We start from the raw sequence: 1,153,433 nt of genomic DNA, 5'->3' as shown, positions 1-1,153,433 counted from the left end.
AAATCAAATAACCTGATTAATAAAGAGTAAATGAATCAAACAGACACTTCTCAAAAGAAGAAATACAAATGGTCAACAATTACATGGACAAATGTTTAGCATCATTAGCAATTAGGGAAATGCAAATGCAAATTGAAATTTCATCTTACACAAGTCAGAATGCAATCATCAAGAATACAAATAATAATAAATGCTGGAGAGAATTTGGAGAAAAAGGAACACTTTACACTGTTGATGGACTGTAAATTAGTACAACCACTATGGAAATCAATATGGTGGCTTCTCAAAAGACTAGGCACGGAACCACCATATGACCTAACTATACCAATTCTTGGTATTTCACCTGAAGAATTAAAGTCATCTTACTATAATAATACATGCCGATCCATGTTTATAGCAGCACAATTCACAATGGCAAAACTATGGAACCAACCTAGGTGTCCACCAACAAAAGAGTGGATAAAGATTATGTGGTATATATATACACAATAGAATTTTATTCAGCCATAAAGAAAAATGAAATTATGGTGCTTGCAGGAAAATGGATGGAATTAGAGACCATCATGTTAAGCAAAATAAGTCAAACTCAGAAAGTCAAGGGTCATTTGTTTTCTGTCATATGGGGAATCTGGAGAGAAAAATGCTGGAGAGAAAAATGCTGGAGAGAAAAAAGGAAAAGAAAGTTTGGGGGTGGATTTCCTGAAAAGAGATGAACGGATGGGAGGCAGAGAGGGAGAAGAGAAATGCTGGGCCATGTGAAATTGGCCAAATTATACTGTTATGTTTTGTACATGTACAAATATGTAAGAACAAATCCTATCAAAATGTACAACTAAATGCACCAATAAAAAAGTGACACAAAGTGAACAAAGAGGCAAATTTACATCCATCAGATGTAGAAAAAATAGTTTTGTTTTGGTTTTTAAAGAAGAGGTCTTATTGTATAACTCAGATGGTCTCAAATTCCTGGACTCAAGTAATCCTCTCACTTAATGCCCCAACCGCACCCAGTGCTGAGACTGCAGGTGCATACCACCATAACTGACTTTATTGATTTCCTTCTATTACTGAATCATATCACTGGCTGTACATTTTGCATTCCTATTAGCAGTGTCTTGAGAGTTCTAGTTGCTTCACATCATTGATAGAGCATTTCTTACTGTAAGTATTTTCTAAAATTTTCTCCATTTTATTAGATTTACAATACTATCTAATCATGGGTTTAAATAGTATCTCTCTAATGGTTATAAATGTTGCTTTGGACTTTGAAAATTGTTTTCATACTGTTGAGTTTGATTGTTCATTATATATCCTGAGTATTGGCCCTTTGTCAGATACGTGATTTGCAAATATTTTTCTTTATCTGTGGCTTGTCTTTTCCTTCCCTTAATAGTTTCTTAATAGTTTTTAATTTTGAAGAATTATAGTTTACCCATTTTTTATAATTATATGAATATTGATTTTGATAGTATGGGTAAGAACTCTGAACTTTCTTCTAACAGTTTTATGATTTTATGCTTTATAATTATATTCATGATACATTTTGAATTAATCTTTGTATAAGGTGTGGGATCTATATTGGAGGTTCATCTTTATGCATATGGATGTCCAATTTTTCCAATATGACTATTGAAAATACTACCCTTTCCTTATTGAAGTGTCTTTGCACATTTGCAACAAAACAATGGAATAACATGATACTCTCTTGCCAGAATAACATTAAAAAAACAACATACATGAAACAACAGCTCTTAAGACACTGTGTATCAGGCAATGAATGGTGGTAATCTCAGAGACAGAAAACGAATAAGGTGAGTCTTTACAATTGCCCAAATGTCCTGCCTTAAGAGAGTTTCCAGAGCATGCCACAGGGAAAGGGAAGAGAAACAGAACTGCATAGTTTCTGAATTGGCTAGACAAAGGTGAAAGTGCGGAAACCTTAGCAGCTCAAGTTCATTGAATAGAACATCAGAGATAGAGGGCTGCATAGAGAGACCCCCAGAGATCTCCTGAGGGAGTATACAGGCTAATAAAGGACCAAAAACAGCATCTGTGCCCACCAGGCAGATTTGTGAAAATCCAGAAGGAGGCAGAAAAGAGTGGAAAGGGTACAAAGCAAAAAAAATGGAAATAATAAATAGAAACAAAAACAAATACAAAACAGATGACAGACTCAAAACCTAACAAAATTAATAAATTATTAAATGTAATGGTCTAAAATCCTCAATTAAAAGGGAGAACTTGTTAGATTGGGTAAAAAAAAAATGCAACTACTATAAGTTATGATTAAGTCAATGCACTTTATTTTAAAAAATCATTTTAAGAAGTGGGGATGAAATAAATCTTTGTTTTCAGTAATTATCCACCAATAAGGGAAATGTTCACAGGTTTAGCTGTTGACACAAAGTGAACAAAGAGGCAAATTTACATCCATCAGATGCAAGTAATGGACTAACTTTTTCAAGTTTAGGCTCTTGAAAACTTGTTTTAACAGCTATTGCTGTGTGTTCTCTAGTGACTATGTCTGATAGCAAGTAGAACTTAAATAGTTTTAAATAGCAGGTGATTTCTATAATATGCTTCTGGAGACCAAGAGGTTTATAAATATGTTCAGAAATGAGTCAGATATTTGAAAGTCTAACTACACTGATTTAAGAGTGTGTATGTTGCAATTTCAAAAGGAGTCATTAATCCACATGGGTAACTTAACCTCTCCTGTGGGTAGTTTAAATATAAAATTATATAAATATATATAATTATACAAACATGTATAAAATTATATTAGATAGCACCAGTGTAGAACATGCTCAGCATCAAAGATCCAAAACATCAGCAGAAGTCTATCCATCCCTAAAAAACAATCACCTCTTACTACGATGTAAAGACTAGGTAGCTAGATTAATAAATTGAATCCAAAAGAATAGCTCTTGTACTGTACCATGTTTTTCTTTTAGAAGTATATGTGAAAAACAATGAGCAGGCATGTTTAAAATTTAAGATCTCCAATATTTTTAAAATTAAGTATTATCAGAGTAGAAAACTGGTGATCAAGTGACAGATGTTTTAAAACTTTAAATAAAATTCCTTTCCTATTTAATTAATAAATGTAGCAGAATAAAAATATTCATAAAACTTTGTTTATGGATTATATTATCCATATATTTTTTAACAAATAGAGATGTTCCTATTGAAGGAATCCATTAATTACCTAATTTTCTAATGAAAGAAGAAGGAAAAGATACTTATCAGGGCTGCAGTCGTGGGTCTATGGTAGAGCCTTGCCTAGCACTTGCGAGGCATCAGGTTTGATCCTCAGCACCACATAAAAATAAATAAAATAAAGGTATCATGTCCATATACACCCAAAAAAAGTTAAATAAAAAAGATACTTATCATCTTCTATAGAACAAATATTCATCCATCAACTTAAGACCAAATAATAGCAATATAGGAAATTCATAAACAGTTAGATTTCTGGCTGATAGTTTATGGATGGTGCTGCTAGTAAACCATATAACGCTGTCTGCTTTCCAATTTTCAAAAATTAAAATGACTCTCCCATCTCTCCATACTAACCAGTGCCCTTAGGTTTCTTCAGAACAAGAAGGGTTAAAGAATTGTTGATTATGGATATGACATTTTGATTTGGGGACCTGTCACACACAAATCATAGCAAGTGACACTTATTTTACAGAAGTCTAAATATTACCCATTAACCAATCAACTTTTTCCACCCACCCTGTTGGAGTGGAATGGAAACCTCACACTCCCAACACTTGACAGGGTGTGTTTATCAACATTAAGTAGCTCAAACAACTTCCATTAATAAGGTGTCTAATTTGACTTTTAAAATGGGAAAGTCACACATATTAAAAGTAAATATAGTTGAAATTGTGAATCGGGTATAATTTGAACCTAATGAAGCAAGGGTTAGTAAACCAATATGCCTTGAATTTGTTCAAGTACTGATATTTTTGTATCTAAAGATTTAGCATATATAACAGCTATCATGAGAAATGAAAAAAGATTTTCCCCAAAATGAAATACATAAGGTAGTTAGTATTCCACACAGCACCAAATTCAACAAATCAAAGTTTATATGTACCAGTTGATCATGTGTGAAAATGCAAAGCAGGTACTAAAACCAATATTATGTTCAGTATTTAAAACCAGTTTGTAATTGGGGGAACATCTAAATCCCTAATTAAAAAGCAAATGAAGTGAAAGCTTTAAACTGGTACACACTGCTCACACCTATATTTCAAGTTTGGAAGTGAATATTTTCAAGCAGCAGAAACAAATTCATGAAGAATGTATAATCTTTGAAAATTATGAAAACATCCCTGCTTCCATTACATTACTAAATACAAAACTGACTATCACATTTGTTACTTCTGTGTAGTGAGAGCAGAATGAGAGAAGTTCATTTTCAAAATGGATAAAATGCAGTCTTTAGGTGTGAATGGTTTTAATGACAATTTTTTTTAAAAAAAATAAATTTCTTAAGTCATTTGAGATCCTTAGCATGCAAAAGCTTTGAACAATAGGGTTCACAAAGGAGCCAGGGTCATTTTATGGCATCCAGTTAAGCCCAAGTTGGAACGCTTCTGGTCATGCCCATCAGAAACAGAAGCACTTACTTGTCAGTCCTGCTGCCACAGTTAGGACGTCCACCACATCCACGTCCACCTTGTTGTTCTCAGCCACCACTTCCTGGGCTGTCTAGGTCTCCAAAATTGATGTCAGCCAGCCAGGAGTTTCTGCCAAGAAATACTTACCAAAGGCCACCAGGCACCCCCAGGGCCAGCAAGCCAGTGAAGGTAAATGTAGGAAACATGCAGGAAACACAGGGGGAGACTGAGAAATGCACTTTAAGTATAAATACAAGAAGGTAAAAAAAAAATTAAGTGGAAGAAGTTGTATTATGCTAATGAGACAAAAAGATAGACCACCCACAGATAGCCAGGAAGAGGGTCTCAGAGAAGAAAAGAAAGAGGAGAGGATTGAGAAATCAAGATTCTGACTCCAGCCAATCCTAGCCACAGAACAGTTCCATAACAGCCCCTACACATGACTAACCCACAGAGGCACTTTCTCTTGTGCCAACAGACCCTCACAACCACCTTTGTGCTGATTAAGGATTAGAAATCACTTTTCACTAGATTTGCTGAAGAAGACAACATAGATTTGATTGGCACTTTTCTTTCTTTTTTTTTAGTATTTATTTTTTAGTTGTAATTGGACACAATACCTTTCTTTATTTGTATGTGGTGCTGAGGATCGAAGCCAGGGTCTTTTATGTCCTAGGCTAATTGGTAAGGTCTGTGTTAAATAATCTCCTCAAACATGTGGACCAAGTGTAGAAGAGAAATGGTTCTCCAAAGTAATATCAAAATCATCAGAAAAAGGATTCTAGGGCAGATTATTAGCCACTACTAAAAGTCAATAGAACTAATTAACAGATTTAACAAGATTTCAGAATGTAAATATCAACATACCAAGCCTCAAACTGTGTTCTTAAGTAATAACAATAAACAGTAAGGAAAAAATGTTATTTAAGTCATGGGACAGGTACACACAAAAGCAATTCCATTTATAATAGCATAAAAAGTATCAAATACCTAGGAATAACTGACAAAAGATGTGAAAGACCTGAACAGTGAAAAGTATAAAATATTGATGAGATAAATCAAAGATGAATGAAAAAATTAAGATTTACTTTGTTCATGATTCAAAGACTCCAGATTGTTGATGTCATTCTTTGCAAAATCTATAGACTTACCACAATCCCAATAAAAATTGAGCTTTTTTGAAGACATTAACTAGCAGATTCCGAAATTTCTATGGAAATGCAAAGAACCTAGAACAACCAAAACAACTCTGTAAAAGGAACATCTTTGGAGGACTCATGCTCCCTGACTTCAAGGCATAAATCAACTTGGCATAAAGATGTACAAATATATCAGTGCAACATAATGAAGATCACAGAAATAAACCTAATTATCTATGGATAACTGATTTTTACAAGGGTACAAAGGTAATTAGTGAAGAAAGTATAGCCCTTTCAATAAATGTTGTTGAAATAATTGACTGTTCATATGCAAAGTAATGAACTTAGATCCATGCTTCACGTACAAAAATTAACTCCTAATGGTTCATAGTTCTAAGTGTACAAGCTAAAACTACAGAACTTTTAGAAGAAACCTTTCTTCCTTTGGTGTTTTAGCTTGTTCAAGCTGCTATAACAGAACAGATTTTTATTTCTCACTATTCTGGAGTCTGGGAAATTCAAGATTTGGCACCAATGGTTTGGGTGTTTGGTGGAGGTCCTGCTTCCTAGTTCATAGATGCCTATCTTGTCCCTGTGTCCTTACAAGATGGAAGGTGTGAGGGAGCTCTTACCCCTTAGTGCTCTTTTGTAATTAATCCCATGCATGAGGGCTCTGCCCTTATGATCTAATCTCCTTCAAAAGGCTCCAATCTCCAAATACCACCACACTGTCAATTAGCTATTAGCACATATTTTGTGGAGGAACATAAGCATTTAGTCTGTAGCACTTGATTTAAATAGAGATTTGTTAAATATGACAAGAAAAGCATTATCTCTTAAAGAACAAAAGGATTTGTTTGATTGCATCAAAATTTAAAAGTCTGTTCTTAAAAAAAGACACCAAGGCAATGCAAACATAAACTACAGACTGGGAGAAAATATTTGGAAGACATATCTAATAAAGGACTTGTCAGAATACTTGAAAATTCTCCAAACTCAACAATATGAAAGCAAACAATCCAATTAAAACATTAGGTAACATGAACCGATAATTCACTAAAAATGATATACAGAAGGCAAATAAGAACATGACAGGATACTCAACACCATTAATTATTAGGGAAATGCAAATTGAGCTGCGCTGAGATACTGCTGTGCTTCCATTAGAGTGGCTAAAATAAAAAAGACCAAACATAACAAGTGTTGGCAGGACATGGAGGAAGTGAATTTCTCACACATTGCTGCTGGGAATATGATACATCTACTTTAAACAATAATCTGACACTTTCTTAAGAAGTTTAACATGCATCTGACATATTCCTCTTCTACCTAAGTTTTTAACTTCATTTTTCCTCACTGCATTTGCATATCTTCATTATACTAATTACCACATTGTTTGTAGTTGTTTGTCTTCATGTCTCCCTCTTTCTGCTGCATCCAAACTATACACTTTTTCAATTATTATAATAATTTTATTTATTATAGTAAAATAAATGTTTTTGTTTTCTCTATGATGATTAGAAATATTTTTAAATTTTATATAATATTCTTAGGACAAATATTCAGGATTGGCATCATTAGATGAGAAGTTATGAACAACTATACCACATTATTTTAAAATATACTAGCTGTATCTGGAACATATAGTTAAGCAGAGTGATTTGGGGTATGGAAATGGTCTTAACTATAACCAGATAAGTTTTATCTTTATTTGTTTTTTAAAAAATTATTTGATACAATGCATATTTATGGGATAGAGTGTGATAATTTGATAAATGTATACAATGTGTAATGATGGAATCATTTCCTAAACATTTATCATTTCTTTGTGTATGAAGTCTAAAGACCCCTCTGTTCTAGTTCTTTATAAATTATATAATAAATTGTAAACTAGTCACCTTACTGTGCTTTAGACCTTATTCCTTTTATCTAATTTTATTTTGATATCTATTATCCAACCTCCTATCCCTCCTCCCCTCTTCCTAGTCTCTAATAAACATTATTCTACTCTCTTCTGTGAGATCAGTTTTTTTAAGCTTCCACATATGAGCCAGAATATGCAATATTTATCTTAGAACGTGTTTAATGAACTCTAATTCATCTTGGCTAATCATCAGAAACCATTATATTAGTATGTAAATACGTGAGATATTCTGTCATGTTCCAAAAGCATTTGAGATTATATTAAACAATTTTTGGTGTGAAATGTAGGGGAAGTAACAACACAGAAAGTGACTATGAACAGACCAGTGTGGGGTTCTCTAGGTGAGAGGGGCACTGATAAAGCCCAGACATGCTGCTGTGTGTGTTGTCCTGCACTCAGCCTCTTTAGAGATGTGGCTTCTAGGAATTGTAACTAGTTGTGGTCTTTAGCTTGAATGTGTTATTAAGAAAACAATAAAATAAGTTGCAGCTGATTAGAATCACCTTTCTGGTCACTGTTAAGAATTTGGTGCATGGGGGTTAGGGTTGTGGCTCAGCTGTAGAGTGCTCCTCTTGCACGTGCAGGACTCTGGTTTGATCCTCAGCACCACTACAAAATAAATGAGTGAAATAAAGGTATTGTGTTCAACTATAAAATAAATATTAAATAAAGAATTTTGGTGCATGTACCAATCAAAAAGTTTGGTGCTATTTAATTGTAAGTAACAGGTTCTGACTTAAGCAAAAAAGGGTGTTTTTTGGAAGGATGTCAAGTAGTTCACAGAATCCATAGAAATGAAGGACCAGATACCAAGATGGGCAGAGAGTAAGTGGGTGGAATTCAAGCTAGGGAAAAGTCAGGGCAGCACCTTCTCCCTGGCTTTGCTTCCACTGGATATGTTTAGTGCTAGATTCTCATTCCTTTGTTCAACTATTTCTCAGCCTTGTATATCTATTTATCTTTGCCATATTCATTCAAGAATGCAAGTTTGATGGGAACAAAAATGCCTGCTCAGGCTTGTTCCCTTACTGCCAAACAGTAGGAAGTAGGATATAGCCTATAGCCTCTTCTGCTGTGAAAGGTGGGACCCTGCCTCCCAGTATCCCCCAAATAAGAAAGGAGTTTGAGTTATGTTTAGATTACCTCAAAACAAAACAAAACAACACCAATCAAACCACTAGATATGCTATAACATTTATTGATTTGGGGTTATTTTAAAATAATTTTCATTTTTCTGAAATTGAAATAATATATCCACTAGAGGTTCTTAAATTGGCCCATTCATGTGACCAGGGAAGTTGTGGAAGGTCATGTATTCCATAAAATCATGTGCAGAAATCTTGGGTATATGATGCTAGGCATGGTGGTTCACACCTGGAATCCCAGCAATTTGGGAGACTGAGGGCAGGAGAATAGGAAATTTTAAGGTCAGCCTCAGCATCTTAGTAAGATCCTGTCTCAAAATAAAAAATAAAGGAGCTGGGGATGTGGCTTGGTCATAGAGCACCAGGGGCCCAGTACTATGGATGGGGTGAGGGAAGAAGAAATTTTGTGTATGTGTTTTTTGTGTATTTTATGATGGTCAGAAGATCCAAGAGGCACATAGTCTATAAAAAGTTGAGAAATACTACCTGAAAAATTCAATTTAATTAGCTTTTGTCTTTATTGCTTGTTGCTAGTATTACTGCCTTTTGTTCACTAGATGGTGCTGTTGTATGTATTTTTCAAACAATTGTAAACATCAATATCAATTAAAAAAGATCAGTAGATCTCTCAGGGCATGTTCTCAAGATCATTTTAGGAATGCAAGACAGTTTAGAAATTGTGTGGTCTCTTCTCAGTGTTTTACAGATGAGTAACCTAACTCCCCAAAGTTTAAGAACTTTGGAGAAAGGCCCTTTTAAAAAATGAAAGATGCCCTCTTGGGAAAGAACCTTTGGACCCTAGGCTCTCTTCTTTTGACCCTAACACATTTTAGGTATGTACCTTTGGTTGCCTGAAGGGTGCTTGTTATGGACTTAGATTTCTTGGGCTCAGAGACGTAATTTTCAGTTATGATCACGACTTAAAACTTGGTCTAAGCAGAGAGCAGTGGTGCATACCTAAAATCCCAACATCTGGGGAGACTGAGGCAGGAGGACTGCAAGTTCAAAGCTAGGCTCATCAATTTGGTGAGGTCCTGTCTCAAAAAAAACACATAAAATAAAATAAAATGGTCCAGGGATGTGGCTCAGTGGTTAAGTATCCCTGGGTTCAGTCCCCAGTACCAAAATTCAAACAAAAAACTGAAACAACAAAAACCTGGTCCAGTTCTTCCCTAGTGTAGTCAGCCATCCTGTTAATGCTGAGAAGGGCTTTAGTTAATGGGGAGCTTGCACAGAAAGCCCTTCCCTGTCACACAAACCTCCTGTCCCCACTTTCCAGTCATCTTTAGGCATTTAGATAATTCTTACAATTAGGTACAATATGTTAATTTGAGAAACAATGACATTTCCCTTTTTCTGTGGTACTGGAGATTGAAACAAGGGGTGCTTTACCACTGAGCAACAACCCTGTTCTTTTTATTTTGAGATATGATATGGCTAAGTTGCCCAGGCCAGCCTTGAACTTGCGATTTTCCTGCTTCAGGCTCTTGGGTAGCTGGAATTACAGGTGTAGGCCACTGTGCCTGGACAATGATAAGCCTTCAATGTATATCTAAGGAGTATTGATGGCACATAAGAGATGTGTTGTAATTATTGGTGTTTGGATTCCGTAGGCCTGAAGAGAAAGCCTAAAATCATATGGGGAGGACCCCTCTAGAAAAGTGGCAGGACTAAGTCTTAGCGGTAGTGGTTTTTCTTCTCAAAGAAGTCAACTTCTGTAGCATCTCTCAGGGTCAGATCACTAAACCAAAGCATCAAAAGAAGTCTTGGCATTTACTTGGGACCCATCTTTCTGGAGGATAATTTCTTTCAAATTTCTTCCAGAAGAGTCTTAAAGTGCTTAAGTCTGTAAAAAACATGGTATGTCTTTTCCTTTTCACTTCCCTATTCTGTTTCTTAGTCCTCAGCCATATCTTAGTATTAATAAAGTTCCCTTTATAACCTTTATATTTTCAATGATAAACATAAACACTTAAGATCTCTCATATGACTTAATCTTAATCACAACCCTCTAGGTTAAATTGAGAGTGTTATAGTTGAAATATTTAGGCACTTACACAATAATTGACATTTTAATATTATATATGTACTTTATTTATGTTTTAAAACACTATTATAAAAGATCCACTGCTCACTCTAGTTTTAGTTTCTATGTTAAACACTGTGATGTATCACCCAGATATTCCCTCAGGATGGGAGAATTTATTCCCCCATTACTGGGTATGCTGCCAGCAGAGGTCATCAGGTATCAGAGCTCTGCTGGTATTGCCAGAGCTGAACAGAAATGCCTCCCCAGGTCACCTCCCTTTCCCAGGGGTGCCCTTATCCAATGACTCATTGATATTTGGTGCATAAGGTCTCAATCTTCTTGCCCCAACTTAAGTATGAAGTTTTTTTTCCTCCCCAGCTTTAAGACTTCCTATAGAGATGGCTGAGATCTTCAATAAGATTGTGTTTTGGTTCATCTTTACTCTCTGATTTTGCTTCCTTGGCTTCCCTTTTTCAGTAACAGTCATTTAGTGATGGGAAAGTATTCTGAGAAATGCATTGCCAGGCAATTCTGTCATTATGTAATCCTCATTCAGTATACTTACACAAACCTAGATCAAGAAGCCTACTATGCACCTCTATAGTATATATGTGCAATATAGCCTGGGGTTAAATCACGTGCAAGAGAAAGTGATGCAATTAAGAGATATGTATGGTAAATACAAGATGTATGAGGCTTAACACAGCATATGGTTTTATAGTAAATTTTTTATAGGTAGAAGGAATATACTCTAAAATAACAATAAAAAGTATAGTATAAAACCAGAAACCAAAACAGTCATTTATTATCATTACCATGTATTTTACATAATTGTGTGTCTGGTATTTTTGTATTACTGGCAGAGCTACTTGTTTGTTTATACCAGCAGCACCACAAACATCTAAGTAAAGTACTATGACATCATATGACTATGACACTAAATGATTATGACACCACTATGTGATAGGAATTTTTTGAATTTATTATAGTTAATGGGACCACTGTTGTATATGCAGTCTGTGATTGATAGAAACATTATTATGCTGCACATGATTATATTTATAGCAAGAATACTTCTGCATACTAATATTCTCAGAGTGAGATTGACACTTGGTTCAGGAGTGATCTAAGAATACAAATGCTAAGATAGAATTTTTCTTTGTTGACGTCTAATTGACAAATAAAAATGACATGCATATGTCTTTAATTATACATACACACACACACACATATGACAACAGGATGCTTTGATATACGCTTACATTGTGAACATGGTTGCCACATTCAAGTTAATTAGCCTAATACTCAAGCTAATAATCAAGCTAATGTCCAACCATGTGCCTTGGCAAGAAAGTGCCTGGTACCTCTTGCCTCCAGAATCTTCAATACCAAATGTAGTTCATAAAGTCCAGAAGAGATTCGTTTCACCAAATGTGCAGACATCACCATGAGACAGTGAGTCATGAAAGACCAAAGAGACACCATTACCAAGAGAAACAATAATTTCCTAGTAGCTGACCTCCCCAAAATGAAGATGTACAAACTGCCTGGCAAAGAATTCAAAGTACAGTTATGCATTGCTTAGTAACATTTGTTAAGTGACTCCATCATAGTGTGAACTTCATAGTGTGAACTCAACACAATCACAGATGGCATGCCCTGCTACCCACCTGGGCCATGAGGTACACATATACTTGCCCACTCTCACAATAGCTAACCCATTTCTGTGATAAGAACATTAGTCTTTTTATGAGAGCAAATCCCTCATGATGTAATCATTTTTTATTAGGCCTCACCTCCAATACTGCTATGCTAGGGATTAAGTTTCCAACACATGAACATTGGGGGACATATTTGAACCATAGCAATCAGCTTAGAATGCAGTTGAAAAAGAATGCAGGAATTCCCAGTGGCTAATACTGTGCATATCCAGAGTGGCGGTCTCTTTTTTCCCCAGCTTTGGCTGAGGAGATCCTTCTTGGCAGTGGGTCCTGTCTGCAGGCCTCCTTGCAGTGGCAGTGACACCAGTGCCTGAGGGGTGGAACTGGGAGTGGCTATGGTGTTGTGTGACTTGAAGCACAGGCAAAACCAAAGGAGTATGGCTTGGATATCTTGGGCAGTAACAGTCCTGGTGCCTGGCGCACAGACACCCCTTTTGTCATATTGGTAGTAGTACTTGAGGTTCTGGTGGTTGTGAGCCACCTGAAGAACTGAGAACAGAAGTACAGACAAGTAGCTATGGTGGCTCTGGGGTGGGGTGATGCCTAGTTCTTATGGAAGCCAAACTTCTATGTCCAGGGCATGCACCTGCTCAGAGTCTCCCTCTCTGACTGTTGTTTATCTTCGTGGGAAAAGAAGCCAGTGTCCTCTGTAGAGCAGGCTCGTAGAGATCACAGTGGTTCCTGCTTGGTTGGCCTTTCTTCTTACTTGCTAGCCATCTTACGGCATCCCACATATTGATCTCATTAGTGATCTTGTCTACCTGTGGATTGTCTGTGTTTTTGCTCTACTGTGATGCCCCAGAGAGATCCTTTAATGCATTCTAGAGCCCTCTTAGGACTTTTTGGTTTGTAAATAGCTGCCTATGATTGTGTGTGTGTGTGTGTGTGTGTGTGTGTGTGTGTGTGTGTGTGTGTGTGTGTGGTGTTTTACTGAATGATCTTCCAAATTGTTTTTTTTCCCCTTTCATGTAGGCATTTATGTCTATGAATTTCCCTCTTAGAACTTTTGCTACAGTTTTGATATACTGAATCTCTCTTTCTGTTTAAGGTATTCTTTAATTTCTAATATGATTTGTTCTTTGACCTCATTTGTTCAGGAGTGTGTTAATTGCCACATATTTGTCAATTTTCCAGGTTTCTTCCTGTTACTGGTTTCTGGTTCCTTAAAAGATACTTGATATGACTTCAATCTTCTTAAATTTGTTGACACATGCTATGTTGTCTAACATATGGTCTAAACTGGGAGAATATTCCAGGTGTGCTTGAGAATGAGTTTTCAGCAGCTGTTGGATGGAAAGTTCTATAGATGTCTATTACATACACATTTCTGTATTTAAATCCAATGTTTTCTTTTAGATTTTCCATCTGGATGATGTATCCATTGTTGAAATTGAGGTGTTAAAGTCCCTATTACTATTGAACTGCTGTCTAATTTTCTTTTCAGATTTGTTAATATTTGCTTTATATATTGAAGGTTCTCGAGGAGTACACATTTGCAATTGTTACTTCTTCTTGGTGAATTAACTCCTTCATCACTAAATAATGACCTTTTATTTGTCTTTTTAGAGTTTCTGACTTCAAGTATATTTTGTCTAATATAGGTACAGCTACCCTGTTCATTTTTGGTTTTCATTTGGGGAACTATCTTTTCCATTCTTTTGCTTTCATTCTAATGTGAGTCCTCAAAGGTGAAGTGAGTCTCTTGTTGGAAGCATATAGTTAAGTCTTATGTTTTAATTAATTCAACCACTCTGTTTTTGATTAGATAATTGAATCAATTGACATTCAAGGTAATTATTGATAGGTAAAGTTTTCTTATTTCTGTTTTGTTCATTTTTTTCTTCTATTTTATAGCTCCTTTGCTTTTTCCCCTCTCTTGCTACATTCCTTTGTGATTTGATGATTTCATCTAGTAGCATACCTTAATTCTTTTCTCTTTAATTTTTTGTGACTCTTTTATGGTTTTGTTTTGTAGTTACCAGAAGGTTTCAATAAAACATAGTTATAATAGTCTATTTTAAATTGATAATGACTTAACTTTAATCATAAAATAATACCTCTCTATTTTCATCCTCCCATCCCAAGTTTTGTTTTTGATACCACAATTTACATAGTATATCCATTAAATTATAATAGCTATATTTATTATTAATATTTTTGTTTTTTATACCAGAAATACAAATAACTTACACACCACAGTGTTACAGTGTTTTTCTGATTAACTCTACTTACTTCAACTAGTAAGTCTTATTCTTTCAAATATTTTCCTATTAGTATTTCCTGTAGTTTAGTGGTGATAAACTCCCTTAGCTTTTGTTTGTATGGGAGAGTCTTTATCTTGCCTTCATTTCTGAAGAACGACTTTTCTATGTAAAGTATTCTTGGTTACATGTTTGTTTTTCTTTTGGTGCTCTCACTCTCTTCTTGTCTGCACAGTTCCTGCTGAGAAATCTGCTAATAGCCTTATGGTGACTCCCTTGTTTGTTTGTTTTTTGGTACTGAAGATTGAACCCAGGGACACTTATCCACTGAGCCACGTCACCAGCCCTTTTTATATTTTATTAGAGACAGGGTTTTGCTGAGTTGCTCAGGGCCTCACTACATTGCTGACTCTGGGTTTAAACTCATGTTCCTCCTGCCTCAGCCTCCTGAGCTGCTAGGATTATAGGCATGTGCCATGGTGCCCAGCATGGCTCCCGTGTTTTTAAAGAGCCCCCTTTCTCTGACTACTTTCGAGATTCTCTGTTTATTCTTTATTTCTGACAGTTTGATTACAATATGCCTTGATGAAGGTATCTTTGGGTTGAACTTAATTAGACTTTTAAATTTTTAAATGACAGTGGTCATCCTTTAGCTATGGCTTCACTTTTCATGGTTTTAGTTACCTGCTGTCCTTTGTGGTCCATAGGCTTGTAGACAATCATTATATAGAAAATTGAAGAAATAAGTAATCCATAAATTTTAAATTTTTGTGCACTATTATGAGAACACCATTTACTTCATCTTCATTATGTAGGCATTATGTCAACTCACATCATCACAAGAAGGGCAAGTACAGAAAAAAAATGTTATGAGGGAGAGATCACATTTATAAAACTTCTATTATGGTATATTATTATAATTATATTTTGCTATTACTTTTTGTTAATCACTTATCATGCTCAATTTATAAATTAAACTTTACATAGGTATTCTCATATAGGAAAAAACATAGTATATATAGGGTTCAGTATATATGGGAAAACATAGAGATAAATAGGTATTCCATAGTTTTGGGTGTCCACTGGGGGTATTTGAACTTGTGCCCTGTGGATATGGGAGGACCTACTTATCTGGATGTCTATATCTCTCTCCAGATTCTGTTATGAGTTGATTCTGAAATTTCCTCCAAAAGATCATGTGTTGAAAGGATGGTTCCCAATGCAGCGAGGTTCAGAGGTGGGGTTTTCAGGCAGTGATTCATGGGGGCTCTGACCCCCTCAGGGGATTAATCAATTTGAAGGACTAATCGACTGGTAGCTGAATGGACCACTGGGAGGTAGGACCTACTTGGAGGAAGTAGGCCACTGGGGTGCATGCTATAAAACGATTTATCTTCTCCCCAGCCCCTTCATCTCTATTTCCTAGTTGCCATGAACTGATAGCTTTCCTCTGCCAGGCCCTTCTGCCATGATGTCAGCTGACCATGGACTGGATTCTCTGAAACCATACGCCAAAATAAATCTTTCCTTCTCTAAGTTGTTCTTATCAGGTATTTTAATCACAATGATGATAAGCTAACCTGTAGGGAGTTTTCAGCATATATATTTGTGGTACTGGGAATTAAAAGCATTTGAAATGGACTGAAAAAATGGATTAAATTGAAAGGGAGAAGTGAAGGTAAAGGGACTTTATTTATTTATTTATTTTGGTACAGGGATTGAGCTCAGAAGTACTTAACCATTGAGCCTCATTTCAGCCCTTTTAAAATATTTTATTCAGAGATAGGGTCTCACTGAGTTGCATAGGGACTCTCTAAGTTGCTGAGGCTGGCTTTGTGATCATCCTGCCTCAGTCTCCCCAGCTGCTGGGATTGGAGGTGTGCACTATCACACCCAGCAGGGAAAGAACTTTTATAAGATGTATAGAAAAGTATGTAGTCTATTGTGATGAGAGTTACGAAGTATTTTGTTGACCCAGGGCAAGCTATCTTGGAGTTGGCAAATATTGTGGCCCAGGTTCAGTTGATAAATAGTATCCAGCCGTGGAATTCATGCTCTGAATAGATAACACTGCTACTCTTTAAGCTATTCTTTACTGGGTGATGTTGAAACCACTTATTTGTGGTTCCTACTCATTGTTTGAACTCATTTGCTTACCTACTCACCACACTAGCTAGCTGATACTTACCTATACTATGTGAAGTTTAAATGGTTACCCACTTTGTTTTCTCTGTGTAGGATCCTAGGGTAATGTGGAGAAGACCAAGATTCTTATTAAGACAGAGGATAATTAAAAAGTGAGTAATATGGTTTCTTAAGCCTATGTCAAAGGATCACATTTTGAACAAAGCTTGGATAACTGCTCTTAACAATGAATGTCAGAAGAGATTTTAGATGTTTATACTTTAGTATCTTATTTTTGACATTAAATTGTATACTATATATAATATAATAGTACCCCACCTATGAAAACATCCAATATTTAATTGATATTTTGTTAAATACTTAATATTTAACAAATATTAGTCAAAAATTTAAATATTCAAATTAGAGACATTTCTGGAAAGATGATAGAATGATAGTAATTTCGTCTTATTCCTTTTTTCAAAACCTGTAGAAATGAACAAAAAGAATATAGAGGAAAAAAAATATAAATCTACAATGAAACTAGTGAACAACTAAATTCCATATCACAGATAAAGAAAATCTGCTAGAAGCAATATCATTTGAACCAAATTACTTAAAGGATATTCACTGAGCATTATCTTCTCCAACACCATCCATTTACCTGCAAATTTTATGATTTTATTCTCTTTTAATACTGAGTAATATTCCATTGTGTATATATGCCACACTTTTTTTATCCATTCATCCACTGAAGGGCATGTAGGTTGGTTACACAGTTTAGTTATTGTGAATTGTGCTGCTACAAACATTGATGTAGCCGTGTTCCTGTGGTATGCTGTTTGTAAGTCCTTTGGGTATAGTTCAAGGAGAGGGATTGCTGGGTCAAATGGTGGTTCCATTCCCAGATTTCCAAGGAATCTCCATATTGCTTTTCATATTGGCTGCACCAATTTGCAGTTTCACCAGCAGTGTATGAGTGTACCTTTTTCCTCACATCCTTGCCAACACTTATTGTTGTTTGTCTACATAATAGTTGTCATTTTGACTGTAGTGAGAATGTTTTCTCTGATATAAGGAGGCTGAGTCATAGTGGGGTAAGGAGAAGGAGCATAAGAGGATTAGGTGTATTCTAGATAGGGAAGAGGGGTGGGAGGGAAAGAGAGGGGCCAGGAGATTAGCAAGGACAGTGGAATGTGATGGACATCATTATCCAAAGTCCTTGTATGAAGACTCAAATTGGGTGTCAACATACTTTATATAAAAACAGATATGAAAAATTGTGGTATATATGTGTAATAAGAATTGTGGGGGCTGGGGATGTGGCTCAAGCGGTAGTGCGCTCGCCTGGCATGTGCACATCGCTGGGTTCGATCCTCAGCACCACATACAAATAAAGATGTTATGTCCGCCGAAAACTAAAAAATAAATATTAAAAAATTTCTCTCTCTCTCCTCTCTCTCTCTCTCTCTCTCTCTCTCTCTCTCTCTCAAAAAAAAAGAATTGTAATGCAAAAAAAGTACATACTCTGTATACAAAGATATGAAAAATTGTACTCTTTATGTGTAATAAGAATTGTAATGCATTCCACTGTTGTGTAAAATCAATAAAAAAATAAAATCAATAAAACTAAAAAAAAAGAAGGATATTCAGAGTTGACTCTTTTTATGGGAAAGGGAGAGAACAAAATGTTAAGTTAGTAGATTAAAAAGTAACCTATAACTTAATGCAGGAAAGAGCAAGCCTGTGGATGGATCAAGAAGAATTAGGGAAAAACCTCGATTGGGGCACCTTCTGTTTCAAGGAATGGCAAGGAACATCATGTTGAAAGGAGACCAGATGCCTCTATAGTCTTTAAAATTTATGACCTGATCCCAGACAAGAATAACTTTCAAAATGTCCAGGGTCCTAAGGATACCCTCACAGAACTAATCTTTTCACAACAGAGAATCAGCTTTGTAGGAAAATAATTTGTATTAACCTGTTGAGTCCTACATATTCAATTCTGTGGATAGTTCAACAAAATTGATACAGGTTCATGAAATGAGTTTGGAAATCATAATCTGAAGCATATATAGTCAGAATATATATTTATATTTTCAAATGGTATAATAATTCACCTATTACTTTTCTCAAAACTATAGAACTCTAAAAACATAATATTTATTTCAAAAGTTACCATAAGTGATATATATGTTTCTAAATTTAAGTTTTTATAGGTGTCTCACATTTAGAACAATGGGACTTAGTGAGTCTTAACTCATTGACTGTATCCTGGAATACTGTACATCTCTATGCCCGAAAGATCAACTAGAGACTTAGGGATAAATATTGATGTACAAGCTCTAAATAAGATATTATAAAACAAAATCTCTGAAGGACATTAAAAATGATACCACATGTACAAATGGAATCTATCCAGAAATGTAAGTATGATTCAATATTAGGAAATAAAGGAGTAACAGAATAAGTTAAAAGATACTATGATAACTCAGTGGACATCAACTGGTCGTGCTTCTTCAAGACTCAGCGGCATAGGGAGAAAAGTGGGAGACTGCTCTCGATAAGAGACTTAAGACACTAACACCAAAGGAAACATCTGACACAATTAAGTTCTGGTTTGAAAAAAACAAGTGTGAAAAGATTTTGTTTTAGATGAATGCAAAAAAGATTAACAAAATATTATGGGAAACACCTGATTTAGAGCCAGGGGCAGAGAAGGCACTCCAATAATATGCTATTGTTTTTTATTCAAGGATAGTAATTATATAGAGTCTTATTAAAAATAACATTACACTAAGATAAGATGATGGTAAGGTGTTTATGTAAGTGAATGTCCTCACTCTTAGAAGCTGTGTTCTGAAGTTCTTAGGAGTGAAGTGTTATATGATATCTGCTTTTTATTTTCAAATGGCTCATATAGAAAGATAGGTAAAGCAATTATTACAAATGCTAATAATTTTTGAAACTAGGTAATAGGTATGAGTGTTCATTCTACTATTCTTTTAAATTGTTTAAATATTTGAGCTATATCCACAGTAAAACAAAAACTATGGGAAAAAACACCTAAAGAAGAAGATGTAAGAAATTGAATGAGAGATGCTCAGACAATAGAAAGAAATGAAAAGGGAGCAGAAATAATGCAAGAAAATGAAGAATAATTGAATAGAGACTGTATTAGCAGCAACACAAAAAATTTAAAGTAACACATCTGAAAAGAGGGACCATAACATCAGATACACTTGGGGGAAAAAAAGAGGATGAAGTAAAAAGAGAGACCAATAGAAATATGCTAGGGTTGGCTACCAAGAAGACCAACTACAAAGATCCAATAAATACATAATCGATATTCCCGAAGAGGGTCAAATATATCCTGGAGCTTTTTACCTAATTGAATTTTTTAGGGCTCACCACCTTTAAATCTACATTTAATCTCTTAAGTTATTCAGATTTATACAATAGGCAGGGAGCCTAGGTTTCTCTGGAAAAGACCCCCAAAATTTTAAAAGCCAAAAACTCGAATTAAAAAATGAAGGTTGTAGTGAAGAAAAAGTAATTAGTTTTGACAATAAAATGAGCAAACAGAAAGCAGTTATAAAAATGTGGTTCTATTTGGTGCTATTGTGCTCTGAAGAAATATCTGATTCTTTATTGAACATAAAGAGAAATAAGGGAAAAATTCTAGGCCATTTGCCTATGTATATGGTTTACACCAATGCTGCTTATTATTATCCTATAGTTACTGTTAGATTCTGTGGAATTAGTTCTCTGCAACCTAAATGCTTTTTCACACCAAATAAGAAAACAAACTGGTGAAATAATGTGGAGCCTCTCCCAAGATTTTATGATGTAGGTAATTTCTGTTTTCTGTATCCTGTGAGGATCAAGAAAATCCTGATGGGAAATCTTTGTCAATGTGTGATTTCTTTTTCTAGGATTCATAATGTACATAGATTACTAACAGTTCCTTATTATTATTTCTGTAGTCCAAATACAAGGGACTAATTTATGCCTTTGTTATTTATTTATCTATGTGACTTGGGGAATGTTTTTGAAATATGTTCAGCTCTTGCTTTTGTAAAAGGCAGATAAGATGCACCTCATAAGGTTGCTGTATTAAGCAAGATATTGTGGAAAATACCTGATTTAGAATTTGGGGCAGAGAAGGCATTCCAATAATATACCATTGTTTCTTACTTAGTGATAAGAGTTCATAAATAATGAAATATGACAATGCCAAAAGAAATACCTCCTTCAATGAAGGACTTGTGCCTCTTAGTTAGAAGACCACCAGTGACATCTGTTATGTTACTGTACGTTTTTAAAATTAGCATAGCATAGCATTCTGTTGGACATGTTATGGGTGGAAATAATGAGAAATTTTACTTTTTACTCAAGTAATAGCCTATGAGCATATGGAAGACTCCTAAATCACTGGCAATTAGCTCATAAACTCTGTTGGATGTACAGCTGTGAACCCATAGCACACATCCTCTGGGCATTTTTAGCAGATTTTAACTTGGTGATAATTAATAAATTAATAACAGGTGCTCAGAGAATTTAAACGTGTCATGAAAGGAGAAACAGAAACAGTAAGAAATATATGCTTCTATAAGGGGCATGTTATTAGATAACAAAGGAAAAGTTTGAAGGGTGACTTGGTCTTGGTCAGCACACTCACACATTAGGGGCCTTACCTTCTACCCTGTTGTCAGTGCCCTTCCTTTAAACACCGATCACTAATGCTATGGAAGTTATAGCTTGCATTATGAGTATAATGATATCATGGGAACTCTTAAATTAATAATTAGCATTTAACAATTAAATTCACACAGAATTACATGTGTAGCTTTTTAAGGAAAAGGGATGCACATATTGTCTTTGAAAAATTGTAGAAAGTCATTCTTCCACTAATTATTTTTCTATAAGAAAGATCTCTGTGCATAGTTTCTTCATTATTCTCAATAAGGTCCTAGTATTCAATATAATTTTAGGCATCCAATAAGAAGAGTTAAGTAAGATAGGGCCATGGTTTGAAAATGAGGCTATCCTAGTAAGCATAGTGTCTATTGCATCATTAATTTCCTTGAGAAATGGAAAAAGGAGCAAGGAGAAAGAAAGATGTGTATGAAGAGAATACTGATTTTTGTGTCTTCTCGCCTTTTTTTTAATAGTAAGCTACAATGATTAGAAACTGTATGAAAGGTTAGTCAACATCTTTATTGGATATCTCAAAGAAACTAAAATCATTGTGTCTAAAACAGAACCAGGTGCATCATTGATCCTCCGGACACCACGGGTTCTCCTGGGTTTCCCAACTCAGTAAATGACACCACCCTTCACACAGATGAGTAAGTCAGGAACTGAGGGGTTATTCTTTATCTCTATAAATTCTACTTCAACTCCCACAACCACAAATGACTATTTCACTCTTTACTATTTTTCAAATAGATCTCTCTCTTCACTGACACTGCCTTAGGCAGGCCATCATTTAAATCCAAATTAGATCACATCAACTGATCTTAAAATCATTTCTGTTGGGATAAAGCCTGTTTGACCTGGCTCCTGCTTACCTCTCCAAGCTTTGCTGGCACCTCTTAATGTGCTGCATATTGTCTTAGAATTCTTTAGTGGTGGTGTGCTATCCCAGGTTCATTGCAGGTAACTCCTATTCATTTTAGAGCTAAGATCAAAATTTACGCCTGGGAAACTTTCTCTGACACTCTGGGATTGACCAAATCCCTTTCCTCTGTTTCAGTGTCTTTGCAGGAATTTTATTAGGTACACCATTGCAACCAGGTGCCTAGCATATTGAAGCCTTTTCTTCCCTTTCCTTTTACATTAAGGCCCTAGCTCCACTTATGTCTCTTTTCTGTGTTCCATCTTCAGGGTTGGTTGCAGGGAGAAGTCATAACTTATGATAATCAGCCATCTTGACAGCAACGAAGAATTACAATTTTCATAATTAAAATTTTAATGGTTTTAGTGTACTATTTTTATTAGTGTGTCACAGTGTAAGACATTCCTGAAGGCCGGGAAAATAAAACTAAGTTTTAGGATCATCCCTTGGTATTAAAATTATAAGAAAAATAATGAGGTAATTACCATAAAAGGACAGATCTTCTTTTAGGGAGGGAAGAAATTGTAATTGGTAAGAGACATGTTGGGGGCTTTTGAAGTGTGACGAATTTCCTGTTTCTTGGCATAGATAGTAGCTACATAATTAGTTAGGCTATCTAATTTGTGGAGTTAGTGCCAAATGAATATGTGAGGCATCTGGCTTAAAAGTTATTGAAAATTCCCTATACAGAGACAGCAGAGTATTAAACCAAGCATGGCTGTCTAAATGCAGGTTCCTCTGTAAGTGTGCAGATTTCATGCCTGGATGAAGTAGTATATGAAGTGAAGCCAGCCCTGATGGGTATTGTATGAGGAGTCACCTTTTAATAATTTGTTTGAATATATCTATCTATATATATATATATATATATATATAGTATTCTTCTTTGTTCTGTTTCACAATAAAAATATTAGAAATTAATTAATAAAATGAGAACTTAAAAAAAATGATCAAGAAGCTGGGTGGAGGGGTGTGCACCTGTAATCCCAGCTACTTGAAGCTGAGACAGGAGGACTGTGAGTTCAAGAGTAGCCTGGGCAACACAGTGAAATCTTGTTTTAAAGAAAGAATCACAAAGAATGAAATAGAACTTTATATGATTACCTTGAAAAATGCCTATTAATCAGGAAGACATAAGTATTGCGGGGTCGACAGCCAGTGTCTCACTGGGTGCTCTTCTTTCCCAGGGGAATCCAAGCCACCTAAAACTTAAAATTTCAAATAATTAGTGAATAACAAAACACAAATACTCAGAAATATATTTACAAAAGGCGAAACCCTGATAGATCTAGTCCACATGGGTTCTGAAACTAGACAAAGACAAAATGGCTCCAGTGGTTTATTTAAGGGGGTACATCAAAGGCAGGCATAAGGTTTCAGGGGTGGAATCTTACTTCCTGATGTCTTGCAGTCAGCAGGTTGATTGGCATCTTGGCAGGTCACAGCCACCTCAGGTGCTGTGTGGGCCGTGGCAGAGCAGGATAGAGATTCACATTATCCCTAGGCAATTGACCAGAGGAAATGTCCACTGGTCATTCCCAGACACCAGATGTCTCTATCCATGAGGCTTCCATGCACGGTGATCCCCATCAACCCATGGACAGCTCCTGAGACATAAATGCATGGAAAATATTAAAAAGTCAAAAAATGTGTAGAGTAGAAGGAATAGTGTTAACATCTCTGCAATAAATAGGAGGCTTGAAACACAAGGGAAAAAAAATCAGTAGATAAGAATAAATATTTTAAGAAATAGTGATGGAAAATTTCCCCAAAAGTGAGGAAGTAAGAAATAATTCATAGATTATAAAAAAAGATAGAAGAAATATGTAGACATACTATAATAAAATTAAAGAACAACAAAGAAGCAGAAGAAATCTTAAAGGATTCTGGAGACAAAGAACAAACAGCCATGAAGGAACAAGAACAAACTTAATGTGTTAAATAAAAAAAATCTTTTGAATTCAAAATTTATGTTTGGCTAAGTCACTAGTTCTCAAACTTTCATTCTCAGAACTCCTTTATACTCTTAAAAATCTTTGAGGGTCCTAAAGAGATTTTGTATGAGATTTTTATGTGTATTATATCTATCAATATTTAATACTAGGTATTAAAACTGAGAAAACTTAATTTTATTCCTTTAGAATTACTGATTACATTTTAATACAAATAAATATTTTAATGAATACTAACTATGTTTCCAAAACAAAATTCAATTAGTGAAAGCAATGGTATTGCTCTTATTTGACTGAATTCAGAGTTTGATTGTTGGGAAAGCTTTAACCCAAGGCATCTGTCAAGAACAATCAGGGGAAATTGTTCTAATCTCTCACTACCTGGAGCTTCAATACCACTTAGGGCAAACAAGCCCGCCTCAAAATGTATAAGGGAATCTGGGAAATGAGATGTATAATGTGGGGAATTTGAAAAATGCTGACACATTCTTTGGAATCCAGAAAGTCATATGCATATTCAGGGTTTTGTGAAGACCCAAGAAAGACTTGAGAGAGCCTTGATACTTCATTACTTCTTTCTCTGAGTTCTTGTGCAAATAGGAAGTGAAGGCTAAGGAAGGCTTGTAACTTCCTGAGTATTGAAGGCATGCCTCAGAGCCTTGGCCAAATCTTCTAATCTTTTCAGTGGTTCTGAAAAAGATTCACTTCATAATAATTTGTTCAGCTAGATATTTATGTTTTATAACTGTAGGATAACTAAAGAAGACTTATACCTAGAAAATGAGAGTTGTTTTGGTGAGTAAGAGAGAGGTCTGAACATGTCCTGATGTTTGTCTTTGCTCTAGAACCCACACAGCTGATGACTTCATTTTGGTTATTCTCTTTACTTGCACAATATCTAAGGTAGTTATCAAGGCTTCTAAAATTAAATGAAAATGGTTATCAGGTTATCTCATAAGGCATATACCCTAACATGAGGTTTTATTTTTACTAACCATATAATCAAGAAACGAAAGCAAACAAATAAAATAAATCACCTAATCAGTTTTAAAGTATAAATATGTGCTCCAAGGTGAAGTAAAATTTAGTGAAAAATGGTTTAGGAAATAAGACCAAACGAAATAAATAATGCTGAAAGCATATGGTAAATGAAGTCTTGTTAAAGTCAAAATGGCTAAATAAATTTTTTTTAAAAAAAGCTTTCAGGCAGTTCAGAGAACACAAGAAGTATGCCATTAAATGGAGTGAGTTGTAAATAAAGAGGAATATCTGCTTGGGAAGTTTTTCTATTTAAGACTCATAAAACAGTCCTGGCATTTAAGGGTTAATCCTTTGAAACAAAAGTTGCTAATACAGATGTCTTGCTCTGCCCATTCTCTTTCACAGGGTGGCACTGAGAGCACAAGGATATGAAAAGGGGTCACAGATCTCTCCCTAAAGTAGTAATGTAGGTTGATCCTGTTTCCACTGGGCCTAGGATGCTTGTTAGCACCCTTAATCTTATGATGGATAAGGTTTGAGGAACAGGGAGAGTAGATACCTATTATTATTTTTATCTGTTGGCCAATCTTAGAGTTGACTTGTCTCTAGGCAAACTCTGGAGTTTAAGAGAGAGTGCAGGAGAATCTCCTAAGTTTGCTTGCTGCTTGTTGGGTGTGGGAGTCCTGGTGTGTGCTATCTTTTCCCAAACAAGGAGTTAGGTCTATTTGGGATGAATCTACTCTTCTGGGCTGGTTGCCTACACGCAGATAAAGCATCACACAAACTAACACTCCAAGTAATACTGCTATTGAGTATAGAAAAACACTTTAAACTTGCTTAATAAAAGAATTGTCATTATTTTTCAAACTCAAAAAAGCATTAAAATTAGTACCAGGCACTGAGTTAGGTGCTAGTACAGAGGTTATTTCACTTTTTTCTTAGGATTGTTATCTCCCCAAAGTTCCCATGGGAAGTTGATATGGTAAACCTTTTGTGGGTGAAATTGCTGCCAAATGCTTAGAGAAAATGCAGTGCTCTAATGAATGGTTTTATTTCCAGATTGAGCCAAACCAATCCCAAGAGCTTTCTTATTCCAGTTCAAACTTTGTTGTTCTGTTCCCCACAAAAGGCCTTGGGTCTGGGAACTATCACTTTGTGCACTGGGCTAATGCAGACACATTTGAAATATAAAAACTCTGCAAAGACACCAGGGCCAACTTACCACTGTAAAAAGTCCATTTATTACATTAATCCAGATAAAAAGTTTGTACTTGATAACTCCTTCTTAGAAAAGTATTTAATGTTTTTTTACAATAACTTTATTTTGTTTACTCTTTTTGTGTGTGTGTGTGGTGCAGAGGATTGAACCCAATGCCTCACATGTGCCAGGTAAGTGCTCTACCACTGAGCCACAACCCCAGCCTCTGATGATTCCTTTTTAAAATTTAAAATCTGTTTTTAAATCGCCAAGAAGAACAAACAAGCATGTATATATATGGGTTGCGGGGAGAAATGCATCCCCAAAACTTAACTGAGTCTGCCATCCAAATGAGACGTTAATGGGCTAGCATGAAGATCAGACGTGTGGCACTGCCTAGGGGACTGTGTTTCTAATCTCCTTCCCATTCCTGATAGAAAGCATTCTAAGGGCACAGATAAGACTGCTTACTGCCTTAGTTTTAAACTCTCATGGAAAGATATTTGCACTGCAAGAGAGCATATGAAATGTGAAGGACTGAAAGACACAGTCAGGGTTAAAGTCAGAGGGCATTCGTGTAATCTAGTACAAGGACAGAGGAACCTGGAGGACAAGAGGATCCTTCACTTCCTCTTCAGCCTCCAGTGAGGGGGAGGGATGGGAAGTCCTGACTCACTTCTCTCCTTGTTTCACACGGTGAAGTTTCACCTAGCTCTGTCTTGGACGAATGCTGAAGTGATATTCTCTGATTATCAGGATGCTTTCTAAGGGAACAAGGAACCCTGAAAATTCAGCTGACACAAAGAGTGGGGGTAAATAGGGAGCATTCCCTGTAGGGATAGATAGGTGACAGCGCAGGTGCAGAGAAGTGCTTTAGCAGAACCCGATGAGGGCCTCAGGTTCATTGCTGTCACTTCTCCAGGACCAGGCTGCTGCTGCCCAGAAGGTGCATCCAGGAAGCACTAACCACTGGTGGAGGCAGAGAGATTAGAACTTGTCACAATATTTCTCATATTGCTGGTACCTTAAGACAAAATCAAATCCTCAGTATTACATTTGCAAGTTCAAAACTGAGAAACTTTTCATATTCAGACCAAGGACACAGCTGTGTGTGTGTGTGTGTGTGTGTGTGTGTGTGTGTGTTATGTTATATCTATATGTAACATAAATATTTCTTTTAAATAATTTTAAGTGTACGGTTTTGTGAAATTGAGTATATCCCCATTCTTGTGCAATCATCACTACTATCCTTCTCTAAAATATTAACCCAATCCCAAACTGAAACTCCATGCCAACTAAACAAGAACTCTACATTCTTCCTCCCCCAGTCTCTGGTAATACTATTTTTTCTGTCCCTATGAATTTTTGTATTACAGATACCTCATATGAATGAAGTCATAGGACATTTGTCATTTTGAGAGAGAAAGGGAAAAAGAGAAGGATGCTATCAAAACAGAAGAGAGATCAGTGGAGTATATGAAGGGGATTGATGAGGAGAGAGGAGGATCAGGGAAGAATGTGGAATGAATCTGACCTAAATTTCCTGTGTACATATATGAATATACCACACTGAATTGCACCATCATGTCCATCCATAAGATGCTAATGTTTTTGAAAGTAAATAAATGAAAGATTATTAAGAGTAGAGGGAAGGGAATCAGCTTGGAAGGAGAGGAAGGAAGGGGAAGTACTAGGGACTGAATAGACCAAATTATATTTCATGCTTTTATAATTATGTCAAATGAATCCTAATGTTATGTGTAACTAAAAAGAACAAATACAAAGAAAAATAAAGACATAAAAGTGACAAAAAATTTGTCTTTTTGGAACCTATTTATTTTACTTAACATACCATCTTCAGTGATATCCGTATTGTTGCAAATATCAGAATTTCACTTCATTTTTTAAAAGAAAAGGGTGGAATTTAATCTTTATTTACAGGACACTGTAAGATATGAAATTCCACATAGCAATAAGAAACCCATTTAGAGGACAAATTTCATACGGTACGTACAGTTTGGAACTGTTCAAGTATAGTTTTGTTGTAAAAAATGGTACAATTATAAGCCATATTTAAAAAGAATACAACAAACTTTATGCCTCAGTTGTACAGCCTAGAAGTTAAAGGTCTCAGGAGTCCCATCATGAACTTGAAAGTATAGCGTTCAGAGGTAGTTTCTGGCCCAAAATTTTGATCATCCTCTTCCTCTACTGAAAAATACTCCTTAATCAAACTTAATGAGACCTTTTACATAGACTCATTTTCCTGGTTCTATAGAGCTTCAATTTTGTCAATTTTGTTCTTCAGTCATTATACTCAGTTTCTTGGTTTCCCTAGTTTCTCAGCAGCCTGAAAGATACTCAAAATGAGATATCCAGAATAACCAGAATAATTTTGGCATCTTTGGCAACATTGCATATACAATGAATGAGATATATGATCTGTTCAACTGTCCCATTACTTGTATAATTGGTCACAGCCCATACAGCTTCCTTTTGTGTCTACAAGTCTGCCTTAGAACACTGACAAGGAATGGGACTAACCCATGATTGACAACTTGCTATATCTGGTCCTATAGGCCAGCAGTGATGTTTCACATTGTCCATGCAGCTGCCTTCTGAATATTAGTTTTGGGGTTAGTTAGCAGGCTGGGAAAGATAGTGCACCTGCATCTATCACAATCTGTCTGTTCATCTGTTCCAGTCACAATATTTCCTATAGGTGGTAGAGTGGGAGTGACAATTGGCAATTCAGAAGCTCCTAGAAGCTTCACAAGTTGGGACACAATTCCTGTTTTCACAACCATTTCAATGCATCCATCTGGACCATCAGTAAGGTAAGAAATAGCCCAGAAGGTTTCCACTAATACTTCTGGATCATCATGATACAAGAGACTAAAGTCTCCCATGAAAGTGGGAAGAATTTGCTCAACAGCATTTAATGGGGTTACAGGATTCTTGTTGTGACAAAGTTTTGAAAGTGTTCAGGTAAGAATACATAAGTAACCCCATGCTAAAGTTGACATATTAGGAATTCCAAGGAGAACCAACAGTGGGCCCACTGCACTATATTTGATAACCAGGTCTCAGAAAACTGAACCATCACCTGCAATGTTTCCTAGAGCCCATATGTCTTGTTCACTGATGGAAACATGGGAAGATGCCGAGAGAGAAATGAATACTGGGATGGCACCTCTATCCACCTCAGCTTTGGTCTGTTGTAATGTCCCAGAAGCAACATTATATCATTCTGTGCTTTGCAGATCATTTTAATTATGTATGTTCTGAACTCCTTCTCTGACATTTCATCTACTGTACTGTCAATGGAGTATTATTGTAGTATCTTGGTTTGTTTGGGACACTTTCTTCCTTTGTTTTTTTTTTCATGTAGTTCATGTGTCTTTCTCTCTAGCTGTGTGGATCTGAGGTTTTATAGTTTCTACTCTAGAATCTTGTAGTGTCCCTGCAGGTTACCGATACCTCATCTTTAAAGGGGAGATCAATATTTACAGCCCCCAATGTGAACAATATGCAGCCTTAAACCAAATAACTTCTATTTAGACAATTACAGTTTTGTTACGATAAACAGAAATGATGTGTTTAATTAGTATCTACAATATAAATAGTAGGTTTGTATAAGGGTCTACAGTTCCTAATGGTGGACAAAGGGAGTGGGGTGGAGTGTCGGATGTGGAGTTTATGAGGTGGGAGGTGAGAATATAGAGGTATTATATCATAGGAAGAGTAAAAGAGGAATCAAGAGAAGTAGGCTAGCAGGGATACTAGTAGGTGTAACCAGGCCTGCAGGGACCTTGGTGATGGTCTTCCAGGTCCTGGATGTTGTCTCTGGATGGAAGCGAGCCGGGAGAGCCACACATTGGTACATGGGAGGACCTCAGCAATGTCACTCTCCTCCTCCATGTGTGCCTGGTTGCTCTCCTCCTCTGCACACTGGGGCTGGGGCCACTGTGCTCCTCCTCCTCTACCCAGAGCAATGTTAGTGAGAGCCCAAGCAGACTCAAACTAGATGAGACTACTATTAGTTCTGTCCAAGAAGAACATAAATTTTGTAACCAAACCAACCTGGGTTATGTTGTCTATGGGGACTGTTTTTCCTGAGAAAGCAATTTCCTAGCAGCTTGGAGTTGGTTTTCCAAATTGTTGCTGTTTATGCCTTTGACAATGTCATCAACAGACCAATTCACAGTGCCCTGGTTGTTGCGGTTTTCCTGGAGTGGAAAAGTAGCAGCATAAGGAAAGGAGCTTATATTTCACTTTTTCAGCATCTGATCAACCTTCTTTGCTTTCCTCAGCTCCACATTAAACTCTATTCAGTGCTGCTTCATTTGTATACTGTCTTTTCCCTTGTTCTTAAGTCTGTTAGGTTGGGCAGCTAGTGAATTAGCATTCTCATTGGTGGACATGGTTATGATACAAAGGGAGAAAGCTGCACAGTGGGCTCAGGCTTCCCTAGTACAGCTGCCCCTGAAACATCCACTGTGGCCCAGCCCAAAACCAGTGTGTCAATTTTATTTCTTTTTAAAGCCGAATGATATTCTGTTTTTGTGTATACCACATTTTGTTTATTCGTCGAACCAATACATATTTGTGTTGTTTCTACCTGATGTCTCTTGTGAATACTGCTCCTCTGAACAGGGGCATACAAATGTCTGAGAGCTTTCTGTTTTTATTTTGAATAATCACACAATAACTACAAATTGTTTATGTTTGGAACATTGTTTATTCCTGGTTGTGTTCATGTTTTCATCTTTGAACAGTGTCGCAGCAGGAAAAGCAGGAACTTCTCCAATATTTCATTAAGAAAACTGGACACAGCCTGATAGCCTGAAGCTAGCACCAGTAAATTAATGTGAGTGTAAAGAAATCTTCTGTTGAAAAAAACATTCTTTCTTAGATTAGTCTTCTGTCAATCAAGTTGTGGCTGGTTTGACATTCCAAATCCTGACTGATCTCCTTGGCCTTGGTTTCCAGTGTCAGGAGGCAGCCAGGTGGGGTTTCTGTGCCTAGGTTTAAGTGTTGGGCAGCTCCTGACTTGGGCTGTTTCCAGCTTTGTGAGCAGGTGAGATCTTCAGTTGTTTTACTCACCTGCACTGTGCTGAGAGAACTGAGGCCAAAGTGATGAGAGGAAATAATTAAGGTGACTTTTGAATGTGGTTAGAAGAGAAAGCCAATGCTCAGGAAAGTGTCGGTTCTGAGTGAAAGTTCTGCAGAGAAGAGCAGGCTACATAATCAGTCTATCTCCCTCCAGAATATTTTCTTTGGACTTATAAAGCTAATGTATGATAGGGACCACCTTTGAATTAAGGGATTTCTGTACATTTTATAACTATAGTTAGAGCAACCAAGTCTTCTTATCTTTGATGTGCATCTCACTATCTTCAGAGGAGTTAAGGTTTCAGGCATTTGCTTCTGATTCGCTATTGTTGATCCTGGGGGAAAATGAATATAGTTTCTTCCCACCCCCAGGTAAATCTACATGAACTGGGAGCACTGTAAAATAGGCCATCAGAATCACAGTAGCCACGGTACAAATATCTTAGAAATAAAGAGCTATCTAAAGCCAACTGTTGCTAAATGATAAAATTAAGGTGGCGTATGCTACTTTCTGGTATTAATATAATTATTATTTGTAATTTTATCTTAATAGAAAAGACCTAATATTAATCAAAAGAAAGTTTAGTTTAATAGGCCATAAGTGGCTTAAGTGATCAAAAAATGTCTCCAGGGTTGAATAGAGGAAAATTCAAGAGAAAAAAAAAGTAGAAACAATAATTGAATACAATATTGAGAAAACAAAACAATAGAGTGAGGAGACAACCCACAGAAGAGAGAAAATATTTACAAACAATATACCTGACATGGGGTTAATATCCAGAATATATAAGGAACTCAAAACACTACATAACAGCTGGGTGTGGTGGCATATGCCTGCAATTCCAGCAGCTTGGGAGGCTGAGGCAGGAAGATTGTGAATTCAAAGGCAGCCTCAGCAACTTAGTGAGGCCATAAGCAACTTAAGAAGAACCTATCTCAAAACTAAAAACAGGGCCTGGGCTATGGCTCAGTGATTAAGTGCCCCTAGGTTCAATCCCTGATACCAAAACAAAACATAAAAACACTCAATATCAAAAAATAAATAGCCTAATTAAAAGGTGGGCAATAGACTTACATAGACATTTCTCAGAAGACACACAAATGGTCAACAAGTATTTGAAAAAATGCCCGACATTACTAATCACCAGGGAAATGCAAACTGAAACCTTAATGAAATATCACCTCATTCCAGTAAGAATGGCTATTATCAAAAAGACTAAAGATAAAACAAGAGTGTGCAGAAAAAGGAACCCTTGTACACTGTTGATGGGAATGTGACATAGTACAATCATATGGAAAAAAATTAAAACTAGGGGCTAGGGATATAGCTCAGTTGGTAGAGTGCTCGCCTCACATGCACAAGGTCCTGGATTCAACTCCCAGCACCACAAAAAATGAAATAAAATAAATTAAAACTAGAATTACCATATGATCTAGCAATCCCATACTGTGTATATATCAGTATGTCAAAGGGATCTCGGCAAGCCCTTGCTCATTGCAGCACCATTCACAAGAGCCAAAAAATAGGAAAAAACTAAGTGTCCAGCAGCTAATGAGTGGATAAAACAAGTGTGGTAATACACACAAGGGAGTACTACTCAGCCATAAATTGATGAAATCCTGTCAATCCAGACAACATAAGTTGACTTGGAGGTCATTATGTTAGTGAAATAGGCTAAGCCCAGAAAGGCAAGCACTATCTCACTTGTTATGGTTTGGATATGAGGTGTCCCCTGAAAACATTGCACGTTACCAGTGTAGCAATGTTCAGGGATGAAATGCTTAGATTATGAGAGCTGTCACCTAGTCAGTGAATTAATCCATTTGATGGGTTAATAATTTGAATGGATTGGATGGAAGATGGAGGAGTAGAGAAGAGCTGCATCTCAAGCTTTGAGGGACCAAATAGGCAGGTGTACAGCTTCTCAGTGAGGTGGGTGGAAGAGGATTGCATTAAAATTTAATATTGGGCACTCAAAGTGACTTAGGGATTAAAAAATTGGGGTACAATAAACAAAAAATTAAACATACATTGAAACCAACCTGTTGTCCCTACTACCTATGCAGATTCACCCCAGATAGAGGAAGGGGAAACATAGTCTTGGTACAGACAAACTTAAGATAAAAAAAATGCTTAAGACTATTAGTGGATCCAGAGGATGCACTGTGTGCTGATGTTGAAAAATGTGCTCTGTAACTCATCTGGCTGTGGAGGGATGAGGCAGGAGATGTCCTGGGATGAGCATGCTGCTGAGGTGTCTGTGGGACCTGGGAGATCAGAATACACGCACACGCACATACACACACACACACACACACACACACACACACACACACACACATACACACACACACGAGTCACAATGTCCTGGCAGGCACCTGTCAAGAGACTCAGGCTGGGCTTGACAGAAAGTGAGGAAATGTGGGTGAAACAGGTGTGCAGTAGACTGTACCCAGGGGGATTTTAGTTTTAAGGGTGGAGGGGAGCCCAATTCCCTTCCCCCCTGGGTCTGATAGCTCACATGGCCAGCTGAAGCTGAGCTTGTGTGTGTATGTGTGTGTGTGTGGGGGGGGGGTGGGAGTGAATACACTCAAGAACTAAGCTGGGAAGGCTGTGCCTGGGCAGCAGTAGGTGTCGGATTGGCCTCCCTGCCTCATGATTGGATTTCTTGGGAGAATTCTGAGAACCAGAGCTACATCAAAGATCAGCTACTGTGTACCCCTAGGGGCAGGTCTATCTCATCTCTCTAAAGCAGACACCACCCAACAAAGCCCATGAGCCTGATTTGACCTCAGCCCCATCTGCTGGAACTCCTCTCATCAGAATAATGCAGTAGAAGTACCCTGGGAGTGTACCAAACTGACCCAAATGGGTAACACACCAACTGACAGTAAGTCCTAACCCATCCCACCTCACACTGTTGAGAAGGGAAGCTGAGTCTTATATCAAATGGCTTCAGTCTTAGGCCAGTGCAACTGGCAGCTCAAAGAGCAACACAAAAACAGGAAGGGCTTAACAAGTCCCATTCCTTGTTCTCTCTATCAGTACATAACTCAAGAAGAATTGGAAAAAAAGACTGTTGAACATAGACAGTGACCACCCATTTGGTCAACTATTTTGACCACCTAAATGGAGAAAGTTCACTATGATTTTGGATTTTTAAAAAATGTTTGAATTTTTTATTTATTTTTTTATTTTTAAAAAATTCTTTGTGTGTGTTTGTGTGTGTGTGTGTGTGTGTGTGTGTATTTGCATGTAAATTCTGACTATGCTGATTGGTTCAGGGACATATATGCATACACTTATTTATTTCTTTTTCTCTCATTTTTAGCATTTTAAAAATGTAATTATTTTTTCCTAGCATTGCCATTTGAGGGTTCTGTTTTTTTTTTTTTTGGATTGTATTATTTTCAGTTACTTATTTCTCTTTCTCTCTTAGCTTTTCCTGCTACCACTCAAATTGTATTGTTCTGGCTCCCTCTCTCCCAATATCTTGCTTCCATTTTTTCTCTTCCATCCATGTAAACATCACTTACTGCATCTCTTCTGCTTTCTTTCTGCCCACTTTTTGAATTTATAAAGTCTTTTCTAGGTTTCTGACACATTTTTCTTTTCCCCTACTTAACTATATTTTATAATCTTTCAGAACGAATTGGTTTTTATGATTCCTGCTGCCACCATTAATACGAATATAATCATTACTGCTGTGGATGATATAATTGACACTTGATGTTTGCTTTAAAGCCACGTCTAATTCATGGTTATTGTTTTTACTGTTGACAAATGCTGATTCCACCATTCCTCTTTATTGGTGGCAATTAATGTTGAAGACATCCTAGTAGGAAGGGAGTCTTTAACACTGTGTATTGTTTGTTGTTTGCAATGGTTGTTACTATTGTTTATTTTTCTCCATTCTGTGAGATGCTTGAAACCTACAGGGACACTGAAAGTTCATAAGCTAGAGACTCTGCTGCTAGACAAAACATTCCTCTTGAACATGACTCCAACTCAAAGAACTGGGGAAACAAAAGCCTCACACCAACAAACAAGGACCCAAGGAGGAACAATGAGAAAGGGACCTCGGGTCCCACTCCTTGGCACCTACTCATATATCAAAAACAAGAGAGAAGACTCAGAACAAATAAGATGATCACACACAAAAGGACATGTGGAAAAAAAGAAAAGAAAAAAGAAAGAAAAAAAAATAGGTTATGGGAATCAACCTCAATTGATGCACAAGTCCAAGACATAATGGAAACAGGCAAACAAATCTCCCTGCAAAATTTACAGTCTCCCAGCAAAGGATACCACTGATAGTAAGGTGGATAAAAGCCTAGAGAAAGATTATAAAAAAACTGATTATTAAAATGTTCAATGAATAAAGGATCTAAGAAAGGAATTAAGAAAGCAATTACAGGAGATGAAAGACTTATTTTAATACAGAAATAGAAGTAGTGAAAAGAAATCAAGCAGAACTCCTAAAATTAAAAGACACAATCAGTCAAATTAAAAACTTAATTGAAGGCATCACTAATAGATTAGATTGTGTAGAAAATAGAACCTAAGCCCTTGAAGATAGAACTTCAGGCCTTGAAGACTGACTATATGATCTTCAGTATGCAGAAGGCAATAAAGGAAAAAAAAATGTAGAACATGACCAGAATATATAAGAACTCTAGGACAACTTTAAAAGATCAAACCTGAGAATCATCAGGCTGGGAGAGAAAATGGAGACACAAACTACATGTATAAAGAACATTTGCAATGAGATAGTTACAGAAAACTTTTCCCATATCAGAAATGAGATAGACATCCACATACAGGAAGCTTACAGGACACCAAATAGACTTAGTCAAATAAGAAGCTTGCCAAGATGTATCATAATGAAATGTCTAACATAGAAAATAAGGAAAAATATAATCATATGATTCTTATCTTTGAGTCTACTGATGTGGTGAATTACATTTATTGACCCCTATATGTTGAAACAACCTTGCATCCCTGGGATGAACCCAAATTGATCATAGTGCACTATCTGTTAAATATGTTTTTGTAGTAATTTGCCAAAGTTTTATTGAGAATCTTTGCATCTGTGTTCTTCAGGGATATTGGTCTGAAGTTTATTTCCCTTGATGAGTCTTTGTCTGGCTTTGGTATTAGGGTGAGACGAGCTTCATAGAAAGAGTTTAAAAGGGTTCCCTCCTTCCCTATTTCATGGAATAATTGAGGAGTATTGGTATTAATTCTTCTTTGAAGATCTTGTAAAACTCAGAGAATTCGTCTGGTTCAGGGTTTTTCTTTTGATGGCATCTTCTATTTCCTAGCTTGAAATTGAACTGTTTAAATTGTGTATGTCCTTCTGATTCAGTTTGGGCAGATCATATGCCTCTAGAAGTTTGTTGATGTCTTTGGGATTTTCTATTTTACTGGAGTATAAATTTGCAAAATAGGTGCTAATTATCTTCTATAATTCAGTAGTGTGTGTCATGATGTTTCCTTTTTCATCACAAATTTTAGTAATTTGAGGGGTTTTTTCTCTCCTTTTCATTAGGGTGGCTAAGGATTTATCAATTTTATTTACTTTTTCAAAGAACCAGCTTTTTGTTTTGTCAATTTTTTCAATTGTTCCTTTTGTTTCAATTTCATTGATTTTAACCCTGAATTAATTACTTCCTGTCTTCTACTGCTTTAGGTATTGATTTATTCTTCTTTTTCTAGGGTTTTGAGATGCAATTTCAGGTCATTTATTTTTTTACTTTTTCTTCTTTTAATGAAAGAGCTCTTAGAATTATATCAATAAATGCAAAGAAAGCATTTGACAAAATCTAGCACTCTTTCATGTTTAAAACACTAGAAAAACTAGGGGTAGTAGGAACATACCTCAACATTGTAAAAGCTATCTATGCTAAACCCAAGGCCAATATCATTCTAAATGGAGAAAAATTAGAAGGATTCCCTCTAAAACCTGAAACAAGACAGGGATACCCTCTTTCACCACTTCTATTTAACATAGTCCTAGAAACTTTAACCAGAGCAATTAGAGAAATGAATGAAATTAAAGAGATATGAATAGGAAAAGAAAAACTCAAACTATTACTATTTGCTAATGACATAATTCTATACTTAGAGAATCCAAAATATTCCACCAGAAAACATCTAACTTTATTAAATGAATTCAGCAAAGTAGCAAGATATAAAATCAATACCCATAAATCAAATGCATTTCTATACATCATAATGAATCCTCTGTAAGAGAAATTAGGAAAACTACCCCACTCACAATAACTACAAACAAACAAACAAACAAAACCCAAATACAAACAAACAAACAAAAACCTTTGGGAATCAATTTAACAAAAGAGGTGAAAGACCTCTACAAGGAAAACAATAGAACACTGAATAAAGAAATTGAGGAAGACCTTAGAAGATGGAAAGATCTCTGTGCTCTTGGATAGGCAGAATTAATGCTTTCAAAATGGCCATACTATCAAAAGCACTATACAGATTTAATGCAATATTAATTGAAATCCCAATGTCATGCCTCATAAACATAGAAAAATCAATTGTGAAATCCATTTGGAAAAATAAGAGACCCAGAATAGCCAAAACAATCCTTAGCAAGAAAAGTGAAGCAGGAGGCATCATAATACAATAACTTAAACTCTACTACAGAGTCATAGTAACAATAATGGCATGGTATTGGCACCAAAATAGATATGTAGACCAATGGTACAGAATAGAAGACACAGAGACAAAGCCACAAAAATACAGTTATCTCATACTAGGCAAAGGCACCCGAAACACACATTGGAGAAAAGATAGCCTCTTCAACTGGCAAAACTGGAAATCCATATGTAACAATGTAAACTCTCATCTCTCACCATGCAGAAAACTCAAAGTGGATCAAGGACCTAGGAATTAGACTACAGATCCTGCGCCTATTAGAAGAAAAAGTAGGTCCAAATTTTCATCATGTCAGATTAGGACCTGACTTCTTTAACAAGACTTCTAAAGTGCTAGAAATAAAATTAAGAATCAATAAATGGGAGGGATTCAAACTAAAAAGCTTCTTCTCAGCAAAACAAAACAATACAAACAAAAAACAAGATTTAAAAAAAAATCAATGAGGTGAAGAGAGAGCAAATTTTTACCACACATACATCAGATAGAGCATTAATCTCCAGGATATATTAAAAAAAAACTCAAAAAATTTAGCACCAAACAAAAACAAAAACAAACAAAAGCCACCAAAACAACCCAATCAATAAATGGGCTTAGGAACTGAACAGACACTTCTCAGAAGAAGATATACAATCAATCAACAAATATATGAAAAATTGTTCAACATCTCTAGTAATTAGAGAAATACAAATAAAAACTACTCCAAAATTTCAGCTCATGCCAGTCAGAATTATACTTATTAAGAATACAAACAACAAGAAGTGTTGGCAGGGATATGGGGGAAAAAGGCAAACTTATACATTGCTGGTGGAACTGCAAATTGGTGCAACCAATCTGTAAAGTAGTATGGAGATTCCTTAAAATACTTTTAATAGAAACACCTTTTGACCCAGCTATCCCAGTCCTTGATCTATACACAAAGGACTTAAAAACAGCATACTACACTGATGCAGCCACATCAATTATAGCAGCACAATTCACAATAGCCAAACTATGGAATCAACATAGATGCCATTCAATAGATGAATTGATAAGGAAACTGTGGTATATATACACAATCAAATATTACTCAGCAATAAAAGAGAATAAAATTATGGCATTTGCAGATAAATTAATGGAGTTGTAGAATATCTTGCAAAGTGAAATAAGTCAATTCCAAAAAAACAAAGGACAAATGTTTTCTGTGATAAGTAGGTTCTAATCTATAATAGGAGGGGGGCATGGGATGTGTGGAGGAACTTTGGATTGGGCAAAGAGTGGGTAGGAGAGGGGGTATGGAGATAGGAAAGATGGTGGAATGAGATGGACATCATTACCCTAGGTACATGTGTGATTGCACAAAAGGTGGGACCTCACTTTGTGTACAACCAGAGAAGTAAAAAACTGTGCTCCATTTGTGTACAATTAATCGAAGAGCACTCTGTTGTCATGTATAAGTGATTAGAACAAATAAATAGAAAAAATTAAAAAGAAGAAAGGAAAGAACATTAAAAGCTGCAGGAGAGAAACTTCAGATCACATTTGTAGGCAAACCAATAAAGCTCACTTCTGATCTCTCAGTTCAGATCCTATAAGCAAGGAGGACCTGGAATGAGATATTCCAAGGCCTAAAACAAAACAACTGCCAGCCAAGGTTATTAAACCCAGAAAAGCTCAGTTTCAAATTTAAGGGGGAAATAAAAACTTTCCATGACAAGAATAAACTAAAAGAATTCATGAGTATCAATACAGTACTAAAAAGAATACTCCAAGATAAATTGCACACAGAAGAACTAAAAACAATTCCTAAAGCTCCCAAACAGAGCAAATTTAATAGAAGAATAATCTGTTAAGTCATATTCAAGACAGGATAAAATACAGCAAAAACCCAAAATGGGGTCTGGGGCTGTGACTCAGGGGTAGAGCACTTGCCTAGCACAAGTGAGGCACTGGGTTCAATCCTCAGCACCACATAAAAACAAACAAACAAACAAATAAATATATTAAAAAAACAAAATGGCAGGAAACCACAAACATATCCATATTAATGCTGAATATTAATGATTTCAACTCCCCAATTACAAGATACAGATGAGCAGAATAGATCCAAAAATATGCTGTTACAAGAGATGCATCTTATAGACGAAGACATGCAGGTAAAACATGACAAAAAAATTCCGTATATATAAACTACAAAAAAAAAATAGGAATAGCTATTCTCATAGCTGACAAAACAGATTTCAAACAAAAATTAATCAGAAGAGACAAAGAAGGCTTTTACATCTTAGTAAAAGGAAAACTCCAAACAAAAAGATATAACATTAGTACATTTATGCCCAATATGACTACATACCCAATTATACGGAAAAAAGTACTCTACAACATTAAACTGTAGACCCCAACACAATAATATTGGGTGATTGTAATACACCCTTATCACCAATAGACAGGTCATCAAAACATAAAATCAATAAAGATATCTCTAACCTAAACAACACAATAAATCTAATGGACCTAACAGATATCTACAGACTATTCTATCCCCAACAGGTGAATTTACCTTCCTCTCAGCTGCACATAGAACATTTGACAAAATAGATAATGTTTTGGGCCACAAAGCAAATCTTAGCAAATACAAAAAAAAAAAATTGACATAATACCATGTATTCTATTAGATCACAATGGAATAAAACTAGAAATTAACAACAAGAAAAATAATGGAAACCACATTAACACATGGAGATTAAACATTTCTCTCCTAAATGATGAATGGATCAAAGAAGAAATGAGAATAGAAATCAAGAAATTCTTAGAAACGAATGAGAACACAGTTACCATATATCAAAATCTCTGGGACAATATGAAAGCAGTTCTAAGAGGCAAATTTATAGCACTGAGAGCCTACATTAAAAAATTAGAGCAATCCCAAATTAATAAGTTTATGCTCCACCTCAAGGCCTCAGAAAAAGAAGAACAAACTAACCCCCAAACCAGAAGAGAGGAAATAATTAAGATCACGGATGAAATCTATGAAATTAAGAATAAGAAAACAATATACAGGATCAATGCAACAGAGTTGGTTCTTTGAAAAGATAAGTAAAATTGACAAACCCTTAGCAAACTAACCAAAAGAGTGAGAAGACCCAAATCAACAAGAACAGAGATGAAAAAGGAGGTATCACCACAGACTTTCTGATATACAGAAGTTTATCAGAGCCTATTTTGAAAATTTATACTCCAATAAACTGGAAAATCTGGAAGACACTGAAAAATTTCTAGACACATATGACCTGCTGCCCAAATTGAATCAGGAAGCTAGAGTAAACTTAAACAGACCAATATTAAGGAATGAAATTGAAACAACAATTAAAAGCCTTGCAACAAACAAACACAACCAAAAACCAAAAATTGCCAAGGATCTAATGGATTCTCAGTTAAATTCTACCAGACTTTTAAAGAAAAACTAACACCAGTATTTCTCTAACAATTCCGTGACATTGAAAGGGAGGGAATACTTCCAAATACATTTCATAAAGCCAGTGTAACTCTGATGCTAAAACCAGACAAACACAAGAAAAAAGAGAAAAATACAGACCAATATTCCACATAGATGTGAAAATCTTTAATAAAATATTAATAAACACATTCCAAAGCACATCAAGACAATGTGGGTAATACACCACAATCAAGTGGGTTTTATTCCAAGGATGCAAATTTGGTTCAACACATACAAATCAATAAATGTAATTCACCACTTAAACAGAATTAAAGACAAAAATCACATGATCATCTTGATAGATGCAAAAAGGCCTTTGATAAAACCCATTCATCTTTAAAATGCTGGCGAAGAAACTGGAGTTATGGCTCAACAGTAGCACACTTGCCTAGCTTGTGTGAGGCACTGGGTTTGATTCTCAGCACTACATATAAATAAATAAAATAAAGGTCTACCAACAACTTAAAAAAATTAAAAAGAAATGCTGGAGAAGCTAGGTTAAAATGAACTTACCTTAACATGATAAAGGCTGTTTATGGGACAAACCCAAAGCCATCATACTAAATGGAGGAAAACCTAAAAGCATTTTCTCTAGGAATAAGACAAGGCTGTTGACTCTCATCCCTCTTATTCAATATAGCCCTCAAAACATGGGCCAGAGTGATCAGGCAAAAAAAGAAAGTCAAAAGTTTTCAAATAGGAAAAGTAGAAGTCAAACTATCTGTTTGCTGATGATATGATCCTATATCTAAAAGACTCCCCTACCCCAAAATCTACCAGAAAAATTCTGGAGCTTATAAATGAGTTTAGCAAAGTAGTAGATTACAAGATCAATACTCAGTAATCAATATTCCAACAGTGATGCAGCTAAGGAAGAAATCATGAAAACCATCCCATGAACAAAAACTTCAAAAGAAAAAATAGTTGGGAATTAATCCAACCAAGGAGGCAAAAGAGCTCTACAACAGAAATTATAGAACACTGAAGAAAGAAATTGAAGATGACATTAGAAGATGGAAAGACAGCCCATGTTCTTGGACAGGCAGAATCACTATTTTCAAAATGGCCATACTACCAAAAGCAATATACAGATTCAATGATATCCCTATCAAAATACCAATACACTCTTCACAGAAGTATAAAAACGCTATCCTTACATTCATTTGGAAGAATAAGAGACCCAGAATAACCAAAGCAATACTAAGCAAGAAAAGTGAAGCAGGAGGCATCACAATACCTGACCTGAAATTACACTGCAGAGCTGTAGTAACAAAAACAGCATGGTATTGACACTAAAATAGACATGAAGACCAATGGAAAAGAATAGAAGGCACAGAGACAAATTTGCATATTTATAGTCATCTGATATTTGACAAAGTTGTCAAAAATAGATCTTAGAGAAAAGACAGCCTTTTAACAAATGGTGCTGGGAAAACTGGATAGCTGTAATAGAAAAATGAAATTAGACCCCTCTCTCTCACCATGCACAAAACTCAAGTCAAAATGGATTAAAGACTTAGGAATTAGACCAGAAATTTTATAACTGATAGAAGAAAACTGGGTCAACAGCCCATCATATAGGTCCTGGCACCAACTTCCTTAACAAGATCTTCAAAGTGCAAGAAATGGAACCAATAATCAATAAGTGGGATGCCATTAACTAAATGTCTTTTTTTCAGGACAAAAGAAACAATTAAGAGCTAGGAGAGAGAGAACCTACAGAGTGGGAGAAAATCTTGGCTAGCTTCTCCTTCAATAAAGGGTTAATATACAGAATATACAAAGAACTAAAACAAACAAACAAAACCCCCACAAATAACCCAATCATTAAATGGGCAAAAGAACTAAATAGAAACTTCTCAAAAGAAGAAATACAAATGTCCCCAAAATTTATTAAAACAAAAAAATTCAACATCTCTAGACTTCAGGGAAATGCAAATCAAAACTACACTAAGATTTTATCTCACTTCAGTCAGAATGGCAATGATCAAGAATACAAACAACAATAAATGCTGGCAAGGTTTTGGGGAGAAAGGCACACTTTTACATTGTTGGTGAAACCGAAGACTAGTACAATCACGCTGGAAAGGAACATGGAAATTCCACACACACATACAAGTATGTTCTACTCAGCCATTCAAAAGGATGAAATTATGGCATTTGCCAGTAAATGGATAGAAATGGAGAATAAGTGAAATTAGCTAAGTTCAGAAACTCAAAAGTTGAATGTTTTCTCTCAGATGCAGAAGCTAGAGTAAAATAAAGGAAAGGTGGGGAGAGAAAGGATAAGATTACATAGAGAACCAATCAAATACAAATTAATAGATGAGTGAAAGGAAGTCTAGTAGAGTATAGAGAATGGGAGAAGGGAGAGAGGATGGGAGGGAAAATGAGGAGGGCCAAGGGCAGACTCATGAACTGAAATTGACTTCCATCCCTGTATAAGTTTGTTGGGAGGAACTCAACTGCTATGTATAATCCTAAAGCTCTCACAAAAAAAAATTTTTTTTGAATGGATCACTGGGTGGTAACTCTAGGTATGTGGGGCAGGTTTCAGACAAGCCAGGGATCAAACTACAAATTATATGTAAATGAAAATGTAAATGCCAGGAGAGGGAGAAGGGGCCAGTCCGACTAGGGAGGTTGATTAGAGGTCAGAGAAGCAGGAGGACACTAGCCAGGTCCCATATTTCAGACCCCTTTCTCCACTGCACACTCCTCTCCCATACCGACATGCCATCTGAGGGAAGGGGTGGTGGGTGGACAGAGCTTGGAAACCCTGGGCAGTGGTCCCAACCTGGATGTCCTGGTAGAAATATGGCTATACCTCTCTCCTACATGATCCTTGCCAGGAACTCTACCTTCTCAGTCTCCAAAAGAGACATGTCCCCTTAAGAGACAATATGATCTCAGTTTACTTGATGGAATTAAAATGTCAATGTTTTCTCTTGTAACTAGATAGCTGCTAGGTACTTGCTCACATAATCAGAAGAGTTGTTGGTAAGATTTAAGAAAATTACATATTTTCTGGCTGTCTGAATGAAGAAAAATTTACAGCAATGTGAGGACATAACAAAAAGGCAGCCAGTTACAAGCCAGAAAGAGAGTGCTCACTGGAACCTGACCATGGGGCATCCTGATCTCAGATTTCCAGCCCCCAGAAATGGGAGAGATAAATTTCCGTTGGTGAAGGCTTCCAGCCTATGCTATAGGGTTATAGCAGCCCAAGCTGATTCACACACATTTGCCATTCATAAATTTGTCCAAATCTTTTAAAAAAATTCACTGGAATAATTTATCTCCTAAAGGTAATGGGTTCTCTCAGTTTGTTGCCCACATGGTTAAACAGAAATTTCTTTCATTTATAATAAATTTACCTCTGTCAAATACAAGTGTTTCTCTGCTATTTCATCAGAGAGAAGAAATGAGGAAAAATATGTTTTTATTTTCATGATGCACACTCATCTTTCAAATGAGATAATTTGAAAGTGATCTGGCAAATGAAAAAAATGATTTACAAGAAGGTAAAAAGAGCTGTTTTTCTGTCCCAGTAAAGGACAGATTATTTCTGAAAATGGCTACAAGTTCTCCCTGACTGTGAAATCCAAAGTTCTTTCTCAAGAGTTGAAGTTTGGGACTATTATCTAGGACAGAATTTTCTCAGCAAAAAGTTTCCATGCTTTCCCAAGTCCTCCTTAAGTGCAGCACCTGATGAAGATATTCTGTTCCTTACTTTATAGGATCTTTGTCATTCAATTATGCTAGATTACTAATAGCTTTAACCATGTGGTTACATGTTCAGTGTGTTGTACTTCCAGGGCAGCCGTACTTCCTGTTGGTTGTAAAATCTTGGGATGCTATAACACAATGCACTGTCCGTGAGAGTATCACTTGGCTCTCTTTGTACTGCTCTTTGTGATCTGAGACTCAGAACTGGCACAAGAAAATATGAATCCTCTGGCATCTGCTATTGCTGTGAGTAACCAGGTGCTTTGACTCTGACCCAGGAGTTGAATGTCTTTTTCTTTTTTTCAGGATCTGTAAGCTGTGGTAAGATGAGAGTAAAAGAGTAATAAGGAAAAGGAAAGAATGGCTGCACAGCTAAGCACTGCCAGAATCTGCTACCATGACCTACTTTCATATCTGTGCTCCTTTCCTACTATTGACTTTCTTGGGTAGAGGCCCTCCTTATCCAAGTCCTATTCTTCCAGCAATCTATCTAGTCCATGAATGGCAATGAACCTCTTGCTAGAAATATACATTGCATAAAAGGGGCACTCAACAAATATTTGTTTTTGATGATTTGCTCTGTATGAGGGCTCCTGTGTCCTGTGTCTATAAGCTCTTAGGGAGACAGTAAGTACTATCATCAGCTGGCCGGAGTAACAATATGAACTGGGTTCAAAGGAGCTGGCTATATCAATAACAAAGAAAATAGTAAAGAAACCATGCAGCACACAAACATAAGTTTTTAAGGCAGTACGGCTTGTTGACCCCAAGGGTTAGCTCTGGTTCTGGAAGGTACAAGAGAGCCAGTACACCCAAAACCTTCTATTTATTGGAGAAATGACATTAGAGAAAGTTCCATCCAACTAAGGCAAGGGATTGAGTTTCAAAGGGTGGAGTCTTGCTTGGTGATGTGTTGTGGTCAGGAGCTTGATTGACATCTTGGAAAGCCTCACCCATCTCAGGTGCTGTGTGGGATCACAGGCAGAGTGAGAGGAAAGGCACACGTATGTTACACAGCCCAATCAGGCAATAATGTCAGGCCAGTCCCCTCATACACTCAAATGTGCACAGCTCAAACACACAGCCCATGGCTGACTCACGACAAAGTACAATACATGGAGTTTATCAAGTGTTAGCAAATATTAAAGTATGATGTAAAAAATCATGTTAGCTTAGTATAATAGATTTAAAAATTTCTTTTTAGTTGTCAATGGACCTTTATTTAATTAATTTACTTTTATGTGGTGTTGAGAATCAAACTCAGGCCTCACACATGCCAGGCAAGCATTCTACCACTGAGCCACAACTCCAGCCCAAGTAAATTATATTAATATGAACTATGTTTATAAATAGCTCATTACTTGTGGAAAAATTAATCTCAGTAATATAAAATAGGTATAAAATTCTTCTTTAGGCAAATATGTGCTATGTTCCAATATATCTGAGCTCTTGGATGATGTAATAATTTTTGGCTGTGGCTGAGAACTTAGAGAGTGTGATCAACAAGGGGAATGCAAAGAATAGAAGTTCAGTGGATTAGACAACAGGGAATAAAGGGAAGGGAAGGGAATGGCATCAGGAAAGACAATGCAATCAATCTGACTTAGCTTTCCCATGTTCATATATGAATACACAAGAGTGAATCTCAACATCATGTACCTCCACAACACAGGGATCCTAATTAGAATAAGATATATACCAGGTTTGTATAAATATGCCACAAGACTCTACTTTCATGTATAACTAAAAAGAACAAATAAAAACAAAAAAGAAAAAAAAAGTCAGTGTGATGAGAGATGCACATTGGAAAATCTTTTTAACTAAAATATTTGACTGGAATAATGGAGATTTTGATAAAAAAAATTAATACAGAGAATGGTAAGTCAGTCATGTTTCAGTATGCAGAACTAGTTTATCTATATGTATGGTGTAACCTGAACTTCTATTTGCATGAAGGGAAACTAGCATCTTTCTGAATGTACATGTCACAGGACCAAAGCCTAAGATTCTCCTAAGGTCATGCACCTCATAGGAAAACATCTTGAACCATCTCTATTGAAATACAGGAAATATAAGCATCTCCTTTTCCTGTCTTTATTGACATTTTTCAAAATTCCATCTCTTCCCTTTTTCCCTGGGGTTAATTTTTATAGACCTTAAATCTTTAAATGTTTAATCGTTTCTTTTAGAGTAGTTCTTTGAAAGTGACATGAAATCCAATATGCCCAAAGGTTTACTCAAAGGAATTAAATCTAGGGCATCTGGCCTTTGCATTTGACCAAGATGTGTATACTGGGAAGGAATGGCAAATTTGTGTGTCTCTGGGGTGAGAATAGTTTCCGAATGCTCGTAAGCAGGATCAAAAGGAAAACATCAGCAAACATTCAGGAAGATATTATTTTTTTATAAAGGGATTTCATTTTAATAAAGAAGCCATATGGGAAAGGTTTAAGAGTTTTAATAAACAGAAAAAGTAAACCAAAGAGTTTTGAACTCAAAGGTAAGTGAAAAGGTACAGAAATAAATGGATTGAAACCGGTGATCCCAAGCTTTGTTGGAATTATCTGGGAAACTACGGGTGGCTGATTCTCATGCCCAAACATTGTAATTTAGTTGGCATAGGGTGCTACCTGGGTATTAGGAGTTTTCCAATTAATTCTAGCATGTTGGGAAAAAAAAAAAAAGAGTTTGGACACCACCATGTCAAACAGAATTTCCTCAAGAAGATGCTTCACTCTTGGATGGGTTTTTAAGGACACGAATTACCTGTTGGGGATTGAATAGGTACCCCACCCACAAAAGATAGATTCATAAGCTGTGTACCTTATTTGCAAAAAAGCCTTTGCAGATGAAATTAAGTTAAGGGGCTGGGGATGTGGCTCAAGCGGTAGCGTGCTCGCTTAGCATGCGTGCGGCCCGGGTTCGATCCTCAGCACCACATACCAACAAAGATGTTGTGTCCACCGAGAACTAAAAAATAAATATTAAAAAATTCTCTCTCTATCTCTCTCTCTCCTCTCTCACTCTCTCTTTAAAAAAAAAAAAGAAATTAAGTTAAGGATCTTGAGATGAGATCATCCTGGATTAATGGTGGGTCTTAAATACAATGCAAGTGTCTTTATAACAGAGAGACAAAGAGGGGAGGGATGTTTTAATTAGCTTTTTTTTTTTTTTTTGCTGCTGTGACCAGAAGACCTGAGAAGAACAAGAGAGAGAGAGAGAGAGAGAGAGAGAGAGAGAGAGAGAGAGAGAGAGAGCACTGTGCTCAACAAGGACAAAATATATACCCCAAAGGCATGCCCCCATGGACCATCTACTCCAGCCATATCTTACCTACCCACACTTACTACCCAGTTAATCCCTATCAGTAAATTAATTCACTAATTGGGTTAATGCTCTCATAACCTAAGCATTTTACCTCTAAACCTTCCTGCATTCTCTCTCAGATGAGTTTTTTGGGGACACTACCTATCAAAACCATAACAAGGGCCATATGACTTTGGAGGCAGAGATTGGAATAATGCCCAGAAATGCCAGTAGCCACAAGAAAATGGAAGAGGTAAGGAGGGAGCCTTCTGACACTGATTTTGCACTTGTGGCCTCCACAACTATAAGAGAATGAGTTTCTGTTGTTTTAAGCCATCTAGTTTGTGGTGATCTGTTATGGCAATCCTAGAAAATGAATATGTGACCAAATGCTGCTGTAACAGCAGATGCTAATATGAAGGATAAAATTGATAAATGCTAGTCTGTTGCCAGAAATGCATCATGGCCACAAGACAGGTGCACACATCCCCACTGTGGGCAGCTGGGCTGGGGTAACGGCTTGGCAGGCCATTGTCTGTTAAAGCAAAACCTCTTCAGTCATATACCCTTTACCTTTATATTATTTAGGGGGATTTTTCCAGTTGTGCCCCTCGAAGTGGGACTGGCTTTCCTCAAACTGGTAAACAAACAGTTGTCAGGGAGGTCATAATGGAATGCTCATTATCTTAATTAGGGCAATAAACAATGTAAATGGGATAGAGTTTCGGTCTTTGGGGATGAGTTAGCAATAGTTCCTGATCTTAGGCCCTCACAACTGCAATTGCTTCTGTCTCAGAAGTATCATCCAGTCTCTTTCCACTGGCAGTAACAGAGTCAGATTCTAATTCCTGAGCCGAGTTCCACGTATTGATTGGCATAGGTTGGTGGAAAGGGCGTATGTATCTGGATATGTGCAGATGCCCCTGAATGTTTGATTCTGTCTAAAAGTCAAATTTTAATGATTAGGGATTCTGATCCATTATAATTTATTCTTATGGGTAGAATAATTTTATTTAATTTTGCTAATCTTAATCAATTAGTATTTAAAATTTGTCTTTAGGGCATTTTTCCCTTTTGTTGTGGAATTTCCCTTGGTTGCCAGCCCTGCATAGAATGAAACCTGTCCCTGTGTGGTGATGACAGGCACCACTAGTGCCCACACAAGGCAGAATGGGCGCATCCCAACAACCATACTGGGGACCTCATGGTTTGACTTTTAGGTACATATATATGGGCATTTTCCTACAGAAGTTACTCTTCCTGAATAATGAACTATTTGAAACTAAAATATGCTAACCTCTTGTCATCACAGAGCTATTAACATAAGGGCATCTTTGTTTCTGGGAAGTTATACACTGAAATAAATCCTCCTTTTTTGGTTATTTTATTTTAACTGGGAGCCCAGTTAAATAGCTCATTGCTAGAGATTTAGGGACATATAAACATTTTTTTAAGTTGCTTTTTTTCCCTCCTCCAGTTCTCCCATCTATTCCTTTCAGTTAAAGAATCTGGATTGCTTTGCTCTGTAGTTTTCCACACTCTGGATTTTTGCTGATTATAATTCCTATGATGTCATTTAAAATCCTCTGTATTTTCTGTAAAATGGTAATGGCTGGGATCAAATGCAGATTGGATTTGGGACAGGACTATTTCCCAAGGTAACACTGTGCTCTTCACCAGGAAACATCCATGGCCTGTTTGTCTCTTTTTAGAACATTAGCAGACTTTAATAATTGATGTCTACATTCATTAGAGGTTGCAAAATGAATATATTTCAATTTCATCATAATCTCAGATTTTTAATTTATTAATCGATGCATATAGTCTAAATAATACAATAATATAAAACAAAAAGCAGCTCTCTTTTGACCCCATCCAAATGTTTTCCAAAATAAACAAAAATAAACAATTTCATGAAAAGAGTAGTCTTGTTTTACATTTTTGCAAATATTTTTAATGTCCAGCTTAATAGAAGACAGCTGGATTTTCGTATCTTTTGTTGCATATGCCCTCTGGAAAGTTCACCTATACACCAATGAGACTACACAAAGCAAATAATATTCTGTCATTATTATAAAGACAGCTTTGACTTTGTAGACCACCTAAAAGTGTCTTGGGGACTCTGTACTTTAGAACTGCTGCTCCAAAGAGCAAACTTCCTTCCTTGTCTAGGGGCGAGAATGGGAGGGTTATCTCTGTAACTGGGGAAAGGATCTGAAGTCAACATGCTGCTGATACAGAGATTCACCCAGTTCTCCTGTCCCCACCTTACCTCTCACCCATGGATTGAGGTGTACTTAGTTCCTGAGGTGTACTGGAATTTGCAAAAGGTACTGCCTCATTTTCATCTGCATCCTCCTTTATGAACTCTGAAATTCCAGTTCTTTCTGCTCTGCTAAGTCAATAGAGTGGTTTTAGAACATGTCTGCAAAGACTTTGACACCCCTCCCTAAGAAAGGTGGGAGTCTGTGTTCTCTTCTGTTAAATACAGACTAAACCCTGTGACAGATTGACTAATAAAGTGTCCCAAGACTAGGTCAGAAAAGATGGTACATTTTCTGTTTTGTTCTCTTGGGGCACTCTTGTTTGGCTCTTCAAGTTGCTGTGTGAGAAGTCCTAGGCTGCCAGGTTCTGAGGAAGTCTGGACCATTTGGGTCAGAGGAGGCTCTCCAGCCAACAGCCCAAGCTGAGATTCCAGCCAAGAGGCAGAATCAATCTCCAGACCCGAGAGTGAAAAGGCCTACACATTGTTTTAGTCCTCAGTTGTGGAATCACCTGAGTTTTTGAGTCTTCCCAGCTGAGGCCCCCAACATTGTGAAGCGACAAGCTGACCCTGCCATGTCCTTTCCAAATTCTTGGAGTTTGAAATTTATGAGGAAAAAGACAATAATTGTTTTCAGTTGTTTTGGAGTAGTTTGTTATACAGCCAGTGATAGCAACTCAGTGACCACTCATCCTTCTCTTTCCCATCTTCTAGAATGTTCCTGTCTTCATCTATTGCTTTATTCTGGTTGGTCATTTTTTAAAAAATTTATTTAACTTTTTTATACCTTTAGCATTGTTTTGGTGATTTTGCTAAGTAATAGATATATATCTATACTTTGCAGTGTTTCAAAAAATGGCTTTTTAGTGTCTTTTATCCCACTGAAATCCATTCCAAGATTGTCTTCATTTTCAATGTGGTTTGACTACAAAATGCCATCTCTGTGGGTGAGTATGCCTGTGCATACATGAAACATGTTTATTTGAACTTTTTGAGGAAAAGTTAGAAGAATGATTATTCCATGAAAAGAGTGTTCTCATTTTTAACTATGCCAATGGTTTCCTCCAAAGTTGAGATGCTCTAGATAAAACCACATTTTCCAACATCCTTGGAATTTGAAAATGGTTTGTTCTTGAGGTATTTTATGAAGTTCAAAAGTGTTCAATGTCGACAGAAGAAAGTGATACTCAGTAATGGTAAGTATTTCTGCTTTTTCCAGTTTTCAGAAAACTGTCAGAAAACAAAGGATCAAATCAGATCCAATCTAATCCAATAGGATTTGTAGAGCTCTTAGGAAGGGTAATGTACAGAATATCTCTAAAATAGTGACCAAATGAAATTAGTTTGGAACTGCCTGCTGCCCATCCAGATAAAATGGAGCTGACGTGGCTAATGTATTCCATTTGATTACGTTTCTTTTTCCAAGCTTCAGGAGAGGTAGCAGTAACCCAAATGGCTTCTAATTAAGAGAAGTATTTCATTTATTTTAGCCAGTATCAAAGTCACTTTAACTTTTTATTCCACCAAGATTTTGCTTTTCTCTAGAACACTGAGTATACTACTAAGGAACTAGCACTTCTATGTTAAAATAGTAACAACACAAACTCATCCAAAGTGTGAATAGAGAAAACCCATGGAAAGAGAAGAGTGGCAATTTTCTAAGCACACCAGAGTTTTTTTTTTCTCTCTCTCTCAAGAGGTCTTTTTCACCTTCAAGTGCTACCACTTCTACGGGGACCATCTTCCAAGAGTATCTTTCTGCGACCTCTCACTTGTCAGAAGAGTAAATTCTTAATTCTCATAACTCAGATTGAACACTAGCTTGTGAAATCAGTGCAGCCACATCATCATATTATATCCCTTTCTTGAAAAAGTTGGTTAGTTACTAATGATATTGGCATGATATGCAAAAATTTAACTTAATTTTTTAAAAACAAATTTAATACTTAAGTTAGGCTGCATTTATCTAGTTGTATCTAAGTTGTCTCACTTCTTTTTACAGGGAAGTTGTGTATAAATTCTGGGAAATTTATCAGTACCAATGACATCTTACCTTGATTGTTATTTACTTTTCCCCAGTGTTATTTACTTTTCTCATATTGGCTCATTCCTGCCCATTTCAAGTTGTCCCTTAGGATGTAAATTAGATTCTAATTTGGATGGCAGGGCAGGAAAATATGGGGAGCCTGACAACTTCATGGAGCAGAAATCCCTGCCCTGGTTTGCCGTGCTCCAAATAAACAAACCCTACACTAGGACTTTTCTTTCATTAGAGAGTGTGCCCTTGTGTGTTTAAGCTACTATTACTTTTTCTTTTTATATAGCAAAACCCACTTCTTTTTTTTTTAAGAAGAGAGAGAGAGAGAGAGAGAATTTTTTAATATTTATTTTTTAGTTTTCGGTGGACACAACATCTTTATTTTATTTTTATGTGGTGCTGAGGATGGAACCAGTGCCCTGCACATGCCAGGCAAGTGCCCTACCACTTGAGCCATATCCCCAGGCCCTTAACCCACTTCTAATTGACACTTCTACTCTAATCATTTAATACTTGAGTCTCTGACTGTCGAGTAGACACAAAGGTAAATAGGATATCACTCCTATTCTCAAGGAGCTCATGAATCAGTAGGAGGAGTAAAAATCTACATAACTCACTCTGGCCAAGGTTCAGAGCTGGGAGGCCTGGTGGGAGCCCCTAATGGACCCAATTGAAGCAAACATCAGTATTTCATTGGTAAAATTCAAAATAATATCGAGCAGCAGCAAGACAAGAGATGTGCAAATGCTGTAGGAATTCGGGAAGAAAGAGCTACATCAAGTTTAGTGCAGAGTAAATATGACGAGTGAGTCAGCAGAAGATAGATTTTTGAGGAAAGGAAATGGATAGTTGTGTTTTTTAAAAATGGATGGAGGCAGGAAAGGCTCTCTAAGAAGAATTTTTAAAAATTTAAAAAAAGAATAAGTAGTACAAAACTATCAAGTATAACATGAGCTGTATGGCATCTGCTCAAAGAATGCTGACTTGCCTAGATTGGCTACATTCCTGGGTAGGGCCCAGTAGGTCGAGATGAGGTTGAGAGATAGGTTGAGGCTACTTCTTAGAGGATGCTCAATGTTCCAGGATTATATTCGATGTATAAAAAATAGTAATGAGCTTTTCTCATCTTCTATGTAGTTAATCTCCATGGTCAAGATGTACAACTTCCTTTGCAGCACAGACATTATCATTTTTTTTTTTTTTTTAGGTGTCAGGGATCCAACCTTGGGCTTCATGCACGCCCAGTAGTAGGCAAGTGCTACTGAGCTACACTCCATCCCTCGAATTCTTAAAGTTAGAATGCAAATGAAAAGCAAGCAAAAATATTTCACTGGTAAAATTCAAAATAGTATCAAGCAGTAAGACAGTAGGCTTATAAGCCATCTTTTCTCAAAAGGAAGAAAACTTCCTGAATTCCTTTAAAAGGCTGAGAACGGAGCACAGAGGCCTCAGGTCATAGAATTCTACTACACTATGTAACAGATTTTCCATTCTCTTTTGTGGTCTAGGTGTGAAGACTTGAAGCCCAAATAGGAATCAAGAATAAGTAGTACAGGACTGGGGCAGTGGCTCGGTGGTAGTGCACTTGCCTGGCATGTGTGAGGCACTGGGTTCAATTCTCAGTACCCCATATAAATAAATAAAATAAAGGTCTATCAAAAACTAAAAAAAAAAAAGAATAAATTAAAAAAAAGAATAAGTAGTACAAAATTATCAAGCTGTATGCACTAGTTGGTTGGGATCCTCTTTCTTCAGAAAAGCCCAGAAGTACCTGAGATGCCTGAGCTGGTAGCTGTGGCCCCTGGCTAGGAGCCTCTGGAAATAAATACTTTTGCCTAGAATTTGAGCAGAATGGAATCAGGCTCTCTTCTTGTGCCTAGCTTAGGTGATGTTCTACACTTGTGGTGTAGTGGGCCTCACGGGTTCATCTTCCTGGTGCTCAGAAACAGAGGTGCAGCCTGAACCTGTGGTCAGGGTTCAGAGCTGGGAGGCCTGGTGGGAGCCCCTAAAGAACCCAGTTGAAGTGGTTTTCCCATGCATCAGATACTTTTGTCCATGCAGAGCAGATGGGCCTTTTCTGGTACTGAAGCTAATGGCAGAGTGACTGCTCTCACAATGCACATGGTTCTGCAAATTAACTTCACCATTTGTTTGAATACTTGACATGGGAAAGGTTTAATTGGATGAGAAAAGCCTTTGCATTAACACCCAAAATTTCAACATCCCATTAGTCAGGGAAGGAAGAAAAAGAGCTGATAGATTCTTTAAATGTAATTTTAATTACTATAAATTTTGGAATTTTACAAACATTTTAAGTGGTTGTAAAATATTTGGTGTAAAATATTTTACATTGATTACCCACTTGTGACAATAAAGTTTCTCATTAATGGGGACTACCTAGACTTTGAAGAGCTTATCATTAAAAACTTGATTAGGAATTACTTGGACCTGTTTTAGGAATAAAAACTGACATAATTTATGCACATAGAATCAAGCTCTAGTTTTCTTTTAAATGATTGAAAAATACTTATGTATTTTAAACAAATTCAAAATATACTTTCCCGATACTTGTTTTTTAATTTACTATAATTGTGTGCTACAAAAACAATATAATGATTCTTTTTCAGCAAGTTGTGTATAGATATCCTCAAATCCCCTCCAGTTTACTCCAATGCGCATTATAAACATTATCAAATTTTATGTTTATCGTGAAAAAGGATGGGAAGCACTGACAAAGGAGGGAAAGTCCACCCCTTTACAGGGATTAGGGAAGAAAACAGAACAAGTAAATCAGGAATCAAGGAACTACAGAACTATCCAGATACACCTGTGGGAGCCTGAGATGACTAGGACTGGCACTTAACTTTCTCAGTTATGCTACAGGACACTGCAAGATCTTGCCTTTCAAGTGACCACAGGTAACAGGGAAACTACAGGCTGTGGCCCAGAAACAGTGGGGGAAGAGCTTCACAGACAAGCCTGCAGCAGTCCCTCTGATCCCCCATGGATTTGGAGTGGTTTACAAGAGATGTAGGAAGTTTCATTGGCCCGGGGAGGAGACTTGGAGTTGCTGACTGGGATGGGCTGATGGGAGTCTGGAGTGAGAATTTAGAGATTACCACGGGTGGGACTCTTTATGTTGGGGAAAAATGAGTGGGAACACAGGCCCAGGGGTGAGTATTCTCACACCATCCCCGAACACCTGGACGTGGCCAGTTGCACTTCAGGGGTCAATCAACCCAGCCATTCTGCAGCAAGGATTGGTGACCTGACAATGGTGTGATAATTTGAGAATCTCTTAATAATTTGTGTCCTCTTGCTGCTGCAAGGGGGACAGAAGAAATCCCTTTTACATATAATACACTGTGGCTGTCTAGGTGAAAGCAGGAAGTGAGAGAGCAAAATCTGAAAAAAAAAATGAACCCTTGGCAAAAAAGGTCTGAGTCATCCCAAAGAGATCACAGAAACTAGACATAATATAAGGCTAACTTTGAACGGACCAAGTGTTTAAACTGCATTATTTAAAGCTGTCTAAAATAGAAGAGATTAAAACATTGCTAATCACAAACCTAAATTATCCATGCTACTGAGCTAGATGGGAACTTGATGAAAATGATCAAAGGAAACTAAGGTTTCTGGCCACCTCTGAATATATTGGGAGGAAGTAAATATCTCCCTACAGCAGCCAAGGGGTTTCAACTTCATTGTGTATGCAGGGGGTTACCTTTAAATGTTCATTGATATCAACGGCTCTCTCTGAATCACAGATTTCCTTGCTCACCTGAAATTCCCAACTTTTCCCAGATGGACATACACTGCTCTTGGAAAAGAATCCTACCTCCACTCTCCCAACAACCCCAAATAAAATCTCTTTTTGATGGAAATTATAAAGTTTCCTGTTAAGGAATCATCAGGAGATTTTTCTTAAGCTCTAAAATGATCTGGCCTAATGAATATGCTCATTAGAATTTTTATTTCAGTTCACACTAGCTTCTTTTCCTAGATCCTAAAATATATGAAAATACTTTAGGTAACAGAATGGTGATGAATTCCCTTACATAAAGTGGCTATAACTAGAGATTGTTTTTAAAAAGCTGGCATTGAAACATCACTAAAAAATCCTCGTAGGTCTGCAGAAAAGATTTTGGAAATGGCGTGTGATACATTAATTCTAACTCTGCTTCCCACATGCCATGGAATAATCTAATTTAAAATTGAAAATATTGGATGATTGTTTCTAATGTGAAATATTTTTCAGTCACAAAATGTGCATTGTGAAATGTCTGTCATATGTGTCTCTTGGTAATCCCTGGGATGAAGATAAATAAATATAAAGCAGAAAAAGGAGTGATGGTGAAGGAGCCAGGTCCCTTGCTGACTGTGTTGGCACGTCTTGGCCTCCAACGCTCACCAACGACATTACACTGTGCTTAGGATCCTGCTTCTGAACTTCTCTGCCTTGCTCTGTGGGATGCATCTCCCTGGGATGCATCTTAATGTGGGTCCTTTCTCTTGAAATCCTCATATTTTATCTCATGGTATATGAGAGTCACATAGTAAATATGCTTTATAACAAATGCCTTTGAAAAAAGTTTTCTTTAAAAAAAGAGAACCATGATTACAATCATCAAACTTGAATTATATATGGAAAAATGTAGATATTGCTCATTAAAATGACAACTTCTCTACTATTTTTCTCCTAAATCACCAAATAATGTAATAAATAGCTGATCTGTGGAAAGTGATTCAATTAGGAGTGATGGGTGCTTAGCTTTTAAAAATCAAGAACATCAGTTCCTTAACATATTGCAGAGTCCTGACTTACAAAATCCCCTCTTCCAGCATTTTCCCCATGTTCCTCTTCTCTTGGGCCACCTTTACTTCCGGGATACACAGTACTTGACCTCAAGGGAGAGTCCTTTTGTGTGGCAACACTGGCCAAAGAACAGGGGAAGGTCTATACCAATGACACAATGCTTTCTTCTGTTCTGACACTCTTTATCTTTGAATTGGAAAAGGTAATATGCTCACCATTTAAATTAATGATAAACATATTTTTTCCTCTGTAGAAAGGAGAAATAGTAAGGTTTTAGATGGTAATGATTCTTCGACTTTGGACACCAGTCTTTGGAGACATTCTCTTTGGTAAATGCAATCCACTCACACACACAGTGCAAACAGCCATCAAAAGCTTTCGTAAGGAAGAGCGTCGTATAGAGTAATAACTACTCTGCGAGGGCGTGGGAGAATTAGTCTGAGAGGTTCTGTAAAGTGGTTTGGAGACGAAAAGTGCAATATAAATGCTAAGTAGCTCCATATTTTTCTGGGAAGAGGTGCGGTAAATGTAATCAGGGTTCTGTTCAAGCTGAGCGGCCTGATGGCTACCTCCACACTCATATTTAATGTTGATGGAATCACTGGCAAAACTTCCAACCAAGCTCCTCTTTCTTCCCTCCTACGACAATGAAGATAATTTCCACAAAAGTCAGAGCAATTCGTGCTTGCAAAAGGTTTTTGAAATTCTTAGGACTGTGAAGAGAAAAGCTAGACGAATGGTATTCAGACAGTAGGTACTCAATAAATATTTGTTGACTTTGTTTTTCCATTCCTTTTTGGGGACACCCTTTACTCAATAGCTTTTGAATTCTTCTCAGACGATGTCAGCACTAGATGGTGCTCTGTCACCGTGACGCCAGCAGGATGTTGGAGGCCAGAGTGAGAATCTCTAATTTTTGTAATTAGCCGACAATGTAGATAAGCAGAGGTTTAATTCAAGTAATTTCCTTCTCATTATACTCTACAAGAAATCATGACCTTTTAAAATAATGGAGGAGGATCAGGGACCTACTGTATTATTTTATCCTTGCATAAAGCAAGCTCAATTTGATTTAATTCTCACCTGGAGGGACAGAGTACCAGGCTGCTGCCAGATCTGTTTCACAGTGTGTGGGTTAGTAATGGACTCTGATATCTTTCTCCCACTGCTAACTCAGTGTCACATGAGCAGTCCGAAGGTGACTTGAGATTTGGAGAAATGGAGGAGCATGATTGATTGTCACAATGAGAACATGCTTTCTAGTCTTTCCTTCTCTGAAAGCTAATGACTATTTAGCTTTCATTAGAATACAAGTATTGCTTTACTCATAGTCCTTTGAAATTCCCATAATGGGCTAAAATGTTCCTTTGCCCTTTAAAAAACAATTTGTAATGATTCAAACTGTTAATAATTTTGAAAATAATTGAATACTGAAGGCTGATAATAATGTGGAAGAGCAAATTGTGGCAGAAGATAGCCCTGGCTTCCACTATAAATTAAATTATACTTGTGGGGACAGGGAATATTCCCTGCAAGCCTCCCTTAGTTAATGGTGTGAGGTAATATGGTGTCCTAATTTGTTAATCTATGTTTCAATCCATTTGGTGTTTAAAACATTCAGAATGGGTTAACAAGAACCCAGAGGGAAGGAAATGAGTCCTTCACCAAGATAGATATTTCAGAATGATTGCATTACTATAATGAGATGCATGGTTATATATTTCTCTGTCTTTATCTCTATATACTTGTGCTTTATTAAGACACTCTGTGACTGCTCAAGACAAATTTGGGGAGAAGAAATTTCAGAAAGGATGCCAGAGAAGCTGCTTAAGAGAGTAGAAGAAACTTGATCTGGGAGAAGGACCAAGTCTATAGTAGATGTCAACTCTGCAGTTTTTAAACTTTGTGCTGGGACAGCCAAGGGTGCTGCAGGAAACTCAAAGGAATATCCTGGGATATTTTGTTTCTGTGGAAAACAAGGCAGCATCTGTCAGAGACCAAGCAAATAACTTGAGTTTCAATGTTACATTGCACTACCTTCTTTTGGATAACATTACATATTTGCAAAGCAGGGGTGGAGGTTGCTGGAATAAGAGGCAAGTTTTGTGTAAAAATCAATTTGGAATAGTAAGGATGGCCGTTGTCCCATCTGATTCCAGTGCCTGAGGAATTGTGCAATGCCCAAGAGCCATTTCTCCCCATTTGTAAGTAATTGTGGTTATTTAAGAACTAAATTAAAATTTTCATCCTTCCATAGACTTGTTTCAGTTTCAAATGGTTACTAGATGGCTTGACATAAATACTTCTTAGATTTTTTTTAGACCTAATTACTAAATAAAATGAATGGTTAGGTATTTATTTGGCCTAGGAGTGCCAGGAAAAAAATCACAGAGACAGTAAGGGTGCCATGATCTTATAAGGTTTAGGGACTTCTGAGCTGATACTCTAAATGGTTCCTTGATGTTCCTGGGAAGTGGCAGAAATGTTCTGACCTCAGTGTTCCTCCGTGTGGATGTCACATGTCTCATAGAAGTGAGTGGCTGACTTTATCACTTAGAGTGAGTCTTTGCTCCAATCCTGCCTCCTTGACCTCTTTCATCCTACATCCTGACCTCCCTCCCCACCACTTGGCCACTCCTTACTCCATTTTTCCTCTTGCCTATCATGTATACCACCACTTAATGTGCCATATAATTTAGTTGTTTTTAATTTTGGTCATTTATTTTTTTGTTCCTCTTGTTAAACTATTAAGTGTCACATGGGCAAGGTTGTTTTAGTTTTTTCTTTAACTAGTTAATATAAATAAGCTTAGAACAGTGCCTGACATATCCATTTCTTAGTAAATATATATTAAATGAATGAAAAGTTGCCATGGCATCTCAAGCCTGGTAAATCTATGTTTTGTTACAAAAAAAATAGAAAAATTATATAGAAACACCTCATGAATTCTTTCTTGCACTTCAAAGCAAGAAAGAATCTATTCTAAAAATAGATTCTATTCTAAAAATAGTTAACTGAGCCTTTTTGTGGTTGCTATTGTTACTTAAATAAGTTCTTATGTTTTTGCTTAAGTAAATGCATCAAAGATTGTATTCTTGCCTTTTCTAGTTCCCCATTCTGTAAGGGAAGGCTCACATGTACCTAGAGATGAACTTACTAAATTTTAAAAATTATTTTCCATCAGAGGCCAGCTTTAGTTCTGAGAAAGAATTAAAAGACAGCAGTAGGCATTAACTTTTAACTAGTTTTCTCTGAGGTGATGAAAATCCCACACAAATAAGATACATGCATCTGATAGAGTTGCAACCATTACGGGTAAATGAGGGAGGGAGGTTACTAAAACATGATTGATTCAAAGTAAAAAGGATTCCATGTCAGCTCAACGAATTGGTTTTCTATGATGCAAGAAATAACCACAATTTAGTGGTTTAAGACAACACTCACTAATTACCTAATATTATGGTGGGTGAGAAGAGTGGGCACAAGTTAGCTGATTAGGCCCTCACAAGGCTGCCATTAAAGCGCCAGGCAGGTTGCATCTCAACTGGAGAATCTATGCCCAAGCCATTTCAAGTTGTTGGCAGAATTAATTTCCTTGTGGTTGAATGACTGATGACCCCTGCCCTACTGGAGACCACCTACATGTTACTGCCATGTTGCCCCTGCCATAACCAGTTGCCAGCATGACTGCTTCCTGAGAACACCTCCTCCACCGTATGCTGGGACAGTCTTGTGTAGCATAATCATGAGAGTCATGTTCCATTGTAAAAGGAAGAGATTTCACAAAACCAGCTGGAGTTACTGGGATCACCCTATAGCCCGTCTGCTATACCCAGATACCTTTATTTTCTATCAGAATCCTAGAACCCTGCATCTGTGCTCTAGTTTAGAGAGCCTGTATCTCTTTTCCAGCCTTTCTTCTCTACCAAGAGCTACACTGTTTACTGAAAACCAATCACATTCTCCCGGGTCAACTTCAAAGTGACAAAGTCCTGCAGAGCTGATCTCTGAAGCTTGCTGAGGCTTCCTGACACCATGAAACCTCAGTACCACGGGGCACTCTGATTCAGCCACCGGCCTCCTAGTATGACAAAAGTTGCTCTGCTTTGGTTCTTTGCTGTTGAAACTATGTTTGTTAAATATAAGTTTGAGAGTACATTATCTGTTAAGCCTAAATTCTTTTTTTTTTGAAGTTTAGTTATTATGTTTGTTATATAATGAATTATTCTCTTTAAATCAATAATAGCATACTATGTCTAGCAAAGCATGTTTAGATATATCTAGATTATGGGACTTGACATAATTGCATACATTTTCTTTCACAAATATATAAAAATACCTCTCAGAAAATCCATTCCTTACTCTGTTCATATTTGATTAGACTTGCTAGTCTACTTATTGTTCCCCTAAGGAGTGGGCTGATGCTATCTTAGTCTGAAAGACAAATTACAGCAGTAGAGGACATTGGTGAAGAGCAAGGTGGGCTGTCAGTAGTGACCTAGGATCACTAATAAATAAACACTAAATGTTCCACCCTTTCTTCTCACTCTTTAGATTTTTCTCATGGGTAACAACTGTGAAACACATGGTTAGTTATATTGAGTCCCTGGAAAAGTGGGAGGAAGTTTTGCACTCACTGATTTAAAAATCTGGGCAAAATGTGACTCTATTTATTATGTAGGGAGAAATCAAACACATATTAAATAGCTATATTTTATTTAATTTGATCATAAACTTTCACTGTATTCTATTTCAGTAAACAGGTACATATTTACTGAAAGGCCAATCACTTGCTCCTGGGAAAACCTCAGAGTGACAAAATCCTATTGAGCTGATCTCTGCATCTTGCTGAGACTGCCTGGCACCATAAAGCCTCAGTACCACAAAGCATGGTATTAAATATTGGTGACCAATATCTTTTAAAAACAAGAATAAATACCAGCAATTTGGCATTAGAGAAGGATTCTGAAATTGCATTCCTGCATCTATTTCTACAAAACAGTTTCATTCTCTTGACAAATACTACTAATTATAAAGTTGAATTGCAAATATTGAAGAAAAATGCCACATACTAATTTAAGGAGATTAATTTATCATTTTGCAACAAATATATAGTTTCTATAAGAAGAAAAATGGAATGTTATTGATAAAAAGAAATTAACCTCACAAAAACATGTGGGAGCTATTTAGAGTGAAGAAATGGGGAGGGGGAGTGAGATTATCAAGTATCATGAAGTAAAATTTCATTGCTGAAGAACACTAGACTGTTTTTCTCAAGACCCTAGAGAATCATAAATCCATGGAAACTGAGGAGTCTCATTTTGCTTTGGTATAAAAGAACTGTGTGAAGCTTTACCCAGGGGTATGAATTTGCATTTATAAAAAGCTATAAAGATTTCAGTGAAGCTTTGGTTTTAGTTATCTTACCATTCCATGGCTTTAATTGTATTGTGGGTCAATTCTGTACCCATGGAGAACCTGTGATAAGTAGCCACCCAGTCACACATGGAACTCAGGATTTGACTTCTAATAAGTGGGTAAGAATTAAAAAAAAAAAAAAAAAACATTTGTTAAGCATGGCCCATGTTGTGTGTATCATATGGAAAATACATTTTTCCCCTTTTCCTTGTGGCCTTGTAATTCAAGGGATAAATGCCAACCAGAGGTGTCTATCCTTCCTTCAGTTGTCAAAATACAGCACTGTACATATGTACACTGCTCTTATAGGAATACTTGTTTTAATCTCTTAAGGTTTTGTATCATAGGTAAGGACAGATTCTTAAAAAACTTTTGAGGCAGAGATTTCCTGTGCCCAGCCTGGAAAAGCTTCATGAAGGAGGTCAACAGGCTGTTCGTGGGAGTTGAGTGGGGTTTGTGGAGAGGCAAGAGCATGGCTATTCCAGGTGTCTGGAAATACATGGAGAAGACACAGCATCCAGAACAGCTGCATGGCCATGGCAGTGTTTCTCAAACTTCAGCCTCCATCCAAACCACCTGGAAGGGTTCTTAAGACAAACATCACTGCCCAACCCCCAATTTTTGATTTGGTGGATCATGATGTGGGGTTTGAGGTTTTGCATTTCTTTTCTTTTCTTCTCTCTCTCTCTCTCTCTCTCTCTCTCTCTCTCTCTCTCTCTCTCTCTCTCTGAGGTTTTGCATTTCTAACGCGCTACTGAGTGATGCTGACAGCTATTCATAGACCACATTTTGAGAAACACTTACCTATAGGGCAAAACCACCCACCTGACTTGATTAGGAATTGGCTGCTTGCCAGTGAGAACCTGAAATGGGGGAAGCTGGAAGGAACACCTAAAATGAGAGTGAAGATCATGAGACTTGTGAAACGCTTTTAAGGGAGCCTATGGCTGACACTGACCTTGGGGACAATCATAACCAGCCACCCCATACAGGCCAGCAAGAAAATAAGTAATTGTTCATTAGGGGAAACAGCTTTCTTGTGACTTTGGAGTCAGCTGAGGCTCATATCCAAGTTTGTTCCTGTTTCACTTTGTATTGCCCTAGTAAGCCATTTAGCCTCTTAAAAGTAACAGTTATTTGGCTGAATGCCACAGAGCAAGTTCTTATCTATATAGAATTCCCTCTCCCCATCCCTACTTTAGGTTCTCTTTAAGCATATTTACTATGTCTACTTCAGTAGATATGATTATTTGATTTGGGCCTACTCTTTCATTAGATGCTGAGCCTCATGAAGGAAAAGAGTTTGGCTGTTGTTCGCTGTTGTATTCCAATGCCCAGAACAATACCTGACACATAATAGCACTTGACAAGTGTTTATTGAATGAACGAGCATTGTGAGCCTGTTATAGTCTCCAGTAAATTCACTATTTGCCTACAAGAGCTAAAATCTATTTGCGCTTACAATTATTGACCCTGGAGAGAGCCATGGATCTCTTTGAGCAGTTTTAGTTACTTTTGAAGTGTTTCCATCCACACAGTAGAATTATTTTTGTAATTTGATGTTGAAAAATTATCATCTGAGGATATTTGTTAGTCAAGATTGGGTGACATGCAAATATAAAACAGCGCTGCGTCTTTTCTCCCTTTTTTTGGCCATCAATCATGTGCTGTCAAATATTTTGTATCTTAGTAATATCTTGGACAGATGCCTGTTTTGTGGACACTTCTGGACATAAAATTCCAGTCTAGCTTAATTTAATAGTTTAAGATATCAGTCTCATATTCAATAAGAAAGAGATCTTCTCACCAGGCTTGGCCTGAGACCCACAGGACCTGCACTGGGGGACATGTCTTCTATGGAAGAAGAGTGTATTTTCTTCCTTGGCTGGCCACACCCTCTGTGTGGCAGGCAGGTAACAACAATTCTCTCACCACCTGGTGGGCAATCCTCTGGCCACACAGCTTCAGCCAGGGTAATTTCCAGGCAGTCCACTTGATCTGGAGGAATTCATTGCAAGGTGGAAGGTAGATGGCTGCATTGCTGCCCCATTTTTCAGCCAGCCTCCTCCCCTCAATGTATTCTCTTATTCTCTGCCCAAAGGGACAGAGAGGCAGATTCATGGAGAGCCCAAATAGAAAACTGGTGCCAGTCTTCTTGCAACCACTACCAATTTCTTCCAGCATATATGACTTGGCTTTGGCTTAGGAATAACCTTGTCCCTGTGTAACAGTGGTCCCTTAAACTTCTGAATATAGCCCTCATTGCTGTGAGATTTATTATTATTTTTAAATGTTTATTTCTCTCTTCTCCCCTTTCACCCTCCCTAACAAGATTAGGGAGGTAGTGCTATCTTTTCTTTCCCCAGTTAATTGCCCTTGAACACACCCACTACAAGAAGGAGATGTCTGTTGAGGATCTGGGAAGTGAATAACTCCCAAATTAACAAGTGAATCCTAATACACTCTGGGGCCCCCTGGGACCCCCTACAAGAGCAAACTGGAATGTAACCCCTGAAGTTCCTTTAAAACCCCCTGTCCCTCCTGATGGAGAGAGTCCCAGCCTTTGGGATAGGCGTTCTCCTGTGTTTCTCCTTTTCTAGCAAAGCAAAAAACCTCTTTTTTCCTGTTTCTCACAACTGTGTCCTTATTATCAAATTGGCATTGATTGGCATTGGGGATAGGGACCAAACTTTCGGTTATACCTGGAGGGGAGAAGAAAAACCATAGGACTTTCACTGTATGCCATTGTTTCCCAGTGGGAGCGCTACTGACAACTTGGATCAGACAGTGCTTTCCTGCACAGGGCTCTTCCTTACATTGCAGTATATTTAGCATCCCTGATCCTGCCCATTAAATGCCAATAGCACCCCCAGAAAAACACCTCCTCACATTTCCAACCTCCACTCAGTTTTTGAACCAACAACTTGGTAACACATAGGAATTCTAGAACTTCTAATCTGTTACTTATACAGGCTGGTGGGAGTAGTGGGTGATAGCTGCATAACTGATAAGTTTTGCAGAGATATGTCTGGCAGTTCTCTTCTGAATGTGGGGGTTCTTAGCACCTATTATCCTCAGCTTTGGGCTGTAGTTGAAATTCTGAGATAAGAGAAAAATAATCTTTCAATATCCTATTATGGGCTGGAAGCAACATGTCTCCAAATCACAGCGTAAGATTCTTTTTTTTTTTTTATTAGTATCAGGGATTGAATTCAGGGGCTACTGGACCACTGAGCCACATCCCCAACCCTATTTTATATTTTATTTAGAAATTGGGTCTCACTGAGTTGATTAGCACCTTGCTGGTGCTGAGGCTGGCTTTGAAATCACAATTCTTCTGTCTCAGCTTCCTGAGCCTCTGGGATTACAAGAGTACACCACCACCCAGCTGGCCAAGGATTCTTTTACTCAGCTAGTCCCCTTGGAGTGAGTAGGTTCCATCACCCTCAGTCAGAAAACCTACCCTTTTGCTACCTCCTTCCATGTTCTTATGGAGGGTCCCCATTCTGTGGGCAGCATAGCTCTTCCTTATTTAGTGCAAATATTATCAGAATCATAACAGCTAATTTTTATGTTCATAAATTTGCAGAATCATAAAAGCAAACAATGCTTTATTTTGGGTTGAACCATCAACTAAATATCTCTACAAGTTAAAATAGTTGAATCTCATAGGGCTGGGGTTGTGGCTCAATGGTAGAGCAAATGCTTGGTTCAATCCTCAACACCACATAAAAAAATAAATAAACAAAATAAAGGTATTGTGTTCATCTACAACTAAAAAAGAAATCTCTAAGGAAAAAAAATAGTTGAATCTTGGCAACTTTGTATAATCCAATCTATGTCAGTGGACTTCATGCCTAACTTAAATATGTTATGCTCAAATTCGGCACCCCCAAAAGACCACCAGAGACCAAGATCAATGTAAGCAGCAAAGAGGTGTTTATTGCGAGCTAGCTCAGTCCTCCACACACACAGCAACTGATGACACTGAGAGGCCCTGAGCCCAGGGTTTGCAGCAGTTTTATACAGTCTTTGGGGAAGGCAGGGACTTCACATGCATCATAGCATCTCTTAACAAATCATCACACACCACGGGGAAATCATAAAACAACTCTAAAACATGATTAGGACATTCACTGGTGGGAATGAGTTGGGTAGGGGTGATTGGTTAGTACAAGAGGGGGATTCATTTGAACTGATTGGTTTAGGCCATGAGGGGAGTACATGCTGAACTACATGGTTTCCCAACATATTATCAACCACCATAAACTACTGGGAGGGTCATCTGGCATCCCAGGTATTTTCCCTGTATCCTGCTGATTGGTGGCTTCTAGGGGGTTGCTATGGGTCCCCACCTAGCCTGACTGAGTCAGAAACACTTGTTGCAGCAGATCTCTCCTGTTATTTGAAAATAAACAACTCAAAAGGGTGGGTTTGGGCCTAGGAGTGCTCTGTGGGTCTTTCCAAGGACAAGGGACATGAGTTCCCTTTTAGAAGTCACTTCCTTTTGAAGTCTGGTTGGGGAAGAACAGGTTGTAAAGTCATCTGAGGATGGGTGCTTCTATGAGAGAAACAAAAACCATGAGTACTGAATAAATGTTGCAGCAGCTGGAACATGTCACTGTATAGAAGTTTCCTCACCAGGCTTTAACATCCCCAGTATCAGGACTGTAAACATAACATTTAACTTTTAGTGTTACAGATGTCCTTTCCTATAAGATACAGTTTAATAATTTAATGTCATCTGATCTTGCAAAATCCGTTTACTAGTATGACCTTTGTGTCTAAAAGAGAAACCTTTAATTCTATTACTTAGGGCTGCATAATCATACTAGCAAACACCAAGCCTACCTGTGCAGGTTAGGAATATCTGTAGGACTTAAACTAAAATTACTCTGGCATTCCTCTTGATAGTTTCTTTTGCTAGTTATCAGGCATTTCTGCCTAAGAATCTCTTTTGTAGCCTCCAGTCTTACTTATTCTTGGGGGCTAACACAAGGTGTATACCTTAAGTTACACTTAACTATTATTATTATTTAAAATGCCCAGAAATAACTGTGTTTTGGTTTTAACTGTCTTTGCTAAATGTTTAAGATGAAGCAAGTCAAACTGACTTTTGTTTCTATTGACTTTTGGTCCCTTACAGGGAAGCAGGAGTAGCATACTAGGGACATTTTCAGGCTAGAATTTAGCTAAAGTTATTTCTACACATCTAAGGCAGATCGGAACTTGGGACACTGCATCTGTCCAAAGTAAAACAATGGCATCACACTTAACAGAGACACAGACAAAAAGACACACAAAGACAGAGATTCCCTTTTCAAATTGTTGACAAAAATGGAAGGAGGGTGCTGGCCCCAAGCCAACTGGGGCCTTCCCTTCAGACAAACAGATTGGGGGAGTATCCCCCTCAGATTGGGTCTGATGACCCCAGATTGGGAGATTAGTTCCCTTTCCAGGGTGTTGCCAGGGGTGGAGGCAAACAGGACAATGAAACAAACACACATAACACAAAATTCAAAGTGCGGCCACAGAATTCGAAGTGCGGCGTGGATTGCTACCCAGAAACTAAAAACAGAGTCGGATGAAGAATCCATCAGCTACAAAATACTAAATACTTTACAAAATACTTTACTAAAGGCAATCCACTCAGAACCCAGAAGGGGCTGGGGACATCTCCCACAAACCCCGTCAGCTGCCCTTTGGTGCATCCACCTGGACCTTTTGCCGACCACACAATACAGAACCAGAACCTGCAGGCAACCAGAGTACAGAACATTACAGATCGGCAATGCCTTTACTTACCGGCTGGGTTTTCATCACCTCTCGATCAGGGTGTCTGGGTAGGCTTATAAGGGGGATCCCAGACAAGCCCCCATATGTTATGCTCAAATTCAGGACCCCCAAAGACCACCAGAGACCAAGATCGATGTAAGCAGCAAAGAGGTGTTTATTGCGAGCTAGCTTGGTCCTCTGCGTGCACACACAGCAACTGGTGACGCTGAGAGGCCCCGAGCCCAGGGTTTGCAGCAGTTTTATACACTCTTTGGGGAAGGCAGGGACTTCACATACATCATAGCATCTCTTAGCAAATCATCACACACCACGGGGAAATCATAAAACAACTCTAAAACATGATTAGCACTTTCACTGGCAGGAATGAGTTGAGTAGGGGTGATTGGTTAGTATAAGAGAGGGATTCATTTGAATTGATTGGTTTAAGCCAAGAGGGAAGTGCTGCTGAACTACATGGTTTCCCAACATATTATCAACCACCATAAACTACTGGGAGGGTCATTTGGCATCCCAGGTATTTTCCTGGTCTCATGCTGATTGGTGGTTGCTAGGGTATTGCTATGAGTCCCCACCTAGCCTGACTGAGTCAGAAACACCTGGCACAGCAGATCTCTCCTGTTATTTGTAGCTAAACAACTCAGCAGGGTGGTTTGGGCCTAGGAGTGCTCTGTGGTTCTTTCCAAGGATAAAGGTCGCGCTCCCTTCTTTGGACAGGCTTTGCTCTGAGATAGAGGCTGGCTTTTCAAATGCAGGCATAAATCTTTAGTATAAAGCAATATTAGTGAATGTGACAGTACTTGAAACATTATATTATTTATGATAAATAGACTCAAATTTTATCTCTGTTCACTGTGAGTCAGTCTAATCTGAATAACACAGGGCGTGGGAAGGGAGTTGGGTTTGCATTGTGTTCTGTCCTTTACAGAACAGTTCACAGACATGATCCTATTTGCTCTTCAGGCTACCTTAAAACCCATTTCATAGAAATGTATTTGTTTTTTGGTGGGGACACAATGATAAATGGACAAGGTTTTCAACATATAAACATCTAAGCTCTTAATGGGATCTTCAGTTTTAAGAAAAGCCATTTTGCTAATATGATAGTTCTTCAAATTTATTCTCTAGGCTTAAAAATGTTCAAATAGGGGCTGGGGTTGTGGCTCAGTGGTAGATGGTTACCTAGCATGGGTGAGGCACTGGGTTCAATTCTTAGCACCACATAAAAATAAATAAATAAAAATAAAGGCATTGTGTCCACTACAACTGAAAAAAATATTTTAAAAAATGTTCAAATAATGAAATAGTAGCATTGCTATGTTACCATTATTAGACTACTACTTGCTATTATAGCTGCACTAAATGAGCTTGTAAGGTCAGGCACTGGTGACCAAAAGGAAGCAGATTAAAAGCAGCTGAACAAGGCTTTATTGAGATTCACTCCCAGGCAAGACCCTCTAGTCCAACAGAACAGATCTGGGGAAATCATGCCCAGCCTCAGCCAAATTGGAATTTTATTGGGCTGAGGGCAAGACGGGAGGGCTTGGGACAGGAAAGGGAGGTTTTTAGAGTCCCTTATCCTCCTGGGGTTGGTTGGGGGAATCTTGCTGAGATCCGTATCCTTCCAGAATTGGTCAGGAGACCCTGCTGATTGACAGGTGGTTATGGGGCTCCTGATTGGTTGCTCTTTCATGCACGGGGTTGCCTAGTGCTTTGTTCCCTTAGCCACCTCAAACCAACCTAACAGAGCTCAGTAATCATATTTCAGGTTTGATTAAGGATTTCTACTACTCCTTGAATCCACGCTTTAAATGGAATGGCTTTTCTAACTCAAAGACAAGTAAAAAATTAATGTCAGCTTTCCTATGAAAGCTTGCCTGAAATAGTGAGTTGAAAAGGATTTTGATTTTGGGAAGAGTGTAGTTCAGCCATATTATTCTTCATTTCTTGGACTTTGTGACTTTTGGGGGAAGTTATGGTGGAGTTGAAATTTTAACATTGGCTTGAAGAAAGTCTTTTGTGAGTACTTGTTTCAGTCAATTTTTCACTGCTGTGACCAAATGATCTGACAAGAATAATTTCAGAGGAGGCAAAGTTTATTTGTCACTAATGGTTTTGGAGGTCTCAGTCAAAGGCTGATTCCATTGCTCAGGGCCCAAGGTGAAGCAGGACATCATGGAGAAAGGATATGGTGGAGGGATACAGCTCAAGAAGCAAAGGGAAACATAAACTCAGATCACAAATTATAAACCCAAAGGCAATGACCCACCTCTTTCAGCCACACCATACCTGCCCCACAGTTACCATCCAATTAATCCCTATCAGAAGATTAATGCACTGAATAGGTTATAACCCAATCATAACCTCTCATAACCCAATCATTTCAACTCTAAACTTACTTGCATTGTCATGCATATGAGCTTTAGGGTCATCTCATATCTAAACCATAATAGTGCTGTAATTTTGGATGTTAAGTGTCCCACAAAGGTTTGTGTGTTAAGGCTTGGTTTTCAGCCTGTGGGATAGTGCTGGAAACCTCAGGAGATGGAGCCTAGTGATAAGTTTTTAGGTGTTGGGGACATGCTCTTGAAGGGGATCCTGGGACTATAGTTGGCTCTTTTTTCTTTTTCTCCTGCACCTTCTCACAAAGTGAACCAATTTCTTCTGCCACACACTCCTTCCGTGATGTACTGCCTGCCCATGGTCCAAAAGCCACAGTGCCAACTGATCATGGACTACAACCTCTGAAACTGGGAGCAAAATAAATCTTATCCGTTCATGAGTTGATTGTCTCATATATTTACTATAATAATGAAAAGCTAATACAATGGCTAAAATAAAAAAGAAAAAACAGTTGAAAAAAAATCTTTAGACCTTCAATTTGTTAGAATCTATGACAAGGAGATCTATCTCCATACTCTAGCACATGCCTGTGGAATTCCACAGATGTGGATTCACCAAGAAGAAAACCTATCTCATAAAGTAAATTTGAATTTTGTGTTCATCCATGTGAATTTGGAAAATATACTTTATTGAGTGGTAGGCCTTTTGATTTGCATGTTATTGAATGTGTTCATTGCAATTGTTTTAGCTACCTCTAAAAGGTAGGATAAAAGGAAAGGTATCTTCTCCCAGAGAAAAAAGGGTGAGAAGCATGATACTGAGTAATTTTTTCTCCTCGTCTTAAATGAAGCCATGATGTCATGTTGATTGATTTGTTACAAATCTCTTCTATCTGACCTGAAAAAATCAGAAATGAATTTTGCTGACTCTCCTTATTGATTCTCGAAGAGGAGCAGCCTCAAATCTCTGCAACTCTTTCTTATCCTTATTTCTGCCCTCTCTAAACAGATGACTCCTAAAAGTTCTAGAAAATGCAGGGGGTGGGGTCAAGAGGCCAAGGAATTTTAGGCTAGTTCTGTTGTAGGGGACAGACAAGGCAGGATACCTAAGACAGCAAGAAATAGTTTTATTTGGCTGCAACCAGATTCAGAGGGTAAAGCTTTCGCTGTAATCAATTAATCCCCCTAAGAGTTCCGGCAGTTTCAGAACTTTATACCCAGTGTGTAAGGGGAGGGGCTCAGAAGTTCAGAAAAGTAGCTTTTTCTTTCATTGTTCTGGGCAAGTTAACCTTTAAGGACAGTGCCTGAGAAGGGGACAGCATCTTCTCCCCTTTCATCCTTCCCCCTGCCAGCTGTTACCCTGGAGCCCAAGTAACATCTTCTCTTCTCTTTGAAATGTAAACATCTCTGTGAAGCTCAGGCCAAAGGCCAGAGGCCCACTTAAAAGAATCTGTTAATCTGTTTTTCTTATCACACTCTGCATTTGCAGACAGCTTTCCTTGAAAACCTTTACAAATGGATACACACACACACACACACACACACACACACAGACATACAAACACACTAGATAGTTCATAAATGTTTGTGAAAAACTAGTAAACTAGTGTTTAGCACCTAGAGTGCTGATCTCTTTCAGGCCTGTGGCCAAATTTAAATATTGTAAGATAGAGTAACAGGAAATAGGAGGCTTAATTACATTGAACTCTTTTGTTGTTGTTGTTGTTTTTTGGGGGGGAGGTACTGAGGATTGAACTCAGGGGCACGACCACTGAGCCACATCCCTAGCTCTGTTTTGTTTTCACAGTATAGACCACATGATCCCAATTTTAGTGGCTAGGATATATCTGGATGAAACTCTTCAGGAACTATTAGAGACAGGGTCTCACTGAGTTCCTTAGCGCCTCACTAAATTGCTGAGATTGGCTTTGAACTTGTGATCCTCCTGCCTCTCCTTCCTGAGCTGCTGGGATTATAGGTGTGTGCTACCACACTGACTACACTGAAGTCTTTTGTACAGATTCTTTTGCTGGTAGTCCTAAAACCAATTATGGTGAAGATTTCTGGAGAAGCTTAATTAAGATTTTCTGTGCAGGAGAAGGTGACACTACAGTTCTAGCCAGAAACAAAAACATTGGATTTATCATATACCCTTTCAGATACACGTGTTTTGGATGTGACACGGTATAATTAACACGTAAACGACAATTAGAGTGCTTGGCACAAAGTGAACAGTTAATAACTATTGGTCGGTCTTTCTTTAGTAAGCTTTTGACCATCAAAGATAGTTTAGTAAATTAGGTAATCCATTTTCAGCAATTATTACCATCTAATGAGTTTCAATGTCTGATGTTCTTGCTTCATATGATGACTCTGAAAGACCCTAGCCCAGTCAGCCTAGTTACCTAAGGCCAAGATATGAAACCAAGATACCAGACAGGCCATAAACAGGTTCAGGCGCCAGGCATGCTCTCCGGACAACCGGTGGAAGAACAGAGCACCTGAATCCTGAGGCATGAATGAATAAACCGGAACAGATAAGCAGGAACAGAAAGAATAGAATGCAGACCTGTGGTTTTTGGAATGCAGACCTGTACCCCCTAGGTGGCCTATATGCTAGATTTAAACAAACCAATAAGAAACCTGTTGCTTCCCGCGCCCGCGAAACCTATCCCAAACCCTATAAAAATCTCTGTATCCCCAAGCCCGGTGTGCCAGTTCACCAAAGCTCCGGCTGAGGTTCTGCTGGGCACCCGCAGGCGCCTGTGTCCCAATAAACCAACCTCTTGCTTTTGCAGCCAGTGTTTCGTGTGATTCTCCTTGGACAGGGATACGGGGGTCTTTCATTGGAGGTCCCACCGAGATAGCCCCCCCCCATCCGGATCCCTGCCCTAGGACCACCGGCATCACTGGGAGGTAAGCTGGCCAGCTCATGTCGTGTTTGTCGTGTTGTCTGGTGTCACTTCTATGTCTGTAATGTTTGTAACTCTTGGCTGATACTTTGTTTCTATGCGCTGCATTTGTACGATTACGCGTAGTCGCTTTGTATTTTGGGCAGCTTGAGAAGGAGTTGACGAACTCGGACTTCTCCCCTGCCACCCCGGGAGACGTCCCGGGGAGCACTTTGTAGGCAGCGGCGAAGCTCCTGCTTCGCCTAAGCCATTTGGTTTTGTAGGTAGCGGCGGGGCTTCTGCTCCGCCTAAGCCATTTGTTTTGAATTTGGGCGGCGCTCTTTCTATTCGATCTGATTGTAGTGTTATTGTGATTATTGTGTTATTGTTTCTGTCTCTGTATTCTATCTCCTCATCTAAAATTAACATGGGGCAATCAATCACAACCCCTTTGAGTCTCACCTTCAACCATTGGCAGGACGTCTGGAATCGGGCAGATAACCTCTCGGTAGAAGTCAAGAAGAAAAAATGGATAACACTTTGTACTGCAGAATGGCCAACACTCAATGTGGGTTGGCCAAAAGAAGGTACATTTAACCTAGATCTTATATTACAGGTGTAGTCCCAGGTTTTCATCCAAGGTCCTCAGGGACACTCTGACCCTACATCGTTACCCCACCCCCACCCTATCAGCCCCAACCCGTACCAGCTCCTGATTCCATCCAGGTTTCCTCGGAGGAAGAAGAAGAACAAGTAGATCCAGCCACCAATAACCCTCCGGGTCCATCCCCCATGGTCGGGAGACGTCCCCAGCCCCTTTCTGTGTTCCGAGTGGATTGTCTGTAGTAAAGTATTCTGTGAAGTATTTGGTAAAGTATTTTGTAGCTGACGGATCCACGATCCGCCTGAGCCTTTAGTTTCTGGGTAGCAATCCACGACGCATTGCGAATTCTGTGGCCGTGCTGCGAATTCTGTGTTTTTGTTTCAGTTGTCCTGTCTGTCTCCACCCCAACACCCTGGCAAGAGAACTAATCTCCCAATCTGGGGTTGTCAGACCCAATCTGAGGGGGATGCTCTCCCAATCCGTTTGTCTGAAGAGAAGGCCCCAGTCGGCTTGGGGCCAGCACCCATTTTCATTTTTTTGACAATCTGAAATGGGAATCTATGTCTTTGTGTGTGTCTCTGTGTGTCTTTTTGTCTGTGTCTCTGTTAAGTGCAATGGTGAGCACTCTGGACTCTGAATCCAGTTAAGTGTGATGGCATTGTTTTACTTTGAACCGATGCAGAGTCCCAAATTCTAATCTGCCTTAGAGGTGTGGAGATAATTTTAGCTAGATTTTAATCTAAATTGTAAGCAAGATTAGGGAAGCAGTGTTTTCTTTTCTTCCCATAGTTGGCCTGAGTACACCCGCTGCGGTTAAGGAATGCCTGCTGGGGATCTAAGAACTTTGATATCTTGCTTTAACTTTTCTCAAAACCCGGTCCTCATTATTAAATTGGCATTAATTGGCTTTGGGGATGGGAGCTGAACTTTCAGTCATAAATTCTGTCCCAGACGGGGATTCCACACCGAGGTAAGTGCACACACCCCATGTCTGTTTGAGATGCATCTTTCTCTCTCTCTTTCTTTCTGGAGGTAAGGTGGGCACCCGACGGCTACTTAAACGCAACTAGTGCAGCCGCCACTCTACAAGACTCGGGTGAGAGGTTTCTCGGCCTAGGCAGCTCTCAATCACCTGTTCGGTACAGAGCAGGCATGTTGGGTTCTGCCAAAGCCGCTTCCAAAACTTTTCTTTCTGGGCCTGGAGAGCAATTGGCGTGAGTACACAGTGTCCCTAATCCCGATCTGCCTCGGATGCGTGGAGGTGGAGGAAGGAGTTTGGAACAACTGCGGAATCCCGGTCTGGGCTACTCTCAGACGTTTCCAAAGGTTCCTTTCTCTTGAGCCCTCTCCCGACAGCCCTCAGGGGTATCTAGGGTGATCGGTAGATGAATGGCACTGAGGGAAAGCCCCAATCACATTTGCCTCCAAATGGGCCGGCAACACTCCCAACCCCGCATCCATTCCTCCTGGATGCTCCCCTTCCTTCGCGGGTCAGAAATGTTAGCAATTCTCAAGAGAAAAATTTGGGCCGATCAAAGTACATACACCCTTCCCCCTTTAAGACCTAAAGCAGATTAAAAACTGACTCTACTGGAAGGTTAGGAGATAAACCAGATTGCCTGGAATTGGATCTATTCAAAGGAGCTAATCTTGCAAGTGAAAGGGGAAACTGAGGAATTCCCAGCAGCTGCCAGAGCCTTTTTTTTGCTTTAGGGAAATTTCCTCATTCTTTCTCTGCACTGTAAAGATTACTCCACCTAAATGCAGTAAAGTCAGTCACACTGAGACCCTATGTGAGAACATCTGGTCCACTCATGGGAAATCTAAGGTGCCACTGATAGGAGTCATAATTAAATGAAGGTTCAAAACCTGGAGAGATATTTTCTTATCTGGTCTGTTTTAAAGGTTATAGATTGTTTCTTGGGGATGATTTTGGCTAAATGTGCTTTTTGTAACAATCTGGTATCTGAATGGGTTTCTGAAGCATTGCACAATCTTGCAGTTAAAAGTTGGGTTTAAGTAATTGTTTAGTTTAAGACTTCAGATAATTCATACCAGAGAACTTAAATACTTAGGATAAAAAATTAAAAGAACTCTACTTCCAAGTTGGCAAGTAACTCCCAATCATTCAGTTATATTTTTTATCAATCTTTGAAGTAGGTAGCCTAAGGAGATTTCACTAGGTATACAGTGCATTGATTTGGGCAAGGATAGTAAATTATGATTTGGTATCTGTTTCTCTCAGTGTGTAAGATTTTAAAAAAATGTTAGATTAAAACGTTGGTCTGGCTTATTGAAATGACATTTATTAGCAACAGTCTTGGAAATTTTCAAAGCTTAATTTTAGATATACATGGTAGTGTGTGGATTTTTTTTTTTTCCCGGTGATTTAATGTAACTTAATACTACTTTAGGAACTTCAGAACAAAGAAAGTAGCTTAATGATCCTGAAGGAACTTCTTCTGATGGTGGCTTTTATATTATCAAGAAAGATCCTATTCTCAGTTTTGTGTGAGCAAGTTTTTCTAGTGTAGGAAGATAAATTGTGACTTATGGTTAAAATGCCTTAGGCATAAAGTTTCTGCTCAAGAATTCCGGTTTCCCCAGTTCCTTCCAGACCTCAGCCAGGGCTCAAGCTGATATGCAAACAGAAGCAGCTTGGAGCTCAGGCCCAAGAAAAAAAAAAAAAAAAGTAAAGGTGTCTTTTACCTGAACTCAAACTAGATTAAACCAAAGAGTAAATTGTATGGCATTTACTAATTACTGGCCGGTCAATTTTTTAGGATTTTTGTTTTTTTTTCTTAGATTCTGTATTTTTATTTTTTTCTTTGAGCTCATGATTTTGTTCCTACAGGCAAGTTAATGTTTTTCTGATAAGTTCTATTTTTGATCAACTGAAGTTTTTTTAACATTGCAATGAGATTTCACCTGAGAAAGCTGCAAGGCCTTCACCATTGTGTTATGTGTTACACTTGTGTTACGTGTTGTATGTCGGTATGTCTGTATGTGTATATGTCCATATATCCTGCAGTGATATAACAATTGACAGATGAGGAGCGCTAATGAAAAATTTTTTTTAAAAAATGGATCCAAATATCTTTGATTCACGTGATTCAAATGGTTCAATTTAAATTGGGTAAACAGATGAAAGTAAAGATGTCTTTAAAATTAAGCTTATAAGTTTTTCTAGGTGTTCAAAAAGGCCCTAATAAAATGTTGATGTCTATGAAATAATCTGCTTAGATTCAAAGGTTTACAGGTATTGTTTCAAAATGTGAACAGAAGGAGGTTAACAAATAAAAAAGAAAAACTAGAAGGTTCTAGGTATGGATTTAATAGAGGGAAAGTGTGTTTCTGGATAGGAGTTTAAGTAAGTGATAAAGAAGGTCTGTGCAAGTTGGTTATAAGTGTAAGTTTTTGAGCAAAGTAATCTTAAAGAAATTAAACAGCTGGTTAAACAAGTGCTGTTGTTTTAGAGAATTGTGCTATGTTATTTCTTTAAAAGCTAAATTTGGTTAATATAAAATCATCAATGTAATTATGGTGTTATTAATGTGTTCATATCTTCCAGGTATACAAATCTGTAAGGTAGAAGCTTTAGAAAGAGCATTATATCAACCTGGTATTCTAAAACTGTATGGTAATTTTAGGCTTAAAAGAAAAACATGTTGGAAATTTATTTATATCATTTGTGTTCTATAACTGGACTTGTTATCAATAAGTTATGTGATGTTCCATGTTACTTTTTACACTGAGATACAATTTAGATGTATTTTTAAGTTAATGAGAGCCTAATCTAATCTATGTAAAGGTTTTATTGCAAAACAAAAGTACTTTGCTACTTCTCTACAAAAAGTTAAAAGCTTTCAGCTTTTCTTTAATTCATGTTTTAGATGTGATATTATATTGTGTTAGCTAATATTCATGTAAATTTGAGCAACAATTTATGTAAGCTTTGTAAAATGATGTCTAAAAAGCAAAGATCAGCTTCAGAATTTAAGACTTATGATGAGCCCCGCTTCACTTGGGATAAGGCTGTATGTCCCATCTCATGTGAAAGTGACCATGAAAGAAGTAGGCCAGATTTCAGTGCATTTAAGGTTGTGTCAAAAGTTGGTTTTTGTCACGATTGCCAGGACCTCAAACAGGGGATTATAATGTATAACTCTGCCAGAATTCAAGGTAGCTAGTATATGAACTAAATGTTTTTACTCTTGATAATTTTATCTTGTAGTTTTCTTATAAATGGCTTAAAGATTGCCTGTTAATGTTTTGCAGAGGTACTGATTTAAGAACACACAACCTGGGTTGATTTAAGATAATGAGTTATCACCTACAGGATAGAGAGATAAGTACTAAAGCCCAGTACTTAGTATAAGGCTGTTGAAACTTATTTGCTAGATGTTTAAGATTAAGTTTTAAAATTAAAGCTAAATTAAAGGGCCAAGAAAACCAATATTTGGCTCTTGCCCTCTGAGTCAGTCTAAATCAAGGATAGGGGACTTCTCCAAAGGGCTTTGCAACTCTAGGCCACATAACCTCCTGATCAGGGAGATTAATGAGACCAGTGGAGGACAGAAAGCCAATCAGTGCATTTGCTGTGAAGAGGAGGGTCATCAGGAAAGGGAGACATCCCTAATGCTTCCGAGGGAAGCCACGAGGTCAAGCAAGGCCTGGACCCATCCTTGCGCAAATGGCACTAGCAGAACTGAGAAGCTGCTGTGAAGTTCCCGAGGACTCCCAGGAGGCTGACTGTTAACAATAGGTAGAAACAGAAGTCAGTTTGACTTGCTTCATCTTAAACACTTAGCAAAGACAGTCAAAGCCAAAAACACAGCTGTTTCTGGGCATTTTAAATGATAATAATAGTTAAATGTAACCTCCACAATAAGTAAACTGGAGGCTGCAAAAGAGACTCTTAGGTAGGAATGCCTGATAACTGTCAAAGGGACTGCTAGAGTAGTTTTAGTCTAAGGCCTTTATTTCTAACCAACACAGGTAGGCTTGATGTTTGCTAGTATGGTTATCCAGCCCTAAGTAACAGAATTAAAGATTTCTCTATTAGACACAGGTCATACTAGTAAAAGGATCTTGCAAGATCAGATGATATTAAATTATTAAACTATATCTTAAGGGAAGGACAACTGTAACCCTAAAAGTTAAATGTTGTGTTTACATCCTGATAATTCTGGCAATGTGACAAATATCCTTAAAGATTTACATGCTCAGATAGAAGCCATGTCCTCAGCAACTTTATCATGGAAACAATATCTTAGCTTCTGGTTCTTGGTACTTCCTGGTGGAAAACATTGTTAGTCTTTGTCTTTGCCATCATACTCATTGGCATATTCCTGTGCTATGGGATTTATTGGTGCATCAATATGGTTCCAGTACTAATGAATTCTTGTTTCTCTTATAGACCACCCATCACTCAAATGGCCCTCCAGCCTATCATGGACCACTCGATAGACCCGATTTTTAAAGGGGACTCCAAACTGCTTGCCCCGACATCGCCCCTTTTTGTCAGCCTGAAGAAGCCAGAAAGATCTTCGCCCCCTTTCCTTACAGCAGTAAGGAGTTCCCAAATTAGAGGGGGGAATGAAGCCAGATTTAAAGTTAGGTAGTCAGTGTAGTTAGGTAAATCAGGTCTAAAATCGAGTGAAATCTAAAATGGAGGCCATGCTGGGAATGACTCAGGGAAAACACAGGTCAATGGATATAAGATTCTATCCATGATAAAGAAAAAGGGGGGAATGAAAGACCCTAGCCCAGTCAGCCTAGTTACCTAAGGCCAAGATATGAAACCAAGATACCAGACAGGCCATAAACAGGTTCAGGCGCCAGGCATGCTCTCCGGACAACCGGTGGAAGAACAGAGCACCTGAATCCTGAGGCATGAATGAATAAACCGGAACAGATAAGCAGGAACAGAAAGAATAGAATGCAGACCTGTGGTTTTTGGAATGCAGACCTGTACCCCCTAGGTGGCCTATATGCTAGATTTAAACAAACCAATAAGAAACCTGTTGCTTCCCGCGCCCGCGAAACCTATCCCAAACCCTATAAAAATCTCTGTATCCCCAAGCCCGGTGTGCCAGTTCACCAAAGCTCCGGCTGAGGTTCTGCTGGGCACCCGCAGGCGCCTGTGTCCCAATAAACCAACCTCTTGCTTTTGCAGCCAGTGTTTCGTGTGATTCTCCTTGGACAGGGATACGGGGGTCTTTCAACTCAGGATGACCAAAGTATGAGTATGAGATGGCTGCAACTCAAAGATGATATCTCACATGACTCACACTGTCCTGCAAAGGACCCTTTGCAGCTGTGCCTCAACTTGTATTACTTTTTCACAGTATAGACCACATGATCCCAATTTTAGTGGCTAGGATATATCTGGATGAAACTCTCCAGGAACTAGTAAGTGCGTTTTGCTTCTCAGAGCCATCAGCTGTTTTGCTGCTCTTTTTTTTTTAAATTGATTTTATTATTTTTTAAATGCACGACAATAGTGGAATGCATTACAATCATTATTACACATATAGAGCACAATTTTTTGTATCTCTGTATATAAAGTATGTTTACATCAATTTATGCCATTATACATGTACTTTTTTGCATTACAATTCTCAATACACAGATATAACCACAATTTTTCATATCTCTGTTTATGTATAAGGCATGTTGACACCCAATTCAAGTCTTCACACACGGACTTTTTATTTTGCTGCTCTTCTGATTGCCACTTGCTTACTGGAACTGACTGGTGCCCAACACGGTCCCCAGCTCTCTCCTGAATCATAAGAAATAATTCACCATAGCCTTCTGACTTGGCTTCACCACCTTAGGTATCCTATTGTGCATGATGGGACCATTGTCAGAGAGGAATAAGAGAGGCACTGCTCAGCAAAGACTGACTTTCGTGGTGAAATGAGCCAATATTGCTTAGTCCTTAGCAGTTACAGATTGCTTCTCATCTATTGTCTTGAAAATTTCATCTGTACATCAATGCTATGAAATATATCCAGCAAGTATTTTTATTCCTCTTTATCCAAAGTTTAAGAATACTGTTGGAGAATGTTCTTACACTCTTTCATATTTTCCTTCTTATGAAATGTATATGTCCAGTGTTTTGTTTCTGTGCAGGTACCAGGGATTGAACCCAGGGGTACTTGACCACTGAGCCACATCCCCAGCCCTATTTTGTAGTTTATTTAGAGATAGGGTCTCACTGAGTTGCTTAGTACCTTACTTTTTGCGGAGGCTGGCTTTGAACTCATGATCCTCCTGCCTCAGCCTCCTGAGCTCTGAGATTACAGGCGTGCACTACCTGCCTGGCTTTATATGTCTAGTTTTTAAATGAAATAGTTTGGTAACTAGTTCCAAACAAAATGGCAAAGCTTCACCTCTTAAACCCCAGTTCCTCAGGGGATACTTTGGGAGGTCCATTGCATGTATTTGGGGTATTCTTTACCCCAATTGCATTCAAATTGCATGTATTTGGCTTGAATGCTTTGTGTTTTGAACCAGTTTCTTACAATAAGCTTTTGTGTTGCCCACTTGGGATAAAGAAACTACTTAATGAGTAAACCATATTAAATGTGCACAGCATTTTTTAAAAAAATCAACATTAACAGTGATCTTATTATAATCTTGAAGCAAGCAAGGTGATTTCTGATCACCTTGCTCTGGCAAAGGGTCTTGAAAAAAATTGTTGCAGAATCACTTGTTTATGATTTTTCTTTTATATCTTCTTAAGCTTCTGAAGCCAGATTTAAAGTTAGGTAGTCAGTGTAGTTAGGTAAATGGGGTCTAACATCGAGTGAAATCTAAAATGGAGGCCATGCTGGGAATGACTCAGGGAAAACAGCACAACTCATGGAATGTTAATGAAGTTCCGAAAAGGCCCTAGGCCAAAGTCCACCTGGAAGAAGTGTTAATGAACATCCCCCAACAGATTTGGAGATAGCCCATTCTAGAGAAGTGATAAGCCCATCCCAAAAGTCCTTCCTGCCCTTTTGGCCCACCGGTGTCCCACCCCTCGGGCCCTCCAACCTACATTCCATCACCAAACCTATAAAAAGGGGAACACATTGCCCGCTAACTGGATTCCACCTTCTGGGTCCCCTTCTTCCTCCGGGAGAAGTCTTTTCTTCTGTCCTTTAATAAATTTCTAATCTCTAATCTGGCCTTGCCTCGGCATGCTTCTTTGGTGTTATTCTTCAACATCGGGGAAGCAAGGACTCGTCACCGGTCAACAGCGGTAACACTTCTACCCCAAAGAGTAGGCACTTTTTAAATATTTGTTGAATGAATATGTGAGTGAATTGCGGGAGGTATCATTGTGATGATCTTGGAGATCCGGAAAGAGTCCTCTCCTTGTCTTGGGTGTTGAAGATTAAACACCTGAGAAACACCTAGACAAGCATAGAAAGCAAGTTTTATTTAAGAAAGGAACAGAGATGGAAAAGTGGGGCCCAGAGCTAGGTGCCTACAGGAGTGGGTGTGTCTTGCTCTTTTATAGACCTCAGAACCTCCCACCTTCCCTTTCTTCTCTAGTATGTGCCTGAGGGCAGTAAGGAGGGGAGGTGTTAGGAAAGGAGGTCTTAGCAACCTGTTGAGCTGGGAAGTGATCTCTGAGGTTAGCTGTTAGTAACCCAGTGATAAACAACCATCCTCATTCCTCATTCATTCCTTAACTTCACTGACTGCCAGACCTTCAACCCTTGCCTCAGTTTGTTGAGCAATGTGACATTTCCTGTCCCCTTGGGCTAGGCAGGGCTGCAGGCAGAATGTTTTTGGGCAAAGAAAACCTGTGGGGAGTTATGTAAGGTGGGCTCGTTTTATAGAATTATTCTCTTAACCTTGTGTTCCCACCATCCTCATCTATTTATCCCCTTACAGTTACAGATTGATTGATAGGCCACATTTGAAACTGAAAACCATGTATCCTGTATATTAACCAAACTGTCCACAAACCAATTCCTAGATATCTTTCTCTTCAGAATTTAAGTTTTCTAAGAACATGGACTGTGTTGTTCATCTCTGTACCTCACACTCATTTTTAAAAAGCGAAGTATCACATATATTGGTTTCTCAATCTTTTTTGTTGAAAGAATTTTAAGTTTATAGGGAATTAACTCATCTTTCTATATTGTGATACCTAGAGTTAAAATTCTCATCCTTCATAAAAAGTTTTCAATAAAGACACTGACAAATAGGAAAAACTTTGAGATTTGGTTTTCACTGAAATTTTAAAATCCCTGATGGAAATATCAATAAATAGTAATGGGACAAGACCTTAGGAGAACTAAATTTTTTAAGACATAGAGCAGACAAATCTGTCTCCCTTAAATGGGGACCAACAGAATCACTGTAAGGACCATGGATATTTAGTCTAAAAACTTGGGAAGATATAGCAGTATTTTTCTTCCAAAAGGAGAAAAATGTTAATTTTTAAAAGCTTTCTAGTTTGCTGTTCAGCACATGGCTCTTGTATGCTTTCCAATTTATTTCTTTAAGTGACAAATTCAACACAGCAATAACAAAAACAACCCTAAAATATTATTTATAGTCCTGTAACAGAAAGAACTAAAAATAAGTGGTTAGTCTGGGGCTGGGTGGGGTTGGAATCTCAAGAAGCTGTAGCAAAGGTGTAGAGTGCATTATTTCTCTGTCACTGTTATTCCAGATGGTAGCCAATTTGGGTGGATTATTTATAGACCAATCTGCAGTGTGACAGGCAATTCCCTGAGTGAAGCCTCAGACAGCAAGGTGCCTATGAAATTGGCGTGACAGTGCAGATTTCCTCCAGCCACAGGGAAAGGACAGCAGGGCAGCCATGAGCAATACTCCCCCATCACCCTTCTGTTGTCTCCTTTTAACACAGAATTTCCCAGGGGTTTTGCAAAAACACTGATGCATTTTAAAAGGTGTGATAGTAAATTCCCCAGTGCAGGCTTCCTTCCTGCAGAGACAAGCCTTAGAGCAGGCAGAAATCTGGGTTCCTGACTTGGAAAACAAACAACTGGGGATGAATGAAGTGCAGAAGAGTGAAGAAGCTCCACATAATGAAAACCTTTCTGAGTACATCTTTCATGCTGGGGGAAATTAGCATCCGAACAGAGACAGCCCTTGGGCTTGGGTTGCCAGGTAACCAGGGTACCCGCAGATTTCCATTTTTACTTAATTTTTGATTCAGGAAAGCCCTTTTTGAAAAAAAATAGATATAAAAGAACACTCCCCCTCATTCCTTCTCCTTTAGGTTTAACAAATCACAGTCACCTGTTGGTGGACAAAATGTTTTAAAGGACACAATTGTTTTTAAAGATTTAAACTGTTAGAAAATTCACAGGGGACGTTAGGATGGAATCAGAGTGTGATAACTGAAGGGCAAGCAATGTCCCTGCTTCGTATTCAGGCAGCCAACAGGAAAGCCCTGTTCCTCCCTGGGGGGATTCTCCTTTGTCTGAGCCGATTGATCTTTTGGCTGCAAAAATTATGGCTCTTCAGGCCCCTGCTATCAATCCCCCAGCCCTCACAGGAAACACCCAGGACTTAATAGTGAGGTGTCTGCTCCCCTTGGCTCGATTTCAAGTTTTTAAACACTTAAAGGTAACTCATACTTTTCTAAAAACAGAAATTGTCAATACAATAATTAACCAAGCAGGACAGCCCTCCCTTCTCTCTTAAGGAAGGAATGTGGATATTTAAAGCTTCAAGTTTAAGGTTAACCGGTTTTTTTCCCAACTGACATAAAAGCCAACAAACAGGATGGCTTTTGTAGTCCTATGAAGCAACAGTTAAATTAAGTCTGCAGACCAAATCTCTTGTGGGATTTATGCCTTTAGAAGGTACCCAGCTGGGCTTGTAAGTGTGCTTGTGTGGACAGCCAAGATTTTGCTAGGTGTGCATATAATTAGTCATCTCTCAGGATACCTCACAAGAAGCTTGCCATGATGATGTGCCCATGGTGTGGCAGACAGCATGAGGCTGAGCTGTTTAAGGCTTATCAACCATACTCCAATGTTCTTCCTCTCAGCCAGGCAATGCTCCAGGAAACCTCACAGGGAAGTTTCTACAGTTCTGATTTTTGAATATTAGTGAAGCTGAGAAGTCAGAGCCTCTATCTCATCACACTGCCTACCTAGAAAATTTGTGTCTTTAATATCTTTGTCATTTTGCAAAGCTATGGACAGAATGAAGGCCAAAGCAAAGTGAGGCTTAGTCTGGTTGACAACTGTTGTTAACACTTTGGATAGGTAACACTTGATGAATCAATGAGATAATTTCTATCAGAAAAGTTAGGACATTTAAAGGATTCCATTGAAATGAACAGAGTAAAACACTTTGGGGATTCGTGGAATTCTTAAAGTCACTAATAACTTGCAGTAAAAGTAATCTTGGGATTACTTTTCAGAATTCTCAGAGCCCACAAGCAGACAACAAGCAACAACAATGGCCAGATGTTTGTAGATGCCCTTAACCCTTTGTCCTCTGATGTTAGAGACAATTCTTGGGTTAGTTATAAATTACTCATGCAAATTCACAGTCCCAAAGTGGGACAAATTAAAGAACATTGCAAATGTTATTTCTTTCACAACATTTCTATTCAACTGAAATCTGAGTAAGATGAACATCAAAGGTAACATGTAGAAGATGTAGAAGGGAAAAGATTTTATGAAAAGCAAAAAAAAAAATATATATATATATATATATATATATATATATATAAAGTTTGGAAATGGTACTTGGGCAGGTCTGGTTTCATTCCATAGTTTTCTAGGCAAAGAAGATGATAAGCAATATATAACTGGTTATTTCTATATGTTTGTGTGAATTCGTGCACATATATATTTGTTTATAAAGAACAATTATGAATAAGTAAGTGAAAGACCCCCGTCCAATGAAAGACCCCCGTATCCCTGTCCAAGGAGAATCACACGAAACACTGGCTGCAAAAGCAAGAGGTTGGTTTATTGGGACACAGGCGCCTGCGGGTGCCCAGCAGAACCTCAGCCGGAGCTTTGGTGAACTGGCACACCGGGCTTGGGGATACAGAGATTTTTATAGGGTTTGGGACAGGTTTCCCGTGCGCGGGAAGCAACAGGTTTCTTATTGGTTTGTTTAAATCTAGCATATAGGCCACCTAGGGGGTATAGGTCTGCATTCCAAAAACCACAGGTCTGCATTCTATTCTTTCTGTTCCTGCTTATCTGTTCCGGTTTATTCATTCATGCCTCAGGATGCGGGTGCTCTGTTCTTCAACCGGTTGTCCGGAGAGCATGCCTGGTGCCTGGTATCTTGGTTTCATATCTTGGCCTTAGGTAACTGGGCTAATTGGGCTAGGGTCTTTCATAAGCATATCTACAAAATGTATAAGTCTCCCTCCCCCCCCCCCCCCCGCCCCCTCTCGGTATTGAACCCACAGCCTGGTGCATGTTCAACACACATTACTACAGATTTACACTGCCCAGCCTCAAACCTCATTTTAAGCATGAATGAATACTACTACATTCTCCTCTAATTCTCTTTTAAAGGTTATATTCTTTCAAATCTGGGGAAATGAAGTCACCCCTCGTTGGTCCAACTGTAGGACAGTTGGTGTGTGCAGTAGTCAGGATGGCTAGGATAAATATTTTCAGCATACAGTCTGTCCTCAAATAAAGGTATGATTTATTGAATTGTGAAGGGAAGGCAGACTGGGGTAAGAGCTTCAGGGGAGCTGAAGGATGAGCTACAGGGGATATGCCCACATGGAGTTAAAATGCCAGAATCAGGATTTGCAGATTCAGAGACTAAGAAGAACTGCACTTGCCCTCTGATGGTGAGGACTCCTCAGGAAAGACTTTTTAGACTGATGAAGAGACACTGTTCTGCTTAGGCACATTGCCCTAGCATCCCAAGGTCATCATTCATAGCCACACTCCACTTTTCTCTTCTGCCTGCCACTCTTTTTCCTCTCTAAGAGGAAAAAAAAAAAAAAAAGAAAAAAAAAGAAAAAGAAAGGAGGATTTTCATCCCAATGTGAGTGGATTGTCTGTACAATGCAAAACCCCCTCTCCTCCTTTTTATCCTTAAATTACAGGCAAATGGCTTAAGAGTTTATTCACAATTTCTCAGAAAGCTGAACGTGTCTCTTAATGTTGAGTGAAAGGCTGGACATGTTGAGTGCAGGCTGTCTGGTCCAGTTATGCTGTGGCTCCCATGGATGATTTCCAGCTTGTGTCTGTTTTGCCAGTAATTAGATTTAAATTGCAGAATGTTTTTGTCTTATTTATGTGCATTATATTGTTTATGCTTCTAAGTTGCAAAAGTGGTATTGCAGTGATTTGTGGGAACTTGCCCTCTTTTAAAGCAATCTGGTTTTGTCTAATGTGAGACTTTTGTTTAGGATTAAAATTGTGTCAACAGAAAGTAATTGTGTCACCAATATTATTTATATTTGGTTTTGCTTTTATACTGGGTTTCCCCAGCAGGCTCTTGATCAAAGTATGCATGAGGTGGAGGACAGAAGCTGAAGAAAAATGACAATGGGATGCAATTTATCCTTGTTCCCCAAAGACTGGGATGGATGTCAAGGAGCTCTCTCCTCATGGAAAAAAAAGGTGGCTGACCCAAAGCATACCGCTTTTAGGAGGATTTTCATCCTGAGATGTTATGACCCACAGCTGCCTAGAAATGGGGAAGAAACTGGGGCAAATTAAGTGCATTATATATATATATATATATATATATATATATATATATATATAGAGAGAGAGAGAGAGAGAGAGAGAGAGAGAGAGAGAGAGAGAGTAGTTTTGGGATGGAAGGAAATGGAGGTCAGGGTTATAGTATTTGCTTGTTCAATCCCAGTGCTGCAAAACCTAAATAAATACAATGAATTAATTAATTTAAAAATCCATTAGGTTCTACTTGTGCTCTTCCACAGATGTGATAAAGTCCTTTCTCTCTCAGAAATGTTTAGGAGGAGGTCAAGGAAGGGGTTTGAGAACCTATATCCTAGGGAACCTAACACTTTTCAAAAATTAAAAAATTTTTGCCTCAGAATTTACTACCTGAAAACCCTATGTGAGGTAGGGGAGAATAATATTTTGAGTTTCCCTGTTTAGAGGCAAACAAAACAAAACAAAACAAAAACAAAACCCAGACTGTGGAAATGTATATACATAGATGGCTTCTGAACATCAAAGAAATTAGCTGTTGCCAAGGGCCATGTGCCTTAGTTATGAAATCAAAAAACTTGGGAAATAGAAGGTACCTTTAGAATTATTTAACGTGGCTCTTCCAGTCTACAGTTGAGGAGACAGAAGTCTCATGCCAATTAATGTAGAGAATTTTCCCAGATCTTTTCAATGTGGTTAGTTACAAGAAAGAAGAGCACATATTTTAGGTAGCTTCTCAGGTTATTGAAAGTAGAAAAAAAAAACAAAAACAAAACAGGTACATCTCTTTCTTAAGACTCAATGCACAAAAAGTTTTTAAAATTTATTTTTATTTCCTCATTTTTTTGGTGCATTATAGTTGTACATATTGATAGCATTTGTTGTTACATATAAAATATTTTTTTCAAGAGCAATTGGTCAGTGTTAAGCTCATTAGTTAGCTTTCCCCATGGATCCTTAATATTTCTTCCTTGGCTTTTTTTTCAAAAGAAACGAAATTAGGGGGTAGGAAGGAAGGTGTCTGAGAAGGGTCTTCATTATTATTATTTTTTATGCTTAGAGAAGGAAGCCATTGCTTTTAAATAAAAATCACGGTGTTTTTAACCAAAAATTCTTTTGCAGTCTCATGACTGCTATCTAGAGAGATTTTTAACGTCTTGACTTGAGCACACATAGCAATTAGGAGGTATTACTAGGTTAATTAGAAGCTGTGCCTCTTAATGATTTAAAATTGTTCAGGGGAGAAAATTGCAAGAGAAGAGAGAGTTCAGGGAGAGAACTCATTTCTAAATGCTGCTCTCCTGTGAAGGTCATGTTATTGTTAGAGCAACATACACCTATGTTTTTATTAGAACTGTTCATTAGGCTTTCTTTGTATCAGCTGTATTAATTGAACATTAATGTATTTATCAAAATGATTTCTGCTCATTGACTATAACTAAAATACTAAACCAGTGTTGACCCTGACCTATTAGTCTCCTTGAAATCTTGGCCTCCTGGATTTTATACTCTTTTAGCCTTTTGGACTGATGTCTTCTGGTCAGCTTTGCTGGACCCTCTTCTCCTGCCTGCTGTTGCAAGATGTGGGTACTCTCTTGGGGCTTAACCCCACCTATGTCCTCATGACTAGCAGCCATTTAGTTTCTCAGTCTAAACTATTCTAGGAACTCCTGATACTTCGTCATCCTCAGCCTCAATGTATCCAAATTGAATTGATACCTGTCTCCACCAGATTTTACTCATTTAGAAATAAGTAAATATAAGTGCCTTCCAAAGGGCCGCTACCAAAAGTTAAAATATATGGAAAGTGAAAGGAAGAAAAAAAGGAAAATAAAGCATAATGAAGGAAGAGAGGGAGGGAGAAAGAAGGAAAAGGAAAGGAAAGAGAGTCACAGCCAACTTAGATATAAGAAAGGACAATCTACTTCTTACAGAAGTGGACTTCACATTTTCTATGGAACAGACTTAAATATGCCCTGAAAGGAGATGAAGCAAGAAAAGTCTGCATTATAGCTCATTAAGACTGATGACAGTGTCTGAAATGATGTGACTTACCCTGATGATTTTATGATATCATCAGCAGTGACAAGATTAGAGATGATTTCTGTCTGATCTGTACACCAGGGATCACTTTGGTATTCATCACAGTACACCCTCGAAAGTCCAGTATAAATCGTGCAAAGAAGTACTGTTTCTGATTTCACCAGAAGCCTCCAAGCTAGAAAATCCTCTAAATTAGAAATAGTGGCACCAGCTCTAACTCTTCCTTGTTCCTTTTACTGAAAATCTATTCTGTCTTCAGATCCCTATAGACTCTGTCTCCACAACTCTTCAATCTCTCTTTTCAGCTCTGTCAAGGCTGCTGTTGACACCTGTTCTCCTTCTGACTCAGGCTGTTTAAGTGACTTTACTCCTTCCCCAGCCTATGCCAGTCAATGGAAAATTTATTAATCAGCTTTTTTTCATGGATCCTTAATATTTTTTTCCTTCCTCTTTCCATAAGAAAAAATGAAATGAGGTGATGGGAAGGAATATGTCTAAGTACTCTGAAAATAACTATTATTTCCTTATGCTTAGAGAAGGAAGGTATCCATTTTTAATAAAAATCACATGGTAGGGGCTAAGGTTGTGGCTCAGAGGTTAGAGCACTCACCTAGCGTGCATGAGACACTGGGTTCGATCCTCTGCACCACATACAAAAAATAAAATAAAGGTATTGTGTCCACCTACAACTAAAAAATAGATATTAAAAAATCACATTGTATTTAAGAACAGGAACATTGTTTTCCTCATGTTTGGTTTCTTCTTGCAGTGGAACCAACTGGTAAAGCAAGCTGGTATTGTGGGTGTGATTTGTTATCTACACTGACTGGATTGGAATCAGCAGAGCTGCCCTGCCTCAGGACTTCTCAGACACTCCGGCGCTTCCCATGTGGGACTCTCTCTGGGCAGTCTTAAAGAGTTACCTGCCCATATAAAAGATTCTATTTCTAATTCCTTATTTTTTATATTGAATAAAGTGCCATGAAATCTTATTTGGTACCTACTTATCTCTTCCTTACAAAGACCAAGTTTTTTTTTTTAATATTTTTTTAGTTGTTGATGGACCTTATTGTCTATTTTTATGTGGTGCTGAGGATCAAACCCAGGCCCTCACGCATGCTAGGTGACCGCTCTACCACTGAGCCACAACCCCAGCCCCAAGACCAAGTTTTGTAAGAAGTAGATTGTCTTTTCTTATATCTAAGTCGGCTGTGACTGCTGACCCTCCCTTTCTTTCTTTCCTTTCCTTTTCCTTCTTTCTCCCTCCCTCTCTGCCTTCATTATGCTTTCTTTTCCTTTCTTTCTTTCTTTCACTCTTCATATATTTTTACTTTTGGCAGAGGCCCTTTGGGAGGAGCTTATATTTACTTATTTCTAAGCATTTTCCCCCTTTTATATGTTATTTCACTGCTCATCATTCTTTCACTTGTTTCCCCCTGTTTAACATATCACACTCCTGATTTTCTCTTTGTTTCCATTTTTATTATGACAGCTACTTCATGGTTTAGATCTTCTATTATGGTAATAATTGGTTCTCCTGCCTCCAACGATGTACCATGTTAGAGTCCATGATCTTTGTGAAATGCAAATACCACCAGGGGTCCTTCAGCCCTGGGCTCTGCCTCTCTCCAGCTCTCTCTCCAGAATCTTTCCTAGGTCTTCAAGTTGAATTGCTGGCTTGATCCTTCTGAGCCCCCATGTTCTTGCTTCCCTCTTTCTAATGCTCTGTGCTTCCCCCATCTCATCCAATTGACTTAGGTACCACTGCTCATTTTTCAGAGGGGTCCCTGGTGTTAGGTGAGAGTCCTTTGTCCCATGGGAGTCTCCCACAGTAGAACTGACCACTTTCTCTACATGTCCACTATGCTCTATACAACATCTCAGTAGCATTGGGTAACACTACAAGATGACTCACACAGCTGCTATGCTCCAGGCTCCATTCTAAGCCCTTTACACGAACCACTTGCTTAGTTACATATCTATCTCCCCTATGAAGCCCTGGAAGGATAAGGAAAATCTTAATATTTTTAAATTATTTTCTTTTATTTATGCAAGTAGAAAATAGAATCAGAAAAGAAATCCCTAGTCTTATAACAAATCCTAACTACCTGTGTCTATGTCCATTCACTGTTTTCCATTTCCTTTTGTTTCCCAGACCAGCTCCTCTGTCTATGTCCTGGAGCCTGTTCTCTGGTACCTTTTCAGGAATTACTTTTCTATTATTATTTGTTTCTTTCTTACATCTTTTAGTGCAAGAAACACTCATATTTCTGGTTTTCAAATCTTGGCTCTGTAACTTACTAAGTGTAACCTTGGGCAAATTAGTGGGCTTCTCTAGGTCTCAGTAACTTCATCTCTGAAATGGTGATACTTTAGGTAATTAAATGAGCAACATGATAAAGCATATGGGCCAGTGCCTGGCACAGTGTAAATCCTGAATTAATGTTAATTGGCACATTATTAAAAATCATTTGCAGCAGCATATACAATGCCTTATTACCATGAAATACAATGCCTTATTACCAAGTATCCTTTGGGCTATTGTCCCCCTCTCATTGCTACCCTATTTACATCTCTGCTTTCATTACTTGAAAGAGTTGCCTATACTTGTTCTCATTTTCTTTCTGTGACAAACTCAGTGGAATGGAGATTTCATCCAAATCCCTCTATGGAAGCGGCTCTTACCACATTTACGAAGACCACTAATGATTTATATTAAATCAGAGTCGGTTGTTGATTCTCTTTCCTCGTCCCTCTTGACTCTCAACTGCAGCTGACTTGACTGATGACATGCTCTCTCTAGGTACCAAGGACACATAAGCACATTCCCTCCACCTCTTGGGCTCTGCTTCTCTGACTTATTGCTGCTTCTGTCCTCTCCTCTACCAGACCTCAGAAAGTTGGAATCCCCCAGGGATCAGTCTTTGGTCCTATTCTTTTTTTTTTAATCTGCATTCTCATTCTACAAGAGCTGATCTAGTCTTATTGCTTCTGATAATATTGATAGGCTGCTCAATCTTCAAATTTATATTTGTTACCCAAATCTCTTTCCTGGGCTCCTCAGTGCTAATATTGTACTGATTTATGGGCATTTGTCCAGAGATTTCTAATACACATTGTGAAGGTAACATGCCCAAAATAGAACTATTAACATCTCTTAGCAATTGTCCTTTCCCCAAGTAAACAACACCGTCATTCATATTAGACTCAACTTAAGAATCATTCTGGTCTCCTCTCTTAACTTCGAGTTCTGTTAGTGTCTCCACCAGCCTTCTTTGCCTTTTGGTCCCTGACTCTACTTGGGTACTCCTGTTTCAAATCTTCCTGAGCAATCTTTCTAAAACATACATCAGATCATGTCATCCCTTTCCCTAAACTTCGAAATACTCTAAACTTCTGTTACGCGTAAAATACAACCCAGGGCTGGGGTTGTGGCTCAACGGTAGTGTGTTCGCTGGTATGTGTGAGGCACTGGGTTTGATCCTCAGCACCACATAAAAATAAATAAATAACATAAAGACATTGTGTCCAACTACAACTAAAAACAAAACAAAACAACCACAAAAAATTCCTTGACAAAATGTAGAAGGTTTCACATGATTTTATTCTTGCTCTCTTCAAACATAGCCCTATTAGATTTCTTTGATCTTGAATATGTCAAACCCATTCCAATATCAGTGCCTTTGCACAAATAGTTCCTTCTAGAGATGTTCTTTCTCTTAGATTTTTACATGGATGCTTCCTTCTCATCATACAAGTATCAAGCAAAATGTAGCAACAGGTATCAACAGAATTACCTCTATTTAGAATTCTTAATCTTTAAAAAATTAATTCTTTTATTGATGTATATTTTATTTTTATACTGTTACAAGAAGTCTAACTTAATTTTATTTCCAATTTTAGCTATTTGTTCTAACACCATTTTTTCAATAGGCAACTATTTTCTCCACTGATTTGAAGTGCCAAGAAATGACACCTTGACCTAGCTTCTACTGGCATTGTACGTGAAAGAATAGGTGAATAAACTTAATAGTCCAGATCTGGATTTAACATTATAGCCAGCAATTCCTGTGGATGGGGTCAAGGTTTGTATTTATTGGAAATTACTCTGCCTACAAAGATTTTTATTTTTCACTGAAATCTGCAATCCAAAAAATTGTATTGACAAATGACTGTGACTATCTTGTGAATGTTATCTGTTTTATTATTTTTTCTTTTTTGTTTCTTGTTTTTGCTGTGCTAGGGATAGAACCACAGACTTGCACATGCCAGGCAAGTGCTCTCTCCTTGAGATACACCCTAAACCTTTTGATTTTCATTTTGAGACAGGTTCACTAAGTTGGCTAAGGTGATCCCAAATTTCTTTTACTTCATTTTTCCAAGTAGCTGGGATTACAGGTGTGTGCCACTACATCTGTCTTCAAAGTTAATTTTTATGAGAAATGTCTAGGTTAAGTTTCTTTGAGTTTGAAGTTGTTACTAAACTCAATTTTCCTTAATTTTGAGCTTTTTCATCTACAAGGTAAAGTTCTGGCCCCATTAGCTTTAAATTCTGTGATTGTAGACTTAATGGCTTTCCCCTTACTTTTTAAAATGAATTCTATTCATGAACATTGACATACAAGATGTTCTGTAGTTTCTATACTATTCTGCATTGGGGATTATAGAAATTGACCCATTTTTAGGTATTTCTCTTTTCTGGAAAAGCATTTGTCAACATCAAGGACTTGTTTGTTGTTAGCACTTTGAGGTTCTAAACTCTCCCTTGCATCCATTTTTGTTCCCCTTTTATCTCAGTTGCTACATTTCTGCTTAAATATAGGACCAGATAAACTGTTGATTATGGCAGATACCCTGAAAGTAGGCTGGAGTTCTGCAAACTTTACTATTTTTTCTCCCTATTATTGCTGGATATTTCTGATCTTCAGAACTGAAATGCAGAAATATCAATGTTTGTTCAAGGTCATCTTTTTTTTTTTTTCCTAATAGCTGTGCTGAATTTGTACTTTATTTGGGCAATTTCCATATCCAAAGGCTCAGAATGCTCTCCTATGTGACTCCCCTTTTGCCCTCTAAGAAGAAAGTCTAAACATTTTAAATGGAAATAGCAAGCCTATTATGTAGGAAGTGGGAACGTAGCAGAATGTCATTTTGATAACAGAAAGCAAGAAAACTCCTGAACATATTGCCCAACTTTCCTATTCTCAGTGCTCAATAAATAATGCATTCTTTAAAGCCTGCATCTTTAGATGCAAACCTAGTTTTGGGTAAAGAAGAAAGGCATTTCAACTCTATTATTGGCCTTTGGACTGTTTCTGTTTTCTACCAGTTCTGAAATTGCAGTCAATTAGGTACTTCTTCTTATGACAGATTGGAAACCAGAAGGGAGCTTTATGAATTCAAACAGAGAAATTTGAGCTAAAAATGTCTTTACAATACTGCTTTTCACATCTTCTCTTTAGAATTTATAAAGAACATTAATTTTCTGATACACTTAATTATGGCATGTTTTAGACTTAGTCTTACATAAAGTTAATAGTAGGAATGCTTTATTCTGAATTCCCATTTTTTAAATTTATATACTTATTTTAATCATTTGCATTATACAATTGGTAGAATGCCTGGAATGAATTCCCACACCTTCTCCTTGATTATCAGTTCTGGTTTCTTAGACTTGAGTCCTTGTTGATCTGTGATAGTTAAACTTTCTTGAGTTTGAAGCACCATCTATACTCATTCTAAGTCCATGGCATCACACCTTTTTAAAAAATTGTTGGGCATAATTTTTTTTTGTTTTGTTTCTAGTGGGAAAAACTTCATTTTAATATCTTCATTTGTCAAAGATTTTTTAAACCCAAGAAGTATCAGTCCAGGGCAGGAGCCACAGGGCCACCAACCTGGAGCTCCAGCACCCTGGGCTTCAGCAGCCCTGGCGGTGCCGCTCACCTGGTGGCTGGAGGGTGGCAGTGGGGGCGGGTTGCAGCCCTATCCGCCACCGCGGGTCGCCTGGTCTTGCCCCGTCACGCGCCGTCAGCGGTTGTGTCCGGGAGTGTCACGCGGGTCCCAAGGCGACAGCAGCGCAGCGCGACTTAAGTCCCCAGCGGGTGGCCGCGGGCACTGCCGCCTCCTGCTCCCAGGCTGTTCACCAGTCGCATTGTGGGAGTTTGACCTTAGCCATTTTAGCTTGCATCCCGGCGGGGCGCACACCGTGACTGAGGACGAAGTAATACCGAAGTGTCTCCTCCTCGATGGAGATGATGCTGGAGATGATTGGAAAATTAATTTTCTAGTGAGAAGTTTCTTTGAGTGGTGCAACTCTGGATCCCAAGAAGAAGCATATAGCCAGTAACAACGCACGCTGAGCACACTGTCTCAGTGTGAATTTTCAGTGGGCAAAACTTTTCTGGTATATGACATGAATCTCAGAGAAATGGAAAATTAGAAAAAATTTACAAACTAATGGAATGTAGCATTGCTGGAGCTCATGAAAAAATTGCTGAGTGCAAAAAGCAGATTCTTCAAGCAAAATGCATACCAAAAAAACAAGATTATGATGCTTTGGCAAAAACCATCCAGCATCCAGACATTAAAAGAATTAGAGGCTCTGGGAAAAGAATTAGACTTCTTTCACATATTACAGAAGTACCTTCAGGAAAATAACAACCCTTTCAGAATATTTCCCTATCTCTTTTTTTTTATTAGAGCATAATAATTATACATAGTATTTGGGTAAAATTTTACAAAATCAATATGCAAGAAATTTGATTTTAATCCCCATTGCTCCCTTTCCTTTCCTTTTCTTTTCCCCTATACTCTACTAATCTTCCTTTCACTCCTTTATTTTTGATAGGTACTTTCTACAACTGGATATAGATATGCAGAGGAATGAAATTAGATCCCTATCTTTCACTCTCTACAAAAACAAATCAAAATAGATCAAAGACTTAGGAACTTTGAACACTTGCAACTGCTAGAAGAACCCATCATATAGATACAAGCATTGACTTCCTCAAAAAGACTCCTAAAGCTCAAGAAATAAAACCAAGAATAAGTGGGATGCCATCAAATTAAAAAGCTTCTGCACAGCAAAGGAAACAATTAAGAGAGTAAAGAGGGAGACTAGTGAATCCTCTGACAAAGGATTAATATCCAGAATATATCAAGAACTCAAAAAACTCAATGTCAAAAAAGAGAAAGAAACAAATAACTCAAATCAATAAATAGGCAAAAGAACTAAACAGAATTTTTTCAAAAGAAAAAATATAAATGACCAATAAATACATGAAATAAATGTTTAACACATTTTGCAATTAGGGATATGCAAATCAGAACTACACAAAGATTCTATCTTTCTCAGGCAGGCCAGAACAGCAATTAACAAGAACATAAATAATAATAAATGCTGAAGAGGGTGTGGGGGAAAAGGTACACTCATACATTGTTGATGGAACTGCATGCATATTACAGCATACTCTGGATAGCAGTTTAGAGATTCTTCAAAAAACTAGAAATGGAACCACTATATGAGCCAGCTATCCCACTCCTTGGTATTTATCAAAAAAATCTAAAATCAACATACTATAGCAATACAACCACTTAAATGTTTACAGCAGCACAATTCACCAAGAAGATGTAGGATATATACTCAGCCAGAAAGAAGAATGAGGAGTATTTGCTGGCAAATGGATGAAAATAAAGAACATCATGCTAAGTGAAATTAGGCAGAGTCAGAAAATCAAGGTTCAAATATTTTCTCTCATATGTGGAAGCTAGAGCAAAATAAGGGAAAGAAGGCAATTGGGGAGGAGATCAGATATCAAAGATAAAGAGAAGATTAGTGAACTAGTATGAACTAAGAACTAGAATGAACCAAGAAGGAGAATGAGAGGGAAGGAAAATGGGAAAGGGGAAGAAATATGGAATGAATTTAACAAAATCATGTTATATGCATACCTGAGGGTCCCTATCTCTTCCTAATCACCAAACTAATAATTAAGGTCAACTCACAGCATGACTCAATTGGAAAAAGACTAAGTTTATTGATGGACTGGAGGAATTAGTTGCAAATGGAGCTGTAGGACTAGTCAAAAATTAGGTGGGTGTGCCTGGGAGTGAATCCCAAGAGTGCTGGATTAAGGAGGATGAAATTTAAAGTTGAAAAAAAGACTTATTTTTAAAAAATAAGGTATTCTTCTTTGACCCATGATTTAACACCCTGGCAGAGACCCTGGAAAGACAAGTCTAATAGTTTACTGGGAATGGGTCTTGGAAACTTGGAAAAAAAATGATGGCCCCTATTAAATTCATTAGAGGTACTTGGCCTACTCTGGAGGAGTTTCAAGGCTCACATTGTTACTTTGCAGGAGGTTCCCTACAATCAGCTAGTAAATGTTGGAAAACTTAAGCTTGGTATATGGAATGGGTAGCCTGGTTATTGGTGCAATTAAAATTAATTGGTGTTGGACCTCATTCCGATCACAGATGGTTTTAAAAGACAATGGTGAAAAGAAATCCTACTCGTGGGCAGAGATTTGAGTAGTGTATGTGGTCACCTACTGTGTAAAAGGAGAATTGGCCCAAGGTAAGGATATGTGTGATCCATGAATGTAAAATTTCATAGCAAATGGCTTAGCTGGCAAATGACTTAGAGGATTGGTTGGGACTCAGAATAAGTAGTACTGAAAGGTAACAGATAAGGAGTTTCTGCTTAGGTAGGTAGAGGTAGGTAGATAGACATATGGGAATAGATATGAAGTGTGAATATTTTTTGTATCACAGGCTGGTATACAATAGAAAACATCTACTAGGGAAGAGACATTAAGCAGCAAGTAGAGTTAGTCCAACACCTGATGTCAGACAAAATCTGTCGTTGGCTACTCCAATTCTTGTGAAATTGGCTTTTGAATAGCATAAGTATGGTGGGAGAATGAAGGCTATGTATGGACCCATTGGCATAGGTCTATCCTACGAAGGCTGACCCAGCTGCTGCTGAATGATTAACCTGTCAACAGAATCTGATGCTGAGTTCTTGAGATGGCAGTATTCTTCAAGGTGAGTGAGGCATTTGGTGGCAATTGGACTAGTTTGAACCACTTCTGTGGAAGGAATAACAATTCATCTTGACTAGACATAGTCTGTTATGGGTTTTTCCCTTATGTCTGCAGGGTCTCAGTCAGAACCAAGATCTTTAAAAATGTTTGACTCACCAGCGTGGGATCCTATATAACATTGCATGTTAAAAGAAAAAAAAAAAAGTGTAACAGGTAGCACGTGACTATAGGATCCATTGATCATACTCCATTCTACATCATTCAGAAGGTGCTGGACTGAAAGTGCCCACTGAGTTCTCCAGGAGATGTGTTGAGATGGCACAGGGGTACAAGAGGGTTTTGGGCTGTTGGAAGAGCACAATGCCTTTGGAAGATCAGAGGGATGAAGTAGATAGGCAGGAAAGTTGTCAAACTGTATTGCTATCTGATATCTATGAAAAATGAGGGAGAGAAAGAGTACTGGGGAGGGTAAAACCCACCTTACAACTGAACAAATTATTTCTCCAAGAAATTTGAGCTGCATGTTTCCATGATGGCCACAGTGTACGTTGAACCTTGTAGGATCCACATGTTCAAGAAGCAGTTCTTTAGCATTCCAGTGGCCTCTGTTCATCAGGGAAAGCTCAGAAGCGGGTAGTTAGTGAGATGAACTATTGCTGCCAATGACCCGCAGGCAACTGAACTGAAGGTTGCTCCTGTGAATTTCCAGGGACACCAAATAAAACACAGACACACGCTTCACCTTTAAACAAGCTTCAGGACGGCTTCTCCGCTCTCGGCCTCAGGCTCCCCAAATGGGAGAGCAAGAGAAAGTCATGAGAGGCTGGCGAGAGAGAGTGAGCACATTCGGAAGTGGGCTTTTATTGGGGGGACCCTTTTTCTTAGAAAGTTCCTTACAAAAAAACCCAGAAGGGGCAGGGTTACAAGGGACACGTGAGTGTAATTCAACCCAAGAGGCGTCCCCTACATCTAAAGACACACTCTCAACTTTCTGAACCAAGACAACGCCCAGATCACTAGGAAATGTAGTGATGGTCAAAGCCCCTCGCTTCAGGATGGAAGGAGGGAGTCATTCAGAGTGGCTCCCCACAAACTATCACTTTCATTGCTACAGTTGGTCTTTGGGCTGCATCTGGCACCATTGTTTTCCTCTTACGCCATTCATTTCTTAATTCCTTTGCTCACAGATATTACCTCTGCTGGTCTTAATGACTTACCTAGGGATGTGACCCCAATTCTCATTCCTGTGGAGCCTGAGGCTTGTACTGTAGTTGAGGACTTGTACTGTCAGGGCAGGGATGAAGCTCATGATTAAATACAGTAGAATATACTACATACTGAGAACAGAGCTCCCAGATTCTCATGTTATCTATAGTTAGGGAAGAGATGGGAAGTTTTTTGGGTAAAAAGATTTATATGCCAACATTTGGGAATATCTCAAAGTAATAGCTCTCTGAAGGTGGGACAAATCTCTTCTAAAACCAAATTATCTGATATGCTTGGCATTTAACAAATAATACCAGTAGGCATTTGACAGATATAATGGAGCATGTGGGGGAAATTAAGCATAGTACATGTAAAACTGAGAAAATACATTTTTATACTACTTACTGCCATCTAAATTTAATTATTTATTACAGTTATTGTCTCCTGCTAGAATGTCAGAGCTAGTGGGATCAGAGCTATCAATCAGTGCCACATCTTTTTGTTTGTTGTTCACAACTGAATCTCAATTGCTTAGAATAGAGCTTGGTATGAAAGAGAGTTCAAGAAATAATAGTCAACATGGCAGGACCAAGCAAACAAACATAAAACAAGAATGTAACAAAAGTAGAAGCAATTCTTAATTCTGGGAAATTTTATATAATAAAGGAAATCAACCTATATTATAGTATGATTTAGTACTCATAAAATATAAACACTATAAAAAGTAAAATGAAGTAATAATAGAATTAAATGTGTATTACAGTTATATAATAAATTATTAATTAAATTTATTACATGGATTTTATAATGGATATACAATTAACAAAATATATTATACATGTTGATATATATTATGACAATACAATTGTTTTTATAATTATACAAAATTTTATAACAAGAAAATGAAACAATAGTATAATGTTTAAGCCTGTCGAAAGATATTTTACATAATTCTAGTAACATAAATATACACTTTCGATTTAAACATAAATTGTTATATTACTATGTGTGGAGGTTTGTGGAAAGGTGATAGGAATTTAGGAAAGCTAAATCATTGCTTACAAAATTTAGAAGTCAATAGATAATATGAAAAATTTTAAGTCAGTAAGTGGCAGAATGAACTTCTTTTTCAGAAATATGGAGGCAAATGTCAGAGGAAAATACCTGAAGCCATTGAGTCCCAAGGACATTGGGGAGGTGTGAAAGAAGTGAGTGGTGTTTTTCATCATGAGCCTTTTATAATGCATCTCTGATTCTTAACTATATGTTTGTATTACTTGGATAGAAATACCAATTCATTCGATCAGTCTTCTGAATAACTCACTTGAGGAAGGCATGGAGTAGTTTTTGTGATCATCTGAGTCTTATTCCTAGAGTTAATGAATCCAGTCCTTGGAATGGTTTATGCCCTACGTGCTTTGCAGAATGAGGGGACCTTCTTTCTGGGTGTTGAGTGCCTAAGGTAGCAGGTGCTAAAGTGGCAATTCTGGAAGTTGTCAGTGGAGGGCAAACATTGTCATTGCCTGAGGGCTATGAAGGGCATTTCTGGCAATCTTCCCCCAAGTGCTGATATATCTTCATAGAATGCCTATCCACAGCACTGTCTACAACATAGTTTCATAAAATGCATATCCACAACACTAGTGTAGTCTGTTTTTTTAACCCTCAGGGCTTTGGAATATAGGAAGCATCAACAGATTTTTGTCAAATAGGGTTATTATTTGATAAAGGCTGAGGAATAAAATCTACCTTGGGCATCCATTTTATCTTTCCAGTGTCACTTTGACTTTTAAAAAATTAGTTTAGTTTCTATAATAGAATTAGGTAAAATATTTAGTTAATGTGATTAAACCAATAATAGGACATTAATGGAAAAGAAAAGAAGTAATTTCAACAAAGAGCACAGAAGATATGCCGCAGTCTGGCTGGGCACAAGATCACGAGCCACTCACAGCTTTGTAGATTCAAACAGCAATTCTTTATTCCCGAACTCACACCGGCCCTCTACAAACACGTTCTGGGGAAATCCAAGTTCTGGGCACACAATTCACGTCCCAAATACTTTCTGAATTCCACGAGAACTCAACGGGAACTCAGGCAGCAGGATACGCCCTATTCCCAGCAGGAATAACCTTAAACCTGGAACTGCCCTAAACCCAGATTGTCCTAAATTGGGAACGCCCTAAACCCAAATTGTCTTAAACTGGGAACGCCCTAAACCCAAGGAACAGGATACTTCCTAAAACCTGCAGGATACACCCTAAACCTGGATCCACCCTGGTCTTTGAGCAGGGTCACCTTCTCAAACATACATGCAATGTCACAATGAATGTCCAAGGCAAGTCTATTTCCACGAGTCCTTCCTCTAAGCAACATGGGGTACGCTGGCAAGGAAATTTCGATGCGTCATTCCTACTTGGCAATGGCCCTCAGCATCAATACTCAGGTCAATAAGAACACTTATATTAAAAAGCATTTTTGTGTATGGGTTGTTTGCTAGCAGGTAATTATGATTCTGCTGCTTTGAAATTACGTGTTCTTCAACAAATTCAAAGTACTGGCCACACTTAAAATCTCACCAAAGGGTGAAAAAGGTACTAAGTCCTGGGAACTCTTAAACATATTTTATAGATGGGAAAAATGGGAAGTCAGAGCAATACCACCACCTCAGTGAGGGTGATATGAAATGGTAGTGGAGTTTAGAGCCAAGGCAGCCTTCCTTCTCCAGGTCCTTGCTCTTCCCCCTGCAGGATTTACCTGACAATGTCTTCTTTCAGTTTTTAGGTAAATCATCAATTGCACTACTTTCCATAGTATTATTTTGTTCTCTTTTCAGTTTCCTGCTTATTCTGTGTCCTCTCAAATAGTTTTCTCTGCATTTTCCAGGGCTTTCCCCTCCTCCTCCTCCTCCTCCTCCTCCTCCTCCTCCTCCTCCTCCTCCTCCTCCTCTTTCTCCTTCTTTTACTTTTCTTTATCTTCTGGCTCATTTGGAACATTTATTTTTACCTTGTTCTTTTCCCATAATCCAAAAGATTTGCTTTATTCAGATCTTTGATGAACTAAGAACTCCCATTTAGGTCCAGAGTAATGAAGTTGTAATTGAATTGTCAACAGAGTTCTAAGATGTTATTGTTTTGAGAAAGGACAAAAGACACTGGATAGGTGGCTCAGAGATGGGACACTGAGACGGGGCACCGAGATGGGAAAACAATGTGAGGTATGGACGGCCTAGTGAGGACAGAAGCAGGATGATAAAAGTTCAATACTAAATGCCCTTGTGGTGAAGTATACCTGAAACCCAATGGGAGACTCATGAAAAAGACCAAACAATTCTTTCATTGAAGAGAAGTCAAAGTTAGCCATCAAGGAATGACAGACCCAATCAGAGTTTGTTTTTGAGAGTTCCCTGAATTGTAGGGTGCACATGGTAGAGTGCACAATTCAAATACTTGATCCTTTATGCATTATTGCTAGAGGACATAGTGAAAGTGAATGGGGGATAATACTGACTTACAGGAAAGCATTCATGGGAATTCTCACTTCATTCTCTGTTTTATAGCATTTGAAAAGTACCAAAGTTACAAATTCCTTGGGGAATTAAAGATGAATTATACTAGGAAGAAGCCTAAACATCCCATGACTGTGTTGTCCCAAGAAGCTGTTGATTCTACACTACAGATGGCAGTAGATGATTTTGAGTAAAACCTAATATGATTATTATTTTTTTCTGCAGTGGATCAATTTTCAAGTTGGCTAGTAAAACAAAAGTCAGGTGGTAGTGCAGGATGCCTACCGTCAACTTTACGTCCCTGATGACCATTGTTTTGTGGAAATCCTCCTATTTCAGTGTCATGCTGCATTGTATGTTCAATAAATATTTATCAGAGAGGGCTGACATCATAAAAAAGCCTCACACATCTTCTCAAGAGATTGCTATTCTTGAATATAGCATGAGAAATTCCAAAACAACACTGGAATGGGATCACTGTTAAAGATCCATGCATGTGACAGTAACAGAGAAGTATGTAGAATCTCTTCTAATACCCAGAGTTAAGACAAGTTACCATTTTACAACTGAATTTATTGTATGAATATATTGACTAATTTGTGTTCATCTGTGGAAACAAGATCTGTGCTATTTAGAAATGTCAGTGTATATGTTATGTTTCTTTTAAAATGACTTAGCCGTAAAGGTCCTGGAGACAGGCCCCCAACCCCCCACCTGGACATGTGTTAAGGGTAGAGATCAATGAAGGTACAAATATTTGCATTATGCAGTGTGAGTGCTTTGCCCATCCCATTTCCCTCATGCTGCCTACTCACTGCTTCTCCTGGAAGGGCTGCCCTCAGGCTGCTGGGAATGGCTTGGCCTCAATGCAAGGGAAGCATGGAATGCTTGGGCATTTGGTCCTTGACAACCAATCCTTAGCTAACTACTGAGAGGTGCAAGGCAATAAATATCAAATTTTTGTCCCTTATGGGACAGTGACCTACACTATTTCCAGAAGTCTGCTGCAGGATTGAGCAAAAGCTTCATTCTCCAAGGAGATTCTATCACATCTCCTTTCCTACTTCCCTATAGTTTGCTCCTCAGGATAATTTTTCATCAGTTTCACAGGAATCCACAGTTCATGGTCTGCCTCCAGAAAACCCCAAACCCAAATGTGTACCATATGGAATTGAAATTGTGTTGTAGTTCTGAATTAAATCTCCATTCTTTGACCTTTTTTTTAATCAACATTTATGCTTATTTTTCTTACCAAAAAATGCTGAATGGTCTTCTAGAGTGTTTTAAGGTAGGAACGCATTTTTAACAATTCTTGGCATGTTGAAGTAAAACCCCAATGTTATCTATTAGTAGGTTATTTGCTAGTAAATAAAAGACCTGAGTTATTTTTATACTTGGGAAGGGAATTCTTTTTCCCCGTAGCATTCAGATTCATGAATCTACTTTGTATTTTGTAAACAAATTACTTCCTATAGCACAATTTATTTTAGTGGGCTTGGAAGCGGCACTGAAAATATATCTGGCATTTGCATAAATGTATAAATAAAATAAAAGGAAAAGGGAAATGAGAGTTGGGGAAGGTTGTTAATATTTATTGAGAATTTACCCTGTACTAGACTAATGGAGTGACTGCCAGAGTCTTGTTGAGGGGGGGAGGGGGGAGGGAGGAGGAGGGAAGGGGGAGGGTCTTCTTCCTGCCAAGGGGGGATAAAGCGACCTGAAAACTTAAAGTTTAAAATAATTAGTGAAGAACAAAATACAAAGAGCCAGAAATATATTTACAAAAGGAGGGCCCCTGATACATCCAGTCCACACTAGAGCTAGAACTAGACAAAAGAATGATGCTCTGGTGGTTTATTTAAGGGGGTACATCAAAGGCAGGAATAAGATTTCAAGGGTGGAGTCTTGCTTTGTGATGTCTTAAAGTCAGCAGGTTGATTGGCATCTTGGCAGGTCATACCCATTTCAGGTGCTGTGTGGGATCTTTTGGCAGAACTTGAGGGGAAAGTTCACCTGCATCAGGTGGTCTGGTCTGTCCTTGTGGGGGTGCCATGGGAAGTTCCCAATGCCAGACTTGTCCTCTTTCTAGGCTACAGTGTGCAACACAGTCCACACATAGCCTACGGACGGTTCTCAACACTAAACATTATATATATGTAATCTGAAGAAGAAAGGGCTGAGGAACTTGCCCCAAGATCCTACAATTAGTGAATAGTAAGCTAGGAATTTAAGCCAGAACCAGAGTGAAATGAAGCTAATTTTTAGTTTAGAGGAAACTTGTGCACTTACATGATGTGGTAATACTGGTGTAAGTATCTTCATGCAGCACATTGATCTTCTTGGTTTAATGGCTAGTGGCCTGTTTTCTTTAGTAATCATATAGAATTTCTTCAGCTTGTCTAGTTTTCTCCATTCTAAGCCAAATAGCTATGTTGGGTTTCAGTGGACTGCTGCCATCCCTCTACTCATTCCCTTTTGTACAAGAGGATGACCCCTGATTCCCTTAGAGAGATATGGTATGTCCGTGTCACCAGAACAGAGCAATGGTTTCCCAATGACTTTTTATTGTCCTATAGATTCTCCATCAGTTGATGGAATGTCCACCTATGCCAGTTCTTATAATCATTTGCATCAGCCTGTGCTTTTGGCTTAGAAGTTTAGACCAATTGCCTTTGATTCATGCACAAAACAGACTTAGGCCTTGGGTGCCCTCTTGATTCTTCCTTACCTTCTGACATTGCTAGATAAAGATGGGTTGCTCAATGAGACCTTTCCATGTGATGCCCCTCCTGGCCACAGTGTGTGAATCCTTACCAAGAGAGAGAAGACCATCTATCTAGGCCCCACTCAGACACTCAGCTGGGTGTCTCTGAATTTCTGTAGATGGCTCTAATCTATATGTTTTCTTGTGAATATTTATATGGGTTATTCTTTGTCCTCAAATGATCTCTTGGGCAGTTTCCTTGTAGCTTTCTGCTATTTGATAATTTTGTGTTCATGGAAGTGAAGCTTCAGATTTCAAAACTTAGAATGGGAAGCAGCCTTAAAGATTATCTAATCTCTTTAATTTATCCACAGCATGATGTAAATAATTTTATAATTACAAATTTTATGTATTTTCAGTTCAGGAAGGTTTGAGAACAGAGAAAACAAAAACAAAGATCATGTTTGAATGCATTTTGCATGTGAAATGACATGATCTTGGGGAGGTGGGTGGTATTCTCTAGTGTCCCTTCCAAAACTGAGATGTTGAGAGTTAGTGGTCAATATATATAGTATTAAGAGGTGATTAGACTATGAGCATTCCTCCCCCAGGAATCAGATTAAAGTCTTTATAAATGAGGATTCGTGGAATGCTGAATGTCTTGCCCTTGTAATCTTACTTTCTGGTGGGTAACTGCTATGAATATTTTGATGTATAGTTTTTAAAAAATATTGTTATATGTCTACAACTTAAAAATATGTTATGAACATTTAGTTTTCTATATTTTAAAAAGATATCTTAATTAAGCATCTTATTCAGAAATGTATTCTCATTGTTAAAAATTCTATCAAGGGCTGGGGTTGTGGCTCAGCAGTAGAGTGCTCGTCTAGCACATGCAAGGCCCTGGGTTTGATCCTCAGCACCATATAAAAATAAATAAATAAAATAAAGGTATTGTGTTCAACTACAAGTAAAGAATAAATATTTTTTAAAAATTCTATCAATATGGATACATTGAAATTTCTTCCTAATCTCTCTTCCTTGCTTACCTTTTCAGTCTAATTTTTCCTGGGCATAATCACTGTGATCAATCTGTGTGCTTTCTTTCATATTGATTTCTCTATGTTTACATACACATAATGCATATAGAAATATTTAGTCCTGTTTTATATATAATTATGTTGATCATGCAATTATATGTGTGTTCATCTGAAACTTGCATTTTTCACTTAATTAATGCTTTAGACATTTTTCTTTATCAAGCTGCTATGTCAGTTAGGGTCCTGACAGAAAACAAGTGAACCAATTTGAAGAGGTTTCTTTTTTTTAATAGGAGATTTTAAAATATATTTTTAGTTGTCGATGGATCTTTATTTTATTCATTTATTTATATGTGGCACTGAGAAGCAAACACAGTACCTCACACATGCAAGGCAAGGGCTTTACCACTGAGCCACAACCCTAACCCTTGAGAGGATTTTGGTAAACTCAACTTTATGACCAGAGTATAGGGAAACTATAGGAGACAATGGAGTACCTTCAAATTAGTGACAATGAGGGTACTGTTACCACCTCTATACCAGTTACAGGTAATGGTGGGAAGGAGTTACTGGGCAGGAGAGGTTGGGAGAGAGATAGCAGATACTTAGACAATGAAAGACTGAGTCAGAGTCAGAGAGAGCTACATGGAATGGGCTGCTTGGCAGGCCCAAGACCTTCCATGGAAGGAGGAGGCAGTTGGTCTGAACCAATCCCACAGGGATAGATCCAAGAAAGAAAACGCTTCCCTCTCTATTATGGACTGAATATTTGTGTCCCCTTCCAAATTCATATAGTGAAGCTCTAACCCACAGTGGTGCTATTTGGAGATGGGGTTGAGATGAAGTTTTGAGAGTGTGGCCCCATGATGGGAGCAGTGCCCTTGGAGGAAACACCAGAGAGCTTGCTCTTTTTGTCTCCATGTGCGAACACTGAAATAAGGCCATGGAAGCACACAGCAAGAAGGGGCCCAGTACAAGACAGAAAGACAACTCTCACCAGAAACCAAGCCCTGTTGAATCTTGATCTCGGACTTTTATCCTCCAGAACCATGAGAAAATAACATTTCTGTTGTTTGTCACTCAGTTGATCATATTTTGTTATAGCAGCTTGAACAGACTAGGACATATTTTCTGATCTTGGAGAGAGGTCCTCATTGGCTGAACCCAACGGAGAGCAAGGGAGCATGTTGAGGCTATCATATAGGTCAGCCTCCCAAGCACAGCATGCACATATTCATGTGGATTTGTTAAATGCTTTCAATACATTCTCTATGATTCCCTATGACAGATATTGTTCTAGCGGCAGGGGAATGAGATAAAATAAAGTTACTGTCAGAAGTTCACATTCTATTGGAGTTAGTGCTTCATAGATGCCAACTATTTCCTTGCTTGCTTATACCAGTTTGTTAATTGGTTACTGATGGAAATTTAGCCTACATAAATTTTTTCTTATTTAAATAGTGCTGCATAAACCAATTAAAAGAATAGAAGGAAGACCAAGAGAGTAGAGGAAAGGGAATAGGGGGAGGGAGGAGTGGGGAGAGAACAAACACTGGGGACTGACATGGAGCAAATTATATTTCATGCATATGATTATGTCAAAATGAACTCCACTATTATATATAATTATAGTGCATTAATAAAAACAGTAAAAAACAAGAAATAGTTGCACAAATAGTTTGTGCATCTGTAAAAATATTCTTTTATGTATACACCAAGAAGTAGAATTGTTGGATTGAAGAGACAATGCATATTTTATGCTAACTAGGCTGCTTTAATTTTACTTCTACTAACAGGGTATAAGAACAATACTCTCCCCTTAAAAATAGTTATCTTCATTCTCCCCAAATTTCACAATCTGATGGAGGATAGGAGGAAGAAGAAGGACAGGAATATTAGGTAACTGAATTTGACTATTCTTGTGAGAATTAGAAGTTCTACTGTATTCCTGGACATTTATATTTCTTTTATTCTTTGGCTATATTTTTTTGTGGGGGGGAACTCGTTGTCGTTTTAATTTATTTCTGAGAATTTTTTTATGTGCTTTACATTATTCTAAGTCTTGTTCTGTTTGCTTTAGTAACACTGCCTACGCAGGCATTAGGTTGTTCTCAGAGTCTCTCAGGCACAGTGCTGATTTTCCTGTTTGGTTAAGCTCATGTTATAATTACAATTTCCCCTTCATTCCCTGTGAGTACTTCATCTCTTGATGACACCCTATCTCCAATGACTAGGGGGTCAATGTTGGTGGGTGGAATACATTAGTAACTGTTCGACTGGGAATGTAATCTCTATGTTTTTCCTGAGTCTTGGCAGTCACCAGGAACTCATTCCTCTTCTGATACCGTGGTTCACATGCCACTATCATTGCTTCTGTCTGGTGGCAGATGCCTTTGCTTAGGCAAGGAAAGATTATTGAGGGGCAGTGTGTTAGTCAGGTTTTCATCACCATGATCAAAATACCTGACAAGAACAATCCAGAGGAGAAGAAGTTGATTTGGGGCTGACAGTTTCAGAGGTTCAGTCCATGGTTGGCCAACTCATTTGTGCTCAGCCCCAGGGGAGGCAGAACATCAAGGCAGCAGGAAGTGGAAGAAAGCTGCTCACTTCATGGCAGCTAGGAGAAAGAAGAAGGAGGAGGAGAAGGAAGAGGAGGAGGAGAAGAAAGGAAAGAGGTGGAGGAGGTGGAGGAAGAAGAAGAAATAAGAAAAAGAGAGAGAGAACACATGTGTGTTAGGGGCCAGGGACAGGTGGCGTACAAGAGCATGTCCATAGTGACCTCCTTTCTCCACATCTCTGTAGCTGCCACCAGTAGTTCATTCAAGTTATTAATCAATCAAGTGGATTAACTCACCAATGAGATCATAGCTGTAATAATCTAATCATTTACCTCTGAACATTCTTATATTGTCTGACACATGAGTTTTTTTGGGGGTATTAAAGATCCAAACCATAACTGGCAAGCTACCTGGTTGATCCTGCTAGAAGGTCTTAACCACACTGCCAGCTGTCCAGGGACCCTTCTTCTCTCTGCGCTTGCCTTCCTGAGCCAAGAGTTCACTGGAGAAATTCCCCTTCTCCACGACTGCCCTTTTCCTGGATGTATTATGAATAGTATTTTCCCATTTCCTGCTAATCCCATTTTCCTTGAGTGTTCAGCTGTTCCTTATAAATTTCTTTGACTATGAACATCTCTTCTGGTTTTTTAGGTCTTTTACATAATTCAAACAAATTTTATATTGTGTCATTTGCAGTCAGAGGGAGAAGGCTGGAGCATGATCCAGGCCAGGAGTTGCCAAATTTTCTTTATAAAGGGCCAAATAATAAATGCTTTGCAGGCCAGATAGATTATGCCACACCTCCTCAACTCTGATTTTGTAGTGCCAAAGCACCCAGGGATAATAAATACGGATGAGTGGACCTGGCTATGCTCCAAATCAACCTGATTTACAAAACAGGACAGGATTTGAACAGCAGGACTACTTTGCAGACACCTGACCTAGACCTCTTTTTTCTTTATGCAACAGATGAAGCATCTGAGCCTAGAGGAGGTTGAGAGATCCATCCAAAGCTACTCAGCCAGTGAGTGGAAGAACTAGATAGAGCACTCTTCTGCTCATTCACTTGTGATCTTCCCTCTACTTTGTTCTTTGTACAGCATCAAAGAGATTCCCAAATGTACCTCAGTTCTCCCAGGGCCTTGGAAACAGGGAACTTACTTTCAACTTCTCTTCTTTTTTGTTCTGTGATGTGAAGGCACATAAAGTCCAGGCCGAGTCACTAACTGTGGAGCTTACTAGGAAATCACAGAGCTGATGGAGGTTGGCTGAACTGTTGGCCTAAGGAATGAGGAGAGGACTGTTGTTCAGATTTCAGCTTTTCCTTTTGTGAGTTATAGAGAAATTTGGCAAGATTAATGGAGCATAACCTATTTGAGCTCTTCAGAGACATGGATATAGCTCAGGCACAACTGTTATTACTCAATTTTAGTCAATATGGCCCACAAGGGAAAGAATTTGATCATAGTGAAAACCATTTCTCTCTTGGTCTAGCTTTGGAACAATAGGAAGGGGATTAAGCTTTCCAGTTGGCTTGAGTTTTGAGTCTGTATTCAGCTACATACAAACTGTGTGACTTTGAAAAAATTACTCAAACTCATTTAAAAAAATTTTTAGTTGTTAATAGACCTTTGTTTTACTTATTTATATGCAGTGCTAAGAATCAAACCCAGTGCCTCACACATGCTAGCAAGTGCTCTACCACTGAGCTACAACCCCAGATCTCTCTGTCATTTAATTTATCCTAAAATGGAAAGAGTAATGTTGATTTCACAGGATTGTTCTGAAGATTAAATGAGATCATGTATAAAGGCATAAATAGTGAAAAGCATTATAAAAATATTAGTTATTAGTATATGGATTGCATATGGAAACCCTGATGCATATAACAAATCAGTGCTAATTGCTGGGATTTGCTATTTGAAATGCAGGGAAAGGAGGAATATAAATGAAACAGTATACACTGAACATGTTAACCAGCAAGCCTGTGTTACATTTAGTTGGAAACTAAATGTTAATTTATTTCTGTTTAAATTTCATTGTTCCCAGGGGATTTATTTCAAGTTAGTACATCTACTTTTAATCTTCTTACAATTATCTACGAGAATAAATTAAACTTTCTTTCCATTGGGGTATTTAAAGGAAGTATCTCATTTAAAAATGCACCTCTATCACACAGCTTTAGAGCTGAGGAATGAGATAGTGAAGTGAATTCCACCTGTTTGTTTAGTAAAGCATTCATAATCTTTCATTCATTCAAAGGGAGGGAACAGAACATTGAAGTCAGAGTATGGTCTCTTGAATCTAGATGACCTGGGCTTGAATTCCAGCTCTGCCCGGTACCAGCTGTACCACTTTGAATGAGTTTTTTTTTTTTTTTTAACCTCTCTGTATCTCATTTTCCCCATTCATAGTCCCAGGCTAATAATCATCTATACTTTTGAAGTTGCTTTAAGAATTAAGAATTAGAGATTCGGTACCAATGAAGAGCAGTATCTGGTGCACAGCAAGGATTCACTAAATATGAGTTATTATTATTTCTTGACAATATATGCCAAGCATGGCACTAAGGACTAGAGTACAAAATTGGCAGATCTGGCATTTTTCAAAAAGTATTGTACTCAGTGATGTGGAGAGAAAGAGTTGGAGGCATCACAAGTCTGAAGATGCAGGAAAAAGCAAACTCTCTTCTGCTTCCTATATTCTCATGAGATGAGAGTATAACATTACACTTCTGTGACCCAATGTGTGGGAGTTTTCTCCCACACAATAAACAAGCAATCAGTTCTGTAGCAGACTCTTCAGAAGACACCAGCTGGGTATCTTCTAATTCAGTTCTGACACCATCTACCTGGAGCTAGCGTCAGATGGTACAGATTGGGACTGGGTCCCATAGACTGCCCTCTGGCTTCAAATGCTGTGAATGCAATTCCAGCTATGAATTGGGATGACTATGATCTCCTCCTTGAGTTGATGAATTTGCTAAGGTAACTCACACAACTCAGGAAGACACATTTTCCCATTTATTATAAAAGATATTGCAAAGAGTACAGATGAATAGCCAGATGGAAAACATGCCCGGGGCAAGACACGTGGGAAGGGTGTGGAGCTTCCTTGTCCTTTCCAGGAAGCTCCATATGCTCAGCAATCCAGAAGTCCTCCCACTTCATTTTCAGTCCTTTGGGATTTTTTTTTTAATGGAAGATTCATTATGCAGGCATGACTGATTATGCCATTGGTCAGTGGTGATCAACTCAACCATCAACTGCTCTCCCCTCCTGGAGGATGAAGGGCAGGACTGAAAGTCCCAATCTTCTAATAATATCTTGTTCTTTCTGATGAACAGCCTCCATCCTGAAACCTCCATCCCCCACTTATCTCATTAGCAAACCAAGTGATATTCTTATCACTTTGAAAACTCTAAGAGGTTTAGGAGTTTTTTTCTAGGAGTGGGGAAGAGGACATATTTCACAATATCACAGTGGTGAAATACTTAAGGAACGAAGTTACTGTTTAATTTTAAGAAAATCTCTTCAACAAAGCCTTCAGGGTTTGCTTGATGCTTTCCCTTTCCTTTCTTTCTTTCTCCCCCCCCCCCTTTTTTTGACGTCTTTCTTTATGGCTAAGAAAAATCAAAGCTGCACAAGTGATGAATCTCAGCAATCCAGAAGTGCTCCCACTCCAGCTTGTTTGACTTCAGATCTGCTCCCTCTGTGGTAGGCCATCACAAGACCTGTTCCATGGAATATGTAGCAGCCTAGTGGCCGAGTAAGGATTGCAAAATGGCAATAGCTGGGTTCTAATAAAGTACTTGCTAATAGCTATGTTATTTTGCTGTCATGCATTGACATATTTTGAAGAGGTTAAGGACGTGCCATCTCAAAATGCGCTGAATTAGGATACTATTATTTCAAGTTGAAATCATTTGAGGAATTATAACTTCAGAAAGGGTCTTTTGATTATCTTTTGCTACATGCAACTAGCTATAAAGATGAGTTTAGGAGGGGTGGCCTCCCATACCAAGGCAGGAAATAGTTGTAATCACAGATATAGGTAATTGGGGCTGTAATGAACCTGAATAAATAAACTTGTTCAAGTGACCCTTATATTTTGCTAGCTTTTACCATCCTCCCTCATATATCTCTTAGCCATATCCCCAAATTTACTACTCTAGTCCAGAGATTCATTTGTCTTATCATTTTTATTGTTCTTTGTCCAAAATGAATAAAGCATCTTACTTTGGTCATTTCTTTGGACTTCACTCCCTTGTGGAGATTTGCATGTACATAATAAACTTCATAAAACTTATTTCAGTCTTTAGATCCAGCGGAAGAACTCACATAAGAGCTGAAGAGTAGTAGAGATTCTTTCTTTCCCTACACCTTGGACATTAGCTTACTTGACATGTGGTAGTTAAAAATTGAGTACTGATTCTTGATGTGTCTTGCCTGCCTCCATTGTGAGTTTCCAGGGAGAAAATGAGACAAACTATTGGTAAGGATGTTGGGGAAGAGGTACACTCATACATTGTTGATGAGACTGAAAGTTAGTATAATCACTCTAGAAAGCAGTATGGAGATTCGTAAAAAACAAAAACAAAAATTAGAAATGGAACCACCATATGACCCAGCTATACCTCTCCTTGTTATTTATCCAAAAGAACTAAAATCAGCACACTATAGTGACAGAGTCACATCAATGTTTACAGTAGCCCAATTCATAATAGTCAAATTATGGAACCAGTTCAGATGCATGTCAATAGATGAATAGATTAAGAAAATGTGAGATATATACACAATGGAGTTTTACTCAGCTATGAAGAAGAATAAAATAATGCATTTATAGGTAAATGGATAAAAGTGGAGAACATCATGCTAAGTGAAATAAGCCAGACTCAGAAAATCAAGGGTCAAATCTTTTCTCTCATATGTGAAAACTAGAACAAAATAAGTGGGGAAAAGGAGAGGATCAGATATCATAAAGATAAAGGAAATATCAGTGGAGTAAGAGCAAGAGATAGAGAGGAAAGGAAGAAGGACCACAAAAGGGTGGAAATGCAGAATGAATCCAACAAAATATACTTACGTGTATGTACAAATATGCCACAGTAAATACTACCTTTGTGTATATCTATAAAGCACCAATCAAAAATAAATAAATAAATGAGTGAAAGGAAAATAGAGGGAGGGAGGAAGGAAGGGAAAGTGGGGATACTGGGGATGGAATGCAGTAAATCAAATTCCCTGCATGTATGATTTTGTCAATATGAACCCGACTATTATGTATAAAAAAATGCTCCAAGAAAATATAATATAAAATAAGACAAAATGGTGACCATCTAGTTCTTGGCCTCTCTTGATTCCAGGAGAGGATCTGTTTTTTCCATGCAGGCTAACAAGAACATCAAAACTCAGATGTACCTTCTTTAGGAACAAGGGAGCTGCAGCCATATTCAGTATCATGAATTCTTGATTTTGTGTGTATTATTGAATCATTTGCTTGTTCAGTAGTAAAACAAAATGAATATAATGAAGGTCAAGCCAAAGTCATTGTTCTCACTAATCTTGTACCCTGAACCATCTTTGTGCTGGCTTCTCTGACTTTAGTGCCTACTACAGTAGTACTACTCTCAAGACTCTCTATGATCGTGAGAAATTCTCTACTCCAAAGTCAGTCATGATTTTTACCACTAGCAAAGAGTTCAGAGGAACCACCTTACTTTGAGAAAGTGGAATTGACTATATAATTTATGATAGAAAGTCTCAGTTTGTTCTCTGAAGCTTTCTCTGGGGACCATTTCCAGTGATTTGAAACCTAGGTTGAATCATGAAGTGTGGGAGGCTGCCCACCCATAAGCTAAGCATCCTCTCTCAGCCTTGAGTTAGGGAGTGTTGATCTGGCATTGCATGTCTTATGCTGCAATGCAAATAGCCTCCACCTTCCCTTGGCAAAGAAGTTTGCTCTAGCTCTGGACTTGGGCATTACACAATCGGATTGGACAACCCCTCTTGAAACCTTATTTCCTGCCTTATTTGGTGAAGAAAATTCTATTGAAACTCCTTTGTGTGTCCCCCTATAAAAATAAAGAGATTCCTGGTGCACGCTCTCTTTTCCAGCTGACCCTTAAAGTCGCACAACCTTCCTACCCTCCATATGAAAATTACTTCTGTGTCCTGAGTTTTCTTAGCTTAATGTAGCAGCTAGCTCTTTTGAACCCAGTTCATCTCACCTGCACGGGTCACTTATTTTAGTGCAGTTGAGATCAACTCAATTTTTCTAAAAATGTTTATATTTAAAAATTAAGAAAGGTCAGTTTCCCAATATAGCAGAATGAAGATGATGGTGATCCCTCTCTGAAAAGCAATACTAAACTCAATAAAATTATCAAAAACAGTCATTTAAGAACAATGGAAACAATTTTATTAAAAATTAATTATTAAAAAAAGAACAACAGACATTAACCAAAAGCAGACAATAAGTGAGTTTATTTTGAAAAATGAAAGACTTTCTGGTAAGAACAACAGGATTCTGTGGTCTGAAGTATTCTCACGCCCCTAGGACAACCAGATAAAAATACCAGATATTCAGTTGTTTGAATTTTAGATAAATGACTTATTTTTAAGCACAAATATGTTTAAAGTATCACACAGGACATACTTATGCTAAAAAATTACTCATTGTTCATCTGAATTTAAAAATTAACTGAACATTATATATTATTATTTGCTAAATCAGGCAGCCTCTATTTCCCCCTGTCCCCACCTACCCCCAACAGCTGGATCAGCAAGATGATGGTATGCCACAGAACTTGGCCTTGAATTGGAGGTAGGGATGAGGAATCTGTGGTTTTGCCAGTTGAATGTGATGAACTTGGTTGGAAATAGGTAAAACCATTTGGTTTGCTTATCTAATACTGCAGTTCTTGTTGGGGTATGAGATAAATCAGAAACATAATGGAGAGATCCAGGAAATAAGATCCACTCTCCAAACATCCTTGCTGAATGGAAAACTACACAGATGCATGGGGAGACCTGAGAGGGCTGGGAGAACAAAAGAGATTCCAAGAGAGATTTAACTAATTGCAAATTTGAATACATTCCCAAACCACAGACACATCAGCACAGAGTGGAAGCTTTATGGTTGAGATGCTTGTGTTCAACCTCTACTAAAATCATTGATCCAGGGGAAACCACTAAGAAGCCAGGGTAAAAACTTAAAATTAAAATTAAAAAATATCAGACATCAGTATCTGAAAATCACAGTGGAGATATAGTTTATAGTTTAAGTTCAGGAAAGTTATAAAGGAAAAGGAAAAACAAAATTTAAAACAAAAGCAACCCTCAGAAAAAGTAAACAATTAAAAATTTTATAACACCTAAAACATCTAGTTTTTAATTGAAAATTTTGAGATATGCAAAGAAACAGAGATATATAGTCTAATTAATATTCTGGGAAAACTGCAGTCAACAGCAACTGACTCTACTTGGGCCCAATGACTGAAAAGAAGCTATTGTAAATATGTTCAAAGAATGAAAAAAGTCATGTACCATTATTGAAAAATGTTGGCAATGACAACAAACAGGAAATATCAAGAGATAAATAGACACTAAAAATATAAAAACAAAGGCAAGCTAGAATGAAAAGTAATCAAAATGAAAAATTCTCTGGATGGTCTCAAGAGCGTATTGAGATTCTGAAGATACAAATTATTTAATTCAAAGAACAGAAGGGAGAAGTGAGTTGTGGAATAGAGCTTCAGAGACCCAAAGGACAATGTTAAATGTCCCAACATGTCTGAGATGAGAGTTATAGAAGGAGAGAAGAAAATGAAACAGAAAATAATTGGAAGATAAAGTGCTCCAAACTCCCCAAATTTGATCAAAACCTGTGATCTACACATTAAAGATTATCAATAAACTCCAAGTATGATAAACACAAAGAGAAACACACCTCCGTGTATTATAATTGAACTACTGAGAGACAAAGAACAGGTCTTGAAAGCAGCAAGAGAAAATTACCCATTATTTATAGAGAAACAGCAATTGAAGAAAGTCTGACTTCTTATCAAAATACAATGGAGTCCAGAGGCAGTGACTAATGCAGAAAGCAGGGGCGCAGGGGTGGGGGAGTCATTCAAGATTGACCATGTCCAGCAAAAGTATTCTTTAAAAAGTGAGCATGAAATAAATAACTTTCCAGATGAATAAAAAGCGAGAGTGACATGACTTATAAGAAATACAAAAGGAAGTCCTTCAAGCTAAACAGAAACGACAAAACAAACAAACAAACAAACAAAAAATTAGTAATTTTGAACTACCAGGAGGAATAAAGAACTCAAGAAATAATAAAGATAGACTGGGCACGGTGGCACTGGTAATCCCAGCAGCTCAGGAGGCTGAGACAGGAGGATCATGAGTTAAAAACTAGCCTCAGCAAAGCTGAGGTGCTAAGCAATGCAGTGAGACCTTGTCTCTAAATAAATACAAAATAGGACTGGAGATGTGGCTAAGTAGGTGAGTGCTTCTGAGTTCAACTCCTGATACCCTCTCCCCTAAAATAATAATATTAATATAAGATGTAGGTCAATATGTGTATATATGATTTTTCTCTTCTAATTTCTTTTTAAAACATAAGATTCATTTAAATTGATAAAATACTATATCTAGTTTAAGATATATGTAATTTTAATATGTATATAGACAATAGTATAAAGAATGGGGGAGGAGAGGCTGGGGTTGTAGCTCAGTGGTAAAGCACTTGCCTTGCACATGTGAGGCACTATGTTTGATTCTCAGCACCACATAAAAATAAACAAATAGAATAAAGATATTTTTAAAAAAAGAATGGGGGGAGGAAATTGAGCTTTAGTAGAACAAATTTGCTACATATCATCAAAATTAACTCAGTATTAAAAACTGAGGTAGATTGTGATGTTAATGATGCATAGTAATATCTAGAAAAAACTAAGATAACCCAAGAAAAGCTTAAAAATCAACATAATAATTAAGTATTAATCTCCAGGATATATAAGGAATTCAAAAAACACCAAAGAAAATAAAACAACTCAAAAAACAATAAAAAAAAATAAGCCAATCCATAAATGAACAAAGGAACTGAACAGGCACTTCACAGAAGAAGCAATACCATTGGTCAACAAATATATAAAAAAATGTTTATTATCTCTAGCAATTAGAGAAATGCCAATTAAAAATACACTGAGATTTCATCTCATTCCAGTCAGAATGGCAACAATCAAGACTACAAGCAACAATAAATGTTGGGGAGGATGTGGGAAAAATAGTACACTTACACATTGTTCATGGGGCTGCAAGTTGGTACAACCACTCTGGAAGGCAACGAGATTCCTTAAAAAACTAGGAATGGAACCACCATTTGACCTAGTTATATGACTCCTAGGTATATATCCAAAGCAGTTAAAATCAACATACTGTAGTGACACGCCACATCAGTGTTCATAGCAGTTCAATTCACAATAGCCAATCTAGACAACCAACCCAGGAGCCCTTCAAAAGAGGAATGGATAAAAAAGCAAATCTTATTTTGCTTTTTTAAAAAGAAATTAGAAGAGAAAAAAACATATATACACATATTGACCTACATCTTTATATTAATATTATCTATCTATCTATCTATTTATATCTTAGCCATAAGAATGAATTTTCTGGTAAATGGATGGATCTGGAGACTATCTAGTAAAATGAGCCAATCCTCCAAAACCAAAGGTCAAATACTATCTCTGATACTTGGATGCTAACACACAACAAAGGCAGGAAGGGAAGAATATTAGTTCATTGGATTAGACAATGGGGAATGAAGGGAGGGAAGGGGGATAGGAATAGGTAACAGTGGAATGAATTGGACATAACTTTCCTATGTTCATGTAGGAATACACCACATTAAATCTCCAAATCATGTACAACCACATTAAAGGGATCCTAACTAGAATATTATACTCCATGTATATATATAAAATATATTCTACTTTATGTATACCTAAAAAGAACATACCCCAACCCCCAAAAAGGTACAGAAAATAAATATTTAACACAAAGAAAGGGAATAAAAAGGGGAAATCAAATAGAATATGAGACATAAAGAAAACAAATAGCAATATAGCAGGAGTAAGTTCAACTTTATTAATAATTGTATTAAAAGGTCAAGTTTGTCAGACTGGGTAAAAAAAGGCAAGATGCAAATATACACTATCTATAAGAGATGCACAAAGATACAAAATTTGTTGGAAATATATGGCAAAAATTGTACCCTGCAAACAGTAAGTAACCATAGAGAACTGGAGTGGCTATATTAATTTCAGACAAAATAGATTTTATGGCAAAGAATATTACTACAGGAAAAGAGAAATATTTTCTAGTAAGAAAAGGTCAATACATTTGGAAAATATCACATCGGTAAATTATTATATACACAACAACATACTAGCAAATACACGAAGCAACGATAAAATTGAAAGGAAAATTCAGCAATTATAGTTTATAAAAATAAAAGAACTACTAGATAGGAAATCAGCAAGAATATAGAAGATACAAAACTCACTGTTAAATGACTTCATCTAAATGAAATATATGGAGTATTTCACTTGATAACAATAAAATATACATTCTTGTTACAATGTAGTGTAATAATTTTTGATTGATTATTGAATATTTTGCATAAAAGAACAGTTGAACCTGAAGTCAATAGAATTTATGTCTGGAAATGGCATATCTTTTCTTCTATAGTCTGAACTTGAACCAGACCAGCTTTTTTTTTTTTTTAATGTGAATAAATCTGTTATTTATTTACTTTTTATTCTAATTTGTTATTATGACAGCAGAATGCATTGCAATTAATATTACACATATAGAGCACAATTTTTCATATCTCTGGCTGTATACAAAGTATATTTACACCATTCGTATCTTCATACACGTACTTAGGGTAATGATGTCCATCTCATTCCACCATCTTTTCTATCCCCATACTCCCTCCCTTCCCCTCTCACCCCTTTTGTCGTATCTAGAGTTTGTCTAATCCTCACATGATCCCCCTTCCAACCCCACTATGAATCAGCCTCCTTATATCAGAGAAAACATTTGGCATTTGTTTTTTTTAGGATTGGCTAACTTCACTTAACATTATATTCTCCAACTCCATCCATTTATCTGCAAATGCCATAATTTTAGTCTCTTTTATTACTGAATAATATTTCATTGTGTATATATATATATCACATTTTCTTTATCGATTCATCTACTGAAGGGCATCTAGGTTGGTTCCACAGTTTATCTATTGTGAATTGTGCTGCTATAAACACTGATGTGGCTGTGTCCCTGTAGTATGTTGTTTTTAAGTCCTTTGGGTATAGACCGAGAAGAGGAATAGCTTGGTCAAATGGAGGTTCCATTCTCAGTTTTCCAATGAATTTACATACTGCTTTCCATATTGAATGCATCAATTTGCAGTCCCACCAGCAATGTATGAGTGTGCCTTTTCCCCCACATCCTTGGCAACACTTATTGTTTTTTGTATTCTTGAGAGCTGCCATTCTGACTGGAGTCAGGTGAAATCTTAGAGTAGTTTTGATATGCATTTCTCTAATTGTTGGAGATGTTGAATATTTTTTCATATATTTATTGGTTTATTTTATATCATCTTCTGAGAAGTGTCTGTTCAGTTCCTTGGCCCATTTATTGATTGGGTTATTTGTTATTTTTTGGTGTTTGTCTTTTTGAGTTCTTTATATAACCTAGAGATTAGTGCTCTATCTAATGTGCTTGGGGTAAAGATTTGCTCCCATTCTGTAGACTCTCTCTCTATTCTCCTCACTGATTGTTTCTTTTACTGAGAAGACGCTTTTTAATTTGAGACCATCCTATTTATTGATTCTTGATTTTAATTCTTGCGCTATAGGAGTCTTATTCAGGAAGTTGGGGCCTAATCTGACATGATGGAGATTCGGGCCTAATTTTTCTTCTATTAGACACAGGCTCTCTGGTTTAATTCCTAGATACTTAATCCACTTTGAGTTGAAGTTTGTGCATTGTGAGAGACAGGGACTTAATTTCATTTTGTTGTTTATGGTTTTCTAATTTTCCCAGCACCATTTGTTGAAGAGGCTATCTTTTCTCCAATGTTTTTGCATTGGAGAAAATGGAATTTGCTTACATTGGAGATAATGTAAGATAACTATAATTATGTGGGTTAGTCTCTGTGTCCTGTATTCTGTATCATTGGTCTACCAGTCTATTTTGGATCCAATACCATGCTGTTTTGTTACTATTGCTCTGTAGTATAGTTTAAGGCCTGGTATAGTGATGCCACCTGCTTCATTCTTCTTGCTAAGGGTTGCTTTAGCTATTCTGGGTCTCTTATTTTTCCAGATAAATTTCATGATTGCTTTTTCTATTTCTATAAGGAATGTCATTGGGATTTTGATAGGAATTTTATTAAATCTGTATATAGTATTTTTGGTACTGTGGTTGTTTTGACAATATTAATTTTGCCTATCTTATGAACAAGGGAGATCTTTCCATCTTCTGAGGTCTTCTTGAATTTCTTTCTTTAGCATTCTGTAGTTTTCATTATAGAGGTCTTTCACCTCTTTTGTTAGGTTGATTCCCAAGTATTTTATTTTATTTTATTTGAGGCTATTGTAAATGGGGTAGTTTCCCTCATTTCCCTTTCAGAGGATTTGACACTGATATTCAGAAATGCCTTTTATTTATTGTTGATTTTGTGTTCTGCTACTTTGCTGAATTTATTTACTACTTCTAGAAGTTTTCCGGTGGAATTTTTTTGGCAGACCAGTTTTTATTTAAGTTGACATAAGGTTTTTTTGTTGTTGTTGCAACTGCCATTGTACCCAGTATTCAAATCCTCCCAATGGTTGCCACCTTTTATTTTGTGTAAACTCTAGGGTTCTGGAGGATTTTTCTCTATGATCCCAATTCACCCTCAGCTTTAAGTAGTCTCAAATGCTTATACCATAAAAGGACTTTCATATACTATTATCCTTTCCACATTGTATACTGCCACGTTTGGTTATTTGGAGGGAGGCTAGAGATGGGGTGGGGTTGAGGGATCTTAATTCTTTTGATTCAGACTTGCTTATCCTAGCTCAAAAATAAAACATTTTCAGCATCACATCCTGTATATTGCAGCCAAACTTTTCCTAACATCCATGGAATATTTGTGGCAGGAGAGAATTTTGTCCCCCACCCTCCTGGTTGATAACCTCTGCTTTCTGTCTGTAGAGATGCCTGGATTGTCAGGGATGGTGGTGGTGAAGGCTTACCACTCCTTCTCCACTATCAGCAGCCACTTCTTTACTCTTCCTTGAAAAGCAGCGCCTCTTTTCTTAAGATCAGTGACATGGAGGTTTCCCCATACCTCCCCACCCCAGCTCCACTGGTAGGATGTAAGTACTTGTTATTCAATTCAAAATCCATTTTTGGACTAAGGTGTATTTCCCAACTCTGTCTCAGAGTTTTCCTTTGCCTGGGACTAGGGGAGGATGGGAGGGCTTTCTGTATCTCCCCAGATGATATTTAGTTCTACTTTTGACCAGCACAATGAATCTTTGCCTGGGTTTTGAGAGGCAGAACCCTTCTTTCCCTTCTCTTGGGAACCCACTTCCAGAGGCTCTATCTTCAAGAAGGGGAAATGGGCAGGGCTTTGTGTGTCTGCATGCTACTGGGCATGAGTGGAAAGAGCTTGGGACGGGGTGCAGACTTCCTTGTATTGGAAGGAACCAGGGATCTAAACCTTCCCTCTAGCATACACATGACCTTTAAGAATTTGTTAAAATTTTATGTTTTCTTCTTGTCCCCTTTTCATGATGGGCTTTGACAAAGGTGAAGCAGTTCATGCATTTGATCTCTCCTCAGAGGGCCTGTCATCTGAGTTTAGTTCACTTGTTCACTTTGCTGCCTTAGCTCCCTGTTGGGCTCAAAGCAAGTCATTGTTTTTTGATTGTTCAATTTTTTTCTTGTTGTTAATATGGTGGCTCTTTCTTATGTGGTTCTCTACATTTAAGCAGAGTGGCATTAGAGTTAATTAGTCTCTTCCAATTCCAACTTTCTTTTCCAAGCTTCCTATTCCATAAATAGTTCCTATCCAGCTACTCCTTTCTGGAAGAAGGCACCATTTGTTCTCTCTGGACCTGAACGGAAACTGAAGCCATTGAGATACTTTGTAGATTACCTCCCACTTTAGAGTCAAGTGAAAAACTAAACATTATAAAAATTCAAGTTGTCAGTCTAAAATTTTAGTGTTTCCATACTACAAATTAAGTAATAGCCTTTAAAAGGAAGGTCATGAGAAAATGGAGAATGTAGTTGTAGATTTTGACTTGCTTTTGCTTGAAATAATTTTAGATTATTGATAGTTGGTTAAATTTTGTCCCTTGTTTTTTATAGAATGCATGTTTTATAGTATTCACTACTATAGTATTAGACAGTGGATGAAAAGCATTTGGAAAAATAATGGCTTTTACAAGAAATTTTATTTGATCTTAAATCAAATGACTTCAAAATGAAAAGTTTTTGACTTTTCAATTTTTAATTCTTTTGGCATGACACTATTAAAAGAAATCCAAGAAGAGTGCATTGAGTGGGATGATGTAATGTGAAATGTCAGCAAAACCGATGAGTTGAAAAATTTGAAAAATAGGAGACTGTTTTAAGGTAGAGTGACTCAAATGTTGAGGAAAATAGTTCATTCAAGTTGATGAGAAATCCTGGTGATTTTATTTCTCTATAAAAAGTGTGTTCACTTCATCTAGAGTATAGGTCTGGTTAGTAGATAAAGCAAGCAATTCACATGAACCTCTAACCCTTTTCTACAGCTTTAAATGTTTAAAGAAGTAATGATGAAGCAACAAGCAAACAAAGGATCACAAAAATTAATTCTAGTAAGAAAACATATGGTTTAAATATCTATAACAATTTGTAGATATTCAAAGCACCATAGCATTGAAAATGAACTGTCTTTGCAAAAAGAGGAGTTTATTTCATATTTATTTGCAAAAGCTCCAGCTCTTCAGTTTTCTGGGTAAGACTACCATGTGTGTATGTGGGTGGGGTGGGGATGGGAATAGGAAAGACAGTAGAATGACTCAGACATAACTTTCCTATGTTCATATATGAATACACGACCCGTGTAAGTCCATATCTTGTACAACCATAAGAATGGGAGGTATGTATGAATGTCAAAATACCTTCTACTGTCATGTATAACTGTAAGGAATAATAATAAAGAGGAGACAGAGATAAGGTACAGAGGCAGGGAAGGTGACAGAGTGGCTCTTTGGCCAAGCGGCCATGTTTATTTATACCAATAGGTTACATTATGTCATTAGTAACATAACTACGTTATTGTCCAGAGTATTTATTGTTTATTCTGCAGTTACATTTTACAGTTACCACATGTAATGCTAGGAGCTTTGTGCAGCTCTCAAGAAAGTCTATTGTCTGAAGTTACTGTTAGGCAGGCAGATCCAGGAGCACTGGAGCTTGGTGAAACATTGTAGTTATCAAGCAAGTAAGTTTCTTTATTCCTAGGAATGATATGCCTGCAATCAAGGTTGAGGCTTAATGAGGCTCTAACACAGAGGCTTCTCAGGGCATTGCCATACCAGCTAGACATTGCACATATATTAGCTATATTATTAGATCCTAAGAGAGATTGCAGGGCATTCTAAGGTTGGGAAACAGGGTGCCTATTACCCCCCAGGAGTTTGCTCACCAGGGGGAAAGCTTCCCTGTACATTTCCATGGTCAGAATCCTTCCAAATAACTTAAAAGAACAAATAAAAAATTTTTAAAATACCATGTCAAAATCATGGTGGTTAGGAAGGGGAAGAATATGTAGATAATTTGCTCTAAGTTTGGGGGCCATATAATTAATGCCCAAATACTAGTTTGAAAGGGGGCTGTTAAGAAAAATTATCTAAATTTGGAAACAAAGTAAGAGCATGACTACATGTCCTTTTAGCACTGTGAACCTAAACAACAACCAGAGATTCTCCAAAGAAAAATGACATTTACTTGGGAATAATAGGGCACTGCAGTACATGTGCCATAGTTAGTGGATTCAAGGAGGTTGAGGCAAGGGGAAGATTTCAAAGGTGAAATGAGGAGGTCAACATAAGATATTTTGAACCAATAATCCTTGACTTCAGGGATCAATATAAAAAATGGTATCAATCCAGAATTAAGCAGATAGTTGTTGGGCAGATGTCCATGTGGAAGTATTTTTTTATGTAAGGTTATGATGCCTTTGTGCAAGGCTGTGGTGTTGCCAGTCTTTCATAAATACTTATTATCATCGGGCATGCAAGTATGAAACCTGCTCCTTCATAAACATCCCAGCTTTTTTTTTTCATTCATTTATTTATTTTGATTAGAGCTTGACAAATGTGGCTCCATTTTGATTCTGACAGCTTTTACATTGTCATATTGGGCATTATTGATCAGCCTCCCCCCAAATTATTTGATTACCTAGAGGGATATACCTTTCTTTAACTTTGTACTTTGTTATATGATCAGAATTAAGACATGGTGAAGTATATCCTGGAGACTTCTGTGTACTAGAAAAGGTAATCTCAAAGATTATTGCTCAGCTTCTCTAATTAATTGTTATATAAACTAGCTTAGATAAACCTAACATTATTTTTCTCCAAAATACCTATAAATAGCCAGTCCTTTCACCATTTTGTTTCTTCATTAAGTAATAAATAAAATAAAATATTTAACATATATTCATTCTATATTTGTATGGATCTCTTAATTCTTGAACTTTATATTTGACAAGGTGTTATTAGTTATTCTTCTAGAAAACAAGGACCGGAAAATTGTCTGATAGGACAATTCCCAGAATACTATACTGTATGCTCAAGTAAGTATAACAAATGCTTGAAAGAACTTAGATTATCTGTCCTGGAGAAGATAGGATGACTGATGTTTGACAGAGGATTTGAGTGGAAAATGTCATGGTTTTTTTTTCTGTATTTTGAAAACCTTGAGAGATAAGGATGCAGTCTGTATGTATGTACCTGAAGAGATAGGAAGACAGTTAAAGCAGTGTTCTTTGAATGTTGAAGCAGCAGGAGTAAGGCTCTGTGCAATGATTTGGTGAATGGGTCTCTGGTAGCCCTGTCCCAAGGTGATTTAGCCACCTGTTGCTAGTAGAAGTTGGGAGCTAGAGGATGTGGCTGAGGAAACCAAATCTGCCAAAGAGGCTCAGGATCTTGAGTGTCTTACCCTAGTTACACAGATGGAAATTCAGACCTTCGTTTCTGGCTGAAGCTAGTCCCATCACATCCAGGAGGAACACTTCCCACCTTAAATTTACATGATTGGGTTTTAAGTATTGCTGTAGTTTGGATCTTAGATGTTCCCCAAAGACCCACGTATTAAACATTTGGTCCCCAGGATGTACTACTTGGAGGACACGAAACCTTTGGTAGGTGAGGCCTTATTGGAGGTCCTTAGGTCATTATGTGAGTGCCCTTGAATGGGATTGAAGGACCCCAGCACCTTCCTCTTCTCTTGTTGCTTCCTGGCAATGGGGTTAGGGATTTTGTTCCATACATTTCTACCACACATTTCTGCCAGGATGTGCTGCCTCATTGAACAATGGGGCCACTAATTATGGACTGGATCTCTAAGACTATGAGCAAAATAAACTTTTCATGAATTGATTATCCCAGGTATTTTGTGATTATAATGATGGAAAGCTGACTAATACAAGAATGTGGTTACTGTTAAACTAAATTATGGTAGTCGTAGTCTGATGTTTCAGATTGACTACCTGCACTAGGCCCCAACAGACCGGACCGAACCAAAATGGAGTCACTCATGTTAAGTGAACTCATAATCAAACTTAAGTTTTAAGGAAAGAAGCATATAGATTCCCAAAACTGACAGTTTTTCCTGAAAAAGTATATTCTACTCTGCCTGAGTGAGTGTAAATATGGAAGTCTTCTTTACTTTAAATCTGACAAGAAAATAATCTAATGTTAACCAATCATTTTTTCTGTTTGTCCCATTTTCTATAAAATCCACAATTCTACTATATTGCTCTGTGGCACTTCTTATTCTATTTTGTGGGATGGAGATTGCTCCAATTCGTAAATCAGAAATAAAAGTCAATTAAATCTTTAAGTTTGTTTTAATTTTGTCTTTTGACTGAACTATGTGATATATTACTTTTTTAATTTAAATTTTTATTTTTTAGTTGTTGATAGACTTTTTTTAAAAAAAAAAATTTATATGTGGTTCTGAGAATCGAACCCAGTGCTTCACACATGCTAGGCAGGTGTGTTATACTGCTGAGACCCAGCCCCATCCCCATGTATTGCTTTTTATACTCTCCAAATTTTGTAAATATATATCCAAGCATTGACATAATTTAAATAGTTGATATTCCTAAGGGCTTATTTCAATCAATCATGTTGAGGCATCATAATTCCATAGTAATAACATAGGGAAATATTTTTATCTTTTTTTTGAAAAATTATTCATAAGAATATGAAATAGTATCATCACTAGGATATCAAAATATCTTCCAGACTATTCATACATTTATATACTTGCATAGGTATGCATATCCTTATATATGTATAGTTGTATATGTAGATATATTTTGTTATAGAATATTTAGAACTATAAGCACAGTTTTTAAATAAATGAGAGGCCAAATAGAGTCCTTTGGCTGTAAATGTGTTGTATGAGTTCAACCATTTGTACATGCGCAGGAAGATAGATCATTTTTTCTTCTTGAAACAGTCTTCAGTTTGACTTTAAGGGAAAACAATTAAAAAATGGCTCAGTAAACTCTGAAAGGACTCCATTTTATGGGTGATTGCACCACTAAATAAGAAACTGTTACTGTGAAAAAGTCTAATTGAATTCCTGATGGCATGGGTCAGCTTTATTGTTTCTCAAAATAAAACCACATTTAAGATAGATGCAGCTTCAAAAGGCTTATTAAGCTCCCAAATATTTTTGCTTTTTTTGTACAGGGAATGTAAAACATTTGGTAAACTAATAGAAGATTTTGAACTCAAACTAATAGCAAAATGCATTAAAACCCTTTAAAATGATAGATTAACATAGTCTTAATTCACTTGCTCTATGATCAACTAGAAATTGTATCCTTAACCCTTTCCAATATGCTTAAAATCATCCCACTTTTGTTCGATTTTAATAGTGTTAGTGCTTCAGATTATATCCTGGGTAACAATGAGATGTAAAAGCTAAGAATTACTTAAGGCATCAGTTCTCAAACTTTTTAAAAACTATACTATACTGTTATTGTCTTCCAGTGGAAAGTAGACCCATTGATATTAAAGAATTAGTTAGGGGCTGGGGATGTGGCTCAAGCGGTAGCGCGCTCGCCTGGCATGCGTGCGGCCCGGGTTCGATCCTCAGCACCACACACAAAGATGTTGTGTCCTCCAAAAATAAAAAATAAATATTAAAATAATTCTCTGTCACTCTTTCTTTTTAAAAAAAGAATTAATTTCAAAATCATGAACTTGGTACAATTCATGGTATAAAATAGAAACTACTCAGGACTGCAGATAATTGTGTAAAGATAAAATAGAGACTTGCACTTTGGGGATCAGTTTTCAGTATATAAGGAAGACTTACCTATTACTAGTGGGTTGAATAGTAGGGTCTTTGCATTGTTTGTTTAAAATGATCTGCATGTTAGGTTGTTCAGTGCAGGGGAGAAATGGCTAAAGTGAGACAGAAAGGGCATATGATATCCCAGAGAAAGAGAGTGTGGCAATTTTGGGGACACTGATGGAAAGTCAATGATAAGATACTACAAATGAAAATGGCATTAAAGATTTGCCTTTTAAATACTGAAGGGCCAATAGCTTTTTTTTCTGGGTGTGGGTACTGGTGGTGGTGCTGCTATTGGGGGGCCCAGGCACTGATAGAAGAGAGACAGAGGAGATGTTGAGGATAGTCTAAAAGTTGAGAATAAGGACAAGCAGTCCATGTGCCATTTACAGTCATTGTCTTCTCTTTCTAAATAGGTATTTATGCCTTTTGTTTTTTCCCCCTTATCTAATTTCAGAGTTACATAACTAGAGTGAGACATTTATATCTAATTCCTGATAAAGAAATGCTTCTGAGATTAGACTATTAAGTGAAAAAAAATGCTCTGGGTGTAGGGTAAATATCCCTAATCAAATGAAAGAAGTCCTATTTATTCAATCATTTGATACATATTGAATGTTTCTGACAGTGTGGTATTTCACTAGGTTTTCTTTTGTGATCTACTTCACTAATAGGCTTACATTTTTTCTCTCTTATATTTTTATTTGTTCTTTTTAGTTATATGTGACAGCAGGATCTATTTTGATATATTTATACAAGTATGGGATATATCTTATTATAATTAGAATCCCAGTCTTGTGGACATACAGGATGTTGAGAGATTCATTGTGGTGTAGTCATATATGTACATAGAAAAGTTATATCAGATTTATTCTACTGACTTTCCTATTCCTATCCCCCACATTTTTTAAAAGCAAGGACCGAATGTTGAATTTTACCAAATATCTTTTCTATACTTGTTTAAAAGGACATAGTTTTTCTTAGTTAAGTTTTAATATGTGATAAATTACATTAATTTATCTCCTCATGTTAAATCACTCTTATATTCTTTGAATAAAACCAATTTAGTCATTTTTAAAGCATTGCCCTGAGTTTGACTTGACATATTTTTATTTGGACTAAATGAATCATTGAATTCACTGTGCTCACTTTATTTAAAATTATTTAAAATATATACTTATTAGAGAGATTGGCATAACTTTCACATTCATATAGTTTGTCAGATTTTATATCAGGAATTTGCTACTTTTTTCTTAAAAATTTTAATTGAAACAATAATTGTGCATATTTGTGGGGTACCACATGACATTTCAATGCATGTATACAAATGTATAATGATCAGATCAAGTTAATTGGTATATTCATCACATCAAACATTTATCATTTCTTTTTTTGGTGAACATTTAAAATCCTCTTTTCTGGCTGTTTTAAAATAGTCAATTAAATGTTGTCAATCATAGTTTTTATGGTTTGGATATGAAGTGTCCCTCAAAAGCTCATGTGTGAGACAACGCAAGAAGGATCAGAGGAGAAATGTTGGGTTGTGAGAGTCCTAACCTAATCAGTGAATTAATCCCTGATGGTATTAACTGAGTGATAACTGGAGGCTTGTGGGGTGTGGCTGGAGGAAATGGTTAATTGTGGCTATGGGTTACATATATTTTGTATCTGGAGAGTGGAGTCTCTCTCAACTTTCTGATCACCATGATGTGAGCTGTTTCCTTCTGCAACACTCTCCTGCCATGATGTTCAGCCTCACCTCCAGCGGGACTTCTGTGGACTAAGATCTCTGAAACCATGAGCCCTCAAATAAAACTTTCCTTTTCTACAATAGTTCTGGTCACATCTTTTAGTCACAGTAACGAAATAGTGACTAAAACATTGGTTATCCTGTTTTGCTATAGGATCTTAGAAATTATTCTTCCTATCCAAATGCACTTCCATACCCGTTAGCCCTGGGGTCACCATCCTCTCCTCCCAATCTGTCACTGCCTTCTTGATCTCTGGTATTCGATCACTATTCTGCTGTCAACTTCTAGAAATCAACAGTTTTAGTTTGCACATATGAGTGAAAACATGTGGCATTTGCTTTTCTATGGCTGGCTTATTTCACTTTGCATAATGTCCTCCAGTTCCATCTACACTGCCACAAGTGCAGGTTCATTTTTTTTTTTAATAGCTGAACAGTATTGTATTGAGTGCATTCATTCTTTATCCATTCACCTGTTGATCAACATGTATATTGATTCCACATCTTGGCTGTTGGTAATGGTGCTGCAATAAACACATTAGTGCACCTGTTTCAACATATTTTCTTGTCTTTAGATAAGACTCAGTAGAGCAATTTCTAGATAATATGGTAATTCCATTTTTAATTTTTTTGAGGAAATCCCACCATTTTCCATAATGGCTATACTAACCCACATTCCAGTGGAGTTTATATGAGAATTCTCCTTTCTCTGCATTCCTGCCAGCATTTTTTTTTTGTCTTTTTGATGATAGTCGTTCTAACTGGGTTGAGATAATATTTTACTGTGGTTTTGATTTGCATTTCCCTGATGATTAGTTGTGTTGAACATTTTTTTCATAGACTTATTTGCTCTTTGTATATTTTCTTTTGAGAAATGTCTGTTCAGATCATTTGAACATTTTAAAATCTGTTTTGTTTTTTTTTGAATTGATACTCTTATATATTCTGGATATTAATTCCTTGTCCAATTAAGAGTTTGTAAATATTTATTTCCATTCTGTAGGTTAATTAACTCTGTTGTTGCCTTTGCTATGTGGAAACATTATTTTTTTCTTCAAATTTGGGTTCTCATCTCATTTTTCAAATTTTGCTTTTGTTATTTGGTTTTTTTTTTTTTTTTTGGCGGGGGAGTCACATGAAAAATCTTTGCCAGCACTAACTCAGAAAGTCAAGGGTTTTATGTTTTCTCTCATATGTGGAAGCTGATAGGAAAAAGGAAAAATAAGTTGGGGTGATTTCATGAAAATTGAAGGGAGAGCAGGAGAGTAGATGAAAGAATGATGGGGAAGGAGGAGGGGAAAGAAAGAGGAAATACTGAGGGAATGATTTGGACCAAATTATGATTGTTAGACTGTGTGCATGTGTAAATCCAACTCTTATATAAAATGCACCAACAGAAATATGGGAAAAAAACAAACAAAAAAAAAAAAAAGAAAAAGAAAAAAAATGTTTCCAGCTTCAATGTCCTGAAGAATTTCCCATTTTCTTTTTTTAGAAGATTTTTTTATTAGTGTCTTATAGTTATAAATAATAGTGGGGTTCATTTTGAATCCCATATATTGTTGTTTTTTTTAAAAAGTATTTCATAGTTTTGGGTCTGCAATCCATTTTGAATTGAATTAACTTTTGAACAGGCTGGGAGTGATCTAGATTTATTCTTCTGCTTATGGATATCCAGTTTTTTTAGTACCATTTTATTGAAGAAACTTTCCTTTTTTCCAACATGTTTTTCTGAAGTCTTTGTAGAAAATCAGTTGGCTGTAATTATGTGGATTTATTTCTGGGTTCTCTATTCTGTTCCATTGATCTATGAGTCAGATTTTATGCCAGCGCCATGCTGTTTTACTTATTATGACTTTGTAGTTGATTTTGAAGTTAGGTATTAGATGTCTCCAGCTTTATTCTTTTGCTTAGGATTGCTTTGACTATTCAGGATCTTTTGTGATATCCTATGTGTTTTAGGAATTTTTTTTCTATTTCTGTGAAGAAATAGCACCTTATAAACATACTAATTTTTGAAAGAGATTGTATTGACTCTAAGATCACTTTGGGTAATATAAATCTTTTAAAATGGTTAATACTTTCAATCTATGGATATGGATGTCTTTTTATTTTTTTGTGTCCTCTCTAACTTCTTATATTAGTGTTTTATACTTTTCATTATAAATATTTGCTACTTTTGGATGATTTATTATTTTCACTTTTTTATCAGTTTTTAATTTTCATCTTACCCTCTGTATCTATCTGGTCAGGAACCCAAAGATAGAAAGAGATTCAGAATCTAATTTCAGGCAAGACATGGAGCATATTTCTTTTACCAGATGGGTTATATATTCTTTTAGACCTTCTTTTGAGCTTAATATCCAATGCGTTAATTATTATTACTGCTGAGATAGAATATTTACAAATATTTGGACCATAGTAAATTTACTGTTCATGAATTTGGCTCATTTCCTGTCATACATCATAGACATCTTTCTTTGTTCACATAGAACACATTTTCTTAAACTTGGCACTACTGACTTTAAGAGTCTGACAATCTTCTGTGGAGCTGTCCAGGATTGGAAAGTATTTATTAGCATCTTTGGCACCTACTCACCAAATTTGTATGTTAGCAGCACAGATTATCCCAACCAAAAATGCTCTACCACTGAGCTACAACCCCAGCCCCTACATGTTTTCCCTACATGTTGAAGGATTCCTAGAATGAGGGGTGAAACTGGCCCTAGTTGAGAACTACAAATACATAACTATTACATTCTTTTTATAGAAGCTACATAGCACCTTATAAACATACTAATTTTTGAGTAACCTACTGATGAATCTTTATTTTTTGCCAATTTTCCACTATTATAAAACATTGCAATCAATACACTTTTATTCCTGTTGTGTTTTAATGGTATAAACTCAATATTGGATTTTCTGGATAAAATATATATACAAGTTTCACTTTTACATTGCCTTTAGCCAAGAAAATAGGTTATTAGGTGCATTACCACCAGCCAGTTTTACTGTGGTTGTTTCCTCATACTTTCTCCAAAATAGATTATCAACCTTGTCAATTTTAGGCAATTGTTTTAATTTGCATTTTCTTGTTAGACATACATTGGTGAAACTTTTGTATCTCTTTCTGTGATTAATTTGTTATATTCTTTGATCTTTTAAATACTGGGTTATTAATTCTTTTATTTTTGATTTGTAGAATTCTTTTTTAACTTTTTAAAATTTATTTTTAAATTTAATTTTGTTATATATGACAGCAGAATGCATTAAAATTCATATTACACAAATAGAGCACAATTTTTCATATCTCTGGTTGTATACAAAGTAGAGTCATACCATTTATGTCAGCATACATGTATTTAGCATAAGGATGTAGAATTCTTTATGTGAGAGTTAATATTTTGTTTTTATGTTGAAGTTTTTTTTTTCTCAGCTTGATATTTGTCTTTTATCCTTAGTTACTGAATTTGCTTCTGTATAGATGATTCAAATATTTATGTGTCAAATTGATGTCATCCCACTGTCCCCATTACTTTTTTTTTAAGAGAGAGGACAGAGAGAGAGAGAGAGAAAGAGAGAGAGAGGGAGAGAGAGAGAGAGAGAGAGAGAGAGAGAGAGAGAGAGAGAGAGAGAGAGAATTTTTTTTTAATATTTATTTTTTAGTTTTTCAGCGGACACAACATCTTTGTTTGTTTGTGGTGCAGAGGATGGAACCCAGGCCACACGCATGCCAGGCGAGTGTGCTACCGCTTGAGCCACATCCCCAGTCCCCCCATTACTTTTTATAGTTTGTCCTTTTCCCTCTATTTGAAGTGTCAACTTGCCTTGTACTAAATTGCCAACTACCTATTTTCTTTTATTTGCTTAGCCATTTATGACAAATACACTGTTTCAATTATTAAATCCTTATAGTGAATTTTGATGGTTGGTATGAATGTTGTCCTGTTCTTTTTCAAAACTGACAAAGATATTTTGGTACATCACTTTTTAATGAATTTTAGAATCAAATTCTTTGTTCCATGAAAGTTTTGCTTGCAATTTTACTTGGATTGCACTGTTTTTATATATTTTTAAATATTATTTGGGGGATAATTTAAAGGTCTGCAATACTGAATCTTTCTTTTAACTAATATGGTTTATGTCTTGGTTTATTCAGTTCTCTCTAAGTCTCTAGTAACATATTTCTTCAGTTGTGTTCAGTTGGTTGTATCTCACTTAGACTACATATTTAAATTTTTTTTAGTTGTATATGGATACAACACCTTTATTTTGTTTATTCACTTTTTTTTTAATGTGGTGCTGAGAATTGAACACAGTGTGTCACACATGCTAGGCAAACGCTCTACCACTGAGCTACAACCCCAGCCCCTACATGTTTTCTTTTTATGACTACTTTTCCCTATTTATACATTTATTTCTATAAAGGAAAGATTTGTTAATTGGGATGAAGCTGATTTGGGTACATTTAACCCATATTCCTATCACTGCATAGACCGGTGGTGATGAGGCTGTGGTAGTGGTGGATCATTTTACACTGGTGGACTTCCCTTTGGTGTGTGTGGAAGTCCCCTCTGATTGCTAAGGGAAGATGACTTTATAGACAGGGTGTTGTGGGAGATGTGCACTTGGCTGTTTCATTCCCTGGAAGAACTGGCTCAGACTCCAATACCCTTAATAAACTCTAATCAAGCACATTTTTCTATTGGTTAGATTTAGGGAAGCTTTCTCAGACTTCTGGCTGAGGGCAGGTGCGACAGCCAGGTGTTGTGTATACACTGGGCGAAGAACAGACTACCTGGCCCAGCTGTCACAGGCCATCCTTTAGGTAATCACCCCAAATGCTGCCCTGAAACCCCTCTGTCTTCCATTCTTACCCGTTTTAAGCCTGAAGCTTTCCTGGTAGAAGTGACTCCCACTTCTGCTAAAGTCTTATCCTGTGCTCCAGGTTTTTTCTCCCCCCTACTCTGTTTTTATCTGTCATTATAGTCTATGTTGCTTCTCATCTTTCAGAAAAGCCATTAACTTTTCTGATCAAAACATTTATTATTACTTTTACTACTACCATGATTTACTTTATTAGTATGAATTTACTGTCATTTTAATGATTTTTTATGTGTATTTGAGTGTGTATTGTCAGGGAGCATCTATTCTTTTTTTTTTATAAATAAAGTTTTATTAGAACAAATCCATGGCCACTCATTTATACATTGTTTTTTTTAAATTCTAATATACACTATTTCTATATAAGAAAGTAACTGAGTTTTGCATATGTAGCTAGACACCTGTTTTATTCCTAGGCATTTATTTCTAATGACTTTTTCTCTCCTTCCTTTCTTTTCCTTTCCTTTTATTTTGTTTTATTTTTTTTTGTGGGTTAGAACTTATTTTCCATTAGTTTATTCAGACTCAAGAGTTTTTTCTTTTCAGGAACATATTATTCCATAATTGTTTCTGCCTCATTTATTCTGTTGCCCCTTTCTGGAAAGAAAAAATGCACATATAAATATACTCCTATGTTTTGTATCTTCTATTATCTCTTTATTTTAACTCTTGTCACAATTCTGAGTCCTGGGTCTAAGGCAGACATTGAATTAAAAACCTGTATGTACAGCAAATTCTACTGCAACTCTTCTAAAAGCAGAAATTCGTGCAAAGTCATGACTCTTTTTCATAAAGGATAAAATCCTACACGTGTAGGTAATTAATTGCTAGGTAATTTGAACATGCCAAAAGAGTGCTGTTCTTATCTTTTCTCCTCTCCATCATATTCATTTAAAAATGATTTATTGGTTCCATGATTCAATCTTAGTTTTCTCAAAAGGAAGCCAAGCAGACATTTCCTGATTAAGTGGTTGCTCATGAGGTTCTTCCAAAGAGGGACACTGAGGCAGAATAGACCATGTCTCCTCCAGTCCTACAGTCATGAGAGTTTCTGCCAGACCAAAGTCTACATGTATGAAGTCATTTACTGAAGGGTGAGGTGGTCCCCAGAGGGTGGGAGGGGCAGTGGTAGACATGTGGAGTGGTTTATGTGTTTCTTTTTGTTGCCCAGGGGAGGATGTTTCTAGGGTTTTGGTTTTCATATGCTCAGTGCTCCCTCACATTTCCTCCACAGACTCATGCATCTCAGTTTAACAACTCCAATATCCCTCAGGAACCTCTTCCTTTTCCAAAGACTCCTTTGTGCTTTGATGTTTTTTTGGTGCTGTGCTCAAAGGATGCACAAAGGATGCACATGGGTGACCATCTCTGGGCAGAATGCAGAGGGTCATGGGGTCCAGGTCCAGGTCCAGGGAGTGAGTGGAGAGTGCTCTCCAAGTCTACTCAATGCCATTTCCGCTCCTTTCTTAGTAAGTTCCGTAGTCAGGGTCCAGCTAGGAAAAACAGCATGAAAGCAAATATTTTATCAGAGATATGGGAAATTGGTATTGGAGGAGTGAAAGGCAACCAGAGATTACCAAGATAACACAGAGAGTAGGGACTGTCCACAGGGCCAGGGATGAAAAGGAGGCAGGTTGGTTAATAGAGCCTGGCATTTGAGGCCCTGAAAGCTAGAAATGGCCTGAAAAGGTGGCTGGTTGGCAGTCATATCTCTGAGGGATGCATTGAGGCTGGCTTTGGGAGTGGGGCAGCCAGGCGGAAGCTGGAACCAACTGCTAGTAAAAGCAACTACAGTTGCTGTAGAGAGCATTGTTTTGGTAACAAAAAGAGTACAAAGTAAACAGGAAGAAGAAGGTCCTTTGTCCCTGCTCCAGCTTTACAGTCTTCTTTAGTGACCCCTTTTGTCAGAACCTAATAGGGAACCTCTGGCAAAGAAGTATTAGCAGAGACTAGGCCTCCTTGTATCACAAAGCTGAGCAATTTAGACAGAGAGGCTTTGGAGAGAGAAAGCAACAGTTAATAACCTATACAGTGAAAATTGGTTAGGGTCTGATGTGTCCTTGTTGTGCAGAGGTAGCTATTTCCATTAATCAGAGACACAAGCCAGTCTCACCTCAGGGAAATAGTATTTTGGTACAAGGATGAACAAGTAGACCAATGGCACAGAATCCGGAAATCGATGTGTACAAGTGCAGTTACTTGATTTACAATAAAGGTGCCATTGAGATTCAGTGAAGAACAGATCACTTTCCAGTAAATGGTGCTGGAGAAATTGGTACCTATTTGGGGGGATAAAAAAGAATCTTGAGCTTGACCATATATAACACATTGAATTTAATTCAAGATGGATCCTAGATCTGAATGTGAAAGGCAAAACAGCAAAGCTTATAGAGTATAACAAAGGAGAATGAGCATGGAGTGAGATTTCTTCAAGACACAAAAAGCACTAAGCCATAAAAGAAAAAGAAAAATTAGTACTCATTAAAATTAAGAACCTCTGTTCATCAAAAGACCTAATTAACAGAGCGGGAAAGCCTCAGGTTGGGGGAATATCTTCATAAAATATATACCTAACAAAGAATTCATAATCAGCATGGATGCTTATATAGATATTACATAGATACTAAAAACCTACAAATCAACAATTTAATCCAAATTAAAACTACGGGGAGAAAATAGCACAAACCCAGTTGAGTGGCTAAAATTAAAAGACTTGATGCATTTGAAGAGACCATGAGCAGCTGGAGTCCTAAGACATTGTTGATGGAAGTGTAAATTGGTTTGATTTGTTTGGAAACTGTTGGTATCTATTAAAGCTAAATATACTCCTATCTTCTCCTAACTTGTTACCCTGCAATTCTACTTTTGGTCATATACCCAAGAAAAATGAATTCATTTATCTCCACAAGACATAGAAAAGATTTTTCTTTGCAGCTTTAGTTATAATGAAACTATAAAACTATAAAGAGGACAAATGTCTGACAATAGAAGGATGCATAAACCAATTGTGATATATTCATAAAATGAAATACTATTCAGTCATAAAAAGGAAAAGTTGTTATATACAATATGGATAGATCTTGAAAAGAGTTTGTGGAACAAAGAGAACCAAAGACAAACATGAATATACTTTGTGATTTCACATACATGAAGTCAAAGAGAGGCATGTATAGATGTTGATGATTCAAGTCAGAGTAGAGACTTTGTGGAGATGGGTTTTAGAATGGGAGAGGCAGGAGAAAATTGGCTGGAGGGAGGGATACTCCATGTCTTGGTTTGGGTGGTAGTTGTGTAGGTTGTATACATAAGTACATTTTAATCTAGCTCTACAGTTAAGGATGTATACTTTGCCATGTACAGATCATATCTCAAAAAAGAAAAATCCACCTATGAAAGGAAAGGATGTTTCTTTGCTGACATGTTCCTGGCTTAGCCCTGTGGGAACAGTGGGTTCCTGTGATTTCGTGAGAGATATTTGGCTATTTTCTGTTCTGCAAAGGGCTAGCATCACTCAAAACAAAGAAAACAAACAAGACAGACTGATGATTATTAAGTTGACCTTTTGGTGTCCCATGAGGAGTGGCATTATTTTCAAATTAAATTCTTTTAATTGAGGGCTAATTCCTAGAGAGAGCAGGGAACTGGAAGTTCGTTCATCACACCTCAGTGTATGCAGAAACATGAGAAGGACCTAATCTAATGGGTCTCCTGACACAGGTGGATGATTCCTGGGGAGCTCTGGAAACAGAGGATGGGAATGAAGGCTTACCCAGAGCAGCTGCAGGTGACCTGCGTGTGGAGGGCACTGGATAAATAGGAGTTGTTCATGCAATTCTTAGGTTTCTGATAAAGTGATAAAGACAGTAAAACCTCTGAACAATTGGTAAAGAGTTACCTGGACTTATTTTAATCTTTAGATGTGTGTGTGTGTGTGTGTGTACTACTAGAAGAAGAGGACTATTTTTCTTTTGAGACAGTATTTCTATATGTTGCCCAAATTGGCCTCTAACTCATGAGCTGAAGTGATCCTCCTGTCTCAGCCTCCCAAGGAGCTGGAACTACAGCTGCACAACACTGTGCTCAGCTCAGAGCTCCACATTATCCTGATTGTCCTTTTCTACAGAGATCTCTTCTGCTGGACTCTTAAGTTTGATATATAGCCAGTTTGCATCTCTAACACTTGTCAGCAAGAGGCCCAGAAGAGAGTCAAGCTCTTTTCTTGGAGAAGTCATAGGTGCTCTGCCAGAGAGAGAGTTTGGTGCTCTAGGAAAAACCTAATTCTAACAAAAGTATCATTAAAGCAGCAACGAGACTGAAGTGGCCATTATTTGGAAGTTAGGGGTAAAGACCAAGGAGAGAGAATGAAGACGGATGTTGTAATGCTGTCCCAAGCTGAGTTTCTAGCATTGCCTGAATAATGAATAAACCTGTAATTAAGATTTAAGATGATGCTTGTGGGAAATGTTCTTTTGAGCCAGAAGAATTCAATCTTTTTGTGGTCATTAAAGGCAAGATAATCAATCTTGTCTTCACCCTCTATTGGAAATAGGAGGGTGGTAACTTCAACCACACAGAAAGTGCTGAGGTGTTTAGGAGGAGAGGAAACTGCTGGGGATGGTGTGGAGGGATAGAGATTCCAGACTCCCAAGAGGCTTCATTCCCATCAGCTGAAATTTGTGACAAAAACACAAAAAGGCTATGACTTTTTGGTGTGCATAGGGAGAGAACTAACTTAGAGTTTTAAACTTTGAAAAAAACATTTTTTTTTTAAAGTTGGCCTAAATAATTTCTGGCCTACTAGCCCACATTTGCTGAGTGCTGATTTTAGGTTTGAGATCTTTGAGACGAAAGGAGTGACTGATCAAGCCATTTAGATTGAGTTCTGTGGAATTACTTTGTGCATGACAATGGATGCACAGTTCACAACTGGGAAGAAGGTGCAGAGTTCCAGAGGAGTAGAGAGGGGAATGGAAGAATTAGCTGGTTGATTCTGTGTGTCAGGACTCTCTAGAGGAACAAAACAAAAGAAAAAAATGTGTATACTTATAAAAGGGGATTTGTTTGTTTGACTTACAGGATCAGAGGCCGGATAGTACCACCATGGTCATTTGCAAGCTGAAGAGCTGGAGAAACTAGTAGCTTTTCAGTTGAAGAAATTGAAAGAGAGCCTCAGGACAAGGGGGACAAATGATGCAGCCCTCCAGTTTCTGCTGGAAGTCTTGGAAGCTCCCTGGAGAGGTGCTAGGGTGAATCCATGTCCCAAGGCTGGAGAAACTGGAGTCTGATGTCAATGGGTAATGGTAGCAGCAAAAATATCCACCTGCTCAAGAAGAATCATGTACTGAGCTGGAGATGTGGCTCAAGTGGTAGCGCGCTTGCCTAGCATGTGTGAGGCACTGGGTTGGATTCTCAGCACCACATAAAAATAAAATAAAGATATGTGTCCACCTAAAACTAAAAAATAAAAAAAAGAAGTATCATGTATTGGTGGGCTTTTTCCTTCTGTATTTTGTTCCATCTGGGCTCCCCGCCTATTGGACAGTGCCATCCACACACATTCAGTTTGCTGATCCACATGCCAATTACCTCTGGAATCACCCTCATAGACACACTCAGAAGTTAGTTTTACTAATTTTCTAAGCATCCCCCAATCCAATCAAGTTGACAACCGAGATTCACCATCATGTCCACCTGCCTCTTTTTATTCCAGAATGTCCAAAGTCATGCAGCTAGTTAAGTTAGAAAGTGAATTCAGGTGTCCTGACTCAGCAGTTTAGTCTATTTGCATAGGATAGAGCAAAGGGATGGTTTCCACCTGAGGTGTATTCAGTGTCAAAGCCTCATCTCTGTTATTGAAAGGTGTGTACTGGTGCCTTATTGGCTTATAATAATGGTTCATAGATGGAGAGAATCATAGACACATTTTTTTTAGGTTATGGGTTTAGAAGATATAATTTCATTGATTGTTATAAAGTATAGTTTATATATTGCCAATGAGGAGGAACATGGAGAACCTTCCTTCTGTTTTGTTTGTCTGAAAATGTCTTTAGATTACCCTCATTTTTATGATGATAAAGTGCATTTACATTTTGAAATGACAGCCCTTTCCTTCAGTACTTTTAAGGTGCTACTGAATTATCTTCTTCTGTTATTATTATTTAGTCTGTTACTGATCTAATTAGTGTTCCTTTACAAATATTTGATTGTTTTACTCAGGCCTTTTCAGTTTTTGTCTTTGGTTTTTTGCAATTTAATCATAATAGAGTACATATAGATTTGGCTGTGTTAATTCTGTGTGGGACTCAATGTGATTCCTTACGCTAAGTTTGACCTTTGACCAATTGTGAAAGAGTCACAGCTATTACCTGTTCTACTCTTGTGGCTGAGGGTGTAGGTCAGTGGTAGAATGTGTGCTTAGCCTGCTTGAGGCTCTGGGTTCAGGCCTAGAGCACAGGCATGTGCATGCACATGTACACACACACACACATAGGAAAAGAAAAAATTGTGTTTCTACCCTCATTTTCCCCATCTCTCATCAGAAACATTAGACATTATTCTCCTCCATTCTGCTTAACCTCTCTGTAATGGTTTCAACCTTGATCATTTCTTCTGGTCTATCTTCTACGTCACTGATTTTCTCTTTAGATTTCTAATTTGCAGTGTGCTACTCTACCTGTGCATTGTGATAATCATTTGCTTATCCTACTTTAACAAATAAGCTTTTCTTCTTTTTGTATGTCTTGTGATTTCTTTTTGTTTAAAACTGAACATGTGAATCTAAACATGGTAACTCTAAAAATAAGATTCTTTGCTGTCCCAGAGTTACTGATTTTGTTATTGCTTTAGTTTTACTTAAAAAAATTTAAGTTGACTTGTAAAAATTGTACATATTGATGGGTTACCATATATTTCAGTACATACATACATTGTTCACACCACAGTGAGTATATCTTCTCCTCAAACATTTATCATATTTTTGTGGTGAAAACATTCAATCATTCTAGCTTTTGGGAAATAAACAATTCCTTACCTTTGTAATGTTACATTCATTATCTATATATCATTATCTTTATCATTACATTATCACTGGCATTGCCATATCATTATTATCTATAGCAGCTCTACTGTGCAATAGAACACAAGAACTTACTTATCCTAACTAACTTAGTACCTGTTGACCAACCTTCCTCCATCTCTCCCTTCCCCTCCTCACGTCATCCTATGTAACTGCTATTCTATTCTCAACGTCTATGAGATCAACTCCTTCAGATTCCACATGTGAGTGGGATCAGGCACTATTTCTGGCTTCTTGCACTTACTACAGTTTCTGGGAGTTGTGTTAGTTTGACTTGCAAATTTTGTCGTATGAAAAATGGGAATCTCTTGGAACCCCAGGGCAGGCTTTTCATTTTTTCCCTCTCTGCAAAATAACTGGAAATAGGAATTCAAATGCCAGGAAGTTTGTCTCTTTGCTTTGTGTCTCTGCTTCTTGATGTGCATCTGCATTGTTGTGTCTCTTTCTTATCTGCTTCCTGTTACTTGGAGGATGTCAATCACTTTTCTCCCTCCCTTCTGTCTTTTTCTCAAGATTGGAGAAGTGGTATATAGACAACTATATGGCTTATTGGGATTGCTGCTCTCCTGTTGTGGGAGAGTTTGCAGTGTCCGGAATCTATCATTTATAGTTTGTCTAACAGAAATCTCTGGGGACTTCTTGCAATTTCGAGGGAATTTGGCTGTATTAGCTTAATCAGTCACAGAACTAACTTGTTTTGGGATATTAACTAGAGAAAAGCAGTCTTGGGTCTGTTTTCCATCTAATTTAAGTACTAGAATCCCAACAACATGGGCTGAAATTGACCCCAATGCCATTAATTCCTGACTTGTTCTTTTTTTTTTTTTTTTTTTTTTTTAAAGAGAGAGTGAGAGAGGAGAGAGAGAGATAGAGAGAGAATTTTTTAATATTTACTTTTTAGTTCTCGGCGGACACAACATCTTTGTTGGTATGTGGTGCTGAGGATCGAACCCGGGCCGCACGCATGCCAGGCGAGCGCACTACCGCTTGAGCCACATCCCCAGCCCACTAACCTGTTCTTATTCCAATCTAATTTTATATTTTCTGAGGTTTTGGTTTGAGCCTGTTCAAAGCATTTGCATCCTGGGCTCCTTCTGCTTCAGCATCCTTTGGGTAGAACTCCTCACGATCAGGATCAGGGCACCGGGCCTTGGCCAACCTGGCTTTTGTGTAACAATAGTGAAACTGAAAATCCCGCTAACTCCCCAAGTTAACATAAATGTGAAAAATCCAAAGTTCAGCGCCCAATCACCTTAGAGTGGGTTTTCAAAGGAAACGTCAAGAAAGGGCATCACCAACCTAGACCTCCTTACTCACTTCAAGGACTGAGCAAATAGTAGAGGGAGCGTCTGTAGAGAGGTTCTTTGGAAAGAGGTGTTGTTGTGAAGGTTTCTTTTTACATTAATCTCTGGGATGGTGGCAGCCACAGGTGCACTCAAAGAAAAGATGATATATTCGGACTGACTTTAGGCACCTCTGCAGATTGGGGTGTGAGTCCAGCCTGGAAAATCCAGAAAGGAAAAGACAGGTCAGCTCCTTGCTGCCTGCGATCAACCTGCCCTCAGAGTTGTAGAGAAAAAACGATGGCTAAGTGTAGATCAGATGTGAGCCATGTAGCAGGGAGAGCTGGTTGGCAGGTTTTAATATGCCTGCCTAGAAAAGCAAGCCAAAGAAGGGGGCTAAGAGAGAAGTCGCAGGGTATGTGAAGGCTAGAATGGTGTGATTTGCAGGAGTGAGTTCCCATGATGCAGTTCTCATAAAACTGTATTTACATATTGCACTTTTTTTGTGTGTGGCGAAAACACTCAAACATTCTAGCTTTTTGGAAATAAACAATTTTATTATATGAATGTGTTCTGTGAATGTGAGAAAAATTTGGTTTAAATATCTACCAGGTCCAGAAAGTACAAGACCCATTTAGACAGAACCAGTCCCAGTGACAGTTGTCTGTGACCTTCCACTCAGGCTGTTGGAAGTATCTCTGCCTCCCTGCTCTGTCTTCATAGCTTCCTCTTGGTGGCTGCCAGTCTGGAGCCAGCAGAGGTTAGGGAGAGGAGGAAGGTGTGATAAATCCAGTTCAGACATTGATTCATGTGGTAGGCTGGATGGTCTGACTTGTCAATGGTGACAGTGTGCCTGACTAAAGTGACCTGAGGACTGTCATGTAAAATACATGAGGAAAAAAGTCATGGGTTTGCCCAAATCTTTATCTGGGGGCCAGAGAATTATTTTCCCCATTAAATTTTCAAGGGACAAAATAAGGTTGTGTTTTGATCACTTCCAAGTGGTGGTGTGTGTTTGGATTACTGGTCATCTCTGTTGTGCTTCTTTCAAAGGCAACACTAGGGAGAAGTTCCTTAGAGATTTTTGGAGTTTGAGGAGGAAGTGAGAAGGGCCTTCAAGACCTTAAAAAATGAGGGATACTGAGTACGCCCCTGGGTTACATATTTCTGTTAGTACCCTCTGCTTCCTAACAAAAAAAAATTTTTTAAAACCAGGAAGTGATCATTAGGCCCTGGATTTCTTGAGGTTACAGCACAGTGTACTTGATGCCATGCAACACTGCAGAAGAGGGTGGTTCTCAAACTAGTCTACAGACCAATGATATCAGCAACACTTTGAAAGTGGAAAAATGTAGATTATCAAGCCCCACTCCAGACCAACGGACTCAGAAACTCAGGGGCAGGACCAGGTAATCTGTTCTACCAGGTTCTCATCAGGATTCTTTTAGACCCTAAAGGTGAAGACCCACTGTCAGAGAGGATGAGTGTATATATCAGGATTCAGTGTCTAAGAGCTCAGTCTTGAGCCTGGGCTGTGCCATCACATCTGTTTAAATGTAGACAAATTCCTGAATTTCAGTCTTTCTGGCTAATCTGGAAAAAGAAGATAACTTCCCACTGTCCATTGGACTAGAATCAATATTAAATGAAATAAAAAATAATTGAATAGCTCTTTAGTATAATCTCTAGAAAACAGACTTATTGAATCCTTACCTAAATGCTATGAATAAGGACCATGTGTATTTCCTGTGGAGCCATTCTTATATGCTCCTAAAATTCATAAGGAAACTTTTTTGTCACAGTCCGGCTGCAGCAAACTAACTGGGGGGTGACGAGCAACTTGTGTAGATTGATACAGCAGGAGTGGGAGCCGTTTATTGTAGGACAACAGAGGTATTTGTACATTCCACACAGCTTATCTTAATTAACATAAAATAGATACAGCAGTCAACCAATAAGGAATCTCCACACTTAATGGCTCACTGGTGCCACCTCACAAACTACTCCCCCTGGCAAAATGCCAGGCGCCATCCTGACTTGTTTACAGACTCTAACACTTTTTTTTCCCCACATTATTCAAATAAAGAAAGCATTGATTTGTTGGTGGATCAAAAACATTCATAAATGAAAAATCTCTTCCTATTTTCATGTAAACGGATGACTTGCATTTAACGTGATCTATCTTGCTTAGTAACAGAAGTCAAATGGTTTTATTTTGATTTTAAAACACACTTGGATATTTTCCTGTATCTCACAATTTAAAAACCAAAAAAAAAAAAATTGCTGAGTCTCTCTATTGAATATATTCATTTCTTTCCTCCCTTTGGCCTTCTTTTAACAAAATTACTTAGGAGGGTGAATATTTCAAACAAATGAAATATGTTCAGATAAATGTGAGATGAGTGGGAAAGAGGATAATAAGGCTAATAAAAACATGTGCCACTTTGGCATTTTAAAATTACTTGGCAATCAATTTGAGTACCTATTTGAAAATTCATTCATTATCCAGAATGGCTGAGGCTTCATAGGCTGCAGGTTTTATCCTCCTGGGTAAAACCTGGCTCTTGCCCACATGTTCACAATCATTTGATGAGGTAGGACTTGGCAATCTGAAGTGAAGCAGGGGCCGATGGTGCAGTACGGTGGATAGTCAGTGCTGGGATGGGTGGCTCAGGGTGTCAGTGCCTCCCCTAGCTTCTCCTTTTCCAGGAGAATTTAAACAGATGCTAGTGTGCTTTAGTACATATTGCTGCTACCTAATTCAATTTGTTAGAAATCTCTGTAGTCTCTTTCACCTATTTTATAAACTGCACAATGACAAATTCAAGGTAATAGTCACCTTTTTTTTATGAGAAGCATTTTATGGAGAGCTTCAATTTATGAATCTTAAGAATATTGGTGAAATAATCAACTATATATTTGTGATAACTTACTAGTTTTATATATTTAAAAATAGAGATAGAAGAGATTAATTTGGAAATATTGTTTTTTTTTAACCTAGATACATGTTGTTTTTCTAGAGTACAACACTTTCACTCCTGCTTTAATTATAGAAGATACCATTTTGTTTATTTTTTCCTTTTCTTTTTTTGGGACCAGGGATTGAACCCAGAAGGACTTAACCACTGAGCCATGTCCCCAGCTCCCCGACACCCTTTTTAAAAAATTTGAGACAGGGTCTCGCTGAGTTACTTAGGGCCTGCCTGCCAAGGCTGACTTTGAACTCTCGATCCTCCTGCCTCAGCCTCCCAAGCTCCTGGGATTATAGTTGTGTGCCACTGTGCCCAGCTGAAGATATCATTTTGAATCCATGCATGATGCTGTTAATGGACACCTTATCTCAGATTATAAGTTCCTACATGAATGACAATTTATCCTCAATGTATGGTGAGAACTGTACAATGCAGCCACTCATCACATTGCTTTTGAAGTGATCTTTTAAAAGTTTATTTATAAAACGTCTAAATTGTGTAACATGTATTTCCCCCCTTTTAAAACCAATTCTGCCAAGTGATCATACATTACAAATTAACATTGACTGAGGTAATGTCAGGCTAATGTGTGTGACAGGAGGCCATAACACACATCATATGTCGCCTCTCTTTTCCTATGCTTCCCAGCACCCCTGCAAGCAGATGAGGTTCCCTGAGGAGTTCTGTGAAACTTAAGAGGCAGCAGTTGTATCTCTTCTCAGCTAAGGTAGGGAAAAAAGCATAGGTGCAATTACGTTTCTAGTACCACTTTGACAAGCCCCCATTCCACACAGTGTGGTTACAAGATGGTGGGACCTCTACTGTCCTGGATTACTGAGTGACCATGTGCAATTGGCATCTATGAATCCATGGCGGAGGGGGTGGGGGGACACAGAACAAGTGAGAAATAAACATGTTGTAATTCACCACAGGGACTTTGGGGTTATTTTGTTATCACAGAATGATCTTGCTTACCTTCACTAATTATACATCTTCTCTAAACAAATAGAATAAAACAATGGAGAGAATGTTCTATTACATGAACTATTGTCTAGTCCTGAATATAAAGTCACTGCCCTCTTACTAAGGGGCAGCTTGAGAATATGCTTATATTTCATGTATGCGCCTCTTGCTCAAACTGGTGTTTCTTTAAGTTCATGATAAGGTTCGGGATACACTACCCCTAGTATGGTGACTTGGCATTTGAGAAAACAGCAACATCAAAGTCATGCTCTGAACTTTCCCCACCCTTATTCCCCTAAGCAGGCCACAAAACCTAGAAGGCATTTTCCAACTTTCTCCTGAGATAGTCTGAATATCTCATATGAAAGGTGCCTACCCCGTACCTGGAGGAAAACAGCACTTTACCACCCAAGACACAGAGAAACCAAGAGGAATTTGAACCAACAGGCCTTGCTGTGTTCCCTGCAGCTCATCGCTATCAGATCACCTTACCTTGGTTCCATCACGCTTACCCACAACTGTCTACTCTTCATCAAAACTTAGCATAAAAACATACAAGTTTACCTGTTCCTTTGGGTCTCCATATCCAAAGGTGTCACTGTCACATAAAGTTATATTAAATACAATTGTATGTTTTTCTCTTGTTAATCTTTTTTTTTTTTTTTTTTGTTGTTATAGGGACCTTAGTCATGAACCTAGTGATGCTTCTGAAACTGTTCCTAAAAGCCACAATCCTTATTCTCCTAATAGCTGGGGGTTGAAGTAGGAGGCTTAAAAAGAAAGTGCGTATCATCCCCTGAATCTTCCTCTGCAACTTTTCACTTTGTAAAACACTTTCTTCAATTATAAGGCAAAGCCTGAAACATAATAATAAATGAAAGAAGGCAGACACAGAAGGACAGAAGGACAGATATTGTATAATTCCACTTACATGAGGTACTTAAAATAGGTAAATTCATAGAGAGAGTGGAAGAGAAGACACCAGGAGGTGAAAGGAGACAATGAAAAATTCCTGGAAGTGGATAGGGGTGATGGTTGCACATTGTACTGAATGTTGCTGATTCATGAACTTACAAATGGTTAAAATGATAAATTATATGTGATGTAAGTTTTCCACAATAAATAGTCTAGTAGACACTAACCCAGGGAATCAAAGGATACTCATTCGGTCTTGCCAGATTATAAACTGCTTGAGGACAGGAACTTTATTTGGTCACTGTAAATATCACAGTGTCTGTTATAGTGTCTTGAACACAGTAAGACTCAATGAATCGGGGCAGAATTGAATTAAACGATGGCCTACAGGATTTTTCAATTTTATTCATCCTTGGAGGAAGGGAATAAGTGAATTTTCTGATGGAATTCAGGGGAATGCTTTTAAAGGCTTGTTTTCTTGGAACAGTTTGTGTGGGCTTGCCAGTGTTTGACTGCAGGCTGACTGCTTTAAAAGCTGGGGAAAAAGCCAGGCAAAGCAATAAGAGAGAATTGATAGGTTGAAGGGTGAGTGATCAGAATTCAATCTGATGTGTGGCTCTGGCAAAGGAATGTTCAAAGGTTAATAGCACAAAGATATTGGCTTTGAAAAAGAACATTCTCTGAAAGAATTCAAAAGGACACGGGAACAAACTTGATTGAAATTGATTGTACAGAATCTCCAATGTGTGAAGAGAAGAGACCAGGGGAAAGCACTTAGGATGGATAATGTTCCTCTTTCACTGCAGAAAAACAAGTGACAAAAGTAGCCCCTTTCAGAGCTGCTGAACTTTTCCAAAATTTATTCAAAATGACTTTTAGAGTCTTTCCTTTGACATCCATGATATCTCTACATGCATAAAGAAGGCAAGGTTGTTTTTCCAGGAGCCTACACCCTTGGAAAATACACAACAGAATTTAGATTTTGCAGTGTAGACTGAAACACTATTTTATAATTGGAACTTAATTGAATAATAAGTTTCAATTTAGATAATTTCTTACAAGTCATACACAAACATTCTTACTCTTAAAAATTTGGACAATGATGCAAGCACATTGAGTTAAAATGAAAAACTCCCTCCTGTCCTGTTTTTTTTTTTTTTTAAAGAACAAGCTGAATAATATATTTCTACTGGACTACCCGATACAGAAGATAGTGTGACGTGGATGGAGAGTATGAATGACAAATAATACAAATATATTTTATTTGAAATAAAAATGCTTACATAGCTTTCTCTTGGAAACAAACTCTGGCTTGACTGTATTACTAAGCAAAAACAAAGCTGAAGCACAAACATCATTCTTGTTTGGTACGTATTTGGAGACAGGTAGGAAGACACTGCTTGGTTTTACAAATACTGACCTTCCCTTAAGGCCTGGTTGTAGAAGTGTAAACAATGTAAGTGAATCCACCCTTACCAATGGTCCTATCATATCTAGGTTACTGATGTATTCTGGGACCACTCATATCTGCCAATATACCTGGGGAGGGCTGCTGTACCACAGTTATATTTGATTTCTTGGCAGGCAGGGCTGAAGAAGAGTAATTCGGAACAAGTTTCACATCTTATTTAGAAGCAAACACTAATATTCCCTTAAATGACCGCTTATAATAAAAATATGCTGTCTGGAAGTTATCTTTTCATTTTGTTTCATCTTTAGTTTTTGTGTTACAGAGTTTTTAGTACAATCCTGCCACAAAGTATTCAAGCATGATTTACCTATTCTTCCTTTAGCACTTGGATTTTTCAAGCTTTATACTCTACTAAAGGTACAGTATGTTAACTCTTCTTGAATATCTAAAAAATAATAAATGGATAAAACTTGTCTAAAAAAGGCAGATGTCTATAACTATAATGGTGCTAAATAGGAAGGAGACATTGTGGGAATGATAAAAGCAAATGTGTTCATGTGCAGGGAATGTGGTTCAAGACTTTGGATTTAAAAACAAGTTTCCTAGAGAAGCCAGTTATCATGGAACTTTCAGAAAACTCCTTTTGCCATCTCAAAATAAACCTGAAAAGCCTCAATCTGAAATTTTGAACATTACAGTTATGGGATGTTATAAATGACGATCAAAGCAGTTGAGGGAGAAGGATGAAAGTGTCTTCCATTTAGCTAAGAGTTGTAGAATAGCCTCCTTAGCTGTTGGTGAATCAGCAAAAAGCATCAAAATAACAGAAATGCCTTGGTGCATAGGTAAAAAAAAAAAAAAAGTACTGTGCATATTCTCTATCTAAATCAGTAACAGGACTTCATGCTAAGAAAATTTTTCTGAACAGTAAAATGACTCCAGGATAGATTGATCTCTCCCCTACACTAAATGTAGCAGAATCAACAACAAAAACACAAACGAAATAAAAAGAAAAAGACATTTACAAATAGATATTGTGACAGCAGAAAAGTACAAGGCAGAGAACACAAAAAGATTGAGACAATGCTATAGGTTCAACAGTGTTCCAGGAGGCTAAAAAATCTGTTACCTTTGAAAGACCTAACAAAATATCACTCTTATTTATAAATCATTTACTTATTACATAACCACATGTTGAATCCTTTTTTTTCTATGTATGAAAGAATCCTACACCAGCCTTTAAGCAGTCTGCATTTCTTTGCCAGCCTGGTAGCTGAGTTGGTTTGGTGTCGGTAACTGGAAGCTTCAGGCTCAAGGCCCTGAGTGTAGTTTCTGATGTTGTTTGATAGTTTTCATTAATTGCTATCTGATACCCATTTTCTGCATTCTTTATGATTTTAATAAACTCTTTGGCAGTTTACTGTACCTTGTATATCTCTATGACTAACCAACTGAACATTGCCATCTTCCTGAGACTGAACCTGAATTTTGAGTCTCCAGCCACCTGGGTTATAGGTGGTGTGATAGGGAACTTCCACTCTGATCTCCAACAATCATTCCAGAAAATTTTAGACTAAAACTGGTGACTTTCAATACATGCAATAATACTCTGTTGCCCACCTACAGTTTCAGTGCAGAAGTTCAGGATTCTCTCCAAGACTTCAAACCTCCATCTACATCCTCTGACTGGGAATCACTTGCTTCTTTCCATAAGTGGTCAAACAAAGGAAATTTTGTTTCTCAGATCTAGAAATCTGCTATTAGCCAGGTTGGCATGCTCTGTCATTAAAAGCTATCTTTACAGGTTTGAATTGATTCGTGTTTTACCAGCAAGTGCATGTGCTTCTCCTCCATGAGATTGTCCTTATTAAGCAGTGCTCAGACATCATTGAATACTTCATTAAACTTCCCTAGGGGTGCATGATGAATTTAGCAGCTGTAGATATCTTCTCCTCATCCGACAACCCTTGATCCTCCAAGTTGGACATCTTGTACTGTCTTCTACCCTGTTAATTCTTCTTCTTCTTTTTTTTAAAATGGGGTGTCCACTGGTAAGATTTGGAGTGTATTCTTACAGATGATTATCTTATGTGTAAATATATAAATAGATTTTATTTATTTATTTGACACAAACTGTATCAAACTTTGCCTTTTTCTGAATTCCCACATTTTTTTTATTTTTTGTTACTAGAGATCGAACATAGGGGCACTTAAACACTGAGCCATACTCCTAGAGCTTTTTCTTTTCTTTTCTTTTTATTTTGAGGCAGGATCTCCATTAATTGCTTAAGAGCCTTGTTTAAGGCTGACTTTGAACTTGCCGTCCTCCTGCCTCAGCCTCCTGGGCTGCTAGGATTACAGGTGTGCACCATCATGCCCAGCTGAAACCTACTTTTTGATGGAGTTTTTAAAAGTGTTTAATATAAGGAAAAGAGTAAGAACATCATCTGCATGACTAAAAACCCAATGTTTGTATAATAAGAAACTGAGTATACTTGGTTATTTAAAAGGATGAAATTCTATGAGATGATTTTCAAACCTTCCATGTAAAAGATATTGAAATTTTGTGATCATAAAGTAATAGTAAAATTTCTACACACCGCACATTAAAAAGTTTCACCACTTTGAAGTCACATCTTTATGTATAACACCACGAGTGAGGCAACTTGCTTGTTTTTCTTTGGCTAATGCCTTAAGAAATTTACTTTTTTGTTAAGTATAAAATTTGGCATTTTCTTTCATCCTTTGTTTTGTGAACTGAGGACTCAGTTAGTTGAATTAATTGGCCAATCTAGAACATGCATAATATTGAAGTCAGATATTTTGAAGCTCTAAAACAATTAAATTGTTTAAATTTAAAAGACAATTAAATTAGCTGCAGAATTTTTATTTAAGTCAATAACTCTTGAATTAGAGCCGGGTTATACCTGTGTTACAGTGGGGATGGAAAAGAGGTGTTTCCTTCTGAGTTACTTTCTAATTGCTATGTTACAGATTTAAAAATATTTAGTTAGTTCTGTAGATACTTGTGTTTAATTTGACAAAACCAGGCACTTTAGGTTGTTGCTTGTTTTGTTTGAGAAAGGCATTCTGAGAGTTTGAACTACAGAAAACAGACCGCTCTGCTAGGCTATTCTTAGCCACAGAAGGCCTTCCCCACCTAATGTCATGGAGGCTCTAACAGGGTTCCTTGCCTCCTTGGATCTCAGTCTCCCCAGAATTCAAAGGGCTGAATGGAGGTGGGGACAGAGGGCTATGGCTCTGGGAACTGGGCTCTAAAATTGATACTGTGTCAGCTGAATATTCTGTGAAAGGATCATCTGCATCTGGCAAAATCTAAAGTTGACATCAATTTCAGTTTTGTTGCCTTCCTCTTTCTTGCTTCCTATGATTCTGATATAGGTGGTTGGCAACATACAGTGTTTCATTCATCAAAAAATATTGGAGGGCTGGGATTGTGGCTCAGAGGTAGAATGCTTGCCTTGCATGTGCAAGGCCCTGGGTTCGATCCTCAGCACCACATAAAAATAAATAAATAAAAAGGTATTGTGTCCAAGTATAACTAAAAAATAAATATTAAAAGAAGTATTGGTTGCTAATAATGAAACGTATGGCTATTTTTTGGTGTGTGTGTATGGCTGTTTTTAATTGTTTTAAAGTTAGACCTTATCCACCAGCATTTACTAAATGACTTATTTGTGTAAACAACTCAGCATTTATTTCCAGTTTTTCTGACCAGGGATAAACACATGTTTTGTATCCTTAGCTTTGAACTTCAGCAGAACCAGATAAGCAAAGAGATTTGAACATGACAGGTGATTGAGTGGTTTTTTTTTTTTTTTTGTCCTTTAGCTGAACTACCTGAGGCCAAAGGAGCTGATTCTTGAAGAGCTGATTTAAAGCTGTCAATGTGTAAGAGGCCAGACTGAAAGGCAGATTAAGCAAAACAAGTAAACCTGTTAATGATCTCTGCATCTGGTATTTTATAGCTTCCATAATGTATCTAATGGCTTTACTTTTCATGAGTTACAATCTGAAGGATGATGGCAAAACCAACTTGACTTGGAAAAGATGGAATTCTGCATTCAACCAAGTGGGTCTGGAAATGTCTGAAAATGCAAAGACTACTTACTCCCTTTGTTAATGAGGTTGCTATTTTTAAAGACACACACTAATGCAACCAAGCTGCTTCATAGTACAAGGTGACTTCTTTGCCATTGCTCCTTCTCATCATTTTTTCTTTTTATCACTCTTTTCCTCTTACATATTTTATTTTCTTCCTTCATAAACCATGTTTTATACTGTTGAATCTTGTGATTGTGTCATCTATTAAAATTAAATGAAATAAAGTAGAAAATAAAGTTGAGGGTTAATTATTAAAGCACTAAATTACCTTAAATTCCACTAAATTGCAATACTATAGTAATTCTATTCATATTGTCTCCTAAGAAAATGTCCCCAGATTGGTGCAATATTGCTGATGGCTGCTCAGGTTAAGGACCTTCTGCAATGGAGTAGCTTTCAAACTGTCTGATCCTCAATCCACAGGTGCTTCTAATGCCGATTTCAACTGGCATTTGTCCAGAGCTAAAAATTCAAATTTTATCTAGAGCCCAACACTATTTTGACAATATCATTTTCAATATTGTGACTTTTTAGCATAGGTTTTAATTGGAAAGCCTATTACTTTAAAAACTATTCTGCTCCTGCCCTTTAACATGATTTCTATCAAAAGAGTCCTGTATTTTTAGAAGATTATAACGATTATTATGATTCATCACTGTCAGAAAGATCCAGAGTGTCTCAAGGAGAGTGTGGGTAACTCCAGGGGACTCACAGGATGTCTACAGAGCCTTGCCAGACTGGAGCTTAAAGGTCTGTTCTTGGGGTTAAACGGTTGAAATGACAAAAGAAAAGCGGTGAAGGGAAGAAGAGACAATTTTGTAAACAGGGTGAGATTGAAAATGACAACTGACTCCAGCAGTTTTTTTTTTTTTTAAATAAGATTATAGTTTGTGTTACCTTTTCATTTTTTTTTTAAAATAATGTTTGGAGGGAAAGCAATAAACTAAAAGGAAAGAAAAAAAGAAATGATACATGCAGGATGCTGTGGGTCAGCAGTATGAGAGGTAGACATGGGCTTCCTACTTTTGGTAACCTATGAGTTGATAAAGGAGAGATTTACCAACTGCAATCATTCATATTTTGTTTTTAAGTATCCATGACTTTTAGGAGCATCATTTTTATATAATTAAATCTGAAAGTTAGAAAGAAGTTTTGAATTTTCAGAGCAAAGTAGCTTAAATTTACATTGCATGTTAATACTTTGACATTCACAGTTTATTAGAGGTTCTCAAATATATTCTTATGCCTGATATTCATTATTTTCTAGGTATGGTATAATTAACAAGAGTATAGCTTTTCTTTCCCTCAATAGTATTTTTTTTAATCAGTTAATATTATTTGACACTTACTTACATTTCAGACTCAAGTAGTTATCGTATTTCTTATCACTCAACATCAAACCCAGTTACATATTCAAGAGACTTTTTGAAACTGGTCTCCATCTGTTAGACATACCCTCACTTGGCTGCGTCAATTTAATTTGTTATTTATGGATCTTTCTCTTCATTCATAATCATTTTTTTTCCGCTGTCAAAGGCTGACATTTTTATATTGACATGTGGAATTAAAATGTCTAAAATGTGAGTATTAGATTTTCCTTTGTGGTTAGAAAAGTGGTGGAGTTGGAATTCTATCTATCCTGCCATTGATTCTGATGAAAACCTGAAGCGCTGGGGCCCCTGCTCTAGACTAAAGAATGCCCACTGCTGGTCCCTCCTGAGGCGGCCCTCCGGGAGGGTGTTTGCATGAGGACCGCGGTGACTTCTTGGGAGAGTTCATTCTAAGGGAAGAAAAATTTGAATACTGCCTAGAATCTTCCTGTGTCCTCCTCAGCCTGTGGGTATGTACTGCTTCTTTGATATTAGAGGAGGGGTTCCAATAGCAGGGAAATCCATGGCCACAGATCACCATACTGCTTTGCACCTTGGTGGATCTGGTGAGAAGTGGTGGAGGTGCTTGTGGACATCACTGGGTTTGCATAATTGAGGTGGCTCTGTCTGGTGGTTACTGTGGCGGAAGTGGTAGTTGTGTGGTGGTGAATAGGAACTCATCCTCAACCTGGCGAGAAGATGCCCTGGTGTCTTCCAGAAATAATATGGGAGACGATGCAGGAGGCAGAGATATCGAAGAGGAACAGATAAGAGTTTGGAGTAGAATGCTAGTTAAGATGAATTTACTTTTCTGAAAAAAGAAATTCTTTAGGTACCATCCATTTCTTAGTATGGATGGTAGGTTGGGCTGATTTACACTGGCCTGAACATTAGAGAGATTTCTGAATAGGAATCTCTTAGGAACTGGATTCGGTGAATGAGATAAACCTAGTTAACACTAGCTTTAGTGCTAGACCACCAAAGTTTTAAGAGTTTATCAACAGCGTACATTTCCAACAAGGAGAGGTAGCTCATTCTTAGAGTGGGTTCAGTGGAAGCAGTGGTGAACTCCCCAGTGGCTACAGAAGAGCAATGTGGTTTTCTCAAGGGGGAAGTCAGTTCACCAGACCTAGAGCACACACGGGGGTTCCCACTGAGCAGAGCTGCAGGCAGGAACCATGAAAGGCTCTCTAGGGACAAACAGGAGACATGGCAAATAAAATAAAATAAATAAGTAAATAAAATAGCTTCTGAATTTTTAAAGACCAAAAGCACATAGGCTCTTTTAAAGTGCAGATTTTTTTCTTTTCTCACTTCACTACTGAATTTCTCAGCTATTAAAACAACCACCACCACCCTCAACTTTATATCCGTGGGAAAAGGTATTTAGAGCTCCAAACATTTGATGAATAAATAAATAGCTGTTGATCCCTGAGGGTCTCTTCCACATTGTGAGATATGAAGTCACAAGAGGCCCGTCTTTGCTGCCTGCTTTGTGTTCATAAAGCTTCTCTTCCTCAAAAGGAATGGTTTATACTGACTGGTTTAGCTGCTACTAGGCTTGAAGCTAGGAGTTCCAGTATGTGCGGTGCAACCTATTCCAGTGCTGTTACTCTAGTTTTTTCCTAGTAAAACCCAACTTCTGTGTTCTCCTAACCTTCAGGGTCCAGATGTTCCTATCACCCCGCTAGGGAGGGATTTGGAATTTTGGTCACATTTTGGATATTTTCTTCATGTGACCTAGAATGTGAGGAAAAAGCAAAATCTACCCTAACATTATGCACTCACTTATTGAAAAACAGTAGAAGCTGACAAACGTTTTGTCAAAAAGTTGGCCACTCAACAATTGATTTTTTATGTAGTCTTAGTCCTTCTACTCTTATTCATTCATTCATTTCTTCTATAAGTGTGTGTGTATGTGTGTGTGTATGTGTGTGTGTGTGTGTGTTTTGGGGGAGAAGTTATAACTGGAAAAAAGGAAGACATGGTCTCTGCTCTCTGGAGCTCTTAGACTTGCAAGCGAGGCCGACCATCGAGGACTTTGAAAAGGGGCAACTTGGCGTGCGCTGGAAGCTCAAGGCTAAGTCACTTAGCTCAACCCGTCTCACACTAAACTTTTCATTTCCCTTCCTATAGTTGCTCCCTCTGCTGTCCTCTGTTATTGGAGTTTTATTTCTCAAGGAGTGAAATCTTCAAGCCACCTTGGATTCTTCTCTCTTCCCTATCCCATAATCTCACCAGTCACTAGATCCTATAATTTGGAAAAGTGTCCCAGTGTGGTGCTATCAGGAGGAGCTGAAACATTTAGGAGTGGAGCTTTGAGGGAGATATTTAGGTCATTTGGGGCATGCCCTCGAAGGAAAATTCTTTTACTTTTGCTTCCTGACCATGAGATAAGCAGTTTTCTCCTGCACACGCTCTCTACCATTGCCATCCATTACCCCCACCAGAGGCTCAAAACAACGGGCCCACCTGATGTACTGGAACCTCCAGAAGTGTGAGCTAAATGAAAACCTTACCTCTTTATAAGTTAATTTGTTCAAGTATTTTGTTATAGTGATAGAAGGCTGATGAACACACTAGACATATTCATTTTTATTAAGATATGACAATTTAGTCAACAAACAATTTTGGTATTTATCATATACAAAATTTTCTTCATAGGAAACATTACTATATTCTTTCATTTCTGTGAATAGTACTTAGCTTGTTTGAGGGTTACCATGTACTAGGCACCATTTTAGGGGGTGTAAATATATTATTTGATTTTTGTGGCAACATTCAGACTGACACCCTTCTGATCCCCCTTTTACAGGTGAAGGGACTTATGTTTATTTTTATTCTTATTTTTTATTTTTTACTTACTTGTTCTAATTAGTTATACATGGCAGTAGAGTGCCTTTTGATATATCATGTATAAATGGAGTATAACTTCTCATTCTTCTGATTGTACATGATGTGGAGTTACACAGGTCATGTAACCATTTATGCACAAGGGGAAATAATGTTTGATTCATTCTACTATCATTCCTATCCCCCTTCTATCTCCCTTTCCTTCACTCCCCTCTGTCTAGTCAAAATTACCTCTATTCTCCCCTAGCACCCTTCCCCCCTTATTGTAAATTAGTATCCACATATTAGGGAAAACATTCGGCCTTTGTTTTTTGGAATTAGTTTATTTCACTCAGCATGATATCCTCAAGTTCCATCCATTTACCTGCAAATGCCATAATTTCATTGTTCTGTAAGGCTGAGTAATATTCCATTGTATAAGATATACCACAATTTTCTTTATCCATTCATCTATTGAAGGGCACATAGGTTTGTTCCATAGTTTAACTATTGTGTGAATTGAGCTGCTATAAACATTTATGTGGCATGAATGTAGTATGCTGATTTTACATCCTTTGGGTATATGCCAAAGTGTGGGATAACTGGGTCAAATGGTAGTTCCACTTCAGTTTTTCTGAGAAATCTTCATACTTCTTTCCATAGTGGTTGTACCAGTTTGCAGTCCCACCAGCTATGTATAAGTGTACCTTTGTCCCTCATGCTTGCCAATATTTATTGTTGCTTATATTCTTGATAATTGCCCTTATGACTAGAATGAGATGGAATCTTAGTGTAGTTTTGATTTGCATTTCTCTAATTGCTAGAGATGTCGAACATTTTTTCAAATATTTGTTGATCAGTTGTACTTCCTATGCTGTGACGTGTTTGTTCTATTCTTTAGCCCATTTATTAATTGATTGATTTGGTGTTTCTGTGTTAGGTTTTCTGAGATATTTTTATATCCTGGGAATTAATGCTCTATCTGAGGTACTGGTGGTAAAGATTTTTTCCCCATTCTGTAGGTTCTCTCTTCATGTTCTTGATAGTTTCCTTTGCTGAGAAGAAGCTTTTTAGTTGGAATCCATCCCATTTAGGGATTCTTGATTTTACTTCTTCAGGAATCTTATAAAGGAAGTCAGTTCCTAAGCCAACATGGTGGAGAATTGGGCCTACTCTTCCTTCTATTAGCGCCCACTTAGAGGGCTCACCTATGAGATGCTGAGGCAGATCTTGCTGGCAACATTCCACGACCCTCATTGTGTTCTTCACTGTGTTCCTGTCAAACCAGAAAATACTGGGCTGGCTGTGTATCCCAGGAAGCAGCCCACAGTCAAGCAAATCCTTCAGTACCTATGGTTGAGGCAGGGTGAGCAGCATGATTCTAGTGGGGCACCCCTCAAGTACCCAGACACCAAAATAATATCAATCCTATTTGATATGGGTTATGACCCATACAAGACCTGGGGGTCCCTGGCCAAGAGAATGTCTAATACAGCCATGGCGACCTACTTGATCCTCTAGCACCAGAAAAGCCAGGGGCCAGGCTGCATGTTCCAGGGTTATGACTTGCCCCACACCCATGGATCTTTCGCATTCCCCTGTCCTCCAAAAGAGGAGCCCCAGTGAGCCTGCCCTCCACACCCTCACTTTGCCCTGTGAGCCTCCAGTGCCTGAGGAGCCCAAATATTCAGGGCAGAAGAGCATCAAAAGGACCAGCCTGCCTGCCATCTACCTCTGCTGCCTGCCTGCAAGGACCCCCATACCTGATATAGTCTCCAAGCCTGATTCTGGGAAACCTCATGACAATAGAAAGCTTTGGAAGCAGGTAACTGGGAGGATTGCTACCTGTGTCTGACAACTGTGCTGTTGCATGCCATGAGTCAGCAATAAGGTGACTCCAATGTAAGAGTCCAGAAATGTGCCAGATTCTTAAACAGTGTGGATCCAATGAGGGGACAGCTGACATAGACAAACCAGTGGACAGCCAGAGCACCCTGTGCTCTGTGGATCCTGACACCTTGTGTGGACATGGGTCATGTGGACTCTGAACAGCTGCAACAGCAAGATGTGCCAGCGACCTCAGGTTCCTCTGCACGGGTTCCAGCTGAGACCACTTGTACATCCCTGAGGACACCAGGAGTCTCCTCTGCCCCCACCTGCAGAAGACATCAGAGACTGTGGTCCTTGGGACCCTTCCCTCTGCCCTGTTCCTCTGTCCTTTCTCCCACTCTTCTGAGATGTTTCTTAATAAATTTCTTCAGAGAAAATGTATGATAAAATTATTATTCCAAAGATTAAAAAGTAAGCTGATTAAAAACAAGGAAGGACCTCAGGGTGAAGGCAGGGGCCCACCAGCATCCTCCAAGGCCTGGACCACTGTTCCTCCCCATCAAGTGCAGACAGAGACTCGCTCACCTTCAGCCAGAATAGCTGGGGACTCAGTAGAGCCAGTGTAGATGGTCACTCGCTGTGAGTCAGTGTAGAGCGTTCACTTGCTCTGGCTTAGTGCTGACAGACTCGCTCCTCTTGACCTGGTATACATGGAGACCCTCCCTGGAGCCAGTGTAGACATGACTGACCTTTAGCTGGTGACCTTGGCCAGAAGGAATCCCTCCCTCTGGTGTGTGGATGTGGGGGGTTGGTGATGGCCTCTGTTGGAGAAATCATATCTCTGAAGGCATGGGAGACCATTGTGTTCTGATACTCTCTTCATTATATTGTGTTCAGGGAAGGAGGATGTGGGCCAGTGGGGTATGTACTGACTTTTAAAAACCAGTTAAAATATGTATTTCTGCTGCATTCTGTATCTTCAGATTGCTGTGCAATCACCACCACTGAGCATCTCTAGAAATTTCCATTGTCTTATATTTAAACTCTGTTGCAATTAATAAATCCCTCCCCACTTCCCCACTCTTCTTAGCCACAGGTCATCTCTATTTTCTGTCTATGTGAATTTGACTATTCTAGGTAGCTTGTATATGTGGAGTTATATAATATTTGCCCTTTTGCTTCTAAATTATTTCACTTAGCACAAAGTTTTTAATGCTCATCAGTACTGTCGCATGTCAATCATCCAATAAGTTGTTTTAAACTATAGTCACTGTATTGTATAACAGATCTAGTGAAATTATTCCCCCTCTCCCAAGTGAAGTTTTGTATCATTTGACCCAAATTTCCCAATCCTCGAAGCTCTCTTAGCCCTCATCCTGGTAACCACTCTTCAATTTTCTGTTTCTATGATTTCAGTTTTTAAAAATTCCACATAAATGAGGTCATGTGGACTTTGTCTTTGTGTGCATTTTACTTGGAGAATTCAAACATTCAATGTTATTTTCTTTGCCCTTTGACTCTATTGAGTATGTTTACTGGCCCTCATTATTACAACAGAATTTACAGTGCTTAAAATTTAATATGACTGTTAGGAGTTTCTTCTTGATTTAGTATTCTCTCCATGTAGAATGTGACTTACAAGTGACTATTAAAGCCTGTTGAATTGCTTTGTTACTGTGAATCTATTAACCCATTGATTCAACAAATATTTATCAAGCACTTAATATCATATGCAAGGTATTTTGGATACTTTATGTATGCAAAGGTGAAATATTAAAGGATGAATAATAGTGTACAAAAACAGAATAATAATCCATGTTGGGAGAATATATATCCCAGGAAAGGAAAGAGTTAGTTCCACAGGATATAATTTCTTTTTCAAAGTCATAAAAAGAATATATATCTAAAAAGAAAGAAAGATAAAGTAAGAATGAGAAATAAAGACTCAGAACAAAGGGAAGATGGTGGCACTAGAGAAAAACTGAGGGTAGGGGCAGCACCACTTAAGAACTAAAAAGAATAGCAAGGAAGGGAAGAATGGGACAAACACCAGTCATTCCCAGGAGGTTAAGCTTGAAAAAAAACCGTGGAGTATTCAAAACTGAAAGAAACACAGAAATAGCTACGGAAAGTTGCAATACCAATCTAAAATATGAAGAAACTGTGAATTGAATAATGGACAAAATTAAAGGAAGAGTGAAAGAGAGAACAACAAAGATTGGCTGTTAGCTGAAGAAAATAGAGAATCCAGGGAAACAGATAAGTAGCAAAAAAAAAAAATTATACACACACACACACACACACATACATATAGTAACAATTAAAAATAATACAAAATAAGACTAAATATACTGATCAAACATACTAGTTCACAAAAAACTAGTATGTGAAAAAGAATTGGCTTAAAAATGCTAGAATTGAGAAAAAATATGAAAATATATAAATATCTACGTTCCATCAAGGCCACAGTTAAAATAATTAAAAACTAAAACAGAAAAAAGAAAAAAAAGAAGAGGAAAACAAATCTTGATGAAAAGTTGAAGAATTCTTTCCATTGGAGTTCAAAAGGTTCTCAGCTTCTCTTCTCAGTAGTTTTAGATGGGGTCATCTGGAGCGTTATGCTCCCTTCTGGATTGCTAGAATGAGGGACGTAATCCCATAGGTGGAATTCCTGGAGGCAGTGTTTAGGCTTAGGTGGGCTCTAGGCTCCTCACTGAATGCCAATTCGTCTGGAGATTCTAAATCAGCACACCTCCAGTGCCCAGTACTTGTTGGTCCATGCTGGAAAGACTGTACCCAGGGGTCTCCCCTGGGTTCCACTTGTGTGGTGGAGGAGCCAATTCTTAGTGCCCTATGTCACTTGGTGACCCCATATGTCCTGTACTTGTGTTCAGTCTGCAAACAATCTCTCCTGCCCCCCCTCCACTTCCGAGTTCCCAGCTGGATGCCTCTCTTCCAGTTGGACTGAACGTGGAGCCAGGTGAGTTTCTGCAACCAGTTGTACCTTGTGTAAACCTGTCTCCCAATTTGACTTTTCTTCTGGTCACTTAAGCACACTCTGTGTCATGTAGTGCGTGTTTCCTGGACCTGAATTTCAGGCCAAGCTTGGGTGTGCCAGGAGTCTGCTCTCTCAGGTATCCACTCATGTGCTGAGGCTGCAAAACGGTTCCTTCTTTTATCATCCACAAGCCACCTGGAGAGATGGTGGTTTCTTTACCTAAACACAGATATTGTGCAATGCGTCTTTTCAGGTTTGTTGGGAAAACCTGAAACACTCTGTACCCAGACATGCCTCGGGCTTCCCCAAAATATGGGTTCCTTAATTCCCTCTACTATATTCATGTAGGGATCTCTCTGGCTGGTGCTTTCACTAGGGCCTTGGTAGCGGCTGTGCCTTGGGGAACTTTTACTTATTTTATTATGTCTAATCTCCTATGTCCCTGGTCTGCTTTGAATGTCCAGTTTTAAATTCTAGTAAACCCCCTGCACACACACTTTTTGTTTTGTTTTTGCAGAGAAGGTGCCTGTCTGTATTCTTGGCTTCCTGCCCCAGAGTAGCCAGGAATGTGACTTCTGCTATCTTGAAAAATAAGTGAAGGTATTCAAGCAAAGAAGAATGACCTTTGTTATTTCATATGCAAGTACATATAAAAATATAAAATATATAAATATTTCCAAGTTCACCAGTTAGTAAATAGAAGAGTTTGGTTTTGAAACTAAGTGGTCTAACTCTAGAATCTTACTTACCATGCAATACTGCTTTCCCTGTGCCTTAGTCATATCTTGTTAAGACCTTCTTATTCAGAGACTGATGTTTTATGCAAGAACTCCTAAGAGGAAGGAATAGGGTTCTGAAGTTCTGCTATTCCAGGATTGCCAATAGTGGACTCCATGGTTCCTCTCCAGAGCCACCTAGTGGGCCAAATTCACCTACGCACTGTGGCATTGGAGTCTATGCCCTGTGTGTAGAACACAGCTGAATTTAGATCCAGTAGGGAAAATTGGACTCTTGCAGAAGAGTTTGAGGTATTTAAATATGCATCTGAAAGTTCCCCTAACTTTTCTTTTAATATGTATTTTTTTTAGTTGTAGGTGGACGCAATACCTTTATTTTATTTTTATGTGGTGCTGAGGATCTAATCCAGTGTTTCACATGTGCCAGGCGAGTGCTCTACCACTGAGCCACAGTCCTAGTCCTCCTCCTAACTTTTCATTCCGTCTCCCTCTCATACTCCCTAATAAATGTGGGATATACAAAACAAAACAAAACAAAAACTACAAAATAGTCTCTGAATTCAAGGAACTGGAAATCTGCATGGGATCAGGAGAGATATACTTGTGAAAAGTGGCAAACTGTGAAAACTTTGAGAGGGCCTAGTGGGAGTATTCTGGTCACAGGGGCCTGGGTTGATGGGAATAGTAGGACTGTAGCCCCTTCCTTTTCCTCTCTTTCCTGCCTGAGCTGAGTGGTGAACAGTCTTTTTCTCTGCCATGTGCTGTTTCCAGGATGAGTTGCTTTGTCACAGGCCCAAAAGCAATAGGGTCAATGAATTATGGACTGAAACCTCCCAAACTGTGAGCCAAAATAAACATTTTGTCTTTAAAAGTTGATTATCTCATGTATTTATTATAGTGACAGAAAACAAATACTAAATAGCATTTTAATAACTATACTTTATTTAACAATCAATACAGAAATGTTGATTGGGTACTGTGTTAGGCCTTAGGATAAAGAGATACAAGCATTTTCTGCTATAAGGAACTTACAGTCTATAAGATAAGAATAAAGCAAGTGTTGAGAAGGTTAATTCTGGAAACTAAATAATAAATTATAAATAATATTATAAATTATATAAATTATATAATTATATAAATTATAAATAAATAATAAATTCTGGAAACTGAATAAACAATGGGTTGCAGAAGACATCAAGGAGGAGATTAAAAATTTTTTAGAGGTGAATGAGAACACAGATACAACATATCGCAATCTCTGGGACACTATGAAAGCAATTCTAAGAGGAAAGTTTATTGCATGGAGCTCAGTCCTTAAAAGAAGAAAAAGTCAACAAATAAATGACTTAACATTACATCTCAAAGCCCCAGAAAAAGAAGAGCAAATCAACACCCAAAGCAGCAGAAGACAGGAAGTAATTAAATTCAGAGCTGAAATCAATGAAATTGAAACAAAAGAAGCAATTGAAAAAATTGACAGAACAAAAATTTGGTTCTTTGAAAAAATAAATAAAATTGACCGACCCTAGCCATGTTGACGAAGAGAAGGACTAACGTATGTGATGAAAAAGGAAATATCACGACAGACACCAAAGAAATACAGAAGATAATTAGAAATTATTTTGAAAACTTGAACTCCAATAAAATAGAAAATATTGAAGGCATCGAGAAATTTCTAGAGCCATATAATTTGCCCCAATTGAATCAGGATGTTATACACAATTCAAACAGATCAATTCTGAACTGTAGCAATTATGTAGGTATTTAGCTGATGACAATATCTTAGAGGTCCCAGGATAGTACAGAGCTAAAGGTAAAAAGAAACAATAATTACTAGCCCTCCAGGAGAGAGAGACTGCAGGAACTATCAGAGGCAGGGAAGACTCAAGGGAGGCCCTGAGAGCTAAACACAGTTCAGGCACAGAAAGAGGATTCCCCCCACCCCCCCATTGCAGGTCCCTTCAAGTGGAGCACAGCAGGCAGCCACAGAAGGAGGTAAAATTGTTTTCAAACACAGCTTGAAATAGAACTGATGGAGCTGCTGTTGGTAGAGGTCCGTGGGGGACCAGGAGACCTGGGTTCAGTCTCAGGCCTGATGTGAAGTGTTCTGGTGGTGGACAGTTAAGCCCCTTGCTTCTGCTCTGTTCTTTGCTTCTAAAGTGAGTGGGTTGGACTAAGTGATTTGCAAATCCTATGTTCAAATCTCTGATTGTGTAATTCTTCACTTGGAACATATGGATAACTCAAAAGATGAGAATTTGAATGAGGCTCATGAAAATTTGGAAAATACTATCTCTTTTCATGCCAGAGCAAGCAATGTGGGGGGAACATGCAATATCCTCTTAATTTGATTGTATTAGGTATTTCTTGGCCCTAGGAAATTTATTTTTAATGTCTTGCAAATATTTCACTGGCATTTCCTCCTACTCATCAAGGATTTCAGAAGGGACATTTCTCCCTAACATAGCACTTGCCTTTTTTGTTGTTGGTATTGTTTCCGAGGGAGAAGTCTTCAAATACCTTTCTCCTTAGACTTGTAGAAGTACCTTTGACTTGTGGTTTTATGGATCTGTCACTTGGGGGGAACTTTCTCAGTCTGGGTCCACAATTGTTCGTTAGACTTCTAAGCTCAGAGACTTTTGGTTTTGGAAAGGCCGTAGGCCATCTACCAAAGACTACTTCAGGTAGGGATTGGGCTTCATATAAAAATATATTGTGGTAGTAGCAGTGGAACTGAAATTATGATTTTGTAAAAGAATAAAAGCAGGAAGGAATTCTGAGCTTTTATCAGAGCATTTTATTTTAATAACAAAAATGGCTGTGTCGATAATCATGCAGCTACATTCATGTGTCACTTCATGGCAGGATTTATGCCCCAACAAATGCATCATTAAGTGATTTCATCATTGTGAGAACATCATGGAGGTTCTCACACTAAGACAGCTGTGATGTTGCTAGGGGACATAATCGTGTGGGACTGGAAACTAAGGAGGAGATTAAAAAATTTTTAGAGGTGAATGAGAACACAGATACAACATATCGAAACATTGTATATGGGGTCCACAGCTGATCAAAGTGTTGTCTGTAGTTATGTGGCAGACGTCTATATTCTGATCTTTGTAGATAACCAAAATGCTGAAAAACAAAAGGCTAAAAGTCTTTTTTGTAGTTTTATTACCTGATTTATTATCCAGATTGGTTGATTAGGTTTAACAGATAGAGTAAAACTATACTCGTTTTGTGTGATTGGCAGAAAGTGACATGACTCTTTTTTGTGCCATTCAGATAGAAGTAGGTTTGGGGTTCATTAAAGTATTAGTGGGAACATTTTTTTGTTCAGCAGGGTTTTTTTTTTTCCTCTTTTTCTCCTGCAGTTCTGTAGGCTGGAGAATGGTGGTGCTGCTACCCCATCTTTACTTTCCTCTTGAAAAGAAAGCTTGAGCTTTCTCCTCTCTGGATCATTAATAATGTTTGCAGCAAGGCAGAGGAAGGAGAAAATGCCACTCGATATCATGATCAGGAAACAAGCCTAGGACTTTTAAAGGCTAGAGAAGGGGCTGCCAGCATTGTCCTGGCTGAGATATGCAAGTGTCCCACAAGGTTACCAGGTGCATTGGTTGGCTCTGTCACTTACAGGCAAAGGCTAGATATGGGCTTCGGCTGCGGAGGCAGAAGCTGACTCTAGGAGATTGGTCAGTGGAGGCAAACTTGGAATTTATCTAATTCATTTCAGTAAGCTCTCTGCCCCTGAAGCACAAACCAGGTCAAAAACCTGGTTTCCTCTGAAGGAAAAACCAGGGGAAAACATGAACTAACTTCTGAAGAGAAGTACAAAGTGTAGAGCTTTGTGGAGTGGTAAGGCTTCTGAGAAACTTATGTGTGCTTGAATGCATGAGGGTAGAAGCTTTCCAAAGAAAGACCAGGAATTTGTACCTCTGCCTCTAGATGAAGGCAAGTGTGCTTTGGGTGGCCCCAATCAGAGAACAGTTTCCCATTTCTCCCCACTTGGGACTTGCTGCCGGGTGGACAGTCACTAGGGCGTGGCTCTCTTTCCTCCTCCCTTCTGGGGTTGGAGGGTGGGTGATGTCCTCCTTCAGAGCTGTCACTTTGGCTCCTGTTCAGTGAAACCAGGCCATCAGCAGGCAGGTGGCTCTGGCACTATCCAGTTCATCAACCGTATTCAGATCATGTTTCTCAGGGATCTTTGGAGGGTCTCTGCATGAACATGGAAACACAGGGCGTTGCCTGGCTTCTCCCTCCCTGGAGCTTGTCATGAGATAGCATGGTTAGCTGTGTGTGTATCTGAATTAAAGTGCTTCGTGCTGTTATGGAGCCAAAAGAATAACAACAACAATAACAAAATAATTCTGACAGCTTTGAAGGCAGACCCTCTTGCTAGGTTTGAATCACAGGTGCCCTTCTCTGGCTAGCTCTATGGAACAATAACAAGGAAAAATACAAAAAATAAAAAATAAAAAAAAGCAGGCTGAGAAGCTGCGTGTTGCTCTTGTACGTGGGCGGGCTTGTCTGGGGAGTGTTTCCAGAGAACTCTGGCAGGAAGGTTCTTGTTCGTGAAGGATTTCCCCAGCGCTGCGCCACGGCAGGATAACAGATGGGCTTCTCTGTTATTGTAGAAGGGAAAATACCTTTTTTCTTCTCCAGTGCCCTTCACTGCAGGCAAACAAATAGCAGGGTCTTGCAGGCACCCCTTCTGCTCTTGGATGCAGTCTGTGTCATGAGGAGGCATCAGATATTTTTTTTTTTCCTTTAAGAATAGAAATAGTCTTTTCACAATATTCTGCTTCTGAAAGCTGTCAGCCATGAAAAGTGCCATGTCCTTGTTTAGAGACGAAGCTTCTGCAATGCTCCAGCGAAAAGCCAAAGGCATTTCATTTTTGAAATTGTCAGAAATATCCACAGGCTTCCACTTATGCCTCCCCCTTGCTCAGGTTGCTAACCTCATTCTTTCTATCTTTAGGCTTGGACCATATGTGGAGACCAGAGGCCTCCGGATACAGAATGGCAATTTGCAAAGGTCTTCCTTGTTCCAACCAGACCTTGGCACACTTAGAATGGAGGTCAACGAAGTCGCAACCACCATGGAAATTTTCCAAAATAGTCTGTGCTTTTGTTGGCAATTTTATATTCATCTCGATCTGTTGTATTGGTAACCTTATACACAATTTACTAGTATGAATTCTTCATTGAATTCTCATTACAACCTGGCACAGTGAGTATCATCCGTTTCTCAATTTCAGTGGCTAATGCCCTCTGAGAAGGCCAAACCAAAGAAGCAGTCGGTTGGTCTGTTTCAGTAGAAGCCGACACTGTTTGGTCTCCTACTGTGAAATGTTATGAACCTGGGATCACTGCCTGTTCTGCCTCCCCGCTAATCTCTAGCTGAGGGAAGAGACTCACTATTAAGGTTTTGATATGAGGTGTCCCCCAAGTGCTCATGTATGGGACAATGCAAGAAAGTTTAGAGGTGAAATGAATGGGTTATGAGAGCTGTAACTTAATCAGTGCATTAACCCACTGATAGAGATTGACTGGGTGGTAACTGTAGGCAGTTAGGATGTGCCTGGAGGAGAAAGGTTGTTTGGGGAATGCCTTTGGGGTATTTATTTTGTCAGTGATGAGGAGAGTCTCTCTCTGCTTTATTCAGTGACCACATCCTGAGGCTCTTCCCTCTACCATGATGTTCTTGCCTTATCTCAGGCTCTGAGGAACAGAGTTGACCATCTATGGACTGAGACCTCTGAAACCAGAAGACCCCAAATAAACTTTTCTTCTTCTTGTCAAGTCTTTTGGTTATAGCAGCAAAAAAAAAAAGCTGACTAAAACACTTACATTTAATCGAGAAGGACAAAAACCTTTTCATTTGTAGAATTCTAGTTACTAAGCTGTTGATTTAATGTATTAACCTTTCTAGATGCTTGTAAACTAGGTGTAGAATTGAACCTGGGGAATAATTCTATTGTTCTGTTATTTCCACAAAGTCACCCAGGCTTATTTGGAGAGTTGTTGAAAACTCTTGCAAATCTATTAGTTTATGAAAGAAAATGTTCAGAAAACATGTTTTAAACATTTGCATTGAGATTTTTTTGAATCCCATGAAGCCTGAATAGGAAAAAAAAATGCATTTACTACACAAATAGTGTAGTATGATAAAAAAAAAAGATAGTCTTTTGAGAGGAACAAAACAAAGAGTTAGTTTGTGTGAAATTTTGTCATTCTTATGGAATCTTTTGATGAAGTAAGGGAGTTCTTTATTTTTCTCAACATCTCCTGTGGGAAAGATATTAAGGACTACACAGAGCAGTATGGACAATGTTTCATTAATTGTCATGATTTTATTAATAGGGTTTGCATTTTATTTAGTTGACTCCTTTCTAGGAAGAGCTGAGTTGGTTGAGCGAATAGGCTGGTAAAGTTTTGGGGTTGTAGATCTCAGAGAGCAGGCTCCAGGGCTTACAGATTTTTTTTTTCCAAATTAATGTTTGGAAGAGGGTAGTTTTAGGTAACTTTAAGGGTTTTGTTTTGCTCACTGTCATTGTGAGGTTGGTGCCAGCACTGAGTTGTTTATAACAATAAGGAGGATTTTAGAAGAATAAAGAAAATGAAATGGGCGATGAAGTGGTTAGTGACTAGATCAGAAGTAGATAGAAAAGTGTTATTTCAGGAAAAAAATTCTAAATGGAATTTTGCTGCATATTGTAAATTCTTTTCTCCCCTCCCCAATCTTCATTAAAGTTTATATTACTTGTTAATAAATTGGCTATTTCTTTGGGAATGTAAGAGAAAGCTAACTGTGACTTCACAATGGGCACAGGAGCCATGACTGCCCATGAGAGATGAGCTATATCTGTATGTCCAAGGCAATCAGTCCTTCACCCTCCTGACAGTTGCTGGAGATCTAGAGAAATGCCAAACTGATATATTTAATGGCCTTATAGAAAGCATTCTTTACTCGATGCCTCCAGAATTTTTTAAATTTATTAAATTTTTGCAGAAAAGGTATGATAGGCTAATTTCCCCCAAAGATATCACATCTTAACTCCCGAAACCTGCAAATGTTATCTAATATGAAAAAAAAGTATCTTTGCAAATATAATTAAGTTAAAACCTTGAAGTGGGTAAATTGTCCTGGATTATCTAGGTAGGTTCTAAATGCAGTGTATCCTTATAAAAGGGAGTTTGGGAGTGGGGTGAGGAGAGAGAGGGAGGGAGGGAGGGATGGAGAGAGAGAGAGAGAGAGAGAGAGATGGAGAATGGACAGAGGAGAAGGTGGTATGAAGATGAGGCAGAGAGAGATTTGAAGATGCTGGTCTTGAAGACTGGAATGATGTAGGCAAGGAACCATAAGTTGGAAGAGGTAAGGAATGGATTCTCTGCTAGAGCCTCCAGAAGGAGCACGGAGTTGTTGGCGCTTTAATTTTGTACTGATTTAAGACTTCTGGCCTTCAGAACTATAAGAGAATAAACTTCTGTTGTTTTATGCTACTACATTTTTGATTGCCACCAGACCTTGGTATTTTGATAGTTGAGTTTAATGGTTTTTGATACTTTTTTTTTTCACATCTTAATGTTTCACAACTGAGAATGGTGTCAACACAAAGATTTATATTGATCTCACCAATTTGGGATCTGAGCTGATTGCAGATGGCTCTGTTCATTTTATGTTTTTAGAAAAATAGATGCTAGTTCAAAGTGGCTTTCTTGAGCTGGGTGCAGTGGTTCATGCCTGTAATCCCAATGGCTTTGGAGGCCGAGGCTGTAGAATCTCAAGTTCAAAGTTAGCCTCAGCAACTTAGCAAGACAAAATTAAAAATTAAAAAAAAGTGACTCCCTTGGAGAACCTGAAACATGAGGAAGTGGTCAGAAAAATTAAACAAGGACTAATTAAAACCTTGAAGTTATACTACTTAGATGATTGGTACTTAAAAAGGGTGTTAGTAACCTAATAACTCCATTGAAAATTCATCAATATATATCTCATTTTGGGCAAAGTTTTCTCAGAATTCTCAGTGGAAAAGTCATAATTTCCAACTACAGTTTGCTCTAGAATGATCACTTCAACTGCAGTGTGATCCAGTACAGCTCAGTATCACAGTCATGCCCTGCACACCTAGAGCATATCAGACAGTCAGCCAGGTGTGGAGAATGCAGGATGAAGATTGCAGGGTTCCATTTCTCAGAAAACGAGAAAAGAGTCCCTTATTATGTCATTGTTAGATTATAAAGTCTGTCATTTCCGTGCAATAATGCATGAGGTCAAAATTACCCTTGAGAATGCCTCGGGGAGACCCAGTGCTCAATACATCATCTCTCAGTTTAACACCAGACATTTTTCTTCCAACATTGAATCAGGCAATGGTTTCTTGAGTTAAGCATCTGAAGAAATATTTGACTTATATTTAAGGACCATGTAATAAAATGATTCTTTTTAACATTAGGGTCAGAGTTGGTGAGATTTATAGAAATAGAGATTAGCAGAAAAACAAAACAAAAACAGTCCAACCATGTATTTCTTATTACATTCACTTTTAGGAACTCGCTCACTATGTGAATGATGGGTGGGATTCCCCTGCCATATGTCAGTTACAATCTGCCTCTTTACTTTTTGTCAAGTTGTATAGTGAAGTAGAAGTAAGTGTTCTGTGATGACTTTTTTTGTCATATTTTTGTTCTTTTAACATTTACTAATAGTTAATAAGGCAGAGTGGTAGGTATTGCTGAGGAAGCAAAGTGGATAGTTTTGCTATTAAAGAAGATTGCTGTTTAGAAGGGAGATAAAACATGAATGTATTTTAGTTTATGACACATTAGAAGGTGATCATTGTCAACAAAGTTCAGAAAAGGGAGAGATTTCTGTTGGGAACTGCAGGAAAGACTTCATGGGACAGTGGTATTTTATCTGGATCTTATATGAAGGATAGGAATTGGAACATGTAAATAATGATGGGAAATAACTTTGGAGGCAGAACAAAAGAGTACATGAGGTGCAGAACATAGGTAAGCTTCGGGATGGATATAGCAGTTTTAAGACAGAATGACAAATTTCCACTTCTAGTCAAAGTAGGTATCTTGGTATGTTTGGACTGCTATAACAAAATACCATAAGTTGGGTAGTTTATAAGAAAAAGGAATTTATTTCTCATATTTCTGGGGAATGGAAAGTTCAAGATCAAGGTACCAGAAAATTAAGGTGGTAGCAGATTTGATGTTTAATGAGGTTCTACCTCCTGATACATTGATAACATCTTCTCACTGGTCTTCACCTGCTACAAGGGATGAAAGATTCCTCTAGGGTTTCTTTTATAAGAGACAAATATTATTCATGAGGGGTCTTCTCTCATCATCTCATCACCTCTCAGAGTATACTTCCTAATGGTATCAGTCTTTGGGTTAATTTTCAACACAGAAATTTGGAGGAGGACACAAATATTCAGACAAGACTTATATTTCCACCTAAAATAACTAATAAATGGGACAAATATATAAAACAGGGGCTCTCAAAGCACCAAACTCAGGCAATGAAGAAGAGTGATTTTTGAAAGATAGGAACAAGTTAGGTAGTCCCTATAATTGTGTTAGTTTATGACCTGAAGAGAGCTTCAAGGCTGAAGTGTAGAGATACTCACACTAAGCCAGAGGTCTACGTAAATGGAGCAGAATTCAGGCAGGTTAAGGGGGTAGAATACACAGGAAAAGTACTGGATGAAGCGAATTACACCAACAAATAACTCTGGAAGCTCCATAGAAATTACCCTTGAGACACCTAAAGTGCAATAAGTAAAGTCAAGAATCAATAAATGGAATGACATCAAACTAAAACCATCTTCACAGCAAAGGAAACATTCAAGAATATGGAGAGGCTTCAGAATGGGAGAAAATATTTGCCACATGCATCTCAGATAGAGTATTAATCTTCAGGATATACAAAGCCCTCAAAAACTTAACACCAAAAAAACCCCACAAATAACCCAATAAATAATTGGCTAAAGGAACAGGATTGACACTTCGCAGAAGAAGAAATACAATTTAACAACAAATATATGAAAAAATGTTCAACATTTTTATTTATCAACATTTATCAACTAGAGAAATGCAAATCAAAACTACATTGAGATTCTATCTCACTCTAGCCAGAATGGCAATTATCAAGAATACAAGCAACAATAAATGTTGGACAGGATGTGGGGAAAAGATACACTTATACATTGCTGGTGGGACTACCAATTGGTGCAGTTACTCTGGAGAGCAGTAGGGAGATTCATCAGAAAACTTGGAATGGAACCACCATTTGACTCAGTTATCCCACTCCTTGGTTTAAAATCAGCATACTGCAGAGATGTGGCCACATCAATATTTATAGCAGCTCAATTCACAATAGATAAATTATGGAACCAACCTAGATGCCCTTCAATAGATGAATAGGTAAAAAATGTGGTATATATACATAATGTAATATTACTCAGCTTTAAAGAAGAATGAAATCATGTCATTTTGTGGGAAATGGGTGGAACTGGAGACTCTCATGCTAAGTGAAATAAGCCAATCCCCCAAAACCAAAGGCCACATATTTTCTCTGATATGTGGGTGCTAGCACACAATAGGTGGGGGAGGAGAAGAATAGAAGTTCATTGGATTAAACAAAGGGGAATGAAGGGAAGGATGGGTGGATGGGAATAGAAAAAAACAGTAGAATGAACTGGACATAACTTTCCTATGTTCATATGTGAATACATGACCAGTGTAACTCCACATCATATACAACCACGAGAATGGAATCCTAATGAGAGTAAGTTAAAATCCATGTATGTATAATATGTCAAGATACACTCTACTGTCACATATATCTAAAAAGAACAAATAAAAATGCAAATTAAAAATAAATAAATAAAACAAAGCCCATGCACAGCTTTAGAAATTACTCTTGAGTATCCTACAGAGTGCTGATTGACCACATGTACAAGAGGGAACCACCACGGTCAGCAAAAGAACTACCTTAACAGATCAGAAGGAATAATACCAGGAGCTCACAATGTGTAGGAGCAGTGTCTGTTTTCAACAGCCATACTGGAAAACCCCAAATCATGGGGCTTTGGGTCAAACAGTCAGAAGGAGCTTGCCTCTGTAGAGGGCAAAACTAACGCTACCTCTCACCTAGGCCAGCACAGTGTGGGTACCTTTCTTTACACTTCAGCCTGGAAACTGTCCAGATTGTAAGCAAGCACAGTCATAAGGACAACCTCATTTGTTTCCTGTCTCCCTCAAATCACTCTTTCATTGCCTAATGTTGGATATTTTGAGAGCCACTGTTTTATATATTTTGTCCCATTTATTTGTTGTTTTAGGTCTAAAGTAAATTTTTGCTCTGCTTTATTAAAGCTTAAATGTAAGATTCAAAAGGATCAAAATAATGCCAAGATATTTAACTTCATTTCAAAGTTCTAGAATATTTATAAATATATAAGTATTCTTTTATTTTTATAAAATATTCTTTTTATATTTTTATAAAATATTTAGCACCCAACAAGGTAAAAGTGACCTCTTGTCCTGTCTTCTATCATAGGTACCTCTTCTCTCTCCTCTGTCCATCCCAGAATGGTTCTGGAGTTAAAGATCTGCCCCAAGAAAGTCACAGACTGGTGTAAGTGGCTTACTTTTAGAAATGGTGGCGCAGATAATGTGTTATAGACACATTTCCTGGTTAATAAAATGGACTAACATTCTCTTCATTAGTTCTTGGCTTCTGCTATCCTGCAGGATTTTATAAGAATGTGACTCATGGAGGTGGCGTGCTCTGAAAAGGATTGAGAAAAGGAACATTTAATTTAGTAATTTATTGGTATTGGAAATGGAAGATGCTCTGGCATAGCATTCTCATTTCCTTTTATTATTCCAATTTTACAACCATGCAGACCATCTGTCTTCACAAGAAAAACTTAATGTGGAAGGCTGAACAATTATGAAGTAATGAAGATCTTGTAAAACAGCTATCAGTAAAACACAGGAGAGGCAGCACTTGTAAAACTGGAATGAATGTGAATCAGCAAAGCCTGCAGATGTGTGCTCTTCAATCCCAGGAATGCTACTTAGCTAATTTACAGACTTGTTGGCAATTCATTTTGAAAACATGGAAGAGAGAGCTGTTTGAGATATTTTGAAGTAGAATGGTTCTTGGCAGGTAGGCCCTAATAAATCTAACTCATTGACTATGAAGACCCCTGAACAGATGCTGAGATTACAAAGAGGGGGAGGGAGCAGAACAGTGACATAAGGAGCAGGTGAATCCAACCTGCCTTTGAGTCTTTGCACTGTCATTTACTAGTTGTGTGATCCAGGGCAAATAATTTAATCTTTGGAACCTCAGTTTCCTCCTATGTAAATTGAAGGCAATAGTACCTACCTTAGAATATTGGTCTCAAATAAAGGAATTATCCTGAGCTCTTTTGTTATCAATCTATTTTGTTCAATTCAGGGAAGAAATCACAAAATGGCAAAGCGCAGCTTTTTTGATGTTACCATCTCTCTATGTTACTAGCTTATCTAAGGGTTATTTTGCTCAAATCTAGATGGAAATCATGGAGATGCAAGCAATACCATCTGAATGAGGCTTTTGTGGGGCTTGTGTTCAGGGAGGAGGGAAATATAGCACAGGCTGTGTCCTTGGGCTGCTCCCTGAGAATGTGAGAAGCGAAAGTTATATAAACAAAAAGGGCAGGCTTTTGCAAGTGTACAGTCAGCTGTTGCACATGGTTTAAGGATTTCTGCATTTATTTTGTTCTTTTTGCTTGGCCCCGGGATTTGCATTTGACACAGCCATTTGTGTATATATGTTGGGGTGATCTGTGTTCAGCCAGTAAAAGATGGTGGAGGAGTTTGTTCACTACCCGAGAAAGGTCATTTGTGGGTCAAGTTCAGGTATATTGTACATGTAGACATAAGAAAGCTTGGGGGAGGAGTCAGCAGCTCCTGAACCACCATCATTAGTGGAAATAATTTTTGAAAGTGTCTTGCGCTAAGTGGGAGAATCAAGGCCTTCTCTGCTCTGTCTCACTTTAATAAATGTTATATTGAAAGAGAAATAATACAAGTCCACGTTAATCCATGTTTTTGGATGAGATTACAATTATAAAAGGTAAGGGGACTCCAGTAGTCCCATGTAAATTTGCTGATATTGCACAAGTCACATTTTCTGGGTACCTAACTTTGTTTATATGCACTGTTATAAGCAAAACAGAAGGGGCAAACCCGGTGGAAATGCTTTTCTTAAATGTTTGCTGCTTTGCTTTAAAATTCTCACTGTAAAGTACATCCTGTGGTTGAATTGAGGTAGGCATATGGGTCATATTGATAGCTTAGCAGAGATCCAGGATCTCAGAGATACTTCATAGGACTTGCTATTCCAGAGAAGTACTGGCACATAGTTAAGAAACTGATTCATCATGGATACTGGATTGCTTTCCAATATTGATTCTAACTATGAGAAAGTAATCATATGAGATTTCAGCTGAACAAACAAATCTGGACTATTGTCCCTATAAAGTTTTAGAATCTAAACTTCCATGAGAAATAACTGAAGAGACATATAGACCAGCAACTTACTAAGGAGTGGCATATAAAACAGTGGGTTTTCCCATGTGGTATAGAGACAGGTAAGTTGGGTTTGGTTGGGTCTCAAAATGATTTTTGGATATTGGTGTAAAATATCCTAACATTCAGAGCTATTATGTATTTGATATTCCCGGTCAAACTTTGTTACCTGTTTAACGTGAAAGGACATACTGGAAATTGAAGGAAAGCAATCCTTTCACCTTTCCATATTTGTGATTTAAAAAGTCTCCATTGTACTCATTTTAGAAGTGAATGGAAAGTGACTGCTGAGGTTGGGGATATAGCTCAGTGGTAGAGTGCTTTCCTCATATACCTGAAGCCCTGAGTTAGATCCCAGCACTGGGAAAAAAGGTACCTTCCAAAACTTTGCCTTGGCTGGAAAATGCTTGTGAGAAAAGCAGTGAGACTATCTGGGAGAGTAGAAAGGTTGGCTTTGGAGAAAAAATGAAAAGGAATGATAATTTATAAGTTGCTAGTAAAAGACTTATAGCTTCTCAAAATAAGGAGGAGGCATGATTTATCATGCCTAAAACCAGAGAGTATAAGAATTCAGGAGGGAGTGTGATTAGTAAACCTGAGGCTCAGGACAAAAGCAAGGGAATGTACGAATGAGAGCAAGATCTGGACTCTTAGGAAACAGTCTAGGTGGTAACATGACAGGTTGGCCAGATGGGCTTTGTCATCTACTTAGTGATCTAGAGAAATGCGTTTTGTCAGAGAGAAGCAGGCAACAAAGTCAGTCTAGGAAGTTAAGATCCAGGGCTGGGATCAGGGAGGCCTTGGGAGAGCAGCACTGGACAGCAGGTGAAGTTGAGGAAAAGTACTTCCCTGAGAGCAGAGGCTATTCATTCTCTGCATGGATTATTACTTCCTGTTGGTCACAGGGACTCTGGGCCCATGGATGTTAACTGTATTATTTTCCCTGGCTCCAAATAAGCAATCGTCAAGATCAAGCGAATATACTGCTCCTCATCAAAATATACTCTCCCAACTGAGCTATAGCCCCAACTTTCTTAATAAGACTCCTGTAGTGCAAGAATTTAAACCAAGAATCAATACATGGGATGGATTCAAACTAAAAAGCTTCTTCTCAGCAAAAGAAACAATCAGTGAGGTGAATAAAGAGCCTACAGAATGGGAGCAAATCTTTACCACAAGCACATCAGATAGAGCACTAATCTCTAGGATGTATAAAGCACTGAAAAACCTTAACACCAAAAAGACAAAACAAAAACCAACAACAACAAAAAAACCCCACTAAAAACAAATAACCCAATCAATAAATGAACCAAGGAACTGAACAGACACTTCTCAGAAGGATATGCAATCAACAAACATGAAAAAATGTCCAACATCTCCAGCAATTGGAGAAATGCAAATCAAAACTACTCTAAGATTTCATCTCACTCCAGTCAGAATGGCAACTATCAAGAATACAAACAATAATTGTTGTCGAGGATGTGGGGGAAAGGGCACATTCACACATTGCTGGTGGGACTGCAAATTGGTGCAGCCAATGTGGAAAGCAATATGGGATTCCATGGAAAACTGGGAATGGAACCACCATTTGACCCAGCTATCCCTCTCCTCTGTCTATACTCAAAGGACTTAAAAAACAGCATATTACAGGGACACAGCCATATCAATGTTTATAGCAACACAATTCACAATAGCTAAATTATGGAACCAACCTAGATGCCCTTCAGTAGATGAATGGATAAGGAAACTTTTGTATATATACACAATGGTACATTACTCAGCATTAAAAGAGAATAAAATCATGGAATTTGCAGGTAAATGGATGAAGCTGGAGAATATAATGCTAAGTGAAGCAAGCCAATCCCCCCAAACCAAAGGCTGAATGTTTTCTTTGATATGAGGATGCTGACTCATAATGGCAATGGGTGGGGAGCATGGGAGGAATGGAGGAATTTAGATAGGGCAAAGAGGAGGAAGGGGAAAGGAGGGGACAAAAGAATAGGAATGACAGTGGAATGAGTTAGACATCATTACAGTACATGTATGAAGACACGAATGGCGTGAAAATACTTTGTGTACAATCAGTGACTTGAAAAATTGTGCTCTATATGTGTAATATTGAATGGTTTTAATTTAGTAGTTTTAACTATGAAATGTACTACTACATACCCATTAGAATGACTAGTACTAAAAGAACTAACAATATCAAGGGTGAGGAGAAACTGTAATCCTCATACATTACTATGGGAAGGTAAAATGACACATCTTTGGAGATTTTCTGACGGTTTCTTAAAAGGTTAAACATGCACTTCCTATCTGACCTAGGGATTCTACCCTCAACTATTTGCCAAAAAAAAAAAAAAATGAGGGCATATGTCCATATAAAGATTTGTGTAACAATGTACATGGCACTTATAATACATAATAGTATCAAACTGGAAAGAACCCAATATCCATCTATAGATGACAAATTGTGGAAAATTCATGATAATTCTTAGTAATAAAATGAACAACATTCTAATACATGCAGTGGAATAAATGAATGAATCTCAAAAGCATTCGGTTCCATTTAAGAAGTTATACAGAAAAGAATATATTCTGTATACTTCCATTTATGCGAAATGCTAGAAAAAGTAAAGCTGATATCTAGTGAGAGAATGTAGATCAATGGTTACCTGAGAAAAGGGGTGGGGTGGTAAGTTATTGACTGCAAAGGGTCACTTGGGAACTTTTAAATTGATGGACAAGGTTTGAATCTTGATTTTATGGGTAACTATATAGGTGTATATTGGTCAAAATTCACAACACTGTACAAATAATAGGTGCATTTTCTTATATGTAAATTTTGTCTCTATAAAATTGGTAATTCTCCCAAATGTATCATGAATCATTTTATTATTCTTCCTTTAATGATTATTTATCATTATGCTGAATACAGGAGAACATAGGAGAATTCACCATAGGAAATATTGCTGGGAGATGGGGAGCCTTCTCCAGTCTCATTTCTATTATTGAATAAGAGAAGACAGGGATGCCCATAAGTGATCAGAACAGCTATCTCAGCTCTTATTTCCTGTTGTAAAATCAAATTACAAAACAGAAACTTCATTATAGTATTTTCTTTGACTCATCCAACAGGCACACTAAATATATTATAATGGAAACTCATCATAATATGCATTTTCCCTCTATCCTTATTTTTCATTTTGTGAGACAATGAACTTTATTGATTTTGTAAAAAGTATATAAACTTCATAAGAAATTGAAATAATAAAGAAAATGAAATAAAATCACTAAATAGCCCATTCAGTTATAAATAATGTTCTTGCAGGAGGGCTGGGGTTGTGGCTCAGAGGTAGAGCGCTTGCCTAGCATGGGTAAGGCACTGGGTTAAATCCTCAGCACCACATAAAAATAAATAACTAAAATGAAGGTATTCAAAATAAATAAATAATGTTTTAAATATTTGGTGAACCTGATTCTAGAGGTGTTTTAACACATATTCAGAAAAACGTTACAAATAATTTAGAAATCAAGACCATGTGGACCTGCTAGTTTAAATAGAATCTATTTAAAAAGCTGCCCTTGATATTCACTGGACTTTGCAAAAAAAATGAAGAAATTGCTGGAGTACAACTAATGCATTTTACACTCAGATATTTTATTCTCTAAGAGATCCCTCTACAGATAAGACAATAGATTTGGAAAAGTTAAGATGTGAATTTGTGTGCATGCCCATGTGGATATATGTGTACCTGCATGTGGTGTGTATGACATATGCATGTGTGCCTGCTTTGCACATGCTTTTGCCTATTAGAGAGTATGTGTGTGTGCATGCAGGTGTGTGTGCATGCAGGTGTGTGTACATGCAGGTGTGTGTACATGCAGGTGTGTGCGCATGTGTGTGTGTTTGAAAAATGTCTTTTGGGTGCTGAAATATCAAAATTTTTACATAAATTTTGAAAATGTCTAACTTGCAAGACAAGTCCTTGAGCCACACTTTCTTTGGAAACTTGTAGATGTCCATATAGTTTCTTCTTGATTATTGCTTTGGAAATAAGTACAATCATACTTTTCATACTCTGTGACTTGTTTATTGATGTAAACCTCTAAATGATGTCCTCGTATATTTAATATTCAGTTTAATATGTGTTTCAACCTCGATCCTTCTGTCTTTTTCCTAGCATGTGGTATACAAACTTGCAGGTTCAACTCTTTCTTGCTTTAAAGAAAAATACTAATAGTGTTAGTCAGCTTTTTGCAGCTGTATCCAAAATACCTGACAGGAACAACTTGGAGTTAGAAAGATTTATTTCGGCTCATGGTTTCAGAGATTTCAGTCTATGGTCAGCTGGCTCTGAGCGGAAACATCACGGTGGAAGGGTGTGGCAGAGGAAAGCAGCTCAACAAATGTCAGAAAGGAGAAAGAGAAAGAGAGAGAGGCAGAGACAAACAGATAGACACAGACACACCAGGTATAGTCCCCAAGGTCACTTGCCCAAGGACTAGCTTCCTCCAACACTGCTTCACTTGCCTACAGTTTTCATCAACTGTCAGTAGTCCATTCATCTATCAATGGATTAATCCATTGATGAGGTCTTAGTCCTCATGATCCCATCACTTCTCAAAGCCCCACCTCTGAATATTGTTGAATTGGGGACCACTTCAATGCATGAGCTTTTGGGAGACATTTCAGATCCAAACCAGAACACTAACCTATGTTTGATATGCCAGTACTGACATAGGAAGGTAGTTTTTTTGCCATATTTCAGAAGTTTCCTTCCATTTCTACTTAACTTCAAAATTTTATTTGAAATGATTATTGGATTTTATAAAGTATTTTTCTTTAATTTGATGATGTCTTATATTGATAGATTTCCTAAAGAAGCTATCTTTGCATTCCTAACAAAGTGTTTCTTGGTTATGTTGCATTATTTTAATATATTGTTAGATTTAATTTATTGAAAATTCATTTCAAACTTTTGTATGTATATTCATGAATGGAATTTGCAAACGTTAATCAATATTGGTATCAAGGTAACATCGACATTATTAACAAATGTTCTTGTTTGCTGTGATCTGAAACTATTAGTTTTACTATTATAGGAGTGCTCTCTCTATAAAGCTTCATTTTAACATGACTGAAAAAAACACCTATAAAACTACCTAGGACAATTATCCTTTTAAAACAGCAGATTTTGGTGTGGTGGAACATGCCTATAAACCCAGCTCCTTGGAAGGTTGAGACAGGAAGGTTGTGAGTTCAAAGCCAGCCTCAGCAACTTAGCAAGACCCTGTCTCTAAATAAAATACAAAAAGGGCTCAGTGGTCAAGTGCACCCCGGTACTAAAAATAAATAAATAAACAAACAAACAAAATTGTAGATTTAAAAAATTGCTTTTTCAATACCTACTGTGTTTATTGTTCTCTTCAGATTTTGTACCTTTTCTTGGGCCAATTTTGGCACTTTCTACTGTTAGAAATTCATCCATTTCCTCTAGCTTTACAAAAATATTGATGTATAATTGCAGTTGACACTCTTTTAGAAGTCTTTTGATCTCTTCTGATATCCTTTTATGATAGTTATCTTCTGATAATCTAATATTGTTAATTATTAGTATTGTTTTCTTCCCTTTTTAATTTATTTTATTTCATTTTTTTTTTTTTTTGTGGTGCTGGGAATTGAGCTTGGCCTCATATTAGGCAAGTGCTCTACCACCAAGCTATGTTGCCAGCCCTTCTCCCTGTTTATTAGCCAGGGCTCCAGAGGTTTGTTTTGTTTTACTTCCTGTAAAAAGAGGAACTTGTTCCATTTATTTGTGGTTTCTATTATTTATAATAATAATAGACCAAATAATAATAGACCAAAGTTCTCTTTCACCTTAATTTCTTTCTAACTAATTACTTCCTTTTGCTTGCTTTACTGCTTGAATTACAATTTATTATTTTGCCTATTTAAATCACTTCTATTATTTCTTTTATTTATTTATTTTTCTTATCGATTCCAGTCGCTGGCTTGAGCCATGAACCAAAGTTATGTGTATGTTGAATATAGTTCAGGTGTGACTTTTGGGGTAATATCTTTACATTTTATTTCTTCCTCAAATTCTGAAGGCTTGATGTTTCTCCACTAATGTTAACTCAATTCTTTTTTCTTTGAGCCATCAAGTTTCTCTCTCTCTCTCTCTCTTTTTTTTTTTTTTAGCTCTTTTTCAAGAGTCAGTAAGCTTGCTATAGTTTCATTGGGGCTATAAATGACTATTACTCTGAAGTGTTCTAGAACTTATTTATGAAAATTCCTCTTTTAAATTCCTTTCCTTTATCAGATTTTACCTGTGGAAGTCCCTTGAATAGGACCCTACCTTGTAAGCAGCAGAAATAGGCTGGCTACATGGTTTCTCCTTCAGCACTGCTTCCCATTTTTCTGTGGTGTTGGGAGGGATCTCTCCAGTTGCATTCCTAGTTTGTGTCCTTATATCTCAGTAGCCAATCATGTGATCAGTAGCAGTGCATTTGGCTGCAAGCTCAGTTTTGAGGAAGTCTGTGCCTTTCTCCTGACAGATTAGGAGCTCTGCACACTCCTTTGTCTTATTCTATACTGCACAGGACTTTGCTGGTGGGCCTCAGAGTCTGTGTTTAACTGGTTCTGTCTTCTTTCCCTCTGACCCTTTGGAGAGCAATGGGAATAGAACTGGAATGGTCTTTCACCATCTACTGCATTTCCTTTCTAGTGGAAATGATGAAGAGAAAGGCAGTAGTGGAGATAAGGAAAAGAAGTTTGGGAAATCTATCAATCAGTTCTCCAGCCCTTGAATTATTAAGAAATCTGGATACACTTTGGAATAGAGAGGAGAAGCAGCCCATTTATATTGGAAGAAAATAACTTATTGGGATTGATGTTGTTTTATAAAGTCTCAGAAAGCTGTGGCCCTCTTATATTTCTATTTTGTCAGTTACAATGCTTCATATGATCAAGGTTGTGTTTATTCATCTCTGGTGTCGGGTTCATTGCTTCTCTTAGTGGAGATTTAGTGGGTGACTTGTATGATCTGTTTTGACATTAATAACCCAAAGTCCATGTCTTTTTTTCAGATATAAACAAGTTAAATTCTTCAACTGAGCAGCCTTGAATAACTGCCACATTGAAGGCTGAGTGAACACGTGGCAGAGGCCTGAGACCAAGTAGAAGAGGGGTGTGCTATTGCTACTGGGTTCCAAATACACCAGTCTCTGCTTTGTTTGGTAATGCTGGGGCTGGATCCAGAGAAACACATTTCTCTTCTGTTTGCTGGTTTGCTGTTAGGTCCTCTGACAGGCGGCACCAGAGATGACTAGAAGGTTCGTGAGGGAGAATGAGTGTATGGTCAAATTTGCTTCCTGTTTCTATCAGTGTGATCCTAGCAGTGCCCCTTCAACCAGGAAGCATGCTTGGTTCAAGTCTCCACCTTTTATTTTGACATTCCAAGAACTGGTCCCATTATATCCCTTCAGATGTGCTAGTATCAGCTAGATAGAACCCCCTCTTTGGGGGTCTGAGTTCTAAGAATTAAACTTATTATGTTTAATTAAAATTAAAATTATTATGCATCCACACATGATGAATGTATCTTGAACAAAGTTTATCAGGTTTGATGTCAGTAACTTATCTTAAGTAGGAGTAAAATAAAGAACTCTAAGATAGAATAAAATCAGTAAATATTAAGGGGAAAAGGTGAAGAAAGTTGTGGGATTCTGATATTAAAGTTCCTATTTGGATGTTGTTTAGCTGCTTGTGGTAAAAATATAATTAACAAATTCTTTTTTTTTTTTGCTCATAGCTGCTAAAAACTATATTATTAGGATTCTGGAGTGATGTTTGACTATATTATGCAATAAATGTAACATGACAGCTGGTAGAATAACAATGTAGAGAGAGAGGAAAAAGAGGGATCAAGAGTCAGAAACAAAATCCTTATACAGATTGAAAATAGGAACAGCTTCAGTACTTCTACAGGCCAACTCCTTTATGAGAAATATTTGACTAAGATACTCGGGTCCTAGATCAGGATTGCAAACCCTGGCCAGGGAGCAGTAGTAGCAGGGCCCGCCGTTGGTGGTGGAGCACAGGCTAACTCATATCTAGGATGCCACAGAGAGAGTAGTGGAGACACTTGGCCCCAGGGCTTTATGTACTTGAAAGCTTAACATTATTATTATTTTTTAAAATGTATTTTAAGCATTATTAATTATTCTTTATAACTCAATTTTTAAAAATCTTTCAGCATGTGGGATTCTGATATTAAAGTTCCTATTTGGATGTTGTTTAGCTTCAATTCCACAAGTCTGGACTTTGTCTGGGGTTTTTCCTTAATGACTAAAATATCTCCAGCTTTTAATTGCATTGAAATATTGTCAGATGGCAGCTTAAAGTTTTCACATTACTTGGTGCATCTTGTTCTTCAGTATCCAGATGTTGTTTGTATTGAACTGTTGTTGCTTGGAAATTTTTCAGGTTGATGTATAAACAGATACAAATATGCATATATGTGTATTTATTGACCATTTGATGACTAGTCCAATCACTTTCCTTTCTGAATACATTGTTAGAATTAAATTTTCCTATAGTACATAATATTTTCGAATTCTTCAAGATAATTTCCATTGTATTTATTTGTAAATTCAATATATACAAAATATTAACTTTTAAGAAAAACCTCTAAATTCAATATATGCTATTAAAGAAAGGGAGCTGTTCTCTGTTAGTTCCTTGGCTTGAAGAGTACAGACTGAAGAGTACAGACTGACTGCCTTTTCGAGTTGTTTGTGTCAGTGATGCCAACTTACTGGCCAATTTCCATGTCTTATTCCATTTTAGACCCTGGGGAGCTGACACCTGTTTCTCCAGACGGATTTATCTGAACAGTGCAGCCCATGTGGTTAAATTTGAGTTTCTCAAGACCTATTTTGAATTTTCCCTGTTTATAGAGAATGTTTTGCTTATATGTATTTATTTATTAATGAATGCAACGAGTATAGTCAACTCTTGCCATATGCCATATGAGCAGCAGTCAGCACTGGAGATAGATCCCTGAGTTCATGGAGCTAGCATTCTGGTAAGGAAGTACAATCAATAAAGTAGTATAAAACATGCTAAAAACGAATGTTCATTTTAATAAGTGCTTAGAAGAAAAGTGAATACATTATGTGACGATAACTGGTGCACAGGCAAGAAGTGAAAGGAAATATCAACAGCTGAGAATTAGAAGGATAAGTCCAGATGGAAAACAGGAAAAAGCATGGTCCAGCTTAGGCTGAGGAGCAAGTACTGAGGTTCAGAGGCAAGGAAGACCTTGGGATGCTTGAATAACAGAAAGGGGACAGGGAGACGGGACACAGGGAGCTAGTACTCTGACAAATGTCAGCCACTGCCCAGGGACTTTTGAAAGTTTGTCATCGACTGTTCCCCTATTCTCAGAAAACTTGGGAACTGTAAAATATGTCTGTAGAAGTTCCAGTATCCATTCCATTTTCTTCCTGTTATTTTAAATGTTCAAAGGTCTGAACATGCTCTAATAATCAGCTATTGTAACTTAGGGGAAAGGTTGTTTAGAATGATATCGAATGTTATCTGTGGTAAAAGGAAGTGAGAGCAAAGCTATTATCAAGAGAATTAGGCAGGGAAGGATCCCTTTTATCTCATCATATAGAGCTAACTTTGGTCCTATAATTTCTCAAAGTGCATAAAACCAAAATTTTGTTTTTGTAGATTTTAGTCATATTTAATGAGAGAAGAAGAAACCAACCTGAAATATGTGATATTCTAAGGTTTTAAAATAATGTTGTACACCTGATTTTAATTTCTTAATTTTGTAGTAATGGCAAAAATATCGTTCTGGGAATATGTTTAGAAATTGATGGTACTCAGCTGTTGACACTGTGTGATTTGGGGAAACAAAAAAATAACAGGCAAAACCTGATCTTGGTACTTGGTAACTGGGTGGCTGTGGACTTGTATTCTTCAATTAGAAAAAAATAATCATCATTCATTAAGTAGAAATATGCATAATGCCTTCTATTTGGATTACTCTTTCTTTATAGGCCCTTAGCAGAGGTCACATATGTGTTCTCAGTGCATAACTCATGAATATATAAGATGGAGGGAAAGAGCTTCTCTGTATTTCAGGAAGAATTCAAAATTTTAGTGTCTCATTGACCTAACCAAGCTCAAAGGCAGCTCATATGCACATATATTTTTGGATCAATTCAATCTCATCAAACCCTAATTTTGTGGCTGAATTTTAACTTAATTGTCTTAGTAGGCATATAGATTTAACTGATGAACAGGTTAGGTAAGAAATTTAAATTTTGTGCTAGTTTTATCCTAACCTTAATTTTAGATTTACAAATCTTAAATAATGGCACCAGTCAGTTGCTTACTTCACTCAAAGACTAAATCTTTGTGTTGTTGTTGTTGTTATTGTTTAACAGGAAAATTAGATTCATAGTATGGAAAATGAAAAATCCTGTGGTCCACTCAAGTCTAAGTTTGTGTGTTTTTAGTTGTTGTCTTGTTGGGGAACTTGATTTTCCAGTGTAGCAACACCACTTTCTGAAGACAGTGCAATAGAGAGCTTATGCATTTTGGTGTCAGCCTTTAAGAAACATCCCCAGCTTGAACTTTGTGGCTACCGAGTGCTTGAATCTTTCCTTACCTGGATTATGTCTTACTCTATCCATGCTATTCCCTCACTTTTGACTTCCCAACCATGGTTGCTTTTATGAATGCACAGTAGTTATTCCAGAGCCTTGTGCCTGGAGAGAGGACTCAGTCTGTTACGCAGCTATGTCTTGGCTCTCTGTCTACCACACTCTTAACCAACTCTCCTATTTTGCCTCCCTCACTTTACTCAGATCTGATGGTAACTTTTATCCCATGACCTGTATAGTGACTGGATAAAGTGAACAGAATTCAGTAGACAAACTAGCCATTCATTCATTATATATGGGTTCTTATCATATTTGGATCATTTAGTAGTACATAAAGCACAAATAGCCTGTATCTTCCTGAATCTGGTAGATTCCAGAGAAAACAGAAATCAAATGAACACAGAGAAAGCGTATGCAATTTTTAAGTATATGTATGGGCAAAGAAGATTCCTCTGGAGGGAATAACACAGGTAATGGCCCTGAGTGTGATGTGGTCTTGCATGACAGGCCAACACAGGGGTGCTATAGAGTCTGCTTGTCCTGTAGACTGTCCTCCTTTCCATTTCACCTTATTGAAAATCAAGCTAGCCCAGAGTATGGACTAGTATGGACTAGTGAGGAAGTGTTTAAGGCTTCTACCATGACTCTTCTCTTTTTCTTTTTTGAAGCTTCACATAATTTGGGCCAAATCTCCTAAGTGGGTGTATCTTGCCAGTTTTGTATCTCATGCACCAATTCCATCTCCCTACTGCCATTTTATCCAAATTGATTGCCCATTCTGTTGTGCACACATCTCAACCTAATTTCTAGGCTTTTCTGACACAACCTTGCTTTTCTAGTTTCCTGCCACATGTTTGTGTCTTCCTTTCTGGCTTGTCACCCTCCTGGACTGTCATTCTCTCTCTGTAGGCTGTTCCAAGGTGACATCTTGATAGTGTCAGGAGAATCCTGATGATAATTTAACTTTCCAGGGATGTTACAAAGACAAATTCTGTATTCCAAATTATATCTCTCTCTGTGGTGAGAACCTGGGCAAGTTACTTAACCTGTCTGAGTCTCAGTTATCCCATCTATAAACAGATAATTGTAGCACCTCAGAAAGTTTTAGATTGCATTATAGGATTGCATTTAGAAAATTCTATTATGTAGTTAGTATATTGCTGGGCATACAATAAACTTTAATTAAATATTAACTAGTTTTCTATTATTAAAAAATTTAAAATAATATAAGGAAAAGGAGAGAAATATAAATTTTTAATCAGATGTAACAACTTAATGTTTATATTTTTTCTAGGAAAATGGGTATTTCCTTTAAAAAACTGCTCATCTTGTAAGTCATATTTTGATTCTTGCTTTCTTTGTTCAACTAGGTTTTCTGAAAAAATGATTTTTTACTGTAATATTTATCTTTACCTTACACATTGCTTACTTTACTCTGTTCATTCACAGAAAATAATTTGTGCTATTGTCTCGTTATTTTGAAGACTAATTTATATGCTATTGACTTTGATGTACCCTGGAGAGTATTTTGTGATCACCATCAAGATATTGCTCATTAAACATTCCAGCATTAATATTGAACCATTGTTCTTCATTGTATGATCTAAAAGAATAAAGGATTGCATTTGTTTAAAATAACCAATTTAGGGGCTAGGGTTGGGCTCAGTGGTAAAGCGCTTGCCTAGCATGTGTGAGGCACTGGGTTTAATCTTCAGCATCACATAAAAATAAATAAACAAAATAAAGGCATTGTGTCCATCTACAACTTAAAAAAATTAAATAATCAATTTAAGCAAATATGGTGATTTGCATTGTAATTAGATACAACTGGGAATCCTGGTTTCTCTGATACGTAAAGAACTTATAAATCATCCCTCTGAACAGAGTGAAAATCAAGGACTTCATTGGAGAATCGAGGCCCCAGAACAAGTTGCCACTGTGTACACTGAATTGGCAAGTTGAGTAGAGACTGTGGATTGGCTTACCTGAAGCAGAAGCTCTGGAGCCAAGGACCAGTAGAGACAGCTAAGCATTAGCTTCAAGAAACTGCAGGAGGCTGAGGGTAGAATAGCTTGAGTGTTAAAAACTCCAACTCTTGTGGGTTTTTATCTCCAAGAAACCTACCAGGTTTTCATGGTGAAGATTAAAGGAAGCCAGGCACAGTGGCGTGGCACATGCCTATAATTCCAAAGGCTGGGGAGGCTGAGCAGGAAGCTCTTGAGTTCAAAACCAGCCTCAGAAACTTAGGGAGGCACTAAGCAACTCAGCAAGACCCTGTCTCTAAATAAAATACAAAAAGGGCTGGGATGTGGCTCAGTTAAGTGCTCCTAGATTCAACCCTGGTACCAAAAGGAAAAAAAAATGACTAAAGGAAGATTCCCTTATATTTGGGTAGGGGAATAGGGAAAGTAGTCAGTTGGAAATAAGCCCAGAGTGTTCTCCACAACAAAGACCTATCTAGAAATGAAGAAGCTTTACCACTGTCTTGCCTGATTTGGAAGAAGAAAAATTATTGCCCAATTCCAGCCTCCTATACCCAACTACAGTCCCCTATGGCCTTCCTGTTCCAACTAAAGGGGAAAACGCACTGAACAGCCATGTGTCAGGGTTATAGACAAAGGATACAAGCTTGCTAAAATCCTGAGACCTAATCATAGACTTCTCCTTCACCCACTTCTTACTTTTTCATTAGTAGGGCTTCTATATAGTAATGGGATTATAGCTGAGTAAACTGTAAAGCTCAAATCTACTTAAGAAGTTTCTAGGAATACTCAAGAGGGGATTCAAAAACAAGAACACTAGTGGAAATTTAGTTTTTGATATCTACAGCTAGAACAAACATTGAACATAGCCTAAATCCTTGCCAGATAAACAAACACCTCACACTTACAGCCTGTTTACCTTACCTGCTGTTACCTGGCACATCATATACAGCTTTCAACCAAACATTACACGTTATGTTAAAAGGCCCACAAATAAATCAAAGAGATAAGCAAGCATTGGAACTAGACTTCAACATGGCAGCACTTTCTGGAGTCATGAGACAATCATCAATATATGATCAATATACAAAAGGAGATGATGGAAAAAGTAGACTCTAGAACAGACAACCAACTAAGAAAGAATCAAGAAGAAATTCTAGAACTGACAAAAAAAATCAAGAATGGTTTTGATGGATTCATCAGTATGGGCATGGCTGAGGAAGGAAAAAGTGAGACTGAAGACAATTCAACAGAAACTACCCCAAAGGAAAAACAAAGAGAAAAATATATATAATGAAAGAAATGAACAGAGTACCCAAGAACTATGGGATGATTCCAGAAGGTGTAATATATGCATAATGGGAACACCAGAGAAGAAGAGAGAAAGGAAAAGAGAACATAAAGTAACAATGACTGAGAATTTTCTATAACTAAAGAACGTATCCAAAAAGAGAATAAGGAACAGGATCAATACTAAAATATCAATATCCAGACCTATCAGATTCAAACTGCAGAAGACCAAAGAAAGATAAAATCTTCAACAATCTCTGGGCCATGGAGAGGAGTACCTTATCTGTAGAGATGCAAAGACAAGAATTAAATTTCTCATCAGAAACTAAAGAAGAGCATGGAGTAAAATATTTAAATGTTGAAAGAAAGAACAAACAAATAAATCCACTGAGCTAGAATTTTGTATGCAACGAAGAAATTGTCTCTCAAAAATGAAGAAGAAATGAAATCTTTCTCAGATAAACAAAAAAGTGAGGAAATTTTTCACCAAAACACTTCCCATGGGAAGGATGTGAAGGAAGCAGGATTGAAGAGGATGATTAACAATACAGAGATGCAGTTGGGTGTCAAGAATAACCTAATGTTGTGGCACAGTGGAATAACCATGGTGGACAACAATTAATTTTACGTGTCAAAATTGCTAGTAAAGAAGATTTTGAGTATTCCTAACACAAAGAAATGATAATTGTTTGAGGTGATGAATATTCTAGTCACTCCGATTTAAACACTACACGTTGAATACATGTACTGGAATATCACACTGTACTCCCTACACGTGTACAATTAATTATGTGTCCATTCAAAAAACAAGAAAAAAGAAACCCAAAGTTCTTTTGTGAGGAAGAAAATGATATAGTTTAGAAACCTGGATCTCCATAAAGAACGTAAGAAAATCAGAAAAGGAATAAATAAAAGTTCAATAAATATTTATACAATCTTTATTTTTCTTAATCTTATCTGAATTATACAATAATATATTCAGTGAATACAGCTTTTGGATAAAAGAATGGGATTGGAGGAATTTGGGGTATAGATAATCCTCAACTTTTGATCTTTTGATGATTTGACTTATACTTTTTCAACATTATGATGTTGTGAGAATGATACACATTTTTTGATTTTTTGATCTTCTCTTTCTCTCTCTCTCTCTCTCTCTCTCTCTCTCTCTCTCTCTCTCTCTCTCTCTCTTTTGTTTTTGGTACTTGAGATTGAACCCAGGGGTACTTAACCACTTAGCCACATTTCCAGCCCATTTTTAAAAATATTTTAGTTAGAAACAGGGTCTTGCTAAATTGCTTAGAGCCTTGCTAAATTGCTGAGGCGAGCTTTGAACTTGCATTGGGATTACAGCCTTGCTCCACAGTACCATGCACATTTTGATCTTCTCTTGAACTAGCTCTATGTAGTTCTATACCTCTAGTGATCCTGGGCATGGGAAGTGAACTGTGGCTACCAGGCTACTGAACAGTGATGATAAACACTCAATCCGGTGCAATGTCCTATGTTGCTAAGCTATAATATTCAGTAGGTTAGGTATATTAAATGTATTTTCAACTTAATGATACTTCAACTCATTGTAAGTCAAGGGACATCTGTATTCTATTATAAGGTACCACCTGTGAAGTGTTATTTCAAGTGGACTTAGGTAAGTTGTAAAAGTACAATACAAACTTTGGGGTAACAACACACACACACATACAGAAGAAGAAGAAAAAGAAGAGGAGGAGGAGGAGGAACAATGTGGAAAATCCTATCTTTTGCTTGATAGGAAAAAATCCCTTTTAATTCAAATGTGAACTCTTATGAGAATGAGCCCACATGATCATTAGATTCGGGCACACTAAGAACTGACAACGTCTAGAGATATCTAGAGGTGCCCGGCACTTTAAATCATGGTTTGGATGAGGCAGTTTGATATTGTACAAAGGAAATACAAAACTGTTTTTTACAAACTGGTGGGTATCCAGGTATCTTGTGTGGAAAGGCTGTTGAGAATTGGGAAATATTCAAGTCCAATCTCATGAAACTAAGTTTAGTTGAACACAGGTATGTAGTTCTGTACCTCAAAACAGTCGGAAGATGTTAAGGATTCTTATTTTGTAATTTTAAAGTTCATGTGTTAAGCTGCTTATTTTTTTTTAAAGAGAGAGAGATAGAAGAGAGAATTTTTAATATTTATTTTTCAGGTTTTGGTGGACACAACATCTTTATTTTATTTTTATGTGGTGCTGAGAATTGAACCCAGCACCCTGAGCATGCCAGGGAGCGCGTTACCTCTTGAGCCACATCCCCAGCCCTTGCTTATGTTTTTTATTAATTAAATAAAACCTCATTTTATAAAATGCTGAAATGACAGAATTAAGCCCCTGTTTTTAATGTTCAATAATTTAAGTTACAATTGATGATAGAAGAAACTATAGCTAGATCCAGGGACCTAAGAGATAATTCAAAGTCCTGTGTGCATAATATTCTCTAAAAGCAACGAATGGAAACGGCGTGTGTGGGATACATTCAACTTTGTTAAAATGAATACCATTCCTTGTCATAAATGTATGTAACACTGGAACGTAAAAGAAGGGAAAGCTTTGCCCAGGTTCTTCAGTGACAAAAAGGATCAATCACATAATCCCCAGTATTCACACCAGGATCCTAAAAGCTTGCTTTCTGGTAAGGTAATCTCCACAGTTTTTAAGGCACCCTTTTATGCACATGTGGGTACAAGACATAACCCAACTCATGACATCAGACCGTTTATTGACAAAACTTTAAATTCCAAATTTCAGAGGTATGTTCTGGACCTCAGTGACAACATTCTCTTTTGGAGGCAAAGGGGTGTCCAGGGTCAACTGAAGTGGTTAATTTCCTGCTTTCTCTTTACTTCTGAATTCTTAAAAATGGAAAATAGATGCAAGCTGTCAGTGGTGGGCAGCTAGTGGTGGCCTTCCTCCGGGGTAGCCTGTCCTGATTTGGTGGGGAGGAGAGGGCACCATGCTCACCAGCACCTCTGGGGTTTCCCTTCTCAGTCCTCCCTGGAGATCACAATACCCTGAGAAACTCGGAGTGGTGCAGAAGTCTACTGTAAACTTATGGTGTTTTCTTCCTCCAAGACCCAAGCAGCCTCCAGCACTTTGTCATGTTCCTTTTACAATGCCTTCTTGCTGTCCTGTTTCTTCTCTTATTTATATCCCCTGTCAAAACTCAGATATGCCAATCAGTGGCTCGCCAACTCTCTCTGTCAGTCAGCTTTTGCCTTCTTTAGTGTGGATGAAATCTAATTTATGTGAATGCAGATCTTGTAGAACATGTATTTTTGGACTCCCCTATTCCTTTAATAAACCAGGTCCTGGAAAACGTCAATTATCTGTATGTACTCAGTTCTCTATTTGCAGCCTAAACCAGGATGAACCAATATACTGTATCATAATTATTTTCAAGAAAATGATATGTATGCACCTTCATGGAATATTTCCATCCTGTCAATTTCATCTTCTGATGAAGTTTTGCATTTATCTTTCCTGAACTGTTATCCACAGATTTAATTACAAGTGAATCCTGTATCATTTTCTTTGACCTTGCTTATGGTAGTCATGTTTGCTGCCTGCAGTAATAAAATCACAGGGGAACTTTTCCCTGCTTTGAATGGCAGCAGTATTAGGAAGGGAACCTACATGCTTCTTACATCTCAGGAAAATGGAAGAAGGACATTTTCTCAAACCAAACTTTAGTATCAACATCGGTACAGTATGCATTAGAAAACCAAATTTTTAGTATTTTAGTAAATTTGTTTTCTTCCTCATATAATGTTAAGGACTATATCATGCACACAGGCACCTGAACTCTTTCTTCCTAGCTGCTTTTGATGGTGGTGTTGATAATCTCTACCTTACAAAGTACTAGAGAAGTAGCACCAAAGAAACTACTTTTTTGGCTTAACCTTTCTGGTCATATAGGAGAAAGTGTAAAAGAATGATAAGATAGACTATGAAGCCTGCATATTTCTGTTACTAAGAAAATGTATGACCTTGCATAAGATATTGAAATGTTTTGAGCCACGTGTTTTTTATCTGTCAGAGATTCGAAATTCCCAAGAATTCCAGTTGTTTATGACATTCATTTGAAAGGGTTAAATTTGCTCTTCAGATCATTACAGAAGATGTCTTTTTCTGCAGAAGAAACTTCAAAATGGACTCACTCCTCTTTTTTAAAAAATTTTTTAGTTGTAGATAGACACAATACCTTTATTTATTTTGTATGTGGTGCTTAGGATCAAACTCAGAGCCTCACATGTGCCAGGCAAGCCCTCTACTACTGAGCCTGAGCCCCAGCCCCAGCCCAACTCATCTATCTTTAAATAAAAATACTTGTCTAAATATAGATAACTGTCCAAATTTGGGGAAGGACTTTCCCTTGAGTCATCCATTTTTTCAATCTCATTGATTGAATTTATTTATTTCTTAGTAGTGCTCCATTCTTTAAATCTCATTGATTGAATTTAGTTATTTCTTAGTAGATATGATGTCTAAATGAAACTTAAATTTTTCCACCTGGCTTTCATCTCTGTTTGAAGTGGAGTTTAGTGTCCACAGTCTACAGCTGAGTCTCCACAGGGGTTTTTCTGATTCTGTTTTTTTTTTTTTTTTTTTTTTTTTCTGGGCATCAGAAGGCAGGGTTGTTAGTTTAAAGTTAAATCTCTTTTCTTTCCCTTGTGCTTAAACTCATTAGACAAACACCTCCCACGGCAGAATTATATTATAAGCAAAAGAATTCACTTATACCTAAACAGAGTAAGAGGGAAACATTCACAAGGGCAATAGTTTCAAACCTTTTTTTCTCACATACTCACTAAAAGAATTGTGAAAACTTAGGTAGCTTCCTCCTCCAGAAATTTTACGTAGATAACTCTATTTTTTAACGTAAGTTTAAATAGTCTAAAAGATTTGTAGTTTCTGGTGCACTGTAAATGCTGTATTGCTCTCTTAAATGTTTCCAGTGGAATCTAAATGTCTTAGAGATCTGATGCCCCCATCACCTATTTAAAACATATACAAGAAGTTTTCTTTAGCATCACTCTTATATCACTCCTTATTTTCTTGGATTTTATTTCCATTCCTCTTCATTTAGATAATTTTATCCCAGTGTAATGTATTTTCTGCTTTTATCATTCACTGTGTCACAGAAAAGTGGGAGCTGAAACTTCAAACCTTGGTTTTTGTGTTTTGATGAAAGAAAATTTAGTCAGACACCAAAAGTCATGCAAGAGAACTTTATTATAAGTGACAATAGGGTGGAAGTAAAGTGAGGTGCATGTAAAGAACACTCTCAAGAGAAGGGATCATCTCTGAGCAGAGAGCAGTGAAAACCATGCTGTTTCTAAATGTATTACTGTTTGGCATTTGCCTTGAGAGCTGGGATCCACCTTCTGAAATCTCCGCCAGTCAGAATTAAGATGGGTGGGGAGATGGAATGGGGTTTGACCCTAGTTCATCCTCTCTGGAACTGCCATGGGGGTCAACCTATTCAGGAGTTCATCTACGAGTTGATCTTTTAATTGGAGGTCATAACTGGTCGGAAATTATCTTACCCTGCATCCCTAAAGGAATCTACCTTTCTTCTCAAACAACTGGAGACACCTATAGCCATAATTTTGAACTTCACACCAATATCAATGGACCCTTGTCAGAGCTAGTCCCATTAATCCTTTTCTTTTGACATATTTCCCCAATTAGCTTCTTTTGCTTCTGTTTATTTTCTTCAAATTAAGTGCTACCATTTGCTTTCTCCTCCAAATTTGAAAGTAGTATGAAGATGACTCTGAAGTAATTTAGAGAATGCTTGTGACCTTGCCATTCATTTCACTGCTCATTGCTAGCTACTACCTAATAACTGTACCTTGTGTCTCTGCAACAAAAACATTTATATAAATTGAGGTTAAGCTATCTAAAAAATTTCCTCTTACTGTGATGCTTTTTCTAAATGATTCAACCCCCCCAAAAAACAAGACAAAGCAACAACAAAAACCTCCTCTCTTCTTATTTGAGGTACTGTGACATTAAAATTTTTTCTTTTACAAAATTAATAGAAAAGCTAAAAATATTTGACAACTGGCTTTGAAACATTAGAATTAATATATTTTAAAGGATATTTATCTTCTAATAAAAAGAATGTGAATTTTTTGTCCAGTTTTAAAATACATACATAAATAAAGTAAGTATATAGGATTGGAGTTTTGTTATAGCAATGTCATTGAATTTTTATATTCCCTCCAAATTATGCATCCAACTCACAGTTATATGTCATCAATAAAATGTCAGCTGAGATCTTGATTAGGTTTTCCTTTAATTTTGTTGAAATTTAGGAATGGAAAGCTACCTGATTTCCAAGTGGATTCTTTATCCAGCCATTAGAGCCTCCTCTTTCTCAATTTCTGGAACAACTATCAAAATACTTTGTCAAGACTTACCAAGTGATAATTCATTATATCTGCTATTCTTTATTTATAGGCACCTTGTTGAATTGATATACTTATAAAGGGATGGATAAAAGAAATATTATTAACTTGAAAATACCTTTTTCAATTGAGTACATTTTTGCTTTTGTTTTTTTGGTGCAGGGGATTGAACTCAGGGCCTTGTGCATGCTAAGCACATGTTCTACCACTAAGCTACACCCTCAGTCTTAATTCAATACTTTTAATAAAATACTTTTATCATTTCTCACACATATGTGCATATGTTACAACCTTGGAGTTTTAGATTTAACTCATTTAACTTATAGAAAGTATCTATCTTATAACCAATGTGCAAACCCAGTTTTCTCTGTCAAATCAAATTGTGCTTTTTTCCCCTCCTTTAAAAATAATTACATTGTGTGTGTTGCTCTCCTACCCCTGCAACTTTCTCATTTTGGTACTGAAGAATCTTTCATTTAAATATCCTTTTTAGTATACCTCCCAGGACAACAACCTTCCTTCTAAGTTCTAATAGTAAAATATATAGGCATTTAAAACATAGAGTTTTGCCATGGTTAGTGCTTGGATGATATGAAGCTCTGAGACCTGTGATCTTAATGCTTTCTTTGCTTTTAATTTATTTACAGTTAAAGATCATTGATGATTTATTGGCATGTTCTTCTGTTAGGATGGTTGAAGTTCATACAGTAGATAAAAACCAAGGAAGAGACAAAAGATGCATCCTACTAGAACTGTAAGTTGGTTGTATTTGCTACTGATCCAACTGGAAAATCAATTAGTCTCCTCCTTTCTATCTCTTTCTTTTCATTCTTCTGAGGATTGAGCCCAGGGTCTTATGCCTACAACTTGTGTAGGTAAATGTTCCACCACTGAACTACACCCTTGGACCTCTTAGTAAGAGTCTAATTGTGAACAGATAACACCTCAGCAACCCAGCGCCACCCTTTAGCCATTTTCAACCACTCTCTACAACATCCTAGGGAAGTAAGTTTATCTCAGTAAACTCCAGATGCAGTGATTATCAAAGCTGTTCATTTTATTTTAAAGCAGCAAACCTTTTTATTTTCCTTTTAAATGAGCATTTGAAAAGATTCAGGCATAACTGCTTTGTTGTAATTATAGAAGTGGGTGTGATGGTTAATCTTTGTTGTCCATTTTAACTAGATTGAGAGACACCTAGAAAATTGATAAAGCAATATCTGGATGTGTCTGTGAAGATGTTTCCAGAGATGATTGGCATGAGGTCAGCAAAATGAATGGACAAGGCCCACCCTGCCTATGGGCAACACTGTTTAATATGCCAGTGGCCCAGATAGATCAAAAGGCAGAATGGGTGGCTCACCCATGCTTTTGGACTGGGTGCATTTTTGCTTCTGCCATTACCTATGGACATCAGAGTCCACTTTCTTTAGTCTTTGAATGTAGACTTGACTCAGCTCTCCAGGGGGTTTCTAGGCCTTGAACCTCAGGCTGGAGCTGCATCATTTGTCCCTTTAGTTCTGAAGCTTCAAGCTTGTCTCCTTGAGCTGAAATAATTCTACAGATTTCTCTGGCTCTCCAGTCTGCAGACAGCGATAGATAGTTATACTATTTAGCCTCTGATCATGTAAGTGAATTTAATAAATCCCTCCTATAATCATATATATTCTATTGATTCTGTTCTTCTGGAGAATCCTGACTAATACAGTGTGTCTAAAGTCCTGCTCACTTATCTATCCTTGAATTCTGGGAAACTAGGTTTAAAAAGCACTGTCTCAAGGAGCTTTACTTGCTTCTGATTCCTTTGTTATAGATCACCAAGTGGTGGTTCTTACACTTGGGTTTCAATCAGAAATAACTGTGAGCTTTAAAAAATGTTGGTGGATGCCTGAGTCTATTCCTGAGAGCTTTTGTGTTTAAGTCTCTGGGGTTTCCTGGCTGTGTGATTGTAATGTGCAACCAAAGTTGAGAAGAGCCATACCAGAAGGATCTCTCTCTCTCTCTCTCTCTCTCTCTCTCTTTCCTCCTAATGCAAATTCGATTATGTCACACTCATATCTTACATCCTTAAACTTCTCAGGCATTCTCAAAATGTGGTACCCAGACCAGCAACTTCAGTATTACCTGGGAACCTGTTGGAAATGCTAATTACCATGAATAGTGCTGCAGTGAACACAGGAGCGCAGATTTCATTTTGACATTTTGATTTTTATTTTCTTTGGATATACACCTGAAGTGGGATTGCTGGATCATATGGTAATCTATTTTTAATTTTTTTGATGAAATTTTATACTCTTTTCCATAGTTGCTATAATAATTTATTTTTTAAAAATTTTTTTTAGAGAGAGAGAGAGAATATTTTTTAATATTTATTTTTTAGTTTTCGGCAGACACAACATCTTTGTTTGTATGTGGTGCTGAGGATCCAATCCCCTGCCGCACCCATGCCAGGCGAGCTTGCCACCACTTGAGCCACATCCCCAGCCCTGCTGTACTAGTTTATATGCTCACCAATTTCTTTGTATCCTCACCAACATTATTTATGTTTTTTTTTTAATTAAAGCCGTTCTTACAAATATGGTTACATTGTGCTTTCCATTTGCATTGCTGTGATAATTAGGAATGTTGGGCATTATTTTCACATACCTGTGGACCTTTCACAGTCTTCTGGGAAATGTCTATTCAATTCCTTTGTCTGTTTTAAAATCAGTTTGTTTCTGGTTATTAAGTTATTTGAATTCCTTTTACATTTTGGATATTAATCCCGTATTGACTATAGGAGTTGCATTTTTCCCCCATTTTCTTGGCTGTCTCTTCACTCTGTTGCTTGGATTGTGCAAAGGCTTTGTAGTATGATGCAATCCCATTTGTTTATTTTTACCTTTATTTTCTGTGCTTTTGAGGTCATATCCAAGAAATCTTTGTCCTGACCAATGTTGTGAAATTTTCCCCTATACTTTCTTCTAGGAGTTTTACAATTTTGGGTCTTATGTTTAAATCTTTTTAATCCATTTTGAGTTGATTTTATTTTTTATTCTTGCATATGGGGAGAGACGGGGGTCTATTCTCAATCTTTTTCATGTGAACACCCAGTTTTCTCAGCACCATTTGTTGAAAAATAACCCTTATTGGGTTATCTTGATGCTGTTATTGCATATCAGCTGACTGTAAATGTGTGGATTTATTTCTGGGCCCTCTATTCTGTTTTACTGACCCACGTTTCTTTTTGTGCCAGTATCATGCTGTCTTGATTACTTAAACTTTGTCATAGATTTTATAGTCACATAGTGTGATGCCTCTAGCTTTGTTCTTTTTGTTTAAAATTGCTTTGGCTATTCAGGTTCTTTATGGTTTTATATAAATTTTAGGATTTTTTTCTATTTCTGTGAAAAATATCATTGGCATTTTGATAGGGATTACATCAAACCAATGGGTCACCCTGAATAGTATTCATGATAGTCATGAGATGGAATCAAACTAAGTGTTTATTCACTAACAGGTGAATGGGTAGAGAAAGAGGATACTGTGCATGTACACAATGGAATATTATTCATTCTTTAAAAAAGAAGGACATTATCAACACAAATGAGCCTGAAAGCCATGATGCTTAATAAAACATTTCCCACAGAAAAATGCTTCATGACCTTGGTTATATGTGAAATCTTAAAAAAAAAATCAAACTCATAGAGGCAGAGAATAGAATGGTGATTACTGGAGGTTAGGAGTGGAGGCGGGGAGGTGAGAATGTGGAGATGTTGGTTAAAGGGCACAAAGTTTCAGTTAGAAAGGAATAGATTCTAGAGGTCTATTGTATAGCATATTGATTATAATTAATAATAATATATAGTATATTGCAAATTGCTAAGAGAATAAATTTTTTAAAAAAAGTTCTCATTACAAAAATAAGTATGTAGTTGATGAGTATGTTAATTAGTTTGATTTAATAATTTCACAACACATGTCAAACAATTGTATACCATAAATGTACAAAATTATTTATCTCTGGTTGTAGAATGCAGAAATTTGTGTTTTAACAAGTCCTCCATGTGATTCTAATACTTACTTATGCCCTGAAAACCACTGACCCTCAGGATAAAACCTAAATAAGGGAGGTGGGTATACAGGAATCTCCCTGTCTATAGTTGCCTACCTCCTGTGTGAATGAACTCTTTTTTTTTTTTTTTTTTTTTTTAGTCATACCAATAGAGTATCCATTCTCCAGTATCCCTTTTGTGGTAATAGTATTTTATGTTTGTTTATAAAAACATATAAAAATCTAATTTTTTCATGTAATCATAGTTTAATAAATCTACTCTTTTGTTTTTTTTAAACTTTTCTTAAGTTAAGGAATCTTTGGAAAACTTAATTTAAGTGCAGAAGCCAGCTTAAGATCTGAGCTGGGATCAGAAGTGCATTTTAAAATGCCATAGTTAGTTTCTTATTGTGGGCAAAACTGCTACTCTGAGGACCAAGGCTGGACACAGGGGAAAGTGGAGCAAATGGAGCACATCTTTCCTGATGACCCTGTGGGCAAGTCTCGGGGTTTGTTTAAGGAAGGACATCTATGTGTCTGTCTGCCCCATCTTCTTCCTACATGGGTAAAGAACTAACCCTAAAAGACATATTCTTCAGCATTGTAAAAATTTGTGAAAACACTTGGTTACTCAAGCATATTGTCTAAATTTTGTTTGCATTTTTTAAAAGCAACTGGGGAGAACATATGTGACAAATAACATAAATTTCAAGTAAGGCAGGCCTAGTTAAAAAACCTAAAAAAAAAAAAAAAAAGCAAGTTCTTTTTGTTTGTGTCAGAATCAGCTTAAGTGATTACAACTGATTCTTAAAGTAAGAATTGTTTTGTTTTAGAAAGAGATTAGTGAGTGTGAGATAAATATTAAAGCTTATTACTTTAATTATTTTCCCTCATATCCCTTATTCTTTTATACTTTCTTCACTGAATTACCTTGTCAACCTGGTCAAAATCAATTGCTCACGTGTACATGGGTCTATTTCTGAACTCTGTTACATTGGTCTATATGTCAAATCTTTCTTGACATCGGAGTGTCTTGATTAATGTAGCTTTTTCATAATTCAAAGAGTATAAAGCCTGTGACTTCGTCCTTTTCTAAAAAATTGTTTTGGTGATTCTAATTTCTTTACATTTTCATACACATTTTACAATCCCCTTGTCAGCATTTAAAAAATCAGCTTCCTAGGATTTTGATTGGGATGTTGAATTTGGAGATTGATTTGTGAGAAACTGACATCTTAACTACATCAAATCTTTCAATTTATGAATATTTATCTCTCTCCTTTTATTTAGACCTTTTAAATTTTCTTACACAAGTCTTTGGTTTTCAGATATGGATATTGCACACATTTTGTTAAATTTATTCCCAAGTATTTCTTGCATTTTGATGTTGTGGGCTTTGTAAATAGTATTCTAAAATCTTCCAGTTTTAGTCAATTTTTGCTAATATATAGAAATACTATTGTTTTCATAGATGATCTAAACACATAATCAATTTAGAAAGGCCTTGCTAAATCTGTGTCCTTGCTAAACTCATGTAATGGATTTAGAAAAAAAAAACATACTTTTTTTTAAACACTTACTAGAGCTTTCTATGTTGACAGTGTAGAAAGTTTTACTTCTTTCTTTTTTGTACATATACATTTATATTTATTTTTCTTGCCTTATTGCACTGACAAGAACCTCTAATATTAGATATTAAGTAGAAGTGATGAAAGCGAAGGTAATTGTCCTTTTCCTGTTATTAGCAGAATACTTAGTATTTTACCATTAATTATATTAGCTATTACCTATATATTTTTAAAGTCAGCATGGAATTATGGTAGTTCCTTTCTATTCCTAATTTACTGAGAGATAGTTACCAATAATGGGTATTCAATTTTGTCTAATGCTTTTTCTAAATCTATTGAGATGATCACATGTTTTTCATTATATGTACTTTTTATTGTTGGTGTAGAGAATCTAGTATCTTTCCTTTGGTAGAATAAATCACCTTATGATATCAAGGGAAACTTAAAAAACTAAACCATCATTGATGACTTAACAGACCTTTGATTTAGAGTATTTCCTCTGTTGTGCTTCATGGCTTTGAAATGTTTTGATGAATAATAGGGTAATCCTTGATTTTTTTCCTTTTCTGTGATAATGCTCTCCATTAGGAACCAATGAAATTGGATTATCTAAATTTAGTACCAGCATTCTTCTAGGCAAGATAATGAAATGTCATCTTTTGGGGAGAAAAGAAAAGGGAAATTAATATTGATTAAGAAATCACCATTCTTCTTTGGATTCTTTGCATGCAGTTTATCATTTAAACTTGTTCTTAAAACATAACTGCTAGCTAGGAGTCATCTTCATTTTTCAAATGAGGAGAGAAACCCAGAGAAATTAAATTACATACTCATATAATGAATCAAATACATGCATTTTTCTTTTGAAATAATAAAACATTGTAGAATATTTGGGAATATGAATGAGTAAATTCCTAATTATCCCAGCAACATTATGGAGTAACTATTTTGGGGAAGAGATATTGATTTGTCTGTCTAAGCATCCATACAATCAACTGTTGTTTCATTAAGGATTTATATATACAATCTTTAATTCTTGTTATCTACTTGAAAATATAGGAAAGAAGTATAGGTAAAACACTTGACTTGGTATAATATACACTAGTAAATGGTAGCTATCATCATTGTCACTGCAATTTAATGTTTTGACCATAAACATTTTCTCCAAGGATACAGACACTATTCTCTACATCTTCTGCAGTTCCCAATAGTAGTTCCCAATAGTAGTCATCACTATTTACAATCTCCTTGTCAGCATTCTTAAAGTTAGAGGTAAGATTTTTAAGAAAGATTTGTTGATTCAATGGCTGGCTGATGAAGCACCTCAGGCCCTTAGTTTGACACAGCAGGGATACAACCTGTTCTGGCTGAGCATGGAGGAAGAGGAACGAGAAAGTCTGAAATATTTTGGTGATGGCAACAAACAGAATTTTGGAGCACATGGCATTGCCTCTTATTTGGAATATCCAATGCAGGAAAAAGGAAAGAACAAAGGAAATGCTCAGTTGTAGGAGCAGAGCTCTGTGTAGTACAAGGCTTAATGCAAAATACTGGTCACCTGGTATGTTTTGAATGTTTAATTAGCTATAAGGTTCTCTATTTTTTTAAAATCACTTATAGATTAAAAAGAAAAGGTATTTGTAAAAAAAAATCATTAATATCTAGAATGTTGTATTCTTCCTTTACCATTCCCAATATATTGATTTATTTATTAACATTTTGCAAATATATTCAAAATATATTCAGTTATTCCATGATTTCAGTGGCTCTATAAAATTCCCATTAGTATTTGTGATAAAGTACACAATAAAAATGAGAAAATAAATAACCTAAACAACTAGTTTCAGGATCTAAGTAATAGAAGACCCTCAGTATCTATGGGTTCTGCACCTGAGGATTCAACCTGTTAGACTGAAAATGTTCAGGGGTCTGGTGTTGTAATTCCATGTTAGAGTACTTGCCTCACAGAGGAAGACTCTAGGTTCAACTACTACCACTGCAAAAACAAACAAACAAACAAACAAACAAATAAATAAAATATAAAAAAGGAGAGAACATTTGAGGAAAAAAATCACATCTATACTGAACATCTACAGATAATTTTTTCTTGTCATTGTTTCCTAAACAATACAGTCTGACTGTTATGGGCCAGGTTATATAGGCAAGGACCAAACAGACCCATTTTTTTAAAAAAAATATTTTTTAATTGTAGATGGACACAATACTTTCATTTAATTAATTTTTTTATTTTGATATGGTGCTGAGGATCAAACCCAAACCCTTATACTTGCAAGGCAAGGGCTCTGCCACTGAACCACAATCCCAGCCCCCAAACAGATTCCATTTTGTCCTGAGACTCCACATTATGTTCTGCACCCATCAACACTTGCTTAGCATAGCTTGTTTGGCAACAGAAAATGGCAATTATTATACAATGTAAAAGTGTTCTCTCTTGGGTTCCCATTTTTCTTGGACAATGTACTTTGTCAGAGATTGCTAGATGTTAATAACTATTCTTTAATTGTGGTCAACTAGGGAAGTTGTAGCTCACTCCCTTTTCTGCTTATGATTTTAGATCTCATGACATTTGCTTATGGTTTTGAATCACAGCAACAGCCGCTTATGTTTAATATGGTTTTGGACTATAAAAGGTGTACTCAAACCCTGGGAAAAGGTTGAAGGGTGTAATTTGCAGCCTACCCTTTGGCCGCCTGTCAGCTGGGGGATCCAGCCCACCAACTGGTGAATACAGTGTCTCTCTTGCTTTAAGATTGACTCAGTGGTTTATTGCAATCTCACCTTAACATGACAACTTTTACATAGAATTTACTTTGTATCAGGTACTGTAATTAATCCAGACATGATTTAACGTATACAGGATATGCATAGGTAACATGAAAATACTATGTCATTTATGAAATAAATGAGCATCCTGGGTGGGGATGGGTTGGGGAGTATGTCAACACACCCACAAACTCTTCCCTAACATTTTAATCCTGGTGACATTATGTCTGATGATAAATATGGCTATAATGACAAGCATGATGCATTGCACTGGAGGGAAAATGAGTTTATTTGGGGACCCGGAAGGCTGTGGAATGCATGTGAATGCATGTGGTCTGTTTCTTTGTAATCCAAATATATGGCTTTTTCTCTGCAGCCCTTTGTATCAGCTGATGAAGACATTTATTCTTCCTATTTTCTCAATTACTGTCCTTGTCCAGGGTCACTACCCCATTTTGTAGTCTCTCTAGCATTTTCTTAGCTCTGGATCGATCCTTTAAAAATATTTAAGTTAGTTTTAGTGTTATCTTATACTATTTTTTTTGGATATTTTATGGTCCCTCTAAGTTTCTAAGCATATGAGATAATAAATGCTACTATGATTAAATACAAGTCTGTGCTGGGTTTGATATTTAATGTTTATATTTATCTTAAGTGACTTTCAATTGGTCCTTTTTAGATATACATAAAGATGAAATTCACTGTGGTATTTTCATATATGTAAAAAAAAAGCAATAAATAGAAGGAAGACCAGTGGAACAGAGGAGGAAGGGGCACTGGGAGACAGGAGGGAAAGGGAAAAGGAAGGACTGGACACTGAAATGGAGTAAATTATATTTCATGCATGCATGATTATGTCAAAATGAACTTCACTATTATGTGGAACTTTCATGCACTAATAAAAACCTTTAAAAAAAACTTTCAAGTTAACTTAGTTTCATTTCATAGATGATGCAACTGAGGCTGAGAGATTTTTAAAAATAATCTGCTTAAACTAAGTGGTAGATGAAAGAGTTGAGGCCAGCTTCAAAGTTTCTCTAGTTTGACTACATTCATTTTAATATATCTCCCATGAGATCTCTTGGGGTCTTCCTGTTCTTCTGTTTAAAGTTTGACCAAATGGTTGCCAAGATATTTTTGTTCCTTGTGAACCTATAAATTTTATGAATTCTAAGATTAATTAATCAAGATTCTGCAGGGAAATATAATTTTGGCATTTATCCTTCTGATTTAAATATACTGGACCAGGTGGGTACCCTTTGAAAGATAAAAGGCTTTCCTCACATGTGAATCCATCATACATGTACACATGAATATGGATATATATGATATCTTCCTTAGTGTTGAATATTTAAAACATAACCAAGATTTTGGCAATAGCTTGAAAACAACAACAAAAATTGTTTTGATTACTCTTTGATAATTGACATAACAAAGATTAAGTACCTTTCCCAAGTGCTAGAACAAATAGATAGGTTGTCATTAATTTCATTAATTTCTATTAATCATTTCTATAAATTGATGGTCTTTCCCAAGGAGCAACATTTAAATATATTAATGTAAACAGATTTATTTCAAAAAGTCACTCTTATGTAAATCTTAATTTCTCTAGAATTTAAAGTAAATCTAATTATGAGCTGTTGAGTTCACTTTGGTGGAGGAAGGCAATGTACCCTGCTATTGAAAGACTTTATCTTTAATTTTGAGAAGTAAGTTGGTGAACAAAGCCCAATTTAGTTTAGAATAACTTCTGTAGTCAATGAAAAAATAAAATATAAATCCTGTTTCTGAGGAAAGCATATTCAGAGACGACTCAGATGAATGCTGGGCCTTGATAGAAAGGCTCTTTCAGGGTTTTAATTGAAATGCGACTTCAAAAAGGGGTTGACAGAAATCACCTTTGAGTTCTAGATAAATCCAATGTCATGGAAAGCTGTTTAAACAGATTTCCAGAAAAGAGATAAAAACTTCCCCCTATCCTGTTTATTCCAAAATAGGATAGTTCCAGTGCAACTTCATTTATCTGACAATTGAATTTTTAATGGATATTTGGGTTTTATTGGTAGTAAAGTGGGATTATTTCCATTTTCTCAGATTTTTAAAGCCTATTTTCTCCTATAGCTATATAAATGCAAAATAATAAGACAATAATATCAATAGCTGGTATAAGGGATTTTATTTTAGTTATTAAAGTAAAACACTCACTTCTAAGGTTGTTTGTTTCTCAGTGAACTAAAAGATAGATCTTTCTGAGCAAGATCTTAATGTTTGCAATCATTTCACCCTTGCCATACGCCTTGGGGCAGATGCTGCACAGCATGATATGTACATTGAGAAGGAAGAATAATGGGTTTCCTTCTTACTTTATTGCCGGAATAAAGCTTCTTCTACTTGGTGCGAATCAGCAATATGTGCCTGGTGTTTTGTCATCTCCTCCCTTCAATGTGATTTGAACCTTTGCTTCTACTTCATCTGTAGCTACAAGAAAGGTAATTCTGATTCAGTGGAAGGTTTACATTACCTATAGAAGCATAGTAAGAGGATCTTCTTTGGGGAAGAGAGGACCAAAGATCTTGGAACTTACAAATTTTGTTCCCCATCCATGCCCAAGAAAACTCTGAGATGCATAATGGAGATTTTACTAGTTATAATCTTTGGAAGGGAAGAGAAGTTTAGAAAAAGGAAAAGAATAGTGTGACTAGAGGAAGAAGCTGGGTTTCAGAGCAATGATAAGAAGATACTCAGCTGATCTCATGGGAAGTTCTGAAACTGGGATGCTATTTCACAAAGCAAGTAAAGAAGCTTGTTATGATTTGGATGTGAAGTGTTGGCCAAAAGCTCATCTGTGAGACAATGAAAGAAGGTTTAGAGGAGAAATTATTGGATTATGAGAGCCTTAACCCAATGAGTGAATTAATCCCCGATAGGGACTAATTGAGTGGTAACTGAAGGTAGATAGGGTGTGACTGGAGGAGGTGGGTCATTGTGGGAATGCCTTTGAGGTATCTGTTTTGTAAATGGCAAGTGGAGTCTCCCTCTCTCTGCTTCTTGTTCATCCTGTGAATCACTTCCCTTCACCTCACTCTTCAGTCATGATGTTCAGTCTCACCTCCAGTCCTGAAAAATGGAGGCGGCTAACAATGAACTGAGGCCTCTGAAACTATAGCCCCAAATACACTTGTCTTCCTCTAAAATTGTTCTTGTCAGAGCTTTAAGTCACAGCAGCAAAAAAGATAACTAGAACAGTTCCACCTTTTGGTCTTCTTTTCACCAGTCCCTGGATGCAGACTGCCCAAGAAGGAGCTATAGGGGCAAAGATCTATCTTTGGCTGAAGCAATTTTTGGAGAGTTGACAGTTGGGGGCTGTTAGCCACAGAACCCCTGTGAGCTTTACATCCTTCAGTTCCATAGCTTTGAAGATGTGGGGAGTTCACTAGACCATTCACTTGCCCAGGTATTATTGATGGGTCTCCAGAGCTATTAGTTTTGGATTAAGATTCAAGATGGGAGCAGTGGGTGAAAAGGATGTATTTTTTCACAGGCAAACCTACAAAAACAAAACAAAACAAACAAACAAACAAAAAACCCTGAAGGTGCTTATATAAATAAATTACTTTTGATTTCTTCTATTTTGAGATCAAATGATTGAACCACTTTTCCATGTTTGCTACATCTGATTGCCTATTGTTCTTTTTATGACTTTAATTTTTTAACCTAGCTTTATCTGTATAAAAAATTTAAGGAAATTTGGAGACTGGCTCAGGGCCTTCTTCCATCCCCAGGGATTTTCTAAGGCCTTTTGAACACAACTTGGAAGCTCCTGGAACAGTTTCTCACAAATCCATCATTAAAACCTGCAGCATAGATATCCAGGGATTAATTACCCCATGCCCCCTCCCTTCCCCTCCAACCTCTCTGCCCTGTCCAGATTTCGTCTATTCCTCCCATGCTCCTGCTTCCTATCCCACTATGAATCAGCCTCCTTATATCAAAGAAAACATTTGGCATTTGGTTTTTTGGGATTGGCTAACTTCACTTAGCATTATCTTCTCTAACTCCATTCATTTACCTGCAAATGCACAGCCACAACAATGTTTATAGCAGCACAATTCACAATAGCTAAACTATGGAACCAACCTAGATGTCCTTCAATAGATGAATGGATAAAAAATGTGATATATATATATATATATATATATATATATATATATATATATATATATATATATATAGTGTGTGTGTGTGTGTGTAATATTACTCAGCAATGGAATATTACTCAGCAATAAAAGAGAATAAAATCATGGCATTTGCAGGTAAATGGACTATTAACCTTTAATGAAAATGTTTTATTCTACCCTTTCCAAGGGCCTAGAAAATTTTACAGATATCATGAACCTCAGTAAATTCCATTTAAATGAGTGAATATATAAGTAAATAGCTTTAATTTGGTCATTTTGAAGGCTTGCTATCAGTTTTAATTATTCAAGTATTTCTGGGAATGAACTGTAATATTTAAAGAAAACAAATAGCAAAAACAATTCTTTCACCTTTCCTTAAAAATTTCCTACTTAGAGTTTTTTTTTTTTTCAAAATTTGCAACTGTAAACAAGTGATATGTCTCATCAAGAGTGTAATAGTTGTAAACTCACTTGTTTCTGGGTAAATATGTGATATTGTGGAATTCCACTTAGCTGATTTTATATGTCACGGTCTCCAGAGGATGGAAATTAGGGCCTGGTGTTCTTACCCTCCTTTTCCCGGGATTACTAGATTTATCTTTTTTGATGAAACATTTTACTTATTCTATTGATACACAAAGTTAATTCTAATGATGCTGCTAATTATTTCAGGGAATTGAGATATATGCAGGGTGAGAGAGAGAAATCTAGTTTCATCCTTTAGTATAAGTGTATCCAGTTGTCCCATCATCATTTGTTAAAGAATCTGTCTTTTCTCCAACATGTGCTTTTAATGACTTTGTCAGGGATCAGGTGACTGTACTTATGTGGTCTTATTTCTGGCTTGAGTGCTGACATGGAAAAATAGGTTCATATTAGCCCTTAAATCCCCCTGACTCTGGAATGTGATCAGTTGACAGACTGAAATTTTTACTCAGCATAACCTTCAAAAATGTGGTTTTCTACATTTGTTCCCATGATTTACACATTTGAAATTAGCAGTGTATTTTAATCAGGTCTTCAGGTGTAGCAGGCATGTCTTATAATTAAGACAGTTAAGAACACATTTATAATGAGAATTTGTCAAAGTTGGAACAGAAAGACTTAATTTTTTTCAGAAATCAATATAGTTCTGAACCTTTCATTATCAAGATCCATAAAAATATTTCAAATCTACAATTAAGTGCCTTTCATGTCATTATTTATTTGCCAACATTTTATCTTTTGTCCCTGTCTGCCAACAAAATATCTACTCTTGGAATAAATCGAGCCTTAACTGTCCAACTAAATGACAATGTGTCATTGGAAGAAGTAATGGGTTACATAGCACCATTTCTTCTTGTAGGGTCTTAGAAACCCATTCTGCTTTTATATATTGGTTTTCTCTGAAGGTGGGTATGAGAAAAATTAAGCAGATTTTCCAGCTTAATTTTTTTAATTACATTATCAATTTTCATCAAAATACCAATGGCATTCTTCACAAAACTAGAAAATAATAGTACTAAAATTCATCTGGAAGAGTAAAAGACCCAGAATAGCCAAGATAACCCTAAGCAAAAAAAAAAAAAAAGTAATACAGGAGGCTTCAAATTATACTGCAGAGCTGTAGTAACAAAAACAGCATGATACTGGCATAAAAACAGACACATAGATGAATGAAACAAAAGACAATGAAACAAATCTACACAGATACAGTTATCTGATCCTTGACAAGGCACCAAAAATATGTTGGAGAAAGCTTCTTTAACAAATGGTGCTGGGACAACTCGATATCCTTATGTAGAAGAATGAAAATGGATTTCTATCTCTGACTACATGAAAGTCAATTCAGAACGAACCAAAGACCTAGTAATTAAACCAGAAAGTTTACATCTGTTAGAAGAAAACATAGGATCAACACTCCAACAGACATGTGCAGGCAATGACATCCTCAATAGGACTCTTAAAGCTCACGAAATAATACCAAGACTTAATAAATGAGGTGGCATCAAATTTAAAATCTTTTGAGTAACAAAAGAAACAAAAGTGTGAAGAGATAATCTACAGAATGAGAGAAAATCTTTGCCAGCTACTATTCTGAAAGAGGATTAATATCCAAAATATGTAAATAACTTGAACAAAATACCACCACCACCACCACTAAAAACTTGAACCCCCAAAAACAAACCAAACAATAACAAACCCAATCAATAAATGGACAAATGAACTAAACAGACATTTATCAAAAGAAGAAATGCAAATGGTCAACAAATACATAAAAAAATTCCTTAGCAATCAGGCAGATGCAAATAAAAACTATACTGAGATTTCATTTCACTTCAGTTATGGTGGCAGTTATCAAGAATAAAAATAATAAATGCTGGAGAGAATGTTGGGGAAAAGGGACACATTTATACTCTTGGTGTGATTGTATAACCATGATGGAAAACAGTATGAGGTTCCTCAAAAGACTAGGAATGGAATTACCATGTGACCCAGCTATACCTTACCTCAGTATTTATCCTGAAGAATTAAAGTCGGCATACTATAGCAATACCTGCACAATTCATAGTAGCCAAATCATGGAACCAGTCTAGGTGTCCATCAATGAATGAATGGATAAAAAAACTGTGGTACACAGTGGAGTTTTATTCAACCTTAAAAAGAACTAAATTATGTCCTATGCAGAAAAATGAATGGAACTTGAGAGCATTAAGTGAAATAAGTGAACTCACAAAGACAATGGTCATATGTTTTCTCTCATATATGGCAACTGGAGAGGAAAAAGGAAAAAAAGTGTGTGTGTTGGGGGAATCTCATGAAAACAGATGGGAGACCACAACAATAGAGGAAGAGGACCAAGTGAGGGTGGAAAGGAGGTAATAGGGAATAAAACAAACCAAATTATTTGTTATATTGTGTGCATGTGCAAATATGTAATAACAAATCCCACTACTATGAATAACTATAATGCATCAACTAAAACAAATTAGAAAGAGAGCTGGTGGTGTAGCTTAGTGGTAAAGAGCTTGCCTAGCATGTATAAGGCTCTGGGTTCAATCCTCAGTATTGGGGGAAAAAAAGATTTTCTATATTTCATGGTTCTGGTTATTGAAAAAAATTGTTTCATTTTATTGCTTCCTGGTATTAATTATTTGAAAGGATGATAAAAGTCTTGAAATCTTGTTTATTTATTTATTTGCAGTGCTGGGGACCAAATCTAGAGCCTTGCTCTTGCTAGGCAAGTGTTCTACCACTGAACTTTAACCCCAGCCTTAAAATGTTGACATTTAAACCAATTACGGGCTCTGGTCATGAAATCATGTAGGATGGTTGCAAGGATGGATTTAACATCATTACAAATCTTCTTCATATTTAAACTTTTGTTTTTCTCTGTCATTGATTATTTCGGATAATACTCTATCTACAGTAATGATATAAAATTCTTTAGATATGATAGGATCAGGGTCCAGGCCAGGATTATAGCTCAGTACAGCATATGTTTATCTTGTGGGAGGGTTTGAGTTCAATCCTAGTACCCAAAACACAAAACAAACAAAAAACTGTGCATAGAACCTATAGGGGACAACTATACAAGTTCCATATTGTTATAACTTACTCTATGTGGTTTATCATCTCACAATCAATTGTAGACAAATCCCTTGGAAAAACATTTTACTTTATTTATTAAATTTTAATTGATAGTTACAATTGTATATATTTATAGATAGTCCATAAATCCAACATGATGCTTGGGTAGATGTGTACATTATAGAAAGGAGAAGTCAAGATAATTAACAAACCCATAACCTTATATTTTTATTTATTTATTGGTAAGAATATTTAAAATCTACTCTATTAGGAACTTTCAACTATATAATTCACTGGATTTTTTATTGTACAAATTTTAATTTTTAAATAAGTAAATATTGTCTACATAACTCACCGAAGCAAAAAAAAAGTCAATAAAAACCATATCCCATGCCATAAAGCAAAGTTACTAAATTTAAAAGAATTGAAATTATACTCAGTGTCTTCTTTCACTGCAAAGGACTCAAACTAGAAAATACTTAAGATAAAGAAAATCTCCAAAACCTTGGAAAATAAGCACAATTGTAAATAATCTATGGGATAAGGAAGTTTAAAAGGAAATAAAATGGATCACAGAACCTAGTGAAAAATCAACATTTAAAAATTTGTAGAATATATCTAAAGCAATAGGTGGAAATTGATAGCATTAAAAACACATTAGAAATGAAGACTGGGCACAAATTAATAATCATTTTTACCACTTAGGAAATCTTGGTTGTTGGGGGATGGGTGGGGGTGGTGAAAGATAAACAAATCAAGTGGAACAAAGAATTAATGAAGACAAGAGCAGAGAGTATAAAAAATAGAAACAATGAAAGAAATCAATGGGACCAAGAGCTGCTTTCTTGAAATAATAAAATTCACAAATTTGTAATAATATTGATGAAGTAAAGAATACACACATTTTCAATATCAAGTATTAAATGTAATATTTATTGTGACAGACCTTGAAGACATCAATAATTTTAACAAGGAAATAGCATTACTGTGGTTTGTGTATGATGTATCCCCTTCTCCCAAAGTGTTCATGTATTGGCTGCTAGTTCCTCAGTGTGGAGATGTAGACTGGTAGAGAGGTGGGCTAAGTGAAAGGTTACTGGGTCATTGGGCATCAGGACTTGGCAAGACCATACTCACTAATGATATACACCTTCTGATAACCCCAGGAAATCATACCATTGTATGGATTGATGTAGAAATGCCATATGACAAACTTCAATACCTATGGATTAAAAACTCTTAGAAAAATAGGAATAGAGTATGTCATGATTAAATTGTATCTCTCAGAACATGTGTATGGCTTCTAATCCCACACCTAGGAATTTATTTCCAGAAATGGCAATATTTTGATGTAATTCTCTAAGATGGAGTCATAAGGGTATAGGGCAAACTTCTGCTCATTCAGTGGGCCTTGTGTCCTTATACAGACAGCAGGGCAAGTTCTGGATTCACTGTGCCTTGAATCTATTTATGATTATCTTCACTTTTATATAATTGACTTTTTATGTAAAATATTTGAATTTCCAACCTTTTCATTTTAGGAATGTCCTATAGGTATTTCTGTGCAGTTTCCATGGGCATTCCTTTTAACATGAGACGGAGAAACAACTCGGATGTGAAACTGTACTAGCATAGCTTTAGTAACAGAAAATGCTGTTCTTGTGAATCTGTACCCCTGTCCCCTTAGATACTGGTGTCATGTTGCAATGCATATGCATTGTGTGCAGAACTGTATGGAGAAATTATGAGGAACCTTTACCTACTCTCACCCCAAAAGTGTTAATACCGTGTTCTACGATGTTATAGGGAACAGAGCATTTTGTTATAGTATCACTATGTGAGTGAGGTGCTACCATCCTTTTGACACCAGTTATTCAAAGCTGGATGAAAGGGAATTGAATACCTTGAGTGTGGCTATGTTGTGGTCTTTCTAGGCCAAAAGTTATTACTGATTTTTAGATTCAAAATGAAAAGTACACTGAAGTTCCATACAAATTATAATTTCTAAATAAGTATATATCATTCTCTATAACCTAATAAAGCAAAAAAAAAAAAAAAAAGGTCTGGAATTCTTCCTTCTTCCTATACTGAAAAAGGACAAAGTTTTCTGGAGGCCTAAAAGGAAGATGACCACTGTGGGTTATGGCTAGGTACGACTAGGTGATTACTTGCTCTGATGTCAAAAGGAGCCATGTGAGCAAGTTTCAAAGTGTAGGTAAAGAAGAGAGGGGCTGTGGGTGGGTTTTTGTCCACAAGTACAGGAAGCTCTTGGTGGTGACATGTCAGACTTCCAGATAGTTAGCGTGTTTGGTTGTTCGTGGTTGGTAGTGGTGGTCTTTCGATATGGTTATTTGATCTGGGTTTGTTGTTTTGTCTTGTTTTTGCTTCTGCTTTTGGTTTGTTATTTTGGTCTGTTCTTTTCTTTTCTTTTTTTAAGCTAGCCTCCTGAGTTGGTGTTCCCGCTGAGGATGTATAGCCAGAGTAGTGAGAGTAATGTAGTGTTGCAGGGGCCCAGCTCCTGCAATGAGTCCGTTGTCAGGGAACAGTATGAGGTCCTGAAGGACCTTGGTCATGGCATGTTTGGTAAAAGTAGCCTGCCAACGCCTCACTGGGGCAGAGGTGGCAGTGAAAGTCCTGTGGAAGGTAGCACAGAACCTTGCAGTCATCTCCGAACCAGAGGTGAAGAGGAGCCTGGAGCATCTCAATGTGATTCAGTTATTTCAGGTTACTGAGACCCACAGGCAGATAGCGAGTGCCATGAGCTACTGCCATGGCCAGGGCATCGTGCACCAAGACCTGAAGCCAGAGAACATCGTGATGGATGGCAGAGGCAACACCAAACTCATGGAAGTTGGCTTTAGCACCGGGTTTAGCACCCTGAACAAGTTGTGGGGCACTGTCTCATACTTTGCCCATGAACTTGTCCTGAGGCAAGCATATGAGGGCCTCCCAGTGGACATCTGGAGCCTGGGTGTCATTCTGTATTTTATGTTGACAGGGAAGCGCCCACTTAGGGGACCCACTGTTGAGATGCTGAGGCAGATCTTGCTGGCAACATTCCATGTCCCTCACTGTGTTCCTGTCAAACCATGGAGGCTCATCCACAAAATACTGGCCGTGTACCCCAGGAAGCAGCCCACAGTCAAGCAAATCCTTCAGCACCTATAGCTGAGGCAGGGTGAGCAGCATTTACCTCATGATTCTAGTGAGGTACCCCTCAAACACCCAGACACCAAAATAATGACAATCCTATTTGATATGGGTTATGACCCATACGAGACCTGGGTGTCTCTGGTCAAGAGAAAGTTGAGTACAGCCATGGCAACCTACTTGATCCTCCAGCACCAGAAAAGCCAGGGGCCAGGCTGCATGTTCCAGGGGAAGCCTGTTGCCGTGTCAGGTGACTAAATCAGTCAGGGTCACTCCAGGTGAACGGGGCTGGCACAAAATAATCACAAACAGACAAAATACCTTTTTCTTGGAGTCCTGGGATGGCTCCTCAGCCACAGCACCCACAAGGGAGGCAAGGGAGACTAGAAAGAGAGGGAGGAACATGATTTGAAGCCCTTTTGTTGAAGGGAAAACACTCCAGAAAGTTCTACCCTAAACGAGGGAGGCAAGGGGTCAGGTTTCAGGGGGTTGAGGCTAGCTTCCTGATATCTTGTGGTGAGCTGATTGACTGACATCTTAGAAGGCCGCACACCTGCACACCTCTCACTGGTTAACGCCCACTCCTAGAGCTACACTTCTCTTGCAAGCAGTGTCAAGTCCACATGCATTGCAGAGGGTGCAATGCCAGTCTAGTACCCCTTTCTTCTAGACTTAAAGAGGTGTGCTGAGCTCCTGTTTAGGGTGGCCCCCAACAGGGGAATGGGAAAGATCCATGGGGGATCCACGCATGGGGGATCTATCCTCCTGAAGAGGAGCCCCAGTGAGCCTGCCCTCTGCACCTTCCCCTTGCCCTGTAACCCTCCAGTGCCTGAGGAGGCCAATCAGGGCAGAAGGGCATCAAAAAGACCAGCCTGCCTGCCATCTACCTCTGCTGTCTGCCTTCAAGGACCCCCACACCTGATGTAGACTCCAAGCCTGACTCTGGGAAACCCCATGACAACAGAAAGCTCTAGAAATGGGTGACTGGGAGGATTGCTACCTGTGTCTGACAACTGTGCTGTTGCCTGCCACCTGTCAGCAATAAGGTGGCTCCAATGTAAGAGGGCAGAAATGTGCCAGATTCCTAAACAGTGTGGCTCCAATGAGGGGACAGCTGACACAGACAAACCAGTGGACAGCCAGAGCACCCTGTGCTCTGTGGATCCTGACACCTTGTGTGGACACGGGTCATGTGGATTCTGAACAGCTGCAGCAGCAAGATGTGCCAGGTACCTCAGGTTCCTCTGCACGGGTTCCAGCTGAGACCACTTGTATATCCCTGGGGACACGAGGAGTCTCTTCTGCCCCCACCTGCAGAAGACATCAGAGACTGTTGTCCCTGGGACGCTTCCCTCTGCCCTGTTCCTCTGTCCTTTCTCCCACCCTTCTGAGATGTTTCTTAATAAATTTGTTTCAGAGATATTGTATGATAAAAATTATTTTTCCAAAGATTAAAAATTAAGCTGATTAAAAACAAGTGGGGGGGGGGGCTGGGGTTGTGGCTCAGCAGTAGAGTATTTGCTTAGCACATGCAAGGCCCTGGGTTTGATCCTCAGCATCACATAAAAATAAATAAAATAAAGATATGATGTCCATCTACAACTAAAAAATAAATATTAAAAAAAACAACAACAAGGAGGGACCTCAGGGTGAAGACAGAAGCCCACCAGCCATCCTCCAAGGCCTGGACCACTGTTCCTCCCCATCAACTGCACACAGAGACTCACTTACCTTCAGCCAGAATAGCTGGGGACTCAGTAGAGCCAGTGTAGGTGGTCACTCACCTTGAGCCAGTGAGGAGCACTTGCTCTGGCCTAGTGCTGACAGACTCTCTCTACTTGACCTGGTGTGGATGGAGACTCTCCCCTTGAGCCACTGTAGACATGGTGACCTTTTTAGCTGGTGACCTTGGCCAGAAGAAATGTTTCCCTCTGATGTGGGGACATAGTGGTGGCAACTGTTGAAGAAATCACAACTGAAAAGGCATGGGAGACCATCGTGTTCTATGGCAGTCTCTTCATGATACTGTGTTCAGGGAAGGAGGATGGGGTCAGTAGGTATGTACTGGCTTTTAAAAACCATTTTAAATATGTATTTCTATGGCATTCTGTATCTTCAGATTGCTGTGCAATCATCACCACTGAGCATCTCTAGAAATTTTCATCGTTCTATATGTAGACTCTGTGACAATCACTCCCCTTAATCTCTTTTTTCTGTCTATGTAAACTTGACTATTCTAGGTAGCTTGTATATGTGGAGTTATATAATATTTGCCCTTTTGCTTCTAAATTATTTCACTTAGCACAAAGTTTTTAAGGCTCATCAGTACTGTCACATGTTAATCATATAATGAGTTGTTTTAAACTATAGTCACTGTATTGTATAACAGATTTAATGAAATTATTCCCTCTCTCCCAAGTGAAGTTTTGTATCATTTGACCCAAATTTCCCAATCCTCACAGCCCTCTTAGCCCTCATCCTGGTAACCACTCTTCAATTTTCTGTTTCTATAATTTCAGTTTTTTAAAATTCCATTTAATGAGATCATATGGACTTTGTCTTTGTGTGCATTTTACTTGGAGAATTCAAATATTCAATGTTGTTTACTTTGCCCTTTGTCTTTGTTGAGTATGTTTACTGCCCCTCTTTATTATGACAGAATTTACAGTGCTTAAAACATCTTATGACTGTTAGGATTTTCCTCTTGATTTAGTATTCTCTCCCTGTAGAATGTGACTTACAAGTTACTGTTAAAGCCTGTTGAATTGTTTGATTTCTGTGTATCTATTATCCATTGAGTCAACAAATATTTTAAAAGGACTTAATATATGCAAGGTGTTTTGGGTACTTTGTTTATGCAAAGGTGAAATATTAAAGGATGAATAATAGTGTACAAAAGCAAAATAATAATCCATGTTGGGAGGATATACTCCCCAGTCTTTTTCAAAGTCACTAAAGAGAATATAAATCTAAAAAGAAAGAAAGAAAATGTAAGGTGATAAATAACATTATCAGATGAAAGGGAAGATGGTAGTACTAGAGAAAAACTGAGGATAAGAACAGCACAACTTAAGAATGAGAAAGAATACCAAGGAAGGTAAATGATGAGACAAAAAAGAGATTAAAGGAGATTAAGCTTGAAAAAATTGTAGAGTATTCAATATTGAAAGAAACACAGAAATAGCTATAGAAAGCTATAATACCAATCTAACATATGAAGAAATTATGAATTGAATAATGGACCAAAGAAAGAGCATTCAAAGAAATTTTGAATAAATCTTTTCTGAAATGAAGAAAACATTTTATTTTTGTATTGAGAACTTTTTATACTTAATTTAAAATTTATCAGCATAAACAATATGAACTTATTTATGTGCTTGTTATGTATCAGGTGTCCCAATGAATGATGGGTAGTCAAGAGAAGATCTGAAAATATGCCAGCAGGTCTCACTTCCAAGACATCTTCTGCCAGTACTTCACTAACTGCAACTTGATCAACCTCTGAAACTTCTCTAATTAGCATAATGCATGTGAGTAATGACATTGAGGAAGTTAGTGGGTTAATTGACATGGTTGAAAGTTAGAAATGAGCTCTTGTGTTTGAGATTAAGGTGGTCAAAATTTGTGGGTTGATTAAAATATTTTACAGATAACTTTTTACACTTCTGTGAATAGAGGGAATAATCTATAAAACTCTGTATTTTTCACCTGTGGGAATAAAAGCCATGGCTTTATCCCTAAACAGTGTGTCCAGTTATTGAAGATGTTTTGATGCCAATACCATGCTGTTTTTGTTACTATGGCTCTTCTTTTTTATTGGTGTAATCAAAACAGTTTCTGATTATCTTCTGTATTTTAATAGTATCACCATGATATTTTCTTTATCATCACACATTTTAGTTTTCTCTCTCTTCCTCTTCATTAGCATGGCTAAGGATTTACCACATCTATTTATTTTACTCAAAGAAGCAACTCTTTGTTTTGTCAAATTTTTAAACTGTTTCTTTTGTTTAAATTTTATTGATTTCAGCTCTGATTTCAATTATTCCCTGTCTTCTATTGTTTTTGGTGTTGATTTGTTCTACTTTTTCTATGGCTTTGAGATATAATATTAGTTCATTTATTCATTGACTTTTTATTCTTTTGATGAATGAGCTCCATGCAATGAACTTTCCTCTTAGCACTGCCTTCATAATGTCCCAGAGGTTTTGATATGTTGCATCACTGTTCTCACTTACCTTTAAGTATTTTTTAACTTCATTGATGATTTCTTCTTCTATCCATTCATCATTCAATAGCATATTATTCATTCCCCAGGTGTTAGAATAGCTTCTAACTTTTATTGTATTGTTGATTTCTAATTTCATTCCATTATGATCTGATCGAATGCAGGGTATTACCTCCTTTTCTTGATATTTGCTAAGAGTTGCTTTGTGGCATAAGATATGGTCTACTATAAAGATGGATCCATGTGTTGCTGAGAATGTGTATATGTTTATTGATGAATGAAATATTCTATATATGTCTCTTAAGTTTAAATTATTGATTGTATTATTTAATTCTAGTCTTTTTGTTTAGTTTTTGTTTGAAGCATCTATCCAGTAGTGAGACAGGTGTGTTAAAGTCACCCAGTATTATTGTGTTGTGGTCTATTCAATTCTTGAAGTTGAGAAGAGTTTGTTTAATGTACATAGATGCTCCATTGTTTGGGGCATAAATATTTATGATTGTTATGTCTTATTGATGATCATTCCCTTAAGCAGTATGAAATGTGTTTCTTCCTCCCTTCTGATTAATTTTGGTTTGAAGTCTACTTTATCTGATATGAGGATAGAAACCCCTGCATTTTCAGGGGACCCATGTGAGTGATACATTTTTTCTCATCATATAACCTTAAGTCTGTGGATGTCTATGCCTATGAGGTGAGTATCTTGGAGAAAGCACATTATTGGGTTTTGGTTTTAAGACGTAATCTGCCAGTCTATGTCTTTTGATTGATGACTTTAGGCCATTAACATTCAGGGTTATTATTGAGGTATTACTTGTATTCCCAGTCATTTGGCTTATTTTTATTTGTTTATTTATTTATTTATTTATATATGAAGGCATTACAATTTTTTTATTATGTAATTTTAAAAATTTATATATGACAGCAGAATATATTATAATTCTTAATACATATATAGAGCACAATTTTTCATATCTCTGGTTGTATACATAGTATATTCACACCAATTTATGTCTTCCTACATGTACTTTAAAAAGTAATGATCACCACATTCCACTATCATTAATTACCTCATGCCCCCTCCCTTCCCCTCCAACCCCTCTACCCTATCTAGAGCTCATCTATTCCTCCCACGCTCCCGCTCCCTATCCCACTATGAATCAGCCTCCTTATATCAAAGAAAACATTCAGCATTTGGTTTTTTGGGATTGGCTAAATTCAATTAGCATTATCTTCTCTAACTCCATCCATTGACCTGCAAATGCCAAGATTTTATTCTCTTTTATTGCTGAGTATTCCATTGTGTATATGTGCCACATTTTTTTTTTATCCATTCATCCACCAAAGGGCATCTAGGTTGGTTACACAGTTTAGCCACAGTGAATTTTGCTGCTATAAACATTTATGTGGCTGGGTCCCTGTAGTATGCTATTTTTAAGTCCTTTGGTTATTTTTTTATTTTTTAATCTGAATTAGCTTCAGATTAGCTTCCTTTGATTGACTGTTCCCTTAGTGTAGCTCCTCTCTTTGCTGGTTAACTTTTTTTTTTTTCATTTCATTTTCATAGAATATTTTGTTGAGACTATTCTGAAGTGCAAGCTTTCCAGTTGTGAATTCTTTTAACTTTTATCTTGGAAAGTTTTTATTTCATCTTAAAATCTGAAGCTTAATTTTTCTAGATATGGGACTCTTGGTTGGCATTCATTTTCTTTCAGAGCTTGGTATATGTTATTTAAGGACCTCCCAACTCTGAGGGTCTGGGTTGAAAATCAGCTGAGATCTGAATTGGTTTTCCCATATATGTAACCTGCTGTTTTTCTCTTTCAGCCTTTAAAATTTTACCTTTATTCTATATGCTAGAAATTTTCATTATAATGTGGCTTGATGTGGATCTGTTATAAGTTTGTACACTTGTGGTTCTGTCAGCCTCCTATATTGGATTTTCCATTTCATTCTTTAGATTTGGGAAATTATCTGATATTATTTCATTGAAAAGATTTTGCATTCCTTTGGTTTGTTTCTCTTCACCTTCATCTATCCCAATAAATCTTAAATTTGTTCTATTTATGTTATCCCATAATTTTTGAATGTTCTGTTTATGATTTCTTAACATCTTCTCTCTGTGGTCAACTCTGTTTTCAAGATTATATATTTTATTTTCATTGCCTGTGGTTCTGTCTTCCAAGTGGTCTAGTCTGTTGATGAAGATTTCTATTGAATTTCTAATTTGGTTTATTGTTTCTTTCATTTTGAAGATGTGTGTGTGTGTGGTCTTTTGTCTTCTGTGTTTTCTCTCTGCTTTAATTCCTTATGCTGTTCTTTACTTTGCAGATCAGTTTAACTATGTACATTCCAAACTCCTTTTCTGACATTTCTTCCATTCTGGTGTGATGGATTTTGTTACTGACATATATCGGTTTATTTGGGGTGATTTGTTCCCTTGATTTTTTCATGTTATTTGTGTGTCTACTCATCTAAAAAATGGATATGATGCAGTAAATTTCTACTCTGTGGACCTATAGTGTCCCTGAAGTTTTCCAGTAACTCACTTTTGTTGTGGGGAGACAAATAATAACAATAACCAATGCAAACAACATACAGCGTTAAACCAAACAGTTTCTACTATGACTTCTACAATGTTAATTATCACAATAAACAGTCATAATATGATCAATTATTGCCTACAAGAAAAATTTGCAAATCAGTTTATAATTTTGAATGGTGGACACTCAGATATTTCAGAAAACTAAAACATGTGCTGAACATGCACAGAAAGACAAATATGGTGTGTCTTTCCTTCATATGTGAAATGTAGGGGCGGGGGGAAAGAACCATGAAAGTGGCAGAGAGACTATTAGAGATGAGAAAGGGAAACGGGGGAGGGAACAGTATGGGAGGAAATTTGGGATATGATCAAAGTACATTGTTTGCATGTATGGATGTGCCACAATAAAACCCTTTTCCTGTATAATTAAAATGTACACAAAAAAAGATTTCTGAACAAAATGAGATTTGAAACAATGTTAGACTATTAAAAATATATTTATATTTTTTAAAAAAGCTATTGACATTGTAATAACAATATTTACAATATCATCAGATTACTATTATATGAAAAATAAGATATAATTGTATTGCATATAGAAACTCATCAAAGAATGCTAGAGATGAATTTAGAAAATTTGTAGCTAGTTGTAAACCCTTCCCAGTCAAGAATATAACAAATTAGGCATTCACTAAACTTAAGAAATTTGAAAAAATTACTGTGGGTATTATGGTTTGGATATAAGGTATCCCCCCTAAATTCCTATGTTAACTCAAGAATATTCAGAGACAAGATGATTAGATTGTAAGGGTTGTGTGTTATTTTAAGTTTCTCTTGCTGTAATCAAAATACCTGACCAGAACAACTTAGAAGAGAAAATGTTCATATTGGCTCATGGTTTCAGAGGTTCAGTCCATGATGGCCAACTCCACTACTTGGCTGAGGTGAGGCAGAGCACATGGTGGAAAGGTGTGGCATAATCACAGGTAGGAGCAGAGAAAGAAGGAGGAAGGGACTTCAGGAAGATGAACCCTTTCAGGGCATGACTCAGTGGCTCACCTTCTCCAGCCAAATGCCTCCTGCCTATAGGTACCACCTAGTCAGTTCATTCAGACTAGGATGGACCAATTAGGTTGAGCTCTTATAATTCAGTCATTTTACTTCTGAACATTCCTGCATTAAACCAGGAGCTCTGGGGAGACACCTCATATCCAAACCATAGCAAGCTATAATCTAATAGAACCATCCTATTTTAAATGGATTATTGGGTGGTGACTGTAGGAAGATGGAGGAGATGAGTCACTGGGGCGGGGGGGGGGGTGTTCCTTGGAAGAGTTAATCTTCCCTGAAGTCCTTTCGCCTTTCTCTCCTTCCCTCAGCTTCCTGGCCACCACGAAGTGCTCATTCACCGCATCCTTCTGCCATCGTGTTCTGCCTCACCTTGGGTCCAGAGAAATGACAGCTGGCCTTGAACTCAATCTCTGAGATCATGAACTCAAAATAAACATTTCCTCTTCTAAGTTGTCCTGGTCAGGTATTTGGTCACAGTGACACTAAGCTGAGTAACACAATAATAAACCAAAAGAAAAGATGTAATAAAGATTAAAGTAGGAATCAATAAAGTAGAAAAGAGAAAATTAATAGAATTTATAAATGATATCGAATATGTATATATACACAGAAATGTATTATTAGCAAAATAAGGATGAAATACTCCTGTCAATAATAATCCCTCTGTAACTTGTCTTGTGATTGTAGCTGGTTTTTATAACTACCTTCTTCTACTACCCATTCTGTGTTCCCTTTGTTTCAGCAAGCACCTCAGCAGGTTCTTTATCTCATAAAGAAACTCAAACATTCATTCCTAAAGGTTCTACACCATTAGTAGTTAATTCTGTGTTAAGTTGTGATTTTTCATTACAGGGCACAGTCATATAGTTATCTGTCATTTCACAATGGGGATATGTTCTGAGAAATGTGTAATTAGGCAATTTTGTCATTGTTCAATCACTATAGATTGTGCTTTTATAAATGCAGATGGTCTAGGTCAATCACTCCACATGGCCTCTTGATGCAATCAAGAGACATGTTAATTACCAGATGTATGAGGCCGCTGCTGGCATAGCACAACATATTGTTTTACAGTGACCTTTTTTTTTTAATAAGTAGAAGGATCACACTCTAAAATAATGGTAAAAAGTATAGTGTACTGAATGCACAAACTATAAACATAATTGATTATTATCATTGTCTAATATTGCATACTATATGTAATTGCATGTGCTATATTTTTATATCACTGGATATCCAGCAGGATTTTTTTGCACCAGCATCGACACAAACATGGAGAATTATACTAAATAGCATTATACTACGATGTGACTAGGGCTGCCATGTCACTTATTGATAGGGATTTTTCAGCTCCACTATAATTTTATGGAACCATCATTGTATATGTGGTCTGTCATTGATCAAAACATAATTATGTGGCACATGACTGCACTGAGATGTCCTAAGAGATCTCCTGTACAGACACACTCTTGCTTCCTTCCTCTGAAGAGTGGTGGGCCAGTTTCCCCATGGTATTCAGGATCAGTCTTCCCAGTCAGCACAGAAGCTCCTTCCTTGGCCTGTTGACTCAGAGGCCTGAGGAACCCAAAGTGACCAGGCAGCATTCTGAATTACTAGTTCCATGGGTCATTGTTTTGTACCCTGGTGGAAACATTCTTCTCCTTGGAACTAAAAATCTCTATACCAGCAGAGCATAAAGTCAGGGGAAAAGGAAGCAAAAAATTTGCTATGGAGTCACTAAGGGCAATAATAAGTGGTACCACTCGTGGATCACCCCAGAGTAGTGGAATGAATACATGTTCTTCTTAACAGCACCAGGAACATTGTTCTCCAGGATAGAGCATATGTTAGGACACAAAATGAGTCTTAATAAATTTAAGAAGATCAAAATAATTTCAAGAATCTTTTTTGAGTATGAAAATATGAAACTACGAATCAATAACAGGAGGAACTTTGGAAAAAAAACCCAGATACATGGGAATTCTAAAAAATGCTCATGAACAACCAATGGGTCAATGAAGAAATTTCAGAGAAATTAAAAGATTCTTGGGATAAATGGACACATGGAAGTTCTTGAAGGGTGGCTTGCCCAGAGAGTAATGGAAGTTCCACACCCCTTCTCCCACACCTTGTCTTATGAATGCTACCTTTGTAATATCCTTTCTAATAAACCAGTAAATATAAAAGCAGATAGATTGCAAATAAACAAATTAATGCTACACCTCAAGGAACTAGGAAAACAAGAAGACACTAACTGAAATTAGTAGAAGGAAAGAAAACATAAAGATCAGAGCAGAATGAAATGAACTAGAGATTAGAAAAATAATACCAGATAAATGAAGAAAAGATCAAATAAAATCAACAAACCTTTAGCTAGACTATGAAAAAAAATTCGACTCAAAATTAGAGATGAAAAAAAAAATTACAATGAATACCACAGAAGTAAAAAGGGTCAAAGGAAACTAGTATGAACAAGTAGTTTTTGGCTAATCTAAAAGAAATGGGTAAATTCCTGGACACGTACAACTTACCAAGACTGAACTATAAAGAAAAAGAGAGCATTAAATCAATAGTAAAAGTCTCCCATCAAAGAAAATCCCAGTACTTGATGGCTTCATTGCTGAATAATGCTAAACATTTAAAGAGCCTTTAATACCAATTTGAACTCTTAACAAAAACTGAAGAGGGAATACTTAATGATACTGACTTGAAATGTCACGTATTTTGTATGTGTAGCTTCTATATAGATTCTCTCTTTGTTTCATTGTTATCTTTGTTGCTATGCAATTATCAGTTTAAATTACTGTAGGTTAAAAGTGTGTTTTGATATTTGATAGTATAATGCTCTATTCACATCATTTTTCTTTTAAAAAATATCTCTTGTCTACTCTTGCAAATTTACTTTGCCATGTGTTCTTTTTAAACAACTCATCTATTTTCCCACCAAAATACATGTACTAGAAACAGAGATTTTTATTAGAAATTTCATTGAATTTTTAGATTATAACTTGGGAAATGTATTGTTTTTACAATAATGGTTTTATCACATGACAATCTGGTTCAGGCATACACAGATTCATGTTATGTTATGTTATAAGAATTAAACTTTGTGAGCTATTTTAACATAATAACCCAATTTTGTCTTTTGAGAGGTTTCTCCCATTCATAAAACATGACTTGAATTTTGTGCAGTATTTCCCTGAATGGGAATTTCCCTCTGGCTCTTTACAGATATATTATTGGCTTCTGTTGTGTTAAGTTTTACTACCAAGGTGTTTGTGGCTTATTTTCACCATCTGCATTTTTTATTGATCTCTTTTATTTTTCCTCTTGAAGATTTTGGCAGTAAAGTACAATTAAGTGAACACTGAATGTCTTATGTACGCTTTGGTAACTACTGAAATAATGTTGTGTAATTAATTTCAGTGTTAATTACACCTGTTGGCATAAGAATTTGCCTATGAGAGATTTTTCAGGAATGAATCCTTCTTCTAAGGTAGAGGAGTGATGTATATATGTATCTCTTCAATTCATATTGTATGTATTTAAATATTATATTTTTATGGATCTTGCACTGTATTTATTATTTATTTTCTTATATCTTTTTATTGAGAATATTTTTAGGCACATAGTAGTTGTGAACTGGGCTTGAATACTGTTAATCTGTTTTCAAATCTTAGCCTTACTGCTTTTTTTGGGGGGGGGGGTTCCAGGGATTGAAATCAGGGACACTCTACTACTGAGCCATATCTTTAGCACTATTTTGTATTTTATTTAGAGACAGGGTCTCATTGAATCGCTTAGCTTTTGCTAAAGTTGACTTTGAACTCACGATCCTTCTGCCAGGAATATGCCACTGTGCCTGGCCTTTCTTTCTTTTTTTTTTTCAGTGCTAGGGATCCAACTCAGTGCCTCACATATGGGCAAGTGCTCTGCCTCTGAGCTATACTCCAAGACCAGCCTTACAACCTTCTAACTACTAAGTAACAAGAAGTTACCTTAATCTTTGTCTGTTAAAAAAAAATAGGGTTAATAGTGAAAGACCCTAGCCCAGTTAGCCCAGTTACCTAAGGCCAAGATATGAAATCAAGATACCGGGCTTGTCATAAACAGGCTCAGGCGCTGGATGTGCTTTCCACATAACCAGAGAAAGGACAGAGCACCCGCATCCTGAGGCATGAATGAATAAACAGGAACAGATAAGCAGGAACAGAAAGAATAGAATGCAGACCTGTGGTTTTTGGAATGCAGACCTGTACCCCCTAGGTGGCCTATATGCTAGATTTAAACAAACCAATAAGAAACCTGATGCTTCCCGCGCGCGCGAAACCTGTCCCAAACCCTATAAAAATCTCTGTATCCCCAAGCCCGGTATGCCAGTTCACCAAAGCTCCGGCTGAGGTTCTGCTGGGCACCCGCAGGCGCCTGTGTCCCAATAAAACCTCTTGCTTTTGCAGCCAGTGTTTCGTGTGATTCTCCTTGGACAGGGATACGGGGGTCTTTCATTGGATGGGAGTCTTTCAATAGTACTAATTCATAGAGTTGTGAGATTTACTGATAAAATGAATATAAAGCACTTAAAAGGGTGCCTGAATAATAGAAACTATTTAATACTCACTAGTACCATTATAGTAATGCTATTATTATATTGTTTACATAGTATAATTATTCCAGTGGGGGGGGGGAGAGAAAGATAAATTAATTCAACTAAAGAATGAATACATATTTTATAGAACATATATTTTTAGTATTTGTCAGGAAATGGGGGTTGGTGGCCCTGTATAAAGGATTATCCTTGAAAATATGAAGGCATGTACTTTGAAGGGAGACTATAAGAAACAAAGCCATTTATTGGTGTATCCATTGGAGAAGATGTGTATTTCTTTATTTGCTTTTCTACTCATTCATTCATCCATCTGTCCATCCCTCCATCTACTTATTCAATTTCTTATTCTTTTTGGCAACATATTTTTGATGTTTATTATGTATGAAAAGCTTTAGATTTCAAATCTTTGCAGCTTCATAATATCCTTATGAAGTACTATTTTAAGGCTGGCAAAATCAGGGGTAAGCCCCTCTTTGTGCCAGGTTCATCTTTTCGTTCTTATTGGATAAGCAGCAAAATGAAAAATGTTGAATAACACACTTTAGGAGGCGATTTAAGGATTGTTCGGGCATTCCATATTAAATGTTACAACATTAGTCTTAGCCTCTGCTTGTAAAATGGCTTATTTCCCCCCATGTCTGAAGAGGCAAGAAGCCTCTGAATTTTGAGAAGTTGAACACAGAACTTTTTATTGGAAATTATATATTCTGGTTTAAAGAGTTCTGACTTCACTTTTGTACCTCTTAAAGCAGACATAATTGACAATTGTTTGTTCAATTATTAATATTTTCTCACTTGAGTTAGACTCAATATTTTCTTATTTAAGCTAGTGCCTGGTTACTCTCTGTTCTTTAGAAACCACGGAAGATAAGCCCACGGTACAATTTGGGCACATAAATTCTCATAGGAACTTTGTGAAATTGCATGCTTTTTAAATTTAATAATGTTGAATTTATCTTTCTAAATAAGTTTCACCTAGGTCTTGGAGGTGATTTAAGAAAATAGTTAACAGTTGGAAAATGTAGCTTGCTTATTTTTCTTCAAAGAAAAAGGAAGTCATAGATTCAGGAAGCTAGGCTACACAGAGGATTTGACTATTTATCTTCTGGAATATTTAATGGGAAAATGTAAATATTGCCTTTTTCCCCGGTCCCAATCTTACTATGTCTTCTTTCTTTAAGAGGAAAAAAATAGCTTTAAATAAATCATTCCTTCTTAAAATATCCTCTCTGGGCAACTCTTGTCAAAATCCATATCAGTTCCTCATTGTTGGCCTTGTTCTCAGGTACAACACCCACTATAATGACAAGAAAGCCAAGTATCCTTAGTCAGCACAATATTGTGGGAAGAACTTTCCTCAAATGGCTACTGGGTCAGCCAGAGGACGAACCTGGGGTTCTCCCAATGCCTCAAAATGAGGCCTGGAGATGTTGTGAAAAGTCATATGGGGAATAATTGGATCCAGATATTTGACTTCTGTATATCTGGATTAAATTATCTTGCTCTTAAATTCTCTCAGCTTCTCAGTCTCTCAGCAGCTCAGTTAATTTTTAATTAATCCATTCTTTTAAAATTTTATTTGATCCTTCTCTGTGCTGACTGCCATAGATAGAAAAGGGGTAAAGTGAATAATATTATCAAGAGCTCACTTGAACCAGGGATGTTTCTAGGTGTAGCAGCTAAAAAGTTAACCAATCAGCAATAAAACAGCAAATAACTTGGTGATAGGTACAAAAATTATCTGTGTATAATGCAGGTTGTTGATCAGGGCAAGCTTCAGAGAAGAGATGAATCTAAAAATCACATTGGAAAAATGTTGATGCAGTAAGATGCAGTCACTTTTCTGTGTCTCTTTTCTTGACAACATGAACCAGTGATGGACTGGTTGGTGTAAGGTTCTGGTTTCCTGCAGTATACCAAACCCCTAGAAGGAGAGAATAGAGACTTCACAGAGGCAAAGATGAACCAAGTGGTGGATAGGGCAGGTTTTGGTGCCAAAGAAGTATGTGCTTATGAGTCTGCTCTTTTTGAACACACCTCTACAGAAATTCAAACAGGACAGCTACAAAGCAAGTAGTTTATGAGATAAACAAAATTAATGAATATTTTGCCTCAAACTTGCCAAGTCTTTCTGAGGTCCCATAATATCTGGATATACTCAAGTATCGGACTCCCAAGAAAGTCTTTTTGCAGAAGACCTCTTGCCTTTTGTCAACTGAGAAAAAAATTGGCTTATCAATTAGGGTTTCAGCTTGAAGTAGCTTGCATATCCATGATCATATTAGCATAATGAAGGGAGATTTTTAAAAGATCATATTTACAAGATAGGACAGGGTAGAAAAACCACAAGTAGTAATGTGTTATTTTAGAACTAGGGAGAGTGAAGCTGCTTCCACTTCTAGGAATCAAAGAACAAGGGAAGAAGTTGTCACTGGAACCAGACGTGAATCCTATAGAGAGGGCCACATTGAAAAGAGTTGTGACTTGCTACTCCACAGAGAGGAAGCACAAAAATGACTATTCCAACTTCACTTTCTTCATTGTGCATCATCCCTTACTGGGTCTCTCTATTTGCCCAAAACTAACCAGAATCTGAGGATAAGGAAGCCAGTTGATGTAGCCCAAGAAGTCAGTCCCCTGGAGCAGAGGGTGGGGTGGGGAAGAGTGGAGAGAGGACATGGAAGTTAAATATGCATGTGGGACCTGTTGCCTTGCTTGGGTATTCTTTCCATCTTTGTTTGCCACCCTGGCAGTGCACTTGAAAGAAGGTGCCCAAGCAGACAGACGGAGAGCAAAGGCCCCAAACCTCACTGGTTTGTAACCTCTTTAGGGCTTCTTTTGGAGGTTTGGCATAATTGAAATAAATATGACTGAACTCAGCTGGTCAGGGAGATAGGTCAGCGTGCTTGGTATTGGGCTGTGGAGCAAGAAACCAAGTTGACCTTATTGAAGAAAGAACAGTTAGATCATGATTATATGAAAACCTTTGTTCAAATCAAGTGTTACCATAAAGTTCTGGGTCTTCACAGGTGAAGGTGGAGCTGCTCTGGATGAAGTGAGCATGAAATGAAGGAGAAACAGAGTGTGGCGGCCTCCAACAGCTTTTGGCTAGTGCTCTGGGGAGCACAGTTTAAAAACATCTGGTCCTCTGAAAGCTTCCCCTCATCCTCCCAGGGAAACCACGGTTCAGTGAGCAGAAGTCTATTGTCCAGGTCACCCAGGGAGCTAGTGGTCACTTCACTACCAAAGCCAGATTGCCCCACTCCTAACCTCAATTTTTTTTTTTAATCTTAGGCTGGTACTATATCAGAGCTTGATTGTTTTTTCTTTTAAGTGCAAAGTTCTGTATGTACAAGCTGTCTGTTCCATAATATATTTACTTCTTTGGTGCTGGGCAGGAGAGCCCATGCTGTTTGCTTGTAAACATCAAGGGTGCATAGATCCCTGGCTTCCTTGAAGTTGTGGCCCTCTATGTGGGTGGTTAATGTGAGCACCATATCCTTTGGTGTGGTGTCCTTCCAGTCTGATGTGACTTGGAATTGCTACATTTTTTTTTCACAGTAATTCTCTTAATTATATTTTCTGAGTCCTAAGTATGACACTGGCTGTCATTTTGTTATCTTAACTTTGCAGGTACTGATTTTCAAGGAGCTACTTGTGCAGTTTCCTCATGCTGCCCCAGAGGGTTGCATGGAGCCCTGGTAATGCAGCTGCACAGCCAGGACTCTGCCCACCCTTAGGTTTGGTGGGTGGCCTTCTAGTCCTCCGAATCCTTACCCTTAGAAATAATTCTTTTTAAAAATGAAACTAAGCTTATATCACTTAAAGCAGACCAAAATTAAACTTTTAGAATAACACATTTGTACTAAAATTCTTATCATTTAATGTTTCTTCACTATCTACTTTGAATCTAAGGTGAACTTTCTCTCGTATCGGAAGCAGGACATAGTCGCTCTTGGCTCAGTTTCCTGTTATCACCTTTCCCCAGTTCTTCAACATGGTCAGTCAATCTGGATATCTGTTTTATGCATCTGCCTCCTAGGGGTCACCTCCTTCTGGGACACTTCTTTCACTTCTATACCCTCAATGGGCTATGCTATGCAGATATGCTGCAGTGGCCATCTCTTTATGACAGTGTGACTTCACAGAACCATGCCTGCTTGCTTTAAATGTAACAATTAGAATTCCCCATAGGACACCTGCTTGGATTAGGCCCAGGACCCATGTTGAGTCTGGCCCACAGATTTCTCACTTTGTGTCTCTTGCTCTCCACTTACTGGTTGGTCTTGGATACCTCCCTGCTTCCTGTTGCCCCATGGAGTGTCCTTCCCTTTTCTCTCTGGGATCTGTAAGTAATGAAGTGCTTCTGTTGCTGCATGTTTTTGGTGAGTTGCATATTCTGTGTCTCTCCTGATTGACATACCCATTGGGGATCTCCCAAAGAGTGGCTGTTTTTGTAGGAATAAACTGGACACATGTCAGACAAGAGCCATGAGGGGTATCAGCCAGGATGAACAAGGATCCCATGAAAGAAACTTCAAGACCCAATTAGATTAAAAAAATACAACTTTATAGAAGCTAGATTCTGTGCTACAATTATTTATAAATTGTACCATGTTTAAGTCTCAAAAAGATTTTAATTATTTATTTTTATTTTTAAACTATTAAGGTAAAAGATAAGATTTTATTATTCAAATAATCTTAATAAATAAATAGATTTCAAAAATATAGTGTCTTTGATTCATAGTCTTTTATATTTATATCTGTAGTTGAAAGGGAAAACTAATATATATATATATTTTTCTCACTGATGAATCTCAGCATTGTTTCAACCCAGCCAGGCCTCTGTGCCAAGCAAGCATAAAAAAATCATTCTTTCCAAATTGGCCGCACCAGTTTGCAGTCCCACCAGCAATGTACAAGTGTACCCTTTTCTCCACATCCTCGCCAGCACTTGTTGTTGTTTGACTTCATAGTGGCTGCCAATCTTACTGGAGTGAGATGGTATCTTAGGGTGGTTTTGATTTGCATTTCTCTGACTGCTAGAGATGGTGAGCATTTTTTCATGTACTTGTTGATTGATTGTATGTCCTCCTCTGAGAAGTGTCTGTTCAGATCCTTGGCCCATTTGTTGATTGGGTTATTTGTTATCTTATTGTCTAATTTTTTGAGTTCTTTGTATACTCTGGATATTAGGGCTCTATCTGAAGTGTGAGGAGTAAAAATTTGTTCCCAGGATGTAGGCTCCCTGTTTACCTCTCTTATTGTTTCTCTTGCTGAGAAAAAACTTTTTAGTTTAAGTAAGTCCCATTTGTTGATTCTTGTTATTAACTCTTGTGCTATGGGTGTCCTATTAAGGAATTTGGAGCCCGACCACACAATATGTAGATTGGAAAGCAGTTTGGAGATTCCTGGGAAAGCTGGGAATGGAACCACTATTTGACCCTGCTATTGCCCTTCTTGGACTATTCCCTGAAGACCTTAAAAGAGCATGCTACAGGGATGCTGCCACATCGATGTTCATAGCAGCACAATTCACAATAGCTAGACTGTGGAACCAACCCAGATGCCCTTCAATAGATGAATGGATTAAAAAAATGTGGCATCTATACACAATGGAGTACTATGCAGCAATAAAAAATGACAAAATCATAGAATTTGCAGGGAAATGGATGGCACTAGAGCAGATTATGCTTAGTGAAGCTAGTCAATCCCTAAAAAACAAATACCAAATGTCTTCTTTGATATAATGAGAGCAACTATGAACAGAGCAAGGAGGAAGAGCAGGAAGAAAAGACTAACATTAAACAGAGTCATGAGATGGGAGGGAAAGGAAGAGTAAAGGGAAATTGCATGGAAATGAAGAGAGACCCTCATTGCTATACAAAATTACATATAAGGAGAGTAATGAATTACAGTAGATGGGGTAGAGAGAGAAGATGGGAGGGGAGGGGAGGGGGGATAGTAGGGGATAGGAAAGGTAGCAGAATACAACAATTACTAATTGGGCATTATGTAAAATTGTGGATGTGTAACCGACGTGATTCTGCAATCTGCATTTGGGGTAAAATTGGGAGTTCATAACCCACTTCAATCTAATGTATGAAATATGATATGTCAAGAGCTTTGTAATGTTGTGAACAACCAATAAAAAAATAAAAAATTAAAAAAAAAATCATTCTTGTGATGTCCTCCTTTTCTATCTGCTGTAATTCCTCAGGGCATTTTAACTTAATATGTTTTTGTCTTTCCTTCTTTCTTTCTCAGGAAGGGAAATAAAATTCCCGGGGTTTTATTGCAGGTAACGACAAATTTTCAGCATCTTCTAGCAAAAAATTTTACTTTTGTTATCTTAAATCTTTTATACCTCTTTGAAAGCATATCATTGTCAATCTGTATAATTCAGCATTTTGCATATTTATTGGCTTATTCAACAAATATTTTTCTCTGCTTATTAGTTGTCAGACATATTCTAGGTTCCAGGGATATTAGAATACCAGGAATATGAGTTGAATAACAAGGGAAAATCTCACAGACTCTTAGTCAAGATGGGCTAAACTATGTTCTGATGAAAAAAAATGTACATCCCCAAGTTTCAGTGACTTAATGCAACAAAAATTTATTTCTTACTCACATTATAGTCTTATAACTCCACCATAATGAAGTTCTTTGTTTTCAGCTACATGAAAAAAAAAAAACAGAGAGATTCCCTACTTAGTTGTGCTACTTTGTATGAAACTGGTATTATTACACCTTGTTGGTGAAGCAAAATCCCATTCTTTGGTAAGAAAGGTTTGGAAAACATTGGGGAAACGTGGAATATGGTGGGTGCTATTATCTTCACCACACCTAGTACAGGGAGCAAGAGCTACATCTCTGAGGAATAGACATTTACTTAAGCTAGGACATTAAATAAGAGTGAGGGTGGCCAGGCAAGGAATATGTGGAAAATATTTCAAGCAGAGGGAAATGCCTATGTGGAGTCTGTGAGGTGAGACAGAGCCTGACACATTTGAGGGACTGCACAATGACCATGTGGCTGCACTGTAGGAAGAAGGAGGAGTAAGGACTCATGCTGAAGAGTGGCTGAAGCCAGATCAAGCAGCACCAGGTCGTGCAGGCAATGTTGAACATTTTGAATCTGCTGTACAAAATTTAATAGAAATCCACTGAAGAATGAAGCAAGGAAGTAACTTTGGGAATTTTGTGTTTTAAGTTATTACTCTGTCACATGAAGAATTTATTGGAGAAGAAAATAATAGGTCTTAGAGATCTGTTAGGATATTTTTCATAAGCCAAGAAGAGAGGTGATAGTGACTGGGAAAAAGAAAGGTGCTAGGTTTGAATATAGTTTGAGTATCCCCCCACAGGGTCTATGAATGCCATTATTGGGAGATGGTGGAACCATTAAGAGGTGGAGCCTATTGTGAGGACCTTGTGTCATTGGGAGATGTGCCTTTGAAGGGGATCAAGAAGTTCCTGTGCAACTTCTTAGTTTCTGTGAGAGGGTGGTCATCGAAGTATCCAGCATGGCTCCTCCCTCTCTCTGCTTCCTGTCTCACCATGTGATCATTCCTCACACAAGCTCCCACCTTCCACCAGGGGGCCTTTACCAGAGCCTGTGCTATGCTATGCTGTTTGAACTTTCAGCCTCCAAAATAGTAAGCTAATTTAACCTCTTACCTTTATGAAGTTAGCTGCCTCAAGCATTTCATTATAGCAATGAAAAGCTGACTAATAAAGAAAGAGCAACGCAAGTGAAGAGAAATAGATGTATTTGTGAAATCTAGGAAATAGATTTGAAATAATGTGAGTGACTGATTGTATGTGAAAGGTTAAGGAGAGAGGGTATCTGATAACCTTAGGGTTTCTGCAAGAGCAACTCCTGAGCTAGGAAATATAGGAAGCACACACACACACAAAAAGAACTTTGTTAGGTGTAGGAGTGAGCAGTAGGGGACCAAGGAATCATATATATTTAGTCTGAGACTTGTATAGTAGGGGTTGCTGTTAGATGTCTAAATGGAAATGTTGACAAGTAATTTATATATATTTTATGGAAATCCAAATAGATGGGTGAACTAGAATTACAGAGTGGAATTCCTTGATTTATAGGTAGTCATTAAAACCACAGAACAGGTTGGGATTACTTCAAGTGTAAGAAGAAAAGATGGTTCAAGATGAACCTGGAAAAACTAAAAGTTAAAGGTTAGGAAGAATTGGAGGAGGAGTTATCAAAAGAGTGAGAATAAATAGCTAGAGAGACGACTGAAAAACCCAAAGGATATAAGGTAGTGTAAGGATCATGTTTTACAGATTTCCTCTGGGGAAGGCTGACCAGGGCTCAAGTAAGGGCTCAAGAAAGATAAGGTCAGAAAATGTCATTTCGTGTCAATGGATCAGGCCCACAGAAGTCCTCAAGGACTCAAAGAGAACAAGAACAGCTCTGGTAGACAACAACTCTGATATAGGCTTTGGAGTTAACTTGCAGCTGTGTTTGTGAAATCCCTGAAATTGCACCTAGCAACTGCATTTTTAAAATAAATAAGTATTTATTTTAGAACATTGTTTAATAGAATTGGATCATTAATGGTTTGTTTCATCACTTAGATTTATACAATTGGCATAGATCTCTAAAGTCAAACGTTAATGAACAACATTTTTTTTGGGGGGGGGGAAGTTTAGAAATTAGCATTCCATTGGAACAACTGTGATATAAAGTGAAAATACGTATCTTGTTTCCAGTTTGCCTTTTTATTTACAATTATAAAGTACAGAAAACCAGAGAAGCCGGAACAGTAGGAATTATCAAAGGGATGAATTAGAGGGATAGTCCTCCAAGGCAAAATTAATCATGTGTAGCCTGGATAAGAAAATAAGAAAGGGAACTTAATAATCCTGAAGTCATGACTATAAAGAAATATCTAGAGAATGCTGGTGGGTGGCTCTTGATCTTTATGGAGGACCGAAGGGAGAATTGGGCTAGAATTTCTGTAAAAGATGCTGGTTTGATAATAAAAACTTTTAGACTGCAAGTGATTTAAGAAACAATAGGTGGTTAGGAAGAAAAATAGGAATTTCCCATCCTACAATACATTTAGCAAGAGCTGGCAGATGTTTTGAGTTCTGTCATTCTTCAGTGGGTTTTACTGGGGATGGGGGTCATATTGTACATCTCTGAGAGACCTCACTGAAAGGTGAAGGTCCTGAAAAAGACCGGTGTGCTCTCCAACCTCCCCTCATAGCATCCTTCAGCCAGACCCTTAGATGATAAAAGACCCAGAAAAACTCAGAACTTTCAATGTTCAGGAGGCCTGGGATTTGGGAGGTTTGGGGCCTTTGCTTATGCCCTGTTTAGTGAAGTTGGTTCAATACACAGTACAGTGCGTCTCACCTCTTTGAAATGTGCATCATTCCCTTCTCTATGAACCTTCTTCCAGAGGGAAATGGACCTGTTTACCCAGGTTCTCTGGGGCTTTTGAGTTACTTCCTTTGACATCCAAATAACAGTAATTGCAGCTCACTTGAGGCAGGAGCCTACTCCCCATTCCCATGGTTTCTGAGGATCCCATGGAGTGCTCACGAGTCCTGGATCCTCCCATGTGCTGGGATTCTTCCCTTTGAAACCAACGGGCTGGGCTTCTCTTGCACTTTGTTTGACTGCCTTTAGAAAGCCTTTTCATATTGTTGAGGTGCTTCCTTGTGTTCCATACAACACTCCCTTCAATGTTCCCCAATTAATGGACACAGAATATTTAAAAATAGACTTTACTGAGTTTTGGGAGAATAAGGAGAAGTAGGAGAGGTGGGTTATGCTGCAGGAAAAGGAAGCAAACATGAATACTTTGCTGCTTCTAGACTAAGTGCAGCATCTGGACCTGCTACTGACTCTTTGCCCCTTGACTCTGTATTACATGTTGATGGAGGGCACTGATCCTCCAAAAGGAGAGTTCCCTTTCCCATGTCCACTTTACTGGGTCCCAGGGCCCCAGGGCCCCTAAGCCTTTTCTGATCCTCTTTACGAGAAAGCAATACACAGGTCACCTCATAGTCATCATTTTTTTCACATTATCTTTGCAGAGCAATTTAAAACTTAGTTACTTACTGACTCATTATGTAGCATTTGCTGTCCTTTGCAGAGTCAAAGCACACTCAAGTGTTTTGTTTTGTATTTTTCATCAGTAAAGCCCTGGCCCTCAAAATGCCCTTATGATTTTGAGATGACAAATCATTCTTAAAGGTTTCAAAGGTCCAAAGCCAAATTACTAAGCAGATACATGGTCAAAGCACTTGAACTTTCCTTTCCCTGAGTCAGTTGCTGCAGCTTTCAGCTAGTAGAAAATTTGTTTCCAAGAAAATGTATGTTTGAACTTCCAGAGGTTAGATGAAATTTTTATCCATTATGTTAGTATTATGATATTGAATAATCAACCTTGTAGTATTACTTAGCAGAGGAGAAAGTGCAGACAAAAACATAGTCATACAAAAATTTCTAGTACTTTGGGTGGGCTAAAGGGAGGGAACTTCATTTCAATCTGCCACATCCATCAATCCCCAAGTCTTATTAATGTTGCCTCCTTATGTCTCTCCAATCTGTCCCTTCTATCCATTCTGCAATTATCTGCTTTAAGGCAGCCTATGCTATTTTTGTATTTTCAGCTCTTAACTAAGACTGGCAAATAAGAGGTGTGCAAAGACGATGGCTTGCTTAGATGGATGGAGGAATGAAGGAGAAGGAATCAGTTATGCCAGAAATTTGGGGGTAGAATCTTAGGTGGCTAGTGCTGGGGACTGCTTTTATTTTAGCAGAAAGAAGAGAGTCAATGTAGGACTCAGAGGAACAAGGTGAAATTGCAAAAGGTAGACTGGAAAGTCTGCAATGGATTTTTACAGATCACTTAAGGCAGTAGAAGGAAGCATGATTCAAGATCTAAAGATAGAAGATTTTTATTTTTACATGTTAAATTTGAGCTATTAAGAGGATGAGGGAATAAATGATAACCAGAACCATTGTCTATTAGATACTTGCTGGTGCCTAACATACCAAGTATGAAATGACCATCTCATTTCATCCTTGTAGTAACTCTAGAGAGATAGATTAAATCACCCCCATTTTATAAAGAAATGATCTACCTTGCCGATTTTTTACATGTAAAAGATGGAAGCAGGATTTGAACCCAGATCTGTCTGAATCTAGATATTGCACATTTATCCCCTGTTCTGGTTATTAGCATGTAAAAAACCATGCGTATACTTCATCTCCCTTATCTTAGTGTGTCCTGGTTATCATATTTGGAAAAAGGAAGCAGCACATGGGAAAAAATGTAAATGTAAAGAAAAATTTTAAATGCAGGAAGGATGGGCTCTGGGAAATCATATTCACAATTTGCTTAGGGTTTTTGTAATTATTCTAGAGAATGAAATAAGATTTTAAATAACTATACATAAGGTAAACATTTAATTCTCCCCAAAATCTATTTTATAGATATTGAGATGAAGGCTCAAAGAACTAGTAGCTTATCCAGGCTCAAAGAGCTAATATCTTAAAACTGGATTCAACCTTGACCTGACCTGTCAGTCGTCAGGGCACATTCCTGCCATCGCTCCCTTGATAGCAACCTTTTGTGTAACAGCAAGCATTCATCATAGCTAGATTCATAATATTTTCTGGTAAAAGGATAGCATAGAGCTCATGTAACTCAATTCCTTCTTGTTGTACTTGAGGAAATGGGGTATTACAGAAGCAAATGGACTAGACAGTGATCAGAGAGTTTGTTAATGGAAAAGCTATGCTTTTTGCCCAGGTTTCTTGCTTTTATTTGCCACCAGAATTAACTGTCATTTAAATTTCAAGGACATTCTTTGACCAAGGCTGTATCCATATCTGTTTACTAACCTAGCATAAGGGTGAGTTTTCTGCTGCCTTGGGGCAGCTGTCTCTCAGGGAAAGCACATAACAAAGGGCCCTGCCTTGGGCTCTGATCCATTTTCTTTGGTGGTGTCAGGTATGGGGAATTAGATATTATTGACTTGCTTGCAGGCATTCTGTTAGCACTTTGGGAAAAAATCTGCCTGTCAGCTGCTTCAAAATGAAGACTAATTATTTTCCATTCTCCAGTCACAGACATCACAATATGATGGTATATTTGCATTCAAATACTGCAAATATTTGACATGCACTATATACTAAATATTTGAATTCACTCAAGCAAAGTGGGTATCTCTGGGGAAACTAATATCTGCTGAGTTGGAGAATTCAGGGGTTTTATGAAGCAAAGGAAACACTGATGAAATTAAACTAACTTGGGAACAACAGTCAAGCTGCCTTTCAAAGATAATCCTCTGTGTCTAAATTATATATGTATTATTGTCGCTTATTTGCATGGCCAATTATAGGGATGTTTCTTATTGTGAGATGCAATAATTTTATATAATTGCAGCAGCTTCAGCAGTTTTGAAGGAGGTTTCCCTAGCAGAACAAAGTCTCAGGGAAAACAAATTATGTTGATTTACTAGCAATTCTGCAAATGGGTTGTCTGGGGGAATCAGGGGGAGTCTTTTATGGAGCACAAAGAAACTGCTCACTATTTGACATTTTAAATTGCTTACTTGGAATATGCAAAACTGCAGACTTCTAATTGCATGTTGTCGCCTCTAAGGCGCCACCATTTTGCACTTGGATTAGAAGACTTCCTATGTGATGATTAAAGAAGAGGAATGATACTCATTTAGCCCACTCATAAAGGGCAGGGCAGAGGCTATAAACATCGAAAGCAGAGGAGAGCAAGTCTGTAGTAAATTCCTGTTTAAATCTGCTCTAGTAGCCCCACAATTGTACTGAAATTAGCTTATTTGTCACTAAATGAGCAGCATGAAGAAAGAAAACAATTGGCAATTTAAGAATCACCTAATCTCATAAAACCCAGGACTAGGCAGGATTTAGGGATCGCCTAGGCAAACCTGCCATTTAGTCTGCAGGCAGGTGGCCCTGTCCAGGAGCTCACAGCTGTGTAGGGAAGGAGTCAAGGCTGAATCTTGCTGGCAAGTGGTTGAGATCCCATGGAAGTAGAGGATTCCTGGCAGGAATAGAGGTTTACAGAATTTTACAAGTGATGTATGGCATTTTATTTATTTCCAATTAGATCGAAGAAACTGACCAGGGTGTTTCTGGAATGGCCAATTGTGGCTATTCTCTGCAGAGGACCTGGGAGCCGCTCTCTTGACAAGGCACTTGCATACTGTGAACTCTCACAGGGGGACTTGGGGCAAAGAAGTCCCGGTGGCCTCCAAGGATTGGGATGCACTTTTGTTTGTGTGGAGGTATAAAGATTTGAGGCTGCTGCTTTCCTTCTAACTATTTAAGAAAATTTGACTCTATTCAGGGAATTCCTGTCCTGAGGCGGTGGAGTGCAGGTAATAAATTTCTGTCTTATTTATTTAAATAGAATCATGTCCAGGGTGTGTGTGTGGGGGTGTGTTCCCAACTTAATGCTTTTAACTCTTTATCAATATGATTTATGCGGGAACTTTTGTCATTTTGTCATATATTTATATGCAAGTTTAGAAAATTTTAGAGGGCACAGTCTCCATCTGAAATTCTTCTTCTGCCCTGTCTAGCATGGCAATGACTTACCTGTGAAAAAAAAAATCTCAACAAACATTTCTAAATGAATAGCTACATCCCTGACCATCCTTGGGCCTCTTCCTCCTTGGATGTCTCCCAGTACCTTAGAAGGTGGGAAGAGGTTAGGTTCATAATTTCTCTTCCCTTTGGTGGACTGGGCAGTGGGCCTGGGGACCTCTGCTTTGTTCCTGCCATTCCCTTGGCCACTACTTTCTTCTCCCAGGCCTTGCATAGTAGAGAGAAGCTTGAAAGCTGCCCCCCACCCCCAGAAGTGAAGCTGTGGGCATATCATTTTCCCATTTCTAAGGGTAGAAATAGAGTCGCTGCTCACATAGTACAAACTATGCTTATCATATATCTTGTGAGTTTGCTTAATGGGAAACAGAACTGCCATCAGACTCAAAGAATTAGGGCCCTTTTCCATGACCCCTCAATTTCTTTCCCCCAAAAATCTTGTTGAAACAATGAACTGTCTTTAGTTTTTCTAATATTACTCCTTTACCCTTAACATTCAAACTGTGTACGATCATCATTGCTTTTGGCAATCTCTCTGTGAGATACATTTAAGGCTAATTTTCTGTAGGTCAAATTTTTATTAATTTTTTTTCTAAGAAAACTTAATCTTATATTCTTAAACAAACCTTGTAAAGAAATACCCAGCTTTCTTAAATTCTGCATGTATTCTGTGTATATTCCTCTGTTTTGATCAGAGTCAGATGATCCCATGCTGCCCTTATAATTCTCAGGTAAGTAAGTAAGTAGGAGAAGTAAGTCAATACAGTGCAGGAGCAGGAAGAGTATAACAAGTAGAGTTAAAGTCAAGCTCCGGTAAAATTGTCATTGAAGAAACTTAAGAGAACGCTTAAGATGGAAGAGAATGGAGGACTAAATAGAGAACAGAATGGAGGATGGTCATTTGTGAAAACTGATTCAGGTCTGTGTTTAAGACAAATGAGGAACTCACCTCAGGTGTAAGGTGTGGGAAGGACTGAGTTTGCCAACGTTAGCTTACTATTAAGGCATGCAGCTTGAGAGAAACCTGACATCCTGTCGGCTACTTGGGCATTAAAAATGGCCCAAGCTATTGACACCCTTTACTCTCTAAGCATAAGTAAGGACCGACATCACTGTATTCTAATAATTTTATAAACCAGAGAACAAAGGAGCCCCAAACAATGAATATTCATCCTTGACAATGAGCTCATGTTTAAAAATTACAAATTACATGAGATCCAGGAGATCCAACCAACAGAATAATGACCATTTTAAGACCAAAATAAAAACATTTTTTTCAACTTTTATTGTGTTAAAATACACATATCAGAGGCTGGGGTTGTGGCTCAGTGGTAGAGTACTTGTCTATCACGTGGGAAGCTCAGGGATCAATCCTCAGCACCACATAAAAATAAATAAAATAAAATAAAATAAAGGTATTGTGTTCAACTACAACTAAAAAATAATATTAAAAAATACACATAACATAAAATTTATATTCAAACTTTTTTTGAGAGGGAGTACCAGGGATTGAATTCAGTGGCACTTGGCCTCTGAGCCACATCCCCAGCCCTATTTTGTATTTTATTTAGAGACAGAGTCTCACTGAGTTGCTTAGGGACTCACTGTTGCTGGGGCTGGCTTTGGACTGAGATCCTCCTGTCTCAGCCTCCTGAGCCACTGGGATTACAGGCATATATCACCGTGCCAGGCTATCTGAAACATTTTTAAGTGTGTGGTCCAGTGTTATTAAATACACTCATAATATTTGTGATGCAACTATTACCACTATTCATTAATCCCCATAATTATTTGTCTTGAAAGACTGAAACTCTATACCCATTAAACAAGGGCTTCCTCTGAATTCAGTCCTCAGTACCACAAAAACAAAAAAGAGCTGCCCATCTCCCTTCTACTCACCCCTAGATACTGCCATTCTACTGCCTGTGGCTGTGATTTGGACTACTGTAAATACCTCATGTAGAAGGATCACACAGCACTTGTATTTTTGTGACTGTGCTATGGTTTGAATGTCCCCTACAAAACTCATTTTGAGATTTAATTGCCACTGTAATCAGTATTGGAAAGAAGGACCCTGAATAGAGATTAGATCATGAAGCTTCTACCCTCATGGATGGATTAATGCCATCATTACGAAAGTGGATTAGTTATCCCAGAATGGGTTCCTATTAAGAAGGGTAAGTTCAGGGGCTGGGGATGTGGCTCAAGCGGTAGTGCGCTCGCCTGGCATGCATGCGGCCCGGGTTCGATCCTCAGCACCACATACCAACAAAGATGTTGTGTCCGCCGAAAACTAAAAAAAAAATAAATATTAAAAAAATTCTCTCTCTGTCTCTCTCTCTCTCTCTCTCTCTTAAAAAAAAAAAAGAAGGGTAAGTTCAGTCTGAATTTCCTCTCTCTGCCTCACGTGCATTCTCATATTCCCTCCTCCCATATTATTGATGCTCAGTGTTGGACTTTCCAGCCTCCAAATAAACTTCAAATAGAATATGAACCAAATAAATTTCTTTGTTTGTAATTTACTTGTCTGTGGTATTCTGTTATAGCAGCAGAAAACAGAATAAGGTAGGATTTCTATAAACAAAACAAAACAATAAAAACCTCCTGGTAGAATTTTGTTTACTAATATGTTAAAACAATAGATCAATTTGAGAAGAACAACTGACATCTTAATACCATCACATCTTTCAGCCAATGAACACGATGTAAATTTTCATTTATTTTCACTTAGCACAATATCCTCGAAGTGCATCCGTGTTGTAGCATTTGTAAAAATTTCCTCCCTTTTTAAGGCTGAATAATGCTCCATTGTATGTGGATAATACATTTTGCTTATCCACCCCTTTGTGATGGATGCTTCCATTGCTTCCACATTTTAGCTATTGTTAATTTTGCTGGTTAAACATGGCATACAAATACCTCTCTGAGAGCATGTTGAAAATTCGTTTGGCATATATTTCAAAGTGGAATTATTGAAACATGGTAATTCTGTTTTTAATTATTTTGAGTAATTGTCACAGTGTTTTCCACAGCCAAGTATGCCATTGCAACCCTCCCACCAACAGTGCACATGACTTCCAGTTTCTCTCCATTCTTCCAACACTGGCTGGGCTGTTGTTTTGATAACAGTCATCCAAATTCGTGTGAGGTGGAACGTCACTCTGGTTTTCACTTGCATTTCCCTAATGATTAGTGATGCTGAGCATCTTTTCATGTGATATTGATTCTTCACAATATTTGTCAATTAAATATTTTAATGTCTATTAAATATTTCTTTGCAATGTATAATAGGCCTATTAAAGTTCTTTGCCCATTTTTTGAATCAGGCTTTTTGTTCATATTACACAAATAGACCACCATTTTTCATGTCTCTGGTTGTACACAAAGTAGAGTCACACCATTCATGTTTTCATACATGTACTTAGGGTAATGATGTCCATTTCATTCCACTGTCTTTCCTATCCCCATGCCCACTCCCTTCCTCTCCTTCCCCTTTACTCTATCTAAAGTTCATCTATTCCTCCCATGCTCCCCCTCCATCCCCATTATGAATCATCCTCCTTATACCAAAGAAGACATTAGGCATTTGGTTTATGTGGATTGGCTAACTTCACTTAGCATTATCTTCTCTAACTCCATCCATTTACCTGCAAATGCCATTATTTTATTCTCTTTTAATGCTGAGTAATATTCCATTGTGTGTATATACCATATTTTCTTTATCCATTCATCTACTGAAGGGCATCTAGTTTGGTTCCACAGTTTAGCTATTGTGAATTATGCTGCAAAAACATTGATGTGGCTGTGTCCCTGTAGTATGCTGTTTTTAAGTCCTTTGGATATAGACTGAGGAATGGGATAGCTGGATCAAATCGTGGTTCCATTCCCAGTTTTCCAAGGAATCTCCATACTGCTTTCCATATTGGCTGCACCAATTTACAGTCCTACCAGCAGTGTATGAGTGTGCTGTTTTCCCCACATCCTTGCCAAAACTTATTGTTGTTTGTATTCTTAACAGCTGCCATTCTGACTAGAGTGAGATGAAATCTTAGAATAGTTTTGATTTGCGTTTCTCTAATTGCTAGAGATGTTGAACATTTTTTTCATATATTTGTTGATTGATTGTATATCTCTTTCTGAGAAGTGTCTATTCAGTTCCTTGGCCCCTTTATTGATTGGGTTATTTAAAAAAATTGTTTTTAAAGACTTTTCAGTTCTTTATATATCCTAGAGATTAGTTCTCTATCTGATGTGCATGTTGTAAAAATTTGCTCCCAAGATATAGGCTGTCTATTCACTTCACTGTCTGTTTCTTTTGCTGAGAAGAAGTTTTTAGTTTAAATCCATCCCATTTATTGATTCTTGATATTAATTCTTGCACTATAGGAGTCTTATTAAGGAAGTAAGGGCCTGATCCAACATGATGGATATTTGGGCCTACTTTTTCTTCTATGAGGTGCAGGGTCTCTGGTTTAATTCCTGGGTCCTTGATCCACTTTGAGTTGAGTTTTGTGCATGGTGAGAGGTAGGGGCCTAATTTCATTTTGTTGCATATGGATTTCCAGTTTTCCCAGCACCATTTGTTGAAGAGGCTATCTTTTCTCCAATATATGTTTTCAGTGCCTTTGTCTAATATAAGATAACTGTATTTATGTGGGTTTGTCTCTGTGTCCTCTATTCTATACTATTGGTCTACTAGACTAATTTGGTGCCACTACCATGCTGTTTTGTTATACTCTGTAGTACAGTTTAAGGTCTGGTATAGTGATGCCACCTGCTTTTCTCTTCTTGCTAAGGATTGCTTTAACTATTCTGGGTCTCTTATTATTCCAGATGAATTTAATGACTGTTTTTTCTATTTCTATGAGGAATGTCATTGGGATTTTGATTGGAATTGTATTAACTCTGTATAGTGCTTTTGGTAGTATGGTCATTTTGACAATATTAATTCTGCCTATCCAAGAACAAGGGAGATCTTTCCATCTTCTAAGGTCTTCTTTAATTTCTTTCTTTAGCATTCTGTAGTTTAGATGCACAAAAAGCATTTGACAGAATACAGTGCCTCTTCATGCTTAAAACATTAGAAAAACTAGGGATAACAGGTACTTATCTCAACATTTTAAAAGCTATCTATATTAAGCCTCAGGCCAACATCATTCTAAATGGAGAAAAATTTAAAGCATTCCCTCTGAAAATTGGAACAAGACAGGGATGTCCTCTTTCACCACTTTTATTTATCACAGTTCTTTAAACACTGGCCAGAGCAATTACACAAAAGAAATTAAAGGGATATGGATAGAAAAAGAAGAACTCAAATTTTTGAGTTCTATTTAGACTTATGCTTTCTTCTAAAAGTTGGCACTATTTGCCAACGGTATGATTCTATACATAGAAGACCCCAAAAATTCCATCAGAAAATTTCTAGAACTAATACGTGAATTCAGCAAAGTAGCAGGATATAAAATCAACACCCATAAACCAAAGGCATATCCGTATATCACTGACAAATCCTTTGAAAGAGAAAGGAGGAAATCTACCTCATTTACAATAGCCTCAAAAAACATAAAATACTTGGGAATCAACTTAACTAAAGAAGTAAAAAACCTGTACAATGAAAGCTACAGAACATTGAATCAGGCTGTTTTTGTTGTTGTTACTTAGTTATAGGTGTTCTCTATATATTTTAGATATTAATGCCTTAATATATATATGACACACAAGTATTTTACCACTTTCTGTGGATTGCCTTTTTACTCTGTTGATATTGTCTTTTATTTTCCCCACCTTTTTTAAATTGGTGCATTATAGTTGTACATTTTGATGGATTTTCTTGTGACATATTTGTACTTGATATTGTCTATTGATGAGCAGAACTTTCCAAGTTTCATGAAGACCAAAATGTCCATTTTTTCTTTGTTGCTGTTTTTGGTGACAAATCAAAGAAATTAATGCCAAATCCAAAGTTGTGAAATTTGACTTGTGTTTTCTTCTAAGCATTTTGTAATTTTAAGTCTGTGAAACATTTGGGGTTACTTTTTAGATGCAATGTTAGATAAAGGTCCATTTTCATTCTTTTGAATGTGAATATCCAATTTCCCTAGCACTATTTGTTAAAAAGACTGTCCAGATGGTGTTGCTAAATTTCCACAAATTTGTGGTTTTTCCAGTTTCCCTTCTATTATTGATTTTGAACTTCATCCTGTTATAGTTAGAGAAGATTCTTTGTTTGATACCCATCTTTTAAAATCTATTGGAACTTAATTTGTGGCCTGACTCATACTGGAGAATGTCTCCCATGCACTTGACAGAATTGTGTATGCTGTCTTTGTTGGGTAAAGGGTTTTCTGTGTGTCTGTTATTTCTGGTTGGTCAGCTCTGTTCAGTCTACTATTTCCTTACATATCTTCTGTCTGGTAATTCTATCTATTGAAAATAGGGTATTGAAGTTTCCATCTATTATTGTAGTACTGCCCATTTCTTCTTTTAGTTTTGCCAGTTTTTATTTTATTTTTTGAGAATCTGTTACTAGGTGAGCAAATGTTAATAACTGTTGTATATATTTCCTGTATTATGTATTCTTTTGCTCATATACAATGCTCTTTTGTTTGTTTTATTCTTGTGATCTTTTTTACTTAAGGCCTATTTAATCTGATGCAATGTAGCCACTCTGCTTTCTTTTGGTTATTGTTTACATGGAATATCTTTTGCCATCCTTTCACTTTTAATCCATTTGTTTCTTTGACTCTAAAGTGAGTCTCTTGTAGATAGTGTACAGTTGGATCCTGTGTTTGTATCAATTCTACTATTCTGTCTTTTGATTGCAGAGCAATCACTTGCATTAAGTTGATTCCCAAGTATTTTATGTTTTTTGAGGCTATTGTAAATGGGGTAGTTTTCCTCCTTTCTCTTTCAAAGGATTTGTCAGTGATATACAGAAATGCCTTTGATTTATGGGTGTTGATTTTATATCCTGCTACCTTGGTACTTTAAGTCCTTTGATAAGGAAAGACTGACTTCTGTCATTTTGCTATTAGTTTTCCATATGCCTTATAGATTTTGCCTTTCATTTCCTTCATTACTATCTTCTTTTGTGTTGTTGACTTTTTTGTAACAAAATGTTTAAATCCTTTCTCATTTCTTTCTTTCTTTTTTTTGCATAGTCTATAGCTATTTTTCTTTGCAGTTACTATGGAGATTACATTTAACATCCTAAAGTTATAACACTATAATTTGAATTTATACTAGCTTAATTTCAATAACATACAAAATTTTTGCTCCTTAACAACTTTCTCCACCCTTTTATGTTGTTTTCACAAAATTAAATCCTTATGTATTATATGTCTCAAAGTATAAACTAATAATTTTTAAATGCATTAATTTCTTACATTGTGTAGAAAACAAAATGTGTATTTACAAACCAAAGCTGCAATAATACTAGCTTTTAGGTTACTAATATTTTTTAAAAGTATCAATCTCTTAAAGCTTTAGAAAACAAAATGTCAAGTTATAAACCTTTGCTACAATAATACAAGCTTTAGTAATTGTCCAGGTATTTATTTTTATTGAGATCTTAATTTTTTAATATGGCTTTCATTCTTTCTGGTGTCCCTTTGATTCATGTATAGAAGTTCCTTGGGCATTTCTTCCAAGCCAGGTGTGGTTGTAATATTTCTTCTGCTTTTGTTTATCTAAGATATCTCAAATTTTCTCTCAATTGTGAAGGACATTTTGCCAGATATAGGATTCTTGATAGACTATTTTTTCCCTCTCTCTCTTTTATTCCTTTTAATACTTTGAATATATTGGCCCACTGCCTTCTGGATCCAAAGTTTCTAGTGATCAACCTGCTAATTGTCTTGTTAAGGATTCCTTATATGTTAAGAGACACTTCTTTCTTGCTGTCTATAAGATTCTTTGTCTTTGACTTTAAATAGTGTGATGATAATGTGATGATGTGCTTTTCTTTCAGTTCTTCTTACTTGGAGATTTTATTTCTTGAGTGTTCATATTCATATCTTTCATCATTTGGGAATTTTTCAACCATGTTTTTCCTATTCTCTGCTCAATTCTCTACTACTTCTGGGGCACTCAATGCGTATGTTAATCTGCTTGATTTTTTTCTGACATTTATTCACTTTTCTTTAATCTTTTTATCTTTATATTCCCAAGATAATGCCTACTGTCCTATCTTAAAGTTCACTATTTTTTTTTAACATCAGTAAGGGTGTTTTGCATCTCCAGAATCTCTTCTTTCTTTTGTTTTAGATTTTTTTTATCTCTTTATCATAATTTCCATTTCACCCCTCTATATATCATTCTCTTGAGTTTTTGTACATCTTCTTTTACTCCTCTGAGAATTTTTAAAGCAGTTGCTATTATGGTTTAGAATCACTTGTTTGCCTTTTCACCTTCCATCATGCTATGATGTAGCATAAAGGCCTGCCCTGGATTTCCCAGCCTCTAAAATCATGAGCTAAGTAAACTTCTTTTATTTATAAATTACTCAGTCTCTAGAATTTTATTATAACAACAGAAATGAACTAAGACAGTTTTAAAGTCTTTATCTAGTAGATCAACCATCAAGTCTTTTTCAGGGACAATACTTATTTTCTATGGAAGAGTTTATACTTCCCTGTTGCTTGTATGCTTGTTATTTTCTTTTTGTAGAAAACTAGACATTTGAATCTAATAATGTAGTAACTTTGGAAATAAAATTCTTGATTCTTTAATTGTTTATCTTATTATATAGATTGTCTCCATGCCAAGGATCCATTTAAGATATACAATTAAAGTCTCTGTAGGTTTCTGCTGAGTCTGTATCCTCACCTGGGCAGGCACAATCATTTTCTAATCTGAAAATCAAGTCATTTTTTATTGCCCTAGTTTTTAATAGCTGGTTCCCAGAAGGAGAAAAGAGAAAAATAAAGGAAGGTCAGATGTCACTAGTCCTTTAAATCTCCTGAAAGTCACTTCAATCAGACAGGAAGGGATTTGTAACAATTGTGAGCAGGGAGTACAGCAAAAATGACTGCGTACTTCTGTCTGTACCTGTGTGTTCAGCCATCATTAGTCAGAGCCTAGGTCCCTAATGTTCGTAGACAGGATGCTATTTGTCTTCCGTGACTCCTGCATGTGGTTATAAAGTACTAAAGGACCCTGTGCAGCAACTTGCTATGGGGCCAGGGGTGAGAGATGGGTAGCTGCTAGTATGCCAAGATCTGTAATTGATCAAAATTAACTGCCTTCCCCTGAAAGTCACAAGATTTCAACAGACTCTAGAGTTCCACGAGAGTTGCCTTAGACAGATTCTGCCTGTGCAATTGTTGGGTAGGAGGGGAGATGGATTCCTGGTGCTTCCAACTCTGACAGCTTCCCAGGATCTCAAGATCTAAACATTTTAAATAAAAATCTATAAAATGGGAATATTTAAAATGATTATAGAAATAAAGGAATAAGTAGAAAATATACTGAAAAAAATAAAAAGTAGTATGGAAAAGACCAAATGGATTAGAAAAAAAATAACCAAATTGATTTTGTAGGAATGAAAATCTAAATGACAATCTAAAGCATGGGATTGGGTGGAGAAGAAGAATTAGTTGAACTAAATTATCTCCATAAGGAAAATTCCTAGAAAATGTGACAGAGAGAAACGATGGTGGTGGAAAAATCTCTAGCAGCAAGAAAAGGAAAGCTTCAGTAGGCAAGCATGATTCAAGTCTTTTCTTGAGTATGTTTCCTGGTGTTCCATTGGACAAAGAGATGGAAGGTGTAGGAGTTTGCAGCTATCCATAGGTGTGAATATGGAAAGATGTGATTCACTGATGCCATTGCTTTAAGTGTTTGCCTCGGGGCAGTTAAAATTTTAGCCAAAGTTAATATCTCAATTAATCATAAGTTGTGGACAAATAAAATCTAAGCCTTCCAATTCCCTTAAGATTATAAACCTCAGCCTTTTCTTAGATCATGGTGGTCTATTTGAACTATTCACTAGTGGGGACTTAGTCTGGATGGGCAGCCAATCTGAATCCTTCAGGTAAAAACAAACTTCCACGAAAACATCTTCTAACCATTGGTCCATTTTAGCCAGAAGGATTGTCTTCCATGGCCCCTCAAATGTGCTCCTTTGGAGAGCTTGCTTTGGAGGCAGTGAATTATTGCTTCTGTAGAAGGATCAAATGACTAACCTCCATTCATATCTCACTGCCACAGACAAAGAATCTCTTGACCTCTTTAGAAGAAAGATGATGCCTTCTAGTATTTTGGACAGTTCAGCCCACAAGAATATAATTAATCATTACTTTCTGGGTCAGCTCCCGAAACAGCTCCTTTATCATCATCCATCTATTTCTAGAAGAGATCTTTACATTCCACTTTGTTAAAAAAAAAAAAAGAAGAAGAAGAAGAATGTGGCATCCTTTTGTTGGAGTGGGACAAGAAATTTGGAAGAGCATTTTTGAAGTTGGGGGAAAATTTTAAAAACCCAAAAAACCCATAAGTGTTTTTGTGAAGGTTCTAAGGTTATTTTTTAGGATACTTGTGTGTTCAGAAAATTGTCACTTATGTAGACTGAAGTGGACATTTATGGCCACCAAATATTGCTTCTTTACTTTTTCCCAATAGCCCCAGATTTCCGTATGGGAGCTTATGTGTTTTCTGGAGTGCTGGCTCTATCCCTGGCTTCAGAGCTAGAAGCTGAGATTATAGACAATGAGTGGGTTTTTTCCCACTGGCCTTTGTTCACATGTGGGGAGGTAACTTAAGTGAATATAACTGCATTGAATTGGGGGAATGTAGGGACAATTATATTTTGTCTCCTGTAAGAGGTGGGGATAGACCTGTAGCCTGCACAGCTGCTGATAGCTCTTTCTCAGGATCAAAAGAGAAGCCAGAAAAGAGGAAGAAAACCATGCTGGGAGGCAGAGCAGCAACACAGAAAGCATTGCCATCCAAGCTGACATCAGGGAGCTGCCAAATCCAGTTTGTCTCAAGCAACTTTTTAGTTAGAAGAACCAAGACATTCCCTTTTGTGTCATCTAGTTTGAGTCAGGCTATTTTATGTGTAACCTCAAGCATCCTCATTAATTTACAGCTGACCCCCAAAGAGAAGATAGAATTTTCAAGCTGTGAAATCCTTTTCAGGATGCACAATGAGGAAGACGAGAGTGAAAGGATGATGATGAGGGAGGTGAAATTATAACCCAGAGAAGAGGAACTTTACCTATATGCTGCTCCTGTGTAAGAAGGATCTTGACAGATGGCACTTCACGGTGCAAGAACTATCCATGGTGAAAACACACAGAAATGGAACTATGTTTTTTTTTTTTTTTTTTCTGGATTAAGGTCTGTCTATGTCTGGGTCCAGTCTGCCTCAGAGTTTCATCTATACACAGAATCATTTGTATTAAAATTAATAGACATTTATTGAGCATACATTATGTACCAGATATGTGGAATACAGAGAATAATTAAAAATTCTCTCTACTCAAAAATTCAAAAAAAATGAAAAGAGGGGGAAATAATTACAATGCAATGTAGTAAATCTATACCTAGTGTTAAAAGACGATTAGTGGAAGAATAGTTTCCATCTATAGTTTAGACAGGACTTAAAAATTAAAAAGTACTAACAATCCCATTCATGAAATTTTCACAAAATCAGATCCACAGTGTTGAAAATATATCATTTTTCCTAAAGTTATATTCTTCTTTCTTATTCTTGGTCCTAACTTGTCCTGTGTAATTTGAAGTGAATGTGTCAGATCTTATTTGGAAAAATAAAAGTAGACAATCATATATTATGTCTCCTTTTCTTTTTTAAAATAATGTCTGTATTACAAAAGTTTGGTAATCACTTGTCCTTGAGTTCACAGATCATTTTAACCATGGACATCCTGAACTCCTTATCTGTCATTTCTTCTGCTGTGGCTGCCAGTGATTCTAATGATGTGGTGTCTTGATTTGTTTGGGGCACTTTTCTTCCCTGTCTTTTCATGTTACTCATGTGTCTTTCTTCCCAGCTCTCTGGGTCTGGAGTGTTATTGGTTTTACCCTATAGGTTTGTAGTGTTCTTGTAGGGTTCCAAGATCTCTCCTTTGTGGGGAAGGACAACGTTAACAGATCCTAATATCCACAATATACCACCTATGAACAATTTGTTGTTATTAAGATGTTTACAGTTTAGTCTCAATGTACAAAAATGTTGGATTCAATCATTATCTAAAATATAATCAGTAGTTTTGTAAAAAGGTTTACAGTTTCTCACGGTGGACAATGAAATGGGGCTGGGACATAGGATTATATGTTGAGGAGGTAGGATGTGAGGAAATAGAGTTAATATACCTTAGGAAGTGTGAGAGAGAAATCTAATGAAGAGGGTTAGTAGCAAGAGAATAGACAGGAAGTAATTTAGGGTAGGCAAGTACTTGGGAAGACAGTAGAGTACATAAAACAAACACACATATGTATTTAGAAAAATACAGGTGTTAAAATAATGAAATTTGGAGGGGGGAAGAAAAATGAAAGAAGAAAAAGGAAAATGAAAAAAAGGGCAGAGACAACACCTCTATATTATATTATTCATATGACTCAGTTCTCAAAATCCTACTTCATGCAAAGTTCTTGGTTTTACAAATGTTGGGGATGTGAGAGTCTGAGGATAGAGGGGTAAAAGAGAAAAAAAAAATACTCAAAGGAAGAAACCAGGGTTGTAGCTAGCTTTACAGATCCCTATCTTTCCTGCTTCTCTTCTCTCCAATAGGTGGGGTTTGTCTGTTGTAAGGCAGTGTCTCTGCCTTCAGGATGGTGGAGGTAACCAGAGTGGGAAGACTGGTCCTGGAGCAGGGCATCTGGATGCAAGGAGTGGCACCCGCCAGTCCCTGCAAGGAGACTGCAAACTCATGGGTCTATTTTTGGGACCGTTCATAGGACTTGAGTCCTCGGTTCTCTCTCTCTACCTTGCCGGAACGTTTCCCAGGTCCTGGTCTCTCTGTTAGGCTGCAAACTTTAGCCCCATCTCTCTCTCCCCTAGCAGTTCCCCACTGAGGAACCTCTCACACCTGGGCTCCCCTGGGTGGGTCCCTGGTTGCACTGCACACCTGTGTTGGGCAGCTACTGTGTTGGGTTACCTCTGCTGGGGAGGTGAGGAGGTTGGAAACCTGGCTGCTGGAGATCTCATCTGGGAGCTAACCCCAACTAATGTGGTGAGAATGTGGAGCCAAGATGGAGGCAGTTTGCCTTCAGCACCAAGGTATCTGGTGAGGTGAGGGGACCCAGTCGATCTCGTTGTGCTGTGGGTAGGTAGCAACTGAGTGACCTGAGTGGGAGCAGAGCGAAGCCTTGGAGATCTGCAGATGTGTTGGTAGGTGATTCTGCTAAGGCACTATGTAGTTCTAGGCACTACATTGGCTAGAACTTCGGGCTTTGGGTCCTGTTCAAACACTGGGCATCCTGCTCGATAGCTGAGGGCGGAGCCCTGCACGGGGTCACAGCGCTGGTAATTTCTGCGGACAGCAACTGTATAGGAGTCTCCTAACACTCTCAGAGATGCACTATTCTGATTAGGTGAGATCTGGATCACAGAGCGAGCGACACAGGATGCTGCCTCCCTCTGGCCCACCATCTTGTCCCTCCTGGTAATCACTTGTCTAGGGTATAGTTGAAGAAGGTTTGGGGTAGAGGTTTATTCTGAAATAGGTCTTGCAAAACAAAATTTCAACAAACAGAGGAAAGAGGACAGGGAGCTCTGCATAAAGAGATGTGGAGGTATGAAGTGGTGGGTCCTGTTTGGGGAGCAGGATCTGTTTTGGCCTATTTTAAGATGACAGATCCTATAGGGAGGGTGTGGCAAGCATCGAAGTTGAAATAACTGCCTTGATTAAAATATTAAAAGACCTTGAATGTCACACTAAAGAATTTAGATTTGATCTACTAAGCATTTGAAGCCACTGAGGCATTTTAAAGTAGGGAAGTAACATGGTTAAACATGTGATTTAGAAAGATAAATGAATAGGGAGATGTGTCAGTTTCTTTGACAGTTACATTATTCATGGAACTGAAAGTAGAAGCTACTATGTAAATATAAAGAATAAATCTCTTAAGAGGTCTCCTATCTATCAGCAGAAGGAATTGGTTAGTGATTCATGCAAAAATATGAATCTCAAACTTGGCAACAGCTGGTGATTTTAAAACAGGAAAGGGAACCACTACTCCCCCCCCCCCACATGACTTCAAAGCATTGCCTCCTTCCAGTAGATCATTCTTTCATTATGTCTTATAGTTAGGGGTTTTCCTGACTGGCATGTTGTATTGAAAGAATACCTGTTGCTCTGTCCAGAAGTCAAACCGTGTCTCCAATAGTGTACCCTGTGACTGTTTGGAAGAACGAGGGTGAGATAAGCTTGTAGAATCTGAGTCTCCTTAAGGAGAGAGTCTAGGAGAGAGTTGTTGGTTTCATTTCCCCCCTCTAAATGAAAATGAAATCAAAGAGCAACCAAGCTGCCACATGTCCCCACACCTCTACATTGATTTAATGTGAGAGATAATCTAGTGAAAAAGAAAATGCCATAAGGCTCCAGAGAATCATAAGGGTTCCAGGTCCTTGCTTGTTAGCTATGTGATCTTGACCGAGCATCTTGGCTGTTTGGTCTTCATTTCATTCATGTGTCTACAAAATATCATAAAATTGTTAGGAGGTTCAGTAAAATGGCATAAATGAAGCCCAGTTCCTGGCCCATCACGAATGCTCGTAGACTGGAGGTGACATCTCATGACAAGGGAGGCCTGCCAGACTCATCTTACATTTTCAGGGTCTAGCCCCCATTTGCTTATGTAACTGCCACATGTCTAAATACCAGAAATTTGTAAATCACAATAACATTAAATGAACACATTATTTGTATCCAGTTTGGTCCGTATACTTCTATAGTACAAAGTGTAAAACTATATATAAAGCAACAGTTCATAAGAAATAACTGTGAACACTGAAAATTCAAATTAAGTAAATATTTGCCAAAGACCATAACTTTTTCTGTGAAGACTCCCTGATGGGGGCCACTGGGCTAGGGCAGGAGGAGAGGAGGGAAAGGGCTTTTCCTTTCACATGTAGACTAGCTCATGCTCCCTCCCAGACTCCCCTGACTTCTCCCTCTTTATGGGGGTGGTGGGGAGACTCTCTTATTCCTCCTGAGGCTCAGTTGCTCACTCATCTAGCCACCCTCGGCCTGCCATCTGACCACTTTGTGAAGGTCCCTGGGGTTGTAGCATCTGGATTTTTCTTCATCTCCTCAGTCCTATTCAAATTACTTCTTATCACAAATCGCATCACTACTGCTCCCCGCAACAGCATTACCCTTTTAAATTCCTCAAAGGGACCTGTCGCTGGAAGGACAGGCTTTTACATCCCCTCTAACCCTTGGCCCATAGCTCCTCTTTATTTTTCCATATCTGACTCTGTCATGGAACAGACTCGTCTGTGAAAGCACAGGGACTCTCCAGTTCACAGGTCCAAGCTCTCCCCATACACACTGCAAATGGCAGCCCTGTGTGCTCAGGTCAAGGGGTTTACAGATTGGTGGTATGTCAGAAAGCTGGACCAGGGAAGAAATATTAGCTGGATCTGGAATTGGGGTTAGGACCACTGGGGCAAAGTCACTGTACCCCAAGCATTAGAGAGAAAGTGGTCATGGCTGCAGGTGGACACATTTCTCTGGCTCCCATCTCCATTGAGAGACATGTGGGTGAAGGGGGACAACAGTGGGGTTCTCTAAACTCTTCAGCCAAGCACAGGGAGCTTGACCAGTTTCAGGTACAGTTTTGTACACTATTCTTTTCCCTGTTTCTCCAATCCCTTTTCAATGCTTCTGGTCTTTTTTCCTCTTTATCTTTATAATGTTTTGGGGGGGGGGGTGTGGTACTGAGGATTGACCCAAGGGCCTTGCACCTATTAGGCATGTACTCTACCACTGAGCTACATCCCAGCTATTTTTTATTTTGAGACAGGTCTCACTAAGACCCTGAGGCTGGTTTCAAACTTATGATCCTTTCAAGTTCTCAAGTAGCTGGGATTACCCATGTGGGCCACAATGCCTGACAATCGTGGTAGACTTTTTTTCTTCATGTTCCACTTGTTAGTAAAACTAAGTCTCCACTTCAGCTGGTGGGTGGGGTCTGTTTAAGCTGTGGGCTTCTGCAACAAGAAAGCTCGTTTTAGTGTTAGCAGCTAATCACAGCAGGGAATATCTGAGAGCATCAGCTCTAAGGGGCACAACCAGTCAAGCTGAATTCTTCTCTGCTACTACTGAATGGTGTGTTGTAGCTCTAATGGAGGACTATACCTTCCAGGGTTGTGGCAGACTCCAGCAGTTCATTGCCAATTTCTTTTTGGATTCTTGTCTCACAAAGAATGAAACCCACAGATAATAGCAGAAGGCAAGAATGAAAAGAATAGAATTTAAGTGAGAATAAGAAGTAGAGTTCTTAGTAGCCAAGAGAGGACCTGATAGCTAGTTTCATTTAAATGTTCTAATCTAGGAGTTTATGTAGCTTCTGGGTAGGGACATTGATCACAATCCATGCTAAACATGTATTGGAAAAGGCTGTTGGTTTTCCCTTTACTCAGGTATGTCCCTATTCCCATTATCTGGGAACAAAGAAGTTGCCTGGAATGTTTATATAGGTTAATATCATTGAATGGCCTCTACATTAAAATCCTTAATTGGGACCCATTAACTATTTTATCTTATTCATTACTCTCTTTTCTCCACTTCTTTGTACACTCAAATGGCTATTTGTTCCCTTCCATATTTTGGGGCTTGCCATTGTGGAATTTCTAAAATTACTTTTCCTAGCATGTTCATAATAATTATTGAAGTGATATTTTTTCTTTACTCCCTATCTCCACCTATATTTGAAATACAGGCTATGACCCAGGAATTCCACTCTTCATTATAACACAGAGTGGGATGCGTAGCAGGATGCTCATGCTGTGTGGCATGTGATAGTGGAGAGCTGCAGGCAGTATGGAAGTCTATTATAAGAACAATGTGGTGGGTGCACATATGAGGTGCTATGCATCACTTAAAAGTCATTGAAAGATTTATATAAAGCAACATATATGAATTATAACAAGATACGTTGGTGCAAGAAAAAGTAGCAAATAAAGAATATCTTTTTGTAAATAAAGCTTCATATATAAAAGCAATAGGTTTTACAAGAACAAGAAAAATTGAGGAACCTCACTTATGATAGTATGTTATGGCCTTTAGACATGATAGACTCAATTCCAAGCACTAGAAATTATTATTTTTTTCCTGTGGACAATTCATGTGTGGCCACTGAATTCTTATGTCCTTAGCCCAGCAGCCTGTGCCTCCATTCCCTGTTTCTTGCTATTACAACCTTCTCGGTATTCATTCTTCTGTAGACTGGAGGTAAAGCCACAGAGGAAGTTACCTGAGGACTCTGGAAGGGCTTTGCTACCTGCAGGGTGGGAGTCTCTGCTGCTTGTCCTAGAGTGCTCCTCTTCTCAATGATGGGCTTTTAAATGTAAAGTTGTTTGGGGCTTCCCTTTTCCCACTCTCTCTTCCACTTTAGTTTTTGCCCCACTAAACTGAAATAAAAATGGAATGACCAGTGAGAATCAAATTGGGAGTCAACTAACTGACCTGGGTTAGCATAAGGTTTTGTGCAGTGATTGCCAAGGTTGGGTGGATAGCAGAATCCATTGAGCTGTTCAGAGAAAGAAATGTCTGTTTACTTTATATCTTTTCCCTAATTTTTATTTTTTATTTTTGCATTTTTAACTATAGCTATAATAGATTAAAATATTAATTTAATATGCAAGCTAAGGGATAGTTGGCCACTAACCATTTTAAGGAGACATTGGTTTATCAGGACCCCTGGTAAAGAATGATTTGGCATTGGTCTACCTCAGTGGAAAATCATGCATTTTCCCATGAACTTTTTTGAGTGATTTGTGTCTTTTGGGGGAGGTGGTGGTGGTGAGCAGGAAGGACTTATAGACTTGCCCTAAAATACTGACTGACTGTTTAAAATCTGTACTGTTAGTTTCTGAACATTTTCTTTTACTTGCTCCTGTAATATTTCTCAGCTGAGAGGTGCTTTTGGATGAGATAATTCTCCCTCCTGTGGGGTTTCCTGGATATTGTAAGATTAGTATCCCTGGGCTTCTGTGCATTAAAAGTCAGTGATGCTTACCCTTCATGATGATAATTCAAAATGCCCCTAAGCATTTTGTTAGCTCTGTGGGGAAGTCTTTACCCTCCTCTTTGACAACCGTTTCCCCTGATCTTTGCCTGCCCTTTTCCCGCCTTTACGAACACCCATTCTTCCATAGCTCCACCATCCTGCTGTCCATGACTATACCAAACCCACAAAAACTTCTCCTTCCTTTGAATGTACAATATCATTTATTTTGTCCTTAAGTATTATCTTGTGGTATCTTTTATATTATCTTATGCTTTTAAGACTTTCATATTTCTATGCATTACTTCTCCAACCAATTTACAAGCTCTGATGCCCTTGAGTTGGGGGAGGAGAAGTGAGTGGCTTCCACAATGTTCCTGATCAATGAATGTCTCCCTCTGAACAAGTTTCTGGGGTGGAAGTTGGATTAAGTAAGGTTTGCAATAATGGACTCCAAGCAATTTAGGAAAAGCATTAGAAATTTCACTGTGGATTGAAAACTTTACATGTCTCTTAGGGGTTTGAATATAGCTTTGTACATTTTGGTAGAGTTAATTTCAATAAATATTTGTTGGATAAATGAAAGTTGTAGCTACCAGCCATTTTTGAGAATTTAGCCAAAACAAATTTCCTCTCTCACTGTAGTAATGGGAACATTCCCATTTCTTCAAGACAAAAGTCAAGAGTGTTCTCTGCCATAATGTCTATGTCTTAGCATTAAAAATCACCCAGGACTTGGGTAACATTTTTGCTAATCTCAAAGCTTTTTTCCTAATATGATAAGTGAGGAGAAAGGCAGGGATAATTTAAATAAGTGTAGTTTCTTTTTATTTTTTTTTCTTTTTTTCAGGAGCATCTTGGAGGAATCTGGCCTGCTTTGAATGACCTTTCTACCACTTCATGCTTGTTACTTTGAGTCTAACAGCCAATTAAATTTGCATGGGGAAAGAATCTACAAGAGAGTATCTGGTGGAAAGTAGAGAAATGCTGGGGAACATTTAATAAGTTGTCAGTGTATAAATCATCAAAGATCAGGCCTTGTAAGCTTGTTAAGTTTAGGGAAGAATCAGCAAGATTCACTGAATTAAGGGGTGCTCACAGCTGTGTCTGAGTTGGTAAAGGTATAGCAGCAGAACAGTAGGATTCTGGTTCCAATTCTACCCACCAGAGAAGGAGGAAGTGCCAGGTTTCAAGGAGGACCCAGTGATCTTTTTTTTTTATTTGCTCCAAACAGTGAGGATACATCAAAACTCTCATATTTTTAAAATGTTGGGCCTTGACATGGATGAAGTTTCTTTGTAGTGAACTCTTCAGTGCATTCAGTTTGTTCCATTAAAATAGATGCATTACAGCCAGAAACCATGGTAGGTCTACAGAGCTGAAACTGAACTAGCTGCAAAATTCTCTTCAGACTATGAATAGTTTCGAAAAAACAGGTTGGATTCAGGGAAGCAGGATAATATGAGGCAAGCTTGAGTCCCATTTCTTTCCTTTACTAATCTTCCCCAGTCACACTGGCCCATTTGCTGTGTCTCAGTTCCCCAGCCACGCATGGGCACTTTTGATTTTCTCTGTCTTCATATTATTCACCCAGATACTCACAGGTGGCATCCACTTGCTTCCTTCCAATCTTTACTCAACACTTTCCATAAGACCATCCCTGGACACCCGTCGAAAATTTGCTCTTCTGTCTCCCAAGCTATCTATTCTTTTTGCTTTATTTTTTTTATCCTCCAAGCTCATATGAGATTGAACAGATTGTATAATATACTCATTAATCTTTTACTCCATCCCAGGTTCCTAAACAGAATATTACCTCTGTGAATGGGAGACTGTATCTGCTTTGTTCATGCTGTATTCTTAGTAGTTAGAATCATTTCGGTTATCTAGTAGGTTATTAATAAATAATGGTTGAAGGAGTTTCATGACTGGCCTTTTTAACTCTGAGCAGCTCCTCACTGACTCAGTTTCTGTTCTGCAGGCCTAAAGCTCAGCCCTACCTTCCACTCACACCCCAGCCTGACCTTGTCCATCTCCTGGGCTGCCAGTACACCAGGCTTCAAAGTTAGATATCTATTCTCCAGCTCTTCCCTTTCTCTCTTCTCAATTCAGCATACAACCTTCCAAAACATTTTGTTTTGTTTTTAAATGCTGGTAACTCCATAGATGCACACAGGGCTAGCTAAAATAACAAACAATGGTGATGTTAGCAGTTATGATTCTCTCGAAATACAAATATTACCCATGATTCCCAGCAAAATTTGGAGGACCTGGGCTTGTATCTGTTTTTACTGTCTTCCTATATTTGCTTTCTAAAAGTCTATGAAAGAGTCCTGATATTTGAACGTCTTTCCACATTCTTTTTGCCTGAAGTCCTGTGAGGTCAGCTTCCCTTTCTTCTCCTTTCTACACCATCTCAGGACAACCCTTGATTATCTTGTTAGGTGAGAATACTAGGTAAGAATAATGCTGAGTGTAGGGCAGGCCCCAAATGGCTATAGTTAGGCTCCCTCATGGAGGTTTCCAGCAGGCTGTTTTCAGTGTGTAGTCAAGGTCATGAACACCTGATTCAACATGCGTACTCAGTTCATGAGCAAGTGTGCCCTGTTGTGTATCCTGTTGGCATGTGCCTTCTTCGTCTGTACTGCATATCAAAAAGGACTATGGAATTTGCTCTGCGGGGCTAAATGGACCGGCTATGGGCTGATGCAGGAGCTAAGGGCTGGCTAGGGGCTGCTGCTGCCTCTGAATAAACAATGTCTACCTTCCTAACTGTGTCTTACATCTTCTTCTACCTGCCAGGATTCCAACTCTGTTTTCCAGGGTCTGAACCTCCACCCCAAACAGAAAAAGCCCCTGATGGTGTTCTCTAAGGTGAAATCCATTTACCTGCCCCAGACTTCTGTCCCAAATTCTCTGACCCAGCAATTTGACTTCTAGAAATTTGGTAAACAAATGGACTAGAATTCATGGCGATGGCTGATTCCACAGGGATATTTATAGCAGTTAAATTAAGTATGGAAAACTCTAGAAGTAATCTGAACATCCATCAAGAGGATTGTTTAAATAAATCATGGTATGTTATAGGATAGGATTCTATATACCTATTTAAAATGATGAGGCACTTTCAAGGAATATCTGAATATCTAATCTTGTATAGGCAAAGAATACTCTGGAAAGAAGGGTACTGGTTGCCTCTGATGAAGGGTATTGAGGGATAGCTAGTTCATTGTGTACTTCCTTTATTCAGGTCTTCTTTTGTATATTTCAGGAGATTTTTGCAAATTTCTTAGTAAAGATCTGCACATACTTTGTTGGGTTCATGTTCCTAAGACTTCTTGATTCTATTATGAATATTTTTTCCTTTGATCTTTTCTTATCAATATGTTTATATTTAAGAATGCTAATATATTGATCTTGAATTCCTTCCAGCACTATTGTTGAACCCTGAATTGTTTATGGGATACATAATTTTCTTAAATTCAGATTCTTTTGAATTTTCTACTTAGTCAATTATATTGTTTGTAAATGACAATTTAGTCTCTTCTAGTTCAGTCCTCCTTTTTCTTTGCCACATATTTGTTTTCATTTCCTTTGTTAACTGAGTTAAATGTTCTATATCCCTTCTCCAAATTCTCTTGTTCCTCTTTGCTGGCTTGGAAGTGGTTAACTCTTCAGTTTTTTTAACATACATACTTTATTATTTCTAATGCAACCTACAGTTATTCTGCCCCAACCAACAGGCATTCACAGACAGTAGAAGGATGGGAATCTCCATGAAGGGGATGGGTTTTTGGTTGGGCCTCCATTGTGGGTTCTTAAGCAATAATCAGGAGAATCAATGCCCCTGTTCCCTGGGGAAGATGTTGTTAAAAAGAGAATCAGTTAGTGAACAAGCTTACCTACCAAATGGAAGGAAGCCAGGAAACCAAACAAAGCAACTCACACAAGACTCAGTTCAAGTTCCATTTTCTCCAGCTCCTCCAACCACCCAGAATCCTCTGATGACAACTTCCTGTTTAACTAGGGGCTTCCCAGTTAAACCCCTAATGGGTTTCTCAATGTCTTAAAAATGTAAGTTGTTCGCAGCTTCTGGAAATGCTAGAGTATGTACTGCACTTCTGTATTATTTGAGATATAGAATTGAAATATGAGAAATCAAAAAAGTGCATCTTTTCCTTCAGAAGAGAACTGTGTTATGGAACCCCCTCAGTAGAAGCCAGCTACGGATATCAAGGTTTTCAAAGGAAGAGATCACCTGCGGCTAAAATCACTTTATGTATTCAGGTGCTCTGCTTCAAATTACCTTAATGTGCTCTGGTAAGAATGTGAAGGTTAAAAAGTGTTTTAGACTTAGTGAGCCAAACTCAGAATCCTATTAATTGATGAAATTAGCCTGAGGAGGGCTTAGATAAGATTAAATTTGTCCCTTCTTGTAAATTAGAGACATCCTCTGTGGTGTTTTCTTGACATTCAATTCAAAGAAGCGAAAACTCTTAAGGTTAAATGGTTTTATTATAGCAACAGGGGCTGTCTTAACTAGAAAGTGCATTCCCTTTACCCCAAGGCTTTTCTTAAATCTGAAAGTTTGTACAACATTTTATAGAGATTTAATTGAAAGATTAAAATATGTTTATTAGAAACAGCATATTTTCTTGAACCACAGATGCCACGTTACACTTCAGCTGTAAATGACCTACCTCACTAGTTTTTTCTTTCCTTCCTTTGATTCCTAAATATAAAAATATATTCCATAAAAAAACAGGGAGGAGAGAAATCAGTTCTTTCAGCTCCTTTCTCCGACAGCTGCTGGTGTTGGGATAAAGATGCCCCAGCTGCTTCTAATTCAAATCTAATTCAAAGCTTTGTTTCCTCTAAATCCTCATGCTAGGCTGTGGCAGGTGTTCAATTCATACCTGTTGATTGACTGAATTGAAATTGATTAACTCTCTTTAATAAGGAGCCTGGAGAATGCAGACATTTTCCTCTGATGTTTTACAGGAGGATGTCTACCCCTGCCTTTGGAGTCACATCCCTGCTGGACACACTCTTAAGGCTTGTGGTGAAGATCCAATTTATTGCCCTGAAAATATACCAGGTAAGGCTTCACAGTTCTAATTAAACTCTCTGTTTTGAGTTTAAAGTGAATTAAACACAAGGTAGTGATAATCACTGTAGGGTTATTACCTTATAGGCTCTTTTTAAAATCTGAATTTGTAGCCAATAATCTCCTGAAAAAGAAAGCCACTGAAGTAGAGGCTGCTGCCACCTCTGCTTTGCAGGTTCTTGTTTGTTCCCTTTGGGGTGACATTTGGTGTGGCCCAGAGTCACTGCTGTCAGCTGGATCCTCCAGGGCAGCAGGGTCTTGTCTGACTTGTTTTGTCCACAAGCTGTTCTATCCCCCAAAGACTGACAGCAAATAGACTCTTGGCTGAATCACAAGTGGGGAGCGTGACAGACTGACATTCCTCAGAAATTTCTACAGGAACCATTCAAACTGCTGTGCCTTGGGCTCTGCTCAACCTTCAATAAAAATATTTAGGAAAACGACTGAAATCCCATTCCTGTCCAAATGTAGCAGGAAAGCTTGATTTCAGGTAGTTGAAGCATTTTTCCCAAAGAAGTGCTTATGTGAATTAAGTGTGTATACAAAAACAGCCAATGTCCATTACTGAAATGGAAATGTGGAGAAATCAATTCGTTTCTGTTTAGAAAACACTTCTCTTTAGGTTCTTGAAATAAGCCAGGACATAAGAGGTATTTGTGTGTGTGTGTGTGTGTGTGTGTTCTGTTTTGTTTTAAGAGCTAGATTGAGTTAGAGGGTTAGATTATAAACCCAAGAAAATGTAATTTTTTGATTTATTTAAAATTAATTAGATGTCAATTGTTTGAAATCATCTACCTATGAATCATCATAAATGTGAACAGTCACATTCGTGATTTTAATGGAGGACGCATACAGAAAGAGGGGACCAGGACAAGAGAATATGCTTTTGGTTAAAGAAAAAGGGTCAGATGGTTGTGAGGTTCTCCTGGTTCACACTGTGAACCATGAACCTTCTCATCAGAAGTAATTAGCTCATGCTTCCATTTCCTGATTTTTATTATTATTATTTTTGTGTGAAATCTGAGTGGAGAAACTTCAGAGAGGTTGTTAGAGCTCCAGGCATGTGCAATACAGGAAATGGGGAAATAATTGGTGATGTAATGTTTCAAGCAGGACTTCTTTATAGGTGATGAGTTTTTTTCCCCCCAATTTTTTTTCATGTGAAAAAATGTATTTAAACAATGAAGGGAGAGAAAGAAAAAATGAAAAAAAATATCTTAAGTCTTAATCACCCAGATAATAGTGATGGTTGTCATTTTTAAAGATGGGAGATATTGTGAGTATTTATATGCTGGGATTGATCCAAGGGGTGGGGGGAGAAACTGATGATGTAGCAGATAGATGGATGATCTTTGGAGCTTTGCACTTGACTAGGTGAGAAATGAGATCTGGTCTGTAGGTGGAACAGGTTGACTGAGATAAAAATATGGACAGTTCATCTTTAGAGATAGAAGTAATGCTAGTCAGATGGATGCTGACTTAGGTGCATCTATATGAAGTCTATTTCTTGCTCATATCATAGTCAAGTGCAGGTAAGACAGCTCTCTTGGGTACCTTCTAGAACTCAGAGTCTTCCATGCTGTGAATCTCTTATACTGGAATACTTTACTTCCAGCCACATAGGTGCAATAGAAAGATTAAGCCAAGACTCTCAAGGGAGATTTGAGGAGCCAGGGTAGAAAAGGCTTCTATTACTTTCTCTCATATTCCTGTGTCTACTACCAATGTGCTAACCCAATCACAAGGAAAGCTGGAAAATGCAATTGTCCTGTGTTCTCAGGGAGGAATAAAGAGATTTAAAGAGCTTCAACCACTCTTTGTCACAGGAAAGAAGGCAGAACATAGGAATGCAAATGATCTTTGTTAGTAGAAATAGTTGTGTAGAATGTGTAAAAATTCTCTTCATGTCTCAATGAAATAGGAAGTTAGTATAGAAGCAGGCCAAGGAAAGATTTGAGAAAAGAGGGAATGGTATGAAATGGTCAAGTTAAGAGGATAGAGTGCCGCAGTCCGGCTGCAGCAAAATAACAGGGGGTGGCCAGCAACTTGTGTACATTGATACAGCAGGAGTGGGAGCTGTTTATTGTAGGACAGGAGGGGAATATATACATTCCACACAGCTTATCTTAATTAACATAAACTAGATACAGCAGTCAACCAATAAGGAATCTCCACATTTAATGGCTCCCTGGCGTTACTTGTTACTTCACAAACCACTCCCTCTGGCAAAATGCCAGGTGCCATCTTGACTTGTTTACAGACCCTAACAATAGAGAGTAAATGGCTCATGAAAATGCTATAGAGTACCTCTGAGAGAATTGTTGTGAAGGGCTGGGCTGAGAGGTTGTGGCTGTTTTAGGTCTGTGGAGCTAAGAGTGGGAAGATGAACTAGAAGCTGAAGTTCCATGTACACATATGCCTGTCAGTCTGACTAACAGCCATGATCTTCAGAAAGCCTTAATTTAAAGATCACACAAGGTTCTTTGTTGGGCAACTCTAACCTGAAGCTGTATCTGGAAAGGAATTATGGGAGATGTAGTCAAGGCAATAAAGTACAATGTAGTATACTTAGCTTTCTTTTCCATAAGCCCCCTATCTATCATGATCTGATGTATTATGTATTTACTTTCTTTTTGTTTTCTCATTGTAAAACTACACAATGATGGCAATTTACTTTATTCTGTGCTCCCCAGCACCTAGAAAAATGTCAAGTACAGAAAGTGTTTACTAATCCACAAAGTTACAACTATCTTATATTTGATAAAGGGGCTAAAAACATGCAATGGAGGAAGGATAGCATCTTCAACAAATGGTGCTGGGAAAATTGGAAATCCATATGCAACAAAATGAAATTGAATCCCTTTCTGTCGCCAGCCACAAAAGTTAACTCAAAATGGATCAAGGAGCTAGATATCAAACCAGAGACACTGCATCTGATAGAAGAAAAAGTTGGCTATGATCTACATACTGTGGGGTCGGGGTCCAAATTCCTTAATAGGACTCCCATAGCCCAAGAGTTAACAACAAGAATAAACAAATGGGACTTACTTAAACTAAAAAGTTTTTTCTCAGCAAGAGAAACAAAAAAAGAGGTAAATAGAGAGCCTACATCCTGGGAACAAATTTTTACCCCCCACACTTCAGATAGAGCTCTAATATCCAGAATGTACAAAGAACTCAAAAAATTAAACAATAAGCTAACAAATAATCCAATCAACAAATGGGCCAAGGACCTGAACAGACACTTCTCAGAGGAGGACATACAATCAATCAACAAGTATATGAAAAAATGCTCACCATCATTAGCAATCAGAGAAATGCAAATCAAAACCACCCTAAGATACCATCTCACTCCAGTAAGATTGGCAGCCACTATGAAGTCAAACAACAATAAGTGTTGGCGAGGATGTGGGGAAAAGGGTACACTTGTACACTGCTGGTGGGACTGCAAAATGGTGAGGCCAATTTGGAAAGCAGTATGGAGATTCCTGGGAAAGCTGGGAATGGATCCACCATTTGACCCAGCTATCGCCCTTCTCGGACTATTCCCTGAGGACCTTAAAAGAGTGCACTATAGGGATACGGCCACATCAATGATTATAGCGGCACAATTCACAATAGCTAGACTGTGGAACCAACCTAGATGCCCTTCAATAGATGAATGGATAAAAAAATGTGGCATCTATATACAATGGAGTATTATGCAGCACTAAGAAATGACAAAATCATAGAATTTGCAGGGAAATGGATGGCATTAGAGCAGATTATGCTAAGTGAAGCTAGCCAAGCCCTAAAAAACAAATGCCAAATGTCTTCTTTGATATAAAGAGAGCAACTAAGAACAGAACAGGAAGGAAGAGCATGAGGAAAAGACTAACAGTAAACAAAGACGAATGGGGGGAGAAAAAGGGAGAGAGAAGGGAAAGGATATGCAAATGGTAGAAGACCTTCAATGATACACAAAAGTATAAGAGGTTATGATGGTCAAGGGGGAGGGGGAATAAAAGGGTGAGAATTGAACAACAGCAGAGGAGGCAGAGAGGGAAGGTGGGAGGGGAGGGGAGGGGGGAATAGAAGGGGATAGGAAAGGTAGCAGATTACAACAGTCACTAATATGCCATTATGTAAAAATGTGAGTATGTAACAGATGTGATTCTGCTATCTGTATTTGGGGTAGAAATGGGAGTTCAAAACCCAATGGAGTCAAATGTATGAAAGATGATTTATCAAGAGCTCTGTAATGTTTGGAACAATCAATAAAAAAAAGAAAGTGTTTGTTGAATGACTGAGTATTTTGGACATCCTTCCAGGTGTCTTTCTATGTGTCTATATACCCACACACCTACACACATTGATACAGGGGTGAAATTTTACAAGAATGGGATCATACTCTATACTTACAACTCTATAAGTATTTGGTTATTTCCTTTATTATGAAGTGAGACATATTTCAATAACTATTGATGACTATCACATTTTAAGATTGCTATAAAGAAGTCCTTGATGTCTGTCACAGTCTCATCAATTGTTTATGTAGCTAATTATACTAATGTAATTAATTGGTTCCTAACTGGTAGACATTGTGGTAGCTTCTCTGTAGACTGATAAGGGAGGGTTAATAGAAATCATAGAAAGATCTAGTTTGGATTCTTTTAAATAAAGCTAAAACAATAGACTTCCTCAATACCATCTCAGATTCATTAATTTATGCAAGTATATCTTGAGCCTTTCCCTAATCATCTAGGGGGTACTGTGGGTGTTATGATTTAGATATTATAGGTGTCCTTCAAAAGCTCATATGTTGTTAAGGTCTGCAAACAAGTCAAAATAACACCTGGTATTTTGCCAGGGGAATGTTAGAGTTTGTAAACAAGTCTGGATGGTGCCTGGCAAAATGCCAGAGGGAGTGGCTTGAGAAGTAACAAAAGCGAGCCATTAAGTGTGGAGATTCCTTATTGGTTGACTGATGTATCTAGTTTATGCTAATTAAGATAAGCTGTGCAAAATTTATAAATACCTCTGTTGTCCTACAATAAACGGCTCCTACTCCTGCTGTATCAAAGTACACAAGTTATTCGTCACCCCCCCGGTTATTTTGCTGCAGCCGGAGTGTGGCAATATGTGAAAAAAGTTTAGAGGTGCAAGAAAGTTTAGAGATGAAATGACTGGGTTATGAGAGTCTTAACCTAAAAGTGCATTAATCCCCTGATAAGTATTAACTGAGTAGTAACTGAAGGCAGGTAGGTATGATAGGTATGGCTGGAGGAGGTGGGTCATTGGAGGTTTGCCATTGTAGTCTCTATTTTGTCTGTAGTGAGGAGACCTCTCTCTCTCTCTCTCTCTCTCTCTCTCTCTCTCTCTCTCTCTCTCTCCTCTCTCTGTCTCTCTCAGCTTCTTGGTGGCCATGTCTTGAGTCACTTTTCTCCAGTACACTCTTTTACCATAATGTTCTGCCATATCTTGGGCACAAAGCAATAAATTTGGTCCTCTTTGGACTGAGACCTCTGAAACAGTGTTACCCAGAAGGACTTTTCTAAAATGGTTCTTGTCAGGTCTTTTAATCACAGTAGCAAAAAACAACAACAAAAAAAACCTAACTAAAACAGTGGGTTGGGCACCAGTGTGTGGAATGGGTTTTATTCCTCAGAAGGTCTTTATCAAATGCCAGGCTAGACAGAAGTATTTAATAATATGCACTAAGAAGCAAGAAATATAAAACTCATAGTGTTCCGACTCTTAAAACCTCAGATGCCTATGTACCTTGGTTTCTACAAATTTTCTTCATTGATCCACTAATAGATATAAGAGAAATGGGACAATAAAAGCTGAAGCTATGGTGTTTTTTGGAGTCAGCATTTGGAGCCCAACTATATAGTCTCCTACTGCAACATAAACTGCAGGCCTAGATTGGGAAACTGATCCATAAGCTCAAGGAGGATTGAGCATAATGCTCTGAATTGAGGGCTGAGAAACTTCAGAATCTCTTTGTCACTTAGTAATGCATCATGGATATCCTTCAAAGAATTTACAACATTTACAATGCATCCAAAACGCCTAGTCCTTACCACTGACCAATTAAATCAAGTGTCTGAGAAGGGAGCCGGGACATTGGCCTCTGCAAAATCTGAATACAGTGAGCAAGAAACACCACAGATAATGCATTTCTTCAGCTTTGAATCAGCGACTCGCGGGGCCTGTGACTATGTGAGGAAAGGGAGAGTTGGTTTTGGAATACACAGTCAGATGATGTCAGGAGCAGCTGAAGCGGAAACCTGGCTAGAGTCTAGCCATCAGTTACCAGGCAGCACCTGCTGTATCCATGCTTGGAAGGCTGGAGCGCAGTCGGATGAATCAGGAGCAGATTCCCAGAGTGTGGTTTGCCCCTGGGCTCATATTGGTGGCCACAGCTTTCCTTGGTTTGCATGATTCACTCTTGCCTTACATGCTCTTTAGCCCACTGCTTTCTGCTGTCACAGAATGCAGCTGAGGCTTCAATTTGTGAACATTTCTAGCAAATAATACATTATGCAGAGAGTGTTTTATTCCCCAGATAGAAACCACTGAGAGATCTTGTAGTGAATTTTGAGAAATATTAACATTTGTATGTTCCTTATTCAATTGCCCAAAGGCTTTGTTTCATTTTGTATTCCCTGAGAAAAATATATTGAACATCTATAGTTTGATTCCACTTTTATAAAAGCTAAGATTATCAAATCATTTTAAAAAAAAAAACTCAATATCCTGGTATTTCCTCAAGAAAGGCATGGAATCAAATACACCAGTATTAAACAATTGGTATTTTGGAGTGGGAATCTTGAATTGTGTTAATAGTCACAGGGAACACATTTTGGTTCCTTGTGTTCAATGAAAAACCTAAGTGGAAAGAAGGCTTCTTAAAGAAGACAATGTGGAATCATGCTACTCAAGTGGCTACAGACTATTCATTCATTCAACATGTGTTAAGCAAGTCATTACCATGTCCTAGATACTGTTCTGGGTTCTGGTCCAGCAGATCAAAGGGCAAATTCTCTGCCTTCTCTTGTGGATAAAACAGATACTAAAGAAATACATACAATGGCTGGTCGTGAGAAGCTGCACTGAAGCAAGCTGAAGGAAGAGTGTGAGGACAGAGGATGGCGTGGTGGTCAGTGTAGGCCTCACTGAGAAGGCACCACTTTGGTTAAGACTGAAGTCAAGTGAAAAGGCAGCCAAGGAAGAAGATAGTTCCAGGAAAAGGGAATAACATGTTCAAAGACTAGGAAGAAGACAGGATGGCTCCGGAGGAGAGAGTAATGGGGTGATGTTAAAACACTGCAGGCCCAGGTGAAGCAGTCTCAGTGTCTGGTGGTGAAGACACTTGTGGGTTTTTCTGACTGTGATGGGGGGAGGGGGAGACAGTCACTGAGGCTGGTGAGCTGGGGCAACAGAATTTGCATTTGAAAATGATTGCTTGAGATATTATGTGCATCAACTATTCAGGAACAAAAATAGAGGGCAGGGGACATGTAGGAGTCTGTTTTATTAATCCTGAGAAAAGAATCTAGGTGAACACTGACCTCTTTAACATGTTAGCTAATCTCCTATGTTGTTGTTTGTTCTTTGTTGCTCTTGGGCATGAAGAAAAATCCAAAAAGAAGCCTCTCTGAGGTAATAGCTATGGACTGATTGAAGATACAGCAACTGAAACAGGTTGTATAAGAGTTGGAGCTACCTGATCATGTAATTTATTTTTGCCCTCTGGGCATGTCAAGTCCACTCACAGGTGTGTCACTTCAATTTTATGCTGAAGTGCTTCTGATCTCATAACTCAGAATATCAGATAACATAAAGCTTATAATGGGCAGCTTAATTGTGCAGATAGTAGATGCCAGTACACATGCACATTTCTCTATTGGAGCATTTTAGCTCTTTAGGAGTTCTTTTTCAAATGGTGAGTAGATACCTGTTATAAGAATCCCAGAGATTTGTACATTAACTTTCCTATTTGGCTTGGCAGACTTTACAGAAATTTCATCAACCACAGACATCTTTAAGGTATTCTTATTTGCTGGATCATGCAACCCAAGCTGTTGAGGGCCACAGCCAAGTTGGGATGACGCATGGCATTTTTGCCAGAAGTAGTGGTTGAGAGGTGACGCCAGTGAGCCATTAAGATGATGACTTTTGAACTCAACGGAGTTCCCGTTGAGTTCCGGTTGAGCTCTCGCGGGATTCCTGAAGAGTTCTCGTTGGTTGGGGAAGTTCAGGTGATGGGAGTTCCGGTTGGTGTGTGGTGTTCCTGGAGGAGCTGCGTGGGTGGCGTTCAGGAGAGTTCCCGGGGAGTGTGCTGGCGGAGTTCAGAAATAAAGTTTGTTCCTGCTTGAGTGGCTCGTGATTTGTGCCCAGCCAGACTGTGGCACCAAGCTGTTTGTACCACAGCTTGATCTAATGTAGAACTGAAGCCAGAATTAAAGACATGTGGTCAGTGAAGATAGGTAAGGGTGGATTCAGAGAATGGAAGCAATTTAGGTCTGGGAAGTTGGAGACCTTAATATCCTGAGGGATTGAAATGCTAATGTCTCCAGAGCCCTTCATTCCTTATCAAAATAATCTGTCCCTACTCCAACCTGTTGGTAAGGTAACCTGTCCCAAGGATTATCCCTCCCTATGGGGAGGTATAAAAGTTGTTAATTAATGCACCCTGGGTTCACTTCCAGCCTGGATCACTCCATTTGGTCCTTCCCCCTTTCCATCTGCTTCTCACCTTTTGGCCCTCCCACCTGGGCTAGTCAGCAGGAAGGAGAGAAATAAGGGGAAGAGAGTAGGAGAACAAAGGAAGTCTAGGACATATAAAAAGGCAGAGCACCCTCACTTCTTGGGACACCAGGATACCAGCTATGGCCTCCTTCTCCCTCCCTGGAGAAGTCTGTGTTACCCCTTTTTAAGTAAACCCTGTTTTATACACTTGCCTCAGAGGGCTTCATTAATGTTATACTTTCTTTTGAATTGAACCCTATTAAAAATTGTAGTCTTTTGGTATTTGATTAATAAGATAGAGCAGTTCTTCAAAGTCCAAGTCTACATTGCCTCACCAAACAATTAAGTACTATGGTTTCTTCTTAGCAGTAGAAATTATAAGATAAAATAATATGTGGGAAGTCCCTGGTCCATGGGACTCCAGAAAAACCACACTGATGTAGCTCTCTGATGTCAAGTTGGTGGCTGTTGAGAGCCACAGCTGAAGGGGCCCCAGCAAACTTCCAGCTGCCAATTGATTGGTTCCTCTGCAGTGATGCTCATTGGGCTGTTTCCCCGCCCTTTCAGACCACGGAGCTGCTCATTGGGGACTTTTTTGGCTCTGCCCATGCGACCCAACCAATCAGCCTCAAGAGCAGGAAGAGTGGGGGAGGTTGAGAGGCTTGTGGGAAGCCGGTGGTGGCAGTTGGGCTCTGAGAGTTTTTCCTGAGGAGCTGTGTGGTGTGGTGTGTGTGTTCTAAAAATAAAGTTTGTTTCTTTTGACAAGTGGCTCCTGAATTGTGCCCAGCCAGACTGCGGCATTTGGTGGCTTGCACGGGGAATGACTGAGGGTAAATGATAAGGTAAACTGCTCGCCCCTGAGGGCAGGGCGTGAGGATAGGTAGCCATTTTAAGATTCTTCTTTTGTTTTGCTTCACTTTTGTTTTAAGTTGCCTGTCCCTGGAGATGTGTAAGATGGAAGAAAAACCACTCACATCTGAGGAACAGATAGGGAGAAAGGACGGATGGACATTTCAGGAGGATAGAAAGGCTATAATGATTTTCTGTTGTTCCAATTTTGTTTCATTCTGTTTCAGTTTTGTTTGGCGTTATCTTGTTGGGTTGTATAATAGTTATAGTAGAAATATTCAAGTAAAAGAGAAGGTCTCTCGAGCTAGTCAGACAGAGAAAGAAAGTTTAGAGCAGAAAAAGCCATCAGGGGAAAAGTTACAACAGGAGACTGCTACTAACAACTTTCTATCACTAGAGGATGTAAGTGTCCAACCAACAGCGCCACCTCTACAGGAGACTGCTACTAACACAATAGAGACAATAAAAATTACTTGGAAATCAGAAAGAATAGTAGGGGTTCCTCAGTGGCCCCTGACTAAAGAAAAGATACAAGCAACCCATGACCTGGTCAAACAACAATTAGCGGAGGAACATATACAACCTTCTGTATCTCCCCATAATACTCCCATTTTTGTCATCAAAAAGAAATCTGGTAAATGGAGAGTATTGCAAGATTTAAGAGTCATTAATAATGAGATGGTTATTATGGGACCTGCTCAATCGGGGATTCCTCAATTGTCTGCTTTGCCAAAAACCTGGTATTTTTTAGTTATAGATATTAAAGATTGTTTTTTTTCAATTCCAATTCATCCTGAGGATAGTCCACGTTTTGCATTTACTATCCCTGCACTGAATCATGAAGGTCTTGATCAGAGATATGAATGGAAAGTACTCCCTCAAGGGATGGCTAACAGCCCAACTATGTGTCAAATTTATGTTAACAAAGTAACGCAGCCACTTAGAAATCAAACTCCTGAACTACAAATATTTCACTATATGGATGATGTATTATTAGCACACAAAGATAAAAACACATTGCTAGAATGTTATGCCACACTTACAAACTTATTAAAAAATTATTATCTAGAGATAGCAATAGATAAAGTACAATTAAATTTTCCAATTAATTATTTAGGAGTTCTATTATCCTCAACCATGGTCCATCCACCAAAAATTCAAATATGAGTAGATCAACTCAAATCACTTAACGACTTTCAAAAGTTATTAGGAGACATAAATTGGATAAGGCCTTATCTAGGTATACCAACAGGAGAGTTGGGACCTTTATTTGATATCCTAAAAGGTCCATCAGATCCAAATTCACCCTGAATGTTAACGCCTGAAGCAAGAAAGGCATTAAAAATCATTGAAACATATATGGAAAATATGCATTTGGATAGAATTGATATAAGTTTGCCTTTATTATTTATTGTACTACCAACAAAAAATATTCCTACAGGAGTATTTTGGCAAGAAGGTCCATTATTATGGATACGTTTATCTTATTCTCCTAACACTATTCTTACTAGGTATCCTGAGGCTGTAGGACAATTAATACTCAAAGGAATAAAAGCAGTAAAGGGAGTGTTTGGAATTTCCCCCAATAAAATTATTACTTCATATACTATGAATTAAATTGATGAGTTAGTTAATGAGTTAAATACTTGGGCAATAATCATGTGCAAATCTAATGTTTCATTTGATAACCACTTACCATCTAATCCTTTATGGTCTTTTTGGTCATTGCACCCTGTAATTTTTCCAAAAATGACAAGAAAAACACCTATCATGAATGTTCCAAATATATTCACTGAAGGGTCAAATAATGGTACAGCACAATAGTTACACCTGATCAAACTTTTACATTTTTAGTACCCAAACAATCAGCTCAAAAGGTAGAGCTTAATGGAGTATTACAAGCTTTTGTGATGTTTAAAGATTCTGTGTTTAATTTATTTTCTGATAGTCGGTATATAGTTAATGCTATAGTATCCCTTGAAGATGCTGGTAGGATTTCCCCTTCCTCTACTGTTTTCTCTTTGCTTTTCATATACAAAGTCTAATCTGGGACAGAAAAGATCCATTCTTTATAGGACATATCAGGGCACATACAGGATTGCCTGGAGCCCTTAGTTTGGGCAATGATTTAGTAGATAAAACTACACATGACATACATATTTTCTCTACACTAGAAGAAGCTACAAATTTCCATAAAAAGTTCCATGTCAATGCTAATACTTTACAAAGCATTTTAAAATAACTAAGGAACAAGCTAGACAAATAATAAAACAATGTCAAAATTGTGTGACCTTTTTACCACAAGTTAATCTTGGAGTCAATCCTAGAGGATTGATACCTAACCATATTTGGCAGATGGATGTCACACATTTGCCAGAATTTGGAAAATTAAAATATTTGCATGTTACAGTTGATACTTCTTCTGGATTTTTGATGGGCTCCCTTCATGCTGGAGAAAAAACTAAAGATATTATAGCTCATTGCTTACAAAATTTTGCCACTGTGGGTGTTCCAAAACAGTTAAAAACAGATAATGCTCCTGGTTATACTTCTACCTCTTTTAAACAATTTTGCTCATCATTTGGCATTATTCATATAACAGGAATCCCATACAATCCACAGGGACAAGGCTTGGTTGAAAGAGCTCATCAAACTATTAAAATGTACTTATTAAAGCAAAAAGAGGGAATTGGGAAGGAGTATATATTCTCCAAAGATAAACTTAAAATAACGCTTTTTACTCTAAACTTTTAAAATTTGGATTCATCAGGACTTAGTGCTATGGAAAGGCATATGTGTCCAAAAAATGTACATAAGCCCAAGGTACTTTGGAAGGATATTCTAACAGGACAATGGAAAGGTCCTGATTCAGTAATTGTCTGGAGTCGGGGGTCTGTTTGTGTGTTTCCACAGGGAGAACAGCAGTCTATTTGGATTCCAGAGAGATTAACTAAGGTCCTGACCCAGTGATTGTCTGGATTTGGGGGTTTGTTTGTGTGTTTCCACAGGGAGAACAGCAGCCGATTTGGATTCCAGAGAGATTAACTAAAGCGATTTCTGCAGACCAAAAAGAAGATGATTTGGCTCAAATCCATAATTGCTGATTTCCAAAACTCCAGTTTGGCTCTCCTTACATCTTCGACAGAACCAGCAAGCTTTTTTCAATATCTATTTTATTATTACCCTTTTCCATATCATGAAGTTCTATTTTGTTTTTTGAGCTCATACAGACCTAGGTTAATGTTTTGCTAATCAGTTCTGGTTTTTGACTATAGAGTTTTTAAACATTGCAATGGAGATTTCACCTGTAAAAAGTTATAAGGCCTTTACTATTATGTTATGTGTTGTATGTATTTTATTATGTGTGCACACTTGTATTTTATGTTGTATGTTTGTATGTACGTATGTCCATATATCATATATGATGAGTGCTCATGAAAAAATGGATCCAAATATTTTTTTTTATTCACGTGATTTAAATGGTTTAATTTAAATTGGATAAACAGCTGTTGAGGATTGTTTCAATATGTGAACAAAAAAAGGAGGTTAACAGATTTGTTTGTTTACTTTCACCTTTCCTTTTTATTATATTTAATAATTCTGTTCAAGATAATGTAAATTGTTCAGAAAATTGTTTTCTTTTAGTGCCTTCTGGAATGTTACATAATTTTTTTCTTTAGCCATTATTGCCAGAATTCCTATCTTCATCCCAGTGCCAGTGAAGACAAAGATAAAACCAATCTACAGCTTCTGCAATAGCCATCACTGAACTGCTTGCAGAACTTGCCTGGACTATGTATCACTTGTATGCATTGTGAACTCACTTGTATGCATTGTGAACTATCTGTTGGTGCAGCAACTTGTGGTAGTGTTGGGTATTTTTGCTGATGGTGTCATTGGTGGTACAATTTTTCCAAAAGGAGCCGTCAATTGGCTTGGTGTATCTTCCTCCCTTCTGCTTGTCATGGTCGTTCAGCTAAAATTTGGGGGCCAACAGAGGTGAGGCAAAGAACCTCACCCCACCCCCCACTGGTACAAAGGCCTATCCACAGGTGTGGCTGTATGCTGGACCGGTAGTCAATGATGGGTGAGATCCAATTGCAAGGGTACCAACCTAAGACAGGAGGCTGATGCCTTGAGGTCAGCTCATCCGATGACGGGTAAGGACCATATGTACTATTGGACAACCTAAGGCAGGCACGGTCCCTAAGCCATATGCTTGTTGTTTAAACAGAGAGGTAGGGAGATGTTGAGAGCCACAGCCGACGGGGCCCCAGCAAACTTCCTTCTGCCAGCAAACTTCCAGCTGCCATCAAACTTCCAGCTGCCAGCTGATGATTGGCTAACAGTGGCCCCAGCAAACTTCTTGCTGCCAACTGATTGGCTCTTCTGTGGTGATGCTCATTGAGCTGTTTCCCTGCCCTTTCAGACCATGGAACTGCTCATTGAGGGACTTTTTTTGGCTCCGCCCACACAACCCAGCCAATCAGCCTCAAGAGCAGGAGGAGTGGGAGAGGTTGAGAGGCTTGTGGGAAGCTGGTGGTGGCAGTTGGGCTCTGAGGGTTTTTCCTGAGGAGCTGTGTGGTGTGGTGTGTGTGTTCTAAAAATAAAGTTTGTTTCTTTTGACAAGTGGCTTCTGAATTGTGTCCAGCCAGACTGCGGCAGGTGGCCAATCTTCTGACATGTATCTGTACTATAAGAGCACATTGGATCCAATTAGCATGATTGCTAAGCATTGGGTGAAACACCAGTCAATTCCTAGGGAATCTTGCAGTGAGATAAGAAGGATCTGAGGAATGTGATAATGAAAGAAATGGAGAGGGGAAGCTGGCTTCTTCCCTTATATCCAATCTTTAGGTGTGGATCAAAATGAAGTGATTGTGTTTTCAAAATAAAAAATGAACTCATAAAATACTTGAAGGTTTCTACCTATGCAGTGGGCACGCATCCTATCCTGCTTGCACACAAGGTATGACCCTCTGTTGCATCCTGGCCTGTCACTGCCAAGGACTACATAAATAATAAAATCTCCAAAACTTCCCTGTTGCCTTCTCAAAGTTTTTTGAGAGCAATAAACAGTATGCTGGTATGTTTGTAGCTCTGGGGTTGAACAATTGGCAAGGTTGTTAGGATTACAAAGAAGAATGTGTTGGGTTGACTCCAGAGTTGGAAAAGGACTTGGGGTCTGCCAAGAAAACACAGGATGGCCACAAGCCTGGATGTGGTTTGAGGGAATCTCCAATTTCCTACTGGAAAGTGGAGATTACTGCAAAAATTGGAGATACCCCAAAATTCAAAGAGGGATGCTGTGAGTATTGAAAACAGCATCCAAAATTGTCACAGTAAAATGAAAGGAGACAAAGAATGGTGCTGTTGCTGCTGCTACAGTGGCAAGTCCCCTACTGTGTGCATTAAAACTTAGCCACAGACTTAGCCACTGAGGCTCAGTTCTATAGAGTATAGTAGAAGTTAAATCTAGAAAGAGAAGTCCATTTAGTGCAGGCTGACAGCAATGATGTGCTGTTATGATGCTTAGAACTTGCAGATAGATGACTGCAGGTCATAGTGTGCCATTATGCTAGATTAAGGGGACATCATGGACCCAGAAACTGTATGAGGGCATTGGTGACTAGTGAAAACGGGAATCCTCAGACAGGGGACCCACTTAGGGAGTCCACTATTTTTAGTGATTCAGATGTTGAGGTAGAGGACAGAAATATAATGAAATCTAAACTTGTGATGGTCTGAAAGTTAAAGATTTAGCAGGATCAGCAGATGGGAGCTGATTCAGATCTGCTCCCTGCTATATATATATATATATATATATATATATATATATATATATATATATATATATATATATCACCATGAGACCATATATTTTGGTAGAGCTGGTAGAACTGGGTCAAATTTCAGGTAGAAAACAAATGAAAATGTACCTCCATGGCTATTCTGCTTGTGGGACATTGGAGCAGATGGATAATTAATATTGAATGGTATAGAATGATCTACAAAGATTCAGTAACTGCTCACCCTGCTTTAAGACAGTACCTCTACTTCAGTGCTGCTGATAAAAATGTGGGGTGATTATTAGCTTGGTCTCTTTTGGTCACTTGCAATATTTGGCCAAATTCAGGAGATATTGCTATGCTCAAAGGCTCCTCAGCCTCTGTGGAAGAACTACAGAGCTATTTGAGGGAAGTGGGAATGAAACATGTTATTTATGTGCAGCTTTTCACAGGACTGAACAGTATAACTTTCACTGCCACAATGTAGTGTTGTACTTGGCCTCTCCATTCATTTATGATGCCCTAGTGTCAATATATTCTGATTAGTAGGGCAGCCCTACCAGCAAACAGCACCATGATAATAAAAGGTATAGAGAAGACAGAAAGATTGCTACAGGAAACGGGAGTCCATAAAACCCACCCCAAATAGGAAGAACGTCTTTGAGTCTCTGGTAAACAGATACAATAGGAGTGCATGAAAGAGATACAGATAAGCAACTTAATGCCATCCTGGTGCAGTTGTGGAAGCAATTACCAAAGGACAAAAATTTTTGTTTATTACATCTTAGGAAAAGAAAAGAGAGACAGTAAAAAAGGTAGAATGAACCCCTATTCCATAAGGAGACAGGCAAGCCTCTCCTGTTAAGAGATGAAGTAAAAGCAGAGCCCATGGGTTCCTCTGAGGAGTTTCTGAGCCCTTGGGGCAAATAGTAGGAAGGGCAAGGTTCAGGAGTCCAAGCCATGTTTCTGGACTGGTGACCATGCACAGAATTCATAATACATTAGTCTTAAAAAATATTCAGAAGGGCTGGGGTTCTGGCTCAGCGGTAGAGCACTCACCTAGCCAAGTGTGAGGCGCTGGGTTCAATCCTCAGCACCACATAACAATAAATAAAATAAAGGCATTGTGTCCAACTACAACTAAAAAAATATTTTAAAAAAATATTCAGAGCATTGCATTGGTGCATATAGGACTTGAATATACATTGATATATGTTATCCTAACAATTTCTCAGGCAGGTTAACTGTTATCAATGGATAACAGGAGAAAGAGTTTAAGATGTAAAATTGATACTGTGACTTGAATGCCTGCCACCCACTCTCTATCCAGTGTTCATAGCTCCCATTCATAAGTATAAGTGTTGATCTCTTAAGTTTCCCTATAAACTACTAAAGAAAATTCTGTTTACATTGCTGAAGATTATGCATGTGTCAGTTGTCCAGTTGTAAAGCCAATCTTAAGAGGATGCAAAACATCCCTCTATTATTTCTGCCTGTATCTCACTAGATTGTTGCCATCAAATAATATCGGCTCCCAGGTGGCCATCAAGAGATAACACAGACCACACATGAATTGGCTAAAGTAAACATAATTCATCCAACTCATAATCCTTTTAACTTCTCTGTGTTGTCAGTAAAAAATGCCAGATGGAACTTGGCACATGACAGTAGATTAAAGGGAATTAAGATGATCCATTCATTTTATGTAGCCATTCCTAATGTAGCCAGCATCCTCAGGAATTTAGTACTCAATTGGGAATGTTTCACTGTGTACTGGACCTTGCTAATGCCTTATTTATCAAAAATAAAGTCACTGAGAATAAAGACCCATGTGCCTTCCTGTGGGAAGCCTGGCAATGGATGTTTATAGTTTCACCTCAAGGATATCACCATCATCCACTGAAAGTCACTGTGAACCAACCTGTTTCCCTCTGCTGGGGAAACTGTTTACTAACTACTGATTCTCTTTCAGTGCTCACAAAGGCTGCCTCTATGGTTTTGATTCATTTGCAAGGGAGAGGATAGGCTCTGGACCCTGACAAAGTGCAGGGCCTTGGCTTATGGGTGAAATTCTTGAGTATTTTCTGATCCAGTAAGACAAAGTTATACTTTAGACTTCAAAGTTCAGGCATTTTCACTTCCCGGCACAGTAAAACAAATACAAGAATTTGTGGGGCTACTGGGTTTTTCAGGGGCTTTCCTCCCTTATCTGGATCATATATTATTTCCCCTACGAGGATACAGCATGAGACTGGACTGAGCAGCATACAAAGGCCATTAATAAGGCCACATGGGCAGCAAAACATGAAAAAAGCCCTTAAAACACTAGACTCATTAAAACCTGCTGAGCTTTCTGTCCATGTTACTCCAGACAGCTTTGAAGGGGGCTTATGGCAGTGGATTAAGGGACACAAGACCCCCCATTGGATTTTGGTCACAATTATGGAAGGGGGAAGAATAATGTCATAACTTCCTAGAAAGTCAACTATGTGCCATTCACACTGTCCTTCCTGCTATAAAGCCTATCACCAGAAAAGTACCAGTCAGCCTTGTACAACTGGCAAAGATAAGTCCCAGCAGAAGAAATGGCCACTTGGCTACATCATAGATTAAAGTAGTCAGGAAAAAAAATACTATGTGGGCAGCTGTGACACTGAGGACTGCTCATGAAGAGATATCAAGTTGTTGCTGCATGCTGGAATTGTCTTGCCTGCTCTGGGGCTACCATGATGCCTGGATGCCACTAAGGAGCACATCAAGTGAGGTTATTATCCCTCTTTACTGATGCCAGACAGACTACGTTGGCCTTATCCTATTTTCAAAAGGTTTTCAAATACAGTTTGACTTGTGTTGGCCCAATTACAGACTTGATGCAAGCCTTTCCCAGCAAAAGAGATAATTAAAAGGCAACTATTAAGGGACTGATCCAGCTAAGTGCCATGTATGGCACACCACAGGTAACTGAGGATGGCCAAGGAGCTCATTTTACAGGTCATGTCATACAGCAGTGGGCTCAAGACCAGGACTTATGGATTTTCCATCTGCCCTGTGATCCAACAGGAGCTGAATTAATTGAAGACTGAATGGCCAGCTGAAGTGAACCTTGAGGACCGAGAGTAACTCTATGCAGGGGTGGGCTGCACATCTACATGGTGTACGAAGGACAATAAATAAAAAACCCAGACAGCAGTAGCCTGCAGCCATTTCTGTATCACTCATGACCATCAGCACTAAGGTTACAGATAAAGGAAACATTCACTAAACATTTTCTTAAAACTGGCCTGGGACACAAATAACAACTTACTACTGCTGTTGGCTCCTCAAGACATCATACTGGAGACAAGGAACATTAGTTTTCCCTGAACTGTACAAGTAAGTCCCCAGTGGTTTGCCTTAATGACCACTTGCAGGAAGGGAGAATGTCTGAATTAATAAGTGAAGCCTACTGTGTTGGGAACCTGACCTTCACTGGTACAGGTGATTACTCCTGGGTGTCATCACCCAAGGAACACTTTGTATCAGTTTATGGCAATAATATATGTTCCTGAGTGTCATCTTTTTTTCTGTATCCCTGAGGGACAAAGAGGTAGATGGGTCTGGTACACTTGCCTAGGCAAGACTACTGTGAAAGCTAATTTACTAACACAGATTATATAGAAGCCATATACTGCCTGAATTGCCATTATTGGTGCCTATTAAACATTTGCATATTCTCCATAGGTTAGCAACAAATAAACTGTTCGACTGGGTAATGGAATTTGTATATCATGTCAACTGTTGGATCTGCTCAGAAGTCTCTGTAACTGCAGAATAAGGACTTCCCTGGGCAGTCCAACCTAAAAATGAGATGGAATGAACTTGGACAAAATAGAACTAGACAAAAACACAATACTAAACATGTTTTAACACAAGTGTCTGCACAAGTTAATGCTATCTTAATAAGCTTGCTGATAGGTTCTTTTTCCTTGTTCTGCTATTGTAACACAGGAGTGCATCATGTCTCCAAAGTCCTGGACTGAGGGCTTAGTGGAAGACATGGAGTGGTATGACCGTAAGGGACATCAAGGGGTTTCTGAGGCACTAAAGGGGTAGAGTGTTGGGCTGAATACCAATCAGTTCCTAAGAAACTTGCAGTGAGGCAGACCTGCGACCAACCAGCAGAACAGGCCCAGTGACGCACCGGCGTGGTAGACACATCACCCCAACTGGAGGAGGGGCAGAGTCACCGCCCGCGCCTGCAAGGTAGGCAGACCTGCGAATGACAGCGAGAACAGGCCCAGGGTCCTGCTGGCGTGGTAGACACATCACCCCAATTGGAGGAAGGGCCCAGCTGCCGCCTGCAAGGTAGGCAGAGCGCGTGTCCTGGAGAAGGGTCCCAGCGGCCCGCTGGCCTAGTTGAAAGATCACCCCAATTGGAGGAGGGGCACAGCCGCTGTCTGCGCCTGCAAGGTAGGCAGACCTGCAACCTGGAGAACAGGCCCAGCAGCCCGCCAGTGTGGTAGACAGATCACCCCTATTGGAGGAGGGGCCGAGCCATTGCCTGCAAGGTAGGCAGACCACGTGACCCGGAGAAGGGAACCAGTGGCCCGCCAGCATGATAGACAGATCACTCCAATTGGAGGAGGAGCATAGCTGCTGCCCATGCCTGCAAGGGAGACTTTGCAACTATACAAGAGCAATATAAATATATAGGGGGAAAATTCAATACCACAACAGTTACACCAAGCAGAAAGAAATGTGAGCAGTATGAAAAGACAAGGAAAGAAAGGACCACAAGCAATGCAGGTCAACTCAACTTTAGAAGAGGTAATATCTGCAGCAGATGGAATGTCAGATAAAGAATTCAGGATATACATACTTCAGATGATCTGGAGTCTCAAGGAAGACATTAGACAGCAAAATCAGACAATGAAAGATCACTTCAACAATGAATTACATAAACAAATCCAAGAAGCAAAAGATCAACTATACAGGGAGATAGAGGTTATAAAAAACAAACAAATAGAAATCCTAGAAAAGCAGGAAGCAATAAACCAAATTAAAAACTCAAATGAGAATACTACCAGCAGAGTAGAACACTTAGAAGATAGAACATCAGACAATGAAGACAAAATATTTCAACTTGAGAAGAACATAGAGAGCTCAGTGAGACTGTTAAGAAACCATGAGCAGAACATCCAAGAAATATGGGATAACATAAAGAGACCAAACTTAAGAGTCATTGGGATACAGGAAGGTATAGGAGTCCAAACCAAAGGAATGAGCAATCTGTTCAACTAAATAAAAGAGAAAACTTCCCAGACTTGAAGAATGAGACAGAATCCCAAATCCTAGAAGCCTACAGGAGGCTGAATGTGCAAAATCATAAGAGATCCACACCTAGACACATTATAATGAAGATGCCCAACATACATAATAAGGAGAGAATTTTAAAAGCTACAAGAGAAAGGAAGCAGATTACATTTAGGGGTAAACCAATCAAGATAACAGCTGATCTTTCAACACAGACTCTGAAAGCTAGACGATCCTGGAATAACATATTTCAAACGCTGAAAGAAAATGGGTTCCAACCAAGAATTGTGTATCCAGCGAAATTAAGCTTCAGGATGGAAGATGAAATTAAAACCTCCCATGATAAATAAAAGTTAAAAGAATTTGCAGCTAGAAAACCATCTCTTCAAAACATCCTTGGCAAAACATTACAGGAAGAGGAAATGGAAAATAACAATGAAAACCAACAGTGGGAGGTACTACAGCAAAGGGAAAAAATAATCAAAGAGGAAAACAAACCATGTTAAGTAACATAGATAAACAAATATGGCTGGAAGAACAATCCATATCTCAATAATAACCCTAAATGTTAATGGCTTAAACTCACCAATTAAGAGACACAGGCCTGTAGAATGGATCAAAGAAAAAAAAAAGATCCAACAATATGCTGCCTACAGGAGACACATTTGATAGGAAAAGACATACATAGATGGAAGGTGAAAGGTTGGTAAAAATCATATCACTCATATGGACTTCGGAAATAAGCAGGAGTGTCCATACTCATATCAAATGAAAAGATTTCAAGCCAAAGTTAATCAAAAGGGATAAAGAGGGACACTACATACTGCTCAAGGGAACCATACACCAACAAGACATAGCAATCATAAATATATATGCCCCAAACAATGGTGCAGCTATGTTCATCAAACAAACTCTTCTCAAGTTCAAAAGTCTAATAGACCACCATACAATAATTATGGGAGACTTCAACACACCTCTCTCACCACTGGACAGATCTTCCAAACAAAAGGTGAATAAAGAAACTATAGAATTCAAAAATACAATTAATAACCTAAACATAATTGACATATATAGAATATACCACCCAACATCAAGCAGTTACACTTTTTTCTCAGCAGCACATGGATCCTTCTCAAAAATAGATCATATATTATGTCACAGGGCAACTCTTAGACATTATAAAGGAGTAGAGATAATACCATGCATCTTATCTGATGATAATGGAATGAAACTGGAAACCAACGATAAAAGAAGGAAGGAAAAATCATGCATCACTTGGAGAATGAACAATAGGTTACTGAATGATCAATGGGTTATAGAAGACATCAAGGAGGAAATTTAAAAATTCTTATAGATAAATGAAAACACAGACACAACATACCGGAATCTATGGGACACATTGAAAGCAGTTCTAAGAGGAAAATTCATTGCTTGGAATTCATTCCTTAAAAAAAGAAAAAAACAACAAATAAATGATCTCACACTTCATCTCAAAATCCTAGAAAAAGAAGAGCAAAACAACAGCAAAAGAAGTAAAAGGCAATAAATAATTAAAATCAAAGCTGAAATTAATGAAATTGAAACAAAAGAAACAATTGAAAAAATTGACAAAACTAAAAGTTGGTTCTTTGAAAAAATAAATAAGATTGACAGACCCTTAGCCATGCAAATGAAGAGAATAAGAGAGAGAACTCAAATTACTAGCATACGGGATGAAAACTAAAAGTTGGTTCTTTGAAAAAAAAAATAAGATCGACAGACCCTTAGCCATGCAAATGAAGAGAATAAGAGAGAGAACTCAAATTACTAGCATACGGGATGAAAAAGGCAATATCACAACAGACACTTCAGAAATACAGAAGATAATTAGAAATTATTTTGAATCCTTATACTCCAATAAAATAGAAGATAGTGAAGGCATCGATAAATTTCTTAAGTCATATGATCTGCCCAGATTGAGTCAGGAGGATATAGACAACCTAAACAGACCAATATCAATTGAGAAAACAGAAGAAGTCATCAAAAGACTACCAACTAAGAAAAGCCCAGGACTGGATGGGTATACAGCAGAGTTCTACAAAACCTTTAAAGAGGAACTAATACCAATATTTTTCAAACTATTTCAGGAAATAGAAAAAGAGGGAGAACTTCCAAATTCATTCTACAAGACCAACATCACCCTGATTCCGAAACCAGACAAAGACACTTCAAAGAAAGAAAACTACAGATCAATATCTCTAACGAACCCAGATGCAAAAATCCTCAATAAAATTCTGGCGAATCGGATACAAAAACATATCAAAAAAATTGTGCACCATGATCAAGTAGGATTCATCCCTGGTATGCAAGGCTGGTTCAATAAACGGAAATCAATAAATGTTATTCACCACATCAATAGACTTAAAAATAAGAACCATATGATCATCTCGATAGATGCAGAAAAAGCATTCGACAAAGTACAGCATCCCTTTATGTTCAAAACTCTTGAAAAACTAGGGATAACAGGAACATACCTCAACATTGTAAAAGCAATCTATGCTAAGCCTCAGGCTAGCATCATTCTGAATGGAGAAAAGTTGAAGGCATTCCCTCTAAAATCTGGAACAAGACAGGGATGCCCTCTCTCACCACTTCTGTTCAACATAGTTCTCGAAACACTGGCCAGAGCAATTAGACAGACGAAAGAAATTAAAGGCATAAAATTTGGAAAAGAAGAACTTAAATTATCATTATTTGTGGATGACATGATTCTATACCTAGCAGACCCAAAAGGGTCTACAAAGAAACTATTAGAGCTAATAAATGAATTCAGCAAAATGGCAGGATATAAAATCAACACGCATAAATCAAAGGCATTCCTGTATATCAGCGACAAATCTTCTGAAATGGAAATGAGGACAACCACTCCATTCACAATATCCTCAAAAAAATAAAATAAAATACTTGGGAATCAACCTAACAAAAGAGGTGAAAGACTTTTACAATGAAAACTACAGAACCCTAAAGAGAGAAATAGAAGATCTTAGAAGATGGAAAAATATACCCTGTTCATGGATAGGCAGAACTAACATCATCAAAATGGTGATATTACCAAAAGTTCTCTATAGGTTCAATGCAATGCCAATCAAAATCCCAACGGCATTTCTTGTAGAAATAGATAAAGCAATCATGAAATTCATATGGAAAAATAAAAGACCCAGAATAGCAAATACAACTCTAAGCAGGAAGTGTGAATCAGGTAGTATAGCGATACCACACTTCAAACTATACTACAGAGCAATAGTAACAAAAACAGCATGGTACTGGTATCAAAACAGGCGGGTAGACCAATGGTACATAATAGAGGACACAGAAACCAATCCACAAAACTACAACTATCTTATATTTGATAAATGGGCTAAAAGCATGCAATGGAGGAAGGATAGCATCTTCAACAAATGGTGCTGGGAAAACTGGAAATCCATATGCAACAGAATGAAACTGAATCCCCTCCTCTCGCCATGCACAAAAGTTAACTCAAAATGGATCAAGAAGCTTGATATCAAATCAGAGACACGGCATCTGATAGAAGAAAAAGTTTGCTACGATCTAAATACTGTGGGGTTGGGCTCCAAATTCCTCAATAGGACACCCATAGCACAAGAGTTAATAACTAGAATCAACAAATGGGACTTACTCAAACTAAAAAGTTTTTTCTCAGCAAAAGAAACAATTAGAGAGGTAAATAGGCGAGCCTACATCCTGGGAACAAATCTTTACTCCTCACACTTCAGATAGAGCCCTAATATCCAGAGTATACAAAGAACTCAAAAAATTAAACAATAAGAAAACAAATAACCCAATCAACAAATGGGTTATTTGTTGATTGGGTTATTTCAGGTTCAAAGACCTGAACAGACACTTCTCAGAGGAGGATATACAATCAATCAACAAGTACATGAAAAAATGCTCACCATCTCTAGCAGTCAGAGAAATGCAAATCAAAACCACCCTAAGATACCATCTCACTCCAGTAAGATTGGCAGCCATTATGAAGTCATACAACAAGTGCTGGCAAGGATGTGGGGAAAAGAGTACACTTGTACATTGCTGGTGGGACTGCAAATTGGTGAGGCCAATTTGGAAAACAGTATGGAGATTTCTTGGAAAGCTGGGAATGGAACCACCATTTGACCCCTTCTCGGTCTATTCCCAAAAGACTTAAAAAGAGCATGCTACAGGGACACTGCTACATTGATGTTCATAGCAGCACAATTCACAATAGCAAGACTGTGGAACCAACCTAGATGCCCTTCAATAGACGAATGGATAAAAAAAAATGTGGCATTTATACACAATGGAGTATTACTCTGCATTAAAAAATGACAAAATCATGGAATTTGCAGGGAAATGGATGTCATTAGAGCAGATTATGCTAAGTGAAGCTAGCCAATCCCTAAAAAACAAATGCCAAATGTCTTCTTTGATATAAGGAGAGTAACTAAGAACAGTGTAGGGAGGAAGAGCAGGAAGAAAAGATTAACATTAAACAGAGACATGAGGTGGGAGGGAAAGGGAGAGAGAAGGGAAATTGCATGGAAATGGAAGGAGACCCTCATGGTTATACAAAATTACATACAAGAGGAAGTCAGGGGAAAGGGAACAAAAAACAAGGGGGAGAAATGAATTACAGTAGATGGGGTAGAGAGAGAAGATGAGAGGGGAGGGGAGGGGAGGGGGGATAGTAGAAGATAGGAAAGGCAGCAGAATACAACAGACACTAGTATGGCAATATGTAAATCAGTGGATGTGTAACCGATGTGATTCTGCAATCTGTATACGGGGTAAAAATGGGAGTTCATAACCCACTTGAATCAAAGTGTGAAATATGATATGTCAAGAGCTTTGTAATGTTTTGAACAACCAACGATAAAAATTAAAAAAAAAAAAGAAACTTGCAGTGAGATCAGAAGGACTCTAAAGATGGTGATAATGAAGGAAATGGAGAGGGAAAGCTGGTCACTTCCCTTATCTCCAGTCTTTAGATGTGGATAAAAAATGGAGTGATTGTGTTGTAAAATAAAAGAATGAACTCACAAAACATCTTAAGAACACCACCTGTGCAGTCAGCATGCATCCTACCCTATATATATTTCCCCTGCTTGCAGGTACAGTATGACCCTCCATTGTATCCTGGCCTGCCACTGCTGAGGAGTTCTTGAGTAATGAAATGTTTAAGGCCCTAAGCAACTTAATGAGACCCTGTCTCAAAATAAATAATAAAAGGCCTAGGTATGTGACTCAATGGCTAAGCACCTCAGGTTGAATTCTCAGTACTAAATAAATAAATAAAATTAAAGATAAATGTCCACCGCCTCTCTGTTGAGTCCTCACAGTTCTTTCTGCGTGATCAGTAAACAGTGAGCTAGAGACATTTGAAGCACTGGAGTCGAACATCAATATATTCAAACAGCATGGCCTACTGTAGGCTTCCAGGCTGAGTAAGCTCTTTAGGAACTATACTTTGGAGGAGAATGGAGTGTGCATATGTAATTCTGAGGTAAGAAGAAGTTGTCTAATGCTTTTCTGGTAAAGTAAAGCCAATCTTCATACATTTAGCAGAGTAGGTGAGCATAGTTTGGGGTGGAATATTATAATCCAGAAGCTTCTTGTAAGAGAATTCCATACATAATGACTTCCGTACCATAATATTTTAGCAAATATTACTAGTCTGCCAGGGAGACAAGAATCAGCATGATTACAAGAAGATGATGCCACATATCTTCTTTCCTTTCAGAGACTAGAAGAAAAATAGAGAATGGAACAGGTGCTTTAATTCCTTCCTTCCAAGATTGATTGACTTCACCTCTGAGGATCCAGGAACTGTGGAACTTAGCTGTCAATTGTGCCACCTAACATCTTTCTACTATTTTCATTATTTTCTATGTATCTATTAACCTACCCATCAGGTCTCCATCCATCCATCCATCTGTATATGTTTACTCCTGTCAATTATTCATAATATTGTACAAAAACTTTATCTTAAAGACTAAGCATAATTCATTCACAAAACTAAATAAAAATTATCTTCCAAGACAAGGACGATAGGGTGCAAAGAAGATGAATAGGGAGAAGGGAAAGGTCTAGAATTATTCCTAGGAGGGACTATGAAGCCAGGCAAGGTAGGCTCCTGACCATTGCTTTGTTATCAAAAGTTCTTCTAAGAATGGCCTGAAGCAAGATGTCTAGGGAGAGGTACTCCCGTCAGGATTCTCTGATGAGTATAACTGCTCTTCTGCTACATTCTCAGGGTTTTTTGGGTCTATCTTTTCATCTAAGAACCACCCAAACTGGGCTCTTTTTTTCTCCTTTTCTTTCCTTATTTCTGTCCTATCATTGCTCTATTTTTTTTCAGAAAATATAAGATATGGGTGCAATGGGAAAAAATCAACTTTGTTAGAAGCCTTTCCTTTATGTTTTATCTTTGCTCTTGTGCCAGTTTTTTTTTTGGGAAAATGGCTCATCAAAATGGAAACAAGAGGGCTGGGATGGTGGCTCAGCGGTAGTGCATTCGCCTAGCACGTGTGAAGTCCTGGGTTTGATCCTCAGCACCACATAAAAATAAATAAATAAAATAAAGGTGTGTGTCCAACTACAACCAAAAAAATGAATATTAAAAAATGGAAACTAGAAATTCAATGAGGTTTTGAAGTAAAAATATAATTCATCCTAGGATACTTTAAATAGATGTCAAACTTTTTTGTGTTCAAGTTTCTCTAATTTTGTGAACATAAAACATTACATATGAGTCATAATTTTATTATACATGTATGTGTTCAGAAGTACTATCCTTTTGCTACTCGCTTTCTACATTTCACATCATGTTTTTGAGTTCTGTTTAATAAAACAGCAGCTGTATTTTTTTTATTTTAGTAGCTATATAGAATTTCAGTGTATACCTGAGCTAGTTTTTTTTCTGATTGATGTTTCAGTTTTTCCATTTTTTCTCATCATAAATAATCTAATGAACATAAAGAACCTATTTTTTGTGAATACTTGTGAACATTTTTCTTGGATAGACAATAGAAGTACAATATTGGTTATTGTGTGCATGTTATATGTATTTATATACCAATTCCTCTTGAAAGGGGTTCAACTAATTGACATTTCCACCCACAGCATAAAGGAGTTCTTTTTATAAATCTGGTATGTCGTTTGTACCAAACTAGAAATAACTGTAAAATTGGATATTCAGGCTTGAGGGCTAATCGATAGCATTAGTACTTTTCCAAACTCTGATTAGCATAAGTTTGGACCAACAGCAGTGACCCAAGTGTTACATAAACCTCTAGATTAGCACACTCAGACAACCACCCCTATGGGGTCCCTTTTCTTGCCCTGCAGGAATTCTAATTCTATGTAAGAGTGAATAACTCCTACTCTTACACACACTCATCATATTCTGTGGCTTTCATTTTTCAAATTCATGAGATAAGAATCCAGAAAGAAGAAACTAGTGGTGAGCTTCTGAGGTCTGCTGCAACACCGGAGGCCTGAGCCTGCCATGAGCTACAGCACATTTCTCAGTTTAGAGGCCTGCAGCTTGTGTAGACCCCTACATTGTCTTTCTAATTTAACTATTTATCTGCATTCTCTTGCATCTCATTGAGCTTTATAAAAAAAAAAAGTCATTCTTTTGAATTCTTTATCAGGCATGTTATTCATTACAGTATCTTTGGACTCATTAGAGAATTCAAAGCTGTAGGTGTCATTTTACCTTGATTTTTCATATTTCTTGTGTGTTTGTTGTTGAGATTTGTGTATCTGGTGAAATAAATAAATAAATAAATAAATAAGTGGCTTTCTCCTAAATAAGTGTCTTGGGGTACTGGTTTGCCATGAAAAGTTGAATTTATTTCTGGAAGGGTACCATAGTGTAATCTCTCTAGCTTCTTTGGGTATAATTATTTAGTTTGGGCATAAAATGCTTTGTATTGGAGTTGGAAAGATCTGTTGTAGCATTTCAGGTAGGTGTGGTGAAGATAGCAGGATGTGGTGCACCCTGTGTGGTTACTCTTAACAATGGCAGTGTGGTGGCCCCTGTTAGAGATGTGGGTTTCCTCAGGCACTGTTAATATTATTTCTGTTAGTTGAATGGATCTCTGGCGTTAGTTGCTCCAGTAGTCATCAGGGACTTGAAATAATTGTTCTTTCATTAGACACAAGTGTGGGCCTAGGTACTTCAAAGGGAGCAGTGGGAGAGGAACTGCAGCTCTCATTCTGTGGTATTCACACCCAGTCTTGTTAGCAGTGTGGCATCTCAGAAGGTGGGGCTGGCCAATACGGGGAACTGTGTAGATGTGGAGGCAGAAAAAGTTGTGTTATTCATCTATGGTGCTACTGCAAATGTGCCTTCCTAAAAGCCAAACTTTAGACCCTCCTTCCTCAGCTTTGCAGATGTACAGTCATGATGATGGACAAGGGCTATTCTCCCTGCTCCCTCTTTCTTTTATTTGTAGTGCCTACCAGGGATGAGTGGGAGTGGGTCACAGATAGAGTCAGGGAAAATTCCCCTTGGCTGAGGTGCTTATAGGAGAGAGTGTGGAATATGGCTGATGCCACCAACGTTTCTCTCTGGATCTTCTTTTAATTCTACATCTCAGTTATGGGGCTACCTTGGGGGCTAGGCCTGTGTTGCTAGAATCTGCTTCAGCATGTATCTGTGGATGGAGGAGTAATGAAAATTTAGTTCCTTCTCCACCCTGCTAGTGACAGGTACCAATGTTCTAGGAAGGGGCAGAAAACTATACAGGCAATGGCACAGACCTGGCACCCATATGAGACCACATGTGACTAGTCATGTCCCTGGAATCAGAAGACAGGCTCCCTGATCATCTGATTCTTGTGAACAGTACTTTCTGCTCCCCTCAGTATCAGAACACCTGTTCCCTGCTATGTAGCACGCTCAGTGGTTTGTATTAGAGTCAGTCCACCAAGCCAAGTCTGGGTCTTGAGGCAGCCACCCACTGAATCATTGCAACAGATTGTCTGTGGGGTTCCAGGTATGGCACTATGTTTGGGTTTCTGATCCCATAAAGTAGTCTAAATACAAGTCGACTTTCAAGGTGACTCCTGGCTACAGTTCCCTGAGGATTCACTGGGAGTTTACACGAATTCCTTTTCCAATGCCAGACTACTATGCAGATTTCAGGATTCTTCTCTACTTCAGCTATAAGCTTGTAAGGACCATGAAATCTTCCCAAAGCTAGAATTGTCAGTACCTGTGCTCATAGAGTTTGCTGGGACTCTCTCCTTTACCTTTATCCTAGTAGAGGGGAGAATCTCCCTTTCCAGGTTTTGGAGCTGGGGTAGCAGCAGGTTATGGGATATTTCATTTTTCTTGATATGCTGCCATCTCAGCTCTCTAAATCTTGCAAGTTTTCCATTTCTCTACTGTTGAATTCCAGTGTTCTTCCATGATTGCTCAATATGCAGTGATACATCTTTTGCTTTGGTTCTTCTTTGTGGAAAATCAGGAGAGTGCTGGGTACCTCTATTCAGCCATCTTGTCATTAAACTGACATCTCTAGAATAAATTTTTGTGCATGAGTTGGAGATCTACTTTTGTTTTTTTGCTATATAGATTGCTAAAACATTCAGTACTGTTTATTTAAAAGTGTATTTTTTCACTTTAGATTTATAAATATCCACCCTGTCATGTACCACCTCCCATATGTATGTGGGCTCCCTTAGCCAGTGTCTCATTACTTAAATTAGTATAGTCTCATAGTAAATTGCTATCTGTAAAAATTAGCATCTTTTATTCTCTTTATTAAAAACAATGTTGGCCATTCTTGACTACTGAGTATGTTTAAGGATCAACTTGTCAAGTTTCCCAGAAAAAGGTATTGGGATTTTGATAGAAATTATACCTAAAATATTAATAAGTACTCTAAGTTTAAATCACCCCTGAATTCCTAAATAATTCATGTTGTATTATGTCATAATTATTTTTCTGTACTGCTATGTTTAATTTGCTAACATATTATGTGGGATTTTTTTCATTTCTATATTCACATGTAACATTGGCCTTTCTTTTTTGTCTGATTTAGGTATTGTGGTAGTAAAAGTATAGTAAACAAGTTTCATAGATGTTCCTTTCTCTGTTGTCTAGAACAGAGGTTGGCAAGCTATGGTCTGCTTGCAAAATTTGGCCCTTTGCCTGTTTTTGTAAATGAAATTTTGTTAGAGCACAGTTTTGCCCATTTGTCTAATATTATCTATGGCTGCTTTTGTGCTATAATACTGTTTCACCGGTGGTTATGAGATTTATGCAGAAAAAACAGCAAACCTCAAACAAGTAGAAGAAATAGTAAAGGTGAAGACTAAAACTGATGAAATCCAAAGGAAAAAGAAAATAGAAAACACTAGCAGGACCAAAAGATAAATTATTAGAAAATATGAATAAAAAATTAACTTCTAGCAAGACTTACCACAAAAATGTGGAAAAAAATAATTAAAAATTGAAAACAGCACATAATTAATGCTACAGTTCAAGTTTTTATATAAAAATCAGAATATAAATAATGGAATTTCAAAAAAATTTAAAAACTTGGATGAAGTAGACATTTTACTAAGAAAATAAAGATTATCGAAAGTGTCAGTTTTGATTAGAGAATAAACAACATCTAATAAGAAATGTAGTATAACCATTAATGTGATGGACACTGTAGTTACTAATCTGGTCAATGTACACACACACACACACACATGCACATACACATACACCCACTAGGACCAGACAATCAGCAAGATCTACCAAATTTCAAGAACAGTCTCATGTAAAGAGTTCTAGGCTAGAGATTGACAAATCAAGGGTCTCATTGTCTGATTACCCTTTAAAAAATTATTGAGGTCTAAGCTCAAAACTATTTGGACCATACTGGATAGGATGAAATTAAGTCCAAATCTGATCTCTAATACCTGAGAATGGAATATTTTTTGGTGATATTGTCTTTAAAGGGAAAATTGAGGATGGGTTTTGTTGTGCACTTATGTAATTCCAGCTGAGGCAGGACGATCACAAGTTTGAGGCCACCTGTGCAACGTAGCAAGACTTCTGTCTCAGAAAGAGGAGGCGGGGCCAGAAAATATAGCTCAGTGGTAGAGGACTACTGGATTCAATTCCCAGTACTTCAAAAAAAAAAAAAAAAAGGGAAGGGAAGAGATAATTAAGTTTAAATGGTATTAGGAAGGACCTCATAATCCAGTATGACTGGTAAGAGGAGGAAGAGGACATTTGGAAACAGACATTTACAGAAGAAAAACAATATGAAGACAGGAAGAAGATACTGTCTACAAGATGAGAGAGACTACAGAAAAAATTCACTCTGCTGACACCTCAATCTTAAACTTTCAGGCTGAAAGAAGGCTGCATAATAACCCTCTATGACAGCTACTGTCTTTCAGGGAAATCATAGTCTATGTAGTTTAGGTTATATCAACAGCCATGACTTCTGAAAAGGACACTTGTCACACCCCAAGGACTCGTAGCTCCTATGTGTCCCTTACTTAGCCCTTACGAAAGGGCTAAGTGTCTAGTGGGGTAAGGGACAAGCTGCAGACAGCAAATGCTCTAAAAGAATTTAATTAAATTAGAAAAATCTTCTGATATTTGTTATGTATGTATATATCCCATACATATATGTTATATTCTATACATATATATCATGTTATACATGTATATATGTTATATATGTATTTTGTATACACATACATATATGCATATAAATATTCATATATATACATACATACATTGACTTAAATGATATATCACATGAACTCCTATGTAGTTTTCAATACATTTAAAAAAATTGTTTTCCTATACCACTCTCAATTTTCCTTTTAATTAGCCTAATTTTCTCCTCAATAAACAATCAGCACCTCATAGACTTTGGTGATTTTCTGCTGCAGATTTGTATGTCACTTTTGCTTTGCTGCAGTTGTTTTGCAATACTTAGGACAAATGATTATTTATATATTTTTAAGGCATGGGGTTGGCCTTTCAATATGATAAAACTAGAACCTGTTTAAGGGTTTTATTTTATTTTTAAAAAAATATTTTTAAGTTGTTTATAGATCTTTATTTATTTATTTATATGTGGTGCTGAGAATCTAACCCAGTGCCTCACACATGCCAGGCAAGTACGCTACCACTGAGCCATAGCCCCAGCCCTAAGGGTTTTATTTGATGTATTTATTCTACAGAATTGAGATATTTGCTATGGAATTATCCTGGAGTTAGATTGCTGGATAAACATTATATCACACTTTATTTCTACTCACCATTCACAAAACATCACTTGTAAAAGCTTTTCCTCCTGTGAGTAAGTCAAAATTAATTTCAGTAAGATTCAGGTGTATCAAATAAAAATGTTTCACAATCATATCTCAAGAGTTTTTTAAAGAATCTTTTGAGAATCATCAAAAAAAATCTGAAACCAGAACTAACATTAGCAATCATACTCTTTATAGGATATTTTTTACTCTTTCTGCTGAAACCCCTGATTTTTATTTTGGTCTCCAAACTGTTCCCGACTCTCAACTCAAGTGGTTTAGGTGGAGGTCCCTGGCTTAAGTGGGGATGTGGGGAGTATGGGTGGGGGCAGAGGCACAGAGCTCAGAACTGATCTGTTATTGTGTTCTATCTCCCTGGCCTTACTGACTGGCTCAAGGATAGGTCTAGGGATTTTGCTTTTGTTGATAAGTCAGGGATTTCTTTTTGTCCTTGAACCTGAACTTGGGAGGCTATAGGGTTAAGTGGCTAGCAGCCATCTTGCCACAAGTTTGAACTTGACAATGATGTCAAGCTAAAGTAGAACTTAGACAAGAAATAGAAAGACATTAGGTTTGGTAAGACATTAAACTGTATCTACAGCCATTTGTATTTATGGAATTTTTCTGTTATGCGAGGCAAGAAGCGGCTTTTCTCTCTTCTCCAACATATACACAAAATGTACTGTTGTTTCTAATTTAAGTGAGTTTGATATAGGTTTTCTTCCACCTGAAACTGAAGGATTCTAACCTTTTCATTTGATAGACAATGAGTATCAAACTCAGAGCAAGTGACTTATTCAAGATCCCTCAATAAGTTGATGAATCACAGAACTGGGTATAGGACCTAAGTCCTAACTCTGACCTTTTAATCATGGTCTTATTTGGGTGCATGCATAAGTAGTTTTGAAAACCAAAAAAGACTGAAGATACTGATGGAGGAGTGGTCATAGTTAAATATATGACTGGAGAACATTAAAAAATGAGTAGTAAAATTGATCATCAGATGTATTAAGATGCTGAAATTGAAATAGTATTTTAGAAACAAGTAAACAGCCATCTAGATAAGTCAGGCTTACACTAAAAAGGGAACTATGAGTAGAAAATGGTGGAAGGCTAGGTAACTCCAGCAGATGTAGCTAAAAGGGAAATATAATCTTTGCATATTTGGAAGTACACTCACTAACTAGCATTATGGTTGTAACCAAAGAAGTAATACTAAAATGCCAAATTTGATCATTGAATTAGAAATACTGTGAAACCTAAACCATCCCCTATTTACCCCATCCCACACTCGCAGTAGAAAAGATTATTCTTGCAGGGAATCTGTTGGAAACCAGAATAGACTCAAGACAGATCAAAGAAAGGAGATTAAGGTTGATTCTGTTTAAAATGGTACAAAAATGATAGAGAAGTTATAAATTAACTAAAAAATAAAAAAAATGTTCTGTTATTATATTTTGGCTTTCAGGTAGGAATTATGTTCAAAGTTAAAATTCTCAGGCTCTTAGGCTCTTAGGAGTTCCATGACAGAATGTGACATTGTGGGTCCTCAATCCCTAGACCCTGGGTCCCTCAGTTCCAGCCTTTTCTACTCCACTACTCAGACCTGAGGCCTGCCCCATGTTCTCTCATCTCCAGCTCTGTCTCAAATTAAGAGGGTCCTTTCTCTCACAGACCCACTCCCAGTCTGTGTACTGAAGCTCTGTCCTCAAAACCCCTAGAGAGTCACCCTTGCACTGCCTGTTGGACCTGGGGCTATGCATCTTGGATGCATAGCTTCTCCGTAATGATACAAATCTGAAGAAGTGTAAGAGAAACATGATCTTTAAGCAAGGAAGGTACAAGCTTTGGGACACTTTCTGTTGGCCTGTGACATTTTAACTCTGAGAGAAGCATGGCCAGAGCCTTAGGTTCTTCTTCCCTGGGATTTAGAGTGGTGCTGGCTTACTTTTCCACTACCCTTTCTTTTCTTTTCTTTCCTTTTTCTCCCCTTACTTTTTTTTTAAGAACTTGTTCTTAGGAAGATGTAAAGCACTTAGTGTCGAACCAGAATTGTGGCAACATTGACAGCCTGCTATTATAACTGAATATCTTTCCCATTTTTAAGGGTCACTAAAGAGGGGGTGATAAAGCAGATTAATGATTCTGATGCTTTCTGTTGCTTTTATTTGCTGCAATCTCATCTCTCAAATAGATGTTTGTGGTTAAAACCCCTGAACTGAAGAGCATCCTTCAGGATCTCCTATTCCAACTGCACTACACCAAATACATTGGCCATTGACCTCTCCTTGTTGCCTCTTCCTCACCTTTGAACTTTCTCTTCACCTTTCCTCCACCCTCATCCCAAGGGTTTGCATATTCTGTGGTTTTTACCTTCCTTTTGCTACGTTTGGAATCCATCTTTGGATCATAGCAGTAGCTGTGCTCTTCTGCACAGTTCTACCACCTTGTTAGGTTTAGGGGAGTCTTTGAATGTCATTTTACCCCATTCTTCCTCCAGCTGGGGAAGCCCCTACCCAGGGATATGCATTCTAAAGAGATTTCAGTTTGTTTTACTCTCCTGATTGGAGCATAAACCAGAGATTTATAAACATAGATACATATGCAGGTAGAAAAGGATTTTAGAGGTCATTTGTGAGATTATTTAAGTATTCTTTGATCCAAATCTGTGGTTTTTAAAAACAGGAATCCAGACCCATTGAAATCTTATGGAAGGCTATACAAACCATCATGACAGCCACGACTGGAGTCCAGGCCTTCTGTTCTGTCATAGAAACTCACATCATCATGTGAAAAGAAAAACTAAGACCAGCTAGGTTTAATAAAGTTAACTTGAGTAAGCAAAAGGGTCTAGAGCAGGGCAGCACTCCCCACTGAAGACATTCACAGTACCCCACCCACCACATGTACAGGTTCTATTTATAGCTAGAGAAAAGGCAGTGACACAGAAGCAATTTGGATGTAGTTGACATTCTCCTTATATAGGCATGTTCTGATCAGTTGGCAGCTTGTGATGGCTGAAGCTTAATTGCTCTGATTGGTTGAGAGTCAGTTGCTTGATTAGCAGTGTGTACTAAGGTTAGACTACAACTGGCTCATCAAGCTAGGTTGTAATTCACATATGAGACACTTTGGCCCAAATTTTGTCTCCAGTATGGAGGCTTTTTTAAGCCAAATTTATTTTTGTTTAGTACATAGGAATTTTTCCTTTTTGTTGATAACCTATCATTACTGGAACTAACAAAGAATAAGAAAATACCTTTCTGACATTATATTTAAACTTTTTAATTTCCTTTCTTTTAGGTCAGTTTTCTCCTTTGGAAGGTTTATCTTCATATTTATATTTGCAATATCTTCTGGTCTGTGCATACTGAAATAGACCTGTGACTTGGTTCATATATTTGATATAAACTCTCCATTTCAAACTTCTACAAAGAAAATAAGGTAACTTAAAAAAATTCAATTTCAAAAACCTTAGGGTTTTTAAACTGTTTATTTCTCATTGACCTCAGAAAGTAGAAACATGGTTACAAATGTGAATAGATGCTCGTTCCCCTAGTTCATTGAATTGCAAGTTCATTAATGCAATTATATTTAAGGCCAATTATATTTTTCTATGATCTTAATCAACATTTCAATATACACACTCACACACACACAAACATGTACATGTAGATGCACACATAAACTGAATATAAATGATTTATAACCTTTTTCAGAATAATCAGATCATCTTTGCAAAGAATCATGTGTACCTTGACTAAAAGTAACTAATAACACCTAGATAATAATTTCTGATGAAATTCAGTTCCTTTGTGTGCATGGGTTGCAATATTGGTTAGAGTACACAAAATGTCCTCAGTTTTCAGTGACTTTAGTATTTAATTTGTTCAAAACAATTAATTTTTATTTATTATTTTATATTTTGTACAGGGATTGAACTCAGGAGCACTTAACCATTGAGCCACATCCCCAGTCCATTTTATTCTTTATTTTGAGACAGAGTCTCGCTAAGTTGCTTAGGGCCTCACTATGTTAGGACTGGCTCAGCCTCCAGAGTTGCTGGGATTACAGGCATGTATCATTGTACTCAGCTCAAATCAACTGATTTTTCTAGATGACTTTATTTGCCTCTTATGTGGCTTAGTAATACTTGTCCATGTTCTGTGAATTTCATAACATTTGTTTCTAGTCTCAGGGGGACTTGCAGACTGATTAGCTCATATCTCAGTCTTCTTTTCAGCTATATAATAGCCATTGAATAAATGAACACATGATAAATTCAACCAACAAACCTAGTAAATATTGAGATGAAATATTTATAGTCAACAGAGTGTGTATCAGTTGCTAAACTCATTAGTGAGGCAGTCAATGTAAAGAGAATTAATGTAATTTCCAAATTTAGATAGAGTGAGAATGGAAGAATTAAGACAAGCTAATTTTTTTTCTGTTGTTGTTTGTACAATTCTGGAACAATGGTTGGAAAATCTTAAATTAGTCATCTATAACTCATTTCAAAGCATCTTGGTTGCATTTGTTCCTCATTTGTATTGTTGGAAAATTTGATTAAGTATTAGAAACATGGGTGAATATGTAATTTATTACTAATAGATTATCTAATAGTAAATCTTTGTATTCTTCCACTTTCATCAGAGGAAATCCTGATTGAGTACCTGTGTTTTATATACTTCATTTAATCTGAGCATAATAATGGCCATACTAAGGGTATAATTCTTATCCAAATCTTAGAGAGGTAGAAACTTTAATGTGCATTATTCAATTTGGGTGTGTGGGGTTGCACCTAAAGGGTGCTAGAAGTAGGTCTTGGAGCTTGGTTTATCCAATTGTCAGTATATGCTTCATGCATCAACTCATGCTGCCTCCTTAAAAGGCTGGTGTAAGTGATAATTTCAGTCAATAGTCTTGTAATACCATACACACTCAACTTCTCTGTTGATTTTCATTTAACTTCCTTGTATAATTCTTACTGAGTCTTCATTGGAAAAGAGGGGAAAACTAGCTTATAGGTCAGATGCAAGTAACTATACCTAGCAAGATAGTGAGACCCTGTCTCAAAATAAAAAATAAAAACCTGTTAAGGATGTTGCTCAGTGGTTAAGTACCCCTGGGTTCAATCCCTGGTAGAAAAATGAATGAATGAATAAACAGAACTGAAAAAACATGAGAGATTCTAACAATATCAAGGAAATGGGAAAAGGAATACAAAAAGGAAAGAGAAAAAAGAAACAGGATGTTGGGGAATAGTACTGAAGATAATAGCTATTGGTTCCAGTTTTAGAATCCATAAATATAATGGAAAACATATTAAATGTTTGTTTACCTTCTAAAGGAAATACCCAAATTGTTCTCTGTATGGCTCACTTTTCTGTGATCAGTAGACAGAGCCTTAGTGTCTGCTATAGTAACTCTGAAGCTTAACTGTAGTGCTATTTGGAAAATGGAAACTAGATGTTAAATGTGTAGTCACTGTGACAGCCAATGCTACCTCTCTCCCCCATTCAACTAACATGTATTTAATGAAACATGTTTCTATTTAAGATTAAATCTAATTTTGTTCTTGATCCTCTATGTTTCAAAGTAAGGATGATGATAAAAAGGGAATTAAGTTTTGAGTCTTTAGCTGTCCACTCTAAGGTCAGTGGGAGGTGTGAGAGGAGCCTGTTGTGTCAGGTGGAGTCACCTGCTCATCTGCACACTTGATGTTTGGGTCAGCATAATTAAGCTCATGGATATGTGCATAAATATGTACAAAAAAATCTAAATTCTCTCCATACATTTTACTGTCTGTATTCATACTTTTTATGTGAGTCCTCAGGGAAAGGCTTATTGATTCCTAATTCCTTAACATCCAAGTTACTACTAAACTTGCTTTGCTTCATTTTTCATAAAAATTTTACACTTCACAAGTTAACATTTTACACGTTTCTCTATACAAAAGCTGCTTGCTACCAGTGTTGGAAGAAGGCCAATTGTTATAGTAGCTTCAATGATGGATGATTGCACTTTGACATTTATTTCATTAAATTCTCCCTAGGTTTCACATAGAAAATAATCCTTTTGTTATTGAAGGTCTTTGCTGATGGTAGCAGCATCACAGTGTTATGGCCTTATTATTTGTGCTTCTTAGTTTCTGCACTGTAGTGAGTTTGGATGAGGTGTGAAAATTCTCAAGTTCTTACTAGTTAAAACCCATTGTACCTTATAAATACAATGAGGGCATCATCCAGGTGGATCTCTAATAGTGTAGACCCCGGATCTTATGGAGTTTGGGTGCCACATTAAATCTTAACTTCCCTGTATACTCAAATATCTTGATTTTATAATTTATAAAAAATATGAACATGTGAACATATTATGAGACTCTTCTCTCTCAAAAGGGCCAATGGAGGTAAGAACTAAAAGTTCCTTAGCTTCATGGCAAATGTACCTCTGGTTAGCATTTAACCATATGACCTTCAAAATGACCTTTTTCCTGTTTCTGTTGCTCTCATGTAACACCAAATCTTAAGGGGCATAGGCCATGTCTTTCTAATCTGTGTATATCTGTTTTTTAAAATGCACATTAAATCAAACTGAACTGGAAAATGCAGCAGAAACAAGCAATCTTGATAGTCTCACACTTTGTCCTACAGAAACTAGGTTGAAGATGGTCAGGAATGTGAAAGAAATCTCATTAGCTTTCGAGCATTTCTTTCCTTGGTAACTTGGGTCTTGACCTATCAGTGAGGCTTCAGGGATAAAGATATAACAGTGATAATTGTCATGGCAATAGTTAACAATAATGTAAAAGTCTAATTACAGGAATGTTTTCAGAGTTATTGTTTGTATGTCTTTGAGCTTTGTTTGGACTCTGTTGACAAAACAATTAGCAAAGATAAAAAGGAAAAGAAAGAAGGAAGTTGTGAAGCAGGTGTATTGTGCACTGGTTACTAGCCTGTCCAAGTCTGGTGAGACAAAGCACTCATGCATACAAGATGTTACATAAAGTGGATTTATTACTTACACATAGGCAGCAAAGAACAGTCAAATCCTAAGATTCATTGCAAACTTGCTCCCCAAGGCTCACAAAGGTTGCCCAAGATGAATAGAATCTCAACTGTACATGCCTCATTGGGACCACAGCTGAGAGACCTTGAAAGCAGACTATCTGGGGTTAGATACCCAGGGGTGATAGAACAATGCTGAACTAAAGCATTGAAGAGATGTACTGTTCTAGGGGGAAACTGAAACAGTCCAAGCTGTTTCAGCCAGGGTGTTGCATTTTCAGAACATCCTGTAGTTCTTGAGAATTACCAATGAGAAGGGGGAAACACTGATATGACTGAGGCTGCCTGGAGAAATGTCCTGCAGAAGTTATTTGCAAAGAGCTGGGACTTGTTCAGGTATAGTCACTGCTAGCTAAAGTTCAAAACCCCGATGGTTGCTGAAGACTAGTGCAGCCAAACTAGGTCAAATCTGGTGTGCACATACAGTGGCATGTAAAGGGCTTCAGTTTTCAACTTTGATAAGTCAATCTCATTTCTGAGATTTTTAGCATTTTGACCTAGTATTTTAACCTAGGTTAAAAGTAAAAGAATTTACTTGAAGGTAAAAGGAATTTTTTACTTCATAAAAATCAAACTGACTGTTTCCCAAGATGAATAGTATCCTAACTTCACCAAGTATGTACATTTCGGATCACTAATTGATCAAGATCTTATTGTTGGAAGGAAGTTATTGAAGTGAAGCAAATCAAGGGCACTAATCAATATTCTTGGAGTACTCTGATAATGGAACTTCTTAAGAACACACAATACCAAAGAAGGTGAAGAAGTGCGGAGAACTTTTGGGTTGATGAACAAAAATAAATTCATATGCTTGGAAGATCGTGCACTCTAACTCCCTGAGGGCAGAATCTGTGCTTGGGACCCTTCCAAATCTTACTCTGTGTATGTCTTCATGTAGTTGTTCATTTCTATCCTTTAAGATACCCTTTGTAATAAATTTGCATAGTAAGTACGATGTTTTCTGGATTCAATGTGCCAATCTAGCAAATTATTGAACATAAGAACAGGGCCATGGGAAACTCCAGTTTGTAACCAAGTCAGATAGAAGTAAAGGGTAACCTGAGAACCCACCATTTATGATGGGCATCTGAAGTTGAGGCCAGTTTTATGGGATTGAGCCCTTATTCTGCAAGGTCAGCACTAACTCTGGCTAGTGTCACACCTCACTGGTGACAGAGAATTGTGTGGTGGGAGAAAATGCTACTATGCATCTGATATTGGAAGTAAAGTAATAAGTACTGTGTGAGAGCAGAGAAGAGGAAAAATAATTTGTTTTTCTTTTATAGTTTAGTTTCTCCTATCTAACAGTAAGGTCCTTAGGAAATCAACGTCACAACCAGTAAAAGGTCTAAATCATATCAGAATATTTTATTTCAAAGTTCAACTAGAACCACTTTACTGAAGAGTTTCTACATTTCAGTATAAATACTTCTGATTGTCTTTCATTCAAAAGTAAAATTTTTCTTTCCTGAAATAAAGTCTCTCTAAGATAATCATGGGTCTGCACCATATACAGTAGAGCTTCTCAGGGTTGACCATAGACTAAAGAGTCATTATGTCCTCCTCAAAAATAATGAATCAAATAGACTGAGTGGATATGAAATTGATTATTTCTTAGTAACTTTATTGATTCTGTTTTAGATTGTCACCTTCTAGCAAAAAATTATTTGTCCACTGAAAAACTCCATTTTGTTTCATTTTTAAAGTGAAACTTTTAACTACTTCTATAAATATTGTTCCATATAAAGCTCAAATACCTTTCTGAACTTATATTTCAAAATTTAAACTTTAAAATTCACTTTTAGGAAATAATCCATTTGTGTATAGTAATGTCTTAGGCACAATATAGAAGGCATCAAATAAGTGTGCATTGAAAATATTTCAATATATTAAGATGAAAAAATAATATACATGACAGCATACAACAAAGAATTGGTGATTAAAACTGGTGATTATAGGCAGAGAAATAACTTCAGCTAATAAGCAAGATAGTTGCAATATGTTTATATCACCATGCAGTACCTTGTTTTAGGAAAGAAAGAATGAGGTCGTTCTAGTCCGGGGGTATGTGAGAAGTTAGAAGAAATATTAAGTCATGTGGGAGAGGATAACGTTAAGTTAGGCAGTGTAAAGGAATAATTAGGGAGTATGTTACAGGCAGAATGAAATAATTAGATTTTGATATTTAAAAAGACAGTAAGTCAGCCTTTGACGTGAAATGGAGGGCAGTCTGGTGGCTAAGAAGCATTTAAATCTGATTAAGATGTGTAGTGCTTAAAGAAGCAGCTTAAGGAGAAAACTCTTGCATTATTTTCAGTTAGGGCTATTCTGTCCTGCGCTTAGAATTTAATTGTGGTTGTAGAGATAGAGATGGATGCAGACAGCAGGGTGGGACAGATTGTGTGGGAGATAATGGATGAGGAGGAGTCAGATGACCAGGAGAGATTGATTGAGAATGATCCAGTAGCCAGCCTCCCAGCGGGCCCTCTAAAGGAGCATCTAGGGCCTCTTGGCTGACTCTTCTCTGCAGGAGAGTCTATGCTGTTTTCCACATAGATCCCTGAGAGGGTAAAAAGAGAAAGTATTATAGAGGAAAATTAGAGTGAGAGAGATGGAGCAGGGAGCGGGGGCAGGCATCAAGAGATAAGTTGGAATTTAATGAAATGACTCACGGATATGTGGCTGATTTTTAAGACTAGCAGCCCTTGATAGTATGGATGATTTGTTCTTATACCTTTTGGGGGTGAAATTTATGTACAAAGAGAAAGTTAAAAACCCAATGAAGCTTAAGAATATAGGAAACTTTTGATTTCATAGGAGTTTTCTGGTTTTTTTTTTAGAAGTATTTTTTAAGGTGGTAATTTGTTGAATACTAAAATAATTTAGGATAGGTTTTTCTACCAAATTCAGTTTTCTAGTTTTACTTTCCCAGTTGCTTCCTCAAGGTAGAAATAATTGTACTTGTTTTAATGTTTTTAAACTCTCTGGATTAAGGCACAATAGCACAGGACATGGTTGTTCATGATGACTTAAACATGCACTGGTATTTTTGGAGTGGGATCTGTATTTTGGTTAGTATACTTCTTCTACTATGTATGTGAGAGTCATCAAACAATATTTTTCTTCCAAACCTTTCACTCTCAGGTTCTTTGTGTATGAACTCTAGCATGTTCCTCTTAAGTTCATTACTTATTTGTCTATTACTTATTGTACAGAACTTTTCACATTTTTCTGTATATATTTTCTTCTAGTAATTGCCTGTTTTTGCAATTGACCTAGAAGCCTATCGTTAATGGCCTCCTTCAACACAGAAAGATGCTCTGGGTTGTAGTTTATGCCACTGGTTAGTAGTAATTCTCATCTCTGAGACAAACCTTATTTTATTCTTTATAACTATAAGGAGACAATTATTTCAAGATGTTAAGGGGAAAAGCTGTAGAACAAATTCATGAGCTGTTTTATTCCCTATGAAGTGCAGGGTGTGAGACCTTAGTACATTGCTTTCAATGTCTCCTCTGAAGATGAGGCCAACTCTCCCTCACAGGGCCCTGCAGAGGGATTATAAGGTCAAAAAGCTCTTCTCAAAAACTAGAAGGGATGTCTTGGTTGCTTTTTATAAACTTTTCGGTGTTGAGTGGTCAAAGGTTGTAGCTGAATGATGGAATCCACTCACAGTCTCCTTAGGTTTAATACCAATAGACCTTACCAAAGGAATCCATTACACTTAAAACAAAGAGATAAGATGATAAAGCAAGGCAACAGGATCCTTAAACAGAGATGTGATATTTACATATGCCATAATGCACCAAAATATTTATTCAAGAGAATGTTACTACTTTTGGCATTTACCTTTTAGAAATAATAGTAAAACTTATTAATTTTCTTTGCTACAATAAAAAGGGAATGTATTACATTGCTGATATCAATGGATTTTCAGAGCTCATTGAAGGTGGAGGAGTTGGGACATACTGAAGTTTTGGCACAACTTTCTATATTTTGTTGCATTTTTAAAGAATTTTTATTAAAGACCTCAAGGGACTATTCTTAACTTCTTATCTCATTAATTTATTCCTTTTTTCATTGGTTTAATCACTCATTATGTAACCAAACTTTGGAAGCAGAGGACAGGTGCTCAACCCAGTACTAATGAAGATAAAAAAACGTAATTGGATGTAAAACAGAATTTCTTACAAAGGCTTCTTCTTTCTGGAGACAGAGGGGCTTGGGACACAGAAGGTATCCCATCACAATGGTCTTCAAGTTTAGGAGATGGGCAAGGGATGAGGGTTGTAGTTATCTATCTGAAGAGATGTGGAAGATTGTGGGTATGTCTAGGAATGATTCGCCTGTGGGATGTGGTATAGCCAACTGACCCTCTGTAAGCATGGGCAGTACTGACCAATAGGTATATGGTCTGGATGGAATAAAAGTTGGAAGAACAAGGAAGCAGCAGCAGATGCAACCTCAATTTTTCTTGAATAGGTTCTTGATTGCTGCTGTGATCCTCTGAGGATATCAGACTCTTGCTACTTCACTCTTCCAAAGAGAATTCTCCAGAAGCCTTTGGTCTCAGACTAGGGTAGTACCATTGATCCTCTTGTTCTGAGGCTTCAGCCTCTAGGACTGCACAGCTACTGGTTCTTCCAGTTCTCTAGCCTGCAGAAAGCCTTTGTGGACTATCCAGCTTCTGGTCCTGTAAGCCAACCTAATAAGTCCCCCTTTTATAATTATACTTCCTGTTGTTTCTAGAGAACACTGACTAATCAAGTGTAAAACAGCAGCGCTCCATCATCCACCACATGGCAGCAGACATCATTGATCCTGGGTTGCTTTAACCCGATTCATAAACATCAGAAACATGAATAGTGTTAATCTGGCTTTAGGATAATAAAGTATGTATGTAATGAAAGTCAGAATGATTTCATAAATGTGTACATTTTCAGTTTGGCAAACTTGTTTTTTTTTTTTTTTTACTATCTGGGAAATACTTTTCATAAACACATCAACAAATTATTCTAGAAGTCAGGAATAAAACTACTAAAGGAAGACTGTGAAGTTCTAGTGTCTTTTCTAAAGAATATCTAATATGTATGCTATCTCTAATCTTTAATAACTCAAGTAGGCCATAGAAAGAATTATCTTGTATCGATGGTTAATAACGTAAACAGCAGATGTATCTATGTGGGGAAAGTGTGGGAACACAGGGAAATATAGTGCTATCATTGTCTTTATCAATTAGGATGTGAGCCATAATTTAATTATTAGTTTAATCTGCCTTTGATAATGTTTTTGAGCTTTAATAAAGAATTGTCCTGAGTTGTGGGCTAGCTTATTTGGAGCTGTTTTTCATTTTGTCTCACTGCAAAATAAAAATCCACAGCCTCTTAGAAAATAGGAACAAACTATGCAATGAAAGGTACTAAAACATAAGATATAAAAATAAAATAAAATTATAAGTTACATTGTTATGTTATGAGGAGACACCTCAGAAAGCAATCTAAGTCTGATTTTCAAATCAAAAGAGAGCTTTATTTATCTGTCCAGGGACTGTCACCCACTGCAGAGACTCAAGCTCTGTCAGAGGAAAGCAGCTTCCTGGTCCATCAAAGAGAATATAAGCATAAAAATCACAACTCAGTGACTTGCTTATCATCATGTAAGCTAGCCAATCATAGAAATTAAAACATTAGTAAGTGGGACCTGCTCTAGGCAGGACTGGAATTTTCCAGTCAGCAAGCAAGCAATAAACAGAAGCTAAAATAGCATTAGCTTCGCAGTTCAGTTGACCATAGTCCTGGGTTCAAGCAGGTGCTAGAGAGTCACATCCTGAATTTGGGTGGGGGCTGGCAGGGTGAGAATCTACTTCAGTCATGTAGACTGAATGCCACAAGGGCATTCACATCCAGGATGTTGCTCACCTTGACCACCACTGCATCCTGAGTAGGGTACAAATTGTGGGGTACAAAGTACAGAAAGACAATGTTTTTTAATAAGAAAACAGCTTTCATTTTAGTTTCTCAGAAATAGCTCTTATAACAATGTTTTATAGAAGGCAGCAAAATGGAGTCTTAGGCCTGATTATGACAGTTCTTGCTTTATAATTGTCTTATTTCACTTATCAAAATCTTATATATATATAATATCTATCTATCTATCTATATCTAATCTAAAACCTATAACTTACACTCTTATTGATAATATTTATCAGTTCACACCACAACAGTTATAGTTTGTATGTGAGTTGTCCTCCAAAAGCTCACATGTGAGACAGTGCAAGAAGCTTGGGTTGTAGCCTTAGCCTAATCACTGAGTTAATTCCTGATGGGATTAACTGAATTGGTAGGATGTGGATGGATGAAGTGGGAATTGGGGAGTGACTTTGGTGTATATATTTGTATCTGGAAAGTGGAGTCTCTCTCTCTCTGCCTCCTATCACCGTGATATGGGCTGCTTCCCTCTGCCACACTTTTCCCACCATGATATTCAGCCTCACCTTAAACCCTGAGGAATGGAGTTTTCTATGGGCTCCATTCTGTGAGCCCTCAAATAAACTCCTCCTCCTCTACAGTTGTTCTGATCAGATCCTTTAGTTACAGCAGCAAAAATGCCAACTAAAACATATATTTTGAATTACTAGCATGAATGTTATCAGTTAGCCATATATTGTATAATGCATTTTAAACATAAATGTAAGAGTCTTTGACTTGTATATGGAACCACTGACCTTACACAATTTGTGTTTTGCAGCTCAAGCATGCATATGTACAAAGATAAATACTTCTGACATTTAGATGGGTTCATACAGTTTATGGAAAACTTTCATGTATATTACTTTGTATACAAATGAAGATGCTGTCATTTTACTCAGATAATATATCAAATGCTCACTGAGTCAGCATCTTCTTTAAGATAATTTATTTATGCTATATTTCTTCCTGTTAAATTATGTTGCTATTATAAATAGTTCAAGATTTGTAAAGCTGAGGTCATTTTTCATATTATTCAGGTGATCTCTATGGTGTCAGAAGACTTTGAGATTTCTGTGATGGAGCAGTAGTATAGTGTTTAAGGCTGCTGCACACCCAATTTCAAGTTCTTCCTCTTACAAACTCCAAAAGCTTAGATAAGTTACTTATCATAGGGATAACAATTGCACACACTTTATAGGGTTTTCATGAAGATTAAATGAGCCACTGCCTCTCAAGCACTTGGAACAGCAATTAGCTACAATTATACAGTGGAGATAAGCCATTGTTATTCTTTATGGGAATATTTTGTCCTCATGTGCATTTGTACAGCAGAAGGAAGATGAGAAGAGAGAAGCAAACGCAGTATTTGTTAATTTGTATACTCTTCAGAAATTTGTTGAAAGATGAACTTTGGGACTAATCAAAATAAAACTTTTTAAAATTTAAAGGCAGCATTACTATTAAAGATTGTGTTTAATTGGTTGACACACCATGTGCCAGTTAGTGTCATACATTCTAAGACCTCCAATTTTACTCCCAGTTCATCTAACAGCTACTTTATCTCTCAGGAGTAGAGGCATTAGCATCTCTGGACTCAGAGTGGTAGGAAGATCAAAAAGACCACTTTAATGAAAATCTCTGACTTCTGGGAAAGAAACTGCCTTCAGGTCCCAGTTTTAGAATGAATGGGTAGGCTGTCTCTGGGTGATTTGGAGGAATTTAAAAAGAAACATGGGCAAAAATAAATAAATAAATAAAAATTAAAAAAAATTTCTTAGCCTCTAGCTATAAAATCTAAAATCTACCCTCAGATCATTGTCTCACAGTCTCCATTTATATATATATTTATATAACGTTATATATAAATATAAAGTTATATATAAATTGTGCTGATATCCTACATTTGCCATTTTTAAGCTGCTAATTTACCCCATAATTCAATTAGTTTCTGAGCTTCTTTCCTTTCAAGATGAAGAGGTCCTCGAGTTTATAATAGGGAATGGACCACAAGAAGGCCCAAGAGCCAAGTCTTTTAGAACCTGCCCTGCACTGTTCTGTGATTCCATCACCATTTTGTTTAGGCTAGGAGTTGGTACCACTAAGTCCTTAAATAAAGAACAAGAGATTGATCTCAGGGGAAGAGAAACTGTTTCAAACCTTCCCAGATATTTTTGAAAGTTTATTTTGACATACTATTTTGTATTGATCCTAAATTATGATCCTAACAAGTTTTTTTTTTTTTTTTTTTTTTTTGCCGGAGAGTTATAGGGGATTGAACTCAGGGGCACTTGAACACTGAGCCACATTCCCAGCCCTGTTTTGTATTTTATTTAGAGACAGGGTCTCACTGAGTTGCTTAGCATCTTGTTATTGCTGAGACTGTCTTTGAACTCGTGATCCTCCTGCCTCAGCCTCCCAAGCTGCTGGGATTATAGGTGTGCACCACCGTACCCAGTGCATCATAGTTTTTAAATTAGCAGGATAATCTGTTATTCCGCATCTCTCTGTTGATATTGGCTAGTCAACAATCTCTAATTCAGAGAGTCTCCAGCTTTTATCAAGGAATGTAAACTCATTTTCAAATTAGAATTTTTTAATATTTATTTTTCGGTTTTCAGTGAACACAACATCTTTATTTTATTTTTATGTGGTGCTGAAGATGGAACCCAGTGCCCCGTGCATGCCAGGCAGGCACGTTACCACTTGAGCCACATCCCCAGCCCCACAAATATAATGTTTAATGTTTAGTTGGTGTTAGTACTAACACTAGTGTTAGTGATAACTAACTCTAGTTCTAGTTCTGGGTCTTTTTTAAATTAATTTTTCTTAGTTATACATGACAGTAGAATCTATTTTGATAAATTTATATAAGCATGAAATGTATCTTATTCTAATTAGGACCCCATTCTTGTAGGTGGTCTTGAACTTGCTTTCTTTGGTTCCTGAAGAGCAGATATGGGGCTGAGCTTCAATCGTACAGCTATTTGGAGGACATTAGGGATGTGTCCATGGCTTTCAATAGAATAAGTGCAGACCTGGGTAGGACATTGCTTCCTACAGTAGTATAGATATGTAGAAATCCAATGTAGACAATCAGTCATCTGAGGCCTGTGTTCTTCTGTGAAGTCTTAGTGATTGTCTATTAAAGATTGGATCTCAGATGTGTTTTGGGGATCACCAGGCAGTGTACCACCTTTATATTTCTTTAATACCAGCAGGAAGTTCCAGAGAGATGGAACCAATGGAAGACATAGATTGTGTATGTGTACACGTGTATATGTATGTATATATGCACACACCGTAAACAGTGACTCACCAGCCATCTGTGCATCCCTTAATACAGTCAAACTGACCCTAAAATTAACTACAGACCTGGCTTAAAACCTTTGTTTGGCTTTATTTCACTCAGTCTTCGCAGGATCCTCCCTTCTTTTTTCTCATAAGACATTTCTCCCCCAGATTGTATTCATACTTTCTCTCCGTAGCTTTTGTCTTTTAGAGTAGACCTTCATGGTCCATTAAACTAAAGCCAAAAGTAATCAAAAAACGATTTCCTTTTCTTCTTTCTAGAAAGGACAGTCTTCAATCATTTCAAAGGTGAAAGTGTGATTTATTTACACTTTAGGCCCTCTGTCCATGAGTTCAGTGTTTCCAATAAAAAAGGGAAAATTAAGTATCCATATTAAAGTGGCTGAAATTCAAAGTTCTGTCACTCACCACCTTCAGGAGTCGTAAAAGCCAAGGAGAAATAATAGGCTGTTAAAATATTTTAAATGTTGAAAAGTATTGCTCAAAGATCTACTTTATTTTTATACTTCTGGTATTACTATTTATAAGCTAAGGGTGATTTCTGTCTGCTAAAGAATTGATGGCAGGGTGGGGAAGGTTGATTCCTCATCTATCTAAAATGTACTACCTATAATTAATTCCATAAACATTTCTTAAGCAACCCTAAAGCTAGACTGTACTGGAGAAGTGGAAAATTCAGAAATAAACATAGTTTTTCTCCTGAAGAAGTTTGGTTTTAAAGATAAAATAGATTCTAAAAATATGCAGTGAGAAGGCTTTGGAACAAAGGTAGAAAGCAGTCCATTTTACTTTATGACTGAGGAAGACTCCTTGAAAGGAGGAAACCTCTGAAGGATTGACATACAAGTACATCTTGACCACTGGAGTTACTTATTTCTACTTGAAAGACATTGGAATTCTTTCCCCAATATCCATCCTCCATATCTTCTATTGAGTAACAGCAATGGGGTCTGAATGGGATCAATCCTATCTGAGCTCCCTGCATACACTGATTGGTCCTTCTTAGTGAGTGTAACCTTATGCCCTTTTCACTTTTCTTAATTTAGGTCACCCAGACATAAAGCATTTTGCAGAGCCATGGACATAAATCTTAGTGGGTTTTTTTTAAAATTCCTGAACATTTTTGCTGTATTGTAACTAGTTGCTAGTTACAATAGTATGTGATATAAAGCAGGGAAATACAGACCCTACTACTAAGAGGGAAGCGAGGCTAAGGACTAAGCTGACAGAGAGAGAGAGAGAGAGAGAGAGAGAGAGAGAGAGAGAGAGAGAGAGAGAGAGGCAGGCAGACAAACAGAAACTTAGCACTCATTGAATGCGTATGTGAAACTTGAAATACTGTGGCATCTTTTATTTATATAAGCGAATAAAATTCACCTGTTTAGGCCCGTTCAAATTGGATTGATATACTTGGAACCAAAAATATTGTAAATGATCCAAGATAGGGTAGGGGTTGGTATTTCAGAAAAGCACAGTGTAGGTTCAAGGAACATTGTAATAAGTATAAGGTAGGAGAAAAGATGTGCCATAATTTGAGGGCATGGGGGCCAGGAATGGCAGGTTGAATAAGGATCAGAATTATACAGCTGAACAGCAATGCAAAGGTCATTTATTTAGCACCTTATTTTGTTATATGAGATGAAGGTAAGCCAGAGATCCCTGGGGGCTTTTCTTGGGTAAAGCTCAGCAGTGGCAGGGTTAAGACAGAAGCTACCAATCTGCTCTCTCCATGTCCTCTGCCTCCCTGCTTCCTGTGTGATCAGAGTACTTGACATCCAGACTGCCCCTCTAATTGCCTGCTGGATAGCTCCTCTCCAATGTCCCATGATCATTTCATACTAAGCTAGGACAAGAAAAAGCATGTCTTTTTCTCATACACTTTTTCCTCCCCCATGCTCTTTGCCAGCGGTTGCTTCAAATAGAAATCTGATTATTTTCATCTCACCTAAACATTCTTCTTAGGTGATCCACTATAGATATACATTAATATCTGTAGCCTGCTGGGCACGGAGGTGCAAGCCTGGAACCCCGTAGTTCAGGGGCTGAGGGGGGAGGATCACATGTTTGAGCCCAGCTTCAGGAGCCTAGTGAGACACTGTCTCAAAATAAAAAATAAAAAAGGTATGGGGATATGGTTCAGTGGTAAAGCACCCCTGGTTTCAGTTGGTGTGTGTGTGTGTGTGTGTGTGTGTGTGTGTGTGTCTGTGTGAGAATAACTCCCAAATATACAATCTTAAATCCATGATTTTTAGGTTCTTTTTTTTAAAATATTTTTTAGTTGTTGATAGACTTCTATTTATTTATTTAACTTATATGTGGTGCTGAGAATCGAACCCAGTGCCTTACACCTGCCAGGCAAGTGCGCTACCACTGAGCTCCAGCCCCAACCCCACAGGTTCTTGCATATAATGTCCATTTGTACATTCTGACTGGAAGATTCAAGAAGTTTAAATGGAACATGTTCTAGATACAATAGATATTTCCCACCCCTACATAGTAATCATAACAAACAAGTGGATCTCTAGTGTCTGGTTTTCATTCATTTCTTTTTCCTGGGAGTTCCAAAGGAGGCTACTGGGGTTGAACTCAGGGGCAGTTGACCACTGAACCATATCTCCAGCCCTATTTTATATTTTATTTAGAGACAGGGTCTCACTTAGTTGCTTAGCATGTCACTTTTGCTGAGGCTGGCTTTGAACTCCTGATCCTCCTGCCTCAGCCTCCCGAGCTTCTGGGATTACAGGTGATTCTTTCATTCTTAATACTGTCTTCCCTTTTAACTGTCCTATCCACCCTATCTAGTGGGTAAGTTCCATTTCTTTTCTTTTCTTTTTTTTTTTTTTTTTGGTACTGGGAATTCAGGCAGTCTACTACTGAGCTACATCCCTAGCCCTTTTTATTTTTATCATTATTATTTTATTTTTGCGGCAGGTTCTTTCTAAATTGCTTTGGGTTTCCTCACTAATTTGCTGAGGCTGACTTTGAATTTGTGATATTCATGCCTCAGCGTCCTGAATCACTGGGATGATAGGCATGCATCACTATCTGGCCAGTACTATTTCATTTAAGTCTTTTGAATCCTTTTCCTTTTCTTTCCCCAGGTTTGGTCTTTATTCAGATCATCACTTCTTGCTTAAATAAGAAATAAAATCACTTGGTCTCCTTCCTTCCATTCTTTCATTATCTCCAATCTCTCCCTCCTACAACTATTAGAGATCTTCCTAAAGTGGAAATTTTAGATAAATTATAGTAGTCCTGGACTGCTTCCCTTCCCCCCAAGTTGTATTGCTTGCTTGCTCATTTGCTTGTTTATGACTTGGTCAAACTTGATTTCCTTCACAGCACATGGCCTTTGATGTCCCTGTTCAGATTCACCCCTGTTTTATCATTGAGCTTGTTTATCCAAGGTTCAGCATTAGCCTTTCATTGGTCATCCTGTGTTTAAGTCCCCAAAGATTGTTAGATTTCTAACCTTTCCTGGTACATGCCTTGCTCCTGTACAATTCAGGGAGCTTACGTTGTTTTTGTTTATTTAGTAGTTTGGCGATTCCTCCTTGATTGTTCTTGAGAGGGTGCAGTTGGGCATGCACACAATCTTCCAGACTGCCAGCAATCAATGTGATACTATTTTTAAACCTGGTTTCCTAAGAGTCAACCCTAAGTCAGAGTAACTTATTGCTCAGTCACTCTTTGGTCAGAGGTTGTGCTCAAGTCCCTCGTGCCAGTGAAACTTGTCCTGGTATTGAAGGATCTATGCTTGACTTGGGATTGCTTGGAATCTGCCCTTCCTGCTGTGACTGCTCCTGAGCAGGTGCATCGAAATTTTGACACCCCAATTGAGTCATCTCCCTGGAGGGTTCTTCTGGGCTGTTTCTTTCCCTGATTGTATTAAATCAGTCACTCTGAAATTTTGTTTGTATCCTGGAGCTACCATAATTTTCACCAAGATCCCTATTGCTTGGGACAGTGTGCTAAACACAGAGTTCTCTGCTTTCTGTCCCAAATAAGTTGGCTATCTCAGGCAGAGCTGCAGAGCTTTTTATTTGTATGGTCTACTTCCTCCTTAGGAAGTCCTCTGGGTACCCAAGGTGAGCTGGAACAGGCATAAGTCTTCCTGGAATGACATTCCACTTCATAAATACTGGGGAAAAGAAAATCCCTATTCTTCTCAGCTTGCCTATCCCTACATTGAAGCCCTAATTTACAAATGAACTAGGCTGGGGTGTGTGTGTGGGGGGGGACAGGAAAAGGAGAGACACTGTCTTTTAGCTTGGAACTGAGCTTCTGCAAAACACAGCTGGAGGTGAAAAGAAACATCAGCAGCCTGCTCTTTGCAGGGTATAACTGCAGTCCCAAGCTGGGGAGAGGAAGCCCCTGTTTCCTCATGTTCCTGGCTGCACATCCAGAGGGTAGACTTGTTACAACATGAAACTGATTGGAGTGGGTCTTGGCTCAAATGTCTCAAGCTCTCACTCTATTTCTGAGCTTTAGGTGCTTTCTTGAATGCATGTTTCCCCTTTTGCTGTATGCCCTTTGGGCTTTGGTTTTGTTTTCTAGCAGTTAAAACGTCATGCTAGGAATGGGCCCACGGAACTCCTTACAGTATCATTAGGGGCTTCCCATTCTACATCTTTAGTATCCCAGGATCCTAAAAAAATAATAATAAATAAATTAAAAAATGGTACTAATCCAGGCCTCTCTTGACTTGTGAGAAGCCCTAGTTAGTTCTCCTAAAGGCACTCAATTCTTTATCAAATTCATGAAATGGGTAAAAACTGATGATCTCATGAAAGAAGAATTGAAGGACAGAGAAGGGAAAATTTAACTCCCCCTACCCCCTATTCTGAACCAGAGAATAGGAATTAGGCAATTTAGGAATCCTGTGTTTTCATAATCTTAAATCTCTGCTCACTGGAAACAGAGGCTTTTCCTCCCAAGGATCTAGGGTTGAAAGGATGGGAGTATAGGTCTCCCTGCACCCTCCAACCTTAACCTAGTCCATTCTTCATGTCTATCTTCCCAGGATCCTTGGGCATAGGAGCAACAATGGTTTATCATCCTGGGCTTGCAAGTATCCCTCCCTGTGTCCCTCAGAAAGCAACACAGTTGGAAATGAATGCAAGGAAAACAAGTAAACACACCCTTCAGAATCTGAATGTTACAGTGCTTTGGAGGGGGGGTGCTAATTGTTTAGGAGGGGAGGTAATTTCTGCCCTGGCATGGATGGAAGGAAGGATGGCTGGCAAAAGAATGAGGTTTATAGAATCTTCCTTTCATAAAAATATAACAGTGGAACCATACTTCTGTGGAGTGTGGCTTAGTTCTATCCTGTGAGTAGCCCACTTTGATGCAACAGGGAATACATGTAAAGCTTTCGAATCATTTTCACTAGCAAGAGGCACAAAGTTAATTAACCATCATTTGGCAGCCTGTTACAAATCATTCCCTTCCATTTTATTCCAGTTCTAAATGTTGAGAGACATCTATAAAGGATAGGAATGGACTGATGTTATTCTTGAAAAACATTCCATGCTCTTAACTGTGCCCACCTACTCTCATAACCCTATCCCATCCTCCACCACTGAGTTCCTAATTTTGTCTCTTTCATTGTTATGAATATTGGAGATCAATTGTGAGTGTGAAAGAACACATGTGGAAGTTATCTTTATTTTCAGAATTAAAAGTGCTCGTTTGTTCAGAACTGACAGATTTCACAATCTATTTTTTTGTTACTTACCTAGAAATGTGAGCCTGCTAATTGCCCCTTAGTATCTATTCTCCTCATCTTTCTCAGGTTGACACCTTGGATTTTCAGCTACCTATGTAGCCATGGAAAGTCACATAGATATTTCTCAGCCTCCCTGCATTCATTGTGGGCCAATGAGGTAAGAGTATCAGGCGAACTTCTAGAACTATCTTTACATGCAGAGGCATTCTTCACTCCCTTTCTCTTTCCTGTTCCTGGGATGACTTTGTGCTGGCTAGTTATTAAGGAGCTACCCTAGTGTATGGTAGAATCCTGGGCCCTGCCAACTTCCTGAAACTGCTGTATGGCCCTGCACTGCCCACCTCTGGACATTTTAAATAAATAAGAGAATGAAGTCATGTTTTTAAGTCCAACTGATTTGCCTTTAACTTCACATAGTAAGGAATCTAATACTAACTTAATCTGTGCATCACCAAGTCAAAATTTAGTTACAAAGTGATAAACTTGTGTTCCAGTATATTTGAAAAAGTACTATGCCTTTCTATGATGAGTGTGAGTAATCAAAACTCACTATGACACTGTGTCTTTATGAAAAAAAAAAGAAACCTGAAATATTACTGATGTATAGTTCACAACTATACATATTTAAATTATAAAGTTTGTTCAAGTTTGACATATGTACATACCTGAGAAACCATTATTTTAATTAAAGTAATAAGTATATTCATCACATCCAAGTTTTCCTCCTGCTCTCGTGCAATACCTCCCTTCTGCCCTTCTGCTTCTTTGCTTCTATCCCTACCCCCCAATTCCATGTAACCTTAGCTCAGCTTTCTGTCACTATAGATGATTGCTGTCATATGTATCTCTGAGTTGTTTTGAATTGCAAAGTCACAGTTTGTTTCTTCACTTGATGACTGTTTTCAGTTTGGGGGTATTACAGACAAGGTGGACATGAACACTGGAATACAAGTCTTCAGATAAATATTTGCCTTCACTTCTTTTATGTCAGTAGGAGTAGAGCAATGGGACAGCCAATCAGATGAGGATACATTTATGGGATCCAGAGAATCAAGTGGAAAGGACTCAGAACACCCTTGGGGGGGAAAAAAAAGCCTTAGAGAAAAGACACTGGAGAAGGTGGAAAGAAAAATCCACTTTCACTTTACTTGTGTCACCCTTCTTTCACAAACATCTCATGGCCAAGAGAGACCCTTTCAGCCTGAAATTTCTCCCATGAGGGAAAGTAAGAACATAGTGAATGCTGGATTTCACTGGTCAAGAGACCCCCCTTTTCTTCTCTGAGCATCCAGAACATTGACTCATTGACTCTACTGGAACAGCTGAATAATCTGGGGGCAGTTAGGATCAGGGAAAAGAGGCAATGTCTCTTAGCAACAGGTGTGGGGAAGTCAACCAAGGCCTGTGGTTTCTACTGACCACCTCACAGACTTCACCAAGGGGTAAGCTCTGGAACCTCCTAAGATGCTATATTAGTCTGTTTTCTGTTGCTATTACATGATGCCTGAGGGTGAGTAATTATTTAAGAAGAGGTTTATTTAGTTCATACCTTTGAAGGCTAAAAGTCCAGGACTGGTTCAGTAACTGGTGAGGGCATTATGGCAGATGGTATCACCACAGTGGGTGTTTTAGTCAGCTTTTTCACTGTTGTGACTAAAAGACATGACCAGTACAATTGTAGGGGAGGAAAAGCTTATTTGAGGGGCTCACAGTTTCAGAGGTCCATAGAAGGCTGGCCATTCCATAGGCCTCCCGGTGTGGCAAGAATATCATGTGGAAGAGTGTGGCAGAGGGAAGCAGTTCACATGATGATCAGAAGCAGAGAGAGACTCCACTGGCCAGATACAAAATATATACCTCAAAGGTAACCTCCCCCCAAAGATCTACCCCTTCCAGCCACACTCCTACCCTATTTCAGTCTCCATTTAGTTAATCCCATCAGGAGATTAATTCATGGATTGGGTTATAACTCATAGAACCCAATCATTTCTCCTCTAAAGCTTCTTGCACTGTCTCACACGTGAACGTCTACGGGATGCCTTGCATCCAAACCATAACAGTGGGTGTACAATCAGATGGCAAGATAGGAAGCCAGAGAGTGAAAAGGAGACACCACCCATAGAGTCTCACCTCTAGCCCACATGTGCCCCTTTTCCATTATAACTAGTGCTCTGTGCAGTCACCATAGTTGATGTATGTGACCCTCTGTAAATCACACACAAGCAGGTGCAGACATCTGGCTGGATGCTGCTGGATTGAGAGAAGACCTGTAACCTGGAATAGTCCAGGACACTGCCCTAGGGAAAACAAACAGTAGACTCTCAGAACCCAGCCTGGTTTTCAGGATCAAAAGAAGGCATAAGACCACCCCCCACCCCAACTAAGAAGGAACAGGAGAAGTGGAATGGATGCATCTATAGAAGTTTTAACATGTCCTTAGAGTTACTACTCAGTCTTACTGGTCTTTCATCCCAAAACCAAATGATAAAAATTGGAGGTTACTGATTCTTCAGATGTGAGGACAACCAAGCAAGAATTTGAAGAACATGAAAAATTAAGGAAATCCAACGTCACCAAAGGAACACAATAATTTTCCAATAACCAATTAATTTGGATCTAGAATATCCTCCAAAGGACCATGTGCTGAAGGCTTAGTTACTAAGCCCTAGATACTATTGTGAGGTAGTACTAGGCACTTTGAGAGGTAGTGTCTAGTGGAAGGAAGTTAGGTGACGGGCAACAATGCAAAAGCTGAGGGAACCTGGTTGCCTCCACCCAGATTTCAGAGGACATTGCAGTAACCAGGGGTTGCAGGCAGAGACTTGCCACAGGGTAGAGCCACCACAGAGAACCCATACTACAATAAAGCGGAGTGGAAAGTGGGATTGGGGCCAGAACCAACAAACACAATGCCTAATAGAGCTACAAAGGAGGAGCTGCTCTCAAGACCCGGGAACTATAAGACACCAGCATGCAGTGCCAGACTGGGAGAACTGCAGGCATGAGACTCCAGTCTGTAAGATCTGTTGCTTTGGCTGAATGCAGATGGAGGCAGGACAGCCTAAAGCTTTGGGGGTTCCAACCCCTAGTGTGTCCAGGAGGCAACATATGGAGTGAAAGATATTTCTGGAGCTTTAAGGATTAATGTTGCTTTCTTCCCTGGGTTCTGGACTGATTTGGGTCTAGTTAGCCTTTTTTCTTGTTTCTTTCTCCATTTTGGATTGGGAATGTCTATTCTATGACTGTTTTGCCATTTAATTTTGGAAGTAAATAACTTGTTTTGATTTCATAGGCTCACAGCAGGTGGGGATTTGCCTCAGGATGCCTTTGAGTCTCACTCAAGTCTAATTTAGATGACACTTGGGACTTTTCAGTTGATGATGGAAAAATTTAGAATTATGGGGCTATTGAGATTAAACAAATTTATTTTCTATGTGAGTAGGACATGAATTGTCTGGGCCAGTGGTAGAATGCCATGCTTTGAATGTCCCCTCCAAAACTCACTGAAGTTTAATTATCATTCTAAGAGTATTAAGAGTAGGATCTTTAGTAGGTGTTTATTTCATGAGAGCTCTGCTCTTCTGTACAGATTAGTGTTGGTCTCTATTCTATTCTTTTGATCTATGTGTCCATTTTTATGAGAGTACCATGCTGTTTGGGCTACTATAGATCTGCAGTATGTTTTAAAGTCAGGTATTGTAATGCCTTTGTCATTCTTCTTTTTTTGGGGGGGGGGCGTACTGGGGATTGAACTCAGGGACACTTAACCACTGAGTCACATCCCCAGCCCTATTTTATATTTTATTTAGAGACACGGTCTCACCGAGTTGCTTAGCACCTTGCCATTGCTGAGGCTGGCTTTGAACTCATGATCTTCCTGCCTCAGCCTCCTGAGCCACTGGGATTACAGGCATGTGCTACCACACCTGGCTCATTATTCTTTTTTGATAGGCTTGCTTTGTCTATTCAGGATCTTTCGTGATTCAATACAAATAATTAAGCATTTTAAAAAAATTTTGTGAAGAATAGCAGTGAAATTTTGATAGTAATAGCCTTGAATCTATAGGTCACTATAAGTAGTATATGTATTTCAAAATATAAATTATTCTCATCCATAAACATGGGTTATGTTCCCATTTTTATGTCCTCTTTAATTAATCAGTGTTTTATAATTTTTATTTTAGAGATCTTCATAAATGTATTCCTATATATTTAATTTTTATAGCACTATGCATGTGATTGTTTTCTTGATTTCTTTCCCAATAATTTCATTATTGGTATATAGAAAAAGCTACTGATTTTTGAATGATCATTTTGTATTCTGCAACCTTAATTTGTGTATAAGTTCTAACACTTTTTGTGGAGTCTTTAGATTTTCTTTTATATAAAATCATGTCATATGCAAGCAGGTATAATTTGACCTCTTTCTTTCTTATTTGAATGTCCTTTATTTCTTTTATTAGTCTTATAGTTATGGCTAAGCTTTCCAAAGCTATATTGAACAAAGTGGTAAAAGTACACACCTTTGTCTTGTTTCTGATTTTAAAGAAAAATTTGTGTCTACTTTTCCCCTTCATACAATGTACTCTATGTCTTTGTCATATAAAGTCTTTGTTGTGATATATTCTTTGTGTATTTAATTTTTAGGAATATTATCATAAAATGTTTAGTTTTATAGAATGTTTTATCTGTATCTATTGAAATGACTACATTATTTTATCCTTCATTCTATCAATGTTTATTGATTTGCATATGTTGCATTCATGGGATAAATCCTGCTTGATTTTGATGTATAATCTATTTTATGTGCTGTTAGACTTGATTTGATAGTATTTTGAGAATTTTTGCATCTCTATTTATCAAAGATATTAAACTATAGTTTGCTTATTTGTTATTATGTTTTGGGGGTATTGGGGAAATATTGTCTTCATAGAATAAATTTGGAAGGGATTCCTCTCCTGCAACATTTTAAAGTAGTTTGAGAAATATTGTCATTAGTTCCTCTTTAAAACTTTGGTAAATTTCAGCAGTGAAGCCATCCAGTTCTCTGACTTTTTTTTGAGAGAGATTTTTATTAATTATCAAATCTTATTACTTGTTATTGGTTTGTTCATGTTTTCTGTCTTCACAGTTCAATTATGGTAGGTTACATGTATCCAGAAATGTTTCCGATTTCTTCTAGGTTTTCCAATCTGTTGTTCATAATAATTCTGAATGATTCTTTGTTTTTCTGTGGTTTCATTTATAATGTCTCTCTTTTCATGTCTAATTTTATTTATTTGGGCCTTCTTTCTTTTTTCCTTCATTAGGTATATCTAAGGAGTTTCAATTGTGTTTGTATTTTCAAAAAAGCCAACCATTTGTTTCATTGATCTTTTGTATTATTATTATTATTTAAACTCTATAAATTCACTCTGATCTTTGTTATTTGTTTTCTTGTTGTAATTTTGAGAGTTTTGTTTTGTTATTTGATTTGCATCATCAGGTAGTTTTTTTTTTCTTTTAAACCTTTCTGCTTTTTTGATAGTGGCGCTGATTGTTATAAACTTCCCTCTCAATACTGCTTTTGCTGTATTCTATAGGCTTTGGTAAATTGTGTTTTCATTTCCATTTGTTTCAAAAAAATCTTTAAATTTATTTTTGATTTTTTCATTTATTGGTCATTCAAGACAGTGTTGTTTAGTATCCACGTGTTTGTACTATTTCTAAAGTTCTTTTTGTTTTGATCTCTATTTTTATTTTTTATTCCATTTTGGTCAAAAAGTATATTTTATATGATTTAAATTTTCTTCAATTTATTGAGGAAAACCGTGGCCTAATATATAGTCTATTCTAGAGAAAGTTCCATGTGCATTTATAAAGAATATATATATATATATATACTGAAGCTGATAAAATGTCCTTTAAATGTTGTTTAGGTCCATTTGGTCTATAGTATAGTTTCACTCTGATGTTTCTATGTTGATTTTTGTCTAGATGATTTGTCTTAATGAAAGTGGGGTATTAAAGTTTCCGGCTGTTATTATATTAGTGTTTTATCTTTTCTTTTAGAGCTAATAATATTTGCTTTATAAAATTGTATTCTCCAACATTGTGTACCTATATATTTATAGTTGTTGAATTGATTCCTTTGTCATTATCAGATGACCTTGATGTAAGTATAGTCATTCCTGTTTGCTTTGATTTCCATTTGTATGCTATTTTTTTTCCTATCCCTTCATTTTCAGTCTATGTGTATCTTTACCAATGAAGTTAGTTTTGTGGGTAGCATATCATTGATTCTCTTTTTTCTTTCTTTCCTTCCTTCCTTCCTTCCTTCCTTCCTTCCTTCCTTCCTTCCTTCCTTCCTTTATCAATCCAACAAGTCTATTTCTTTTAATTAGGGCATTTAATCCATGTACATTAAAGGCTATTATTGATAAGTTAGCACACACTCCTGTCATTTTCTTATTATTTTGATGGTTGTTTTTTTGTATCTTTTGCTCCTTTCTTGTTCATCTTTGTAGTTTGATGCTTTCCTATATTGATAGGGTTTGATTCAATTTCCTTCCCCCAACCTTTCTCATATCTGTTCAGCGATAAAGTTTTCAGAGTGTTGGTTTTCATCTTTCACTTTTAGTGTAAGCATTTTTATAAGGCCAATCTGATGTTAATAAAGTTTCTCCATTTTTGCTTGCCTAGAAAAGATTTTATTTCTTCTTCATTTCTTAATATTTTTATTGGCTATTGATTTCTTGGTTGGATTTTTTTCCCCTTTTATCCCATTCTCTCCCAGTCTTTAAGGTTTATATTGAGAAATCTGTGGTTAGTCTAGTGGGAATTTCCTTATAGCTAAATTGATGATTTTCTCTTGCAGTTTTTAGAATTCTCTATCTAGTATAGTTTGGCTGTAATATTTCTCAAAAAGGATATTTTTTGCTCAAGACAATTAGGGATACATTCAACCTCCTTGTCTTAAATGTCCAAAAATGTGTCCCACGATTTGGAACACTTTCACTAATTGGTTAATTGAATAGGTTTTCTATGCTTTTTCTCTTCTCCTTCTAGAACACTTATAATTTAAAATTTTGTGTACTTAATAATGTCCCACAAGTCTTACAGAATTTCTTTGTACTTATTTATTTATTTATTTATGTTTTATATGATGGGTATTTCAGAAATGTTTTTAAGCTCAAAGTCCTTCTTTTGTGTAATGTTTTCTGCTATTGATGTTCTCCATTGTATTTTTTTTTTGGATTTATTGGATCCTTTATCTCTAAGATGTTTGTTTTTTTATTAACCCTATTTATTTTTTGAATTTCTCATTTATGTCATGAATTGTCTTTCTAATTTGGTTGAATTGTTTGTATTTTTTTATTGGTGCATTATAGTTTTACATAATATTGGCATTCATTTGGACATAATCTTAAAAGCATGGAATTTAATTTGCTCTACTTCAACCCCCAGTACTTTCTCTTTACCTCTCCTTCTGTTTCACCCTGTACCACTTCCTCTATTCTACTGGTCTTCCCTCTATTTATTTTGTTTTTAATTGGTGCTTTATAGATAGGCATAGAGGTGAAATTCACAGTGATATATTTGTATTTGAATATAGCATTATTTTTGATCAATTTTATTTCACCATTCTTTTCTTTTCCCATTCCTCCTCTTTCTCCTTCAATCCTCTTTCTATACTTCATTGATTTCCACTTTAAAAAATATTTTTTTAGTTGTAGATGAACACAATACCTTTATTTTATTTATTTGTTTTATGTGGTGCTGAGGATCGAACCCAGTGCCTCACACGTGCTAGGCAAGTGCTCTACCACTGAGCTACAACCCCAGCCCTGATTTCCACTTTTAGTAAGCTTTTTTGCTGCAATGACCAAAGAGCCTACAAGAATATTTTAGAGGAGGAATTTTTATTTGGAGGCTCACAGTTTCAGAGGTCTTAGTCTATAGATGCTGACATTCTTTGGGCCTGAAGTGAGGCAGAACATCATGGTGGAAGAGTGTGGGTGAGGAATATAGCTCACAACATGACAGTGGGTAGAGGCTGGATCAACAAGGACAAAATATGTACCCCAAAGGCATGCTCTCAGGGACCCACCTCCTCCAGAGACATCCTCCTGCCTACTATTAACAACCAGTTAATCCCTATCATAGGATTGATAAGGTTAAAACTCTCATAACCCAAACATTTCACCTCTAAACTTTCTTGCATTGTCTCATACATAAACTTTTGTGGGACATTGCATATCTAAACCATAACATCTCCCTTCTATTTTAATGAGATTCCCCTCCCCTTTTCCCTTATTTTGGCATAGCTTCACATTTAACCCTCAATTCTCTGAGCCTGACTTATTTCACTTAGCATGATTCTCTCCATTTCTATCCATTTATTGGTAAATGCTATAATTTCATTCTTTTTTATGGCTGAGTAAAACTCCATTGTGTATATGTACCACAATTTTTTAATCTGTTCATCTATTGATAGGCACCTGGGATGGTTCCATAACTTGGCTATGGTGAGTTGTGGTGCTATAAACATTAATGTGACTGTATCAATATAGTATGCTGATCTTAGTTCTTTTGCATGAGTAATAGGGAGTGGGAGTGGTTTCATTCCTAGTTTTTCGAGTAATCTCCATGCCACTTCCCAGAGTGGTTGTACTAATCTGTAGTCCCACTAACAGTGTATGAGTGTACCTTTTCCCCTACATCCTCAACAGAATTTATTATTATTAGTGTTCTTGATAATTGTCATTCTGAGTGGAGTGAGATGAAATCTCAATGTATTTTTGATTTGCATTTCTCTGATTGCCAAGGATGTTGAACATTTTTTCACATATTGGCAACTTGTATTTTTTCTTTTAAAGAAATGTCTGTTTAGTTAATTTGCTCATTTATTGATGAGATTATTTGTTTTTTCTTTCTGTTGTTGTCATTATACATTTTTGAGTATTTTTTATATTCTGGATATTAATCCCCTATTGAAGGAGCAATCATCAAAAATCTAGCATTTTGTAGACTCTCTCTTCATGCTTGTTTCCTTTGCTATGCAGAAACTTTTTAATTTGTTGCCATCCCACTTAATGATTCTTGGTTTTATTTCTTGCATTTTAGGAGTCATGTTAAGGAAGCTGGTGCTTGTTGGAGTGTTAAGCCTTTGTTTTCTTTTAGCAGTTGCAAATTTCTTGTCTAATTAATTGGATTTTGATCCATTTTGAATTGCCTTTTGTTCAGGGTGAAAGATAGGACAGTAGCTTCATTCTTCTGTATATGGATACCCGTTTTTCCTAGCACTGTTTTTAAAAAGGGTTCTCTTTTCTCCAATGTATGTCTTTGCAAGTTTCATTGAGTACCAGATGACTGTATGTATGTGGATTTGTTTCGTGTCTTCCATTCCATTCCATTGGTCTTCATGTCTGTTTTGATGACAGTACCATGCTGTTTTTGTTACTATATGTAGTATGATTTTTTTTAATTTTTGAATTTTTAGTTGTAGATGGACACAATACCTTTACTTTATTTATTTATGTGTTGCTGAGGATTAAACCCAGTGCCTCATACATGCTAGGCAAGTGCTCTACCACTGAGCTACAATCCCAGCCCCATGTAGTTTAAGTTGAGGTCTGCTACTATTATGCTTCCAGAACCATTTTTTTTTTTTTTTTGCTCAGGATTGCTTTGGCTCTTCTGGGTCTTTTATTCTTCCAATTGAATTTCAGGACTGTCTTTTTTTTTTTTTTTTTTTTTTTTTTTGCTTTCTAGTTGTGTGTGGAGAATGTCATTGGTATTTTGATGAGGATTGCACCAAATCTGTATAATGCTTTTGATAGTATGGCCATTTTAACAATATTAGATTTGTCTATTTAAAAATATGGAGGTCTTTCCACTTTCCTTCTTCGTTTCTTTCTTCAATATTCTCAATGTCCTATAGTTTTCAAGTCTTTCACTTCCTTGGTTAGATTTATTCTCAAGTTTTTGTTGGTTGGTTGATTTTGTTTTTATTATTAGGTTTTTATAGATGGGGAAGTTTTCTTGATTTCTTTCTCAGTAAATTCATCATTGGAATATAGGAAAGCAATTGATTTATATATATTCATCTTGTATCTTGCTACTTTGCTGAATTTGTTTATAAGCTTTAGAAGTCTTCTGGTGGAGTTTTTTTGGGGGGGTTTTTTATATATAGAATCTTGTTATCAGCAGAATAGTTTGATTTCTTCATTTTCTATTTGTATCCCTTTAATTTTCTTCTATTGCCTGATTGCTCTGGCTAAAGTTTCAAGAGCTATGTTGAATAGGATTAGTGAAAGTGAATATCCTTGTCTTGTTCCTGATTTTAGTGGAAATATTTTCAGTTTTCTTTATGCAGTATGATGTTGGCCTTGTTATATATGGACTTTCCAAGATTTGTTTTGTATATCCTTTCTTCTGTAATTGATGAAATTTTAAACTCATCATTTAAAGTTATTTTTTCAGACAATTTGCAAATTTTCTTTTTTATAAATCCTATTGTTAGAAAGTTCCTTTTGTTATGTTCCTTTTGAGATATCACATTCCCTTGTTTCCTCATGATTCTTATGAACCTACACTGATATTTGTGTACGTGGTAGGTCAGTTGTCTCTACGAATTTTATAGGGCAGCAATGTGTCCTGGGATTGGATAAACTATATTGTCTTTGTTTTAAGGTGGACACTTTAGTTTCTCTGTAACTTATTCAACTTTAATTAATCACAGCAATATGCATGGGTGTCTGAATGGCCTGGTTTACAGGAGTTATCAAGTTGCACTACCATATGGCATCAGCCCTCTTGGGTAGGGTGGTGTTATGGTTTGGATTTGAGTTGTCCCAAAATTCTCAATGTGAGAGAAGACAATGCAAGAATGTTCAGAGGTGATGATTAGATTATGAGATCTATAACCTAATCAGAAGATTAATCTACAGATACATAGTAACTGGGTGGTGAGTGTAGGCAGATAGGATGTGGCTGGAGGAGACAGGTCATTGGAGAATAATTTGTCCATGAAGAATGGAGCTCTCTCTGCTTCCTGACTATCAAGTCCTGAGCTGCTTTCCTCTGCCACACCCTTCAGCTGTGATGTTCTGCCTCATTTTGGGCCCGGAGCTAAAGAGTTGGTGAATTACATACTGAAGCCTCCGAAACTATAAGACAAAAATAAACATTTTCTCCCCTAAGTTGTTTTTGTCAGGTCTTTTGGTCCCGAGGATGAGAAGAAACATAGGTAGGTTTTCTGGTAGTTCTGGATGTGGGAGCCTAGCTGCAAGTATGTGGGGTCCCCAGAATTTCTGCAGGTCATGTAGGGGTGGGACCACCCCAGTGGATTCAGGTGGACATAGCGCAACATGCTTAGTGGCAGAGGGCCACACAAGGAGCAATCTACAATAGAAGGCCCTGTCAGGGTACCTGTTAGTGTCTATAGGCTGCAATGGTGACTTTGTAGGGCCTCTGTGTGTCAGTCTTCTCAAGGTAATGCTTATCTGCTTCCTGGTTCAAGGCTGCTGGACTGCTTCTCAGGGCCTCGGTGGCTTCTGAGAACATCCTATTCAACTGCTTCTTGGGACTGCAGGAGCATAAGGGAGCTGCCTTGCTGCTTCCCAGGCAGGGGAATGGTGGTCAGGGCAGTTTAGGGGCTTCTTCAGGCCAAGCCATCTATGCTAGACTGTCCAGATACTTTGCTGTGTAACTGTGGGACGGTGGATGGGTTGCTAGGCTGGGTCAGGTGAGCTAGTAAGGGCAGCTGCCCAGTTACTCCACAGGATCCTGAGTGCGTGGGGTGTGCATCAAAAGCCTTGGTGTAGGAGGGCACGATTGGGCTGTGCTAAGATGATGCAGGGGTGTGTTAACCTGGCAGTTACCCAAAATAGGTTCAGAGCTTCTAAGGGCTGCAGGATTTTGCAACAATAAATACTTCACCTGTCTAAAGCATAAATGGTGGTTGCTGAGTTTGAGGGAGTAAAAACTCCCTCTTGGTACAGGGTTCACCTTACAAGGTAGGAGAGTAGATACTGTATTATTTTAGCTCCTTTCTTTATAAGGCATGGTCTGCAGTATCTCTGTCACATCCCCACTAAACTCTGATGCTCTGCTTCAAACATTCCAATTAAACAGCTGTTTGTTTTTCCTTGCTTGAGTCCTTTGTTACATAAGAAAGAAATCTATGCATTGTCTTGCTGATGTTATCCAATTGACCAGCTTTTCATAGTGGATCTAATGGAAAGCATTTAGCATTACACTACATTAAGCATAGTGTTACCTGTGGGTTTTTTATTTATGTCATTTATAAGGTTGAGGAAATGACTCAATCTCATAGTTGTTTGATAGGGTTTTTTTTTGGGGGGGTTTCAAGGGGAAGAATATGTATTGTATATTATCACATGTTTTATCTGTCCCTACTAAGATGATCATTTGGCTTTCCTCTGCAGTCTATCAATTTGTTGAAATGCATTAACTTACCTTTAAAGTTTAAGCCAACTTTGTATTGTTAGGGCAAAACCAACCTTTTCATGATGTATTATCCTTATTAGTGAATTCAGTTTGTTAAAATTTAGTAAAGAATTTTGACTTTTCCTTCATGAGAATATATTGGTTTGCATTTTTCTTTTTTTGGTACAAATATCAGTGTAAATTTTGCTTTGAATGAATAGGAATTTATTCCTTCCTAAGTGTTCTGGAATAGTTTGTAGAGAACTAGATACTCTGTCTTTAGTATTTAGTAGAATTTGTCAACAATGCCATCTAGATGTAGGCATTGAGAGGGGGTATATTTCAAATAAAAAATTAACTTCTTTAATATACATAGAGCTATTTATCTCTTTTTTCTTAGGTGAACTTTGGTAGTTTGTCTTGTAAGAAATTTGTCCATTTTATCTAAATTATCAAATTTATTTGCATAAGATCATTTGGATCATATCCTTATTTTCATGTCTGTAAAATATGAAGTAACATCATTTGTCTCATTTCTGATCATGGTAATTGCTTCCATTTTTCTTTATTTTCAGATTAGTTTGGCTACAGGTTTATTGATTTTATTTATCTTTTCAATAAAAGTAGTTTTGTTTCATTGTTTTTTCTATTTTCTATTCTTTTCTATTTCATTGATTTTGAGTCTAATCTTTAATATTTCTTTTCTTCAGCTTATTTGTATTTTCTTTTTCTAGTTTCATAAGGTGGTTACTATGGCAATTGATCTTATAATTTTCTTTTTTTCTAACATATGCTTATTGCTAAAAAGTTTCATCTAAGTATTGCTTTTGTGATATCTAATTTTGAAATTTATTTTCATTTTCATTTTGTTTTAGTGATTCCTAATTTCCCTTTTGATTTTATTTAACTTATAGGATATTTAGCATTGAGTTAATTTCTAATTATTTGGAGATTGTCCTAATATATTTCTACTGTTGGCTTTTTACTCATTTCCATTGTGGTCAGTAAACATATTATGCAAGATTTAAATGCTTTATGTTTATTAAGAGTTCTATGCCCTTTAAATTAATTGACACTTTTTATCATTGTGAAATGGCTCCCTTTAGTAGTATTTTTTTTCTGAAAATCTGTTTTATCTGATATTAACACAAAACTCTTGATTTCTTTGGATGATTGTTAGAATGCTATATATTTTACATTCCTGGACTTTTATTTATAACCAATTTGTGTCTTATTCAGTCTTTCTTCCAGTTTTATAAACACATGAAATTTAGTGAATTTTTAATTGTCCTTGTCAGATAACTTTATATTTTCTGAATTAGTTCTGTTTGTTTTAACTACTAATTATAAGTTATATTTTTCTGCTCTTTTGCATGCATGATCATTTTTAAATTGGTGCCAGACTTGTGAATTTTACCCCATTAGACATTTCTTGTTTTCTTGTAAATATCATTGAACTTTTTTCTGTGGTGCAGTTTAATTACTTAGAAACAGTTTGATAATTTTAGGTCTTGCTTTAGAACATTGCTATGTGAAATAAGAGCAGTATTTAGTTTAGGGCAAATTTTACTTCAATATTGAGGAAAAACCCTTCTCATTATTTTCCATGATGACCCATGTATTTTGAAACTTTCCACTCTGGCTGATGCAGATAGGATTTATTTCTGTTCCTGTTCAAACTGTAAGAATTTTGACTTCTCATCTTAGGTGGTACCTTTCTTGAACTTGGGTTTGTTTCCTAGAACAGTACTTAGCTGATCAGTACTTAGCTGAATAGTCAAGGAAGACTGAGTTTCTTCTGGAGTTCGGGGGCTACACAGCACTCTTGCCTCTGGTTCACTCCCCTGTGCACTCTAACCAGTCTGCCTGCTGCCAGCAGGCTCTGCCCCTCTACTCCCAGGCAGAGCTAGGATTACAAGAGGTTTATCAGGATAATGTGAGAATATAAAAATGGAAACGAGGCAGGACTTATAAGGTTAAGGCTTCAGACTGCATGGAAATATGAAATCTACAAAAGGAAAGTGGAGTAAAAGCAGGATTGGGAAGTGAGAGATTTAAACCCCAGTACAGTTCTGATAAAGGTTCAGCCCATTGAATGCGGAGCTCTAAACTGAAGACTTCTTGATAGAGTGGCTGGGCCTGCTCTTTCATCTTCTGGAGGTTGCTTGGGTAGAGAGCATGACCTTGTTAAAAAGTTGAGGCAGAACCTGAAGTTACGTAGGATCATAGTCCCTGGAAATAAGGAACAAGTTCTTTTTCCTAAGAGAGATCAAAACAACACTCCAGAGTTGCCACAGTTACATTTTATTGAAGTAATTATAGCCTTAGAGAAAAATTACCATTAACACTAAATCTACACTTTAAATTAGCATGGCATATATTCTAGATTGGCTAAATACAATAACACTTATGTATTATGTACTTAGGTAATGACAGTCTATCGAGTGCCTCCTCTATGCTAAACATGGTTCCGGATACCACACAGCATTAGTCAGACATGGTACCTCCCCTCGTGAAGCTTATATTCTAGTGGAAATGCACTCAGGTAAGCCATGAAGTAACAAACCTTACACGTGTAACAAAGTATGTATACTAAGACTGAGCTTTCTCCGGGCTTGAAGCCATGAAGCCTACCTAGTAGAGGATGTCCCTAAACAGACACCCAGGGACTGCTGACAGTATCTATACATGACTTCTTCATTCTTCATTCTGCCCCAGAACTGAAGAGCTGACTCTGAAAAACTTTTTCAAGCCCACCAGCAATCCAGGGCCTTCCTTTATGGAAGGTAAAGGAAGTCATTCTGGAATTTATCAATGTAAGCATGGTCTCTTCTAAGAATGTGCACTGGTCCTGTCCCATAGACCATCACCTTCTTCATTACAGTGTTCAAATACCAAAATAATCAGAGCTCAACTGAGGCCTAAGTTCCTCACATTTCTAGACATGTTAATTTTATAATGCAGGTTTCCAATACTTCTAATTTTATTCTAAAAGATGAAAATTTGTCTTCCTTGTCCCCTCAACTCACACACATGCACTCACACACATGCACTCACGCACACAGAGCTGATGGTTTAACAAAACTGTTGCCATCTGTTCAAAAAAAGGCATACTGGAGGAATAACAAGGAATTATAGGAAATAAAAACTTATTATAGTGAACAGCATGAAAAGGGGATTCATTATTTAATATTGTTACTGTCCAATTTACTTACTGTAAAGTCAGGTGCAAATAGAACTAGTCATTTGAGAGTACATAGTTTTTAAGAATAGGAAGCAAATTTCAGAAGCTAAACATGGGAAATCGTTAGAGTGAGAATCAGTTTTTGAAGGATAGATTACTTGGGGACTAATTTCCCCCTGTTAATACCTAACCAACAGTAACAGATGTTTTTTTTCCCTGAGTCTTAAGATTTATTTTCCTCAACCATTAATCTACCAGAAAAGACATGTCAGTGGATAAGAAAAGTTTTATTTATGCAGTTTCCTACCAAAATTTAGCTTAGCACCATTCAGGGACTGGAGTAAATGTGGACGGTATGGAGAGGCAGGTGCTCTGTGCAGTTGACCTGCAGTAGAACTGGAACAGATGAGGGGCTGTGATATTAGGGGGAAAGGTCTCCACTCTGATGGGGGCTTTCTATCTCCCACTCCTTTCCCAAGCATGAATCAACCATGCAAATTTGATTTGCCTCTTTTAAAAATAAAGTTTGGGGGTATCTCAGGCAATGCTCCTAAATTGAAGTTTAGTGCAAAGAGGAAGGCTGAGCTCACCTGAATCTCAAACCTATGAGAAAATTCTAGTCTCTGAAAAATTTGCTGAGACACAGGAAGATACTTTCTGTTATCCAGACCTCTTGTAGTTCGACACGATTTGTCTTAATTTGGTATATTCACTTATGAGGATAACAGATTTCAGGTTATTTTTAGGCCTTTAGCAGGAAAGAAACCTGTTATCACATGAATATAATAAAATACAGCAAATATTGGAGGATTTCTGAATGCCATTAGTCAGAGCATACAGTAGGAACACACGTGTTGTGTGGATGGGGTAGGGTGAGTGGGCGAGTGCACTGAAGAAGAAATAGCATAAGCAGAAGTAATGACAGTGGTGCCGGATGGTGGGACAAGTTTACTTAGAAATAACTCTTCACAGAAGGCCCTCAAACTACAGAAACGTGACAGCTTTGAGGAATTAGATAAGGGACAACATGGCTATGAAAGGAGAAGAAAGCAAATAAAGCTAAAGAGAAGTCAAGCAAGGTTTTGGTTTAATCTTCTTCCCAACACTCCCCACTCCTGCAAGTATTTTCTTTCAAACCCATCACAGCTCTCAGGACTTGGTATGTATTATTTATTTCCCACAACAATCGAATGATACACACACAATTATTTTTCCAATTTTACAAATAGGAAAGTTTAGGTCAGAAAAGTGAAGGGACTGTTCAAAGTTACGTGGCTGTTGGTGGTAGAGCCAGGTTTCTGAACCAGGCACCAAACTTGCTCCCAAGAGCAGTGAGGTGCAATAAAACATTGTAGGAGAGATGCCATCATTTCTGTTTTTCAGGTATTGCTCTACCAAAAATGGAGGGATAGAAGCAGGTGGGCCTGTTAGAGGTCTATTTTAGTATCATAGACGAGAGAGTTGGTGCCTGAAATGCAGAAATATAGGGATATGGAGAGAGGAGATTAGTTAATAGATGCTTAAGACTTCCACTTGACAAGACCTAGTGCCTGGAGGTGTCAGAGATCATACTTGCAAGAGCAAGAGGCAGATGAAGGTGCCACTTAATGAATAGAGAAAATGAGAAAGAAGGTCATTTGAAGGGGAAGAAGGTAAATTCAATTTTTCTCATGTCTAGTTTGCAGGTAATATGTGGAATAGACATTTTAATGGATGAACATGGGTAGATGGATAAGGTCTGTGTAGGATAAATGACTTTATTGTATATAAAAATAGCATAGATAGTAGTAGCATATAAAGAGTATTGATATTACTAAAGCTATAGAAAGGGATGAAATAGCTTAAAGTCAGTATAGACTGAGAAAAGCAACCTGAGGACTCAAGAATTAAGTAAAAAATGAAATAAAACCCAAATCTATGTATACCTTTGTTGAACCCACAAAATTGCTTTATGGTACCACAACCTATTTTCTGAACTATGAAACACTGACTGTAGTCTGTGAGAACCAGGTTTATAGTTAGAATATTAACTTAAATCTTGGATTCATGGTACCTTCAAAGGCAAGTGGAACTTGCTATTACCATGCACTGAGTGTTTCAGAAATTGGACATGTCTGTGATGCTTGTTGTCATCCCAGAATAAAGATTAATTGTGCACTCTGTTCTGGAGGGGCCATGTATGATAAAGACAGATTGCTACAGGTTAAGTGATACCCCATACCACTAAGAAAATATTTTTTTTTGTTGTTTCTTATGTGTTTGCCTTTTTCTAATAGCAAAAGCTTCTTATTTTTAGAAAATGTCATTCCACTCAAAATATGAACATTTGTGTGCTAGAAAACAATACGTGTCAATGGATTGGAGGTTTGGGAAGCAGATGAGAACAGATGGGGATGTGGTCCAGCATACTAACTAGTATCATTCTTCATGGTCTCTCAGCAGAAGCTCAATAAATACTTTCAGGTTTGGCTAATAAATCAGAAGATATAATCTATTGATCATTGAATAGATTTATGATTGATTGAGCTATAGATAAATCTACGATCTATTTTGTGTGTTTAAAAACTACATTCATCATCTCTTCATTAGTTCACTCACTGTCATTTATTAGTCCTTTTAGTGAAAATCTACCATTTTATAGACATTTTTCTTTTGAGTTTTACCAGCGTTCAAATATGATTTATATATAGCTTATCTAGATAGCAATAACTTTAATATACTTAAATATACATCCACTCATATTGATAAAATGGCAAAGATAAACAATTGGCAAAGATATGGAATGAATGCTTTAAAAAATTATCTACTAAAGATCAGCATATGTGATGTATCTGTTTTGTTGTGTATCAACAGAATGTATACATATGTTCAGCAAAAGATATGTATTAGAATGTTTACAGTGGCATTATTCACAGCCATAAACTGAAAATTACCCCAAAGTCTGTTGATACGTGGGAGGATAAGTGGAATATTAAAATGAGAATGAACCATCTAGAACTATGCACGCATGTATTTTTGTTTACTATTCTTTTGCCCCTTTTTGTTGCTTCTTTTTAGTTATATATAATATTAGGTTTAATTTCAACATAATTATAAAAGTATGAAATATAATTTGTTCTAATTCAGTCCCCAGTATTTTCCCTTCCCCTTCTCTCCTCCCTCCTCCTGTTCCCTTCCCTCTACTCTACTTACCTTTCCACTATTTACTTTTAGATTTCATTTTTTCATGTTAGTGTCTATGGATGTATATGATGGTGAGATTCACTATTGTATATTCCTATATGTACATAGGAAAGTTAGGGCAGATTCATTTCATTCTTCTTCCCTATTCTTGCCTGCAGCTGACCATTACATAGATTAGATATAATTTTTTCTTGACAAAGACAGCAAAGAATTTCAATGGGGGAAAGCACAGTCCTTTCAATAAATGGTGACTTAACAACTAGATAGTGAAAACTTGATATTAGAAAAATCCTTGCACAATTCACAAAATAATAATGGAGACTGATCATTGAAATAAACATAAATCTCAAATGACAAAACTTCAAGAAGAAAAATATGGGGGAATATTTTCATATTCTTTTATAGGAAAATGTTTCTGATAGGACACAAAAACAATAACCATAAAATTAATGGTAAATTGAACTTCATAAAAATTATAATCTGCTGATATTAAAAAAAACACTGTTAAAATGAAAAGTGACTCATACTGGGAGAAAATAGTTTCTCTACATGTCTGACAAAAGAATTATATTTGGAATATGTAAAGAATTCATGCAAATCATTAAGTAAAAATACAAACAACTTTAAAATGGACATGAACTTCAGCAGACATCTTAAAAAAAAAGAAAGAAAAACTCATTACAAGATGCCCAATATCATTAATTATATTGAAAATGCAAATTAAAACTTAACTTCATACCATCTACAATAGTTAAAATTTAAAATACAGATAACTCTAAGAATGGGTGAGGATGTGAAACAACTGGAACTATCATGCCTTTTCTTTTCTTTCTTTCTTTTTCTGGTACTGGAGGTTGAGTCCGGGGGTGTTTGACCACTGAGTCACATCCCCAGCCCCTTTTTGTAAACAGCGTCTTGCTGAATTTTCTAGGGCCTCTCCAAATTGCTGAGTCTGGCTTTCAACTTGCTATCCTCCTGCCTCAGTCTCCTGAGCCACTGAGATCATAGGCATGTGCCACTGTACCCAATGGAACTTTCATATATTTTTGGTTGGTTGCAAATTGGTACAACCATTTTCTAACAGAGATTGGCAATTGGTAGTGAAATATCATTACCATGTCCTTATACATTGGCCCAGGAGCTCCACTATTGTATTTCAGCTAAGCTGAAATTATGATCATGGTCTTCCTTGTAGTTTTTGGAATATTAAAAGAAATACATCTAAAATATTTCTGTTAAGTATAATTTGGATTATGTGTTTCTTGGATATAACTTACCAGTTTAAAGTTATCTTCAAACCTAAATTTGCTGAGCCTTTTTGTCATTCATTGTTGAAGACTGAATGCATTTTATATATGTTCATTGTAAATTGATCAAAATAATTGTAACACATTTTCCTTTTATCTACCAATCTGATGAAATACATAAGAGATTGACCCAACTTCAACTCTCCTTGCAATAAGAATAAACCCAATTTGATCATAATATATTAATTACTATTTGTATTAGTCAGCTTTTCGTTGCTGTGACTAAAATACCTGATAAGAACCACTAGGAGGAGGAAAAGTATATTTTGGGCTCCTGGTTTCAGAGGTCTCAGCCTGTGGTCTGTTGAGTCCATTGTCTAGGCCCCAGTGACTTACCTCCTCTAGTCACATCCTACCTCCTATATAATAGTCCTTTTAGATGATTAATCCACAAAAAGAATTAATCCACCAATTAGGTTGTAACTCTCATGATCTAAGAATTTCAGTTCTGAACATTCCTTCACTAGCACGGGAGCTTTCTAGGGGGATATCATATCCAAACCGTAACAATTACAAAGTAGGATTCCATTTGGATAGCTAGTATTTATTCTTAGTATTTGCAATCCATAAGTGAAATATGAAAAAAAATTAAAGGAAATTTGAAGTAAAAAGAAAAAATGGCTATTTGAAAATGATATTATTTATATTGAGAATGACTAAAATGTCAACATGAATTAAGAAGAGAGTTTGGCAAGGTTGTTGAATATAAGCTTTTCCAATGAAAATTTATCTATGCCTAAAGTTACCATCTAGAAAATATGTTCCCGTTCATAGTAGCACCAAAACTTTAAATATATTATAATTAACTAAAAAAGGGCCTATATACAGAAATTTAAAAAACTATGAAGCAGAAAATAAGGGATAGAGATTCTACATTTTTTGATTAGATAAATAGATATCAATGTCAATTTTCTCTCAGTCTATAAATTCAAAACAATCATAATTCTTAGATTAGAACAATTGAGGAACTGATAAATATACTCTAAATTTCAAATAGTAATTTCTGTTAATTATTAGAAAAGAAAAATTATAAGGAAGAACTAGGACCACCAGATAATGTTGCTACAAAGCTATGACAATAAAATGTTATGATGTTGGTAGCAGAGGAGAAAAGCAGACTGAGAGAGCATAGGGAATTCAGATTTGGACCTAGTTCTCAAGGCTGAGATTCACTAACCTGAGTTTTCTCTGGTCTAATTCTTCCTCCAGGAACTGCTATTTTTTTTCACAAATGTCCCTGTTGCTCTCATGTGGTTTCCTGGGTTAGACTTCAGCACTTGCATCTGTGTCTGTTTCTTTCTCTGCCTAGAATCTTTTTCTTAATGATACCTACTTTGACTTTGCTTCCTGAAAATGATTACCTCACTTATTAATCTGGAAACTTCAACTTTTGCTAACTAAATATTTATATATCTAAGGACCTGTACGAGACAAGACAAAACACAACTTTGAATTGTTCTCTGGAGACAAGGAAGCCAGGACACTTAGATGTCAATGACATCTGTTGATTGGATGAAGGATGTTCCCTATTTCCCCATTCAACAACTTTGGTCTTCCCCTTCTGTAGCCTAAGCCTTCTACCCTGCCAGAGAAAGCCCTTAGGCAGAGCAACAGGCTTAATGTAGAAGTGTTGTTGACTTGTATGCGAAGCCTGGCCATGGAAACTTCTGCCAGGTATATTATTGCCATCTTTGTGCATCTGGACTACAGACAGCCTGGTAGAAATCTGCAGTTTTAAAGAAGTGATTAGAAAATCAAAACTACACTTGTCTGTCTGCTTCTGTTACTTAGAGCTTCCTGGAGATGATCAGAGTTTGGCTAGTTGCCTCTAAGCTGCAACAATTCATGTTAAAAGTCTAGTTTTTCTTTGTGGAAATACCTTATAACTAAGGACCACACACTCCAAAGAAATGATCTCTTCACTATGCTTTTGCTCAGTTACTTATAACATTCAGCTTTTCAGAAGACTCCGCGTAACTTGTGTTCTCCTTTTGGAGGTAAAATTCCTACTCAGTTGTCAATATCTCTTTTCCACATGGAGTGTGGGGGAGAAGCATATCATTCTTATTTCCGAGAGAATGATCAGCCTCAGATTTATTACCTCTGACCAGGAAGAGCTGCTGTAGCCAGAACTGCTCACCAAGTGTAAATATCCATGTTAGTCAGTTTTCTGTCACTCTAATAAAATACCCAAGCTAATCAATTTCTGTCACTCTACTAAAATACCCAAGCTAATCATTTCCTTCTTTATCTATAAGAAGGAAATGCTTGTTTTGGCTCATGGCTTCAGAGGTTTCAGTCAAAATCACTTGATCCCATAGCCTTTTGCCTGTGGCAACCCAGCACAGTGTGTGCCTCAGGAAGTCTGTTCCCTTCATGGCAGCCAGGAGACAAAAAGAGAAAAACCTGGGGTCCCAGTATCCCTTTCAAAGCACACACCCAGCGACCTAATGTTCATCCACTGTGTTCCTACCTCTCAAAGTTTCTACCACCTCCCAATTGTGCCAGGAGCTGGGTCCCAAGCCTTAACACATGGGCCTTTGGAAGACATTCCAGATCCAAACTACGGCAGGTCGAACGGTGATCACTGTCAGAAATGAACCAGGTTTCCTCTCGGGAGGTAGAGCCCATGATAATGGTTCCATGTTGGAAGTAAACAGCTTAGTGCTGGAGACCCGTAATGGAATCCAGTTGGCAGTGCACATACTGGGGAAGCTAGAAGGCTTCCAGAAGAGCAGGATTAAAGATTATACTTGGTCCCTTATGAGTTGTGGGATAGTAGACATAGAATTTAGCTTCCTTGAGCAATGGTTTCCCAGTATATATGACGTGCAGATTAACTTAATCCACAGCAATGTTTTGAGAGTAAATAAAATAAAAATAAGCAATATACGTGAAGGTATTTTTAAAATTATCAATATATATACCATAGAAGAGGTCACTGATACAATAATAAGAAAAAAATCCTTCTTACAGGAAGACATAATGTTTACTTATTCAGAGAATATATCAGACATTGTTTTTACCTTTGGGGGGGGGAGGAAACTATGGAATATGTTAAATTAATACCAGGATTGAATCTATTACATTAGATTTTAGGGCCAGCCATAGCTAAATTTATATTTAAAATAGTCATTGTTGTTTTTAGCATTTTAATAGAAAAAAATTATTTTAGTCTCTTTCATTGCAACCTTCTCTGTAAAATCATCACAAGGAACTAATACTATTTTTTAAAGTATTATTCTATTTGATTAAAAAAGTACATTTAAGGGCTGGGGATGTGGCTCAAGCGCTAGCGCACTCGCCTGACATGCGTGCGGCCCGGGTTTGATCCTCAGCACCACAAAGATGTTGTGTCCGCCAAAAACCAAAAAAATAAACATTAGAAAATTTTCTCTCTCTCTCTCTCTTTAAAAAAAAAGTACACTTAAGTGACAGGAAATCTTATAGAGCCATCAAGAGTTGTAAAGGGGCACTTTCAAAAATCCTTTTCATGCAAGTTGAGTGGGAAATGTATTTCCTCCTTAACAAGCAGGTGAATAGCCTGCCTTGGAAGCTCATTCTGGTAGTTGGTGGGGGCTAGGTGGAGTAGGAGGAGTGGGGCTTAAACACCAGGGCTACTGGCCCTGGGAGCAGCAATGGCACTCTGATGTTAAACTAGGTCAAATCCTGCTATGTAACCATGGCCAAGAGATTTAGAAAGGAGATTCAGGCAAATTCTGGCAAGGAAGAGGGAAGTTCAATATGAATAGGGTAGGGATATAGGTGTTATAGGATGAAATGATTAGAAAAAGCATTTGTAGAGGAAATGATCCTTACCATATGTCTTGAAGGCAGTGAGACTTGAAGAGGACAAGGAGGTTTAGAAGCAAGGGGAACAAGGCACTGAATATAGATTTGTGGATGAGCATAGTATTAAAGGCAATGAGAAGAACAGCTTTGGCAAAAGAAGTTAAGGATGTTTGGTGAGGGTGTTGGGAGAATGCAGTTACAGATTGCTTCCTTGGCACATAGGGTCAGAGAGAGATGCATGCAGGCCATCTGTGGGGAAATATTCTTGGAATCATCATCTGTAGGGACATAAAGGCAGGGGGATTGAACAGAGAGAGAAGCTGAACTATGGGGCAGCCTCAGCTGGTCCCTATATGGAGCTGTGGAGCTTGGGTAGCCAAGTGGAGTCGTTCCACATCAATTTGTTATGTGGGCTGCCAAGGAAGAGGGCATGGCTTTGCCCCCACCTGAAGACAGCTGCCTGAAGAGGGGCTGAGGTGCCAGTTGTCAGCCTTCTCTAGTTACAACAGTGGGGACTAAGTTCTCAATTCCCTAAGGGATTGATGAAGATCAGATGAGTCACTACTGTGTCCATTCTGCTTTGAAATGAAGATAACTTAAGAACTTAACCTGAGAACAGGCTGGGTGCAGGTTGAAGACAGCAAGGCATTTGCCTCAGTTACAAATTTGAGGGAACTCCTAAAACCTCAGTAACAAAGATAAAGTTTTAATGTAATACTTTAAGAAACCAAAATCAATGCAGAAACATCCATAAAAAGCAATGTAAGTATATAATTAATGTTTTGTTTTCATTGTCCAAAAGTTCTTTGCTCAAAATCTGACAAATAATATTCTTTTTTACAAGAGGAAAAAACAAACAAACAACTAAAATTAGCCTACCTGATAATTATAGGTGATTAAACTACTTGGAATTCAGTCATGGTTTGATCCAGTGACTTGAACAATATCTTCAGTCAGTTTTTTCCATCTCTGGGCTGCCTTCATCCAAGTATTTCTTTCATTATTCTACTGGCTTCCCTATGAAAAATATGTGTGGTATGGCATTCCTGAGCCACTCATTCTCAATCAACCAAGTCCAGAGGAAAAGGGTTTGCATCTTTCTCCAGAGCCCCAACAAAATAATTATCCGATTGAAATAGAAATTCAACCATAGATCTACTGATCTGATCAGGTGGAGGGGATATTCGGATTGCTTCACAGCAAAACACACATGTCTAACTGAGGGAGAGGTCAATTTATTTAAACTACATAAGTTAATGGGCTCCTTCTACCAAAAGAGTCATTGCCAAGAATCCTAAAGCACATGAATATATATTTTTCTATTATGTAGGTCTATGTCCATACAAATATGTGTAATAACAATGTTGGAAGCCTTTATTCAACCCTATTATATAACACTTCTATTTTTAACATGCTCAAGTACTATATGAATACTATAGAAAGCAAGTACCACATGGAATAAAGTATAAGTCCCTATTTCTCTTTCTCCAACTTCTTCTCTTCTCCAGAAGAAAATATTTCCCTCACACTAAGCCACTGTTAAAGAGTTTTTTAAATGTTTATATAATTTGCTGATTAAAAAATACATACATGTACACATTTGTGTTACTTATGTGTTTTTCAATAAAGGTGATATAATGTATGTATCACATTATTCTTCAACTTCCTTTAAAATCGCATTTTTTGGTATAGTTAATTTTATAATACTGTGAACAAAATTTGCATGTTTTCACTTAAAAATATTCTTGCATACCTATAAATATACTATTCATATCATTTTTTAAAGAACAGCTACACAGTTTTCCCTACTATGGTTGTTTTTCTTAAGCAGGGTTGACTTTCGATTAACCTTTGGACAGTCATGTTTATTTCCAGCTTTTAATACCACAAATGCACATCTTTTGTATATATGATTCTAAACACAGGAGAATAATATGAGCCGAATTTAAACCTAGAGATTAAGAATCATTTAAATAAATGGATTTATTTCAGTATTTAATTATCAAGAGGATAATTAAATATCTTAATGTCAAGTATTAAAGTACATTCTTTCCAAATGATTTGAAATGGTAACTTGTGCATAAGTTAGATTTTCATATAGAATTGTGGCTATTTCTAGATTGAAAAATATCATTGATCTATTTGTTTAATCTGGCATTGCAACACTGTTTTACCCTTCTGCCTTTTAAAATAGTTTGCTGATATAAAACACATAATTTGCTCTTATATTTTTGAGAATTTGTTTTACAACTCTAGTTCATTTAACATTCTTACAGAATTTAGAATTAATGTGTCAACTTTCACATAAAATCCTTTTAAGATGGCATTGATTTTAAGATTAATTTGAAGAAAATTGTCATGTATTCAAGTCCTCTTTTATTTCTGGCAATATAATTATTCTTTTCTCTTTATATATCTTGCTTGTACTTATGATGTTTATCTTTAATTACATTGTTGTTTCTGTTTTGAACAGGTTAGTTTTTTTTTCTTATTAAATTTTTTAATTGGTTTTGCCAATGAATATTGACTCTAATGCACTGTCTTTCTAACCAGAAACTTTGCTAAACTCCCTTATGATATGATACATCATGGGGTTCCCTACTGTCTCTTCTTTAGTATCTGTTATTTATCAATCTTACTGGATGTTTCTGACCGTATAGAGATATATAGCTCTTCTCCAAAAATCAGCTGTCAGAGTCATTGCCTTAGTTGATGGCAAACACTGTTGTTGCCTAGTCCAACTAGGGAGTGAAAAACAAGGTGTACATGGCTTTTTAATGTGAATGGGCCTACTTGAAGCATGCCAGTTAAGCATTTTGCCAATAATTTCTGGCTCCTGGTTTCTATTTACAGATCATCTCTGGACATGGGGGTCCTCTTGGTACCTCTTTCAACTTTTTCGGCAGTATTCCCAATGAATGTATTTTGGACTGTGACTAAAATGTTCAAATTGATTTTAATTTTCCTTCCTTTATTTTTTTCCTCAGTTTCTTATCTACCAAAGGTCGTAGTAATTTTTATTGGTGCACATTGCACAGAATGGTGGGCTTCATCATGGCATATTCATATAAACTTATAACATAGTCTGATCACATTCACTCCACATAACCTACCCTTACCCTCTCCTTCCTCTGCCCTCACTTTCCTCATCTATAATAGTTTTCTTTCTATATTCATGATGATTATGGTTTATTTATAAACTGTCCCCCAAAAGCTTATATGTGAGAATTTCAACAATGCTCAGAGGTGAAATGATTAGATTATGAGAACCTTAACCTAATTAGTGAATTAATCCACTTTGGTGAATGTACTGGGTGGTAATATCCTTGGGTAGGATATGGTGGGAGTAAGTAGGTCCTCAGGTAGGATATGGTGGGAGTAAGTAGGTCCTCAGGTAGTATATCCTGGGAGTAAGTAGGTCTCTTTTCTTTTTCACTGAATAAGACTTTATTGTGTATATATACCACATTTTCTTTATTCATTTGCTGATGGATATCTCAGCTGATTTAATAAATTGGCTATTGTGAATTGTGCTGCAATAAACATGGGTATGTGTCTACCACTAAAGTATGCAGGCTTTAATTTTGGGTAGGCAAATACTAAGGAGTAGTATAGCTGGATCATATGGTAGTTCTATTTTTAGTTTTTTGAAGAACCTCCATACTGATTTCCACAGTGGCTTTACTAATTTACCTTCCTGCCAATGGTGTATAGAGTTTCTTTTTCTCCACATCCTTGCCAGCATTCATTGTTATTTGTGATCTTAATGTTTGCCACTGTGATTAGAGTATGATGGAACCTCATTGTAGTTTTGATTTGCATTTCCCTGTTGGCTAAGATGGTGAAATTTTTTTAGTATAATTGTTGGCCATTTATTTGTACTTTCTCTTTTGAGAAGTGTCAGTTCAGTTGGTTGCCTATTTATTGACCATGGTATTTGTTTTTGGTGTTGAGTGTTTTGAGTTCTTTACATGTTCTTGATATTAAGCCTCTGTTTGCAGGGTACTTGGCAAAGATTTTTTCCCATTATGTAGGCTGTCTGTTCATGATGTTAACTGTTTTTTGTTTGTTTGTTTGTTTTTGTTTTTTGCTATGCAGAACCTTTTAAATTTTATGCATTCTATTTATGGATTCTCATTATTCTTTCCTGAGGTATAAGAGTTCTATTTAGGAAGTTGTTGCCTATGCCTATATATTGAAGTGTTTCCCTTATGTTTTCTTCTAGAAGTTACAGAATTTATGGTCTTATATGTAGGCATTTGATATATTTTGAGTTGAATTTTGTACAGAGCGAAAGATAAGGATCTAGTTTCATTCTTTTACACATGGACATCCGGTTGTACCAGCACCATTTGTTAAAGATGCTCTCTTTTCTCCAGTACATGTTTTTGGCACCTTAGTCAAGAATAAAATTATTGTAGTTGTATGGGTTTGTTCGTGTGTCTTCTATTCCATTGGCCTACATATATCTGTTTTTATGTAGTACCATGGTGTTTTTATTATTTATGATTCAGTATTATAATAGTATAATTTGAAATTAGGTAGTGTGATGTCTGCATTATTGCTATTTTTTCAGGATCCCTTGTTTGTTCTTTCATATAAACTTTAGGATTGTTTTTTTCCCCCTGTTCTGTGTAAAGTATCATTAGTGATTTGATAGGGATTGCATTATATCAGTAAATTACTGTTGGTAATATGGCCATTTTAATGATATTAATTCTTCCTTCTGACTATCCATGAACTTGGGAGTTCTTCCCACCTTCTTGTGATTTCTTTCTTTTTCTCCTTCCTTCCTTCCTTCCTTCCTTCCTTCCCCTCTCTCTCTCTCTCTCTCTCTCTCTCTCTCTTTCTCTCTCTCTCTCTCTCTTTCTCTCTCTCTTTCTCTCTCTCTTTCTTTCTTTCTTTCTTTCAGCATTCTGTAGTTTTCCTTGTGCAGGTCTTTAACCTTTTTGGTTAGATTTATTTGTAGAGTTCATTCTTTAAGCTATTGTGAATGGGAATACTTACGTGATTTCTTAGCAGATTCATTATTGGTGTATAGAAAAGCTGTTGATTTTTGTATACTGATTTTGTATCCTGCTACTTTGCTGATAATTTTATCAGCTCTAGAAGTCTTCTGATGGAATCTTTAGAATCTTCTAAATGTAGGATCATGTCAAATAGGGATAATTTAATTTCTATTTTCCTTTTTTTATTCCTTTTATTTCTTTTTCTTGCCTTATAGCCCTGACTAAAATTTCAAAATAGATTGAATAGGAGTGGTGAAAGTAGACATCTTTTTTTTCTTGCTTTTGATTTAAGAGGAGTGCTTTTAGTTCTTTCCCATTCTGTATAATGTTGGTTTGGGCTTTGTCATACATAGTTTTTATTATGTTGAAATAAATTTCTTCTCATCCTACTTTCTTCAGGGTTTTTTATGAAATGGTTTTGAATTTTGTCAAATGATGTTTTTTCTGCCTTTATTGAGATGATCATATGATCTTTGTCCTTTGTTTAATTTATATGGTGTATTATGATCATTGATTTGCATATGGTGAGTCATTCTTACAACCCTGGAATGAAAGCAACTTGATCAAGTTGGATGACTTTTTTGATGTGTTGTTGAATTCATTCTGCAAGTTTTTCATTAAGGATTTTTACATTTATCTTGCTAAAGGTTATTGATCTATAATTTTCTTTCCTTCCTGTGTCTTCACTGGGTTTTGATATGAAGATGATGTTGACTTAACAGAATGAGTTTGGAAGCATTCCCTCACTTTCTGTTTTATTGAAGAATTTGAGGAGAATAGATGTTAGTTATTTATAAATATGATAAAATTTATCTGTGACTCTGTCTGGGCCTGGATTTCTCTTTGTTGGAAGGCTTTATTATTATTATTTTAAAAACATATTTATTTTTAAAGTTTTATGTGCATACAATATCTTTATTTTACATTTATGAGGTGTTGAGGATCGAACCCAGTGCCTCGTGCATGCTAGGCAAGTGCTCTACCACTGAGCCACAACCCCAGCCCCTTTTATTATTATTATTATTATTGCTTCAATCTCATTGCTTGTTATTATTCTGTTTAAGTTTTCTATTTCCACTAGTTCAATTTTGTAAGGCAAATGTATCTAAAAATTTATACATTTCTTCCAGATTTTCCAATTGATCAGAATATGTTTTCAAAATAGTTTGTAATGATCCTCTGCATTTTAGCGATGTCTATAGAAATATCCTTGTATTTTTTGTGAATTTTATTGATTTGGATTTTCTCTCTCTTTCTTTTAGTTAGTTTGGTTCTCTGTTTGTCAATCTTGTTTATGTTTTTAAGGAGCAATTCTTTGTTTCATTGACCCTGTGTATTATTTCTTTCTCTATTTCATTAATTTCAACTCTGATCTTTATAATTTCTTTCCTTCTACTATTTTGGGGATCAGTTTGTTCTTGTTTTTCTAAGTCCTCAAAATGTATCATTATGCTATTTATTTGAAATTTCTCTGATTTTTAAAAATGTAAGCCCTCATAGGTATTAACTTCACTTTTAGTACTGCTTTTTCTGTATCCAGGGGTTTTAGCATGTTGCATTTCTATTTCTATTTTATTCTAAGAATTACTAAATTTTCTTCTTGATCTCTTTAATGATCCCTTCATCATTCAAAAGTATATTATTTCAGTCTTTATGCATTCGCATAATTTCTATATTTTTTCTTACTATTCATTTCTAGTATTCCATTATGATCTAAAAAGATGTAGAGATAATTTCATTATTTTTATATTTGCCAATACTTGCTTCATATCCTAAATATCATATGATTAATTTTGGAGAAAGTGTTATGAGCATCTAAAAAAGAAAAGTTTACTCATCTGCTACTGGATTAAATATTCTATACATGTCTGTTAAATTCGTTTGATCTATAATATAGATTAAATCTGTTTTGTATTTTCTATATGGATGATCTTTTATTTTTGGTGAGAGTGGCATATTGAAGTTTTTATGCTTATTGAAGTTCCCCACTATTATTGTGTTGAGCCTATCTGTTCTTTTATGTTGAGTGATATTTGTTTTATAAAATTTGGTGCATTATATTTATAATTGTTAAAGCTTCTTTTTAAATTGTTCTGTTTACCACAATGTAATGACTTTCATTGTGTCTTCTAATTTTGGCTTGAATTCTGCCTTGTTGGTATGAGAGTACTAGTCCTGTTTGCTTTTGGATTACATTTGTATGGAATATCATTTTCAATCTTTTCACCTTCAGTCTGAATATCTTTGATGGTATCTGTGTTTTTTGGAGGCAACATACAGTTGGATCTTGTTTTTAAATCCAATCTTCCAGTCTATGCCTTTCAATTGGAGAATTGAGATCATTTACTTTCAGTACTATTGTAGAGAAGTATATATTCTTCTCATTTGGCTTTATTTCTAATGTTAAATTGTTGCTAATTTTCATCTCATGAGATTTATTCTTTTCCATATTCTCTTTGGTTGTCTTTATCTTCCTCTTCTCTGGAGAGTTCCTTTAAGTATCTTCTGCACTGCTGGGTTTGTGGTTATGAATTTCTTCAGTTTATGCTTATCTTAGATTTTTGTTTCTCCTTTTGATTCTGAAGGAAAGTAAATTGCTGGGTATAATAATCTAGTTTGTTAGTCATTGTTTTTCAATCTCAATTGTGTTTCAAAAACACCATTACACGACCTCCTGGCCTTCAGTATTTCTGCTGAGAAATCTACTCCTTTAATGTATTTGCCTTTATAAATAACCTGGAGCTTCTCTATTGTAGATTTTAAAAAATTCTTTCTTTGTTCTGAAACTTTGGCATTTTAACTATAAGATATCATGGAGAAGTTATTTTCTGGTCCTATTTGGAGTTCTAAATACCTCTAATATCTGCATATCTATCTCTTTTCCAATATTAGAGAAATTCTCTGCAATTATTTCTGTGAATGTTTTTTATGCCATCGATCTATATCTTCTCCTGTATCTCAAGATCTATGAATTTAAATTTAGTCTTTTAATGTTATCCCAGAGCTCTTGTATGTTTTCTTCATAGGTTTTTAGGTCTTTTGCTTTATTATTGACTGTTGCAGTTTCCCTACACACAACCCCCGCCCCACTGTCTCTAAGTTCTGAGATCTCTATTCTGCTTGATCTGATCTATTGATGAGACTCCACAAAATCTATTGATATTTATCTTCATTTCTCTGCATGACCACCAAAAGCTTGTTTGGTTGAAACCCAGGTTCTCAACCTCAAGCCACATTCAGAATCAGTCTCTGTCCCAATTTTATTCTTTAGTTCATCTCGGAAAGATTCTCTTCTGCCTAGAATTTTAGTCCCTATAGTTCCTATTATTTCCCCAAATCTGGCTTTCTCAATTGTTTTTCCAAATGTTGAATTTTCTACAACTGTGTCTGTTTGACTTTAGAGTAATTGATGATGGTGGTAGTGATGATGATGATGATGATGATGACATAATTTTTAATGGTGGAAGGTGCATTTTTAAAATTAGCATATGTTAATTGTAGAGATTAATGAATATTAATGAATACATGTGTTAATTAAGTCCAGCCTCCTATTGTCCACCACTCTTATCCACTTCTCACCCCTTAGTAATCACTATTCTACATTCAGTTCAAATTTTTTTTAACTGCTACACAAAAGAGAACATGTAGTACTTATCTTTCTGTGTTTGGTTTCATTTAACATAATGTATTCCAATTCCATCCATTTTGTTGTGAATGACAGGATTTGTTCTTCTTTATAGCCAAACAATATTCCATTGTGTGTGTATCATAATTTCTTTATTCATTCATCCATTGATGGGCACCTAGATTAATTTCATATCTTAGCCAATGTGTTGTGCTGACACATGTTTACTACAAAAGTTTTCTAGTGGAAATTAAATGATATAGAAATCATAAAAGTGACTTCAAATTCCTCCACAGTACCTGCTGATCACCATTATAAACAGACTGAATATATCTATGGAATATACAGATGGACATATAGATCAGTAGGTGCAAGTAATTTTACAAGGACATAATCAATGTGCTATTTTAATAAAAAGTATTCAATTCTATTTACTTGAATTTAACAGAAGACAACTAAAGCAAAGCCAAATGAGCTAATGAATTTCAGATTAATGTTACTTCACTTCAAGAGATATTTATTTCTAAAACATTCTATTAATGCTAAGAAAAAAAACATGATAAACCTGTTTCTAATTTAGAAAGTATTTATTGATTCCCAGCTATGAACAGTGAATTGATTAGCACTCTTATATTGCTGTCTTCTCTCATCTTGCTGCTCTAATTTTTCTCTTGTGTAATTTTATTTCTTTGGCATTTATAATACTCATAGATTTTTTTGAGACCATAATCTCTTTAGTCTTGGTTTCATGTTTAAATGGGTTCAGTGCTTTGTACTAGGCCATTTATAACAACTTCTTTCTTGCTATATATTTTATTTCTATTTTTTTCTTGTTTGGCTAGATTTCATTATGTATTTTTTTTTCAAAGAGTCCTTGGATATTTTCACATTTGTGTGTTTCCTTTTGTTGCTTTACGCTTCAACTATGACTTGTCTGAGATATTGTTGGCTCCTACATATTGCCCTTAGTCACTGAAACACTGAAACATCTCCCAATCTTCCAGGCATTGATTATTGCCATGGGGGAAACTGAAGCTGGCATAGTTTCTTACCCTTGTGGATAATTTGGTCTCTTTATCTAGATACCTCCAGAACTCTTTTTATACTTAAAGTTTATTTCCCAGAAATTCTGATATACATTCATTTAGTTCAACTGAACCTTTATCTGCAGTTTTACTTCTTCTGCCATTTCAGGGAATCTCCTAAATATTTTAGAATATATTTGGCTTCCCTTTTGGAGTTCTTAACTTCAGAGAACTTGATTATCTTTATGCTGTGTGTCTTTCATTTTACTCATGTCTTCTCTAATTGCTTTAGTCTGTGTGTTTCCTTCTGCTTTTATTGTGACTTTCTTGATCTCATTAATTTGCTTCTCAGCTCTCTTCATTCTGCTTTTTCCTGATTCCACTGGTAGTGGATGACAATGGCCCATTATCTTATTTTTTCTCATTTTGTTGCCTTGTTTCTGCAATGCTCTTTTAAATTTCATTCTATGACTTGATGATCTTGTATTTAAGCTCTTGTTTATCAAATTAAAGGCTTCCACAATATATTACAAAAATAGACAAGGAATCTGCTTCTGTTGCTTGGGTTATATTTTCTTTTCTGCTGGATTCTCTCTCTCTCTCTCTCTCTCTCTCTCTCTCTCTCTCTCTCTCTCCTGCATGCTGTTTCTCTTTATTTTATTTGCAATATAGTATGTTTTAATTAAGGTCCTGGCAGAAGAGAGTATATGTCAAGGACAGTTTAATACAGGAACTGTTTACAAAAGAATAAACACGATTTAGGAATTCCTACACCAACAAAAGCTAGTGCAGTACCTGCTAGCCAGTGACAGCAGGGAGTGGTTAACCATCCAGGTCTGAAGTGCCAGAGGTCCTGGGTTACAGATCCCAGAGAAGGCCACCTAGTAGAACTGTGGCCTTCTAGAGAGAGGCAGGCTTGTCTATTGGGCTGTGACAGGAAGACAGCTAGTGAATACATATCCCAGCCGTATTTTTCTCCTTCCATCTAATCTTTTGCAGATGCATCCCAATGGAAACCAAAGGTCAACCTTTTAGGACATGGATAATTCAGGAAAAGGGTAGAAAGGGATTTAAATAAATAAGAGGCATCTAGCACAGAAATGTGGTACTGCTGCTTTTCCTTGTGGTATGTTGGGGTGAGATTGTGTAGATCTCCACACTTTGACTTAATGTGGGTTATTCTCCTTTGCACCATCAGACCTGATCCGAGTCCAGTCTCCTTTCCTCTAAGTTATACTTTGGAAATGAGGCATTGCTTCCATTTTACTTCTCTGGTACCAGTAGGTATTGGAATAAAATATTGAAATATTAGGATGCGTAGGCCTTAGATATGTAATCTGAATGCCTGCTACTTCATCTTTTTTTTTTTCAAGTTAATGAACTTTCTTCTCAGCTTCTGTAGTAGTTTCTAGTCACAATCTTAGTTTTCATCTTTTTGGTGGGTTTCCTCATGGGAAGATATGACTGCACATGAGTGTGGCCAGAATGATTCCATTTTAACCCAGGAGCCACACTTTACCACCCCTTGAAAATTAACACCATCTGATAAATGTGAACATAAAATACAGTATTATCCTTTCTTGGTCTGATAATATCTAAGAAACAATGTACCCATGTAGATAATTTTCTTTGATAAGTTGTCTTTTGTTGAAACAAAATTCCACAGGTGATATGTAATTTTATTTGAATTTGCTTCATAAGTGAGGCTAGAAGTCTTTTTGAGCAAATCAAGTTTAATAATAAACTTTTGCTGGTTGACTGAATAGATGTATGTGCACCAACTGTGGAACTCCTTGCTAAGTTGATGTGATTCTGCAATCTGTATACGGGGTAAAAATGGGAGTTCATAACCCACTTGAATCAAAGTGTGAAATATGATATATCAAGAACTATGTAATGTTTTGAACAACCAACAATAAAAAAAAGAAAAAAAATGAGCTTTTAATAATGAGCTTCTGTTAGATGTGACTGATAGAAGCAGATTCTACTAACTGATTGTGGGGCTTCTGTGACCCTGCAGTGATGTCACTGCTAATGTACATAAACTATAATGACACTAGAGATGCAGGAATGGTCCCTATACCATACAAGCAAGCAAGTTAATTCCTTTTATTGGATCCTCCTGCCAATAAACATATTTTTAAATTTCAACAATATTTTTTTGCAGTCAGTATATCAGGCTTATTTAATTTCCCCCCTCATACTGAAAACAAAAGTTTTCTCTGTCTTCTTCCACACAGAGCCATATCTCTGTCCATTCTTTCCTCTTGTCCCATATACAGACATGGCAAATCCCTTCCCTCCTTCAAGTCTTCCTTTCTCAACAAGCTCAACTTTAACAATATCACTACAAAACTTCAACCCAACATCCCATTTGCCTCCTTCAGTCCCTCTTAAAACACTCTATTTTTATTTTATAGAAATCATTACTTTATAATCAGTTCATATATTTATTTATTGTATGGTCTCCCCCAACTATGCAAAGATATAAACTTCATAAGGGCAAGTTTCTTCATCCATTCTTTTTCATAGGTCAATCTCAAGTATGTAGAAAATTGCCTAGCATATAACTGCTCCTCAATAAATATTTGTTGAATATAAGAATGAGTGAGTGAATGAACAATACAGCCCTTCTCTTTCCTAAGCTTTTTGCTCAGTTTATGCTTCAGAGCCTTGTCTACACTGAAACCTTACCAGTTATTTCCCCCTTCTATGATTATAACCATTATATATTTTTTCTCTTTTTTAGATTTTAAAAAATATGCTTGATTCTTTTTCCTTTCTCCCACCCCCAGCCAAAAATATGTAATTTCCATCGTCCTGTATTAAACTCTGTGGCAATTAATCAATCACTCCCCATTTCCTGCCTTATCTAGCCACCAGTGATCTCTATTTTCTGTCTATTGAGTTTGACTATTCTAGATAGCTTGTAAAGAAACTGCTTCCAATTCTAAAGTACTCTCTGCTTACTGATACCTCAAGTTTTTGAAAAGAATGCTGCTGTGGTTTGAGTGTTTGTCTCCTCCAGAACTCATGTTCAAATTTAACTGCAACTGAGATGGTGTTGATAAGAGGCATTTAGGTCTTCATGAATGGCTTAATGCTGTAACTATGGGAGTGAAAAAAAGAGCATGTTCAGCACCTTTTCCCCTCTCATAACTGCACAATCTTGATTTCGCTTTATGATGGCTGCTTCCATATTTGGATGCATAAAGAAGACCTTCACCAGGGGTGGCTTCTTGTTCTTGTACTTTTCAGCCAGTAGAATAGTAAACCAAATAGAGTTCTGTTTTACTTTACCAGGTTTACAGTGTTCTGTTACAGCAGTGGAAATGGATATAAAAATAAAAATTTTAAAAAAAGGGGATAAAGCCAAATGCATGTATCCAATTTAATGCCTTGTCATTGGCTTCTTTCTTGGTCAGAGAACTGAAGTGGGTAATGCAAAGTTATAATGGTCTTCTCCTAATCCTCATGTGCACCAATTGTAAAATTCCTTGCTTAGTTATTTTATTAAAAAAAATCTTCATCCTTTGAGGGCTCTCCAGTACTAACTAACTCTTCCATCTTGAAAGTATGTTCCCTTTGGTTTCTGATATGGTTTTGGTTTTCTTCCTGCCTCTGAACCTGTTTGTTCTCTCTTTGCTGTATCACCTTCTTCCACTTGCTTCATCTCAGGGTGAAGGCAGGAGCCCATCAACCATCCTCTCCAAGGCCTGGACCTCTGTTCCTCCCGCTCCAGTGCACACAGAGACTCACTCACCTTCAGCCAGAATAGCTGGGGACTCAGTAGAGCCAGTGTAGATGGTCATTCGCCTTGAGCCAGCATAGAATATTCACTTGCTCTGGGCTAGTGCTGACAGAATCGCTCCCCCTGACCTGGTGTACATGGAGACCCTCCCCTTGAGCCAGTGTAGACATGATTTACCTTTAGCTGGTGACCTTGTCCAGAAGGAATCCCTTCCTCTGGTGTGTGGTGGTGGCCACTATTGGAGAAATCACATCTGAGAAGGCATGGGAGACCATCGTGTTCTATGGTAGTCTCTTTATGATACTGTGTTCAGGGAAGGAGGATGTGAGTCAGTGGGTATGTACTGGCTTTTTAAAACCACTCTAAATATGTATTTCTGCTGCATTCTGTATCTTCACATTGCTGTGCAATCACCACCACTGAGCATCTCTAGAAATTTCCATCTTCCTGTATTAAACTCTGTGGCAATTAATAAATCCCTCCCCACTTCCCCCCTCTTCTAGCCACAGGTAATCTCTATTTTCTGTCTATTGAGTTTGACTATTCTAGGTAGCTTGTATATATGGAATTATATTTTCCTTCTGTTTCTGACTTATTTCACTTAGAACAAAGTTTTTAAGGTTCATTAGTACTATAGCATGTTAATCATACAATAAGTTGTTTTAAACTATAGTCACTATATTGTATAACAGATCTAGTGAAATTATTCCTCCTCTCCCAAGTGAAATTTTATTTCATTTGACCAAAATTTCCCAATTCTCACAGCCTTCTTAACTTTCATCCTGATAACCACTCTTCAATTTTCTGGTTCTATGATTTCAATTTTTTAAAATTCCACATAAATGAGGTCATGTAGGCTTTGTCTTTGTGTGCATTTTACACACTGAATTCAAATATTCAATGTTATATTCTTTGACTTTTGTCTCTGTTGAGTAGTTTACTGGCCCTCGTTATTACAACAGAATTTACAGTGCTTAAAATTTAATATGACTGTTAGGATTTTCTTCTTGATTTAATATTCTCTCCTTGTAGAATGTGACTTATAAGTGACTATTAAAGCCTTCTGAATTGTTTTGTTATTCTAACTCTATTAACCCATTGACTCAACAAATATTTATCAATCAGTTAATATCATCTGCAAGATATTTTGGATACTTTATGTATGCAAAGGTGAAATATTAAAGGATGAATAATAGAGTACAAAAGCAGAATAATAATCCATGTTGGGAGAATATATATCCCAGGAAAGGAAAGAATTATTCCCATAGGAAATAAATTCTTTTTCAAAGTCACTAAAGAGACTATGAATCTTAAAGGAAAGAAAGAAAAATAAGATGATAAATAACAGAATCAGAAGAAAGGGAAGATGGTGGCACTAGAGAAAAACTGAGGGTAGGGGCAGCACCAATTAAGAACTAAAAAGAATAGCAAGGAAGGGAAGAATGGGACAAACACCAGTCATTCCCAGGAGGTTAAGCTTGAAAACAATTATAGAATATTCAAAATTGAAAAAAAAAACCCACAGAAATAAAATTTCTCCAATAACATAATGAAGAAACTGTGAATTGAAAATTGGACCAAATAAAGAAAGAGCATTCGGGCTGGGGATGTGGCTCAAGCGGTAGCGCGCTCACCTGGCATGGGTGCGGCCCGGGTTCTATCCTCAGCACCACATACCAACAAATATGTTGTGTCCGCTGAGAACTAAAAAATAAATATTAAAAAAAATTCTCTCTCTCTCCCCCTTTCTCTCACTGTCTCTCACTCTCTCTCTAAAAAAAATAAAAAAAAAAAGAAAGAAAGAGCATTCAAAGACATATTTGAATAAATCTTTTCTGAAATGAAGAAAGAAGTGCATTTTAGTGTGGAGATTTTTTTTGAATTTTTGAAAGGATTTTTTATATTTTAAAAAATCATAAAATAAAAAGAAATCAATCAACATATATCTTAGAAGTCCTTCTAAGAGTCTCATATTTAACAGCCACAGAGGCCGTTGCATTTTTCTGTCTTTGCTCAATCTGCAATTCATTTAAGGATCATCAGACATGACTCTAGACCTTAAAATCAAACTTGTTCCACCAAATCCAAAACCCCAAATTTATCCAGATTGTACAAACATGCTTTTACCACCCTTCCACCAAAATACCTTCCATTCAGATCAACAACAGCTCCAACTGCTGATTTGACTCTCTCAAATTCTAAAAATATTGGAACTGCTTCATCATCACAGGCACCAGGAATTTCAAATGTCGCACATCTTCCCAACTTTGCCATATTTTTCACATTCTTCCTTGCTTTCAACTTCCAAGTCCTCATATACCTCTCCTGCACCAATTGTGTTCCTCAGTAGGACCACTTTAGTAGGACACTTAAGTATTTCAGTTAATGGATTTGAATCAGACTTCGTGGAGGCATCCTGAGACTCATCCTTCTCATGGCATCACTCACAAGGATCTTGCCGCCTCCTTGCTGATCTTTTCCACCAACAAGGTGGTGCTCATCCCCTGCTAGTGCTCCCCCAGACCCTGGCCTTCCCGGAAGCCGTACTTCTGCATGATCTTATGTGCAACTGTGCCACCCATGTTAGCAAGGAAAGTTGCTAGGGCAGTTGGAAATCTCTGTTCCTCATACACTGGGGAAAGAATCGCAGCTTTGGAAGACTGTGATGGAGGTCTAGAGCCCTCTTCATAGGGAAAATCTCTGGGTAACTCTTGTCTTTTTCTACAAGAGAAGTGGGTGGGGCGATGGCAGTGCTTCCACACTTCTTTTCCTGCTCTCGCTCATACTCTTCTTCCTCATCAGAATCCGGATCTGGTCACCTTGACAACCCACTAGCTTCAAGTCTCTTTATGTTTTTTCCCCTTGTCTTCTGTGCTTCACTAATTTCTCATCATATTTAGGAAACGTAGGATCATATTCAGCAGCTAAGGGAATTAGAACTTGCCCTGACGAAAACCGACTGGCAACAGGGTCCTTCAGGCCAGCTTCTACCTGTGCTGGTGTGTCCACAATTGGCCAGTGGTCTGAGGAGCCACCCTACTTCAGATCAATGATTGGAGCAAGGACTGTACTTTGTCCTTTGGCTCTTTGCTTGAGTGACAGATGCTTTCTTCACCTAAAGTGGTGGCTGCAGAAGTTTGAGTTTGGGGACCAGCCTTCTGGTTTTGAGTCACTGGTCTCCACTCCCAGCTCATCATACAGGGACATCTTTTTAGTCTAAAGCCAGCCTGCCTGGCCAACTCTACCCATGGGCCACAGTGGTGTCCCCATGGAGCCCGGCCACACCCCATGGACTGCCACAGCCCATCCGGCTTCCCAGTCTGAGCCCAGTCAGTGGGGCAGTCCAAGGTGCAGGGCAGGGCCTTGGGAGAGGGTGTCTTCCATTTTTTTAAACTTAGTTTAAAATTTATTAGCATAAACAATTTGGATTTATTGATGTGCTTGTTATGTTTCAGGTGTCCCAAAGAATGAAGTGTAGTCCAGAGAAGATCTGAAAATATGTCAGCGGAATCTCACTCCAAGGGCATCTTCTGCCAGTGCTTCAACTAACCACAACTTGATCAACATCTGAAACTTTTCTGATTAGCATAATGCATGTCAGTAATGGTTTTTCACTGGGGAAGTTAGTGGGTTAGTTGACATGGTTGAAAGTTAGAAATGGGCTCTTGTGTTTGAGATTAAGGTAGTCAAAATATCTGGGTTGATAAAGATATTTCACAGATAATCTTTACATTTCTGTGAGAGGTCAATACTCTATAAAGATCTGTATTTTTCACCCATGGGACTAAAAGCCATGGCTTTATCCCTGAACAGTGTGTCCAGACATTGAAGGGAAGATTTCTGTGTGCCTCATGATAATTATGGGGGTACCAGGTTATTGTCTCTCAAATATTATTCTATTTGCTCTGAGGAAACCATCTGTGTGTGGTTGGATCACCTACAAGGACAGATAACTAGGACTTCATATACTGAAAACTTGTTTGAAATTGTTTGTGCCTGTTATTTATATAATAAAATAATTATATGACTATTTTGTGCTTGTTATTTAAAATTTTGTTTTACAAATATCTGTATGACCCAAAACTTACCTTCCTTAAAATCAGATAGGGAGGTTTTGGGGGAATAGATCATTTGTACTTAGCCTAAATGTGTCAGAGCTAAGAATTATCATGATAAATTTGATGTTGGTAATGCATAAGAATTTATAACTGTAGATTCAAAATGTACAAGGTTGTTCCAGGGGAAAAAAATGATGCAGGTTGATCTGAATCAACTGAATATTCTGAATATTTCCTAATGAACCTGCTGGACTTAATGTATAAATAATTCTTTGGGAATCTTAGAAAAAATTCAGGATACCTAGAAGGGAAGACATAATACCATCAATAATTATCAGCAAGTAAAACTATGCTGTGGGATTAAAAAAAAGTAATACAATAATTTTTATACCCAGCCAAGTTGTCATTTAGAAATCAAACAAAAAGACACCTAATATATATTAAGAATCTGGTGAAGAGTTAGCATGGAATTGGGGAGAAAAAAACTTTATGATTTTCTGGTGATCCAGAGAGAATTATCTCAAGAAATGGAAAGCCATTATATGAAAGAGCCTTGAATCTATTTAAATTCATATCTAACAGTAAACATCAGTTATAATTAGGTAGCAGGGCTTAGTTTAAATGTTATAAATATTGAAAGAAAAGCTGCTCTGTGGGTTGCAACAAATATCCATGGAATTTAACATTAAAATGACATGCAAATGACAAATTAAGAGATAGTATCATATTAAATAGAAGAAAAGTTTGTATGACAAATGTTTCTTATAGACATTTAAATGAAATATAATATAAAATTCTGTAATACAAAATAGAAGGCAGCTTACAGAGGAAATTTAATTGTTCTGCTTTACTCTCCCCCCTCTTTTATAAAATTTGGTCTTATTAGATATACATGACAGAGCTTACTTTGACATATATACATGAAGTATAACTTCCCATTCTTGTGGTTGTACATTATGTGTACTTACACTGGTCATGTATTTATGTATGAACATAGGAAATTTCTGTCTGGCTCATTGTCTTGTCTTTCCTATTCTGATGATCCCCTCTCCTTTCCCTTCATTCCCCTTTGTCTAATCCAATGAACTTCTATTCTTCCCTCCTCCCCTCCTCACTGTGTGTGAGCATATGCACATCAGAGAGAACATTCAGCCTTTGTTTTATCAGGATTGTCTTATTTTACTTAGCATGATAGTCTCCAGTTCCATCCATTTCCTGGAAAATGCCAAAATTCCATTCTTCTTTATGGATGAGTAATATTCCACTGTGTATATATGTACCACGTTTTCTTTAACAATTCATATGTTGAATGGCACCTAGTTTGGCTCCATAGCTTAGCTATTGTGAATTGAACTGCCACAAACATTCATGTGGCTACATCACTGTGCTATGCTAATCTTAAGTCCTTTGGGTATATACTGAGGAGCGGGATAATTGGATCAAATGGTGGTTCCATTGCAAGTTTGCTGAGGAATCTCCATAATGCTTTCCTCAGTGGTTGCATCAATTTTCGGTGCATGGGTGTACCTTTTTCCCCACATCCTTAACCACATTTATTGATACTTGTATTCTTGATAATTGTCATTTTGATTGGAGTGAGATAAAATCTTGGTGTAGTTTTATTTTGCATTTCTCTAATTGCTAGTGATGTTGAACATTTTTTAATAGATTTGTTGGCTGATTATATATTTTTCTTCTGTGGAGTGTCTGATCAGTTCCTGTGCCCATTTATTGATTGGGTTTTTTTTTTATTTTTTTGGTGTGAAGTTTTTTGAGTTCTATATATATCCTGGAGGTTAATGTTCTATCTGAAGTGGTACAGATTTCTCTCCCTTTCTGTAGGCTCTCTCTTCATGTTCTTGATTATTTTCTTTGCTGTGAAGAAGTTTTTTGTTTGATTATATACCATTTACTGATTCTTTTTAATCCAGTCTGCCCATCTATCATTGATTGATGAATTTAGGCTATTTACATTCAATGTTATTATTGAGAAATTATTTTTCTTCTCTGTCATTTCGATTAATTTCTGGTTTTTACCTTGAGTGGGTTTCTCCTTGATTGACCATTCTTTTAGTATAGTCCTTCCCTTTGCTGGTTTTCAGTTTTATTTTTCTTCTTCATGAAATATCTTCTTGAGTATGTTTTGTAATTCAGGCTTTCTAGTAGTGAATTCTTTTAACTTTTGTTTATCACAGAAGGTTTTTATCTCATTGTCAGTTCTGAAGCTTAGTTTTGCAAGGTATAGTATTCTTTATTGGCATCCTTTTTCTTTCAGAACTTTGGTGCCACCCCCGACCAGCGTGAGCAGCTGAACTAAGATTGCTCATGTGAATTTGCAGGGACAACTTACCTTTACACAAGCTTCAGGTTGGCTTCCCCGGCTCTTGGCCTCAGGCTCCCCAAAAGGGAGAACAAGAGAAAGAATAAGGCTGATGAGGGGCGTTGGGGAATGTTTGGAAGTCAGCTTTTATTGGGAAGGACTCTGTTCTTAGAAACTTCTATCCATAAAAGGACAAAAGGGGAAGGACTACAAGGGAACAGGTAAGTGTAACTCAACCCTGGGGGCACACCCAAAAAGAAGATTTCCTTGCTATCTGAGTGGGTCTCTGACCATACCATAAGGAATACAGTGGTTGGTCAGAGCCTAAAGCGTCAGGACTGGAAGGCATGGTTATTCAGTGTGGCTTCCCACAGTTGGGATATATGATTTCAAGACATCCTAGGTTTTAGGGTCTGGATTGAGAGATCAGCTGAGTTCCAGATGCATTTCCCTATAAATGTAACCTGTCATTTTTCTCTGGCAGACTTTAAAATTCTATCCTTGTTCTTTGTGTTCAGCATGTTCACAATAATGTGCCTTGGTGTGGGTCTGTTATAATTTTTTATATCTGGGATCCTGTAAGCCTCCTGTATCTGATTTTCCATTTCAATTTTTCAGTTTGGGAAATTTTCATATAGTATTTCCTTGAATATCTTGTGTGTTCCTTTGGTTTATATCTCTAAGTCTTCATCTATCCTGATAAATCTTAAATTTGGTCTTTTACTTCATCCCATATTTTTTGGAACTTTTGTTAATGGTCTTTTTATATCTATTCTGTATGGTCAGCTTTACTTTAATGATTATATATTTTGTCTTCATTGCCTGGAACTCTGTCTTCCAAGTGGTCTAGTCTATTGGTGATGCTTTCCATTGAATTTTTTTAATATTTATTTTTTAGTCTTTTGGTGGACACAATATCTTTATTTTATTTTTTTATGTGATGTTGAGGATCGAACCCAGCGCCCCACACATGCCAGGCGAGTGCATTACTGTTTGAGCCACATCCAAGCCCCTCCATTGAATTATTAACTTAGTTTGTTGATTCCTTCATTTCAAGTATTTCTGCTCAAGTTTTTTTTTTTTTTTCAGAATCTCCATCTCTTTATTTAGGTGATATTTTTCTCTCTGTATTTTCTCTCCGATTCTACTCCTTACAACTTCCTTTACCTCAGAGATCAGTTTAACTATTCACATTCTGAACTCCTTCTATGACATTTTTTCCAATGTGGTGGTGGTGATGGATTCCATTATTGGAGTATATTGGTTTGTTTGGGGTGATTTGTTCTCTCGTTTTTTCATGTTGTTTGTATGTTTACCCCACTAACAGTATGGATCAGAGGCAGTAGAGTTTCTACCCTGTGGACTTATAGTGTCCCTCAAATTTTCCAGTACCTCACCATTTAGGTGGAGACAAATAAACACAACATCCAACGCCAACAGTAGCAATTAACAAGTTATTTCCTGCAATGGTGTCCACAGTGTCACAGTAAACAGAAATGAAATAATCTATATTGCCTAAAATAAAAACAGTAAGTTTTCAAGAGAGTTTACAATTTTAAATGGTAGACAGTGAGAGGACAGAAGTGATGTAGGATGTGTTGATTAGGAGTGGATAGGAGAGAAAATAGAATTAAAAATTAAAGGAGAGTGAAGGAGAACAGTATATATTGGCTGTTAGCAGAATAAAAGAGAGAAGGAGAATCAAAGGAAACAGATAAGTGAGCAAAAAATATAGATATAACATAAAAATTTTAAAAAATAAAAATAAAAGAATACGAAACTGAAATATACTAATCAAACATCCTAGTCCTCAAAATATTGATCCATTAAAAATAACTGGCTTTAAAAATGCTAGAAATGAGAATAAAATCAAATGTGAATATGTTTAAATGAACCATTAAGGATTAAACACAGAATAAATGGTAAAAAAAATGATCTCAATGTAAAGTTAAGGAGTTGATTCAATTGAAGTTCAGAAGATTCTCAGCTTCTCCTCTCATCAGTGTTAGGTGGGATTGGCTGGAGTGGGATGCCTGCTCCACCCTCACGGTGGGGTTGCTGGAGTGAGAGAAGTTAGCCTGTAGGCAGAACTCCTGAACGTGGGGTTTAAACTTAGGTAGGCTTCAGTCTCTTCACTGGATGCCAGTTAGTCTGGAGATTTTAATTCAGCCCACCTCCAGGGCCCAGCAATTGCCAGTCCATGTTGGAAGATTGCATCCCAGGGATTTCTTCTGGGTTCCACTCATGCAGTGTAGAAGCCAATTCTTAGTTGCCTCCATCACTTGCAGACCCTGCATTTTCTAGTATTGGTTCCTTCTCCAAACTCTATTTCTCCTGCCCCTGCCCTTTTGAATCCATTTCCAAGAATGTCTCTTCTAGCTGGTCCTGCAGGTGGCTGAATTGGAGGGGGAAGCCAGGTGGGTTTCCACTACTAGTATTCCCCTGTATAAACCCTTCTCCACATCTGATTTTCTCCTGGTCACTTAGGCACTCTCTATGTCATGCAGTGTGGGTTTCCCAGCCCTGTATTTAGAGCTGCCTGCCCTTGAGCCATGGCTCCAAAGTGGTTCCTTCCTCTGTCTTCCAAACACATCCTGGAGAGATTTGGCTTCTTTCCTGCACAAGGTTATTGTGCAGCACACCTTTGTTTATTGGGCAGTGTCTTTGATATCTAAACTCTCAGTACCCAGAAACACCTCAGGCTTCCTAAAAATGCAGGTTCCTTTAATTCCCTTATCCGTCCACTTTACTTGTAGAGGGACTGTTCTGGCTGGTGCCTCCAACTGGGCCAGTGGCTGTGGCACTGGGGATTTCTTCTTTATTTTATTATACCCAACCTCCTGAGTTCCTGACCTGCTTTGAAAGTCCAGTATTAAATTCAAGTAAATCCTGCCCCCCCCCATCTTTTTCTATTCACCCACCTTGCTGAGAAGCTGCCTGTCTGCTATTTTGCTTTCATGCCATAGAGTAGCCAGGAAAGTGACCTTCTTTTTCCACCATCTTGAAACACTCAAGTCAGTCTCTCTTTTTTTTTTAATAATTTTAGTTGCAGATGGACACAATACCTTTATTTCATCTAGTGTTTTGTTTTTAGGTGGTGCTGGGGATTGAACTCAGTGCTTCACACATGCTAGGCAAACACTTTACCACTGAGCCACAACCCTAGCCCCCAAGTTAGTCTTAACAAGTAGTTCCAGTGGATAGTGGAGGGAGAATGCATAATTGGAGTAGGTTTGAGAAAGTCTGAAATAAAAGATTCTAAACAACTCTTCTGAGTATTTCTGGTATAAAGAATATCCAAGAACTGGAACATGTCTTTAGTATATAAAGGATGAGCAGGCAAGAAGGGGTGTAACCTGGGAAACCATGGGGCTGAGTTGGCTGTGCATACGGGGTTCAGTGCTCAAGAAAAGAGGTTGTTCTTGTATAGGAGCCCCAAACCTTTGAAGACCTGGAGAGCAAAAAGACATAAAATAAAGTCTAACTTTAACAACAAAGGCATTTGAATATTTTTAAAATTTTGAGTTTATTATGCAGGGTATAAGCAATCACCATATATTTTGAATGTCAGAAAATATTATTTGAAAAAGATATGGTTCTAATTTTGGACAGTTTGGGTTTGGTTTAGTTTGTTTTTGCATTTTGTTCAGAGTTACCTACAGAAAAATCAGGTACAATATATGCTACTTGGACTTACTGAAACAAAAATTTGAGTCCTTCATTTTATTTGCAGAATATGCCAGTTGCATGAATTATTCTGCTCAAGACACTGTTCCTAGATCCTTTGGTATCCCCTGTGGCTTTCCTCAAGATGCTAGTTGTGGATAGTCTTCTCAAGTTGGAGCGCTTTAATTAGAGTATTCTCTCATACAGTCATCAGATTGAAAAGTGCTATGCCATGGTCAGAAATTTTACTGTTCTCTTATGAGGGGAATGTGCATTGGAAGGAAAGATCTAGGTACTGACAATAAATTTTTTCTGTCATTTTTCTAAGGTAGATCTTAGCTCTGAAACTTGATTACATCACTTATAAGTTCCATAGCACTCGAGGTATGCTTTGCTGATTTGGGTAGGCTACTTTGCTCATATATTATATAGATCGATTATTCCCCAACAAATAAAATATTGCTTATATTCTGTTTTTTGGTTTCTCTCTATAATGACTAATAGGAATAAACCATATATAGACTAAATGATCCAGACATAATTTCCTCCAAAAAATCAACTTATATTTACTCAACTTGCTGAATCATTGTTAAATTAACGAAGTCATAACAGAAAATTAAAGCTGAATAATACCAAGTGACTGATTTACTCAACTTTCTTGAATCCTTTTAAATGGGGCCAGTCATTTTTGATAGGAGCTACCCAAGTGATGGCTTGAAAATCATGTTGGTCAATACAAAAGCTTTCAAGTCTCCTATATGCTTAGGATCTCTTGAATATAATGCATCAAGAATGTGTGTGTTTTGACATTAATGAAAGTCTTTCTAGAATGCGATTGAAGAATAAGTGAATGACTATTAAATGAAAACTCAAGGGAAAGGTAATATTATAGGCTTCTGATTAGATAGGACATAATTGGGAAATATCAGGCCTTGAGAGCATTATCTGAATCTATAAGGAAATTTGACTGTGTGACCAAAACACCAGTGAGACCTCAGAGCCACAACTCAGGATAAAAAGCACAATCGTTGACATTATCAGTGGAGCTAGTCATGATTCATATCAGGAAACAGAGTACAAAGTGTGTCTTTCTGTGGTTATTAACTGATTAATTTAGTAATTCATTTTAAAACATGAACATGCCAAGCAATGTATTATATAAGGTGGGTAAGAAATGACCTAATACATTAGAAACTTGAGATTTAATAGGAAGTGACAAAATTATTACAAAAAAAATACATGCGTCAGCAGCTGTTACAGAAAGTTCCATGGAAGGATGGAGTGGGAGAGGCTACAGTGGGAGAAAAGAAAAGGGTTTAATATATCTGGAGGATCCACCAGACAGGTGGAATTTAGGGAGGGAGAGAATCAGGAAGTTGCAGGTCAGTTGAGATGAGTAACTGTTTATCAGACATAAGTGGCAAGGGAGGACATTTCAGGCAGAAGGAGTTACAAAGTAAAGCTAGGATGGCATGACATCTTTGTCTTCCTTGAGGACATGGCAGCAGTTTGGGATGGATAGAATATCAAGGGCAAGAGATGAGACTGTAGGCAATGGTAAGAGTCATACCAAGTAGAGTTGAAAGACAGGAGGACAAAAGCTTCCAAACATCACTCCAACATTTGAGTGAAGAATGTTAAAAAGGGGGAAAAACCAGAAAGAATGAGAAAACTTATGTATCTTTTCCAATAGACCAGGGTTATAAGTTGGCTGAGGGCTGAAGGAATAAATCCCTTAAGAAGTTAAAATTATGTCATTAATTATTTTGTGGTTTGCTGATGGGCCTATCCCAAGACTTCCTAGAGAAATCACATAGATATCATTTATAAAGATACTAAGGAAAAGTATATGAGAACTTTTTTTTGACCCTCCAGCAGATTATGTGAGGAGTAGGGGTGAGATCTTGTTTATTTTCTAAATCCAGCCTTTAGTAAGACATAAAAATGAGAATATTTAGAGAAAAAAAAATCAACCTTTTTTATGTGTGCCTGATATAATGGCAAAATAATACTTGTAAGAAATTTTTATTCTGAGTCAGTCTGAATGTTTTTAGTAGAATACTGTTTTGATTTATTTCAGCTTTTAGAATTGAAGTAGACAATTACTTCTGACTCTATGTAATTATCCATGACACTCCGAAAGATCAGAACCATGTATTCTATCTGAATAATTAAGATCACTTCCCCTTTTTGATTAAAGGTTTTGTTTTCTATCCTGTTGAACATTGTCTTTTATGTCATCTGTCTCTTCAGGGTCAAAACTAAATTTTATTCTGATGAAGATATTAATAATTCTTGCATTCTCCCAACATTTCAAAAGTTTCACAAAGGACTTATGTTTAAAACTGTTTATTTAACTAATCAGAGAAACCATACTAAGTAGAAGGGTATAATTGTTTTTAACTGCATACATGTGCTGTTATCCCTCTGTAGATGGCTCACATTCTCCCTTGAATGTGTCTCTGCTTTCCTAAATAAACCTCTGTCTATGCCTCTGGAAAAAAAGAATTATACATGAGGCAAGCAAGGAAACAACAGTTTGTTCAAGGTCTCCCTGTAAGTAACCATCTGGGTCAAAACTTGAATCAGGTCTTTTAATTCTCAATATGTTTCTGGAGCTAAGATTTATTGAGCATTAGCTATGTGCCAGATGTTGTGCAAAACTTTTATAGGAACAAATCTCTTCTGGGAGCTGCTTGTGCCATTAAAAATGAAGGATAGAAAGATTAAGCACCTAAGCACACTGCTAATTTGGTGTCCTTTCCTTTACATCTGAATGCCACTTCTTCGTATACACCATGGAATTTACAAAATATCTTGTACATACATAGCCCTGAATAAATACTTCCAGTTGATAAATGAATCTGGATAGCTGAACATTTCCACGTCCTTCTTTATTAAAGGACTCCAGAATCAGCCACAGAGTCAGCTGGGGTCTTACTGAGATAATCACACAATCCTGTAGTATCAGAAGGACACCATAGGACAGGCACTGTGATAGGGGACAGCAGGGACTTTGAAGTAACTGACTAGAGTCCTGGCTCTGCTACTTCCAACTGTCTTTGAACTTGGCCTCTTGCTTAGCTTTTCTGAGTTACTGTCTCACAGTTCATAAGAAGCAGAATGAAACTCCCTGAGTGCTCTGACTCTTCTTGTCTGACCCTTTTCTCATGCATTGGGCTCTCATTCAAGTGCTCACCCCAAACTTCTTTTTTGCTCTTCAAAGAGTAAAACTTATGTCTACATCCAAGTCTGCTGTTGTTGAAATGCCTTTTATTCAGTTGTTCACAGTGCTGGCTCCTACGTGTCATTAGACTTTTATTTGAATGTCCTCTCCCAGAAGGGACCTCTGTCCTCTCTAAAGAAGTGTCTCCCTCTTTCCGTCTCCCAGTCAATCTCTGGCTCACAGTTCTGTTTCATTTCCTTCTTGATCCTTATTATTAGAAATTTCCTTGCCTTATTATTTACTTGTATATTTTCTATTTCATGCCACCAGAATACTGGCTTCAAAATTCGATCTGTACCTACATATTTTCATTTTCTGGAGGTAGTTTTTATAACTTTCATTTGAAATCTAAGGTGGTCTGTGTTCCAAATACATAACAAAGATGACTGAGCTGAATCCTAACAATTTATGTTTTTACCCAAATAAATTCCAAAAGACTCAAATATTTGGATATTTTAAAAAATGAGACCATAAAGATTTTAGAATTGAACCATTCAATATGGTAGTCATCTCAGAATATAAGACAAGTTGCTATTTACATTTAAATTAATTAATATTAAATAATATTTTAAATTTAATTCCTCAGTTTTACTAGTTACATTTAAAGTGCTCAATAAATTATTCAGGCTAGGGGCTACTGTATTGGATGGTACAGATATAGAACATTTTCATCACTGCAGAAAGATCTGTTGAACATCATCATTCCATAACATAGCTTTGTTGATTTGTTTTTATTTTTATTTATTTATTTATTTGCAGTGCTATGGATTGAACCCAGGGCTTCCCACTTGCAAGGCAAGCTTTCTACCACTGAGCTCAATTCCCAGCTGTTGGTAACTATAGGGAAAGTCTGTGAAAACAAATAGCAAAAACAAGAAAGGGAAAACTAATAAATTTACTTACATAAAACTTAGACACTTCTCCATAGCTAATGGTATCATCAACAAAGTGAAAATAATAAAGAAAGAAAATACCTGCAAAATTTATAAGATAAAAAGCTACTTTTCTCATCAAAATTACCATACTACCAAAAGTACTGTTCAGATTTAATGCAATTCTGATCAAAATCCCAATGGCATTCCTCATAGAAACAGAAAAAGCAATCATGAAATTCATCTGGAAAATAAGAGACCCAGAATAGTTAAAGCAATGCTTAGCAGGAAGAGTGAAGCAGGTGGCATCACTATACCAGATCTTAAACTATACTATAGAGTAATAGTAACAAAAACAGCATGGTATTAGCACCAAAACAGACTGGTAGACCAATGGTAGAGAATAGAGGACACATAGACTAACCCACAAAACTACAATTATCTTATATTAGACAAAGGTGCCAAAAACATGCATTGGAGAAAAGATAGCCTCTTCAACAAATGGTGCTGGGAAAACTGGAAATCCATATGCAACAAAATAAAATTAAAACCCTATCTCTCACCATGTACAAAACTCAACTCTAAGTGGATCAAGGACCTAGGAATTAAACCAGAGACACTGCATCTAATAAAAGAAAAAGTAGGCCCTAATCTTCATCATGTGGGATTAGGGCCAACTTCCTTAATAAGATTCCTATAGCACAAGAATTAAAACCAAGAATCAATAAATGGGATGCAATCAAACTAAAAAGTTTCTTCTCAGCAAAAGAAACAATCTGTGAGGTGAACAGAGAGCCTATATCCTGGGAGCAAATTTTTACCCCTCACACATCAGATAGAGCACTAATCTCTAGGGTATATAAAGAACTCAAAAAGCTAAGCACCAAACAAAACAAAACAAATAACCCAATCAACAAATGGGCCAAGGACCTGAAAAGACACTTCTCAGAAGAGGATATACAATCAATTAACAAATATATGAAAAAATGCTCATCATCTCTAGCAATCAGAGAAATACAAATCAAAACTACTCTAAGATATCATCTCACTTCAGTCAGAATGGTAGCTATTATGAAGACAAACAACAATAAGTGTTGGCGAGGATGTGGGGGAAAAGATACAATAATACATTGCTAGTGAGACTGAAAATTCATGAAGCCAATATGGAAAGCAGTATGGAGATTCCTTGGAAATTTGAGAATGGAACCACCATTTGACCCAGCTATCCTTCTCCTCGGTCTATACCCAAAAGACTTAAAACAGCATACTACAGGGACACAGCCACATCAATGTTTATAGCAGCACAATTTACAATAGCTAAATATCTAGGTGGAGCCAACCTAGAAGCCCTTTAGTGGATGAATGGATTAAAAAATGTGGCATATATACATAATCAAATTTTATTCAGCAATAAAAGGGAATAAAATCATGGCTTTTGCAGGTAAATGGATGGTGTTGGAGAAGATAATGCTAAGTGAAGTTAGCCAATCCCCCCAAAAAACAAATGCTGAAGGTTTTCTCTAATATAAGAAGGCTGACTCATAGTGAGGTAGGGAGGGGGAACATGAGAGGAATAGATGAACTCTAGATAGGGCAGAGGGGTGGGAGGGAAAGGGAGGGGCAGGGGATTTGCAAGATGGTGGAATGTGATAGACATCATTATCCAAAGTACATGTATGAAGACATGAATTGGTGTGAACATAGGTTATATACAATCAGAGATATGAAAAAATGTGCTGTATACATGTAATAAGAATTGTAATGCATTCCCATCATTTAAAAAATCAATAAAAAATAAAGCTACTTTTCTCAATTTTACAAAATGTTTAATAAGAAAAATAACCTGATTAAAAATGTTTTAAGAAGTCAAATGTTCAAAAGAATATGAAGACATATGTAATCTCACTCATACCTGAAATATGTAAGTACAAACATTTTTAATCAATTAAATTATCAAAAATGAACATATTTGGAACTAGTGAGTATATGGGAAGTTACCTTGTTGATTAAGTAAATTATATATTTTTTTTCTGAATAAAATCACTTTTTATGGCTATATGGCAGTTTACTGTAGGCATCACATATATCATTATCTTACTTCTTAGTGAGAGCACCCATCTTCTTCTTCTTTTTTTTTTTTTTTTTTTTTTTAGTACCAGGGATTGAACTCAGGGGCACTGAACCACTGAGCCACCTTCCCTGCCCTTTTTATTTTTTTGAGACAAGAGTCTCACTAAGTTACTCAGGGCCTTGATAAGTCGCTGAGGCTGGTTTTGAACTTGTGATGCTACGGCCTCAGCCTCCTGAGTTGCTGGAATTATAGGCATGTGCAACCACACCTGGCAGACATCTGTCTTCTTTTGAAGCCCCTAGGGTGGATCATGGTTGGTCTGCAGGTCTTTGTGTTTCACTCCTGCATCCCTTCCAACTCCCATGCTGCATTTCGTTTAGGAGTAGGTGAGTGACACTGCCAATAAGACATGAGAGAAAGTTTGAAGATGGGCTCCTAGAAAACATTTACCCCTATGTTAAAAGAGATACCAATTTCATCTCACTCTAGTCAGAATGGAAATTATCAAGAATATTCTATAATTGAAAAAAAAAGAATACAAATAACAATAAATGTTGGCAAGCATGTGGGGAAAAGGGTACACTCACATATTGCTGTTGGGAATGCAAAATGTTTAACCACTCTGGAAAGCAATATGAAGATTCCTCAAAAATCTAAGATTGGAACCACTATTTGACCCAGCTATCCCACTCCTCAGTATATAACCAAAATATATAAAATCAATATACTATAGTGATGCAGCCACATCAGTGTTTATGGCAGCATAATTTGCAATAAATAAGATATGGAACCAAACTAAGTGTCCATCAACAGATGAATGGTTAAAGAAAATGTGGTATATATGCGTTATGGAGCGATATTCAGCTATTAAAAAATGACGAGTTTATAACATTTTCCTGTAAATGGATGGATCTGGAGACTGTCATGCTAAGTGAAATAAGCCAATCCTCAAAAACAAAGGTTGAATGTCTTTTCTGATATGTGGAAGTTAACCCACAATGGGGTAGCCAAAAGGGAATGAAGGCAAGGGAGAGGAAAGGAAAGGAAAGACAGTGGAATGAATCTGACATGCTTTTCCTATGTACATATATGAATACACCACAGTGAATCTCACCATCATGTACTTCCACAAGAAATTAATTTTTTAAAAAATAACTATGGGTAAATGACAAATCAATAGATGGAAGGGAATAGGGGCTGGGGGGAGGGAAGACGGAGAAGTACTGAGGACAGAAGTAAACCAAGATATATTTTATGCTTTTATAATTGTGTCAAAATGGATTCTACTATCATGTATAAAATTTTAAAAATCCAATAAAAGAGAGAGTTGGCAGGGAGACCAAGAGGAAATGTCCTATATACCACTGGGTATGAGAACACTGAATTTGATGGCCATATGAGGGCCAAGATAAATAGTAGCTTAAGGACCAAGATTAATTGTCAGTGATGAGAGTAGAAAAATGGACAAATCCTGTGTTCTCAGTTGTGATGCTGAGCATTTAATTGATTAGTCCTGGAGCTATCCTTTCTTCAAATTTCTCATTATGTGAGATAGTAAATTATCTTTATAACTTACGTTGAACATAATAAATGAATTGGAATATTTTACAATCTTGCATCTAAAAGAACACAAATTTTTACAGTTGATACACATATGTAACTTTTTAAACTGCTTATTTTAAAATAGTGATAAACTCCAGAAAACTCAAAAATAGTGTAGAGTAATCTGTGCATCCTTCATCCAGCAATGGGTAACATTTTCTATAACTATAATGCAATATTAAACCCACAAAATTGACTTGGATGCAATACTGTTAAATAGACCACAAGATCTCATTGTGTCCCTCACCATAATCAAGACAAGAAATTGTTCTATCACAGCAAAGGAACTTTTATAAGCTATCCTTATGTACCCCACCTACCCACTAACCTGAACACCACAAACATGTTTTTAGCCTCTATAATTTTCTCATTTTAGGAATCAAATGTGAGATTTTTTAAGGCTAATTTGTGTGTCGTGTGCCTAATGCCCTTGATAACCATTGACATTGTTGTACATACAGTTTGTTTCTTTACTGCTGAATTGTGCTCTATTATATGGATGCACTGGAATTTAACTATTCACCCAAAGACATCTGGGATGTTTCCAGTTTTTGATTTTATGAGTAAAGCTACTAAGAGTCTTCACTTCCAAAATTTTTTTATGTGTGTTAACATGTTTTTTCTGATCTGGGATAAATGCCCCAAATGTGATTGCTGGGTCAAAAGGTAGGTTTGTGTTTAATTCTATAGGAAAAGTTAAATAGTTTTCCAGATTGGCTGTATCAATTTACATTGTAACCAGCAATGCATGAGAATTCTAGCTTCTCTGAACTGTCACCAGCATTACCCTACATTTTTTTAAAAAAATATTTTTTAATTGTCAATGCACCTTTATTTTATTTATTTTTATGTGGTGCTGAGAATCAAACTCAGTGCTTTGCACATGCTAGGCAGGTGCTCTACCACTGAGCCACAACCTCAGCCCCAACATTTTAAAAGCTATTCTAGTAAGTATATAGTGATATTCACTGAAAATATACAGAAGAAATTATTAACAATGGTTACACTGGAGAAAAGAGTCTAGAAACAAGATGCAAAAACAGACATTTTTATGTGGCACTTTTTTTGTTGTGTTTAGATTTTCATGTTAACAGATAAATTGCATTTAATATCTGAATTGGAATTATGGGCCTTCACTTTGCTTTTATCTTTATTTTTCTCTTAAAACGAGTATTTATATTTTGTATTAAACATAAATAAATTATGTAGAACATAATAAATGTTTAGCAATTCTGATAATATTTAGAATTGGAAGTAAATGTCTACATAGTTCTTTCTGTATTGACACCAGAATTAATGTCAAGAAGATGCTGCAGGCGTCTAGTAATGTTGGCTGCACTGGTTTTACATTTCACTGTCTTGACACTCATTTACCCAAACCGAATATAACCATTCCCTTGTGTGTACAAATTTTCCAGATTACATCCTGCTGTAGACATGACTCCATTTGTTGTCTTCTAAAGCCATGCAACACAAACTATATTTTCCTGTTTAATGCTATGCTTAATAGCATTTGAAATTTAATTGCTTGCCTTTTATACAACTATAAGAAAATGCAGAAACACAGCACCAAACGTTGCCTTCCTTGAAGTCTGTTCATTTCCCCCAACAATCCTATTTTTACTCTAGATTTGATCTTTGAAGAGGAATGTTTGTACTTCATCATTTTTTTTTCCAGTAAGGTCACACAAGAGTAAATGTGTAAACACTAGTTATCTGTTGCTGTCTGAATAATGAATTCCAGAAAGACCTGTAAACCCACCGCATTCATCAGAGACAGAAAAATATCTTAAACAAGCAATGTGAAGGGAACAGAAATAGAATGAAGTAATACCAACTACCCAGCAAGAAAAGTACGTTAAATATGGGTGGGATCACTTTGGCCACCTTCAAAGTCATTGTCTTTTGTCTATGAACAATAGATAGATAGATTGTGTGGTAACCAGGCTGATTGTTCACATGATGCCAATCATTGCCCTTCAGCAAGAGACCAGCAGGAACATGCCTGTAGTAAAATGAGTTGGTATTAATATGCGCTTAATATGCACTGAAGGAGAACACACATCATGGGGAACTCTGGGGTATCTTAGCAAAAGGATGTCAGGAAAGAAACCTATTATAGAATTTGGGCTTTGGTTGGGGAAGGTCTAGGAAAACTGAACTTTTCTCTATATTGGCTGTCAGAAAGCAGCAGCAAGTTTATTATTGGGAATCTACATAAATCTTATCTGTAAAGAGAGTAGGCCAGAATAAAACTGAGAATAAATAGCAATTGCTCATTTTAACCAAGGTGTTGGGTGTTTTGTGGGTGGCACAGTGACCTTGTGTTTATCTCTGTCTACGAAATATTATGTAATGGCTGAGTTTTGTCTCATTTATCCATGGTCTCAGAGTAACTCTGTCTGAGGTTGGTATTCTGTGAGATTGTTAATGTTCAATAATAACGTGGTCTAGCTGTGGTGCCAGGTCAGCTTCTAAATATCAGTAAGCTACTCCTTTTCTCTTTCTTCCATGAGTAGAAAAAGTGGAAAACATCAGATCATGCTTAGCTGCAGTGGACCACAGCTTGGCATTTACTCACGTAGCTTTTAAATGTATTTCATTTATATGCCATAGCTTTTTGACCTGATTTTCAAATATGTTGTCATTATTCCAAGGTTAACAGCTAACATAAAGTACACGACTTTCCCATCATCCTGGAAGTCAAGTCTCGAGAGTCCGTCTGATCCAGTCTTCTGCCTCCAGGCTAAACTATCCATAATGATCATGAAAAATTGATATCTTCTCTGCTTTTAATGATCTAACTGAAAGGAAGAAAATTCAACTGTTGTCCTTAGAAGTTCACAGCCTTCACTCTGACCTGTTGAGGATGTTCTTCCATTCCGACCTCCGGAGAAACACTCTCTCTCTCTCTCCTATATAATTGAACTAATTTCCCAAAGTAGCCTTTAGGACCAGAGACTGCAAATCAACAGTCTTGGTGCTGAATCTGGCCAGCTGAGCTGTTTTAATTGTATGCATAGTGTATTTAAAAGAGGGGAAATTTCATATAAATTTTATTTTTGCAACTGGCTTGAAGAATCAGGCTACTAGCCCACACTGGACAACGGTCTGTTTGGAGCTGAGTAATAACTGTCCTTTTAGGTTATCCCAATACTGCTACAGTTCCCTCTGGAGCCTACTGCTTTACTAACCTCATTTTTGACTCTAGCCAGGCTTTATATCTGAGTTTTCAATCTAGCCCTAACCCTCCTTTTCTCTTCTGCTAATATGCATTTCTCAAATCAGGCTTAGGATTATAAAGGGAATCTGTGGGGTACACTTGTTATCACTCAATAAACATAATAGTTTTTTCTAGAGAGATGTTCTTGGAGGTTTAGAAAACAAATTATTTTTAGATTGAATACAATACAGGTATATTATGGAATGCAATGTAAAATGGATTTAATGATAAATCTAGAAATAGCACACACAATTTTTTTGCTTCGGGCTATGCCACCAACCAGCCCATGGTATGGTGACTGAGAGTTGCTTTGATGTAAAAGATATAGAACAATGTTACTAATTATAATAATATCAAGTTTATCTTTTCCTATTTTTTCAGACTTTCAGTGTGTCACACAGATTTTGAAGTAGAAGGAAACCTGTTCTCTTTTTTTTTATGTTGAGGGTATACAAGACAATGAATAATACCTGTCTGGGTAGAGATAGAAAGATATCCAGATTTCCAGTCTTGTCCTATTAAATGTGTAAGTTGCTTAACATAATGGAAAAATGCTAGGCATATAATTATATCATCTTATTGTCTCTTTGACTTGGTAATCCTATTTATTAATTATCAAATTGTAGATAAATAAGTTACTTCTCAGAAATTCAAGATTTCTTTGATGTAGTAGGATGAATAATGTTTATTGTAATATACAGCAAATTGTTTCAAGTAAGACTCAAATGAAAGTCTGTGTTTATACCAGGGATAATATATTTGACTTTTGTATGTTGGCACCTTTGGATGCTTTTAACCATGAAAATGCAAAATACAAATCAGGAGAGAGGGGGGGGGAGAAAACAAATCTTGCAACTTGAAATGAATCTGATTTGCCAAATGTGAATTGTAATATTTTCCCATCCTTACAATATAATGAAATATGTGTGTGTGTGTATAGATCTATAGATAGATACACACACATACACATAAAACTTTATGGTTCTGAATTAATATGAGTCATAAATTGCTTTTTCCATTCATTCATAGTCTGTTGAACCCTATTCTTGTTCTATGGTTGGTGATTAGATAAATATACTTTGAATCTTCATACTTAAAGTAATCGGTAAAATTTTGAGCAAAGAGAAGTTTCAACAGAAAGAATTTGATAGATTATCTGAGTTTACAGAAGCTAGGGTTTGACTTGTAGAATAGTTAACTGATCTCAGAGGAGCATCCATGTACTTGAAGAGTTTAGTTCTTGGCAAATCTCCAGTAGTGAATTACTTCTGCAATTCCTTTAATTATTTATATCAACCACTATGATGGATCATAATTACTTTAATTTGTTTTGAAAGATGATTATTAATAACTATTGCCCCAAACACGTGATGCATAGAGCAATTAATATCACATGTGGCCTTGAAACTTACATATTCTTTCTAAGTGACTTGTAAATGAAGCCCCCCTGAATAAGTGGGTTGCCATGACAGTTCCAGAGAGGTATCAACCTTTTTTGATTACATGTACTTCTTCCCTCCTTGTTGGCTGAATGCTTAGTCACCTTCACCAAGTCTATTGAAGGGACTAATCTCCCACAGCAAATATGTCCCCTTCTTAAGGTATTTTCCATATTGCAATAAGAGTAATATTTTAAAACTACAAATCTGATTATGTTTCCTGCTTAGGACCCTTTGATAGGTTTCCAATGCTTCTACAGTGAATCAAAATCCTTTTTTTTTTATATAGCTAATGACAAGATTGCTAGCTTCTCTGTTAATATCCATGATACCTTCCTTCCTTACTGAGAGAATCCACTATTAGTATGTGAGTTAGCAAAGTAACGTCCTTACAGAAAGCAGTAAGAATGAGATGTAACTGGAATAGAGCCACTAGGTATTAGTTATGAGCAGTGGAATGTAAACTAATAACATGGTTGAGTCATGAGTTTTCTTTAAAATGCTTTTATGGCTAATGAATAATTGAATAACTTATAGAAAAATATCAGGTATACTAACCCTGAGAATAAACAGGTGGAAACAAAGGGATTCAATTAAGAAATATGTCAAGAAAGAAAGATTGATGGGACTAACTCCTCACAGGGTTAACTGGGATCCTTGTACAGTTAGGATTTATGGCCACAGGTTTCTCAATGTATTTCTGGAGGGAAATTTCATTAAAGGCACAGGTGTACTAAGGGGAAGTTTGTCCAGTCATTGACCCAAGCACCCACAAGAACATAGAATTGACTTGTAAATGAAGCTCCAACCTGAATAAGTGGGTTGCCATGAAATTTCCAGAGAGGATCATCTAGGGTCAAAAACAGCCCAGCCCTGACATGAATGATGAGATAAACATCTGCTTCTTTGTCTGACCGGCAGGTACTTTTGCCCTTGCTATTTTCCTCATTTTACAATGGGGATATGATGTTAGAGGTGCAACAGCATTATGGTGACTATGAAGTGACTTTCAGAATCAAAACTGTATGAAAAGATGTTAGAGAAGAAAAGGAAAGTAAGTCCTCATCCCTTATGACAATGAATTCTCATAGAGTGCCTCTCTCCAGATTCCACCTGGGTGGGGAGACGTAACCTCAGTATCATTAAGTCCCTTTATTTAGTTTTTCTGTGAAACTTGACTTATGTGTGCTGCTGCAACAGCTTACTTTTATTTCTCCGGATTGGCTGCCCCGTAGCTCCTGCTACCATCATCAGGTTGTACATGTTGCTCTTGTTTGGAACACAGCACTTAGGCCACCCTGCCCTGCTTTACCACATAAATGACCACTCATCAGTAGGAATCTACAGCTTGAATACCTTGGGGGAAGCCTTTATATTTTCATAAACATATCAAATTATTTTAATATTTCACCTGGAACCGTTTCCCTTTTCTAATATCTGCCTCAACATTTAAAAAAGTATTTGGGAGTATACTTTCAATGAAATTCAATCTTTTTATGGATAGCACAACTCATCAAACTTTTGGACAGTTTTGATGAGTTGAGTAAAATGTGTGATCTACCTGTATAATCAAAATATATACTTTTTGCATCACCACAAAAACAGCAACAAAAAAAGAAAAGAACAATCTTACAGTAAATTCTCTTTTTAGCTTTCAGTCCCTGATAGCCAATAACTATTGCTTCTTTTTCCTTCTTTTTACATCTGCTTATTATAAAAAAAATGGGATTTTTTTAAAAAAAGCTTCTTGTTCTTTTTTCCTAGCTTTGCTAATATATATTTGGCAAATATAATTGTATCTATTTATGGTGTATAACAGTATGGTTTTGATACATGAATAAGTGGTGAAGTGATTAAATAAAGTTAATTAACATATGTATCATCTCTCACTTATTTTTTTGAGTAAGAACATTTAAGATCGAATATCAGCCATTTTCAAGTTCACAGTACATTATTAAATAGTCACTGCATTCTACAATACATCTTCAGAACTTATTCATCATGTCTAACTGAAACTCTGTGCCCTTAAACCAGCCTCTATCTATTTATTCCCTTCCACTGCCCCCTTTCTTCAGTCCTGATAACAAGCATTCTACTCTCTGCTCTTGTGAGTTCTGTTTTAACATTCCACATGTAAGTGAGATCATGTAGTATTTGTCTTTCTGTGCCTGGCTAATTCCACTGAACCTGATGTCCTCTAGGTTCATCCTAAGGACAAGTGATGGAATTTACTTCTTTTTAAAGTCTGCATAGTATTCCAATGTGTATACCTTCTACATTTTCTTTCTCACTCATCCAGTGAGGGACACTTGGGTTGTTTCCATATCTTAGCTAATGTGAATAATGATGCAATAACATGGTAGTGCGCCTATCTCTTTGACATGCTGATTTCATTACTTTTATACATCTACTCAGAAGTAGGCTTGCTGAACTATATAGTAGTTTATTTTTAACACTTTAAGGACCCTCAATACTGTATTTTATAATGACTGAATAACTTACATTCCTGCCAATGGCATACAACATCCTTATAAATATGTTTTTTTAAAATAGCTATTCTAACTGGTCTATGGTGATATCTCATTATAGTTTGAATTTCCATTTCTGTAATCTGTGATGTAGAGCATTTTTCAAGTGTTTGTTGGCCATTTGTATATCTTCTTTTGAGAAATGTCTTTTCACATCCTTTGTCCTTTTTTAGTCCCCCTGGCTTTCCTTGTATTTTTAAAATTTTCTTTTTATTTTTTTGCTACTGAGTCATTGGAGCTATCTAAATATTTTGGATATTAATACCTATGAAAAGTATGGTTTGCAAACATTTCCCCCATTCTCTAAGTTGTCACTTCACTCTGTTGATTGTTCCCTGTGCTATGTAGAGCTTTTTAGTTTAATGCAATATCATTTGTTTCATTTTGCTTTTGCTTCCTGTGCTTTTTGGATTAATATCACAAAACATCACTGCCCAGGCTAAAATTTTATCTTATGTTTTCTTCTTGCAGTTTTACAATTTCAAATCTTACATTTAGGATTTTAAACCATTTTTATTTGATGTGTATGTGTGTGTATGTGTGTGTGTGTGTGTGTGTGTGTGTACTCCTGACTATTAATTGACTTTATTTCTATCCCCATGACTTTGTTTTTTCTAGAATATCACATAAACAAACTATCTTGTATGTTCCTTTTATTGTCCAGCGTCTTTCATTTGGTCTTGAGGCTGATTCATGGTTTTGCATCTTTTAGTGGTTCATTCCTTTCCTCTGAGTATGATGCCATGGGATGAGTATACCAGTTTGTTTATTCATTCAACCCATTCGCATGTTGATAGACATTTGGGTTGCTTCCAGTTTCTGGCTGTTAGAACAAAGCTGTGATAAACACTGACATACCAGTTTTTGTATGGACATATGTTTTCATTTCTCTTGGATAAATACCTAGAAAAGGAATTGACAAGTCATATGGTAAATGTATATTTAACTTCATATGAAGCTACTAAACCATTTTGCAAATGGGCTATACTATTACACTAGTTTGCATTTCCAACAGCAGTGTAGAAGACTTCCATTTGCTCTACACCCTCACCATTAATTTGTATCATCAGTTTTTGAAAAATTACTACTTTAACAATATAGTGGTAATTTATTGTCATTTTGATTTGTATTTTGCAACTGAGTAATGATGATATCTTTTCATGTGCTTATTGGCACTTGATACCTTCTTTGATAAAGTGTTGTTCAGAATTTTTGCCCATTTTAAAGGAATTTTTAAAATTATTGACTTGGGAGAGTTTCTGGTTTTTAATATATTCTGAATATGAGTCTTTTAAAATCAGACATTTACTATGGTAAACTCTTTTACAAAGTTATACTATTTTACATCTGAGAGCCGTGCATGAGTGCTAATTCCTTCATATCCTCATCAACATTTGGTGTAGTAAGTTTTTTTTTTAATTTAAGTATTCTAATAATAGGTGTTTTTATAACAATTTTTAATTTATGGAAAAATTTGAGATGACAGTATAGAGAGTGTATATATGTATATATCCTATACCTAGTTTCTGCTATTATTTAACATCTTTATCTTGGTACATTTGTTTTAGTTAATCAATATTGATACATTATCATGAATTAAATCCATGAAGATTTTCTTAGTTTTCACCATTTTTTTCTGTTCTAGGATCCCATTTAAAAATATAAATTACCTTTAGTTGTTTGGAATCTTTAGGTTCCTCGTGACTGAAGTTGTTTCGTTGTGCTTTTATTTTGCATTTTCCTAATGATAGTGATGTTGAACATCTTTTCATGTGCTATCTATTCGTCTTCTTTGATGAAGTGTTGTTTGGTCACTTATTATTGGATAATTTTATTATTGTGTTGTGAGAGAAAGAGAAAGAGAGATTAATTGAGACTTCTGATTGAGCCTTTTATCATACATATTTTTTTTGCAAAACTTTTCTTCTAGCCTAGAAGAAAAGTCTTCTCATTTTCTTAACAGTTTCTTTTGTATAGTAGAAGTTTATAATCTTGATGATATCCAACTAATTAATCTTTTCTTCATACAGTTCATGCATTTAGTGAGTTTCTAAGGAGCCCTTGCCTAACTCTAGGTAAAAACAATTTTCTCCTATGGTGTATCACTTAACTTTAATGTTGTTTTATTTTTTATATTTAGATCTTTGGAAGTTTGCTAAGTACAATCTGCATGATTAATTTGAGTTTTGTATTTAATTTTGTGCTAATATACTTCAGACCAGTTTTACACCCATACCAAATAAAAGGTGTAAATTTTAAATTCCTCGTGCTTTAACATGATTCTCTTATACTCTGTGTTCATCTGTTACATATGATGCTAAAAATTTTATCCATGCAAGCATTACCCTTTCATTTCTTTCTGAAATATATAAATATTGTGTGTAAATTTTCTTTCTTCTTCATCATCATCTTCTTCTTCTTTGTAAGCATAGAAACCAATTGTTTCTTTAACAAACCAGATAATTTTTTGGAAGACTATGAGGGAACTGAAGAAAGAATGTTTAAATAGAAGGAAAGAATTAGTTCCAAAGGGTCTTGGAAGTATGAGCTGCTCCACTGTCTTGTCCTGTCACTTCCATTGTGTAAGTGACCTGAAACTTTCTTGCTCTTTGAGTCAATGTAGGATACAGGAGTGGTTTTTTTTTTGTTTGTTTGTTGGTTGGTTGGTTGGTTTCTTGCTTCACAATTCAAATTTTGGGTGGAAGGGGGCTGGGAAGGGAAAACTATTGCCTGGTGCCAATGCCTTGGCTAGGACAGGAGTTCATATTCACAGCTTCATCAGATTGTTCAATAGGGAAAAGGTAAGGTACTTGCAAAGGCTTTCTGTATACACAATGTTGGTTCACTTTTTCTTTGTCTCATGTATGTGTATATTCTTTCCCATCTCATATGCAGAAACCAAAATGATTTGTAAATAGGTCTATATATTTAAATGAAGTGATCAGTTTCGCCCAAATTTGTCACTGAAAAATTAACTGATAGTTTATTTGTAAGAAAGAAAATAAACACTGGAAGAGAGAAAGAACTAGGAGCCAGGAAAACCATGTTTCAGTTCCATCTCTGGATCTGAATCTACTTTCCCTGAACTGTAGAAAAAAAAAATTATTCAAATATGTTATGTCAGAAGTCTTTTTTTTCTAGAATTCTATAATTCTAAGGATGTCCTTGGTATGAATATTATCTGTTGTTTTGTTAAGGACAGTAGCCAGCATAAGAAAATGGAATACACAGAGGTATGAACGTGGGTTGCCAGACAAAATACAGGGCACCTGGCTAAATTTGAATTTCAGATAAACAACAAATAAATTTTGGATCTGCTAAGAAAATTTGCTTATCTAAAATTCAGATTTAACTGATTATTCTGTATTTTTCAGTTGCTAAATCTGGCTACCCTAAGAGAGTCAGGCAGACATACACACACATACAGCACATAGGGAGAGGATCAACCAGTTGAAAGAAGTCTATGCAGGTTCTTGGATTAGCATGTTTTACTCATTTCCTTAATTGAACCTATAGCAGCTTTAGTGTAATTTTTCAGTTGAACTCAGGGAGTTTTCTAGATGAAATAAAATCATATCCCTTAATTATAAGACTACTTTAATTTGGTGCCTTTTATGAAATAACAATTTAATTCAAGTAAATATTTTTCATTGAACTCTATGAAGAATTTTCTAATTGTGCTCTCACATGCAAGCTCACATTAGGTCCTCACCTGGGGCATGTAAGTATTTTTCTAAGCAGGTGAATGGCTGCTGACTGAATGAGTACTTTGCTTTGCTGAGAGTTGAGGTTTACTCTATCAATAAAACCCATTGGCTTTCTTAATCTCCTTTGTTTTTTGCTCTTGTACCTATTAATCACACAGAAGCTGCTTATCCTTCATCATCTTGGCTTTGATGGATACTTCATATAATAAGTTCTGACCTTCAGCATTGAGTAATCACTTGGGGATTCCTGCTTATGAAAGTTCAATAACTATACAGCAGCGATACTGTTGATGTATGAGCTATTTTTCTTTCATGCTTTCCACACTACATGTACCAAAATGACAGAATATCTTTATTCTGTCTCTGCAATTTGCAATTGCTTATTTTAACTTTGACATGTAATGTATGGAAGTTAAATCTGAACAAGGATTTCTCATTTGTAAGTCATATTCTGGGTGTTTGAGGGCATTCATGCTTTTAAAGACAAAATTAATTTATTGATAAGAGTAAATTTTCTTTTGTTATGACTCAGATATGGTAAGTATATGCAGTAATCGCTCTTAACAATCTATGGCTTTGCTGTCAGAAAATATAATAGTGCAAAGCTAAAGCATTAGGACAAAAAAACCCGGATCGATTGGCTGCTGTGAAAAAAGAAGTGAACACAGAAGACAATCGCTTGATTGTATTGAAAGTCAACTTAAAATTAAATGAATTTGGGGATGGTGATGTGGTGCTGATATGAATCTTATAAAATAGAATTTCCTAGTGGTTTGGTAAGAAAATTGAAAATTTCACATTTATTTTGCTAAATGTATTTCTGAAAAACATGGATAAAAGAAAATGGTGAATTGCATAGTCATAAATTTCCTAAATACATTTAGTAAAATAGATTTCTAATTTGTCTAAACTTATTCCCAGCCTATGAAAAGCATGTTGTTAATATTCTCCAGAGCTCTAATCTTTTTCTGCTCATATATTTAATATAGTAGTCTATATTAATATTCGGTATAATATTAATAACTTTAAAATTGAGTATTAATAAGCACTCTGTTTTACTCTTAAATCAATTAAATATAAACTAAATATATATCTGGATATATAAAGGGGAAAACGAGCCTTATTCCTAAGCCTTATAAAGTTATATTGTTTCATCTCCTCCAAAATGATCACCCACTGGGCTTCCCTCCTGAGATTTCCATAATCTAACAGAATTTTTTCTTGAAGGTTCCCTTCTCTTGTCCCACTATCCACTTATCAAAACTTATTACTACCATGAAACAATTTCAATAAAATCTGCACTCAATTGCTGGTTAAAAGTTTATTCTCAGGTTTTTATTTTGTTTATTTATTTTTGTCTCCTTAGACAACCCCCTGCCTCCACTTGGCTTCATCGCTTGTTTGAACCATTGAAGCAGACTTCCAGCCAATTCTGTTACCACCAATCTTCCTTCCCACCTATTCTGCACGAGGCAGACCACATGGGCATTTCAGGGCCTATACAGTCTTGAATGAGCAGTTCTTACCTACCTCTTCAACAGCAAAGGTATAATTTCCAAAAAAAAAAAAAAATTCTTAAAATGAGCATGTATCAAACGTTTATTCAACTCATGCCAGTGGGATAGCAAAGTTGGTCCAAAGAATGACATGAGACACAAATATATTTAAGATCAATAGAAGAATAAATGCAAAGGAGAACATTAGAGTAACAGTCAGTGAGAATTAGATGAATTGATGAATTCATGAATTCAGAATTGATGAATCTTGGGCCACTGGTTAGACAGTTTCTAGATGATTATGAACAATATACAGATGTCTTTATACCTTACATTCTTAATTATCAAAACATAGCACTCTCCCCCTGACCATTAAATTGACTTCATTTGCATTTCCTTAGGTTTTTATACTTACTCTTCCTCGTGCCTTAAACGTTTGACTGATTCTGAGGTCAAAGCTCTCAGATGGTGCTCCTTTCAATATTCTATCTGAATCCCTCTCCCTCACCTACAGGTCATTCATGCAGTATATCACCATCCTGATTCTTTATTCTTCAGTGGTTGTAAAATACATATGTATGTATGTGTGTGTGTGTGTGTGTGTGTGTATATATATGTGTGTATATATATATATATATATATATATATATATATATATATGTATATGCAGATATTTGTCTTCTCACTGAAATATAAACCAGGAGAGGCCAGAGTATCATCTGTCGTGCTCGTAACTGTATTTACCTTGCCAAGAAAATGACTATTCATGGTAAGCACTTGACTATTATATGTTAAATGAATGAATATCTTAACACTTGTCATAAATATACTTTCTAAATATTTCAGAGTTTGTTCAAATTTCATCTGAAAAAGGGCTGCCAATGTATTCTTTTTAGAAAGGCTTATGAGTATGATATACACTGGTATAGAGGTGCTTCAATGACTGACACATTATATCTTGAATGTTGGGGCTTCTCTTCACATCAGCATGGTCTGAGCCTAAAATCCATTCTAAAAATAGATTTTGAAAGTTCCAATCCCACAATCAGAAAACCCTGTCCTTGATCATATACATGATATCATATGCCACTGTCAATTATAGCAGTTTGTAGGCCTTGTCAGAGATGCAGGTTCCTGCCCTCTACCACCCTCAGGAGAGACCCCTGTGTTTTAGTGTGCCCAGGGCCCAGTGATCTTAATTTTCAATAACAAATAGGGATCCGGACACTGGCAGTCTATGATTGAGAAACACTGGGTTAGAAAAGTCCAAATGCCTAGTTGTCTGCCAGGATATTTGCACTCCATTTTAAAGTTGGCAAGGCAGAGATCTAGGAAAACCTGCTTTGGGAGTCTGACTCCCAAGCACAGGGTACTATACTGATCCATTCACATGTTATGAGTAGGATCGATAAAAGGACAAAGAAATTACTTAGACTAGAATGAAAGCCTCACATAGTCTATAAGACTTAATGAAGAGTTACAATAGCAGTACACTGCTGACTGACCAATGAAAGGATTTTAAGTTTGAAACTGCTTGTGTTCTACCGATTTTTTGTTTCATGAATTTCAGTATTTAATTTGGAGATTTCAAGGAACTTCTCTAATAATTTTTTTATTTGTTCTTTTTAGATATACATGATAGTAGAGTGTATGTTGACATATTATACATGCATGAAGGATAATGTATTCTAATTAGGATACCATTCTTGTAGTTGTACATGATATGGAGTTTCACTGGTGGTATATTCATATAGGAACATAGGAAAGTTATGTTAAATTCATTTTACTGTCTTTTCTATTCTCATCCTGTAGATAATAAAATAAATGATGACAAAACTTTGAAGAGCACCTTGGAAAGTTTCCTCTGTTTAGTTTTTTACAACCTTGCCTTGCCCAAGTTCAGATGGACTGATGATCCTAAAACAACTCACCAGCTTTATCAGGAGTGTTGATGGTCCCTTTAGCTTAAAGTAAATTAACTGAACTGAAATTTCAGTTGGTGACTCTTGCATCAGAGACAGAATTTGTGGATTGACATTAGCCTGGTAAACTGTCTATATAAACAATTAAACAAAAATGTAATCAAATTGATAGTCTTTTGGTAAATCATTCATAATGTCTAAGACATAATTTCAAATGACTGGGCAGGTGAAGAAACAGAAAATGTCATCCACAACACACTAGGGTTTTACAAACATAAGAATGGTGATATCAAGGTAATATAATTTAGTAAGACTAAACAGATAGTGACAGACTGTGCTAAACATTGAAATCTGGTCCGCTAACTCTGAATCCTACTTTCTTTCCACATCTATACCTCTATTACATCTCTAAAATTTTATGTTAATGTGATATGTTTCTTCCAATTTATTAGGAATACCTTGCTCTAATTAAGACTAGTCAAAACATAATAGCAATCACTGTTACTATAAAAGAATATTTCAAGATTCTTATTTCATCTTTGGAAATTGTTAGTTGCCTAATTGCAGTTTTGCCTTGCTCATTAAGTCTAGTTTTGTTCTATCTGGGATATCATCCAGGTAAATACTGGCTTTCTTAGCCTCCTCCTGGGTCCATTCTCACCATGAAGATAAAGTAGAAATCAGCAATTTCTGGAACTTTTACTGACATTGTTCCTACCTACTTCCTGCATTTCAAATAGACATCACATCTTATTTGCAAGAAAAGCAATCTTTTAACCATGAGGCAAAATCCTCAGGTAAAGCTAGAATACAAAAGATTCTAAGACTCTAACAAAACTTCTGAGTTTTTGAATCAATGCCAGGAATTGCCTTCTTCTAGACTGTTCATTATGTGAGGTCAACAAAACCCTATTTACTTCATTGACAGTCATAAAGAATTCGGGTTCTTGTAGCCAAATAGATGCCAAGTTGACAACTTTATAAGAGAGTTAAAACAACAGCATTCTCCCATATCAGTCCCTGAAAGCCACTGACACTGAATCTAAAGTATCATCTGCTGTAACATGAGCCATAAATTTTCATGGGAAAACCTAGAAATTAAACATACACATAATTTATAAGACTGAAATGTATTTCAGCAATGTTAAATTGTGCAGAGAGGTAGAGGTTGAAATACTGCTTAAAATAGCAATGAACTGCTGCCACACACTTATTACAAGACAGACAAACTGTTGATGGCAGTTACTGGCAAGGATGAAGACTACAAGAACTCTCATTCACTCCTGGCGAAAGTGTAAAATGTTACCAGCACTTTGCAATATGGTTTTGTAATTTTCTGTAAAACTGAACATAGTTTTATCATATGATCTTGCAGTTGAAAATGTGTCTACCCCACAACCTGCATGTGAAATTTTATAGCAACTTTATTCAAAATCACCAAGAAGTGGAAGCAGCTAAGATGATCTTCCATGGGTAACTAAACTTTGGTATTTCCCACACATTGTGATGCTAATCAGTGATTTAAAAAGAAATGTGCTATTAGGATGCAAAAGCATAAATAAATATTAAATGCGCATTTCTAAGCAAAGATAGTCTATCTGAAAAGTCTACATACTATGTGATTCCATTTATTAAACCTCATATCACAAAGAGTGAGTTTTAATTTATATTAATTTTTAAAAAGTAAATTAGGAGATTTGTAGATCCCGGGAGAATGTGGAATGTGGAAAAATAATCGAACTGTATTCCAAATGTATGAAATAACATGACTGAAAAAGATGAGGGCAGGGTATTGACCTAAGTAACTTTGGAAATGAGCAGGGATGGTAAGACTAAAGACAAATGAACTGTTTACAAAGACTATATTCTTACTTATTTATTTATTAAAGTTTTTGTCTGTGGAATATAGGTCATCAATTCTGAAACCATTATACTTTTTTACTAGGATTGAACAAATTAGTATATAGGTGGCAAATAACAAGGGATACACTGTAATATTCTATGTAGTAAGACTTCAATTGGAGATGGGAATTTATACTCCATTTATCTGTGATGTGTCAGGGTACATTCTTCTGTTATGTATAACTAATTAGAACAAATGAAAAAAGACTCAAATTGGAGACATCAGTATGGACTGTATATCTATCTATCTATCTATCTATCTATCTATCTATCTATCTATCTATATCTATATCTATATCTATATATATATCTATATATATATAAAGAGAGAGAGAGAGAGAGAGAGAGAGAGAAAGAGAGAGAGATGCTTGATTGCTTGATGCGTGTGTGCACAAGGTAGTATGAACCACATGCTTATCACATGGAATCTGTCAGCCAAGAAGGTATGAAAGCAACAACACCCTTGTGGCAATGAATAAATCCAGATCCCAAATTTTTAATACTCCCATTCTATAAAGAGAAACAGGGCTTTATGAAAAAAGGGTTGATTCTAGGACTAGGCCATGGAATAAATATCATGAGCCTGGAACATCTGTAGTGCCAAAAAATAAGGTCTCAAATAAGTAAATGAATGAATAAATTGATGGTGGAGATATATAAAAGGGACACAGGAGTCTGCTGAAAGAGCTCAAATAGCCAAAGCTGGAATAGTCTGAGAAACAAAATAAATGGCATAGCATTGGATGAATAGCCAAAATATAAAATCTATGAGTTCACACTGTTATGAAGAAATGATTGAGTGGATAAATGGAGGAGAATAGACGAAACATATATACATGTTCCCCCTCAGGGAGGAAAAGCAAACTTCCCACCCTGTAAGGGTGGGCTAAATAGAATGGCTTCCTTCTAAATAGTATAGTAGGGAAAAGGAGAAGGAATAATCTTACAGTGGAGAAACCCCCAACCCTACCTTGTGGGGGTTACGTGGTTAACATCAGTGATAAGTCATATTGACGGCATGAGTACTTAACACCATTGTAATTATAAAAAGGAAAAAAAAACCCAGAAAATCCAAATTAAAGAACATTCTACATAATTCCTAGCCAGTACTCTCAAAATTGTCAAGATGATCAAAGTAGTCTGAGAAAAATGAAAATCCAAGAAACTGTCACAGTCTAGAGGAGACTAAGGAGACTTGCCAAATAAATGTAATTTTGTATTTTGGAGAGGATCCATGAAGAGAGGAAAGAAAGATATTAGGTAAAAACTAGGAAACAAATAGTGTAGACTTTAGTTAAAGTTGTGTGTCAACATTGGTTCATCATTATGACAAAGGTCTGACAGAAATGTAAGATGCAGATAATAGGAGAAATAGCATGTGAGTATAGAGGAACTCTGTGCAACCTTCATAATAAGTCTGAAAATATTCTACAAATGTTTATGCAAAAATGCATGTGTATAGGGAGGGAAGCACCTGTTGAAATCGAGGTAATACGGTATTGGGGTTATGTTTAGTTGTATTGGTTTGTCAAAAGTCATTGGTTCTGAACTTATTACATGGCCATCACTGAGCTAGCTCTCTGATAAGCTCTGTCTTCTCTGGAGAATGCTTTTATATTTTCTTCTACTATGTCAGGTCTGTAATCCCAAGAGCAGGATTAATTTGCTTTGTGCTCAGGCAGATAGAAATAGAATCATGATCAATGTGGTGCTACTGAAATAAAAAGTTGACTTTTTCCTCACAATAACAGACTTTTCTCTTGATTAGTGAGATCTTTCCCCAAGAAATGAAAGAGCTTTTATACTTCATAAAATCCAGCTAATAGAAAGGAAAAGAGGAAATAAAATGTTAAAATCATGTTAATAAAAAAAATTAAGTGGCTGGAAGCAATTCAAAACATTAAAATGTTTGGAATTCAATTATTCTTTGCGGCAAAACTGATGAAAGCAAAAACAATATCTGGAAAAGATATTAAAAATCAGGGGCATGTAAATACCATCTCTCAAATCAGAATCTGTTTATTAAGACAACAAATGGTCAGCCAGCCTATATTTCTTCTACTCTCCCTTAAAATTTCTTTCCTTCTCCCCTTATGGCTTTCATCTCAAAGTGATGAAATTTTTAGTCTCTAATGTCTTAGCATGTAGTAGCAATTTACAAAGTATGAAGAGAAAGGAATAATTTGTCTTTTAATGAGTTTTCACTTTGTGTTCATGATTTTGGTCTGACCACTGCTATGGAACCAGAAAGATGATATGGGAATCCTCAATACCTCTGTATCTACCTGCTGTCAAAAGGTGGCTTGTACACCCAGATACAAATGCATTCACTCACACTCACACATGTCTCATGTTGCAAGTACATATATATTACAAGCTGCTCACATATGTCAAAAGCCTGAGTGGCAGCACTCAGTGTATTGAGGGCATGAGAAGGGATGGACGGTGACACTTGATCCAGAGAGCCAGCTGAGGCGGAGAGGTTAAGAAAGCTTCTGGTGTATATATGGGAAATTATGAGATTATTTGTTAAGATTTTGAGACAGTGGATTGCAGGACAGCTGAGTTTAAATATAAGCATGTGTGACTGTGAGCAGGCTTAGGGACGATGGAGCAGTGCTGGGTAGGCAGGATTCAGATTATGAAGTTAGTCTGAGAATCCCTGAACAATCCATGGGGGAGCAGTGCAGGCCTTTATGACAAACCTCTACAGGGAAAAGGGGAGCAGTTAGGAGAATAAAATGTTACAAAGGCAAATATTCTATTTCCCTGTTTCATCCTGGGGAACCCTCCTTAGAGAAGCTCCGGGGTCATTTTGTAGACAAACAACTGGTTTTGAGACATGAAAGCAGGATATTTCACTGTCTCTTGCCTCATGCACAGCATAGAGAAAATGTCATTGAGTGACGAGTCAAGGACTTGCTTCTACTTTCAGCTCTTCGTCTAATTTAACTTGTCACCTTGGGGAAAGCATCTTAATGTTCTGACCTTAGGTTTTTTTCATTTTTAAAAATGAAAATATTTGAGTAGATGCTCTGTTAAATCCCTTCCAAATCTACTTTTCTAAAAGGCTCAAAGGTTAATATTACTGTCTGATCAAATTTCTCAGAAAGTTTTTCCAGAAATCGGGCACATGAAGAAAATTCTTTTAGATAAAATACTCTGAATTCAAAATCTACAACTAAATAGATACTTTTTAGCATTTTGTGATTCTGATGACCACATTCCTGTATTTTCCTGTTGTGAATACAAAGATTATCTTGTAGCCAAATTGCCTGACTTTCCATCCATTGTTTGTCTGTTTCCCCGCTTTCCTTCACATTTTGCTCCTAGCACCAGAGGAGTTGAGGCAAGTTTGGATATTTGTAGCCGTGAGTCCAGACCCTAGTGCTCTGAGCAGTGGGGACATTCTGTTTCCTCTTCATTAGGCTCATGTTACTCTCTGAAGATCCTTGGAAAATCTACTAGTCTCTGGAATAATTTGACTCCTTGACAATATTTAATATCACACATTCTAACTCCTTAGAAATGTTTTCATGGCTAAATTGTGCTTTTGATTCTATGGCTCTTTGAATTAGGTAAGAATATTCAAGTGAGTCGGTTCTGTCTGGGGCATGTTTTCCATTTACACGCTCTTGTGCAGATGCCCAACCATGGCAGCAGTAATATATTCCCAGACTGCATCAGGGCTTTCTGAGGAATCCAAACAACATGGCGAGCTGTTGGTCTTTCTTGCCTATTGCCTGTCATCTTTGTCTCTGGAGCGTGAATAGGCAATGACATCAATATTCTGTTTTCATAAGAAGCATGTATTCAAAAAGGAAGGGAGAACATTTCTACACACTAGCCATTTCATGGATTTTTAGGTGACAGTTTGTTGAGTAGGCTACTGGTGATATATAATGTTCATAACCATCAAGTTTTCAACTGACAAATTAACTAGGGGATTTTTTTCCCAGTCATTAACTGCTCAACTGGTTGTCTGAGAGTGCAAACTGCTTTGGACTGATTCTTGGTGACAGTCTTGTTAAGCTGTGACACATCATGTCTCTAATGTCTTCATCCTTATACAAAATGTCCTCACAATGTCCACACAAAGTTCATAACTGCTTTATAAGAAAAACGAGTAATATTTAGTAGTCTGCTTAAAAACCTACCTTTGAACATTATACATGAGATTATTTTAAAAAACAAGAAAAAAGAAATCTACTAATCAAACAAAATGTAGCCCTCACTTCCCATAAGGGCAAACATGAAATTCTGAATTAGCAAATTCTTAAGAGACCACAACTTAGTAGGTCATCTAATCATTAATACCTACACTGAGGGGTACTTAAGTACAGTCAGCTCTCTATGTCTGCAGGTTAAGAGTCAGCAGATTTCACCAACTACAGATGGAAAATATTCATAACAACTATTTCCATAGCATGTACACTATATTAGATACTGTAAGTCATCTATTGATGAATTAATGTGTACCAGAGAATGCACATAGGTTATATGTAAATACTGTGTTATGTTGTATACAGAACTTGAGCATCTATAGATTTGACAGGGGGTTCTAGTATCAGTGCACTCCCCCTCCAGCTTGCCAATGGACGATTGTTTTTATAGGTATGAAAAGTAATATGGATTTCTAATATGATATTTAAAAAAAGAACTCAATTGCTCACAGAGAAATTGTGCCTCCCCCATTTTGTAGGCTATGCTAGTTAAGTTGCTGTGTGTCAATGAAGCTGATTCAGCTCATCATCTCTGAGTAGTTTCCCTGTTTCACTATCATACATTTTGACTATTGTTTTTTATCCCCTTTCTCTTTTATCTCTTTTCTGAGCTTTGGTATTTCTTTGTTTCATATTCCTTCTGTCTCCCTTTTGTGTGTGTTCCTCTAAGGTTGTAAGAATATAAGCCCCTTCAGAGCTAGAGACTTTCATCATTTTTTTTAATATTCTCATTGCCTTAATTAGCCACAGACCACTTTTGGGTTCCTGCTCTGTGGCTGTTACTATATTAGAACTTGACATTTTCTTATCTGCTAATTTTTTTACAGAAATCTTGAAGTGTATGTTTAATTATCCCAGTTTATGTATTGAAACTGAGATCTGAAACATTAAGAGATCTCTTAAACAACCATTAAATGATAGAACTTAGATTAGAATGCAGATTATGTGATTCCAATGACCAATTGTTTATCAACATAATGATTCTGTTTTAAAGGAAGTAAGCAAATAGTTTATTCTGAGCCAAATATGAGTAACCATGGCTCAGAAACACAATCAATTAAATCATTCTCTGAAAAAAAGTTTTGGGGCAGTTTTTAAATGCCCACAAGATATTCAGTTAAGAGCCATCCCAATAAAGTTCTCAGAATGACATGTTTGGCTATAGGTGAGGTTATAAAAACTTCCATAGTCACAAAACAAAGTCATAAATCAATACCAAAAACATTGGTGGGGGCATTAGATAGGCAGCTACAACCAAATGGAGTAATCTTTTCTATAGTTTCAGAGACTATCTTATAGCATTCTTAACTTTAGGGTTGCTGGAGACTACAGGCATGCTGAACTTAGGAATATATTATAAGAGTTTTACAGAAGAGTCATGAGTATGTTAGATCAGATACAGAGGTTAAAAGTGAATGGCTATCAAAGGGATTAAGATAGCTCAAATAACTTTGGCCATCTACCCACAACATTTCATCTCTCCACATAATGATATTCTAGATGGTCAACATCCAACATTCTGCAGGATTTTTAATGTGGATGCGGTTTCTTCAGAGAACTTCTGTTCATACTTGTAGTTCACAGATTAAAATTATATATGAGTTTCTATGTAGTCTAGCAATATGTTAATATTGTACATTATTGAGCATTTATGTGTACCAGTCATGGTGCTAAGTATTTCATGCATCCTATTCTACATAATTCTCATAGGAACTGCCCATAGTATGTATAAATACTTCCTTGCAGAGGTTAAGTGACATGGTCATGCAGGCAGGAAGTGACACTGCCTCAGAGCCTTGCTCTGGAGTCATATGTCATAACATGCTAAGTCTTGGGCCAATTTTCCAGGATGAATTTCGTGAAAAGAACAAGCCAAAATCATGTACGATCCTGACTGTATATAAGAAACAGAGGGCAGTTGACAATTGCAAATTTATAAATTACATAATTTTGTAGGAAATTTGTTTTCTTTCTGTTTTACTTTGCTTCAAAGAGGGTGCTAGCTGTACCTAATAATCTTAGTTTATTTGGTGACTCTCACTAAGTCTGGCTTGATAAAGGATAAAAGATAAGACTTTGTGATAGCCAAGGACATTTGAATATGTTTTCCAATTCAGTCATTTGCCAATTGGTCTTTCCCTACCCAAGAATCTGCTTGGTGTTTCCACCTACATATAAATGATACTCATTGTGGTACTACTCTAGATTTTGCCTAAAATGATATATTTTAAACCTAGAAAATAAAGAGTTTAAAATCTTTCAAATTGGGCTGGTGTTAAATTATGGATGGACTTAAAACATGGTTCATTTATGTTATACTTGCTCTGAGTGGAGAGGCAGAACAGCAGGAAGCCTGCCAAAATGCTTCATCTACTAATAGTCACCCATACTGAAGCGCTGACTTTTCATAATGTGGAAAAGTAGTACAGTCTCACACAGAACTGTATAGGTCTCAGCTGCCTGTGGCTAACACCCACATGGCTCATGCCAGCTTTTTTCATTGCTGCCCATCCATTTACGGGCAAGCCATTTTCACGGCTCTTGGGAAATGGGTGCACATCACTGAGTTTCCCTGCTGAAGAGTCTCCTGGAATCCATGTAGGCACATCCAGGTTTGAACTCTGGCTCTTCTAGTTACCAGTTCTCTGAACTTGGGCAAGGCATTTAACCTCTCTAATTCTATGTCTTCCCCAGTTTAAAGGGGGATAATGAATACTTATATGATTATCATAAAAATTAAATATTTAGCACAGTGCCAAACAAGTAACGAATGCTCAATAACTAGTAGATGATATTACTGTCCAGAGGCAGAATATCTATTTCACTTAAGCCAGGGAGTTGTAATATTATCCTATTATTAAATATCATTTCATAAGGAGATTCCACTTATTCCTAGGGAGCTCATCTTCATTTTTAACTTATACTTAAATTTGTTTTCTCCTGCCCTATTAAAGACCTAAAACAAATTTTAATGCTGTAAGGGAATCTCAAAGTCTAATTTCTTATTATACGTTAAATTTTAAATCATTCTATGAAAAAAGTTTTGGGGCAGTTTTTAAATGCCTACAAGATATTCAGTTAAGAGCCATCCCAATAAAGTTCTCAGATCTGGATGGTGTCCTTAGATTACGAGACACACAGCTATGGAGGTATGTTAGAAATAAGTGAAATTGACTGGGCACTGACCCTCTGCTGACTTGTGTACTCAATAATGTGCACACAGATATAAAGTAGGACAGCTCTTGATTGTTGCTCAGCTGGCTGGGAGAAAGGTAACCAATCTCATACTATGTAGTTTACCCTAAACTTATTGTCTTAATGAATACTGAGGTCTAATCCCTCCCCTCTCCCCATAGTTACCTCTATTTCCACCCAATGATCCAATCAACCCCCTACTCCCAAGCTACCTAGAGCTTTGGAACAACTATGCACCTTCTCTTTTGGCCCATTGTATTGCCCCCATGTTCCCTGTTGCTGCCTGCAGCCTGGAGAACTTGAAGGCAAGTCTGGGACACTTTCCTGAAACTGGTTGACAAATGCCTATGGGTCTCAGGTGCTAGATTTAGTTTCCAATTATGTTAATTAACTTTCTATCTTTGTGAAAAACAAAATACCTGAATGTAACAACTTAAGAAGCAGAAGGATTTGTTTTGGCTCATGGTTTCAGAGATTTCAGTTCATGGTTCCTGGCTCTATTGCATTGAGGCCTAAGGTGAGGCAGAAATATTATAGCAGAAGGGTGTGCCAGAGGGAAGATGCTTACCTCATGGAAGCCGGGAAGCAGAGAGAGGAAGAGAACAAGGAGGAGGATGGGAACAAGACATACCCTTCCAGGGACTGTCCCCAGTAGCCCACTTCCTACAACTAGGCTTCACCTACCACAGTCTCCATCACATCCCAATAGTGTTGTCAGATTTCAAACCCAACCACAAATCAATCCACAGATGAGGTTAGAGTCCTTGTGATCCAATCACTCCCCCAAACTCCCACCTATGAACACTGTTGCAGTGGGGACCAAACCTTTAACACGTGAATCTTTGGAGAAGATTCCACATCCAAATCATAACACCAGTGGCAAGTTTGATCCCCTCAGGCACAAGGCAAAAAGCCATTTAATACTCTGATTCTAAGGAGAACCCATTCCCTTAGACCCCATAGTTCAGCTACCTCAAAGATGAACTGTGTTTTAGATTCTAAGGAGGGTCAAGATAAAGTTGAATAAAATGGACAAAGAATTGAGGACTCTTTTTGTTGAAAGTCAATTATTAGTCCTCTGAGTCTGTTAGGCTTTTAAAAACTAAACTTTTTGGTAAAAATGCTTTAAAATTTGTTTATTATGGTTATTTCTAACTACAGCAATCTATTTATGCACAGAGAAGTAAAGACTAAAGAAGAGAAAGAGTTGCCATTCGGGCATTGGGATCAGAATTTGAAGAATAGGGTATCCTGTGCTTGGACCCCAGAATAGGCTTTTTAAAAAATTATTATTACTGTTTTTTGTGTGTGAAATTGTAATTTTTTGTTCTGTCCTTATGTGATATACTTCAGTGGAGGTCTGGTTGAACTAACAGACTCAGATTTCTCTCTCTCTGTCTCTCTCTCTCTCTCTCTCTCTCTCTCTCTCTCTCTCTCTCTCTTTCAGCAATTGGAAATGTTCTATTTGGTAGAGTTCTTTAGAGAGTTCTGTGTTGTCTTCATCCCCTTTAGAGATCATAAATTTTTGTCAACAATGTTCTTAAAAACAAAACAAATACACCAACAATTGAATGATTTTTAAAAGTCATAAAGCTGAAAGATAGGAAAAGGAAAAGATAAGGTTCAAATGCTTATGCCCACAAACCCTATTAAGAGAATTTTCAAAGAAATTAACATTTTTTAAGTTAGGCCCAGTTAGGATTACATGCCTGTAATCCCAGTGGTTTGGGAGTCTGAGGGAGAAAGATCGAGAGTTCAAAGCAAAGAGCTAAACAATTCAGTGAGACCCTATCTCTAAATAAAATACAAAATAGGGCTGGCTCAGTGGTCAAGTGCTCCTGAATTCAATTCCTGGTACCCAAAAAGAAAAAAAATCACATTTTTTAGACATCTGAATATTTTTGTCATAAATTTTTGTCCTAAGTTTACACAAATTCTAAATGTGTAATTTCCAGTGTTGCAAATACTGCATTTAAAAATAAAAACCATTCTTTATGTATTCAATAGAATATAAATGTCATATACATTTGACACTCAAGATTCTTTAAAGTATATATACATGAACACTAACAGCTGGATATTTCTCAATATCTATATATTTTATTGAAATTGCATTTTAATTCCAATAGAATTTTATCATAGAATGGTATAATTTTACTTTTTATCACCTTCTCATACATTCTTCAAATATATACATATATTTTATATATATGCACACATATACACACATATATTTAGTTTTACAAAATATTGTTACCATCAGGGTATAAGAAAAAAACTTTTTGCTTGAATGATTGTAATTATAGTAATATGCATATGCATTTAATCAAAACAGAACTGATAATAATTACTAACATGAAATACAATTTTATTAGAAATACATCTCTTAATAAAATGAACGGAATATGCTGACTGAAGGAGTTGATTTATCCCTAGGTTTGGGGCTCTGGAGATTTGTATCATTTGGACCACTATATCAGACTCCTGACTAAAGGGAAATAGTTGCATTTTTGTTTTTAAATACTACATAGAAGGGTGAGAGAAAAGGCACCTTTTCAGCCAGAGGAGTTTTAGGAAAGAAAACATGTAACATATCAGATATTTAAAATATTACTCTTGGGGCTGGGGATGTGGCTCAAGCAGCAGCGTGCTTGCCTGGCATGCGTGTAGCCCGGGTTCGATCCTCAGCACCACATACAAAACAAAGATGTTGTGTCCACCGATAACTAAAAAATAAATATTAAAATTCTAAAAAAAATAAAAATAAAAATAAAATAAATAAAATAAAATATTACTCTTCCTAAAACTTTCCCTGTCTGCCCATAACTTGGAAGGCTTTTGAGAACCCCAGCATTCTCATATGCCAGAGTGAAGACTACTGCTCAGGTTCACAAATACCTGCTCATCTTATAAAAGAGAAATTGAGGTCTAGAGAAATGAAGTAATTTATTCTAGTTTCACATAGTAAATGAGTGGCATGCCACAAGAGTGTCATGGTTGCCCTGCCAGTGAGAGGCTAGTTCTATCCTGCAGGTGTAGAATTACATTTCCCTTTCACCCAATCAGTGTAACTAGGAAACAAGAGGACTTGAACCTGAGTGGTGTACTGTGACGCTCTATTGATCATATTACAGAATTTAATTTATTTCCATATCTTAGACCTCTGATCCTTTAGTGTCCAAATAGTCAGACAATAATGATTTCCTCTAAGGAACTGGCTTGTCCTACCATGATTTGTTTTGTTTTTTCCTTTCTTTTTTAAGAGGAAGGAATGTTTCCATGCTAAAAAAGCTTAACTATACTAACCCAGTGTAAATAAAATTTTGTCTGGCCTAGACAATCTATCCTTCTGAAAAATTGGTGTTCTATTCAGTATTATCAAACAAACTCTAAAACTATAAAAGAGGTAGGTTGTGATTCACCTGAAACCTGCTTGTGATGGCTGAAACAACCTACATTATGAAATTTATCTCTTTTCATCAAGATTCTTGATGCAGCCTGGCATACCAGTCGGATGGCAGTCATTGCACACATTAAGTTTGTAATCAGTTAACAAAATGTTCTTTGATGTGGGTTTAGTTTCCACATTGCAACTATCCACTGAGAAAACATCATCAACTCAATCTTAGTTTAATATCAAGGAAGGATATCCATAATTACCTGAAGAAGTAATTAAAACATTTCCTTTTCCAACTTTCCAAGTACAGGTTTTCTTTACTCCCTTCAATTAAAGTAGCACTTTAAGGCTGAATACAGAAGCTCATATAAGTATCCAGATGTTTTTCTGTTAAGTCAGACATTACATGGATTTGCAAAATAGAGCCACATCCCCAGCCCTATTTTGTATTTTATTTAGAGATGGACTCACTGAGTTGTTTAGCGCCTAGCTTTTGCTAAGGCTAGCTTCAAACTCCCAATCCTCCTGCCTAAGCCTCCTGAGCTGCTAGGATTATAGGCATGTGCCACCATGCCCGGCAGCAATGTCACTTTTTTCATTAGATTTTTATTTGGGGAGAATATGGTATCTTCATAAAAACACATTTATGTTAACATGTTATGAATTTATTGTTATTTTTACTGAGTTAATAACTATTTTAAAAATTGGTTTTATTGTCTAACATAGAAAATGCTAACAAATAGATTTTGATTAAACAAAAGCTCCTTGGCGTTCTCAAAAACTTAAAGAGAATGAGGAGAATTCTAAAACAGTTGAGAACACCATTCTAACACAGTGGTTCTCAGCCATGGCTGCACATTACAATCAGCTGGGACCTTTACACAAATCACTTGCTTGAGGCCCACTACCAGAAGTTCTAATTAACTGGCCTGGGTTGGAACCTGGACAACAGAATCTTAAAACCTGTTCTGGTGAATCCACTGTGCAGACAATGTTGAGAGCCACTGAAGGGCTAGTGTGCCCAATAACTACCTTGGGCATGAATGCCCACAACTTACTAGAGCACCTTGCTTGTCAACTCCATGTCCATCATCTGTAGTAGACTTACAACTTGTTACCATGTCTCAGGAATTATTATTTCCTGTTGCTTCTGGAAAGGCATATTTTAAAAGTTTTTTTTTTTAATTTTGTATTTATTCTTTTTAGAGATACATGAGAGTAGAGTCTATTTTGACATATTTATACAAACATGAAGTATATCTTATTCTAAGTGGGATCCGTTCTCTCTTGTTTGGGGTAGTGTTTTTGTAAACCATTCTGTTTTCCATCTATTTGCACATCTTCATTTATGTATTCTTTCATTTATTCAGTAAGTATTTTGAAATGGGCTCTTTTTTTTTGACCTGGGCATTGCTTGATAAAAGATAACTAAGATGGCAGTCACATTGGCTGGAAATTAACCTGCCTGTGGTGTAATGTCTTCATAGGAGTTGTGCTAATTTGAACAAGATTTAGAGGCAGTTACCCTGGAGGAATTGTTAGTGTAAGGTGTGGGAAAAACTGACCAAGTTCTGTTAATCTTTTCATTTAATTCCCTGCACAAGGCTTTGCTCAGATTCTTTTTTTTTTTTTAGGTTGAGCATTTTCACCATGTTTTTTTTTTATTAGTTGTTCAAAACATTACAATGCTCTTAACATATCATATTTCATACATTTGATTCAAGTGGGTTATGAACTCCTATTTTTACCCCGTATACAGATTGCAGAATCACATCGGTTACACATCCACATTTATACATACTGTCATACTAGTGTCTGTTGGGAAAGGCAGCAAAATGCTCAGATTCTTAATGGCTATCTGAATTAGCATTCTAATAACTATGCTTTATTTTTTCTGAAATATCCTTTGAACACACTAATATTCACTGAAAGCATTTGTTATGTTGTATCATGTCTGATATTAAGCTTCCAACCAGAGCATGAGATATACTCCTTCTGCAAATACAGGTCTTCTTTCTCTACGAGCAGCAATGATTCTCTGATCCTCCAAGCTCTGGGGATTTCCTGTGGCTCAGTCCTTTGTGCTGCCTTGAACTGGCCACCAAGTGTCACTCTTGCTCTTTTTTGTTACTAAAAATATTTTTTAAAAAAGGTTTTCATAGACCAAAGGGCCACTTGATCTCTATCCCAGGCCTGATTTATAGCTTCTAGTTCCAATTATAGTTGCATATTAACCAGCTTTCTCATTTGACATCACGTTAGCAATTTGGAGTTGGTAGTTTGGATCCTGCTGTTTGGGTTAATGACATGAAGAGGAAAGAGTAATAGTACAAGGATATGATGGATGTGGGCCTTTGTGTCCCTGTCACCCTGGCCAAGCTGGGTTGCCCAGCTCATTTCTCAGCTTGGAGAAATCACTCTGACAACCCTTTATGCAGGTGACCATTCAGAATCTGTCATTTGTAGATTCCTATTGATAGCAATGCAATGCTGGTTATTTATAGCAGTAGAACTATATAATTTTAAAGGGGTGAGAAATGATCGCAAACTCAATTTTCATATCTGGGTAAGGCCAACTTACAGAAGCAAAATATAGAGCACACTATTGAGAAATAAATGCATTGTGTGTTAAAAAACATACTTTGCTAGAATCTCAATGACAAGACCCTTCAAGGGGCAGTACTTTAGTCCATTCTTTAAACTTTAGCTATAGAGTTTAGTTGGGGGCAGGGAGAAACTGGATGTTAATAAAAGAGAGTTGATCTCAATGCAGATACTAATGATATTCATCTGTGGATATGCTTTTGATAAAACCTTGCACCGATGTTTCCAGAACATACTTTTCTAGTTCCATGGTCAATAGGTAGAAAGTGATGTTTTGCGCTTCCAGGCATGAGTTAATCACAAAGCAATTTCTCACATTTATTCTCTGACCTTCCAAAATTCATAAAGCAGGGTTGGAATCCCCAGTATTGGATCCAACCTGTTTTAATATGATCCAGGGCTGAGATGGAGAGATTGGATTCTGTGTTTTTCAAATTTTGGTACCTTAAAGGTTTATCATTAGCAGAACAGACTGGGATGAATAAGTTGGAAACCAAGGGTCTGAACAGGAGTGCTACTCACTGGCACTCCTGTCCCCAACAACGCGTTGGATGTCATGTTGTGTCACGAGAAGGACGTGGTGTTTTTATTCTAATGGTTCTGGGATTTAACTTCTTGTTCCAATAAATGTTAACTATATAACCATAAACAAGGCATTTAACCACTCTAAATAGTAGTTTCTTCAGCTTTAAAATGCATAACAATAATTTTCCAGGGTTGTAATTAAAAGTAATCACATATACAGAGCGTTGGGTACATAATGAGCATTCAATAAGAGTCTAAGAAACTGGCTGATAACAAGTGTTTCTTAGCTCCAAATTTGCCATAGCTCCACCAAACAAACCAAAACCCAAAATGTTAAATTGATCTGCTGTATAACTAGCCTATAGCCAGTCAGTGAAATGAAGGAAGATAGTTGTCTAGAAAGAATAGTTGTTAGTTGATATATTAGTTATCCATTGCTGTTGTAACAAATGACCACAAACACAAATTTATGGAAATTATAAGAGGATGTAAATTAAGTAGTTCTAAGAAACAGTTTCTCAATCTGGTATTTCTGAATGAGATTTTTCATTCTTTCAAGTAGTATCATCATCATCTTATGACAACAAGAAGCGGGACAGAACCTCATAACATTTGACTGCAGTCACTTGGGTTATCCTGGGTAGGATAATATTAAGTGGGAAATGAAAATTAGTCACTATAAAAGCAAAGTGATTATGGCCCTAGGAGAAAGGAGAAATCAAAGGCTAGGGATAGTTACTGGAGAACACACAAGGAGAACCCCAAAGTCTCCATGTGAGTTTTTAAGGAATGCTTTGAGCAGATGTGACTAAGGACTAGTCCCAGGGATGATCTGCAGAGTCAGAGTATAACTTCACTAAGTGTCTTATACCAATGTCAGGCACTGGGGTGGGGGGCGGGGAAAGCTGAGAAATAGAATAGAGATATTTGGGCTGACCTAGTCAAGACAAAAATGTCCTGAATGTCCCCTAAATTATTTTGCCTGTGGAAGGAGTTGGTAATAAACCCCCAAATTGTACCTATCTATCCCTACTATTACTTATTGCCTCCAAGGCAGGTATAAGATTTAGTTTATAAGACTCATTTAACATAAGAAGGCTAAATAGGAGGCCTGATCAGAGTAGCCTATAGACCAACAAGGTACTAATGGAATCCAGAGGAGCAGGTGGGGTCAATCAGAAGGATGTTTGAAAAGGGGGCATGAAATACAAGGCTCAGTTGGGCCAAACTTGTCATTGTGGTATACCACCAAGGAGTCAGGCATTAATGGACTAGTTTAAGCATTTTCACATGATGTGTATCATGTCTAGGATTGGCAAACCTGAGTGTAAACTCATCAGTAGCCTTGGTTTTTAAAAGTACAAAAATGGAAACTTCCCTAGCATACTGAAGCTCTGGGAGTCTGAAGACTCCGGGAAATGGGAATGTTGGAATGATCTATCGACTGCAACTTTCTATGCCTGGGATGATCCAGAGGGCCTTCCTCCTACCAAAGGATTAAGAAATGCATTGTAATATTCCATTGTGTATATATACCACAGTTTCTTTATCCATTAATCTGTTGAAGGACACCTAGGTTGGTTCCATAGTTTAGCTATTATGAATCGAGCTGTTATAAACATTGATTGTAGGTGTGTCACTGTAGTATGCTGATTTTAAGTCCTTTGGGTATAAACCTAGGAGTGGGATAACTAGGTTTAATGGTGGTTCCATTCCAAGTTTTCTTAGGAAACTTCATACTGCTTTCCAGAGTGGTGGCACCAATTTGCACTCTCACCAGCAATGTATGAGTGTACCTCATCCCCCACATCTTCAACAACATTTATTGCTGCTTATATTCTTGATAATTGCCATTCTGACTGGATGAGATGGAATTTCAGTGTAGTTTTGATTTGCATTTCTCTAATTGCTAGAGATGTTGAACAATTTTTCATATAATTTGTTGATGGATTGTATTTCTTCTGTGAAGATTCTGTTCAGTTCCTAAGCCCATTTTTTGATTGGGTTATTATTTTTTTTTGGTGTTAAGTTTTTTTAAAAATTTTTAATTATTTATTTTTTTTAGTCATACATGACAGTAGAATGCATTTTGGTGTTAAGTTTTTTAAGTTCTTTATACATCCTAGAGATTAATGCTCTATCTGAGGTGAGTGTGACACTGGATAATATTATGCTAAGCAAAATAAGCCAACCCCAAAGAACCAAGCTGAATGTTTTCTCTGATATGTGGATGCTAATTCACAATAAGGGATGGGGTGGGGAAAAATAGAGGTATTTTGGACCAGACAGAGGGGAATGAAGCAGGGGAGGGGAAGTAGGAATAGGAATGATAGTAGAATGATTCAGACAGGGGCTAACACATTATTACCCTATGTGCATATGTTACATGACCTGCTTAACTACATCATATATACTCAGATGAAAAGTTATACTCCATTTATGTATGATGTGTCAAAATGCATTCTACAAAATGCATTCTACTGTCATGTATAACTAATTAGAACAAATAAAAAATATATTAAAAATAAATAAAGAAAATGCTATTCATTTAAAAAAAAGAAATGCATTGTTCTTGGACAATAAAAGCAAATGTTTAGACTCTTAAACATAGTATTTTAAAACTAAAATTTCCTTCTGAAGTCTTCTTGTGAAGTTTTTAAATAACGTTTGCTAGAGTACTGAAAAAATAAACAAGTGTGAAAATAATATAGTGCATTGGAATTATTTAGAATATCAGACAGAACAGATGATAAATTGGTGGTTATAAGTTAAAATACAAGTCACCTGCCCACGTAAAAAAACAAAAAACAAAAACCAAAAACCAAAACAAACAAAAAATGTTGTTATTATTATCATGCTCAAAAATACATCATCAGCAATGTTGTTTGATAAACTTAAGTACACAACTTATATATTTATATTTGATTACCTTAAGTCCAATAAATACTGTTAAAGCTCTATTCCTTTCTGTTTTTAAATTAAATATAATTATGCTTAGCAATTATATAACAGTTTCACTTTCCAAATGTATGTTAACGTATTGTTCACATGTTATGTTGAACCTGTGTTTTTAAGTGCATCAACATATGGATATAGTTTAATTAACACTCAATAAAGGAAATTTTTAAGTAACTGTCACCTGGGTAGAGAAATAGTACATTGTTAGCATCCCAAGTTTCTTGGTTTGCATATGATTTCAATGATATCATACTCCCCAATACTACTCGATGTCCTAAATTTTACTGATTTTCTTTGAGGTTTTACCACCCATATATATGCAATTTTGGATGGTATGATTTAATTTTGCCTAACTTTGCACTTTCTTTAAAAATTATTTTTAAAATGCCAAGGCCAGAGAAAAATTGCAAGTATAATAAGTTAAGTGAAAGGAACATTTCTAGCACAATTAAACAAATTCAAGTATGGACTAAGTATTAAATGACATGAAGAAGTTTTAATTTTGTTAAGTGCAATGATATTACTTTGGCTAAGTAGGAAAATATTTTTAATTTTTAGAGATGCAAACTAAGATATTTAGAAGTATAATAACAAAATGTTATTAATTAAATATTGCAGCACAAAAACAAATAGAGTGAATTTTAAAAATACATACCCTATAAACCATAGTTGGAGAATAAATGGCTTTAGGAGAGACTTTTTACCCTTTGCTAATGACTGTTCTCTATTTTAAAAACTTCTCCTGGCTGGGTACTGGACCCTGGTGGAGACTGAATGAATGACTATGGGTCACCAAGTAAGTATGTGACCTGAGCTGCCAATCATAGACAGTGCTATCTAATCTATTGAACCATAAAATTGGACATGTACAGCAACATTCCATTGTAAGTGGAAATTGAATATAGAGACCAGACCAAGTTTGAGCAGTCCAAAAGGCAGAAGCCATCTCCATGGTCAGGTGGCTCAGATTCCCAGGGTACCCTCTCCTGATGCTTCACTGCCTCTGTTTCAACCTACACCCATGATATTATGACTGATTCTCTCTGAAAAATTAAAGAAAGAAGGTAAAGTTTAGGCCTAATTACAGATATATCTGCCCTGCAAGCTAGGAAAAATAGCCATTATACTGTAATTCTACTAGGTGTGCTGGGGAGGGGCATGGGTGAAGGGAAATTCTCCCAGTGGACAGAACTCAGGATGGTGCATCTAACTGCCCACTTGGTGAAAAGAGAGATGCCTTAGGTGCAAATTTACACTGACCACAGACAGGGGCTAATACATTTGTTTATTGCTCAGACTAAGAAAGAACAAACTAGAACAATTATTGAAGAGTTCTGAGGGGAAGAGATGTGAATGGACAGAATGTGAAGATATTTATGTCCCATGTAAATGCATACCAGAGGTCACCCACAATCAAGTGAACACAGGGAACTCATCGTCTTTTCCCAGCCACCCTACAACTTACTTAATGGATCTATGTACAAAGTGGCCATGGAAGCTGGGATAGTAGCTACATGTAGTCTCAAAAACACAGTCTTTTCCTTATATAGGCTGATCCACTATTGCGGTGCTGAGTGCCCAACTTTCCAAAAACAAAGGTTGATGCTGAGCACCTGTGTGGTACCACTTACCAAGAGTCAAGCTGGTTTCCTAGTGGCAGATAACTTATATTTTAGCACTCCCAAGTACAGAGTGCATCATTTTGTCCTTTACAGGGCAGACACATATTTCACAGGCGATATGTCTGCTTCCCATGCAGTACTTCTGATAGCACTAGATTTTGTGAACTCACAATATGTCCTTTTTAGTCATTATCAAATTCTGTGTTAGTCTGTTTGTGCTGCTATAACATAACACCTGAGTCTGGGTGATTTATATATAACAGAATATTTATATATAATAGAATAGAATAGAGGCTGCAAAATCTAAGATCAAGGCACCAGTAGGTTCATTTGTTTGGTGAGGACTGTTCTTATATCAAACAACAAATAGAGGAGAAGCAGAGAATGCATGTAAAGATTCTTCTATAAAATGTTAATCCAATTTACAAAAGTGGAACCCTTATGACCTAATAATGACTTCCTGAAGGTCCCATTTTCTAATAGCATTGCATTGGGGATTAAGTTTCAACATGAATGTTAAAGGAAACACAAATATTCAAACCATAATGGTATCCTATGCAACATCACATCAGGCCAGGGAGCATGTTGTTTGCAAAGGAAATGGGCTCTGGACTCCTCATGAAACTCTGGTGTCCCCCTACCACTCCGTAGACGGTGACTTAATACAATCGTGGAGTGCCTGACAGGGGCTCAGTGGTGATGTGTTTGGGCAAAACACCTGAAGGGCTTAGATTCTTGCCTTAAACTAAGGGCTAGTATGTGATACTGGTATGATCTCCATAGTTAGATACATGGGTCCCAGAAGCAAGGCGGACATGAGAGTAATTCTGTTCACCATTATCCCTAATAATTCACTTAAATGTTTTTGTTCTTGTTGTTTCTAATACTGGTGAGTCTGCAGGTCCTGGTGCCCAAAGGAAGAATGCTACCACAAGGAAACAGAGCTACCATTCTGATTAACTGAAAAAGGACACTGCCTCATAGTCCTTTTGGGATCTTCATTCTGATAAACCTATAGACCTACAGATGAGTTACTGTATACATTGGGGTAACTGATCTGAATTTCCAGAGGGAAATCATATTTCTGCTATAGAATAGGGGTAAACAAGACTGGAACTCAAAAGAACAACAGGAGAGCCTCTGGTGCGTTTCTTTGCACAGGTTGTATAGGTCCATGGAAAAATTTAGCAGCTCAATAAAGATGTGACTGCTGGGTGTAGAGATTAGGCAGGAATGAGGTTTTAGATCTCTAAAAAATTACATATTTTTCCTACGCCCATCTTCTTACCTTATAAGAAGAAAACTGATAACACTAATAGTTTAGCTTTCAGGTAGAGTATCACCTGGACATGACTTTGCACTAAAACAGGAGCTGAAGGAAATGTGTGTACATGGTGTTAGGGCCATAAACTTTTCACTGGTTTGAAGAATAAGTATAGATAAGTAGGCGGGGCAGGGTGTTGCACTTTACTGTATACCTGTCATTTACCATTTCAAAGTCTCTCCATAGCACACTTTTCTATGCCATAGGAACAAATAAACCTTCTTATTAATCTCTAGGGTTAACAGATCTCAAGCTGGAGACAGGAGGAAGAGGGAAAAAGAAATTTCATGATCTTTATTCCCCTAGTCCATCCCTGCAGGAGGGAGTCTCTGGTCAGCTAGTTCTCTTTTACCACCTCTCTTAGTAGTCATTCTGCATAGCTGACTCAACTTCAACTGCTGGTCATCTCTTTCTTGACTAAGCACTAATGTTGGTGACAATGTCGCTGTTGCTAACTGGGTGGTATTACATTTCTTTTAAGTTTTTTGCTACTCCCTATTCTAGTCTTGTAAATGGTCTTTTGATGAACCCTTTCAAATGATTCTAATTTGGTACCATCGCTTCTTGATGGTACCCTGCTAGATGCGATGTGTTATATTGAAGCATATTTGTATGTTGATCATAATGACATAATGACGGAGACAATTTGATGATACAAAAGAGAAAAAAATACTTGCAAGGGAGAAGGTCTTAAGTGCATGACAGTGATAGAAACTAATGGCAAATTGGACTTTATGAGAAGCAAGGAAAATTCATCCATTGTTATAGGAAGAAGGGTGAAGGATATCGGTAGAAGGGCAGGTAGGTTGATGGATTTTTGGTAGACAGGATAAGGGAGGTTTTGGTTGCTTTTATTTTCTCAGTTAAGAAAAAAGTAGTTTATGTGGCAAATAATTAAACAGGAGATTAAAAAGTTCTAACCATAAAGAAAACCAAAACCATAACTTGAACATAATTGAAGTTAAGAAAAGTCCATTTGCAATGGTTTGAGTAGGTCCCTTCCAAATCTCAGGTGTTGTCTATGTGACTGTGTTAAGAGGTGGGGCCTGTATGAGTTGATTAGATAATGAGGGCTTATCCCTGTGAATAGGATTAGAGTTCCTACAAAAGAGGTCTCCCAGAGCAATCACCTCTTCTTCCCCTTCTGCCTGTCACCATGAGAACACAGCATTCCTCCTTCCTGGTGGAACCATCATGGAAGCAGAAGGATATGTACCAAGAAGTGTAATCCCGGCTAATTCTTCAGAGAACCGATTATGACTAGGCGTATTAGTGCACACCTGTAATCCCAGTGATGCAGGAGGATTGCAAATTTTAGGACAGACTCAGCAATTTAGCAAGACGCTGTCTGAAAAATAAACTAAAAATGGTTGAAGCTGGGTGCCGTGGCACATGCCTGTAATCCCAGGGGCTCAGGAGGCTGAGGCAGGAGGATCACAAAGGATCAGCCTCAGCAAAATCAAGGTGCTAAGCAACTCAGTGAGACCCTGTCTCTAAACAAAATGCAAAATAGGGTTGGGGATGTGGCTCATTGGTTGAGTGCCCTTGAGTTCAATCTGTAGTACCCGCCACCAACAAAATGAACGATAGTGCTTGCTTAGAATGTATGAGGCCCTGGGTTGGATCCCCAGTACCATACAGACACACATACAAAATAGTGATTCTAACTAATAGTGATTTTCACTATTAGTAAAATTTTAAGTGAGCACATGTGGGTAGTAATAGTGGTGAGACTTCATGTGGTAAAAGACTCAAAGACTTTTTTTGGAGTCCTAAGTCACTGCTTACAGTTACTGTTAGAGAACTTCATTTTCATCTTGACTAATTTATGAGTTGTACCTCAAGGACACAGAGTCAAAGTTTGGGACGTATCAGAGAAGACATCCTCAAAATGCTTTCTTGACTTTGAGGGTCCTCTTGTTCCCCTAGAGTGCATGTCTGCCTTTTAGTTAACCAGTGGCACGAAGTTGGCATTAGTCTTTTTGTAAAATAATATATTTATGTCAGTTAAAGGCACTAATTCCACAAGAAAGCAGCTCTGCAGTAACTTCTTTTCCCGAGGAAGGTGTGACAAGCTAATGGGAGGTGACTTTGGAAATGGCACAATTGTCTTCTGTACTCACTTCCTATAAACATAAACATTCACCTGGTGTTAACAAGGGAATGAATAATATAGATAATAAAGAGCAAGCTACTATCATTATTGTTCTGAAGAGAGTCTCATGGTTGTTAGACAAGCTGCCAGGCTAACATATTGGCTTTTAAATTATTTCACCCATTCAGCCAGGAAAATGGTTTTATGTGGGGTTTTTTTTTCATCCCTGAATACAATAAAGAATGAAAGATAGCCAACCTGGTTCATGAATACATAATGAACACTGGCTGGAAGACATGAGTCAGGTAGCACCTCACAGTCAATCAACTGGAAACTGTCCCCACGTTGATTTTCTGCTCAGTGAGGTGCCACTGCTGTGAATTTGGGACAACTATAAAGTCTCTCACTTTGGGGGAAGGCTTTGTGCCCTAATGACCTACAGGGCAGGTGCAAGCAGTGTTCTCAGCGGGTGTCACTTACAGAGGGCAGTCACCCCTGGCTGCAGAGTTTTGCTCATTTTCGATTTTCTCAAATTATTTTGCTCTCTCCTTCCAAAAATGCTAGTTTTTTTTTTTAAAAAAGCAGTGCAGCTGAAGCCCATTTTATGTAAGAATGGTTTGAACAGATCTCATATTATTCTCAATTTTTTTCATGATTATTAATTAATTAATTTGATTATTAATTTATTAAGATGGAGAATGAATCTATTGTGCTTGCTTTATTTGTAATTCTTAATTTTATACCACTTGAATCCCCTGGAGAGTAAGGGCATTGTCCTGGTACTCCCCCACATTGTGCATATTATGGTGCTTTGTGTTCAGGGTCTTTGTTTAATAAATGGTTGGAAAGATAATGGATGAATAATGGATGGTTGAGTGAATCTGTGGATGACTGTGTACCTGAATTTGAATGAGTGAGTGAAGGAGGACAAAATATTAATATATCAGGTTATATATTTTTGTGTTATTTTATTTAGTAGTAAACTAACCAATTTTCCTATGAACTAATATTTTGAATTCATGTGATAAGAGTTATAAATTAAGAAAGACTTATTCAAAAACACTAAATATTTTAACAACAAAAAATTGCAGCTATCTGTATATTTCCAATTACTTGTATTTTTGGTGGTTCTAAGTACCTTGACCTTTTCATTTTATAATCAAAGTTATCCTTTCAGTCAAAACTTCATGGCATGGAAGAGCAATCCCCACCTCCCACCACATACAGATGCTCCTAATGAAGCCAGAATTGGGCAGGCAGGCAGTATAGATAGGTAAATCCAGTCAGGTTGGATCAAGGAGGCCAATTTGAGTCTGGGAAGTTGGAGACTGTCCCCTGATGGATTGAAATGCCTCCAGAGCCCTTTCTCCACTCTTATCAAGATAACCTGCCCCTGCTCCAACCTGTTGCTAAAGTAACCTGTCTTAGGAATTATCCCTCCCTACAGGGAGTTATAAAAGTTGTTAATTAATGTGTCCTGAGCTGCTCCATCTGACCCTTCCCCCTGTCAATCTGCTTCTCACCTTTTGGCCATCCCACCTGAGCATCTCCTGGGCCTAGTCACTTATGCAGGAAGGAGAGAGATATGGGGAAGAGAGCAGGAAAACAAAGAAAGCCTAAAACATATAAAAAAGGCAGAATGCTCTCACTTCTTGGGATACCAGGATACCAGCTATGGCCCCTTCTCCTTCCTGGGAGAAGTCTATGTTACCCTTTTAAAATAAACCCTGTTTTTTATGCTTGCCTTGGTGTGCTTCTCTAATGTTATACTTCAACACGCAAGGAAGCAGAACTCATCACCAGCAACCAGTGGTATCACCAGGAGCCTTAAAATATTCCATACACTTCAGAAAAAGTAGAATCAGTGGCAGCCACAGTATTTTCTAAAATATTATTTTATTATAAAAGGAGTTTATCTTCATGAAATATGTTTTAAACAATTTAAAATCTTTGAAGAAGAGAGTAATCATGACCTACAATTTTTCAGCACTAAAAGATGATGGCTTTAATGACCTCAAAAATAGAAAACACAAAAGCAAAAAGAGACAAATGGGATTGTGTCAAACTAGAAAGTTTCCACACGGTGAAAGAAAGATGAAAAATAAATGTTGGATAAGACGTTTGGAAAAAGGAACCCATGCACACGGTTGGTGCAATATAAGTTAGCACAACCATTGTGGAAAACAATATATAGAGTTTCCTCAAAAACTTAAAAGTAGAATTACCATATGAGCCAGCAATCCCACTCCTGGGCATATATATAAAGGAAGTGAAACCAATATGTCAAAGAGACATCTGAACTCCCATGTTTACTGCCGCACTATTCCTAGTAGCCAAGATCTGAAATCAACCTAATGTCTATGGATGAATGAATGAATATAGAAAATGTGCACACCCACACACACTGAAATATTCTTCAGCCTTTAAAATGAAGGCAATCTGCAACAACATGGATGAACCTAGAAAACATTATGCTAGGTAAAATATGCCTAGCACAGAAGGACAAATACTGCATGATCTCAATTCTAAGTGAAATCTAAAAAAGCAGAAGTTATGGAAGCCAAGTAGAATGGTGGTGATCACCAAAGGCAGTGGTAGGAGATGGTGGAGGGTCAAGGTGGGGGCTGAAGAGATGTTGGTCGAAGTGTACAAAGTTTCAGTTAGGATAGACAAGTTCTAGAGGTATATAGTATGGCAAGGTGATCATAGTTAATAATAATTTATTATATACTTGAAATTTATTAAATATTCTCATCACCAAAAAAGATACAGATGTGAGGTTAGATGTGTTAATTAGCTTGATTTAACCATTTCAAAATATATACCTACACTATAAATTAACACAGTTTTAGTCTGTCAATTTTACCTTAACATAGCTGGAGGGTGGGAAAACAAGCCACAGACTGGAAGAAAATATTTACAAATCTAATGAATGTCATCTTCAGGATATTTAAATTTCTCTTAAAATCTATAACAAGAATATAAGTAACATGGTAAAAGAGCAAGAAATTTGAACAGAAACTTCACCAAAGGAGGTATATGGATGACAAAACAGAAGTGTTCAACTTCAGTAATCATAGAAAAATAAAAATAAAAAACCACAATGACATATCTATTTGGGATTCACAGTCACCAGACAGAGTACACCAAGTAATAGGCAGTATGCAGAGACACTGCCACATTCACACACTTCTGGAGACAGTGTAAAATGACTGCTTTGGAAAACAGTTTGGCAGTTTCTTGAATAGTTAAACATAAATTAGCATGAGATCTAACCATAACCTTCCCAAATATTTACCAAGAGGACTAAAGGTTCATACAAAAACATGAATGAGAATGTTCATAGCAGATTTACTGTAACAGCCACAAACTGGAGGAAACCTTTGGGAGTACTGGATATGATCACTCTCTAGAAGATGATGATAGTTTCACAGGTGTGTATGAAAATGCACCAAAATGCACTTTTTAAGTGTGTGCTATTTATTGTTTGTCAATTATATTTTGGTAAAACTAATTATTAAACTAATTAAAGCCAAAAAGAAAGTGGGAAGAAAGTATAATTGCTGTAAGTACATTGTTCCATATATGAAAAAAAAATTCTGTGTGAGTGTGTGTGTGTGTGTGTGTGTGTGTGTGTGTGTGTGTGTGTGTGTCCTGATTGGAAGTGTGGTTTGGGTTAAGAGCTTGGTCCTGTCAATTTTACCTTCACATAGCTGGAGGGTAGGAAAAGAAGCCACAGACTAGAAGAATATATTTACAAATCTAATGAAGATCATCTTCAGGATATATAAACCCTGAACCAGAATTAGAGACTGGGGTTTGGTGAGAAAGCTGTCTTTCCCTGAGCCCTGCTCTAAGACTATTTTCATATACTCCTCCTCCTAATCCTCTACTGTCATATGTCCCCAGTTTTTCCCTCAGAGAGTTTTAAATCTTGTGATTTGCACCTCAAAATTATTGATGAAGTAAACTGTCTCTGTACCTGCTACTCTTTGCTTCGTCTTAGAGCCAAGAATGCAGCACATCTGGGATCTCTCCTGAATGCCCAGTAGTTTCCCAAGAGGGATGGTTTCAGACTCAGGACCCTAGGCTGTCCTATCTCAACCCTACATGAGCTCTTGATAGAAAGTTTTTTTCTGTTTGCTATCAGTTGGATTAAGAAATTGTACTTATTAAAATGCTTTTGCCTTACTTCTCTAATTTAAGCTGAAATACCAAGCTTGCTCTGTACTCTAATGGTGTTTCTTAAAACTCTCCTTTTCAGACTGGACTCAATTTGGGGCATGGAGCAAAAATGGAAGATGTGAGTGTCCCAGAGGGTCATGGGCAAAGAAATAAGGTGACACTCCATTGAGGGGAGCTACCTCCATGAGAACACTGAAGGACCTCTTGATTCTTCTGACCCTGGTGGAACGGGTGGCAGGCTGACTTTGAGGATAAAATTCTTCGCCTTTGCTGTGGTTTGGACAGAGCTGATGAATGTGAGAAACATAAAATGGAGCCCATCTTCCAGCACCTCAACAGGAAGATTAGAGGCTTCCTTTTACATATTTGGCCTTCACATGTGGGAAGTGCTGTGTCTACAGATTTCCCACAGTAGAAAAGCCCAACAGCTTGACCTGCACAAACGTGGAAGGAAGATAGGATCATGAGCAGGCATAGGAAGCTTACAACCCACTCTAGGGAACTTTGTCACCTGTAAGAACAGGACCTAGTGGATCAGAACAGATGGCTCCAAATGAACTAGAACTAATAGAAGGAAATTTAAATGAAAACCTGTGGGAACTCTCAAGGAGATAAAACTAGAGCATTAAAAATACTTTGGGAACAAAATACCGTGATTTCTGCATTTGAAATTCAATAGATGAATTTAAAAAGAGGATGATTTCTCCTGAGCACAGAATTAGTACTTTGAAAGAAAGATCTGACAAGAGAGAACTAAAATACAGAGGTAGATATCATGAAGCAAACAGAAGGTTTGGGGGATGAATCCAGGAGAACTGTCGCCAGATATCCTGAATTCCTAGTGCGGAATTAAGCATTTCCAAAAAAAAAAAAAAAACTATATTACAATAGAACTCTTCAAGCAAGTACCAGATGGACAACTTCTTCTTCTCAAAGGGAGATAAAATGACAGGCAAGCTCTGAAAGCCTGTGAGGTAAGGGCTACTTTGAGCCTTTAGAAAACAAGCTGTCACTTCTGACCTTTTGCATCTGACTTAACAGTCTCATGAAAATTAGGCAAACTTTCTGGAATGTATGTTTGACTTCAATAATTATTCATGGCTTGACAAAGCATAGACTACTAATTTGACCCATCTTCTCACCAGGAATGTAACCAACATACCGGCTCAATCCAATGGTCAGATTTTCCCCACCTAAGGTTAACCCACCTGTGTAATGTCCCCACTTGTATACTCACTATATGTATTGATATCTCATTTCCTTTGTCCTCTGCCTATAAATGTGGTTACAACCTCTGTTTCTTCACAGTACTTTTACAGGACGACTTGATTCTGTGTGCCTGTGCCATAGTCACTCATGTTTGGCTCAAAACAAACTATTTTCCTTTAAAGTAGAGTCATTATTTTTACATCAACATATAGATGTAGAAAAATTGCTAAAAGATTCCAGCAGGGGAGAAATAATGCTTATTTTCTTATGAGAAAATATCCAAATAGTTGAAGAATATCTTATTGGTCAAAATGGAAACTAGAAGACATGGAACAAATTCATTGAGAGTGAAGGACTATGATATAATAACTCAATTTCCAGTCCATATACATCATTCATCTTTAAGGACAGTATGAGAAGCAGAATTTTCCAAGATGGACCCCCAATATTCTTGTTTTTTGATTATTTAATTAATTACTAATCTAGATGCTGGTGTGAAGGGATATTTTAGATATGATTAAAGGTCTGCATTAGTTTACTTTAAAATTTGGAGATTTTCCACTGGGACTTTCCTAGTCTGCTAAGCACTTAGAAGCAGAGAGTTCTCTGGCTGATAGTAGAGGAAGAAGTCGGAGCTTTAATGATGGAGAGGACCATGTGGGCAGCTTTGGGGAGCTGACAGTAAAGTAGCCTCAAGCTGATGAAGACCAGCAAGAAAATTGAGGACCTCATTTCCACAGTACAAGGAATTGAACTTGGTCACCAACCTATATGAGATCCTATAGGTTAGTTAGTAGTTAGTATCCAGAACCTACAAATGGTACATCTTGGCCAACACCTTAATTTTAATCTTATAGATACTTGAGCTGAGATTCTATCCCAGTCTGCCTGGATTTTTGATCTATACAATTTTGAGATAATAAATGAGTAGTATTTTTAATTATAAGGTTTATATTAATTTGGTATGCAGCAATAGAAAACTGAGGCAAAAATAATTTAAACATGTTTGTTTTCAGAAAGCATTCTACATGCTCACCCTACTCTAAGGGAATCCCAAAGGAGGTAATGCCATGAAGCACTCATTAAGTCAAGCAGAAATCCCAACATAGAGGAGAAGAAGAAGAGAGGAAACAGGGGTGAGCAGGGAGCCTTTCATGATAAGTGATTAAATGTAGATGAAAATGACTGAAATTTGTAAGGTGAGGGTTAATGTAGAGGTTAATGCATTAGCTTGGCACTTAGCTTCTAAATTATCTCAAGGCAGCTCAGTGCTTGAAAGGGGATTGGAAAAGCAAAAGCATCCTCTCCTAAGTGCTTTTTCTGGTCAGTGAGGATAAATTTGGAGAGTGGAGAAAAACTACAAGGAAGACTTTCATTTGAGTAGTGGAGCTGGAATGAAGAGGAAATTCACTAATCCAGTTGTGGTAAGGAAAGGAGAGAAGATGGAACCCATAAGCTTATTAAGTAGTAGAAGGAGAATAAGGTAGAGTGCATAAAGTCATATGCAGTGACTGCTGCCATAAATGAAAGTGCTGAACTCTCCAGATGAAGTCTTCTATCAAAGATGGAGGCTATCAGACTGGGTTTAAAATTTGGTGTGTTTGTAAGAAATGCATCTGAAACAAAATGATAAAGAAATGTCAAAAATAAAAGAATAAACAAATATTCATAAGGTAAACTACAAGAAAACAGTAATATATCTGATATGATAAAAGGACCTTCAAAGACAAAGACAAAAGTGTTTAATGAAACAAAGAGGGATATTACAGATGATACTCAGGGATAAAACTTACAATCCACCAAGAAGATACAACAAAAACAAACTTAAATCACTAAGAACAACTGAGCATATAAAAGAAAATTTCTTCAAAATATAGACAGATGAAGTTGAAAACAAAATGATATCCCTTAACTTCCCCCAAATTTAGTGAATCAAAGAGATAGAAAAGTAATCATAGATACATATTTATATAACACAACCAACATAAACCTGTGTGTTATCACTATATGGGAAGATATAAACATTGTACAAAAATTGGTATGTTACAAATGGAATATACTTTGTCTTCTTATGCTCATAGAACTTTTTGTTTTTAAACCAGTAGACTTTGACAATTAGAGCTTAATAAATTCTAATATGTATTCTCTGATCACAATTCAATAAGACCAATCTCAGAATTTTAACTATGTGAAAAGCAAGAATACTTTATTAAAACTTCTGCATCTAGGGGGCCATCAAACTTGAAATTACAAATTATATACAAATCTTCAAAAATGAGAATAAGCCTGGCATAGTGGAGCATGCCTGTAATCCCAACAGCTCAGGAGGCTGAGGCAGGATGATTGCAAGTTCAAAGCTAGCCACAGCAACTTAGCAAGGCCCTAATAAATTTAGTGAGACCCTGTCTGAAAATTAAAAAATAATTTTAAATAATTTTTTAAAAGGGAGTTGGGGGTGTGGTTCAGTGGTTAAGTGCCCCTGGGTTCAATCCCTGGTACCAAAAAAAAAAAAAAAAGAACAAAATTTTCAGCTAAGATAAATAGTATATAACTAAGAACATAACTAAGCTGAACACAGAGAAAAAAGAGATTGAAAGTAAAACAAGTGTCTTTTCATTTCTGGGATAGCACAACTTCATTTTGTAAAAAATATCTTTTAGTTGTACATGGACATAATATTTTTATTTTATTGATTTATTTTTATGTGGTGCTGAGTATCGAACCCAGTGCCTCACTCATGCAAGGCAAGCACTCTGCCACAGAACTACAACCCCAGCCCACAATGTCATTTTAATACATTTTTATATTGCTACCTTGGTTAATAAATATTTTGTTTGAAATACTTGTATAAATCTTATTAAAAATAACCAATAATTTTCATTTTAATATCAAATTTATATCTAATAAAATTAATAAAATTTTTTTCTTGAAAGTGATTGTTTAAGCTTATTGCTACTTTTACTATATATATATCACTATTTTTATTGAGTAGAACATTTAGCTGACTTGACAAAAAACTATTTGGGCCTGATTCTGTTTCTATGAGATAAATATTAACTGTTGATTCAATTTCTCAAATGATTAATATTTTTAAATTTTCTCTTGAATCACTTTGGGTAATTTATATTTTTATAGGAATGTGTACACTGTGTGTTTTCAAATATATGGATATAAAATTGTTTATAATATGCCATTATCTTTCAAATTTATATTCCATCTGTAGTTCTAACTCCTTTTTCATTTCTTATATTGTTCATTTATGACTCCTCCTTTTATTTCCTTGATCAATCTTGGCAGAGATTTTTTTTTAAATAGGCTTTTCAAAGTATCAGTTTTGATTTTGATGATTCTATTTTATGTTTATATTTTATTTATGATCTTCTTTTATTGCTTCTATTTAAGATTTTCATGTTTTTCTCTAACTTTTGCCACATTTTCTAATATAATTTTTTTCTAACTGTATATAGGATAATTTTTTTCTAATACAAATTACAAGTATAAATTTCCCTTTGTACATCACCTTAGTCATAATGTAAATATAGCCCATAAGCACATTTTAGCATTTTGACATGTTTATACTTTTTTCTTTTGATCTTTTTCTCTTCTCTCACTCTCTTATATATGCATATGTATAAATATGTGTGTGTATCTATAATCAATATAGATACACATGTGTGTATGTAGACAAACACACACACTCATAAGCCATATGCAACCAGCAGTTTTATGGTTCAATTAATCACTATGTATGCAAATGTAGTATATCATCAGTCATGGAAGAATTTATTATATTTGCATTGATACTGGAAAAATTGCTAAGAGTACATTTAAAAAGCTCTTTAAGTTGAATACTAGGGTATATGTCCTTCATATAAGTTCACTTCTCTTTATAAGGCTAAAAATATTACATCTGCTTGCATTGGTTTTAGATTTGCTGTTCAGGTTGATACTGCTTTAATTATTTGAATTTTGAATCAGTTTCTGAGTTCATATGTAAGTTTTCCTCAGAAAACATTTATGTCTCTTTGCTTTGCTTTTATATTTTAAGTAACTGAGCCAAAACCTTGCCCCCCCCCTTTTTTTTTAATTTTGAGATACAGTCTCACCAAGTTGCTGAGGCTGGCTTTGAACTTGTGATCCTTCTGCCTGCGCCTCCGGAGTCACTGGGATTACAGGAGTGTGCCACCATGCCTGGCTGCTTTGCATTTCTTCTAGTGGCAGTCCACAATGAATATTCAAAGTGGAAAAGTCATCAGACATTATTGGGTAATTTAAAAAATAGGTAACATGTGAATCCCCTAGCAAGATTTATCACAAAATTATGTGCCAACATTACTGACTTTTGCCACCAAACTACTTATCTTTTGACTTATTTTGCACCAAACTAGTTAGTTTTTAGAACACCACTCAAAGAATTTGTATGGAGTATATCACACACACACAACTCTATGAGTCTTAATTTTATTTGTAAGAATGATTCATTGCTGACTGCAGATGTAGCCACAAATGTAGGCAACACGGAAGCAGGTCCAAGGCCCATGAACTCTAGACAGTGATGACTTCTCTCCTATACACTCCAGGCATAGGAGTGCTTCCTGACCTTACTTCTATTGACCTGTGGATTCCTTTGAACTGGTTATGTAACTATGTTGAATAAACTATCAGCCTCAAAGAAGAATTATGATACTTTCCCCATTTTCTCCATTTCTCAACTGATTATTCTTGGGGTTTGAAATTTAGAAAAGCATTCACATCTCCCAGGAAATGCTGCAAAGGCTCCCAATGGAGACATACTTTTATGTTTACTGTTCTTTACACTTTTCCCTTTCATATTTGTCCTTTCCCTGAAGCACCCTTTATGGGTTTAATTGTTTTTAATATTTTTAATTGTCAATGGACCTTTATTTTATTTATTTATATGTGGTGGTGAGAATGAAATCCAGTGCCTCATATATGCTAGGCAAGTGCTCTACCACTGAGCCACCACCCCAGTCTCCTTTATAGGTTTCTTTAGGAAGGGTAATGGAAATGTCTTTATTCATGTCAACCTTCAAAGGTAACTTTTATGAATATTCAATTTTAACTTTTAGTGTGATAACTATTCTCTCTCTTCATTTTACTCTGTATTTGGATTCCATTGCAGTGGCTGGGAAATCAATTCCTGACAAGCATTAAAACTTTTATCTTGGTAGAATAACTTTCCTTGGCTTAGAATGGTTTAGGGCTGCAACACCACTGTGGCTGTTTAAAAGAATTACTATTGACTGCTTCGAGACCCTGGAATATGAGAAAAATCTTATATCTCTCACTTTTATCTCATTATAAGGAGTTAATTGTACGGGACCAAATTTTGAACTTTGAATTATGCATAGAATTACAACAATTCAGTATTTAAGTTTAGTTAAGTATATGCGTCTAATAAATATGAGGTTTAGATGCTTCTAAGAAATTCTTTGATTATAGTTTTTCTATGAGTATTCATTTATATATGCTAGAGATTTTCATTTGTCTTCATTATAAGTCTTTATGGTCTTTATTTCTTTCATCAGAACTATGTAAAAGAAAAAAACAAAAAAGAATACATGTTTGAAGTACATTCAGAGAAAACATATCAATTGTTCTTAAATTTTCAGGTAAATTATAACATTTTATGAACTGTGGATTCAAAGTCTGGCTTACTATGATGCTGTAGCATAACAGATCTTGGACTAGTTCCAACATTTAAATTCAATTATCAAAATAAAAGTTGACCAACAAGCTAATAAAACTTCACCTTGTCAAATCAAATCCCCTAAGTATAAATTAAATATGTACCATCTCATTATTTTAATCAATGTTTCAAGGAGTGCATTTTAGATGAAACAGTCACTAAGTTATAAATTAATAACATTTCACGTGTTAGTGCAGCATGCGTTAGTCTTACTGTAACCCTAATGCCTTTCAGAATCAATCAATGCTTTCTACAAAGTATAATTTTTATTTGGATTAGCATTTGACTTTTGCTCTATGCTATGCATTTCACAGGGAATGTAGCTGTTTCTTTTAGTAAGTGGTGAAAAATTGTTTTATTTCGCTCTCTATAAACATTAAGAAGTTTGCAGTATTGACACAATATAAAAAATGAAAAATATTTGCATCATTGATATTTCCTCTTTTTAAGATATGAATGATTTTGATCTGCAAAGAATAGTAATCATCCTTAATTATTAAAAATTACTTGGAAGACTATCAGAACAACAGTATGCTCATTCCTGAACTGATTCATTTTTAAAGTATATTTTGAGAGCCTACCTTATTTCAGGTCCTGCATTAGGTACTAGGGTAGTATACTGAAAGAGAGAAATTGCCTGAAATTTGTAGTCTATCAAGGAAAACAGGTAATGAACAAGTATTAGCTCTGTACTTGGTACAGTTCTAGGTTGGTATTTGAGTTTCTAAGTAATCTCACATTCTGCAAAGTTGCTTACTGAAATACAGGTATATTAACCAGGATAAACAAAGTTATGATGAGTTAATAACAAGGATAAACACAGTTCTTAGTGCCCTGAACCAAGTACCTGAATTTCTCACACTCCACATCCAAAGTTGTTTGGCAAAACTCTATCTGTTCATCATAGTCTGATGGAAGCCACACCATGTTATGATGCTATCATTTCAATTAGAGGTTGTTTAGGTTTCAACTCAGTAAAGGAAGATTCAGAAATTCTTGCACTGGAATTAAATGTGTCTGCCTCAAAGTGACATGTCATTTCTACTTACATTTCTTAATTTTAGTTGGATGTAAAAATGTTATCCTCTAGGCATGTACAAATACAAGAGGGCAAAATACTGATGAACACTGTTAATATCTATCTTGGAAAACAAATCTGATCAGTAAACATTCAGTATATTCTTCTTCCCCCTCATTTTACATGCTCAGCCCTCCAATAGAGAACTTTAAATAACCAGTCATGACATTAAGATAAAAACCCAGTGCTTTTTCGATTAAGGCATAATAAATAGTGGTTACCGGATTCAGATGCAGTTTCTGTTTATCGCAATGACTCTGAAACAAAAAGGTAAGTTCTCTTTCTCTACCTCTACCCAATCCACATGGTGCATAATGGTAGGAAAAAGACAAGGTAACAGCAATAAACAACCCCATCTGTGATGGGGGGAATGGAGGGCATGCAGAATTCACAGATATGTACCATTTGTGAAATCCACTGGCAGATGTTGTGAGCCCTAAGAGTGAGGGCTGCTCTTTGCATGGGCCCTGAAATCTTCTCAGAAGAGATTTCTTGTCTACTGTCCTCCATGGCCCTTACCTGTGTCCACCCAGAGGTTCTCCCTTTTCTACTAGACTGCTGGTCAAATCTGAAATGGGCATTGTGACATATGCTGTTATTGAAGACCACATAAATTATTCAGTCCACTTCCAGCATGTATGTAGGTATTGGAGTGACTGAGACTGATTTTTAGGTCTTAAGTAGTCAAAGGCTCCTGGTTTCTTTTATCAGTACAGTTCTTTCAAAAATATAAAAGGATTCTTATCTATTTGGTGCCAGCAATCTCTCTCTGCCAGTAGCCACACCCTTCATTCTTTTTGAGGCAAGGTTCCCCTTTTAAGTCTGTTGGCTTTGGTGCTGGGTAGAATAGTTGTATCTTATTCTCTTAATTCTGCATCATTTCTTTTTTGTAGTTGAAAAGTTTCTTTAGCAGAACTTGTACTTTAAGCTATGACACAGATCAAATTTAACCTCCTGCTTTAAACAACTAGAAGACTGGCAGAAATATACAAAACAGTTTGTTACAGACATTGGACAAAGGCAGCACAGGACTCTGGTCATTGAGAAAAAGGATACACATGAGTTTGATGATGATCTTTTCCTTTCCACCTGGAAGCACATTTAGGACAGCGACATGGAGAAAGATGCCAAACACAATCATAGCCAGGTAGTTTGAAATTACAGGAAAGAGTTCCAGAGAAGCAATAGTGCAACAGGAAAGAGCTCCAGATACTTGAGTATGAGTTTCCTAGACATGTTACCTAAGTAATAATCTACTCATGCATAGGAGGAGAAAATTCTGTGAAGTTCAAGGCATAACTCACCCAGAAACACGGCTAATCACTCAGGAGAGATCCCCAAAGCAGTAAGTCTAAACATCCTTAAGAATAAAGAATAAAGACTACTTTAAGAATAGTAAGACTTAAGAATGAAGAATACTTAAGAATAAGAATAAAGACTACTCTAGACCTGTACTAACAGAGTTTAAAAACAAGACTTACCAGGATCAAACTGAGCAGCAGGTAACTGTATTGTCTATCAGAACAAAACCCAACTTTTTGAAAAAAGTCAACAAGATCCATATTTTCAACAATCAATATAAATAAACTACAAATCCAGAATTGAGAGGGGGGGGCGGAAAGTTACTAGACATGTGTTCTGACTAGAATGATCTGAGTTCCAGTCTCAGCTTTCCCACGTACTGATCACTGGAACTGAGGCAACTTGTCAGCTTCTCTGAGCTCAGTTTAATTACATCTGAAATGATTATAGTTATCTCACTGAGCTGTTGAGAGGACTAACTTAATACACAAAGACTTCTTAGAACAGTGGTTGAAATAAATGTATACTACTGTTGTATTTACCTGTAGGTTTAGCTTGCACATAGATATAGTGATCACCAAAACACTGGAAGATACACAGTGGAGGATTGAATCTGTGTGCTGCCTGCCCTCTGTGAGCACAGGCAGGAAATAATAAGAGGTGGTGGCTACCCTACTGTACACACCTATCCTCCTCGGTAGTTAGTCACCTGTGAAATGACTCAGTGCCTCCAGGTATGATGATACACATGATTGCTCACTGAGTGAATTATAATCCCCTCAGAGTGACATTTTCTCGAACATTTTATATATTACCATTTGGACTGAAAAACAGCAGTTCATGAATCTGATTTTTCTGAGTTGAAAGTTAACACAAATGTCTAATAAGACAGAGGTTACCAGCCTAGATGTTGACAAGACTTGAAGCTCTCATCTCTACTCTGGTTTTACTACAGAAGTCCAAAGACATCCTATATTCTAAACACTGGTGTAGCACCTGCATCATTCATTCACTCAAAACATATTTACTGAGGGCCCACCTTGTGCAGGGCACCCCTGCATATTCTTGAGATCTATCACTGGTCAAAACAGGAGAAAATGTCAGTGCTCATGCAACATATGTACTACATTATTAGAAAGACACAGAGAACATGGACAATTCATGTAAATACCAAGGTATTTGGAAATAAAATTTCCAATTTGACTGGTAAAAAAATTTCATTAGTTTGTCTCTACTTTGTGACAAACTTTATTCTTCAGTTAGTAATCACCTCTTCTCTCCCTACATTCACTGTCAATACATACCTCAGAACTCTAAGTATTCTGGAAATCATCTGGTTCAAACTTCTCATTCTGTAACTGTGACAATTGAGACCTTCCAAATTAAGAGGACTTGGCTTAAGACTTCAGAGTGAATGGCTGCCTTTGGCAGATATGTTTACCAATAATAGATTTCTTGTAAAAATTAGGTAAAAATTGAGTCCTCAATTCATGATGATCTTGTAGTTGAGTCCTCTAATTGAGTTTATTTATAATTCTATTTATACAACATAGTACTTACATAAGTTAGAAATGAGTTTAGTTTAAATGACAGCAAACACCAATGTAGCAGTCATTGATTTCTCTTTCATGTGAAGGAAACATGCAGATGGGTGTCTGGGATGGCATGGCAGCTCTACAATATTCATGATGCAGTCCCTTGCAGCTCACTCTGCACCATCCTTGGAATATGCCATTGTTCTCATGTCCAGGTTGGCTCCTGTAGCCATCATATCTTTGTTCTAGAAAGCCTGGTAGAGGGATGGGAAAAAAGGGGCAAAGTGTGTTGCCACGGTATTAGTGTCTATAAGGGATGATCAGAGAGGCAGCTGCACTAGGAGTGAAAGAAAATAAGGCATTTATTTCAGGGAGCTTCCAGAACTATGGGAACAAGGTTATTGAACGGCTGCTTTGGCTCTGTATACAATGATAATCCTGCTGAGACAGCAGGGCAGGCAGTCACGAAGGAAAGATGGACCTTGTCAAGGTGAGTTTTGTGAGTCAATGCAGGTAGGTTATAGTCCCCAGGTATTAAGTCTAAACTAATCTGGGTTTGCTGTGAAGGTATTTTGTGGATGTAATCCAAGTCTATACTCCATTGACTTTTAAATAAGGAAAATTACTCCAGATGATGTGGGTGGGCCTGATGCAATTAGTTGAAAGACCTTAAGGGTAGAACAGAAGCTTCCCAGAAAGCAAGGAATCTTTGCTTGTGGACAGCAGCTTCAGCTTATGCCCAAGAGTCCAGCCTGCTTTTTCTGACAGCCTTCCTTATAGATAAAATTACACTTGCCTGGCCAGCTCATACAACCACACACACACACACACACACACACACACACACATATATATATACACACACACACACACATATCTATTTATATATCTCTACCACTTCTAGTGCAACACTGACTTGTAAGCTATGATGTTATTGGGAAGGACACCCTGGAACCCACAAAAACAAAGTGAAACCTGCATTAATCAGTCCCTATCTCTCTCCAAGCCTCCAATTTCAATGGTGTTGGGGACCTGGAGGAGAGGCTGGCACCCTCTGTCATGGAGCTAATATATTCCTTGTCAACAAGTTGCAGAAGTCAAGAAGGAAATCCAGAAGGAGATGCTAAAGACCTTCTGCTGTTTCCTTGAGCCACAGGGCTGTGCAGAGTGTGTGGCCACAACAACAGCTGACTCTTCCTGGAACTTGCTAGTACAAACGTGGCTCCAATATTGTGTACACTTCTCTTGTGGCCTAAAGTTCAGAACCATTCAGGGAAGATCATTCTGGGAGTCGCTGTTCCAATTAAGTTAGGGGGACACAGTAGAAAGCCTCCACAGCTAAGTATCTTTGGAAAGGTTTCTTGAATCTTCTCCAAAACACCACCACCTTTTATAGCTCCTAAGTCAGAACTAAATCACATAATTACACCTGGCTACAAGGTAAAAAAATCAGAGGTTCTCTTCTACAGAGGGAAGAATGAAGATTGGAGCACAAAAATAGCCCTCTCTGCCTCCTTACAGGATCCAGTTCCTATCTTCTACAGTCTAATTTTTTAGGAAGGGAAATAAGACACTAGATGAACCTGTATTGAGTTTTGCATTTTCAGCTAAGTAGAAATACTTTCCCTTCATAGTCCCTTGGAAAACTTCTCTGAGTGTTTTTATGATTAAAGAACTTTCCATATATCAAAGCGTTATCCTCAGGACAGCTGTGAACCAGTATAAGTGGGAGATTCTTTACCCTGGGTGTTGGCAGTATTTTATATGGATTAGCAGTAGGACTTCTTAAAGGCCTTTTGGGGAGCTGTTTTCTTTCCCTGGAAGAAGAGAATGCAGAGTGATGACCAGGGGCCTCCCTTATACAAGCAGTGACTTGGGGGATCTGCTTTAGTACAATGAAAAGGAAACTAATTTATCGTGTGGATTTACATAGATAAAGATTTTATTTCAGTGCCCCTTTGTACAAATTCATCTAAATCAACTCCAGTTCATATTTGTGCAGCAATGATATTTAATGTTTATCGAGCTTTACCACAGACCAGGCACTAGTCTAAGCAATTCAAGCACATGTCCATATTTAATCTCACAAGAACTCCATGTGGTATCACTATTACTCTCATTTGACAGATGAAGCATGCATAGTAAAGTAAATTGACAAAATCACTTAAAAGGGGAGGATGAGGGTAGGACAGAGCTCCAGATGGATATCTGCAGCTTGACATATCCCAGAAACACTGTGTTCTGCACTGTCTTCTTACTAGGGCAGAAAAGTGAATTTATGAAGGGAAAATGCTGCAACAAGGGACCCACACAAAAAGGGCCTCTCCCTAACCCACAGATGGAAAGTTAAACTAATTAGAAGCTGCACTGAAGGCTGATTCTGATTAAATAGTTAAATAAATAATACCCTTCCAGGACACTGAAGTCAGCCCTCAGAGAAAAACCAGGAGACTGGTAGGAAAAGGATAGGGGGGGAGGGAAGACCTCCAGGGACACTTGTCTCCTGGTCTCTCAGCTTCCACCCACACCGATTTGGACAGCAGGGACCTAGGTGTGTTCTGTGAGGACTCACGGAAGCTGCAGGGGCTCAGCATATGATAGGAGCTCAATAATGTTTTAGGAAAGACTAATTGTAGGAAGGGGCTTCAGAGCAAGGTGTCAGTTTAGAACCTTCTAGATAGGTACAGTATGCTCCATTTTATGGGGAACACAGGACTCCAGGAAGCAGATTTTGTTTTGTTTTGGTGTCATCAGGATCCATTGGGGCTTGGAACCCCTATGTGGCACCATGACTGGGCCCTCTTCTCAGGCAGTTTTGGTGTGGAAGTTTGACAGAAGCCGCCCAACAGTGCTTATGCAGTGAGACAGCGCTGAGATTGCCTGGTAAGCAGGCAATCAGATGGCAGAGGATGCAGTTTTTCATTGCTGTTAAATTCACCTCATAACTCTTTGTGGCCACGTGACTGGCAGGGCAAGCCCCAGACAGGTCGAGTGTTGCAGAAAATATAAAATGAGCCAGAAGCTTGTAAGTCCATGGAGGGTTGTTTCCCCTTTTCCCTGGCATCTAATAAACAAAGGGGTCCCGGCATAACAAACTGCCTGCCTGCCTGCATTCACCTCTAGTCTCAAATTCCTCCTGGCTCCCCGATCTTTTGTGTTTTCAGTTTGGAAATGGAATATTGGAAAGACAGACTGAACAGTGGCATTCAAAATCCAAAGGCTAGAGACATTTCTGCCATTCACAGAATTTATGAAAATCCCTTGTCTCCGGAAGGCTCTCGAGCTCAAAATGCTCAGCGCAACGCGCGCGTTCCCTGCAGCAGCTGGAAGTGGAGCTATAAATAGAGCGGGGAGGGAAGCGCCCTCCGGAGGGGGAGCGGGCGGGAGATTCCCGGCTCTCCCCTCCGCGGCCCCCGCCGCCGCGCGCTCTCGGTTGGGGAAGCCGGCGGGCGGGCGCGCAGCCTTAACCCTTGCAGCGCCGGGCAGCTCCCTGCAGTAGCAGTCAGGGCGTGATGCATAACACCGGGGATCCAGATAGGTTTCTAACCTTGTGTTGCAACACCCAGGATCTGCGATTTCTGTCCTCCAAAGCTCTGGTTAACACACCTGGAAAATCTTACATGCGCGCGCGTGTACACACACACACACACACACACACACACACACACGATGGAATTTATACCATACCATTTTTTTTTAGAAGCTTAAATCCAAACCTTAAAACCAAAATCATCCCCAAATTTGGTCTTGGGAATAATGTTGGCTTTCATAGTGTTGGCACAGGGTTCCCCCTCCCCCCTGTGTTTTATGCTGCTTAAGGACAGTTTTCTCAGAAGGGAACTATTAGGGGAAATGGTGGTGTGTGTGTGTGTGTGTGTGTGTGTGTGTGTGTGTGTGTGGTGCGCGCGCGCGTGTTTTATTTTTGGCGCATGCACACCCTCGGTAGCCTCAAGGTCGGCAATACCCTGAGCCTTCGCGGGCCCCCAGCCGACCCCGTACCTTCCAGCCAGCCAAGGACTCCGGAAGGAGGGAGTCCCCAGTCCCGGCTGGGCGTCCGGAGACTAGGTTCAGTTTTTAGCACGGTCGGTACTGAAGCAAGGCAAGTAGGAGCTGGGTTCCCCGAAGATTTACTTGTATCACCGCGAGTGGGAAGCGGGGGCCTGGCTGGTTCCAGCCGCGCCCCCAGTCCGGTGCCGGCCCCCGGGGGCACCCCCGCCAGCTTTCCGCGCCCCGGACCCGGGAGGAGGGGGTGTGTGGTGCTCCCTGGCAGCGAGCTGTCACAGAATTCGACACCCGAGTGGCAGCTGGTCCCGGCCAGGACTCCGGTCCTTCTCAAATGGAAACACTTTCTCCCAGTGAATCTACCGGAATTCTCCGAGGAATCGCACTTCGGCTTTGCCCCCTGGCGCATTTAACCAAGGCCGCATTTACCACTTTGAGGCGAGGAATTCTTCAAATGGAGCCGGGTTCCTGTTTGCAGAACAAGGTAAGCTCACGACGAAGGTGACTTTGTCTGGGGGCTACAGATTTAGTGGGAACAAGTCTCCCCCAGGCAAGATGGTGAAGTTTGCCCCGGGGCTTCCCTCCCCCTACGCCAGGCCTCTGGTCCCCTGCAAAGTCTCTTCCTGAGCTGCCTTTCCCCCCACCCCCGACCAGGCTCCTACAGTAAAAAAAGAGATTCGGGAGTGGGTGGGATTCCCTGAAGCTCTTACTTTTATCATAGTAAAGTTCTACACTGAAGGTCAAGGCTATAGCATGACCTGAAGTTTCCCTGTCTCCCCTTCGTCCCTTCCCTTGTTTCTCAGCTCCTCTTCCCTATCTGATCTACTTTTATTCTTTGCCATCCCTCTTTCTAACTTCCCTTTCCTTTGAAAATGTGGATCAAAATAAAAAGAGGTCGCGAGTGTTGTGATTCTTGTGTAATGCAATGCTGGGGTTAGAGGGCACAAGGATGGATGGTTTATGAGCATTTATTTATCACATATTGTGGAGTACCTACTCTGCTGCTGCTCAGCTGCCTTCAGGTTTGGGGTCAGGGGACTATTTCTTGAAAATAAATTGCTCCCCAACATGCTTCTCTGTCTTTCTCTTGACCATAGGAATGTGTATCTGTAACAACAGAATGATGCAGAACCTGAGGAGAGAGAGCTCATTAGGTCCAGGCTGGCTTGGTTTATGCGCTCAAGTCACTGAGTATAACATTATGAGATCTTAATAATAATAACTGGCACTTATTGAGCACTTGCTTTTTGTGATGTTATCCTAAGAACATCACAAATATTAACTCAAATGTGAAACCTCTTAAGCACCCGATGAAATAAGGACTGTTATCTCTCCTTTTGTAGGGGAGACAACCTGGGAATAGATGATCAAGTAAGTTGTTCATAATGATAGTGGGGGAGCTGAGATTGAAACGCAGTGTCTGACTCTAGAATATAACTCGTTCATTGCATATCTCTGTCATTCACATATGCATCTACCCACTCTGCTTGGTGCTGTTCTAGGCTTTGGAGATGGAACAGTGAACCAAGGCAGTCAAGATTCTTGTTTTCCAGTTAAAGGCGATGGATTATACATTAATGAACTGTGTAACTAACATCAGGAAGGAGAACAGAGTAATGCACTAGGAAGGATGACCTCCACCTGGAGAATGGTAAAAGAAGTTCTCTTTGTAATGGATATTCAGGCTGGACCTTGAAGAATTTAGGAGGAAAAAAATACGAATTAATCAATGAACACAAGAAATGATGGTGATTGCCTTTAGTAATCATGGAATTGCAAACCAAGGCCACAGTGAGATGCATTTAGTTGGCTCCCAAATAAAAGTTTGACAATGTCATTTCATTGAAGAGGTTGTGAATCTAAAGGATCTTCAAACATTGCTGGTGGAAGTATGAATTAGAGCAGTGACTTTGGAAAACAGGTGGACGTTATAGCCTAATGCCATCATTGGTGCACCTGTTATCCAACTGTTTAGCTTGTTTCTTGCACATTCTCAGCAAGAGACATGTATATGAATATGCATAACATTACAGTTCCCAGTAATAGAAGGAACCCCAATGCCTCTGACCAGAGAGAGGAAGCAATAGTGCATTGGTGCCCCGGGGGTAGGTGGGGGGGAACTATTATACAACCATAAAAAATGAATAGAGTAAGTGACATATAACAATATAATTAGTTCTTTACAATGTAATATTAAGTTAAAAGTCTAAAATATTGCATAAAGCATAGTATTTTTATATTAAAAGCTACTAAAATAAAAAGCCCAACTATTTAGGAATATATATACACACATACATATATGCTATAATGTTGTATAAATAAGAAAGCAAGAGAATGATGATCATGAGATTTGTGATTATGGTTTGCTTAATGAGGAGAAGCTAGAGGACTATATGGTTGGTTAGGGGCAAGCCATTGGCAAAGCCTGAGCCAAGTTTTGGTTGGTAGGGCTAGGTATTCCTACTACATTATTCAAAACAACTGGTAGTATGACAGGCCACATGTGGACTAATGATAAGAGTATATGATGAACTAAATATTAAGATTAACTCAGTTCTGTGCATGGTGGTCTGAAGTGGAGAGTAGAAAGGAAGGAATATACTGGAGGTAGATGCTTCAGGCAGGGGAAGGGAGCTGGATGTTATAAGGAGGAGAAAAGCAGCCAGAGTAAGGATGGACCAGCAGAGGTGAACTGGGGCCAGATCACACAGAAGAATGGAAGGTTTTAAAGAGGAAAGTGCCCTAACTGGGCTTGAGGCTTTAAAAGACTGCTCTGGCTGCTGCAGGAAGAAGGGACAATGGGAGTGGCTATCAGGAGGCCCCTGCAGTAGGAGGGGGGAGAAGATGCTGGCAGGACTGCGACTGAGTTTCTGCAGGTTATTTACTGCACAGGGTGCCCAGCCTGGGGGTTAGGTCACTGAAAACCCAGCCCGTGTTCCTCCATCAGCAAATGTCCTAGTGCCGGGCGGTGAAGGGCTAGAGGAAGGGCACGTTTTTCAAATGGCACAGAGGACTCTGTAGGCCCGCAGGAGCCTGAAGGAGGGTCAGGGCTGTGAGGGAGGACTTAAAGAGAAGTGGATGATCAGGACCTATTCTGGAGGTATAATGGACGAGACTTGGTGGTGAGTTAGGTATAGGGGTTAGTAAGAGAAAGAGCAAAATCAAAGATCTTTAACTCCTGGAATTTTTGTTTGTTTATTTGACTGCAAAGATATTGATTCTGTGTTTACAGAAGAGGAAGAACAGGGAGGGTTCACATTCTGGGGGGAAAAATCACACATTTTGAACACATTAATTTAAAAATGCAAGTAGAGAGATCTGGATGTTAGACATGAGTCCAAAGCATGAGGGAGATTTCAGGGTCAGGCACAACTGTGGGAAGTGGAGTATATTTATGGTGTAGTTAAGATTCTGCACCTGGTTGTCATTGTCAGCTTGTGAACTGCATTGGACAGGGAAACTTGTCCTTTTTTTTTTAATTTTTATTTTTTATCCCTAGCAAGGTGTAAAGGAGAATAAGTTATCAATAAATAGGTTATCTGTTGAATAGATGACAGAAGGGTATATAAACAAAGGGAAGTGGAGGAAATGCCCCAGGTTTCTGACCCGCTGTTGAATAAAGCCTCAAGCTGCGTGGTTTTCAGTCCCTCATGAGGCTGAAGTAGGTTGATGGGTAAGAGGATGTGAACCAGTGGGCTGGGGGCTAGTGTCCATGTGGGCCCCAGAGCTATTCAGACAGAAAGGACAGGGTGGCCAGGAGAGCCCTGAGCGTTCAGTAAGGAAGAGCAGGGGACACTGAGCCAGAAACAGGGACACACCCAAGAATACAGCAACACTGGTGCATCTGGGGAGCGTCCATCCAGCAGGAGGAGACAGAACCGAGGGCAAATAGAAGGATCCAGGACAGTTGGTGCTAATGGAGCCTTGAGGCTTAGAGGCCATTGTGTTGCAGGTGTTTTTCATAGATACCAGGTAGCCAGCTGCAGGCTGGATGCATGCCATGTTCCCTGCCACGGCAGCCTGGCACTGCCTCAGGCTGTGTCTTGTGTTTTGTGACATCTCATTTACGGAATCTTTGCTGAGGCCTTCCCACAGAAGATCCCCATCCCATCACCCTGCTAGGCCAGGTATGAGGCATTTGGCTTGATGTGGGTGCCCAGTGCCCTTCACAATACCCTCCTGGTACCAGGGCCTTACCACCGTTGGGCCTGACATGGCTCTCCCTTGCCAGCACATCCTTCCACCCTAGTAACATCTAGTTCTCAGCCTCTCTCACGGCCATTCACTTCTATTGACTTGTCCCACTCCTTTCCTCAAATGGATGTCCCTGGTCCCTCACTCATGGGTGTATCTCTAATGCCCAGTACAGGGCCTGGCATGCAGTTTATGGGCAGTAATGGTAAAAGGCAGAAAGGAAGGGGGAAAGCAAGAGGGAAGCAGGAGTTCTCCTCTCTGCTTGACTTTGAGTTGATCGGGATGAGACCAACCCAACCTCACTCATGAAAAAGGCACAAGCACCCTCTTTCTGCAGACAGAAATGTCTGAGCAAGGATTTAAGAATATGGGCTCTGGAAAACACGAGACCTACACTAGACCTACAATTCCACTCGGACTCCACCACCCATAGCCTGGTTGGAGGTCACTTATCTCTCCAGGACTCAGTTTTGTCATCTGAATAGCAACAAATCCTACCACAAAGCATAGCTGTGAGTTTTAAATGGGATCACGGAGGGAAAGCGTGGGGCGCAGTGCCTGGCCTAGAGGAAGGTTCAGCTATCATTGTATTCCAAGTCATTTCCATGTCAGTGACTCTTGTTGAGCAACTTCAACAAATGCTTCGAATTCTGAGATTTAGGGCTCCTTGTCTAGTGGAGCCAGGGCTCTGGAAGTGGGGTAGTAAGCACTTTTTGGCAGATGGGGAACTAATCCTGGGCACATGGGCATTCGCTGTCTGATTTCTCACATTATGCCACATGGTCTTCACACAATTCTCAGCTAGCTGGGAGCCTGAATAATAGTGAAGATTCAGAAATTATTCATACAGCATTCCATGAACAGTGATTGAATGTCTTCCTTTGTAAATGGAGATGCAGTGATGACTAAGGTGCAGTCTCTGCTTTCAAGGAAATCACAGTTCAGTGAGGCGGCAGGCAAGCAAATGGAAAATGATACTATCTACTTTCAAGGGACCCCCTCTGGTGCACCCCTACCTCATGAAACCCTCACCCCACACTGCTAGGGAGAGTGGTGTGAACATAGTAATACTGATGGGCCCTTGTGTTTTCACATAGATTTACAATTTACAAATCATATTCACTTTGAATTATTCCACTTGATTTTCACAATTGTATGAGATAGGCAGAGAGCAAAAGTGTCTCATGCAGGACAATGTTGTGATCTTCCTTCCAGCCCTGTGGCACAATATTCCCATTTGGGGATCTGTCTCCACTGTCATTCTTGTGGAGTGGGGTTTGGTTCTGCTTCTGATCTCAACCCTTAGACTTGATGGCCAAGTGTAGCTAGCCTCCCTATTGGGATGTTTGTGCTCTGTCACCTACACTGACAACTCATCAGGTGGCTTTGTGCAACCATTTCAATCCCTGAGACTCTTGGAATTGGCTGGATGGTGAAGCCTGGGTGAGGATCAGGATGGTTCCTATGCTTGTCCAACCGGGCTGTCCAGTGGAGGAACTGGAAGAAGAACATTTGGGTTGCTTAGTTTTAAAAGCTTATGCAGATGTTTCTCTTGACTAGGAAAGAATCACTTATCCTTCTTAAAAATGGGATGACCCATCTGCACTTTAATGAGAATGTTTTGACTGCAAGCGGTCATTTATGGCATATTTAGAAGTCTTCCAATATGTAATTCATTAGTAATTAAAATCTGAGGATTGATTATCTACATAAAGAATATGGGTTCTTTTCCCCTTTGAAATTTGACCAGGGAAAGCAAAACTCACAGACTTACTTGTAGTATGATTCGAACATAGGAAAGTGAGTTCATTGTCCAGAACAACATGTGTATTTCAAATCTATGTTTGTATTTTTATATCTGTAGAAGGTACTGTATTTTTGCTGCCCACAATATGTCTGGGGGAGGGAGTTGCTCCAATACCTCCTGCCAGACTGCAGTATGACAAGAGGATGCCCTGCCTGAGGCACTCTGGTGGTGTTGAAGGAGCACCTCTTTCTATGCAGCTGGAACTTCGACCACAGTAACTTGGGTTGGATTATCTTATGTAGGGGGAAAGTTAGTTAAGTAGCTATTTTCTATGACTTTATAGATGTGGGGTTTGTGAAATGCACAAGAAATAAGAGCCATAATTTATCAAAGGTGAGTTTTGACAAGAGTTTTTAAATTTTCATTTACCTTAAAACTTTGCCCCCAGAGATTCTGACTCAGGGACCAGGGTAGAACCCTCAAATATCCATTTCTAACATCTCTCATGTGATGCTTATGCTGCAGGACTGTGGGCCATATTTCATGAGGCACTGACAAGGATCACTTTTGAGGAGACTCAGGTAGTGATAATGGTGTTTCAGAAACAAAACTCACCAGAATGGGACCAGTCTAGCGGATGGAGATAAAGAGAGGTTGGGATGACCACCTGCTCTGGTTTGACACAGACCGGGTTGGTTTTTTTAGCACTGAAAGTTTTGTATCCCAGGAAACCAATCAGTCCCAGACAAACTGGAAAGTTGGCCACCCCTCAAGGCATAGCATATTAGGGATCAAGGCATACATGTTAATTGGCACAGAAACCCCATTAATTCTTTTCCTAGTGCGCAGAGAGACCAATCTGAATTAATAAAAAGTCTGAATTATAATGTGTATGCATGTGTTTTAAGAAATATTTTGTTTTGATTCAATTGATGCAGTTATGTACCCAAAGATCATTTTGTATTAGTTGTATAGGTAAGTCTCACAGGGAGTTATTAGCATCCACCAAATATAAACAGATAAGTAAACTGTTTTTCTTTTAAGGAACTTAAAATTTTAAGGTAAAATTTGCTTGGCAAAACTTTCCATTGCTTCAGCCTAAGCTAGCTAAAAAGAGTATTGCATTTCTAAATGAAACCTAAATGAATTTTTACTATAAATTCACATTGAAGACCAACAGTCAAAGTTGAAGCTTGAGTTTTTGCTTAACTTTAAGGGAGATATGGGTTTTTTTTCCTTCCAGCTCAGAGAAAAATTTGCTCTCTGCCTTGTCTTGATGGTTTTGATGTGTTTTGGGAGAGACAGGCCTTACCCACTGCGGACATTTCTGCTTGGTGTGTCCCTCACTGAACCCTCCAGACCCTAATGTGGATTTAAAACATTTTCCTACAGTCTCTCAGAGAAATGACTGACAAAACTAAACCCCAGATGATGTTTGTCAGGGATGTGTCTGAACTTGCTGGCTGCCCTTTGTCAAGGCATCTCTGGTCAAAATTAGCATTGACTGACCCTTCTTGCTGTTTGTTATACCTCTGTTGCAAAACAGAAATCTGATTTTGCCTGATGTGGGATGGTGGCGATAGATGAAGATGAAATAATGGTTGGCATGCATCAAGTCATGCCTTCCATGCTCTGGTCCCCGAGTCTTGCCCCCAGAGATTCTGACTCAGGGACCAGGGCAGAACATTCAAACATCCGTTTCTAACATGTCTTATATGATGTTTATGCTGCAGGACTGTGGGCCATATTTCATGCAGCACTGACGGGGTCACTTTTGAGGAGACTCAGGTGGTGATATTGGTGTTTCAGAAACAAAACTCACCAGAATGGGACCAGTTTAGCTGATGGAGATAGAGAGAGGCTGGGGTGACCACCTGCTTTGGTTTGACACAGACCGGCCTGGTTTCCGCACTGAAAGTTTTGTATCCCAGGAAACCACTCAGTCCCAGACAAACTGGAAAGTTGGCCACCCCTCAAGGCATACTAAGCAGGCGTATCATGGCAGCTTTGTTGTGTTTAAAGAGACTGGTGTTTAGCTTAAATTTTAAACCCACAGCGTATTTCAAGATGAGCCACTGAGCATGCTGTGAAATGACATGTAGCAGCGTATAACTGAGGTGTTACTAGAGTCTTCGGCTTTTCTAAATCTCTGTCCTTACAAGTTATGATAGATCAAGGGTCCCCAAACTTTTCTGCACATTGGAATCACTTGGGGAGCTTAAAAACTAAAATGAATGCCCATGATCTACCCCCAGAGACACTGAATTACTTGGTTACAGCTGTGGCCTGTGTGGTTGTAGGTTCAAGAAGATCCTCAGATGATCCTAATTTGTAGACACATTTAGGAATCTCCCTAAATGGCAATCATTAATGTCCCACTTTGTGCTGATGTGGCATTCATCCTATCAGAAAGTAAGGCCTGTTTCCTTCTGAATAATACTATCTGTGTGACTTTATTTGAACAATAAAATTTAGTAAAAGTGATATTTGGACTTCTGAGGACTGGTAACTTTTGCTTCCTTCTGGGAGCCATTCTCTCTATGAGAGGTCTGACTGGCCTGAGTCCATGATGTAAGTAACTGAAATGCTTTGGGGAGAGCTGCTATGTGAAGTAGGAACGAGAACTGGAGTGAGATGAAATCTCAGTGTAGTTTTAATTTGCATTTCTCTAACTGCTAGAGATGTTGAACATTTTTAAATATATTTGTTGACCATTTGTGTTTCTTATTTTGAGAAGTGTCTGTTCAGTCCATTTATTGATTGGGACTTTTTTTTTCTTTTTCTTCTTTCTTCTGGTGTTAATTCTTTTGAGTTCTTTGAAACAAACCTCTTATTTCTCCTTGATGAAGTTATATCCCAAGGATCGCTAACTCCACAAACTTCTGACCTCGGATCCAAGCACCCTACCGTAAGATGGCTAGTTTTACTCCAGTTCAAACATAGAGGGGCCCTGACCAAGTCAAACATATAGTAGGAAGAGGTTGAGGGAATCTAAGACGTGCATATGGGTGTTTGTTTGTTTAATTTGATTATAAGTTTTTGCTAAAACAAACACTGTGAGGTATGGCTTACTTTGATACTGGTATTGCAGAGTAAATCTTAGATGGAGAGAATATATTAGTATGTATTCTTTTTGTTAATTTTAATTTTTAAAACATTGTTCTAATAGTTATACGTGTCAGTAGAATGTGTTTTGACACATTGCACACAATGGAGCACAACTTCTCCTTCCTCTGGCTGAACATGGTGCAAAGTCACACTGGTTGTGTAATCATACATGTATATAGGGTAATAATATCTGTCTCATCCCACCGTCCTTCCCATTTCCACACCCTCTTCCCTCCCCTTACTCCCCTTTGCACAATCCAAAGTTCCTTCATTCTTCCTTTTCCCTCCCCTTGCCTTTATAGATCAGCATCTGCTTATCAGAGAAAACATCTGGCCTTTGTTTTTCTTGGTTTGGCTTATTTCACTTAGCATGATAGTCTCCAGCTCCATCCATTTACCTGCAAATGCCATGATTTCATTAGTATGGATTCTTATTTTACCTTTTGCCATATGCTCAGTATGAATTCCAGCATAAATGCAATAGTAGTCTTGACTGGTCTTTTCCCTTCCAGTAATCACATCAAAAACAACACTCACCCTGGACATTTGCAAAAGTAGTTATAGCACCTGTTTCCTTCTTTTGCTCATTTTAGGATTTAATTCTCATTTTACTGCTTTGTAGAGCCAAGCCTTTTAAAAAATAAATATATAAAATGAGGTATGCATGTTCTATAGCCTTGAGAGAGAAGCCAAACACCAATAAGCTAGCACTCCTGAATATCCATCTCTTTGATGAGCATTAACTCTTTTCCTAGGCAGGTTTTTTTTTTTTTTTGAATGGGAAAAAGAACTTTGAGTGTAAACATTATGTCATGTCTAGTTATTTCCTGAAACTGGGTGGTTCATAAATATCAGTAGTTCTATCTGACTATCATATTTTTTACAATCCAATCCCAATTTGAAGTAGTAGCCATAATATAAAATAATCCAAAGTCTACTTGATAATCCCAGCAATTTGGGAGGCTGAGGCAGGAGGACGGCAAGTTCAAAGCCACCCTCAGCAACTTAGCAAGACCCTGTTGCAAAGTGAAACATAAAAAGGGCTAGGAGGAGGGCTGGGGATATAACTCAGTTGGTAGAGGGCTTGCCTCACATGCACAAGGCCCTGGGTTCAATCCCAGCACACACACCCCCCCCCCACACACACACATATACCCCCCCCCACACACACACACACAGAAATTTAGAAAGGGCTGGGGATGTGGCTCAGTGGTTAAGCAATCCTGGTGTCAATCCCTGGTACCAAAAACAAACAAACAAACAAATAAATAAATAAATAAATAAAGTTCATTTGACATATTGGAAAAGTCCTTGTTCAGATCCTAATTTTTCTGGAAAAGTTGTTTGTATTTGTGTCCCCAGAAATCAGATTTTTTCTCCTTTTAATTGTTTAATGTAACTTAGAAAGAGCAGGCAAAAGGAATTTTGTGTGTAACTGAAGTCTGTGAATGCAGTCAGGCACTGTTTTTCCTGCAGACCAGGCCCCTTCCTCTTCTAGCTCAGAACTAAGGTGCTTGACTATGGTGGTGTACAGCTGTCAGTCTCCTGCCCCTTTGTGGGGCACTGAGAACAAGGTGGTTTCCTCCCATTTCGTAAGTGATAGTCCTAAAACATAAGCATGGAAATACTCTGTGACACAGCAAGATTCACAGAGCAACTCATGTTTTTATTCCTTTGTCATGGTGCCAAGTGGAAACCATCCTTAGAAATAAAAAGCCCCACCCTGTGCTATCATTGTTTTCTAGTGACAGTTAGCCTTAGGTTCTCCCTAGTTGCGCATGAAGCTGACTTGCCTTGCCGTTAATGTCTGGCAATCCACACTTCCCATGAGTGTGGTTGTTTTAAATGTCCCCCAAATAAGTGCAGGGTCTTTGGAACTAAGGTTACTTGTTCAATGGAAGGGATGCTCTGTACATGGAAACAGAGCAGTGTTGTTTTACTTTAGATTTTTTTACCATAGTAAAGGAAGGAAACCTAATTCCAACTGGCAGAAACCAGAAAAGGAACACATCAGCTCAGGAGCACAGATAATGGGTGGACCAGCTATAACCAAGATTCAAATAATGACCCCATCATTGTCTTTCTCTAGCTCTAATTTATCTCTGTCTCTTAGTTCTTTTGTTCATAGTGGCTTCATTCTCAAGAATGTTTTTCCCCTTGTGGCTCCATGACAAAGACCAATGAATCTTAGCTTTACCTTTATTTTAATCAAAACTCTTAAGGTTGAGTTCAAATAGATGGGCCTGGAGTAAGGGGCTATTTTTGGATTTTGGGAGAATCTTGGAGTGATTCCCAAAGGAAATTCAAGGTGCTATATCAGAAACATGGAAAGTGCTGACAGGTTGGCAATAACAATGGATATACTATAGTGAGAAAGAGGCTCACTAACTCCTTGCTAAGAGACTCCAGCTATTGTAGCTTACATGCCTGTCTGAAAATGGACCAGATTTTCAGGGGAGTAGATTCACATTAACTGAACTCAGAGAGACTTATCTATAAAGTGAGTACCAATTTATTATGTTACAGAGAAGACAGACAAACCCAACTGCCACTATTGACAAAGCAGTAATATTTTCTTCTTAGAAAAACCACAAGGAAAGCCAATCATAGGAAATCTGCTAAAAAAGCATGGATGAACACAGGAGATAGTGTCATGTCTACAGAAGCATCTACAACAGGGGCCAGAACCCTGGAATTCCCTGGGTCAGCATTGTTTCTGGATGGAGAGTCTCTGAAATTTTGATGCCTTGGGCTTGTCTTTTGGCCAGAGTTGATCAAAGTGTGGCCCCACCAACGTTAAAATCATCTCGTAGGTTGATGAGATGCAGGTTTCTGCTCTTACCCAGATGTACAGAATTGGAACTGATGAAATGAATTTGCATTTCCCACAAGCTCTCTTGACTTTGCCTCTGTAGCATAAGAGTTATTTGTCTAAGCTAATCAAATCCCTTTGTTCACACAGTCCAGGATACAAGTGATTAGATTTCTGCTTAAATTATTAAACAATTTGCTTTCAAATTCTTATAAAAGCTCTCAATTTAGAGCATTTTTTAGATTCATCTGAAATATAACTTCTGATTAAAAAGTAATAAAAATATTTATAGAAAATTTGGAAAGAATGGAGATATAGAAGGGATTAAGCAAAATCATCTAAATTCATGATTTGTTTTATCATTTCTGTGTGTAGAATCATATCTTTTGTGTGTGGGGACGGAATTTGATTCATGCTTCAAATCTCCAGCGTAATTTGAGAGCATCTCTCCATATCTTTAGTCCTGTCATGATGTTAACGGCTATTCTAGAACTTCATATTTGTATTTTACCACCACAGATTATTAATCATATATATTGCTTGTAGATTTTTACAACTCTGGAAAAATTATATGTTGTATTTTATAATTTGGGAGTGGGGAGGGCTGCCAGGGATTGAACTTAGGGCTTGGAGCTTGCTAGGTAAGTGCTGAGCTACATTCCCTGCTAGAGATATTGTATTTTACTGAAAAATTGATAATATTCAAGGAGGGAGGCCCTTAGGCATGTTCTGAATAAAGAAATATTATAACAAAGTCACAGGGGTCATGGTTAATTATCACAAGGTCAGAAAGTGTTGAACTTCCTGTTATTGAAGTAGTTTTTAAGTTTACAGTTTTACAGGTTAATTTAAAAAAATCTAATTTTTATATCAAATAGTTGAACAGATGCATTTTTCTACAGCAGATATACTTAGCCTCAAGGGTATGATACGGTCAATATCCTTGGAAGATAGCAGTTCAATGAATTTCTGAAAAGAAATATTTCACCCTTTTTAGAATATAGTTGGGCAGAAACTTAAAAGATATAGAAGAAGCATGAATTCAACAGAAAGATTATGGTCACATAAAAATTTTATGAGCACATGGTCTGCAGTTGTCCCAGGCCCTTTTTATTCACTGCTCCAGGCCAGCTTGGCCCTGTCCAGCCCCTGGGCCTCAGATTCACAGTGTGACAGTTGACTCTCTTTCCATGGGTGAAAGCCCAGGCTGCTGTCTGTCTGCTGATATATACTTTGGGGTCCTTTATGGCAGCCATTGACAAGGAGAGACTGCTGTACCTGCATCTGCCTGCTTTCAGGGACTCCGCCTTCCCACTACTCAGAAGAGCCTGGGAATATCCAGGGTGCAGGAGACTTTATTCACCAGGGGTGGACACTTAAAATGAAAGATAGGAGAAGAAGAGACAGTGCTTAAATTACTTGCATTTCTTCTCCCACCTCCAGACTTTCCTGAGTTGTAGGAGTGCACGCAGCCTGTCTGCAGAGGGCCTGGAGATTGAGCAGCTGGCTTTGTCTGCAGGGAAGGTACTGCCAGCTCAGTTACACGTTCCTTTTATTTGCTCCCCTTCCCTGATGGATTGGCTCTTGCTTCTTTTTCTGGGGTCACATCCACATTCACCCTCCACCAAAAATAAAAATAAAAACTAGAGATTTGCCCTCTGAAAAACACCTGTGCCAACATCTTTTCTAGAAGTTATAATTAAATACTGTTGAAGCCTAAAAACCTTCAACTATAGATTTCTAAGATTTTAAAGCCATTTGGGAGTCATGACAGTGTTTTTTTTTTTTTTTTCTTTCTAGGAAGACTCTAAAGCTGCCCTTATTTTCCATGCTCCTAAATTCTTATGGGTTTCCAAGCTGGCCATATATATCCACCAGGAATATTATTTTCCAGGGATGGGGTGAAAATCTCATATAGCACAATTCAAACTCATAGAGACCAAAGTTTAAAATCAAATCATATTTTATCAGGTTTATTTATTTATTTATTTTTGTATTAGGAATTGAATCCATGGTACTTAACTACTGAACCATATCCCCAGGTCTTATTTTTTATTTTGAGACAGGATCTCAGTAAGGTATTTAGGGCCTTACTGAGTTGCTGAAGCTGGCTTTGAATTCCTGATCGTCTTGCCTCAGCCTCCAGAGACAATGGGATTATAGATATGTGCCACCATGCCTGGCTTATCAATTTTATTTGTGAGCTGTAAGTATGAGGGAATTCGGGTGCTACAAAAATGAGGGAGGAGGACCTGGGTCCTTGCTCCCTGGTATGTGAAATTGGGCATATTACCAAACCTCTTTAAATTTCAGTTTGTTTGTATGGAGGGTTGTGGAAATTAACTTTCCTATGTTCATATACGAATACACCACCAGTGAAACCACATCACATACAACCACAAGAATGGGATCCTAATTAGAGTAAATTATACTCCACGTATGTATAATATGTCAAAATACACTCCACTGTCATCTATATCTAAAAATAACAAATAAAAAAGTGAGAAATAAGAAAACATTACACTTCATTAAATAATGAGGAACATTTTCTAGATTCGAGTCATTCACTCACTGGCTTCACAGTTTCAGCATGTTCATATGCCGCTTATGTTAAATAGTTTTCTTTCAATTGACTATGTTTTAAACATGAGCACATGCAAAGGAATGATTTTTGTGAAATCACAGGATTCAGTGGGCTAGCCATATACATATCTAAGTAAAGATAATTAGTTGCAAATAATACAATCCACTGTAGCTAATTTAAGCATGAAGAATCTTTACTAAAGGATGTTAGATGGTGCCCCAAATGTCTGAAAGGTCCAGAGGCCCAGGTTTGCACACCATAGTCAGGAGCACTGGTAGCTAGGCAGCACACAAAGCACAGGCCAGGGGAAGTCCTGGAAACCTCAGCAATGGCTGTAGCACCTCACTGCAGTGGCCCAGTGGGGCTGTCACCACTCTACAGTTGTAATCCACACCCCCACTCTACCTGCCAAACCACATTGCTTGTTCCCCTGCTGAAATGTTTGAGGATGTATCTTTTTGAAAGACACTTAGGTCACATGGCTGCTTTGGGGAAGGTAGGGAAGGTGATTTGCATTTCCAGCCTTTATGTTGGAGGCAGTGTTAACTTGACATAGTAGTTAAGTCAATATACAGTATCTTCCACATGCATTAAAAACCGAAAAAGTTCTTTGGTGTATTACCTAAAGTCCTCCTCTATACAGAAAAACCAAAGTGAATGAATGTATACATGGAGCCATGTGTAAAGCTCTCACTCTGTGGTGATATTGATATGATTACTTTTCCGTCTTTTAGATAAAGCATTTTCTCTGCTCAGCACCAGAGACACACTATCCATTCTTCTGTTCACACTCACAGGGGATACCAGGTGAGGTTGTGAGGTGCATTGACGAGGCACATAGACTTTGGAGCCAAACTGCTAGGATTAATTATTTCTCTTTTCTGTGAGGATCTAAGGAAGGAATGTTAAACTGATTAGCCAAACTAGCTAAAACTCTGTCTTACTCTGGGCATCTATGTTGATGTTCAAATGAAAACTCTATAAGAAGGTAATTTTTGCAAATAGTTATTAAAAACATGAAAACAACAAGCCCTGGATAACTTATGCAGCTAAAATAGAAAAATACCAAGAGCACTTGAAAGGACAGGTGGTTCTGTGTCAAGAGTGGACCTTGCTCCTTTCAGATTTGTTGAGGACCAGCTTTTGTGCATTTTTAAAGGACAGTGTTAGGGGCAATGACAGTGGCCCATGTTGTCTGCTCTCACCCTGCCCCAGCCTGGCTCAGTGGAGCAGCTTCCTTTGAAGAGGTGTCTAAGTGAAAGCCTGGTTCTGTGTACGAGGAAATTGACTTGGAATTTATTTCAACTGCCTAGAGAGATTAATGTCCTCAGAAGGAGCTTGAGGACAGTCAGAATTAAAAATAACTTGGTGACAATTTCATGATGAAGAGAAGAAAGTCAGTTACTTTTAAACCTTCTTCAGAGGAGAGAGGCTTTATGAAAATTAAAAGTGATCTAAGGGCGAATATTTAAAAATGCAAAATTCACTTTAATTTTGAAAATGAATTGAAATTCTTGAACGTATTTCTTTAAGAAGTCACTGGTATATGTCCCATGAACCACAAGATACAAGAAGGTAGGCTCAGCTCCTGCCCACCTTCTTCCTTCTGTTCCTGTGATAGTCACAGCCCTTAGCATGATGCCCAGTACCCAGATGGTTTATATGTAAGTTCAATGAATGACAGTTAAAAGGATTTGGTATGACACTCAGTTTAATTGCTAAACACAGATTGGATTTAGGGAAAATCTGAATGTATTCCAGAGTTCTAAATTCTACTGTGAATGCTCATGAATCTCTTAAAGATGGCATTACATAAAGGTGTGACCTGCCTGAATGCACAAGAAAGAGCTCACAGGGTTAGATTTTAGAAGGACTGGAGTTTTATAAAAGATATAAACACAGCAACTTGGGAGGCTGAGGCAGAAGGATCACAAGTTTAAAGCCAGCCTCAGCAACTTAGTGAGGACCTGAGAAACTTTGAGAGACACTGTCTCAAAATAATAAAGTAGAAAGGGCTGGGGATGTTGCTCAGCCCTCCTGGGTTCAGTTCCTGGTGTATGTGTGTACACACACACACACACACACACACACACACACACACACAGGCAAACCTCTATGAAGAATTTAAATTTGCATTTCCATGAGTAACTTTGCATAGAGTCTTAAAGCTTAAATGAAACTGACAGTTTGCTCAAGAAAGTTCCAATTATTTTTGAGGACTCATCAACTTATTAACATTTTATTATAAAATATGCTGCTATATAAAGTACAGGACTAATTTTACCTGTTTGTGTGGCACTTCAAACTAGGAATAAAAAGTAAAGTTATACCAACAGGCTCAGATCTGTTTCTCTGTAAGGTAAGTTGCAAAATTAGCCCCAACTCTTTCCCACCCTTAAATTCATAAACTGACAATAAAAATCCTCTTATCGAGAGGGTAGCACCCATGTCCTTGGCCCTTGAATCTAGCTTTAGCCAAGAGGGCATCAGCACACATGTCTCAGGCAGAGACCTGAAAACCTTGTCTTTTGCTTATCTGGGGACTCATGCTGCTGCTCCTGTGTGAAGAAGCTTGGACTGGACACCAGGGCCCAGCTGACAGCCAGAAGTAGAACCACTCAGCTCACCACGGATGCAGGACTGAGTCTATGAGAGGCCAGCAGTAGAAAAACCCAGCCGTTCCCAGTCCAAATTGTAAGCCAACGAGCTGTTTTAAGCCACTGGGTTTGGAATGGTTTGCTGTGCAGCAGTAGATAAGCAGCGTACCAGGCACTTTGTGCAGGAATTCCATTCTTCCTTAAATTTCTCCTCAGCAGTTCTCAGAGTTCCACGGGCTGTCATGCATGTTCTCTGAGGTGAACAAGCCTCTCCAAGCCTCCATGCCTCACTTAACCTTTCCTTTTCTCTTTGGCTCAGGTTCTTTGTTGCTGGTGTCTTTGGGAGTTGTCATTGTCCAAAGGTACAGCTCTGGTTATATTGGAGACGACACCCTTTCTAGTTTCCACCAGGAATGCCCACGCTGTAATGTGGAATCCAAATCACGCTGGGGGCCTCTGTGATACCATAATTAGGACAAAATGAGAGAGGTGTGTGGAGTGAGTGGGAAGAGGCATAAGAACAAAACCAGAATAGACATGAGTTGAGAGCTGGTGGGACCTTTGAGATTGTCTGTTCCAACTCCTCAGTTTTACAAGAGGCTCCTTGCACAGAGTGCATGTTTCTGGCCCAAGGCCCCATGATCTACGAGTGTCAGCTCTGGGATCAGAGCACAATCTCCTCATTTCAAATTTAGGGACTATTTCCAATCCATTGTGTTTTTTTTTTCATATGCCACTTAGAATTTTCTAAAGAGAAATGTAGATTTGGGGGGAAAACTTAATAATGATAGATTTTAAAAAATCTGGGGTGTGATGAATTGTTCTTAGAAAATAATTTGAATGCAATGGCAGAAAGATGCCAATTTCTTCTTTTATATGTGCATATATATTTAAATGGCTGTCTCAGGTGGGAAGTGTGTTGGAGATGGAACTTCCACTTAGGTTTTGCAGCATTTGGACACTTGAGCATCCACTTCTCCAAGCCAAGCAGGGTAGTTGGCATTTCTAGTGGTACACCCCATGGAAACTTAGACCACTATTAGCTCAGACACTATGCTGGAGCATAGTGGGGATACCCTCAAAGCCCTCCCATTTTATTAAGCCCTTATGTGGAGCTGCGACCCACTGTGGCAGAGAGATGCCTGGGGCACAGACATCACAATTGATACATGGGAGCCTATACTATGGAACCCTCAAGATACTGTAGGGATAGTGGAACATACTGGGGAGGCACTAACAATACAGGTGCTCATATACCAGCATCTAAAGGCAAAGGTCACTGCCCCAGATCTTGAGGGCTACCGCTCTTCTCTCCTATTTTGTATATTTCTGTCAAGTGATTGGTCGACCTTTTAAAGGTGCCCCTCCTCTTTTCCCCTTCAGTAAGATAATTATAACTGGCTTTCATTAGAAACGCTTGGGAAGTTGGAGAGAAATAGGGAATGGATCTGCCTCAGGGAGGAGTACAGGACTGTAGTTTGCAGAAGGCCCCATGTTTGTGCAGCACCAGAACATTAGAGTATCATTTCAAGGCAGAGACAAAGCAGGTGTGTGAAAATCAGAGGCCATTTCTCAGCTCCAGCTAGGTGGTGGAGGCCTCACTGTGGCAGAGGGTCAGAGAAAGGAAGGCAAAGCCTTGGTCCTCTCCTCCTCTTGTGTGCATCTCCCGCGTGGGCGGTGGAAATGGGGATCCCCTGGGTGGAATGGGCTGGCTGAGAAAAAAAAGCTAAGAAAAATAGAACACCAAAAAAAAAAAAAAACACCTCAGGACACAGAAAGTAGTTTCAAAAGCAGGGGCAGGACAGGCAAGCCAGTTGGTGCCTGCTTTATTTATATCGGGAAACATCAAAGGCCTTCCATAGAATGTTCTTCACCAAAAAAGGTTAAAGGTGGGCTGTTCAGTTCCCAGAGGGTTACACCCATTTTCGGAGCTAATGTGAGGTATCTTCCTAGCAGAGCAGAGACAAAGGTCATGTGCATTGGGCAATCTATTGCCCTGGGAGAGCCAGGGATAGTTTGCAATGCCAAATCTAAATCTCCCTGGCAACCATCCCGGGAGAAGATCCTCATGTAATTCACCGATGGCTTCCGGCACTCCTCATCTGGCCACTTTGTATAATTGTAAACAGAGATCAGGAGCGACTTAATTTAGTCTTAGGTATATTAAAAAATATTTCCAAGCTTTTCTTTTTGGGTATCTTCTATATTATTGACTGAATAATACTGCAAAAATATTACTTGAGAATGATTCCGTATAACTGCAGTGTAGATCTGAGGACACTGCCCATTGTGCAAATGTAGTACAGAAAAATCAGGGCAGTCTACTCATAACATTTCAATTTCAAGCTTCTGATGGGTATTAAAAATGATTACAAGGAGCTTAAAAAATAATGAAAAAAATACCTTGAGGGTGTCACTTTAAATTAGGAAACCCAAATTAAGAAGCACATCAATACTTTTAAGGTAAATTAGAATACAGAACACATGTGACCCATGAAACAGTGACCTTGATAAAAATTGAGAATGGGAGGCGGTCTTGTTCTGGTCCTTCTGATATACAATCTGGTGGAGCTTTGTTGACCGGCTCAGTTTCCTGGCTATACACAGTAATTCAAGGATTCAGTGTTTCTCCATGTCTTCCTGTGTCAGCAGTGAGCTAGGTACCAGGAATCTGAGAAGACAGAACAGCATCTGGGCATTTTCTTCCATGCCCTGACCCTTGAGGGGGGACAGACAATGAAAAGGACACTGAGACTGGAGTGGAAGGAGAGATTTCCTCCCAAGGAAGTGAAATCTCATGGGGAAGGTCGTTTGAGTTGTTGTAAGCTGCCAAAAGGTAGAGATGGGTAGGTCTCTTTAGGGGCAGCCTGAAGAATATGTGGAAGCTCAGAGGAGCATATGGAGAATGGTTTGTTTCTGTTATGGCTGAAACAGACGGGTAGAGGAAGGGCATGTTGGCAGAAAGTGAGGCAAGACATTGTGGCCTGAGACTGGCTGGAGGTTTGTGATTCTAAGTCAAGAATTTGGACTTGATTTTTTATACTCTGTTACCTCTGTGTGTAGAACACCTGCTGAAAAATGTGTGCTAATGTGATATTTACCGGGATGACGAGCAAGAAAGGATGTGTCATCTTTTTAAAAAATATGTCTATCAACCTCATGACCTGACAGAAAAAGTTCAGGTTGAAGATTCCCTTTGTAGTGAGGATGCTTGATTTTAATAACCCAGGTACATTCCTACTTTCTACTACCGCATCCTCAAATTCACCCACCTCCCTCATAGCCTATGTTAAAATGTATGCAGATGCAGCCACTCATCAAATTTTGGACTAAAGTCAGTATGATAATGTTCTGCTTCATCAATTGAGGAATAAAGAATATGAAGGACTTTTGTAATTTAATTCAGAAAATCTGGCAAAATTTCAAATCTTTAAAACTTTGAATGCAAAATTAGTTGTTCAGAAACAAAGCCAGATGTGAATATAATACAACATCACCAGTCATATATAGCATAGACCAATAATTACTCAACTATTGAGATATACAATATAATCAGGATTAAGTAAGCTCTTTCTTAATGAAGTACGGTGGCAATGTGAAAATACCATGAGCTCATGAGCTTTAGGATGGGACAGATCTAGGCTCAAATGCCTGCTGTTTTACCTTCTGGCTTTAGGAGCTTCAGCAATGGATTCATTCTCTGAATCTCAGCTACCACAGCTGTAAGATAAGAATAATGATAACTAGGGATTCCACCTCTTGGGTCCCCTTCTTCCTCCGGGAGAAGTCTTTTCTTCTGTCCTTTAATAAATTTCTAACTTCTACTCTGAAAAAAAAAAAGGAAATGATAACTACTTTCCAGGGCCACTCAGGAAGAGTTGTCCTTTTCAAATCCATTCTGCTATACCTTGGAGCACAGACCAGTGTTTTAGGAGGACATAGACTACATTTGATACTGCTTAACTTGATCTCTGGCACATAGCTAGCTCTCAGTAAGGATTTAGGGAAGGAAGGGAGCCTTAAAGATCATCATTTTTAGCAGTTCCAAATGTATTTCGCCACAGCCATCAGATCTAGAGCAAATTTATAAGCAATAGGGGCGAGAGAGAAAGAGGGAAGGAGAGAGAGGGATACATATGAATGAATAACTGGAAATTCATATGTAACTGACATGGTCCAGGGCCACGTTGTTCTCTCCTCTATGCATGCCTCTGTTTCCAGCTGGCATCCCTCTTGCTCTTCTGAGTTTCATAACTTGCAATTTAACAAATTTTTGTGAAGAGAAAACCGAGAAGGAAGGAACTCCAGTGAATTCACACTCACCTGCCACTGCTCGGAAAGGGGCAGGTGGTGTAGCCCTTGCAGTGCTGGGCAGGAGGCGATGCAGATGCTGGGCTCTCCTCCAGGCTCTTCTTTCCAGTGTCAGAATCTAAGTAAGAATATTCTACCCAATGTTTGGGAGTGAGAAACGTGAAAACTAGAGAGACAAAGCAACTTGTTCAAGTTTAGGCCTGTAACTAACAAGATAATTTATTGCATATTCGGGTTCTAATTTTGCTATCAAGGGAAACATAACTACATAAAATACGTTGGACTGTTTGATAGAAGTTCCAGTGAAGTTTCCCTGGCTTAGGATAGGGTGGGGGTGAGGAAGTTATTTCTACATTTAATTTCTTTAATAGATAGAGGACTATTCAAAATATGTTTCTTTTTAATGAAACTTTTGAGTCTTTCAAGGAATTTTCTCATTCTGCCTCTTTTGATAAATTTATTCGTATAAAATTATTTGTAATATCATCTGAATTAACATAGAAAGAGTATTTAACAAAATTCAAAGCCCTTTCATGAAAGAAAAAACCACTCAATTCTTGAGGAATAGTAAAAAATTACCTAATATTTATTATTTTGTAATTTTATTAAATTACATAATAAAAACCTTACTGAATATCTTAATGATGAAAAGGCTGAATGCTTTTCCTTTAAACTGAGGTACAAGACAACGAACTCATCTTTGCCACTTCTCTTCAACAGAGTAATATAATTGCTAACCAGAGTAATTGGGCAAGAAAAAGAAATAACAAGGATCCAAATCAGAAAGGAAGAAGTAAAGTTATCTCTGTTCACAGATGATATCTTGTACATAGAAAACCTTAAGATTACACACACACACACACACACACACACATGCCAAGGTCTCAGCTTGGCACCAGAATCACGAGCCACCACACAGCTTTGTAGATTCAAACAGCAATTCTTTATTCCAGCTCTCACACCACTTCCACACAGGTCCAGGGGCAATTGCGTTCTGCCGTCTGCCCGCACAATTCACCTACTCCACGAGGCTATCTCCAAATCCCATTTTAATCTCACGAGAACTCAACGGGAACAAGCAGCAGGAACACCCTAATCCCAGCAATAATCTTCAACTTCCAACTTCCCTAAAACCCATTATCTTAAACTGGCAACACCTTAAACAGTCAAAATCATAGTGACAGAAAGTAGAATGGTGTTTGTCATAGGCTTCATGAAGAAGAAAATGAGGAGTTATTGCTGAAAGGGTTTAGAATGTCAGTTTCGAAAAGTGAATAGTCATACCAATGGAGATGTGTAATAGTGGTGATGGTTGCATGACAATATGATTATATTTAATTCCACTGAGATTTACAATTAGAAATGTTTAAGGTAGTAAATTTGGTTGGCTATTTACCACACTCAAAAACTGGAAAAAATTATTACATATTTTCTTGTTTTCCATTTGATTCTATAAGATCTCTAGTGATGTCTCCTTTTAAATTCTTGGTTCATCTAAGTATAGTTTTATTTTTTTTTAAAAAAAAACATTGATTTCATTGATTTTTGCTTTTATTTTATTACTTCTTCTTTCTACCTATTATGTATTTAATTTGTCTGCTACTTTTTTATAACATAAGTTTTTCTCCCTTGAATAAGGGTTTGAAACTATAAACTTTTAAGTGCTGCTTTAGTTGAATCTTATAAGTTTTGTAATTCTATCTTTATTTTCAGTCAGTCCAGAATATTTTATAATTTCCCTTATTTCTTTTTTGCCTGAGTTTTTGAAGTGGTGTTTAAAAAATTTAATATATATATTTAATATATGTATATATATATAGATATAGATATATTTTTATAGATATAGATATATTTTTAGAATAATTTTGCACTTATGGAAAACTGAGCAGCGGATTCAAGAATTGTTGTGTTCCTCCTCTCTGTCCTGCTCATGAATTCCTTTATTATTTAGCACATGGTATTTTTTTACAATTAATGAACTGATACTGATACATTATTATTAATTAAAATACATAGTTTAATTTTGTGTTGAACAGTTCTGTGGGTTTTGTTAAATGTTTTGTTTATCTGTGGCATTAGAGTATTATACAGATCTTCAAAGCTTCTTTGCTCCATCTGCTCATTTCTCTGTTCCCACCTCAAACCCTTTGTCCTTCTACTGTTTCTTGTAGTTTGTCTATTTTGAATGTTGGAATCATATATCCTGTAGCCTTTTCAGAGTTGGTTCTTTCACTTGGCAATATGAGTTTTAAATCCCACAATATTTTTTTATGGCTTAATTCCTCCTCCTCCTCTTCCCCCTCCTCCTCCCCCCACTCCTCCTTCTCCCTTCTTCTCCCTTCTTCTTCCTTCTTTTGGTTGAATAGTATTCCATTGTTGTTATGTACCAGGGTCTACCCACCCAGTTGCTTTTTGAAGAATATTGTGCCTACTTTTTTTTTATCAAATACGAATAAAGCTGCCATAAACATTCATATGAAAGTGTTTGTGTGGACATATGTTTTCAAATCAGTTGGGAAAATAGGAGCATGATTGCTGAATGGTTTATTAAAAGTATACTTAGCTTTGAAAAAAACTGCTAACAGTCTTTCAAAGTGGGGGCATCCTTTTACATTCACACAGGCATGAATAGAGGCTCCCGTGCTCTACATCCTGACTACCGGTGGTAGTGTCAGTTTTTTTAGCCTAATAGGTAGGTGGTAGTAGCTCATTGTTGCTTTAATATGTAATTCTCTCAATGGCATATGATATTTAGCTTTTTGTGCTTATTTGCCATCTGTGTAAGTCTTCTTTCATGAAGTATCTGTTCAAATCTTTTTTCCATTTTTAAATTGGATCATTTGTTTCCTTAGCATTGAATTTTATGAATTCTTTGTTTTGGTTACAAGTCATTTATTAGATGCGTATTTTTTTCAAGTATGTGACTGACCTTTTAATTATCTTAACATTCTAATTCACAGAGCAATTTTCATTTTAATGAGTATTACTGATAAGTTTTGTCTATCATGAATTATGCTTCTGTGTTTATCTAAAAAATCATCACCAAACCTAGGGTCACCTAGATTTTCTCTTATTTTGTTAAAAGTTTTATATTGTTGTGTTTTATATTTGGAATAAGGATCCATTTTGAGTTAGTGCTTATTTAAATATACAATGTGTGCCAAGGCCAATGTCTCGGCTTGGCACCAGAATCACGAGGCACTCACAGCTTTGTAGGTTCAAACAGCAATTCTTTATTCCAGCTCTCACACCACCTCCACACAGGTCCAGGGGCAAACGCGTTCTGCTGTCTCCCGCACCAACCACCTACTCCACGAGGCTCTCTCCAAATCCCATTTCAATCTCACGAGAACTCAACGGGAACAAGCAGCAGGAACACCCTAATCCCAGCAATAATCTTCAACTCTAACTTCCCTAAAACCCATTATCTTAAACTGGCAACGCCTTAAACTCAAGGAGCCGGTTACTTCCTCAAACCTGATCAGCTCTAAACCCGGATCTGCCTAGGTCCTTGAGCAAGGTCACCTCATTAAAGCATGCATGCAATGTTCCATCAAATGTCCTCTAAGCAGCATGGGGTACGCTTGGCAAGGAAATTTCGATGCGTCATTCCTACTTGGTAATGGCCCTCAGCATCTCCCCCCTTCTGATTAATTAAACAACAAGCAATGCGGCTTAGGACCGTGCCTGGTAGGTTGTCCAATTCAACATATGGTTCTTACCCGTCATCGGATGAACTGACCTCTAGGCGTCAGTCCCCTGTCTTAGGTTGAATCCACTGCAATCAGATCAACCCGTCGCTGACTACCGGTCCAACATTCAGCCATGCTTGTGGATAGGCCTAAGCACCAGTGGGGGGGTGAGGTTCTTGCCTCACCTCTGTTGGCCCCCAAATTTAACCTTGGTGCCAGTGGGGGGGTGAGGTTCTTGCCTCACCTCTGTTGGCCCCCAAATTTTAGACCATCACTAGTAGAAGGGAGGAAGATACAGAAATGCCACGACACCAAGCCAATTGACGGCTCCTTTGGAAAAATTGCATCACTGGTGACACCATCAGCAAAGATGTCAGCATTACCACAATTAACATGGGGTGCGCTGGCAAGGAAATTGCATCACTGGTGACACCATCAGCAAAAATATGCCAGCATTACCACCATTCGCTGCACCAGACGATAGTTCACAATGCATGCAACTGATAAATAGTCCAGTCAGGTTCTGCAGGCAGTTCAAATCGGAGGAGTCTATCAATATGTCCATTTCCTCCCAAAGTAAATCAAGTCCTTGATTGAGCATTACTTGTTGAGTTATATTCATTGATGCATCAGTTTATACAGTTTCCTGTGGTAGCTATCATAGAAGCTGTAGTTTGGTTTTCTTTGTCTTCACCGGCACTGGGATGGAGATGGGAATTCTGGCAATGATGTTAAAGAGACATTATCCTGAACAGAATTATTAAATATGATGAAAAGGAAAAGTGAAAGTAAACAAACAGATCTGTTAATCACCTTTAAAAACAATAGTAAGCAAACAGATCTATTAACCACCTTTGAAAACAATCATTAACAGCTGTTTACCTAATTAGATTAAACCACTTAAATCACGTGAATAAAAAAAAAATTTGGATCCATTTTTTCATGAGCGCTCCTCATATAAAAATATGGACATACACACATACTGACATGCAACACAAAACAGTGCAGACATAACATACAACACATAAGACAATAATAACGGCCTTGTAGCTTTACCTAGGTAAAATCTCCATTGCAATGTTTAAAAACTCCACAGTCAAAAAATAAAACACAGTCAAAAAACAAAACTGATCAGAAAAACATTAACCTAGGTTTGTATGAGCTCAAAAAATAAAATAGAACTACGATGTGGGAAAAATGCAATAATAAAATAGATATTGAAAAAAAAGGCACCGTGGTTAATCACTGTCGCAGATGTAAGAATAGCCAAGCTGGAGCTCTGGATTTCAGCTGTTATGGATTTCAGTCAAATCATCTTCTTTTTCTGTAGAAATTGTTTTGGTTAACCTCTCTGGAATCCAAATCGGCTGCTGTTCTCCCTGTGGGAACACACAAACGGAACCCCGACTCCAGACAATAACTGGGTCGGGACCTTTCCATTGTCCTGTTAGAATATCTTTCCAAAGTACCTTAGGCTTATGTACATTTTTCGGATACATATGTCTTTCCGCAGCACTAAGTCCTGATGAATCCAAATTTAGAAAGTTTAGAGTAAAAAAAAAAAAGGGTTATTTTAAGTTTATCTTTGGGGGATATATACCCCTTTAAGATCCTTTTAAATTTAAGTCTTTCAAAAGCATTCTGCCTTACTTTTTAGAATTATTTTAGTCCTTATAATTTTTAGATGTGGTTTTAAACCATAGTTGTCTTAGCCTTTTGCATTTTCTATCTGAAATACCTTTACTTGACATTTTCAACCATTTTTTATCTTATTTCTATCTTCTACTTTTCTTCTAAGGTTTTTATATTTACCCTTAGTTGCTTTCTTTTCTCCTAGTTTTCTTTTGTTTCCTATTTTGTGGGTATAAAATTCTTGTCTTTCTACATCTTTTTATCTTCCTATATCTTTTTTAATCTTTCTATATCTTCTCTCTTTTTTTTTTACCTTTCTGTACTTCTGTTTTTGAAGTTTTCCACTTCAAATTTTTAATCTTCTTTATCTAAATCTTTTATCTTATTATCTTCCCATTTTCATGGGTTATTTTTTTTTTCGTCATGAAGGCATCTTAACCACCTTCAATTTAATCTTTTAAAGCCTTTTGCAATGTACTTAGACATTTTACAACTTTTTACTTTACCACACAAAGATTATCTCATCTCCCTCTTTTTAGTTTAATTTTTAAAGTACATTTTAATAGTTTGATGAGTAAAGCAATCTTTTTTCCCGCCATGAAGGTATCTCAACAACCTTCAATTTAACCTTTTAAAGCATTTCATTTATCATCTATACTGTACTTTTAAATGTACCTTTTCTCCACCTACAGCTTCACTCTTTTAAACAAGGCTTAGATTCTGTATAAATCACTTAATATTAGTTTACATGGCTGCCCTTCAACCAAAGGCTTTTTTTTTTTAACTCCATTAAGAAGCTTTGTCTCAATCTGCCATGTACAAATACCTTTTTTCTTCTTTCTTCCTTTCTCAAGCTTTTAAAGTAAGTCTAGTTTTCTCAAAATCTTTTAAAATGGCCTTTACAACTTTTTACCACACAGAGATTATCTCATCTAGAGACATTTATTTAACCTTTAACCTTTTATATTAAAATATATTTCCATATCTTGAACCTTTTTATATCTCTTTTTTTAACCATTAACCCTTTTTATAAATTCACATTCTGAAACAACCCTTAAAAAATTTCTGATTTAGACAAATTACTCCACTTTAATAAGATGAAATACTTTCATGTTTTTTAAGGTACTATTATACTGTAATTGAAACCCAACTGAAACTTCTTATACTCTTTGTATATAAATTACACATGATAGAATCTTAACACTTAGTAACCTTGTTTCAGCAAAGACACAGACCAAAGCAATATTAAACCTTTTTCCATTCACCAATTTATGAAAACACACATAATGTTTAAATATATTACCTTATGGAACTTAATAAGTAAAGAGTACTTGATTTCATATTTAGTGGTTGATATTTTAACACTTTAGCTTTGTAAATTAATCAGATGTCTGTAAAAACCAAGATCTTAGACAAGTATAGTAAACAGAACTAGCCATCTCTTTCTTGTTAAAGAAAAATCCTTCTACAGGATACCATGATGGTCCCATTGATATACTTAATAACCCGTCTTTAAAAAGCCATGGGCTACATTTTTGTATTGAATCAACATATGCCCTAGCTGTTCTTGGTCTCACTGGGGTGCCTCCTTCCTCTAACAGTTTCTCTTCCTTGGAGGCAAACAACTTCAAACCTTGAGTCAACCATTTTCCCCAGTTTGCCTGAGAAAGTTCTAGGAACAGGCAACTTGAAATAAAAACAAAATAAATCAAAACAAGAACACGTTGTTTTTTGAAATGGTCACCCATTTTTTTGCTCTCCTTCAGGATCGAGCAAATTCACTTACCCCCAAGCTTCAGACATCCCAAGTACGGGCCACCAAAATGCCAAGGCCAATGTCTCGGCTTGGCACCAGAATCACGAGGCACTCACAGCTTTGTAGGTTCAAACAGCAATTCTTTATTCCAGCTCTCACACCACCTCCACACAGGTCCAGGGGCAAACGCGTTCTGCTGTCTCCCGCACCAACCACCTACTCCACGAGGCTCTCTCCAAATCCCATTTCAATCTCACGAGAACTCAACGGGAACAAGCAGCAGGAACACCCTAATCCCAGCAATAATCTTCAACTCTAACTTCCCTAAAACCCATTATCTTAAACTGGCAACGCCTTAAACTCAAGGAGCCGGTTACTTCCTCAAACCTGATCAGCTCTAAACCCGGATCTGCCTAGGTCCTTGAGCAAGGTCACCTCATTAAAGCATGCATGCAATGTTCCATCAAATGTCCTCTAAGCAGCATGGGGTACGCTTGGCAAGGAAATTTCGATGCGTCATTCCTACTTGGTAATGGCCCTCAGCAAATGTGTATTTTATTTTGCATGTGGATGTTGAATTGTTCTAGCACCATTTTTGAAAAGATGATCTTTCCTCTATATAATTGCCTTTGTTTTTCTTTGTCAACAGTCACTTGATAACATCTGTGTGCTCCTACTTCTGATCTTTATATTATGTTTCATTGATATGTGACTTTTTTTAGCCAGACCATGCTCTCTTGATTACTATGGCTTTATAGTAAGTTTCAAAGTCAGACAGTGTTCACAGCTTTCTTATTCTTCAGAACTGTCTTGGCTATTCTGGGTTTTTTGACTTTCCAATCTAGCATCAGCTTGTTGACTTCTACAAAATAGCTTTTGGGGATTTTAATTTTGATTAGTTAGAATCAATTCAATTTTGATTAATTAGAATCTCTGGGGAAAGTTGGGAAGAACTGGAATATTTACAATAATGAGTCTCTCTACTAAGAGAAGTCTTTAATTGTTTACATCAGAGTTCTACAGATTTTTCCAAATAGATCATTTATATATTTTGTTAGATTCATAAGTAAGTGATTTTTTGATACTTTGTCATTGGCATTGTATTTTTTAATTTCAGATTCCAATTGCTCATCTTTTGCTATCTAGAGAAATGAGTGACTTTTTAATGTTAATCTTTTATCCTGTAACCCTACTATGATTCCAGATGTTAAACATTGATTTCCAGTTAAATTCTTTTTGTATCAAGGAACACATTATGAAATTTCAATCCTTTTAAATTTATTGGGACATACTTTATGGCTTAGCATAAGATTTAAGACAGTCAATGTTCCAAGTGCATTGGAAAATGAATTTGTCTTGCAGTGATTATTCTGTAAATGTCATTCAAGTAGGTTGGGTCATAATATTCTTTCCTTCATGTCTTCTTTATCTTTACTGATTTTTTTTTCTATTTTCCCCACTAATTATTGAAAAAGAATTGTTGAAAACTCTAGCAATAAGTATTGATTTATCTTTCATTCCTTTCAGTTATGTCCATTGGACTTCATACATTTCAAAACACTGTTACCTGGAACATTCGTATTGCGAATTCTTGTATGTTTTTGATAAATATACTTTTTGTTTTTTACTATCAAATGTCATATCTCAATCAATTCTGGTAATATTTATAATACTGAAATCTGATATTAATATACAACTACAGCCATTTTTGGTTATTATTTGCTTATATATCCTTTTTTACTTCTTTTTTCCCTTCCTTCCTTTTCACTTTTAACCTTTCTCTGAGTTTAAACTTAAAGTGCATTTTCTATAGACAATATACAGCTGAGTTTTGCTTTTAGACTCCTTCTAAAAATTTTTAATTTTTACATGGAATGATTTGTCCATTCCCATTTGTGTCATTTTGATACGGTTAACTTTAGTCATACCTCTTCACTTTCAAAAATTTCATCTTATTTAACTTCTGTTTCTTTCTTCATTCCTCTACTGTCTTCTTCGGGATTGACTGAATATATTTAGTATTCCATTTTATCTCCTCTATTGGCTTATCGGCTGTATTTCCTGATTTTTAGTTTTGCTGTAGAGATAATATTATCTTTAACTTAGCTTAATCTGCCTTCCAATAGTTTTATATTACTTTTTATATGAGGTAAGAACTGTATAATGTGCTTTCATTTTCCGCTAAGTTCTTGTGCTATTTTTATAGTACATTTTTTTTCTACATAGGCTAGACATCTCATGTTTATTAACATTGTTAATTTTTATACTTTGCAAATTCTTTCTTATATTTTTCTTCAGTTAAAAATTTCATCTATTTTTAGTATAAATCTAGTGGCAGTAAAATATTTCAGAGCTATATAAACAAAAACTTATTTCACCTTCATTTTTGAAGAATTTTTTCACTGGATATGAAATCTCAAGTTTATAGTTTTGGTCTTTCAGTCTTTAAAAAAAGACTTTCACTGTCTTATGACTTAAATTGTTTTGGAAATGATGTTGCCCATTGTTCTTATTTTGGTCCTATAAAAGTAATTTGTTTTGCTTCTCTGGATAATGCTAAGATTATTTTCTTTATCATTTATTCTCAGCAATCTTGTTATGATGAACTTTCTTTGTGCTTATTTTGCTTGTGTTTCATTGAACTCCTTAGAGCTGTAGATTTTTTTTAAACGAAATTTGTAAAATATTGTTATTTTCCAAGTATTTTTCTGCCATGATTTCTCAGTTCTGCTCTTCAGGGACTCCAATTAGCTCTGTGTTAAATTACATTGTCTCAGAAGTGCTTTGGTGTTTTGTTTTTTGAATATACTTGATGATTCTCTGTTGTCCTCAAGTATTCTTATTTATTCTTCACTGTTTAATCTGTTAGTCTAATTCAGAGCATTTAAAATTTTTAAGTATTATAATGTAAATTTTTTTTTCTTCTCATTATATTTTCATATAAATCCTTGAACTTGTTTGCAGGTTTTGTCTGCAAATTCATCATCTGTCATTTTGAGGCCTATTTTTATTGACTTAAGGTTTCTGTTATTATTGACAGTTTTCATCTTCTCATATCTTATAATTTTTTATTGGATGCTAGTCATTGTAATGTGGCAATCATTCTTTATATACAGGAGATGTGTTCTATGATCCCCAGTGGATGCCTGAAACCACAAATAGCACCAAACCTTATATATTCCATGTTTTTTCCCATACAGACACACCTGTGATAAAATTAAATTTGGCACAGTAAGAGATAAATAACACCTAAAAATGAAATAGAATAATAGTAGAATAATTATAACAGTATACTATAATAAAAGCTATATGAATGTAGTCTCTGTCACAAAATAATTTTTGTTTTTGTTTTTGCGAGTGTATGGGTTCCTAGCTGTGGATTCTGTATCTGGCTTTATTATATGCCTCTCAGCATTTTCATATAGTACAAGAGTTAAATATGTCCTTCTCTGGTTCCTCCTTTGCACTTTTATGAGTGTATTATTAGGATTTATTCAGAAGAGTCCAATTCCATTATAACTGAATACTTGCTTTGGATGGTATTTTTTTTCTTAATCTATTTTATCTCATTGTTCCAAATGTGAATAGCTATAACAACTTAAATAAAATATATAATACAGTAATTATAACATAATTATATTATTTGACATTATTTAAGTTTTAGATTATGATTTCCAGGCTATTTTAATGCACCTGTGTAAATTTCATTGAAATATTTTCATAATTGAATATTTGGGACTGAATTGGTTTAATCAATTTCTTCAACTCTACTGAAAATGTGACTGAAGCTTCTTTGTTGACAGACACAGCCTCTCCATTAATTTTTATAATTTTCAGTCAGACTTATTCCTGAATTTTTCCAACTACCCCTACTTGGCTGGATATCATTTATCTAAGGGGATCCCTTGCTGAGTGAACTCTTTGTATACAATTGATACTTTCTGGAGCAATATGTTTCTGTTAATCAGACCATGTTTTCTCTTCATGCCTCCCACCCACAAATTACTGTAGCCATAACTTTTGCTGTTTGAAGTGCAGCAGCAAAGCTAGCTCAAAATTATTTTTCCTTCATCAAAATTTCATGGACAGATTTGTTCTTAGCATAGATTTTAGCAAGCTCAGTATGTGATTTTTTTGTTTGTTTGTTTCTGTAGTACATTTAGAACTTTCACCCTTTCACTTAGGGGAAGCAGTTTATGGCTTTTGGCATATTGGAATTTCCAGCATTGCCACTCTTGCAAATTGATGCTATTTTTAAGTAAAATAAGGATTACTTGAGCATAAGCATTATGCTATCAATACACCTTTTTAGGGACTAATAAGCAGGTAGCACATACCATGTGGATACACTGGGACAAAGAGAGGATTAATGTCTTGCAGGGAATGTCATGGAATGGCCAAATTTTATTATGCCATTCACAACAGCATGAATATAAATTCTTTTTTAATCTTTATTTTGTTTATTTACTTTTATGTGGTGCTGAGTATCAAACCCAGTGCCTCACATGTGCAAGGCAATTGCTTTGTCACCGAGCCACAACCCTAGCCCTGATGGATGTAAATTTTGTGAATTATTTATTTATGAAATTTTTCATTTAATATTTTTTGACCATGGTTGACCATGGGTGACTGAAACAGCAGAAAGCAAAACCACTGATGAGGGGGTAGTATAGAAATGTGCTTAGCCTCTGGATTTTGTTATCTTCCTTTGATAACTACTGAATTTTTTTATGGCAGCTAACTACTTGGGGATGAGCTACAACCTTCTGGGACTTGTCCTTACACTTTATCCAGGTGGGTCTAGACTAGTCCCTCCCCTAGGGCTGGTTTACCTGTTTGATTTTAGTCCTGGTTTAGTCCTATTCCTGAAATGATGCTCCAAGTGTTCAGAGTGACCTCTTCCCTCCAGCTCACCAGGACTTGAGTGCCTCCCAGAAGCCTGGGTTTTTAAGAAGACACGATTATTCTCTGGTAGGACTTGTGGAATCCTATCCTACACATATGCCACTTGATAGTCATATTAAGAACTTGTGGGGACCCTGATGCAGATTTATGAACTTTTTTTCTGCGAATTGCTAATTCCAGATTCAGGTGTTCTCTTAAATTTAAACCTCTGTCTTCTTGGCTTAGAGAAATTGCTCTTCTTGTATTTTCCCTTCCTGAAATGGGGTCAGAAAATTGCTTCAGGCAGAAAGCTGAGGCAACAATATTTCTTCTTTTTATTTTAATCTGTAGCTTTTACTTATTGGGATATAATATAGGTTAAACCAGTGCCCTGAGTAATAGAGTAGGAAAAGACTTCAAGATTGAGAAACCTTCCAGAATTTTCAGAATTCTATATTATATAATTTAAGTACAAATCAGGAATCTGAGTATGCTACTTTAAAATGATTTTCAATATCTTTATTGTCCCAATAAATGTTTTACAGTATTTTATTTATGAGATTGGGGGTTGAATGGATATTTATTCTCATGGCTATTTCTCAATAAAACTAGAGGTCTTGAATTAGTAGATATTCCTTAATTAAATAAGAAAAGCCAAATTTTAGAACATGAATTATTCTGTGTTGTCACTGCAGGTATCTTTTCATGTATTTAGAGCAAAGACAACCTTACAAATTTTTAATCACTTAACATTTAAGGGTTACATAGTTATGCATTGTTTTGACAATGGGACATTCTGAGAAGTTCATCACTACACAAAATTTTGTCTTCTTGTGAACTTTATAGAGTATTCTTACACAGACTAAGATGGCCATGTGGTCATTATCTTATGGGACCACTGTCATACATGTGGTCCATTGTTATGCAGTGTGTGACTATAATGCTATATGAATTGACAAATAAGAGTTAAGAAAACTCCCCAAGATAACTTTTACAGTAGTCAGGAAGCCTTAGGGATAAGGAAAAAAAATCAAGATATTTTGATTCTCTTAAGGTTATTGTCTGTGGAAAATTCAGATATCATAAAAACTGAGCCAAAACATACAAGAAAAAAAATCAGTACATTTATAACTTAGGAGAAGTGGTTTTGTTCCTTTGCAAAGAGCAGGCATGAATAATTATCTCAAATTGGAAGTTTGGATAAAGTCTTCACAGGTTTATGAATTCTACAGGAACAACCACATCCATAATCATTATGTACATTTGTGCTTCTTATTAAATTTAATCAGAGGAGAGAGTCTAAAATTTATCTTGTTTTTCAACTTCTTCTCAGAAAAAAATCATAGTCAAACTTGAACAAGTATTGTAACATTTCAGAGCCCCTATCTCAAGGAAGATTGAGAACCAGAAACCTAAAAGTTCATCTCAATATACTTTTAATGTATCTTTATGGTTTTTGAATGTACATACATCACATATAAAGTGAGGAAGTGACATTTGAATAGAGTTTAAAGGTTTACAAAGATTTTTTTCCTTTATTATTTTAGACCACTTATTACTGTCGGTAATGTCACAGAGGCCTGTGATACCTAAAGTTATCTCTGTTCTGCACTTTTGCCATTAGCCACCATTATACCATTAGTCACCTTCCAGCTTTCCTTTGAGGCTGTATTTGCCCTATCATGTGTTTCCAAGTGGATTGGTCCTCACTGTCTTTTACTGTCCTCTGCCTGTTTTTGTTTTGCCTTGTTTTTCAGATGGTGAGATAATATAACCACTCTAACCTTAATTTGTCACAATGATTGTTGAAAAATTGCATGTGATCCCAGTGGGCTCTGTAAGAACCCCCTGTGACATTTTCTTGTGATATTAATGTTGAGAAAATATCCTTTTGCTGTTAGAGTCCTTTTGCTAGGTGGATGTAAATTTGGAGCTGCATGGAATATACAAGTTGTGTAGAGCAGGAGTGAATGAGGTTAACATGCTGAGGTGAGTATAGATGAAATAGAAATAAGAATTTTCCAGTGGGTTGAACCCCTAGATCTAGCTGTGTTTGAACTATTTCACGAACTGATGAGTTCCTTTACCCTTAAGCTAATTGAAGATGGAATTTTCTCTGACACAACCTAAAGAATTTCCCTATTGTAGACATTTTGGTCTCATTTTGCAGGTGAAAAAAAATGAGTTTCTACAAGGTTAAGTAACCAATCTCTGTCCATTTGTAGGGTGAGAGACTTGAATAGAACCTGTTCTCATTTCAGTTAACCATTCTGCAGCCAGCCACCTTTTGGATCAAGACAAAATATCTATGATGCCTCATTTTGTTTTTGTTGGCTTTTTTTTCTTAAATTTTAGTGGGTTATCTTGTTTTTCCCCTCTAGGGAGTTTGCAGATGTGACTACAGAATGTTTTGTGCTTGTGTCCCTGCAGATGGATATCTGTCGAGCTTCCTGGCCCTTTCCTGATGCTGTACCTGCCCAGCCTACTCAAGGCCAGATTTCCATGCTGTAGGTGTTGAGCTTAGAACAGTCCCCCTATAGAAATGTAGTTTATGACTTGAATCATTTTAAAGTTGACTCTAAAACAAGAGGTCTAGATCCAAGGTGACCATCTCATCTTACACTATTGCAAAATCTTTCAAAAGACATCTACCATGTGGTGGTCTGTGAAGAGAGAGGATTCTCCCCTTTAAAAAAACATGTCTTGGATGGTCTATACGTCCCTAGATAGTCCCCTATCCTCCTGTGAGACCCAATGTCAAAGAAAAGGATTTAAAATTAAAAAGAAAAAAATGCTTCCACAGTTTGTGAACAATAAGAAAAGAAGAGGAACAAGTAATGTGATTCTTCAAAGGTTAAATATGATAGCACCTCCCAATTTGGCTTTGTTGGAGAAAGAGCTGCTCTGTAAGTGAATTTTGAGGAAGCACTTTAAGGACCAAAAACTGTTTATAAAAATCTATTTTGACAATTATGAGGTTGGAATCTTTATAAGATCTCCTGCAAACTCCCCAACTCTACTCTGTAAATCAGAGCTCTCCTAATATAACCTCTTTCCTTAGAGACTTAGGGCCTCCTCTTGATTGTTCTGGAAGTCACAGAATGGGGTACTCTGTGCTTGTTTATGATTCTAATGTGTTTTTAAAAATGCTAGTTTTCCTGTGTATTTTAAATGCAAGTTTTATCCATCTATTGCCCTTCTTGTGGCTCTTAGTATGTTTTCTGCTCTTGCTTTAAATCTTCTGTCTTACTTCACCCATAGCATGAGACTGTCACCAACCCCCCCTCTTACAGTACAGAAAGTGAAGGACTTGTAGCACCATCTTCTCTTAAACCATGTATTTGTATCTTCCACTGATACATCTTGTCCCCAGCTGAGCTTGGACACAAAGTATGACTGGATCTCAGAGAGAAAGAAGTAGAACTTGGTCAAATATCAACTATCCTATTGCTGACCAGGTGTGTGGTTTCTGGTGGTGTGCCTTGTCTCACTGAAACCTCACAAGGCTTAGAGGAAGATTTGCCAGGCAGTGTGCTAAATGCTTTACACATATTATTTCATTTAATTCTCAAACATCCCTATGAGCCTCAGAAGAGGAAGGTGACTTAAACAGAGGCATAGATTTTGACCTCAGTGCACTGGGTTCTGGGGTAGATATGGCAATACAATATAATTCCAAATTCTATCATAAGAGATTTTATTTAGCAAGATCTATTGCCCAGGGTCATAGAGCAAATGGCAGAACTAAGATTCATTTCTGATGATTCCAGAGGCCATGCTCTTTCCCATCATTCATTTGGCCTTGATTTCTTACCTATATTCTACCTGGTTACCTTGGTTAGGACAGCAGGCTTCTTCTAGGGCTTGGTCTGCCCAACTCTCCCTAGGTCTTCTTTCCTAGGATAGAAATCTCTTCCTCACATATTCCACTTACAAATTCTTTGTGTTCTCAGTAATTCCTTCCTGACTTTCAAATTGATGTGTGTGTGTGTGTGTGTGTGTGTGTGTGTGTGTGTGTGTGTATCCTCTGGACATCATATTGAGAATAATCTAGTTGTCCAGGATATTTAAATGCACATTTGTATGTGAATCTGTCTTTTTATTAAGCACATTTTCATTATATAAAGTTGAAAGGCTTTTTCATGTATCTGACCTGTAGAAAATGCACTCATAGATTTGGAGACTCTTTGCCATAAGTCAGTGGTCCTCGAAGGTTTACAGTCCACAGGTTGACATCACTTTGTAGTAACAGTGTATCTTAATGGCAGAGAGCTAGGCTCAGAAATCAAAGGTATGTGGGCTCAAACCTGTCACTCTGAGCTCTCTTGGTTCCGTGAGCTTGATTGTGAATCTTCACCACCGCTCACACAACCATGTTTTTTCCTGAGGGTTGTTGTAATATTTAAATGAGTTTAGGCATATAAATAAAGTATGTGATACATATTATCAGGGCAGCAACTTCCCATAGGAAGTTTATGAGAAGTCATGGTTTAGAGGTTAAAAGGCAATACAGACAATTATGTACCAGCTTTGACCATGTCACCCTGAATACTGGGCTTATTTTGTAACACAATCTAGAATTACAAGTTCTATTACTTGAATTGTCTAGATGGTGAAGAAACCTGTAACCAAGTTACATATTGGTGGCCCATACATCATTCCATCCAGGTATCATTCCTCTTCTGCATCTCTTGTCAGTGCCTATTGTTTAGAATCTAGGCCAAATAGTAGGCCTTATTTAATGGTTACACTTGATAGGCATTGTTCTAGAAGTAAGCTTTGAAGAAAGTTTTCTTTTCTTCTGGTGACATTATAAATTAAATATAGGTCCAATCTTAGTTTTCACATGATAGTAAGTTGTTATGGTTGGAGAGGCGATCACACAGGTCTTTCAGTTTCAGTCTGTTCAGATTACAGACCCTCTGAACTGCAAGTGAGTTCAGTATTCAAGAAGAGAATTAAAGCAGAATGTTGTAATAGCTTTACAAATTTATTAGCCATGCTGGAAAAACTGGCTCTGTGTCCCAGAGCTGGTGAGTTGCTAGTGTCGTAGATGTAGGTCTAGTATCCACTCATTCTCATGGATTATGATGGATCTGGAGTAGCCTGCAATAAGTTTTATCAACTGTAATTTGTCCACCTTTTGAGTACTGCCCTTTACACCCCCTGCGCAGTCCTGCCAGTGGTAAAGGGAGCAAATAATTCAACACAAATTGATCTCTTGTTTTCTTTCCCTCTTATTATCTTCAGGATGAAATCACAGCAGATAAAACTCTCTATCCATTTAAAGTGTTGGAGTACAAACTGGTTAGAACTTCTGCTGCATCCTAGGCTTGCAGACTGTCTGCTAGCTCTACCCAGACTACTCAGACTTACCAAGGAGCTGCAGTTATTAAGCAACTTTCTGCCTCCTCTTCTGGTGCTGCCTCTCAGTTTCTGCTAATTTGTCTCTAGTGACCTGAGTTTCTTCCATATTCCTTTGTTTCCTTTTGCTGCTATAAACAACTACCACACATTTAGTGGATTAAAACAACAGAAGCTTATTATTTTCTGGTATTTGAGGTCAGAGGTCTGAAGTGAGTTTTACATGGCCAAAATCAAGGTGTCAGCAGGGCTGACTCCCTGAAGGAGGCTGTAAGGGAGAATCTGTTTCCTTATCTTTTCCAGATTCTTTTCCTTATCTTTTCCAGGCTGTTCTTGTTCCTTGATTTATCACTTTTTCCCCTTGTTTCTGTTCTCCCTGGCTGTCCCTATCTGACCATCCTGCATTTCTCTTTTAAGAATCCTTGGGATTACACTGGACTCCCTGGATAATCTCTGCATCGAAAGGTCCTTAACTTAATCCTATCTGAGAAGTTTCTTAGCCATGTGAAATAACATTCACAGATTTGGGGGATTGGGACTTGGATATCTTTAGGCCATAATTCAGTCTGTCACACATCTGTCTTATGGAGGACTGTTTAAAGGAAAAGAAAGGTTTTGTAGTACATTAGGAACATGAAAGAAAAAAGAAATTTGGTTCCAGCCTTGAACCTGACATTACACTCGTTGTTGGCATGAATAAAGCATATCACTTCCTGAAAGAATGGTACAGTTGGGATTTTGGATTCACTTAGTAGTATCCCTCACAGCTATAAAATTGTACAACTTGACAAACTTATTTGTATTGACATGTAAGTGACTTGGAGCAATTTTGGTGGGGATTAAGCTTTTTTTCCCCCCAAAGGATTGACTTTATATTAAAAGTAATTATTTATCACATTTGATGAAAGAAGTATTTTCTTTAGGAAAAGAAACATCTTTAAAACTACTGGAACCACAACATGTAGGCAACTTTGCTCTTCCTCCATTGGAAGGCTAGTCCAATGTGTGGCCTTACATACCTGAATATGGAGGCCAAGGTTTCACAGCTAGTGGTCCACAGATCATCTATATTAGCTTCACTTGGGACCATTATTAAAAATGGATATTTCTGGTCTCCAAACTCCCACCTATACTATAGGGCTGATGATTGGCTTATGTTAAATGGCTCAAAGGGAATCATTTGAACAACATTTGAGAATTACTGAAAAATAAATATAACTGGTTATAGCTTGTAGCATTATAAAATGCACACATTATTAAAACTGGGAAGAGTTATCCCAGTTACTCCCTTTTTTGACTTCCATATTCACAGATTTCCTAAGATATCTAAGACTTAAAGGAATAAAATTTCTTGCTCCAAATCCAACAACTACTTCAAGGTAGAATTAAAAGAACAGTGAGTCTCTTTATTTCATGTTTAGAGTTCATTGGCAGGGGTCCTATTTTTTTTTTTCTTCTGGAAAAAAATTTTTTGACCCTATTACAACTTTTCTTTAGATGTATAGTAATCACTAGTTTTCAAAAGGGTCTTGGTCAAAAAGACTGTCAATAAAATGACTATGAATATTATTTCAAAGTGATTTCCATTATTGATGTTAGGTCCTTATTCACAAAAAGAAAAAGAAAAAAGTTTCCTTAAATAACACATTTTAAGACTGGTGGTATAGCTCAGTGTTAGAGCTAGCATGAGTCAGAACCCCAGCAGCACAAACACACACCAAACAAAAAATAGCAAGCAAAAGCTATATGTATTTTAAAATTTTTGATCTATAAAATGTTACAAATAATCAAGTATATCACAAAATATATTTCTATTTTAAAACCTAAAATATTATACTTGAAATGTGCTTCTTTGATATTAACTACATAACAATGTATGTCCCATACATTATTTCACAAATCACAATCTGTCATTTAATCTTATATTTAAATCCCCATTAATCTGAATCTTATAGATCAGAAATGTATGCAATTACCTATAAGCAGTAGATGAAAATAGATTAGAAAGGAATGAGACATTTCTGGGTGTCGTCTTAATGTGGATTTGACTTTTGAACCATGTTAATGTTTTACAATTTCCTAAAGAAAAAAATAAATCTAAAAGGATGGGGAAAACTCCCAAGTTAAATTCTCCGAATACATTTAAAATTTATAACCACAAAGAAAATGTAGTTCAAGTGTTTTTTTGTATATGGTACTCAATTTTATCTTCTCAGTGGAATGTTCTTATAAAACAAAATTAAACCAAAGAAATGTTACTTTTGTACATTTCTTGTTGGAAATTATATAGGTATGGTATTAATGAATTTGTGTATTATAGTATTAAACAAAGGAGTAAATATTTTTATATTTATATTTTTCATTTATGCTTTATTTTCTAAATTTATTTATATTTTTAAATTTATGTTCTGAGAAACCACCGTTCTCCCTGTGATGGAAGGGAAATAAACTATGGAATGAAGAAGAATCCCCTTCTTGCACATATTAGGATGGATCTGTGTATATATTTGAGTGTGTCTGTGTACATTCTCTGTCCAAGGAAATCAAAGGGCCCAAACTGGACCATTTGAACTGGAAAGAATGGTGACAATAATTAATTATTAAATATTTTATAAAAGGAATGCAAGTCCACAATGATGGAAATTTATATATACTGTATATAAATCTCAACCTTTTTTCAAAATGTTTGTGTAATATTATATTTACAGTGTATAGATACATATGTATGCATATGTATCTACTTACACTGTTAAATAGTTTCACTCTTATTATAACTTGTATTTCCTATAGTCATGGAGTAAAGTAATGCATATTTGTAAATTCAAAACTGAATATTATTTGGTATATGTGTAACTTTTCTGGATGTAATTTGCTTGGCAGTTTTTGTAATTAATTCTCAACTGTGACCTATTTTAAAAATACATAAGTAGTCATACAATTTTAAAATCAGCAAAGAGTTTAGGGAATTAACAGTCATTCATTTCACAAATATTATTTAGATTTTTACATGTGAGGGCTTGTCCTATGTAGGATTATAGTTTATCTTGTGTACTTGTATTATACACATCTCTAGGGGGCGCCATTGGCATAGTGGTTTTCAAAGTAAAAGTGCAGCCTATTTGTTTCAACAACCTGATTCCTGGACATACAATGGCGAGAAAGGCAAAATCCTAGACCTCTGAAACATTTCAGCCTAGAGAAAAGAACTACACATGAGTAAGAAAATATACAACAGTTATTAAAGTAACATGACAGTCCTTATAGGAGTGCATGAAAGGGAACCCCACCTCAGAATTATGGGATTAGGTGATGGAAGAGATTCCCTGAGAAAATCAGTTATATATTTGCTGAGGTCTGAATGAAAAGTACATTCTGGTGAAAGGAAAAGAAGGAAAGAGAGACAAAGAACGTTTGGGCAGAATTTATTGAAAGCTCTTCAAGGTAAAGGGAAAGAGGATGGTGCTCAGGAATGAAAGTGGTCCTGTTGCAGACAAAGAATTAGTAAAGTCACACTAGTGACTTGGCCAGTGTCACTGCCTCCTCTCCTGATTCATTCATGAACATGTTAAATTATAGCATATTTATTCACAGTATAAATACATACCCTTGGAAAAGCCCTGTCCATATTTATGTTATAGTTAACTACTCTCAGATGCTTTCTCAGCCGAGGCTAGAGATTGCTGATTCTCAAGTGGCAGCCCCTGGGTCCTGCTCATCTTTGCGTATCCCACAGCGCCTACTTGTTGACTTGCACATAGCCATCTTTACAGATGTTTTGGGTGTTGAGGTCGCGCATCAATGTAAACAACTGAGGTACAGGTGGTCCTGGTCCTTGACTTATAACATTTCGCTTAATATTTTTTTTATCTTCATAATGATGTAAAAGTGAGACATATTAATACAAACCATATTTCGGATTTTTATTTTTTTCTTCAGTAGGCCATATGTGGTATGACATTCTCTCCTAATGAGGGCAGTGGCAGTGAGCTACAGGCCCGCCAGCCATACAATGATAGGGGTGACCACTGACACTCTACCATGTGTTGTATTGATAAAATGATACTATAAGTTGGATGAATTAAATGCATTTTCACCTTGAATTCATTGGAACGTAACCCCATTGTTAAGTCTAGGACCATATGTATAAATAACCCAGAAAGATGTTTCATCCTGGTTTGAGGGTATCTTTTTAGTCAGAAGCTATGTGTGAAAGCATACTCGTTTTCTTAGTGGTGGCCTATTTCTAGTCTCATTTGCTCCTTGTTAGCAATCTTCTTGTAGCAATCGACTCAACTCATCTTACGTCAAACAAAATCAAATTGATAAAATGACATGAGTCAATCTTGAGAGTGTTAAATATATTAAGATATATTATGTTCCCATTTATAATAATGTTTATATAACACCACATTCATGTAATCAATTAATGTATTTCATTATTTTGGCTGTCAAAACAGCAGGGTAATTTGTGGCTAATGGATTATCATGTTTGCTTTTGTTTTTTGTTAGATTCATGAAATTTTCAGGAGTTAAATTTACTCCTGAGGGGAGTTCATGAAGGCCTGTAGTGGACTGTGATTTGTCCTCAGTTTTCAGCTATTTGTGCTTGACAATATATACTTAGTTCCTTTGTTCAAGTTGGTTAAAAGCAAAATTTGTGATTTTAATCTATATTATTATTTCTTGTTATGGTTATCTTGAGAAAATCTGTATTATTTCTATTTTATTTCTCAATACTTTTCTTTTTTAATTTTTTTTTTGTACCAGGGATTGAACTAGGGGTGTTTAACCACTGAGCCACATCCCCAACCCTATTTTTCTTTATTTAGAGACAGGGTCTTACTGAGTTGTTTAGGGCCTTGCTAAGTTGCTTAGGCTGGCTTTGAACTCAAGAGCCTCCTGCTTCAGCCTCCTAAACTGCTGGGATTACAGGCATGTACCACCGAGCTCAGCTTTCCCAATATTTTTATAACTTGTTATTGGCGGTTGTAGTATAATGGTTCAACTTCTGTGTTTTTCTTTTTCTTTTTGCTTTCTTTCTTTCTTTCTTTCTTTCTTTCTTTCTTTCTTTTGTTGTTGTTGTTGTTGTTGTTTGTTTGTTTTTTGTTTTTGTTTTTTTGGTGGTGCTGGGGATTGAACCCAGGGCTTTGCACATGCAAGGTAAGCACTCTACCAACTGAGCTATATCCTCAGCCCCGGGTTTTCTTTTGAACTGGCCATTTTGCTCAATTATATTATTGTTCTAATCTTTTCCTCTACATTTTACTATGAAAATTTTCAAATGTTTTGAAAAGTTGAAAGTATTTTTCAAGGAACATCTGCGTACCCAACATTTGGTTTCCGACATTAACAGTTTACTTGTTAATCCTTTTCAGTTGATTTCTTATTTTTACTTAATTTTTTTGGATTTTCTAGACAAACAGCTAAGTACTAGGTAAATAATCATTTTTACTCTATTTATCAATATTATACCTCTTGATCCTTGGCTAATTTAAGAAATTATTTTAAAATAATAGCCATCATTGATTTGTTCCCATGAAAAACATTTTGACCAATATTGAGGATGGTTTAACATTGATACTCTTTTTCACATTAAAGAAGTGTTCTCATAGTATAAAATGTCTTCAGTGGGGTAGATAACTTTGTACATTTATTGATAATCACAGCTTTTCTCCTTTCATTTTGCTGATCAACTGATTGCTAATTAGTTGATTAATTCATTTAAGGAATTCTATTAAAATCTGAAATTTCGGGCATACTGAACATATAGTGAAAAAACACCCCAAATGTCCCAAATGTCCTTGAGAAGTTAGGAAACTTCTTAAGGATTATAATCTAGTTGGGTTGGTGTAGTGAGTTATGATAAAATGGGATCTACCATTAAGATGTCCTGTCATTCATGACATAAACTTACTTGGTATTAATATTTTATTTTTAAGGATGTGGATGTTTTAGTATGTTCGGGCTGCTATAAACAAAATACTGTAAACTGGGTAACTTATAAACAACAGAAGTTAATTTCTCATTGTTCTGGGAGATTGGGAAGTCTGAGTCAAGGCAGATTTGGTGTTTGGTGAAGGCCCACTTTCTGACTTGGCCATGGCTCCTTCTTGCTGTGTCTCCTTGGTAAAAAGGTGGGGGCTTCTTATTGGGCCTCTTCAAAACACTAATACATTCATAACAGCTCTACTCCTGTGACTGAATGACCTCCCAGAGTCCCTGCTTCCTACTGCCATCACCTTGGGTGTTGGGATTTCAACATTCAAATTTCATGGGGATACAAATGATCAGATCAAGGTAACAAGTGAGTTTTTTTTTCTCATATTTTACTGGGAATCATTGCAATTTTAGCAAAAATTTTTTTAGTAATTTTATTTTGATTTCTTTTTGTTGAGTTTGCCAGATACTCATACACAGATTATGCTTGTTTTTATCATTTGTCAGTCTTACTATGACTTAAAACATTTGCATGCATGAGAGTTATCTGTTTCTTGAAGATTTTAAATAATTTGTTGATGCAAACTCCTAAGTTAATTCTTTTTTTATTTTGAAATAATTTGCTTTCCTAGAAATTCATAATTTCACTTTTATTTTAAATTTCTTCATATTGAGCTACATAGAGAATTCTCTAAAAATCTTGAAATCTCTCCTGTAGGTCTGTCTCCTTTTTTATTGTTAATTTGTAATATTTGTAAAATGAAAGATCCATCTGCTTCTACACTGGACAAATATTGTATCCTTACAAGGGGACTGGTGATATGTTTTAAATAGCCTCTTAAGAGCATATATGTTTGTTTCTATTTGTATAACAAGAACAAAAATATGTATTATTTTTTCTGATATTATAAGTAGTAATGCATTATGAAACAAGTAATATTTTGGTAAACAACAGACCACATATGTGAAGATGGTCCCAAGAGATTTAATTGCCTAATTATGTGGCTATCTTTGTTTATGTACACAATAGGTCAAAGGGGCAGAGTGGATTAGAGGTGTGGTTGCTAAGGGATGCTTCTCCTAAGCGAAAGGAAACTATGATGGAAGTTTGCAGTCTCAGAAAGTCATTCCCTTTCTCTCTCTCTACCTTCTGATCATGTGGGAGTGAACACGGAGGAACTAGAAACTTAGCACTCTGAAGATCAAATATAGCCTTTATCTTCAGAAGGAAAGAAGTAATTTCTTCCTAAACAGATGAAAGTTTTTCACAGAGAAAAACTGAAGTTTGTGGGAAAAGATTGCATTTACTTTATAAAAAAATTATTAACAGTTGAGGTTTAATGTCAATCTCTATGATGATTGGGACCACATATGTGGGATCAGCATTATGAAACTTTGGTCCTATCAGAATCATTTCTGAACTAGTTTGCTACTTTTGCCTATACCTCTCATTTTGAGAGTAATAGCAAGAGTAATGTATGAATGTAATGCAGTATGTTATATAGGGGACCAAGGAGCTGTTGTAGTGGTTTTAAACTTTTATCATTTATCAAAATCATCTTGATTGTTAAATAAAAATTCTACTTCTCCTCTCTCAAGCTATTAAATCTCTGATTTAGTTGGTTCCAGCCAGGGTCTTGCCAGTTTTAGGTGACGTTGATGGTACCCCTCCAGAAATCATGCTGTAAGGATTAGTGTGAGGTCAGCTGGTGGTTCAGTTGAACCTTGCCTAGTGAATTATATGTTGACTCTTTTTTCTCATGTATGTGTTTAAAGATTTTGATAAGATCCAGCCCACTAATTCCCAAAATGTAGTGAAAACAGCAGTCACCTTACAAATTGTTGAGGTTCTAGTTCCTGGGGCTCATCTCCAGATGTTATAATTCAGTGGACCTGGACTAGCCCAAGCATTTGAATCCTTAATACATTCCACAGGTGTTTTTGATCAGTTGGTCAAAGGACTATGGTTTGATTTAAACCTGTATTGTTGTCATATTTAGAAGTTTCTACTTTTTTTACATCTTGCTCTAAACTGTTCTTTTACTTAATGATATCAGTAGTACTTACAGTGATGCTGACATATATATGCAAGATGGATATATATATATGTATATATACACTCACATATATGAATTTCTATATACAAAGATACACATACACAGGGTTGAAGAAGATGATGACTGTCTTTCATTCTTACTTAGTAAACCTAGCTATTTAATCTCCATATTCCTATGGAGAGTATATGCAAAACATCATTCTAAAACAGTAATCTTATCAGAAATAAAAACATAATTTGTAGTGTCCTGGAAGGCATCAAATTTATATGGCAGAGGGGCTGTGGTTGTGGCTCAGTAGTAGAGCGCTTGCCTAGCATGGGTGAGGCATTAGGTTCAATTCTCAGAACTGCATATAAATAAATAAAATAAAGGTCCCTTGACAACTAAAAAATGTTTTAAAAAATTATATGGCAGACCTTGCAATACCAAACTTTTGTATAGAGAAAATGCAACTCAGAATGTGTGGGCAAGGAATGAAAACAAAGGTAGAAGAAAAGAAATAACCACTCTATGTACATAAATAGACAAAGAAAAAAAGTAGAAATAGAATCACAAAGCCATAGTTGAGAACATTCCTTTATTTTGTCAAGTAGATGTTTTAAAAGTTTGAGTTGAAATTGAATTGCTCTATTTAACTTAGTTCTCTCAATATAACACACCTTTAAAACCTTGGGGTAGTGGGTCCTTGCTTCAGAGCATCAAAGATCTGAAGTCAGGATTCCACATTAGAAGTTAAGTCTAACCTAATAACCAATAGCAAAGTGAAAAATGATACAAGAAGCCAAATCAGTCACAATTTTGTGAAAAATGAAAAATTATTTCCTAAGCTCACCAGTGCAATCACCAAGAACAGGGGTAACCTTCTGGTGGGACCATTTGGCCTATTTGTGGAGTAACTTGCAATAAAATCTGAGACAAGGAGGTAATCATGGAAATTGCTTTAATGACAATTTTTTCCTCCAAGGTAGTCATTCTATTATTAATCTTCCCTGAAAATGTTGATTCTGCCAAGATCCCAGTCATTTTATAGCACATCAGTGATTTTGCATCAGGCCTCTGTGATGATTTACTTTGTTTTTCTGATGAACCTTTTATCTGATGTGGAAAATAGTAGTGTAGCAGACAGGTTCTCATGTATACATCAGTGTAACCAGTACTCAGATCAAGACGAGGTCATCACCAGCACCCCACAAGTTTCTTTCCTGTTCCCTCTAGTCAACAACCTACCAAGAGGGCATTATTCCACTGACAATCCAACATGGATTAGTTTGTCTGTTTTATTCAACTTAGCATAAATGAAATGACAGAAAGTGGATTCTCTTGTATTTAGCTCTGTTAGCTAAATTTTATGACTGCAAGATCTGCTCCTGTTGCTTCATGTTCAAAGGTTTATTGTCATTGCTAGGTAACACGCCACTATTTGAATTTTACAATCTATTTAATTTATAGTTTGTGCATGTTTGGATAGTTTGGGGGTTTTGTCTACTATTAAGAGTACTATGATAAACACACTGGCAAAAGTCTTTTGTTGTGTGTACATTTGTGTTCATTACTGTAGTGTGTATATCTGTAAGGAGAATTGCTGGCTGATAGGAATTATGCAAATACAGCTTTGGTATATACTGTCCAAGAGTTTTCCACAGTGATTATATTGATTCCAGAGTGGTTTTATTAATTCTGAAATTCTACCTTGGCTGTATTAACTTAAAATCACAACGTTACTATGTAAGAATTATAGTTGTTTCATGTCCTCATTAATACTTGGTATGGGTATTTTTGGTATTGTTAATTTTTGTTTTGTTAATCTTAAGCTATATTAGTATGTGTGTGTCATATCTATGTTGCTTTAATTTGGATCTCTCTGATGGATAATTACATTGAGAATATTTCCATTTTTTATTGGTCATTTCATTTGGATGTTTATCTTATGTGAGTGAAATTCCTGTTCCATACTTTCACTCATTTTTAAAACAATTAGATTGTCTACTTTTTCTTATTGATTTACATAATGTCTTTATTCTGTGAGTCTTCTATCATCTATCTATATTAAAACCCTATTCACTCAGTGGTTTATTTTCTTATTTTCTTAATAGTAACTTCTTACGAATGGAAGTTTTACATTTTAATGAAGTCCAGTTTGCTTATTGCTATTTCTGTTTTGTTTAAGAAATATTTGGTTATTTCAAGGTCACAAAGGTATTCGTCTATGTAATCTTTTACATGCTTTATAGACTTATTTTTCGCATTCAAGTAAATCCAGCTGGAACTGATTTTATGCATGAAGTCTAGGGGTCAAGGTCCCTTCTCCTTACAATTATCCTATTAATTTGGCACCATTTATTGAGAAAAGTATGATTTCCTCCTGCACTGTAGTAGCATCTTTGTTAAAAAGTAGCAGTGACCAGACATGCATCAGCCTACTTCAGAAATTTCTTTTTTTTTCCTGTTTCATGGGTACTTCTTTTTTTATTATTATTAGTTGTTCAAAACATTACATAGCTCTTGACATATCATATTTGATACATTTGATTCAAGTGGGTTATGAATTCCCATTTTTACTCTGTATACAGATTGCAGAATCACATTGGTTACACATCCACATTTTTACATACTGCCATACTAGTGTCTGTTGTATTCTGCTGCCTTTCCTATCCTCTATTATCCCCTCTCCCCTCCCATCCCCTCCCATCTTCTCTCTCGACCCCATCTACTGTAATTCATTTCTCCCCCTTGTTTTTTCCCCCTTTCCCCTCACTTCCTCTTGTATGTAATTTTGTACAACTATGAGGGTCACCTCCTTTCATTTCCATGCAATTTCCCTTCTCTCTCCCTTTCCCTCCCACCTCTCGTCCCTGTTTAATGTTAATCTTCTCATGCTCTTCCTCCCTGCTCTGTTCTTAGTTGCTCTCCTTATATCAAAGAAGACATTTGGCATTTGTTTTTTAGGGATTAGCTAGCTTCACTTAGCATAATCTGCTCTAGTGCCATCCATTTCCCTGCAAATGCCATGATTTTGTCATTTTTTAGTGCTGAGTAATACTCCATTGTGTATAAATGCCACATTTTTTTTTATCCATTCATCTATTGAAGGGCATCTAGGTTGGTTCCACTGTCTAGCTATTGTGAATTATGCTGCTATGAACATCGATGTAACAGTATCCCTATAGTACGCTCTTTTAAGGAATTTCTATTTTGTTATAGCTATTTGTCTTTTTATGTGAACACAGCAGTGATTTTGTTATCTTTATAATAAATTTGATATATGATAGTATAAACATTGCAACTTTTTCTGTAAGAATGATTTCTTTAGTGTTCATTTTTTGTTATCATTGCATGTTAGGATGAGGCTGTCAATTTCCATTCAAAATAAAATGGCCAGAATTTTGATAGGAATTGCATCAAATCTATGTATTAAATTGGGATCACTTGACCAATTTACAACTTTGTCTTCCAGTTCTTAAATATAAAATAATATTAACATTTATTTGTGTAGATATTCACTTGTTTAATTTTTCTTAGGGATATTCTGCAAAATGCTTTATTGCATGTGTTTCATTATATTTTTTTCAAGGTGTTTGATGATAAAATTATTAGTAATTATATTGTTTTGAAGTGTTATTTTTTAATATTGATATATTGTTGAGTATCCAGTGGCCTTGCTGAAGATTAATTTTTGTGTTATATTATTTAAAATAATGACAGTTCTGTTTTCATTTCCAACATTTTATCTTTTATTTCTTTTTTTAGGTAGGCTTTCCAGAATTGTAATGAATAGAATTGGCTTTAAACTTATTTTATATGTGTTAATAAGGGGGAAGCTGAAAGGGAAAGATTTCTACATTTCACCAGTAATATCTTACTCTGGTATTTAAAATTATCAGCACATTGCTGGATTCTTCTATAACTAATATACTGATAATTTGTTTCCTCATAATAAAATGGAAGAAATTGTTAATTTCATCTAAACTGTCAAATTTATCTCCATTAAATTATTCACAGTGTCTAGCTTTTTAAATCTGAGGCAAGATTTATGCATAGTGAATTGCATAGACCTTAGGTTTTTAATTTGTTAGATTTTGTCCACATACTCAATAATTCTGTTGAAACTTAGAATATTTTCTTTTTTTTTTTAAACTTAGAATATTTTCATCACCAAGAATCTTCTTATGCCTCTAACATACCTTTGACTTTCACAGATTAGATTATTTTTCCTTTTTCTTGAACTTCACAAAAAAATGAATATAAATTGTATTTATTTGAAGGGAGATTCTGACTTATTTTTTCCAAAAAACTGTGTTGATATTTATGAATGAGTTGCATATGTCAGCAGTTAATTCTTTTTATTGTTGAATGATATCATTGGATAAATAGGCCAGGATTTGTTTACTGATTTTTCTATGGGTTGAAAGTTTGATTGGATTCAGTTTGGGACTTTTATGTTTAATGCTACAATTAGCAGTCTCGTGAAAGTGAACATGTGTGCTTGTTCCCCTTGGGTACATAGGGATGGAACTACTGGGTCACAAGAGGGGCGTATATTTAAAGTTATAATAATTTGCTGAAGTATTTTCTAAAGTGGTTTGTTTTCTTACCATCCCATAAGCAGTATAAATGTCACAAGTGCTGCACATTCTTACTGACCTTTGGGGTTGTCAGTCTTTAATTTTCCTATTTTAGTGTCATAAAGTGCTATCTGCTTATAGCCTTACCTTGTATTTACCTCATAGTAACAATGTTGAGCTTCATTTCATATTTTCATTAACCATTTACGTATTTTCTTTTTGGTAGTGTCTCAGCCCATTTGGGCTGCTATAACAAAACACTAACAAACAACATTTATTTCTCATGCTTCTAGAGGCTGAGCAGTCTCAGATCCAGGTGCTAGTGCATTCTGTGTCTGGTGAGGGCCTCCTTCTTCTTACTCTGACAGAAGGGCTGAGGACTCTCTTTGTTTGTCTTCTTTTATAAAGGTCCTAATCTCATTCATGAGGGCTCTGCCCCCAGCCTGATCACCTTCAAAGGTCCTACCTCCCAATACCAATAGTGAGGATTTCGACATATGGATATGTTGGGGGAGGATGCTGATGTTCAGATCATACCATGTAAAATGTCTGTTCAAATGTTTTTCCCCTTTAAAAAATTGGTTTTCTAAATTTTTGCTGTTGAGTTTTAGACATTCTTAATATATTCTGCATATGTCATATATGTGTGTCTTATATGATATGTATGTATATGTACATATGTGTGTGTGTGTGTATATATATATATATATATATATATATATATACCCCACCCAGTTTCTGGCTTACCTTTTTGGGAAATAAACCTTTTTGTTAGAAAACAGATTTAGATGTACATAAAAATTACAAAGGTACTACAGTGTTTCCTCATACTCTTCATTTTTCTCCCCTATTGGTAATCTCATACATTGATATGGTACATTTTTTGGAATTAATGAATTTAGATTTGAGGCAAAATTTATGCATACTGATTTGCATAGATCTTAGGTTTTTAGTTTGTTAAATTTTGCCCACATACTCAATAATGCTATCAAAACTTAGAATATTTTCTTTTTTTAAACTTAGAATATTTTTATCACCAAGAATCTTCTTATGGGCTGGGGATGTGGCTCAAGCGGTAGCGTGCTTGTCTGGCATGCGTGCGGCCCGGGTTCGATCCTCAGCACCACATACCAACAAAGATGTTGTGTCTGCCAAGAACTGAAAAATAAATATTAAAAAATTCTCTCTCTCCTCTCTCACTCTCTCTTCAAAAAAAAAAAAAGAATCTTCTTATGCCTCTAACATACCTTTGACTTCTTTCACAGATTAGATTATTTTTGGAAATAAGTACAGTTTGTAATACTGATAACTTATTATTAACAAAAGACCAGATTTTAATCATATTTCCTCAGTTTTAACTGAATGTCTTTTTTCTGTTCCAGATTTCATTCAAAATATTACATTGTATTTAGCAGTCTTGTCTCCTTGGGCTTCTCTAGGTTCAGGCTGTTTCTGAGACTTCTTATTCTGATGCCTTTGGCAGTTATAAGGAGTCCCGAACAGATATTTGTACAACGCTCCTCCAGTGGAATGTGCTGCTGTGTTTTTCATGATTAGACTGTGGTGATGGGATTTTGGGAGGAAAAACAAAGAAGAAAAGTTCCTTGTTACTACAGCATATCAAAGAAACATGCGTACTGTCATTAATGTCGATCTTACTCACCTGGATGACGTAGCATTTGTCAGGTTTCTCTACTGTTAAGTTTATCCTCTAGTGCCTTTTCCATACCATACTCATTGGGAGAAGTTACTATACGCAGTGCATACATAAGGAGTATAAAGTTAGGCTCTTCTTCTTTGAGGGAAGAATATTTACATAAATTATTTGAAATTCTCAGTATAGGTGATTAATTGATTATCTTTTATTTTATTCAATTACTTAAATATAGGGGAGGCCATATTGATATATTTTATACTTTTACTATAATTCTGTATTACTCTATTTATATTTTGTTCAGATGATTTCAGCTTCGGACATTGGAAACTCCTTCAGTTGAACCTTGTGTTTCTGTAGAGTCCCATCATTGTGGTGGATTTTTCTGTTTTGTTATGTTGTTCTTTGTTTATTGTTAAGCATTACTTACATTCTGCACAATAAGATATCTAGACTTATATGTTTCTAGCCCTACTCCCAGAACCATCCATTTCTTCAAGGAACCCTTGTTCTTTTATTGGAGAATGGTTATTAGACACTAAGATGTGGTGATAGTCATACGTGTTGCTCTTGGTGTGTCATTTTTTGTAGGCCCTCTTGGCTGACAAAGTGCTACAGACGAAATGTTTATATGTCACCTAAATCTTTACCTCCAATAGTGAAGCCTTTAGGAGGTGATCAGGTCACCAAGATGGGGTGCTCATGAATCTCATGAATAGGATTAGCGTCCTTACAAAAGGAATCCAGAAGGTTCATTCACTCCTTCCACCATGTAGTTGTCCAGGGAAAAGGTGGCTATGAACCAGGAAATGGCCTTCACTAGACATAGAGTCTGCAATACCCTGATCTATGACTCCGCAGGCTCCAGAACTGTGAGAAATATGTTTTTGGTATAGATAAGCCACACAGTGTATGAGGTTTTTGTTATAGTAGCCAGAATATACTGACAAATGTATGTGTATATAAACAAATATCTATACCTTTCTCCATCTCTGTAGTAAGCTAAACATGAGCTTATACTAGTAGCTGATTCTAACATGGATCATTCTAGCCTTTGTTTTTCTGTACCCTGACACTCCAACAGTTGGACACCTGGCTCCCACCATCAGTTATCCATTTACTTAAGTTGCTGGTTTCAACATGTTGTGGTTTCAGGGTTGTTGCCCAGTACTCTTAAACCAGAGGACAGTGATGTGTGAAATTATATTTGCCTTTAGTCTTACAAACTGTACTCATTTCCGTAGTTACATAGGTCTACACTTCTATCCTTCTAGTTTTATATAATTATAAGACAGGTTCTTTTGTCACAATATGCATTCCATTCTGGGATTCCCCAGATTCTAAATTATTTTTAGAGAAATTATGTATAATAAGATTCACCCTTTTTCCTGTACAATGGGTTTTGATAAATGCCTAGCGTAAGCATACACTCTTACATATACTGTAATAAATGTGTAATGTACTACCTTATAATAGTTTTATCACTCTAAAAATTCTATAAGCTTCTCATCCCTGTACATGAATGTCTTCCAAACACTGATGTCTACTCTTACAGTTTTTATTTTTGATAATATCATAGAAATGGAAACATGCAGAATATAATATTTTAAGACTGATTTTTTTCACTTATCATATGCGTTTAAGAATCATTTGTCTTTAAATGACCTATCTTTGTCCTTTTTATCATTGAATAATTCACTATATTGATATTGTTAGAGCTTGTTTACTCATTCACCTATTGAAGGTCTTGCTTGCTTCCATTTTTCAAAAATTGTGAATAATACTTCTATAAATATATGTATGCAAATGTTTGTATAAACTCAAGCTTTCAAATCACTTTACTCCGTATAAACAAGGGCAATTTCTGGGTCTTATGGTAAGACTGTATTTAGTTTTTAAGAATCTGACAAACTCTTTTTTATAGTGGTCATGTCATTTTTTACCCCCCCCCATTAATAGAGGAAGAGTTTTTCTGGTTGCTCTGCATAATTACCAGTAACTGGTATTGTCAGTATTTTGGATTTTAACATTTTAATTGGTATAGAATTGTATCTCATTGTTGTTTTAATTTGCATTTCCCTAATGACAAATTCTTTTAAGCCTCCTATGCCAATTTTCACCTCTATATATGTTTTGTTGAATTCTCTGTTGAAATCTTTTCCCATTTTTTAATTGGAATATTTATTTTCTTATTGTTGAGTTAATATTATGTATATATTTTGGATACATATCCTTTATTAGATATGTATTTTGCAAATACGCTCTCTCAGTCTGTGCCTTACAATGTCATTCCCTTAATACTCTTTCTTAGAGCAGAAATTTTTAATTTGAATGAAACATAACATCAAGTTTTTTTTTTTTTTTGTCTAAGTTTTGGTATTGTATCCCAAAACTCATTATCAGACCCAAGGTCATGTTCTTTTTCTTGTATGATTATCTGTTTTATACTTTTGCAGTTTGTATTTAGGTCATGAATCATTTTGGGTTAATTTTTGTGTAGGGTGGAAGTTCTGTGTAGGCTCAATCTTTTGCATATGGAAGTGCAGTACTCCGGTGCCTTGTTGAAAACGTTATCCTTTTCCCACTGATTTGCCTTTGCACTTTTATGAAAAGTCAGCTAGCTATCTTTGTGTAGGTCTAGTTCTGGGCTCTTCATTCTGTTCCATTAACTTATGTGTCTCTTCTTTCATAAATACCATACAGTCTGGACTACAGTAACTTTAGAGTAGAACTTGAAACGGGATAGTGTAAATCCTCCGGTTTTGTATGAGACATTGTAGTTCTTTTGTCTTTTTGTATAGATTCTAGAATCAGTTTGTCAATCAGCTTGTGGCTTGGGTGGTATTCTTTTAAATCTGTAGATGGATGGGATAGAAAATTACATCTTCATGATGTCTTCCAGCATAAAGAATAATCTTTCATTTATTTAGTTCTTCTTTGAATTATCAATGTTCTATGCTTTTCTATATACAGTCTATGTATTTTTTTTATTCCCAGAATTATAAACTCCAATGTCTCTAGGAAAGTTGAAATGAAATGGATTAGCCATCAACCTGTTAATTAACTTTATTTCCCCAATGTTTGAAGGACACATTTGTTCTAGAAATATTTGTTTTATAATTTTTTTAAGAAATATTGCATATACATAATGAAGAATGGGAAGCAACTGTTAGTCTCAGGGAGATAATTGAGATTGATAAAATCTATGCTGATTGGAAAGGGCTTCACCTTAGAAATAGGCAATAGCCATTCATCTGCAGATAAAGGAGGCCCTTCAAGGCCATATATTTCAATTTTTTTCAAGAAGAGCTAAAAATATAGTTTAATATTAGTAATCAATCAAACAAACACTGTGGATCTCACACAGGGGTACAATCACAATATATTTGGTGACTATGTGAATTCCACAGGCCATTAGACTGTGATCTCTTAAGTTTTATAAAATAAGGATAATACGAATCCCAGACACACTAAGGTAAGCAATTTGCCTAAAGTTACACAGATAATAAAAAAGTTAAGCATATTTTTGCTTTCTGTGTCATAGATTTAGTTTTTTCATTATCCTGAGGTCTTACTCAGTTGATTGTAGTGATTATCTTGTGTGTAGTAGGAGATAAGTTTAAACTTAAAACTCACCCAGTAAAATGTAATTTTTTACAAATAATGTATTATTTATTTATTGTTTTATAATATATTGCCACAAACTTAGCAATTTTACATGACGCACATTTATTATTTCTGTCTGAGGGTAGGGAATCTGGGCACAGATTAGCTCAGGGTCTCTCACACGGCTCAACTGAGGTGTGAGCCAGGGTTAGAACCCATCTGGTGCTGGAGTGGGGAAGGATGCTCCAAGCTCCCTTGGCTGGTGTCAGGATTCAGTTCCTGTGGGTTGTTGGGTGGAGAGCTTCAGCTCCTTTTGGTGTGTGGAGAGAAGGCTACTCTAAGTTCTTCACTAGATAGGCTTTCCCCATAGGGATGCTTACTTCCTTAAAACCTCCAGATAGGAGGTACAATCTTATGTAACTTAATCAAGAAAGTAGCATCTCATCCGCTTTGCCAGTTAGCAGCAGTTCCCTGCTGTTGCCAACACTCCAGGGGAGGAGATTACACAAGAGCCTGGGTACACTTAGAGCTCTCTTAAACGTTAAATCCCAACTAGTCTCAGAGGTAGTTGATGACTTCTCTCGAGATGCACACCATTTTTGTTATCTTAGCCATGACACGATTAACTAGGATCAAATATGTGTGATGGATATGAAGCAGATCTCGATTTGGAATTAGCCTTTTCCATCATGAGGAGCAGAGACTTTCTTAATGCCCCAACAGTGGCAGAGTCCAGAATTCTGGCGAATGAGGCAGATATTTGTAATCTGGGATTTTTGCAGCAGGTAACACGTTCCTGTCAATTTAAGGGAATTTCTGACAGTACTCCAATTCCTGGGTGAGACTTGGAAGCACATAGTAATTCTGTGGATTGAATGTGTTGCCAATGTGACGAGGTGGGAACCTGTCAGAGGTGATTAGTCCATGAGGGATCCTTCTTCATGAATGGAATTAAGACCCTTTGGTTAGAGTCTTCCCACAACTGTATTTCTCACTTGCCCTTTTGCCTTTCATCATGTGAGGACACAGTGTTCCTTTCTCCAGAGTCTGCAGCCCTCATTGGACAGCTGAACTTGCTGGTGCTTTGATCTTGACCTTCCCAGACTCTAGAAGAATGAGAAATAAACTTCTGTTCTTTATAAATTACCTCATCTCAGCTATTTTGTTGTAGCAGCATAAAACAAATATAGACAGGTAAAGAGCTGGTACCAGATAGATTAAAAAATACAGACAGGGTCTAAGAAATAACTTCAGCATGTAAATTACTGCAACTAGGGCAAAAGTTTCAGGAGAGGCCTTAGGAATAAGAAATCTAGATCTCAGGACTAATGCACAAGGTCAAGACCAGCTCAGATGAATCCAGGAATACTTAAAGTTCTTAACTCAATGCTCTTGCCTCAGGTGGGATTGACTCTAGGAATTGGAGTGTAATTAAATCTCTAGCTATAGGAAGAGAAGCAGCCTCACTTTTAGCTTCTGGTCCTATAAGTTTTTATTTTCTGGGGCCTCAATTGAGAGCCTCAATACTCCAGCTCTTATGAATATTTCTATTTTAACCTCCTTTCTCCTAGTGGTCTAAAAGTCCTGTATCTTAGTCTTAGAATTTTAAGTATTCTAGGAGAGGAAGGTATAAGAATTATATATGAAAGTGATATTCTCTATCTATGTCTTCCTGAAATCTATCTATATATCAGTAAAGGTCATCTATGCTTTCATTTATGGAACAATTATTTTTGAGCATCCTATTCTTGCTATGAACTGTATTGTCAGTGCTGTAATAAAATTAGAATTTTTAAAATTCACTTTATTCTTCCCCTCAAGATTTTTTTAGCCTAGTGGTATTAGACTTATGAATGAGTTATACATACTTGTTTAAGTTAAAACTTTAGTTGTGGCTTAGAAAGTGAGGCCACATGACATCTGGGGCATCAGAAAAGAATGGGTTTAGCCATAGGGACCTTTTCTGACAGGTTAAGTATTTTATAGTTTTTCTTAAAATTTTATCAGGATAGAAGGGGACACATCTGATATTTAAAAGATCACTTTGCCTTTGCAGTTAAGAACAGATCAAAGAGGCTGGGCCTGGTGGCCCATGCCTATAATTCCAGTGGTTCAGGAGGCTCAGGTAGGAGGATTGCAAGTTCAAAGCCTGCCTCCACAACTTACTGAGTGAGGCCCTAAGCAACTTATTGAGATCTTGGCCAAAAAAAAAAAAAAAAAAAAAAAAGGTTGGAATGTGGCTTAAGCATCTCTGGGTTCAACCCCTGCTAGCAAAAAAAAAAAAAAAAAAAAAAAAAAAAAATCAAGAAGTCAGGAAGATCAATAAGGCAGATCTTACAGAAAAAGAAAAGGAGCCTGGACTAGAGTGGTGCTACTAGAAATATAGGAAATAGATTTTAAAGGCAATTAAGGAGGTAAGAATCAGCAGGCCTTGATGAGGTGAGGCTTACAGAACTGTGTAGATGGTTTTTCCACTCCCTAAACTTAAAAACTGAACTGAAAAAGGAATACGTATTTTGGGGAGGGAGAATTTAGGGTAGGTCATGAGTTTATATTTTGGTCTGTTGGTATTAGGAGATGTTTGAAATGTCCAAAAGGGACAGGTGGGCAGTTGCTAGGTGCAGCTAAAACTCAGAATAAAGTTTTGGGCTCTAGATAGTTCTGATAATAGTTGGCAGTTCCTGTGTATGTATGGGGTTAGTCAGGAGAGGGCACAGGATAAGAGATAAAGGGAAACAATAAAGAGAAATAAACAGACCACAATGCTACATTTACTTTAAAAAGGACTGCGGAGTCATGTGAACTTTGGCAAAAATATAGTGACCCAACTCAATTTTCTTTTCTTTTTAAATTTTTGTATCTTCATTTTATTTATTTATTTTTTAATGTGGTTCTGAGGTTCGAACCCAGTGCCTCACATGGCTAGGCAAGTGCTCTACCACTGAGCCATAACCCCAGCCTTTGATTTTCCTTACTAATTATTTATGGTGAGTTTGGGCCTGAAATCTTTCTGCTGGGATAAACTAGCAAGTACATAAATTGAGTAAAGCAGTTAATCTGAAAGGACTGTAAATTTAAAAAGCATTTTTTTATATTACAAAGCTAATTAAAAACTGAAAATGCAAATAAGTATGTGGGTGGGAAAAAGGAAGTATCTATATTAAATTGTGTTTTGTTTTCCAGATTGAATTAAAATAATTTCTGAAAAAATGAATATCACTTGTTATGCACATGGGAACAAGGGCATATTACTTCAAAATATGTTCTATCTGTTCATGGTAATGGGATCTTTTTCCATCCTCCTGGTTCAGAAAAAAATAATTCATCCTATTGGATGATATTTTTTCTACCTGGGAACTTGAAAGGCAGAAATTAATTTAATCAAATAGCTGGAGTCTGAAGTGCTTCGTGTTTTGACTTCAAAAAATGATACAGGAATGCACTTATTAAGGATGGATAGTGAATCATGGTTCTGAGAGCAGACAGGAACTTTCTGCAACCATTAAGCACAGTCTCCTTGGAGGATTTTTTTTTTAAACTCAAAAAAAGTTTTGTTTTCTTCACTTTAAAGTTTTCTAAATATTACCATTTAGTCAGTGTTTTGGGGGAGATTTTTCAGTGTTTAATCTGAATGACATTTTCTCATGTCTCGGCAGTCTCTCTTGCTACACTTCAGGGCCATTTTTTTTCCTTCAAATGACAGGCAGCTGTTTAGAACCTTTTCTACAATGATTCTTCATCAGTAAGGTGATTAATGAAGCCGGGGCTCAACCTTGTCATCCAAGTTAAAATCACCCTGTGCAGGGGCAGCTTGCAATTACATACTTACTGTAGAGGAAACAAAGTGAGAGGTGATGTAGGAATGCAGGGGAGAAAGATCCTTTTCCCTTTTACTTTCTTAGGTTTGTTGGCCGAGGCTCTGTGAAATAGAGAGATTGAAAGGAGTAAATGTATGCAAATCCTATTTGATGTTAAGTTTCTCATGACACAGGAGCCTTCCTAGGGAGGGGGAGGAAAAAAAAAAGAGTGAAGACCCAAATAAGTGGATAGACCAGAGATTTATAGACCATTTTGAACAATGAGTGATAAATTATGGAAATGTGACAAGACAAAGGAAAGGCTTTTAAGCTTCCAGGGGTGGTAAATTATGAGAAAGTAAATATGCAGAGGAAACTAATGGAAGATGAGAGTCACTTTAGTTTGGTTTGTTTGTGCAGGTTCATCTCAGTGCCAGCTTCCTGTCTTCTTCATGGCCACAAAATATCCCTGTGAGAGGGAATCTCTAGCAGTTGTCATTTCTCAGGAGTTTCTGCTTTTTGTCGTAGAGGGATGTAAATTCTGGGAGGGCTTCTTTCTGCATCTGTGGAATCTCACATTCCTTCAGCTCAAAACAATTCTCATGCCAGAGCAGCATATTTCAATCCCTTGAGGTACCATAGACAACAGACTAGTGACAGCCCACAGGGGAAACAACTGCAGCTCGTGGCCCACCATCCTTTCTTTTGTAAGTCCCTTTTCCAAACCTTCAAAATGAATTATTCTTTTTCAAGTTTTTTCTATTTAAATCAGGAGTAGATATGTAGACAAATGCTTCTAAGCCTGCAAAGTTCAATTGAGGCTCTTTATCCTGGACTGTATTGGTGGAATTCACTTGTTCACTTAACAAATGTGTCTCTAGTCTCTCTAGTTTGTTTGTTCAAGGCAAATGTCCTAGGGACACAACTGAGAAAATACAGTAACCCAAGTATGGCTCCTGTCACGGATCATGAATAAAATGATTGCACAGGTTATTCTGGAAACTGGAGACTGAATTATTATTTGCTACTCTACTTCACTTGACCATCAGTGTTGGTTTATTATCAATCATCCAACCAACCTGAATTAAGTGTACACTCACGACACAGGCAGGCACTCTCTAGGCCCTCATGGAGCTAGTCATCTAGCTCAGAAGAAGAGATCAAGATGGCTTGTTTTAGCTGGGCGCGATGGTGCACACCTGTAATCCCAGCAGCTTGGGAAGCTGAGACAGAAGGATTGTGAGTTCAAAGCCAGCCTCAGCAAAGGCGAGGTGCTAAGCAACTCGGTGAGACGCTGTCTCTAAATAAAATACAAAATTGGGATGGGAATGTGGCTCAGTGGTTAGTGCCCCTGAGTTCAATCCCTGGTACCCCCCACCAAAAAAAAAAAAAAAAAAAAAAGGTATTCAGAAGATTTTACAAGGCAGCATAAAGGGATTAATATCTTGGTTCGGACTCTTAGTTCAATGCTAAGATATCTGAGGAGGTATTTGCTCAATTATGTTATAAAGTGTTTTTTCCCCCCTTCACCAAGTTATTTGGTAGAAATAACATAATGTAAAAATAATTTGATGTCTGCCTACATATCTATCAACTAATAAAATCTCTGGTAACATGGTGTGAAGCTCTAAGTTCTAATTCTCCATTATGAAAATCTCTTTGTTCTGAATTAATTAAGATGCCAGGCTTTTATTAAATTCATTAAACCTGGTGATTATTCCATAAGTTTATTAAAATATACATTTGATAGCAAAATATGGACAATAAATGTTCCAGAAAACTTTAAATTTTTCTGATTTGTGCGAATAACTTTTTCCTTTATGAACTTGCTTGTAAGCATCATACTGAATACCAACCATTTGTCATTTGCAAAATGCTCTTACTAGTCCTCAGACCATGGCAAACATTGTGCAAGTTATAAAGATAAGAAATTGGCATTCTCTGTTGTGGGCTAACTACTGAAAATCTTGCATGAAAATAGAAGGCTGATGATAGAGCTTTGAGAAAATCCTAATTACTCAGTCAACTCTCCTCCTCCTTCCTAGACAATGACACCAATGCCAATGTAAATATGAAATGCCAGGTTCTCTGTTGAGCAGCTATTGAAAATCCACACTTTCAAAGCTTTATCATCTTATTGGAATCGTGGTAGACTCTCTGCATTGGAGAAATCATCATTCTGGATGGTGTGCAGAGTATTGGCACACTGAGGGGGAAAAGGTGTGATTACAATGAAAGGAGACCGTGGCAGGCCACCTTTGGGGTATCATCCAGCTAGAGACGTTGGGGTTTTGGAATAAGGATGCATAGACAACTTGGCAAGTGTTTCTATAAGAATAGGACTGTAACAACAAAGATTAGGGTCTGTGGGGCACCATATACTGCCATGTGAATAAATAAGTGAAGGATGCAGATCTATAGAGAATGAGTGGAATGAAGCAGAGTGTGGAGAACAGAAGAGGAAAGATTAGGAGGAGTTTGATGGTTCTAGTTCCTTCCAGTTGACATGGTTGTAAAATGCTTACTCAGGAGCCAAGATGGGAAGGCAAAATTCCCCAAGTCACAGAGAGGGAGCGAGGTGAATCCCTCAGGAAACCCAGAGGGTCATTGCCAGAGATGGAAAGAGTCAATGTCAGGAAAGTGAAACAGATTTCATCTGTAGTCAGTGAAGCAAAGGGAGAATTTAAAACAACTGAGTGGTTTTCTGATTATCTGATAAAAGTGACCCCTAAGTTATATGAGGTATTACTGTCGAATTTAGATTTTTAAAAAGTTTTTTTAATAGAAGGCATAAAATCCTCTACTGGTTTCTTGATTTCCATTAGTATTGATTTTGTGATCATTTGACCACATTCACACTATTTGCCTCATATACTGTATAAAGAAGAGCTTTAGCAAGAAATTGTACGTGTATCCATTTTTTTTTCTTTTTAAATATTTATAGTTGTAGGTGGACACAATACCTTGAATTTATTTGTGGTGCTGAGGATCGAACCCAGTGCCTCATACGTGGTTGGCAAGTACTCCATCACCAAGCTACAACCCCAGCCCACTACAGCATCCTTTTTCAATACTCCAGTAAGTTTGTAGAAGACTTTGGTTTTGAACAACTGTCAGATTATTTAAATTAATTTTTTAAGAATTATTCTTGGCTTTTAGGGATGGGGACACATCTTCATCTTTTGTTTCCCTGGACAATTACCCATTTTGATTCATCATAAAATGAACATCTGCTTCTGTAAGTGTGAAAAGTCATGAGGGGAGAGAGGCAGACATTCCTTGTTTGATAGAGGTCTTTTGTTGCCTTCTGTGCTTGTGAGAGGGCTGGGAGGCTCTGTGACCTTCACAATGGTAGGCTGTCAGCCACGGGAACAATGAGAGGAGAAAACATCGCACATAAAGCCAAGAGGGGAATTTAATTTCTGGCTTAACTTTTATAGGGGAGATCAGGACATGACTAAGCATATTGGCAAAACTGGCTTATAAATGGCCCGAGAGCTGCAGACCGTGGGTCCATCTGGGGATTTTTTAACCTGGCCACTTTTGTTTTCTTACACTGGGTGTGACTATTCTGAGAATCTCAGTAGCTGTTCACTCAGTTCTGAGGAAGGTAGCCTGTTTCTTATCTGTCCTCTTGCCTAGCCTTCTCTGACTATTCCAATAACCCTTTCTGCTGCCTCGGCCCTCATTTTCCTAGTAAACATGATGTCATCGTTTAGTTCCTGAGCCGGGAGTGGGGGGGTGGGGGGGTGGGGGAGGTGGGGGGGAGGTGCCGGCTGAGGGGCCACCCATGAGAAGTCAGCACAAGTGCTTTGAGCACTGTTTCTTCATCAGTGGCAAAATGCACTTGGGTGACGACAGGCTGCCTATGAAATGACTAGAGAACAGTGAAGTACTCGAGTCCTGGGACTCTTTAGTCATATGTGGACCCAAGACCAATGGACATGGAAAGAATAAGATGCTGCCTGTTCTGAAAGTAGCAGGGACATTAAAGGGAAAGGGAGCTTAGGACAGAAAGAATCATATGAGCCAATACAGAACTGGGAATAACATCGTAGTTAACATCCCTTATGTCATGCAAGGCACTGTGCCACAAGTTTGACACACATTATCTCATTTAATTCCCACAGTTAGGTAATCATTCTCTGTTCAGTGCTGAGGAAAGAAGCTCAGGGAAGTGAGCTGGCTTGCCCAAAGTCAACAAAGCTGATAACGTAGTGCACCTGAAGGATACATCCACAGAGAAGGACAGGTTGGCCGTGCTGTGGCTGAGAGTGTGTCATAGAGGGCTGCTCTGCACTGAAAGCCTTTAGCTGGTACCATGATACAGCCAGAGAACTGGAGCTGGGCAAGGAAGGGTTTCTCTATGGCATCTCCTTGCCTGGTGAAAAGGCAAATCTTTGACTCTCGTTATTTCCAGGAGTCACAGTTCTGTGCTGCTCATTGGGAATTTATTTTTCACCTCCCTCCTTACAAAACAAAATCATAGCAACTTTAACATATTAGCAGTAGAATGCACATTTACACATGCATGCACACTTACTTATTGCACCAGGAACCCTGATACGTAAGGTGAAATCCATATTATATTAGTCATACTGCAGAGAACTAGAACCAACAGAGTATAGGTGTGTTTATATTGGGTCATTCCAATTATGCAGGCCAAAAAGTCCCACTGTGGGCCCTCTGCAAGCTGGAGACCCAGGAAATCCAGTGGTATTCAGTCTATACCCACCAACCTGAAAACCAGAGTCTATGTAAATTCTAGTTCAAAGGCAGGAGTAAATAAGATGAATTGTCCTAAGCCAACCACAGTCAGAGAAAAGGGAATGCAAATTCCTTTTCATCCAGCTTCTGTTCTCTTTAAGCTCTCAATGGCTGAATGGTGCCCACCCTTACGGGGGAGAGCAGCACAATCTGCTTTACTGAATTCACCACCCATTCACATGCAATTTACCATCATATACCCCCCAATAATGTTTAATGTGGGCAGCCTGTGGTCCAGTCAAATGGACACATAGAATTAACCAACACACATACAAACCTTCTGGATGCCTTTGGTCAGTCAAGCAAAACCAAACTATGTTCTCTAGGCTGCAGGGTCTTTTTCAAATCCCTGCACTCAGCAGTGTGTGAAGGAGGGAGCACTCTAGACATGGAATGGAAACAGGTGGTGGAGGGGGTGAGCATACAGGCCGTGGAATCTGACAGACCTGGCTCTGATCCCAGTGCCTCAGTTTCTTTAGGTTTAAATGAGAATAATGATGCTGATTTTATGGCATGGTTGTGATAAATAACAAGTAGAAGCTCAAAGGTGTTGGAGCCTTATCAAGTGCTCAGTAGATATTACTGAAAATCATATTGGCAGAAGAAACAATTTCTTCCTAAGTTTGGTTAGGATTGTTTTTCAGGTCTAATTAAAGAAATCCAGTGGGGTGGTCTGGGAGTGGTCCTAGAGGGGAAAATTATGGATTCTTTAATTGAAGCATTATTCATTGGCTACTTTAAATAGGCTTTTTTTTTTTCTAACTTAAAGAGCAGGAATTTATGCACACGCATTTTCTTTTTCTTTTTTCTTTAAAGAGAGAGAGAGAAAAGAGAGAGAGGGAATTTTTAAATATTTATTTTTCAGTTTTCGGTGGACACAACATCTTTATTTTATTTTTATGTGGTGCTGAAGATCGAACCCAGCGCCCCGCACATGCCAGGCGAGCCTGCTACCACTTGAGCCACACCCCCAGCCCCTGCACATTGCGTTTTATAATTTGTCTTTACCATATCTAGCCAGTGTTATTTTTTTAACCATTCTTGTTTCACATACCATTCAATGCAGGTAGGCTTCTCATCTCCCAGACCTCTTCTATGTCTTGTGAAGTTCTTATTTCTATGTCTTGATCATTCTTTTTATGTGTGTATGGGGTCTTCTCTTTTTTGATGTTGAGAGTCAAATCCAAGGCCTTGGGCACACTAGGCAAGTGCTTTACCACTGAGCTACATCCTAGACCAAACATTCTAATTCCTGCTATTGGAACTTTCCTCTTTTTTCTGTCTAATCACATCCTCCCTTTTCTTTAAGGCTCCACTTAAGATCTGTGTTCTAACAAGCTCTTACTATAGGCCCCAGTCCTTTCTGCTGGCTCTGGCCTTTGAAAATAGAATAAGATGTGTTGAAATCCATGGAGCTCCAAAAAGCTGTCATCACTAAGCAAAACGACTGTAAACCCAAATGTTCTCTTTGGACGACCATGCTGATTGAGGGAGCCTGAGGCGGGTTTGCCATGTCTTAGTGTCTGGTATAGGTTTTGAGATTATTGAGATGCTGAAGATCATCAGCGTCCTGCTGTTAAGAGATGGAAAATCACCAAGAGCAAAAATACACACACACACACACACACACACACACACACACACACACACACACACACACACAGCCTGTTTGTTTATGTAGTAAAGGGCATGTAAGAAATCTATGCCAAGAAAGGTCAACTATAGCTCTTTTAAAATGACCTTTATTTAGGGAAGTACTGCAGTCTTTGATTATCATTTGCCAGAAAGCTCTTGACTTTTTCTTTTTTTATAAATCCCAAAACATTATGGAAATGTACCTGTTTTCTGAGGTTTTATTAAATTATACTTAAGTTCATTTTTCATGTGGAAAATGAGCTTCAGGCTTCAAAATAATGAATCATTTCCTCCTGCCTGACAGTGGTGGAGGAAGTTAATTTACTGTTGCTGCAGTAGTCTTGGTCGTCTCCTATCTTATTCTGGGGCTGCTGTGATTAATAGGATTACATTGGGGGCGATTACAGCTGCCTGTTTGTTAGTCTCATCACTGGGGTCAGTGCTGAGGCTCTTAGTCCAGATTTCTTTTGGTTTATAAACCTATTTTATGATGTCCAGAATATAATAAGCTGCTCTGTGTCATTGCTTTGTGGAATGTCGAGCTAAGTGAAGTCTCATGCGATAGGACTTGGGGTCATTTGTTAGGAAATATTGATTGAGCACCAAATGGTGAGCAATATCTTGTACTGTGCTAAGGAAATGAGTGTCATTTCCCTCGACACAGTGGGAAGCCAAGTGTATACTTTGAGGTTCTGATTAGGGATAGACTGAGTATTGGGGAGGTGAAATGGCAAGTGACTGCTACATCTCCGCTTCAGTCTCACTAATAATAAAACAATAAATTAGAATAAATGACAAAAAATTTCTACATTTATTTAGGTTGTAGAACACCTTGCCATTTTGTGCTTAAGAAATACTGGTATTTAATTTCACTGTGTAAACTGGGATATACAGTTTATTTGTAAGTGCTGCTACCATGAATCTGAACAGGGCATGGTTAAAAGTATGAACTGCAGTGTCCAGGGAACAGTACCATCCTTACGCCTGGGAAGTGAGGCAGAGAAGTGCCCTGTGCCTTTCTTGAAAATTTCTAAATCCCCCTCTGATGCCTGGAATTTTCTAGGGGCTGGTGGCATCATCTACCTGAGCCTGGGCTGGGACGTGTGTGGGTCTCTGTCCCATTTTCTCCTATTTGGGTTGCTCTCCCTCTCATGTGATGGGTTGAAGAGATGTCCTAAGGAACTGTGCCACTTGGCCGTGTGGGAGCATCCTGGGGCTCCAATGCCGTGCTCTCGTTCTGGAAAGGTAGACTAATAAGCTGATTATTCCTGATAGCCCCTGAAGTATTTCTTTTGTGAATACATACAAGATTGAGCTATCAGAATGGTACTCACATGATAATCTTGGGTAACATTCAGACACATTTTCCAGAGCACCAATTCTGGGCCCTGGGGTACCCAATGTAGACTGCTTTCTCTGTGATTGAACTATATGTATGGACCCATATATTGGTGACCCCCAATCTGCAAAACCTGAGGGCCCAAGTATTGGATGCAAGTGTCCTTTAGCCTTGATACCCCTGCTGCTGGCACCCAGCAAAGTTGCCCCGTCCCCTTCTTGGGCTTAATACCACATATTGGGTCACCTCTGTTAGTTTCAGTGCTTATCTCTCCTCAAATATTTTCAAATCATTGCACTGCAGTGCCAGTGAGCCATTCCAGCTGATGTATTCTCTTGCCTTCAACATATGGGTCAGTATCGTGCTCTCCCAACTTGGTGTTAAAGTGGGCTGGATGAAGAAGAAACATTGGTTGTCCTAATAGGAATATTCGTTTTTTTTCTTTCTCACTAGTGGCAGCCCGTAGAAGGCAAGGGTGCAGTCAACCCTTAAAGGATTCACATTTCAGAAATGCCAGGGTTAACTTCTAAAGAGTTCAAAGAAGATATGGAGTTGTAGGATGTGTTGTTTTCTTTTTACACTGTATAATTCCAAGCAGCTAATGTAACATAATCAGAAAATGAGTTAACATTTGAGTTTTGTGCGTTCTCTTAGTAAGACGTGGTTTTGCAGGCACTGTCAATGAAGCACATGAATAACTTTTATGAGAGTCATCAGAATCCAGGATTCTTGGGTAGCTTGACAGATGATGTAGTATCTGAAGTAATGATGTAACCAGCATTAAATAAATGCAGCTAGGAAACTGAAGAGGCAAGAAAACCTATAATTAGAAAAAATTCCAAAAGGTTCTGAAGAGCCATGGCATTGTGAGTAATAATGGTATGGCTCCCAATTTTCACAGTTGGCAGAATGAAATAGCTGGGAATGATGCATATGACAGTAAGAACATGAATTTATGATTCCTGAATTGGACAGGAAGAGATGGTACTTGGACCCTAAGAAGAATCTTCCCATGCACTGATTGGAAAATAAACCACTATCTATCTCCTTTCTACCCACTCCCTTCCTCAAAAAAAATCTGTATACCTTACATGAGCCCATGAATTCTATATTACATTTTAAAGATCAAATTGCTACTATTAGTCAAGACTCTGCAAAATTATTTGCCAAGGACCTATCACAGCTAGTAATAGCCCTGTTGGGAAGTATGCTTCTAAGTGATATTCAGGAAATAGGAGACTCTCTGTGCTCCCTATTGAAAGATTTATTCTGAGCTTAGACTCAAAATTGGAGTTTACTATCTTCAATCAAAAAGGACAGGAATATGAAGCACCCTACTTCTCAGCAGAGAGAGAAAATGAAGGAGGGAGGGGATGAGGGATAGGAAGTAGGGGAGACGCATGCAAGAGAAGCCTGCTGGGCTATGGACATAGAGGTTGCCCAGGAGTAGACATGGGCAGCAGATATGTACATATTGGCAGCCAATTTTTTTAAGTAGAAGATGAAAACTACACTTAAAAATATATGTGGTATGTAGTTAGGGACACAAATTCAGCAATTTCTGCAACTTATAACTAATAGCTTTTGGAGCAAGACCTGTCCATCCATCCTAGAGGAGGGTTACTTGTGACAGGGCAATGTGAGAGAGTGAAAGAATGTCAGACGACAGACAATACTCTGCAAAGGGAAGTTCATCTTGTAAGTGAAGCAAATCCTACTCTTATTGAGGTAATGTTCTGTGTTGTTTTTTTTTTTGCCCAGTTATATCTATAATTCACTGTAATTTTCCATATAATTTTTAAATCATGGCCCCTGGTGATATCATGTCCCCTTTTTCTCTATGCCTGGAATTTGCACTTACTCAAAGCAAGCGGGTGCATCCTTAGTAAAGCTTCATACTCCTAAGGTACATTTTCTTAATGCCTTCTACCAGATCAAGTGAAAAGGCCCTTCTTGTTGTCTTTAAATTTAAACCTCAGCCCATTTTTAAAATTTTAATCTTCTGGACATGCAAAGATTCATACCACTCTGTCATATTTTTTCCTAGACTCTATACTTCTTAATCGAGGTGTTAGAGCGTCTCAAACTTGTTTTAGTGCATGAGACACTTTTAATGGGTATATAATCCATCCAGTTTTCTCAATTTTTGCTAGTTTAATGAGTCCAAATGCTTACTATAAAAACAGTATTGGGGCAAGCATGATAAGTGAATTTAGATCACCAAAGGAATAACTTGAAAAGTTATTAGACATTTGCATAAAAGAAAGAGAAAAGACCTTTCATGTGATTCTTCATAAAACAAGTGCTCCCTCACACACAATATCACAAGTAATTCTTGAACATCGGTTACTTTTCTTCAGAGATCTAATAAGGAAAATCACAGAATGAAGGTCATGGGTATTCACTGAGGGTGGGAGGCAAGGGGCATTGTGTGTACTTTTGAAGAATCTAAATTATTAACAGTAGAAATTATAGGCCCCCCCCAAACATGAATTTACTGTGGGTAGTGAACAAGGGACATTAGGGTGTGGTTTTGGAGAATCTAATACAGGTGAAAAATTGTCACCTCTATTAACATCCCTCCTCCTCCTGCAGTTACTTTTGCCTTATCCCCTAGTTCATCAAACTGCCTGGTTTTTGGAAAACATTCTGGTCCCAGGATTTTGCGTTGGCTGTTTCTTGTGCTCTAAATGTCTTTCTTCCAGAAATCTGCATAGCTTGCCACTCCTCTCCCTTTCAGTCTATTTCTCCAGCTTCATTTGACCTTTTGTCCCTGGTGACATTATATAAAATTGGCACATAACTCCAATACACACATTTTCTGACTTTCTTCCCCTCTTCATTTTTCTTCTCAGGATTATTACATTTATCACTATAAGTGTTTATTTTCTTAATCTTCCTTTCTCTGTCAAATATAAACTTTGGAGGATGAAAGTGTTTTTTTTTTTTTTCTGTTCTGATCACTGCTATATCCTTAGCATGAGAATAGCATCCAAGATATAGGAGGCCCACAGTAAGTATTTGTTGAATGAATAAATAAGGCCTCAACTAAAAGTAATAGTTGGTTTCCTGGACTTTTCTCTGACCTGTATATAATAGGATAGGTTAAATTTAAGGACTGGTTACCAAACATAATGAACTTTTCAGACCCTCATGGTAGGCATTAAACTAAAACTTAGAAAGAAAAAGAAAGTCTAGCCTTTGGCCCCCACCTTTAAAAGTCTAGCTGACATGATCTAGCACCTTTCTTTGGAGGAGGAGACTACTTCTCCCTGTGGTCTTGGGGGCTCAGCTGACACCAAGGTAAGATGTTCCATTTTAAATCCTGTTCCATTGGCATTGACATAGTTTAAAAATTTATTCTTATTGGCATCACTGGTATTAAACTAAATAAAACAGTGAAAATGAAATTATAAAGAATGTTCCCTAATATATTCTAAAACAAATAGAAAAGAGGTTTATTTTTATGACCTATGTCTTCTACTCTACAGATTCCTTATTATAGAGGGCCAGACTAATTTATATGAGGGGTTCTCTGCATGTCAGTGAATCTGCAGCACAGCCAGAAACATGGTTTTGCAGTCAGTTCAGGTTTAGCATGTGGTAATTTTACAACCATGAAGTTGTTGAACAATGACCGTATGCTGGTCTGGTCGTGAACACTGTATAACAACTAGGAAATCGTCACAGGAATATTGTAAGTTAGAAAATATTATTAGCCCAATATCAGAATAAGGTTTTGAGATTAAAAAAAAAAGTCACTTGTTCAAGTTACAGAGTCATTAAGTGGTAGAGCCAATGTGGAATCCAAACTCCAGTGGATTTTGGTTCAGATTGTACTTCTGCAAATATCTAGGTCTATGAATCTGAGCAGCTATGTGCATCTTCTCAGGATATCAGCAGCATCTATTAATGGGAGTTGGACTAAAAGTCACAATTCAAGTGTGTTCAAAGCAGATTAGAAATGTCTGTTTGATGTATAGACTGAATAATCCAGATATGGTTTTTGCTAGCTTATTAATTAAAGTTCAGGACTTTTTCCCATGACTCCTACCATGAAAAATGAAAAAGTGATTGCATTAGTTTCTCACGGCTGCCACAACAGAGCACCTCCAATGAGGTGTCTTAAAACAACACATATTTATCCACTCATAATTCTGGAGACTAGAAGTCTAAGGTCAAGGTGCTGGCAGAGTCGTGCTCCCTCTGAAACCTGCAGGAATGTATCGTTTTCTAAGGTTGCCTCAACAACGTACCATGGACTCAGTATCTTACACAGGAGAAATTTATTTTCTTATAATTTTGGGAGCCAGAAAGTCTGAGGTCGAGGTTTGGTTTCCTCTGCAGTCTCTCTCCTTGTCCTATACTTGTCTGCTCCCTGGATTTCCGTCTGAAGGTGTCTGTGTCCAAATTTCTTCTTCTTATATGACCAGCAGTCATATTGGATCAAGACCCACTTTAAAGCCTTGTTTTGATTGAACTACCTTTTTAAGGGCCCTATCTTCAAATGCACTTACATGATGAGGTACTGAGGCATCCAGGATCAACATGGATTTGGGGGAGGTGTACTTTAACCTATAACTCACGAAGTTCTGGTGGTTTTCCAGGAACCTTTGAAGTTCCTTGGCTTCTGCATGTATCACCCCATTTATGCATCTTCACGTTAGCCCCCCTATACCTCCTTATATTGTTCTCCCTCATGAGTATCTGTTTGTGTGTCCAGGTTTTCCCTTTATATGATGCCAGTTGTATCAGGTTAGGACCCACACTAATGGATTATCCCTGTAAAGACCCTAATTCCAAATAAGGTCCCATTCTGAAGTACTGGGGGTTAGAATTTCAACAAATCCTCTCTGGGAGACACAGTTCAACACATAATGGTGATTATACTGATTCATGATATCTTTGGAACTCATCTTTTATTTTTTGTCTTTATTTGTTCTAATTAGTTATACATGATAGTAGAATGCATTTGACACATTATTCATAAATGGAGCATAACTTCTCATTCTTCTGGTTTTACATGATGCAGAATCACACTGGTCATGTAATCATATATGCACATACTCTCCTTCCTGCTCCCGTACCACTTCCCCTCCCTACACTCTCCTCTGCCCCATCCAAAGTACATTTATTCTTTCCTATCCCTTCTGCAACTTATTGTAAATTAGCATCTGCATATCAGAGAAAACATTTGGCCTTTGGTTTCTTGAAATTGGCTTATTTCATTTAGCATGATATTCTCTGGCTCTACCCATTTACATTTACCCGCAAATGCCTAATTTCATTCTTCTTTAAGGCTGAGTAATATTCCATTGTGTGTGTGTGTGTATATATATATATATATCACATTTTCTTTATCCAAGCTTAGAGCTTGATGCCATGTTTAGGGTCACCTGCTTTCCCCTAAGGGAATCATAAGCACTAAATTAGTCTATTTCCTATATGTGGGTTTATGTACTAACTGGTATGTATAATCAGAGAATCAAAATTTTAAAATATGAAAGATAATTTCAATAAGTATAAATGTTATTTGACATTTCTTATGTTCATTAATTCCCCAAGAGCATACTCCAAATTCAGATTAACAATTTCTTTCCTAGGTAAAGTAAAAGTGTAGTTATTTCAGGTAACTAAAAGGTATCCTTGATTGCGTTGTGTTACTTGTACTGATCACAGTCCTTACAGAAAATGAATTGCACTTTGAAATTAAGATAATTCAAGGATGATTTAATGAAAAGATAATTTTTAAATATGTGTATTTGGTATCCTGTGCTAACAGCAATGCAGCCATTAACACTCTGTATCTTACCGAGGGAGATGGTAGGGTAGGGGGAGCTAAAAGCAAGAGTAGCAATCATCTTTGATTGTGGGACATAGAGAGCCCTTTGATACAGTCCATAGACATCAAACTTTCAGGACAGAACATAGAGGTAGGTAGAGAGGGAGTGTGATATACACTCAGTGGTGACCCAGTGGATATCTGGGTTTTACACACTGCCGTCCACTAACAAACAATGTTCTGATTTCCTCTTTGTCAGAGTCAATAACCTTGATTGGTATGGAGATCTGCTTCTCAGATCAGTGGCTTGGTGATTTGAGAAACACAGATAATCTGGAGATGTTCTAGTTCCATTTTTTTTTTTTTTTGCATATAACCGATTCCTGGTGGAATCTCTCCTGTGGACACTAGAACTTCCAAATACATCAAACTCCAAATTTTTCCAATAGTTCTCTTAGGTATAATTGGGAAAGGAATCACTCTGACCTTTATTCTTATTTATAGACATTTATTCTGACAATGGAGACAGCCCTAAAAATTGGTTGTTAATTTAAGACATACACATCTTCCTATAGGACATCATCTTGACCTTGTTCCCTAGTGTCCCAGCTCCTGCCATCATTTAAGAATGAAAAATACAGTAGTTGCTGTCTTCAATTTCTTGTTTTTCAAACATAAAATTTAATGAATATATTTAAATTTGTTTTGCAGACTATGTATTTGTGTTTTCTTTTAAAGAGTACTTACTTTTTCTGTTTCTCTGTTTATCCTTGACTGGGTATAGATTTATTCAAATCTATGATCTCCAAGAATGGAGTGGTATGTTTTCCTTAGCTTTCTTTCCTTGTTTCTTAGGCAATAGTAAAACTTACATAGTGTGGAAAATGTGGCTCATGCCATCATTTCATTCATTTAGGAAATTGAAGAACATGGGAAGAAATATGGGTTTTGAATCTCTCTACTGGATTATTACTCAAGTAGGATCCAACTGGTTCTTTCTTGTCTACTAAAATATGTACATATTGCCAAAGTCTAGTGGATTAAAATTCTGTAATTCTGCTTCTTTGACTGTATGCCTAGCTGTTTTTCCACCTCATCTTTTCAGTTTAATGTCCACTCCTTTCTTGCAGAGTTAGACAGATCTGTTTCTGTACCTGCTGTCTTTCTGGATCTCCTTAGCTATCTTGATTTTTCTTCATCTCCATTCACTGTGTAAGAAAGCATATATAATTGGCAGTATTTTTCTCTCATAGCCCAGCACTGTTCAGTCCATGCAGATATATGAATAAGAATAAATGCAGAGAGCCTCAGAACATGTATGTATGCACATGGGACAAGCACTGTTTATTAGATCTGTAGAGACATGGATTTTCATATAAGTCCATGTATAACGGTCAATCAAAAAAACTCAGTTCATGGCTCTTGCTACTGTAGCTGCTCAAGGAGTTCAGAGAGTTGGGTCTCAGTCTGGATAAACTTCAAACTATGAAAAATGAGGAGACAATTTTCTAGATCAAAATAAAATGTGAACAGCCAAAAGTAAATGGAAAGACTATGATTTCCCAGGAAGGATTCTCAAAATGACAAATTCAAATCGAATACACTTTACTTTGTTCTTTATGAAATTAAGGAAATAGGTATGGGTGGGAATATGTATAATTGAAAAAAATCTAACATCTTAGCTTTTAGAGAAGTATAGGCCTAATGCTTCATTATTATTTCAAATAGACTCCATGGAGCCTGGCAACAAAGATTGAAATGACTGAAGGATCATAAATAAAACATAATTACAAATGGTAAAAGCATCAAATTAAATGCCATAAAAACCTGCCATAAGGTCTCTTTTAATGTCTATTTTGTATTATATTAGGCAGGAGACATGGCTTTCTAAAGAAATTCACACAAATAAGAACATTTTGCATCAAGAATAGGGGTTAGACTACAGAATGATATTGGTCAAACTGTATTGTTATATCTATTGTGTGCATGTATGACTGTGTAATAATTAATCCCACTATTATGTACAATAATAAAGCACTGACAAAAAATAAAGTTAAGACTTGAACATAACTGCAGGAGATCAGATGTAGTTACAGTGAGACTATTCTAGAAAATGCCTCCTCTCATTAGCACTGATACTTTGTTGAAAGAGACCTTTTATATGCCCCATCAAGTGGGAAGAGAGAGTCAGAGATTCCTTTTCTCATATTCTCAAAGAACCTAATATTGTTCAGCATTATTTCAAATCCTACTCCCTATCTGTCTGTCTGTCTATCTATCTATCTTTTGGCTTTACTGCCTTTGCCTAAATTTGAGAAACATAATTAATGAATTTCTGTCTCATTAGGCATTACTTTACTAATTAATTATATGAGTCTATAATAGTTTCAAATTTCAATCAGACTTTTTTCTTTCTGATATAAATTCCTCTATTCTTATTTCAGAATAAATTCCTCTATTTCTTATTCCACATGTAATCTGTCCCCTTCCTACCCCGTGCCACAGAAAAATCCAGGCAGTGCTTGCTGCATGGCTCAGTTCTCTTGGATTCTTGCTTATTGACACATCAGAATCCTACAACTTCCATAGGGGCCCTTATAAACCCCTTTGAATGACTTCTCTGGTGTCACTTTGTGACCTGCAAAAGCTGATTTAGGGTTAGCTAAACAAAAGTTGGAGCCACTAGAGGCATAACATACCATCTCAGAGCCACTAGAGGCATAACATACCATGGAGAATTAATACAGTTCAGGGATTTAATTTTTATCATTCTTTTTGTACCAGGTGATTTAGCTGCCATTTTACTTTAAAACTTTCAGCTTGATGAAATAAGCCATTTCCAAAAAACCAAAGACCGAATGTTCTCTCTGATAAGTGGATGCTGATCCATATGGGGTGGGGGGATGATGGAAAAAATGGAGGAACTTTGATTGGGCAAAGAGGAGGGAGGGGAGGGAGAGGAGGGAGAATGTATGGGGGCAGGAAAGATGGTGGAATGAGGTGAACATAATTACCCAAGGTCCATGTAGGACTGCACATATGGTGCGTTTCTACATCGTGTGCAACCAGAGAAATTCAAAGTCATGCTGCAATTATGTACAATGAATCAAAATGCATTCTGCTGTCATATATACCTAATTAAAATAAATTAATTAATTTTTTAAAAAGCCTGCCAGATTGACCATTAGAATAGTAAAACAGTAATTTTACAATGCTTAGGCACTAGCAGGGTTTGAGTCTCTATTTTTGGTGTCATTACTGATGTTCCTTGTAATTACCTGTATGGGGGAACAAAAGTTGGAGAGCTCCACATGTAATCTTCCCCTTCCCTCCCTGTGCCACAGAAAAATCCAGGCAGTGCTTCCTGAATGGCTCAGTTCTCTCAGATTTTTGTTTATTGGAACATCAGAACCCTACAACTTCCATAGGGCCCTTATAAACTCCTTTGAATGACTTCTTTGGTGTCACTTTGTGACCTGCGGAAGCTGATTTAGCATTAGCTAAAAGTGTTTCCTGTTTCTATTTGGCAAACCAGGTTATAAAAATGTGAAGATCCTAACAGTTCTAGAAAAAGCAAATGTTTGTTATATGATACCCCGTTTCTTCTGGTTATCAGTGCTTATCTTCATTATATGCATCTTTATCAAGTAAGGAGCCTGGTGATATTTTTACCAATGGTTAAAAATGCATAGATTCTGAAAATTTTTTCATATTACAGATAGTCAGCCAATGTATTTCTAGTTTGTTATTTTACAAAGGCAGTTTGTCTATTTTGGTTGTTTTGATTCCATTTAAGGACCACATTTGCCTAATTATACAACTTTAATGCCTCTGCTTTGTATTGGCTGGATACTACCCAGGAGGAGGACACTTATCAGATTTCCATATGGCAAGTGTATTTGGCAACATGAATTCCTGTTCCTAAGTTTATCTTGAGATATTCTCTTATCAACTTCCTATACACCCAGTACAGAGAGAGGCTCAGAGCTGTGGTCCATTTTTTTTTCTCTCTGTTCCTCTTTCTCCAGGCTAATTATACCATCCTAGGAGGGAATTTTTATTACCATCGTATATAGAAAGAATTTCATAACCCACAGACTATAGGAAAAACCATATGCTCACTTCCCTTAGCCTTGGTCCTTGATGTTTTGAAGAAAACTTTTTGACTTAGAGAACTTTTTTTTTTCTTATGTATTATAGCTATTGCAATTGAAGTCTTGACTTTCATACAGCTTCTCCTGAAATGGTCTTTAGCAGCCTGTTTTGAAGTACTTTCCCTTTGCATTATAAGCCATAATGATTCTAATTTTCCACATAGTAATCAATATTTCTTGCTGAACAGAGGAAAAACCAAGGATAAAGAAATATAGAAAAGTAAAGAACAATACTTTGTTATCTTAATGGATCTCTCATGAACTTTATTATCTTGGAATAGTGGGGAAAACATGGACATTGAGGAATCTGGTTAAAAATCAGTCCTGGAGATGGGGATATAACTCAGTTGGTAGAGTGCTTGCCTCACATGCACAAAGCCATGGGTTCAATCCCTAGCATCACACGTACACACACAAAAGCAAGCCTGAATACGATCTCTAGTACACATTTGTACCTCCCAAACTACTATTGAAACTTCAGTATAATAAATAAATGTGTGTGTGTGTGTGTGTGTGTGTGTGTGTGTGTGTTTGTCTTTCTTAAGGCAAAAGATAGTGTTAACAGAGAATAGGCAACAACAGTAGGGACATTACAGAAATAAGAAAAAGACCTTTGGTGGGTCTGAGAGAGCTGAATCTTACATCATGTGTGGAAAAACACAGGAAGCACCCCAATTTGTACAGAAGATCCTGAAAATGCTCAGGAATTGGTAACCACAGATATCTCAGAGAATGAGGGTGAAGATACAGCTAAAAGCAACTGGCTAAAAGACTTATGGAAGCAGTGTCTCCCTCGTATTCAACATTTCCCCCACTCCAAAGCATATATTTCTCTGAAGAAAATAAAACAGGTGTTGCAGAACTGGGCACGTAGGAGGGAAGAGTACCAGATGGAAATAGGGATATTAAATGAAGTCATATCTAAGCATTTGCTTCTCCCCGACCCCCTGTCCTCTGTGCCACTGGGATCCTCAAATTTAAGGGAGTAGAAGATTATTTTCTGGGCTTTCTGATAAGCCTAAAAGAAAATAGGCTAAAGATGCCAATATCAGGTTTTTTCTAATGAAAAAGAGTAGCCATATTCCCCTAAATGAAACCCATTGTCAAACAGCATGCAGAATTTCCAATAAGAGTTTTATATATGAATACATAGGCCATAATTATCAGAAACATGTTTCTGACATAAAACAAGGATCTGACATAAAAAACAAAATCAAATTTTGTTGGAAACAAAGGCTAATAGGAAAAATGAAAACTTGAAAATATTGGTTATTATTCTTAGAGATAAGAAAAAAGCTGGATTGGTGAAGTGGGAACACAATGTGATTTTTACAAGAGTATGCAGGGAAAGGCTGTTGAAAATTAATATATACTAAGGAAAATTGGGGAGAAAAATAAATTTATAAATTCACTAATGGAGAGAAAAACATAAATAACAAGAAGTATAGAAAAAGAGAATAGAGAAAATGGAGGGGTATAAAAAATAAAAATTCAATAAAAATTTACACAATTAAAGATTGGAGTTTCCAGATTGAAAGTGTTAATTGAGGTCCTAGAAAAACAGATGCCTATAGCTTCAAGTCAAAGTAAAACATCATGGAATAGAAGAGTGGAGGCAAACAAAAATGCCTAAAAGAATCAGTAGGGCTAGGGTGGTGACTATAAAATACCAATAATCAGAAATCAGAGTAGCTTCTTCAAGAGTTCTTCACAGAACACTGAAAGCTGGGACAGAATGAAATAATGTGTTTGCAATTTCTAAGTCAAACAATAGCTGACCTAAAATTTCGTACCCAACAAAACTATCAATTATAGATGAAGGAGCACTAAAACAATTTCAGAAATGCAAAGCCTCAAAAATTTTAAGTGTAATACTTAGCTTGATATATGAAGTAGTTATAATGTAAACTCTGAATATAGTATATTGCTATTTGGAAAGGATAAAATGGAAGGGAAGTATGGAAGTGAATTTAGTGGAGAAATGGTCCAATGGTGCTTGATTCTCATCTTTCATTACAAAAAGATCAATAGTTAATCCCCTGACCTCCTTGTTTCACCCCCTTTTATCATCTCCCCAATCACTATAAACAGGACTATTTAATAGGACTATTTAGGGTTGTGGAGGCCAATATTAAAAGAAAGAAACATCTCAAAGTCTTGCAGGCAGTGAACTCTGGGGAGTTGGAAATGGTAGAGGGTAGATTTAGAAAGACTAATATTTTACATTAGTCTTTTTAGAACAATTTAATGCATAAAACTGTATACCATTGATTGAAAAATAAAAGCAAACCACATGGGATTGGAAATAAAACTATGCTTCAATCATGAGTTTGTTAAGCTCTCTTTCCTTTTCTTCACAGTTAAAAGAATAAATGAGAAAGTTCATGTAATGAATTATACATAGTACATGGGAATCTTAATAAGCTCTAGAAAGTGACAGGCATCAAAATAACTTTATATGTTTTCTAAGCCTCTGAAAAGGAAGTTTAGGGTTAGTGAGTTTAATAACTTTCAGAGTACAATGGCTAAATAAAAAAATAAGAGCTGTATCTGACTTAGCTATCATATGGATTCCTTCTTTATTTTCTTGTAGGTAGAAACTGCTTCTCTCATCCTAATCTGAATACTTAGTACAGTGCCCCGCTCTTAGTTGTTAGGTTGTTAGACTGTGGGTCCAGCAGTTTCCTCTTACACTCAATTTAATCATTGTTTCCTTTATTATGCTCAGGTCATGATGCTCACTTACACACGAGAGATAAAAATGCATCAATGTATATTACAGTATCCTTTGTTCTTTACATAAGTGATAATCAACCCAACCCATTTGTAAATATATACCAAAAATATTTCTTAAAATTATAAGACAATGGTAGACCCCTATTTCTCCATTCCTTCCCCAAGCATGCATTAGCCTTCGTGTACATGCAGCCCAGAAGGGAGTACAGGTGCTTCTCACCCTATGGTGGGGTTATGTCCTGGTAAGCGCATCCTAAATTGAAAATACTGTAAGTGGAAAGCACATTTAATACACCTGCAAACATCTAGCTTACTAACACAGGACAAGGTAGACCGTCTCTTGCTTCCCATTCTGGCTGTGTGCAGAGTGGGAACTGTGGCTCACTGCTCCTCTCAGCATCACAAGAGATGGTCATATCCATAATGCTAGCTTGAGAAAAGATCACAATTCCAAAATCTAAGTATGGTTTCTACTGAATGTAATTTTGCACCATAATAGAGTTGAAAAATCAAGTCCAACGGTTGTGGCTTGCGATACATGTATGTATGTATACATCGTGTAGTAGTAGTAAACACTGGCTACATAATTTTATGTTGTGTTCCCTTGAAATCAACCAATAAACATGATCCATAAACATTAAGCTATAAACATTATTATGTGTAAAAAACAGGTTGTCTGGGGCCAGGGTTGTGGCTCAGTGGTAGAGCACTTGCCTAGCATCCGTGAGGCACTAGGTTCATCCCCTGGCACCATGTAAAAGTAAATAAATAAATAAAGATCAATAAAGTAAAGGTATTGTGTCCATCTACAACTAAAATACACACACACACACACACACACACACACACACATATATATAAAGGTTGCCCAAAGGATAAGGGTAGATGAAAGGCTTTTGCCAAACCTTTTGAAGCCTAAATATGATAATTTGTTTTATATACAGAAATGAGATGGCATAGGACAGGGTAGAAACAATTCTTCTCTTAAATGTTGGAGAAAGGGAATGTCTTCATAGGTTCTCAACCTCATTAGCTCTTGAAATCTAGAAAGAATCTGAAAATAGCAATGAAAAAAGATGAAAAGAATTAACAATTACTTGGATACATGGTTATGAAAAAGAAACAAAATATGTGAAAAATTAAAACATTGAAAGAAAAATCAGGGTGAAATAATGGGAAAAATAATTCTAATACCAATACACTTAAATTTTTGTTTCTAAATTAGTTGCTTTGGATGGTATATTGAAAGATGAAGTAATATTTATAATAAAACTAAGTTAAAGATAATCTTCCCCAAAGTAGAATTCTAGGAAAATTAATTGTTATTGCTTCTACCTTAGATGTTTATCAGGTTGTCAATTTTGCAATAATCCCTCTAGTTTCATTTAGTTAATATTTTTCACCACATATGGAGAAAAATTTAAAACACCTATTGTAACTGTGCTGTTATTATTTAAAAATACATACCAACAATGAATACACTGAATGTTCCAGAGGTGCCTATTTTATTCATCCTCACACCTCCAGCATTTAAGCATAGTTTTTGATATCTATAGGGGTTCAGTGTTTTTGAGCAAATTAATGAGTTATGTGATTTTCTACTTGCCATCCTTTCTATAGAACTTTTTATTAAAAAAAAAAACAGAAGTTTTCCTTAAAGTTGTATGTACTTCTTTTTAAAAAGTTTTAATTGGGTGGGGGTATCATAAATTTGTTAACCAGATATAGTGTCCAAATATGTTTCTCTCTGAACTAGAATTTGGTTGTGCTTTTTTAAAAAAAATTCAGTAATACTATTAATAACTTATCTGTTCATATAAGTTACCTCCATTTAGAGTGGTAATTCTCTTAAACCTAAATGGAAAACTTTAAGAAATGCAGATACATATTTTTCCTGTATATGCACTAAAACAGATTATCTGGGCATCTGTGAGGAAGGGGATGAGAAGGATTATGTTGATGAGGCTAAAATAAAGATAGATAAAAAACATTGGTTAGAAGCTGCCAATTTTCAGGTTTTGTTTTGGAGTTTCCTTTATGAACTTTGATTTGTTAGAAGTACTACTTATTTGTTTTCTGGCCACACCTTAGGACAGTTCCACTCTGCTAGGGCACACTGCAAAAGCAAAGGAAGTAAATACTGTCGTTTCTACATAAGAAGTCATGCCTACCCCAATTTTACCTTTATGTGCTTTATTTGAGTAATCAAGCTGCTGTATTTTGGTTGAAATGTACATCACATAATAAGGGCAGTATATTTAGTAACAAATCTTTTTCACATGGCAGCCTGTTATTTGGTTCCTAACTTCTGTGTCTTTTCTGGCTAGAGTTTTGTATTGTTGTTTTCTTATAGGAGTAAATAATTTGATAAAAATGAAATATGAGGTAAGACAGTTTTACTAAGGACCTTGTGGATTTTTTTATTGTCTCTTGGCATTATGTGTTGCATAAAAGAATTTAAAATTATACAGAATTCCTTCCTCAAGTTTCTTTTAATTTAGAAAAGCAAAGAAATGCACACATACCCCCTATCCCAAATACACACACATGTGTGCACACATGCAAATACACATAACTTATAAGAATGGACAATATACCATGATTCATACATCAATTTTTTGGAAATATGCCCCCCAGAGTTTATTACAAAGATTAAATAGACATTGTATTAATTATATCTACATATAATATATTATTTAATAAGTAAACATTGTAGAAGCTAAATAATCTAGTATTGTCTTTATGACACATGCTTATACACTCATATCTACATATTCATGTGTATATTTGGACACTTTGTTCAAAACTTAGAACTTGTACTATAAATTGATTGTCTACTTTTTGAAAATCTAATGGTATTTTATAAACTTTGTTTTATATAATTTCATAGAGCTCTTTATATAGGATATTCACAATGAAATGAAAGGCAATTAAAATACTCCTGCTTTGCAGTATATATTTTGGGTGAAACCATATTTTTTCATATACTTTGAAGTAACATACTTTAACAGATCAAATGCAGAACATAGTTATTTTGTATTAAGCTAATATTAGATTTGTAAAACGTGAAATGATGGAATTCTTCTATCTCCTTTGTTTTACAATAATAATAATTATTATTATTTTATAGTGCTGGGGTTTGAACTGAGAGCATTATGGCGTACCACTGAGCTATGTTACCAACATCCTCCAAATTATTTTTCATATAGATATCATTTTTATTCATGTAAAGTGTTTTTATTAAAGTTTAAAAATACATATTTAAATAATTTCTCAGTTTTAATTTCCTACTTAGTATGTATCTGAGATATAACCTATATGTACAAAGGCTTTCATGGGCTCTTCAGTAATTTTTAAAATTATAAAGGAATCCTGAGACTAACATTTTTGAGATTTGTCAGCATACAGTATGAGGGTTATTTTCAAACAGGCAAACTTTCATTCAGGGCTGTTCTGGCCTGTTCATCTCCTGTGGGCTTTACCCAGGTGTGGGTTTGTTACATTGCCTTCCACAGCCTGAACTCACATATTTTTTCCACTCATCCGCTTTGGAAAGATACTTTAGAAAAAAAATAATGTCTGGAACTGGAATAATTTATCCCTAAGATGCTATGAATAATTTGATTCAAATATTTAAGTCATCATCTGCATAAAAGTACTTAGTATTTTACCTCCTAAGTTTAGATAGAATTCCTAGTTTGATAATAAAAGGACTCCAGAGGAAAAACTTATGTGAAGAACTCAAATTCTATAAATTGATACAGATTTATGAGCATATTCATATTAGAATTATTTTCTAATGTTCTTTTCAATGGCTACCCAAAAATAAAACAAAAATATTATTATTAATTCCCATAGATTAGTCTGTAGTAAAATTACGGCCATCTTCTTCCTCCTCCTCCTCCTCTTCCTCCTTATTATTATTATTATTTAGTGTCTCAGAAATCATTAAAGCTTTATTTGCTTACATTCTTTTGCTTTTAAAAGAAAAGTGGGGAATGCAAAAAGTGTTTTCCATTTACAAAGATAAAATGATCCGTTTGCCTAGAGAAGGCCAAAATTCAAATGTTAACAGGGAAGACCAAAGGGTCCTTCCCACAGCCCACATTGTGTGAGCTGACCCTTGTCTTCTTACACATAGCCTTCAGCCCACTAGCCAGAGACCCTGTATGTGGCCAATTCAGACTGGGGCTCAAAAATCAGACCCATCTGTTTCTTTCTATGACATAAAGTCAAATAGAAGCTACAGCAAAGGTCAAATACCTGTATTTTATGGAACATAGGGCCCAGGCAGCCATTTATAGAAAACAAGCAAAACAAGAATAATTTCAGGTAAAAATTGTTTTATCCTTTAAGTTATCATAGTTGTTTTTAAAGATCACATGTTAATGAGAAATTTTTGAGTGAGTCGCACAAGGGTAGAGTCAAGGGAAAAAATGGCACTTGTTTTGGACATCTCTTCCTAGTAGAAATCAAAGAGCTTAAAGAATCTTGGAGTTAATTTTGTCACTCATTTTTTAATTTTTAATTTTAGAAACTGAGTTAAAGGTTAAATGGTAATAGGTCAGAGACAAAGCTCAAGGACCATGTACTCTCCTGTTTTAATGTAATATGTTTTCACATTTCAATCTGCCACTTCACCTCCCTTCTCCACTGCATGGGTCAGTAAAGGGGGTTGCCAGGAGAAGAGTTGGGAAAGTCAGTTATCGGATTGGTGTTGCTTATCAGTTCTTACTATCTGTAAGAGTTTCAGTTGTGACCAAGAATTTAAGAGAGAGAGAAATGTTTTGAAAAACAACAACAACAAACAATTGGTCAAGCAGTGAACAACCCAATCAAATTGAGCATTTGATGATGTATGATACATAGACACCTTTTCCTTTCAAATAAAAGCTTCCTTCTCAACTGGTGGAAAGCATTCCCTAGAGTCTCCATCTCAGCTGCTGCTGACACAGACTTGAGAGTTTGATATAGGGTGTGTTCGCAATGCATTATCTAGATGTTTGACTTTGGAATTGGTGGGACCGTTTAGTATGATAAAATCTCTGCACAATATTAAAGGAAATATGCTTTCTCTTTATCATCTCTCTCAATTAAAATAGGAAATGAAAATACAAATGTTTGTGCTCATGCATTGTTAGTACTGCACCTTCATAGATAAATGTGAGGAAATTAAACTGTTCTTGTTCTTAAAGCAGTGAGATAGGGACAGATAAATTTTATTGTATTTTTCATCATTTGGAGGTAATACCTATTTTGAGTTAATATTCTTCTTAAATATTAATTTACTAATATTTAATAAATTAACTAGAAAGTCAAAGCTCAAACATTATGGATGAGAATAAATGCTTTGAAACAGGGGTGAAAGTGTCTGTCAAAGTTGCAATTACCATTTTGTTTCTGCTATAATAATTTAGCTTCAAATTGCTATAGGGGGAAATGTCATTTTTTAAGTGATGTTTTAGGATCAGAAAAATGTGAATAAGATCAGGAAAAACATTTCGATAGTAAATCTTCATTTCAGCATGATCAGCACTGTAGGTATTTTTCTAATTCCATACCATTCTTGAAAGTATTTCTTTGGTCATCTTCTCATCTTGTTAAAAATTCACAAGCAGCTCAAATAATGATCACATGATGCAATATTATTCTTAGTTGAGGTTCTTTTTTTGCATATTTTGGCATTTTGAAGTGTGCTTTATTTGACTAGGACTTGGCCATTATATTTCATTGGACTCACTCATGTGATACAACTTCACTGGAGTTCATTCTGTGATAGTTGCTTGGTGTTCTTGGAGTTGGGATTATCAGAGTGAACAAAAACAAATTGGCTCCTACCATCATAGAGAACACAACGTTGTGGGGAAGAGAGACGTGGCATGGCTTGATCGGTCAGGGGGGAAGAACATTGCATTAAAATTGGAAGGATGAGCAGGAGTTTTCCACACAAAAAGGACAGGAAAACATATTCCTGAAGCACAGGAAAGCCTGCAAAAAGGTATGTGATGGGGAAGAGAATGCTATGAGGCACTGAAAGATCAATGTGGCTAAAATATAGAGAACTCCAGGGAAGATAGGATGAGGCGAAAAGCATTAGGAGGCTGGTATTGTAATCTAAGGGAGATGGAACTCTGCTGAGCATGACTAGTGATAATAGGGTTGAGGAGAAGACATAGACTAGGTAGAAGTGCCCTGGAGTTGACAAGATGAGACTTGGGAAAGGAGAAGGCAGGAGTGAAGAAGAAGACAGAGGTTGGAAAGTAAAAATTGAAAACACTGGGGGTCTGAGACACCCATGGACAGTCATTTTGTAGGCACATAATATGACTCAGAAGTTCATAATATAGTAAACCAGATCTGAAGGTATGGTTTGACATTTCCATGATGGATACATAGATTCCACTTACCCATGAGGTGCGCTTCTCACCCTCCTCCACCCTTGTCCTCCCACCAAGAGGACTGACCCTCTGCAGGTTAATCAGTGGACTTCCCTGACCTCTGACTTCAAACCAGGTTCTTCCAATAAGGAATCCTGTCAAGAACAGTGAAGGTGCCAAAATACATTCTACTGTCATGTATAGCAAAAAAAAAAAAAAAAAAAAAAAGGAAAAGAAAGAAAGAAAGAAATATTTAAAAAGAGAGAGAGAAAAAAAAAACACGAAGGGCCTGAGAGCTTACCCTACATTTTTTTTTAAATGTTTTTTTTTTTAGTTGTAGATGGGCACATAACTTTATTTTATTTATTTTTATGTGGTGCTGAGGATTGAACCCAGTGCCTCTCACATGCTATGTGAACACTCTACCAGTGAGCTACAACCCCAGCCCAAGCTTATCCTACCTTTAAGAAAAGGATTTAGCTCACAGTATCATTGATCCTACAGAAGACATGGGGGCCATATTCAGAAACAGCAGTAACTGGAGTGTTGGTCTTTTCTTGGGTCTCTTGTCCAAACCCTAGTGTTCAACGGCACCATGAAGAAGGCTAGGAGACACCTGTGCTGGAAGAGCCTGAATCTTACAGTGAAAGTAAACATGACTGTCCTTGGCTCAGGTGGAGGATACTGTATCTTCCAAGACTGTTTGCTATATCAACATCCCAAAGATGGAAACAAAGCCTCCTGCATCTCAGCTCTCAAGCCCTACAGAAATGCAAAAATCCCATGGAGAATTTCTCCCAAGAGTTCTCAGCCAGAGATCAATAGGACTGAAGAGAAAGCAATCAAATTTGTTTATTTCTCTCCTTTGGAAGTTGCCTGGGTCTGGTTGAGTCCCTGACCTGAGGGTCACTGATTCCGTCAAAATTAGTTTCTACACAACTCTTTCCTAAGTTCCAGGCAACATAGTCTCTCCTAGTGCAGAGGGTCAAGGGAGAGTGACAACTCCTCTTTTGTCCTAGCCCCATATATAGCACTCTCATGAGAAGTTCCTTCATATCTCATCTACTTCTGTGTAAATAGCCTCATTTTAGACACCCCTTGATGGTTCGCCCCGACTGAGTGTGCCATCTGTTTCCTGTTGGGATCCCGAATGATACCAGGTCTCTGTGTTGTGGGAGATGATGAGACCATAATGTTCCTGGCTCCTTGTGTGAGCGATCTCTCTCTCTCTCTCTCTCTCTCTCTCTCTCTCTCTCTCTCTCTCTCTCTCTCTCTCTCTCTCCTTCCTGGCTGCAGTGTGAGTAATGTGAGTCCCTGAAAAGTGAGAAGAAAAGAGCACAGGGAAGTCCCAGAGAACCGCTGATATTGAGTCATGGGCAGAGAAATTTGAACCCACAGAGGAGATTTTACTGGCTACAAAAATTTGGCTTTAGGGTTTTGTGATAAACTCTTCCTTACTGAAGCCACTGCCTTTGTGTGTGTGTGTGTGTGTGTGTGTGTGTGTGTGTGTGTAAGATGGGAAGTGTGCAGGGAAGTGTGGGAGGCCTTAGAGGACAATCCACAGGAAGGAAGCCTGGAAATCCTAGGTTCATTTTGTTACCTACACTATAGGTGTACAAATGTGACTTTGCCTGAACACCAGAAGAACCTCTGTTTTTAGAAATGCTGAAAATGCCAATTATATTTAGTGAGAAATACTACTGTCATTCTAGTGGGTTATGTAAATTCGCACCAACTATTTGTAAGCATGTTTTTTGATCACCAAAAGTTGCTTTCCCCCCGTCCCCAAGCCAGCCATCTCTACTTCCCCGGATTTTATTTAAACATGGTTTTTCTTCATTACCTTTACCTCTGGTTGTCATAGAATTTCTTTAGATGCATTACTGTGATTGATCAGATTAAAGCTGTCTTCCTACTTTTCTTCCATGTGTAATAGAAATATTTTGCTCTAGGGAATTTTCCTGAACATTGCTCACATGTTCATTTTGTGTGGATCCCACTCTTCAATAATTTTCCTGTCTTCTCACTTTACCTAGAGTACGAGGGTGTTTACTTCCTCTTGCCCTCTCTAGTGTGCTGGTGTTCATTCCCCGGTGAGGTAGGAGTCAGGATATGTGTCCTCATACATACAATTTAGTATGGTGAAGGGATAATTTGTGTGAGAGTGGAAGGTGAAGAGCCATATTAAATACTTTATAAAATATTTTACATAGCTAAGTGGTTAGCAAATGGTTGTTGTTGTTGTTATTATTATTATTATAATTATTAATGAAGTGACTAGAAGATGTGGTGTCATGTTACTGAGTGACATTAGTTAGATGTTAGTAGTTTTTTTTTTCTATCTCTTATTTAGTATGCTGTAAGTTAGATATGGTGTGCAATATTGAGAACAAAAGAAGACTTGTCATTATTCAGTGTGGGACAATGTGCAATTTGTAGAATGAACCTGATTCTAGAATCAATGAATTGCTAATTGCCAAAGAATTGTATTGTCTTACAGGAAGGATTAGAAAAGTACTCAGGATACCTGGGCATTACTCTCCAGTGAAATATAATGCAATAAATCCACTTGCAAGTAAGATACACTTAGAACATATTAGTAGCTCCCAAATCATTGGAAATCGGTTTTTAATGTGCATCACTGGACCAGCATGACCTGAAAATTAAGTTAAGAAGTATTTGTACCATGCACTGTTAAGAGAAGAACTAATGCAAGCATAGACTGGATTAAGACCATTTATTTTTACCATAGTTATAAATAGTTTAGACTTATCTTTCCATTTTAATCTTAAAACCAAGTGCAATATAGCAGAAGAGGAGACCACAGGCTTTCCCTCAACACATAACATCCACTGAATAAACAGTGGATGTTTATCCACTGTTTGCCAACTAGTTCCCTTTCAGAAAAAGTCAGAAATGCGAGAGACTCCTCTGTACTAGGCCAATGAGAAAACATCTAATCAACCAGGCGGGAAAAGCAGAAGCACACTCAGATGTAGGCCCTTCTCTGGACACCGAACTCCCCGACTGGGGAGAAATTCCCCACATCCATCTGCTCTCTGAGGAAAACAAGTTTCAGACCATACATATGGTATCCTAACTCTAAGGTTTCACAGTTTGGCTCTTAATTCACCAATCCTGGGAGTGGTGAATCTCCCTGGAATCTCGCTCTAGAGCACAGGTGTCTGTGTTTGGTGGGGGGAGCTTTGGTTTCCCAGGGACTCCATCCTCAGGAACCAAGGCAGAGAAAGGGCTAGAATCAAAGATTCCTGTCTTTCTCTGGAAGGAATTTGTCATCATATTCTCCCAAATGTTGCTGTGACAGTCTGGCTTCTTCCTGGATGACATCAGAATAATAATAGAGCTGATAGACAGTAAACTTCTGGCCTGAGAAAGAGTTCAGGAATTCTTGAACCATCTCTATTGTGATTTGGATATGAGGTATCTCCTGAAAAGTTCATATATTGGAAACATGATATCTAATATAACTATGTTCAGAGGCAAAATGATTAGATTATGAGAGATGTGACCTCATCAGTGTATTAATCCTCTTGATGGATTAATAATTTGAATGGATTACTGGTGGTGACTGCAGGCAGATGGGCATGGCTTGAGGAAGTCGATCATTTGGGGGCATGTCCTTGGAGGCTACATTTTGTTCCTGGCTCCTTGTGCGCTCTCTCTCTCTCTCTCTTTTTTTCTCTCTCTCTCCTCTCTGGCTGCAATAAGCTTAGTAGCTTTCCTCCACTGCCCTTCTGCTCTGATGTTCTGCCTCACCTCCTCACCTCTGGCCCAGAGCACTGGAGTTGGCTGACCGTCCACAGAATCTCTGAAACCGTGAACCCAAAATAAACTTCCCTCCTCTAAGTTGTCCTTGTCAGGTACTTTAGTCACAGCAACAAAAAGCTGACTAACACCATCTCCCTACTGATAACTACAGGTCTGCCAGCTCCTGGTGTAAAGTTCATGTGTACATCAAACACCTAACTTTTACAATCCCCATCCAAGGGACTGTACCCTAAACCTCCTGTCTGTGAAAACAGAGGGTACTGGGCACGTGAGTTTCCCTAGATCACAGAACAAAGATGGGTTTAAATAGGCATGAGAGTACTTCCAGGAGCTCCCTACTATGAACAGTGCAGAAAGGGGGTTAAAAAGAGCAGATTGCCTTCAGTTCTTTCCCTTTTCTCCTTGCTCTGAAGGGAAAGGATGGGGGAAAGAGATAGGAAAGACAGTGGGAAGAATCTGACATAACTTTCCTATGTATATGTATGTGAGGACACCGCAGTGAGTCCCACCACTGTATACATCCACAAGACTGGGATCCTGATTAGAATACGATGTATTGCGTGCATGTATAATTTTATCAAAATGGACTTTACTGTCATGTATAACTAAAAATAACCAATAAAATAAAATAAAAAGCAGCTTGCTCTCTTTCCCTGGAGGGGTTTTTTTCAAACATTCTTCCAGTCCCCATTTTTCTGCCAATGGACAACCAGCATTCTCAGCAGTGACTCAGCATTTTTGAAGCCTTCTTTCCCTGCTTATCCAGGGACAACCCCAGGTTTAACCACTGCTCCTGGAAGGATTTTATTCATGCATTGAGCAATCTAACCTTTACATTCTTCTTCCCAAGGGATTACTTCCTTAACCAGGGAAGTTGACAGGGCTCTGCATTCTTGAGTTTACTTAGTAGACTTCAACAAAGGAGTAGACATACACCTCCAACAACTGTTTCCCCAGGATTAGAGGATACAGCCTGAAAAGGAGCGCTGACCATCTTCCTGGAGAAGTGAGAGAGGGAAATAAATGCCTATCTCAGTTTTACCATGAGGATGGAAAACTGAAACACATCTGATACCCCAAACTTTCCAGCTAATTTGAGAGGGACTGTCTTCCACACTGTCTATGTACTGCCAGAATGGGGCACCTCCTTATCTTCTGGGGCCACTAAAGACTGAGATAGCAGTCTCACAAAGATCTGAGAGGCACACTCTGGCTGGCTGAGTTGGTTAAGGTCTTCCTTTACACAAAGCTAGTCTGATAAGGCTAGGAGGAAAAGTTGTCTTATCTAACACACAGGTGATCAAAGGAAATAGGGAAATGAGTAAATATGTTCCAAATTAAAAAAAAAAAAAAGAAAAAACTCTGAAAACTGACACTAGTGATATAAGGATATGTTATTTACCCCACTGGGGATTTTTAAACTGTCACAAAAATGCTCATCAAGATCACGAGAATAATATAAGAACAAACTGAGAATTTTATTTTAAGTGATAAAAATCATTAAAATGTACCAAACAGGAATCATACAGCTGAGGAATACTATACATGAACTTGGAAAAAAAAAATGCAATAGAGGGATTTGACAGTAGCTTTGATTATGCTGAGAAAGGACTGGTGAACTTGAATACAGATCACTGGAAATCATCCAAGCTGAGAAGCATAAAGAAAAAAAGAAACAGAGGAAGAATAGCTTAAGGAACTTATGGGACACTATTAATACTATCAAGTGGAACAGTAATTATCCGTGTGTCAGAAAAAGAAGAGAGAGAGAAAGAAACAGAAAAATATTCATATTCTAAGAACTATTGGCAGAAAACTCCCCAACCCTGTGAAAAGAAATAGAAGTTCAGACCCAGGAATCCTAAGGGACATCATATAAGATGAATCCAAAGAGATCCATACCAAGGGTCTTAGTTCAATTTCTGTGGCTAATAACACATTATCACAGACTGCGTAGATCTTAAGAAAAGAAGTTTATGTCATCTCATAGTTCCTGTTCAAGGTTTGGAGGTTACATCTTGTGATGGCCTTCTTGCTGGCAGAGTTCTAAGGTGCACACAGTGTCACATGGCCACAGAGACTTACTATTAAGTCACCAGGGATTAATCCTAGATAAAGATGGACCTTCTAGATATGGACCTCTCAAAGGTGCCACTGGCAAATGCCATAACTATATCAAGTTTCTACTCTCTTTATACCTCAGAATGGGGATTCAATTTCAGCATGAGTTTTCAGAATGGGAAAGCGATAGATATTCAAACCATAGTACCATAACACATTGTAATTAAACTTTTGAAAGTTAAAAAAAATGAAAGCAGCTAGGAAAAATAGGCTTATTACATACAAGGGAAACTCAATAAGAATATAATTGGATTTTTCATGAGTAGTCTTGCAGACCAGAAGGCCATGAGATTATATATTCAAAAATGTGAAACAAGAAAACTACCAACCAATAATAGTATACTCTGTCTTCCATAAAATAGGGGAAATAAAGACTTTCTCAACTAAACAAAAGTTGAGGAATTTTATTACCACTGAACTTGACTTACAATAAAGAGAGTTCTTCAAGGTGAAGGAAAAGGATTCTAATTAGTAACATGGAAATATATGAAAGTATAAAACTCACTGGTAAAAGTAAGTACATTGTTAAATTGAAAACATGAATACTGCAATGGCAGTGGGTAAATGAATTATCTCTCTACTATTTAAAGATGATTATAATTTGTTAAGGGATATAAATTATAAAAGGATATAAATTGTGACATCAAAAACATGAGGGGAGGGAAGGGAAAGTAAGGTGGAATTTGTGTATGTGATCAAACTAAGTTGTCCAAGCCTCAAATAGCCTGTAACTGTGGATCCAACTTAGATGCCCCTCAGTGGATGAATGGATAAAAGAAATGTGGCATATATACACAATGGAATTTTACTCAGCAATAAAAGAGAATAAAATCATGGCATTTGAAGGTAAATGGATGGCATTGGAGAAGATAATGCTAAGTGAAGTTAGCCAATCTCCAAAAAACAAATGCTGAATGTTTTCTCTATATAAGGAGGCTGACTCATAGTGGGATGGAGAAGGGGAGCATGGAAGGATTAGAAGAATTCTAGATAGGGAAGTGGGTGGGAGGGAAAGAAAGGGGGCATGGGATTAGCAAGGATGGTGGAATGTGTTGGACATCATTATCCAAAGTATATGAATGAAGACACAAATTAGGTGTCAACATACTTTATATACAAAGAGATATGAAAAATTGTGGTATATATGTGTAATAAGAATTGTAATGCAAAAAAAACCCAAAGAACCCCCAAAGTATACATGTATAAATACTTGAATTGGTGTGAACAAACTTTATATACAAAGATATGAAAAATTGTGCTCTATATGTGTAATAAGAATTGTAATGCATACTGCTGTCATGTATTTAAAAAATAAAATCAATCAAAATAAATAAAATATTAGCAGCATTTCAGAAAAAAAGAATTTCATATAAGCCTCAGAATAACGACAATACAAAAAGCCCATAGTAGATTCATAAAAGATATACAGAAAGGATTCAAAACATACCACTACAGAATATAGGCAAATCACAAAGGAAGAAAGGAAGAAAGAAAAAAATAACAAGAGATTTACAAAACAATCATAAATCAATTAACAAAATGATTCTAATCCAATTAAAAAGTATAGAGCATCTGAATGGAAAAAAAAATAAGACCCAATATCTGCTGCCCACAGGACACTCAATTCACATTAAAAGACAAACACAAGCTGTGAGTGAATGGTCGGAAACAGATACTACACATAAATGGACACCAAAAGAAGGCAAGCAAGTAAACTGAGCTTACATCAGACTTAATAGACTGTAGGTCAAAAATGATAAAAAGAGACAAAAAATGTCATTATGTAGTGATGACTGGTAACTTCACTAAGACTTGTAAATATATACACACTTAACCTCAGAGTACCTGAATTAATTAAGCAAACATTAAGAAATCTGAATGAAGATACAGACTCCAACACAGTAATCCTGGGGTTTGAATACCCCACTTAAAATATCAAAACAATCATCCAGACAGAAAATCAATGAGAAAACACTGGACTTGAGAAATACATTAGAGTAAATGAGCCTAAAAAATGTTTGCAGAACAGAATACACATTCTTCTCAAGTGCACATAGAACGTTGTGAAGAATACATCATATGTTAGATCACAAAACAAGTATTAACAAATTCAAGAAGATTGAAATTATCTTAAGTACCTTTTCAGACCACAGTGTTGTAAAACTAGAAATCAATAAAAGAAGATATGAAAAATTTACAAATACATGGAAGTGAAAGAATATTCCAATGAGCAACTCTTGGGTCAAAAAGTAAATTAGAAGAAAATGGAAATATAACAAAACTTATGGAATACACCTAAAGTAGTTCCTAGTAGTATTTAAATTTTTTTGTACTAAATACCTACATCATAAAAGAGAAAGATTTCAACAAAGTGATCTTTTTGTTATACCTTAAGGAACTAGAAAAATCAACTAAATACAAAGTTAGCAGAAGGCAGGAAATCACAAAGATCAGAGATGAAATAGAGACAAGAAAAACAATAGAAATGATCAACAAAGTTAAGATTTGTATTTTTCAAAAAGCTAAATAAAATTGATAGACCTGTAGGTAAAAGAAAAAGAAGTATCAAATAAAATTAAAATGAAATAGAAGATGTTACAACACATAACACAGAAGTACAAAGGATCATAAAACACTATTAAGAACAGTTATATGCCAGCAGCACGTTGGCTAGACTAGAATCAATGGATAAATTACTAAACATATAACCTGCCAAGATTGAATCATGAAGAAATAAAAAGTCTGGACAGACTAGTGATGAATAAGGAGATGGAATCAGCAATACAAATACTTCTATCAAAATAAAAGCCCAGGATCAGATGGCTTCACGACTTAATTTTAGCAAACATTTAAAGAATTAATACCAATATTTCTGGAATTTTTGCAAAAAATTAAGATGAAGAAATCCTTCCAAATTAATTGTATGAGGCTAGCATTACCTGATATCAAATCTAAACAAGGATAATAAAAGAAAAAAATCTCCACAAACAATATGCCTGATGAACATAAATTTTAAAATCCTTAATAGAATACTAATAACTCCATTCAACAGTACAGTTACATCCCAGTAAAGCTGAGAAATAAACAACACAAACTTCTTCAAAGGAAAAATAGTACATCAAAAAGATCTTTCACCATGATCAAGTGGAATTTATCCCTGTGGTGCAAGGAAACTTCAACCTATGCAAATCAATAAATATTATTCACCTATTGAGAGAGTGAGTGAAAACAATATGATCATGGCAATAGATGCAGAAAAAGCATATGACAGAATTAAGCATCCTCTTCAGAATAAAAACTCTCTAGGAAATCAATATAGAAAAAAAGGTTCCTGGCACAATAAAGGTTGTATATGACAAGTTCACAGATCGAAACATAATAGCAAAAAGTTAAAGGGTTTTTATTTAAGATCAGAGACAAGACAAGGATGCCCAATGCCACCACCTCTATTGAACAAAATACTCAGTCTTAACTAGAGCAATTGAGTAAGAAAAAAAATGAAAAGAACACAAATAGGAAAGGAAGAAGTGAAATTGTTTGTGAGATTGTCTGATGATATGCTGATAATTTCTCCTCTAAAAAACTTAAAACTGAAAACAGGTTCAGCAGGTTACAACATCTGCATGCAAAAATTAGTATCATTTACACAGACTAACAATGAAGTATTTTAAAAATAAATTAAGAGAACAATCCCACTATATAAAGAATACAGAGGAATTTATTTAACCAAGAATATGAAAGATCTGTATACTGAAAATTATATGATATGTGTGAAAGAAATTAAGGTGACACATAAATGGAAAGATATATCATGTTCATGGACTAGGTAAATTAATATTACTAAAATGTACGTAGATTAAAGCTATCAATAGGTTTAATGTAATTCCTATTAAAATTTCTATGTCATTTTTCACAGAAATAGAAAAAAATTCAAAAACATGTGGAACTCTAAAATATCCTGCATAGCTTAAGTAATCTTGAATAAAAAGAATGAAGGTTAGAGGTACCACATAACTTGGTTCCAAAATATATTTCAAAGCTGTAATAATTAAAACAGCATAGTACTGGTATAAAAACAAATATACCAGCCAACAGAATGGGAAAAGAGCCCAGAAATAAACCTACCCAGGTATAACCAACTGATTTTTGACAAAGGTGCCAAGAATGAACAATGAAGAAAAGGACTGTCAATAATTGGTGTTAGGAAGCTGGCTATCCAAATGCAGAAGAATGAAATTTTATCCTCATGTAATAACACATATAAGAATCAATTCAAATGGGTTAAATTATTAAACATAATCTTTGCAACTGTATAACTACTACAAGGAAACCTAAAGGAAAAGCCACATGACATTGTTCTGAACAATAGTTTCTTGGATATGAGTCCAAATGCACAGACTACAAAAGCAGACAAGTGGGATTGTATCAAACTAAAAAGCTTATGCACAGCAAAGGAGATGGTTAATGGAATGAAGAAACAACCATCTCACTGGGAGAAAATATTTGTAAATCATATATCAGGTGAGGGGCTCATACCTAAGATATGTAAGAAATTCAGACTACTCAAGAATAAGAAAATAATCTATTTAAAAATGGACAAAAGACTTGAATAAATGTTTCTTTTAAAAAGACATAAAAATTCTCTTCCACTATATGCAGAAATGCTCAACATCACTAATTATCAAGGAAATGCAAATTGAAATCATAAGATAATATCCACTCTACCTGTTAGAATGGCTATTATAACAAGATCAAAGATAACATGCGTTGGCAATGATGTGGAGAAAAGGAACTTTGCACACTCTTGGTAGGGATGTAAATTATTACAGCCATTTTGGAAAACATTGGGAGTTCCTCAAAAATCTGAAAACAGAATTACTATGTGATCAAATGAGATTCTACTTTTATTTATCCAAGGGAATTGAAATCAACACGTGGGGGAGACATCTGCACTCCCATGTTCATTGCAGCTTTGTTCATAATAGCCAAATTCCAGAAAAAGTCTATGTGTCACTCAAGGAAGAATAGATTTAATATATATATGGTATATATACACAGTGGAATACTATTATTTTTTAAAAAGATGAAATTCTCTCATTTTGTACAATATGGATGATTCCAGAGGACCTTATGAGAAATCAGAAAAGCCAGGTAGAGATGGTCTCACCAAGATGTGGAATCTGAGACAAAATCATAGGAGCAGAGGTGGAATGGTGGTTACCAGTGGCTGAGAGGGAGGAGAAGGTGGGTGAGGGGGAAATATTTAGCAAAGGGTACAAATTTTCAGTTAGAACTTGTTCAACCAGGTGATTATAGTTAATCATGTATATTTCTAAATGTCCAATAGAATGGATTTTAAATGTTCTTGCCAAAAGAACTGATAATGGATACATAAAATAGCTTGATTCAGTCATCCCAGGATATAGACACCAAAATATCACATTGTACCTCATAAAGGTATATCATTATATCCCATAAGGGTATATAAGTATAATTTGACAAATTATAATTTTATAATTATAAAAAATACGCAGTCATTTCCATCAAAATGTTATTGATAAGCTAAATATATCCTTTATATGTGGTTGGTAATTTTTAATAGGACTGTTGGAAGCTAAACATTGTTTTAGACACTCTGTTGAGGTGATATGTAAATGGAATGAAATTAAGAAGGAACAACTTTGCCAATTTACCAAATTAAATTATCCCATATTAATATCATTTTCTAAAAAAAATTAAGCACAAATAATTCTAAGGAAGGGCCAGGATGTGTTCATTAAAATTGTGATTTTGTTACTGAAATAGGTTACCTGAGATTATACATGCACATTTGCGTGTGTGCATGTTTGTGTTTGTAAGCAGACATATATATTTGAATTTCATAAGACGATGATCCTGTAAGTTGTATAATAATTTAATCTCCCCTCCTTTTTATTAGTAAGCACAGGCTTCATAGCTAATTTTAAAATTGAAATAAAATATAGTATCTGAGGAAGGCATTTCATGCCAAGAATAATTTTACTTTTGTACTACTAATTATAGTGAGCACTGCTTTGAGATATAGGTAATAATTAATGTTCCTAATGATCTTTTAAAGAAGATACACTTACCCAACTTCTGAAAACTGAAGCAGGCACTATGGCAAGGTTAATTCACTTGCCTAAGATCATACAGAATGTAAACGGGGAAGGTCAGATAAAAATCTAGGTAACCTGGCTTTAGGCTCTGTGCTCTGAACCACTGTTACATATTTGTACTAATTCTCCTCAATGTGTGTTTTTCTTTTTCTTTAACTTTAGCAGCAGATAATTAGAATAATCAGCCTGTGTATTACCTCACAATATACAAATACTCATCTAAAATTTTTCTTTCCTAAGAATTGTTGAGTGAATCTGACCTAACTTTCCTATGTACCTGTATGAATATGTCACAGTGGACCTCACCATCATGTTACTGTTTACAGAATAAAATGTAAATAAAATAGAATTAAAATGATAAATATTTTTAGGTTGTCCTCAATAAATTTTATGGCAGGGGAATCTAACAGTAACCGTTCATATAGCATAGGACTATTCCTCATGAAGAATATTAGCCTGAGAAACAAGCTTATGATTTCTCAAGGATAAAGCTGACCAGTCAAAGAAACAAGTGTTTACTTGAATGGAGGTTTACAATTTTAATGAAGTAGTAAGTTTAAGGAAAAAATAGCCTAGAGTATTTTGAAGTAGATGATTAAGGATGAGAAACTTGCCTCATTAAAGAAAATATGGTATTAGGACACAGAGTGATAAATAGGCTATTGAAACTGAATAGAAAACTTAAAATCAAACTCATGAATACAAGGGAACTGTGTGTGTGTGTGTGTGTGTGTGTGTGTTTGTAAGCAGTTATAATACTACCTATATTATACATAAATATGTGTCATATTATATATGTACATTGTACATTTATATATTATATATGTATGTCATGTATGTGTAGTCATACATGTAAAATCATATATAATGTGATTTATAATTTTAAATTTATAACCTTACAAAATTTTTAAAGCCTGATCACACCCCAAAAGTCCAGCAACAAATGAATATAAATTAGGAAATAGCAACATAATACCATACTACTCAGCCATAGAAAGTAAAAATGAACTGATACTTTGAAACAAGAAATCTCAAAATAAATATGCTAAATGAAAGAGCACAGACAAAATTGTACTTGTTCAGTTTGATTTACATAAAACTCTAGGACATGCAAATGAATTTTAGTGATAGAAAGGCCAACGTTGCTCAGGAATTGGGGTTGCATTTGACCTGGACTACAAATGAGCATTAGGAAACTTTGGGGGTTAAATGTTTCTTATGTTGACTTTGATGATGGTTTCTCAGGTGAATGCATAAGTCAAAACTAATCAACCTGCACATTTTTGAGATGTGTGCTTATTATTCTTTATACCTCAATATTTTGAAAAAGTGGAATAGAGCTAACAAGAAGGAGGTTCAAAATATAATAGAAGAGACAATAACTATCAGTATTTTGGCAAGCTGGTATGGGTAACAGAACAGGTAGAAATAATTAACCAAAAGTAGGAAGAAATACTCTTTAAAATAATAGAAGAAAAATAGTGTATATACAGGTAAATTTGTATATTGGTTAGTGCTGGTAGTCTGAATGTTTGTTTCCTTCCAAACACATGTTGAAATTTAACTTCCATTGCAAAATATTCAGAGATGGGTGCTTTAAGAGGTGATTAGGCTATGAGAGCTGTGCCCTTATTAATAGATTCAATGGATTAATGCCACTATGTGGGACGGAGTTCATTATCACAGGAAAATGTTTCTTATAAAGGAAGAGTTCAGCCTGCCTCTGTCTGTCTCTCTCTATCCCTCCCTCTTCTTTCTTTCCCTCTCCTTGTCCTTCTGCTATAAGATGATAAAGCAAGAAAGACCTCACCAGATTCAACCACTAGAACCTGGACCCTCATAAGTTACTAGATTTCCCAGCCTCCAGAACTATAAGAAATACATTCCTTTTCTTTATAAATTGCCCAATCCATGGTATTCTTTTATGACAGCACAAAGCAGACAATGATAGTGAACAATAAGAAGGTATTCTCACCTGATCATTTCCTTGTGCCAAAGCTGGTAATGAAGTTACCTGCTCAGAGTGAAAAGAAAAGAAGGGGAGTTTAAAGAATAATACAGAAGGCATCTTAGTTCCTATTGCTGCATTACAAACTAAACTTAGTGGCACCAAATAATAACAATTTGCTGTGCTCCAAGAATTATGTGGCTAGGGCACAGTAGGGTGTCTTGTCTCTATTCAAAAAATATCTAGGGTCTCAACTGAGAAGACTTGAAGGTTGGAAGTAACTCTGTGGGTAGGGCCTGTAATCATCAAAAGGCACATGCACTCACAAACCTGGGAACTGATACTGGCTGTTAGGACCTCACCTGGGACTATGAGATGGAATATTATCTTAGTCAGTTTGGGCTGTTAGAATACAAAGGGCTGGCTGGCTTACGTAACAGAAATTTATTTCTCAGGGTTTGAGAAACTGAGAGGTCTAAGATAAGCTACTGGTAGATACAGTGTCTGGTGAGGACCCACTTCCTAGTTTGCAGGGGTCATCTTCTAGTTGTATGCTCACATGGAAGAGTGCAAGGGGACAGAGTGTAAACTCCAGTGTCCCTGTTTATAAAAACACTAATCCCCTTTCTGAGGGGTCTACTTTCATGACCTATAACTTCTAAAGCCCCCATCTCCTAACACCATCACAATTAGTGTTAGGTTTTCAAAATCTTAACCTTGTAGAACACAAACATGCAGTCCATAGAAACACCCAATGTGATGTAGAGGCTTTCCCAGAGGCTGCTTTGGCTTCCTCACAACATGGCACCTGGGTTACAGAAGAAAGTCCTCCAAGAGAATCAGGTGAAAACTGTCCCACCTTTTATGATCTCCTTGAAACCCACCTCCCTTATAACGTGCCTGCCTAGATTAAAAAGAAAGGTAATATAGACCTCGCCTCCCTAATAGGAGAGCAGTTACTTCATTTTACCAGCAAGTAGGATATTGTTGTGGCCATCTTTGGAAAGATAAAGTTGGCTTTAAAAAACTTTGGAAAACCACTCTATAGGGAACATGAGTTTATCAGAGAAGTTCTGTCAGGCCAGTGGATAAGACTCACTTGAAATTAGTGATACCTTAGATACAGTATGAACATCATCTCTATTGACTTTCTCTAGTTGTTACCTTATATACATAAAAACATCACCTCTATTGACTTTCTCTAGCTGTTCTTGGCTGCTATGCAGTAAACATCAAGAAAAACAAATCATTGGGCTCATCAGCCATGAGGCTTTGACAAATGCAAAAGAGAGAAAAAAAAAGAGAATTTAGTATAACAATAGTTCTTAGCTTTAATGAATTGGCCCATGCATTATAGTGTATTAATGCTGTATGTAATAGAGACTAGTCCCTGCTTTCACACTCGCTAAAATTTTGCCAAATATTCCCATCTAGAGCCTGATTTTAATATGTGGCCAGTGACCCAAGTCTTCTGGCCTTCAACATCACATCCTTTCTTCTTATGCCAAGGAGAGAGATTTACAAAGAACATTGTCACAGTGTCAGTGTCAAATGGGAACTGCTCATTGGCACTTCTATCACTTAGGTTAGAAGATGGGTATCTCAGAAGCAAGGACTGGGAATTCTATACTTATCTCATACAGAATTCTAAGACCACATGGAAAGATAAGAGCCAGCATGGGAAAGAATGGTACAGGGCATTCAACCACTAGAACCTGGACCCTCATAAGTTATAATATAAATATATGATATATATGATATATATCATGTTTCCCCTATGAGAAAAGACATTTTGGCTAAAAAAGATAAAACAGAAAACAGTTGGAGAACTGAGTGAACATGTTTTGGGAATTTAACCCCACATCTCTTCTTTCTGCAACTTGGAACAACATAGGAGGAATGTGGGATGGCCATTGTCACATGCTCCAACTTTTAATATGCTCTAATCTTGCTTGCAGTATGGATTTGGTTTGGAATCTGACCAGTTTATTGTTTACCCCTCTTAATGTGAAGTGAGGTGGAAAGAGTTGTTTTCCTGTTCTGGGAACAATTAGACTGTTAGAGAAATTTAATAAGGTCTCAAGTTACAAATATTCCTTTCAGAATCTATTAATTAATATGTCAAAGAGGATAAAGATAGATGAAATTATTTCAGATACGCTGGTAATTTTGATCAGCATGAAACAGAAATATAGTTTAGGTTCCTTTCATATTGACCAGTGACTTAACGAATGACTTGAATCATTTTTTTGATTAATTGGATGCACATTTTCCTGCTATTGTCAATAGAAAGATGATTATTTTTTTTCCTATTTAGTATATTATATTGTCACTTATCAGGGACAACCTCAAGAGATAATTGATTATGTTATTTAATAATTGTCAAAATCTTTGGCTGGAATTCCACTATCCTAATCCAAAAACGTAATTTTTGGCAATCATTCTTCATCACTTAATTAACAGTGTAGCACTCTTATAGAGCAGGTCAAATGATTCATTTACCTGGTAATACCTTTTTATTAACTACTTTATCTTGAAGAATTCACCAGTTAATTACTTTGCATAAAATTAGATGTGGATTTTATTGAAAAGTTTTTGAGGTGATAGCGGGATAACATTAATGGCCATATTAAATTATTTTCCATGATAAAAATCACTTTAGCCAAACTCCATGGTATGGAACACTAAGCCTCATTCCTCTACATGTTGGAGCAGACCACAGAATTTTCAGTAGGAAATTTAACCCTTCTGCAGATGCCTTTGTGTTCTACCCCCTCATGAAGTTGAGGTTGCTGAGTTTTCCTGTAGGTTTGGGCATGTTTTCAAAAGAAGAGGCCAACAATATCCAACTTTCCATGCACTGAAAGTTGAAACTTAGCCTCTTCTCTCAGTAACATATTTTTACTTACCGTATACAGATAGTACATACACAAATTCTGCCTACCAATTTATATATTTCAGTGTCCTAATTTTATTCTTGTATTCAGTCAAAATTAGGAACCCTCTTATTTGGACTATACTATTAAAATTATCCACAAAAAAATATGTCTACATTATCTCAAGCTATACTTTTCCTGAAAATTAATTTATTTTTATCATATGGAAACTCAGCATATTTCTTGTTTTGCTTAATTCTTGGAATCTCAAAGGCATATTTATTATACAGCTTTAACCATTGAATGACTTTTGGTAGGACTGTTAAATACTCATTCGGACTGCTTTTCCACTCTGATGTTCTGTTATTTTTTCATTTAATATTCTTGTATTATATGCTTCAATGACCATGTCTAAAAGTACTGAAGCAAAAGCCTTATTTAGGAAGGAAATAGGCCCTCTAGTAGCTTTGACCTCAGCTGGAAGGCTATATCAGATATTAAAGAGTAACATCATCAACAACAAAATAAAGCCCTTTCACAGTTCTCTCTATATGTATGACAAATACCCCACGGGGAAATGCTCTTTGAGTAAGAGCAAAAATGCCAGCAGTTGATATTTTAATTTGTTTCACAATGTCTTTCAAAATACAGTATTATTCCATAGACTAAAACAAATTCTGGAAAATGAAAAGAGATGTTCAGTAAGATTTACTAATCACATCAGTAAGTTCTATCAAAAGCACAATAGTTTTCCATTAATTCTCTTGCTCCTTGGAGATGGAGCACAAATCTATAGTGTACATTTACGTCTCTATCATTCTTGTCATTGCAAATGTAACCTCCTTCAGACTTCCTTCATTTCAAACTCAACTAAAACTTTGGAATTCCAGAGCTTGACTCTTCTTATTTGCTTCTTTTGTAAGTCATGTTCTCTCTCTCCCTTTGATACTTAACCTTAATTATGAATCAATACCCTGGCAGCTATGCACTAATGATTAGACATGGTGATTATAAATGTACACTTTGGCTTAGAGAAGGTCATTTGATGGCTGTTGGTCCCTTTCTTTGTGACTTATTTCAAATCATATGGCTCCAAACTGAGCTAAATTGAGTACAGATGGATAGGAAGTGGGCACTTATCAATATAATCATCCCAATTTACCAGGTTACAGTTTGGAGGCTTCTAGTTGTGATGAAACAATAAATTTGAAAAAGATACAATGTGGTCTGGGTTTTAGGAACCTAGAAGAATTTATGGGCCATTTCATGCTTTTCCATACCAAAGGAAGGGATCTTTTTACAAAGACATTGTTGATTAGCCCATAGTGATGATCATAATGGTTTATTCAATCAATCCCCAATCCTGCATATCCTCATTTTCATTCCAGTTAACAATTTACACTTCCAAATGAACTACCACTGCATTTATTAATTCAACAACTGTTTATTTAGTACCTATTATGGACAAGGCATTATACAAAATATTTAATAAATACTAAGAAAGGAAGAAGGATGTATGTTTCCATTTTCTGGGTTCTCATTTTTGAAGTTTTGAGATTTACAACATTAACTATTAAGCCAACATCTTCTACCCCTCCAACTTCTCACCACCACCACCAGCATATTCTAATGCTAATTTCTACCAATGTCCATATCTACTCATTAAAATCCATGAGTTATGTAGACTTTTGTAGAATAGAAAGAATAGGATTGTACTTCTTCACCTTTCTCTTGTCTGCCACTGGGATGTTTATAGGATCATAATAGAGAATGACCTTGGCCTTCCAAAGATTAGGAAAAATATACTTGCCAAGGAAAGTCATACTATAGTATGGAAGCTTTTAGCCAAGAATATATAGAGGATTGACACATATGTATATTCAAATATATATTGTGTGTATGAATGGGATATTAGATAAATGTATATTATTTTCTACTTAGTTATTTCACTTTAGTACTTAGTAAGATTTTTCCATGTTGAAACATGCAACTTCACTTCACTCCTTCATTGAGGTGTTTCAGTGACTATTCTAGTTTATGATATAATATTTTCTTATTAATTGCCATTTGGATTATTTCCATTTTTTTTCGGTTGCAAACAAATAACAACTTACATATTCCATTAATGAACATGTTCAACAACATTTCTAGGACCCATAAGTAGAACAAGAGAATTGAAGGCCCATCTGTACTCTTTCATTTGAAGTCCTTTTGATTCTTGAACTACCCAGAATCTAAAATTACAGCATAGAGTTTCAGTGTTTAGTATGTAATTTGCCACAAATTCAAAAGAGGAGCTTTAAAGAATTCCAACAAAAACATTTTATGTTACAGAGTATTTTTATTAAATTATTTTCTTTCAAAGACCCTGCCTAAAGTAGCAAAGAAAAAGCCATGTATGAAAATCATCAGTGTAGCTAAAAAAGAGTTATTCTAACTCTTCTGAAATGTCTCCATGACAAAATATGACAAATGCCTTTACATATCTAATTTTCACAAACAAGTTTTAAATGGTACTTTCCTCCAAATTGCCTTTTTAGTAAAATATTTCTTACAATGAAAATGTGATTCTTAATCTTTTCAAGTGGCTCAACATTAAGGGAAATTGAAATAAAACTGTTGAGATGAAAGTGAATTTTAAAAACCTAAGGTTAGTAGAACCTCCCAGTGGCTGGCCTGGCTTCCCAGGGCATGTGGACTCTGTTGGATACTTTATGCCTCCTTAGAAACCAGCACAGAAAATATTCCTGAAGAATTGCCTCCCACAGTAAGTTTGCTTTCTGGATGAGCAGTGACATACAGACTCTCCACACATGTGTAATTGTTGCTCTGTAGAGTTTAGAATTAGTCTAGACAAAAGCCCTTAACTGTCTTGTCCATTGTCTCATTTTAACTTTGTAAAACATTCGTTCTCTGGTATTGCCTACTTCATTTCTATCTGACCTTCCTTTGAAATGGAAGAGCCTCTCTCCCACAAGACTTGAAGGATTCTGTGTTGCACGTGCTTTGATGTATATTTCAAAGACTCCATCTACCGTCAGGCATACTGTGTTTGCTTTGGTTGGAATGGAAAACCTCTGTGCCTGGAATACCCTTGTAGTTGAATTTATCTGTTTCCCTTTAGACTGAAACAGCAGTTCATGAAATTTAACTCCTGATTAATTCCAAAGAGCCTGGTTCCTCCAGTTATGGATTAAAAGATGATAATCCATCCTTGGGATGGTTTTGGATGTCCTAACAGCTGCCAAATATTAATTAACTGAACTGGATTCTCTGTCTGAGGCAAGGCAGAGAATGGGAAGTTATCATTTGAGCCCTCAGTGAAATCAAAGCTGCCAATGAGCTAAGAGAGTCTTGTTGAATCCTCGCTTCGGGAGATAATTAAAATCCTCAGCTCCCTCTAATGCTGCTTCGTTTTAACCTCTAAAACTATTTATTTGCTGGGGCCTTTTGCTTTTCTTTTCTCAGTACATAATGTCAACTTGGACATGTTTGGCAAGAAGTAGTTTAAAGCTGAGGGATAAGAAGTGTTTTTCTGAGAAGACTTGAATAATTAATACTGTAATGTTAACAACTTGCTATCTCTTTAGGCTAGGATTATGAGGAATTCTTACATCTAATATTCTTTGAACACAAAGAAAATCCTACAACCTGCTACTGATACATAGTACAAAGTTTCATCCTGAAATTTGGAGTTCTGTTTCTCTTAATAACTACTTCCACAGAATTTTAGTCTCTGCAATGTTACGCTGTACTTTTCTAGATATAGAGACTTTTGTTTTCTCTCTTTAATGCTCTCATGAATCTCTGAATAGTTCATTTTCCTCAGGTGTTTTACAAATAAAGCAATAAAAAATTATAGTTGTGTAGATGAAATGATTTTTGAAATTCTAGTAGTAAATGATGATGGGAGACATAATGTAGAGACATATGCAAGGGCACACATTTTGTGTGGAAAAAGTAGATACTTTGTTCCAATTTCAGGTAATAAATGACCAAAAAATGAAATTAAACCTATGAAATATTTTATTTCTTTTGAGAGTTAACATAGGCCATAAAACTAGTGGCAATTGCACTTTAGTTGAATTGCTATATAATTTGCCATTTTGCTGAAGTTATTATGAAAAATGAAAGAACCTGATATTCTTAATGTTCTACATCAATTCTGAAATGAACCCTGAGTTACATTATCTAAAAACAGTGAAACTTTCAAAGGTAAATTGCAATATTATTTCTTAGCCTGATGTAATCTTCACATACATATTTTTTTTATTGGAGAGAATATCTTTTCATCTGCAATGGTCTTTCCTCCTTATTTTTCCTGATACTCCCTCAACTCACTTTTCTTTGCTATTGTTGACCAGTGTTACTTGAACTCAACCCCACTGACATTTCAAGTGGCACAATTTTTTGTTGTTATGAGGGTTTTTGGCAACATAGGATTTTTAGCAGCATCCTTTGCCTTGAACCAACCCAAAATGTCTTTAGACATTGACAAATGTCACCTGGAGGAAAAATTACTAACACTGATAGAGAACCACTGCAGACCATTTTCAATTCTAACTTGTCTTTTGTATTTCATTTTTAATTCCTTGCCCATCTGGAAATAATTTGCTACTCATTCATGTCAAAGAAAATTATGAAAGTTACATTTCCTAGGCCTCAAAAGACTTTTCCTCTGTGATTAAACACCTAGGTTTATGAAACCTTTTACTCACGGACCAAAGTTCCTCAAATGTACTATATTATAAAAATCATTAAGAGTACAGGGTGGAGGCTGGGGTTGTGGCTCAGTGGTAGAGCGTTGCATGCACGAGATCCTGGGTTTGATCCTCAGCACCACATAAAAATAAATAAGTGAAATAATGGTATTATTCCAACTATAACTAAAAAATAAATATTTTTTTTTTTAAAAAAAAGAGTACAGGTGGGAGGGTAGCTCAGTGGCAGGTGCTTTTTTTTTTTTTTTAGCATATATAAGGCCTGGGGTTTTATCCCCAGTTTTTCATGATGTATTAATAAGCCATGCTATTTTTATTACCAGAAGTTCTCAGTCATGACTCATGCACATATGTAGAATATTTTATTCAACACATTAGTTAAGTTAATGAGGGGACTGGTAAACTGGTAAACTGTTCCAAAGAACATTTTAGAAGCTAGGTATTTATGGGCAATTTAGTAAAGAAATATTAGACACAGAACTGGTTAATGTTGTGTGAGGACAATAAATAATAACTTTTGAGGAGTTATCTTCTGCCAAACAAAAGTTATATCCATTTCCATGAGATAAAAATCTACAAGTTAACATAGAACTTCACTAAGTTTTGAACCATTGATTGATATTCTTTATAGGTTTAAAACTCTGTTTGTTGTTAATGGAGATATTTATGCTTTCTAAGGTAAATAGCTTCACCTCCAGGCATATCTCTCTCTCTCTCTCTCTCTCTCTCTCTCTCTCTCTCTCTCTCTCTCTCTCTCTCTCTCTCCCCAATGTGCAATGTTTGCCTCTTCATTTCCTTTTTTTTTCCTCCCTTCATGATGGAGAAATAGATTCTTTTGTTAACTATAACTTTACTCAACTCTGAAAAATTCACTGAGTGAATGATCTATAGTAAGTGCATATATTTTCTACTTAAAATCAGGTCTCCAGTATCTTTGGATTTTTGAATACCAGTTATCAAATGTTGGATAATAACACTGCTAACACACAGTTTTGTATCACACAGGCAAATTAACATGTATTGTATTTTTCTTACCAGCCTTAGAGAATTTGAACAGTAATTGCATACTGTTGTTGATAATTTAAAATAAATTTTGTTGAGTTAATTGGTTTATATGTAATGTATCTTGCAAAGTATTAATATAGCTTCTGAAAACATAGATATTTAATAAATATAAGACATTCACAATAGTAATTAAAGCATATTTTATAGTGTTTTAATTAAAATTGAGCTGAATATGAAAACCTCAAATTAATTCCTGAAATTAAAGAATAGGCAATTCATCAATACATAACAACCCTACCATTTTGTTTTTCTATTTTATTTAAAATATTTTTCTAAAGTTACAGAAAGAGGAATGATATCACAGGAAGAGGAAAGGAATAATCCTAATTAACTAGATTTTGGATTAAATCACATAAAAACAGAAATAAGATTTGAGGTCTTATAAATTAGAAGTGACATGACCCAAATGCAGGACCTTGTCCATGGTAGATAAGCCCATTCTAAACTTAAACACCTTTTATAGTTTTACTGCATGACATTATTTTACATTCAGTCATGAAAGTCAACAAATCTAACCTTAAATATGAATTCTTTGGTGTTCTTCCTATTCACTCATCATCCCTCTCCACTATGGAAGAAAATTAAGGTATAATAAACATGCTAAGGTAAACTAGTAAATTTTTTTTGTATATTTCTGTCCATATTTATATAAGGAGTAAATGGACTTCATGGTGTGTGTTGTCTTCTGACTTACATAGAGGCTAAACTTTTCCCATAAGTAAAAATTAAAATAAATAGATGGAAGGAGGCCAAATGACAGTTCCATAAACTGTTTCCCATCTGGCAGTTCCTTTCCACTTTGGTCTTATTTGCTTCATCTGGTGGTAGAATGTGTCCATCTGAGGATAAATTCATACATAGCTCAACTATCTAATCCTGTTATATTTCAGAGGAAACTCTTTATGTGGTTGAGCTTGTTAAAGTTGCTCAATTTTTGAGTTGGAAAATTCATCTTCTGCCTCCCTTTCCACCCCCAAGGTCCACAAGGGACTTTTTTTTTTTTCTTTTGAGTCTCAGTCTGAGCTCATGATCTCCCCACAGAACTTCAGTCATTCATTACTACAAATTCTCATTTTTTATATAACTGAAACTTTGCTGTTTATAAGTTAGCTTCTTCCTTTATTATCACAATGACAGCTGGCAATACGTTTTTCACAGTGTTATTTAACAGATCTAAATTCGTTGCTTCTATCTATATGATTAACACTATTAAATGATTGAATTTTGGGAGCTTAATTTTTAACTCAATTTTAATATTACTTTAATAACAACTTAGATAACTGTAATAATTCTAATTTTAAATATTTTTAATATTTATTTAAATTTAATTAATATTAATAATTCTAATTTTTCATATTAAACCTAAGTTTAATATGAAAAATGCTTTTTATAAACTGGAAGTATATGACTCCATCATTCTATACAGACTCCATCAAAGTTTGAAAGGATAAATCTGAGGAAAACATAGTTCCTCCAATGCTTACATTTGAATCCATGTTCAATAATCAATCATTCCTGAAGAAAATAGTATTGAGTTTGAACTGGGAGAAAGATTAGGCTAGGAGTTTTGTTGTCTTTCTGGGTCTTTAAAAAAAGTTCTCCAGCATTTGTGCTGCTTCCTTCTAAATAGACACCTGGCTTTTTTAAAATTAAATGACTTTCAAGTGTTGTGATTTTCTTTTCCATATATAGATTATCAGTAGAATGAGTTGACTTGTTGCCTAGAATAAATGATGTTCACTACTCTTCATAACAGTCTTTAGAACTCAAAAAACACTATGGGAGAGTAGAAAAATTAACATAAATTATTTTTATGAATGTCAGAAATGAGCAAAATTAAGCTTTGCTTTCCCAAAAACCTAAGAGGGTGACAGCCAGATTGGTCGGTGTGTGTGTTTGTTTGTTTGTGTGTGTGTGTGTGTGTGTGTGTGTGTGTGGGCAGAGGCCACCTGGTCATGTTTTGGGCAGTCTGTGATGAAGCAGAGAGAAGTTTGGTCTCCACTCAAATGTGCATGTAGGAATAGTAAGAAAGATCTCTCTTATTGAGTAACATTTAGATAACTTGGTTTGTATTTTCTATAATTGGAAATCATTGTTAAAATTGTCACCTTAAAATTATTGTATTTATCAATCATGGTTGATGTCAGAATTTTTATCTATTTTGAATTAAACTTTTATAAGCTTAATAACTTTGTAAGGGATTGGTAAAGAGATTAAATTATCATGCATAAGAATAATTTCTCAGTTAAAGGTAAAGAGGTTTTAAAGAGTTTGCTTTGAGCTATAAACATACAGCAGTATCTTTGTGAAAATATGTAATAATGAGAATGTGTCCCCTCATTGTAAAGGAAACATGAATGGGGTAAATCATGATACAATTGATCATTATAAGACTAAAGTTAATGCAAATAACTTTACTTATAGAACATAGGAATTTGAATTATGGTTATTCCAGTCAAAAGGTAAATTATGACAAATTTTAATTACCAGTTCTTGGTTTTTGATTTTCATAGATTGGTGAAAACCTTTTTAAACTCTATTTTGCAATTAATGTTGAAACAATTTAACTACTGCAAAATATTTGGAAATATTTGAGACAAGTGAGTATTCCTTCTAGACTTAAAATAACTATTATATACTTGAATTTTCTTAAAGAACCTAAAAAGTTTCCTTCCTCTTTAGTTTAACACTACTCTTATACTTGGTAATACAGTTATTCAGACATGGAATAACAAGAGTATAATAGAAATATTATGTTTAAGAGCTTTATTTGATCAGTGAAAAAAAGAACATTTTTTTTATTTATAAAATATTTTTGATATTTCCTTAAAGAAATTAATGTAAATAAAATGTGTCATGGTATTTGTTAAATGCATTTCCTTATATCTGTGAGTACAATGAACAGGAGAAATAACAAATGTTAAAGAATGTTGGATAATATATATTTATTTATGATTTTCTCTGAGAAAATCATGGGTGAGTGACACTTTTCCAACATTTGTGCTTTTATTTTCATTCTATAAGTATTTTTTTTCAATCCACACACATTAGCTATACAATTTTAATGAATAAATTTGTCTTGTTCCTTGTCTTAATGACATCTTTAGAAGGCTTTAATGTTGATAAAATATAATTTAGGAAAATTTTTCTTCTATAATTATTACTTTATATATTGAACAAATCTTAGCCTATGATCAAGATAATATTCTCTTAAGTTTTCATTTATATACTGTGAGTTTAATTTTCTTAGGTAAGTCTATTACACATCATGAATTGATATTTTTTGATGATGTGCAATGGAGATCAAAGTTAGTTTAATCTTTTGCATGTGTATTCCAGTTGTTCCTGGATTTTTTTTTTTATCAAAAGGACTTTGCTTTGTCATTTTGGTGGAAATCAGTTTACTATGAAGGCTGAGTCTTCTGCTATATGCTCCTGTTCCATTCTTCTGTTTACCGATGTTAGTATTTGACTTCTTAATTACTGACACTTTAGGAAAAAATCTTTGAGCAGGGTAAATCCTCCAGATTTGTTTTTTATTTCAAGATTATTGTCAACTTTTATACTGGTTGCCCTCTCTATATATTTTGAGGGAGCTTATTAATTTCTTTTTTTGACTTTTAATTTAAATTTATTTTAACTGATACATAAAACACTAAAATTGTACACATTAATAGGTAACATGGAATGTTTTGATATATGTATGCATCGTGTAATGTTTAAATCAGGTTAAACATATTTATTTCCTCAAACACATGTCATTCAAAACATTCAAAATTCTTTCTTCTATGTTTTTATTTATTATATACTATTTTTTAAATGTGGTACTGAGGATTGAACCCAGTGCCTCACATATGCTAGGCAAGTGCTCTCCCACTGAGCTAGAACCCCAGCCCCTCTGCTAGCTTTTGAAATGAATGGTACATTATTTTATCTATAGTTTTCCTACTGTGTAATAACTCACCAGGAGGACTTACTCCTATTTAACTGTAACTTAGTGCAAAGAGACAACTTTTACCCCTTCTTGCCTCCACCCCCAAATTCTCCCTGGCTTCTGTTGACTACCCTTCCACTCTCAACTTTGATGAATCTGTTTCAGATTCCACATGAGTGAGATCATGTGGTACTTGTTTTTTGTGCCTGATTTATAATGATCTCCAGTTCTATCTACATGATTGTATATGACACAATTTCCTTATTTTTATGGCTGAATAATACTGAACTGCATATATGTACTGCATTTTCTTTATATGGTAGAAACAGGTTGTTTCCATTTCTTGGCTATTTGTGAATAGTGCTGCAAAAACCATAGCAGTGCAGATGTAATTTTGAAGTACTAATTTAAACTTCTCTGGATATATACCCAGTAGTGAGATTGCTGAGTCATGTCATAGTTCTCTTTTTAATTTTTGGAGGAACCTTCTTACTATCTTCCATGATGGCTTAACTAATTTCCATTCTTACCAATAGTGTGTGAGGGTTCCCTTTACTCTACATTCTCTTAGCATTTGTTATCATTAGTTTTTTTTTGGGGGGGGGGAGGGGAGCGTGTGTTGGAGATTGAAGCCAGGGCCTTATGCATGCTAGGTGAGCACTCAACCAGTAAACTACATCCCCAGCCTATTTCAGTCTTTTTTGATAGTGGCCATTCTTACCGGATGAAGTAATACCTCATTGTGCTTTTGATTTTCATTTCCTTGATAATTAGTGATGTTGAACTGTTTTTTCATATACCTGTTGGCCATTTGTAAGTCTTCCTTGAGAAATGTCTATTTAGGCAAATTGCTCATTTTTTTTTACATTTTATTATTTATAAGCCACTCAGTTTATTGTACTGACAAAGATGAGTAATATAGAGCCTTATAGAAATAAGTCTAATACTCTAGAAAAAAAGCAAGATAAATTTGTAGTAAAACAATCTTTATTTAACTTAGGGATCTTCTTTTAATTGGATATATTCTCTTCAACTACATGCCTAAATGGTATAAACTTCACTCACCACATATATATGATATTGATAATCATACCAATTGATTATGCTATTTGTGAATAAAAGGATATGGATTGTATTGAACTTCTATAAAAATGATTAAGAGCTATAAAGTTCTCTATTACTAATAGCATAAATTTTATTATACAAATAAATCAATATAAATACTAGAAACTGTTGTGTCAATTCAGGATATTATCATTAGAGTAACATTACACCACATTTTTTGTTCTTTTTAGATATACATATCAGGAGAATGTGTTTGGCATATTATACATTCATGGAATATAATGTATTGTACATGATATGGAGTTACATGGGTCGTGTATTCATATCTTAACATTTGAAATTATGTTCAATTCATTTTATTGTCTTTCCTATTCCCATCCCCCCTTCTTCCCTTCAGTCCCCTTTGTATAATCCAATGAACTCCTATTCTTCCATCTCTTACCCCTTATTGTGTGTTAGCATCCGAATGTCAGAGGGAACATTCAGCCTTTGGTTTGGGGGGATTGGCTTATTTTGCTTAGTTCCATCAACTCACTGGCAAATGCTATGATTTCATTCTTCTTTATGGTGAGTAATATTCCATTGTGTATACATACCACATTTTCTTTATCCATTCATCTGTTGAAGGGCACCTAGGTTGCTTCCATAGCTTAGCTATTGTGAATTGAGCTGCTGTAAACATTGATGTGGCTGCATCACTGTAGTATGCTGACTTTTAAGTCCTTTGGGTATAAACCGAGGAGTAGGATAATTGGATTCCATTCCAAGTTTTCTGAAGAATCTCCATATTGCTTTCCAGAATGGTTGCATCAGTTTGTAGTCCCATCAGCAATAAATGAGTATACCCTTTCCCCATATCCTCACCAACATTTATTCTTACTTGTATTCTTGATAATTGCCATTCTGACTTGAATGAGATGAAATCTCAGTGTAGTTTTAATATACATCTTTCTAATTGCTGGAGATGTTGAATATTTTTTCATATATTTTTTGACCATTTGTACTTCTTCTGTGAAGTACCTGTTCAGTTGCTTCTCCCATTTATTCATTTATTGATTGGATTTTTTGGTGTAAAGTTTATATATATATATCTCCTGGAAATTAATGCTCTATCTGAGGAACAGGTGGTAAAGATTGTCTCCCATTCTATAGGCTTGCTGTTCACATTCTTGATTATTTCCTTTGCTGTGAAGAAGCTTTTAAGTAAAATAAAGTTGCTCATTTAAAAAATTGGTTGTTTTGGGACTGGGGTTATAGCTCAGCAGTAGAGTGCTTGCCTTGCAAATGTGAGGTACTGGGTTCAATCCTTAGCACCACATAAAAATAAATAAAATAAATGAAGATACTTTGTCCATCTTTAAAAAAAATAAAATTGATTGTATTTTCTGTTGAGTTTTGGGAGTTCCTTATATATTTTATGTGTTAGTTCCCTTTTATATGTATAGTTTGCAAATATTATCTCCCATTCTGTAGACTGTCTCTTCATTCTAATGATTGTTTCACTTGCTGTTCAGGAATTTTTAGTTTGATGTAATTCCATTTGTCAGTTTTGCTTTTGTTTCCTTGCCCTAAAACCCCTTGCTCTATTGCCCAGCTGGTGTGTTCTTGCTCCCTGCTCTGCTGCATGAAAGGAAAGGACTTGGGGAGGCATTCACTCAGCCGCCTGGCGAACACAGTTACCGAGGCTCAGTCTGTGGATGTCGGCTTGGTGGTCATGGTTGTGGGGCCCTTCCTAGCACTGGGCTTCACCTTGGCAGGCCTGATATTACCCATGAAGTCTTGAGCCTGGATTTAATTCTCTCTCCCTTCCTGAGCAGGAGGTGGCTCTCCCCATGCCCCGCTGCTGGCAGGTGGGGGAGCAGTGACGCAGGCAGCTCCTTCCTTCCTTCTTCTGTGTCTTTTATATTACACTGAACTTAATTACTGCCTTGCATAGCCCTTGTAAAGGTAGTTATGAGCATGAACAGCAGTCCACTGGCCTACCTGTGTGGAGGAGAGCGGTAGAGGATCTTACTCAGCCTCTTCAGGAATGTGGACAAGTACCCAGGGTCCCTAAGGAGGACTTGAATGACTTTTGACAGTTGGTTTTGCTGCAGTAAGAGGCAGTGATGATTGTGGCTGGTGTGTGTGGAAGAATGTGATCACAACAAAATGGGCAGGGTTTTATTGTTGGGGGCAACCCATGGAGGAACACTTTTGCTACTATTTTGTACCCTGTCTTAAGCCACTCTAGAAGTAGACACCGAAACAGATTCTGATATGGAGATTCGCTCACATGGTTTGGGGACTGCTTTGGAGAGCAACATCACTTACAGAAGCTAAAGAAGGACTAGGTGAAGGGAGAAGTTGAAACTTAGATACATTACTCTGAGGTGGCCTTTCAGAATTGTCTTTAAGAAATCATGATGGCTTTGCATCTCTTCACCAGTCAGTCACTCTGGGGGTGGTGGGTAAATTTGGTTCACATAGTGCTTTCAGCCATTGTCAGTACCCATAGAGAATCTCAGCTGTGAGTTGAGAGCAGCAAACAATCCTGTGGCTGGGTCAATGGAGGCTCCATCCAGGGAAGGATCTGGTTTGTATACTACATTGTCCTGTACAAAAAATAAATAAATAAATAAAAATTCTATTTTGTGTTTGTAGAGTCTCCAGGATATTTGTAGACTGGGGCAATAACTGCCAGACATGTATATTCTTTTAACAATAGGGATTTTTTCTAAGATTACCACTATGCCATCATCAAGTTTAATTAACAGTAATTTTCTAATGTTACTTAAGACTAAGTCTATGTTAAAAATTTCTATAGTAGCCCCCAAAGCTCTATATTTAATTTTATTGGTTTGGATTAAGATCCCCAAAGACAGAGGAGTTAGACTATCCAAATAAGCTCTAATATTCATTGATTTTTATTTATTTACTTATTCATTTATTTATTTATTCTTGGTACTCGGGATTGAAGCCAGAGATTCTTTAGCACTGAGCTACATACCCAGTCCTTTTTATTTTTTTGTTTTAAGGAAGGGTCTCACTAAATTACTGAGAACCTCACTAAATTATTGAAGCAGGCCTTGAACTTGCAATTCTCCTACCTCAACCTCCCAAGCTGCTGGGATTACAGGCATGTGCCACTGTGTCCAGTCTATTGATTTTAAATCAACTAAAAATGACCATAATTCTGGAAAGTTCTTTTGTACATAACTCAACCATAGCATGATCATACATATAGGGATAGGATCTCTTCATTGTTATCACTATTTTAATTATATTTTTATACAGGTACCCAACTTCAACTTGATTCCAAAATTACTTAACTGCCATGCAAAATAAACGTATAAGGTGTATTAAGAATTATAACGCAAAAATAAATAAATAAATAAATAAAATCCATGACAAAAAAACCCTATAATTTCTCATGATGATGTACTGTTTACATTGTCACCAAAAAAATTATTTGCCTTCTCAACAGTTGGCCCCTTTTTTTGTACAGAAATTATAAACTCTTAACTTTAATGGAACTGTTCTGGAAAGATTACCATTTCGTTTTTGTTTCAAGTTATCTGCTTTGTAAACTGCTTCATCTTTTGCATTCCTTGGAATAAAATCATTGGGAATTGTTGATATATTATGATTGTTGTTCTCTAACAAAGCCAATGGGTTATCATCTAGCATAGTACCTTATACTCTGCAACATCATCTCAGAATATCTGAATATCAAATGGCTAATGCAGATTAGCCAACTGAAATTTAAATGATTATTTAAATTTATTTTTGAAATTTAAATGAAGGAAATCAAATATGGAAAAATGGCTGAAAGATAGAAACTAATATCTGTGCATTCTGGAAGCTTACATCTCAGTAATTGTATTCCAGGTCTCTTGAAGAAAAATTATACTAGGAGATGAAAGGTTCTTGAATATCTATCAAACTTGTCACTGTGCCTAAGTACATCTTAAGCATGTATTTACCCTTACCTTTATCCAACATTGTCTTGACATTTTTTCAAGCATAGAGAAATTTGAGAACTTTTTTGGTGAAAAATAACATATGACTTGTAAAATTATCATTATACTGTCTTTATCTCATAGCTACTCATCTATCTATACTTCTATGTACTCATCAATCTATTGTATTTTTGATTCACTATAAATTAGAGGCATTAGTATACTCATCAATACCACTGCCAAACTTTGTATGCATATCTATATCTTATTATGGTATTTTATTCTCAATGTAAACTTACATCAAATGTACAAAGCTTAAAGGTATCAAATGCACATAGTTAAAATGTGCTATTAGATAAATTTCAACAGTACATGTACCTCTGCTACTTAAATCCTTCATAAGATACAGAATATCACCATCACCCCAAAAAGTTCTTGTGTCCCTTCCCAGTCAGCACTCCCATGAATCTCTCAGAGACAGCCACTCACCTGGTTTTGTCCTATGAGTTTTTCCTGTTCTAAAGCTTCATGTCAATGGAGTTATGCAATATCTACTGGTTTTGTTTCTTTGTAATTCTTCTTTCAGGCCTGGTGTTTTTAAGTTTAATACATATGTATCAGTAGTTGGTTACATTTTATTCCTGAGTAAATAAATGTATCAGTATATTCATTCTCTTATTAAGAGATATGTTGGCTGCATCCATTTTGTGAATTTATGAATAAAGTTCTTGTGTGTACCTAACCCTTGTACATTCATCCCCGCTCCATGTGTGGGTGTGCCCACGTGCACATGTGTGTGTTTGTGGTGTATGTTCATTTACATAATATCGTTTGTTAAACCAAAGTTTTAAATTTTGATGAAGTGTATATCTACTTCTTATATTATAATTATTTTTTCTTCTTTCTGTTTAAGCAATTGTTGCCTAACTCTGTCTTGCAAATATACTCTTCTGTGTTTTCTTTTAAATGCTTTATACAGTTTTATGTTTAAGTCTCTGATGTACCTCAAACTAATTTGTGTGCATTGTATGGTGGAGGTTGATATATTTTTAAAAACATAAGTAGCCATTTATTTCATGATCCATTACTCAAGAGACATTTCTGTCCCCCATTGAATTACTTTGGAGTCATTGTTGAAAATCCAATAACCTTAGAAGTTATAGGTCAACTTCTCTGTTCTCTGGTCTGTGTTCTTCTTTGTTTGTTGGTTTAGTTGTTGATTCCACGTATTGATTTGTCTTTATCATTCTTCTTTACAGTAAGCCTGAAAGTCAGGTAGTATAAGAATAAACTTTATTCTTTTAAAAATATTTCCATGATAGTCATGGTCCTTTATAGTTCAATACTGAAATTTATAATTATATCTTTAATTTCACAAAAATAATGGCAATATTATCATAGGGATTGCATTGACTATATAAAGAGGGAATTGCATATCAACCAAATTAACCCTTCTAATCCATTAACAAATATTTCTTCATTTATATTAATTTCTTTCAGCAACATTTTATAAAATTTTTCAGTGTAGAGCATTTTAATGCTCTCAAACTTATTTCTAAATATTTTGTGTATGTACATAGTTGCAAGTCAAACTGATTTTCTAATATTATTTTCCAACTATTAAATAAAAATAAAAATTATTTTTATATATTAGTATTGTATCTTCAAATTCTGCTAGTTTCTAGTAACTTATAAATCCTGTAAGATTTTCTATGTAAACAATTATGTCACCTCCACATACTGGTAGTTTTACTTCTTTTTCCTGATTGTTACACCTTTTTATTACTTTCCTTTTTACTATAATGGCTACAATGTTCACTACAATGTAGAATAGAAGTTTTGAGAGTGAATATTATTCCCTTGTTCCATAACTTAGAGGGAAAACATGAACATTCCACTATTAAATATAATGTTAATTTTAGGTTTTTCATAGATTCCTTAATTAGACCAAAGAACTTCCTTACTATTTTTGGTTTGTTGAGAGTATTTTATATTTAATCATGAAGAGATGTTGAACTTATTGAAGTTCCATAAAGTTCTTATCCTTTATAACCTTAATTTAATGAATACCAAAGATTTAGTCTTAAGTGTTCTGTTAATCTGACATTTCTGGAATAAAGCTCAGTTGATGTCTCTGGTGGTGTTTCAGAATACATTAAAGCAGTTCTTCAAGGGAGAGATTGTATTTGTTTGGCACAAACTGTCACAGAGAAAGACGTTGAAGCCGCCCAACCATGTACAATGCCAGTATACCCTACATGTCAAGCTTGAGAGAATATGGAAACAACATCACAAGACAACCTCTGAACATTGGTGAAAATCCTGAATGTAATGTTGATACATCCACCCCAGAAATGCCCGATATTAAATATATCATCACTAAATTAATATTTATCTCAGGAAATAAAGGTGTGGTAGAACATTAGAAAAAATCTGTTTAAATGGTGAGTTTTTAATATTCATGCTTATTAATTTTATCCTGAATAGCTCATGAGGTATTCTGAAAGAAAAATTTATTGTTAATTATCTTATCATAAACAATAAATGCACCCATGGACTTTTGTCCCAGACCTTATTCTGGTGTAACACTGTTAAAACAAGATAGAAAAACTTCTCAGGTGAGGAAACTCACACTCCATGGGTGAAGAATGAACATGGAGTGTCTCCTTTTATACATAAGAGAGAGCTGACCCCCTCCCTTCCCATTTGTGCTCATTTGATGGAAAATATCCTGAACCCCTAGCCTAACTTTCCTAGGCTGGATAGATGGCCTTCTGGGCTATCTCTGGCTTTCATGACCTAGAAATGTCTCCATGATCTGGCTTTTATATGAATGCAAAGTAAACTCCCTAGGAGAAAATACTCCAGTCTCTTGGCAACTTTGGGGCTTAACCTAGGTATCTAGTCCAACCTGTAACCATTTGACCCTCATGAAGAGGTAAGAAAAATATTTTTCTTTTTCATATCAATATAATTAACCAGATACTAGACAAATAGCTCTATTTCTTATGGCATAATTCCTAGGGTAGCAATGACAAATATTACCTTTATATTATATAGCTTTCTGTCTCACAAGGTAAGCCAGTATTAAAACATTACTAGAAGTCTCAGACAATAAAAAGGACACTAATAATGGAATGTTTAGGGATAAGAAAAACCAAGGTGAGCTGCTGTCATCTGCAGTCTAAACCATGTGTCTAGAGACAATTCAGTGTGCCATAAAAATCAAGTATTAACACTAATAAAAAAAATTCAGCAAGCTTATTGAATGTAAATTCTACATATAAAACTTTTTAAGGTCCATGTATAAAATTTGACAGAATTCCTATGCAATAACAAATTGAAAATGAAATATAAAGTAAAATTTATTTCATAAAAATGACAAAACTATCTAAGCATGGCAAAATCTTACAGAAATTGTATAAGTTTATCATGATGGAGATTAAAATATATTATTAAAAAAGAATATTGAAAAAAGTAGGGGGAAATAGCCTGTACACTTGTAAACTTGGTACTAAAAAATCTCATTTTTCACAAATACATGAATTCAGTATATTTCTGATTCAATCCACTGAGAGTCTTTTTTTTTTTTTTTGGTGTTTGAAAAGCTAATTCTAAAAATCATGTGAAAGAAACAAAGATTCATAGAAGTGAAGACATTTCTTAAAATATTAAAAACTTGTTTCAGAAATTTAGAAGTAATATAAACTCTAAGTTTTGGAATATGCTATGCTGGCAAAATAGATAGACATACAATAATAATAACTGTGTTAGATTCTCCAGTAAAATAGAACCAGTAGTGAGTGAGTTTGTGTGTGTGTGTGTGTGTGTGTGTGTGTGTGAAAATTTATTAGTAAGAATAGGCTCACATGAATTTCTGGGATCTATAGTCTCTAAACTGAAGAGTTGGAGAGCCGCTCTGTGTTTGAAGGCTTGAAAACCAAGGGAGCTGATGGTGTAAGTTCTGGTGTGTACATAGGAGATGATTGCCATCTGAACTTAAGAAGTTTCTCCTACTCAACCCTTTTGTTCTATTCAAGTCTTCAACTGATTGGATGAGGCACACCCTCACAAGGGAGGTCAATCTGCTCTCCTTTGTCTACTGATTCAAATGTGAATTTCATCCAGGAACACCCTCACAGACATATTCAGAATAATATCTAACCAAATGCCTGAGTGCCCTAGGGTTTAGTCAAATTACTGCATAAAATTAACCATGATCATATGTATATTTTCCTTTCTATAGACCAGGCACTGTTCTAGGCACTTTGCATGCTCACAGGAACTTATGAAGTGAATACGATTTCATCTCCATTTTATAACTGAAACAGGTTCAGTTAGATTAAGGATCTAAAGACTAATGCCATTGGTACAGAACAGAGAGCCCAGGAAGACAGCAACACATACATAGGATCTTGGAATGTGATCAAGATAGCGTTGCCAGTCATTTGGGGATAAGATGGTGTTGGGACAAATGTTCATACATATTAAAAAGTTAGCATCTTACTGCATAGAATAAAGCAAAAATAAATTCCAGATAAATTAAAGATCCCAAAGGGAAAAGTAGAAATTCAAACACTTAACAAAAGAGAAAGATAATGTAGAATATCTTTTAAGACTCCATAGAAGGGAAGAATGTCTCTAAAAGAAGGTGAAGAAATAGAAGATTGATCATTCAACTTCATCACAATATAAACTATCCATAGTCACCACACCATGAATGTTTGTCAGGCACCAGTTCCTGCCAAGCATTGCTAATAAAGTCAGTTAACCCTCACTGAACAAGGTGAAGAGGTTTGTGTTTCACGATCCAGTGACTCTTCTAGATAGATACATAAAGGAAATTCTCCTGCATCTTCAGTTACATAAGAGAAATTTTTGTGTATCCTCACTGCTGTTGTGCTTGTAAGAACCTCAAACTGAAAGCAACCTCAATATCCCAACAGCAATCAAACTAATGAATAGATAAATAAATAGAGGCATATTCATATGTTGGAATACTATACATATTTTAAATCAATAAACTTAACCTATATGACTGAGCATAGATATAGCCCTAAAATAACATTGATCAAACAAAAGAAAGTTGTAGAGGTCTGCATGTTGATAAATATAAAAAATAGTACATTGTTTATATGTGTTTTTTAAATGATAGGCATATGTAATTAATTTTTAAACAATATGTAGTATTTCTGTTATCTATAAAATGCTCTGGATTCTCTGTCTACAAGTATCTACTGTGTATTCAGTATTATCTTTTTATAATGAAACTAAATGTGATCAAATGTTATCATTTGTAACTTCTCAGTGACAAATGTTACATGGATGTATAAAGATATTGCTGTCTTTATTTATTTGTAGTTTTGGAGTATTTAATAGTAATTGACATAATGTAAAGAAAGAAAGGGTACCCAAGATGCAGAGTTGAATAGAACTTTTCCATACTTGTGATGATTTTGATGGAAACTGACTGGAGAGCAAACAAGCTGTAACACTCCATAACTCATCCATGCTCATGGGGTACTGAGTCAAAGAAGACTATTTTAGACCAATTTAGGATGAGATCACAGAACTAAGAGCACCATTTTTGTGGAAATTATAGAGCAGAGCAGTGCTCCAAACACATCTGTCCTTGAGGTCTTTGAGTATGAATCTGTCAAGACATAAAGAACACAGTAGAGTATCTGCCTCCCTGTAAAGACTCATTAACTGTTAGCAATTAACATTATTACTGTTATTGTTATTATGGGGTTAATTGGTAAATTTTAACTTTATTTTCCAGTGATATGTATACGGTATAAATTTCCATAAACCCTGGGAGTTTGGGTGAAGAGTAGCAATCGAGAGTTAGAGGAGCTTGGAAGCTGCTGTTAAGGATGTTTGGCCAACCTGCCAGCAGCAATCTGTGGCTGAAGAGGCATTTGTTCTTTCATCCAAAGCATTCCCTACCTTGTTTATGTTTCACGGTGTCTGCCTTTAATAACTGGGGAACTCGAGCTCTGAAAATCAAAGACACTCATCTAACTCTTCTCTGATGCTCTGCTCTTGCAACTTGGGAGTTTTTGATAAAAGCCATTCACAAGTAAGAAGGAGGTCTGCTTACCACCAGAGGGAAGCTTTGATGTCATGTAGGTGTATGGAAAGAAGTGCATCGTTTAATTTTTAAAAAACGATTACAGTTTAGGTCATGAGCATTTACAAATGAAACACAGATGGGGCTGAGGATGATCTGTGGTGAGTGTCAATGCCAGGGCTGGCAGTCAGGACACAGGAATGTGAGCTCTAGATCTGGAGCTGCAGGGAAGTCCACACTGCACATGCTGCTGATCAGAATGGTAGGGGGTTAGAGGCGATTAGGCAGAGCAACATAAAGGCCATCTCATGAACTTGGGGGATAATTCTGGCTTGGGAACTCCGTGTTCCTGTGTGAAGAAGTTGTGCAATGAACCTGGATGTGCTGCATTGGAAAGGCCACCAGGATGCCTCACTGGAAGCGTTCTTTGAGCTGTGCACGATCACTCAGAAACTGGCCCTACCTGTTCCATGGACTTATGAACACAAGGAACGGTGTAGGCTTCTGGTTGACCAGCCCATTTCCACCTTATTTTCAAGGCTCAAAGAGAGATATTGACTCACCAGCAGATCATAATGCTTCTGTCTGCTTAGGTAAGATGTGCATCTTGTTCGGATGGATATTGCCAACTTTTCCTTCTGAGTTTATTTACTCAGGCCTCCATGTTTGATGCATCCTGTCATGTTCCTCTTACCTAATGACCCTTGTATTCCATGTCTCTCTCTTTGACATCTTACCCACATTCCTTTTTTTTTTTAATTTTTTGACTGCTCAAATGCTTCAGTGATATATCACAAACCACCTTTTGTTTTAATCCCCAAATGACAAATCACACTGAATTAAGGTAAACTCTGCTCGTTTAATTGGGGGCATCTACTCTTATCTCCAAGTTCATAGGAACAACTCAGTCTGTCTGTGTATATGGACAACATTAGCTTTTTCTTTTCTTCTGCTGCTCTTGAGAACTTCAGCTGGAGAGGAAAGTACGGCTTCTTTTCTGCTCCATTGAAGAAGATTTTATGTGGGAACAGGATCAGAGATGACTTGGGATCTTCAGGAGTGGAAATTTTGTGCCATATGCTCTGAAAGACCCACCAAAAATGTCATTATTTGGGAGTTCCTGAAGGGAATTTGTTCTTGGAACTATTATGCATGGAAGTATGTTAGCCAAGGAATATTCTTCATGTGGCTCAGGGAGGTTAGTAAATGTTTATGTCATGATATATGAAATGTATAAAACTAAAATCATCCTGTGTTTTTCCCAGAGTGTATATATTTCATTAATGAGGCTACAAAACTGAGCTATAAAATCCTCTACAAAGCCGTTGCTATGGGTTCTCTAAACTTGGCCCCATCCTTCCTCTTCTGGTCTTGCATTCCAATCTCTATCACTTGAAGAGCCTGCTTCTCTGCCAAGCTCTTTTTATTACCAACTCATTGTCCTGATTTTTCATTATCTAACTTTACCCATTGGATTAGAGTTGCAGTAGTTAAGAACTACAAAAACAATAAAGATACAAATTTAGCAAATAAAAATGGGCTCCAAATTTGGGATATGCTTATTTGTTAAAAAAAAATGTTTTTCTGAAATTCAGATTTAACTGGATAACCCGCTTTATCTGGCAACCCTATTTTGGATTGTTTCCCTTCATGCAGTTCCCCAAATGTTTCTCCTGCACAACTAGCTCCCTCTTTAAGATTCTACTCCATCTCAGTTTAGTGTCTGGCCTTTGATTCCCTGGAAGAAGGAATTGGATTTGTTTTGCTCCAATTATGCTTTCATGTTTTACTCTAACACGAATTGTTGCTGGGTGAATAGAAACAGGTTATGTAGGACACATTCTGAATACAGAGACACTTAGTACCTAAGCTCACTCCTTTATGTTTATCTTATTTTTCTCTTGCCCCAAAGTTCTCAACTCACTCCTTTGCCCAGCCTAAGAGCCCACACCTTCAGATGACAGAGTTCCAGGCTAACAAGGCAATCCTGCCAGCGAGTGCTCTTCAGATTCCTCCTAACAGCTCCCCCAGGCTGATTAAAAAGAGTTATATAAAATAGGTTGAGGTTCTTCCAAATGGAAGCTGTAGACAAGGGAATTTTTTTTTCAGAAATGTATGCTGCTGTCAAGGATTTTTGATTTGTTGTTGTCTGCAGTGAAGGAAAATGAGTTTATTCCATTAAAGTTGCATCAGTTCCTGAATGTTGAAAACTTAATTCCCTCTTCAGCAACTGGCCTTTCTGTTTCAGATCTGCCCCATCCTGCAATTAAAGCTCTAGAAACACAGAAATGTGATGATTTTTTAGGGGTGACTGCATTATATTTGTGAATCTTTATTTCCCACTTAAACTTTAAACAGCTCTATTGAGATAACATTCACTTGCTGAAGAGTCTACACATTTATAGTATAAACTTCAGTGGTTTTTGGTAGGCTCACAAGGTTGTGCAACCATTATTATAATATACTTTCAGTACATTTTCTCCCCTCCTAAAAGAAATATGGATTCATTAGCAGTCCCTCCCTTCCATCTCCCTTGCCCCTGCTCTAGGCAACTACTAATTTATTTCCTGGCTCTGAAGATGTCTATTCCAAATGTTTTATGTTAAGTGGAATCATGTAATATGTGGCCTTTTGTAACTAGCTCCTTTCTCTTAGCATAATGTTTTCCAGTTTCATCTATGTTACAGCATATGCCAATACTTTGTTGGTATTGTATATTTTATTGTATACTGTATCATTTTACATTCTCACCAGCATTATAGGAGCATTCCAGTTTCTCCACATTTTTACCAACTCTGAATGTCATTTTTATTATAGCCACCCTAACAAGTAAAGTAGTACTCTTTATAGTGTTAATTTGCATTCCTCTGATGGCTAATGATGTTGAACATTGTTTTATCTGCAAAAAAAAATGGCTATTAGTCTGTTTATATTATTTGCCTAATTTTAAGTGGAGTTTCCTTTTATTATTAAGTTATAGGGTTCTTTACATACTCTGAATATATATCTTTTATCAGATACATTTTTAAAAAATGTTTGCTCCTATTCAATGGACTCTCTTTTCTCATTGTCATTATTTGTGGCACAAACATTTTTAATTTTGATGTGTGTTATCTAATAAATGATTTTTTTCCTTTGTACATCTCAGAAAACCATTGCCTAACCACAGTCATGTTGATTTACTGTTTTTTCAAGACTGTAATAATTTTACCTCTTTCAGTTAGGACTCTGATCAAATTTTAAATAACTTTTTGTGTATGGTGTGAGGAAGGGGATTAAATTGTTTTGTGTGTAGCTCTTGGGTTCTCCTAGCATACTTTATTGGGAAGACTATTCTTTCCTCATCAGTTTTCTTGGCTCCCTTCTACAGAATCAGCTGAGCATTTTTGGACACTGAATTTGAATTCACTGATCTGCAAATCTAACCTTCTACCAGTGCTGAGTTATATCAATTATTGTTTCTGTATACTGTTAGATTTTTTAATAGTGATTGAATCTGTAGATTAATTCAAGAAGTGTTGCCAATTCAACAACATTTTATTTTCTGATTAATGAACATAGACAATCTTTCCATTTATTTAGATATTTTAAAATAAACTTTACTAATGTTTTATAGTTTTAAAGTTATATCTTGTATTAGTTTTGTAAAATTTGTACCCAAGTGCTTTATTCTTTTTATGTAATTGTAACTGGAATGCTTTTCTTAATTTAATTTTCAGGTTTTCCTAATTTTTTATATTTATCTTTTATTCTAAAACCTTCCTGAAAATTTATCGTAATAGAGTTATAGTATATTACTTAGGATTATCTCTATAAAGAATAACCTCATATATAGTTTTGCTTTTTCCTTTCTGGTCTGCCTGCCTTATTATTTATATTTATTTCCTAACTACTATGACTAAAACCTCTAGTATGATCTTGAATTATAATTGTGAGAATAGACATCTTTGCCTTGTTCCTAATTTTAACAGGAAAGCAAGCATTCATTAATTATTCTTCCAATATGATATCAGTTGTAGTTTTTTTTTTTTTTTTTTTTGTAGATAACCTACATCACTCCAGGTTTTCTTCTATTCCTCATTTGTTAGGGGTTTTTATCAGAGTGTTAGATTTTGTTCAATGCTACTTCTTGCTCTATTGTGAAGACTATCTACTTCTTGCCTTTTTTCCTATTGGTACAGTGTATTACCATAGTGGGATTCTGTATGTTCAACCAGCTGTGCACCACTGGGATGCTTGCTACTTGGTCTTGGTGTCAATTTTGTTGACCTTTTTAAAGAACCAACTTTGAGTTGTGTGGATGTTCTCCATGGTGTTCTTATGTTCTTTTACATATTTCTGGTTTAATCTACAATGATTTCTTCCTGGTGTTTGCTTTTTGTTTATTTTTCTCTCTACTTCTTCTGGTCCTTTAAGACAAAAGGTGAGGTCATTGATTGAGATCTTCATTTTTAAATTTTTTAATTTGCTTTAATTAGTTATACATGGCAGTAGAATGCATTTATTCACTTTTATGTATAATGGGGTATAACTTCTCATTTTTCTTATTTTACATATTGTAGAATCACATCAGTCATGTTGTCATATATCTAAATAAGGTAATAATGTCTGTTTCATTCTACTATCCTTCTTATCCCTATTTCCCCTCCCCTCCCCTTCATTTACTTGTCTCTACCTAATCTAAGGTAACACTATTCTTCCCTCGTGCCCCCCTGCCTTATTGTGAATTAGCATCCTCATATCAGAGAAAAAAATTCAACCTTTGGTTTTTTGGGAATGGCTTATTTGGCTTAGCATGATATTTTCCAACTCCATCCATTTGCCAGCAAATGCCACAATTTCATTCTTCTTTAAAGCTGAGTATATATTCCATTGAATATATATACCATATTTTCTTTATCCATTCATCTACTGAAGAGCATCTAGGTTGGTTCCACAGTTTAGCTATTGTGAATTGAGCTGCTCTAAATATTGATATGGCTGTGTCACTGTAATATGCTGATTTAAGTCCTTTGAGTATAGTCTTGAGATCTTTATTTTTAATAGAAACATTTAGTTATAAATTTCACTCTGAGCACTGATTTAGCAGCATCCCATAATTTTTTGTTAATGCCTTATCTTAATTTTTACTCATTTGCAAAATATCTTCTTATATCTCTTATGATTTCTTCTTTGAAATCAACTTGCTACTAGTATGATTAATTTTCAGATATTTATTAATTCCCCAAGTTTCCTTCAGTAACTGTCTCTGGCTAATTCCCATCTGAAAGCATACTTTCTATTAATTCAATTATTTTAAATATCTTGAGTCTTGTTTTATGGCTTAGCATATTGGGGAATGTCCCTTGTGTACTTGAGAAGAATGGGTTTTCTATTGTAACTTGATAGAATGTTCTAGGGATATTATTAGTTCCGGTTGATTTATAGAATTGTTCAAATTTTCTATTTCCTCCTTGATCTTCTGTCAGATGTTCTATCTGCAACATGGGCCTGGAAGGCAGAAGAGGGGATGGATGAGAAGCACTAGCAGCCTTCCCCTCTTGGGGTGAAATTGTAGCTTGTAACAGGAAGCTTCAGGAACAGGAAGTGCCAATTTACTTGACTAAACATGTCTAGGGTAGAGCTTCCCAGAAGATTGAAAGTGGGTATAATGGACTGGGTCATGGCTCAAGAAGAGATTTAAATCAAGAAGAGATTTAGAAGCTTTTTTTGAATGAATTTTTTCACATTTTGATGTATGCACTTAGGACAATTTGCAGAGAATATAAATGTGAGTGATTAGTGGTTGTTTTGTAAACAATATTTTCTTCACTGAAATTCTTGTTTTTTTGGGAAAAGTTCTGCTAAGACTCTTACTCTTTTATTCCTAAAGTCCTGCTTCCTCTTTACCTCTTTTCTTCTTCTTTTTTAAGATTCTGAAATATAATGTTTATTTATTTGGGTTTGTTTTTTGCTGCCTTCTATTTCTTCCCTCACTTTGATTTGTTTTAATTATTTATATTCATAAGTAGATGAAGAAGATAATTTCATTGCTATAACATCTCATTTCATTGACGAAGGTACATTCAGTAAATAGTTTCCTACCAGTAGGATCTTTGTCTGCCATTTCTCGGGTAGTCCATTAACATAGATGGCGTCATTGAAATTTATGTTGTGTTTGAATCTGATAAAAATCTTGGTAATAGGACAGTTTAATCTCCTCTGACTCCTATATAATTGTGGTATAGACCATCTACAAACTCCTTCATCTCTTTGGAGATCAAATCTTGGAACTGTATATCACATCTTTGGTATTTATGTGCATTGTTTTATTACTGTGCTGTTGAGTTTCAAGCCAAACCTAATACTGATTTCTAGTTCTTAAGTGGGTTTTAGACTACAGCTAAGGAATCACCTTCAATTAAGATACAGCACACAGTTTTGTAATTGTAGTCATTAATCAATTATATTTCCCTCAAATATCCATGGCCTTTATGATCCTTATGTAACTCAAATTTAGGTAGAAATCATTTGCTTGATAGAACTGACTTCTATCAAGAGCTTTACCCATATCATAAGGGTCAAGTAATGTCCAGGCTAATTCAGCTTCACAGAAATAAGTATTCTCAATTATGTCATAAACTCTCAAAACAACTTTCAGGGATGGGGTTGTAACAGCTCAGTGGTTGAGCACTTGCCTTGCATGTGTGAGGCACCTGGGGTTCGATCCTCAGCACCACATAAAATAATTATGTAAATAAATAAAACAAAGATATTGTCTCCATCTATAACTAGAAGAAGACAGAAGAAGGAAGAGAAGGGGAAGGGGGAGGAAGAGGGAGAGAGGGAGTGGGGGAGGGGGATAGGAGAAAAGAAAACTTTTAAAGACTTTCTTATTCATTCCAAACACTTTCAATATAACAGGTTCTCCAGACCCATACAATGGCAACGGGAATGGCAGTTGGGGGTAGAAACCTAACCCAGAGAAAAAGTGTATAATAGAGCCCCTTTTCCCTTTTATCTTGAGAGTTCCATAGAATCATTTTGTCACTGTGAGTTCTTTGCACTTACTTTATTCAGATTTAACTCCAAAATATTGAAGGCTACTACTGGTTTAATGCCTGTGTTAAAATTCATAAACATTTAGATGCTATTTATCACATAAGAAAGATGTTATTCACCTTTCCTGTTTATTTTCATTGTGCTCTTATCGGCACAAAACTCTACAATCATCTTCTTATAAAACACAATAATCTCAGTTTAAGAGGAAGGAAAGCCATTGTATAATTAATTGCCCTGATACTTAGGTTATTTTGCTTATGGAACATGCTCAGAGTGGTGAGTTGGGGAGGGAGAACAATTTAAAGTTTTTGGCCCTTTGTATTTAATGCCTTGTTCTATTTTAATATTAGACCTCTTTTGCTCACTGATGTAATTTAGTTCTTGACAACATATTAAATCTCACCATCTAAAGCCCACGGACCCTTAGGTGACAGGACATGATTCTCAGGGCCTGATGTTTCTCTTCCCACAATCTCTTCTAAATTTCTCATTTTATAGATTCATATCCAGAAAAAAACAAGTGGTTTTTCCAAAGCCTGGCTCATCTCTTTTCTTGAAATTCTAGATTGTTGCCTTCCAGGAGATATACCTTCCCCTGACATAAAGAGAATGCTTACGATTCACCATCCCTTTTCATCTCCCTGGGTTTTCTACACTCCCTTGCCAAGCACACAGAGTGAACATGAAAGAACGTGAGAGTTTCATGTTCTATGTTCCTTGTGTACCCCTAGCATACTCTGTGGCCACTTTTCATGAAATAGCATTGCTACATTATGGTGGAGCCACTAAAAATTGAGTGACTGGAACAGGGCTCTGGGCTGAACAAATTTAGACAGACTGAGACACATATTTTGTTGTGTTAATCCACTGAGACTTGGGGGTCAATTTGTTACCAAAGGATAATGTACCATATCCTTATTAATATAACTTCCAAAATTGAGTAGGAAAAGAGGTCAAGCGATTCCAGCATGAAGACTCACTTTGCCAATGATATGCTGAATGCTTGGCTAATGAAGAGGACTAAGGACAGTGAATCTCTCAGCCAGCTGATGCATAGCAAAAAGGAGAAGCTTAAATGAAGGCAAAAACATTGGGAGAATTCTTCAGTTGTTTCCTTTTAATTCAAATTTTTTCCTTTTCATTTAAGTAATTTCCTTTTTGGTCTTGGTTAAACACCATCTATTGTGATAGGTCAAAGTAAGTGAATTCTAATAGCTGTGCAACACAAAGAGATTACAAGACATGCAACACATTAAAGAGATCAAAAGACATTTAAACTTGAGGTTTCATCTTCAAAAATATATAAAAATTATTTACAAATAGTCTCGTAAAATCACACTCTGTGAAAGACCCTGAGGATGTTAAATTTCCTGAACTACTTTCTGGTGGATCCTAATGACAGTAAAGTATTTATAAGTAATCTTATTTCTTTAATATGCTGTGTAGTCATTTTTATGTTACATTAACTTTATTTTGTCTTTTTTGGATCATCCCCATGCTGCTTAGAGTGCATTGGGTTGCAGCCTAATTGCCTTATTATGCAGTATTAAATAACCTATAAAGAAGAATAGAAGTGTGAATTTTAACAAATGAGCCTTAGTCACCATAGGTGGTATAGGAAAGCAAAACAGTAGAATCAGGACAAATGTAAATGAAATATTCAGCAGATATACCACCAGCATATAGAACTCTCATAAGATTTTTTTGGAAGAACTCCCCCACACACACACAAAAAAAGAATCAACAGGGGCTTATTTTAATCCAAATAGAGTGAATAATTAAATTTCAAAACAGTCTCTGTTTTGCAAACACTTCTTTCTCAACAGTTTACACCTGATTTAAAATGTCCAGATCCTAACTGCTCTCAATGGCTTACTAAAAACTATAAGCAATGACACTTCCAGTCATTTTTAAATTACCCAAATTATTCCTTTTTGAAGACATCTGCATCCTATTGTAATTAGATATGAGAGGATGTGAAAAAGACAGATTTATTGTTTTTTTTAAGTAGGATAGTTAAGATGCTAAATAGAATTAAATAGTCATTTCCCAATCACTTATGTATGTGGGAGAATGGGGGGGGGGTGTGCTTGTGAGTTTTTTTTTTTTTTTTTTGAGAGTAAAACAGTACGATTTTTTTCAAGTAAGAAGAGAAGAGATGGCTCCTACAGAGCAAGAGGGGACCCAACAGAGGCTGTCTTTTTTGTTGTTTGTTTGGTACTGGGGATTGAACTCAGTCCATGCATGCCAGGCAAGTACTGTGCCTCAGAGCTATATCCTCAACCCTTTCCAGTATCTATTCTTCACAGTTCCAAACAAGAAAAGACTTCCAGTTCAAAGTTTATAAAAATTGATTTAAATTTTGTAAAGGCTGATTAGCTAGGATCATTTTTGTTCTTTGGACGTGTTTTTTTTTTATTTGTTTGAGTTTGTTTTTATTATTACAAAGTAAGACATCTCTGATATATTACTTAAGTTCAAGCTGAAACAGAAAATTTCTCAATATATGTGCTAACCTCCCTAACGAAGCTACCTGTTTCTTTGACTTCAGTTCTTAGATCCAACACAATCAACAATGAGCTTCCATTTCCAGAGCTCTTATGCCTTTTCTTCTTCTTCCAGGATTAGTTCTTAATCTTCAGCCCCACTCTGTTTCCTTAGCCTTTTCAGACCCCTGTAAAAACTCCCCAACACTGGGTTAATGACACCATGATTTTCCTCCTTCCTTCCATCTCCTGATTCCAGCTCTTCCTCCTTACAGCTTTCCTAGAATAGTCTTTTCATGATGGTTTTCAACTGGATAATACCATAGCACTTCGTCTTTGCCCACAGAGTAAAATAGTCACAGCTTCCTGTTTTTATTCTCACCTTGTATTATCCTGTGTGTGTGTGTGTGTGTGTGTGTGTGTGTGTGTGTGTGTGTGTGTGTGTGTTATACAGGGAACTGAACCTTGGTCTGCACAGAAGCTAAGCAAGCTTTCTACCACACAGCTTCATCCCTAGTCCTTGTATTACTTCTTATCAGAATTCTCTCTATCCAAGTCAATCTATTCACAAGCCATCAAGAGCAGTTTTCTCTTCTGACTGGTGAGCCTTTTCTGTTCCTCATATTTAGAATTCCCTGTTTCAAGCCCATTCAGACCGATTTTGATATGTTTTTACTACATTCCTCTTCTTTTATTCAAAATGTGCTTCCTGGCATCTACAATGGATCCTACCTCTGCAGCTGATGGGAACTTATCTCTTTGATGGGAGCTGACAGAAGTGTCTTTGTGCCTCACTCCCTCATGACTAGTTCCTGTTCTGTGGTGGAGTGGAAGGAAGACCCAACTGTGAGGCGCCCTTTCATGATAACTGCTCCATGAACCTATGGAGAACCTCATGTTCTTCATTTCCTTTTCCTTTCGCAATGTAGATAAAATAGGTGCCCAATGCATTTTTGTGGATGAATAAACTGTGCCTTTGACACAGTTTTACCTTTTCAATGACACAGTCTTCTCATTTGTAAAAGAAAGAGTAAAAAATGGTATCACAGAAAATTCCACAATTCTGGTCAATGCACATGTATTTTCTTTGGCCATGCATTGCTGGCTAACTTTGTATACCTCTACCTGTTGTATGATATTTGCAGAAAGACTTTAAATTGTTTGTAGATGTGTGTTGCATGATTCTCAACATCCTAAATATTTTGTATCTTGTTTGAGGGATGGTCAATCTTTCATCTCTTTTAAAATCATTTTCCAAAGTTTTTCTTGTCCTTGAAAGAAAGGCAAATCAGGAGCATTTCTAATAACACTGCATCTGTCTTGGAATGAATTTCAGGCACATTCACTCTACTTATGGGTACCTCCTGAGGGAAATTTTGGAAAGAAAACATCAAGCTCTTTCTTAAATGATATTCCTCTCTCCAGTGATACCCAAATCACGAAGTTGTCCAGCCCAACCCTGAGAGGCTTGTGGGAACAGAATGGGGATGTCTCATCACAGAGACTCAAGGTGACAGCAAATTCAGTCATTGAACTAAAAGTCCCATTGCAGTCACATGTGACTTAATTATATCTAAAGCCCAGAAGAGGCTGCTATGTAAGCAGCACATGTCAGAACTAAATATCACACTTGGAACACTCTGTGCTGGGACAGGGGCTAGATTCCACTTCTTTTTATGTTGTTTATTGAGTCTTTACAGACTAGCATTGCCAGCATCACACCATGAACTGCAGAATTAAAACAAAAATCAGAGTAAATTAATAGTTTTCTTGGTAAGATAAGACAAATACATTTTTCTCCTGGTGACACAAAATCAAGAATGAGTGCAAATCATTGTTGCTACAGTTTCAAGCTCTCCAGGTTCTTCTGATTCCTCTAAGCTGATTGACAGTATGTCTATGTCAATTCCGTCTTCCAATACTGTTGTAATCAGTTCAGACTCTTGCCCCTTTCTTAAATTTCTCTCTACTCCTCACTCTCAGCAGATCATTTTACTTTTAACTGCACAGAGAGAACAAGGCCATTGTGCAGTAACTTCCTTAAATTCCATGCTGACATCTTTCACTCCTGCTGAGATGGACAAGGATGGGCCAGGTCTGCTACATGGCTCTGATATATATTGATGTACCCGCCCCTCTCTCCAGAACAGTGACTCATTCCTGCACATATATAAGAATGACTTACAAAACTGATGCATAGGTCCACCTTTGGCCAATGAAGTCAGAATCTGGCAGGCTGAAACTCAGGTCTTAATTTCAAAAACTTCCCAGGGGATTCTGTGGGAAGCCTGGCTTGTAAAGCAGTCCTTAGCCTAAAACCTACACATGGGCAAGTATCTGTGTGTTTTAAAAATTGTTCTGTTTCAACACTCTGCAGAGCACCTGACTCGGAGCAGATGCCTGATATGTATTTTTGTCTGTTTCACCAGCTTTCCTCCTTTACCCCTTTTATCCTCAGAGTAGTCACATGATCTTTCAACAACATCTTCTCTCAACTATTATCCTATCTTTCCTTTCATTCATGGTCTTTCTTCCTTCTTTCCTTCTTTGCTTTCTTGTTTCCTTCCACCCTCACTACTCCACCAAGAATGCTCTCACCTGAGCTCCACTGACCTCTGGAACACCTCTTTTTCTTAACCTTGGGCTATCTGACACAGTGCTGATGACTTCTGCTGTTTAGGACTTTCATGTTACCTCCACTTTGGGGTCACCACTGGACTGGCTTCCTCCTAGGCTCTCTTTCACTGTTTCCTCTTCCTCTGCTAGCTCTTTAAATGTTGCCATTCCTTGACTTTAATTTCTTTTAATTTTTTTTTAGTTGTAGATGGGTACAATACCTTTATTTTATTTATTTATTTGTGTGTGGTGCTGAGGATCACACCCAGTGCCTCACATATGCTAGGCAAGCACTCTACCACTGAGCTACAGGCCCAGCCCTTGACTTTCATTTATTTTCTCATCACTCCTCACCTCCTTTGAAAGACCTTTTCATTGGTTCTAGACCTCCTTCAAAAATACAGTGAAATCCATGGATCTCTTTCCAAAGGAAATCAAATTTGAATATAAACACAAAAGTTGACATATAAATTCTGGTGGGCTTGTGGAACCCTGTTTTAAACCACATTTATGAACAGGGCACATATAATTAAACCTAAGAAAACTGGGAAAAAAAATATTTTAGTGGAAAAGATTTCTGAGGAATGGGGATGGGGCATTTATGAAAATTCTTGAAGTTCAAATTGTTTGAGGAGTGATTATATTTACTTACATTTCTGTACTTTTTGTTGGGTATTTTCTATATCTAAAATGATCTCCAGACAGTGCTGAAGTGTTGAAGTGCTAGCTAGTGTTCCAAACCACAAAAAGGCTATACTATGCCTCACAGAAAAAATGCATGTGTTGGCCAAGCATCATTTAGGCATGACTTACAGTGCTATTGACCCTGAGTTCAATGTTAGTAAGTCAATGATGTGTGGTAAATAAAGTACCTTTAAAAGAAATATATATAACACAAGGTATGTTTTGATCAATTAAGGAAATGTTATAACCAGAGGCTTGTAGGAATCTAACCCTATATTCCTCCATGGAAGTAATGCTTGTCAACTGCACACAAAAGCTTGTCAACTCGATTGTTATAACAAGCTAAGCTTTACACTAGAAAGAATCATAGTATAGCATTTTTCTTTGTGTCTGTACATACCATTGTGACTATAATGGACTTGAGTGAACTTTATTCCTACAACCACAGTGAAAAAAAAATGAATCTATTGAAGCTAAAGTGATTCTTAAATTTAAACTCTAGAGAGGTTTTCTGAATACCCACAAACCAAATTGTAGTTGTTACGGATACTAAGAAGAGCAAAGAAGTGAATATTTTATGCCTCAGTTATCAGGATTGTATTCTCTAATACACCCTTGACCTCAAGAGCTTTAAGAGTCCTCACTTAGACACTTAGCAGCTCTATGCTTTGTTCACCAAATGCAGGAGCCTTTTGCTCTGGCAAAAATGGAGTGTTTAAGGCATCAATAATTGGAACATCCAGACACAATGGTGCAAGCCTATAATCCCAGTGACTTGGGAGGCTGAGACAGGAAAATCGCAAGTAATCAAACCAGCTTCAGCAACTTAGTGAGTCCTTGTCTTAAAGTAAAAAATAAAAAGGGCTGGGGATATAGCTCAGTGGTAAAGCAACCCTGGATTAGATTCCTCATACAAAAAAAAAAAAGATAATTGGGACATTGATAGATGACTTTATTCAGAGTGTTATTTTCTGTGTAGACAGAAGATAATTCCATGAACTATTTTTACCCTTTTATACATTTTCTGACAGCTATCAGGGCACATTACTCGTCCATATTGATTTTATTTGGGCTTCATGTTGAATTTTTAATTCAATTAATTTCAATTCAATGTTAAACTTTTATTAAAAAGGTATTAAACATTAATTTTATATTTAAATATAAAATACCTTACATTATTAAGATCTGAAATAAATCTTATATTAATATATTATGTATTCATTAAGTTTTTAAATATATATATATCTTTTACTTAACATGATAATTATATTAGTTATAATTCTAATGATGAAAAAATATAGTAAAACCATTTTAGAAAATTTTAAAGTTCTTATTTCTGTTCAAATATCAATCGTGTTTAATTTACCCTAACTATGTAATGGAATATTATTTATCCTATTAAAAGAGGGGAAAATGATACATGCTATAATACTGCCAAAACTTGAAAACAGTATGCTCAGTCTTAGAAATCAGTCACAAAAGACTGAATAGTATATAATTCCATTCATATAAAATTCCCATAGGCATTTTTGGAGGCAGATTTTTGGAGACAGAAAGTAAATTAGTGTCTGCCTGAGGCTGAGCCACATCCCTAGCTCTTCGTTTCTTTTTTATTTTGAGACAGGGTCTTGCTAAATTGCTCAGGGCCTCAATAAGTTGCTTAGGTTGGCTTTGAACTTGTGTTCCTCCTGTGTTAGCCTCCTGAACTGCTGGAATTACAGGCATAAGCCACTGTGCCTGGTTGGAGTTCCTTTTTATGGCAATGAAATATTCTAAAGTTGATTGTGGTGATTGTCGAAAAACCTTGTGAGTATACCAGTAATTAACTAATTATATACTTAAGTGGATAAATCTAACATTATACAACTTTTAACTTTAAAAAATATGATAACACTTTATCTTCAGTCTACTTAATCTCTTAGTGTGAAGCCTAAGAGGATGAGATATGCTCATGCAAAGACTGAAGGCATTTACTTTCATAAGCAGTTCTTGCAGAATCTATTAGACAATAGGCTTCAGAAGATCAAAATGACTGGTGAGGCATCAACATAAGGACAAGTGATAACCATTAAGTGCATGTTTAACTTTGTTAGTAATGCTAAATAATTGTTATAAAGAAGATGATCCAATATATGATCCAATTTTCCAAAGGGCTCCAGTTGATCCCTTTGGTCTTGGCCTAGTTGATCCTAGTGGATCCTTTCACTATCAAAACTTTCTTGATTTAGATGACAAGTTATATACATATCCACATAATAGTATATACAAAGTCTACTTGTTCTAACAATGTAGATACAATATAAATAATTAATAAGGGTCGAGAATTGGATAAGTTTACAAAAAGTAGGGTTATGTCTAATAAATGCCTTTGAGATAGTTTGGGTGATTAAAGGATATTCATTTAATTAGACTCTGGGCAGATATAAGAGGGAAAAGAAGAAAAGATGACTGATTTTAGAATTGAAAATTTCTTATTGTTTTGGTCCTCTGCTCTCAAAGCTATCAGAAATTCCTTTGTCTCCATGATTGATTCGATTCAGGTCTTCCCATCTCAGTGGTTCTTCTCCTCTTTCCACTCACTCATATTTTATAACATCAGGTGATGCATCATCACGAAGTGCTGCTGCAGATGTGGTCGATGGGTTTTTGTCCTACTTGTTCCTTCTTCAAGGGCAACTCCAGGATTTGCATTATAGACTGCAAACTCATCTTCCCAGAATTCCTCCAGCTAATACATTGCTCTCTTAGTTTACTTTTTTCTTTCTTTCCCCCCCTTTTATTCAGCACATCATCCAATATATTACCAAGAAATAGTTTGGGGGAGGTTTCAATTTGTTTTTATTATTTATAATTTGCATCTTTAAAATGTCTTTATTTCACCCTCACATTTACTGGGTAGTTCAGCTAAGTAGAGACTGCTGGTTGAAAATCCATTTTCCTGAAAATGTTGACTACATTTTATCTCCCAGGAGTAGTTGGGTTTTCTACTGTTGTGATATTTCACCTGTTGTATATCATTTGTCTTATTATTGCTGTTGGTCTTGTTATTCTCTAAAAGTTTTAAGGATTTCCTTCTGTCTCCACAGTAATTTTCACTATTCTCAGAATAGAGAGAATACGATGGAATTACAATAGTGTCTTAAGGTAGCACAGGTAGTAGCTGTACCAGATGTATTGAGCCCAAGTTTGATGCTCTTGTTCTTAGAACTGAACTGCTTCACAAGGAAGAATTAAAATTTATAGTTGCAAATAACACTGCAAGTCTCAACTGTGCTAACTTTGATGGAACGTTTACCCAGTCCCTGTGCTAAGCACTTTGCATGGTTTATCTAATTTCATCCTCACAAGAACCTTGCAAGACAGGTTTCGTTTCTGTCCCCAGTTTACAGATGAGAAAGCTGAGCTAAGAAAAGTGCACAAAGTAAGAGAACCTTCTAAGCAAATAGTGTCAGGACCCCAGACCAGGGTTCAGCAAACCTTTCCTTCAAAGGGGTGGTTAGTAAATATTTGAAGCTTTGTGGACGGCACAGTCTCTGTTGCAGTTACTCAGGTCTGCCATTGAAGCTGAAAACAGTGTCTAAAAAAAAAGAACATGGTTACATTTCAGTAAAATTTTGTTTACAAAAGTAGATGATGGTCTGGATTTGGCCTATGGGCCATACTTTGTCCACATTTGCCTTAGGCAGTATTAAAAAAAAACAGTAATACCTGAAGCTAAATTCTGATCCAGTCAGAAAGATTATTAACTCTGATACTAAGTAAATACCCAAGAAAAGCACAGACATTTCTAAATCTCAAATGCTGTCTGTCTAGGAAATTGACTAAGAAGAGTAGAAAGTTGACCACGATATTGGCAGATTCTAGTAACCCCTATGCTCAGAGAAATGGCAGACTCCCCACAGCTCCTGCTGCTTCCGTCCCTGCTCATTACTCTGCTCTTCTGGGTTCCTTCCTATGGGTCAGATGTCTGCTTTCAAAAGAATGAGATAATGAAAATGGATTAATGGCACCAAAATCCAGCATTTGTGATTTGGACACGGTGAAGTTATAACTGGCACACCTTTTTATTCTCCCATTCCATAACAGCAACAACTTTCTCTGAGGGAAAATTCTGAAAGCAACCTTCATGTTCACAAAAAGAATAATTCAGTAAAGCCATCAACAACTAAGTTTTATGTCACAGCCACACAGTTTTGGTAACAAGAAGCAGATGGCATATTTGGTTCCACATGAATAATATGGGTATTCTTCATCTGGAACCAAGATCAGAAGAAACATTTACTTATCACCTCCGCATAAGCAAGAGCTTAAGAAGGAAGAGGAATGTACTGGTTCAGTGACAGATTTTTCCTTTGCCAAAAGTCTAACTTGGGTAGACTTAATGAAATATTTCCATTTTTCAAAAGGACTTGTTTCACAGTTTATCTTTGTATTGTATAGAAAGCCAGAAAGATAGCAATCATTTAAGATTTTATTCCTACTAGGGTGTAGACTTGTCAGCTGTAACCAGGAGCTGAGGCTCAGGATAGACACTATAATCACTTTTTATCTTCCCTGCCACAGTGAATAAGAACAAAATTTCTAAAGGGTGATTTTAAAGTGGAAAATGTACTTTATATTCAGCTGGGAGAAAGAAACCGATCGCTAGATAAAGAATAGCAAGAGAGAGTTGCTTTTCTTCATTGTGAAACATATTCCTTATGCTCAGTAACACAAAACCCTTTCAGCATGATTATGGACTAACACTCTGGGACAGGAAGAAACCATGCATCTCTCCTGGCTTTGAAAAATAGCCCAGTCTTCTTGCTACAGTTAAGTCAACAAATCAGTTCAGAAGCCAAGACACAAGTCAGACCTCCCTTTGCCTTGAGTCACTCTCTCTGTATATTAAAATGTCTTGTACATGTTTCTGCATCGATATGTCCTGGGTCCTCCTCTTCTGGACAGAGGCGCAGGGGGCAAGAATAGATTATTCTTTCCTCACCAACTCCAGGTCACTGTAGCCTTCATATGATTTGGAAACTAGCTCTGTTTAGAAACTAGAAGGTATTTTTGCACCTTTATGTTAGAAAGTTTGCCTTTGAATGTTCCTTCTTGGGCCCAAAAATTTCAGCAATTTTAGTATCTAGAATATGATTAAGATAAATAAGTTCTAGAACTCCACCACCTAAATTTAGAAGTATTTTTTTTAAATTAACTAGAATTAACTAGTCTGTTATCTAAGTTCTGCTCAGGGATAAATGTAACATTTTTAAAAAAATAATAAAAATAATTCATCTGTATCTTTGAAAAGAATGTTAGGTTTGGTCTGATGAATTTACTTTAGCTAGGATTCTCCACTTTAAGTAGTTTTCAAATATTTTTAATATAATGACTCACTTGTTTTTTTAACCAAAGCTTTCTTATTTCTCCCATGTGTCCAACACTACTACATCCAGAACTTTTTTTAAGGTTTATAATTTTAATAATTTGAGGAAAAGAAAAAGAAAAACAAAAAAAACTCATTTTCTCAGTTTTGGTCTGAGTGGAAACTGCACTCATATAATATATAGGTTGGGCTCTGATGGGAGATAATTGACATTAGCACAGAGTTCTGCATTCAGTCAGAAATGTAGGTGCTCAACCAATTTGAATCTGTTTTTAACACCTTGAGAAAACATGTTGGTGGATCTCAAAATGTTGTTCCTGAAACAGTATACACTTGAGCAGGGCCTCTCAATGTGGTTTTGAAACATGTAAATTAGAATTTTTTAACTAAAATAATTGAGATGGTATCTATTGGTACAAAACCAACATTTTACAAAATATAATACCCATATATCATTACAAAGGAAAAATTCTTAGTAAAAACTCTTTAGTCATAGAAGCTTTCTCAATGTGATAAAATATATATTAAAAAAAAAAACCTGGATTGGGGTTCTGGATCAGTGGTAGAGCGCTTGCCTCATATGTGTGGGACCCTGGGTTCGATCCTCAGCAGCGCATAGAAATGAATAAGTGAAATAAAGGTGTTGTGTCCAACTACAACTAAAAAATAAATATTAAAAAAAATCCTACAACTAAAATCATATTGAAAGCATTACCACTAAGATCAGAGACAAGGTAAGGTCATTCCTCTCACCACTCCTCTTCAACCTCTTGATGTAAGTACTGGCTTATGCAATAAGACAAGAAAAGGAAATAAGTGTACAGTTTGTGAAGGAAGAAATAAAATGTTCTTTGTTCACTGATGACATGATCATCTATGCAGAAAATCCAAAAGAATTAGTTAAACACAAACAAAAAACTCTCAGAACTAATAAGCAGTTGTAGGGGAATTCCAGCATATGAGGTTAATGTACAAAAGCCAATTGCTTTCCTACATACCGTCAATGAATAAATGAAATTTAAAATATAATATCATTTACATTATTATCCAATAAATAAAATAATTAGGTATAAACTTAACATAATATGTATAACACCTACATGAGGAAATCTGTACAATTCTAGTAAAGAAATAAAAAGAACTATCCAGGCATAGTGGCCCATGCCTGTAATCCCATCAGTTTAGGAGGCTGAGGCAGGAGGATCATGAGTTCAAACCCAGCCTCAGCAAAAGCAAGGTACTAAGCAACTCAGTGATATCCTGTCTCTAAATAAAAATTCAAAATATGGCTGGGGATGTGGCTCAGTGGATGAGTGCCCTGAGTTTAATCCCTGGTACTCCCTCACCCCCGACAAAGTAAAGGAAATAAAAAGAACTAAAGAAATGGGGACATATTAAATAATCATGAAGGAGAAACAGTACTATTAAAATGTCAATCAACTTGATTTAGTGATCCCAGTTTTACAGACACCACCAAATTAATTCTAAAGTTTATATGGAGAATCAAGTTCCGTAATAATAATCCATTTCCATGATAATACTGAAGAAGAACAAAGTTGAAAGACTGACATTATCCAATTTTAAGACATTTGTAAAGCTACAGTAACAAAGTCACTGTAGTATTGGCCAATGAATAGGTGAACAAATCAATAGATCAGACTAAAGAGCCTAAACACAGACACATATAAATACAGTCAGCTGATCTTTCACATAGGAGGAAAGGCAATAAAATGTAGCAAAAATACTCTTTTCAATAAATATGTTGGAAAAATTGGACATCAACATGCAAAACCATGAGTCTAAACATGTACCTTATGCCTTTTACCAATATTAACTTACAATGAATCACAAATCTAAATGTAAAATGCAGAATATAATAGGAGAAAATTTATTAACCTTTAGTTTGTTGATAGTTTTTAGATACAATATTAAACACATGCTCCATGAAGGAAAGAACTAATAAGCTGTACTTCATTAAAAATTAAAATTTATGCTCTGCAAAAGAAACTTTCAGAATAAAAATTTAAGCCACAGACTAGTAGAAAATATTTTCAAGATACATTTATTGAAGGACTGTTCTCAAAAATATAAGGAAAACCACTTAACATTCAGCAGTAAGAAAAACAACCCAATTTAAAACTGGGCAGAAGGTCTGAACAATACCTCACCAATGAAAATTGAGATGGAAAATAAACTTATTCAAAATGCTTCACATCATATTTCATCAGGGAAATGCAAATTAAAACAACAATGAGGTACTACTGCATACCCATTAGAATGGATAAAATCTAGGACGCTGACAGCCCCAAAGAGTGACAAAGACATGGAATAACAAGCTCTTTCATTGCTACTGGGAATGCAGAATGGCTCAGTAACTTTAGGAGAAAATTTAGTGGCTTCTTATAAAATCAAACAGTCTTGCCATATGATTCAGCAATCATATTCCTTGGCATTTATCCAAAGAAGTTGAAAATTTATGTCCACTCAAAACCTGAAGATAAATGTTTTAGGCAGTTGTAGTCCTAATTTCCAAAACTTGGAAGTAACCAAGATGTCTTTTAGTAGGTAAATGGGTAAATAAACTGTGGTACCTCCAGACAATGAAATATTATTCAGCACCACAAAGAAATAAAGTATTAAGTTATTAAAGGACTCAGAGGAAACAAATGCATATTATTAAATGAAAGAAGACAATTTTAAAAGGCTGTCTACTTAGAATTCCAGCTACATGGTATTATGGAGAAGGTAAAACTAGGAAGAGGGTTAAAAATATTAGTGATCATCGGGGTTGGAGGGAGAAATAAAAGAATAGGCAGAGCACAGAAGAGTTTCAGGGCAGTGAAATGATTTGATAGTGTAATGATGGGTACAAGTCTTGTCCAAACCCATAAGATGTGCCACACCAAGAATAAATACTAATGTAAACTAAGGATTTGGGTGATAATGCTGAGTCAGTGTTGGTTCAACAATCATAATAAGCATATCACTCTGTTGGGGGATGTTGATAATGGGGAAGACTATGTATATGTTGAGCCAGAGACCACCTGCCTCTCAGTTTTCCAATCTAAAACTACTCTAAAAAATAAAGTCTATTAAAAATATGAGAAAAGGCATGCAGAGATAGACTGTCAGGTTCAACAAACTTTTTCTGAAAAGGATCAGATAGTAAATATGTTAGGCTTTGAAGCACACAAATGGTCTGTTTTGCTTGTTCTTTTTCTTTAACAATTATTTCAAAATATAAAAGAATGTTTAGCCAATGGCCCTTATAGTAAGCTGGTGACAGGTTGGATTAGTCTGAAGTTGCTGGTACGGATCTATAATAGTTGAAAACACTGATCTTGAAAAAAAAAATATTCTGAATGCTAACATTACAAACCAAACCCATAATATATTTTGAGCACTTCTTGGCTTAACAAATATACGTTCAAAATGTGTACTTGAAACTTCTAATTAAAATAGTATTGTGAACTGACACACTAACTACATCCCTCAGCACTCCAACATAGAAATGCTGGACTGTTATGGTTTGGATGTGAGGTCTCCCCAGAAAGCTCACAAGTGAGACAAAGCAAGATTTGGAGGAAAAATGTTTGAGTTAGAGCCTTAACCTAATAAATGAATTAATCCTTGATGGGATTAACTGAGTGGCAACTGGAAGCACGTAGGGTGTGGTTGGTGGAAGTGGCTCATTTGGGGGTGCAGCTACGGGGAATATATTTTGTATCTGGAGAGTGGAGTCTCTCTCTCCTCCTCCTCCTCCTCCTCCTCCTCCTCCTCCTCCTCCTCCTCCTCCTCCTCCTCCTCCTCCTCCTCCTCCTTCTCTCCCTCTCCCTCTCCCTCTCCCTCTCCCTCTTCCTCTCCCTCTCCTTCTCCCTCTCTCTCTCCTGATCATCCTGTGAGCTGCTACCCTCTGCCACACTCTTCTACCATGATGTTCTGCCTCACCTAGAGCAAGGAATGGAGCTGGCGTTCTTTGGACTAAGACCTCTGAAACCATGAGCCTTCAAAAAATCTTTTCCTCCTCTACGGTGGTTCTGGTTGGGTATTTTAGTCACAGCAGTGAAAAAGCTGCCTAAAACATGGACCAAATATTTTAAAATAAATATTTAAAATATCCAGATGTCTTCTCACTATGACAGTGAGCAAAAGAAGAAAGAGAAAATCTTACCAAAGAAGATGAAAACAAAATTCATAAAAATGGCCAACAAATTCAATAGCAGATGAATTATCATCCAAAGATAATCAAATATTAAAGCAGACTTTCAAAAGGGATTCTTAAGAAGTTTTGAGCTGGGCAGGGTGGTATATACCTGTAATCCTAACAGCTCAGGCAGGAGGATCAGAAGGTTAAAGCCAGTTTCAGCAATTTAATAAGACCTTATCTCAAAATAAAAAACCAAAAAGGGCTGAGATGTGGTGTAGTGGGTAAGTTCCTCTGGGTTCGATCCCTGGTACCATAAAAAGAAAAAGAAGAAGAAGATGATCACAAAGTTTGGATATCCTAAAGGGGATACAGGAATAAATAACATTCCTAGAAAAAAGAAAACCAAAATATAAACACACAAATAAGAGGAAACCAAAAAAGAACCAATTATAAATCTAGGTTTTGAAAATTATGGTCGCTTTTAAATTACCAGCCAAGTACAGTTAAAGAAATAACAAATTAACAAAGAAGACCCAGCACAGGAACTTTAAAATATGAAAGTGAAGATCCAGATAAGAAGATCAGTTGAAAATTTCAATATATGTCTAATACATGTTCATAAAAGAAGAAAAGAAGGAAGGGAAGAGGAGAGAAAGAAAAAGAGGAAAAATCTGAAGAATTAATGGGAAGTTTCTTCTGAGTTAAGGAAAGACATGGATCCTTAGTGTTCTAGGTGGTAAATATTAGAAATAAAAACAAATTCAGTGGTGCTTAGATTACAGTGTCACCATGACCCCATATGGCATTTTTACATGAGATAGAAATTGATGTCCTCTCACAGTTGTACTTTAATTTCAGGACCTAAGTGAGGGGTCCATGTTCTGGTTTTATGGTTCTATTTGCTTCCTTAGCCATATTCCTTCATACAGGATAAGAATTATATAACCATACATGGTACAGCTCTGGTAAAATAGGAGATGTGTGTATATATATATATATATATATATATATTTTATTTTTATATATATACACATATATATGTATATATATTAAAGATTATCTATACACTAACAACAATCTGATTGTATTTTTTTAAATTAATGATATACATGCTAGAAGATAATGGGATTAAAACGTTAAATGCTGAGGAATAACAACTGAACCTGAGACTCTATACAAGACTAAATTGACATTCAAGAGTGAGAATAAAATGCAGAAATTTTGGACAAAGACTAATAAAATCTATCTCTTACAGATTCTTGCTGAGAGAAATACAAAAGGATGGATTCCAGCAAAAGAAAAAGTGAATCCAAGGAATGGAGTGGGATATGAACAATAGTGGTAAGTACAAAATAGTAGAAAAATATTTGCAGTTAATTCTAATGTAAAAGGTGATCTTACTGAAAAAAAAATGTTCAAGTTAGATCAGCTCAATTTACTTCAATTGAACTCTCTTCTCTACCTGTGGTTTCTACTATTTTCAGCTTAGTGATTAAAAAAAAATTTTAGTTGTTGATAGAATTTTTTTTATTTATTTTATATGTGGTGCTGAGAAATGAACCCAGTGCCTCACACATACTAGGCAAGCACACTACCACTGAGCAACAATCCTAGCCCCCCTTAGTGATTTTTTTCAACCATTAACTGCCTTTTTAAATGATAGTCAACTACCACTACATTAATAAAATGTAATAGGTGCTTAAAAAGTTTTCCTAAGTGAATAAAAGTCTTCTCATATAAATTTGAGAATAGTTTCTGATGAGAGCATTTTAGTTTTCATTTTTTGGTACCAGGAATTAAACCCTGAGGGGTTAAACCATTGAGCTACATCCCCAGCTTTTATTTTTTAATTTGAGACAGGGCCTTGCTAAGTTGCTGAGGCTGGCTTTGAATTTGCGATCCTCCTGCCTCAGCCTCCTGAGTTGCTGGGATTATAGGTGTATGCCACCGGGTCCAGTGAGACAGCATTTTGATGGGATCAAGTATCAGAAAGTACGTTTTAGTTTTGTTTCTGCCTTTCATCAATCTCTGTTCTGAAACATACTTCTTCAGCTTCTTTAGCTTCAATTTTCTTATCTGAAACCAAAGATGATGTTACAAATCTTGGTGATGTTAAACAAGATAACATACAGGATTGTACAGTGTGTTTGAGATGTTTATTTCTTTTTCCCTTACATTTGTTACCATCCAGTGCCAGATAAGTATTTGATGCTTCAGTGAAAATATATGCAAGACAAAAATGAAAAAAAAAAACAATTTGCAAAGCCTCTTCAAATCCGGATTTCCTTTCAAAAATTTAACTAAGGAACAAAAAGGGGAAATGAGAGAGACTAGAGAAAATCTAATGACCTAGGCCTGGGTTGTGGCTCAGTGCCAGAGCACTTGCCTAGCACTCATGAGGCACCGGGTTCAATCCTCAGCACCACATAAAAACAAATAAATAAAAATAAAGGTATTGTGTCCATCTACAATTAAAAATCTGTTTTTAAAAAATGACTTCTTGGTTCTGTCTACACAATGGTAACCAAAAAAATGGTTCATGGTTGAAAAGGAGAAGCATATATTTTTAAAGGTAAAGTTCTTACTTAAATACTCTTTCAGGATATATCACTTAGTTATTTATTATATGGAGCAGACAGATATTAACCCCCACACATATAGCCTACAAGCATTTTCTGTGACTAGTCTGTACTGATGCCCTTTTATTTATTTAGAGCAGCCTCAGAGATGGCCCGGCTGCTCCACCCTGCTGGCAACTCATCATCTTGGCAGAGAAAGGGTAATAATCCTCTTTCGCTTTTGCTCCACACCCAACCTGCCAATCATCCATTGGGTACAGTTATACTGGCCCTAATGTGTAAGGTTGTTCACTTAATTTTTTGATTAAGCTGGAAAGACAGAGCTTCTTAACCATATTCTCACGGTTGTCATGTCTTAGTAAGACATCAGTGTTTGGTGAAACAAGTGGTCCTGTTCTCAAAACTGGTATTTACTGTGTACTTCCTTGCAAAGTCAGCTATGAAAAAGTTCAGGTCATGTGTCTTTTGTGTTACCATTTCAACTGTAGTTTTTGATAATTAAAACTGGTGGTGTGGAGTCAAAGACTTAATCATTAAGGATGAATGTTGGGGCTCGTAATCTGGATAGTAGTTCCTTCTGCTTTTGTGTCTTCCACCTCTCTGACTCCTAAGAGTCAATGTTATGCATTGATTTTCTAAAAAAAAAAAAAAAAAAAGCTAATAAAAATCCAGTCATTTTTGCTCAATTTTGTTACCTATGTAAACAAAGAAGGAGGTGTCATTTAGATCAGGAATTAAAGAAATATAAACACCTGGGCATAATTATACTTCCATTAATAGCATCCACTGTGTGAAATTAGCAGTTTTGTAGACCTGGATAGAAAAATAACTCATGCCACAGGAATGAAAATATTTTCAAAGACATACGATAGAATTTCTGGTATTTTGAAATGTCCAAAATTTTATTTGGTGAAGTCTCATGGAATGGTTTTATTTACCTTTTCAAAGTCATCTTGAACTGACTGCTTTGAAATTAAGAGAAAGGAGAGGACTCATGCCTGTTTTTCTTTAACCATATTTCAAAATATTTCAATATATAACATAAATAAAATTCAATGATAATTTTTACATGCAATAAAATTATTGATATCATTTAGACAGTAAGACAGGAATGTTTTGGGACCCTCAAAGGCAGTCACTATTGATAGAAGTATGCATACAGAGTCCAGTTAGGACTTAAAAAACATAGCAATTATTTTTGAAAGAGAAATGTAATATAGTTGTCAGCCAGGAATTAAAAATCTGGGGAATAAAAAGAGAGATCAAGATCAAGAGTTAAAGAAATATAAACATAAGTTTCTCACAGAGCACGTATAGAACTGGGGAAATAAAAGGAAGAGATTAGGCTTTTTAACATTTAGGAGACCGGATAAGGGACTTGAAGGGTCTGGACTCCAACTTGTGAGGAGGGATGCTGCTGAGTTGGGGTCTCAGGAATGCTATGAGGTGGTGCCTGGGGCGGGACCCAGGCCTTTGAGTCCAGGGCATCAATGAGCTACAGGTGAGGGGACAGAGAGATTCTGGTTCTGTTAGTGTTGGAAAAATCTGGCTGGAATAATTGCACTATTGGAATGTCCAGCAGTTGTCCGGTGAAGCAGCATTCAGTGATGCTGAGAACTGGAAATAAAACTGGACCAGAATTAGCCTAAAAAGAGAATACCTCTTCTCCTATGGTAGCTAGCGTTGCCGCCACAGCTCCCACACCCTCTGCCAGGCTCACACCAAGGACTGTGCATGAGGGGAAAGCGCTCTACCACCAAGCCACATCCCTGCCCTCCTCTACCTTCCAGTCTCTCTCTAGTTCCTAGATTCAACTGGCCAAAGAGAACTTCGGCTTTTCAGTTCTAGAATCAGAAACCGTGAGGTAGGAAAGAACAAATTTGAAGCAAAATGATAGTAGCTTAATAATAAGCATAGGAGAAAAGGGGGGGGGAGAAAAACTAACAAAACAAAACTTGCTTAGTTTGCTTGCCTTCTATAAAATTATTTTATGAAGTAATGTTGAATACTTTTGTCTTTCCATATTCTGATTATAAGAAACCATTTATTGCACAATGTTTTTCTTGTTAAATTAAATGGTATGTGAAAAGAAAAAACAGTTATAAAAAGATAGCTGGTTAAATACTCACACTGCACTGACAACAAATCTCTTAAAAGTAGATTAAAAGGCATTTTTAAATAATTTATCTTTATTGTATAATAAAACAATAATTCATGACATAAATCAACTGGGGGGAAACAGATGAATTTCATTGATAGTGTTATAAGGTGTAATGCAAAAGAAAGCAAGGGAGTGGCATTGTTCAATGCACATGTGGCAGTAGTCCCCAGGTTGCTCCAAGCTGCAAGTCACTGAATCAAGGAGTGGGTGAGGTGTCTGGGACATTGGGTTCAGTTGTATGTAGGTCATTTGTTCTTTGAGGCAAAGAGTCAGTGAGTCCCTTCTTTTTTCCCCCAGTGGTGCTTGGTAGTAAGTTGTTGTCAAGATAAAGTGATGCATGCAGGTTGTGTGGCCAGGAGAGGCAGACCCTTGGGAGGATGGTGATACCCAAAAGAAGCATGAAGCTGGGAAGCAGAAGAGTAGCTACCAACGCATCTGGCTTGCAGCACACCCTGCCCTTTTCCTGAAGCACCTGAGGTAGTGGTCCAAGAAAGGAACAGGCATCCCACATAGTCAAGCACTGTCTCATAAACATCAATGACCCGATAACCAGGGATTACATAAGAAAACATACTCCTATGAGAAAGTCACCAAGTTCAAAAGTAGAGGACTGGCTGCCTGAAAAATTTAGTCATTGAATAAACAACAACAACAAAATGTTAACACTTGAACTGATATTGAAGAGGGAGTATGATATCTATTTAACAGGCCATTTTGGAAAGAAAAATAATATCTTTGTAATTAAATGTGATGGTAGAAATTTGAAGATCTCATTAGTTAGCTTAATGGTAAGTTAGAAACAGCTAATGAGAAGCAAGTCAAGGGTTTCTCCCAGGCAGAGAACAAGACAGAGATTAAAATGAAAGAAAATTTATGTTGTATAGAAGATGAGTCGAGACTGTGAAGTATATTTGTCTTCTAAACATTTAAGTACACAGGATACAAAAGAGGAACAGAAGTAATTACAGAAACTATGTATAAAATATTTTTGGCATGAAATACAACACTAGTTATAAATAGCCAGTGGATTAAATAATAAAAGATGCATACTTTTGTATCAGCTATATATTCATATATCCTCAGCATACAGATCAATATTTGGCACATAGTAAGGTACTCAATAAATATTAAATGAATAAAAATATAAAAGGGTAAATTTTGAGATCACCAAGGGTAAAGAGAAAAATCTGTACCACCTAGACATAAAAAAAAACAGGAATTAAATTCAGATTTTTTTAAGATAAATACTAAATGGGTCAAAATTTCAGATTCTGCTCAGTGCGGTGGTGCACGCCTGTAATTCCAGTGGCTCTGGAGGCTGAGGAAGGAGGATCATGAATTCAAAGCCAGCCTCAGCAAAAGTGAGGCATTAAGCAACTCGGTGAGACCATGTCTCTAATAAAATACAAAATAGGGCTGAGGATGTGGCTCAGTGGTCAAGTGTCCCTGAGTTCAATCCCCAGTACCAAAAAAAAAAAAAAAAAATCAGATTCTGAGGTAAATTGATTTTGAAACTTAATTCTTATAGTTAGCCACAAACACGTTAGGACTAAGAAACTAAGAAACATATTTATATTTATCTACAGACTTTGTAAAATATTTAAGTTTGTGGTTTGATGAAACCAAAATGAATTGGAGAGGAACATAGATTATTTAGAAATAAATGAATAAAAATAAATGAATAAAACATGTAGTTTATTTTGTTTATTTAAAAAATAACAATCTGAGATTTTAGTTCCCAAAGATCTCATCAGAAGAAATAATAAGTCAAGGAATGGAGGAAGAGTTGAGGGGGGAACATCAGGGGGAAGAAGAGAAAGCATTTTGTGTTCTTCAGTAAGTGAATAAAAAATATACTTAATTTTCCAAAAGCATGTGTAAGTGTGTGCAATAAAAGTACCTTGTGTGTATGATTTATGTTTATACTGCAACTTTACACATTTGGAATTATAATCCCTTAAAGGTAAGAAAAATGTATTATGGTATGTACCATAATACTCTGAGCTTGCTCTGTTCTGGTCTCTACCATAATTACATGAAAAACAATATTACACAGCTAAGGATGAAAACCATAATTACATCAAAAACAATATTACACAGCTAAGGATGAAAGAACAACTAAGTTCCATAAGAGAGAGAGAGAGAGAGAGAGAGAGAGAGAGAGAGAGAGAGAATGTGTGTGTGTTTGTGTGTGTGTATGTGTATAGATACACACTTCAACATAAGGGAAACAGATTAAATGTTCTTACAATGCAGACTATATAAAACTCCAAACACTGTGAACATTCTTAGCATGGATAGATACTGTCAAATCTTCTGCAGCAGAGTTTCCCAGTTTATAACAGCAGTTTGTAAAAATGCCCATTTCCCATACCTTCACAGTACTTGATATATAATAAATTAATTTTTTGTTCAATCTGATCATATCATGCACATAATTTTGCAACTTGATGTTTATTGTAATGATGTGTCTATCTCTTGAGATCAAAAAAAGGAATATCCAACTCATCATTTTTAAATAGTTGCATAATGTTTCATAGTGGCTTATATTTATTCAGATTATGCTCATTCTGTTGTCATGTTGTTAAAAGTTGTTGAAAACCTATCCATATGTATAAAAACCTTGATGAGTCGAGTTATATGTGAGTAGGCAACTTTAACAAACACTATTGCATTTCTTTCACATTAACCTATTTATTTTCTTGAGCACTCACTCCAAAACAATTTTTTAAAAATTTACTTATTACTCTTTGAAAGTTTCTGTTTATTTATTTGTTTCTCTGGTATTTTACTCTCCTCACCTCTAGCATATAAGGCCTTTTAGGTAGGAATCTTGTCTAACCTACTCTATGCCCAATATTTATAGTAGTAAACATGTTATTGAACGAATGAATGCAAGAGTGAGTGATAAACATGTGTCTTCCTACATCCATACCTCTGTTTCTGTTTTGCCCTCTATTGAAAAATGTTACCTACCATCTTGTATTTACTCGTTAAGTCCAAGTTCCAGTTCCTGTTACTTCATGAAGCACCCTTGGATCTTGATCCCCTTGCCCTCAGAAGTGAGTTTCTTCTTTATTCAAGCCTCTACAATACCCAGTACCATAATATTCTGAACTTGCCCTGTTCTGGTCTCTGCCATAATTATATCATTAGCTGTCTGCACAACTCTCTTCTCCGTAGATGATAATCTCCTTAAAGACAGAGCCCATGTCCATTCATTTTTTTCTGTCCTCCTGAGCACCTATCATTGTGCCATGCACTTGACAGAATTTTTAACTTGATTGAATAATTACATGTACTTTCATCCTTTGAGCAGCAGGCTTAGTGGAGAAATAATGAAATGTGGAACCAGAGGAAAAAAAAATGAAAGGGGCTGGGGATGTGGCTCAAGCGGTATCGCGCTCGCCTGGCATGCATGTGGCCCGTGTTCGATCCTCAGCACCACATACAAACAAAGATGTTATGTCCGCCGAGAACTAAAAAATAAATATTAAAAATTCTCTCTCTCTCTCTCTCTCTCTCTCTCTCTCTCTCTCTCTCTCTCTCTCTCCTCTCTCACTCTCTCTTTAAAAAAAAAATGAAAGTATGAAACCTAGTTCTTTCACCCGTAGCTGTATAATATCATTTTTTATCTGACCTCCCACACCCTTTTCCTTACCTTTAAAAGATTATAATTCCTAATTTGAAAAATTACATTATTAACATGAAACCTAATAGACCCATAAACATGTGAGGTACACATAAGGAGTTTTTTATGACACATAGTTCTTGGAACATATTAGGTAAATAGTTCATTCAGTGGAGATTTGAGTGCCTACTAAGTGCTAGATATTGATGATGATGATGATGATGATGATGATGAAGTCCCAAACCTTAGAGTTCTTCTTGATAAAGCTTATAATTTGGGAAAGATAATAAAACAAGGACATACATGTTCATTTAAGTGGTTTGGAATTCAGATATATACTTTGTTGGAACAATAAAATTCAAGTCTTGAGATAACATTTTAATTTATTAAATCAAATTCTATTTCAATTGAAAAATAAGCAAATACAAAGACCCTTCTTAAAATAATCCTCAAAATAAGCTGACGAATGCTTCAATTACTTTTGAAGTTCTATTAGGTGAAGTAAACAGAATAGATTTATGTCAAGCTTATAGAGTACAAAAGAAAAATTTGAATATTACATTTACTGAACTAATAAAACCAAGTTTACTGATTGTATTTCAAAATTTAAAATGGGGCTGGGGTTGTGGCTCAGTGTAGAGCGCTTGCCTAGCACATGTGAGGCACTTGGGTTTGAACCTCAAAATCACATGAAAATAAATAAATAAAATAAGGTATTGTGTTTGTCTAGAAATATTTTTAATTTACAAATGTTGTCAGCCAAACAAATTTAAAGATCAGTCGATTTAAAAGGCAGAGCTTTTTACCATCTATTTAGTTTTTAAAAATAAAATTGTGATGTATCCTGTTTCTAGGAAAAATGTAGTATTATTAATAATTGACAATAGTTAGAACATGTTTTTAAATCAAAACAGAGACCAGGTGGTAGTTTGATGTCTGAAATTGAAATATTAATGATCTTCTTGAAGTTGCTCCATTCCTAGTATATAAATGGAGTTTTTTCATTTGGCTCCTTATTTGGAATCTATATATTCATGATTTTTGGTGTTTCCTTCTTTACTTATTTTATGAGTTCAGAAAGTAAAAAACATTATCAATTGCACATGAATTTTTTAAAATGTATTTTGGAGTTATATATAAGATTCATATTGTGAGTTTCTTTATTACCCATAAAATTTGTCATTTATGTTTTCTCTTTGCTAGTGTTTTGTTTTTTTGCTTTAAGATATAAAAGACTAACAGCAACAAATTATCAATTTCATGACATTTTATAGTGCCCCTAATGTTTTAAGAACATTAGAATGGGTTGTTTTTTAATATAACAATAAAATAAACTAGTTCCAAGAGAAATTAATAATTAATTTTCTCAATTATTTAAGCAATATTGATTATTTAATTAGGTTAAATTAAATGATAGACTAAACCTTTAAAAACTTACTATTATTAAATTTATGAAAATGAATTGGATCCTTTTTCAGAACATTAGGTGAAGATATTTTCCATTATATTATTCATTGCTCATTTTCATATATTATTCCCTGCTAAATTTCTCTCTAGAATTTTAATTTCTAGAAAACATGTCTAGCTTGTTCTCTTTTATCACTTAATAAACTCTCTGAAATCTCTTTTTTGCACTTGTTGTCTAAGAGCTCTCAATTTAATTTAGTATTCAGATAAAGCAATTGTATTGTCACTGGCATAGTTATCTCTTCTTTTTCCTGAAATATTCTTACTTTTATCTCTATGTTAACTGTTTTGTTTGCTCTGTATTTCTTATGTAAGTTCATGAAATCTTTTTTTTAAGTGTTAAAAACTATTAAAGCTTTTTTTTTCTTAAAACATTCTATTTTTGCCAGGTGCATTGATATACACCTGTAATCCCAGCTTTGGTGGAGGCTGAGGTAGGATGATCACAAGTTGGAGGCCTTCCTGGGCAACTTAGTAAGACCCTATTCCAAAATAAAATTTTAAAAAGGAGGGTGCTGGAAATGGAGCAAAGAGGTACAATGCTCCTGGGTTCACTTTTCAGTACTTAAAAAAAATTCTATTTGTGACAATTTGATTCAGGAGAGATATAGGTAAGCAACTAATTCCTATGAAACTAATCCATATATAAGTCATATATATGATATTTATGAATGCAAAAGCAAAGCAAAATTAACCATGTTTTGTTCAATAATTAAACCAAGTTTCATTATTGAAAAAATACATGTAATTAGTCTTATAGTGCTAATAATATATGTAGAAGTGATAGGATCTCTGAAAACATAATAATCTGATGAGAATGAGATAGAGTGAAATGAGTACTCATGTTAGAGCCTGGGACAAGTGTATGGGAAGAGGCAGAAAGAGGACTGACCCTTGGAAATGAACTTAAGCCTACACTGTCCTCCCAGCTGCAACATACCTAACAAAGCCCTTTCTCTTTTTCTTGGATTTAATGCCAAGCAAATTAGATAGATATGCCTAAAAGAATATTTGATATTATATACAATTTGATATTATATACATCAAATTGTTTCAATAGATAGACTTAAAAGTGACAAATGGTTCAAATACCTTCATAGAAGTTAAAGAGTTTGACTTGCAACTAAGAAATTGCATTATTTTGAGACAGACTGGCAATTAATTTTGTCCTTTAATTGTATTTATTTAGGAAAAAGGATTGTGAAGGGTAAGTTTAGATTCTTCTTTTCTAAGATATACTGACTCAAGGAGGAGCTATATCCTATTTTTAAAAGTTACCTGAGGAAACTGTTTTATTCTTTGTTTTTAGGTGTCTTCATTTGATGGTAGATGACATTGTGATCAGTTTTGTAGAGAGTGGCCACCATGGTTATATTTTTTAGCCTTCTACTTGTAAGATTTTGATTTTGTTTTCCTTCTTTCTTTCTTTTTTTGTTTTGCACTTATTATTCATGTAAATTTTAAGCAATTTCTTAAAAAATGAACCCTTCTGAGAAGCAGTACTCGTAGAGCTTGAATCCAAAGCCATGGAGCATCTAGGAACACAGCCTTCCTCTAATCTACCATCTTGAATCTCTAGAACTTTTCTAACCCAAGTGTAAATGAAATTTTCCAGTTATGATTTAAAAACTGACAACTAAGAATTTAGGCTAAAATAATTGGTTCAATTTTACATAATTAGGAAAGGTGAATCCTCCAGAGCCATGTTCATCACCAGATGACTTAATCACTTCCCTCTTCTTCATCTTCTGTCTTCTTGTGGAATGCCCTATTTTCTGTTAAAAACCTTTTTGTTGGCATCTTGCCACTACAATTATGTCTGTAGAACAATTGAATCCTAGGATCTTAGCACCTGACTTGACAAAAGTCAGTTTAAATCATTTCAAACTATTGAGTTAAAAATACACGTTTATATTTCCAAACTGTCATTCTGATTGGGGTTGATATTTGGAATATATAACAAGCTGAAACAACTCAATTGCAAAAAGTTGAAAATAAATCCCATTTTAAAAGTGGGCACCAGACTTAAGCAGGCATTCACAAAAGACATACAAATGGCCAACAGGTAAATGAAAAAAAATATCTCACATCATTAATCATCAGGGAAGTAAAAATTAAAACCAATATTAAGCAATATTATGCCATTCTGTTTAGAATGGCTGTTATCAGAAATATAAAAAATAGCAAGTGCTCATGAGGACAGAGAGAAAAGTGAACCCTTACACACTGTTGGTGGGAATGTCGGCATAGCTATTATGAAAAACAGTATGGAGTTTCCTCAAAAAAATAAAAAAATAGAACTAACATAGGATCCAGCAATCCCACTACCAGGCATATAGTCAAAGGAAATGAAATCAGTATGTGGAAGAGACACCTGCACTCCCATGTTTATTACTGCACTCTTCACAATAGTCAAGAAATAGAAACGCCTTAAGTGTCCACCAGCTGGTGAATGAAGAAAGAAAATGTAGTACATGTACACAGTGGAACACTGTTCAGCCAAGGATGAAATCCTGTCATTTGTGAAACATGGATGGAACTGGATGTCATTATGTGAAATGAAATAAGTCAGTCACAGAAAGACAAATATCTTGTGATCTCACTCACGTAGGATCTTAAAAAGTTGATCTCAGAAATTGAGAATAGAGTTGTGATTTCAGAGGATGATAAGAGAGTAGGGAGGAGAGATGGTGAATGGTTGATCAATACACAGAGTTAGATACGACAAATAAGTTCTGATGTTTTGTTGCACTGTAAGGTAATGATAAATAATATTTATGTACTACCATTTATTTAAGAAACAAAGCAAGAAGAAAGGATTTTGAATGTTTTCACCACAGAGAGATTATAAATGTTTTAGGAGATAGATATGTTTAATTTGATTAGAGCATGACATATATCTAAACCACATGATGCCCCATTAATATGTATGCTTTTAATGTGTCGATTAAAAAGTTAAATAAATATGCCTTTTTAATCTTTCAATTTCATTTTTTAAACTTTTATAATGTACTGATAATCCAAAGATAAATAATATAAAAATATAGCAATCTCAGTATTATGATAATCTGCCTTTTAGGCTCAAGAATCTGTGAGTTGGCTACACTTTTTGTTGTTTTGAGTTTAAACAGAACATGGCATATAGGAATAGAATTAAGACAAGAGGCTCCATTGAATAGAGAATTAATAGTCTAGTCTGAGTTGGAAATAGAACCAGAAGACATCATCAATCCTATTTACAAGTTATTATACTAAATTAAATTCCAAATTAGTGTTGTGAAAATTACAAAAATGAATGGGACATGTGAACTTGTGCAGTACTTCCTTTTTCTCCCTTCTAAATTCTGAAAATAACATTAAAATGTGGAAACTAAAGAGTCATTGGAAACCATCAATAATCTCTCAAAATGTGCATATTACCTTCCACTCTGTCCACATGTGCTCCATCCAGCCTTGTGACTTCATGTCTACAGCAGACTTTTTTATGTATTTGTGAGGACACATAGGTGTATTCATAATAATGAATATCTCACTATAAAGCAGGCTTAACCAAAAACTTTTCCAAATCTCCTCAATAGTCATCTTTAGGTCATCACTTTTGTTGAATTTTTAAAGAATTCTCATCGAATTATTTTCTGTAGGTTAAAAAGTCTTGTTCTTTAATCTTATGGTGTTTAAATAGTTTTATCTTAAAGGTCAGTTTCAATCCGTTGATAATGATGCCCCCAAATACTGTGTTCAAAAGAATTCCGAGTCTTCATAAGAACTCAGCAGAGAAATCAATCTATGGCTATGTAATAGTGCCAATCATAAAACAGGAATGTGCTTTTCAAGGAAAAAAATGCATGTTATCAATTTTTAGAGGTAATGATTTTTACATTCTATTTTGTTTTCGTACTAAATGCAAAAATAAGTTAATCTCTGTCCCTTTAAAACTGATTTTACTGCTTATGGTGAAAAAGTCTGGAGCTAGTCTGCTTTGAACTATTTGTGGGCTACTTTCTTTTTCCTAAAGAGATGTGGATTTTTCCCTTTATTATTTTAATATTTATTTATTTATTTATTTTTATGTGGTGCTGAGGATTGAACCCAGGGCCTCACATGTGGTAGGTGAACACTCTACTGCTGAGCCACAACCCCAGACCCTCCCACTTTATTCTTATTGTTTCAAAATACCAGAGGGTTTTTTTTTAATTCTTATAGTTTTGAATTTTACCAATAAGAGTATTTTAATCAGTCATGATTAAGCACAATGAGACTACAATGAGACTTTAATTTGTGCAAAAATATTGAGTTTGCTTTATCTTTTATTGTTTTGCTACTGATTCTCTCACCTTTAAAAAATTACTTGTTTGCATATTTATTCTCTTCTCCATTCTCTGTATTACTCATCCATTCTTACCTATTTTAATTTCACCCCATTATTCTTAGTTCTGAGAAGGCTCTCAAATGAATCTTTCATATATTTCACTGGCTTCTTACATTTGACTTTTCTTGCTTGTTTTAGTCAGCTTTTCATTGCTGTGGCCAAGACCTGAAAGAACTTAGAAGGCGAAAAGTTCTTTTTAGCTCATGGTCTCAGAGGTTCAGATCACAGTTATTGGACTCCATAGCTCTGGGCCCGAGGGGAGGGAAGGCAGAACAACATGGCTGAAGGGCAATGATGGAGGAAAATTGCTTAGTCCATGGTGGGGGAGCGGTGAGTTGAAGGGCCACAGGAAGAGCAACCATTCCAAGGCATGCCCTAGTGACCCACCTCCTCCAGCCAGACTCCACCTTCCTATAGTTATTATTCAGTCATTCCACTGAAATGGATTAATTAAGTCCCAGCTCTTATAATCCAATCACTAAACATTAACACTACACATTAACACAGGAGCTTTTGGGGGAATGCCTTACACCCCAACCATAACATTGCCATAGCCTACAGAGTAAATTTTAACATTCTTTTGGTTTGTTTTGTAGCAATCATTCTTATCTCATTCATTTGATTTCTTTGTCAAGTAGTTATTTATAGCATTTTAACTTTTATTTCATAGCAGCCCAGTCTCTTGACCTTTATTGAGAATGTCAAATAGTTCCTGGAATTTTTCCTCTGAATCCTATTCTAGATTATTTGGAGACATGTCATTTATCTTCTGAATCTTTCCCATACTTGACAATGCTTTCCCTAGGTTCCATCTAATCTTTTTTCCTCCCTCATTCTCAATGTAAGCTGAGCAGTGGTCTGATCTCACAGAGTATGATCGACCTTGGTCTTGCTCTTTGTCTATGTGTACAATATCGGAAATTTTCTCCTCAGAAGCACATAGTGAACTGAGAGACAGACATCCATAGTATCCATGTCTAAGATTCTGTTAGAATTTCACATATATTCTGCTTTGCTCAAGTGCCATTTTTCATTGTTCCCTGGGGCCTTGGAATCCCTGTTATATTGAAATAATGCAGTATATCAAGCAAAATAGATTCAAGATGAATTGGATTATTTCTTTATTCATAGATTTTTTTTCATCCAATAAGACACTGTTTGAAGAAACACTGCTCCAAAATGGCATTGTGCTGCTTCCTTCACAGTTGCCCAAGATCTACAGATCTACAGTCTGTGTGTGTGTGTGTGTGTGTGTGTGTGTGTGTGTGTGTGTGTAAGTGGGAGGGTAGAGGTAGAGGAGTGGGGAGTGAGGAAGAGTGACCAAGGACAGCATTCTGCTTACCCTGATAAGGAGCAGGCAGCATGACTGCCCATCTAGTGGGTAGTAGGCCACCCTGGAATGACTTAGGGAGGGAACAAAGGTTGGTGAAAGAGAAACCCTTTTTTTTCCCACTCTTTTTAGAGATAGTCTTCATTTCGTGAAGCGAGATCAGGATGTTTCATGAACTAAATCTGAAAAAGGATTTTTCTCAATCTGTCTCTATTAGCACTCAGCAAATTAAACATTCATGTCTTATTTAACGGGTCATGGGAAAACTACTTTAACAATTTCACAGGGAACTTTTCTGTGACCTCAAATAGTCTTTTGAAAGCTTTGTTTTCTCATTCTTACCATCTTAGCACAAAGGAGGGCACCTAGGACAGCATTTCAAGGTCACCCTTCTCTAGCCCCTCCCTGCCCCAAGGAAATTGGGCTTTCTCTTTTATAAACAGATGATTAACCTAACCACCAAGCTGAGCAAAGTAGCACAGTTACTCTCCTGAGCATGTTTATAAAATATGCAAATCCAACTTGTCCTTTGCTTCATTATTGCATACATTATTTAGTTTCATTATGAAACTGTTGAGGGTGAGAAAGGATAATTAATGCAATTAAGTTTTCATGGTTTAAAAATTCCCTAATTTTAGTACATGTTTTAATGGAACTCTAGCACAAAAAAAAATGAAGATGAAATTCATTACCTTCATTAAAACAGTGCCAAATAGAACAAAATAATTACTATGAAATCTCAAAATATTATATAAATTAACAATGATTACTTAATAGAAGATATAGTCATTGGTAATCTATATGTATGATTCCCAAAAACTAATCCAATTTCTTTTGGAAACTATACATGTAGACTACTAATGTATATATATTTTATTTTTTGATGTTTCTGGCTGAACAAATTTAGGGAGAGGGATATGAGTAAAGTTAAACTATTTGGTTGGTGTTTTGTTTGTTTGGGTACTGGGGATTGAACCTAGGGTACTTTACCCTTGAGCCACACCACCAGCCCCCGCCCCTTTTTTGTTTGTTTTGAGACAGAGTCTCACTAAGTTTTTTAGGGCTTCAAATTTTCAATCCTCCTTCCTCAGACTCTCAAATTGCTGGGTAATCCCAGGTATGTGCCACTAGGTAATTCTAGGTATGTGCCAATAGAGCTGGCCTTAATTATTTGTTTTTATTGGGTTTAAATCTTTATTATCACAGGGTAGCTTGCTGGAAACATCACTATGCATCACAACAATCCCTTTTTCCTTGTTATGTATTTGAGATTAAAATTCTGTTAATACTTTCTAGATAAGTATTAAGCATCAAACCCTGTTCTGATATTTTCATTCATTTCCTCCTGCTTTAAAGAACTCATGAGGAAACTGAGTATAAAAACTAATTGGATGATTTGCTGAAGATCATCCAGCTGGTCAGTGAAAATATGCTGTGCTAGCTTTTGTGGATTTTACATACTTTAGGGGATGTGAAATAAGAAATGGGATGCATGTAAAAGCAACATAAATTGAAACTATCCTGGTTCCATTAGAGCCTTCCCTTTGTGTGAGGGTATGTAAGTATACATTTGTGCAAATGCCTGTAACTGACTGTGGCATACATGTTTTTCTTCTCCTAGAGGCACAGTAGTCCAGTCATTATGCTTAAATTGGGCAAGATTTACATTTGTACTCTTTAGTTCTTCTAGAACAGTTCATTATTTTTTAAACAGCTACTAATGATATTAGATAACAGCTAGTTTTCACTGCAGTATTTAAATCAAGAGTAGCTAAGTATACATTTGCTGTGCTTGTGGAGGGAAAAGAAAGTCCTCTTTTTTGTCTTAAAATTCATTTGGGATTCTTTAATATTACCTTTCCCATTATAACCCAGGTCCAGAATTGAATTAATCATAATCCTAGTTTCAAGTCGCATGTTTATTGTTGACTACATCTGTTTGTCTGTATTCTATTCTTCTATCTGTTCATCTATGTCAAAAATAATAAATACTCATGAACCCAGATCCTGAAGTAAAAACTAAGACCTTGGAACTAATGATTGTCATTTAGCCATATGCTTTTCTTCCCAACCTGCTGCTTCTTTTTATCCATGCCAAATAGCATTCTGAATTATGTGTTTATCATCAATCTGTTTTTTTCTGTATGTGAAATATATATTCATCGCTCGTATATATATTATGAATACCCATTTATACACATATTATATGTATGTATATATATATATATATATATATATATATATATATATATATAATATGTACTTGTTTTATTTAACTTCAGGAAGGAGGATATTATGCTATGTGTCATCTTTTAGAAATTTTTCATAGGATGTTTTAGTTAGCTTTTGCGTCACTGTGACCAAAATACCTAACAAGAACTTAGGGGAGGAAAACTTCATTTGGGGCTTATGGTCTCAAAGGTCTCAGTTCATAAATGCCTGATTCCATTGCTCTGGGCCCAACATGACACATCATGGGGAAGGTACCCAGTATGGGAAAGCTGCTCTGCTCATGGTGGGCTCAGGAAGAAGAGAAGGGGAAGGAAGGACCACAGGGAAAACTCACCCTTTCAGAGCATACCCCCAGTGACCCACCTCCTCCAGACATGCCCCACCTGCCTACAGTTACCCCTCACATGGTCTATTCAAACTGGGATGGACTGATTAGATTAGAGCTCTCATTATCTAATCATTTTACGTAACCCAGATATTGCTACATGAACAGAAGCTTTAAAGAGACACCTCCTATCCAAACCAGAATATTCCATCCCTGGCTCCCAAAAGGTCATGTCCATCTCAAAGTGAAAAATGCATTAGGTTTATTTCCAAGAGTTCCAGTCTTAACAGTTTCAGCATTGCCCAACAATCCAAAGTCTCCTCTCAGAGTCAAGGCAAACGCTTTGCTTTGAGCCTCTACAAAAATCAAAAGCATTAGTTACATATATCGAATATACAGTGGCAGAGAGTAAACATCCCCATTCCAAAAGGGAGCTATAGGGGCATTGAAAGAAGGGATAGAGCCAAAGCAAGAACTAAATCCAGTGGTAAAACAGGTTTGATAACTCTGCCCTTAACACTGCATACAGCAGCGAGGCCATTTGGATATAAGACATTACTTCCAAAGGTTTGGGCAGCCCTACTTTGACTTTGCTTGTTTTAGTGTACATGGGCTCTCTTACAGCCTGGTTTTCTCCACAGCCAGCAGCTTTACTTGTACACAGTCCACGTTACTGGCATTTCTTAACTCCTCATGTCTTCATTCCAGCTTTGGCTTCACCTTCACAGCTTCATGTATCACCATCTCAGGGGCAGCCCAGGGGGACTCTGACTCTATTACTCTTTACCTGGCCTCCCCAGGTCTTTCTTTGAAATCTCAGTGACCTCAATGACCCCTTAACTTTAGCATCCTGTATTCCTGAAGAAACAGCACCATGTGGATGATTCCAAATCTGCCACCAGCTCATATAATAGCTGGGTGCCCTTAAATCAAGGCTGCAATGGCTTCTTAGTGCCCAGGTGACTTAGTCTTGTGAAACAACTTTCTAGGCCTCACCTGTGCAAGCAGGGAACCACTTGATCTCCTCTCAAAGGCACTTGCCTTTTTACCCTCTTGAGCCTTTGGTAAGTGTAGTCTTTCAAATCTCTGAAGCCCTCAAGTCATCTTTCTTATTGCATCTGTGCAAAGTACTTAGCATCCCTTTAGGGGCTATAACCTCTTCAACAGGCACAGCTTCCTTGGCCTCAGCTTTATATTCACTTTTTCAAGTTTTAAAAATACTTTAGCTCTGTTTTCTACTTCAGATTCTCACATAAGCCTGGCTAAAAGTTGCCAGCAATATCCATGCCACTGATTAAAAGCTGTGCTGCCTTGAAATTACCTCTACCGGATTAATTAGTCCATCACTTTTAAATTCAGCCTCATACAAAGTCTCAAGACATGATGGGCTGGGGATATAGCTCAGTTGGTAGAGTGCTTGCCTCACATACATAAGGCCATGGGTTCAATTTCTAGCACACAAAAACAAACAAAAACCAAAAAAAAACTAAAGTCTTAAGACATGGAGAAAGTGTAGTCTAGTTCTTTGCCAGAATATAATACTAATGTTCTCTAGTCCAATTTCCAATGGAGTTCTCATTTCTCTGGGAAACCTCATGGACCTAGTTCACATTCCTATTAATATTCTGATCTTCAGAGCTCCCTACCAACCAGAAGGCTTCTGAACTAGATGGTCAGTTTACTCACAGCATTGACCCCACTTCTTGGTATCAATTTCTGTTTTATTTAGCTTTTGCAACACTGTGACCAAAATATCTGACAAGAACAACTTAGAGGAGAAGATATTTATTTTACAGTTTCAGAAGTCTTAGTCCTCAGATAGCCATGCCTTTACTCTGGGCCCAAGGTTGGCTGCACATTATGGAGCAAGTGCCCAGCATAGGGAAACTGCTCAACTCATGGTGGGGTCAGGAACCACAGGAGGAGCAGAGAGTCCACAGGGAAGATGCACTCTTCCAGGGTACGTTCCCAGAAACCTACCTCCTCCAGCCATGTCCCACCTGTCTTAGGTTACTAGGCATTCAGTCCATTCAAATTGGGACAGGCTTATAAGGTTACAGCTCTCATAATCCAATCATTTGCCTTTAAATATTACTACAAGAAGAGCTTCAGGAGGAGACCTCATATCCAAACCTTAACACTGAATTACCTTATTATGATCCTACATATTACTATAGTTCGTTGATTTTAATTTCTAAACCTCCCACAAAAGAATAATATTCACAATAGGTTCTAACTATAGCAAACAGTGCTGCTAAAAATATTCTTGAATGTGAACCCCACTGTACATGTGCAGGTATTTATCTTGGAGATATATTCTTAAGCATTTGGAATGTGTGGGTCACAGAGGTAGGTGATTATTCAGCTCTGGGGAAATTTCCAATATGACTTCAGAACTTTTCATTCACATTTGAATTGTTTTTTAGTTCCTTATATGGCTACAGATATTTGTGATCAATATCCAATCAGTGGAGTATTCAGTGAGTATCAATAATTGGGTGGTGCCTTTGTGTTTTGTCTTAGGAGAAAATCAACAAACCAGGTTTACAACACTTTCTCACAAAAGCCTTAACATCTGGTAGGTTCAAATCTCTATTACACAATGTGGGTGAAGAAAAATCCTCTCTCTCTCTCTCTCTCTCTCTCTTTCACAGAGACACAGACTGTGTGAGAGAGAGATAGAGGGAGGGAGTGTGAGAGAGAGAAGGTCCATTTTTTCTGCTCTGCGTGTGTGAGAAAGAACTTAGGCAAGACATGTAAGCTCTTGGAACTTCTGCAAATTGAGGAATTTGGCCTAGATTAATGTCCTTCACACTGTGTCCTATTGAGTCCTCACTCTGTGTACCTACAGTGGAGATTATCTGGTACCTTATAAGAGAAGGAGAGAGGAGATCAGGTAGAGACTAGAGGAAAGCCACCAACACTACTAGAAGACCAGCTTCACTTTCATGTCTAAGTATTTCCTGATTTCATGTGGCGAAAGCCTTTGTTAATCCCAGTCAGAAGTATGAAACGCTGGAACAGGTGCTTTCTCAGGTTCCTTTCTAACATCATGTGGTTAGGAATTGTATTAACACTAGCTGCTACTAACTGCAATTTATAAACCCCTAAATCTCAGTAGAGTTTCCAACAAAGACTTATTTCTAGCCCACATCTGGCCTGATGTGGGTGGGCAGTGGCTCCCTCCTTTCAAGGTACTCAAGGACTTCAGTTTCATAATGCTATGCTCTCACCCCATGGCCTCTGAGGTAGTAGCAACATAGGAAGAGATGGGTGGAAGAAGCATTCAGTCTTTAATTGACCTAGCCCAGAAGGGACACTTGAGCTCATAGCCCATTTGTCAAGACAAGCCACATGCCCTCAACTGCAAAGGAGGCTGGGACATATGGGTGAACATACTGAATGTTCAGAACACATTGAGTTTCTCTAGCACATCTACTAAGTGCAAGAAACATAATTCAACTATAAAAGGGCAGAGTGATCAGAGTAAAAGTGAAATATAGTTAAATAGCAAAGACTTAATAAGAAAGATACCTTGTTATTCTCTTGTACGTTATCCTTTTCAAAAGATTTAAAGATTTTTTTGTTCATTTTCTGGAAACTATGCAGTTTTTCCATAAAAACTACAAATTGCCTTATGTTTAAGAAAGAAAAATAAAATATAAAAATTAAATTCTTGGTTTCTGTTGTACTGAAATTCAGTATTTTTGTAAAAATTATTTCTAGGGTTCTACTATTGGCAGTAGATATAGATATATAGCTTAGAATGTAATTCTGCTAACCCAGGGCTTATCCACCAGAGCCTACTCAAAGACCCTTTTCACATGAAGTATGTGTCTATTTTTCTAAGTTTGGCTGAGATGAAGAACATTGAGTTCAAACAGTATTCCTGACAATCTTTAATATGACTTAATTTATCTTTGAACTTACCAATTATGTCTTTACTATCTAGTTACTGTTCTGCAACCCAGCTCTTGGTAGTACAGCATGTTCAATGTGGTTCACTTTCCGAAACAGTAGCAGATTTAATTTTTATGTTGATGATCATAGGGAGAGGTTCAAAGATTGCATCAGAAGCAGTTAAGTCATTTTGGGAAGAGGCCACTGCTGAGTTAGTGGGCTCTTTGAGCAATGATTCTGGTGACTCAAAGTCACAGTGAGAACATGAAGGAAAGAATTCCATGCCTGGCGTGGGTGGATTGCTGCAAGGAGAACTGGGAAAAATGGTTCAGCTAGAGAAGCAGAGATACAATTATTGAACTCAGTGATGTAGGAAATGACTGACATTAGGGAACATGTTTCAATGACCAGATTTAAAAAAAAAGGGCGGGGGAGGCTGGAGATGGGGATTGTAAACTAGGAGGAAAGCATGCACTTAAGGCCACCAAAGACTATGAGAAGAAAGAGAAGCTAACTAGTAGGTGGAACAGAAATCACAGAGATAGGAGGCTGAGGCAGAGGATTGCAGGTTCAAAGCCAGCCTCAGCAACTTGGCAAGGCCCTGAGCAACTTAGTCTTTCCCTAAATAATTTTTTTTTAAAGGTTGGGAATGTGGCTCAGTGATTAAGTGCCCCTGGGTGAAATTCCTAGTACAAAAAAGAAAAAAGAGACCACAGATATGTTTATTGAAAAATTTAAAGAAATATTTTTAAGTGTTAATCTTGGCATGCTTTTTAAAAATCACTTTTGTAAAAGAAAAGACTTATTTCTTGACCTTGTTTTAAAATGGAGTCAGTCTAACTGGGATGAAGCAGATATAAGGACAAAGAAAATGGGGCCTGACCATTTGAAACTTGCTACCTCTGTTCCTTGAAGGAGCACCTGGGAAGGAATAAAGTGCAGGTGCTTTTTTGAGTCAGACAATTTGGATCCTCCAGTTTGTCCTGCGCTTGCAGTGGTTACTCACATCCAGGTGCCAAAGTGGTTTTTTGCAGTGTGAGTTAATGAGGTAACTTTCTAAGCATGTTCCTTTGGGATTTTGTGCTTCTCTCTCATTTATTTTACAAATTTTCTTGAGGAAAACTACTGAGATCTTTATTTGACATCACAGCTATTAAAGCTTTGAACTATCAACTATGAACACCAAATACCAATAACCATAAGAATAATTAGAATGTAAAATTCTTAAAGCATTAGACTAAGGTGATTTTATTGCTAAATTCTAACTTGACATTAAAAAGCAATTCCTGTATTATTTAAATTTTCCAAGGAATAGAAAAAGAAATTAAAATCTTCCTAATTCATTTTGAGAAACATGTATAACTTTTTCAAACTTTATAGAAATAGTACCCCCTAAGAAAACTAGATTATTTTTACTTATTGATATTGATATAAACAATCAAAATAAAATATAAACCCATTTTATGGATTAAATGGCTAATCCAATAAAATCATGTATTAAAAGAATAATAACCTGGGGTGAGAGAACAGAGGAACACAAGCAGCGGTCTATTCTAGCACATTGCATGTAAAATGAATTTTATCAAAAATGTTTAAACTGCAGTTGTTTAATTATATTGTTAGATGCCAAATAGGTGCTGATAAAATTCATCTATCATTTCTCATGAAATCTTACAAAATTAGAAGGAAATTACTCAAATATGACAAAATTAGTTACATATTTTTCTTCTGTTAATATTGTATTATACAAACCAATATATTTTCAATAAAATAATGTTTCAGAGATATCTGATTATAATTGTTATTATTCAAAAGTATTTTAAAGATGTTAACTAATGTAATTAGGCAAAATATTTTTATGAATCCTTCAGAAATCAGTGTAAATAGTTGAAAAGAATAATATAACTATTTGCTCACAATGTAATTATACCTATCATCTCAAAAGGCTTTATTAAAAACTCTTAGGCTAAGTTAGAAATTTAGTAATGTGACTAAATTTAAAACACACATGCACATATATTATATAAATTATCCAAGGAATAGAAAAAGGAATTAAAATAAAATCACGTGTGTGTATGTGTGAATATATATATCTTTGTTGTAAACTATCTAGTTTGCAATATCTAGCTAGTACAATATCTAGTTAGTACAGATTATTTAAGGTAAGATAAATTTATGTGTGTGTCCATATACCTTCTGATTCAAAGTAAAACAAATCATAATACACCTAGATATAGGAATTTATAAGAAAATACAAGATATTACAAAAGTATGTAAATAAAACTCAAGCATGAAGTAAATCCAGATAAACTCTATTGTCACAAAAATAACAATCATTCCAAAATGCATTACATAGCTTCATATAACTTCACTCAGTATTCCAATGAGTTTCTTTTGGAATAGGTAAAAATTATTTCAAACAATTTATACAATACAGTAAGTGTTTAAGAGTAGCCAAACATCTTGATTAAGATCTGAAAGATGATTGTACTTTAACAAAAGTTAAAATTTGTGCCAAATTAGTATATCAAAACATTGTTCTGCTGGGCATGGTGGTGCATTCCTATAGTCTCCAGTGACTCTGGAGACTCAGGCAGAGAAATTGCAAGTTTGAGGCCAGACTGGGCAACTTAGTGAGAAAACATCTCAAAAATAAAAAATAAAGGGTCGAGGGGTATGTAACTCAGCGGTAGAGCCTTCCTGGGTTCAATCCCCTGTACTAAAACAATAATAATATAAAATACTATTCTGTTTATACAAGATCTAAATAAATAGACTGGTGGAACCTAAAATATTCCAACATTGATTCAATTGTATACTGGAGTTAGTAAAGAACAATTGACTTTTAATTGGATGATTAAAGAATGGTTTACTTAATAGATGTTGCTGTCATGAAGAAGGGGAAAAAACTAAGGTCCGTAGAACTATAACATCCACAGTATATAATGTAATTTATATTGAAAATTTAAGTGTAAAAAATAAAAATATCATAAGAAAATTTGTCAGAATACTTACTAAACTTGAAAGTATAAGATCAAGAAAATTGGACATGATCCCCAGAAACCTTAAAGGTATGTTAGACTATTCTTATAGAGTTTTCTGGAACCATGAAGTGTCTAAGATTTTATATCTATTTGCAAGCTAACAATTTAGCCTGTCACAATTTCATAGATATAGGCAGCAGATATGACTTCTAGATCAGAGACTTTATTACAGCCATAGCTGTAGCTATAATAGTAGCGTTTTCTTGTGCCTGTTTCTTAATTTCCATGTAGTGAAGTGGAGAGTGTTCAGTAACATCTTGCAAATACACTGGGTTTGCAGAGGTACCCTAAGCTTAGGGAAGCCAAATGTTTTGAAATGGACAACAGCATGCCTGCCCTTTACTGTAAAGGAGACACTGTCTCTATTATCCACGGCTATTCTCTCTGCAATCATCCTTAAAAAGAGAATACAGAGCAAAAGCAGTCAGTTTATCAGCTGGGTAGACAAACAGAATGTCAAGAGATTCCTAGCAAGCTGCCTCCACCAAGAGCACCAAGTGAAAGGTGAAGTAATAAATTCATGAGAATACTTTTAGCACGCATAATAAACAAACCCACAGTTTATTACATGTGTACATATATGTTAAGTGTGAATATTTTTGACCCTGAAATTCTGTGTTGGGAGTGTATCCAACAGACCTAAATCCATTTCACCATAAATATTCATTTACAAGGATATTTATATAAGCATTGTTTGTATGACACCAGTTGAGACACAAACTTGGATGTCCATCAAAAGAAGAAAGATGACATTTATTCAATTGTTTTAAAAATTTTTTCCCAAGAAAGACCAGCATCAGAGGTATTTCTATTCAACTGCAGGGAAAGCCATGTTATGACAATAAGTGAAAATAAGGAACTTCAGAATAAATGATAGGAAGAGAAGGAGGAAGGGAAGAAAAGCAGAGAAAAAGAAAGAGAAAAAGGGAGGGAGAAAGGAAGAAAGGAAGGAAATCTAGCTCTATATATTTATGCATATTTTTGTAAACATGGAGAAAAGGATAGAAAAATATATTACCATTGGTTTTCTTAGTAGCAATGCAAGAAAGATTATTAACTATCTAAAAATATTATTCATCTTTGCATTATTTTCCCTATTACAAATTATTTAAAAAACAAAAGGGAAAAATTAAATTGGCTATTACTTGACAATAAAAGAGTCTCAACATGACTTGATTGGCACTCATATATTTATATGTTCATTAAACAAATATTGAATATTTTCTCTGTGTTGAAAATGGCTTAGACACTGGGAATACTGTGGTTAAAAAAAAAAACAAAAAACCTCTGCTCTCATGGAACGTATATTCTAGTGGGGATGTCAGAAAATACAAAAATAAACATATGTATTTATAAAAATTTGTCGCGACCCCTTGCCCACAAGGAAGACGTGCAACTCGGGAATCTTCTTTCAGCGGTTTATTCAGGCCCTTGATATTTCTTCTAATCCTCCCTCGGATGCCCCTCCCAGCCTTAATATAGCATCTCAAGCCCCAATGCGAAGCTGCCACGTGGAACTTTTTCATAGGGTGCTGAAAAACCATGCACCAACTCTCCCAAATAAGGAGTTGTTTGTCACATACCACAGCGGAGCCAGCGCCATCTTGTAATGGCGACCATAATCTGCATAAGCGGCAGAGGCAGCTCACCACAAAAATTCTTGGTACGTAGTACATTTTATACCAGACAACTCCCTCAAAACAACATCTAAGTTATTTGTATTTGTGATTTAGAAGAAATTTTTAAGTTTTGAGTTAAAAAGAAAGAAAAATAAATAAATAAATAATCTATAATTATCTGATCCCAACTCAGCCATATAACTTTATAGGTCACAAATATATTTACTTCTGTTACAGGCATTAAAAGCAGATTTCACTTTGGATGGGAGTAAATGGGATGAGCAAGCTACCACCAGTGTACATTATAGATATAAAAGATTCTTCACTTCTTGTCTTCAACTACTGAAGACCATATGCACTGGATATCAAAAGGATGGGTTTTCTGAAGGTAACTGTTAAGACAGCAAGTTCCAACAATTTTCTGCCCTAAGACATGCCTGGCAAACACTAACTTCAATAATTGGTCAGCTGTTATAAAAGGCATGTGAGAATGCTCCTGAATGATGGGCTTCCTCAAATCCAGAACTGAAAGGCAGCTTTCAAATAAGCTTTATTCATTCACTCTAGTTAGAAGTGACTCTGAATTCCAGACAAAAAGAGGAAATTAAGGTAACTACACCATTTTGTCCTTGAAGCAGGAAAATAAACACATGACTGAGAGTAGCATTAGTTGAATTTTTGATCCTATAGTAACAATTTTTTTTTTACTTGTTTGTTTAAAAAGAGAAAGAAATAGAAACAGGTTTAAGGCCATCTCCAGACACTAGGCCAACTATCTTTTTGCTGAAGTTTGTGACAGCAGCAGTAGCTTCTTGGCTTTGTATTTGTGCTTTCAATTCATCATGCAATCTGAAGCTTTATGCATTGAGCCTACTATGGAGGTCATGAGTCTCTAAAGTCATGAATATAAGTTCATTTTCATAGTGGGTTTGCTTATTATTTAGAATGGTGCTTTTATTTAGGACCTGCTAGTACTTCTGAATTATTCTGTAACTCAATGATAACTATGCAGGTGAAACCCTATCATAAAATAAAGCAAAAAATGTTAATGCTGTCAAATTACTCAGCATAAAAGCCAAGAAATAATGGGTTTATAATGCATTAACTATTTAAAAAGAATTGTCAATTAAATTGCTCAGGCATTTGCAAACAAATTCATCAGACAAAAGCAGATGCTGGTAAAATATTTAAATCCTTAAAATAATAAAAGAGGATTAAGGTGTCAAAGTTGATAAGAACAAATTTCCTATAGTAAAGGCAGGAAATTTTTCTTCCTTAATCAAAATCCAGAGTGCTGTTGTCACTGTAGTTGCATCTGGTATGTGGGTGAGGGAGGCGAGAATTTGGGTGTTGGCAAGACGTGAAATGGCCTGAGTGTTAGCAGGATTATTGATGGATGTGATATCTCTTTAGGCACATAATAAAACACCTTGCATTTGTGTAGCACTTTATATTTCACCAAATGCCTTTGCATATATTATTTCACTTAATCTTTTCAAGACTGTTGTGACTAAAAAAGAAACTAAAGTTCGGAGAGGAAAGATGAATTGCCCAAGTTTATGCAACAACTACATCAAAAGTAGAGTTTCTAATTTCCTGCACAGCATGCTTCAGCCACGCTGGAGCTGTCTTTTTGTTTAAAGCAGCTCAGATGAGCTGCTTGCCTGTCTGCTCTAGAACAATTTATCTGGCTGTGAAAATGACAATGTAAGTGATTTTTCTTGACAAATTCCAATATTCTTAAAAGAGAGAGAGAGAACTGCTGAGATTATCCAGTTCAAGGCCTTCATTTCACAGATGAGGAAAGTGAGGTCCAGAAAGGCTAAGCAACTTTCCCAAGGATATTTAATAAGTTGGAGAAGAGTTGGGAATGAATCCATGTATCTTAAACTCAAAGCCCATGGGAAGGTGCTCTTTTTGCTCCCCCCGTGCTGTTTCTACCCTGCTCATCCCCTTGACACTCCACCTAAACCTCCCAGGGAATTTACTGTGAGGTCAGTTAAAGTAATTGGCCTCAAACCCGTCAGAGATTTGAGATAGATACACAGATTTTCTAGTATTAAAATTATTTCTTGAAGGATCAGTGTGTGTTCCTCTGACGTTAGCAAGAATCATGATTTGGATGTAAGCTTTCCACTGATCCACTAGTTGAATTCAATTCCTGCCTTCATGAATGGGAGTTATGCTCTATGAAATTGCTTCCATAGATGCTCAAGTACTTCTTTAACATAAAAATGTGTGTAATACTGAGGAGGCCAAGAAATAACCTGTTTCCGTTTCATTTTTGTTTATTTGTACTTATAAGACATTCGTAATAGAAGTAATCTGGGGTGATTATATATCTTATTTGGGAAATTTATTTTGCAATTGCCTTAGTCAACAAGAGCAGTCTAAACATTTATGTAGAGAAATCAGTGTGATTTTGAAATCTTAGGAAAGATACAATGTCAAAGTCATTTTTCATGTCACTGCATGTTTACCTATTATGATGATATATTTTGGCCTGTGAACTGAGTTGTTTATAGAGTAGGATGACTAAATCACTGAATACCCAGAAAGGCTTTATAATGACTAATAAACTTGCCAAGTTAATTCTGACATTAATATGCATATAAAAGCAAAAACTCTGATATTTTGTATTATATGATGTAGCCTTATATTACATTTATTTTAAGGCTGATTAAACAAGTATTTGTGAGAGTCATAATTTCAAGGAAAATTGTAAAAGTGATTAGCCTTTAACTTTCAAATGAATAACACAATATTACTCCTACTTGATTTATAAACCTCAATGAAATAATGCCTTTATTATTTAACAATAGCAATTTCTAAAGTTCAAACTGATGAGTCATTGGGAAGTTTTTAATTGAGAAGATAACACTTTTATTGGGATGTACTTCCTCTGATTTGTTACTTGAAGGTAGCAGGATTATACCACTCTCTCCTGAGCAGAATCAAAGAGTGACCTGGGGTAAGTGAGCTATGGAATGTCTCTGCTGACCATCCTGTGAGGGGCACTTTCCTACACAGGCTGGCACCTTCTCACCACTCATTTGAGGATGAATCTAATCTTTGTCTGCCCATAAATATTCTAGAAGTTCCATTTATATTCAAAAAAGTTCAACAAGTCACTTTGAAATTTTTTATTATTTAAACTTAATATTTTATGTCTGGATTTAGTATTATTTAGATTTGGAAATTTCATTTCATAATTTCCATGCTGAAAATGTATTCCAATTCTTGAAGGCTTTTTTAAGGAAAGTACAAGGATTGAAATAGACTTAGGGTTCATTTTCCATTGATCGATTGAATAGTTAGATCAACTACAAAGAATAGTTACCTTGCCAAATCAAGCACCTTTTCCATGCCTTGGCAAATTGTCACATTTCTTTCTAGACATGGATTGACTTCCAATATTTTGTCCTTTGCACTTTTAGCACCATAAAATCTTTCTAGGATTTCCTTTAATTTGAAGGTTTTTTTTTTTTTCTGTTATCACCTCTGGAACATCTTCCTCTTTTCATCTATAAATACACCTTTGCTAAGTGTCTTTTGCTGCACATCAGTCTCTTGAAGACTGGCACTGCCATCATAGTATGGTCCATTGTTTCTTCTATAACTCTATTCATTTTCAATTCAAAATTTGGCTTCCAGCATTATCACTTTTCATTGTTTGTTTGCAAACTCAACTGTTGTTGATCATTTCCCTCTGCAATTACCATTTTTGTAAAACATCATGTGGATTTATCACTGGGGGAGACAAATAGGCAATACAGCTACATGCTTTGGCATCTGTGTGTGACCTGAATAGCAGATGTGCAGTGACCAGTCAGTGTAAGATTTAGAAAGATGAGGTCTGTGTGTGAGCTAAAGATCTAGCAGCAGCGTTTGTACTTTGTGGCATTTCTCAGGAAATATATGGTGGGAACTGAAATTTCAACTGTGTTTGGGTCCTGGTATTATTTAATGTTTAACTATAATAACTAAAATTCATGCATATTTAAATCATGCAAAGAGAAGACTGCTTGTTTTATATTATAATGATTGTCAAATACATTGGGATTGATAATGACACAAGGAAGCAGAGCAGGAAGCATCAGGAACATATGAGATCCCTTAGAGGAACACCTGCTTATGTAGCCGACAGACCAGCCCACATCTGACTGCAAGAAAAGCTGTGAGAGGGCATCATTTTTGGTAGATGTCTCCTGGCATTTGATTCAGCACAGATTTTAATGAAGGGAATCAGAGAACATGAAGAAAATTGCAAACAGCAAGCATTACCTGAGAGGGTACTCTTTGGAACCACAGGTGAGATGTTTCTGAGAACATCCTAAAATAGCAAGTGTGTGTAGATCACTTGTGAAGTTATGTCTGAAAATAAGAATTTGTGATGGCAACTGGGGATAGAGCCAGAGAAAACTAGTTTCCCAAATCGTGATCCAATTTTGCACCTCTTCTGGGATAGCCTGAGAAATATGATTAATTGCTTGAGGTTTTGCTTTGGGAGTGCTTAAGAGCCATAAATGAAGCCAGTTCTTGAAAGACTGCGCCAGAAGCATTTTAGAAGATGTCTTTGGAGAGTCCCAAAAGGTCTTTTAACTCTTGAGAGTTTTCAACTGCAAGAGAGGAATTTAAGTGACTGTTGAGATATTAAGTAGCAGTCTAGCCTGTAAATAATGTGATAGTCACAGATATGATGGTTCTATTCACATGTGTGTAGATCCTTTGTCCAAGAATTGCTTCAGTGTCTGCTACTGTGGACCCTCACGAATGGCAGTGTAGTTTTATGAACTGGTTAAGAGTGTAGAAGGATCGCCATTATCTAAGTGTTTGGGGAGAGAAGTGAGCACTTTTCTTTGGCTGTGATAACCTTTCTTAACATTCAACTACCTAAAAGAAAGCTTGTGCAGTGCTGGTGCCTTTTCAGTGGTACCAGTTTCCTAAAGCTTCTCTACCAGTGCAAACCTTTGTAAACTTAACAGGGGAGTCTTCCCCTCCATAACAAATAGGCTGTGGCTAAGTTGGAGTGATGCTCTGTCAGGCTAGGATGGCCCCAAAGGGAAAATGGGCATCATGCTGGGGTCTCTTCTTCTGAGGCTGCAGAAGCTGAGGGTCTGAGAGAGGCCAGCTACATTTCCTGGGATGGTGACAACTGAGTGAAACGGGAGGATACTGCGTAAAGATTCAATGTGCCAGGTTTGAAAAGAAAACAAAACTCTGGTGCCAGCTGCCAGAGTGGCTTTGTTCTGTGTTTTGCGTAAGCCATTCCCAATAAGGCTTGGGTCAGAGAATTTCATTGCACCAGAAACAGAGTGGCAATAACTAATCTCAGGGATGGAAAATTCCAGCACAAACACACCCTCCGGAAGATTCTCTGTGGCAGTGTGCTTTCATAGTATCACCTCACCTTTCTCTCCATCCAACCCCAGGCCAAGCTCCATAGTGGAGCAATAATGGTTCCTGCCCCTGTGTAAATACGCAGAGGAACTACTAAAACACCTGTGCTCTCTTCCCCCATGCTCATGGCAGTAACGAGCAGACCAGATACAGATCCTAAAAGTTGATCATTTTCTCAGTTAGACTTAATGGTACCTGCTGCTATACAATGCCAGTTTGCGTGTTTTGAAAACGTGGTGTTTGGTTTTTGAAATGGGAAAGCCCACTAGAGTCAGGAGTCTGTGATCCAGTGGAAAGATCTGCTTAAAAGGTTGTATACCTATACCTATTTATAGGATTTTGAAGTAAGATGTTTCTTACAAATGCCTCCAAAAATATCTGATTTATTTTATTTTATTGTTGGTACCATGGATTGAACCCAGGGTCAGTTAACCACTGAGACACATCCCTAGCCTTATTTTATCTTTTTTTGGGGGGGGGGCGTGGAGGGGTGGAAACAGGGTCTCACTAAATTGCTTAAGGCCTCACTAAGTTGTTGAGGCTGGCTTTGAACTTACCATCCTCCTGCCTCAGCCTCCTAAGGCACTGGTATTACAGGCATGTGCCACCATGCCTGGCCAAAAATTTTATCACCCAAACTTAGACCCATAGAATCTGAAGTTCACTTATGGTAAAGGAAAGTAAAACCAGCATAAGTGGAACTTTTGTGTAATCAGTCTAACATGGGGTGCTTGACCAGCATTTGGAGACTACTTCTAGACTACTATAATGCACCTGGCATCCCATCTGGTATATAAATGGTAGCTATTGATGCTGATATTATTTTATTATTATCCAGTTCAATAAAAATAAAGATATTCCAAGCTGAAGCACTGACAGTGGAATGAACTGCCTTTGAAGGTGCTGATATCAATGTTGTGGGAAATGGAATATGGATGAGTCTAGAGAGCACACAATTCTAAACTTAGATCACCTCAATTGGAATACTGACTTTTACACTTATTAGTTTTCTAACCTTGAGAAAGTGATGAACATTTAGTTTCCTCATTTGTAAATCAAAGATAGCAGATAGCACATACTTCCATAATAGAGTTGTAAGAATTGCTTTCCCAGGTAAAAAAATAAAAAGCACAGTTTTAAAAATTTCAACATTTCTGAAATTAGAGTCAACAGGGATTGTAGAATAACTGATGGCATGTTTCTTTCTTTCTTAGTGGTACACAATATAATAATGCTTCTTAAACTGGTAAAAGCTTAAATTTAATGAACTATTATAAATTATTTAATCCATGGAAATTTCTAACACTAATGTCTTTTGCATAGCAAGCACTCAAAAAGGTAGCTATTACTGATAATTTTATTTTTGTTTTTGTTTTCAGAGGAGGGATTATGTTTCAGTTAGTTCTCTGTCTTTGATGATGTTCACCTCTTCCAAGTTTGGCCCAAAGTCCTCCTTCTGCATCCCAGTTCAGCTATTTTCAGAAACCAGCCTCAATTGTTTTTATGTTTTGCACCTGAGATGTTGGCCTTTCCCTCTCCTGCTTTCCATCCTGACATAGCAGACTCTAGATTCTTTTACCACTTGGGTGATGGTGTGAGCAAGATTGTGCACATGATCCTTCGCAGTCCAGATTGGTCATGTTGTTTGACCTGGGGATCCCACTCCAAGGCCTTCTTACATAACAATTTTCTTTGTTTCCTCCAGATTTTTACATGGATGGGAAAGGGCAATATGAATATTGAGGGTTTAGGATAACTCACACACAAGATTCCAGCTTGAGAATGGTATTATCTTCCTAATTATAGCAAGAAAACATCATCCTCAGGGGCTGGGGATATGGCTCAAGTGGTAGTGCGCTCTCCTGGCATGCGCACGACCCTGGGTTCAATCCTCAGCACCACATACAATAAAGATGCTGTGTCCACCGAAAACTAAAAAATCAATATTAAAAAACTCTCTCTCTCTCTCTCTTAAAAAAAAAATCATCCTCAGTAGAACAACAAGCCAGTGCTAGTTCTACCACTGCCTATTTTATCTCAATTAAAACTGGGAAGGCTACTGAGAAATTTTGGTATCTTGGGCATTTTATACTTAATATAAATGTATACCTCACCAACTTCCAAAAGACTAAATGAAAAGGATGACAGTCAAAGGCAAAGCATTTCTGGATCAAAGAACACAGGGTCTGTCTGAAGGATGCAGAGAGAATAGATGTTTCCAGGTACTTTTTTAAAAAGATTGCACTAATTTCACAATAAGTTAGGCTTTATTTCCTGGCAGCCAATGCAAAAAAAAAATAATTGCATATAGTTTTTATAGTCTCATTTGACAAGCAGAGAATGATATCAAATTTATTCAGAGAGAAGAAAACATTTTGAAACTAAACTCAAGCGACTATTTATCATGTGGATTTCTGACGATGGAGAAATACACGAACAATATCTAAAGCAAGCAGTTTCAAACAATTTTGCTGGCTCGCTTCTATTACAAGGAGAACATTATTAACAAATTCATTTAAGTTGTTCCCATTAACCTGTAATTTACAGAGTACTCTGAAGAAAAGAATCATGACATATAGTAACCATTTAATGAATCAATCTGGAATAGCTCTGGGTGAGAAAGGGACACTTGACAGTTATGCCAGGACAACAGGAAAACCAGAACTATCCTTGTGAAAACTTCAGTGTATGGTCACCCTGAAACAGGATGTCACCATACTATCCCATTCAGATTTATATCAGTAGGAAATTTTCAGGTGTAAAGTGCTATAGAAACAATATTCTGCATAGAAAAAAGCATGTGGAGAGTATAGACAATCAAAATCAAAATAACAAGGCATTTTTAGTTCTAATGATTCTTAAGTCAGGAAGGTGAACCACACTTTTTTTTCTTTTTTTTTTTTAAAGACATTATTTAAAGCTCCATGGACCACATTTTGGAGGATATGAATATGGTATCTCAAAAGTTCTTAGGTTTCTAGAAGGAAATTTTCACTGACAATATTTTAATAAATTAAAATAAGCCAAAATAGATGCAGCTATTCAAATTAGGCATAAATTGGAGTTAGACTAAATATATAAAAACTTAAAAAGGGATTTTTTAAAAAAATTCTAGCATAAAAAAATAAATGGGAGGCATTTATTTTGTTTTTCAGAAAGAGGTATGCAAAGCTGATGCCTTGCACACACACAAAAAAGGATCTGAATATGAAGAGCAGAAGATTTGCAGGTTAAGAATACAAATGCTGAAATTTGGGGCCCCATCTTAAGTGTTATGGGAATGGCTTAGTATCTTGGTGACTTACCATATACCCAGTGTTCATATACGTGAGTTTGTCCAGTAACTCAGACAGTCTTGCCTGCCTCCCTGTAGTTTCCATTGAGCTATGCAGTTGTCCAACCATATCCACTGGGCACTGGCTCTAAGACCTCTGTGGATACCAAAATCCACAGATGCTCAAGTCCCTTATATAAAAAGCATAATACTTGTATATGCACATCCTCTTGTATACTTTGTATACTTTAAATCATCTCTAGATCACTTATAATGTCTAAAACAATGTAAATGTTATGCAAATAGTTATATACCATATTGTTAGGGAATAATAAGAACAAAGTAAGTCTGTATGTACATGGTCAATACAAACACAAAATTTTTGAAATATTTTTGATCCAAGGGTGGTAGATTTTTGAATATGTGAAAGTGTAGGCCCAACTTACAAACAAAATTAACGGTAGCTATTCCAGATAAGATCCAGCTAAAAGTCTAGAAACCTGGAAGAAATTTTCTAATGACAGTATGAATGTATATCTTTATTTTTCTATAATCTTAAAAAGAGATAGAAGATATGAAATCTAGTTTGAGCATTTTGGAGAAACCTTTAGTGCCAGGAACATTATATTATAAACAAGCTATAACTTTGTATGACTGATGCCTGTGTCCAAAGTTAGCATGATTCTTAGTTATCCTACAAGTGTGCATTTAAAATTAGGGAACTTGGCAGAGCGTCTTCCTTATGATGGTACTCTTGTTGGATTTCTAAGTCTTCCCATTTAGGGTCTCAGGAGAATTGGAAGTGTCCCTATTACTGAGAAGCAGAAAGAGCACTTGCCTAGTGTTGAGCTCATTTTCAAAGGTTCTCTGCAACCAGAAATTTAGAAATGAAAGTTGGCTGTGTCGGCTTTGATGTGTCAGAACAAAATTAGAGACATTTCCAGTACTTGGATGGAAATGTTAGCTGATAATATGAAAAGGTAGAGTGCACAGGGCACATCTCAGTAAGTCTGATGAAAATGGCATCCAGGAGATGGCTAGTAATTGGATCCTATAAATGGTATAATGAAGTCTATGGCCCCTGAAGGAATGCATGCAAAAGTCTATGAAACGCACAAGCAGGATTCATTGTGAACCACGCCATTGTCTATTTTGGGCCACACTAAGAACCACTTGTTCTGACTGAGTTACTTCTACTGCTTAAGTCTGAGACTGGTTCTAATTGAGAAGCATTTAATACTTCTCTCCAGCCATCCAAAAACCATTCATTGCCCACCCATGGTGCTGAATAGATTTTGACTGCCTAACAGTGAGAACTAAGCAAGGTTGACACTGATGTTTTAAGACCATGTCTAGACCAGATGGTGCACAGGTTGATGATGTGGTTTGATTGGCAAGCCACATTTATGCCAATATTTAAAAGCAGGATGGTTTCCATAAAACTAGGCACTTCTGGATTCCCAGGATGATTGAAAGCTTCTATAATAATAATTCCACATTGCATCATGGTAGCAACCACTTAAAGCTGAGTGATGCTGAACCTCTGTAAAAGGGATACAAGGGCTCTCCAGTTTGCCACAGCCTTTCTTCAGTGCTAACTGTGTTGCTGATTGCCCTTGCAACCAGCTTGCTTTTCCTATTTTTACTGCCTGGTTAGCCTATCTGAGCATTTGATTTTCTAATCTTGATCTAGATTAGTGGGAAATCACTGGTTTATTGAAGATTCAAAGGCTTTCAAAATACAGGTTGGCTTGAATCTTACTATGCTATTTATTAGATTATAATTTTGAACAAGTTACTTAACTGCTCTGAGTCTCAGTTTACAAATTTGTGAAATGAAAGTAGCAATACCTACATTGCAGAATTGTTTTAGAAAATATGTAGTGTAGTTACATGGCAGAATATTACTGATTAAATGCTAGTTATCTTTATTGCTAGTGTTGTTATAATAGTTGTTATTTGGTTCTTTCTACATATTGTTTTATGGAACAAATGACTTCATCAAGTCTTTCCTTTAGATAACATTCAGTAAATTCTTAACTTCAAACAAACTATACTCACTGTGGTGACATATGCATGCCCTCTGAACTGTTTTATTTTCTATTTTCTCACAATTAAATTGTGCTTACTTAGTTGCTTTGTTTTTTTCCTGAGAAAATATAGTTTTTTTGCTTCTTCTTAATTTTGAGTTCCTTTTCTTATATGTAACTAGAGAAATAAAATAGTGTTGGAAAAAAGATTATTTGCAGTTTATATGGTTTTTCTCTGTTCCTTAGAATGCTTCAAAATGTGTTTCTATTAGCATTTATTTCTTTGTACCCTATCTACTTCTAAATTGAATTATCAAGAAAAATCAAGGCAATAAAAATATGGTAACATAATAGAATGCAGAGAAGTCAATAGAAAATTCACTTCCCTTAGATGAAGTGAATCTTGGGATGGCAGAATTTCTTCTTGTATTTTCTCATGGCTGAGGCAATAAGAGAACTTCACCAGGGAGGAGATACCTAACACGTTCCAGAAGTTAAGGATAGGTGGTTCAGAGTTTGCATTTATATATATTCTATCCCTGTTTCAACAGTAAGCAACATTGCATTACAGGGACCCTGTAATAGAGGGGAAGGGGCATTAAGGTCCTTAGTTGTATCAGATTTGACAATTTCATTTCTATTTAGCTATCAGAGAGGAGTAGAACTAAACAAGAAAAATCAATGGGTTTATGGACATTAACATTCTAGATAATGCATCCTAAGGTTTTGTAGCCAGAACCATCTCATTCTGTAAAAGTTTGATGTTTTCATGGCACTCTATGTAGTATGTGTGTGTAAGAGAGAGAGAAGATGGACAGGGAGATGATGAGAGGGCATGTGTGGTCAGCCACACAGAGAAGACTAAAGACTGAAAAGAGAAGCCTGCAGTCAGGGCTGTCAGTCTGGATGACTTTTCCCTGACCTGTTTCACTACTTGAGCGAGCAGCTTGGCTGTCACACACCTCTCTTATAAATAGCATCGTCTTTCCCCTGTTTTGGTAGAAACTGCTTTCATCCCAAAGAGCTCTACTTCTTTCTAGGAGGTCATTCTTCTTAAATAGTCTTTCTGAACATCTAAAGCATTCGACAAGACACTTTGGATTTTTGCTCATAGACGAAAAGTAGAGGTTTCATTGTTGATTTTGCCTGAGCAAAATCTGATGACTGCCTGCCATCCTGGCAGGTATTATGAGACCAATGGACCAAGATATTTTCCCTAGAGCCCTCAAACCCTAATTAAGAAAGGTCTGCAATTAATCATTTGAAGGGAGGGGAGGCTACCTTATGGGAATGTATGTCAGATGGGAGGAGTGGAGCACGTTGGGAAGTCCACAGTGAGACGGAGGTAAGGGTCCTACCTGGGCAGAGTGGAAGCAGAGGAAAGAAGCACAACACATAAGTGAGAGACTTATTATCAGGAGCACTCACATAAAGCTCCCAGAATTTAAGCATTGGCCATACTGTTTTTTTCCTCATTTGTTGGGAGTACTTGGAAATGATACTTTAAGAAGGAGGAAATCTCTCCTCATTTTCATTATTTGTCTCTTTTTATTATAGCTATTCCATTTCTACTCTATTTGCACCATGGGCTATTTGTAGGTTATTAATAAATATTGTATTTATTTTTCAGACAGAGTTTCATGGTTGTATTAGATTGCTAGATGCTTGTTAAATCTTTATTGGGCCTCTATTATGCAATTACTCTGTGAGTCTTGTTTGCACTCTGCATTAAGGACCTTCATTTCATCAACCAATTTGTGTGCCAAGTGTACTTCATCAATGTGGTCATTAAGAAAGGGCTAAAGACGTTTAGCAGAGAAACTTGACAGCTCATGTTTTTCACTTAATGAAGTTTATGGCCTTTTATTCTGAGATTCGCTACCCAAAATCAGTTTTATCTGAAGAAAATATTTCTGGAAAAGAAATTAAAGCATGAAAAATTATTGTAATGTTTTGCTATAGACTATTTAGGAGAGGCTCTATCTTAATGAAAAGCACATACACACAAAAAAATAGAAAATACTCAGCATTACTGTCTATTCTTTTTTAAATTTTTTTTGTAGTTATAGATGGACAGAATGCCTTTATTTTATTTGTTATGTGGTACTGAGGCTAAAACCGGGTACCTCACACATGCCAGGCAAGCACTCTGCCACTGAGCCACAATCTCAGCCCTCTTTATGTTTTTGAATAAGCAAAATATTTTATAAAAGACCTTTAAATGTTTCTATGTAAAGGGATAAAAATCTTCTGAAGTGCATTGTCTTAATCCTGTATATCTATAAGGTAGACACACTTATTTCTTGAAATTATAGGAAGCAGATATCAGCTTATCTGAAATAACAAATAGTTTTCATTTTTTTGAGACTGATATTCAGGTAGACTCATTTAAAAGACACTCACTGGGTCATCTAATTTCTGTAGAAAATTCTTCAAAAACTCTGGTCCAGCACGGTAGTTAAGTTGAAGCAGTCCCCACTATTGGCAAAATGGGGCTTGCAGAGATATTATCACAGCAAATATTTCATTAAAAATATTTTTATAGTGTTTTTTCTGTATTTTAATGTAACACTTGGATTAAGCCTTTTCTTTATCATATCTAGGCCTTAAAGCAATTTTTTCTGCCTTTAAGAATATCACTTATGTTCATCCTTATATCCCCTAATCTTCTAAAACTGTAGCATTTAAAAAGATTAAATGAAATCCGTTCCTTTACCTGGAGAAGCCTGATTGAAAATGTTGTCAGTGAACTTTAGAAAATAGAATTGGGTACAAAATCTTACTACCCAACTATCTGTAGGCTTGGGTTTAATGGAGAAAAACCATAGGTAATCTGATAAATTTAGAAAGTGGGATCTCTAATAATTCAATAAGAACTCATTGGCTTGAAACAACAACAACAACAAAATGGTTTGCTTGCTAAATGACAGAGCTCTATTTAAGGCAAACTGCTTTAAGTTTGCCTGATGTTTTTTTGCTCGGTTGGGAGGATAGGGTGAGGGAAAGGAATGGTAAAGTGGAAGAGAGAGAGGTGGAAGGATCTTGCTGAAGAACTGCCAGAGACATGTTGTATTTAAAGATCTTTTTCTTATACAGACAGAGTCTAGAAGGGAGGCAGACAACTATTGGGAGTGCCAAGGCCTAAGAGTGACAGCAAGATCTGGCAGGCTGCTCTGTGACATAGGTCTCAGACATGCCAGTCTAAGGATAGTTTCCATGTTTCTGTGCTCATAGAAATTAAAGCTACCTGCTCATAATTGGAAAGTGTCTGTAGCAAATTCCAAACCCATTTTTTTCCCCATACTCTCATTTCCTAGGCTTATTATGTCTCTCATTAGCACATCCATGATTTCCTTAAGATGACTCCCTAGATGAAAGAGGAGAATTGATATTCAAATGGACTTTTAAAATGCAGAAATACTCTAATTCATCAGGAGCCAGGTCAAAGTAAACCCTTTCTGTTTTTAAAATTGTAAATCTAAATGGCCTGGTTTTCCTCTGTCTTCAGAATAGCAGTCCTACTTTGAACCATTGCTGCCCCTGTGGGCCTGTTGCTGTTTAATGAATTCAATGGTTAATTTAAACATAGAAACTTTGGGAATAGATGGGAAGGAGAAAGAAAAAAAATAAGAAGAGGAAGGAAGCAGAAAGTGCCCCTGGGAGATGGAGTGAATTCAATGAGAAGAATTTAATATAGGTAAAAGGGAAGTCCTATTCTTAGCTTTAATAAATCAATACCACAAGTACAGTTTACTAGGCATTGACTGGATTCTGTGGCTTCCAGAGGAGCTACTGTGGTTATGGCTACATAACAGAAGAATATTGCCCAGTTTGAGGGAGTGAATAGTCTTGGAAATCTAGTCAAGGAAGGCTACCAGGGCCAGTAGGAGATCGCATTGCAATTTGTAAGGAAGAGCTGGCTATTTGGCTTTGCGGTTAGATGACTCTTCTATATGAAAGCCTCCTCCTAGATTTCTTCACCTCTGTTCATATGGCTGCACCTCCAAAAAATAACCAGAATTCATTCAATTTCACTTTTGTCCATTACTACTACTTTTTGCTTTCTTATAACGCAATCTCTTCACAGTAGCTTAAATGCCTTTTTATGTGTAATTCAGGTCATGTCGCTACCCTGATGATAGTCCTCTAGTTGGATCCCATTGTACTTAATATCCAAACTCCATATCATGCCTTCAGCACTCTGTGTCATCCAGCTCTGCCCACCCCTCTGTGCCTACCTTCTCCCACTCTCTCCTTGGCTTGGGATTCCCTGGCCAGAGGACGAAGCTAGGCTCCATCACTCCTGCCCCAGAAATATTCAAAGTTAAATTGGTAGGAAAATAGGTTTTCTTCAAAGCAAGCTTTGAAGGATGGTAGAGGAAACATTGTTTCAAAGATATAATCTGAGGAGGCTGTCAGGCAAGGAAGGACTTTAAAAAGATAAGATGCAGTAAAGTGAGACAAAATACAGGAAATATGCATCTGCAGATTGAGTTAGCCTGTGTGAGGCCAGAGGAAGGGCAGCCTCCATTCTCAGCTTCATCCATGTGCCATAGGTTCAGGGGTCCTGCCATCCATCCCTAATGAAGGCACAGGGCACAGGTCAAGGGGTTGTAACCCTGTCAGCCTCTACTGTCACCATAAGGAAATTGCTCTCAATTTTAGAGGGGCTCCCAATTCAGTCTGTTTCAGAAATAAGTGTTCATTCAGTCTGGAATCCTCTTCCCCAAATCTTCCCAAGACTGATTCTTATTTATTTTTTTACACTCAAATGTCAATTTTAATGTTACCTCCTCAGAAAGGCATTCCCTGACTGCCCAATTTAATAACTCTTTTATCTTTATCATTTTTTTCTGTATAACTTCCTCATAAAACTTGCCACTCTTAATTTCTTTGTTTATTTCTCATTCTCCATTTCTGCTTCACATTAGAGTGTAATATCAGCAAAGCAGAAGTTCCTATCTCATTCCTTGACTCCTTTAATTGTGGAATATAATAAATATGTGAAAAACTAGAGAACCAAAGAGGACCAAGGTTAGTGGGCAATGAGAAATGGACAAAAATAAATGGAAGATGTGTATGAGAGGCACTGAATTTGTAGTGTATTAGCTACAAGATTTATGCAGAGGCTCAATGACTGCTTGATGGAAATAATATAGAGGGTGTTCATTTAATTGTTCAATTAATATTTATTGGTCATTTGATATGTTCCAGTCTTTTTGAAAAGCATATGGCTATGCAAAAAGGGCACTTCAGAGGCTTTCTCTCAAGGAGTTTATAATCTAGGGAGGGAGAAGTTATGTGAACAGAACCTGACAAGTACAATGCAATGCCCAAGTATAGACAAGTCACAGTGACAGCTAAAGCGAGACTGAAGAAGGCAGGGTATGAGGCATCTCATTTGACTCCTAAACAGAAAAACATTCCAGATGAATGAGATGCTTCGGAGGGCTTTCCAAGTTAGAGAGCAATGTAGGGAGAACATGGTAGGTTCTGAGAAGTCCAAAGAGCTCAAGATGGCCTTCGTGAAAGATGTAGAGAGGAGAAGTGAGAGAGAAGCACATGATAAAAGATGACAGAAATGGAGAGAGAGACAGGGGACAGATCTTGTATAAGACTACAAGAAAATGTAGGCAGAGAGGCAACACTCTATGGTGATCAGGGTTTTACTATGGCATGATGACCCACATGAGAGACACATTACAAAAAAGGTAAATTGGGAGTAGTTTGGAATTTTTTTAGAAGCCAGTTCAGAGGTGATAGAGATTAAATGGAAGCATCCAAAGGCCTGGAGTCTTACTGGAGGGAATGGCTCTGTGGATCATTATATGGCACAAATATTTAGGAATCAAATATCGACAAGGAAAATTTTTATTCAAAGCCAGCTTTGAGGAAGTTAGAGGAGAGGTTTTCTGTATCAAATCTCCGTTCTTCAGGGGAATTAGGGATGTGAAAAGGTTTTAGAAGAGAAGACAGAGTGGGGCAAAAAGGCAGGAAATAAACATGCCAATTTAGTTAGGCTGTGTCACTCAAAAACATGCCAGGCTGGGGTTCTCTGCCACCCATCAGGATGGGGAAGCAGACGGCCCTTTAGTCTTTACTCTCAGTATGAGGAAATAAGTGGATGCAAAAAAGCAAGTTATGAGAAAGTTGTCCTTAATTTCAAAACGAGTCTGTTTTAGGAGGGTAAACATTAATTTAGAAGGTTGTATCTGAGCCAAGTTTGGCCTCCAGCACCACAATTCAATAGTTGTTCAAAGGTTTAGGAGAGGAAAAAGTAGGATAAAATATTTAGATATCGTCCTTATTTTTTCTTTTCCTCTCCCATTCCACATCCCTCTCATCAGCAAACGTTTTCACTTCTACATCAAACCTTATGGTAAATACATCACCCAACATCCATCTTTACTTCCAGTACCCTGCTCCAAGGTGTTACCATATTTTGTCTGAATGCTACAATAGGTCCTGGCTGTCTCTTTCCTCTAGTACTACAATTGTCTAGTCTCCATACAACAGGTGGAGTCATCTTTCTGAAAAGTCAGTCAAACCATCTCACTCCCCTGCTTATTACTTCATAACCCAGGGCCTTTCCCTGGTCTCTAAAGCAGAGACCTTTTTAATCTCTGTAACTTCATCTTTAAACACTCTAGAACTCAGTATTATTGGCTTTATTTCATTTCCTTTTTCTGAAATAGTTTCCAGATCTTTTCATAGTTTTGCCTCTTCTTATCAAGCACATCTCAAATTATGCTGGTAATCAGTAGATACAGTTCTTTGTGTGTACATAAATTTATAATTCTGTACTAAGACCTTGCATATCTTTTTCTCTGCTGGATCCCAGCACTTAGCACAGGACCTGGAATATAGTAGAATAGAGTAAATGTTTTGTAGAATGAATGAATAGATGAAATAACTCCATTTTAGCTCCCTATCTCCTGAGAACAATTTAGAGGTATCTCTTTCCCTCCTTTGTTTGATTTGCCTTTGTCTTACAGCCAGAAGTCTCCTGTTATAGCTAAGTGCTCCCTTAGATGCAGGTGGCTTTTGTTTGCAAATGGAAAACTGGCAGTCCTCCCACCTTCCTGTGTTTATGATGTTTGCATGGAGTCAGGCAAGCCACAAATCTGCTCTGAGCCTTACCAGGTAAGGCTAGGGAGCAGAAGGAAGGGAGAGAGAGAGAGGGAGACTGTCTTCAGAACCACATGGCATAAGAATAGAACTATTGTGGTACCCTGGATCATTGATTTTTCCAATGTGGTTATATTATCTATGATTTATTGTTAAACACTTCAGTATGAACCTATCATAAATGTATGCTGTGTAAATTAATAACACATTCTCAGGTGTCTTGTTAATACTTGAAGTACCTCTGTAGGAATCCAATATACATACAGAGACCTCTATTAGATCTCTATCGGAATCATTATCCATGATTCCAATATCACTAAATTGCAGCAGAGAAATATTTTTTCATTGATGAAGCAAGTAGTGTTCAAAACATTCATTTGGCTAGAAAGCCCCTCTGTCCTTTTAGGATGAAAGCAAGGACCTCGAGTATCAATCCTTTCCTGAACAATGCTTCAGTGAGCTTGTAGACCTATCTAGCATCCCAGGTGGACACTTCCTCAGTTATGTCCTATTCTTATTGCCACGCCTCCCTAGTCAGGTGAAGGGCATGTGATTCTGAGAAGGAAGGCGAAGATAAGTGGAGTAAAGGAAGGGAAATGGGGGAGAGAGGAGAAAAGGGAAAAGAGAAGAAACCAGGGCTGAAATTGATTAAATCAAATTCCATGCATGTATGAATTTGTCAGAATGAATTCAATTACTATGTGTAACTATTATGCTCTAATTTTAAAAAAGAAGAATATTGTCACTGAACAAAGTACTAATCAAAGTACCCCAAAAGGCAGAGGGCCAGGGCTTCCCACATTTGTGAGGAAAAAAAAAAGATGTTTATTTGTACCCACCACCTAAGAAATATTGGAACTTGTAGAATTTTCTCTGAGAATTGTTTTCATTGCAGTATATCATGAGGTTGTAGGTGAGAAAACAGGTAAGTCTGCCTGTGTTCTTGTAAGAAGCTATCTACATTTACTGAGTCTCATTACTATATGTGGCAAATTAGATTAGTTCACAGAAGTGCTCAGCAACCTTACATCAACCAGAGAAAGACATCTTAAATCCCGGCACCTGTCCGTTTAATGGTGTGGATTAGGCAGGGCTGTTTCCATTCAAGAGAGGCCTAGAAGAATTAGGCCTCTGGTACTGATTGCTGTGGTTGACCACTGATAAACTGGCCCATTTAGAAACCTTACTTGGGAAAATCAGAAAAGGCTAGTTCAACATGGGCACAGAGTACTGTCTGTGTACCACTGTGTATACATTTAAATCCTCATGGTGACATGGACTTTATTAAAAGAAATTTCAGTTTATGGCTTGAGCAATATGTATACCTCAAACCTAAGAAGATTTATGTCTCAATTTATAACTGCCTAGCATCCACAACTTGCTTAAGCCAATCTATATTTTCCAATTTGACTTTTTTTCCTGTATGTATCCAGTTTTCCTCAGCCAGACTTTTCTCATTGCAATATTTTTAGAACTTGTCTGTTCAAGAAAGCAACCTCCTTCCATTAGTGGGTTCCTTCCATTAACTTGTTTTCTTCCTAGTTGATCCTAATAAAGTGTAAGTTTTAAGCCTCAGACTCTGAAAATGGAGACGTATATCTGTAGATCAGCTATTTAGCAAATTAATACTTTGATCATTAATGCAAATTGCAGTTAAAATACAAAAATGTTATAAAACTTCCAAGGCTTACATAAACCTTAACAACATTTTTTTTTAAGAGAGTCAATTAAGCAGATGAAAATGTGGGTTTCTAGACCAGACTGCCTGGGAGTGGATCCCAGCTCTCGGTTTTGGCTAGCTGAATGATCTTAGAAATTTGTTCAAGTTTGCTACAGTTTCCCTACATATAAAACCAACCGCTGTAATAATAATAACTTCTTCATGAGATTGATTTAAAATTAAACTCTGTAGGCCTGAGAACTACTTAGTATACTAGCTGTCACTTGTAGATTTAAAAATTAACTGATCAGGGGCTAGCGGTAGAGTGCTCACCTGGCATGTGCGAGGCCCTGGGTTCGATCCTCAGTACCACATATAAATAAAATAAAGGTATTGTGTCAACTACAAACTGTTTCAGCCATATTAGAAGAAAACAGAGTGCTGATGAATAGAGAAAAGTGTCCAGTCCAATGCACCAAATCATTTATCATGTATTAGCTTGCCTTTCTACCTTCATTTTCCTGATCTTGGCCATCAGCCTTTATTACTAATAAACATTTTTATGACTATTATCCGTTCAGTACAGAATTTCTAGAATTGGGTGTAAGTTCTCTGTTCTCAATATTACCCAACATTTTATATAAAACAACAGGCTGCAAAACTACAAAGCTAATTAAGATAGTGTCTCTCATGCTCTGCCTCATTAGACTTTTATTTCTGAAGTTTGCACTTGCACAGTTAATATGAAGCCTCCTTTCTGCAAAAACCAGCCCACCTCATTTTGCTTTTCTGAAGGAAGTGTCTGGGAGGCAGGTAGCACCTGAACCAAAATAGTTGAAGAAGTGGTCATGATCAGATGTCTCTGGAGTGCTGTGGACTTAAGAGGCTGCTTCCACTCTCCAGAACTCAGCCTGGACTCTGACATAGGTCTCAGGGTCATTTTTCTGCCCACAGAACCATTTGATGTAGTCCTCATGCGATGACTGTTGGAGATGGTGCTGCCAAGCTACACAACACTGGTGTATTTCATTTCTACTGTTTCAGAGCTCAAAGTGAAAAATTTCAACTCATAAATACAATTGACTAAAAGGACCTTCTGGTTATCAGGCAACAAGAGTAGAATAAAAAAGTGAGTCAGGCACCCTTCCTCTGGTCTCTTCACCATCTGTGTTGGCATACAAGGAACCCTTCTCCAGTTGATAAGGCTTTCTCCCAAATCATGAGCTTTCCCAGAATACCTTGAAAAGCATCTAAGGTCCTTTCTTAAGCTAATTTTAAATGATACAACTACCTGTACATACAGACTACCCACTTCCCTTTAATATGTCTCTTTGTGTCATTATAAAAGCCATACTTCTCTAGGCAATCAGAAGCTATATTGTATAAGTACTTAAAATGGGTCTCACGATCAGTTTCCTTCTCATGTACTCTGGTTACTTTGAATTGCTTTACTATTTCACCTAAAACAAAGGTTTATGCAAACCACATGGGTTTCTCTGAAGGCACTTGCTTTCGATATAAGCTACACTTAATTTTTTTAATCCATTTCCTAGCATTTAAACTGACTGTCTACTTCTAGACTAGTGCGTGGCTTTGTCTGGTGTGAGCACAGGAAGAAAAGATTTCTTTAAACTTCTCTGCTCAGACTTCATTTCCTGGCTAATTCATAAAGTCACAGAGTTTCTCTGAGTGGTACTTAACTCTTTGGGGGATGCAAGGATCAGAGACCTCTCTAGACCTGATAAATAGTTATAAACTCTCTGCAGATAATCTGGCTTGCAAATAGTCTGACTAGTTGCAGATTATTCCAGATCCCCATGGTATGTCTTTCAGTAAACTCCAGATGCACCCCATAGCTAGAATCTGGGTGACTTGAAGTCTCCCTGCCAACCATAATGAAAATCTGCCCATCAGATGCTAAAAAAAGAAATAAAAAAATGTTCATGATGGAAAAACAGTTTTTTTTTCCCCTGGTCTCACTGTAGTAACAGTGAAAGTAATAGTGCTTAATATTCTATCAGTTTAGATTCAAGATTCAGAGGAATGTCCACATTTGATGGTAGAAAGAAAAAGAATAAAATTGAGGATCACCAGACTGGCATATACAAAAGTTATTTCTCAGGTTACTTGTAGCTAGCTTTTCCCCCATGTAGCTAGCTACCAGGAAGCTGAAGAATATGGTAATCTACTAGCAATTAGCTAATATTTTCCTAATATTTGGAAAGTTCCTGCTGTTTTGAAAAGCATGTGATCTAGAAAGTTTGTTTCTGCAAACAACATTTTATTTCTATTGAGACAAAAGAATATTATAGTAATTACCAGTTATGTAAAGGTCATAATAAGTAATCATAAGAACTGTCAAATTACAAAATGCTTTCACTAATAACTTCAAGTAAGTCAGCTGGTACAGAACAGTTTGCTTCAGCTATATAACATGTTGAAAACAGGGATAAGAACCTTGACATTTACATCAAATCTCAGCATTCAGGACATGAATGTGCAAACATACTGTAAGTTCTGATTTATTTCACATATCATCAGCATTCTCTCTACCTATTAACATTTTTTTAATCTATTAATACAACAAAGCTAATACATATGAAGCTGAAGAACTATGGGAATTATTAGGGATTAACTTATCAAAAATTATCTCTTATGGTATATCATATTTCACTATCAGTATTTGAAAGTTGGTTAATTAATCTTTGCTGAACCTGATAAATCAGTCACAAGAACACTTTGTAATAGTTTTGCTATTAAATAAATTTCACAGACTGTTAAAAATTTGAAACAGAAAAATGCAAAGCAGAAAACAAAGGCACAAGCAGTCCTGTCCCCAGGGTATTTAGATAATGAGAGTGATTTCTCTCCAGAGAGTGGTTTAATCTCCATCTTGATAGAGGAATTTCCAACATCAATCATCTTCTGTGTCCATTTAAGCTTTCTTCTTTTCATATCAACATGATCTTTCTTTTTACTCCTGCATTCTTACAGAATAATTTTTTGTAGTGTGTACTTGATTTATAAGATAAGTCTTATTTTACAGTCCATATAGCATAGTGGCTAGAAGCTTGGGCTCTGGTTCCATCTGCTTTCATTCTAAGGCCTTTCTTGCTACTTCCCTGCTGGGTGAACTTGGGCAAGTTACATTTGCCCTCTGTCTCAGCAGTGGTTTTTTTGCATCAACTTACCTACAACACCACTTCATCCATGGCTTCTTTTTCCTTTTACTCAGGTTTTAATTGACTTCCTAACAACTAAGACTTGCTTGATATCAGATTATATAACAATTCATTTATTTTTATTGGATTTCTACCATTAGGAGGTAAGCTCTGTAACAGTCTGTCTTTTGATGCTTTATCCCTGATTCTATTAGTGCCCAAGACGTGGAAAATACTCAAGACTTACTATGAACAAATAAATGATTGCAATATTTGCCAAATGTCCTTCACACAAAGTCATACTTACATTGACCAGTGGGAGAAGAAGCAATTCGTATAGCCTTCTCCTAGGCCTTCATGTTTCATGCAATTATTTGAGCATGGTCAACTTTTTTTCCCAAGGCATTGCTAGTAAAACTCTATAGAATACGGGTCTATAGGAACTCTTCTGTGTCTCCCTTCAATTTCTCATTATAGTCTCTTGAAGAAATTTTTATATTTGTTTTTGGCTTCCAATATTGCCTCTGAGAAGCCAGTTGTCTGTGCTGCTCTGATGGATTTAATCTCTTTCCCTGCTGCATTTAAGTTTTGTTTTTTCTTTCTTGCATCTTCGTAATGATGTGTCTAGATGTGGATTTGTTTTGATTTATCCTATATGTGCTTTTTAAGACCTATTGAATAGGAAGTCTTTTCTTTCAGTAATATGAATTGAAGTATCAGTGGGGGTTTTTCAGGCATTGTTTTGTGTTGGCCCTCATTCTGGAACTCACACTTGATATATGTTAGACTGTCTCTCTTAATGCCTCTTATTCTCTCCTATGCATGTCCCATATTTTTGTTTCTCTGTGATTCATTTCAGATTGTTTCTTTCTGCTCTTTATTCTAATTTATTATTTTTTTCTTCAGTATGAAGCCCATCTTTTAAGTTCTTCATTTTTATTATTATATTTTTAGGTCTCTAATTTCTTTTTAAAGTACATTTTTTTGACCCATAGAAATTATACATATTTATGGGGTTAGCTGTGACATTTCTATATGTGTATACAATTTGCAATGATCAGATTAAATCAGGATATTTGGCACATCTATCCCTTCAGATGCATATCAATTTTTTTGTGCAGGGAACATTCAGAATCCTCTCTATAAACAATTTTGAAATGTTCAATTAATTGTTTTCAACAATAGTTACTGTAGAGAGCTATTAAACATCATAAGTTGTTCTTCTTATTCTCCTGTACCCTTATAACCAATGATCATCTTCTCCCGTCTCTGTTCCCACATTCTTCCTTGGCTCTAGTAATCAGTATTCTATCCTGGGCTTCTTTTTAAATTGGTAGCACATATTAATTATACAGAATAATGAATTATATAGTGGCATATTTGTACATGCTTATAACATATTTGGATTATTTCCACCCCAGTTATCCTCTCTTATCCTTCTTCTTCTCTAATAGTCTCCCTTCCATTTTCACATTATCTTTTTCTTTTCTATATTCCACATGTGAAAAAAAAGAAAACAACAACATGTGATACCTGAGTCTACCTTAATTCACATAATGTGTTGATCTCCAGTTCCATCTACTTTTTTTTTTTTTTTTGGAAATGACATGATTTTGTTCTCCTTTATGGCTGAATCAAACTCCAGTGTATACATATAGCACATTTTGTTTATGTATTCATTATTGACAAACACCACCTTGGCTATTGTGAATTGTGTTGCAATAAACATGGGTATGCAGGGACTTTTATAGTATGCTAGCTTTAATTCCTATGGAAATATACAGAGGAGTTGTTTAGCTAGACTCTGAGATAGTTCAGGTTTTAGTTTTGTGAGGAAACTCCATATGGGTTTGCATAGTAGCTGTACTAATTTACATTCCCACCAATAGTGGATAAGGGTATCTTTTCCCCCACCCCTTCCTGCTCTGCCTCATCCTTGTCAAAATTTATTGCTATTTATATTCTTTTTTTTTTTTTTTGGTCTGCTATTTGTATTCTTGATGATTGCCATCCTGACTGGAGTGAGATGGAATCTCAATATAGTTTTGATTTGCTTTTTTTCTAATGGCTAAAGATGTTGAACATTTTTTCATATAATTATTGGCTATTTTTACTTCTTTGAGAAGTGTCTTTTCAGTTCATTTTCCTTTTTATTGATTGGGTTCTTTGGGATTGGGTGGGGGATTTTTTTTCCAATTTGCTATATATTCTGGATATTAATTCTCACTCAGAAGAGTAACTGGCCAAGATTCCTTCCCATTCTGTAGGTTGTCTCTTCACTGTGTTAACGGTTTCCTTTGCTATGCAGAAGATTTTAACTGAATGCAAGCTCATTTGTCTATTCTTTATTATTTCCTAAGCTACAGAAGTCCTATTCAGAAACCCTTGCCTCTTCCTATACCTTGAAGTGTTTCCTTTATGTTTTCTTCCAGAAGTTTCAAAATTTCAGTTCTACTTAGGTGTATGGTCCAGTTTGAATTGATTTTTTGTAGAGTGAGAGGGATCTAGTTTCTGTCTTCTATGAGAGGGGTTCAGTTTTCCCAGCATCATTTCTTAAAGTGGATGTTTACCCATGAATGTTTTCAGCTCCTTTGTCAAATGGCCATAGTTATGTGCGTTTATTTCTCTATTATATTTTCTATTCCATTTTTATGCCACTACCATGCTGTTTCTTGTTACCAAGGCTCTGTAGTACATTTTGAAATCAAGCATTGGGATTCCTTCAGCTTTGCTCTTGTTGCTTAAGATTGTTCTGGCTATTCAGGGTCTTTTTTGCTTTCATACCAATTTAAAAATTTATTTTTCTAGAACTCTGAAGAATGGCATCAGTATATTGATGGAGATTACATTAAATCTGTAGATCATTTTCAGCTTTAGGCTGTTTTAACAATATTAATTCTACTAATCCATGAACATGAGAGATATTTCCATCTTAGTGCGTTTACTTTAATGTTTTTTGGTACAAGGGATTGAACCCAGAGGCATGTAAATACTGAGACACATCCCCAGCCCAGTTTATTTATATATATATATATATATATATATATATATATATATATATATATAAAGAGAGAGAGAGAGAGAGAGAGAGAGAGAATATCTTACTAAGTTGCTTAAGTCCTCACTATGTTGCTGAGGCTGGCTTTGAACTTACAATCCTCCTGCCTAAGCTTCCCGAGTAGCTGGGATTACAGGCATGCGCCACCATGCCTGGCATCTTCTTCAATTTATTTCTTCAGTGTTATTTAACATTTTTTAGTTATTAATGGACTTATTTATTTATATGCTGTGCTGAGAATCAAACCCAGTGCCTTACACATGCTAGACAAGTGCTCTACCACTGAGCCACAACCCCAACCCTATAATTTAATTTTTATTATAGACTTATTTGACTCCCATGGTTAGGTTTATTCTTAGTTTTTTGTTTGTTTGTTTGGTTGGTTTTGTTGTTGTTTTAGCTATGGTGAATGGAGTTATTTCCTAATTTATTTTTCAGTGGATTCATTACATTGATTTTTGTTTGCTGATTTTGTATCATGCTACTTTGCTAAATACATTTCTCAGATCTAAAAATGTTCTTGTGGAGTCTTCAGAATCTTCTAAGTACAGAATCATATCACCTGTAAGTAGGATGATTCAAGTTCCTCTGTTCCTATTTGTGTCCTTTATATTTCCTTCTCTTGCCTAATTGTGCTAACAAAAATTTCTAGTACCATTTTTAATAGGCATGGTGAGAGTAGACATCCTTGTTTTGTTCCTGTATATAGAGGAAATGATTTCAGCTTTTCTTCATTCACTTTTATATTGACATCCTTCATTAGGTTGAGATAAGATCCTTTTACATCTAGTTTCTTTTAAGGCTTTATCATGAAGGGATATTGAATTTTGAAGATGCAGACTTCTTTTGTATCTGTAGGGATGATCATGTGATTTATCCTTGATCTATTTCTCATTAATTTTATTGATATGGATATATTGAACCATCCTTGCATTCCTGGAATGAAGAAACCAACCTGATCATTAAGTGTGATCTTTTTAATGTGTTGTTGAATTCAGTTTAAAAATATTTCAATGAGGATTTCTACACCTATGTTCATCAAGGTTATTGGTATTTAGTTTTCTTTTTCTTTTTATGTCCTTATCTAGTTTGGGTAGTAGTATTAGACTTGTTTCACAGAATGAGTTTGAAAGCATTCCTTCCCTTTCTATTTTATGGAATAGTTTGAATAACTTTCACATTAGTTTTTTTAAAAGTCTGATAAAGGGAGACCATTTTTTAGGTTTGCCAGTTTACTTTTATTTGTTCTAATTAATTATATATGATAGTAGAATGCATTTATGAACTTTGATACATCATATAAATGGAGTATAATGCTGCTTAAATCTCACTGCTTATTTTGGTCTATAAATCATTTAATCCTCTTGGTGCAATTTCAATAATTATATTTATTAGAAATTTATCCATTTCTTCTAAATTTTTCAATTTATTAGAATATAAGTTTTAAAAATAACTCCTAATAATCTTCTAAATTTCAGATGTATCTGTTGTAATAGCCCCTTTTCATCTCTAATTCAATTGATTTGGGTCTTCTTTTTATTTTGATTAGTTTGATTAAGAGTTTATTGATATTTTTATCTTTCCAAAGAACTCTGTTTCATTGATTCTTTGTATTATCCTTTTAGTCTCTATTTCATTAATTTCAGCTCTAATATTTATTGTTTGTTTCTTTCTCCTGGTTTGAGGCTTGATTTATCCTTGTTTTTCTAAAACCTGTGATTGCATCAAGTAATTTATTTGTGATCTCTGATAATTTTTTTCTGTAGGCACTCATAGCTATAAACTTCCATTTTAGAGTTGTCTTTGTTATATCCCATGGTTTCTGGTTTGTTGTGCTTCAATTTTCATTTAATTCTAAGAAGTTTTTAATTTCCCCAGAGATTTTGTCAGTGGCCCACTGATCATTCAAATGTCTATTGGTCAGGGGCTCTGTGGCTCAGTGGTAAAGCGCTTGCCTAGCATGTGTGAGGCACAGGGTTCGATTCTTAGCACCACATATAAGTAAATGTCCATCAATATCTAATGAATTTTTTAAAAATGTGTATTGTTTAATCTCTGTGTGTTTGGGAAGTTTTTCTCTCAATTTCTGATTTCATTCCATTGTGATCTGGAAGGTACAAGAAAGTCTTTGAATACTTTTTCTATTTGTTAAGACTTGCTTTCAGGCCTAAAATATGATCTATTTTAGAGAAAATTCCATGAGCCACTGGAAGAATGTATATCATACTCTTGTTGGATGAAATATTTTGTAGATATCCATTAAGCCCATTTGATCTATAGTGTAGTTTAACTCTGATGTTTCTTTACTGATTTTTGTCTGGGTGATCTAACAGTGTCAGTGGGTTATTGTAGTCTCCCATTATTTTATCAGGGCCTAACTGTCTCTTTATGTTGAACAGTGTTTGTTTTATGAAATTGGGTGCATTGATATTTGGTGAAAATAAATTTACAATCATTATATCTTCTGGGTAGATTGTTTCTGTTACCAATACATAATGACCTTTATCTCTTTTAACTAGTTTTGTATTGACATCTGCTTTTTCATATATCAATTCAGCCACACCTGCTGGCTTTCTGATTTCATTTGCATGAAATGTCATTTTCCATTCTTTCATTTTCAGTCTGTGTATATCTTTGCTGGTGAGGAGGTTTTTTTGCAGACAGCATATAGTTAGGTCTTGTTTTATTTAATCCACCCACCAGCCTTTTAATTGAAGAATTAAGACCATTTAAATTTGTGGTTATTATAGAAAGATATGCACTAATTCCTGTCATTTAGTTGTTTTTCTAACATTTAATTCATTCCTATTTTTTTATTAGCTTATCTACTCTACTAATGAGTTTTGTTATTTTCTGAGTTCTTGGTTCTGTTTATCCTCCTCTACTATATGTAGAATTCCTTTAAGTATCTTACACAATGCTGGCTTAGGGGTCATGGATTCCTTTAGCTTTTGTTTATCTTGGAAAGTCTTTAATCTTTGTCATCAATTCTGAAGGGTAGCTCTGCTGGATATAGTAATCTACATTAGCAACTTTTGTTTTTTCAATGCTAAAAATACATAACCTGGTCTTTAGAGTTTCTGCTGAGAAATCTGGTATTTTTTCTAGTGGGTTTTATGTTAGTCACGATTATATAGAGGAATAGAACCAATGGGATATGTATATACATATAATCATAATGGGGAATTTATTAGATTGGCTTACACAATCAGATGGTCCCACAATGGCTGTCTGAATGGTAACAAGGCAGAGGAACCAGTACATGTTCAGTGCAAGAAGCTGGAAACCTCAGAACAAGAGTGATAATGATACATCCCCAGCTCAACACTGAAGACTTGGAAACTCCCTGGAGGATCTCTGGTGAGAGTTCATGTTGGAAGACTGAAGAAGCTAGTGTGATGTTCATGGGCAACAGTAGCAGCAACAGATAGACACACTCAAGAAAAATGAAGCATCTACTGTGGCTTCTTCCTTCTTCCACTTTTTGTTTCATCTGGGTCAGCGTCCTAAATGCCAGCTGTCTCTGGAAACACCCACATAGACACATCCAGCAGTGTCTAAATTCTAGCTATTTCCTCAGCATCTCCAAATCCAATCAAGTTGAAAATCTGAATTAACAATCACAGGTTTACTATTACTAGGACTTGGTGCTTCTCTTCTACAGATTTTAATTTTTTTCCCTTGTTTTGCAATTTTGTCACTTTAATTATAATGTGTCACAGAGAGTTTATTTTCTTGTCATGTCTATGTGAAATTATAAATGTGTCCTGTACCTGAATGTCCATCTCATTTACAAGATTAGGTACATTTTCTGTCATTATTTCATTGAATAGGTGTTCTATGCCATTAGCCTATATCTCTACTCCTTCCTCAAGACCTGTTTCTTAAGATGTTCTTGTAATGTTGTACCAGATATCTTGTTTATTCTTTTTTATAGTTTCTGGGTCTTTTTTTTTTCTTTACTACTATCTAAATATTCTAGTTAATCCACCTTGTCTCCAAGCAATGAAATTCTTTCTTCTGCTTAATCTATTGGTGAGACTTTTAATTGAGTTATTTATTTGACTTTTTGAAACTTTTATTTCCAACATTTCTTTTTTTTTTTTCATTATTTCTATCTCTACTGAAATTCTCTATCCTGCATTATCTTCCCTAATTCATTCAACCATTTATCTGTATCTTCTTTGAGTACATTGATTTTTAAAAACAACTTTTAAAAAATTCTTTGGAATTTCATCCACTTTATTTTCTATGGATTTAGTTATTAGGGAGTTATAATCTTTTGGCAGTATCTTTAAAATTTTTTTTAATTTTTAAAATTTGTTCTTTTTAGTTATACATGATAGTAGAGTCTATTTTGACATATTTATACAAACATGGAGTATATTTTATTCTAATTAGGATCCTAGTCTTTTGGATGTATACCATGTTGAGGTTCACTATAGTGTATTCATATAGGTGCCTGAGAAAGTTATATCAGATTCATTCTATTGTCTTCCCTGTTCCTATCACTGCTCCCTTGCCTTCTCACCCTTTTGTCTAATCCACTAAATTTCTATCTCCCCCCAGCCTGCCTTGTTGTGTGCTAGCATCCATGTATCAGAGACACCATTTGACCTTTGGCTTTTGGGGGATTGGTTTATTATACTTAGCATCATGGTCTCCAGATTCATCCATTTTCTGGAAAATGTCATTAAGTAATATTCCATTGTGTATATATACCACATTTTCTTCATCCGTTCTTCTGTTGATTGGCACCTACATTGGTTCCATATCTTTTTAGTTTGTTGCCTTAATCTCAGCTATTGTGAATCGAACTGCTATAAACATTGATGTGGCTGCATCACTGGAGTATGCTGATTTTAAATAGTTTCGATATATGCCAAGGAGTGGTATATCTGGGTCAAATGGTAGTTCCATATCTATTTTTTTAATGTTTATAGTGCTTTCCAGAGTGGCTGCACCAACTTGAAGTCCACCAGTGACGTATGAGTACACGCTTTTCCCCCACATCCTCACCAACATTTATTATTACTTGTATTCTTGATAATTGCCATTCAGACTGGAGTGAGGTGAAATCTCAGTGTAGTTTTATTTTGCATTTCTCTAATTGCTAGAGATATTGAACATTTTTAAAAATACATTGTTGACTATTTATATTTCTTCTTCTGTGAAGTATCTGTTCAGTTTCTTTGCTCATTTATTGATTGGGTTATTTAGTTTTTTGTTTTGTTTTGTTTGTTTGTTTGTTTGGTTTATGCTTTTTGAGTTCTTTGTATAGTCTCAAAATTAATGCCTTATCTGAGGTGCAGGTGGCAAAGATTTTCTCCAATCCTGTAGACTCTCTCTTCATGTTCTTGATTGTTTCCTTTGCTGTGAAGAAGCTTTTAAGTTTGAGGCCATCTCATTTATTGATTTTTTTATTCTACTTCTTGTGCTTTAGGAGTCCTGAGGAAGTCAGTTCCTAAGCCTACATGCTGGAGAGTTGGACCTACATTTTCTTCCAACAGGTCCAGAGCTTCTGGTCTAGTACTTTGGTGCGCTATGAATTGAGTTTTATGCAGGTTAAGAAGATACGGGTTAAATTTCATTCTACTACATATAGATTTCCAGTTTTCCCAGCATCTTTTTTCAAAAAGGCTATCTTTTCCCCAATGTATGTTTTTTTGGCAGCATTTTATTGCTTTGTTTTCTCATGTTTCCTATGATTCTGTGTTATGGTTTGTGCTTCTGTTGGGATGGATATCACTTTCACTATTACGCAAGGTCTTTTTGGTGAGCATCTTTCTCTTGTTCTAGGCTGGGGATGTAGTTCAACATCAAAACACCCATCCAACATGTTCAGCATGCTACATTCAATCCTGAAAGGAAATTAGGTATTAATGTATAATAAAAAAAAACTTACTGAAAGTGATCTTTACAACTCCACTGAGCAAAGAAAAGAAATGGGTACTAATAACATGGCATAGGCTACAAAATTAGGCATAAGTAAAAGTAAAATTAATATAAAATACTAAAAATCAGTAGGGAAGAGATACAAAAGAAGAAATAGATGAAGAAAGAAAAAAGGGAAGAAAGGAAATAAGAGAAAGAAGAAAAGAGGTAAAAAATCCACTTAAAGAATATTTAAAATACCTAAAATTAAAGTATGAAAATTCAATAATGAGGGGGAAAAACAACATAAAAAACAAGAAAATTCAAAACCAAACACATAAAAAGACTAAAATTTCTTCTCCATGAGGTATTTAAGATAGACAGATTTTTTTTCAGGGACTACTAATTTGAGAAAGCAGTAGGTACCAAGGTGGTGGCAAACGTCCAAGTCACGGCAGTGTATCCTCTGAATGTCTCTGAGTATGGGGGAGATGACCAAGCCAACCAGATCCATGCTGGAAGGAGGAACCAGATGTTTACTTATTTTCCATGTATAGATCAGCATCCTGCTTTTAAAAACTACTGGTACTCAGGCTCTGGAGCCCATTCACAAGGTCCCCTTCCTAGCAGCCAACACAGCTCCACTATCTTGAAGTCAGCCTGGGTAATGGTGAACTTCCTGAGAGCACAGAGTTACCAGGGTGTTCCCAGATCATCCCTGGTACAGGCCCCAGTTGTGTGTGTGCCCGGGGTTCACCAGGGCAATGGAGGACACCCAGCTCCAAGGGCAGGCTAGGTAGTCTTTGGCTTGCAGTGGTCTCACTTATATATTCTCCAAAGGGCTCTCTTCAGTGGTGTTCCACCAGGGCCACACTGTGCCACATGGTAGACACTGGCTAGGATGATGTAGCAATGTTTGTTGTGATCTCCAGGAGAAAGAAAAATACTGGCAGTTAGGTTTCCCAAAGCAGCAAACTCAAGTGTCAACTTCACAAGATGGCTCTGTGCCATAGCACTGCAATTATAAGTTGAGAAACCAGGACCATTTCTCAAGCATCAGCCTGCTGCTATATAGCAACCAAATCACCTACATTCAGGCTTCCTTTCTTTTCTGCAGTTCTGTCTGTGCTGGTTTTGTCCACTGTTTTTCCCTTTAAGTCACCCCTCCCTGTTACCATTCCTGGCACCATCTGTGCAAGCTGGATGCTTATGCACTCTTTCTTGATCTCTGTCCCAACAACCAGAATTTCTTGAGTCTCTCCTGGTCTCTGGCCACCCACCATTGAATTTCAATACAGTCTCTCAGTCACCCACCTTTCTGAGTAGCTAGCTGTTCCCCAGCTTCTTGAATCTTAGTTATAGAGGGGTTAGAACTTGCTGATTGCTCTACTCTGCCGTCTTGATCCCTGCTATTATTTCTCATTCATATTTTTTCAAATCATCAACATCACATTTTACTTTTTCCAATTGCTTATAATAATTTAATTTTATATATCTCATTTATGATAGTTTGCAAATATGGGTTTTCTCCATGTTTCAGGTCTGTTGTCTATAGTTTATGTTGATTTTCACTACTGCTCTTTTTTATGTATCTGTTATTTTTGCCTGAAATTTTATATGAAAAAGTATTCTTGAGACTTGGAATGTGACTTTTTCCATAGCAGAATTTTATTTTTTAATGCCAAGTAATTGGGAATGAAAGCAGTCTTGGATAAAGGTATGAGAGTCTTCTGGGCTGTCGGATGACCTGGCAAGGTAACCCAAATTAAGAATCCAGCCCCTTTAACAGAGTGAAGTGTATATTACATTGGGTTTATGCCTTTGGCAGATATTAAATTCAGATCCATTCTTCCAGCTCCTGAAATTTACCTGAAGGCTCTACTTGCCTTTAAGCCCTTTCAGCAAGAATAGGCAAATTGACCACAGTAAATTTCATACCCAGCAAAAAGGGGATAGTTCTTGGGTGCTCTATTGCTAGAACCCATAGGGTCTGAAATCTCACTCCACCTCACCATAAAAAATTCTACCTCTCAGGCACTTCTCCTGTATAGGCAAATATTTCCTAGAAAGAAAGGCTCTAATTTATCTCCTTTTGATCCATTCCTTCAGCAATAAACTTCCTAATATTTTGTTGAGTCTTTGATACTAATGAATACCTTTCCTTGTTTTTTTTTTCATAAAGTTTTTTGGTGGTCTTCAACAAAAGAGCTAGTGCAAAGTATCTAATCTGTCATTATCTATTGAAGAGAGAGAGAGAGAGAGAGAGAGAGAGAGAGAGAGAAAGAGAGAGAGAGATTTGATTTTTCTTTAGCTTACACAACTTACTATTCTTTAAATTTTGACTTTTAATCTCCTGTCTGATAATGTTTCATTGGTCATTCATATTGAAAACAAATCCTGATAGAAGTCTCCATTTCCAATTCTGTTGGCTTTGATGGAAATCTTCCTGTGTGCACTGGATCAAAATAGGCAAAGAGGTGTGCTCCAGCTTAAAACAGTTTATTTATCATGTGGGTTTATGAATGTCCCTCATCCCCAGCTCTGGGTAGTTGTAATAGCAGTAGGTCCACAAAGAGATGGATATTTTCCATGTTCAGTACTAATTGGCATTCTAAGAGGTAAACTGATGTTCCTCCATACAGCACCTTTAAATTTATAATTTCCAGAGGCCCTTGAAGACAGAAGAGTGCACACCAAACCTGCACCACCTGAGTTCAATTCCCTGTTCTGTACTTGCTAATTGGATAATCTGGGTCAACTAACTTATTCTCCCTATACTTCAGTCTCCTACTTTTGTAGTAAGGATAATAATAGTACCTACCTAGTTGAGTTATTGAGAAAAATAAATGAATTAATATGTGTAGAACAATGTAGAACAATTAATATGTGTAGAACATCTTAGAACAATTCCTGGTCTATACAATAGTAAAGGTTCAATAAACATTCACTATTTTTATCTCCACATACAAACTTTTAACACATATATTTAAAAAAAATTTCTTTGTCACTGTCTAAAGTAGAACTGAATATTTTCACTTCTTCAAGGTCTTTGGAGTGTTAGAATAATATAAACACACAATTTTAGACCTTTCTGGATAAAAAAAGTCTGCTTCTAATTTATACTATCACATCAATTTATTGTACTCCACAATATTCTCACATTCTCTTCAAGTTTCATTATAGTTGGCCTTTGTTGTTAAAATTTTATTTAATTAGTTAGGTAGTTGGAACTGGAAGGTTTTTCTGTTCAAAAGAAACCCATTTTGGTATTTATGTCAAAATCTATATTTTGTGCTAAGAACAACTATCTTGTCTTCCCATAGAATGCTGAAACCTCAGAATTTTAAATGACTTATTAAGTTTTAAGCTGATTCTTATGTTACAAGCTCTAGCTGAAAAGGTGGACAATATGTGTAGTCAGATGAATAACTTCAGTAGAGTGTGAGAATCAAATGGAAATGCTATGAATTAAAATCTCATTAATAGAAGTGAAGAATGCTTTCAGGGACTCATCAGTATACCTGGCACAGTTCAGGAAAGAATTGGAGAAATTAGAGATGTGTAATAGACATCAATGAAATCAAAACACAAAGAGGAAAAGGTAGAAAAAGAATAACTTTAAAAAACTCAAAAAAGGGAACCTAAATGACCTATTATATATACTATTGGAATTCTAAAAAGAGATAAAAGAGAACTACATGGAAGAAATATTTGAGGAAACAAAATCCAAGGATTTTCCAGTTAATGACAGATATCAACCAAACCTTAGATCCAAAGCACAGAGACCACCAGACACTAACACTCACCTGCATGCACCTACACACATCATATTTAAACTGCAAAATGCCAGAGAAAAAGGGGGGAAATTACATACATAATAACAAAGACAGATTACAGCAGGATATGCAGGATACAATATAATAAAAAACAAATCCTTGGAGAGCTAAAAGGAAACAAAGCTATCTGTTAGGGTTTGAACATGAGGTGTCCCCAAAAGCTCATGAGACAATGTAGCAATGTTCAGAGTTACAATGATTAGATGATAACAGCTGTAGCCTAAGCAGTTGGTGAATTCATTTGATGGCATAATAATTTGAAAGTACTATTGTACTAGGTGGTAATTCTAGGTAGGTGGGGTATGGCTAGAGGAGATCTGTCACTGGGGACCTACCCTTAGGCTTTGTATTTTGTCCCTGGCTGCTTCCTGGCTGCCCACAAAACTTTGCTCTGCCACTCCCATCTGTCGTGTTGTTTGAAGCCTTACCTCAGGCCAAGAGAAATGGAGTCAGCGGTCCATGGACTGAAGCCTCTGAAACCATGAGCTCAAAATAAATTTTTCCTCCTCTGAGTTGTTCTTGTCAAGAATTTTGGTAGCAGCAATGAAAAGTTAACACACTATCAAATAGAATTCTATATCCAGTGATAACACTTCTCAAAAGTGAAAGAAGAATATACACTTTCTTAGAACTTAAAACAAAAACAATGAGCAATTGTTCACCAATAAATGTACATTAAGAGAAATGTCGATGGGAATTCTTTCTGTGGAATAACTATAATACCAGACAAAATTTGGTGCTTCACAAATACAGTATCAAATAAATGAGAGTAAATATGAAATTCACTTTTGCAGTTTTTAATTGCTGTAAAATGAGAGTTGATAAACTTTAAGGGACCAAATACTAAAGTATTTTAAGGTTGGGAGGTGTAGGTAGGGAATTATAGGGATTGCATATTGAAATATAATGTCTTTTGCAACTATACATCTCTATGGTATAGCTGTATTCTAGAACTTTATTTGTAAAACCTTTGGCCTGAGGAATATTGTTGACTGACCTTGCCCTTCAAAGCTAACTGACTGTCTAAGACAAAAATAGTACTAATGTATCATACATTTCTGAACATAAACAAGAGAATTGGGAGAAATAATAATAAGGATCATATGCCTCTTATGAAGCAATATGTTATCTGAAGGTACATTCTGAAATTTTAAATGTGAATATTTTAAGTCCTAAGTCAATAGCTAAAAATGCCAAAAAAGAGCTATAAATATTTAATTTATTATGGAGATAAATTGTATCACAAATAATGATAAGAAGGCACAAGAGAAAAAAATAAAATATAGAATAGAAAATAAACATGGAAGACTTAATCAAATCATATTAATAATTAAGCTAAACATATTTAATAAAGCCCAGACGCAGTCATTAAAAGATAATCAGATTAAAAACAACTCTCTGCTCTCTGTAAGAAAGTAACTTTAGAAAACAGTCTCTTCCTCCCCTCTATATATGAGATACCATGCAAACATTAATTGAAAGAAAGATGGAGTATCTCTTCTAATGGCAAATAAAGTAGACGACAGAACAGAACATGGCCAGCAATAAAAATCAATACTGAATGCTAACGAGGTCAGTTCACAAAGAAGTCATAACAGTGCTAAAGGTGGTGGCACCTAAGAACTATGTTTCAGAATGGACATGGCAAGAACAGAACTGAGAGATTAAAGAGGTGAATATAATTATAATCAGAGCCTTTACTCCTCTCTCAGTAGTTGATAGAAAAAGGAGAAAGAAAAATCACTAAAATGTGAAACACTTGAATAGCATTCTCAATCACCTCAATGTAGTTCACATGTACACAGCATGTGTTTAACAGGAGCAGAGCATACTTTCTTTTCAAGTGTACATTCAATGTACACAAAGAGCAAGATCTAGGTCCCAAAGAACTCTTCACCATTGAAAAGAGAGTTGAAAATAGACATATTTTTTTCCCTTGAGCCAAACGATGTGATACTGGGTATAAATATCAGAAAGATATCATAAAAGCCACCAAATATTTGGAAATAAAACAACATATTAAAAGAACCACAGAGTAAAGGAAAAAATCACCAGAGAAATTAGAAAGTGTTTTTAATTGAATGAAATTGGAAACATGTGATATCAGATTTTGTGGCATGCAAGTAAGGCATTGCTTAGAGGGAAATGTATACTGTGAAATGTTTACGTTGGAAAAGAAGAATATGCTCAAATCATTGAGGGTTTTTTCTACCTTAAAGGATAGACACGGAAGGGCAAGTTCACCCTGAAATAAGCAGAAGTACTGAAATAATAAGGATAAGGCAGAAATCAATGCCGTTTAGGAGAGAAAAATGATAGAGAAATGAGAAATCAAATGCTGGTCCTCTGGGGGGAAAAATCAATAAAATCTGATAAATTTGACAACTTAGATTAAATGGACTTATTCCTTGGGTAAAATTTTAAAAACCTGCCAAAGCTCACGTAAGCAAAAATGGATACCTTGAGTAGCCTGCTATTTGTCTAAAAATTGAGTTTGTAATTAATATTTATCCAACAAATAAAATCCCAGGTTCATGTGGTTTCAATGCAATTAATATCAAAACATTTAGGGAGAAAAATATCCATTCTACACGAACTTCCAGAATATAGAAAAGGAGGGAGTGCCTTCCAAGTAATTATTTGGGGCCAGCATTATGCAAATACCAAAGCCACATTACAAAGAAAGAAAACTCCAGACCAATATTCTCATGAAAACAAATGCAAAAGTCCTCAATAAAATACTGGTAAATTCAACGATATGTAGAAAGAGTAATATATCATGGCTAAGGACAATTAGTTCTGGAAATATAGGCTGGTTTAGCATTTATAAATTGATCATTGTAATCTGCTGTATCAACAAATTAAAGGAAAAGATCTCTGTGGATGCAGAAAATGCATTTGACAAAATTCAACATCACTTGTTAAAAAGTGAATAAATAAATAACACCTCATAGCAAATGGAGAAGGAAACTCCCTCAACCTGATGAGCCTATACCTAATGTCATATTTAATGGTGAAGGACTGACAACTTCCCCTAAGATCATGAATAAGGCAAAGATATCTACCTTCATGTCTGTTTAGTGCTGTATTGGAAATTTTAGCCAAGGCTACGTTAGATAGAAAAAAGAAATAAAATACATGCACATTTGGAAAGGAAGAATTAAAATGATCTCTTATTGCAGATCACAAAATAGTTTATGTAAAAAAAAAAAAAAACATTCCAAAGAATCTAGGAAAAAAGCTATGGAGTTGGAAAGTAAAGTTAGCAAGTCAACCAGAGAAAAACTATCATATTTCTATATGCTAGCAATACAAAGTTAAAAATTGTAATAAAAAGATTTACAATCCGGCTGGGGATATAGCTCAGTTGGTAGAGTGCTTGCCTTGTGTGCACTAAAGCCATGGGTTCAATCCCCAGCACCACAGGGGGGAAAATACATTTCAAATTACATATGTAAGAAATATAATGAAAAGTCCTCTCAAAACTCAAAAATCGACTTTACTTTGAAGGGAGATATATTGTTGTTCTTTATCAGAAAAAAATATATATGTATATAGAAAATAATATTTTATACAAAAGGCAAATAGACGTAAACATAATTGAAATCAATTTGGACAACCAGTTTTTTTTTTTTTAATCTTAGATGACTTCCTTGAAATCATCAGGGATCAATTATTATCAAAAAACTTTTCCATTTTTTTCAGTTGTAGTGATGCCCAGTGGAAATTGTTTTAGAACCAATGTGATAGCATTAATATGACAAAGTAGACACTATTGAAATTTATTTTCTTGTTCATGTCAATGATCTTCCCTAAGGCTTTGAAACCAAAGAACTCAGTATCAATATACAACATCTTGAGATATTTGCTTATTTTTCATTTAAAAAATATCAACATTTATTTAGAGCCAACTACATGTTAGGGACAATAAAAGGTTCTGAGGTTTCCATTGACGAATTAGAAAACCAAAAACTCTTAACACCATGGAGTTGCTATATAAATTGAGGTACACACAGAGAGCAAAGAAGGTGGTCAGTCAATCTAGGTCAGAGGCAAAGAAGTTGCAAGCTGCTGAAGACATATAAGAAGTATCAAAGTTGAATTTTGATAAATGTATATTAGCTAGAAGGTAGTGTGCAGGAGGTTAAGGAAGTTTATGTTACAGACTGAATTATGCTGTCTAAAATTCCAGTGTTGAAGTGTACGCCCAAAGGACTGTGCTTGGAGATGAGGCCTTTAAGAAAGTAATTAGGATTAAATGACACCTGTAGGGTAGATCCCTTACCCAACAGGGTTAGTGTCCTTCTAAGAAGAGACACCAAGGTGCCCCTTCTCACTCTTCTTGAGAACCTACATATGGGAAAGGCCATATACAGCCTTGACCATGAACCAAATTGGTCAGTTCCTTGATCTGTGACTTGTAGCCACTTTGAGGAACTTTGAGGAAAGTAATTTCTTGTCATGTTTAACCCGCCCATTCCATGGGATTTTATTATGGCAACCTGGGCAGACTAAGACAGTTGGCAAGAAGATATAGATAACTCCAGATAAAAAGATGTATATAAATGCAGGGAGGAAAGAGTGAGTGTGGCCTGTGAGGGTATGTGCAAGAGGGTTGGTGTTGCCAGAACATAAAATCAGGACTGTGATAAATGAGGAAGAATGGCAGTAGTAAGAATAATATATAGAGATGAAGTCATTTCATAGAAGATCTTGAATGCCATACCAAGGAACATGGGTTTTCTCCTAAAATAATAATGAGAATCAAGTTTCAAATTCACAACATTATACTTGTAGGTTTTTAAAATATCATTCCTATTCAATAATTGCAGATGATAGGAACGGTGAGTTCCATGTGTACATAAAGTCAGGGAGATCATTAGAAAGCTGCCTCAGCCTTTGGGGTAAAAAATGATGAAGGCTCAAACCATTACTTGTAGATGCCAAGATGGAAGGGGAAGAAATGGATCGAAAACTTCTTTTGTAGCTCAATATATAACTCAATGTTCTTCTTAAGGTGAGATTTAAGAGGAGAAGAGATGTAAGGGATTATTGTCAGGCAGAGATATATCTAGATATGTAAGGTTCTGAAACACACAGTTTGGTGGACCTGTTCATAGAAAATAATAAAAAATTATATAAACTCATTAGACACCCCCCACACACACCAAGTTAGCTTTATAATACATCTACCTCCAGTGGCTGATTTTAAGGTCAGTAGATCTTGTGCCACCAGCTCAGGCAACTAGCATAATGAAAGGGCAGGATTAGGAAGGAAGACAGTGGGTTTCATTTTGGACATGCCAATGTGGACATCACAGAAGCACTTAGGATCCTTTGAGCCGATATTTAGCATATTAGTCTGAGACTTTTGAAATCTGAACTTCAAGGATAAACATGTTAATGTAGGAGTGAATAAGTAAGAATAAGTAAAACCTAAAATGAAGAAAAATAATCAGAAAATCGAGAGAAGATAAGAAGAAAGATAAAGGAAGAAAAGCAAGTATGAAATTCTGAGGAAAACTAAAATGTTAGCATAGGCGGAGGCTCAGTGTGAGAATCGTTAATGTTTTATGTGCATGCTCCAGGTAATAGATTATAGAGGCCTCAACCACACAGAGGCAGAGGGAAGTGAGAGAAGGGTGCTGTTTCTCCTACTTTAGATGGCACCCAAGGCTAGAACAGTTTCCTATGGCAGGATGAAGGAAAAGTAAAGATGACAATGGATTCCTAGTGCTTTGATAAATTGAGTTTCTGATGCTTAGATAAAATAGCAGGTAGTAAAATTGCCATTTGCTTACACAAGACATATGGTAGAAGTGTAAATTTAGAAAACAAAATGGTTAATTTGAAGTACCTCCAGAATATCATGATAGTAATGTCTGTTGGAAAAAGATCTATCAATCGCTGTTTAGTGGGTAGAAGTTATCTTTGTCTTCAATTTCCAAAGTACAGGAAAAAAAATTTCCAAAATGTCCTATCATTTGTTAAGGATTATATAGTAACTGGTGTGCCTGCAGATGGTAGCTCAGAATCATCAACCCATCAATGGTATTCTGAGCTTTAAGAGTGGGAACAACCATTAGGAGTGCATATGCTAAAGATGACTACATATTGGAAGCCCAGAGAATACTAAGCAACAACTCTGTAGAGGGTGAAAAGACAACCTAAAAGCAACTGCTGCCCATTCTCCTCTCCCCATATTCCCTGGCAACCACCAATCTGCTTTCTGTCTCTGTGAACTTATCTGTTCTAGAAATTTCTTACAAGTGATGTCATACAACTTGTGCTCGTTTGAGTCTGGCTTCTTTAAATCAGCATGTCTCTGAGGTGCATCAAAGTCATACAATGCACGTATCAGCCGCTGACTATTTTTTATTATGTAATGATACTCAGTTCTGTGTATTTTTTATACCTGTATTTTACTTATTTATTTTTATGTGGTGCTGAGGATCGAACCCAGGGCCTTGCACATCCCAGGTGAGCACTCTACCACTGAGCCACAACCCCAGTCCCAGTTCTGTATATTTTCTACCACATTATTCATTCTTCCGTTGATAAACATTTGTGTTCTTTCAACCTTTTGGCTATTGCATGTAGCATTGCTTTGAAAATATGTATTTGACTATTTCAAATTATTTCAAGTATGCACATGGTACAATTTCTGGGTCATGTGTTAATTCTATCTTTAGTTTTTGGAAGATTCATTAAACTGTTTTCCAGAGTGAACCGTTTTACATTATCATCTATAACATATGAGGGTTCAAATATCCTGACATCTTTTTCAACACTTCTTATATATTTTTTTTTCCTGATAGCCACCCTCATGGCAATAAATGGTATCTCGCTGTGGTTTTGATCTGCGTTTTCCTAAAAGTAATGATGTTGAACTTTCGATTCTCCTACCTGGGCCTCCCAAGCCCTTGGGATTTAGGCATGTGCCACCACACCTGGCTGCAAATATTTTTAATAGCTTGTATTTTCCTTATCTTTCTGTAATGTTCTTGATGTACAATAGGGGTTCCATTTGATAAGACAGATTTGTCTATTTTTCCCTTTTGTTGTTTATAGATCATGTATCGTGTCTAAGTAGAATCCATTGCAAAATCCAAGACCCTAAAGATTTACCTGTTTTTTTTTCTAAGAGTTCTATGATTTTACTTAGTGCTATTTGATCCATTTTAATTTGATTTTTGTGTGCAATATGAAGTTGAGGTCCAACTTCTTCCTTTTGCATGTAGGTGCTGTCCCAGCATCCACACTAATCTTTCTCCCCATTGTTCAAAATTAGCCTTTGAGTTATGGGTTTATTTCAAGACTCTCAATACTGTTTCACTGTCATATCTCTAGACCTAGGCCAGCCCCACATTATAGCTTTGTAGTAAGTTTGAATTTGGCAGTGATTGGCTATTTGACCACTTTCATGATTGTTTGACTTGAAATTCTGTATAAACTTAAGAATAAATTTCATAATATCTGAAAATGGCTGATGGAATTTTATTAGTATTGCCTTGAATCTGTAAACCACTTTGAGTAGTACTGCCATCTTAACAAAATTAAATCTTCCAGTCTGGAAACATGGGATGATTTTTGACTTGTTTAGGCCCTTAAAATTTTCCTTCAGCAATGTCTTATGTAAGTTTTTATATAAAAGTCTTTCACTTCCTTGTTTAAATTTATTTCTAGATATTTTATTCTTTTGGCTGTTGTTGTAAATAGAATGATTTCTTAATTTCATTTTTAGATTATTCGTTGCTAGTATGTACAACAAAACCGTACTGTGTGATAAACTTACATCCTGAAACTTTGCTGAATTTATTCTTAAGTGATATTGGCCTATGGTTTTCTTTTCTTGTGATATCTTTATCTGGCTTTGGTATCAGGATAATATGTATTGGCCTCATAAAAGAACTTAAAATATTCCCTCCCATTCTATTATTCTGGAGTAGTTCAGAAAGATCGATGTTAATTCTTTTTTTATATATATTTGGTATGATTCATTAGTGAAGTTTTGTGTCTGGATTTTTATTCTGGGCAGGTTAACTGATATTTAAACCTTTCTTTGTTACAGGTGTTTAGATTTTCAATTTCTTCTCATCAGTTGTAATCATCTGTATCTTTGGGAATCCATTCATCTAGGTTTTCAAATTTGTTGTTATATAATTTCTTATATATATAACCTTTTTATTTCTATAAGGCCAATTGTAAAAATATACCCACTTTCATTTCTTTTTTTTATTATTTGTACTTTTTAGTTGTACATGACAGTAGAATGTATTTTGACATGAAATACATACATGGTGTACAACTTCCCACACACTTTCATTTCTGGTCTTAGTTTTTTCCATTGTCTCTCTTTCTAAACTAGTCTGACCAAAAATTCATCCATTAAATCTTTTGATCACATTGACTCTCTTTCTTAAGGAATCAACTGCTGATTTCATAGATACTATTATTTTTCCATTCACTATTTTTTTTTTAGAGTGACAGTGAGAGAGAGAGAGAGAGAGAATTTTTTAATATTTATTTTTTAGTTTTCGGTGGACACAACATCTTTATTTTATTTTTATGTGGTGCTGAGGTTCGAACCCAGCGCCCTGTGCATGCCAGGCGAGCGCACTACCACTTGAGCCACATCCCCAGCCCTCCATTCACTATTTCTTTTATCTCCACTTTAATCTTTATTATTGCCTTCCTTCTGTTAGTTTGACTTTAGTTTGATCTTCATTTTCTGCTTCGTTAAGGTATAAGTTAGGTTATTGATTTGCAGTGTTTGTCTTTGTTGATTTAGGCATTCACAGCTATAAATTTGCCTCTGAGCAATGTCTTGCTGCATCCTGTAAGTTTGGGTATTGTTTTCATTGTTGTTTTCCTCTGGATAGCTTGTAATTTCCTTTGTGGTGTCTTCTCTGCCCACTCATTGTCTTGGAGTGTGCAATTTACATTCCTGTGTCAATTTTCCAGTTTTCTCTCTGTTATTGATTTCTTTTTATTATTTTTAATTATTAATTTATTTTTAACAAGACTTTTAAATTTCTTTGTTCTCTTTGGTTATACATAATAGTAGAATGTATTTTGACATATTTTATATATATGGAGTATAACTGCTCATTTTTCTGGTTGTACATGATGTAGAATTATGTTAGTTATGTAATCATATATTCACGTAGGACAGTAATGTCTGATTTATTCTACTGTCTTTCCCATTCCCATTCTCCCTCCCTTCCCTTCATTCCCCTTTGTCAAATCCAAAGTAATTTTAATCTTCTCTAACCATTCACCTTATTGTGAATTAGTATCTGTATATCAAAGAAAACATTCAGCCTTTGGTTTGGGGGGATTGACTTATTTCATTTTGCATGATAGTCTCCAGTTCCATCCATTAAACAGCAAATTCCATAATATCATTCTTTTTTATGGCTGAGTAATATGCCATTGTGTATATGTATGTGTGTGTGTGTGTGTGTGTGTGTGTGTGTGTGTGTGTATATATATATATATATATATATATATATATATATATCACATTTTCTTTATTTACTCATCTGTTGAAGGGCATCTAGGTTGGTTCCATAGTTTAACTATTGTGACTGAGCTGCTAATAACATTGATGTGGCTGCTTCACATTAGTATGTCGATTTTAAATCCTTTGGGTATAAACCGAGGAGTGGAATAACTGGGTCAAATGGTGGTTCTAATCCAGGTTTTCTGAGGAATTGACCTACTGCTTTACATAGTGGTGGTACCAATTTATAGTCCCAACAGAAATGCTTGAGTGTACCCTTTTCCCCACATCCTCACCAACATTTTTCATTGCTTATATTTTTGGTAATTGCCATTCTGAAATCTTGGTGTAGTTTTAATTTGCATTTCTTTAATTGCTAGAAATATTGAAGATTTTTTCAGTATTTGTTGACCAACTGTATTTCTTCTTCTGTCTGTTATTGATTTATAGCTTCATTCCATTCCTTTGTATGATTTCAATCCTTTGTATTTATTCAGATTTGATCTGTGGCCTAATTTATTGCCTATCCTATATAGTGTTCCCTATACACTTGGGAAGAGTGTGTATGCTACTGGAATTACATTTTATGTATTTAATAAAATGCATGGGATTAAAAAGGAAAACTATTAGATTGAGATACAGTTATTAAAACATTTAAATTATATAAAATAACAGCATACTGGCTTTTAAATTAAAACTTGAAATAAATTACCATAATCTGAAAGTGGTAATATGAATAAACAATATTTAAAGATACCTGTGTGACCTAAGGTACATCTGAAAATATCTATGATTTCTGTCGGTGACCATGACATAAGTACTACTAATACTACTGTAATATTAATAGTTAAAGGGAACGATAAATATTAGATGACGGTTAAGGAAAGTAAAGATGCCATCCTTTTCACACCCAAACTGATATTCATACTGAATTCTCTCTCTAAACCCTCTGAAAGCTAAATGACTCTAGGTTAAAATCAGTTATTTATTGGGTTCATCCTTCCGTTTGAAAAACATTGCTCCAAGCCATCAGATAGTCTTTCTGGAGTTAGAAAACGGAGTCACCTTCATATAGCTCCTTGCCACGAGTCATCTTCAACCTGAAGAAGGGATCTAAAATTGTCTCCAGGGAGCATCTCCAGCCAAAAGAGATACCACACAGTGTGAGTTCATCCCCGTGTCTCAAACATCATTCTGATGGAAGGAAGAGGCTGACACTGTGACACTGTGGTCTGCTGAAGATGTTGTTGCTCAAGCTCAGGAAATGGCTTTGGGGACAAACCCTTAGGCATTTAGTGAGACTAGAAAAGAAAGCCATATTTCTGAGGCTTAATTAGTAGCACCACAATGTCTCTGTAGAGATGGCCTTGGGTAAGAGCAAATTAGTATTTTAAATTATTATCATTAAAAATGAGTATTTACAGAAAATTGGGCTGAAGGCCATCTGGCCCAAGTACATTCCTGAGGGAGACCATAAAGCCTGTCGGGAGGCAGGAGAATGGTGGAGTGGAAGGACCTATTTATAGCTTCCCAAGGCTTTTGTTTAAGTCATCAACTGGAAAGGGCATTTGGAAGTCAAGCTAAGCCCTGAGAAACTCGATGGGAAGAACTCGTGAACATTGTTTGTTTTTAATTTATGAGAAAAAATTTCATTTTTGGACATTATATAGTTTTTTTCTTTTCCCTCACATATATAATACCAATATTCCATTTAATTGAGAAATGTAAATAAGTACTTTAGATATAATTCTGTTTTCATTCAGGTTCGGTAGACATTTTATTTCAGTGCCTCTCTGTGAATAACATTTGCTCCTTAGCTACTCACTCAGTGTTATGCTGAGGGAAGAGTTAATATGTTTGTAGTTGTGCAGCCTTTGAATCTTTTTTTAAGGTAACTAATTTATTATTTCAGTAACAAGATAGTAGTTTAAATAGAGGATTAAATGTTTAGGTATTATCTTTATTATTCAGGTAGGTTGTTTTATGTAAATTTGTTAATTATTACAAAAATATTCTTTGCCTATAAAGAATTCAGAAAAAAAAAAAAGATTGAGCATTGTTCTTTACCAGGCATAACAGATCAACAAAAGAATACAGTACAATCTCACAATAATGACAGTTGGTGAAAGAGGGATCTCTCCTCCTTTTCTGTTGAGGGTGTAAATTGGTACGCCACTTTTGGGATTTAATTTGCAACATGTCTCAAGAGCTTTAAAATAGTCATACCACTAGACTTCATAATTATACTTCCAAGAATGTGTCCCTCTAAAAATCCTAAACCCTAAGTGCAGAAAATCTTTCTATGCAGATATATTCACCACAGAATTATTTATGAAATTAAAGAAAGGGTAATCCAAATGTTAGATCATAGGAGGGTGAAGAATGTAGTATTTATTTTGGTCATTAAAGTAATATGTATTAAAAGTTTGTAATCACATGGAAAATGTTCAAGTAATGATGAAGTATATAACAAATGAGGTGTGTACCAATGGTGGAAACCATATACCCTTAGTTATTATGTACTGGGGCAAGTTACATAACATCTCTCTCAGTTTCCCAATGTGAAAAATGGGAATGATAGAAATGTAAAATGATACTATCTCCTTCATATAGTTGTCACGAAAATTAGGAGCCAGTGTGTATCCTTTTATGGTACGGAGCAAGTGCTCTATAGATGCTAGCTGCTGTTACTATCATACTTCACCATAGAGTTGTCACAATAGATTCAAGGAAAGGAGTCAGCAGACACTGGAAAAGAATGTAAGTCCTTTAATAAAGAATATAAGTTCTTGAATGAAGTACTTAGTACACAGAAATGGCCTTTTGGGGCAAGACACATAGAAGTACTCCCCATTATAGGACCAAACTTCTCCTGCCTTTTACCTCCACATGGGCACCCCACTCCATTGATGCCACAGGACCAGTGTGAAGAACCAAAGGGTCACTCAGCAATCTGATATGTCCCCCTGTCCTCCCCACTCTTATGACAACTGATACCAATACCTGCTGGCTCCCCACCAGCAAACCAGTAATAGAAATCCCAGAACCCCCCTAAATGATCGCTTAGAGATAAAATGCTGAATTTGGGCCAAGTTTTTAAGTGCAGCATCCCAATGGCAGATCTTGGCTTAATGGTTTTGAAGTCTATTCTCACAGTTGCATGTTATGTGGAAATCAACAAGGTCCAAAATTACATTATAATAATATAACCACACATATGCTATAAGAAATAATCCTGGGGCTTGGGAGTGCAATTCAGTAGTGGAGTGTGTGCTTAGCATGCATAATGCTCTGGGTTCAATCCTAAGCACAAAGAAAAGAAAGAAAGGGGGTAAGATGCGAGAGAGAGAGAGAGAGAGAGAGAGAGAGAGAGAGAGAGAGAGAGAGAGAGAGAGAGAGAGAGAGAAGGAGAGGGCAGGGGAAGGGAGAAAAGGGAAGGGGAGAGGAGAGGGAAGGAAGAAAGGAAGAAGAAAGGAGAACTTTGAATAAACAACATAACTCAAAGAAAGCAGAAAATATTCAGAAGATACTTTTGAGTGCCAAGATTATGCATGACTTATTTTACTCTCTTTCAAATTTTGTTTTATAAAATCCTATAACTTAGATGTACTGTTTTATAAATGGAAATGTAAACTAGAAGGAAATAATGATAGTAAAGAGTTCTTTTATCATGTGTCATGTTTCTCTTTTGTGGATTTGTTTATCAGGCCTACAATGCTTTTCATGGAGGAAATCGGTCCTGTTTGGTGTTATAATTGGTTGGTAAGGTGTTCACAAACCAAATTTGAGCACTATCAGGATGAATTTAGATACTTTCAGTGGAAAATATCAGAAATACCTGATTAAATCTAAATAACAAGTACAGGGAAATTATTATTTGCTAATCCGGAGGTGGAACTGCTTTCAGAGTAAAGGTTAATATCATGGCTTGAAAATGTCACCAAGACTCTCCTGCCCTCTCATTCTTTCATTCTTTGTCTAGTTTTCACCTTCCTTTCTCTTTCCCTCCTTCTGAGATTGACTTCCTGAGGCTGCTCCCTCAATATTTGTCTTCTGAAACAAAGACTACAGGCCACACCTTTTGTACATAAATCAACGTCCTGAGTGTAGGCCATGTGATCTTTCCTGAACCAATCATTTAAATTCAGAGAATGCTTTATACTATTTGTCTTCAGTCTTAGATTCAGGCTCATTCCTAAATCTGTTTATCAGCTGAAGCAGATAGGATTATCACAGTTGGTTTAGGGCATAGTCAAAATTTGATTATTTAAGAAACTCCCATTTTGATAGTTTTTGAAAATGTTAAGATAAAAACTTAAATTAATTTCTTAGACTTCTGTCATTCTCCTTCTCTCCTAGGACTCTCCCTTAGCATTTTGTTAAATTCTTAGAGGCGGGTACTAATGTGTGTCCTCTGGAGAGAATGTAACGTCTGTGTCTTCTGTCCTCACTGTCTTCCACCCAGAAATAGCTGTCTCATCTGGTTCCAGGACTGTGCCCTGGCCATCTTTGTTAATGTCTGTAACCTTACCCCATACCCCCATGAGGTCCTTATACTTCATTTTAACCTCAGCTCATTTGAGTCTTCCAGTTTATTCTCAGCCATTTCTGTGCCACTATTTCTTTGAGGATACCATGGCAACAAACATAGTTTGGGTGGGACTTTATGAAGCTTCCTCTGGACAGTCATCCACCACCCCTCATTCATGGTCTATACATAGCACCATGTTGGAAAATAGCCACTGCTAAAAGACTTAAGCTTCCTTGGCTATACCTCAGAAAGCCCGGTGGTAGTTCATTCAAGAATGGGGTTTGTTGTGTAACCATCCACAGAACCATCAGCCTCCCTACACTTTATGGTCAAACATTTATGGTCAATCATGCTTGACTTTGCATGGTTATTAGCAATTCATTTGTAAATAACATATGTCTTCACCTAAAAGGAAATTCCTTGGGAATTGAGGTTGTGTGTGTTATGTGTGTGTGTGTGTGTGTGTGTGTGTTTTACATTTCCTACCATATCTAGCACAATGCAATGAACATGTCTTAATTCCAAAAAAAAAAAAAAAACTATTTAGAAATGGTTTCAGTCAAGGTTCTATATTAGACAAAATGTAAAAAATGTAAGGTCCCAAATCATAAGGACATTCTTCATCTAGTAGAGGAGCTAAGACAACTGAACTAAAAGCTATCACAGAATAAATAGAAAGAGATGATAGGTATTGATTTGGAAGTAATTAGAAAAATGATAATGGATGGCTGGCAGAAGAAAGGAAGGCAAAAAAAATTGACAGCATGTGAATAGAATTTTATTTTATCTTATGTTTAAAGAAAGGAAAATGAAAGAAGGTTTTTCCAGATCTTGTGATTCTACTCTTGTGTCTGAATGTTCTGAGGCAATTAGGCTGAAGCAGAGCATCCTGGAGGGTTTGGTGCATTCTGGCATGAGGTCACTGCAGATAATTTACCACCAAGCATAGATTTAGAACAAGGTGTCTCTGAAGTATCTCAATAATATAGAGGCTATAAGAAAGTTAGGTAAGTTTCCTGAGTATGTGTTCTTCTGAATTTTACGGCCACATTGGGTGAACTCAGGAGGTGATAGATAATACAAGCAAGCCATTACAGAAGTTCATATGTAAGAGAGAAGACATTGGGATGGAAAAGAGCAGAAGAGCTTGCATGTTAGACAAAGACATGAGGACAGATAGAACAAGTTTAGCAACGCACAGAGGCAGTAAATCTGGATATATGTCAATGCACTGAAAATAACTTGCCAAATAGTCATTTCAATTTGGGATGCTAGACATTGGGCAAGTTGATTTTTGGCAAGTTGGACTGCTTCTGGAAATCTTGGGACATACATTAAAAAGGAAGGTGAGAGGAATAAACCAGTCTTTATTACTCTCCTACTAGGTATCAGACACTGCTTGGTCATTTTACTATCTTATCTTTTTTCAATACCTACCATAAAGCCTTTAACAAGACTTTATGGTGGGTATTAACTGTACTATATTTCATATGAGAGAAATGGGACCTCACAGTTAGCATTAGGATTTGGCCTAAGATCTCACTGTCACTTAGCTGAAAGCCTATGATTGGAACACAGATTATGCTTGGCTCTAATACCCTGTAGTTTTTACTTCAGTACACAGCCTAAGTTTTTACACTGAAGTGGAGTTTATAAAGGGAAACTGCTGGAAATAGGTTTATAAAGGCAGAGGCCAGACCTTGAATACTAAACTAAGGAGCATGAACTTCACAGCAAGGAACCACTGATTCATTGGGAGAAAGAGAGTGATACTACCTTATTTGTGCTTTAAGAAAATTGACCTTATACTCACATGCACAGTGTCAGGGAGACCATTTAAAATCCTTTTCCAATAGGTCAAATGAGAATAAACAACTTGCCAAGACTGCAGTGCAAATTAGTAGAATAAACCAGAATAAAGAGAGGTAAATGACAAGCCAACAGAAATTGGGAATTGGTTGGATCTAGAGGACCAGAAAAAGAGGACATTATGATGAAAGAATTGTTATTAAGGAAATTTGGAAGCCACTATAAACAAGCAAGATATAAGAGTAACAATGATACATTATATTTCCAACATTTCAAATTTGAGATATCAATTGTGTGTGTATATATATATATATATATATATATATATATATATATATATATATATATATATATATAAGCAGAGATTCTTCTGGTCAATGGAAATCTGTGACTTGCCCTTGAAAAAGGCTTGATTGAGATATGACTTGGAGGTCACATACATAAAAATAAAGTAGTAAGAAACTGTGCTAGAATTGTTAGGTGCTTCATTTTGAAATAAAATTATTTAAGGAAAGTATAGTTAGAAAATAGTGTTGGTCACAGGACTAAACTTCTATTTACATTCATATTAACACAGTGGATCCCAAGAAGTTTTAATTTGAGGAAAGAAATGGAAGAGAACACTGTCAGAGCAAAAAAAGGAGAACATATCCCAGAAATAAAATCAGAATTTCAGAGAGCTCACAAAAACTTAGAGTGAAAGCTATTTAACAATTTATTGGAAAAAGAGTTACCAGTATGTTTAGCAAACAAGGTAATGTAGAATGATGACTAAGAAAGCCATATATCCAGAGGTTAAGGAGTTAATGGATGAGCAGTTATGAGGAAGAGGGGACAACCAGTGTACACTCATCCTTCCCAAGTGTGAGGTGTAAAGATACATTAAAGGTCAAGAATCTAGAGTTCAAGTAAAGTCTGGTGTACAGGGGAGACCTGAGAATGTAGTCTATAGGGTTGAGTCACATGGATTAGAGAAACTGAAGATATAAAATCAGAATAGATACTTGATGAAGCAAGTTCTTGAGGGAGATGGGAGGTTATGGGATAAATACAAATATAAAATAATGAAAATACAAATGAGAAACTTAATCTTAGGCATGAGACAGAACTGTGGGCTTGAGAAAATATAAGGTGTAATATGCATTGCAGCATTAAGAAAGTTTGAGATGGGAAATAAGAAAGCCAAGGGTCTTGGGCAATTTCCCCACTGACAACAGAGGTGCAGGCAAAAGTTGTGTGCTGGTGTATTATTTGGAATGGGAACCCAAGAATAAATAGTGGGGGCTGGGGATGTGGCTCAAGCGGTAGCGCGCTCGCCTGGCATGCGTGCGGCCCCGGTTCGATCCTCAGCACCACATACCAACGAAGATGTTGTGTCCGCCGAGAACTAAAAAATAAAATATTAAAAATTCTCTCTCTCTCTCTCTCTCTCTTTCTCTCTCTCTCCTCTCTAACTCTCTCTTTAAAAAAAAAAAAGAATAAATAGTGGGTGGTGGTAAGACATAAAAGAAGAGGCAGATACAAAGATGCATGGTTCAGTTGGCTGTATCTGTTCATTCTTGCTGGGTACCTCCTAGGAGTTTTATGAAGTCATATAATAACAACTCGCCTTGTTCAAAAGTTGGCCTCATGCATATTAACTCCCCAGCACCTAATGTTTGCATATGTGCAATTATTGATTGGGTTTCCACTGCTTGGTATTAGAGAAGCTCCAGAGCAGGATGTAAGAAGGCATCGATGAGGCAAGGCGCTGTCATAAAATACCTCTGCAAAGATGTTCAAAGTCTGTTTGGAGCTATTTTTCATTTGTGAGACTTGAGAATGTGAAGTGGCACATAAGAAGCCTTTGGTACACTTCATTCCTTTTTTCCCTCAGATCTTTGCATGCCCTTTACTAAGTGCTCCATAAGAGCTGTCACAGAACCTTATCTGAGGTGATAGCCAGCTTCAATCTCTGCAAGCACATCAGACCTTAGAGTTGATGAAACAGTGCAAGTCTTCCTAAAGCTGTAATTGATACTACTCATCCCTTTCCTATTTTCCCTCATCCCACGCTGTCACTTCAGCTGAGGTAGATTGCTTATGGTGAGATAGCATACACTTTTTTCCCCAAGGTGTCCAAGCCCTGGGTTGCCTTGCCATCATCAGGCTGTATGTTGCTACAACTGGCCATCTACTATCTACATAGAAAAGAAAGAAGCAATACCTCATTGAATCTTCTGAGTTCCAGATAGACCTTCTTTGCCTTTGCTGTGTGGCAGCAATTCTAGCTCCAACATAAGCAGGGAAAATTACCCCACCAGCAGAGTAATTTGCTTCTTTGCCCATGGACCCACTAGTATTAGGAAGGCAGAGTAATGACATATTAGTTATGATTTCAATTTCAGTGAATTCTTACTAGGTTCCTTGATGAAAGCATTTCCATACCCTTTCAGGGAATCATGACTCTAATCCACACAACTGAAGCTTGCACATACTTGCCACATAGGTTCCTGGAAGTAATACTGAGTTTGGGCAAGTCCTTTGATTATGGATTTGTGCATTCTAGCTGGAATGCAGGAAAAAAGAAAAATGGACCACAAATATATGAAAAAAAATATATTCGACAGCTCTAGTGATTAGGGAAATGCAAATCAAAACCACACTGACATCTCATCTCATTCCAGTCAGAATGGCAGTTATCAAGAATAAAAATAATAAGTGTTGGCAAAGATGTGGGAGAAAAGGTACACTCACACGTTGTTGGTGGGACTTCAAATTAATCTAACCACTCTGGAGAGCAGTATGGAGAGTCCTTTAAAAACTAGGAATAAAACAACCATATTATCCAGCTATTTTTCACCATTGGTATGTATCTACAAGATCTAAAATTAGCACATCCTATAGGGATAGTCACATCAGTGTTTATAGGAGCTCAAATTACAATAGCCAAGCTATGGAACCAACCTAGTTGCCCTTTAAGATTAATGAATAAAGAAATGTGGTATATAGACACAATGAAGCATTACTCAGCCATAATGAAGAATGAAATTATGGCATTTTCTGGTACCTGGCTAGAACTGGAGACTATCCTGCTAAGTTAAATCAGCCAGACTGAGAGAGTCAAAGGTTGAATGCTTTCTATGATATGGGGAAGCTAATCCAAAGAGGGGTAGGGGTGTGATTGATTCTACAAAAATAGAAGAAAGATGGGTAGAATAGATGAAGGGAAAGAGAAGAGACAATTAGGTAAGGGAAGAACAGTGGAATGAATCTAATCTAACTTCCTATGTACATACATGAATGTCCCACAGTGAATCTCATTATCAATACACCAAATTTTTTTTAAAAGATAAAAAAATAGAAAGATAAGTATAGTAGAGGGAAAGGGGAAGGGAACAATAGAGGGAGGAAGGGAGAGAAAGGGGGAATACTAGAAAGTGAATTAGAGAAAATCATATTCTATGCCTTTATAATTATGTCAAAATGAGTCCTGGTATTATATCTAACTAAAAAGAACCAATAAAAAGAAAAAAAATACCTGATGAAATTCACCAAATACTATGTTCACTTCTTAATACTAAGGGTTTCGAGTTATAACACTTTGTCTTTACCTTGAGACAATGTCTCTGCCTGCCCCTTCACCATTGGATCCCTAAAGTATTTACCAAAGTTGCACATCTCTTTCTGTGAGATTTTATCAGTCAGAGTCTAATCATTAAATAGAAATCCACAATAACATGAATGGGAAGTTTAATGTCAGAAATTCTTAACTATATCAGGAGAACAGCTATCAAGGTTCAAGAGAGCTTTAGAGAATTCCTAGGTTTGAGAGACAGTATTCAAGGAAGAGTCAGGTCACTGGGCAGGAGCAGGGTGGAGGGTCCCTCTCATCTAGACTAAAATTCAAATTTTTGGAAAGGGTGGACTTTCAGCCCTTTGGATAAGAAACTCACGGATTTGTCTATGCTAGATATGGTCTAAAATCTCCAAGCAATAGAAAATTCCTCTCTAAGGTGCAGACAGGCTAAAGCTGGTGAGTGGGTTCCCAGAGCATTTCAGCTCAGGAGTCTGTTCAACATAAGTGTATGGCTGGGGTGTGCACTAACTGTGTGGAGAGCATCATAGGAAGCTGTCTTTCAGGTTGCAGATGGCTGAGGCTGATGGAGGGGCTGACACAGGAAGTCAGGACACCAGGAATTTGCTCACCAAGACTAGCACAAGACCTGCTGTCCTGGTGTCCATATTCAGAGGGCCTCAGCAAAGTGGTCACTAGACCAGGGCTGGGGCTTCAAGTTCTCCAAGGGATTGTGTGCTCTGGGTGGCACAGCTATGGCAAAGCACCAGTGGATGTTCTCTCTCTAGCTCCCCATCTCTTCCTCCCTCCCTTGCTCTCTCCATCCCTCCCTTCCTTGTTCTTTCCCTCTTTCTGTCACACCAACACTTCTGCTGGTTGCACAATAGGAGCAAGAAGCAGCAAAACAGCAGCGGGACCAAATCAGATGCCTCTTTGTTCCTGCAGTGTCCCTCCAGTGCCCTCTGTTGACAAAGATGAACATTATACTCCCTGCAAAGGAGAGATGGTTAAAGGTTTCCAGTCCATTTCCACAAAATAGGTTATGAAGGTTAGGTTTTGAGCTGAAGCATTAAGTGACAGAGAGATTCAAACCCTACCCTGTGGCATGCATGTTTCTTACTAGGGTATTTACTGATCATCACGTCTCATAACAAGACATCATCAATGTGGCATGGCATTTTTTAGCATATCAAGGTGATCAAGGTCTCCATACATTCTATGTGACAGAGCAGTATAGTTGTCATAGCCCCAAGCACAAGACAGTGAATGTGAACTGGTATCTTTACCAAATAAAAGCAAACTTCTCATCATTTTCCTTATTAATGGGGATTAAAAAGGACACATTCACCAGCTATACAGCATTCACCAGATCTATGGCTGCATGCCAAGTACCAAAGTCTACCTTGATCTCTCTCAGGAGGATTCCACATTTGGCATAGCAGCCATGATTAAGGCTGCTGTTTGGTTAACTTTATGGGTGCTCACAGCCATCCATCATGTTTTAACTGTTTTTGCAGCAGCCAAATAGATTAATTGGGTGGAAATATGATGGGGAGTGTCTTTCATCCTTTAAGTCCTTGATAGTAGTACTAATCTCTGGAGTTTATTTCTAATTTACTATTTTAATGGGGAACAGTTTATGAGACTGGCAACGGCCCTTTCAAAAAGAGTGGTTTTGGGGGCTGGGGATGTGGCTCAAGCGGTAGCACGCTTGCCTGGTATGCATGTGGCCCGGGTTCGATCCTCAGCACCACATACAAACAAAGATGTTGTGTCCTCCGAAAACTAAAAAATAAATATTAAAAAAAATCTCTCTCTCTCTCTCTCTAAAAAAAAAAAAAAGGAGTGGTTTATATTTCACTGGCCAGAGTAAGAACTCTGCTGTCTACTAATCATATGTAGCCCAATTATAGACAGAGGGATCAGGAAAATATCCACAGGATGGGTCCGAGGACCAAATGGAAATGTGCTTGGGGCAGAAGTACATTTACTGTCTTTCTTCCATCAATCTACACTTCAATAAAAGGGATATGACAATGTTTTGGTTCCTCTAGTATCAGTGTTAGACTGTATCCAACAAGTCCTTGCGAAATTTTGAGTGTTCTTCTGCCCAATGCCAAGTTAATGGTTTAGGTGCCCTTAGGAAGAGATAAGGATAATGAGAAAAAAAAATGTACACACACACACACACACACACACTTTGTGGTATCATTGCAGGATTCTCTCAAGTTTTCCCTGCTTCCTGAACTGAAATAGATCTGGAGACTGAATGAGGAATCTTAATTTATTCCAATGCAGCATCTGACATCAGAATTCTACTTGCCAGTTCTTGATTTTTAAAATGATAACTGGCTAGTTATTGTTAATATGCTTATTTCTCCTAATAATACTCATTCCTGTGGTCCAGTTGACCCTCTTGGCTGGGCTTGACTTGTGGCACATTATGATAAATATGGTTAAATTCTACCCACCTGACTTCTGCTCTTATAGATGTAAGTCATCTTCAATATGATTGGAACCCAATACCATGGTAGCATCATCTATTATTGTAAACCCTGACATATGGGGGATAGTCACCACAGTTGTTCTCAAAGTTGTTCTGTTCTTTACCAGTGTGTTCCTTATTACCTTAATAAAAGAACTGTTTTCTGGATCCTTCTGGAAAAATAAGGAATGAATTTTTCTGATTGTATCTAATATATCCATTCTAACTTTCCTACCTTCTCAAGCCACATAACCTTGATATTCTGCCAATATACTTTCATCATCTCCACCTCATTTAATGTTGTCCATTATTGAGCACAGAGTGGAACCATCCCAGGATAACATTAGGAAAGTCCATGGGTGCCTTTCAGGACATTGACCATCAGCTTTATTCCTTCTCATAGTCCCTTTTCTACTTTGTTCCTCTCCAGGCCATTCCCATATATATGCTACTCAATTATGTTTTGTTTTGTTTTGTTTTTCCCCATAGCTGAGTATAATTGTGATATTGCTGCACTGCTAGAGTTTACTTTTTTTTTTTTTTTTTAAACAGGAGATTGAACCCAGGGGCACATAACCACTGAGCTACATGCTATATCCCCAGCCCTTTTTATTTTTTATTCTGAGTCAGGGTCTCACTATGTTGCTTAGCACCTCACTAAGTTGTTGAAGTTGGCCTTGAACTTATGATCCTCCTGTCTCGACCTCGCTGGGATTATAGGCATTCACCACCACGCCCTGCTCATGTTAGGGATCACTACTACCCCACTTACCATAGACAATGGGCTCCTCATTGCTATTTGACTATTAAGTGATCCAGCTCGAAATCCCATCATAACATCTTCCTAAAGCCAATCCTGGTACCAACCATTTTATCCTTCCTCCCCTTGAAATCCTAATTTTAAGTATGCAGGTAGTTTATTTGGGAAGTAATCCTAGAGAATGGGGATGAAGGACTTGAGAAGTAAAGCAGAAAAGGAAACAAAGACTGATCATACAACATTGTAATATTAAGTTGGCCACACTTTCTTTTTTTCCAGACTAGCCTCATGGTCATTGACTCCTCTAAAGTTCTAAGTTATATTTGTGTCTCAAGTGTGTTCCCATAAATGTACCACAACCATTTTCCAAGGGTCCCCTTAACAGGAAGTGAGAACATACTTTCCAAGTTGAGGCACAGTTGTAGCATGCATGAAAGGAGAAGATGTACTTTTTTTAATAATTAATTATATTTCATACTTTGTTTTTGTGTTTTCACAATTCTCTGTCAGAGGAATTGTTATTGAACAGAGGAATTGGTTATTTACTCCAGGATTCAAAGTTATTAAAGAAACTGTGACATATTTAATTCTAATACTTTATGCCTAAAAAGTAGAAAATTAAGTTAATCTTACTTTTTAAATTTATATCCTTACCACTAGTGAACTAGTTGCATTTATATTTAACTTGGGGAATGTCCACAGTATACTCATTCACTTTTGACTATTTGAGAGCCTGCAGGTTATCTTTAAAATACTTCACAGCATCCAACAGTTTTATCTAAAGCAAACAGAATTAGGACAGCACATCTCAGAGGTAAATAGTAATTCAAACTTAAAATCATGTTCTGTAACATAAGTAAGCTTAATCATCAAGGCCAAGTCCAGGTTTCACCTTTATTGCTCATGGGAAGCAATGTAATAACACAACAGCAGCATTTTTAGCCTAGATTTTCCTCCTGAGTTACATACAATCCTGTAAGAAACCAGCATGCAAAGTACAGGCTACGCTCTGAGCCCAAGAGTCATTGTGTATAAGGTGAAGCTTCTTAATGCATGTTCCCCATCTATTAGGAAAGACAAGCATTGCTTGGATTATTCCTTTGTAGGAAAGGCAGGCAAGTGACTTTACAGGACTGCGAGCATAATGAACAGAAAAGCAGATGAACTCATTTATTCATTTATCATTGAGACCCACTAGTGGCTTATGATATGAGCCTGTTAGGGATGTGGAAAACAGCTGTCCAAAAGAGCCAACCAGAAACCACACGGATGACTATACTGCAAGTAAGAATGTGACTGACAGTGCAAGAGAAATGCAGAGCGTTCACCTGTGAGATATGCTGTCCTAACCTGGTTCAAAGAATGAAAAGAAAACATGAACAGGTGCTGGTGTGGCATCAGGATGGCTTTACAGATGGGCAAGAGTCCAGACTGCCTTGAAGGAATGAATTACATTTTGAAAGGTAAAATTGAAGGTGGAATGGCATCCAGATGGAGAGTTATTTCTGCTCTCCTTTAAGGCTCAAAAAAAAAAAAAAAAAAGCAATTTCGTTCACAAAGATTTTCCTTAAGTTTCTCAAGTTCCAGGATCACCTCCTCTCAAGCCTCTTTGTACCTCTTCTCTAGCACTTACAATGAATTATTTTAGATTACTGTTCCATGCATGTCACAGTTGTCTCCACCAGAGTGGAGGAGCTTGAAAGCTGGATTCCTGTTGGACTTGTGGAGCATCAGTGTCTAGCACAGTGCTGCAGATAAAGTCAGTATTCCATAAAATCAATGTATGAACAAGGCAATGAAGAGCATAGCTAGCAGACTTTGTCTTGGTTTTATTTGGCAATTCTTATTCTATTCACCTACTGACATTTTCTCACCTGTGAAATCTGCCTTTGTGCTCTTTGGTAATGTCCTTCCCATGATTGCAAACTAAACCTAAGAGAGAAAAAGGAGAGGAAGGAGAAAGAACCACCTTAATCCACAGAACCACAGTGTTCCAGCCAGGGCACTCCAACTGATGGACAGCAACCTGTGCGAACACCAGGCATGAGGCTACCTTTCAAAGATGCTTTTGTGGAAGAAGTCTTTAGTGATGTAGAAATTGCTTAATTTTCTTTTCTCTACTGAAATAAAATTTAAACACATTAAAGTGAGGACCAGATAAAAAGCTAAATGTGTTTGTTACTTCAGTAACAAACATTTGTAGATAATGTCATTATCTTAGAAACTCACTGTCAGGGGGTTGTGCTGGATTCTGACTAGAATCATCCAAAGGTTAAACTTTTTTTTCAAATGACCATTTACTAAAGCAATTGGAAAATTACGAAAAGAGATAGGACATAAAAGCAACTATGACTGTATTGGACATGGTCACCTTCATAAATTATAAGTTCTTAAAGAGATGATACCAAGTGTGAAAATGGACAGATACAATTGCAGGTACCTGTTTATTACTCACAGTTGGAAGCAGAGAACTGAGTGGGATGTGGGAAACAGGCTTCTGTGTTCATCAACCGTGTTGCCTGTGTCTAATAAAATGTTCCATTTTTAAAAGCAAAACTCATCTCCCTTTTGCCTGAAGGCAAGGGTGCACCAGGAAATGAGGTGCAGCACTATCTAAGGTACAACATATCACGGTATTTGAGTTTATGCATCGATCAAAGTCCATCCTCTTTGCTGCCCCTTGCCCATTTCCTGTGTCACACAAGCCTAGAAACCAGAAAACTTTCTCATGGGGAGTCTGCTTTTCTGCACACTTGCAGGTACTAGCTGAAAAAGGTTCATAATCACATTGAGCCTAAGTGGACTTCATTTAAAATGACCATGTGTCTCATTGTATCAAACACATTATTATTATTATTTATGTTAGGCATTGGTAAATTGCCTTCTAAAAGCATAATGGCACTGACTCAAAATGACTTAGTCCAGATATATTTTTGGTACTTGAAATGAAAGGTAAAAATGTAAACAAAATAGCTTTTCATTCACCTTCTCATTTATAGTTGATGAAGGTACTCTTTAAATTCCAGAAATTAAAGTGATTCTATTAGCAGTGACTGGTTTATAAAGTAAGAATCTTGGCCGTTGAATAGCCCCGACCATGAACGTGGAACCTGTCCAATGAGAGGCTGAATTTGGCTACTGCCCCTTGGCAGAGACTTTTTCATTTATAGTTGAATGAAATTAAAATTTTCCTTTAAAAAGCTTATTCTCACTGTTCTTGGCAGATTTTCTATTGCTTGGCAATTCATTTTCATGTCTAAGCGCTTTGTACCTTGCACTGACCTGAAGTTTGTTATTTTTTTTTTAACTTTGTTTGATCAAGATTTCTATGCAGAATACCTAGCACAGGGCCCTTTCATGGGTTCACAGTTCATTACTATAATATCTAATCAGGCTTTTCTGCACAGAGATGGACCTCTGATTTCATTTTCAACACACTTGACTAGGATTTTCAATTTCTTGTTCTGTTACTTATTTTGTTGAACGTATCGTGATGATTTCTCTGAGGTTCAGTTTCTCATCTGTAAATGGGAAAAACTATAGAATCTCACAAGCTGCCAGGAGGTTTAATAAGATGATGGTAATATTTTCTTTAAAATACTGTGCACGCAGTAGCCCTTAATACTGCGAGAAGGCAAGAATCCAAGCCTTCTCTGAATTATCTCCTCCTTTTTGGTATTGGGATTCAGGGACTCAAGGCTAGTGAGTGGATAGAATGAATGGGAAGGAAATCTTCGGAACCTACTGTGGGCCCCCCTGTGAGTAGCACCATTGAAATGCTAATTCACAGGAGGGGAGCTGTACTAGCTCTCTGGGCCTTTTGGCATGAGTTTCTGGCAAGGCCTCCCCTCTTCCTGCTGCTGGCTCTTTGAACAGGCTGTCCAGGCATTTTCAGTTTGGCAACTAATGCAATGAATTGCTTCTTCTTAAAATAACTCAAACCACTTGATTTGGCTTGACCCTAAACCTTTTCTCCTTTGATTCATCCTGTTGAAATAGAAGAAAATATTAATTTCCACATGGACCCAGCCTACTTCCATTTTCCCCTGTCCTGTATAAGCCCCCATATGGTCAAGAATCCAGTGCTGCCCTTTCCCAGAAAACCCAACCCTACACAATGCCTAAGCCATAGCACTAATGCCAAAAGCCTTCTAAGGACTGAATGGAACCCCTGGAAAATTTATATTTGTGGAGGTATGCAAGCTATGCTCATGTAAATTCCTGTAGGGGTTAAGCCCTAATGATTGAGGAAGATATAAAATGGAAAAATCAGATCTAACTGGAGAGGACTGCATTTGACATAATTTCCTAGCAACCACCCAGTTTTTAAGGCAATGTTTATTTTATGTAGTGTTTTTCAAAATGATCCTTTTAATGTTATCGCTATGTAACATAGCTAATTTTCTCCGTAACATATGTAGCCCAAGGAAGATCTAGGATAAGACTATAAAACACAAGTTGTCAGTAATTGCATAGTGCCTGGTTAATTACATTTTAAGCTAGAAACATGTTTTTTCTCATTTGCTGTACTGCTATTATATTTTTAAGCTACCCTGCCTCTCTGGAATCTTGTTTTGATTTCTGTAGAAAAGAGGATATTAGCCTGAGTTGATACTACATTTCTCCCTTGTTTCTGTTCACTTGGCTTCCATCACTCCTTGTACATTTAGCTTCATTGTTCAGATATGTATTCTGAAAAACTAGAATTTTCTCTCTCCCTCCACTGGAACATTGAGTATTATCACTGTTAGAGAGATGCAGGGCAGGCTAAATAAATGTTAGCTGCAGGGTGGGCTGAACTGAACTCCACTTAAGTCTGAGCCCTCAACCCCACTGAAGGCTGAATACTTGACACCCATCCATCTGGTTCAATGGAAACTCACGTCTGACCCCTGCCCCAGATGACACCCTTAGCAACTACTGTATGATCCAATCACTGTACACCAACAAGGCAGCTTGCAGACCCAGAGACCCCATTAGATTTGGTTATAAAAACACTCTCCTACCAGGCCCTCCTCTCCCTCTTTCTTTCTTCTCTCACTTTTGCTCTCTCTCTCTCACTCACTCTTCCTCTCACTCTCTCTCTCTTTCTTCTCTCTCTCTCTTCTCTCACTCTCTCTCTTTCTCTCTCCCTCTTCTCTCTCTCTCTCTCTCTCTCTCTCTCTCTCTCTCTCTCTCTTTGCTCTCTCCCTCTCTCTTTCTTCTCTTTCTCTGCTCTCTTTCTCTCTTTTTCTCTGTTAATCAGACACTGCCGCAATAAAGATCTCTTGGCCACTCTGAGTGTCCTGGTCACTTTCCTTTCAATCGCCTCCTTTAATTAAAGTAGACCTTCCCACTCAAAAGGGAACTTTCCCTGGGCCTTTAAGAATCCTCAGATGATTATCTCCAAGGAACACTTAATTTCCCCTTTCCACAAAAGAGGTAGAGCTGTAGCTGAAAATGTTAACCCAATTCTTCAGACCCTCAACGATTTCAGATATAGGAGCTGAAAGTCATGCTATGAAAAAGAAGCCAGCCACTAAAAGAAACTCAACCCTATATTATATTTATTTTGCTAGTAACCTAAATCAGCAAAGACACTATGCTGATGATTTTTATGTGCTGATGTACAAACAAAGAGGAAGATGAAGATGAAAATATGGTTTACAGAAACACAAAGTTAGGGCCAAGCAGTTTGGGAAGGTGACCCTGAGATCTAGACCTATTGTAAAAGCGGTCCCTTCACCTTCTGGATGGAGACCTCATTGCTCTAAGGTTTTGTGTTTTGTTTTGTTTTTTAAGTTTTTTTCCTCTCTTCTCCCCTCGCCTAGCCCCTAACAAGGTTAGGGAGACGGTGTTATCTTTTCTTCCCCTAGTTAACTGCCCTTGAACACACCCACTGCAGAAAGGAGATGCCTGTGAGGATCTGGGAAGTGAATATCTCCCAAATTAACAAGCCCCTTACCAGAGCACACCTTGTAACCTTTGATGTTTATTCAAACTACCACCCCCCCTCCATCCTTACTAACAGGAGAGTCACAGCCTTTGGGACAGGAGTCCCCAGTGTTTCTCCTTTGCTAGCAAAGCAATAAACTTTCTTTTACCTTTTTCTCAAACCCGCGTCCTCATTATTAAATTGGCATTGATTGGCATTGGGGACAGGGACTGAGGTTTTGGTTACACTATCCGCAAGATATCGGAGGAGATGGTCTCCTCTCAGCCTCTTTAGATTCTAAATCTTCCTTTTCCTTCTTGGATAGGCCCAAGTCTAAGGTCCTTGCTTTAGCATCTTAAGTGACAGCTGCCATTTTAAGGAAAAAGTTTGGCTTTCCCACCCAAGGGCATTTCTGAGAAAGGCTCACCACTCCCTCATACCAACCCAACCCCTAACCAGCATTAGAACCCGCCTGGCTCTAATTCCTGAGCCTGCCCCATAAAAGTCTCAGAACCCAAGCCTGTTTTTCCTCTCTTCACTATAGAGAGGTTGCCTTTATTTGTCAGCTCTGACAAATAAACTCTCATGTATATCTCTGCCTGGTCCCTATCTTTCATTTCTTGCTTACCCTTCTCTCGTTCCTCGCTTTCCCTCAACAAGTATAACCGAAAGCTTATACACACACACACACACACACACACACACACACACACACACACACACACATATATATGTACCCATTCTCTGTCTTCAACTCCAAACACATGTTCCTGCATCTAAGTGACCCTCTCCTCTTTTTATTTCCCAGAGATAATTATCATAAAAATTTTATGTGCTTTTTTCCAGCCACTTAAATTATGTTTTTTAAATTTTTTTATTTGCTTTAATTAGTAAGATGCATTTATGCACTTTGATATATCATACATAGATGGGATATAATTTCACATTTTTTCTGAGTGTACATGTTGCAGAATCATATTGGTCATGTAGTCACATATATACATACAGTAATAATGTCTGTTTCATTCTACTATCTTTCCTACCCCCACATCACCACCCCTCCCCTCCCATCTCTTCCCTCTACCTAATCTAAGGTAACGCTATTCTTTTCTAGTGCCCCCCATCACTGCCTTATTGTGAATTTAGCATCCACATATTAGAGAAAATATTCGGCTTTTGGTTTTATGGGATTGGCTTATTTCACTTAGTATGATATTTTCCAACTCCAACCATTTACTGGCAAATGCCATAATTTTACTCTTCTTTAAAGCTGAGTAATATTCCATTGAGTATATATACCACATTAATTTCATATCATAGAGCACTTCAAATACTTCCTAAATTTACCCACGAAGGGGTAACTCCAGTGGTCTCCCTGGTTCTTCATAGAAACATGTGTATAGGCTTCTGGCTTGTTCCAAAAATCACTTTTTCAATTGAAAGGTGTTTTTCATATAGTGAGGTAACTGTTTATTCAACTTCAAGGAATGTTTCATAACTTATTGATGAGCAGCTTTTGTCCAGGGAGTAGCACTCACTGAAATGGTTTAACAGTTATTTTCCTGTTTCTTCAGTACTTTGTGGGGTTGTTCATGTTGTATGAGGCATGGATATGAGCAAGAAGCCATTTTCTAATACAACTTTTAAAACATAATAATAGGCTTAATTTGTAGATTAGATTTGGACAGTTTTATGTGTCTATGTAGAAAACTGGGGCAGAAAATACAAAGTTCCCATGTACCTCTTCTCCCCTTGCACACAGTTTTCCTATAACCATCTTACATTGGCCCAGAACATTTGTTACAATTGGTGAACCAATATTGATGCATTATTTATTAACCAGAGTCTGTAGTTTAATTAGCATTCTCTCTGTGTGTCATGTAGTTCTATGGCTTTTGACAAGTACATAAAATGTTCTATATCCACTAGATGTAGTGTCATATAGAATAGTTTCACTGCCCTAAAGATACCCTGTGCTTTGCCTATTCATCATTTCTCTTTCTGCTGCCCCATCCCAGTTCCCTGGCAACCACTGATCTTTGACCCTCTCTAGAGTTTTAGTCATTTCTAATACAACTTTTCACTCTTCAAACTTTTCTACTTTCTGGCTAAGAACCATGTCTCTGACATGTTATTTTCTTTTCATTTTCATCACTGAACTAACGGATTTTCTTTCAAGAAGAATATAGATTACCACCAAAGAGTTATTGTAAAGGCATAAAAAGGATAGAATAATAATAGCCAGCCTGAAGTGTAGGTGTCTAGAGATAACCTCAGCCTACTCACTCACTAAGTGACTGCCTCTTGCATATTATGCTTTGAAGCATAAGATTCAAAAATTATTCCTTTCCAAAATTATCCATTGCCACATCACATGGATTTTCAGGTGCTTTTGAGGATTCCTGAAGCCATGAGTGTTAAATCCACAAGAGCCAAAAAATGAACTGAAGTTATTATACTTGGGCATGAAACTGAGGCTGGTGTCTCCAGCAAGATCACACAGATTTGATTGCTGTTCTGTTTGTGAAACCACTGGCTTGATTGGCAGGCTTCTAAACCAATGGAACTAATCAAGAGGTAATGGGGAGTCCAACAGAAGCAATCCCTTTTTTTAACTTATATGTTTAAAATGAAAATATTTTCATTATTTGTCATTCATATTTATTGATCCTTTTAGTACTTATGTGGTTTTCAAATGAAACATTTTACTATACTTTCACCTTTAATAAAACAAGCAGCATTGATCAGAGGCTACAATAGTTGTCTGACTTACTGAAAATTCAGAGAACTGGGCATATTTTTTTATTGGTTTATGTTAATCAAATATTTTGACTAGTAATGATATATTCATTGAAATAAAATAAACCTGTCAGCACACTAATTAAGGTTGTAGTAAAAATAGAATATGAATATGTAGTAAAAATAGATTAAAAATGTTCAGGGTTCTCTGGACCTCTGATAGAAGAGCCTTCCTATGGAGTGACTTTATTGGGACATTTTAATCCTAGAAGCAAGTGTTCTTTATGACACAGATAGATAAAGTGGGGAAGCTTGCAGGAACTAGATATCACCCTGTAAGGAGACAAGAAAACCATTTGGCCTAGACCTTCCATTGACCGAGGATCTCAAATTGAAAGGTTGTCTCCAAGTAAGTTTACGTGTATGGCAGTAAGAAACACTGACAACATGGACAGATGTCCAGCACGTGCCTTAGAGGGCTTGTTGTTTTTGTAATAGATTTTAGCATTACTTTGTCTAATATAAGCCCTGAAAATGGAAGGGGCCAGGAGATCTTCTGAATTATACAAGGTACAACACAGTACTCTAAAGAACTTGAAGTTTGGATTATTGCGAATTTTAAATAAAAAATAATAACCTTCTTTATTCCTCATGACATCCCACGCAGAATCCCCATATATAAGACAGTTAAAAGCAGAATGACTTTTCTGGAATCAGAGGTCCTGGTCCCCAAAGTGGCACCTAAGGCTTGGAGGAAACTTAGGACTTCAGAAAACAAGATTTGGAAACCACTGTACTCTCTTATCCCCCTTGATTTATAGATACCAAAATCTAGGTGCAGAGAGGTTAAGTATTCTACTTAAGATTGCCCAGCTATAGGGATGTAAACCTGAAGATCCACAATTGAGCACTTTTCCAGCAGTAGGAGTTACTGATTGGCAGTTTCACTTGGATCCCATATTGTTATGGATTTGGAAGTCCCAACACACTCAGGAATTATAGTGTATGATAAACTGTTAATATGGGCCTATAAATAAATCCATGTGGGAAATGTACACAACCCGTCGCGTTTAAAAACCACATGTCTAAATATTTAATGCAGTATAGTACTATCTAGTCCAACTATTTAAAACATGCTACAGTGAAGTTGTTATCATTCTAAAGCATGTGCATGTGTGTGTGACTATGACACATGGGTGTGGATGGTCACAGCTGAGTACACACACATATGCACACACACATAAACACACACAAGTCCATGAGAAGGCAAGGAAAGGAGCAGTACAGGGTGTGGTTTGAAACACTACATTTGTTCAGTAAATGTTTATGGAATAAATTCCAGTTTCTGGACTCATACTAAAGCCCTTTAAGACCAGCAAATGCCTTCCAGAAGGGGCTTCTCAGCAGAGTAACATCCTTTCAACTTCTTCTCATCTTTTTTAAAACTTTTGTTCTTCCACTTACTTCAGTTCTTGCATCTTTCTTCCTAGTAAACTTTTACCAGCCTTATGGTTCTATCATAACTTTGTTTCTGAGCTATATAACCCTGAACTCTTAGAGAAATAAAAAAGGAAATAGGAGTTTGGGCTGTAGAAATTTGTAAGCTTATTAATCTGATATTTTTTCTTTTTCTTTTTTTTTTTTTAAGGAAACCATCAATGCAATGTCCTACACTAACTGGAAGAAAAACACTTTACAAAGGTTATACCATTCTTTTCAGTTCACTTTCAGTTAGGTGACCCCCATCCAGGGTAAATTTTTAAAACTTTTAAAAATTCGTCTTAATTGAGTTATACATGACAGTAGAATGTACTTTGATACATCATATATAATGGAGTATAATTTCTCATTCTTCTGGTTATACATGACGTAGAATCCCACCAGTCGTATAGTTATTTATGCACAGAAGGTAATAATGTCTGATTCATTCTACTGTTCTTCCTAACCCCATATACCTTTCCCTCCCTTCACTACCCTCTACCTAGTCTAAAGTAGCTCTAGTCTTCCCTAGCCACCCCCGTTGTGAATTGGCATCCACATATCAGAAAAAAAAAAAAAACATTAGGCTTTTGGGTTTGGGGGACTGGTTCATTTCACTTAGCATGATAGTCTCCAGCTCCATCCCTTTACTGGCAAATGCCATAATTTCATTCTTCTTTTAGGCTGAGAAACATTCCATTGTGTAGATGCACTACATTTTCTTTATCCATTCATCTGTTGAAGGGCACCTACGTTGGTTCCATAGTTTAGCTATTGTGAATTGAGCTGCAGTAAACATTGATGTGGCTGCTTCACTGTAATATGCTGATTTTAAGTCTTTTCGGTATAAACCAAGAAGTAGGGTAGCTGGGTCAAATGGTGGTTCCATTTGAAGTTGTCTGAGGAATCTCTGTACTGCTTTCCACAATGATTGCCTTAATTTGCATTTCCACCAGTAATGTGTTAGTGTACCCTTTCCCCCACATCCTCACCAACTTTATTGTTGTTTGTATTCTTGATAATTGCCTCCATGGTAATTTTGGCTTCAGAGAACCTTAATCAAAATATCCCAATTAGCACATATTGATTTTGTTATTCATGTTTGAAGTATGTAATGACAGCAAAAAGCATCCATTCTCCCTGAGACTATAATCATTGGGTTCAAACCTGCTGTGTCTTGAAGTTTACTTCTTTCTAACATTCATCCTCCCTACTTTTACATCTGACCTCACCGGCTCCACTTTTGGTTTTAGCTCTCCTGTGGTGGCATTGATCATTCTAAGAGTCATCACCCCCCGCCCCCATGAGTTAGATATAACAGCAAGTCTTAGAGTGAGCAGGAATTTTGGAGATGAACTACAAATTTCGTTTTTCAATTAATAAATAGTAGCTTGAGAAGATAAGTGCCTTATACAGAGTCAGGAGTTTGTTGGTGGGAGCAAGAGTAAACTGTTGATGTAGTAGGAGTGACAGCAGGAAGCAGATCCAATGTCAGAGGAGAACCGAGGTGACAGTTCAGAACAAAGAAGAGAAACGCCAGCAAAAATAAAAACATCTTACATTTCAGCTGTAATCCTCAGTTGCACAGCACTTCTGCATCGAGCAAGGTAGGCAAGATATGTGTCTTCACATTGCCTACCCTAGGCAGCATGCCTGCTGAGCCTCAGGACAGTCTGAGTGTGACTTTGACAGGATGCAAGGCACTGAAGGGACAAGAGAAAAGGTACCAGGATGAGGCAGAGCAACAGGCAGAGCAAAGAAAAAGAGCAACAGTGCACTTTGATGTTGGCCCTGAGTAGTCCAAGTAGAAATCAGTGTGTTCCCCTGTGGTTTTTAGATTCAGCTGTGTATGGGTGCAGCAGGCAGCCTGGTTGGTGTTCTGATCAGATTCCACCGGTTGCCTGTCCTTCATCTGACAATGGCTTGCTCATTCAGTTGGACTTATTATATTTCTACTTTCTGGAAATGCTGATTAGATTAGCTTCCTTTATGCCTAGGCAGGATAAAGCTGTGTTTTGAGGGAAAGGTAATACAGTTTAACATGGGTTATCTAAATGCCCTATCTTCAGATTTTGCCAGAATTAGTTTCAGAATATTTGAGGTCTTTTTTCAAATCCTTATCACCACTCATTGGTTTTTGGTTAGATATTCTTATGTAGCATCTCTTACTTCCTAGTAAAATCTGAAGAAAGTCCACTTGTATAGGTGCTAAAACTATATATGTTACTTCATTTATAAACCCAAAAGTGAAAGAGTTGAAACTTCTAACAGTACATAAAACACAGCTATATTATACTATATTATCATACCACTATATGTAAACATATAATAGCAATTATAATGCTGCATTATATAAGAACACATAATTTACATATGGTCATTCATATGCAATTATATATGATTCATATTATCTATGTTGTTACACTAAATTATTGCTTTCTGGCTGACAGGCACTATAATAACATTATTTTTATAATCTGAATTTACTAGGGATTCACTGACTGAATTTGTACACCACAGATATAAATTATAGTTACAGTTTAAATTATCTTCCTTTATCAATGCTATTCCATAATCCCTGCACCATGCTCCTTGGAAAATTTTGTTTCCTACATAAGCATTTGTTATTCTAACATTTTGTGCCTTTTAACTATTCTCATTGAACAATTTAAATGTTAAAGCTGAAAGAGACATTCAAGGAGGAGAATTTAACTATGAGTAAACTGAGGCTTAAAGATATTGTGAGGCATCATTCTATATTTTTATCATTCTATTCTTCTTTCCTAAGTATCTTCAACATATCCAAACCTTGGTGTAAAAATACTGAAGCTAAAGGGATGTATTCAGAATTACTTTATTCCCACCCAGAGACTGGGTTAAGAGTCGGGGCAGTAATGTAGATTAAGAGTGACCTTCACAAGCAAGACTATATTCTGGATGGGAAAGCAGCTAAGCCTACTGGCCCCTTCCACAGTCAATCTACTCATGTTCTTCTCTGTGGACTGGGGATTCCAGGTCTCTCCATTGTCATGTCCACCATGAGTCTTCCTGCAGCAAGGTTCCCTAAGGGGATGAGGTGTTTCCCTGCAGAGTCTCATGGAGGAAAGTAGGCAGAAGCTGCATAGGTACATCTTCACACAGTTCAGACTCAGCTGCGAGTGCTGCTCTGCTACCATCAGTTGGGTGTTCGTCCTTACCACAGTGAAAATTCATCATGGAAAGAAACGTTCTCATGTGTAGCGACTTAGAATATACCTGGAACTCAAAGATAGGAGGGTGAATGATTTTGTAGCCAAAGATATATTAAAAAGTGAAGTGGGATGCTAGGTAGAAACTCATTGTTTTCATAGGAAAATCTCTACTCTTTTGTCATGGTTGTTATACATAAATTTTTATACATTCAGACAAAAGTCTGACTTGAGTTATGTCCAGGTTAAGCAGAATGTGACATAACATAATTACTGCTAAATCAAGTACTATAAAGCATAATGGTTTACAATGTTCCACTATCACACCAACATGCCAATTGTTTTCTTTTGTTGAAATAAATTTAAAACCAAAAATGCTTTGTATGGTTGCATGCTCTGTCTTGTTCTGCAATGTCTTTTTTGTTGTTGTTGTTGTTACTACAGATTGAACACAGGTGCACTTAATCAGCCCTTTTTAAAAATTATTAGTAGTATTTTATGTTGAGATAGGGTCTCACTAAGTTGCTTAGGGCCTCGCTAAGTTGCTGAGGCTGGTTTTGAACTTGTGATCCTCTTGTCTCAGCCTCCCGAGTAGTTGGTAATATAGGCATGTGCCACCATACCCAGTGTCTAACATGCTAAGTGTGACATATATGATCTACTTACAGAAACAGTCTGTCATCCTACTGATTGTTGTTCAGAGAAGGAATCAAGTGTAGCCACTGACACACAGTGCTTCCAATCCAGCCTGCCTCCTTTTCTCAAAGCTCATGGGAATCATGGAGGAAATATTCACCCATTGATGCTCCTTTGTCTTCTTAAATGGAAGTTTTAACACGTCTATTGAAACAGATCTCCCTTTTCCCCGTACCCTCAAAAGTGAATGAGCTGGGCATGATGGTACACACTAGTAATCCATGGGGTAATGGGGAGGCTGAGGGAGGAGGATCAAGAGTTCACAGCTAGCCTTGGCAATAGCGAGGTGCTAAGCAACTCAGTGAGACCTGTCTCTAAATAAAATACAAAATAGGGCTGGGGATGTGGCTCAGTGTTCAAGTGCCCCTGAGTTCAATCCCTGGTAACTCTGCTCCCCAAATAGTGAATGTATAACCATAAGAGAGAAAGATTCATGATGACAGATGTACTGAGAGTGAACCTCATAGGGTGAAATCAGGTATCATAGCTTATTTTCCTTCTGTATTCTTTACACATGCCCTGTTCTTCCTTGGGTCTGGATGTTATCTTGCACAGTTCCAAAATCTTTTTTCAGTACTCAATAGTATCATATGAGTGAGTGTTAAAAAAACAATAAAGTCTAATTTACATAAGAAGTGGATTTGTGTGTGTGTTTGTGTGTGTGTGTGTGTGTGTGTGTGTGTGTGTGTGTGTTTTGTTTGTTTGTTGCTGGGGATTGAATCCGGTACCTTGTGCAAGATAAGCACTCTATCAACTGAACTATATCCTCGGCCCTACATAGGATGTTATAAAGCATTTATTAGTTCCCGAGAGGCTTCTCCACCAGAACTGATGTCACAGCTGGGGCTTGGAGTTGAGAGGGTTGAGGGAGTGGTCTATTCCTCTCTATCCTCCTCCTCCACTTATTCAAAAAAAGACATAGGTGGAGACAGTGACAGAGGAAGGAACTGTGGGGTTTTTTTTTTTTTGGTTTGGTTGTTTTGATTTTGTTTTTTGCTGATGCTGTGTCTCAACTCTCAGTCCTCAAGTATCCTCTATCACTGAAAGCATTGAAATGTGAGCTATTTTATGAGACTTACCAGATGGTACATCCTGTCCACAGGGTCAACCACACCACTAAGTCCCTGATGGGATCAGATGGCTCCAACTAGACTGAAAGATCCTCCTCCAGCTTCTCCTGTCCTGCTTGGTGTATCTCCACATTTCCCACATCTCTGGGCAGAGGTCCTTTCACTGGTCTACACCTGGATATCTTGTTTGTCATTGAGTTGATTGCTGGGAAACCCTTGCTTTTCCAGACAAAGAAATATAGTTTTCCCTTCTTATACTGAGGGTTTGTTCTAATCATATTCCTACCATCATCTTCTCCAGGAACCCCAAACTCTGTCAAAAACTCCCTTATACTCCTCTCTAGTAGCAGCCCCCATGTTCCAACAGCTTAGGAACTATGACATGGAGTGGGGATGAGATAGAGGTCTCCTCTTTTGGAAAACTGCTCTTCTTTCCATGAATAGCTCTCTTGGGCCCTCACCTCCTTGACTTGGTGGCAGGTAATTGAAAGCCCAAGGACGAAAGAATAAAGTCTAAGTGTTCTCAACTATGAAACTTCCTTCATGAAGTTCCCTCTGTAGTGGATCTCTTGCCTTCTCTTGCATCAGCTCTGAGGCATAATGGACTCTGCACATTTCACAGAAGCCTGGGGAGATGTATTTAGTTTCTTCAGAACATGATAGACTTTGTAACTCAGTTTCCTTAGCTTAGAAGTATTAAATAACATTCTAAGACAACAGGAAATCCCATTCTATATTCTGTTACAGTAAAACCCACAATTAAATTGCAAATAACATGAAGACAGTTTCAATTTCACATTTCTTGGATATATTTCAAAATTAAGTGTATTTATAGAATCCACTGTATTAAGAGTTCCTTATCCAGAGAATGACAGAATGTTGGAGCTTGATGGAACTTTGCAATATTCGCAGATCCATGACTTTATCTTGTCAGTTAACATAACTGAAAACCAGATATTATAGGTAGCTTATTAGAAGGTTAAAAGAGAGGCAGAGGGAGCATTTAATACTATTTTTAATGGTCTTTCAATGAAAAATCAGGATTTTTCTTAATGAATTTTCCACATTCTACTCAGAAATTAAATTTTTGGTACCTAATGGAGACCTAAATCTCGTGTAGTCATATCCATTTGTTTTACAAGTTAAGATGCTAATTATAATTCAAAGATCATAAACCAAATATTTTATTCCTATTTCTCTTTTCACTGGACTTGGGATATATTACATGCATGCACATGATTCCAGGACCTCAGAATAGCAGAGTATTTTTATAGATGCTACAGCTGAGCATGTGAAATGGTTTGACAGTGAAGAGACTGGTCTCAAGAGATGCTTTGTGATCTTATGCAATCAATCTCTCTCTTTCTTTGAGAGACCAAATATAACTTTAATTTGATAGCAATATGTTTAAACACAATAAAATCATAAAATTACTATGCTCCTTTCAAGTGTGGCATGCTCAGATTAGACAGTGCAGAGCCCCAGCTTATATTTGGGTCACCTATTATAAAACTATCATCAACTGTAAAGCTCTTCATTAGGGAAGTTGCAAAGTACAGTAATTAAAGGTATACACTCTGGAGTTGTAGTCCTTCATTTAAACCTGTCTTTGTTACTAACTAAAATAAAATTTCAACAAAGTTGGTTGAGATCTGCATGCCAGAGTTTTCTCATGTATGAATCAGAAATAAGAGTTTCACATCACTTTGGTGATAAAGTAAACACCAAGTACTGCATTTGTCTTGAACTCAGGTTCAAAGTTCAATCACATAGGTTAAATATTTAGGGATGACAACACTAAAAGTTAACTGAATGATCAAAATATTCACTTTGTCACTTATAGTATAAATCATGTTAATTTAATAAACATTAACTTCACATTCCCTGCAAGATAGGGTATGATTTGTTTTTGCTATCTGGAAAAACATGACAGAAAACATATTGAACATAGGAAATGAGTGCCATGATATATGAACTATATAAAGTCCTATAAGATATAAAATATTATAATTATCATAAACCCAGTTTAACAGGTATTCACAAAATACGAGGTAAAAAGTAATGCATGGACATCACAGTTAAATTTGCCATCTTTTTTTCATCATCATTAAAGAATAACTTTCATTATAATGTAGTCTTCATATCTTGGACCAACTTGTATGAAATCTGAAAGAAGTAGTACTGTGGCAGGAGGAACAATAACTCCCCATTGTCCTAATCCCTGGAACATGTTTGTTACTTTATTTGGGAAGAGCCTGAACAGATGTGAGTTAACATTAAGAATATTGAGACATGGAGATTAGGATGGATTACCTGGGGGAGACTTTCCCTAATCTGGAGTCCTTAAAGAGGGAGAACCATATGAAGTGTGGTTTGAGTCAGAGGCAGCTATGACAATGGAAGACAGAGGTGGGGGAATGTAGTGGGGGGGGGGGTGTGCAATGTTGTTGGCTTTGAAAATGGAGGAAGTGGGACAGAGCCAAGGAAAATAGGTGGCCTCCAGAAGGTGGAGAAAGACAGAGAAACACATTCTCCCCCAGGGTTTCCAGAAAGGAAATCTTGATTCTAACCCAGTGAAACTTATGTTGCACTTCTAACCTACAAAATGTTACTGTAAGCAAGTCGATTTGGCTGGGCATGGTGGTGCACACCTACAATACAAGTGGCTAGGGAGGCAGAGGCAGGAAGCAAGTTCAAAACCAGCATCAGCAACTAGTGGCATCCTAAGCAACGTAGCAAGATCTTGTTTCAAAATAAAATATAAAAAGGGCTGGGAATGTGTTTCAGAGATTGAGTACCCCTGGGTTTAATCCCCAGTGCCCCCCTACAAAAAAAAAGTAGATTTGTTTTAAGCCACTAAGTTTGTGATAATTTGTTACAGCAGCAATAGACACTAATAGAGATTTCAGTACTGGAACACTGCTGTAACAAGCACTGAAGTATGGAAATGGTTTTGGAGTTGGGCCATAGAAAAAAGCCATAGGAAGACTTTGGAGGAGCATGACAGAAAAATCTAGATTGTCTTTAACAGGTTGTTATTAGAAATATGAATTGCTTGCTAGAGAGGACTGAAAAGTAAGTGAGGTGCAAAGTAGAGGAAACATAAATTGTGTTAAATCATTGTGAACAGACAGATCATTGTGAACCGTAGAAATATGAATGTTAAAGACACTGTTGGTGATAGTTCAGCTAGAAGTGAGGAACTTGTAAATGATGAAGTTGGATATTTAACTGAGGAGATTTCAAAATGCAGTGTTGAATATAGCCTGACTTCTCCTTTACTTAGAGTAAAAAAGTGTAAGCAGAAAGAAATGGGAAAAGAAAAAGGAGCCAGGAAGTGATGATTTTCGATATTCTGTGTTAAAGTGTGTTCTTGATGCTTGTGATAAAGAGGTGGGGGAATGTAGTGGGGGGGGTGTGCAATGTTGTTGGCTTTGAAAATGGAGGAAGTGGGACAGAGCCAAGGAAAATAGGTGGCATAAAATTGAGGGCATAAAAGGAACCATGATGCTATGTTTTGGGAAATTTTCAGCCCATCCAGATCATAAAAGACACTAAAGTTGGGATATTTATCATCAGAGCACTGTGCTATAGAGAAGCAGTCAAGGGTATGGTTGTACATGCTTTTGCTAATATGAAAGAAAACATTCAGAGTGGCAGTATTCAGTTGTGCAGAAGGCTCTTTGAGGATATCAAGAGTGTGACTTATAATATCCTCCATCAAACCAAGGAGCATCTTGCTCCTTGACCTTTTAGCCCTCTCAGCAAAAGCCAAAAACAGCAATGGGATTATGTAGGAAAGATGGGGAGAAAAGCTTCTTATCAAATTGAGTTTAACCTCTGTGACCCACAGTCATCCTTGGACCATGAGGTGGATCTCCCCCGTCTTCAGAGGAGAAATCAAGAGCAAGAACTTACATCAGGTCTGTGCCCTGGTTGCCCCTCTGGGTCTGCACACCCAAGGGCGGTGCGTAAGACATTTCCAGTAGCCCCTAGAGACACCAAATATTACCTAATACTCCCAGGGGTATCTGGGACAGCATCCTGTGGTCAAATACTTTATTGATATATTGCACTTAAATATTGTATGTATGGAGAAAGATGGGGGAAGAAAAGGAGGAGGAGGGAGGGAGATGGAGACAGATTAGAGGGTGAGAATATTTTGGAGGGACAGATTAATCATGGCTAGGTGAGTCTGAGGCATTCCCACAGTCATGAGTGTAGTTTTACAGAGAAGTTATGAACTTTCCAAGCAGAGGAAACAGAACAGTGGTGCAAGACTGAAATTGGGGATAGCAATCTGAGACAGACAGATGAAGAAGTGAACCATTCTCAGGGGAGAGTGAGAGATGGAGCTTTGGTGGACGGAGAAAGCAGATGAGCGTGGATTTCATTCTGTACCAACATGTGCACAGGCTTCCAGGTAGGGAGGGCCATAGCTGGTTGTGCCTACAGCCCTGTGTTAGGAGGTGGGTGCATGTAGAATGTGGGCTTCTCTGTGATTTGTCTGTAGGTGGGTGAGAGACCAGACCTTTCGGAATTCTCTGCACTCTCTTGGTACAACAACTTGTTGCCTACATAGACTTCTCACCACACTGGGCTTCCCAATAAAGGATTCTCATGGAGATTCCTTTTTTTTGTTTTGTTTTCTTAATGTTGTTTGTTTCAATCTATTGTGTATTCTATGTCGTTGGTCCTATTCTTGATTTTCCATTTATTATATGGAAACACTGCATAGCAACTACTGTTTTTCCCTGGGATATACCAAATTCTGGTCTGTTAACAGCAATAGACTCTGACTTGGAACACAGAGAAGATGCTGTTTAAAGGCTAAAGGTATTATACAGCAAAAAAGGAGGTCTTTTCCCTCCTCCACTTGGCTCTTTGTACCACATACTGTTCAAAAAGTAGACAGATTAAAGGAGCTAAGAGCAAATCACAGACAATGAGGTGAAATGGGATGAAAGCAGAAAGAAAACAATGTGTTTTACTGTCAATAAAATGTCATATATTCCCTGAGCCCAAACTAAAGTAATTCCTAGTTTTGCTCCTATGAGAAGTAGACAAAGGATCCAAGGATTTACCCTGCAAGACAAATTGTAAACAGTCAACTGAAACAAGTTAAGTCTTGGTGAGCATTAAAGCATAATTGTGTGTGTGTGTGTGTGTGTGTGTGTGTGTACAATTCAAATGAGAAATATATTAAATTCAAAGTTCAGTCTTATTCAGATGGGTCTATGCTGGAGCAGAAGGTCACAGCTTCCCAGCTCTGGGCTGCCCAATTGCTTCACAATAGGAGTCGGACAGCACTTCTGACGCATCCTTCTTGATCTGTTAACACAAATGCCATAATTACATCACTTTAAAGCACAGGCAAAAGTCACAAGTCTATTATGAAAACTCTCTGAGTTGAGGTTAACTGTACTATGAGAGCTGAGGGAAAACTGGCCAGAAAAAATATCGCACAGGACACAGAAGCTTGGAGTTAGATAAATTATTAAAATAAAGATCAAACTGAATTTGTAGAAACAAAGGCACAATTTTCTGATATTGTCAGTGAATCAGTTATCATTACCATTTGAAGTGTTTCAATCTGTGTTTTCTCTTTCAGTGCTACATTCTCTTTTGTAGCAGATGAGGCAGATCTTGGGCTAAGACATCCTTCCTACTCACTTCTAACTCAGTAAATCAAAGAGAAATATGACAATACAATAAGGACATGACAAGCTATTAATATTCATAATTTTAATTTCCTTTTAGAAATATTACTACCTGAGTCAGCCAATCTATTTGCTTGACTTCTGACTCTGCTTTCACCAAAAAAACCTATGGTTATTACTAATTGAAGAGGCAAATGGCCTTTTATATAGATATAGATCCCGCGGACTTTGGCATCTCAATCAATATGGTGTACTTTATCAAGACTCATCCTGATTGCTGTGGGAACTCTTGGAGCCTTTTATTTTACAACACTATCCATGCAATGGTCAATTTGTGGGTGGCTTTTAGTCTTTCCGTGAGGTCTTGGTCTAACCACAGTCTTAATCATGTTGTGTGCTATTACTACAATTTATATCACTAGCATTGCCAACTGCAGCTGAGTCATTCATAAGGCTGCTCTGCTCTGGGTCATGCTAGATGGATATCCTAATGGCCATCATTTGGCATACCCCATGGTCTGGGGCAGCTTCTATAGCAGGACACATCTGATAGGCTAAGAAATAGACTTTACAGAGGACAGGAGAAATGAAGTTATGAAGTAGCATGAAAATATATGATATAGCCCCACAGACACCCCTCTCATCTTGCTACTGCAAGTCTGAGTAGCAGCTTTTTGGTGAGTGGAGGATGGAGATCTTGGTGGCAAGCAGTTTGTTCGAACAACAGAGGTTTATAGATAAGATCTGACAATCAACTACTCAGTGCCTGGTCAACTTTGGGTCCTCAGGGAACTATAGCCCCCTTCTTCAGGGAAGGAGCCACTGTTCTTGTGGAAAACTGAGATTTGGAGCAGCCTTTCCCTTGGGGAGAATTTCCTCCCCCTTGACTCTTTTCAGCTAGATCATTGTTTAGGCAACCAATGAAAACCAGGGGTCACATTCAGATACTTGTGATCTTGCTTCTCACATTGCCAGCCGGATGATTGTAAAAGCCAAAATATATTCATCAGAGTTCCCTTCAGCTGACCAAAACCAATATGTATTTCTGTCTTATATGATCCGGAATTGTGTTCCCACATCCCTGTTCTCAGTTCATCTCTGCCCTCTTTGCTCTTTACTTCAGATGTTCCAACAGTCTCACTAAAAATCTTGATGTCTATATCTCCTTCTCTGCATTGCCAGCTAAATGTCCTTTCTGTAGGCTGAATTTCCCTTACAACTCTCCTCTTGGTGGATATAAATGGTATCATCCTTGAATGTCCCTGGCACATGACACTTGTCTGCTGATGCTCCAGCTCACAGTTCCCTGCCAAATCCAACACCCTCAAGAATTTGGAACCCCCAGTCGTCTTTCACGTGCTTTCCCCTTGCATCCCTGAACATTACCCTCTCTCTGCTGAGCATGGTGGGGTCCTGGTGCTGCTGTCTTCGGCCCTAAGGTTGACATCAACTCTTTCTGCTGCTCTGCTAGGTAGCCTTTCTCTGCAGCCCACAATCCTGAACCTACATGTGAGCACCACCCTGCGCTGAGGCTTGCAAGGGAGAAGGAAAAGCTTTTCTTCCTCTTCTTCTGGGTCCCACTCTCTTTGAAACCAGGACTCCAGGGTATTATGGTATTTTGAAACAGCCCATTTGGTTACTTTGTAGTGCTCATTCTCCTATTACAACCTTGGCTTTTATCTAGTTTCCTAGAAGAGAAACACATTTCAGTATGAACTACAATGCTAATATTGTACTCAGAATGCACACTGACTAAGGAGTGGCCATTGTGACAACCATTTAGACTGCTCCTTTTTGGACAAGTTCTCTCCTAAGGTTCTCGGTGTCACCAATCTCCATCATTTATGCATGTGCTCATAATACACACAACACCCCAATGGAATACTCTGTACTATTCTCACTTATCTCTCAGACCAAGTTTTAATGCCCAGAAATATCCAGGCTTAATTTAGGTACTCAGTAAATGTCTAAACATTGAATTGTGTGAACTTCCTATTTTAAAGACTTTCCATTATATACAACATGATATTCAGAAGTGTTAGGATGGATCCTATGATTCTGAACAGAAGTTTTTGTGCCTCATTTCCTGTTGCCCTTAAATGCTGTACTCGCTAGATAATGGGCTAATTGTGCCTCTGTCAACAGAGTATGCTTGTCATACCTCCAACCTTCTACAAAAGCTGTCCCCTTTCTTGGAGCAGACTGTTCTCAATCTATTTGACTAATTCCCACTCAGCCATCAGCGTGCAGTTTAAAAGCCCCTTCTTTGCAGAAGGTTCTCTAACAGCTGTAGTTACTTCCTCCTATGATTACTGTGGGCACTGGAGGACTTGCTACTCGTGTGGTAATTACCAGTGAGCAGAATCTTTCTCATTAAAACCACAGCTCCCTAGCAGATGGAATGACCTTGACTTAACTTTGTATCTCCATTGGATATAGAGAATATTAAATGGAAGGCAGAGTGCTGAGGACTACTATGCATGCATCTTTATTTACAAAACAGACCCACCTTATCCTGAGTTAACTCCCCCCTAGACTTCCTGACACTCTAGTACTTTATTTGTTCTCATTCTATCACTGGTTGAAGGGCTGCAGAGCCAACAGGAAGCCTGACGGCTCGGCAGGGCTGCAGCAGTTGAAGGAGTAGTCCAGGTTCTGAGTGTAAGCAGATCATAAACAAGGCAGAATTTTTAACCATGAATAACAACCAAATGAAGGTTTGAAAGGAAGAAAATGAAAAATGAATGAAGGAAAAGTTTCAGAGGAACAAAGAACCAGAAGAGCTCACAGTTTGGAGATGCAAGAAGAAAGAATAGTACAAGAGCTGGGAGGGGAAGCCATGGGGGGTCCCAGGAAAGGGCATGCTGAGTGATGGAAATGGGGCCACTCTCTGAAAGTGTGGCTGTGTGGCATGGGATAAACCTCACACAGCAGTAGGTCACCCACGTGAGGTCCACAGAACTGTATTAGTATTTTATTAACATGAACCAACCATCGGGAAATACAGAAACCTGAAAATATGGAGTCTACTAATATAGAATTGGTACCATTAGGGGGATACGATAAAATGTAGTGTTATGCTCTTTGCAGAATTTATTTTGCAAATTTATCCTATAAATAATTAATCTACTTAAGAAAAACCAACTGCTTTCAAGTACCTTCAAGTACTTTTGAAGCACTCATTACATAAAAACAATGATTAATTTTCCTCTTTAACAAGTGACCAAGTATATTCTCCATAAATATCTACCACTCTACAGTTGGCTAAATTATGAGTGTATCTCTAAGTCGCAGGACTGAATGTCTTGAAAAATATTCATTTTTTCCCTCAAATGCAAAATGATCTGGTATTCCGATCACCCATTGGCAAATTTAGCCCATTCATTTATTGTTTTTAAGTATTTTGAGCCCCTTACTCAACTCCAAGACTTGTGCCACCAGTTGATGCTACAAGAGAACAAGTTCAGATCTTCCCTCATGTTGCTGAGAATTTAGCTGGGAGTTTTGATATTTGCCAAAATATCAATAATATAAAAGGTCATTGACAAAATATTCCCATGGGAGATGGGCACATTGAGGACTTTAGAGGAAGCAAAAATTACATTCATTCATTTTTTTTTTTACTTTTAGGATTTAATTTCAGAGGCTGTGTTAATTTAAAATGTAATATATTCTCTTACGTTCAAGAAGTTTATAGTCAGGAGCAGGGTTGATTAGAAAAAGCTGAAAGTGTGTGACAGAGACTGGCAATTAGTACAGAAACTGATGTCTCCCCATGTTTGCATAGTGTGTGTGGACCAGTGCGTTCAGCAACAGCAAATGGGGGTGGCAGTGGGGTGGGGTGGGGTGGAATCTAACAGGTAAGGAAGAACTTCTCTCTATTGCACCCAACCCATACAAAGAAAAAAAATAAGCAAAAGAATATAGCATAGAAGATTCTAGAAAATTCTAGTAGTTGAAAAGTTTAAGTGATAGGAAAAAATATCAAGTGGTGATTTCTCTAGCAAGGCTGGCAATAGATGAGGAAATGATGTAATAAGACGTATATGATTCATTTTGGGCTCTTATTCAACCAAGTCAGAGGAAAATAAGATATTGAGGTGGTCCTGGAATCCTACCCAGCCATCTCCCAGTTACAACGAAAAGTGTCTATACCCAGTAAGTCATAGGCACATGGGAGGGATGTTTTAACAGCTTTGATACATTGAATTAAATTTCACAGAATCCATTCACCCATTCTTCCCTACATTTCTCTCTGCACTTTGAGATGTTACTCTTTATGCCTGCTTTCACTGGTCTTTATCCCAAATATGAGAAAGGACAGGGAGAAGGAGTGCACGTCAGATTCACCTGACCCCTCCTTGGGAAGATTCTCTTTCTCCCTGCCTAGATTTATACAATACCCGCTCTTACTCACAGTAATATGAGCCTTGTTAACCTTAGTGGATACTTCTCTACCCATAAAAATCATATTTAATTGACAACATGTGGTGATTCATGTCCTGTAAAAGTTTACAGTCTAAAAGAACAAATGCTGATATGGATAAGAATAAAGAGGCCACCTTAAGGAGTGGAGTTTATTTTAAAATGAGTAGGAAAATAGAAAAAAAATGAATGGGAAGTAAAGATAAAGCATGGAGGAGAAGCCTGGCAAACCTGCCACCAAATGAACATAGGAATGGAGCAAATGAAAGTGTTAAGCGGGGGCTAAAGATTGATATGAAAACAAATGAGCTTTCTTTATTCTTTTGCTTGTTTCTGCCTGATTTATGCTTTGCATTTCATTCTGACCTGTTTCCTCTTGTTGATATTGAAGGTTCTCCTCGACTAATGTTTCCTTTTCGAACTAATGTGTCTTGTAAAAATGACTATAACGCAGGCATTCCTTGTTCTTCTGGCAATCTATTATGTATAAGCAAAGCCTACTGGATGTGTCGGGGTATCATGGAGTCTAGATGTCACAGGAGTTGACTTCCAATGTCTTCCATGCAGGCAACTTTAAACACGGAGTTATCAACTGCTGTAGTTCTGTATTTCTGTAGATGACATTCTTAATTGCCAGATGTTTTAAAAATATGAATTCACCAAAAATTGAAGAATCTCTGGAAAAGAATGGTTCTTCTTTTATATATTCTCCCAGGCTTATATATACAAGTATTTATAAGTTTAAGAGCTTAAGGAAAATTGTATTTAAAAATGTCTTGTTTAATGAGTTGAACATCAATTTTAAAATCAAAATGAAATGTTTTTCTGTACACAAGAAGTCCCCTTACATATAAAAATGGCATTGTGTTGAACTTCCTGCTTGTAATGCACCAATGACACACCAAAAACTAAATGTATCTTTTTTCTCCAAAGGCTGGCTCTCATTGTCAGCTTCTTTAAATTACTAATTTTACACCAATCATTCAAGATGGATAACCTGGATTCCTAATTGGTGTCACTCTACTGATCCTCTTACACATGGGTTGTCAGTTGTTAATTTTTCTTAAATGTTTTATGGATTCAATCCTTTTTTTCCATTTCCAAAAATTCTGCCATGTTTAAAGCTTTCCCTACATCTCACTTTAATTAGAAAATAATCTGCTAATTCTGGTCCAATTTTCTTATCTACCCATAGCAGGTTAATTATAATTTTATCATTTCCTTTATCCAATTAAGAAGGCTTCTCACCTTCTGGAGATGTCCTCAGATAACTAACCCACTGTGTGAAATCTAATTCATACCATAGTTATGCATCTATCACGACTTTCAACTTAAAATCAAAGCTTAGAATCAATTTTACATTTTAAACTGATTTCATGGCAATCTTTCAGAGTTTATAACATTGCCAACTTTTCTCACACATTACGAGCATTTAAAAATCAGAGGAATTATCTTGACCTTTACACTAAAATACTATGCATTTGATTTATTTTATTTCTATACTTAATTCTAAATTTTCCCATGGGTAAAAACTACTGACCCACTTAAATGATAATTTGATTCATGTAAATTATGTAAGGTTGATTATTAACTAATGATATTTGAATAGAATAGTTGAACTAAATTTCCTGTGTTTTTGAGGTGATTCTACTTGTGCCCCATGGGCACATTGTGTGAATTTTATGATCAGTTTCACTACTGGGGACTCAGATTCCTTCCTCTTCAGCCAAGCCTGGGGTTTCTCCTAGATTCCAATTCCCTTTACATCAATTTGCATTCCTACAAAGGTTATAGCAGACATTCTTCACAGCTAGATTACACTCTACTTGTCTTTAGCTTTCAGGGCACTTAAAGGTCATTTAATAGTTCCCATTCCTTTACAGAGGGAAGCCTGTACTCTTTGTGTGATGACAGCTAATTGCTTTGAAACCTTTTAAATACCTCCTAAATTCTCTATTTTTTTTCATATTTTTTCCACATCTTCTCTAACTGGCTAGGCCCCTAATTCTAAGAATATTAATGACGTCCTCTGGTGTATTCCATGTACCATCTTCTGACTCAGCAATCTCAAGAATATAGTACTAGCCAGGCACAGTTGGACTTGCCTGTAGTCTCAGCTCTCAGAAGACAGAGGCAAGAGGATCAGTCAAAGCCAGGAATGTGAGACCAGCTTAACCAACATAGAGAGACTGCATTTTTAAACTAAAATACTGTTCTACTGACAAATCTAGAGCAAGATTGCTGAGGAAAGCAAGTCTTCACAAAATGTTCATAAAAACCTTTATCTATAGAAATGAGAACACATAGAAATAAGCAGAAGAAATTGTAGAACGTTGAATGTTGCCAAACTTGGGGTCAAGGGAGAGGAAAGGTAGAAGAAATAGAAAGAATGGTTGAAAATATAGGTGAAGGAATGGAAAGAACTTCAAGAATGGAGAATAACATAGCATCAAAGAATCTAGAGGTCATGTGAGATTAGGAGTGGAAAAAAAAAGTCTGCAGAGTTATTGGAAGGGAACTAGTGGCATGGTGGTCATCTTCTTAAGCATAATGTAAAACTAATTGATGAAAATGAAATTGACCTTTTGCAGGCATTTTGAAGTAACTGATGTTGTTTAAGGCTGGAGAGTGGTCATAATTGATTGTGAGTATAGGTGCAAAAAATGATCAGTTGTTTACCATGTTTTGCAGAGTTGCTAATGAAAGCAGATAAATGTAAAGCATATTCACATAAGCGATAACAATTAGCCATAAAGAAGAAGGTCTGGGGAATTTCTTAGAGTATTGGCCTTAGTTATCTTTAAGAAGAACATAGGAAGTCATTATAAACATAGGTTGTATGTCTATAAGATCTGCTCAGGAGAGCAGAAAAGTCAAAGGATATATTAACTCTTTAAAAAGCCTTAGAATGTGATCTCAAATTATGCTACAGAGCTATTGAAACAAAAACATTATGGTATTTGGCATCAAACTAGACCTGAAGACTAATGGAATGGAATAGAAGACACAGAGATGAACCCACACAGTCACGGCCATCTGATACACGACAAAGGTGCCAAAAATACATGTTGGAGAAAAGATAACCTTTTTAAACAATGGTACTGGGAAAACTGGATATCCATATTTAAAAGAATGAAGCTAGATTCCCATCTCACATCCTGCACAGAAGTCAAATCAAAGTGGATCAAAGATTAGGAATTACATCAGAAACACTGAAACTGCTGAAAGAAAACTCAGAGCCAACAGCCCATCTTGTTAATGCAGGCATTAACTTCTTTAACAAGATCCCTAAAGCTCAAGAAATAAAACCAAGAGTCAGCAAGTAGGACAGCATCAGATTACAAAGCTTCTACACAGCAAAGGAAATGATTAAAAGCATGAAGAGAGAGCCTACAGAATGAAAGAAAGTCTTTCCAAGTGCTCCTCCAACTGGGGATTAATATCCAAAATATATAAAGAACTCAAAAAGTTTTAACACCAAAAAGTAACTAGCTAGCTAAATAAATAAACAAATAACCAAAAAAAATGGGCAAAAGAAGTAAACAGAGATCTCTGAAAAGAATAAATGTGAATGGCCAACAAATATATGAAAAATTGTTCAATGACTCTGGAAATCAGGGAAATGTAAGTCAAAACTACATTTTGATTCCACCCAGTCAGAATGGTAATGATCAAGATATAAATAATAACAAATGCTGGCAAGAATAGAGGGGGGAGGTACACTCATGCATTGTTTATGAGCTGCCAAATTGGTGCAACCACTTTGATAAGCAGTATGGAGATTCCTCAAAAGTCTAGGAACAGAGCCACCATATGAGCCGTTCCTTGGTATTTATCCAAAAGAATTAAAATCAGCATACTATAGTGATACAGGCACATCAATATTTATAGCAGCACAATTCACAATAGCCAAGTTATGGAACCAGCCCCAATGCTCATCAAGAGATAATGGATTAAGACTTAGGAATCACAACAGAAACACTGAAATTCTATATAGACAATGGAGTTTTACTCAGCCATAAAGAAGAATGAAATGATTGCATTTGATGGTAAATGGATAGAACTGAGAACATCATGCTAAGTGAAATAAGCCCAACTCAGAAAGTCAAGTTTTCTCTCAGATGTGGAAGCTAGAGCAAAGTAACAGGAAAACAGAGGGGGTCATATCTCATAAGGATAGAGGAAGTATAAGTGGAGTAGGAGAAGAAAAGGATATTAAGGGGGAGGAAGGAGAGAGAGAAGAGGGAAGGAAGGAGAGATAGAAAAAGGGAGGAAATAGGGAATGAATTTGACAAAATTACACTATGGGCTGTATAAATATACCACAATGAATTTCGCCTTTATGTATATTTTTAAAGCATCAATTTAAAAAATAAATAGAAGACCAGTAGAGTAGATAAAAGAAAATGGGGATTAGGTAATATAAAGAGGAGGCCCCAGGGACTGAAAATAAGCAAATTAAATTCCATCCATGTATTATGTCAAAATGAACCCAGCTATTATATATAATTATAATGAATTATAAGAGCACTAATTAATAAAATGAATGACAAAAAAAGTCTAGTATGAATTCTTATTCATAAAGGAACTGAATATTGTACTCGAAACACCAACTAAAATTCCTAGAATATGGAGAGTGCCTAAGTAATATTAGCCATCTTTTTATAAGCTCTGGATATTCAATCCTTCATTCCAATGTTTATGTGCAGACATACCTGGTGGTAAGGATGAATCACTGACACACACTATACCAACACTCATGGATTGTGCATTCTTATGGAGGAGACAAGCAAGAAAAACATGAGACATTTATGAAAAAATAATTATAATTCATTAGTCATTATGAAGAAAGCAAATAAGGGACAACAGTGCAACACATCTGAACAGGCTGCTTTGGCAAGATCTTTAACTATGTGCCTTAGAGGATGGGATATTAAAACCCAGACATAAAAGTTAAAGAAGTCAAGGGGCTGGGTTTGTGGCTCAGTGGTAGAGCGTTTGCCTAGCATGTGTGAGGCACTGGGTCAAATTCTCAGTACCACCTATACAATAAATAAAATAAAGGTCCATCAACAACTAATAAAGATTTTTTTTTAAAAAAAAAAAGAAGTAACAGTCATTGAAAAAGATGATAAGAAATGCTTTCCTTGCAAAGAAAGCAGCTCAGACAATGATCCTGAATGAAGTTAGTGTTTTTAAAGTGGTGAAGGCGTGCAGAGCAAGGGAAAGAGAGACACAAGAACACAGGCATAGAGACAGGCAATGCAGAGGGAATACTCTGGATCGAGGTCCAAGTGGAAGCAAGAGTCCAAGACACTTGTTGCTGTGGTCAAGGCAAGAGAGGGTGGCCTCTGAAACAAAGATGGGGGGTTCAGAAGACAAAATTCACAGGACCCTATGAAATACTGGATATGGTGGGCAAGAAAGAGATTTTATACCATGGGCAACTGGATGTCATAAACTGAGAAAATTCTGGAGATGACTAAAGACTAAGAGAGGTGTAGGATGAGTCAGTACTTGAAGTCATTGAAATTGCAGTGCCTTGGTGCCTAGAAGATATGCAAGTGATATCAAACCAGTGTGCTATGCAGTTAAAGAACATTGACTTGCAGTAATGAAGCAACTTGCAGTTGCTTGTAGAAAACACAACAACAGGTGAAAAACTAGACACTACCTTTGTAAGTTAACAGGAACTCACAGATTTAACCTGTCCTGAAATTAATCAGGAAAGTTTTCTCACCTTTCATGATCTATGGCAATATAGTTAGTGGCTACTTTGAATGAATTCACAAAGTTCAAAAATGTAGTCAGAGGTCTCCTTACTACCACAAGGCTATAGATGATTTGCAATAGTTTCAAATTACCCTTGGTGAACAAACCAGTTTTTAATCAAAGAAAAAAACTTTCCACTCTTAGCTTGTGTTGAATTTTAACATGTAGAGCCCAGCATGAATTTGTAATTTCAGGTCCAACTAAAATTTTTCTTTCTGGGACAAATAAGCTCACATATTAAAAGTTTTTCTAACCTTCAGCTTGGTTTTGGATATTAGACAGAAAAATTAAGTGTACATGTCTGAACCATGCCTTTGATAAAGCTATTCACTGGGAATAAAAGATAAAACACATTGAATTTGTCTCACCTAGAGAGGCTGGTTATGTTTTCATTTTTCTCAAAAGCTTTAAAGTCATTTTCTTGAACAAAATCAACCAACTATGCACTTTGAGTACCTTTCACAGGACTTTTTATGAGTAGGGTTTTTTTAAGGTCCATTAAGCCAACATTGTACTTTTACATCTATATTTTAAGTTGTGTTTTTCTTTTTATTTTTCATGCACAATTCTGTAGGTGAGCATGAATCATTCCAATGCCATTTCCATCTTAAATCCTAATATTGAAAACTGGTTGGAGCTAAAAGGACTTTCATGAATTAATAATAAGTACAGGAAGGTGATGATAAAGTAAATTTAAACTGCCACTAATCTCTTCCAAATATGCACACATATCTAGGGACAAAAAAAACACAATATGCTTGTACATGTAAAAGAATTTGAATACTATAGGTCATGTCTAGCTTACTTTCTAACCATAATTTTAATACCCTTTAGTAAGTACCAAATATGAATCATTCACTTGACACTCAAGAGATGTGGGCACTATAATAATTTTATACAAGAAAATACTGAAACTAATCTCCAATGAAAATGGCTGGAGCAAGATTTAAATCCAGATGGTTCTTCCTTTGTAGCTTTTACTACTACTCTGCATCATTGTAAGGGGAGAAAAGGCATTTGAATCAGCTTTGTGTATATAACCCTTGGGGAGGATAAAGAATAATACTGCAATTACAGCTTTAGAAAATCCATCATTATTTGGGGGTTTAGGATTTCCCTGTGGAAATGGGATCTGGTATTTCCTTGTTTCTTGGTCCTGTTGATAACCTCTGCCCCTACTGGGATTAAAGGTGGAGAAATGAAAGAAGCTAATGAAATAGTTATCTGGAGATTTTCAGACACATTTTCTTAGAAGATACTAAAGGATGTGTTCCAGCAAAACGAGGGAGAAAATACAGAAAGAAGAAAATATAAATTCTAGGAAACAAGGAGGGTCTTCTTGGCCTTGAACCATTGAAAAACCCAGGACTTTTGTGGTCAATCTTGTTTGCAGATTTCATTTTTGCTCTGTGCTTCAGCTTCTTGAGCTAGTAAAAGGCGGGCATTTCCACAGGTAGTTCTCCTCTGCCAAACCCAGGTAAGGAGAATCATCATAAATATGTCAACAATATGACTTCTGGTGGTCACCAAAATAACTCTTGCTGAGGTCTAACCACCTTCTAATAAAAGTGCTTGTGAAGACTGGTCTTATCCACCCAGAAAGCCTAGGCCCCCTTCCTAGGCTTTCTTTTTGGTTAGTTCCATACTTCAGATAATGAACTTTAGATAATGAGCTTTCAGTTCCAGAATATGTGAACTAGTAGTTTTAGATCACTCTGAGCAGCAGATGTGCTCCACATCTTAAAATAAATAAATAAATCAAAAGCTGCAAGGTATTACAAATGAGAAGAGTTAAGGTTAAATGCTGGATTTCATGCTTCTCTTTAAATTGCAGGGAATCTGGCAATGCTGGGCTCACAGACCCCCATTGAAAGTCAGAGGCAGCTGAACTGGGTCAAGTTCCTTTAGGTTCAGCAAATGCTTCCAAGTTACCACAAGCTTTACCAGTCCCTATTGTCTTTATACCCAAAAGGCTTTACAGTTTTGTTTCAGGTTAGGCCCCAGTAGATGCCAACATCCTTTACCTAGACCTCAAAACCAGAAATCCCAGTTCATTATCCATCCACTGTCGGATAAAGAGAGACCCAGTTTGGGATGCAAAATCCTGGGTCCCTCTTGAGAAGGTAACAGAAGACAGAAAATAGCACCCAAGTTAGTTTTTCACATATTCACCATGTACAGCAGAACTTTAGCTTGGAAAAGATGAAAAGCTCAACTATGAATATGCATTTAGATTTAATTCACTCAGAATTTGAATGCAGGATTTCTGTCTTCAAAATCCAAATGAAGTCAATGCTTTTTGTTGTTGTTGTTTGTTTGTTTTGAGGCACTGGAGATGGAAACCCAGGGGCACTCTACCACTGCATTACATCCCCAGCTCTTTTTACTTTTTATTTTGAGACAGGATATCACTAAGTTGCTCAGGCTAGCCTCAAACTTGTGATCCTCCTGCTTTAGCCTCCCAAGTCACTAAGATTACAGGAGTGCACCCAAAGAGCTCCTAAAATGATCTTACTAATTCTATCCCTCAATACTTTTCACCTATGAAAACAGAAATTCAAATGATCACTTGCTAAAAGATTGATCATATTTTCAAATATTTATTATGTCCTCTTTAAGTTGCCCAACCTCCTATTGACTACCAAAATTATAATGCATTGTAAAGAATATTTTCATAAGTTTATAATCATTAATGTGCCAAATAACTGTGGTCAGAAGATTGCCATTGTGCATGCTATCTCTCCTTCCTTGTCTCTTTCTCTCTCTCTCTAAGATGTAGTTGTACATATACATGCCCATTTCCTGTGGTTAATTTGCTTTCTCAAGCAGCATTTGTCTTTTATTAAAGTGATAAATAGCCAGAATATAATATAGATTTCAAAAAAGTAAAATTGCATATTTTTAAAGTAAGCAACATGGTGATTTAATATATGTATACAAAGTGAAATAGTTAACACAATCAAGCTAATTAACATTATTCATCACCTCACATAGTTAGAATCGGTGTGTGTGTGAATACTTACAATCCACTTAATTAGCAAGTTTCAAGGGTGTAGCACAGTGTTATTGACTGCAGTCACTGTGCTCTACATCAGCTCTCCAGAACTCACTCATCTTATGACTCTTTCATAACCATCTCCCCATTTCCCTCACCCTTTAGCACCTGACAAGCATCATCCTAGTTTCTGCTTTTATGAGTCCTTTTTAGATCACACATACCAGTAAGATCACACAGTATTTGTCCTTCCATCATTGCCTTATTTCACTTAGTGTAACATCCTCCAGGTTCATCCTAGTACAAAATGCAGGATTGATTTCTTTTTAAACACTGAATAATATCTCATTGTATATATGTATATACCACATTTTCTTTATCCATCAATACCTATGTTGCTTCTATATCTCACTATTGTGAATAATGTGTCAATAAACCTTGGGGAAAAAAAACCTTCCAATAAGAAAAACTTGAGGTTATAGGCTGCTGTAAAAAAAAAAAAAAAAAAAAAAAAAAGTTCTCTCTAAATCTCGAGCATGTGAAATGTCATCCACACGAATGGGAAAGTTGTTAAGTATGCTCTCAAGGAGGGAAATTGTTACAGATGCTAAATTCAGGTGGCAAGATGAATGTGGATCTAGTGTTCAGTTCTGAAAGTAAAGGTGGAGATATAAAAAGAAGGTTTTTCAGAAGCTAAAAGTAAGATGAAGATGAATGGGAATGAATGCTAGAAATGGGATTGTAAATAAAATAGATAGTGGCTGGGATGAGTGGTTGTCAGGTGCTGGCCAGCTTCTTAGTATATCACAACATGATCTTTAGGAATGCCTGCCTTGATGTCATTGTAATGTATGGTGAAGTCCAAAACTGAAATATTCAGGATATGATCTCAGTATTTCTGGAGCCAGAGTAATTAGAAGAGAAAATATCCCTGACTATATAATAAGATGCTATGGGAAAAAAAAATCAAAAGCAATTTCAATAAAAATATATCATTAGAGATTTTATTCATAAAATACCCATAAGAAAGATTTATATTTTTCTATTCTTAGGCTTGATTTTACAACTAAATTATAGACATTAAAAGACTTTAAGTCTTTTTCATTTTTACCTGATAATGACACAAAGATGCTGTGGATTAAAATAGGACATAAAATAGAAACTAAAAAGTTGTCCTAATATTATAAATATTATATCACCAGAACTGTATTTTTCTAATCTTCTTAGTCATTTATCATATATTATATTAAAATACCCCCTTAGAAAAGATGGTATAGGGAGACTTATGTAAAGCAAGTTAAATAGACATGTACAACTTACCCTTAAATGCATAGTGAACTGATGTAGATACCCAGAATATCAAGAATTATAGAAAATGTCTTATAAGGTATGTGGTGTAGGTGTCAGAGGTGGGGGTAATGATAATTTGTGGAATGCAGAGAATGGATTCCCTCCAGAGATATTTTTTTTCTTAGATTTCAGGTGGCCAGGTATGTGACCTGAAAGGAGACTCTCTATAGTAAAGACTTAACAAACTCAACTATACAGTACATTCTTAAAAATCCATAATTGACTAATTAGAATACTCAATGTAGGTATATCAAAATTCACTGTACTGTCATGTATATCTAAAAAGAAAAAAGAAACCCAGAATTGACATGGATAAATAAAAATTCTGAGATAAAGGGTATGGTCCCAGGATTTTTGTTTTAAATTTTTGGGAGGTAACTCTTTTTCAAATGCATGAGGTAATTCCCTATTTTACTAAATAGAGTATGGTGTATATGCTGATCCAAAGTCACACTCACCTGTGAGAATCCCTTCACAACCATCCTGAGAAAATGTGCAGCCCCTGGCTCAGCTTTCCTGAGGGCCCCTCTCTCCCTCAATTCCTTTTCTGACACAAGCACTTAAGAGAGTCTGCTCCTGGTGCTACAGCCACCTATCAATATCAATCAATGTCAATCAATACCTCTGCCACCTGCCTGTGCTGTTTTCTTGGGTGCTGGGTCCTTTAAGGTGTGTGCTTCCAGCCAGGCACAGTGGTGCACGCCTGTAATCCCAGTGGATGAGGAGGCTGAGGCAGGAGGTTCATGAGTTCAAAGCCAGCCTCAGCAAAAGCGAGGTACTAAGCAGCTCAGTGAGACCCTGTCTCTAATAAAATACAAATTAGGGATGGGGATGTGGCTATCTGCTTTGTGAGCATGGATAATCTCTCCATTAATTATGTCTTTAATTTCTTTCAATAATCTTTTTAGCTTCAGAGTATAGGTTTTTATTTTTTTAGGAAAAACATCTTTATTATTTGAAGCAAAAAAAATAGTAAATAAAAATTGGTATGACATTTCATTTCTTAGTCTTCTCAATTAAGTTATATAAATACAAATGTCACTTAGTCTTTGTAAACTCTTGAGAATGTCTACAGGATCACACTTTGGTATGATATAAAAAGACACAACACACAATGAGATGGTAAAAGTAAAAATGTTCATAGGTATGATTGAGAAAAAATTCTAAAGATAGGCTCCCACATAAATAGGGCTTTAGGCTCAGTGGTAGAGCACTTGCCTCTCATGTGTGAGGCACTGGGTTCAATCCTCAGTATCACGTAAAAATAAATTTATAAACAAAGATAACTAAACATCTACAACTAAAACTTATAAAAATAAACAAATAATTAGAGTTTCACTTTTAATTCCTTTCCAAAACCCAGATAGCATGGCCCCATTATAGATCTTATAAATGTGATCTTCTTTAGCTCTTAATGCAGGGTAACAGAAAAGCTAGGTTTTGTACATTTGTTTTTACATTTCTAGTCATTTTATTCTTTTTGATGATGTTGCATTTGGAATCATTTTTCATTGATTTTTAGATTGTTCATTACTAGTATATACAAATGCAATTGATTTTTGCATATTGACCTTTTATCTAGGAGTCTATTTCTTAATTCCTTAGGATTTTCTACATATGCAAATGTGTCATATGTGAATAAGTAGTTTGAGTTCTTCGTTTCCATCTGGTTACATTTTGTTTCATTTTCTTGCCTAATTGCAGTGGCTAGAACTTCTAATAAAACAATTAATAAAAGTGGAAAGAACAGTGATGTCTTATTTCTGATTTTAAAGAAAAAACACAATCTTTCCACTCAGGATATCTTTTTTTTTTTTTTTTAATGAATGCCTCTTATCAGGTTGAAGGTACCTAGTCCTCAACTTCTTACTGATCCTACTTTGTCAAGTGTATTTGTCATAAAAAGGTTTTGGATTTTGCCAATTGCTGTTGTTCTGTATACTATACTTGTTGTGGTTTTTGTCCTTTGTTTTATTAATATGTTGCATCACATTGATTGGTTTTCCAATGTTCAACTAACCTTGCATTCCTAGGACACATCCCACTTGGCATGTACTAATCTTTGTATATTGCTATGTTCAGATTGATTGGATTTTGTTGCAGTTTTATCCATTTGCATTTCCAGATGATGCCAGTTGGTATTTTTCTTTTCTTGTGATGTCTTTGGTTTTGTATCAGAGTAATACAAGTCTCAAAAATCAAGTTGAGAAGTGTTTCTTCCTCTTCTATATTTTGGAAGAGGTTGTGAGGAATAATGTTAATTACTCTTTATATGAACTGTGGATTCACCAGTAAAGCTATCTGGGCATGGTCATTTCTTCATGGGAACTCTAAAGTCTTCAAACCCAATCACTAGTTTTTACAGACTATATACATTTTAAAGTTAATATTCAGTCAGTTTTGGTAATTTTTCTCTCTCTAGCATCTATGTATCTCAGTTAAATAATTAATATGTTGACCTATAGTTTTTCATATCATTCTATTATAATCATTTTCATTATTTGTAAAGTTGTCACTGATGTCCCTTTATCTGTTTCTGGATTTTAGCAATGTGTTTTCCCTTATTAGTCTTACTAAAAGTTGGTCAATGTTGTTGATCTTTTTAAAAACGTTTTGTTTTCATGACTTTCTCTGCTGTTTTTCTATTCATTATTTAATTAATTTCTAGTCCAATAATTATGATTCCTTCTACTTGGCTTAATTTGATCTTCTTTTTTTTAGAAATAATTAGCTAAATGGTTTCAGGTATTTTCTTTTTCTTTCAATGTAGGCACATATAACTATAAATTTTATTCTAAGTATGACTTTGGATGCATTGTGTAGGTTTTGGTGTGCTCTGATTTTTGTTTTTATTCATCTGTAAATATTTTCACTGCAGTTTCTTCTTTTTGACTCTTATTTATTTTAGGAGTAGGTTAATTTTTTTTCTACACATTTGTGAATTTCCCAAATTTCATTTTGATTTTGATTTCTAATCATTCCATTAGGGTCAGATAACATAGTATAATTTTAATTTTCTTAATTTATTGAGGTTTATCTTAAGGCCTAATATGTGGTCTTTCCTGGAACATGTTTCTTGGGTACTTGAGAAGAATGTGCTTTTTGTTGTTGTAAGGTAGAGTATTCTGCATATATCTGTTGATTTGTAGTTGTTAAAGTCTTCTACATCCTAATTGATCTTCTGTATCACTCATCTAGCCATAATTGAGAGTGGGGTATAAAGTCTATTTTATTGTTGAATTATCTAGTTGTGCCTTCAGTTCTGTCAGTTTTCCTTCATATATTTTGGGGTTCTGGAATTATATGCATATGTATTTATAATTGTTATATTTTCCTGACTGATTTATAGTTTGTCATTATAAAGTTAGCTTCATCATCTCCAGTTATAACTTCTTTCCTAAAGTCTATTTTGACATATATTAGTCAAGAGAGCCACTACAGCTCACTTGCTTATGGTTGTTGTTGAACATGGTATATCTTTTAACTTTTGACCTATTTGTATCTTTGTATCTAAGGCTTATTTCCTAAAGATAGCATATGATTGTTTTTGTTGTTGTTGTTGTTTGTTTGTTTGGTACCAGGAATTGAACTCAGGGGCACTCTACCACTAAGCTATATCCCCAGTCCTATTCTGTATTTATTTAGAGACAGTTTCTCACTGAGTTGCTTAGCCCCTTGCTTTTGCTGAAGCTGTCTTTGAACTCATGATCCTCCTGCCTCAGCCTCCAGCATCTACTGTATTTTGAAACATTCTGTCTGACCAACTCTGTTTTTTGTTCGGATTACTTAATCCATTAACATTTATTGTTGTTATTACTATGATTTTATTTATGTTTATGATTTTACTTTTTGTTTCATGTCTTTGTGTAACTCCCTTTATTTCTTACTTGCATTGTCAATATTTTCATTGTAACATTTTAATCCTTTGGTGTTATTCACAAATTTTTGGTTTTCTTAATGGTTTCTATAGGCCTTGTATGTTGTAATTTACCAGAACTTACTTCTGATTTATATTGACTTAATGTCAGTAAAATATACAGATATTATTTATGAACAGATTAAGTCTACCTTCTCCTTTTTATGCTATTAATGTTGCACATATATATCTGTATGTATATTACAACCCTACTAATACGTTATAATAATTACTAAAAAACTTTTTATTATTTTAAAAATGCTGAGAAAATAAAACTATTATGTGTTTTTGCACAGTTTATTATGTTAAATGTTGTACTTACCATTTTTGTTTTGTTTTGTTTTGTTCTGACTTCTTCCTGTGAGTTCAAGTTCCCATCTGTACTCCACTACAGCTCTGCTCACACCTGTGTCCTTTGGGCTGCCATTGTCAAGTATAGAAACAATTTTATATTAAAGATTTTACAGCATCATTTACAAATATTACTTTATGAAATTTATTTTTCAATAAATTAAGAGAAATAAAAATTATGAAATTATGCTGTTTGTTATAGTTACTGACACACCTACCTTCATTGGCACTTTGTTTCTCATGTTGTTTCACACTGTCATCTGGTATTGCTTTCAGCCTGGAAACTTTCTTTACTCCTTCTTGTAAGCCAGGTCTGTTAGCAACTAATTCTCTCCATTGTTGTTTCTCTGGGAATCTCTTTCTTACTTCATGTTTGTCAGTGTTACTAGATATTACATTTCTTTGTTGACAGGTTTTCCTCTTTTGGTGCTTCTCTAGATCGTCCCACTGTGCTCTGTCACATTCTTGATGATGCTGAGTCAGCTGTTATTCTTACTGGGCTCTCAGATCATAAGGATGCCAGTTTTTGTCTTGCCAAGTTCAAGATTTTCTTTCTTGACCTTCAATGTCAGACTATTATGCATCTGGGTTTGGATGCTGTCTTTTTATCCTGGTTGGTGTTTGTTGAACTTCTTATATGTCTGAATTAATGTGTTTCCTCAAATCTGGAATTTTTTTTTTGGCCCTTATTTCTTTGAATATTTTTTATGCTCCCTTTTCTCTTTCCTTTTCTAGTCTCACATTTCATGTGTATAATTTAAGGTGTGCTATGATTTTCTGAGGCTCTGTTCATTTTCTTTATTATTTCTTCTCTCTATTCTTCAGATCATATAATTTTCATCAGTCAATCTTCATGTTTATTGATTCTTTTTTCTGCTAGCTCAAATTTATTCCTGAGCCCTTCTCATGAGTTTTTCATTGTGGATATTGTAGTTTTTAACTCCAGAATTTGGGTTTGGTTATTTTTAGTAATTTCTATTCACCCATATTCTCTGTTGATGAACCATTCTCAGTATCCTTCCCTTTAGCCATTCTTGAAGTTTAGTTCAGAGCTGGGCATGTGGATTACACTGGGTCTATTGGATTTACTAAGAGAATTGTTTGGAATGCTGGGACAGAATAGGATCTACTTTCCTCTGAATTATGTGAGTGTGGATATAAGTTTTAAAACTGGGGTAGTCATTTTTGTTACTAAGTGATTTTGTTACCAAAAATGAGGATTAAGCCAATATATATGAAGGAGAAAAACGACCAAATATCTGAGGGAAGTAACTAGAACACCAATGATGGTGTCTATGCCTCTGACTCAGATCATATTGATGTCTTCCCTAATTATATTATCAGTGATATGGGCCAAGAAAAAATGCTTGTTAAGAGAATTTGACTTATCAAAGAAGTGCCCAAGAGTTTTAACTAATTAAAACATTTTTAAGGACGACTCACCCTCAGTGGAAAGGAAAAAAATCACTGTCAAAGATTGAATCTTGTCATTGTATTTATCTGTCATATGTAGCTGTTGGGCTTTTTTTCCTGACATATTGCATAGTATCTATGTTATTTTGTATCATATGGACGATTATTATGTGTTAATAATTAAGACAGTAAGATTGATGAACTTAACAGCTATAGAACAAAACAGAAATAATGAGACTAAAAGTCTTTCTTAAAAAAAAAAGATTTTTAGGTGAGGATGAATATGTAAACCTTCACAATATATTAGCATTTAAAATGTTCTTTGCTGATGATATTGTTCCATTTCATTCAGTTTAGCCCATCACGTTCTTTCCCTTTATATGCTTGGGCACCAAATCCCTCCATTACTGAGACAGTTATTAGGTGATGGAAATTTTAAAATAGTCCCAGAAAGAGAGATAAGATAAAGATAGAGGAGGGTGGTATGGGAGGATTAGATGAACTCTAGATAGGGCAAAGGGGGAAAGGGGAGGGAGAGAAAGGGAGGGGGGCATGGGGGTAGGAAAGACAGTGGAATGAGATGGACATCATTATCCTAAGTACATGTCTGAAGACATGAATGGTGTGACTCTACTATGTTTATAATTAGAGATGTGAAAAATTGTGCTGTATGTGTATAATATGTATTATAACGCATTCTGCTGTCATATATAACAAATTAGAATAAAATAATGAAAAAAAAAGATAAAGATAGAAAAAGGGTGGTAGGTTTTATGAGCCTGTTTGGTAAGATGTAGACAAGAAACAGGAAAACAGAAATGTAGAAGATTGATGAATAACACACGGGGACATAATTGAAAAGGCTGTGATCAAGAAAAGAGTAAATAGAGCTAATTCATAGTACAACCTAACCCTGTGCAGGAGATATCATGATAAGAAAAGAATTCACTGGGTTTCAAAGGGAAAATAAACTTTTGAGAACTTAGATAGCCCTTATGTTTGGGCACCAAAAACCCTTAGAATTTTTGGTATCATCAAGTTGATGCTTTGGGCTTAATATTTGGGCTTTTTTTTTTTTTTTTTTTTTTTTTTAAATCCTTGGTCCCACTTTTGCTGACTGTCTCAGCTGTGAGACACACCGGTTTCTCCTGTGTCACACAGCCTTGCTTCCATTCTCTGGTTCCCTCAGTCTGTAACATGAAAGGAGAGGCAATGTGAGCAGAATGCTGCCCGGGAACCAGGCTGAGTCCTTGCAGGACTGAAGACAAGGTCCTCTGAGCCCCCAGAACCCAAGAGCTTGAGACCTGCTCCTCCTCAGTCCTCATATAAAAAGACAGAAATGACCTTTGCTAGCATCAATAAGTACTCCTTTGTGGTCTTTCACTTTTATTATAGACCTTGCCAAAAATGAAGAATGCCCAGGCTGGCAGCAAACTAGGCAGAAGAGTGTGTCTGAATACATCAAGACCTGTTTATTCTTTTTCAAAACATATTTATACTTTTTAATTAGGCCTGCAGGTATACAGCACTGCCATTTCTGGTCCACAATAATATTATATTCTCGCAAATTATTCTATTGAGCAAATGAAATCCACAAGAGGACAATTGTTAGAGATCACAGAAACCACAGAAGCCCAAGAGGAAATGTCCAGATGGCCACTGACAGGCAGCTTCTGGTAATGATAGGCCACTGCTATCTGTCCCTGTTTGAGGGTATGCAGTCAATAGGTTGTTTTTTGGCTGTGGAGAAACGCTACGAGAGTGTGAAACCACTACACCATACAGACTCTGAAGACTATGAGATCTGGCTTCTCCTTGATCCTGACCTCCTGCCATCATAGGTAGGGCAGGTACCCTGCCTCAGGGTATTTTTCTTACCTATAAAATGAAGCGGTTCCTGCCTTCCACATGGGTTGTTATAGGATGCAAATGAAATAATACTTGAGAAACTGCTTTATAACTAGAATGTGTTGTTGTCCACTAAGATCCCCCCATTCTACTTTCTTATTAATTTTCAAGGTCTCTGTGTATGTGTGTGTGTGTGTACAGCTGCTAAGGGATATTTGTTCATAAAATCCACTGACAATTTCTTTTTCTTCTCCTCTTCTCCCTCTGAATTTTTTTTTTTTTTCTGTACTGGGGGATTGAACCCAAGGGTAATTTACCTCTGAGCTGCCACCCTAGATCTGTTTATTTTTCATTTTGAGGCAGGGTCTTGCTAAGTTCTTAGTGTCCTACTAAGTTGCTGAGACTGGCCTCAAACATTCAATCCTCCTATCTCAAGTCTCCTAAGTTGCTGGGATTACAGAAGTGCACCATCATACCTGGCAAAATCAAGATTTTTTTTTAAAGATTCACAATCCTCAGTAATTTCAGTTTGTTCTCTCATTTAAATAACACAAGTTCGATTTCATTAACAAAATTAATATGATTTTATCTATGTTTTGCTGACATTGCTGAGACATATGCAGTTAGCTGATATATTGTGAAAGATAAAGGCAAGAGCAGAAAAAAATTCTGAAAAGTTCATGAAGTTTATGGGCAGGTCCCAACATACCTACTTCCAAAACAAAAATGGAAATATTGCTAAAAATTAATAAGACTATCAATAGGCTCATTCAGGTCTTGATACTTTATAACCATAATGCAAAAGTATAAATAACACATATAATTATTATGTCAATGTTTTATTTCCTTTGACATTAGGATAATATATGATTTAAAAATAATACTATTTGCAAGGTCTTTTGAATGTTGTGCTTCAGGAAACATTAAATTGTGCTAAGGAAACAGCTGATACTATCCTGATTTCACACTTGGATAAACATTAAGTAAAATAAGTTCAGAGAGGTTGCATCATCTTATCACAGTCTCTATGTTTGGTACTATAATAGATTCACTCAGGTAAAGAAAAAATGAATCAGAAAATTTTTTACTTTGTAGGTCAGTTGAAGTTTTCCCTCAGACAACTCAATGTGGGAAACAGATGACAGTCTGTCTTTGTAAATAAAGACAGAACATCCAAATTGGAGACCTGATTTTCAAGCACAAGACAGAGAGGTAGCATAAACAAATAATGTCTCTGAAGAAAAGAAGTGCAAAAAATGGCATAATATAAATCTGAATAAGTGGGGTGTAAGCAACCTGAAGGTTTTTTCCATGCCCCTGTGGATTGAGAAAACTATTCTTCTAAGAATGTATGTGTGTGTGTTGGGAGGTGGGTATTATATGTGTGTGTGTGTTCACAAGCTTGGCATACAAAAAAATATAGGAAAGCAAATGCTGTTAAGTCATATCAAAAAATAATAGAGAATTTTAGCAGAAAATGATGCTGGAAATAAAGATGTTTAATTGATTAGACTTCAAATGCATTTTGTGGGTAAGTATGACCTCTGGTGTTAATTTAGGGAAATTTTAGCATTTAAATGTCTTCATGGCAGTCAGAGAAACAAATGGTAATTTTCTGAAAGCTTATCACCAGAAGTCACTGGCATTTGTTTTGTGTCCCTTCTTTCTTCATTTCTTCTTGTTCTCTTCTTTCTCTCACAAATTTGAAACTGTCACATGCAAAGCATTACCCATGTGGAAGAATATTGTCTTTGTTGCTGTGAAAGCTTAACTTGACATGTTATATGTTTCTCTCTACAATCCTATGTAGGATAAAAACCTCCACAAAGTTATGGCATACATATTTTAAAAGTCTACACATAAGCTTAAGAATCATTCTATATTAATTTTAGTTTTTAAAATAAGAAGTCACAAAAATAAAATCTTAAATGTGCTCTTGTCATGACCCAATAGTGTAAAATGCCCTAAACAATAAAGTCATGATGATTCAGACCAAAAAATGAAAAAATGAAGCACAAAGTTTTGGGATTTTTTTTCTCTTGAAGTTTTTCATCACCATGCTGATAGAGTTTTATCAATCACACATCACACTCTCAGAATATGGGCATTAGGGAGATGCTGTTTTGAATGTGTGCAATCAATTGAATCTTTAATGAAAATGCAATAAATATCTGCCTTGCGTTTTTCTCTCTGTAGTCACAGTGAGCTTCACATTATTAAATTTTCAAAGTATTAGCTAGGCTAAAGTACTCTTAATCTGAGTTTGAAATTTTCTGACGGTCTCTCATGCTGTGCACTAAATTTATCTTTTCTTGTGTAATTTGTACATTCCATCCTTCCCCATACCCTCCTTGAGAGAAGTAAGAACTCCACATCATAGTACCATCTTAAATCTCAGTGAGCATTCATTTCTATTTTCTACATGATTCCAACATTATAAGTAATCCTATACCAAGGCATAGAAGTATGTGCAGCAACTATATGTTTCTTCTGTTAATGGAACACTAACATATTTTTTTTTCCTTCTGTTTTAAGCCTTGAGTTTGCTATTTGAGAATGTCAGTTTCATATAAGGCGAAGGAGCTATTATGTTCCTTATGACATTTTAGTGACTAGAAACTTACATCTAATTTAAAATGCTGGTGACAACTGTTGTGATATTTAGGGGGAGTGGTCTTTATAATCTTTCATCTAAACCTATGAATAGTTAATGAAACTACTAATTTACCAAAGCTTCTTTGAAGTATTTAGATTTATGAGGATGGATCAAATATTTTCACTTATTCAGCTACATGGAGCAACCAGAGAAAGGCTATATAATTTGTTGGGAAGAGTACTAAGACATGTTTGATAGATTTTATGCTTTAGTTGAAATTATTTTTCAGACCAAAGATGAATAAGTTTTAATTTGGAAACTTTGATTCAACTTGCTTGTTACAATTGTTTTTAATAGTCCTGCTCACCACACCATGCACTCAATATCTTCACAGTTGCACCCCCCCATTCAGTAAACTTCATTATTCTAAACAAGTTTTATTAATTTCACACTGTGGGAATACAAAACAAAAATCATAAGGGTTGTGTGATTTTTAACTATTAAAATTCTATCATTAGCCAAGATCATTGATAAATTCAAATCCTAACAGTATTCATTATCTCAAATCAAGAAGTATGGGAGTAAAACCCTCCCGATTTTTCCTCCTGAATCTATTTACTCTCATGATCAAAAAATTAAAATTGTTTAACACATCCAAATATCCTAAAATAAATTATTCACTCCGTGGCATTGAATACACACACACACACACACACACACACACACACAGGAATAGAGAAAAGGTAAGCAACTTTAGGGCAGCTGCTGAATAGAATGTCAAGAAATTGGATCCAGCTGAGAATTTCAATTACCTAATGAGAGTGATCCACTTTCACTCTAATTCGTTGGTCTACTTCATTAATTACTATCATAAATGCTTTAAAAATCACAATTTAAAAGCGAAACAAATATTCAATTGGCCATTTTCTATGATTTTTTTTTTTTGGTAGAGGGGAGGAAAATTTCAATTCACAAAGGAAACTGTGAAGACTTAAGATGGAGCAGAAACAAAGAACCCTCAAAGATCCCCTACCTCTTTGTTAGTGTACCGCCCAGTGAATAAGACATTACGGTAAATTTTACACAAAATTCAATTTTTATTGATATATTAAAGAGTAAATAAATAACCATTGTACCAAAGTACAGCAAAACTCCAGCTCTACCCCTGGACAGCGATTATTCAGCCTAGGTTATCATTACAGTATTAATAATTTCCCAACCTGGCTGAAATTGCCAGTGAATCAGCCGGCGCCAGGCCCCTCTCCCACCCGCTGCTGCAGTCTGGGCTTGGCAAAGAAGATGTTCAGTGTTTGCGCATTTGTGACTCGCCTTTGCTTTGTGTCTGCAGGTGAGGAGGAGGAAAAGAAGAGAAGCTGGCGGCCGGCGGTCACAGAGCAGCCCTCAGACCCTCTAGCAAGGAGCATCTCCACGGAGGAAGAAGCTTGCAGACCTACTCTTTCAGGCTGCCGGAGGGCCTGAGAGCCGGAGCCCGGGACTCGGCGACCGGGGGCGCCAGCCCCTCATGTTCCGCAGAAGGCGAAAATGTGAGCGGGCGGTAGCGGGGAAAGCCCTCCGCCCCCGCCAGGGGGACCAGGGAAGCCCGAGCGGGCTCTTCCCGGGGACGGCGGGGATCCCCTCCTCCGGCCCCGCCCCCACCTCCCCCGGCCCGGGCGCCGATGCAGTTAACCCTACCAGCGCCACAGCGCACTCTGGCGAGAGCGCAGCGCTAACTATCCGTACTCCAGGACTCTGGAGCCTGGAGTCAGTGAAACAACCAGGCGCTGGGTCTCCTCTGATCCTCTGTGGCCAAACCAGGGCTCATGCCCAGGAGTTTTCCCCAGACGTTGCTGCAGTAGCTTAGCCAATAGCCAAACTTTTTCCTTTCCAGAGCCAGTGGCCCCGCAGTCACTTGGCGGGCAGCCTGCAGCCCACTCTCAGCGGGACGTTGGGGGAGAGGCTGGTGTAGGGCGAGAGGGCTGCTGTTTTGGAGCCCTACAAAGAGTGAGAATGGAGAAGTGGTTCGGGTTTCGCGCTGTACTGGTGCCTGCCCTATAGCCTGAGTGGTCCCATGTGCTGCAGTGCCCGGGGCAGGTGATTCGGACATCGCGTTCGGCGGCGGCACGCCTCTTATCCCCCATAACCCAGCTGCACTGTGTGGGTGTTCTCGATCCCGGATAGTGCTCAGGGGTGCTCCCAGATTCAGCAGGTGGAATCCACGCCCTCTAGCGCCCTAGCCCTGGCCTCTGACCCCCAGGGTTTTCATTCTGCAGATTCTCCTCCCCACTTCACACACACACACACACACACACACACACACACACACACAGGCAGCCCTAAGCCGCGCGCGCCGCAAACTCAGTCTTGGTCCCCGCAGGTGATGTCATGCCCATTGTTTTGGTGCGCCCAACCAATCGGACTCGCCGCCTGGATTCTACCGGAGCCGGCATGGGCCCTTCCTCGCACCAGCAGCAGGAGTCCCCGCTCCCGACCATAACGCATTGCGCAGGGTGCACCACCGCCTGGTCTCCCTGCAGCTTTAACAGCCCTGACATGGAAACCCCATTGCAGTTCCAGCGCGGCTTCTTCCCAGAGCAGCCGCCACCGCCACCGCGCTCCTCACACCTGCATTGCCAGCAGCAGCAACAGAGCCAGGACAAGCCGTGCCCGCCCTTCGCGCCCCTCCCGCACCCTCACCACCACCCTCACCTCGCTCACCAGCAGCCGGGCAGCGGCGGGAGCAGCCCATGCCTCCGGTGCAACAGCTGCGCCTCCTCCGGTGCCCCGGCGGCGGGGGCGGGGGCGGGGGATAACCTGTCCCTGCTGCTCCGCACCTCCTCGCCCGGCGGCGCCTTCCGGACCCGCACCTCCTCGCCGCTGTCGGGCTCTTCGTGCTGCTGCTGCTGCTCGTCGCGCCGGGGCAGCCAGCTCAATGTGAGCGAGCTGACGCCGTCCAGCCATGCCAGTGCGCTCCGGCAGCAGTACGCGCAGCAGCCCGCGTCCGCCTCCCAGTACCACCAGTGCCACAGCCTGCAGCCCGCCGCCAGCCCCACGGGCAGCCTCGGTAGCCTGGGCTCCGGGCCCCCGATCTCTCACCACCACCACCATCCGCACACGGCGCACCACCAGCACCACCAGTCCCAGGCGCGCCGCGAGAGCAACCCCTTCACCGAAATAGCCATGAGCAGCTGCAGGTACAACGGGGGCGTCATGCGGCCGCTCAGCAACTTGAGCGCGTCCCGCCGGAACCTGCACGAGATGGACTCGGAGGCGCAGCCCCTGCAGCCCCCTCCGTCTGTCGGAGGAGGTGGCGGCGCGTCCTCCCCGTCTGCAGCCGCTGCTGCTGCCGCCTCGTCCTCAGCCCCGGAGATCGTGGTGTCTAAGCCAGAGCACAACAACTCCAACAACCTGGCGCTCTACGGAGCCGGCGGCGGAGGCAGCACTGGAGGCGGTGGCGGCGGCGGCAGCGGGCATGGCAGCAGTAGTGGCACTAAGTCCAGCAAAAAGAAGAACCAGAACATCGGCTATAAGCTGGGCCACCGGCGCGCCCTGTTCGAGAAGCGCAAGCGGCTCAGCGACTATGCGCTCATCTTCGGCATGTTCGGCATCGTGGTCATGGTCATCGAGACCGAGCTGTCGTGGGGCGCCTACGACAAGGTACAGGCTTGAATCCTTGCCCACCCTCCCAGAGAGGGGTGCCAGGTGGTTGGGATGGGCACTGGCGGGAACTCTTTACCAGTCTTCTCGGTGCGAACCGAAGTGCCTGCGGGAACAGCTAGTGCGGCTAGGACGCGCAAGCCTAGATGGCTAGGCAACTCCGAAAGGAAACCTTTCCGCGTGCGGCCAAAGTTCTCGAGGCACTAGAATGCCTAGCGCTTTCAAGCACATTAAATAAGTGGTTTTGGGAGTCGGTGAGGGAAAGCATGTGTATTCCTCTCCAGTGCTCCTGTTTAGGAGACCACTTTCAACCCTCAGCGTTTAAACTCAGGAATAACTTCCTCTCGGGTTTAGCGATCCAGGTGAAGCATTTCAGACCTTGATGGTGAGGATCTTGCAGCCAAGCCGCTATTCTTTCCAGTTCTGCGATCCTCCCGCTTGGTTTTGAAGCAGAGTAATCTGACATCGCAGATATAAGACAGCACCCCCTCCCCATCCCCGCGCCCCTTACTGTGAGTTCGGGTCAATTTGCGGGGGACTGAGGGACCCTCGAGGCCTGGAAGGGGGTTAAACGTGCTTCTTTCTTAAAAGTCTTCGGTCTGTGTTGCAGGCGTCGCTGTATTCCTTAGCTCTGAAATGCCTTATCAGTCTCTCCACGATTATCCTGCTCGGTCTGATCATCGTGTACCACGCCAGGGAAATACAGGTAACTTAGGTTCTGCTGTTTATGAATGTAGAAAGCCTGGGGGAAAGCAAGGCAGCAGGGCTTTTTCCAAGCAGTCATGTCCTTGCCTAAGGTTACAGAAGACACACGCTGTGTCTTATGGCGGCACCCGACCTGTTATTTCAAGAAGTTAAAAACAAAAGAAGGCAGTGCAGCATGTAAACAGGCAGTAGTTTCTGATATGTGTGGGTTAAATTCTTAACTTTCACCTGTCTTCTGCAGGTAGATCAACCTCTAGACATCAGTCACTACACTTGTTTTCATTAAGCTAATTATGTCCTATCCTTAATCATCACAGTAAATATGTGTTCTTGTTGGAGATACTTTTCCTGATGAGTAAGTCATTATGGAAGGTCTTGTCTATCTGCATTGTCTTCTACTAAGTAGCATAAAGAAGAAAATAAATAGGTTCCTGATGTTGTTAGCTAACATAAATGTGGGGAAAATTCTAACCTTTTCGAAAATGTTTCTTTACCTAAAGGGCTCCTTAACCTGAAACATTTTTGTTTTAGTTTAGTTTATAAATTCATATATCTAGTACTTTAGTACATTCTTAGCTAAAGTCATTAAGTTATTTTTTTTTTCTAAAGTTGTTAAGGCCACTGCCACTGTGAACTGTCTTGACAGGAAAATGTTTTGTTTTATTTAAATACATCCAGGAGCACTGACAATATTGGTTGCTACTAACAATACCAGAATATTTTGTAAAATTTACTGGTTATTTATTTCAAAAATTAGATTGGAACCCTGCTTAGAATTTACACACACATGTATTTTCTGATCCATTGTTAGGTATTTGGTGGGACTATGAAAACTTCCAAAGTAGGGTGTCTTTGAAAATAAAACCTTTTATACAACTTGCTCCATAGAAAGCTTAGTATTAAGTTAAATTAATTTCAAGTTAGTAACCAGCAAACACACTAAATATAGAAAAAACAATTGTAATGATTGTCCAAACAAAGATGACACGTAATCCCAAATGAGAGAGGAATGACTTCATTTTACTTTATATTTGCTAAAACTTTGAAAAGTGTGTTTTTAAAGGCATGAAGTTAGTGAATAGAAATTGAAAGAGTGTTTAGAAATAAATAGTAAAATTGTACTGGCAAAACAGGACAAACACACATTTGATGTTTTTTTTCCATTTAAAAAATTTACTTTTGAACTCGTGATCCTCCTGTCTCAGCCTCCTGAGCTGCTGGGATTATAGGCGTGCGCCATCGTGCCCAGCCAAATGTTTTTAAATGATACTTCAATGTAGCTTAAACATTATGGGTGTATCTTTTAATTTTGACATAAAGAGTAAATACTTAGAACTAAAACGAACAAAAATGGCCCTTTGACTCAGTTTGCAGATAAGTCGGAAGATGTGTGTAGCTTTCCAGATCAAGTGGAGACAGTGCAAAGCAAGAGCAGGCCCTTTCCTCCTGGTTCTAGTCCAGAATGCTTCCTGCTGAGTTCTGCTGCTGCTTACCTAAAGCTCCCAAACATGGACATTGCTTTATATGCAGATTCCCACTACATCCCAAAGTTTGGTATATGAATAAGATTAAGTTTAAAATATTATTCTACAATGTTCTTATGTATTTTTAAAAATCAAGTAACTTTAAAATGTTTTACTTAATCTATCTTGGAATGAGAGACCTTGCTGCTTTAAATTATTAGCTTTCCTTGTATTACCTGTTTTTCTGAAAAGCACACAACTAAAAACACATTCATGGGGAGGACATTTACGAGTGATATCTCCAACAAGGTGTCTTCTTGAAAACACTGACTGTTCAAGGGTTATTGGAAGATTTTTTTTTAAAATAATGTGTTAAGTCTAAGAGGAGCTTCCAAAAATGAATTACATGTCCTAAAAAAATTAAAAATAAATACCATAGTAGAATTCTTGAAACATTCAAAAACTAATACAGGAAGTTACATTTTTATAGATTATTTTATGTCTAAGGATATTCCTTTCAGTGGCTAATTTGGACTCTTTCTGACATGCAAATACCTAGATATCTATGTTGATTAGAGTATATATAGCCTGGGTAAGAAAAATAAGGACAGGATTGTCTGCAAATAAACACAGTGGACTTCCTTAGTGTAGGGTAACATAAATATCACGGAGTGTTAGGTTTTAAAAATTTGATTAATTTTATAAGATATACAAACTCTTAAACCTGCTACACTTGAGATATCTTTTCAAAAGAGAGTAGTATCATTTAGTTATTTTGATGCAGCTCTGATACTTAATATTTCATCTAGAGGGATTTCTTCCTCTAGATGAAGCTCAAAATTCTCATCTGAAATGTTTTTAAAAGCTAAATAATAAAATGTGAAAGGACTAAATAAATTTGAAGACCCTGAGAAAAACAAAAAAGAAGGAGGTTCTAATTAGTCCAAAGAACAGTAAACAATGCTGCCAGAATAGTTTTTAACTCTGAAAGTCAAGTGCACAGTTTTATGTGTATTGATGGAAAATGATGAATTGTGTCCTTTTTAATTTATTGATGTCGATGCTGTATTTTTTTCATAGATGTTTTAAGCTAATGGGCACTTCTCAGTTTATTATAAAAAGCTTCAAATATATTGATTTAGCTTTGAGTTAAGGAACTAAATGCAGGAGTCATGCTGCCATTCAGAGACTGTCATTTACAAAAACAGTCTTAGAATATCGGTGTGATGATTGGATAATGATAGGTAGCTAGTGTGAGTTTCTGGCACATGATACCATTGTCCACTACATTCAGGAAAAGAAGGTGTTTTAGCTGATGTTCAAGCTGTCTGTCTAGTGGAATTGCTTAATGAAGCTTGGGGAGGCCCTGACATTTTCATGGAGAACCTTGGAAAGCAAGTCAGTGTGACCTTTTATAAAATGTTTATATACACTCTGGCAAAATAAAATGGTTCAGGTGAGTCATGGGAGGAAGTGCTTGGATTAAAATAGTGAGATGGGGAGGCTCTGCAAGAACACAGCTCACTAAATTTCAGCTTTGGTGTCATTTTTCAGTACCACAGACAGCTCAATGTACTCGGCTACATAGTTTGTTAATTTCACTAATTACCTTTACTCCCCACAGCCAAAAGTGAAAATCTTTTTTGTTTTGTTGTTGCTTATATAAAATTAGATTGAGTAAAAGCAAAATTTCAGCTAAATAGATATTAGACTTTTAAAATAGACATTTGGACTTGCTTTCCATATCCATCAATAAAGCAAGAAAAATGAGTGAACTTTAATAAATGCCTTTTTATCTTGACCTTCCAATAAAGAAAAACATGCTGTAGGGGTGGTTTTTGCATAATTTGATACTAAATAAAGAGCATTCCTACCTCAAGTCTCAATTTTAAATTACAGGAAAAACAAAAGTAGGATTTCTGATGATTTTTCTTTTGTCCCCACCCCTGCAGTGAGATTGAAGTTATTTCTTGACAGAGTAGGTGTAAAATAAAGTTCAAATACTCATTAAGGTCTTCAAAATCAGAAAATTCTAATGTAGATTTTACTTCATCATTTCAGCTTTATTGTACTATCATTTTTCTTGTGGAAGCAATTTTTTTGGGAGGAGGATACCGAGTATTGAATTCAGGGGTGCTCGACCACTGAGCCACATCTCCAGCCCTACTTTGTATTTTATTTAGAAACAGGGTCTCACTGAGTTACTTAGCGCTTTTCTTTTGCTGAGGCTGGCTTTGAACTATCGATCCTCCTGCCTGAGTCTCCAGAACTGCCGGGATTATAAACGTGTGCCACCACGCCCAGCTAGAAGCAATTTTAATAGAGTTTAATTTTTTGATTGATAAATGTGGAATTCTAAACTGGAGGGAAAAACACCCTTAGATTGGTAGTTGATTACTTTTGATTCTCATGGAACTTATAGGAATGATAGGTACTGTACTTTAAATTGGAAAGCGGTTTGGTTTTGGTAACAATATAATTATATAATAAATGGCATTAGGGGAAACACTCTTTTTTTTTTCCCCCCCTTTGGTATCCTTGGCAATGGAATAGCTGTGTGTCTCTTTCAAGTTAGCTTTTCAGAGATGGACTATGTAGAACTCTAACTGGAAGAATAGAAATTAAGATTTCACTTCACTTGTATGCAAGGATCACACAGAGGAGAAAGGAGTGAGTGAGGGCAGTGGGCTTAGTGAACTATGAAATCTGGATTGGCTGGAGAGGGATGTCTGCTCACCACTTAGTGGGCTTCACCTCTACTGCGCACCCTGGGGAAGAATGTTCACATTCCCACTCCTACATTGAGCAAGCACATGCTTCCAGACGATGCAGAAAATACTGCATGCACTTAGTATTCTTGTTAATAAAATAACAATTAAAAGTAATTTGAATAGTACAGAAGAGTTTAAAATAAAAAGCGAAAGTCACCTTCTGTATACTCTCAGTCTTGTTTCTCAGAGGGAACCACTTTTTTAAGTTTCTTACATGTCTGTCCCGAGTTTCAAAAGCAGATATTTAGAAGTATTTATATGCATAAACACTTTGCTTTCATTCCTGAATATGTCTTATGTGTGTTTTTGCCTTTGAGCACCTAGGGACCTAGCTCATTCTTCTTTAGCAGTTGTGTATTATGCTATTTTATGGGTACGCTATGAATTATATCACTGAAAGTTAATAGGCAGTTTGGAGTTTTCTTGGGTTTTGCTCTCACAAGCAATACTAACATGGACATCTTTGTGTATTTGTTTTTAATCTACAAATTTTAATATATATGATAAACTTCCAGCAGTAAGATTGCTAAATAAACATTAGGACTGGGGGCATTGCTCAGGGGTAAAGCAGTTATCTAGTATGCGTGAAATAGGTCATGGGTTCAATGCCTAGCACCACAAAAATGAGAAAATTACACATACACACTGAACACTAGCCTGTTGGAAAGATCAGAGTTTATATTCTCTGCTTCTCAACACTTTATTCCTCCACAGCATTGCGACATGTTTTCTTCACAGTATTGTTTACTATGGAAATTACAAAAAGGAAATTTTTATTATCTCTGTCCTTTTAAGGTATAAGAAGTTTACCTTCTTGGAATAAATATATTTGGAGAAAAATTGTCTAGGGATTAAAAATTAGGCTCCCATTGGCTTTTTTTGCATCTGTTTTGTGATATCTTGTGGTGCATTATCAAATCTGAGAAATTGAATAATCCTTTTAAACATGTGATCAGAAGTAAATCTTTGCCAGATTTTTGTTATTTTTAGTTTGGGAAATTTGGAGGAGGCTGGGGAAGATAAAGGAGGCTACAAATTAGAAGAAATGATCTTAGATTGGCTTTAGGTCTATGCTATATCTATGAGGTTGATGAAAATTATGGTTACAGGTTGACAGAGATTCTGGAAGTTAGTGAGGGGGAAAGCTCCCCAGAACTGCTTTTTGTGTGGCTTTTAGCTAAACAATTGATATCTATATTGCCAGCAGCTCTACATCAGGAGTAATGAGACTCTCAGGCCTTTTGACTTCATGTATACACTATAGTAACGAAATCACTCAGGACTAATTTTCTCGGCCTGCCTGTGTAAAGATCTCTGCATTATTAATGGGAGTGACACTAAATAAAGTGATCCTGGTGTGCTTACAGAGCAGCATCAGAAATGAATGGAGAGTGGAACTTTAAGTTTACTTCGAGTGAGTTTGCTAGAGCTTCCATCCCATTTCTGAACCACATTTTGTGCGGCTGGAAAAGAACGGCACTGAGGGCTGTCATCATTCCAAACCACACCTGGCAGGTGGATGGAGGAAGCCTGCATTGATTTAACTTCAGGGGAGTTAATTTGGCCAGGATATAAAGTTGTGGTTTTGTGGGATTTGTATTTGAGAAGGTTTCTGCTTTTTAGGAAATACTAGAATATGTGCTATTTGGGGAGTCTATTTCAACATGAAACTTCTTATGAGTTCTGTTTTTAAAACTAGAAACTGCATAGAGGGGATAGACCTTAATCATCATCTGGTCCAGTATCCCATCTACCATGCGAATGCTCTTCATGTTGTCTTTGATAAAAGTAATCATCACCCAGTTGCCTCTTGAAACCTTTTCCTATAAGACTGTCTGTTCTATTCTTAGACAGTTCTTGTTTTTACTAAGACTTTCTTTATGTTGAAGTTAGGTCTAGTTTTATTCACTGTATATTCAACATTTTATGAGTTGTTGAGCTCAACCCATACAAAGAGGAAAAATATGGTTAGGTCCCTCATCTCTTGGAGCTGACCCTATAAGGAGGTGGGATTAAGGAGAGAGTAAAAGAAAATCCTTGGAAACAAGTAACATGAAAATGTCAAAAGGCCTGAGATAAAAAGTTTGGACTGAGGGTTGTATATATCAGACAGGAAGATCAGGGGAGGACTTCAAGGAAGTGACATTGACAACTGAAACTTGGAGGAAAAGCAGTATCCAGTATTGGCAGAGTCTGTGGGAACAATCTGGGCAAGGGTCTCATCATTAAAAGGAGTTTACTATGATTAAACCAGTATGGCTCAAGCAGTGACAATACCACACAGGTCAGAGGGTACTCAGGGGCCTGACAACAGATGATCATGAGGCTACGGTAAGGATTTTGAACTTTTTTTTTTTTCAAAGTGCAGTGGGGAAATCATTGAAGAGTTTTAAATAGAGGAGACTACTGAGCCAACTTAATGTATGAAAAGGGCTTTTTAAAAAAATACTCTGAGGAGATTGCTCAGGTGGTCTGGAGGCTCTTGACAAGTGGTGTCAATAGAGATGATGGTCACTAGACTTGGGTACCAGCAATGGAGGTGAGAACTGGGATGGTATGAGGTCTGCATTGGAGATTGAATGGATTTATTCATGGATTGGATGTGTCAGGTAAGGACAAGGGGCAATGCAAACATGGTCCACAGGGTTCTGGTTAGAGCAGTTGAGTGTATGGTACAGAAAAGGGAAGGCACAAATTGTAGTGTAGGATATGGAATGAGGGACTAGTTTCTGAATAATGTGATTGAAATGCTGCTGATTGTATAATGGGAATCTGAAGCTGGGAGGGAAGGTCTGTACTGGAAATTTAAATTTGGGAGTTTCCAACATAGTATTTAAGCTCATATGAGTTAATCAAATCACTGAAAGAGAAAAGAAAAATGAGAAGGTGGAGAGTCGATTGTCCTCTGACATCTAGAGGTTGAGTAAAGAAGGAACAGGAAAAAAAAGAGGCCAGAACGATTTGCCCCTGAGGTAGAGGAGGCCAAGAGATAGGAGTATTTCAAGGAGAAGGACATTGTGCTCTGTCCTGAATGCTGCCAAAGCCTGTTAATTGGGGTACAGAGCGCTTTTTGGATTTAGCAAGTTGAAGGTCATTGCTGACCTTGACAAGTGGTTTCCGTGGAGTGGTAGAGAAAGAAGAAAAACTGTAATTTCTAGTATAACAGTATAAATTGATTCTTCCTTTCTCGGGATCACAGAGCAAACATTGGTTATGTCCCTTTAAATGCCCTCCTAATTAAATAGTCCCAGTTTCTTTGAATATTCTCAATCAGCCTTTACCCATGATCACTTTCATCTGCACTTACTCCATTTTGTTGAATTTCCTCTTAAAAATGAGAAGATCGGAAAATGCACCTAGTACTTTTAGATAGGATCTGCCCAAGGGAGGTTATTATCTCCCTTCATCAAAAATGCTGCATTATAATAGCTATTGTTCTAAAAGGGTCATTGCTTCACACCGGTGCCAAGTGACACTTGTAAAATTGTTATTGAGCTAAATGTACAATCTTACATTTACTAGCCCTGTTATATAGCATTTTCATTTCAGAGCAGTGTTTTCAGCCTGATAGAATTGTTTGAATCATAGTTATGATGTTTATTTGACAAACACTTGTTTAAATTTGGAAAGTCCTGTGTATGGGCAGTCTATGGAACTGGCAAGACTGTAGGTTCCACATTGGTGCTAGATTCTGTTCCTGAATCATGGTCAATACTAGTAGCTCTTAATCAGTCTTCACACCTGCCATTGACACATATAACGCTTCTTTCTTAGTTTTCTGTGGGCTGCAGATTTGAAAAATGTGTCCATAGCATGAGTGAGCCAGGGTCAGAGCTCAGAATTAGGCCCTCTCTTTGTTGCTCACCTTCTGCTCATTAATGATGCTTGGGATGGCCTTTCCAATACCACTCCATGAACCCTCTTAGCCAGCCCCCATTTCTCTAGTCTTTCTAGGAGAATGTCATGACTGTCTCTTCCTTTCCTGAAAGCCACATACTCTGAGTGAACCGCAATGTCACGATCTCCCAGCCCATTAATGATGTCCAAAAAGGACACACAAGTGATTTGCTTATAATTTTAGAAATTCTAATATAAGCTTTATGACCTAATGCCTCCTCTCTTAAAAAGCTTATGCTTATTTCCCTCAGGTTATAAAATTAATAACTATTCATGTTAGAAAATTTATAAAACATAGGAAAATACATAAAATATATAAATTATACTAATATCACCACCCAGAAATGAAGATTATTTATGTTAGAATGTACTTATATGGAGTAGAAGGACATGATATTTGCTATCTAGCGTTATAAAGAAATTCTGTATATTCTATGTAACTTTATATTGCTTTTACTCTACCATTAAGTATTCTGGATAGTCACAATTTTTTTTACCGCGTAGAGATCAATTATTTTTCTTATTTTGAACCCTTAGGAAAAGTGAATATTAGTGTACTTAAAATAATTTTTTATAAGGAATACCCCTGGAAACTAACTTTTCTGAGCATTTCTGATGATTTCCTAAGGATAAACTGTGATGACAGATTATTGAATTAAATGAAATTATTGAAAGCAATTGATAGTTTGTAAATTGTCTCCTTAAATGTTTATGTTGCTCCTTTTATTATTGAAGTATTTACAAACTACTTCATTAAATAACTAATGTGGCTATATTCCATATATATGTGGAGTGTCTAGGACTCATGTACCTGCTAGGACCTTGAGTATGTGACCAATGTACACAGCTAGGACTTTGCTGTGTGAATCTGGGAAATTACCTCTCTATAGTTTCTTTTGCCTTGCCATTTCTTCATGATCTTGGCTTTTAAATATTGAATAAGAGTTTTAGAAAAAGGGTGTCCCTGTTTAGTAGTTAGAGTTTATATAGAAATACCATGAAAGCATTATTGAAAGATAACTCTGTCCTCAAATGTTCTCAATTCATTTTGGAAAGCTATAAAACCTATACTTTCTGAAAATTTTCTCTGTAAATGTGCCTTCAGGGAAGAGTGATCAGTCTCTCCTTTGGTTGTTTACTGTTTTTGCAACATAGTCTCCTGGCTTTGTGCACTGCCTCTGGGGCTAGTCTGTCTGAGCTCCTTCCCAGTTCTGCCACTAATTAGACATGTGACCTTGGACAATTTAGGTAGTCTCTCTGAACATCAGTTTCCTTGTCAGGAAAATGGAGATTACAGAATACCTCTCTCATCAGATTATTACAGAGATTGAGTTAATATACTTAAAGCACTTAGAACACTACCGAGAATGTGGTAAGGGCTGCTTACAGGTCAGCAGCTAGTTATTGTTAGCTGATTTGGGGTGGAAGGGGAGGAATTGGAGCCCAGCCAACTCTGGCCTTTGGGAAACAGTGATAGTTGTTTTTCTTATCAAATTTATGAGAGGGAACAGAAAAAGGTGGGCATTGGAACAGTGCCCATTAGTTTATCAACAGCACTTGGGGTGTGGGTGTGTTCCTCTCCATGTGCCTGTGGGTGCACCCTTGCATATTTATAGTGAAAACTTTGATCTCCATTGAAGTCAACCTCCCCCTCTCCCTCCAAATAGAATGAGTTCAGATTCTTCCTGTGAGAAAGTTGGCTGTCTTAGCAGGGAAGGGATCATTTTGGTCACTGGGTTTCACATCTATAAAAGATTGTTCAGATACTGTGATGTGATGTCCGTTTGTGCCAAAATGGCCATTTCCCCCCCTTAACCTACCACAGACTTGATTAGGCCCCTTCAGAGGGATATTAACTCCTTCAGGCTTCACAGCTGACTGAATCTCTGCATCACTAATTAGGACCCTGGTGACTTAAAAAAGAGTTAAGGGAGTCTCTCTGGAAAGTAAGCAAAGGGAATAATTTGGATAATGGAAAATTCTGATATGAAACTGTTGCTAGAAAGGATGTGAGGTGGTTAATAGCGAAAGGTGTGTGCGGAAACTGCTGTAGTGGGCAGCACTTTCGTCTGTGTCCTCTGCAGGTCTACGGTTTATTTAAATAAAACACTTTCCTTTTTCTGGGGCTGGGCTTTCTTCTGGCAAGCATTAGGCTTACCATGCCACAGGGCTTACTATGCAGTGTTCTATCAGAATTGGGAAGAATTTTTGTGTGTCAACGTGACAAGTGATATCTCAAAATATTCTTGGTATGGTGGAGAATTTTTTTTTTAATCAAGGAGCTTGCATTTTATGTTTCATTTCAAATAGACATATATTATACCAGCTTTGGGGTTGGAATAATGCATTAATATTAGGGTAGTTTGGGACTTTGCTTTTCGAATTCATAGAACACATTAGGATTTACACCTTGTACACTTTTAAACTTCACCATGCAGACAAGTTCTAAGAGCCAAAGTTCTAAATCAATAATTTCTCCTTTGCTTGCTTAAATATGCTGACCATTTGTACCTGGTTATGTGTTTACCCACCACAGCTGTCCTATATTAAGATGAGCTTGCTTCCAAGTGATTTGATTATTTGGATGTGAGTATGTAGCTTTTACTGTTTGGTCACTGAGATATTCGTCTTCTATCAGCAAGCTTTCATAATCCAAGGAAATTCTATGCAAATGTTTGCACATTAGTTTTGACACAAACATACTGAAGTTTTGAGAAAAGGCATAAAGTAGTATAGTGGACTCATCCTGGTTTCGACCTTGAATAGCCCTTTACTTAGAATATTGTCTGTTGTCATGAGGGATAAACAACTACATGGGTCCTAATCCTTAAGCTATTTAATTTTTTTACTGAACGGCTGAGGGAAATTATATCCTAGGATTAGATTTATTTTAATGAACACAGATTATTTAAGATGTTGAAAAATAATAATTAGACTGATGTTTATTGAAATTGTATGCATATGTCATTTACCAACAATAGTTATAGGATTTATAATAATTGTCTAAGGCTTAAAAAAAAACATACTTAGTGCTTTTAGATATGTACCCAGGCAAAATTACTAATTGAAAGCGTAATTCTATTTATGTGGAAATAGCCATAGAATTTTAAGACTGAAAGTTGGACTTTTAGAAACTTACCATGGGCCAGTTTTCATGTAGTTAAATCACTCCATACTTGGAAAAAGTTCTGATACCAAAGAGCAAAAATTCCTACCAGTCTTTTGAGGTTTAAATCTAGCTTACTCCTGGAACCTATTGGTAATATTGCAAATTTTAATGCTTTTTTGAAAAACACTTTGAATTAGAATTTTCTTTCTTTTTCCCTGGTCTTTTAGTCAAGAACCTCACTCTTTATTCTTATATGTCAATATCAAAGAGGATATTTCATGAATATGTGTTTGAGCAGACTTTTAAACAGTGGTCATATAAAGAGAAATCTCTAATATACTTGGTTTGGGACAGGGGAGTATCAACACATATTCATGGATGAAAGCTATTTTCATTTCTTTGATTTGGTATTCACCAGTTCGTATAGATTTTTTTTTTTTTGTAACAGTTGAAAAAGGGTCACTCTTCCGCATTTTTTTCTTCCCTTCCCTCAGCATGTCAGTTTTTCAGAAAGTCTCTTTCATCCCTCTTCACAACTCTTCCTCCTCTTCCTGGTTGAGCTTTGGCCTCGTTCTGGCTGCCTCTTAGAATGCATCCCTTGGTGTTTCTTTCCTTGAGGGATGAGGACCCAACTTGCTCCCTGTCATGTTTACTGCCTCGCTTAGTCTGATACTGTGTACACGAATTGCTTCCGTGGCAGCTATTTAGAAATAATTTATCCATCAAGTATGTCTCATCCCAGCTTTATACAGCTAGCCACAGAGGGAAAGGGGACATGTGTTTAAGACTTAATCCCTCAAGCCCATGTCAGAATATCCTGTTCAGAGAACGGTCAGTGGGTGGCCTGTGCTCTGCAGTAGTCACCCAGCAGCAAGTGGTCTTCTTGCATCGGGGGCAAGAGCACTGTGTTGCTGCAGGAAGGCAAGAGGCAGCTCTTCTTCAAGGCCCAGAGTAGGATGTGTTGCCATATGGGAAGAAAGTTCAGCAAAGGAGAAGCAATCAGATGGGAAGCCTGGTAGGGTGGAAGTGACGGGCTCACATACCCATGTGCTGTGTGCTCGAGCTGCATTCCCAGGCCGAGTGGAAATTTTTGTTAATTTGTTCACATTTCCTCTTTCTTCTGTTGGCATGGATGCTGACCTGTAGATTCCCGGGGGGGGGGGGGGGCGTGTCCAAGCAGCTGAGGATTTTTACCCTTTTTCTTAATTATCTCAAAGTGCTAGTACTCTTTACTGAACAGATAAAAAGAACAGGTTTTTAAAATTATCTCATGGACTTTATGTTGGATTTGTTCAGCAGATGCTTTTGAGAAGAGCCCTCCCTTATTAGCTCTCTGAGATGCCTGCTGAGTGTTTACATAACTCACCTGGGTTTTAGCTTCCCTGGCCTGGTTTGCACTTGGGAATATTCCGGGGAAACACATGCTGTGTTTTGAGACTACCAACCACGTCAGGATTCCTGATCTGCCTCTGTTCCTAAGGGGCTTATTGAGGATATGGGATGATCTCTAATACTTGTGGGTATGTCACCATGATGAGAAGGCAAAAACAACATTTTCCAGGCATTGTAGACTGCATCATTACTTGAACTACTGTTTATGTTGAATGTTAAAACCTTGTGAGAAGCCAGAGAGTCACTGTGTGGAAGTGATAGATGCCACCTGGCTGGATCTGTCGCTGTCCAGCAGTATGGTAGCAACACAGGTGTAGACCCCCAGAAGAATGTGGAGGAGCAGAGGACAGTGCACACCTTGCATCTAGACAGTCGCTTGTGTTTCTGGAAAGCAGCCCAGCAACAGTGAGGAATCTGGCTCTGGAACCAGGCAGATTTGGGTTAGAACTCAGCTTCACTCTGTGAAGAAAATAATGTCACTTCTCTCACCCTCATTTCCTCAACTATAAAATGGAAATGATGGTCATAACTCTCATTAGATTGTATTGAGGAGTCAGTGAGACAGTGTTCATAAAGAACCTCACCTGATCCCTGGCACTTAATAAGTCCTCAATAAATGTTAACTCTTATTATTCTGAGGCTTTTATTATTAAGCAAATGCTATGGCCCTACCAATGAAGCAGAGCTTAGAGTCTAGGAGGTTCTCCAGGTGAAGGTAAGGAGGGGTAATTGCTATATTTTAAAGGTATAGCTGAACCAAGTTCCGATAAGAGGAACATGGAGCAGAGACGGCAAATATTTGATTAATTAGAGCAGGAATTGTCAGACTAGAGAGCCCGTGAACCAAACTCGTTCCCCTGAACAAATCCAGTCTACTTGTATTTAAAAATAAAATTTTATTACAGCCATGCATATATAATGGGTATCATATATATCTCTGTATTTGAGCTTCAGAGGAAGAAGTGAGTAGTTGCAATAGAGACTACATCACAGGTAAAATAAAACATTTACTGTCTGGTGTTTAAAAATAAAGAAATGCTTGCTAATCTTTGTGTTAGAGAGCAGGATGGTCAACAAAGGCGAGGAGAACATATCCAAAGTGTTTTTCTTTGCTTCAAAAGTTATTTTATTCTTCCCTGTGATGTGTGTTTATAAGGCTCAGGTGGTAACTACCTGTGACATGCAGATTTCCGTATGTGCAAAGTCTCTGCTGTGGCCCACGTTTTCAGGCTTCTGTGGAACCTGGCACTCCTGAGATGGAGGTGAAATTGCATTGAGTTGGATTTACATCATCAAACATGAGTAGAATGGCTATGGCAGAAGCTTCTGGAGCCTTGGGTATTCGGAGTCATTTTCAGGGAGGCCAATGAGGAGAGACCAGTCCTATCCGAGACTCCATGCTATGCAACTGGTCTTGGAAAAGCCCAACATCTCAGGCTGTGGTTTATGTTATTTGGTGACACTGTTGATGTGGCTTGCCTCTATCAGGATGTGAGACTTAGTTGTTTATAATGGAGTTTTTTTGTTTTTTAGATGTTGGTGGACATTTATTTTATTCATTTATGTATATGCGGTATTCAGAATCGAACCTAGTGCCTCACACATGCTAGGCAAGTGCTTTACCACTAAGCCACAAACCCCAGGCCCAGTTGTTTATATTTTGAAGAAAATTTTTTTATAGTTGATTGTTCTCTTACTTTGTACTGTATCATAAAAAAAATCACAAATTAAAGTGGAAATTAGGAAAATAGGGTTTTTTCCCCCTCCTCTTGGTCTAGAGTTCTGGCAGTATTATAATTTATTAATTTGCTTATTTCTGTTCCTAGTGATTAAAGTTGTATGTCATGGAGATAATTTTTTCCAGTCTCCACTGCCTATTAAGACATCTCTCCTGGGAGGTTTCACAGGGTCTCAGGTCAGCATGTTCCAACCAACCTTGTTGTGCCCCCCCCCCCCAGGCCTCCTCCATGCCTCTTAATTTCCCCCTAGGGAAGGTTACCACACCCACTGTGGGTCTCTGTGAGGCTCTTGACCTATTTTCCTGTCCCTCTAGCTCATCTCCCTGACCCCCACCCTAATCTCTGGCAGAGTCACATGGTGTTATACTGTTATTTATATCATATACCACATTATATATCATATGTTATAGTATGACAAAGGAACATATAATGATATGTTTAACACAGTATATATATATGTATATATATATATATATATATTAATGTTGCATATATAATGTGTAACATATATATTTACATATAAAATGTATAAAATATATAGAATTGTGTATTACATGTGTCATGTATTTTTACTATATATTTTTGTTTTATTTTATATTTATAGTAGATTAATATTTTCTTGAAATCAACTCATTTCTTTGAGCCTCATCTTAAGTAATGACATCCATGAGATTAGGAATCATAACACCATTGCCTATGTTTTCTAATATGCAGTAAAGTACAACTGTAAATAAACAGCATGTAGCCTGGACACATCTCGGAGGAATATGTACAGCTCCTTTTGGGAATTTCTACCTTAGTTATTGCCCTTAACATTTTTTATGTGAATCAACATAGTCTCTCTGTGCTTCTGCTTTGATGGCTCCTCCTCTCCCCCACTTCATTCTGGTGGTTCATCCTCCCTGTTGCTGCAAATTAGTCTACCCCAAACATAAACCTGATGTTGTCACAACAGTTTTGAAATGATTCCTCTGCCCTCTGTTATTTCAGGGGTGCTGGTCTGTCATGTAGATTCCTCTCAGGGCCTCACATGGTCTGGCCCTGTCTAGCTGTCAAACCCTCTCTTCCCCCGTTCTCCTCTCCCAAGTATACCACTTCTGCTCTAGCAATGCTGAATTACTGGTAGTTCCCAGACTGTTCCACTGCTTCTGAATCTGGAGTGCCTTTCCTCCTACATTTCCTCCAGTTCTGTTGCTACATCAGAATTCATCTCAAGAATCTTTTCTCTGGGGAAGCCCCTGTGACTAATCCCACCACCATGATTTAGATGCCCTCTTAAAAAGAAAAAAAAAAAAAAAAACCTCCCCTGAAGTTAAACACAAAGATAAAAAGATAAAAAGCACCAAAGTAAAATGGAACATGACATAAACTCACCTTTTCCTAACTTCTTACCAGTGATTTCTTATAACCTGTCAGAAATCTCTGAGCCTCACTCAGTTCCTCATTTATAAAATGGGGTTAATAGGGTCTGTCTCATGGAGCTACTGTGGGAGTTAAACTGTGGTCTGTCCAGTGCTGGACACATAATAATCATTCAAACTAGCTTAGTATTGTCTTCACCTTCATTAATCATGACCACTGTGATTCTTGTTTCTCATATGTCACAGAGGGTTTTATTTGGAATCTCATGATAGAATTGGGGGATAGTCAGGATTGGAGAGAGTAGTGAAGTGTCTGGTATAACATGTGGCCCTCAGGTTCTACTAGTGGAAGCCATTATTAAGATGGCATGGTCAGCTCCATGAGGACAGGTGACATCTTTGATTCTGCTGTACATTCTCAGGACTGAGCATTGCTATGAGTGATCTGGAGGTGGCTGCATTGACAGTTCCTCATGTTGCTGTATCGTAGCCACCTAAACTGTCTCTGACTTCATCTCTAAAGTGGAGGTGGCCACTCCTGCTCTTCTTAGCTTACCAAAGGCTCTTTGAGAATATATGTAAAACAACTTTCTTTAGAGGAGGTGGCATTGCAGTCTAATATTCTAATAATAGTTAATTAGTATGCCTTTTCTTAGCACAAACTCTCTCTACTCTTTTGTATTTTCTTTTTCCTGTCATAATGTTTGGTATCACTAAAGAAATTTAACTTTCAAAACTATTTGTGTTCCATTTCGCTTTAAATTATGAAAATGAGTGGATGTCTATCGTTAGGTGACATTCATTCAAGCTATTGCAGTGAATTTGTTTCTGTTGCTTATAGCTATATTAAAGAGACAAGTTTTGTAGTTTTGATATAAGATTTGACCAAGAGAAATGTGGAATTGCCTAGATGTGCTGTTCTCATGAAACTCTGGTCATTTAGGAGGACCATGTGAATCCATGGGGTCTAATTAGTGACAGACAGCTTTAGATATTTCTGCTGATATTACAAGGCAGAGACCTCTCCTGTGGGCTTCCCTCTTCCCCTGCAAGATGATGTCTGGGAACATGGTGTTTCCTACTGTGGCTGTCCCTTTCTACTTCTTGATCTTTACAAAATACCTCTGACTTTTTCAACACATCTTAAATGCCACCTCCTCTGAAGCCTCATCCAATTATTTTGGGCATTTTATTTTCTTCCTTTCCTGAGCAACGTGTGTGTGTGTGTGTGTGTGTGTGTGTGTGTGTGTGTGTGTGTGTGTGTTAGTTACTGGTTCTGTATAACTGAATGGTTAAGCCTCCTTGAATAAGTTTTTGGGAATAGACTTTACAGTCCCAAGGGCAGCTAATGTGTATCTTTTCAACTCCCAAGCTGCTCCATATGCTATACCATCGTGTGCTACCAGCCAGTGCTGTTTTGGAACTACACTGGTGTGGGGGAGGCAGGACAGAAGTTGATTCTCATCTGTTATTCATCTCCTCCTTCTGACAATGCCAGGACAGTGCTAGGCAGTGTTTTCAGGGAAGGCAGGGTTACCTATCTGTTGCTGGTTCACATTCCTTTTTAACCTGGAATAATACGATCATGTTCATGGATCTGGACGACTGTACTTGCAAGAGAATGACAGATTAAAATCCTATTGATAGGGAGCCATGAAGTTATTGTTTTCTCCTGTATATAACATTTCCCATATTTTCAACATAGTTCAGAAAGAGGCATGGAAAACGGTTGCACAGCAGATGGTGAATTAGAAGACCCTGGAACATATTTCCTTTTTGTTTTCTCTCCATAGTATTCTGTAGTGCAAATATTGCCTTCCATGATTGTTTCGGCTTTGTAGTTAGTCTGAAAGGTGACTGTCCCAGCCATCCATAATCTCTTAACTCCCAGGTCATTTGCTCCTTCTGATCCTTTCTATGATATTCAGCTGTTGGAGAGGCTTATTGAAAACTTGCCTGTCTGTAGCTGATATTCTCCAGCCTGCACGTGACTCAGAACTGTGTAATGTGTAGGTATCTATGAGATTATTGCTCCTTTGGGGAAAATAGTAACTCTGTCATCTTTGGGGCATTTATGTTCTGTCGTTGGCATGTATGTTCTCTACACCTGTGTGATTACATTAGGAGGTTCAGGTGACTCTACTTTGAGGTACTTGACATAGATGACCCTGTTTCAGAGACAGAGTAAGAAAGCTGATGGAGAAAAGCCATTTAAGGACAGTATTTCGTTCCTCTTTGGAGTTTGTAGTTCTCTTGTTTTACAAGAGATCTTTATTCCCCTGGCCCATTCAGGCAGTTTTCCACCACAAAACAAGCATCTGGTCAGATGTCCACCCCTGGAAATTGGCCACTCCAGGGATAAGCAGTATGCTTCCTGCTAAACTCATATAATTGGGCCTGTTCATGCTCAGAATTTCTCCCTGGGCTGTTTGTATTTAACATCATGTCCCTGGTTTATAAAATTGTTGGAGTGAACATGCTATCAATGTGTGAGCCTTCTTGAGGACAGGTGGATGAGGTAAATAGAGCAGATGAGTATCTGTGAAAAGTGTTTTCCAATTTGCCCAGGTGTTCAACTATAAAAACGTAACAAGTCTGCAGCATATAATGGTAGAACAGTTTAGTTGTGTTTTATGCAGTTACCTGAAGAGTCTGCATAGGTTTTCATAGTCTTTCCCTGCTCTTCAATTTGATCCTCTTATCTGCAATGGAGTCCATACCTGTGCAACCTGTGTTTTCTTATTGACCACTCCTTCATATAGCATTTGGTGATCCTTACAAATACTAGTTGTGATGGCAAAGATAGTAATGAGGATAGTGATTAAGGAATATGTTAAAATATTGTCAGAGGATAAATATGGTCTAAGAAGGGAAAGTGAGACAAAGTCTTAATAAACTTCCACTTAATGCTTTTGAGTGTCTGTATCATAGGGACAGAAGACCATCAACGTGACTAATGTAGAAAATTGTTATTCAGTAGAAAAGAAAATCCTGGGTTTTAAAATTTTTATCCCTTATGGCTATTCCTTGGAAAAGCAATGTAACTAATGTGTATCAAAATAATATGTATCAAGTCCCATCTGTGAGCAAGCATTATGCTAAGTACATTGTCTTGTTTCATTTAAGTTGTAATTTTTCCTCACCTAGAGAGTAACAAAGCTAAGCATCAAATTCAGAACTGCAACTTCAGAGGCCCTTTTTGTAAGGACTTTTATTGTTAGGGATGATTTTTATCTGGAATATATCCGAAAAGTTGTGCCATTTTCCACTTTAGTTATGACCATAAAATAGAGTAACTACCTCTGGAAAACTCATGTTCAAGCATTTGGTTTTCTTTAATATAGATGAGGGAGGTAATTTCCTCTGAATTTTTCATTTTGTTACCTTCAGTTCCTCACAGTTGATTCAAGGAGACTGTGGTAGAACAATCTTTATCCATAATTAATTGTTCCATAAAATATGTCTTATTTAGTCTTTTTCATCTGTCTCTGGGGGTTGTTCAGAAAGAGCCACAGTGATGGGATAGAAGCCAAGGCTCAATTATCCATGAAAGTGAAGTGGAGGATAGGAAAGAATGCTGAGGACTGTAATAAAATCTGAGTGTATCTGAGTCCATGCCATAGCCGGGTCCCACTCTGGAGTGCCTATCCCAATTCCCTAATTCAGACTAGTAGCTCTTTCTTTGACATACTTCTCAAGTGTGGCCATGCACCCAGCCAAACTAAATGACCTGGTAGTTCAGGGAAGGATCTCTAATAATATCAAGTGAAGTATTCTAGTTGCATGTAGCCAGTAAGTATTCTCTCACATACCACTCAACATCTTTACCATCAATTGATTGAATCTGTGTGGAGCACAGTATATTGAGAGTGATTCTTTAGGCCACAGAAGAGCTGCAGTGGAGAGGACCTGATTGATTAATTATGTCTGCCATGACTACTGGAGGGGGCAGCCCATAATAGACTTGCCACCCCTTTTCTGCCGTCTTAAATGTGTAATTTATGTCCACTTCTCTGTTCAAGTAAATCACAAATCCTTAAGAAGTTTAAGAAAATGGTTTTAATTGTGTTTTCTATACATACAGATCTACCTATGTCTGAAAGTTTATTTTAATAAATTGTCAAGAATTTTGGGCAGTGATGTGATCTTTTAACATCAAAGGTATGCAGGTGGATTAGCCCATTTTGCTTTTGTTAAACAGCGCCTCTGAAGATTTGATAAGCTCTCAGGCCACAGATCTTCCCCCTTTCCTCTTTGTGGATGGTTTCTTCCTTCATTTTCTTCTATCTTCCTTTTTTTTTTTTCCTATGCTTTCTTCCTTCCCTCTTGTTTTTTCTCTTTCCCTTTCTGACTTCCTTCATAATGTCAAAAAAAGTGAATACCCAGTCACTAAAACCTTAATTTTTTTTGTTGTACTGTTGCATATTCAACATATCTGAATGCACATTCAACATAATTTACATAAACAGCATCACCTACGGGCATCATCTTCAATGCTATGGGGCACTGGCTGCTGTGGAAGAAAAAACAGATTCCTTTTCATGCCCTATAAGGTTCTTAGCAATTTCATCTCTGCCATTATGTTGGCCTTATGTTCATTGACAGCAGCACATGCAGGGTCACACATAGTATTGAAACCATAGTATCCTGTTTGAAAAGGCAAAGTTGTGCCATGCTCTGGGTTTGGGGCACCTTCGTACAGGCCATATCTTTATTCTGCAATATATGGCTTTCACCCATCTGCCTTGGACAGTTCAAAGTATACCTCTTCTGACAGGTTTTTCCCAGATGACTGAACATGCTGATATAGTTGTTCTTCTTTATTATCATCCCATAATCATACTAATTCTAATGCAGTGTATGATAATGATGATGTTGATGCATATGGATAATTTTTGCTTAGTGCTTTCAGGCTAAGAGTTGTGCTTGGATTATCTTATCATCATAAACAGCTTAATGAAATAGGTATTACGCAGAGAGAACAAAGGGAAATATAGAGAGGGTAAGAGACTTCCTCAAAGTCACACCCCTTAAGAGAGAGCTTTTTCAAATGGAATTTTGATTATTGATTTATACAAATTCCCCCCCACCCCTGTCTTGGGAACACTTTGATATCTTGTACCATTTCATTTATTTCTGTGTCTCCACTTGGGGCTAGCATTTGATATAGGCTCAAAATGATTATTCAACTAAATATGATTAAAGTCTTATTTATTAATAGGCTTATCTACTCTTTCTATCTCTTCAAATTTGGGAGTATAGAAATATATAGTAAACTGGTTTTCTTCCTTTGTTTAATTTTCCCTCAGATTTTTGTATGTTGTTTGCCAATTTAAAAATCATGTATTCTCAGATCTCACTTTTTTTTGACAGTAGACTTGGTTTTGAATTTAATGTATTCAAAAGAAGCATGTAATTTTAAAATTTTTGCCATCTGAAAAAGTGAGCTAGTATGTTTCTCTCGTTCTCAATCTATGTTTCTATAATATAAATACCTATGGAATATAAGGAAGGGAGAACAAGGCTGTATGTTAGTTCAGGGAATAGTTAGTTAAAATGTCAGTATATTATTCTGACTCCTCTGGAATTCCTTTCTCTAGAATTCCTGGATTCCATTTATTACCACTGGTGTACCAGCAAGGTTGGTGGTTCTTTTTGATAGATAACTCTCCTACAAAAGTATATAGATTTTTTTTTTCCTTTCTTTTTTTAAGGTCAGTTCTTCACACCTTTAGGATTCAGTACTTTTATGTGAGGCCATTTTGGTAATAACAGAATGCTTCCTGAATTTGTCATTTCTTATAGCATTAGGGTTGAAAAATGGAGCCCAATATATGTTCTAGAGAAAACCAAACTTCTTTTTGGCTCTTCCAATAGTTTCTTCTTTAATGGAGCACTGAGAGAGATTTTTTTTTTTTAAATTTTGAATCCAAGTAATACAAATTGATAATATTTATTAAAGATCACCACCATTGGCCTTGACTGATCTGTCTTCCCAGGTGGCTTTTCAGAACCAGTCCCAATGTATCTTGGACTTAATTACAGGCATTTCCCATTGTGGCAGACTTGCCACTTCACATCTATTCTGTCGTTTTGAAATCAAGGGAGTAACTTAATATTACAACACATGGCAGCCACTACATAGTAAAGTAGGATGCTTTAAAAGTGAAGCTCTGGAATTAAACAGTAAGCTGTAATTGCACTTTGTTCAACCTTTGCTGTCACTGAACTGGGCGTCGTGTGTTTCATAATGCTGCACTCTAATGGCTAATTTTGAGGGCTTAGCTTGGAAGGAAATGTTAAAAACAGCTAAAAAGGAGAAAAAAAAAATCCTTGTGGTTTGTTCTTAGACTTTGGGCCCTGTACCATACACACTTCTGGGAATTGTTCCCAGTTGCCAAGGCTGAGCAGTTGTGCTTGAAGAATCATTCTGCTGATTTCTTGCACAACTTCTCCCCTGGCTTCAGCTCCAACAGAGCCTTTTTGTTGTACATGAGAAAGGAAAGAAAAAAAGCTCAACAGCCTGCAGCCATGAGGGAGACTGTGAGAGGAGACACCCCCCCCCCACTCCCCCACCCCCCGCCGCATGTCAGAAGTGTTCCTTCTCAGAAGCTGTCAAGCTTCTTGCCTGTTAGTAGTGGAGGTTTTTCCTTTCTTCCCCCATATCTAATTTATAAGAGGAGAAAAAAGGGTGTTATGGCTAACATTAAGAGAGCTTTCATTTTCTTCTAAGTCTTAATTACCTCCTCCTGTCCATAGAGATCACTGACATTAAGAAACTGGTGTGTATCCTTCTAGTCCACACTTTTCTATGTTCACTCAATAAAAAACTATATTTATAAACAATATATGGCATTTGTACTCTTCAATTATGTATAGATGCTATGCTGTACCTACTCTTTTACAACTGGCTTTCTTGCTTTTTTTCCACCAAGCATTAATATTTTGGATGTATAGTTTAGTTCCTTTACATTTTTATGGCAGCTGTTATTTTTATACTTATTTCTGACACTATTTTGAGTGCATAAAGCTTTTTTTTTTTTTCCACTACTCCTTTTATCTTTCTCTTTTTCCCCCTTAATTCGGGGGACGTGAAGACTTTTTAAAAATTCATTTAATTCTCTAACAGTTGAGATGCTATCCTTCTGATATCCCTCTTTTAGCAACAACTGTTACATTACAAGCATATGTGGCTCTTTAACAATGTTTAAACCTAATCAGAATCTCTCCTGCTTGCATACCTTATGACAACACTTGAAGGTTTTTGTTCTGTTGTTCCATCCTATTTCCATCTTTATATTGTTGTCCAGTACTATTTTGTTTATATTTTGCTTTTAACTTCCTCGAAATTAGTCACCATGAGTACGTTGATGTTATAATTTGCAGTCAATTTTTATTTAGACTCACTAGCATGTTTCCTTTTCCATCTCCCTCCTTCCTTCTGGTTTTTCTTTATCTCACTTTTCTTTACTTCTGTTCTCTGTCCTTTGTGTTGAAAATGTCTTCACCCTTCCATAGTTACTTCTGTAGACCTCTAGGCTGTGATTTTTTTTTAGTACTTTGAAGATTTTAATCAATTGTTCCATATCAATTTTTATTTTAACATGCTGGGTAAAAAGTATTTCTAAAGTTTAAGCATAGGTATAATAATTCTGCATGTCTCTTGCCCTCAAGAAGAGGATCAGTTAAATCTCACAGTCTGGTTAAGGGCGGTACTGTTGTTTGGAACATGAGATTGCATTGTATTATGATGTGCATTGATGTCCTTTAGGGTTTGAGGTATGTGAGGATGACCCCTCATTAAATGAGTTAGGGCTCATTCCGGTTCTCAAGACCTGGTGTGTGTATGGGGGGGTGGGTGTCTCTTTTCTCTGTCATTACTTCTTGCGGTAACTGATTTACGAGATGTAATAACTCTCCTCATTCGTCAGCTGTTTCCTACCCTATTGTTATATATAATAGGGTAAAGCAGTATATAGCACTCTTAACATGTGGCAATTTAAGCACATTTTTAAAACAGCTTTCAAAATTTCATCTCAAATACTGTGTCGGATGTGAGGTGCGATCCAATTGAAGTTTAAAAGAGTTTTCAAGATGAAGAGCTAACTTGGAGGAAGTCTAAACTAGGATGTAGTCTATTTCTGTTTGCACGGGCAAGTTTATTTTAGTATTTGCTTTTACCAGGAAGCAGAAGTTCATCAGAGATTAAGATGTGACATTGTAAAAATCATAACATAAATTAGTGGGTAAGCACTTATTTGCTTTATAAATAGTTGATTTGCCTCCACCTTTTCAGCGCAGCCTCATGCCCCCATCAAATGATGTGAATGTTGGAAGACTTGAACTTTAGCTTCAGGTTTTTCAGTAACTCATGTGCTGACCATGACCAAATGACCAAATTCTTTCAATTGCTTGTACTTTAATTAGACTCTTATAAGGGCAAGTGTGCTAATAAATGTGAACTTGCTTTTAGCTAGCTTTTTAAGTACTTAAAATTACTAAAGTGTTGATAATATACTTTAGCTGTGAAGCAATATTACTAAAATGCTTCAAATAAAATATACAGTTTTATCATTTAAGATTAAATTTTTGGAATCAAATGAGTTGGCTCTTATTTAATTATGACTTTGAGACTCACTAGGCTTATTTATGATTTATTCTCACTTTAATTCTAAAAATGATTTGAAGATGTTTACCAAAATTTACAGATAATTAAAATAAGCTAATCCATGAAGAATTAGTAATAAAAACTGATCAGGGAGGAATTCTGAGTTTTTCATTATCTCTAATCCTGATTTTCATCCATTCCATTAACTACAGTCAGTGATGTTGGTTTCTGTATCCTTCCCTTTTTTATTATACCTTTTTCTTTTTTTTTTAAATTAAGATTGTATTTTTTTTTTTTGAGACCAACCATTGACACAATTGTGAAATTAACTATTATGAAGGAAACTAACATTTGTTGATTACTGTCTCTTTCAGTCCTATGAAAGGAACTCTTTCCAGGCCTCCCTTAACATGTGATGAAACTTGGGCTCAGAAAGTTTAGTTTTTTTTCTGGAGTCAGGAGCACATCAAGGCATATAAGAATTAGACCTAGGTCTGCCTGACTCCGGATTCTAAACACAGACTATAAACCATATACCCCCAGTGATTTCTGTGGTATCAATTCTTTTGAGACAACCAAAAGGGTAAAACATGATAGTCCATTTTTTTCTGGGAAAGTTCAAAGTAATTTTAGAGGCAACTTCCATAAATTCCAAAGCAATGTGAGAACAATTACCTAATAATATATCAACATGTATAAAATGCCAATAAAGGGGTTCCACTCAGTTGCAGGAATCTGTGTGAAAGGGGTTAAGACTTCACTTAGGTCTTAAAAGCGGCAGAACAGGAATTTGTGGTAACCTTATGTAGCTCTGGATCCCAGTAGATAATTCTTAAGATTTTGATCTGTAGATATAGTTCTTGTATAGGTCAGAGATGGAGAATTTGATAAACTCATTGTTTTAACAAATTATAAGAATTCTGTAAAAAATGGGTACAGTTGAAGCTTCTAGAACTCTTTCCAATAGTGACTTTACTCCTATCAGTGGCCCTTTCTGTCATACCATGGCTAATTTTCCCATTTTCGTATTAGAACTTATTTAATTCAATTATCATTTAATTCCATTTATCACGTAATGACTCTTGAGGGTCCACAGAGTATTTTCATTCATGGGGATCCACTTTTATTGGGGTTAGCAGAGTGCATGTTGCCTTATAATAAGCCTATAAAGTTGATATTATTTTTATTTTTTGTAGATTAGCATGCTGAAGTTTAGAGAGATTAGGTATATTGCCCCAAATCATCCAGCTCAAAAATGGTTAAGCTAGATATTAAATCCAAGCTTCTCTGGCTCCAATATGTGTGTGTGTGTGTTTCCTATGAGTCACACTAACAGATATTTAGAGCAGTTGGTTGATATTTGAAAGACTTGAACCACCCACCCAGAAATAACTGTGCCACTCAATGGTTATTGTGCTTTAAATTCCAACATTTGAGATGCATTCATTTTCAATTGTTGACTTAATGAAAACTTAAAATGTTTTAATTAATAAGTTTTCTTTATCTTTCATAGATCTTTACATAGCACTTTAATGTATGCTCAGCCCAACACAAGTGTATTTTCAGCTGCTCAAATAACAGAAAACCCAACTGTTTTTGGCTTAAACACAGAGCATAAGTTACTGTTGGCTCAGTGGCTTAAGATGTCAGGGTTGAAATTTCTCTGTGTTTCCTTTAACCTTTATCTCATAGTCACAAGATGGTTGCTGTAGATCTGGGCTGGAGAAAGGAGAGAAAGAGTGCAATGCCAGCTACCTGTGTCATTTTTATCCCCCCCCAAAGCAAAGACTTTCTGCTAAGCCCTCTGACAAGCTTTTGCTTATTACTTCAGGTCAAAACTGCATCACATGGCAATATATAGCTGTAAAGGAGTCTGGGAACCTGAATATTTCTGTGATGGAGGAGGGCAGGAAAGAAGGGTTGGAATGTATTGGATTTGGGTTAGCCTCTTAATAGTATTGCCCACAGTAGAAGATATGTGTTCATTTCATCATTATGACTACTTTTAGAGATAGCGAATAACATTGTCTTCAGTTTACAGAGGATGGAGATAATGTCTGCAAAGTTTTAATGGGTCATGTAAGAAGTTTGTAGTTTACATAGAATCTGAGCTTGGTTTTCTGCATTCAAGTTTGGCATTTTTTTAAAAAAATGCTTTTATTAGTGCATTATGGTTATACATAATAATGGAGTTCATTTTGACATAATCATACATGCGTGGGATTTAATGTGCTCCATTTCAGTCCCCAGTATTTCCTCTTTCTCTCCCCTCCTCCCTCTCTGTATTCTTCTTCCTCTATTCTATTGGTCTTTTGTCTATTTATTTATTGGTGGTTTATATACATAGAGGTAGAATTCACTGTGGCATATTCATACATGTACATAGCATAATTTTGTCAAATTCATTCTGCATTTGTCATTCACTCTTTGTTTTTCTGTTCTTCTTCCCTCACCCTCAGTCTTTTTCTTCTGCTCCACTGAGCTTCCTTCTTTATTCCTGAGATCCACCCCCCACATTTTTCCCCCTCTAGTCAAATAAGTTTTTTTCTCTGTTCTTTTCTCCCAGAGAGAAGTTGGCATTGCAGCCATTCATACTTCATTGTACTCATTTTCAAATCTTTCTCCTTGAATGTGGAAAAATTTCAGGGCAGCATGAAGTGACAATAGAGAGGAAAGGCTACAGAAGGAGTGGGAAACATCCAGTTTGCTCTTTTCTCTGTGTTTTGCTCAGGACTAATGAATTCTGAATATAGCTTTTGTAGATTTAGTCCTCCCACCTTAAGAAGTTCTGGGCCAAGGGTCTTGGAGGGAATCTCAGCAATATCATTGGAAAGTCTTCTCTCCTTGTCTGTTTTTTCTTTTGACCTTGTCTGTGACTGCTAATTATGATCTAACTTCCTTGTTGGCTGAGTCTTGGCAATGCCTTAATGAGGAAAAAACAAAAACAAACAAACAAAAAAAAACACCTTATATTTAGTTTGTCTCTGTAGTGGGGTTTTCATCCCATTTCATCCAAAAGCTAATTTCTAAGGAAGAAGGCTTGTTTTGGATGAACACATTACTGTGCATTTTTTGTTTTAGGTCATTATCCCCAAAATGTCTTAAAACTCACCTTGGAAGTTCATAGCAATGAATTACATGAAGATTGCAAACAGCCAGTGTAGAAGGTGAGCTAGCACCATGGAATATTCCATGATATATCCTTCTCTGACCCTTCCTCTACAGCATTCCTCCTTCTGTGGCACTTTTCATTTAAATATGGCACACATTCAATTAAAAATGTTTCTTTTACATTGCTCTTCCTCATTCAAATGCTAAGAGACTCTTTTAATCTCCCTGTCCACAGAAGTTTACAGATAGAAGCATTCAGTGAGTAAATAAGAATGCAAGAACTTGGCTTTATTGAATATTTGGTTTAAAGGTTAACTAAGAAATTTTATTTATTTATTTTTGTTCATACTATTAAAACAGTTATGTAACACAGTGGTTCATGGTTTTGCCTTGGTAAGCAGAATATTTGTAGCTATAAATTGGATATGTGTGTTTGGTTCTGCACATTGTCCTTCATAACATCAGTTATTACCTGTTAGTTTTGCAGTATTGCACATGAAAACTGTTTGTTAAGAACTATTTATCTAAGGACTTTATTGTCATTCTTCCTTCCTCTCTTTTTAAATAATGTTTCCTAGTTATTACTATTAATGCAGTTTATTTGTTTACACAATTCCAAAATTAAAAAGTATTAAACATTATTTAATTAACAGTCTCCCTTCCATTTCTGGTCCCCAGTTCCTCGGTTCACCTCCCTTAAATGGCTCTTATTATTAATTTCTGGAGATTTCTTTCAGAGGTGTGTTTCATGCACATAAAAAACAAATATACACTTCCCTTTTAACAGAACTGTACAAATAGTAGCATATACATTGCCTTTTTTTTTTTTTTAACTCAGTACATGCTAGGCTGCTCTATTTAATATAAAAGTTTCCTCATATTTTTTTTGGTTCCATACTATTCCATTTGGTGAACATCTATGATATCTTTAACCCATTTCAGATTATTTATTATTATTATTATTATTTATTATTATTATTACTATTACTCAGGTTATTTCTAGTCTTTGGCTAATTATGAAAGCAAAGCTATAACAAATAATCATATACCTCTACCATTTGTCACACATGGAAGTATATAGATATAAAAAAATTTATTCTAAGGAAATAGTATTGCAGAGGCAAAGAGCATGTGCATTTATAACCTGATAAACTGTTCTCCTAGGGGGTTGGCCTGATTTACATTTCCACCTGCAAAACATGCGAATGTTATTCCTTCACTTCTCCAATAGCGTAGCATGTTATAACACTATCAGGCTTATGTCAATCTAAGTTAAAAACAAAAAAAACAAAACTGGTGTCTCATTTTCCTTTTATGACTGAGTTTAGGCATTTATAAAATAGATTTAATAACCATTTTTAAAAAATATTTTCAGTTGTGGATGGCCACAGCACCTTATTTATTTATTTATTTTTATGTGGTGTTGAGGATTGAACTTGGTCCTCCCAAGTGTGAGTCAAGCACTCTACCACTGAGCTACAGCCCAGCCCCAAGAACCATTTTTACTTCCTTTCCATGACCTAATATTTGTAACATTCATTCATTCATTTTCCTATTGTACGGCTTATATTTTAAGAATACATAGGAACTTTTTCTATTAGGTAAATTATCCTTTGTGACAGGAGTTGTGAACATTTTCCCCATGGTTTGGTTTTAGTCTTTTTATTCTCTTCAGTATGTCTATGACCAGGTACAGAAACTAAAGTTTAATGGGGTCAAATGTATCAGTGTTTCTTTTAAAGCCCTGAGGTTTGCATCAAAGTTAAAAGTCCTTCATTTCTCTGAGGTTACAGAGTAATCCTTACACGGATACTTTTAATAGTTTAATAAGTTCATTATCGTATCTAGCTCTTTCATACACTTGGAATTTTTCTTGGTATATTAGGTCTGAGGCCTGGGTTCAACTTTGCTTTTCTTGACATCGATTATTAGTTGTCTGCAAATCATTTTTCAGTGAACTATTTTCCCACTAATAGTCTACCTTTAAAACATTATGAAACTCCCAGCATATCGGTGTATTTTGGACTTTCTGTTTTGTTCCATTTAAGTTGTTTTATGTGCTAGAACCACATGGCTTTAATTATTAATCTGTTTTAAAAATCGATCACAGCTGCTTTTCCCTCGTTACTCTTCCTTTTCAAAAATTTCCTAGTCTACTTATATGTAAGTTTTAAAACAAATACATGGCTTAAATGATTTATTTGGTGTGTATTTTCTAAGTCCCAGTTTTTTACTGAGCAATGCCCTGAATAATTTTCTAGAAAGGAAACCCAGGATATGTAAGACCCTGTCCCAGATCCCAAGAGCTTCCAAAATCATTGAGAAGGAGGCACAGATACAAGGCAGGTGGGACTTCTGCCTCTGAACTCCTCACCTCCTGCAGGTGATCTGACTGTGTCCCTCCCACAAAACTGTGGGCACTCTTTCTCTGAGGAGTCTTATTCCCAATTAATCTTAGACAGTGATCTTCAAATATATCATGTTTGGGGTTATTTAGCAAATGGAAAACAATGATATTGGAAAGCTGAAGCTTGTGTTCAGATGTATTTTGAGGGCATATTCTGCGTTAGGCCTGCAAGTGTCTTAAGCCCTCCTGTGAAGACCCATATCCAACGTGGTAGAGTTAAAAAGTAGGTTGAACTATCACGCTTTTGCCATCAAGTCTTCTGTTAAGAACATCAGAATAAAAAATGAACATGGATCTGTTTTAATATCAGTTCTTCTGATTACTTTAAATCTCCTGCAAACAAAAGAGACCATACATATTGCAGAGATTATATGGAATGTAGTAGGATATTTCCACAGTTGGTTGGTTTTTTTGTTTTTTTTTTCCTTGAAACTCCAGTTTATTCAAAGGAGTCACCCAGCCCTAAGAAGCTAAGAAGGAGCACAAGAACAGAATTAATCCTGTCCTTCAGGTTGATCCATAATTGAGAAGTGTCCATGCCAGGGCATTGCAGTCTCAAGGGTTAACAAAAGTCCCCACAAACATTTCATGCAACAAGCCCTGACAGACAGGCTCTTTTGCAAACTGGGGACTGCATTTGCCTAATCCAGTAGACTGGGTAGATGCTTATCAAAGGTCTCCCTTAAGGCTGCAGGAAATAGGCCTACTTCCTAGTGTGTGCAGTGGGAGGGAGGCCTCTCCACCCCCACCAAAGCCTGAGGACTCCAAGCTGACTATGTCCCTTGTCCTCTGTTAGCCTCCACTTGATTTGTAAAAGCAGAAGGAGATTGAAGAATAATGTTCTAAAGCAATAGAGGCATGTGAATTTTACTTTTATTCTAGGTGCCAGGTCCTCATTCTGTGCCAGGTTCTATTCTCTCATTTTATCTTCACAATCACTCCCCAGGGTTGCTGTCACTCTCCTGATGTTGCAGATGAGGAAACTTAAGAGAAGCCAGGAGGTCCAACAAATATTCAAGCTCCTCTAGTAAGTAGGTAGCACAGCAAGGATAAAAAAAAAAAAAAAAAAAAAAAGTCATGCCAGGCATCCCATCCTGTGGTCTTTCCACTACAATATAGGCAAGCATGGCAGAACCCAAGGAGCACTTTGACCTCCCCCATTTGATGCTCCAGCCCTTCCACAGTTTCTCCTTCCTCCAGCATCAACAATTACAAAATCTCTGTATTATATACACAAATGATTGCTATTATACAGGAAATATGGATACTGTTCCATTGTCATTGCTGATTTTTAATATTTAACATTGATTGAGTTGTTGAAGATGGATGTTTAGAATGTTTTTATCTTCTACCTAGGATATGAGTACATTAGTACATCTTGAAACCTGGAATATACTCTTATCCAGTGTGTAATTGACAGCTGGCACACTTGACTTCCAAGATAATGCTTTCTATTCTTCCTGCTTCCTAGACTGCTGCATTTCAGATCCTCTTAGATCTGACCTTCCAACTGTTCTCCATGTTTGGGATTCCACAGGACTTGGCCTTGAATATTACTCTCTCCTATTCAATTTTTCCTTTGATCCCATAAAGTTACTTAAATACTGTTGCCTCCCAGATTTATTCCACTGCTCCAGACTTCTCACTGGGACTTGTACATCTTACTGCCTACTTGGCATCTATACTCAGATTCCAGTGGCCAAATAGAGCCTTTCATTGCATACTTCCCTCCCCGTCCCCAGGAAAGGTTCTCAGGAATTGACACCACTATCTACTCTGTTTTTCAGGGTAGAAACTCAGTGCTGTTGAGTCTTGTCTTTTACTGCTCTTGCATTCAGCCTGTCAGCAAATTCTAGCAAGATTGCCAAGGCATATGACCAGTGCAGCCTCTCTGTTCATTTCTATGACAACCCCTCACCCAGGTCAGAGGGACACTGCCACCAAATTCAGTAGAACTTCCTAACTTATATTCTTTCTTTCATACTTGCCTCTTTCTGCTCTGCTTACCTCACAATAGTGAGGAAAAGCTCTTTAATCAGTAAATCAGAACACATCCCTCATTCTTCTCCTTAATACCCTTCTGTGGCTCCTGCTGTACTTGGAATGAAATCCAGTCTTGATGCCATAGCTAACAAGGTCCTGCACATCTGGTTCTAATTGTATCTTCAAATTACTCCTCTTTCTTCCTGCCCCTCTTTCACTATAGTTCATGGTATCTGTTTACTTCTTGAGCACGCCAAGCTTTTGCAAAGCTCGGGCCTTACACATGCTGCTTTCCCTGCCTGCAAAATTCTTCCTCTCTTTATGTGAATAGCTTTTCCTTATCCAGGACTCATCTTTGGTGGTACTCTTTCAGAAATCTTCCCTGATCACCACATCTGCTCTCATCTCTAATTTATTGTTTTTTATTTCATTTTGTTTGTTTCCTTCATAGCAACATCCAAAAACGTAATTATTTTATCAAATTCCTTCAAGTCGGCTTTCTTTCCTACTGAAAATCAGTGACAATGGACAGAACTCATTAATATAAGTTCCATTTTATGGCTAGTAAATATTGCAGCATTGGTATATAGTATTTAGTACTCTGGATATTTGTTAAACAATCGAATATACAAATAAGCAATGTTGAGGATGGGAATTATATGATGAGTAGAAGAAACTTTCTTCATCATCTTAACATTTAAATGTTCATGAGAAGACCAAAACCAAAAATGAAGTCATTTCAGGTGTTAATATTCCTGGTAAAAAGAAAGTATGAAATAAAACATTTTTTTATCTGGGGAAACTATCGAAGAAGAAGGTTATTTTGACTTTCTGTATAATTACAAAATTATGCTGCTGCCACAGCTTATTATTTGGTAGAATGTATTTGCCATGGATTTTTAAAATGTTGCAGATTTCACTTGCATCATGCTTTAGTATTCTCATCTTCATGAGCATATTTAATCAACATTAGGGCCTATCCAAAGATTAGGAGATCCACTATTAAGTTTGAAATATCAAGACTATTCCTGTAACAAGCATTTGTTATACTCTGCTAGGTAAATGTGGTTCCCATCCTCAAGGAACCTCAGAGGAAATTAGGGGTAAAAATATTTAAAGAATTCGTATTGTCCTCTGTGTTAGCATCAGTAAGGGTCACTTATAGCAATCCTATTGGAACAAAGGGGTGACCTCAGTTTTGGATGGGGCATGCATGTGCACACACATGTATACATACAAACTTTTTTTTTTTCTTTAAAGTCTGGTCATGAAGGAATAAGAATTTGCTAGATGGAGACTCTTTTGCAGGCCATAGGACATACTATATAAGACAAAGAAGCAGGATTAGGTTGGTGTATTCTGGAATTCGCAGCCATAAGGAGATGTGGGCAGAATAATAGGCAGTGAAGTGTGAGAGATAGGTAAACCCAGACTGCAGAAAGCTGTGTCTGCTGTGGAAGGTAGGTTAGACTCTACCCATCAGGCGGTGGAGAGATTTTTGGATGGTTTTGATCTTGACAGTAATGGCATTATATAATATTATAATTTACATTTTAAAGAGGTCTTTAGATGATGGAAGATGAGAGGGATGAGCTAGCCCAGTTAGGTGTGGAGTCAGAGAAGAGTTGGCAGTGGACCCATTAGAGTCGTGACACTAAAATTGGGAAGGAGACTGAGAACCTCGAGCTTGTAGCAGATAGAAAACCTAACATATCACAGAAACCAAGGGAAGAGAGGTTTTCCAGGAAGAAAAGAATGACAAGTCAGGTGAAATAAAAATTAGGACAGGAGGGCTGGATTTCATAATGAAGGTATGTTCAGTGATCTTCCCAGGACTAGTATTAATGGGCTACTGGTGGCAAAAGCCACCTCCAAGGTATTCGTGGATGAAGGAGAAATGAGGAGACAACACAGGCGAGGGTAGACAGAGCCAGCCATGGTTCTGAACTGGTTTTGTTGTTTTTGTTTAGTACATGGTAGCAGTTTGGCCTTGTGTGAGTACTTTGTTGAGCTAGAGGAGGCCCAGAAAAGAGGCTCTCCATACAGGGAAACTGGATTTGGATATAGTATGACTTTAGATGTGTGGAGAAAGGGAAAGACAGAGGAAAAAGTGCAGATGTAGGCAAGTTTGTGGCTAAAGTATGAGATACAGGGTATTTCCTGTGATGTTGGGGGTAGAGAAGTATGTGCTGGAAGGGGGCAACAGAGGTAGCCCTTGGGGCAAATATTATGGGGACAGGGAATGATCACAGAATGACGTTGATGGTTCAGCTGAGCTGGAAGGCGTGGTGTGAAGTCCCAGTCCACCAGTAGCCTGGACATCAGTTTTCAGGTTGAGAGTTACCTGGGCAGGCCCACCTAAAGATGAAGGGTAGAGCTGCTGAGGATGGCCATGAGATTAGGGATTAGACTCACTAGAAGAAATAGCCTGGTTGGAGAAGTGAACAGAGGGTGGGTGTAAAGATTCCTGAGAAAAGAGATAGTCAGGGTAGGGGAGCAGGTCCCTTACAAGTGGCAGAGGGAGGGAAATCCTGGGAAGGTAGGAGACTACTTATAAAAAAGCCTGTCAGAAGTATACATGTAAGTGGACACTTCCTTCCCACTTACCCTGAAGGTGTGCATCCTGCATTTACACTGCACCTGCCCAGGATGGCATGGGGAAAGCCTCTCTTGAAATCAGAACCTGCTGTACAGCTTTTGATCATTTGCAATTTTGGTAATTCTTAGCCCTTTCGGAGGTGCCCTTTACAAACTGCTAAGTCACTCAGAGTCAAGTTTGGTGGAAAAAGCAGACAATCAAAATTCTGGTATGTTTTTGATAAGAGAGTGTGCTGTTTTTCCAACTCCTTGAGGTGCTAGAAGGAAGTGGCAGTTTTTGTTCTCAAATTCCTATTTTTTTTTTTTTTTTGCAAAGTTAACAAGAAGGTAGGGACCAGTTTGAATAATAGCAGGGGAAGTACCTATCAACTACAGAATCATTAAGCCAGAGTGGAGATTTGTCAACATCTAAATGGGAGGAAATAATTTTCCTAACTCTAGAATAGCAATGCACACAGAATACAACCATAAGCAGTGCCCCTCCAACCTCTTTGCAACTCACTCACCTGAGAATTCACTGTTCACATTTGGATCATTTTCATCTCCTGCTTCCCACTTGAGTTGGCTACTTAGCAGAAGTCAGAGAACATGGCATCTTTCTCAGTGGGGGAGCACATTGGCATTCTGGGCAGACAGATCTTCCTATGATGGGATTCCAGCACTGCCGCATGGTTGGCACCTGTGGCTTCCTGGCTCTAAATGCCACTAGCCCCCAAAGTCACTATGGCAGCCAGAAAAGCCAACCACACACTTCCAAATCCTCTGGTTATTTATGGACTGCCAGGGCCTGTTTATAGACAGCCAGGGAAGAGAGAGACATTCTTTTCTGTTTTTTTTTTTTTTTTTTTGCTTTCTCTTTCTCTCCCATACCCGTGATATGTGTGTGTGTGTGTGTGTGTGTGTGTGTGTGTGTGTGTTTGCGCGCGTGCGTGCGCACACACACATGCGTTTTTTGGTTTATTTTTTTTAATTGTACTGTGAAAATGACAAACGGGTAAAAATAAACTTTATTAAAGAAAGATTGAAAAGTTAATAATGTAAAGCAAAGCAATGCAGAACAGAAGAAAAGATAGAAAATGAAATAGTAGTGAGGAAGCGGGAAGAAATGTTTCTACTGCATGTAACTGTGATCTTGTGATTTCCTCTGAAACCAAGAATAAGATTTCCTATAAGAATGCTCACGCATTGTTGCATTATAGGGTATACCTGATTGCAGCAGCACCCTAGTCACCCTAAATAGAATTATGTAAGGGTTTCAGTCCAGTCTCTTAAAGAGAAGAACAGCTGGTTCTAAGGCAAGTCCATTTTTATCTGAGGGGGTGTCATTACTGATAGGCCTAAGCCCCTTATTTTAAAATGATGTTACTTATATTGTGTAGGAACATAGACTCCAAAATATGTTTTGCTCTAGGGTAGCAAGTTTTAGTTTTAATTTTTATAAAATGAAGTTCTCCTTTGGGACCAGTGCCCTTTGCTAAAAATAAAGTATCTGGCTAGCATTTGAAAGCTATAACCCTTAGCCTGCCACAATCTCTAAGAGTCATCTGTTATGCCTTGTTAAGTAAGATCTGCGCTAACACTTGTGGACCATTCATGCCATACTGAAGCTGATTTTCTACTTTATTTTTTCAGTTATTCATGGTGGACAATGGAGCAGATGACTGGAGAATAGCCATGACTTATGAGCGTATTTTCTTCATCTGCTTGGAAATACTGGTGTGTGCTATTCATCCCATACCTGGGAATTATACGTTCACATGGACGGCCCGGCTTGCCTTCTCCTATGCCCCATCCACAACCACCGCTGATGTGGATATTATTTTATCTATACCAATGTTCTTAAGACTCTATCTGATTGCCAGAGTCATGCTTTTACATAGCAAACTTTTCACTGATGCCTCCTCTAGAAGCATTGGAGCACTTAATAAGATAAACTTCAATACACGTTTTGTTATGAAGACTTTAATGACTATTTGCCCAGGAACTGTGCTCTTGGTTTTTAGTATCTCATTATGGATAATTGCCGCATGGACTGTCCGAGCTTGTGAAAGGTAAGCTTGTTTCTTTTCCTGAAAACGTAATTTGCCCTATGGTGTCTTCAAAACTGGGAGAAAGAAAAGTATTAGACTATGTGCCTTACTCTTGGATTCTGTCACCCACTCTTTTCAAATGACTGTGACAAAGCTTTCCCAGAGATTCTGGAATAGAGCAAATGCCTTCATGATCATGTATTTTTTTTTTCTAATTCAATCAGTTTACAACAAAGCATTGGCTTCCTAATCTGTATCAAAAGAATCGTCCTAGAGATTCTATTGGAAATATTGGTTTATTGAGTCATTCCTGGGCCTGATTGGTTATAATCATTGATTGTTGTGGAGACAGAAATCCAGCGGAAAAGTGCTGATGTGTCTGAACTCTAGAGAATATATTAGTGTGGCATGTTGATTTGAGTTCCCTATTTATAATAGCATTGACATGATTATCAGGCAAGGAAGTTAGAAGTGTATCCATTAGTCTTTACTGAATGTTCAAGAACTAGTATAAAGAGGCAGTGTGTGTTTGTTTTCCTGTCTAAAGAGCTCTGGTGATCTGCAGCTGGACACACGTCAGATTTCATGAGCTGCTTTAGGAGTCTCAAGCAGTTGTAGTGTCAATAATGTTCACTTTACCATTTAACAAGCAAAATAGATTTATGAATGAGCTTTATGATGACATAAACAAGGAAGAGCTATATCATAATGGAGTGATGCACCCTTTTATGATCTTCGTTAAAGAACATTCAAGTTGAAATTGGCATTAGAGCAAAAGGAATGGTTTAGAAGTTTCTAGGACTGTTGGATGTTCAGATGTTGGTCATTATAGAAAATAGAGTTTTGTTAAAATTTGGCTTTTGAAAATCATATTATATACTTACATGGTTTAATGAAGAAAAAAAATCTACATGAGAATTACCACAAAAATGAAATGGCAAACCCACACTACCCTTTACCCCATTCCTGCTTTGTGGAAGCAATCACTTTAAATTTTTTAATCATTCCTTTGGTGATTGCTTTTTATATTTCTGAGTAAAATTGATAATACTGCTACATTCAGATGTTTCTGTTTTAGAGCAACCTATTGACTTTCTATTACAGAAGTTGGGGTTTTAGTTTTATTTCCCTTACACATGCACACCCCTTTTGTAACTGTGTCACCCCTAAATAATTTTACATCCTCCCAGTAAATATAAACCCCAAGAATCCAGAGCCCATGCTTGCATTTACACATTACAACTGTGTAACCTGCAATTGAAGCTGAACATTGCAGTATAATTTTTCTTCCTGCACATCTTTTTATTTTCTCTGCAATCAATAATCATCTTATTTTTATTTGCTTTGTCTTATTTTTTTATTTGCTGAGTTTTATTTATACTTAACACTAAAAAAAAGTCTCTAAATTCTCCTATATTATGTCTTATTTTTCTCCACTCAAACATATTAAGCAATCTATGATTAAACTTGAGGAAATACATGATCCCTGGGCTCTCTTGGCCTGCTTCTCCATCATGTTGGAGGTTTCTTTACCTTGTCTGTATATTGAGTAATCTCTTCCTTGAATGAAATTTCTGCCTTTCTTCGTTTACTTCTTTATTTTGGCAGATCCGTTTTCTGGTGGTTTCTAAGAAAAGGTATTGTGTGTGAAAGATATTGAGACTTTGATGATATGGCAGTCTTCATTCTTTTCTTATGCTTAATTGATAATCTAGCTGGTTACAAAATTTTAGGTAGGAAATTATTTTCCTTCAAAATATTGAAGTGGACAAAGTCCAGCAGTCTAATACCGTGCTCATTTTTTATCTTTCATTCCCCCCCACCACCCGGAATCCTTAAGGATTGGTATTCTAAAACTTAGAATACATTTAGATACATTCTAAAAGGATGTATCTTAATGTGAATCTGTTTTAATCCATGGTACCGGGAACCTAGTAGTAGTCCTGTTCAGTCTTAGAATTTATGTTCTTTACTTCTTAGAATTTAAAAAAATACTTAATGTTTCTGACATTTTTTGTGCAGATAGCAACCTTCCTATATTAGTTCTCAAACTTTCTTATTTTCTTCTCTGTCATTTTCTAGCTCTGTTTTTTCTCTTTATATTGGAAGATAACCTCAAGTTTATCTTTTAAACCTTGGGTTTGGATTTTATTTATTCTGTACTACATTATTAATTTCTAATGTCTAATTTTTGATCCCTGGATACTAATTTATTTTAGATAACATCATGCTTTTCTTTGGTAACTAGTACTACTTTAGGTCTCTGGAGACATCATTGATACTTATTAAAACGGTTTCTCTTTGTATATGTTATTGTTTCCCCAAAGATGCATTTTTCTCTTTGTTTGGCTTCTGCTTTAGAAGCTTTCCTTAAATGTTTAGAAACTTGTTCATCCTCTTCAATGAGCCATTCCATAACTGATTGGAAGCTCTCTGGGTATATCTAGAACTTGCTAATTGTGCGCCTCACTAAGGGGTGATTTGCATGGTGGGCATACAGCACCAATTTTGGTAGTTTTCCATATTTTTTGTTGTCTCTGAAAATTTAACCAGCCCAGTGGAATTCTTTGCTGTTACTGCCATGAAGGCAAAAGCCTAGGTGTCAACTTTCTGGAATTTGAAAAACAGGGCAGGGTGGGGGGAGAGGTCTCAATAATTAACTTGCAAACATTTACTTACTTTCCTGGTTCCAGTGCATTAGCTCTTTCTCCCCAATGTTTGATGCCCTGCAGCCAGTCCACAGATCTGTTTTTCCTCTCCAAATAGTAAATATACACTTTTTCCAGGTTGGCAAAGAACAGTTGGTAATCGCCCTGAGCAGAAGGAATGCAGGTGTCTGGCTTTTGTGCAGTCTCTGAGCCTGTCCTCCCATGTTATCCCCCCTGCAGGGAACTAGTGCCAACAGGCTGGAGTCATGGGTGAGAGGTTGGCTCTCAGTACCCATGTGATTACTTTTTGATTTTTCAACATTGCTGCTCTAAAATTCTACTTTCTCAAGTCAGGTAAGTCAGTGAATAATTGGCTTTCTGGCTTCTTTTACTACTGTCTTATTAATTCTTGTCATCTTTATTGATTTATACTTTTTTGTTTGTTAAAAAATATTCATAGTCATTTTAAGGGGGTTAAGGGAAGGATCAAAGACCAACATGTCTTTGATCAGCAGTTGAGTCCACCTGCTAGTGCCAAGAATTGTACATTGACTAGTTTTTAATTTTGGAGTGGAGTATTGGGGATTGAACTCAGGGGCACTCGACCACTGAGCCACCTCCTCAGCCCTATTCTGTATTTTATCTAGAGACAGGGTCTCACTGAGTTGCTTATAGCACCTCGCCTTTGCTGAGGCTGGCTTTGAACTCACAATCCTTCTGCCTCAGCCTCTGGAGCCACTAGAATTATGTAGATGTGTGCCATTGCAACCAGTTTAGTGATTAGTTTTTAATATCCTGTATGTGAACCTGTTTTAGAACTTTTCTACATAAATATGGCATTTGAGAGATTAAAGTTTTCTTTTTAAAGAAAGGTAGACTCCTTATGGTAATGCTTTGTTTCCTAGCAATCATGATATTTACAGGTCTATGATATTTTCTGGAGCAGCTGTACCCAAAAGTTGAATAAGATGTATCTAAAAGAAGAATAAATATGGAAAACCTTAGTTGACATATTTATTTTGCAAAGATTTGCCTAAATTAAAATATATACATAGCAGTATAACATACCAATGGGGGTAAAAGCATAATTTAACAATCTATGCATGTATAAGTGTATCTCCTCCCAAGGGCCAATAAAAATAGACTCAAAATTATGCATATTCTATACATTTCTTTTTAAAATGTCTCATCTTAGTTGGTTTAACCCATGGTCACTGAAAACAGAAAGTCTTAATTCAAGCTTTGCCAACTTTTTGTAGCCCAGAGGATGTTTTTAACATGCTTGGTTTTTTTGAGAATGGCCATTCCTGTTTTCCTATAAAGGGGCAATAAAAAGTGAAAATTGTCCATTTCATGTGAAGCTTGAGAGACTGTAGCCAACAGTAACATAGGAAAAAAATCAACAAGTCCCTGATAGAGTGAGGAAAGGACAGAGGCTGGAGATTTAGTTTCAGTTTTGCAGTTTCAGGGCTATGTAACCTCAGACCCACCATTTCACTTCTTCTTGCCTTAGTTTCTTCATTCACAAACCAAATATCTACATAAGCTTTCCTCTTTCAAAGATGATCTTTGATAATTACACAAATGTGTCAAAGAAAAAAACATTACTCAGTCCTGTGATAGCATAAGATTTTCTATATTTGATTTTTTTTCATTAAAGTCCACATTCTGCTGCACCCAATCCCCCTACTGTGGTTTTAAAATGTAAAGATGTTTTTTTAAAAAATGTCTTTTCACAAAGTTTTAGTTTTGAACATGATGTCACCAGCCTCTTAAACTTCCGTGAATATCTATTTTCTGACCAGTCTGCCTTCCTTTCTTACACACTCTCCTCTCTCCCTCTCTCCCTTCCCTTCCCTTCTTCCATCAGTCTTTCTTTTTGTATCTGTGAAGTTCACAGTATGAGGGCTGGGGATATAGCTCAGTTGGTAGAGTGCTTGCCTTGCAGTCACAAGGCCCTGGGTTCAATACCCAGCACCACCCCCACCACCACCCCCCAAAATAATAGGGTTTGAAGTTCACAATATGATACATAACTTTCCCTATTATTTTGTTGGAGATTTTGTTCTTTGGATTCGAATGCACCCATTTCGTCTTTGTTCCATCTCAGCATCCTCTCCATGTTATAGGAGGGAAATTTATACTTGATAGAAATTCTTTTTAGTTAATTAGAATAATTCAAAGAATATTTTAAGCTTGAAAAAGAGGCAGCTTTCTGGAGAAGTTTGTGTTACAAATCTCTCTGCGTCCTTCTATCAAGCATAAAATTCTAGAGGTTTCTTGGAAATTTTTTCTACTAATAGGAAGGCATCCTATTAGGATGCAGCTGTTCTTTGTGGTACTTTTTCACCCTATCACATCATGTATCTCTGATTTATTTACCTGTGATTGATTGATTGATCAATTAATTGATTTTTGGTGAATGGTAGAAAGAAGCAGAGTAGCAGGAATCTTACATTCTTTCTGTGACCTCCATTTTTTGTGACTGTCCCAACCAGATCAAAGTAATCCATAGGACCATACACTTTCTGGTTCTGATCAACTTTATTATAAGGTGGACCTCAGGCCTACGAAGAAGACTCCCCTCTGTCCAATAAGTTTGGCCCTGTTCTCATAGTTGCTATTATGTTCACAGGGCCCAGACCAAGGCATCCAATCAGTTTGTATTGGGAGAAATTATGAATACTTATGTTTCTGAAGAAACCTGAACCCCAGAACTTAGGGTTCTGAAAACTGGGAATTATTTGATTCTGGCCCCCACCTTCTGTGACTTCCCTGGTTTTGTGAAGGTGGCTGAGCAACCATCAATCCAGTTTGTTTCAGTGGAAGCTGTTTAAGGGAGTTAGTGACTCTTTTGCAGGAGGCAGGACTGCATGTTGTGCGCCTGGACTGTGTAACACAAAGGGTTATCTTTTTTTTTTTTTTTGTCTGAAGTATTCTAAGAACATTAATATGTGAATGTACATTAGGAATTTCCAAGTGATGAAAGTGATATTTGGCTGTATATCAATACTGAAGTTTCAGAAAGAGAACAGAATTGAAACTTTCTGCAGTTTGAGAATTAAAAAAAAATGTTTCTGTGTTCCATATCTTCTTTTCCTTTATGCCACAGGGTTTGTAATGTAGGGGAGGGATGGAATCAGGATGGGGAAGGGAGCCAAGTTGAGCTATGAATTTTGGTAAGTAGAAAAGAGACACTTTGAGACTCTAATGAAATGGAGATGCCAGGTGGTATTTGTGTGGCTTGAAAAGATTCATTTATTTAAAGCATTAGTGGTCAACTGATTGTTTTTATTTATTCCATTGTTTTATCTCTAAAGACATTTAAATATGTACTAACTAGTATGGTATGCATTAGTTGAGAGGGAAGATTTTTGGAAAATAACTTTCAATGGATTTGTTTTGAATAGTTTCTACTCTCCAAACTGCATTTTAGATGGGTTAAGAATAAATTTTATTACTAAAACATTGTAGATGAAAATAAATGTGATTTTTTTTAATTACCAAAGATAACCTGAAGTTTATAGACTTCAATTTCAGTTGTTTTTAGAATCTATTATTCAGTGTCTTAAAAGTATGTTTCATTTCTACTAGCAATCCGATTTAGATTCCATCCTACTTTTTTTTTTTAAACTCTATTACTAATAGTATTTTACATTGTATTTTTTGTTTTTAGTTACCTGGAGGATGATTTCTGAAATGCAGTTGAAACGCATTTTATTATTATGTAATATATTGTGAAATAGTCCAGTCAAATCATGCCCCATAATAAATCTTCACATAAGTTTCAGATTAGTATTATGAATTAGTTATTAAGAAAAACTCCTATATAATAAGAATATCCTATTCTGTAACTAGACAGGTTTTCATCCTCTTAGAGCCAGCTCATAGAAGATGTATGATTTGGGGTTTTACTTTCTGTGGAGTATGACCCCTTAAAATCATGCCAGTTTTATAAACACCAAATGCAAACTTGTTCTCCTTTGTTCCAGAGAACCAATAAAACCAAAAATAGAATGATAGTTACTTACATCTGATAAATTAACTCAGCATTATAGTGGATACAGCATTTTGGTGGCTTGGTATTATTAGTCTATTCCTTTAAGATCAAATATATTTAGTACTTTCTCTAACGATAGAATGCTTTTTAAACAAAACTGAACTTACATTTTAATATAAGATAAACTTTATTTTGAATGCTTAAATGATCTGGGTTCTAATTTTCACATTTGTCATTTCAAACAAGTTTTAGTTGTTTTGTTTTTTCTTTTTATATGCCATAAGCCAATTTTTCAAGGGTTTGGGCAATGGTTTCTGGAAGTCTCACTTTGTCTGTTTATGGTTTTTATTATTGATATAGGACCAAATGTAGGAGAATGTGAAATGGGGAACCACCTTTTAGAATGCTGGCTCATTTTCCAGGTCTGCCAACCATCGTTTCATTTTATATTATCAGGAGACTCACCCAGAGGCCTGTTCCCTTTCCAGCCCTGACATTAGCAATACCTCTTTCCTGTTGATTTACTTAAATTTGAAACATGTCACTTATGATCAAGTTTCCTCAATAGTTATAAAAGTAGTCATAAAATATGCATTGCAATGCTAGGCAAACATACCCTGCTGGCACCTTGATTTATTATAGTATACTGGATAATTAGATTATTTCTTACCACTTTGAGTTTCAGCTGTTGCTAAGTAAACTCAGCATTTCATCAATGGATTTGTAATTTGTGGTTGATGGAAATGTAATACTTTGTAAACTTATACTTCCAGGGTCTGATTCATACATACGGATATAACATTTTCAGGCTCATAAATGAGTCACAATTTTAAAATCGGCCCTTTCAAGTTATAAAAGTCAGCAGTTTGGAAGCTTTCCTCATGCATCTGTGACTTGCAAAGCATCAATGCTCAGTGTAATGTTTCCCAAATAAATTGGTCATTAAACTCTTACAGAAAGAAAAGCCAGTACTCCCTCAAGCTCAATTTTCTCTTGATTCCTATGCAGATATAATTTGTTTTTGTTTTTGTTTTTGTTCTGCCTCCAGATAGAACAATAGGGAATAATATTTGTGGAAAGAGGCTTTGAGACTCTGGTCCAAAGGTGTAGGTTGAAAATAATAGCAGCGATTATTCTCAAGTAGTAAAAACCTAAAAACTGAACAGTTAAGAATCTAACCTCAGTGGAATCTGGCGTGATATCATAGTTCATGACAGTCTACCATCCTGCCTCCATGCTGATGTCCAGATTTTATGAAATATGAGTGTCGAGTGTCTTCTAACCTCAGGAAATCCCTGGAATCACCTACTTGATTCATAAACCAGGGTGTGTGCATGCAGTTCTGAGCAGCATGCTCATGAAATTCAACAATCTTGTTATGGTCATCTACCCTGCCAGATAAAAAGAAAGAACATAAAATCTAAATGCAAATGTCCTGCTATCCAAGCCGTTTTGTCTTGAAGAAAATGAATACATTTCTTGGACCCAAGTAGGGCTTGATTGGAGAAAACTCAAGTGTTTCCTACAGGTAACAGGATTTTCTGCATTCTATTTCTTTTTGAATTTTATACCTTTCATTTAAAAAAAAATTTATTAGTTGTTGATGGAACTTCATCTGTTTACATCGAAACCAGTGCTTCACACATGCTAGGCAAGCACTCTACCACTGAGCCCTAACCCCAGCCTCATACCTTTCATTTTTAATGTGTTCTTAATGCAAACTGTATTAAAATGACAAAAGAGATTCAAGACAAGTGCCTTCACAAAGAATAAAATATACAAATTTTGGACATTTATTGTGTTTGGAAAAATTTGCCTTCTGTTGCAGAGTTAAACTTTTATGACATGAGTCTGTGTTGATGGGTTCGCTTACTGTTATTAGAATTAGACAGGGAATGAGGCAGACTTGAGTATTGTTGTCCCAGAGCTGGTTTTGAGAAATAGAGCCCCTACTGTTTGTCAAGAGACCACTTGGCTTGCTCTAGGGGGACTCCATGAGCTGCCTCTGAACTACTTGCTGGCCTGGCAGAACAGTGTCTAGTCTGTGGTCATTTCCTGAGGCCTGGTGGAGGGGAGCATCCGTCCTTGAACTCTTCTATCCTACCAGTTCAATGCAGTTTGGCACCTGAATCTCAAATCCCCTGGATTAATAAATAGTCTGATCAAATAGTCTGCCAAATTCCTAGGGACACTGGAAAAGACCCAGTCATCGGATATTTAAACGTAGCTTGGTGCTGAAGTCAAAGGCATTTTGAGTTCCTGGGCATTATTCTATACATATTTAGTAAATAAATATAGAAAATTAAAATATTTCATGCAGATTTACATCATAATTGTTGACTAAGATCTAAAAAGAGAATTGTTTAATTTTTATAAAAATAAAACTTTAATGAGACGTACTTTTATATCATAAAATTCACCTATTTAAAGAGTATGGTGTGACAGAACTATGCTACTATCACCACAAATTCAGTTTTAAAACACTCCAGTCACCTCAGAAAGATTCCCAGTGCCCATGTGCCTTAAATCCCTGCTTCTTTCTTCAGTTCTAGATAACCACTATCTAACCGCTATGTCTCTACAGATTTGCTCTCTAAGCCCTTCAGGTACAGGTGACCATATAATATAGCAGCCCCTCTGTACTTGCAGGTTTCTTAACCAACTATGGATTGAAACTACTTGGAAAAATTTCATCTGTCCCAAGCATGTACAGACTTTTTTTTTGGTCTTTATTTCAAAGCATGTACATTGTATTATGTGATAAAAGTAATCTCAAGTATGGGGTTTATTGGGAAAGGAGCTGAATCTCTTCACCTGTAAGGAGCTAAGGAGTAGGGATTTGATTTAGATAACCTTGCCAAAGTGTGGTTCAAAATTCTTCCAGCACTCAGTATCATGAGCATGTGCTTGGTTATCCTGGGAGTGGCCACTGCCTACATCCACAGGTTCACTAACAGGGGCAAGGAAAAAAGGGCTGCCCATTTTTCGTATCAGTGGAATTTGATGGAAAGAGATAGATGCATATCCTGAGTTAATCATCATTATAAATCAAAGGGTTTGGAGAATATTGATTAAGGAAGCATTTTCCTGATTGATGGAAAAAAACTTGTTATGGTCATCTACCCTGCTAGAAGATTTTTTGATATATTATGTAGCATGCAGTGTGTTATATAATACATAATCAAAATAAAATGAAAAAGAAAAGGTAATCTAGAGATGATTTAAAGTATATGGGAGGATGTACATGTACATAGTATTTGCACAAAATACATAATATCATTTTATGTAAGGGACTTCAGCATCTGTGGATTTTGATATCCAAAGTGTCCTAAAACCAATACCTCCACAGATACCACAGGACAACTGCATATTCTTTTGCATCTGGTTTCTTTTACTTAGCTTAAAATTTTTGATGTTTGTCTATGTTGTAGTATGTGTCACAGTTTGTTCCTTTTTATTGATGAACAGTATTCTGTTGTAAGGATATGCTACATTTTGTTCAACCATTCATCAAATGATGCACATTTAGATGGTTTCCTATTTTTGTACTATGGATAGGGTTGCTGTGAATTTTTGCACATAACTCTCTGAGTGAACATATGTTTGGGATTTTTTTTCTTCTCTCTTAGGTAGACATCTAAGAGTGTGTTATTTTACATTTCCACAGCAATCAGCAATGTATGAGGATGCATGAGGGTTCCACTTTCATCACATCCTTGACAATATTGTCATTCATAGAGACGTGTGTGTGTGTGTGTGTGTGTGTATGAATACATATGTTTTTATACACATATACACACTCTCATATAAATACACATATATACCTTTGTCACATCCATATGTATATCTGGATATGGACATATGGCATTGTGAGTCATATATATGAGAATGTATATGTGTATATGTACACATAAATAAATACATTTATTTTTATAATTTCATAGCCATTCTAGTACATGTAATGTGGTACATTACTTTGGTTATAATGTGCAATCCTCTAATGTATAATAATCATGAACTCCTTTTCATGTGATCATTAGCTTTTCTTTATCTTCTTGGTGAAATAGTTTTAGTTAAAAAAAATTCTCATTTTTTGTCCATTTTAAAATTGGGTCATTTGTCATTGCATTTTAAGAGTTCTTTATGTATTCTAGTTACTAGTCCTTTATCAGATATATGACTTGCAAATATTTTCTGTGGCCTGCATTTTGATTTCCATATAGTGATTTTTCAATGTGTTGCAGCCATTCGGACTTCCCTTTCTCTAAACCAGTCTCGTCTTGCCTCCCAAAAACATACAGGAATAATATCCAGCAGTGCGTAGCTTGCAGATGGGGGGGATCTTTGGAAAGCCAAATCCCTTATTCAGGTTCATGCTGTAATGCCTCTCCTGGCTACTCTTTTATTACCCTGAAGTCATTTTTTTCTAGTAACCACTACCTGATAGTAACAAGAAAGAGAAGGAACAATGGAGATTATTTTTTCAATCCTGCTTAAAAGTCTTTTCTAGTTCTTTCATTTCTTTGATAATTGTAGTATCTATAAAAAGTAAATAACAGAAAACAATTTGTCATTTTCACTTTCAGTGAAAATATGTACCCACTGCCTCCAATTGGTATATTTAAGATTTTTTTTTTTTTTTTTAGTTTGCTTCCTGAGATGAAGCAAGATTTTTTTTTCCTACTAATCCCCAGCTTTCTTCATGAATAATGGCAAACATTTGTTGTGTATCTGGCCCAGTTTTCTGGATAAAACTGAAAAACAAATCTCATGCTTCCCCTGTGTGTGACCTTGCTGGATTTCATGACAGTCCATTGTCATGACTCTGAAATGTGAAGTGCTAACCACAGGCTGCCCAACCAGATGACCGCTGTTTGACTGTTTTTCTTAGCATGCTTTGTATTATAGTGACAGCATATCATACAACTCACAGGGATGTGGCAACTGTATTGAATCTACAGTAGCTGAGGTGCCGAATGATGTTTGAGTGACTGCTGCCTAATATCTTTACTTTCCCGTTTCCCCACATGAAGTAGACTTCTAAAAACTTTCTGTGTTATATGAAAGGTAATTTAAATGTTTTAGCTTACCGAGGCATATCTAATATTCTTACAGGAAAAATATCCAATTAAAAAGAGATTTTCAGGGCTGGGGATGTGGTTCAAGCGGTAGCGAGCTCGCCTGGCTTGTGCAGGAGGCTGGGTTCTATCCTCAGCACCATATAAAAATAAAATAAAGATGATGGGTCCACCAAAAACTAAACAATAAATATAAAAAAAAAGATTTTCAGACTTTCGGTGTCTAATATTGTAGCTTTAGAACTTCCTTTGAAACGTCATGTAAGAGTCATGGTTTGTAAATATGAAAGGTATACAGTAAAGCACAAGGTATTCAGATCCAATTTGATGACCAGAGAATATCTTTTGTGTTAGTAATCATGATCAAAATTTAAATTTAGTGACTTTCTGGTTTCAAAGAAATGGTTTCCAAAATTTCATGTAACTGAGCATACTAGTCATCTATGCTAGGCATCTATGGAATGTCATTCTGAAAGTCTACTTGATATTGTTTTGTCTCAATGGAACACAGAGAAGGTGTCAAGCAGTTCTGTACCAGAATTTCTGGGTTACTCTGTGTCTGAAAGTGGGTGAGTATTCTTATATTTAGGTAGTCTGCCTACTACAATTTAGTAAGATGTTTTTAAAAATTATTATTTAATTATACACATTTATGTGATATTATGACAATTTGATACATGTTTGTACTATGTAATGATCAAATCAGGGTACTTAACATTTCCATTTCACTAGACATTTGTTTCTGAGTTTTTTGATTAGCACATAATTGTACATATTTATGAGATACAGTGTGATATTTTCAATACATGGATGCAATAATACTGATCAAATCAGAGTCATTAATATTTCTATCTCTTTATCGTTACTTTGTGTTTGGAGTTCTCAAGCTCCTCTCTTCTAGCTATTCATAAAATATGTAATAGGATTTCGTGAACTATAGTCACCCCACTGTGCTATAGAACACATACCAAAACACACTCTGTGTTTTGGTATCCATTATCCAACCTTTCTCTATTCCTCCTACACCTAGCCTCTAATAATCACTATTCTCTTTCCAGATTGACTCTTTTTTAGCTTCCACAAACAAGAAAGAACATGTGGTCCTTGTCTTTCTGTGTCTCACTTATTTCTCTTATTACAATGACCTCCAGCATATCAAAGAGATACCTGCATGCCCATGTTTATTGCTCTACTGTCACAATAGCTAAGATATGGCATCAACTTAGATGCCCATCAATGGGTGAACTGATTAAAAAAAAAGTGGTATATACATACAATGAAATACCACTCATCCATAAAAAGAACGATACTCGATACTTTTTTTAAAAAAATAGGTTCTGCCAGGTGTGGTGGTGCATACCTGTAATCCCAGTGGATGAGGAGGTGGCTGAGACAGGAGAATTGGGAGTTCAAAGCCAGCTACAGCAACAGGGAGGCACTAAGCAACTCAATGAGACCCTGTCTCTAAAATAAAATATAAAATAGGGCTGGGATGTGCCTCAGTGGCTGAGTGCCCCTGAATTCAATCGCTGATACCCTCCCCCAAAAGGATTCGGAGGCATCTGGGAAGTGAGAAGCCACATTGCCCAGTTTCGATTTCTATCTTCAGATGATCCATTTTTGCAATACCTTTTATTCCTCCTCTCACCCACCACTCAACTTAATTTCCATCTGGACCTCCGTCCTTTCAACCCTGCCAAGGTCATTGTCTTGATGGGGCAGCTGTTTCAGGTAGTTGTGTGATGATGGATGGTTGAATAGCCAAAGGAACGAGAGCATCATGGAAGGAAGGTTTGACGTCATCTCTAGAACCAGGATCACTAATGGAATTAGTGGTGGTATGTATCCAGAACTCTTATGTGTGGGTTAGATATTCTTTGAGTGTGTGTGTGGTGTTCCACACCTTGTGTAAATGCAGGTACCAAAGTTCTACCTCACTCAAGCTCCTCAGTGGTCAAATCCATATAGGTACCATCTTGATCCCCACAGAGCCCAGAGTCCTTTCATATCGTGTTCAGAAAGCCTTGTAAGTCATCTGTCAGGCCAAGAGCAAGACTGACTACTGTTGTTCTCTGAGGGCTTGTGGGGTGGGTATTTCTGCACAGTAGTGATCGCATCAGGTAAAACAATAGAAGGCTGATTACCAACTCTTAATGAGTGGCTTAATCTATTAAAATTTAACTCTTATTGTGAAGAATTTGTTATGAAGAGTAATGCTAATGGGCATAATCTATGTTAAATGTGGGGAACATTTGAACATTTTTATCCTCTCCTAGAAACTGGTTTCATTTGCAAGCAATTAGAGTTTTATGATTTAGTAAGTTAACACAGGTTAATGAGGAGCTCTGTGTTAATTTAAAATTTCTGTGAAGCAGTGGCAAAAATAGCACTTGCTGAATATTTGAAGACTGCAGACACATTGGTCTTGGAAATCTGAAACCTCCCTTATGTGCTGGAACACCAGGCGAAAGGCCCCATGGAAACGTGACAGGCATGGTACAGCGCTGTTTGCACGGCTTTCTCTGTGTTCAGCTTGGAAGTATTTCCATTTACTCTGCTGGAGCACACGGACTTCAGACAGTTTCTCAGCCTTTTATCTTGGGCATTGCTTCACAGGCTCCCAGGAAAGGCATGGCTGCAGTCATTGCTGGGATTTGCAAAGGGAGGGCACAGGGGACCCTGTTCTGAGGTGACATTAGTGACAGAACCCCAATGTGAAGAGAGCTCTTCAGACAGAAGTAAGTGCCCCTTAAGGCAGCATTCCATCTCTCCTTTCATGAAACTGCCCATGTTGTAAGATTACTGCTGGTATCCCTCTCACCATTCAGCTTGGACCCTGATCACGTTTAATTTCTGGACACTTCCCGGAAGCCTCATTAATAGCAACAAACAGGCAATCTAGCATGGCTCATGTAGAATACCCACCACAGCCTCAGGAATAAAAACATCATGAGTGTTAAACCACCAGGTATAACTTCCTCAGACCAAAAAAAACAACAACAACAACAAAATCTTTTAAGTAACTGCATCATGAAATAGTTGCAAGGTATTTGAAAGATTAGAATTTTCTTTCATGTTCCTTTATCCAATTTTACTTTTTATTAGAAATTTTATCAGGTTTGGTTTTTGTCTCAATTTGTGCTTAGAGGGAATCATTTTTTGTAAGGACAAACAGCAAGAATTGAGGAAACATTTTTTTCATGTTCTGGGCTAAATAAAGCAGGGGTTGGCAAACTGTAGCTCATGGGCCAGACCTGGACCACTGCTTGATTCGAAGAGCCCATGATCTAAGAACAATCTTTACGTACTTTAAGTGATGATAGGAAAATAAATGTGAGGTAGAGACCATATGTAGCCAGCAAATCATCAGATGTTTATTACTTAGCCTGTGTGAAGCAGGTTTGCTGCCCTGGGTCTCAAGTAGCATCATTTTTGTCTCCAGTTTGTTTTAAGCACAATATGATATTATAAATCCCAAAGAATTTTCTCATTTTCCTTTGGGGTCAGACAATGGGCTTATAATTTATCACAGGTTAAATCAGAGGTAATACCCTATACCCCAGATAATCAGAACATCTTTTTTTCTTTTTCAATGCTGAGGATCAGGCCTCAAGCATGACAGGCAGACACACTGCCACTGAGCCACATCCCTAGCCCTATAATCAGAATATTTTTAGGACTGAATATAAATGTTTCATAACAAATGATCAAACATTGACATTGGTCGAAGTGGTGATAGGTACAAATATCGTACCAATGTTAGTAACCTGAGCTATTTTGACTAGTGGTAACTAGATGCCTGCATAATTCATTTTTTTATGTATGCCAAACAAATTTCTGTCCACCCAAATATAATGCAGTGAGATATGAATCAATTGCTCCAATCTATTGAAGATTCTAGTTTCCTAGGTTTTAACTTCATTGACCTTGAATAACATCAGTACAAACATCGAGTCATTAAGAATTCTAATCTGGAAGTTGTAGAGGACCAGGTCTCAGGATGGACTTGGAACTGAAGCCTCCAAAATGTAATCATTGAATATTGTCAGAATACTTTTCCTTTCCCTGGGAAAATGATCTGAGCTCTTCTTGCAAGATCACTCTCTGCAGTATGTAAACTGAGCACATAAAGCAGTGGCTATGTGCTACTTATCCTTGGGGGCAATTGTGAAGGCAAAACAATCTGAGCACATAAAGCAGTGGCTATGTGCTACTTATCCTTGGGGGCAATTGTGAAGGCAAAACAATCTTTATTGCTATTTATTGGAGTATTATAATAAAATACTATGATTATCTTTCCTTTTTGAGCTCTACTTACAAATGTAGGGCTTCTTCTACCTAGTGAAGCATATGTTACTTAATGTGGGAGAAATTGACCAGCAACAGATTAGAATTATCCCTCATTGAGTTTCTTATAAGCATCCCTACTAAGACCTCTCACAATGTTTGCTTTCAAAATCTCTAAAGCATTGCTGCCTTTTCCACAAATGTGATATTCATTCCTTAGAAGAAAGAAACAGCAGTGATTTGGCTAAGATACCAGATATCTGGACAATTATCATGGTTAAGATGACATGTTTACATTGAATGAAGAAAGCACTCACAGAGCAGATTTTTATAGGAGAGATAGAATTTTAATGCCATATTTGCATAAGAATTTCATATTATGGTTGGATTATATCTTCCTCCTCCTCCTCCTCCATTCCATTTGATCATTAGACAGGCTGTAGATGTAGCTTTTCTGATTATGCCTACTTTGGCCCCAAGATGTTTGTTTCATAGCAGCGTTCAAGCTAGATAAGAATAAGTTTCCCCTTCTTTCCTTGTTGTTTTATATGGACATATTTTTCATAATCAAGAAAGATAGTTTGGATGTGAGTAAAAACTGCAACTTGCCTTTTTCTCATAACAAGTTGAATTTTTTTAATGCTGCAGATTTTTATTCTTTTCCAATATAGCTTTAGGTTGTCTTACTTACTTTTCAATCTATTTGGCACATAGCCCTGGATATTCTTGATCTGAGCATATATTTCCTTTTTATAGATTTTCTTTGTTGGCAAGGCAGAAATCCTCAGGTATGGTAACTAGTGAACCAACTTATTTAGGTGAAGTTAAGAAAAATAAAACACAACAACAAACAACATGTGGGTTAAGTGTACTTAAAGTGAATTAAATTCTTAAAAAAAAACCACAGTGTCTGTAATTTACCTGCCTTGATTCAATGTGAAAGTTATTTTCTTGGTTTTTTGCTTGTTTTGAAAGAAAGGACAGCATTTGAACCACCTTTATGTTATTCATTATTAGTATTTAGTCTCTGGTATTCTACTAAAACAATTTTGCTAGTTAACCTTTTATAAAAATCACTGCTGGGCACAAAGGGAGAATGTAAAAATCCATCTGAAAAAGAGCTTAGGCTGGAATGGAGGACCTCCAAATTAATAAGATTGTTTCAGACATTCTTACCTCTATAAATTGAACATTTATGTCCCTCCAAACCTCATATGCTGAAATCTATGCCCCAGTGTGATGGTCTCAGGAGCGGGGGCATTTTTGGAAGGTGATTAGATCTTGAGGAGAAAGTCCCTTTGTATGGGATTAGTGTCCTTATAAAAAGAGACTCTAGAGAGTTCCCTGGTCCCTTCTACCACGTGAGAATGCAGAGAGGAAGGCTGGCTGTGTACCAAGAAACAGGTCCACAGCAGACACCAAATACCCAAACTTGATCTCAGACTTCACATCTTCCACAACCGTGAGAAATGAATGTCTGTTGATTGTGGTCACCATTGAGCTATTCTAGCTATTCTAGCAGCCCAAATGAACTAAGACACTTGCATTTCCGTAGAATTAGCAAAAGAGACTGTACAAGTTTGTTTAAGGACTAGAAATGACTAGATGTTCAAAACAAAACAAAACAAAAAGGTCATGTATTATTTCACTGTCCTCTTTTAAATGTCCTTTAGGAATTCTGACCATGTTGTCTCTTGGTATTGGCTTTGTGTACAGCCATAGGCTGTTTTCTTTAAGCAAATGTGGACAGACCATTGTTAGAGACTCATAGATGACTGGCTCAAATCTGACTGAAACATCTTAGGAAGTACATCCTATTAAGATTTTATTAGCACTTTTCTGATCATTTAAATACACAGTTTTGTGAGCATTGGGGCTACTATTGGTTGGTGGATACTGTCTCTGAAGGTGAAAGTCAAGAATCATGTTATGTGGCAGAAAATGTAGAACAGAGATGTGTAGGTCTCCAGTACCCAGCACATGAACTGTCAAAGCTGACACTGAACAAACACCTTGTCGGGGAGAGTCACCTGAAACAAAACAGCAAAGCATGTTCCCCCACACTTTCCATGGAGTTATATATAAGGGCTTCCTGCCTTGACTGCTTGCAGACAGGAATAGAGGATTTTACTTTCTCTGTGCTCTGTGTAAAACCTAGAGCAAAGCCAGTGACCAACAAATAACAGTTGGATGAGAGAATCACTTGTCTAATTATGAACAGTTTGGCTAATTTTATTTTTTAATTTTTTTATTTCTATTTTTACCATACGATTTTTAAATTTTTTTTAGTCATACATGACAACAGAATGTATTTTGACATATAATACATACATGGAATGTACATACATCAGTCATATTGTCTATTCTATTCTGCTGCCCTTCCTATCCTCCCTACTCCTCCCCGCATCCTTTCTCTCTATCAGTTTGGCTAATTTTAATGTTCTTTTTAAGCTATGCCCTCAGACCTAATTGGATTGGAATATAGCTCCTCTATCCTGCTCCCCCACCAAAGACAAGGCACAAATAAACCAACAAATGAATGATTTATGTCTGTAAAATAAGGAGGTTAATAAAAACACCTTCTTCAGAGACTTGGGAAGTATTTCATAATGTTTTCGACTCAATGAATTAGAACTGCCTTGGCTTGTATTAAGACTGATTTCTAAGGGTACTCATTTATTAAGATTTAAAAAAAAGAATTTCTACAAATAGATTCTGGGACAGGAAATGAGATAGAATATCCCCACCCATTATCTCATTCACAAATATATGTGTGTGCGTGCGTGCACCTGTGTGTCATGTACACCTAGACACATTCCTGGTCGATTGTGGGGAGAGAGTGTAAGTGTCAAAATGGCCTGGTCTTTTCTCTCTAGGAATTTGCAACTCCATAGGGCAAATTTGTTAAACTGTAATATGGAAGAGAATAAAAGAAGTGACCTAACCAAGGGAAAGCTCACAGATTATTAAATTATAATTTAAAAACTTAGAGGACGACTTCCTAGAGAAGAAAAGATTTTATTTGGGACTTCAAAATAAATAGCATTTCAAAGGGCCAAAAAGTGAGACAGTGCAGCCCAGACTGAAAGGACACCATGAAAGGACACCACTTTACAAAGTACCTGACAAGAGCAGGAGGAAAAGTTTATTTTATCCTACAGTTCCATAAGTTTAGTCCATGGTCAGCCAACTCATTGCTCTGGCCCAAACTGAGGCAGAACATCATGGTGGAAGGGTGTGGGGAAAGAGTGGTGCTCCTCTTGTAATGGCAAGGAAGCCGAGTGAGAGAGGCGAAGGAATGCTCTGAACATTCCTGCATGAACACATGGGCTTTGGGGAGAACCTCATATCTAGATCACATCAGAGACTAAGCTAAATTGGGGCTGATGTCTGGGAAAATAAAGAGTCTGGATCTTAGCCCATATGTCTGATTTTACTATCTCGTTAGTATTATTTGTGTCACCATTATTTATTAGACCATTCATTATATTGACATTTTTCTTACATACATCTACATTAAAAGGAAACGTACTTTTGGTAAGTTTCCCCAAAACTGGTTTTGGGAAATAATAAACCTCTATCACTTTTCTAAGTAAATTCTGAAATCCAAACCCTCTTTAAATTCTAATTTGACCCCTGTTCCTTCAGCGCTACCGTGAGCTAGGCTTTTTACAAATGGAGATCAGCACATATCAGAGGCATGATCCTGCTAGTACTCACCTGATGCTTATTCTTAGCTGTACCAGAAAGATCAGAAGAGGATCAAAATTACAATAAATTACTAAGAAACATAATTTTTTCAATCCTGATTTTTTTTTTGTGTGTGTGTGTGTGTGTGTGTGTGTGTTACTAAAATTCATCTGAAACACCTCCTAAACATTTGGCCTTTGCAACTGTCTATGTCCTATACCTTCAGAAACTCTGTTTGGAGAGGGCCTTGGAGTATTTTATGTCTTGAAATAACATAAATACGGCTCAGACTTCAGAAGGGGAACCATGGCAGCATCAAGGACAGCTGAATGAGAGGCCTGGCACCGCAAATCAGGAAAACCAGCTTGCGGGGCTCTTCTTATTCTAGCCTGGGATTTAGGGGTTTGTGTCAAGGGATGGATCCTTCCGTAAGCAGTACCAGTGACCTGAAAGGTCAGGACATGGCTTCAAGGGGGAATGTAAGGTGCCTCACTTGTGTGAAGTGGTAAGTGTTGTGGGTGCTTGGAAGATATAGTATTGAATGCAGGAGGAGAGAGCTGAAGAGGGGCAATGATGGGATCTATGTTGGAGATGTCAATGAGAATTTGAAAAAGAAACATGGTTAAAGTAAACCTGGCCACACCTGGGTACATCTAAAGAAATGGGTGATGATAAAAGAGGAAGAGGAGAAAACTATGCTAAGGCTCAATTCAAAGAAAAGCAGGTGAAGAGAATGCACTATGGTGTCACTGAAATGGAAGATGAAGCCATGTGTGGAAAGCAAACCTAATGAAAAAAATGACAGTATTTCTAAATTCAATAAATAAAAGATGCAGCAATCTACCCAGGGTCCTGGTATAAATAAGTGGCATAAGAATCATGTTTGTAAATAATAAGGATTGCATAAATCTCAAAAGTGTTGCAACTCCAGATTCACATGGCAATGGCTAGGGACATTCAGCCAGGTACTAATATACTCTGGTTCCTGTGCATGTCTGAAGAGCTCCACATTCCTAGTTTCATGGATCCTAGACCTGCAGCCACAATGTGCACTTATCTCTGTGCAATAGTTATAGGATCTTGGAGGGATGGGAGAGATTTTCAAATGCAGTACTAGGGACTGAACTCAGGAGTGCTTTCTCACTCAGCTACATCCCCAGCCTTTTGTATTTGAGACAGGGTCTCACTCAGTCCTGGAGACTGGCCTCAAACTTGTGATCTTCCTGCCTCAACCTTCCAATTTTCTGGGATGAACCCCACTGCCAACTATTCACTTACTTCTTGAATCCTATCAACCACCAAAAGTGTTATGTAGCCATGTTTGAAATCTCAAAGGATGCTCTTACTAACTCCTGAAAAAAAAAACTTCTCTACCCTTGACCCAATTTATTCTATTTTTAAATATACTCAGATTTCTTTAGAGTAAATAAAAACATCAGTGCCTTCACTGACTGGCCCAATCTGAGTGTTTTGTTATCTAACCTGCACCCTCTACTGAGTCTAATCAAACAAGAAGAATCATGCTGACACTTTGGTTAACAACACCAGAGTTTACTTGATGCAAATATGGGGTTCCTTCTGTTTGATGATGTTTGGAGGAGTTTAATTAAATGTTTACAGTGGAAGACTGAACACAGATTTTAAAAGGCATTGTGCTTGTCTTTGTAAAGCTTCAAAAACACTCCTCTCTAACCTACTTAAGCATTTCTCTTAAGTGTCTACCTGGAATTCTATTCCTATGGCTGTTTGTGTTGGATCCACCAGAGCATAAGCTCTTGAGGTCCAGTGCATTCCTCATTCATGCATTGCTTCATTCATCCATCATCAGCCCACCGAGTGCCTGTTCTAGATCCATTAGGCTCTATTCTAGATCCTGGGAGAGAAGAGTGACAGGTTACATTCTACTGCTCCTCAGTAGATAAGTCAGTGCCATGCACATGGTAACTGCTCTGGAAACAGCCAAGAAGTTCCTGAAATGTGCTGGATTGAATGGGTTTGAGACTGATAACTGTTTACTGCTGTGTAAGAGACTGAGGCAGATGCTGCATCCCTAATTCACATCTTATTCCTCACTGGTTTTGGGGTTTTAAGAAATGCATTGAGAAACAAATATCTAAAGACTGTACCCTGTACCTCGCCTAGGGGAGATGAGAGCAACAGAGATGTGTAGGTGTCCAAGAGAGCAGAACGGAAATGGTACATGCCTAGGGCTTTTCTCCATACTCCTTAAGAGTAATTTGTCCTTTTTGTTTTGTCTTGTGAGAGTGTGATTTCAGCTGGAGGAGCCTCAACAGGCAACACAGTTAATTCTACTAGGAAGAAAAACTAGTTTCAAGTGTTTTAAGGGACAGCAGAACTTGGAGAGTGTGTGTGAATATGTGCTATGGTTGGACTTTCTCTCCTTCAGTGCCTTTCTCCCTCCTTCCTGTGACACTGGGAAAACTGAAACGTGTCACTAAATGACCTATCACAGTCCCTGAGCATTTGTCATTTCTTCCTACCCCTGCTGCTTACATATCCTCAGCAGCTCGAAGAGACAAATCCTAGAGCTGGACTATTAACACAGCACCTGGGCCTGCTCTGCACACGGTCCCTTCCCTACCCTGTGCTGCCTTTGCTCCTCATTATCCTAGGAGTGATGGGTTCTGTCTGTTGGCTTCTTGAGGCAGTTTTGCTTTATGTCACATATGGAAGAAAAGACTTGCAGTGCTTCAAGGATAGGTCTCAAGTATTCATTCAGCTTAGATAAAAATTGTAAAAGCACCCTTTTTTCCTAAAAAGCAGTGGAGAACGAGGATTCGATTATCATCACCAGTCAAGAGGAACTAACTGTAATGTTTGACATGCAAGGGGAAGAAAAGAGAGGGTGATGACCCTTCAGTTATGAATGTGAAATGAATGATGTGACTATATGTGAGTTTTTGTCTCTTTAGATTTTGTGGGTGCATAATTTCTTTGAGAAGTTCAGAAATAGGAAGAAATGTCAAAATGAATAAAGCCTGTTTCCTAGACATTGCTAAATGTGTCTCTTTTGCTTTAAATAACAATGTTTAAGAATCAACCTTGAATTATATGTTATCAGGTAAAACACAGTTGAATTTTGTGGTTTTCCTTCATTAAAGTTTCACAAATTAAAAATCATCTAAACATTTTTATGAGGAGTAAAGCTGGAGATATTTGCCATCAGTATCTTAAATATGCTCAGAGCTCCATTGGGGCCTCTTTTCTGAGTACTGAAATATAAATATATATATGGGCTTATATTACTAATTTTCAAAATGAAGGAGGTAGACTATGCAGTTTAGTCCCTCCCAGCTTAGATTTTTGTGCCTTTGTGGTTCTTTGATGATTTGGAGGCTTTTAGAAGGCACTCTAGAGATGTATGATTAGTATATTCATCAAGTTTTGTTCACATGTGAATATTAGTTTGCACAACTGAGTCATGTGTAGCATAATGAGGCATTACTAGTAAGGATAAAAGTTCCCATGTGTGTTAGTCAGCTGTCTGTTATTGTAATAAAATAACTGAAACAATCACCTTAAAAAAAGAAGAGTTTTCTTTTGGATCCCAGTTTGTGGAGGTTTTAGTCCATGGCTAGTTAGCTCATTGCTTTGGGATCTTTGGTGAGGCAGCTTGTCATGGCCAAGAGTACATGGTGGAACAACCTGTTCACCTCATGGCAATCAAGAAGTAAAGAGCCCAAAAGGGCTGAGGTCCCAACATCCTATTCAAAAGCATACCCCAATAACCTAATACTTCCCATTAGGCCCACCTTTTAAAATTTCCACCACCTCCCAATAGCACTGAGCTAGAGACTAAGCCTTTGGTGGACATTGAGATCCACACCATAGCCCATGTTCTCAGACATGCATGAATGCATGAGTTTTTATAAGCCACTCAAATATCTTCCTGTTGAGAAGAAAGATCTTGACTGTGTCCACAGCCTGATAGTACTTACTAACTCTTGACCAAACTGCTCCAAAAAAATAGACATAATTTTCTCATGTGTTCTTGACAGTGATAATATCATTTCCTAGTGGGAAAACATTGGTACTTGGGGTGGTGAACAAATTTTACTCTTGATCTATAAGCCATCATTAGACATAAATTATGACATTGGATCTGTAGTATCCTATAGTATTGAAATAATGAGGGTGATAAGGAAAACAAATATCTAAAAAGGCTCTTCAGTGGGGTGAAAATGAAAAGGAGGTTGAGAAGTACAGACTATCCTAGGGCTTCAGCTGCAGAGTCTGAGGTTGGGAGTGTTGGGGCTGCCTGGAGTCTGCTTACTTGGTAGACTCATGCTTGAGTGACCCCAGAGACCACAATGCATTGTTAAAACCTGTATATCCTGGTATCCTGTATTGAGGACACCTATCAAAACTTAAATTGAGGGGCTGGGGTTTTGGCTCAGTAGTACAGCGCTCACCTAGCATGTGCAAGATGCTGGGTTCAATCCTCAGCACCACATAAAAATAAATAAAATAAAGGTATTGTGTCCAACTACAACTAAAAAAAAAATTTTTTTTAAACTTAAACTGAGCATCAGATACACCACTTATGCTAACTTTGTTACTCTAAGTTTTGATAGGTGGCCTATACATGGTATGTGGGGACATAATGGGATTATTAACCTTTGGGTTGACCTGGTGGGGTCATCTAGGTCTTTGGATGATATGCCATGTTTATAAATGTTAGCCAAACATTGATGGAGGCACTGGAGAGGTAGAGAAGTACATTTGCAAGGCTTCTAAGCAGCCCATTTTGTTGTAGAGATGTGTTCTATAATGGCACATGTGTGAAATTCATTTTGCTTACTTTTATGATAGGCAAGGTGAGCTTTAAAAAAATTAAAGGAATTTCAGGGGTTAGAAAAGATATTCAGTTATAAATTTAAGACCCTTGCACACCCTTTTAGCGTATGGCATAGGCATAAGCTAACTCCCTATGGACAGATTATCATATCCATTTGCTTTCCTATGATAATTCATTAGTGTCTCAGCACCCAAGCCCCAAAGGTAGGAGCTGCCAAATTTCAAAATTCAAATCATTGAATTATTGTGCTCATTGTACAGGTTCATGTCATCGATGGTTAATGACACAGGTGGAGGCAATTTCTAAGAACAGTCTAGCAGTTTCAGGTCCTTCATGCATATTTAGCCTGAAACTCTGGATTCTATTTCCTGAGACTGAGACCCAAGAACAGGACATCTCCTTGGCACTTGTCCTCAAAGGCTCACCTGAATTTTCCATTCAAGTCACCTAACGATGCTCCCACCTCAATACCTTTTGATGTTCCTGACAATGATACTCTGGTTAAGTAAGGATTAGGAGATCATCAGTTAGGTTATTTTGGAATGTGATGATTCAGCACAGGAAAATTCTAGGATGGGAAGGAAAAAAGAGGGAGGAAAGTGTCCTGAAGTGGAACAGATTTAAAATTTCAGAGCCTAGCAGGCTTGTCTTCGGACAATTGCAAAAGGAGAGTGGGCTTCAGTTGCAATAGCAAGGTTTCAGGCTTATCTTAGTGTGAAGAAGAGCCTGGTGGCAGTTGGAAGCATCTGATGGTGAAATTAATTATCAAGGGTAGTCATGGCACTGTCTTCTCTAAGTGTTTTCAAAAATAAGATTGACTTCTCATCTGTCTGGAATGACATTAAGTTTACCGTGAAAGAAAATACAATTTGCTTAAGGTTTTTTAAGCCCTTGAATCTCTGAGTGATATGAAAGTTTTTTTTTTTTCCATAAAGCATCTTTTATATATTGAGTAGAAGAGAGGCAGTCAGTGGTACAAAGCACAGATCCAATCCTGGAGCAGCAGCCTAGCTTTGGATCCCAGCTCTTCTGTCTACCAGTTGTGGGGTCTTGAGAAACTTACTCAGACTTCCCTGTGCCTCTCTTTACTCTTCTGTGAAGTGGGGGTGTAAAATAGCACCTGCCCTCTGAAGGTATTATAAAAATTCGGTAAGTTAATATTTTTAACATGCTTCATAAGGACTTATTAAAATATGATCTTTTGAAGACATTATGTAAAGATTTGTGTCATCTTTATTTAACAACTTGAAAAAACTTTAGTGTCTTTGAAGCTGTATACATATATTGCTATCTCTCAACCACAAGAAAATGATTTAGATAAACCTTTGCATACATTTAAAGCATTCCACATTTAGAGACTCAGATATTTGCAAAGCATGTTTGAACTGTCAAGAGAACCCAAAGAAACAAAACCTGCCCTCTATGATGTTTTTGGCACCTTGACAACTGTGGGTCGGGTGGTGTGTTAGTGTTACACTCTGTAACCCACACTGGCTGCCTCTGAGGACACTGCTTTTCCAGAAGCTTTCTCAGGTGGCAACTGTTTTTCCCTGTGCACCTCAGTTACAACCTTGTTGCAGATGCTGCTGGTATACTTTCTATTCCTCATTTCATGGGTTCCAGACTCATGATCCTCTCTTCCTACTCAAAGACCCCAGCCCTTTTGCAACATTTAGTTTAGATGCTCCTCCTATTACAATTCTCTGCTTTCCTCCAGGCCACTTCACCTTATATGTTGCACATTTACTGTATGCATCTTACTGCTGTGGTCATCATCGTGGATATTTTCAGTACCCACTTACAATAGTCACTGCTTGTCCTCTACTCCACCAGCCACTCTAGATTAGTGCTTCACACCTTTTCTGTGCATAGAGACCACCTGGGGCACTTGTTGAAATGCAATTTCAATTTAGTAGGTCCTGGGTGGGGCCCAAGATTCTGCATTTCTTACAGGCTCTTAGATAATACTGAGATTGCTGGTTCAGGAACCATAGTTTGCGTAATAATTCTCCAGACTATCAAAATCTCTATCTCAAGCATCCTAATTTCTGGCCACCTCCTGCTATTTTAAAAATATTTCTACCCCGATGGGAAGCTCCAGTCGATTGACTTGACTTTCCCAATGAATTTCCATGGTCCACAGTGATAATCTCTTTCTTGCACACATCCTCAACACATTTGCGCCCCCTGTCTTCATCATACCTACCTACCTACCTACCTGAAAAAAAAGAAGAAAAAAAAAACAGCTTTGTTTAAATCAAATTCTCTACCTCCTTTGGTGTACCTAAACCTTACATGATAGCTGGAGGAAAAACACATAAATATGCCAACAGGGCTTACTTTGAATTTTTATTCATTGCAAATTCTTTTGGTTGTCCTACAAAATTATAGCCTGAACCCAACCACTTATCAATACCTCCTTGGCTGCCAGACTTGTCCAAGTCATCACCATTTCTTAGTCTTACGGTGAAATAAGTTGTAAATAATTATTCTTATAATTGCCTTCTTCCTAGGCATCCTGTGACCACCCTTCTTCTATGCGCAGATCCCCACCCAACAGTGAGAGATCCTTTAAAAATGTTTTCCTAATCAGAACACTCTTGTGACTTCTGTTACCGGAGTTTTCTCTGGCTACTTCTCACTGATGACCTCCTCCTTTCTTCATGCCTGTCAATCCTGCCCCAGCCTTAAGACCTTTGTGTATCCCTCACCTGTAATGGCCACTCCAGTTATGCCCTTTCTCCCAACCCAGCTCCTGGATCAAATGCTTCCACTATTTAAGTTCCTTCCTCCCCCTTCCTGGATGTATCTTGTGTCTGTCCCCCTTACTTTGCAGTATTTTCCTTTGTAGCAATTATTACCTGACATTTACTATAACAAAATGCCCATCATGCTGTATGCCAGGCATTGTTCTAGTATTTTGCAAATATTGTTCTAGTGTTGTACAAATATTAATTTATTAACTTTGTAATAACCCTGTATGGTTTGGATGCATGGTGTCCTCCACAGCTCATAAGTGAGACAATGCAAGAAGGTTTGGCAGAGAAATTATTAGATTACAGCCTTAATCTAATCAGCAAATTGATTCCTGATGGAATTAATTGAGTGGTGGCTGGGGGCAGGTGGGTGTGGCTGGAGGAAATGGTTCATTGGGGGCACAACTGTGAAGTATATATTTTGAATCTGGAGAGTTGGAGACTCTGCTTTCTGATACATAATGTGCACTGCTTCCCTCTGCTATACTCTTCCACCATGAAGGAGCTGGCTGTATATAAGACTGAGGCCTGTGAAATCATGAGCCCTTGAATAAACGTTTCCTCCCCTAATTTGGTTCTGGTCAGGTCTTTTCGTCACAGTAACAAAAAAGCTGACTAAAACAAACCCTAAGGCATAGCTCTGTGATTATCCCCATTTTACAAATAAAAGACTTTAGGCCCTAAGAGCATAAATCACTCATGGAGATCACATAATTCTGTCGTATTTTTAGAAAGAGGATCTAATACATTATATGTGTGTGTTATTGTCTGTCTCCCAGCAGTATGCAAGCTCCATAAGGGACAGGACATGGTTGTAGTGACTGCCGTATCCCTAGTTCCTAGAATACTGCTTGACAGCTTGTAAATGCTCCAAAACATTTTACTCAATGGATGAATTCTGCAGGTTTTACTCTTTATATCTAAAAGCACCATTTTGTGATTTAAGGAGATTTAGGTAAAGATTTTTATTTTTATGAAAGACTGAGTTGGGCCTTTTGTGCATGAAAAAAGTACATTACTATTTTGCTGAAAAGTGTGTTATTTATTTTATATAAGTATATTTAGGATTATGTATTTAAAATTCTTGTTTCCCTCAAGAATTTAAGCTCAACTTATAAATATCTATATACTCTTGATAAATACAGTAAAATAAAAAAGCTTTCTGTTTCTTTAATTAATTCAAGTTTATCCAGCTAAATTCTTAAACAGCCTCATTTACAAACTTGGTTAATTAATTCCCGTCAATGTTTAAGTTCTGTTATCATTTTCCTTCTTATGCATTTCAAATGCCTGACAAGAAACATTTATAACACAAATAAGCCAAAATTCTCAAAACACTTAAGTTACTTACTCTTATTAATCTAATTTTAATGATATTAAGTTTATTTCAAATCAAGTTCACCTAAACATTCTAGCATTATTCTACAGAAATAATCAAATTATTTAACACAGCTTAAAAAATCACTATGCTGGGAGTAATAAATTATTTCCGAACATAAAATACAAGTGATATGAAGGGTTGATAGACTGCATGGTTTCCACTAGGTTTTGAGACTAGTTAGTATTTGAAAATCTAGCCAGACTTCAGTCATGGTCAGTCCTTAGGGAGGCTGAAGGACTTAACAGACTTGCCTATAGAGGCTGTACAAGGACACACAGACTGTGCAATCCGCAGACAGACATGCCAAGCTTTTTCTTCTACTATATTGAAAATGGGACTCCGAGGTCATCATCTTCAGATGGAATTTATTTTCACTTCAAGTCTCACCTTCAGGTTTCTTCCTCATCTGCTTCTTTTGCATTTTTTCTTTCAGTTTTAGACTTGACTGTAGTAACTTCCATGACTATATGATTGAATTCTTGGTTCTCTTTTCATTGGTCTAGCTCACACCCTTTAGTCTTGGTAATGACCCTATACATTTGTTGAATGATATACATTTCATTTATTGAGCTTTATTGAGATACAATTCACATACCATTCAGTTCACCCACTTAAAGTGTACAAATCAGTGTGTTTAGTAAATTCACAGAAATGCAGATATTTGCAAATATCACTACAGTCAATTTTAGACCATTTTTATTGCCAAAGAAATCTCGTACCTTTTAGGCATCACCCACCAGCCTCCTCATTCCTCATCCATTCCTAACAACTAGTAAACTAATTTCTGATTATGTACATCTTCCTATTCTGTATTTCTCATATAAATGGTATAATATTTTCAAAATTTATCTACCTTATTGCATGTGTCAGTACTTCATTTCTTCTTATAACTGAATAATATTCCATTGTAGGAGTGTACCACATTTCATTTATACATTTGAGTTGTCTCTACCTTTTGGCTATTATGAATATCAGTGATGTAAACATTCATGTACAAGTTTTTGTGTGGATATGTTTTCAGTTCCTTTGGGTATATTCCTGGGAGTGTAATTGTGGGGTTGCATTTGAGAAATAGCCAGGTTGTCTAAAGTGGCTCTGCCATTTTACATTGCTGTAAGCAGTGTATGAGTATTCTAATCAATTTTTTCACAACCTTGATAACACTTGTTATTATCTGACATCGTTTTGATTATAGTCATCCTATTTAATGGGAAGTGGTATCTCACTTGGTTTTTATTTGCATTTCCTTAGATGTCAACAAAGCATTTTTTTTCATGTGTCTATTGGCCATTTATATTTGGTAAAATATCAGTTTAAATCTTTTGTCTATATTTTAGGGTTTTTTTAACTATTGAGTTGTAAGAAAATTTTTATCTTCTAAATACATGCTGTAATCATACATATGTTAGCAAATATTTTTTTCTTCTTTTCTTCTTTTCTAGATTTCTTTTTCTTGACAACATCCTTTGAAACTTGTAAGTTTGCAATTTTAATGAAGTCCAGTTTATGTATTTTTTCCTTTGGTACTTGTTTTTGGTGTCATATCTAAAAATCCATTGTCAGATTCAAACTCATGCAGATTTGTTTCTGTTTTCTAAGACTTTTTTGTTTTAGTTCTTCCATTATGTCTTTGTCTTTTCTTTTCCTTTTTTTTTTTTTTAAACTAGGGATTGAACCCAAGGATACTTAACCACTGACCCACATCCTAGCCCTTTTTATTTTTTCTTTTGATACAGGGTCTCACTAGGTTGCTTATAGTCTTGCTAAATTGCTGAAGCTGGCTTTGGAGCTGTGATCCTCCTGCCTCAATCTTCCAAGCCACCACACCTGCTTCTTTCATGCATTTTGAATTGTGTTTTAGATATCATGTGAGATAAGGTTCTAAATGCATTCTTTTGTAAGTGGCTATCCAGTGGTCTCAGCACCATGTGTCAATGGAATCTTTTTTCCCCCGTTTGAATGGTTTGGATACCCTCAGCAAAAATTAATTGGCCATAGATCTATGGGTTTAAAACTGGATTCTCGATTCTGTTCCATTGATCTCTATATCTGTCCTTATACCAGTATTGTAACACTTTGTCTTAATTATTGTTGCTTTGTAGTAAGTTTTATCTTACTACAAAGGTGTAAGTCTATGATTTTATTCTTTGTTTCAAGATTGTTTTTGGCCATTCTGGTACACTTGCAATTCCTAATGAATTTTAGGGTCAAATTGTTTCTACAAAGGACAGCTGAGATTTTGATAAGAATTGCATTAAGTCTGCAGACTGATTTGGGTAATATCGCCCTTTTAACAATGTTCATCTTATGATTCACAAACATTGTGTGTCTTTCAAATTATTTAGATCTGAATTTTTAAAATCAGCATTTCTACTTTTCAGAGTCTGTTTTATGCTTCTGTTTTTAAATTTATTCTTAAATATTTTATTATCTTTGATGCTACCTTAAAATTATTTTTTTTAGTTGACACATAAAAATTGTGCACATTTATGGGTACCATATGATGTTTTTACACACACACACACACACACACACACACACTCTCACACACACACAATGTATGATATTTAAATCAGAGAGTCTTATTTATCTACTAAAGCATTTATCAGGGTGCTATTTTAATTATTTCATTGTTACTTTAATTGTACATATTTATGAATGCAGTGTGATAATCTGCATGTTTATAATATGTAATGATCAAACCAGGATAATTAACATTTTCATTTCCTTTTTATTAGTGTATGTTTGGAGTCTTTGGGCTTTTCTCTAGTCATTCATAAAATATAAAATAGGTTACTATGAACTATAGTCACCCCACTGTACTATAGAACACTAGAACTTAATACTTTGTGTTTTGGTACTGTTATCCTGCCTTCTTCTGTCTGCCTCCCATCTTCCCACTTTTCAACCTCTAATAGTCACCATTGTATATACAGATAGACTTTCTGTAGCTTCCATGAATGGGAACATGGGGTATTTGTTTTTCTGTGTCTGACTTATTTCACCTAACATAATGTTCTCCAGTTCCATTAATTTTGCCGAAACTTATAGGATATCCTTTTTAAGGCCGAATAATATTTCACTGAGTGTTATAAAAGTTTACACACACACACACACACACACACACCCCACATTTCTGCATTCATTGCTTGATAGGCAATTTAGCAATCATGAATAAAAACAATAAGTAGTGTGCAGGTATCTCTTTTATATTCTGAATTCATTTCCTTTGGATATATACCAAGAAATGCAAAAGTTGGATATGTATGTTAAATCTATTTGGGGAGAAAAAAATATTTAATAGAAGTCACCATCCCTTCATGATAAAAACTGAACAAATCAGGTATTAAAGGGACACACTTGAACAGAATAAAAATTTTAACAAACCCACAACCAACACCTAATGAATGGGAGAAACCTGAAAGCATTTCTTCTAGGATCTTGAATGAGACAAGGTGTCACTCTCACCACTCTTGTTCAACATAGTACTGGAAGTCTTAGGGCAAATAGACAAGAGAAAGTCATGATGCTATTTTTAAGTGGAATTGTTTTCTTAATTTTATTTTCAGATTTTTCATTCCAAATATACAATCTATTTTTCACATATTAATCTTGAATCCTTTCACCTTGTTCAAATTATTTACTAATTCTAATTTTTTTTAGTGGCCATTTTAAGATTTTTTTATATATGAAAATGTGTGAAAATAGACATTTTCACTTCTTCCTTTCTAATATGAATGCCTTTTACTTATTCATTTTTGACCAATTTGTATGGCTAAAACTTAAGCCGTGTTGATTAGAAGTGGCAAGAGTAAACAACCTTGCCTTGTTGCAGATCTCAAGAGGGAGTATATTCAGTCTTTTACTGTAATGTTTGCTGTGAGTTTTCATAGTTGGCCTTTTTCGGGTTTTTGGAAGTTCCCTTACATTCTTGGTTTATGGAGTATTTCTATTATGAAAGGGTATTGGATTTTGTCAAATAGTTTTTGTTTCTGTCAAGATGTTCATATGAGAAATCCCAATGGTCAGGTGGGATTCCTTCTATTTGTGGTTGGGTTAGGTAGCTAGTTTCTAAGTTTGTATGTCCATATTCATGAGAAATATTGGTCTGTATTTTTTTTTCAGTGATATCTTTGATTTGGGCATGATATTGGCTCATAGAATGAATTAGGAAATACTCCTCTTGTCTCTTTTGGAAGTGTTTGTATTAATTGGAATTGGTATTAATTCTTCTAGAAATGCTTGGTAGAATTCATTGATGTCTTCTTAGGCTTCTTGTCTGGCTTTCTATCTCTCCCGATTTTTTTTTAAATTTGTGCTGAATGTAAATATCTAAAATCTATGTAGTCATCTAAGATCTGAGTTCATTTATTTGAATGAAGTTTTAAGAAATTTACTCATTTTTCCTGCTGTTAGAAAATGATGAACAGTACCCAAATAAATTTGTTTAGACTTGTGTATTCAGTGTTATTACATAGGCCAGGGAGTCAGCTGCATATTGGCAGCATGTCATGTCCAGTAGTGGGGGATTTTTGAGTTTGTAGTTTTATCTTTCCAATCATTTCCTTACTTTTTAGGCAGATTCTCTAATGGAAGCATATAAAATTAACCTTTAATATTTCCATGTGACGAAGCATAATGAGACGTAGAAAAGTAGAAAGTGTCACATTTCACAGACCCATAAGAATGTTTGCTCATTGTAGAACAGGAAACTTTAATGATTCCTTCTAGATGGCCCAGTGGGGACATACCCACCTTCTGTCATGCAACACCAGTAGTCATTTCTGTCCCTGTTGCACACACCGTATTTCCCTGACTCCTTCCCTCCTCACCTATTCCTTTTCCCCTTCCAAGAGCAAACCTGGAACTTCCCCAACCTCTAACTCACCAAGTTTTCTCTTTTCTGCTTACCAGGTACTTTCAGAATCCTGGCATTGCTTTGAAGTATGTCCTAATTTTAACATTGACAAAAAGCATTGGAAATGTGGAGGCAATATGGGTGCTCACACTGCAGGGGAGGATGAAGAGAAAAGAGAGAAATAATATGGGGCTCATTTGGGGACTGGTCAGTGTGAGGGTAGGTCCTCCTGAGCTGGTGGATCTCAGATGACAGTGAGAGCCCAGGTGGATATGTAGGTATTTCCTGGCTGGTAAATCCCCATCAAAACAACCTCAGTCTTGTTTATTAAAGTCTCTGGGTTTATAAAATCTCTACTCTGAAGTATTTCCTCCAATTGATAATAAAAGAACTATAGAAAGGCACTTCTCATGTATGAGCATGCTGATTTCTCACGTACGTACATGCTGATTTCTCCTGAAATCATCTCACAGCTTTCAGGAAATGGGGTCTTCTCCAGTTAAAGGAAGACTCTTTCTTAGAAAATCATGGAAAATTTGGTTTGGAATACTTATTGATAAGGTGGAGGATGGACTCAATGACCCGGATTGTAAGCGTTTTATCCTGTTAAATCTTTTTGTGATGCTTCTTGGCCTGCTTAACATAGCCTAGTGACAGAGTCAATCCATCATATAGATGTGTAGATAAACTGGTAACATTCATTTAAAAGTGCTATTTCAGACTTTAGATTTTATGTGCCTTTATCTTTGGGGAAATTGAAACACATCGTAATGTAATGGGTGTTTGCTCTTAGGAAAGAGCAATATATGCATAAGAAGATAAAAATGAAGGTAACACCTCAGGCCTCTTTCTGTCTCAAGTTAGGAGTAAGCCATACTCATTTCATTTCATTCAAGGGTCAATGATTATTCTCTTCCTGTTTCTTTATATCTTTCATATTTATTCAATGAAAAGGTGATAGCACTTTAATCTGTATTCAGTCTCAATATCACAAAGCAATTTTTGTTAGACTGGGGTTTTTCATTTTACTCTCAGTTTTATGAGAATTTTTATATTAGAATAATGAAAGTATGTGGTTTAATAACGAATATAAAATGTAATAAATGCTTTAAAGGGACAAGCACTAAGTGAATCTGTTCCATCTTTTAAATGGAAATTCTAGTTCTTTCAAACACATTTGTAACATGCTGTTATACTAGTAGAATAGTTACGCCTGAAGTATAATTCTGTTGATACTAGAAAATGCTACTCTTCAACATTGTAAGGAAAACATGTTTTAAGAATAACTTAATTTTCTGTCTATAAAAGTAGAACATATTGATTATAAAAGTATTTTTAAGACACATGTAAATCTTCACAAGATCACTAAAAGTATTTTAGCAGGATATAAATCAATGTTAATACTACTGACTTGTTGAAATTAAAAAAAAATTACTTCTGTTTGTTATTCTTTTTATTTGCCAACATTTTGTACCTGGGACACAATCAACAGCCCTTAGTGAGTCTTGGGGAGACACTGGGCTGGCCTTTGCTTTCCTCACCTCTCTAGTCTTTGGCCACTCTCTTCCCCTCCGCAACTTCATCTGCCTCCACAGTCTTTGGCTGGATTTAGCTCCTTAAGGACCCCCCAAAAGGCCTTTTTTGTTTTGGTGCCTCAGTTTCTGTTGGTAGACCATTGCCCTTCCTGTATTATCTTTTTCTTTTTTTCTGTATCTCATTTGTAAACTGAGTTCAGACCATCTTTATTAGTCCTCATTAGTTTTTATATTTTTCTCTTAAAATCCCTTACCTACTCTCCCCCTGCCTTTTCCTATGAAGGCAGCTACTGAACTTGCATATGTGTTGAGATTTGTCTGTCTTTGAAAGATATATGGCATTTTTGTGAGTGCATGTGTTTTTAAGTTCCATTAATGGTATTGTGTAATAAATCTCATTCAGTTTCTTCCCAACACTATGTCGAAATCCATCTGTGTTGCTATTTACAGCCTACTAACTGTGGTTCTGGAACATTCCACTACCTGCATTGACCATACTTTTCTTTTCCCCAGGATGGGGCCCTAAGCTGTGCCATGTTGAGCATCTTCATACAGTCTTTCATCCATCTTCTCAAAGTTAAGCCCCACTCCTCCTTTAGGTCCCAGACTTAATGTTGCTTCCTTAAGTCACATGGCCAGGTCTTTACTGTCACCTACTCTTATTCCCTATCTAAATTATTCTTCATGAGACATTTCTTGAAAATACTGGTTATGGTTTACAGCTGTATGTTGATTTGCATGGCATTTTGTTTTGATGACTGCCTTTCTCATCAAAACAAGTGCTTACAAGACTGTAAGCTCTTTGAGTTATGGACTGTACCCATTTAGTTCATCATATCATTCCTTCCCACTGCTTAACATAATGCCTTTCCTTCATTGAGTTCATGATATTTGTATTACTTGTATCATAGAAGCATTATTTCTATATTTAAAGACTTTTTGTTTGTTTGTTCATTTTGTGTGTGTGGTATTGAGAATTGAACCCAGGGCCTTGCACATGCTAGGCAAACACTTTGCCACTGAGCTACACCCTCAGCCCTATTTCTATATTTAACAGATTTCATTTTTAGAGTACTCTTAGGTTCAGAGCAAAGTAGCAGAAATTAGAATTCCAACATGTACCTTCCATCCCTCCCCCTCTCCCCCCACAGGTTTCCCCCACTGTCAAACCAGATTCTTGTGGTACACTTGTTAAAGGCAGTGAAGCAACACTAACACATCATTATCAAGTGAAACCATAGTGTTCTTAGGACTCATTTTCACTGTTATACATTTTGTGCATTTTGATAATGTTACAATGACATATATACACTGTTATAGTATAATGCAAAAAAGCATAAGCTCTCTAAAAATTCCATAAGCTACCTATTCATCCCTCCCTTTCTTTTCCCAAACCCCTGGCAACCACTGATCTTTTTACTGTTCGTCATAGTTTTGCCTGTTCTTGAATGTCATAGTTAGAATCATATAGTACACAGCCTGTTTGGATTGGCTTCCTTCACTTGTAATATCCATTTAAGGTTCTTCCATTTATGATGACTTGATAGCTGATGACTTTTTGATGAAAGAAGATCTGGTACAGTGGAACATTAGTCATTCACCTAGTGAAGGATATCTTGGTTGCTTCTGAGTTTTGGCAGTTATGAACAGAGCACCTATAAACATTCATATGTAGGTTTTATATGAATGTAAGTTTTCAACTCATTTGGGTAAAACGTGAGAGCATGATTTGTGGGTCATATGGTAAGTGTAGATTTTCCTTTGTAAGAAAGGGACAAACCTTATCTTTCATAGTGGCTGAACCATTTTGCACTTTCACCATCAGTGTGGGAGATGTGACTCTGTTTCCTTGCCAGCATTTGGTGGTGTCAATATTTCAGATTTTGAGCAGTTCTTTATCAAATATATATGTCTTGTAAATATTTTCTCCCAGTTATGGCTTGTATTTTCATTCCCTGAACAGTGTCTTTAACAGAGCACAATATTTAATTTTAATGAAGTCCAGCATAGGTTTTTGACACTTTTGTGGACTGTGCCTTTGCAATTGTACCTAAAGAGGCTTTGCCAAGACCTTGTTTTTTCTTTTCTTTTCCTTTTGGTTTGTTTGCTTTTTAGGTCACTTTTCTGCATCTATTAATATGATCATGTGATTTTTCTTTCTAAACTTAATGTGATATCTATGATATATTCTAGGAGTTTTATGCTTTTGCATTTTACATTAAGGTCTATGATCCATTTGGAATTTTTTTTAGTTGTAGTTGGACACAATACCTTTATTTTATTTATTTATTTTTATGTGGTGCTGAGGATCGAACCCAGAGTCTCGAACATGTGAGGCAAGCACTGTACCGCTAAGCCACAACCCCAGCCCTCCATTTGGAATTTTATGTGTATTAAAGATATAAAGTCTGTATCTACATTTTTTCCATGGAGATGTTCCAGCATCTTTTGTTTAAAAGACTATTCCTTACTATTCCTTTCAGTATTGATTTGACTCTACTCCTTTGTCAAAGATCAGTTGATATACTCATTTCAGTCTATTTTCTTCCCTCTCCATTCTGTTCCATTGATCTATTTGTCTATTCTTTCACCATCACCACACTGTCAATATTATGTTTTTAATTTCACATTCTACTTGATCATGGATGGTATGTAGGAAAAAAATTGACTTTTGCATATTAACTTGGTATCCTGCACTTTTTCATTATGACTTATTAGTCTAGTGCTTTTATTTATTTAGAGGAATTCTTCTATGTAGAAAACCATGCCTTCTGTGATTTGTTTTTTCTTCCCAATCTGTTTAGCTTTTATTTATTTTTCTTTTCTTATTGTATTAGCTAGAATATCTAATATGTTGCTGAATGGGAGAAGTGAGAGGGAAGGAACATCTTTGATTTGTTTCTTATCATAGCAGGAAAGTATGATGTTATATGTGATATTGGTTGTGGTGCTTGTTTTGTTTGGTTTTTTGAATTTTTGGAATCATATTCACAAGTAGTTTTACTTTCTTTGGGTTCAGTATTAGGGTCATTCTCGCCTCACAGAATGAGCTTCATCTGCTTCTATCTTTAGAGGACAAAACAGAAAATTGGTATGATCTTTTCCTTAATTTTTAAGAAAATTCATCAGCAAACTTGGTGCTTTCTGTTTTGGATGGTTTGTACTCATTTGTTGAATTTCTTTAGTAGATACAACCCAATTTACATAATATATTTTTTCTTGTAGTGTTTTTGGCAGATTATATTCAAGGAGTGATCATTTCACCTAAGTTTTCAAATTTGGGAACATAGTTTTATTCAAATTTTGTCTTTATTGTTCTTTTTAATGTCTATGGAATCAGTGGTGATCACTCCTCATTTATTTCTGAGGTTCATAGTTCTTGTTTTCCCTCTTTTCCCCTTTATTTTCCTGGTGTGAGATTTATCAGTTTTATTGATCTTTTCAAAGGGCAACTTTTGATTTTGTTGATTTTCTCTGTTGACATTTGTACACTCATACATTGCTAGTGGGACTACAAATTGGTGCAACCACTCTGGAAAGCAATATGAAGATTCCTCAGAAAATTAGATATGGAACCACCATTTGACCCAAGTATACCACTCCTTGGTATATACCCAAAGACTTAAAGTCCGCATACTCCAGTGATGCAATCACGTCAATGTTTTTAGCAGCTCAATTCACAATAGCTAGACTATGGAACCAACCTAGATGCCCTTAACAGATGAATAGATAAAGAAAATGTGGTATATATATATACACAAAGGAGTATTACTCACCATAAAGACGAATAACTTTATGACATTTTCTGGTAAATGGATGGATCTAGAGACTATCATGCTAAGTGAAATAAGCCAATCCAAAGAAAAACAAAGATTGAAACTTCTTTCTGATATGCAGATGCTAACACACAAAAGGAGTGGAAATAGAAGATTAATGGATTAGACAATTTCATTGATTTCTGCTCTAATTTTTTGTCCTTTCTTTCTTTGGACTAAACTTGCTCTTCTTCTTATACTTCACCAAGGTAAAATTTTAGGAGATTGATTTTAGAACTTTCTTCTTTTCTAATATTTGCATTCAGTGCTAAAAATTTTCCTCTAAGTATTGCTTTCACTGCATATCACAGATTTTGATAAGTTTAGGTTTCATTTTCACTTAGCTCAAAATATTTTAAAATTTCTCTTGATACTTTTCTGTGACCCACACTATTTTGAAGTTATTTATTTAATATCCATATCAAAAGAATTGGATTTAACAGCTATATTTGTGTGTTTGATTTCAGAAATTCCATTGTGGCCTGAGTGCAAACATTTGTTTAAATTTTTAAGATGTGTTTAATGGCCCAGGTCTATCTTGATGAACAGTCTGAGTTACCATAAGAAGATAATGTATTCTGCTGTGGTTATATAAAGTATTCTATAAATGTTAATTAAATCCAGTTGATTGATGGTACTGTTCTATTAACTATGTTGTTGCTGATTTTCTGCCTGCTGGACTTGCCAGTCACCTGACAGAGAGGCATGAATTCTTGAGCTGTAACAGTGGATTTGTCCACTCTTCTTGCAGGCACATCAGTTTTTGCCTCACCTATTTGATGCTCTGTGGTTATGCCCATACACAATAAAAACTTGGTGTCTTCTTGGAATACTGACCCTTTTATCAATATGTAATGCCCTTGTTCATACCCGATAATTTGATAATTTTTCTTCCTCTGAGGTCTGATCTGTCTGAAATTGTTTCTTAAGATTATTGTTCTCATTCTTGTTCTTCATTCCCTTACTCTTAATCTCAATCTCTCTCTCTCTCTCTCTCTCTCTCTCTCTCTCTCTCTCTCTCTCTCTCTCTCTCTGTATATATTAGTTTTAAAGTGGGCCTTTTGTGGACAACATATAGTTTGGCCTGTGCTTTTGATCTACTTTGACAGTCTCTATTATTTAACTGGTGTGTTAGACTATTGCCATTTAAAGTGAATATAGTTGGATTATTATCCATCTTATTTGTCTTTGTTTTCTATTCATGGCCTCTTTATCTTTTTTCCAATCTTACACTTTTTCTTTTTTTTTCCTTTTTAGTATACCAATTCCTCTAATGATTTTTTTAGTTGTTATCTTAGAATTTGAAATATACATTTATAATTCATTCAAATCCACTTTCAAGTAACATTATATTGGTTCACTAGGTAATACAGATAACTCTAAAATGTGTTCCTAGTTCTTCCCTCTCATTCCTTCTATCACTTCTATGGTTACTTTATCCATAACCTATAACCGCCAAGTACATTGTTACTACTATTATTTTGAACAAATTTTTATTATTTAGATCAATTAAGAATAAGAAAAATGGACCTTTTAAAGTTTAACTTTCACTCATCCTTTCTCTAATGCTCTCCTTTTTGTGGATCAAAGATTCTGACCTACAGCTTTTCTTTTTTTGAAAACCTTTCTTTGGATGTCTTGTGAGGAACATCTGATAACAAATTCCCTCAACTTGTGTTTACCTGAGAAAGTTACTTGTACATTTTTGAAGGATACTTTTGTTGGATACAGAATTAAAGACTCCTGGGTTTTTCCCTCTCAGTGATGGGTCTGTTGTGATTCCCTGGTGTTGTACTGGAGCCCTGCTGAAGCATGGAAAGTAGGGTGGAGGGGACACCTCCTCTAGGCCTGTGATCAGTCTCAGCTTTTAGTAAACACACTTGCCCTGGGATGTAACCTTTCCTAGTACTTCTCAGCTTTCTCCCCTCCTTTTAGTCAAGCCTGAAGGCTAGAGGGGACAGGAGCTGGGTGCTTGCCTTCCTCCTCCTGGCAGATCTAGGAGAGTGTGGGGATAGGTGCCTGGAGCCCTGTATTTCCCTCTCCTCTGTTGGTTAGACTCTGTAAAACCCTCCCTTCGGCTCTGATAAAATGATTTCCTTTGAGGCAGGCTTTTGTCAAACAGAACAAAATGTTCTGGGCTTATCCGAAAATGGTTACTCTTCTCTCTGCTACAAGCAAGAGGTGATTTTTCTATAATCTTTATCCTGAGATCTTAATGAGGCTTTGGACCTAAAACCCAGAAGCATGATGCCAGCCCTCACCCCAGGCCCAGGTCCTAGGACTTTTCCCCTCAAGCTAGTTCCTCCTCAGGCTCTCAGGTGTTACTACCTGAGGCTGGCTTCTGGGTGGTTTTCTCTCCAGGTGAGCTATGGGTTTCCGTGTCTAACTATATCTCTGGTTTTTGCAGAAGTCTCTGCTCATTCTGAAAATTGTTGATTTTTAGTTTTGCATCCGACTTCCAAACTCCAAGTCTAGAGACATTGCTTTTAATTATTGTATAGCGTTCCATCAGGTGTTATATGTTTAACTTTTGGCAATTTCTTTTGCAAGAATAAAGTCTAGTTTGATCAAACCCAAGTATAAGCATCATTGACTTCTCTGTTTTTTAATTTTATCCCAGAAACTCATGTTAGATACTTGTAATTTTATTTAGGTAGTTATGCTTTATAGATTCTCACTTAAGCCTTCTTTTCCATACTTTCAGCAGTGGATGATATTTCATATTTCACAAAATCATTGTAAGGTGTTTTCATTTAAAAATTTTTAAATGAACATAAAGACTTAGTCCTTCTTCACTGAAGAAATTGTCTTTATTTTGGGTTATCTTCAAGATGGTACAATTCATCCCACTAGACTGGTTAATGAGCATTGAACCTATTATTTTGGTTATTAAACTTCTTTATAAGAATTTCCTTAGGTTCAGCTAGTCCCTGTTTTCCCTAGTTTGGGTTCTTATCTCTGAAAACCTGGAACTGGCCAGCAGTGTAGCTTGATGTTTCATCCCTTTGCCTTTGCCCTGCAGAGCTGTTTTTCACCCTTCCTACTCTAAGGGAGCGGTCAAGGTCACCACTTTATACTTGAAATATGAAACGATGCCCTGCAGCTTATCATCCTCTAACTAAAATAAGAAATTGCCCTTAAGCATAGCCTCTGTCAGCTTTGGGTTATAGCTATCAAAGTGGATATAATACTTCACATTGGCTTTTATAGTATTTCTTAGATTTTAGTTGTTTCATCGGAGTAGTAGACTTAGGAAATATTTTTATCACCTTTGAGAATCGTCTGTAACACTGTTTTAGACTCTAGTGTATATGGATGTGATAATAACTGCTACCGTGATTCTCTTCTTCCCCTTAATGAAGCCATCAAACAATATAAAATTAGGAGGACAGAGAACAATTTAAATTGAACAATCTTGGCTTTACTTGCACGTATGCTACAGAACTTTCTGTAGCCATGACAGTGTTCTTTTGGACTGTCTAATCTGTTTTCCACTAGCCATATATGGTTATTGAGCATTTGAAATGCAGCTACTATTATCAAAGAATTTAATTTTTTTATTTTATTTAATTTTAGTTAGGCCTGGCATGGTGGCACATGCCTGTAATCCCAGTGGCTTGGGATATTGAGACAGGAGAACTGCAAGTTCAAAGCCAGCCTCAGCAAAAAGCAAGGCACTGAGCATCTCAGAGAGATCCTGTCTCTAAAATAAAATACAAAATAGGACTGGGGATGTGGCTCAGTGGTTAAGCACCCCTAGGTTCAATCCCCAGTACCAATAATAATAATTGTTGTTAATGTTATTGTTGTTGTTGTTATTATTATTATTTTAGTTGAATGGAAATAACCATTTTCAACAAGTATCCTATATTGCACAGCTCAAACGGTTATATGTCTATATGTGCATGTGTTATAAGAAAAGTTCAGCTTTAAATATAAGTCTTTTATCCATGGAAAGCTATCAAGAAGAAAAACTGGCACAGACACAATAGAATTAGATCTATATAGCATCAGAATTATCCAAGAGATCATTTACAACATAGTAAATTTGGTACATAGAATTAAATGGACGTCTTCCCAGAACAATGGAGAGACAGTATGAACTTAAAACAGTGTCTGCTGTAGAGGGAAAAAGTGAAGGGGATAGTATGGAGAGAGGAGACTGAGGTAGAGAGGGCAGGGATGAAGGTAGGAATTACTTAGTGAAATTTTAAAAATCCTCACTGATATGCTGTTACTATACTGGCTTTATGTAGGGAAGGCATGTGAATTACAGTCAAATAACTCTTCTAAAACATCCGCTTATTCCTTCAAAACAGTGAACCTTTCAGATTAAATACGGAAAGAGCTAAAAGTGGAAAAGAAAACCATATTGTGTTTACAGGTTTGGGGACCTCTGAAAATGCTATATAATTCCGGTGCCTTCTGATAAGGCTTTTCCTGAGTGGTCAGAAAAAGTTTGGCTCTCTTAAGCTTACTTGTTTTTTTTTTTTTTTTTTTTAGTTTTCTGTCTTTCTTCTTTTTTTTTCTTACACATTTCTTTTTTAGTAGTTATCTTTGCTTTTTTACCTATTGTAAAAAATTTACATCTACTTTTAGAGCATAATAATGTATTTAAATGTTTTGACCAGTTAGACCACATTAAACACAAAGCCTCATCTTACCTCAATAAATCCATTAATATATTTTCCTTTCACCTTTGTCTCCTTTTCAGTCTTACTGAAGTGACTGTGCAGCTGTTTACTTCCTTAGAGAGAGAAAACAGATTGCCAGCAATTTGCCACATGTGAATGTTGTGGTCTGCATGTGACATAATGATCCCAATAGAAAACATTTACTGTATTTATGGTTGAAAATGTACAAGTGCCCCAACGGTAACATAAAGGGAGGGAGAATGTTTTACATGTATGCTTAGAACCAGTCTGGTTTAGATGATCTGCTCTATGGACTAATTCCCCTCATTCCATGTGGCTGGATGGAATTTTGGGTGGGTCGGTGGCATTTAGGAGGATTAAGATAGGAGAAAGTGTAGGATTCCAGAGATGGGACATGGCAGAAATAGAAAAACATATTTCTGTTACATCTTTTGATGTCCTGAGGACAGGATAAGAAAGGGCTTAACAACTAGATTCCCTAATCTCATTCCTTGCTTTAAAAAAATATATATTTATCTAGAAGATCTTTGGGAAGGTGCCCCCTAGTTCCCAGGGGAAATTTAGCCATGCCAACAACAGCAACAACTACAAACACTCTCTATGATGCAGACTCCTGTCCCAGATTATTGGGAGGAATGATAGTGTCCGTAATCACTGTATCCACCAATCATTAGATTTTACCACCTGGTCACAAAGAAATTCAGTCTTGGTTCCTCTTTTTGAAGTTTTGGCTGTTTTCTCTTATTTCCCTTTCTGAAAACTCCCATTACTTTCATGAACTGGGCAACCAAAATTTCAAAGTCCTGATCTTGAAGAATATCTTTCTCAGATACGTATAATAGTCTAGGATCAGGACTTTGTAGTTTTGGTTGCCCAGTTCATGAAAGCAATCGAAGTTTTCAGAAAGGGAAATAAGAGAAAGCAGTCCAGATGCCACAGTGATATGTTGGTAATGGCACAGGTCATGTTCTGTGGTGCCATTGTAGAATATGTTAGTATCAGGAGAGTATAATCCCAACACATTTTTGTTGTAAAATTAACTTAGATATTACAGGGTGTAGTTTTTAGTAACAATAAAAGTATATGAAGAAATACGGAATTCCATATTGAGTGATATAGTAGACTTGGTAGCCTGATAACCTTTTACAAAACCCTAAAGTTACTGGATAAGATGGAAATGCCTAGCTGAACATCCAAGAAAGACAGCTTTCCGTAAAAGTATGTATGTGTATATGATAGCAGGGATGCAGGTAATAAGTTGACTCCCAATTTTCCGCTACTCTGAGAATAAATGCTTATCTTGGTAACCAAGAGGCTTAACTTCCCACTCCCACGCAAAGGAAAAACCACAGTAAAGAACACAATCTATATTTGAACATGATATTTAGTCACACATACCATTGTTTAGCAGGTTTCATAGCAGTGTGCACAGTTCTTACTCAGGATTGTGTTAACTTACTCTTTGGTTCATTATATTACATTCCATCTTGCTGTAAAATGCTGGTTCTCAGTTGTGGCTGTTCATCAGGTCACCTGGATACTATAAAAGTATACTTGCCTGTGCCCCACCCTTAGCAATTCAGATTTAATTGATCTTGGGTTGTAAAAGCTCCCTGGGTGATTCTAATGTACAGCCAAGGTTGAGAACCATAGTACTGAATTGATTTCACTACTAATGGGACTTGACAGCAGTTTGAAAAACACAGCTTCAAATATACAATCTACTAGCACAGAAGGAAACCAACGAAACAAACAAAACTGTACCTGTCTCCCAGCCTGGGTAAAGTGTGCGCTTAATGGGTTTGAGAGGTAGAGAGTGGCAAAGGCCCACTCCTACATAGTCTTGAATTTATATAACTACAAGTTGAGAAATCAACATTTAAATCCCTGATGGGTAGCAACCTGAATCACTTGGAAGAAGCAAACACAGATCTCTCTGAATGGACATGTGTCAACTCAAGTCAGTCTGATCTTTCTTGACATAAGACATAAGCCTTCCCACCCCCCCCCCCACACTCTAGCCATTCAGGACCCCAAAGTACATGAGGATTCGAGTCAACATGAAAGTAAGCAGTGGAACAAATGGAAAAATTGAATAGTGTGCTTCTTAGCACAGAAATATACAAAATAGGGAAAACATTTATGCCTAACATGATTATAGAAAGATCAAATGAAAAGCATGAAACAGAAATATATATTAAGGACTGGGGGAAAATTAAAAGAAGCAAAGAGGAATCTTAGTGGAAAGGCTAAGTAGCACATTAGACACATAGAAAAATTAGACTTCAAGAAAAATAGTAAACTGAAAGATAGAAGAAATATTTATTATTCCTTATCTGCAGAAAATAGAAAGAGACTCATGAATAAATTGAGATGGATTAAGTACTTCAGATTGGACTTCCAGAAGAAGAAAATAAAAAACAAACAAAAAAAGTGGATGTATGTCTTGGAGTTTTTTTTTTTTTTTAATTGCTGAGATATAAGTGTGATTCTAGAAGCCCAACAAATCTCAAGTAGTGTAAATAAAAAGAAATCTGCATGTAGATACTTGAACTTAGAGGGAGTCAGAAAGAGTAAAAGATAAACTTATTTTCTCTTTCTATTTAGGTAAACATCTCAACATACACCACACACACACACACACACACACACACACACACACACTAGCAGAAGTGAAATACAGTGGCACATCTTCAAACTGCTGGGAGAAATTAGCTTTCAATCTAGGATTCTGTACCTGCCTAACTTTCATTTTAAAACAAGGATAAAATAGAGTCATTAATTAAGGAAAAGGTGAGAGTATTTGCTACCAACAGGGATTTCTGAAGGATTTCCTGCAGAGAGTAGGACAAGGTCCCAGGAGGGATCTCCAACATCTGCAATACAAGGACAAAAGAGATGTAGCCTCGTGGGTAAATGTAGACCACACTACCATGTTGTGCAAAACAATAGCAGTGAGTGTGTTGGACAATGAATAAGGTTGAACTAGAGTGTTGGGTAACAGGTAAGGTTGCCAGTATGATTCAATTTAAAGTCTGCTTAAAGGCCACACACTGTTTGGAGGGAAGAGGGGTGATTGAATTGTAAGTATAAAATATGTCTTGGTAAAAGTTATAAGGATAATCAGTAAATATCAAAAAGTAGAATGTATGACATCCAAATGAATAGAAGATAGGAGAAAATGTGTGGTAGGGAAGGAGCATATAAGAAATAGAACTATTAGAAATTTCCAAAGACGTGATAAAAATAAACCCACAGTTAGTAATGATCCCAATAAATGATGTTACTAATTTTAAATTCTACCTGTAGAAAGTTTGCAAGAGATATATCTAAAACACAAGTACATGAACGGGTTGAAAATAGAAGATTGGGAAAAGATACAAGAAGCAACTACTAATCAAAAGAAGGTTGCTGGGCTGGGAGTATAGCTCAGTTGAGACCTTGGCTTCAATCCTCAGCAACCACAAAAAAGAAAGAAGGAGGAGGAGAAGGTTGCTCCTACTGTTAATACCAGATAAAAACAGTCTTTAAGGCAAAAATTTTATTAGAAATAAAATAGATCATTATATAATGTAAAAGTGCAATTCACCAAAAAGATAGTGTGAACTTGTGTGTGTGTGTGTATGTGTGTGTGTGTGTGTGTGTGTGTGTGTAATGATGTAACCTCAAAGTTTATAAAATCAAACAATGAGCAAAGAAAAAGAGAAATGGACACATGATTGTAATTAGAGACCCATGCAACTCAGCATTCATTTAATGTATCATACAGGCAAAACTGTTAGCAGTATTAGTAGATGATCTGAAACATGGTTCACAAGCTTCATCTATTGTGCATATTCCAAGCCAGAGGTGAATGAAGGTATCTTCTTTGCTAGCATGCACAGATTTTTTTATAGTAATTGACCCTATGTGATACCATAAAATAGTTTTCAGTAGATCCCATAGAATTAGCATCAGTGTGTAGTCTATTTCTCACACTGTAGTACAAAGAAGTTAGAAATCAGAATTCCAGAGTTAACTAAATTTAAACTCAAAACACTCCTTTGTTAGCCTTTCATACTCCCTAGCAATCACCACCCTCTTCCTAGGAAAACTCCTTAAAAACATGGGGTTATATCTTTCCAAACTGTGTAACAACATAAAAGAAATGTTTTCCAAAACAAAAGTAGAATCATTCTTATGATCTCATAATTTTTTTTAAATTTCTTTTTCCTAAACTCAGCAGGTTGTCCCAGATGTGCTACCGTGGCAGTACACACAGGTGTCTCTCTATAATAAGTTACTAATATAACCATACATCTAAAACAAGAACTTAGTAAAAAAAGGCAGTTGGCCTGGGGTCACCTCAATTTGTACCCTGAAATCTATTATCCAATAGTCTGTCCCTCCAGGACCCAACTCAAACCGAATCAAGGCTGTGAATGAATAGCCAAAAATATCAGCTTTAACGCTGATCTGCTGTCTTCATAGAAAAAATAATTGGCGGTCTCAGTGAACGCTTTCTGCTTGTCATTAGACACTATTGTAGTGCAACTCAAGAGTCCCATTTCTCAAATAGTTGCGAATTAAAAAGAGGAGAAAGCTACTGGAGTGAGGATAACAGCAGTTAGTGACAATCTGACAATAGAATAAATCCACCAGTAAAAAAGTGACTTCATATAAGAGGTTGTGAGGGGAATGGGAAAATAAACAAGGAGAGTAATGAATTACAGTAGATGGGGTAAAGAGAGAAGAAGGGAGGGGAGGGGAGGGGGGATAGTACGGGATAGGAAAGGTAGCAGAATACAACAATTACTAATTGGGCATTATGTAAAACTGTGGATGTATAACCGATGTGATTCTGCATTTGGGGGAAAATTGGGAGTTCATAACCCACTTCAATCTAATGTATGAAAATATGATATGTCAAGAGCTTTGTAATGTTGTGAACAACCAATAAAAAAAAAAATAAAAAAATAAAAAAATAAAAATAAAAAAAAAAAAAAAAAAAAAAAAAGTGACTTCATTAGAAACCACAGTCAGTATTATAGCAGCATGAGAGTGTGTGTGTCTGTGTGTGTGCCTACGTGCATGTGTGTTTAGAGAGAGGGAGGATGTGCAACGTTCATGGGTATTAGAAAACAGTATCTTCGATGCACTCCAATTAGGAAGGCAAGGGCATTTACATAGTGAATTTTAGGAAGAAAAAAATATAAGTAATGAAAACTGGTTTGATGCAGTTGAATGGTTCTTTGGAACTGCGTTATCAGGAATCTACATGTGCGCTGAGCTGTGACAAGTCCATTCTCCAACGTGGACCTCAGTTTCCTCAGTAACACAACAAAGTGCTCCCGTTTCTGCACTGGGATTCAGTTGTCTCTTCTCTGCCATTTAGTAAAGCTCTGTGAGCACCTGGTCTCTGTCACATACCTCGCCACATGCTGTTGGGGCTTAAGAATGGCAAATTATGAAAGACCTGGCCATGTACCTGCCTCGAGGATTTTCAGTCTAGAGGATATGAGAGATGTTTTCTAGTATTGACAGGTCCACAGAGAGGGACAGAAAATGCATGGCAGGATGAAATAAGTGTCTCTGAACACTTAAATATGAAACATTGTGAGCTGACAGATGTGAAGAGGGTGGAAAAGAAGACACAGTAATTCTTGTTTGTTAACATAGCATGCCAAGATGAGGTTACAGGGCTGCATCAGAGCCTTATTTAGAGGGTCCTGAATGCCAGCATAAAAGATTCCAAAGGTGTTTTCTGCAGGACATGACTGGTTATTTAAATGCTTGAGAATGCGGGGCGAGGGGTCTTTAATACAGTACTAACAGTTGATTTAAATTCTTCTGCTTCAGTGGAAGTCTTGTAGGTTATTTTCGGCATTTGGTCACACAATGTTCATTGTTCTCATGAAGAAAGAACTTTAGAATCATTAGGAGTTGCTTCATTGGGATTATGTAAGGAATGTCTTGCTTCCTGAGTCTAAATCAGATTGAAGAGTTAAAAAAGAAGAAGAACACAAGGATCTCAAATTATCCATTGCATAAAATATTTAATTTTCTATGAATAAATGGATTTTGCTAAAATTATTTTTCTGCCCTCAAGGGCTCTCGGGAAAGCAGTTTAATGAAGGGTACTGATTTTAGAAACTTTAAAAAAAATTATAGTAGAAATAATCTGTGAAGGCACATGAAATAGATCCATGGGTGGCAAATATTAAACCCCAGATGCCAGTCTGTGAGCTTCAGATTTACTAAGATGGTAAACCTTGAATATGCATTGCAAAGTCAAGACATGGGCTCTGACTGCTGTCTGCTCATGATAAGCCTTGTAACCTTGGACAGTCCATTCACATTTCTAAGCCTAAGTTTCTTTGGCTATTAAATGAGAAGTTTGAACTGGATGACTTCTAAGATCCGTTTGCTAGTCAAAAGTCTCAGGGAATAGCAATGACTATTCAGAGAAAGAACATCGGGGAGAAAAAAATGTAAGTTTTAGTCATAGTGCATTCCAGTTTTTGTTCTCTAAACTGAAAGTGACATGAAGAGTGATATTTAGCTTTAGGATTTGTTATTTTGGGGGGTTGGGGCAGGGGGTCTCTACCATTTATCTTTCTCTTGCCAGTACATCTGGTTTCTATTATGGGTTTTGTTGATTGCTATTAAAAGTAGGTAAGCGTATAATCTCAGTCTTTGCAATGTCTTCACTTTCTGCAGAGCCCTGTGTATCTTTAGTCTGGTGGATACTGAAAGTATCAGAACCTTTAGAGTTGAGGAATGTTCCTGTCTGTCTATGACTACATGCATGGCAGTGACCGTGGGAATTTAATACAGTAACAACAGAGGTTTTAAAGTTTGCTTTCTATTTCAGTGCAGAGGTCTTTTAGATTGTTTCCAACATTTTGTCACAGAATTTTCATTGTCACATGTAGAAGAAAAAACTTTAGAATTTTTAGGTGCTAGTTCATTAACATTATAAAAGAAATATATTTCTTCTAAAGTCAAAAGCTGAGGAATATTTTAAAAGAACAACTGGGTGTGGTGATGCACACCTGTGATCCTAGCAGCTCAGGAGGCTGAGACAAGAGGATGGCGGGTTTAAAGCCAGCTTCAGCAAAGGTGAAGTGCTAAGCAACTCAGTGAGACCCTGTCTCTAAATAAATACAAAACAGGGCTGGGGATGTGGCTCAGTAGTCGATTGCCCCTGAGTTCAATCCCTGGTACCCCAAAACAACAACAACAAAAACAACACAACTGCAAATTAATAAATGCTTTAAGAATATCCTACAGGTTGTGAAAATTTTTCTTTAATCTTAGGGAGAAAGGTTAAAAAATAATTTTGAACCAACTTGATTGGAGTTATTGAGCTAAAATTAATATGAAATCCAGGTTTCTTTGAATTTTGAATTTGTTGATTTGTTCCAGTTGAGACTCACATAAGCAATCCACACTGGAACATATGATAGTACAAAACAATAAAAATCTATAAATAAGACCATGGGCATGAATATTCTAGGAAATTTATTTATCTTTCTATTTGGCTACATGACAAAAATACAACTGTGTTAAGTTTGATTTATACTGCTTTTCTGTTCCTATTTAAAGCAATTAACTTCCAAAATTGAGGTTTCTTTACTGATTAGCCTTACAGGATTTTGACTTCTGGTAATTCACTGTACAAACATTTACTAGGCTCCTACTGGGAACCAAATACTGAGTCAGTCAATGAGATTTAGGAGATGTTTATTCCTTGTGTGCTCAATGACCACTGGAAGAGACAAATAACAAAATAAATTATAATTTAACGTAAGTGTTATGAAGTATTATGGATGCATGCTTAAGGGAATAGAGAATACTTCTCAGAGGGGAAAAGTTTTGATGATGGAGACGTACGTAAGGACAGTTAGGAGCCAGCAGGCAAAAGCAGCAGAGTTGGGCCAGAACCAAATTGTTAATGATCATATCCATTGTACCTTATCTGTCTTATGCTAAAGAGATTGACTCCTGTTTCTAAGCAGTGAGATCCTATTCAAGGTTGTAAGGTACAGTGACTTAGGGAACAGGGAAGAGGAGGTTGTAGACCCAGGCTAGAGACAAGGAAGCCTGTCAACTGGTAAGATATCTCTTGCAATAGACTCAACCTCCATCATCTCCCCACTGTTATAAAACATCGGAAATGGAAATTTCCTCAGCTATTCATTCACTAGAATTCTATTTTTGGAGTACCTACCATGTCATAGTCATGGTCCTCTCTAGCAGTGGCCTGAAGCAAATGAGTAAAACAAAGAGGCTGCCCCTCACGACAGTGGCAGTAAGGCTAATTCCAATCCATGTGGAGTGAGACAGCAGCTACCCGACTCTTCAAAGAAGGAGGGGGAAAGAGTTAAGAAATGACTTTGAAGGTAGTATATCAAAAACTAGAAGCCAGGCTAAAAGGGGATGGATTAAGTTATGTGAGAGAAGGGTGAGCGAAAGCCCCATAGGAATGAGAGCAACACCCACCCCATGGATCCAGATTACTTCAGCTGGAGCTAAGACGGAAGAATCAAGCAGTAGCCAGACTAAGAAGAGTGGCTCAGCTTGAATGTTTGAAGGTGGAGGCCCCAGATCATCATAGTGCCTTGATTTTAGGGATGAGACATAGGTAAATGTGACTGTGGCTTGTCTGATTTGAGGCTGCTTGATGCTCGGAGATACCAGCTTCACCAGTGGGAAGATATGGAAGGTCCACATCAATGGTGCTGATGAGAGATTGGGCACATGCTGAGGTCTGACTTCTGCACCCACAAGCCCTGAGTGCACCTGACTGTCTTGCTGAACACTGCACTTCCTGTCTTTCCATGGGAGTCAGGAGAGCAGACACCACTGTGGAATGCCACTGTTCTTCTTAGCCACCCCGCAAAGAGCCCCAGATATAATTTTCCTCCTTGTGCCCAAATTCCACAGTACACAGTGACTTACACAGTGTAGGTCTTCATTATTTATGCATTATATTCTGTTTCTAAACCACCAAATCAAGGCCACCCAGTGTCCTTCATAGTCTCTCAGAAAATAAAGTTCAGATATTTGTGAATTGTATATGATAGATTACAATTCTGCATACAGTCATAATACAGGTTGTGTATATATATATATTGTGTGTTTGTTTATAAGATCTGTCCTGGACAAAATTTTATAAAAAGACATCTGCCAAATGATTCCAGGATAAGTGCCCCTTATATTAATAATGTGTGTATTTAAATTAGGAATGAAATAAATCTTTAATATACTAAAAACAAAAATATCCATTATACCTTATCTGCATTTACTAAGGAAAAAAATGTGGCAATTATTACTGAGATCTGACTTCAGTGTTTGAAGTCAGCCCTTTCATAAATGTTCACCTGCCTTTACATCAGCAAGAGACTTATTAAAAATGTTACTTTAAGTAAATTATACAGCTATACAGCTTAAGAAAACAAACATGTTAATTAAATCAAACAGCAAAAGTAGGACATTGTGGGCTGCTTTTCTCTTCACACTGTACTTTAAAACATGAATTTTACTCCATGGAAACGTGTGCTTTGAAATAATTTTGACATAAATCAAAAACTACAAAGTAATAGATCATCTCTACTCATTGCATGCCTTTTTCCCTGTATTTTGCTACTGATAGACCTATAACTGAACAATATGTAATGTTATCTTGTAAATATGTGAATTAAAGCACCACAGCAGTTAGTTTTTCAGGGAGAGGCCAGGTGGGCAGAGTGTGAATACTAGGTAATGGGACAAATTGGTTTTCAGGTTGGTCTGGAAAGTGTTCTTCCCAATAGCAACCCAGTCTGCAAAAAAATCTGTTTGTGGATCCACCCACAGTATGGAAGTGACCAACATGGGCTCCAGAGGAGGAACAGAGGTGCTGTGCATGCCTGCTCTCTTTAAGATAATCCCTCACTTCTGGTGGATGACAGAACCTTTGGGTAAAGGTACTTGGCTGCCTCCTCTGGCCCCAGGACCAAATGGTACAGTTTTCCCAAGAAGCACAGGACTACTGCATCTCTGACTGAATTAATATACAAAATGACTCAAAATTCAATTCATTTCTTTAAAATACTTGCTTTCTCTTCTTTATCCAAGAAGCATAACAACAAAATAAGCAATCATATGACACCAGAGCACTAAATATTGTGTCAAATATCAATAGTGTAAGATCCTGGAGCCGGGTACAGTTGCGCATGCCTGTAATCTCTGGCTCTGAAGGCTGAGGCAGGAAGATCGTAGGTTCGAAGCCAGCCCCAGCAAATTAGCTAGACCTTAAGCAACCTAGTGAGACCCTGCCTCAGAATAAAAAATAAAAAGGGCTGGGGATGTGAGTGAACCTGAGTTCAATCTCTGGTATCTAAATAAATAAATATCCTGGAAGTCAGGGAATGTATCATATTCCTTTATTCCATCTCACTTTGGTAGAGGGCAGCCCAGAGTGAACCTTATAGCTGAATTACAATCGCTATGTTATTAGAATATGCTGATAATATGTTCTGCACCTTTTGTGCCATGATTTGATCTCTCGGATCTCACTGTCCAACATGGCCAATAACTATATAGGACTTTTAATTTTAAATTTATTTAAATGAAATAAAATTTAAAAATTTGTTCCTCATTTGTATTAGCAACATTTCAAGTGCTCAATAGACACATGTTACTAGTGTAAAACATCACAGATACCGGGTGTTTTTATTTTATTTTTTTTCGGAAAGTTCTATTGGACAGTGCTGTAATGTAGTTCATACTCCCTATTCTAATTTTGATGTTTCTAGGTCATGTATTTTCTATAAGCTGCCTGAAATACACAAATACTTATTTATATCCCCTAGAGTACCCCTGTGATTACCAAGCTGTGCACATAATAATTCTTAGCCTGATTTGATAGAGTGGAAGAGAAAACTGATGCTGATCCTTTTGACTTTAACCTGCATAAGTAGGACTTCATCATCAAAATTCACCACATACGGAATTCTCTGCTTTTAGATCCAGCTGTTGTGTTTGGATAAGGTTTTGAGTGACATCACCCTAATTTTGTCATTTTAATAGAAAAATGTCTCTGGGCATGGTGGCTTCACATTTGTGCAGTATAGTTGGACAGGAGTAGAAATTAAGATCCTCATTGCCATGTGCTTGTACTGCAGATGATCCACAAGCATTGCACAACTGAGATCTAGCTTCTGAGTTCACTGACTGCTTGATTTTTGTAATACTGACCTTTGATGGCCTTGGGTTACCTGCAAAACAGTCAAAGTGTAGAGGGCAATCTAAATCCAAACTTCCTTTTGAGATACTCCTGGCATTGTTTCCTGAATTTCCTGTGCAAAAGAAGTTGATCTCACTCAGTTGGCAAGCCATAATTGTGATCCTTTTTGGGGAAATAGATGCTGTGTTTCACCTTGGCAGTCATCTTACCAGTGTGCTTTGGTGAGCATGTGTAGCCCACTCTACCAAGTGTACACTCCTCGATTCTTGCATGTAAAGACTTTCAACCAGGAAACATTTTTGACTACCATTTTAAATTCCTAAAATATTTAAAATTAAAGAATAATGAAAAAAATTTTGAATTGTTTTTTTCTTTCTCATTTTTCTTTTTCTGGAGTAGTCAGAAATGTTAGTTGGAACTGGTGAAAGCCATGTGAAACATTTGTGCATGGTGCTGGAAAATGAGGCTGACTTTTTAAGTAATGAGTAGGCTGGCTAGATTAGAAGCTTTTTGAGTTTTCATAGTTCATTTTCTTTGATCATTTATGTATTTTTAAAAATTTTTCCTTGCAGTTAGTTCTATTGTCTGTTTATTCTCCTCTTAACTTCTAGCCCCTTGCTCTTCCTCTCTGGTTAGCCTGTTCTCTTTCTTTCATCTCTGCTCTTTTCTGCATTATAAAGATATTTTTCTGGATTTAACAAAACACATTCCTTGCACTGCAGATTTCTGCAAGGGTAACTTATTGAGCAAGGATTCATGGGTCCTCAGTGGTGGTGGGTTGAGTCTGGGTCTGTTCACTGTTGTGCTCCTCTTTCATGGACCTTCCTGTGTTTTCTTTGGGTTCATAACATTTTGGCATTGCAATCTATACTTTAGTTGCCCAGGCCTAGTCAAGCAAGGTACAATTAACAGACACTCCAAAACTAATTTTCAGAATTGAAGTAGGAAAATCTAACTGGAAAAACCTTGAAAATGACCTTCTCAGAAAATCTGTGATCCTTCTCCTCAGCCCTGCTGGAGTCACCTTCAACCAAGTGTCCCTGACAACTCTTAGCTCTCTGGCTTTTTGGTGGCTCAGTTTTTCTGACTCTGCTTCTTATCTCCCTCTGAGGAACAAAGCAGTGACATTCAGGAATGTTCTGCTTCCCTAGGAGCAATGCCTGAAGCTGTGAAGTGCTTCAGGCTAAAACTTCTTGTCATCCTCAATTCTACATAGGAACTTTCATTTGCTGTATTTTGAAAATTAAACATTTAGAATCAATTCATGATGACTGCCTCCTGTAACAGTGGCACCTCAGAGCTGAGTGGAATTGGATGAGTGTGTAACAGTGGTCCACGTTCGGCTTTGAATATAGCCCTTGCTGCTCTGCTGCTGCTCCTTGGTTTTTAAATGGACATGTTTCTATCTCTTCCTGTCTCCTGATTCCTCCCTAATCTCTCCTGTCCCTAATCCCAGGGGAAACTGGATTTCTTCCCTATCCCACACAGAGTTATCTGTCCTTGAGCACTCACCCACTTTAGGAAGGAAATAATCAAGACTTTGGGGATGGCACCAGAAGATCTCAGAAATGACTATTTCCCAAATTAACAAGTGAATTACAACTTCAACCCAAAACAGGGCCATGTAGCCTTTGAATCATCTCTTTGAAAGCCCCCTGTTGCTGGCTGATGGGCAGAATCACAGCCTGTGGGACAGGGAGTCCCCTGTGTTTCTCCTTTGCTGGCAAAGCAATAAACGGTCTTTATTTTCTTTTTCTCAGAACTGTGTCCTCATTATTGGGTCGGCAAAAAGTCAAGGACCGAGCTTTTGGCAACAAGTGGAGCATATTCTTTTCATTTGACAGTGAGCCCCAAATTTAAGAGCCTACTCAGAAAGTTAGTATCAGGAATTAATGATACTGAATACATAATTGTATCTTTCTCCCTTTCCTGCCACCTTAAGAATAGAAATCTGGTGTTGGTGGGAGGAGGCAGCTGAGAAGGAAGTAGGATAGAATAGGATAGCATAGAAAGGCTGTGAGCCATTTCTTTCTTTTTCTTTTTTAAGTTTTTCATTGGTGCATTATAATTATCCACAATACCAGAATCCATTGTGATATAGTCCCATAGACACATAATACATTTGACCTATTTCATTCCCTAGTAATTTACCTTTCCATCCCCTCTTCCCTCTCTTTCCTCCACTGTACTAGTCTCCCTTCTATTTTCTTCTTTAATTTTGGATACCAGGGATTGAACTCAGGGGCACTGAGCCACTGAGCCACATCTGGAGCCCTATTTTGCATTTTAGTTAAAGACAGAGTCTCAGTGAGTTGCTTAGCGCCTCGCTGTTGCTGAGGCTGGCTTTGAACTTGTAATCTTCCTGCTGCAACCTCCAAAACAACTGGGATTAGAGCCTTGCACCAATGTGCACCCAGCCTCCCTTCTATTTTCATGAGTCCCCCCCCCCAACACATTTTTCCCTTTTTTTTCTCTCTAGCATTCACATATGAGAGAAAACATATGATCCTTGACTTTGTGAGTCTGGCTTATTTCACTTAGCATGATGTTCTCCAGTTCCATCCATTTACTAGCAAATGACATAATTTCATTCTTTTTTTATGATTAAATAAAATTCCATTGTGTGTGTGCACATTTTTTTTTTTTTATCCATTTGTCTGTTGATGGGCACCTAGGCTGGTTCCATTTGGATTTCTTGTGTGGACATCCTTGTTCTTCCTATTTGGCTTACTTTGTGATTGATCTACCCTTACCTTGTGCTGCCTTTGCCCTGCTCTGATAGCTCCCGCTCAGTCCTCATTTGCTGTTGTACTAGTCGTCTTGCTCACCGACTATAATGGTAAATATTTTGATAATAGCCCTCAGATATGTCAGCTCACCTGAGTGCAAGAAGGTATGCTCTCAAACGTTATGGCTTTTCTTTGTGCTTACTTTTGCAGAATCAAAAAGGATATGCTCAGTAAAAATGCAGTTTCTCTTCTCTAGTGATGAAGTGGTACTTGCATTACACTTGTTATCTAAGTGCTCAGCCACTTGTTGAGGTAGATGGTCTGTTTTGCATCTTAGAGGAAAGTAAGGATTAGAGACTCATATTCATCGTTCTGGTCACAAGCACCAAGAGGTAGAATAGCACTTCTGAATTCAGTTCTGTCTTATCTTGCCCTATCTTAGAGTCAGCAAACAAGACCCTGACTTGTATATCCTCAAATGCTACTTTATTTCCAACATGGCCTAGTTTGAAACATCCACAGGGATTTTTTTAAAAAAATTTTTTTTTCTTATAAATTTGGGAGACAGAGTCTGGTCTTTGACCTAGAAAATCCCATGTGGGTGAAATGTGGAGGCATGCTGCTCCTTCAGATCTACCTTAGAGTGGATCTAAAAGGGATTCAGCATCCAGACAGACACCCCTCCACACACACAGACAGGAGCCTCCCAGATTCTGCGTAATACCCCAGGCTGCTGTGTAGGTGTGGCGCCCGTGTTTCGCTTCAGCTTTGACTGTGGTTTCTCCTGTGGAACACCACCTGTTTTCAGGGTGTCCGGAAGGGGGCTTTCACCGCAGGACATTCCCACTCTGTCCCCTCCCAGCCCTGGAACTGGTCAGTGAACTCCAGTGACAGTGGGGATAAACTGGTGTGGCACTGCCACCTAGTGACTGCCCACAATGCTGCTCCTCACCTCTGAGAATTGGAGAATTCTCTTCTGGATTATAGAAAATCCACAGTGGGAATAAAAATAGCACCTACCAGGCCCCTGTGGACATGCACCTTCTGCTGTCGGCAGAGCCTGACAAGTGGCAGACATGAACAAGATTAAGTGTTTTTAAAAAACTCACTTTGGGGAAGGAAATCATTGCCCATGCAAATTATGGGCTCATCTCTACCGGGGTACAGGTTCCCTTGTAGGAGTCACAGTATGTGCAAGGTCTCTGGCACAGAGCAGGAGCTTGAATAAATGGAGGTTGTCCCAGAAAATTAAAATAAGTACTGGTGTGGAAGGTAGGAAAGAAATAGGAAGGAAGAAAAACTTGGTCAGAAATGCTTGTCCTAGTTAAAACATTACTCTGAAATTTGGTATTTCCTTGAGTGCTCACAGAGCATAAGGGGCTTGAGAACATAATTCCTATTAGGCATTTCTGCTGCATCTCAAGGACTTGTAGTTTCACTGCTGTCTAGTTGTTTTATATGAAACTAGCTCCATATTTTCTGATCCAGCTAGACCTATAATTCTCAATGGGGGTAGTACTGCTCTCAGGAGACATTTGGAAATTTGTGATTGATTATTGATTGATTGATTGTTGCTTGGTAGGGCCAGAGATGCACTGTTCTGTTTGTCTTTCTTTATTTTTTTTTTTCCTTCTTGGTATCAGGGATTGAACCCAGTGGTGCTTAACCACTGAGCCACATCTCCAACCCATTTTTTGTTTTGTTTTGTTTTGTTAGGGTATCACTGAATTGCTTAGGGTGTCACTAAATTGCTGAGGCTGGCTTTGAACTCACAATCCTCCTGCCTCAGCCTCCTGAGCTGCTGGGATCAGAGGCATGCCAGTATGCACCCAGCAGCTTTGTTCTGTTATACATGGGACATTCTTACCCAACAAGCTGTTCTGCAGCTCACTTAATGACCTGCTAGATATTTTGAATATGGAAAACTTGTTTATAATATTCTTACCTTAGACTTAAATCCATTTTAAATATGAACATAAACTATTTTTGCTCAGTAGTAATAGACATTTGAATGTTTTTAGTATGTAAATTGGGGGAAATCAGCATTTGTTCTATTTAGAATTAGCCCAGAAGTTAAAAAAAAAAAATCAGTCCCTGTGGCATATGAATTACATACTTTCACAGACTTAATTACATTAAAATGCTTCTACATATGGGTATAAGCAATTCACTGCCGCTTTTTTTTAAGTTTAGTCTTGCTGGATGAAGTGTTTAGATATTGAAATACATGATTAAATAAGTTACTTCAATTTTACCTCATCATTGTACAGTTAAGGTATTATATTGATTTTTTTAAGTTGATTTTTTAAATTGATTTTTTTCGTTTTATAAAGCATACATTGTACTATCTAAATTTCCTTTCAAGATCATTAAAGAGGACTTTAAGTCTGCAGGGCTTGAAAACCACTGCTTAAATGACATTCTCAGTCTAGAAAACTCTGTCCTGATGGATATGTATACCACCTTCTCCATCTTCACTGCGAGGTGCCAGACTCGCCACCATGGCTCTTTGCCCCCAAGTTCTCTCCCAGAGCTGATCATGTTTCACTAAATGCCTCAATCAAAGAGAATCTGAATGACAGTGAGCCTTGGCTTGTCTTTTCCTGTCTGTTAAAAGGATGTTAATGTGATACCATCTGTCTTTCTAAAGACTTTTAACATAGTCAAAAAATTATATAGATATGAGATCTAAGACTGTTAATTTATTGACAGGTAAGTAGTCATTGCCAAAATCACCTATTACAATATAAATGAAAATATATAAAAGAACATTAGAGTCAGACAACAAAACATCTTTGTCATCTTTTTAGGGAAGCATAAATATAATTCTTCAAGTTTGAATATCCATATGTTCTGTCACCACCCTCTTCCTCTTAGGAAGTTTGAGCTTTACTAAAAGCTTATTCTCTTAGCACATATCCACTGATGGCCTCTACCCTAAGTGTGAATGAATGAAACTCTCATTAGCCAAGGTTAACACAAGGAAAGGAATCAGACATTTTGTAGAACCCTGCCCCACCACACAAAGGGAGAGAGGGAGCTAGAGGAAAAAAGAATGTGGCTTCTTTTTTTCTAAATCAAAAGAGAAGATTAAAAGAATTCCAAGGTTTTTGCAAAGTCAAGAGAGCAAAATAAAAGGAAAAGAATTCACTTTAGATTAACAAAGAGTTACATAATTTATGAAAATTCAAACCAGCTCAGACCTAAATTAAAGTTGGGCTTTAGAGGTAACATTATGCTGCCTATCTCTGCTGCTTTTCCCTGGTAACTTACTGTTACTAACAAAAGGCTATATCAGCATCCTCAAGATCCTAAAGCCAAGTGCATATTTTTTGATTCAGTGATGAGCAGAGAAGTGGAAATACCAGGAGGAAATTGAGAAAGTCCTGTGGATTGGGAAAGTTCTTGTTCTCTAGATTGAAGGACTTTGAGTAAGCTATTTCCTTCTGGGTTGGTTATATACATAAGATTATAGCATTCACATTTAGAGCACTTTCACTCAGGTTTTTACTAAAGCTTTTTGGAATTACTGGATTTTACATTTTTATTTTGTTTATTTTTTGTTTTATTTTAATTTTGAACCAAGGATTGAACTCAGGAGTACTTAACCACTGAGCCAGCATTTTTTTTTTTTTTTTTGAGTCAGGTTCTTGCTAAATTATGGCCTCGCTAAGTTGCTGAGGCTGGCTTTGAACTTGCGATCCTCCTGCTTCAGCCTCCTGAGCCACTGGAATTACAGCCATGTGTCACCACATCTGACACATTTTTTTTTTTAATTTAAACTAGTTTCAGGCATCATTTTTATTAGATGCTCATGTCATTAGTTTCAATATGTTACATATATTTTTCTCACAATATCCTGACATCTGTTTTACATTTATTACAACTTGAGTATTACCTTATTATTCCTTGCAATCAATTTTCTCCTTATTAGATTTTTAAGCTTCTTGTGAATGCCTACCATTTCTTATTATCTACGTATTCTCATTGCCTCAAAATGTTCCTTTATATAAGCAAATATTCCACGTGTTATTGAATGAGTAGTGTTGTCTAAATCTGCTTAATGTTAGTAATGAAGCTGAAATTCTATGTCCACCCAGTTGCAGACTCAGAGATGTGAGAAGAGAATAAATTATGTCTTTCCAAATCATAATTATGTATATATACTGTCGATTTAAAGTAAAAGCAAATAAAATATCATTAAATGAACTAAAATCTGTAAGCATAAAAAGAAGCCCAAAAAAGGCACATATGGGATGGTACATATGCAACATATTAGATGAGAAGTTACTTCTAAAATAAAGCTAACTGATGATTTTTGAAACTTGATAGCACATTGAAATCACCTGGGAAACATTTTTTTTTAAAAAAAAATCCCTACATCATTACCCCACCGTAGAGTTCTTGCTTAATTGGTTACAGGCAGGACTATGGATGGCATTGTTATAGCTATAGGTGAATATCTTTGATACAGAGAAGTGGGCAAGTAAGAGATTTATACTACTTCTCCTTTCTGAGTCATTGGCACTCAGCACTTTTCTCCTCTGAACTCACATATGTGCTTTCTTTGAACTACTTTTTATGCTTATAGGTTTTCATTGAGTCACTTATTTTATTTGCTTTTACTTTAAATCAAAACTATATGCATATAGTTATGATTTGGAAAGAGATCAATTGTACTCTTTTTCCATCTCAGGTCTGCAACTGGGTGGACATGGATTTTCAGCGTCATTACTGACATTAAGCAGATTTAGACAGTGCCACTTGGTGTAGAGCCAAAGGGCTGCCTGGTGTGGTGATGCTTCACCATGGGATGAGAGTCATAGGTGTGCCTCCTTCCCTGGGGGAGTTACCCTGTCTCAGGCAAGGTTACCACATAGAAAAACAACTACACCTGTGGGCAAGCCAAGCAAAGAGAGGACCTGAGTGAGGTTCATCTGTTCAGTTTTCCTTCCATATTCTCCATCCCTCGAGTCTACAAAATTAGGAGATATTGATTGCCTCTGCTTCCCGCTCCTCAACACCCATCCTAGTTAAATAATGTTAGAAGTTATTATCTTAATATTCAGCTCTGTTCTATTTTTCCCTCTTTGAAACTTTTTAAATATCCTCTCCATATTCCTGATATTTAAAATTTGACACCGATTCATCCTGGTTTAGGTCTTTTTTCTTTCTTTTTTTTTTTTTTTTTTTTTTTGAGAGAGAGAGAGAGAGAGAGAGAGAGAGAGAGAGAGAGAGAGAGAGAGAGAGAATGAAGTTTAATATTTATTTATTTTTTAAAGTTATTGGCAGACACAGCATTTTTGTTTGTATGTGTTGCTGAGGATTGAACCTGGGCCACACGCATGCCAGGTGAGTGCGATACCACTTGAGCCACATCCCCAGCCCAAGGTCTTTTCTTATTTCGTGTGCAGATTCTCTGAGAATCTTCCCTTTAGAGAAGACACCTGCTTTCCAGTTTTCCTGTCAAAGAAATCAAAGAATATTTTCATTTTATTCCTTCCACTTTCTATATTCTCCTTCTGGAAAGATAGTTGCTGGGGTCCACTGTGTTGATTCTCTGAAAACATATCTTCTCCTTTTCCCCTTCTCTTTATCTTTTTGTTCTACTTCCTGGGAGATTTCTGATGACTTATAATCTCATTGTATTAGGGTTATGTTTTCACTGATAGTTTGAGCTTTACTCCAGTTCCCCCCTCCCCCAGCCCCATCCTGTTTTCTAGTAGTGGCATTTTCCCTTAGACCTTTCATGATATAGCTTTCAAAGTTCAGGTGACACCCCATCACTATGCATCTCTCAAGTTTTTTTTCTATTTCCACCCTCCTCTCTTTCCTTCTTTCTTTCCTATTTATTTATGGCCTCTATTTTTTCCTATTGGAATCAAAAATGTGTGCCAGTCCTTTGTTGTTCTTTCATATCCAAGAGTGGTAAATTGGAAGCCAGTTGGAACCTCTGTACGGGAGAAGGGCTAGCTTAATGTCTGGTAAAACTCAATGAGGAGCAAAAGCTGAGATTTTTGTTAGGGTATCCTTGATAATGCATAATCCTTATTAATGCAAAATTGTGTTTCCTCTGAAGCTATTCAGAATATTCTTTCTCTAAATTAACAAGTTCTCTAATATAGAGTCAGAGATGGTATCATGGAAAAAAATGTAAGATTGCTGCTGCTTAGTTTAGAAATCTGAACTCAAATCCCCTGCTTTCAGCCTCAAACTTCTCTTCTGCCCTTATCCTGCATCTCCAACCCATCTCCAGAGAATTAGCCTTCTGTCTCTTGTTACATGTCTGGCAATACTAGGGAAGACCTGAGGATCCATTATTCCATATACTTGGGCTTTAATCTGTCCTCTTGTTTTCAACCTCAAACCTAATTTTTCCATCACGTAATGCATGGCTTCTACAATGAAACTTCCAGGGGTTCTTTATCAATCTGTGCCTTCTATTGGGGGTTATTTCAGCCATTTATATTTAATGCAATTATACATTATGGGGTCCTCTTGCTCTCTGCTTCATTTGTCTCTTCTGTCTTTTGTTCTTGTCTTCCCTTCAATTTCTTGTATTTCTTCTATTTTCAGTTTTAGCAGACATTTAAAATATATGATAATATCTTTTATTGTATTATCAGTTATTATTTTTTGATGTCTTAATTTAATGGCTCTTTAGGGTTTATAGCATGCCTATACACGTGGGCATACTTTGCCTAAGTTAACACAGTCTTATTTTCACTTGATATTATACCATTTGCTATTCAAGTGTACTGTATCACATTATGTATATTATTTCCACTTCTCCAGTTTGGGGTAGTTTTACATACAAGTCCTTCAATCCTTGGATGAATAACAAAGGACACCCCTCTGCAGATCTATAGTGTGCGCTGTCCCCTCCGGGATAATTCTTCTCTGCTTTTTGGCCTATGAATTCTTGGCTTCCTTGGATTCCCAGATCTATCCTTCAACACAGGGAGACTTCCGAGTTTCACCTGGTTTGGTTTACTGAGCTGCATTGTGTATATTCTCTTTAGGCATTAACCTGGAACAATGATGTGGCTCACTTTAGTTTACCATCTCTTGGGAATTATTGCCCTCTGTTGCTAGATGATCAATATCTTATTAACTATTATTCCAAATGTTTTCTCTATTACTTAAAGTTGTTTTAAGAGAAGGTATAATCTAGTCCCCTATTGCTCCATGTTGGATGAAAGCAAGATGCACTGTCATTCATGTAAATATGTGTTTCTCATTCTCCAATGTCTCCTTTCCTTTCCCTTTGTTGCTGTAGTTTTATACTTCTTAAAAGTATCTTAGTACAATTATACTGACATTTCAGGAGAGAGAGAGATGGATTTGGGAAGGAATTGATAGTGGATTGCTCACATGCATTTAAATAGCCATAATACTTTTAACTATATAATTAAGGATGGAATTTGAGACCAGAGTTGACTTTTGAAATAAGACATTTTGCCATTTCTAGTGTTAATAATAAGTTTAATAAAGAAGTATTAATGAACAAAGTTTGTCACCTCCACTATTGAAATGTTCTCTACAACTGTAAAGATATAAATTGAACTCAGATCTTAGGATATACATGACAAATGCAATTCATGTTGACTGATGGACAAGAGTCATTTTTATCTGCTTTTTGTATTACTATACATAGATCCTGAAGCACGTGGCCTAGGGAAAAATCAGATCAAGAATATATTTCACATTGTCATGCTAATTAGTTTAATGAACACTAGCTCCCTTTAATATTTTTCTAAACACTGTGTGATGATACAACATTGAATAAGGCACAAGCTTTGTCTTCAAATTCTTCATAATTTTGATCCTCAGTGCACGTTTGATGATCAAACTATATATTACATATCTTATGACACAAATTAGCATTCACTGAACGGTGCTATAGCTATCTGCAGGGTGCTCTGGGGATACAAGGAATGGACAGGCCTAGAGTACCATGCTGACCGGAATCTATGTGCAGTCTGGAAAAGGGAGACCCAAGTAAGATTTAGGGCTAGAAAGACAGAAAAAGGTGCTTTGAGGCAGAAGGAAATGCATGTTCAGGGGAGATCTGTGAAAGAGACCAGCATGATTGCCAGCCATCATGCTGGGGGCTGCAGAGGGGAGGCAAGAATGCAGGGCAGAGCGTGCACAGGGAGAGAGACAGTGACTGCCTTGGAAAGATAACCCCTGCGAACTTCCACAAATGTTGTATTTAACATTAAGTTGGCATATTTGTGATCTAAAAAAACAGTGCTAGACCCACAGTCAGCAGTGAATGGAGAAATGAATAAGGAATAGAAACTAAGAAAAGAAACATTTTCCTTTTTTAAAACGTTAAAGCTGATCTTACAATCTTGGTTGCTTTTTTTTTTTTTCCCCCATGTCAAAGATTGAACCAGGGTTGCTTTACCACTGAGCCAATCTCCAGTCCTTTTTTTTTTTTTTTTTCTTTCTTCTGAAACAAGGTCTTGCTAAGGTACTTAGAGACTCAGGAAGTTGCTGAGATTGGCCTCAAACTTGTGATCCTCCTGCTTTAGCCTCCAGAGTCACTGGGATTACAGGTGTATGCCACCATACCTGGCTTTGATCTCACGATTTTTCCAAAGCATTGAGTTTTGGAAAACAGTTCAAGTAGTCTTCTGCTGAAACCCCAAAGTCTTTATTTTAAAAGCGTGCCACATGAATTATTTCTTCATGTCCTTCTCAAAACAGTTCTCCTTGTAGAGAAGGTTAGAATTGTCTCAGTAATTCTGTGGCATGAACTTCTACTGTGAGAAATGTTTAGAAAGTTCTGTGTGTACATATTGTAGAATCACATTGGTCATTACAACATGTACACTCAGAAAAATGAAAAATTATATCCCATCTTTGTATGATATATCAAAGTGCATAAATACATTATACTGTTATGTATAATTAAAACAAATAAAAAATTAAATAAAAAAGAAAATTCTTTAACCTTAAATTGCACGTGTTACTCATTCACAAGGGTGTGAATCTGGCAAAAAAACCTGGGGATGTGCTAAGCAATAATGTCATCATGTTGATAAGTGTAGTATTTCTTTCTGAATCCCCAAGAAAGAAATCAGGTAAATATTCTAATAGTATCTAAATTGGTTCTTACTTACCTCATCTTAACTATTCACAACAAAGTATGTCTGAAGGTAACATAAACATTAGTATGAGATGCTGTTTTTCCATTTTGAGCAATTTTTCCAAGAGGTTTATTATTTCATAAGTTTAAAAAGGATAATTTACCATGGAATTATCCTGTATATAGCCATAAAATACCAACTCCTAGAAATATATTTGTGTCTAATTAGGCCCTTCAGTGTGGGATCACAGTTTGTGAATCACTGTAACGTGCTTAGCATATCATAAATATTGACTGAACGAAACAGTGAAAGAATACTTCAGAGCATTTGGCTGAGAGCCAAATGAGGATGGGAGAGATTTACTTGTACCTTGAAGATGTGTATTTATTCAAGATGAACAACTGAAGAAGAGTTAGTTTGCTGAAGGTTCCAGTGAAAGTGTTGCATGGAATTTTCATTCCAAGGATGAGATTTCTTTGCAGGCCTACTTAGCAAGCCGTCCTCTAGAGACCTTGGTTTATAATATGAGAATGAGGCTTCCTCTTTGTTGTTAGTGACTCTACCTAAGGAAAACCACGTGCCTATCAGGTTGTAGTGTTCTGGTCACTCCCAGTAGCAGTGTGAAAATAACTCCAAATAAATATTTCTCTCAACACATTTGTACGTGTTGAGAGAATCTAAGGACAGTTTGTTGATAAATGGAGGGTAAGAATGTAGCTGTTTCAGCCTAAGATTGTCCATGTGGTAAAACGTGACCTGTTAAAGGGAAAAATGAGCCAGGCGCTGAGCACTTAGTGAGCACTCAATAAATATGATGTATGTGTACATAATAGGTCTCAGGGAATGAGCTCTCTTAGGTATATCAGCTCTGTCTGTTAATTGTGCCTTGTTTAAAAGAAACTTTATTTCACAATCAAAAAGAGAATAGGAAATGAACTCTGTTGCCTCCCCTCTCCTGTCCAACCCATCTCAATACTAGGGTAACGCAGTCCCTGTTTAAGGCCACACGTAGTAAGGAATCTTTATTTGAGAGTCCCCATAACAGCATTCAAAGCTTGCTTCTAAGGATCTGGTTTTGAAGTATAGAAGTCCACAGAAGCTTCTTAGCTCATGTTACAGCTAAGCATAGCACCAGTAGCATCAGCTCACCGCGATGTGCACATTATACAGAAAAGATACTCAGGAAGTGCATTTGCCTATCCTGCTGGGATGCTATGAATACATTGTGGCCTCCTTGTAGGCATCTCCTCCCAGACGTTCTGGGCAAAAGGGTACTCTGAAACTAGGTCAACATGGCTGTTCTTTAGAATAGTTGAGGTGTCTACCCTCCTGGCCCCAGAAACTTGCAGAACGTTCCTCAGTAAGGGCTGGTTGCCTGTTCATGCACAGTTTTTATTTTAGGATACACAGTGGTTGCCCTCTCTCCACTAGCACCAGCTGGGAGATTCTCTTTGTCTAGTCCAGAGTAACAGGAAACAGCATTTCTTAGCTTCTCTCTTCCCTCTGTGGAAGAAGGAAAAAGTGGAAAGCGATCAGCATGTGTCTTCTTTGTATCCAAGTCAGAGAGTAAGATCCACTGATATCATGGAAGAAGGCTTATACTTCATGAACCTCATGTGCTTTGGGTTATGGAAGCAGGAGCATAAGATGAAAAATGGGTGTAGAGAGATTGCCATGCCCAGTGAAATTGTAGATGGGATCATTCCTAAGGCACTGGCCAGAAACAGCTTCCTTGCTACCTCAATCCTGGCAGCAAAGACATATTTGAGTCAAAAAGCAGGACTGAATGAATAAAGCCAGGGGAAATGAGTACCAACCAACTTTTGTAGAGCAAGGAAAGTAAAGCCTTCCATGTGGTGTCTGAGAGAGGGGAAGGAAGGGTTTTTCTTAGGAGGAGGTGACTGAAGAGCAAGAAATCCCCTCTCGTGACTTAAGTTTGGGGTCTGATTGTCATGGAAATCAAAGAGGGTTTGCAGGGGCCCATGACTACAGATAATGTGCAGCCAGAAAAGATTCTTCCAGAGCCACCACTTTCATGGCCTGTCTTGTTGTATGCACATATGATGGACAGCAGTGTCTACATGATGGGCATAAGGTTTGATGATGTGATTTCAAGCAAAGTGTGATGTTTGTTTCTTATATAATACAAACCTTTTTCTTCATCAGAAAAACTTGATGCCTCAAAGAAGAGCCAGGATAAATTGTATCCCTCTGTCTCCCTTTTTTTCCCCCACTATAAATTCTTGTGTGCCGTTGGTAACACAATAGCTTCTATTTAGCTCTGTTTGTGGGGGAGGGGCTATATGACCAGAGATTCAGTTTCTGTCTTCAAGGATGGCAGTGAAGAAGGACCTCCTGGTGGATGGACATTTACCATACAGTATTGTAATAAAGGGGAACACTGGATACTGAGGGAGCACAGAAGAGAGGTTGGGAAAGGAATAGCCAGAAAAGTCGTCTCTATGATAATAGAGAATTTATAATAATAAACCTGTATTTATTTTGTAGGCTGATGAGGAGTTGGCCTCTGTCAGGGAAATCAAGGTAGCAAAGGGATCAGCATGGTGCCCTTTGCTACCAAGGTGTGGTGTGAGATTGGGCAATTGCATTTTGCCACGTGGGTCTGGCACATCAGCTAGGCCTCCAGGAGAAATGAGATGTTGTCAGAGGCCAGAGGAGGGTACAAAGATTAATGTGCATATATCATGTTACACTGGTAAGAAAAACAGTTTTTGTATTTTGTAATTTTTCTTTTAGATTATTTTTAAAGGTGAAGCACCTTCTGATGTTTTTCAGATTGCTTAGATGGAACCTCAATTTTATTTATATTACCAGCTTTGAAAATTTCTAAATAGTTTGTAGAAGATACAGTGACTTCATTGAATTGAGTCAAATTGTCCTTGGCTATAGATGAATTATAAAGAACTGATTTTGTTTGCTATGTTTCAGGTACCATGATCAACAGGATGTTACTAGCAACTTCCTTGGAGCTATGTGGTTGATATCAATAACTTTTCTCTCCATTGGTTATGGTGACATGGTACCCAACACATACTGTGGAAAAGGAGTCTGTTTGCTTACTGGAATTATGGTAAGTATGTTTTTGTTTCGTGTCTCCTTCATTTACACTCAAGAAGGCCCTTCAACCATTTAGTCCATGTGCTTAAGTCATCGTGAGCTACTCTTTTTCCAAACAGCAGGAAATATGCATATTTAAATCAGATTTGTGTTGGAAGGGAGAGAACGTCAGTAGATTCCATCTTAATTCTTCTCATGGATTTCTGTTGAAGACAGAGCTGTTAGATTGCTCTGTGGGTTGAGCACTGAACTGATGAACAAACTTATCTTTAACCTTTGGCTTCAGAGTAGGCAGTTTCTGGGTTCCGCCATTTCCTACCAGCTGTGTGAACTGACCTTTACTCATCTGTAAAATGTGGACCACGATAACTATCTTTGGATGCATTGAAGGGTTAGGAATTATATAATTACAATATTTATTATTTTAACAAATATTGTTGAGTGACAGGCACTGGCCTAGGGACCTATACTGGGAATACTGCAAAAGAAAATGAACTGTCCCTGACCTGCTTTCCTAGAGCTCAAAGGGGAAGCCCTATATTTTAAAAAATAATTGACAAATAATTGTTATTTACACATGTGACAAGTATCCGAAGAAGAAAATCCTGAACTGTTTAGGAGACTGGGGGACAAGGATGGGGTCTTGACAAGTCAGGTCTCTAGAACAGATGAGAAAGGCTCGGTGCTGATAGTAAGGATCATGCCCTTGTTCTTCTGGGATGCCTACCAAACTCTGGCCATTCTCCACCCTCACACACTGTCAGTTAACCACAGCTGCTTTGCTCTGTTAGTTTCAGGTACATGAAATGGGAGCTAACAAGTTGTTATTATAAACGTGTATGAGCGTCCGTAGATATTTAAGCTACAGGTAGTTTCAAATGAGCAGTGCATTATTTTCACCAATCTAGGTTTCTCTTTGTTTCTCATCTCCTTTGAAAGTTTGGTTTCATCAAGGAGTCATTGGTTGATGCTTGTTTGGGTTCTACCTACATTAAAATATGAAGCAGAACTATGGCTCCCTAGGGTGGAAATGACCAGAATTCCTAAATTTTGTCACCCCTGCTCACCACCTGTGCTGTGTCCATCCACTGGTAAGCAAGAGAGAGCAAGAGGGTCATTGGAAGTTTCTAGTGTGGAGGGCACACCTTCACAGCACCTTCTCAGGGAGAGTGTTCCAAGAGTTGATAGCTGGCTGGAAGGGCCGAGTACCCATGACACGGGTAGATTGGCAACAGGGATAAGGGAGCAAGTTGTGAAAATAAAAATCCAGGACCAATATTAAAGTCACCTGTAGTAACAAGATGACCATTTCAAGTCCCAGTTGTGAAAAATATAACTTAGGGGCATAATTTAATATTTTCATCTTATAAAAAAAACAGTGGTTTTGTAAATCATAGTGAACTTTAATTTGTTTTCATTATACTGGTATGCTCCATTTGATGCTTACTCTTGTATTACTTCCCCATTTTTCTCAAATACTGGTATTTTATTATATAGTGCAACACTTTGGGAAATAAAATGTGCATAGCTATATTTTGGCCCCTTAACAAGCCCATAGGGGACATGAGTAGTGCTATTTATTAAAAAAAAAAACTGGTAATAGTACTTCTTAGAAAGGACCACTTCTTAGAAAGGACCACTAAGGAAGTTTTTTCTAACAAGATGTACCCACTTTTATTCTTGAATCAGATGTGTCTGAGGATTCAAGCAAATGGGCTTAATCACTTTGGGATCAACACCAAATTTGTGATTAATCTTGCCTGGATATAGTACCTTGTGATCCTTTTTTCTTTCCTCAATATTTCTTTGTCCCTAAAGACTCAAGAATGGTTCCTTCAAAGTCTCATCCTACAGCAAAAATCTTTTGTTTACCTCCTTGAACTGCTTCCTTGCTTAGGTTCACTATTTATCTTTACTTTTAAAAATAGGAATCATAAACATCCTGTAAATTTCATTACATATAATAAACTTTCTGTTTTCGAGGGCTATAGTAAAACTGTCCATTTCTTCTCCCTCATAAAGAATGGACTTATTTTTTAAGTGACCTGATCAAAAGTGGTTTACTTGCTTACACAGAAAGCTACTAGTCTTTGAGTAATCTAGTTGAAAAGTATGTAGAGTTGGATTGTGTATCTATTTCCCTACACACAACAAATCCCTATGGAGTTAGGCTACTGGGCAGTCTTCTGGGATGAGCTTCTGAGAGTTGATTATGTCTTGCATAAATTCCCTAGGAATTGAGAGGGATGCATGGAAGTCTGCTAGACACTAGTATGGAGAATGTTGGATGACAATATAGATTCCTAAAAGAAGGCATTTTTTTTTCCCATAGTACTTATAGAAGTTTCCTGAATATTTGAAATGTGATTCTGTTTTTTCAGACAAATGTGCTTTGCCTTTGTTTTCTTTTCATTTTAGGAAGTATAAATTCACTTTTGCATTATCTTAAGCCAGAAATGACTTGTTCTTACTTCAGTGTTTATTTATCTGTTCTCCTTGGACATTTGCAGTGCATATTTAAGTCAAATACATATTGTCAGACTTCCCTTGAGTCATCTGTCTCTCTCCCCATTCTCAGCTCTGGCCTTTAATAAACTGTGAAAAAGGAATACAATTTACGACATTTCTGAGAGCACAGGGGCATCTCCAAATCATCTTCTATATTATCTCTGAAGTACTATGCTTTTTATGCTTTCATGTTTGAATTTTCTTTTTCTGCATTTATCTTTTTATGTGGTTTTTTGTTTTGAACTACAGTTAACTAAATACTGACACCTATAAGATTTCCCATTTCAAAAATGTACAGAAAAGGAAATTAGCAATGCCTGCTTTCTTAGAAAGCTAATTGAAATTGATGAATAATTGCATGTCATCCTCTTAGATCTTCACATTTCATTGGTTAAAATTCAAAATTAGACTGTAAAAGTTTTTAAATAGCTAAATTTTTGTCATGGGCCATATTTCTGAGCCAGGGACATTAGATTAAGAATAATCTGCAGTATCCTGGGCAGAAATATAATGTCAAACCACGAGGAGAAATGGTTTTCTATGTTTCTGGGAGGAAAAAATATCGAATTATCAAAAAATAGCCTGTCATTATCTTGGATTCACAATTTCAGACAATCACAGTTTCCTTACAATGTTTAGACACAGATGATTTGAAACTACTAAAATTGGGGGAGCTTGGTTATTGAAATACTGTAATAGGAATTCAAATGTTGGGACTGGGAGTGAAGCTCAGTGGTAGAGCGCTTGCCTAGCAGCATTTGCAAAGCCCTGGGTTCAGCTCCCAGCACTGAAAAAAAAAAAAAAATCAAATGAAATGTGATAGATCAAACAAGTAGAAATTTCCTTTTTCCAGGATTTACTTAGGAATTAGAGCTTAAGAGACAGAGATCTCTTCCTGTCTCCTGGATATTATTTTAAAAACATACAATCAAGGAATTGCCCAATGGGAAGAAAAAAATCACTCATTACCCTTCAAGAGAAAACAATTCAGATTGTAATTACATTTTCTCCTACCCTTCCTCTATTGGAGAAAGGACTGAGAATTTCCTGATGTGGGTGTCTCATAACCAGTGGGATGAATACTAAATGGCTTCCTTTTTTTGGTTGAAGGCAGTAAGCAAATAACATTGCTAGGTGATATGTGCTAGTTTCTCAGAATATCCAATTTTACAATAGAGAAGGTAAATGTTTTATTCAGCATCTATCCAATCTCCCATTCTGTATCTATACAAATATAACACATTCTTAAAGCTATGTATCTTCTCTTTCTTATGAACATGGATGATTATATCAGGAATGGAACCTCCTTGGTAAGGACTTCTTACTTCATATTATAAATTGCAAAGTCATTCATGTGTAACTTTTGGTTTTCTATTTCTGTAAATTATGTCAACTTTTTTGTTGGTTCTTTTGAGTTTGAATTAGTAATTTTGGGGGCATGATTGTCTTTAAATATGGAGTAATCTCTGTTCCTGGGGATGCAGGTTATTATCTGATAGGCAGTTCTCTAATGATGATCTGTAAACCCCTAGACTTTGCCAAAGCAGCACAAGTGAGGTCAGTTCAAAGACATTTCTTCTCTCCTACTAGTAATTCTGTATAAACAAAAGCAAAGTATAAAGGTTTCCTAGTTTATAACAATTTGAGAATCGCATAAATTTAAAAATTTTTATTAAGGAAGTAAAAAGTCAACTCCAGACAGAAACCTTGTCTTTTCCTTAAAAACAGTTGATGATAATTTCACCAGCAGCAAATCTGTCCTTGTTGAGGAATCTTGGCCTCACGTTGTACAGAGATTCAGTCAGTTGTTGGTTAGTAGCTTTCCTCCTGAAGGTTAGTTGTGCTGAGCCCGTAGTCCAGAACCAGCAATGAATTAGCTAAAAGGCATACGGAGAAATGACAGTAAATTAAAGAGGGCTAAACCTAAGGTATCACTTTCCATTTGAAGGTTTTGTCTCCTGCCTCTAGACAGAGAAGTACTAAGAGTGCACTTATGTGAATGACAAAAATACTGCAGGATCACTTTTTCCCATGTTGTATCATTTTACATAGGGTATTTGATATCAAATAATTTAAAAGAGGCCTTATATTTGGTTTGTTTGCTTTGGGGTTCTTTCTGGTGTTTTATTGAATCTCCTCAAATAAAGGCCCACAGAGGAGAGTATATCTTTAAGTTCTTAGAATAGTTTTCTATTTTGTGCAACACTGCAGGTGGGATGGATGAGTAGAAGACAGTATCCCCCACCTGTGCCTTATTGGGACCTCCTTTCAGAAGAAATACGACAGCTGCTTTCTTCCAGGTTCAGACATGCATAGCTAGAAGTGGTTGTGACCCTCTAGTGCTTAGCTCAATGACTCCACAGTTCCATCTCCTTTTTCTAAGCCATCAGCACTTTTAGTTAGCAGAGCTGCCCTTCCTGTCTCTAAAGTACCTGCAGTCACATTGGCACCATTTCCAATAATGAGATTTAAACCCAGGATGACTCATTGTTGATGACCAGTCTTATGCAGTGCTTCCTTCTTTCCAGCCCCCAAAGTACAACAATGAGCTGAACCAGCAAATCACCCTCATGAAGACTTGGGTTTTGCAGGTCCCTGGCCTTCAGTCAAACACCACACACTTCCTCCCTTCTTCCTTAGGATGAGGACATTTGAAATTGACCTCTGCCCTCCAGGAGCAAATAGTAGTTTTTATTTGAAGGGACTCAAGGAAGGACATTTTTGATAGAGGCAATTGTTTTTATGACCAAAAGAAACCTTGCAGAACTCCAATGGGAGGTAATACTAAAGCTGAGTGTTTTATAGAATTCTATTTGCCAGAATTGATTGTTTTACATATTTTTTATGAAAGTATAATTATGTCAGACAAGTGTGATAAAAATGTATTTATGGTTCTAGGATATTGAGTCAGTCAACCCCTGGGACAGAAAAATAGGTAGTGTTTTGAAATACTCATCCTCCTTTTGGAGGATGAACTGATATGTAAAAATGAAAATTAATCTTAAAGCTGTTTTATTAATTTTTAAGTATAAAGCATAACACAATTCTTAACTATTTTTTTTTATAAATTTTAATTCTCTCATAGTCTATTTAGTCTAAGAAGTTGACTATTGAACTACAGTTTGAACTTTTAGGAGCTGTTATACAACCAACAGAAAGATAATTTAGGTTGAATATTTTGAAAATTGTTTTTATCAGAGCCCTTCTCTCTGGTAGTTAGAATTCTGAAATTTCAAAAGGTTACAAATTTCCTTATTCTTTGAATCTGTATAAGGAAATAATCAAAACGTTTCCCCAGGGGCTGGGGTTGTGGCCCAGTGGTAGAGCACTTGCCTTGATCCTCAGCACCAGATAAGAATAAATAAACAAAATAAAGATATTGTGTCCATCTACAACTAAAAATAATTAAAAGAACTTTCCCCAGCATACTGTTGAAGAAATTTTTATCTTTCGTAATTTTATATTCTTAAGGTATTAAAGCTTGATTCTAAAATGTTCCTTCAAAATGATTCTTGGAAGTAGTTGCTGGATCCATATAACTATGTCACCATTGGATTTTTCAAACATTAGGTGATGAATGATCTTAAGGATAAATAGGCCACTTCTTTTTCAGTCTAGGCATCAACATGGTGTGCAGTTTCTGTGCTCTTACCATAGAGAAGCAGACATCTTAATTTGGCAGCATCTGGAACTCTCCAGGTGTTGGGGTTGAACCAGAACTTATGCTGTCATCTATCTGACCTCACTTATGGTCACGAATAGTACCAATACTTGTTATCAGTTACCTTTCTTAAAGCAAGGTATTGCCCCTTCTTTTAACATCTACCTTGTTGGAAGGAAAGATGATAAATGAAGGAAACCCTAAACCTTTGCTTTGCGTATTCTGGCTACATAAACACTTCCCTTCACTTGATTTTTAGGTGCCCAAGCATCTTAAAGTGGCAGGTTACTGATTTGCTTTTAGTCTTCCTTAAGAACACAAATGAACTGGGAGAAAAGTTGCCAGGATATATTTTCTAACTTTGGTGAAAGGAATATGACTCATCTTACTAAAGGCATACAGGGCTCTTCATTCCAAAGAGTAACATATGTTAGTCCCAACTGTTTCTACATGGATTGTGGTGGTGACAAGCTTGGGAGAAAATGTTGTAAAAGCCTGCTTACTTTCATTCTTATTCACTTGATGAAACAGAATGATCCTGGAAATAGATGCTGAGTGGACAATAACATTATGCCATTACTGAAATGACTGTAACCACTAATGTGTTGGCAGGAGTTTACCTTGAACCTAGAAAGCTTTTGGAAGTAAGCCAGTTTCATTTTGCATAACTCTAAAGGTTCCTTTTTTGAGACATAACTCTATACATATCAAATCCTCTTATGATATATTAAGAACCTAGAGAGATGTAAGTTTATGATTTCCTTAATTAAAGTAAGGCTTAAAGATAAGGAGCGAAGGGCTTTGCATTTGAACAGAAAGAGGTTTCTAAGTGTCTCTGGAGGCACAACTTTTAAAGGGGTACAGTTAGGATAATGGAGTGAAATAGGTAGGCAATCGTTTTAACAATTACTAAATTGTTGGACTTGCTTTCATTTCCCATTTGCACCAAAGGTAATCATTTTAATGCATAAGTCGTCTGGTGGGTGAGAGAAGACTCAGCAAGGGAAGAACAGAGCCCAAGAATAAACACAAAATCAAATTCCAAAGGCTCTTGGTACCAGTGATTTTCCACTCCTGTTAGGATTTTGGTTTCTTTCCAGAAGGATCTCAGCAGTGGACACCTGCCAGGGGAGAACAATATTCAACTTCTTGTGCCAACTGCCCTCTCATAGTTGTCTCTCTAGCAGTTAGGAGCCCCCCTCAGGTTTTTACAATCTCTGCTGCACTGAGAAATGTCTGGGAGCATGCCTCAACAGGTGATGATCCTGCATTTGTCAAAGAAATGCTGCCCCCTACAGTAAGTGAGCATGGTGGCCACTGAGTCATGTACCACGACTAGATTTTGGTACATGTTGAAAAATAACCTCGCTTTTATTGTCTGCCCAGAGCACAGAATATTAGGATAACTACCACATACCCTACCTTTATTTTCCCCATTTTGAATGTCTTCAAAAGTAAAATACCCACTAGGAACTTCATTCTCTTCTTTGAATACTGTTTGTAGAGATATCCTCCTTCATCTAAAGCAGTTACTCTATGTTGGAATCACTTAAAAAAAATACTGATGTCTGGATTTTATCCCTGAAGATTAGGATTTATTCACTGTGCACATACTCTCGGCCATAGGATTCTTACAAATACTCCAAGTGACTCTAGTTCACAGTCAAAGTTGAGAGCAATTGATTTAAAGGTTGCGACAGTTAACTAACCTATTTCTCAATGTTTAAATATTTATATTTTAAGATTTTATCAGATAAAGTAAATTTGAATGTTGTTTTGAAATACAGTGCCTCATAATGCATCCTGGATATGGAAATTTATCCATAAATAAGAAAATATGTATTATAAATATCACGAGATAGGTAAGAAATTAAGGCTAATAACTGGATACCTACAAATTCTGTGTTGTCTTATCTCTAAAATCACAAGGTTAAACAGAATTTCTAAATACCTCTAGCCTCTTTCTTTGATCATATGATTAGTAGCATTTCATTTCTGAGGATACAGATTTTTTTCATACAAGATGGAAAGAGAAGAGATATTCAAATACAAATGAAAATATCATATAACTTATTATACATTAAAAGTATATATAAAATATGATTCATGAAGAAAGATAGTTTTTCTAGGTTGAATTTTAACAAAGATACGTAAAGATTAAGTTGAAGTATAAATGGTTGTCACTTTTTAAGAAAACTTTTAAGTGTATAATTACATTCTTACATAAATAGTGTGGTGATTATAGAAGATATGAGCTCCAGAAAAGAACAAAATACGTATCACAACTACTTAGAGGTAACCTCTTCGAAGGTGGGCTTCTTTCTTTCCAGTTTTTTCTGTCTCCATTGTGGATTGTCTTTTTTAAAAAAACAAAACCAGTAGCATATTGTATGTATGATTTTCAAACTTGCCTTTTAGACATTAAATGTTTTAGAAATAAAAATTTAACACAGTCATCATTGTGTTTATGGGTAGGCTGTAAGTTCATGTAGCCATTTCTCAAAACTGGATATTTAGAATGTTGACCACTGCATTGTGAAGGCACTGAGTTGATATGTGAACTAGTGATTATTATTATTATTATTAGGTGTAATGGTAATTGGGAAAGCCAGATTATCTTTGGGAATTTGAGACTCTTACCTAGATGCCTTTCTACCCTTTTGGCCAACATAAAGTGGCCAAATATTAAAAACCAGTTTAAAGAGATTTGAGTCTATTGAAACATGCTACTAACACTTCTCCCCTGCACACTCCTGACTGTGCCCTTTATTCTGTGTCCACTGAGACTGGCTTGGCACTCTTGACTGCTCTGTTGTCTTCTCAGGGTTAAGATTCTGTCTGGAGGGATGACTTCCCAGGCCTCTGAGGTAGCCCCTCCGTTGGCCGGGCCAAGAGTGAGTGATCAGATGGTGGTGCCTCCATGATCTTTACCTTACCTCTGACCCTCACAACAAGTTCTCCTTGACTCTAGAAAGGTAGGGCTATAACCTGTGGGGTACCATGCAGTGTCATGCCTCTTTCCTCAAGAGATCAGCTAAATGGCCTATAATTCGAAAAGAAACACTGATGATTTTTTTTTTTCCGAAATGAAGGTGAATCATGCTATTCCTGGTACTAGTTAAACCTCCAAAATATTAGGATGGTTATCCCTTACCTGCATGACTTCATATATCCCCATTGTCCGGGTTCAGATCACTGACACTTGAGCAGTCTGAGGTTATGTGCACGCTGAGATCATCTGTCTCTTTCCTTCCTGCTATACTGCAGTTGATTGGCCGCAAGCCTGCAGGTCTCATCTTGGGAGATGATTATGGAGCATTTTTCTTTAAGGAAAAATCTATTTCTACTCCATGCATTTATGCTAACTTAACTCATTATTGTTATTATTAAGGATATGATGGATTTACTATATTTTTTTAAAAGAAATCTGAAATTGTAGCCAGTTTCCTTTTTGGCCATTAATTTCATCTGGTAGAGGTGAACTGGGTTTTTAACACTCCGTTTAAAGCCTTTTAACTTCCATTCATTAACCACATTTTTCTGATACTTACAGAAGACACCAAAGAATATGTTGAGGAACTTAATACATTTGCTACAAAACGTTTTCCAATGTGGCTAGGGCTGTAGTAACTCTTCCGGGTTTTCTTCTTGTTTTCAGGGTGCGGGTTGCACAGCCCTGGTGGTAGCTGTAGTGGCAAGAAAGCTAGAACTTACCAAAGCAGAAAAGCACGTGCACAATTTCATGATGGATACTCAGCTGACGAAAAGAGTAAGTTATCACCCACCTATCCTTCCAGGAAATATTACCACACCGATTCAGTGTTGGGAAATATGGCATTTGACATCTGAGGTTGAAATGACATGGTTTGAAAGTTGAGGCATTTCTGGAAATCAGTTCCATTTGTTCACATTTTAGAATGACCTCTTTTTAAGTCAAGTGCGAATTTCTTTCCTCCACACAACAGCCTTATGAGAGAGGTACTATTACTCTCTCTCTCTCTCTGATTACATCAAGTTAGAAAGCTTTGTGGGGGGGACACTTTAGAGTAAATTCTTAGCCTTTCTTAATAATCACATGAAACATCAAAGTCAAAAATAAAATTATTTTATAGTAGTCATCATTGCCTAAAGTGGAAAACAACTGTCATTGAAAGAACAAAATTCATTGTCATTTTGTAACTTTATCCATAAAGGAATCAGTAGCTTTTTCAAACACAGTTCCAACTTTCAGGGTTTCACTCATGCTCGATTTTAGTTGTAGATATAAAAGGAATCTTTGTTTAACTGAGCACAAGGCAGTTACCTATTGTCCCAGCTACTGGAGAGGCTGAGGCAAGAGGATTACTTAAGCTCAGGAACTGGAGGCCAACCTGGCCAACCCATCTCAAATTTTTAAAAAGTGGTCTTGTTTCATTTGGTAAATACTTTCTAGTAGAGCAGTCATTTTCATGCAAATACTCATTTATACAGTTTACATTTGTGAAATGGAAACATGAATTCCAATTGCTTTGCTAATGCTAAGTCTTACCTTTCAGACACTAGTGTGAGACTTTGTTGAGTACAAATGTGAACCTACTACAATAATCAGTCTCTAAATTGCAGATGCTATAGTTTCAGTTTAGACTTACCACTTCAGATTGTATCCCCACCCCATGATTTCCTCTCATTTTCTTCCAATTTCTCATTCCTTTCTCAAAATTCATGAATGTTTCTAGAATACCTGGAAGGAGAGAGGTAAATGAGGGGCTGAATAGAGGACGAAAGAGATCATTAGTCCACATCCAATCCAAATTTCATCATGTGCTTGGTCCATAGGGTTCTGTACTACATGTTGCATAAGAGTCATAAGTTTTTCCATATCCAAAGAACACTTCACTGAAGTACCTGTGTACTCCATAAAATTGTTATTATAAAGGTTATGCATTTTCTCAAAAATTAATGCCACATTTAAGATATTAGGCAGAAAAATACCTAAAAACACCATATAGCCCATTCATTTGTCCTGTAAATCTTCTCAACAAAAACTATCCTATGCATTTTGTATGTTTATCAGCACATCTGGCATTAACTAGATGCCAGTAGCACTGCCTCTAACCTCTGACCTTCCTAAAGGGACAAAAGCACTCATAGTTAAGAACTGTCACCTCAACTTGTTATTCCCCAAGGCTCTGACATCTTAAGAGACTGGGACAAAATTTCTGAACAAATATTCTTTGAATCTAATGAATTTATTATAACTTTTCTCCTTTGTAATACTACATATTCAGTTGTCAAAATATACTGTGTACAAAATATGGTTGGGGTTCTGTGTTCACTGCCAACGTTGAGGAGCTAAGATATTATATTCTAGGAGTCAGAGAATTAATGCAATTGGGCTTTTCTTCATGTTGCTCGTGGGCCTCCTCTAAAGGATTATGGATCCAATATATAAATTACCTTCCTTTAGGTTTTAATGAACAAACTCCTTTCTACAAACTGACCAGTTTTCTGATGTTACAGTGTTTTGTTGTAAGTTCTGGTATACTTTAGATAAACTTCTTTAATGTTGCATGGAGTGTCAGATGTCAGATTGCCTGTAGAAAGCTTTTTCAGCAAGAGGTACTATTCTAACTTCAAACCTCACATTCTTTCAAACTTCTGTTATCTCATTACTTTTTTTTTTTAACCAGGGATAGAATCCAGAGGCACTTAACCACTGAGCCACATCCTCAGTCCTTTTTATATTTTATTTAGAGACAAGGTCTCACTAAGTTGCTGAGGCTGGCTTGGAACTCATAACCCTCCTGCCTCAGCCTCCTGAGCCACTGGGATTACAAGCATGTGCCACCGTGCCTGGCATCTCATTACTTCTTAAGAGTGAAGCAGCAATTCTTAGTACTCAAATCTCTCTAGCAAGCAGGCTTGCTGACAGATCAATTTTTATAGACAAGATGTCAATAAGTATAAATGTTGAAATAGCACTGAAATAAAAGATAAATTTCTGGTTTATGACACTCAACACAATATATGAAAAAGCCCTTTTACAGTCCTCTCCGTTCTTTTATACTAAGTCATCAACTTAATGAGTATCATTTACTTGGAACTCAATTCCATTTGGTTATTTATGTAAATTCTAAACAGACCCATTTATTTTAACTTTCTGAATAAAAATTCTAATATTGAATGATAATTTATGAATAATTTCTGAGGAACATCCAAGAGTAAATAAGGACTGGCAAATCACTTATAGTTTACAAAGAGGTTAAAAATACAAATATTCCCTAAAATAATATTTTTTCATAATTGAACAGGCTAATAGTAATAGATATTCTGAAATCTGAATGTAATGCTATAAAGAAAATATATGAATATTAAAATAATAGTTACTTTCCCAGGAACAAATGTAACTGTTCAATTCAGTAAAGGCACACACAGGAAGGCTTGAAAAATTTCCATGAAAAATTATTCACCGTACACAAATTTTCAAGGGAACAATTTTATAAAGAAATCATTTTTCTGTATGACATGAACCATGGAAAACTCTACATTTGAAGGTAAAACACACTATTCATTATGCACCAGCATTAAGGGAGATGGTGTATTTCTGAAAATTTACATGACACTTTATAATTCAAAAATGGTCAAGAAGGGGCTGAGATTGCATCTCAGTAGTAGAGCGCTTGCCTTGCGTGCATGAGGCATTGTGTTTGATCCTCAGCACCACATAAAAATAAGTAAATAAAATGTTGTGTCCATCTACTACTAAAATTGTTTTAAATGGCCAAGAGGTACATAAACCCAGATTAATCTAAAGATTTCACATGAAAGCATGATTCCAAAAATTTGTCACCTCATTTAGAAAGACAGGACAAGCTACTGAGTAAAGTTTATCACTTTACAGATGCAGTGCTCACCATGCTATATCTTTATATTATTATTACTACTCATTCAGGTATGAACCAAAGAGGAAATCTTGGAATTTTAGTCCCAACAGAATATCTTCTGTTGAAAAGAAACTTGAAAACAAGTTGAGAATGCTGACATAATTTTTAAAGTTGCTGGATGACCCATAGCAGCAAGATAACTATGCATAATAATATCCTCCGAGGACATTTCCAATCTTGTTAAGAAGAATCATAAGATCCATAATACAAACACTATGAGAGTTACATCCTGTTGTTCCCTGGGTGTCTCTTAGCAAATTCTCCACTACTTACTCTATGCAGCTTTTCTACTGTCCTTGGTTTTGCAGCCCAATGGGTTCACAAAGCAAGGAGCAGATCCTTGGGCTCTGTCTGTTCCACAGTGACAGCGTTCCCTTAGGCTCCAGGTACCTGCTCCTAAGGAGAACCGAGACAGGGGAGGGGAGCAAATAACAGAGGGCAGATGGCACTCGGTGTACTGCCTTCCAAATTGCAAAGAGTGCAAGTCTTATGTGGAAAAGGCCTCTGAGGAGAGAGGAAAGAAAAATAAACAGAAAACTTTTTTTTTTGGGGGGGGGTGTGTTTGACCAGAAACCATCTTAAGAAATGTTCTATTTTTATTTATTTTTTCTTTTTTTTATTGGTTGTTCAAAACAATACAAAGCTCTTGACATATCATATTTCATACATTAGATTCAAGTGGGTTATGAACTCCCATTTTCACCCCAAATACAGATTGCAGAATCACATCAGTTACACATCACATTTTTACATAATGCCATATTAGTAACTGTTGTATTCTGCTACCTTTCCTATCCCCTACTATCCCCCCTCCCCTCCCCTCCCTCTACCCCATCCACTGTAATTCATTTCTCTCCTTGTTTATTTTCCCATTCCCCTCACAACCTCTTTATGTAATTTTGTATAACAATGAGGGTCTCCCTCCATTTCTATGCAATTTCCCTTTTCTCTCCCTTTCCCTCCCACCTCATGTCTCTGTTTAATGTTAATCTTTTCTTCCTGCTCTTCCTCCCTGCTCTGTTCTTAGTTGCTCTCATTATATCAAAGAAGACATTTGGTATTTGTTTTTTAGGGATTGGCTAGAAAACTTTAAGTAGTGAAAAGCAAGGAAAAATACAAGGAGCAAGGCTTTTTGACAATGCTTCTTCCATTACCTATATCAGATTGCTTTGTATCAAAGTTTCAGTTTAAAGTCTGCCTGCTCTAAGTGCTTTGGTGGTTTATGAATTACTGTTATAGTTTTTATTATAATTATCTGTGAAGCAACCACATTTCATGGCCTTTATGAGAGTTGTTTTAAGTTATCTGGGTAAGTATTATTCTGAAGTATCATTTCTTTTAGAGCCTTTCTTTTTTCAAATTATTATCAAATACCTTATCATTAATATGCCTTTCAGAAATATTCTGGTAGAAGATTTTATTTAGAGTTGAGTATTAGAGAGGCAGAGTAAATGTTCTTATATTTACAGGACCATCCATCAAAAGAGAAGAGAGACCTACTAACAAAGGTCCTTACCCTCACTTTTCTTGTTTTTTGAAAAATATGAATGAATTCAGTTCATTTCACGTAGTTTTGCCCAATTTTTTGTTTTAGAATTGTGAGATTTCCTTGATAAAGACATAGCATGGTAAGCACTGTTGAAACTAGCTCTGCACTGCATTTTAATGTTTGCATTACTGCATCATAGTTACGTAGTAGTAGTAGAGTTCATTCTGACATCATATACACATGGAATACAGTTTGCTCCGTTACAATCCCCAGTGCTTCTATTTTCCCTCCTCCTGTTCCTTTCCTCTACTCTACTGGTCTTTCTTCTAGTTATAGTTTTTTTTAAAATCAATTCTTTACAATAAAGGTGAAATTCACTATTATATTCATAAATGTAATTCCATTCTGCTATTCCTGCCTTTTCCTGTCCTTCCTCCCTCCCCCTGCTACACTGATCTGCCTTCTACATACTACACTTTCTTAGATCTCTGAATCCCCTCATACCAATTGTCATGGTATAGGGGTTCAATATACCCTTATTCAGTTCATAATGAAAATTCACTGATTCATTTTGAACCTAGAGGGCTTCTCCAAAATTGTTTACTCTTTTTTTTTAAGTTGTAGATGAACACACAGTATTTTTGTTTATTTTTATGTGGTGCTGACGTTCGAACCCAGTGCCTCACACATGCGAGGCAAGTGCTTTACTACTGAGCTACTACTCTTCTTATCCTAAGGATCCTCTGGCCAATAAGTGTGTCATTCATGATTAGATATTTCTGTATGTAAGTTACATATTGCTATCATGCTCAATTCATAGCTTAGACATTTATTTAATGCCAGCTATGCTGAAAACACTGTACTCAGGCCACCTGACCCCTGCCCTCTGAGAGTTTACAAAAGCCCCAGGGTCACATAATTAGATGACTTTATGGCAGGGCTCTTAATTGAGAAAGAGGAAACTTTCCCTCAAAATCAACTTCCTTCTTATGCACAATTCGAGGACCTACTTTCCTCCCAGTTTTTCCTGGAAGTTTCTATAATGCTTTTGCGTAGCAACTGGCTGTTATTCAAACCTGCAAAGCTTAGAGATGCTTTCAACCCTGTCTTCTCACTACCCTCTGTTCCTTTCAACTCTGAGACAAGGAGACCTACCATTAGGAACACATCTTAGGAACAGGCAGAGTGGTTTTGTTTGTTTTGATTCTGGCACACATCATTTTGTGGCTTTTCTGTTGAAAAGTAGCAGTTAAACATGATGCTTCATTCCTGCATTTGAAAACCTATTAGGGGGTTAGAAAAGGGGTATCTCAAAGTAAATTCACATATTTCAAAGGAGCTGTAGGGATTTTTTTTTTTTTTTTTTAGATGAGGAGTCATTTTCTTTTAAGCTTGTCAGCTACTAGAGTGCTTAAGTAAATGCAAATCCTGCAATATGAGACTTGAGGGCATCACCCACCCAGGTGTGAGATGGTGGGGAATGGCTGAAAGGAACCCCTATCCCAAGAATCAATTATTTAAAATGCATCAAAAATAAGCTGCAATTTACCTTTTTAAAAGTTTACAGACTTTAGAAGTAATTTGAGATTTGCTATTTGTAGATGGGAATCCAACCAAATTTAACTGCTGTGTTTTTTTGTTTTTTGTTTTTAAAGAGAGAGAATATCGTTTTATATATATATATATATTTATTTTTTAGTTATTGGCGGACACAACATCTTTGTTTGTATGTGGTGCTGAGCATCGAACCTGGGCCGCACGCATGCCAGGCGAGCGTGCTATCACTTGAGCCACATCCCCAGCCCAAACTGCTGTGTTTTAATCCAGGTGTTTTGCCTGGTTTTCCTGCTGCCTGACCAATCTGAGATCTACACTCCCTCTCTGTTCCTCCAATTTGTAAAATCAGGGAGGGAGCATCCATCAGGGGCCCTCACCAATCTTCCAGCCTTCTATAGCCGCTCTGAAGAGCTAGGAACTTGTGCTTCTTAGAAGAGCTGTCCCCCACCCAGGGACTGCTGTCCAGTTTCTTCCCACCTCTTGCTCCGTACATTCAAGATCCTCAAACCTCAATGACTCATGCTACACCCAACCCTTACCTTTGATAAGGATGAGCCATCAGATCGAAGAGCTGTCAGGAAGGCAGCTCCCACGCTGATGAAGTTGTTTCCATAGCACTAAGATGAAACTAAGAATTTACTCACAGTCCTTTTTACTTTATCTTGCAGAGTGGTGCCATTACTTTTATGCACTAATGGTGCTCCGCATGTTTCCATTGTTTTTCTATTGGAATGAGGAAGTGTTCCATGCACAGTCTAATGGATATTCAGAGGAAATGCATTATGAACCAGAGTCACTCCTAAAAGGGGTTTTACTGGAAAGAAATGGATTTTAGCCCTGCAACATCACTCAAAAAGAAAACTTAACAGTACAGTTAGTCATAAAACCTGATGCTTTCCTTGCAAAAGTAAAAATGTATATAAAGTTGGTCTCATAGATTTAGTGTAATTTTAAGATTTTTTTCTTATTATAAATCAAAGGAATGAGAGGACTTTTGTAATCATTATTTCTAGCTTTCTCATGTTACAAAAATCAAAAGTCCTAAAGAGGGTCCCTAGTAACTGCAACCTGACATAGTGCAAACTCCAGAATTTAGGATCCATTTTTCAATCTCAACTCCTATTTCCAGTCCACCTCATTGCCTTTCTTGGAAGATTTCTTTCTACCCCTTCACACCTTACTAGCCTATGGCTTCTCTGTGAAATATCCTTTGTCTGTTACTCAAAAGAATTAAATGAAGCAACTTGTAGAATAACTGATTAGCAATAAGCCCAAGTGGAAGCTCTGGGTCACCAGAGCCTACAGTATGAGCAAGAAAGAGGACAATGTCTGTCCTGACCAGGACTTTATCAGCTTCCAGGATTTTTTTTTTTTTTTTGAAGATTTTAATCAAGAAAGCAAGCGAATGGATACACCATTCATCTGCTGCAGTTTCCACAGTTACTGAAATGCTTTCATCCTTTATGTTTGTGTCATCCACTTGAATTGCAGTATACTTAAATTTCAAACACAATCAGGACAGCACAGGGTCTTTGTCAATTCATCGAAGTGTGCTAACAAGCGTACAAACTGCTCAGTTACTCTGGGAGGCTATAAACTCCAAATCTACTCAGACATTTCAGCCATGGATATGTGCCCTTACCAAAGTACGCAGCCAGAAATACCAAGTGAGCTTGCAAAGGGCAGGATTAACCTTGGCCTTCTGGCATTTTCCTTCTCTCTAGGGAAATGAAGAACATAGAACAATTGCAATAAAGACTGGGAGAATCAGCACCTCAGACTTAAAAAAAGTTGAATAAAAAAGTTTCTTGATGCAGCAGGACAGAATTCAGTACAGAAAAGATCAGTAGTCTCTCCTTCATATTTAAGTATTATTCCCTGACTCAGATGCTTTGAAAAGGCACATATTCAAGAAAAGTACTCTTTTGAGTACTAAGTACTAAATAAAGCTTACCATGATCCTCAAGAGGAAGAATATGACCTTCAGCAAAGTTGCAAAGAATTCTGCCCTGGGATTTATCAATTGCTTCTTTGTCATTTGTTTTTCTAAACAGGTGAAAAACGCAGCTGCCAATGTACTCAGGGAAACATGGCTAATTTACAAAAATACAAAGCTAGTAAAAAAGATAGATCATGCAAAAGTAAGAAAACATCAACGAAAATTCTTGCAAGCTATTCATCAGTAAGTACCACTTTCATCTTTTTTTTTTTTTAATCTTTGGCATGATTCTTGCACTTAGTTATTCTTTTTTCATGAGGAATGATAAAACATTGTCAGGTTTCTTCCCCCAAAAGACATCTGCTGGCATTTTAATAATACCATCACTGAAATCCTGGGAAAAAAGTTTTAGTTCCTTTTATGATTGATAATAATTTATTAGTAGAATAGCCACTCATTCAAATGTCTTCTCAGTTTCTCTTTAGAATCAATAATTTCTGTTAAAACATGTTTCTTAATTTTATGTAGTTATTCATACAATTTGCTGCAGGATGCTAAGCTTGTGTCTACTGCAATAGACATTATATGATCTATCTGGATTTTCAACATATTGTCAAAGCTCTTTATATCACTACAGTGTAGATAATTGTTTAATACTTGAATATTTAATGAATTCTTAATCAGAAATTTGGGGATTATTTATATGCTACATGTTCATTAGAGACTTTAAAGTTCCTATGGTTTCTGTGGTTCTGTATCATTATTCTGACTTTATTCAGGATACCATTATTCACTTTAAGTCCTTCATGCCATTTCACTACTATATCATATAGCTGTGATAGACTTTGAAGGCAAAACTCTGTACCTCGTAAGATTCGATGATAATTTGGAAACCCAGGGTCTCTCTCCTCCAGGCTGACAGCATCTTCACCGTAAGTACGACTCAGTGGGGCCCGACTCTGATGCTCTGCAGACTTGCTGTTAACATAATGCCCTTTCTGCATGGGGAAGTGCACACAGGGTCACAGTTATGGCTCAAAAAAGTGACTTCCTCATGAAACCTACACCAGGGTAATCATGGAAAGGATGGTAAATACTAGGCCTTTTGGCTATATATACCATGAGAAACAGACAAGAAAGCTCTAAAGCTGGCATTTTTATTTTACATATTTAGTTAATTCATACATAACATTCTCTGAAGAATCACTAAGCTTTCATTTCCCACCCTTTCACCTATCCATCCAACTGCCCTGCTTACATCGTGATCCTTAAAAATAATAGAGATTATGTCTGTGTTTATGCACATGTGTGTACTTGTTTGGTAGATTCTGCCTGCCTTAATGAACATAAAACTGAAGTACTCGTCTGAGATTTGAAGTAGAGGGAACTGCACATATGGTAGCGTAGCTGGTTCTCATTACTATTCACAGCTACTCACTCATGCTTCTTCCCTTATTGCCACCAACACACTTTCTAAAAGAGGATGATATTTCTCCTTCAGCTCTGTGACTTGACTAGACACACAACTATGCCTTTCCCCTATTGTAAGGAAAAAACAGGGCTGGAATTTTTAAGACTTCAAGTCAGAGGGAAAACACAGAGAAGAACTTACATTAGATCTGGCTCACAAGAGAGCTCCCCAGGTTCAGTTGCTTACTAAGCTAGAGCCGCCACCTAGCAGTGCATAGCTAGACATCTGGACTCCTTGAAGTCTAGACCTAAGAGATGGAACCCCCAAGAGACACTGAGCTCCCTCCTCTGTCAGAGGATAGACCTCCTCCCCAAAGGACTCACCAGGCACGACTGTTAGTCATGTCCACCTAAAACCACACAACCCAGTAACCCCAGCATTCACACAAGGGCTTCACATGGAGATTTCTTTTTACTACTTGATACTCACCTATTTGAGTACATTAAAAAAAAACTTATCTTTGTATGTATGAGAAGATATGTGTCCAGGGATGTGAGATGACATGGGATCAAGTATGTGTGGTTGGTCTGTGTGTTAAGTGAAAATCCCTTTCCTTCAGGATTTTGTGTTCCATTCTGTTGTGTAACCTATTAAATGTGATCTGGCTTTGATGCTGTTGATATTTTCAAATAACAAATCCACAAAAACTGCTGCAACAGTTTTTGTAAAATGTTATATATTGTCATAGGCTTTGAATGTTGAGTACTCTTCACACAAAAACTTGGGAGAATATATGGATATTGACTGTAAAATTCTTTTTCAACTTTGTGTAAGTTTGAAAATTTTTTTATAATAAAATATTTTTTTAAAGTTCTTCAGGGAAGCTAATTTTAGGAAGTAGCACATCTACCCTCTCTTAAGGGTGCTGTGCTAATTAGAGCCCTTTAGCAAGATACTTTGGGTAGAGTGATAGAGGAATCCCTGTGATTCTGCTCCTGCAGGCATTTCTCATTCTTTCTGTTCTAGAGATAAGCTTCTGTCAATTCAAATATGTTCTGATTTGTGCGAATTAGCTTGGTGGTTATTGGTTGTCCTATGCTTTGGGGAAAAGTACATTTACAAAGGGGTTGGGTTACCTTATTCTAATACCTTATTCTAATCATAAATAATCAGTTTTCATTTTAATTTTGTATTAGAAGTTGGGGAGTGAAGTCACAAAGGAAAGCACACAGGGCTCGATTCCTCAGGGCGTGGCCTTCACTGCCCACAGTCCAGATCCAGTGAGACCTGCAGCCTCATCAGTCCACACTGGGTGAAATCAGATCTTACTAGTTGAAGAAAAAAAAATTAAATTCATTTGATGGAGCTCTCCTGGCCTCTCCTAGTTTCTGAGTTGCCCTGAGAGCTTTTTCAGAAGCTCTTCCACCTTCTGCTTGTTCCCCTCTAGCTCAACTCTTTCTCTTTTCCAAACTTTATGGCCTCTCTACTCCAGCATATGACCACTCTTGTCTCTGATGGATGATGAACTCTCCCAGTTCCTCCCCTTGTTTTAATCACTCTTCAGTATCTCTCTTGGATTTTTCACTTGGTGCTATGAAATGTTCTCTTTGTCTTTTAACCCTTTTCCTGCTAGCAGCTTTAAATTTTTCATTCTTCTACCTTGACCATGGATCCATCCATCAACTTGGACTTGTCTTGGAGCCAAAAAAAAAAATCCAGTGTACATGATTTACACAACAGAGGGGCTCCTGAATAGCTCCAATTTGGAAAAGATCTATTCCCCTCTGGGGAAAAAGGAATCACATTATAATGTCATTGTCCCTTTAACCATATCCTATTAGGCAAAAAATGTTTTCTATCACTTATTTGAACAACGAGTAGCAAGAGGCCAAGCTGACCTTATGCATGCTCTTCCTTCTGAACTCTGATTCAAGAGGAAGTCATGCACTTTCAGGTGGGGGAATTATGGTAGTGATGAAGAAGGATGGTGATGTAATTGAATAGTGTTTTTCTCTTTGGCCAGTATGTCCAAATCCTACAGAATCATAACAGGATCTTCCAGCTAATGAATCGAGCCCCCTGTGCACAACTGAACACCTCATTGTATTATCTTGTTCCAGAATATTTTACAGTTTCTTTTCTTTTGTTTTGTCTTTTTATTTCAACAAAATGAAAATAGAGCTCGGAAGTAAGTTGTGTGAGCCGCTCCTTTCAACATTTGCAGAATTTTCTACTGGCTGCATGCACCCAGCGGATCCTTTATTTGTGAATTTTAGTAGTCTGATTGCTGCTATGGAAATGTGATCCAAAATCATGATATTTTCCTGTGATAAGTGAAGTTCACAAGGAAGAAATCAACATGTTTCTTATTCTTTTTTTTGTGGGGACAAAAAGTATAATACATATCTGCATGTTACCTTTTATTCTGGCAGCTGCAGCTTAAGCAGGTCTTTTTCCAACTGCTCTCCTACATTACAGGCTGCATAAAAAGCAGACAAGATAATTTAAGTTCAGAAAGCTAAAGGAATTCCAATCAAACAGGGCTACTCTATTTTCAGCTTTCCAGATTAGCAAAAAATAAAATGGGCAAAATTCTACTGTCAGACATACTTTAGTAATACAAGAGAAGTAAATTAGGCTCCATTGACTTAAGATGAAATGCCCACTTCAGCTAAGGAGCCACCACCCACCTGATTTTCAGAGTTCAAGATGACTTCTATTGGAGATTGCTGGAGGCATCTAGTCTAAAGCCCCAAACTCTAGTCTACCTGTACTATTACTTAAAAGAAAACTTGATATGAATCCTATTGTAGGGCTGTGATGTAGCTCAGTGGTAGAGCACCTAACTGGCATGCATGAGGCCCTGGGTTCAATCTTCAGCATTACACACACAAAATCTCTATCATTTAAACACACACACACACACACACACACACAGCAAAGAGAGGTAAAGGTATAATCAATTGGCAATTGAAATTCTAGTATTAGTTTCTAGCCATGGGCTAGAAATCTCTGAGCAGGTATCAGGCCATTAGGACGGGACAGGACCAGCCTCAGACATTTATCTTGCCATAATCAAGACCTGGAAGAGAATTAAAGAGAATAACTGTCTCTCCCCCTGTTTTAATATTGTTTAAGTGTTACTTAAAGTCATCTATTAACAACTCTGTTGGTATAAATCCAACACTCCAGGAACGCTATTCTCATCTAACATATTTCATTTCATACATGAAGAAACTGGAGGTCAAATTAGAGCCAGCGAGGACAGAGCCCCCATCTGACATAGCTGCTTTCTCCAGCTTCTCTGTAATGACCCATAGATATTTAAAGTGGTTTTGTTTTTCTGCTTCTTTTAAAAGGTTTACATCAAGAATTGTATCAAACCTTTCTCAATCATACATTGGATTTAAGTGCATTTGTAAATTTCTCTTAGACTAGAACTTTATTCCATGTCTATAATGCACAAAGCCAGTGAACTTTGTTCCAAGCATTCTAATAAACACAGTCTCAATGACAAGTTATAAATTTAAACTGTTTTAGATTGTTAAAGATTGTGTTGGAGGTAGGTGTCAGTCAAACTTGCTGGCAGAGGAACCAGATCTTCACTGCAAAGCAGATTTGCTGACATATTGAGTATCCAGGCTTCAGAACAAAATCACTGAGCATGATGAACACGTGCTACAAAAATCTCCCTGGCAGTAAAATCTTGCCCTGTGAATTGTTATTCCTGCCATGTAATTACTACACCTTAAATTGAAAAATAGCAAAATGCTTTCTTGAGCATTAAAACTCTACTTTGTAAAGGGATCTATCATCAAGCAAAATAAGACTGATGTGGATCCCCCTGCCCCCATTTTCACAAAGTAGCATAGAAGGACCCATTTCCCTTTTTGGAGCAAGGCTTTGAAATGTTTGCTTAAAGAACAATAAATCACTTTTCCTCTTGGAAAAGAATATTAATTTCTTGGACATAGTAAACACAGAATAAGTCTTTGTTATAATACAATAAATACAGAATAGTCATTTCTCATTGAGAAGGATAGTTTTTTGAAAGAGTGGCCTTTTGACTTGATACATACAATGATATTTTAAAGTAGTTGAAAGTAACCTTACAAATAGAGAGTCTATCCAGCAGATACTTTGTTGTAACTTTTTTATCTACAATAAAAAATTAAGAGAGGTTCTTCCAAGGAAATGGTCTGGCCTCCCTTCAAATTCAATGGCAGTTTAAGATGAACATCTAGTGAAATACAATGAAGAATAAGAGAATTATGTGTTTTGAGTTATCTTGCTGCTGGTTGAATAAAAGTTTTATTTTTGTTAATAAGAATCTCACTTATCACTGTGTTTTCATCAGGTTCAAATACCTAACCCAATTCATTTCAGACTAAACAGGGTTAATACCTGTATCTAGTCACGTAGGCATAGGAAGGTGCTCATTGCTCCAACATTGTTGAAATTCCAGTTGCTTTGCATATTTCTTCCTATGTCTATTTGTCACGATACTGGGGCTTTAAGGAATGTTTTGGCTTTTTCTCATATGGTTAAATCCTTATGAGCCTTTCTGAATTCAACTTACCTGGTAATAGTTGTCCTGAGGACATCTCATCTCTTGCTCTCTCCTTTCTTTTTTGCCGTGTTGGGGAAGCATGCTTCTCATTGTACCAGACACATAACCAGTATGGTCTTTACCCCCAAATACAAGGCATTATCCATGCAGTTATTTGCTCTTGTCAATTTTGTGCATGCTCTTGGGAAGCCATAAGATACCTCAAGAAAGAAGAGAACTTTTCTGACTTCACATTCTGTCTTTTAGATTAAGAAGTGTGAAAATGGAGCAGAGGAAGCTAAATGACCAAGCAAATACCTTGGTGGATCTGGCAAAGGTAAGCCTCAGGGTACTTGGCCCTCACAGTCCCATCTCTTGACTACTATGCAATCATTAGTAATACTTTGCAAGGATCCTACCACAAATTTAATTAATTCATCAAACCAACAAACCACTCAGAATTGAAGGTCCATCATCGTAAAAGCACTCTTCTAAAACTTTTATTTAATACGCTCTCTTTCCATATACATTATTCAACCCCCATTCTAAAGTCTTCCCTACTTGTAGTGAATTTAGAGGCACCATAGTTTCACAAGTGAAAACGAATACATCTGTAATTCTTAAACCTCTTCTCTGAGAGCAGAATTTCATCTCACATGTGACTATGAGGTTCAGGGTTAAATAGAACTCAACAATAAAATTTTATATATTTTAAACAAACTCCTAAGAATGTAAAATTGAAACTAAAAAGACTTCCAAAAATTGCATCCTAAAAGTTAAAAAATGGACCTTTTTATGGGTCTTTCTACATCACATTATATCAATCATACTTTTTAAAAAGTATGTTAATAATTATCTAGTCTTTCTATTCCATTTAAAAGATTTATCTGAATTTTTAATTGTTCTTCCCCCAGTAAAATCCACTCTCAAAAAATGAATATCAATAATCAATACACTGTATCCTTTTGAGGTAATTCTAAAAGAGATAATAGAATAACATGCATTTTTAGCCTTTTACCACAAATGCTTTGAAATAGGCAACTTTCGATTAGATCTGTATGTTCTGTTTTACATTTGACAATCAGCTATGTTCTTTCTATAGCCTTAAGTATAATCTTTAACAATTACACCTTTGGCCTCATGTCACTAAACAATGCATCTAAATTATATTCCTTTTCATGTATATCAGTAGCACCTACTATAAGTAGGTGAACATAAGTGAGGTATTTAACTTACCTGGGGAGAGCAAGCTTGTAATTAAGCTGGGTGGCACAGAGTGGCAGGTAGAAAGACATCGTTGATTAATATTGCCCTCCTTTGGGGCAGGTTCTTGCATCACTCCTAGGTTAAATGATAGACCCTTCAGAAATGTGACATAGAGAAGTAATTGGACTTCAAGAGTACATCTATAAGGCAAGATGTCATTTCCAATTATTTCATTAGTGCCATTCTTATGATGACAGGACCGTACATGCCATAGGATTCAGAATTTCTTGATCAAATGGATAGTGTTCACTTGTATGCAGTGAAAATACAGCTAAGGTAGGCTGTCTCCACAGCAGAACTAAACAAGGTGTCTGTGTTCTGAATAGTTCCCCCATTTAATGGGGTTCATTTATCATCTTTAAGAGGTTGTTAAGCAAGATAAGAAGATATATTGTAAGGTGAGATGAAGCAAAAGGAAGGAAGATTAGGACAGAGGATTAACAGACAAGTTTAACATCTCTGTCCTTTCCTCTGAGGTGATCAACCCTGGAGTCCCATCTCTTGGCTACATCATAAAATATAAGTAGGAATCAGACTTATGAATTGAATACTTAGCTCCAATTAAGACATTCCCACAGGTAGACTGGCAACTTCAGTATCTCCCTGAACTTTTATTTTGAGAATTTATTATTTATTCTAAATTTTTCTGTAAAAAAAAATCTATTTGAAATCAATGAAGAGTGGTCTATGATTTGGACCGCAAGACAACAAAATGTATTTAGGAATTTATTGCTTTAATTTACTAAATCACTTCTTCAGATAAATCCTCAGCTTTATCTATATTCCACCCTCAAAATCTTTTTACATTCCAAATCATCTGTACTTTTATAATTCCTTAAATCTGCTAGTCTTTTGAAAGATTGGCCTTGCCTTATTAAAATGCATTTGATGTGCTAACTTTTGTGACAACCCTTAAAACACACCCATAAATTTGAAACAATTTCATCTGTCTTCACACCACCTAAAATCATAGTCTGTAGCTACACTACATTTTCTGAAACTGAACCAAATTAATTGTCTAATTAATTTAACAAATTTCAATATGAATGTTTTCAATGTTAATCAATTTCTAAATCTCAGCATTGAGCAACATATGGAATTTTCTTTGCAAAGTAACCATTCAGTTCAGTGACACCTTGTTACACCAGATGTCACCACCAAGAGACCAACCCTAAAGCTCCAGGACTTTGCAGATTACTTCTAGGGCAAGTCTATAAGCCTCTTAGTTATGTTTCTAATTTCTTTTCCATCCTGTTTTTCAGACCCAGAATATCATGTATGACATGATTTCCGACTTAAATGAAAGGAGCGAAGACTTTGAGAAGAGGATTGTTACCCTGGAAACCAAATTAGAGACTTTGATTGGCAGCATCCACGCCCTCCCTGGGCTCCTCAGCCAGACCATCAGACAGCAGCAGAGAGACTTCATTGAGGCTCAGATGGAGAACTACGACAAGCACGTCACCTACAACGCTGAGCGGTCCCGGTCCTCGTCCAGGAGGCGGCGGTCCTCCTCTACAGCACCACCAACTTCATCAGAGAGTAGCTAGAAGAGAATAAGTTAACCACAAAATAAGACTTTTTGCCATCATATGGTCAATATTTTAGCTTTTATTGTAAAGCCCCTATGGTTCTAATCAGCGTTATCCGGGTTCTGTTGTCAGAATCCTGGGAACCTGAACACTAAGTTTTAGGCCAAAATGAGTGAAAACTCTTTTCTTTTTTTCTTTCAGATGCACAGGGAATGCACCTATTATTGCTATATAGATTGTTCCTCCTGTAATTTCACTAACTTTTTATTCATGCACTTCAAACAAACTTTACTACTACATTATATGATATATAATAAAAAAGTTAATTTCTGCACATACTTGTTTGGTCACTTGACATTTCTGAAGCTTCACATCTTTAGAAGGTAAAATGATTATCTCTGATGCATGCTGACAATTTTTATTTCTAAAAGTTGGGCTGGTTTGAGGGGGTGAAAAAGGACTTTCAATCCTTCCATATCTTCTTCATGAAAGTTTTCCATATTAGAACCACAGTCATTTGGCCCAACCCAGCTTCTTTCTTCTTATTCTTGAGTTTATAGTGTCTCACTTTTAATACAGTTTTCATCCAAATGATATGGAAAATCAGGCCATTTTATCAGAACATATTCAATCAAAGGGCAGAGATGCTTGCAATAATTATTTTATTCCTAGTTTATCAGCAAATTTATATGAAGAAATATCAGTACATTGCTATCTGGAATTCATGTTACTGAATTGTACGTCTAAATTGATGAGTTCATATCTTGCCATGTATTCATTTATTACAAAGGACCCAGGATGCTCTCCAAGTACTTGGAGGTACATGTGATCTTTATATTTACATATTTGCATACATCAGCATCATAAACATACATGAGCATAACACATTCTAGCATATGGTTCCTTTTTGGTCTGCACTTACATATTGGTACAAGTAAGTGGCATATGGTAAATTTCACAAATTTTCATACTTGGTCAGTCATGGTTGGTTTGTTGGTGTAAAAGGGAACTGGGGCATTATTGCTTTTGCAAATTTACTCAAGAATCCAGTAAATTTGGGAGAACCATGTTGAGGTGAGAGCCATGTGGAAATTCCTAACATTATGGTGTTTCTTCAGAGTCTACAGAAAGAGCTGATCTGTGGTACTGTGCTAAGGTTAATGCATCCTAACATTTGGGCAGCTCTTAGGGAAACCAGCTTGCATTGGTCTAAACCTAAAGAACTATTCCTCCTTCACGTTCAGAAAAACCCGTTTAAGCAGCTTGTGTATTCTATTTTATAACTTGACCTTTTGCTGTCAATCTTAAAACAGTGCAAACTGCTAGCATTATCAAGTATTTTATTCTTTAGCACAAATGAATGATATATTTAATCCACTCTGCTCAGTTTAATGGAGAAAATCATTTTCCCAACTATTCCTCATAACTGGTGTACAAATCAAACAAACATTTCAAGATCAAGGATATAAACTGTAATTGCTTTTGAATGCATGAGAAGTTCTTACCATTTACGAGGTATCCAGAGTGGCTGAAACTCATGCTCATTCAAATACTTTGTGTTGGATAAGGACAAGGCCTGGAAAGTCTCTTAATAATAAGTAAAAGAAAAATAGAACACTGCTTATAGATTCATATCGCTGGGTTAAAGGAACATCCAAGTCCTGCTTCATCAGAATTTCTACTTCATTATCCAGTGAAAATTTCCTTTTATATATTTTGGGTCACATATAAGAATATATCAAGTATTTGGTGCAAACATTGGAGGTAAAGAAGAGAGAAATTATGAAAGGAATAATTTGTTGTTATAATTGATGCAGCTAATTCTTACATATTCAGTCTCTGTTGTGACTAAAAAGCAAAGCATACATAGGTAAGCTTAATTATCATCTTACTGATCAATTAGCACTATCACCCAAGGACACTAACAAAGAATAATATGTTCCTCCTCTTGTTGAGCAAGAGAAAAAAGAATTTTTTTTTATTTAGATTTCACTACCTTGCATTTATTCTCTTCCTCTTAATTGTAGCTCATTTAGGACAAGGTATTCTTTTGTCCTTCACAATTTATCTTACTTTTTCTGTTTCTCTATGCATAAGCATATGAAGACTTGTAAATACGCCTTTCATTTCTGTTTTTAAAATGTGAAATAATACAATTTGAAAGAGAAGGAAGAAGAGATCATCACATAGAAATTCTGGTCAGCAATTTGCTGAATAAACTCCACTTTAAAGTTATCAAGTCTTCCAAGCAGCCTTGAGCATTAGGCAGAATCTTCTGAGGGCTACTTAGATGACTGCTCACTTGTAGTGGTATATGCCTTTCTCTTATGTGCAATTTGTTTTTCAAACTACCTAATAATAATTGAGTTCTGTTTGTCTCCTGTTGGCCTGCCACACAGCCAACCCAAGCCAAATTGCTTTCACAGACCATTTTAAATTACAATGGTACCCCCTTCCTCAACAACTTTCTTCATTTCCCTATTTATACACAGCGTCTAAGTCTGTAGCAAGAAGGCCCCATGCTCTGAAAGAAGATAAACCAGATGTATAATGGGTGTTAAATTTTGGAAACTTCTTGTGTTTTCTTCCCTACTTTCTGCTGTCTTTGTGGTTATTTTTCCAAGAGGCTCTCCACCAGAAATATCTGTGATAACCAAATCATCCTGTTTGTAAACAGAGTTGGGAGACAGAGTTGGGAATTGGGAGACAAAAACCATTGGCTAAGGTTAATATGAAGCTTTAAGAGATGAATTAAAATTCTAGACTTCTATCTTTTAACTCTGCCTAGTCTTGACAAATAGCATGGCAAAATGAAAAAAAAAAAAAAAAAAAAAAGAGTCAGACCAGGGTATAGAACTTCACTCTGCCACTCATCAGCTCTGTGCACGTGAACAACATTAATCCATCTGAGCCTTTCCTCCTTACCCATAAAGAGTGTAAAAAAAAAAAAAAATCACAGATACCACAGGGCTCTGCAAAGCCTAGCATCCGTCTTACCAAAGGATGGTAGTTATTTTTCATTACTATTTCAGTGTCAGGCAGCACACACATCAACACTTCCACTATCTGCTTATCTTATCACTCTTCACATCCAGCAGTATAAATTTCCACCTTCACCTATCTAGTTGATTGTTGAAACAAGTTACTGGACTTTGGATTAGCTCATTCATTTCTTGGTGCTACCAGTGCTTTTTTGCTTCATGTAACCTAGAGTATCAGTACTTCGTCCTTGTGGTTGTGACGGACTCTCTTCTACTTCCTTACCATTTCCACAAAATCTGTTCAAACATGACTCGGGATGGAAATGCTGGAAAAGTCACCAAAGACTTGGACCAAAGGGCTTGGTTCCTTTTCCACTTGGTTCCAAATCCACTCTGTACATCCTGGCCGCCACCAACTTCCTGGGTGTATGTAACACACACTGATAATTGTGTGCCTAAACTAAATAATCCAGTCAATCCACTAAGAAAAAAAAATGTTGAAGTGGTCATTTGGCAAACAAAATCCTAGTAGACGTAAGATTGGAGCATCATGGAACAAGCAACATGAAGTGAAGAGCTTCTTCCCATTGTCCCTGCTGAAGTTCCTGAGGAACATGATCTTTTTTCAAGTTGTTAGGCTAGGCAAGAGAACAAAACAAAACAAAACAACTCACCCTGTCCAGGATGCTGCCAGCTCTGCTGTCAGGCAGTGGTCCCAGAAACAGGAAACACAGATTACAGTTTCACAGATGCTCCCAATTTCCTCTTTTAGAAATGCTTAGAATTCCCCACTCCATCCCCAAAATGCCCTTCTGTCCATGTGTTTGTGCTCCCCAGATGGTCATGTGTGTAGTAGGGAGAAGAACTTCAGTGTTTGTGCCCCAGTGTTTGTGTTCCCTAGACGGTCATGTGTGTAGTAGGGAGAAGTACTTCACAACTGGTTAGAGATTACTGGGTTGCTCTTTTTTTTTTTTTAGCAGTACCAGGAGTAATATACTAGAAACGTTCTTACTTTGGGATCCAGCGCAAAGGTGAATATAAAGGAGACAGTGGTCAGGTAGTGTCCAGGCAGAAAGCTGAACAGAGGGACACCTCCCCAGTTTTTCCACCACTGGTCACCCCTGCTCCTCCTCCGGAAGGCAGCTCAGCTTCTCTCCATAACCCAACTCTTTTCTATTCTGCTGGAGAAATGTGTCATTTAATTCTTAAATTCTGTCAAAAACCCTGTGTCCCTGTGTTCATTTTCACTTTATAGATGAGGACACTGAAGTGAGACCGTCGTTAGACATAGGAAATAAGTTCATGTCTCATGAACCCAATAAATAATTTCCCTTGAGCTTCCTATTATCCACCCCCACCATACACCTATAAACAAGACATTTCTTGTTAGTCAATTTTATCACTTAAAAAAAAAATTGAGGGGCTGGGGTTGTGGCTCAGAGGTAGAGCACTCACCTAATATGCGTGAGGCACTGGGTTCCATCCTCAGAACCACATAAAAATAAAATAAAGATATTGTGTCCACCTATAACTAAAAAATAAATATTTTTTTAAAAGTTTGAGGGCAGTACACCTAGTGCCCTTTGCTAGGGTTTAAAAAAAAAAAGAAAAAGAAAGAAACATTTGAGAACTCAAAGGGAAAGTGCACCTGTATCTTGGAATACTGTGGGAGTCACAAGTCAACAGGTCATGGAACAACCGTGGGTTGCCACCACGTACTGAATTCATGCCACTTGATTGCTCTGCTGAAGCTGGGTGGGATGATGAACCCTTAGCCACCCAGGCCCCACACCTCACTCACTAAGGACATTGTAGCCAGTAGGTCTCCTCTAACTGTGGATGAGGGATGATAGGACATACTAAAATAAAGTTGTCTCAACTGCATCTTTGCTGCAAAGGAAGAAACAAAATGACTTTAGTATAAGGTATTTGGTATAATGTGGCCATACTATTCTAAAATGACATGAGTCTGTCTAAAAGACCTGAATTTTTTCTGTGCTGCCTACCTACCAATCCCTGAAGGGTGGGATAGCATAGCCACATGCCTATCTCTGAGTCTTACATATATAAAGGGGTTGTGTGCAATTCCCAGTCATCCTGCAGCCTCTTCCTCTATTTCATTTACTCTCACTTTTGTTTACTCCTTATGGGATTATTAGGTTGAATGTTTGTATCTTTTTGGACTCTGAGAATATAAGTCCAAAATTAATCTAACTTGCTGTTGAATAAGATCATAGTGCCTCAGAGAGGAAGCTAAATGAGCAGATTAAAGGCCTTTATATGAACCAATATTTTTTAGATTGTAAGGCAAAAATATATATTATGAGGACATATTGGCATCCTCTCAATTTGACTTTGAAAGCTTCATTTTGTGTTTTTTTATACATGTTCTTAACTTATTTCAGGGAGTCTGAGGATTTCAAGTTGACTTAACAGAATGCTGGTGACAAAGGTCTTACCTGGCTGTTAAAGCAGGTGGTATGGGGGAAATCAGATGGACAGCTCCTAGTGACTGGGAAACAGCCCAAGTGGCTCCTGTGTAAGTTTATGAGATTCCTCTCCCTGCTCTTCTAGAGTCAGTCACATTAATGGATATTTCTTTTGTATAGATAATAAAGAAGACTTGAAAATATAGCAAAGAGCAGAATATTGCATAAAAAAATCAGATTACCTTTTTTTTATAGGAAAAATCCCTTGGCAAAGGCACTTAATGAAAACTTATTTATACATAAAAGAGGAGAATGAAATAATGTGTTATTCTTAAAAAAACTAAAAATGACTTTATAAAGACAAATTCTGACAAGAAAGGATAAAATCAAACAAGAAAGCAAAAAGCAAGAATTCTAAAATAAGTTAAAACACAGTGGGCTGATAAGAAATAACAATGGTTGATTGCTCCTGGTATATGGCAATTTTCAAAATATTAATTTTGCCTTTCCAAGAACATGGGAGGTTTTTCTATCTTATGAGATCTTCTTCAATTTCTTTTTTTAGGGTTCTACAGTTTTCATCACAGACTTCTTTCACCTAATTGGTTACATCTATTTCCAAGTTTTGGGTTTTGTGGGTTTTTTTTTTTTTTGGTTTGTTTTTTAAGGCTATCCCAAATAGAATGGTTTTTCTTATTTCTTTCCTATCAGATTTGTGGTTGGAGTATAAAAAAAGCTATTGATTTATAATGTTGATCTCATATCCTGCTACTTTGCTAAATTTGTTTATTAGCTCTAGAAGTCTTCTGGTATGCTAATCACCTATGAAATCATGTCATCAGCACCGATCACCCTCAAAATACCAATGACATTCCTCACAGAACTACAAAAACAAAACAGTCCTTAAATTCATTTGGAAAAAAACCCAGAATAGCCAAAGCAATTCTGAGAAAAAAAAAATGCGATAGTGGAACTTTTATTAGCATAAAAACAAACACAAAAAACAGTGGGAAACAACAGAAGATACAGAGACAAACCCACATATCTAGAGTCACCTGATCCTTGACAAAGATGCCAAAAACGTACACTGGAGAAAAGACAATCTTTTTAACAAATGGTGCTGGAGAAACTGTATATCCATATGTAGAAGAATAAAACTAGACCCTAATCTCTCACACTGTACAAGTTAATTCAAAATGGAATGCATGCCATATTCCCCTATATTCTCTATAATTGAATTAAATGATAATTTTTTTAAAAAAGAATTCTGTATATGCTAAACAGACCCAACAAATAATCCTTGAAGCTGAATCTCAATACTTTAAGGACCATTTCCAAACATACCTCTTCATCAATTCAAGACTTGACTGAAGCATACTTTCTTAAAGTATTTTTTAAAAATTAACTGAGATCCCTTTAGAATGAGATGACTCCCATTCCTTGGTTTTCTATTAACAAACTGAAACTCAACTCAGTGTAAACAATAAAACAAAACTTAAACTTAAACCACCAGAAACTTCCAACTAACCTTAAAATAGAAACTATCAACCAGAAACCACCAACTAACCTCTATCTAAGACTTTCCACTTTCATTAGTCAAATATTTTCTTTGTCTTGCTTCCACAAACACCTTATAAAATTTTCCCCTGGCACCATCTTGGTGAAACCTTGAACCGTTTATAATCTCACATTGCCCAATTCATAAATCTCTGTTAAAATAAATTCTATAAAATTTTTAAAAAAGAAAGAAAATGTGGTATATATAACAATGGAGTTTCTACTCAACCATAAAGGAGAATAAAATTATGGCATTTTCAGCAAATGGATGGAACTGGAGAACATCATGCTAAGTGAAATAAGCTAGACTCAGAAAGCAAAGGGCCAAATGTTCTCTCTCATATGCAGAAGGTAGAGAGAAACAAATAATTTTTTTTAAGTGTGAGGAGGGGAGCAGGGGCTAGGGATAGACTCAATGGCAGATCATTTGCCTGGCATGTATGAGGTCCTGGTTTTGATCCCTAACACTGGGGGAAAAAGTGAGGTAATCCCATGAAAATAGAAGGGTGAACCATAAAGGAAGGGTGAGAAAGAGAAGAACTTCAGAATGAAATTGACCAAACTATGCTATGTGTATATATGAATATATCATAATGAATTCCACTTTTATGCATATCTTTATAATGCACCAATAAAAATAATAAATTAGTAGAAGGAAGTCCAAAAAAAAAAATAGAAAAAGGGTCTCAAGGGGAAGGAGGAAGAGAGGGAAAGGGGAAATACTGGGGACTAAATTAGAGACAATTATATTATATGCTTGTATAAATATGTCAAAATGAATTCCACTCATATTTATAACTATGACACACTAAGAAAAAAACATTAAAAAATAAATATCAGTTGTTGAAGGTAAACTTTACAAGATAGAAAATAGAAATTTGGGTTAAAAAATACAACATCTATATATACTTTTACAAAAGACTTATAAAGTAAAATGATAGGACAATTTAAAACTCAAATTACAGGAGAGAATTTAGGCTGGTAAACTAAACACAGTAGTAGTTACAATGTTCATTTTAGACTAATATAATTCAAGGGAAAAACAGGAAGACACAAAAGTACTGTCATAGATTGATAAGAGTTCAATTTATATAGAAGAAAAAGCTGGATGAATTGTATGCACTAAACAGCAAAGCATATAAATCAAAACTTTCAGAAATAAAATGAAACACATAATTATTATGGGAAACTTTAAGGCCTCTTCCACTTAGAGGGTCAACCAAGGCAAAAATTAAGTGTTTTTTTTTCAAGAAAAATAACTGTTTCTAAAATTGGCCCAAGAACTAGAAGAAGCTTAAGTAGAGAAACAAATATAAAGGAAATAGAAATGGCGTAAAAATTCAAAAAGCGCTCAGACCAGATGCATTGAAGGAACAAATAATTTGTATTTATATAAATTCTCCCTGAGCATTAAAATAACACAAGGTAAACCAACTTATTTTTATCAGGAATATGACCCTAACACCATAACTGATCAAGGAAAACTGATGAGAAAGACATAAGCCAATCAATATTAAAAATTACATAAAACAAATATTCAATATAATATTTGAGAATTACATCTAGCACTATATTAAAATAACAGTACATCATGAATAAAAATTTTTAATCAGGATTACAAAAATATTAAACGCAAATAATATCCCCTCATAAACAGAATAAAGAGAGGCAACACAACCAACCATACAATAGTCACTTTAACCCAGGGGTGATCTCCTACTCTACATCCACACCCCTTTGTATGTATTGAGAAAGGGTCTCACTAGATTGCCAAGGCTGGCCCAGAACTTGCAATCTCCCTGCCTCAGTCATTGGAGCTAAATATATACCTTAAAATTCAACACTCATTTATTAAAAAAATATATAGTAATCTTATAAGAGAAACTTATTTGATAAAGCTTGTCTACCAGATGATAAGCAACAAGGAAACATTGGATGCCTTCTCATTAATGATAAGAATGAGGATGGCCCCCTTTGTTACTACTATTCAACACTGTGGTGGAGCCCCTGAGTAATGCAACTTCATGCTTAAAATTCACACTAGAAATATAATTGCCCCAGTTAGGTTACAATCAAAGCTACACACACACACACACACACACACACACACACACACACACAGGAGGATTCTTTTTGTGACTTCAGTATGACAGACCTTCTTTTGAAAAGGTAGACCAAGCAAGTCCTAAAGGCAAAGAGTGAAACATTTGCTTTTGACAAAATTAGAAACTTTTTTTAAAGTATAAAATTTAAAAAGTGGAAGAAAAATGTTTAAATGAAAAACAACAGAAAGGCATTTTGTATTCAGAATATGTATAGATAGCTAGATATAAGGTTTACACTGAGATATGTAATAGAAATATCTACATAGATCTCTATGCAAGAGGAACGGTGCTGTCAGGCAGGGCTTTTGCAGGGACCCTGTGTACTGCATATAGTGAACCTCAAGGGCATATCTCTTGATTTCACTCACTGCATATGCATATGTTGTCCCGTATATAAGTAATTGACAAAAAAAGTCTGGTAGAAAAATAGCAAAGGATTTCAACAGGCAACTCACTAAAGAAGTAACATAAATAGGCAATGAATCTATGAAGGATGCCAATGGTACTGATCATCAGAGAAACACACAACAGAAAAGTAAGAAGGGTTCAGAGCAATCTGGAGCAACCCATTCAAATTTACATGCATATATTTGCTCTGAAAAATTCTCAAATTTCTTTTCAAACCTGAAAAACAATAAATAATAGTACTTCCTTGTCTTGGGAGGAAAAAAAAAAAACTCACAAACTGTTGGCACGTGAAACCCTCTGTATCTGTCCACTCCCAGATGATCAGTATCTGCTCACCATCAGATGGAGGTTCCAGGACTCTATCAAAGAAGAAAGGAAAACATCAGAAAAAAAACATGTTGGGTGCTTGAATAGACAGGTAGGTAAGTAAACCAGAACATCAGACAACAAGATGATTGGACAAATGGAAGTATTTATCTCCTGCTGCATTATCTCACAACCATGGACAATATTAAATGACAGGCCAGTATCTCCCACAACCCTTTAAGGCCTCTGTGGAGTCTTTCTGTCAAAGCTCTATCCCAGAGGAACAGTGCTCTCAGCCAGGGCTTTTGGAGGGACCTGTGTACTGCACACAGTGAACCTCCAGGGCATATCTCTTGATTTCACTCTCTTTAAAAGTTCTTATAAAGTATAATAGCAAATTCAGCAAATTGGAATTTCAGGAGAGACATCACTGAGCCAAAGTGTTTCTGAGCCCCAGGCCATAGTATGAGGAACTGAAAAAATGAATACATACATGAAGCTGGGAGGAGATAACAATTTTTTTTCTCTAGTAAACATCCACAGAATGGCATTCCTCGGTCTCTGCTTTAGAGTAACACCGACACGGGGAATCACACTGGCATGTTGAATTTTCAGTGCAGACATGCTTTTAATATTAAGAAGATGAAAAAGGAGGGGGGGAAAACAATATAAATGTTCATAAATAAGGAAATTGATTAATTTGTTGTTATAAATTAATTAGCAATTTTAAAGTATTTTGGAACAGCTAATGTTACTCATCTAGAAATATTCTTAAGACCTATTTGTTAGTAATGAAAACAAATTGCGATTTATCATTAAGATCAGTAATAAAGCAAAGATGCTCACTAACATCTACAGTAAGTATTAACAATGCACTAAGATGAGCTCATTAAAGGCATAAAAGTTGGAATAAAAAGTAAATCTATCATCTCTCTACTGTAAAATCATATTAATGAATACTTGGAAAGTTCCATAGAATCAATGATAATATTAATTCAAACAACATAAAAATTCAACAAACTAATGAATTTAATTAAAAATAATATTCACAGATCAATACCTATTATATACACAAGCACTAACTAACTGGAAGACACACAATGGTGAAAAACAATCAAGTTACAATTTTTCTTCTTTTAAAGTCAGGAATAAACTTAACAATAAATGGGCTGTGTAAGTAAAAATTTAAAAAAACTCTAAAAGACATAAAAGGATACTCCAACATCTGTTTCCCTTGGGTTGGATAAATTAACATCAGAAAAATATCAGTTCTCCCTGGTTGATTAATTAATTTAATAAAATCCCAATTAAATTTTGTAAATGAAGTTAAGCAGGTTTAAACCAAAGTGAATATGGAAAGAACAATAATAATTATTTTTTTAGTTTTTTAAAAAAACTATGGGTGATGGGCTTCTTGCCAGCAAAATAATTGAAATATGATATAAAACCCTCATAATTAAAACATTGTGGTAGCAGCACAATAATATAACAATCCGTGGAGCAAAATAAAGATCCAGAAATAGAGCCAAGTACATCTGGAAAGTTATAATATGATACAGGTGGCATTTCAAATAATTGGGGGCACAGATGTACTTTATAATAAGTGGGCTGGGACAATTGATAGCAATTTGAAAAGAGACTCATGCTTCATACCATATGAAAGATTAAATTCCACATGGCCCAGAGCTTCAAACTTGAAGATAAAATCTACTCAAGTAGTAGAAGAGAATGTGAGTGAATTTCTCTGGAACCCAGGGATAGTGAGAGGCTTTCTGGAAGGCAGAGTACATAAAAATAAAAGAACATTTAGAATAATAATAGAAGGTACAATAAGCCAAGCTTGAAACAGCTGGTAAACTGGGAAAATTTTTTGCCATGCTTATCACAGATAAAGGACTAAAATTCTTAAAATTTAAAAAAATTCTTAAAATTGAGAGGGAAACATTCTAAAACCCTGAAAGAAAATAGGAAAATGGTAAAACATCAGATGATTTATACTATCTACACAAAAATAATTCTTAAACATACAAAAAAATTTATTCAGAACTCAAGGAATATAAATTAAAACTACATTGAGCCAGGCACAGTGGTGCATGTCTGTAATCCCAGCAAATGGGAGACTGAGGCAAGAGGATCACAAGTTCAAGGCCAGTTTTGGCAAAAGTGAGGTGCTAAGCAACTCAGTGAGAGCCTGTCTCTCAATAAAATACAAAATAGGGCTAGGGATGTGACTCAGTGGTTGAGTGCCCCTGAGTTTGATCCCCCCGAAGGAAGGAAGGAAAGAAGGAAGGAAGGAAGGAAGGAAGGAAGGAAGGAAGGAAGGAAGGAAGGAAGGAAGGGAGGGAGGGAGGGAGGGAGGGAAGGAAGGAAAGGAAGGAAGGAAGGAAGGAAGAAAGAAAGAAGAAAGGAAAGAAAGAAAGAAAGAAAGAAAGAAAGAAAGAAAGAAAGAAAGAAAGAAAGAAAGAAAGAAAGGAAAGAAGGAAGGAAGGAAGAAGGAAGGAAAGAAGGAAGGAAGGAAGGAAGGAAGAAAGAAAGAAAGAAAGAAAGAAAGAAAGAAGAAAGAAAGAAAGAAAGAAAGAAAGAAAGAGAGAGAGAAAGAAAGAAATTCTATTTTGTATATATGTCACATTTTTTTATTCATTCATCTATTGAAGGGTTGGTTCCACAGTTTAGCTATTGTGAATTGTGCTGCTATAAACATCGATGTGGCTGTGTCCCTGTAGTATACTGTTCTTAAATACTTTGAGTATAAACTGAAGAGAGGGATAGCTGGGTCAAATGGTGGTTCCATTTCCAATTTTCTAAGAAATCTCCATACTGCTTTCCATATTGGCTGCACCAGTTTGCAATCCTACCAGCAGTGTATGAGTGTACCTTTTTCCCACATCCTCACCAACACTTATTGTTGTTTGTCTTCACAATAGCTGCCATTCTAACTGGAGTGAGATGAAATCTTAGTTTTGATTTGCGTTTCTCTAATTGCTAGCGATGATGAACATTTTTTCATATACTTGTTGATTAATTGTATATCATCATCTGAGAAGTATCTGTTCAGGTCCTCGGCCCATTTACTGATTGGATTATTTGATTTTTTGGTGTTTAACTTTTTGAGTTCTTTATATACCCTAGAAATTAGTGCTCTATCTGATGTGTGAGGGGTAAAAATTTGCTCCCAAGATGTAGGCTCTCTATTCACCTCACAGATTGTTTCTTTTGCTGAGAATAAACCTTTTAGTTTGAGTCCATCCCATTTATTGATTCTTAATTTTAATTCTTGCACCAAAGGAGTCTTATTAAGGAAGTTGAGTACCTAATCCCACATGATGGAAATTACGGCCAATTTTTCTTCTATTAGACACAAGAGACACAGGGTCTCTGGTTTTATTCCTAAGCCCTTGATCCATTATCAGTGATAAATCCTCAGAAATGCAAATGACAAAAACTACCCAATTTACAATAGCCTCAAAAAAATTGGAAATCAATTTAACAAAAGAGGTGAAAGATCTATATAATGAAAATTACAGAACCCTAAAGAAAGAAGTCAAAGAAGACATTAGAAGATGGAAAGATCTACCTTGTTCATGGATAGGCAGAATCAATTTTATCAAAATGACCATAGTTCCAAAAGCATTATAAATATTTAATGCAATTCTGATCAAAATACCAATGACATTTCTCATAGAAATAGAAAAAGCAATCATGAAATTCATCTGGAAAAATAAGAGACCCAGAACAGCTAAAGCAATTCTTAGCAGGAAGAGTAAAGCAGGTGACATTATTATACCAGACCTTAAATTATACTACAGAGCAATCGTAACAAAAACAGCATGGTATTGGCATCAAAACAGACTGGTAGACCAATGGTACAGAATAGAGGATACAGAGACTAACCCACAAAATTACAATTATCCTATATTAGACAAAGGTGCCCAAAACATTCATTGGAGAAAAGATAGCTTCTTCAACAAATGGTGCTGGGAAAACTGGAAATCCATATGCAACAAAATGAAATTAAACCCCTATCTCTCCCCAAGCACAAAACTCAACTCAAAATGGATCAAGCCTGTATTTTTAAAGTTTGTTTAAAATGGCATATTACATGGCTACACAAAAAAGAAGAACTCCACAATCAGGGAATGACTTCCAGAACTTATTGATAAATGTAAACAAGGAAAAAAATAGGTTTTTGTAAAAGTAAGGAGAAACAAGGGGAAAAAATCTGCTTAATTTGGGAAACAATGTGATGAGAGAGATTTAGGAGTCAAGCTCTTTGATAACAAATCATTCTTGTGAGACCCATGATAGTTCCTGAGACCAGGTTTAATCCCTTCTGGGGGTAATGTCCCCACATGAACCTTGCACTAAACTCCACTTCTTAAATGTCCCCCCCACCACCTCTTAATACTGATACATTTAGCACCAAGTATTCAACATATGAATTCTTGGCAGAGAGACCAAATCAAAATTATGACAGCAGGTAACTACTTTCTGAGTATAGTTTTAATCATATATATACTTTTTATGTTAATATTTTATATGTTCAAAATATTATATCAATAAGAATATGGGGAGACTTAAAATAAACACAAAAAAAGATTAAACAAATATGACTGTGTTTCAAGGGAAAAATTAAACCACATCAAATCTGTGTTTGGCAAGGAGGGAGAGGAGTAGAAACAACTTCAGCAACTTTTGTCACATTTTTATTTTGAGCTAATCATAGACTCAGAGAAAAGTTGCAAAGGGTTTCCTTACATCCCTTACTTCACTTCTAATGCTCAAATCATAGTATCAGAATAATTATCAAGACAAGAAATTAATATTAGTACAACATGAACTAATTTATAAAACTTTCTTTAAATAACCCTTCAATCTAAAGAAATTTATTAGGATCTAGTGTTTTTTTTCCCCCCAGTACTGTGGTTCTGAAATGACTTTCTGTGCATGGTAGGGCTGAGTAAATTAAAAATATAAGAAAACAATGGAAACAGGTTTCCCTCTGTTGGAAAAAAGAGTTAGAAATATGGAATGAGCACAAATTAGGAAGGACCCTGCGGTGGTAAGTTGGAACTGGGGGCATCAGTAGGAACTTACAGAAATAAAGGAAAATGTTTTATGTGAACATCCATGTGTGTGTTTGTGTTCCAATTCTGTCTGCTAAGAAGCCGTAGAAGCAAGAAAATCCCAAATCTAGGGCTTAGATCTTGGATTCTTCGTGAACTTTCTCCTTGGATAAATTGCTGAGTTTAGAACAAGGACAGGGACTTTCAACACAAGCCTGGAACATCTTCCTATGCCAGAAACAAAAGAAATTTAAAGAATGGTGAAGACATTCAAAACACGTCAGCCAAATATGAGACGATCCGAGTTATCAAAATATAATGATATTACCAGTTTATATCCCACTGAATAAAACAATCCATGTATCCATTCTTGATCAATAAAAGAAGGAAAACCTTGACAGTGGTGAACTTTTGTGGGGAACAGGATAGATGTTAATATCATCTTGAAAGATCTCACAATATATTTTAAACCAATTACAAAGTGTTAATGACAATTTTACTGTTTTTTATAAAAAAGGAAAAGAGATATTCAGTGAGCACAGCCTCAACTAAGGACAAAAAAATAATATCACTAATAATGTTGTAGACCAATATCATTCATCTCCTGATGCTTACAGTAAGGACACATCACATAGGTTATATTCCTGCCATATTAAAATAAATAGATGAACAACCAAATCTACTAAGGAAGAAATATCAGATAATCCAATTGATAGACCAAAAAAAAAAAAAACCCAGTAAGTTTGTTTTCTAACTAACATATGCTCTTCCAAAATGTCAGTGCTAGAAAAGTTACAGAAAAATTGAGGCAATATTCTCTATTACAGGAGATTAAATAAATATGATAACTAAATGCAAGTCATCTTTCTGGTTTAGACCCTGGGCCAGGAAAATACACATATAAAGGACATTACAAGGGCAGTTGGCAAAATTCAAATATGACTATGGACTAGGTAATAGTTCTGTATCAATCTTAATTTTTTTTTATTTTGCTAACTAAAGTATAATTATAAAAGATAAGAAATACACAACCAAGAATTTATCATGAAGAGGCTGAGGGGGTGGGAAAGAGACAAAGAGGGAGAGAAGGAGGGAGGGGGAGAGGGGAGCGGAAGGAGGGAAACTGATGGGGCAATATAGAAAAAGGTTAACCACTAGAGAGTTGGGGTGAAAGGCAATCTGAACTAGAATATTTCTGTACAGTTGAAATTATATCAAAATAAAGTCACCAACAAATAAAGGGCCATCCATAGGGATACATCATTTAATGAGAACAGTTCTTCAGCAAAAGCATGAACAACGGGTGGGTTGCGTTTATATATCACCATGGAAAGCTCTCCAAGACATGGCATGAGTTGTTTTTTTAATTACTTATTAGCCCACATATGTAACGTAATACACAATACAGTACATTTTATGCATCCATATAAATATGCATAAGTGTCCAGAAATATCTGACAGAATATAATAAAAAAAATGTAACCTTGTTTACTTCTGGGCAAAAGTGAAAAGACAGTCATAGTGGCCAAGGAAGACCATCACTTTATCATTTGGTTTTTCTTTAAGGAAAAATATGTTCATGTATTACTGGTATTAATGAAAACAAAATTTTAAAAAAGGGCAAAACATACTAAAAAAGTAAGTATCAAATGAGAAAATGAGAGAGGATGGACTCAAAGTATAAAAGAAAGGATTAGCCTTGGTTAGAGAAATTGTTTGTGCTAACATCCAGAAAGAGGGCTGTGAGGCTGGGTGCAGAGGCAGACAAGTGTGGTGGCAGGGTTGGGGGGGAACTCACTTCATTTCAAAGCCATCAGCAGGTTTCTCTGTGAAGTAGAATGTGACTCAACCCACTCAATCAGTTACAGAGGAGGCTTTCAGAGTAAAGGCAGTCTGAAAAAGAAGACTAATGGGAGTCAAAATCATTGTCTTCAAATACCTGGGGGGCTGTGATAGAAGGAAGAATGATTTCAATCAATGTGGTCAGGGACCTAGAAGGTAAATTTTTACTCTAAATTACAGCTTTCCAACAATGGAAAGGGTTTCCTTTACAGGCAGTGACCCACTGGTGTTAGAATCAGGATTTTTCCATCTCTGCTTCTCATTTGTGTTCCAATCACCTTGAAGCATTTGAAACCTTCAGTGATGGAGGCTCTGCCAGGACTCTCCTGTAGCCAAATTATTGGACTCTGGAACTCTTAAAACTTTTTTGCTCTTTTTCATAATAATGAAACATCTAAAAATAATACTCTACCTACAAGCCACCTTAATAAGTAAAACTCCATAACTACATTCTAAATCCTTTTTACTCCTATGTTATTGCATTTCCACCTCATTCCATCTCCCTCCCCTGCCCAACATTATTCTTAATATTTATCTTCATTATGCTTTCCTTTATACTTTTATAATATACATCCTCTATTTTTATTTCTAAATTAATTTAACACTTTGTATTTTCTGTTAATGCCCTTTTTGACTCAAAAGTGAAATTTAAAAATACTGTGTGTGTAGTTGAGATAGTTTATATAATACAGTTATCTTTCCAAAAGATTTAAGTCAGTTTCAGTATTTTCATTGTTGTGTATGATGCTCATACAAAAATTCTTGTGCACATCATCTTGGCACGTGCACATGTGTGGGGATTGTGAGAGTACTTTGTCAACCAATGTTGTAACTACTTTGCCACTTAAAGAGAGTCACTCCTCTTGGGCTTGAAGATGGCCAGCTAGGGACTGAAAGAAGGGAGAGTCTACAGAGTTACTAAGACCACAAGGAGCACCGATGCTCATTTATTCTGCTGTGCCTTAAACTATTAACATTGTCTGTGTCTCTGTGTTCACATGAGAAGGCTGAGAACTGGTCTAGGGCAGTGCTTCTAAAACCACTGTGGGGAAGAACCAAATGTTTGTTTTCCAATTGGCCATAGACTGATATCCCTGTAAAATGCTAAACGGGTAACATGCAGTGTCAAGTTACTATCAAAGTTTCTAAACACTCTCAATTTTTGCTCATTTCTTCATGAACTGGTCATACCAGTTTGCAGAATGATGTCTATATCACATTTTGAGTATCATTGTCCTAGATTATTTATATATACCTAAGATTGAAATGCTGTATGATAAAATTTGCATATCTTCAAATATATTCATTTGGTGAAATTGTTTTCCAAAGTAATGGAAACTATTTGCATCCTATCCATGGAAGAAAACCGTTCACACTCATTGTGTCATTGCCAACTGTTAGTAATGACAAGCTGTTTCACTCTGACCATCTGATAGGTGTGAAGTTGTATCTCCTGGTAATGATTTTTGTGAAGTGGAACAATTTTTCATGTTTATTTGATATTTTAGTATTTTATATATATTCACATAATATGTATATTCATATATATGCACATACACAAACAGGAAAAAGGTAACAATATTACAAACACTAATACTTCTTTTCCCCCAAAAGTAACCATTATTCTGACTGCTAATAACAAAGAGATTAGGTCATTTTGAGTTTTATGTCAGTAAAATCATGTAGTATATATGTATTGCATTTTTCATATAGCATGTCATCTGTGAGATCTGTCATTTTGTATCATCTATTGCTTTTTCCTCCTTGTATGCTTAAATCACAATTTATCCTTTCTACTGTTAATCTCCATTTAGGTTATTTTCAATGTTCAACTAGTAAAAATAATGCAACCATGAATATCCTTTTATATGTATATGTTTTAGAGAACATATGCACCCAGTACTTTAGATATTCATGTAGGAGTAAAATTATTGAGGAATAGGGCAGGCAAGTATATTCAGATTGTCACTGAAGTAATCATGTTGTTGTACCTATTTCTAGTCTCACACCTAGTGCACCAGAGTTCCAATTGCTCCACTTCATCAGCAATGCTTAGTAATATTGGTCTTTTTATCATTAGCCATCATAGTAGATGGTAGTATCTCAATGTAGTTCTAATTTATATTTCTCTGAACAGTACTTTTAGCAACATTCATACGCACTGCTTATTTTTCTACTGATTTATAGAAACTCCTTTATATATGCTGAATAAAAGTTTGTTGCTTTCTGTCTTATGTTTTTATAATTAGGAAACTTTTCATTAGTTTTTTTTTAATGATTTCCTTTCTCATTGGCTTTCAATTATGAGTTGAGAATAATCTGTAATGTCATTATAATTTGTCTAGAGTTCCTCCCTCCCTCCGCTTCTAATTGAAGAAATCATACATGTCAGCAATTCTGAAAAACTCATGCTTTAGTCTTGAATAATATTCCTCCCTCATCTCTCCATTCGCCTCTGCTGGAATCCAATTACTTTTAGAACAGAAGTTCCCATTCTTTATGTCATACAGCCTTCTGGGCCTTCTCTTTAAAAATCACCTTGGAGTTCCCTAATTTTCCTTGCCTTGTAGTCTGTGCTCTACCTGACATTCCAGCCCTTCTCTTCATTGCCTTCTTTCACTTCTTGGACCCCATGGAGCTCTTTCCTCCCTCAGCGTCTTTACACAGGGACTGCGGTTCCCTCCGTGGCCACAGAACCCTGCTTTCCATACAACTCCTTGGAAATGACCTAGAAACACTGTGGTGTGAGGGTAATGCCGAGCCTAGAGGGAAATACATGGTTTTAAATGGGCATACAAGAAGAGTCCAACATCATAAATGAATCAGAAAACAAAATATAGAGGGTCCTCAGGGACAGAAGTTGGTTCTTAGAACAGATTTATAAAATTAACAAAACCTTAGTAGGACTAAGACCAAACAAAATGGTTAATGAAACTAGTGGTCAAAGAGACATCCTGAAAGATACCCACAAACATTAAAAGACACTAAGGGATACTAGCAGTAACATATAAGCAATAAAATCTGAAAATTTATAAAATAGAAAATTTCCTGGACAAAATATAACTTACCAAGAATGGAAAAAAGTGAGCAAGATGAAGTATTTAATATTACTCAAGAAATTAAATTTATAATTAAAATTAAATTAAATTTATAATTTTAATATTACTCAAGAAATTAAATTTATAATTAGAAACCTCTGCACAGAAAATTCCAAGGTCACATAAACAATGAATTTTCAACAAATATTTAAATAGGTAATATAAAAAAATAAAAATAAAAAACGCTTTTCAATTCATTTGCTGATGACACCAAACCCTCCATATAAAGACTAATCTACCTATATTTTACAAATACAAAATTGTCACCAGCTGTAGTGTGACTCTAAAATTATAAAACAGTATGTTGAAACAGTAAATAAACTATGCATGTATGTACTTATCTATACATTCATCTACCTAGGCCTATTAAGAATTTCCAAGGTTAGTTTAACAATGGAAATTCAACCAAAGTAATTCATCATAGTAACAGAATAAAGAATATATGATAATTTCAATGAAGTCATAGAAAGTGTTTAATAAAATTAAGCATTCATTCATCAATTTATTAAAATAACTTTGACAAGGTAGGGAGAAAAAAGTATTCCCTAATTGGCTAAAAGGAATCTACCAAAAAAAATTATAGAGATTGAAAATTCTTTAACCAAAATGCTTGGAAAAGAGTGTTTTGGGTTTGGATTTTTGATTTTTTAATATTTGCAAACATGTAATGAAATATTTTGGGAATAGGATCCAAGTCTAAATACAAAATTATTTGTTTCATACACACTTCATACACAGAGCATGAAGGTAGTTGTTTTTTTCCACATTTTTCGTTAGTGGATGTACATGGTGATAATTGGATTTATGGTCATGTTCATACATACATACAGTGTAATGATATAATTTAGCCAATATCACTCCCTAGCATTCTTCTCCCTCACTTCTCTCCTCCCACTCCTGGTCCCTTCCCTTTACTGATCTACCTTTGGTTTTTGTGAAATCTGCCCCCGCTACACACACCTTTCTTTTCCTTTTTTCTCTCTAGTTTCCACATATGAGCAAACACATATGACCTTCTGAGTTTGGCTTATTTCATTTGACATATTGATCTCCAGTTCCATCCATGTTCCTGCAAATGACATAATTTCATTTTTCTTTATGACTGAATAAAACTCCATTTTGTATACATGTCACATCTTCTTCATCCATTCATCTGTTGATGGAAACCTAGGCTGGTTGCGTAGTTTGGCGATTGTGAATGCTGTTGCTCTGGACATGGGTATGCATGTCACTGTCAGAGGATGACTTTAACTCTTTAGGGTAAATACCAAGGAGTGGTATAGCTGGGTTTATGGTGGTTCCAGCCTAGTCTTTTGAGGAATCTCCATTATGATTTTTATAATGATTGTACTAATTTATAATACCATCAAGAGTGTAAAAGTGTCCATTTTTCTCCACATCCTCTCTGGCATTTATTATTATTTATATTCTAATGACTACCATTTGACTGATGTGAAATGAAATCTCAGTGCAGGAAAAAAAACTCATTAGATGTAATGACTATAGATATCCTTGTTCACCTTTGGATCTAGTGAAATTTTAACAACTTACCATTAAATAAGATGCTCACTAAAGCTGAACATCCATATATGAAACTCCAAAATTCAAAATGCTCAAAATTTCAAAGTGTTTCAAATGACAATATCATGCCACAAGTGGAAAATATTACACATGATCTCATGTGACAGGTCATACTAAAAGGCAGGTGCACTAAAATATTGTATAAAATTACCTTCATTCTATCCAAAAAAAATTTCAAACAAATAAACAAATTTGGCAAAGTAGCAGTTTACAAAGTCAACATACAAAAACCAATAGTTTTCCTATACACCAACAATGAATTTTTCTAAGAAAGAAATCAGGAAAACAATTTCATTCACAATCACCTCAAATAAATAAATAAATACCTAGGAATAAATCTAACCAAGGAGGTGAAAGAGCACTACAATGGAAACTACAGAACTTTGAAGAGAGAAATAAGGTCCAAAGAATCTGGAAATATTTTCCATGTTCATAAATAGGCAGAATTAATATTGCTAAATGGGCATACTAGCAAAAGCAATATACAGGTTCAATGCAATCCCCATAAAATACCAATGACATGTTCCACAGAACTAGAAAAAAAAAAACAGTCCTAAAATTCATTTGGAAGTATGAAAGACCCAGAATAGCCAAAGCAATTTGAAGCTGAAAAAGCAATGCTGGAGGCATCACAATACCTGACTTGAAATTATACTACAGAACCATACTAACAAAAATTGCATAGTAATAGTGTAAAAACAGACACATAGATCAATGATACAGAATAGAAGGCACAGAGACAAACCTACATATCTACTGTCATCTGACCCCAAAACATATACTGGAGAAAAGACAGTCTTTTTAACAAATGGTTCTGGGTGAGACCCTTAGCTCTCACCCTGTGCAAAAATCAACTCAAAGTGAATTAAAGAACTAGGAATTAGACCAGAAACTATGCAATTCCTAGAAGAAAATCTGGGGTCAACACTCCAGCATATAGACACAGACAATGACTTTCTCAATAACTTTCCTAAAGCTCAAGAACTAATGGGACAGCAACAAATTAAAAAGCTTCTTCTGAACAGCAAAATAAAAAATTAACAATGTGATAGGAGAACCCACAGAATGGGAGGAAATCTTTACTAGCTACTCTTCTGACAGAGGATTATATCCAGAGTATATAAAGAGCTCACAGAACACCAAAAAAAAAAAATCAAATAACCTAATTAATAAACAGGTAGATGAATTAAACGGACACTTCTCCAAAAAAGAAAAAGAAAAAAGAAAGAAAGAAATACAAATGGCTAACAAATACATGAAAAAATGTTCACCATCATTAACAATCAGGGAAATCCAATTTAAAAAAAAAACAGTATTGTTTTAATAATATATTGTGACAATGTAATTATGCACATAAGTAGCTTGAAATAAGCACAATTATAAAATTAATGAGAAATATAAGTTTGCTGCCGAGAGACTAATATTAAAAAAAATTTTATTCTACATATTAGCAACAAATAGGCTTAAAATAATTGGAGATATAATTTGCAATAGCACTAAAATAAATATCAAATATAAAAATAAATTTAATAGAAGATGTAAAATATTTTTACACATAAATTTATTCTTTTTTAAGATAAAAATTATTCAAATAGAGGGATAAATGACACTGTGTAATGGTCACTTGGACTAAGCCAAATATAGCTCTCCACTTTATAAATTCAAAAAGAAAAATTGTCAGTCTTAGTTTTTGTTGAGCTATATTCTTATCCTCCCCTCTGCAATTTTACTTAAGCCAATTAAAATAATATTTTTTTAAGTTCCCTGCAACACTTATGGAAGAAAAATCAGGTGGAAACAAAGGGCAGAAAATCATCGTTCCTGAACAAGGAACCTTGTGATCTGCTGCTTCCCCAAGTCAAGACCCAGGCAGTTAACATTAGTAACCCCAGAGAGAAATGCAGAGAGTAAAATGGATTTGTGTCCCAGTCCCAGGAAGAACTCAGGGTGATGGTAAGTCCCTAGAATCTTCCACATCTGTCATGGTGTAGAAACAGACAAAATGTTTGCATGTTATGTCTAAGCATATAGCCTGACACAGTCTCACAGCGTTCTTCACACCATACTTTGGCAATGGAATAGCACAATGATCTATGTGCCAGACCCAAGCAAAGCTTTCCAAGCCAGATTAAGAGCTGTAGTATGTTTCCCCTATGACAAAGACATTGACATGGTTCTGAAAGTTTGGACACTTAAGGTCTTAAAGTTATCAATTAGAGAGGATACAGAGCACTTTACACAGTATGGCAATGTTTCTTCCTCAGGAGCCGAATTACCCCTCCATTTTTCCTGCCATTCTGAGAGAAGCTCAAGAGCCTTACAATATATGTGGCTCCTGGATCTTGGACTTCCACAACTCTAAAATTATGAGCCAGAATAAACCTCTTTTCTTTAAAAGTCTCTGAGCCTCAAGTATTATGTTACAGCAACAACAAATGGACTAAGGCACTGGGAATCCTCAATTTAGCTGAAATTATAGTTCTACAGACTGAAATTTTTACTCACCACTAAAGTTTTTCTATGTCATCTGGAGAATATCACTAAAAATTATAAATAAAACTGTGAAATAATTTCAAGGCCCACATTTGCATGAAAGTTTGTAATTATATTCTTGTCCAAAAAGTCCAAAAGATATTTCAGCATAGTACGTAAAAGGTTTGCAATAGAGCAGAGCAGAATTGATCGACCACATGGCCAACTAAAGTATAAATATACCAAAAAAAATTTCTTTAAAGATCATATATAAATATTCATGTTGAATGCAGTATTTTTTTGGTAAATTTTATCTTAAGTACTATTTCATTAGTAATAGTAAATTAGCAATGGAGGAGTTTGTTCTTTCTCATAATATCAATTTCCAATGCCACTGCAATTTTATCCTTATCTTTAAGGAGAAGAACAGGTCTGCAGTTACTCATAACATTTTATTAAATTTGGAATTTAAAGTTTCCTCATTGGCAAAGTATGTTACAGTGAGTTTATTTTCCTGAATTAGCCAACTAGTTGAAGTTTTTCATACTGTTTGATGTAGCACAATTTTACAAATAGGCCCAAACATAATTGAACTATTATCTCTGCTATTGGTTTGTTGAAAGTAAAAACAAGAAGCAGACTGAATACAGAAGCAAATGAGTGGCTTAAAACTTTTACTATTATATCTAACACTGGTGATATAACTTTAGCATCATTTGTTATGTTTCTTTCATGTTTATAATTTGAGTTTCCTGATTTTATATTTTTAATTATATGTCATTTACAAATTTGCTTTAGCTTCATATTTGCAAAAGAACCATAAGCACATGGAATTTATCTCTAGCTTATGCTTGTACACATTGAAGTGACATTAAAATGAGAATAATTCATTAAATACTGCTGGTAGTTCAAAAATTCAGTTCTTACTCAATGAGAAATACTACAATAGAATATTAGCATGGCACACATCTTATATCAAAATCAAATCTTATCATAAAGTTCCTGTCTTCCAAAAACTGTACTTAATACAATACAAAAAATAATTTATTTTTATTATTTGTTTAAAACAAGTTCCTCAGTTTTGTCTACAGATTGGTTCCTCTTCATGGAAAATGTCTTTTTAACTGTTACATAATATAAATCACTTAATGCAAGAACTAAACCTAACATAGACATTATTAACGTATAACATTATTCTCTCCCATTTACAGTTTAGAAAACATACTCAGGAAAGTTAAGAGACATCCAAGGTCTGTTGCTGAAAAGTGACCCAGGCAGGATAAAATCCAGCCAACCCATTCGTTCGGTGCTGTGTTTTCTTGACTATTAAATGATCATAATAAATTTTTAACTCATCCTTGTTTCTTTTAAAGCCATGCTCAGTCAGCCAACCAAACTGGTACCTAGTCTTTCCTTCTTCAGTGAACCGATTCCTGTTGCTCCCTCCCTCCTTTGCCCATAGACTCCAACCTGCTTAGCCCAAGGCCTCACGTCTTCCCCACTCTATGGCCAAAGCACGACCAAGCTGCTTGTTCCAATATCTCCCCATCCCAAGATAACGCTTCTCAAGTCCCAGCATCATCCGAACGAGGCTGCTGCCGAATACTCTGAAAACCTGTCCCTGGAATCCACCAGAAATTCATTACATAGCTCAAAATATTCCTTATATTCCATCAGCTTGTGTGTCCAGCTTACAGTTCTCCAGTTTTATGCAATTTACCCTCTCGATAAGGTCAGAGTAAGCGATTCCATTCAGGATCCTTCCCAGCCTTCTAGTCCCCTTGGGAGGAGTCTCTTGCTGGTTGCTGTTTGCTTCAATGCCACCATGCACAGCTTTCCTCCTCCCCTGGGGTGGGGGGGTGGGGGGGTGGGGTGGGTGATGGTGGGGGTGGGGGGGGTGGGGGGGTGGGGGGGTGGGGTGGGTGATGGTGGGGGTGGGGGGGGTGGGGGGGTGGGGAACTATCACCTTTTCCTCTCTGAGCTTCTTGCTGGTTGTTTTGGGATAGCTCCCTTCTTGACCACAAATAGAGCCTTACTTTTTTGTAGTAAACAGGAAATGGGCAGCTCTACTATTACTTTTAGAAGAGTCAGTTAGGGTTCCTTGGGTTGCAAGCTACAGTTGGAGCTCTGAGGCCTCTGGTCTTTCACTGGCCTCTGCTCCCCAAACCCTCATGCTGAGTCTAACTCATCATGTGCAATTTTTCACTTTCTGCAAGTTTCTCTTCCTGAGGCTTTCCAGTTGCTTTCTACAATTTAGTTTCTTTGTGGATTCTCTGGCCTCACACCTTGGCTAGACACATTTGTCTGGGTCAACCCTAAGCAAATGAGCAACTTGAGTTTCTTCCCCAGGAAGCTCTCTTCATCCCCAAGTGCATCAGCGTACTCTGGAGTATGGATACTGGTTCAGGAAATATACCTAGATATATCTGAATCTCCACTCCAGTCCAAATAAGACTGGGTTTATGCTATTCGAGTCCTTTAATGATTTTGCCCCAATATTTTCCTTAATATTCTTTATCTTTCTTTTTATTCAATGCAATCCCTGAAATTCCCTTCACCTCTCCTAACACTGTTGTGAGGATCCTCTCTCTCCTCTGGGACTCAGTTCAAATGCCACTTTCTCAGGAGCATTCCCTGTTAATCCCAGGTAAAAAGAAAAGCTGCTTCCTCTGTGCTCTGACTGCTTGCATAGCACTCTATTTGAGGGCTTCACACACCCTGCCTTCTTCAGCTGAGACCATGCAAGACCTCTCATCCATAACAGAGACCTGGGCATCCAGGTCTGGGCATCCCTCAAAAAATTAAAACACACTGAACTGCACATTTTACATGCCCCTGAATGTGTGTTAATTGAACAGAGATTTCTTGGCCTTGAAGTCAGTCTCTTAGCAAGGATCCTTGACACTGACTAGAAGAAAAATCCTCATTGTCTCTTCTCAGCCTCTGTTTTGAGTTCTTGGTGTCGTCTGGATGTCTTGAGCAGTCAGTTGATCTTCACCTAGAGAGCTGGATTCAAAGCGCCTGCTGTTGTAGTCTACCAGGCAGCTGAATGCGGCTGAAGCACACCATGGCCAAGCTCCAGGGGTATTTGCTTTCAAACACTTAACATTTGCTTTGTGTTACCCTTTTATTAGGAAGATTAAAATTGAAAGGGAAGCAAGTGAGGCAGGGCTTTCTTCTTTTCTTTCTGCAAGAACAGCTTGTTTCCATGACATTTATACAGTGAGCTTTTTCTAAATGACAAGCAGATTGTTAGAAGATGTTATTTTCTGTCTCTTTGCTTTGGATCTTCACTTAGTGGGTGTAATGTAAGAGAGACAGCCTCACTAGGAGGGTGACTGTCAGGTATATAGATTTGGGTTCAGGGTGGGGGGTTTGAATATGTTCTTTGGAGGTTGCCATAGCAGCAGCCTAACAGATTCTTGTTAGAAGTTGTAAGACGTATTAGTGTTTTCTTCTCTTCCTTCTTCTCCTTCTTTTTTTTCTTTCTTTTTTTTTTTAACAGAGTAACATTTCTGCAGATAAAAATGTGTGCTCTTTTTTGTTTTTTCTCTTAGTGAAGAAAACTGAATGCCCTCAGAAGATGCCATCCATGCAGCAGCAGGAGTCCGTGTACTCAGGGGGACATGAAATGGCTGGACTGAGATTGGATCAGGCCCTGTTCTCTGCAGAATAGAAATCAGCCACAGAGATATCTAATCACATGGTTTCTCAATCTTCTGAGCACGAGGCTGTAACAACAGAAGAAGTGAGCACCAGGTTCTCCAGTGCTGACCCCAACTGGGGTCAATATCACATCAATAACATCTGCCCACATTGCACCGGGTACAAGTTGCTTTCAGCCACTCAGAAGTGAGATCTGCTTCATCCTACACCTGAGTCTCTTCTTTCACCAGGTACCCTCCCCTTCTTCCTTGATATTATTTTGGTTGGGGCCTCATCTGGCTCTCATTGTGCTTTATGCAATTTGTCTTTCAACTCCTGGCCCCCCAAAAAATCTACTCCCCTTGCTCTCTCAGGGCTGAAAAATTACCCTATAAACCTTAAAATGTCACTTGACCTACGTGAAGAACTCAATTGCCTACCTTCTGTCTACTGGACACATTCCATACTCCAACCAACAGGGAAAGCCCTTCACAGGTAATCCCAACAGTCCTTTCCACCCTGGCCTTTCCCTGTGCAGGCTGCCTGAGCCTACACCTCAAGCATTCTCTCCTGGACTTTTCCCTAACCCTCCACCACACCACCCTCGCAGAATTCACTATTATTACAGGTTGAAAACAAAAGTCTATTCTACCTGAAGATTTTTGTTTATTTGGTCATAAGAGTTTCAAAAGACATTATTTTGAGCTTGAGTGGCTTTAAACAAGCACATATTTTCCAGTTTGCCAAAGGCCCTTTTAATATTCTGCATATCACCCTTCATTTTTGCATATTTGTATCACTCGTCTGCCCCTAAAGGCATTTGAATTTATGCCTCTTGAACAGAAACTGCATTTCCCTCCTGGTAATTACATCTGCACCTTTCATGATCTAAAGAAAAAAAAAATCATTACCAGTTGAAAACCCATCACAGCCTACCCAAGAAGGGTATATTGCTCTATTGGCTGGTCTCCCTGACATTTTGTTCTTTTCTTTACAATAGTGTTGATGAAACTATTCTAATTATGCTCATAAAACATCCCTCTACTCAACCATACCACTAGCTTTCTCAGACGTCAATCTTAAAAATTTCTGAGTGCATGATCTTCTGGAGTGCAGGACAGGGCAAATACTCATTGGATAAATGATGGCCACATTACAGGTGACAAAGCCAGTCTTGAAGCTGCTGAAGCTTATCCAGGATACAGTTCCTGTGAGGTGCAGCAACCCTAAGTTGAGTCCAAGACCAGGCTCCTCACAGATCCCTGCATTCCAGAAGCCTCAGATCAGATGGGCCATCTTTCCTTTGTCCTATTCAACTTCTTCACTATATGCAGCAGAGTTCTTCCATTATAAGATTTCATAGATGAAACATCAATTAACTCATGGGACATTTGTGGCAGAGACAATAGCAACAAAATATCAATATTCTCTCTTCACCTTCTAAGAGTGCTAGGGACAGTCTGGCTGTGGGTCCATATATGTACTTCCAAAAGCAAGGAAGAGAAACAGGAATGAAGAAGCAAGTTAAAGAAGGAGTAGATTGTTCTAAGAAAAGAATTAAGGGCACCTGGAGAACAAGAAAAAGTCAAGAGAGAAATGAAAAGATGGAAGATAAAAAGGAGAATCTACTGTGCTACCTGGGACTTGGGGAAATACCATGGTCCAGAGAATTTTTAAGAAATTTTGCAGCATATAGAATTATTAAATTTTCTGCTTCACTGCCCACCCCCCAACTTCCTACAGAAGACTCCATGCCTCCTTATTCTCCAAGTCTTAGGAGTCAGATTTGTGTTTATTTGGAATATGTCATAGTGTCACTTTATGTAGAGTAACAGCATGAAGGCTCTGGGTAATTTGATAGTATATTTACTTATTTTTCGTGTTTGATAGACTTAAGGATTACCTTCTCAGATATTAAATCAGAGGCTGAGGGAAGTACTCGATTTACTGAATTTCTTCCAAAGTCACAGGAGAAGTTACATACTTTTCTTCCCTTGCTAAGCTAGAGCCTCCTGAAGTTAAAGGTGAAGAGGCAGGATCCTCAGGGATGCTAAAAAATAATTCACAAGGTGAATTAAAGAAAAAAAAGTATTTGAGTGAAAATTGTCAAGTTTAGCCATGAAAAAAGAAGAAAACTACTTTTTTGTATTATGGAGTTTGTAGTCCATGTTTCTTCTCTTCCTACATCTCTGACTCCTCCATCAAAAAGAGAAACAAATGAACCAAAGCCTGAAAAGTCTACATGGATTGTGGCACACTGTGATAATACATAGGAGCATTACTATTTGTTCACCAACTTTCTCCAGTTGATCCATTTTGGGATCAAGTTAAGATCATGGAGGAGACATTCTGATCCCACTATAGCCTGAAGCCTTCCATTTGGTAGGAGATTTGCTTCACTTAAACATCAGATAGCACAGGACTGCATAGAGAGACATACTTTCATTGTAATTGAAAAAAGGTATTTTTGTAGGTGGTTCAAGGAAGTGAGGATAAATACTCTGAGGAGGACAAGTGATCTCTGAAAGATAGGAGCTGACTAAACATCTAATAAGACACAAACTAAGTGGAAGACATATTATGGGACACTCACATTTGCAGGCATTGGACTGACTACTGGATGCAGCCATGCATTGGTTGTCTCCTGGACAACCAATTGATTTCCTGCATCTCTGTCATCAACTGAATGTGAAACTGCTCAGGACACTCAATCTTTCCGAGTTCCCAATTTTGCAAGCATACTATGTTCGTGCATTGGTCGACTCAATAATGTGTTGTTAATTCTTATGATGTTAATTTATAGATCCAATGCTACCCCATCAAAATACCAGCAGGTATTTTGTAGAAATGGATAAGTTGACACAAAATGTACATGGAAATGCAACAACCTAGTATAGCCAAAACAACCTTGAAAAGAACAGAGCTGGAGGACTCAAAGTACCTGATTTTAAGGCTCACTTGAAATCACTATAATATTGGTACAAAATATATACAACAGGGCACAGAACATAGATCATAAATATTAGGTATACATACAATAAATAAATGTTCAGAGAAGATTTATTCTCTGTGTACATGCATTCATATCAATAATTAAATGAGGAAAGGATAATGTTTTCAACAAATGTGGCCAAGTAAGTGGATATCCATACTAAAAAATAATAAAAATAATAAATAATTAGATTTAATAAATAAATTTAATAAATAATTAAATTGACTCTTATTTCATACCATGTACAATAATTAACCAGAGATGAAGCATACACCCAAACATCAGAAATAAAACTAAAAAGCTGCTAGAAGAGATTATAAATCTTTCTAACCTTAGGGTAGGCAAAGACTTCCTGAAAAAACTTGAAAGGCATGAAATATGAAATTAAAAATGGTAAATTGGGCTTTATAAAAAATTCTGGCATTCAAGACATTATTAATAAAATGGAAAAGATGTCACAGACTAGAAGGAGTATACATACACACTTACACATGTATATGTATATAGACATAAATACTGTATGCATGCCTGTATACACACACATATATACACAATAACTTTGGAAAATGCCTTGATATTTTCTTATAAACGTGCTTATCAAATGACCAGAAGGTCTACTGCTAAGTATTTATCCAAGAAAAGTGAATACGTATGCCCATAAAACATCTGTACATTAATGTTCACAGAGCTGAGCAACAGAAGCCAGCCACAAAAGAGTCCATGTTATGGCTCCATCAATAAGAGCCAAAATTAATCCACATGGATAAAACCAGACCAATGGTTGCCTGGGGCAGGGAGGAAGGAGAGGTACTAACTGTAAAGGAATATGAAAAAAAAAAAACTTGGGTGATAGAAATTTTCTGTATCTTGATTGGGGCAATGGTTGTACAAGTGTACACACATGTCAACTTATAAAACTGTATACTTAAATGGATTTGTTTTACAAATAACACTTTATTAAATTTTATGTTTAAAAATGTAATGATGCTGTAGTTAATACAATGATGTGGTTGAGGAAATAAATTTCTCTCTACTGGACACTGGGCTTTAATGTTATTTTTGTTCAGTATCAGTGGAGATTTTACCAGACTTTCAGCCTTAAAAATGAGTGGACTGTGCCTTTTTCATCCTTGAATTCACAGTACTACCCAATGGTAGTTAGTTATATGAGCCAGGCTCATACTGAACTCAAAATAAAGGTAGATCAGAGCAGCTGCTCTTTATTTCTATGGTGTTAAATGACAACCAGGGAATAGGGTACTGGTTTTTAGTTCTGCAAAATGCTATGAGGTTTGGTAGCACACAATTTTTTTTCTCCCTATGTTATACCTGTTCTTTGATGATTTAATAAGCCAGAAGACTCTGTTCAAAAAAAAAAACAACAACTATAGTATCATGAGTCCAATGCCATTCTTGAGAACACATTTTCACTAAAAGCATCAGCAGAGATTTTATGTTTTTTTGCCACATACATTTTATCCTTAAGGATAAAGAAAAATGTCACTTTTATTCAGAGAAATTGATTTGCAATTTCATGGATTCTAGTTATTAAACCCATATTTTCTATTGGTCTATTGGTATATTCCTCCATTCTATTTTTTTCCTCAGTCAATAGTGAAGAGCCTTAGAAGTGTTTGGGTTTTAATGTTATTTTTGTTATCTTCATAAAGCTAGCAATTTTGGATACTTTGCAACCCAAACAAGTTGACAGCTACTGGCACTGCAGATTTGATTTAAGAAATGTATTTGGTGTAGTTAAAAATACTTTTTTGTTGTTTGCTAAATGATGATTTGATTTTGTGATTAACTATTAAAGGGATTAACTTCTTTATTGCTACAGTACATATAGAGAAAAATTATTCAATTACCCCCTAGCAAAAATCATCTAATTTTCTAATTTCCATTTAACTCAGTAAGTGATGAGATCCATGGATCCATGGGTCCATATTAAGGAAATATTGACAAAGATTGGCAATCATTCATTAGGAATCACCTGTGTCTGACATTCTGGTGCATGTCAAATCTAGATGTAGATATGATATGGCCCCATATATAGTAACCATTCCTGAGTTTCTGCAGAGTTCAAGTAAAATGTATCTAGATAATGTCAGATATATGTGCATGAACTGAAATCTGTGTAGAAGCCTTAGAATTATATTAATTGTACAATTGTTCTGGTTTCTATGGTGGCATTCACAGTGATACTGATCTGACAAATAAATGAACTGGAAATCAGATAATCTAACTAGTAGTATTTATCAATTATTTGTCACATTACATATGTATACCTCTGCAAATAGAAAGTGGGACCCTTTTTGACTGAAGCTACATTACTTTTCCTCTGCACATATAGCCTCCAACAGAGTATCCAGCAATGAGCAGGTATTGCATTAACACTACTGAATCAATGAATACTAGATTTTAATTCCAACCAACCACTAAAATGGATAAGTTGTGGTTCTTAACCTTTTCTCATTCATAGACTCCTTTGAGAACTGAAAGAAAACTATTATTACCAGAAACAAATGAAACATAAAACAATGTTATACATATTTATTTTCAGGGGACCCTGGAACACAGCTCTGGTCTCTATATTAAGAATTCAATACAGGAATTTTGAAAATTAGTATTTTCCTGTCATCTGCCACTTAACTTTCTAAATATACATTTAGAGTTGCATTTCACCTAAGCCTACTAAAATTTCTTTTGGAATATTCTCTAGAAGATTAGCATCCAAATTACATTGGTTATATGGTCAGATTTGCCACTAGCCAGCTGTGTGACTTTGGAGGATTCCCATAAATAATCTGGGCTTTGGTTCCAGACCTGTAAATTAAGGAGTTTGAACTAAGATGATTTCTAAAGTTCCTTATGGCTCTGAATTCTTAGTTCAAAAGCACTGAAGTTTCCCAGATGAAAAAAAGGGATATGTGCAATGTAAATAATGACTTTACAATCTGCCATAAGGAAGAGGCACTAAGCATCAAATTCAATCGACTTTTAAAAATACGAAAAGTAAACATTTTGCAGATATCTGCAGGAATCCAAGAATCAGATCTACAGCTGAAGTATAAAATCAATTTAGGACCCTTTAGATTTCTAGTTTGTGAGGAAGAAAATGGCCCCTATCCCCATTGGCCACTTTACTTTCAAAACCATCTAAATATTGAGAATAGCCCATCACTCAAAATTATTTCTGATTTCTGATTCTAAAATAACGGATGCCTAAGGAAATGAGATTTGTGCAGGAACCGACACAGGTGGTATCTAAAATACAATGTACTTCTTTCTGTGATGCTAAAGTCTTTTCTTGACATCAAATATAATATTCTGTGACATCAGTACAGGCAGGGAAGTATCCTGTCAGATTCATCTTTCTAATATGCCACTTGAATAATTTCATTCCCCATGCCACAATCCTAAGAGTTTCACTATTCATCAAAGTTCAAGTTTCTATCTACAGAGGGTTCACCATCATCTGGCTCTAATAGACATTGTTTTTCCCTTTTCTCCCCAGACTGAGCATTTTATTTTAGACAAATTAGTGAACCAAGTCCTGCTTCTTCATCATATCCGGGTCAATGTCCTCTCCGTCAAATCTGATTAGACACAGAGTTTCATTGCCAGTAATAGTAGAGGAGGAAACCGCAGCTAGAAAAGAGTATCATTGAACACCAATTTTAAGGCCTCACAGGGCTTTATAAAAAGAAAAAGGATTAAGAACTAAAGGTCCATATATGAAAGGAAAACGAGATTTTTTTTTGCTTTTGCTCAGACTCTCTCTGAATTCTGCAAGAGGCTGCTGGGACCCTGAGAAGCTAATCGGTCACAGCAAAACAGAAATGTGAATTTGAGTTCAGAGCATACAAAGGAAGAGAGGATGAACCAGAGATCAACCCTGTTTCAGAGTCTAAAGCCCAGACTAATCATTTCTAATCCCTGTTAGAGTAAGATGATCTAATATCTGTGAGAAACAAAAGTAAGCCTTCTGCAAAGATGAAAAAATAGAAAATAAAAATCTTGGGCTCCATCTTGTCTCTAAATAATTTCTTAGAATTACACACTGAACTTGATCTAAAAATTAAACATTTTATAAGCTAAGAACAACATATGAGTCCTTCATAATAGTAGCATGAAATATAGATTTTAAATTAACTATGTATGTTCAAAAATTGAAGGATGATTTTTTTCAGAAAATAGGAGAGAACTAATTAAAAATCCTAAAACCTGAAAATTAAGAATTCAAGTAATAAAATTAAAAGCAGATTAGACATTGTAAAAGGGAGATTTAGTGAACTGGAAGAAAGGTCAGAGAAATATGTGGGATCAAAATTTGTAAGTAAAAGATGAAAACACAGAAGAACATAACACAAAAAAAGATTTAGAGACAAAGACTATAAGAAAGATTCAGTGAAAAAAATATAATATACATATACTTAGAATCACAGACAAAAAGAGAAAAGAAAATGGAACAGAATATTGTAAAATATCAATATATTTTATTAAAAAATATTAAAAAGTTTCAAAACCAAGAAAAAAATAAAAAATAAATTTATTAATCGATGTTTTCTTTTTTTATTGGTTGTTCAAAACATTACAAAGATTGCAGAATCACATCGGTTAGGAAAGGTAGCAGAATACAACAGTTACTTATATGGCATTATGTAAAAATGTGGATGTGTAACCGATGTGATTCGATTAATAAATTTAAGAAGACTATGAACTCCAAACATGATTAATACATACAAAAAACCTACTAAAACACATAATATAAAGTGTCAAAATAAAAATTTTGACAGATTATTTAAAAAAGCTGGAAGAAAAAAAGACACATTCCCTTCAAAGCAACAAAAGTAGAATTAAGAGCTGACTTCAATAGAAACAGAGAAGCTCGAACTGCACACCTGATTTTCCATAACCGGCAGATATAAATTAAATAAATGTAAAAGATAATATTTTCTAGAGAAATAAAATTTGTTATCAAAGAAACAACATAAGGATTTCCTTAGAAGAAAAAAATTATCCCACAGAGAATCTCAGAGATAAAGAAAGGAAGAACAACCCAAAGGATGAATGCATGGGGAATGTAAATAAATACTGGCAGAAGAAAACATTAGCAATAATATACTATGGAGTTTAAAAATATACATTTAATTAATTCATAAACCTGATCAATAGTGTAAGTCAAAAAAATGATAATTAGAAATTTTAGGATTTCTATATTCTCAGGGAAGAAATAAAACTATGAATTTACAATTAACATTGACCAAAGGCATCCATTATAATAAGAGGAATAGCTCTTAAAAGAAAAAAAACAACACATACAAATAATAAGTGAACAGAGGATAAAGGAACAGTGAAAAATTCATCTAGATAAGGTGAGAAAAGAACAAAGATGAAAACATTGTCAAATACAGAGTGATTAAGAAGAATCAAAACCACACCTCAGTAATTACATCAAATATAAATTAATAAATACTCAAATTTTTACAAGATCAAAAGATTATTTAAAAACAGTAAACTCAGCTCTGTGCTGCTACAAAAAAAAAAAAACACTTAAAAAATACAAGGATACAGAATATTTGAAAGTAAAGGGAAAAGATACCATTAAGAACACTAAACAAAAAAGGTAATGCAAGGTACAGTTAAGGGGAAAGCATTAATAGAGAACATGTATCATGACAGAAGAGCCAACTCACCAGGAAGATTTAGTCTTTCTAAGTTTGTATGTCTTTATTAAGAGAGCATCAAGGGCTGGGGTTGTAGCTCAGTGGCAGAGCATTTGCCTTGCACATGTGATCCTCAGCACCACACAAAAAAATAAATTAATTAAATAAAGGTATTGTGTCCTTCTACAACTAGAACAACAAAAAAAAATACCAAAAAAAGAGAGAGCATCAAAATATATAAAACAAAATTGGGCAGAATTAAAACATAGAAAAATAAATTTCTGATTATATTTAGATATTTGAACACATTTCCCTGAATAGATACTGCAATCAAGTACAAAGGAAAAACCATTCTATCAAGATAAAAAATATTTGAGCAATACAATGAATAAACAAGACATAATCAAGTATCTAAACTACTTGAAAATAGATATTATTTGCAAGAATACACAGAATATTAAAAAATTGATCTTATGCTATTCACAGAGTATATAGAAGTGGCAAGTGATTGCTCTCTGAACACAGGGGATTTAAGAGAACAATAACTTTTTAAAAATGTAACTGGAAAAAAAATCTTCAAATATTTGAGGGTTAATCAAAGCATTACTAAACAAACTATGAATCAGAAAAGTACTAACAATGGAACTAAAACATGGGAAATGAATTAAGATTTTTAAAAGAGTGAAATCTAGATTATATAACTAAAGGTATTTCAGAAAGGCAGTTAGAACTTCTCATTTATGACCTGACATAATTTTCATATATTAATATATTTTATAAGGGAAAAAGACTGTAAAATCAATATTATTGGCATCCAACTTAAGATGTTAGACGAAACAATGCAAATTAAACCTAAAGACAATTTTAGGCAGTAAGAGTTATAAATAAGAGTGGAAAGAAATGAAATGGGCCACCAAAATCACAAGAGAATCAAAGTTGAAAAATGGTTCTTTGAAAATACATCCAATGGACAAATCCAAGGTGAACACGATCTAAAAAATATGAGAGAATGAAAAAAAATCAACAATATTACAGAATTTAAAAAGGAGGTTACAGGTCAGATACTGCAAATATTAAAAAGATAAGGCAATCTTAGGAAGATTCTGCCAATATACATCAAAATTGAGACTAAATGAAATTTCTTGAGAAATATTTTTTACTGAACTTTCATGAGAAGATTCAGAAAAATTAAATGCTCTATAATTCCTAGGGAATTGAACCTACTATTAAGAAAAAATCTTGAAGAGAGATCCAGATCATGATGAATTTATCAGCTAATTCACTACGTATTTAAACAAAAGTTACCACAAATGTTAAACCTTTCCAGAGAATAGAAAGAGAGGAAAAACTTCCCAATGTACTTGTGAGGGTGGCATAACCTTGATTCCAAAGCTTAACAAAAATACTCACGGGAAGAAAAAGCATAGGTTGAAATAATAATTATAGGCGATTTTTTTAAATAAAAATATCAAGTTCTGTAGTTTATAAAAAGTGTATTATGTCTTGAAGAGTTTGGGCTTATACAAAAGGTGGTTCAAAATTTGAAAATAATGTAATTCATCTCATAACAGAATAAAGGAGGAAAAACATATCTTGATGCAAATGAAGCTTTGATAAAATTCAACATCCATTGGCATTAATTTTTAAAGGAATACTAGCAATCTAGAAACAAAAGGGAAATTTCTTGATTTGAAAAAGGCAAAATGCACACACACACACACACACACACACACACACACACACACACACACACACCATACCAAAATCAGACTTGATAAGAAACGGTAAAAAGTTTTCTTGTAAGATTAGGAATGCCCATTAATACCATTCACATTAAGCTTTGCACTGGAGTCCTGCTCCCTGTAATAATCAAGAAAGGAAGACGAAGGATAAAAGAATCAGACCAGAGAAAATCATTGCATTTTCTGTAAATTACATAATTATATATACACAATTTTTCAAAATGCTGACAAATAAGTAAATTAATAAGTGTACTGAGCAGAATTTCTCATTACAAGATGGATATATCAATAATTAATTATACACTATACCAGCAATAATTAAAAAATAAAAATTTAAAACACATAAAATTAGGGCTGCAGTTGTAGCTCAGTGGTTGAGTGCTTGTCTAGCATGTGTGAGGCACTGGGTTTAATCCTCAGCACCATATAAAATAAATGAATAAATAAAATAAAGATATTGTGTCCATCTACAACTAAAAAAAATTACATAAAATTTATACTAGTACCCCAAACATCAAATACCTAAAGTAAGTGCATAAAAACTTACATAAGACCTTTAACTAATAAAGTACTTTCACAATTGGAGAGAGAGACCTGTTCATGAATTAGGTAACTTGTGATTTTAAGGGTCATTGTCAGCCCTTGCTCTCAACATGACCTAAAGTGCGATTGCAATCTCAGTTAAAATCAAGCAGGCATTTTTGGAGACAAGCTAATTCTTAAGTTCGTGTGCAAATAAAGAAGTCCAAGAATATTCAAGATGCTACTGAAGAAGTAATTAGTTTATCAGGTTCAATTTTTTGAAATAATGAAATAAAAAATAATGAAGCATATAGAAGATTATATTGGAGAACATTCTCATAAACTAAATTACCAAAAACCCATAAACAGAATAAAGTTATACCCATAAAGGAAAAAATTGCTATACTGGACTATACTAAAATTTAAAAATTCTGTTCATTAAAAGATATCATTAAGACTGTGAAAAGACAAAAGAGAGATAGATAGAGAGAGAGTGGGGGAGGGACGGAGGGAGGGAAGGAGAGGGGGATTTGCTGTAATCTATAAACAACAAAGAGTTCATTTACTGAATTTATAAAGATTTCCTACAAGTGAATAAGATTGAGATTCCAATAGCAATATAAAAACATATGAATAGACACTTTGCAAAAGAGCATATTCAAATGGACAGTACATTTTCTAAAAGATCCTAAATCATCTGATTCAACAAGTAACTAGAAACTTAAAATGCAATGTTATTACTATATACTTACAATATTGGCAATAATAAAAATACTGACAACACCAAATGCTGTAGAATATGCACATCAGTGGAATGCTCATCCACTAGCTTTGAGAATATCAATTGATATAAACACTTTGGAAAAAACTTTTCTCAGTATCTACTTAAACATGATAGTGCCCGAGGACTAAGTAATTCCATTTCTAGGCATATACTCAACAGAAATACAGACACAGCTATACTAAAATATATTTGCAAGAATACACAAGGCAATATTATTTATTCTAGTTTAAAATCAGAAGCAAATCAAATGTCAATCAATAGTAGAATTGTTAAATTATGGTATGCCCATACAATGATATACTACCAAAATTTTAAAAGACAGCTACATACAACAACACTGATGATTATAAAACAGTTGATGCTGAGACCCTCCACAAAATACCATGCAGTGTATTATTCTTTTACATAGCCTTCAAAAATAATTCATGGGAATAGAAGTCATGACAGTGCTTACCAGGAGGAATTGTATATTAATAAGAAGGGCATGGTGGGTAATCTATTTCCTATGACATCAGCCCTGAAAATAGAAGAGGGTTCTCGGGGATTGCCATCTTAAATACTGACCCACAGTTGTTCTTAACCCTACTTGAAAGAGTGTTAGAACTAACTGTTCATTGAATTACAATTTAACAAAAGAAGGGGTATGCATGTCTAGCAAGCAGAAAGTCCTCATTCTTGGTTGTTTCCTAATACTGATGCAATTCATCAATGTCAGGCTTTTGTCAAACCTGTATGTGGTGGCCTGACTGTGTGGCGAGTTTGGCCATTCAAACACTAAAACCCACTTTGGCAGCCTCCATTGAGAGAGACCTCAGCCTTAGGCTTCTCAGACACAGGGGTGATTATTTGAAATTACAAAGTGCTACAGAATGTCTAGGTCCTTTGTCATATGTCTTGCTGGATCCTTCCACCAAAGATGTGGGGAATTTTTTTTTTTTTACCACGTGGTGTGCATGTGTGTGTTCACCTGGTGATAGTTCATTCGTTTGTATAATTTTCTATGTATATATTTACTTTAATTAAAAAAGTTTAAGACAACTAGCCAGGCTGCAGATCCTGGCTTGAATTTTCTTAATTCCATGTAATACTTTACTGATCACCAAAATGGAACAAAAGCAGGAGCTCACCATACAAGATACATACACACATAGATGTGTCTATGTATATCTACTACATAGAAGAGTAGATCTTTGCTGTTTCTGAGAGATTAACCCCACCATTTGTATTGTGATGCTCAGAACTGCTTTGGGATTCTGCCAGCAATAAGGTCTTCACCAGCTGTGGCCCTTTGACCTAGGGCCTCCAGAACCTCCTTTCTTTATAACTCGGCCAGTCTGTGGTATTGTATTACTGGCATTGGAACATGGACTAATATACCCTAGTTGAATTTCAAATATCTACATGCATGGACATGGTTGCCATAACAAGTCATAACAGTGATTATAAAATCCACACATGACAAAAGTTTTATCCCTCTCTTATCTTCCCTAATCAAGTGTAAACCACCTAAAGTCAAATTTGTTCCTAAGCAAGCATTGCATTCATTTTAACAAATTAGGTAAAATAGATAGGTTAAAAATAAATCAGCATGCTCTATTAAATTCTGGCATATCAAGTTATCTGCCAGGAGTAACAGAGGCTTAGGAGATCTTCAGGTGTAGAATTGATCTTCAGGTCACACATCCTGACTTACATAGGACAGCCCGGTTTACAAGTGTTGTCCCAAGTAATTCTTAATAGTAGCTCTTTTACTTTCAAAGCTTTCCACTTTGGATAAAAATTTAATGGTTATTCTAATGAAAGAAACACTTTTCTAGCAGTTAACTTAGCCATAATAATGTTGTATAATAAACAACTACACACATCAGCCGCATAAGTAAGTATTTGTGTAGTTCACACGTCTGCATATTGGCTGGTAGGTAGGTAGCTAATAGAAGCTGGTTGACTGTGTCATCTTTCTCACATGCTCCTTCTCATGCTGCTTCTTGTGGTAGTGGCACAAAACAAAACCAAATGGATACTTTCCAGGCTTTTGGTCATGCCATGCCCACTGGCCTTCTATGACCAAAGAAAACCACATGGTGTAAACAAACAAACAAACAAACAAACAAAAAACCATACCCCACATCTTTGGTAGAAGGATACCAGCAAGTCATATGGCAAAGGACCTGGATACAGGGAGGAGGCAATCCACTGCAGCACTTTGTAATTTCAAATAATCACCCCTGTGTCTGAGAAGCCTATGGCTGAGACCTTCCTCAGTGTAGGGCTGGCAAGGTAATTTTACCTGTCACTTTATACTGCAGTGACTTTCACAGAATCAGGTGAGAGGAACCTTAATCATAAGTTGAAGCTATGGGGGAAAAACATTCGAGCCCAGTAGATAAGAGTTCAGTGGTAGACTGTGTGATGATTTCTTCTGAGAACACCAATTCTATCCGTGCATTGCACATAAACGAAGTAGAGAAGTCCCTGAGCTAAGTGCAAGCCCAATTTTTCTTCTGATATCTGTTACAGAACACTCACTTTCTACTTCAAAGCAGACAAGCAACAGAGACAGATGCAGAAACCATAGAACACAACCTTGAGTACAGACAGAAACATTCTTCCCTAGAAATGAAACAAAACAGAATCGGAGAGTTACCGGAGTTCTCTTAAGCTTTATGAACTGTGTTCCTTTGATAACGCTCAGGAGAATCCCATGATCATGTCACTGAAATGTACCAGCAAGTACATATTAATGTCCCATCTGGATCTTGAATTCTCCATTTCTGATTTAAGGAGCTGGGTTTATAAAGCATCCCTACTCCCATATGCCTTTCTAGCAAGAAGCAGCCTAGCAGAGATGAGCCTCTCTAGCAGGGGCTCATCGCTTGCTCCTCTTCCTATTTTCTTATCCATGGGAAAGGTGAAAGAAATGTGTGTTTATCTAAGAAAGTGTCAACTTTCAAGGCTCTTCTGTGTTAGAGAAATATCCACTGGTCCTCAGAGGTGATCATTTGACCTTAGCAAATAAAAACAATTATAAGGAAACTATGAGGTCAAGTTAGATGAACTTGGAGCACAGCAGATAAGTAATCGAGTCAAGTTCTACTATTAGATTGACATGAAATATGAGCTCACTCAGCCTCCATTTCTTCTTCTGTACCAGATGGTGCTGAATAACCTTCATGACTCCTTTCAACAATCCGTGAATGTGTGAAGTCAAGAATGACAAACTCACAATGCTCTGTCAAAAATGGATGAATTTTTGAAATTCACCAGGAAATACACAGCTGCCATGGAACCCTGGAACAGGATGTCTTAAAATATTTTCTGCCTCCTTACCCTTTTTTGATTGATTTCCTAAGTAAATCTTCTAACTCCCTGATGATAACTTATTGCTTCCGGTCATTAAGGTCAATGTACCAACACACCTTACACCATTCCTTTCAGGGGCATGGGGAATGTAAAAGAACAAGTATTAAATGTGCCATGACATCTCATCACCATAGTAGGCACAAAAATAGTGCACCAGAAATCCTTTATTTTCTAATGTCATTCATTCATTCAATACTGATGGAATGAGGTTTAGAGTGAAGGATGAATATTCACAGACAAAGAAATGAAACATTTCTTTCAAAGAGCTGAGAATCTAACAAATAAACTCACAAATAATGACCATTCAGTTATAGCAATGTGAAACATGCTATAATAAAGATTCACATGAAGTCATGGAGGCCCAGGGAACGGAAGACCTAAGTACAAGTAACTTTTCAAACAGGGATTAATACTCCTGTATACACTAATACTTTACAAGGCTTTGATGTCAATTACTTTATTTGCCAAAGAACCTTGGTGGAAATATGCCTTCATTACAACATTTCTCCTTTTGTGGTAAACCAAAGACAGAGATAATATTTTGATTTTTAATGTTATCAGAACTATTACAGATACTACATAATAAAAAAAAACTTTTGAAGTTTCTCCTAGCCATTAAACTAGCAATACCATTCCTAACACTTCAGTTTACTTGACCCTTCTGAGGATAGGAATCTAATCTCTTGGATTAAGTGTAGTATCTTTAGCCCAAACTCTTATGTGTTAGAGTAAAATTTGTAATGATGATCAGACTAAAGACCCATAGGCATTGAAATCTCCTTGATTACTTTAAAAAAAACTCATTTATCTTAATTCGGTTATTTTGTTATACTCTCCAAATAAATGTAGATTGTTGGAAAATCTTTTTAATATATCCAAAAATTTTAAAATTATTAAATTATTTTGTGCTAGTAAAAATAACATAAAAATGTATTAACAAAACATATATTCCTTTGTAGTTGACTCACTTATTACACTTGATTAAAAAGAAATAAATGATATTTAGGTGAAACTATTTTCCAAATTACATATTTTCCTGAGCTTACTTATATACATTACTTTTTCAGATCTTTAGAAATATGTCTTCTAGATCATTCACAGAAAGAGCAATCAGAGATTTTGCTTATTTATCTTTTAAATAAAAAATATACTTGGTTCCTTCCATTGTTTACTTCCCACCTTCTCACTCCAAATTTTAATAGCCTGTAAAATCTTTGAGAGAAAAATGACATTTTAAGGGAAGCAAAACTGTATCTCCCTTACATGAATGATAGTATGCTAAGAAAAACTACAAGAAATACTTTAATACATTCATGTTTGATGCCATAGCTTTAAGTATAAATGAGGGTAAAAGAAAATGATTGCAAGAAGCTGCAGTGTGCCTTGCTTTAGGTAAATGTGACAATGTAAGATGATAGTATGCATTACAAGAATATTTTCTGCTCTAACTAAAACTTCCTGCTTCACTGAAGTGCTGGTATAGAATAGATAATTAGGCCCTATACTGCAAAGGGGAATTCAAAAATGAGAATGTGCTAAGAAAAAAACAACATAATAACCAATTATTAAAGAAGGTATTCTACAAAATTTTACTATAAACCAATAGGAATATAGTATCTAATTTACAAATTTCCACCTAGAGAAAGAAGTTGCTTTAACCCAAATTTTCAAATTGTTATGTTATGTGAAAATAATCATGATTTTATAAATATATTAGCATTACAGTGTAATTTTCAGTAATTTCACAGTATTAATAATTTTTATTAATTAAATGCTTATTTGTGCCATGCATAGTACTAACACATTAAATATCATCTACTTTTAATTTTATTTTCTGAATTCCCTCTGTAAAAGATAAGGGAATGGACACAAATTAACTCATGTATTCAAGATTGCAGGGCTGGGGATGTGGCTCAAGCGGTAGAGCACACGCCTGGCATGCGTGAGGCCCGGGTTCGATCCTCAGCACCACACACAAACAAAGATGTAATTCATTCTCTCTCTCTCTCTCTCTCTAAAAAAAAAAAAAAAAAATTGCATAGCCAATGGGGAGGGGTGTCCACAGTTACCTAGTTTCCTAGTTTTCCATTTCCATAATACCATGTAATTCTTCTGTGTGCCTATATGTACATGTGTGTGTTTCTATGCTTTCCCTTTATTTCTCTTACCCTCAAAAGAACCCAAAGGATGCAAAAAAGAAAAGACAAAATAAATTCCCGCCATTATGAATAGGAAGGGGAATGTGACCAGTTTCAAACCATACTGAGAAAAATACAATTACATAATTTTTTTAGTTTTAAGAAATAATGTACTGACTTGTGAGTGAACGAAATTTCCAGAATGCAAAGCTATATTCATCAGACAGTATTAAAAGCTTAAAGATCAGAGTTTAAAGGTCCCAAGTGTCGGTTTCCCTGATATGTGGTCCCCTTGGCATAACAAAGCATTAACTCCATGTGTTTTCTTTGCCAGTCAGATTGGAAGGAAAAGCAATCCTTTACTCAGCCATTAAACATAATGCCCACTGTCAGACTGAGGGAAGCAAAAAGGGGCACAGGATTAAATGCAAGTGGCCCATTTAACTCTGACAACCTCTTTATAGGGGCAAAAATGGCCATCACTCCTCCAGTCTGGAGCCACTGTGGCAGAGATGTTTTATAAAGAAGGATTATTAATGACTTCCTCAACATTTTATGGTTGTGAACTTGCCACCTCAATAAAACAGATAGCATCTTGGATTCTTTCTAGCAAGCAGAGACAAACATCTCTAGGAAAATGATTTGAATTCTGCTTATAGAAATTCTGGGTGGTGACTATAATTCTGTTCAAAACTTATTTTTACCAAGATATGACCATACATATAGAGAATGACTCTACCTTAATCTAAGTTGTTTTAACATAAATTGTCTCTTTTGGAAATAGACCCAAAGGTACAAAAATGGACTATGGGAACACCTTTATATTCAACAACACTATATTTATTAATTAATTCCTTCAATAATCCTCACAAATAATGAACATCATCATCACCACCTGGGAGATGGAGAAACTGAGATTCAGAGAAATGAGGTAAATTTTCCTACAAAGTCTGGTTCTTTCTATGATTCTCCTACTCATTCTTTTCTTCTGAACTGCGCTTGTAAACAGTACCACACTCCCCTCACACTGCCCTTTCCTGTGGTTACTTTCATAGGAAGTTCTATTTCCTCAGACTCCAACTTCACCAGGCCAGAAGAATGTGGTCTTCTAATTCAAGGAACTTGGCAGAGCTTTGCCTCAGGAAAAATCGTCACAGGGAACAAGCAGTTCAGCAACCTTGCTCACCATACTGCAGATACAAGTAGTCAAATTGTGATTCTTTGGGATGTTCCAATAGGAAGAACTGAAGTGTTTAATTAGACAAGAGGATTATCAAGGGTTAATTGTGGTAGCCCTGTTCATGATTTTATTTTTTTAAAAATGGAACTAACCAAATGTCCATCAATAATATAAGGAATAAACAAAAAGTGTCATTTTTCATAATACAAGAATATGAACCAAATACAACCACCATGTTAAATCAATGACACATTGGGCTATTTCCTTGCATCATGACGCATTCATAGATTTATTTACTGTGATGGTTAATTTTATATGTCAATTTTAACTAGGTCATGAGATTCATATATCTTGTTAAATATCATTCTGGGTGTGTCTATGAGTGATGTGGATGAGATCAACATTTGGATCAAATAGACCGAGTAAAGCAAATGCCTTCCATGATATAAGTGAGCCCATCCAATCAGTTGAGTAGCTGAATAGAACAAAAGGGATGAGTAATGGAGAATTAATTCATATTTTCACTCTCCCCACTACCCGCTGACCATCTTCAAGGAAGAACAGCAGTCTTCTTCTGCCTTGGAATTCTTATTAGAACTTGGACCATTGGCTCTTCTGGTTCTCAAGCCTTTGTACTTGGACTTTAAACTATACCATTAGCTTGTCAACTGCAGTTCTTGGGACTTCTCAGTCTCAATAATCACATGATACAGTTTCTTGTGTGTGTGTGTATGTTTGAGTGTATGTGTGTATGTTTGAGTGTGTGTGTGTATGTTTGAGTGTGTGTGTGTGTGTGTGTGTGTGTGTGTGTGTGAATGTGTATACATACACACAGTCATGGTTCTATTTTCTGGGCAATTTTTCAAAATCACTATCTAGAAAAGGAGGTTGCTCTGAGCCTTCGGTAGGGGGAGAGCACAGACCAGGAAGCACCCGATTTATAATCCCCCAAGAAGTTATGAAGGTAGATTTCTTGAAAATTAGTGAGATAATCCCTGACAAAAATTCAATTGGGAAAATAAGTTAGCAATGAAAAATTAATAAGATAGAAATGACCAAATTCAGAAAATCAATCAAGCAAAAGCAGACTAACTATATAATCTTACTTTCACTTTGAATGGTGAGGGACAAGAAGTGGGTGCTACAGGATAATAGGGTGCTGGTACAGAAGAGCAACACAGATGTGATGAGGCTTTTCATAAAGCATTTGCTTGTCTATTCAACCAGTACACAGGATGCATGGAAACTAGAATATAAGCTATTATCCTGAAAATACATCAGTGAACAAGAACTGGAACTTGTCTCTGATTTTTTACAAGATGGTCAGTTTGATGTCAATTTAATGTCAATTAATGGAATCCAGGTGAAGGCATTCATTATGCAATTAGGACTTGGGATTGGAGTCTTGTAGAAAGACAAAGAATAGAGATTTAGCCAGACACGGTGGCACACACCTAGAGTTCCACCTAACTGGGAGGCTGAGGCAGAAGGATGGCAATTCAAGGCCAGCTAGGGAAACTTAATGAGACCTTGTCTCAACATAAAATATAAAAAGGACTGGGTGTAGCTTGGTAATAGAATGCAATCCCCAGGACAGCCAAAGAAAGAAAGGAGTTAAGGAAGGAAGGAAGGAAGGAAGGAAGAAAGGAAGGAAGGAAGGAAGGAAGGAAGGAAGGAAGGAAGGAAGGAAGGAAGGAAGGAAGGAAGGTAAGTTTCAAATCTTAGAGTCACAGAGATAAAAGTTGAAATAGAAACAGAGAAGATAAGAGATTCATCGAAACAAGAGAAGAAATTAGGACAGACACACATTAGGAAAGGAGGGAGGAGTGGCAAAAGTAGTCAAGGAAAAAGGAGAGGATCCACTAACAAAGATTGGGATAGGAAGTGCAGGATAAAAAACAAGGCAAAAGAGAAAAGGGGGAAAAAGTTCAGAGGAGGAGAAGAGAGCTTCCTAAGGGGCAGATTGGGAGAGCTGGATGCCATGGGGTTTTAGATGCAGTGCTGCTTCATCTAAGTCATGGGAAACCCAAACAACCTCCAGTTAGAATCAGAATCTGTGAAGGGAAGCCTGCATGGCAGGTCCTCTAAGGTAGCCAGCCCTGCAGAGTTGTCCAAGCACTGTGTGGTGCAGGACACTAAAAGGGAGGTGGGTCAAAAGAGGCCAGTCTGAACCAACTGCACAGAGACAGCCCTCAGCATCTGCAGGGTGTGTTCCATGGACAGGATACTGAGAAGTGGCAGCCCAGGAAGAGAGATGCCATGTAGACAGCAGTGTGGAGGGATAACCATGACTGTGGACATTCAGAGTAACGTCCAGCATCAGCATGAACTGGTGAACATGAGAACCAGATGCTCACCATTCCCTTTGTGCCTAAATTTATGCAGGACTCCATAGAAACTTGTGTGAAATCTAGAGAAGGAGAAGTCGGAGAACTGTGATTTCACCAGGAAAATCGGAACTAAATGAGTACACTATAAATTAGCTCTGCTTAAATTTCCATGATTTAGCAGATTTTAGCTCAAAATAGAAATGAAGTACAGAATCAGCATAACACAGAGGATGAGAGCACAGAATCCAAAGACTGCCTGCCTGAGTTCAAACCTCAGGTGGGCTACGTGACCTTGAACAAATCACTTAACCTCTCTATGCTTTGTTTTGTTCATTTATAAAATGAAGTTCTTGATATGTTTACACCATAAGGTTGAAAGTTGGGTGAATAAATATTTGTGTAATACAGAGAACAATCCTTAGTGTGTGTGGTGTTACATTCTATTTGCTATTCTTGGTATTATGGAAACAAAAACAGCATTTCCTACAAAACTAATAAGAGAAAGAAGAGTCAAAAATGTAAAAAGAGAAAAGAATGAAAGTGCTGAGAAGAATTCAGTAGATTTCACCATGAGAAGATCCTCATGGGTTTGAGAATGGAGTAAGAGGACAGGTGGTAGAAGCAGAAAGCAGTCTGTGCAGGTTAAAGAAGAGTGTAGAAGGGGAGCATAGAGAGGCAGAGATGGAGCCCCGACATTTGAGATGTCTGGCTGTGGAAAGATGGGACAGTGACCCTAGGACAACTTGGAGTATACATTTGTGTTTATTATAATGCGTTTCCAGAGCATCCTGGGCCATGCTACATGTATTGTATCATTTCTTAGATGTGTAAGCCCCGGGGGACCTTGGTAACTCTTCCAGGACTGGGGAGTGATAGACTGACTCTGAAGGCTATCTTCACCTTTGGGACCCACAGTGGCAGAAACGGCTGGCTGTCCCTTTCTCCCATGGCCACTGCTCACCTACTGTTGCAGGCTTTCTAGAAGTTAGCCAAGGCCTCCTGGGTGAGTTCTTGCCCAAGGACTGAGTACACATTCCCAAGGGGAAGATCCACATGTCAGAGTCAGGCTTGGATTGCAAAGCCACCTCCACTCTGGCACCACACCCTTTCCCGTCTCAGTTGCCAGGAAGGAAGACAACTCCCAGGGCTGGCTGCAAGTTCTGTGTGGAAGACACAGAGCTCCCCCAGCCGCGTCCCTGAATGACAGCCTGGAGGAGGGCGACCGGCCAGCCTGTTCACCAGCCATTCCTGTGACAACAGCAAGAAATACACTTAACATTGTTTAGGGGACAAGAGATCAATTGTGGGACACTCTATCACGTATTGTACTGGGAGTTAAAGAGATTAAAACAGAAAGATTGGTGCTTTCTTTGGTAGAGTTGATAAGTAATAAAATGTTCTTAGAAATTAGATTTAATTTTGTAATTGAAAATAAGACTGTATATTTTCATACAGTTTTTCTCAGACTTTAGGTATTTATGTACAGTTTCATAACTTTTGCTAGACTAGAGATATTTTATCTATAGCACTTGAAACATCTGGATAATGATAAAGATTTAATATTTGCTAAATTTGAAAAAAATAAGCATATTACCAGTGATTTTATGTGTGTACACACACACACACACACACACACACACAAAGAGCCAGATATTCTTTTATCATTAAAAAAACTAACACATAACTTCATATTTTACTTTCAATTTTAAGCTCAAAAAATCACTAATTCTGAATTAAGCAAAATATTTTTTGTGTATATATATACACACACATACAGGAGTATGTACCTGTGTGTACATATACATATATACACAAATATACATCTACCTACTTATATGTAGTCATGCATTGCATAACAACAGGAATATAGTCTTGGAAATGCATCATTAAGTGATTTCACTGTGCACAAACATCACAGAATGTATTTGTACAAACTTAGACAGCTATAATCTCACTAGGCAATAGAACCTAATGGGACCACCACAGTATTTGCAATCCATGTTAACTGAAACATTGTTATATGGTACATGACTATATCTACAATTATGAATTTGATTCTCTAGTTAATTTTTTCTAGTTTATATTAAATAAGATTCTAGTACATTTAAAATTAAGAATATGTTTTTACTGCCAAAATAATTTTGCAGACAACCAGAGGTGAGTGAATTGTGCTTTCTGAAACACCACTTAACTATAACTCACTTATCATGCAATCCACCAATGCATTCTGCCCCTGATGCTGTACAGAAGGCTCAACGAGCTCACGTTTAGTAAGATTAATCATGAGGCACATGGTGAGTGAGTTCCTACAGACAGAACTACTTACTGATGATGAATGCTGATGTAGTACATTATGTTTTGGAATCAGGTACAGTGTTTACTATTTTTATTTTATTATTATTATTTGGTACCTAGGGTGTTATACCACTATGCTACATCCACAGCCCTTTTTATGCATTTATTTATTTTGATGCAGGGTCTTACTCAGTTAGTTACGGCCTCAGTTGTTGAGGCCAGACTTGAACTTGTGATCCTCCTGTCTCAGCCTCTTGAGTGACTGGGATTGCAGGCATGTGCCAGTATACCTGGCTAATATTTTTAAACTATTTTTCTGAATCTTATAAATGCTGAGCCTTATTTTTGGCATGCATTGCGGTAAAATTATGTATCCTAAATCATGATGGTAAAACTTAAGATTATTTCTTCATTTCTAGATAACGTGGTTCCTTATAAAAACAACAGTAAATGTAGACTGGTAAAGAACCCCACCATGGAGGTTAGGTTTACATTTTGTGCTGTTGTAAAAGACAATTTTTTAAAAAATAGTGGCCTCTATTTTCAAGTAATCTAGACTATACTGTCAAGAAATCAAACAGTCTGAAAACTATCTACTATTATAATCTTTCCAGAAATTATTTCTATGGGGTATTTTTTTTTAAAAAAATCTAAATATAACTTTGTTTTTCTTTTTACCCAGACATTCTACTGTAGAGGTTCTTGGAGGGGAAAAAAAAAAGTACCAACATATAAGAAGAATATTCACTAAATCATTGTACTCAGACTGACAGTCTGAGGAGACAATAGTAAGAAAATGGCTACATGAATTATGACATACCAATTCTATAGGGGAAGGACAGGCATGGAAAATGACAAGACAAAGGAGAATAGGATGGAGAAAGGTTGATCGATAGGTACATGTCATAATTATATGGGAGCAAGGAGTTCTGGTGTGTGCTATTGCACAGTAGGGTGACTTTAGATAATGCTAATGTGCCGTATATTTTAAAAATCCAGAAGACACTGAGTTTTGTTATTATAAAGAAATGATAAATGCCTGAGGAAATGGGTATGTGTAACCTGACTAAAGCACTACACAGTGTGTATAAATATCAAAATATCTCATGGTACCCTATAAGTATGCAGTTTAACATATGTATATATCACATTTAGAAGCATTTTAAAATGGTTTAGAAAAAGAATAAGTTGGATTTCTAAGCATTCTCTATTATACATGGCAAGTAGAATAACATGCACAATAGAAACTCATTTTTATAAACAAACCTATGTCTAGATTTAAGCCTGAATGAGTAAGAATAATGGCACAAGGCACACAATTATCTCAAGGAGGTCAAAGCAAAGAAGTTATTTAATTCTTTATACTTGTTAATATTACTTTACTTCTCATAATAGCCAGATATTTCTTCTATCATTAAAAAAACTAATACAAGAAATTTCTTCCCAATAGCAAGAAACAGCATAGTTATTACTTTAAGACATGTCATATTAACTTTTAATTTTCTGTGCAAAATAAATTTTAATTGAGAACATATACTTACTGGTAATCATATATACTTATTTAGTATTTAGTATGTACTTTTTTAAAAAAACATTGTTTTTGTTAAATGCCACAATTTGCAGTTATACAATGAAAAAATATAACTTTGAAAAAATGTTAAGTTTATATTCAAATTCATAGCACAGTTTTGAAAGACAGCCAAATGTACTGCCCATGAATTCACTCCACCAAAGCTTCTCATTGACTCCTAATCAATCCTGTTGACTGAACCTAATTAAAACAGCACTACCTTTAATGGGTCCAAGGGGACCTTAATTGATGTTCTTCTAACAAATAAGCATTTTAAGAGGGAAACTCAAGGCCAAACTGGATCTGTCTTTAACAATGCCAAAAGCCAGTTCGATTTATGGCCTTTGATTGTGGATGCATGGTTGGTCCAGGAAGGTGATAAATGGAGATGATGAAAAAGAACCAAAGCTTGAGACAATATTTAGCCACCCTCAGAACTGCAGAAAACTGCAAAGGGGTAGGTCCACACAGATACTGGGAAAAAGAAATAGTAGTAAGAGCAGAACATTGACTTGGAATGCTAAGAAAACCTTGATACCGTAATCTGATTTGAAAAACATTACAGAGAGCACCATATGTTCATTCATGTATTTATCCTACAACCTTTTGCTGAAATTTCATTTCATTGTCACATTCTGTACTGTCTCTAAGGGCAAGCCATGAAAAAGATCAGCCCTGTCACACCAGAACTAATACCATCTTTTTAGGAAACAGAAAATGCTACCCCTTCCTCGAAATGTTTTATTGCCACCTGCCTGAAAAGCATGAGAAGAATATGCAACACTAAGATGACTACAAATGTGAACAGTTTGCCTACAGTTGAGCAGTACCTGAAGTGCACAAAGCCCTAGGGACTGGGAGCACAGCAATATAAAGATGGCAGGCATATCAGGTCACTTTAGTGCAATGGAGATTGTGTACATCAGAGGTACATGCCAAGGACCAGGATGTCCAGTGGAGTTTTCAGTCTGAAAGTTTGGGAAATGTTTCCTTGAAGAGATGACAAATGAGCTGTGTTTGGTCCACCTTTCTTAGTTTTAATCCACTTTTTCTATACATTCAGAAAAAGTGAAAACTATTTTCTTCAGTTTCTGAACTATTTTGTACATTCAGAAAAAGTGGTATCCGATAGATCCAGAGTGAGAACAGTTAAGGAGGCTCCCTGAGGAGGGCTGAGATGGAGGATGAGTACATTTGGCAAAAAGTAGGATCCTATTACTATGGAGTTATTTTCTCCATCAGCCACTCCTTCCTTTTTCTGTTCTTTTCTATAACAAGTCTCAAGGCTGTGGGAGTTACCCCATGGGATTCTTCAATCTGTCTATCAAGACCACCCTCTTAGAAAGGGCAGGAAAGAAGGGGAGAGAGAGAGGAAAGTGCACAGAGTGGGAGTTCTAAAGAGAAAAAATAAAAAAGGAACCATACTTCAGTATTATGCAAGTGCCCTCTATTCTTGAAAGTGGGCTAAGAATGGGGAAACCCATTGGGTTCACAGACATATTCCATAGGAGCAAGTAGGGAGAGAAAAAGACTACTGATTTAAAAGAAATCAAATCAATTTTTCCTAACATTATTCCAAACACACATTTTTTTTTCAAGCATCAGGATTCTTTCCATAGTTCAGAAACTGAATAAAATGGTTTTCAATTTTAATTTTGTGACTTAGGAGCTTTTTAGAAACTATGGCTCCAATCCTAATACCCAATTCATTTCTTTCTTCCATTCAGCAGCACATATATCATCAAGAAGAAAGGGGAGCAACTGCCGTGGGTGGCCAACAGCAAACACATTTGAGCAGAATGAGTATGGGAGTTTCCCTGGATTTCAGTCACTGTGCAAGAATCTTACCAGGAACCAAGAAAAAAAAAAAAGTCTAATACTGAGGGCTGGGTGAGGACACAGAGTTTTTATGTTATCTCATTACTTTATTACTTTTTTCCTGTGTACTCCAAGTGCTAGATTCACAGTAGGAGATTGGGTGAAAAGGTAAGAGATAAGATTTTTCAACTGCTGAAAATGAGATATTAAAAGAGAGTATCATTTAGTCACAGAACAAAGCATCAGCAAGAATATATCCCCTCCTTATAAAAATCTCATAGACCTCCGTCTAGCTGGTCCCTTGATAATATGATCTTCATTTTTATTTTATATTTTGTTAAAATATTAGTAATGATATTATTTTAAAATTGTTTTAGTGATGGAGGACTAGATGCTAGGAAAGGTGAGGGAGGTCTAATACTGTGGTTTGAGTATGGTTATGTTTCCTCCCAAACTCCTACTGGTGTTTATTTCCCATCATGAGGTGTTAAAAGGGTGGCAACTTAATCCACCTGTGGTGGTTAGAGGTGATCTTTGGGAGGAAATTAGGATCAGATAATGTCATCAGGCTGAAGCCCATATCGTTGAATACTGGTGGCTTTATAAGAAGTGGGAGAGAGGGAAGTGGAGATACACACATACGGTACTCCCTGTCTCTTCTATGTAATGCCCTGCATTATTTGGGATTCTGCCAGCAGAAAGACCATTAGCAGAAGTGACCCCTTAAGCTTGAATCAGAACCAGGAGCCAAAATTAACCTATTTTCTCCATCAAAATTATTCAGAGCAGATATCTTGTTATAGTAATGACAAATTATACATTTTTTATATATTTATATTTCTTTTGTGAGCTAGGTAAGGATTTTCATATTTTTCCTAAGCTTTCTTCTTTTCCATGAGTGATCATCAGAAATGGTATATATTCATAAACAAAGACACTCAACCCATCCAGGAAGTCATTTACCCAAGATTTTCTATAGACTTATTTTGTTAAGCGAATTTGAACATTTTTACTAGCTGTAACATGGAAGCCATCTCCCAGGGAATAGGCTCAAGTAACCTCGAGAAAGCATTAGCAGCTGAATGCTGACAGCTGAAGACTTAGGCTTTCTTAAACTGCCAATGCAACATAGAAGGTAGCTGCCCACTGGAGAGACAAATGCAACCAAGTCCTCAACTATGACTGAGTATAACAACTTACCTAAATACAAAGTAACAAATAATTACAGAACTTCAAAAAATATCTCGAATCATCCAAACATCTGGAAACATGATGAAAATGATACCTCTTTCCAGTCTGGTTATAGTCTACAAAACCCTGTGACTAGAACACCCCCAAACCTGTCTTAAGTTCTTTATGCTAGAGAGGCAAATATATCAAGGAATCTCAGTCCTCCTCCTGGGTATTTTGACACTGGAGTTTATCTCATTTTTTTTTTGTCATAAATTGGCTGACTTTGAATGAGAAACAGGAATGAACTTCCTGGAACCCCAACCCTCAAGTATAGCTAGAGTGACAGTTAGGGCAAGTCTAAGAGGAGCAGCAAATGCATTTCACCTCGGGGGTCACAAAAGAATACACTGGTATGCTTCTGACTTTGAAAATAATCAGGCGGGGGGAGGGTGGTTTCAAACTTCATACAATGCTGCTGCTTCCAAGTTATAAAATATAAAAGGATTTAGTTGCAGGTTTGTGCTCACTAAAGGAGGAAAATGAAACATTCACAGAGGAGGTTTGTATATCCTCATCTAGAATTGTTATTCCCCCATTGTGATAGCCCCAGATTATAATCAGAAGCTAGACATGTAATTATTTTTTTTTTCCTTTTTAAATACAAAGTTCTAGACCTTGGAAACATCACTGCAGTAAAGAGTCCATCGTTGAATGTAGAGCTTTGAGAAATTGATCCTAACTTAAAAGCTTTAATTAATTGTCCCACATCAGACTACCGATAGATTAATGCTTTTGTTCTTGGCACCAGTACCTTGATAAAAAATACATGGGTGGAAAATGTGAAGAAATAAAAGAGAATGATGAATGCACTCACATTTAAAGAGGGAAAGGAGAGAAGAGGAACCTTTTCAAATGCCACAAGGGAGAAGGACTTAGTATCTTTCCCATTCAGAATGTGCTTATCTCATTTCCTGCCCATTTGCTCCATTATGTTTACTATTTCAGTTTTCACTGAGCCTTAACCCAAACAAATTGAGGATAAAGCTACAAGTGAGTTTTGAGATGATCATTGCAATCTTGATAATATCTTTCCCCATTTTTTTTAAAACTAATATAACAATATGGCTCAGGGCTACATGTTGAGGTTTGTTTTTAATAGCCCTTATTTTTTAGAGCAGTTTTAGGTGCATAGCAAAAATTGAACAGAACGTTCAGAGTTCATGTAGCCCTCCTGCCTTCCTCCAACTCATCCCTCCCCACTGTCAATATCCCCCACCAGATTGGTACCTGTGCTCTAGCTGATGAACCCATACTAACACATTATCCTCACTTAAAGTCCACAGCTTACATCAGGGTTCACTCCTAGTATCGTAGATTCTGTGAGTTTAGTCAAATTTCAAATGTCCTGTACCTATAACATTATTATACAGAATAGTTTCACTGCCCTAAAAATTCTCATCACTCAGACTATTAATCCCTCTTTTGCTCTAAACCCTGGAAACCCATGATCTTTTACTGTCTAGAGAATTGTCCTTTCCAGGATGTTATATAGTTGGAATTATACAGCATGCAATTTTTCAGATCATCTTCTTTCAGTTAATAATATGCTTCTATGATTAATCCGTGTATTTTCATGTCTTAATATTTCATTCCTTTTTTAATGCCGAATAACACTCCCTATCTAGGTAACAACAGTTTAATTTATCAATTCATGCACTCAAAGACATCTTGATGGCTTCCAAGTTTTGCCATGAACAAACATCAGTGTGAAGGTTTTCATGTGGATAGAAGTTTTTGACTCTTTTGGGTAAACACCAAGGGGTGCACTTGCTGGACTGAATGTTAAGAGTACCTTTAGTTTTTAAGAAACTGCCAAACCATCTTTCAGAGTGACATTTTGCATTCCTACCAGCAGTGAATTGGAATTCCTGTTGTTTTACATATTTGCTAGCATTTGGATATATCAGTGTTTCAAATTTTGGCCATTCTGAAATAGTAGTGGTATCTCACTGCTTTATTTGCATTTCCCCAATGACAAAAGATGTTGCATATCTTCTTAAATGTTTATTTTCCATCGATATGTTTTCCTTGATGAGGTGTTTGTTCAGATCTTTTGCCCATTTTTAATTCAGTTGTTCAATATCTTATTGAGTTTTAAGAGTTCTTCCTATATTCTGGATAATGTTAGTCAGTTTTCTGTCACTGTAAAATACCTGAGATAATCAACTTGTAAAGAGAGAGCATTAACTTTGGCTCAGTTTTGAGGTTCCAGTCCATGATCACTTAGCCCTTGCTTTGGGCTCTTGGCAAGGCAGCACCTCATGGTGGGAGCACATGGTGGAGCAAAACCACTCACCTCATCGCCAGGAAGCAGAAAGAGAGAGAAGGGGCAGAGTCCCACAATCCCTCCAACCACCCAACAACCTCCCACTGGGCTCCACCAGCTCCCAATAGTGTCATCCTGGGGATGCAGCCCTCTACACAAAGATCTTTGAAGGACATTTAAAAATCCAAACTGTAGCAACAGTGCTTTATCAATATGCTATTTAGAAATAGTTTCTCTCAGTCTTTGGTTGGTCTTCTTTGTTCTCTGGACATAACTTTTATTTCTCCTTTTAAGGAGGTGGGGGGGCTTATTTAAGAAAATAGGCTATTTCTCTCAAAGTTATGCTTCAGATATCCAATTTATAATTTTACAATAATTTTTATTTTCTGGCTCTTTCCACAATTCAGAATGGCAAATTCTTTATTCAACCTTTAATCTTATTGTTCACAAATTAAATTAAATAGTTGTTCTTCAAACTCTCTTCTTCCTCAGTCATTTCATGCCTCTTCTGCATTTCAAAATCAACAGGCTTTAACATCCAACTGATCTTTGCTAAAGCTGAGCAGTAAACTGATCATTGCCAATGAGGACTAGGAGAGGAAAAGAGGTACAGATTTCCCCAAGCTGCCCAGCTGTATTTGACTTTCTGGCAAGATTCTTTCTTAGAGTTTAATTCTGGGTCAGTCACAAAGAAATATTGCTTTAGCATTAAAGCTATGCATTCTGGAGAGAGAAGCATAAATCTCTGATAGGGAAGAAAACTGGGAGCAAATCCTATTTTACAATGTCTCCGTAGAGTGCTGGAGAAGGTTTGACAAAGAGCAACAGTATTGACCATGATTAATAAAGATTCATGCAGAGGAATTCCTTAATGTAGGCAAAGTAGGATAGAAGATGATCCATGTTAGTTTTCCTAGAGTGAAAATCAACTGCGTGTCTTTGCAGAATACTCACAAATTTCAGGGAGAAACTGTCACATTTCAGAGTTAGGCAAACAAAGCACTATGTTTTTCTTTTCTCAGAAAAAAGCAATGGAGAGAGACCCAAGAAAATCTGTCAGGTTTGAGATGGTTCAAATGAAGTCCTACTGGAAGACAAAGAAAGCTGATCCTCCCTGCCAAGTCTATTTTTCTTTGCAAGAGGCCTGGTCCTTGGTTATGGCTGCCGTTGAACATTGAGTATTTCAACAGGCAGAGCTTTGTCTGAAATTGGCAAATAATTGTCAAAAGCGTACACTCGTGTACATATGTGAATACACCACAGTGAATCTCAACATTGTGTACATCCGCAAGACTGGGATCCTAGTTATAATAAGATATACTCTGTGTTTGTATAAATATGTCAAAATAGACTCTACTGTCATGTATAACTAAAAAGAACAAGTAAACATTTTGGGAAAAAAAAAAAAAGACCTATTCCGAATCAAAGCATCTTTCATTTGCTGACCCCTTCCAGACTTACACTGTGTAAAGACTTTGTTGATGAGACACACCTAATCTTGCTCAGGTCTGCACATTCAGGCCATACTGAGGAACTTGGAGGCAATGATGGGAAGGGAAAGTTACCTAGGAGCAACTCCTACCTCCCTGTTAGAAATCTCCAGAAGAAGAGACCTGTCCTTATTCAATATAAGAATAAAACTTCTATGAGGTTTATTTTTTTAAAAAAACTTCCCCACATAGTAAATAAAAACAATTATCATGAGGAAAACTATGTGGCTTAATATTTTCTATAGGAAACAAAAACAATCTGAAAACAATTCCTAATAAAATAGGCACCTGCTGTGAAATCAAACTCCCAGGAATGTGGTATTTGGTTTCAGCAATGTAAAAAAGTAATAGATATTTCCTTAAAAAAAAAAGGAAACCTGGAAGTCTTGCTTATTTTGATAAACTGGAAAATCTTCCAGTATTTGGTCCCTGTTCCCCAACGGAGGTCAAGAGGCTGGACTTGAGAAGTGAACGCTTCCTGAGATGGGCCTGTGGTACCCACCACCACTCCCTGGATCCCTGTCACAAGCTCATCTCTCTCATTTGTGTCATCATGTGGTTTCCTATTGGAATTTGGCTCCAGTCTCTGATATGAAAGAAACATGGAGTCGATGAAGTTATTTATATTGTTAAGATAAAAACAGAAGAGCTCGGGTGCTGAGGGCCATTACCAAGTAGGAATGACGCATCGAAATTTCCTTGCCAAGCGTACCCCATGCTGCTTAGAGGACATTCGATGGGACATTGCATGCATGCTTTAATAAGGTGACCTTGCTCAAGGACCAAGGCGGATCGGGGTTTAGAGCTGATCAGGTTTGAGGAAGTAACCGGCTCCTTGAGTTTAAGGCGTTGCCAGTTTAAGATAATGGGTTTTAGGGAAGTTGGAGGTTGAAGATTATTGCTGGGATTAGGGTGTTCCTGCTGCTTGTTCCCGTTGAGTTCTCCTGAGATTAAAATGGGATTTGGAGATAGCCTCGTGGAGTAGGTGAATTGTGCAGGCAGATGGCAGAACGCGATTGCCCCTGGACCTGTGTGGAGGCGGTGTGAGAGCAGGAATAAAGAATTGCTGTTTGAACCTACAAAGCTGTGGTGCCTCCTGATTCTGGTGCCAAGCCGAGACATTGGCTTTGGCACTCGGGCGTCTTGAAGATGGAACGAAGGCCTCTGTAAGTGCACTCTTGCATAAAATCAGTGAAAATATTTGAAAATTTACAAGCTTCTGGAAATTACCCAAAGGCTTGCAACTTCAAAATCTCAGTAAAAGAAAAAATGGTGTGGTTTGTGTCATTTTCGCTTTGCCTCTCCTCCCAGTTTGGACAACCTCAAACCCCAGCAAACTCAAAGCCACAGTTGTAAAAAGCCAACCACCTTGCTACCAACAGAAGGGGACAAAATAGGTTTATAGATTCTCAAAGAGACCTATTGCTAGAGCATTGTCACTATTTGTTATGTCTCCCCTGTCCCTGGATAAACTCCATCTGCGGGTCACCAGTCAGTTTTGACCTGACTTGAACCTTACTCTGAGGGAGAAGATACATCCCTGGGGTGTTTATGAGAAACAAGGAGCTACAATTGGTTAATAATGCAGCTTCCTAAGGACATAATACCAGTTGGGCAAACAAGAGCCTCACCAAAATGTAAAAGGATGGTCTAGGACTCTGAGAGGTTCTAGAAGGCCACATACACATGTAGAACTATGCATATGAACAGGAAAGACCCAAGAAGGCACCCAGCAATCTTCCAACTGACAGCAAGGGCCTGCACAAGCAGGAAGGGAGAGGAGGACAAACTTGCAATTGCCTTAGTATTGAAGATACACCTGAACATACTCAGAGAACCCTTAGGCAAAGACTAAGACATGCTGGCTCAGGGGATTTAAAGAAATCAGTTAATGCTGTGACCCTACTTTGTGTACAACCAGAGAAGTGAAAAATTGTGCTCTATTTGTGTACAATGAATGAAAGAGCATTCTGTGGTCATGTATAACTGATTAGAACAAATAAATTAAGAACTTGAAAAAAAAGGTAAAACGGGCAAGGGTCATGACTCAGTGGAAGAGCACTTGCCTGGCATGTGTGAAGCACAGGATTCGACTCTCAACACCGCATACAAATAAAGAAAGATCCATTGACAACTAAAAATTATTTTTTAAAAAAGATAAAGAAAATTTCTTTAAATAAATCTGTTAAGTCATTACCTTATCACAAATGAACAGAGATTTCACTGACCCCACACACAGGAAATATAGATTCCACAGAATGAATGAGATTTTTTTTTTTTTTTTTGGAACTGGAGATTGAACTCAGAGGCACGCAACCACTGAGCCGCATCCCAGCCCTATTTTGCGTTTTATTTAGAGACAGGGTCTCACTGAGTTGCTTAGTACCTCACTAAGTTGCTGAGGCTGGCTTTGAACTCAAAAATGCTCCTGCCTTAGCCTCTTGAGCCACCAGGATTACAAGTGTGCATCACCACACCTGGCCCTTGAAATTAATTGTCCCATTCTGAGATCTATGCCCTGTTACCTAAGACTATTGTATTAAGACAGGTTTTCTTCTTTAGGTATTACAGCTCCTAGTACATGCTTTCTGTGATTCATGCCAATAGTATAAAAATATTCCTTGTGGCATTATTTATGTAATTAGAAAGTTATAGGCAATTTAGGTATTTGTCACCGGGGAGTAGATACTATGTGGAGGCGTTTTATGAGATACTATGCACTGATTAGAAGCAATGAACTAGAATCATAAACACTCAAACCTGCATTAAAAACAGGGAAGCAGTTTGAAGGCTACCAGACCTATATACACAAACAAAAGATTTATTTTTAAATAATTTTGTACAAGTAAAGGATATACCAAAAACACTGACAGGTCGGTTGCAACTGAAAGCAGAGAATAAAGATAGGAGGATCTTCACAGACCAATGAAAGTAATGAGTCTGAGCAATCTCAAGACTTAGCCCACAACTGAAGAAGGAAGGGAGGGCAGGCAGGCAAGAACAAGAAAGAAAAAGAAAAATAGGCAATCATAGAAATAAAAACTCCTTGTGAGCTGACAAAGATTTAATCTTATTGAAAATCAATTCAGAAATAGAATACTCTGTAAAGATAAATTTTTTGGAAGTCTGGAGAATTAAAGACAAAGCTATGGTCCAGGGTCACCTGGGCAATGATGCTGGCTTTTATCATTCCCTCCTTTACTCCTCCATGAGGAGCATCGGCCTTCACAGTAATCCAGATGACTCAAGAGTGAGAAAAGCTCCCTGCATTACACATTCCCTCGAACAGGACTGCTTCACCTTTAGCGTAAGTTCTTTTAAGAATGATGATGTAAGTCTGAGAATGAAAGGGCAATGACTAAGAGAGAATTCTGCTTTTTCTTAACTCCAGTAGGATCTCTCTATGCAATATACATAGGGAAGATTCTCATCAGATTAAACATCATACTGGTAAAATTTACCAGTATTTTTATCAAGGGGTCTGCCTTTGACTAAACTTTCCTATCCCAAGATTATTAGAACAGGCACAACATGAAAAATTTCCAACAACTTACAGTTAGTGCTGTATATGTCATTTATAAATTATAGTACAAAAACTTCATAAACCAGAACACTCTAAGATAGGGACTGAGTTTGATACCATATGGGGTCACTAATTATTCTGAGAAGGAATTTTGGCCTCAGAAACACTTGTACCCTTCTGACAATGGAGTTTGATCCAGGCCTTCATACTTAAGGTATTTTACATTAGATAGAAATCAAGATGCACAGTAAGGACCTCTAAGTAACTTACTATGATTCACGCTCATTGCTTTGGAAACTATTCATTTCCCTCTGCTTATCCACACAATTGAAACTTCTGAAACATTAAATCTTGTCCCTAGCCACTTTATTAGAAACTGCATAAAAATATAGAGGAATCACCATAGTGATAATCAGCTATGACAATAATTGACTAATTGGAACTTTTATTTTACATTATGGGCAGATATCATATGCTCAGGGGCAAATAGAGGAAGAGATGTGTAGGAAAGGCAAAATCAACTTGGTAAAGAAGCAGGCTATAAAGAAATCTATAAACAAAGAGATGGGGCTTGGTAAACTAGAAGTGACAGTGTTCTAAGAGGCACAGCAAAGGGTTTGGGGAAGAACAATAGGTTGAGTAAATTAAAATGGGATTAATACATTAGATTAGAAATAGCAGCCAAGCTAAGCTGGTAGCTGGGAAAGAGAAAAAAAATCAGTAAATAGAAAAACTGAGATTCCAGCAGTCACACAGATCATTGCCAAAAGGAAGGGTCAGAATTTTAGAATCTTCAGTCATAGTGACTAGAATGGGCCATTTGGGATAAAGAAATGACTAGTTAAGATCACATCACCCAGAAAAAAAGTAGATTTTAGTTAAGAAAGAAAGAAAGAAAGAAAGAAAGAAAGAAAGAAAGAAAGAAAAGCATTTACTAAGCACTTACTATGTACAGAGCAATTTAATGTCTTACTTAGATTTTCCAAAAGTCAGAGACTGGTTTGATATTTTCTCCCACTTTATACAGACATTTGTATCCTTGAGGAAGACTTTGTATTTAAATTGGAAAATTACTGTAGTGCCTATCAACAATTCCACGAATATATTAGATACTCACTTGGTGCTAAGTTCATTGTCTCTTTGTTGTATTTTAATACTCTTAATTTCCTGTACTAAATACTCAATGCATTCTCTGGGCCAAGGCCTCTTTTGATATGATGAGAGTGGACACAATTACTCTATGTGTTCTCAAACCAGAATCAAAATATTTTCAGACCAGCAGAAACAAAAATATATATCCCATATAAAATATATATATTCTAATTTTTATTTGTTCATCCCCCATTCTTTGTTCTGTATCACCACACAACAGCATCATTCACTGTGTGTTGTGAATGGAAATACGTTTTTGAATAATGCAATCATTTTAGAAAATAGCTACTTAATTAATTTTTTGTCAAGTGAAACAACTATGCTCTGAACAGTAAAAGCACATTCACATTATATATGTGTATACATATATTCACAGAGAGAGGTGAGAGATTGCTCCTCTGAATCTAACCATGATCTTATTGAAATAAACCCCAAAGAATAAGTTTTCATAATCAAAATTTAGACCTTGAATAAAAGGAGAAGTATGAGTGTGGTCATTACCCAGTGATACTAAGAAGCAAGTGTGTCCAGCAGCCAAAAGGAAGGGTGTCACTTACATGACAGAAGTCACCTCCATTTCTCAAGCATGGCAATGATATGGAAGAATAGATATCAAGAAAATATAAAAAAGGACAAGGCTTCCACCAAAAAATGTCGACTCCTTCTGCATAAGTGCTTTTATAATGATCTTACCACCAGATTTCCTCCCAGTTTGCACATGATATATTGCTCATACTAACTTAGCCCAAATCACTTTTTGATGCATAGGGTGGAAAGAGTAGACAGCAAATCTTGGTTCCAGGCAATGCCCTGCCAGTAATTCAGATATTTACAAGAGATCCACTTTCTTTTGCCATTTGGTTCTCAGTTTCTTCATCTGTGAAGTGGGATAGTTAACCTGGATAATAATCTCTCAAGTCCCCGGGGCTCTTAGATTCTTTGTTCCAGTCAACAGAAATTTCAATAGTTATGAAAAAATTCTTAAAAAGATTCTCTATAGAATTCTTGGGATTGGTTTTGCAGTCATTCAATTATCTATGGAAGAAAAGAGGGCAGTGAAACAAATCTCTCTGTATATAGATGAAGACAACCAAGGTTCCATCTGAATAAGATAATAGAAAGTTAAACATTCCTTTATGAATTCAAGAAGGAAGGAGAAGACAAGTTGCTCTCAGATCATCAGGATATGAAAGTCCAGCCCCTTGTGGGTTTCTCATTCAGATCAATTTTATTTTATTTTTCCAAACATAAATTTTTAGACTTCTAAGGAAAGATACAAATGCTTCCCTGATCATTTCCACTGGAAGAGGCCTCTCTGTCCTCCAGATTTCTGTTGGCCCTCCATAGCCAATACCACACATTTCATGGCCAAAGCCACTCTCCACAGAGCCATATAATGATACCAATACAAATGTCACCTTCTTTAGTAGACCCTGGTCTTCTTGTGCTTATTTATTCCAAATAGCATGTAGCCTGGTACCTTAAAAATAGAATATACTCAATACTGATGAGTGAATCAATGAATGAACTAATGAGAAGGAAGAAAGGAAGGAAGAAGAGTGAAGGGAGGGAGGAGACGAAAAGCACACGGCGAATATGCAGTAATGTGTTTGACAGCATCTAGTTCCCTGAAAGAACTAAACATGTTCTCTAAACATGGGAATGTAAGATGGGAATGTTGTACAAGGTGAGAAATGTACCCAGTAGGATATTTGGGTCATTAGGAAGATAAGGATAGATTTTTTTTCTCTTTGAAAAGATTGATCAGACAATGATCATTTATAAAAATTGATCATTTATTCTATGTTTTGTATAATAAAAACCCTGTTTGTTGAGCCAAATCACATTCATTTAAGGTGCAAGGATGCCATGGGGCTGGGGATGTGGCTCACGTGGTAGCACGCTTGCCTGGCATGCGTGTGGCCCGGGTTCCATCCTCACAATAATTTCTCATTATTCTTCCTTAAAGATAGTATTTAACCCAGAATTTCTAGAACAAGGTTTAGACTTGATAAAAGCTGACTGCCTTCAACCATCACCACTATCTCCCTGGGTATCAGAACCTGTATGACAAAAAATTAAAATAAAAATAAGGCAAAACCCCCAAAATTTTGATTTTATAGTCTCTATATAAACATTAGCATAACTGTAGAAAACCAGTGGTTTATTGTGCATAGGGAAGGAAAAGAATTTAAGATTTAATTCTTAAAGGCAAACCACTCACTACCATTTACAGCCAGAAAGAAAAAAAAATGGGTAATTCCATGTTGGAAAACAAGGAGGAAAAGGTAAAATGTGACACCTTCTCATCTTCTGTCTTACAAATGCCTTTGCTAGATGACTAAGGAAGAAAGCGGAGGATCCATCAGTGATAAGACTCAAATTTTTTCATCAAGTTAAATTGTAAGTTTTAAGGTCCACTTTGACCAAATAACACATGTTGCTTGTTCCATTACAAACTGCTGAATGATTATTTTATGGGGGAAAAAAATTGCAGTTCTGAGCTAGAAACGTTCCAAAGGTGGCAACCTCTTAGTCCAGAACTACCTCTTTGTGCTGCACCCTACCCCTGTCCCCCAGTCCTACACACACACTAGGTCAGTCATCAAGCTGTCACAGCAGTTGGCAAGTTGGTATTCAACATAGACATCTCTAGACAAGGAAACTGAGCCTCCAGTGAAATTCAAAGCACCTCTTTAAACTTAATGAACATCTTATCCATTTGAACAAATGAAGGCTTAAATTAGGTTGCTCTAGTATCTCAATGTTAAATATGTGCACAATTCAATTAACTCACACCCGTATTGTCCTCCATAACCTTTTTTACTCCAGTCCCCTCTGAAAAACACTGAACCCTAGCAAATGAGGTAATGATGGAATGTTACATGGGTTTGTGGATGAAGCAATTAGTCAGCAGATCAGCAGGAAAGATGACAGAGGTCAGAAGCAAAACCTCTTTGCTTTCCGAGTACAGCAGCTGCTTCTAAGGGCTGGCTGGGACCTCCATGAAACTTGAACCAGTGATGAATCAGACTGAAACCGAATAGTCCCAACTTCAGAGTTGAGCCTGAAGCTCAGAAATCACATGGTGGAATTCTGCCTCCTGCGTCCTAGCTGAGCCCAACCTGCTTTGTGTTACTGGGCATTTAGATTTTAAATAACAATTAAAATGTTATTTGACATTTTAGAAGAATCTACAAAACAGCTCTCCCAGGAAGATGAAAGCATACGGTTGTATCCAGGATTCTAATCATACATGACATTGAAAAAAAATAAACAAACCTCTAAATCTATAATATTAAACATATGAAAGCCAAGTTTGTTTTTTTTTTGGGGGGGGGCTTATTTGGATAATTTCCTGGTGTACTACTTCAGCTACTAATACAGACCAGTCAACATTAGACTCTGAGATGTCAGTACTTGACCCTTATTCAGAATGACTCACCTGTTACTTTTCAAAATTCCAAAAGGCTCTGTGTAGGGTCAAATACATGTTTGCTTTCCTAGTGTTACGGAGACTGACAGTGGCCATGTGTGGGTACACAAAGAGGAGCAGAGCTTGGGTGAGTGAACAAGTGGACCTTCCTGACTTAAAGCAGCATTAGTCACAGGATGACTTAATACTGAAAACTATGGATGAAATAAAATAGACACTGGAGAGAGTGAAGAGAACACGGGAAACTGAACTCTAGGTCTGCTTCTGTGGTGAGATCATGAACAACCCTCTGAAACTCTTTGGGTCCTAGCTTGTTAATGTGAAAAAATAAACAATTTCAATAATTAGGATTTTTAGTTATGTTTTCTGCCTCATCAGATCCCAAAAAGAAATTGAAATTAGAAGCTGGACTTATAAATTTGTTTTTAGCTCTTAAATTTTCTCTTTCAAAAAATAAATGAGAAAAAATAGTTGTCCATACAAGACTTCTAAGACAAGAAGCAAAATCCTGCTATCAAAGGCTAAATAAATCCAGGTGCTGGCCACCTGACTAGTGTGACTGAATAACAGGATGATTTTTGGCCTCCAAAAATGAGAATCATCAACTGCACTGAATTAGTATGGGATTTGTTTTCCTCCCTCATTGGAAGATTTTTCCAAAATAGGGCAAGTGAAAAATACTATCCATGATTCAAGTTCTTTACAAGTTTTGCACACTGTCCCCCGCCCCCCCCCCACAGCAAATGGACCTGTTCCTCCAAAAAAGCTCATTTCCTGTTTATCATATGCTGTGGCAGCTCCAGAAGTCCCCTCCTCGTGAAGCTGTACAGTAGAGAAACAGGTGCCAGTTCTTCCCTGTCCTTTGGGTCTCACTGTTTCAGCAACAAAATATTTCTAAGCTTCTAGCAGATTCCCAGTTAGGTCTCAGTCTAAATTTTGATCTATGCTTGTGTCTATAGCAATCATTTGAAAATAAAAAAGGACCACTGAGATTGGCTTTACTGAATTATAGATTCAAGTGCAGGCCCTGGAAATGTGGGTGGCTAACATGCACAGTTGTGCAGGGAATGGGTACTAACAGGAAAGAAGTGGAGGAATGGCTTTTGAAAGTGAACCTAAATTGCTGCACAGGAAACACCTTCCTAACAGCACACTATATGAAAATAATTTATTATATCTGCAAGCCATTATTAGAAAATTGGATACTGCTCCAAATTTGCCACTTATCAAAGAACAGAATGCTTGACAAATTGAGTCTAATAACCAAAGAGGGCTATAACTTCTTCATGGTCTCTGATGGATTGGTAGGGAAATATAAATAAATTCAGGCACTGGCCACCTCCCCAGACTGATCCAGATTTCATTTAATAATTTGTGCCCTAGGACAAATCCATGCCCTTCCTCCCTTACTATGGCACTTTTCCATGAGATTTCCCCAAATCTCCCCTTGGAGAGTTAGGCCCTAAAGCTCTCTCAGGGTGGTGCTCCCCCTTGATCAGCAAGTTTAATAACCCAGGTCTACATGTTCAGTGCTCATAACTCCAGGTCTTGACAGGGCCTTGGACTTCATTCTACCTAGTACCTGTTTTCTTACCTCTCATTCTCACTAGCCTGTGAATCAGGGGCTACCCTCTTCCTTTCCCTATGATATGGACTGAACACAAATCCTGGAAGATAATAGATGGTAAGTCAATGCTTACTCTAGAACTGAATTGATATAACAAAGAAACTTGGTAGATTTTAAGTGTACCATCAGAAATTCATTCACATTTTGTTTCAGTTGAAAGTTAAATAACTTATCACATATTACTTTGCTACTCAGTGAAAGAATAGAGGCAAAGGCAAAGAACACAGGAACAGAAGAAGATGCCAAGAATGTTTCATTCAAAGTACACAAAGTAGCACAGCAGGAAATATGTTGAGCCCTGCTGCAAGGTAATGGGCAGAGAAGATCACACCAAATTTGCTCATAAATTTTGAGCCACAGGATTCATTTCATAATTTAGAATGGCACTGCACATGTCTATCATGCACTATGTGCAAAAGATCAATTTGACGTGCTCGTGACATTTGTTTGAGAAAAATAGAAGTGTTTAATTTAGTGGAGATGAGGGCAGCTTGAAAGGCTTTCAGTCCAGCAGTAACTCACTCTGATATCTTCTCCCTCGACTTGCCTTTTTTATTTTTTTACCTTTTATTTCTACCTTTTTTATAGAGACAACATGGGTAGAAAATTGTATTTCACCATACAAAACAAAACAAAAAAATAGTGCAATGAGAGTAGGTTATTGGTATTGGGAGCCAGCAGGGAGAAATGAAGATTGTGCAGAGTAGGACGTGTCCCTAATGGAAGGCAGGCACCACGTAGAAACCAGGTCTGGCACTACCATCGCTCTCCAGTTCCTAAGAGAATTTGAACAACCCAATATTTAGAGTTGAGTTTATCTGCTGGAGGAAGAAGAAGAATCAATTGAAAAGTTGGGGAAGAGACAAGAAAATGAAGGAAAAATTATGGAAGCCAGATAAAAGATGTCCTGGGACGACCAGCTTCTACCTTCGCTGTCATCAACCTACTGTTTACACATATGTGTAAATGAGCAAAAGAGCAAACACTACTATCAGTAGGCAGATGCTGGAACCTAGGTAGTTTTACTCCTAGGGCTCTCCTCTCGACACATCTTCCTGCCCTTGCTTGATACACACCCATAATCTCATCCACACACCATTTTCTTATGGCTCTTTAAAACCTGCCTCCTGAAACTGCAGGATGCTGACAGAATTATGGCAGTCTGCAATCTTAGGGAGAGGAGAGTGGAGGTGAGCCCACACCTCTCCCCACTGGAAAGTACTTAAGGAGTCCAGGCTTCCAAAAAGCCTCCTTCCTGAGTCCTTCACAATGAGACCCCAGGGACTCAAAAGTGCTCAGAGTAAATACTTTTTATTACTCCATTTTACATCAAGCTCTGTCTGGTAATTTTCTTATGAGATTCTCACAGCCTTTTAGAAATATCCATCTCCTATGCTCACTAAAGTTTCACAGGAAAACATTAGCCATGCTGAAGAAGGTGTGGATAGTAGAAAATGTGAGATCTGGTAGGTGAAATAAAAACAGAGAAAAATGCAGCAACTTAAACCCTGATGTGACAGTTTTCTGTTTCTGTCTGTCTGTCTGTCTCTCTCTCTCTCTCTCTCTCTCTCTCTCTCTCTCTCTCCCCCAACAAAGGAAGCTACTCCCAAGTGCCTACTTTGCAAGCTTCTCTAAACAGGGAGCATTATATAGAACAGGGAGCTTACTGTAAGGAACTCTTTCTGAAATGCCATCCTTTCTTAATATCATAGTTCTTCTGGTTGATTCTTGGGTCTACTAGTCGTTTATCCCTTTTAATAGCTTTGGCTCTTTTTGATCCCAGAGTAAGTTAAAAGAATGTTCAGGGCAGTTGTAATTAATGGCTGACAGGACCATGAGCTAATGAGCCCAGGCAAGGTACCAATCCGAAGCCCAAATCTTCTGAACAGGGCTTATAGAGAGATGAATCCTTTTCCCCCCCAATACATTTCTTAGTTGTCTCTGAGTGGATCTGGCCACTCCTGAACCCTGATTATGACCTGAAAATTTCTCAATACTATTAAGAATCATCTGAGGGTATGTTAAAAATATAAATTTCAAGTCTTACTCCAGACCCATCAATAGTGTGGTTCTCTCTAGGTGATTCTGTTGTACACAAGAATTGAGAATAATGAAGCTGGGGGAAAGCTTCATATTCTAAAGGAAAAAAAAATAGAGCAGAGTTTTCACAGGGTGACTGGGTTTAGTAGATCAGAAAATGTTACACTCTAAGTGAATAATGGGAAAATACATTAACTAGAGCAACTTTGACTCCAGGTCCTAATCGAGAGTAGAACCTAAAATACTCCAGCAATTTCCAGTGAAGCCTTGCTGAAAGTCAAATCCAGGTGACCTCCCCATGGATTTGACTTTCAGACTGCTGTATTAACTGAGCAAAACATTTAACCCTTAGCACTTTTCTAGAGTGACTAAGAAGGGATCACCTGTGCTTGAAAACATAGTCTGTCTGAATAAATGAATATCATAGTACTGCACATCTGTCAGTGAACACAATTATAACTGTACATGACCCTGAAAATGTCTCTCCATAATTATTATTTGAGTAGTAAATTTAACCATGATATTATCCAAATAAATTGAATATTCTAGAACATTTTATCAACTACACAGGTTAAAAACAAGAAAGGTAAGAGTTGACTGAAGATAAGTAAATTAAAAAAATTTTTAAAGCTGATTATAATTCTAAAACCCAATTATGTAGCCAAATTATATGTTAAGAATAGGAGGATTACTTGCAAGAAGTATGATCTATGATCAGAGAGCAAGTTGTATTTACCCTGCATTCAGGTTTTATCTTGCCTTACCTGGACTTTCTGCAGCATAGCAATTTTACAGCATTGCCATCAATTGGCAGGTTGAACCAATCCCCACTGTCCAGCCTTGAATATACTGTACCTTTACACACTATTATATCCACTTTCTGTATTGCAGTTACTTGATCTGAAGATCATTTTATTAGTGGTTCTTGAAAATATGAAATCTCGTAAATCTATTTCAAGCATTTCAGGCACACTATTACAAAAGGATAAAATGATACCTGAGAAAAGTTTGGGATGTGATATTTATGGATAATATCCATCAGTTCATTCATTTCGTGACACAATCATATTGATTACCTACTATGCTCTGGTCATTGCCTTAAGCAATGAAATGTAGTCGAGGATACGAATGTTGAATTTCCTCCTGTCACAGATTTTTCACTTCAGTGGAGGGAGATGACACACTAACAGCATATCAACTAGTGAAAAGCACAATGCAGAGAATTAAGACAGGAAAATATAAGAGAGTGATGTCTCTCAGGTGACTATGGAAGGTTTCTCTGTGGAGGCAACATTATTAAGTCCAGATTTAAGTGACTAGGAGGCGACAACTCCGGGATATTGAGAAAATAAGAAGACTTAAGTGGGAAGGACCAGCCAGTATAGAGCCCTAAGATTGGTGTGGGCTTGACATGTTTCAGGAGCAGAAAGATGACTAGTCTAACAGGCACAAGACATTGACAAGTGGGGAGCTTCCCAAGCCAGAGAAAAGGTTCTGCACACACAGAACCAGTGTGTGACAATCCGCACAATCTGAGGACAGCTTTAGATGGGGTAATAAAGAGGTATTCATGTTAATGTTTGAGTTCTTATCATTGTACTATGTTTACATAAGTTGTTGTTTCTTGGAAATAAACACTGACATATTTAGGGTGCAGAAGGGCCATCTGCAGTCTATGCTCAAATGGGTCAAAACAACATATTTCTGTATATAGTGTATTGGAAATCTAATAGTTGGAAAATCTAGGAAGTTCTCTTTACAAAGTTTAGAATTTTTCTGAGAATTTTGAAATTATTTTAAAATTGAAAGTTTAAGAGTACTTTAAATAATGACAATAAAACACATTTCCAATAGAAATGGCTAAAAGCAAAAAGGTTGAAAATGCTGAGTGTAGACCAGAAGGTGAAGCAATTCGAACTTCATTTTTGGAAAACTCTGTAGTAGTATCTACTAAAGCTAAGTGTATAGGCTGATTGTAAAACCCAACAATGCTATTACTAGGTATATATAACAACAGAAATGATCACATCTATTCATCAAAATGCATTTGCAAAATAATCACAGCATCACTATTCATAATCATCCCAAGTTGGAAAAAAAACCCACATGTATTTCAACATAAAATGGGTCAATTAATCAAGGTGTAGTTATATTATAGTTATGCAATGAATGACTCAGAAACACACAGACAAGTATAAGTGGCTCTCAAAAGCAAAGTTGAATGAAGACATTAGAAAAATATATGCATGTACAAACCCACATAATTCTTTAAACATAAGGTCTCCAAACAGGAAAACTTCCCCATTGATGGAGTATGAAGGGAACACAGGGGGACCTGGACAGTCTGCTTCTTGGTCTGGGTGCTTATTAATATGCACATATCAGCTGGTGAAAATTCATTAAGCTGTACACTACGGACACTTTTTGTATACTCCAAAAGTATAAAAATTTAACAACTGGACATTGATTTTAAAAAAGAGTTCTTAGACTTGAGACCAAAAACACAATTCATAAATGGAAAAACTGCTAGGTAGATCTCATGAAAATTTCCACTTATCAAGCAGAAATGAACTTTATTTTTAGAACACACATGCTGCACCACACAAGCTCTTCAGAATTCCCTCAGAGCCCTATTGACTCCACCGGTTTCCCACAAGCCTCTCAACCCCCCCCCCCCCACTCCTCCTACTCTTGAGGCCGATTGGTTGGGTCATGTGGGCAGAGCCAAAAGAGTCCCCCAGTGAGCAGCTCCATGGTCTGAAAGGGCGGGAAAACAGCCCAATGAGCATCACCACAGAGGAGCCAATCAGCTGGCAGTTGGAAGTTTGCTGGGGCCACGGTGAGCCAATCAGCTGGAAGTTTGCTGGGGCCCCTTTGGCTGTGGCTCTCAACACTTTGCAAAGGACTTAGTCAAGGTAATGAATAGTTGAGGAAATATTTGCAAGCCACATACTCAACAAAGGATTTGTATCTAAAATAAAGGACTCTCAGCACTCTCCAGTAAAAACCATATAATCAAATTAGGAAAAGGGTAAAATAGATATTTCATTGAAGAGGATGGATTGCAGAGAAGTTCAACATTGTTTGTCATTAAAGAAGTGCAAATTGTAACCCAAATTGTACATTACTATATACCTATTGAAATAGCTAAAATAAAATATAGTAATTACAAATATTGTCAAGAATGTGAACACACACACAAAAAACCCCACAAATAACCCAATCAATAAATGGGCCAAGGACCTGAACAGACACTTCTCAGAAGATGATGTACAATCAATCAACAAATACATGATGATGAAAAAATGCTCATCATAACTATCCATTAGAGAAATGCACATCCAAACCACTCTAAGATTTCGTATTACTCCAGTCAGAATGGCAGCTATTATGAAGACAAACAACAATAATTGTTAGCGAGGATGTGGGGAAAAGGCATACTCATACACTCCTGATGGGACTGCAAATTGATGCAGCCAATATGGAAAGCAATATGGAGATTTCTTGGAAAATTGGGAATGGAACCATCATTTGACCCAGCTTCCCTCTCCTCAGTCTAAACCCAAAGGACTTAAAAACAGCATACTACAGGGACACAGCCTCATCAAAATTTATAGCAGCACAATTTACAATAGCTAAACTGTGGAACCAACCTAGATGCCCTTTAATAGATGAATGGATAAAAAAATGTGGCATATATACACGGTAGAATATTACTCAGTGATAAAGGAGAATAAAATAATGGCATTTGAAGGTAAATGTTTGGAATTAGAGAAGATAATGCTAAGTGAAGTTAGCCAATCCCCAAAAACCAAATCCCGAATGTTTTCTTTGATATAAGGAGGTTGATTCATAGTGGGATAGGGATGGGGAGCATGGGAGAAATAGATAAACTCTAGATAGGCAGAGTTATTAGAGGCAAAGGGAGGGGGCATGGGGTTATTAATAATGGTGGAATGTGATGATCATTATTATCCAAAGTACAGGTATAAAGACACGAATTGGTGTGAATATACTGTGTATACAATCAGAGATATGAAAAATTGTGCTCTATGTGTGTAATAAGAATTGTAATGCATTCCGCTGTCATAAAAAAAAAGAATGTGAAGAAATGTATATTGCTGGTGGGAATGTAAAATGGCAAAGCCATTCTTTAAAAAAAAAATGAAAAGTACAGCAGTTTCTTACACTCTAAACACATCCTTATCATAAAATCTAATAATTATACTTCTAAAAATTTATACCAGAAAAATAAAAATGTATATTCAGAGAAAGAATTATAAACAAATGCTATTCATAGTAGTCCCCAACCGGAAACCACTCAGTTGTCTTTCGGTATATAAATTCTTAAACAAATTCTGCTGTATCCATACCATGTACTTTAACTCAATATTAAGGAATAAATCATTGAGTCCTAAAATTGGGGTGGATTTAAAGGGAATTATGCTGAGTAAGCACAAAAAGGCAATCTTCAAAAGTTAATATTTTGTGAGTCATCTATGTAACATTTCTAATATGATAAAATAATAGAGGTAGAAGACAGATCAGTAGTTACCAGGAGTTAACAAGAAACTGTAAAAGCTTCCAGTGTCAGAAAAAAACAAATTGTTCTTAAAAAATTGAAACAGATTAACAGAGTTCCTATAAGGTACAATAAAATCAAGAATCTGTCTAGTTCTGAGAGTAACTCTTTTGAATTTAGAATTTCATACCAAGAATTCCTGTTATGAGGGAAAAATAAAGACTTTCAAATACACAAAGAAACAAAATTAAAATTCACTTGCAAGGAATATCTCAAGGTCTAGGATATAAAGATTTTGTCTTACATAGCTCAGAAAGGCTTTGCCCATACAACTGACTTAGTAATTATTTAGTTACCAATTCAATCACTACAAGAAAAATAAAATGAGTTTAAAGATGGACATTGGGGCTGGGGTTGTGGCTCAGTGGTAGAGCGCTCGCCTAGCATGCACCAGGCGCTGGGTTCAATCCTCAGCACCATATAAATGTAAAATAAAGATATTGTGTCCACATAAAACTTAAAAATAAATATTAAAAAAGATGGACATGTCTTTAAAAAAGCTACAGTACTGCTAAGTCTAAAAATTTTATTTATAAACAAGAAGAATCACACTCTGAAACAAAATTTCCAAAGTATGTTAATGTGGAAAATGAGCCAAAGGTGAGGGGACAAGGTAAAGATGAGTGGAGAGATGTTAAAACAAAACCAAAAACTGCTACCAGGTGCGGTAGGGTAGTGCATACCTGTAATTTCAGCAACCGGGGAGGCTGAGACAGGAGGATCACAAGCTCAAAGCCAATCTGGGCAACTTAGTTAGGCTTTGTCTCAAAATATATAAATACAAAATATGGGCTGAGGGTGTACCTCATGGTAGGGCATCTCCTGGGTTCAATCTCCAGTACCACAATAGAGAGAGAGGGGCAAGGGGAGAGAGGGAAAAGAGAAAGTCTTGACTTGGCTGAAGTAAAGAAATATTTTAGGTGTTGCCAGAAAAATATAAGTTTATTAATGTGTGCTTTAATACTACTAGCACACACATTTTGCAAGAGTTAAATCACACCTGTCTAATTTTTTATAGACTTGTGGGCCAGAAGAGGCGGTGGCATTTATAATAATTAAAATGGATAACCAATATGAATTAATGAATGAGTAAATTAATTTCAGAGAAACCCCTTTTTAGAATATTTTCAATTGTGACTACAATCATATATAACAGTTGTATTCACTGTGACATATTCATAAATAATTTGGTCATTTAATTACCCAATGCCTCCCCTTTCTCTGCCCTCCTCCCTTCCCGTTTCCCTACTCTACTGATTCTACTATTTTTTTTAAATTAGTATGTTATAATTATACATAAATTGGTATTCATTTTGAACATGCACATAGCATAATTTGGTCAATTTCATTCCCTAGTATCTTGGTTTTTCCGTCATCCTAGATCCTCTTCTATTCTACGAGTCTCCCTTCTATTTCTGTAAGATTCCTTTTTTATTCCTTATTTCTCTCTAGCTTCCACATATGAAAGAAAACTTTTAATACTTGATTTTCTGAGTTTGGCTTATTTCACTTAGCATGAAGTTCTTCAGTTCCATTCATTTACCAGAAAATGACATAATTTTACTCTCTTTTAAATGACTGAGTAAAACTCTATTGTGTGTGTGTGTGTGTGTGTGTGTGTGTGTGTGTGTGTGTGTGTGTATCACATTTTCTTTATCCATTCATTTGTTATGGACACACTGGCTAGCCCATAACTTGGTTATTGTGACTTATATGGATATAAGCATTGATACGCATGTATAGTTATAGAATGCTGATTTTAGCACTTTTTGGATAAATATCAACAAGAAGAGTAACTGGGTCATATGGTGGGTCCATTCCTAGACTTCTGAGGAATGGACTCCTCCAAACTGATTTCCATAGTTGTTGTTCTAATTTAAATTTCCACATAAAATGTATAAGTGTTTCTTTTCCTTGTATCCTCACGAGCATTTATTATTATTTGTATTCTTGATGATTGTCATTCTATCTGGAAATGAAATATCAGTGAAGTTTTGGTTTGCATTTATCTGAATAAATCGATTTCTTTTGTAAGATTCTTTTAATTGTAGATGGACACAATATCTTTATTTTTATTTATTTATTTTTATGTGATGCTGAGGATTGAACCCTCATGTGTGCAAGGCAAGTGCTCTACCACTAAACACAATCCCAGCCCTGAATGAATTAATTTCAGAGTAACTCTTAAAAGGTCAAAATTATTCCAAATATCAGACATCAAATAACTGCTACTGGATTAAAATATGCACTGTATAGCTTTATCTAACATTCGTGTGAATTCCACATACCAGTCATGGTGACAGTATAGTTTAAGTGCATTATTTAATTTAATCATCATATCATCCTTATAGATGACTCTTAGTATATTATATACTCTATCGTATTACCTGGGAATACTGTATCATATTTTAATACTTGCACATGAAATAACTGAAACTCAAAAATTTGCACAAGACTATAAATGTGAAAATACAAATCTGGAAAACCTAATTTGGACACATGTGTTATATAAAGAGATATTGTGAGTCCCCAGAATGAATTGATGAGGTAGCTCAAATGGGTTGAGAATGTAGCTCAGTGGCAGAGTACTTGCCTAGCATGTGCAAGACCCTGGGTTCAATACCCAGTACCATGAGAGGAAAAAAAAATATAAAAAGATATACCAATTATGAATCATGAATCTCCTGTGCTTAACAACAATCAGAAGTAGAGATAAAACAAATAAAAGCATAGAACAATATGACAAATCTACACACTGTTCAAAAATCCATCTATCAAGAAACAAAACAATAAGACAACAGGATTTCAATAAGAAAATTTATAAGCCTGGTATTTTAAAGATTTGGCAGAGCAAACTCTTGAAACTATCTGCTTGAGATATATTAACAGTGTAAAAATTTGACATATTTTTAATGTATTTTAAGCTTATTGGTGGTGTAATTCACTCAGAGAACTCAAAGGACAATTGTGGCCATAGCTAAGGCTCATTACAACAAATGATCATCAGCAAGGGGAAAAGACATGGGATAGTCAGGAGACATGCACACACATGCTTCCCTGTGTCTTGTAAGGGCACTAAGAAATTAAATATGCAGTGACAAGTGTGCAGTGTTTCTTCCTAAGAAGCTCATTATAGGCTCAGCACCCAAGGTTTCTACTGGGGCCTGATCACATTCCTGGTGCCTGTCCCTAGCACATTCCAAAATTCCAGATTCCCAGGAGGAGAGCAGGTGTCCAGCATAAATCAGAGTGATTGCATTTACAGTGTAAAGCATAGTGAACCACCCTGATCAGTAAAGAAAAGTTTCATGTCAGTGCAGGGAATGAATGGGTCAAGGGCCAAGATCTCAGACACTGGCCAAGAGCCAGGCTGTAAACAGATCCTTCTAAAGATGGAAGCTTCAGATCTCCTTTGTTAATCCTTTTCTGCACACTGGTCTATTTAGTTTTCTATGTTTTCAAGATAGGTTTTATGTTTTATATTCACCAGAAAATACTCTTTTGCTTAGGATTTCAAATTAAATATGCTGTTGTTGCCCAGCCAATTTATTATTATGTGTTTATGACATTAAAAAAAAACTTCATTGGTTTTTCCAAAGAATAGAATATTGGTTTGCTATATCTACCTAATATTTTTGGCTTTTTTTCTGTAATTCATGCTTTCTTTTTATTGATTACTTTGTGTTTTATTTTACTATCCTTTCCTATCTTCTAAATTAGATTAAGTTCAAATATGAAATTGTTAAACTGGTGAAAAACTTTTACAACAAAACTAAGAAATGCAGTATCCCTAGTAATCCACAAATACAAATGGATGGGGGTTATTACCAATAGTCACAAAATTTGTAACTACTAATAGTCACAAAATGGGAGGAAATAAGGAGAAAAATTTAGAAAAACAAGAAGAGAAGCTTAAGATAAATTTCAGGGTAGGTCATAGGAGGAGGAAATAAAGACCACAGTAGCATTCTTACAACTGAAATACACATCAAAAACATTTGCAAAAATAAAATTCCAGCATACTATTTTAAAATTAGGACAATGACAAAAGATATGAAATGGGACATATATTTGATTTTGTAAAACTCAGAATTGAGATGACAGAATACAAGAAAAAAAATAAAAGCAAAGTCCATTTTAGAAATAAAGCATAAACTAGAATGAATAGAACAGCAAATTTAAAATAATAGGTAAGTTTTAAGATAGGTAAGAGATGAGGAAAACAATGTAAAGTATAAAATAAGAAATAAAGAAAAGAATTTGAGAGAAAATGAAAATATCAAAAGATAGGTAAAGAAGATACAACATCTGGATAACAGAATTCCGTAAAGGAGAAGAAAACAAAAGTGAAGGAACAGAATACTAAAAAGTTTAATTTATTGGTAATTATCAAAGAGGAAAAAAAATAAGTGCTGCCAAGGATGTGAAGCAATAAGAACCTTTATACCCCATTAGTGGGAATGCAAATTAGTACAGCTATTAGGGAAACAACAGAACAACCATATGATCCAGCAATCTCATAATGAATACACACAGAGGAAAGGAAAACAGTGTTAAATTGACACTTGCACTACCATGTTTACAGCAGTCTTATACACAAGAGCCAAGATGCAAAACCAACCTATTGACAGATGAATGCATAAAGAAAATATTGCACCTACACAAAATGATCTACACAGTATTTATATTCTATTCAATCATTTTTAAAAAGGAAAAAGAGCCTGTATTTTTTGTGACAATGTGGGTGAACCTGGAAGACAGTATGATAACTGAAATAAGCCAGGCACAGAAAGATGAATACCACAGGATCCTACTCATGTGTATAATCTAAAAGAGTTGTTTTCATAGACATAGAGAGTAGAATGATGGTTACCAGAGGCTAGGGAGGGAGAGGAGGACAGATTTGAAGGTACTATTAGCAGGAATAAGTTCTGGTGTTCTATGACAAAATAAGATGACACAAATGTGCTGTATATTATAAAATATCTATAAGTATTTGGAAACTGTTCACCACAAAGGAACAATAATTGAGGTGATTGTTTGAGGTGATTAGATCAATAATTAAGTAGCAATTGGATCACTACTACTACTACTACTACTACTACTACTACTACTACTACTATACACACACACACACACACACACACACACACAGCACATTGTATCCCATACATATATAAAAGTGTGTGTGAATTTAAAAAGGTTTTAAGTAAATAAAAATTTAATTCAAGGGAAAACTTTCTGAAATATGTGTACACATGAGTTTGGTAGTCAAAAGAACAAAAGACTCAAAATGATAAACATTTAACTGTAAAACTATGGAATTTAAAGAAAAAATATTTATAAAATCTTTTGTTCTATTATCTTTCCAATGTGCATATATGATTACACAACCAATGCAATTCTACATCATGTACAATCAGAAGAACGAGAAGTTATATTCCATATATGCAAGTCAAAATACATTCTACAATCATGTATAACTAATAAGAACAAATAAAAGATTTTAAAAATCTTTTGTTAACTGGGTTAAAAGAACAAGGAGTTTCAAATGAAAATGAAACTTTTATGAGCATCAGAATTTGATAGTAATCCTTTACCAACATCATGAACCCAGGTAGTACTATTCCCATTAAGATGATACTATTTCTGTAATAATCCTTCCTGAGGAATTGACTATAGAAAGAAGTGTGCATAATCTAAGTATCTAGAGACATATGAATAAAAAGTCTGGAGGTAAGTATCAAATATATTACTAATCATAAATGAGGGTGAAAATAGCATAAATCTAACAAAATATGTACAAGATCAATGAGGAAAATCATAAATCTAATAAAAAAATAGAGATAGTCATGATTATAGATAAGAAGACTGAATACTATTCATGATGTCAATTCTCCTCAATGTGGTATATAAATTCAATGTAATCTCAGTCAATATCCTAGCAAGTTATTCTGTGGATAACAACAAACTGATTTTAAGGTGTATTAGTCAGATTTCTATTGCTGTGACAAAATACCTGAGAAAATAACTTAGAAGGAAGAAAATTTTATTTTTTGCTCATTATTTTCAAGGGTTCCAGTCCATTGTCACCTGGATCTATAATAAGGAAGAACAAACACATAGAAGTACATGGCAGAGAAAAGCCTCATGGTGCCCAGGAAGGAAGGGGGAGAAGGAGAAAGAAGGGAGGGAGGGGAGAGAGAAGAAGCATAAGCAAGTACCTTCAAGGTCATGTCCCCAAGGACTTACTTCCTCTAACTAGACCTCACCTTCTAAATTTCCACCACATCCAAATAGTCCACTAAATTATAAGTCTCTCAATGGATTAATCTATTGCTGAAGTTAGAATGGATGATCACCTTCCAAAGTCCCTCCCTGTGAACATTGTTGTATTGAGAAAAAAAGCCTTCAACATGTGAGTTTTTGGAGAATATTTCAGATCTAAACTATGACATACAGTTTATACGAAGAGGCAAAAGACCCAAAAGAACCAAGATAATATTGAGAAAGAAGAGCAAAGTTAGATGACCAACATTACCCAATGCCAAGACATACTATAAAGCTACAGTAATCAAGACAGTATGACATTGGAGGAAAAAACAAATCAATGGAACAAAGTAAAGAAGGCCAGAAATAGGACCCCTTAAATAGAGTCAACTGATTTTTAACAGAGGAACAAAAGCAATACAACAGAGCAAAGTTAGTCCTTTTAATTAATGATGCCTGAACAAGTAGAGAAATGTCAGGGTGGAGGCTCAGACTCTGGGAAACAGATTTGGGATCTCTGCAGGTGGAAGAAACTGTGAGACGAAGTTGGGATAGTAGTCATGGTTTATTCAGAGGTAGCGGCATCTTCTAGCCAGCCCCCAACTCCAGCTTTAGCCCCCAACCAGTTCTAGTTTTGCCCCCTGAGTCCTTCCACAGGCCTTTTTCCTATGCAGGCCAGACAAAATAAGGAGCAGTGCCAACAGGTTACATCAGTAGAATGTTTATGACCTTGATTACATACACTTAATCAGAGTGTTTATCACCTTGACTACATGCTAACAACATAGCCTGCCAGAAGTCTTGGCAAGGGAGCCTAACTATAACCATTTGGGGCTTTTCCTACAGCACATGCAAAAATGAATCTAAACAGACCTTGAACATGTCACAAAAATTAACTCAATAGAATTATAGACCTAAATTTAAAATGAAAAATTATAAAACTCCTAGGACATAACAAAGGAGAAAACCTAGGGGGCCTGGGGTATGATGATGACTTTTAGAGATGACAAAAAGAGCATGATCCCTGAAAAAATAATTGATAAGCTGGAATTTACCAAAATTTAAAATTTCCGTTCTGTGAATCGTAATGTCAAGAGATTGAGATGACAAAGCCAGACTTGAAAAATATGTGACTGAAAAGGGATTGTTACCCAGAATATACAAAGAATTATCAAAGTTCGACAATAAAAACTCTACCTACCAAATCTAAAAATGGAAAAGTCTTTTTAACAGACACCTCCTCAGAAAAGTTATATAAGGGGCAAATAAGCATATGAAAAGATGTTTCATATTGTATGTCATCAGAGAAATGCAAATTAAAACAACACAGTACCACCGCACAGTAGTGGAACGGCCAAAATCTGGACTCCTGACATCCCCCCAAACCTGGGAAAAAGTGAATGGGGCTCTCATCCATTGCTGGTTGGGAATGCATGGAGGGACCTAGAAGGAATATTGGAAGTGAATGAAGCCAGTCATTGGTGTGTACTGTATGATTCCAACTAGAAGGTGTGTACTGTATGATTCCAACTAGAAGACGTCATGGAAAAGGTAAAACAATGGAGAGGAAAATGATCAGAGGTTATCAGGGGTTAGATATGAAGAAAAAGATGAATAAGCTGAGCATAGAAGATAGTTAAGGCAATGAAAATATTTCATGTAAAACCATAATGATGGACATATGCCATTACACATTTGTCTAAACCCATATAATTCCCAAAACCAAGAATAAACCTTCAGTTAAACTATGGGATTTGGGTAATTATTATGTGTCAAAATAGCTTCATCAACTGTAACAAATGCTCCACTTTGGGCGAATGTTGACAATGAAGGAGAATATATTATATGTGTGAGAGTAGAAATTATATGGGAGGTCTCTATAGCTTCCTCTCAATTTTGCTATGAACCTAAAACTGCTCTAAAAATACCATCTTGAAAGTATGTAATATAATACCTATGTTCTCTGAGAGTGAAGATATAGTACAATTGTATAAAATATAATAAAACCAGGAGAGAGAGAGAGAGAGAGAGAGAGAGAGAGAATATATATCTTCATTAGTCATATTGATTGTTGTAATAATTGTTATTCTGAGATAGCTCAGTATATATGGGATAAAACAATTGAGCATTTCTGGAATATTTTCAGTGAAGAACAAATAGATCCACATGGAACATAAAGGATATTAGACCAGAATCCCACAGTCTTAAATTTGAATTGGGAGAATCAAATATCACTTTATGAGCTGTTTTATGTGTGAACACACACACACACAAAAAAAACATTATAGTTCTGACTCCTGAGAAAGCATAGAAAAAAATGACTAACCTAATAGCACTGAATATTCCTAGTACCCATATCACAGTCCTGACATCATAGTTCCCACAAGGAGAAATCAGAACTTCCTGGGGAACAGTCGATACAAAGCCAAGAGCAGGAAATGGGCAGAGATGATCCTGAAACATCTTGCCATACAAGATAGTGAGAAAACACCCAGAGATAATATGAGTCATGTTGAAAGACTTGGGAGCCAAAATCTAGGAGCTTCTACTGGGAAAAGATGAGAAAATTTGAACTTTAATATGAATGATAATTGTGATGGATTAAAAAACACTGATACCTTTAAATTCATGTGTTCAAAATGCTTATTAAAATAAACAAATTGGTCACATTCAGTTGAAAATTGGAAATCATTGTATTCTTTCTAAAATTAGTAAATGATTTTGTCATTTTTAATGCAGAGTAATACTCCATTGTGTATAAATGCCACATTTTTTTATCCATTCATCTATTGAAGGGCATCTAGGTTGGTTCCACAGTCTTGCTATTGTGAATTGTGCTGCTATGAACATCGATGTAGCAGTGTCCCTGTAGCATGCTCTTTTTAGGTCTTTAGGGAATAGACGGAGAAGGGGAATAGCTGGGTCAAATGGTGGTTCCATTCCCAGCTTTCCAAGAAATCTCCATACTGCTTTCCAAATTGGCTGCACCAATTTGCAGTCCCACCAACAATGTACAAGTGTACCCTTTTCCCCACATCCTCACCAGCACTTCTTGTTGTTTGACTTCATAATGGCTGCCAATCTTACTGGAGTGAGATGGTATCTTAGGGTGGTTTTGATTTGCATTTAATTTGGAGGGAAGTGGATGGCATTAGAGCAGATTATGCTAAGTAAAGCTAGCCAAGCCCTAAAAAACAAATGCCAAATGTCTTCTTTGATATAAGGAGAGTAACTAAGAACAGACTAGGGGGAAGAGCACGAGAAGAAGACCAACATTAAACAAGGATGAGAGGTGGGAGGGAAAGGGAGAGAGAAGGGAAATTGCATGAAAATGGAAGGAGACCCTCAGGGTTATACAAAATTACATACAAGAGGAAGTGAGGGGAAAGGGAAAAATAATACAAGGGGGAGGAATGAATTACAGTAGAGGGGGCAGAGAGAGAAGAGGGGAGGGGAGGGGAGAGGAGGGGGGATAGTAGAGGATAGGAAAGGCAGCAGAATACAACAGACATGAGTATGTCAATATGTAAATCAATGGAAGTGTAGCTGATGTGATTCTGCAAGCTGTATACGGGGTAAAATGGGAGTTCATAACCCACTTGAATCAAAATGTGAAATATGATATATCAAGAACTATGTAATGTTTTGAACAACCAACAATAAAAAAAATAAAATTAATAAAATTAATTAATGAAAGAAATACTTATCTTGGTTAACCAAATTGTGAGCTTCACTTATTGATTCTCAAGCTCTGTCTACCTGTGCCACAGTACCATGTGTTAATGCTCTTTATTTCAACTATTATGTATTCCATTCTGAAGATTTCTAATTATTTCAAAATATAACTCATTGTTCTTTTTCATATTGCTTACAGCTTCCCTTATCTCCTTAAACAGATACTTCTTATAGCCATTTTAAATTCATGTACTGTATGTTCCAATAATTCTGCTTCAGGTTGTGTTTTTCAGTTTATTATCTTTCTCTTTGATATGGGATGAGAAGGCTTATTTTCAGGAAAGGGCCAGAAAGTAAGTATTTTTGGTTGGGGGGACAGATGGTCTCTATCACCACCACTCAACTCTGTCATTGTGGTGTGAAAGCAGCCACAGACAATACGTAAATGAAAGAGTGTGGATGGGTTCCAATAAACTTGTGGGCACTGAAATTTGAATTTCAAATCATTTATAATGTGTCACAAAATAGTAGTCTTTCTGTTTCTTTCAACCACTTAAAATGTAAAAACCACTGTTAGCTTGGGGACCAGAGATAAGCACCAAAGGGCTAGTCTTTATCCACAGTCCATTCTGTGCTGATGACTTTCGTGAATGGTTGCACTTCTCAGTTGTCTGGCTATACTGACCTGTAAGCATGTGTTTTCCTGGGTATTTAAATTGTGCTAAATTGCCTTTTTTCCTATTTAATCCCAGTATGTATTTACATAAATACTTTTTTTAGGAATTCATGCTGGGTTTATATAATTTTTACTTGTAAACCTTAGAGTCTGACTTTCTATTAATCCCACTATGGAGATCCTAAAAGGACTTCAAAGGCTGAGAAGAGGTAAAGGGTCTATCACAGATAACGGATCTCAAGGATCTGGAATATTAATTCAGTCGAATAATTTGATTTCCAATGGATATTGAGAAGACTGAATTTCTCTGCTTTTCTTAACTGTGAGGAAATGCGAGATTGAGGATCTCCTTGTTTAAACTTTTCCTTTTGGGAAAAAAAAATCAGGAAGAAACACAAAGCAATCAGGTTAATAACCTGCTAACCTATAGGATGCCTGCAGATATAAAGTGATCACTTTCAAGTTTGAAATATGTGACTGTGCTATTCGATGTTGAAGTTTTATTTTCCTGATCCTTCTGGAACCAGAGAAACACTGGTGACATGAGAAAAATAGAAGTTTGGAAAGACAGACCTGAAAAATAACAAGTCTTTGAAGTTTGGCCATTGACAGGCTAATTTCCTTTTGTTATAAATGTAATAATCATTACTCTGGCTCCCTGTCCTATCCTATATTCACTCCTGTCTCTGGGTGTACCCTAATACTCTCAGGTTATAATTCCCAGTCCAAAACTCCTCCCAGATAGTGGGGAAAAGATAAGTTAGAGGTAAGATAAAGAAAGATCAGACAGAAGAGGTGAGACAATGGAGACATGTATCGTTTACAAAGACTTTGAGCAACATCTGTGGGGGAAATAAAGGGTATATCCCCTACACAGACCATCTCAACCCAAAAGGTAACTTTGTAACCCCAATCTCCCCCAAATATCCACCCTGGAATTTTCACCAAGAAGGAGGCTTTGCCTCTCCTTATAGTTTACTTTATTTCCATGTGAATTTTCTTATTGTCACTCTCATGAAAAGAGAGGCCTAGTTCATGGACAAATAGGAGAGGTTCAGCCTTCATTGGCTTAAACTACAACTGTGTCCTTGACTCACCTTGTTTTGGTCTTCATGAGTGTACACAACTGTCCACTTTGCTTTTTCCTGTTTCTCCATAAGACTTTGGTAGCCTGTGCTGATGCCTTTGAAATATTTCTTTTTGTTCCGAAATAAAACAAAACTTTATTACATTGTTCTTTGGGTTTATGTTTTCTTCTCTGTCTTTAGGTTTGGAGCAAATTACTTCTTAAAAATATTTTATTGGTTCAGTATAATTATACATAATAGTGGGATTCATTATGATATATATCTACATGCACATAATTTTCTCAATCTCCTCCCCAGTACCTTCCCTTTCAATCTCTTCTTCTTTTCTCTGATCTATTTCCTCTACCTTACTGCTCTTTATTTATTTATTTATTTATTTATTTTTTTTAGGTTAAAATTATTTTTTTTTAATTTTTTATTTTTTTTATTGGTTGTTCACATTACAAAGCTCTTGACATATCATATTTCATACATTAGATTGAAGTGGGTTATGAACTCCCAATTTTACCCCAAATGCAGATTGCAGAATCACGTCGGTTACACATCCACAATTTTACATAATGCCCAATTAGTAATTGTTGTATTCTGCTACCTTTCCTATCCCCTACTATCCCACCTCCCCTCCCCTCCCATCTTCTCTCTCTTCCCCATCTACTGTAATTCATTACTCTCCTTGTTTATTTTCCCATTCCCCTCAAAACCTCTTATATGTAATTTTGTATAGCAATGAGGGTCTCCCTTCATTTCCATGCAATTTCCCTTTACTCTTCCTTTCCCTCCCGTCTCATGACTCTGTTTAATGTTAGTCTTTTCTTCCTGCTCTTCCTCCTTGCTCTGTTCATAGTTGCTCTCATTATATCAAAGAAGACATTTGGTATTTGTTTTTTAGGGATTGACTAGCTTCACTAAGCATAATCTGCTCTAGTGCCATCCATTTTCCTGAAAATTCTATGATTTTGTCGTTTTTTATTGCTGCATAGTACTCCATTGTGTATAGATGCCACATTTTTTTTTTATCCATTCATCTATTGAAGGGCATCTGGGTTGGTTCCACAGTCTAGCTATTGTGAATTGTGCTGCTATGAACATCGATATGGCAGCATCCCTGTAGCATGCTCTTTTAAGGTCTTCAGGGAATAGTCCGAGAAGGGCAATAGCAGGGTCAAATGGTGGTTCCATTCCCAGCTTTCCCAGGAATCTCCAAACTGCTTTCCAAATTGGCCGCACCAATTTGCAGTCCCACCAGCAATGTACAAGAGTACCCTTTTCTCCACATCCTCGCCAGCACTTGTTGTTGTTTGACTTCATAGTGGCTGCCAATCTTACTGGAGTGAGATGGTATCTTAGGGTGGTTTTGATTTGCATTTCTCTGACTGCTAGAGATGGTGAGCATTTTTTCATGTACTTGTTGATTGATTGTATGTCCTCCTCTGAGAAGTGTCTGTTCAGATTCTTGGCCCATTTGTTGATTGGGTTATTTGTTATCTTATTGTCTAATTTTTTGAGTTCTTTGTATACTCTGGATATTAGGGCTCTATCTGAAGTGTGAGGAGTAAAAATTTGTTCCCATGATGTAGGCTCCCTATTTACCTCTCTTATTGTTTCTCTTGCTGAGAAAAAACTTTTTAGTTTAAGTAAGTCCCATTTGTTGATTCTTGTTATTAACTCTTGTGCTATGGGTGTCCTATTAAGGAATTTGGAGCCCAACCCCACAATATGTAGATCGGAGCCAACTTTTTCTTCTATCAGACGCAGAGTCTCTGATTTGATATCAAGCTCCTTGATCCATTTAGAGTTAACTTTTGTGCAAGGCAAGACAAAGGGATTCAGTTTCATTTTTTTGCATATGGATTTCCAGTTTTCCCAACACCATTTGTTGAAGATGCTATCCTTCCTCCATTGCATGCTTTTAGCCCCTTTATCAAATATAAGATAGTTGTAACTTTGTGGATTAGTCTCTGTGTCCTCTATTCTATACCATTGGTCCACTCGCCTGTTTTGGTACCAGTACCATGCTGTTTTTGTCACTATTGCTCTGTAATATAGTTTGAAATCTGGTATCACTATACTGCCTGATTCACACTTCCTGCTTTTGCTATTCTGGGTCTTTTATTTTTCCATATGAATTTCATGATTGCTTTATCTATTTCTACAAGAAATGCCATTGGGATTTTGATTGGCTACCTTACTGCTCTTCCTTCCATTATTATTATTTAATTAGTGCATCATACACACACACACACACACACACATGTATTCATGTATAATTCAAAAATCTCCAATTTCATATATTTCACTTCAGTTTCAACCTGATCCATCTTGTACCTTATTATTTCATGCCTGTTTTCTGTGGCAAACACTCATATGTTCTCATATGGTCCTCAAATGCATAAATACAATAATTCATGAACAAACACAAGTTTTTCCTCACTCATTATATCACCTTCTACAATTTAAAAATTCCTCCTATACATCATAGCTTTGACAATTTAAGTCATGTTAATTATTATTCTAATTTAAATCTTAAGATGCCTTTGTAAAAATAGGTTAATTCTTTCTCTACACACTTGATGCTCAAAAGAAGTTTATTATATTTGAAAGCATTTAGGAAAAATTAATTTCCTGAAATGGAACTTGAGGGATTAACTTCTAATTGAAGTAATATCACCAAAACCCTGCTGAAAATAGTGTCAATAATCACGCTAATCTTGTTGTAAGGGATTGGATATATTCCAACTCTTCTCGTTCCAAAATCAAGTTTGTTTCTCTGGGAAGTTTTTCCTAGTGTTTCAGCCTATAGACACTATGTCTTCCCTAAACTCTGAGGGGCGTAGAGTTTGTTCCTTTAACTTCAGAACATAAATACTTTACCTGTTTCCTGTTAATACATTTTCTTTTCAGGTTTGATCCTGAATATTAACATGTGAGCCCCACATATTAGTTAAAAAGCTCTCTGAGATCAGTAACCTTTGTTTATAAGAAATGAATATTTGACATTGACTGAATTCCTGAAAGTAAGGAGTGTATATGGAGACAGGTAGAAAAAAAGAACCAGAGCCCTCATGAGATTTCAGAACTTGCTAGTCCAAATCTCACGGCTGAAAGGAAAAGCAGCAACAGCTTCTCACGGGCACCACAATCCTACTCTGTCAAGCATAACTCTTGATTTTCCCTTCCACTTGCCCCTCCCCCACTTTTCTCTACCTCAGTCAATAGTAATACAAAAATCTAAGAGTCAAATCTGATCGATTTCTTTCCCTGCCTCCAAAAATTCAATCTTCAGCAATTCCTGTTAATATGAGAAACATGATGCTAAGTCCATCTATTCCTCTCTCCCTTCAGTGCCACCTCCTTGGTCCAAGCCATCAGTATTTCTCACTGGAAAACCCAATATAACCTTTTAAGTACTTCCATTATTGTTCTCTTTTAAAACCTTCTACACAGCAATCAGTGGGATCTTTTTTTTAAATGCATGGGTCAGATGCTTTACTTGAAACAATATCTCGTGTGTCTAGTGTATCAGAGGTAGAAGAGAATGCAGAATCATATTGGAATTTAGGTGTCCAAAGGGCAGAGACAATTGCTTCCTGCTTATATTGATTTTCTTTGGTCTCCAGAATCCCCAACAGGATAATTGCATACAGCTACCACATGTCCTGTTTGTATAAAGCAGAAAAGCTCAATGTATACTTTGGTCTTAAGTTGGCATTCCAGAAATATTTACATGATCTGTATCAGTCTCCTGTGGCTACTGTAATAAGTTAACACAAACTGCAATGGCTTGGAACAAAAACAATTTATGCTCTCATGATTCTTGAAGCCAGATAGCCAGAGTGAGTATCAATGAACTGGAATTAGCACATCAGCATATCTAAATTCTCTGAGGTCTCTAGGGAAAATGTGTTCCTTGTCTCTTGCAGCTCCTGGTGGCTGCCAGCATCCTTTTGCTTGTGGCTGCATTGTTATCTCCAAGGCCAGCATCTTCCACTCTGCTCCACCTTCCCACTGCCTTTTCCTCAGCACATGTCAAATCTCTCTGAACCTCTCTTATAAGGACACGTGGGAGGGCATTTAGGTACCACCCAGATAATCCACGATCATCTCTCCATTCTTCAGATACTTAATCCATTTGCAAAGATCCCTTTACCAAATAAGGTAATATTTAAAACTTACAGGGAATTAAGACCTGATATCTTTATGGGTGTTATTTTTCAGCCTAACTTATGGACTATCTACATTTCTATTTACAGTAATATAGACAGACATCAAACTTATCCAGTTCTTGAACCCAGTTCCACAAAGTAAAACTCACGTACCAAGGGAGAAAGCAGAACCACCCTCCAGGTGTGTCTAAGGAACACATGCCCTCACTTTCTAACATGCCAAAATGCCCACTTTGCTGAACCTTCCCAACAGCCTCTCTGCTCTCAGAATATATTTTAAAAATTGTTACCATGGTCTACACCTAGTGTGACCTGACTTATCCTTGTCTTATGATACACTCCCCTGTGCTCAGCAGCTTTTTCAATAACTGTAATTTAGGAAGCACTGTCACACAGGGGTCTCTACACTTGCTACTTCCTCCACCAGAATCTTTTTACCCCAGATTTTTTTTTTTTTTGGTCATCTTCTTCTTTTCATTCTGGCCTCAGTGGCAATGTTTCACAGAAGCCCCTGTTTTATTTTCTCTGGTCTCATATCACTATTTAAAATGTCCCTGATTATTTATGATGTCATAATAGAACATAAACTCTTGGACAGTAAAAACCTCACTTGGATTTGTTCCCTAGTCTGTCTCCAACATTTGGCATAACCCAACATTCTCCCAAGATGTTACAAGAGTGGGTGCAACAGATGGAGAAGCAACTAACCGCCTACTTGACCCCTGATATGAATAAATCAATAGAGTAGATATACAAGGGGAGGAATTAGAAGTTAGCATTAAAGAAACCTCTGCAAATATCTCTCTCGAGAAACCTCTAAGAATGATAATTCTGTTCATGTCAAAGCACTCAAGTGCCTGTCAGGATTAGATGGGATTGTATCTTAAAAAAAAAAAAAGAAAGAAAGAAAGCTAGGAGTAAAAAGATATTCCTAGTTTATATCCATTTCTCAACACTGTTATATTTTTCACAAGGAGCAAATATTTTTCCATGTAGATCTGAGCTTATGTTTATAAAAGAAAAATATTAATGCATTCTGTAGCTAATGTAATTAACTTCTCCATAAGTATATTTGACTTAGGATAAAAGGAAGGGAAAATAGTTCTACTCTCACTGTAACATTTTAAAATGCTAGCTGTAAAAAAGGAGCCCCTTCAAAATTACTTTCTAGATAGGGCCCTCAAGAGGGCCTGTTGTTGCAAAACAGCAGTGGGAGGGGCTACTTTGGAACATGTAATCACAAAATCATGATGTTACTGGTAATATTCCACTGGATGAAGCTCTCCAAAGATAAGAGTCATTAGCTATTATATAGCTCTTCTTGTTTGATAGATGATAATCAGTCAGCAAAAGACCATGTCAGAGTGCCCTTCAATTCCAATTTTGTATCATACTTGAAATCAATTTCAGATTCCATGTAAAAAGTGGCATTAAATAGTTTAAGATTCAATGCATAGGACAAAATGGCAAAAAAAAAAATCTATAAAGATCTAGCCCAAGTCTCCAATTCTACCATTTAGCATCATGTGACCTTGGGTATGCCTTTTTCTCTCCCTGGGTCTTAAATCTTTTATAATCACAGAGAGGGCAATGTCACAAATTATTGCTGAAGATATGTCCAGATCTTAGATTTGGTAGATATTTACTTATTTTCACTAAGACCTTATAAGGTGACAACTAATAAAATACTCCAGTAAAATCTGAGACACTGGATCTCATGCCAAGTAAGGTCTGAAAAGGGCTTATCTACTGATATGGGGTAGGGGAATGTCAGAAAGTACTATGGTTATTTTTCGATGAAAGACTTCAAGCAAGAAAGAGTTAATCCCTCAGTCTTACCTGTCTTGATCTGTTTACATGGGGAATTATTACCCTATTTCAACTTGAGTTTATGACACCAAATAGCCATAATTGTGGCTATTTTTCACATGATATAATGTACAACCAAAGAGTATTATAATCATTTCTGCACAATTCTCGAGATACCAAGGCCAGGAAGTTATGTCTTGACTGTTCTCAAGACCACTTAAATGGATGACTGCCCATACAGATTGGATTTCTCATCAAGTCTGTGGAAGGCTCTCAAATAACCAATATAAGTAAGTGGTACAACACATCCTTTTACCTAAAACACCCCTACTTTTGATCCTAATGGTACCCATATTCTTATATATACATCATAAAAACCAATAACCTTTTGTTTCTTCAAAACATTTTCCACTCTGGGAGAGGCCTGGTCTCATTTCTTGGAAAGGTTCTATAAAAATGTTGGTGACTATACTTTTGAATACCAACCTCTTCCCTTTTTCAGAGGAATTTTTCCACTGAGAATAATGCAGACTTTATGAATTTTTTAACTGGCATCCTTTGTAATTTTTCCCCTCACTAAAATGGAAAATGGCCTTCTCAGGAAGCTTTTCTGAGCCTTAAAAATTTTAAGAGTACGTTTCTTTTTTCCACTTCTAAGTTTAGCCCACAAGAATGAGTGAGTTTAATCATTTCATGTGCTAATCACTACAAGATGCACATTTCTGAAAACCATCACTAACGAGTGAAATCACTGGTTGCCCTTTGCAGACTTACTGAAAGAAATGTAGCTCTTTTGTGGCTCATTGCTATTCAAGGCCAATGATGTAAAAGGAACTTTCACAGGGCTAGTTCTCCAGGGGAATCCTCTGGGTCTCCTCATACCACACTCTCCATGTCTCCAGATGCTCAGAGACTTTATACTGCTATCCAGTGCTCCAAATTCCAAAACACTCTCCTCTATGATCCCTAAATTGTGAAGAAGAACATTAATCTGATTAATTAAATTCACAGTGAAATGTATTGTCAATGGAAGCTGCTGTGTGTCCCTCCTGGGGTGCTGGTATCCTTGAGTTAGTTCCCCAAGTGACTGCAAGACAGAGTGGCTGAAGCCTAGAGCATGAAGATACAATTGCCTAGGCCTGTGCTGGCAGCTGAATCTATGCAACATGAGTAAAACTGAAATATTCCTAACACCAAATATAATTTGAGATGAGGTAGAAGCATGTTTACAATTTTCAGTAGAATGCAATGTCCTGGGCAGAGGTACAGCATGTATTAAGAGAATCTTTCCCACTCTAACCTCTCCAAGGTACTCTTCCTCCTAACCACCTTTGTGCCAGTAGAAAGAACAAGTCACAGTAAGAAATGTAGTCCAAATTAAATTATTTCTATCTGCTCCCACTTTCAGATCCATTCTAGCACAGAAACAACTTTCCAAATAAATGTAAGTCACTTTCCAAACCCTGAAAAAGCAAGAATTTATTTACTGAAAGTTTCTTGAAAAAGTATAATAAGGAGATGTTATGGAGAAAGTTTTTTTTTAAAAAAATTCTTAGTGATTGGAAGAGTACAGAGTCATTTACAGAAATGAGGGGAAAAGTCTCATTAAGGACAGGAACCAGATCAGTTTCATGAAACCATAAGGCAGGAACTAATGGGCTAGTGTCTTTAGAAAGCCACCATTGGGCTGGGGTTGTGGCTCAAGCGGTAGCGTGCTCACCTGGCATGCGTGCAGCCCGGGTTCGATCCTCAGCACCACATACAAACAAAGATGTTGTGTCCACCAAATACTAAAAAATAAATATTAAAAAAATTCTCTCTCACTCTCTCTTTAAAAAAAAAAAGCCACCATTGGGATGACTAAATCTCAAATAGTTTTTCTGTTTCTGGATCATTTCACTTACATAGGAATCAGGATTGAGATGCTAGTGAAGAAATGGTAAAGACAGAGTATGATCTAGAAAATATTATGACTTGTAGGCTTCTGGGTTACTCAATCCCAGGACACAGGATAGGTTTCCTGCCTTGCAGTAAATGGCTGAGGAGCAGAACGAAGCCGAGTTCATAGAAGGGGCCCTGCAGTAATTGTTACCTTCCAACTTCATCTTCTCTGAATCACAGGGAGCAAGTGCTGGTACCTGGGAGCTCCCCCGAATGTTCTGAGAGCTGGGTAAGAAACACAAAGAAATAGAGAGTAGCCTCTGTCTCTTTCCTTGTCAACAAATGGGACTGTCATAAAAGAGCCCAAAGACCAACAGCAGTCATGAGTTTCAGGAAGCACCTCTAAAAATTTTGGATAGTCATGTAACCTTGTTCAAACTAGAGATTTTACTTCCTTCCCGTTTTTATAGTGCTACTGGGAATAACTAAAATCTCAATAAAATCAAGACTATCAGACACTCAAAGATCACATTTGATTGCAGCATGGGCTGCAAAAGAGTAAAAACATAGCCAAATGGACAAAATTTTCCCAGATGGTTTCCTCTTGTTCTTTTTTTTGGGGTGGGGAAGGGGGGCTTTTCTACCCAGAAAACTAACATTTTTGTTTGTTTTCTTGTGATTCCACCACAAGAGGCAAATTGTAACATAAAATCTTTTGTACTATAGCACTATGGCTGAGGTACCTCCCTTCTGCCCAAGAGCATTTGCTTTTAAAATAAAATCTACCAGGCTAGGGATAGATATAACAAGAAGAGAGGATTCTGACCTTACAGAAGGTGAATCTGCAAGGCAATGGGAGGGAAGCTTTTTTGGGGGTAGAATCTCTTCTTATATCCCTCAAAGCAGACAAAGGAGCCTCCATACATCCTCTCTAGGTAAAGTTGATCTGTAGTGTGTGTGTTTGTGTTTGTGTGTGTGTGTGTGTGTGTGTGTGTGTTTTATTATTTCTCAAGGTATGATAATAACCCTGTACATTATTTTCAAGTGTTCAGCATCACTGCTAAATGATAGACCTCAAAGCCCTGTGCAATGACTTATTAAACCCAAAGAAACTTTTTGTCATGGGAGAATTGGCACTGAGCAAGAGTACTAGATCGTAATCTGAGCCATCATGTGTTGGTCTAGAATTATTATTTTAAGTAATAGAGCTGACATCAAAGGTTTGGTTTTAGTTCCTGAATTTGCATCTGGGTTCACTATTAGAGTGGTACAAGAAAAGGACAGTGACATCACAGCAAGTAATTTTAAAGAGAGGCCTTAGCTGTTCTGAAAGGAAACGACCAAGAAATTGAGTACTCAGCAGATAAGGGCATGCAGAGCTCACCTTTCACAGTCAACAGAGCACACACACTCCCAAGGGGACGTGTTACATGGGTCTCATCTTCACTACTGCCACTCGCCACAAGTCATTATCAGAAAATACAGTAGTATAGAGATAATGGGAAATAACTCAGCAAAGGGTGTTTTTAGAATGCACTCTGGCATTTTAAAATAATGTATCAATGGCCGAAGCTTAATAATTTAGAAGAAAAATATCAACAAAAATAATTATAATAATACATGTTTTCAAAATAATAAAAGTCTACTTGGATACAAATAAAACAAATAGAAATATATATTCTTCTATTATCCCCAGCATTGACAATTTTTTCTCTAACACCAAACTAAGACTGCTTATTGAATTGTATTGTTTTTAGAGGGTTTTTTAAAAATTAATTTCATATTTGGCTTGATAACTGCAAAAGTACTATAGAGTTCACTCCTAAGTTTAAGTAATAGTATTCTAAAAATAATTTAAGTACACCTTGGGAGTTTAGGGGACTTGTTTTCTCCTTTAAAAGGATCTATTAATAACTTACTATGGAGAAACACTACATTTACCAGAATGCGAAGCAATTCAGCATACTTTGTAAGGTCCAGGGTAATGGAGACGGATTCGGTTTAAAATTCTGGCTCCACTTCTCTCTGGCAGTGTAATTCTCAACAAATGTCCTTATCTTATTTCCTTATCAGGAAAGTGTAATTACAGTATCTCTCTCATAGAATTGTGGTAAAATTAGATAGTGTACTGAAAACATAATTCCTAGGTCTTGGTAATTGATCAAAAAGTTCTAGCAATTAAAAGTGTTTCAGGTCTAACAGTGCAAAGCAGATATCAAGAAAAGGCAGTCATGGGTTGATTTTCCTAGATGGCCTTTGATATATCAGAAACCAAGTGGGGGTGGTATTATGGTCTATGAGCCATAGAGCTGTGATCTCCTAGATGGACTCCATTGCTTAGAAATTATATAAGAGATGGCTGAGGAACAAGGCATAGGAGAATAATATTTAGCAATGTTCAAGCCATATCACCTCTCCAATTTAATATAAGAACTTTTTAGTTCAACACCCAGTTGCTAAAGTGAAATGACTTAGATGACTCGGTCAATCTCAAGGCTGGGCAAATAATTATGCAGGTATTAAGAAGTCCTATGATAGTACAGAACCCTGACTTTTGGCTAGTTTTCTTAATCTTGTACATGTATTTCTGTGGCATTGTAGACCATCTTACATATGTCCCTTGATTCAGCATTGACTTAGCATGCTACCTACTATATTATCCTTACCAGATTTTTTATTGGTGCATTATAGTTGTAAGTGATGGTGGGATTTGTTGTTACATATTCATACATGGACACAATACATCAATATGATTTGGATAATTAGACTAATATCACTCCCCAGCACTTCCCATTCCCCTGGTCTCTTTCCTCTGTTTTATGGATCTCCCTTTGCTTTTCAAGAGATTCCCTTCCCCCACTCCTTTCTTTTCCTTTTTCCTCTCTAGCATTCACTTATAAGAGAAAACATACAATCCTTGTCATTCTGAGTTTGGCTTATTCACTTAACATAATGTTCTCTAGTTTCATCCATTTTCTTACAAATTGCATCATTTCAGTTTTCTGTATGGCTGAATAAAACTCCACTGTGTATACATAGCACATTTTCTTTATCCATCCATCCATTGATGGACATCTAGGCTGGTTCCATGGTTTACGTATTATGAATCATGCTGCTATAAATATGGATATGCATGTATCACTGTATTATGATGACTTTAATTCTTTAGGATAAATACTAAGGAGTGTTAGAACTGTCATATGGTAGTTTCATGCCTAGTCTTTTGAGAAACCTCCATATTGATTTCCATAATGGTATAACAGTGTTTCCTTTTCTCTCACCTATTCTCCAGCATTTATTGTTGTTGTATTCTTGATGATGGCCATTGTGACTGGTATGAAATGAAATCTCAGTGTAGTTTTGATTTACATTTCCCTAATTGCTAACAATGATGAACATTTTTTCCATATACTTGTCGGGACTTTATATTTCCTCTTTTGAGAAGTTGTCTAATTCATTTGCTCATTTATTAATTGGGGGTTTTTTGGCGTTAAGTTTTTTGAGTTCTATAGAGAATTAGATATTAATCCTCTGTCAGAAAAGTAGCTAGAAAACATTTTCTCCCATTCTATGGGTTCTCTCTTCACATCCTCATTTCCTTTCCTATGCGGAAGCTTTTTAATTTGGTGCTGTCCCATTTATTAACTCTTGGCATTATTTCCCGAGGAAGGTCCCATTGAGGAAGTCATTGACCTGCCTCTATGTTGGAGTGTTTACCCTACATTTTCTTCTAGGAGTTGCATAGTTTCTGGTCCAATTCTTAGGTTTCTGATCCATTTTGAATTCAAGTTTTGTGCAGAGTGAGAGCCAAGGGTATAGTTACATTCTTCTAAATATGAATAGCCAGTTTGTTCCAGCACCATTTGTTAAAAAGGCTGTCTTTTCCTCAGTGTGTTTTTTGTACCTTTATCAGGAATCAAATGACTGTAGATGAGTTTGTCTGTGCCTTCGAATCTGTACCACTGGTGTACATGTCTGTTTTTAAGCCAGTACCATGCAGTTTCTGGTACTCTATGTAGCTCTGTAGTATAATTTGGAGTCAGGTATTGTGATGCCTCCAGCATTGCTTTTTTGGCTTACAAATGCTTTGGTTATTCTGTTTTTTTTTTTTTTTTTTCTCATTCTTCCAAGTGAATTTTGGACTGATTTTTTTCCTAGTTCTGTGAGGATTGTCATTGGTACTGTATCCTCTTTCTAACAAGATTAAATGATTTCTCTTAAAACAATGATTCCCAAAGTGTAGTATATTATCCTTCGAATGGACTTGAAATACATCTTAAAATTTTTTACTAGATAGAGGGAATAGATATAATAGGTGGAGATTCTGAACCATCCAAAGGGCTATTGTCTAAAAATTTTTAAAAGTTTGAGAATAAGTACTTCTTTGGCCTGGTTAGTGATCTAAATAAGGGATCCTACACAGAGTGGTCTTCCTCTAACTATAGTGGGCTTTCCATCACACCCACATGGATGTGTGTCTTCTAACTCTATTCGAGAGAAAATTACTGTCAAAATGGCATCTTTAATTTTTTTAAAAAAATTTAAAAATAAAGAACCTTCCAGAATTTCATAGTGATCCTAAAGGAGATGTATTATACAACATATTCCTTGAATAAAAAGGGAGTACTATGGCAGTAGAGCCAGACTAAGATTGGAAGCTTGGATCTGCCAATTCCTGCCTGTGTGATCCAACAATACAGGATAAATCCTACAGTGTTATGTAAATTTTATGATATGAGGAAATTTTATAATATAAGAACATTATGAAGTTCAGAGTTGGCCAAATCATGATCAAAATTAAATGAGTATATTAATCCAAAGCATCCTAAATAATTCTAGCTGCAAAGAGTTTAATTCTGGAGGAAATTTAAGTTATTTACTCTCTTGGTTTATAATATGAAGTTGAAGAATGGAGGGTGAGAATCAAATGAAAAATAAACTAGTACAATAAAAATATTTTTGTCTTAAATTCAGAATGATGTACTACAGAACAGGAACTTTCAACCCTGATGTAACCACTTTATCTAAAGACCAAAATCAGCATCAAGATATTATGTTTTCTTGGAGTGTGTTCATACTCTGGGTTCTGTATATAATCCTGGAGCTAACTACTACTTTTGTTAGGAATGCTGAATTTTGTTAGTAAACTTACAGTTGTAAACTGGCTTTCACACACTCAACTCTACCAAGAGGCATAGGGCAAGTATATTTAAGTAATCAAGGTTTTCTCCAGTTACCCTCCATAACACATTTCTTCCTTCACCTCTGCTTTCTTTGAACTGCCCAAACTCCACCCCACAATTACTTTCCACTCTACCAATACCTAAGTCTACCTTCAGAAGATCCTTTCTACACTTGACATTTTACATCCCATCTGTGGATTTTGCTGTATAAAACAAAATTCTTTAGACTCATTCTATACTGACATAATTTAAATATGAAATAAAATGCTTGGGTTTTAGGTAGTGTTAGTTTTCCATTGCTGTGTAATAATTATCACAAACTTAAATATTTAAGCAACACCATATTATCTCACAGATGTGGTAGGTTAGAAGTCCAAGCATGGCTTTGCTACCTCTTTTGTTCAAGGCCTCAAAAAGTTGAAACCAAGGTGTCAAAGATGTAACTCCATCTGAGGTGTGGAGTCCTCTTCCAAACTCATTCATTCTATTGGCAGAATCCAGGTCCTTGCACATTTGGGAGACTGAGATTCCCATTGCTGGCTAGCTGTTGGTCAGGTGAAGGGGGTTGTCACCTCCTAGTGGCTATCCAATGTTCTTTACCATGTGACCCTTATAGGCAGATCTCAGTATGGTTGTCTGTTTTGTTCTAGGCCAGCAGAAAAGTTCTTGTGCTTCATCTCTCTTTCTTCCAAATGTCCTAGTCTTGGTTAAGGTTTCAGTTGATTAGGTTAATTCCCATTTTAAATCAACCCTAATTTCCTTTTGATTTACTCCAAGTCAACCATTTGAGACCTTCCACTCTTATTCAGGTTCCACTGTAGCATTACTTCCTCTTTATTCAAAGAATGCACTGTAGGGACTGGGGTTGTAGCTCAGTGGTAAAGCGCTTGCCTAGCACATGTGAAGCACTAGGTTCGACCCTCAGCACCACATAAAAATAAATAAATAAAATAAAGGTATTGTGTTTATCTACAACTAAAAATATATTTTTAAAAAGAATCCATGTATAATACAGTTCCTCAAGGATCTCTATAAATTCTAGAAGGATATTTTTTCATTTTCATTTTTAAATGTCTTTAATTACAGATACTGTTTTATTTTTTTAGTTACATGTGACAGTATTTCATTTTGGCAAAATCATACAAGCATGGAATATATCTTATTCTGTTTCTAACCCCAATATCCCTCCTTCCTCTTCCCCACCCCCTGCTCCTTTCCCTTTATTCTTTCTGCCATCTATCCACAGTTATTTTTTAAATTAATTCCTCATGGATGTACAAGATGGTGAGATTCACTGTGGTATATTCATATATGTGCATTGGAAAGTTATATTAGATTAATTCCACTGTCTTTCCTTTTCCTCTCCCTCCTCCCTTTCCTTTATTCTCCTTTGCCTAATTCACAGAATTTCTGCTGCCTGCCCCCACAATTATTGTGGGTTAGCTTCCACATATCAGATAAAACATTCAACCTTTGGTTTTTTGGGATTGGCTTATTTCACTTAGCATGATAGTCTCCAGATCTATCTATTTACCAGAAAATATCATAAAATCATTCTTATTTATGGTGGGATAATACTCCATTGTGTATATATACCACATTTTCTTTATCCATTTATCTGTTGAAGGGCTTCTAGGTTGGCTCCATAGCTTAGGGTTTGTGAACTGTGCTGCTATAAATACTGATGTGGCTGTGTCACTGTATTGGAACCAAAACAGGCATGAAGGCCAATGGAATAGAAGACATGGAGCCAAACCCACATAAATACCCACAAAAAATGTACATTCATACATTGCTGATAGGACTGCAAACTGGAAAGCAGTGTGGAGATTCCTGAAAAAACTAGGAATGGAGCCATCATTTGACCCACTTATCCCACTCCTTGGTATATATCCAAGGTACTGTTTTAAAAGTGCTATTTCCCTGGACGCATGACCACAGGTGTAGAAGGCCACTTTACCAAGGGACCCCAATTGCATCTGCAAAATTCCTTCACCTTTGTCGTAAAAATGTGACTTAATTACACAGTGAAATTCATTGTAGTCACAATTTTGCCCATAATCAATAGCACAGACTTTTACAGGAGCATACGTAAGAAGGTGGGACTCTTGGGAAACATTTTGGTATTCTTCCTACCATATACACCTTCCTACACTGGTATTCCTGATTTTCATCCTATAGAGCCTCAAAAGTTTTAAGCCTGGTGTTCTTCAATGAACCAGAAACTGCTACAGATCCACAAATGAACAGGACTCTTGTGCTTTCTAGAATGTACTGTCCTTTTCATATCCAAAGGGGGAATGAAGGACATGAAACACAGGAGACAACAACTATCATTTATATTTGTGTATATGGTTGATCTTGTTGCCTTTCAGATGAAAATACATTATGAATTCTCCATTTAAAATATGTATAAGTAAAAAATTTTAAACAACATGTATAAGACTGTATAGTACTTGTAACCATTTTTAACCACATATGTAAGACATAAGCATAAAGGAGTTAGCTAGAAATATAATTATTAAAATGAATGTTTTAAAAATAAAAAATATATAAATTGTTTATGCAGAATATTTTATATTTCAAAGGATATAACTGAGAAAATTTTAAAAATGAATTCAATGGTCAAGGTGAACGCTTTTTAGACTGTTCTTGCAACAATAGCTTTTCCCAAAAGTTCATTTTTAGGATGCCCAAAATAGAAAGTGCACTGAACATCTGGTTCTTTCAGAGTCCATTATGTGCAATAATTTATGGCAAATAATTCATATCCCAGCTCAAAAGTGTGTACCCTTGCCTTGTTCCAAGAATATCCCTGTACCAAAAATACACAGAAATAAATTGTCTTTGGATTGTGCAACAACCTCATGATTTGGGATTCTGTTTCCAAAAACTTATGAATGACAGGGTTTTAGAATTAAATTTAAATGGGCACAAAACAAAGGACAAACTTTAATAGGAACTCATCAGTCAAAATTAAACAATTTTGAAATGTTCTGAAGAACTATAGAAATTTTGGAGTGAATATCTAATTCAGCTAAATCTCAATATGTTGATCTACTGATTTCTTTGTTGAGGAAATATATTTCACAAGAGATCACAGAGAAAGGGAAGGGTGGAAACTAATGTGAGAGTCTATTGGTGTTAGTATGCAAGCAGGACATGCAAGCCTTCCCTCTGAATTTGCAGAGCATGCAAAGGAAACATGATCAGAAATCATGCTACTGTGTTTCCCACTTCTTAAAGTTTCAGTTTGGTTGAATGAGCAAGACTTTTTCCTCTACCAAAACAATGTTTCTGATCCAGTGGGAGAAGCATAAGGGCCATAGTTAAGTTCCTTGAAGACTATGATTCTTTAAAAAAAAAACTAAAAAGTCTACGTGTTTTATTGGTCTCTGCTCATCAAATTCAGAGAGAAAATTCTTTACAGAAAACTGACAACAACATGTTTTCTTTCTTTTCTTCCTCTTCAAATACACTGTGAGGTCATTCATAATAACGTTTCAAAATGTGCATTTCTCAATGTGATCCATCACATTAGATTCATTAATAAGCAAAGCAGCTTTAGGGACCAAGCTCTAGATAAACCCACTTAATAAAATAGGAAACACAGAAGCTCAACTTATAAAGCAAATAGGTCATCAAGCATGTAAAGAATTCCCCTAGTTTTCTATATTACTTAGTTACAAATAAATATTTGACATAAATGTGGGATGGAGTCATAAAAAGGAAAAATTAAAGTTAGTATGTTAGGAGTCACTGTCAATTAAAGATCAGAAAGATAAAACATAATAAGAAATTATCACACAGAAAAAGAAAGGAAGATTCAATATGAAATCTTCAATTTACATATATGGTCTCAGTGGGAAAGAAAATCTCTTTTACAAAAACCCAACCAAGTAAAAAGTATCTCAATTGTAACAAGTTAGATAACATGTTTAGCATTACAGAATACTTACTTACAAATTGAGATTTATCCATCTCAATATTAATTCTTAATATCTTTTAAACAACACCTTGTAAACAATTCAAACATTTGCTTTTTTTTAAAGATACTTTTCTTTTTCTGGTGCAGATGATTGAATCCAGGGCCTCCTGCATGCACCAAGCATGCATTTTACCACTGAGCTATGTCCCCAGCCCTAGACTCTTGATCATTCTGAAACTTCCCTCACACTTAGATGATACAAACTTTCACTGAGAAAAAAGATATTAGATAGCTCTGTTCTCTTTTCCTCACCATGAACATCTCCCAATTATTCTCTTTTAAAGAAATATATTCCTTTGTCCCATCCTACCCACCTCGCCACAGCAAATCCTTCTGTTCCTATACTAAATTATACCCATTTTACCTCTTCCTGAAAACAACTCTGTTAATTTTTTGGCCCTTCCCTTCCTAAGGGGAAGTATACATTAAAATGGCCATGAAGGCAAATATAAAGAAACACAGAGGCTAGACACAGGGGCATATGCCTGTAATTCCAGCTACTCAGGCGATTGAGGCAGCAGGATCCCAAGTTTCAGGCCAGCCTGGGAAACCTAGTCTCAAAACAAGAAATAAAAAAGATCTGGGGGATGTAACTCAGTGATAGAGGGTTCAAGCTGCTCTGTTTACTGTTCTGTAAAACAGTAAAGAAAGAAACTAAAGAAGATGCTTGAAGATGGAATGACCTCTCATGTTCTTGGATAGGCAAAATTAATTTTGTTAACATTATCATATATCCAAAAGTGATCTACAGATCTAATGCAATTCCCATAGAAATGCCAAAGATATTCTTTACATAACTAGAAAAGTAAAATACAAAAATTCATATGGAAGGACAAAAGATCCAGATAGCCAAAGCAATCCTGAGTTAAAAGAGCAAAGCTGAAGGCATCACAATACCCAATTTTAAATGACAATACAGAGTCATAGTAGCAAAATTAGCATGGTTCTGGAATACTAATAGACATGTAGACTAATAGAACAAAATAGAAGACACAGAGAACAAGCTACATTTATGTGATTTGTGACAAAGGTACCAAGAATACATGTTGGAGGAAAGAGAGCCTCTTTAACAAATGATTCTAGGGAAACTGAATATCCATATGGAAATGAATGAAACTAGATCCATATTTTCCATCCTATGAAAAATCAACTTAAAATGCATCAGAGATTCAAGTCTAAGACCAAAAGTTTTGCAATTATTAGAAAATAAAAGGGGATACTTCAACACATAGGCACAAAAATTTTGCAGTTATTAGAAAATAAAAGGGAGTACTTCAACATACAGGCCTCTTCATCCTGAAGAAGACCCCATATAGCTCAAGAAATAAGAATAAGAACCAGTCAATGAGACAGCATCAAATTAAAATCTTATGCAGAGCAAAGGAAACAAGAGAGTGAGTGAGGAGAAAATTGACAGAATGGGAGGACATCTTTGCCAGTTACTCTCTGACAGTATTAATATCCACAATATATAAAGATATCAAAATACAGCTGCTGCCAGGTATGGTGGTACATGCCTGTAACCTCAATGGCTTGGGTATTGGAGGATATATAAACACACACACACACACACACACACACACACACACACACACACACACACACATGTATATTTGTTCAAGTCATTAAGGCAGGGAAGCCACTCCTCTAGGAACGCCTGGGTTGAAATCTGCCAGTTCAAGAATGGATTATGTTGCCCCTGTCTTAGTTCACAACCTTAGGGTCAAACAGCCTTCTGGAGATGGGTGTAGCCTGCCAAACACCAATCAACCTGTTTATCACAAGACCCCAGCCATACAGAGAAGCAAGCAATGAACAAAGACTCCTCCCAGTGAAACCTCATCCCTGCCTTTGATGTACTCCCTCTTAAATGAAGAATTGGTGTATTTTTCGGTTGTTCAGTTCCAGTTCCTATCAGGACTGGAAGTTCCATCAGGTGCTCTGCTTTTTAAAACTAACCTGTGGCTTTGCCCTATTTCTTTACTGATCATTTCAGATGTTTTATTTTCCCAGGTGGTTCATACCCGCCAAGCAGGAACCTGCTCTGTCAGGGTGCTGGCTACTCCCTCACTTTGGGGCAGAGGCAGAAGGATTGCAAGTTCAAAGCCATTCTCAGCAACTTAGCAAGGCCTTGAGCAACTCAATGAGACCCTGTCTCCAAAACAACATACAAAAGTGGGGAGCATAAGGATGTGGCTCAGTGGTTAAGCACCCTTGGGTTCAACCCCCAGTAGTAAGAGATACTAGGAACATACCTCAACATTGTAAAAGCTATATATACTAAACCCAAGGCCAATGTCATTCTAAATAGAGAAAAACTGAAAGAATTCCCTCTAAAAACTGAAGCAAGACAGAGATGCCCTCTTTCATTACTGACCACTCCTATTCAACACAGGTATTGAAACCTTATCTAGAGAAAGCAATTGAACAAAAGAAAGAAATTAAAGGGATACAAATAAGAAGAGTTCAAACTGTCCTAATTTGTCAATGCAAAAGACCCAAAAAACTCCACCAGAAAGCTTCTAGAACTCATAAATTAATTCAGCAAAATAGGAGGGTATAAAATAAATACTCATAATTCAATTGCTTTCCTACATACTAGTGATGAATCAGCTGAAGAGAAATCAGAAAAACTACCCTATTTTTACTATAACCTCAAAAAAAGGGAAAACATTTGGGAATAAATCTAACAAAAGAGGTAAAAGACCTCTACAATGAAAACTACAGAAAACTGAAGAAAGAAATTGAAGACCACCTCAGAAAATGGAAAGATCTCCATGTTCTTGGATAGGCAGAATTAAATATCAAAATGGCCCTACTACCAAAAGTGCTAAACAGAATTAATGCAATTCTTATTAAAATTCCAATGATGTTCTTCATAGAAATAGAAAAAGCAGTCATAAATTTATTTAGAAAAATACAGAATTAATGCAGTTCTTATTAAAATTCCAATGATGTTCTTCATAGAAATAGAAAAAGCAGTCATGAAATTTATTTAGAAAAATATGAGGTCCAGAAGAGCCAAAGCAATTCTTAACAAGAAAAACAGTGCAAGAGGCATCATAATACCAGACCTTAAATTAGACTACAGAGCCATATAACAGAAACAGCATGGTATTGGTACCAAAATAGACATGAAGTCCAATGGAACACAATAGAAGACACAGAGAAAAACCCACATAAATACAGTTATTTCATATTAGACAAAGGCACCATAAACATACATTGGACAAAAGATAGCCTCTTCAATAAATGATACTGGGAAAATGGGAATCAAAATGTAGTAGAATGAATTTTAAACCCTATCTCTCACCCTGCCCAAACCTCAACTTAAACTGGATCAAAGACCTAGGCATTAGACCAGAGACCTTGTGGTTACTAAAAGAAAAAGTGGGTCTGCCTCTTCATCACGTAGGCTTAGGAACAGACTTCCTCAATAAGATGCCTAAAGTGCAAGAAGTAAAATCAAGAATCAATAATGGGATGGTATCAAACTAAGAAGTTTCTTCACAGCAAAGAAAATAATCAAGAACATGAAGAGAGACTATGGGAGAGAATCTTTGCCACCTGCACCTCAGGTAGAGCATTAATTTTGTGGTTATAAAAATAACTCAAAAGACTTAACATGAAAAAAAAATCAATAAATGGGCAAAGAAACTGAACAAGCACTTCACAGAAGTAGAAACACAAATGATCAAAAATATATAAAAAATGCTCAACATCTTTAGCATTTAGAGAAATGCAAATTAAAACTACACTGAGATTCCATCTCATTCCAGTCAGAATGGCAATTATCAAGAATATAAGTAACAGTAAACATTGGTGAGGATATGGGGGGAAAGGTACACTCATACATTGCTGGTGGGACTGCAAATTGGTGTAACTACTCTGAAAAGCAGTATGGAGATTCCTTAGAAAACTTGGAATGGAACCACCATTTGACCCAGCTATACCACTCCTCAGTTTATACCCCAGATCAATATGATCCGTTCACCACTATCCTCTATGCTTGGCCCATTACATATAAGCAAGGCATTCTGGATACAACCAGATTCACAACTATTGACAACAACTTGGGGAAGAGTCTCAACAAATTTTTCATTAAAGCAAAATTTAGGTCTCTTGAGGCACTTGGTATGATCTAATGATGTAGTCTCCTTTGGTTAGAGAAGACATAGTCTTAATCACAGTAGTGAATTCATTTATTCTTCTTAACAGTTATTTCTCAACAATTCACCTGTACTGAAGTCAGTAATATTCCCAGACCTGAAGAATATTCATTGGCTAACAGTTTTGTATAGTAGTTCTCTGAACTCCCCAGGTCAAATCTGTGGCATTCTCTGCTGGAGGATTAATTGACATAATTAGCGACAGCTCTTGAGTTACTCAAGGGGCTTTTAAGCAAGTAGCTTAGCTATGGATTGTACTGAACAGACTCTGAAAGGTACCATGAAAATAAATACTGGTAAAAGGTTGATTGTGGAAACAAACTTTAAGCCATAAAAGTGAAAAGTCAAGGTCTGTGAGATAAGTGAAAGGTCAGTGCACTCAGAAAAATAAAACAACTCAATATATATATATATATATAATATTAGTAGAACTTTACAGCAAGGAAAAATCACCCCTACAAAGTTCATGGCTTAACTTCTACTACACAAGTGTGGGTATGCAGGTTATTACCTGCCAAAGAGGACTCCTCTGAGGATAGACATTCTCAGGACTAGAAGAGATGATATAACGAATACTTATGACCCCTCTACCAGTGTTTACACACTCATAAGTCTCTTATTTCACATACACACACACACAGAGAGAGAGAGAGAGAGAGAGAGAGAGAGAGAGAGAGAGAGAGAGAGAAATATATAATAATGAGAGGTATTAGAATCTGCTAGTGAAAGATGGGCTAAAAGTAGAGGAAAACATAAGTACATAAGTCAAACTTGGACATAAGTGGTGATGGAAAAGGAAAGAATATTAAACCAAGACTGGTACTGTTTGGTTTTACTTTTTTAATATGGCTACTGGAATATTTAAAATGATAAGTGGAAGCTAGGTATGGTGGTATGTGCTGGTAATCACAGCTATTTGAGAGGCTGGGGCAGGACAATCATGAGTTGAGGCCAGCCTGAGCAACACAATGAGACCCCTTGCCCCAAATAATAATAAATAAATAAAATAAATTACACATGGCTCACACTTATATTATATTTCTACTGGACACATTATATTTCTTCTGGAACCACCACTGGTGGGGAAAAAATAGAGAAAAAAAATTTAAAGTCAATAGAGAAGATAACAAATTAAAATAATCAAAAGACAGGAAAGCATAAAAGAAAAAAAAGCTAAAGGAATATAAATTTAATGCCATGATCACCACAATAGAAGACTTAAACACAAATATGTCAATAGTTTATTAAATATGAAACTAAAACTCTGATTATAAAGCATATGTTGCTATTTTGGTCCAAAAAAAAGTGACACACTGAAAAACAACTACCAATTAATAAATAATGGATTTAAAAGATATAGTTTGGGTTTTAGTTAGCTTTTTCACTGTTGTGACCAAAAGACTTGACAAGAACAATTTGAGAGGAGGAGGTTTATTCATGGTTTCAGAGAATGGTCCCAGTTCCTAGACTGCCAACTCCATTGCTCTAGAATTTTTTTCACATGCTCTCTGTGTGAAAAAACAAAACAAAACAAAACCAAAAAACAACAAAAAAAAAACATCATGGCAGAAGAGTGTGGTAGAGGAAGTAGCACAGAACATGGCCACCAGGAAGCAGAAAAAGAGTGCTCCTCTCATCAGGAACAAAATATAAACCCCAATGGCATGCCCCTAGTGACCTATACCCCCTTTTACTAAAACCTACCCACCAATAGTTAGCATCCAGTTAATTCATTCAAGTGATTAGTGCACTGATTTGGTTAAGGCTGTCCTAACCCACTCATCACTGTGAACTTCCTTGCATGGTCTCACAAATGAGCTTCTGGGGGACACCTCAGGACTAATCCATGACAGCACGTAAACACTACGTATAAGAAAGGTGTATTATGTGATAGTGAAAGTATTAAATTAGAAACCAACAATTAAAAGATGTTTAGAAAACTTGCAAAATATTTAGAAAGTAAACACAATACTTACAAGTAACTTAGGAGTTAAACAAGAGAAACATTAAAAGATATTTTAAACTAAACCACATGAATAACAGCATCTCAAAATTTTTGAGATGCAGGTAATGTAGTATACTTTTAAGAAAATTTAAAACTTAAAGGACCATTTTAGTAAATAAGAGTACATTATCTGTGCTTCTAATTTAAGGAATTTTAGAAAAAAAAAGTGCAAAATGGACAGAAAAGAAGGGGAAAAAATAACAAAATAGTAAAGATCAATAGAAAACAAGTAGAAAAAATTTAAAGATTTTTTTTTTGAAACACCAGTAATAAATTTAAACAACTTCTAGCAAATTTGATAAAAAAAAATATAAATTGAATAGAGAAAACACAAATTCTGAATATAACAAATATATAACAAACTATAAAAAATAAATAAGGGTATCACTATTTGTACTATATACATTAGGTGGAAAATAAATAGTAGGAACAATGTAATTTCTATTGAAATCCCAATGACATCCTTCATAGAACTAGAAAAAGCAATCATGAAATTCATTTGAAAAAATATGAGTCCCAAAATAGCCAAAGCAGTCCTTAGCAAGAAGAGTGGAGCCATCCATTTATGTTAAATAAAAACAATTTACCATCCATTTATGTTAAATAAGAAGGCATCACAATACCAGAACTTAAACTATACTACAGAGCAATAGTAACAAAACAAAATGTATTAACACCAAAATAAATGTGGAGACCAATGGTACAGAATATAAGACACAGAGACAAACCCACATAAATACATTTACCTCATACTAGACAAAGGCACCAAAAACATACATTGGAGAAAAGATAACCTACCTATTCAACAAATGGTGCCGGGAAAAACTGGAAATCCATATGTAGCAAAATGAAATTAAACCTCTCTCACCATGCATAAAAATCAACTCAAAGTGGATCAAAGACTTCGGAACTATAACAGAGACCCTGCACCTAATAGAAGAAAAAGCAGGCCCAAATCTTTATCATGTCAGCTTAGGACCTGACTTCCTTAACAAGACTCCTGCACAAGAAGTAAAATCAAGAATCAATAAAGGGGATGAATTCAAACTAAAAAGTTTCTTCTCAGCAAAGGAAATAATCAATAACATAAAGAGAGCCTACAGAATGAGAGAAAATCTTACCACATGCACATCAGATAGAGCACTAATCTCCAGGATATATAAAGAACTCAAAAAAACTTAACACCAAAAAACCAAATAACCCAATCAATAAATGGCTTAACACCAAAAAACCCAAATAACCCAATCAATAAATGGCTAAGGAGCTGAACAGACACTTCACAAAAGAGAAGTACAATCAATCACCAAACATATGAAAAATGTTCATCATCTCTAGCAATTAGAGAAATGCAAATCAAAACTACTCTAAGATTTCATCTCACGCTAGTCAGAACGGCAATTATCAAGAATACAAGTAACAATAAATGTTGACAAGGATGTGGGGGAAAATGTACACTCATACATAGCTGGTGGGACTGCAAATTAGTGCAACCACTATGGAAATAAGTATGGAGATTCCTCAGAAAACTTGGAATGGAACCATCCTTTGACCCATCTATCCCACCCAAAGGACTTAAAATCAATATACACAGCCACATCAATGTTTATAATAACTCAATTCACAATAACTAAACTATGGAACCAACCTAGATGCCCTTCAACAGATGACTGGATAAAGACAATGTGGTAAATATACACAATGGAATATTACTCACCTTAAAGAAAAATGAAATGGCATTTGCAGGTAAATGGATGGAACTGGAGAATTTCATGCTAAATGAAATAAGCCAAACCCCCCAAAATGAAGGCCAAATATGTTCTCTGATAAGCAAATGCTGATTCATAATGAGAGAGGGAGGTAGGGAAGAATGAAAGAATTTTGGATTGGGCAAAGGGAAGTGAGGGAAGGGGAGAGGGTGAGGGAATTGGAAGGAGGTGGAATGAGAAGGACATTATTACCCTATGTAAACATATCATTATACTACTTGGGTGATTCTGAACCATGTATAGCCAGAGGAATGAGAAATTGTGATTCATTTGTGTGCACTGTGTCAAAATGCGTTCAACTGTCATGTGTAACTAATTAGAACAAATTAAAAAATAAAAATTTTTAAAAGATTAAAACAGTAAAGTTAAAAAAAGACCACAAAAGCACATTATAAGAAAAGAATATTAGAGGCTAGTATCCTTCATGAGCATAGATAATAATTAATAATATAAAGACATGGAATATAGAAATACATAAAAGATGTGTATATAACTAGTGGAGTGTATCTTAACAATGTAAAGTTGACTTAACTTATGGATTCAAATCTAGAGTAACAGATTAAAGGAAAATAAATGCACATTCATTTTAATAGATGCAGAAAAATACTGACATAATTTACCATCCATTTTTGTTAAATAAAAAGAAAATTTCTCAACTAAAGAACTCAAAAAACTTAACACCAAAAAATTAAGAAGCAAATTTCTCAATATAACAAGCATCATATAGAAAACCCCCAGCTAATAATATATTGACTTTGAAATATTGAACATCTTTCTCTAAAATCAGAGTAAGACTAGGACATCCATTCTTATCACTTCTATTTGACAGTGTACTGAAGGCCCTCTCCAGTTAGGTAAAAGAAAAAGGCATAAAAAATGGACAGAAAAAATTTTATTTTCTTGATATAGAGAAATTGGAGAGAATACAGCATCTAAAAACAAATCCTAGTTTATAAAAATGTTATGACTGAAATGCAGTGGAGAGAAAGATCAATATTCTCTTTGATAAATTGTGCTAAATCAGCTGGACAAAGAATTTGGCTTTGATCCCTTCCTCATATCATATAAAAAGGTCAGCTTCATATGATTCTAAATATAAATGTTAATAATAAAAGAACAAAGCTTTTAAAAGGTAACATAGAACAAGATATACTCATGGTCTTGAGTTAGGCAAAGATTCATTTTTTAAAGGAGAAAAAGACTGAAAAATTGTAATTATTAAAAAATAACAAAACTTTAATTCATCAAAATAATCCATGAAAAAAGGAGAATCAAGCCACGGAAGGAAGAAAACATTCACATTCAATAATTTCCACAAGTCAGCAAGGAAAAGAAAGCCAGATAACCCACTTAAAATGGCAGGGATTGGGGGAGGGCTTAAATAGGCTCCTCAAAATGGATAACATTCAAATACATAACAACCTAAATCCCTGACATCTGGAATACTGTCGAATATAAAATTGGTTTAATCACTTTAGAGAACTGTTGGGCAGTACCTTTAGCAGTTGAATAGTCACAGGCCCTATGATCTGTCAATTCTACTTCAAGACATATACTAAAAGAAATACTGAGGCATAGAGGCAAGGGTGTTCTTGTCCAGTACCAGGACTAGGGCTCAATATTTAAGAAGTACTAGGGCTCAATATTTAAGGAGCACTCACTCTCAGGTCACACCTATACTGGCCATCATTGTGGCATTGGGTGCTTCCTTAGATTCTGTTTCCCAGGCACCTCTTGTCTCATCCAAGCTCCAGTTTGCTCCTGCCAGTGTTCATGAGAATCCAAATGCCCAAATATCCATCAACTGCAGAACACATGAGTAAATTTATGTAATACTTAAGGATTTACTACATAGCAGTGGGAAGAATGAACTAATAAAGAGCAACAATATGTATCAGTCTCACAAACGTAATGTTGAAGAAACCTGTCACTAAGTAGTAGATGATTTCATTCATTAAAATATCAGAAACAAGCAAAACTTATCAATTACCATAGAAATGAGAGTTGACATTAATTTCAGAAGGGATAATTATGAGGGTACTCAAGGGACACTTCTAGAGTCCTGGCAAAATCTGTCTTGATGCAGTTATGGAAGTATGTACACTTTGTAAACAACCATTGAGATGAACACGTTCATTATGATATGTATGTTATATGTATCATTAGATGTTATTTTTACTTACGATTTCCTCAATTCTCTAAGTGTGATTCAAGTAAAAAGTTTGCCAAAACATCAATCACTGGAAAATGAGTATCAAATTCTAGTTATGGTGAGGAAAACGGAAGTGGGTACCGTAACAGGTGAGTACCAAGGGCTTTCTCTGTACATGTAATGTTTCATTAGTTTTAAATTACACTGAAACAAATATAGTAAAATGATATAATTTGAGAAGAGTGGACAATAAATACATTGTTCATTGTTTTTCTCTTTAGCTTTTTGTTTCAAATGTTTCTTACTTTTAGAAAACCAATGTGGGTTCTGTGGGACTGGGATGTGATCCACCAAGAGGACAGTGCAACCCACATAACTATCAACACCTCTTGAAAAATGCTATAAAGTGCCGTCTTCCACAGCAGACTTCTCATTCTGCTCCCTGCCAAGGCAGAATATGATATTTGCAGCTAGCCTTTCAATTTCATTGGAAAAAATCATGCAAAATGTGGAGAGCTTGTTTTAGTATTTCTTGAATATTACAGGTTTTGAAATCAAAGCTGCAGGAAAAATATTCTGCCCTCTGTATCTCTATTGAAGTCTGATGTTCCTTGAAAAACAAATTATAAGTGGTTCTGCTCACCTCTCACAGATCCCAAATCATAGAAAAGATAATAAGATAAACTTTACACTTGGGGGAACTTCTGTGTGACAGGCCTTCCACTGTGGACATAAAGCTGGAAGAGTTTATTTGCACTCTTCCTTTTGCCCTTTTAGCTTAGTTTTATCAGAAACTACCAGAAACATTGGAATTTTTCATTGCGTTTCAGTTAGCTTTCTGTTCATTTCCATTTCAGAAATGGCTTCCTCTCACGTATTAGAAATAGACTCTAGAAATAGTTCTCCAGCTGCTATGTCACTGCTGAGTGGAAGACTCCTATGCCATTGTGGTGGTCAGGACAGAACCAAATGAAGAGCTTTCATATAGACACAAAGTAGCCCGGGGCTCTGTATTCAATTTGTGCTAGACTTTTCTGTAAATCTGTTCCTGACCTCAGTTGACTCCAATTCTCTGTTTGCTCTGGCCTCAGTTAAAAGTGAAAACGGGGAGGTGCATCTGGTTGGATCCAAAGGGACATGGTGGCAAACTGACCACATGGAAAAACTGAAGTAGGTATGATAGAGGGGAAAGAGCAATGGGCTTAAGACACAGAAGCTCTACAACAGAGTTATGGCTTTCCGAATGACCAACCTCTGCAAAAGGAATAAGGTGAAACCTCTCTCTTCCTGGAGTTGTGTGTGGTCCGTACGCAGGGAAATGTAGAGGATATCACATGGGCACAAGGCATTAACAGAAAGTGCCTTTCACTGGTTCTTCCACTATTCCATAGTCTGGAAAATACTTTCCGATTTATCTTTGTTGGGTTTCATTCTGTTCTCCATACACTCGTTACTCAATATACTTTGGTTTCATTTCTTCCACCTCTTTCCACAACTTCTCAACAGGCTGTTTGTTGTCCTCATCACATAACTCTGAAGCGTCAAGGTATTTGAGCTTTTGCATTTCTTGGCTTCTCTTTAAATTTTGATGTGTCTGAAAGGCCATCTTTTGGGTTGAGATGAAGGACAGGCCATTCACAAGCAGATCAGGTGACAGCCACCTCACAAAGGACAAGTTAACCAGACATTACTGAGTCACAATGGGGATGAGGTTCATGGAGATGAGGTCAAGAAGGGTCAAGGTTTTGAGGAGAAGTGATTATGAACCATGAGCAAGGAAATCTTTTCTAGCCATAAGTGGCCTTATAGTTTTTGTCAGATTGCATGCTTTGGAACCGCATTGCTGTAAAATTGCTAAACTTTGTATTTGTTTCTTCTCCTTACCAGGCAACATGATATTTCTAACTGACAGGTTGATATTTTTTGTGGTTTGGATATATTTTTATTTTTAAAAAATATTTGTGTTGAACAGGAGATGTTTATTCTTCTTGGCCTCATTTTTCTACTGCCTTTTAGCTTAAGTCCCCTCTCCAGAGTAGGAATGTTGTGGTGTACATTTTTTTTTCTATCTTACTCAATCCTTTCCCAAAGGCAAAAGACACTAATATGATTATTCAGAGGATCACATTTTCCTGTAGGACATGGGATGACTTTGACCATTTTCTCTCCTCCTGCCTTCCTAAGTAAAGCAGACCCATCCATGGCCCTGATCAATGAAGCTGAGTGACTAATTTCCGACCCATAATGCAGCCCTGATTGTCTTCAATTCAGTGGAGGAAAAGGGGCAATCCAATTAACCCTCAATCCTTAGCCTTATCTCCAGACATTTTACCAGACATCCTTGCACTTGAGTTATACTTGTTTTCCATTTGTCTAGAGATCCTGTCATCAGAGAGAACCTGAAAAGTGGGATTCTGCCTCTCCACAGCCCTAATAAAGTTAACACCTCCCAACCTCAATCTAGGATCATGAACTTGAAACCATGCCCTATAAATCTGAGGTAAGGAGGAAGGCTTATGCAGCCCACACTGCCAGATTTATCCCACTTTGCACTGGGAAATATCCCTGGAGAATGCATTTTGGGGATTTTACCAAATTTGATTATCCTGGAGAAGTAGCTCTTGCCAAAACCTCAATGCCAGATTTCCATTAGTATTGAGTCAGACTCTTCTTCCAGGTGCTACAGCCTGTAACTGCATACAATCAGTCTTTCCTAGCAGCCTACAATATCCCATTTGAGCAAATCTGGGAACATAATGAGATTGTTATTAGTTTGGGTCAGAGCCCAGAATTCACCACAAGACAGAAATCGGTATCGGTTTACTACAATTAAGGGTCAGAAGTCAGGCAACAGCCAAAATCAACTAACTGTAGAATAAAACATCTGTCCCACTATTGCAAGATCATGAGGTTTTAGTCAATGCAAAACACTTTCAGGTGACCAGAAAAAGCATTCAGGGAGAATTGGGATCGGAAATAGAGACCATCATCAGGAAATTTTGTTTCTTACACTAGAAAGAAGTCTGAGAGGAGAATCCTGAGCCAAAGGTCAGAATGTTTATCACCGTTGAGGGACACAAATATTCTCAGTGGGAAGAGAGACTGTGAAAACGTTTTCTTGACATTTTGCTGTACAGCAGGATTTTCAAAAAAGAGAGTGAGGAAGAAGCATGTGTTGAAGGATTCCTTGCTCTCCCCCTCTCCATATGGAGAAAGAACTGATTTCCATAAAAGGTGTCCCTCAGAAATCCTGGCAGGCTATCAATTTTACTGTTGTCTTGGTTCAAGAGATAATTGATCAACACATCTGTACTTCCCTCATGCAAATTTGCGACTGAGTTTCCAACAGTATGTCTCTACGCTGCAACAACACTCTCTTGTTACAAACAGAGTGCCCAAGGAATCTTCTGTGAAATTCTAGTCCCTAGAGATGCTTTTTCTTTAAGGGAGTGTGGGGAAGTGGGGTGGGAGTGAGCTTGCAATGTGAAATATAATTTAAAAAGAAAAAATAAAAAAAAAACTCCTCCTGGAGAGTCACAAGGTATGCTGATATAAAGGCTCTGCAAAAAAACTCAACAAAAAAAGAATAATTATAATAAGTCACACACAAAAAAAATCCTTTTGAAAATTTTAAAACTTTATGTATGAAACTTAAATGTACATAATCTTTCCTTTCCACATACGAGCTACTAGTATCTAATATCACAGATTTGTCCATTCAGAAGGAAGGGCTTATGGTGGAAAATTCTGCCCTAAGATTGAAGATATGTGAAGGTGACTTCGCTCTCATTTACTACTCACAAACGCTGATGACGGGACGTAAGGAAAAGGAAAATGAAGAACCCCCTTCCACAGTCACATGTGAATGGGTCAATTCATTAGCTACCAGGTATGAATTATTATATTTATTGATAAGCTGCCAAACATAACCAGAAATCAGGAGGTTGCAGCACTCATACCTAACTGGAGCTCACTGATTTGTACAGACCATATCAGAGAGCAGATCCTTTTCCACATCCTTCAGATCCACCACAAGAACTCTTCTGTGGCTTGCTTAAAGGTTACCTCCATGGTGGCCCTTTCCTAAAGGATCCTTAGGTCACCATTAGCTTTATAGGTTACTTTTCAACTGGTTCCTATTCACACCTAGGTCATACCCTCTCCCTGGGGTGAATAGCAAGAGACAAAGTGAAAACTGCAGATTCAGGGAAGAGTGGCACCTATTGTAATAAGCCGTCACTGTACTCAGGGTTGTGAAACAAGGAAGGAGTAGTGCTCCTGGTGTTGTGGGGTGGCTGGTCTGAGCTATGCAATTCTGCTTCATGTTATGCAGCTGAGGTGGTTCGCGTGGATAGTCAACTGGGGTTTCAACTGGGACTGGGACATTTAGCATAGCCCTTTTCCCTTATGACGGTCCCTCACACCAGTGGCCTTTCGTCTTTTCACGGTGTAGTCTGAACTTCTTTATAGCATAGTAAACGTGCAACAAGAGAAAGTTAGTGGTAGTTTCCAGTTCTCTTAAAGCTTCTGCTCAGAAGCCCCAAAACATCACTTGTGATGTGTTCTATTGGTCAAGTGACAAGACCAGCCCAGATTTCACTTCCTGAATAGAGAAGAGGCATGCATATATAGAGACAGGAAGGTTATCAACGGCTATACTGGGAGACTATCTTCCACAACATCCAAAGCTTCATGCTTCTCATTCATATATATAATAGCAGAATGCACTACAATTCTTATTACATATATAGAATTCAATTTTTCAAATCTCTGGTTGTATACATAGTATACAGCATCATTTGGTAGTAAACAGAAAAGTGCATACCATTTCTGTCAAAGAGGGCTCTGTCTAAACAAATTTGAAACTTTCTCCTTTATATCCACAACACTCTAATTCTTTAGAAAAATAAAGGAAAAGCATTATGAAGCTCTGTAGGGTTCCATTTGGAGCAAAGGAAATGAGCACCTAACTAATTATACCCACTCAGTGTTTAAGATTAATTATTTTTAGGAGGAGACTAGAACAACATATTCTGGGTTAATATTACATTCCTGTATGGGAAAAAATGATTCTTTGGCTAGTCAATTATAAATTAAATTTGAAATCTGTTCTGTTTCATTCCTCATATCTACTCCTTCCCAAGGGGTAAGCAAGCATCCTTCTTATCAACTCTCTAACTAAACTCTGAGGCTGAAAGTAGCCATATCCAGAAGAGAAAAGCTAAATATTTATTTAACAGTCTTATCACCTTTGCCTAAAGCAGCCAGATCTTCTTTTTGCCTCATTCGCCATGTAGCACGTAAAGTGAAGATGAGTAGGCTATGCAGCTGCCTACAGGGTACATTTTGTGGGATGCGAAAAGGGGCCCTGCCCAAAAATAATCTTCACAGCTGCCATGACACAATGCCTGGAATTCTATCATAGGGATTAATTTCATTCACTTATGGTATGACTCTCCTAGGATTCAAGAACAGAATGCAAAGATCCTAGGATATGGAACATGGGGAGCTGTCACCATCCATTAACTGCCTAGCCCAGGGTGAGTGGCTGAGCTGGGGGTTCCACACACTGAGGCACAACTGAGAAAGGTCAAAGGTCTGCAGTCTGGTATATTCCCGAGGGCCAGAAAGATGAATGCATCTCAGGTAGCCAATTGTATGTTCCTAGAGGTGGGGGCACCCCATGGGTAGACAGAGATGTAGGCACGGGCACGCCCCTCCAATTTTCGGTGCTCTGAAGGACATTAATGGGAGGGAAGGAAAAAGGGGATAGGAGGAGTGAGAAACAGGTGGAAGCACCCATTATGACCACATTCTCCCAAATGTTACCTTCTCGAGAGTTTTTAAATTAACATGTTGTCATCATGATGGTTCTGATCATGATAAAAACACATTAAAGAAAATAATGTGATAGTTAAGGCAGTTAAAGGAGCTTTAAATAAAGTTTGATTCATTCTATAAAAGTGTTGAAAAGATTTTAAATAAAAAATAACATTTGTACTGTACATTCTATAGGATTAATTATGTTCTGAAAACTTCACATTCACTGATAATCACAAAAGCCCTATGATATAGATGTTCTTACTCCCATTTTAAAAAGGGGGGAAAACTGAGGCCAGGAAGGCAGACTAACTTATTTATGATCCCACATTGATTATCTGGTAAAGCCATGCATGAACCCCAGCAATCTGATGGGTATAACTCAAAACCTTTATTCTGTCATTACACTGTAATACTTGCCAGGGACCATCACATGCACAAATGCTTAAGCATACAGAGAATGTGCCGAAAGGGAAAGAAACCATTTTCAGTACAGCCTCTAAGATGGAAAATTTTGAGCCTGGAGTTAGATTTTTTTCCCCCGTTGTAATTTTAAAATTATAATTGTCTAGTAATAACACTAGTATTGTTCAAATTTTATTGTGTGTCCTTTATGCCTATAAAAATTAAAAGTAATATTAAAATTTTTCTTTCAAAAATAGCACATGAAAACTTTTTCTAATTTTAATTTCAAGAGACTCAAAATTTATGGTCAATTAGGGAGTAATGAATATGGCTAGGGAAACAATTCTCCATCTCTGAAAAGTCCTGTTTCTTCCCTCCCTTTCTGAAACCAAAATCCATGTGCAGGCATAATTAAGACATTCAGAGAGCCCCAGAAGGTGGGAATCTGACCAGTCTTACCATGCTCACAGATCAGTTGGCCTCTGAAAGGGTCCAAGCAAAACCTTTCTGTGGAATACCAGCACCACCTCTGGGAACAAACCCCTCTCTCCTTCTTGTTTTTGGTCAACTATGAATGTCAGAGAAAATGATTAATCTTCTGCCCATGTTTTCTACTACTTCTTTTTCTTTCCTCCACCAACCAACCTCAATAACATACATCTTTTCCTCCTTGAATAGGGAAGAAGCTGCAATTTTGCTCAGGTGAAAGAAGCACTCAATGCTGCAACTGAAATCAGTTTTATAGATTACCACCATTAGTCCTAGCCACTTATATGAATTTAACAGAAATTAAAGTTAGATTGTGGCCAGAAAGACAAATACGGCAAATGTACCATCATAAATCTCTATAAGTAATGCTTGTAAATCCTAAATCGGAAAACTAAGGAGCTTGCTTTATTGGGAAGGAATCATAATATTCAGTATTTAAATCCAGAGAGAGAACTCACTGCCCTACACTCTGACTTTTAGTTAATGGCTGTGAGTCACATGTTAGTGAAGAGAAATACAGTTTCCAAAAGGCAACACTAAAGATGGAATTCATTCACAGTAAGCAAAAACCTATCTCCTGTATATCGGATTCCCTTAGTGGCTCTCAGCCCAGTACAGTACCATGATCTTTCTAAGGCACAATTAGAAATACATGAGAAAATTTCTTTAGTGGTCACAATTGAGAGGCACTTAATAAACAGCAGTCAGTGATTTTAAGTATCCTGCAATTTGCCATAGATATGTCTTATACAGTGAAGAGGTTTCCTAACTGATGCAATGCTCAGAGCATCCCAATTGCATGATACTTCATTAAACAGCTTCTCTGCTGTCTCACAGAGACTCCAGCCTCTAAACCTGTTGTCCCTTTGCCTTGAATGACCAAATCAACTCTCTCTGTTGGAAATTCATGGTCTCCTCCTCATTTTTAATGAAGGGGAAATGCTATAATTCAACTAGACTCTGTACCATTTCAAGGGATCAAGGACAGTACCAGACTCCTTGGTGCATACCTGAAACTGAACATAGAGCTGAACACTATCTCTATTTTTTTCTTATACATACATACCGATGCTAAAACTCAATCTAAAAATATAAGAAAAGATAATCATAATTATAGAATAATTTTAACAATATGTTCTAAGAATTATTTGAAGCTTATGACTGTTAATTTCTGGAATTTTCCATTTAATATTTTCAGACTGTGTTAACCAGCAGGTAACTGAAACCATGGAAATCAAAACTGCAGATGCGGGTGGGGTGGACAGAGAATTATAAGAGAAATCCCCCTTTAAGCACAAATAAGACTCATGGAATTCTGAGACAAGGGGATATGTAAGTGGTTGTATTTAGAAAAGAGGTAATGGATGAATGGAAACAAAGATTTGAGCCAGAGTAGACTATCATATATCCTTCCTCCCTTCCTTCTTTTTCTCTGAAAATAGGTGTTGAGTGACCGCTATCTGCAAGCATTGTGCAAAGCACTGGGAAACACTAGTGAGAAATGAATGACATAGCTGCTACTCCCAGGGGGTTTATACACTATTGAGGGAAACTAACATTAATAAAATAATCACACAAATGATCTGACGAATGAAGACCAACATGGTCATGCATGATAGTTGGTCACATTACCTGCTAATGCGAAAAGCAATGGGTAACTATTACTTGTGCCATATAATTTCTGGGTTCCATTGCCAGTAAGTCAGTTAGACTAGTCAAAAACTTCAGTAGATTCATTATTTCTAGGCCTATAAACGCAGGTTTCTTTGGATAGCAACATGGGATCTAAGTGGATAGGAGAGAGCCTGGTAGATTTTTCAGAATAAGCAGGTCACTTAACCATGGCTAGTTTTAACTTGGAATGAGTCTTCAGGGATAAGGTGACCCTACTTCCAAATAATGACTGAAGGATTCTTCCCACAAAGAGGCCACAGAGTTCTTACCATCACAGGTGGTCTTGAGATTCTTCTTGGGACTATCAAGAGCAATTGTGTCATTAAACTAATACTATAAACAGTTATAGAATATAAATTCTGGCCCTTGTACCCTGCAAAGGCCTGAAGACATAAAGATGAGCAGGAATCATCCCTTGCCTTCAAAGGGCTGAGGCTGAAGAAGACAGCATAACACAATGCGATTCGTACCTATGAACAGCAATGGCCAAGTGTCATGGGACCACAGAGAAGGGATTATTGATGCCTACATTGTTTTCTGTCTGGTCCTGAGGGAGGATGTCTGCAGAAGAAGAACTCAACTTTCAGCCTTTCCTGATAGTTTCATGTTGTTTGCCTCTGATAAACTATCCCAAAATCAAAAGGTCTTTGTTGTTGCTGTTGAGTCTGGATTCTCCCAGATGTTTCTTATCTAAACCTGAGTATGAAGTACTGTTTCAATAATAACATTTAACTCTGATGAATTGAATCAGGAAAATTCTTTGTACATACAGGAATGTCGCTGTGACCTCTTCTATATGTACTTTATGTATACTTCCTCCACTTCCAGAATCCTCCACCCCAGCTAACATAGACTCATCCATTGCTCAGTGCAACTGGTGCTAAAGCAAAGTGGAGAGAGAAGTAAGAATACAGCCCATACCCTCCACCAGGTTTTCCCCAGACACGATTTGGTGTCTACAACCAAGCCACCAGTGCTTGTCTGCTCATCCTCTGCTGTGAAGACAAGTGAAGGAAAATTCTGCTGTCTCCCAAGGCTAGAGGAGCAGCTTTGTTTACTTTTCAAGACGGGCCTCCTGTTGGAAGCAGTATAAAGTCAAAGCAAAGGCATCATATGGCTGGAGAACAAATCTAAAGAAGAACTAAAGTTTCACTGGGGCAAAAGCAAGAAGAATCCCACAGTGTAAGCTCCCTCCGCAGCCGGCAGAAATCTGGGAGGTAAAAATAAGAACCAGTAAGAGATTTGACTCTTCCCCAGGGACTACTCGGCTCTGCCCCTCACTCCCTGCAACTTCAGCTCCCTGCTTTATTGTCTCCAAGTTCCTGTTTAGGGATACAAATTCAGGTTGAATTCCACTCAGGCAGAACTACCTAAGACAGCAGTGAGCATCATTTTGGCAAGGCGTAGTAAACTCCTTGCTGCCACAGCAAGATGAAACGGCTCATCTGTTTCTGTCAGAATTTGCCACAACAATTTCCTTTCAAAGAAGGAAATGCCTCAATCTTTGTTGCAGCCCCTTTCTGCCAGTTCTCAGGAATGGTGTGAAACATGGGAGTAAGAATAATACCAATTCTTTCAGTACAATAGATGATGCCAACATGCAGTGTTATTTACAGAATATCTATGAAAAGTGGGATGGTGAAGATACTTATGTATAAAGTGCACTTCACAAAATTCTGAACAGAGTGTAAAGCAATTTTTAATAAAGGATACATATAATACGGGCAACTGAGACAGGAAATTGAAAGGTGGTGATAAGTTATCTGGGAACAGAGGGCTGGAGCGGGGCGTTATTAATCACATTTTAGAAATCAAGAAAGCGGCTTTCAGTGTGTATTGATTCCCACCACTAGGCTTCCTTCCAGCCTCCGCTGCTACATGATATTCTGGTTCTTTTTTCCTTGTTCAGTGTCAGGGCAGCCATTACTGGCTAGCGAAAGTCACAGAATAATGAACAAGCAACCCTGTGATTTGGGGGGACAAAGGACAACTTCACCAAAAAAAAAAAAAAAAAGATTGAGAAGTTCAATATCACACATAAAATACTGATGCTTTAGAGGTCATGGAACCTTAGGTCAATGTAAAAGTACATGATTATCATCCAGGGGTAAGAGACTGTTAAGTTCTATTGTAATCTAGAGGAAATGATCTTTAATAAAGATGTGTATCACATTATGAGAGTGAAGTGCAACTGTTATTATCACCATTTGCAATCAGACAGGGTAAGGTTATCTGTTAGAATTATGACTTCAGAAAAAAAACTAACTGAAAGAACTCCCTTCTACCCCTTGGGGAGGTACTGCTTGGTCAGAGTGCAGAGTCATAAAGCAGAAGCTGACAATGCTGCTATCCAGGGGCTCTGAATCAGCATGTCCCTTCCTCATGCTTAGACCTCTAAGACATGGGAGCCCTATCCTAGAATTGCTATCGCCTAGATACCTCACCATCCAGCTCCCCTCTCCATGTCCACAGCCATTCAGGTACTCGTGAAGCACAATGATGCAATAACTTCCCATATTGATCATTTAGATCTTGCCTCTACATTGCCACCACTTACCTTGGAAAAAAAATCAAGTCTAATCATGTCATTTTCTTTTTTTAATGCTGGCAATCAAATCCAGGCCTCACACATGATGGTGGGTGTTCTATCACTGAGCTACATCCCTAGCTCTCACGTCATTTAATTGCTAAAATGTATTTAATGGTTTATTATCATTAGGTAGAAAAGAATTACTTTCTGCCTAGAGGTGGTGAAAATCTAAACTCCTAGTTTGGCAGCCAAGGACTCACACAGTCATACTTTTTTTCTTAATCTCCACAATCCAATAGCACAGCCCTGTCCCCATCCTAACATACTTCATGCTTTAGGCACCCCAAAATATCCTTTTCCAAATAAGTTCTGAGCTTTTGAGCATCTGTGCTTCTGTGGAACCCAATGTCTTCATGTAAAATGTTTTTTTCCTTCCATCTGCATCTGGAATTCTTTTTCAGTAGTCAATTTGCTCAAAATCTTTCGATTAACTTATTGATTACCTCTGTTTACCTAACTGTGTGAGCCTAGTCAAGGAAAAGCTTTTCTAAAATTGAGATTTTTTTTGAATTGAGATCTGATAGGAAAATGAGGCAAATGGAACAGGAGTTTTATTCAAACTGGGGTCCTGAGACCCATTTCAGTCTTTGGACTATTTATTCCCATTCTGTAGCAACATAGGACAATAATTGAGAATAAGCATTTAGAAGATTTTAGAACAATTTGACCAAGCGATTTTATATATCTTGAATCTAATAAAAGGTGAGGCTTGTATTTTATGTTTCTTTTGCTCATTTTATTTCTCTTATATTTCATTTTTATTATACTTATAAAAGTATCAGTCGGTGATGGATTAGAAGTTTGATAAACAACTGGTCTTTGATCACAGATAATCTTGAAGAGCACTATCCTAGACAGAAGGAAAATGTGTGTAAAGGGACAGTTCTGGGACAAACCTGCATCACCCAGAATGAGACATACAGTGGAAATGAGGCAAGGTGGTAATGTGGGATCAAAGAGCACCAATTTACATGGGAATGACTGAAGGAGTTCCTGCTGTTACTACCACCCAGGGAGCAAGGAATGGGATCCAAACAGGAGAGAGAAAGAGAAAATTTTTTAATATTTATTTTTTAGTTTTCGGTGGACACAACATCTTTATTTTTATGTGGTGCTGAGGATCGAACCCAGCGCCCCACACATGCCAGGGGAGCGCATTACCGCTTGAGCCACATCCCCAGCCCCAGTAATGGGAGTTTTAATGAAAGAAACCTGGGTATTTTTCAAGATGAAAACTATTGAGAGGAAGAGGTTGAATACCGAGGCAGAGAAAGTTTCGTTTTTTGTTTTTTAATTAAGAAGGCAGGTGGGGGTTGATATCCAAAGGACAAATAAGAAAAGTCAAGTTAATCCCTCCCCAAAGATAGATTTCTGAAAAACAGCCTGTGATGTCTCCGCTACATAAGGGGAAAGAAAAGAAGGGAGAGAGAGATTTGAAGAAAGTGGATGTAGCGATGGACCGAGCTTTGGGAGAAGGAAAAGAGTAGTCTCAATGGGGAAAAACAGACTCATAGGTTCAAAATGGGCACTGCAGGCAGAAAGGTGAATCTTCAATTTTTGAAGAAAATGGGTTGCCTCACATCCTTTCTCTATATTTTTCTTAAATGATTTCTATTTCTTTTCCAGGCCTTGTTTTGAAGACTATTTGTCCTCTTTAATTTATTTCAGATAATAGAGAAGAAATTGTCTAGACTCTTACTTTTAAGGGTTCCCTGTCTAAGGTCAATACTCTGTTACTTCTCTTCCTTGGTTTTTGGTCTGCACACACCCATTCAAGTTTGCTACCTCTCCACCTGGATACTGTGCTGCTTGCCTTCGGGTTAATCATGATCTCTGTAGCAGTTCCCCACAGTCCAACTATAGCTCAAGATTAGGGAAAGACAAGGAAAGGAGAATGAACTGGAGCAGTTACAGCTTACAGACAATTTGGGTTTGTCTCCAACTACTCAACTAATTTGGGTACACCAAGAGTAATATCTCCTGCCCCTGCATCCCCACTCCCTTCAGTTCACACTATAGGAGCCCTTTAAAACCCCAAAACTGTCAATCAATAGTACTACTCTATCCCAGGCTATTTACCTAATGCAATCCCCTTGCCCAGTAGGCTACCATCAACAGTTCTACCTCCCTGACCTTGCTATAATGTGGAATTAAGCATCTCCGGACACACTTCTCTCCCCCTCCTAGATCTCATCCATCCAATCAACGAATCCTTAGATGGGCCTTTAAGAATTATGACACTTTTTGAGCTGTGATCCGAAACTGGCAGCCCACAGATGGAATCCAGCTGGCAGATATAATTTGTTTGGCCCACACAGTTTTGAAAGATAGGAATACTTCATATAAAATCTATCTTTCCAGTTTCTTTTTAAAAACATCAGATGATCTGGCAATCCTCAATGGCAATTTTCGACATGGCAAAATTTGCCTGGATCTGAGCTATGGAAGTTCTCTATATAATTCACCCTATGAATTCCATACAGCTTTAAATCCCTGACAGAGAGTGCTGGTCACCTGACCCCTGATTTTAAAGGCCTTACGTAGTCTTGGTCCAATGATCTTTCCCTTAGTCCACATACCATTCTGTTTAGCAGATCATTTTTATAGTTTAGTTCTGTGGGTATGTTTATTTATTTTTCCTCAACATGGAGTTTCTTCTCAAAAATATTTTTTGTTTTGCTTTATTTTTTATTTTTTTTTAGTCAACTTGTTCTCTTTGTTAGTCCTTTTATTGTTAAACATAAGAAAGAAAGAACAACTTTTCACCAGGAACAATGGTGCACACCTGTAATCCCAGAAGCTCAGGAGGCTGAGTCAGAGGAATCACAAGTTCAAAGTCAGCTTCAGCAACAGTGAGGCACTAAGCAACTCAGTGAGACCCTGTCTCTAAATAAAATACAAAATAGAGCTGGGGATGTGGCTCAGTGGTTGTATGTCTTTTAGTTCAATCCCCAGTACCAAAAAAGAAATTGTTTCATCATAATAAGCTTAAATCTTTTCTGACTTTTTGATATTTTCTATTTCAAAATGGGGCAGTTATCAAACTAGATTGTAAAAGGTTTGCATATCAGAAATGAAATTGCTCCCAGGTCAGTGGAATGGAGACTGGGTTTGGAAAGGCTGATCTGGGTTTGATGATCCCCAGAGATGTCAGAGACAGGGCTGAGAAACTGTTGAACACTGACAGAGTTCGACTTTCCAGCAAGACTTATTTTGTGTTATTTTTTGATTCACTAATCTCTCTACCACATTTGGAACAAAGGTTTTTTGAATATTTTTTTGTGCATCAGGAGGACAATGATATATGATCGGTATGTTACATTTTTGTATTCTTAAGTCTTTAATTTTTGTATTGTTCCTCTTTTGTCTATTTTCTTTCCAACTTTTCTCCAACCAACAGTCAATCTCTGTCAGCTACTCTTCCACTCTTCCTGTGATTTTATCTTACTTTTAACTTCTCTCTTCCTCCCTCGCAAATATTGCATACTACACTATCTCTGTTCTTTCATCTACCATTTTAAATTGTAAATCGTTTCAACAAATATTCTGTTTGTACTGTAGATAGTTATTGAACTCATCATTTTGGTTCAATGCAAGAAAGCAGTAGGAAGTTATTAGGATTAAGGCTATATATTGTTTACACTGGGTGCTGTTGATATTGGTCTTACCAGTAAAGGCAAAGCACTGAAAACCTTCAGGGACACTGTAGGTCCACAGGGTAGAATTTATCCTGACTTAGATCCATACTTTTAGGTGGGAAAACACACTAACAACATGAGCAAACAAGGAAATAAAGCACCCCAAACAAACCAAAATGTTTCAACAACAGAAGCCACTGATAACACAGTAGAAGAAATGTCCGAGAAGGAGTTCAGGTTGTATACAGTTAAACTGATAGGTGAAGTAAAGATAGTATAAGGAGTAAAATCAAAAAGAAATACAGGAAGTTACAAGATGGATCAAGTATAGAATAAACGAATAAAAGAAAAAGTAGGCCCCAATCTTCATCACGTGGGGCTAGGCCCCAACTTCCTTAATAAGACACCTATAGCACAAGAATTAAAACCAAGAATCAACAAATGAGATGGATTCAAACTAAAAATGTTTTTTCTCAGCAAAAGAAATAATTGGGCTGGGGATGTGGCTCAAGCGGTAGCGCGCTCGCCTGGCATGCATGCGGCCCAGGTTCAATCCTCAGCACCAAATACAAACAAAGATGTTGTGTCCACTGAAAACTAAAAAATAAATATTAAAATCCCACCCCCCACTATCTCTCTCTTAAAAAAAAAGAAAAGAAATAATCTGTGAGGTGAACAGGGAGCCTACATCCTGGGAGCTAATTTTTACCCCTCACACATCAGATAGAGCTCGAATCTCCAAGGTATATAAAGAACTCAAAAAGTTAAATTAAAAAAACACAAATAACTCTATAAACAAATATGCCAAGGACATGAACAGACACTTCTCAGTAGAGGATATACAATCAATAAACAAATATACAAAAAAATGCTCATCATCTCCTGCAAACAGGGAAATGCAAATCAAAATATTCTAAGATACCTTCTCACTCCAGTTAGAATGGCAGCTATTATGAAGACAAACAACAAGTGTTGGCAAGGATGTGGGGGAAAAGGTACTTATACATTGCTCGTGGGACTGCAAATTGGTACAGCCAATTTGAAAAGCAGTATGGAGATTCCTTGGAAATCTGGGAATGGAACCACCATTTGACCCAGCCATTCCTCATCTGAGATTATACCCTAAGGACCTAAAAACAGCATATTACAGGGACACAGCCACATCAATGTTTATAGCACAATTCACAATAACTAAACTGTGGAGCCAAACTAAATGCCCTTCAGTGGATGAATGGATTAAAAAAATGTGGCATTTATACACAATGGAATATTACTCAGCACTAAGAAAGAACAAGATCATGGCATTTGCAGGTAAATGAATGGCATTAGAGAAGATTATGCTAAGTGAAGTTAGCTATTCCCCAAAAAACAAATGCCGAATGTTTTCTCTGATATAAGGAGGGTGACTCAAAGTGGGGTAGGGAGGGAGAGCACGGGAGGAAGATTATTTCTAGATAGGAAACAGGGGTGGGAGGGAAAAGGAGGGAGAAGGGGAATAGCAAGGATGGTGGAAGGTGATGGTCATCCTTATACAAAATACACATATGAAGATGTGAATTTGGTGTCAACACACCTTATATACAAAGAGATATATGATAAATTGTGGTATATATGTGTATTAAGAATTGTAATGCGGGCTGGGGATGTGGCTCAAGCAGTAGCGGGCTCGCCTGGCATGCGTGCGGCTGGGGTTCGATCCTCAGCACCACATACAAACAAAAATGTTGTGTCCACCAATAACTAAAAAATAAATATTAAAAAAATTCTCTCTCTCCCTCTCTCTCACTCTCTCTTTAAAAAAAAGAATTGTAATGCAAAAAAGTACATGTATAATGGCATAATTTGGCGTGAACATACTTTATATACAGAGTTATGAAAAATTGTGCTGTATGGGCTGGGGATGTGGCTCAAGCGGTAGCGCGCTCGCCTGGCATGCGTGCGGTCCGGGTTCGATCCTCCAGCACCACATACAAACAAAGATGTTGTGTCCGCCAATAACTAATAAATAAATAAATATTTAAAAAAAAAAAAAGAAAAATTGTGCTGTAAATGGGTAATATTGGGTGTAATGCATTCCACTATTGTCATGTGTAAAAAATAAATAAGAAAAATAAAAATACAGGGAGTGAAAGACCATTTCATTAGAGAGTTAGAGATCATGAAAAAAATAAGCAGAAATTCTCAAAATGAAGGAATCAGTAAACCAAATTATAAATTCAATAGAAAGTATCACCAACAAATTAGACCACTTAGAAGACAGAACCTCAGGTAATGAAGACAAAATATATAACCTTGAAAGTAGAGTTGAACATGTGGAGAAGATAAGAAACCATGAACAGAATATCCAAGAATTATGAGATAACATTAAAAGGCCAAATTTAAGAGTTACTGGAATAGATGAAGAAGCAGAGATACAACCAAAGGAATGAAAAATCTTTTCAATGATATAATAGCAGAAAATTTCCCAAACTTAAAGAATGGAATGGAAAATAAAATATAAGAGGCTTACAGGACCCCAAAAGTACAAAATTACAGCAGTCCCACACCAAGACATAATGAGAATGATTAACATACAGAATAAAGATAAAATCTTAAAGGCTGTGAGAGAAAAATATCAAATTAAACATATATGGAGAAACCAATTTTGTATCTCAACTGATTTCTCAGCCCATACCCTCAAAGTTAGGAGGTCCTGGAATAACATATTTCAAGCTCTGATAGAAGACGGATGCCAACCAAGAATTTTATATCCAGCAAAACTAAGTTCCTGATTTGAAAATGAAATTAAAACATTCCATGATAAACAAAAATTTTTAAAATCTCACAACTAGAGAGCCTACACTACAGAGAATTCTCAAAAGAATATTTCATGAGGATGAAGTGGAAAAAAAAAGTGAAAATCAGCAAAGGTAGGATCTTCAATAAAGGTACATTCAACCAAATGAGAAATTAAGACAAATCAAAAACCAGAAATAAATGAAAATGACAGGGAATCCAAATCATATCTGAATAATAACCATAAATGTTAACGGTCTAAACTCATCAATCAAAAGACACAGACTAGCAGATTGGATTAGAAAGAAAGACCCAACAATATGCTGTATCACCTCATGGGCAAAGACATCCACAGACTGAAGGTGAAAGGTTGGGGAAAAAACTTAATGCTCATATGGATTGTGTAAATGAGCAGGGGTTCCATTCTCATTTCAGATAAAGTAGATTTCAAACCAAAGTTAATCAGAAGAGACAAAGAAGGACATTTCTTACTTTTTAAGAGAAATATATAAGCAGGACAAAACAATTTTAAATATGTATGCCCCCCCCAAATGGAGCATCTATATACATCAAACAAACCCTTCTCAATTTCAAGAGTCAAATAGATTACAACACAATAATGCTGGGTGACTTTAACACATCTCTCTCACTGCTGGACAGATCTTCCAAAAACTAAATAAGGAAACTACGGAACTAAATAATACAATCAATAATTTAGACTTAACAGACACATATAGAATATTTTACCCATTAAAAAGCAAATATACTTTCTTCTCAGCAGCACATGGCTCCTTCTCTAAAATAGACCATATCTTATGCCACAAAGCAACTCTTAGTAGATACAAAAAAGCAGAGAAAATATCTTGCATTCTATCAGATAACAATGAAATGAAATTAGAAATCAGCGATAAAATTAAAAAATAGAAGTTACTGTAACAAATAGAGACTAAATAATACACAATTGAATGATGAATGGGTAGTAGAATAAATCACGGATGAAATAAAAAAAAATCTTAAGATGTAAATGAGAACACTGATACAACATATCAAAATTTCTGGGACACTATGAAGACAGTACTAAGAGGAAAGTTTATTGCATGGAGCTCATTCATTAAAAGAGGAAAAGTCAACAAATAAATGACTTAACATTATATCTCAAAGCCCTAGAAAAAGAAGAACAAATCAACACCAAAAGCAGAAGACAGGAAATAATTAAAATCAGAGTTTAAATCAATGAAATTGAAACAAAAGAAAAAATGAAAAAATTTGACAGAACAAAAACTTGGTTTTTTGAAAAAATAAATAAAATTGACAGACCTTAGCCATGCTAACAAAGAGAAAAAGAGAGAAAACTCAAATTACTAAAATACAAGGTGGAGAAGAAAATATCATAATGATACATCTGAAATACAGAAGATAATTAGAAACTATTTTTGAAAATTTTTACTCTGATAAAATAGAAAATATCAAAGACATAAACAAATTCTAGAGACATATGACCTACCCAAAGTAAATGAGGACATACATGATTTAAATAGATCAATTTCAAGTAGAGAAATGCAAAACGCCATCAAAAGCCTATCAACCAAGAAAAATCCAGGACCAGATGGATTCTCAACCAAGTTCTACAAGACCTTCAAAGAATAATTATCACCATACTCCTTAAAGTATTCCATGAACTAGGAAAGGAGGGAACTCTTCCAAACTCATTCTATGAGACTAATATCACCTTGATACCAAAACCAGACAAAGACCCATCAAGGAAAGAAAACTTCAGACCAATATCCCTGATGAACATAGAGGCAAAAGTTCTCAATAAAATTCTGGCAAATCACAAACAAAAACATATTAAAAAGATAGTGCACCATGATCAAGTGGGATTCATCCCAGGGATGCAGGGTTGGTTCAACATATGGAAATCAATAAATGTAATACATATATTAATAGGCTTAAAAACAAAAATCATAAGACCATCTCCATAGATGTAGAAAAAGCATTTGACAAAATACAGCACAACTTCATGTTCAAAACACTAGAAAAACTAGGGATAATAGGAACATACCACAACATTGTAAAAACTATATGTGCTAAACCCAAGGCCAGCATTATTATGAATGGAAAAAATTGACAACATTCCTGCTAAAAACTGGAACAAGAGAAGGATGTGCTCTTTCACCACTTCTATTCAATATCATCCTTGAAACTCTAGCCAGAGCAATTAGATAGGAGAAAGAAATTAAAGAGATACAAATAGGTAAAGAAGAACTCAAACTATCACTATTTGCTGATGGCATGATTCTATATTCAGAAGACCCAAAAAATTCCACCAGAAAACTTCTAGAACTAATAAATGAATCCAGCAAAGTAGCAGGATATAAAATCAACACCCATAAATCAAAGGCATTTCTATATATCAGTGAAGAATCCACTGAAAGAGAAATTAGGAAAATTACTTCATTCACAATAGCCTCAAAAAAACAAATAAATAAAATACTTGGAAATCAATCTAACAAAAAGGTGAAAGATCTCTACAATGAAAACTACAGAACACTAAAGAGAGAAATTGAAGAAAACCTCAAAAGATGAAAAGATCTCCCATGCTCTTGGATAAGCAAAATTAATATTGTCAAAATGGCTATATTACCAAAAGCATTACATAGATTTAATCAATTCCTATTAAAATCCCAATGACATTCTTCATAGAATTGGAAAAAGCAATTATGAAATTTATTTGGAAAAATAAGAGATGCAGAATAGCTAAAGCATCCTTAGCAAGAAAAGTGAAGCAGGAGGCATCACTATACCAGACCTTATTCTATACTACAAAGCTATAGTAATAAAAACAGCATGGTATTGACACCAAAATAGACATGTAGACCAATGGTACAGAATAGAGGACACAGAGACAAATCCACATAAATATGGTTATGTCACACTAGACAAAGTTGCCAAAAACATTCACTGGAGAAAAAAAACCAGTCTATTTAATAAATGGTGCTGGCAAAACTGGAAATCCATATGTAGCAAAATGAAATTAAAGATTTAGGGACTCGAACAGAGACCTTGCACCTAATAGAAGAAAAAATAGGCTCAAATCTTTACCATGTTGGCCTAGGATCTGACATCCTTAACAAGACTCCTAAAGCTCAATAGGTAAATTCAAGAATTAATAAATGGGATGTACTCAAATTAAAAGGCTTTTTCTCAGCAAAGGAAACAATAACATGAGGAGAGAGCCTACAGATTGGGAGAAAATCTTTATCACATCCATTTCCAAAAAAGCATTAATATCTAGGATATATAAATAACTCAAATAACTTAACACCAAAAAACCCCACCAAAACCCCCCAAATAACCCAATCTATAAATGGGCTATATATAAGGAACTGAACAGACACTTCACAAAAGAATACAACTTATCAACAAATATATGAAAAAGTGTTCAATATCTCTAGCAATTAGAGAAATGCATATCAAAACTATTCTAAGATATCATGTCACTCCTGTCAGAATGGCAATCATCAAGACTACAGGCAATAATAAATGTTGGTGGGGATGTGGGGAAAAAGGCACACTCACACATTGCACAAATTGGTGCAACCATTATGGAAAGTAGTATGGAGAGTCCTCAGAAAACTAGGAATGAAACCACCATTTGACCCAGCTATCCCACTCATTGGTTTATACCCAAAGGACTTAAAATCACCATACTATAGTGATGCAGCCACATCAATGTTTACAGCAGCTCAATTCACAATAGCTAGACTATGAAACCAGCCTAGATGTCCCTTAATAGATGAATAGATAAAGAAAATGTGGTATATATACATACTCAATGGAATATTATTCAGCTTTAAAAAAAGAGTAAAATTATGGCATTTGCCAGTAAATGGTTGGAGTTGGAGAATATCATGCTAAGTGAAATAAGCCAATCCCACAAAACCAAAGGCCAAATGTTTTCTCTAATATGTGGATGCTAATTCACAATAAGGCAGGGGGCACTAGTGTTACCTTAGATTAGGTAGAGGGAAGTGATGGGAGGGGAGAGGAAGGGATGTGGGGATAGGAAAGATAGTAGAATGAAACAGACATTATTAATGTATATATATGTGACTGCATGACCAATGTGATTCTGCAACATGTACATTCAGAAAAATGAGGAATTATATCCCATATATGTATAATATATCAAAGTGCAAAAATACATCCTAGTGTCATATATAAATAATTAAAACAAATTTAAAAATTTTTAAAAAGAAATGAAATTGCTGATAACATGCTTTGTATCTTAAAACATAACATTACCATAATATTACATATAAAAAATAGTGGTCTCTGTGTTAACAGAAGGATCAAGTTACAGACCAAAAGAACTGTTCACAAACCTGTTTTCCCTGGGTTGTTTTCTCTGATTTTCATGGTTATCTGGATATGGGAAGAAAATACAAATAGCTTTCTTTTATAAAACTATTTAAACACAGTATCTGAGGTAATAGAGTTGTCCATTCTTAACTGGCAGTAATCCTTGGATAGACTTCAAGATCTATGAGAATGCCTTGAGAATTCATAATGCTGTACACGTGGATTTGAGGAGTTTTCCTGGGTGAGAATCTGCACCCTCAAAAATAAAGGAATATGTGGGGGAAAAGGCATACTCATACATTGCTAATGGGACTGCAAATTGGTGTAACTAATCTGGAAAGCAATATGGAGATTCCTTAGAAAACTTGGAATGGAATCACCATTTGACCCTGCTATCTCACCCCTTGGCCCATACCCAATGGATTTTAAATCAGCATACTATAGTGATGCAGCTATATCAATGTTTATAGCAGCTCAATCCACAATAGCTAAACAGTGGATGCAACCTAGATGCCCTTCAATAGATGAATGATTAAAGAAACTGTGGTATGTATACACAATGAATTAAAAGGGAATAAAATTAACATATAATCCAACCAATAAATGGGCCAAGGACCTGAACAGACACTTCTCAGAAGATGATATACAATCAATCAACAAATACATGAAAAAATGTTCATTATCACTAGCAATTAGAGAAATGCAAATCAATACCACTCTAAGATTTCATCTCACTCCAGTTAGAATGGCCACTATTATGCATACAAAACAATAAATGTTGGCAAAGATGTGGGGAAAATGTACACTCATACACTGCTGGTGGAACTGCAAATCAGCAGTTTGGAGATTTCTTGGAAAATTGGGAATTGAACCACCATTTGACCCAGCTATCCCTCTCCTCTGACTATACCCAAAGGACTTAAAATCAGCATACTACAGGAACACAGCCACATCAATATTTATAGCAGCACAATTCACAATAGCTAAACTTGGAACCAACCTAGATGCCCTTCAATAGATGAATGGATAAAAAAACGTGCATATATATACTCAATGGACTATTACTCAGCAATAAAAGAGAAAAAAATCATGGCACTTGCAGGTAAATGGATGGAGTTAGAGAAGATAATGCTAAGTAAGTTAGCCAATCCCCCCCCCCACAATAACAAATGTCAAATGTTTTCTTTGATATAAGGAGGCTGATTCATAGTGGGGCAGGAGGGAAAGCATGGAAGGAATAGATGAACTCTAGAGAGGGAAGAGGGGTGGGAATGGAAGGAAGGGGATAGGGGGTTAGAAATGATGGTGGAATGTGATGGACATTGTTATCTGAAGTACATTTATAAAGACACGAATTGGTGTGAATATACTTTGTATACAACCAGAGATATGAAAAATTGTGCTCTATATGTGTAATAAGAATTGTAATGCATTTTGCTGTCATATATAAATTAAAAAATTAATTTAAAAAATAAAAGAGAATAAAATTATGGCATTTTCATGTACAAGGATAGAGTTGGAGAATATCATGCAAAGCAAAGTTAGCCAATCAGAAAAATCCAAAGGCCAAATGTTCTCTCTGATAAAAGGATGCTGATCTATAAGCGGGGGGTAGGTCATAGGAAAAATAGAGGAACTGTGATTGGGCAAAGAGGAGAGAAAGGAGGGCAAGCAGCATAGGGCAGGAAAGGTGTAGAATGAGACAGACATCATTTATGTATGACTACATGTATGGTGTGACTCTATATCGTGTAGAACCCAAGAAATGAAAAGTTGTGCTGCAATTGTGTACAATGAATCAGAATGCATTCTGCTGTCTTATATACCTAATTAGAATAAATTAATTAATTTTTAAAAATAAAGGAATTCTGATCAGAGTTCAACTCTGTCACTTCCCCCTGAAATCTGGATATACTCTCCTCAGCAGCCACCCTGTGTCCAATCTTGCCCTTTTGTGGTCCTTTCTCTGATTAACTAGGCAGAGGATTTTTTATAAAGTAGAATCAACCACGGTTCATCTACTCACAACCTTCTACTGGTTCCCCACTGCACTGAGAATAAAATCTACACCTCTTATCAGAGCCTTCAAGCTCCTGCAGAATCAGCCACTGTTCCCTCTCGGACTTGTGAGTTTTCTCCCCTCCTCCCCACTGCATGCCATCCACATTTATCTGTTTCTGAACAAGCCCCATTTGCTGGGGCTGAAGGGATTCTCACTGGCTCTCCTGTTACATTCCTTCCCCAGCTCTTTGCAGGCTTGCTCCTCCTAGTCACTGGGGTCTCAGCTCAGTATCACTGTGCCACAGAAGCCTTCCCTGTGGACCAATATCCTTAGTCACTGTGTGGTGCAGTACTGTTTTTTACGATGTTCATAGCAACTCATTATCATCTGATGATTTAATTACCCATCTAAAATCATTCTGCTCAGGGCCTTGTCTGTCTCAACCTCCAGAGACACTGTCTCCTTGAGAACAGAGACCTTGTCTTCTTTCCTGTTTTACCCCCAGCCATCAGTGGAATGACTGGATTCTATAGGTGACAGAAGTGGGACTTAGAAAAGGAAAATGGTCCATGGCAAAAATCCCACGCCTCATTCAAGGCAGGGATCATCGTGTAATCCAAAACTCCTGAAATCAATCCAGAATTTTTTCATGATCCCTAAGTTCACTAAAAAGAAAATCCCACTAAAAACAGCTGGAATGTAATGGAAAGGTAAAGATGAATCTTGTGAGCCAAATTTAATTTCGTTGATCTTAATGAGATTTCTGTTTTGTAAGGCTACTATAATTACAGAGATACACACATACACATATTGTGATAAAGTCTTTTCAAAGCAAATGTACTCCGATTCTAAAGGCTGCCCACTGCTGTAATTAAATTTAATATGAATTCTTTAGGAGTCATCTAGTCAACAGATAGCCATTTTAGTACATTTATCTCTATGACTGGATGCAATATTTCTTAGCTCTGTCTGTAGTTGCAATATCTATATCCAAATAAATGCATGAAATGCTATTATTTAGCATTCTACATAGTCCTTCAACTACTTTGACTAAGAATATTCATAATCTAACAATAATAACACCATTAAAGTTAGATGTATATAATTTCTTTATTCTCCCAAGACATCAAATTCCTAGTGAGTTCAAATTTTTCTTTCTCAGATTTCAACAAATAGGCAACTAACTGTCAGGGTTACTAATTGAGTAAATCACTCCTGAATGACTCCGAGGCCAGATGAATCCCTATAAGGTAGTGATATGGATCTTCCTTTTGACAAAAAACTCAATGTTTCAGCTATTCAAAAAACTCTTTTTCAGCTATTCAAAGCTGAAAATTATGGGCTTGGTAACTTATCTTTGTAACAGGAAAAAAAAACAAAGTGAAATTTTTTAAAAAATGGATGTCTCAGCAAGATCAACATGGAGTCCCCTCTCACAAGACAAAAAATTCTGCTTAAAAGGAGAGTGCTCCCCCCACCTCCAGGAACGCCACTTTAAGAAACAAATAGTCACATATCCAGTTTGGGACAATATTATTGCCTGAACAAACTGCAGGTAGATTCATGGGGCTGACAAAGGGATTTCAATAAACTTGAGCTGAAAAACTGGGATCTCTTTGATAATGTGAAGGAGAAAGGAGAGGTTAGTCTGCCTATCTCCTGCTTCAAACTCGGTAGGCACTCAGAAGGGAAATTTCAACTGTTAAACTCAACCCAAACCCACATTTTCCTTCTGCAGGTCAGGTGGAAAAAGAAGAAGGGCATGCAGACTGAAAGAGGCAGGAGGAGGCAACCCTCTGAGGCCTTGACTCTCAGTGAAGCTGTTCCGTGGGGACTCACCACCACAGAGGCCGTGGCTATGATGATGGGCAAACTGGAAAAATAAACACTGAGGAACGTCACTCTGTGTTCCTGGTTTGGAAACAGGGGACAACATGACCTTTCAGACTTAAGAAAGCTTCTCTGTTTTTTGAAATCTAAACAACCTAAGTCAATAAGATTGTTAGCCTAGGTAATCAGGTCTGATATTTCTAATTCTAAACATTTAATTTCTAAAAAGTAAAACTCCTCTAGTCTTAGGTCCAGATCAAATTTTCTCCAAGAATCCCTGGACTTGGCCCATTCACCTCTCTGCATGCAAGAGAGGTTAGCAAACTAAAACCTACTCCTTGTTGTCTAGTAATTCCATGTAGAAAGAAACAAACACCTTGGCCTCGGTAGAGCAGCTCCAGAAGTGTGTATGAGAGAGTTTCAGGTAAGGAATTGCATAAACTCTGTGATTTCCTGACTCCACCAACATGGAAAAGTTTTTAGTAGCAGCAGAGATTGGATTCTCTGAATGTATGATAGTCTATTGTCAGCATTATTAAACATCAGTAGAGGTCATTAGGCACATGAGAGGGAATGCAGTTCACCAATTTGATTATATTTTTGTGCAAAAAAAAAAAATAAAACCCAACCTGGAAAGACATCAACATTCTACTACATCAAATCTCTTGTTCAGGGTCCATATAAACCTGGTACCTCCCCATCTTCTACTCCACAGACACACATACCCTCCACTTGAGGATGGCTGGCTGCCCTTAGCCTACAAACTCTCTAATTATCTCATTCCATATCTTTCAAAATGTGAAACATCCTTTCCAAACCATTTACATCTGCTCAAATTTACATCTGCTCACATCCCCCTCCTACAATAATCTTGGCCTTCACTGATGCTTCTGTAATGGGATGCCATTCAGATCAGGTACCACATCTTTGGTTACACTTTACATCCTCTCTCCATAACTCAGATGAAAACTCTGAGAACACAGGATCCAATATCATCCATTTATTCATAAATTTTAAATAATAAACTTAAGGCATCATATTAAAGTTGATTATAAACTCTGGCAATTTATTGTCCTGATCTCTGTTCTTGAAGAGGCTAAATCTCGTTATGATTAAAAAAAAAAAAAAAACCCACCAGAAACATTTTTTATAATTTTTTTAAAAAAATCAATAATGGTTCACTTACTTATATAATATGACAATAATGTGAAAATTATGAGTTTATAAACTGTATTTGTAGCAACTATCATCTTTATAATAGTGATCTCTTTACTTCTTCATTTTCACACAATTTAAATTTAAACCCCTCTACTTGCCGTAACATAAGTACATATATAAGTTCAAGAAAACCTGGGAAATCCCATCAGAAAAACCTAAAAGAAATCTCTTCTGCAAGTTATAAGTCAACCAGCATGATTCTCCAACCAGAGGGCAAGTTTTTGTGTGTATATAGATGTGTGTGGTGTGTGTGTATTTATTTATCAGACCATGAGTCTCAGTTATTTTCTATTTACTCTCTAGTTTCAGAATTCATCATTTGAAAACAGTTGGGAATAACAAAGAATCCAAATAGGTAGTATATTTGCTTCCCTACCTCCTTCTTCAGGGAGTCCTGTGTGGATAGGGATGAAATGAGAATTTCTTCATTCTCGAAGAAATAGCCTTTTCGGAGTTCCTCCCAGGCGCAGTTAACTGTAGCTGGCACCTACTGTTGCTTGATCACTTTCCTTGCAGGAGGTGAGAGGGGGCAGAGAAGGAGATACCTGATCAGATAGTTTTCCCCTGACTTGTGAAGTACCTGCCCTGGGAAGGCAGAGGTTCAAGGTCACACCATTTGAGGCAACACAGGAAGAAGAGAGGGCCGCCTTAGCAGGTTTCTTGTAGAGTGCAGAGATAATGTTACCCAAGGACACAAAATCCTCCAGGAGCAAAGTTAGCCTGAAGGTCCACTTCAAGCTTTTTGCTGTGGGTTGGCCTTAATGTGTGGAAATGTTCTTTCCATCAATATTGTCAAGTTTTCAACTGAGGAGTTTAGAAAGCCTGTCGCCCCCAATGCATCTCCTTAGAAAGTGACCCAAAATTGAGAATGTTATAGTTTTCCTTTTTTTTGACATATGACTTCTAGGCAGTCCATGTTAAAATTCAATTGCAACCTAGACGCTAAATGAGAGTCCTCCCATCCCAGCTCTTTTTAAACCTGAATAGGATTAACTTTAATAGAGCCCAGAGAAAGGTAATATTTCCTGAAGATTTCTGCTAATATTCAAAGAATCTGTGTCCTTCTGTCCTTATCTGCCTCCTAGGGACTGACTGAACCCTCCTCTTTTCTAACCCTGGCTCCTGTGTGAGCCTGGACTTCTTTAACGATTTATTTACATGCCCATATACAATCAATTCACCAAGCTGTGGGGGTTCGGTCAATTCCCACTTGAAGATTTGGGTGACATCATGGACCAGGCTTCAGTAAGCTTCTGTCCAACACTGATCTTTCCTCTACTTCATTTTCTTTCTCTTTATAGAACAAACGATTTCTCTTTTCTAAGTCATGGTCCTTTTCTGAGTGCTCAGTGTTGAATGAGTCCACCCTTATGTTATACTTTTTCCCCCAAGTATTTCTTCCAAAGCCAGGGCTTTTTCTAACAGGAATTCAGTGTTTTGGGCACCTCTTCACCCTGGAAGCCCAAAGTGATAGTGAACCACTGTTACTGACACAACAGATAAGGAGAATCAGTGAAGCTGCAGCAAAAGGGAATGGGAACATGAGCATGAGCGCCAGTGGAAGAGAAAGTCACGGAAAACCACCCACCCAGCTGGAGGATGCCACCCAAAGCTAAGTCCTACCTGATTCTCTGTTTCATCATTAGACGACCAAAATCAGAACCTTTGAATTTTCTTAAATAATATCTTGATTTTTTAGAAGATAAAACTCTACCACTCAATACAAAGCCAATAAATCTAACAGAAAAGTTGCTTCTAAATACATTTATTCATTTAGACGAGTCACAAAGTCTTTCACAATCTAACCTCTACCTACCCCCCTTTCAACCACAAATGCTTTATGACTAGAGGACCTGCAGTAACATTGGTCCCCCAGACATCACATACTGTCTCTCGTGTCTCCCTGCCTTCTCTGGTTTGCGTTCTACTTGAACTTTCCTTTCTGGGCTCCAAAACTGAAATTATTGCCTCTTTTCCTGAAAAGGTTTCCCCGATATAAACCTTTCTGTGAAACTTTTGGCACCTTTAACCTCCTGTGCGGAGTCTTTTCCTACCTTTGTAATTATGGTATTGTAAACACTTGCTCACATACCTGCCTCCTTTGTTAGAGGGTGATGTTCCAATTGCATGACTATCACCTGTCCATCTCCACATGCCCAATGTCCAATGCAGCCTCTTCCATTAAAAGCAACTGATAAGGGTTAACTGAATATAGTTCTCTCATTTTCATAAGCTACCTAAGGAATGTTAAGGTTAGGATCTGGCATGGCCCCCAAAGACTCATGTGTTGAATGAAGACTTGTCCCCAGTGCAGAAATGTTCAGAGGTAATCCTCTTTGGAGGTGATTCAATCATAAGGGCTCTGACCTCCTTCTTTTAGGTGTCATGTCCAAGAAGCCAATCATTAGGATTCATGCTTTCTTCTAAGAGTTTATAGTTTGACTCCATACATTTACACCCATGATCCATTTCTAATTAATTTTTATATATGGTTGAGGCAAGGATTCCAACTTTATTCTTTTGCATATGAACAAATTGTTCCCATACTATTTGGTGAAAAGACCAGTTTCCCCCATTGAATTATCTTAGTATCTCTTGTCAAAAAATCAATCAACTATAATAAATGTGATAATTTATTTCCATACTCTCAATTTTATTCTACTATGTCTGTCCTTAAGCACAACAGTCTTGATTAAGATAGTTTTGAAATACATGTTGAAATTAGAAAGTGTGCATTCTCTTACTTGATCATTTTTGTAGATTGTTTTTGTAATTTTGGGTCCTTTAATCTCCATATCAATTTAGGTTCAACTTGTCAATTTCTGAATAAAGAACTGGGATATTGATTGGGACTGCAGTGATCTATACATAGATCAATTTGAGGAACCTTTCCATCTTTAAAACGTTAAATCTTTTAATCCATGACCATGTTTCATTTATTTAGATGTTCTTTAATTTCTTTCAACAATATTTTGTGGTTTCCAGAGCATGAAGTTTATATTTGTTTTATTAAACTCACTTCTGCTATTTTATTCTTTCTAGTAGTGTTCTAAATTGAACTGTCATGTTAAATTTACTTTTAGGTTCTTCATTGCCAAAGTATAGAAAAACAATTGATGATTTATTTGTATATTAATCTTGTACCTTGCAAATTCACTGAGCTTTATTACTTCTAATAATTTTTAATGGATTTCTTAAGATTTTTATACATATGTCATCTGCAAGTAAATGTGGTTAATTTCTTTTCCAAACGTAGTGCCTTTAATTTCATTTTCCTGTCTAATTACCCTGGTTAGAACCTCTGCTCTAACCTCTATTGTGTTCTTTTTTTGATATTTTAAATCATGTATTGATGGCCAGTCTATTTCCATTTCAATCTATTTTCTTAGGATACTCAACCAGACTGATAGTTGTGAATCATGTAAGCTGCTGACTTATAAAAGGTGGAGAATCAGCTTCTAGATAATGTTAGAGAGTCTTGTTCTATGCTAGTGTTATCCTTCTCTGCCTCATTGAATTCAACTCTCCTTGTATGCAGAGGTGGAGAACCGAAGTATATGGTCTCTAGTGCAGCCTCAGACTAGCCTAGGGGGAAGACTTGAGGTATGTTGCCAATATGGTAGCTGGAGCAGGCAGAGGGAAGAGAATGCTCTAGGGTTCATACTTGCTAGCACAGCCTCTTAAGTTTACTTAATGATCATCTGCAGGTTTTACTTATTTAATAATTGTTAATATTCACAACTCTCCCATGTATGACCCCTGGAGAAGGATTAAGACCAAGATAATTAGAATGGCACCATAGGGGTATGTTGATTTTAATCACTTATTCAGGAGAGTAACTTTACCCCATAAAACCCTTAGGCTCACATGAAACAGAAAAAACTGACTCATTGGAGTCATTTGAAAACACCTGTTGTGGCTTGTTAAAGCCAAAGTACATTTGATTAACAAGAGAGCTGGGTTACCTGAAAACTTTTCAAGTTACATCCTAAAGAATCCCTGTCATTTTCCTTTTCCTTAGTCTTTGCTCAAGGGAATATATATATAGGAACTATGGGAACATGTGCAGCAATATTGTCCATGTAATCACTGTACTGCCTAGTGACACGACAGCAACTTGGGAAGAAGATGTAAGTTCTGAGTTGTCATTGGCTTCCAACCATGTTGTGGATTTTATCTGAAGTTTCTGTTTATTCATTAATCATCTTCCCTTGGCCTCAAAGGGATTTTTCAATGACCCCAGACAGTTTGGCCAAGCATAAACTTTACATTATTTTTGGCCAATAATGTTATCTTCCCAAAAGTTTGAAGTGAATGAGGGTAACATCTTCCTCAACAATGTCACTATCAAATTATAAAGAAAATATAGGACTAAATCTTTATGCTGTTGGGTTCGTCAAAGCCTTCTTGTATATGACCAAACCACAGGCAGCAACATAAAAGAAAACAAACTGGGCTTCAAGAAAGTGGAAGGGCAACCCACAGAATATGAGAAAATATTTGCAAATCATCTGATAAGAGACCTATATGTAGGATACATAAAGAACCCTCCCAACTCAAACATATGACAAATAATCTAAGTTTTTTTAAATAAGACATTGATCTGAAGAGATACTTCTTCAAAGAAAATATAAAAATGGCCAATAAGCATATGAAAAGATCCCTGTCACATTATTAGCCCTGTCACTTCATTAGCCATAAGGGAAATGCAAAGCAACCCGATATATAATATTGCTTCAAGGCCAGAAGTAGTGTTTTTTTTTTCAAAACATTACCTAGTTCTTGACATATCATATTTCATACATTTGATTCAAGTGGGTTATGAACTCCCATTTTTACTCCATAAACAGATTGAAGAATCACATCAGTTACACATCCACTTTTTTACATAATGCCATACTAGTGTCTGATGTGTTCTGCTGCCTTTCCTATCCTCTACTATCCCCCCTTCCCTCCCCTCCCCTGCCATCTTCTCTCTCTACCCCATCTACTGTAATTCATTTCTCCCCCTTGTTTTTTTCCCTTTCCCCTCACTTCCTCTTATATGTAATTTTGTATAACAGTGAGGGTCTCCTTCCATTTCCATGCAATTTCCTTTCTCTCTCCCTTTCCCTCCCACCTCTCATCCCTGTTTAATGTTAATCTTCTTCTCATGCTCTTCCTCCCTGCTCTGTTCTTAGTTGTTTTCCTTATATCAAAGAAGAAATTTGGCATTTGTTTTTTAGGGATTGGCTGGCTTCACTTAGCATAATCTGCTCTAATGCCATCTATTTCCCTGCAAATTCCATGATTTTGTGCAGAGTAATACTCCATTGTGTATAAATGCTACATTTTTTTATCCATTCATCTATTGAAGGGCATCTAGGTTGGTTCCACAGTCTAGCTATTGTGAATTGTGCTGCTATGAATATCGATGTAGCAGTATCCCTATAGTATGCTCTTTTAAGGTCTTTAGTCCAAGAAGGGGAATAGCTGGGCCAGCTTTCCAAGGAATCTCCATACTGCTTTCCAAATTGGCCACACCAATTTGTAGTCCCACCAGCAATGTACAAGTGTACCCTTTCCCCACATCCTCGCCAGCACTTGTTGTTGTATGACTGCATAATGGCTGCCAATCTTACTGGAGTGAGATGGTATCTTAGAGAAATGCAAATCAAAACCACCCTGACTGCTAGAGATGGTGAGCATTTTTTCATGTACTTGTTGATTGATTGTATGCCCTCCTCTGAGAAGTGTCTGTTCAGGTCCTTGGCCCATTTGTTGATTGGGTTATTTGTTTTCTTATTGTTTAATTTTTTGAGTTCTTTGTATACTCTGGATACTAGGGCTCTATCTGAAGTGTGAGGAGTAAAAATTTGTTCCCAGGATGTAGGCTCCCTATTTACCTCTCTTATTGTTTCTCTTGCTGAGAAAAAAAAACTTTTTAGTTTAAGTAAGTCCTATTTGTTGATTCTTGTGCTGTGGGTGTCCTATTAAGGAATTTGGAACCCGACCCCACAATATGTAGATCGGAGCCAACTTTTTCTTCTATCAGACACAGAGTCTCTAATTTGATATCCAGGTCCTTGATCCATTTTGAGTTAACTTTTGTGCATGGCAAGAGAAAGGAATTCAGTTTCATTTTGTTGCATATGGATTTCCAGTTTTCCCAACACCATTTGTTGAAGATGCTATCCTTCCTCCCTTGCTTGCTTTTAGCCCCTTTTTCAAATATAAGATAGTTGTAATTTGGTGGATTGGTTTCTGTGTCCTCTATTCTGTACCATTGGTCCACCCGCCTGTTTTGGTACCAGTACCATGCTGTTTTTGTTACTATTGCTCTGTAATATAGTTTGAGCTCTGGTATCGCTATACCACCTGATTCACACTTCCTGCTTAGAATTGCTTTTGCTATTCTGGGTCTTTTGTTTTTCCATATGAATTTCATGATTGCTTTATCTATTTCTACAAGCAATGCCATTGGGATTTTGATTGGCATTGCATTAAACCTATAGAGAACTTTTGGTAATATCGCCATTTTGATGATGTTAGTTCTGCCTATCCATGAACAGGGTATATTTTTCCATCTTCTAAGATCTTCTTTTATTTCTCTCTTTAGGGTTCTGTAGTTTTCATTGTATGAATCTTTCACCTTTTGTTAGGTTGATTCCCAAGTATTTTATTTTTTTTGATATTGTGAATGGGGTAGCTGTCCTCATTTCCATTTCAGAAGATTTGTCGCTAATATACAGGAATGCCTTTGATTTATGCGTGTTGATTTTATACCCTGAGTAGTAAGTGTTAAGAAACATTTTTACCTAAAGAGAATTAAGCCAGAGAGATGTAGCTCCTTTATTAAATGGGAAGTGTTGAGAATTCTCTATATTTCCTAAAACATAATGTGTTTACAATCCTTAAGCCTAACAAATTATTCTATTTGAGTGTTTTCAAAAACATCATTAAATCAACAAGTGTTGCATTATGTGTAAAGGGATTTTAAATGAATCACATAAAAATTTACTGCCAATCATGTTTCTTTCTAATCAAGCAAGTAAAAGATCATCCCTTTGCTTTGTATATGTTTCTCCTGAGTGGTGTTGATGCATCTGAGGCTGGTTGTCTCAGTGTGATACTTCTGTCACTTTGTAGGTTTGTTTACACAGCTAGTTCCTCTAAGAATTTGGCTTGCAGTTAGAATAAACTGACAGTAGGTGGATGGGTGGATCCTTAACTGTGACAGCCAGGTCTCACCACCTAGGATTTCTGTCATATCATCCAAAGGCAGAGAATATATCATATGCTCCTCTCCATTATAATTGCTTTTCTGTAAAACTAAATCAGTTAAGACTCAGAAAATATCATTCTTGGAAAGATTTACTTGACTGTGATTTTTTAAAGTATAAACTCCAGGTTTTTAAGAAAACTTTCTGCTAATCTTCAGTTACCCATATTTAATGCAGAATATACACCCAAATTTTGATATCAGAACTAAATTATACATATCTTCCTATCTACCCTAAATTATTATACTTTTAGTTATAATCCTTCACTGGATAAATACTCATGGTTCATCTGTGGCTTTACTTCTGACAATTAAAACCTACAGGATAGTTTGATATCAAAAGCACATACACATTAACTATATCATCAAGTATAAAACAGTCAAGTTCTGAATTCAGCAGAGAATGAATTTAAGTATCTTGGAATGAGAGAGACAATGACTCAGAGGTGATGATTGTCCTAGAAAGATCAAATATAAAATAGTCAAGTTCTGAATTCAAAAGCACTTTCCACATCTGTCCATTTTTTTTTTTTACAATTATCCAATAGCTTTCTTGCAATGTTAGCTATTAACATATTTAGGGATAGTTTTTTAAATTTGACCTTTTTTGTTTTCCAAATTCCTAAGTTTATTTTATCTACCTTACACTTTTATTTTCCTTGTCTCATCAGAAGTAAGCCACACTCACCTGGATTTTTTTTTTTTTTGAAGATTCTTTTTTTTTTTTTTTTATTGTTGGTCGTTCAAAACATTACACAGTTCTTAATACATCATCATTCACAGTTTGATTCAAGTGGGTTATGAACTCCCAACTTTACCCCGTATACAGATTGCTGTTTCACATCAGTTACACTTCCATTGATTGACATATTGCCTTTCTAGTGTCTGATGTATTCTGCTGTCTGTCCTATTCTCTACTATCCCCCCTCCCCTCCCCTCCCCTCCCCTTTTCTCATCCCTGTTTAATGTAAATCTTCTTCTCAAGCTCTTCGTCCTTACCTTGTCCTTGTTTACTCCCCTTATATCAAAGGGGTCATTTGGTATTTGTTTTTTAACGATTGACTAGCTTCACTTAGCATAATCTGCTCTAATGCCATCCATTTCCCTCCAAATTCTATGATTTTGTCATTCCTTAATGCAGAGTAATACTCCATTGTGTATAAATGCCACATTTTTTTTTATCCATTCATCTATTGAAGGGCATCTAGGCTGATTCCATAATCTTGCTATAGTGAATTGTGCTGCTATGAACATCGTTGTAGCAGTGTCTCTGTAACATGCTCTTATTAGGTCTTTAGGGAATAGACCGAGAAGGGGAATAGCTGGGTCAAATTCACCTGGATTTTTGATGATAGAAAATAACTTATGCTTTCCTCATAGTTTCTTTCTAAATTTTTTTAAAAAGTCTTTTTACCCTGACCTATAAGGTCCCTCATCCCCACATCATATCTGCAAGTAATTGAATCTTTTCCATTATATTTTAACTCTTAAAATAATCCATATCACTCTTTTGTTAAGAAGATATTAAAGATAAATATAAGCTTTACTAAAATACATTTAATCAAAGTCTAATAAAATTTTCTGAAAAGTTCAGAGTTACAAGGGACCCTTTTCTTACTTGATGAAACACATGTTCTTAAACACTGCAGTAGAGAGTAAATTTAATTATCTTGGAATGAGAGAGACAATGACTCAGAGGTCATGAGTATCCTAGAGAGATCAACTATAAAACAGTCAAGTTCTGAATTCAAAGAATACAAATAAATAATATCATAAACAACAAAAGACCACAACAAAATATTTGGAACCTATGTAAAAAAAAGTCTCATAATCATGTATGTATGTCAAAATATTCCCTACTGTCATGCATATCTAATAAAAAAATTTTTTTAAAGTTTTAAAATCTGGGTGTGGTGGTACATGCCTGTAATCCCAGTGCTTGGGAGGCTGAGGCAGGAGGATTGAGTTCAAATCTAGCCTCAGCTAAAGTGAGGCGCTAAGCAACTCAGTGAGACCCTGTCTCTAAATAAAATACAAAATAGGGTTGGGGATGTGGCTGAGTGAGTGAGTGCCTGGTACCCTCCCCACAAAAAAGTCTCACAAAACCCCAAAGGAAAAGATCTATTCAAAAGTGGGAAAACAATAACGATGAGGCCAAAAGAGAAATAACTAGTTAATACTCACATAAAGCAGTCTTTGAATTTATTAGTACTAAAATTAAATTCGATTTAAATACTTGTTAAGTTATTCTAAATTATTAGAAATACAAATTAAGTTTTCATTCTTAGGCTGGGAAAGGTAAGAAAAATTGAAAATCACATTGTATATATTTTCAATTCCTATTGTTACATAATGAATCACTCCCAAATGTGGCAGCTTAATGCAACTATTTTGTCTTGATCACCCAGTCTGTGGGCAAAGAATTGTGAGAAGGCACAGTGGAGTAGCCTGTTTCTGCTCCACAACATCTTGGGTGTCATTTGGCTAGACCTAAAAGCTGTGGGGGCCTCTACAGCTGGGATAGGAACCACTTTTCAGGTGTTGCTATCTATAACTCCTGTGGCTGATGCTGGCCAACAATGCATCTAGGACTATAGCCTGGCTCTCTGCTCATACAGTGGCACAGACTTCCAAAGTGGAGCATCCCCAGGGAAGCAGGTAGAAGCTGTATTACCTTTTATGCCCTAGCCTCAGGAATCACATAACATCAAGTCTGCTGAAGTCACAACCCCATTTGGATTCAAAGGGAGAGAACACACACAACCTTCAATGCAAGGAATGCCAAAGCCACATTGAAGACAAACCAGGATGGGAAATATTGTTTCAGCCATCCTCTGAAGCCACAATCTGCCTCAGAAAACCTGTAGGAAAATGCATACTCAAATAGACTGCCAAATGTAAATTAGTGTCTTTCTGAAGGTCAAATTGCCCATGTAAACTGTAGGTGTTAAGTGTGTCTTAATCTTTATTAACAAAAAAGTTTTTTCCCAAAAATCATACACTAATTGCAGAACTGCTAGATCCATTTCACTTCCCAAATATCAATTCATGATCTTCCAAATATAAAGAATTGAGGCGTTCAGCCGGATACAGTCATGCCTATGATCCCAGCAGCTCAGGAGGATGAGGCAAAAGAATTGCAAGTCCAAAGCCAGCCTCAGCAAAGGCAAGATGCTAAACAACTCGGTGAGACACTATCTCTAAATAAATTTCAAAACAGGGCTGGGGATGTGGCTCAGTGACGGAGTGCCCCTGAGTTCAATCTCCAGTACCAAAAAAAGAAAAAGAATTAGGGTTTATGCTATCTTATGTAAAGTAGATTTTTCTCCTAGAATATGGTCTAGTGAATGAATCAAGATGCCACTTACAAAGTCACTCAGGAGTTCTTCTAGAGGTTGACCGATCTGGATACTTTTCCTGTTACCATGGGTTTAAAATCTACTGGAGAGATGGATATTACAGAAACCACTATGTAAGTTTAATTTGAACCTGTAAGAATTTCTTTTAAAATACCTGTATTACTATACAGGAAACCATGAGAGAATTTTCAGATGGAATTAACTTATATGAGAAATCAAGGAATTGAGAACCAATGAATAACCAGAAATATATTATTATATGGGTCAGGGTATATACCAGGCAGTAGAGAATTCATATAAAAACCCTAAATTGGGACACAAGAAAGAAGACCAATGTTTGCCTATTGTACTGAGGGAGGCAAAGATACAAAAACAGACTGGAGATGCAGATGGAACCCGGACAACCACTGGGCTTATAGCCACATTAGAGACTTTTCATTTCACTACAAGTTCATTGAGCATACCCTCAGTGACCCATCTCCTCCAGCCATACCCCTAAAAGATGGACTGACAGATGACAGCTCTCATGATCTAATAATTTCACCTCTGAATATTCCAGCATTAATACAGTAGCTTTTAGGGGGATACCTCATATCCATACCATACTAGACATGTAAATAATTGACCAAAGCTTGCTGGTTGCCAGAATTTGAGTTTTAGGTAAGATTTTCCAACAAAAGTACTGGGGATCTTTGTGATTTTGAAGCCCATGCATAACGTAATCTCGTTTATTTGTATTTTCAAAACATTGTTCTGAATTTTCTTTAAGGAGTGAATCAGATAATGGAAGAAGAGGAAGAAGAGATTAGCTACAAGTTTATTTCAGTAGTAGTCCAGGTGAGAAATAAGTGTGGTTAGGTTGGTGTGTTGGCAGGGGATGTAACTCAAGATCTGTATTTGGCAGAGAAATTGATTGTCTTGGGTGTCAAGTTCAAAAATACAAATTACTGTTATAGCCATTTAAATAGGTATAATCTTTCTAGCAGACAAAATGATATATTAAAATTGTTTTAATGTTTCATTCCCTTTAACCCATGATTTCTACTTCTATGAACTTACTATAAGGAGTAGTCACAAATATGTGCATAATGTAAGCTCAAGGCACATTTACAGTCGCTGTGATCAAAATACCTAACAAGAAAAACTTAAAGGAGAAAAAGTTTATTTTGGCTCATAGTTTCAAACATTCATAGAGGTGCCAATTCCATTGCTCTGGGCTCAAGGTGAGCCAGATAACCATGACAAAAGGGTGTGGTAGAAGAGCACTCTCTCTTCTTGGTGGCTAGAAAGCTGAGAGAACAAGTAGGAGGAGCCACAGGGAAGACCTAACCCTTCTAAGACACACCCCCGTGACCCACCTCCCCATCTACAAGGATGGACTGATTAGGTTACAGCTCTCATGATCTAATCATTTCACCTCTGAATATTCCAGAATACAGTAGCTTTTGGGGGGACATCTCATATCTAAACCATAAAAGATATGTAAATGATTGACCAAAGATTATTGGTTACCAAATATGGGGGTTTGTGTAAGATTTTCCAACAGAAGTAATATAAATGTGATATTTATATCACATTTGTATAAATGTGATTCTAAAGTCTGTGTAGAGAAGAGATAATGAGTCTGAAGCAGCAAATAAGAAAGTATTCAAAAAATAATAAAGGAATGGTCTCGGGATATAGCTTAGTTAGTAGAGTGCTTGCCTCACATGCAAAAGGTCCTGGGTTCAATCCTTAGCACCTAATAATAATAATAATAATAATAATAATAATAGAACAAAGGAGCCAACTTGGAAGAGCTGCCAATGGACAAAGAGAATAATTTGACTAATAATAATAGTGTAATAATGGATTATAATATAATTACTATCTTATAATAATGTATATATTACTAATATATATTACTATTATTTATTACTATATATTTCTATGTTGCCATATATATTATTATAAATACTGGATATAAAATCTGGATATTAGAAGGAATGCTAGTGAAATCCTAATAAGGTTTTGAAGGCATACAATATTAGTGTACCCTACCAATATAGGGTTCTTGGTCTTGACAAATGGAGCATAGTTTTGTAAGCTATTGACAAAAGAGAACTGGGAACTCTGTACTATCTTTGCCATTTTTCAGTTAAATTATTTCAAAATTAGAGAAATAATCTTACAGTGTATTTGGAGAAACAGGAACAACACTCTTGCAACAATTCCAGAACTATTAGAGGAGAAGCCGAGTTCCCTGGTGGTGATTTCCCACCCACAATAAGTTTTCAGCCAGCATTTCTATGCTGCTTCCTTATGTACCCTTGCCTGGTGCTTATCTTTCAAGATAGTCCCCTCATTAAGAAAGAATGATTTCATGCAATTCATTTTTTAAAAAGAGGATTAGTTGAGCATATGGTAATCATAAAATAGAATGCAGTTATAAATAAACATACTATAAAATAATATATACTGACAATGAAGATTTTATCTATTATTAATGTGAGGTTCCTCTTTTGGATGCTTTCATAGTATTCCCTACTTTTATAGAAATTACTACAATTACAATTACATATTGGTTCACTGAACATGTGAAGGTCTTTTTCATGAAGGACCTTTGCACTAGGTTTTTAAAATTTGTCTGGATGTTAGGCCCCAAGATTTTTACATAGTCTTTCTCTCATTGTAGGTCTCAGTTCCAATATTGCCTCTAGAGAGGATTTCACTGACCACCCTATCAAAATAGTGTTTGTTACATCCATCACTTTTCCTCAGAGTTTACTGCATTATTGGTTAGCCCAGGCACTGACCACCATCTTAAATTACACAATTTATTGCTTACTTGGCTATTTTCAGTCTATTCCTTGTAAAGCATAAGCTCCACGAGAGTGGGGATTTTTTGCCTATCAGTCACTCCCCCTCAGGGTCTCCCACAGCAGAGGTATCTGGTATCTTATGAAATATGCATAAGTAAATCTTGGCTGGATACACAAATTTATGAACTTCTGTAGAGGCAGTGGTTGATGGTTGAAGCCAGGAGACTCCATGGCATCAGGTAAAGAGTGCAGGCAGTACAGAACTAAAACCTGAGCCTTGGAAGCAGCTGTCAATAAGCAAAGTGGAGGCAGGGGACTGAGTGGAAGAAAGACTGTAGGGAAAAACAGAGGTTCAGGATGGTGTCTTGAGGGCTAAGGCATGGGGAATTTCAAGAAGGAGATTCACATTCCCTAAGGCCGTGCTCAAGACTGAGGTTAAGACAAGTGTTGGTTTTGACAACTCAGTTCTGTTCTCTAATGAATACAGGTGCTTGCCTGTAGAACAAACCATGCACCTCTGCACTCTGAAACCTGTCACCTCCTTGCCTTTCTTTCGAATAAAATATTGTCCAATTTGGTGCATCTCAATGTCACCGGGGCCAAGATTGCTGCCATATCATTCTACTCCCACTTGTAATAAGTAACTAAGTAAATGCATGAAGAAATGAGTTACAGAAATGTGTATTACCTTTTAAATGCTTAACCTTGAGCAGCCTGTCTTTAAAACAACAAAAAATGCAATAGTGTTATTTACCTGATAACAGACTGCAGGTAATAAATGACTGTCTCCGACTGCTGGAGCATATATCTAACCACAAAGCCTCCTGGTTGAAGCCAGGAGACTCTAGGTCTCAAAACTTTAAAGATGTAAAATAGATTTTACAGTGTAAGCAACAGAAACATAAGAAAGGGAAGACTTGCAGAGAAGATGCCAGAATGTTAACGCGGATGCCCTCTGAGTTGTGAAGTCATGATTAATTCCTTTTCTTCCTTTTTTTTATATTATTCTACATATTCCAAGTTCTCAGAAGTGTACGTGCATTACTTGTATAAAAATCTTCATGCTTTTGACTTACTTGTCCAATTAGTAAAAAGATAGATAAGTAAAAGTCAACGGATGTCATGCTAGACACCCACCTTGACTTCCCAGCATTTCTCAACATCAAACAGAAAGCCAAAGTCTCCAGCAATATGCATAGAAGTTTTATGACAGAATAAAATATCCTCCTTCGTCTAGACTTTACACCACCAAATTCATCACAGTCTAAATCCTTCTTTTCCAAATTAATTTGAGTTAATAGACCATAGCTTTATTTAGGATGAACATTCAAAATGCTGATTTCCATAGGATTGCCAGGTATTAGACAAGGCAGCTTTCCCCATAATTCACTTAGATACACAGCAGCAGGATATTAAAGCTTTTAGAAGACGCCATGAAATGAGAAAATTCCTTATAAATTAAGAAATATTAATAACAAAAAAGTAGGACAGAGGATGGTTATTTTTAGTTGAGAAGTAAAGCAGCAGGGTTCTGGTGAGAGGGCCTAGGAGGAAGGTAGAGTGTCAGCTCCCCGAGCTGTGTGGGATCACCCCAGTTACTTCATCTATTTTATTCCAGGCTCCTATGTCCTATGAACTTCAGAAGGTGGCAACGACTGGACCCCTATGTCTTACCTCTCAGTTTGATCAGAGGCTGTTTTTGAAATTTATGTTTTAAAATGTAAAATAAATCTGGAAAACTTGAAGAATTTTTCCATAGTCCAGAGGATATTTTAATTTACTTTTCAAAATTTCTAATTTTTTTTCATATATAAAAGTAGAATAAGGAGGAGAAAGAGAATTCAAAGCAAAAATAGCAGGAAGCACTTATGAATGTCCAAGTCACATTATGTCCTTAAAAGTATCAAATAATGGGCTGGGGATGTGGCTCAAGCGGTAGCTCCCTCGCCTGGCATGCGTGCGGCCCAGGTTCAATCCTCAGCACCACATACAAATATAGATGTTGTGTCCGCCGAAAACTAAAAATATTAAAAATTCTTTCTCTCTCAAAAAGTATCAAATAACCACAGGTTACCACACTGTTCCTTTATCAGTTTCTCATTTTTGTTCTTTGCACACTGAAGCATCCTCTCTCCTAAATCTTTTTTTTTTTTTTGTAGTTGTAGATGGACAACATGTCTTTATTGGTTTGCTTTTATGTGGTGCTGAGGACCAAACCCAGTGCCTCACACATGCAAGGCAAGCACTCTGCCACTGAGCCCCAGCCCCTCTATCCTAAATCTTAATTTTCATCTTCACAAATCCATAGTTCTCCCTTCACTTCTCAGCTATTCTGATATAACAATGTCCACTTCTCTTCCTGTTCCCAACTCAGAAAGGTTTAACCTGACTCTTCAGGTCTCTTTTCTCTGCAGGGATATCTCCTTAACCAGAGAACTGGTAACATTTCAGGTTGACATGGTGAAGGTGCTTAAACATGTATGAGCCTTGACACCAACGACCAGAATTGACTCTCATGCCTGTTACCTGATCTGCTAACTCACACAGCAGAAGTAAAATGTTATTAGAGCACAGATTCAGTTTTAACCCCACAAACCTAGCAATAGAAAGACCAAATTCCTGAGCATGCTTATTCCTGGACATTAACACCTGATCTAAGCAAATGGGGTGTTAATGCGGTAATTCACACTGTGGGTACACTATGATGTGTTTTTCATGTTTGGTAGAAATCCAATAGATAGAAACTATAGGGTTGCGTTCCAAACACACCGAGTCCTCTCTATGCTTTAGTTCCAAGATATTTCACACTGCTGAAATATTAGACTTGCTGATAGAAATAGGGTAGGGCTTGTTCCATCTGCAGGGGCAATGCTGGCCAACTTGGAGAGAAACAAAAACTCTTTGACTGCCCCAAATATGTACCAACTAACATCCCCAACCCCTGGATCTCAGATCCCCAAAGGGGAATTGTTGCTTTGACTTAGGTCTCAACAAATCACTAAAAAGACATAAACACAGAATTGTAGAAATGAATGATATGATAGAAAGCACCTCACCCTTTCTTTATTTTGACAGGTGTAGAAGTTCAGAGAAGCCATATGACCCATACAAGTTCATCCACAGTTCAGAGAGTTGTCTTTAAACACTAATGTTAGGCTTCTGAGGGCCTTATAGAGTCCCTGGCACAAAGGGGTCTCACCAAACATAGACTGCTTCCTTTATGCACACTAGTCTACATCAGCAGTTTTCAAAGTATGCTTTAAACTTTCCAACAGCAAAATCAGCACCACCTGGGAATTTGTTAGAAATGCAAATTCTCAAGCTCTACCCAGACCTACTGACTCAGAAACCCTAAACCAGCCATCCATGATTTAATAAGCCTTCCAGATGATTCTTATGCACATGAAATTCCGAGCGCCATTGTGCCATGTGAGATTTTTCATATCCTCACCTGTGTCGGGACCCTTCCCCACTCCTCAATGTGTATCATAAGCCTGACTCAATTAGACACTTATTTTTTTACTGAAACTTACTACAGAATGGACTGATGTCTTTTGATCTTTAATAGGAATAATAATTAACTTTGGGATCATATTAAAAAGTGGATTCTGATTCAGTAGATCTGGTTTTGGGGTAAGACTGCATTTCTAATAAGCATCCAGATGGCAGTGCTGTTGGGACAGACCATGCTTTGAGTAGCAAAGAGGTAGTTAATAAGCACTGCTTGATCTCAAAACTTGTAGCTAAATATGTTGGATTAAGGAGGTGGACATTGTGATATCCCACCATTTATGTGCCCTTTTATTGTGTCAACACCATTGTCATCCTGGTGTCCTCTGAATAGAGCAGGGTGAGAAACAAAGAACCCACCCTCTCAAACATTTGGGTAGTTACTCGGTAGCCAGACAGTGGCTGTAGTGGTCTAGAAGATGGCATAGGACTAAGGAAAAAGAGAGGAAGAGGTTCAGGTTTTGGTAAAAGGGATGGCCCTGGGGTACAACATTCTCAAGGGGCGCCCGAGTCCCCTGGGAAAAGATCAGGAGGAGAGACCTGGGGCTACCCTAGGAAAGTTGGGGGGCACCTAAAGCAGACACCACTGACTTCATGATATTAAGAGTGAGTCAGGGTAGTTGTGTGGAAGAATGTCATTTAAATCCACATATTGTGTTCTACACTACAAATACCCTCCTCCAAGCTTAATGTTCCAGTTTTTATCTTAAAACCATCCCCTGTTCTATGGTTATTTTATGCAATCTCAAACCTTTCTTTTTTCTTCCTTCCTTCCTTTTTTTTTTTAATTGGGAAACTTTCATCAGAAAAAAAAAATTTTTTCTCCACAATTAGTAATGAAAAAGAAAACAAATGCCTAATGTCAGAAATGTTGGATTATATACAATGCATTTCACGACTGTCATGAATTGCTAACTGATATACCTGTGAAGGATTGGTATGCACTGTGGTAGAGGGCTCAGAACCAGAATAAAAGGGCAAGAGAAGATTTCATTCCTTGGACCTCTTGTTAAGAAGGGAATTTTTCTGATTCACAGGGGGATTATTCTATCATTAGTTTGTATACTGCTCTTTGATTTTGACTTGGTCAACTGGATGGTTCCCAGCAGCGCTCAGTCCAAAGGTCAAGCAGACATGATGACTAAAACCCTACTCACAAAAGAGGATGTCATGGCAGCTCCCTGATTCATAGTTGTGGTACAAATTGAAGGCCAGACATTGTGGTTCAACCAGAGAAGATTCAGTGTCACCAGGGCAAATTGCCACTGTAGTCCTAGCAGACCCCATATAATAGAGTAATAACCCAGGGTATATAACAAGCCTAGCCTCTATCTTTCAACAGAATAAAACTTCTGGTACCCAGGTTGTCTCTGATATGAGTCAGGAACAGAAGGGGATAAACATCACTTGCCCTATCCTCCAAGTGACTTTGATAACAAAGAATTTTTTGGTACCTTCAACTTGGTTGAATTCTACTATTTCTACTGCTACAGAATAAAGAAAAGAGATGGTCAAGACCAGAACGTCCCCTTCTTGGTTGCTCTATATGATAATTTCTAGGGGGCTAGACATTATGTATTATAAGCCTAGAACCCTGAACTCATTCTCCCTGGTGGTGGTTCAGTAGCTAAAATTTAAGTCAACTCTCTGCCTGGCCAAAAGAGCCTCTTTGCCTTTCCAAATATCCTGCCAGGCTCCACCAGGGAATTCTGGATGGTGTGGAAGATTCAGGAAGTGAATTGAAGCTGCCAGGAATCTTCATCCAGGTTAATCATCTCTGTAGACTCTGGGAGAAAGAAGCAGGCTGGCTGGCTGAGTAATGCAGATAAGCAGATGGCGTGGGCACAAGTTAAATGAACTGCATATTGGCTTCCAAATTCTCCTGCCTCTAATGCCATCAAAACAACGTGATGTTGCTGCAGATTTCATTATCAACTTGATGAACATTTACCATGATGGGAAAGAAGGGGACGATAAATTCCACACCTCATTATCTTTTAAATGTGAAATTTCCTTCATGACATATATCAACAAATGGTTCAGAGCATGATCTGTTAAAGATATTCTTAGTATTTACCAAAACTTCTTAAGGTAATTCCACATAATTTTTCATGGTGATGTTAAAGATTCCAAGTAGACATTTAAAACTGAAGAACAATTATTCAAGGCAAACGGGCCCCAAACCTTATATGTAATATTTTACTAATGCACTTAATAAAAAAAGAAATTACATCAGGTTGTGGATAGATGAGCATAAAAAAAGAAACACTGCACATTTTTGCCACTGATGGAAAGCACCGTTTCTTCTTAGAGAGTTCCACAGTTTTAAGTTAGCTGAATAAATACACACATCAAAAAATAAATATTTTTTTAAAAACCTTAGGCTCATAATTTCTTACTAGACGCACTTAAGTCACGCTGAAACATCAATTATCAGGGGGTTGTAATTATCCATCTGGGATGGGTGTTATATATTAGGTCAGAAAACAGTGATGAAAAACTTTTTGTAATGTCTTTTATTGCTATGGTGGGGGAAAAGAAATCTATTAATGTGAAACAAAATCACTTCTGAATGAAAGTAAAAAGACAAAGTTTTATTTGGCTTAGTTTTCATGTATGTTGTCTCATGCTGAAGCTCAGAAAAGTGGCCAAGTACCACAATCAACAGGAAAGGATCCAGTGCTTGAATACACACTGAGATAGCCGAGGTCTGTAGGCCCTCATGACTTACCACTTTGAGTACTAGAGAAATTTATTTGTGTGATTAAAAAGACTTAAAATATTACCTTTGAGAATGTGTAAGGGCTAGAGCAGAGTGGGCTTTTAAAAAAAAAGAAGAAAAAGAAAAACAGCAATTTTAAGTAAAAAATTTCAAGAGCTGGAGAACCCATATTTCTAGTAAAAGCTTGATGTTATAGATTCTGTTCTCAAAATAGATTATTTCTACAAACCAAAGGTGTTGCAAGAAAGCAAGCAATAGTTGTTAATTACATCATTATTATCATTATTTTGTCAAACATCTGCCATCTGCGAACACTCTCCTGGGTGCTATACATACAAATATAGAGTACATATCTTATTTCACGGAGGCAGCAAACATTCTCTTTTTGGATAACAATGCTCCCTACCTGTGTGGGGACTGCCCATCACTGTTCTCCCCATTCATACACAGGAATGGATGCTCTACCCCTCCCACCTCCCAGTGGCCAGCCAGAGCCACCTCTTCCCCTGGAGACAGTAACTGGTAAAGAGAGGATCACATGTCTCAGGCCAATGAGAGCTTAGATGTTGAAAAGTCAGGATTGCTGAGCTGCTATTTGCCATGGCCACCATCACAATGGAAGCTGTCAATTGGAAGTGAGAAGACACAACTGAGTGCTGAGGACTTACCAGCCCAGCTGAACTCTTAGACTCCCAAGAGCAGCTAATTGGCCACACAGTTTCTTTCAAGTCCTATGAGCTATGGCCTTTCAATTTCCCTCTGTATTACATACAGTTTAAATTGAGTTTCTATCTCTTAAAAAGCCCTGGCTATTTCAACTGGGATGCCAAACAGATCAGTCTGTCTTCTCCAGACATTGTGATCTAGTGGGAAAGAATGTCAATCAAATAAGTCAGTGTTTGCAAGCTGTGATAGTACAGAAGGTCCTTGACTTATGATGGTTTGACTTATGAATTTTTCACTTTACAATGGTGCAAATGCAACACACGCTTAGTAGAAAGCATACTTTGAACTCTGATCTTTTTCCAGGCTAGTCATTGGCAGAACAGCACTCTCTCAAGATGCTGGGCAACAGCTGCAGCTCCTAGTCAGATATCGATGACCTGTCCCTGCAACATCCTCATCATTCAGAAATTAATTTTAGTTCAATGTGTCAAACATTCTGCAGGCCCAGTGTGCTTTCAGCTGTTTGCATTCTCGATGAGGACTCATACCACTCACCTGTGTTTCACTTTTAGTGCAGCATTCAATAAGTTACATGAGATATTCAGCACTTCATTATAAAATAGGGTTTGTGTTAGATGATTCTGTTTAACTAATGTGTTTTGAGCACATTTAAGGTACATTAGGCTGAGATCTGATGTTCTATAGGTTAGGTGCATCAAATGGTTTTTGATTTATAATATTTTCAATTTAACAATGGATTTATTGTGTTGTAATCCATCATAACGGAAGGAGCAGCTGTCTGGTGAAAGAACATGACACAGACTTGATCTATCAGGCCATTAGAACCTAGTAAGCAATCTTAAATAAGTGCTGAAAAAAATCACCAAAACCTACCAGTTTTTCAATACGACCTGGAGTATAATTTCAGAAATGTCATCAGAGACAGCTGGAATCAATCTGTTAGGCCTGCGAACCCCATGGCAATGTTCTAATCAAGTGCTCACTGGCTGGGTCTAGTGCCAAAGGAGACTGGTCAGTTATTTCTCCCAACATGCAGCTCAGGGCTCTACAGAGAAAGTGTGAGCCCCAAACTGTCCAATAAAATGAGGAGGATTTAAAGAATTAAACATTTATTCTACCTTTCCCAGAAGAGATATATTTCGGGGTAAACATGTAGCCTAGTTAATGAGAAAAGTTACACTTTACAGAAGAATTCAAGCAAAAAGTAGAATTAGAAGATCGTTATTTTACAACTCATGGAGCAGTCACCTTCAAAGAAAGGCAAGGGATAAAAGTACAGTGGAAGAATTATGAGGAAGGACCAACTTCATCACCCAAATCAAACATCAATCTCAGTGTCCTTAAAGGTGGGAAACCCAGACACTGCATCTGACAGTGGTGTAAGACATGAAGCACACAGTCCTGCCTAGGAGGCACTCCTGCCAAAGCGGGGAAAAGAATTCAAGCCTGTTAGGCATTTCCCATTTACTAAAAAAGCAGAAGAGAAGTACATGTTAAACACCACCACAAAGAAGCAAGCAGATCAATCCAAAGGGAAAACATGCTAAAGAATTTTCTGTAATGAATCACCCACAGAAGGTAAAAAGGAGGGAGGGAGAAAGAGATTAAAGAGAAAGAACAGCCAAGTGGGAATGTGAACCTCGTTTGGGTCCTGACCCAAGCAAACTAACTGTAAAATGACTGTTACTGATAACTGGAGATATCTGACTGTGGAATAGGTGTTACATAACACCAAGCAATTCTGATCAGCACAGGAAGACTTCAGAGATGGATATTGACATACATAGGAGCAAAATGACACAATATGTGAGGTTTCCTTTCCAATTTTTCAGCAAAGGAAATCAAAGGATGTATATATTCTGAAAATGGTTCAAAACCAGGACAAATGATGAAACAGTGACAAGCAAATGGAGATTTATTGTACTATTATGTCTATTTCATGTACATTTGAAAATTTCCAATTTAAAAAAAATGTTCTTTGCAAAGAAAACGGATCTTTTATTTCATGAGCATACTATTGAGAATCACTGTGAGACAAAACACATATTGCAATTAAACAACTTAAAAGTCAATCGAGAGAAAACAAGAGAAGCCAAGATATTTCAAAAATATCTTAACAAAATGTGTTTAAAAGCAGAACATTACAACAAGATAATGTACTGATTGATAGTTATTAGTTTTTGCAATTTTATCCAGGAAAAGAAAAACTCTTCAGAAGATAAATAATTAAAGAGCAACTTTAAACAAATGGAAATAATGTTTTCCCTCATTTAAAAAAGTGTCCTTGAATAAAAACTTTAACTTCATGTATTTGTCTTTTCATATAATTTTAATCATTATTCTTTAGATCAAATCAATCTCGTCTAGACAGTTGTTTATAAATGATGTAAAAGTTTTCAAGCACTAGATTTAACAAAAAATTATTATTAAGAATAATTTATACTTAGAATTTTGAAAACCAAAATAGACAATACCTAGGATGTATTGATAAAAAGAAATTACAAAATTATATCAGTGGAGGCAAACACAGAACAAATTGATGAAAACAACCACAATTTCCTACCAAACAAATAAGAGATGTAGAGATTATTAAGGAACACTATATAAACACAAAATTTTATATCTACAAAAAGCAAAGAAAAGGAGTAGACCTACCCAACATTTTTTTCCTGAAAATAAAATCTGAAAATCCCTTATAGGGAGATATTTATTCAGCCCTAAAATAATTTTATGTCTACGATGTTACACAACATGGAAATTTATAATTAAATGACACTGCTTTACTGTTAAAGGAAAAGATGGATGACTTTTCTCCATGACTTAAAGACTACCTGCCTATTGGGCCAGAGTGGCTGCAAACTCTAATGATGTCTCATCTACTCTGCAATTCTGTAACCTCCACCTGGGGTCTGGTAGCATTACACACACAGTGGTTAATTAAAACACTGATAAAAAATTATTTTTTAAAAAGTCTCAAAATCCTCTCTTTGCAGAAGATAAACTTTAAGAAAGTTTTCAAGCAATATTTTATTGAATAACACCCAAAACTGACGAAAATAAAGCTGACCAGAATTTTACCACTATTAAGAAAAAAAAAAGAAAAATATGATGCTGAATTCAGTTGAAGAAAATGAAAATGATTCTACCATTTGGCTCTAAAATGTTCTCTTCTTCCAAGAAAAGCGTTTTTGTTTTGGCACCAAACTGTGACATAATGAAAATGACAAGTTATCCCACAAGTCTGATATGTGACAATGTTTGTCTTAGTGGATAACATATTTAATTTTCAAGAAAAAAAGTCTTTTTTCTTAAAGAAATTAAATTATTTACTGATGCTAAGCATTAGAATAAGCCGTTCTGTTTTTCCTTATCTCCAGTGACTACAACCATCAGAAATACTTTATCACACAAGTTAATATTTCATGTCATCGCCAGGAATGAGCAGAATTTGAAAAGCTGCCAAACCTTCTCTCCTCCTTTCCTCATTTGCTCCATCCCATGGAAGGAAGAGACACTAATCTATAACCTTGGCTATGGCTCTCCTCACAGCCTGGTAACTGGGCAGAAGGCAGGTATCTTTGGCTACTATAGCTGTTCTCTGCTCTAATTTGTGGTGGAACATCTCACAAGAACTGCCTGTAGATGCAGTCTTACCACCTCCTCCTCCCACTTCTCCTCCTCATTCACTCTCTCCTCAACTCTTTCCAATCAGGCAACCACCCTCCACAATGCACTGAGACTTCACAAAATCACCAGGTCCCTCTATGTTGCCAAATCTAGTAGTGATCCTTTCTCTTTCATTCCCTCAAGCCTCAAGAGTAGCTGACCATTCTCACAGTTTCCTCAATGAACCATCTTCTCCGTTTGTCCATGGACCACACTCTCCTGGCTTGCTCTGACTCACAGACCACTCACACTTAGTCCCCCTCTCCTCCTCTTCTTCACCTCAGAATACTCACCTATTCCTTTTGGCAGCAATGCGCACAGAAAGTTAGCATGGTTTCTGGAAAATTCTTTGTTCCTCTTCAGTACGTCATCTTCTGTTTCATTGCTGCTGCTGTCCATTTTATCCCCCTCTTGTAGTTATAATAACTACAATCCCTAAGGATATTTTAAAATTTCTTACATTGTTTCATTCATTTGCAGACTACTGGGCTCACCTCTGGTCTACAGATTAGAGGAAACAACCTATGTGATATCTAATCAAATAACAGGGCCAGTAGAAAGAAAAAAGCAAAAAAGGGAATACTTTCTGGTTGAAATAAGGAAGAATGGAATTTCCAGTTATAAGTAAAACACTCATGAACTGAGCCTAGAGAAACCAACCGAAAGAAAAGAACTCAGTGAGCTACTCCTACAGACAGAGCTAAGTCTAGAAAACAAATACGGACCATCTTCATATGTAAGTTTGGATTAATAATAGACTCACGTGATTGAAATTTTTTAAAATGTAAAAAAAAAAAAATACTTAAACCAGCTTCTTTCTTCCATCTGCTAATTCTCAGAACTCACATTTAGTTTATTGTATTTTTCCTATGTTGAAGTTTTTTTATATAATACAATTATTGACAATTTTATGGTTCTGAAATTTTGAGTCATATCTAGGAAGGTCTTTCCCAATCCAAGGTTATAAAATAAATTCTCTCCAAGTTTTCAGGAGACTCTTACAATTTTCTTTATCAACTTAAATTTTTCTCTAATTTGAAGTTATTCTAGTATATGTGAAATTTGATGACAATATTTTTCTAGGTGGAGCTAGTACTGCCCAGTTATTCCCACAATATTTCATAATAATAGTCTATCTTTTCTGCACTGATGTACAGTACCATCTTTATCATACACTAAGTGCCAACTACCTGTCCTTTAATTATCTATTGAGTCATTGCTTTAATCACTGACCCTTTTAATAGCTCTTAATAACTACCAAGCTGAATAACATTGAGGGCCCAATTGGTTTGAGGAAACTTTGTGCTTCAAATAGAGTCTATACAGTGATAGATTTTAAAATCCCCTTTTAGAAAAACTGGAACAGCTGTAACAGGTAGCAACAAAGAAGTTTGAAAATATATGAGAAAAGAAGATGAATAAGGGAAATGTACAATACTTCAAGCACTATCATGGGACTTCCAAGGAGAATTTTAAGGGGTGAAAAAGGAGGCATGGTACTGCCGAGAAAATGATACACACACACACACACACACACACACACACACACACACACACGGGGGGCGGGGGGTGGAGATGGAGGAGCTAACCTTCTAGAAAGGAATAGCCGGGATCTGAATTGAGAGAGAAAAGTTTCAAATGAAGAAAGTTTTGTAATGTACTTCTGAGATGGGTAAAAACTTTCAGGAGGTCATCACCTAAGTACTGACCAGCACATTGGAATGAGGAAACCCTAAAAGAACAAAGGGACAATGTGCAGAGCACACACAGCAGACCCAGCCTCAGCAGAATATGCCTTGTTTCATGAAGGTATAAAGCACTTACTAATCCAGACAATATTCGGCTTCTAAAACAAGTTTCAATAAATTTAAAAGGATTCAAGTCATATGAGGTATGTTCTCTGACCAAGATGTAACTAAATTAGACATCAAATACAGAAATAAATCCAGAGAGATAAAATACAAGCCACAGACTGGGAGAAAATATGTGAGTCACATATTTGATAAATGACTTGTAAACAGAACAGCTTTCAAAACATAATAGTAAGAAAACAATCCAAGTTATAAAAAAATGCATGGAAGACTCAACATCATTAGTGTTTATGGGTATGCAACTTAACACCTTAATTTAGTGTTATGCACCTATTCAAAATGCCTAAAACTAAATTTAAAAAAAATGGGGGGGTAACCAAACCAAGTTTTGAAAAGAATGTGAAAATATTAGAATTCATATACTCTGCTTAAGGGAATGTAAAAAGATGCAACCACTTTGAAAAAACTAGTAGGCAGTTTCTTAGAAAGTTATGTACATGCCTACTGTATGACACAGCCATTCTACTCTTTCTGGGTACCTTTCAAGAAAGGTTCCCACCAATAATAAAGTGACATTCTGGGAGATATGTCTTTTTCTACTGTGGAGGTTGTCTGTTTGCATGTGAACCTTGGAATTACTTCAGGTAGGTCAGGGCAACACCTGCTGATGTTAACTCCAAGCCAAGGATGTCAGAACTGAGAAATGGAGAGCTTTAGGGCTGTGTGGCTTACTTGAGTCCCAAACCAAATACTGGTTTCTTGTCATGTGCCTTCAGATTTCTTGTTATAAACCTTTGTTTACTATCTCCCTGATATTTATGGATCTACAACTATCTGCAGCTTAACACATATTGAATAGTTTCAATAGAAACCTTATAGGCCAGGAAAGAGTGGCATAGGTCTTCCTTTACTGACAATAAAATAAGGGCCAAGCAAGAATACCATACCTAGCAAAGTGATCCTTTGCAAATGAAGAAGTGATAAAGATATTCCATTAAAAACAAAAACTGAGAGAAAATATTTATACCAGACCTCTTTTTACAAGAAATGCTAAAGGAAATTCTTCAAACTGAAAGAAATAGATGTTAATGAGTAAGAGGTAAACATGGAAAGATATAAAATAGTAATTATACAAATTTAGAATGCTCTAATATGGTGAATATGGTACCTAAATCATTTCTATTTCTAGCATGAAAATAAAACAATGAAAAATAATCTCTGTGTTTTTTCTGTTCTGATCTTTATAGTCATATTAAGTTGCTATCATTTGAAAATAGCATGTTATAATCAAAAGATGTGTTGTATAAGCCTTCTAGTAACACAAAGCAAAAATCTATATTAGACAAACTGAAAATAAAAAGGAATGAAAATATACTGCTACAGTAAATTACTTAATAACAAAAAAAGACCAAGAGTAAGGGATAGAGGGGAAGGAACCACAATAAAACTAGAAAACAGGTTTCTAAACAGCTGTAGTAAGGCCTCACATATTTATGATTACCTTGAATGGAATGGATAAGATTTTCCAATTATAAGACATAGATGGACTAAATAGATTTAAAAACATGACCCGACTTTGCGTTGCTTACAGGAGGTGCACTTCACCTCTAGGGATGTACAGACTGAAAGTGAAGAGATGAAATAAGATATTACATGCAAATAGACTCCAAAAAACAAAACCAGGAATGACCCTATTTATATCAGACAGAGCAGCCTTTCAACCAAAAGAAATAAAAAGAGAAAGGAAGGTTATTATACAATGATAAAAGTTAATTTGGCTAGAAGAAATAACAATTTCTAGTATTTATGCACCCAAATCAGAGCACCCAAATATATAAAGCAAATACAAATAAACCTTAAGGGAGAGGAAAGGCTACAATGGGTGCAAAACCCCACTTTTAACACTGAACAGATAGAAAATGAACAAAGACAGAAGAGTTCAATTGCACCCTTGATCAAGTGGACCTAATAGACATCTACAAAACATTCCATCCAACAGCTAAAACATACAAATACTTCTCATCAGCACATGGAATATTCTCAAGTGTAGGTCACATAATAGGCCACAAAAAAAAAACTCAACAAATTTTGAAACACTGAAATCACTATTTTTCTGACCACAATGCAATAAAACTAGAACCAATAATAAGAAAAATATTGAGGCTATACAAATACATGGAAACTAACCAATTTTCCTCTAAACAACTAATGGATCCGGTAGAAATCAAAAAGGAAATTTAAACATTTCTTGAAATGAATGAAAATAGAGATACAAAATTCCAAACCTATGGGATATAGCAAAAGTACTGCAAAGAGGAAAGTTTATAGCAATCAACAGCTATGTCAAAAAAAAGAAGATCTCAAATAACCTATTGCTGCATTTCAAGGAACTAGACAAATAAGAGCAATCCAAGTCCATAGTAATAGAGGTAAATAATAAAGATCAGAATAGAAAAAAGTAAAATGAGACTGAAAAAAGAAAAACACAAAAGATCAAAGAAAAAAAAAGCCTTTAGCCATACTAAGAAAGACTGAAATAAGAGAATAAATAAGAGGATTAGCGTTAGTTCTTCTTTAAAGAGTTAGGGTTAGCTGGCTGATACTATAGAAATAGAAGGCATCATTAGAGATTACGAATGACTATACATCAACACAGTTCATGACTTAGAAGAATCAGACAAATTTCTAGGCACATCTTTCTTATCAGGACTCAACCATGAAGAAATAGAAAAGCTGAACAGATCAATAACAGGTAAAAAGAAGGAATCCAGAAAAACCCAAAAAGAATGAGTCAAGATTGAAGCCCTGTATTCTACTTCCAGCACCACAAAACAATGAAATAAGTAAAATTAAAAAAAGAACTAATACCAATTCTTCCTAAGTTATTCTAAAATACGTATTTGAGAAAAGACAGTCTTTTCAGTAAAATGGTCCTGGGAAAATTGGATAGCCACATGTGGAAGGATTAAACTAGACTCTGTCCCTCACCAGTTACAAAAATCAACTCAAATGGATCAAAGACTTTAACATATGAAACTATGTTATGGTTTGGATATGACGTATCCTCTGAAGACTCATGTGTGGACGACTTGCCTCAATGCAACCATATTCAGAAGTGGGCTTCTAGGAAGTGATTGGATCTTTTTTTTTTTTTTTCTTGTGAGTATATATTGTTTTTGTGTTTATTTTTTTTATTGGTTGTTCAAAATATTACAAAGCTCTTGACATATCAAATTTCAAACATTAGTTTCAAGTGAGTTATGAACTCCCATTTTTACCCCAAATACAGATTGCAGAATCACATCGGTTACACATACACATTTTTACATAATGCCATACTAGTAACTGTTGTATTCTGCTACCTTTCCTATCCTCTACTATCCCCCCTCCCCCCTTCTCTTTCTATCCCATCTACTGTAATTCGTTTCTCTCCTTTTTTTTTCCAATTCCCCTCACAACCTCTTATATGTAGTTTTTTATAGCAGTGAGGGTCTCTTTCCATTTCCATGCAATTCCCCTTTTCTCTCCCTTTCCCTCCCACCTTGTGTCTCTGTTTAATGTTAATATTTTCTTCCTGCTCTTCCTCCCTGCTCTATTCTTAGTTGCTCTCATTATATCAAAGAAGACATTTGGTATTTGTTTTTTAGGGATTGGCTAGCTTCACTAAGCATAATCTGTTCTAGTGCCATCTATTTCCCTGCGAATTCCATGGTTTTGTCATTTTTTAGTGCTGCGTAATACTCCATGGTGTATAAATGCCACATTTTTTTTAATCCATTCATCCATTGAAGGGCATCTAGGTTGGTTCCACAGTCTAGCTATTGTGAATTGTGCTGCTGTGAACATCGATGTGGCAGTATCCCTGTAGTACGCTCTTTTAAGGTCTTCAGGGAATAGTCCAAGAAGGGCAATAGCTGGGTCAAATGGTGGTTCCATTCCCAGCTTTCCCAGGAATATCCATACTGCTTTCCAAATTGGCCGAACCAATTTGCAGTTCCACCAGCAATTTACAAGAGTACCCTTTTCCCCACATCCTCACCACCACTTGTTGTTTGACTTCATAATGGCTGCCAGTCTTACTGGAGTGAGATGGTATCTTAAGGTGGTTTTGATTTGCATTTCTCTGACTGCTAGAGATGGTGAGCATTTTTTCATGTACTTGTTGATTGATTGTATGTCCTCCTCTGAGAAGTGTCTGTTCAGGTCCTTGGCCCATTTGTTGATTGGGTTATTTGTTGTCTTATTGTCTAATTTTTTGAGTTCTTTGTATATTCTGGATATTAGGACTCTATCTGAAGTGTGAGGGGTAAAAATTTGTTCCCATGATGTAGGCTCCCTATTTACTTCTCTTATTGTTTCTCTTGCTGTGAAAAAACTTTTTAGTTTAAGTAAGTCCCATTTGTTGATTCTTGCTATTAACTCTTGTGCTATGGGTGTCCTGTTAAGGAATTTGGAGCCCAACCCCAAAATATGTAGATCGGAACCAACTTTTTCTTCTATCATACGCAGAGTCTCTGATTTGATATCCAGGTCCTTGATCCATTTTGAGTTAACTTTTGTGCATGGTGAGAGGAGGGGATTCAGTTTCATTTTGTTGCATATGGATTTCCAGTTTTCCCAACACCATTTGTTGAAGATGCTATCCTTCCTCCATTGCATGCTTTTAGCCCCTTTATCAAATATAAGATAGTTGTAACTTTGTAGATTAGTCTCTGTATCCTCTATTCTGTACCATTGGTCCACCCGCCTGTTTTGGTACCAGTACCATGCTGTTTTTGTTACTATTGCTCTGTAGTATAGTTTGAAGTCTGGTATGGCTATACCACCTGATTCACACTTCCTGCTTAGAATTGCTTTTGCTATTCTGGGTCTTTTATTTTTCCATATGAATTTCATGATTGCTTTATCTATTTCTACAAGAAATGCCATTGGGATTTTGATTGGCATTGCATTAAACCTATATAGAACTTTTGGTAATATCGCCATTTTGATGATGTTAGTTCTGCCTATCCATGAACAGGGTATATCTTTCCATCTTCTAAGATCTTCTTCTATTTCTCTCTTTAGGGTTCTGTAGTTTTCATTGTATAAATCTTTCACCTCTTTTGTTAGGTTGATTCCCAAGTATTTTATTTTTTTTGAGGATATTGTGAATGGAGTGTTTTTCCTTATTTCCATTTCAGAAGTTTTGTCGCTGATATACAGAAATGCCTTTGATTTGTGTGTGTTGATTTTATGTCCTGCCACTTTGCTGGATTCATTTATTAGTTCTAGTAGTTTTTTTGTAGACCCTTTTGGGTCTTCTAGGTATATAATCATGTCATCCACAAATAGTGATAATTTAAGCTCTTCTTTTCCAATTTTTATGCCTTTAATTTCTTTCATTTGTCTAATTGCTCTGGCCAGTGTTTTGAGAACTATATTGAATAGAAGTGGTGATAGAGGGCATCCCTGTCTTGTTCCAGATTTTAGAGGGAATGCCTTCAATTTTTCTCCATTCAGAATGATGCTAGCCTGGGGCTTAGCATAGATAGCTTTTACAATGTTGAGGTATGTTCCTGTTATCCCTAGTTTTTCTAATGTTTTGAACATAAAGGGATGCTGTACTTTTTCGAATGCTTTTTCTGCGTCTATCGAGATGATCATATGGTTCTTATCTTTAAGTCTATTGATATGGTGAATAACATTTATTGATTTCCATATATTGAACCATCCTTGCATACCAGGGATGAATCCTACTTGATCATGGTGCACAATTTTTTTGATGTGCCTTTGTATCCAATTCACTAGAATTTTATTGAGGATTTTTGCATCTAGGTTCATCAGAGATATTGGTCTGTAGTTTTCTTTCTTTGAGGTGTCTTTGTCTAGCTTCGGAATCAATGTGATGTTGGCCTCATAGAATGAATTTGGAAGAGCTCCCTCTTTTTCTATTTCCTGGAATAACTTGAAAAGTATTGGTATTAATTCTTCTTTAAAGGTTTTATAAAACTCCACTGTATACCCATCCGGTCCTGGGCTTTTCTTGGTTGGTAGTCTTTTGATTGCTTCTTCAATTTCATCCATTGATATTGGTCTGTTCAAATTGTGTGTGTCCTCCTGACTCAGTCTGGGCAAATCATATGTCTTAAGGAATTTATCGATGTCTTCACTATCTTCTATTTTATTGGAATATAGGTTTTCAAAATAATTTCTAATTGTCTTCTGTATTTCTGTAGCATCTGTTGTGATATTGCCTTTTTCATCCCTTATGTTAGTAATTTGAGTTGTCTCTCTTCTTCTCTTCTTTAGCATGGCTAAGGGTCTGTCAATCTTGTTTATCTTTTCAAAGAACTAACTTTTAGTTTTGTTAATTTTTTCAATAGTTTCTTTTGTTTCAATTTCATTGATTTCCACTCTGATTTTAATTATTTCTTGCTTTCTGCTGCATTTGCTGTTGTTTTGCTCTTCCTTTTCTAGGGCTTTGAGATGAAGTGTGAGCTCATTTATTTTTTGGTTTTTCCTTTTTTTTGAGGAATGACCTCCAGGCGATGAATTTCCCTCTTAAAACTGCTTTCATTGTGTACCATAGATTCCGATAGGTTGTGTCTGTATTTTCATTTATCTCTAAGAATTTTTTGATTTCCTCCTTTATGTCTTCTGTGACCCCTTGATCATTCAGTAACATATTGTTCATTTTCCATGTGATATTGGATTTTCCCTTCCTTCTTTTATCATTGATTTCCAGTTTCATTCCTCTATGATTGGATAAAATGCATGGCATTATCTCCACCCCTTTATATTTACTGAGGGTTGCCCTATGGCATAATATATAGTCTATTTTTGAGAAGGATCCATGTGCAGCTGAGAAAAAAGTATATCCACTTGATGATGGTTGATATATTCTATATATGTCAGTTAAGTCTAGGTTATTGATTGTGATATTGAGTTCTATAGTTTCTTTATTCAACTTTTGTTTGGAGGATCTGTCCAATGGTGAGAGAGGTATGTTGAAGTCACCCATAATTATTGTGTTATGGTCTATTTGACTCTTGAACTTGAGAAGAATTTGTTTTAGAAACTTCACAGCACCATTATTAGGTGCATAAATATTGATAATTGTTATATCTTGTTGTTTAATGGTTCCTTTTAACAGTATATAATGTCCTTCCTTATCCCTTTGGATTAATTTAGTCTTGAAGTCGATTTTATTCGATATGAGGATGGCTACCCCTGCTTGCTTGCGAGGACCGTGTGCGTGGTATATTTTTTCCCAACCTTTCACCTTCAGCCTGTGTATGTCTTTTCCAGTCAGGTGTGTCTCCTGGAGGCAGCATATTGTTGGATTTGTTTTTTTAATCCATGCTACCAGCCTATGTCACTTTATTGGAGTGTTTAAACCATTAATGTTTAGAGTTACTATTGATATATGGTTTGTACTTCCAGCCATGTTTGATTATTTATCTCTTTTTTTTTTCAATTTAGTTTGTTTCTCCACGATTTGCTTTCCCCCCTCCGTCTGTCTTTACTGAGGTACTTCCCACTGTTGGCTTTGGTTATTGTTTTTCATTTCTTCCTCGTGGAGTGTTTTGCTCAAGATGCTTTGCAATGCTGGTTTTCTGGCTGCAAATTCTTTTAGTTTTTGTTTATCGTGAAAGATTTTTATTTCATTGTCGTACCTGAAGCTTAATTTTGCTAGATACAGGATTCTTGGTTGGCATCCATTGTCTTTCAGTGTTTGAAATACGTTGTTCCAGGATCTTCTCACTTTCAGCGTCTGTGTTGAATAATCCATTGTTAACCTTATTGGTTTACCCATGAATGTAATCTTTCTCCTTTCTCTTGTAGCTTTTAATATTTTTTCTTTGTTCTGTATATTGGATATCTTCATAACAATGTGTCTTGGCGTTGGTCTACTGTGATTTTGTATGCTCGGTGTCCTGTATGCATCTACAATTTGTATATCTGTTTCCTTTTTTATTTCTGGAAAGTTTTCTGTAATTATTTCATTTAGTAAATTACTCATTCCCCTGGTTTCAATTTCTATCCCTTCCTCTATCCCAATGACTCTTAAAATTGGTTTTTTTATATTATTGCATATCTCTTGTATGTTTCTCTCGTGATTTTTAACCATCCTATCTGAGTTGGCTAGACTCTTTTCAAGTTGATATATTTTGTCTTCAATATCGGACGTTTTGGCTTCTACTTGCTCCACTCTATTAGTGATACTCTCATTTGAGATTTTAATTTGGTTTATAATTTCCTTCATTTCTAAGATTATTGTTTGATTCTTTTTTATAATCTCTATCTCCTGATAAAGATGCTTAACTACTTCTTTTATCTGTTTATGTAATTCATTCTCAATGTGTTCTTTCGCTGCTTGAATTTGCTGTCTCGTGTCCTCTTTAAGGTTCCATTCCATCTGTCTAAGGTGTTCCCTGAGTTCTTTATATGACCATTTTTCTGATGACTCTATGTCGTCCTGAATATTTAGGCTGTCCTGCGTTGTTTGTACTCCTTTTCTTCCTTGCTTTTTCATACTGCTCATTTTGCTTCTTGTTCTGTTTGACTGTTGAGTTACTGTCTACTCCTATAAATTTATTTGATGCTTGGGAGGAAAGGTATTAGCAGGGAAGGGAAGAAATCACCAAAGAGAATGAGAGTAACCAGGTAGAATTCAAGGAAGGGGGAATAAGAGAATTGAAAAGAAATGGAAAGACAGAGGAAGAGAAGAAAGAGAAAGAAAAAATAGAAAATTAAAAAGAATTTTAAAAAATAACAATAGTCATAATAAAGATGAGGATTAAAATTAAAAAATAAAATAAAATGAATTTTAAAAACACTTTTTTAAAAACAACAACAAAAAACCAACAACAACAACAAAAAAAAAAACCAAAAACAAACGAAAAAAAAATTTAATAAATGCAGTCTTAGAGTCTGATTCACTATTCTTCCATTAGGTGAAGCTGTGCCCACCGGGCTAAGCTTCTCTTCTCAGTAGGCGGGAGCCTGTCACTGTGCAGCAGCTTTTCCTCCCGGACTGGGCAGGTCTGCTCACCAGTAACGCTCACCACAATACTGGCTACACGCCAGGTCTGCTGCTCCTGTGTGCCCTGTTTTCATGGCCACCTGGGCACGCTCTCCCTGTTTGCCATTCCCTGGGGTCCTAAGTTTGTAGGGCTTGGGGCTGAGGACCCCCAACGAATTTGCTTGCCCTCTGGTAGTCACGCCCCCGGAAACTGGTGCAAGAGACCTCAGTTGTTATCTCTGGTGGGAGCCATAGCCGGGAGTTCCCTGTGGTGGGTCCCGCGCCACTCCCGATTCCCTCCTATGGGCAGGGCTGTTAGAAGTGCCGGGCGGGCGGGGCGCGTTTGTCTGTTTGCCATGTGGGCGGGGCCCTTTGCAGAGCCCAGTGGGCAGGAGTTGTTCACAGGAGCGGGGGAGGGGGGGTGTTGTTTGCAGCGCCAAACCGCCAGAGGCAGTTCACAGACTCAGGCCTGCGGGGCCCAGTCCAGCCGCGACCGTTTGTATGTTCGCTGCAGTTTGGCGGCGGCCGGCGGAATTGTGTCCCTGGTCCGCGTTGCCGAGATTCACTCGCCTGAGACAAACTGACCCCTCAAACAGACTTACTAGTTATTGGCAGGTCTCCTTTCAGTGGAATTTTGCTAGAAGTTCCTCAGCGGGTCGCATGCAAGTGTATTTATGTGTCTCTCTGATCCCGTTACTGCGGAGGTATAGAAAATGCTGCCTGCTTGCCGGCCGCCATGTTGGAACCCCCAGTGATTGGATCTTGAGGACTCAGACCTCATCAGTGGATTAATCCATCAACAGATGAGTGGACTACTGGAAGGTGGTAGAAACTGGAGGCAGGTGGGGTATGGACGGAGGAAGTAGGTCATTGGAGGCATGCCCTTGGTAACTATTTCTTGTCGCTGGCCCCTCTCCCAACTCCTTCCCATCTTCCATGAGCTGAGCATCTATTCTCTGCCACTCCCTTTTACCATGATGTTCTGCCCTCAATAAGCAATGGAGCTGCCCAAACCTGGACTGAAACCATGAACCAAAATAAACCTTTCTTCCTTTTTGTCATAGACATGAAGAGCCGACTGTTTTAGTCAGCTTTTTTTTCTTTCTTTACAAGATACATGACAAGAACAACTTAGAGGACAGAAAGGGTATTTGGGGCTCATGGATTCAGAAGTCTCAGTCCACAGATGGACAACTCTAGTGTTCCGGACTCAAGGTGAGCTAGCACATCACAGGAGGGCCCAGGGGTGGAAAGCTGCTCAGCTGACAGCAGAATCAGGAAAGAGAGGGGGAACAGGCTGTGGAAGAACGAACTTTCCAGGTCAGTGACCCAGTGCCTCCATGCACACCCCACTTGCCAACAGTTACCACACAGTCCTTCCATTCAAACTAGAGTGGACACATTAGGTGACAGCTCTCTCAGTCCAATCACTTCACCACCCACCAATCCTGTGTTAACAGGACTTTGGGGAGACACCTCATATCCAAACCACGACCTTGATTAACCCAAACTACTAGTGAAAAACATGGCGCAAACGTCTCACAACATTGGAGTGCACAAGGATTTTTTGGACTAGAATCTAAAACAGCACAGGAAATAAAAGCAAAAACAGATAAATGGGATTGTATCAAACAAAAAGCTTCTGTACAGCAAGGGTAACAATTAACAGTGAGGACAGAACTTGCAGGATGGTAAAAAAAAATTAATAACTATACATTTTACAAGGGGTTCATAGCCAAAATACATAAGGAATTCAAAAATTCAATAATATCTCAATTTTAAAATGGCCATAGACCTGAAATAGACATTTCTCAAGAAAAGACCTACAAAGGGCCAACAGTATACAAAAAGATGCTCAACATCACTAATAAAGAAATGCAAATCAAAACCAAAATGAAATATTAACTCACCCCAATAAGAATGGCTATGATCAAACAAACATGATCACAAGTTCTGGCAAGGATATGGAGAAGGGGAACCCTTGCTGCTATTCATAGAAATATAAATTAGTATAGCCATTAGGTAAAACAGAAGAGAACTTTCTCTAAAAATTAAAAATAGAACTACTATATGATCTAGCAATCCCACTACCAGGTATATATTCAAAGGAGATAAAAATCACTATATCAAAGAGATATCTGATATGTTTACTGCAGCACTATTCATAATAGCTAATAAATTATAACAACCCACATCCATCAACTGATGAATAGATAAATAAAATGTGGTACATGTGTATAATGGAATACTATTCAGCTATAAAAAGGGACACAATGACATAGACAGCACTGGAAATATTCACATTAACATAAATATGTTAGAAAGATAAATGCCAGATGATCTCACTCCTATGTGGAATCTAAAAAAGTCAATCTCACAAAATTTGAGAGTAAAATTAACAAAGCCCAGGGAGAATAGCAGGGAGTTAGGGATGAAGAAAGGCTGATTAATGGGTACTAAGTTACAAATAGAGAGGGCCAAGAAGTTCTGGTTTACTACTGGGTTCCTAGAGATACCAATAATGTACTATATGTTTCAAAGAACTAGAAAAAGTGTTTTGAAAGTTTTTAACATGAAGAAATGAGAAATGTGTGAGGATATAGATATTGACTTAAACACCACACAGTGCACACTTGTATCAAAGCATTACCCAGCACTCCATTAAAAGTACAACTTTATGTTTTTATGCATTAGTTAAAATTACACAATTTAAACTTTAAAACATAAAATGCTTAAAAACAGGAATTTATATTTTTCCATTTAAGGATTAGACTATTGCTCACTTAAGAAATAAAGTTATTATGTGAGGATTTAAGAAATTCTCTGGACACTATCAGATATAAGGAAGACTTGAAAAGCCAAGGTCAGAACAAAGTTGTCTCTTCTTGCCTCTTCTTTGTTCCTCCTAAAACATCCACGGAAGGCATTCTCTTTCCCATAATTAACTGTTCATTTACTTTCTCAAATTAATGTGGCCATATTTAATAATCTAGGCAACTCTGTGTTTCTGTCCCTGATGGATCCTCCCAGCAAAAATAAAGTGTGGCCAAATGGAAGGGTGCTAACTACAAGGAAGGAGAGTCAGGCTGATGCCCAGGGTATGTGCGCAAACTCACGTGGGATCTTGGGGAAGTTGCTTCACTTGCCAAGTTCCAATTTCCACATTTGAAAAATAAAGGGAACCAGATGAATTGTCCCATCCTTTCTAACACTGTTTACTGAAGAAAACTCCTAGCACTGTTCCTTTCTGGAAGGCACCACAGGTACTTTCCAAGTATAGACAAGAATAGGTCTAGTCAGTTTCCTGGGATTTGCAATAGTTTTCCTGAGGGCCATATGGTCCAGCAATCTCGGTACTAGGTACACATTTAGAGGAAATGAAATCACTGAGTTGAAGAGGCATCTACATTCCCAGTTGATTGCAGCACTATTCACAATAGCTAAGAAATGAAAACCACCAAAATGTCCATCAACTGATCAATGAATGAAGAAAATGTGGTGCACGTACACAATGGAATACTATTCAGTCATAAAAAGGGATGTGACAACATGGATGGAACTGGACATCATTAAGTTCTAAGCTAGGATTGGCGATAATTTGCAAAAATGAGATTATATACTCTTGAGTCCTTAAATAGTCTCAATAGTATCATTCTATTACCAAAAATTTGACATATTTTATTTTCTCTCATCTTTATACCTCTTGTACCAATAGTTATAGATAACTATGTTGGGATGGGTATGAACAGAAAAACAGACTCATCCAAGCTATTTTCAAGGTTCCTGTCTCTACATCATACTTCCTAAAAAGGTATAACATAGCATCTGGCCATGCAAACAATTTCCCAAACTTTCAGCATGTCCTTATTATGTTCTATTTTGTACACCTATGTATAATAACAATAGATACCAGCATTTACTTCAGACTACATCAAAGTTTTTACTCACCAAATTTACATGTCATTAAGATCTATTTCTGACTCCTGCAAACAATTTTTATATCTACTGTTCTTTTCAGCAAGAAAACAAAATGTCTAATGACCCTCTCTTTCTTGCTCTAAAAATAACAATCTAAATTCAATTGCTTGGAACCATCACCGATTGGCGAGTTTCATAAATGTCTGTTAGTTATCTCATGTGCCACCATGTAATGGTGAATCATAGGTCAAAATCCTAAGGAAGTTATCTGGTATCTTTAAATGCTTCCTAGGGCTTCTCTTGGCTCTGGTTGAATGGATAGGCCTATCTGTGGTAGCAAGGTCAAAAAGAGATGGGGCAGTTACTTTGTAACCCATGAGTCAGTAACTTTCTAACACTGTCAGAGTCCTTGATTTTGAAAGCAGATAGCTATTGCCATCTATCTGAGCTGGTGACCTATGCTGGGTTCACAAGCTCCGACTCTTCAGTAACTGAGGAAAACGAAGAAACATGCAAGTCCACAGAAGTACCTCTTCCAAATCCAGGGGATGGCTCTCCATCTTAGGAGTCTCTTTGAAAGAGAAAGCACCGCCTGAATTCTTTATTCTTATATAGGGGGGACACACAAAGAGAGGTTCCATGGAATGTTCTTTCCAAACAAGGTCAGGGGTATTATTACAAAGGAGCAAGAAGGCAGCCCGCTCCATTGGGTAACCCCCACTCCTAATGCTGAGCTCCTCTGCTCAGTGGAGATGGGCTCCACCTGCTTCCCAGTTAGGGTAGCCAGTCTCCACATTTCCATTGCTCAAAGCTAGGGGGCGCTCAGCTCCTATGTGGCAGCTCCAGACAGATAGCAAAAGGAATCTGTTTCTCCTTCCTTCATCCATTTATTAAAATATTCATACAAGCCTGAGAAATGCAAAGTAGAGCAGCACAGGTAATATTAAACAGCTGCTCGCAATACACCCAGAGGAATTTTGACTCTGAAAAAGGGAGAAAATATCTCGGAAACAGAAGAGCCAGAAAAAGACACAAGGAAATTTCCACCCAACACTCTGCAGATCCTGACTTCAGAGCAGGTCTCTGACCATAAAAGAAGTAGTACCCCCACTTCTATGCAAAAAAAACCTTTTGGGAGAGACAAAGGCATTTCTTATCCCTTCCATCCTCACCAGTGACTCTTCTGTGTCACTATTTGCTTATTCTAAGTCCTTGGGGTCATGACATAACCAACTGTGGAATCAAGCAAAATGAGCACCACATCTTGAGTAACAGCTTGACAGTAAGATGGTGCAGAAGTGACAGAGCCATGGAATCATTGCTCGCTGCGGGGGGGGGGGGGGGAGCTTGTGTGTGCTGATACTGATAAGGAGAAGATGACAATGAGTTCTCATAGGAACACTCTAGAAAGAATAGACAACCAAGAAGCAGGAGAACAAGAAGATTCCCTCAATCTTGAAGCATCACAGCAGGAAAATCAGCAGGAATTTCATGTGGGAATGTAAACTTAGGGGTGTGCTATAGGAAATGAGGGGCTGCATTAATTCACAGATGAAAAAGCAGGAAGACAGGTCAAACTAACCAGGTAGTAGACTAACAAATACTGCCTCTATACACACACCTATCCTTTTTTTTTTTTTTAAGAAAGGACTAAAATGGGTTATTTGTAGATTTCACAACAATAAAAGAGAATGTAGCCCTTAATAAGGAGAGTAAAAGTCTATTTGATATCATACTATGGAAAATGGCAGAAAATTTCAAAAGAATTCACATTGCACAAAAGCTACTAAAACAGAAAGAGAAGCAGAAATGAGATGGATACTGGATAGTATTAGAAATGACAGAAATTCAAATGCAACATTAGAATTGATAGTGAAATCAATAAAGAGCATATTTGACATTGCTGAAAATGTAATCAGGATATGATGTAGAAGACAAACTTAAAACTCTCAGAATGCAGACAAATAGCAAGGTGAAATTGTGAGAGAAAAAGCAAAGCTATAAATGAAGAAAAATAATAATAATTACTGTTATTTTTGAAAACCAAAAACCTACAGCAGCAAAGCATTTCCATTTTGAAAATAATCCTACTTTGACTTTTTCCCTTTTCAGTTTTTAGCTACTTAGATACTCTCTTTTATACCTAGTGCTAATGGAATCCCACCACAGTTTCTCCTGATTACTGCTGAACAAGGTATCTGCATGTTAAGGAAAAACAACAACAAAAAAACCTCCTCTTTTACAATTGCAGAAAAAATGCTATTCCACATTCTAAACTCTTCTTTCAAAGAAGTCTTGTGCAACATCTAGAATTCAGATACTATGGCTGTCTAGAGAAAGCAACTCTCCACCCCTGAAATGTCTGTAATTTTGATTGATTGGAATATTTACTGATGTGCTGGGCCAAAGTAATAATCTCTCTGCTATCCCCAATATAACCCAGTGTAACAATAAATCCCATCAACATGTACAACTATAATGTACACTAAAAATATGAAAATGTAAACCATAAATATATTACTTAAAAGGTAAAAATAAATGAACTCTGGCCAATTCTTAGTTAAATAAAGTGTTTGAGGGTTTGTATTATTTATTTATTTGTATTTCTGATAGCAGATGAAATTGTGGGAAAAGGTTAGAACACTTGCTGTGTGAACACAGATTTGAATAATGATTTGATAGGATTCTATTATTCAATAATTTGAAAATGGTCCTATCATGTAGTTCTATATCCTATAGTATTAATCATATGGTATTATTGACTACTATTAACCACACACTTTATCTCAATGTCAAACACAAAGAAAAATAACAATCAAAAAAATTCTCAGTATTTTCTTAGGTATGATAAATAACAGACATTTATTTAAAGATAAGATCTAGTAGTTCTCTGAATAGGTAAGCTTAATTAATGTGTGAAAGCAACTGAAGTCTTTTTCGGATAATCAAGTACTGAAAGTATTACATTAATATATTGCTCCTTAAATACACTTATACACAAATTACATTAATTGGTATAACCAAGCTATATTAAATAAGAATTTCAAGCAAGCATAAAGAAATGATATTAAATTCCATTTTATAAACACTAAACACAAGTAGTTACTACTCTCAGATTAGTAATCATAGAGTTGAGAAAAGCTTCTTTGAACTATATGAACTATATGATGAACTATATGATGAGAAATATTTTCATAGTTTTAATTGCTAGTAATCCATTCTTGATACTAAATTACTGAGATGCTATACTTAATATATTTTAAAACAAAATATTAGATTACAGAATAGGCTATAACTTTCAAATCACTGAAATATGATAAAACACATAAAATATGATAAATATATAGGAAAAACAATAGAATATTGAACCAACAAACTTTAAAAATAATCATATATAAATCACCCAGTGTTTATCTTGACAGTAAGTATATGGTTTAAGCTAATATTGAAAAATAAGTGTCTTCACATTGCATTTTTTTTAAATTTCAATTTTATTAAATTTCTAAAAGACATAAACCTGAAGACTTAAAAATTAAAAGATGAAAAAAATTTGCTCTAAGAATAAAATAACAACAGAGTTCTCTTAGACTGGTATACATAGCAGCAATTACTGCTTGAGATCTAAGAGTACTAAATATGTGAAATAAAATGATACCTATATATAAAGCAAAAATATTATAAATATGAAGAGAGAAAAAGTAAGCCTCCAAATGGTAGAAAATATTCACAATTCATACATCTAAGATCTTGTATCTTATGCACATAAATTTTATAACTCAATTATGAAAAGCAAAATACCCAAAAATGGACAAAAAGAGATGAATAGACTTTCCCAACACACACAAATATGCTCAACTGCATTTGTCATCAGGAAAATTAAAGTCAATGAAATACTTCTATACACTCAGGGAATGGCTAACATTGTAAGCCTGACAGGATCAACTATTGGTGAGGCAAGTGGGACTCTCACATGCTGTTACTGGGAATGTACAATTGTACAACCACTTTGTAAAACTGTCAGTTTCCCAAAAAGTTAAATGTATACCTGTGGTCCTTCCACAACTAAGCATTTACCAAGAGAGATGTAAGCAGATAGTCTCACAAAGACTTTAACACAAATGTTCATAATAGCTTTATGTATATATTTTTAAATGGGAAAATGTCATTTAGCCAATAAATGGATAAAAACATTGTTATATATCCAAGTAATAAATCTGTTTAAAAAACCTGATACATGCAAAAACATGAATGAATCTGAAAAATCAATCTGCTGAATGAAAAAGGTAGGCTAAAAAATAAATGCATCCTATATGATCTCATCTATATCAAATTCTTAAAAGTGAAAATTAATCTACAATGATAGAAAAGAGACGATCACCCCAAGGTAAAGGAAGAGATTGGCTATAGAGGGGCACAAGAAAACTTTTGGTGATCTAGAAAATGTTCTGTATGTTGATTGTGGCCTTGTTTTCATGGGTTTATATACGACAGTTAGTTTTATAGTTGCATAAATATTCAAATAAGATACTTTACATGGATCAGTTTTTATATACATATATATATAAAACACCCTAATAAATAGGACATGTATTCTAATATAGGATATATATATAAATGAGTGTGTGTGTATATATACCCTAAATAAAGTTGATTAAAAATATGAGAGGCAGTTAACAGAATAACATCATTATAGGAATTATAAACCTACATTTCTATAGTGGCCAAATATGTAATGCAAGTAAATAGATAGGAAAACAATCTCTAATTCATCCTTAAACACATGCCTTCTCAGCCATCTTTAGAATTTTGTATTAAAAAAAATCATTAGGCCAATTATTTAAATTCCACATGTGTGAGAAGCTTATTAATTTTATTTCACTGAAATCAGACAGAAAGATTAGTATATAATGCACATAAAATTGGTGGTATTCTCCAAGCCCACCTGCCTCATTCCCATCCTCTAATGCAGTAGTCAGAGGAGAACCTAGGGCTCTTGGGAACAAAGTTTCAAAGCCATTATTTTAGTGTCATTTTTATAAAGTTTTAAAATTTTTTAGTAACTAAAATATGTCTATCAGATGTCATAACCAGTACAGACTGAATTTCTCCTGCGTCAGAAGGCATGCTATTAAAATTTATGCTAAAATATTAAACTATAACTGCCATTTATTTGCATCTTAAATGACCCCCCCCCAAAATCAAATCTGTTGATTCTCTGAATTTCCTGAATATGTTCTAGTTGAAGATATAAAAATTACATTTTTGGACTCTAAGTTCCTACATCTATGATAAAATTACTAATATACCTGTTAGAATCTATTGTTTATTGATAACAAAGTATATTTGAGCCTCAGATAAATAATGTCTTCAGAAATATATATTGTGCAATTCTCATTTTCCAGGAAACAGGAACTTGAAATATATCATATTACGTACTGTTTTCTCAATTTTAAAGTTGAAAACACTACAGCTGAGAGATCCTATGTGTATCTGCACATATCAAACAGAAAATAAACAACAGAGCAACCCCAGGCCTCTCTCTCAAAAACAAAACAAAACCAAAAAAAATCCATTCTTTTTCAACTATATTTACAGCATTGCTCAACCTTCCAAACAATATTTAATTAAAATATAAATAGTTACCACAAAATGCATCAGAAAAAAAAAGCAAACTATATACAGTAGTACAAGAAATTGAACAGCATACATATAAAATGTTACAAGGAGGAGGACAGGTCACATGTTTTATTAACATCACTTGTTTCTAGGATAGAAACAAGAAACTGTGCTTGGGAATTTGAAACTTAAAGATAGGAATTTATTTCAACTGAAGTTTTAAACTGTTAGGCCAACTGATCAAATGATCCTAAAATGTGCAGGACTGTGTTAACAGTTCATAGTGCGGACACTCCAAGTGAGTTTGCAAAAGTCCTACTTCTTCCTGTATCATCTCCTGCATTTACAGAGTAAAAAGTATGTCATCATTTGTTTCTCATATAAAACTAATGATGTTTTCATAAGTGTGTACCCGAGGAAGGAGGAGGACAAAATACAACAGGGACAGCCAGTACTATGTTACAAAAGCACAACTCACACACCTGCTGATTTAACTTTGGAGTAAATTTTGCACTAATTCTATAATATTTATATGAATGCACATGTTGCCAAAAAGAGATGTATTAATGTGTATTTGGTACAATGCCTCTTAATTTTTACAAATCTAAGAAAAATATTGGTTTTAATGAATACTACCCAAAATAAACTCTAGGCAAGTAAAATTATGCTGTCTCTTGTCACATATAGAAAAAAAAAGGTTGGACAGATTTTTAAGTTTGGAGTTAGTGTTTGGCATTATCTAGCTTAAAATGTGGATTGTGTAACATGAAAATCTACTTTGGAGGCCCTAGCAGATGCCTCAATCAATAAGACTGTGCTGAATGATGGTGTGCAGCTTCTCCTGCTTCTGTCTTCACTGGATTCTTTTATTTTTCCTGCCACAGACAGTGATGCTATAGTGGTGATAGATTCTATTAACTATAATGTATTTCAACTTTTGCATCAATATTCATGGGTGTTATTGGCCTATGAATTTCTTTTATTTCTGGTATTGTCTTTATCAGATTATGCATCAATGTCATACTTGCTTCCTAAGAACATCAGCTTCTTTCCCTTCATTTTCTATGCTTTGGAATAATTCACAGAGCTTGGGACCATCTGCTTTTTGAAGTGTGCTAAAGTCTTTCTGTGAATTCCCACATAGACATGGCCCTTTCTGTGGGATAGTTCCTTGATAACCTTCTCAGTTTCTTCTTCAGTTGGGTCAATTTCATAAATTATGTCTCCACAGGAAAATTATCCATCAATTTCATCTACATTTTCAAATTTATTTTCTTAGAATCTTCAAAACTGTCTGATGTTTTAAAATTTTGTCTGACTCAATAGTCCTATTCCCTTTGTCATTTCTTTTCTTTTCTTCGTCATTTCTTATATTGTATATTTGTGATTCTTCCCTTTGTTTTTGTTAACATTTTCAAATTGTCAGTTTTATTAATTAGGAAGAAAACTGACAAGGAGTAGATCTAATTTCTGCTTTCATTATCCCAATTTCCTTCCTTATGTTTCTAGATCTCATGGAGGTTCCTAAGTTTATATACTTGGAGTTCCTTTTTTATTATTTTTTGTTTTAATTAGTTATACATGACAGTAGAATGCATTTATGCTCTTTGATATATCATACATAAGTGGGATATAATTTTTCATTTTTCTGAGTATGTGTGTTGTAGAATCATATTGATTATGGTTGATTCTTTCATTTTTGTTAAGAGTGTTTTGTGCTACAAATCTCACTCTTCACAGTTTTAAATGTATTCTATCAGTTTTAATAATGTTTTCATTAGCATTTTTATTATATGACTTTATATTTCTCCTTTAAATCAAGAGTTAGTAAAAGGTTAGGAAGTGATTAAGTATCCAGGTTCGAGGACCTTGATTTTTATAATATGTCTAGCATCATACTATTATATTCCAATACTGTAATTTGTAGTATTTCTACGGATGTCTCTTTGTTGCCGAATGTACTACCCTGTCTGTGTATTCTATACTATTTCCTTAGCCTATTTTATTGTTTTTAAGCTAATAACATGAATGGTCTCTATTCCAATTCCCAATTGAGTCCTCATTTCCCTCTGAAACTTTATGAACACAGTCCATATTCTGGTCTTCTAAGCTCCCACCAGAATTGCCCATTAAACTCTTATAACATTCTAAAGATTTTCCAATTTGCAGTTCTAAACTTTTTAAAAAATTCATCCTGCTAACCACTCCAAAGTCTCTGAACCACGTGATCAGGTAAGACACGGCAATGCTGCCACTCCCACTACCAGTTCCTGTTTTAGTTATCGTTTTAGGTGCTGTGGACAAAATATTTGAAAAGAACAACTTAGAGGATGAAAAGTTTACATGAGGCTCATAGTTTTAGAAGTCTCGGTTAAATGATGGCCGACTCCATTGCTCTGGGTCCAGGGTGAGGCAGTATACCATGAGGGAAGGAGCCAGCATAGGAGAGCTGCTCAGCTCATGGCGGGGTCAGGAATCATAAAGGGAAGAAAGGGCCTCAAAGAAGATGCACCCACCCCTGGCACGCCTCCATTGACGTGCCTCCTCTAGCCATGCTCCACATTCCAACAATTACCAGCTAGTCCATTCAAACTAGGGTGGATCAAATAGGTTACAGCTCTCGTAATTTAATGATTTCTCCTCTGAATATTCCTGCATTAACAGGAGTTTTGGGGGAACACCTTATATCCAATGATAACCATTGTGGTTTTTAATATTAAAAATATTCCTTATTTTTTAATATTTTCTAGATTTTATATCTAGATGATATAAATTTACTAGCCCTGCTTTTTATTTTTTTCCATTTCCTTAGTATATTTTTACCTCTTGTTTATTGTTCACCTTTCTGAATTGCTTTGGTGTGCCTCTTGTACATAGTACATAGGTAGGCCTTCCTTTATAAGCCAAGTTGAACATCTTTCTAATAGCTGTGTTAAATCCATTAATATTTATTGGTAAGATTGCTACCTTTCATCTCCATTCTGTTATATAACTTCCTGTAATTTTTTTCTGTTTATGTTTTTCCTTTTTTTCTCTGTATTTTTGGGTTTTAGGAAGGTATTTTTGTTTTTATGGTTACTTTTATATTTATACTATATTAAACACATTTCCCAGTTTTCTGGAATTTTGCTATTATTTCAGTGTTTAATGGTATTATTTAATGTCCATCTAATGCCTATACAATAATTATAATGAAGTTATTATACTTTCATCTTTCTAGTCACAGTATTTTTCACTAGAACATAAATCATGTAACATTGGCACATAGTATGCACTTCATACGTCACCCTTCTTCTCTTTTTAGTCTTAGATTTATTATAATAAAGCAATGAAGTAATGACCATCATTCCTTTCACTAAAATTCCCTCACCAGTTATTAGTCAACCGGAGTCCATTGCCTAGTAGGTTCCTCAAAAAGGGACTATGAATACAGAATTTTCTGAGTTCTTTTCTGTTTAAAATAATTTCTCTATAGATTTGACCCTTGAAAGTGTGACTGCATGAAAAATCTTTGGTTCACATTTCTTGAGTTTCTTTAATATGGTGCTCCATTGTGACTTGGGTTTTTTTGTTGTAGCGGTGGTGGTTTGTTTGTTTGTTTGCCATGTCTAAGGAGTTTCATGCCAATCTAATTTTCTTTCTAATTGATTAATCTTTTTCTCTTAAGACCCTAAGTTTTCTCTAATAGTTTTATGAGGATCTGGCATTGAGGTGATCATTAAGGGTTAATTTTTTCATTGGGACCAGTGAGGGCTTTCAATATGCAAGTTAGAAGAATTTAGTCCAAATTTCTAATATGATTTTAATATTTTCTCGTATTTGTTTCCCGAGTTTAATCAGCTTGTTTAATTTCTTCTAGTTTTTGCCCATTGTTCCCAGTATTTATTTATTTATTTACAAATTCTTTTATTTATTTTGTTAGGTTGAAATCACTTCACAGCTGTGAAGTTGAGAACCAACTTCATGGGCTCTCAGTACTTAAACTTTCAATTCAATTGTTCTATTTCCACATGCTTTCTTGAGGATACTTAATTCAATTTGGAATATTACATTTTTCTCCTGTTTTGCTGTTGTGTTAGATTATGGTGAGGGTAATAAAGTCTTTATCGGTTGAACATTTGGATTTTTTTTTCTTTTTTTCCTTTTAAAGAAGATTATCTATGCTATTTCTGGACAGAGCCAGCTGTTTGGGGTGAGATTTCTAGTTCAAGAGTGTTCTTTTGTGACTATGGAAGACTACTTTTCCCACCAGATTTGTTTTGCCTTGTTGTGTTCTACATGAAACATGGGAGAGTTTGTGTGTTCTCTGATGTTTTTATCTACTTCTATCTAAATATCCCCATCTTGGTTCCCAACCCCCACTCCCTTCACCAGATTCTTAAAAATAAGATTAGTCTCCATTGCTTTAACACTCTTCCTTGCCTGGGGTGTTACATTTCCAAGATTCTTTATTTATTTTACATACATACATTTAAGTCTTTTTTCTGTAGGCAGGGCTCTGGTCTGCCACTATGTATTTTTCCTGTATTTTCAATCTTTTTCTTTCTGTTGGTGGTTTCTGTTGAATATTTCTATGGAATACAGAAATACAGTTTTTTTCTAAATGTCCATGCACACCAAAGGCTTATAGCTAGGAGCATGGAACATAGCACCCTGAATATAGTATCTGTTTTTCCACTTACATTATTTGAGGTTTGGTAATGCCCGACTTCTCTATTACACTGAGGAAATGGTGTGATCCTGTCCCCCTATTATATTTGGAGAAGTTGTGAAAGCCAAATTTACACCTACCCTTGCCCCAGATGTCTTTTAATTTATAAAAGTATTGACACAAAAAATGAGGAACTGACATGATAATGAACATTACCATACACAAGATCTGACTAGAGAACTCAGAAAAAAATGTACAATCTAATGTTACATCTGAAGATCCTAGACAAGAACAAACTAATTCTAAAACTAGTAGAAGACAGGAAGTAATTAAGATTAAAGTCAAATTAATGTAATTGGGAAAAATACAAAGAATCAATGCAACAAAGAATTATTTCTTTGAAAAGATGAACAATATTGATAAATCCTTAGCCAAAGTAACCAAAAGACAGAGAACACCCAAAGCACCAAAATTAGAGTTGAAAAGAAGATATCACCATAACTGAAATTCCAATCATTAGGAACTATTTTAAACACTTAAATTCCAATAAAGTAGAAAATACAGAAGATATTGACCAATTTGTAGACACATATGACTTACTCAAATGGAAACAAGAGGATATAGAAAACCTAAAAGACCATATCAAGCAATGAGATTAAAGCAGCAATTAAGAGCTTTTCAACAATGATAAGTTCAGGACCAAATGAATTATCAGCTGAACTCTATAAGACCTTTAAAGAAAAACTAATGCAAATCTTCCCCAAATTATTCCATAAAATATAAAGGGAGGGAACACCCCCAAATTCATTCTCTAACACCAAATCTAGATAATGACATATGGAAAAAAGAAAACTACAAACAGCTCTGATCAACATAGAGACAAAAATTCTTAATATTATCAATCTGTATTCAAAAACACATTAAGAATATTGTACACCATAATCAAGTTGGTTTCAGTCCAGGAATGCAAGGTTAGTTCAAAATACACATGTCAATAATTGTAATTTATCTCATAAATAGAATCAAGAACAAAAATCACATGATCACTCAATAGATACAGAAAAGGCATTCAACAAAACCCAGCACCCATTCATGTTAAAAATGGGGGAGAAACTAGGAATTGAAGGAACAAACCTCAACATCATAAAGGCTATATATGACAAATCAAAAACCAAAATCGTTCTGAATGGAGGAAATGCAAAGAATTTCCTTGAAAATCAGGAACATGACACTCTTGCCACTTCTATATGATATAGTTTCTGAAACTCTAACGAGAGCAATCAATGAAGCAAGAGAAGGAAAATAAAGGGATACAAGTAGGAAAACAAGTCTTCAAATTATCTGTTTGATGACAACATGTCAGTTCCTCATTTTTGTGTCAATATTTAAAAAAATGGAAAGATAGCTGGGGCAAGGGTGGATGTAAATTTGACTTTCACAACATAATTAGAAGACTCAAAATATTCCAACAAAAGACTTCTAGAGCTGATAAATTTAGCAAAGTAGCAGGATACAAGTATATAGGATACAAAGTAGTATCATACAAATACCAATAGTATAGAAGGAAAAGTATAGGAAAGCTATTTATTATATTCTAATAATAAATCTGCTGAGTAGTCAGGAAAACAATTCCATTCACAATAGCCTCAAAAAATGTTGGAATAAACATAACTAAGGAGGTGAAAAACCACTACAATGAAAATTATAGGACATTGAAGAAAGAGATTGAAAGAGACCTGAAAAGATGGAAAGACCTACCATGTTCTTAGATAAGCAGAGTTAATATTGTCAAAATGCCCATATCACTAAAAGTGATAAATGGATTCAGTGTAATCCCCATCTAAATACTAATGACATTCTTCACAGAGCTAGAAAAAATTATCCTAAAATTCCCATGGAAAAATAAAAGACCTAGAATAGCCAAAGCAATACTAAGAAACAAGAGTGATGATGAGGGCATTACTGATCTCAAATTATACTACACAGGGCTGGGGATATAGCTCATTTGGTAGAGTGCTTGCCTCACATGCACAAGGCCATGGGTTCAATCCCCAGCACCACACACACACACAAAAAAGTCTCAAATTATACTACAAAGCTATAATAACAAAAGCAGCATGGTATTGGCTTAAAGACAACCACAAAGACTAATGGAATAGAAGATACAGATATGATTCCACATAGAGCTATCTGATCCTTGACAAAATTGCCCAAAACATATATTGGGGAAAAGATAGCTTTTAAACAAAAGGTACTGGGGAAAAACAGATATCCATGTAGGAAAATGAAACTAGACCCTTAACACTCACACTGCACAAAATCAACTCAAAGTGAATCAAAGGTCTAGGAATTAGACCAGAAGCACTGCAACTGCTTGGGAAAAAAATAAGGTCAACACTCCAAAATATTCGTGTGGACACTGACTCCTTTAGAATTCTAAACAAAAAATACAACTATAAATAAATGTGGTAGCTTCAAATTCAAAAGATTTTTCACAGCAAAGGAAACAAGAATATGACAAGAAAACCTACAGAATTGGAGATCTTTGTCAGCTACTGTTCCAACTAAAGATTGATAAACATAATATAACTAGAACTCAAAAAACTCAATGCCAAAAGAAAAAAAAACAATAAATGAGCAAAAGAACTAAACAGACATTTCTCAAAAGAAACAATGTAAATGGCCAAGAAATATATGAAAAAAAGTTCAAATCCTTAGAAATCATAAAAATGCAAATCAAAACTACAATGAGATTTCATCTCATTCCAGTTACAACAGCAATCATTAAACATTCAAGTAATAATAAATGTTGATGCGATGTGGGGGAAAAGGTACACTTAAACATGATTGGTGGGACCACAAATTAGTGTAACCATTCTGGAAAGCAGTATGGACAGTCCTCAAAAAAGAGTAGAAATAGAATCATCTTAGCACCCACTTCTCCCACTTCTCAATATTTATCTCCCCAACAACCCCTCAAATTAGCATCTTATTATACAGTTATATCAATGTTTATAGTGGCACAATTCACAATAGAACAACTTGTGGAACCAGTCCAGGTACTTGTCTATAGATGAATGGATAAAAATATGTGTTATATATACACAAAGGAGTTTTATCCAGCCATTAAGAAGCATGAAATTATATTACTACTTGTAAATGGATGGAATTGGAGAACATCAGGACAGGTGAAATTAGCCAGACTCAGAAAGTCAAGGTTTGAATGTTTTCTCTCATATGTGGAAGCTAGAGAGAAATGAAAAATCTAAATCAGTGGGTGCATGGTGGGGAGCAGATCTCATGAAAACAGAAGGGAGAGCAGAGATGTAGAGAAAGGAGAATAAAAGAGAGGGAGGAGGGATGAGAAAGTAGAGGAAAGCAGAATAAAGTTAACCAAATTATTATGTCATGTGCATGTATGAACATTTCACAACAAATTCCACTGTTATGTATAACTATAATGCACTTATTTTAAAAAATAAGTCAATAAAAAGATAAAAGAAAAAATGAAAATGAAGGTAGAAGAAGAGATCTTAGGGAGTTGATCCTCCAAAGAATTTACTTCTTATATTTTAGTCACTTCCCTGCATAGCTAGTTGGCAGAATAAGAATTGAAGGGTAGAATAGTGACTGAGAGGAAATTACAGTTTTAAAATATACCACTTAAAACATCATCGAGTAATTAAAGGTGTTACCTACCCATGGCACTGTATCAGTATAGTGTGGATAATATAAAATATAGACAATAACAAATGGATATTTAGCCTCTTCAGAATCATCTTTGGTTTCCACTACAGAAAACCAAAATCATCAACACTCATCACAAACAGAGACCAACTGCCACATTCAAGATGAATGACTTATTTTACTTTCATGGTAAATTATGCCATTTTATCATGTTATGTTACAATAGAATATCCTGAACCACCTCCTCCGTGTGAAAAATGGAACATCTGCTCATATCAGACACTGTTTAATGATGTGTGCCAAACTTAATGCAACTTCCACCTGACACTTCATCACTTATGCTTAAAGCACCATCTTCTATCTTCAGCGTTCCTTCGTGCTCCAACATTATTTTCATCAACTGAACACTGCAAAAAAATTAATTCTCTCATTAAATGTTATCATATGCTCTCCATTCTGTGATATATGTGAAAAAGTAAATTAGAAACACTTCATTTCCATTTCTTATATGAATCAGTTTAACAGGATATTGCTTTCACATAATGACAACTATCTTAATCTTTGCTTGTTCCCTTCAGGGATCAAATGTTACTAAGAAAAGGAAAATTCTTCTATCTGCTGATTGTTTTATGATGACTTAGCTGCTTGCTTTGGGAAATTAAATATCTTGAAATAGATAGGTGGGGGAAAACTTCATCGTCAAATTTCTGTAACTTCAAGAGTTTTCTATAATTGGCTAAAAAAGAGACAGGAGGATCTGTTCTGCTTTTTCTCAAAATTTTTTGGAAAGCCACAGAAACAAACAATTTTGGTTACAATTTATTGTAATTAGTGCTTGGGATCCAAACAAACATTAAGTATTTTGACTTTTGTACTTAGTGCTCTAGGAAGATTTTTTTCAGAGAAAAAAACTTATTTAGGAAAGCAGATTCATATTCAAGGGAGACTGAGCTGTCTCTAGATGAAAAGATGACCTGTTTAGATATTCTAGGTTTTTTCAATCAATTTTAGTTTATTTTGTTTTTAAGAAATTTATCCATTTCTTCTAGATTCCCTAGTATATGAGTAAAATATTATACTTGTTCATTTAAATTTTCCTAAAATCTTTAATTGTAGGGTATTTTTAATTTTTGAAAGCTTTTGAATCTTTGTCATAGTTCTAGTTAGTTTTGTCCAGAATTTCTTTTTTCTAGTTAAAGAAAGAAATCTTATTCTTCCACTGATAAAGTCTACACTTAATTTTTTACTAATTTGTGCTTTTTACATACTAGTTTTTTCATCTTTTAAAAACATTATTTCCAGCCAAGTGTGGTGGTGCATACCTATAATCCCAGTGACTCAGAAGGCTCAGGCAAGAAGATCACAAGTTTGAGGCCAGCCTCAGCAACTTGGCAAGGCCTAAGCAACTTAGCAAGAACCTGTCTCCAAAAAAAAAAAAAAAAAAAAAAAAAGAAGAAGAAGAAAAAAGAAAAGAAAACAGGGAAAAGTGGGGTGGGGTGGGGATATGGCTCAGTGTTTAACCATCCTCGGTTCAATCTCCAGTACCAAAAAACAAAACAAACACATTATTTCCATTATTGTTTTGTAAATCAAGTTTTTCTAGTAATGTAATAAATGCATTTAAAAGCTTATATTTTTATCAGAGTCCTTTCATTCTGATTCATTAATAATATCTCAAGATATTTTACCTCAGTTTTTCTGTGAATATGACATCTATGTCTGAAATGACTCTTTAGCTTACAAATTTGAATATATATTCATTAGATCAAATTTGTGGGCATCACCTAATCCATTTCATCTGCTGGGTCTACCAATTTTTGAATGAGGTTTTTCTTTCACTTCATGCATTTGACCATTCTTTACTTTTTAAACAGTTTTTGCTTTTATTTAACACAAATCTATATTACTAGGTTGATAGTGGTTCATCATGTTTTTTAATGGATTTATCTGATCAATATGAAATTTTTAATGCTTCATACCTTCATTCCTAATTTTGATCTTATTGTTTTCTGTTGAATGGAAAATTCTGAGATATTTCTTTTCATAATTTGTTTCCCCAAATTCTAGTTTCATTGAGTTTTTAATATTTCCTGAAATAACCTGAAGCTTGTTTTATAAATCCAATCTCACATTTTCTAACCAGAGTCAAGGAATTTACTCTATTCACATTTGCCAAAACAAATGTCATATTTGGAATTATTAGCCCCCTTATTCTTCTGTATACTGTATTTTGTTGTTTCTTTTCTCCCCTTGTAGTTTGTTAGAGTAATCCAGTTTGGATTCCCCCATTCCCCCACTCCAAACACCCCAATGGGCTGAAATCCAAATATCCTACTTGTGTGAAAATATTTATACTTATTTCCTGCCACAGAGCTAGTTAATATCCCATGATTTTATTGGGGATGGAATGTTAGCTCATACTTCCTTTCATTTCTAACTTCACATGAAGACAGTGCAGTTTTTTTTACCCAAGAATAAACAATTTTTGAGAAAAAGTTACAATTTTTTTAGACACTTCCTTCCTCTACCCCCCAATTTCTTATAATCCATGGCTTTTTCTTTAAGCATATTTTTTCATTTTGCTTAAATACATGCTGGTTATTTTCTAAGATTTGCAGATGGTAAAATTTATCTTTTAAAATTATATCTGAAAATTGTTAACTTTGTCCTCATGAATGAATGAGAGTTTGACTAAACACCAAAATTTGGTTTCCAAACTTTCATCTTCCTGCATCTAATGATGCCTTTGAGAAGCTTTATATCAGTCTAATTATTTTTCCTATGTACATGTTTGCTTCTCTCATTAGACAGGTCTTTTCTACTTGATGCTCTGAAAATGTTCCCCTGGAGTGTCCAGTGGAAGATCTTTTATCCCTTCCATTGTGCCAGGCCTCACGGTACCCATTCAACTTCCAAGTTGTGGGGAATTTTGTTCTATTATTCCTTGGAACATTTTCTCCCTTCCATTTTCTTCTTTGGGAGATCTTATTGACAGATTGGAAACTTCAGGGACTATCATTGTGTGTCACCTTTCTTCCTTCCTTTTTTTTTTTTGCATAATTCTGGGAAATTACCTTTGGTTACTGTCTTGATGCCTAATCTTTGCTTCTTTTGCTATTCAAGTTAACAGAACTTTGTAACATTCATTTTTAATTTGGATAATCTTATTTCCTATTCCCAAGGTCTCCAAAGGTTTTCATGTTGATTATTCTAGTTTTATAAATATGATACCTTCTCACCTCATACTTAGTGGAGGACAGTAAACATACTTCTTTTAAAATACTTTGTAGCCTCAGATAGTGAATCTTGTGTAGAGTTGGTGATGTTCATTCTTCAAGTGTTAGGTGATCTGGATTTTCTAGCTTATTTTGCACTTGAATCACTGTTAGCCTGCTTATGGACAGTCTTTTTCCAGTTACTAGAGAAAGCTGTGTGGTGTGCCAATGGCTAATCTCTGGTGAAAGGGCTCCTTAGTCTTCCCACCAACCAAGGTGGTAGGAAGAGGAAGGTCTACCTGCTGGTGTAAATTCTAGTCCTCAGAAGATTTCCTTGGGATCCCTTTCAGCACCTGCTATCCAAAATGGGTTTTAGAGAACCTCCAAGTCTGCTCTACATGCATCAGATACCTTGTCCTATACCTGTTTTGTGCTTAGGTGCCCTATCAATTTAATCCCATCTGCTTTAAATTCCATTCTTTCAAATATTGTACAAATTCTGTTACATGGATCAGTTCTCTGTTTCTTAGTATTTAATATATGCAATTCATAACCTGAGAACTCAAAACATGGAGAAACACCCCCCCTCCAAAAAAAATGCATCTGTACTGAGGCTTTCAAGCCTTCTGATTCTCCTCCAAACCTCCTGGGAAGAATGAACCCAAGAATGATCCCGAGTGACTTGTCTCAGTTCACTACAGCTTTCCAAAAAAAAAAAAAAAAAATTTAAAGCACTATCTCACCGTTTTTCCCCCGACCTTCAACTTGCTTTTCAAGATCCTCCCTACACCTTCCAACAGTGACTCATGCTTTACCTTGTTGAATTGCCAAGACCTCAGCATGATTATGTTTGATGCAAACAGGAATGCACCTTTCATTGGCTTTACTCCTACAACCACAGGTCCATATTGAAAAAGATGAAAACAGTTTGGAAGAGATCAAAAAGAAGGTAGAGTAGTCATGATAAGATGGGGCATAGAGAAGCTGGGTGGCAGAGCACCCTCCGGTCAACAGCCTCAGCTGCAAACAATCACAGGCATTGATGAATGGTGTGACAAAGGGTCATCATTATCCTCAGGATTGGGGACAGCATGAGATGATAATGAATATGTTTGAGGAAGAATAATATAACCTCATCTGGTATAGATGGGTGGTATTAGCATTTAGGCTGCTAGATAGGAGAATATGTTGACATTATTTATAGCTACAATGCAGAGCTATGACAGAGATCCATTGTAAACAATGCCTTCCAGGGCAGCTGCTTTCCATTAAAAACATATAACAGAGAAGAGTTTGTAAAGGGTGTCTTGGGATAGTGGCACTAAAAAGGGCTGTCATCTTCCCTAAATCTGGGACTCATTTTCGTTCCTATTTTTATTTCCATTTACAGTTTTTTATATCCGCACAAGCTTTCTAATTTTTTTAACTAGCAAATTAAAAAAAGATGCAGTTCTATTTAGAGTTCTCATTACTTGAAAATGGGCCAAATTATACATTTTTCCAAATACAAGGAAATTTTGTGTGTAAGATACTCTCCTTAAACTTCCACAAAAATATTTTTTCAATAAAGAAATTCAATGCCTAAGTCTATTAAAGAATTGCCATTCCCAGAGGGGAAGTCTTACTTTATATGAAAATAGGTTAAAAGGTCATTAACAGTAATACAAAAAAAAAAATCTGATTATAAGTGAAAAGAAGCCACTAATATCCTGAGGGTAGAATACATTAATCGTAAAACATGACCTAGATAAGTCCCCACATATCTGATGCCAATCTCTAGTTGTAAAACCACAGGATCTTGACATCAGAGGAAATTAGAGCCCCTGAAGTGAATTATATTGAAAAGTTCTGGTAGAGAAAGAAGCCCAGGACTGTGATTCTATTTCAAAATGTTTTTGCAAGATTGACTTTAGAAACCAAAGAAATGGAAATTTTATAACAAAAATATATATGTCTTCTAAATCCTTCTTCCCTCCCACATTTTCAATGTCTTTCCTGGTAGTTACCTTCTGTGTGCTGGGAAAAACCACAGGGACCCCAGCATGTCTCATCTGCTTAGAAGTCTCACTCTCCCTGAATTTGGCATGTCTTTATGGATTGTCTGTATCACTCAGCTAAACAACCTGTCCTTTTACAACTAACTACTTAATTGTCACCCTTTGCTTTTTCTCTGTTCTGGATTTCTTATTCTTTTCCCATGACCAGTACAATCCACACCCTCAATTCATCTTGCTTCCGCCCTGATACAGAACATTAGGTGAGGTGATAGCTCTAGGATGATTTCTGTAGTGTACAAGTCCATTCTAGTCTCCATTATACCCAAATCCTAGTTTTTACTCATCCAAATAGCCAAAGGCTCAGATTTTCATCATCTGCTGTTTCCCTACCACAATGGCATTTCTATCCAGAAAGCCTATTTTTTTGTTCATCTCACCTGAAGGACCAGGCAGCCTGAAGGTGGTCCCTCATCAGGGATTCAAGGCATCAGGGATTCAAGGTGGAGTGATAGAATAGCAAGAAGTGCAGCTTCTTAGGTGAAGAGTCAACAGTTAATACTGGGCCATCACCTACACCGACTGCATGACTTATACAAAGTCATTAATTCTCTTTAAGCCTCAGTTAGTTTGCCTTTGAAATGAAGGGAAGAATGCTACCTACTTAACAAGATTATTGTGAGATGAACTAATCCACACGGCATTGTTAGGTAAGAAATTTTCAATCAATATTAGTGTATTACTCCCCATAAATGATTTTTCTTTGTACTTGTTGGCAAAATCAAAGTGCATGTGTGTGTGCATACATACACACACACACACACACACACACACACACACACACAAAGAGGAAAGACATATGTGCCTATGAGATAAGATCTAACAAATCCAATTTAAGGGGCTGGGTTGTAGCTGAGTTGTAGTGGTAGAATGCTTGCCTAGCATATGTGAACCACTGGATTCGATCCTCAGCACCACATGAAAAAAATAAAGATATTGTGTAACTAAAAATATTTTTACAAAAATAAAAAGGAAAAAAAACCAACAATAAATGAACTATTTCTTTAACTTCTCATACAGTTTTCGGCAGCAACTTGGCCTCCCTTCCTTCCATAAAACACTGTGCAAACTACTGTCATTCCTGGCTCTTCACATGGACTTTTGAATGTCATTGTGGAGCCGTTAATAATTGTGGCCACTAACATAACTCATATACTGCTTAAATAATAGGGAAGCCTATGTGTCTCTTGGAACTTATCACAGAGCATTAGGTCTTGGTTTTATTTCCAGCTTTTATTCTCAGAACACTCTCAAAGTTTTATAGAACAAATGGTAGCTGATGGTACCTGGATTATCACTATTCTCTCAGAACCTTCTGGAACCATGCCAGCTGCACATGATACATCAGGATCTATTCTCTTGCAAAAAAAAAAAAAGATTCATCTGAGATTTTTCCAAACAAAATATTCCCTCAAAGCCTTAAAATTATTATCCCTATTTTTTTGTTCTGTCTGTATCCATGGCTTATTATGATGGAAAATGGGAGTTTGAGATAAAACATAATAATTTAAATATATTGTGCATGTCTATTTACCCCCTCACAGTAGGTCTAGGCCAGCCTTTACTGGGTCCTGTTACTCACAGGACAGGTGAGTTCTTCATTTGAGAGGGGAAGAATTCCTGCCTGAGAAAAGGGAAGTGGAAAGCTATGTAGCAGTAGAAGGCGCTATAGAGCAGCTCAAGAAATGAAAGATTCAAAGGAAGCAGAATAATAAATTAATTAAATTAATAAATTCTAAGCCCCAGGATTTAGGCATGATATTGTGATTGGAGATGTGGTGACACAACTTCAAATTGGGGAAGAGAGATTTGGAGAAAGAAGCATGCAGAAACAAGTAATTGGATTCTGAGTGTCCCTTTGTGGTACACTAAGTGTAAGTTCAAGGTTACATCATCAGATCTTTTATAGTTTTCAGGGCTAGATAGAAGCATTATGACTCCAAATTTCACAGCTTCTTGTTTCAACTGTCCTCTCCACTGAAGACCAGCCTGAAATTTTCACTAAATATCATTCAGATTAGAAAGTCACTTACTGATTTAGCTAACATTCCAGAATATCCAACTTGTGCCAAGACCAACCCAAGTACTTGAAGAAGGGAATTTCTGCCCATAAAGAGTCTGTTCTTTAGTAAATTCATTAAAAAGAAAACAGACTGTTTATGAGTGATCCATGAACACCCTGAGTCAACCATGGAAGGAACTGTTAATCCTATGTGGGAAGGTCTGCAGCATTTCACAGAGGAGGTCACATTTGAGTTAGTTTGAAAGGAGTAATGGAGAAGTCTGATTTCATGAATTTGGGGGAAGTGGTATTCCAAGCAGAGAGGCAATTTGTAGTAATAAGTGTGCAACACTCATTGAGTCTTGAGATAGTGTTCAAAGAATAAAATAACTAGTTCAGTCTGACACTGGTATGGGTGTTGATCAGGGCTGGGATAATGCTATGAAAGTTAAACTGAAAAGGAGAAGATAGGGAAAGAAAACTGCAAAGAACCTGCCAAGCATGCTCAATCATAGAAGATCAAATCTGGAAGCAATGAAAACTAGGAGATACTGCAATAATTATGCATGAAATCGTATGAATCTGAAATAAACCAGCAGTTATGGATAGATATAAAATTAAGGAAATATGTGAGAGAGACTTAAAGCAAATATCAATAGGGTTTGATGACCAGCTGAAGATAAGGGTAAGGAAGAAGGAGAAATTTGAAAATTTCTACTTCTTTTCTCGGTTGAAAAATTAAATAAATGAAAGGACCTTTAAGCAGGACAGGAAAACATGAGAAGAAATAGATTTAGTTGGAAAGGTAATGAGTTCTGTTCTGGATGAGCAGAGCTAGAAAAGCCTGTAACCAAACAGGGTAAAATGTCCAGAGTGTATTTTAATATGTGACGCTAAAGTCCATGGAATAGAGAACTTTAGGATTCTCAGCTGGTATGACTCAGGACACTAAAAATGGAGGAGATCACCTACGTAGAACAAAGAGATAGAAGGTGGCAGCTCATATAGAAGCTGAAAGCTTGCCAATATTAAGGATCAAAAGATAAGAAGGGTGGACGTAGTGGTGGAATGAAACAGATCAGGATGATCAGAGAGAAATAGGGAGAGATGTAGTAGATATGTCACTCAAAAAATAAAATAAGCCAGATGCAGCAGTACATGCCTGTGACCCCAGCTACTTAGGAGGCTGAGGCAGGAGGAACACAAGTTCAAGGCCAGTCTAAACAACACAGCAAGACACCATCTCAATATTTTAAAAGGTCTGGGAGTGCAGCTCAGTGGTAGAGCACTTGCCTAGCCTGTGCAAGGTCCTGGATTTGATACCCTACACTGAAATAAATAAAGTTTTCAAATTATTGTCCACTTGTGGTGAATGATAAATGCAGGTAAAATAGGGTTTTGGGAACTGGGAGATCATTGGTAACCTTTGTAAGAACCATTCTAATAAAGTGGGGTTTTGTTGCTGGGTCCTGATGAGACGTGGATGGATAAGATACTAATAATGAAAGATGTGCATGGCAGAAGAGGCAAGAGTGCCAAGAGATGTCAAGGTCAAGCCATCCAAGTGCCCTGTGAAATGCTCAACTATGGAGGGAAGGTGATGAGGAGGTGGCTGAAGAGGACTGGAAGGCAGAGCAAAATGGTAGCTTGGGAAGAAGAGGCCCTGGACACAGAGGAGGGAGGGACCCGTCAGCTGGGCTGCCTGGAAATGGGAGGGGTGACTTGGAATTCCCCTTTCACTTCTGTGGCCTTCCTCTGTTGGAGAGACCAAACAAGGCAAAACTCCACAGGCAGGAGCAGGGAGACTTTCAGGACCCTAAAAGGTCAGACTTCCAGACCCTCCCATCTGCCACCTTAAACAGATTTTGTCCATGAACCACCTGAACAACAGAACGCCAGGGTCTATGGTTTCCAGTTGCTCCCTCAGATAACTATGGAATCCAGCTGTGCTTGGGAACTACTGCTTTCAGCTGGTTGCCTCTTGGCTCACACAATCATCCTCTATTGAATGATTGGCAATTTGGCGAAAGGTTCCTTTTTTCAACTCAAATTGATTGATTAGCCCATACGGCCTTTAAGTGCCTCTTCTTGATACTAATATCACATCCTGACATTCATTGACTTGTGATTAAAATTAAGAATCTTCTAATAAAATGAGTTTCTCTTTAGGTTTGCTTAAAATATAAAAATAGCCACCCACAGAAACTAAGGTGTAGCTCAGTGGTAGAACACTTGCCTAGCATGCATGAAGCCCTGGGTTAGAGCCCCATAACTGAGGGGGGGGCGGGTAAAAAAGCCACCTATAAATCTCATTCTTAAAAATTGAAATTCTTAAATTGCATCTGAACCCAAAATAGTAAATCTAAAAATATATATATTTATATTCCTTATAACTTGAAATTAATGATTTCTTTTGTGCTAATGATGAATTTTTCTGATTTCAAAAACATGAATTCTATTATATAGTATATGATACATAAGAAATTACAGCTCCCGCTGACAAAAAATAAGTGGACAGTAGACGCTTCGAATGATATTTGATCTACACCACTAATGACACCTAAAACAATAATGCTACTTGATGTTTTTTGCCCATTTGTTTTTATTTTGTGGGTTTTCTCCTCTATTGGTACCACAATATAAAGTGGAAAATAACAGCAGAAAGCTACTCATGGAATGGGCTGGGAACAAGATCCAAGAACACATACAAATATGTCTAAATCGCAAGAAACCCCATGCAGATCCTTCCATCACTCATTCATTAATTTTACTCAAATGTTTAATATTTCCCTTTTAGGGTTTCAAGCAGTAGAGATAAATGGATAATACCAGGAGACACACATAGGCCTAGAAGATTCCTGGCCCCAGAATCCCTCCCCATGGGCTACAGAACACTGACCCCTGTGGCTGCTGCCTGATCCACCTTGTGCTACCCCTACTCCTTCTGTCTGCTCCAGCCACACTCTCCTGAGAGTTTCAAAGCCATACCACCCCCATCACCACTGTCACACCCCCCACCTCGGGCCTTTTGCTTCTTGTTCTATATGCTCCAAGAGCTATGCTCACCTGGCCCTTGGCATGATTTTTTCCCAAACTCAGGACTCAGGCCCCTCACCCCAGCCCACCTTGTGCTGGTCACATTCCACTGTTTATTTCCTTGATTCAAATTATCACATACACTGTCATTATCTTTATTTATGGGGTTATCTCTCTTCCCTACTAGCATATAAATTCCTGAAAAACACACTATTTGTCTTTTTAATAATCACTGGTTTTCTCAACATTATTTTTGCTAAACAGCAACCTGAGAGATACGTATGGTCTTCAATCTTTTTCTTATCAGTAAATTGTGCGTACATATTTATGCACACATAAATTTCTGAATTTCTAGAGTATTGTGTTTTAAAGCATTTACATTTATGAAAATATTTAAAGAAGATGTACAAATAGAGATTCAAACATTTTTTTTTTCCTAACCTCTAATACGTCATCTTGCATCTACCCTTCTGGGAAGACCACATGTCTTTAGCAGTTCCACATATATCCCAACTAAGTAAGCTTCAAATCCTAAGCCCTTATATACCCCATTAAGGCATACTAATCCTAAGCCTGGGGCCTTGTCCACTATGGATCACTAGCAGATGTCAATTAACTTGATATACTTTTGCTCAGGAATCAGTTAATACATATTAGGGACTAAACGGGAAACTTCCACTAACATCCATGAGGTTTAGCATATTTTTTGAGAAAATGGCTGATTATATATGATGACTCCACTGGAGGGTCTCTCATACCCGGAGGCAGGTCCCTGGTGCTTAGAATCAGGCAATCCATGAAGCCAGTTCCTTCCCCTCCCCAATGTGTCTGCTCATACCTACTACATTAACCTGCCAATTAACCAGCATGTATTGTCACTGGCCTAAGCTTGGCCAGAGGAAAGGAGATACAGTGTGTAATAAAAATGAAAATTGCTCAAGATCAACAAGAATTCTAGGGCACTCTGTCCCTTTGATGTCCGTGAAGCCCATCCTGCTAAACAGGGCTGACTCACCACCACAGTCTAAATCACCTGGAGGCTTGAACCCTGCCCCCTGCTGAGTGCACTCAGGCTCACTCCATTGCTACACAGCCAGACAGCACCTCAGGTTCCTATCGTCTCTTTCATCTAGAAAGCATAACTATTTAAAAAATCCTGAATCTTTGATAACAATAAAGTCAGTATTTTGGAAAAGTCAATATTTTGGAAAAACATTACTAAAACGTATGAACCAAATGCAGTAATGTTTCTCGAATTGCTAGAAACTCCATGCAAACCCTTCCATCACTCATTCATTTTGAGATTAAATCTAAGTGTAAAATTGGTTTGGGGTGGGATTTAAGAAATAGAATAAACAGATAGCCATCCAATTTAGACACGTGGGAGGGATGAGGTGAAGAACAGAAAAAGTGAATCTGCTCAAATGAAGTAGAGGAAAAATTATAAGAGAATGCTTTGTCAAAATTTATACAAATCCTTGTGTAAACTAAGAAAACGAGAGAAAAACATGTGTTACTAAAACTGACCCTAGGAATAAAAAGCAATAGTGAAAAAAATTCAGAATGTTATTTTAAAAACTGTCTCACATAAAACACATGCCACATGATATCACAGGTGAGTTCTATAGTTCTTCAGGGAATCAACTCAATTGCTCAAAATTTCCCAGCATGAATGCAGAGAACACAAAGTGACTTTTTTCCCCCCAAGTTCTGTATCACACAGATACAGAAATCTGATAAATATAGCAAGAAAACTATAGTCTAATCTGACTCATGAATATTAATACAAAAATTCTATATAAAAATAAAAGCAAACAGAAGCCAGAATCACACTAAGAAAATGATGTATCACTCACCATGCCAGGGAGATTCAATTTTAAGACGCTTATTAATGTAATTCACTCTATCAATAAGTCAGAAGAGAAAAGCACCCTATATCACCAGCAGTACAGAGGCTGAAAAGGTATTTGAATTTAAAAATCTGGAAAGGATGAAGAATTTTAATTTTTAATAAAATATAAATACATGGGAGCTTCACTGCATGTTAATGTTAACATTTTTCAGGACAAATGTCAGCCATTCTGGATAGTAAGTTAATACATGTAAAACATCTGGAAGAGTTTCTGAAATATAATTAGTACCATACACATGTTCATGATTATTTATCATCATCATAATCACTAAAAACATTTCTACACCATTTGACCCTGCTATCCCACTCCTCGGTCTATAAAGCCAAAGGACTTAAAATCAGCATACTATAGTGATGAAGCCACATGAATGTTTATAGCAGCTCAATTCACAATAGCTAAATTGTGGAGGCAACCTAGATGCCCTTAAATAGATGAATGAATAAAGAAACTGTAGCATATATACACAATGGAATATTACTCAGCATAAAAGAGAATAAAATTATGGCATTTGTAGGTAAATGGATGGAGTTGGACAATATTATGCAAATCGAAGTAAACCAATCCTCAAAAAAATCAAAAGCCAGATGTTGTCTCTGATAAGTGGATACTGATCTATAATTGGGAGGAGAGGCATGGGAAGAATGGAGGAACTCTGATTGGGCAAAGGGGAGTGGGAGAGGAGGGGGAGAGGAGAGAGGAGGGGGAGAGGAGAGAGGAGGGGGAGAGGAGAGAGGAGGGGGAGAGGAGAGAGGAGGGGGAGAGGAGAGAGGAGGGGGAGAGGAGAGAGGAGGGGGAGAGGAGAGAGGAGGGGGAGAGGAGAGAGGAGGGGGAGAGGAGAGAGGAGGGGGAGAGGAGAGAGGAGGGGGAGAGGAGAGAGGAGGGGGAGAGGAGAGAGGAGGGGGAGAGGAGAGAGGAGGGGGAGAGGAGAGAGGAGGGGGAGAGGAGAGAGGAGGGGGAGAGGAGAGAGGAGGGGGAGAGGAGAGAGGAGATGGGAGGGGAGGGGAGAGGACAGGACATGGGGACAGGAAAGATGGTGGAATGAGATGGACATAATTACCCTAGGTACATGTATAAGTGCACATATGGTGTAAGGTTACATCATGTACAACTAGAGAAATGAAGAGTTGTGCTCCATTTGTGTACAATGAATCAAAATACATTCTGCTGTCATATATACATAATTAGAATAAACAAATTATAAATTATAAAATGTTTCTATATTTAAAAAATAATCAGTATGAATACCTAATTATTAGGTATTAAATAAAATTAAATTAGCCAATAAAAAAATAAGTAATAAAAAAAGTAAAAAAAAAATAATAAGAGTAATAAAAATCGGAATAGAGGATGAAACTCAGTATTTCAAAATATGACTTCACCTCTCTAAAGCCTAAGAAAATTAAGTGAAAATTAAAAGAAATAGTAACAGAATTCAGTAATGTCTCTTGTTAGTATATGAACAGACTAACAATAGAGTTTTTTTATATCAAAGCAGTGAGCAACTATAAAGTGTAAGAAAAAATATCTAATTTGCAATGTCTCCAAGGAGATAAATACATGAAAAAGACATTTACAAGTGATCATATCTTTAGATGAAGGACATTTTGAAATACCAAGAAAAAATTATACAGGGTTGTTAAAAACAAAGACATATCTTATATTTTGGAAAAGAAGACTCAACGTTGTAAAGATGTCAGTTTTCTCACTAGTTTTTAAATTGAAAAAGTTGACTTAAAATACATCTTAAGATGTATGATGTTAATATATAGAATAATCGAAACCACCATTGGAAAAATGAGAACTGCTGAGAGTGAACTAGCACTATCAAGTGGTAAAACAGCATATCACACATGGAGGGTTGGTACAGTTACCTACTTAAAGAAACCTATAGATCAGAGTGGAAAGAGGCCTGAATACATAAGAGAACTTATTATATTATAAATCCTGAATTTCAAGCCAATAAATGATGGTAGGGTGACTAACTACTCACCAACATAGGGAGCAAAACTATCCCTACACTAAACATAATTCCAAGTAGATCAAAGATTTGAATTTGTATTGCTGTACTAAAAGCTGTAATAAACTTGCAAAAGACTATGCCCATGTTGCCATATAAAAGTAAAAAATGTGTGCAGTTTCCAAAGTCCAAGGTCTCAGTAACTAGATGCTCCTAATTTCTACGTGAGGCCATTATCATGATAAATTTGAAATGATCTCAAGATGCTTCTACTACTCAGAACTATGGATTTAAGTACCATTTTCCCCTGAGTTATATTTTATCCAAAAAAAGAAAAAAATCATACAAACAATAGATCAATCATATAAATCATAAAAGCAGAACAGGGCTCTCGGAACATGACTGATGTTTGCTCTTTGAATTTGAGCTTCAAATCCCACCCTCATGGAAGCGTTATCTCAGGCTTCAGGTATCTCTCATCATCTTAAGTCTTCTGAAAAAGTTGACCGATTCAAATTGGTTCTCCTCCTCTTGAGACACCCCATGGAAGTGCCTCTTAGTGGTGTGTTCTATGAATGTGTTCCTTTGAAAGTGAATTTTCAGACACTAAATGTTCTGCAGCTGTTGTAACTACACTAAGAATTCTGCAATTTTAAACACCAGTTTGAGAAAAAATAAATAAACATTAGGAAAGGACACAAAACTTCAAGCCTCTCTGTTCAGGGGTGGGGGGGGTCTTTATAAAATGCTAAAACATAATTGACTTGATCATTCAAAAAACATATAAATGGACTAAATTGAAGATATGAACCTGTTATATCAGCACAGTAAAGCCATGGATTTTTTCCCTTTTAATTTTTTCAGTTTTTAATATAAAAAAGTTACATTTCAATTTACATATTTATTCACTGTAAACAAATTAAACATGCAAAGAAAACTTAAAGAAATCAATTCTATTCCACCATCCTGGAAAGGTATTATTACAATGTGCCCTTTCTCTTTTCTGTTATTTTATTTACATATACTAATACATTTAGCTTTAGATGTTAAGCACTCCATGTCATTTAAAGCTCTTCTGGAATAATTTTTTTGGCTACACAATATTTCAAAGAAGGGTTATGTCATAATTTACTTGTTCCATGCCAGTTGGACATTTAGAGATTTTAACAGACTTAGACAAATGCTCTATCAGCAATAATAGGGCTTCAAACCATTTACCCAGGGTAGAAAGCAGAATGACTAGTTCAAATTAAAACATTTTCATATCTACATATATATTCTAAAATTGATGATTCTGTTAGTCAACATAGCCATACACCATCAAGTGCCAGACTTACCTTTAGAATTTCTATATCTTCACAGGAATCACAGAAGGTCCAGATCACATGAAGAAAGTCTTTTGAGTCCAGCCGTGAGCACTTCAAGAGACTAACTCACAGGCTCACATTTAAAAAAAAAATAATGTATTCTCATCTTTTCTAAATCTCTATGAAAACTTTGATGCACAACTAAGAAGAGCTACAGAAATCTCCCATAACACCCTGACATCTCCTAATTTAAGGACTCATGAAACCTGTGGTCCTCCGACAATGTGGAGGAAAATCACGTGGGAGCTTGTTAAAACACACGGGAAGGCTGTACCCAGGAGTTCCCAATTCAATAGGCCAGATGAGGGCTTCCAGAATTTGCTAGTAATAAAGCTGACATTTCTGATTTGGGGATGACACTTTGTGAGTCAGTGAACTAAGCAATTATAGTGGACACTTATTATATCCCAAATTCAAGGAGATGGTAGTAAGCAAAACAGGGAAGGTGCCTGCCATCCCAGAACTCATCTTCTAATTAAATAAAGAGACGTCAGACAATAAGCAAATAACCAAACAAGCAGAATTTGGGGATAGTGCTAAGTTTTCTCGGGAACTCTCTAGGGTGGGAGATGACGTGCAGCTCTGAAACCAGTATCTCCAAGTGCAGAGTTCTGGGGCTCGTTCTCCAACCTGTGTTATTTTCCTCTGTCCAATAGAGAGCTGGAGTCAGCAAGAGAAAACAAACTACCTGTTAGGTTTTAGCAGTTCCCTTCTCAAACTAAGCCAAAGGTCAATTATAAGCAGAAACCCCAGTAGTTAGATAATGAAATGAAGACTGTTTCCCCCATTTGCAGCTCTGGAAAGCATAGAGCTATGCTTTTTTTTAGGATAGATGGTGGTGGGGAGTGCAGGGGAATAAGAAAGGTTAGATCTTTTGTGTCAGAAAACAAAATCCTCACTGCCTCTCTTATATAAGGCCTAATTAAACATAAGAAGGTACTGAACAAAGTGATATATACAATTTGTATATACAAACCACTTCACTTAGCAGAATCCATGGAAATAAAATAACTCTTGTGTTAAAATTGCTTCAAACAAAATGGAAATAAAGTTCTCAAATGTAATTGAGTTCCACATCACATTTATAAGATGCCCACTTCACAAATGCATTTGCTGATAGGTAGTAGAGGACACTAGTTAACAGTGATGCTCCACCCCATCTACTCTGTCCAGTACACCCATGCATGCTTGCCTTAAAGTTCTCATAAGAAAGCAAAATGCCCGCTTCCCTTTTGTTTCTATGAGCAGCTTTAAAGAAAGAGCTAATAGCAGCCTTTGGTATAAACAGCTAACACAGCTTCTAAACATTCACTTGCTGCTTGCTATTTGCTTCAGGGCCTAAGAGTTCATTTTCATAGTTTTTCAACTTCAGAACTGGCTTTCAAACATTTTAAACATGATTCAGGCTAAAATACACAATTTACATGGTGAACCAGTGTATCCAAACAGAGACATACTTGAAACAAAATTTTTACAAAATAATATTTACTCAAAATAAATTGACATGTGAAACATACTGAATCTTCATTCTATTTCTTTGGTTTTTAATGCCAATACAACTCACTGCATTTAACTTACAACCTAATAGGTCACAATCCAGTTTGAAAACTTCTGTTTTAAATTAGAAAATTCTACAAATCCATGCAGAACCATACCTCAAAATAAAAGTGACTTTTCCCTGTGTTTTCAGAGAAAGAGGAAAGAAACTATATGCACTCACTTGGTTACGCAGCTCAGGCTCCAACCACCCCCAGGAGAGTGCCTTTAAGTGCCTAATCTGTACCACATGCTCTAATTTCCACTCGGGTCTGTTCTTTCCTCAGTGGAAACAGAAATGTCACAGCCAACTTCATGATCCAGATCAGCTCCAACCAATGAAACTTCTGTGATGAGGCAAATGTTCCATATCTATACTGTGCACAATAGCCACTGACCTTGTATGGCTACTGACTACTTGAAATATGGCTAGTGTGATTAAGAATCTCAAATTTTCATTTTGGTTTCATTTAATTTAGCTGTAAACAGATAATTTGGGGTCTAGCATATTGGAGAGAGCAGGTCCGGATTCTCTCTAAAGTATTTGCCACATCTCCATATGTAGACTTTAGCCAAACTAAAACACACCAACCTTTTATAATGAACTTTCTACCCTCCTGCCAACCTGAAATGTTGTCTTACTAAGATTACAATTTATTCAATTTAGGACTGCTGAAGTGAGCAGGATGGTATAGATTTCTTCAAAGACCAGAGGAAAATCCCCCCATCCACCACCACTGATTTGCTTTTTATTGAGAAGATTTAGTCAAATAGTGGAATGAACGTGCCCCTCCTTCCGATACTTGTCTCAGCCTAAGGGGTGGTACTTATTCTCTCCCTGATTCTCATAATAGCTTCTTCATGCCTTACTGCTTTACACCTGTGTTCCCGACTCTTGTACAAGAACTAAGAATTACCTCCCCATACACGCATACAGGACTTCTGTGAAGATTGGTCCACAAACAATTAACATTCACATTGTTTTCTCCTTTAGCAACTTTGTGAATAACAGACATTTGCTACAGAGTAGTAAAATTCAACAGAGGCATCCTTTTCCCTGGATTGAGACTGATTTTTTTGGTCAAGGAAATTTCACTTTAATCTCTTACTAGTGGCAAATGCCCTGGTACAGGCTTTACCAATGGCATAGGCAACTGGAGCACTCCCCCCACATCTCAAGATGACCAGGTATATTCCCTTGACTTATCATCTGATAGTTGTCACAGTATGACATGTCAAGTGGTCCTTTGCAATTTGTTGCAAAGTTCAGAAGTCGTGTGTCTGTATCGAATGCCCCCCACTTCTCTCTAGATTCTCACTGGAAGCCACAACTTGATAAGACCAAGGTATGACCAGATTTTCCTCTGAAGCCAGCTGTGTTTGTTGATCAGCCTGATTAAAGCAGTCATTAAGCAAATGAAACTCGGCTTCCACTATATTCCTCTCTGCTGGAACTCCCAGTCCCACTAAATGTCAGTCTCCAAGTACCTGGTCACTTCCTACTGCCCAGGATCTCCACCCAGACACCCTATCTGCAATACTTGACTGACTACACTCACCATTTAAAAACCCTCACCACTCCTTCATTATCAAAACATACTTATGCCAGATGCAATGTGTAGGACCTTGCCAATAAAAAAAGCATGCCCTGAGGCTTGAATCTTATAAAATAAACATATACTCAGATATAATGACCTTATGGAAATTATGCCTTTAATCACTTTATGGTTCAAATTCCATGCCTTACATCAGGTCCAGAAAATATCTTTTGGACTTGCAGATGTTTTGGAAGTCTTTAACTATAAAAAAAAAAAAAAAAGACTTCCTCTGCCTATAGCTACAGTGATATCAGTAATAAACCATGAGTAACTGCCACAAAAATCCACATATTGATACATCTCTGCTATGGAGTAAATAGTAACTCTTCTAGGTAAAGGTGCAAGAACTGTTCTGAGTTTGCAAAGTATAGTTAAATTCATCTGATCCAAGAAAGAAATCTGGTCCTTGTTCTAGATGAGTTACTTCCATAACTGCATTGTTCTGCCCTATACCATTAACAAAGTTAGACTCATTCTGCTGACCTCAAAACATTACATGGAGCAGAACACTGAATTACCCAGTTTTCCTTTTGAGAAGTTGTAAACAGCTCGTTTAAAGGTGAAAAGGAGAGTAAACTGTAAAATAAAGTTATCGGAAGTTTTGACCCAAAGATCTTCTCAGCTGGATAATGTGAATAAGAGAATATGATTCATCTTAGATGATGAAATGAAGAAAATCAGAAGTTCACTAAAGTACGTTAGTCACTGCAAGCTTCAGAAGGGTTACTGGTATCACAGAGAAAGAAGAGAGTTTACCCAAACTCTCTTTATATTGACAATTCTTTTTTGAGAGCTGTAAGTCCCAGGCATTGCCTCACAAAAGCATTTTTCTCTGGGGATATCATGCTTGCCCCTCTGCTTAGGGATAGATATATCATGCCAAAGGCCTTCCCCTCTGTAAATTTATTGAACCAGGACTTGGAGTAACATTAGTAACATGAATTTGTTTTGACCACCTGTCACCTCTAAGAATTTCCAGTACATTTTTTTTCTTTCATTTATTCACTTTGATTCAAAGAGTATTCTCCAATCTCAATGAGCACATACCAACACTTAGATGTCCAATAGACATCACAAATAGCAATTCCCAAACCTGAGCCTCCCATCTATACTCCACAGCCTGCTTTTCCTCAGTGCAGAATATAAGAATTCCATTCTTTCAGATGCTCAGGCTAAAATCATAGGAATCATACTGGATGACTCTCTTCATTTCAGACCCTACATCCAACCCATAAGCAAAACCTTTTGACTCTGTCCTCATGTTATTTGCAGAATCTGATTGCCACACACCAATTTCACAACCATTTTGTGCAAACCATCATGTCTCACCTAAATTATTGCATAACCCCTGACTAATCTACCTGCTTCCTCCTTTGCTCTTTTACTTTCAGTGCAGTAACTCAAGTGATTGTATTAAAATATAGGCCATTAAAGAAGAATGAAATTATGGCATTTGCCAGTAAATGGATGGAACTGAAGAATATCATGCTAAGCAAAATAAGCTAATCCCAAAGAACCAAAGGCAAAAATGTTTTCTCTGGGATGTAGATGGCAATTCACAAAGTAGGAAGGGGCTAGGGAAGAATAGAGGTACATTGGCTTAGACAGAGAGGAGTGAATGGAGGGGAGAGGGCATGATGTGTGGGGAAGGACAGTAGAACAAATCACACATTACGACCCTATGTGCCTATATGATTTCATGACCGGTGTTATTCTACATCATGTACAATCAGAAGAATAAGAAGTTATATTCCATTTATGTATGATGTGTTTAAATGCATTCTACTGTCATGTATAACTAATTAAATTTTTTAAAATGTAGGCCAATGGATGTTACCTCAAGGGCTTCCATGATCTTTCCATATCTCTTAGAAGGAAAGTAATCTGTAATCTCTACAGCACTTGGTGATTCACTTCCAACCCCAATTTCTCCAATCTCATCCCCTATTAACTGCCTAGTTCACTCTGCTTGAACCACGGACATGGCCTACATGCCTTTCCTCAAACAAACTTGGAACTCTCTGACTTCTAATATTTTGCTCTTGCTGTTCCCATGTCCTAGCATTCCCTCCCCCAATACGTGTGATTCATTTTTCACCTCTGTCATCTTAGAATTCTACAAAATGTCATATTCTTAATGAAGACTTCCCTCTAAAAGTGCAAATCCTTTTACACACACATTTCCTATACCCTCTCTTGCTATAACTACAGTAATTATCCCTACTTACTATATCATGTATTAAAACTTACTTAATGATTTTCTTTGTTGGATTTCTTTCCTCATTAAAGTCTGCAGAGCCAGGGATTTTTGCCTGCTCTAATTTACAGCTAAACCCCTAGCTCCTAGAGCAATACCCAGAACATGTTAAGTGCTTAATAAATATTTGTGGAACTGGGAAACAATGTGTTGCAGATTTCATGAGCCTCTAGCTCTGTCCTGCATTCTTTTGGGATCTCAGCTTCTATTTCAGGCTTCCTTTTTATCTCTCTTGTGATTCCAATAGATATCTGACATGGTGTGTCCTTGACAAAGCTGTCCTGTCCCCTGCTCTCTTCCAGTTTCTCCTTCATTTCTATAGCTGAGCCCATGCCTGTCTTACCACTGCCCATCTCAGTGTTTCTGGATGCTTCTGTTCCCAAGGTCCCTTCTGAGCTAATATCCACACTGTTTCTCACCACCACTGCAGGCCTGGGCCATGCTGGTGTTAAGGCCCTGTTCTCCTCTTGATGCTTCTGGACCCAGAATGGATATAGGACTTTTCCTTAATTTCTTGGGGCAATTTTTTCACTTACTAGTATTATCCTGAAAAAAAATGATTTAACCTCTGTACACATACGTAAAATGTAAATTATATATACATATATAATTTACACATACACATGCATATATAATTTACATGTATACATACACATTATATATATATATATATACCATTGCACTTTTTGAAGACAGGAACTATTATATTGGAAGTACTGAACACTGTTTGCAAGAGAAGTGCTCAAAAAATATTAGCAACTATCATGACCATTATTGTCATTACTATTATCCTTGGAACAATTCTTCTGGAAACCCATAGGCCTTGGCCCATAGTCTTAGACTGCAACTATGACAGGGGAACATAGTAAATCTACCAGCAAGAAAGTCCTAAGTTGTATCTGGGTGCTTATGAGTCCAAGCAAGAGAATGAGGCCCATGGAAAGACAGGCATGACCCGTCTTCTGGGTCTAAGATTTGCCTTTCTGCCTTGGATGAGCCCCAGTATAAATATCTTCTTCCTTCAAGGACAGTCCTGCCCAAAATACACCGTGGTACTATCTAACCAGAATAGACTAACCAACACCAGTAATAGGTAGTCATTTCCTTCAGCTAACTCTTCCTTAATAGAGAAAAAAAGCATGCATTCTGTGATGTTGGGCACATTTCTTAAATACTCTGCATCCAACTTTCTCAACTATAAACGTAGACAAAAATCATATCTGCCTCTTGAGGTTGTTGTGTAGCTTTCATGAATAAAAACACAGACCACGCTTAGAACAGTGCCTGGCACATGGTGAAACTTTCAAAAGGATTAGCTAAATTAATTTTATATTCACCTTTCTATTTTCAATACAGTATGAGGCTCTAGCATAAAGTAGAGTCTCAATGCATCTTTATTGACTAAATGAATGAATGGATGAATCCATCCAAATTATTTTCATATTCAGAGTCTGAAAAGCCAAATTATTGAGGAAAAAATAACCCACACAGGCAAGAAACAGTAATGAAAAGCAAGAGAGAATGAAGCATCTCAAAGAGCCAGGCACTTCCTGGGGAGGAGGCAGAGTATTGGTCTGATGATGGATCAGGGCCCCTGGGAGGCATCCATCACTTCCAATCCTGGGCTCGTCAGAGGAAATGAACCCCACATGCATAAATTAGTGACAAGCATGATACTCGTGACTCGTGTTCCTTTTGCAATTTCCTGTTCTACACAGCCGCTTATGCAGATTGAATGAAATGCCACTGATCCATCAGGAGCAAAGTGAGACACGGAAATTGATAAAAAATAAAGCCCTATCCTGGATTTGGTCAGTCTTAACAAGAGATATTCCCCTTAAGGAAAAGAGGCAGCAAAAGAGGAAAACTGTTATTTCAATTCTGATATTTAGTGATATTGCAAAAGTCATCCTGAAGCTGTTATGGCTTAGCAAATATATAGAGATGTAGAGAGACTGATACAGATTCAGACAGAGATATATTTATAAAACTAGGGGAAAGGAGGGGGGGAGAAGAAAGACAGAAAAAAATCTAAGTAGTATTTCTACAGTTTAATACCTGAGTAGTGTTGGAGGTATTACAGGCCACAACCTCAGTGGCAGAAAACCCAATTCCTTGGGAAAAATCATTTGTCTTAAAGAAGTATTTGCATTAGGTAATAGGTGCTATCATGCTCACTAAGACAGATCACTAGGACATTGAGCCCGATGTGGCTAAAGAAGTACTAAGAAACAGTTACACCTAAAGGTTTTAATTTGATCCTCTCAACTAATCCACCATAGAGGTGTTAAAATCATTCTTATTTTACAGATAAAACTGAGAGGGATGAAGTAACTTTCTCAACATGAGGCCATCAGGAAACAGTGGGGTTCAGCCTTGGCACAGGCATTTCACCCTAAGGATTTAGTCTCAGGGTGTTTCTAGCATATCAATCTTTCTTATTTAAGTCATATTTTAAGTGATATAAATTCATATGTGAAATTTATTTCAATATTCAATCAGTAAGCCCCCCTCAAAAGGAACAGAATATGATATGGAGAACACCTCTTGGCACCAGGAACCACACTATACTCCTTAGCTAATATTCTTTTCAGAAATGACAGATGCCATAATTTGAATGTATGCACCCTTCCAAAAATCATGCATTGGAACCAAATACCCAGTGTGTCATCATGAAGAGATGGGGACCTTGGAGAAGTGGCTAAGTCACAAGTACTCTGCCCTCATGAATTGGAGAACACTCTGAATAAGAGGCTGACATGTTCACCAGCCCTTTCACCCTTCTACCCTCTACCAAGGGAGGACACAGCAATAAAGTGCCGTCTTGGAAGCAGAAACAGAAGCTTCTCTAGACTCCGAATTTGCAGCTTCCTTAACCTTGGACTTCCCAGCTTCCAGAACTATGAGAAATTAATTTGTATTATTTATAAATGACCCAGTGTATGGTATTTTGTTGTAGCAGCAAGAAAAGACTCAAATAACAGAGAATGACAATATCTCATCAACATTGGCAACAGTTAGTTCCCCCACCTTAATGGCTGTGAACTAAAGCAATACTGACTCAAAAAGCTGTGAGAACAAAACCCAAGAAAGAAAAACATATGCAAGTTACTCAAAGCATGATTATGATAAATATATGACTCTAATATATGAAAAGTAACCAAAACAAAAACTCTTCCTGGCCCAAAGAAAACCATGTGTTCAGGAAACTAAACATATTTTTTTATGTAAATGAATGTGGTTTAAGTAAACAAATTGAAATTAAAAGACTCTAGACTAGAATATGAATATTTATTATTTACCATATTCATAAGATTTAACATTGTATAGCAAGTTTCACAATCATGCTATTCTTCAAAACTTCCGCCAGATTGGCTCGTACTTCCTATTATTGACTGAAAAAAAAAATTTACACTAGGTTAAAACCCAGTTTCAGGAACACAGAGAGGCTCAGCTCATATGGTCACCAGTAGGACCCTACCTATGCTACCTGATCCAGTTCTGTGAACCTCATCAAGGAGAGACCAAGAGGAAGCAGGTTGATCAGACCTTTGTTTACTTCCTGATCCAGGATTCCTAGGAAATATGCTGCTGGCTTTTCTGTGGTTTGCAAAATCCCATGTTTCCTGGAAGCCTACTAAGAAGGATCAGGATTGGAGTGGGGGATTTGGGGGCAGAACAAGGAAAAAGAACCACTAGAGTGTGGTTCTTAGCTTGCCATACCCTGTTACAATTGATAATAAGTGTTATTATCATACCCATTTTAAAGATAAATAGAGGCTCGGAGAGTTTGCTCAAGGTCATATGGTAAGCCAATAATGAAGCCAAGATTTAAATCCAGATGGCCTGAGCCCAGAGGCCATTGTGTTCCTCACATCTTATTACAAATGTCCTTACACCGAGGGTGAAGGGGCCTACACTCAGACTCTTCTTTGCCAGTGTATGTGAAATTTCTTTCTATGTCTCTGTTAAAATTAAAGGCAATACTCCTGAAATCCCTTACTTATATAACCACCTATTTTTATAATTGACCCTGAGGTTTCCTTTCCTAGAATTTCATCTTAGAAATAATATCATTTAAAAGCCAATGACTGATTTGTCATTTCTTGAGAAAGGTGCCCTCTTGCCTCAGGACTCTCTAGACTCTTCTGGCTCACTGCATGAAGGGGTGCCCCAAACCTGCAATTAGCTATGGTGCCATGACTCCCCCAATTGCTGGATGCTCTTGGGAAATGAATCATCCTAGCAGGCGCACCCACATATTTTCACAGCATGCATACACTCAGTTCAGAAAGAATGCATTTGCAGAAATAACAGTGCTGTGTTCACTAACTGAGAGAAGAAGAAATATAACTCTGGGTTTAAAAGCGGGGGGGGGGGGGGCTCCCTTTCTCTTTCTTCTTAACATCGTAATTCAGCCTTTCAGCCATGTAGTGCCATGCTTGATCTTTTTCCTTTTAATTTATTATTTGTGTTGCTGCTACCTCGGGGAAGCTTTGATGTAAGGGAGCTGAGGAAGGCAATGTTGTCATCCTGGGGAAGCAGGGATGTCGTGTTGGCTCCATGATCTCTCTCCCTTGCTTCATTTCTTTCTGACTTACCCACATCTTATCCTGCAAGAACTAAAGGAGAAGGAAACTTATCTCAAGGGTTTGCAAGGCCCTAGGGCAGAGGTGAGAACTGGCAAAAACAATTTCCTGAATTTCATTCTGTCAAAGCCTAGGATAGTCTGCCAGGGTGCTAAATCACCCCGTTAGCATGTATGTCATTCAGCATTTATTCAATACCTAATAACTGTTAGATACTGTGGAAGATAGAGGGAGATAATATGTGCTGATACTGTTGACTGCTTATCTAACAGCCATTCCTTTGAATTCCCTGCTTAGAGAACACTAATTTTGAAGTATCCAACCCTCAAGGAAGATAAACCTGTCCCCATTTCAGCTGATTAGCCTGATTCAGAGATGAGCAAACTATGGTTCATACCCCAAATCCAGCCCTTTGTCTGTTTTTGTAAAAAAGATGCGGCAACCACACCTTTAGTTGTTTGATCTTGTCTATGGGTGTTTCTTTTGCTTATTTGTTTGGTACCAGGGATGGAACCAGGGGTACTTAATCACTGAGTCACATCCCCCACCCTTTTTATATTTTATTTTGAGACAGGGACTCATTAAGTTTTTTAGGGGGGCCTTGCTAATTTGCTGAAGCTGCCTTTGAACTTGCATTCCTCCTGCCTCAGTCTCCTGAGCTGCTGAGATTACAGGCCTGTGCCACTATGCCCAGCTCTTTGATAGAAGAAGTAAGTAGTTGTGGTAGGGACCACATGGCCTCCAAACTATATTATTTGCATATCTGTCCCCATTATAGGAAATGTTTGCTGACCCCTGATCAAAGTCAATCCAAATGATGCCATTCCTCTTTGCAGTGTTTGGTTTAGTTAACAGGTTAAGAAGTGATTTACTATTGACAAATGACATTTAATGACAAATCTACCAGGGAAAAAAATTAGGAAAAAAAATATTTGTTTTTTCCCCCTCGATGTCTAGATATGATTCCTACAATTTTGGCTGCCATCTTGTATTCATAAGGGAAGCCAGTCTAAGGACCAAGCTGACATCCTGGGTATGGCTGAGCAGAAATATGGAAATAACCTGAGTCCTTTATGATATTTCAAGCTGTCGAACTTGCCAACCCTGGAATCAGATACCCCTGAATTTTTCTGTCATGTAATATAATGTGTTGTAATTATATAAGCCATATAAGTTAAGATAATCATCTCCTTTTAATGAATTAATTCTATCATCAATGCAAGGAATGGCCCGATTTGACCCTGGTATTATTCTTTAGGTAATGTAGTCTTGATTTTTAAGAAATTACCGTCTTTTACCCTGGTAATATTCTTTGCTCAAAATCTACTTTGTCTAATATTAATATAACCTCTCCAACTCTCTTGATTAGTGTTGGAAATCGTTCTCCATCCTTGCCATAAATCTATGCGTGCCTTTACATTTCACATGTGCTTCTTGTTGGAAGGATATGATTTCAGGCTTGCTTTTTTATTTATTTACTTTTTATCCAATCTGGTAATATTTGCCTTTTCATCAGTAAATTTAGATTATTTTCACTTAATGTGATTATTGACAGTTCAAAACCTGTCAACTTGCTATTAGATTTTTATTTGCTCCATTAGTGCTTTATTTCCTTTCCTTGTTTTTGTGCTTCTTTGGAATTAACTGAATACTTTTATGATTCTATAATAGCCCCTTTCTTGGATAATTCTAGGTAGTTTCAGAATTTATAGGCCACACTTTCAAGTTACCGTCACTACTTCATGACAATGTATGAATCTTACATCAGTCTATTTTCTTCCCTTCCAACATTTGTGTTATTTTTGTTAAACATTTCATATATATTAAGAATTCCAAACAACTCTGGCATCTTTTTAATAACAATGCATAAACAGTCTATTATCATTTTAAAATATTAATAAAAGATCATATGGTCACTTATCAGTTAAAAAGATTTAAGTAATAAGAAAAAAACCTTAAGAGACTTACCATTTCTGAACACTTTATTCCTTTGTGTAGGTCCTTATTTATAATTGGTATTATTTTCCTTTTTCCTGAAGACTTGCTTTAACATTTCTTGAACTGTAGGTCTGCTAGGTGAATTTTATAAGCTTTCATATATCTTTAAAACTCTTTATTTTTCCAGTAACTTTGAAAGATATTTTCACTGGATATAGAATTCTTTATTGACAGACTTTCCCCTCCAGTACTTAAAAAAAGAAAAAGAAAAGAAAGGTTGCTCCATATCTTCTTGGTTGTATTTCTTCCTATAAAAATATGCTATAATCTTAACTTTGTTCCTCTATATGTAACATGTCTTCTTCTTCTGGAAGCTATTAAAATATTCTTTTATGAATGGTTTTGAGAAATTTGAATATGTTGTATTTTTTTCTTCATATTTATTGGCTTGAGTTTCATTGAGCTCTGTGGATCTGTGAATTTACAGTTATCAAATTTGGAATGTTTTGGGCCATTTTTATTCAAATATTTTATATGTCACTACTTCTCCCTCTCCTTCTCTGGAGACTCCAAGTTTGTATATAGAGTAATATACATTACTATTCTCCCTAATTAATTCAAGTTTCTATTTCCATGGTTTCAGTTACCTACCATACAGTCAGCTGTGTTAAAAAAATATATTAAATAAAAATTCTGGAAATACACAATTCATAAGTGTTAAATGATACACATTCTGGGTAGAATGATGAAATCTCACCCCATCTTGCTCCATTCTGACTGGGTTGTGAATCGGCCCTTTGTCACCAGCCTTACCTAGCTGTCTTGCTTATCAGATTGACTGTCACAGTATCACAGTATTTGTGTTCAAGTGACCCTTATTTTAATAGTAGTTCCAAAGTGCAAGAGTAGTGTTGCTGATGACATGGACATGCCAAAGAGAAGCTATAAAGTGCTTTCTTTGGGTACAAAGGTGAAAGTTCAATAAAAGTTTGGGAAACAGACCATATTTGCATAACTTTCACCAGAGTATGTTTTTATAATAATTCTATTTTATTATTGTTGTTAATCTCTTATTGTGTCTAACTTATAAATTAAATTTTATCATAGGTATATATGGATAGAACAAAATACAGTATGCATAGGGTTTGATGATATCCACATTTCAGGTATCCTCTGGGGAGTTTTGAAAGATAAGGGGGTTTATCACAAAAGACAGCTTGAAGTTGTCATTACCACACAATTCACTAACTTGTATTTATTTTGTTTTATTATTTTTTCCCTTTGTGTTCTAGTTCAGATTTTTTTCTATTAGTCTTTATAATAACGAATCTTTTCTTCTGCAATGTTGAATCTGCAATTAATCACAGGAAAAGTAATTTTTTATGCCACATTACAATTTTTATCTTTAGTAGTTTGAAACAAAATTTTCATCTATGTCATCACCTACTGTTTCAAATCATAATTATTTTAATGCTTTTGTCTGTTAATTCTAATGTCTGGGTCAGTTTGGGTAAATTTAAGTTGTTTGGTTCATCTTCGAATTATGAGTTCTATTTTTCTGTTTCTTTGCATGTCTTATAATTTTTTTTATTTGATTCAAGAAATTGTGAATTTTGCCCGGTTAGGCACTGAATGTATGCTTATAAATGTGCCTGAAACTTACTCTGGGAGCCAGTTAGGATACAGTCCGATTCTTTCAGGTTTTGTTTTTAAGATTGACTAGGCAGAATGAGGAAGAAGTGCTAATTCTAGGGCAAATTCTTCCCTACAATGAGGAAAGATCCTCTGTACACTTACCCAGTGCTACTTGAATTATGAGGCTTTTCAATCTGATTGATAGGAACAGGCACTGTGTGAACAGTAGGCACCAATATCTCTAATATTTTGGGGTGATTTCTCCCCTAACCTCTGGCAATTGCTTCACACAAATCTAATCACTTCTTACCTGGATACTCCCTGTCTTTCTCTCAGATCTCACCAATAAAACTTCTAAGAAAATCATGACCATTTTTTTTAACTTCTCCAGGCCTGAAATCTCTCCTGAGTTGAAGTCTCTCCTGAGTTGTAGTTGGCCTGCTACACATCTCTACTGGGATTGCACATCAACATTTTAAATATTGTACATCTGCTATAGTTAGGATCTTCAATGTCTCTGAAAAGTCCGTGTCTTGGTCCCCAGCTTGATGCTTTTGGAAGACAGTGAAATCTTTAAGAGGTTGGACCTAGTGGGAAGTCCTTGGGTCACTGGGGGGGGGGTTACCCTTTAATGGGACAGTGGGACTCTGGTCCCTTACTACTCTTTTAATTCCTAGCCATCAGTTGGATGGTTTTGCTCTGCCATGCACTTCTGCCATGATTTTCTGCTGTGCCATAGGCCCGTAAGCAATGGAGCCAACTGATCTTAAACGATATCTCTAATACTCTGAATGAAAATAAACCTTCTCTCTATTGATTGACTCATATATTTTTTCAAGATAGAAAGCAAATACAACATCCAAAAGAAAAATTGCTATCTTCCTCTTCATCTAGCAACTCTTTCTTCCAAACTTTATAACCCAGTGGCATCTTGGTCCTTTTAATATGAGTACAGCACAGGCTCTAAACATCATAGTGACTTTTGACATTGCCTCCTGTCTCACATTGCCATCATTTGTTTTAGAAAACATTCTATTTGCTGCCACCTTTGAAGTTTGATCCCCTAAAAGGCCTGAAAATATCACTTTGTACAGTTTAGAGATTAATGTGTAAAAGCTTGATTGTCACTATTTTCTTCTAAAATTTCAGTGATTCTCAATAGCCTCTTGAAAAAAATTATTTTTTCCTAATTTTTATTGGTGCATTATAATTATACATAATACTGAGTTTTGTTGTTATATATTCATACATGCATATATTGTAATGATTTGAAAAATATTTAAAGGCCAACTTTGGTATTTAATCTTTCTACGGTTTAGCCTTAAGCAATTTCCCATTTGTGTTTCCAGCCACTATGCTACACAGAATTTGTACTCCAGCAAAACTTCTGGGACCCCATTTCTCAAACCATTCCCTGTTTCTGGAATGTCTTTTTCTCCACCACTGCTATCAAAGTTGGAAGATACACACACACACACACACACACACACACACACACACACATCATTTATATATATATATTTGAAAGTTGAATTGGTAAAAATTTATCTGGAAAGCAATGATAACAAGCACTAATAGTTTACTTTCCTTTTTATTCAAAAATTTTACATTTGGGATTTTACCCTCAGGAAATAATGATAGATGTGCACCAAAATTTGGCTAAAAGGATGTTTATATTACCACAGTCTATATAATGGGAAATATTAGAAACAATTTAAATAGCTAATTGGACATTTAGCAATAAAACACAGTCATTAAGAAATATTGGAGATATATGTTCTCCCTACCTAAGAAAAAATACAATAATAAAATATAATGTAATTCCAATTTTATTTTTAAAATAATAAATAGACCGATAATATCTTAAGAACAGGCACTGTATGAACAGTAGGCACCAATATCTCTAATAGGTAGAATAAAGACTAAAAATATACATACCAAACTGTTGACAATAATAATTTCTTCAATAGTCAAATAATGGATTTCCTTCTATTAGTTTAGACCAAATGATTAACAATTTTTTATTATCATTATCAAGTATTATACTTGATGTATTCCTATATATTATACTTGATACATTACTATACACAACTGTATGTATATACTTGTATATTCTTGACAGTGCCATAGCTTTATTTATACCAGCATCACCACAAATACATAAGTGTGCTGTGACATTAAGATGGCTAAATCACTAGGGGTAAGAATTTTTCAGTTCCATTATAATTTTATGGGACTACTGTCACATATGTAGCCTGTAACATCGTGACCATACTTAAAAAGCTGCTCTTAAGCAATCTTCCCTCTGGACATCTAAGCACTCATTTACCACTTTATCTCACATCATAATACCTGCATGTATATCTCTGTTTCTTCTACAAACCCTTCACCTACCTGGGGGCAAAGAGTATGTCCCAAAGTCCTTGGGCTCTCCAGCATCTCAAGCAGCTGGTCACCCACTCTCTTCTCACTGAAGGAGTAAATGTCAGAACATAGTGAGGGACACAAACCTGCAAATAAAAAATGACAATGGCCAGTGATTGATGCAAGTGGTATATTTAGCTTAGTCTTGATTCCAATCTGCTTCTTTCGTTCTCCCATTACCTCCAGAAGAACTTTTCATATTTATTTCACAAGTCTTCTATAGGAAAATATCACGCCCAGCATTTCAGTTCTACTTTTCCAAAGGACAGGGGGAGCATGGAGTAGTTAAGGAGTGTTTGATGTTTTAATAAACCTCAGTAACCTGCAATATCTACAATATATTCTGTAGTTGATATCATAATAGACTCTCTCACTGCCAGATTGTTTCTGCTCTTTCAAAAATACACTGACAGCCGGGCTGCATGGCAGACGGTGGGAATACAAAGAGCTGAATCAGCCTGGTAGACTTTTCCCTGGGAGAACAATTACTAACTGACATGCAGTCTGCAGGAAAAACAACCAGGGTGGAAACTATTATTTGCATGGGGACCTAATCTCAGGAGTAATGGAGAACATGGTGTTCTACAGTTCTATTCTTGAAGGGGTCTGGGACTTACACCAACCAAGAAGCATATAAACTCTAATTAAAATATAAGGAAAAACCTACACATGGAGTTTTCCTCTGGAAGGACCTGAGGTCCAGAATTGCTTTACCCTACAACCTTGAAAGTGTGACTAATGCTTCTCCCCAATCTTGTAGGAGATAAAGCTTCATCTTATTCCTTGATGTATCTCAAAAATGAGAAGTAGAACCCTTCCTTTCCCTTTTCTATCGGACACAGCTTATTTCTAAGAAGATCGTTTATAAGAATAAAGAGTGCTTCTGATAACAAAGCTCTTCCCTCATCCCATCCCACTTGGAACTCTGTCTGCATAATCAGTAAAGTATCAAGCCAGGGTCCTCAAAATTTTTGTGAAGATGAGATCTACCTGGAGAGCTGTATTCATTTTCTAATGCCCTGAAATCAATCATTTCAAAATTGAATAACTTAAGGGACAAGAACTCAGAGGAGGCCTGGCTGGCAGTTCTGACTGGACATCTCTTGAGGAGTTGTAGTCAGATCTCCACTGGAGCTGCAGTCCCTGGAAGACCAGAATGGCCTGAGAAGACCTATTTCCAAGAGGACCATTCACATGGCTGGCAGGCTAGTGCTGCCTGCCATCAGGAGGCCTCAGTCTCTTTCCAAGTGGGGCCCTCCACAGGGCAGACTGTCCTCATGTCTGGTGGCATGTCATGGTGGCTAGCTTCCTCCAGCACAAGCGGAAGAGACCTTGCAGAAGCTGCAACATTTTTTATAGTTGCACTGTCAATTCTGCCGTGTTCTTCTGATCAAACAGGTCAGCCCTTATCCAATGTGGGAAACAACACAAAGGCATGAATCTCAGAAGGTGGGAAGGCTCATGGCAGGAGCCATCTTGAAGGATGGCTAATGTCCCAGGCCACACAGAGGCCAGTGTAGGAGCTTCATCTGGTAGCTGCGTCTGACAGTCAGCATCAGCTGCCCTCAGAGAACAAGCCCTCAGGTGCTCCTGCCCTAATTTGAGCCACTTAGCAGAAGCCTCCCGTGTCATGGAGCACAAACATCTGCACTGTGCCCTGCCTGAGCCAACTGGTCCCCACACAAAAGAGTAAGAGGTAACACATAATGATGGCTATTTAAAGTTAGGAAGTTCTTTGTTTGGTAACAGGGATTTAACCCAGGGTACCTAACCACTGAGCCAGATCCCTAGCCTTTTTATTTTTTTACTTTGAGCCAGGGTCTCACTAAGTTGCTTAGGGCCTTGCTGAGTTGCTGAGGCTCTCCTTGAATTTGCAGTCCTCCTGCCTCAGCCTCCCCAGTTAATAGGATTATAGGCATGTACCATTTTGCCCAGCATTAAGTCATGGAGTTTGGGGTAATAGGTAATACAGTAAATTTAACTGTACCTGCTAACCTAGTTAGTCTCCAGGGCCTACCTCAAACCCACTGAATGAGATTCCTCATGCAGGGAGGAGCCTGGGAAACTTTATTTTCTCAGTGATCCAAATGATTCTTGGGATGCTTGGGAAACTGTGATGGAGTATCTTCCTGCTTCCCATGAGTCAGTGAAATTATCTAGCCGGTTTTTATCTTTGATTTTTCCGTGCATCTCATGGACTTAGTGAAATTCTAAAACTGAAATAGAAATTGAATCTAAATATGGTTCCGGATGAGATGCTCTTTTATTTTTAACTCAAATTTTATATTAAATAATCAGAAGGAAGTGCTTGTAACAGAAATATGGAAAATAAAATACCAAAGTTTTACAGATTTACAGGAAAGATTCTGGAATCTTCTTTTTTTAAATCTTTAAATACAGGTTGGCTGTTCAATTACCAGGAGAAAGGGAGGATAAAGGCAAAAACAAATTTTATCATTTTCTGTAGAAAGCCTAAAATACTGATATGGTATAGAATAATCTCCCAAGTTATATTAAATTTAAAAAATTTGAGTGTATAACAACACCTATATTTTTGAGTGGCAAATATGTAAAATTATCTCCGTAAACACACACCCAACTTGTAATAGTGGTTGTCTTTAGATAGGAGAATCAGATGGCTGGGATAGGAGAAGAAGAAAGACTCATTTTTCACTGAATATTATTTATGTCCTTTGAATTTTGTATTGGGATTACATAATGCTTTACAAAAATAGATGAATAAAGAGATTTTAAAATGCCTTTTCTCTTGGACCTCCTCTTGGAAGTCATTCTGGAATACAAATATGTGATCTATCATTATTATTTGTAGTTAATTATCTTTTCTTTTTGGATTTGACAGTAAAGTGGAACTGGATATCCTTCCAGGCTAGTGTTCCTGACATTAAAATCTAGCCAAGACACAGTTGATAGCCCCTGCCCCATTTCTTATTGGATCTCACGGAGGTCCCTGTTTATCTTACACCTCTGATAAAATACAGCCCTTAAGCCCTGGACAACTGGGACATTTGCTTTGGCCTCATGCTTAGAGAACCCAGTTCTGGCCCTTCTCTGGCCTTGTCCATCACATTCACTAAAGAAACTGATGCCAAGGGGTTGGGTTCACCCCAAAACTAAAGGTCCCTTCTAGATCACACTCAGGATAAGGGAGAATTTCTTGCCCATTGACATGAGCCTGCTTTGTGCACAGGCACCAGGTCTGTCCTACTGTGAAGAGGACTGCACAGAGCTTGACTCCTTAGTCTGGGCTGTCCATACACACATACATGAAACACCTCACAGTGTCGGAAAGAACTGGGGATAGGAAAGGAAAGGTATGGGTCATAGCTTCCATTTGTGCTCTTGCTGGGAATGCCATAAATATTAAAAGGGGGTCTTCCCAACGCTCCTTAATGCTGACACCTTTTACCAGATAGTGATCGGGATGAACATGTAAGGATTTGCTACCTTGGCTTCTCAGCAGAGCAAGGGAGCTGCACATAAGCATGGGAGAGTCATTTCCTGAAAATTCCAGGTCTTAATATGTTATTTCTGTGTCTTTATTGAGTTGCACTTTCAACACTGTGGTACATTCAACCATGTGAGAACTTGTAAAGAGCTGGAACCATCATGTCCTGGCAATATAAGGCCTCACTTCACAAAACACACTGTGCATTGGATTAAAAAGTTCTAGAACCTGTTATTTGTTCTAGACATAATATAACCCTGGGGAAGTTCCTCTCTTGCCCATGTCCCAAGCCCTCTCTCACCTTCTAGACATGAGATAGAATGTACTTGCTTAGCATGCTTCTTGTTGCTGCACTCCTAGCCTACCTGCCTCTCACGTGCACACACCCTGTAATGTAAGCTCCATAGAGTAAGGTCCTGACTCCATTTTGTTCACTGTTGCATCTCCAAATGCCTAGAATATTGTCTGGCACAAAGTGGTTTTTCAATAAATATGTGTTGAATAGATGAATATAGGAAACTAACATAATTTCTGATGAGAGTCTAATGACGAGAAGAAACTCAGTCTAAACTCAGTTCAGATCAGGTGCCAACACTGTCTGTTTTTGTATTTTAACTGATTCCATCACAATGTAAATTTTTTATCTACATTTAAGGTGTAGGAGATCTAATTCATATTATTATCCAAGGGATGTTTTTAAAAAAGACAGCAACCTTGTCATTTGAGAACACAACAAAAAGAGCAATGATTTTTGTATTGTTCTTCTGCATATTCTGCCTATGAAAGCATATTATTACTCTTATACCTAGAAAGGAGGCAATATTGTATATTTACAAGGTTTTAATAACTTTTTCAAAATGATTTGAACTGAACATATTTAAGAAGCAAATTTTAAATTGATTAGCGGGAAGTTGTTTTGAATGCTTTTTGTATTCAGTGATCATTCATATTAAAGGCCAGACATTCTGACACCACTGAAATTTCCAACAGGATTCTCATGGTAAGAATATTACAACAAAGCAGTCTAAAGAAAGGGGAAGCTAAAAATTTGTGGGTATGTTGCATTTTAAGCTTTGTATTTAGTTTGATGTTTAAGAAATAGAAGAATAACTGCCCAAAGAAAAATGTTTCATAGCCAGAAATTTGAAAGGAAGATTACAAATGAAGTACTCTATTAAGACTCTATATAGTTTACATTTTAAGGGTATTTTTAGTTTTATGCTAGCATGCAAAGTTTTTTTTAATAGGAAAAATATCCATAAGGATATATGAGCTAATGTGGAAGTGCTCGCTATTATAACATCAGTGGTTATAAATATTATTTGTGAACTCATTTGTATGGGAAAACAGGGATGGATCTCAAGTGGGCTATAGAAGGGGAAGAAGGGAGCCTTTTTTGACCATACAGAGATTTGGAAAGCTTTTGGAGGTAGTACTTTAAGCCCACGGAAGATTAAGCCAGGTGCATTGGATGATGTAAAGAAATAACAAGTGTGGAATGCCAATCTTCTCTTGTCCCATATCAAAAAAAAAAAAATTAAATACACTGAAAAGACCCAGAATGATTTTCTTGATTATCCTGGTACCACTTTGTTTAATGATCTCTAGAAAAACCAAGATGTAAAATAGTTCTGGATCACATAAATGTTAATAGAAAGAGGATAATTGGGATTCTGGGCAGAGGATGCTAATGGGCCTCCAAGATCCCTGGATGTACTGACTGATTAATCATAGAACATGTCACCAGAAACAGCCCTTTTCAACAGAAGAGACACATAAGTTAGCCTGTGCTGCTTATTGACACGGACTGCTGAATGTTTCTCTCAATTGAGTTTCTGTCTGATGAAAGAAAACAATTATTAACTGCTTGAAGAAACTGGTCATGGTAAAAGATTCTGTCAAAGAAATTACTCTATTCGGTGTTTTAAAAATCTCTTTCTCCATCTTAACATGGTGAACAAAAGAAACATCTGAAAACCCGGGACCATTTGGATCCCCAGCTTTCTCCTCCTCCTAATTCTCACCTACAGGGTCCAGACAGGTGGCTGAAAGTGTGATTCTCAGCTGTTGGCACCTGTCACCACATCACGTGACTCAGATCACTCCCCGTGACTAGCACAAACACTCATACCCACTCACCAAAGTTTTGGGGTGAGTAGTAGACATAATTGAAAGTTTAGGGGAGAGAAAGGTATTAAAACACAACAATAACAACAACAACAAACAGTGTAAAGCTGAATATTAGGTTTGACAGTTTGTTTCTAGAATTCCCTAGCCCATATTTACAAAGGCAGGCATTAAATGACTACAAAGTAGTCCTTATCCCTCCTGCTGTCCCCTCTCCCCAGTCTGTCTCATCTCCCATCCAAAAAATTCCAGGTCCATTGATGCAAAATAATGCAACTCTTAGTTTTCTCTTTAAAACTCATGCCTTTGGGGCCCCATCTTTTACCCCTCGAGTCCTTAGGAAAAAAGGTTAATACACAAATATATTTCCTTTTGTAAAAACCAAATAAAAGACAAATATACTGATCCTCTTTATAAAATGGCAATTGGTTTTTTCTCCTCAACATGAAGCACCTTACAAAGTGTTAAAAAATAGAAAGGACCTCTATTTGGTCACTGCTGCTATTCTTAACATCTCCACATTCTGCAGGAGCTTTCTGTGGGTTCAGGATCTTCTGGGTCCTGCAGGTCTTTCCCTGTGCCACAACACCAGCACCACCCTTTTCACATTGGTCTCTGGAAACTCTGCCCCAGCATAGCAGGAATTTACTCCTAGTGATTTTTTTTTTAAATGTCAACACCCTGGGCCCTGGGTTCTCCTTAAACACCCAAATACTTTTGATTTCTTCTGGTGCCACACCCAAAGATCCCCACCCTGGTACTCATAATAATGCAACATTTGGGAACTTAATTCCAGAGTTCAGAGCCTTCACACAGACTCCATTTCCTTTGGAGATGGTACCAAGTTCACCTTTCACTTCCATGTTTTTCCTTCCTTCTGAATTTATGGAGATTTGAGTCAGTGGTTTCCTTAGGCCTGGGAAAAGTATTCCTGCTTTATTTTTAGAGACCAGCGCCCTGGTTGAAAATCTACAGTACTCCAGAGCTAAAAAAATTCCAAAGGCCTTGTCAAATACAGCTCAGACCCTTCACTCACCAGAAGTCACAGTAATGGCTTATTTAACTTAATGAGTTCTACCCAGTGAGTTCTTCTACAATGTTAAGTAGTTCACTTTCATTATCTCATTTAATCATCCTCAAAGCCTAAGAGTGGAGTCAGTTTTGTTATATTCAAGTTTCAGACGGAGGAACTGAGTGAGATTCAGAGATTGCAGAACTAACACTTGCTCGATGTGGCATAACTCGTCAATGTCAAGTGGAGGCTGAGTGCACTTAACCATTAGACAGTCATACCACTGGCATCGCTTCTTCAACATTAACCCTTTGAAAGCAGCCCTAATGGGTTCCTTGAGTCTCCTACACATAACAGGGCAGCACACTTACAAGCCACTCTCAGATGCTCCCTCCAGTCAAAGTTGGTAAATGAAATATGGTACCCAGCCTAAGGAAGCTTGTGGAGAAAGGCTAAGCAGAATGGGGAGCTCCCCTCAGCCACAGTTCACAGAGGAAGTGTCACTGGGGACCCTTGGACAAGCTCTGCAATTCAGAGTAGACAGATTTTTTCCTACTGTTTCTGAAGAGTCACGGTCAACCCTTGGAGTCACTGTCTATTGATGACAGCCATCATCCCTCTTCTGTCCCCCACAGAGGCCCTCAAGCTCTCAAAATAGCCAAGCTTGGCTTCTAACCAACTCTTAGAATTAACAAAGGCCCCAGGGTCTTCTCTAGTATTACTTGAGGGTTCTATGGGAGTCCCAAGCTCACCAAGCTAATTTCTATCTCTCCAGTGAGGATGACCAAGACAACTGGCGCATCTGACTTAATAACTATAGCATACTGGCCAGCCTTGTGCCTCCTACAGATAACCTTAAAATTCTTGAGCCTCTTACAGGGACATGGAACACCTTCAGTGGTAGCCCCAGAGACTGTGCTCTCCCACCCCGAACTCCAACCCCAGGAACTCTTTCACATCTAAGATCCTACAGTTGCATGATCCTACTGATGGAGTTTGGGGCTGATTGCTCATTCTTGTATATCCACTTCTCTCTGCCTTTTGTCCTTATAAGCTGGTTTTAAAGGAGCAGTTCCTGGACCCCCACTTCATTCTTAAACCTTTGGTCTCCACCCATAAGTATGCCACCACGGTATCTGAAACACTGATATATTCATTCTCTTTTACATTTTGTCTATGAGGCACTGACAAGGCACCTTGGTATAAAATACAATCTAAGCACCATGGGTGGGTAGTGACCCCAGGAGAGTCACTGGTTAGGCAACATGTTGAACTTGGCTGTGCCCCAGCGTCCTCATCTCTGCAATGAGCAATCTGCATGATGTGGGGCTCCCTTCCACCTCTGCCCAGGTTTTTCACTCTGATGTTCACTGCCATTTAAAGTTTCCCAAAGAGACAGACATTTCCAATTTGTCTTAACCTTAAAGACATCTTTGAAATATTTTTTTATTTCATTTTGTTTTGCTTACATAACTAGCCTAACAATGCCAACTTCTTCTGAAGAGTGGTGCTTAAATGTATCTCTCTGACTCCTTTGTTTCAGCCTTGTATTATTCCTAAAGAAAAGGGGGACAGCAAAATACCAGGTCTCTGAATGCCCCTTTCTGTTCCTAAAAAATCTAGCCAAGTTAAGGGAACAATTAGAGCAAACCTGGGCTGGAAAGTCCAGATACATATTATCTTGAAGGATACTGGCTTTCTCTTATACCTACTGGGAACTTTGGCAAATTAATGTTATCTGTAGAAAGCTGCTTTCTTGCCCATAAACCAGGACAGTTACTCTTTGGGACGCTTATTATTCAAGCAAACTAAGAAAGCTAGTGCTAATGATGTCACTGCTTCTGCAGTCTAACACGTAAAACCCCTCTCTGAGTGGGGACTGCTGGAAACTGAGGGCGATATGGAAAGGATACACGTCACTCATCTAGCAGCCATCACTGAACCAAATGCCATGAGGGAGAGGAGGCGCTGCTCCGTAAAGCACTTTGAGGCACAAAGGTGCTATCTGTTCAGCCTGTCACCACTGACCTCTTTTGAGATCATTTTCTGGTCTCTTGTGAACTTTCTCCAATATATGTCTCACATGCTGTCTCTTTGGGCACTTTCTTTGGTCTTTCCACAATCTAGCCCCACTGCCCTGGCAAAACTGGACTGTGGGTATGACAAGTCTCCATGCATGTCACTTATTTGTGCATAAACTTCTCTAATTTTCTTACTAATTCGGTCCTCTGATTTTTCACTTTACAAACCTCCATATATAAATATAGAACAACAATCAATGTTTTTTTTAGTGTGTGTGTGCTATTTGAAGTTTTTTCTTCCCGTGAGCAGCTCCAAATGCCTCCTGCATTGAGTTTATACTCTGACACAGGGTTTTCAACCAATATCCTCATCATACGCATTTTGGTCACCTTATGAACTCAGGCTATTTTAAGGTTTTAGTAAGAACACAATGATAGGAAGTTACCCTTGAAATAATGACTGCTGTTTATCTCAGACTCCCCAAAAGGTCACAGAAAGTTACTCATTGCTCATTAATGTCTAATAGCTTGTGTTATTCCCATAAGCAGAAACAAAAAAAAATTAGCAATTGCAATTTGACAGTGACATAAACATCTGTCTGGCTAATGAATTCCTTGCCAAGTGCATGTTCCAAAAGAGAGAGCAATGTCACCTTTAACATAAGTGGCTTTTCCTAGAATGCTGGAGTTACACCAAGGGAAAGTAAGATCTGCAAATAGCATAAATGAAAAGATAGTCAAGCTATGTTTCTGAGAACAACGAAATAGGAAATACCACATCATTTTGGTTCACCATACTATATAGTCTTTTTCATGAATAAACAAAGTGCTAATATCCATCAAAATTCTGGAAGAATCTTCAGGTCCATTAACTCATGTAATTCCCATAAAGCAAAATAAAACATGCTTTTTTCCTAATCCTAGGTAGAAGACTACCAAAATAATACAAAAGTATATCTTTGAACTGAAATACACAACCTTTCAAGGTTTCTACATATAAACACCAAGAAAACAGACTGCTCAAAAATCAACATATGCCAAGTATCTTGATTATCAATGATATATCATGATGAATTGCAAGAAACATTTTAAATACAATATCCAAGGAAAACCTCATCATCCACCAATTAGAGCTTTAACATTAATCTACCATATACTTAGGCTTTGTTTTCCAACTTTATTGAAGTATAATTGATGAATAAAAATTGTACACATTTAGAGATGGGGTTGTGGCTCAGTGGTAAAGCACTCAGTTCAATCCTCAGCACCACATAAAATAAATAAATAAAATAAAGGTATTATGTCTGACTACCACTAAGAAATAAAAAAAAAGAAATTGTATACATTTAAAGTATGCAACATTGCAACATGAAGTTTAATTCACATATACACTGTAATACAAATATATTATAAAATAATTACCACTATCAAGCTATTTAACATACTTATTATCTCCCTATTTTTTTCCTTTCCCAAATTTTATTTTAAAGTTTTAAAGTTACAACAGTGAATGTTTTCCCAGCACAAATAACACTTGTTTTAAAAAAAAAAAATGTGGAAAAAAGGGGGGATGCACAAGTGCGTAATTTTCCTATTTTATTAAAAATAAGAATAAGACAACTGTACAGACTTATCTTCCCAGCCCCTGGTGTGAAACATTAAGTACTAGCCCAAGACAGGCATATAGACACGTACACACGTGCACAGCACATGCACATAGCTGTCTAACGCTACTTGGCAAATTCAAAATGAACTACAGTCTCTTACTACCCACTCCTGGCTTGCGCACACTCCCTCCCCTCTCCATCCACAACTACTTATAAAAGACTCAGAAGTAGAAAAGAGATCTGGAGGTTTTCAAATGGCTAGTGAGACCAAGTAAAGCCATGTCTTATACAGGAGGGACAACAACCAAAAGTCCTCCTAGGACACAGCCCATCAATTAGGTGGAAAAACCCCAAAGTTACAACAGGGCACACTAAAGCACTTGGCTGACTGTTTCCCGCCCCCCCCCCCCCCCCCCGCAGCCCTTCCCCAAGAGTTTCCAGTCCCATTTAACAAAGACCCTCCAATGGCTAGTTTCTAGCTGACTGGGAGGTGCATTAGCTGCTCACCACAGGGAGGTCAGCCCAGGGAGAGTTTTCTCTCCCTCCCTCCTTTGCTGCTGGCAGCTGCTGCCCCTTTCCTCCCCAACAAAGGTTCTGAAACTCTCAAAAGGGGTTCCCAACCTAAAGACTTAAAGATACTCCTACAGGGGATGGGGTTGTGGCTTAGTGGTAGAGCACCTACCTAGCACATTGAGGCCCCGGATTCAATCCTCAACACCACATAAGAATAAATAAATAAAATAAAGGTATTGTGTCCAACTACAACTAAAATATATATATATATTTTTTTTTAAAAAAGATACTTCTGCAACTGCTACTGTCCCTGGGCTCCCTCTCAGCTAGCCAGAACAAACCAACCTGCCTTGCTCTCCTCCTCTATCTATGTTCATGGCAAACAAACCACCCACAAAAACACACCCACCCACCCAAATCCCTAACTGCATAAATGACTAACAAATCAACAAAACAAAGTATAAGTGCATCCTCATTACTACCCAGATGAGATCTGTGGTTGCTGTTCTTGCCCAACTCTTTAAGAAAAAAAAGAATTATTCCACAATTTCTGAGGAATCCAAATTCTGTCTCTTATCAAGTCAGAATAAAATGGGGCAAAGGGTTGCAGATGAGGATCAAGAGAGAAGAAAGGAGAAAAGCATTTCTAGAAAACAGAGAGGAAGGAGTGTCCCTAAGAAAAGCCTTCACTGTTCCTTCTTCTTGCAGGCCCTCTTGGCACTGGACTTGGCTTTGGGCTTCACTAGTCTGGCCTTCTTGGGCTTGGACGCCTTGGCAATCTTGAGTTTTCTGGTTTTGGGGGGCATGACAGCCAGCTTCTTCTTGACTGGGGCGGGGGCTTTGGGCTTCTTGCTTCAGGCTTTGGTGGCAGTCCACTTGGGCTCCATGCCTTCTTTGGTGTGGCCTTCTTCTTGACTTCCTTCTTGGTCTTTCTGAAGGCCGCTGACCTGTTAGGCTTGTTGCTTTGGGCCAGACAGAAGAACCCTAAGGCCCCTACCCCTTTGGTTTGCTTGAGGACACTGGTGGTCACCAGGAACTTGGTGGACAACTTGATCTGGGTTGGCGTTCTCACCCACCTTGTGGTGAGTCTTGATATACTTCTGGATGGATTGAAGGGAGGAGTCAGCATGGTCCCCCTCAGCCTGGATGGCAGCCATGATCACGTCTGAGTCTTCGGGGTGGTCAGTGGACTTCTTAGAGACCTTGGCTCATGTGGGTTTGTCCACAGGAGAGGATGTGGAGTTCTTGGTCATGGTGGCCTGACTGGTCCTACTGTTGAAGGCATCTTCCAAAGGTGTTCCCACAGTCAAAAAGGCCAAGAAGCTGGCTGTCACACCCCCCCAAAAACCAAAACACCCAAGATTGTCAAAACCAAGCTTATCGGGGTGTCCAAGCCCAAGAAGGCCAAACCCGTGAAGCACAAAGCCAACTCCATTGCAAAGAGGGCCAGCAAGAAGAAGTGGTGATGAAGCCTTTTCTTACGGACACTCCTTCCTCTCTATTTTCTGTAAATACATTTCCCCTTTCTCCTCTCTTATTAGCCCTTATTAGAGGTTGAGCAAAACCTGACTCAAGATCCACCCTCAGGCACATGACCAGCAGACCAGTCCAGAGTACAGCTGTCAGGGATGCATGCATGCGAGGGGTTGCTGCCTCTCCTGCTGGGCACGGGTTGTGGGAGGGCTAGCCAGGCCAGCTCTCCGTGGTGGCCTGGCTGCAATGTGTGCGCTCGGCTCTGGCACCTGGCTCAGGCTCAGGCTCCTGCTCTGACTCTGGCTCTCACCTTCTACCTCCCTTTTCTCAGTTCTGCATCTTCACTGTGCTTTTTGAGGGCATGAAAATTTTGAAAATCTATTCCTAGCAAATTTCAAATTAATTATTAAGTATGGGTCACCATGCTCTACATATGGATAGGTAAATAGAATATATTTATGTAATGTGTATGGCATATATTTACATACACAAAACACCATTTTGTGAAAACAACATTTTCCTTATCCATTCATCCATCTATGGACATTTAATTTGATTCCATATCTTAGCTGCTGTAAATAATGCTGCAGTGTACGTGGGAGTGCAGGTATCTCTTCAAGATACTAATATCAGACCCTTTGGATACATATTCAGAGGTGGGAGTACTGGACCCCATAGTAGTGCTATTTTTAATTTTCTGAGGAACCAACACACTTTATTTTATAATGGCTTATAGTAACTCACACTCCTATTACCAGCACACGTTTGATTCCCTTTTCTCCACATCCTCACCCAACACTTGTCAATCTTCAACTTTTTTTGATAATAGCTCTTCTGAGAGGTGCGAGATGATAGCTCATTGTGATTTTGATTTTCAGCCTTTGAGGATTAGTGATGTTGAGCATTTCTTCATATACCTGTTGGCCATTTGTATGACTTATCGTAAGAAATGTCTTTTGACATGAGGAAAGTACTTTGTTCGTTTTTTCATTGAGCTACTTGCGTTTCTTGCTATTGAACTGTTTGAGTTCCCAATACATTTTGGATATTAAACCCACATCAGATTCATGGTTTGCAAATATTTTCTCCTAATCCATAACTGTTCTCTATACTCTGTTGATTGTGTCCTTTGCTGTTCATTTCTTTATCTGGTTATGAAAGTCTAAGGGCCCTGGTACTGAAAAAGTCAAGAACTACTAAGTTAAAGTAAAGAGCCTCTGCAGTCCTCAAATGCCAGGGCCTAATATGTAAGTGAAACTTAATTGGCTCTATATTTGTCCTAGTGTCACCCCAGAGGGAGCTGGGAACTGGGACAGGAAGTGCTATCATGGGATATCCTTTGGCTGGCCACTCTCCCTTGCCATTATCTTCCCCCAAACACATTCAGATGAACATGTACATACACTCTAACTCACAGAGCATGACTTAAGGAAATAATTCTGACCCTTCCCCCTCTTCCAAACCTCCTGTGAAGAAAAAGGAGACCGATGTAGGTGACTACAGAACATTTCAATCAGAGCTTTTACTCCTACCAAACAACTACATTCTGGACAACATTGGCCATGCAAAAACAGCCTCCTAATGATCCACTTTTGAAGGGAATAGTATGGGTGATCTATCACAGTAAAGAGGAAAAAACATCTCTCCCTTCTGAAAAAGATCTCCAAGGTGGCACCACTTCAATATTCAATTTTGCCCTCTAGAAGCTTATTTTAGAGCGAGTCTTCAAAATTCGCAACGTCTGCCCTACCTCTCGGTGGTTGCATTTTGAAGAGCTGCTACTTTCACAAACATCTTTTAAAGAAGATAGACCAGCCATTGGAATTGCGTGGCATATTTTTACAGACATAATTGATGATAATCTCCAGAGACAATTTCAATTTCTTTTCACTTTGCAAAAATGTTATGACCTAACTCTAAATGTTCCTTTGCTCAGTAAGCAGTATGTCACCTTCAGACTCCCCGTGAATGTGTTATTAAAGAGAAAGAACAGAATCACTGAAAGATTCCTCTCATCACCCAGCTAATTACAAAGAGGAGTAAATCACTAAACATTGTGCCTTAAATATAATAAAGAAAATCATTTAGCAATCCAACAGGAAACTGCTCTCTCAGCAGGATAATGATATGCAAGTTCAGGTTCAGGAAATTCACCTCAGTGCTTACTATCACCATCACAATCTTATATTTATTATTTATAGATCACTTTAAGTGCTAGAACTCTCAGAGTACACACACTGTTCAGGTGCCCGTGTGGGTCCTACTCGGGTAGTACTGGTCAATAAAACACAAGACTTAAGAAAAATCCCTATTGACTTCAGTTGAGCCTGGCATGTTTGTGATTTTCAAGAACTGGATATTGTTAAGAACCCAAAAACCTTTTCAAACAAAGACTAACTTCCCTTCAGAGATTCAGGACTAAAGTTTTGCCTTCAGATTCCTCATTGCCTGCAAGAAAAGTCTACTATTTACACAAGGTTGATCAATGGCCCTACCTACACCCTACACCCAAGTCAGTTCCTGGCTAGTTACTTTTCCTTCCTTCCCTAATTATGACAAAATTTCTGTGCACACCGATTCTGTCTCCTTCAATCAGCCACGGTTGTTAAAATTACCTCCTACCAAGTGGAGCAAATTTGGCTTGTAGATGGAAGCCAGAGGTTAAAAGCTCAATTTGAACAATTAGTTTGCTGTATGTCCTATTAATTGACTACTCTCAAGTCCAGTTCCACCACCAGAAAAGTCACCAAGATGATCATGGGTGGAGTTGAGTAGAAAGGGTAAAGACTCCCAGAACTACTATGTATCCCCTCTTCATCTAAGCAATGTCAAAAGTATAAAAGATGGTCCTTCCAAAGAAAAAACATCCTGTTTTATAGTTCCATACCTCAACACCAGCAAATGATATTTAATGGGGATCATTTTATCCCAAAAGCTCAGACTCCTCTGGGTGCTTGTAGGACCATATTTTGAAATCTCTATCCAGATTAAGGCAGGCCCAGTGCCTTACCTAATTACCACATAGGGCTAGCCAAAGCGGGTTTGAGTTGTCACTGGTAGCCCCATCAACATGGCCAGGATTCTAAGTTCTGCCTGCCAAGGGCACCCCAGCCCTAGCATGGGAGGCCCCAGTCCTAGCATGGGAGGCCCAAGCCCATGCTTCTGTGTGGCCCTAAGTCAAGCTTTGCTCTAGTGCCTGGATCAAGGCAGGCCACAGGCGCCAGTTGCCCTCTTTGTGCAGGATGCCTGTCTTGAGCCCAACCCTGGACATTGTTCATGTGGCTGGGTCTGAACATTCTGCCTCTATATTTTCTTCTAGACTCTCTTTTAGGATGAAAAACTGAAGGCAGGATGATCATGGAACCGCCACCATAGCCAGCCTGGTCTGCTTGTCAACCATCTCCCAGCATCCCCGACAGCCATGCCCACTTCCCGTTGAATATCTGGTGTTCACAGCTTCTGGGTTCTGTAACTGAGCCCCAGCCTGCCTTGCACCTGAGCTGGGACATAAGGGCTAACACTACCAACTTACTTTGCCAAACTGCAGACTCAGAGAGCAGCTGAATAAGCACATGTTTTAAAATGGTAATGAGGGGATGTTTGAAAGAGAAGTGTATGGGAACAGTTGGCAGGATATTCCTTTCCATGAGAGTAAACTGTTGTCATCCTGATGCCTGATTTTACTTTCTAATCCACTCCACTTTTCTGTACTGTGTGTTCTAGGGCCTAATGATTTCTTTTCAAGTTACCTTAAAGCAAATGGCACTGTGAACCACTTAATTTAGAGCTGATAAAATACAGGGCCCTGAGAAACCTTATTCAGAGAACATAGGGTGAAAAGCACTTCTGACAACTTGTGATCTGTCGAGTGGAAACCAAAATCAATGAAGGGATGATCTCACACCCTGACCTGGGCCATTTCACAGCTCCGTGACTGGCTGCACCTAATCTCTTCCCGTAGAGTACCCATGCATCTTCCTTACACCCCACCAGCCTGGAGCCTTCTCTCTGCTCTTCCTGGGACCACCAGGCAGCTATTTTCCATTGCCCATTCATACTCTGCATGGAAGCAAAAACAATCACCAAATACCTGATTCACCACCCTTCTTCCATAAGCCTTGAATTTGCTAAATTTCCGTTCTTTGGATGTGCTTATAAAGAGCTTTTATAGTCTCATCTCTACAGTGGGCCCAGAGCTATTCCAGATTACTTCAAAGGATTTAAGAGATAATCAATAAAGACACTTTTTCACAGGCAAGGGAAATAAATGGATAATCCATGTTCCGATTATACCAATCCATTTTGCATGGCACTTGATCACCATAAAAGTGCACTGGCAGGTATTACTTAGTCATCTTGCTTTCAGAAATTCTCTACATTGTAATTAGGACAATATGGTGCCATCTACTCAAAAGATGAGAATATTGAGACCTGGGAGAGTCAAATGGTTTGTTCATGTTCATACAGCTGAGCCAGGTCCAGAAACAAAAATCTTCACTCAAAGAGGTGAGAGAAAAAATCTCAAAAAACAAACATTAAACAGGTATCCAAGGCAATGATTATACACACATTTGAGGATAGCCCTACGCAGGGCTGCTAGGAGGTATAGTGAGGGTTGGGCCATTTCTATACCTGTGTTTTAATTATTCAGATGAGATATATCTATTTCCTGCATGAAAGTGACTCAGGCAAGCTGAACACTCTCTCTTCCATCACCATGCCATTTCTTGATCCAGCCTTGACCTTGGGGTCTTCCCTATGTCATTTTCATTAAGAACTAAACAATAGTTCTATGACCTCATTTTTTAAAAGGTGGTCAACTTTAGCCTTTCCCATCAAGAATGAGGGAAGGAGTTGCTTTCCATTAACCATTTGCTTTACTGCTCAAGAGAGGCAGGTGTGTGGGAATCCATGGGGCTTTGCTCAGACACTTTGGGTTCAGATGGGATCATCAGTCACAAAAGCTGCCTAGTCTGGGATGCTCCCTTTTTGGGACATGTGACTTCAGCACAGCTGGACCCTTCAAAACTGTCCGGGCATTGCTGGGCTTGGGCCCGGAGATGCCCGCCCACCTGCCGGCTCCTGGCCGGCCCTTGCAACTGTTTCATTTACCGTTTGGGACAATTCTCCACAGGGCTCAGGAAACCGCATGCTGCTGCCACACTCGGCTCCACTTCCCCTTCCAAGCCCTAATGAGGTGAGATAATGGATGCAGGAAAGTGTGCAAATGCAAATCAATACAGAACATATGCTCCAGGTCCCTCTGCGACCTCTGAGCCAGGAGAGGAGAGGAGAGAAAATGCTTTAGGAGTATTTCTAGACCAGGGCCCCTTACTATCCTCTAATGAATTCAAAAAGTTGTGAAGCTCTAGCTTCCTGGCCCCCTTTGCAGCCCTAGCTCAGAGAGACAAATGTCCAATTTTGATGGCTTTTTAGGCCTGGCTCTATTTCTCATGAGTCTTTACCTCATAACACAAAATAAATCATCAGTGTAGAATGCAGCAGAGAGATTTGGCACCAGTTTCACCATTTTGCTTCTGCAAATGTCTCAGTATCAGTCTGAGCATGAAGAGGCAGGCCCTGGGCTGGAGAAAAGAGGCAGCCCCGGGCCTCTGGACCTCCCCAGCCAGGCCTCTTGGCTCCTGCCTTTTGGCTGGAGCAACCCAGGCAAAGGGCCAGGCAGAGCTGGGCTTTCTGCCCGAGCCATTGCGTCAGCAGGCCCAGCGGGCTATGCTGCTGGCCAGAGAGGTCTCCGCTTTCCGGAGTCCAGGGTACAGAGAAGTTGGCATGGCCCTCTCTTTGCTGGCCAGATACTCTGCAGAGATGGCTTCTGATGGGTCCTCTCAAAGCTCACAGGAGACTCTGATCCAAACTGAGGAAGCAAATCAGCATTTCCCTGAGCTGCCTGCTCTGTACCCCATCCTCACCTCAAGCTAGTGTGGTCAGCACTGCCAACCACATTACAAGTGAAAAGAGGAGACTTCAAGTGATCAAGTTAACAGTGGAGGTGGGCGACAACCCAGATGGGCCAGTCTCCCGCCTGTGATCATTTCCACGGTGTGATGAGGCATTTCATGAGTCTCCTGTGGTTATGGTCATGGCCTTTGTCCACTGAGCACTCCGTAACTGTGCTTCAGCTCCCTGCAAATGCCCATCTTGCCTCTTCTCAGATCTCAAGCATTTTGAAAATTGATCACAGGACTTCTGCCATTCCGAAACCTGTAGGCCCTCATCTCAAGTCTGTCATTAGGGAGAATGAAATGACAATGAGAATAAGCCTGACCTCAAAAACCTCAAAACCTTTCAACACATAGAAAACCCCTCTTCATCCAGAGTTCTCAGAAAAGGGTCAAGGGCTACTCCCCAGTGCAGCTGATTGAGTACACAGACTCCAAACCTGGATACCTCTCACCAGATAGGTGACCTGAGCTGAATGTCTGACCGAAAGAAGCTAGAAAACCTAGAGGACTTGACCTCATGTTCCTCCCTCATTGAATGGGATAACAGTGTCTGTCCTAAAGGGCTGTCAGGAGCATTGAACATAACATGAGCTGGACCCTTGCAGGCAGACTGTCTCAGTTCAGGTCCCCCAACCCACTACCTACTATGGTACAATCGAACTACTCATTACCTAACTACCGTGTGCCTCGGTGTCCTCAACTGTAAAAGAGAATTTCATCATTGATTGTGCTCACCCATAAGGTTATTATGAAACTGTAGGAATTAACATTTTTAAAGAACAGTGCTGGCTTAAAATAGTGCTATGTGAATTTAAATTAAAATAAGTAAACAATGATCACAAAATGCTTAGTGACACACAGGAAGCACTCTACAGAGGCAGCCATGTTTATAAGGAACCTGCAAAGATTGAGAATGTCATATCTCTAACTCCCAACAGTAGCTCCTGTTCTGATTGCTAACTGAGCCATCTGCCTTTAGGAGGGTGAGTCAACAGGCATCTCTCCAATGTATGGCGCTTACCCAGACTCAAGCACGACTAAGGAGCTCAGACTCCACGCACTGCTCCTCTGGGGCTGATGCTCACTGAATTAGCTGCAGATGAGTTAGTCACTCTGCCTTGGGGCAGCCGTCTCTCTGGACGGACATATGGGTAAGATTCCAGCAACAGCAGCAGGGAAGCCTTCCGAACCGTCCCTGGGAGGATGTCCCCTCTTTGTTTACTGGCTTTGAACACAATCCAGTAGCTCTTCTTCAAGTCCAGTTTATTCCTCCTCAGGGAGAAGTTAATTAACACCCCCTTTTGACAACTTTAATGACTTGTAAAATTCTTTGACATAATGCCTAGATACAAACCTGTTTATTTTGCTAAGAGTTTACAATGTAACAGTGTGGTTTGAGTTTCTAGATAAGAAATGATTGGAGACAGAGGCCACGGCTCACCCAGAATGTTCCAGTGCTAAAGGTCAGCCAGCATGTCTGTAAATATAGTTTTGGACAAACCTGGCCCTAACATTTGTAGGTCCCCAGACAAGAGTATAAATGGAGTCCCACTGGTAAAGGAATATGTTCTATGCTCCTACTTTGACAATGATAAGGAGATAAAAGTGGAGAAGGTCAGATGCAGGCCTTTAAGGACATACCATTACGGCCATGTCTAACACACTGTCTCCAAATCTACAACAGTCTCTTTTCTGATATTTCCTCAAACCCTGTCCCTTCCTGCTTCTCTTCCCCAGTAGCTTCCAACAATTCTACATGACTTGAAATTCAGTGTCACTGGTCATTGAGAGTTTTTTATTGGGTGGGCAATCTTATATCTCTGAGAATGATGTGGACTTAGAGAATACATTTAAAATCACCTGGAGTCCTGCTCACCACCATCCTCTTTCTCTCACAGAAGACTGTTACAGAAGGTCTCATATCTGACCTGTTTCCTGTAATTACCTGACCTGAGAACCAAGATACCAGCTTGGCCATGATTCAGGTCTCATTAGCATAAATTGTCCTTTTTACTGTGGCTAACACTCAATTTTTTGTTGTTGTTTTCTTTTTTCTTTTTCTTTTTCTGTTTTTGTTTTGTTTTGTTTTGTTTTGTTGTTTTTGTTTGTTTGTTTTTTTTTTTTTTTTGGTCCAAAAAGGAGTTACTGAGATCCATACTAAGATTTTAAATTTTAGAATTCTGAAATAAATCACTCATTTCTGGTAAGTTGCACCTTGACATATATTATTCAAGCTTAGAATCTCTATTGATAGCAATTTGCATTTGCAGGGCACAAAAACACTCGACAGAACCACTTCTAAGAAGGAGTTGTTGGTTTTCTGTCTGAAAGCGCTTTCTTCCGGGGGGAAAAAACAGTATCACTTTTCTTTTAACAACTTATTTCAGTAATGTTTAATGTCTACCTCTTTCCTTCACTTTTAGTTTTTCCATCAGGATAATGAGGTGATGGATTACTGCAGCAGTTCTCAGCCCCATTTTAGTCCTGGGAGCCCCTCATACTCCTCAGAATTATTGAGGAGCCCCCGGAAAGTCTTTGTTTATGTGGGCTACATCCATTAATACTTAATACAGATATATCTTTTCCAGAACTCTATCTTTGCCTGAAAGTTCAAATTTTATCACTGCCAACCAATACTTTCAGGTATTGTTGGGTTTTGTGATTGTTTTCAAGTTAGTGGGCTCAGTTCTTTTATTTTCAGGAAAATGTTGGCCTGCTTCCGAATCAAAATAACTGGTTTATCAATCATTCTTTCAAGGAAGAATTAATTGTATTCCATGAACAAGAGTACCTAGTTCAGTTTGCAACTCACATAACCACAGAATCGCCTTTCCTAGAAGCAGCCACCATGCTTCACTAAGCAGTAGACACAGAAGAGTAAAAAGTCAAGCACTCAAGGGCAAAGACCTAATGAAATTAGTAATTTGCACTGCTTCTGCAAGAACATTGTTAAATAAAACTGGCTCTTTTTAACTTTGAGTGGTGTTGCCATGCAGAGTATAATCAACGACTACTGGTTTAGTTCAGTGCCACTGCCTTAAAATATACAAAAACATCGGCAGTTTTGCCTCTGTTGTTTTAGTGCCATTGACATGAGTATCAACACAAGCAAAAAAAGCAAATAAAATGTAGTATCCCAGACTCCCTGAAAGGGTCTTAGGGGGTTCCAGGGGCTCACAATCACACTTAGAGAATTGCCAGACTAAATTATGGCTTGGGTCACTTCCAATTCTAACATTGTGTGATTTAGATATTTGCTTTCTATCTGGTACCTTGAATAATTTTGATTCTAATGATGCGGTAGGTCTTACTGTTATTCTCCATACATGCTTCTTTTTTAAACCTAGTTTACCAGAAGCCTTCTGGCTTTACTTCCTTGGAGTTAGCTGTCTCCTCATTTCTCATCACAATTAGTTCTCCTCTCTCAAAGAATTGCTCTGCACAGTAGCTTCCATAATCTTTGCATGTGTTCATTCTCTCCTGCTTTCGTCAGTAATATTTAGGGAAACCTACTGCCCGCCTGCCTGCCACTGTCCCATTCATGAGACATGATGCCTGGAAACAGGGCTCTTCTCAAGAGGGTTCTTTGTCTCTTAGCAGAACCATACATGTAAATAAAAAACCACAATGGAAAACTTTCAGATTGCATGCACAGCAGAAAAATAAGTCCCACTCATGTGGTATTATATAGAGGCATCTGGAAGGGACAAGGCCAAAACCCGATTATACTACACTACACACCAGAATCCTGAAAACTAACCAGAGAGTCTTTTTTTCTGCCTAATATCTGTACAAAATAAGGGAAATGAGATCTAGAGTGGATTTTCAGCCTAGCCCTATAGGAAGGCAAGAAAAGGAGTCCTTAAGAAGAACTGACCTCAGAATCACTAACAATCCTGCCAAGGATATTAGAATTACATGTTGTGCTCTTTTTAAATACCCTGTTTAAATGCTCTGAACCTCTCCCAGTGATTCACATTTAATTGGCCCAGAATGGAACCCAGGCATCAGTCTTTTCTAAAAAAAAAAAAAAAATTCTCATGGGGCGTGTAGTGTTCAGCCAGAATTAACAGCTACCGCTCTAAAACGAATTTATATAAAATTGTATGTGTCACGGAAATGCTAACCTCTGTTACAAGTAAACTGAAAATGTCAGTCGCAGAGCAAAAGATGCCCCTGAGCAGCCAGGAGCTATCTCCCAAGTGCTGAGTCAGGGATGGAGGCCCCTTGCACATCACGGTTCCACCGGGTTTAATGCGTGGCTCCCAAGTTCAGCAAAAGAAGGGGGGAAATAGTGGAGATGTCACATGTGAGATTCTTACATGCCATGTCCGAGGGACACCTATGTATTGTGCCCTCATACCATTGGCCAGGAGTTAGTCACTTGGCCACACCTAACTGCAAAGAAGGCTGGGAAATTTGATTTAGTTGTGTGCCTGGGATGAAAAGGAAACAGGTTAGGGAAACAGCTAGCTGCCTCTACCACAGAGGTATTCCCATCCTCATGACTGAGAGAATAAGGTTTTCCTCCCAAAACTCACTACAGGGAATAAACTAAGAAGATAGGGAAGGAAACTTGCAGATTTTAAGACATGTAAACCAGTCGTAATAGATGAACTTTATTTAGATTCTGGTTTAAAAGAAAAACAATTGACATTTATGAGACTATTAGAGGACTGAACGTAGAGTAGATATTTGACAAATATATATTAAAATATTTACAGATGAAATAATACAGTATCTGGGATAGGCTTCAAAAATAGTGTGGAAGCAAAGGAAGATACAGATGAAACAAAAGTTCCCGTGATGTGATCATGGATGAAACTGAATTATGGGTACACTGATCTGACCGTTTTTACAGATGATTGAAATCTTCCACAACATATCTTTCTAACAAAGTAGACAATTATAAGTTCTGAGTTCCCCTTTTCCCTGTGGAATTACTTCTGGGCCTGTCCCTGACCCTTAAGTGCACAGTCCCTCTGCTAGTCTAGCTGAGAGGTGCAATTTCTCCAGGAAAATCCGTATTTTTTCCAAGAATTTGTAAGTTAAGTCTTGACCTCTGCTTCTTCTACTTCCCAGCACTGGTCAACTAGGTTCTGCTGGAGACTGTGTTTACTCAACACTGCCTGCAAGGTGCTGTCTAAGGCCAGGGGCTGCAGCTTCCTGCCTCTCCTGAACTTGCAAATTCACTGGAAGGGCCAGACAACCCATGAAGGATGTTTACCCAAAGTCCTTTTTTGTAAAAAAGAATCTTTTCCTTCTTGAAAAAAGAAACAACAACAACAAAAAGCTGAACACATACCAGCATTTTCTTTGTGTTATGTGTAAATACCCCAAGAAGCAGAGCTTGAAGGAAAAATCATGAAACCTCATGGGCAATCTCAGAGAGAAAGGATAAGGCTTTCATCTAAGAAGTGATTTCCCTTATTTCCCTCTTACCCAGGCTCAGATCAATCATTAATACATCCTCCAGATTCCCCCACTTTTCCTGATTTTCAGGACAGCTTAAACAACACTTCTAGGAGGCTCATCCCCCCCCCAAAAAAACTCTCCCTCTCCCAGGAGCTGTTCATCTCTACCTGTCTTCTATCTCCTCCTCTCTATACACTGTCAGACTCAGAACTAGAAGTCATGCTTAGTTCTTCTCATCCGTTTCTTCGGTGTAGCTGGATTTTCTTGTAATCCCAGCTTTTTTTTTTTCCTTTGTCCCCAAGATCTTTCCGGTTCTACATCTTCACAGCCACATTCTTTTGAGCCCAGCCATTTATTGTTTCAAAGTTCTACTTTGCCATCTCTACTCCTTAATTCTCTGAGGGGGCTTCAGGTTTTGAAATCATAAATTTGCTCTATTGCCTTTTAGTTCCCCCACATACCTCACACTAATCACATCTGGTTCCTTCTAGATACCTTCCACTAAGCTTCTCTACTTCTCCACATTCTTCCATCCCTGTTCCTCTATTTCAGCAATACTCAGCCTCTGGAGAGCTCTGACCTGTGACAACCAGACAAGAACTAGGGTAGATTGGATCTATAGGTTGCAGCTAGTCAGCCATTGCCAAAACTTAAAAAGTAAATAACTTAATTACACAGTTATATGTAATAGAATTTCCTTTTTGCTATTCTGCTAGTGTGGAGTGGAGATTTCTGCACAATTTTCAGACTTGCTTCCATTGTGCTATTGGAGGTATTACAAAGGAAAATAGTGCATGCTGACTCAGAGCAACGTCAAAGGGGAAACAGTGCCACCTAGAGGTAGTGGCAGAAGTAATTCCCTGAAGATGGTTAGGAGGCAGGCAAATCTTAGTAAAGAACAGGGTTTCTGAGTCCCTCTGGCCTCTCTTCTGCCAGCTCTGGAGGATGGTAACTATTTTAAATGAATGGCTATTGACAAGCATTACTTCTTCCCCAGACTTTTCACACTTTTATCACTCCATGGGTGAAAGAGGCATCCTTTGGATGCAGATAGAGGTGACACAGAATATATAAGAGAAGAGGAAAGAGGACCAATAGGGGCCTAGAACTGTGAAACTCAGTCCCAGAGCTACCTCTGCCACTAAGGGTTATGCAGAGTCACCTAATCCACTTAAGTTTTCTCTCCAAAAGGATGGTGTCTGAGCTCCTTTACCTACCCATTCTCTTCCATATTATTAGACTCATGTGAGTGATCGTGTATGCTTATGTGCACCTACACATACTCCTCAAAAATAGGTGCCTACCTAATTTGTTGACCATCCTTTTCTCTTTATGAGGAATATGCATGATGAGATCCACTAATATCAGAGCCCCCCCCGGGGGGGGGGGGAGCTTAACCTGTGCTTAAAAGCTAAGAAATTCAGTATGGCTGAACTGATGGTAAGCATTCACTATGAAAAAGAGAACTTATTTCTATGGTATTTTCTTCATGCTGCTCATCATAGTGATAGAAAGCACTGATTCTAACACTTAGCTGCCATAGTCCAAACCTTAACTTTGCCCCTTATCTGTATGACCTTGGACAAGTACTTAGCCTCTAAATGTCTCAATTTCCTTATTTGTAAAACCAGCAGAGTATATTTTTGCTATGAAAACTAAAATACATATGTAGAGTTCTTAGAATTCTGGCTACTTGAATGTTAGCTGTGGTTCACAGCGATTCAAAAGAAAACTCCATGGGTTGAAGTGCTTATCATAGTCCACTTTCACTCTGCCCTACCTCTTTTCCCTGCCTGAATGGAATCAGGTCTTTTTAAAGGAGACTGAAATCTTCAAGAATCTTTGAGAACACATTCAACCAGGAGAAGTTTTCAGACCATGTGATACATTTTAATAATCAATCTCTTTTCTCCTACTTGTCAGGAGACACCTATGGACAAAATTTCTCAAAATGGGAGTCCCAGAATTTTCCCTTTCCCCATATATATAACCTTTTACCCACCCAGAACACCCCCATTCCTGATGTCCTGGTTCAATAAAGAGCAAAGCCCATTTGATTAAACCAGTACCAAGAAGCAGTCTCAATTTTTTTTCTTTTCACTCATCCTCCACATCCAGTAATTCAGCAACTAAATCAATTCAGCTTCCAGAATATACCAAGACCCTCTCCATCTCTGTCTCCACAATCTGATCTAAACCTCCACAATCCATCACCCTCATTAATGCTCCAACAACCTCTGCTGGGTGGCCTCACCTTCTCTACAACTTACTCAACATATTAGTTGTAGACCCTCAGAAAATGCAAACCAGATCACCAGGTGTCTTCTATTTGTCATTTTCTAGAGTCTTCACATGAATATCATGTGCCTAGTGCTTTGTCAACATGAATTTTTTGGCTTCTCTGTTCTGCTCCTATTTCTGATGTGGCCTCCATTTTCTTCCAGGTTAGATCTTGAAGTTACCTGTCTTTCTCCAACTCTTTTCTTCGCTCAATGACTTAATTAACGTGTGTGTGCTCAGGAGAGGGGTAAGGTGAGAGATGGAATTAGCCAAAATTAGTTTGCTAGAAGTTTGCTACTTTTTGAAGCACTTAAACAGCCCTCAGTGAATTCACAGCAGGAAACTTGGGCAAAGGATGGCTGCATCTCCTTCCCTCCACAAGCCTGAACCAGAGCTCCTAGCAGGGTGCCTGGCACCACCGTTTTTCAATAAACATGAGCTGGATTCATGCATGAACTAATGAATGATTGAACAAGTGATTGAACAGACCCACCCGCTGGCTGTCCTACTTAGGGGCAGAGAAATAGACTGCTCCTCTCCTATGAGTCCATGGATCCTCATTAGCATTCACCACCAAAAGATGTGTTAGAAATACCGAATGTCGCCATGTAGAACTGAAGCCATGTGGCAGGTTCACATCTTCCAGGAGTATCACCAATGACAAATGTCTTCTCCAAATTCTGCAAGCCCTGTAGAGAGCTGAGTTATCACAAAAGCTCACCACAGCGATGTGTGCTACCACTGCCTGTCTCAAAATAAGAAGCAACCCACTTAAAATCTAACAAAACTAAAATCCAGTTCTTGTGGAGAACTGGAATCCTCTGAGAAGAGAATTACAATATAATAACTTATTTCATACAGAGTAATTAATAGTCTCAAAGCGTTATACACATGGCAAAATGCCCATCTCAAAGGGAGAAGAGCATATGGTTACACTGAACACATTCATAACAAAGAAGCAAAGAACACTTCAACAGAAGGCTCTGGTTCCTAAAGCCTGTATGTTTGGACTGTCCCCTATGGTAATCTAATTTTAAATTGGGGACAGGTTTTTGTGAGATTGGCTCATATTTGAGCAAGGTCAAGCACTGCCAGTTATGATTGTTAGAACACAGGTTCTCACCCCTCAGCAACTTCCTTCCCTCCTCTCTCCCTCCATCTATTCTACCCTGGGCTAGAATATGTCCAAAGAACTCAGTATTTCTTGAATTAATGTTTATTAATATTAAGTGGCATTTTTAAATGATGGATGCAAATGGCAAATAAATGTATTAGAAACTGTAAGACCTTACCAGTTGTGAAAGAAGTGCAAATCAAAAAATAATAACTATCACTGGGCATGTTATCTCACACCTGTAATCCCAGTGGCTCAGGAGGCTGAGGAAGGAGGATTGAGTGTTCAAAGCCAGCCTCAGCAAAATCTAGGTGCCAAGCAACTCAGTGAAACCCTGTCTTTAAATAAAAATACAAAATAAGGCTTAGGATGAGATTCAGTAGTCAAGTGTCTAAGTTCAATCCTCCATACTAAAAAATAATAATAACAACTAGCATATTATATCTTCTAAGATTGCAAAGAATTAAATAATAATAGCACCAAATTCTGACAACATCACAAGTGAAACTGTGCTTATATACTGGAATAAGTTTGTCCAAAAATAGCTCAAGAGCTAGAAAAATAGTCATATACTTTGATCCAATAAATTCATTCCTGGGAATACCTCTTGATTAAATAACACAGAAATAGGGGAAAAATTACATAAATTCAGGAAAAAAAATTATAAATATTCAGCATTGAAGAATGGTTAAGAAAGTTTCAGGGCTGTGGTTGTGACTCAGCAGTAGAGCACTTGCCGCCACATGAAAGGCCCTGGGTTCGATCCTCAGCATCACATTAAAATAAATAAATAAAATAAAGGTATTGTGCCCAACTACAATATTGTTTTAAAAAAGAAAGCTTCAGTGAACTTTGATATAGTTATTAAAACTTTGAAAGTATTCTTGCATAATTGTCACTGAGAAGGCAGAACACAAAATAGTGAACTACAAGAAGAAAACCTAGATGTTTAAGGACAATTTGTGTTCCAAAGTCAAATCCAGGGTACTTAAACCATAACCAATCAGCTAAGGGCCAAGCACTAAGAGAAGCTGCTCTTAGAAGTAAGGCAAAAAAAAAAAAAATTTTAACAGTCCCGCAACTACAGTTCTCAGATAAAAAAGAGAAAGGGATGAAGGACAATTAGGATTTGGGAAACCAACCTTCTTCTCAGTGACACTAGCATCTATTTTTGTTTTTGTTCTGCAAAAGGGCATTGCAAGGAACTAACCAAAATTAGACAGAGAACAAATATTTGCATGGAAAAACAATCCAAATAAAATAAGATTCAAAGACAGGCTTGAATATCTCCCAAAATAGCAGACTCTAAGAGGAGAAGCATTTGTTTGCCCCCTTTCCCCAGCCTTTTGGGGCCAGAAAAGTACAACTAGAAACTGAATGGAATAATTCAAGAGAAAGAAAGGAGAGGGAGGTGAGGCCGGCCTCAGCAGAAGACAGGGTGACACAAGCCAGGAAAGGGCACAGTCCTCTCCTCTCAACTTTCTTCAAGTACCTTCTCCCAATGCAAAGCACCACATGATTTGCTGCTTGAAAAACCAGATTTGTTTAGTTCTCAAAGAAGCATGTTCTTTTAGGGTAAATTCTGTAAGTAGCTTCCTAAAATTTACTGAATTGTTCATCAAATTTCCTCACGAAAGCTGTAAAGAGGGCTTTTCATGTGGCTTATTTCATTCCAGTAATTAAAAATACGTGTTTGGTGTTCTCCTTTTTCTGTTTCACTGAACGCATCTCTTCCCTCAAAGTTTTCCGTGAAAGGAATAAATCACAAATCAGCAAGGACAATTATCTCTAGAGGTGTAGGGAAAACAACATACTGCTTCCTTCCCCTTGATGGATTTTATGCTGTAAATGTTTGGCAGTGCTCCTGCAAATTAAATCAAGAAGAAGACGCAGTTTAAAAGGTGATTCCTCAAGTCAGCCCGGGGGTCCTCTGATCAATTTGGTCATTCTTCAGTGGAATTTTATGCTGCCAGGATCACACACCATCTAACCAGTAAAGAGCCACTGAAAAACAATAGAGTGCAGGAAACATAATTCTGCCTATGACTTCTCATTTTCCTGGAACCAAGCGGGAGGAAGATCAGAGACTGAGATCACCTGGGAGGAATCAAGCAGGACCTGGTATGAAGGCCACAGAGCTCAGTTTAAAAAAAAAAGAAAGAAAAGAAATAGAAAAAAAGAAAAGCAAGCAATAGGAATGCTGCAGACACTCTTGTTAGGATAAAAACAACACCCACTGTGTAGCATTTTATTGTTAAGTATTGCTCCACTGTGCAATTGCCATATTTCAGAAGGCTTGATTTCTCCTTCCCATAACCAAAGTTATGCATAATACAAATTGTAGAAGCTACATTTGTTGTTTACAATGGAAAATAAATTGGCAACAGATGGACTAACTGGTAGACATCCTTAGTACTTTCTTCATAAATTATGCTTTGCTAAAAACTAGAAACCTTTAAAAAGCATGTTCAAATTTTCAGGCTCGGTGGGGGTCGTGAGCCAGCTCTCAAGTTGTCTGTGGGGGATTGCATTCCAAGACCCCCAGCCTGAAACCATGGATAATACCAAACCCTGTATATATGCTCTCTACATAGTACATTTTATCCATACTTATGAAAAAGCTTAGTTTATAAGTCAGAATTAGCAGCAATAACTAATATCAAAATAGGACAATTATAACAACATTCTATAATAAGTTATTTAAAACATAAAAAAATTGTTTACTTCTGGAAGATCTCATTTCATATATTCAGATCACAGTTGGCCACAGGTGACTGAAACCACGGAAAGCAAAACCACAAGTAAAGGGGGACTGAGGTCCATTCGTGCAGTGCTTTCTCCTAAAGATTTACAAACAGTCCTCATCACTGTCACCCAGGGGTGTGTGAGAAATAGGAATTCTCTGGCTCCCGCCCAGACTTTCTGAGTCAGCATCTCTGCAGGGAGGGCCCCAAAATCTCAGTATTAACAGGCATCCAGGTTCTTATGCATGCTAATGTTTGAGGATCACTTACAAACAAAGCAGTATTCGCAAACAAAATTGGAACACTATCCTATTTTGCAAAACATTGCATAACTTGCTAGAGATTATGCAATGAGAGACTAATGCAGCCAGAGATTCATCCTTGGGGGGTTATATCCACAGCTTCTTACCTGCACCTTGGGAATAGCCACATTTTTCCTAGATTTGGGAGGCAAATTCCTAAGCGTCAGAATAGTCTGAGCAAAAAGACTTCTTGCAGAAGGACGGACCTTAACTCACCCTCACTTACTTCCTTACTATTTTTTTAGAAAATAGAACTTCCAGGCATCAGCTTGACCAGCGTTGTTTGGAATCCCAGAATGGGTTCCCTAAGGTGAGATGTTCAAGAAAGTGGAGGGAAAGTCGTCTAGAGCTCTGGCCACTAGAGCCAGAGGCCTAGGGGCGAATTCCAGTTTTACCACCCCCACTGGGAAGGCTCTGGGCTCACCACAGCTTCTCTGAACCTCTGTTTCTTCACTCAGTGTCAACAAGTTGAGCTGAATCACCTCAAATGTCTTTTCAGAGTCTCAAATTCTGTGAGCCTTGGGCAAGTCACTTTCTGAGCCTCAGGTTCTTCCCACAGGAGAGAAGAGCCATTGATATTCTAGGGTAGGGCTATGGACACCATGCCAAGTAGATCTAGGTTCAACCTGTCCTATACCACCTGCATGCTCTGAGGACCTGAGAAAAATCATCACATTCCTTTGAGTATTGTTAATTCAAGTACAAATGGAAGTGCCTCCTTAGTAAGGCCACAGGCAGATGAAGTGAAATCAAAGTTATAGGGAAGATCTGTATTCTGTCTAGTACCCAGGGGCTAAAGAATAAATATTAGTTTTCATCCTTCCTACTTTTTCAGGTGTGAGAATCACAACTGAGTATCCCATACAAAGTATTATATAAATGTGGAGTAAAGTCCTCTTGATAAGAAAAGGAGCCAATGACCTCAGAGGCTGCTTCCATCCCCTCCTCTATGATCACAGACACCTCAGTGGCTTTTTGACTTGATGCTTTAATTGCAACCTGCTTAGTATTTGCATTTACATCTGCATGCATTGTAATTAAATAGATTGCAATTAACAGCGGGTGAAATTACCTTCACATGGTTTAAGAGGAAAAAAAAAAAGAAAGAGACACTGATTGATCTTTGTAAGCTACCAGTTTAGTTCTAATTCCCAGTTGCTATTACTTAAAATAATATTGTTAAATTTTGATATAGTGAGGAAGCAACTGAAAATCCTGGGTGGGGGCAGGGGTCTTTCAAGAAATGGTGAAGAATCTTGCTGCTCTGTTAGAAAGAAGATAATAGTTCAGGGTTTTCCTGAGGAGGCCTAGGCCTGCTTAGAGTCCAGATGGACATTTTATAAATATTCATGGACATTCCTTAGTTCGTAGCACGTTGCTATAACTTCTGACTGACACACCAGATGGGGAGGGCTGTCTCCTTGGAGTAGTATACCAGGCATAGTAGTTTTCTTTGAATATAGAAAAATGAAGAAATACAGATTTTATTTATTCTATCCTAAAATTAATGAATAGAAAGCAGCAGTCCTCCTTTAAGTCTAAGCAGCTTAGGTTCAGAGATGGCTAAATGCCTGGAAACCTCTAAGGAATATCCTGGGAAGGAGATGCTAGGGTGAAAAACTGTCTGGGTTTGCCTGGGACCGCCTGGCTTTAGCACAGGAAGCCCCCCATTCTGCAAGACTTCTCAGGCCTGGGAGAACAGGCCGCCCCGTTCATTATGTAACAGTGGTCTGCTTTGAATGTAGCCCTTGCTGCTCGGCCACTACAACTTAATTTTTAAAATGGATATGTTTCTTTCTCTTCCTTTCTCCCTTCTCCTCCCTAATATCTTCCCCCTCCCTAATCTCAGGGGAAACAGGATCACCTCTCTTCCCCATCCTCAGCAGAATTATGTATCCTTGAGCATTCACTCACTATAGGAACGAAGCAATTCAGACTTGGAGATGGCACCAGAAGATCTGAGAAATGACTCTCTCCCAAATGAAAAGTGAATTACAACTCTGGATAGGCAGAATGATGCCTTTGATTCATCTCTTTAAAAAAAAAAAAAAACCCTGTTCCCCCTGATGGGCAAAATCACAGACTCTGGGACAAAAGTCCCCTGGGCTTCTCCTTTGCTAGCAAAGCAAAAATCTTCTTTTTCCTTTTTATCAAAACTGGGTCCTCATTATTGGAAGGACATTGAGGACAACGACAATCACTTTGGGGCAAAGCCTTCTTGACCCAAGAACAAAGGCGCAGCAGGGTCCAAGCATAAAAAGGGGTTTCTCACTCTGCCTTGCCTCATCCTGACCCAGCACACAGAGAGTCTATTGGGAATCAGAAGAGCCATCAGGAGAAGCTCAGCACCCTGCCTCACTGTCAAAGCACCAGCAGCACCACTGAGGCACCCTCTGCTTAAATGTGTGACACCAACATAGAATGAACATAGAATGACTCTGGGGCTAAGGACAGCAGCACAGCAGCAGAGCCAGAGAGGTTGTGACCCCCTCCTCAGAGGCACCGTCCAAGGGGAGGCCCGCCCAGGTGTGTGTCCAGTATGGTGGCAGTGCCCAGTGGCTCCGAGATGGAACATGAGAAAGGAGATACATCAAGACCCATAGGCAACTGCCTGGGGAGACTTTACAGCACCCAGGATTTAGGATTAATAGGTTCAAGCAAGAACCCAGGAAAATGTCTATTTTTTTAAGAAATTATTTTAAATCATTTCCAATTATAAACATCATGCAATAATGCTACTATATAGAAGAGGAGAGATTGCCTTTTAAGTACAAAGATGTATTATCATTTTTCAGTTCAGAGTGATGAAACCTGGATCCCCCAGCTGTTCTGTTAATCCTTGGGTTATATAGTGCCTCAGGCTTTCTCACAGTCTTGACAATGTCTCTCCAAGGTTACTTTTCAGTTATAAAATCAAACCTTAGTACATAGATCCCAGAGGAGCTTCAAAGATCCAGTTTCCCTGCCTTATGGCAGATCCTATATTATTATTAATGTTATTATTATTTTTTAACAGATCATTGTTTTATGAGATGCTGGGGCCCTAAGAGACTGGGAAAGTCACTCTTTGAGGTCACCAGCTTGGAGGAGAGTCTGGCATGTAGGTTTGGATGTTCCAGGTGGTTGCTATTTCTTAGTGTTTTCCCTAATTAACTCTTGACTATTAAACACCTCACTCACACTGTTGTGTCCTACAGGAGCAGATGATTCTAGCATTCTCTTGGGTCACTCAAGCCTGATCCTTCCCCATTTCTCAGGGTGAAGAACTATAGCCCAATTCTGTGGTTCTGTCTCTCACTTCTTCTTGTTTTCTGCAACAAAAAATACAAATTCTTTGTATTTAACTTTGGTTTTGGAGGCCTTGTCCTCTATAAAGAAAAATCATCAGAACAGAGAGAAAGTGGGAACACACAACATATCAGGGGAAGATGGAAATCCTAATTCCTAAATGAGTTCATCCAGTAGCCCCTTTTCACTTGCAGAGAGTAGCCCAGAGGGCAAGCCTTGGCGGATCCTGTGACTTAGAAAATGTAGATGTTGACTGCTGAAGTGACTGAAGAGTTTCACTTCAGCTCAGAGCATGAAGGTTAGAAGGGAAAACAGAGAAACAGAGCCATAGGTCAGAGTCATAGAAATAATTTTAGAAAGAAAGGAAGGAAGGAAGGAAGGAAGGAAGGAAAGAAGGAAGAAAAGGAAATGCTATCCTTTAAGGTTAAAGAGACAAGGGGATATTTATGCCTGAAACTGGTTTGACTCAAAGATAATCTTCCAACACCAAGTAATGGATAAAGGTGACACACTAGTTGACTAAAATACAAGTGAACAACATCTAATACTTTATGCAGCACAGCAGAGCTATGTGTGCCTTGGGATTTTTGAACCATCCTTCAGTGTCTTGGTATTTGTGTAAAGAAATTTTCATCAGTGCGTTCTACAGAATATTTCCTGCAAAACTTACTAATTGGAAATATATTCATTGATCATTTGAAAACCTTTGCACAAAATATAAAATCAAGAATTATTCATTAATTTGATTTACTTTGACAGAGTAAAGGATACAATTATACAATTCCTAACCCCTTGAATGTAGAGAGATGAAAATTAATGGCCTCTTCAAACTCAATTAATGAGTCTATAAGACAACTAGAAAAATTACTAGCCTATTAGCTTTCAAACAACTCTCAAGTGCTACCTAATATTTTTCAACTTTAAAAACATTAGTAAGAGTATTGACAGAAGCATCTGGTGAGATTTCTCATGTCAGAGATGGTAGCCTAATCTCTCGAGGGTGAGGGGCACATAGTTTTTTCTCATTCTTTACTCATCCTTTACTCATAATTATATACTCATGCTTCCCTTGAAAGATATGTGGGACTTTTTTCTGAAATAATCCCATCACAGTAAATAGAAGTCATTCTAGACACTATAATCAAATTCTCAAAGTTATAGGGAAGATCTGTATTCTTTCTTCTTGAGAAATGCTTTCCCCCTAGTCCAAGGGTCAGGGGGAAGGGGAGGAAATAGAATTTTATAACAATTTGTATGGTCATACAAAGCACATTTTAACAAAACTAAGGAAAATATAGAAAAAAATTAATCAAAGATTTCTTGCATTTTATCTAGAATCAGCATATGCAACTAATTTAACTGTTGGTTTCTTTATAATGTTGACCCTGAGCAAATAGGGTAAGAACATTCTGGAAAAGCATTATTCCATGCATTCATACCACAAGTTATTTCCAAGTGAAGCAACCACATCTGTCAATCAAAGATTTTACCAAATCATTGCCTAAAATTGCTTCTTTTTGTTCTGAAAAGATAACTGGATTCGCACCTTAAGTTGGCTAATTTTCTTAGTGGAAGTTTGCCTCAACTCCACCTCCTACTCTGCCTTCTGCTTCTCTTCAACTTTCTAAAAAGGAGATGGAGAAGAAAAAACACCCTTTGGATTGACAGTAGTATACAAAATGCTTGCTTCATATAGATGGTTCAGGTGCAAGAAGTGGAAACTTTTATTTTGATTGCTTTTCACCACTCATTATATATAATCTACTTCCATCAGCCTGGACTTCTAACATTTTTTTCCCTAAAGGCTAGAAAAGGGCTCTCCCCCCTTCTGTGTCCTCCTCTCCCCTATATCAGCAGCCCTGTCAGATAGTGTCACATTGGGCTGCTGCCCATAAAGCCCTTAGTTAATTGTTTGTAATTATGCGGCATCCTACCTGCGAATGCTAGGACAGCTTCTTGTATCCTTGTAACACAATATGACTGAAGACTCCAATTGTCCGAGTCCCTGAGAGTAGCTCCCTCCCTTCTGAGTGCTTGTAATACTGGAGCACTTGCTGAGTAGTGGTGATCTTTAACTATAAAGCAAGACACAGAGCTAAATTACTAATAGCAGCTCCTGATAGTGCTCCCTTGGACTAAGCTCTGGTCAGCTGTCTGCCAAGGGACTACATTGCTAAACCAGTAATGCTTCTCATTCATGTATTAAACATAAATAAATAATCAGGTCCATCAACTGGTAGCTGACATGTATTTCCCTCCTGGTAGGAAGACTTTCATTGTAATGAAAACTTCAAAAATAAAAAGCAAAAAGTCATCTGGGGCTAGAGACAATTTTTTTTGGAATGTCTTGTGTGATGTTGTACTGCCTTTGGAGTGGTCTCCTCTTTTTATAAGAGGTATCGTGTTTTCCTGAAAACCTCTTCAGTTAATTCCAACCTTATACAGCTGGAACAGAACATTGGGACATACCCTGGTAGGTATTCATCATACCAAGCAAAGCAATCTCAGGATATTTAGAAGGGTTGTGATTTGTATCTGTATTTTGGCTAGGAAGGAATGGAAATCTATTTATTTTTGAGCACTTAGATTTTTATTTAAACAGAAGCAAAGAATTCATAATTCTAAATCATCCTGGAAAATGGCTTGTAGAATCCTGAGGTCAGAAGAGACACATTATATCAGACTCACCACAACTCAGTAGTTTATTACTGACATTATTATGCTTTTGGAGGTCAGGACTGCCCGTTCAGTCCCTAGGAAGCCTCTTAACCTCTTCTAGCAACTTCCCCAAGCCTGCTGTGAGAGAACACTGCCAGGAGTTGGTATTTTATTTTATTTGGACCTTATGATGTATGGTCCACAGACATCAGATTCCCAGGTCTCCACATCTACTGAATCAGAAGCTCTGGAAAAAGACAAGGAGAATGCGCATGGGTTTTTTAAAATTTTATTTTTATGTATGTATGTATTCATTTATTTGGTTTGGGGAATTAAATCCATGTATACTTTACAACTAAGCTACATCCTCAATTCTTTTTATTTTTAATTTTGAGACACAGCCTCAATAAATTGCTGAAGCTGGGCTCAAACTTGCAATCCTCCTGCCTCAGCCTCCCAAGCTGCTGGGATTATAGCCGTGTGCCACAGGCCCAGCTGAGAATGTACATTTTTAACATGGTCCCAGATGATATTTTTGCACTATAAAGTTTGGGAAGGACTTATTTACACAATTCTAATCCATCATTAATAAGGTTAACTGGGGTCCATACTAGTTTGTTTTCCTCCTTGATGGTTCTTTGCTTAAAAAAAAAAATTCTTCCGGATTTGCCTTTGCCCTTGGAAGGAAGGAAGGAAGGAAGAAAAAAGAAAGAGGGAGGGGGGAGGGAGAGAGGGAATGAAAGAATCCTTTCTCCAAAGATCAACAGCCTGGATTCAGAATTCTTCCACAATCACCAGAACCTTTAAGCTCCTTTTACCAAAGGAAGCTTAATGGTGTGTGTACAAGTGATTCAGGGGGAAGGTAATAACATACCCTCTTGTGCCCCCTCTGCACTAATGCTGCTATTGACTACTGGGTTTCTTTTCTACTTGCTGCTGACTCACACAGATTCAGATAACACACACACACACACACACACACACACACACACACACATACACACACACACAATCTAAAAACAAAAGTTATGTGTCTCTTTTCCCAAAAGAGTTTTAATATCCACTTTACCCTCACCAAATCCCTCCTATAAAAACATTCTGGAGCCTCCACGACCCATAAGAAATCTGTGTTTTCTATTTATTGATTGTCTTATTAACAGAGATGCTTTCGAGCATTCAGTAAGATTTATGTCCTCTAGGAATATAACTCTCCCAATTTGTAAAACAGAAATAAGTCATTCACATGTTCATCAAAATAACGTAAAGCAACCACATGCTAGACCCTGGGCAAGACACTGAGGACTCAGATATGCAGAGAGAATAACCTAAGTACTTATGTTAGAAATGATGATGTAAGCACCTTAAAACTAGATAAAGCAGACAGTGCAACAGATGTCACAGCCCACAAGAGTAGCTTGTAAACAAGCTATTAACTTGTGTATAAGCTTCTCAAAACCAGATCTGTTTCACAAAAAAATCTATTTCATTAGTACCACAGACTCATGAGTTTTTAAATCAGATATTTGAAATAGCTTTAACTACATCTATAACCAAAATTTCAAATCTCCAAAACACATAAAATTTCTGCCTTAGTATTCTAATATTTGAACAAAAAATATAAAGAAGAAGAAGGGGGAAAAAAAGCCAATGACCCCTATAAAACCCAGAGAACAAAATTTCAATTTAAAGAAAGTGGGAAAAAATAGACTCTAGAGACCTGTAGTTCTAAGTAGCAGGTTAGCATCACAAAGATCAGTACGGACACTGCCTTTGCACAGACTCCTGAGAAGTACCCTGAGTGATTCTTGTTTCCCTTCTGCTCCATGCTCTGGTAAGGCCCCTGGAGAAGCCAGGCTCCAGGAGATGACTGCCTGGCTGCAAGTCAGCCAGAAGCAACCCAGCCCTGCTGTGAAGGCTTTAGCACAGAGAAAGAAAGGAATAACAAGTTTCCTTCTCCTTGCAGAGTTGAGAGGATGTGGCAGTCCACCAGCTATGTCCCATCTAGCTGGATGACATTAAGCAAGCTACTTAACTTTCTAATCTCCATCTTCCTCATCTCCAAAGTGGAAGAAGTCACTGCATCTTCCTCGTGGCATTGACAGAAAAACTGAATGAGACTGGACACCATACACCTCTTATTTAGGGCTCTCCTAAAAACCCCAGAACCAAGTCTGCCATCACTGCAGGGGGTCCCCCATCATGGTTCCCTAACAAAACAACATCAGCCATAGCACTCTTGACATTTATACCCTCCAGACTCAAGATTAGTTGAGTCTGAGAAAGGAGACCCAAGTTAAAAAAAAAAAAAAAAAAAACAAGAATAAAGCTTGAGGCTTTCTAAAGCTTATTTAAAAAGAATTTTTAAAAAGCTATTAAAGTCATAATTAGGAGGACACTTATGATGGGATAGTCATGGAGCTAAACACCTACTCCACAATGTCTTGTTCAGTCTTTCCATCAATTATCCTAAGAGGAAGTTGCTGTTACCACCCTACATTTCAGAGATCAGATAAGTGAGAATGGAAAATAAAGCTACCTATTGAATGCCACACAGCTAAAAGTAGCAGAGTTGTAAGTACCAAGCTTGCAACCTCTGCAAAGAGTGGGAGAAACCATATACCTCCTTTCTTCACCCAAACTCAAGTTTTCACATGCTGGACAAGCTAGGAAACCTCGAGTAACCCAAGGAAGCCCCCATTTTCTATTATTTGGTTTTGTTTTGTTTTGTGTCTTTCTTCTGCTTCTCCCCACCAAGAATTCTCACCTGTATTCAGAGAGCAAAGAGAGTAACTAAGATAAACGAAATCAGATACATCAATTTTACAAGATGATGTTATGTTATTCTAATTAAGTATTTTCCTGTGGGTTTATGAGTAAGTCTTGGTCTAGGAATAATCCTACATAATTAAAACTCCCCTGTTGCTGCTGCTTCTTTCCCCTCTTTATTGTACCAAAGACCGTAAGTGATGATCTTTTTCAACAAAAGAAATGCATGGAAGGAGCCAGCTGTGTGTCGGCAGCCTGACAGCTGGAATGGCAGAACCCGGGTTGCAGATGGAGTATGGTGTGTGATTGAGGGACTGTCCAACCCCTTTGATGGAGTCCAAAAGCAGAGAAGTTCCACTGGAGAAAAGGGTGGGAGCCCAGGCTCACTTTCAATAGGTGACAAAATCACATGAATAGCTGAGGGCGGCTAACCCGGGCAGAGGACATGGAACAAAGAGGCCTTCATCACAGCATGACAGTGGGGCCCCAAAGAAGTCCTGCCTCGGGAAAACGACACAGCCTCCTCTAGCTGATACACAGGCTTCCGCACAGTACCAAGGGGAGAAAGAAAGTTTGCCATTAAGCTCAATTGTGAAACAAATGCCTACTCTTTTCTCTAAGGCACACTCAGGAAAGACATTATGATGCTTCTTTCTGCTCCTGAGGAAAAGATAGGAAGCATGCAGACAGTAGGATGTTTGTCCCAAGTCCACAGAACAGTGTCGGGTACCAGTAGCTCCCAGAACATCAGGATGTTTGGATGATCAGAAAGCAAAGTTGGCCACCTATTTCTTTTCTTTTCTTTTCTTTCTTTCTTTCTTTCTTTCTTTCTTTCTTTCTTTCTTTCTTTCTTTCTTTCTTTCTTTCTTTCTTTCTTTTTTTTTTTTTTTGTGATGCTGGGCATTGAACCCAGGGCCTTGTGCATACAAGGCAAGCACTCTACCAACTGAGCTATATCCCCAGCCCCCACCGATTTAATTTCTATGAGTTAAAAATAGAAAAGCCCAAAATGTGACATGAACCCCATTCTAATGGCACAAACACTAACTCTATCATTAATGCTTAAATAAAATGTTAAATAAACATTAAACTTAAAGGCTTATACTTCCCATGCAGATTGCCATATGAGTGATATATTCAAAGGTATGAATGCATAATATAATTATAATAATTATCTAATAATTAATGATAATTTCTTTTTATTTTATTATCAGATCCTTCCAACAGCCATCTGTCTTACCATGTGAGTATATTTAATATAACAAATATTTTAGTAAGCCATTATATATAATTATTCATCATGAATATTCCCAGAGTGTCAGTACGCACTAGAAAAACAGCTTGAGGAGGAGAGATTTTAGTCCATGATGGGCTGCTTCTATTGTTTTTGGTCTGAGGTGAGGCAGAACATCATGGTGGAAGGGTGTGGTGGAGGAAAGCTGCTTATTTTATAACAATAGAGAAGCAGAGAGAGAGAGGGAAAAGAAAGGGGCTGAGAACAAAATATACTCTTCCAGGTCATGCCCCCAGCGACCTACTTCCTCCAAGCACATCCCACTGCATACAGTTTCTACCACCTCCCAATAATGCTATGGAGTATCCATCTCTGGTGGATCAATCCATTCATGAGGTCAGAGCCCTTATGAACCAATTATTTCCCAAGAGTACCATCTCTTAACAATGTTGCATTGGGGAGCCAAGCCTTCAAAACATGAGACTTTGGGTGACTCTTCATATCCAAACCACAACAGACAATGTCCTCAAGTAACAAAACACAAAGGAAGAGAATTTCAACATTGTTAACAATTGTCTAAGAGGTGATTCAATTCTAAAGGAAAACATGTCCTTTCTTTGGCTCGCATTCAATGTTCACCATGCCTTTGGATCCATGAAGTTCTAAAGAATGATTCCACACAATGCTAGATTTCATACAAGAAAAGACACTTTTCTTCCTCAGCACCGAGTCTAGTCAATGACAGCATGAGGTTTTAAAAACTGGCTGAGAAATCAGAAAATAGAATGGTGGTTTCCAGGAGTGGAGAGAGAGAGAGAGAGAGATGTGGAGTTTTTCAGTGAGAGAAGAGTTCCCATTTGCAGAATGAAAAAAATTCTGAAAGTCAATTACACAATTACACTTAACAACACTGAATGGTACATTTTAAAATGGTTCCATGGTGAAATTTATGCTATGTGTATTTTATCATAATTTTTTAAACTTTCTAAAAAGTGACCGAATTGAAAGTTTTAATTCTGAGTGAAGGCCAGGAATTACATTCTAATGTTTGTTAATATCTTTTTTAAGAAAAAGTTTAGAGATGTCAATTGGGCAAACATTTAGAGGTTTTTTCCTAGAAATAAATCCTTTAAGTCACCTGGTAAATTATCTATTTGTTATAATGCCTTGAACAGTGATACTATATTACAGTGGAATAGCAAATCTCTTTCTCTGGGTTCTCCTGAACCAGAAAATTTTCTTACTAACCAAGTTTCTGTCCCTTCTGTCCTTCTGCTGTCCTCTAGAGATGGTCACCTGGCTCAGAAACTTACCCTCATACCGCTTTGTTTTGCTAGACTGCATCTCTCTTTATCAAGCAGCAACACATATAATTCCTCATCTTTACCTTCATAACCCCTTTGTTACATAAAAATTTATTCACCAAAGAAATCTATGAGATAGATATTGGTGTAGGTGATTAAAACAGAATCACACTGGGTTTGGTGGCCAGCTTTCTGTTCCTATAACAAATACCTAAGGTGACTTATAAAGAGAAAAGGGTTATTTGAGCTCATGCTTTTAGAGATTCTTGTCAATGAGTAGTCGGCCTTTGGCAATACAGTGGGTGCTTGGACAAAGCAAAATCCTTCATCTAATGGCTGGAAAACAAAAGGGAGAGCACAGTAAAGACAAGTGTCCTACAGTCCACTTCAAGGGCACTCCCCCAATGATTTAAAAGACCCCCCAGCAGACCCCACCTCTTAAGAGTTTCCAACCCTTCCCGTTAGCACAAAGATGGGATCAAGCCTTTAATAAATGGGCCTTTGGGGCCCATTCAAGATGCAAACTATATTACTGGTGTTAAGACTAAAGTTGTAATGTTACAAAGATATGAAGCCAGAATTTCAACTCAAGAGGTCTGACTCACGTACTTTCTAGGCGCACTACACTAAAAACCACTCATAAAAATAAATGGGAAAGCCATGTAGGAAAGGTTTCAGAGACCTGGCAATTATAGTAGACAATACTTCACAAGAAATGAAACAGAGAAAATAAGAGTGCGCTTCTAGTAATGATTAAAAATCAAAATTATGAAGATCTCAGCCCAGGAGCAGGCATGTCATCTCTGCCATTCTTTTGTGTTTCCTTATACATACGTAGCAGTGTTGTCTTATCCATAGTTTATTTGCAAGAATAATTTTCAATCCTATGTCCATTTTGTGAGGGTTAATTTAAATGAGATAATATAAACCATATATTTGACACCCAAAACAACAAAATAATTGATAACACCATTGTCAAACCCCATCCCCATATAGTAGAATTCTCACTCACCTTTTGAAGATTCATGATTATATGATCTCTAACCATCTGACCTAAGAGCCTGGTAAGCATTCCAGTGTCAATCAAAAAATTAAAATTGCTAAGTGCCTCACTTTTGCTGAAGCTGGCTTAGAAATGGCAATCCTTCTGCTTTAGCCTCCCAAGCTGCTGGGTGGTTTCCCTTTAATTTGTTTAATATATAAGGCATATTGACCATCATAAAAAAGTAATACAAGTCATAAAAATTAAAATTCACATAAATACTGAATAAAATATAACTGGTGCTTATTAGAATGTAGAACTGAGCTTAAAAGAAAATAGAAAAAAGTTTAGGAGCAAAAGGGAAGGGAATGCTGTAAACCAGGAGATGACAATTACAACTGACTGGTGCATATTTGCCAGTCTTGAGAGTTCCCTCTTCTGACAGCAACAAAGGAGCCAGGAGAGAATCTGGGAGCTGGAACTCCTTACAAAATCCAAGTGTACAAGACCTACACACTCGGTGGATGGAAGAATAGAATAAAAAAAAATGTAATTTGTCTGTTGGCAAATAGAGATGACAAAGAAATTTGTCTGTCTTAGCCTGGGTCCAAGAGGGGATAAAATGACTCCTAAGCATTTGTAACTCTATGCCTGCCCTCACATGAGTCTGGAACTTGAGTTGGTACCAACAAAATGGCTTAGCAAAAACTAGGCAAGACATTGATTTTAAGTGCCCCCAGACTAGTAGCTCCCCAGAGTACCAATTAGAAGTAAATCAAAATCAGCTCCAGAGAGAAATGTCATCAGTCAAAGCTCAAAATTTCCCAAATTAAAGTCTCCAATAATAAGAACATGGGTCAAAAAGTCAAGGGTACATGATTACTCATGAGTGATTCTCATCAATGAGAATCAGGAGAAGCAATTACTGGCATTATCAGAGATATAATATTAGAATTAGAGCCCCAGTATTTATCAGAGATATAATATCAACCAGATACAGTAAGATGCTTAAATAATTTAAAAGGAATAAAAAAAATATGAGCAAGGGAAAATAACATCAAAAGTTTTCAGAAAAAAAAAAGAATTAAAATTCTGTGAATGGGTTAAACCATAGATTAGACAGAGTAGAATGAGATTATTGAACTAAAGTTATACTTAAAGGAATTACCTAAAATTTAGCATTGGAAGAAAAAAAAAATGAGAAAGGTAGGTGAAGAAATTCAGAATGGAGCTACATACTATCACAGTCTTTGGGAAATGACTGAGACTGATTGATTATTTGGTTGAGATAACACCTCATTTATTAAATAAGGGGGGAAAACTGGTGTGGTTGAAAGGGAGGTGGGTGACAGGAGTGCCCCTCTTGTAGCTTTCAGAAGCAAACCAGGAGGCTGTACTCCCTCAGCACTGAGGTATGAGATGATCATGTTGCAGAAGCCTAGATGGATTTCAAAAAGTCAAACTTTCCACATAACTTAACTGGTTCCAATACAAAGCTCAAGAATAGTTGGTGGGAACATAAAAATACACAGGACTCAACAGGTAATATTCACAATGTCTAACATCAAGTTTAAAAATTAGATATGCAGTGAAGAAGAAAAATATGACCCAAAATAGGAAGGGGAAAAATCACTCTGTCAAAACCAACTCAGAAAGGAAACAGATGGTAGAATTATAAGGACATTAAAAATTACAACTATATACATATGTTCAAGGAGGTAGAAAAAAGCAAAGCATATTAAATACATGGAAGACATTTTTAAAGTTCCAAATAAAACTTCAAGGGAAGAAAACTTCAATGTCTGATATTTTAAAATACAATAGATGAGACTAACAGCAGATTGGACATTGCAGAAGGAAAACCTATCAAGTTCTAAGACATAGCAATTGAAAACATCCAAAATAAAACACAAGGAAATGAAAGAATAAAAAAGAATAAAGATTTGGGAAAAGTTTAAATAGATAAATATGTATATCAGGTATAGAAAAATATTAGCTGAAGTTTTCCAAATATGATAAAAATCATAAACACAAAAATCTCAGAGAACATCGAGAACAGAAACATAAGTAAAACTTAGCAAGACACATCACAATAATACTGCTTTAAACCAATGATAAAATAAAAATCTTAAAGGCATCCAGGAAATAAAACACATTGCATACAGAGGAACAAAGACAGAGATGATAGCAGACATCAGAAGTCCTGCAAGTGAGAAGAAAGTAAAGCAACATTTTTAAAGTTCTGAATGATAAAAACCTGTCACCCTATCATTCTTAACCTAGAGAAAATACACTTCTAAAACAATAGTAAAGTAACAACTCTTTCAAGTGTGCATAAGCTAAAAGAATTCATTACCAGCACATATACACAACAACAACAAAAAATAGTAACGGAAGTTCTTCAAACATGAAGGAAATGATTGAGAAAGTCTAGATGTACTCAAAGAATGAAAAGTACTGGAAATAGTAATTACTCTAGCAAATAGAAATACTTTGAAAAAATTATTTAAATTCTTTAAGCCAATGAAAACATTGATTTGGGGGGTTGGAGTGGCACAGTTATTATATGTATAGATGTAAAATGAATAACAATAGCTTAAAAGCTGTTGGGGGACAAGTAGAAACTTACTGTTCTGAGGTTCTTATAGTAGACACAAAGTGAAATAACAGCATTTGAAAAGAGATGGTAACAAGTTAAAGATAAATATCATAAAATCTAAAGCAACCACTAAAATTTTAAAAAAAACTAACAAAAGAGAAAAACCAGTAGCAGAAAATACTATTTAAGTGATTCCAGAGAAGCCAAAAAAGGAAGAAGAAGAAAAACAAAAACCATACTGGTCACATAGAAAACAATTATCCAAATGGTAGGCTCAAAATCAACTACATCAAAAATTATATTAAATGTAAATGTTTAACTATCTCAATTAAAAGGCAAAGATTATAAAATTAGAATTTTAAAAGCAGGGTCTAATTATATGGTACCCACAAAACTTACTTTAAATATAAACATAAAGTGTATTAAAAGGATGAGGAAATTATATCTTATCATGCTAATGCTAAAAAAAAAAAAACCCTGCAGTGGCTATGTCATTATAAAAGTAGTGTTTCAGAGCTAAGAACACTGTGATATATGAAGAGGATCATTTCATAAAAACAAAGGAATCAATTTGTGAAAAGGACATGATAACAGCAAATATTTATGACCTAAGAACATAGCTTCAAAATACAAGAAGCAGACACTTATAGAACTACAAGAAAAGAATAGCCAAATTCATAGTCATAGTTTAAGATTCACACACCCCTAGACAAATGCATAATCCCCTCTCTCAATAACTGATAGAACCAAAAAAGAAACTCAGTAAGAATGCAGAAAAACTGAACAATCCTTTAATTCAACTTAATCTAACTGACTTATGTAGAATACTCAATTCTACAACAGCATAATGCACATTGTTTTCAAATCAAATGCATCTGGTACATTTACCAAGATTGACAATAATTAATCCATAAAACATGCCTTCAAATTAAAAAAAAAAGACAAGAGTGACCATACCACATGGTGGTGAGGATATAGAGCAACTAGAACTCTCACATATTACTAGTGGAAATATTAAATGATGAAACCACTTTTAAAAACAGCTTGGCACAAATATATGAAAAAAATGTTCAACATCTCTAGCAATTAGAGAAATGCAAATCAAAATTACCCTAAGATTTCATCTCATGCCAGTCTGAATGGCAGCTATCAAGAATAGAAATAACAGTAAGTGTTATGGGAAAGGCACACTCATATATTGCTGGTGGGACTGCAAATTGGTGCAACCACTCTGGAAAGCAGTATGGAGATTCCTTAGAAAATTTGGAACGGAAGGGGTTGGGGTGGCTCAGTGGTAGAGCGCTCGCCTAGCATGCATGAGGCACTGGGTTTGATCCTCGGCACCACGTAAAAATAAAAATAAAGATATTGTGTCCACCTTTAAAAAAACTAAAAATAATATTAAAAAAAAAAAAGAAAAAGAAACTTGGAATGGAACCACCATCTGACGCAGCTATCCCACTCCTCGGTCACTACTCAAAGGACTTAAAATCAACACAGCTACATCAATGTTTATAGCAGCTCAATTCACAATAGCTAAACTGTGGAAGCAACCTAGATGCCCTTCAATAGATGAATGGGTAAAGAAACTATATATACACAAGGAATATCACTGAGCATTAAAAGAGAATAAAATTGTGGCATTTGCAGATAAATGGATGGAGTTGGAGAATATCGTGCTAAGTGAAGTAAGCCAATCCCAGAAAAATAAAAAGTTGAATGTTCTCTCTGATAAATAGATGCTGATTCATAATGGGAGGGTGGGCATAGGAAAAAATGGAGAAACTCTGGGCAAAGGGAAGGGGGAAGAGGGGAGGGTGCATGGAGGAAGGAAAGATGGTGGAATGAGATGGACATCATTACCATAGGTACAGGTACGACTGCACACAGGGTGTGACATTACACCATGTACAATCAGAGAAATGAAAAGTTGTGCTACAATTGCGTACAATGAATCAAACTGCATTTTGCTGTCATATATACTGAATTAAAATAAATAAATGTTTCCAAAAAATAGCTTTAAAAAGTTTTTTTTTAAAGTTCAATATACAATTATATGATCCCTTCATTCTACTCCTAGGTATTTACCTAAGAGAAATGAAGAAAGTATATGTCCATATGAAGACTTGTATACAAACATTTATAGCAGTTTTGTTTATAATAGCTAAAATCTGTAAATATTTGATAGTCCATCCACAGGTAAATGGATACACTGGTATGGCCATACAAGAGAATGCTTCTTGGCTATAAGAAAGAACAAACCATTGATGCACTCAATAACATAGACGATGTTCAAAATAATTATGCTTATCTAAAAATAACAAAATTTTTAAAAAGGGCAAAAGATAAAATAATAATTGTTAGGTGCAGGACAGGCTGAATAAGTTGTCTGCAGAGCATGCCAAACAAAGTTAGCTGCAGGATGACCTGGCCACTCAAAACCTCTGTCTGGTTCTTTATCACCTATTTGCTTCAAGCCCAAACGCCCAAGCCCCCGCTCAAGGCTGAACACTTTGTCCCCCTGCTAAAGGCTGAACACTCAACCCCCATTGTGCCCACAAGGCAGCTTGTAGACCCAAAGACCTCATTAGATTTGGGCTATAATAACTCCTTCCTGCTGGCCCACTTGCTCTTGCTCTTTCTTGCTCTCTTGCTGTTGCTCTCTCTGTCTCCCTCTCTTGCTTATGCTCTCCCTTGCTCTCTCTTTCTTCTTCTCTCTCTTTGCTCCTCTGTTGCACTGCTGCAATAAAGATCTCTTGGTTGCTCCAAGTGTTGTGGTCACTTTCCTTTCAATAATGCTGGTGAAAGAAGATCAAGAGTCTAGAAAATGCAAATTAATCTACAGTGACAGAAGTAGCAGTGGTGTTCTTACTGAGATTAGAAGGAAGGAACACAGCGAGGCAGGAGGAAACCTTTGCAAGTGATGGATATTATCTTTGTAAAAGAATTTCAAACAACAACAATGCCATCAGAGAGAGACTCCAGATTTCCTTTTCTTCCTCCCTCCCCATTCTTTTATTGTTGTTACTTCTCTCCCTTCTCCCAAACACTGGCTAACAAATTACAAGAATTGCAAAAGTGGCACTCCAGAAAATTGTTTTGATAGTTTCCTGCATGAGAGCAAAACAAGGATACTAAGCAAGACGCACAACAAAATAAAATTTAAAAATCAAAGGGAAGCTTTCCTATCTCTAGTTATTTCAGCTGCAAGATTTACGGAAGTTAAAGCCTAAAACTCAGTTCAACTGTTGCACAAAGACATGTTTCCCTCTCTTCTCCTCACCCCATGAAACTCCAACCCTGCTTCAGCCAGAAATTACCTGTCTTTAAATGTTCCTTCACACACATCCTGGCAAAAAGCTTTGAACTCCTTCTTGGGTCACTTTAACTTAAACATTTCACACCTTGATTACAGTGATGTCATATACATCTATCAAAGCATATCAAATAAAATAGATTAAATATGTGTGTTGAGGCTGTTAGGGGTTTCTGTTATTTGTTGTTGCCTGTTTTGTTTTGTTTTGTTTTTATAGTGCTACCTAAAAGGAGGGAAATCAGATAGAGGCATCCAAATCTGAGAGCCTCAAACTGACAAGGACTGGGGACCACCAGACTATTCCCCAGAGCCCCTGCCGGGCCCAAAGCCTGTTCTGTGCAAGATTTGTCCCAGACTTAACGCCTCAGCTCTGCACCAGAAACCCTCCCCTCTCCTACTGGAAGGTGATTACCCCAGTGAAAACCCATCTCCGCCTGCAACAGGGAGCTGGAGTGCTCTCCTCTTGTGGCTTCATTAGCCATTGCTTAGCCAGCTTTGTTGAGTCCCCTCGAGGCCTGCAATAACTGCCAGCTCATAGCCAGATTGACAAAACCAGACTCTATTCTCAAATTTCTTCATGAAACTGTGATTATTGTTTTTTCAAGAACAAATGTATCGCAGACCTAGAAAAACAAAGTAAGAAAAGACACGGGCATAAGCTCTTGACACCTTCCCTTGATGGTTTGAGCTATAGTTTCTAATTCTACAAATACAAAGACCAAAGTGCACTGCTTTGCCCTTGAGGAAAAACAAAACAAACATGAATCCTTGTGTGGCACTGGTACCAAAAGAAACAGGAAAAGGTAGAGGATCCAACTCCCTTGTTCTGACTCAAGGCCTTTTTATACTTGGCCCAACCACAAACAGAGGAATGAACTCACAACCAGTTGAGTGGCTGACGATTGGTGTGTGCGGACACTTTCCTATGGGATGGAGAGAGGCTCCAATGATGCATTTATAAGATACCTTGTTGATTATCAGGAAAAAGAAAATGAGCAGGGGGCTGGGGATGGGATGTAGCTCAGTGGTAGAGCCCTTGCCTAGCATGCAGGGGGCCCTGGGTTCAATCCCCAGTCATGCACACGCAAAGCAGAAAGTGGGAGGTGAAGTAGGACACCTGAGGAATCTTCAGGAAGCAGATGTATTGGCTGCAGCCAGGGGATCCAGAGTGTGGCTCATACCTGTCACATTCTCTGGACAGAGATTTTAGAAATTCTTTGAACTTTATACCCAATGAGGGGCTAGGGGGTCTTGGAGGTTCACATGACAAGTACTGTCTGTTCCAGCCCCTGGACTAGACACAGGGTTTACAAGTTTTTACCAAGAAAACATAGATAATATCTTTCAGACTCTACTCATCCTATCTTTTGTGTGCAAGCCTGGCATTTACAAAAAAAGAGGAAGCTTCAAACCACAGTGCCTTCTGCAGACATCCTGCCTGCTAATACTCTTTGTAAAAATCTCTCTGATGAGAGGAGACGCTTAATTATGACAAGGGTCTTCTGGGTAGGGGTGGGATATCTGGCCTGCTTCAAAGAATCCTGCTATTCCTCAAGACTAGGGAAGATCTAGAGGTACATGAACCTTTGCTGATATAGACAAATATGTGGGTATGAACTACAGGGATAACTCACCATTTTAAATAGAACTAATATGCCCTGGAAACACTCAGGTGTTAATCCACTTGTTCATCAGAAATGTTTGCATTATATTGACATCATACTGGTCCTGTGAAGATAATGTAGCCCCAGTGAGGAAAGGAGGGGAGGGGGAAGTGCTGGGGAGGGATATGGGTCAAATTAGATCATTATATTGTGCACACATAACAACAAATCCCACCATTATGTACAACTATAAAGCACCAATAAAAAATGTGGAGAAAAGGAGAAAGGAAGGAAAGAAAGAAGAAAGGAAGAAAGGCCATGAACAGTAAGACTAAATGAAGTTCAGAGGACTCAATGTTGTATAAACCAGTCAGCTATCTTATCCACAGCAGTATCTTCTAGTTGCTTCCATCCTTAAATAATAAGCACTAAGTCTTCTCAGGAAAAAAAAAAAAAAAGATTAAATAGAACATAGTCACAAAGTGAATTTGCTGGTTCTTTACTAAACCACCTGATTCCAGATAGCATGAAAGGGTAAACACTTTGCAGAAATAAACCTTTCGCCAACGCCTGGAGATATCATCAGGTATTGTTATGCTCAAATTTGGGACCCCCAAAAGACCACCAGAGACCAAGATCAATGTAAGCAGCAAAGAGGTGTTTATTGCGAGCTAGCTCGGTCCTCTGCGGGCACACCAACTGGTGATGCTGAGAGGCCCTGAGCCCAGGGTTTGCAGCAGTTATATACACTCTTTGGGGAAGGCAGGGACTTCACATACATCACAGCATCTCTTAGCAAATCATCACACACCGCTGGAAAATCATAAAACAACTCTAAAACATGATTAGCACATTCACTGGTGGGAACAAGTTGGGTAGGGGTGATTGGTTAATACAAGAGGGGGATTCGTTTGAACTGATTGGTTTAGGCCACGAGGGGAATACGTGCTGAACTACATGGTTTCCCGACATATTATCAACCACCATAAACTACTGGGAGGGTCATCTGGCATCCCAGGTATTTTCCCTGTATCCTGCTGATTGGTGGTTGCTAAGGGGTTGCTATGGGTCCTCACCTAGCCTGACTGAGTCAGGGACACCTGGCTCCACAGATCTCTCCTGTTATTTGTAGATAAACAACTCAGCAGGGTGGGAATGTGCCTAGGAGTGCTCTGTGGGTCTTTCCAAGGACAAGGGTCTCGCCCCCTTTCTTGGACAGGCTTTGCTCTGAGGTAGAGGCTGTTTTTTCATTAGTTTAAATGTGATTGGTCCTGTGTCCTGTCATCTACATTAGGGGTTTGACACATCAGTCAATAGAGGGAAGTTCTGGTCTATAGGTCTATCTTATCTGGCTGTACTGAAGTTAGGTGGCTCCTGAGAAATAAAATCTCTCAGGCACAGTATTTCCTCTTGTTCACACCTCTTGGTTTGTCTATGAGATGTTAAAGTCTTAATTGAGATGTTAAGGAAATATTCTTTACAAATGCTGAATACAATTTTTTTAGGGAGAAAGCCCTTCCTGAGTTCAGAAAGAAATAAATCAGAGAAAGGTAGTAAATTCACTTTAAGCTCAATCAAAACAAGAAAAAATTAACAAGATTAAAAGAAATTATTTTAACTTAGAAACATTTAAACACTCTTCAGAGTCTTATATTAGATATAATAGACTCTTTAGGAAACTCCATGGAGTGCCACATATACCAGGAATACACAAGATCAAGGGCAGCCATGCTGAAGAAAACTGGAAGTAATCCACCCACCCCATACCTGGGATTGAGTTTAGGGGCACTCTACCACTGAGCTACATCCTCAGCCTTTTTTTTTTTTTTTTTTTGGTTTGCTTTGTTTTCTGAGATGGGGTCTTGTGAAGTTCCCAAGGCTGGCCTCAGACTTATGATCCTCCTGCCTCAGCCTCTCCAGTAGCTGGGATTACAGCTATGCTCCACCACACCCAGCTCAGGACCCTGCAAGCTCTGATTGGGAGATGCAGGATGAATATGTTTAGAGATCTGACAGCAATGAGGACTAGAGTTAATAACACCATATTATATATTTTAAAAAATTGCTAAGAAAGGTTTTCAGTGCTCTCACATGCACACAAAAGTGATGTACATGTTAATTGGTTTGACTATAGTAATCATTTAATTCTGCATGTATATCATATGCATATCAAAACATCATGCTGTAACCCTTGAATATAAGAAATACAAATAAAATCTTAAAAATCGGGGTGGAAGTGAATAACAGGCCCACTCCAGTTCATCTATTCGAAAGTCCATCAGATGTTTTCATTTCACACCTGCTGTGAACTAGACCAACATATAATGAATCATTTCTTTTACTTCCTCATCCTTAAAATCACTAAAGAAAACATACTACACAGAGCTGGCAATCAAGTACATGGCTATGTATACACTGAGTGCAGAGCTCTTCGTTAAGCATTAAGTTGATAGGAAATTCTGACTGTTTTCTCCATGACATAGCATAACTTCCCAATTTTTCCCTCTTGAGTTTTATATCTAAGAGGTGCCCACGTGGCAGCCATTTCTTTGAAACGTTTTGTTTTTTGAGTGGCCTCACAAATATTTTATTCCATAACTACATTCTATCCCATCGTACTTTATAACTACTTCAATACACTCCTTTCTATTTCAAAACTACACTGTTTATTTAGATATAGAAAAGATATCAAGCACTTAACATGCTTAATTACAGAATTTCCCCTTCCTATGCCCCAGGCCCCAATTAAAATTGATACCCCAGGATGATGCACTAGGCTTATCCTGTGACTTCTCACCCCTGATTACACCTCTGTGAACCCCCAAGATATACAGGTCCAAGTAAGAAGCCCCCACACAGGGGTGACATCTCAAACCCTGCTGAGGCCAAGTGATAAACACCAGCAAGTGCCTCTGGCAACTGAGATAGTAGTGGCGGGACCTCCAGAGCTGGCAGGTGTAAGCACAAAATTTCTGGTGTAGACTCAACAGATTCATGGAGGCCGTTCATTGCTCTTCAAGGACTCAGGTGGCGTGGGGATATGAAAATGAACATTGGTTACAGAGGGGATTTGGGTTTCATAGGGTACAATTAGGGTGATTCCACCATTGGAACTTGTGCTGTTCAGACAGTCCGGAACTAGTTACGTAGGTTAAAACTTTTAACTCAGGAGGGCAGCTGTAAAAGGTTGAGACTCTTTGGAGAGGTAGGAGTCCAGACTGTGAGGGTGGGTACTTCTTTTTCTGTCATTTAATGTCTCCCAGAGTTTCAGTATTCTCCTCCTTTCTCCAGGGCCCACTGTTATCATGAAAGGATTTACCAGAAGGTTAACTCGGGGCTAGTTTCCCCTCCCTCCCCTGAGATGCATTGTCTCTCTGCTTTTCTTTGGGGGCTATTTTGCAGGAAAATTATCTTCCATAACTCTTCAGCAGGTATGTGACCCGTATGAGGAGTGCCCTTACTACCTAGGACTTGCTGATTGTCAGTGGAAACATGGGCTAAAAATTGCCGGCCCTTCCTGAAATCCAGATTTTTATGTAAAGTTTCTCCATTTTAAATGTCAACAAGATATTAAAACATTTTTATGTACAACAGACCAACAAGGTCTTCATTGTTCCAATTTATTACTCCTGAACGAAACCATATTGAACTCCTGAGCACACACAGTAAGCTGCTCATGTTCATCTTACAGGGATCCATGTCCTGGGCTGACCACAGCCCTGGCTGCTCTGCAGGTGGCTTGTTTTAAAACTGACATGTTTTCCTCCTTCATCTTCTCCCTCTCCCCTTCCCTAACCACAGGCAAAGCAAGATTAACCTTCTCCTTCTAGGTGGAGTTATCTGTGCTTCAGATTATGGACCACAGGAGTGAAGGAATCCAGAACTTGGGGACTAGACCTGTGGATCCAAGAAATGACTGTCTCTCAAGGCTATGAATGAATGGTGAGTCCTGACAGGGCACAGCTGGAGTGCAGCCTTTGAATCTCCTCTTCAAAAGCTCACTGCACACACCTGTAAACCCAACAGCTCAGGAGGCTGAGGCAGGAGGATCACAAGTTCAAAGCCAGCCTCTGCAGTTTAGAGAGGCCTTAAGCAATTTAGCAAGACTCTGTCAACAACTACAAAAGCAAACAAACAAACAAACAAAAAAGAGCTGGGGGTGTGGCTCAGTGACTAAGCACTCCTGGGTTCACTTTCTGATAAAAAAAAAAAAATGAATCCCACTGACACCCTCCCCCACACACTATTAGTTAGTATCACAGCCTCTAGAACATAAGTCCCCTCTGTTTCTCCTTTTCTTGCAAAGCAATGAAATCTATCCTTTGTCTCAAAACTTCGTTCTTGTTATTGATTAGCATAAAGGACAAGGACCTAGCTTTCCATATTATTCACAACCTAATAACCTCTGGGTCTCCCTGTAATTCCTCTCCTCAAATCCCACTTAAGCTTGTTTTTACAATTTCTCACTTTGTCACCAGAGGAGTTCCCTCCAGAAGAGGGGACTTTGATTCAGGACAAGTGGAAATCTTGGAGTACAGGACAGAAATGAATTTCAACATGTGTCAGAGACACAGATTAATTCATAAAACAGATATAAGAATTTGGGCCATCTTCAAAGGAACAGACAGCATCCCATTGGTCCAAGGTGTTAATATTTATAGAGGGACAGTAGCTAGGGGCTGAATGAAGAGGAGATAGGGCATAATTACACAATGACAATCCAGTTTCTCTAGTCTTTACACATTGCCTTCAAGTTACTTTTTGCAGGGATGGGGCAGGACCTGGGCTAGGAATGCTTATTTGCATTTCAAAGGTTCATGGGCATTTCCTGCTTTCCAACGGCTCTGGGGCACTTCTTCTTCTTTTTTTTTTTAGAAAAAAATTATGGAACTTTAATTTTATTATTTCGCATTATCATAGATAGTAATAACAGAAATAATCAATAGTTGCTAAAAATAGATGTGGATTAATGCCGAACAGAATATTTATATCCTCATAAAGACTCATAAAGTAAATAAAGTAAAATATTCTTTAAATAAACACATGAGTAAAATTTACAAGCTAATAAGATTTTTTAAAACAAAACTTATGCAATAGATACATAATAGAGATAACACTTTTGCATATGATTGAACCACACATCACCAATAACAGGACAAACTGACATCTTCTTCTTTAAGGAAGATGTGAAAATTGCTTTGCAGTTTTCCTGCTGAAAATATTTAACCTCAGTCAAATCAGGAGACAGAAAATTTAGAATGTCCATATTGAAGTCTTTTGCCCAACTGGAGACCACTTGAGCGGAAACAATGAATACTGAGATATATTCTCTTTCGTCTCAACTGGAGAATTCTGACTCATCCTCCAAACTCGAGGTGAATGGGACGACAACCTCAAGTGCACAGCGTACTGAAAAACCAGCCTCTACCTCAGAGCAAAGCCTGTCCAAGGAAGGGACATGACCTTTGTCCTTGGAAAGACCCACAGAGCACTCCTAGGCACATTCCCACCCTGCTAAGTGGTTTATCTACAAATATCAGGAGAGATCTGCTGGGCCAGGTGTCCCTGACTCAGTCAGGCCTAGGTAAGGACCCAGAGCAATCCCCTAGCAGCCACCAATAAGCATGAGTCAGGGAAATACCTGGGATGTCAGATGACCCTTCCAGTAGTTTATGGTGTTGGGAAACCATGTAGTTCAGCACAAACAACCCTCTTGGCTTAAACCAATCAGTTCATATGGATCCCCCTCTTGTAGTAACCAATCACTCCTACTCAACTTGTTCCCACCAGTGAATGTGCTAAGCATGTTTTAGAGTTGTTGTTTGATTTTCCCCGCGGTGTGTGATGATTTGCTAAGAGATGTTATGATATATGTGAAGTCCCTGCCTTCCCCAAAGAGAGTATAAAACTGCTGCAAACCCTGGGCTTGGGGCCTCTTAGCGTCACCAGTTGCTGTGTGTGTGCGGAGGACTGAGCTAACTCGCAATAAACACCTCTTTGCTGCTTACGTGGATCTTGGTCTCTGGTGGTCTTTTGGGGGTCCCGAATTCTAGCATAACAGTGCAGCACACCCAATATACATGACCATGCAGCGCAGGACTCACGTTTTAAAGCAGTACTCTGCACTCCCCATACCAATCACCTCCACTAGACTGCAGGCTGCTAGAGGACAGGCTGCTAGAGGAGGGTTGTAGAACAAAGTAGTTAAAGGGAAAAATGCTATAGACAATTTGCTGAGTTCCCGTTATGCTCCCACAATTAAAGGCTATGACATGAAAATGGGAGAAATTGAGCTTTCCTCATAAGGCTGGCTAAGAGGCTTACCAGAGAAATACATAGGAAATATTAAACTAATACAGGAGCAGAGTATATGCTCAGCATGTTAGCTGCTTTTACTATGTTATTCATCTGTATATTCTCAGCATTTTGAACACTGACTAGAACCTAGTAGCTGCTCTGTGAATTTTTAATGAGTGCACATATCTATTAATAAACAAAAAAACAAGCTTTACCTCTTACAAAATAAAAAATGCTATAGAAAGATCCTTTTCTGCCCCAGTGTTTGAACTTGTTCTCCTATATCCTGTATGTGTTCAAAGGCGGCAAGAAAGGAAGGAGAGGGTGGGGGGGACAGAAGGTGAAAATAAACTTGTAAATAGAAAAGGACCACGCAGAGGACATGAACTAAACATGGGAAATGAAAACTAAACTGGCATCTATTTATTTATTTTTCAATGTGGGGAGAAACAGGGGGGAAAAGAAGGAACAGAAGTATCCAGAGAAATGGTTGAAGGAAAGAAAGGAATACGGCTATCTATAAGCCACCGAAGGCTTTCATTTTATTGTCTAAGCCTGCAGATGTTCAAGGCCTCGTTGGCTCCTTCTCTTTCTCCTCCTTTTCTTTCCTCATTATCCTGCTCACTTCTCAGGGGAAGTGTGTCTTCAGCTCTGGAAGGACAACTCCAGCAGGAGCTGCTTGTCCACGGGGCCTTGCTGTGGACCGGGGAACTTCCCTTCCGCTCATGACACTTTTTTATAGGCTTCATTTGCAGTGACCAATTCTCCATTTGTTTGCTTTATTTTGTTAGAAAAAAAAAATGAACAGGGGAAAAAAAATATACATATGTTTATTATAAGAAGACTACATTAGGAGCAGGTATCTACACTGGGGAATTTCTCTGCTTCAAAATGAAATTGGGTTAATTGAGAAAGGCATGGAGAAACACGGAAGCCCAATTAACGAAACCTAAATCTCTCAATTATCAAGGTGATGGTTAAATAGCTTTGGGGCAGCACTAAGTGCTTCAGAAAGGAGATCACTTGTCACAGGCTTAGAGAATGATTTAAAATTCTTTTCACTCCCCACATACCCCCCCCCACCACCACCACCACCACCATGAAAAGAAGCCTAAAAAGCTTAGGAGAAGGAGCCCAGAAGTGCAAAAAGAGATTTCAAGAAGTGAGGATAGAACACACATAGAACACACGAGGGGAAGGCCAGGAGCGCACCTCCTAAATGCTTCCGAGGAGCGCAGGAGAAATCTGTCCCCCCAATGGGACTTTATTCTAGGGATGTCACCCAGTGTCAAGACCTTACTAGGCAGAGGACATTCTTGACCACCCATCCTAGATTTCTGTCTACTTGTTCGACTCCTTAGCTGCACTCCAGTTATGAGTCCTTTTTGAACATGATATTCTCTCTTTCTACAATTATGAGCACTTGCCCTTGATACTTTTCTAATGATTTTAGAATAAAGACACACTCTCTATGAAATTCAAGAGGAGGGGGTGGAGAAAGGCAAAAGAAAGAAGGCTTTCCAGGGCTTGATTTCCCAGTAAGAAGGAGGCTGTCCTCTTACCAGACCAGGACCTGTGGTTCTGAACTTGGAATTTTGGTGAAAGCAGAAGGTCCCAAGGCGAAAACTCCAAAGAACTGGGAGGAACCAAACAGTCCCTGAGAGTATAACCACCCCCACCCCCACCCCCCCACCACCCCCACCCCCACCCCCCCACCCCCCCACCACCACCACCCCCGTCACGAAGTAGCCACTTTGCTCATCAGGAGCACTCAGTCCTTGCCATCATAGAACAAACCACCATCTGCCACCTCCCAGCTCCCTGCACAGTCTGTACTCTCTGGCTTCCAGACGGTGGGGTGGGTCGGGGAGCCCAGCTGTTCTTGCCCTGTGAAGACCCAGGCAACCTCTGCACGTGAGCACAGTGCCCTGATGACCCCACCCATGGGCGCACTGGGCTCAGTTTTCTGTGCACTCCCCCAGGCATCTGGCTGGGTGGTGGGGACCCTCATGACGCTGTGTTTTTTCCTGGAGGGCTTTGCTGTCCACCACGTGAATTTTCTTTTGCTCACATGTTGTTTGTGGTTTGGGTTTGAATGGTGCTTTACCAAGAGAGTGAAGAACACCTTGCGAGTGCCAGTACAGGGGGTCGGGATCCCCCCTCTACAGGGGAGCATTTTCTCCTATCTGAATTTAAAAGACCCACGATCGATGATCGTCTAGGGCTGGGAGATGATTGGGCAAAAAAACCAAGACTGTTATTATCCTTTTTCCTTTGAATGATTGGGAAAGTTTTTGGAATACAAATGACAATGTCTGCTATTTGGGCTGAAAAGCCCTTCACCAAATGTGAACTCCCTGGTGTTAATTGTACATTTGTTTACTCTGCCATGTGGTCCCCGACACCCTGCAAAAAAAGAAACCAACATTTTCTTCTCTGAAGGAGTGAATTGATGATTAGCCAAAATTGAGGGGTGTGAGGGGGAGGCTAATACTGCTACTTTTACACTTAGGGTTATATTTTTGTTTTTAATATCCTCTTCCCCAGTGTTTACTCCTACAACATGGGGAAATATGAACAGTTGTTGTATATTCATATATTTTCTGTTAAAATCCCAAGAGTAGTACTCTATTCAATTCCCACACACCATACAAAAATCCTAGAGCTGGAATTGATCAAAATGCTGGTGGCTAATTTGCTTTTAAAAATTATGCCTCCTGGAATATGACAGCTAGATGTGACAGCTAGGTATTTTTTTAATGCTTTTATGAACACTTCAGTTTATCTTTTAAGGAAAAAATTTCCCATCAATGAATTTAGCAAAACCCCAAATCTGATTATGATCCTTAACTGAATTTGAATGGAGTGGTTCTTTTTTTCCCCCACAAAGTACAAAAGAGACTTGAACCAGAGCTTTGATCCTCATGTCACCTCTGTACCAAAGACAGCCTGCAGCAAACTGGTTCTGCTGCTCAAGTGCAGTGTGACTGGCATGGCTCTCGGAAAGTAATAGGAGAAGTGTCAGCAAAGACTGTAGGTAGAAGAAGAGATAATGAGAGGGTGATCCCAGCCCCCAGTAAGATTAAACGTGCAAGTGCCTTTCTTCTCTAATTAGGCATTTATTTCATTCACTTTCCAACCTTCAGAAACATCCACAGAGAGTGCTGTGCTTGCCCTTTTACTATTAACCTTTCACAACTTTGCAAAGCAGAAGCCCCTCTGTTGGGGCGTGCATTACTCACTCCTTCTCCAAGTCAGGCACTAGATTCTGGGAGGGAAAGATGAGCTGTTGAATGTTTGCATCTTAAATCCAAAAAATGTACTCCATATGCTACAGACAGCCTCAGATCACAGAAACATTCTTCTGTGGTTTCTGAATGGAACAGCTTGTCTCTTCCTGCTGCTTTATAGGCATAAAGAAGAAATAAATACTCAAGTTTTTTGGTAGGTTATAGGCAAATGCTTACATAGTGTTTCCCATCTTGTGACTGTAAACATTCGCTCTGCCTTCCCTTCCTTTCTCTCTGGCTTTTGCAAAAGTTTGAGTATTTCTGAGATCACAATGATTTTTAAGAATATCATCCTTCATCTAATCCTTCTCCAAGAGATGCCAGGTGCCATATTTGGAGGTAAGAGTGGAGAACGGGTGTGGTGTTGATGCAGGGCACACAGATCTTTGTTCCAGGGCTGGCTCTACTAGTCGTTCTCTGGCCTCAAACCAACCACCTCACATCTCTGGGATCTGGTTCTCTACTAACTAAAATGAGATGGTGTTTTTAGTCAGCTTTTAATCACTGTGACCAAAATGCCTGACAAGAACATCCTAGGGGAGAAGAAGTTTATTTTGAGCTCATGGTTTCAAGGTTTCAGTTCCTGGTTGGCCCACTCCATGGCTCCAGGCTCACAGAGAGGCAGACCGTCAAGGCAGAAGGGCCCAGCAGAGGACAGCTGCTCAGCTCATGGCAGAGTCAGGAAGCAGCGTGGGGTTGGCTGCAGGAAGAACAACCCTTCCAGGGCACACCTCCAGTGACCCACCTCGGTCAGTCTTGCCCCACCTGCCTACAGTTACCACCCATTCAGTCCATTCAAACTACAATAGGCTGATTAGGTTACAGCTCTCATGATTCAAGTCATTTCACCTCCGAATATGTCTGCATTAACACAGAAGCTTTTGGGGGACACCTCCTCATATCCAAACCATAAAAGATGGAAAGAGGAGGAGAGAATAGGCCATCCAAACTGGCACACATGCCCAAATTAGACTTCTCCTTACAATGACAGCTGGAGCATCCCTGATCTTAAAATCCAAAATCTGAAGTGCTCCAAATCTGAAACTTGTTGAATGACAATATAACACCACAAATGAAAAATTCCACATCTGTCCTGGTGTAATGGGTTGCAGACAAAAACACTAATACAATAAAAATATTCTATACAATTACAATTACCTTCAGGCTGTGTGCATAAAATATATATGAAGCATATGTGAATTTCATGTTTAGACCTGGGTCCCATGTTCAAGAGATTCTGAAATCCCAAACACTCTGGTCCCAGATAAAGGATACTCAACTAGGTTGGCAAGACTTATGCATGCCCTTTAGCCATTTAAATGAAGCCATAACACACACACACACACACACACACACACACACACACACACACACGCATCCCAAATACATTTCTAAGAAATTTAAAAGTTAAGAATAATTTTAAATGAAGGTAAGGATATTTTAGATAGAAAAACTAGAGCAACTCTGAAATGCCTCTGATGGTCTAGAACTGATGACTATTAAGACAAAGTCATTCTTTTTTTTTTTTTTTTAAATACTGTCTGGTTTCTGCCTCACAAAATGGAGGTTTGACTCTCTCCCTGAAATTTCCTCATCTCAGTAAGTGGTTAGCTCTTCTAACTGCTCATCCCAACGCCTGAGAATCACCTTGGACATTTTTTCTCTCCCACCTGGTGTTCTATTAGCAGCAAGTCCTGTGTGCTTTACCTAGAGATACACCTTGACTCAGAATGCACCTGCCTTGGTCACCTGAGGATCTCATTGTCCCTCAACATCTGTTCTCAAGACAATGGCCTGAGTCATTATTTTAGAAAGTGAGACACGGCATATTTAACTTGTGGTCTGAGGCCTGCAACACTTCTTTCTCATTCTGAGTTCAGCCCAAGCATTCACAGGGACCAACAGAGCCTCCAATCTGACATGACCCCACCTATCTGCCTTCCTCTACTGTCCACTCACTACTCTCCCTGCTGCAGCTACACCAGCCTCTCAGCTGTTCCTCCAACACACATCTACACACCCAGCTCAGGGCCTCTGCCCAGAACATTCTTTCATGGTTTTCTTCTACATTCTCTCCAAGTCTCCTATCACAAGAGAATGAGAATCTCCCAAGGCCCCATCCCACCCTGACCCTCCAAACCTCTTTACTCAGTTTTCCTTACTCTGTAGCTCTTCCTGCCACCTGAGGTAATTACTTTTTTATTTTCCTTGCTTTCCTCCCCCTGGGCCAGACACCACAGAATATAATCTCTATGAGGGCAAGAGCATTATTTGTTTTGTTCCTTGATAATTCTCTTGCTAGAGCAGCACCTGGCACATAGTAGGAGCTCAATAAATATAATGAAATCAACAAAGCTTTAAAGGTACTATTAATGAACATCCTCTCCAGTTGTCTAATGACTGGAATTGCTATAGTCCTGAAGGAGGCCAACATGCACCTGTCTAATGAAGCCTGAATTTTCTGGGGGAGAAGACCTACCAAATGGATTGATTATTTACTTCTTTACTCTCATAACCTCAGTGATAGAGGATAATTAAATACAAAAACGGCTAAAGATAGAGAGGTAGGACTACTTTAGATAGGATGGTCAGGGAAGGCCTCTCAGGAGAAACAATTTGAGCTGTGACCTGAATGATAGACAAGCAGGGGGCAAATGGGAGTAGAAAAGCAATCAAGGCAGAGGAAACAGCAAGGCACAGACCCCGAGGCAAGAACAAAGTTCTATGTGTTGGGGGAACAAACACACATTCCATGTGATTGGACCATGGTACCAAAGGGAAAGCCCAGAAGGAGGTGAGGATGAAGAGATGAACAGAATGGACCAGAGAGGCGCATAACAAAGCTCTTGATGTTACTTTAAATCTATAGGATGCTCCTGAGGGGATTTAAGCAGGAGAGTACTCTGAGTTTTCTGTGGAGGATGGACTTTGTGTGAAGCAGAATATAATGAGGATGCTGTCTTGCAGCTGTCCATGGAGAATGACTGTGGCTTGAGCCAGAGAGAATGATAAACTGTCAGGAAGTAGAATGACGTTATGGTTTGGATCTTAAATGTCCCCCAAAGGCTCATGTGTTGAAAGCTTAATTTCCATTCCATGGTGCCACTGGTAGGTGGAAGAACCTTTAGGTGGCAGGTTCTATGGAGAGGCAGTAGGTGATTGGAGATGTGCCTTTGGAGGGGATGTCAGTACCCTGGCTCCTCCTTGCTCTCTCTGCTTTCTGGCTTCCATGAGGTGAGCAGCTTTGTCCCACCACATGCCACAGGCCCTAGGAGGATGGTCTGCATTGCCACAGGCCCCCAAACAAACAAACAAACAAACAAAAATCCACTGGCCATGAACTGAAACCACAGAAGTCATGAGCCAAAATAAACCTTTTCTCCTTTGAGTTGATTATCTCAGGTATTTTTTGCCCCAATAATAGAAAGCTAATACAGAAAATGAGTACAGAGAAATGCAGCGATGGCCATGACTCTCCCAGATAATGTGTTTCAAATTTTTTTGGCATTAGTTTGTGGGAGGAATTCGGAAACATTTGGAGGAGCAGGCTAGGGACAACTTAGAATGCTCTCCGAGGATGTTAAGGGGAAATTCTGATGAGGGCTCAGAAGACAAAAATCCTGACAGAAATGCGGACAGTAAAGACTGTGCTCATGAAGTTTCAAATAGAGATGAAGACAGTACTGGGAATTGAACTACAGGCCACCAATGTTCTATTCTGGCAAAGAATTTGTCTACATATTGTCCAGACCCTCAGACTTTGCAGCAGTCTGAGTGGTGGACGGATGGTGGACGGATGAATCTGGTGGAGAAAGTTTTAAAACAGCACAGATTGCAGCATGGGTATTACTAGCTGCTTTTGTCTGCATTTACAGTCAAGATTCAGAAGAAAAAAAAAAAAAGCAGAACAGAAATATTTGGAAAGCTTGCAGTTTGCCAGAAAATAAGTGGGTGGCAAGGTCGGAATTTCAGTAAGCAGCCCACAAGAGGGTATCTTGTGAAGCTGCAGTAGAGACTCCAGGGAGCTAGAGGAGCCAGGACGTGGAATGCTTGCAAAGGAAAGCTACAGGCAGCAAGCAGAGCCAGCCCAAGAGAAAGGCCATGTGAGCTGCAGCCAACAAGGCTGTAAGGGTGGGACTGCCTACACCTCTTAGAGCTCACATCAGGGCTTCGTGTGTCCTGGATGTTGGACATGGAGCTGTAGAATGTAATGTTTCTTCTACTAGGTTTTGGTTTGCTCTGTTTCAATCCATCCTTTTTATACCCCATTCCTCTCTTTTGGACTGAAACCTCTGAAACCATGAACAAAATAAACCTTTTTCTCTATATAAGTTGATTTTCTCAGGTATTTCGTCACAGTGACGGAGAACTAACATAAATGAGTATTTTTTTTAAAAAAATTGAGGGGTTCATATTTCTAGAGGAGAAAGAGAAAGGGAGACCCAATGACCCAGTTAGAGACATCAGAGAGCAGGAAGGAAATCTTGGGCTAATTTATTGTGTTTTCCTCTCTGTGGCATCTCAAACATATGGTCATTGAACCTCTGCTGAAAACTCCAACCATGAGAACCTTAGCACACCCACCACCACCACTATCACCATAAAAAAGGAGGCTTGTTGACAGGGAAAAAAATATTCATATGTGACCATAAAATGGACATTATCATCCTGGTTTATAAACTAAGAAAAAGAACTCTATGGTAATTGAAATGGTTCTCAATATAGTATTTCAAATGAGACAGAGTAAGGATTAGAACCTAGTTGTCTCAACTCTCAGCCTGAAAGTAGGAGACAAAGTCTAGTAAGAATTCATCTATTGAATTAATCAATCCTGCTCACTCAATAGTGGCATTCATTGCTACCAAAATATGTCTTAAAAAATCATCTTCAGACTGAACTCCCCCTTCAATGCTTCTGTTCTCAAGGAAATCCAAATGTCACCTCAAAGTGACAAGCAGGAGTCCTTTGACAGGAATCCCCTTCTTCCCAACCATATGCACAATTTGGGGCTATGTGGTGGATGTGGAGACTTCACCAAGCACTGCTCCTGGCTCCTGGAGGAAGGATGCAGCCCCAGAGTGGATGCCCAAGGAACCTCCCAGAGCCAGTGCGTCTAAAAGGGCAGTACACAGAAAAATTCATTCAAGACACAGGCACAAGCCTTCTGGTAGAATTTGTGCCTGCTAGTAATTAGCAGTGAGGAGCTGGACAATGAGTAATGGGAGGTGACAAGCCTCCCAGGGAACAATGTTGTAGACTTGGGACATGCCTGCTCGGACAGATAGGAGAGCCAGAGCCTAGTCCAGCTCTGAGCTCTACTGAGCCTCTGTTGGAGCTGTGAGGAGTTGGGGTGCGGCAGAGCAGAGCCATGCTTCACTGTGGAGCCCCTGGAAGGATTCCATAAAGTGGCTTCATCACTCTCCTCTCCTTAAGTAGAGACTAAGGACTTACCAGCAATATGTGAGGCTGAAATAGTAAGCTTGCGTCAACAATTCCGATGGGAGAATTTTTATGTTTTTAGTTAGAAGTGGACTATTTTATAAAAGAAATTAAGAAGAAATCTACAAAGGAAGTTCTGGGGTACAGAAAGGACCTCTAGTGGTAAGTAGGCGAGAAAACACAGGGTTTGATCATCCCCCTGGTTCCTACTAGTTTTAACAATCTAGAAACTAGACTACTGAACCTCCAAAAGCATTCAAATGAGGTGGCATAAAAAGTTCCAGTGAATTTCTGTCTGGAATAGCCCCCTGCAGCTTCATGTCCGTCATGGGACCATCTTCTGGGGAAAAGTCACTTTCAAGTGGGCTACTGTAGGTGGTGGGAAGAGAAGGAATCAAGAGTCATGAGGTCTATGCCTGGGTCTGGGATATATGTCAAATACCTGAAAATGCTGGGCCTCAGTTTTCTGACCTACAAGTTGGGAAACGTTAGCTCAGACGATCTTCAATGCCCCTTAGAATTTGTAAATCTTGCAGTTCCAGAGATTACAATAAGGTCATTCTGACTTACCCTGGGTCCTTTAGAAAACAGAGCCTAAGTATCTGCATAATCAGCAATCTCCAGAAAAACTGGACCAACAGGAGGTAAATAGATAGATGATTGATAAATAGATAGATATAAAGATATATAAGGAATTTTAAGGAATTGGCTAACATGATTGTGTGATGCTGGCAAATCCAAAATCTACAGCATGTAGATGGCAGCCTGGATAACTCAGTCATGAAGAAGAATTCCTTTTGCTCCAGGAAACCTCAGATTTTGCTCTGAATGCCTTCACCTGATTAAATAAAGCCCACCCACATTATCAACAATAACTTACTCAAGGTCAATTGATTGTAAATGTTAACCACATGTAATTGACTTTTACAAAATATCTTCACAGCAGCATCCAGACTAGTGTTTGACCAAATTGCTAGGCACCATAGCCCAGTCACAGTGACACATAAAAGTATCCATCACAGCCTCCATGCTACCATGCTGGCCCTTTACTAGAAGGGTACCTTCTCAGGGAAGACATAGTGAGGAGGGAAAAGGGAAATGAGGTAGAGAAAGAAAGCACAGGCAGGGCATGTGTTTCCGAGCTAGCTGTGCCTTTGCAACAAATGTAGCCTACTGCTCAGTGCTGGGAACTGAATCTTAGAACAACCCACAGAAGGGAGGAAAGGAGAGCAATTGACCTCCTGGAAACTCACTGTCTCCCAAATCCATCAAAACCCTCTCCACAGAGTACTCGTACCCTGCACCACCCAGAGTGGTCATTGGACAGTTCTCAGCTGAGGCCGTCTGTAGGAATCAGAGAGAGAGACAGAGACCCTTCACTCAAGGTCATACCCTCCCCAATGGCAGCCCACTCCCAGGGGACCCCTTGATATAGATACAAAGACCCAACGCCATTGGCTCCATTTGGGGCCACTCTAAAGGGCCATCTGAACATCACACGGTCTGAGACCTTCAACTGACGGAGACCTTCACTGAGAAGGCGAGACCGTTCATCTCCTCCTTCTGTGCCGTCCAACTTTGCTAAACAGAAGTAGGCGGTTCCTAAGTTTCAGAGACACAGAAAGCAATTAAAAATACATTAAAGGAAAAAAAGATCTAACAGTATCTTGTGCCTCTGTTTCCTACCATTGTTAGCAGCAGTGACCAAATATTTCAATTCAGGGACAAAAAAAAATTGTTATTTCTTGAAAAGAACCCACCCAAGAAATGACTACTCATGAATATGTATGTCAAGGGATAAAGTTAAACTTCCAAGTAGTTGGATAAAATGTTAGTAACAATTTTTTTTTTAATTTCTAATGCTTCTGAGTATCCCTGCCTTCTTCTCAGATTCCTCTGATTCTCCCAGGAAGAAAAGGACTTAATAGAAGCTCTTAAATAAATGTCTTGTCTGCATTTTAAGAAGAATCCCAGGAGAGCCTTTTGCTTCTTCTATTTTTCAAAGTCTCAATACACTCCCTGAGTACATGATAAATCTGAGTTCTTAGTATTCTGTTGTCCCTTCTCCTTTACTTAAGGTCAGCTCCAAGCATATTGCTATTCAAAAAAACAAAAAAAAATAAAAAATCTGTGTATTCTCTGCCTTCTCAGGACAATTTCCCTGCTTCTCTATCAGCAGAAGCAAGAAATGTTTGATCCGTCATCTAATCTACATGGCACAAAGGAAAAAAATCACATCCAAATAGCCATTCATTATAAAAGGTCCACCTTAGGACCAAAGTGATTGTATTTATTCATGACATTGATCTAAATAATCACAGAATTGTCTATGTTTCTTTTATCTATTTATTTTTGCTTCAGAGTATAGTGCTCATTGCAAGAGTTAAGACCTCCCTTCTCTCTAAGGTCTGAATCATGCATCTTAAATTGGAGACATATTGAACTTGCATCTTTCTACCACTCTTTAAAATGGAATAGAGACTGATTATGGGGACATTAAAAAATTAAAGTACTATTGGCCCAACAAAGAACCAATGAAAGAACTAGGGACATTTGGTCTGGAGAAGAAACTAGTCAAAGTTGTCTTTAAACACACAGAAGAAAATGCTGTGGTTAAGACAGCAGGTGTACTCTGAAGTTTTATATCCACTTAAGTTTTTGCAAAAAGTAAAACCCAACTGATTAACATCAAAAGAAGGGGAAGAAAAGGAAGAGAAAGTACAGGAGGAAAAAAACTAAAATCAAACCAGAAAAAAAAAAAACCATCACTTACTGAAAGAATTGAGGTAATTCAAAAAATGAATTGAAAACTGGATACTAACTTAAAAGCAGTGGGGATCAGGGCAGATCCAGGAAACAAGGGAGCAGTGTAGTCAACAGGGCGGTGTGGCTCATATTATTTTCGGTGCTTGTTTCAAATTCTTTTTTTTTAAATTAGTTCTAATCAGTTATGCATGACAACAGAAAGCTCTCTGAGTCATTGTACACAAATGGAGCAGAATTTTTCACTTCTCTTGTTGTGCATGAAGTAGAGTCACACCATTTGTGCAATCATACATATACCTAGGGTAATGATGTTCATCTCATTCCACTGTCTTTCCTACCCCTTTCTCCCCTACCATTTGCTCCATCCAAATTTCCTCTACTTATTCTATGCTCACCCCCCATACAGATTAGCATTCACTTATCAGAGAAAACATTCAGCCCCCAGTTTTTTGAGATTGGCTTATTTTGCTTAGTATGATATTCTCCAACTCCATCCATTCACCTGCAAATGCCATAATTTTATTCTCTTTTAATGCTGAGTAAAATTTAATTGTGTATATATACCACACCTTCTTTATCCATTCATCTATTGAAGGGCATATAGGTTGCTTCCACAGTTTAGCTATTGTGGATTGAGCTTCTATAAACATTGATGTGGGTGCATCAGTATAGTATGCTGATTTTAAGTCCTTTGAGTATAGACTGAGGAAATGGATAGCTGAATCAAATGGTGGTTCCATTCCCAATTTTCCAAAAAATCTCCATACTGCTTTCCATATTGGTTGCCCCAATTTGCAGTCCTGCTAGCAATGAATGAGTCTACCTTTTTCCCCACATCCTCACCAACATTTATTGTTGCTTGTATTCTTGAAAACTGCTGTTCTGACTGGAGTGAGATGAAATCTTAGAATAATTTTTCCCCCACATCCTCGCCAACACTTATTGTTGTTTGTATGCATAACAGCTACCATTCTGACTGGAGTGAGATGAAATCTTAGAGTGGTTTTGATTTGCATTTCTCTAATTGCTAGTGATGATGAACATTTTTTCATGTATTTATTGATTGATCATATATCATCTTCTGAGAAGTGTCTGTTCAGGTCCTTAGCACATCTATTGATTGGGTTTTTTTGTTGTTGTTGTTGTTTTGTGGGGTTTTTTTTTTTTGGTGTTTTTTGAGCTCTTTATATATCCTGGAGGTTAGTGCTTTATCCGATATGCATGTGGCAAAAATTTGCTCCCAAAATGTAGGCTCTTTGTTCACCCTGTTGATCATTTCTTTTGCTGAGAAGAAACTTTTCAGTTTGAATCCAACCCATTTATTAATTCTTGATTTTATTTCTTGTTTTAGGAGTCTTGTTAAGGAAGTCAGGGCTTAATTTGACATGAGTGAAGATTTGGGTCTACCTTTTCCTCTATCAGGTGCAGGGTCTCTGGACTAATTCCTAGGTACTTGATCCACTTTGAGTTGAGTTTTGTGCCTGGTGAGAGATAGGGGTTTAGTTTCATTTTGCTGCATATGGATTTCCAGTTTTCCCAGTACTATTTGTTGAAGAGGCTATATTTTCTCCAATGTATGTTTTTAGTGCCTTTGTCTAGTATGAGATAACTGTATGTATGTAGGTTTGTCTCTGTGTCTTCTATTTTGTACCATTGGTCTACATGTCTATTTTGGTGCCAATACCATGCCATTTTTGTTACTATAGTTTAGTGGTATCACTTAAGGTCTGGTATTGTGATGCCTCCTGCTTCATTCTTCTTGCTAAGTATTGCTTTGGCTATTCTGGGTCTCTTATTTTTCCAAATGAATCTCATGATTGCTTTTTTAAATTCTGGATAACTGATTTCCCTTTAGTCTCCATTAGGTCGCACCCGGTCCCTTGGCTGATGATTATGAAGAAGCTTGGCTGGTACTCCCAACTACTACCTGCACCCAGAAATAAGTTAGTCATCAAAGGAAAACCAAATGCAGTTTGCAAAAGAAAAGGAAGGGAATTCTGTGTAATCTAAGTCAGAACTATCGAAAGTAATCCTCAGACCAGCAGGAGCAGCATCTCCTGGAAACTTGTTAGAAACACAAATTCTGTGGCAAGACCTCAGACCTGCTAAATCAAAACATCTCATGAATGCATTGTAACAAGTCTTAGATGCTAAAGTTTGAAAAGCAATGATCCAAGGAATCAGATACCCACTCCAGGCTCCAAATATAAGATGCACGGGGAAAAAGATAAAAGTTAAAAGAGCATATTTTATACTAGAATAAGGAAGGAATGTGTAAATGTCTTAACAAGTGAGGTCACAGCTTAAGGAAATAGGAAAATAGGAAGTGACCTATCAAAAGACAAGTTGAACTAGGAGAATGTTATGGAGAAGATTTGACATCAAATGACCATTAATGCCCCCTGAAAACCCTGAGGGTGATTTACCTTATGTATCTACTGGTCTATGATTGTGAAATATAATCCCTCTAGAGAAATACATTTTCTCTTTTAATTATCCCTATGTAGAGGAACTATGTTCACCCCTCAGAGAACAGAGAAGAGCTCATGTACCCTATTCCAATGGCAGAAGAAGATTCTTCCAAATGTTTGCAGGTGCTCTGGCCATTGTAGGAGTAGGATTTCCCCAGGGAGAAGTTAAGTATTGATTGGACAAGCTAAGAAGTTTGGACATGGGACTTCTCCCAGAAAGGACAGGGATAGGGCGCATCAACTGCTCATCCTAATAAAAGTTCTCTTGTGGCCCAGCACCCAATCATCTATGAATGTTGTCCTACTTGTGAGCTGAATGATGGAAACAAAAAAAAAACCAGACAATGATATTTATTGGATAGATAAATAAAATCAATGAGAATAAATTTATATCCACATGTGGACATAGGATTATACTCAGACATCACCAGGAGTGCTTTTTCAGATTGGATTAGTATTATTCCCAATCAAAAATGATCCTGAAAAATTCAGGAAGGCAACATGCATTTCTCTTTATTGCTAATGTTTGGCTCTGAGGATGACCTGTAGAATAGTTTCCATCAACTCAGTTGGAAAATGCTTTTTCATAAAAATAACGTTTCTAGAAAAGAGACTCCAAATCACTTGATTAAAGTGACATTTTGTAGAAAGCAAGACGAATCCTGACGTTTCCCTTCCCCTCAAAATGACGGGCATTGCTTCCAACCACCCAAATGTGTTTCCCCTTGTTTCTACTTAGACCTCATGATAGAGAAAAACAATAAAATGCTGCTGACATTGAAAGGGTAAAGTTTCTAAGCTGGAAGGCTTGAATTAAAATGTAAAATATTAGGTATTATTAAATTCCTCTGTTACACCCAGATTCCTGAGATAGTTAAGACAACACCCTACTGGCCATTTAGGCTAGGGCCCTGTGCAGTTTGTCACAGGACCCGAACCAATCAGTTTGAATGTGTACACCCCCCCCCTTAGGAATGACCAATCATCCCCGCCCGACCTGTTCCCGCCAATGAATTTGACAATCACGTCTCAGAGTTGTTGTTCAATTTCCCCGCGCCTCATGATGATTTGTTCTGATGTATGCAAAGCCCACCGTCCTCTCCAAAAAGTGTACTTAAGCTCTGCTTGACCTCAGCTCTGGGCTCTGGGCTGCTCTCCCTCCTTGAGTGAGCACAGAGTCCCAGCGCGCTGGAATGGATCCCCAATAAATATCCCCTTTTGCCAATTGCATGGAGTCAGTCTCTTGGGTGGTCTCTCCCTCCGACGTTTCGCCAGACCCTTACAACATAACATCTCTATATAACTCCTGACATAACATCTCTATGTAACTCCTGGCTGTTACTGAAGGGCAATTTTCACTCAAAGTAGTTTTATTTTCATTTAGACCCATAAATGCACACACTGGCTACTACTCTGTGACTCTTCCCCAATGCTATTCGTAACTGTTCTAAGTGGAGAAGCACAGAGAGAGGTGAGTGGTAAAACTGAAAAGGCCCTTGCTTCAGACAGAAGCCTGTCTGCTTCAGCTGTTTTGTTTTTGACAGACGCATTATATGTAAACCCCTGTTATGGTTTGGATGTGAGGTGCTCCCCAAAAGCTCATGTGTGAGACACTGCAAGAAGGTTCAGAGAAGAAATGATTGAGTTGTAAGAGTCTTAACCCAATCATTGACTTAATCCCCTGTTAGGGATTAACTGAGTGGTCACTGAAGTGGTGGGGTGAGTCTGGAGGAGGTGGGAATTGGGACATGGCTTTGGGTATATATTTGTATCTGGAGAGTGGAGTTTCTCTCTCTGCCTCCTAGTCTGAGCTGCCTCCCTCTGCCACCACCCCCTGCCATGATGTTCAGCCTCACCTTGAGCCCTGAGGAATGGAGCCAGCCTTCTCTGGATTAAGACCTCTGAAACTGTGAGCTCTCAATAAACTCTTCCTCCTTACAGTTGTTCTGGTCAGATCCTTTAGTCATAGCATCCTTCGTCACAGTGAAAAGGCTGACTAAAACAACCCCTAAGCAGCTAAATATATTTTTTCTCTATGCAAAACAAGTCCTGAATTTGGCCATTTTAATATCTTCAAGGTGATCTGGGGATGTGGGATGTGGGAGAGTGTTTACCTAGCATTCATGAGGCCCTAGGTTCCTGGGTTCACTCTTAAAGAGAGAGAGAGAGAGAGAGAGAGAGAGAGAGAGAGAGAGAGAGAGAGAGAGAGAAGGAGGGAGGGAGGGAGGAAAGGAATTAAAATTCTTAAATTCAAGAATTTAAAATAAATAAATAATATCTTCATGATAAGCATACAGTCATTCAATGTTAAAAGAAATAGGTTATAAAATTATGGTGGAATATTAAGATAAAAATAACCTTAATGATACAAAGAAAAACAATTTGATGGAGATAAATCATTTTGGTTGATATGATTTGTTTTTCAGAGAGGAGTTCATCATCATGATTTCTTTTGCTTTGTTTCATTGTGTTACCTCTTTTACCATAAATAGGGTAGCTTTTGTTTGTTTTGTTTTTGAAGGTAGGAACAAAAGATTTCATATATTCAGACCCTAGGGAAGTAAATAAGATATTTAAAATTCATATTAGAGTGGTATCTACTTATCCAGGCCATTCTCCCCAAAGATTCCAGAGTTACAGCTCTAATCACAAATCTGATGAGGTCCCTCCCACTGACACTCTTCATCAAGCCCAGAAAATAATGCAAATGCAACAGACTAACATGCAGGGGCCTTGCCGCTGGACTCCACACTACTTTCTTGTCTGCTCTTTTGCCATTCTCTTTCTTTCCACACAGTTTGTACTCCAATCACATCAAACCACTCTCAGTTCCCTCAACATGCACATTACCTGTATCTGAAAAACCAGCCTCTATCTCAGAGCAAGGAAGGGACATGACCTTTATCCTTGGAAAGACCCACAGAGCACTCCTAGGCACATTCCCACCCTGCTAAGTGGTTTATCTACAAATAACTGGAGAGATCTGCTGTGCCAGGTGTCCCTGACTCAGTCAGGCTAGGTGGGGATCTATAGTAACCCCCTAGCAGCCAACAATCAGCATGAGACAGGGAAATACCTTGGATGCCAGATGACCCTCCCAGTAGTTTATGGTGGTTGATAAACGTGTTGGGAAACCATGTAGTTCAGCACGAACATCCCTCTTGGCTTAAACCAATCAGTTCAAATGAATCCCCCTCTTATAGTAACCAATCACCCCTACCCAACTTGTTCCCGCCAGTGAATGTGCTAATCATGTTTTAGAGTTGTTGTTTGATTTTCCCTCGGTGTGTGATGATTTGCTAAGAGATGCTATGATGTATGTGGGGTCCCTGCCTTCCCCAAAGAGTGTATAAAACTGCTGCAAACCCTGGGCTGGGGCCTCTCAGCATCACCAGTTGCTGTGTGCACGGGGAGGACCCAGCTAGCTCACAATGAACACCTCTTTGCTGCTTACATGGATCTTGGTCTCTGGTGGTCTTTTGGGGGGTCCCGAATTTGAGCATAACATATCCTGCCCTTGTTCATACCATGCACCCTGCCAGGACTACATTTATCCTTTCAGGGAACTGTTGAGGAAAGATTTAACATTCTTTCCTGGATCTCATAGTGATCACCAAGAGCAGGAGTTTCTTCACAAATCTGTCTCCCTCACTGAACTCTGAGCTAGAATAACTAATCCTTACTCTTCTTTGAAATTTCAGCATTATCTTCCATGTGGGGGCCTCAAATAAATGTATAGTGAATGATGAGTGAATGAATAGATGAATAAATTAGTCACATGTACATTGCTAGAAGTAGAAATATAGTAGACTAGTCTAGAAATTAGGCTACTTACCAGAAAAAAAAAAAAAGAAAGAAAGAAATTATCTTAATGCAACAGGAACACTTTGGGTAGAAATCAACCTGCCGATAAGTATTTCTTATACTGGTCAAAGTGGTTATTGCAGAGGCCTACGGATGTTCAGACAGCAAACATCCACTGGTAGGATAAACACAGAGGCCTCAATAACACGACCCCTGTCCTTCAAGTCTCTTCAGACACTATCTTACATATTTTGTCCTCTGCAGATAAATCTTTACAAATTACAGTAAATATCTACTTTCTGTCTGTAAGTTTTCCCTGGAAAATCATAAGGTCATGCCTTCCTGGCACTAAGTAAGAGAACCTGTAACTGTCAACTTTCTGTTTTGTCTCTTCTTCCTGAAGTAAATTCATTCCAAGGTATTCTGCAGGTGACATTTCCCCTCAGACATGGGGGATGGAATCGAGTTAGAGCAGGAGCTGGGGAAGAACATTTTAAGTTGGGGCAGGGGGAGGAGCAGAATGAAAGCCTTCAGATTAGAAAAATTCTCGTATGCTCACAGCCCAGAGCAAAGGCAATGGGACTGGAGTAGAGTCAGAAAGGTTTCGTGGCCTGAAATAAGGTTGGGCAAGTATAGACGACAAACTTTCAAGGCCCCCATAGGCCATTTTGAAGGCCCGCATAGGCCACAGTTTTAGGATTTAGATTATATTCAAGCCATAATGAGAAACCATTCTAAAAAGAGAATGAACTTCAGTTATGTATTTGAAAGTATGATTACAATTGTCATGTTATTAACTAGTTGTGTGAAATGGACATTGAGGGGAAATGATACCTGTGACCTCAAGACCAAGGCAATTAAATGCCAATGTGCCTCCTCTACCTCTCCTTCCCTCAGGTATGGAGATCTACAGTCCTTCAGATGACATCTAAGATGGAGAAGCCTCCGTCAGCGTAGGTCCCTGAGTGACTGTGTGGAACTTATCACCCAGCCAACCCATGTTGGATATGTAACATAACAGAGAAATAAACCTTTAGTACCCCAAGTCACTGAGATCTAGGAGTCTTTTTATTATAAAATGGTTCGAGAATAAATTCCAAAAGGGTTAGACTCAATGTATTGATTACATGCATAGATTGAGAAGGGTTTTCTAAATGAAACAAAATGTAAGAAATCAAAATGATAAAAGATAGATATTTGACTTAATAAAACTTTAAACAATCAGATTTAAAGGAAATATTATCTAAGATAAAATGGATGTAGGCTAACATCCTCCATGAATAAAGAAATCTGAGAAAAAATATTAATTGTACTAATGAATATTTTTAAAAATCAGGAACTATTTTTTACATCAACCTAACTATATTCCTTTGCCCAAGAGTTCACATGGAGTGAAAATGTGGAGAGATGCACCATCAAGGTATATAACTGACATAGCCTTTTTTAGGGTTCAGACAGCAAGAGCATCAATATTTTAAATATCAACTTTATCATTTGATCCAGTTCCTTTTCCTCACAAAATACTCGGAAACATAGATAAATCTGTATGTTTTTTTTAAAAAAGTATGTTGGGTTTCTAGTTTCTAATCAGGCATGTAAGAATCTTTAGATGTTATCCTGTCAATAATAAAAAGGTGAAGAAACTAAAAAATTAACAACTTTTCTTAGATTCATCAGAGAAATGAAGTCATAAGGCAGCTTCCCCATAAGTTGGAGAGAGGGACAAGCTGATACAGAGAATCACAATTTAACTGGGCAAAAACTTCTATAGGATGCAGTGCTGGGGTAGGAAATTCTGTCTCATGCTTGATGAACTGTTAAAATCTCAGTGTGGACAACCCTGAGAGTCAAAAACTCTGCACCCAGTCACAAGGAGAAGTCTCCAACATTTGTAAATTTTAACACCACAGGTCCTCGTGGTGAATATCAGAGGAAAATCCTCTTGTTCATCTGGCAGGGGAAGGGGAAAAGAATTCATTTTGAAACAAACTAGCACACTTTATTTTTCTTAACAAATCCTGCCCTCCAGAGAAATTATTTAGCCAGGGCCTAATCTGCTGGGGTTTAATAGAGCCTAACTGACTTGGGGGAAGGATACACCCAACTATACCTCTCGGTAGCTATTCTGTCCCACCTAAGAAGGGAAAAAGCACTGGTAAAGTTCATAGTCCAGGGAACAGACTCACCAAAAACTGAGACATATCATAGACTAAAACATCCCCTAGTCCTCCAGACCCACCATCACGTTTCCACAGTTCCTTTTACCCACTGCATCATCTCCCCAATTTGAACAAAAATTATGACATACTCAAAGAAAAAAAAAAGCACACACACAGTTTGAAGACACTAAAGTAACATCAGAATCAGAGTCAGATTTGGCCAAATATTGAAATTATTAGACCAAAATCTTTTTTTAGTTATGATTAATATGTGAAAAGATTAATGAAAAAATCTACATGACAAATCACATATATTTTACATATAATGTATATTCTTATGTATAACTGAAATGAACAGTGGTAAAAGAACAATATGGAATAGGAATATTTTGTCATTATGAAGAACTTGCACTAATGTGAAGTGGCATACTAATATTTAAAAGTTGATAAAGTAGTGGAACTGTATATTGCAAACTCGGGAGCAACCACTAAGAAAAGATTTTTAAAGAAGTATCTTTGCTAAGAAAGGAGAGAAAATGGAATCATATAAGGCCCTCAATTAAAACCGTAAAGGTAGAAAAATTATAGAAGATAAAAATAAGAATAAAGAATAACAGAAGACAATAATGAACATGGTAGATATTTATCCAATAATATCAATAATCACTTTTAACCTTAAGTATCTAATACACCAATTAAGAGACAAGTGATAAAGACAGGCATGGTGGCTCACTTCTGGAGTCTCGGAGGAGGCTGCAACAAGGAGATCATCTGAGTCCAGGAGTTCAAAATCAGCCTGGGCAACATACTAAGACCCCATATCAAACAAACAGAAAAGACATATTTTCAGAAAAGGTAAAACCAAAAAAGACCTAATTACAAGGAATCTATATATTCAAAAAACCGATTAAAAGTAAAGAGATGAAGAAAGATGTACAATGATAACATAGGTCAAAAGAAAGCAAGACCAGCTATATAAATTTCTGAGAAAGCTCACTCAAAAGCAAGGGTATCTACTAGGAATAAAGAAGGACATTACATGATGACAAGGAGATAAATACTCCAAGACATAACAATCCTTAATGTGAATGCACCTCACAATAGAACATTTGAATTCATCTGGCAAAAACTGACATAACTAAAAGAGACTAGATGAATCCATTATTAAAGCCAGGAACTAAAACACTGCTCTGTCAAAAACAGATAGATCTGAGGAAGAAAAATCAGCAAGGGTATAGTTGACCTGAATGGCATCATCAATCAACCAAACACATTTGATCTAAGTTTTCATCTTAGGAAAAGAGAAAAATAAGAGAAAAGTAAATTCAAAGTAAATAGAAGAAAAGAAATATTGAAAATTAAAGCAGAAACCAATGAAATTAAAAACAAAAGATCAATAGCAAAAAAAAAAAACACAAGACCAAAACCCTATAAAATCAGTAAGCTCCTCCTAAGAAAAAAAAGAGAAAACACAAACTCTTAATATTATAAATTTGAAAAGGTGTCTCCATGGATCCCAGGGATTTCAAAAGATAATAAAAGGATATTGTGAACAAATGTATGCCAAAATATTGCCCATAAATTTGATAACCCAGATGAAATGGACACATTTCTTTAAAGGCACAATCTGCCAAAACTAACATAAAAAGAATTAGACTATTTAAATAGACCTATTAAAGAAATTGAATCAATATTAATAACCTTCCAAAATAAAATAACCTAGATTGGTTCACTGATAAATTCTACCAAAAATATAAGGAAGAAGTTATACTAATTCTCTACCAACTCTTTCAGAAGAAAGAAGCAGAGGAAATAATTTCTAACTCATTCTTATGAAGCCAGAAGTCCCCTAATACCAAGACCAGGCAAAGGCATAATATAAAAACTGCACAACAATATATCTCCTGAACACAGATGCAGAGATCCTCAAAACACTGTTAACAAATCAGATCCGACAATGTGTTAAGAGCACTTATATCCCATAACTGGTATTGACTCAATGTTTGTATCCTCTAAAATCTATACGTTGAAATCCTCCCCCTGCCAAAATTAATATT

General features: G+C 37.1%; 1 protein-coding gene, 6 long non-coding RNA genes and 6 pseudogenes across 17 annotated transcripts; 3 read left to right on the top strand and 10 right to left on the bottom strand.

Moving 5' to 3' along the window:
- Positions 1–28,779: 28,779 nt before the first annotated feature.
- LOC101958795 (importin subunit alpha-1-like) lies at positions 28,780–31,089 on the bottom strand (annotated as a pseudogene).
- Positions 31,090–153,054: 121,965 nt separating this feature from the next.
- LOC144366474 (F-actin-capping protein subunit alpha-1 pseudogene) lies at positions 153,055–153,803 on the bottom strand (annotated as a pseudogene).
- Positions 153,804–362,818: 209,015 nt separating this feature from the next.
- On the bottom strand, positions 362,819–363,961 carry LOC144366467 (splicing factor 45 pseudogene; annotated as a pseudogene).
- A 71,768-nt stretch (positions 363,962–435,729) lies between these two features.
- Positions 435,730–850,618, top strand: Kcnn2 (potassium calcium-activated channel subfamily N member 2). 4 transcript variants are annotated; one of them, XM_078048849.1, is made up of 11 exons: positions 435,733–436,234; positions 584,102–584,187; positions 714,331–714,526; positions 715,357–716,636; positions 717,247–717,342; positions 753,413–753,831; positions 823,321–823,462; positions 833,277–833,387; positions 841,642–841,769; positions 847,754–847,823; positions 850,015–850,618. In XM_078048849.1, the coding sequence occupies exons 3-11, from the start codon at positions 714,505–714,507 to the stop codon at positions 850,300–850,302; spliced, it is 2,556 nt and encodes an 851-aa protein (XP_077904975.1). In that variant the 5' UTR covers positions 435,733–436,234; positions 584,102–584,187; positions 714,331–714,504; the 3' UTR covers positions 850,303–850,618. The 4 variants fall into 4 exon arrangements, with proteins under 4 accessions (XP_077904980.1, XP_077904975.1, XP_077904979.1 ...); XM_078048854.1 differs by lacking the exon at positions 717,247–717,342 and having other exon boundaries at positions 435,730–436,234; XM_078048853.1 differs by lacking the exons at positions 435,733–436,234; positions 584,102–584,187; positions 714,331–714,526 and having other exon boundaries at positions 715,313–716,636.
- On the bottom strand, positions 687,613–713,866 carry LOC144377459 (uncharacterized). The gene is made up of 2 exons (XR_013438462.1): positions 707,097–713,866; positions 687,613–687,987 (listed from the first exon to the last, which is right to left on the bottom strand). It is a non-coding gene; the product is annotated as an uncharacterized LOC144377459 (long non-coding RNA).
- On the bottom strand, positions 743,733–745,038 carry LOC144366460 (uncharacterized). The gene is made up of 2 exons (XR_013425540.1): positions 744,794–745,038; positions 743,733–744,604 (listed from the first exon to the last, which is right to left on the bottom strand). It is a non-coding gene; the product is annotated as an uncharacterized LOC144366460 (long non-coding RNA).
- LOC144377455 (uncharacterized) lies at positions 747,987–756,717 on the bottom strand. Its single transcript, XR_013438461.1, has 4 exons — positions 756,490–756,717; positions 755,344–755,437; positions 752,287–752,567; positions 747,987–748,223 (listed from the first exon to the last, which is right to left on the bottom strand). It is a non-coding gene; the product is annotated as an uncharacterized LOC144377455 (long non-coding RNA).
- On the top strand, positions 763,031–763,533 carry LOC101964089 (NADH dehydrogenase [ubiquinone] 1 alpha subcomplex subunit 1 pseudogene; annotated as a pseudogene).
- LOC144377445 (uncharacterized) lies at positions 827,612–850,019 on the bottom strand. Of its 8 annotated transcripts, XR_013438457.1 has the most exons (9): positions 848,723–850,019; positions 847,517–847,707; positions 845,355–845,416; positions 841,542–842,524; positions 841,230–841,307; positions 839,186–840,342; positions 836,815–837,045; positions 833,170–834,338; positions 827,612–827,834 (listed from the first exon to the last, which is right to left on the bottom strand). It is a non-coding gene; the product is annotated as an uncharacterized LOC144377445 (long non-coding RNA). The 8 variants fall into 8 exon arrangements; XR_013438456.1 differs by having other exon boundaries at positions 841,230–842,524; XR_013438454.1 differs by having other exon boundaries at positions 839,186–841,307.
- Positions 850,619–851,690: 1,072 nt separating the features above from the next.
- On the bottom strand, positions 851,691–861,858 carry LOC144377453 (uncharacterized). The gene is made up of 4 exons (XR_013438460.1): positions 861,724–861,858; positions 860,564–860,695; positions 860,039–860,123; positions 851,691–851,871 (listed from the first exon to the last, which is right to left on the bottom strand). It is a non-coding gene; the product is annotated as an uncharacterized LOC144377453 (long non-coding RNA).
- A 3,312-nt stretch (positions 861,859–865,170) lies between these two features.
- LOC144366454 (uncharacterized) lies at positions 865,171–1,060,018 on the bottom strand. Its single transcript, XR_013425539.1, has 3 exons — positions 1,059,359–1,060,018; positions 866,932–867,026; positions 865,171–865,361 (listed from the first exon to the last, which is right to left on the bottom strand). It is a non-coding gene; the product is annotated as an uncharacterized LOC144366454 (long non-coding RNA).
- Positions 1,060,019–1,086,797: 26,779 nt separating this feature from the next.
- On the bottom strand, positions 1,086,798–1,087,364 carry LOC101954300 (histone H1.0-like; annotated as a pseudogene).
- Positions 1,087,365–1,150,044: 62,680 nt separating this feature from the next.
- The window catches only part of LOC110599560 (peptidyl-prolyl cis-trans isomerase A pseudogene), a 17,226-nt pseudogene continuing 13,837 nt past the window's right edge, over positions 1,150,045–1,153,433 (top strand).

Source organism: Ictidomys tridecemlineatus, chromosome 1 (genome assembly GCF_052094955.1).
Source record: "Ictidomys tridecemlineatus isolate mIctTri1 chromosome 1, mIctTri1.hap1, whole genome shotgun sequence".
NCBI classification, from domain to species: Eukaryota; Metazoa; Chordata; class Mammalia; order Rodentia; family Sciuridae; genus Ictidomys; species Ictidomys tridecemlineatus.
Note: the sequence above shows the minus strand (reverse complement) of the source record. Positions and strands in the feature narration are given on the sequence as shown.

Excerpts from the sequence above, each read along its gene's own strand:
- Kcnn2 (XM_078048849.1), top strand. The coding sequence starts at position 714,505 with ATGTTCCGCAGAAGGCGAAAAT. Across the intron at positions 823,463-833,276 it reads GTTTGCTTACTGGAATTATG|GGTGCGGGTTGCACAGCCCT; the intron begins GTAAGTATGTTT and ends TCTTGTTTTCAG. Across the intron at positions 833,388-841,641 it reads ATACTCAGCTGACGAAAAGA|GTGAAAAACGCAGCTGCCAA; the intron begins GTAAGTTATCAC and ends TTTTCTAAACAG.